This window comes from Nomia melanderi, chromosome 13, assembly GCF_051020985.1.
Source record: "Nomia melanderi isolate GNS246 chromosome 13, iyNomMela1, whole genome shotgun sequence".
Classification (NCBI taxonomy): Eukaryota; Metazoa; Arthropoda; class Insecta; order Hymenoptera; family Halictidae; genus Nomia; species Nomia melanderi.
The window spans coordinates 8189097-9052226 of record NC_135011.1 but is presented as its reverse complement, the minus strand read 5'-3'; the positions used below and the strand labels follow the sequence as shown (position 1 = coordinate 9052226).

At 37.5% G+C, this 863130-nt stretch overlaps 15 protein-coding genes, 3 long non-coding RNA genes and 1 other non-coding gene across 59 annotated transcripts; 7 read left to right on the top strand and 12 right to left on the bottom strand.

Annotated features, from left to right (window-relative positions):
* Positions 1-1441: 1441 nt before the first annotated feature.
* On the bottom strand, positions 1442-377600 carry Mxd (MAX dimerization protein). 7 transcript variants are annotated; one of them, XM_031988932.2, is made up of 8 exons: positions 377460-377600; positions 374334-375527; positions 360639-360732; positions 359463-359492; positions 156081-156195; positions 131644-131977; positions 11844-11980; positions 1442-9480 (listed from the first exon to the last, which is right to left on the bottom strand). In XM_031988932.2, exons 2-7 carry the CDS (start codon positions 374386-374388, stop codon positions 11844-11846), a joined length of 765 nt encoding a protein of 254 aa, XP_031844792.1. In that variant the 5' UTR covers positions 374389-375527; positions 377460-377600; the 3' UTR covers positions 1442-9480. The 7 variants fall into 7 exon arrangements, with proteins under 7 accessions (XP_031844792.1, XP_031844794.1, XP_031844796.1 ...); XM_031988934.2 differs by lacking the exon at positions 377460-377600 and adding an exon at positions 377361-377383; XM_031988936.2 differs by lacking the exon at positions 377460-377600 and adding an exon at positions 377277-377300.
* LOC116432298 (uncharacterized) lies at positions 191944-193838 on the top strand. Its single transcript, XR_004236105.1, has 3 exons — positions 191944-192087; positions 193389-193483; positions 193543-193838. It is a non-coding gene; the product is annotated as an uncharacterized LOC116432298 (long non-coding RNA).
* A 1059-nt stretch (positions 377601-378659) lies between the features above and the next one.
* LOC116432317 (uncharacterized) lies at positions 378660-380678 on the bottom strand. Its single transcript, XM_031988981.2, has 5 exons — positions 380388-380678; positions 379673-380306; positions 379463-379596; positions 379211-379378; positions 378660-379126 (listed from the first exon to the last, which is right to left on the bottom strand). Exons 1-5 carry the CDS (start codon positions 380676-380678, stop codon positions 379007-379009), a joined length of 1347 nt encoding a protein of 448 aa, XP_031844841.1. The 3' UTR covers positions 378660-379006.
* A 418-nt stretch (positions 380679-381096) lies between these two features.
* LOC116432315 (FHF complex subunit HOOK interacting protein 2A) lies at positions 381097-386699 on the bottom strand. 3 transcript variants are annotated; one of them, XM_031988975.2, is made up of 6 exons: positions 386137-386699; positions 384390-385445; positions 383278-383728; positions 382720-383083; positions 381660-382160; positions 381097-381246 (listed from the first exon to the last, which is right to left on the bottom strand). In XM_031988975.2, the coding sequence occupies exons 1-6, from the start codon at positions 386179-386181 to the stop codon at positions 381147-381149; spliced, it is 2517 nt and encodes an 838-aa protein (XP_031844835.2). In that variant the 5' UTR covers positions 386182-386699; the 3' UTR covers positions 381097-381146. The 3 variants fall into 3 exon arrangements, with proteins under 3 accessions (XP_031844835.2, XP_031844837.2, XP_031844834.2); XM_031988977.2 differs by lacking the exon at positions 386137-386699 and adding an exon at positions 385703-386063; XM_031988974.2 differs by lacking the exon at positions 386137-386699 and adding an exon at positions 385518-385682.
* A 931-nt stretch (positions 386700-387630) lies between these two features.
* On the bottom strand, positions 387631-438091 carry Hex-A (Hexokinase A). Of its 4 annotated transcripts, XM_031988979.2 has the most exons (9): positions 432553-432714; positions 432209-432465; positions 431682-432106; positions 394734-394896; positions 393809-394164; positions 393001-393100; positions 391748-392102; positions 391035-391305; positions 387631-390566 (listed from the first exon to the last, which is right to left on the bottom strand). In XM_031988979.2, the coding sequence occupies exons 3-9, from the start codon at positions 431802-431804 to the stop codon at positions 390489-390491; spliced, it is 1446 nt and encodes a 481-aa protein (XP_031844839.1). In that variant the 5' UTR covers positions 431805-432106; positions 432209-432465; positions 432553-432714; the 3' UTR covers positions 387631-390488. The 4 variants fall into 4 exon arrangements, with proteins under 4 accessions (XP_031844839.1, XP_076229305.1, XP_076229304.1 ...); XM_076373190.1 differs by lacking the exons at positions 431682-432106; positions 432209-432465; positions 432553-432714 and adding exons at positions 437757-437891; positions 437965-438091; XM_076373189.1 differs by lacking the exons at positions 431682-432106; positions 432209-432465; positions 432553-432714 and adding an exon at positions 437757-437958.
* On the bottom strand, positions 432769-437750 carry LOC143175212 (uncharacterized). Its single transcript, XR_012999955.1, has 2 exons — positions 434971-437750; positions 432769-434729 (listed from the first exon to the last, which is right to left on the bottom strand). It is a non-coding gene; the product is annotated as an uncharacterized LOC143175212 (long non-coding RNA).
* An 899-nt stretch (positions 438092-438990) lies between the features above and the next one.
* On the top strand, positions 438991-439074 carry TRNAL-CAG (transfer RNA leucine (anticodon CAG)). The gene has a single exon. It is a non-coding gene; the product is annotated as a tRNA-Leu (tRNA).
* Positions 439075-439344: 270 nt separating this feature from the next.
* On the top strand, positions 439345-442343 carry LOC116432301 (BRISC complex subunit FAM175B). Of its 3 annotated transcripts, none has more exons than XM_031988947.2 (7): positions 439345-439515; positions 439734-439908; positions 440084-440174; positions 440262-440574; positions 440660-440800; positions 440910-441231; positions 441308-442343. In XM_031988947.2, the coding sequence occupies exons 2-7, from the start codon at positions 439822-439824 to the stop codon at positions 441800-441802; spliced, it is 1449 nt and encodes a 482-aa protein (XP_031844807.2). In that variant the 5' UTR covers positions 439345-439515; positions 439734-439821; the 3' UTR covers positions 441803-442343. The 3 variants fall into 3 exon arrangements, with proteins under 3 accessions (XP_031844807.2, XP_076229303.1, XP_031844808.2); XM_076373188.1 differs by having other exon boundaries at positions 439373-439515; positions 439717-439908; XM_031988948.2 differs by lacking the exon at positions 439345-439515 and adding an exon at positions 439536-439647.
* A 169-nt stretch (positions 442344-442512) lies between these two features.
* Positions 442513-445720, bottom strand: HPS1 (Hermansky-Pudlak syndrome 1 protein). Its single transcript, XM_076373187.1, has 8 exons — positions 445029-445720; positions 444629-444894; positions 444079-444551; positions 443376-444002; positions 443103-443248; positions 442920-443033; positions 442760-442845; positions 442513-442690 (listed from the first exon to the last, which is right to left on the bottom strand). The coding sequence occupies exons 1-8, from the start codon at positions 445146-445148 to the stop codon at positions 442513-442515; spliced, it is 2010 nt and encodes a 669-aa protein (XP_076229302.1). The 5' UTR covers positions 445149-445720.
* Positions 445721-446007: 287 nt separating this feature from the next.
* Ercc1 (DNA excision repair protein Ercc1) lies at positions 446008-447693 on the bottom strand. Of its 2 annotated transcripts, none has more exons than XM_031988897.2 (6): positions 447516-447600; positions 447114-447217; positions 446916-447031; positions 446648-446842; positions 446372-446557; positions 446008-446296 (listed from the first exon to the last, which is right to left on the bottom strand). In XM_031988897.2, exons 2-6 carry the CDS (start codon positions 447193-447195, stop codon positions 446090-446092), a joined length of 786 nt encoding a protein of 261 aa, XP_031844757.1. In that variant the 5' UTR covers positions 447196-447217; positions 447516-447600; the 3' UTR covers positions 446008-446089. The 2 variants fall into 2 exon arrangements, with proteins under 2 accessions (XP_031844757.1, XP_031844756.1); XM_031988896.2 differs by having other exon boundaries at positions 446017-446296; positions 447547-447693.
* Positions 447694-447865: 172 nt separating this feature from the next.
* Positions 447866-450997, top strand: LOC116432278 (STAM-binding protein-like A). 3 transcript variants are annotated; one of them, XM_031988889.2, is made up of 8 exons: positions 447866-448016; positions 448134-448229; positions 448292-448513; positions 448596-448772; positions 448850-449153; positions 449293-449405; positions 449486-449588; positions 449671-450997. In XM_031988889.2, exons 1-8 carry the CDS (start codon positions 447874-447876, stop codon positions 449734-449736), a joined length of 1224 nt encoding a protein of 407 aa, XP_031844749.1. In that variant the 5' UTR covers positions 447866-447873; the 3' UTR covers positions 449737-450997. The 3 variants fall into 3 exon arrangements, with proteins under 3 accessions (XP_031844749.1, XP_076229307.1, XP_031844748.1); XM_076373192.1 differs by having other exon boundaries at positions 448847-449153; positions 449491-449588; XM_031988888.2 differs by having other exon boundaries at positions 448847-449153.
* A 72-nt stretch (positions 450998-451069) lies between these two features.
* LOC116432282 (uncharacterized) lies at positions 451070-457478 on the bottom strand. The gene is made up of 3 exons (XR_004236100.2): positions 457251-457478; positions 451993-456406; positions 451070-451580 (listed from the first exon to the last, which is right to left on the bottom strand). It is a non-coding gene; the product is annotated as an uncharacterized LOC116432282 (long non-coding RNA).
* LOC116432279 (uncharacterized) lies at positions 454827-461206 on the top strand. 5 transcript variants are annotated; one of them, XM_031988890.2, is made up of 8 exons: positions 454827-454975; positions 458620-458790; positions 458968-459123; positions 459567-459770; positions 459848-460051; positions 460157-460403; positions 460494-460566; positions 460638-461206. In XM_031988890.2, exons 2-8 carry the CDS (start codon positions 458736-458738, stop codon positions 460641-460643), a joined length of 945 nt encoding a protein of 314 aa, XP_031844750.2. In that variant the 5' UTR covers positions 454827-454975; positions 458620-458735; the 3' UTR covers positions 460644-461206. The 5 variants fall into 5 exon arrangements, with proteins under 5 accessions (XP_031844750.2, XP_076229310.1, XP_076229309.1 ...); XM_076373195.1 differs by lacking the exon at positions 454827-454975 and adding an exon at positions 455208-455344; XM_076373194.1 differs by lacking the exon at positions 454827-454975 and adding an exon at positions 455223-455364.
* Cisd2 (CDGSH iron sulfur domain 2) lies at positions 460904-462825 on the bottom strand. 2 transcript variants are annotated; one of them, XM_031988898.2, is made up of 4 exons: positions 462657-462825; positions 462389-462483; positions 462022-462138; positions 460904-461755 (listed from the first exon to the last, which is right to left on the bottom strand). In XM_031988898.2, the coding sequence occupies exons 1-4, from the start codon at positions 462751-462753 to the stop codon at positions 461666-461668; spliced, it is 399 nt and encodes a 132-aa protein (XP_031844758.1). In that variant the 5' UTR covers positions 462754-462825; the 3' UTR covers positions 460904-461665. The 2 variants fall into 2 exon arrangements, with proteins under 2 accessions (XP_031844758.1, XP_031844759.1); XM_031988899.2 differs by having other exon boundaries at positions 462389-462594; positions 462657-462797.
* Positions 462826-463561: 736 nt separating this feature from the next.
* Efa6 (Exchange factor for Arf 6) lies at positions 463562-537487 on the top strand. Of its 2 annotated transcripts, XM_031988965.2 has the most exons (13): positions 463562-464225; positions 515489-515555; positions 520473-520526; positions 531618-531987; positions 532281-533469; positions 534212-534444; positions 534531-534724; positions 534808-535000; positions 535073-535242; positions 535634-535850; positions 536233-536377; positions 536698-536841; positions 537239-537487. In XM_031988965.2, exons 1-13 carry the CDS (start codon positions 464091-464093, stop codon positions 537485-537487), a joined length of 3360 nt encoding a protein of 1119 aa, XP_031844825.1. In that variant the 5' UTR covers positions 463562-464090. The 2 variants fall into 2 exon arrangements, with proteins under 2 accessions (XP_031844825.1, XP_031844832.1); XM_031988972.2 differs by lacking the exons at positions 536698-536841; positions 537239-537487 and adding an exon at positions 536474-536668.
* LOC143175225 (putative tubulin polyglutamylase TTLL9) lies at positions 490251-493972 on the bottom strand. Its single transcript, XM_076373339.1, has 5 exons — positions 493771-493972; positions 493533-493536; positions 492671-493110; positions 492127-492417; positions 490251-490705 (listed from the first exon to the last, which is right to left on the bottom strand). Exons 1-5 carry the CDS (start codon positions 493970-493972, stop codon positions 490251-490253), a joined length of 1392 nt encoding a protein of 463 aa, XP_076229454.1.
* A 4850-nt stretch (positions 537488-542337) lies between the features above and the next one.
* On the bottom strand, positions 542338-571186 carry LOC116432311 (uncharacterized). Of its 13 annotated transcripts, none has more exons than XM_076373312.1 (35): positions 571037-571186; positions 569126-569313; positions 568797-569004; positions 568536-568709; positions 568199-568423; positions 567848-568091; positions 567633-567750; positions 566604-567529; positions 564609-566511; positions 564402-564525; positions 564094-564317; positions 563880-564004; positions 562997-563239; positions 560897-561032; positions 560707-560810; positions 559952-560633; positions 559699-559878; positions 559408-559620; positions 559051-559332; positions 558427-558972; positions 558172-558341; positions 557448-557600; positions 556570-556747; positions 556345-556506; positions 555899-556086; positions 549233-555803; positions 548593-549033; positions 548247-548520; positions 547937-548160; positions 547640-547857; positions 547087-547467; positions 546612-546962; positions 545523-546488; positions 544983-545165; positions 542338-544906 (listed from the first exon to the last, which is right to left on the bottom strand). In XM_076373312.1, the coding sequence occupies exons 2-35, from the start codon at positions 569277-569279 to the stop codon at positions 544814-544816; spliced, it is 17364 nt and encodes a 5787-aa protein (XP_076229427.1). In that variant the 5' UTR covers positions 569280-569313; positions 571037-571186; the 3' UTR covers positions 542338-544813. The 13 variants fall into 13 exon arrangements, with proteins under 13 accessions (XP_076229427.1, XP_076229421.1, XP_076229422.1 ...); XM_076373306.1 differs by adding an exon at positions 570545-570785 and having other exon boundaries at positions 556345-556747; positions 562481-563239; positions 571037-571182; XM_076373307.1 differs by adding an exon at positions 570545-570785 and having other exon boundaries at positions 556345-556747; positions 562481-563239; positions 570913-571055.
* A 356-nt stretch (positions 571187-571542) lies between these two features.
* Spag1 (Spag1 axonemal dynein assembly factor) lies at positions 571543-576034 on the bottom strand. Of its 6 annotated transcripts, none has more exons than XM_031988917.2 (12): positions 575907-576034; positions 575626-575820; positions 575014-575515; positions 574499-574775; positions 574157-574370; positions 573746-573907; positions 573387-573514; positions 573201-573304; positions 572523-573141; positions 572345-572465; positions 571889-572059; positions 571543-571796 (listed from the first exon to the last, which is right to left on the bottom strand). In XM_031988917.2, the coding sequence occupies exons 3-12, from the start codon at positions 575166-575168 to the stop codon at positions 571717-571719; spliced, it is 2031 nt and encodes a 676-aa protein (XP_031844777.1). In that variant the 5' UTR covers positions 575169-575515; positions 575626-575820; positions 575907-576034; the 3' UTR covers positions 571543-571716. The 6 variants fall into 6 exon arrangements, with proteins under 6 accessions (XP_031844777.1, XP_031844780.1, XP_031844783.1 ...); XM_031988920.2 differs by having other exon boundaries at positions 572351-572465; XM_031988923.2 differs by having other exon boundaries at positions 575455-575515.
* A 55-nt stretch (positions 576035-576089) lies between these two features.
* LOC116432294 (ras-related and estrogen-regulated growth inhibitor) lies at positions 576090-685491 on the top strand. Of its 2 annotated transcripts, none has more exons than XM_076373318.1 (6): positions 576090-576239; positions 577619-578736; positions 593427-593483; positions 609073-609149; positions 661608-661789; positions 678387-685491. In XM_076373318.1, exons 2-6 carry the CDS (start codon positions 578676-578678, stop codon positions 678643-678645), a joined length of 636 nt encoding a protein of 211 aa, XP_076229433.1. In that variant the 5' UTR covers positions 576090-576239; positions 577619-578675; the 3' UTR covers positions 678646-685491. The 2 variants fall into 2 exon arrangements, with proteins under 2 accessions (XP_076229433.1, XP_076229434.1); XM_076373319.1 differs by lacking the exon at positions 576090-576239 and adding an exon at positions 576447-576483.
* Positions 685492-863130: the final 177639 nt, after the last annotated feature.

The window sequence follows — 863130 nt, the reverse complement described above, 5'->3', positions numbered from 1 at the left end:
CATCCACCTCTCACACACGCCGCTCTTGTTCGCGTGCGATTTTAAAGTGTACACACCGTGCAACGCGCATCCAAAAAAACTCCCAACCCTCTCCCGCCACACCTCTCTCACCCATGTATTCCCCTGAAACATAGTAACTCGTATCGCCATCTCACAGCACGTCTTCCTCACTTCCGAAGACTATCCCTCCCGAATCCATCCCACTCGTCCCTCGGTTCAACTCGTTCGAACAGTTCCCACGAAACTGACCTCACGTGTAACAACAACCGCCCCACCCCCGCAACGTTTGTTCACCAAAATGTGTTTTCGTCGGTTCGTTTCCTAAGATTAAGTCCACTAAGCATTCCCTACCGTTGATTAAATGCTCGTCGCGACAAGAGAGCTCAACAGTGGCTCCATCGAACACCCTCCCCCATTCTCCCCGAAGTTTGCTCCCCGTAAAATCATCATCATCATTATCGTCCCGGTAGCGTTATCTCCCTCTCGCACGGACGCACGCGCCACTACATTTCCCACTAGCACGCCCCCCGTTTCGACCTGCTCCGAGCAACGAAAAAACTGTTCCCCCGTTGATCTCGCGGGCCCTCTTATCCACCATTCCCCGGCTTGTCCTGTTCTCAACAGTTTCACCTCTATCCCCTTTTTCATCCGACGTCCCAGCTCCCTCCCGGCACCGAGTAGTCACATCCTTAATTCGCTCCCTCGAGGATCGTCCCGCGAGTCCCGCGTTCCGTCTTCATCCCTATTCGACCCAGCCCCGTGTCCGTTCATCCGGGCCCAGCGCGGAGAGACGTTCCACACTTGTGACAGCTTTACGTGGCTCAACAACGACCGAGAAAAGGACCGCACTTTTCGTCTGAAGGAGTATCGCCACGTGGCAATTGCGCGATTGCAACGTCGGCACCATGAAACCTTTCTCTGCAGCTTCGCCCTACCACCGTCTCCGCCTCTTCTCCAGCTTTCCCTCTCGCATGCTCGCGTTCTTCGTTCTGTCTAGCTTGCCCGGCCACCCTTGCGTCACCTTCCCATTGGCTCGCGTTGTACTCAGCGAACTTTGAGTCGTAGACTCGAAGTGACCGCGTCGCTTGATTCCGAAATAGATTGCCGACACGCGGAAACCGTTTTCCAAAGTGAACCTCGCGGGAAGACTCTGCAAAGGTTTTAGTTTCCCTGGACTGTTCGGTTTCGAAGAGCGGGTTGGATTTCTGAGTCGTGTTCATTGATGAGAAAACGGACGAAACGCAGGAACGATCGACGATCCTCGAACTACTAATCACCTTAATTTTTTCCCCTACTCGCCTAACTTTTCCTGTTCGTCTTCTGTAGTTTATTTGTTTGTTCAGTTGTTTGTTTCTTTTTTATTCCGCGAAAAGAAAAGCCCACCTCGTAATAATTAACGGCGACGTTGTTCATCGAACAGGTTCCGTCGATCTCGTTCACGATCGATCTCGTTCTTTTATCGTTTAATGTTCTTCTTATCATGTTTTTTTTTTGTATTTTCGCTTGTCGTTAAATAGTAATCATCTAAACAATGAAAGCGGCAAAAACGTCTCGAGGAAAAAGGTGTCCCTGAGCGCGACGGAAGGAGACGACGACGACACACGTACGCTACTTTATTTTTTTTTCCTTTTTGCAAGGGGGTGGGGGGAGAAATAAAAGACCGTTTGCTTGTTTGCTTGTTTGCTTGTTGTTCGTCGCCCTTCGTCGTCCTCGTCCCATTCACGCCCACGATTATTTAGCCGCACCTGCACAGGACTTCGCGGTACGCGTCCAGCCATATATAAGAAAGAGTAACTATTTGTATTTTTTATACATTTTATGACTCCCGCTGGTGAAAAGGTGCAATTTCTTACACATTCATTCATTCTTTCTCTCCCTTTCTCTCTTTTCTCTCTTTCTTTCCCACTCTCTCTCTCTTCCACCTTTCCTTTCTCTCTCCCTTCCTCATTCTTTCTCTTTCTCCCTCTCTCTCACTCTTTCTCTCTTTCTCTTTCTCCCTCTCTCTCACTCTTTCTCTCTTTCTCTTTCTCCCTCTCTCTCACTCTTTCTCTCTTTCTCTTTCTCCCTCTCTCTCACTCTTTCTCTCTTTCTCTTTCTCCCTCTCTCTCACTCTTTCTCTCTTTCTCTCTCATTATTTCTCTGTTTCTCTCTGTCTCTCTCTCTCTGTTTCTACCTGTCTCTCTTTCTCTCTTTCTCTCTCTCTCTCTCCCTCTCACTCTTTCTCTCCCTCTTGTTTTCCACCTTGTACACTACGTTCCGCTTGTATTCGCATACTTTCGTTTCCTCCGTTAAAAGGTTCTCCGGGGGGTGGGGGCGGGGGCGGGGAATTAAAGTTCAATGTTCTGGACGAAATCGGTCCTGTCCTGCGCAGGTATTCGTAAAAAGAGGGACGCTCTTCTCAAAATCTTGCATCGTTTCGTGAAATCGCGTTTTTTTCATTTTCTCATCTCAACTAAGTTCCTATGTTCCTTTAAATTCTTATTACAAGTTACGGTAGTAATAGTAGTAGAAGTAGTAGCAGCAGTAGTAGTAGTAGTAATAGTAGTAGTAGTAGTTTATTAATAGTAGGTTTTTCTCATTTTTTTTCATCGTTTTTATGTTTAAGCATTTTTTTATCCTTTAGTTTTCTGGTTCTGATAATCTAATAGACATCTAAAAATAACACCCATTTTTTTCATTATTATTTCATTATTTGTATCTCCTTAGCTTTCTTTTTTTACTTTTTATTTTTAGTTTATTCGATCAAGTATTACTTAAAGATTCCTTAAACGTTAGACTGAGGGCCGCGTGGTGCGCGCACCGCGGGCTCGGCGGCAGATCGCGGTGGACGCGGCCGATGGGCGGGCGAGGGGTGGTCGATCATTAGACGGCGGCACTACGGCCGCCATTTTGGTTTGCCCGGTGCACACACGAGTTCCCATGATCGGGGCGCGAAAAACGCCACTCCTACCGGCGGGGACTCGGGTCTCGTCGATGCAAATTTGCTTTCCACCGTTTCCCACCGTTCCCATTGTCTTCCGCTAACGACTCGACTCGAACCTCCGATCAACCATCCCCGCCAAAAACCGCCCGCTCCGCGAGCATCCCCCGAGCTCGGACTGAACGCAGCTTTGCATAACCACTGTTTGAATTACATCTTACATTTATTTCTAGCGGCTGGAGTAACAAGTTTTTTTTTTATTTTTGTCATTCGTTTTGTCAGCTCAGTACTGCATCAATTCATATTGCTGCTGTTGTGATCTGTACCCAAACCGTCGTTCCCAATTAAACCCCTGTCCACGCATGCACACCCCTTCTCTTTTTTTTCACTTTACTCCTCATCGTTCTATCCCCTATGTTTCCTTTCTCTCTTTACTCAGCCCTCTATCTTCCTCCCTACTTCCCTCCACATACATACATATACACGTCTCTGGCTTTCTTATGCGTTGCATCGATCTTCTTCGTTACGCCCTCTACCCCCCCCCCCTCACGCTTCTCGCCAACCTCCGAAATCCGTCGTCAAATTTTCCATCCTCGATATCTTCCCCCCGCGAAAACTCTGTCCACCCTCCGTCTCTCGGCTTCCCGTATTTTTCCCTTTCGTGTTAATTTTAATATCACATTTTCATGGGAACAGACTGGCCCGATATATTTGGAAACGGAACCCCGGATATGCTGATACATCAGTGGAATTCGGTGTGATTTTTCTCTCGTTTTATCGAATCTCGTGCTCTTTTCCTCGTCCCCCGCTTTATCTCGTTCGAAGGGTATACGTATTAACGCGTGTGCCACGCGATCGTTGATCATCGAAACAATGAATTTCCAAATAAATTTGATTTCTTTTGCCGCCGTTCGGTATCGACGAATTTTCTCGTTCGGTTTCGCTACATATCCCGTTCGGATCAACGTCCTTAAGAATTGAAAGGAGCCTTCGAATGTACCGTTTAGAAAGTGTACATCCCGTCGCGCACTCCGCGAAATATATGCTTCGGAATCTCTGTTCGCTGTACCGTTTTTTCTCTTTTTTCGTTTTTTTTTCTTCTCCTCCTTTTTCTCCTTCTCCTTCTTCTTCTTCTTGTTTTTTGGTTTTTTCTTTTCGTTTGTTTGCTTATTTGTTTATTTGTTTGTTGCACGTTCTTCGTTCACCACGCGCGGGAAAAGCAGAGCGCAATACATCGGGCGAGCGTGTCCCTTGTTAATATATAGAATACATACATCTTTATCTCGCTACAAGGTACTACGAACCCAGATCGAAACGATAATAGTCCATCGTTTTATGAGATATTACGGCACGTACAACGACTGGATGGCAACGACGAAACGAAAACGAAACTCACGAGACAAAAAGGACAAAGAAATAAAGGAATTAACATACGAAGGTGCGTTCATCAACAATCTACACGTTCAAGAGACATTCATCGTTAAATTCACTTAATTGAAACTCCTTACACTGTAAAATATTAATTATGTTTGCTCTTGTTTTAACCCTCCCGTTAATCGACCCTTCCTAAAACAGGTCTGTCTCACGCACTCGCGCTTTCGCACACGCTCACGCAAACCCACACGCACACTTCCTCACTCTCACTCTCACTCTCACTCTCATTCACTCTCATTCACTCTCACTTTCTCTCTCTTTCTCTCTTCCTCTCTCTCTTTCTCTCTTCCTCTCTCCCTGTCTCTCCCTCTCTCTCTCTCTCTCTCTTTCTCTCTCTCTCTCTCTCTCTCTCTCTCTCTCTCTCTCTCTCTCTCTCTCTCTCTCTCTCTCTCTCTCTCTCTCTCTCTCTCTCTCTCTCTCTCTCTCTCTCGCTCTCTCTCTTTTTTATTTTTGTAGACGCTTGTGTAATTAATGTTATCATTTTTTTTATTCTTTTTTTGTGTGATTTTTTTTGTAATTTTTGGTTTGCTTTGTGGTGGTTCTTGGTGGTTCCCTCGTTTAGTACGATTTCTTTCTATCTCACACGTACACCCTTGCCGTTTCTCCCTCTCCCACACTCCATCCCCCTCTCTGTCCTCCCGATCCTACTGTCTTGTCGAAAAGTGAACAAAAAAGAAAGGAAAAAAAGGAAAAAAAGAAGTAAAACATCCGACTCGTCGTTGGACGAACGATTCGCGCGCGACTCGAAGGATCGCGATCGCCTCCCGTGTCGAAAGTCAACGGCGTGGTCTCCGCCCCATACGAAAACCTCCCTCTCTGCAGCCGTGTTCCTCACCCCTCCGTTTAAACACGAACGACAGCCAACGCGTGTCAGTGATGCTCGCCGGGGGAATAATCACGAACCGATACACTCCGCGACGATTAATTAGTCCGACGTGTCTTTCGTCGAATAAACCGCCATCACGATCTGCGGATAGTCCACGCATCATTCGCGAAGTGGACGGTAGACAAAGTTTCCAAATCGACGCGTACGATGCCAAAATAAAAAATAAAATTCGAAAGAAACAAAAATGAAAGACCGTTGCCACAAGACAAAAAGAACCGTGGCCACCTCCGATCGTAAAACAGAATATCGATTAAACATGCTCGTCGCGATAATACTTCTTCCTGGGCCGAATTATCGTTTATTTACAAAACACGATTGAAAGACAAACGGGGTAAATTAATTTCAAATTAATCACTTCGCTGAGAGGAGACGATTCCGAGCTTCACGTCGGACGTGTATATCGTCGACACACCGAATGGACGCCTGAACTTTCGAAAAGGACGGCCAAGGACCTTTCCCGCCGCCCGTCCTCCACTCCCGCAGCTAGTTTCACCCTCGAATCCCAGCCGTTTCATATTTGATGTGTCGGCCGCGGTAAATCTTCTGCAACAACCAATATGATTGCGTCTCACTATAGATAAATGGTCGATTGTTGATACAACAACGACCGTGGGAGTATCATTACGTTTAATATTAAAAAGTCGCGGCATGCCTCGCTGAAAATATTTCACTCGGCTTGGTCGCTTTCTCGCCGGGATTCGGGGTTCACTTTCAACGTTTCCCGTCAAATTATTCGAACACCAACCTCCTCGCAACCACCTCCTTCCCCATACGATCGTCGCGCTGGCTGCCGTTCGTTCCCGAGATCGTGTGTCTTCTATCCCCGCGTCGAACACTCCATTAAAATCGAATTCGCCGTCGTATACGTCGCTGATCATCAATTTCTAGTCGTCCTCGCGGCGTACACTGTGATCGTGTCCCTTGAAACATCATCCAGTTGGCTCGTTACGCGGCGCGCGCGTTCATAGAGGGTAGTCCTCGCGAGAAACATCCCCCGAACGTTCCCAAATGACGGGTTCGATTCCGCCCCGATCATCCCTCGGATACCTTCCCCATTCTTCTACTCCCAAACGCGAAGTTTCAACATTTTTTTATCATTTTCATTTTCTTACAAACTAACGCCGTGTTTTTTAAACCGTGTACATTTGTTTTTTTTTTGTTTCTCAGAGATCACTCGTTACGTTTGGTAATCAGTCTATCTGGTCTGCGCAGAAGCTAGCCCACGAGCTCGACTCTCACCCTCGATCCGAGAGCTTCCCCGTTACACACGATTAATCCTCCCCTCCTTCTCGCTGTCGTTGAACAATTCAGACGAAAGAAATTTGACGAGAAGAATGCGATTAAATAAAAGTGAAAGAAACGTTTGATAATACTTTTGAAGAATTGAAAGACCGAAATGTCCGTTTTTCATCACCCTAACCCCCCGCCGATCGTCGAAATTTCGTTGAATAACGATTCAATCAAAGGACAGCTCTGACCGCGATGGCCGACGACCTAACCGGTTAGGTATTCCGCGCGAGATCCCACTCGATCCGCAAAGTGGAAGCACGGAGCCCTAACCTGGTCAGTGGAAAGGTTTATCATCGACCGTTTGTGTAACAAGCTTTCCATTGATTCCCCTATAGGAGCTCTTTGGACCCTTGTACGACCGTCTTTTCACCCCCGAAACGTTATTCTACGCCGCATTCCTACATTCTCTCCCTCGTACTCTCCCTCTCTTTCTTTCACTCTCTCATTCTTTCTCTTTATCTTCCTCTCTCTCTCTCGCTTTTCCGCGCCGGAAATATTGTTTAACGCGTGACGCTTGCCCGTTACAACCTGCGTATACGCGCGTACACCGAAAATCTCGCTCGTGGTCATTCCCCAACATGGCGGCGCCGTTTTTAATCTCGCGCAACAACAGGTGGTACAGCCTCGAAAACACCGAACGAGGGACTTAAAGAATTTGTACTCTTTGAATGTGTTATTACACTGAAACGATGTTTCCCACTTCATCATCATTATCATCATCTTCTTCTCCTTCTTCTTCTTCTTCTTCTTCATCTTCATCATCTTCTTATTCTTCTGCTTCATCATCATCATCATTATCATCATCATCATCATCATCATCATCACCATCACCATCACCATCATCATAATCATCATAATCATCATCATAATCATCTTCATCATCTTCATCATCTTCATCATCTTCATCATCTTCATCATCTCCATCATCTTCATCATCATCTTCATCATCATCATCATCATCATCATCATCATCATCATAATCATAATCACCATAATCTTCATCATCATCATCATCATCATCATCATCATCATCATCATCAGCATCATCATCTTCATCATCTTTTTCTTTTTTTCTTACATTACAATAAAGAATTACTTTTTTTCCTCTTGCGCCGGAGGCCGTCCCTTAAATACAGTGTCTCACGTTAAACGTATACGCGTGTCGTCCTTGTGTTTCCAACCCCCCACCCCCGTTCCTTGTATATTCCTACGCACGTTCCCATAATTCTTTGTTCCGCGACGAGAACCGTGTACCTGCGTGTGTCCTGAACAGTGTATACGTGTGTGTACGTGGTATAGCTGTGTACCATATTCGTATTATTTTTTTGCTCGATTTTCTTCCCTTCGTCTACCCGGTTACGCGTGAATACGTCGAAGGGTGGAATCGTGTTTCTCCTTTTTCGTCTCTTCGCCGCGGCTCGGTTAATTAAAAATGCCGCGCGGGGACTCCCGAAGGAGAGCCCCCCTCTCGTTCGCGGGCAAATCGAGCCCTTCACGGGCCTTTCGGCCCTGATTTCTCCTCTTCCCCTGGTGTTGCCTCCCTCGATTTCGAGTTTCTAGCTGGTGTATTTCCCTCGGTATACATTCCTCGTGTCCGCGCGAATCGAGAGTAATGAAACTAGACTGAACAATAACGCCGCTGTCCCTCGATCAGATCTCGCCGTGGATCAGATCCTCGGCGAGATGTAATCAACCCGGGAACAAAAATCCTCGAAATTCATCAAAGAATCGTGAAATATTGCCGATTTCCTGGACACGGTTTCCTCGCGACGACAACGACGACATCTTCGTTCTTCCTCCGAGGATCGGTTCTCCGAGAGCGCGAAGCGGAAGCGCCCGATCGCCGAGGGAACGAAGAAACGCGCGGAGAAAAATGGCTGCGAGAGCAGCGGCGAGAACGCTAGCCGAACACCGGACGAAGTGTGAAAAAAGATCGACGTGAGCGGTTCTCTCTATAATTCCCAAGCCTCGGTGATCCTCAGACCTATTTCCGAGGATTCACTACGCGAGAACGATTAAGGCGATCGTCGAGGTCGCAGTGGGATCCGATAACCGCCGAGGGAGCAACGGGGCTAAAACAGTGGACCATTGCTCCGTCGCGATCTCACAACCGCCGTGTCTGCCAAAGATCCTTCGGAAAAATTTGTTCGGTGGCGTGGATCGTTCAGAAGCCAGGACCACCTACAGTATATCGACAAACGAGTTGCCTCTGAACGATCCGCCACAATCCGGATCCCCGTGAGCCGCGACGATCGCCCGTCGTTCCGAGGTGCTGATACGAATCATCCTCGTTTTTAGGGGCTGGACGCATCCGTCGAGGAAGAAACGGCGGGGATGTCCTCTTAGATATTCTACTCGCCGTCCGACTATCACTTTCTCCGATAAATTTGGTCTCCCTTAAAAATATGTACAATAACTCCGTCAATTTACACCGTTTGTCGCCGTTACTCCGCCAGTTCCCCGTGATTCTTCCTCGAGGATCGGCCCCGTTCCAGACTCAAGGTGATCCCTCTTCTCGTCCGGTTGCCGCTGGTCGCTTGATCGTCCCGAGGTTTTCCCTTTTATACATTTGTCGTTCCGTTGCTGCTTCTCTCGCGTTTGCTCGGCGCTTTCTTCCCTGTTTGTTCCTCGCGGGGACCACCCGTGTGAGATCGTACACGCGCGTACACACCGCGATGTGCTTTCAACGTTTCACCCAGACGCCGAGGACCGATGCCTCGCGCGCCGCCGATCCTCGCGCGTCCACGGGCTCCTTCTTTCCTCCTTCCTCTTGCCTCCTCGTCTTCGCTCGTTCCTTCCGCCGCACCCGCGACACACCCGCCACCTCCCCCTGCTCCTCCTGTCACCGACGTGTTCTTCGCCCTCCGCGTCTTCTTCTTCGCCCTCATCCGCGCCCCCAAGTGCTCCCCCTCTGCTTTCTTCTTCCGCCGCCACCGCGCCATCTCTTTGTCTGCAAATAGCCCAGAGGTACGGACGTGAGAATTTATTTTCCGGGGATCTGTTGCTTTTTATTCGCGCGCGTGTCTAACCCCGGTGGAGAGGAAAGGGAGAAATTCACGTTGCAGGTTTTCATTTTTTCTCCATTTTCCCCTTTTTTTTGGGAGATATGGTGGGATTATTTTCTGCGGAGGAGAGGCTGATTAGGTTGAAATTGGGAAGGACAGCTTCATCTCTGACTTCTTTGGGGGGGTTTCGGGACTTTTTTGGTTGCTACGCGTGGATGTGGTGAAAGGTGGATGATTATGTTAGTGTGTTGATAAGCGGGTGTTTGGATTTTTTGCTGGGAATTATGAAGGATGTATGCATATAGCTTGGTATGATAGAAAAATAACTGTGTTTTAAAGAATTGTTTTGTTATATGCATGTAGTTGGATTAATTCATTTTAGAGATTACAAAACGATGATATTTTTAATGGAAATTAAGATTAAAATACTGTCAAGTATCACTAAAATATTGACTATTTTATTATGCAACAACCGAATACTACTTGGACCAGAAAAAAGGAAATAGCATATAATAGACAGTAATCAAAAGAATAATCTATGATTTCTGTAATAATAACACTACATAAAAATACCTATAATAAATAAATAATTAAATAAACTACCATAACATATACATTTAAAATAACCAGCAAAACTTCAAATTGCCTCAAAACATATCATTCGTCAAGAATTCCGTTGTTCCAGCCGCGTTCAAAGTTAAAAGTCGCGCTGAATTGCGATTCCCCGCGGCGTTTAATTTCTAGAAGTTCCATTCAATTATATCCCGCGATTATTGCTTTTGTCGTGCAGTTCTTCGGCCCGCTTTAAGTATCACTCGCGTCCCCGCGCTTACTAAACACGGTAAAAACAGTGCTCGTAACTCAGAGCCCGCGCATAACACGAAAAATACTTCGTTAATTAAAGAGGACATGTTAAACGTGGCAATTTGCCCGTGCAATAATTCTGAAAAGTTATTATCCGAACGCCCGAAGCCCGGCATTATGAGACTTTAAAAATAGTCTTTGTACGCAGGCCATCCGCATTTATAAACTCCGGTCGGTTTGCAAAATGGCGCCCATTCAGAAGGCGCTGGTTAAGGATGCTCTTTCAATTCGGGCTTTTGACGCCGTTAAACTTAGACCGTCGCTTTAATGCGTCTCGCCGGTGCAAAAAGGGGAACAAGAAAAAAAGGAACGGAAAACGGAAGAACCATCGGCTGCCAACGTATTGTTCGAATGATATTCGAAATGTAATTGCCGCTGAAAAACACCAGTTGAAAGAGCGCTTCGGAGTCTACCCAAACATGGGCACCCAATCGTGCTCTGAATGCGATCCAATATTTTCAAAAACTGCGCTTCCTTGTGGCACCTACAATTTTCAGCAAACGCGAGTCCACGTAACTCGAAAAAACAGGATAAAAAAGGCTGGGAAAAAAAGAGAAACCCGGCGAACGTTACAGCAACGCTGCCAAAAAATTCGTTCTGAGCGTAAATTAAAGATTCAACTGTTCGTTAACTTCAAACTGCGTCGCTGCACATCACTTTTTTCTTTTGTAGAATTCATTCACGGGTTTTTTACATGTTGCGTTTCCCAACTGCACCGTGAAAATACGCGAGACTTGAAACTGTCGAAGTACCGGGCGAAAAATGAAGCTTACTTCGCGGTAATTAGAATTTTTATCAATACTTGAAACGTCTCTCGTAACTTTCTTCCGTGGGATGGAACGGTTGAGCAGTATTTATTTAATTCTTTTTTTCGGTTGGAAGTTTAAAGAGCGTTTCGGGGTATTGAAGTTCGAAGTTTGAAATCGGAAGAATGCTTCTGAATAGATTTCCAAAACGTACGGTTCTAGAACTAACTCTCGACTGGTGGAAAGCGGGTGAAAATGATTTGCGCGGTTCCCTCGGAACGTGCCTGATCGTCGGTTTGAACTATTTACTTAAAATTCGATGCACTCTGGGCATGGAGATATTTTAAAACGATTTGTGATAATGAATTCGTCTTTTGTGCAATTTTGTTAGAACATCGCGACAGTTTAACTTTGAGGCTAATACGAAGTAGTTTACGAAGAATTAAATATTTTCAGAATTGAATGTTTTAAATAATTTAGATACTAAATTAAAATACGAATTTTATTAAATGGCAGATGTTACTGGGAAAATAAGTAATGGTCAGAGAAATGTGATAGAAACGATATGGCAAATAATATGAATAATAAGTAATCAAGATTTATGCATATATGAATATAAATTTTAAGGTTCGGTGTTGGAAAATGGATTTGATTTTGGGGCATAATTTTATTTATCATTTAAAAATGCGACTGCATACCTAAAGATTGTCCATCATTTCGGAAAGGGTCAGCCTGGAGGTGGACATTGCGACGCCACTGTCGCTGCTGCTTTGCACGCTGCTGTGATCATCGGTGTCCGACTGGTTGCTCGTATAACCGATCACGTCTACTTCATCTGTAACAAGGAAAAGAAAGAATATAAATTAGTATAGAAGCTTTAAACTGCAAATCATTTTTACATTTAATATTAAATCTATCTTTTCACATATAATATCGAGTCATACTTGTGAGGAAATTCTCAAATGGAAGTTACAAGAATGTCACTCAATTATTTTGGGTTCAAATTATATGCCATTTTTTTATTATTAATTGATATGCTTTTAAGTAACTATGGGTATATATGAATTAGGAATGTTTCTTTGTGTATTAGTGAATTATTAATGCCAAAATTATCCTAGCAAGCGTAGTTACAAACAGAATCATAGGACAAAAAATTAAAAATTTACGAACATTATCCATTTTAATATAACTCTCTATTAAGTTGGAATATCGGTAACTTTTCAAGAAAAAATCCAAAATTGATCTATCCAGGAGATGAGATATAGTGTTTCGTACATCATCAAGTAAAACTAAACGTGACTATTAATATTCTACACTTAAAGTCTGCGTCATAAAATGGCACTACTTTTAGAATGATTTGGTAGTTACTGTAGTATAATATTCACTTCAAGGACAAGACACACGAAATCTCAAATTTTGTTTGACTAACTGTAAAGGCCATTTTAAAGCCTCGATCCCCGTCATAGGAATTTAAACGAGGAAGCCTCGGAGCTAACTCACGACCTTAAGAAACGTCCCAACTCAAATTCAGTCGCTTGTAAAAGAAGACTGTGAATAGTGAAAAGCAGACACACAAATATTCTGAAAGTTTGTACACTTACAAACAGTCTGGATACATTTTCTGTAGATACTGTAGTCAAACAAGTATGTCATGAATGTTTGTAATACGTGTCCATACTTAGACTGATACTATAACGTAACTATCCATGACGCGAAGTAAACTATTTGCCACTGTTTGTCCTGTGTACATATTTATACATTTTTGAACAAACACATAACAAAAATTCGTTTCTGGATACGTAAACTTTTAGTTGAGAATTGTAAATCTTTGTTTAATATTAAGTTTAAATAGTTATCGAGTGTTCGAAAATATTGTAAGAATGTTAACAAGCAATTTTGGAATTTTATTACACAAGGAGTTTTTTTATTACGAAAGAAGTATCAAATACTAAATGACATTGACTTGAAATGTAAAAATAATAAGAATGAGTTTATTGATATTTTACGTAACTTTTACTGTAATATCTACATAAATAAACATATTTAACAGTTTTTCATAAAAATATTATGATTTTAGTAATTGTGTAATGAAAAATCTTAATTTTTTATCCGTCTAGTACTTTTAGTCTCGAAAGTCTACGGGCAATGTATATAAGTGTGTAAACAGTAAAATATTAAAAGTAAGCCGCACTAGTCTACGAACTGTTTGCGAACAGTCTACAGAACTACACGACATCTACATATTCTGCATACATATGCCAGCAGACAATGTTTGTAAGTGCAAACGAGGATTAACGCACTGCAGATGAAACATTTTGTTGCTGATCAAAATTTTACGTCAAATATTATTGAAGTATTTATAATTTATTAGTAATTACAAATTATTTTTATTACGTACATTTTTAAAACAAATTTCGTAATATGTTAATTTTCTCAACTTTAATAAGACAGTACTGTCGTCCCATGAATTAAAAAAAAAAGTTTTTCGTATAGTTTATTTCGAAATCGCGCAGAAAATTGAACTATTTAGTTTTATTAGGTTTTCAAAATTTTATTTATAAAATATCCCTTCTAAAATCTTGCAATGCAGAAATGAAAACCTCAATAAATGAAAACTGTGAAAGAAATCAATATATGCGGTAATCTTGGTTCAATATTTATCTATTGAAGATATCTCGTCGAAGATACGTCAGTTCAAGCAGAAAGGCTGAAAATGAGACTAAGACTATTTGCAATTTGTGCAATGTACCATTATGTAACAAATCTTATCCAGGATACTATATTTCAAAGTTGTATTGATACATTACAATTTTATAAATAATTTTATAACAGTTGAAAAACAATCAATTCTTGCAAAAATTTACTTAAACATTATGTGTACATCAGTGATGTTAGATCCATTTTGTATTTCGTATTTTTGATAAAACATTCAGATTTAGTTATTCCAAAAACATAAGTATACCAAACTCTATGGAAATCCTTTGAAACTATGCATTCTAGCCAGGTTGTCGTCAAAAATTGAAAACCACTCAATCTTTACAAAAATTCACTTGAAAATTATGTTTATATCAGTAATATTAAATCCGCCATTTTGTATTTTGCATTTTTCATGGAATATTCAGACTTAACAACTCAAAACCCATAAGAATTTTGGCCAGTTTTCCTCCGTCGCACAGTGCGGCCGAACAGTCGTTTCCTGGACAAAACTCAATAACTTAAAAAGTATGAGTGATACTTTCTTTATATTTTCGTTTATATTATGGGGATATTATGAAGTTTTTTCAATGGCAATGGATACTTTGCGTTTCGATTCCAGCGTTATATAAACCGAGAAACGGAATTTATTTACACAAAATTGTTAGTTTTCAAATGAAAATCATTTTATGTAGCAGGGACTACTTAGCAACGCATTGGTAACCTTCAATTTTCGCTTTGCGAATAGTCGAATGTTAGGGTTTTGTCCAGAGGCGATCGCACTTTGCGCTGCGGTCCTCAATATCCTCGGCGCAGATTTTCGCGTGTGCCAAGAGAGTTTGCTGTAAAAAGAGCCCAACGCGTTCTCTCTCAATAAAGAGAAAAAGAAAAAAAGAATTTCGCCGGCTGCACACGCAGGCGTGGAACTCGAGAACAGCAAACAATTTGATATACGCCTGGGGCAGCTGCCGGGAACATATCCGGCGCGAAAGGTCGAAGGTCGCTCGATCGGCGTGAAACTAGTTTAACGAGGCTTTGACGCGGCTCTTCTCGTTCGTCGCGGGTTACGATTCATAAAATTTCGGGGCAAACTCCTTTCTGCCTCGGCACGAACCGTCGGCTACGGGTCAAGGAGATGCGCGATAAAGGACTGGCGAATTTTTTTCGATGCTCTTCCGCGTACCGAAGATACGATTTTCCTTTTTCCTCGAGCGCTATCTTCCGCGCGACAGTAAGCTACTTTTAGGAGATACTTTTATGGCATCATTTCTAAAGGAACTCTGCGGCGATATGGAGGTCCTGGTGTATCGGGAAGGACGCTGATCTTTCGGTAACGGGAAAATAAAGCTGCTTCTTTTCGAGGGATGGGTTTACCGAAGGTTAAGGTTGAAATTAAGTTTAAACCTTTCGCCCCGAATGGTATATTACATACATTTATTCTACACATTTACAGTTATCAATAGACAAATGATATTTCATTGAAGCTTGAAAGAATTGAATATTTATATACGTCAAACTTTGTTTAACCCGTTCGTTCCGAAATGTACACGTTTCAATCACGTATACTCGTATTGTCAAACACCAAATCAAACAATAAAAACGAGATAAAGACACATGAAAGCCAACTAAAACCCCTTGACGACATTCGCCCGCGAAGGTTAAAATTAGTGCCGAATTCCTAACTCTTCTTATGATCGCGAAAAATTAGATTTCCAAAGAAAAATTTGGTTTTAGTGTATTGTTAACACCCATAGGCGCCCGCAAAATATCGTCAACAATTTCAGCGAAGTTTGCTTAGATCGCACACAAACAAATTCTAATTCCACAATCACATCTTCCGTTAGTTACATGTTATAGAAACGTGATTACTTCATATTCGTTTAATTTACTTCAATTCAGTGCTTCGATGGTTTCAGTGCACTGTCTTAGAACAGCATTCTGCCGCAAAATTCCGCCGTAGCGAAGGGGTTAACGCGTCAACGGGAGCCCGAGATTTGGCCGTAATTCACGGCGCGAGGGCAGCGTCGAAACGGCGCGCGGTACCTACCGGGGCCGACAAAATGATAAATAACCGGCGGTAGGGAGGGCCCCGGGGGCTCAATACGATCGAATAATTCGTGTCATACGGTAATACTGTTCGCGGGGCTTTTCGTGAGATAATTTAAAAAACGCAGGTGCGCGGGATGCGCGTAGTAAATTGTAGATGCGATCAGACAGCTGCGGCTCATAAATATAAGCGGGTAACAATCCCCGATTCGAGACCGTCCGCGCGCGAATTCCGCTCCACCAGGATCGATATATCGAGCCCCGCGTCCCGTGACCAGCGTATACGTATACACACGCGCGTGCTTCGCGCGCTCTCTGCCCCGGTTGTCCAATAATACGAAGCGTTGTCCAATTTTCGTATTTTACCGGATCCATGAAAGCGACCGTCGAATATTGTCCGCATTTTTTCCCCTCGTTTTTTCCTCTCCCCCCTTTGCCCCTCGGACACCCCTTTCGTTGTACTCGTTGATTCCGCGATCTCCCGGTTTCATCGATCCTCTCACCCCTATTCCTAGCTTGAAGCTCCGCTGGATCCACAATTGACGAAAAATACGACCTTCCCGGAAACGTTTTCGATAATTTTCTTCGGTTCACGCCGGACACACTTAACGCCGGGGTTTAATTAAAGTAACACGGGGATGAAGGGGTTGCAGCTACCACGCGCGGAACGAGCTTGTTTTTGCACGGAAGCTGCGGAAATGAACAGGTTCGCGGCTACAGGGGTGTACTGTATTTAGGCGGCTGTTCTGGGGATTTTCGAAGCTCGTGGAAGATGTCAGGGGATGTTCGGGGTGTACGAGGCTCGTCGTAAAGCCTGTGATTACTGATTCCGTGGGATTGTGGCGGTATTGGTGACTTTTTTGGGTGTTCCGTTGCGTCTGTTTCTTGGTGTTGAATGGTTGGATAGCTTCTTGTTCTACGATTTATTCGTGAACTGCGATTGATATAAGGTTTGGGTACCGAAGAAGTTCGTCGGGGTTCTTAAATTGAAGTTTAAATATAGAGAACGCTTTTATGAAATTACTTCATTTTATAAATACTATATAAATACTATAACACTATATTTACCAACGGCGTAAATATAACTTACTGTTAATATGACTTTCGTTCATTAAAATCGTGAGATATTAATTGAAATTGGATCTCGATTCATTGCTAACAAGAAAATTGCACGAACTTTTTCTGGTACCTAATAGTTTGCTGTCTGTAATTTATTGAAGAAAAAGAGGAACTCTAAATATATTCTATGAATATATTCGCTGTACAGTATAATTATTCACAATAAAAGAATAATGTATAATTTGAATTTATGGAATTAAGTAATATTTTTGCTGGTTAAATTTTGTTTAAAATATTCGACAGGAGTTTGACACGCTATTATGAGGTAAGGGACTAATCTCGTTACTAATCTGATGATTAGTAATAGTATAGTTACGTATATGTGTGTTTGTAATTTAATTTTAGTTGTAATACATTGTCAATTAAGGGAAGGTTTTATATTTTTCTTGACAACGTGTTGTCTTTTGATTTTTAGTTTTCTTTTTTTTCTTTCGTTTATTTACTTTATAGTCAAGTTATAGATAATAAAGAATTATGCAAGTAAATAAATATTTATTATTTAAAACATCTTTTATTTATAAGAGTTTTAATTTGAAGTAGTTACTGCACAGTCACTGAAATTATAAAAACGTTGCTCATTAAGTTATTCAGTGAATTCATTTCTTTGTGCAAATATAATAATACAAATCGAGAAACTGAATCTGTTTAACTGTTCGGTAGTTTCAACGTTAGAGGAAACTCAAATTAACCCATTACGCGGAGAGGATGAGTTAATAAATCTTCATTTATGTTTAACTTCATTTTCCAGTAACTTATTTTATTTCATATAAACCCATTTATTTGATTTATATATTATTTACTTAACTGATAATTATTTTATTAGCGCAATACGACTGTTGAAACGCAGAAACGTTTGCCATAATAATTTTACTCGTCCCGAGGTACGTCTTTGCAAGCGTTTATGCTCGAAATATCACCCGGTTAACAGGTTAATGCGATCAAGTATAATATATACATTGGTTTTATTAGCGCTAAAACTGTCGGTGACAGGTATGAGTTTCTCTGTGAAATGCGCACCAGGACAACGGTTAATATATTGACAATTAACACGTTCACCGACGTGTCAGCCGATTGTAACCGAAATTGAAATTTTTGTTCGAGCCTCGTCACGACTGAAATATTTACACAATTCAATAATACAGGAATGGATTATCCTTATTTTCAGCTTACGATAATTTAACAGTTAAAACGTACAATAAATACACTACCATAAGCCAACAAAAAATGGTAAAAAATGGCAACCCTCGATCATTATTTATTTAACAGTTACTGAGAATTTTGTTTTAATATTATAACTTTTCAAATCATTTATTAGGGTTGATATATGTATAAACCTTATAAAGATTGTAATAAAACATATTTCTCTAATTTCTTCTGACATTCATTATAGTATTTCAGTGAAACTATTTATTTCCAAATCCATTTCGGATATTGAATATTCTTAGAATATCAATAATTCCAAAATAAGAAAACTAAAATCCGCTATATTGACGGCTACGGGAGTTTTAGTGTTAAAGGAACTGAAATAACTCAAATAAATGATTCTGGAATAACGATGCGATGCTATTACATCTTTCATCGTTACCTTTGGATCCACAATTACTTCCCAGCCCTTTTTAATCTCTCTTTGATCGTATAACTCAATTATATCATTTGAAATTCCAGTTGCCGCGGCGGAGCCTATTTACAGTGAAAAAAGAAAACAGATCCGTAAAGGCACGGAGCAAGAAAAAGAAGAAAAACTCCCAATGTAACTTTAATGAAGCCCGATCCATCAGGAAACGCGAAGCACCGCTTCACGTGGGCGATTACTCATTAAATACCGAAATTACGCATAGAGAAGAGGAAGTTGAAGGGAGCGCGGCGGAAGGGGTCGATAATTGCGCCCACGGCGGCACTCGATATCCGCCTAGGCCATGAAAATAGTCGATATTGAACCCGGTGATCAGTGTCAGGATGAAAACGGCCCTTAAGGCGGTCCGCGTCGCTGTGAACACCGCCGGGTCGGCTCGGTGTCTGTGAAATACAGGATGTTTCATTGGGGAGATCCCTTAGAAGTGGATTCTACACATGAAAATAATAATTTTCATGCATAAAAAGAATTCTAAGCTTTTATTAGGGAGTTTGTGAGTGAATATTTGATTTTGTATAGATACAGAATGTATGCATAAAGAAATGTTTAGGTGAATTTTCCTGTAAATTCTTAACTCTTGGTGTTTACTAAAATTATACAGATAATATTACTGTAACTGCAAGTATGCTACTCACTTATCTTAATTTTTGTTAATCTTCTGTATTATTTACTTGAAATTTTCGAGAATTTATTGTTTAGTAGCAGTAAAAGATTGGAAGGCGTAATGGAGGAATTGTGACGAAAAGCAACAGTAAAAGGTGACTAAGTTAGAAAAAGTTGGTATTAAATAATCACTTAAAGAATAGATAAAGTAGTTAAATCATATGGATAATAATAAAAAGAATAGGTAAAGTTGATGTTATATTATATCATGTTAAGTTTGAACCAACGTAACACTAGAAAATAAATCTGATTTCTAGACCAAAGGCTGAAGTGAAGTATCTACCTATCTATTAGCAAAAAATTATGCACAAGAAATTTAGCATCTGCTTTTACTTATACTTAATACTTACAATCATTTATGTTTCTTTATACATATAATTCATTTGAACGTTTATTGCATAGATCAACAGAAATTTTCTATAATTTAAAAACAAAGCCGATTGGGACATATGTTTATACGAACTTTTTTTCACTGTGTGTAGAATGCACTGCCAAGAGGTCTCCCCGATAAATTTGGGACACCCTGTATAACCGGCGTCGACACCCACGCCCTTCTCCAGGCCTGTGTCTGCGTGTCCGCATGTGTGCGCACGCGAAAGGGTGAAAAAAAGGGAGGAAAGGGCCAAGAACGGTAGAAGTACACTCGTGAACAGAGAGAAAGGGACGCGAACGTGGAAGAGAAACCATTCTAAAGGAGAAATTAAACAGAACGGAAACCGGAGGGACAATTCGAAGGGCGGAATGGGAGGAAAATGTTGAGCCCATACACGTTTCAGAAAAACGGTTCGTATGTTAAATGAAATGCTTAAGAGATAGGCACTTGTGACTGCAGTCACAGACTGCTGTGACGAAGATTAATTGATAAAACGACGTGCCTTAGTATTACGACGATAAGATATTATTGGAACCATAGAATTTTGAACGGAACTTATTTTATTTTATAATTAATATATAAATAAGAAGAAAATAATAAGACCTTTATCTGCAATTATTTATATAGACCTTTATCTTTATAATATGTCTATCAAAACAAATATATAAATACCATGATACAATTAGAAATTCCGTCACAATAATAAACATCGTTACGACACAGACAGATTGAAGTTAACAGAATTCAGAAGACAGCAAACTTACTTCAACGCACTAACACAAACTCTCCATATACTCTTCGTTACTTCAACATTGCATTAACCAAACTTGCAACAATGACGAACTTCGAATTATCAAAGTACAAGTCACGATAACTTTATAACATGTAAAAATCTTCAAAAACAATAAAACATAATGTTATCCCTTTACACCCGACTATCACCTTCGACACAACATTTCAAGCGGAATATTAAAATCTTCGATTGCAACCGTTCAATTAAAACATTTTTTAAAAAGCTTCGAAAGAGTAACAAAGAAATAAAAAATTTTCCATTAAAATTTCGTTTCCTCAAATACACTAAAAAGCGAATTCACATAGCCCGCGGCCTAACAACCGGCCAGCAGGTAGCGTCCAATTGAACGCAACCAGGGCTCGAAAATTAGCGAGCAGCGTCCCGTGTAACGGGACACGAACACGAAGCAACGCGCAGGAAGCCCGGCAGCGCAAAGAAAGGAGCACAGAACCGACTGAAGTAAAAAAGGAACGAAGAAATAAGAAAATAAAGGGGAAAAGGAAAAAAGGAAAGCGAAAGGGTAAGAAAAATCGTGGAAGGGACGTAGAAAAACGTTCACGGTGGCTGCGCCTATGCGCACTGCTTCGCGTACGAGTACGTATACATCTATTGTCGCATCCGGCCGTCGTCCTGGCACGGCTCGTATAAATTATCAGAAAGATTTTATCACCGTGCAGGTTTTACGGCCGCGGTGGCCGCGGCTGCGAGCGAAATAAGAGTATATTTCGCTGGCTGTTTCGCCTCCTTAGCGTAACGTATAGCCGCGGGCACAATGCGCGCCACCAATAAGAAGTGTTTTGTCGACGAAACAAGCTTGCCTGGTCCCAACGTTGCACGTGGAGGCGCGCGACCCGTGCTTTCGCGACCCTGTGTCACCGCTACGATAGCGGAGCTACGCTGGTTTCATGATGTGAAGCCAAAAAGAAGCTATATTTGCGTAAATAACGTATTAACACTAGAACCGTTCCAGTTAAAATGACTGGTTTCGGCTTTTTTGTTTCGCAATTATTGACACATTGTATGCGGGAAACGTAAAAGTACTATCTTCATATACCGTAGTACTAAAGTACTAAATAAATACTTGTATAACTTCATTAACATTTTTGACAAAAGTAGATAGTTGATTCCTTTTGCGTATGATTGGAAGTATTTCTATTTGCAATGGAAACTCTCGAAAATATGTTGAATAATAGAGAAATGAATTGAATGTAACTGATATAAGTTGAAATGAACAAAATGGCCCGCAAGCAATGTGTTAATATCTTAAAAGTATTGAATATTCGAAATGACTTTGAGAACAAATAGTTTCACTTGAATACTATGATGAATATCCTGAAGAAACCGAAAGTAATCTATTGTTACAATTTTTATAGGGATTACATATCAATCGTATTAAATGTTCGGTACTTCTAATGTTAAATACAAATTTGCCCAACTACACCAAAGGAGAGAAGAACTGTATTCCCCTCAATTTACCCGATCTGGCCACACTGCCGCTATCCAACCCCTAGCTACGCGCTCGCCGTCCCTGTCCCGCGGGAGCGACACCCGCGACACACGGAACCACCACCAATCATCTTTCGTGCCGTAGTTTGTCGGTTTCCTAAGGGCAACGGGAAAATTTGTCGCTGGCATACGATATACGAGCTTGTCACGGAAATAAGCGGTCGAATCTTGGGAATTTGTCCTACGAGCCTTACGCGGCATGGAAGCTGAAACTCTCTCCTTTCTTGAGATCCGAGCTGCTTTTTGTAAATTGTCGTCACGTTTCTTAGGACTTTGGTCCTGTTTACCGGGGTATTTGATGTCGGGAATGGTTTGTTTGAGTGGAATCATTTATTTGTCAGTGGAAGGTAGTACTTCGTTGTTGCATCATTTTGGGGGTAGTTTGGGAGATAATTGAAATTTTGATGGTTTGTCTGGTGGACGTTTGTAGAGTTTTCGGATTTTGGATATGGATTGTGGAGGACTGATGGGAGGGAGAACTTAGATTGTTTATAAAGAATTTTATGACATGTTTAGTGTTATTTGAGGTTGTAAAATGTATTATTGTAACATTTTAGTATTTTATTGTATTGATGGAATGAGGAATCAAAAGTACTACAAGTGGTCTATTTTTTAGAGAATATTTAATTTATTTGTGTGGAGAAATACTTAGGTATACGAGTGGTGGAAGGAATCTTTAAAATTAGGGTGAGGAATATATTTGAGGAGATTATTAAAAAATTAATGAAATTAGAAAAAGAATTTTAATTGTATCTTTTGAATTGTGATTTCGTCTACTTAATCAGGTTTTAGAATCGTTTAATTATTTTTAAATAAGATGTTAATAATAAATTTGTAAACAATTTTATAGGATATATATAAAAAGATTGATAATACTTCACACCATGGTAGGACGGACATATTCGTAATGTATAATCCTAACATTCAGTGTCTTGAAAATTGTTTAAGTTGTAAACTCAGTTCGAGTCTGTTGGGACGACACTTCTCCGACCGCAAGGGTAACTTCGGAACTACGTCACCACCCATGTATAAAACATTTCGATCCCTACGCAAAAGCCAAATTGTAGCAGCCATAGTCGATGAACTTCGGCCAATTAGTTTTGTAAATGGTTTCGAATGAAGAAGACGTAACTTCTCGCACAAAATTATATTCGAAAAGTAAACTTTCTAACTAAACGTTCATAAAATCCTCCCTTTATCCCTTTTTAATTCCATGGATAACGAAATATTTCTATTTATTATTAGTTTTATTAAATAAAACATAAATTGTGATATAATTGTAAATATGTAACGGAATCTTATCAAAACATTTTATTTTTATGTGGGACAATGATACAAAGAACGCACATACTTTTTACAATGAATACAAAGAATTAATTTGATTAAGAAAATATTATTTAAGATTAATTCGTGAATATCACCGTATACGAGATACGATCAAATACATTCAATCTTATCTTGCACCTACTAATTTAAGTGTCCAGTGACTTACGGACTTCCTATTTCACCTCTGACGTGACATGGCAATTTTTCCCTATTAAAGACATGTCACTGTTGACGTGACATTTTTCACATAGGCACCAAGTAGAGCGACGACTTAGGGGTAAGTTCGAAGAAAAACTCTAACATCTGATAAAACTTCATTTCTTATAAGGGGTTACTTCAGGTAGAATCGAAGTCACGATAATTACATTGGAAAAGGTTATACCTCGGTGATTTCTTTAATCCTGATACTTCAAATATATATTTAAAATTTCTTGATTTAATTTCAGCTTTTGGTTAATCCTGTGTTAAGTTTAATAACAAGAAAGATGTAATAATACATCATTATTCATAAGTGCTTTAATAAGAAAACTTTACATTAAACATTGTGCTGTATCATTATTAACTCTCAAATGTCGATGAGTATATTCTGACCCAGATTTTTAAAGACTTCATTTAACCTTTTACTTATCTGTGTCTAACTTGCAGTTTCAACTCATTGTATAAGACTAAATAACAAGATCGATACGTCTCAAATAATTAAATTTCAAAAATACATTTAAAAATTAAAAATTTTTTTTAAATGTCCAAAACATTCTAAAAATGGTGAAGATTTTAAGCAAAATGTAACAAGCACAAATATTACTCGATTCTATTGAATCCAAACCAAGCATTCTTTTTCTCTTATCAATAATTATACCTCACAGAAAACATAGGCATAGAATATGTCCAGAATTGTTCTTTTGTTCTGATAAATCATTAATGGCAAAATAATTGTATCGATCATAGTTTGTATAAACCATATAGTAAGGAGTTAACTCCTTCTCCCTTAACATCGAGCCAGACTCGCAATAAAAATTTTAAACCAATTTCCACAAATCTAAATATTCTTCATTTATTTTCCATAAACAGAAATATCACTTGTCTATTATCAATCTTAAATCTTCATAGCAACTGTAGACACAGAATTAGCATAAATTATTTTCTTTTTCCAGCGTTAATCACGCTCTCAAAAATCCGATATTTGCATAACAACTCGCGAGTAAAGCTTACCGAACGCGATATCCAACGTGCCCGCAATCTTCGCGGGACGCTATATACCCGGCAGACATTTCTTACGTTTCGGAAGGGTCGTTTAAGGTTGGAGGCAAGCGTGCAACGTCGCGGTGGCGGCAAAAAGGGCCTGAGTTACCGAGTAATACTCCTTTTACCGAGTTCGCGGATCGCGGCGCGGCGCGCGGCGCAAAAAGCGGCGTCGTGCAACGAGAAAAGCCGCAGCCGTAATGGTATTATCGCGGTCGTGTAAATCAGCGATTTATAAGTGGGAGCGTAACAGCGACCGTAAGGAAAGAAAAAAAAAGAACGGAGAAGAAAAGGAAAGAAAGAGCGGCGCGATCCGTGCGACCGTAGAGTATCTCTTCCTTTCTCTCCTTCTCTCAATCTCTCACTTTCTTTAACTCTCCTTCTGTCTATTTCTCACTCTATTTGTGTCTTTTTCTGTTTCTACTATCATTATTTCTCTGTTTTTCTATCTCTTTCTCACTATTTCTTCCTCTTTTTCTACTCCCTTCATTTCTCTATCTCTTTCTCTATTTCTTTCTCTCTATCTCTTTCTGTTTTTCTACTCTCTTTATTTCTCTGTTTCTCCATTTTTTTCTCTTTTTCTACTCTGTTTATTTGTCTGTTTCTCTATCTCTCTCTCTTTCTCCGGCGAGGTTCAACGTACAATAAATCGAGTCGACGCTCCGGGATACGTATTCGTTTCGCCCGTGACGACGCCGGGGATACGCGGCTCTGAATTAATCGAACATAGACACCCGGTACGCGGGATTGTAAATATGATCGGCGGGGTTTAATCTTCGCGCCGTCGCGGAAACCGTTTCTCTCGCCGAAGGAAGCGGAACCTGCACGCCCCGGCTGCCTCTGGTTCGCGGCATGTGCGATTTATCGATACGGTTTCTCTTGGAAAAAGTCAAGTAATTTCTTATTTGTAACGAAGGTACCGGATGTAATGCTATCACCGGGCTTGTCGATTTGCTGCGATGTGAAATTGATACAGTGAATTTTCCTTTTTTTGAACGCTGCTGTTGACTTGTTAATAGAACAGTTTGTAGAATACAGGGAAAATTGGGGTTGTGTGTTATTTAAAAAAATAAAATGTTTTTATTATGTGTGGAAGCATTGTATTGAAGAATGTATTATGACATTTTTATTGTTTAACTATCAGTTCTTGGTGTCATAATGTTTTCACAAGTAAAATCAATAGATTTTGTAAATATGAATTTACATTGTTTAGTTTCCGACAAGGAGTGCTTCATTGTAGAATCACTGTGCATCTGAATTGTTGTACTGTAATATTTTGATTTATAATGTAAATTGTATGAATTGAAAGTGACGTATTAAAAATGAACATGTTGCTTTCTGAAATGAGTTATTTATTGCTGAATTACTTTTGAAAGTTTCGTTACTTAACAGTGTTGAGCGTGTTTATCGAGAAATTAATTTTATTTTACGTATGACAGATCAAGAATCCATCAAGTGCTTTGATACGAGAATTTCAAATATTCCTAGAGTGGAATTAGTCGCTTTGCTCCGCGAATGGTTCGTACTGCGAACGAAAATACAAGGGACATGAAAAAAGTGGAATATAAAATTCTATCTAGACGTCGATCTGATTAAAGAGCCTTTGGAACGTGTTGCCAGTCGTTTAAAATACAAGATTACTTTATTATTAGGCTTTCTTATCTCCACTTGATGAATAACGACGGTCGCAAATATGTTGATCGGAGATTCGATTAAGCCGACACGAAATTCGAGAATGTTAAAAGTACAACTGCTCTGATAAATCGCGGGCACACAAGTGAACTGCAGATTTCGCGCATTTAAAGCACACGCGAGTGTTTTAGATTCATTATACATAGTTAAGAACTTCGGGCGGTGTAATAAAATTCCTAGTTTATTTAAGATCCGATGGAATAGTTAATAGGTTAAGCGAGCTTGTGTTTGATTCCAATTTTTGCATTTAGTTAACGAACATTTACATTTGCATAAGCATTCAAGCTCTATTTGAAAATTTCTGTTCCTTGTAAATACAAAAAACGAACGATGTTCACTCTGCGAAAATTTCATGATAATTAGTTTATCAGGCAGGCGAATTATAATGCGAATTATAATCAGACTGCAGAAATTTAAATAAATACAAGTTTCTATATTCTTACTTTCTTCCATAAATTAAAATTGATCAGAATATAGTTGATTCTTTTAAATATTCAACGATGTGCAAAACAAAATTGTCAGTGGATTGAATATTTTTAAACAAGTTCATTATATTAAACGTAAGCGTTTATAAAGTGTTTCTTCTACTCGTAAGAATATAGAACATTAAACCTTTTAAAGATTTTCATTTCATTTTGATTGACGAATATACTAATGAAACTCGATCGAACAGTTTTTCTAAATTTGATTGTTACAGCATTCATATCATTTCGTGTCACAATGAAAATGAATGCTACGGTATTCACCGTCGAACGTGTTCAACAAAAACACCGAATTTCCAGAAACAATCAGATTCAGAATATCGAAGTAACCACAGTGGGCTGAATCAGCAAAATAGATGACATTTTGCCAATAAGTCAACTATCCAGAACTGATATCTATCGGACATATAGTGGTACTCAAATATCTATAAACCTCGAAAACGAACAAATTAATGCAATTCAGAAAACATAATAGTTACAATAAACACCAAAAGTTAAACAATTGTAAAAGTACCATTTCCCGCAAAAGGAATTGCTTCATTCTACATGATCCCACGACGATTGTATCCAATACTTTTCCTCCGTGTTGGTCTTAAAATATTCAGTATACTTTCCCGATTAAAATCACACGTGCAAATGCTCAACTATACTGTTTATTATCTCTTAGAAAAATAAAGCTCAATAAACCCATGAAAATGTCACCTGTTTTCCCGATCCAGCCCACTGTGCGACTGTTTGCGACCGCGTTACCATACCAAGAAAACAACGCAAGAAAAAAAGACAGAGAAGAGGAGACGAACGAAGTCCGGCGCCATTACACGGAATCAATTTCTCGAGCGGGAGCCATCGATCACCGGAAGCGCTCGGTTTGTCCCGGAGACCGAGGTTAAAAGCGTGCTTCGTTTATCACGGGGAAAAATCCAGTCGCGTCCCGTCCAGCCGGCGAACGGACGTTCCTGCCGCAAGGCGGATCCCGGTACGGCGGGTCATTGACGTCGTAAAGAAGAAAAATGTTTTTTATTGCGCTGACGCCAGCATTGACATAACGGTGTTTCCCTTCGGAGGCGTGTATCGCGGCGAGGCGCGCCTCTCGCCTCGGCTGAGGTTTGTTCCTCGCGACCGAGAGCGGCTTGAAAATATTTTTAACGAACCGCACTGGGATTATTTTCGGTCGCTGACACACTTTACCGGCACAGGCAAGAGACAGCCACCCAGCGGAGGGGGTGAAGAGATGCAGGGCCGAAGAGGAAATCAAAGGGAGAGGAGAGCACTCTCGCTTTTTCTCCATTAACTCAGAGCTAGCGATGGGACTAACCGCATCGCAAGTTCTGCTCGAGCTTGGATAAACCGGTTCTGTAATATACTAACACTCTTTGATTTCAGTGATTGTTAACCCCCTAACGACCGACGTACTTACAAGGGAAGTTGTCGAACCCGGAAATTCCGAAAGTTATGAAACATTGTGTGTAAGTAGAGTACATCCCATACATTGCTTCTTTCCATATCAAATTGCACTTTTAAGGGGAAAAATTTGTCTTTCCCGTGGATAATCTTGAAAATGGTAAGAGATAGCGAGGAAAAAGTTTGAACAGAAAATACGTTGTTTTTTTAGGTTTGTAAAATTGTAAATTTCTTTGCGTCAATCAAACTCTTCAAAAAACGTTGAAAATTGCAATATACTAGGCTTGACTTAAAAAGAATCGTAATATATTAAGCTTGAGTTACTCTATTTACAGATGAAGTATTATAATTTTTTGAAAGAGAGTTCGATATTTATTTTATGTCTACGTTTACTGTAAACGTTAACAATTGATTACAGAATACTAATGTTTACTTTCTGTTTTTCAAAAAATAAATAACGCTTAGATTAGTTTGATATAGTTTAAAATTGTCAATAGGAGTCTGATACGAAATTATAGAGCAAAGGGTTAAAGATGATCTATTGATGGGTTGATAATGAACTTGGATTATACTTTAGGCTAACTCAGCTATAGAGTTAGTAATACCTTTGATCTGGATTAGTTATGATCTAGACTTATACCATTCGTAATTTGATCATCAGGCTGGTTGTATCTAACTTAGGCTTGGCCTAATTCTACTCCCGACTTGGACTGTAAGTAATGCAGTTATATTCTGTAGTTAATTCAGTTGGACTAGATCAAATATGGACATGGATTGCTGTTCATTCAATCGTATTATAAATCTAACTACAGGCTGAGGTAATTATGATACGAGCCTGATTTGAACCACATTGAGACTTGACCTAAAGTGTACTTAATATTAGCTAATGAACCTACAGAGTCTAAAAAGACTGAAGACTAAAACGACTGTATCTAATTAAACAAGGCTAGTTCTCGGACTAGACCTAACTTGGACATGAACTAGTCCTGAAACCTGATCTAAATTCAATTGGTAGCTCATCTAAACTTAATTCTGTTGTAATTTAATCTTAATCCTTACACTAGACCTAACTTGAGCATGATCTAACAAAATACATGACTTTAATCCAATTGGTAAATCATCTAAAAACTTAACTATATTGTAATGTAATCTTAATTTTCACATTAGACCTCACTTGGACATGGACTTGCACTGATACATGATCTAAATCCACTTGGTAACCCACATAAAAACTTAATTGTATTGTAATATAGTCTTAATCCTCATACTATACCTAACTTGGATATGGACCAGGCCTAACATACGATGTAAATCCAATTGGTAGCTGATCTAAAAACTTAACTATGTTGTCATGTAATCTTAATTTTTACACTAGACCTAACTTGGACATAGACTAGCTATGATATATGATCTAAATCCAATCAGAACTTGATTTAGACGTAACTCTGTTGCAGTTTAATCCAACTCTTTATAGTAGACCTAACTTGCACTTAGATTAGATTATATCTTAACAATAAACAATGTGGTAGTTGATCACTGGTACACGCGATTGACATTCAACGTGTAAAGCTTGGTCCCATCGCTAGTCCTCGATCTCGCTCGTCTCTGCCTCTCTTCACGCCTGCCCCTTCATCCCCGGCATCAGACTTGGCCAAACAAACGCGCGGCTATTGCGTCACGCCGTTAAGGAGTGCCTCCGGTTGTTTACAATTATTTTTGTCGTCGCTCGAGCGCGCGCGACGCCGTTGTTGCGAAGCGCCGCTCTAAAGATAGCGGATCCGCCATTGATCCCGGATGATGCGCCACGGTGCTTGCGAAATTTCGAAGTTTTTTTCACGTTTCGCACCAGGTGTGATGTAACGGAACGTTAATTCGCGGCGTAATGACGAAAGAAATTTTTTACATAACCCCTTGCCCTACGATTTATTTCTTAACTATGATCGATACAACCTTATGGTTAATAATTTATTAGCAAAAGAAAAAATGTTGATGCTTATTTTATGTCTGCGTTTACTCTAAAGATTAACGATTGATAATAAAGGAGATGTACTCAAATTCAGTTTAAAATTTTCGTCGCGAATCTGACACCAGATTGTATGTCAAGTGATTAATAACAGCAACCATTTTTTACTTTCTCCTTAGTATGTAGTTTCATCTTTCAAAATGTACAAAGTGAAATTTTAATGAGAGTGTTGTTGAAAGTGACTGACTAATGTGTCCGATCACTTGTAGATTAATCTACTTACAATTTTTACTTTTTCACTGTAGTCATTTTTATTTTATTATTGAGGAAAATAAAACTTGTAATTGATACTTGCGAATTGGAATGCAAGTAGAAATGACCAGTAACGATCAGACACCACGGCTATTGGATTTTGATATAAATAACTTAGGTTACAATTAATGCCTGTTATAATTTGAAGAATTTGGGTACGAATTATTGAAATAAATATCACTTTTGTTAAGAAGTCACTTGTAGTCTGCTTGAACTCACAATCACTGCTACTCACATTAATAAAAAACAGAAATACTAAAAAAATAACTAATTTATGTTACAATTTAACAATGCTCCTACCAATTTTCTATAATAATTTCCACGAAAATTATAGTGATGTTCTCCTGATTACTACGATTAAAAAATTATAGAAGTTTCGATTAGATTTAATACGAACCACACAATCATTTCCATCTCTAGCAAAACCACCACCAACTTTTCAAATTAACAAAACTAAATTTAAATTTATTCAATCACTCAAAAACATTCAAATAACATTTAAAAGCGAACCTTCTCCACTCACGAACCCATTACAAATTGTAAAACCACAATAAAACGAAACAGAACATTGCAATTTCAATGAATAAACTCTCTATTGTACCAACCAAATCTACCCCTCTAGTTTTCACATTTGCCAAAACAATTGAATAATTAGCGAATTAATTTTTTTCTAGCAATTCCCATTCAAAATGTGCGCGATCATGTAAAAGAAAAACCAATGGAAATTCCAATGGACTGAACACGGTTACTTGAACTCCCGACTTCTGGGAAACAGGACCATAAAAACAGATGAATTTGCATGAACGCCGGCGAACGGCTAATAATAATAATCGATTTTACCATTTCATGGCTGGCCATTAACGTCCGCTGAAATATGAATTGATTAACAATGCGCGTCTGTGATCAACGGAAGTCTCAATTTGTAAAACATCGATCGGCAAGGGCAATTAATTAGATGGGAGTGTTTAATCGGTTCCCGGCGAGGGTTTTCATACGGAAAACTCGAGCGTTTCCGAGCGGCTCGTCGTTGAAACGAGCGCCGGCCGACGCTTCGAGTCCGATAGTTCGATCAAGTTTTGCGATACCTCGGTGTTATTGCCCATAAAAATATCTATGGTAGGCGGCGCGCGGCGGACTTAAGTGACTCGATGACACGTTTAACTCGTGCCCTTTATAGTGGCCGCCATAAATATAAAAACGATCGCCGAGAAATATTCGAATATTTTTATGTTCTTTTGTACTCTCGTCCTGAAGAAAGTAGAGGAGTAAAAAGCTTAGCTGTTGCATGAATATTTAACGAAGACCTCCTATCTATCGATAAACATTTTGCCCCATAGAAAGAAGTATTCTTGTGCAAGCGTGCAGCTTTAAAATGTAAAAGGATAGTTCTTTTTTTTTCCTTTTTTTCCTTTTTCTTTTTAGTACTTTCCACAAAGCAAAAACTATTTTCTTATTATTGGTTTCGGGGTAAAAATAAACTGTTATTATAACGAAGAAGGTAATAATGAAATAATAATGAAATAATCATTACACGGTAATGAAATAAGGACGTTACGATTTAATGGTTAATTAGTGATTTTAATGATGACTGGAAATACTGTGACATGAATTAGGAAGGAGAAATGGAAATTGTTTGTTGAGATTTATTTCTTTATATTATATTGATATGTGCAGTATAGTATTAAGTTGTTCTATTATATTCGGTTTCTGTTTTACTATTAGTTTCACGTAGCAATGAAGCCAAGAGTATTGAGTTTAGAAAATTACAAGTTTGTTTTTATTAACTAGAGTTACGTACATTTGCAATGAGTCACAATTAAATTATTAGGATCAGAACATGTTTATGGTTGCATTAGAAATTTATTTATGTTACAACGTAATGCAATGAAATACAATTAAAATTTACGGTTTATTTCCTAATTCAATAAAATTCTTAACACGGCAAATAAATACCAGCATAACACGTGACTATAAAATCCTTAACAGAGAAAATAAATTCCGACTTAACACCTAGCTATAAATTAGCTCGCGAAAGACTGCATTTAGATAGGGATGTGTAGACTATTATTATCAGTTTACTTTAATTATCAGGTAATAGATGTCGAATCTACATTTCACACAATACATATCTATATATGTATTATATACTTCTGTACACAATTAGTGCAACTACAAATAATCTTTATGTTACTACCATACATATATTATAAAACAAACATCCCCAAAATAATGAATAAATAACATTTATACTTTTATATTCATATTTAGATGCAAATAAATCTCACAAAGAAATCTTCTTCAAATAAAACAACCACATTTACTATAATAATTAATCAAAGGTAACATTACAAAGGCCTAATATATTCCAACAACTAATATTACACAAAAAAATAGAAACATATAGAGAAAAAGAAATGCATCACAGTTCATTCTTCATTTGCAAAAATTGTCCCTTCGTCTCGAAACTGTAACAGTTCCAAGGAATTCAAGAACCAGAGATATAAAATTTCCTTAAATATTTTCAGGTTGACTGTCACGAAAATTTCAAGCGTTGTGTATAGTAACACTTATTCTTCCATAACAAACGCAAATGGTATTCGAAATAATAATTTGATATCACAGTATTCGTATCACACTATTATCTCTACACTTATATTACCAAATATTTTTATTCGACGTCAAGTTTCTTATTGTACTTTTCAAGGAATCTGGAAGCTCTTTTGCATAAAAAATGAAATATTGATCGTCACAAAATATGTGACGTTGGCAGCGAACGTGTTAAGAAAGTTCTGTGAACATAGTTGCCGGAGAAAATCCTAATATTGAATATAATTGTACTATTGATAAATCATGTTGTTATAATTAAACATTTGTGAAATTTATTTTGCAACCTTGCTCAGGCTTAACGCTATTGACTGGCGGGACTCTCGCCGGTATCCAGCTGGAACGACGATTCCGAGCCGTGAATCAGAACGCCATCTCTTCCCATTGGAAATGGGAAGGAGCAACAGTATTCCCGGCGTTCCCGTCCCAGTGGGGCCATCGAGGACCGCAATGAAATGTTTATAATGGCGCAAATACACGCGTGCGATCCGAATGAAATCCCAAACTCGTTTGTATGCAAATTCGAGACCCCTATCTTTCTCCCTCCTCCATTCTCTTTCTGCCTATACCCTTTTTCTTATCTTTCTCCCCCCACTCTTGAATTATTTCCTCCACCTTTTCTGCTTTTTCTTTCGGAATCTTTGTTCCTTCCACTTCGCGGTTGCACTTCACGGTAATTAAGCCCTGCTAAGCTGTGGTGCCGTGTTTCACCGTTTCTTAACAGAAGCTATCGCAATTAATTGCCGTTCGTCGATTCCAGCGAATTCCCGCGTGATTTTTGCCGGTTTAAATGCGCCCAGTCGATTGATGAGTCGATTTCAGTGTTAGTTGTTTCGTGGATGCTACGTTCGGCAGGGAGAGGGGCTGGGAACGGAAATTGGGGCGCGACGGGGTGAGCATTGTAACGTTCAGTTAAACTGTTGAGACGAGTTAAGCTGCCGGGTTGGAACAACTTCTATCGCGAGGAATTGAAACCTTGGGATAAATGTATTGAGAGGTTTATCCGTTGTTTGGTGTGTTTTTATTGTATAGTGTAAGGTTGCAGTATTGCAACTGCGATAATAGGGTGTATTTATTAATCCGTTGCACTTGGAAGTATTTCGTTAGAAATATTTAAGGTTTTCTGACGAGATAAAGACGATGTTTTTTGACACTAAGTCGAAGAGAAAGCACACGTCAATGGAGGAAGAAAGTTAATTTATTAAAATACTTCATACATTGATGCATTGTACAAAGTTTAATATTAAGTATCAACTTTTATAGTTTTACTGTATTAAATCGAGTGACTGAGAGTCACCTCTCGAGTGCGAAGGGTTAATAGACTTTGGATTTTTATGTGAATTAAAATTTGTGGGGGTGAATAGACGAGAAGGGCAACTGGAAACTGAATAAATTAAAGGAAAACTTATTAAGGTTTTTATTTTTCTATACTTCATTCAGTGACATGTCGAAAAATAAAGTTTGTTTAAAAAGTATCTTCGAGTTTAAGATCCTACTGTGTATTGATCGTTTCAAATATTTTTGATGTTCCACGTCTAAGTTCAAAGTTTAATTAAATACTATAGAAATATAAGAAGTATCAAGAAGAAAATAATTTATTGAAATAAAATTTAATAATTTCATTTGCTCGGTAATCTCAAAAAGCAAGTTGCACGTTCCCCACTTTATAATTGTTCCATTAAATTTCATGAAACTGCAATTACAGAATTAGCATATTCTTATAATTTCATTACTGCAAATAGGGTAATTACCTCACAAGCATTGCTAAGTTTAATATATTCACACACGGCTCGCACGGCGATCGATTGAATTCCAAGCTAATCGATCAAAAAAAGAAACCAAAGGAAAAAGCTCGATCGCATAGCTGGCGACAGTAATCAGTGCGCGAAGAATGAATTTCCCTGTTATTTCAAGCATCACTTAACACGTTCACGCTGGCGCTATAATTCGCGTTTTTCCCATCTGGCAGCGAAATTCTTTAAATTCTTGGAAATATTAGAGTTATCAATAAGTAGATTCACTTTCAACTATTACATAGTTGATATACAGTTAATATATAGTCAACTATTAGGCGGGAACTTGAACAATTGTAATATAAGCTAATATTGCTTAATTAAAACATACACAAAAACACAATTTTTGTTATTTATCTCTTGATCATTACAATTCTTTTACTTATATTTTTTCATTCAATAAAATAAATTAAATCGTTCAACAAAATTATTAACAATTCCATTATTATTATATATCATAAATAGCTTCTTAAGAAAAAGTTGCTTTTCCTTTGTTTTGACGAGTTTTTTCTTATTTGAGTTCATTTTAAGGTGGTCAAATTAACAGTAAAGTTATTAATGACCAACATTTAGATACAATGTTTATTGTTTAATAATATTTACTGCTTAATAACTTATTGTATAATAATATATTAGTTACACGAATAATAATACAAAATTTACAAAATAGACATATCTTGGTTATAATAAATTACTACATTAATCTGATAAACTTAAGCACATTATGGATACCATTGGATCATTTAAGTTCTTCATATTTTGATGAGTTATATATGCACTGGTGTTCAAAAGTTCCCGGCCAGATCGTTTCTGGAGCTTTCCTTACACAATAAAGACTAAGAATTTTGTTACTATGACATATAAAGGACATTACATTAGATGATACTGTAAAAAAATCACTTTTTATACATATTTCTTTAGAAATAAATAATTCAGCCTGTTCAATGGCTTTCGGCCAGAGTATTTAAGAAAGAAAATAATGCTTACTTTCTATTATAATGTTTTAACAGTATATAATAATACAGTTACAATTAATTATAATATAAATTTAATAGCATAGTTTTAATGGTATACATATAATATTTTTTATAATAATAATTTCCTGTATAGTATTTAATATATTACACTTAGTACTCAGTAGCCATACTTTGCATCAATCACAGCGGTACATCGATGAATTTTTGAACGCCCCTGTATGTCAATTGGGACTTTTCTCCCGCTGGATCGCCAAAACAGACCACTCCGCAGTGATAGCCAGCGCGGCGTGAACATGTTAAATATTAGATCGCGGAGTTGATAAAACCGTCAGCTTAACGCGAGGCCAGTCAATCGCGGCACAGAATTTCCACGTGACCGAGCCTCGAATAGCATTTAAGACGTCGCGTCTTAAACGGAGCGGGGACGCGATATCTTTCGGTCGAAACTTTCGAACGTTTTTATCGGTTTTCGAAAAATTCGGCGAGCCCCGCGCGTTTACGGGTCACCGGCGGCGTCAACGAGTTTTCCCTCGGCGAGAACCCTCTTCCCGATTTCGCGTCGTATATTTTCCACTTTCGGCCGGAGCGGAGAAGGCCAACCCCCGGGGAAAGGGGGGGGAGCCGGGATATCTGGTTTTACTACCGTCGGCAAATTGCGTTTCGTATCAGCTCCGAATTGCGGATTTGGGACGTATACGCGAATAAGAAGGGACGCGGATGGGGAAGGAGCAGACCGCCGCGAGAAAACACCGCGCAGGAGAAGCCGCGAACAAATTGTTAGGGAGTCCATGAATATACTTTTGCGGAATATACGTGTCTAACGGATACGGAAGTAGAAGGCAAACGAAATTCGACGCGTTATCGCCTGCAATATCGGAGTAGACTTGCGTCGATCATATCGTGTACTGTATTTTCATTCTTTTTGCAGGCTTTTTAGCTTGGATTGAATGTCATTTTTGGTGTTAATTGGTGATTCCCGAAATATGTGAGGATGGAAGTGTGGAATGGTTTAGTTTCCTAATAGATAAAGATTGATAAATTGTTAATGATAAAGTTGTTCAAGAGACAGTAATTTTGGAACAATGTATTATGTGGTTTACAGTTTTTAAACAAAAATGTTCCGACGTTGAAGTTAAATAGATATTTATGTTTTTTGTACGGTGCATTAACGTATTTGATGCAACATTCAGAAATACTCTATAAATAATATAGTTGCTTTTCAAATAATAGATACTGATGGATTGTTAATGATAAAACTGTTTGAGAGGCAGTGATAAAAAGCAATAAACAAAAATATAATAATAAATTTCCAAAAAATATAAATACAATTTTCATTCGAAGAAACTAAAGCTAAATGAACTAATAACTAGAATTTATTGAATATTAGGAGAATATAAAATTTACAAAGTTATTCATCAAATTCTGTTTAAAGATAGGGGATGCTTAAAATATTAACGCTTATAAGCTAATTATCATTTTACAAAACGAAATGTAAATGAATTACTAATCACAATCTATTGACATTAGAAAAACGTAAAATTTATAGAATAATTAATCAAATCCTTCAAACATCAAATTTCATTTGAAAATAATACATGCTTAAAATACAGATCCTACGTAACTGTAAAAAAAAGCTGATGTTCAACAAATGTCAAATAAATTTCGTTGCACGATTAAACCGATTCCTCTCCAGTTGCCATGCAAGTTAATCTTTATGTAAAAAGAGCGTGTGCTTTGCATATTCGCGGCGGATCGATTTCCGAAACAGATTCTTGCTCCGGCGTGGAAGACAAATTGCGCCAGAACTTCGAAAACTTTAACACCCCCGGACTTCCCTCGCGGAGAATTATGTGATACTTCGATTCAAAACACGTTTCTCTGTAACGCCGTAAAAAACTAGAACAAACATGTTTGTCACGTGTTACAGCGACCGCGCGCAAAACATCCCCCACCCCATCTCCAGCCGTTCCCTTCGTCGACTTCAAAGAGATTTAAAATTATTTTTCCCTCTGCGTTACACAAACAAGTTGCTCGTGTGTCAACGAATACGCGGAGCCTTCTTTCATCGCTTTTTTTCGTCTACCTTTTTTTTATTTCGGAGGAAATATTGCGATCGACGAAATGTTCGAAGCGGTGCGATGCAAGGATGCATTCGAAATCGACATTTGATTTGGTAATTGTTGTGTTTACCGTTGAATAGCAAGCACATTTTAAATCAGCCGAGTAAATATTAACGGTATACGTTTGAAGTATTTTATTGACTATAATAAATATTATGACATATTTACCCCTGTGAAACATGAAAACATAAAGTATCCATTTCGATTAAGTTACCTACCGTAGAATTTTCGTATCCAGAGAGAAAGGTTAATTTTATGAGATTAAAATAAAAAATTGGAAAAGTTGGAAATTGTTTTATAAATTACCACACTTTAAAAGCTTGTAAAAATTAAATCTTATAATAATAATAAATAAAATAAATATGAAACGTTGAATTCTACAGCTGCAAATTATTTTCATTCATTTCCCCCGAAATAAATACAAGTTCACCCCCAACATCATTGAAAACAAATCGAGGTTAAATCAAACTATGAACGCACCGTAAATTTCGAAGTTCTCCTATCATCTCTACACTTATTGATCTATAACTTATACACGTGTACCATGGTACAAGCACTATATCAGAAAAATCGAGAAGACCTTTGGAGCCCAATAACAGTAATTGCGAAAATTCCGGTCTCCCTTTTAGAACCAGTAGCCTTCGTCCCTCGGAGCAACCCCCAATAAGTGTCTTCGAAATCTGGTAATAATGTCGCGTGACCGGAGCCACCGAAAGCAGCGCGAGCCGAGTTCCCAGGCGGTATAGCGTTGTCAGAAACCGATGCCAGGAAATTTGCCTATAAAACGCAGGTGTATACGTGGTTTAAATCACATAGTCTGCGCCAATAGCGGCGAGCACGTGCGCCAGCCCCCCGCAACCCCTTGTCGTGTCCGCCGCACACGGGACACCGTCCGCCGAGCCATATTGGTGACGCGTACGACGCTAAGTTACTCTGGAGACTGGCACGCGTCCAAAGATCTCCGTTTCCACCTTCGACAACCGTACGCATATGCTCCCCATCGCGTTTTTCCTCTTCTTCTTAGCCAACCTCTTTTCTTCCGTGATTTTTTAACACTATTATACAGGGTGTAACAGAATTATTGCGCGTCTGTCGTACACCATCACTATTGGCGAACCGGCAACTTTGAATACTGATATCTTGATAATGGCTTACACGACAAATTTCATGTCTGTGTTACACAAGTCGAAATGGAAAGAGAGTGTTTATGTGAATTTACATTTTCGATAGTCATTCACGAAGATACGAATTCAACGTTTATTTAGTACCTCGTCGAACGTTTTCAATAGATAAGCAGGAAAATTAAGGTTGCGTTGAACTTGATTACAGTTGATACATCGTTACGATTCACTCTTTTGCATTCGGTATAGATGCATAAAATCTAGGACGTACAATTGTGTAACGTACTAATGGCATGAAGAAATAGTTTTGTCGGGGCAGATCGTGCGAACGTGCTCTTGCATATTTATAATATAATCCTTACGCAAAATCGCAATTTGAAAAGGCTAATTGCGAGAAGCGATATCCGATACCTCTCGCATAACTGAAGTAATTAAAAACCTACTGTTAGAAAGAAAACTGCATACGGTTTCAACCGTTTTCCGTATCTTCTAACTTATTTATTTTCGAAGTTTTTTTTTAGAATAACATTGTTTTATATTTTATAACACTGAGATACATATTGTACAAAGTAAGTATATAAATATAAATAAAATTTATTTGCAATATAAAATTCATTTATAATTACATACTATATATATTGTAGATTATTTACATTTATTTATATAAAATTTATGTATATTTATATATCTATGAATACAAATATGAATTTCAAACTTATAAGAATCTATTCTATTTGTTTAAAGACCTGTACCTTAATAATGAAGCACTTATTTCTTCCATTTCATTTCATTTTTTATCCATTTCGCTCCAAGGTGCAGTTGCGCAATATTTCCAAGAATAATACAAACCCGTTAAAGAAAATTACGAACCAATTATTATTATACCTCGCCGACTTTCTTTCTCCGGAAACTTTATCGCTTTACAGCTTTTTGTACGTGGAACATCATTTGTTCACTTAAATCGTCGGGAAAAGAAAGGAGAGCACGTGAACGAAGCGAACGACAACGAGGACGCAACCTGATGGCTGACCTTGCCGGCCAATTCCATCGATTGACCGCTAATAATGGCCCGACGTCGAGCAAAAGCGGCTTCGGGTAACGATTTGTATAGAAAATTGTTGCGATCCGAGGGAAGTGATTAACCGGAAACCTGGCCGCAGAATACTTTACCGCGGACTTACTCCGAACGATTGAAGTTCCGCGATAAAACCCAGCGGGGAATATGCTGAGCATCACCAACCAATTTACAAGTGAAACTCTTAATGGCGTCGTGAAATGACGCTGATCGACGATGCAATTAATTACTGCTCGTTTTATTACTTCGAAAGAGATAAGCAAATAAAATGCGGATTAAACGCATCCGCGTTTACATTAGAAAATAAACTGCCATCAATTTTAACTTGGAGCTGATGCAAGCCTTAAACACAGCCAGAATCCAATTACTGATTAAGTTTAATATTGTAACAAGCATCTCGCAGCATAAGAAATTGAATTAAATAATTGAGAAAACAAATTGTTATATTAACTCTTTGCTCTATAATTTCCTGTACAAATGCGTTCGACAAACTTCGTCAATAGTTTATGAAAGAAGTAGATTCAATATTAATACCATATCTACCTTTACTCTAAACATCAACAACTCTTGAAAAAAGAAACACTTAAAACACTCAAATGGCATCTGTATTTATAATATCAAACTTCATTTCAGATCATCGCAGCAAATCGACAACACTATAAACCAAATCCACGCAAAAGACGCATCAAAATTCCATTAACACTAGAACTACTGAGCATTTAATACGATTGACATGTAATCCCTATGAAAACAATAGATTATTGTCGTTGTCCTCAGACATTCATTACAGTATTCAAGTGAAACTTTCAAAATCATTTCGAATATTCAATATTTTTAAGATATCAATCATAGCCAAACAAAAAAAAACTGTAACCAGTCATTCTCACTGGTACGGTGGTTTTAGTGTTAAACAGCTATCAAGCATTTCAGCCCCAGACTTCAGACAAACAAGAAGGAAGGACGTAATAAACCATTCGGACAATTATTTCCAGCGATCAGCTCTGCTGTCGTCCCCAAAAAAGGAGAAAAACGACAAGAGAAAAATGGAGGGTGACCGAAATCTCGGCAAACAATTGAAATTTCCATCGGTTCAGAGGCGGCACACTCGCGGCGGGGTTTCATTCCCATAAATACGTTCCCGGGGCAAACGGGTCGCCCCGTAAATTCCCGAGGAACGGGCTCCGCGCGATTTCCTGGCGATACAAGTTGCCCGAACTCTGTGCTAAAAGCCAATCTCCAGCCGGGTGCGATTAGCGTGACCGTCCTCCTGCCCCGTCCCCCACGCCCCACCCCCTAGCTCTTCGTCGTCGTCGTCGTCGTCGTCGTCGTCGTCTTCGTCATCGTCAATTGAGCAGCCGCAACCTGGGGAACGAACTTCCGAGATAGATAATACCCGGGGATGTCCAAGTTGGAAGACCGAGTTCCCCCAACCCCCGCCAACCCCCACCGGTGAAGCTTCTCGAAACTACCGAGGCACGAACGAACACAACGACGAACGGCGTGTACGCCGCGTGGATGTGTTTGTAATTCTACTTTCCGCATGATTCAATTTATTTCCGTGCCGCCCGGACCGCCGCTGCAAGTCCATCGAAAATGTACAACCCTCCCCCATTGCGGCCGCAGCTCACACTTATCAGGGAAAAGGGATGCTAGTGTCGGGAGTGAAAGAAAGGAAGAGGTTAGGTCTGTTTTAGGAGAAAGGACAGTGAACGCTCGTGTAACGCGAGGTTTGATGGATTTCATCTACCGTTGAAATAATTTCATATAACGCGACTTTCCGTGCAACCAATAGTAACACGAAATAATAACACAGGAATTATCTGATTTAAGAATTATTTATGCTTCGGGTGGCGCATTGGATTGGTTTCTTCGTCGTTGAACATATTAGATTATGCACGTTGTACGAGAAAAATTTGCGAATGACACGGCTTTCTATAACGCAAATTTATAAAACGTATACGTAAAACGGGTTATACGAGAGTCTACTTCTTTTATTGTATATTTTAAGTTGCGTCAACCCTATTGGGTCATTGTATTTTTGTGGGGAGGTGATGTGTGGTAGAATCTCTGCTATGTGAAGTGATTAGGATAGAAGGGTTTTGATAAGGGAATGTTTATATAAGACAGGCAAGTGGGAAATTTGGTTTGGTGCTTAGGGTAGATTGGAATGGTTTCTTTTTCGAAAGAGTCAATTTTTATATTTTACTAGTACATATTCATTCGCCTACATTTTATTATTATATACAAACATTTTCAAATCAAAGTAATTTTTATAAAATGGAAGTTTCATTCTAAACCTACGTAGTGAGTCCGAAGTTTTGATCAACAATGTATGTAATATAGTAAAAAATACACCGTTTATGTAATAGGTGTTCATATAATGGAGATTCTGTAGTATCAAGTTTGCAGATGACCCCAGTACACTCTTGTAACACGAACTGTGTCTAGCCGTGTATTTACGGGGTCACGGAAAGTCTCTCAGCGATATCCTTTTCTTTACTAGCTTTCTCCCTTGTTCATCTTTCTTTCCCGTTTTCTTCTTCGGCTTCTTCATCTTCTTCTTCCGGTTTCTCTCGGTTTGCGATAATGAGCTTCGAAATTCTTTTAACCGGGCAGTATATTTACTGGAGGCTACGCTCCGAGGGATACTTTGGGGGACAAGCCGTGAAATTCTATTTCCTTCCGATGATCGGTCTTGCTTCCACGAGCCAACGAAAATCCGTGGACAACACGGCAATGTATACCGAGTGATGCAAGAAGAAACGAATCGATCGAAAACTTGTTTAACATTTCTGGGAATTTTTAGTTTGAACATAGGAATCGATGGAAATTTGAAGGATATTAAAAAACAGAGATTTCGTGATGCTTTTACAAGCAATCTATGAAACTAAAATATAAATTAAACATCTTTGAAGTAATTAATAGAAGCAGAGACTAATAAAATAAAAAGTTAAATAGAGGTTAGTAAGAAACAACAGAAGAAAACTATCAATTTTTGTTCAAGTATGTTCAGTGTACACAATATATTTATTCTCACGAACAATTACCTATTTCCACTAACAAATGATTACTAACAACTCTTCAAATTTTAATCTACAAAAACTCACAGCACAAGTGCTTAACCCTTCACCCTACAGTATCGTATCAGACTCGTGGTAAAGTAACAAATATAAATGTCACTTAATTCTGTCAAGTCCGAATTAAATATCTTTCAAAGAATGAATCACCAAGTCCATAATCACCCAGCACAATATTAAAATAAAACTTCAAACAAAAATCCTAATCATAACATCAAATTTTCCATACCGGGTGACGCAAAAGCGAATCAACTCCAAAGATCGCAGTTCAGAAAACAAAAACTCTCCCCTTGTCTCCCAGCAAACCGCGAACAAAGGAATGAAACCTGCAATTCCATTTACGTCGGAAATAAACCCGGCCATTTCATCGGAGTCGTGCCGAACTTTTTGTTTCGACGATATCCACGAGCGGCGTCGGGTGTCTGGAGATCCGTAGGCCGGGTCATCTATTATTCGAACGAAATTACGTCTATTTCCGTATGAAAGACACGCGAAAGACACTTCAGCAAGAAGTTCGCAATGGCGACGTGGTCTCATCGATTCTAACACGGCCGTGCACGTAGCACAGCTGTAGGCGGAGCGGGAGGGAGGGAGGGAATCGATCTTTCGCGGGCCGGGCGAAACAAACGACTCGGTCTCGCTGCCACGAAGGATTAACAGAAATTTATGCAGCAACATCTGCCACCGGTGTCTCACCGTTCTCCTGTTCCTGATTCAATCGCGGCACACAGCTGGGCCACGCGGAGCGTTAACATCTTCGAAGTTGGCAGACGACTTAGCATTTATCACGTGAGATTAATTAATGACAGCAAGACCCAGCCCGCGTAAGTGTGTACCTACCTGGCGAACCGTGGATTCTCTCGTATCAACCGTCTTTCATGGTTCGCCTTTCTCTCTCTCTCTCTCTCTCTCTCTCTCTCTCTCTCTCTCTCTCTCTCTCTCTCTCTTTCCGTTTCCTTCAAGCCCGTTTCACTTTCTCGGTGAAGAGAGGATCTCGGAATTCGTCTCGCGAACATCTGGTGAACCGTCTTCCTTCGCAGTTTTCTTCTTGCGTTTTCCAACGGCCGCAGGAATTAAGCGAGAAGGCACAGGTGCATGGCATTTGCAACTCGTTTATCGCGCGCGATCGATTGTTTTATTCTGGTTGTCAAATGAATCTGATTTTGATGACAGTTTACTCGATAGCAGACGCTTTGAGGATGATTGGCTTGATGGATAGAGTTGGTAGATCGGATTGATGACTTCTTAAATGGCAGTTGTTTGGTCTGATTTCTGATGTTAGTGGGTTTGTTGTGTGTAGATTTTTGCTTTTCGTTTTTGTTTTAAGGTTTTATTGAGAGTAATGGTGATGAATTGGGCAGTTTGCATTAAATCTTGGATCACTTTGATACTTTGACTGTTACATCACTTGAATTCGGGTGACATTTTTTATATGAACATTAATTTTCTTGGTGACACATCGAAATAATCGAAATTTGTTGGATTTGTGAGATACGAGGACAGTAGAACAATCGTTATGAAAAAGAGAGAGTTTTTAGTTTCTGCTTTATTAGGAAAACTGTTTCGATTGCATAAGAGTTTTGGATGAGTGTTTATTTGGCAGTTAACGGGTTGAGTAGATTAAGAGAAACAAAGCATTTTTCACAAATTTTAACTTGCAATCTTCGTAATTTCGTTTTTACTTAGCGACCGCTGAGACGAATCCACGTGTTTTCAAATCCTATTCTTTTAAAATATTCCACTCTTCTGCTCTATTCCATTTGCGATTTCTTTAACGATAAGTTCTTCTACTTCAATCAACAGATCGTTACAAGACTAACATTACAAAACAAATTTTCCCACTTTTCTCCTTGTTTTAACGTCAGAAAACAGCAATTAGCTTAAGATTTCCTTCATTTTCCTCGTAAATAGTACTAGAAAAGCGAAACATTTCCCAGTCAGGAATATGTGAATTTTAACCATTTCCACTTGATTCGATATAGAAAAATTATAAAGTCACACATATAACACCAAGCTTTACATAATGTCGTCTATATTCATAGAAAAATCTAGAATATCTTTACTGACGAACTGTCCAGTGCAAAGCATGAAGTATTGAAAATAATTTGGGTTGTAAACCTTTGCACTCGTGAGGCGACTCTCAGCCGTCACTTGGTTCAATGCATCAAAATTATAAAATTCAATATTTACCATTAAATTATATGGTATATCGTTTCAATTTATAAAATATTAAAATAAAATTCTTCTCTTCCCTGATTTATCAATTTTTGTATCTATGTCTGATTTCTGATTAAGTCTGTTGTAAAAAATATGATCAATATTTCATCGAAAAGTGATAATTATTTATAGTGAAAAATCTTTCGATTACAAAGGGTTAAACTACCACTCGATTCGTGAAATGACTGAACCGATCGGACACGGAGACAAACTCGATCGACGATTCGACGGGATGTACGATCGGTAATTTATCCGCAGGGGAATGAGTCCGACCAGTATGTTACATGGAAAAATAAGAGGTGAGCAGAGTCGCATTAATTAGTCAGCGGAGCGGTGTGCAGGGGCCATTATTTGGAATCGATTACGGCCGCGCACAATCGCGGCTGACAATAATTAAAATTGCAGCATAGTAATTCCAATGATTAAGGGGAACGCGGCGCGCAATTATCGCCGGCCCGCGCCCGAAAAGGAGATAAATAACGGAGCGTATAAATTTCCCGCGTTTCTGCCCTAGACGACGCCGGCAACAAATTCGATTATAATCAACGTACGATCGCGTTGAAAGCGTCGCACGCTGGGTGACGCGTTTTTACAACGATTCTCAATTAACGCGTTTCATTACGTACCTCGAGGCACCGATCTACGCCGTTGGATCTCTAGCTACGTATAAATGAACACATTTTTCTGATTAAGATGTGAGATATTAGGTCATCCTGCGAGTAACGTCGTTTATTACGCTACTTTGCAAGAGTTTTAATGCCATCTTGAAAATGGCATTCAACATCGATAGAACAACGAATGCTAGACATTAATCTCATTATTCGAATTCGTACTATTCGAATAATTGAGATGTAAGAATTGGTTCTAATTTGAAAGGAAACAACGAAAATCTTTGAATATAGCTTTTCATAGGATTCGGAGGTTTCACCGTTTCCGGTTGTAAGATGAACTGGACAGTATACTCCCACCGTTCTGGTTGTATGAAATGGAAATAATTAAAGTGTGAAATTATAAATTATAAGTAAAATGAAATATTTGTTATGAAAATAATTTGTGTAAACGAAAACCTGTTATTGTATGAAATTTGTCTGAAATTTAAAAATTCGTGGACTTTATTTACACGTAAAATTAATGCGATCGTAAAAGGTTAATACTCTTAATATTAATTTGTAATAAAATAAATACATAACAACAACAGTTCCACGGTTGTAGGCGACGACAGAAAAAAAAATGTTCAACAAGCGAACGCGTGGCAGTTTCGAAAATGACCCGGATAATTCGAACGCGAGCAAAAATTTAATAGGAATAATTACGTGATGGAATTTTGCGGAATTGAATTCCGGGGGTGATCGAGGTAATTGGTAGGGAAATTGATTTGTTTCGAAATATAATTGGAGCACTCGCGAGATGTAATAACGCGATCGCGTTTATTTCGTTTTCATGGTTGTTCTTTTGCGTGGTTGCGAGCTTTTCGTTCAATAGATATTGTACGGAACGTTTAAATTCTGTTGACAAGTATTGTTATTATAATATGGATTTTAATGCACAGTTTGCAAAAGTTTATATTGCAGCAATTTAACGCGAGTTCCAGTAGAGTCTAATTCGATCTAAAAATACTTACAACGTATTTACCGATTTTTAAAAAGGTTCGTTAAATTTACAGCTGTTCTTATAGCTTTTAAGTAGTAAATTCTAATAAATTCATAATTATTTATTAAACATTTAAATATTACAACTATTTCAATAAAATAAATATAATAAAAGCACACATTCACATGTGAACTTGAAACTGATTTTTTTCGAACACGGAGGATCATTGTTAAAAAACCCATGATGGTTCTTTATTTCTAGACACATATGTACTATAAGAAGTATAGAGTTTTATTCAAAAACAGATTTTTATGTCTAGCCCTCTCCTTGTTAGTTTTCGTTTCGCCAGGGAACAGTTGACAGTCCTTTTTACTTCTTACAAAAGAAGGCAAAACGTTTCTATCAACTCAATAAAATCTTCCTCGCAATAACGTCTCTCTTTCGTTGAAAACCGACACACAGATGTTCGCGTGGGAGGGTGCGGGTTTGGGTTTCGGTCTCGAATTACCGGGAATAATGATTGGCGGCCGCCCAGTAAAACGCTTTATAAACGTCGAACGCGTTTCCGGTGTCCGTGCCCGTAATGCATCGATAGGAAATTCCGAAAACGCGGCGAAAATAGCGGCGCACGGAAAAAAAGGGGGAGGGGGGTGCGCAATCGAGATTTTGATTGCAGAAGTTATCGTCGACGTGATCATCGCGCCGCGGCGAAAACGTTAGCGCGTGAAAAATGGCGGCACCGCGGTCCGATCTACCGGGTGACCGGCGATAAACGATCGACGAGTTTTATTCGACGGAATGTTTTCCTATTTTTTTACCTCCCTTTTTTTCCCGTGCAGCAATTTGCGTATTCGCGGCTGCGCGAGTATAATGGACCCTGAATCGATAGAGCAATGTGATAAATTGTGTCCGTGGTTTACGAACGTCGAATGCCGTGTCATCTGTATGTTAATGCATGCTCCAGAAAATAATGTGCAGCGCTCCGATGATTTTTGTAGGGTTTAATTTTCTTTGTTATGAAATGGAATTGATTTTTGAATGACGATGGTGGATAGTGAAGTGAGTATTGTTGTATTGGGGTTGCAGTAATTAGGGAATGGAGGATTTTTGAGGTGACTTGAAATATTTGAATAATAGATTTTGGGGATGATTTTATGTGTTCGGAGTTAATATCAGTGTGCATGATGTAATGGAACGTAATTGTGTATGATATTCAATGTGAATTTTACGTAATTTCGAATGTATTATAGTTTTTTATAAAAGAATGAAGCTTCTGTTTAGGTCATATTAATAGAAATTAGGTTTGCATGAATTGCTTGCGCATCAATTAATCAATTTTCCATTACCTCATAGTATACTTCCTAAAGTCTTCAAAATCTCAAAATCTACACATATCTCATATTAACCCCTTGACCTACAGTATGGTGCCACGCTCGTGACGAAAATTTTAAACTGAATTTGACAAATCACAATATTACTTATTTCCTTTAATATAAATTAAATATTACGTTTCCATTATCAATCGCTAACATATTGACTAAACATAGACACAGAATAAGTATCAACATTTTTATTTTCCCTAATGAATTATCAACGATAAAGTAGTTATCATAGTATCAAGAAATAAATCATAAGACAAGGGGACAAAGAACCAAACTGAATCAACAAATAAAAGAACAACCTAACCACAACATAGCTAATTTCGTTCAATTCCTCAACATTCCAATATTCCAGCAAACACCCAGCAACCAACGCGAAACAACCCTCCCCAAACATCCCAGCATCATCCCCATCAACCGCATACAAACCTTAATCCAAAAAAACAAAAGAAACAAAAGAAAAAAACCCATAAAAGACCAATTTCTCCGTGCTCAGACCGCGAGTGCAGATATTTAACGCGCGTACACATGTACCTCTTTCCACGGGGTACAATCAGTGACATTCGCTCGTCGCGTTCCAGTCGTGCTCAGACGTACGAACGGGAACGAGGTCAATTGACCGTGTCGGTACACAGAAAGAGTGTACGCGGAGGGAGACGTGTACACGCGACACGTACCGTGTGTGCATCCAATACCGCGTCGTTCCCAAGAAACGGACACGCCACCCCTTTCCCCCTGTTCAACCCCTTCCGCCTCTACCATCTACCGTGTTCATCCCTCCGCGACGTCCCGATAGGAGAGCCGGGCAACGGCGTTGCCAACGAAATCGTGAACACGCGAAAACAATAAACCTTATTGATCGAGGACCGTCGTTCGTCCTCTCCGTTTGGCTCGTCGCTCTCCGAGATAAATTCTCCTCCCGGGAGAGGAAGGAGCAGAGGGGTTGGAGGATGGTGTAGCGAGCCGTTTTCCCTCTTTTGAAAACCCGTAGCCCGATCCTCTGGGTTCTCTTCGGCTTGTCATCTTTCTCCGTCCCCATCAACCCGCCAGGCGAAATTCAAGTCGGCGGGAACAGTTTGGCTAACTTTTGGGCTACCGAGTTACACGACATTTGTATTCCGTTTTTCCTTGATTTCGGTTGAGGAGATGGTACTCTTCTGGGTGGACTGGACAGACTTGTTTCGAGGATTAGTGAGTAATTGATGGCGGTGGTGGGTGAAGATTATTTGGATGAGGGGTGGAGAGGGCTGAATTTTGTGATTGGTGTTAGAGGGTGAGTTGTTCATGGATGATGTTATTAATTATTAAATATTGATTTATATATAGAAAGTGAATTTATTTGGATGCTTTTGTTCGTTTTGAGTAAATTTTACCTAACGCTGTATGTAATAATTTGAGAAGGGTAAATGACATTGCTTTGCTGTCAGTTGGGTTTGTGAATGCGAATGGGATATAACGAATGGTAGATGATGAATAAAAGTTCTACACGAAGTAAGGAACAACTTGAATACCAAATAAATCAATGACGATTAATTGTTTATTCGTTATTCGTTTTATTCGAATAATGACGTTGACGGGGAGATACGTTAGCAAGTAGTGCCACCTTTTTTTCTGATAGCGTCTCTTATGAGCTGTGCAAACTCAATCTCAATTCACTAATCTCAGTTCACTTGCGATAATAATAAAATCAAATAGAAATATAGCTTATCCTGTGTTTACACGAATGATTTTTCTCTTTTTATTTAACCCTTTATAGGTTTGAGTGACTTTGAAGTCGTATACAAGAATATTGACATTATTGCTGATTTATTTCATTTTGCATAGCAACGTGGCGAATAAAATTAAGCAATTAATTAACTTAAACTTTCATACGCTCAGAAAGTTCAGCATCATTGCAGATTATAAGTTACAAATTATTAAAACTATCGAATACATGTATTTACAGGTTAATATTTATTAATTTTATACTACATTCCTTTTTTTCATAATCACAAAAAAAATTCGGCCTATAGAGCGTAATATGATTTACAAAAAAACTTTTTTCTTTTTCTCATGATTTCGATCAATTTAACAAAACTTCCTAAATTCTGATATGAATTTTCATATAGTTTGTTATATTATTTTACTAATTTCTTAGATCTGCACCAACCTCTATTTTTCTAAAAATATAGTACTATATCTTTTAATAAAAATGCCTTTTACATTGAACGTATCTTTCGTACAAAAACAGAATTGACCGTATAAACGCATCTGCAAGTCGTTATCCGAAAAAATGTCGCTAATTACTTGCTAATGTATCCCCAGCTTAATCGTCGGACGATCTCAGTGTGGATGTGAGAGGAGGGATGTTCCGAAGGGAAACGGTTAGTATTTAGCTTGAGATGATACGGTCGTTGTACCGGTAGGAAAATGTTCGCGTGGTTTTGTGGTGGGTAATTGTAGGTAGGATTGGGGATTCTAGGTTTGTGTACGGTATCGCTGAAGGATGAATGCTTGTTTAATTTGCTACTGGCATCTGTTTTAGTGATAGCCTTCGTACATACGGTATTTTATTAACCTCTTGGCTTATAATATTAATACATTAACACAGGCTCTTCGTACGTGTTAATATTAACCCTTTGCACTCTATAGGTCCCAATATTGCACCAGATATAATATTAAATATTTTAATGAATCTGAAAGAAACTTTCCTAAGATTATTAGATTTTCCACAGATCCAAATTTTGGACTGAGAAGGAAAATTAAAGATCTAAGAAATGTTATAATATTTTTCATTTTCGCTAGGAGATACGTGAATAATATTGACAATTTCCACGGTTCATAATGTATCTACTTGAAACTTTATACATGTTTCATTAATATATATATATCAAAAAATATTTTCAAATAAAAATTAGAAAAAAATGATCTACAAATGAAGGTGTATGTAAAAGTAATTTGTTTCTTTTCAAGAAAAATTACTCTTTTATTTTATTCAGTGTTCACACAGAACTAGAATGATTTACGACTAGTAATTCAAAATAACCATGTTTTGCAGAATTCAAAATAGGCGTTTCTATTTGCGGCTGTGTTTGTGCTAACTTTAGATCGATATCTAAATTAATAATCGTTGAGCGTATGTACGCAAAGCTTGAAATATTTATCATTCGACCTAATTCAGAAAATATTGTCGACGACTGAGCCAGAGAAGTAAAACTTGAAAGGCAAAACATGATGGGAGACCGATTTTTAGAGTACTTTTACTTCTGACCTTCGATGCAGAGATACTCGATGCAGAAATGTGTACACCGATTCGTTGCAACATTCTCATGTTACGTTCTAGTCCGATGATTTACTTGGTCACAGCGGTTAACGTACGACACCGGAGAGTTGGAAAAATCTTTAATGAGCCTATTGTGCGTAGGTTTCATTTACTACCACTCTGATGTTACGAGATAAGATTTAAATAATAAAAATTAAGATTATCGACTAAATTATTGCATAATTTTCTTTATATAATAATTCGTTATAAATTGAATGTCTGTATCTGTACTTCTTATAAAATCCTAAACTTTTTGATTAATTGGTATCAAATTAAACACGGACGAATCATCATGTCTCCATATTAGATATAGATACTGAGAATACAATTATAGAATAATTTTCCTTTATTTCAATATAATCCATAGATTAAATCTCACCACTTAATCTGTATAAAATAATATACAAGGTATTCAAGTTGAACATTTCAGCAACTCGGAAATGCTACAAAAAATTATAAAATGATTCTGTTACCATATTATGCACTGTATCACCGATATCAACCAACACAAAATATAAGACACAAGCTTCGATGTCAGAAATTTCAATATAAACACCTCGGTATTCAGAAATTAAAATAAAATAAAATAATAACATAAAATAAAACGAAATATTTATACACTTATTTATAACTGAAACAATGGTACCTTTTCCATTCCCTCTACCACTCACTTCACACCAGAAACAAAAATCGAAACCAAAATCCACTTAACATGCTACCTACAGAAATGCTCGATCCCCTAACATCAAACTCCCCCAAGACATACACCTTCATTTTCCACGAAGTCCCCACTAGCAGCACAACCTATCCCGAACTACAATCTCGGAATCTGCCACTCCAACAAAATCCAAAGCAGCACCGTACAGTGTGGATGCCGTTCGCGCAAGCCAGCCCAAAACGCTAGAGGCTCGAATACGTTAATACTGCCGCGGTTACCAGCGATCCGCCATTGTCCGCTTCAATTCCATTAGTTAACACAGTTCCCGGGTAAACGACGGCCATATAGGAGCCTCCAGAATCAGCATTAAGTCGGTTCATTTCCATCGCTATGGGGTTGCCGGTAGCTAGTCCGGTTCAACGGAATATTCCACGGAATCACCCTTTTCGGACCCGCCGAAACGGCAGTGAGGGGGGGGGGGTGGAGGGATCCTCCAGCGTATCAGCGACGGAGTAGCCGTAAAACGCGCAGAAAGAACCGACGAGAGATCGACGACAGCGAATTAATTCGTCGACCGTATAATCGGGACCCGCCCGCCCCCTTTTCTCTCTCTAGCGCGTGCATCCCCCGTTAGCCTGGTCTCTTTCCATTCGTCCATTAGACCGGTTTTTCGAGCGGCGTAACGACCCGTTCGCCGATGCCGGGGGACCCGGTTCTTTTATTCGGAGCGCGGTGGTTAACGAGGAGACGTCTCCCTTTTCGTGCCGCGATGTATGTGTACTAATGCTGTCCCTAATGATTCTTTACGAGGAGCAACCTCCCTCTCTCTCTTTCTCTCTTTCTTCGCTAGCGGTAGTCGCTGGAGAAAGTTACCAGAAAGACGTTGGCTACATCCAAGAGGGTTGAAAGGAGAGGCTGAAGCAAGAGGAACACGGTAGAAGGAGGATAGAAGGGAAAGTCTCTCGTCTGCCGGCTAGACAAATAGGCAAATGTCGAGGAAAGGGAGAGGAGTCCGAAAAGAAGGGTAGCAGAAAGGGGTGGCTGGGCTTTTTACTCACGCTGGAAACTGGCGTCGCGACGCCCGCCATCTCCGTACTTCCTTTTCGGCGGCTCTTTGGCCGTTGCGTGTCTCCTTCGTCCTCTACTCTTCAGTCATCTCTCCCCCTTTTTCTCCGTTGCCCCCATTTTTCTCGGTTAGCTCTTCTCTACCCCGTACGCTTGCCTATCCTCTTTCCCAGTTCCTGGCTCTTCCCATGCGCCCCTTCCGCCCGGCGTCCTCCACACTCCTTTTTTGCAGCCGCGAAAAGCACATTGTTCGACGAAACGTGCTTCCACGTCCCCACCCCCGTTTGCCGGCCCGCCAACCCCCTGCTATCCGCGCTCTTCTACGGCTTGCTGCGTCTCTCTATGCTTCTCGCAGCATCACTCCACCGAAAGTGTCTTCTAGCAATGAGCACTCAGCCCCCTGCTGCATTCTGGAGCTTCCAGTTTCACCATTGTTGTACACCCGGCGAGAGAAAGGGGAGGGAACGATGGTGGCGAAAAAATCTGACGGAAGAGGTGGGGCTTGGGCTGAGCCGGTCGGGCGGAAGGAAGGAAGGAAGGGCGACGATAAGAAGAAAGGGGTGTCCTCTGACGTTCGGCTCTGAGATGTCGGTAAACGGTTCTCGAAGCTGGAAAAGGGACTACACCGCGCGCCGCGGCTTTTGTTCTCGGCCAAGGATCCGACGGCCGTTTCTTTTTTCGCTTTCGCAGTTTTCACCTTGGCCGGATCAAGGCCAGACGTTCTCTACGAACGGAGGTGTCCGAATCGAGCGATCGTTTCCAGCGATCGTTTCCAACGATCGTCTCTTCTTCTTCGACAATCTTTGTTGGAGATCGGTTGTCTCGTTGCGATGGACCGTTGCTGGGAACGGGATTCCGGGAAATGAAGTTCGACCGTTTTTGAGTTATGTTTCGAGCATACCCGTTTGTGTGGCACTTTTTTAGTAAGAGTTTCTTTTTACGTGAATTATCCCTTTATCTGCTGTGATAGGAAAGTATATTGTGTCGTCGCATACGTAGTGCGGGTTTTGTATGTTTCTTTACTTTTGAGAATTAAGATACATGAAAGCTTGTTTCATGGAACTGTAAAGTATAGACTGATATTCTGTGGATAACGACAGAGAATAAAGTTTAGATTTGAGGAAAGTCCTGTTTATCTGAATTTTTAGAAATACGAGAAGTATAGGAATACACTTCATTTTATTCAAGATTTATGGGATTACTCAGCATTCTTCTGTAATTTTATTTTGAACCAATAAAGTATTCGTCAGTTGTTAATTCTTACTCGATTGTACTAATTATATAACTGTGACCTTCGTAGATTTGGAAAATAGGTATTCAAACTTTAAGACTAAATTACACTTGCATAACAGTTTTTTTATTTACATAATACACACGGTTTCATATCTGTTATCAACAAACATTCGAAAAATCAGTACAAAGAAAAATAGATCACACAGGCCACACTACTATCACCTACGAATCACAAAAGGAATTTATTATATTTTATTCCTTCAAAGACCAACTAAGAAAGGTATATACATTTCTTTTCACGCTCATGTTTCGGAATATTATTTAATAAAACAGATTTTTCATCCGTAAGTTTATGTGCAGTGTTCACGGGGCGAACACGACGACTAGCAGCCATAAAAAAATGTACGTCGAATATTTTCCAATGCTTCATTCCCTTGCGTACTGTTATTACACCATCAGCGTATATGAGTTGAGTAATGTTTCCTGTTACTGCATATTTAAACATAACGAAACCATTGCAAGTGGCGCGAGATTTTTATTCACTTGCCGTGCTCTTGAATTACCCAGTAAAAACCTATACCCGAGTAAACGTCTGTAATCTACTCGCGAGAACACGAAGGGCGTCTCAACCCCTTTCTCCGCGCGAAACGAATTCTGTGTTTCTTTAAAGTCCGGGCCTGCCTCCGCGGCAACATGATTCTTTATTTACCGGAATTCGGAAAGTGTTATTTATACGACGAAAATCCAATTTGGCGGGGGAACTGCGATAAATAAAGGCTGGCGGGACCGAGTGCACGGTATCCGTAACGTGGGCGTAAAATGGAAAAGTATGAACCGTTTTATGGAACGAGGTTGCCATTTTTATTTTCGCGTTACGGGGAAGCGTTTGTTATGGCACTCACTACGACGTCTTCTCATGTAAGTAGAACATTTCTCACGATGGTCATTAGGAGCTCGTTCTAGCGAAACCGTATGCAATACCAGATAGAAAAGGACTGTGACATATTGGAGCAGTAATAGCAAATTATTTGTTAAAATTCACGAAAGAAATTGTGTGTTAGTGTTCATGTAATAGGTATGATTAATTAGGGCTTCATAAGTTGAGTAACAAGGAATTTCCGTATGATTTATAAGTAGACTATAAATAAATTTATAAGTAGATGTAATACAAATGCAGTATTTCGTGGATTAATTTGTGAAAGCCGGTGTTAAAGTAAATGCATGTAATTTATTAATATTCTATCAGGAATTGAAAAGGAAAAGAGCATCGTAACAAACTGTATTGTACATTGTATATTGTAGATGCATAATGTTTGCAATATATTTCTAAGAATCGACATAAGTCTACGAACAAATTTTATTCTAACGTAAAATTGACATGATCTTCATCTTGATAAGCATAGTTTTCGAATTATACAAATCTTATTGATACTAATTTGTATTCGTTATATATCGAGTCAGTCAGTGATGAAGATTATAAACTCAATTTAATAAATGCAAATATTATCTTCTTCCTGCAAGTATTATCATTCTGTTATCAATATTTAATGTTCAGAATAAATGTAGGCTTTCAAGAAAAATTCCATTTCGTATGCCATTAAATTATCAGAAACAACATACTTTTGATAAGGATATTCTCCGATGAACCATCGAATAAAAGATTAAAAGATCATTCACCGAAAAACTATAAGTTTTATTCGATTTAAAGAGCATTTTTCAAAACTCTTTTACTAAAATTATAATCTCAATGCATCTTATATTCTCCAGTATCCTATTCAAGCATTCAAGTTTCCACAGCTCAACATCAACACTAGAACTACCAGGCGGTTCAAATTGACCCATCCTTGATTTCTTCTTTTTGCAATAACTGAAAGTATAACAGATGCTTCATTAAGAAATTACTAAAGAAATTGATTTAGCAATACGCCAGTTAAATTGTAGACCACCTGAAGTCTCAGCAGATGCACTCTTCGAGTTTCTATAGAGAAATTTCAAAATGTCAATTTAACTACTAAGTGTCAACACTAAAACTACCAGACAGTCAAATTGACTATTCGAAATGTCTCTATAAAAATTCTAAGACTACATCCATTAAGACTGTAATCGATTTACAATTTAGTTTGCGTATTGCTAAATCAATTTCTTTAACGTCTGCACTCCGAATTCCTTTTGCGTTTTTCCTCGATAACTCTGTATTATTATGATATTTCATTTGAAATGCATTTTAAAAAATAATTAGTATGTAGAGAGTTGTAAACGATTCTCCTTACTAATAATATTGAAAATAACATTGTACTATTATATTATATTTGATATATTATTATATTATATTATCTATTTTAAAAATATCTTGACAAAGAAGCACACCTAATAAAATTGATGTCCAGTCACGCTCGACATTGGAGCGCAAAGAGTTAATAATTCCTCGCAGAAACATCTGTTACCCTTTTAATAATTGCAAAATGAAGAAATCAGGAATGGGTCATTCTGACCCCTCTGGTAGTTTTAGTGTTTTAGTGAATCAATTTCTTTCGCACATTATCCACTTATCTACAAAGGCCTATTCAAACAACATTCGTAACAAAACATTTCATCGGCCGTATATCAATCTCCCTCTGTCCACTGAAACCCAAGGAGGCCATTATCACACCCCGTTCGAGGCGTGCAAAATCCGGCAGCGTGTAACACGCAACCCGTCGCAGAAGTAGGAAAATGGCGGGCAAACTGGAGGACACGGCCGACGTACGCCTAATCAACAGGCCAGAATTTATTAGCCGCCTACAATGGCCGGGCAAATTGTTCGGCCCACTAGGAAGTCTCGCGACTCGCCCTTTCGGAAGGGGTAGTCGCGCGGCAGTCGCCGAAACTCGGACGCCATCGTATAATTATTATTCCCAGCGGCTAGGCGCGCCGGTTTCTCTCCCATGAAAATCTAAGTTCTGTTCGGTCGTCCCCTTAATAACACGTTGCGGACGGATGACGAGATATCTCGGATTTTATGCGTAGTTTCAACCCTTCCGATAGTAAGGTTTTTTTAATTCGATACTAGATTTACGGGGATTTATGGTACAGTTTATTCTATTGTTTTATTGTAGATGAATTGGTGTTTCTTCAATCAGAGTTTGAAATTTGGAGGTTTAAAAACAGACAATTAAAGTATACACTTGTGTATTCTAAACATCAACGTTATCTTTTTAAACCTGGATTCAAATGATTATTTGACGATTATTAATGTTTTTCTTTGAATTTTTTTTCGTTTCTATAGATAATTAATTCTTTGCATTTCAGAGCAACATTATAAAGTTCGATATTTAATATTAAGCCTAGTGTAACGTACCAATATGTGAAATATTCACATAAAATAGCTTTGTTCCTTAATTTATATGTGATTTCTCGTTAAGATAGCTTTATAAAATGTGGTCTTTATCTCATCAGAAAATATTGAATATTTCTAGTGAAAAGATGTTAGTGTACCAAGGATTAATAGTAAAATAAAACTGACAGACATAGTTAATATTTTTTACCTTCAGATAATTCATTTTTTATCTTCAGAAAGTTAATACTTTACCTTTAGACAATAAATTTCTTACCTTCAGATACTTAACTTTTTGCCTTTAGATAATCAATTTTTATTTTCTAACAATATTTAATGCTAAATGAACATATTGTCGCTAAGCATGATAAGATCTTAGATCCTGCCAACACTGTTCCAATTCCAGACTCGTTATTATGCGACGCGTTGTCGAACGCTTCCAGGCAGGTAGGGGTAGGCGCATCGTGGACAGGGTTAAATCTGTTTCTGAAAGCCCCGGAACGATGTTCCGTGTCCGATGTCTCTTCTACCGGAATTCTAGCGACTGGTAATACGTGGCGGCTTGTTCCCGAGGAAACGGCGAGAGGAAATGGGAGGGGAGGCGGTGGGAGGGCAAAGACGAGTCACCCCCTTAATCTTCATTAAGCATCCCTTAACTGTTCGTGGCTCCCCGGGCGATAATTCTTAGGCGCTTCGCTCGCGACAAATAGACTTGCGCGAGGAAAAATGGAAAATGTGGGAGTTGTCAAGTCTGGACTGATTGCCGAATCTTTGGATCAAGGGATAAACTGCGAATTAAACGATCTTATTGCCGATTGAAAGATCTGATTTCTCTTTTTAGAAGAATCGAGTTTGATATGCCAGATGTTATAGTGCATTGATCATTTTTTTTAACTTTAAAATTGTTATCTGTTACAGTATAACGAAAAGCACTTATAATAGAACTTAATACTATATTGCAGCAAAATATTAATACTATTTTAGTCACAGTTTTATGTGCGTTAAAGCAAAATATTACTTGTAAGTTGGATCGTTGTTTTGAAGTTACTTAGATATAGTTTTACGGAAGTTACTGGGAGTTCTAAAATGAACTTTGAGGTGGTTTAAGAAATGTTTGGATGGTACTTCTGATTCGAGTATGAATAAATTGATTGGCAAAATATTTAAAAATCTGTTTTGTTACGTTAACATTTTATAGTACTGTCTTTATAAAAAAAGAATTCTTTATCAAAACTTATTTTTATGTATACAATAATTTGTTAAGTTAACACGCGTTGTATACAAGAGTATATGTATGTTATAAGAAATATTTTTCATTAACATATATTACTGTGAGAATATTAATGTGAAAAATGATTATCAATGAATGTAAGAAAACATGGTTGATGAAAAATCAAGTGAAACGAAATACAGTGTAATTGGATCACTTCCATTACATTGAACAAATGTTTGTCGTATAAATAAATTTAGAGTTCGTAAAACCAGTGCCGGAGGAAGTTTTAAAACGTGCAGTTTTAATGAAACCGGTGGAAAATTAATCATCCAACGAGATGTTTCCCCAGCCGATGAAGACATCGATCTGCCTTACCAACTTCTACGGTTGACCCGCGGCGTGGAAGTCGCGAGGGGGTGCGTTATGACGTCAAAACTGTCAGGCGGTCGGGAAAGGGTCGAGGAACACCGGCGAGGGTGCAGTTGATTAAACAACGTCGCACGCAACCTTTTAATCCTATTCTAAAGATCACATCTGCGACTAAATTCAATAAAGCAACGTTCATTAATTTCAGAAATTGAAAACTTAATTGCGGATTAATTTAGACGGCCACTTTAATACATCACACGATATTAAAACGAACCCCGACAGTCTCACAAACGACGCCTCGTATTCGTCAAACTTGAATTTACAAGCGCAACTGGAGATTTTCGAAACCTCACAGAAATTTGAAAACTTTAAACATTATAAATTTGTATGAAAAAGTATTCGTAGATCGATCAATTCTAAAATGAACACTCTATATCCTCTATATTCATTAAATTTACCTATAGAAACACAATTTCACCTTCTCACGAGTATAAAAACTATTTAAACTTTCAATAAAATCAAATTATACAAACATAAAGCAAAACATTGGAGGTGCCTAATAGAAGCTATTATTAAAATTACTCAATGAAACAATATTAACCCTTTCAACTAGGTTGCCATTCGATTCGACACGACAAAATGATGAAATTATAAATTCAATATTAAATTCAATGTAACAACACATTGAGTATCGAAATAAAACAGTTCTATCCCTGAATTTACGCAAGATCTTCAATGTATATCGCTTGCAAAGTATATCATCGATTTCATTATCAGAAAGTAATGAATATTTATAATAAGAAATATCGTCGAGTACAAATGGTTAATATATTTTTTATCATTTTACAAATTTCAGAATCAGACCGTGAACCAAGAATGAGAACCACTACCACCTGGACAGGCTGACGATGTCGAGAGGGCGGACAGGTGGGGCAGCTTCTTACAAGATTTAGTGAGAAAGTGAAAGAAAGGGGTGACGCGAGACACGTATTCGCAATTTTTTTTCTTTTCGCCCGAAATCTATCGAGAGAGTTGAAGAGCCAGGGGACAGGGGGTGGGAATGGGGGTGAAATGGATCTAACCAAGTGGTTTTATTTACGAAACAAGGGCGACCTGTGGAGGTAATCCCATCGAGGGAACGCTCGAACGGAGCTAGTCGCTCCGGCTTAAGAAAATAACATGGTCTAAGAATATTACCCGGCTCCTCCTTGTCCTTTTAATGAAGAGGCCTTTAATGTGATAATGGGGTAAGCGACGGGATCAAGAAGTCCGCTAAGGAGGACTTTTTAATTTTGCGTGGCAAGGATCTTAACGATCGCTGCTTTATCTGCTGTAATCCGGTTGATTTAGGGTTGCGGCCGTAGTTCAGGTTTAGAAGAAGCTATTGCGAACTGATTTAGGGGCTGCCTTTAGGGGTTGCATTCTTGGACATTTTTCAAACGTTTAAATTATCGTCAATTCTGTCATTTAACCCCTTTATCCTATAATATCGTGTCAGACTCGTGATGAAAATTATAAACTGAATTTGGTACACGGAAATGTTAATTAACTTTTTACAATATAAATTAAATATTATTTCTTCATTATTAATTGTTAGCCTTTAGAGTAAATTTATATGTAGGATAAGTAAACTTTGTTCTTTTTTTAATAAAGTACTGAGGTTGAATTAATTTGATCATAGCTGCAGAAGAATTAATAGGGGAAGGGGTTAAATATTGTAAATCGATGTTAGGTAATTTGTAGAATAGCGGAAACAGGTGAAATGATTCCAGTTTTTTAAGAATATATATTTATTTAGAGTCTGTACTTAGAATTTTTGTAAGGAGTTAATTTGCTGTATTAGGTGATTTACAGAATAGTGTAAATTCGTGAAATTATTCTTCTGTCTTAAGAATACATATTTGTTTAGTGTATATGTTTTCATCCTTTCTACAGAGGAAGATATATGGTGGAGAAAATTCTTCCTTAATAAGAGAACGTTGAAAAGGGGATGAAACTCGGTACGAGTTTACCTGGTGTATGCTACCTTAAACTCATTTTTCATTTTCGAAATACAAGATTACTCCTCTAGGTTCTTATTTTTATGCATTATTCGCTGGAAGATGGATGCCAGGAAATATTGTACAATAATAAGGAATCATCGGACGGGCGAACGCATCAAGATCCAAGAAACATGTTTCATTTTGTACAAACGAGATTGCTTTTATAAAACCTTTGTTCTCATACTTTATACAGTAATAGAGCCATTTTGAAAGGTATTCACCCCCCCCCCCCCCCAATACGAGGTCTTTAAAAGAGCCATCAAACATGCAACTACCATCATACTAAAACTGGAAAACCAATTTCCATTTTATAAAAACGAAATGGTTCATTCCTTGTTTTTATTTTACATCTCACAAAATAGAGTAATCTTAACCCGTTGTACTATGATTTCTTTCAGAACTACCCTCAACAGAATTATTTCATTATTTGCAATTCATTAGAGAAAGAAAGACGTTTGACAATCATTCTGTATCTACGTTTATAGTGGCACAATTCATAATAGGAAAATATTTAAATTTAACTCGAAAGAACTAAGATGTTTATACTTGTGAAATTCTACTTGAATTTTTCGTCACGATTCTGACACGATATTATAGGGTGAGGGATTAACACACACAATTCTAATTAAAAGTTCTAGTTAAACAAATCCAACTATTAGACACCAGGAAAAGTCTGTGCAGTTTTCTTATTAGCAATAAACTAACCACTTACAATTACAATTTTACTAGTGCAATGAACGACATCGACATTAGCAGCAAGTTACGTTTACACAGTTCATATCAAACGAAACAAAATAACTTTACCAAAACCTTCCCTAAACGCGTTCAAATTTTGATTCAAGAACCAGTACTGCTTTTTCCGGTACCTAAAATCAAGCCCACTTCGACACAAAATCACCGTTAAGTCTGAAAGGCGCCAGTTTCGAAAACCGGAGGCGAGCCCAACGCAACTGCTCGTAAAATCGACTTTTCCGTTCGACGGGATAACGATGTGTATCCTCGGCGATAAGCGAGAGAACGCCGATCTGGCTTATCGACTGGCTCTGAAGAGGGTAACAGCCGACAAGGACATATTGTTATTATGACGTCATATCGTCAGACGACCCCGGAGCAGGAACGGGGGGGTGATTAGGCAAGGGGGCTGTTGCGGCGAGCGAAGAACACGACAAGGGGGATGGCAGACGGAGAGAGAGTGCACGGTGTACAGTAGCCATGACACCGGCTGGGAACCATGGTTCGAAGATGAGGGGGTGCCCGACCACCCCTGCCGACCCTCTCTTTCCTCCCCTGAGCCAAGGGTATTTTTCCATAATCAATAACATGCCTCTATTCTCGTCACACCGAGCGAGCCGGCTCTGCCCCTCGCCACGCTCTTTCACCCTCTCGCCCTCTCGACATCGCCAACCTGTCCAGGTGACAGTGGTTCTCATCCCTTAGCATAACCAAATTTCAACTTCGTATCTTGACTATCAATAAATCACGCTTCAGCCGTCGAAATTATATTAAACGAGACAAATTTATAAGGTTATCTCTTAAGATCTTTATGCATTATCTTTTATCGATTATCATTTAATATTGAAAAGGTTGATAGAATAATTTAGGCGCGATTTTTCGTGAAATTTTTCAGATAGCTGAAACTACCGCGGGTTAAAGATTCCGATGTTTTTCCTTTCGCAAAGCGTGGAAGCGGTTCCCGGGGAACGGTTTCACCGTCACGAGGAAAACACGACGCACGTGCACGTTTATCGATCGCGCGCGGCGAAGGGGGTGCAAGGGGTTGGGGGGGCGGTTTGAGAACCGCCGGTGAAAGCGGCGGTTTAAGGGTGGCACGAGTGGCGGGTGAAAGAGTTCATTAAAACCAGCACCGTGTGCACCCCCGCTTGGTCCCCGACCCCACCAATTCGCCGGTGCCACCGTCGATCCACCCTTTCGTCCCTCTTACGGGGGTGAAAGGAGTGGCGGGCGTCGTGCGCAAAAAATACCCGAAACATTCGACGCTTCCGTCGACACCGGGATTCGTACTGAGAATCGGGGATTCTTGGTTTCGAGCTGCTTGCGAAATAAAACTACGGATGGGTCTAGTGTAAAACGAGCCAGTGGAAACTCGATTAAAGGATTTAATTAGGTGATTAATAGTAGGGATAAATCAGTGTTTGCAAGATCTGATCTTATATGTTGTAAGGTGAAACTTAAGAATCTAAATTATTGGGTTTATGGATAATTGAAACTTTGAGTGATCTGAATTGTGGAAAATGATGTCTCTTTGCAATGTTTATTAATACATTATAATACAAATGCCACATTGGAAAATAAAATAAAATTTTCTTGTTAACATAGTGGAACAGGTATCGAGTTCTTTCCTTACTATAATTATGAAAATAAGATGAATGAAATAAATAAACTTATCAACGATAAAATAGCTTTATCAAGACGAGAGGTTAATCTTACCGGGAACCGATCAAATAACCGGATTTAAAATTCCGCATTTTTCTTTGTTCATTTAATTTTATATTAATTCCTATATTGTCCGATTATTTGGTTTTTCAATTTTTATCCTTCCTTTTGTTTCTGTTTACTTATTTGGCGTCACTGGTGCGTCCCACGAGTTTCATCTGAGAAAATTTCTTTCCTTTTTCTGTGTTCTTTCCCATTTTTACCGTACGTTTATTCTAGTCCGATGATTAATCAAGCCGCTATCAAATGATAATAAACGCTGTGACGTGGCCCTGTTGCGTGCTCGCCGCGTTATACCTATTTATCGCAAAGATACGGGCCGCGAAGGCCGTGGGTGGGTGACCGTAGATAAGGACACACCGCTTCATGGGATTGCGGTAATTAATCCTGAGTTTATTCGAGCTGACTCAAAAGTCCGCGTGTCGCGATACGTGTACGTACACCTTGTGCTCGCGCGTTCGATGCACGATACCGAAACAGGAAAGAAGGTGATTAACTTTTAACACCGATGACGATCATGTTCAACACTGGAACTACTGAGCAGTCGAATTCACTGATTTCTTTTTCCTACATGAACTATAGGAATGTATTAAAATTTTAATTTACTTATATGTATTTTAATTGATGTACTGTTATATCAATTGATGAAATAATTTTGTAGGAAAGTATCTGTATTTTTTTCAATGATTACAAAAAGAAATATTCTAAATGATTCTTTTTAATGGTTCTGGTGGTACTATTTAACTTTTAGATGGTGATTGGTTATTTCATTTAAAAAAATAGGATTTCCATTTCATGTGGGTAATATTAAATTTAATGGGTATTATTAACTGCACATGTCACAGCTGCATGTGTATGAAATTACCCAAGATAATAAATTGGTAAATTTATAAATACGACAATAATTACTTCTAAGTTAATCTGATTTTTTATTCGTCGTACGAGGGTTAAAACTCAGTCGTAACCATAATTTCCGGCTTTCCCCTTTTTTATCTACCCTCCGACGACCTCGACCGTATCGGTTCAATTATAACGTTCAGGAAGCAAAGTTCTTTATTCAAATTACTCATTAACAATTGAATGTATGCTCGGGCACTAGCTACATAACTATCATATGATTTTATCCAACTTATACTAATTCAATTATATACCAATCGTTTTTCACGTATTAGTCGCAATTAATCTTAATTCTGAATCTCTATTAATCATCTTTCAATATCCAAACAATTCATTAATCTCTAGATAATTTATCACAATTTAATTTATATTAATCAAATTTGGATTAGAATTAGATTTATTTTGGACTTATTTACATGTAACCCCTCTACAATCTATGCTACTTATATCCAGACTAAAACTCCTTGTTCAAAAAATTGAAAGCCTCCAAGAACGATTCTATATTAAAGTACAGACCAACAAATATCTCAGAATGTTCGCATATTTCTTAACCCATTGAATAGCATGGGGCCACCGGTGATCCCCAACTACATTGAATTACTATAGTTCACTCAATTAAACGATGATTAGATGGAAACATTTCGTGACATTCAGCTAGAAGAACGTGCAAAATAATGATGCAATTCAATCAAATGATTTAATATCATATTGTTCCTGTTTTGTGTATTTTACTGTATAAAATTGTGCGATATCCAATGCGTTAAAACCCAAAAACAAACAAGGTGCAAAAATAGGATCGCAAGGGTTAAAGCTATGCATATTGAAACAACGAAAGTCGAAAAGCTTCGCTGCCAAGTTACTGTACATCTTCTACCTCTCAGTGTACGTCTACGACTAACGTTTCAGTAGCAACAAGGAATATCTCGAACGTGTTCCGCATTGCTCCGGCGGATTATTAATTTCCTCGCGGTTCGGCCTCTCTTTTTACCATTTCTTTATCGGCGTTCCTCGTTGCGTTCGTGTCCCGCGTGGAACGCGAGCGCGCCGCGCGCCGGGAAGATAAACGCCACCCCTAGAGGGTGTACGTGGCTACGCGAACGTTTTCGGTGGTCTTTGTTGCGAAAATATCTTCTCGAGCGGAAAATCAAGTTAAGTTGCGCGCTGTGCTTCAGTTGATTTTTGCCGCTCCCGGCTGAGCAACGCACGGACCGGCCGGTGAGAATTATTGAACGACCGTTCCGCGATCGTATGCAAGGATAAGTGAAGTGAATTTCTGGTAGATGTGATCCTGGAGTATAAAAACTCTCACTTTTAATAATAACTAAGGACAATGAAGTTTTTATTGCATTGGGTGCTTTTGAATGTTCTCTAATGTTACAGTTTCAAGGAAATTGATAGAGAAATTATTTATATATAGCATTATGTATATATAATACAGTTTCATATGTAATGTAGGAAGTATACACTAGAAGACAAAAGGTTAAATGGAATTTTGATAAACTTGAAGGATTTATTTAAAATTGGTCATTTGGAGAGACTTTGAGTTCATCAAGTGGATCTCTATATATCTCATAATAATATTTAATTCATAAATGAATGCCATGGTTCTGAAGGATTAATACAACGAATTCAATTATAATAATCAATCCCTTAAATCCACGAAGTACCTAAGTAACACTAACAACCACTCAGTACGCAAAGTAAATCACGCTCACACCAACATCCCCTCCCAATCAACTCTAAAACCATTGTCCGCATAAAAAGCTCCCAAAACCTCAAAAAACCTTCCAAACGATCTACACTCGCCAACCCCCAACCCTCCCGCAAACTCATCGAACCCTGGCATCCCAGTCTACCCCAAAAAAAAACTCTCCAAACCATACCAATCTAGCTCCACAGTCAACCAAATCTCCTATCAGCTACCTAGACATTCTTCCTCCTTTTAATTTCCGAAAGGGTGTAAGGCCCGAGCAGCGGCCTATCACGACGAGACGCGACGTCGGAGACAGCGAAGAAGAGAAACGAGCCAAGGGGCTGGACACGGGATGTACGTAGGAACGCTGCGAGGGTTGGCAAAAGAGGAACACAGGGCAGCTTGGGCGCCAAGAGAATAGAGGACAGAGAGGTAGCTGAAACGAGCCGACCATTACAGCTAGTTATGGCAACTCCGTGACCGGTCAATAGTTGTCCGTTCACCTGCCGTGCACCAGGTACACGTTCGCGTGTACCCTCCAACGGCCGTCCGGCTGGGGTAGTTTTGTCCGGTCTCTTTAGCCAGAGACATGAAACACTGTCCACATATATCGTGGCCAACAGTTCTCCGGTCGCGAGTATGATTTACCGTGGATGTCCACGGGCTTGGGCATAAACGCACGAGTGTTGACAAATAGTATTCACCCCGGCCAGTATCTGCAACCACCCGCCCCGCGCACGGCCACACGGTCGTCGTTGTTTAAATATACGAAATGGAGGCGAAGTTTCGAGGCAGGCCGATGGTAGGTTGCTGGGACACGGCAGCGAAAGGAACGAGAGCGCGAGGGATAAGCGCGAAAGAAGGGGCTTTCGTGTCTCGAATTTCAATTCGCGGCTGATATACGTGGACGCGCCGGTTTTTCCCCGATCTGCAAGATAAACAACGGGGCTTCCGGACGAGCAGAAGGATTATCAATGGCGGGAACGAACGCGTGGAGCTTCGCGGGCTCGGGAACCACCCGGCACCCGTCTGTGCGCGCTGTCGCTGAGAAATGGAGGATTCTTGGGCGATTGGGTGATCTTTGACCTCTGAGGAGATCTTCAGAAACAGTTTTCTTTGAAATATGTGTTGACTGGTACTGTATTTTTTATGGTATTTGGATTATTTGATTGTTTAGTTGATGTGACGGTTTCTGGCAATGGAAAAACAGTGAAATAGTAGAATGTATGTTCGAAATGATTGTGTTAGGGAAATCTGATTGTAAGATTGTGCGAGGGTTAAATGAGTGGCTCAGAATAATAGTGGTGGAATAAAAATTCTTATTTTTAAGGACTGGAGAGAAGATTTAGTGAAATTTTCTTGGGTCAATTAAATATTAATATTAACATATTATTGATAATATTAAATATTATTAATTACTAATATTGTTGAATGTTGACAAAAGAAATACTAATTTAATTCCGACTTTAAAGTAAATAAAATTCGGTTCCGAAACTTCATCACAAGTCCCACTCGATATTATAAAGCAGAGAGTTAATTAATGAGGACAATGACTGGATAATTATATTTGTAGTTAGAAATGTGACCGGTATGCGTATCATTGACCAACTTGGGTTAATTACTTGTATCATGTGCAAATTTCAGAAATCACCACAAAAGAGTGACTATCTAATAAAGAACGATAATCATCAAATTAAATTCATCCTAATATTTACTCCAACTCAAATATCTTTCATACCAAAAATAAAACAAAAATAATTAATAAATTTGTTCCTTGGTATTACTATCCTTAAATATCATCTCAAAACCATATAATTTTAAACAAAATTCATTGTTCAACAGTATAAATCCTCCTCAAATACTATTCTCCAAATAAATTCTGTAATTATTGGTTCATAAATATCAACCTCTCCCTAAAACACTATACAATCTTATTTAAATTAATAAAATTCATCAGACAAATCTCCGATCATAAAAAACATATAAACACCCACAATCAATTCACAACCATATTAAACAAAATTCAATTTCCATTGCAGCTTTAACCACTTGCGCTGGAAATACGTGCTACGCACGTCGTGATGTTTTTGTTCAAAAATTACCAACCACACATTGCACACATCGATAGTCTTATTGGATATATATATTCCAGATTCTTTCGAAACCTACCACTTTGTACAAAATTTCTGTACATATCTGTATGATAATAAGCAAAGACAAAATTCTTCGCGCGAGATCCTGTCGAGTTTCTGAATTCGTTGCCACCGCGAGTGGTTAACTTCCCGATAAATTTAATCACCTTTCAAAACTACTTTATTTTTACTTCCATCTCCAAACCGTCCCCACGTTACTCTTATACCATTCACTTCTTCCGGTATTTTCAAACTTTCCTTCGATCACTATTATTACTGTCCGCGTTATCGATGGCGAATAACAGGGATTTAAACCATGCGAGGGCCCACAGCGATGAACAGCGCAACGCTCCGCGGATCGTGAGCAAGGGGCGAAGGAAGAGGGGTGAATAGAGGCGCGAGAGGTGCACGTCGCGCGGACATCGGCGATCTAAATCAAGCCGACCACTATTTCCTCGTAAATTTTACAGCCGCGGTTGCAGCAGCTCCCGGAGACCTGCCACGGCCGTTTGTTCAGCTTTCCTCGCTATTTTTCATGCCGCGAACGCCCACAGATACCGATCTAACTTTTGCGGAGCAGCTGTCGCGGCCGATACCTTCGCTGCTGTTGTACCCTGTATTTATAATCTCCGTGGGAAATTATACGTTGCTCGTTCATGCAGAAGACGGAAGCTCGATACCGTTAAACCGCGTCAGAAACACGTACACAATCCGCTCGTTCGGCGTCAGAAAAGTTCCGAACGGTCCTCCACGGGATACACGTATGGGGGCGGGTCTTGTAATTTTGCTGGACACGCCGTTATTAAAGGGATCTATTGTACAGGTAACTGAAACGTCTCGATATTGTGACAGCTGCTTTATCTAGATGAGCATTCAGTTGTTGAGCCCTTATTTAGAAAATTTTGCAATACAAATGGTCAATATCTTCTGGTGAGACGTAGATGACAGTTTTTTGAACTAAGTTAATGAGGAACTATATATAAATTAAGGGGCGAAGGTATTTTAAGTAAATATTTAGTATACTAATAATATGTAAAATTGATAAATTGGTAAGCGTATCATTTTGCTGTATCAAATCAAGCGGCAATATAACGCGAAATGTTTTGATCGCGTTGTACGGGCTTCTACTGTATTTCCTTTCACATGTTGAAAATTGACATATTAATCCATGTAGATTAAATCGTTACCATCTTTCTGCATCTGTTGCGCGGTTAAATATTGTCAGTATTTGCAAAGGTAAGTATTGTTATGATATACAAGATTTTAATCCTGTAGTCTAGCAGTGTTAATTGCTGAACGCGCGGAGAGTTGAATTATTAAATAAATTGAGCAAATATCGACTATATCCGCCATTAAATATTAAGTTAAGTGTCAAATTATGCATCAATTTTCAAAAAAATGCAATCTAAAAGTATAATATTATACGCTGAATCTATTGTATTCTACAAAAAGTTAATTATAATACTTTATATAACTTTACAACTCTCTACTGAGTTCCAATTAAATTAAAAAAAAAAAATGTATCAATTAAAATAAAATGCAATCTAAAAGTATAATATTGTACGCTTTATTTATTCTATTCTATAATATTCTACAAAGAGTTAATTGCAAAACTTTATGTCAATTTCAAGTATAGCTTTACAACTCTGTACTAAGCGTGCCACTTAAATTTTGAATAAAAAGAAAAGGAAAAAATTCGCATTATTCGAACTTTGCCAGCTCCGTGGACACACCCAGTGAACCCGATGATGCCATCGTCGGCGTCCGAGCCGCGGGACGATTTTTGCCACGGTTAACGGCGAAACGAAAATTGCACGTTCCCTTCCTGTCCCGTCGTTCAAGGCATACGGCGCATCCTTCTTCTGTCTGGCACGACTATCGTGCACGGTGTACACAGCTACTTCTAAGAAGACGCCGCGGCAATCCCTCATTTCGCGTTCGGTACGCGCTGGCCGAGGAGGACGCGCGTCCGGGGGGACGAGTGTAATTTGTCAGCGGTGCACGCCGAATGTAATAGCAGCACGCCACGAAGACGTACGGCCGTGATTAGGGGCGAACAATTCCGATTACGGTCATTCTGATGAATCGCGCGATCCACCGGCGTGATACTTTTTTAAACGGCTTGGCTCCGTGATAACGTTCCGGAGCGCGTTACCGTTCCCGGCGAGTACACTCGACCCTCAATTTACGCGGATCATTCTTACACCGTAAATTGTGTAAGAATTTTAGTTAATAGTATAACTACCGAGTATTTAATGCGATTGATATGTAATTCCTATACAAATTGTGACAATATATTATCTTTTGTTTCTTCGGATATTCGTTGTAGTACTGAAATGAAAGTATCTAGTTTCAAGATCATATCGAGTATTCAATGCTTCTAAGATGTTGATAATTGTGAAATAAAAAAATTTAAATCAACCATTTTGACTGGTACTAGTGTTAATTAACAGTAGAACTACCGAGCGTTTAATATGATTGATATGTAATTCCTATAAAAATTGTGACAATATTCGTTGTAGTATTTAAGTGAAAACATCTAGTTTCAAGATCATTTCCAAGATTCAATGCTTTAAGATATTAATAATTGGGAAGTCAGGGAACTAGTCATTTTGACTGTTAATTAACACTACAATCACGGAGCATTCATTGGGGTTGATATGTAATTCCTATAAACATTATAACAATACATTTTTTCGATTTCTTCCGATACTCGTTACAGTATTTAACACTAGAACTTTCGTACCAGTCAAAATGACTGGTTTCAATTTTTTATTTTCGCAATTACTGATATCTTAAAAGCATTTAATATTCGAAATGACTTCGAAAATAAATAGTTTCATTTGAATACTATAATGAATATCCGAAGAAACTAAAAATAATTTATTGTCACAATTTTTACAGGGATTACATATGAATCACATTAAATGCTCCGTAGTTCTAGTATTAATGCTATATCCCAAAATTTTGAAATTTTACCGAGCACCACTATAGTTTCTATGCGCGATGTAAATTTAGTAACACCGAATAAAATGTCCTTTACTTTGTGAAATATCATTATCATTATTTCTTTTGCCCAACTAGGTGAAATAAATATTTCTAAACCTTACACCAGCTTTTCTTTCAAATATTTTCTTTTCTCTTTTACCGACAGACTCGGATTACGCGATTTTCATTCGTACAAAACGGACCGACGTAGAGCGGATTTTCGCGTAAATCGAGGGTCAGGTGTATCTCACCCGTAATCACGCCTCGTCGATTCCTTCATCGCGGCATCGCCGTATTATGCGGTTAGCTGACAAGGGCCCTGGCCATTATATTAAGCAATTTGCATCGTTGCCGCATACACGCGCGCGATTTACTCGGTCATTATCACTTGAACGCGCTGGTACGAGCTTTCAGACCCTGCTCGGATTGTCCGTGAATAGCTGCGACCGGGTCGGTGTGATTAGATCGTAGATTTTGCGCGTTTATGAGTCTGTGTTTATGAGGAGATACTTCATGTTTGTGTGGAAATTTGAGGAGAAAAGTAATTCGAAGTTGAGTAGTTTGATTTGAAACATTGCGTCGGATGAGTGATGGTGTTTACAACCCTGTCGTCCCTGAATATGTATTTTTTCCCCTAAATCAAAGAGAGCCAAGAACAGCTGATTTCTAAGGAAACTGACGCTTTTCAGTGAAAGAAATAGGATAAGAACTAATAATAATAAGCAGGTAAACAAAGGAAATATTTGATACCTATTTTCTTGAGAACTATGTCTCACATAAGTTTCATTAAAATCGGTGTGTGCTAGTTAAAAATGTTCCCTTGTTAATTTTGAAAATGCGCTAAGTCGTTAGAAGTCTAATCATATTTTCTTACAAGTTGCGAACGATATTACACACTTACAAAAATTCTTATTTCTCAAGGCTACTTCCATCAAAATCGCTGTGCGGTTGAAAAGTTTTCCTCGCAAAGGCACATTTCTCCCCGAAAAACTCCCTATTCTAAAACCACCCGTTACACCCGCAATCCTCCACACTCTCTAACCCTCCGATCCATCCTTCCTCCAAGATTCAAACGCATAGACGTCGCTTGCCCGAAGAAAGAAAAGAGGACCAACGAGTAGCTCGCGAGAAGCTGAAAAAAAAGAGACCACTCCAGAAAGACAGAGACAGAGGAAGACCATAGGTGGGGGTAGCGGAAGAAGAGTGGCCCGGTGAAAAAGTCACTCAGCCGTTCGGTGTTTGCGTGAACGCCGTGCTTGCCCGGGGGCCGGGCGACTGCTTTAAGCCCGGGGTAATCCGGCTTATAGCTCGAGTTAACGTTGCAGGCCCGTCGCGAAAGCCACGAGGGCCCGCCGCTTAAAGAGATTTCGAGTCGTTAGTCGAGTTACGAAAGGGGTACCGGCCGCGGAAGCGAAGGAAGAGCCACGGAAAAGGAAGCCAGTAGGTGGGCAACACGGGGGGTTAAGGAGCGTGGGGGATGCCGGCTGAAGGGTGGCGAGCAACGGATGCAGTAGCGAGGAGGGAGCGGCGGAGAGACAGGAAGAAGAATATCGACCTCGCTTGGTACGTCCACCGTCGAAAACTCCTGTAATTAACGAACTTTTCGCCGGTTTTCCACTTCACGTCTTGCAGCTCCGTTAGCTACCCCTGCGCCAGCCCTCCTCCCGCCCCGGACCCGAGCCGGTACAATCAAAAGCGGGTTTTGTTTGGCAAACTGCAATTTTTCTAAACGATCAAAGTGCTGCCCGGCCCCCGCGCGCCCTTCGTTCTTTCATTTCGCCCCGTCCCTTTCTCTCCCGATCGCGTCCTTGGACCTTTTCCGTCTAGTTCCGGGTTCCGTTCTTTCTTTCGCCGCGTGTTTTTCTCTCGCTCTTCGTTCGCCGCGAGTCGTTTCACCGGGAGCAATGCCGGAAGTCTCCTCATAAAAATTGCATCGCCATTGTTTGAAGAGGTCGGCAAGAAGCGGATGAAAGGTAAGATCGTTTCCTTGGGAGGAGCGCCGTTGCGAGCTGGAACGGCGCGGCGGTCTGCCAGGGCTGAGACCGGGGGTGAGCGAGTCATTAGCGGCCGCGCGCACCGTTTCGCCCGCGAAACTTCGAAGCAATGAACCGGCGCGACGCCGCCGCGGCTTAATGAATCGAGCGTAATTGCTCGGGAGAGTTTGACATTTCGTCGCGGGCCGACGGAGCCGGCGAGTGTGCGAGCGAGCTGGATCCGCTAATAATTCTGCCGGAAGTTCCGGCCTGCGACACCGCACAATGGTACCGAGGACCATTTTTTGCGGCCAGGGTTATTTTAGCGTTATTTCAAGGCGTGAGGTAAGACTATTTCAGCTTGTTGGATTCGTCTTTACGTCAGGTATAATATTATGGAGGCAAAAATATATGGTGGCATTTAAAAGATCAAGGTGATCAGCTCAAGTTTATAGAAGATTTGTTTTGAAACTTCTTTATATTGATGTTTGGGGGAGACTGAATGTTAAGTCGGTTTTGTACGTTTTTCCATTGGATCGGAAATGCATAAAATTTATGCTGACAGTTCTAGTGCTGTAAGGTATTATTTATTGTCGGTGTTCATTGAAACTGAAGTAGTACTGAAGTGGCAACACTATGAAGGTATTTGTACAGCTATTTTCTATGATTTTATATAAACTTAGTTCAAGCAAGTTTGTCAGTTGACAGCTTAGTTTTGTTCATACCGCTCTTCGAGCAGCTGTAATACTCACAATAATGTGTGAGACTCGTGGAGAAGATATTAAATAGAATTAAACAAACATAAATATTACTCAATTACTTTGAATTATAATTAGATATTATTCTTCTGTTATTAACTATTATATTATGGGCTAAACGTAGACATAGAACATACATCGAACTTTTGTTTTTTCAATCAATTATTAATGACAAAGTTGTTGCGTCGATCAAAGTTGGAAAATTAATCATATTGTAAAAGGTTAATAACGGAATAAAATAATTCGTTCTCAATTTAACGAAACGATTTCTGATTTTCATCACAAAAATCTTCTTACCATATATCAGTTCAAACATTACCACATTGACTGCCATGGTGGTTACCGGTGACCGAAGCTTTCAAATTGCTTGAAAACAATTACAATAAGAAAACTGATATTGAACCAAAATATTTAGTAACAAAAGAAGCTAGATAATAGTGTAATATGAACACTATAATACTAAAACGTTAATAATCATTTCTAATACTATTTTTCTCTATTATAAAGGAATTGTAACAAACGCTTGAAATTCTCGTGGCAGTCAATGTGTTAAATCTCATAATGTACAAATACTGCAAAATAAAAGATACACAATTCAATAAAAACAATTCTTTAATAAATCTACTGTAAATAAGAAACAATCTATTAAATCATTCATTGCCAAAAATCTATCGAATATTCAAACTAAAACAAACTTGAAACTAAAAATAAAATAAAGTAAAATACCTCTAAAATGTTCAACATTCCGCATTTCACTGAATATTGTTAAATTATCATTCGTATAGTAGGAGCATCAAAATTCAAGTGCGCGATGGTTCCACACGTAAACGGTCTACCTATCGTCTGTCTGTTAATGAACCCGCATGTTTCAAGAATGTCGCGCGCCCTGTTCAACTCTAAAACGGCGCAATTTGTATATAAAAGATGTTTCGCTAAATAATTCACGCGGCTCGCGAGCGTGGCGCGCGTCGAATCAACGGCGAGCCGTCCCTACGGAGGATAAGCCTTTTAATAATCCTTTACAAATCCAATTAAACGACGCCACGAGTCGCCGAGTCGCAATAGCGACCAGCCCTCGGCGCTATTAGCCGCTCGCTGGCTTACGTCATAAAGAACGCTCGTGTTTGTGAACGATTACGCATTAAAACGTGACGCAGAATCACGGAAACTTCTGCATTTTTATTCGGCTCTCCGATCGAAATGTCAGCGTTTGAACATTCAACGCGCGTCACAGTTGTAATTCGGATTTGTGTAACTTGTTTTAATGAACACGGGATATTTTAACGGTTCGCTAATGCCGGTGTTGTTTTGCCCGAATCTGAATATCGAAGCGAATAGTTTATAAGCCGGTTTCGAAAAACACAGAGCGAACGGAAGCTTCATTTTTTGAACGTTAGAGTTATGGAACTTATTAACCTCTTCCGCTCGTATGTCATGCTGGCGATGCTAATACAAATTCGTTTTGGAATTGTTTTATGAATTACCACACTTTAGAAGATTATATACATTAAATCTTATTATGATGATAAGAAATATAAATATGAAACGTTGAATTCTACAGTTGTGAATTACTATAATTTATGTTCCTAAAAATAAGTGTAAGTTTACATTTAACAACACTGAAAATAAATCGAGTTAACTCGAAAAATCATTTTTTTGCGATTCCTGTTGGCTTCGATTGTTAGAAAATATTAAGACTGCAAGAAAATATTAAAGAAATTTGATAAAATATTATGAATGTTCATATGTTGTACTATTTTGATCATTCTGCTTTGTAATAAATGAATACTTATTGTTAAGAAATAGATCATATTTGACGAATGTGGGACGAAATAAATTATTTTCCTGTAAATACGTTTACAATATTGACTTTCTATAGGTCCGTGTGACTTTGAGGTCACATACCAATGTGTTGGCATCTTACTGATTTAATTAATTCTGCACCGAAAGATAGTGAACTTTTATACACACAAAAGTAAACGTTCGACGTCATTGTAACTTCAAAGTCGGACAATATATTGGTTTTAATAAAATTATTAAATATATTGAATACATTGTTAATTTGTATTTACAGGTCGATATTCATTAATTCTAAACTACAGAAATGTGTTCATAGTGATACAAAAAATTCAGCCTATAAAGGGCTAAATGAATTACAGTCAGATTACGTAAAAATTTCCTTTTATAATCAAGTTCTTCTATATAAATGCATTTCCGTTCAGATTAAGAAATTACGCTGCTGGCGTTACCAAACGTTGCTGTAAAAAGGCGGAAGATATCGTGGCCGACCACTTCAGAACACGCCCGACAAAAAGAACTGGTCGATTGGAATTGCTGGACCAGGAACCGAACCTGGTCCTTTCATTTGCCGGACGACTGCCCTAATCAATTGAGCTGTCCACGCCGCCGACAAATTCTTTCCCCCTAAGTCTAATATTCGAAATCACTGGCGTCTGCATTAGAACACGGTAAAAAAGAATCTGGTCTTCGAAAGGAGACGGGAAAGTTCCATTAATCCCACGAACTAAGTGGTTCAATTCTCTTGGAGTAGTTATATAAAATCTTGGATTTCACGTATTTAAAGGAAACGAAGTAAGATTTCAAGTATCATCGAAGATCAATAAAATCAATTTTAATTGTGTAGTCAGGTTTAAAAAATATTTGGATCATTTTAATTTTCCATCGGTATTGTTATAGTTGGACAAAAGGTAATTTGATTATGTGCTACTTGAAGGTGATTAAAATATGATATTTGATTCAAGTATAAATTATTATTCACAATTGCCAACTGAGATTGAGCTGGGGGCAATAGATTACAATTAACAATTTCAATAAATAGCTCATAATCAAATGAAGATTCACATTTTTATCATCATTGTTATCTAATCAGATTACAGATTACTTCCTAGATTAGATTACAAATTATTCTTGCAATCGTTAATTTCCTACTTAACCAGCAATCAAATTAAAAGTCACAGTCTAATCATCAATCCTAGAACATAATTAAATCACAAATTACTCTCGATAATTAACAATAATTAAACCTATATCTTGTATGACTAGTCATACGTAACCAACAATTATATAAAAATTAACAATTCAATCAGCAGTCCCAATACACAATCATTGATCACTAATCAAATTACAAATTACTCTAAAAAATTACAAGTCATTAAATTCAACCCCCTCAACCTATTAACAATGGAATTAATTAAGAAAATCTCTTGTTCCACGCAATAAAGTCAAAAAACCAAGTATTTCTCCGAAAAACCAAAGCAAAACAAAGAAATATTACGTACAGTGAGTCACAGCCAAAATCGTACATCACATATACGAATACGTTTCGTCTCGTGAAAAAGTTCAGGAAGGATATGGGGGAAAAAATATCATGAATCTATATTGTAAATGTATCTATATTTATTATGTAGTAGTATCAAAAGGAACAAAGTTGTCTAAATATAAAAAAAACAAAGTTACTATAATTCAGCCTGGAAAACGTCTCACAGCTAAAATCGTACATTTGTAGAAAAGTGACCAACAATTTGTTTAAATTAAAAATTAATATTTTGTTGGGTGCCCACGACTACATTCTACCGCACGCAATCTATTTGGCATAGATTTTACCAATTTTTCAGTAAAACTGGGTTCTATATAAATATAGATACATTTACAATATAGATTCATGATATTTTTTCCCCCATATCCTTCCTGAACTTTTTCACGAGACGAAACGTATTCGTATATGTGATGTACGATTTTGGCTGTGACTCACTGTATTTACCCAAAAGACTAAATAATTCATCGTTGAAAGGGTATCATTTCAAGCTGCAAGATGACGTGTACACTCGTCGAACGCAGTTAACTGGTTAACAACCAAATCAGATTACGCCCTGCCGAACTCTGTATCTATCATACCCGATATAGTTCTCCCGAAACGCAGACAATGCGTCCAACCCGTCACGCGTGTCCGACGCATTCCCGTCTCGACGACGAGCGACTCGCAGCAACGTCTAAAGGACAGAGACAAGAGTGTACGGCGCGGGATGAATGAATAGCGAAGCAGGAATCGACAATTCGGCGCTTCGTGTCGCCGCGACGGGTGTCGCGAGGAAAAGAGAAGAACAACAACAGAGCCGGGCCAGGGTGAATAGTGGTACGTCGAAAAGAGGGATGAACACGGAGAACAGGGGTGAGAGAAGTGGATAGCAGATACGGATGAAGGGAGCAGAAGGTGGAGGGCGAGCGAAGAGAATTACTATGGTCGATGTCGGACAGTACGAGACAGAGGCGGGAAGAAGAACCCCTAAAGAGACGCAAAGGCAGGCCGAAGAGAGGAGCGACGGCCGGCGCGGAGGGCCGGGGAGGGGCGGAGGCTCTTTGACAAGTCAAACATGCGCTAACGCCCTCGTAAGATAGTCACTTTCAACATGGCCGACGAACGGAGACCCTTTCTGACCCTCGCCAAAGGAGAACAGCCCCGGGGGTACGGACGTCGAGGCAAACGAAATATTTGATTCCTTTTTTTCATCGTCGACCGCCGAGCCCCACCCCCGCAGTCGGCCCTTTACGCGGAAGCGATGCGCGATTTTCGTTTAATTGGCTCCCTCCTTTTTTCGGCTCCGTTGTGCCGGTCGATTTTAATTCTTCCTTGCGAGCACCGGGCTGAAATGATTCGCGGTCTGAGTATCTTCTTAGGGCTGAGGGATTAACCTCTTCAGGACCGAATTTCTTCTTCAGGACAAAGATAATTTTCCTATCCGTTTGAATATTATTTATTTTTGTGTGAGATGGTTGTGAGAAATTTTTTAGAGAAAACAAGTGTTCGTGGGATGGATGTTCATGTTAAACTAAAATCTACTATTGTACAGATTTGTGCTAGTATGTTTGGACAGGTTGAGGAGATTGTTTTTTTTGGAAGATTGGTTTCTTTCGGAGCTTTGTATTGGGATTGGAGTATTTTGTGGATCTTGAAGGTTTACTGGTTGTTTGTTTGTATGTGAATAATTGAGTTGAATCGGCAGATTGATTAACCCCGAAAAATAAACAGAGAAAAATGTGTACACGGACTTCTTAAATTTCCCTTGAAAAATTCACAAAACGTCGCGCGAAAGTCGCTTTCAATTTTCTTCGACCGTCGTGAAGCCGAACGGAAGGAGAAAGAGAAAAAGAAAGATGAGCGATCAGGATCACGATGATCGTGACAAACGCGATCGACAAATATCGACTATAACGAGGTTCTTCCGTTTCCCATTTATATTCGACCCGGGGCGCGGCGGCCTCTTTCTGATTTCCGACGGTTCCCCGTTAGTCGAAAAACAGACGGAGCCTCCGCATTTCGCCTTTCTGTTTCTCCTTTTCCGTGGAAGCGTATAACGAGGGAACGCGAGACCGCCTCCGCACCACGGCGATATATCTCGGGGTTCAGGAAAACGGCCGCCTGTCTCCGTTTCTACGGCTCGGGTGGTGGCCGACGGGGGTTCGGTCTATCGAAAGGGGCAACAGGGGGGCGGTCTCGTTGCGTCGATTTATCGTTTAATAAAAGGTGATGCATGGCCCCCGATGCGGCGGTTTTTATTTTCCAGCGCCGGCGACCGACCGCGAGGCTGCCGATCCTCCTTTTCATCTTCGACACTCTTCGCCGTTCAGCGCGAGTTAAATAGGATCTTTTCGGGCTGCTGTTGTCTTGCTAAAGATGGTGTTATTTGATCGTGGCAAGTGATATTGACAACGTATTGGGAACATCAAAGAAATTACGCGAATGCCTTTTGGTAATGCGGATGACTTCTGGTAGGATATTTTCAATGGAAGAAATAAGAAATTGGAAAGGAGTAGAGAAATCTATTTTATGCAATCTAGAAGGATTAAATTTAAGTGAGTGATAAAGGAGGACAAACTGAGTTCGGGAAAAGAATAGTAAATTTTTCAATTCATTTTTTAACCGCTGTGGCAATTAGAATTGAGAATTCACAAGTAATTTATAGGTTGTAATTTGAATAATTTTTTTCGGGGTTATTGTTTCAGATAAAAATGTTAAGTTTCTTTTTTATATATCATGGTTATTGTAAAGTCCATTTATAAGCTTCCAGTGATTAAATTAATGTATTAACGTACTCATTTAATAGTAATCAAATAGCATTTAAAATCTTTGCACGAAGTATGCTTTAATTAGTGTTTCGATAAATGAGAGTGGATAATGTAGAATAAAATTTCTTCGTATAAAAGTTCATTTTCGAAATAACCAAATCGGAAAACTTGTCGAGTGCGCGGGCCATTGAACAGAAATCGACAATCGTGTCTGCTCGTGGCTTACCGTTTCTGCTTCTTGTAATCCTGAATCAGAGCTGGTAAAATTCAATCTGTCTACAGATTACAGGTAGCGATTAAAATGTAATAAATTCGATTACATGACAGTTTGTGTAATCGTTCATTCTTGCTGACCTACAATCGTAACTAGGTAATCGTAATAATTCATAATTAATTATAGGAAATGCCCCGAAATTGAATTAATAGTTCTGTTTCAATTGCCATTATTAACGTATAATACATGCATGTATATCAAATGGATTTTCTGGATATAATGAAATGAATATTTTGAATGTAACATAAATGTGAAAATATATATAGTAAACAGTAAAAATATTATTCATTTTTGTTATTGTTAAGTCGTAAGCAATGGTGTAAAAAAAATGTTATCCAGGATAATTTACTACCTAAAGAAAGTATTCTAGATCCATCGTAAATCCACGTTTATTCTGTATATTAAACATCGATCATAGTAAATTCATAAAATTTTAATGTTTCATAAAACAAGCTCTTCATTCCTAAGCAACAAACACACATACTATTGAGTAAATTTTTCAATCTACATCACATTAACTGTTTTCCAAAATACTGCTACCACAAACATAATGATTACCTTTCATGCATTTTTCCATTACATAATCATCATTTATCCCACTTCCTAAAATTAAAAACAACTAGAAAGGGCATTTCAGAATATCTTCTTTGTATGTATTTAAATCATAACAGTGCTTCTGCGAAAGATTGTAAAGTAAATTTATTCATTTGTACAGATACAACAATAATCGACCCACCAAACCTCAAGAAATATATTTTTCCAATCTGTATAAAAACATAGAAATAAGTCAGTCCAATTGCTCGGAAGTTTTACTGTTAAACCCTCCTTCCACTCGATTTATTTTCTGTATTTCATACGTTGTTCTGTACAAACTAATATTTATTTTTAGGAAAATAAATGAAAGTAATCTACAGCAGCTACAGAATTTAACGTTTCATATTTCCTTCATTTATCACTACCATAGTAACATTTAATTTTCAGAATCTCTTAAAGTCTGCTACTTTTTTAAACAATCCCTAACATTCCATAACAAATTTGTATCGTCATGCAGCATAACATACAAGCACAAGGGTTATACCCTCCACTAATTTCTCTAGAAATCAGTATCCCCAAAACTCCAGGCCTCTATCAAACCTAACCCAGCAAGTTCCAGTTAGCTTCCACCAGCGTCCGATCCTCTGGGGTTAATTTCACTGGTCTGTTCCAGCCGCGGCCAGCGACTGGTACAATACCTAACATCATCAATGATAAAAGTGTATCCCGTTCCCATCTCATTAGGGAACCAGCTCTTTCATCCCCCGGAACTAGGTGGACCGCTAATAGGACCGGTCGGTCGGTCAACATCATGGCAATTATTTAACGTGTCAGTGACACTTGTCGAATCCCCCGGCGGCCGGCGCGGAATCGAGCCGCGCACGTCCCGATGATCATGATCATCGGCGCTCTCGCGTTGTCCACGTGTCGACGCTGGCCACCGGAACACCCCCAAACCCCACCGCGCCGCGTTCCAATCCTCATCCCCTAACGCTGGCTGTCCCGGCGTTTTCGATTAATATCCAGCGCGCGTCGTGCGCGCGTAATTACGAAAATGGCGGTGTGTCCTCTTCGCCGTCTTTTCCAACCCCATCGGACGCCACCGCCACCGCCACTCCTCCCACGCGTTTTCCCTCTCTGTCTGCCTGGCAGCCCGCGCGTTCGTTCTCCGTGATTAAAACCTGCGGCACGCGGGATCATGCAGCCAGGTGCGTGCTCGGGAATATTCCCTGCCGGCCCGGGTAGCTTGCTTTATCGTTAATTACCCTGGATTAATTACATCGATCTGGCCCGCTCGACAAACACCCGGGCTGCGAGCGGCAATTGGATCCGGATTAATTTCACACAGACCGTCCACGTCTGCACCGACTCGATCGGCTGTGTTGTGCTCTGCGTGTCTTTGATTCTGAATTCTTAAATCGGTATTAAGAGACTGGATTCCGGTGTTGATGGGTTTATCATTTGGGATCAATGTTTTAGGGGATGTGCGAGAGTGTGTAGAGTGTATTGTTTTATACAGCTTTTCGTGGATTTTGGGTTTCGTTGATTTTTGCGGTGTTCTTTTGGGTGGAAGTTGTGTGATGTTAACACTAGGTTTATGGTTATTTATTGTATGGCTTATTTTGTTGTTTGTTCAAAGTGGAAGTTTGTTTATTTGGATCTTGAAAATTGGAGGTTTGGAAGTATATAATTACGATATATATTCGATGATTGCATCGATCAGAATCGATATAAACGTTTGGCAAATAGTGTTTATAGAATTCAGTTAAGAAGGTAATAGTTAGGTAACTCTTTGTGTTATGATACTGAAGTTGGTTTCTTATAAAAGTTGCAAATGAAGACATATATTAAAATATTTTATTCTCTACAATATTACATTTACTGTTGATTATATAATAAAATATATGTAACATTTGTATTCTATACAGTAGGTAATACTTAATCTTTAGTGAAAATGAATTTATTTTATAATTATTAATTATTCCTTACTTCGATGAAATACAAATCAAAAAACAAGAAATCCTCAAATTCGAGAGCAGTAAACTCTTATCCAAAATACCCAATATTCGTACGTTTCTTCGCCAATAAAACGGAACGAAAAGTAAACAAATTTCGCACATACGAATAAACAAAACCCAACAACAACTGACAAAGTATCTACAGCCCGACCCTTAATACCGAACGCAATAAACAAATGCCAATTCCCCGCGAGAATCCCGCGAACAATTTTGAATACGAGTCTCCAGCCCCCGAGCCATCGCTATCGAAACGAGCAACACCGCGAGACGAGGAAAAGGCAGTAAATAGTCAATCGCTGCCTTGATTTTCTCCCCGCGCCGGAGGAAAATAAAGTTGATCGAGGGATTCCATTCTCAGCCGCGAATCCTTTCTCCCCGAAACGATTTGTACATCTCGCGAGCTCGTGAACCACCGCCCGGGGCGAGCCGAAAAATAGAAAGGGACACGGGGAGACGGGAAAAGAGAGGAAAAAAGGGAGGAACAGGGAGTGAGAGTCGCCGGCAGTCATTTATTCGGATTGCAATAACTACACGGGGGCGGCGAGATGCACTCTCGCGGAAGCAGATGAAAAGGTTAAAAGAGAGAAGAGGAAAACAGGGAACGCGGCGGGGGTGGGGCTTTAAAGAAGAAAAGAAACGAGTAACAAGAAGGGAGACGGAGGTGTGGGTGGGCATTGAAGGAACCGTGAGCGGTGGAAAAGGGTCGAGGAAGACGAGAAGCTCCCGCGCACTCCTCACAAAGGAATATTCGCATCCTGTGGCTCGCGAGACTCCTTCTCTTTCTCTCTCTTCCGTTCTCGCGTTCGTTCGTTCGTTCGTTCGTTCGTTCGTTCGTTCTTTCTTTCGCTCTTCCCACTTTCTCTTGCTTCTACGCACCTCCAATTCTTCTTGAAATCTCGACGCGCGCCGAAACGGATTTCTGAACGCCGGAGCCCGGGGAAAAAGCTTTGAACGGTGAACGCCGGCCCATTACTTAGGAACGCGGCTCCTGTTGTTTTCGTTGCAGCTCGCCGGCGCAGAGTGCAATTAATGGAACACGCCGCGGAACCCGTGGAACCCCGTGAACCCGCCGACAATTTAAGAAATTGCTCCTTCGCGCCCGTCGTATATCTTCGTTCGTTTTTTTTCCTTTTTTGGATTTGATTATGTGGGGTGCGGCTTGGGTTTGAGTTCGTTGGGAAAATTTGATGAGGTGGTGGGCGAGTAGTGTCTGTACTATCGAGTTGAATTTGGAAGTTGTGATAGTTTGAGGTGTGTTTGGCGTCGGAAGTGATTAATGGATGTTTTGAAGTATTGAGGGTGGAAATGGAATGTACGTAAGTTGGATATGGAAAAAATACGTTTCTTGGCGCAGGTGAATTTTTGTTAGTAATTACGTATTTATTTTTATAGTATCAATAAGGTAGACTGAGAGGATCATTTGTTTGACATTGGAGAACTGAAAATACTTGACGTTAATAATTGAAAACGGAAAAGAATTTTGTAATCTTCCTTTAGCAAATAAGAAATAAAAACTGAGAAATATTACTTTTATATTTCTAATGAGATAATATTAGATTTATGAATATGATAATATGATTCTAATTCCAATCCGATTCGTCTTGGTTTACCCTACGTTATTAATGTTTAAAAAGTTCTCTTTTGAACCTTTGTATGAATCTCTTTCGTAGTTGTTTAGATTTTCATTTGAGTAAATAGAACTTACTAAGTGTACAGTACTTGGTCAAATGACGGTGCTTCATTTTAGTGTACATTTTCTTCATTTAGAATAAATATAAAGCTATTCCGAATTTACTGATTTACAACATATACAATACTTCCCAAGTATATTCACACGATTATTTCAGTACCTATCAGAAATACAAAAAAATATTTCAAATAACAACATCCATCGATTCCATATAACTTCCGGAGCATTCTTGATATTTCTAAGTAGAGAAGTAATCGCATCGAGGGTTACCTGCTGACGAGACTGTCTTAAACTTTTAATACTTCCTTCCATAGAAGCTAAATTATGCATCGAAGTCTTAAATACTAAACGAAAACCATGTGTCTTTCGTTAATCGAATAATCAAATTACTCATTTGTAGTTTTCAATTTCACATATCAAAACTCGAAGTCGCCATTATGATAATATTTGACCGCAAAGGGTGAATACGATTCAAAATCGAGCAACAAGTGACCAAAGAAACAACAGAATTTCCACGATTGTGATGATCCGCGGGACAGCGTTTGATAAGTTGGTGGCAAGATTAAAAACAGCGAACGCCGTTCGGCAGTAATGGCCGACCGTAAAAGTCGCTCGTTCCGACGCGTAGAAAGTCCGCGTTCCGCGGTAGACGGTCGCCGGGGAACGCGAGCGTAATTGCGCGCGGGCATTCTCTAATTCCGCGATTATCCTCGTAAAAGTTCCGCGCGACGCCTCCCCGCAAAAGGCGACGGTGTTCTCCTCCTAGACGCCTAATGCCTCCGCCAATCGCTCTTTATGCCCGTTTTCAGATTAGAAAGTGTCCGCGAGCGAAATTACGACGAGCTTCTTCGTTTCGTGCCCACTTGTGAACTTGCTTCATAAACATTAGCGATTACCGTATCGGTTCGCGAGACGCTCTAAACGAGAATGAGAAAAATTGCCAGCTGCGATACTAACTTTCCCTGTGAACCTGTTGGCACACTGCGGATTAGACATTCTGCAGGTGGTTCTTTTGATAAGTGTCTGTAAGGTGAGTTGGGAGAGATGGCCCACCCTTTTTGTTAAATAACTATTATTTTTATAAATAACAGGATGTCCTATATGTTTCAAGATTATAGATATTAAGATGTCCTGTGAACTTCAAGATTATAAATATTAGTCTGTCCTGTGAGTTTCAAGATTATAAATATTAGGATGTATAAATTTTTTTCCGCCTCTCTCTCTACAATGTTTAATTTTCCAGAAATAATAAAAAGGTGGTATTACAAAGCTTCCAGAAAACGAATCAAGGTCACAGATCAAATTTGATAATGTATCATTTACTGATATATTATAAAAGATAAAACATTGTGCAGCCATTATATACCAATGAAACGAAAGAAACTTTTGAGACTAAGAATATCGATACCTGACAAAATGAAGGATAGTTAGTTTAAATAAATTACATGTAACAATAGTTAAATAGACTTCTGTGTAATATTCGGTATGCTACTGGAAACTACGTTTGAAGAGTATTCCCTTCATCTTGAAATCCAAAATAATATTTTTTCAATAATTAGTTATTAGTTACTTCAATAATTAGTTACTTAGTTACAAGACACTGTCTGTTGGAGGTTTCTTGTTTCTTTCTGTTCTAAGGTAATTAAGAGTTATCGAATTTGAGAAGATTTAGAAAATACAATTAGAAAACGAAGCCCAAATATAGCTGAACCTCCGACGTCCAGATCCTCAGTGACTCCAACTCCCAACATCAAGGTCCAAATATTTCCTCCCTCTTTACTACCAAATCCTTCCTTTCCCAAGTTTTCCTAAATTCCATCAATCGAGAAGAACAGCAGAATTATTCTAACCACACAACCGTCAAAACTTCTACCTCGTTTTCCCACTCAGTCTCGCCATCGCGTGACCCAATAAAACACACTAAACCTAAGCAACTTTGATTTTCCTCTGGATCTGGACAAGACCCCGCCCTCTTTTCCGGGAGTATCCCTGCTTGCCAATGGGAAAATTACTCGCTTCCAAGATTTCCGGAAGTAGCCGAGGACGCCCCCACCTTTCCTTTCGTCAACGACGAGAGTTTTCTACGAATCAGCCGCACAGTCAACAACGAGACTGCACAAGCACGGGAGCACTTCGACTTTACGTTTATACATTTTCTGTACATCAATTCCAGCGATTAAGGTCGCCACATAAGCAAACTCCAAGAATCAGCAATTTATACAGTCCACTGTAATTTTCATAAACAATTGAAGTTATTCGAAGTTCTCAAATATCAACCCCGAGAAACCCATAAACCAATTCGACCAGAAATCCAACCCCAAGGAACAATCTTCATCAACAAATTTTTCACACGAGAAATTCGCCTGTAATGTCCCTTATGCATTCGCCGAGCAAAGTCCGGCGGGGGATCGATCGATCGCGCCAACTTGGTCGCCGCTCGATGAACAAAAGCTAATGGCTCCGGTGTTGACGTAGGCAGCGGCGTTTAATGGATCGTGTCGAGGTTCGCAATGAAAACAACTGTCCAATAAAAGTAGGCGAGGAACGAAGGAGCCCGGGGTGAGCGGGACAGAGCGAAAGGAAAGATAGAGTGCGGGACCGAGAGGAAGAGAGAGGAGAGCGCGTGCTGCGAGAGGCAGCGGCGCGGTGCAAAGCCGCGCCGCGGTAAATGGAATCGCCATTACTATGTGACGACGCGTCCGGCCCCGGGGAGCTGGAACACCCCGCCGATTCCACGCACTACTTAACCCACCCACCCCCTCGTACCCTCTTTAAATAATATTTCAGAGGGGTAACCTCGGTGCTGCTTAAGCGCCCTTAAAATCTGCTCGATCACGAGATCCACGATAACCCTTCAACGATATTTCCGTCGCCGCTCGCAATCGTTTGCATGCCGCACAGTGCGGCCGCCTGTGGACAAAACTCCGAAATTCGAGTACTGAAGGTTACCAATGTGTTGCTAAGTAGTCCCTGTTACACAAACTGATTTTCATTGGAAGAATAACAATTTTGTGCGAATACATCCCGTTTCTCTATTTGTAAAACGTTGGAATCGGAACGCAACATATCCATTGTCATTGGAAAAACTTCATAATATCGCAGTAATGTGAATAAAAATATAACCGCCGTATGCTTAGCTCTGTACCTCGCAAGTTTTGTTTCAAACATTTGTTTGTATCACTTATACTTTTTAAGTTATTGAGTTCTGTCCGGGAAACGACTGTTTGGCTACACTGTGTGCCGCTCCGAGTATTCGCAAAGCATGGTGGCTGATTTGACTACTAAAAGAGAATTTCTAAAACTTCGCCTAAGCTGTACATCGAGATAGTTGATTGTGCGAGGAATAACGATTTTGTTGATTATTGGGTTTGGTACTGTGAAATAAGAATTCTTTTGGTAACGCAAAACTTGGAGTTACAACGAAGATTACTTTGGAAGTATTCCTTTTTTGTGCGTTTTATATGATCTTTAGATTAAAGATATATCTGTAATAATAAAGTGAAATGAATGTTAGCATATCAATTATTTATAGATAAAACAGAGGTATCCCTGCATCGAAGAAAATATGAAGATGTAAGTACTGACAGTAAAAAAACAGAATAATACTTAAAGTGAACAAAATATATGTGGCAACTGTATACCTTCAGTTTATGCACGTAATTACGAATAAATCATATCCTCACAAAAATATCCTCACAAACAACACATAAGTATTTAAATATTTTCATTCGCACATCCAATTCGTGCATGTCTTCAATGAAACTTCCAATAGAAATAATTTTCCCAAATGAATACTGTACTCCAGCGTTTAATTTCTGAAATCCAGGACGAGCTAACCCGTAACACACTTGTGAAGAATTTTCTAGTGGCAGCGTGTAGAGCCACGTATTATTCCAAGCAATAACATTTCTAAACGGGAACGAGTGGCTTTCTCCGCTGCTTTACTGGCGAGCTTGTGATAGGGTTATCTCCGTGCGTGCTTGAAATATTCAAGTTCCAGTAATGCGATCCATTGGACTACACACGCCCCGACGTGTGCCCAGGTCACGGTTTGCTGGGTTGACGCATGACGGATTTGCAGAGCGCAGGGATAATATTTTTCGGAGCCCGTCAGAATAAGCAGAATATCCCTTTCCTCCTGAAATAACTAGCTTCCTAAATTTAGAACTCGCATAAAATATTCAGAAAGAACGCGGCCCAGCGCATTCTTCTTCGAATAAAATTCTACTTCGGAATAAAATATTCTCCTGCGAGTATTTCAGCCGGACAGATTCCTTTTCTTTCAACTCGTTAGTCAGGGACAATGAGTATACTAAACGGTAGTTACTTATCCTTATCTTTAAGTGATTTATATCTTTCTTCCCTTACTTGCCTGGACATTCTGGAATTTAGTTCTGTCGTTGCGTCTGTAGCAATGTACTCTGAAGTTTGAATTTGAGTTTTTGGAGTTTTGGGTTTGATGTAGTTTTTATTTTTGTTGCGTGGGTAGTTGAGTAGTTTAAAATGAAATAAGTGTTGATAGTGAATACAGTGTCGGAATATTGTTATAATAAATTTCTTATGAAATTTGCGAAGACATATTTTCAGTCCGATGATTATACGTCATTAACATTTTCGAATGGGAATGATTTTTGTGCTTTTATTGTATATGTGTCTAGTATTGTAATAAATACATGTTTTAAACGTGATGGAAATATAATATTCCAGGAAATTAAAGAATCACTACGTTGCAATTGAAAGATAGTCGATCTCTGAATTCCTGTAACTTTTTAACAAAAAGTAATAGAACATTCTGTCTAGGCTCGTCATAGATCGTAAATCGTCTACTTTCGCTCTTATAACGACTGTGAAAGTGAACGTACTTTTTCGTTTCTAAAATTTCACGCTTGACATTGAATGTATTAATATTACAACCATTCAGCATTTAATAGAATTAATAGATAATTCTAGTACAAGTTATAACAATCAATTATTTTCAGTTTCTTTGGATATTCGTTATATTATTCCTTAGAATATTAAATAAGAATCAAAATTTCATTCTCCTAATCAATTATCATTTACACAAAAATAATATAATTGATTGGCTAATAGGTTAGACACTAGAAAATTAAAGGCACCAAAGTGTTGAACCCTAGAATGCTAGATAAGCATAACAATTTTCTTCTCCTAACCAATTATCATTTATATAAAAATAAATCACAGAGCAAGAGGTTAAACGCTAGAAAATTAAAGGCACCAAAGTGTCGAACCCTAGAATGTTAGGTTAGCATCAAAATTTTCTTCTTCCAATCAATTATCATTCATATTAAAATGAATTATAGGCCAAGAGGTTAAACGCTAGAAAATTAAAGGCACCAAAGTGTCGAACCCTAGAATCTTAAACACGCGTCCGTGTACTTGTTACCTCAGAAGCGGACGATAGAATATACAGGTGGGTTCGAACGACGTATTCCTCGAGCGAGCGACCGGTCCAAGACCGTAGGAAGAGAGGCGGACAGTTGAAGTTGGGAAACTGGTAAGGAGGAACTATTCCAGCATTTTAAAATCCCACGAGGGACCGGCTCCCGGTTTTCCTTTTTGCCCGAGCGGCGGGTTGTGCAAGGCGATACCGGAACGGACGGACGTACGGCCGCAGCCGCTTTTGCGAGGATATCCGCCTCAAAACGCTCGGAAAAGTATAACATCCGATACCGTAAATTTTTATTTCGTCTCTACCTTGCCGGAATATTAATGCGGAAAGTTACTCTGCCTCCACGGATCGGGGAAAGAGATTCTTTCTGCCGTGTTTATTTGATCACTGCGAGATCTAGAATTGATACAACGACACATAGGTATTTTCTGTGCACGAGAATTCTGTGGGAAATATTGTTTATTCTTTGTGGGAATTGTGAATCGTTCGAGTTGGTCACGTTAGAAGATTGTAAGTAGCAGAATTGGAAATATTGTATGTGATAAATAGACAGCGGATCTTTTGCAAATTCAAATTTTTCAGAATATGATTAGAAAAACAGGACTACTGTGGAAAATGATTATTCTTAAGCAATATTATAGAAACCACTAGACTTTAGATATTTTATACATCTTTAGCTTGCATTCTGTGCAATTTTGTATTTTGCTTTCACGAATGCATACCAATTTGCAGTATAGTGATAAAATATTGTAAAAGGTTACACTAGAAATATGCAAACGACAGAACTAAAATCGTGACAACTATGAATTATAATAATATTAGTATTAATTAATTCATAAAAACCTTTTTCTTCTCAAGAACTCAGTAATAGTAGTTAGAAACAACAGTTACAATAGTAGCTATCCCAAACAACTCACTCATTAAACATAATTAAAAACGCAAATCTCTTTCAACACAAAAGAATAAAGCATTCAAATAAACAACTCAAATACTTCAGTACTAAACATAGAAAAAATAAACCGTCATTAAAAAATATTATCATTATAACACTAAAATTACAGTTCAATTGACTTTTCGAAATTCTTCTACAGAACCTCAATCTACATATACTTTAATCAATTTAAAATTCAATTTGAATATTACTCAATCAGTTTCTTTAATTATTTCTCAAAAAACATCTGTTATCTGTTTATTAATTGCAAGAAGAAAAAATCATGAATAGATGATTTTAACCCATCTGGTAGTTTTAGTATCAAAACCAATTAATCGCTTCAGCATATATGTATATATACGAAGAAAATGATTTACATATCCGACTGCCACGTATCGCGTCTCATTTTTTTCGCTGCAAAGTTTCGATGACAAGCGTATAGAATGGCGTCTAGGTGGAAAGTTCGAGCGAGTCGGGCACTTCGGTTGCCAGGTAGGCGTCTCACGGAGAAAATCTATTCCATCTGTCGGTCCGTCTGGTGAACCGTGCTACTGATTGCCCATGGGAGCAGCATCGCGATCCCGCAGATGAGAATACAGTGGAAAAGTTTCTCCTCTGCATCGGGATATCGTGTAACACGCCGCGCCGAGAATGACGTGTAACGTGTCTTTTTAAGCGGGCACGCTATGTGCTCGTCACGTTTCCGATTCTCATCGACGTTCCTAACGTAATCTCATTCTCCCCACGGACTAAAATCTTCGACAGAATATGTTTCCTTTCAAACACTTCATCTTTAGTACTGTTGAACCTTAGCATGAATTTTTTATTTATTTATACGTAGTGGATCTCTAAATAGGATTCTTTTGACTATTCTTCCTTTCATTTGTCTGTTACTGATTACTCGTATCGCAAAAGTTATAGAGGAATGTTTTAACTGTGTTTTTTTTTTTGTAAAATTTCAATTTGGAGAGAATCAAATTAATGTAATACTATAGAAAGATATACTTCAATATTGCATGGTTTGTATTAGTATGGATATTATGGTATTTATTGATTTTGGAGATTATTTATTAAAAATTAAATTAGTTTGTATTTATTTATTTTGACATGTGGCGGAATTTATGATAAGCTCAGGACTTCAATGTTCGTAAATTAGTTCGAAGTTTATAATATATTTCTACTAGCACCAACTGTTCAATTACTCCGTTGTAAGTTACAAACTACCCACACAGAATATTTATATTTCACTACATCATTCTATCTGTTACACATGACAGTATTCGATAAATCAAATGAAGATAAAGGACACCGTTCATCAACCAAAGCATCATTCAACAAACAAACAATTCCAAACCACCAAAACCATACAAACGAATCATATCCCAAAACGAAAAAAAACTTCCATCGCTACCTTCGAAAAAACACCCCCGACGTACCCTGTCGGTCAAAACTATGCGATGAACACACCGGTTGACAGAAAAATGTCCATTTTTTGAAACAACTTTTGTTAGAGAACGTGTGTATATGATAAATGAGCAAGGACATACATGTATTAATCGAACAAAAAGATACATAATTCTCGTCATTTCATTTCACATATCCACAGGACGCATAATTTTTAATTTCTGACGTTACATATCAAATGGTTCCAAACGTCTGACCGGCAGTGTAATTCCGAATAAAACCCATCATCAGTAAACTCCTCGCCAAGCTCATCGACGAGCAAAATTCCCGGTCGAAAGGATTAAAATCACGATAAACCGGGTTCCCCATAAACAAGAATAAATCAGCATCAGCTGGTCGGGTATTAGAACATTAAATTGAGGTGAGCGCGGGCTGGATCACCGGAAGGAGGACCGTTTCCGGGGAATTCGTGACCGGCCGAGGGGGAAGCGGAGAGAAAAATCCTACGGTCTCGCCATGGAAAACTCGAATATCCGAGCCACGGGTCTATCTCTCCCCCTCGCGTCCACCCAGCCACCCATCCGCCGCTGGCCGTCCACCATTTCTGTCTCCGAAGGGATAAAATACTCCGAGAGCAGCAAATCCCTCGGGCATTTGCGGTGGCCATCCCGGCCGGACCGAAAACAGGGGTTGGAGAGCGCAGGAAGGCCGATAGAGCGGAGCCATGGAAGAGGAAACCGAGGACGCGGCGCAAGGGTGTGAGAGTTGCCCGTTTCCATGTTTTTAATCACTTTGCACGCAGCCAATGGCATGGAACGGGGATAGAGGCAGCGGGCCGGTTTCGCGAAATGTTCCCTACTGTTTTCGACCCCCATAGCTCCGTACCGGAACTATAGATAGATAATAGTAGGGGAATACCTAATTTGTATAAACAATATTTTTACCAGGCGATTTACGAGGAAATAATGAATCTTGACGCTAAACCTAACGAATAATTAAATTGATTTTTCGAAATTCCTTTAGAAAAACTTCGAGAGTGGGTGTATTGAGACTTTCATTGATATATAAGTCAGTTAGCGTATTGCTAAATCAATTTGTTTAATCATTTTTCAGAGAAATGTATGTTATTCTTTTGATAATTGTAAAAGGAAGAAATCAGGAATGGGCCATTTTGACCCGTTTGGTAGGTTGAAAATACTCTTCAAGGTTGAGGGTTGAAATTATATTTTTTATAATATCTCTGAAACTGGGGAATGAAGGATGGAAATTATTTTTTTAGATCGCTCGTCTTGAAATCAACAACGTAGATTTCCTTTCTACGTCCCTTAGTTCCAGAGGTGTCTACAATAAAGGAACATGTTAATTAGTGTATCGTCGAAGTTGAGGGTTGAAAGTATGTTTTTTGTAATATCTCTGAAACCAAGGGGTGTAGACAAAATTTATTTATTTAATATTTATTTAGCTTTCCATTATTTTCTCTCAAAACAACGTACCCTATTAATAATCATACCAAAGCTCAATTTATAATTTATATCTGTCTCACTGAACACATTAATGTCATTATAAACCACGCAGAAAGAAGGCAAACTAAAAAATCTTCAATGAAGCTGAATGACTACACCAAAATCTCAATCCTCCCACTGTATCTTACGCCGCGTCCCCATTCTCGATACAATACACAATATCCTTCACTCCCAGCATATCAAGCCCGATCAATTATCTCCAATAAACCCCCGTTTCCACACCTCAATCCCGCCAATTCAAACAGAGCGCCTCAATTATCATCTCAGATTCCGAGGCTCGTATCGCTTCCAGCCAACCGCCAGTCTCAGCGTTTTACATTCCACCCCTCGGTTTCACCCCCGCCGACTCCCCGTCATCTTGTATCTTCCCTTCCGACCTAATCAATCACTCGGAATTCCCTCTCTCAGGGTTCTCCCTTAAACTCTCAGCCGTTCTGTCCTGTCCCTCTCTATCATTCGCTGTCCTCTCTCTGCTATCTACTGCCCCGCTCGCTCTAGTACTGTGATGCATAGCCTTTTGCGTATAAAGGATATTAGTGGCAGGCTACAACAACCAATTCCTCCAGTTTTCTAATCGTACAAATACAACATTGTTCTACAATTTGTTATTTGTCTGTCTGCTTACAATCATAAGCAAACAAGAATTATAAAAACAGGAATAAACGTTTATCATATCTGAATTATCTGGGATCAACGTGATTGAAAATAGAAGAATTCGAGTAACCAAGAACATTCGAATGTTTCTAATTGTAAGAGTCCAATAGTTTCTAATTATATGTCCTACTTATTATCTCACACTAACACTAATTACTAAACATACTTTCTCATTTCCTGTAACACTTGAATATACCATTACCATTCAAAACGCACACCAACAAAGCAACGCTAACGCAAATAATCAAAATTCCAATTACTCTACACTAAACAATAAAAAGTCGCCTTCATTCGCAAATAATAGACTTTCAAAAAATCACGTCCCGCGAACTACCTCCATCGCAACTCCTGACATACCGAGAAACATCTCTCATAATCCCTATTTCTTCTCAGCTCGAAATCTCCAGATTCATCCACTCAATCCATCAAAATTGATTTCCCCACAAAGCATCTATCTGCAGCCCCCAATACAGAAGCAAAACACCACAAGCCCCTACAAACAGAGGAAACCAAAACCCACAGAGTCTCGACGAACCGCAAGTTGCTCACAGTACCGCGAACGAAGCACTTCTTCCTTTTCAATTTTCTCCGGCAGTTAGAGTCGTCTCTCGACAGCCGTTGCGCTTGGTCCGGTTCGCCGGGATATGCCAGCGACATAGCGCTAGGCGAGTATACACGGAGATCCGTGCTAGGCGACGCGTCGTCGTCGTTCCGCCGTGGAAAACGACGCCTGGTGACAGTCGTGACCATTACGCGACGTTGTCGTCGACGGCGATGGGAGCTACGAGACGCGGCGGCATTCCCATTCCCGTCTCACTCGTCTGGCGGTCGCCGTTGTTGTTGTTGTTGTTGATGCTGATGCCATTCGCCATCGCCGCAGCGGCGCGTTACACGCCGCGGAATGCGGTCTGCGTCAAATACGACAGCGACGGAACGACTATACGGGCTCCGAACGGGGTAAACGTTCAATGGTATAAACGCGATGGGGCTGAGCGTGGACGGAGGAGGTGGAGGAAAGGGCGCCACGGGGGTTGGCGTCAACTGTTAAACGAATACTTCTGGCTCCCGAGGAATCCCGGTTCCCGAGATAGAAACACGCCGCCGCGCGGCAATCGATAGCTCCCGCGGCACGGCATTCTATGACTCCCTTTGTTGCCCCGGAAAAAATGGCTGGATTTCCGGCCCCCGGGAATTTACACATTAACCGAAACGCCGGAATTTATTTGGTTAATTTGGATACCTGCGCGCGCCGCGCGGTTAAGCAGCCTAACCGCTGCGCTGTGTAATTAAATGAGGATGACTGGGGCACACGAGGTTTGTAGACGGAATTTTCTGTTTTCTGGAAACTGAATTTTGGGATCCACGTGGTTGGCAAGGGTGGAGTTTGTATGGACGGTTGAGTCCTTTTTTGGAAGTTGTGAGTATATTTTTGTTGTGTATATTGAGGTGTTTAAGGGTTTGCATTTAAATCCATTTGAGAGTATTGGGAAATGTTAATGAATTTAGTGATTGTTTTTAAAGTTACGGATTTGTTGAATTTTATTATGCAGTGATAATTGAGAGAATTGTTAGAGAAAATGAACGATTTTTTCAGCTACAAATGGAATTATTTTAAAGAAATTATTCTATATGAAGATTTATTCTTGTGATTAATTTATGAGGATATCGTATGTCATTGATTGGAGAATTATAAATATAGAAAGAGTATATCTGTATCTCACTGAAACTACCATTAACACATTTTTTTTTCCAAACATGGACTTATACCACTTTAAAAAAACAGCTTAATTGTTTGTTTTAGGGAATTGGCTTAGTTGTTAAAATATGCTCAATATTTATCTCGTAACAATTATTTGATACTTCCCAATGAACTAATACATCAAAAACGATATTAAAAGCAAAGATAAAATTTGTATCGTCCAATAACCACATAATTTCCATTTATCCCCAATTTCCCTTTTTTAATTCTTTGCGATTAAATATCGCAGTAAAGACTTCGTGCTTGCATATCTAAAATCGAAAACTGTGAACGAATGATTTTATCATTCACATAATAAGAGACTAACACGTGCTTTTTATTTCTTTACATATTCAAGACTCCAATAAATACTTCAAGTTTCCAAAGAAAGAGTTCTTAAAGCTCGGAAAAATTCTCGTCCGCAAAGATTTAAATTCTGTTTTATCACTTATCTGTTCCCATAACCCACGTCCATAAGTCCACAACCTCCGAAACACAAGTAACAGCAAGCCTCGAATTAAATCACGTTAAAAAGAAGCCCTCTGAATCACTTTGCAAAGCATCAAACGCGAAAAGGATGGAACAAGAATAACATAGGTAAGGGATCTCGCTGTAAAAGCTTTTTACGAAGAGTCGCTAAACTTCCGCAAAAGCATATTGCAAACGTGCCAAGGGCCGACGACAAGGAGCACGATTTACGGAGTACGTATTTAGGAGGAGCTGCGAAATTTCAGTTCGTACAGAGATCGTCCTCCCTTGTCCCTAAAGGGAAGAGGAGCGAAGGAGAGAGGCGGGAAAGAGAGAGAAAACTCGCATCGATTTCCCCGAACCGCGGTTAATTCATCCCCGTCGACGGGGCGCATCTCTCTTCTTGCGGCCACGTACACGGAAGCAGCGTTCGGTGGCCCCCGTGTATCGATTACGGGGCATATCCGATTCCCCTCGTTCTTTTTGCGCGACCCGTCGTCGACGACGACGACGACGACGACGACGACGTCGACGTCGTCTGTACGGCTTTGTTCCACGGGTAAAACACTAACGTCGACGTAAATGCGCGGGGGCGGCGTTGAGTTTCATCGCGTCGGAGCGGCGGCGCGGAGCGTCGTTACGCGGCTGAACCCGCTCGCTTTCACGATCTCGAACCTATTGTCGAGGTTCGGAGAAGAAAGGATCCGCTTCTGGCACAGGATAATTAGCTCAGGTATAAATGTCACCAGCCCAGCCCCGGATGATCTTTCGGTTTCCTAGTCACGCGATCCGTGCTGCACGAGGACGAGCTTAATGTTAGGTACCTGTGTGGATGTTGGTTCGAGAAAACCTTGTTCTGAGGAGATTGTTCTTTTCCTTGGGTTTTTGGGAATGTTGATTGAAGGTGCTTTAGATTGAGAGTATTGAATGGTAACTATGGTTGAACTCGGGATACTGATTGGTAAACACGTTTTGAACTAAGAATACTAAACGTTTAAAATGCTTCGAATTATATTGGATATTAAAAATATTTTATATAATGAATATTAAATATTAAATATTACATATTAAAAGTATTTTAAATTCTATGGAATTTTTGTTTTTTTCTCTGTGAATGCGAGATATAAATTTTTAGTATTCAAATAATAAGAGTTTGGCAGTCAATTTTCTTGCTTTCAGGTATTTAAAGGATTAAAGTATAATTCAGTATTTTTAATACTTTGAAAAACCCTCGATCCTAAATTGGAACTCAGAAGTGTTATTTAACATTAATTTTTCAGCTTTCATGTGAATACGTAGTTTAAGTAAATAAACGGATGAGTATTCTCAAGACTGTGTTAAAAAATTCCACTTCTTACAGTGCACCTCTGAAGAACACATACCTGACAATTATACAATACCTGAGAGCAACATTGTAATATCTCACGCAATGTGTTGTCTTAAGATGGTTACTTTTGATAACTACACTCACGAGGACTGGTAGCATAAATTCTTGGACAGTCGCAGAAACTACTAGATAAATCAACTCTTTCTGCAAATTCACGCGAACAAAACTACCAAATCTGTAAGTACGTTTATTTTTCATTGATTATATTTCAAAAAAATAAAATTCATTTCAACCTATTTTCAAGTAGACACAAGCGTTAGAAGTATTTTCCAGTGAACAAATACCATAAGATTTTAGATTTTATCATGACTACAATGTGCAAAATTATAAAACATTTAAATAAAGCTAAAAAAATTAGATACCAATGAAAAAGCTCCCATCAGATCATTTTAAAATTCTGAATTATAGTATTAAATGAAAATACCTCTTCTAGTGAGAAGATTAAAAATCTAACCCTTGAACAACCTAAAATATAAACCTATTTTGATTAAAATCTTCAAAAATTCCATTTAATTTTCCAGATTGAAATTCAATCAATTAATTATATCAGGTTAAACAACAAAATCACATAACGCATCACAGGAATATGTTTTAAAAATATATAATACATACAAAAACAGATAAGAATTTCAATAGTCACAGACATCATCGCCTACGAGATCATCGAAAACATCCACTCTCGGTGGATTAATTACTACAGACTATCCAACAGCCTTTTGTTTCCATACTAAACAGTGGAACTCGTAGCAATGTAGTTTCAAGTGGATATGTAGCAGAAGTATATCAAACTCGATTCCTTCTAGCTGAACAATTGAAGGTCGAACTACTGCAGCTCTACTCCAATAACTGTAATTTCTACTCTGAACACTAAGACTCATGGCACAGTATTCTCAAGCGGACGCATCGTGCAAGTATATACAGTCGCCTCGGAAAGTAAGTTAACGCTTCCTGTAGACAGTTTGAGTTTAGGAATATCCCGTTGCCTCGTGACAGGACTTTCTATTATTAACCTTTCATGATTTACTATTTATTCTGCTGTTTACGTTCATTATTTTACGTTAGATCATTGCGACGATCATTTACTTTAGTAACAGAATGTCATGGATTGATATGTGAGTCGTTGATTGGTCTAAGCGATTGACCCCTTGGCCTATGATTTATTTCTCAACTACGATCGATACTGCTTTGCCATTAATAATTCATTGAAAAAAAGAGGAATGTTCTAGGGATATTGCTTGTTCACGTTTGCTGTAGGATATAATCATCGATAACAGAGGAATAATATTTAATTTGCATTCAAACAAATTGGATAATATTTATAATTGTTGAATTGCATTTGAAATCTTCACCATGAGTTTGATACGATATTGTAGAGTAAGAAGCTAATCTCCAATTTTCGAATTGCTTCAGGTTTTATCATTAACACTAGAACTATCGAGTAAATTGCCTTCTTGAAATTTCTCTATATAAACTACAAGAGTGCGTCTACTGAAGCTTCAATTGATTTACAATGTAGTTTGCGTATTGTTGAATCAATTTCTTTAATAACTTCTCAGAGAAACATCTGTTATATTTTTAATAATTGCGAAAAGAAGAATCAGGAATCATTTTGACCCGTCTAGTAGTTTTACTGTTGAAGCGCTTCATTGGTTCTTAAAATCTTATATTTAAAATAAATTCCCTTGTGATCTTTTGTTTAGTACCTTATTGTTTATTAATTGGTGAATCGTTTACCCTATGCAGCATTCTTTACCCTTCGTTAGTCTGAGTGAATACTTGACGCAGGACCAGCATCTGTCCAAAGAACTGCATAAATTACCAAAATAAACCATATAAAATAGAGTATACATTCTTCCATAATTCTCCATTTCCATCTTTCGCTTGAAGCGATAATCTGGGTGAATATTTGACGCAGAAGCACCAGCATCTGTCCATCACAAGTGCAGAAATTAGTAAAATGAACTATATAAATTAATAACACCAATATCAGCGTTTGCTACCACGAAATAAAGTCTTTTGGTTGCGTAAAAATTTCAACGATCGATCTTGTGAACAACGCGGAGTAGTACCTGCTCATTTCCGTTTAATCGAATAAATATTTGAGAAATCCAGGATTGCTGAGCCGGTAAGACGTAATTCTACGGTCGACGACGTGTTAAAAGGCGGACGACGGGACGGGTCCAACCGGCTCGAGCTTCTCCGTTGGCGAGGCGCGCCGGAAACCTGCAAGAGTGGGCGTACGCGACAGAGAGAATTAATTCCGAGCCTATGGCTGTCCCGGTCTACCGCAGACCGTTCCGGGCGGAGAGGCAGGCCGCGGCCCGTGAATTTTTCATGCATCCTTTCGGAGTCACGTAATGAAGGATAAAAGTTGCAGCGTTCCCGAAGTATGCCGGGAGATAAGGGAATGTAATTTTAAAGCGGGCGCCGTCGCCGCCGCCGAGACGCCGAATCCCGGAATTTAACGGCCGTCTCCGGTGTATTCGTTGCTCCCGATTAAGCGCAATAACTGGAACGATCCGTTCCGTTTCAATTTCGCTCCGAAACCGCGCGGGAACGGCGCACGCTGGGAACGTTCGGTCACTCTTGCGTGAAAATCGAGGAAGTTCTGATGGAATCGAGATAGACCGATAGATCTCTTTCGTTTAATTAAAGGTGAGGTGTTGTGGGATGTTAGGATATGTGAAACGGACGATGAGGAAGTTGTGAGCTCGTGAGTATTCATCGAAGTTGGTATTTCTTAAAATGGAAGGAGTTGGAAGGTTGATACTCCTAGTGATTTAAAACGGGCTATTTTAATAGGTTATGGTTTTTATTTAACCTGTTTGTTGTTTGTTGAATGAGTTTATCAATTTTGTTAAGTTTAAATGTTGTTTACGGTTTATTTTCTTTGCATATTTCTTCTTCGTTTTATAATACTTTATTTTAGACTTTATTTAAAAAATGATTTATACTTCTGTTTTGATTCTATCAAATAGTCTTTGATTTTTACACAAAAATTGCTAACTGTTCTTACAATTCTTATTTCTTGAAACAAATAACTGGAATGATATTTCAGGAAACAAAAGTACATTTTATTCAGCTTCGTTAAATTCAGATCAGTGTTCCAATTTACCACGTGAAAGAAGTCCTGTGTGAATCAAGTGTACACGAAAATCGCAATCCACTCTCATAGAACCAAAATAATCAACGCAAGAGGAACGAACGTCCCGGCTGTTCGAGGCAGAACCAATCGAGCGGTCGCACAGTGCGGTCGCTCGTGGACAAAACCCCAAAATTCGACCATTCGGATAACGAAAATTGAAGGTTACCAATGTGTTGCTAAGTAGTCCCTGCTATACCAAATGATTTTCATTTCAAAAATAACAATTTTGTGCGAATAAATCCCGTCTCTCCATTTATATAACATTGGAATCGAAATGCAAAATATCCATTGTCATTGAAAAAACTTCATAACATCCCCATAATGTAAACAAAATATAACCACCATACATTAACCTCTATACCTTACAACTTTTGTCTGAAACATTTGTTCGTATCACTTGTACTTTTCCACCCTATGCACTCCGTTGTTGCTGTGCCGACATTGTAAGATAAGTTCATAACCCCGTCTTTAATCAAACATAACTTTAAAGTATATACTTGTTTTTTTCATGGCAAAGCAGGATCTTTCTTTCAGAGAGGGGCCCGTACCATTATAAATACTTATGGAGCAGCAAGTAACTCATCGTCAAAATGATTCAGAGTTGCTGAAAAGTCATATTAACCTTTCGCACTCTATAGACGCCGCTCAGTCAATTGAATTGACACAGCAAAATAATAAAGTTTGATACGAATATTAAACTTTGTACAACGAATCAATATGTGAAATATTGAAAGAAAATAGTTCGGTTCCTCAATTTACGTGCGATTTCTCATCAAGACAGTTTAAAGAAATGTCGTCGGTATTTCATGAGAAAATGTTGAGTATTTCCAGTGAAAAACTTCTGGAGTGCAAAGGGTTAACCCTTTGATTTACAACATCGTGTCAGACTCGTGACGAAGATTTTCGATCAGATTTGAAAATTCTAAGTGTTATTAATTCTTTCTAAATATAAATTAAATATTACTTTTCTATTACCAATCGTTAACCTTTCGAATAAATGTGGACATAGATTGAGCATTAAAATTTGTTACGTTCTTAACCCTCTAATTTTTGTTCATGATTATAACAAAATCTATGCAGTACAAAATTAATAAATATCCACACATGAATACGAATTAAGAATGTATTCAATAGTTTCAATAATTTCATCAAACGAATATATTTTGTAACTTTCAAATTACAATAACGTTAAACTTTCACGCCTGAGCGTACAAAAGTTGAAGTTAACTGATTACTTTATTTTATTCACCACTTCCAGTGCAAAATGAAATAAACCAACAAGATGCCAATATAATGATATGTGACTTTAAAGTTACATGAGCCTACAGAGGGTAAATAAATCATTAACGACAAGGTAGTCGTATTGATTACAGTTAAGAAATAAGTCATAGTGCAAGGGGTTACACATTGCTCGGAGTGTGATGGATTAAGTTATTGAGTTTTGTCCAGGAAACGGCTGTTTGCCCGTACCGTGGATCGGTGAAAAGAGGTTCGCATCGGCGGCGCGCTCAACAGCCATTTTAAAGAGGAAAGGTTAGCCGGGGATGGTAGCCGTAGCGCGCGTCTCGAACTCCTCGGTCGATCGGATACGCGAGACCAAAGTGATTATGCATCAAAGCGAGCCTCTTGAGGTCCGGAATATCGAATCGATATACGAACGCCTTCTCCTCCCTCCCAGCGGCCGTCACCGCCGCCACCGCCCACCCCCGCCTCCTTTTACCCAAGTGCTCCCCCTTTCCTGTGAAACGCTACGTGTCTGCCTTTGCTCTCCCCTACGCCACGCTAATCTCATGATTGCACTGATTAGCCCCACCTCCCCTACCACTGGCAGCCTCTGTCCCATCTGATCCCTCAATCGCCAGACTCGATCATGATCCACCTAGTGAGAATCGGGCTGCCAGGGGAACGATCCAGGAAGGGTGGAGGAAGACGGATCGGCCGAACGGGAACACGTCAAACTCGATCCGACTGGAAGAATTCCTGAATGGGTTCGAGCGTTCTTTACGGGATTTTGCATGGGAAAATGGGATTAATGCGGAGCAACGGTTTTTATTTAACAGTAGGTTTACGGGTATTGTGTAGTTCGTTTTATTGGCCCTAGAAACGTTGATGTTCATTTGGATCTTGGGAATTAGAGGTTTATAAGTAGGTAATTAGAGAATGTATTTGTGCAATTGCAACGAGGAAAATCGATGTTTGCATGTAGCAAATAATATTTATAAAATTCAATGTGGTAAAGTGACGCGTTTTGCGAGGGGAGTGTTAATTGTAGAAGGATGGAGAGGAGTTTGGGGTGTCTAGAGTGATTTAAGGTGTGGATCTGTTTTGGGAGGTTTTAAGTGAATTTGACAAATCTGTTGTTTACTTTTTTATTATAAATTAAATATTAGTACTGTGTTATCAATTGTTAACGTTTCGAGTGAACGTAGACATAGAATGAACGTAACATTCTTTTCTTTTTTTAGTAAATTATTAATTATAATGTAATTGTATGAATCATAGTTAAAACTGAAAATCTGCAGCAAGGGATTAATACAAGAATCACGTAAAAATGTCTAGATCAATTCAATAGAAATCAGCGTTATGCATTACAAACTTAACACTATATTTACGGAGCAATTTGACGCATACTGAGTGCTATAAACAATATTTGGCAAATGTTTAAGTTAATTTTAATCGATTGACTTACACGAATATATATCCCAATTATCCATTTTCAAGCTTCTAACTTCCAAGATCTAATTGAACGAACATTTCTCTACGAACAATAGAATAAACAGTGCAATAAGCGTCCGAAAACTGAGTGTTAATCAGACGAGCACAATCGAACAGATCGCACATCATCGAAATGAATAAAATTGACAAGCGAAATCACCGAAAATGAATGAACTCAAATCAAACTAAATATTTATAAAATACTGTCGAATTTCAGAACAGTTAATAAACTCTCTGTAAATAAGATGCTAGAACAACACATTCATTGTCGAAGATTACCAAAAACGGTTACATGTCGCGCTAGATAAAAGGGCACGACGTTGAAGCTGTTAGCTCTGTATCAATTCCGCTGATGGCGGGTCGATCGTATTAAAACGCATCGAAGAAAAGAAAAAAGTTCGCGCGAACGCTGGAACATTTGTAAACAAGAACGGCTGTTCGACGGGGGGGGGGTTAGATTTTCCCCCCGTTGTGTCAAAGAGACGCCACGCCGGGCATGATAAAAAACGGAGCTAAAAACGGGGAGGAAAAACAACGGTACGTGACAAATGGGTGATCAATAACAGGCAGGAGTACGTGTAGGGAGCATTGTTGACCGAATGAAGCACCGCGTGACAACGAGAGCAACGTGCACGATAATCGATGAGTGCATTGCATTCACCTTGCAGAATGGAAAACCTTCGGAACGGGGACGCGATAAATCACCGTCCACCCTTAAAAGTTAATTCCGCGGTAAAGTGTCCCTCGTGCTACACCTTCGAAGTGTACACGGTCCTTATCTGTTCAAGCCTAAACTCTTAGAGGATGCCTCTCGCGCTGCGACTTTATTTAGTTCGTCTTTATCAGTAACACTAAACCTACCAGTCGGGTCAAAATAACTCATTCCTGATTTCTTCTTATTGCAATTATTAGCCCTTTTGCTGACGAATGTCGGCATTTTGCTGAGATCAAACTTTCATGTTTGGAATACCCAGTTGTGAACAAATGATTTAACTATTCGAACAGGAAGCAATCAGTACACAGTTTCCTTATTCTCTATGATTTAAGCATTCAGTGTTTAATTTAGCAGAATTTGCAGAAGGTTTTGTATACTCTCAACAATCTTCGTATATTTTATGTTTCTTTTTAGTACAAATGAATTGATTTTAATGATATTTTATTATCTCAACATTTTGTCAGTTATTTAATGATCTTTTAGAATTGATAATTAACAACTAAAGACTTCTCAGATCTTTCCTATCAAAGCATTTTCTTTAAAGAACACGATGTAATTTCGTCGAATATACTACTTAAAAGAACATTATTAAATTCTTAAACATAGTATATATATTGAGAAATCTATTAATCTTTCGAATACATTACTACTGAAGGTACTTATATGTATAGCGTTAATATATTATTATTCAATGTATCAACGTGTGGTTATTAGAACGAATACGTTGTTAACGTAAATGATTCCTGTCGTGTTTACTGTAAGTTGTCTCCCTAATAGCGGGAAGAATCAGCTGTAACCGTGCACGTATATTATTGAGAATGATTGTTCTAACCGCTTGAATCGTGAGCAGCGCGGCTGCGGAAGATAAGCGTAATTGAAGCAGCGTGTACGTCACACGCCGGAGGTGGAAGTTCAACGCAGGTCGAACGCTATCGCGGTGCAGGTGATGCAAAGGGTTAGTTGAATACTGTGCGAACCGAAGGAATGAATAAAATCGGTAGGAGAAACGTTCGTTTGAATGGCGCCGGGACCGGAGATGTTGAATAGAATCTATGAAAAAAAGGGGGCAAAGGCGAAAGGATCGACGGGAAAATAGCTGTGAATATTTTCCCGCTTTTTACCGTGAAAAATGGTAGGAAATATTGGTTGCGTAAGCGACACGTACGATTTATTGAATTCTTTGTCGGCGAATAATAAACTGAGAGACCGTTCAAAAGGAATTCGAAGTATTGTATTTCGCTGGGGAATGTTTATACTGCCCCTTTGTTTATGAAAAATTAAAAGCTGATCGATTTGAAACATTTCAAATCAAGTGTTTTATTAGTGTTTTGAATATTTCGAATGAAATGTTTTATTAGTATTTTAAATATATCAAAATAAATGTTCTACTAGTATTTTAAATAATTGAGTAATCATTATTAAATATTTTCAATAATTATCCTGATCTATTCTGAATGTTTCGAATCAAATGTTTTCTTAGTATTTTAAATAACTGTGTAATTAACAATTAAATGCTTTAAATAGTTATCGTTGTGTAAAGTATGGTAATACACTTTTGTAGAGAATCATGAAATGTAATTTAGGAATGTAGAGAGTTTAAATTTATTTCTTACACACCTTGTATATAAGATGGAAGTTAATCTTCTACAGTACAATTAATTATTCTGGAGAAAGTGCGTTAGCTCGGCAAGGTATAGAAGTAAGTAGAAAGTTTTGCTTTTGTCAGGAGAATAAGGTCGTAGTTGTCAGACGGACTACCGAGACTTCTACTTTGTTCGAGAGATTGCTAAGACAGTTCCTTTTGAAACGAAGCCTTCTCCTTTCCTGACTTCTAATTGTGTCAAATGTTTTGCATAAAAACTGACTATATCATCGTTGACGTTTATTCTGACTTCAGATATTTTACTTCTTTTTGTGCAACGCATACTTTCTTCGTTTGCTATTCATATATGTGGTTCAGAGTAACAATGGTCCAACTTCTATTTTTATCTTCTAGAGAACAAGTTCTTGAATTAATTAAATACGAATATCACAGTGGTATTAGTAACATTAATTATCAATATTATTAACTGTCCAAAGTAACTATTCATAACCACTAGTATTATTAATGGTACAATATTAATTAAGTAATAATAATACTAATATCAAAATGTTACCAATAACATTAATTACTATTAATCACGTACATTAGTATTTAACTAACCTAAGAACATTTCATAAAAGCTTCTTTTTCTAAAGCAAAAAAATAGGAGTTAGACTATTATTAGAATAATAGTGACTTAGAAGTCACTCATATATTTCTACTTCTACTAATTCAAATTTTTCCTTCAATTTATACACTTCTTACTTTACCCCTTATTATTCAAACACCCTTTCTACTAAATCTTTCTTGGCCTCGTTTCATTAATGTACGTCTTCCTGTTTACTGAAGTATCATTTTCCTTGAACATGAATACGTTTCTCCTTCTATCTAAATACCCTCATCTCTCTGCTCATACATCCATTTGCCTTTACTCGAATACCTTCTCGTTCTACCCAAATACATACCATTTTCCCTTTACTCAGACATCCTTTCCCCTTGACTGAATTATCCTTCTGCTTCTACATACCTAAATATCCTCCTCTCCTTACTTATACATCAAATGCCCTCTTCCCTTTAGACAAATTCCATTCTCCTTATACAGCTCTCTCCTCCTTTCTGCATCAACCTAGCATTTTTATTCAAAACACATACTCTTTTCCCTTTGTCGACTGCCTTTAGTTGTCCCCACCCTTCCCTATCAACTGCTTCATATAATCATTCATTCTGCTTTGCCCGGCAATATAATGGATATCAGTCAACGACTATAAAAGAGGAAACACAGCATTCTCTTCATTCACAATAACAACGAAATGCTCGATATTCTTTCATGACACATTCCCGTCGAGGAATTTTAGCTAAAATTTTCTTTTATACAAAAATATGTTCCAATATACGTATATTAAAACTATAATAATCATTGTTGTAATTAATACACTTTATTCAGATCTTCAGGAGTTGTGTATAAGTAGTATTAGTATTCTTTGTTTATTTACCACTGTTATATATAATCCGGTAATCCAAGAATTATCAGCAAAGCACACTTATAAAACAAGAATACATGTTCCCGGACAACGTTTATTTAAAAAACGAGAATTCTCACTTCCCACTGTGACGCGTTCAAAAACTGCACACGAATCAATTGCAGTCACATTGTACACCCTCCAAGTAACAATTCAACGTCGAAACATCGTCAAAAATGTTACCACCAAAATAACACAGTTATACACGCAAGGAAATCACCGCAAAACCGAGCAGCTTGGCAACAAAGTACATAATCGAGAACCCACAACCACGCACAAGATAAAACAACAAGAATACATCTCAGCGAGAAACGCTCGATGCCATCGGCGATCAAGCTCCTCACGACGGCCTGCAGAAAAAAGGGGGGGGGGGGGAAAGGAGGACAAAGCAAAGAGAAGGAAAAAAGAAGAAATTCCTGTGATAATAACCTCTCGCGTTATCCGCGTACAAGATCGCAGTCGCTCGTGTAAACAGCCGGTCTATTTATTATCCGTGGGATAGCGTCGATCGGGCTGATCCGTGCAAACAGGAGGCGGATCCTCGGGATCGTTCTTGTACGCGTGATTCGCACGCGTCATTGCATCTCGAGTGGCCGAACAATGGAGAAAGTCTCTCGAAGAAACAACACCGGATAAGAAAAGGGACGGTCCTGCCGAGCGGAACGATGGGACGGGTGGAACCTGGTTTAGCGGGGTTGAACAGGGTAGAAAATAGAAGGGGGAAGGGGTTAGCGTAGCAGGCGACGAAGGGAACACACTCGTTATCGGTGTACCCGTAACGGGTTTCCCGGTGGCGTTTGTACCGGCGACTCTCGAGCCGAATCCGTGGCTGGATCGGATCCAGTGTAAACTTCGCTGAGCCGCTCTCGATCCAGATTGAATGTCAATTCGATCACGACGCAATTCTGTCGAGGAGACTACCCGACGCCTGGGGCGGTCCCGCTCGATGCCTGACGGATTCGCGAAAATGGACGTCGAAAGTAGCAAGAGACGATTTTCTGTCGCTGTGTTTTTGGGAATGTGAGATGTTGTAGGATGGGATTGGTCTGTTTTGATTATTGTTTTTGTTGGGACGTGTGGATTGACACGTGGTTGAAGGTGGTCGTGGTGGGAGATTGTGGAGGGTATTAATTAAAAGGAAGACTTACTTTGTACAGTTGATAGTAATGACAGGAATTTGAAAAAGTAGATCATAACGTGTTTTGGGATTAGGTTCTTTATATAAAACATTGAAAAGAAAAGCTGGTAAAAATTTGAAAAATACATATTTACTTCACGTAGCCAAGCAAAAGAAAATAACAATTCATTTCAGGAAACAAAAATACATTTTGTTCAATATTACTAAATTCAGATGGCACATAAACACTATCACATAAATAGTGTTCTAATGTACCACGCAAAAAAAGACCCGTCCAAAAAAGGCCCAAAGAAGGTGTATAACATGCCAACATAGCGTTGAACATACCAGCAGCAGAAACTTGCCAGTATACATCATCATCGTCGTAAACCCCTCGTTCCGCGCGAAACCTTCGATCAACCGACCGACATCGGCCGCGAGGACATAATTCCCCTCGTCGAAGATATACACGCGACAGAGAGAGAAAGCGGGGGAGAGAGCGAGAGGGGCCAGCGAGACAAAGAGGCGGAGGGAGGGCAGGATTGCCAAGGGACCCGCTCACAATCTGCTTTGAATGAGATCGAATGGAGGTGCTCGCGGGTCATAATTAAGAGCTCGGCTATTGACGTAATGCCGCACGTCACGTTGCCTCATTGTTGCCAGCTACTTGCAATTAGCTGCGCGAACAGCCAATTTGCTGGCGGCGTAATAATTTTCGTTTTGGAGGGAAGCAACGAGCAAATGGGATCGTGGAATTTTCGGGGTGATATTGTGTTCCGGACTCGAACGAACGAATCGATCGATCGTTTTCAGACGAAATGTAGAGTAGGCTCTGTTTAAACACGCGCCCTCCTCGGTCACCGTGACGCGATCTTGGGCCACGCCGCAGGATTATTGTCAGTCATTTGTGATCGCGTTTACAGAATTGTAACCCTTTGCAATTGTGTGCCGTGCAGATGATAACATAAATTTGTTATAGAACGTGGGAAATTGCTTTGGAAAGTAGAACACTTCGAAAGATTAGGAGAATTAAATCTTGTTATAATAGAAATAAATGAAATAAATATGAAACGTTGAATTCTATCGCTGTAAATTACTTTCATTCATTTACTGAAAGATAAATGCAGGTTTACACACTACATTGAAAATAAATCGAGTGTAGAGGGTCAACACTAGATCTTTGAATACAGATGTTTGTCGTACAGTCTATTGTGTCTAGAAAAAAGTGATGTTTCTTTCATTTAGATCTTGGAAATTAGGAGATTTTAAAATTGTCAATCAGAATACATATTTGTGTAATTGCATTAACTACTGACGTGTCTGACTCGTGGTGAAGATTTTTGACAGAATTCAATAAGCATATGTAAATGCTACTCGATTCTTGTAAGTTCAAATTAAATATGATTCTTCTGGTATCGATTATTATAGTTTGAAAGCAAACATGGACATAAATATATATAGAATTTTTCTCTTTTTTTAATAAATTATTCATGAGAAAGTAGTTAAGAAACAAAGCGTAGAGCAAAAAGTTAATCAAAATCGATGTAAATATTTTCCAAATTATGCTTATAAAATTGGATATGCATCAAATTATGTTAAGTAAACCTAGCTTTAAATTTAGAAGTTAGTAGAATATTATTTGGGAAATAAATTGCTGAATACAATAATGGCAACAATAGCACATTATTATTAATACATTGAAATATTCATTTCTGCAGAGATTTATTTCAACTGGACCACGTACTGACATGATTTTTGGATGTAAGAAGATTGAAAGAGATACGCCAGATAAAATAGTTAACTATAACATTTATATACCTTTTAACTTTCGTTTCACTAAATAAATTATTCTAACTTCACAGAAGTTTACCGATGTTAGTTTAGCACACTACTTCATATCACAAAATTTCTAAAAAAAAAAGTTCCATACTCATTCGAAGTCATAACAACTGATAACAAAGACCAAAGCATTGAATTCAACGCCACATGGAGAACTAAAAAACTGAACAAAATGTCATAAAGAAATCCAGTAAACGCACAAAGCGTTGTCAAAAGTGCGAAAAATACATTAATCTCCGCACGAGGTTTAACGTAAAATATTAAATCATAAACTCTTTGTGTTAAATTTCCACCATTGCACACTTTGATGTATTATTCAAGTCACTTTCGGCGACGAAAAATTCGAAATTTTCGCGGAATCCCACTTTCGCGTAGCACACCGTTCAAGCGAGAAGTAAGCGACCCCCATAAGCGTTTAATCTCTACCTCGGTTAAATAAATTTCGTTTAACTCGAGTTGCAAACGTACAACATTAGACGCTGCCCGTTAAAACAGCAATTTCTTTTCGAACAACCCTAATACATTGAATGCAGCTTGGAGTAATAAAAAGCCAGTCACGGAGCGGCCAGCCGATTAGCCTACAGCTCTAGCGTAGGGAACAAGTAGAGCGAAACCACTGCCAAAGGTGGACGAGCGGGATAAATTGCACCGTCACCTTTTAATCAGTTCATTCGGCTAAGGTACTTGAAAACTCGCTTGACTCTTCTGGCTGCAAAGGAATTTTTCTCCCGAGTATTTCTTACCTAAGTGGATTATACTGAGCCTATCAGCCTTGCTTGTCCGTGAATTTAAATGTACAGTTTACTCTGGATAGAAACACGGTCTCTGGTTTCGCCTACGTGATCACCGCTAGTGCCTAGTACGGGGTGAGCCGAAAGTGCTGTTACAACGTTTATTGCGTTATACATGCTTCGCGGAAGATTGTTATGCAAATGGTTTTTGTTCCGAGGGTTGTACTTGACTTTAGGTGTATATTAATGTTACTTGATATTACAATACTAAAAAAACTAGACTTTACAATTATTAAAAGGATAACAGATGTTTCTTTGAGACATTATTAACACGTTGACTGCCGCACGATTTTGTCGAGACAAATACAGAAAATGAAAATAATGTAACATCAACTTATGCCATTGAATTACGTTGTTATTATTACAGGTTTGAATTGTTTAATGTCAGTGCATTAAGTTGTATTACTTATAATATAGAAAAGTTTTCAAATAATCATCGTTTAATCGAATGAATTATAGTAATTCGATTTGTTTGAGGCTACCGATGACCCCCATGGCGTTCAACGTGTTAAAGATATTGGTTTAGCAATGCGTAAACTGAATTGTAAATCAATTAAAGTCTCGATAGATGCACCCTTGAAGTTGCTATAGAGGAATTTCAAAAAGTCAATTTAACTGCTTGATAGGTTTAGTGTTAAATACTATACATTAAATTATTATTGCAATAGGAAACAAGCATTATGTTCTTTACATTCTGGCCGAAAACCTTCGAACACGTTGAACTACATATTTCTTCAAAAAAGTGTGAAGAACAGATGGCGTTGATCTTTTACAGTATCTTCTCGCGTGATACGTCCCTTATATGTGATAATAACAAAAAATTCTCAAAACCTTTATTGTGTAAGGAAAGCTCCGAACACGATGTGGAATTTTTGACCGCAACTGTATGCATGTCGTGGCAACTGGTGTGTTACACGAAACAGTCAAGTAACTTAAAATTTGCGACGGCTCTTCCGTCGCATCGTGTATCGCTTACGAAGAAGAGGAAGTTCACAACTTCAGTAATTTTTACTGCAAATCGTCTTCTTTCGCGAGTCCGTATTACTTTCGCTTTCCGGTCCCGCATCCCTGGAACCATAAACGCGTCCCCCGCCATCTCCCGAGGGAATTGCAACGTAATCGAGCCGATATCCTATCCGGATCGAATGTGCCCGCCCCTCGAGCACGGTTTAATCGACTGACATCGATTGTTTCTGCTCGGAGCGGTCGGTTTTCCTCGAGCGGCAAACGGTCTCGATTTTTCTTCTCGATTCAATCGTGATCGAATTTAATATTTCGCCGGCAAATTTTCAGCTATCAGCTATTCTCTTCCTCTTCGGATCGTATAAATAGTATATTTACTTGAATTTCTTTATCATTTACAGGAGTACATTTTTTTCAAGATGTTCATTAACTCTTTGCGCTTGAGAAGTGACTATCAGTTGCTGTTTGGTGATATTTATTGAATTGAGGTAGTAATTTCTTTTATGAGTTTCATTTCTTATTATAAATTAAGAGTTTAAAGTAAAACTTAATTTAAAGTTATTGAAGAATTCGATGTAGTTTAATGCTATGGATCAAAATGACACGAACTGTACTGAAACGTTTGCTGCCGTATTTTGTTATATCTATTGAAACACTTTTTCTCACATTTTAGGAAACAAACCAATTTTTGTGACTCAATGGTCTAATCCTACTGCACTCATAATGAAATTGTAAAACAAATATCAGAAAATATTCTCTATATAATTTTAAATATTTAATGTAATTAGAAAAATAAAATAGAAAATAATGTTTCCAAACACATAATATAAAAGAAGCTACACTTTGAATATTTTACAAATATTACTGTGTCATCCGCATTCCCCGCAATCCTTCACTTTCAAATAAGTGCACAAAAATCAATTATATAACACTGCACAATACGATACAAAACTATATAAGACGATATGTACAACTGCATAAGACAATGTATAAAACTGAATAAGAATTTGCATAAAAATCCGGTCCACTCATGACCAATAAACTTCGGTATACATCCAAACAATCCGACCAGAGAGTACCATTGGCAGATTCTCGTACGCGAAACGAGAAAAAGAAGAAAAAAAGTCAAATTCGAACCGGAGAAAACGGAATACAAGGGAACGTCGGCGGAAGTTCTCGCGCACCGTCATCATATTGTAGTTTTCGCTGGCGTGTACGGAGAAAGTTCCTTGTAAACGGCCGTTTAATGGCCGCGCCATTTCTGTTTTCGTAATATGCAAAACTTTGCTCGACGGTCCAAGTGTCGTTAGCCCGAAACGCGCGCGGCACGTGCGCCCGAAGCCTCCTTCCGTCGTGCCTGCGTAATCCCTTTAGGGCAAAATTTGAGGGTTAATCGTGTTAGGGTGATGTATATCGCTAAAGCCTCTGAAAGGATTGAAGCCCGGCAAAAATGAGCGAACCAGCGCCGGGCGAATGCTTCGTTTATCCATCGCGGAAGTTTCTCCCGTTTGTTGTAGATACGTGGAAACGAACTCCTTAACACTAAAACTACCGAACAACTAGAGTGACCTGTTTCCAATTGATTATAAAAATTAGTTTTAGTCTCTTGTCTCGTATCTGAACAAATACACAAATTTAATTCCAAATTTTTCGCAGAAGTGCCTTCATAATTGAAATACTTGCAAAATAAAAATTCTGAAGTGGATCAATTTAACCCGTTCGGTAGCTTTAGTGTTAACACGTTGAATACTAAACGATTTCATAGAGCAGAATATACGAAATGGAAGAAATATAATATTAAATCATTTGATTGAAGTGCATTATTAGTATTGCACGGTCATCTAGCTGAATGTCACTGTATTAGGTAACATTATTTATAATATGGAAATGTCTTCAAATGATCGACGTTTCATTGGATGGTGTATAGTAGTTCGATGGTATTCAACGTGTTAATACGTTAACTGCTGCGAAGAACTTTTTATGTATCAATTACTTTTTTGCAGCAAAGAAGAAAAGGAAGAATTTTTAATTATTTGGTGCCATAATTCTTAGGTTACGCTATCATCTAGTTATTCACGTTATTCAATGTTTTTATTCGACGCCGGTTTTCTTAGGAATTGTAATTGTTTTCAAATAATTTGGAAGCTTAATCAACGTCTTAACACTAGAAGTAACAGACGTTCATTGCGATTAATATGTAATCCTTTTAATATTTCATTACATGTTCGTTAAAGTATTTAACACTAAACGTACAATCAATGAACTTCATTTTAAATCAACAACCAACACGAACATTCTGTTTCAAATAATTAAACCACAGAAACCAATGAATTAATTTACCAGATTAATACTTTCATCGATTAAGCTCATTGAAGCTTACATTTGATTAAAGAAAAGAAACTGATCCGCTGTTCAATCGCGAGATACATAAATTCGCTTGGAATTAATTTCTACACACATACGGACGAAATTTTAATTGCACGTCTATACGAAAGTGCACCCGCATAAATTAATTCAATCCCAAGTGCTCGCGAATGTTTCAATCAATTCAGATAAGCTTCACTCCCTCAAACAGAATGCAAATCGCGATCCAATTGAATAAGGAAATAAGGAAATAAAAAGGCTCAACAAGTACTATTTATATACCATCGGTACACAGCTACAATATTAAAGCAAATTACCATGAATAATTTATTTATTTATTCTGTATTTATCAACATTTACCAACAGAAATCAGAAAACTAAACACGATACAGAAGAATGAACTCCAACGTTATTCTCGCAAATATTCCTCCGTCATTATCGTGAAAATTTTCAACCGAATTCGACAAATCTAAATGTTATTTACTTATTTCTCATATAAATGAAATATTATTTGTCTACTATCAATCATTAACCATTAAAGTAAACGTAGACACAAAATAAGCAGGAAATAATTTTCTTTTTCTATTAACACGCGAAAACCTTCAGACATAAAACTATGTACCTCTCATTCTTTTATAGCAAAGACAAAGAAGAACAGTTATTTATTGCTTGGTATCGAAATACTTACGTTACCTGTCATCTAGTTATTTACGCTATTAAACATTCTCATTCGACATTAGTTATTTGGAAAATTAACATTATTTGTGAGTAATTTGGAAGCTCCGGTCATTTGTAATCACCGAGGCAGTCACCGTGTTAAATTATTAATGATAAAGTAATTTTATCAAGCACAGATGTGAAAGATATTATAGAACAACGGTCTGTTAAGGGTTAATTTCAGGAAGTGTGAATGTAATGATGAGTAAGAGCAAAGAGACAGGAAAAGGGCTATAAAATACGAAGCTGTAAACGCAAGGCTTAGTGTTGTCTGTTCAGTTTAGATGAACCTGAATCAAAACCTCATTAGATACTGGATCTAACTTGTGAGCTAAAAATGATTAACAATAAAATAGTGTTACCAAGCACAATTGCGAAAATCACAGAACAAAAAGGCATACCTCGACCTGAATTACAATAGTTAACTCAATGAAACGACGATTATTTGAAAACAGATCTATATTATAAATAACACTACCTAATACGATGATATTCGCCTACACGTGCAATAATAATGCAACCCAATAAAATGATTTAATATTACATTTCTTCCGTTTCGTGTATTTTGTTTCACGAAATCATGTAACATTCGATGTGTTAGTTATAGTACAGTGTCATCGAACAGTTGCGAAAATCATAGGACAACGAGTTAAACGCAAGAAAATATTGTCGAGCGCCGTAGAAGGTTCTGAATGGAAGGCAATTCAACTTTCGCAACCTTCGGACGACCTTGAATTGCAAAATTCAACATTTGAGAGTCAGATTCGGAGCACACGGTTGCGCGGCGCATGAAAATGTTCCAATTAGATGTGCGCCCGAAACAATCGCGATACACGGTGCTGTTCAACGAAGATTTCTAGCGCGAGCAGAGCCTGAACCGGAGGGAACGCAACACGCCGCTTTCCACTGAAAACAATTGCACGGTCAAAGGGTTAATGAACTGTGGCCACGTTGCGTGCCGGCGGCCTAGTCGAGAAGATAACGCTAATAAGGTGCGGAATAGCGGGAAGTAAATTATCACCGGGAATAATGGAAACTCCTTTCGCGGAAGCGAGTCGACCAGAGCCTGGTCTAACCCTCCGCCTTGATGAGGAATCGTAAAACGCGGCGGATTAGGCGATGGTGTGCGACCAACCGAACACGGACGCGCTGCGCCGCGCCTCGCCTCGCCTTGCGAGAACATTGTCGATTATTAGGTTCTAACATAAATAAGCCCGGTTATATTCGGTGTTTCTCTTTTTTCTTTCTATTATTGTCTTTTTAGTGTCGGCCCCATGCGAGCTGTAAAGCAGCACCTGGCTTTATACTGCGAGTATTGGATTTTTGTTAATGCTAGAACTATTGAACACTCAATAGGATTGATATGTAGTGCCTATAAAATTGTAACAACAGATTATTTTCTGTTTTTTCGGATACTCGTTGTAGCATGCAAATGAAACTATTTATATTCAAAATCATTTCGAATATTTAATGCTTTCAACACTAGGACTACTGAGCATTTAATATGATTGACACGTAATTCCTATAACAATTGTAATAATAGATTATTGTCTGTCTATTCGGATGTTTGTTATTCGTCGACTTAATATTATTTTGTACCTCAACAGGTTAACTGTTGCTCACTCCGATCGAAGTGCATATTTTAATATTAGAAAAACAATAAAATATTCTAAAAATTAAATACAGGTATTGAGTACCGCTGTATTATTTTAAACAAAAAATATTCAGGGGAATAATGACGATAGCACAGCAAAGTATTTCTTTAGCAATTTTCTTTGTAACAATTAGAGGAATTAATAAAATAAAGAATGATACTGAAGTGATTATTTTCTGAGATGATTCGTGCACGGTGATTTTAAATATAGGGTGATCATTAAGTGATGTTTGGTAAATTGTAATTAATTGTCTTTTCTTTTGGTAATTGCAGTTACATAAGGAATGAAACCTGCATTCTATTTTGAAGTTTACATTGAAATTGATATTGGAACGTGATTTTATTTGATCTTGTGCCAGTCTGCCAGGACAAGACGTACAAGGTTATTCTACATGCAAAAATAAGCAGAAGTAGAAACGGTAAGTCGCTAACGGACGTTAACGTAGCGTTCAGCGATTATTGTGAACTAAAGCACTTATTCGGCAAAGTTTCAAATTCAATTTTCTTGAAAATGAAGTGTCAAACCAGGAAATTTTATAGCAATAACCCTACAATGTTCTTTGAGCATTTAAAAATGGCAAATACGAAGGTTTATAGTTTAGTCAAGTATTTCCTAATATAATTTATGTATAATATAATAAATTCATATTGAATTGTGCAATGAAGTATCATTTGATTACCAGAACAAAATGAACAGATGCTTGGAATTTATGAAAGCCTTGCTTGGAACATTTCTTTCCCCCTCCATCGCATCATTTCCTGCTACTATAAATATATAGTTACTCATACTCATAAATATTCTTACAGTAACTTGTAGTTACTCTCTATACAACACAGTCTTCATAGCAATATTAGTAAAATTGTATAAAAACCTATAATACGAAAATTAACATTATAACACATTTTTCAATTTAATTAAAATATCGTTGTATTATGGGTATTTCGTACTTTAGTATTAACTCTACCTGTTCTTTCGATTGAGTTTATTTTGGAAAACCAAATAAAATATTACCAAACCGAACCTAATCTAACCTGTAACACTTTCCAACACCATGGGAAATTCTATTTTCTCTTCCACCCCCCTACTTAGTCAAAGTTCTTCTCCGAAATTTAGCGAAACTTAGAAAAATAATTACAATTCGAATAATTATTGTTTATTATTATTTAATTTATTTATTTTATTTAAAATTATTAAATTATTTATTTATTACTAAATTAAATTATTTTTTATTTATTAAAGTAAAGAAAATAAGTGTCAAAAAATAGGTGGTCCACCTGATACTAAAGTACCGTATATTCTACTAATTTTTACAGTAACATACGGACGATAATACACTGACAAGAAATTTTGTAACCACAATAAAACAATGATGATATTTGGGGTTAATGTGGAGCACGATTGGATTAGTCGAACAAAGACAATAGACGACACCGTTGCATCTATCTCGCGGTTAGCACGCGGATGTTTTGTTTATCTGCACCGACTCGACACGTTCAGTCAGCTGCATAGTACACTATAGACACCGGAAGTTGCGCCGGAAGTGGCACCGTAGTCGCAGAAGTATCGTGATTTTATGAGCTTGCAGTACTCGCGGTCCATGAAGATCGCAATTTGCTATGCATAAGACACGCTCGAGACAAGACTGAAATGCGGGAAGACGAAGATGTTCTTTTAATTGTAAATTTCGGGGCTCCTCGCCAGTTTGAGAAAGTTGGACGTCTGAAACGTCGCTACCATCCCTTATTTATGGGAATACTTCTATCCTGAGTGAAGTTATGGCAGAAGAGTTATTACTGTCGGGTAAGACCGGTTTCTAACAGTCGCCTGATTAAGAACTTCAGGAACTTCACCAACGCCGGAATTATTAATCTGAAGACGATCGCATGAATCGAATCTTCTGCTAGCTGACTTCCACTTCCCAGACGCAGATTTATAAAGATTAAGCGACTGATTCAGCAGAAGTTGTTTGACTACAAAGTATGAATGACACAATATAATTACGGTACAAGATGAATAGTACGAGTGATCAGGGATTAAGAACGTGGAAAATTATACAAGGAGGAGAAGATTGAAAGAGAATTTTTGAAAATAGAATGGCTTGTAGGGAATATAATTAATTAAATACTTCTATCCAGTAGGGCTGATATAAAGAGCCACATTAATAGCTTCAGTAACTCCAAAAACAAAAAACTAATTTCAAGATAGTAACGAAATATTATAAAATGTCTAGTAAAAATAAAATTCCATTCCAAAAACTAAATTCATGAAACATGAAGTTTTCATATTTTATTCGTCCATGGTTCATACAATTAAGAGACGAATATAAATAAAAAAAAACTACCTTGAAATTCTAAAATAAACAGTGTAATACAGAACAAAATGAAATAACAACAATAACAAAAATAAAATAATAGCAACAAATAAAGTAAAATAATTTTCATCCAAAAAGATTGATCCCAATTTAATAAGAAAAATGTTTTCTTATTACGATATTAATATAATTGCGTCCATAATTGCGTTGCAATTACTAAATAACCAGGAACAAATAAGAATTCCACATTCATCTACATCTGCATTTACTTCAAACGATAACAACTGATAATAGAAATATGATAATCAGTTTAAACTCAAGAGAATTGCGATAAAATTATTTTCATTAATTTCAGTTTCAGATTCCCACCGCTAGTCCCACACGATATTGTATACCAATGGTTTAATTCTTCTCTAAAAGTACGAAAAATCGAAGCCGACAATAATTGAAGTGTCGCAACGTACGACTAAGAATTTTCAACGGAATTTAACACTGTGACTGCCACGGCGGTCACCGATGACCAGAGCTTTCAAATTACAAGAAAATAATTGTGACTTGGAAGATAATTGATTTCGAATACAAATTTTCCGTAACGTAAATAACTAGATAATAGGGTAACATAAGAATTTTCATATCAAAGAATTAATAATTCTCACTTTGTATTTTTGCTATAGAAAGGATAAGTGATACATAAAACGGTGAGGTTTTTTGTGGCAGTCAACGTAATCTAAAATCATTAACGACACAATTAATGGAACGTTCGGACCACGTTCAGAAATGGGACACGTCGGTGATAGAAGCGAAGGAAGGGACGTACGAAACGTACATACTCGGAATGAGCCGCACCCGTGGGTATAAACCTCGAATTACCTTCGAGCCTCACCGTAGATACACTTAGCTACGTGAGTTTCCGGCACGAAATTATTTTATAACTCCCGGCGAACTTTCCGAGCTTCTCTTCTACTTCGCCGCCCACGTTCATCCCCCCTGGTTCCATCCCTGCAGCATCTTTTCTTCGTCCCTGTACAGTATTTAGGTCAGTACTTCTCTTTTCCTTTCTGGATTATCCACATTTCACCCCCTGTATACGGTCACAGCTGTAAATTATTGTTTTATTTCGGAAAATCAGAACCTGGTTTGAAGGAATTGAATTTAGTCGCTGAAGATACTTCTTTTCCGTAACTCCCTTTGATCGAATTCCTGTCTGTTGGACTTTCTTATTAGAATTTCTTTTCTTTTCTGTAAATTGGTGACAATGGAGTAACTCTGATAAAATAAAATTGATGAAAGTGATAAAACTAGTTTGTGGTTGCCTAGTGTGTGAGAATTCAACTTCTAACTTTTTCAAAGAAAACAGGGAATTTGAAACATGTGACGATTAGTTTGTAGATATATGATTATTAATAAATAATAGAATTATTCGAGGAAAAAAAATTTGTTGTGAAATAGTTGTAACATAAATTGCAACGCATAAACAGGTATCAAACTAATTTTTCTGAATATTTCTGAAGCAATAAGAATGTCTATTAAAACATAACAAAGCTCTAATTATAATAACATAAACAACCGATGTATTGTCAAACAACTATATTAGGGATTAATTTGCGAAATTGAAAACGCGTAATAATAGAATTTTACAAACGACGTAAAATATTTATATCCCTAACAAAATTTTTTATTCGAGAAAATAAATTGTTATCAAACAGTTGTACAGACTATGTCCACTTAAGGGTTGATTCGAGGAATTCCAAACGCGTAATAACAGAATTTTTATAAATGACGTAAAGTATCTATGTCACTGTTAAATAATTTTCTTATTTAAGCAAACAAGAAATTCGTTTTGTCAAACAATTGTACAGACAATATCCATTTAAGGGTTGATTTGAGGAGTTCTAAGCGCGTGAAGTCGTTGGCCGAGGCAGACTCGGCGGTTCGAAAGACGCGAGCCAGCCCGCGCCAGCTAGAACCGCATCTGCGCGTTGCACGTGTACCGGAAACCCAGCGAGAAGATGGTTGTTTCGCGATTACACGCTCCAATTCCGATTCCACCCCGATTCGGCTGGATTCAAGGGGGAGGAGGACACGAAAATGAAGCGACCCGAACGGTATAATACGAACGACGTCGTTAGTTTCCTCGTTAAATTCTCCATCGACTTCTCGATAACTTACTGACAACCGCGTTGATTATTAAGCGGACGAAACGAACGGTCTGCGGTCGGGAAGATCTCTTAGCCAACTCCGCAAATTGTAGTTCCTCCCTCCGTTCTACCTGGTCGAGCGAAAATAATACAATATTTCCTCCCTACGGACATCGTTGGGCGTTATTCGAATAAAACTTAATTTCAATGACAATGACGTATAAATAATTAATTATTATTCGGTTACTTGTTATTCGAGTTATTCGTTGTTATTCGCGTCGAGAATCTTTATTCGTTATTTATTATTTGTCTTTACGAGAATTCGGTTGATGTTCCATTTACGAACTACATTCTATCCATCTGATGTACGAATTAAAAGTTATTTCAATTAATAATGCAGAAGGTGTTAATAAATATTAAGCTACCTTGAATCCCCGAAACTAATCGCAAACAAAATAACATCTTCATAAAGAAACAAAATAGCAAATGAATTAAATGAATAACGTTGAACTGCATAAAGACATCTTAAACTAGTTTCAATTTATCCAAACCACTCACGAGCAAAGTAACATTCCCAAGCAGAAATTAAATTACCAACGCAGGAAGCTTTAACAAAGACCGTCCGTCACTTTCAATTCACCGAAGCTGGCATAGAAGAATAATAATATTTCTCCAAATTTCAACGCCGTCAGGTTCGCCAGCAATAAATCTTCAAGCATAACTTCTCAACGGAAAAACCGGACACGATTTCCAAAGTTCGATCATTCCCAGGAACAAATTACTTTTCATATTTCTTCGCGACTCGTTGCACGGGGGAAAGTCGACGGAACGTACTGTATTAATTTCCGGTTCACCGCGATCTCGTCCAATGGCGATCGCGGAAGGAAGCCAAAAGGCGAGGAGAACTCGCGGGAAATCCCCGGCGGAATTCGAAAAATCGCCGGCGTGGCACGCGTGACTTATGATAAGTGCTTCGCCCGGGATATTCCCGCGAGATCATCAATTTCAACGTTCGCCCGCGTTTCGTACGCGTCGTACCCCTTAACCCCGGCCGGCCGGCCGGACCGACCTCCTTTTTCTTTGGCCTGACCCCCGGTCGTCCCGCGCAATATATCATGCACCGGCGAATGCATTTCCGGGACGTGTGCCGGGATACAAGGAAACGAGTCGATCATCGGATGCTCGCGCTTTAATAATGATACCACGGGAAACGGCCGCCATCTTGTTCAGAGCCGGTCGTCAACGAGATCTGGTCTATAGGTCTTATCCTTAACATTAAAACTACCAGACCAGTCAAAATGGCTGACTCCCAATATCTTCTTTTTGTACTAATGAAAGATATAACAGATGCTTCTGTGAGAAACTATTAAAGAAATTGCTTTACCAATACGCAAACTGAACTGTAAATCAATGAAAAATATTCAGGAATTTAAAATAGTCAATTTAACTCTGCTCGATAGTTTTACTGTTGACCATCAGAATCGCAATATTATTGCGAAAGTGGATGTAAATCAATATTTGTTGGTATAGGGGGTGTTTGAAGTAATAACTGAAAGAAGTATGCAATTAATTGAATACATTTTAATCTCAAAAATAATAAATAAATAATTTGTCAATTTTGGTAAGAAAATTCTTATAACTTGAATGATGGGTTCTAGAGTTTAAACAATATTCTCACTGAAACTTAATTTAGAACATGTAACATTCTCCTTTTGCTGTACATAGTTCTATATAAAGTTAAGTATTAGTCAAATTATTCTACAAACTAAAAACCTACCGCTCAAACCACAATAATTTTCTTATCAAAATCAACAAGATACTTATTCTCAAAAAATCATCTACATCTTCAATGACTTCAAAAGAATAATTCCAAAATAACTTTCAACCATCTATTACCCCCAGAATCGATGAAAACACTCCGCACCATGGTCCAGTCGACCACCCGAATCGACCCATCGGCGAGATTAATAACTGCATTGGGAATAAATTCAAGTGACAAAAAAGATCGCAAAGAGAAAGGTCCAAACACCAAACAGAGTATACGATCCGTAAAAAACTCATCCTCAAAATCGTCTCCGCTGACTGTGTAAATATAGATGCGTGCGTTTGCGATCATCGTGGAGCGTAACCGGCGAGAAAATTGACTCTAAAGGTTGAATCTAATTTATGATAGCATATTTCAAATGTCGATTCGAGGCGACACGGCCACGAGGAGGTTCTGGGAGCCCGCGAAGAGAGGCATGGCCATCTTACTCCCCTCCCACTCTCTCTCGCTCTTTCATCGACGGAAAGAAGAGGATCGCGGAAACTTTAAACGCTCCTCGAAGCGTTCGGCGACTTATCGTCCCGGCTCGATCTTCATTGGTTTCGCCGTGCTCCGTTACATTCGCGGCGTTCAGATTGAAATCACGCAAAATTCGATAGGAGGTTCGGTATCTTTCTCTTCGAAGGTACCTCGTAAACTCCGCGACCCGATAGGATGCATTTTATTCCTCCCCGCGGGACGCGTTATCCGAAACTCGTTCCGCGATAGAAACCCGCGTAGAAAAGTTATCATTTGACTCGCTCCTTTATTTTTTTTCCCTCTCGCTTCGTTTTTCCCCCCCTCCTTTTCGTTTCCGTCGGCCGCGCAGGACATTTTAACATCTTATCGATTCCGGGACACGAGAAGCTACCCAGCGAGACACTAAATTCTCATTGCTGTAGATTAAGAGACACTGCTACCGGGCTTAAAGAAGTGTATAGAGTGGCTGCGCGATTTAGTGGCTCGCGGTGGAATAGAGGAATTTTTTGTGGTTTCACTGTCTGCACTCTTGAAGTGTCTCTCAGATCTCATTTGATACAGGAACGTTATGGAGTTTGATGGTCGATGTTCATCTTTGTGTGGTGCATTAACATTTAACGTACTGGTACTTCAGATAAAACTATCTATACCGTAACCAGTTAAATAAGTGGTTATAAGATGAAATAAACAAGTTGGATGATAAATTTTTCTTAGTGGGAATATAATCAAAGGGAAAGAAAAAGATTGAAAAAGTGAATAATCAGCTAATATTAGAACTGATACAAAGTTATACAGTTGAAAGAAAATACAGAATTTTAACTCAAGATTTAATTTCGGTCATTTGACCAATTGTAGTGTATTTAGTGTTAATGAAATACTGTGATTTATCATAGAAGTTGAATATCTTTCAAAAATTCAAAAATGTCGTTCATTAAAATTTTAAAAATAATAAACACATTGGCCAAAATCCATTCCGTAATCGTCTTGCACAGTAAGAAAACATCGATGTTTCTGCGAATAAGAAAAAATCAAGAGTTCTTAAAAAAATAAAATAATTTCTCTCATCAAAAACGAAACACCTGCTAATAAGAAACATAAAAGTTCCTTAAAAAGATACTAAGTTCCTTAAATAGTAAAAACATTAACAGTAAATCATAAACCTATAGCCACAATATTGTTCGAATAATAAATAACAACAGTCCTTAATTATTGTCAGCAAGCCTATACAACTCAATTATCAATTTTTCCATATTATTGCTACAGAACACTCCATTATCACAATAGGACCTCCTATACGATTAAAGCTTTCCAAAAATACACTTGTGCCGCTGTAAAAAAGGCTCAAATAATTAAAAATTAAGTATAACAATCAGATCCTTCACAAGAAACTACAAAGAGAAAGAAACTGTACCACTACCCAGAATTCAATACCTCATAAACGTGAAACCCCAACGCGGAATTCGTTAATCGCGTTATACAGGCTTGGACTGTACTTTAGAGCCAACTTATCTTCATTTACTGAAAGGTTGCATCACAGCACATACCTCGGGCACCATGCGCAAACAAACAAACTTCAAAAATCCTTGCAACTTTTATCTTCGTGTTCTTCGCCGAAGATAACTTCGTCGAGGTTCAACGGCACCGGAATCGAATTTTTCCGAAGGACGAAGAAGAAGCGGCAGAAGATGAGACATACGTTCGCGAACTTCGCCTCGCGAAATCACGGGCACGGATCAACGGCACAGGGTAGGGATCCTCGAGTTGGCGATCGTCGATCGTCGCCGGGACACGTCGTCGCGTACAACTTTTTATCGGTTGGCCCCACGCGCTCCAACTTCGTTGCGACTCACCCCTTTCCGACCCGCCCCCTGCCGACCGACGTCGTCTTACGTAGCAGAACTTCATAAGCGACAGAGAACGAACCGGAAGTTTGCTAACGGGCTGACTCAGACGGCTCCGCGACAGGAGGAAATTCGCGGTAATACGCAACGATTCTGCTGAGGGATCGTAAAAATGCCCGGCCCAGTAGAATTTCGACGAACGCAGCGAGGAAACGAGCTCCGTGACGAATTACTACGATCGAATTGTACAAATCCGCGGGACGTTTGAAAAAAGGACGATCATGGTCCCTTTTCAGAGGAAAAGAAGGAAACGTCGCGACGCTGGGTAGGTTCCCGTTTGGGAAATTTGATTCTGGGAGAACCTGCTGCAATCTTGTTCCGGAATGGAGTAAATGGAGGTCGACATTCTTAAGGTTCGTGAGGTTTTTTGGGGCGACTGAGGAGTGGAAATATTGGAATATTGAAATATAAATATAGATGTCTGGGGAGATTGATTTTCTTGCTTGGCGTATGGGAGAGGTTCGGAGGAGTTGTTATTCGTGCTTTGCTGATGCTAGTTCTGTTTTATAAGGTGCGGATTTTGGAAGATTGATTTTCAGAAATGTTGGGGATTTGAAGTATGAATGTGGATGTCTGGGGAGATTGATTTTCTTGCTTGGTGGATGGGGAAGGTTTGAGGGTGGTGTTATTAGATTTTGTCGGTGATTGAGTTCTGTTTTGTGAGGTGGAGACTTTGGAAGTTTGATCTTTGCAAATTACTAATATTCGTTGCACTATACGTGGTTTGTGATTGTTTATCATTTATATTGTATTAATTTGTGTAATGATTCCATTATAAAATAATATATATTATAATAACAATGATAGTAGCAATAAGAATAGTTAATTTATGCTTTCCATATGTCATAATCATTTGGTAGGGAATACTTAATTATATAATAAGAAAACAAAAGGAAACAGATTTTTAAAATCTCCTATCAATAATTATACAACACATACGTTAATCATTTCAGAATGTTCTATTGTACTTGAAAAATTGTCTACATTTATTCAAATATTAGTATTACAATATTTCTGCGTAACATCTTTATATTCGAAGCAAAAATCGATGTAAGAATATGCAAAAGGAATCCAAACTTCACCAAATTATCACCAGAATGGAACAAAATTACACGAAAGAAAGAATCAAAATGTGTACCCTGTTCCCAACATAAGGATTAAAGATTAACAATATTATAAAATATAGAAGTACCTTATTTACATAATAATCCCAGCAAAAGTACAATGCAATGGAGTAAAATGAAATGTATTCCGAGCGACGAGACAAAAGGGAAGCAATAACCACTGTAGATGATCAAATAATGTTTCTCTTGTTTCGGCACGATAAACCCTGGTTCGATGAGACTCCCACGGCTGCCCGGACGGTAGTGCTATCGATTCGGGTGTTCTTAAGTGAACAGAGAGTCTGGCTAATTATAAAGTTAAATTAAATATTGATATGCAAGGATTCAACTTCCTCCGCGAAATAGGTTGTGTCCCCAGGAATTTTGCGCGGGGCTTCCCGTGCACGCGGCCCGTTGATTACCGGGCACATTGGTACACAGAATATTTAAATGAGCCGCGTAACTTCCCCGGTAATTAGAAAAGAAAGTTGCACGATATCAGCCGGCGGAAATTCAGACGCCACCGTGAAACGTTATTCGACGCCGCGGCGCGGCGGCGCGCAGCTTTGACACTTGATCGCAAATTTTAATTGGACCTTGTTTCCGAACATAGTCACGTGTGAACTTTATAATGACGGATTCGTGGGAAATTGCGGAGCGGGGAGGGAATGGATTGGATCGGATTGCTCCGTAAGTATCTAGAATCTTCCAGCGCCAGGCGATTTCGTGAAGATCATTAACACTAACATTACTAGACGAGTCAAAACTACTGACTCTTCATATCTTCTTTCCGCAATTATTGAAAAGATCACAGATGTTTCTCGGAGAAATGATTAAAGAGAATTTTTATCAAATGTCTACTATAAATACAACAAAGTATATTGTATACTATGATAAAGTCGAAACGATACTCCTATAAAAATGTTAACACTGGAACTACCAAGTTCGACTTTTCGAAATTCCTCTATAGAAACTCTAAGAGTGCACCTACGGAGACTTCAAATGACTGACAATCCAGTTTGCGTGTCGCTAAATCAATCGCTTTAATAATCTTCTCGATAAACATCTGTTGTCTTTTTAAAAATTGTAAAATGATGGAACCAAGAATGGGTCATTTTGATGCGTCCGTATTAAACGCTCGGTAGTTCTAATGTTAAAAGAAAACGCGAGAACGTCGACGCGCGGCAACAGTTGACTCATAATTCGCGGATTACTCCAATTTTACCCGGGCCGGGTATTTATATAGGACGTTCGGGAGTAGGTCCTGTTTCTAACGAGCTGACTCAGCCCAACCTTGCCGTACCATCGGCTGAGAAATCTCGGATTAGAACGCCTCGTCTGGAATCGTTGCGGTGCAACGACCAAAGTGCACGCCGTGACACGGCGAAGTTAACGCCGCGTTCACATGACCGCGCGCGCTGCCATGCAGCCGCGAACGATCGATAAATATGATCGCGGGAGAATGCCGTGGCGCAATGGCCGCTCTCCAGCGATCGCTGTGGGTCCCCAGATGCGAGATTAACGCTTCCAAATCGTTCCTTTTCACGCGATCCTCCATTCTGAGAGCTGCGTTCACGCTTAACGCGGCGAACTGTTTGTTTACTTTGTGCTAACAAGCAGCGGGCCAAACAAAAATTTGTTTTTCCAGTGAAACCCTATACATGTTGTAGGATAGACTTATGTAGAAATGAAGAAGCTTCACGGCCTTTTTCTGCCGTGAGCTTCCATTTCTGAAGGAAATGAGTTTTATGAATGAATGGAATTTCCATGCCTCGTAATGTCCCATAATTCCATAAAAATTGTAAGAATGTTTATCTGGTTTAATTCTTAATTCTTTGATTTTGTCTCTTTTCTTTGATAATTTACAAGAATTCAAACATTTGTAGCATAGTCACTATTTGTCATTGTAGTTCGAACATGGAGCAATGTATTTCAGTTGTGTACATAGGAAAAGATAGTTGCTGATAATACAGTTAAAGTTTATACTAAGTATTTATCTTTGCGGATATATTATTTTCAATGCTTCAAATAATCATTGTCAAATAGTTATAAAGGTAAATATAACGTTCAAACCTTCTTCATAACTTTATGGTAAAACATTTATGATATGTAACATTTTATTATTTAACTATAAAATAAATTGGAAAAATTCTATGAAAATATATGAAACGTTGGTCCGTGAAAGTTCCTCTATGAAAATGTACATTTAATTGTACAAATCCTAAAAGGCGATCGCAGTAAATAGTATTTATCTCGTAATTCCAGTTAACAACCACAAGTATACACTAAGTGGTGTCATATTTCCATTAAAATGCTCTCTTTTAATGCAGTCCTGTTTGCGATTCTAAATTCTAGGATTATCCCGATAAAGAGGAGTTTGACTCCACTTTTCTCAGTAATCCGTTATCATCGCCCGGCGTTTACTCATTCCATAAAATATGTATTTATGAACTTTCTACCGACTCATCCTTGGTTTCCCTCCCAGTCTAGTGTTCTACATTTAATCCTATTACATCCCAATGAATGTGCGTCTGCCATTATTCATTTGATTCCACCCCACGCTAAACCCTTCAGAATTCTACCCTTAACTTTCGTCTGTCTAATTAACCACATGTATTTTGCATAAAGTATTTTACAACAATGAAACTATACAGTCGATTATACCAGATGAAAATTTATTTGAATTACTATATTATCAGATTTAATGAGTTTCTTTTGTTGAGCGGATCATAAATAAAAATTAACGTAACATTGTCTTGTACAGGGGATTTAAAAAAGAACTAAAATTTGTTTCAGACACTACTGTGAAACGTGACAAATATTATAATTAATTTATGACGATTTAATGAAGTCAATCTTTTAAAAAATATCGGCACGTATATGTGCATGTGATTTCTATTTGAAAACGCGTTCAAATTCATTCGCGAAATTCATTATTTTAATTTTAACAAAATTTGTCCAGATTAAGAGATTTATTTTGCTAAAAGGAGATTGTAAATTGTAACGCAGATTGTAAATTGTAACCTTAATCGTTTGCAGGGTCAAGAAAACGACTAAATATTCGTTTAGTGTCCTCAGCCGTTATTTAATTTCATTTTTTCCGAAGCACATTTGCAAGGAGAATAACAGTCTTCGATTTAGCAACTTCTTAGAATTCTAATCAAAATTTTCTCACAGACTGTATCAGATACAAATTTTTCTGAATTTTTCAACAATCAATTTTCTCCGTTAAAAATCATGTAATCTACTATGTTGAAATATGCATTTTATATAAGTTCATTATATATTCTATATACATAAGTATTCCAATTATTCGTCAAACAATACTGCTGGCAAACTTTTACGGGATGATTACCGAGAATATTTCATTCCTTCATCTATCACTTTCTCCAATAATTTAACACTATTTCAAACCCCGCAAACCTACAACGCAATAACTATAATCATAATAATCTTTCTAACATATTAACAACATCAAACACGAATTTCCAAAGTCGCTGAAACAAAAACAAAATTCCTTTCCCAAAATCATTATCCCCAGACCCTCCAAAACTTCTAGAACTCCATAATCTATTCTCCAACCTCAAACATTATCTTCACATAAACCGACTCCTCGAATTATCAACCTTTCAGCTACTATACACCGCTATAGCAGCTATCGCGTATATCATCTTTTCGAACGCTACGACGCTATAACGGCACAATTCTTTCTCTGTCGTCGATTGCTCCGCACATTATAATCAAATCTAACGTAATTACACCGTGGAAAACTCTATCAGCCTCAAATCGCAGTGCTATATTTATAATATGCAGACTGCGTCAAACCTTGCCGCACAGATGTAAAGCTCTGCGGCTAGTCCCACGGTAGCGAAAAGGTTAACCCTTTGTATTCCAAACGAATTCTTCCTATTCCCAGTAGTCAGATCCGAATGAATTTCAAACTTCTATCAGTTCATTATACACCTAATAACTTTGTCTCAGTTTGAATAAAGTTATAACCAGTACGAAGTATAAAATAAGCTGAGAAACAGTTAAAGACCTTTATCGATTGCTTGGAATATAAACGAATGGTCGTGCAGAAATAATGAAAATAATGATAATTCTTCAATTTCAAAACCATGTCGAGCCACACTCGACGTTGGACCTGCTGCAAGGAAATGTTACGTCGAGTTGGACTCCACGTTGGTTCGCAAAGGGTTAAAATAAAGACAACATCACAGGCTGCGGATGAGTACTCACCGGACTCCGAGACGGATGGACTGCCCGCAGACCTATCGGAGTTCCTGGAGCTGGCCGTGGAGCTGGTGGAAGAGGCCGTGCCTAGCGAGCACTCGGACACGCTGCGCCGTTTGGAGAGTAGGGCCGCGGCGGCGGCGGCGGCCGCGGCCGATCCGGGCCCGCAGGACGAGCCGGTCGGCGCGCTCGAGCTCAGCCCGTGGAGACCATGGAGCTCGTGCAGCCCGTGCAGGCCCGTCTGACTCGTCAGCTGCTCCAGCCGTCGCCTGAGGAACCTCTGCTCGCGAGACAGCTGTTCCTTGTGCACCGCGTGCTTGCGTTCACGCTCCTCTAGGTTCTGCAACAGCCAACGGAACCGGCGATTACGCGCTGCACCGGGGCCACAACGCGGCGATGTTGCATCCCTATCCTACGACGGATCGATACCCACGCCTGGGAATCCTCCGACGTCCAGGCGAACCCTAGCCTAGCCTGAGGTCCTGGGATCAGGGATTGCCAAGGCTACGGACATTACTGTTTCAGGCTGTTAGTTGGAACTTTGTTGCGCTAGGCTGATAGATCAGTTCATCGGCGGGCAGAGGAATTCGGCTGATCGATCAGTTTTCATTTTTGGAATTTTTCGAATTTCTTACTTAGTTCTCTGTTAGTTATTTCTCAATTTTTTATTACTGTTTGAGGCTGTTAGTTGGGACTGTACCTGCAGGAAATGAATAATGGAATTTTTTGCAGTAGGCTGCTAGATCAGTTGATCGGTGAGCTGAAGAATTCGGCTGATCGATCAGTTTTCATTTTTGGTTAGCTTTCTGTTAGTTTTATCTCTAACAACATTTTTTACTTAGCTTTCTGTTAGTTTTATCTCTCAATTCCTGATCCGATCACTAATTTACTATTGGTCCATGTGGTTACATGCAACCTATCAAAACTATAAAACTATGAAAAATTGTATTTTCAATGTCGCTGATTGAACGAAATTTTGTATCAACATTGTTATTAATCATATCAACATTGTTATTAATTATATCAACATAATATATCAATATAATATATAATCATTATAGACTCTCCATGTGCAATAGATTGAGAAAGCTATAATGAATCAAAGTGATATGTAGGTAAAATTAGTGATGTGTCTTCTCATTTTAGGTAAAGTGTAATTTTGATTTTCGAATGTCTATATTTTCAATTGTTTTTTAGTGGTAGGATAACTCAAAGAGAAGGCCAAGAACAACAGCTTTCAAGTGAACTTGAAGCTTTTCAGTGAAAGAAATAAGGTAAGCACTAATAATAATAATATTAATAACAGCAACAGCAACAGCAAGAACAACAACGACAATAAAAACAACAACAACAGCAATAATAATAAATGGTAATTCCGGTGATTTAAAATGTTCGTGGTGCCTATATATACCATTCGGAACGAAAGAGTTAAAACGAACTATTACATCATAAGTATCATTGATACAAACAGACAATTGACTCTTTACACATTCAAAATGATCCCATGCAACCGAAGGAAAATGCTACAACAAGGATTACAAACGAAGCACCTGCGTCATCCTCATTTTATCTTCAGACAATGAATATCACAACCGAACAACTATTTTAACAGCAGCAATTAACGTATTAATGCACACACCAACGAAAAATACACTCTCACAGCCACGGCGAGCAACAAGAACTCAAAGAGCAATCTGGAAACCGTTAAAAATAAAACAATTCATTAAAGAACAAAACCATTCTTTGAAGCATGTGAATACCAGAAAACAATTTATCCTTCATTTACAATCCTGATTTACTCTCCGAAACCCGACCATATATTTACGAACCCTTGTGCAGAGCACCAGAAAAAAGAACGGTCCAAGGACGAACAAAACAAACTCAGCATCTGCACCCCGACGCCATAATTCAACGTTGCACACTTCAGCGGATCACTCGACCGGCAGCAAATAGACTTTCACTTCGGCCGAAACGTCGAAGGCCGATCGGACGTGAATTTTTGCGAAACAACTTTCGGTTTCCAATGGTTAATTCGATCAACCCCTGGAGAGGGGTGCAATTAGGGGGGGTTCTCGTTTCGCAGATTCAAAACTGGCGAAAAATTGCAGGATTACCAGTGAACCGGAGCCTACGCGGATCACCGACCGAGCTTCGAGACAATCCGCGAACTTAAAATTTAAGTAATTCTACCGCGCCCTCTGTGAAGCATTCGTTAGTACCTAATGAGTCCGGAAATATTATTTTCCCTGCTTCGGGAGAACGCCCGCGTCCCTTTGTCGCCGATGGACGGGCCGAGGACTTTTAAATCCTCGGACAAACCGGTCGCGGACCCTCGTGATCGTATGAAAAGAAAATGTTTGAAGGATTATAATTATCGGGTTGCATAATGTATTTATGCTAATGCTTCTGCTTTTCCGATTGGAACGGTAGCGGCATTCGGGGTTTGCAGCGCATCTTTGTCATTTATGATTCTTATTATGAGAATTGTAATTACTGTTATGTGGATTGAAGCGGGTAATGGCTTTGTTATTTTGATTAGTAACGAGGTACTTGAATTTTCTTTCTTTCTGTTATGAACAATGTCGCGTGTTCGTGGAAATATTTGAAAATTGGGAAATGAAGAATTTAATGTAACTATAATGCTGCTTTTGTATGGCAGCTATGTTACAAAATCACAGCTTTAATTAACCTTAGCATAATATAGAGGTTCGTACTAAAACGACAATGATTTAGTGTATTTAAGGAATTGACCTACTGAGATTCTCTGCAACGAAGTTGTATAACGCCGTGGGCATGATTCGTATTTAGTAATACATGTCGAACTATATTATATCACATTATACTTCGAATAAAAGCCTGTTTATTATTATTATTAATATTACTATTATGTGAATTTATTGCGTAGGGTATGACAAATTTTCTTATTGATATATTCCCTTGAAATCTGCAACTCGAAAGTACAACAAAGACAATAAATACAGATTCCTTTGGAAGACTGAAGTACATTGTTTAACAATATTTGTGAAACTTATGGACACTAAACTTAAATAAAAGAGTTTTAAATAAATAAATCAAAATATGTAAGATAATCAAATATATATCTCTGCTAGTATGATATTGAAAAAACTATCAGAGATTTTATGAAGTCCATAAAATATCAGCTTCTATTAGACAAAATCAACAAATGAATGATTAGGAATAATAGTAGTGTCATTCCCACTTCCGAGTTCCCGAAAAGAAAGCTCTAAAATTTTGTTGAATTAATTAAGTAGTAATATTGCAATATTATTAATAATATTACACATATAAATGTATAACAATAAATAATATTATTACTAATATTATACATTATTAATTATCAATATTAGTAATTTTCCCAACAGTGTTTTTCTCACAAATCAAATATTAATATCGCAATTACTAATATAAATTATTAATATCATTGATAATAATATATCATTGATAGTAATATTAACGTTGAATTCGCCTAAAAGCATTCACAGAAGCTTTCTTTTCGGCAACTCAGAAGCATACAATGAGTTTAAACGTATCGCAGCAAGTAAATACAGGATGCACGCGTTTTACGACGGTTCAGTCATCCCCGCGAAGGATCGAACAACAAGAACAGTTACATAAGAGGAGAGAACGTTGACGCTGGACAACGAGATCCGGTCGAAGCGTGGCCAGCGTCATCGGAGACCCAGTCTGACTAGATTCAATTAAAAAGGACAAGACGTATCGTGCATCCGGAGTGATCGAGAGGTTGCACAGTAATTAAAGCGACGGATCACGCGATCGTGAATTAAGAGAGCCGATCACGATCGTCGTCATTGATTCGTGCTTCAATCGCGGGGCATTCTTTTCCCTGGACAACGTCACGGATCGAATATCGATGTACCGAATTTAATTCACCGAAATTTACTACTGAATAAATTATAATCGTTAACGAGCTAAAGTATTTACAAATTGTTGGACACTTGTATTAACATTGGGACTACCACGACGATCAAAATAGCTGGTTTTAGATTTCCTGTTTTACAGGCTTATTGATATATTCGTTTTTCACAGAACAAAATACAGAAAATGGAAAAAATAAAATATTAAATCATTCGATTGAATTACATTATTATTGTACGTTCATCTAAGTGAGTGTCACCGCATCAGGTAGCATTATTTATAGTATAGAAACGTTTGCAAATAATCATCGTTTAACTGAGTGAACTATAGTAATTCTATTTGATTGCGGGTCGCCAATGACTCCCATGGTATTCAACGTGTTAAAGGGTTAACCCATTGTGCCCTTACGTCGAGCGTGACTCGACATCAGTTTTATTCACATATGTGCTTGTTTACCCACATATTTTTAAAATAGATTATAATATTATTTTATTCTCAATATTATTAGTAAGAAGAATCGTTTACACTGCTGTCTACAAACTATCTATTTTTTAAAACGCATTTCAAATAAAATATTGTAATAATACAGAGTTACCGAGGAAAAAATGCAAAGGGATAACCCTCTACCCTAAATATATTTTTAAAATAAATTATATTATTATATTATTTTTAATATTATTAGTAAAAAGAATCGTTTATGCTGTTCTCTACAGGCTAACTATTTCCTCAAATGCATTTCAAATAAAATATCGTGATAATACAGAGTTACCGAGGAAAAACTGCAAAAGGAATTCGGAGTGCTAAGGGTTAAGAGACGATAGTAAGTACAGCAAGTTTTCCATTGCGCATTACTCTGTCCGAGTGTCTCGTTTCGCAATTCACCGATCCACGAAAGACGAGGCCGACCAGTTCCGGTGCAAGAAGACCAAACGCGAAATAACCGTGCGTCGTCGATTGCACCGTCGCGATTAGAGGGCTTCCCATTGCGCCATCGGCGCACCAAGAAGTGGAGAACGCTGTTTTCTTTCTTCCGCCGCGTAATCGACGCGCATGTTACTTCGCACTCACGGCTGAATTTACTTTAACTCTCGAACGTCGGCTCGTCTCGCAAACGGGCGCACGTTCGACGCTGTCACCGTATAAAATCATAACTAAACTGCGATCTCTATATATTTCTGGGAAAATCGAAGATTGAAGATCGCACGGATTGCACGCGATAAAAGAAAATGTATGACGTATCGAAAGTATGGTTACCTTTATAATGTTCTTTGGGAAAACCATTCTCTTTTATAATGTCATTCTTTTAATTATATTCTACAAAATTTGAATTTATATAAAGAATAGTATAGTGTTTTGTTTATTTTCAATTTTTAGTGAATAATATGGATAGTTTTTAATTTGATTCATTTCCAAATGTTCATTGTAGAATTATTAATAATTCTTCTATTTTCTTGCTCTCTTATTTAATAATTAATAATGTATAGTAATATCTAAATTTATGTTAGGAATAATAATAAATAACTAAGTGTTATTTATTAAGTTTAGTATTTACTATGGTTTGTCTCCTTCAGTTAAAATATTTGCATGTTTTATAATTTGTAATTAAAGTTAGAGACTGTAGAAAAAGGTTAATTTCTATGATTTTACTCCTCTTGTACTTTTAACGGTCTATAATCAAACGTTCGACAATTTTAGTTGAAACATTCGAGGACAATTGAGGTAAAGAAAAGAAAAATGCATTCACCCGTAAAATCTTTATCTGCTCCAATTTTAACGTGAATAGTTCGGCGATAAAACCGAATAGGAGTCATTCGATGTGCAAAAATAAGTGGAAAATGAGAAATAAAATTTGTTCGTGTGACGCTTCGTTGCCGAGATAATCGACTTCGAAGGTTCATTTGCTGCGCTCGTATTTGTCGCTACGCGAAGTAGAAACGGCAAGCCACGAACAGACTCACTGGCGGAACGAATTTTTCAATTGGATTACTTTGGACACGGGGAATCGTGCGCAAAAATTTTGTCCGAAATTTTCATAACATAATTTTGTTCGTACATTAATAATATATGTTATTCAATATTCCAATACCAAAATTTGAATACCTAAATATATTTAATAATTAAATTTTATCAATATCTATTTACGAAACCAATCGCGAATACTAATTCGATAATACTCATCTCAGTTTCCCAAGATTCAAGAATATTCATCAATAAATAAAAGTACGAGAAAGTATCCTAAGACCAAATTATAGTACCAGGTCATTGGAAGAAATAGTAAACTACATTTCGGCACACCTAATACATTCGAGACACTTAAAAAGATCAGCGAACGAAGAAATATTTTGAATCTAAGTTATGACACCAGTTTACTTAAACAAGTAGTTAATTATCGACGGACCCAGTACATTTAATAGATTCCTCATAATTAAGAAAGATTCAAAGGTGCGTAGCACCTAAATTATGAAACCAGTTTACTAAAAGTAGTGGATTACTTCACGTCATATCCAATACATTTGAAACGTTTCTCAAAAAAAATGAAACCGGTTAAAAAATTTGTTAAATCTGAATTATTATGTGGTCGAATTATTAGACACGGTGGTGGATTATTTTTATTAAGACATTTAAGACATTCTTGGAACAGAAAGAAGGAGAAATGAAGGAGGCGAAAAACGCACTGAAGCTGAATTGTGATACCGGTTTATTAAATGCACCGCGTATTTCCAAATAAATTCGAGGCTTAATCATAGTCACTAAAACGCTCACGCGAAGACCGTGTTTCGCTCTGCAATTCCTGGCGGGTTCGTTGAATATTTAAAACAGCGAAATTACACGAGAGTTTATACAAATTTATAATATCCAACGAGCGTGACGCATTTATTCGCTACGGTTTGACACCGACGCACCTCCGCGATGCATTTTTCAGTTGATATTGTTACGTTTACTCCCACCTGCCGCCACGTAAGCCGGTTTCATTGTGCGACGGAGCTTCCTGGACAAAAGTTATACAAATTTTATGAAAAAAGTTCTGTGAAAGAAGAAAGTTACTCCGGGGAATACGTAAACACGGAGGCTACAATTTCAGTTCGGAGAGTATTACGTCAAGCGCAACGTTTCGTATTTCTTCGGCCGGGGGAAAAGAACGGACTCGCGCGATAGAAAATTAATTAAAGTTCATGTGGAGTCTAGAGAGTCTAGATAGTCTAAAGAGACTAATTACAAGTAACACATTGGCGACAACGAACCATTTTCTGAATTCGTTTCTTCCTGTATTTTATACTTTACGTATCAAGTGACAAGGTGTTTGTTATTGTTATTATAGTTACGTGTTGATAATTTTGTTAATATTGCTTTCCCATTTATTATTATTACACGTTGATGATTTTGTTGATATTGTTTTCTTCATTTATGATTACTGTGCGTTAAGAAATTTATTAATATTGTTCTTTTTATAATATTGTAATGTTTTAATTTTGTGATATTATAATATTATCATTTAATAATTAATATTACTTTCTTTATTATTATTCATTGTTTTGATTCGTTTATAATAAGTTATTTCTGAGAAAATCAACTCTAAAGATTAGATTCTAGAATTTTATACATTCATGTCGAGTGAAAGTGTTTTAAAAAATTGTGAAATGAAAATTTTCACGAAATTAAATAATGTATAATTTTATTTTCGATTTGTTGAATTCACTCGCGAAGGAAATTTTGCGTAATTTTAGTTTCTTTGAATTTGCGTGAAGTTTCGCCGTTTATTCGCCCAGCTTTAATAACGGGTCTGATTATTGCATACTGTTTCTACTGAGTCCGAGCACAGCCGATTTTATCGTGTAATTTACTTCATGCTTATCTTATTATCGTGAAAATTTACATGAAATTACCGCGAAACTTAGGAACTACAAATGCATAGTTAATATCTATAAACATAATCGCAACATACAATCCGTTTCTTTTTTGAACAGTGGATCTAGAAGTTCATTGCCCTTTGATAAATTAATCATAGACACGTAACCAAATCATATTTCCATAGCTGCGGGGCAAGACAATGACGAATAAATTATTCAAATAAATATAAATGAATTATTCACATAAATAATGACGAACTGCTCGAATAAATAGTTGGAATAAAAAAATAAAGATGAATTATTCCGACATAATCGCATAAAACAAAAAACAAAATATGAACTATTCAAATAAATAATTCGACTAAATAAATACAATAATACACTGCAAATAATAATAAGTGATCAACAACGAAAGCTCACTGAGCGAACTATTCAAAATCTTTGTTTAAAACCACTCGAATTATATTGGACTCCATTATTTACAATTTATTAGTGCACATCTGTATGAAAATTCATATATAATTAGAAAAACAGAATTACCATAGAAAATGGTTCTTCCCAATGAAAACTTCACAAAATACTATGTTTTGAATATTTTACATATATCCTCAAATTCTCGCACTTCCAAATTTCCCATAAATGTAAAAATATCCGCAGTCCTCTTATAAAAATTCTATTATTCTTTATACAGAACATTCAGGTCTTAGAGAGTGAAAACGAGAGAAAGAGACGAAAGAAGCCGGCATGTAAATACGGACAGCAGGAAGAACGATGGCGACGCGATAGGGGAAGCTTTTAAGGGGGTGGGCAAGGGGGAAACAGTCTGCGATTTATGACACCCTTCCAGAACACTACAGAGTAGTCCCCTGTAATCACTTCTTCTATTCCGAAGAAGAGAACGTCTTGGAATAAGAGGGACGGATAAAAAGTGAAGACAGGCAGATGCAGTGATAAGAGACTGGAATGGATGGATGGACGGATAATGTGGCGTAGGGGGAGCGATTAGAACGAAGAAGGGAACCGTCCGGCACTCGGAAAATCTTAAAACGAAAGGAACATTTGACGACATTGTTACATACACTGTCTATAGAATGTTTAGATGCATTTTGTGAAATAATGGAGAATTTATTATAAAAGCAGTGTTCCCTATTCCAATTTATTGAAATATTTGAGGATTTGTGTTTCAATCAACTGACAAATATTTTTGAAGTTTGCTTTATTTATATTTCTACAAAATTAAATATTTGGTTGCTATTTTAAGATTTTTAATTTTAAATAGATGTTTTTTAATATTTGAAATGAATATTTTCTACTGTTTTAAGTAAATACTGTTAGTGGTTATTTGTTTATTTATTTGGTTACTATTTTAAATATACATTTTATTTAGGGGTTACTATATAAGGGTTACTATTTAAAGTTTATGCTTGCAATATTAGAATGAAATAGAATAGAATCGATTATTTTCTGACGAACGTAGCAGATTTGATGACGAATACAGAAATATCTAGATCGACAATCTGCTTAACTGCCAAATATTTTATTAATAAATCATTTAGAGTTATCCATCAGTTATAACACAAACAATTATGTGAAATGAACAATTTAAAAAGTTATAGATTCCTTCGATTTTGTAGAAACTTGTAATAATGAAAATAATATTTTACTCGCAATTAATCGATAAACTGTAATTCGAACGATGTAAATTTTCATAAAGATTGATCAGTGAGCAGGGGAAGGGAATGAAAGAAGCAGGCGCTGTCGAAATTACATGTGTATAAACGAATTTCCAAGAAGCAAGCTGTTCCCTCGAAGAAACCTCATGATTCACGGTGCTATTATCGCTTAAGAGGATCACGCATCCTTAAAAACGGGCCACTTTGGAGCACAGATTAGAAAGAAAACGAGATTAACGCACAAATATCAGTGAAGAGGCTAATTAAGACTAATTACACTTTTAACCTTCTTTCCACCTGCATAATTAAGGCATACGTCAGCTTTGGAGGGCTATTTTAAGCTGGCTTCATACAATTTCGCAAGCCACGAAATTAACAAACAAAAGAGACGGTTTTAATGCGGGATTATGATAATTATTTATATACTAAACACGGAAAGTACATTTAGACAAGGAAATTGCAAAAATTATCATACGAATAAGATCACAAAAATTATGAAAATGAGATAGCTCCACCATTTTATTAAACACAAAATAGAACAATTAAATTATACTTCGTGCAATGTATTAAATAATATTTAATATTCTTTTAAACCCTTCGCAGAGATTGTTTAATAGGTTCTTAACAGTCTTACTTTAAAAATTTTTAGAAAATCACTTAATTTTATTACTGTCACAGTCGAGCAGCCCTCTAAGGGATGAATCTCAATTTTAAATTTCTCTTTCAATATTACAGCTGCCACCGGGGAAGCGATTTTTAAATTTTCTTTTCTACATTTAACACGTTGACTGGTGTACTTGCATTTATAAAATTCTCATAAAATGAATGCATTTAGTGGAACGGAATTTAAAAAATGAAGTTATTCGAATAACTTAATCTCATTAACTACTACAATTCCATTAAAGATCAATCGAGGCAAACTCGATATTTAATTTCCCAATTTTTGTCACAACTATTCACAATATAGTAATCGCATCCTATACAAATACTATTTGCTTTTTAAATATTCTCAAAGTGGTAATTGAAGCGAAATATTAATATCTCATCAACTGAGCGCTTTTGCGATGAACGACAACCTATTAAAATAAGAGCAAACGCCGATCGTTTCCTTCAAATTCTTGCGTCGTTTAAATCAACTAATTTTTGTGTATATTTTAGTAACGCAAAAACACTTTTAATAATGATTACACAACTTACTGTAATTATTTCGCATGAAACTGAGCAGCTGACGTGTTAAACCGATAAAATATTAAACAATAGTAGAATTAGTGGTCATCCGCAGTGAAAGTGTGTAAACAAAATAAAAAAGAGCTTAATAAATTATTGACACTGACGTAATTTCCTCGCATGAATAATCGAGACACATCAGTCTGGAAAGGATTAATCCCTATGTATCCATCAAATCCTAACAGAGTCCAATTTACCGAAAGCTTCATCGTAAAATCGGATATTTAAAAGCGCATAAAGAATCGTGTCAGCAGTGTGTGACGCGACCAGTCAACGCGTTAACAAATTTACACGCGTTTCCTGGGTGAAATGTTGCGCGTGACGACACTTTAGTGTCAGTGATGCACAACCTTTTGCGTATAAAAAGCTGCATGGGATATCATGCATTAGTCACGGGTCGCAACAATGAGTTTCCCCTTCCTACCAATCCCAGACACTGTTAAAGACTTTAGTTACGCTTTAATTAAGGATCTGAAATACAAACTGTGAGAGAGTTTCTATGAACACTACGTAATACTATAATAATAGATTCGTATGATATGTCACGGGTCACATTAATTTTCTTTTTTTATATCAAGTTTATTTAATTTAATGGAATATGTCTAAATAAAATTAAAAATAATGTAGTATTACGTTACCAGCTTCAGGATAACACATATTAAATAATTCATTAATAATTTGGAAAATGTCAAAAAGGTACATGCTCGGAACATGAACATATCAAAAATCTATACTGTCAGTAGTAACATACGCTTGAAAAGTTAATACTAATCTCTCATTGCGACAGAAATTATTTCTAAAAAGCAAAAAAAATGAACACAATATAAGTTCAAAAAGTGGAAAATTCCTTTGTTTCTCTTTTATAATTCCACAAATATTCATTTCTCCCGATAAAAATTTACAAATTGCCCAGGTGTTTCATATTAGAAGCCATTCTTTCAAATAGCCATTTCAGACTTTACATTTTTTACCGTGGCTCGAAGGCATTCAAATTTTTGCACTATCATAGATCAGTATATGAATGTTCATTAATTTCTTCCTATTTCGATGCAGGTTCCATTGAAAAAAATGCATGCCTCTCATTTCATTACCCTGTATCCTGCAAAATTACAGCACAAGTTTCTCGTAACGACAAGAAAAATCCGAGAACGTTCCGCGAGTTGTGCATCACTGCCTTAGCTCGGCACCGTGGACGCGTAACTCTCGGTGAATCTAGCCTCGAACTCGATCAAGCCCGCGTCGCCGCGGAAAGACAGCTAACGCTCGGTTTTCGAGCGGATTCCGTCGTGAGGTGACATAATAAACATTGAAATTTAATGCCGCAGCTGCGCGAACGATTCGTATTCCGCGGGCCACGCTCTGCGGTCGTACGTCGCATCGGGCTTTATTGGCCAGTGGGACATATACGTACGGTCCACCTTGCATTCAAGCAGGATACGGCGGTACGTGGAATATAAACTCGCATTATTCGATCGGGGAATACGCGCGGCCCGTATAATGGTGCGCGGTGTCCGCATTTTATTTACATTATTCAGGCACCGCCTAATGCGACCCACCGTATACGCGAGTAATATAATTGCAGGAAGCACACTCGCATCGCGCGGCATTATCATTCCGCTTCCACGTAAGCCGTCAGCCACCGGTTGCCTATTTGCCCGCCTTGCTGCCGAGACTTAGGAGCTTCCTTCTGTCAGCCTGGTTGCTGGAGGGTAGCTCTGAATTGCTTCTAGCTAATACTCTTATTTCTTTCAGTTCGATCTTTGTAGTTGATTAATCATTTGTAGTAGAAAGTTTGTCGTTGGAAACGTTCGATGTTTTATGGTGAGATGTGGATGATGGTCTTTGAAAGTAGCTAATGAGATGGTTTATTAGTTTTGTTGATATTTCATTTCAGTATTTCACGTATTTATTTGTCACTTCTTGGGTGTAAAGGATTGATTTTATCGGATGTAAGTTTAAATCTTCAGCAAATTATAGATAGAGCTAATTATATGTATTTATCTGTCTGCCGGGGGGCAGTTCTGAATAGCTTCTAGCTGATACTCTTATCTTTTTTACTTCGACCTTTGCATTAGAAAGTAGCTAATGAAATAGTTTATTATATTTTGTAACATTTCATTCGAATATTTCAAAGCTCAATATGTATAAGATTTTATAATTTTGCTTTGTCCAATCAAGTGATTAAGCTTAAACTTGTATCAAATGATGGATAAGAACATCAATTATCTTTTTAAGGACAGCATGGAATTGTTGGTTTCCGTTCTTTAAATCCTTCTTCCAACATTACATACGCTATAATAATTATCTACTGACAGTTTAGATCTTTTCATATTTTCATAGGTGAGTCTAATTTTAAGAAGTGGAAACGATAGTAAAACATTAGAAAAAAAAGTAGAGAAACAGAGAAAAATATTTTCAAATTTTAAGCACTAAGAACGCGATACAAGTTCTATGCACAAGGGAAAATTATATACCGTGTATGTTATAAATAAATTAACAATTCTAAAAAAAAGAAAATCAAAATCAAAAATCAAAAGAACAATTCAACCGACAAGACTTTACCGATGTTTTTCCACCGGATCCGTCGGTTTTAGCGAAGGTTCTTTGATACGGGCTACAGATAAACAGAATTCTGCCTCGTGTCGGACGTAACCCCACGCAGAAACGGAATATTCATTACTCGTTGCATCGCTGGCGGCTGGTCGCGCGAGTGCATACGAACCCGCCGCATTCGTGGGCGTTCGTTTCTGGGTTATGCAGCCCGGTGCAATATGCATGTGCGTGTCCTCGCCGCGATACCGACCCGATGGGGCACGAACCGAAGGGGCGAGGGATGCACATGACGCACACGTGTGTGTCGTCGCCTATCGGGGACCCTTCTGACGGTTGACACGAGGAAATCCGATGTTAGGACACGACCAGGACAAACTTTTTACATCCTCCGTGTCGTCGACTAGAATACACATAATGGAATCCAGCGATGACAAATGGATCATTAGTAAATTAAATTCGCTGAATGTTTATCTTGAAACCCTAGTGACCTTTTTGTGATTTTTTTATGATACCTTTTTGTGTTCATTGATTGTTATATATCAAATGGCATTCATGAGTTCTTGTTTTATTTTGTTTTATTTAACCCTTTCTTAGCAGATTTTAGATTCTGGATGAAATATATTTTATCTTTTTGTTCGCGTGTTCTCGGTCTGGAGATTTGTAGTTAGACGTGTTTACAATTAAACAGATGAGTTAATTTATCGTTAGTATTAGATTTTCTGTTACAGCAGTTCTTAGATATTTAGTCGTAATATCTGTATTAACATAATCTACGTGAAAGAAAAATATATAAAAATGCATATTTTAGCAAAAATATATTATAATATAATTAAATAATATATTATATCTAGATACTTAGATACTTAATTATCTGACCTAACTAAGACATTTCCTCTACCTTCCTTTCTTCTTTCCATCACACACATCATCAATCCACGTTAAACTATCAACTAAATCAATTAAAGTTATCAACTAAAACTATCACCCGCAAAATTCCATTTACCTCAACATATACTCCACATCTACATAAAAAAAACTGAATTTCCCTCAACTCTACACAGATTAAACTCAAAATTACCAACAAACTGAAACTATTACCCTCAAAATTTCTATTACTTCAACATACTGTTCTACACAAATGAAAATAGATTTCCTTTAACTCTAAACAGATTAAACTCAAAATTACCAACAAACTAAAAGTCAACCATCTCCAAGAACCATAATCGAAGAACCAGTTAACAGCCCGTTCGCCAAGAACGCACGCTAAAATAAAGGAAAACAAGCGGAGGAAAACACCGAGCGGAAGGAGACGGAGCACACCGATCACAATGAATCAGAGAAGTTCGATCGATTCGTTCGTCCCATTTCCTCGACCGATCCCTCGTTCGATGGATTGATTGAAACGGCCCGCGTCGGGTGGAATTAAATGAGCAATGTGGACGTGGAGCAACAATCTGTGAAAGGGGAACACGACCGATGACTCGAATCGGCAAGGAAGAGGGGGCAGGGCAGAGGTTAGAGGTTAGAGGGTGGAAGGTAGGACACTGGCTCGCCTTCTTGAGATCATTTCCGGGCAAGAAGAGCGAAATGGATTACGAAGGAAGCGTGCGTCGTCTGCTCGATTTAAAGAAGTAATTTGCCGCAGTGAAATCAGGTTGCCGGATCTACGAGGTAGAAGGGGTGGGAAGGGGTGAGAGCTCTTTCAATGAGCGAGCATAAATTTTTTCGACTTCCATCCGCGACGGCGCGCGAGGTGGATTCGTTTCGGGGGTATTTAATGTTCGGGAACGGGCAGTTCCGCTTAGCGACAATTGCGTTTAATTGCCGGGAAAATGCACCCCCACTACCTGGTCACGGTCTTTCCGTTTTTATCCGTCACGCGTTTTATCGAGACTCCGCGACAAACGCTGGTTCGTTTGAATAATTATTTCGAGGCTCGGTGTGTATTCGTTTATGGTATTCCTTTTTACTTTCGGGACGGCGGAGGGTTTAGCGATGGGTCAATAGCAGCGCGGGTTTTGTTTTAATGTTGTTGGTGGAATATGAGGGTTGATAATATTGATTTCTTGAGTATTCGTTTATTTTGTGGTAACGTTTTGCTTTTGGATCGGTGGAGTTGGAGGGTTTAGTGACACGTCAAAGGGAGTGGTGATTTTGTTTTAATTCCTCTTTTGCTTTTGGATTGGGAGATTTTAATGATATGTCAAAGGGAGTGCTGATTTTGTTTTAATTCCTTTTATGCTTTTCGATCGGGAGAGTTTAATGATATGTCAAAGGGAGTGCTGATTTTGCTTTAATTCCTTTTTGCTTTTGGATCGGTGAAGGGTTTAGCAATATGTCAATGGTGACGCAGATTTTGTTTCAGTGTTATTGGTGAAATATAACGATTTATAATATTCTGATTTCTTGGGCATTCGCTTGAATTGTTAGAACGATAGTTGTTTTGGAGCGGGAGAATTCAGCGATATGTCAATCGGAGTGTTGATTTCGTCGTGATAAAAATGATATTTTAATTTCCTATATATTAATTTGGATTATTAGAAGTGATAGTTATCTTGAGTTTGGATAATATTCTTTTATGGTAACTTTTTGTCTCTGGATCAATGGAGTATATGAAAGTTTACTGACGTCGCAATGGCAGTGCAGAGGTTGTTTTAGTGTTATAAAAAAAAATGTGACAAATGGTAATACTCTGATTTTTTAGGCAAGTACTACTCCATATATTGTGGAAGTGATAATTATTTTGAGGCTACAGGATATTCTTTTATGCTTGTGTTTTACTTTCGGATTGTTAAATCGCCTGACGTTTTATCAGTGTGCCAATGGCAACACAAAGTTTAGTGCTATTGAAAAAATGTAGTAAGTGGTAATATTCTAATTTCTTGGACTCTAATAAAGACTGTTAGGAGTAATAACTGTGCTGAGGTTAGATGATATTCATTTACGATCGTTTTTTTTTGCTATCAAACTGTTAGATTGCGTGACGTTTTATTGATATCTCAATCACAGTGCAGATTGTATTTTAATGGTATTGAAAAAGTGTAACGACAGGTAATATTCCAATTTCTAATTTAGGCTGTTAGAAGCGATAAGATTTTAAAATGGGTCAGTTCTGTCGTATAGTTTGCTATAAACGCGACACTGATAACATTAACGTATACCTCTCCGACGATAATTTATAATTGTTACATTTGAAATTCAAATAGACGTACTTTAGACAGTTTTCTGGCCAATAGTTACGCTATAGAAATTTCTTTCTTCCAAAGGCACTTTTCATACATTTCACTAAATTTTTCTTCTTATAGGCTTATAAATATTCAATACAGAATTTCATTTGATATTACATCGTACAATTATTTATCAATTAATTGAATTATTCATTTATCATTTTTATAGATTTAATGATATATTAAAAAAGTGACAATGACAATTTATTAATAATTAATTGACAATAATTAACTAGTAATTCTTCAGTTACTAGCCACTCTAAAACACAAAATTATCTTCTTTCAACCCCTTGCCTTATAATATTGTATCACATTCGCAACAAAGATTTCAAATATACTTCGACAAATATAAATATCATTCAATTCCTTTGAGTTCAAATACAACATTTCCCTTATTTTATTAATATTTATGCTTTAAAGTCAAATTTGTACATAGAAAGAGCAAACAACTCTTTGTTTTACTAGAGAATTGTTGACGATAAGTAGTTCTAACAAGTGCAACTGCGAAACTAAATCGTAGGGCAAGGGATTAATTAATATGATAAACCACCATAAACAAATAGAGGATTACGAACAGCTATGACCATAGAAACTTCCGTTCTCCGAATCCACTCTAGATACACTCTGGAAAATTTTCTGTGCACTCAGCTCTAGGCACTCGTGCTCTGAACTCGCGAAACTCTTTGAAAAACTCAAACTCCGAAACCGGTTGCTGACCGCTCTTAAAAGCTTTCCGACTATGTATAAACATTTATTCAAAACCGGTGTCCGGCCACTCCGATGGATTTACCAAATTCACAAATTCGCGGACTCGCAACGTTTGGCGACCAAAAATACTGGAAAACGTAGATACGTAAACAACATAACAGTGAAACCGTGCCAAGAGAGAAATTTCTAAACAAGATTTTTCAAAATACTCTAAAACGAATTTTACAGTTTGTTTGGTAATATGAGAATTACTTTTATTTCATTGCGTTTCATATTATTTATTCACTTCCTGATATTCCAATTCTGTTTTCACCTGCTCTCGATATAATAATTTTAATATTACATTAATATAAAACAGAATAATTCCGATCTTCATCGTATTAGATCAACGAATCACTACATACAATATATTTCATCACTATCAAAGTTAATTTTAAATTCAAACAAAAACATTCAGTTTTATGTTAACGTAATATTAAAGTTATTACATCGAGAGTAGGGGAAAATAGAATTGGAGTATTACATTAAAATACAATAATTCCGATATTCATCTTATAACAACGAATCGCTACATACAACATATTGTATCGTTACCAAAGTTCATTTTAATTCCGAACAAAAATATTCAGTTACCAAAACATATATTTAAAACCTTATATTTTACAATCAGTTATCAGTTATTCTCAAACTATTCCAACTAGCTCCCATTACCCGAAAATAGTACCCCTTATTTTCATCTTCGTCTAGCCGAACTCCCATCCTTACATATTTGTAACGTGCAATATCTAACAAAGAGAGAAAAAAGATCTAAAAAACAATTCAATAAAATTTCATCGCGCGTTTATTTCATCCGATAATGCTGACTCGGTATTAACCGTCCCAACAACGTGAACTTCTATTTCGTCCCAGTGCCGGCGAATCAGCTCATCAAATTTTCTATTTGCATAAACATCCGTGGTCCCGTCGCGACCCGCCGGATCATGAAACCCGTTCAAATCCATTACGCTTTACGGCCTTCCTCGGGAACGGCTTTTATAAATACTGAAAGCGTCCCGATCGGGTTGGGCCGCCGAACGAAAGTCCGCCACTGCCTGTGTTCCTCAACCCTTTCATCCCTGAATACGTATATTTTTTAACACTAAACGTATTGAGACTTTGTGTATATTGATATTATTGTACCGAGTCAAAAAAGTAATTATAAAATAAAGAAGAACGAGTTAAACCATAAATTGTTCTTATTGGAAACAGAAACAAAAGGGAAGGCGCAAATTGGACGACTGATTAATTGGATAATACAGGAACTGATATAATGTTGGACGATGAATTTTAAATCAAATTTTACAACCCGATCGTTTGACCGTTCATGGTGTGTTTAGTGTTAGTATGAATTTTGCGGAAAAAACGTGGCTGCGCGCTAATCAACGAAAACAGAAGGTTATAAATAACAATGTCCAATATATCATTAATTAATTTCTTTCTAAGATTAGAAATATATGAATTGAATTTTCTCTAAGAAAACGAGGAAACTTTCTTGCCAATTTAGTATATAAACAAATTCTGCTATGTATATAAGAAATTTTGATTCGTTTTGCACAATTTGAACGAATAAATAAATTGGAAAAGTGTGCCTTGTACATAAATTAATTAAGAGTCAAGTAAAACGAAATTTATTTATGTACCTATCAACCGAATATAATAAAGAAACGTGGAAACGGGGAAAAATGAGAAGATCCACGTTGCAGGGTGCGAGCGTGACTCACGGGACGGAAATAAATGTTGAAAAGATGAAAATAGGGGGTTGGCGAACGAGGATTCTTGGTTGCGGTGGAATATTGCGCTAAATAAAAGAACGGAAGTCATACGGGAAGGAAGATAAGGCGAAACGAATCGCGGAAAGATAAATAGCGTGAGATGAAAGGGGGTCGGGGGTGAGGAAGATACGGTGGAAATGATAGGGCGAGGCTTAATCTTTTCTCACGGGGAAAATAATAAAAGGATAGAGGATGGGGGTGAGTAACAGCTAAGACGTGACGGAGACACCACCAGAGAGGAAAAGAAATGTTTTAACTAAATATCTTCCATCTTTGTTGCACTGAGGTGCAACAGGTTCAACCTCGTGAATTACACAAGTTTTTCGTGGTTGGAGTTGGCAACGAAACATGAAACATTAATATTGTAACATATGTAAAGTTTCAATAAGTCTCTCTGTCATATGTACGTACGTTAACCCTGATATTGGCAACTGGATACTTGGGTACATATTTTGAAACCTACGTAATTTTGTTCTATTTTAAAATGAAAATAAAATGTTCAAAATTGCAACCATAATTTTACTAATTTTTGAAACTGAAATGAAATTTTCCAGATTTTAGTGAAAATTTTACTAATTTTTAGAAGTTGAAAATGAAAATTTGATAAAACTGCTTTAGACCTCCAATGTTTTAAACATCTTTACTTCGTTGTTGAATTTGAAAATAGTAAACTTTCGCAAAGTTTTTGTGATAATAACATTTGAGCGAACAAAAATATTTCGGTTTCCAATGTGAAGAATTAATTTACCATGAATATAGAGCATTTTGTATTGATATTCTTCAAGTTCTTTCTATCAACGACGAAACGCCTGAAAAATCGATCATTCACTTCGAATTTCCGTACAAAACATTTCATACAAATATTAAATAATAAACCACACACCACTTTTTCAGCATTATATCTACATCTCAAATAACCAAGCCACATCCTCCACAAAATTTCATCTCTCATATCGCGAAACCAACCTCTTCCACAGCGAAGAGCTTAACCCTTGGCAGACGAAAATTTTTCGAAATGCACAAACCTTCAGCGGATGAAGCTAAATTATATACCGATTGCTTAAATGATAGAAAAATAGGAAACTACGTATCAACCTCATCCTGGTCCAGTAATAGAATCATTTGTTTACTACGTACAAGGGAACCTTTTCCACCAGCACACGCCGACTTTAATGAAACTTGTTGAATGTTGAAACTTTAATGAAACATGTTTTCTTATCGGCCAACATCCACTTGGAACGAATCAAAACATTCCTCAAAGTTGAGAATTAAAAATATATTTCTTGCATCTCTGAAACTAGGACGCGTAGAAAAGAAATTTTCATATTAACACTAAACCTACCGAGCGGTCAAATTGACTTTTTGAAATCCCCCTATAAAAACTTCAAGAGTACATCTACTGAGACATTAATTGACTTACAATTCAGTTTGCGTATTGCTAAATCAATTTCTATAATTATTTCTCAGAGAAACATCTATCAACTTCTTAATAATTACAAAATCAAGTCTGGTAGTTTCAATATTAAATTGATTGCCTGAAAACGAATAATTTATATTTCTCTCCTACACCCCTAATTCCAGAGATATTCTAAAAAATATATTTCCAACCCTCAACTATAAAAAGCGTTTTCACCCATTCAAAATAGACATTAATAAGAAAAAACACATGAAATATTTTCTTAAGGACTACATCTGTAAGTTTCATTAAAACCAGCGTATGCTAGTTGAAAAGGTCCCCTTACTAATATTCAAAATGTGAAAACTCGATCTCCCCACAACATTCCTCCGCAAAGGGTTAAATACCTTATCCGTCCAGGAAGAAAGCGGCACGCTCAAGATAAAGACAGACGGAACGGCAAAAAATGCCTCACAAAAAAACGCACGTGTACGCGTAGAGGGCTCCGGATTGACAAGCAACCGTGGATGGCGAAGGGCGAGGGGAGGGCGCAGTCGCAAGAGGCTCTCGTGGGTCGACAGAAAGGCAGGCTAAGGTGTCGCGGCAAACAGAGAGTGGTGGTAGACAATGGATGCGTAGTTAGTAAATTACAGGCTGGCTGGCACAATAGCGTGCGGAGCCTGGTCTCTACGTGCGTGCGAGCGTGCGTGCGTGCGTGCGTGAGCGTGCCACGACTACGCGCGTGTTTGTCTAAGTACGTTCTAGGCTGCCGCGGTTTACAGAGAGCTGCGTGCACCGGTGCGTATCCACCGTTCGTCCATGCATGCAGGGTCCGCGTGGGAGACTCCTCGTATATATCAATCCGATCTGCAGGTACCTGTACATTACGTGCCTGCATTAGATACCGGCCGCAAGATTGCCTTGTGTCCCCCATTCTCATTTCACCGCTCATTCTCGTCGCGCGTCCCGTGTCCCGCTGTTTGTGGAACCGCCACCGTTACGACGCGTCGAGGGAAACTAGATTAGGACGGGACGGGTTTCGTGCGGACTCGATTAAATGATCGGGTTTTCGAAGAGTATGATGATCTTTGATTTTGGTCGTTGTGCTGGGGCTAGCTTCTTGTGATTTGGGTGGTTTTTCGAGATTTTTGGTGAGACTGATGGTATTGGATGAATGTTGATGATTGTTGTTGGATTTGGTCATTGGGAGAGTATGGAGTTTTTGTTCTTTCCGGACTCGATTGTGAGTGAATTGTTGGGGAGGTTTGTTGTGGTTGGTGATTTGTATAATAGGGTATTAGTGGATTATTTGGTAGAGAGATTGTGTTTTAGTTGAATAATTTTGTAATGCAAATATGACTGTGCACGCACTATTGTAAGAGGTTTTTGTTACACTTACTTTATTGTAGAATGTTCATTGTTGATATTATAATCTTGCAGACTCGGAGTGCATTTATTTTTGTATTTTTATGTTTTTATGTTATTTTATTATTTTTTATGTTATTTTCAACACAACGTTATTGTCACATTCCATATACTCTCTTTAAAATTTCCACGAATATTTGCATCCTTATTCAATAATCCTTTACATTCGCTATTACTTATCTGAACATCCATATTAAAACAATCTTCTACGTAATTTTTTTCCGTTCTCATAATAATTTGCTTTACATCTCCATTTTCTAACACCTTACATCAATTCTTGCTTCAAACATAAGCAGTTCCCACAAAAACACAGTAACACTAACATTTCGATAAATATTTTGATCACCGACACAAAGGCTAAACCAAAAACTAACTTCCCTCTTTAACTAACACCAAACCCACATCCACCCGCAAATCCGAAAAAACCGCACCAAGATCAACCCCCAAAAAGCACATTCCCCCTGGAAAGAAAAGAGAAAAAACTACCCCTCCCGCCATCAATCCCACCGCAGCCGGCTGACATATCACGAGCGGCGCGCGCTGACATTAAAATCCGCCCTATCGAGACTCCTCGAAAGTTCGAGTCGGAGCGGCGACGACGCCGAGTTCGACTAATTAGACTCGTCTAAAAGCGGCCGCTCATTAACGGGCGCATGGCGATTTATCGCCAGCCAGCGGCTGGCCAATGGAAAAAGGGGGACGAAAGGGCGGAGACGATGGGTAGAGGCGAAAAGTCAAAGCAAGCCCGAGCCGCGGAGAAAGAGAAAGAAAGAAAGCACGAAGGGAAAAAAGATGCAGTAGGGACGTTCGGCGGGGGAGGGGGAGAGAATGATCCGCGGCAAACAAAGAAGTGAGAGAGAGGGTCGGGGCGAGGGTAGCGGTGTCGAGGGCCGCGATGGAGAGGAAGAACTGTAGGAGGAAATGAAGCGTGTCGGAGGCTGGAGAGAAGTCGGCCGAAGGAAAAATTAAAGTCGTAGGATCGGAAGGGAAGGAAGAAGAAGAAAGTCCGTCGAGGAACACTGGGAAAGTCGACTTCCACTTCTACCAGGCCGACGGGGGTAGCCAACGCAGGATGAAGAGGTGGCCAAGGAAAAGAGGTAGCTAAACCGCTGAAGGAGAAGCGAGGAAGGGAGAGAATATCATTCGTATTTCGCGCTGGCGGAGAAGGCGGCGTGTACCAAGCGGTCGTCTCGGTAATACTTTATTTGTCCGCCCCTGGATTTTCTTTCTTTCTGTTTTCCAGCCGCCGCCGCCGCCGCCACCGCTGTTTCTTCCTTCCCTCTTGCGGCGGTGTTTCCACCGGCTGTGCTCGACCGCGATTCTTTTCACACTCGGCCATGTTTTCCGCCATCTTTCTTGCTAATTACCCGACCCGTTTTCCGCGGTCAGAAATCTCTTCTATCCCCTCGCTCTTCCTCTTTCTTCATCCCCACAGTCTACAACCATCTTAGCTCCCCTTCCCTCTTCGTCCTGCACCGCTGTACGCCAGTCTCGACGTCGCTTCTTCTCCTTTCTTGCCGGCCTGTTCCCGCGAACCGCGACTTCACGGAATACCCATGAAATATTCAGACGACCCCAACCCTTCCCTCGTCGCCGCGCTCCGTCTGCCACGCTCGTCCCGACGATTCCGCAGACTTTTACGGACCGCCCCGTTGTATCCCTGATCCCAGTTTGCGTCCTTTACAAGGAGTACCGACCGCGCACGTAACCCCGCGGAAAAAGGAGGCAAGTTACTTAGCGGGTCCCTCGCCGCTTGGATCGGACCCGGCTTGTGAAAAGAGATCCGAATTGGGGATTTCGATGGAAAAACGGGTAAACGGACGCTTCGTCTATGTTCCGCAGTGGGCGTTAAGGCTCTCCGGAGGGTCCATCCTTGAATTCGAAATGGATCTTGGTTTCGACACGGCTCGCATCGATGCTGGGGGTTCGCTGAGGTTTATAGGCGAGCTGGTGTTTTTTTGGTTTAACCCCTTGCCTTATAACAATGTAGACTCGTGGTGAACATTTTAAACTGAATTCGACGAGTCTAATTTACTTTTAATATAAATTAAATATTACCTGTCTATTATCAATCGTTTGTGGTAAACGTAGGCATAGAAGGAGTATTAAATTCTTTTCTTTTTCTATTAAATTATTAATGATAAAGCTGTTTTATCAAGTTGAGAAATGAATCATAGGGTAAGGGGTTAAAAATGTGGGTGACTATTTTTGAGCGATTTTATTTGAAACGGTGGATTATTTGGAAAGTTTCGTATGCAGGTTTATGTTTGGTGAATATTGTATGTTTGGGGATATATCGTCTGTAGATAGTGCTTGCAAAATATATTCGGAGATTGTGCAGAGTTTTTAGGTGCTTTATATAGATTATTATTACAGTATTTTAATATTTTTTATTTTTTTATTGGTTTCTATTAGTTTGTATATTTTGTATGGAATAAGGGAACTGTTTCTTTGTGTTGAGCTACTAATTCTTTAATTGAATGGACATATTATTGAATTTGAAAATATTTTCCTTGAATTCAACTTGTGTGTAATAGTTATTAGAATCAATTAAGCAAGATCGAATGAAAGCTTTATAGCCCCTTCGCTAAGGAATTTGTCAGGAATGAATGATAAACCCTAGTACGACGTCACAAACCCCAATATTAAGGCGATCACGGCGACAAATGAGCACCTACCTTGATAAAACGCTTGGCCTTCGTCAGGAGACCTAGCGTAGTGTGTCTTGAAGTTTCTGGACCTAAGGGGACCAGAACCTTCAGCTTTTCGAGGCAATTTCTGAGGTGCGCTCTCCTGCAACAAAAAAGGAAGCATTTTATAAACACGAGTACAGTACTTGTTACATATAAAGAGTCTAACATTGTAAAGAATATTTTCATTTGTTTAATATAAATACAATAACTTAGATACTACTACAATGACGTATTTAAAACAATGTTTTAATAATATTATTTTCGTATTATTAGTTTCATTTTCGATTGAAATTTGATTGATATTGTTCTTATAGAAACAACAAAGTTTATTTTATGATCTCTAAAATTCTTCTAGCTACATAAGAAGTATAAAACGTGCAAAGTGCCTCTAGAAATCAAGCATCTTTTATGTATGTCCCTCAACCCCAACTTGATGGATTGTTTTCACCCCTTCCACGTGAATGATTGCCGATAAAAAATACGTAGTGTGCGACAACTGCTTTGAAACTACTGAAGTTTCATAGATATCGACGGGCGTCACTTGGGTACATTTTCTTGTTGACCTTTTGACTGTGATACCGTGTCAGACAAGTGGCAAAGGTTTCAAAGAGAATTCAACAAATACACATGTCATTTGATGACATTCTTTTCAGTTCAACTTAACCCCTTGCCACTATGATATCTTCCGCAATTGTGCTCGATAAAACTACATACTTTCTCGTCAGCAATTTACTAGACAAAAGAACAGAACACCACACCACTTTTATATCTACGTATACTTCAGAGGCCAACAATCAATGGCACAAAAATAATTTGTTCGAAATCTTCACTATAAGTCTGACACGTGATTATAAAGCAAGAAATAAAATATACTATTTTCTTTATCAATCGTTTTATGTTAGAGAAAATGTAGATACACCACGAGCATTAACTTCTTTTTCTGTTCTAGTAAATTATTATAGTGAAATATATTATTAGCAGTGTAGTGTTAATATTATTAATAGTTTGTCAATAACATTATGATCAGTCTAATACAGATCTTACAATTATTACAAAACCGTTATTAACTTATAAATTCAATTTTAATACGCTTAAAACTTTCTAAATACTTATTCGGTCTATTAAGAAATTAATCATTCTTACTTCCAACAACATAATAATAGCGCTCAACAATAAAACAAACCACTTCAACATGACACTAAAGAAACCAATCAAAACCTCAGAAAACCTCACATACAGTGCTCAAAAGAATATAATAAAAAAATACCGCAATTATTAATTCCTCATACTAAAACTTCAATTAAACGAACCACTTCTATGCTAACGCTACTTAAAAATCAATCGAACCCAATCTCATCATCTATTCCTCACACACTGCAACCGACCAACCCCGCACACCGCACGGCCCATAAAAACAGCACAAAGAACAAATCGAACAAAGAGCCCCGCAGGATCGCTCCCCGCGAACTTAATACCCCCGGGCTGAAGTGAAACCCGTACCCATTCCCGCGATAACCGGCTATCACAGAAGGAGCGGCGTGTATAGGTTGACCAATTCGAAACTTTAACGCGCTCGTAATTCGCCGGGGTACACCGGGAAGAATCGGCTGGAAGGGGTTGCAGGGGGTGGTTCGAATTACCCGAAAGCTTTCCTGGCATCCGTTTTTCGTGTCACGTAGGGCGCACGATGAATGGAGCGGAATCTCGCCCGGTAAGCTTCGCTGGAAGCCCGTAAACGGAGGACAAAATTGAGGTTGGAGAACGGAAGAAACGGCGGGAAAGAGCGGGAGGGGAGGGGAATCCCCACGGCACACCGTAACGTAAGGAATTCGACGAACGATCGAGCACTTCGGCGGCCGCAGCCGCGTGCAAACGAAGACTGGCCGCGAGAGCGGCCGGAAAAAGCGATAAGATCCCGATTATCGCGGCGATCACGGGCCATTAGCCGAACGAATCGCGCGCGATAAACATACAGCCGGAATACGAAAGCAGGAAACGCGCGGGAATTATTTCCCTTCCCTGAATATCTTGCGGCGACCGTTGAAAACGGAGGAACGACCGGCCGCGCCGCGCCGGCCTTGGGTACTTAGGCAGCGTTCACACTATGGTTTCTGTATCGCGATTCACGTCGCTTGATAAGGTTCCCATTCACCTTGAAACTTGCGGCGATGCGCTATAAGCGATGGGTTTGAACGCTTTAAAGGCTTTGTTTGAGTGCAATGTCTATCACGAAGCTTGAAAGACTTGAACCTATTTTTTTTCCTGTTTTACACAGATATGAATAATAATTTTGTTTATTAATCATTTTGTGTAGAGTGATGCATTTCAGACGGATCTACTATGTGTAATGCGAGAAGATTGTCGATGTGGATGAGATGTCGTTGGCAATTTCGGAATAAAAACTTATCGATGCGCGTTGCACGTCTTCCAGTGCAAGAGGTTAACACTATTTCTACCGTTTGTTTATTTTCGATCTCAAGTCAAGCTTTTAGGACTGTTTTAATTGTCATAAACCCATACACTCCTAGAAAAGCATCCATGACTTTCCAAAATTTTACTACTACTACTGCGATCCTATTATCGCGGTCCGGTTGAACAGAAACTCTGTAGTTTTCGAGAAGTCAGACTAAATTCAAACAAACTCTATAGATTTCAGAAATCGTAGTGTGAAAGCAGCCTTAGCTGAGCAAAGGGGTGATGGGGGTTGGAATTCACCAGCTCCAGCGCTTCCCTGGCGAACCCGTTCCCCCGCTGGGAATTCAGTGACTATGCTAACGATATTCGATATCAATATTTTCTACGTAAGCATCGGAGGATCGCGGCGGGACGAGGTGATTGTAAGGTGTGAGACAGGGCGATTGGATTTATCATGTTCTGAGTGTTCGATGGTCTTGCAGATGAAACGTGTGGATTTTTTGTTGATTTCTTTGGAATGTTATTTTTATGGGAATGCTGTAGTATGTTGATTTGGGTTTTTGGTTTTTGATGCTCACGGTGATTTAAGTCGTTTTAGGAATTGGATTATGGGGACAATTTGAGATAAGCGTTTAGTTTGGAATGTTCTTTGTAGTAATACTCCTTTAGTGTAATGTAAAGAATCGATTTTTGCATTCTTGTTGTTAGTTTTCAATGTTACAAATGCAGGTTTGAATTTTTTAGAATAATGTACAGCACTTTTTTTAAACTAATTATAATGTATTGATAGACTTTTCATATTATTTATATTATTTACATTATTATCTATAGATACTGAAGGGAAATATGTTTCAGATTAAAAAGAGTTTTACTTATCTTTATCGTTAAAAATAAAAGAAATATAAAAAACCGCATTATTTATGAGATGACTCAATATATTGTCCGTGAGGTTAGAGCAACGCTCAAGAAAAATACTAATTCGATACTTGACACCAATGCTCGAAGAATCACAAGTGGACGAAGTACACTTCGCAACGTCTCGTTCGACAATCGACGATGTCCCTGGCCACCGTCGAACACCGGTTCGTTTGCAGCACGTGATTAGGAGATGCAGCTGCGATTTACAGCCTTGACGACGCTGCTCGCCGGGAGAAATTAAGAGGCGTGTGTCCGCGCGGATTCCTCGTGATAGCTTGTCGCGGCGAAGGACGCGTAGGTCGACTCACAGATACTTTACGCGTGCTCCACATTAACGTCCCACGAACGGCGAACGCTGTGTTCGCTGTCTGAGAAACATAAACTCGTTGTTAAATTATATTTAATGGTTTTTTTACTAATAGCTATTACGTAAAACGGCAATCCTGTTCCGTATTTCGTTTCTTAGAAACATGTTCCAGTAAATTGCCATTAGAACGCCATTTTCTTTAAGCTTCTGAAGGATTTAACCGTTTGGACTTGAAAGAGTTTTTAAAAAAGAACTGTTTTATAGAGAAATCACATAGAAATTGGAGAACAGAATTATTTTATTTCAGTATTTCGTGCATTAATATATTATAAAGAAATGGTAATATTTTGCACATTTTCAAAGCTGGTTTTAGAAGTTTTCTTCTTAAATGGTTTAAACTTTATTAAATTCTTTTTGAAGTCTTCCTCGCGAATCAGACTCAAAATTATAAGATATGAAGATATAATGACTTGATAATAATTGAGACACAAAATCACACATCATCATCTACGAAATCCTCTGAATTGGAAGTAATTTACTACCATTACCATTAATATAATTCTAGCTTGGCACCTTAGAACAACAACTTCCACTTTATCCTTATTTCTACTGTACCTCGTAACTACTATACTATATCACTATCTTCATGCTCGTACGCCTAACATTCAGATCAACATCTAAACTTCGAATTCTCAAATTACCTATGGTATCAATATCTACCAAAACAAAGAACCAAGAATTCGGGACGCCCTACGCCAATCATTATCAAGACCTTCCCATTCCTTCAAAAACTTCCACCAACCAAAACTCCCAATTATCAAAACACCAATCTCACCAATACATTATCAAAACCACCAATTCCAACCCCCTAAACTACCCAAAACAAAGGGAACCCGACGAAATCAATAAACGAAGCACAAAGAATCAAGGGCGACACGATTTCGTCATCGAAGACAGAAAGCCAGACCAAAGGGCCACAAGCAAACCGCGACAAGGTTTATTTTCAGCCAGCCGTAATAAGTCCGCCGTGGACGTGTGCCACGTGTGCCAAACACGCGCCGTTGCAGGCATTTAATTATAAGTTTATGCCCGGTTTATTGTTCCGTCGTGGAAAATGGAGACGACGAGCGGGGTGGCTTGTCGCAGACGACGACGACGACTACAATGTAGTCGGTGTCGCCGACCAACCCGTGTTGAAGACGGGCCTGAGGGTTGCAGACCGCCGGGGGTGGTTTGGAGTTACGTCGAAAGAGCCCAAGACGTCGACCGACGTTTCCACGTGTACGGGGGCGGGGGAGGCGCACGTTTGCACGTACGTTTTACGAGAAACAATATGCCGGCTCCGGCTTAATGACGTCATCAAACGGTATTATGTCTCGCGGGCCGCAGAGTGGACGGTTTCCACCCCCTCCGTCCTTGGATAGATGCATTCGCGGCTGCGAGGCAGCGGTACGCGCCGGCATTTAGGAACCGGGGGCTGCGTTTAAGGGGCTCCGATGCCGAAGGGAAAAAGAAACTCATTTCGCGAACCGTTTCAACGGTGTTCGCTACCCAGCGATTCGAGGGTTGCTGGGGAATCGGGGGAATTTTTGTTTCAGGTATTTGTTTGCTGATGAGAAGTGACGTTTGTTTTGGTATGAATGAGCTTGGTGGTTTCATGGTTGTTGGGGAATCGAAGGAATTTTTGTTTCAGGTATTTGTTTGCTGATGAGAAGTGACGTTTGTTTTGATATGAATGAGCTTGGTGGTTTCATGGTTGTTGGGGAATCGAAGGAATTTTTGTTTCGGGTATTTGTTTGCTGATGAGAAGTGATGTTTGTTTTGGTATGAATGCGCTTGGTGGTTTTATACTAGATTAACGAGTGAGTTTTGTTTAACTTCTTGAATCGTGATTTCTTTCTCAAGTATGACCAATACGACTAGTTTGATATTAGTAGTTTATTGAAAAAAGAGGAAGTTCTAAAAATATTCTATGTTTATGTTTGCTTTGAAGTATGGTAACTGATTACAGAAGAATACTTATTTAGAATTAAAATGAATTGAGTAATATTTATGTTTGTTGAATCATGGAGATTTTCAGTACGAGTCTGATACGTTGTTAAACTATGGACGGGATAATACGATGCAGTAATTACGTATTTCAGTTGAGCAAAGTTGGAACTGCACCGTTGTACGTCCTGATGGTAGTTTGGTATCTATTTTAAGGATTAAATCAGTTATTTGATTTAGAAGTGGGAATTGTTCCGGCAATTGAACGTTTTGTTAGAATTTATATCTGGTTATTTATTAAATAATTATTTAAATGATCCAGTATTGATAATATAAACAATTTTTTGATTCGGTGAAATGAATTCCTTCTTTCCTCAAATTCCCATAAAGCAACGTTAGAAAATGTGCATAAAATTTGCATGGATAACCATAACCTAGAAACAACAAGTACTTTAAAGAAAGAAAAATGTTTGATTTCTCTACAAATAGATTCTTCAAAAAATTTCTTTAAAAAGGACACTGAATTAATTCCTACAAACACATTGTACACTAAACATTTCACTGCCAATCGTGGTTAACAACCCTCTATTTCTTTCAAGTTAAATATTTATAAGTTCCTAATGATTTACTTAACGTTAAACATCACTGCCACGTTAAATACTTAACTTCAAGAATAATCCTACAATTATACACATTTCTAAAATACAGATTAGTTAGAAATTGTTACTTGTTAAAAGTACACAGAAAATCGGAGGCAGCTCATCATCCGTCCATAACGTGATAGAGATATCGCTGTGGAAGAAAGAAACCGTGAAAAGAACGGAGCCCACAATTCCAAGAAACCAGGATTTTAACAAAGACATTCCACTGTCGCCCTGGGAAATCGCGGGAATTTTTATTTCGCTTCTTCCCTCGTTCACCTTTTCATTTCCTTTTGGAAGATTCACTGCTGCTGCGCCTTCCCACGCTTCTATTTCGCCGCTGATTTTTCGCGGTAATTGGCGGGGTTTGTTTGAATAGAGGCGGACGCGTGCGTTGTTTGGGTTTGGATTTGGATTTTGTCGGGGGAATTTTGCGGCTGAGCCATTTAGAGTCGCTTGTGTTTCTTTTCATCTCGACATGCTAGACTATGTGACGTTTTCTTGTCTTTTTAAAGAAAGATTTAAAAATTGCAGATACCTCTAATTAAGAATATTTAGTTTCCTAGAATATAGCACGTCTATTTTATTTAAAAAATAATAAATATATTGTTCTCTTAATTACTGTAACTAAATAAACAGAAACATAATACATAAGAAAACTGAAAATTTCATATTGTACAAAAATTAATGCACACAATTAAATAATATCCAACAATGCATTACAACTTCTAGTAAAAATTTCCTCAAGCTTCCAATTGTTTCAACTAAAATTAACCGTCCAACGATCCGCTGGATTCACTCTTACGAAGCTCAGAACGAAAAATATGTACCAATCTACGTTACGCGTTACTGGCGGCCGGCTGTCATAATGCGTTTGACAGGTTTAATTAATAAAAGGCTGGGGAAAAAAGGAAAAACATCGGACGCGGTAAGTGTCAGAACTTGAAAATTCCATCCGGCGGGTTATTGATCCAGACGAAAAAGGTGCAGCTGAAGTTTTGATCAACGTTCATCTCCGAAAATTGGATGCCCGCGTCGCTGGTTCGAAAATTGAATATTTTATGCCTGGATCAATAACCCGTTGACGTGCTCGAAATTTGCAATACCTTGGCAAACAATATTCATCCCGCCAAGAAATAAAGAATCGAATCGAACGTCTCGATCCACCTTCCCGTAATGAAAAATCGAACTTCAGCATATCTATATATTCGTTTCGTTAATCGAATCACTTGTAACGCCTCGGATTCATTCATTAGCCCTGCGAACGAGAATGACACCGTAAAAGAGGTAATGGTAATTTCGGTTCAATTGAATCAGGCCGTTAAACTCGTATGGCGTGCACATAATCATTTACTAGAGTATTCAAGTGGCTTTGGAATAATGCATTTTTGTTGCACTGTTTACTGAACGAGCATTATTTCTGTTTGGATAATATATTATCACTGGAAGTACCTGAAATCTGTTTAATACGAATAATATGAAATCCCTATAAAAATTGTGACTAGAGATTGTTTTTAGTTTCTTCGGATATTTGTTATAGTGTCCAAGTGAAACTATTTATTTTTAACATTAAAACTACCGAGCAGTTACATTGACTTTTTGAAATTTCTCTATACAAACTTCAAGAGAGCATATTATAATTCAGTTTGCGTATTGCTAAATAGTTTCTTTAATAGCTCCTAAATTTCAATAAACGACGCGGAAATATTCGTGATATCCGTTTTTAAAAATGAGCGTTTAAAATAGAAATTTATATAATAATTTGGTAGAATCCTTTTTTTTGTGTCAGAAGTTCAACAACATTGTATATGTCAAATTCTATGAATATTTGAAAGTTCAGTGCACCAAAGATTCCTAATAAATCAGTAAAACATCATATTAAACAGCAATTAAACTATATAAGATAATACAACTTTCGAAGTGAATGATTTCTCTTAGCTTCGAATCACAAAGCGTTAATAACTGAAGGTAAACATTAAAATTTCCAAATACGGCAAGACAAAATAAGTCACTTACTATTATATTCCTAATAATCCGTACAATTAAATTTTACCACAAAAATTCTCGTCAATATCTCACAAAAGGGCCTCCAGATACAAATATCCCGAAAAGCGGACAAAGGGAACAATACAATAATCACTACAGTACGCACAAGCCGTGTTCTGCAAAAAGACAAAAAGAAAAGAATGGAAGCAACCCTTTTGATCCAGACTCCCGGCGCGCGCCGTCAAAGTGCCGAATCGGCGTAATCACAATAATAGCAATTAATTTGAATGTACTTAGCGCGAGGTCGCGCGCGATATCGGCCACGGGCGGCCACTAAATCACGCTGGAACAACCGAAATTAATTACAACCTTCGTGTACCGCAGTAAACCCGGCGAAACACAGTCGAACGGGTGCAGAGCGGATGCTCGATTATCCCAGATTCCGTTTCGTCCGCGGAAAGTGAGGCCCGCCGATATAAAGTTCAACCCCTCCGACGCGCCGCCGCCCCTGTTACCGGGAGTGTCGGCGGAATGAAAAGTCGCCGAACCGTGAAATGTTACGCAAATATGACGTAGATAGAGTTCGGGTAACCATAGCTGTCTAACTTCGACACGCGCTGCGCCCGGTTCGACAGGGATCCGGGTTCCGCTAAACAAATTATTTGTCAGTGGTCTGTCCTTGGTAAGTACCCTATTGGTACTCTGCGTTTAACCCTTCGCGTACGAGGATTCTTTGAAATGTAAAATATGAAAATGAAAATATGAATATGAAAATATGAAGTATGAAAACGTTCGGCAGATGAAGCTAAATTATATATCGATTGCTTAACCCTTTGTACTCCATAGGTACCTCTCATTCGCCACAGGATTTAGCACAGCAAAATTATGAAGTACAGTATTTAATATTAAGTTTCTTATGATGCACCCATATCTGAAATATTAAAATAAAACAATCTCTTCCTTTAATTCATGTACGATTTTTCGTTAACACATTCGCCGATAGTAAGGAGTTTAATGAGCTGCGAAAATAGAAAAAAATGCAAATTCAGTTCTCGGAGAGTTAAAGTGTGTGACAATTTCAAAAGATTAAGGCTATATAGAATTAAATACGTAATAATGTGCTTATAAATTTGAACGTTATAGCTTCCAAGTCATTTGGCACCACAATGAAGATGAATGCTATAGCATTCACGTCCGCGGACGTGTCGAGTTAGTTTCAAGAAATGTTGACTATATTTCATCAGAAAGTGTGTTGGGTATTTCTGGTAGGAGACTCTTGGAGTGCAAAGGGCTAGTTACTAAAACTACCAGACAGATTAAAACGAGCGATTCCTTATTTCTTCTTGTTGCAATTATTTAAAAGATAACAGCTGTTTCTCTGAGAAATTATTGAAGAAATTAATTTAACAATACGCAAACTGAATTAAATGAATTAAAATCTAAATAGAAATCTCAAAATAATTGTTTGATCAATACTAAGTGAAAAGAAAATGAAATAGAGTTGCAAGAAGAAAACTATGGACATTATATGATTTGATTAAATAAAGTAATAGTACAATAATAAATTCATTTGTTCAATCACAAAGCTGTTACACTACGTGTTCCTCATTTTACTACATAATTACCTACTATCATTTAGTAAACATTTATTCATATTGAATACTGCAATTTCTTCCAATTCTTTCGCGTCAATTTTTAATACGAATAAGAGCACCCACGATACAAATGAAAACTAAACAATATACGCATTCAAGGTTAACAAAAAGGAGGGAGCTTCCGAGGAAAAATCTCGGGAACAAACAGGTCTCGGAGCGAGACCGTAGAGAAAGCTCGTGGTATTGGTGAGCAGGCTGGAAACGCGAAACGGCGGCCATTAAAATCGCGTACGCGGCGTGCATCGTAAATTTGTTCGATTCGGCGCGGCGAAACGCGGAGAAATCGCGGCGGTGCACGTAGTAGACACGAATGCCGACGTGCGCGAGGGTAAGCCGCTTAAAGGAACACCCGGTCTGAAAACTAAAGGCTGTGCGCCGCGTAATCCTCGTCTAACTGGGTCCGCGTTGCTGCCGCCGGAGACGTGTAATGGGTTTGTTTGAATTATTAAAGGAGGACCGAGGCATCGTCACCCGCCCCATTGCATCTTCTCGATTTTACAATTTATCTTTGTGTCGTTTCCTACTTTTATAATCAGTTGAGTAAACATATATTGGAGGAAACAGGGAGAATTAACTCTTAATCGACACATTTACATTGGAACGTGTTTTTATATGGTTAATCATAGATTGTAATTATAACAAAATAATGTTGCAAACATCAGATTTTCAAGAATGACGTTGGAGCGTATCATTTTGTTAGATGTTTGTTTTTCTGATTTCAGTAGATAATTGTGGGTAGTGTTAATATAGTTCCATAAATAAATCAATTTCTGATGTTAATTTATTTCATAGAAAAATATTTTGTAAAAGATTCTTTGAAATTTCTTATTCTTTCGAACAAATTGTATAGTAAAAAGTTAATGCTATCAGATTCAGTTAGTATTCGGTTTATAAATGTTCATTGATATTTTGAACATTCACAGTAGATTTCAGAATCAATTCGATGCTTTCCCGGTTAATCAATCATTTGTCTGTTTTCAATTTAAATATTACTCTGCAATTTTCAAGTGTCAAATAAATATGCTTCGAAAAGTATGAAATGAATTCTCACACTGTCTTAAATTAATCAAATCTACTTCCATCAAATTTATAATTTCACTCCCACCAAAAATGATCATCCCAATTAAAGAATTTGATTATGTCAGATCTAAATTAAGAAAATTTATTTCAAGTAGAAAAAGTTCAACACCATTAAAATGCTTCAGTGCTAGAAGTTAAAGCAAAAAACACAGTTGCGGACAACATAAGTAGCAACTTATTATATAATAGAATACGCCCTAAAAAATTAACCATTCCTGTCTATAAAATCCTGAAACCCATTCGAATATACCAGCAATTTAAAAAAGATTCTGTGAAACGGGAAAAAGATATTTGAAATGAAAGTTACAAGGTCTCAAGAGAGGCTATCGCAATTTGCTTTTGTGTCAAGCATGGATCGCTCAGAATCCCAGATTTCCAGCCCCCAAGAAGACCGCAGAGACCGTTCTCAAGAACCAGCCCGCCCCGACCCTTCAGAAAGGACTTCAGTGGAACAGCCAGTTAAGCCGGGGCTAACACTCCGCAAGCCCAGCGAAAGTAAAATCCACGTTAAGTAAAAACCAACTTCCGTGATCCCGAGGACGGTCCGCCGCTCAGAATCTCTGGGTAGCAGGTCGTCGATGAGGACTATGTTAAGTCTTCCATGGTACATTAGACCTAAGACTGTGAGGAGGTTCTCAGAAAAATTCAGTTTACCCTCAGGTGAACTCTACAAGACAGACTTCACAAGATTACGGTCTACTCATAAATTAGTATGGCTTTCTTTTAAATGATTTAATTAATTTTAGTGTTAATATTAAATTGGAGTGTAACCGAACTGTAACACTGCCCTTTACACAGTTTAGCTATGGGTACATTTAATGTAATGTTGAGGGAGAAGGGAATGTAGGAGAAGAATTTGGCAGTACTTTAAATATTTGTAAATCCATTTTTAATGTAAATATTTCCTCGTAATTTTGAAGCTACGTACTTTTCCTACGGAGGCATAACAAACTGATTGAAAGTAATAACCAGGTTGTAGACTCCTGTGCCACATGAGAAAACTTCTAAAAGAAGATACAACATTAATACCAACGGCTGTCAATAATATTTACACTCTTCTTATTATAAAGAACTTTCTTTATGAAGTCCAATAAGTACAAATATTTCAAAGACTGCCAAACCTACTTTCCTAAAAAGCTCAATACCCCACCGAATAACTCCCAAACTCCCTCCAGTCGCCAAGAAATCAACGAACAAAAGAAACCCCAGGGAACCAACAAACAAAAGGAAACATTCCTCCGAACACCATAACAATGATGTCAGACACCTCAGCCGTCAAGCATCTATCAACCCCAGCAACGGTGAACAAGACAGAGCGCGGTTCACGTCGAATCCTCCGCAACCGCATCAATCATTCATCCCGGCGATCGGGTGATTATTCATTAATCGCTGATTACATATCGGAAGCAACGGTGTGGGTGGCGGCAGGCGTGCAGGTAGCTAAGCTGGCTCCGGGGGTGTACGGTAGCAAAACGCGTACCCGGGAGACGGAATAGTTGACGTCGCAGCGAACCCATCGGCGGAGCATTGTCGAATATTCGAGCAGACACTATCAGACAGGCCGCTCCGCGCTCGCAGCCGCCACCCGCGGCGTGTCCTCGATCCCCGTGGCGAATTAATAATCAACGTTCAAACGTTACCGACGCGCCGTCGCGTCTCCGTTGTTGGCTCAAGCCCCGCGGAAGCCAGCCGCGTCTTCGCGAGCCAGCAACACCAGGGCAACATCAACGGCAGGCAGAAGCCTGGTGACTTCGACACGGGAATTCCGCGCGAAGTATTTATTCATCAGGCTTTGGTACGCCGAACAGGCGGGACAGGAATTTCATAATGCTGGTGTCACACGGTGCTATCGATTGAAGGGCTCGCCGCCACCCCCGCTCAGTCAACCGCTGTCTTTCTCTCTCCGTCCGCGCCAGCCAGGCTACCCGCGGACTCCCTCGCCGGCCTCCGGCAAAAATGTTGCAGCGAGCGAGCCGCCGTTGTCCCGGAAAGGATGTCAAAGAATGATGAGATTGATAGGGCGGGAATGACGGGAATTTCTGACGCGACCGGCTGGATGGCTCGCCGGGCTGCGAACCGAGCGTTCTTCCGTTCAATGGTACACGCGCTGTGACACGCTGTTGGCTGACCCGTAAACAACGCCGTTGAATCTCGGGCCGTTTGGGTGGTGAGTTTCTTTTTATTCTTCTCTTTTCGGTTTTGTTGGGAATGCGGATTTTTTGGTGGTAGTTGGTTAACTGTTCGGAACCGGAACGTTGATGGGTTGAATTGAGAGGATGAGTTTCTTGTTCTCTCTTTTTGGTTTTCTTGGGAATGCGAATTTTTGGGTGGTGGTATGGTTAGCTGTTTAAATACTTGTATTAGCAGTTGGAATCTTGATGGTTTATTTGGTGGGATGAATCTCTTTTTGCTTTTTGTATTTTTGTTGAAAATGCGCATCTGCAGGCAGCAATATGCACAACTACTTCGATCCTTGTGTTGGTAACCAAAATGTTTGTTTTTGTTCGAACTCCAGTGTTGCAATGTCTTCAATACCTTTGCATGAAGTTTCGAAACAGAACTTGACGCGTAAGTGTTTAGAAGACAGAGATCAATTGTAATTTTGTCAAATTTTCATAAGAACGTAAATAAAAATAGGTAGCCAGGTACCTCGTTGTCAACATAATATAACAGAATAATAACATAATAAAAGTCTGTGACTATTTATTTAATATATTAGATTGTCTCCTAAGTTTCTTTTGTGCTCCGTCTACAATATTTCGTCCGAAGAAAATTTTAGAAACATAACATTGTAAGGCTTTTGAAAAAATGGAAGAAGGTAATAGATCAAAATCAATTGTGCACAATTTCAGAACATGACATAAAATATAAAATATCGGAGATTTAGTATAAATTAATCATACGAAAGAAACTTTTAGGGCAACACAATGAAATATAATCGTTTTTTTGTTTGGCATTGTTGTGTGGGATGATCAAGGTGCAGCGACCGTGCAGAATGTTGATGTTGATTTCGATAGGACAGTGTGAAGTGTTACGATCTGCGAATGATCTTTCCATTGTTTGAGTTTCAAGAGTGTTTGTGATGAACCCTGGTAATCTTGGTTGCACAATCATCGTTGCAAACTTTTGATGAAAATCTAAAGGCAGAACAGAAAAAATTAAAGCTATGGGCATTTTCCTCTGTTTTTTTTTGTTAGCAAATAGGAGGAACAGTGTGGAATTGAAATGATATTTTAAAATTCACGCGTGCAATGTGCATTTCTACGTAAACGATTTAATTCAGAATAATTTTTACCTTTTCCACATCATTTTTAGTTAGTATCGTTAAACAGATAGAATTTAAGATAAGAATAGCTGCCCTCCATTTTGTGAATTTTTTAAATTTCTGGCAGGTTATATTCACCTATGTAATTATGCGTGGAAAAGTATGCAATTCCTATGAAATTTAAGACAAGGCTAGCTACCCTTTATTTTCTGTATTTTTTCAGTTCCCGGAAAATTATACTCCCCACGTAATTATACGCAAACAGCCGTACGACGTTGCTAGAATTTAAAATAAAGATAAATACACGTTTGTATTTTACTCAAATATTGTTTCTATGTTACTATAAGCAAATAAGTTGTTATTCAAATTATGTTAACTTTTATCTTCCAGATTTTAGTACTGAGTTTCTATTAATTAGGAAAATAGGTATCTTTTACTTATGCCAGTTTTGTGAAGCAACAAATTAACATTAAAATCAGAATCCGTTCCTGAAATGAAAAATAGAACAACACAAATCATGATCTGAAATTAACAAATTAAACGTTACTTATCGTAATCGAAAGTAGAATTAATGAAGATGTACAGTTTCCCATAATTCGGAACTACCGTTTGCACATTTAACAAGGTCACCGTGTTTGCTTCAGCGTGGGTTTACGACATGTCAATTGATGCAGTGGACAGGCGGCCACGCCACTACGAGACATGAACAACAACCCTCCCTCATCATAAATAAATTTGACAAATTGACTTTATTCGTGGAGTCTTCTTGAATTTCAAAGGCAATAATCTTCCAGATGCATGTATCATAAACTCAGTCGTAAAGAAGTCTTAACGCGGTTGTTTGAGTGTCCCGTTTTCTCGTTTCGGAATGAAGAACTTTGAGATGCACATTCCTTTGAAAAACGGACTATGGACTCTGTAATTGTGCACTCTATTTTCTGTTTTCTATTTTCTACCTGTTAATTGTTTGTTTCTTATTTACAATCTTTTTTTTTCTATTTTCTACTTTTTATTTTCCGTGTTCTATTTTCTACTTTTTTATTGTCGATTTTCTATTATCTCTTTTTTATTTTCTGTTTTATATTTTCTATTTTGTTACTGACCGTTTCCTATTTCCTGTTTTCTATTTTCTACTTTTCTATAGCCTGTTTCCTATTTTCTATTTTCTATTTTCTGTTTTTCATTTTCCATTTTCTATTATCCGATACTGCATGTTTGAAAGTTTTATTTCATTCAAACACGTGTATGATAAAATTGATTGTAATCCTTTTTAGAAGTTAATATTTCGTTGGAAAAGTTTGTAAACGCCTCCTTAGATTTCAAAGGCAGTAAATACAGAATGAGTTTGCTATTGTGTACATTGCACTACGTCGTTTTAACGCGTTTACCGTTGAAGTCGACTTTTCATCGTTCTGTCGTTTATATGTATGCATATCAGGAGTTCATATATTTTGCGCAGGGTATTACGAAGTTGGCACCGGTTCCTTTCGCATGTTCGATAAATTGATGCCTTGTAGCAATATTGTAACAAGTTATTATGTTGGCCAAAAGGCCATGTCGCAATTATATGGAAATTTAAAAACAAATTTCACTTCATTAAATTGTACATTGCTGGTGTTGAAAATCTTCTATCATCTTACAGTGTATTTTTTGAGTACATTCATTTATGTATCATGACATAAACGCTACACCGAGAAAAAGAAAAAAGGTAAAAAAAATTTTAAATTATGCATACACATATTTAAGTCATTAACGACGTTTTGTAAGTTACTCTGTCAAAATTAATGCAAGAATAATACGACTATTAATTAAAACAAGTTTCTGTCGTATTCCTATAAACTATTTTCCAAAGTTGAAGTTGCTTAAATTTCTATAATCAATCAGAGAAATTTCTTTCTTATTCCCAGTAATCATTCGCCAAATCTTGAATTTCTAAAATTTTTATAATTCAAGAAACTTTCTTCCTTCTTCCCACGAATCACTCAGCAAAACTTAAATTTCCCAAATCTCAATAACCAAAGAACTTTTCTTTCTTATCTCTACGAATCACTCACCACACCTTAAACATCTAAAATTCCTATATTTCAAGAAATTCTCTTATCTTCACGAATCATTCAGCAAACCTTAAACATCCCACATCTCCATAACCAAAGAAATATTTCTTACTTCCACGAATCACTCAGCAAACCTAAAATTCTCCAAATTTCTCTCTCAATCACAATTTACCAACGAATTTCCAGCAGAGCAACTGCGTTTTCCACGTTCAGTCTTCGTCAGCGTGCTTCGGTAAAAGGAAATCGAGTCGATTTTGAGCAGAGCTGAATCGAACAAGCCGCGAACTCCAGTCGCAAGTGCGTGGCTACAGCCAATCCCGGCGGGTGCATTGGCCGGCCATGAGTTAGATCGCTTTAACAGCCGCCTGTAAACAGCCTCGTAACTTCGCTGCTCCCCCTACCCCCTTCTCAATTCTCCAGCAACCGACTCCCACCCCGAGGACGTGGCTTCTGCTGCTGCACATACATACGTCTGCCCGTCCCTGTTGCATATTCGTTTCTCTATCTGTTGCCCGGTTCCCGTGGCTGCAACCGATGCATCGGTGCAAACGGTGAATGCACGTGCACCGTGTGTCGCTACGCCGGGAACGAACGAGATCCGAAACGTTTCTGGCCGTGCGCGTTACGATCTTCTCGGTAAGGAGTGAATTATACACGCTGTCGAAATGGAAATTTTCAATTTTTATTCGCACATTATAGTGAATATTTTTGAAAAGAAATTTTATCGCGTTAACAGTGAAATAAAATTTCTCTTAGAGTTTCGTATTTATAGAAATGAAAGAAAATTATTGTATAGGCTGATGGAATATTATTGTAAAGAATTTTTGTTCGAGGTCTATACTGTATTTTAATATACAAATGCAAATTCTTGATAAAATAAGGAAAAATAAGAATGGAACATTAAATTTCTATATAGTAACGATTGGTATGCGTAGTGGAAAGTAGACGATAAACTAACAGTTATAATTTAATATAATCTAATTTCTTTTTTAGTTTCTTTTCTTTGGTAAACTGTCACAAATTACATATCTTTTAACGAGACATTCTAATTATAAAAGATGAAAGCTTCTATTTTATTATAAACTCGTATACATTCGTCTAAAATTTACTATATCTTGTACTATACGTGGTGGTAATTTTAACTCGTGCACCTGAATTACATTCGCTATTATTGAAAACAAAAAAGAGAATGATTAAACAGCATGATCTTCACAGAATTTTTATCTCCATCAGCTGCATGCCTTAAAACCATGTACATCCTGTTTAGTAATTTCTCCTTACTTTCAATAATAGCGGAAACAATTTATATGTCCGAGTTAAAATTAACACCTTGTATATTATGTAAACTAGGAATGATAATAATTAGTAAATATATTCAACGATGGAGCTGCATTCATATATCCGTGCACACTATCAGATCACTCAACACATTGAATGTTATGGGGGTCACCGATGACCCCCAACCAAATCCAATTACTATAGTTCATTCAATAAAACGATGATTATTTGAAACCATTTCTATGTTATAAATAATGCTACCTAATACGGTGACATTCAACTAAATAAACGTGCAGTAATAATAATGCAATTCAATCGAATGATTTAATATTATATTTTTTCCATTGCCTGTATTTTGTTCTATGAAATCGTGCGGTGTTCAGCGTGTTAGCACTAGAAGTGATGAAGATGGGTCAAAATTGCCCATTTTTAAATTCTTCTATTAAAATAATAGATTCTTCTCTAAGAAATTTCTAAAGAAATTGTTTTAGTAATACGCAAACTAAGTTTTTGTGATCAAAGTCTCGATAGATGCACTCTTGGGGTTTCTATAGAGAAATTTTGATCAATCGTAACCAACTGATCAATCAGTTTCATTTCTTCTCACCTAATTTTCTGTTAGTATTTCCTAATTCCTAATATCTTGAATCATTAATTTACTACTTACCAATACGGTTGCACATAACCAATAAAACCTATGATACCGTAAGCCAGAAAGATACTATAACTAAAGATACATTGCATCGAGTCATCCCCCAACTGCACACCTGCATACTGCATTCACCATTATCGTAAAGGAAAAGGTTAAAAGTAAAATATAACTATGTTCCCATGAAAATTCATAGCTAGCGAGTTCTTTAGGGTATTTACACGAACCTCGGGGTATTATAATGGAGTAGATATTCCTGTCAATCGTCGATTCCCATCGAAGTTGCTCGACCCGACTCCAACGGCCTGGAATAATTAAGAGTATTCCTCTCGGCAACTTCGAAATTTACCGATACCGTCGCTGAACGCGCAGTCGAAGTTTGTCTTTAATCCACGGGCCGAGCTTTCCCAAGAAACTTTTCGCTTTTTGCCAGCGAGGCGAGCATTTCACCCAGCGAAGGGAGGCGTCAGGGTGTAAGACCCGCCCGGAAATATTACCAGGAAATTTCGGTGCACGTGTTGCTGCGCCGGAGTGGATTATAGCCGCCGCGCAACTTTCTATCTCGAGTCGTATCACTGGAATTTCGAAAATTGAGCGAAGAAAATGCGGCTATCGTCAGAACAAAAGTTTCCCCCCGATCTACGGGACACTCTGTTGTTCAGTTCGCCGGGGAAAATGTGCATAAATTATATAGGATTTTGAAACAGTTGATTATTTGAAGTTAAGTGAAATTCAAAGTTAATTATTCAATTTCAATGTAAAATATATTTAAGCCCCTGTGGGCCGAATCGTTTCTCATGACTACCAAATTTATGCAGTACGAAGTTAATGAATATCGATCTATAAATAAAACATTAACAATGCATTCGATAGTCTTAATAATTTTATTAACCCTTTGCACTCATATGTCATACTGCAGATTACAATACAAATTTGTTATACCTTATTTGTGGTACTTGGAGTACCACGCTTTAAAAGATCCAAGTTTTCAAGAACCTCATTTAACTTCTCATCTAGCTACAACTAAAGTTAAATTGCCAGTTAATTATATCAGATTTCATAAGAAAATTGCATTTTGCAAAAGTACTCTCGAAAATATTCTTGCTATATCTCGAAGCTAATGTTACGTAGGGATGGATTAACCCTTACGACCCGAAGACGGTTTAACCCTTTGCACTCGCATGTCATGCTGGAGATGACAATACAAATTTATTATGGAACGTTGAAAATTGCTTTAAAAGGTACCACACTTTAGATTACAAAAATTATATCTTATCATACTAATAATGAATCAAATAAATATAAAACGTTGAATTGTACCGTTGAAAATTACTTTCATTCATTTCCCTAAGAATAAACACAAGTTCGCACCCAACAATATTGAAACTAAATCGAGAGCAAAGGGTAAAAGGTAAATTTGTAAAACCAGTGCGTACACAATTGAATGTTCCTCTGCTTTCTGTCTCGTTAATCGATTTGGCCATCGAGAGGCTCGATTATCCTAAATGCGTCAAAGTCGGCAGACTTCGATTCATAAGGAACTCGAGCAAGCAACGACCAACGACGATTCATAAGGAACTCGAGGCGAGCGTGTGTGGCACAAAAAAGTTCGCAGGCTACGCGGACGGAACGCAGGAACCAATCTGCACCGAACGACCGTAGAAAGGAACGAGTGGATGGCACCCGTCAAGGGGTTAACATTCCATGAAAAATCACCGGAAGCCCTCATGAATTATTAAAGAATTTCCACGGCGATCCGGCGAGCCATAATCGCGCAGAATAATTTTTCCGTACCGCACGGCCGCCGATAACGCGCGCGGAAAGAAGTCCGCGAGCTCGCGTGATACTTAATTTCGCGGCGGGACGTGCTAAAGCGGAATTATTAGGTTGCCGCGCAAGTTCTGTCCGCCTTCTCGTTCGTATAAACGATCTGCGCCTTTCGTGGCATTCACGTGTATCTATAATATTATACTAACAGTGTTAGGGTTTAAGAAAGACTGGCATTTACAAGATATTCTCATTAATCCTTTGAGTTAACACTGAACCTATCGAGCAGTGAAATTGATTTTTTGAAATTCTTCTGAAGAAGCTACAAGAGTGCATCTATTGAGACTTTAGGTGATTTAGAATTCAATTGGTTTCAGTTTCTTTAATAATTTCTCAGAGAATTTGGAAAAGTCGATTTAACTCGGTAGTTCTAGTGTTAACATTGTCAGAGTTAGAGTATCTTTTCAACTTTAACATCATTGTATGCAATATCATTTCTTCTATTTATAGTAGAAATTTTATGGACATTCTCTTTAATAATTTCTTCGAGAAACATCTGTTGGGTTTTTAATAATTGCAAAGTGAAGAAATCAGGAATGGGTCATTTTGTCATGGAAAGCTGTGTATTCCATTAACCTCTTGTTCTATAGTATCTTGTCGGAGTCGCGAAGAAAGTTTTAAATTGAATTCGACAAATCTAAATGTTAGTTACTTTCGTAAGAATATAAATAAATATGAATTAAATATTACTTTTCTGTTAATCCTTCGAGTGCTGAATACTTCCAGCTGAAACGTTTCGTGTAAACGAAGTATTTTTGCTCGTCTGAATTAAGTGAGTTATAATTAAATTGTAATTGTAATTGTAATTGCTCTGTTTCACGAAATTGAATAGTCTTAAGAAACGTGTATATTAAAAACACATACATGCACCCACAGTACTCGAAGAGTTAGTTTTTCAACTTGTAATTTACAATTCTAGTGCTTTAACACTAAAACTGCTGCATTCGTCAAAACAACGGGTTTCAATTTGTTTATTTCACAATTATCGATATCTTCAAAGTATCAAATATTCGAAATGATTTTGTAAATAAATAGTTTCACTTGGATACTATATGAATACACGAAGAAACGGAGAAATCTAATGCTAATATTTCTATAAGGATTATATATCAATCATCTTGAACCCTCTAAATGTTTAAAACTAAATGTTTAAAAATATATAAAATAAAATTCTTCAGGTCTAGCACCAACAGTCTGCCTCCTCTTCCAATTTTTTCAAAACAATTTGAATAGAAACATTGTTTAAATCTCTAAGAAGTAAAAAATTCGATGCAACCATATTTTAACAATAAATCTGTAGATTTTTGTAAAAAAAAAGGAATATCCCAACTACCATAGAAATAGGAAACTGTCGCGCTAAAAATATATAGTCTCAGATAAGTGCAAAATGTTTCGAAAAATTGAATTTGTGGAACATTGAAACGGACAAAACTTACGCAGCAACCTAATATAAATTGTGGAAAAATGCCACGAAAATATCAGTCGTTCCAGTTTATCGTTCGAAACACACGTGCACACACGTGTACGTGTTTCTTGTACAGTCGATTACGCCACAGCACGCACTCGCGTGACGACAATCTTCAGGAAAGCTCGCGATCCATCTGATCGCGCTGAACCTCGCGCGGGACAGCTCGGTTCACGGCTGGTTTACTACGTTTTTAGTGGAAGTAATAGAATTCTTGGGATACTTTAAGAGCCCAACGGAAGGGTAAAGACTGATAAGGAGTCAAAAATGTCCTTGAACCAAATTAAACGGGGATGTGGCGTGCCATAGTTGGCTGGGGTAAAGAAACATTTTGCGCGGAGTTTCTGCCTTCTACCTTGACCGAGAGGGTAGATACCAGGGATGAATTAGATTATCGAGTTTTATTGTGTTTTTCAATGTTCCAGGGAACCCTGAGAAAATCTGTAATGCGAACAAATTTGTGTACTGGTATATCTGTATGAGTAATATTTGTTCACCCTATAAGAATTAAAGCTTAAAAACAATTGAAGATTTCTCGTTGGAGTTTCAAAGTGATGCTTCTAAATTTTTATACTGGTACAGTTACTGTTATTGAGTTTTTACAATTTCTTTAGCGAGGAGTATTATAATTATAAGAAATAGACGGTAAAAGATTTTCAGATATTTGGGAAAAATATATTCGTTGTATTCTATTCATCGAGGCATAGTTAATTTAAAAAATTTGATATTCTAGTAGACTAATCGAAGAATTAAATAAGTTTTGTTCCCATTGTTCTACTGTTTAGAAGAAATTAGATAATTTACATGTTTAATATTATAATAGTATTTCTTTTTTCCAAAGTGTTTACTAAAATAGACACATTATTCATTCCCAAATTTAGGGGATGCTTCCATCACTGACAGAAAAAGGTATATGCAGAGTAGTTCTCAATACCCTGTTCATAGACAAAGTTTTATTAGAATTTGCATGGAGGAGTTACGTGGTATCCCTTGTGAAAAGCTGTCAACTGTTGTAGCTTCGAAATTATGCTCACGCGTTTGAATACACCCTATATGGGCAACTTCCTCCTGTAACTGTGTTTCTCAAGGTATTCGAAAATTAACTTGACTAGTATTACGTGCTTATGGGACGTTTCTCGTGACTAGACCGTGACTGTGCATGCAAATCCACGTTGTCACAGTGCAATTTGCGCGGACTAGAACTAAACAGAGATTTGTATCTTCCGTGTAGAAGCCTACCGATGTTGAAGTAAATTGCAGCCTTCATTATGTATTATTTACATAGTAGGCTGTGAATTTGATGCGTGTCCATTTTATCCAATTCCTTAATTATTGAAGTTGAAATAGAATATTCCCAGTTTATACGAATAGATATATTTTCTAGATTTCATTGTGACACGACTTAATACAAAACTCTATATTTCATTAAATCTTAGTCCTATATCTTAAACGGAGTCGTGATGAAAATTTTAAACTAAATTCGACAAATCTAAATGTTAGTTATTTAAAAAAAATATAATTATATATAAATTAAGTATCACTTTTCTATTAAATATAGATTAAACATAAGTAGAATATTATTTTTCTATTAATCATAAACTAAATATTATTTAAATATTAAGCATGAATTAAATATTTCTTTTCTATTAAATATAGATTAAGTATTACTTTTCCATCAACCATCAACCATTAGACTCGACGCAGCCGCAGAATAATCAACCTCTCTCCTTATTCCAACAAAACATTAACGAGGTACTTTCATCGAGCACAGTTGCGAAAGAAATCCTAGGACAAGGGGTTAATTAGCTCACGCTACGAGTCACTAATTACTTCCTCATGCATCAAATCCCCGATCCGTTCGCGACCGAATGCACGTGTCTTTCGGTAATTCACTCACGGTATAATCGCATCAAATCCTCGATCTACTCGTGACTTTACACTCCAAGTACTAAGAAGGCTGCGAGCAGGGATTCTGTGCCCAAGAACACGTATTCAACGTCTGAACGCATTACCCCGTCGCGCTTCGACGGCTCGATACTCCCGCCAAGATCCTGTATGCAACAACCGAAAGGACTAAACGCGACGCCGCGCTGCTGCATCGACACGCGTGCAACGAAAGCAACGAGTCCTGCGCTAAGAGACACGCATGTTGCGAGCTTCTCGCTCTACCTTCCGATGGAAGTTTCCTCTAAGCAGATGGCGGATGCGGAACTCGACGAAAACATCTTCGAAATCAGTTTCGGGAACAAAAATCCTGGGTAGTCTCGCGGTGTACGATCGATTTACGGTGTATTCGATTAAAGATCGATTTATATTAAATCAATATTAACCCTTTACACTTCGAGCAATCTTTAATATGACCTTTCAGCAAATTCGAATCGTTTTTACTAGGAGCTATAACCTACTTGAAGAGTATTTACAGTATGGGCGCACCTGTAGATCCTACTTTGTCAAGGAAAAAACGCATATACATGTTAAAGTTATGTTTTATTAAAAACGGAGTAATAAACTTATTTTACAATGCCGCCGCAGCGGCAACGTAGTGCAGAGTTAACTATTATTCGACGAGGAATTCTTTATTTTTTCAGGAAAACATGTAATTCTTCTTTAGTTTGCATGCTTTTTCATTAAAATATACCTTAGGTGCATTCGTAATGCGTTTGGCGAGTGTACACTTCATTTTTTGATTTTATTCCGCGTAAAACGAGAGATTTTTTTAAACTAAATTCCACAGTGAATAGGTCAACGCTCAAATGTACAATATTTGTACAATATTTTAATGTTGGATAAATAAATCCAAAATAAAACTTCTGTATAATGCGACTCATTAGGAAAATTAATACCACTACACTACAATTAACGATAACGAATATTTTCGTTAATTTTGTTTCTAATCAAATTTCTATTAATTTTAATAGTATCTTCGAATACATTTATTTTATTAGATATTTCGAAATGCCAGGCGTCAGAAGTTACTGTACGATATTAAGAGGATTAAAGTAAGTGTTAATCCTCGATCATTTAATACGATTAATGCATAATCCCTATACAAATTATAACAATAGATTATTTTCAGTTGCATCGGATATTCGGTAGAGTGTTCAAGTGAATTTATTTATTTTCAAGATGATTTCGAATATTCAGTGCTTTTAAAATACTTTTAATAGATGCTATTTAGTAAATCAATTATTAACAGACATAAACTCGTCGTCAAAATGATTTAAAAGAAACAAATTCTGCTTTAACGTAACATCTACTTACACACCAGGAAATCAAGAGTCAATATAGTTACAGAAATATTAACTATCGCTTCTGCAAAAAAAAAATGATTAATTCTCAATCATTCGCAGAACACTAACTGCACTGAACACGATAATATTTTTTCATATATCTCTCTTCAATCGACGTTCAATATTTCTGATTAATATTTTTATATTCCCCCTGGAAATGTAAAAAAAAAGGGGGGAACCAGGAATAGAGTAATTTTTTTTTAAAGGTTCACAGGAACCAATGTACCGTGGCCGTTATCGAAACGAAAGTCCGAAGTAATTAGTCGGTGAAAATTGTATCGGTTCGCGGCCGTTGGTCGTTTTTGGACGCGATATGGTTCGTGGGAACCGTTGGGCGAAGATTTGATTGATGACGGTGTGCACGGTGGGAGGAGTTGAGCGATGATTGAAAGTGTCGGTGGTGATTGAAACGCGGTGCTCCAGTGAAAAGTGGAGTTTGTAATAATGACCGAAACTCTGTTCCCTCGTAATTTAGTATGCGTTACGATCGCACTTAAATGAACAGCCGAGATTTACGAGCCGTATGCGGTTACAATTTTATAGCATTACGATACATTAAGGATACATTGACAGTTGAGAAGAATGGAAGTATAATTGAATGAGTGTCCAGGGGAAGGGTGTGTCTTGCTGACTTCTCGAAAGGCGTTTTCTGTGGAATGAAAGTTTATCAACTGTTGAAACCAATGACTTTTAGATGCAATATCGTGTGTCTAATTAAAAAATTACTTTATTATTCTTCGATTACTATTTATTCTTCAAATTTGGTAAACTTTATTAAAATACCACTTCAATTTCCAAAGGAAAATATGATACTCTTATGAAATAATTTCAAAGTTGTTGAACATATATATATATATATATATATCTGTTCGGACGTATAAATAATGAATTCGATATTTAAACATGATCTTAATATTGTTTCAAGGAAATGTAACCGTACTTTGTCTTTATAAGCTGCATGATCAAACAAATTGGATTAAAAATCAGATACTGTCACTTTGATTTTAGTAGGATGTCGATCTCTCAATTTTAATTTAAAATTCCGAAGAAACGTAAGAATTCTTTAAAACGGAGACAAGATCAAATAAAACTCACATGAGAAACCATTTTATTACTTAATCCCGTAAACTGTAATGCTTATCCTCACTTCGCATTAAAGACTCAGACGTCACGTGCAACTGGCTAAGCGTATTCAGCGTCAGCTAATAATAAATATTCCCTTTCTCATTAAGTCGGACAATAAATTCCACGTCTACCAGAATATTTATAGCGTTACAAACTAGATTATATCCGCGTTAACCGAAGCAGAATTTTCTCAATCAAATTATTCACGATTAAGCAGCCTTAGCGAGCGTGGTTGCGAAAGAAACACCGCTAAAGACAATTTAATCTTAATCCAGTGTCCCATTAAAAAGAGAAAGAAAAATAAAAAGAGAAACAGAAAAATGAAAAGGTACAATTATATTTTTTAATTACATTACAGGTGACAGGTCTGCTTTCTCTATTGCCAGCCATTTTTACCCTTAACTACCGGAAGGCCCCAATACGGGGACATGAAAAGAAAGTTTTCATTTCATTTATTTATCATCGCTGTAGTTTTCGTTATCAAATATTTCTACTTATTGCATCATTAGTTTGTTGATCATGCACTGACAAAAAATATTTATCGTAACATAACGTCTTATGGGCGAGTATTACAAAAGAAGCTCGTGGCCGTTAAGGATTAAATGTACATACATAGATTGCTCTAGAATGTTTTGTAATAGCAACGTTAATCATTCAATACTTACTTATCTTAACCCTTCAGCTGGTTATTTTATGAACGACTCGAGACGAATTCAATTAACATAATGAATACTGGACAACTATAATATTATATGATTCGTTCCAGTACAAACATTTGGTTTGATAGGTCGAGATTATTTATCGATTTTTTTACATATCAGATAATTTGCAATCTACTATTTTAATTGAATTACGAGTAACTATGGTGATTGTAAATGTTTTGGTGAGAGCACCTCGCTTTCTTTCTTTGTGTTTTAACTTTGATCGCAGACTCCAGCCTCAAGTTATTACAACGATTTATCGAATAAACCCAAAAACGAAGTGTTACTAAGAAATGAAACTTCGCTTGGATGACGTGTCAAACTTTTACAATCGAATAGCATTATAATAGAGATTCCGAGCTTTGATATCTAAATTCGAAAGCTGCAAATGTATAATTCAATTATTCAAATAATGAGAGATTGACACATAGTTTTCTTTTGCCTAGTATATAAGTCTTTGATTCAGAACTCAGCTTGTTTATGAAAAAGCTTTCCCAAAGTTTAAATAATTCTTATCCGTAAAGGATCATCTCGTGATCCTCAATTAAGGAATTAATCCATTCTCCTTTTAAAACAAGAAAAATTCATATAGAAGGTGACCCAATGTTAAACAAGAAAAATTCACGTATCAATGTTCCAGTACGTAAATGCAGCATTAATTTTCATTATGATGCAAAATTACATGACTACTATAACATTCAAATTTATAAGCCACATTAGCATGCATTTAATTTTATATACTCTTAACTTTTAGAAATTATTACGCACTTTAACCCTCGGAGTACTGCAGTTCAGTACTGAGTATTCTTACAGCTCATTAAAATTTTTACTGTCGGCGAACGTGTTAACTCTTTGCGCTCGAGAGGAAACTCTCAGTCACCACTAGATTTGATACTGCAAAATTATAGTCCTGTACATCCACGTGTGGAATATTGAAATAAAATTTCAGAATTTTTATTTTGCAAGTATTCAAATGATGAAGACGTGTTTGCGGAAGATTTACAATTAAATTTTTGTATTTGCATCGATACAAGCCTACGCAACCCTTCGAATCTCAAGAAACGTATTATCCTAATTTTTCTAAAGAATTAGAAATTAGTCACACTACCTGCTCATTGTCTTTAGTATTAATTTACGTTCATTTCCCCATTACTTCGTTTCAAGCAACACCCTTCACACCTCACTAAAAAATACTGACAATTTCCATTGAAAAACAATCAATTATAAAGTGCCAAACAACCAAACTTCACCAACTCTCCACCTCAAAATCCCATTATCAACACCGAAAAACACTCACACCCCATAAACCACAGAAATTTCGATCCCCAAGATCCTCCACTCAATTCGCCCCGCATACCACGCAAACATTCCATCTTCCCCGAGCATCTGGTATAAACAAGACCGCCCAGTTCCGTCGCGCAGTGCGTCCGTACAATTACGTCCGTAATAAAATCGAACGACGATCGTTACTAATATAATTACATTGGGACAATCATCGTGTAAACGAGCGCGGCCCGAGTCTCCGGCAGGTAACGACTAGAGGAAGGAAGAGAGGAACGTACACATGGAAAGAGAAAGAGAAAGAGAAAGAGAAAGACAGAGAGAGAGAGAGAAAAGGGAAGATTCCAACTCCGGTGGAACGTAATTTCCTCGGGGTATATGGGATCGTTTTTACGTGTTTTCTCGCGGTGACGGCCACGACGACGACGTATCCAGCGGAAATATTTCCGCGGAGGTGCCTCGGTTCCACGTCCCGGTTCTTGCGCCCGTGACGACGGCGACTTCTGTCGCTCTATTTGCACACTCGAACGTTCATAATTCCGGCCGGGGGGATAAAATGAATCGCAGGGCCCGAAGACAAATGACGAGTGGTCTCTCCTTGAGCCGGCGTTGCAACTCCGGTTCGTTCGCCTCTTTCTTTTCTCTCTTTCTATACCTTCGGTTTCTCTCTTTCCATGGTTTCATCCTTCTCGCTCGTACACGCCACGTATACACTTGCCCGCGCTTGGTTCGTCGAGTGACATTATCCACTCTTACCGTAACGCTTCAGCTTTTATGTACTAATTATCGGCTTCTACGTTTTCTCGTAGTCGGCACCATAAGTTGCTCGCCGGCATTCCAGGCCGCGCCACTTCCGTGGGAACGGCTTTGTTCATTAACTTTGACATTTTCCACCGGCGGGACTATAAGTCTTCTTTCGACAACGCGGACGGATTTTATATACGGCGGCCGTTTCGAGAACGGAATGCGCGCGCGCCGGTGGTTTCTTATCACGGGCGGGGAACGTGTCTCGCGAGCGTTTAGCCGGGGTTCACTGTTGCTTTTTCGTTTTTACGCCTCTTTCGATTCGCTCACATTGCGGTGGGGTTGCCGTGGGTTCGCGAGAGCGGGTTCACATAGATCGCGGCGGTGGCTCGGTTGTAACCTGATCACGATCTTCGGATCGTGCGAGGTGTTCGATTAATTTGTGCGAGTTGTAAGCTTGTTAGTGATCTCTTGTTTTGTAATGGCGGCCCGCGGTCGTGGTGGAGGTTTTAAATTGGGTTGGTGGGCGTGAGTGCTATTTGGAGTTTTTGGGATTGTTGGTGGAATGGGGTGCTGTATTTTGATAGGGATTTTTAGTGTTTCAATATTGTTATTTTATGGTTTATTGTAATATAATGTAACCGTATTGAAACATTAAATTAAAGAAAATATTAGATATCACTAAGAAATATTATATTAATATATTATATTGTTATTTTATGTTTTATTTGAATATAATGATGTGACAGTATTGAAACATTAAATGAAAGCAAATATTAAATATCACTAAGAAATATTATATTAATATATTATATTATACTGTTATTTTATTTTATACTTTCGTAATAATATGTAATGTTTGGTTTCATTTGATGATTTTAATGTTACTGCATGTCTAATATTTAACTTTTCCAGTTTCTAAATTTGTATTAAATTTATCAAGTTAAGTAAAGGGTTATGTTTACTAATGGAATAAAATAATACTTTTATTGTATTAAAAATGTTGTAAATTAAGGGATAATTTGTACATACACTTTCTTTTTAAAGAATACTAGCAAAACAAGGAATTAATGCAACTAGCACTAGTAGTAGCTTCATAAAATCAAACGTTTTAATATCATTTCACAGAAACCTAATTATAACTTATCTTTATAATCCTTATAAGAGATTAGCCAGATTCGAAATAAAATAGCAATCCCATTAATTTTAGTTGAATTTTAATCTTCCCATTGTGATCTTACTCGTTCACGGCGTGAATGCACCTACCCCGCTGCCCATTAATAACTTTTTCCTTTATTTTTAATCTAATTAGACCCCCTAATAGATTCCCGGAATTTCTCCGCGGAGTTTCATGGAAATTTCAATGTTTCCGGATTATCTTACAAAAAGTGTGGAGGAAAATGAAACTTTATTTCATTCTTTAAACACTCCCAGGGATTCCGGGTAAAATAAAATATCTTGTTAAATCTTCATTAACGTATATAACCCCGTCGTTTCTTCCGCGTACACCATATGCGCATAAAATTCGCAGTTTAGCGTTTAAAGGCACATTAAGAAGCAATTACATATATATTATCTCTGAGAAAGGTGGGGGAGATTTTAATATCAGACTCACGGAATATTCACAGAGAAAACTTTTCAAAAGAAATTCAGTAACAGTATCGTTTTAAATTTAAAAATCTTACTCAAGACCAATTAGTACATGCTCCATTTTCAAGAATAGTAAGTTTAATTATTAACTCATTTTCCTGTGATTTCTTTTATAACCATGTTTGCTCAGGCTACTTTATAATTAACAATTTAGTAGAAAAAGACTAGAATTTGATGCTGGCTTTGTTCCCACGTTCACTTTAAAGATTAAAGTTCGATAATAGCCAACTATAGGCAATACTTAGTTTACTTACAAAATAAATAAATAACATTTAGATTCATCGTATTCGGTTGAAAATTTACATTCAAAGTAAAATTCAACACATTAAAAATCAACTACCCAAACTTTTATTTCCCAGAAGTTACAAGATTCAAGTTACCCACGCAAAATTCGAAGCTCAACTTACCATCTAAATCTCATCCCTACATCACCACAAGCCATGAAATCAACCATTCAACCACATATCGAATCAACTATACCCCTTCCCTCCATTGACACGGAGTTTTCGTTCCACACGGATTCGTTTTACATCAATAAAAATCGCGCAAACAGAGCCGGTCAAACAAGAAACCAAAACACTGTATAGAAAAGCTAGTATAAATTTTAATAACACACATTTATATCGCACAGGTTAATAGAACCAAAAAAGAAACATTGCAGGAAACAAAAATTAATTTCATTCGCTACCTCCAAATTCAGATCACGCCTAAAACCCAGCGCGTAAACGAAGAAACAAATGTACACGTTTCATCCCCGGGAAATACAGAGACTTCACCCCCTCGTCAAGTGCGAGACAACAAAAATGTCCAAAACAAACTCCACCGTACCATTTCAGCATCCCGATCGCCGCCGATTCAATCCCATTAAGGGGGTAGGCTATTAAACGGCAATCCGTGTGGGAGTGGGGCTGAAAGTCTCCGCTAAGGGGTTGGAAGTTCATCGCAGCCCGTGGCGGCCGTCTTGACCGAGTGAACGCCGTTTAATTAAGATAAAACCAAATTCGCGAGTTCGTGGCTCGTGTACAGGCACACAGAGAGACCAACAGAAAGAGAATGAGAAAGAGAAAGAGAGAGGTGTGTCGAGAGTGAGAGGAAAAGAGGGGTCCGGGTCTATTCGTGACCGGAACCGTGGCTCCGTGCGAAAGGGGCGCATCTCCAACCCCCGTCGGGCTCGCTTTACGAATGGGCAAGTTTAAGCGAAGCGTAAGTTCGTACAAGTTGCAGCCCCGACTCGAGTATCCGTCGTAATAAATTGCTAAGCCGTTCCAGGAGCCACTCTCCGAACGTCCAATTAATCAGGGATGTTAATTTCGTCCGGGCGCGCGGGACTTCGGGGCAGGGATTTTAAGCGGGCGCCGATTAATTGTCGCCCTTTGATCGCAAATAATTATCGCTCGTAATACCGTTTTCCCTGGTTATTAATCGACTTTCAGCCCGGTCCCTGCGATTCTTTCCTCGAGGCGCAACGGTACCGTTGCACCGCTTCGAACTTGCTTCTAATTAAATAGCTGCCCCTTGGAAGGATCCGGCCGCGGATACGGTTGTTTAACGGATGGTTATGTAATGGTGCTTGAGTTTTGTTGGGTGAAATTGTATTCTGCTTGAGTTTTCAATGTTTCTTGTAACCTGTTCTGTGGTTTGGTGTTTATTTTTGGTTTTATTGTTATTGTTAGATAAGTGAAATTATCAAGTAGAATAATTGTTAGTAGCATATTGGTGGTAGAATTATTAGGCAGTAGAGTTGTCTAGGATGTATTTCCTCGTGAAAAAGTGAAATTATCGATATTTCGATTCTATTTGAATGTATGTATCACTGAATTTAGTAATTTGTAATTGAGTAAGATTAATTAGTGTATTTACTAATTTCTCAGGAAATTGTCTATATATTTCAAACAATAATATATAAGTAATTTAATAGTTCTAATATTAACCCTTCGACCTACAATATCGTGTCAGACTCGTGACGAAAGTATTCAACTGAATTTGAGAAATCTAAGTGTTACCCATTATTTCCGAATATAAATTAAACATTCCTTTTCTATTATCAATCGTTAACCTTTATAGCAGACGCAGACACAAGCATCAGAATCTGTTCTTTCCCTAAGCAATTATCAACGACAAAGTAATTCTATTAACCATACTGACGAAATAAATCATACAGCAACGAGTTAACGTCTCAAACACACCATCGTCAAACTGCAGAAACCATCAACTTCAGAATAATTAACAATAAACCAATCCCACCCAATAAACAAACCGCAAGACGTGAAACAACAAAACAGTTGACCTTTTCGCGAATCGCGAAGTCCTAGAAACTCACTCACCGATCTATCCATTAGATCCCGTGATCCACGCCCCTGACGCGGAACACGCGTTCACGTGACCGTCGCGTCGGTCAAGCGATAACCAGGAAAGGACGTAGTTGTACGCCGACGGGAAGTGGGCGGGCCACGTTAATAAACAAGACAGCGGTGATCGCGGGCTCGATCCGCGGCCGAGTTTTCCGGGGCCAGCCCGTAAACGAAGTTAGCCCACGGCCCGTTATTTTGGATTACGCGGGGATAGGGGTGTCCGGAGTCCTAATGAAGGCACGTGCTGCCTTCCTACCGGTAGCCGTCGCTGGCACAGCCTAACCTGGCCTGGCTGGTCTCTCTCCTTTGTCGGCCGCGACACGCCGGGGCTTTGGACCAGCTAGACACAGTTTAATTAAGCGAAACCAGAGCGTTACGTCGCCTGTGTATGTATGTACACGTGTCGGTGAACACCCACGCGACCCCGCAGCTACACGGTTACCGGAGGCAGCTGCGCGAGGCTTGACCGTGCCCCCTATCCCGCTTGGTCGCGCAGGATCAGGAGTTTAAATACAACCCCTAAATGCTAAACGTGCGGGAATGCTCGGACAGAAGGTATCGCGGACCTTTGCTCGTGATTCACCCTGCCATCATTTTTGCGTATGGTTTAGATAAACAAGATGGCAATAGGTGTAAACTGAATGGATATTAAGCCTGCCATCTCGTCAGAGCTGCACTTTAGTCATGTGTTATGTGGGATAGCTTCGGTTGGGAACACTAGGTTTACCAGTTTACGGTTTAGTGTAAATTATTGCGTACTGAATTTTTTAATTATTGTTTGGCGAATGTTTATGTTGGTTTTGATTGATGCGATTACATAGATAGGTACCGTAATTGTGTATTTTTAAGCCTCTAATTTGTAAGATGGAAATGGATGAACAATTTTTCTAGGAATAATGAAATAAGTTGCATAATAAATATGAGAAAATCTAGTGTTGAGAAATAAAATGTTAACCTTTTGCCTTGCGGTTTATTTCTTAAGTATGATGGATATAGCTACTTTATTATTAGTAGCTTACTTGAAAAAGAAATATTGATGTTTATTCCATTGTATATCTACGGTTATTCCACAGGTTAACGATTGATAATCGAAGAGTAATATTTAGTTTATATTTAAAAAGAATAAATAAAACTTAAATTTCTCAAATTCAATTGAAAATTTTTGTCAGGAGTCTGATACGACATTGTATGTCAAGGCTTAACACTGAAACTACCGATCAATTATAGTGACTTCTAATCAATTTTTTATCAAAATTAGAACAATACGTTTCTTGAGAAATGTAATGAGTAAGAAATTTAATTGAAAATCTTTCGCAAAAATGACTCCATAATTTAATTGTATTTAATTGTTCAATATGTTTTTGGGAATTTTCATTACAAATATAAATACGAAAATAATGAAATAAATACAACTGTTCATTTACTACTACTCGTACACGAAAACGCAAATACTTCTGGAATGCATTAAGAGTGCGGAACTGTAAAATTTCTACAGCTGCAGCTTTGGTAAAATCATAAATCCTTCAAATGTATTTACAATGTACCTCGTAAACATGAATTATAATCATGTTCGGTTCCACGTGTACTGATAGAAATTGTTTAAATACAATTGTTAGATATCACGATTGAGTATTTGCCGTGATTTAGTACATATCATCAAGTGTACACTTGGAACTCTCGAAAGAAAATTTAAGACACTCGAACGCCCGTTTCTTTCGAAGAACTATATCAGCTTATCTGTACAGCAAATAATAGTGACTTACGTACACAGATTTTCCATCGATCACGCTGATAAGCTCAACGAGACACTCACCTGAAACACAAAAGAAAACGAGAAATTAGTTTCGATATGCAAACATGTACAATGAAACTGATGTTCGCCATGAAATAATAAAAATCCTTATCACTCTGGATTAAGGTGTAAAAATACATCGACTGTTCAATATAACCAACTGTGCAATTTAAAAACAAGTTATGCAATAGCAAGTTTGATATTCACAGAAGAAAAATTCTTTGCCACGCTCAATTGAAGCATATTTTTCAGACTTGCGCACACAATAAAAAGACATCAACTTTTTATTGTATCAAGTGTACCACTTAAAGGCAACTTACATAATAACGAGTTTGGTGTTTAAAGAAAAAAAAAAAGAGTTTCTCGCTACACTCCGTTTAAACATATTTTTCAGTGTTGCATGCACAATGAAATGTCGTTAACTTTTCATTGCACGCGTTATGTAACTTCCATTTCATATTTACTTTCAGCACCATTCTACATCTGTATACGTGCAGGACATATTTTTTAATGTGATACGTGCCCTACATTTTATATTTCTCTTGACTGTTACATCCAAATTCGGAATTCCCATGCAGCGATTTAACTGAAACCGGCAAAATATGCGAATGCACGTGATTCCTTGACAAATTCATCAGTGTTCCATACAAATATTAAATATTTCTATACTTGACTCAAATTTAAAATTTTCCATTTACCAAAATTCTTCTTTTATCTTGCTAAAAAAATGATTCGAGATATTCTCAATTGAAATTCTTAACAATTAATAAAACCTAGACATTAAAACGAATTAACCCAATGTTATTCTATTTATTCAACCAACAATCCCTCTATTTTATTAAACCATAATACCAATATTACTTCTTCACACTCGAAAGTCCTTTTGCTATATGAACATATGATTATCCAACGAAGTATTGATTAAATTAAAGAGAAATACAACCCAAACATCCATTTCCGTACTTCATATCTAACTACATTACACAAAATACGATATTAAACATAAAATTGCATAATCTGCAGTATCAAGCCAGATGGCAACTTTACGTCGTTTCTCCGCTACAAAGGGTTAATATAAACTGCATTGCATCGCCACATTAATTTCATTCGCCGCGTACACTTTCACAAGCATCCATGCTCGAAATAACTCGTTGACAAATGAAGACAATGCGATCAATAAGTTTCTTGCAAAATAAATGAATACTGCAGCGCGTGCACGTGTCATTGAGCTCGCACCTGCCGCGAGTCCTCCAGAGGCTCCTGTCCAGCTCGTTTGGATTCCTCACGGGTGCTCCGGCGATCGCCGACTCGCTTCTATTTTTGCGTGTTATCTGCGCTGATAAGATGCGCGCAGCTGCTTTCGGTCGGATAATAGTCGGCCGGGGAGACAAACACGCTCGGTATCGCTCGTTGCACGCGAAACGCATCGGCCGCTGCAAATTGCCGAGACAAGCGGCGCGCAGTGGTTCTAGAGCGTATAATTAGCAGGGGAAAAGTCGAAAATTGCAGGTAGAAGAATATAAGCATCGGTAAGTGTTTTGTCTACACCCAATTCTGTTTTTACAGGACAGACATGTTTCATGTAGAAAAGATTCGTGTAAAATAGTACACCGTACTTGTAAGATAATAGAGATCGGTTGCGGAATTAACCCCTTGTTTTAGGATATCGTGATGAAGATTTCAAATAGAATTTAAGTGACGTAAATATTATTCAATTTGCTTGAATGCGAAGTATGCATTATTGTTCTGTAATCAGCGATTATACCTTAGACCGCGTGTTGATGTAGACTATGACTGGAATTTTCTCTTCTTTTCAATAAATTATTAGTACCAAAGGAGTTAGATCGATCACAGAGCACAAGAGATAAAATAATAAGATAGACTGTATGAAAATTCAGGTTAGAATTTGGGTGATTCTGTGAAAAGAAAATTCATTTTTACTAATTTGTGTGAGAAGAAACAGATGATTCATGTTTTATTGAAATCGTGTGAAAATTAAAATGGGTTTACTATGTACGATATTTAATGGTAGAACTACGGAGTAATTAGAATGGTTTGTTTAGAATTTCCCATAAAAATTTGAAGAGAATATTTAAAATCTTAGGAACTTAATCTCTTCAAATTTGAGACACCTCTTATTATTGTATTATATTAGTATGTAATATTAATAATCATGAAATAAACATATTAAAATGGATCATTTTGTCTTGCTTATTAATTCTAATGTTAAACGCGTAACACCTTCTGATGTTAGAGTAATCGACAACTAAAATTTTCTTAGTTACGAAAGTTACAAACTTTTTAAATACAAATTACTACAACTTTAAATATTTATGAACGTTATTAATGTGTTTTAAGTAAAACTACTATAATCATAACGATTTAATTTTTCTTGAATGCAAAAACACATAGAAAATAGTATTTTTATGAATGAAATAATTATTTTGGAATTTACCCTCCTCAATCGACAATCTAGACCATGCTGCAACACAGACGCAGCCCGCGAGCGATAAAATTCGCTGTTCCTCTGAAAAAATATTAACGTTCGCTTCATACGTCTCGCTATTCATTTGTGCAACGTTCGCCATAGTTACAATATTTCATTCGACGCAACGTATCTCTTTTATCAAATATTTAAAAAAAATGTTACGTAGGAAATCTCGTTAAATTTCTGGGTATTGCGTCGGTGCGTTGCGGTTTTAAATAAAAATGTACGTAAAGGTAATTTAGTTTTTCCACGCAGCCCGACGTTCGTCGTAAATATGTAACTTTTGTGACAGACGTGTTAACGCGTCCAAGGACGAATTATTTTTCTTCTGTTTTTGAACAGAGAGAGAAGGAGAGAGATGAGTTTTGCTTTTGATTACTCGTACCGCGTACGATTAAAATGGATGAGACTTAAGGGATATAAAAATGCAAATAAAGGTGGATATAATAAAATATGTAATACGAATTTTGGTTTTGATTACTTATACTTTGTGCAGTTCCAGGTAAATGAGAAGCAGAATAAACAGGAGCAGACGAAAATAATTAGGAACATAATAAGAAGAATATTTATATGCATATGTAATCATTGGGTTTACTGTAAAATTAAAATTAAATGTACACACACCAAGAGGGAAGTAATCCTGCAGTGAAAATGTGGAGTTGGTTCTATTAATTAGTGTGTTACAATTATTTATGCAAATTCTGTTTTTCATAGACGATTTCACGAGAAACTGGAAATTTCGCGATGTATGAAATATGTAATATTATAATTCAAGTGTTCGTTAAGTTGTAAATGATGTAAACACTGATTATTCTTGTTTCGTTCTTCTAATTATGAAATCATGTATTCAAATCATTTGATAAAAAAGTATTGTTTTTCTATGCGTATCGAAGACGTAGAAATAACAAGTTATGGAAGAAGAATAAGGAATAAGAGTTCAATTATTAAGTGCTATTCACCCTCACTCATTCCATGCTTAAATCCAACATATTTTATTTCTTTCTGTCCATATCCTCCTAACGACTTTTTCTGTGAACTCAGATACTTAATTTTTCTTGAACTACTTTCATAAATTGTATTACATTCACATCATATATAATTGATCAAAACATTTATACATTAACCCATTGCACTCGACTTATTTTCAATGATGTTGGATGTAAACTTGTATTTATTTTCAGGGAAATGAATCAAAGTAATTTACAGTAGAATGCAACGTTTTATATTTATTTTATTTATAATTATCATCGTAAGATTTAATTTTTATAATCTTTTAAAGCATGGTACTTTTTCAAGTACCACAAATAAAGTATAACAGATTTGTATTGTCATCCCCAGCCTGATTTACGAGTGCAAAGAGTTAATAAAGCACCGCATATATCTAAGCTTCTCTTTACAAAACAAATCAACGAACAAACAAAATGGAAATCCAGGAAAGAAACATTCCAAAATGGAAATCCAGAACACCAAATTTCCACAAAAACGAACTGAAGTTAAACTGAAATGCATTCGAATAAATCCATTACGTATCAGAGCGACGTAATTTCGTTTCCTCGCGCGTTAAATCGAAATCGTGCTCGAAACGTCTAAGGAAAACTATTTTTATTAGCTTCGATACTTGAAGAACATCTCCGTGGATTTCTAATTTTCATAGAATTCCTCTCGAGGTCGATAAACCGCAGGGAAACGTGTTAAAGCTCGCGACACCTAAACGCAATTAAATCCGACCGATCGAGTGCCTAAATCACCGCGAGTCCTCCAATTAGGCAGAATGTATTTATCAAAGGGCGCGGGACACGAGACGCGCATTAATCTTCTAATCCAGACAACGGCGCGATACAAATATCGGTACAAAGAGGACGCGGGTGCTTCTCACTTAATCGTAATTAAGCGCTGCGTCGTCGTCCCGATCGATCTGGCACGCGGTGCAGATGCGACTGGCCTGAACCCTGCTAATGCAATTAATTCGATCGAGTCCTTTCAAGGACGTACAGTTTGCTTAGGAGACCAGTTAGGAATTTCAAGGCTTTCGGCGCGGCTTACGAAAGCTGTTGGAAAAATTTGCAAGTTTCGATTAATCTATTACGTTGAAATAACGTGTTATGCACGTCGTTTTTCTCTATTCTGAAATTACCAACGTGTTATACACGTCGATAGTTTTGCTGCATTATATAGATTATTTTGAAATTAATCAGTCTGTGAAAAATTATTAATCTTGACTATATGAATTAGTTGTAATTAAGTCTCTTTTTATTAGAGAAATCTTAAATTAATCGTTACTGAGGTTTCTATGAAAATCAAATATTGAAACGAATCAGAGTTATGATATATTCATTTCTTGTGATTAAGTAAGATTTAGTTAGAAAATGAAATGAATGGAGATTGGCATTGAAAAATTGAAACTGAAGGAGGGAAAATGAGAGTAAAATCATCGGCTAATTAAAGCATGAAATTGGAAAACTAGGAATTTTTTTATTCATACTACATAAGGGAATATTAAAATATTCAGATATTAATACGTTATAATATTCAAACATTAAAACACTATAATATTAAAATATCGAAAAAATGTGACAAAGAAAATCATTTTAAGAGCAAAAATATGATTTCAAAAGTTATACAGTTTTAATAATAATTTCATAGGAATTTGAGCAAAGATTCCTTTCTCAACCGTGTAAAAAAACGTTTCTCGCGTGCAACAAGCAACTGAAACAAGATTGCATTTTAGTGGCTGTCTAAAAATAGCATTGCGTTAAGATTGTTGATTGGCGGAGTCACCAACGCGTACAAAGGGATATGCAACTTTGCACTCTGCTCTTATCCAATCTGCATCGTGGCTAATCTCCCGCGATTGCACTCGCGTGCATCCTACAGAAACTATCGCGATAACCCGGCCCCGTACCGTCGCGACGACGTGCATTTCGATTTTAACCTTTGGACCAACGGTTTAACAAAGAAGCGAGCACTGGGCGAACGAACGCGCGTATGAGAACAGCTTTGGTTCACTTTCACCTACGCGGGTTCGATGCACTCGAGAGCGCAATTGCAACGGCACGGTGTACACGTCGATGCAGGTCGACAGTGCCGCAGAGAATAATCGTTGGCTGATTTTATATTATATTTCAAAGAAAAAGTTAATTACTTCTTTAATGGTTTCTGACGTTCACCGTGTACTTTCGCTAGAAAGGATATTCATGGTTGAATGATTGATTTTCATGAAGTTCTGCACGCTGATTATAATACGAGAACTAATTTACCATTATGGTGGTTCAGAAATTGTATGAAAGTCTAATGTGTTTATTTAGATTTATAGCCTGTTCAGCTCAATTGCATGAAACAACAATTAAAATTTTTATAAAAGTAAGTTTTTAGATACGGTGATCTTAAAATTAGGAGTCATACTTTTAACATAAATTTCTGCAGTTCTACGTGAAATAAAATCTTATTTTTATGAAGAATTTCAATATGTGAAAAGTAATATAAACCTTTTATGGAATATCTTAATAATTTCGTATTCAAAAAACAAAATTACTGATTTAGGTGACTATGAAATTTATTTTGACTGTGAAACTGATTATAGTGCCAAAGCACTTGAACGATGTTTACCTCTCTGTGTTTGAAATAAATGTTATTAATAATCGTTTTAACATCAGCAAATGGTGGAAAGTATTTTTAGCATGAATCGATACCAAAATTGTAAAATATCCTCTTATATGAAAGAACAAAAAAACAATTAACCCTTTGCACTCTGTAGGCTCCAATATTGCACCAGTTATAATATTAAATATTTTAATGAATCTTAAAGAAACTACACTAAAATTATTATATTCTCTACACATCCAAATTTTCTACTAAGAAGGAAAATAAAAGACCGAAGAAATGTTACAGCATTTCTCATTTTCGCTAGGAATACTATAAAAATTAGTTGCAGTTGCTGATAGATTACAAAACAACCTGGAGTGCTAAGGGTTGAAGAAATTGATTTAGCAATTCGCAAAATGAATTATAAATCAATTAAAGTCTCGATAGATGCACTCTTATAGTTTCTATACAGGAATTTCAAAAAGTCAGTTCAACTAATCGGTAGTTTGTGTTAAGGTGAAATTTATATGATGAATTCTAGGTTCGATACGTTAATTCTGGATTGGTATACCGAGAACTCTGTGAAACAACGATGCGAGAATTACGGAAAAAGATCGGAAATGATTGTCGGTTGGTTCGTAGGCGCGTGCAAATGCGTGGAAAGAGCAACGAGAGGCTCACCGGGCAATATCACGTGCCGCGCGCACGCTCGGCTGACTCTTCTAACGCCTTACAGGCTTATGCAATTGAGTCTCGTTCGAGCTTTTAAGTCTCGTCCTCGTAAGCCGATCGGCAATCACGGAGAACTGTTTTGCTTCGCCACGCCATTATCCGCCTCTGTACGTGGCCGAGGAATAATATCATTTATTCCGGTGCAAGGTGTTCGATCGTCGATTCTGCTTTTTCGGTGGCATCCGCGAGAACTGTCATTTATTCGGCCCTATCCTCTTTTTCTTTTAACATTAAGTATAAAGATTTATTTACGAATATATACAGTATTTCGATTTTCCTGGGATCGGTTCTCGGCGCGCCCGTTGTCGATCAATCTCTCGAAGACTCTCCTTTGTCCTTCGTTTAATACTAAAACCAGCGAGCAGTTAAATTGACTTTTTGAAATTCCGCTATAAAAACTTCAAGAGTGGATGCATTAAAAATTTAATTGATTTACAATTTAATTTGTGTATTACTGAATCAATTTCTATAATTTTTCAGAGGAGTATGTGTTATTTTTTTAATTATTTCAAGAAAAGGACATCAAGAATGAATTAATTAGACCCACTTGGTAGTTTTAGTGTTAATCAATCATCCCTTAACGACCACTATGTTTGCACTTAGCACTCGATTTATTTTCAATGTTGTTGGCTGTAAGCTGGTATTTATTCTTAGGGAAATGAATTAAAATCATTTACAGCATTAACATTCAACGTTTTATATTTATTTTATTTATTATTATCATTATAAGATTAGTTTGTATAATCTTTTAAAGCGTGGCACTTTTTCAAGTGCTACAAATAAAGTATAAGAAATTTGTAATGTCATCGGCAGCATGACATACGAGTGCAAAGGGTTAAACCATCTTCGGGTCGTAAGGGTTCATTCATCCATGCGTAACATTAGTTTCAAGGTATAGCAACAATATTTTCGAGAGTGCTTTTGCAAAATGTGTTGATTTTCTTATGAAATCTGAAATAATTAACTGGCAATTTAACTTTGGTTACAGCTAGATGAGAAGTTAAATGAGGTTCTTGGAAATCTGGATCAAAATTCAAGTACCATCATTCAAGGAGTAAAGTACTAAAGTAATTTGAATATTTTTCACCAACTCGTTATGTTTGAACGGGGTCAGCATTGTTTCATTTTTGAGATTGTTGTTTTTAGTATATCTTGACCCATAGGGTACAAGCAACAATCCTTTTTTTTAGCGAATACTGGTGATTGAAGACTATGGGAAATTAGGTGACCACTTACTATCTGTGAAATATAATATAACAATAATACGAAATATAAACAGTATAGTAAAACTTTAAGAATAATTACAGGTGTCTTATATTATGTAGTAAATTAAACATTACTTGATAATTGGGATCATTTGAACTCTACCTTTTTGAAGCTTCACATAATTAACTAATTGTTCTTAATATATGCAACAAATATGATAACATCTCTTGAAGAAATACTTTTATGAAAAATAACACATTTGACATGTGGGAATACGAATGGGTCTGGGAATCATTGACTTCGAATTCGTAAAAAAATATTAGCTTTTCAAGGGTTAAAAAAGTGATAAAGGTAAACAGCATAAACCACCATTAAAAATCCAGGAGAACATAACAACACCTTATTACGTTCGCTTTTGTAACAGCACAGTGGAAGAACACTGAAATGACATTGGCCAACAGACTTAATTGATGGTTAAAGAGTACTCGTCAATGGAACAATATATAGCTACTCGTTACGCTGCAATTGGCGCTGCAGACTATACCCAAGTCAGCAAAATAGCTCATTAAACACTGTATTTTGATTAATAATACAATAAAAATATTCCTTTCCGTTTACTTATCTTTATTTTATATTGAGCAGCACCAACAACTAAAGTTCTCAAATAGAATTAATCCCTTGGTCGACTGCAGTCGCCAAAATTATTTTAAATGATCCACAAAGAACACGAAACTATTTTATGAATAAGATCAAATCAAATATAAGTCTATAAAAGTATGGTGAAATTATTTAACAAAATGAATTTAAAAAAATACATCTGTTCGAAGACGATGAAGAGTATTTCTTCTCAATTTTGAAGATGTCCAAAGAAACGTCTTTTATAAGTGCTTTAAATTTTTATTAAATCATAGAAATTAATATAAATTTATTTTACACATAGTTTAGGTTGATAAACGTTGAATAGAAATTTGTTTGGAGAAGTTTATATGTTGAAATAGAATTTTTTCTGTTCTTTTGGAAGGAGTCGACTTGAATTTTCGTGAGCGAGTCGAACAGCATTTGAAACCATTAAACATGGCTTCACTTAATATTCGCTAATGAATAATGTATTCAGTTAATGACAGGCACTTCGAGTATCTTTTCGATCTGCGCACGCGAATACGTTATTCTTTCTGTTTCTTCGGTTATTTCTACGACAGCGGGCACCATGGTTTCGCAGAAAGCTTACACCTGAAACTTTAGCGACCGTTAACGTGGAGTAAGTATTAATTTGTCGCCCGATATGACTCAGCTGCGCAATAAAGGAATACATTCCATGACTCATAGGATTTTACGATGAAACAATCCAGTGTTTTCCGATAAAGATTACCTTGCAACCCCGATACTCGTAAAGAACTCTAACTATTTAATCGCTTTGAAATGACGGAGGACTCGATATTGCAGAACCACAAAATTGTGGATTAAATGATTATACGTGCTGAGATTCTATAGTCTTTAATTATTTCCTTAGGAAGCTTACGATTTTATAAATACGCCATGAATACTAAATTATCTTTTATTCTGATAACTATTTAACTGTTTTTAACTTTATTTGTTCAGAATTTAGATTTGGTAACTGGTGATAGAAAAATCGTACTTTGATAACTATTTCATTTTATATTTTGATATAATAATTACTAAGTGCTTGTAAGCTTCCAACGCGAGTCGCTAGAAATTCTGTACTTTCAATATCATTTATAATATATCCAGATTTATATTTTCATACTTGATAGACGATTTATTATCAAATAATAAATGTTATATGATTATTAAATATGTTATAACATCAATGTTTAAAACATAATAATTTCCAGAAAATTACTCATCTAGTACAAAATTAAGAACCTATTTCAAATAATCTCTAATACAAATAAACATAAATATCTCAAATCTCAAAATTACAACCCAAATTAACAACACAACACAACTCTAAAATACTTATCATACTCATTCAGCAACCTTCAACTTCAAAATCTTCAACCCAAAGATACCCAAGACACAAAGAAATCCCTAAACAATACCATTTACTCAACCATCCCTGAACTCCCACAATTACAATCTAAATCAATAACACAGCACAACTCTAAAACACCTATCATACTCATTCAGCAACCTTCAACTACAAAATCTCAACCCAAAGATGCTCAAGACAAAGAATTTCGCAAACCAATACAATTTTTCCAACCCTTCCCGAACTCGCAAAACTGCAATCTAAATTAATAACACACTACCACAACTCTAAACCACATACCCATTCAACAACTTTAAGCTGCAAAATCTCCAACTCATAAATACTCAAGACACAATGAATCCCCTAAACAATACAATTTACTCAGACGTTCCTGAACTCCCAAAATTACAACATAAATCAACAACATGCAATAACTCTAAAACAGCTATTATACCCATTCAACAACCTCGACTACAAAATCTCCAACCCACAGATACTCAAGATACAAATCCCCCAAACAATACAATTTTCCCAATCAAAAATCGAGAAGACCATTCTCGAAAGACACCTCCATCAGAAACCAAGACGTCCCTGAACTCCGTCGTTCAACGACGAATAGGTCGTCGACTCGCGTAAAATTTGTAGCGAGCGGGATTCCCGTTTATCGGGTGGAGAAGGAAATATTCTCCCATAGAATAAACGCCGGTGGCAAAACGAAGTCCAAGCCCGTCGAAGGAACGAGTCTCTTCAAACAGCAGCGTCGTTCCGCGAACAGCGCGTCGCTTGAAAAACACTGCGCGCATTGAATAAAAAGACAATCGGTATCGATCAATCGAGCGACGCCGGCACCGGGGTTATTCGATGGAAACGGAGCTCGAGCTCGAGGCTCTCCGTTTCTCGATCGAGCAACCGCGACTGAGATAGAGAGAGACAGAGCCAGAGAGAGGAGCTGGGGATTGTTTTTGCCCATTATAATGTTGACGCGTTGAACGACACTTCGCGGTTTCGGACCCGCTATCGCGGCCAATTATACGGAAACGACGGGGGAGGGAAAAGTACGCCGCAAACGCTCCCTCTTCTTCTCCCCGCTGCGCTCTCATCATCTGGTAACGTTTCATGGCTGACCGATGGCGACCGCGTAGCCTCCGACGATTTCTTTGTCGGAGATCCTGCGATGCAGAAAAACTTTGTCTGATGGAAGATGATTCGTGGTGTTTATTCGATTACTGTTATGTTTGATGGGAATATTAGAGTTGTAAAAAGCTAAATTCTTCGAAGATTTAGGGCTGAATTTTAACACTAAGATCACCGAGCGGATAGAATGACTAATTTCTAATTTTCTCTAAAAATTAGAATATGTCTCCTGAGATTCTACGGCTCGCCAAGTCTTTTTTTTATTGTATATTCGAAGTTGCATCAACAGAGGCAAACGATATTAACCCTTTGCACTCCAGAAGTTTTTCATTGGAAATATTCAACATTTTCTAATCAGACACTAACGACATTCTTTCAAACTGACTTGACGAGAAATCGCACATAAATTGAAGAACGAAACTATTTTCTTTCAATGTTTGACATATCGATGCATTGTACAAAGTTTAATATTAAATATCGCACTTTACAATTTTGCTACGTCAAATCAATTGCCGACTGACAGGCGCCTACGGAGTGCAAAGGGTTAAAATTAATTATGAATAATTTAATATCATAGTTCTTGAGTTACAGTAGTGTTATATACTTATGTCATGAAGTATTTCCATTCGACATCAGTATTCTTCTTGCAATTCTTTTCAAACGATTTGGAAGCTTCAATTACCGATGACCACTGTGTTAATCTTAAGACTGATTCTTCGAAGCTTCGAAGGACTCAATCCTAAAGTTTTGAAAAATCATTATACTCGAAGAATAAAACAATTTGCATTCTTATATAGTTATATGGGACTTGGTAACAAGTTTAATAAAATATCTAAGAAAAATTAGTAAACAAGAATTTGTACTCTACAAGACGTCGCAGCTGAAGAAGTCGTCGAAAACGTTCACCTTTCGAGAGTTAATAGTCCAACTGAAACGGTTCGAGTAGATCTGATCGTTGAACCGTTCCGCAAAACCGTGAACTTAGTTACCAGTCGTGACCAAGAGCAGTTTCCTTCGAACGTTAAAAAACCAAGGTAAGAAAGTTCATTGTTCGTCAGGCGTAAGTTTCGGAAAGGAAATGAACGATAAGAAGTTTGAAATCGTCGGCGGTACCCGATTAAATAATAACATTATCCGATAAAGAAGCAAGGGGACATTTTTTTAACGTTGAGTTACGTTGCACTACCTCGTTAGGAAATTTCGTTCTACCTTCGAACGACCCAAGTTATCACGACTGTTTGATATTTCTTTGGCAGCCGGATACTGATTGGCAATCGTGCGACTAAAGGTTTTACGCGCGTAGAGTGTTTACGAGCAAGTGTAATGTAACAAAAGAACCGATATAACAAAGGTAACTTAATTAGACGTTTATATCAGTTTCAATAAGGCTGACTGAATCGTAACCGATTCTGTGAAACTTTTCACACGCGAAGCAGGTGTGCAGACAAGTTCTATTTTAATAATGAACTGTGGAAGGAATCTATGATTAGATAGAGATTTACAAAGAGATAATAACGTTTCTTAATTTGTATTTGATTATGAGTACAATGGTGAAAGAATGTGATATGATTAGGTTTTCTTGCTTCATTGAACGAATCAAGTTATCGCGTAAAATAGTATCTTTACCATTTTGTCAATCGATATTTCATTCCAGTGATAAAGAAAATGTAAAAACAAAAAGTTTGAACAGTTCAAACGTAGTTTTCCACGATTTCATTACTGTTGTAATTAGTAAAAGTTTCAGAACTTTAATTCAAATCGATAAATAATTACAAAATTGAAATAGTAATATCGAATGACTCGATTCACCTAACACTGATTCATTATTCATCTTGATTCAAGCAAATGAATAAATCGGAAATCGACAGGATTTAATTAAAACACCTAATCCATAATCAGAAAACTAATTCACTAGAAATCGAAGAAGAATCGATCTGCACGCGAAGCCAGCCAATCGAGATGACAACGTCGAATTAGCCGAACGTTTCGTGTCACTGGTTTACTGCATTAACAGTCCGTGCATCGATAATTTATGATCGACACCACCTAGATCCCATGCAAATTACGATGTAATCGTAATTCGACGTCGACGAGTCGCATTATTGATTCATGACAACGGAATTGCCCCCTAATGATCCTCCATCCGACTTCCCGTCCGCATTACCCGGATCACTTCTTTATTTCCGGTTTCGGGGATCGCGCGCCGGGTATATATTTAAATTTCGGGAAATCGTCCAACGAATTTTGCAGTGCTGCGACCGATTCACCGAACCCTCATGAAAATTCATATTTTTCAGACACGAATTTGCATCGCTGGGAACTTTATATTCAATTAAAATCTTGAATCCCGTGCTTCAATTTTTTCCCGCGCAAATTGAAGTTCTACTCGATTCCCATTTTTGTGGAACACCTAACTACATTTGAACTTCGAATTTCTCGTTTTTCCGATAAAATTTTCGCTGCGACCGAATGCAGCAGGATTTTATGCGTCTACAACATACACGAGTTTTACATATTGCATATATTTTAAAAAAATACGTTTGATTCGTGAATTTTAATGAGCTTTTCATTTCACTCGGTGTACAGTGGAATCCTTAATAAAGTATACTAATTTCTGCTCGACTCCGGTTTCTCTAAACTGGAGCGCAAATACGAGGAAAATTTGAAAAGTTTCTCGGCCTAACAATGAAAGCACGCAACTTTTAGTTTGAAATTACTTTGATCTTTCGATATGGTCTCCCTGAATTTCGCTGTACTTCATTCGGCAATGCTCTAGTTCTTCCACGTCATTCTTTTATCATGCATTAATATTTCAAATATTACCTCCACATTTCATTCATAAGTTAGAACTTTTCAATACAACCTCCCGTAGAACTTTTCAATAAAACTTTAAAAACGACTCAAACTATTCAATAAATCTTATCAACATTTCCATAAACATTCACAATCTAGTAAACAACAATCACAAATTCCAATATAATCCTTGTCCACACAAATCTATCCTCAAAACAATACGAATTACTTAATCAGAACAATAAATTCGATCAAAATAATATGAGAATAATAAATATTTATACAATAATTCATCAGTCGCTAAATACCGATAAATCAAAATAAATTATTATCGACAACAGCAAATATATAAATGCACCGATGACCCACAACGATTTAACAAAGCATTGATCAGAACTCGCGTCAAACGCGATACGATGTACGCGAAAGATTTCGTTCGCCGATATCTGAACGTAATATTTCATTAAAGAGGTAATAACATCTCTGCCACTTATCCGTGATCAGTGTCAAACAAAAATGTGCAAAAAGGAAATGGTAGTGGAACTATGAAATCCCTCTGTCCCTCTTTCTCCCCCGATGGCTCGCTCCCACCCCCTGTTATAATATACGATGCAGATCGCGAGGCACGTCCATCTCGACTGGCAGGATGATCGAGATCGCTGGTCGACTCGAAAATCAATTATTCGTCGGTGCACCGAAAATGCACATCAATCTTGTCATGACCGCTCGTTTGCTTCTCTTCAGCGGCGCACATAGTTGCACAATCGGCCCTCTGTATTGGTGTACCTTTTCAAGTGGATCAGTTAACGGTGGCTGATGAGAACCGTGATGGATGACTGGATCCCCCTTTTTTAAGAATATTCCACGCGATCGTGTGTGGAAAAAAAATATATATATATTATATATATACATAATATATAATATACACCGCTAGTCAAAAGTTTGGGACCACTACACGGGTCACGGAAAATGCCGCCATTTTGTAAACACAGCTTCTGCTAGAGAATTTTTATGTATAATAACGGAATACAGGTATGTCTATACGTATTAGGCAAATATAAAAATTGAGAAAAGCAATATATAAATATTTCTATAAATTTATTTCAATTAATGGATAATTTAAAACTTGTGTTATGGAACATGCAAGTGACTTGAAGGTTTTGAATGACAGAGTACTTATATGGAACATGCGAAATTTATAGAACGCTCTACAAAAGAAAGTTCTAGTGATTTTCAATTTATTTTCAAATCTCTGGCTTGTATTGTCAATTGCGAGACATTTTAATTGGCAGACTGCTAATAACACATATTTACCGTATCAAGAAATAGAAAACTGTTTTTAAGACTGTTTTAATTGCACTGTTTCAATATTTTTACCATAATAATTTATATTTCACTTATATCTACATCGAAAATGGCTAACACAATAAAATATCGAATATACTTAAACTCCATCCATTTTCTAATTCAGTGCCAGTGTTACAAACAAAGAAACCAATGTTATTCCATACTCCACTCACCATAAATCTCCGAAAACAATCTCACTTCACATAAAGATTTCAAATGTATTAATCCCAATGACAAACACTAATATTCCTTCACATAAACTGCATCACTCTAGACCTCCAGATCCAGTGAAATAAAAGACCGAATCCGTGCCATTTATCTAACCGACCCATACAACACCTGATCCACAGAAAAAGATGGATTAAACAAAGCTCCCGCAGGAAACGTTGATATCGGATAGGGGCCGATCTTCGTTCCTCGTCAAATATTAAACGTCGGACCCGTGGCAATTTGCAGAAACCCGTAATTTCCCCCATGAAAATTCCTGCAAAGCGGCTCCTCTCGTTCTATTCGCGATTGGGGGTGGGACTGGAAGGGCGGCGCGCGCGGAGGAGGGCGAAGGGCAGAGAATACCTGATAAACCGTACTCAATATCCAACCAATCCGGGGTGAAACGCGCGTTACGTGGATCCGCGCGCATGCTGCGCTCGCGTGGCCGCATTCATATTTAAATTCAATTTCGTCTAGACGCGCCGGCTCCGAATAAAGGCCGGCAAAGTGTCACTGGCCCGGGGAGAACTTTGACGAATGAATAACGGTGCGCCAAAGAATTCCCCCCCTCCGCCACCTTTATGAATTAACCAGGCAACGACGACTTATGCTCGGACCTCAACGGATCCTCTGGAAACCCGTTGAAAACGGGCCGCGCGTTGAATAATGTTCTCCCCCGGTATATAGAACGCCGGCAGAGGATCTTCAACGGGGGCTCCTGGCACTCTGTGATCTTCGAAGTGCCATCGATTTGGCTGGCAATCTCTACTCGGGAAGAGGGAAATCGTCGGGTAGTTTAATGAATCATCGGTTCTTTTATTGTTTGCTGTTGTGTCGAGTTGTTGAGTTGACTGTTAACGCATTGACTGCCAGGTCGGACACCGATGACCGGAGTTTACAAATTACTTGATAATAATTATAATTTGTCAGATAACTAATGTCGAATGAGAATGTTCAATAGCGTAAATTACTAGATGACAGTGTAACGTAAGCATTAAGATACCAAATAATAGGTAACTGTTCTTCTTTATCTTTGCTACGACAGAATAAGCGATACACAATACTCTGAAGGTTTCCGTAACAATCAACGTGTTAATAACAGGTTGAGGATTTTAAGTATTTTGTGAAATATTGCTTGTTCTTTCGGAACGAAGGCGTATGTCATTGGAATTGGTCGTTAACGCTATAACTACCAAACAGGTAAAAGTTCCTGGTTTCTTCTTCTTCAAATACTAAAACGATAACAAATTAAGAAATCGTTTTCGTCATACGCGAACGGAATTATAAATCAGTCGAAATCTCATTAGATGCATTTTTAATGTTTCTATGAAGAAATTAAGGAAGGCAGTTCGATTGCTCGGAAGTTTCAGTGTTAATAGACTGGTATCATGGTTCTTGAGTTATACTATTATTTAGTTATTTGTGTTATTGATTCGATCTCGGTTTTCTTTGTGTAGTGAAACTATTTATTTTCAAGATCATTTCGAATATTCAATGCTTTTCACATATCAATAATTATGAAATAGAAAAATCTAAAAATCAGTCATCATAACTGGTACAGTAGTTCTAATTAATCGATTGCTGACAGTTCCCTGTATCATTCCGTATATTATCTATAGCAATTCCCTTTCTCATTCTCGTAGAGTCGCACTTCGTTCTCAAAGACCACGAGTATTTAGGTGGTTTACAATTCTTACCGCGAGCGGTAAAAAATGCTTAATCAACGGAGTAACCCCTCTTAGCGCGACAGTTTTATCGCGAACGTTGGTCTAAGGGAGTCGATTCGGTATTGTTTATGTCTACTTTAGCAGATTAAAACTCACGCGACGTTCCTCGCACGAAGACACCAACGCGTACAAACTACCCTCGAGGAAACTGTCATGTAAATGAACGGTATATAACAACGGTATTGTCACTCTTTAATTTCCTTAAATGAACAAAAGTTGTCGGCTGGCTAATAGTTTTAATAGCGCCCGTGAAATTATCTTCAATAAGTTGGAACTCTAACATTTAATTGAAACTCCGACTTTTTCTTTGTGATCAGCCGGCGAATTATAACGTCAATAGTTTTATGCTGAGCGCTCTGTAATTTCCATTGCCGACGAAGGTGATTTCACTGACGACCCAAGGAAATACGAAATCAAATTCTTTCACGTGAACGAGACAATTTACTGACGAAAGACTGACTAACGTGATTTACGATTGAATGAATCGAATGAACTCGTAACAGATTATTGTGTATCGAAGAATTTTAAATTATCGAAGACAAACTAGATTTAGGACAAACTATGTTCATTTCTGCTAGAGATAAATATACTTTGTCTAATGTGCATGTTATTAAAATCCTGTTTGATACGATTCTGTTATATAATATACAATTTAATGCGCAAGAATCTAAATTGTCTTCGCAGCATTAAATCAGAATCGATATTCCATCCGTTGATTACATGAATTTTAATAAGCAAACACTGAGATTATGATTGGAATAATTACGTATCCATAAATTTAGTAGAACGATGGGGTATAATATTCATTAACTGGATAATTGATAATTTATCTAAAATAATATATTACCGAATACTTTAAAAAAGAAGTTTACAAAAATCCTTAACCTTTCAATCCCTTCAACACATTCATCCATCAGGAAAATAACAAACTTAATTAATAACTCAAACGTTAACCATTTGAGTATTGAGAAGAGCGATAACACTTTTATTTATCAGTATCAATTATAATTTTCTTATTATTCCTTTCAAGAAATAAATCAAAGTAAATTCATACATGCTATTTTTTGATATTTCTTTTGTAATAACACAATATTTCTGATCCAATTAGATAACTGCCCTTATAAATTTTTTTTCATACACGCCTAATTACTTCCGTATTTTTTATATACATCCACAAAATCCGTTAAACACTCAAACGGTTAAATAAATTTTCGAACTTGATTATGCTAAAAATAATATTCATCGAGGTAGTATTTTGTTTGTTTAATTCTGGGACACCCTGTATATTCCGTTCTTGCTTACCCGAAAATTTCTCGCTCGGTTCTGTGTCCGGTGTTCCTGTTCCATTTTTCACACGAGAGATAAGACCCAATCCAATTGGCACGGACGTGTTCCCTGACCCACCCCCTAACCCCGGCCAGCCGACCTCTACCCCCGACTCTCATGACTTATAGAAGCTTTATAATTTACGGTATTACGACATTACGGAATTCTTATGGGCGAATATATGCGGGAGCTATATCTAGTTCGGTGTTCCCGGGCTAGAGAGCTGGCAGAAAGGTTCGTCCCGACATAGAAATCAAGGTCTGCATTAAAGCAGTAACTTACGGTAATACTTCTTTCCGGCAGCGATATTTCTCTGGCAACGTGGCCCCCACATTTAACTTTATTAAACGAACTGAACCTATCGCGACTTCCTTTTTTACCAGCTTCAAAGCATGGTTTGCTCGGATATCCATATTCCAGTTGCGCGAGTAGCAGGTTCGTAGTATTTTTAGTACCAAAGTGTTCACTGCGATGTTGTCTACAGATTCTAAATTACTTTCCATAGATTATATGTATAGAAAGAAGTATTAGTTTTTACTGTAGTAGATTTTATATGCATAAAGGGTGAAGCATTTACTGAATTTTAAGGTGAATATTTAAGATTCGAATGCATAACGCATAGAATATTAAACGTTCGGTTAATTAAACAAAAGTTTGGTGAATGTAGGAAAAATATATAATAATAAGCAAATACTTTTGTAATTTCAAGACTGTTATTTGTTTATCTTCAGAGTTTTTAGCATTTACTGTTTATTATTAGTAAAATATTATGCATAAGAAATCTGGCATTTGTTATTGTTTATACTTAATGCTTATAAGTATTTACTGTTCTTATATATGCGATTTAGTCAAACAAATTAGTATACAGAATAATGTATAATTACAATTCTTAAAACAAAATGTTCGTAGAAACCAAGAGAGATTCTTAAAGGACCTCACGGGTTTCTATTGTTATCCTAATTTTTTTTCTACTACTTACATATATTTTTACAAATATTTATTTCCACTTTGAATGCTCAGGATTAAACAAAATCGATTTTATTTATTCCAGTGAATTTATATAACTCTTTCCATTAAACACTGAAACAAACTCAAGAAGAGATAATATATTATCACAAAATAACAACAAAACAATAATACCATGAAACTTAAAATATCTACGAAAAATATGAAAAATATAAGAAAATCTCTTTTAAAAACTTTCATTCGTAACCAAATAAACAACAATAATAATAATAATAAAAAATATCAGAAACACCCAATCGGAATAGTAACAATAACATCTAAACCTCCATGTATTAAAAATCAACATTTTCTGGGCAACAGAATTGCTCGTTTTATCGCTAGCTACGATCCTGCTCGGGGGATGAAAAAGAGAATCTCATTAGAAAAATGGTGGTACTGTTCGTGCAGAAGAAACGAAGCAATCCACTAATTCCGCGAGCGTTTGGAACGCGATAAGCAGAAAACCACCGGCAGAAACGGCGACTCATCCGCCGTTTCTTGCCAGCGTTGCTAAGTAATAGCTTAACATCCCGATACGCTGTTCATCCCCGAAACGATCCTATTATTTTCGTTCCGAGCGTCGAGAGAAGCGGAAATATCGAAGGCGTCGTGCAGGACGTCTTCCACGGAGTCCGGAAACAGAACACTGCACCGGGCAACATCTGTCTGCGACGTTGCAACCCTTGCACCGCCATTCTACACCCCGGGATAATCGATGCTTTCGATACTGTCCGTTAACACTTATGCGCTAGAGTGGATTGCACGATATGTCACCTCTGGTGCCGGGCAAATTTTTAGAATTTTAGGAATAACGGATACAGTGAGTCATAAGAGTATTCGTACCTCCTGATCTGTCGATTTTAAATGATCGATGAATGTCTACGATGAAAATGTCAAAATTTTTATGAATAGGAATGTATGTCGGAATTACGAAGCTATCAAACTTATATAAACTTTATTGTAAAACAATGTGTTAATGTAACAAAGATGTAATTTTTCGTGAATAAACAAAATTGGTCTGACGAGAGTTTTCGTGTCTATACAAGTTATACTAAAAACGTAATTGATGTATTAATAATTGATATTTGGTTGAGCCTTTTTTGCATTTTATGATACTTTTGAAACGAATCTGGCTTGTGAGACGAATTTCGATACCAAACCCAGTGATAATGAAATTTATTCTGAATATAAACAATCAAGAACCAACGAAATACTTTAACCCTTTGCACTTCAGAGGTGCCTTTCAGTCGCCATACGATTTGATAGATCAAAATGATCAAATTTAATATTCAATATTAAGTTTTGTATAACGTATATATTAGTATGTGAGATGCTAAAATCAAATACTTTCGTTCCTTAATTTATATGTGATTCTTTCTTAAGTAGATTTCAAAGAATGTCGTCTATATCTCGTCAAATGATATTACGTATTTGGTGAAATACTTTTGGAGTGCAAAGGGTTAATGATAAAATCGGAAGAAATGAAAACAGTTAATCGAATTGGCCAATCGACTCACATCTCACTGCGTTGCATTCTATTCTGTTTGCTTTCTTTGTCACGCGGCTCGGCCAATTACGTCGATCGTTGTTCTATAGCTATCGACGCGAGCCTCCTCAGTGGAAGAGTCCCCTTGCCCCCGTGACTGTTTAGCTTTTAGGATTGACTCGGGAAGTGAGATCTGCACAGTGGTTAACCCTTTGCACTCCAGAGACGCCTCTCCGTCGCCAATTGATTTGATACGACAACATCGTAGAGTATGACATTTACTATTAAACTTTGTACAATGCGTCAATATGTGAAATATTGAAATAAAATAGTTTTGTTCCTCAATTTATGTACGATTTCCCGTCAAGTTAGTTCCAAAAAATATCGTCTGTATCTCATTAGAAAATGTTGAGTATTTCCAGTGAAATGCTTCCAGACTGCAAAGGGTTAAAAGCTTTGTTTTATAAAAACAGGAAAGGTACCTGATGAATTTCAAAGTATTCCAGTTCAAGACTTACTAAATAACAATAAAAGAAATTTTTTTAAATGAGAGGCAATGTATTGCTGAGGGAAAAGTGGGAGATTTCCCCATTCGATTGGCTAAGTGTTAAGCCAATCGGTCTATTAGACTGCCGGCGAATTATAAATCATTACTGAAACATAAACAGAAACGATCCATAATTTATACGACTGAACACATAAATTGAAAACATAATACAGTGGTACTTCATACAAAATGTATTCTACATGTATAGCTCTTACTACAGTTACATTTAAATTTAAGAGCGAACGACTGAGCTCCAAAACTCAGTATGGTTCTCCGGGGATTAATACTGGATTTACGGGCGTTGAGTGTGTACAATACTTTATCGCGTTGTTTCTAAAATAAGTGCTCCGTACGACGCGATAAAGAGCACCCGTAACTTCAAAAATAAATAGCCCTGAACAAATGGAAAAAACAATTCGAAGTACATAAATATCTTTATCAAAATTCTCTAATATTCTGAAAGAAACAATTTCCTATGTGAACCAAAACAAATAATTTCCTCGTTATAGAAGTCACTGTACCGTGCATAAAGCCTTGAATTCTTCCAAATTTCGTTACGACATTAAACAAGACTAAGTGCGCTAAATCAAAACGATAAAATACCTGCGAAAGCTTCCTCTACAAATCATTTCATCAAACTTTCTCGAAACAAGCTCACATAACTTCTCAACGACGGTCCTCCCAAATTCACAGTTTTTAATTCCAATACACAAAAGAGAAAGCTCCGTCGAATATCATTTCCACGAGTTCGTTCCACCGTTCGGCCGCAAGGTAACAAGCAAAACGGTCGAAAATTTCCAAACATCGCATAACGTGCCGTTGCATCGCGCCGTGCGCCACCGGAAACGATCCGTCGCCATATTTTCGAAAGGGAAATATGCGAGCAGGACGCGTCGTCCCGGGGACGCGCAGTTGAAAAAGGAAAAGCAGGGGAAAAAACGAAAGAAACAGAAGAAAAAAGCGCAGACCAGCGGCGAGGGGCGACGGGGGGCCGAGGGAAAAAGTGAACTTTCGCGAGCTTTTTCTCGTTAGCGGTGCCTTCGCGTAATTAACGCTTTTTGCGAGAGGCGTACACACGTCGACGGATCGGAACCGATGCTTTCCGCCGGTACGTACCGGACCGACCGGCGCGCGGCGTCCGGCTGTTTCCCCGCGCTTTATTGGATTTCAGAACGCGGCGCGCTCGTTCGAATGAACGAAAAAAAGGAACGGGTGGGGGAAAAACAGAGGGAAAAAGGAAAGAGAAGAGCGGCGGGGCGCGCGCCGCTGGAATTAATCCGACGGAGGGTTCTCGTTGTTCCTTACGCCGGAAATCCGTGATTCCGCGAGTTCACCAGGACAATGCTCGCTTGTTTTCCGTGTTCCTTCCTCGCAGCCTGAAACTCGCGCCGTGTGCACGCTGGACTCGCGGATTGTTCTGTACGCTTCGCGGCGGAGAAATTAACGGTGCAGGGTGGACGGTTTTGTAGTGGCTTATGGATATTGCTTTGTTGGATGAGTATGTGTGGCATAGATCACTATTTTATATGTAGGGTAATGGTATACTACAGCTCCGCCGAGACAGACTGCCAGCAAGCTAAGAAGTCTGAGGGGCAGAGAGACTCTTCAGTTTTCGACGCATGATCCTTATTGGCCGCGCGGCGGTAACAAAAGGCAGAACCGAAATTGAATGCGGCAGAGTGAGATGTAACGGATTTAACGGTACAGTACGTTACCGACGTAAGCCAAGTCGGCCTGTGGCTCAAAAGTGAAGAGGGGCTCGCGTTCATTATTCGAAATAATTTCGAAAATAAATAGTTTCATTTGATTACTATGTTGTTATAATTTTTATGGAGATTACATATCAATTCCATATTGAAAGATAACCTTATTAAAAGTTATGCATTTATTTTTAATGAAATCTGTATCAAAACATGAAGAAATTAACACGTTCTTGATTAGTGACGAGTTAACTCGTGTTTGTATTTGCATTAGCCATTTAAGTTTTTGAAACGCAGGGCATTATAGAATATTGCGAAAACAAAATGTTCAATGTTATATAAAAGAGGTGTACAAAGTTTCATTTCAATTCATTGTGTATAAATGAAGTATATATTGATATCTAACAATGTGAAAATTTAAATGCCTTCGAACCATGGTGAAAAATGTAAATATAGTGGAAAACAGTAATCTGAAAGAATGGCATGTAATTTAACACCTATGTAGGTAATTTGTAAACAAAATTTTTATCACGAGAAATAAATATTTATGAAATTAAAAAAGATAAATTGTTAAATAAAACTGCTGGATTTTTTAATATAGAAAAATAGAGATTGGTTCCAGACCTAAGAAATCAACAAAGTGATATTAAAAAGTATATAAAAATGCATATCAAAATATGAATGTTTGTGCAAGCAAATTGTGTAGAGAGAAAACAAATTTTTTTTAAATTTGTGTTAAAACAAGCGAATCGCAGAAAAGAGGAAAATAATTCGTGATAGATTAAAATCATGTGAAACAGCAATGAGTGTATTTACACATACACAAGTGTATTTTAATTCACGTTCAGTTCCGAAAACTTTAGTAAAAACTTGCAGAATCATCCTGAAACATATGCAGCAAGAAAAAACAGCGACCTTCTGCAGAATTTTTGTTTCCGAGCCGGCTCGTGTCACGTACCAATGACGTCAAATTCTACGATCGAGATCGCCAGATTTAATGATTGGACTTTTTTACGTGGAAGATTTGGTGACCGGATCTTCTTTATGCGCCAGATTCTGGCCGAAGTATGAGCACGTTGAATTATGAATCGCTCGAAATAGTTGGTTTTCTGTTGAAAACGTGCTGTACGAAACAGTTATGGGAATTCTGGAAACGCGACTGGTATTTTTTTCTTAAGATCGCAGTAAGGTTGATCATTAAAATTGTTATTTTACGAACGTTTGCAAGGATTTCGATCTTTCTTTCTCCATATTAAAAGAATAGTATTCTACTTATTTAAAAAATTTATATTATTATGAAACGTGTAAGTATTTTCTAACTGGAGAAAATGATTAATTTCACAAGAGAAAGACTGTATTAATATTGAGAACTACTAAAGAAAATAATGCAGTCAAGTTACCTAATTATTCTAGAAACACAAAATCAGTTTAAACTATTTACCTCAAATTTGTTGCAAAAGATATTTCCTTGTAAAAGAATAATTCAATTAAAGGGATCCATTCTACAGTACTTTAATTTAAAAAAAGAACATAAAACTATGTAAAAAAATATTATCCCTTTGATTCATCATTAACAAATAAATTCAATCTAATACGCGAATATCGAATATATTCTTCATTCACGAGTAAAAAAATAAATTAAATTTATTCATTTCGAATAACTTTTGTCCAACGTTGCAAATACTGCCACGCTATCGGCAAATAACAAATAACAAACGAATAACAAGAATAACAAATAGCCAACTAACGATTACTTCGTTCGTGATTAATTCATTCGTTACATTCAAACGATCCTCTACTCGAATAACACCCAGTATTGCCCACACACGGTGGCACCGATACACATTGTATTTACCCGGTTATTAAACAAACAAAGAAGCACCGGTATTAAAACGTTTCTTTAATGTTCCTTTTATTAGCCACTCGAGGGGGAAGATGAAAGAACTTGATGGAACGAAAGTCGAGTGATCCGCGGAGAGATGTTGACACCGTTCCGCGATTTCGGGGCGTATTGTGTATACGCAGATTCTCGTTTTATAGTTGCAGCTGCGAGAGCGCCGGGACCGTGGATTGCGCTCGTAATGGGAAAAGTAGGAGTTTCCAGTTGGAATTCAAATTGCTGGAATTATGAGAGATATTGTTGGTTACATGGGTCCGGGAGTTGCAGTAACTGGAATTACTGGCGCTGAAAATTTTAACTGTAATGGAGAGTGTAAGGTCCCGGTTAAATTTTATTCATACCGGTGTGCATGCGAGCGGCGAAGATGATGCTGCACCCGTAACGGCGGCCGTGAGTGATAATAAGGGAATTCTGGTTACAATTTCACCGTTCACCGTTATTACACACATTTTTCAGTATTACGCCGCCTTCCTCGTGGATCTTCGACAAATTGCATCTTTTCACTTCTTCGAGATCTTATCACGCGCTCGCGGGAAAGAAGAATGGACAGATTTCATTTCAATTGCATTATCTTTAGAGTCGAAGACTTCTTCATTGTTTTATACTGTAACGGCATTTTTTAAACACTTGCTGTGTGATTTTCTTTGCGATTACGGTTATTAGATGTGTTTTATCATTAATATTTTGTAGGGGTATGATGAAATCTTTCGGGTACGGTAATTGCGCTTTTACTTTGTAACTAGAGTTTGCTCAAGAAAATGAGTATCTTCTAAGTGATGAATTGGGAACCGGATTAGTCTTAATTATTAAATTGCCGTTTTGTAAGCAAAATTTAATTCTGTGTATAATAGAGGTAAGCTGTTACTGCTGTTAATTACATACCGAAAGGAAAATTGAAAGAATGTTCTTACGACGGTTAAATATTCAATTCTTACATGAAATAATTGATCCTGAGAAATATTCTTTAAGGAAATTTTCATTGAAAATTTTTCTTTCAAAGTGAAAAATATTCCGAGGACATTATTGGATCCTGGAGGAATTAATTTTTTAATAAAAAATTATCACGTATCTCCATCTTTAAAACTATCATCAAAAGGCTTCACTATTGTAATTATTATATTACTTCTCAAAATCTATCCTCAATTGATCATACAGCTTCAACACTTCAAAGCATTCAAAAACTCGGTACCTTAAAAAAAACACTCCACTTCTTATACGACATTTAAATCAGTATTATTCCCAATAAAACCGACAACAAAGTTCGACCCTTCCAATCACGATTCCCCAAAAACACTTCACTTCCCACTTATTTCAACTTTCAACTGCAAATTCCTCTACTCTAAATCCTGAAACCCTCCAAAAGCGCAACTCCTATCATCCCCACGCCCAACAAGATAAAACACCCAACAAAAAACGAAGTATACTACATGAAAACACGATACGAAAAACTACAATACCTGAACCACCTAAAAGGAACAGCCAAACTCCATTTAAAGGCCCCGATAGCCTAAAAACATCTCCTCGATCCGGCAGGCTTTCAGCTGCGAGATAAAATTCCAAAATTCACTTACCAAACTAATTTTCAAATTCGATTCCCAACGATGATGGAGAAAAGAAGAAGAAGAAGAAGAAGAAGAAGAAGAAGAACAGGAAGTAGAAGAAGAAGAAAAAAAGAAAGTAACAGAGGAAGAAGAAAGTTCGCTACGATCGGATTCCACTTGCCCCTTTTCAATTTCCTTTTTCCGCGGGGCGAGAATCGCCTCGTTCGCGGTTCGGCCACGATTTACCGGACACCCCGTACACGATTATTGGGCTCTAGCTAACGGTCGAACGTGCTCTAGCGGAGTAACTGTATCGGAGAGAGGAGAGGCCGGGCTACGTGCTCGGCAAGAGGTTACGTGCGCTTAGGTAGAGCCACGTACACGTACGTGCGGAACACCGCCGCCGCCGCCGCCGCGCAAGAAGCCCGCAAGACACAGCCAGAAATTACACGCTGCCCGGATACCGCCACCGTCTTTTCCGGGCCACCTCTCTTCCCCCGACCAGCGAACCCAGAAATTACTCTCCAAGTGCTCGCGGTTACGACGAATTAACCCGCCCCCGCATACTCACCCCTTCTCTTTATCTCTATCTCTATGTCTCTCTGTTTCTCTGTTTTACACTATCTTCCTGTTTCTCTATATTACTGCCTCTATATCTCTACGTTTCCGTATTTTTTCATTCCTCTTCGTCGTTGTATTTTCTTCTATTTTTAGTTCTTTGTAGTTTTAGTTGTGGAAAGCCCTGTATTCTACTTTTATTTTCTATTCTGTATTTTTCTGGTCGCCATCTTTCTGGTCATTTGTTTCACTCTATCTTACTGCCTGTATTCTTCTATATTTCTGTATTTTTTCATTCCTCTTTGTCGTTGTATTTTCTTTTATTTTCTATTCTGTATTTCTCTGGTCGCCATCTTTCTGGTCATTCGTTTCACTCTATCTTACTGCCTGTATTCTTCTATATTTCTGTATTTTTTCATTCCTCTTCGTCGTTGTATTTTCCTTTATTTTTAGTTCTTTATATTTTTAGTTGTAGAAGGTCCTCTATGTTTCTTTTATTTTCTACTCTCTATTTTTCTAGTCACTTAGATATTTCTATTCATCTGCTGCACTCCATCTTCCTTTTCCTGTATATTAATTTTTTTAGTTTTTATATTTTTTTATTGCTGCTTCTTCACTTGTCTAGTCCCAGAAGCTCCTCCACTTTTTTCACTCACTACTCTCTATTCTTCCACTCCTTCATTTTTCCTTCCCTCTATCTCTCTATACCTCTATTTATCTCTATCCACCCTCCTCTGTCTCTATCACAATAAATACGAAATTATTCGATCACAGGAGGAGACCAGCCAGAATTGACATTTTGAAATCCATCAGAGCATTAGAGGACTTTATCTCATTTAAATAAACCAAATAAATCATCTCATTCTACACCTCGCATTAGCAACCATCGCAAAACCATAATTAAATTATAAGATTAGTTTCATCACACTTGAAACTTTATGAAAACACGATCAAACTGTTCCGATCTTGTCCAATACCCTTTTATTCCTCTATTTCCCTGTTCCCCTATTCATTTATTTTTTATCTTCCCATTTCTTTCTAGCAATCTGCCTTTTTCCCCTTTTTATTTTTGCTTCGCTGCATTTTTCGGAATGTTTAGAATTCGTTCGATCGACCAGCCACCCGTGCTCCGTGGAATCAGCTCGATTTTCTACGGGGCAGAGGGAAACGAGTATCTTTTTTTGCGTCCACGGAGAACTCGACGCGACACGAGCAGGGAATGGGAAATTAATTCGCCGCGGGATTAGTCTCCGGGGCATACGGGTCGATCGATCGATTCCACTTGTCGCGGCAAGGAAAGGATACACGCGTCCCGTCCAGCCTAAATATTGATCGGGAATTATTTTAGCCCTTTGCACTCCGTCGGCTCTGCTATAGACATAATTTGCATTATTTATGTCGCATACTTCGAATTATAAAATCCTTCTTTCTCTTTATACTCGGATAAAACGACAAAAGAAATGAGAAGACGCGAATCCATGAATATTTGTAACTTTTCTTAACCGAAATTTTAGGTTCTCGAAAGATCTGCTACAGAAACTAACTATTAACCTTTTGTAAGTTAGAGCATTGAGTATCGTTATTTATGTAACAGAAATATTTTCAAATAATCATCGCAAATAATAATCCTCCACCAGGCTCTAGGATCCTTTTCCACCCAAATCGAGATTAATTTCTGCTGTGTTTCTTTTTTTTTACTGGCCGGATGAAGGTTAATTGAGTGAATCACAGTAATTCCATTTGGTTAGGGGTCACCGGTGGCCATACCATTCAACGTGTTGAAATCCTAATACATTGCCCAGTCGTTCGAATACATTTTCATTCGAAACCATGCATAATTCGTTCGAATCGCGTGACTGGTAAGTAATTGCATGTGAAAAAAGCCAGCGGTTTTTATCCGATTTCGCAGGGGTGCGGGAAATACTTTGTACCAAAGTCAATTTTGAAGTATTCCTTTAGAAATTGTTACATAGTGTCTATAACATGTTGAATATTACATATTATTTCAGTGTCACAACAAAAATGTTATTTTTCCACTTAATTATAACTGATTTGAGACACGACACTCGAAAGGTTAACTTCTTAACCTACAATATCGTGGCAAACTCGTGACGAAAATTTTAAACTGAATTTGAAAAATCTGTGTGTCATTTATTACTTTCCATTTTAAATTGAATATCACTTTTCTATTATCAATCGTTAACATTTAGAGTGACTAAAAGTCTGGTCGTCGGACTGTGAGCTATGTTTACACTTCGTCAGATGTGCAAAATGTTCACAGGGTGGTTAGGTTTACAAGTGGACGCAGTCATAATGCTATCGGAGCATTTCGGTATGCATAATTGTTGTTTTCAAATAGGGATGATGATGAACACGCAGGCATGGTATGATGTCATGATGGAAACATTGAGGACAGAGTTAATAAAAGTGATAGTAATAGAAATAATCGCGATACTACTGCTACTACTACTACTACTACTACTAATAATAATAATTGAAATTAAAGAAATTTGGAAACAAGAACATATCAAAATAATACTAACAGTCGTAGGAACAACACGAGCCACGCCAAAAACCCCTCACAGAAAACATAAAAAAAAATATGAATCCAAAAGCAACAATATCAGAAACATGCGCAATAGCGAGGAAACTCCTGAATCCCCTAACATAACCGAGAACACATCCATGCTTGGTGCAAATCCGTACGGATCTAGTACAACCGGGTAAATACCGTGTAAACAAAAACAATAATAATAGTAATAACAGTTATTACGAATATACAGGTTACTCAGCGTGGTAGAATGTAACAGTCCCGCTTTTTAGATTCATCGAGCACTGTGCAAAGCGTTGTGAAAGGGTGGCTTTCAAACGGTGAACCAGCGCGCGGGTTCCAATGGCGAAGGTTAAAAATCCACGGGTCGGTCGGTGGCCGCCGCGCAAAACCTTCAAAAAGACAGTCCCGTCTAAAAAGTACAAACGCGACAGCGATTTCCGTCGCACAGGGTTGTTTGGGGAGCGTGACTGGCCGGCTGCCAATGGCAGGCGTCGCGCCTGTTTATTTTAATTTGTGCTCCGCGAACGCCGGTCATAGCACGCTCTCCGCGCCCGTCCCGTTCCATCCCGACACGGCCCAGCAATTGGCGTAAGCGGTTCTTCCGCGGGGAAACAGGAAACGAAAGGGAACCGGCGGATGATAAAGTAACTTGGTACTACGTAAGTTGGTAAGAATACCCAGGGATTAGCGGAAGTGGGCGTGCGTTTCATCCACATCCGAGGTAAGCGTGATTTTTGGCGAATTCATATTCATGGATGAACTTTAACACTAAAACTACTAGACGGGTAAAATTGAGCTACTTTAAAATGTTTAGTTTGCAAATATTTAACAGTAAAACTATCGAACAGTTATATTGACTTTTTGAAATTCATCTATAGACACTTCGAGAGTGGATCTATTCAGACTTGATTAATTTATAATTCAGTTGGCATACTGCTAAATGAATTTTTTTAAGACAATTTCTACCGAAGCTGTCAAAGACACCTTTGGAAATTTCAACTTAAAATTATTTTCTCAGTATAATCATTATTCCTCGATTGAATTTTGGGCATTTCCTATAGTTAATTTTATAACCGTTACTAGAAAAGTCAAGAAGTCAATTCAGAATATACGACTAAAATCGAAAAATAATTGTAAGTTAAAATTTCAAAAGGTGTTTTTCGAAACCTGCGGTAGAAATAGTGTCGATCATTTCTCTGAATAAATCTGTTGTCTTTTTAATCATTGTAAAATAAAGAAATCAGAAATGATAGTTGATCAAATAATTATTGTACTACTCAATAAAATTTACTTAAAATTATATTTTAGGAAGTTCCAGATTTCTACTGCTTATTATTAGGATAATACATAGATAGCAATTTGTAAGTTTGTTTTCGACTACAATTCGCTTAAGAATTTGAATAGTAAAAAGTTCATGGATAAGATAGATACCGATTTTATTCTATATAATCTTCTTAAAAATGTTAGGCTAAGTATTAGAAGAAGGTAATTGTTCACTGACTGTGTCATTGGCTTCCAACGATAGCTGAAAGCATTCAATGATTTCTATCAGCTGCTGTCCAATTCTCAACTACAAAAAAGTATCAGAAGGTGTTAAGTCGGGGCAAACTGCCATCATCTGCTCCAAATTCCGTAGAAGATTTTATCGAAGCAATCTCTCACGATCGCGGTAACAAAACTTGAAAAGTGGTCCTGCGAGCCAATTCAATATTCATCTCAATATCTTCAACAGATTGGTTTTAATAAAATCCTCAAACAGTCCATTTCTTTTACAATAAATTCTTATCTCATACACAATTCAATTTCCTATTCATCAGAATTATTTTATTGAAGAATTTATTCAATCTTTATAGCTCTGGTATAAATATCATAGAACCCCGCGCGCTTATGACATTAACAAGTTTTCAAACTACAAGGAAACCTTCGAATTAACAAATACTAATAACACTTCTACATTATTTTTTCCACAAACAAAGCTTTAATTAAATATCATATTTTTAGTTTTTCCCCTTTACCATAAGAAGTGAAATTTACTCTTTATTCTGATTTCTACAAAACAATCTATACAAATGAGTATTTGCATAATGATGCACGGTCTATGCATAATTTTCTGTTTATTGAACATCAACAAACGAGTCAATAAAAAAGAATTCCCATTTCTAAATCCACATCTTCTGAATAAAATTAGAAACACGTAAATTCGCATAAACATCCTCCAACAGCCAGCAAGAAACGAGGAAGTGGCTCTAGTTACAAAGCTAATGGGTTTCAACTTTAATCAGACAGAGTATCCAAAGGTCGCAGGGTCGACCTGCCCAACCAACGAGCTGTCTAGACCAGTGTTTATCAACCGTTGGTCCATTTATTAACCACCGATCCACGAACAAATTTCACTGAGTCGCAAAAAATTGTCTACTGAAAGAATATATAATTATAGTGATGATTAGCGATAAATTTATTTTCTTTACTATCGACAATGACGATATTCCACGGGGCGTTTTATTTAGTTTCATGTTGCTCAACAATTTGCTCCGAACCGAGTGGAAGTAATATGTTCCAAAAATAAGTATCAATAGTTGCATATTTTTTATACTTTTTAATTGGATTCGGTGACATTACTTTTTGTGGAGATTCAGAATTGAATCTTCCAGTTGACATATTGAATAAATAGAATTTGGTTGGATCTATGAGATGTAAGAAGGTTCACGCAGTCAACGCCATGAGAAGTGTTGACATTTTAGTCTCATTATCATTAGGGAACTTTTATTAATAAAAACGTCATTTGAGAGTTACGTATTGCAATAAATGTATTGCAGAGATATCTCTTGAAATATAGTAAAAATTGCATTTAACTATTAGAGAGTAATTATCTATGTTACTGTCTTTGATTTGTATGACACAACATTCGTAGAATCGTCTTATTCTTAATTGCATGCTAATTGCCTCAGCGATGGTAACGCAAAAAGTGATCAGTAAAACTGGACAGTATCGTTCACGTTTATAAATGATATTTACTTAATATGTATTATAATAATTCAACGCCAAATGTTCATTTCTCAAGGAGAATACAAAATGTAGAATAGTGACTCTATCCCAGTAAATAAGTAATATGAGCAATTCTTTCTAAAAATGGTGTAAGTCCATTTTCGGAAAAAAATGAGTTAACGGTAATTTCAGTGAATTACATATATCCTCTTTTTATATTTATAATCACACAATCAACGACGTGCGATATCCTTGCAAATTAATCAAAACGAGTACAACTGTAAAATGTTATCACAAGAATATTCTCTTTGAAACTAAGAAAAACCGTTTACTTTCTCCAACAATTCCATCAATTATCATTACACACTACGATTCAACAAGTTTACACTTCCAAAAACATTACCCGAACATCAATTAACATTCATCAATACTTTCAAGTCGATTCAAACGCGAACCCTCAAACATCTCAATACCTAAACACCTGAACTTATACAACTTTCAAAAAGAACCACTCGTGCATACAACAGAAAACGACGTATTCCAGCAGTAAACGGCGCAAACAAGATTGAGAAACCCTGGCTAGACGGTTCCAGCGGCTGGACGAAACAGGAAACGCCGGCGCTCAAAGCAACCGCGCGCAGAAGGATTGCGAAGAGGTCCGCGCGGCGGCAATTGGAATATCGTTCGGCCTTGCGGGACCGTTGCGTTGGAACGTTTGTAATTGAAAGGGGCTGGATAATCCGCGGCGGCGCGGAGGAGTCCTCTTCACGGTTTCCGCGCGCGGCCAAGTGCGCGTCGCTCTACTCTGCTCTTTGTCCAGGCTTGGAGCGCGGCTTCTTGCCCGGCATAAAGCGCACCGTAATGCGCCGCTACGAATAATGAAGTAGGTCATGGAAATTTTCTGCGCAAGAAAAGTCGCTCCACTTAACAGGCATGTAGGAACGGGCCAGCCCGAACGGGCCGCCTCGCCTCGCGGACCCGGACTATTCTTTTATTCAGCGGAGAGGCTCTATTAACGCTTAAGCGTCCAGCAAAAACCGTGCAAACTGCTCGACGCTTCGGTGTTCTCGGTAGCTGGACGCAGATGCTGGCCGTCCTGTTGAGCGTCGAGCTGGGATGCTCGCGGAATTTACAGAAAAATTAAGCCGACCGAGGACACGGGGTCGAGGAGTCTAACAGAGACCTCGAGGAACTGGCGAGTACTCGCTGAACCTCCTTCTTGTTCACTCCTACATTCGAAGGTCGCTGTAACGATCTCCCTTGCTGCCTCTACGGTCAACCTTCGGTCTCTTCTTTCGCTTTGTCGGATATACTAATTGCGAGACGCTGGGATGTAGCGGAATTTCTTTTATTGGGACACTTCTTGCTCGGGTGCTGTATTGTCTAGATAGCGTGCTTTCTTTCATGGGACTTTGCTGGTTGCGGTGTCTTTCGTTTGAATGTTTGGGGAATTTGCTTGCGCGATGTGGAATTTATGTGGTTGTTGTTTGGGTTGTGGGAGGTGGGGATGGTTTGGTTGGATAGGGATTGGATTGGTTTGATTTTATGGATGTGACTAAATTGAGTTGTTTTGTTTGTGGAGTGGTTTGGTTTGAGTTGCCTTGGCATATCGAAATGGGGTAATAGAATTTCAAATGCAAGTAATAATAGCCAAGAAGTAGACAAGTGTCAGTAGCGAAAATATTAAATTGAATTTAATAAAACTATATGTTATTTACTTCTTTTGGATATTAATATTACTTCTCTATTATCAATTGTTAATTTCTGAAATAGACGCAGATATAGAATAAGCATAAAGTTCTTTTCTTTTCCTAGTAAATTATTTACAAGAAAGTAACTATATCAAGCACACTAATAAAACAAACCATACGATAATTAACACTAAAACCACCAACCATCTAATGTCATTAATATACAATCCTTATAAAAATGGTAATAATAAATTCTTTCAGTTTCTCCCTACATTTATTGTCTCGTGAAATTATCTCTTAAATCATTTCAGATACCCAACACTTTTAACATATCAATAATCACAAAACAGGGAAACTAAAATTCGTCATTGTGTCCACGGTACTTCTAGTGTTATAAAACCTAGGTACGAAACTTTGCACTCGCGAGGCGACTTTCGCTCACTCGATTTGATATAAAAAAATCATAAAATCCTATATATAATATGAAATTTTGTATAATACATCAATAAATGAAATATTGAAACAAAATACCTTTCTTATTAACTTACGTACGTTTCCTCGATACTCAGTTTCAAAGAACGTCGTCTATATCTCATCGGAAAATGTTGAACATATTCAATGAGAAACGTTCGATTGCGAAAGGTTAAAAAACAAGCAAAGTAAACAAGATGAAAATAATCCATCCACAAGCCAGTCACTCGAAGAATTTTATAACTAACGTGCAATCTCGGTGTAACGATTAAGTAAATAAGATACTGGGTGGGTAGCCTCGCGTTACAAGAGCGCGATCGTTCAAGCGGACAGGCGGCTGGAAGGTGTATACCGAAATTTCCTAATTGTACGTCGAGAGTTCGTGATTGGAGTTGCCTTCACGAACACGCGTCCTACAATTCGAATGCCCTCCACCGTGCCGGAACGAACGACACCTGCACATTCCACTTGGCAAACGATGCAATAACCCTAATTACTCTTTCCTTTCGCACGCTACGTGTAGCCTGACCGCGATGAATTCGTCAAGGGGTGTGTTTCTTGTACGGACAATTAAGAGGCAGTCGACGCGCTGAGAAATCTATCGACCGTTGCACGCGGAACTTCTTTCCTCGTTCTACATTTCCTAAGCAATCCGCGGACGTCTTCAATGTAACGGAAAAGCGTTTCAGTGCCCTACCTCTCGCAACGATCCAAAGAAACGTTTAAAACGCAATGGAGAAGCGTTTCGCCGGTCTCTTTATTGTTCCAAGTGAACTGTGAACGTTTTAAATGTAGTGGGCAGACGTTTGAAGATCTCTTTTAGGTAAGTGTTTGTTCAGGATATCTCGTGAACTAATCGTTTTTCGAGAAATTTATCGAAGTAACTTTTTTTGTACAGTAAAATGTTTATGTGTGTTTATTCGAAGGTGTATCGGAACTATTGTGTATACAACAATGTACTTTGAAGATACGTATTTCTTTCATTTTTGAAAATAAAGATGAAGATAGACTTTTTGAAGTAATGTATAGATAGACAATTTATAGAGAACGAAGGAGAATGGTTTAGATTAAAAACAGTTTTGTTCGTGTTTATTTTTAAAAATAAAAGAAAGGTAAAATACCGCTTTATTTATGAGATGACCCAGTAGATCTGGGTTCTTTCTTAATAATAGAACTACTGACAGTTTAATAGGATTGATATGCAATCTTCGTAAAGAGTGTAATGATACTTTTCTTTTTCATTTTTTCAGATATTCGTCATAGTATTTAAGTTGGACTATCTACTTTCACAATCATTTCGGATATATAATACTCTTAACCGATCAATAATTGCAAAATAAGAAAACTGAAATCATTTCGAAGAGTACAGCAGTTCCATCATTAACTCAATCAAAGTAACAAATTTCCCAACAAACTCAACTAATTCCACAGAAATATTCCCCAAACCTCAGATATCCCATAGAAAAACAATTCCCAGAAACATCATTATTACTACTTCCTCCCCGTTCCTCGCAACACGTGCCCGATACACTCGAGAACCTCGCCGAGCGCGAGTTTCCAGATTTCCGTTCCCAGAATCCCAGCAATTTCCCGCTGGAATTGACCAATTAACCGTTCAAAGGGGCGGTAAAAGTTCCGTCGGCGAACAGAGGTACGAAGGGAGTCGAAAACGGCGGCGACGGCGAGCCAACGATTTCTAAAATGTGACAAATGGACAAGAGATCATGGTTGTACGTCATCTGGAAATATGGGAAAATCGATGAACCGGATCGAGAGTAAGACAGGGAGAACCGTGGCGGGGATGGTCGAAGAGTGGGCCTGGAGGGTTCAGATTGCAAAAAGAAATATTCCATGCTTTCTTCCTTCCGCCCTTTTTCTCCCGGTTAGATACCCACCGCGTATATACAGGGTGTCCTTTCATCGGGCGACACGCGATGCCAGTTCGCCGAACGTTTCGTGGCTATAAAATTAATCTTGCGTGCAAAACGGAGATGGAACGGAGGAAAAGGAGCAGAAACAGATGGAGAAAGGGTGGATGGCCGATGGTGGGGACGGAGGAGGATGGCGGTGGCGGGTTCCGAAGAGAGGAAAAGAAAACCACGCCTCGAGTCGACCGAACGATTCTTCTTGCACCCTCTCCCGCCCCCCTTTTCCCTGTGTCTTGTCCCTCTTTCGCGGCACACGCTTCGAGCGTTTCTTTTCTCTACACCCACATTCTTTCTTTTCTCTCCGTTTCACCTTTGCCCCCACCACGCTTCGCACGGTTCCTCGTGGACCTCCTTTTTCCACGAAGCCGCGAATTTGATGCTTGGCGCCTGCTGCCCCCGAGATACCGTAATTTATGACCCATGCGGCCTCGATCTCTTTTCCCTACCTATCCGCCTTTACATCTGTTTCGAGGAACGTGGAGCGACTCACCCTCGTCTTTATGTCCGCTGATTTTGCTATTTGAAGCAAGTTAGGGGTCAAAGGTTTTTCGAAGTAACTGGGGGAAATTTAGTTTCGGGGGAGTTTTCTGGAATCTTTCGGGGTTGTCAGTGTTTGGAGGAATGCAGTGGCTGTTGGTGTTGGGAGGGAGGACTATTGGAGGAGTAGAGAGGTTGGTTTTGGAATTGTGGTATTGTTGAAAGGGAAATTGTTCTGTGTAAAAAATTAAGTGAAGGATACAGAATGTAGAATGTAGAATGTAGAACGTAAAATATAAAATGTAAAATATAGAATATAGAATATGGAAAGTAGAATATATAACATATTCATATGCTGTTCCATTTTTTACACAACTGCGTTGAAATTTGCGTCTGCTCATAATTTACCACTTTCACTTCACCTGACCACTGGTTCGAAACGAAGTCTCCTACGACAAAATTCTATTCTACATTTCCATTGTATTTTTCCAAATAAATTCACTCCTTTCATCATAATCCGATTCCAAGAACACTATGCCACCGACAGATAGTCATAACCACAAGAAAAGGTGATAATAACTTAAAAATTAAAAAAAATATACTGAAAACATTCAACCGAACCTTACAATCTTTTGCAATCGCCAACATTTCAAAACTACACATACTTCTTACGTGAGTCACTTCATTATATTCCGAACAGAAGACAATGTAGACGTTCAGCCTGAGTCAGACACCCATTACACGAAACACTAACGTTACGTTCACCATTAACTCTCACCGTGTCCCTAACGACAGCTCCCATCTTCCAACTGCGACAAACAAACGAAAAGGAAAAAAAGAGAAAACGCTGTTCGATGAGCATTGAAACGGGATCGGTCGGCTGTTGCTCCGCCGACAGTTTGTCCACGGTTTTATCGCCGAATATAAAACAACGTTATTGTTTCAGCGAACGGGACGAGGAATCATACGGTTCTCTTATTTTCTGCAAAACGTAACAACGCGGTGACGAGTGGAGAGCGAGAGAGAGGGCGGGGAACGTGGCGCGAGGCAGAGGAACAGAGGAAGAGGAAGAGGAAGAGTGCCAGGTTGAGCCAGCGGCAAGAAGTTCCGAACAAAATGGCGGCGAAGCTCGTTGAAGCGCATTTTATTTCCGCGGGGTTATCCAGTCGTGAACGAGCGGCTTTGAAACGATAGTCTTTTCTCCGTTGATTCCGACTTGTTCTTGCTGGACGGATGATTTTCTTGGCCGGTTCGCGGCCCAGAACCGGAAAGAGGGGCAAAAGTGCACGACGGTCATGAGTCACGATTACCGAGTTGCAGCACGCCGCGGTGGTTAGAACATCACGAGTTTTACCGGAGGTTAGAGATACAATGGTGACTCGTTGGACGCCGAGTCTACCTTTTTTCCCCCTCTTTTTTTCTGCCTTTCTTCCTTTCGCTCGTTTTTTTTCTGTGTCTCTATTTCCCCTTTCTTCAAGCTATTTCTCTCCTTTTCTCTGACTTTCTTACCCCCTGTTTGTGTTATTTCTATGCTCTTCTTTGTATTTTTTATCCTCTTTTCCGCGTTTTCTCCGTCTTGCTTGCCTCCTTTTTCTGTCGTTTGTGTGTCTTTTTTCGTCTTATTATTCTTATTTTCGCGTTATTTTCTCTGTCTTTCTTACTTCGTCGTTATTTGCCTCTGCTTTTCTCTTTTATTACTCTTTTTCCGGTATTTCTATTCCTCTGCGTCTTTCTTATTCCTTTTACACATTATGTTCTCTCTTGCTTACTTCAATTTCCCTATTACTTCTATCTTTTCTGTCTTTCTTACCTCTTTCATTTGCATCATCTCTATTTCCTTCCTCGTCTACATTACCCCCTTTTCGCGTTATTTCTCGCTTTCCCTCCGCCTCTCTCGCTCCGTTTCCCGCGTTACTTCTCTCTTTCCCCCTGATGTCTTTCACGCTCTACCCTATCAGGACCATACCCTATCTGGAAGTCGGCGGGATTTTCTTTCGCAATCGTAACGCGGAACTTTGCATTTTAAATTTTTCACCACTTCCCCGGCCCGAGAGATTTAACTCGCGGGGTACCAACTTGTTGAGATGCTGGGAACTACTTTATTGTTCCACGGTTGGAAGGATTTTCAAGCGGAGTACTCTAATCTCGGTTTGTTACCGTGGAATATTCGTTGTAACGCTACGGTCGCCAGCCGGTAAACCGTTACTTGTTCAACTGTTCGGGAACGGTGTCAGGACGCAGCCGACATGAAAATTTTACTGTGAAGGAAGTTTCTTTTTAGAATTTCTCAAATGCAATTGACGGAGGTACTGCGACGTATCTCGCAGTCATTCGCTTCAAGTGTCTTTTCTTGTAATCGTTGGAAAGATACGGACACTTACGGAATTATTAAATAAATTGCTTTAAGAATGTGCATATGATACTAGTTAAAAGAAAATTAAATATATTGACACCTGTAATTCCTAGAAGAAAAGACAGCACTGAATTGAACTACCTGGTAGTTCGATTGTTAACACGTTAAGCGTCACGAGAATCTTGAACGCTTTATACATGATTTGTTCCTCCGCAGTAAAGGTAACTAAGAACAATTGCTAATTATTTGGCATCAGAATTCTTACATTACACTATTGTTAATTTATTTATGTTATTAAATATCTTTTGTCGACAGCAGTCACCTTGCATACTGTAGTTTTTATCAAGCAATTCAGAAGCGTAGGTTATCGATGATACGGCAATTAACGTGTTAAAGGAAAAGCTTGATTAAAGCTGTCCCTAAGAAACGTAATTTCTCACTTTACTATACTGAGTATTATATAAATCTTCGAAGATAATATACATTTATTAGATTAAATAAATCTTTTCTTGTTCACACTCCTGCATAAGTTATTTCCTGTGCTTTCAATGTGTTTAAAGATCATAATATAATACAGCTGTCAAAGATAATGTTCGACATTCAGCAAGGTGATCGATACAAGATTTGTGCTGCAAGTTCCCTCGCCTTTCTCGAAAGTAACAAACAATATGTATTACGAACTTGCTACACTGAGTAAATTATCGATAACAATTCCTCCATAAGTAAGTTGACATTAAATCTATTGGCAATTACAGCTTATTAACTTACAGTCACTTACACAGGCAGCCATAGTTCGATTACATAACCGCTGTTCCGACGAACAGTACTGCCAACTCACCTGCAACAGAAAAAAGAACAAACCATTAGCATCAAATAATCCCACAGACATTAACCCCTTACCCTACTATTTATTTCGCAACTGTCTTCGATGCAGCTGCTTCGTCATTAATAATTTATTGAAAAAACGAGAAAAATTCTAAGCATAACCTATATCAACGTTTGCTCCAAAATATAATAATCAATAATAAAAGAATAATATTTAATACAAGTTCGCAATAACTGAGTAATATGTGCATTTGATAAATTCCGGTTAAAACCTCCACCACGAGTCTCACGCTATTGTAAAACAAGGTGCTATGAAAGCCTTAACAAACTCAACAATCACAATCAACCATTCAGCTCAAACCTGAATTCCAATCTCCAAACTCCTTCAATCGCCAGACCAACGAACACCCACCAGCCATCGGCGAAGATATCAATCACATCAATCATTCAATACCAATCGAACAACGAATCTCTCAAGATGCCTCGAATAAAAGCGACGAATAACCAATCAAGCCTAAGGACAAGTAGCACGACGAAAGGGGCGGTAGGAACTGGCAGGATCGAGGAGCAGCGTAACCAGGGTCGACTTTAATTGGACTCAAAAAATCGACGGACGACTGACGACTAACGTGAAGAGGCTCGGCGGGGTCGCGCAAGCAATTTTGGTGGGAAAGATAAGGACGACGGGACCGCAAGGAGAAGTGCGCGACGAGGAAATAATAAGAGGCAGACACACGGCGAAGAAGAACGGCGAGCGAGCGGGGATGGAAAGATCGGGAGATAGACAGAGAATGCAGGCGAACCGTTCGTTTTCTCGAATTGAAAGACCAATTTGTAGCGACGGTGGGCTCTCGCCGCTCGAAGACACTATTAGCGTCAGTTATGACGAACGGAAGAGGTGCACGGTTAAAAGCTGAAAAGCAGGAAATACCGTCGCGTACCGGCAACTCTTCCCTAACCCCGTCCCGGCTTTCTACAATATAAGACCGCCTCATTTATGTTGTCGTCTTATGTCCGCCAGGGGGGTTACATACAGAAGAATCCGCGCGGGCGCGTTCCGACGGTCTGCTCGCGTATACAGGGTGGATCGCGAAGCGCGACCAGCTTAGACTATTCCGTTGCGAACGATTCGATCGGGAATTTTGTTAGATAACGTAACATTGTTCAAGGGCCGCTTCAACCCTTTGGCCTGGGATTTGTTTCCCTATTATGATCGATACGACTACGTTGATACTAATAATTCATCGAATGAAAGGTACAGACTGTAGATACATTTTTTGTCTACGTTTGCTGTGAATTCTAATAACACTGTGGAACAAATTTTAACCTATGTTGCTTTTTGCAAATGTTTACAAACATTTAGTGATACAGAAAATTCAAAATTTTTATAGCTACATATTCGGGCAAGTCTCCTTTATTTTCTACGGCAAATTTTAACTGTCTATCGTTTTTAGTTTTCACGTAACACCTGGTTCTCTGAAAAATTCGACCGTTTTTACGAAAACTGGACCTGACCCAGCAATTTGGTTTTCGGATTCGTATTTAGGGTAAGGGACTCTATAAGAATCACCTATTGGTTATTGCAAAAAGCAACATAGGTTAAAATTTGTTCCACAGTGTAATTGATAATAGAAGAAGAATATTCCACTTGAATTCATGGGAATTGAGTGATATTTATGTTTGTTGAGATCTGTTTAAAATCTTCGCGAATCTGGCACGTTATTACAGGGAAAGGGGTTACGATGATTCTACCGAATGTTTTGCCGACTCTTTTTCTTCTATGGTTATCAAGGTTACGGTCAGATCCTTACTGATAAACGTATTATTTATTTTACAACCATCTTTTGGGGGATACTGAGACGAATTCGACAAGCATCGTAGCAAGTTCGTGTTTCTGAATCTAAAAAGATTGAAGGAAGCTCTTAATTGGAAGAGTTTCGCAAGATTCTTAAACATTATTCGAGAAGCATAGCAAGCCACATTGTTGTACACTTTCTATAGCTGTTGAAAAATCAAAGTTAATCATTATTGACTTGATACCTCACGTACGGTTCGTAAACATTCCCTTCTGTACCTTGGGGCACCTTTAATGACATCGAACTTGTAGTGTAATATTTCGTGATCGGCGTATACCGGAGGTAACCTTGGTAACTCTGAAAAGAAAGGGTTGACAAAACATGCGGCAGAATCATTCTAATTCCTTGCCCCATAATAACGTGCCAGACTTGTGAAGTTTTTAAACAGAACTCAACAAACATAAACATCACTCAATTCCTGTAAATTCAAGTGGAATGTTATTCTTCTATCGTCAATTATTAGACTTCACAGCAAACGTAGAGATAAAATATACCCAGCATCTTTGTCTTTTTCCTATGAATTATTAATAACAAAGTAGTTATTATCACAGTAGACAGTAGCAGATTATTATCGAAGTAGTTATTCGATCATAGTATAGAAATAAGTCGTGGGACAAGGAGTTGAAGCTCTTCTTGAACTATGTTATGTGAGCTAACAAAATTTCCGATCGAATCGCTGACGGCAGAATAATCTAAACTGCTCACGCTTCGTGGTCCACCCTGTATACTTCTTCCTAGCTTTTTCTTTATACCTCTTTCTTACTTCTCCCTTCTTCCCCCTTTCTTACCCTCTCGTTTTGTACGTCTCTTCGTCGGACTTGTCTGTCTGTCCGCCTGTCTGTTCCCGTACGTCTCTGTCTGGCCAGTTGAATCGATTTCGATCGTCGTCGTCGTCGTCGTCGTCGTCGTCGAGCGACATCGCGTGTTCCACTGTCGTTTTAATAATGGAAATTGAAGGAAAGGGGTAAACGATGATTGGAAACATCGTTTGGTGAATCGGCGGCTGGAGTTCTTCCAACGATTTACTGAATTATTTCGTCGGCGCAGGAAATCGTTGATGGACGTTATAATGCTTGGCGGGAATGTTTGCGTTGTTCGGCGAATGTTTGGCGAGTGGATAGGGGATTTTGAACATTTTTTTTTCATTTTTTGGTTTGAGTTTGTTTAAGGTTCGCCGAAGTTTCTATTAGTTTTCGGATTGATCTTTTCGGTATGCAGGTAGAGAATTTTTTTTATTGGGAATTGTTCTCTTGCTGGTGGAACGTAATACATAATCTTATCAGATTAAGCTGGAAAGAAGTTAATAAGGCCTTCAATTATTTAAGTTGAAAGACTGCTTGCAAAAATACGAAAAATTATTTTAGAAACATAACAGACGATAATGAATTTTTTCACATTTATCGCAATTATGTATCTAATAATAGATAGCGCAACGTAGAGTGTTAACTACAAAATTAAAAAAAATGGATAATCGAATACCGCAAGTGTTGGTGGAGAATTAATAAATATTAATAAAGAAACAGTTAGGTTTTAGGCAAAGGAAAATATAGAACGAAACATTTCTTTAATAGTCGCTCGCCTTTATCCTATAACGAGCCTGTGCACGCCGATTATTCATTGTCGAATAAATTTCGCGGGACCGTAAGCCCCTAGCGCGATGCGATCACAACGTTGCTCTAAGACGTTTAGCGCATATCAAGTTAACGGTAAGCCTAGTTAAAAAGGCAAGGTTTGATTTAAGTAAGCGTGTTTAAACGAAAACGATTCAGCTTAATAATAGACTTAACGGTTCACGGTGCGAAGTCTTGATCGCGTTACACGCGGTTTCGGTTAGAGCATTTTCCGATCGTTAATTTTTCATGAAGAGTATAGTACACCTGAGCAGCACTTTAAACGTTGTTTGTTTCTAGCTGGCTGTTTCTGATTAGCCGCTGTCATAATTCAGAGATTCGTTTAATAAATTATATCGCCTAATTAAAGAAATAAAAAAGTTTTACCTTAATTCTAAACTACTTTTATATTAAATTAACAACCAGCTTTCCATAACGGAAGTTCTTTCACCGAGTCATGAAAGATGTAGCTTGTTTAGGATTCAGAAAAAGAACGTGTTATATTGAATCAACGTTAATTAAGATAGCGTTAACGCATTGTCTGCCATGAGATTTCCGAGTTTTAACACTAAATCTACTAGACGGGTCAAAATGATTCATTCCTAATTTCTTCTTTTTGCAATTATTAGAAAGATAACAGGTATTTCTCTGAGAAATTATTAAAGAAATTGATTTAGCAATACGCAAGCTGAATTATAAATCAATTAAAGTATCGATAGATCTTGAAGTTGCTATAGAGAAATTTCAAAAAGTCAAGTTAACTACATTAATGATTTGGTGTCACAGTATTCATATTACACTATTATCTACCTGTTTATGTTACTAAATATTTATATTCGACATTAATTTTCTGACTGCATCTTGTTCCCAGGTAATTTGGAAATTCTGGTCATCGGTAATCACCGTGGCAGTCAACGTGTTAATCGTTTAAGTTCTGATTTCTGCGTTTACTGCTAATATTTGTGTACATAACGTAATTTTCATTCAACGGTAGGACTATGATAATTTGTATTTTTTCTAATAATCATCGTATACAATTATAAATTCCATTCTATCAGGAAACAATTATGGAATGAGTAGAGTTCCAAGGCGATGTTATCGGGAACTAAAGAGTTAAACGAGATCTTATTGTACCTATCCAACAATTTTTACACCCGACCCTCGATTTACGCGGCATTCTTTTATGCGAGATAGAGAAAAATGTCTATACAGTTAGACCGCTTGATGACCAGGCTGAGGAATTCGGTTGATCGATCAGTTTCCTTTTTTTCTCAGCCAATTTTCTATTGGTTTTATTTCCTAATGTCTGATACTTTCGATCACTAATTAGCTATTCGTCGATACAGTTACACATGACCAAACAAAACTATAAAACTATAAATTAAATTTCAATTCATGTTCAATTTTTAATATTCATGAACTTAACCCTTTGCACTCTAAAAGTATTTCACTGGAAATACTCAGCATTTTCTGATGAGATACCAGACGACATGTTTTAACGAACAACAACGAGACAGTATACATAGATTAAGGAGCACAGTGTTTTCTATTCAATATTCCACATATTAATGCATTACACGAAGCTTAACATTAAATATTAAATTGTGTAATTCTGTATGTGCTAAATCCAGTAGCCACTGAATGGCCATTGCAGTGCAAAATATCAATTCAACATGTTTCTGCTTTTCATTCTATCGCATCAAATCTGCTTCAATGTTGATTAAACTGTAGTTTAATTAATCACTTTCGCGTAAATCGAGAATCAGACGTACTTCGAATATCACTCAACGTACCGAAGAAAAAAAATTACCATAAAATGCAATTATTACTATTAGATCACTTGATGTCTAAGTTAACGAATTCAGCTGATCGATCAGTTTCCATTTTTCCTCGCCCAATTCTCTATTAGTATTATTTCCTGCTTACTATTATTTTCGATCGCTAATTTACTGTTTATCGATACGGTTACACATAATATATCAATCCCCAATCCCCATCCCAAAATTGCAAAGGAAGGCGCGAAAACAGCAACAGCGACAGGAGACGCGAGAAAGGGGTTCATTTTTTAACCGGACAACACTCGCGCGGCACAAGTCGCGTTGACGTTTGAAGACAGCTCAGAACCCGGTACCGGAAGCGGCGGCGCTGCTGCAGCTCCCCGAGCTGGCTGCTGCGCCCTGAAATAGAAATGGGTATTTTTCTCGTCCCGGCTGGACGTATTGCCCGCGTATCTTGGCCGAGGATCAACGAATACATGCATCCTTAATGCACGGCACAGGATCTAGCCGCGTGCGGATATGCCCAGCGAAGACCAACCACGATGATGAATCGTATCTGGTGCTGAGCGACGGCACAGCGATGAGAAAAATGGTGGCAGCCCGCGACCAACGGAAACACGAACCGACCGGAAAGATAAATACCGAGCCGTTACCGGTCCCGTTTCGGCAGTCATTCGAATTCGCCCCGGAGTACAACGCGTGCATCCTTTCCAATGGGGTTCTATAGATGCAACGGTCACAGGCGACCGACACTCTATTTGCCGTATGACGCGTTAATAGTACATGATCGGTTGCGCCGAATGAATAATGTTTTGGGAATATTTGGCAACATTAACCGCACTTTGTGTATACCTATTGCTACCGTAACCAGACAAATAACTGGATATGAAATAAAGGTAAACAAGTTCGACGATAAATAGCGCAAATGAAACGGAAGGAGAGACAATAATTGAAAGGCTGATTTATCGGATAATGTGGGAGTTGATGGAAAGTTAAATGTAAAACGTGGAAGTTTAAATCAAATTTTAAAATCGGCCATTTGAACGGTTCGCGGTGTGGTGAGTGTTAAATGTTGGAATAAATTATTAATTTTTGTTTGTAGATATTAGAGGAACTTTACGTGTTTCGTTAAGTATTTGTGAAATTTTTGTAATTTGTTTTTGTCATATTTTCAACGATTTGTAATTGATGTTTTTATTATGTTCTTTTTTAATATTATTTTGATGGTGTTATAAACAGTGATAAGTCGTTTATTTTTGAGCGATATTATTTTACTGTAAGCAATTCTAGATACCAGTATAAAAATATTTCTGTTTTTTATGGTTACGCATTTATATGAAGAGATATTGTTTTAAATAGAACTTTAATTCTACCGGAAAATTGGAAAGAACTTTTTACTGCGTCTAATACATATGGTGGATGTTGAAATTAATCCGTGAATCATGTAACGGGGAAAGCGTATATGATTAAGCGAAAGTATTTTAACTCGCGGACACAACGCTTCGCGCTAAAACCGCCCGCGGCAGATGTAAGTTTCCCCGTGAGATTTGCGGTCGGTTAAGTGTTAACGTTGACACAGAACTTAGTAACCCCCGGTGGGAGAAATGCATAAGGCACGTTAAATCAACTGAAGTCAATAATTTTGTAGACCCGTTGGCATTAGAAAATTATTAAATTTATTAATTATTAAAATTATTAAAATTATTAAAATTGAATCTTACATTATAAAATACAATCAACGTTAACATTTAACATAATTTATGTAATAGATGTTTTCCTTGAATACTCAGTGAGCTGAAAAATTAAGTCCTAGTATTAATGTAATTTAGTTATAATAGTAACGTTGTAACAGTTAAAAAGAATTATAATAGTAAAGTTGTATCAGTCAAAAATAGGAAATTGGGTACCGGCTAATTTTCAGAGAACTGAATTGTCTGGATGGCAATTTTCAATGAGATCAACTTATATCACCATAAATACAAGAATTCAGATATCATATTGTCATGTAATATATTCTAAGTAGACAATCACATCGAATCAAATTTAATATTTTCTTAAATACTGTAGTAATTAGCGAAGTTGCATAGCTAAGTGTCTCTATATAAAAACGAGATTTCTCATTACCAGTACGCAATGTGTTGAAATATCAAATTTATAATCTTAATCAAACAAATGGCATCGCAATTCAAGGATTCCGTATAGAACGATCGATGCACAACACATTCTTCACAATTTTATTAATGCAAACATTCTCCGTTCGAAGTAATCCCTTATAGAGTAGTCACGCTACAAGATATAAGAAAATATAGCGAGGCACAATTGATTCGAACGTCCACAGTCGAGAAAGGGAAGATATATTGTAGCGAGGGGAAACGAATCGCCTATTGTCAGACGCTTCTTCAATATCACAGAAAGCAATGCTGCTATTCCCTTTCACACTGCAGTGCCATCTTAAAAATGATAAGCAAAAATTGTTCCCCGAACACGATTGTATCCTCGTAAGAATCTTCATTCCCTTAAAAACTTTCATCCACAGCAACCCTTCCCCAATGTACGCATCCGAGTTAACAATAAATTTTATTATAAACTATAGTTCGTTCAAATGAATGAAACACTGTGATTCAAAGTTGAATTCTATCTATACCTGTGAAATTCAGTTTTTATCGTGAAAACATAATATTTCTATGTTCAGAAATTCATTTAACACGTTAAGCGCCAGTTAGTCATTGATGCTTCTGAATTACTTGGAAACAATCGTAACAAACAAGATAACTGATGTCGAATGAACATGTTTAATACCGTAACTAAGTTGATAATAGTGTAGTACAATGATTTTAACGCCAAGTAATGAATAATTGTTCCTGTTTTTCCTTGCTACAAAAGAATAACTTTACGATAAAACGGTCAGAACTTTCGTGGTGCTTAACGTGTTAATTTTTTTTCGTTTCATTTTGACATTGACTTCATTTAATGCTTCACAGTTTACTGCAATTTTGTACTTCAAACAATTTCAAATGTATCTTTTCTTACTTTTCCCTAAACGAGCACCGAGTGCAGTAGGTGGTGAACAGTTAGCCTGCTGACTTATATGGACTAAACAACTGGAACCATACGATTATTGCAGTTCCCTATAAACGCCTCAAAGGAATCTACCTTGAATAGCTTTTATCGACGTTATGATCGATATTCTTTTCATTAGCATTGCTTATAACTTTGACTTTTCAAATTTCTCTATAGATACTTCAACAGTGCATCCATTGACACTTTAATTGATCCATGATTCAATTTGTCTAATGCAAAATCAATCTCTTTAATAACTCTCAGAGAAGCATCTGATGTTTTTAATAATCGTGAAAAGAAGGAATCATAAATACAAAATGTTTCAGTTAGACAAAGACTATCATCATCGTTTTCCATCTTGCACACATTGCTGTCTTTATCCGTCTTCGTATTCTCCAGTTTGTATCAATATAAGCAAAATAAATTTTATTCAAATGAAAACTAAGATCATCTTTGTCCAGTCTAAAAAGAAATTCAGCCCTGAAGAGGTTAACGTAGATTCGAGGGTTGAGAAAGGCTGGTCACAATGATTTACCAGTGCCAATTCGATCAAGTACGTTTCGATAGACAACAGTTGCCGTTCAGGCACGTTCCACAAACTTCATTCGGTGTCCAACGGATATGTGAAGCACAACGTGTCTGAACGGATACGGAACACTCGGATATAAAGCCCGATACGTATAATACTATCGGTCCATCCTCGATCCGCTCAAAATTCTTATCTTTTGTTTTAGACGAACAAGGATAGGGCAAGATCGAACCGAGATTGAATCGAGATTCACAGTGTGAACATGTGCATTAACTATTAACTCTTTCATCTCTGAATATTTATTTCCTTTAGTATGAATTTTCTAAAAACAAACTTATTCCTGAAGTTTCTATAGAGGAATTTCAAGAATCTATTGAGACTTTAATGGAATTACAATTCAGTTTAGGTATCGCTAAATCAATTTTTTAAATAATTTCTCAGAGTGACGTCTGTTACCTTTTCAATAATTGCAAAAAGAAGATATCAGTCATTATGAGAAATTATTGAAAAACTTGATTTAGCGATACCTAAATTGAATTATACATCAATTAAGGTCTCAACAGAGTTTCTACAGAGAAGTTTCAAAAATTCAACTCAACTGTTCGGTAGTTCTAGTGTTAAACTATCAATAATCGCGAAACAAAAGACCAAAACCATTCCAACTGCACGGTAGCTCTGTTAAGAAATGAATCATAGGACAAGAGGGTTACCAGACAATAGCATAAGCGCAGCCTAACAAGGGGCCAAAGGATAAACCAAGTCTCGCGAGCACGTGGCCTGGCAAGAATCCGCAGAGTTACGTCGTCTCGAAGCAAAAAATCGTTTTGGCCGTCGCCAAATGATGGCGGCCGCGAATCCGTTTCCTCTTCTCCTATCCTCATCCTCCGGGGGAGAGCGCGAAACGCGGCTCTCTCCCTGTTTAAGCATGCAAATGCCGGGCCAGCCATAAATTACCCCAGTATACCCCGGCGCTCTTTGTCCGATTAACAGTCCGGATTCCCGTTGACAAAAAACACCAGCCGCGGCCGTGTCGTCTCCGTTCCCGGCCATAAAACTCGTGTATCAGGTGATGTACACAACTATTATGCGATCCGGCCGGGCCGCTTTATCCTCCGGCCCGTAAGCCGCGGCAAAACAACGCCCGGGACGAGGATGGATTCGCGGCAGACTCGCGAAATCCGGGAGTCCATTCGGATTTTACGGCTCGACCGGACCCCGATTTAACCGCGTCATCGACCGCGACCCTTTCGCTAACGACCGAATCAATCTCGCCGCGCGACGGCCACTAACGCGCTAACCCTCTCGTCGTACGATTTCTTTCATGCGACTCGGCTGGATGGAATTATTTTCGTGTTCGCGCGTTGGCCGACTGCGAGCCACCGGTGAGTTCTAATTAACACGTTGACTGCCACGCCGAAATCACATGTTTTGCTCAGGACGCCACTCAAGACGTCAACGTTTTATATATCACTTATTCTTTCCGCGACGAAGATAAAAAAGAAGCATTATTAATTATTTAATATCACAATTCTTACGTTACACAAGTATCCAGTTACCCACGGTACTGGTCATTTGTGTTCGACATCAGTTATCTTACGAGCTATAATTATTTTCTCGTAATTTCGAAGCTCCGATCACTGATGACCACCATAGCCCTACAGAAGAAACAATCTGCGGTCACATATGACCATCGTGGCGGTCAATGTGTTAACCCCTTGGCCTACAATATCGTGTCAGACTCGTGGTAACGATTTCATATAGAATTTAACGAATATAAATATGACCTTATTCTTCCGAGTCTGAATTAAATGTTATTTTTCTATTATTAATTGTAATGCTTCTGAGTAAACGTAAACATAGAATAAGTGTAGAATTCTCCTGTTTTACTAATGAATTATGAACAACAAGATATCTCCGTTAAAAGTAATTGGAAAAGAAATTATAGGGCAAGGGGTTAACCCTTCCAGTGTTATGGACGCATGTGTACGTTCTTCGACCGCTTTAATCACGTGTCCTGTTGGCGATTATAAGTGTGAATGATTGATACACGCGGTTTAGTGGGATACAGAACTTGGTGAAACTGAGGAATTACAATTGCAATTTAACACTAGATTTACGGAACCCGCCAATTTGACGGATATTGAATGTACTGAATATTATTTGCTAACAGTTTAACATGTTCGCTGACAGCGGTTATTTCGGTGACGGTCTCCTCAATTATATTTTCTTCGATCCAATAAATCTTCTAAACGAAATATTAAAAGAATGAAACTGAAACAAGTCATTGAGTTCCTAAGTATAATGTCGTAGTTTATAATTTCTAATATCAATGTCTATAGGATTAATTCTCATTATGTAAGATATGGGACTGCAGCCGTCACAAATATGTGACGCGGGTAGAAGCTACAATTTTCGCGATTTATACAAATGAATACGTAGTTTTCTAAGAACGATAGAATAAAGTGTAGAATGAACATAAATCTAGTGTTAGTGAAAGTTTAACAGGTCGAATGCCACATGATTTCATAGAGCAAAATATACGAAATGGAGAAAAGATAATATTAAATCATTTGGTTAGAATATGCTATTATTGCACATTGATCTAGTTAAATATCACCGCATCAGGTAGCATTATTTATGTCATATATGCATGTTTTCGAATAATCCTCGTTTAATTGAGTGTTAATAACAACTTTCAAGTAACAACTATACGACAACTCGCAATACTGGGGACAAACGTTTAACACAAAAACGCCGCTACTTCACGTGGAGAATACGAACGGTGCAACAATAACTTCGCGAGAGTCAAGAACACCGTCGCCGTATCTTCTCCCGCCTGACATTTTAATATATAAAGTGTCTCTTTCAGATATTGTTCTTCTAGCCAGGACTGTCGTAGCCTCGGGGTCCGACGAGCCATCGCATCGGTTCGCGGAAGTTCGTCGAAGGCGGCAGATCCCACGATCCCCGGCGAAGACAAAAGTCGTGAAGTTTGCCTGGCCACGGGTATCTCATCAGCCGGAGGATAAAATTTCACCGTTCCAGGGATATTTCGTTGCGCCGCGGTATCGCGACCCAGAAATCTCCGGCGAATTTCAAACGGGCCCGGACCTCTTCATTCGCGGACGTGTCCACACGCTTGCACGCCCGATTCTGACCCCGTGACTGACTCGGAGCCCTTACGTGCCTTGCATTCTGCGGACACTTTTGTACTTCTTTCTGGCGTGGTATTATTTGACGAGGAACAGTAGATTAACCCCTTGCACTCGGTTTATTTTCAATGTTGTTGAGTGTAAACTTGTATTTATTCGTCGAGGGATGAATTAAAGTAATTGGTAGCGGTAGAATTGAACGTTTTATATTTATTTTATTTACTATTATTATAATAAGATTCAATTTGTATGATCTTGTAAAGTAAACTTTTCAACACTTTGCTCTCGAGAGACTCTCATTCGCCACTTAATTCGATATAACAAAATTATAAAATTTTGTATATAATATTAAATTTGGTATAATGCATCAATATGTGGAGTATTGAAACAAAATGGCTTCTTCATTAACTTATGTATGTTTTCCCGTTACTTAGTTTCAATGAATGTGGTCTATATCTGATCGAAAACTGTTGAATGTATCTAGTGAAAAACTTTCGACCGCAAAAGGTTAAAGTACTACAAATAAAGTATAATAAATTTATATAGGGATTGGATTGTTAATAAAAAGACAGGGCAAAATGTAGTTAAGGCGATGATACATCTGAATCTTTCCCAAAGAATATTTGTATCAAATACAATAACATTATTATCAGTTAGCCAAGAAGATCCATAGAATCTCAGACTCCAATCCGACAGCTAAGAATAATCTCAAAGCAGTAAGAAAATTGAATAAACTAAAACAAAGCAAACAATCTATAACTTTACGATGAAGTATGAAAGATATATACTTGGAGAACGTTCTTAAGGAACCATAAAATACGAAACTCGATAAAATTCAACACAATTTCAAACTACTTCTCACCTACTAACGACCATTAGTACATTCTACCAAACAAACTCAATAAAATCGCCAGCATTTCTCGCTGGAAAATCATTTTCCAATGCTCACCAGCCCCTGCTTCATACAGCCAATACCAAACCGCTGTACGCTCCCTCGAAACCGCGTTATCCTTCCCGCCGCGCTAATTTATCCCGCAGCAATCGGTTGATCCTTAGTCGATCGCCTTTACCACCCTCTCCTCCCGGCTCGCCGCGACCCGTAGAAAAATAAAACGTCGATCCTTTCTTGTTTTCTTCGAGCAATAAACTAACCGTAAAAGCGGGTTAAGTGATTGCAGCCGCGCCGAGGAAACTGCTTTTCGTTCCCCGACCCACCCCCGCGACCAACAACCCTTCGGTGATGTATTTTTTTCCTTCTCCTTCGAAAGCTACAATTCTCTCTCGTTTCCTTGTGAAACAGTGGTTCACAAACTTTAATGGGACACCTTCTTTCATTTAATTTCGCGACTGTAAATATGTGATGGTGATTAACCGTTAACTCCTTGACTTGTACAACGTGTCAGACGAAGATTTTCTATGTGATTTGACAGACATAAATATTACTCGATTCACTCGAATTCGAAATGAATATTACTGTTCTGTAATTATTATACTTAAGAGCGAACGTAGACATAGAAAATTTCTACAGTTTTCCTCCTTTTCCCAATAAATTATTAGTGACAAAGTAGTCGTGTCGATCAGGGTTGAAAAATCATAAAGCAAGGGTTTAAAATACTTCGGCGGCGTGAAATGTCTAGTTTCTCACTCCTTAGATAAAGAATAGACAGTATATAAAAGCAGCTTACACAAAACGAAAGTAGAAACTTCACACTTTATAATAAGGCCAATCAGAATTTTATAAGACTTCTCATTACAAAGTTACTACAGGTCAGCAATATTTCGATTAATAATTTTTTAATTTAGCTGAGTAGCGTATATTCATTACAATCAACCACTTGTTCATTTCTTAACCATCATCGACACAACTTTATGATTAATAATTTCTTAAGAAAAGAAGACATTTTTATATCCTGCCATCAAATCTCGTAATATTTAATTTATATTCTATATAAATAAAGAATACTCAGCGCTCTCGAATTCAATTCAAAATCTTCGCCGCGAGTCTGACACGATATTGTAGGTCAACGGGTTAAAAAAGTTCTCATTACTGTATGCAAAAATACAAAAGTAACCCCTATTCGAGGAAACGATCCCCATTTCTGGCATGCAAAGTGCCCGAGTCAAGTCGTGCTTCATGCGAAGTGTTAAATAAAAGACCCCGATGAATATGTAAATTGTATTTTGACAGTTTTTGCGAGCCACTCTTTGGGAGCCTCTGCCGAGGGATATCGCGATGGGTTGATTTATCGATTCCCCGTAAAACGGGAGGTGTTGTGTCGTTGCACGGGGCGGCGCACGGTCACGTCCGTCGGAACCCACCGGGATCTATTTAAGGTGTTCCGCGGACCGTGACGGGAAGGTAATTGACGGACAGGGAATTTCGAGAAGCCGCGACCCAGAAATCTTTTTACTCGGGATGGAGAGTTGCGCGTCGCCGACCGAAACGAGGTGAAACTGGCTGGCCGGACCGGGACCGAGCGCTGCTATGCGATGTTCCTTAGGGTACATTTACGGTGGAGCCGCGATACTCGATAAAAGCGGCGATCAAAGCGGGACGAGGAAATATATAATGTTTTTGTTTTAACGCTTTGACAACCGAGGATTTTGAACAAGCGTGTAATGAACTTTTCAAATTAAAGTTATGAAACATAGAAGAGGAAAGGTATACGATTCAAACTTTACCTTAACATTGAAACTACCGGACGGATCAGAATGACACATTCCTGATTTCTTCTTTTTTGCGGTTATTAAAAAGGTAACATGTTTCTTGGAGAAATTATTAACCCTTTGCTCTCCGAATTTCTTTTGCATTCCTTTCTTGATAACTCCGTGTTATTGTAATGTTCAATTTGAAATGCATTTATAAAAATAGTTTGTAGAAAGCAGGGTGAACAACCTTTTTATTAATAATATTGAAAATAACAATAATATAATGTATTTTAAAAATATCTCGACAAAGAAGCACACCTGTGAATAAAACTGGTGTCCGGTCACCAAGTTTAGCAATACGAAAACTGAATTGTAAATCGATAGTTTCGATAGTCCATAGTTTCTATAGAGAAATTTCAAGAAGTCGAAGTTTAACTGCTCGGTGGTTTTAGTGTTAATATGTAATAGTAATGATTAGTGTATAATGGTAGTAATTGTTAATAGATTGATGTCAACGGTACTATCGAGAATTTTGCGGAGAGTGTGGTTACAAATATTTTGTAACGCGAGTCTTGAATAATAAAAATGTTTCATATAGGGAAAATGGGTTTTGAAGAGAAAGATTTATGGAGAGATTTAGAAGCATATGAACCTTATCTGTGGCAGAAGAAAGTATTTTTATAAGTAGAAAAATTGAATAAGAATAGGTGTAAGTTTGATTTTGGTATAAAGTTTATTGTTATAAAGTATTTGGACTATTATTGTATGAATATTATTTGAATCCAAATAATATTAGAATTATTATTGTATCAATATATAATATTCCTAATTAGTATTCTACTAAATTGTATTTATAAGTGAATTTTCAATCAATTTTTTGCATAGTTCATCGAGTGTCTTCACTATCCAGGCAACTGGCGAAGACAGGCAAAATCAATGTTAAGATTAGAATGAATCAAACTATATACGAAATATCCAAGACAAACATATCAAAGTTGTTGGAAAACGATTGGTGAAATTGTGGGTCGATAGATGGTACAGTCGCGAACATTCGAATACTGTTTCAACCACTGGTTTTATGAAAATAATATAGAATTCGGAATACTCTGTGAAGTTGAATACTGCAAAATAAGCTCGGATACAGTTTATAAGGAGACGAATAAAGTTTCCGCATGCTGGTACTTTTAGAATATAACTGAGGCGCCGAGCAAGGTATTTGACCTTTCATAACATAGAAGCCGGAGGAGCAACTGAATATTCTTTCCAATTCATTGTGTTGAAGATACGATGTATTTTTATAAGGCACTCCTCAGGAAAATATTTCACGTGGAAAACAATGCTGAAAACTAAAGATTGGAAATACAGATATTCTTTTGACATCACAGCACCTAGAAATATAATTGTTAACGAGATACAAAAATGATATGATACTTTCGACATTCTTACTATTTTTATATTTATATTTTCACATCCCCCTCTACACTCGCTTGCCTTATGATTTATTTCTTATAATTATCATTAATAATTTATTAGAAAAAAAATGCTGATAGTTATTTTGTTTACCTTTACTTGAAACGTTAACGACTGATAATAGAACAGTAATATTTAATTCATATTTAAAAAACACAAAGAACATAGACTTTTCAAATTCACTTCAAAATTTTCACGATTGACACAATATTATAGGTCAAAGGATAATTTCTTTCTTAGTACTTTCTTATTATTCATATTACGTATTTCTTAAAAAGAAAGATATCCATTAATTCGGAATATAAAAATGAAAAGTTCAAAAACAGTCGATTAAAATGCAGATCCTACAATTCCACCACTCAAAAATATTTGCAAAATTCAATATGCTTCAAACTGAGGTTCCCTAACGCAAGTATCGAGCATTACCCAAACACCGCGCACAAACCCTTCAACCCCGAACTCACGGTCCGCGCGCCCAAAAAGAGCCGTATAAATCAAACCGAGTCCGCGCCCAATAACCTATAACAAAAGGAAACAGATGAAGAGAAGAAGAGAGGAATTGAAAAAAAAAGATCCAGTTAACCGAGACGATATTCAGAGGGGGATGAAAAAAGAATCTCGGAGGAAGAGGAACGAGGAGAAAAGGGCTCCATTCCCGGATCCGTGGGGGTCGCCGAAACCCCCCGGCTTTCTCGCGTGCTGAATAAGTCATGAAGGACCGCGCGATAAACAGGCGATTTTATCGCGGGCAAAACTGTGCGACTGTGCGTCGAATGAGCTGAAGCCGAGCCGAGCAGAGCCGAGTCGTGTTGGTTCGGTTCGGTTCGGTTCGGTTCGGTTCAGTCGGGGCCGAACCTGAGAGGGTTCAACAAACTTCGCGGCGCTTTTCAGCGTGCCATTCACGACGATGACACAAGAGTTCCGACCCCACCACTGTAATGCACACGTACACACGTACGCGCGAACAAGATCCAGGACAGAGTGTTGCACTTTCGCGGCTCGTAAATGGGCCACACGTTGCCGCGGACTCGTTGCGCGTGAGCGTCGAATTGATACGCGCTCGCGCGCCAACGCAATGATTCTGGCCCCTTTCGATTCGACGCGCTGCGCTTCGAATCGTCGTGAACTTGTAAATTCTATAATTGGTTTTTTTTACTGGTCTGTTTCTTGGGTGAACTATTTTTTGTTGAATTTTCTTCGTACAATTTTGTTTTGTGCGGTAGATTTACGGTTTATGCGGATTTTAAGGAAACGAGTGAGAAATGTGGTGAAGTATGATACGACGCGCTGTACTTTGAATTGTCTATAACTTGCAAACTCTGCAATTATTTTTTTTTACTATACTATCATTTTTTTGTATGGTAGATTAATGGTTTCGTTGGAAAATATTGGCGATTTATGAGAATTTTAATAAAACGAGCGAGACACATGTTTTTTTGTTCATTTTTCGAGAAAGCACCGTTTTGGAGTGGCGGTACGCGCGATGGTAGTGTAATACTAAGATTATATTGCTTGATATGGGATATCGTCAAATGGAGATCACGAAAGGAAATGGGTTAATCGCTGGAAAGCGAACCTTTATGCAAATCAAGATTTTTAAAAACATAATTGGAAAAGTAGAACTGCGATACTGTATTGCTGAATCTGTATTTTTAAAAGAAAATATTTATTAAATTTTCAAACTAGAAATTATATTTAAGTAAAAAAGGAGTTGTTAAAATTTCAAAGTATTTAAAAACAAAGGATCTCCATAAAAGCATTGAAAAATTCTGAGAAATTATTCGAATCTGCGACTTTATCCATAAATTTACAAATGTGTCAAAACAACTTATAAATTTTCATACAAAATAGAGGCAAAAATAAAACCATTATTTTGCTACGTTGTTAACTAAGAAGTGTGACGTTCGTGCGTTAACACTATTTCTGCCGAAGGTGTCAAAAGACAGCTTTCGAAATTATAAATTAAAATTATTTTCCCAGTTTAGTCGTATATTCTGAATTGACTTTAACTTTCCCAATAACGATTATAAAATCAACCACAGAAAATGCCCAAAATTCGATTGGAAAACAATGATTAAACTGAGAAAATGATTTTAAGTTAAAATTTCAAAATGTGTCTTTTGACACTTTCGGTAGGAATAGTGTTAACGTTTCTCCTTGTTTCCAATTCAACGCGTCGATACACCTTTGTCTCTTTCAATCCTTTTCAGTTAGCTCTCCTTTTTTTCATTCTGTCCCTTTTCATCCCATTTTCTTTCTCTTTTTTTGGGGTTTCGTTTGTCAGTTGTAACCAGCATGGAAGGGCCGAGGTGGCGCGCATGAAATTTACATGAAATGACGCCGATGCGATCGACAATGAGCCGTTACGCTCGCTGCCGCATTGTCCGCGCTCGGTCGCAGAACGAACAGGATACGCGCAACACGCTCCGCTTGCGACCGAGCGACCGGTGATTCCGACGAAAAACGTGTCTCGTGAGGTCGTTCATGACGATGATCGAGGAAGGACCTCGGTCAATCGATTTCAATTTGAGCAGTGGCTGTTAATATATCGCCAACTACGCATTTTTCGCAAGCATGTAGCAACGTTTTCGAATAAAAACTCTCATAAAGGATAGAGGACGTTATAAAGGATGGATAATGATATAGTAGTATTTATGTTAGTAATAATATAATTAGTAGTATTACTAGATTGAATAGTTTCGATTATTTTCTGTAAGTTGACTATAAAGGAAATAAGAGAAATCAAAAGACAAAAGGTTGTCAAAAGAAAAACAGATCATTTCCATTAGCAGATAATATGTTAATATTAGGATTACCAAACAAGTCAAAATAAACCACATATGGTTTTCTCTTTTTGACAGTTGACAAATGTTTTGAACAATTTTGAGGAATTGTTACATAAATTGATAATTTGTATAGGAAAATACGTAAAGTTTTGACAGTAAAAGCATCGAGTAATAAAATTGACTGTTTTAGTAAATACTTTTTTTACATTTTTTTAATACTTTCTAGATCATAAGGGAGAACTTGTTGAAATTTTAATTTATGTACATTTTAATTTGTGAAGATCTAAGTCGATTGATTTACCTAATAGTCTCTCGAAAAAGCATTTGTGATTTCCTATTAAATATAAAAGAAGAAACTGGAAATAGCTTACTTTAATTCATTTAGCAGTTCTAATATTAAATAAAGATAAGAAATTCTACAAAAATATAAATAGATCTGTTTAAAAATACAACTAAAACTAACCTTGAAATATTTGAAACACCTCCAATTCCCGAATAGACTCATGTACATACTATATGACGTACCGTTATAAATCATTTAATTTTGTTCTGTGATATGCGTTAATAGGTTTCATCGTTTCGAAGTTATAGCTTTAGCCAATTTCCTGGTAAATTCTATATGAATATTATAATTAAACTGCGAAATTTTACACACACATGTAAATTAGAATCTCGAAAAAATTATGAAATGACAAATTTTAATAAAAACTGATAATACTCTATATTAACTCGAATTTATTTAAAGTATTTATGAAGAGTTTGTTATGCCAGTTCTCTATAACATTACCAAAAGAACATATTTTTTCATAAACATCTGTTCGTTTAGTACCTATAATATTCATTTAGGTACGGACATCAATTTTAATGATCCAATATAAACCAAAGACAAATTCTTCTTTTTCTTTCTCCTAATATTTTATCTTTTTCTTTTACATTATCCTTTCACACTTCCTTTTAAAAAATCTCATTCCATTACTCACCCCATAAAAAATATCAAATTCCATAATAATAATTTACATAAATTTATATTTACATTTACAACATAAATATAATAATTTCGTATAGTGTCTTGCTTACGACTTTCATTGGAAAATGATTTTATTCCAAAATAATTCTATCTTGAAAACAGGTAAGCCTACGTGATCGTAGTAAGTAGAATAAGCGAGCAATGAACAGACAAATTGCATTGAATGGCTCGTGTGTCCAGGCGAAGTTCAAACTCTATTACAATCTTCATGAAGCGCGTATTAATGTAACTGTTAAAGTCGCTATCTTGATTGAGATAACGTATATTTGGATGTTGAAGAACAGGCGGAATGATATCGGATTGAAAAATTGCCCGAAGGTGCGACTTAATCGAGGCGACTGCGCATTGACTATAATCCCTCATGATTCATTGAGGCTTTCACGGACTGTCAATGACAATGATAACCATGCCCAAATGATTAGTTTGCTCAACGTTATCCAGTCGACGATGACTAATGTCAGTTGGTAACGATGGAGCTTGATATTAGATCAGAATCACGTGAAATATGAAACCGTTGGTAAAATTGTGGCCGAATGTTTTGTACGTTTGACGTTGCTTGATCGCCTCGAAATGACTGTTCCTGAATTTTGACAGGACATCTGATTTGATACCAATCTGTACGTATTTTACTAATTTTCGTTATATTTCTGTGTAATCTCATACTATTATCAAATATCGTTAAACACGGTTAAGGTATAATATCACGATAATATATATTATTATAAACCATCATATGGAATTATTATAATACCACCAAAATTTATAAGAATAATTATTATAATAGCGCATAATAATATATATCATGGTTTATAATAATATACGATTAACATGTGATTTCAGTACTCTTCAAGTATTCCAAAATAAACCGATAAACTGGTGCGCTGAATTACAATTGAATGAAACGACATTTACGCAAGGTCCGAGTGAAACGCAGAGAACAACAAAAGGTTAATAAAGAGCAATTGAAAATATTAAATTTACAGAAGCTGAATTCGAATTAATCTGAATATATGTAGATGTTGTGTACGATATAATCTGTAATGGACCTGAGATATAATTAAATGTTACTAAAATAATTTATTTATAAATGCATTGACCGCCATGCAAGTGTTACTCGCTACAGTGCGAGGTACAATTAAATTACACTTACGAACGAATTATGGGTATTATGGCTCTCGAAGAGCATTTTCTTTGAAATGATCGTTGTTGAACCGGTTCTCGCGTAAAAAGTGCATTTCTTCGTAACGGCAAACCATGTATTAAGGTTGCTCTAAAAACGATACATAACTCAGCGAAACCATTTATTAATAGACCGGGTAATATGGAAGAGAATATAAATTTCCCTCGCCAGTAAAAAATAAATAGAATACTGCGTGAAAATTATTGACCGCGGTCATATATCAGACCATGTCTTTATTAATGAAAGTAACTACATATTTTATACTCATAAAAAAACACTTCAATCACGCCCCGAATACTCATTTCCCCTCCGTGATATACGTCCACATGAAATTTTCCACGAAAAGCGTGACACTTAATTTAACAGAATAAATTTAATACCACAGCCAATTAAAAAAAGGCAGTTTAAATTTTCTTCGTTTGTGATAAATGTAATAAACGAAATTCAACTTAAAAATGAACTTTTTTTACTAACTATTTTGTATCAGAAATGTTTCAACTGTGGTTGAAGTCTGACAATATAATACAAAAATATCGCATTTTATGTTCTAAATTAATATTCATTGATCATACAATTCTAAAGTGTAGATGATCTAATTACTTATCGTACACCTAAAAGCCTAACAAACGATATTAGTGAATTCGAATATCTAATTTCTCGCCATCTTTATTCAGCAAATTTGTCGCCAACAATTTATTGTTCCTTAAAATACTTGGACCATCGTTTACAACTGAGCACAACATATCATCGTTATTTTAAACGATTGAACAATTATTTACAACACAAACTCTATTACAACGAAAATAATAATATAACAATAATACTTTTAAAACTAAATTTCCCCACAAAATAAACAATTTTCAAACATTAAACCTCAAATCACTGGTCACAACCATAATCTATATCCCTCTAACTGGACCGTCCTGCAGTTCTCAACACCTATACATTTAAAATATAAATGAAAACAAACAAAAGCTAGTCTATTACCAATTCTCTTACACCACTTCAATATCCAAAACTATTCTCAACGAACCGAGAACACGACTAAACCAAAAAACCACTGAACAGTCAAGAAACCAGTAAAAACAATAAAAAAGCTGAATCAAAAACTACCCAAAAAGCATAGAATTCCCCAGCCACCCCGCGATATTAAATATCCAACAAACAAGAAGCCTAATTTAATCAAAGCAAAGCCAAGAGGAAAACACAGACTAAAACAAAAAAGGAATTTAATAACGGCGCGTCGCGGAATGAAAGACAATTGAAATTTGCCGCGCTAGTAAAACTGAATAGAACACAGTGTGACGTTCATCGGCCGCGGCCGCGTATTAGATTAATTTTTCACCGATGGAAACCGCTAATTGCCCGGCGAGCAACGTACGCGGAATACGTTCCGAGATTTTCATTATTCCATTAAGGAAATTTGCATGGCCGGCGAACTACGGCGGGACGTATTAAATTATCGCCGCGTTTTATTAAGGCTGTCCGGGACGTCTTTCGGGTCAACTCCGCCGGGAGGATTAATTTACAATTAATGCCCGCCGCCCCTAATCTCTGACGCTTAAAAGCGCATTACACGGAGCCTCCCAGCAACGCCGAATTCCAACGCTCGTTGTCCCCCACCGAAACGGTGCCCATCGAATTTATTTCATCCCCCTCAAGGCGGATCTGCTTATCGCGCCGGAAACGCCGGCCCTAGAGGGATCGATTCTTTCCCGGTGATTGATCGAGTCCATCCTCGATCGCGAATAATCCCAGCATTCCGGAAACGTTCTCGCTTTCTGATGCATGTACGCGTTGGCAACTGGGTTAAGGCTGCAATTTCCTGGTTAAAGAATCAAGGAAATTGAATTTTTCCTTCGTTTTTCTTCCATTCGATACGGTGAACTTGGCGATTGACTCGTTAAACGGTCGCGGTGAGGTTTGATCGGCTATTGTGCGAACTGTATGCATTTATTCGAGTTTTTAAGGTGACAATATTTTTCCATGAAGCACTGACTGTACTGATTCTTGCTTTTACGGAGATTTCTTTTGTGATTTTGGTTTAAATCGTTTGGTCTACTTTGTACGATTTATCTGATTGAACCCCTTGCTTTATAATAACGCAGGAGACTCGCGGTGAAGATTTTAAATAGAATTTAGCGAACATAAATATTACTCAATTGCTTCTCTTTGCAATTATTGAAAAGATAACAGATGTTTCCCTGAGAAATTATTAAAGAATTTGATTTGGCAATACGCGAACTGAGTTATAAATCAACTAAAGTCTCGGTAGATGCATTCTTGAAGTTTCTATAGAGGAATTTCGAAAAGTCAATTTAACTGCTCGGTAGTTTTAGTGCTAAGTGGACGTGTATGTCGTGCAATTTCGACCAAAGCATACCGAGAGAATTATTCGATCTGAACCACCATTCTTGTTCCTGTCCCCGTCGATTCCGTGGTGGAGCCAAAGAAGCAGAATGTTGCCAACTGAAGAGAGACAGAGGGAACAGATCGAGGAGAGAGGAACAGGGATAGAAGGGAGGGACAAAGAACAGGAAGCGACGAAGATGTCTAATCGGATCTATAGTCAGGATTTAAGGAATTAAGGGTACCGGTCGTCGGAAGACGAAGAAAAACCTGAAGAAGTCTGATGGCGACTGAAGCGGAGACTAATCCACTAAGAGAATAGAACCTGAGGAAGAGGGAATGTGTAATGGAGAATATGAGAGAGGGGAATGAGAGACAAAAAGAATTTGAGAGGGAATTAGAAATAGAGAATGTGAGAGGCTTGAGAAATAGGGAATACGAAAGAGAATATGTTGGAAGAAGGAAATATGAGGAAGAGAATTAGGGGAAAATAGGAGCATGAGAAAAAGAGCTGGAGAAAAAAGAGAATAAGAAAAAGAGCTGAAGAAAAATGAGAATGAAAGAAAGGAAATGTGAAGAATGAAGCTAGAGAAAAAGAGAAAGAATAAAAACACGAAATATGGAAAACAGAGCTAAGGAAAACAGAGAGAGCAAGAAGAAGGGAATATGAGAAAGAGAGCCGCAGAAAAATAGAGAGAACGAGAAAAGAGAATAAGATAAAGAGGGAAAAATTAAGTAGAAGGAACTACAAAAAACAGGACTAGAGAGCGGAGAAACAATGAGACAAAGAAGATATAAGAAAAAGAGCTAGAGAAAAACAAAGAGAGCAAGAAGAAGGGAATGTGAGAAAGAAAACTGCAGAAAATTAGGAAAAATGAGAAAAGAGAATAAGATAATGAGAGAAAAATTAAGTAGACGGAACTACGAAAAACAGAACTAGAAAGCAGAGAAACAATGAGAAAAAGAACATATAAGAAAAAGAGCTAGAGAAAAACAGAGAGAGCAAGAAAAAGGAAATACGACAGAGAGAGAACGAGAGGGAGAGAGAGACAGAGAGAAAAAAGGGGGGGGGGCATGAGAGAGATTAAGAAAGAGAGAAAGAAGAAATAAGCGGTATCCCGCGTGCGTGTTTTTCTTCGTCTCCCTTTCGGGTGCCCATGCCGCTCGACGAGTTTAAAGGCTCTTTGATTTTCAATAGAAGTTACCTCCTTTGAGGACGCTGCGCCAAGACAAAATATTGTTACGCGAGCTTCACTAAACCTTGCTCCAATATCCTCCTCAAAGGACACTTTTATTCGCGTTCCGGCGAATACCGGGGCTCTCTAAAACGCCGCATTGAAATGGAGCTACAATATAAACCCTCGAGGAGAGGCACTCGAACGATAAGGAAAATGCCTGGGCTACATCAAACCGGCGGCGCGGCGCGGGAGGCATGCATACCAAATGATACGAAAGGAAGGAGACCCCGGTACCCGAGATGCACCCGACGGATTTCGAGATCGTTGTTAATGAGGTAACATTATTGCAAGACAGTTTTATTACATTGTCACTAAAACTACAGGACGGCTCGAATCCGACCATTTCAGAATGATCATTTTGCAAATATTTCAATTATGAAAGCGTTTTTGTGAGATTTTCAATTAAACTTGTGTATTTGCGTAGATACAAGACTATGAGACTCTTCGAATCTAAAGGAACGTATTTCCTTTAGTTTCGCATTCTTTCGTTCTCATTCTCTTAAATTTTTATTATTTTCTTTTGTTCCTTTTTTACTTCTACTGTTTCATTCTCTTCCTCTCTCCACTCTTAACAATAAAATCAATCACGCGCGCAAATGAAATTTCCGATCGTTATCCCGTTAGCCATGTTTCCGCGATTGTGTCTGCCGGCGATGAATATTTGACTTTCTTTCCTCGACGAAGCGCATCTCGGCGACGGATCTTGCGATCGCAATACGCGGAGGCTTTTAAAAAATTTATGGCCGGAAATTAATCGTGTGACGGGTTCTAAATAAGGAACACTTTTATTTGGGAAACCTCGGATTGTTATTTTTAGATCCTTCGCTGTGTACAGTGAATGATTGTTCATTTGCTTCCTTAATGAAAAGGAGACCCGTGAGTTTTGCGGATGCATAATGCAGAGAAATAAAGACAATGAGGAATTACGAATAAGAATCAACTAGTTGAGCGCAGCTAACAGGAAAGTACGGCTGTGTGAGTATCGAATGCACGCAATGAATGCGGAATTAACATTAGAATGTTCTATGGAGTCTAAAAATAATGGAAGATACAGGAATTCTATTTTTATTCCTGAATCGAATTATATGCTTTACTCTTAATTCGTTGAATACATTTCTGTAGATAGCTAAATTTCATTTAACATCACAGTTAATAATTAGATAACAAGAATTAAGTAACTGATCATCGAATCATACGGGAAGACGAAAGATCTCCGAGTTATAGAGTTATAGGGTTTTTTAGATAAAGAAATTCAACAAAGAAATATATACTCGTCAAACGCAGTGAAAATATACACTGTATATATGTGAAAACATACAGCATATAACATATTCTAACGAAAAACTAAAGCGAAACGAAGAAGAATTGCATGTATATTTGAAAAAATAATTAACTCGTCGTGAAAAGAATCAATATCATTTTGAGCCTTAACCTGTTAACTGTGGAATGCAGTTTGAAAAATCTTTTATTATGCACGCAATAAAATCAAGAACGAAGTGTGTACTCGTCAAACGCAGGACGAATGCACCCATGATATATTCCAACGAGAGATTACAGCAAAACGAAGAAGAATTACACGTTTATCTGAAAAAATGATTAATTCATCGATGGAAGGATTATGCAGTTAATTGGTTAAGGCTGAATATGTAAAACTTTCGGTTGTCAAAGTCCGATAGGCAAGTTACAACAACAACGATTTTTATTCTGATCGCTTCGTTCCATCATCCAACCCCGGGCATTCCATCCGTCCGCCCCAACCATCGACTTCTATGTATTTTTCGCGCACACCGACCCTGTATTATTCTTCTTATTATTTTCTCGGTGTACCGCGGCGAGTCGCGGTGCCATCCGAGCGTGCACGCTATCCTGTTTTCGATCCCGGACGAGATGAAGAAACGAAAGAGCCCCCGATACCGAATATACATAATGAAATTCACGGATGCAAGGAGATTGCCGCGCGAAGAGCTGGTCGGTGAATCGAAAATATGCGGAAGAAATATAGCCGGGATTCCAGGGTGCCGGCGTTTCTGAATTTTACATATTGCCGGGAGAACACGCTGCCGCGGCAGACGACTCGCCACCGAAACAACACCGGCGAAATTATTATTATTTGCCGGGAGTGATGGTGATTCCGCGGACGATGACATCGATTTGGTTTGTAATTCGGTTTGCAATTTCGCGGTTTAGATGCTAAGGATTTAACACGTTATTAAGAGCGTTTGAACAGTTTATCGAAAGTTTTATTATACCAATTAATTAATGCTGATGAATTTTTTAAAAGAACTTTTAATAGTAATGGTGATTATTATATATGAAGAACATCGTGTAATCTGGATTATTCGTATTGATTTAATTAATGCTTTTTCACATGAAAAGGAAAAAATGTAATATTAAATCATTTGATTGAGTTCCATTATTATTACTGCATATTCGTCAAGCTGAATCTCACTGCATTAGACAGTAGTATTTATAACATACAAATGTTTACAAATAATCATCGTTTAATTGAATGAAGTGTAGTCATTCGATCTGGTTGGGGGTCACCGGTGAACCCCACGACATTCAGCGTGTTAATATAGGAGTCATTGAAAGGTCTATTAACAAGTGTCAATAATTATATATATAATGTGTCAATAATTTAATAAAAATATATATATATATAATGAATAGCTGTTGGTAATCATTATTCATATTGTTTGAAAAGCAAATTACTGCATGTTCTAAAACAAAGTATCAGTTAATCAAGAACTCACATATAAAAGATCTCACGTGTTCGAAGATCGAGGCAAAATCGACCAAATCTCCGAACGGGTAAAACGACCTAAGCGAAAAGTCTAGAAAAAGGACTCGACAGCGAATCGCCTTCAATAGCTTTTACAACATTCAACAATTTAAAACAATTTACGAGTAAAGAGAAACTCCAGGATGCAAGCAAAAGAACCAAAATGTACCGGCGACAGTTCTCAAGGAATCGATTAGCTCCAGATCTACCTCGGCTAATCCATGAAAACGATCGCAATAAACATTATCAATCTACCATAATCAAGGTGCATCGTAAATAAACCGTTTCTAAGGTTTTTACTAGCCGACTGGCCGCCCCGTAATAGCAGAGGGAACCAGTTCGCCGTTGAGAAAAACAATCATCGTCGAAGTGGTGAACCGTAGAACACACGCGCCGGGTTGCGTCGAGAAAAATTATGGCAGCTAGAAGACGAGCGTGGAACATCGTGGAACCCGTCCGATATAGCGAACTCTCTCCGCGCTTGAATCTCCGCAGCCTAAGGACCGATACATATTATCGGTTAGCTCTTGGCTTTAAGGACTGTGACCATAACTTAGGGCTGGTTCAGCTTTTAATCCATTTGCAACGTTAAGCGTGCGCGTAGGCTTTTAGACAAGATTGTCGATGAATAATCGATCAATGTTAGTGTATTATTATACTATTATTCGCATTATGGCCCATGGATTTATTGCTATGTGTTAATCATTGGAATGTAATAGAAAATAAGAAGCTAAGGGTGACCAATATTTTTTTATTTTTGTATATGATGCGAACTGGTTGACATGTTTAGTGTGCAAGTGTTCAGAGACAGTGAGATAGAGTGAAACCGAGAGAGAAATCGAGAAAAAGGAAATTTAACCTTTTCTCCAGAATTTCTTGAATAGAAATATTCAATATTTTGCGATAAGATAAAGAGGAGATTCTTTGAAACTAACTATTAAAAAAATATACATAAATTAAGGAACAAAGTTGTTTTATTTCAATATTTCACAAGTTTGTTATATCGAATCAAGTGGTGACTGAGAATCAGCTTCCCAGTGTAAAGGGTTAACAGAAGGAGAACAAGAAAAGGGAAATTACGACAAAGAGAACGAGAAAATAAAAATACAGAAGAAAAGTATTGAGGAACAGGAAATTTAAGGAGAAAAGAATGAACAAATATTAATACAAAAGAAATACAATAAGAGAATAATAATATAAGACAAAGAGAACAAAGGAACGGCAACACGGCAAAGAGAAAATAAGGAAACGAAGATTTCAAAAATCCAGGGACAAAATACGAAAGAAAATGATGTAGTCAAAGAACAAAAGACACCATCAGAAGAGAAGATAAAGAAAGCACAAGAGAAAGGCACAGACTCCCGAAGCCGAACTGTACAACCGAAGCGAACAATCATTCCACTTGTTCCCTGCGATGCAAGTCTTTGAGTGAGTGAGTAAGTGGGTGAATGAGAAACAGACTGAGAAAATGGAAATATAAGAGAAACAGAACAAGAGAAAGGGACTTTAATGGAAATAGAACAAGAAATCGGAAATTTAAGCGAAGAAGAAAGAAAAAAAGGAAATGTATAAGAAAGAGAACAAAGAACAGACAGCCAACAAAAGAATAAGGAAACGAACATTTCAAGCAAAACAGAGACAAAACACAAAAGAAAGCGATATATTCAATGAATAAAAGACACCAACAGAAGACAAGACAAGGTTGCCGAACCGCAACGCAATCATTCCGCATCTTCCCTATGATACAAGTCTCTCGATGAGTGAGAAGACGAGAAAATGGAAGTACAAGAGAAATAGAGCAAGAGAAGGAAACTTTAATGGAAATAGAACGAGAAAAAGGAAATATAAGACAAAAAGAATGAAGAACCAATAATGTAAGAGAAAGAGAACGAAAGAACACAAACCCAAGAAAAAGGATAAGGAAACGAAGATTTGCAGAAAAACAGAGACAAAACACGGAAGAGAACGATATATTCAAGAAACAAAAAACACCAACAGAAGAGAAGACAAAGCAAGCACGACAGAGAGGCACAGAGTCCCGAAGCCGAACCGCAACGCAACCATTCCGCGTGTTCCCTGTGATGCAAGTCGTATTGCGAGAGAAGTGCACGAACCACAGTGAACGAACCGGCAGCTCGCGGAGCCACGATGTTGCACAGCGAGGCGTGCGTATCCACCTTACAATGCGCTTCTCCCTGAAACTCCGGCGAGGGGAGCTGGCACGCTGGGAGGAAAGAGGTGAGCGCAGTCACGGTTCGTGGGAAAACCTTGAAAGTGTTGCGCCCGGAGGAGAAGAGAAATAGGGACGCGTTCGAACGGATTGATGAAACTTAATCAACCGACAACGCGACGCGTTGCCGCTTCCGGAATAGTTTTTCTAACCGGCTAATGCGCGGACGTTGCGAACAGGTGCCGTGAAGACGCGTCGGAAGCCGCTCGGCCCAGTGCGAAGTCATTTCCGAGTCGATTTCCTCGGGGAGCCGTGTCTCTATTTATGAGACAGCGGCCTGGCTCTACTCTTTTATTGCGTGCATTATTGTTCGATCTCTGCAGCGTCTGTCTGCCAGCAACGCGGCTCGCGCATTTTTCGTAACGTCCCGGGGATAACGCGTTTTGACTGGCGCATGGAGCGATAACGTTCGCAACGAAGATTAGATTTGACTTCGCGCGATGAAAGAAGTTACGAGACTCTTCCCGCGGAGCGGGGCAATCTCATTTGTAAATGGTTCTGTTGAGGAGGATTCGGGCGATTGAAGTTTTCGGATGGGTCCGTGCTTCTGGTTTTCGGGAAGATGGTTGGTGGAATATTTGTTTTCGTGGTTAATTTAAGGGGAAGTGGCAGATAAGATGAAAATGGAATTGTAATGATGTAGTAAAGAACGATGATGATACAATTATATGGTAATTGTGACTGATTATTCGTTGACTGTTCTGAAAGATTGTTAGATGTTTATGTGGCCCTCTTGTATAATAGAAAAGTCTTTAAATTTGGAGTGTTATTTAAGAATAATTCACTTCATTATTGGGGGAACATTCAATTTTGTGGCTGAGATTTATGATTTATGTTGGATACCAGGATGCAATTGTAATTATTGTAAGCGTACTAGTAAAATATTCAGTAGTATAAATAAATAACAGATATCCTTAATAATAGAAACTTAAATTTTAACTCTTTCTTTATGCCAATTGTATTCTCTCGTTTAGAACGGAATTTTTAAATAAAGAATACAAGATATTTCTTTTGTTAAGGTTGGTGTTACTACTGAAACTGTTGTAACCTCCGCGAGGCAATAGATCCTCCGTAACGCACCGCGATTTGTCAGGATTGTTCGAATTGAACAATTTGATATAAATCCAGCTATCAGGCCGGGAAAAGGGAAATAAACAAGAGCAGCCTCGCTCCGATTCAATTTATAAATCGTAACTCGGTGGAAAAGGCTCTCGGTATTTACAGTCGTCGAATTTATATCTCGTAGACCCGATCGTTCTTTTTTTTCGTAGACTCTAAATTGCACATCAAAGTCAGCGAAACGGTCTGACACGCACGCAACTGATTTTTATGGTTCTACTTCGAGCGAGAAGTATAAAACTTCCCGAAAACAATCGTCGTCTCGTCTACTTTCCTCTGTCTAAGCTTCGGCTGCCTCTCATCTACCGATCTGATTAAGTTAACAACTTTATGCAATTGGCCGTAAGGAAAACCGAAGCAAACCGATACAGTGAAAGTATCTAGACACCCTATATATGTTAATTTTCTTTAATTTTAAATTTATTTAATGTCGATCAACATAGAATGCTTAAAATTTATTCTTCAATTATTTACTATGAATAAAACTCAAAAAGTGATTAATTTGTTTATTGTTCATACTTTCAATGTAATTTAGAAAGGAATCTTTCGTTTGCATATGCATCGACGTAACACAAACAACACATTGAAACTAATAAAAATAAGTATTAACAGTCACGTAGAGATAAATTGCAATTTCATCGAATAAACACTTGTTTAATTTTCATTATAGGCATCTGTTTACTAAAAGCTGCTCTTAAAAATAGAATTTTTAAAAAGGAAGTACCACAGTATACTTCAGCATATTTTCCACTGCGTCATGCATTCAAATAAAAGCTACGAAAATTAAAAGCTGAAAAATATATCAAATTTCCCTTGTGACTTCCATCTTTTTCGACAAAGAATACATCACACGTGTTAGGCATGTACTCACAGAGAGACTCATTTCAATGAAAAGAATCACTATTTTATGTTTCTAATCTTCGCGAAGTTTTGCTTCGAACTTTACCGTCCATCCTAACTTCGGCAATTGCTGACGCAGTTGCACGTCATTTTAAATTCTACAGCCGGTTACCGCTGACGTAGTTCCGCGTCATTTTATATTTACGATTACTGCGAGACTTTATCATTTGGATTTATGATTACCGCGGCTATCTAAAGATAAATTGATGTAGCCGTATGTATCTCGTCGTGTGTAAATTATTAAATTTTTACTCTGAATTTTTATGAAACTTTCCGGTTCGAATTTATTACCAGACTCCACGTGAAATTGTAATTAATTTTAATTCCACATACGATTGTTTTATTGTCTATTAAAAAAACGCATTTATTAAATTTCGGAAGCTTTCCTTATATACGAACGACCCTAGAGACTCGTAAATTTTATATTTCCCCCATTTGTATCATAACGACTAAATTTTATTTCGATTCGAAATAACAAGTGGATATAAACGTGAAATGATAAAGCAATACTTTTTTTATATACGTCCCAATTTTAATGGCAGCAGCTGTGCCGAAATATTGGAACACTGGTCCGCCGGTTTCATAAAATATGTGGATTTGTTAATGCGTGCAAATGCGAAAGCCGAAAGCTTATTACTATTTAATAAATTAATTATCGATGCGTAAATAAATAATCTTCCCGCGGCGGCGGAGAAAGGTATCGCCGTGATATCGGAGATATATGCGTCGGATATCCAATTAATGAACAGACCTTATATATCACGCCATTTATCAAGCAGAAGTTTAGTAACGTTCATTTTCAATTCATCATTGTGAAAAATAAATTAGTAAATGATTTCCTGAAAATTCACTAGACTATTCCCATAAATTCCCATGAACACAGATTAATTTTAAATAAATGAAATTCAATAGAAATTCATTTCGAATCAGAGTATTCATTGCGAAAGAAAATCAAATGAAATTGCTTGTCCTAGTCCGACAATCGCAAATGAAAAAAGGAAACAATCAAAAATAATTCACTCCGTTATTTAACCAAACACCGTCTAAATCATTTAAACAAATGGACAGAATAATTTCCCTGGAACGACGAACAATTACCATCCGTAATGGAAGTATCCCGCTAACAAGAATTTATTCAGCCAATTATCCCTGACAAACATTTATTCGAAACAATTCGAGTAACGTCCGACGGCAAGGAACAATTCGAACGAACATCCCGAACACCCTCCGCTCTTACGAAATGAACGCGCATGCAGAAAATGTAGATTACCTTTGTAAGGGCACTTATTCATAAATTGCTTATCGTGAATGTTTAAAGTAATTTGATCTGAGATATTATAGACAAAGTACTCTTATTTTTCTTTCGAGATCGCTGGCCTCTATTAAAAAATATTATGAATTTTGGAACCAGTGAAATTTTCGTTATATAGTTCGTACTACTAATACATAGAAATATTTAAAACAGTGAAAACAACTAAATACAACTAATTTGTTTATCAGCTGCTATAAACATTAATAGGTAATTTTCATACGTCTATACTTCAAGATTGAATAAACGAGGCTTAAATTTATCGTAACAGAAGCAGAATTTGTTTTATTATTCGATGAATTTTCCACGTCTTGGAATTTATATTATGTTAATTTTATTCTTCTTTTCTTTTATATATTGAATATATGAATAACGCATCGGGACCACTAAGTATACTCTTCGTGAACACAATTATTATCATTTTTCTAATTGCCACCATAAAATACAAATATAACATAATAATATGTAACATTAACGAAGAATATGCGGTCAATATATAACTTGTTTCATATTAGGAACCTACGTATTCCCATAGAAAAATAATAACTATTCTAAAAAAATAAATTCACAGCAAAGTGCTTTTAAACAGTGAAAAACAAACATGTTCAATGATAAATTATGAAAAAATAAAAATGTTAGGCCTACCTATATTAAGAAACTTGACTATTTAATTCGATCTGTCAAAGAATATAACGTACTACCAAACACAAAAATGCTTCGTATTCAGTAACAAATTCTCAATCGATGTCCAAATATTAATATAATTGTTTTCTATTACTAATAAACTGTTTCCCATGGTAACTGACATATCAAGCTATTTACACCACGTGTTAACAAAATTTGACTAATTAATTCGACTTTCAGAAAATATAACGTACTACCAAACACAATAATGCTCCGCATTCAACAACAAATTCTCAATGGATGACCAAATATTAATATAATTGTTGTCCATTGCTAATAAACTGTTTCCCATGGTAACTGACAGATCAACCTATTTATTTTTCGAAATATTCTACAGCTCCATATTAGAAGCCGCTTCATATTAGGCGCCGTTACCCTAAGTGTGCAACGTTATTTACGCAACGGAGGCGAGGACCGTGTTATCTTTCGATCCCGGCCCGTGTGTGTACGGTTGCCGCGATACCGCGGGCTCTATCGATGTTTTTCCCCGGGATGGCGGTTCCGCTGAAAAACGCATGCGTTCCCCAGCTTTAAAAGGCCACTCGCCCCCTCGGACCGTTCCGCGATATCGGGACAAAGGCTGGGAAAGAGGGTCAGTGGCGTCGCCATAGTCGTACTCATAGTCGTCGTTGTAATCGCGAAATGGAAGCGGGAGATCGTAATGTGACTAACGGGCGAGTGGCGGCCGAGGGAGAAGAAAAAAGAAGAAAAAAAGACAGATTAAGAAAGAGAAGAAACAGAAGAGAGAGGGAAACTAAGGGAAGAGAAGAATGAGAAAAAGATATAAGATAGAGTAAGAAAATGGGGAAAATGAAAAGAGAAACGAAGAACTGTAAACTGGAAATAAATTCGAATTAACTGGTTATTAAATGCTTTTAAGGAAAATATACTTCAGATATTTTGAAACGGTTTAATATGGAAAACGGTAACTCTTTAACACTAGAACTGTCGTACCAGTCAAAATGACTGGTTTTAATTTTTTTTATTTCGGAATTATTGACATCTTTAAAGCATTGAATATTCGTAATGAGTTTGAAAATAAATAGTTTCACTTGAATACTATAATGAATGCCTGAAGAAACCGAAAATAATCTATTGTTACAATTTTTATAGGTATTACATATTAATCGTATTAAATGCTCGGTAGTTCCAGTGTTAAGTACTTCTTTGGGAAAAAATAATATATCAGGGAAAGAAAATTTGGATACCGGAGATTAACGATTCATAATAGACGAATAATATTTAATTTATATTTAAACAAAATAAATAACAGTTATATCCGTCAAATTTAGTTTAAAATTTGCCTCGCGAGCCTGGCACGATGTTGTAGGTCAAGGAATTGAAACTAAAAGTGGACTGTATATGTGCTGGCGTTGGAGTTTTAAATATCTAGCGGCGTTAATCTCTAAAATTAAATGTACGAAATGATAGAAAGTGTTCTTGAACTTCTGCATTCTCGTTGCTGGCTGAATACGGTTTGAATCTATAACAGTAACAGGGAATAAAAAAAAGAAGAAACAGAAAAGTACGAAGGAGAGAAATCAGTAACAAAAGGTAAAATACAGGAAAAATAGAAAAATGAGAAAGGCAGAGCAAGGAATCCAGAGTAAGAGACAGGGTTAGTAGCTTAAAGCGGCCAAGAAATAGAGAAACTGAATAAATAAATAAATAAATAAAATTGACAAAAGGAGGATTTAAAAAGTATAAAAATGACAAAGGGAGGGTAAGACGAAGAGAAAACTGAGAAAGAGAGAGTAAGAAAAACGGAAGAATGAAACGTTGGTGTAAGAGATATAGAAAAACGACTGACAGGAATGCCAAAAAGAAGAAGCAAAGAAAACTAAGAAAGAGAGATAAAGAGGAAGAGAAACATAAAAAAAAGTTAGAGTAAGAGGAGCAGAAAAATAAAGAAAGTTGGGGTAAAAGAGATAGAAAAACGACTGACAGGAATGCCAAAACGAAGAAGCAAAGAAAACTAAGAAAGAGAGATAAAGAGTAACAGAAGCATAAAAAAGTTAAAGTAAGAAAAAGAGAAAAACAAGACAGAGGATAAAAGAAAACAGAGAAGGGGAGAGGAAAAGAGGAAGCAGAAAAGTTACAGAGAATCGCATTTAAACCGGCTGAAGAGACGCCGCGTTACAAGGCTCTTGTTACGGGAAAACGCGGTGCCCCTTCGCGCGTTTGCCCCCGGAAATTCAGCTGCTCTCTCCTTTTGTTAGCCTCCTCTGTAACCCGGCGCCGGTGCTTGGACAAGCCCGGCGCACACTTGCCGCGAGCACGATTTCACATTTAGAAAATGGAGCATTATCGTGCGGCCCCCGAAGAAAGTCGCGCAAACCCCCAGAGCTCCTCTCCTCCTCTCCTTTGTGTATATCCGCACGCTCGAGAGTTTTCGCGGGGGCGGTTTCCGGGATCCACGAAGTTCAAGTCCTGCTTCCCGTTTCGATCTTGTTCCCGCGTCTTACGGAAGACGGGATTTTTCGGTGTACTTGGCGACTCGAGTGCCAGCCAATTGACGGCGAGTGGGAGCCATTTCTGTGAATGGCCTTTTTGAATAGCGTTTTCTTATTATTTTCGATTTCATCCGGGTGTTTCGTTCGCGTTTAACGCGTTGAACGCTGCGCGATTTTACGGAGCGAAATATACGAAACGGGAAGGAAGTAGAATGTCGAAGTGTTTGATTGAATTCCGTTATCATTGTTGTACGGTTACTATGTTAAACGTCATCGATTTAGACTGCATTATTTATAATATGAGGAAGTTTTAAACCAATCATCGTTTAACTCAGTGAATTTATGTTCATTCTTTGAATCGCATACTTCGTTTATTAGAAATGAACGTTTGAAGTTGATTATGTTGGTCGTTGAGTATATTTTATTGGATATTTTTAAATAATGTCTTGTTTTGTTGTGTGAAGTTGCTTGATTCTGTACTGTATTGGAAATAATGTATTGGGAAGAGAAACGTTTGGAGTAATGTTTAGAAATATTGCTAATATATTGAAATTATACAGTAATTGTACTGTAGTTTATTGGGTGATTAAATAATTTAACGAGGTTAGTATTAATCAAATATTTATAATACTATGTTAGTAAGTAATTTCATGAGATAAAAACATGTGTATTATTACTTAGAAATATTGAAGAACGATGAATTGAGAGCCCCGAGTAGAAAAGGTTTGTCATAGACAGACACATTAGAGATTCTCTTTCGGTAACACATGTACTCGACAAGTTTTCAAGCTTGTAAATTATATCAGAAGTGAAATATCATACAATATCAAATATGTATTAACAATAAAAAAATTTCATATTTCTCGAAATTCAACGAGCCAAGCAAAGTTATATGACTATTTACCTAACAGAATAATTATAAAAATCAATATAGAGCACCCTCAAAATTTTCCCATAACTTAAATACACAAAATTGATTTCAAACATATCACAAACACTATATTCAGAAATCAAACATATTATAAAACATAAAAACACATAATTACAAACACAAAAACCACCAAATTATAAAATATTTCTCCAAACCACCCGCCAAAAATTAAATAAACCCTATTTTAAAATTACCTAAACTCCATTAAAAAATCCAAGAAAAAAAACCGTGTATTAAATAAAAAGATTACAACTACTACAACCACCAGCTTAATCCACTTGAAAAACGACTTAAGCAACTTCCGAAATAAACAACTCAAACAATAGACAAGCACTTTACTAAAATCCCGTTCGCTTATTCGATCGTGTTTTTTTTTCACGTCTCGCAGCACTCCCCTTCGAGTGCATTTCAAATTTCCCCAGAAATGGGAACCACTCCGCTTCCCATCCGCAATCTGAAGAAGTGGCCGGTCGACGGTAAACATTTATAAATTTCGCGATCACGTTCGCGGGAACGACGCGCCATAAACTAGCGGTGAAGCGTGCCGCGTTTCTCGTCTCGGGAAGAGAAGAATAACTCGGTCGACCGGTTATTTCTCGGGGATCGTAATGGCGGTGACGGGCGAGCTCGAACGCGCGCGCAAAACACGGGAAACCGGAGGACCGCGACGTCTTCCGGTCCCCCGTCGACATCGAGCTCGGTATCCGACCGATCGAATTAATTCGTACCCCAACGAACTCGGTATTCTCAGTGACCGAAACCGTCGGCCATTGTCGACCATTGTTGGCTATTTATGCGGGAGCCACGAACCGATGTCCCAGAAAATCGCGACTAGCGAACGTTTTATTCGATGTGGATCTACGGAATCCCGTTTTATTTCTCCCCGCACCACGCAGCTCGTGAAACTTAAAACCCGGGGATTTTATGGCGCACCGAAATTTTCCTATATAGAATATTTCGTGAATTTTGACGGTCCCTTTGTGCCCCCCCCCGTTTGGAGGTATCTGGTTGTAGAGGTAGTTTGAATGCTTAATTCTTCTATTGTCTGTGGTCATTTTCTGTTGACTGCCGAATGAATTGTTGCAGTGACATTTTTCTGCGTGGAATATTTCGTAAAATTTAACGATCATTTTGATGCTGAATTTTTATCTTACGCCTGTGGTCTTCGGTTTCTACTGAATTATGCTGTGGACCGTAAGGTAATGTTAGCAAAGGGAAGATTTTATTCTTCGCTTTCTAAAATTTGTTTCAAAGCACTTTCTTCCATGGAAATTACAGGCGTACTTTGAGAACTGAATCTTTAAACATTCTCGGAAAATTTTATTTGATTTAATTTTAAAACATTCTGTAATTTTATTTTTCGCTTTTACAGACGTGAAAGGATAACGTATTTATTTGAACTTTCTCTTGCTATCTCTTACTATTCTCAAGACAATCCATGGAAAAGAAACATTCGCATTTGTTTCAAGGGAGGGTTACACCCCTTCAAAGTAAAATTCAGCACGAAAAAAATTGCAATAGGCTTGACTTACTCTATTTACCAACATACTGACATTTTGTACAGACCCATTTCTAAAGTAACAAGCGAAACAACTAATTACAAAGTAAAAGTAAACAAGTTAGACGATCAATTTTCTCAGTAGAAACAGAAATAGAAGCAAAGAAAAGAATTGAAAAACAGATCAGATAATATAGGAATTGATACACAATTAAGTAGACGAAATAGAACGCGGAGTTTTGAATCAAATTTTCAAACCAGTGAAAACGCGGTACGTTTAGTGTTAACGCGCTGCGACGGAAGCACAAGAAAGGAAGATCAAAAACGAAAACGGCGACCACCGGTCCCCAGATAATATTCTCGCAGAAAGTACACAGCCGAATCACATTTTTCATTTTCATTCGCGCGTGGAACGGTGTGCCTCGGCACGATCGATGCCGTAAACATTTCCTCCCGACGCGAGACCGTTAATTCATTAACAGTTCGTGCGCGGATCGATCGGATCGGCTCGGCTCGGCCCGGCTCGCCTCGGCACGAGGTCCGCGCGACCGGTTGAATATTTGCAGATACCCGGCAGTCGGATTAATATCGGACGCCGGAAATATTTGCCGAATTAAGTCGGAAACGCTGGAACGCCACTTTTGAGCGCGGTCGTTCCACTTAATTGAACGCAAACCAGGATATACCGGGTAAATAACGTGGCTCGCAACATTTGCCTTCGTTACGGATGAGAATTAACGTCCATCCCGCCGCCTCCGCCGATACGAAATCGCACGCGAGATTCAATATCGGGACTATCCCGCAAACATTACCGTGAAAACCTGCTCCACGGATGCGTTTACGTTAATTTTTCCCTCCGTTAACACTAGGTTTACCGGGCGGATCGTTTTGACCCATTTCGATCTTTGCGAAGAAAATTATAAGTTAAAATTATAGAAACGGTTTACATTCTTTTTCTGCTTGTACTGATTTTCATCTATATATTTCATAGTTTCATTTATAAGATCATTGTGTATAATTATGTCGTTTTTTGAAGACGTTTTTTAAAGAAAATGTGTGGTTTGGTAAACCTAGTGTTAACGCTCTCACGGTTTAACCTCTTGTTCTACGATTTTTCTTTGAGCTGTAATCGATCTTAGTACTTTGTTATTAATAATTTATTGAAAATAAGGGAGGGTTTCAGTATTATTCTATGCCAACGTGTGTTGTAAGGTATAATCATTGGGAATAAAATTGAATAATATTTATGTTATGTTATATTTACGACAAAGATGGTGGTCAAACACTTATAGACACGTGTGTATCTAACGAAGTTCGCCTAGCTATATTGTCCAGCGTGTACAATGAAACTAGACCTCGTAAAAAATATTTGAAAAATACTAAATATAACACACAAGGCTAAGCGGAATATAGAGAACATTTTTCCATATGATACTTCGTCGAGTTAAACGCTTTCGGAATCGACTGATGTGTCTGTTCATAACTTTCCATTTCCACTGTTTGTAAATACTGAAGCGCACATGTCAAACGAACCTTTACAATCGATTATCTAGCAAATGAAATCTTGTATGAAAAAATATCATTCCGCACTTTCAATATATTTTAACGAAACGAATCCTATGAACTTTAATAACCAAGTGCAATAGAAACGGAATAGTGTATTCACTGGTAACACCACTTTATTGCTCGTTTCCATTAAAAAACGAAAGACAACGCGACATATTCATGTCTCGTTCGCTCTCGCGCCATTCTGATCACTTTCAATACTTTTCACTTTTAGCGGCGACGTGACTGGGGTAAACTAGAAAATGAATTCTGTAGTACGCCTGTCTATAAACACTGCTGACGGAAATGAGAATCGCGTGTCTATGTAAGTAGAACGTTCTGTATCAATTTTCCTAATATCTTACACGGTCACGTATTCTGCAAACGTGTAAAACAGATAATAAAGGATTGTTACTAGATCATCGACCACGAAACTCTAATAATCACTGTAGGTAGAAACTTTTTACTGAATTATAGATTTAAAAAAATTACGAAACAAATTTACACATCTTTGACTACAGCTAATATTGATTAATCATTAAACAAGACAACACATAAATTGATTAAGCAAAATCGAAATTGGTGGACATAGTTAAAATATGCTACAATATTATATATTTTATATATTAATCGAATATCGAACTAAAATAAAATAAAATTTACTTGCATTACTGATTGGCGGTTTATACAAGCTAGTATATTATATTCAAAAAGAAAAAAGAGAGGTTGTAAACTTTCTCCGGACACTGTACGAATGGCAAGAAATTTCACGATCATTGTAATCAGTCTATTGTCCCGTGAAAGGGTTAAGCATCGCATACAACGAAAAAATCGACGAACAATCGCGAATCCCGGTGATGGACACTGGCGAGGGTTTCGGCGCGTTAAAGGTGTCAGTTCCTGCCGGGAACAAAGCGTGTTAATGCTCCCTCGTAAGGCTTCTATCATGTATCGGCCGACTCTATACGGTTTCAGCGAATTATGTTTACTTAATTCAGATTTCCCGATCACACGACCGGGAGTTCCGAGTTCTAATCTACTCGGGCTCCCCGTGAACGCGATCACTTACGTTTCACTTGGCCATCGTTCCGCACTTGCTGCGCGTAGCTTTGTGGGGATGCTCGGTTGTCGCCTAACATTTCGAAGGTTATTCAATAAATTTTCCTGTGGTTTTGGAAAATTTCGTTTGGTTAAAGTAATTGATTCAATAATGATGCAATTCTCTTTAGACGTAATAATGGTACGGTTGAATAAATAAGGAATAAATAAATATAAAAGCAATAAACGACGTGATTGATCGAGAATAAGATGAAGAACGAAGTATAGTTACGAATTTGATATAATTCAGCGTATATGAAATACACTCGGTAACATTTGATATGCTTGTCTGGCTATTTCTGGATATTTCTACTTGGGTCAATATTTACGTTGAAATTTACCATTTTCAGTTCTTTAAAATATATGCATTTATATTATAGTATAACATGTGCCATCTTTTTAATTATTTACTTTAATTTATTGTTTCAATATATCGATACTGCACATTAACTCGTCAGAAAACAATTATTGTTCGAAATGTGAATAAAAGAAGCATCATTTAAACCAAGTATCTAATCCAGCATCACCTAATTTGAAAAACTCCTCTGTATATCACTTTAATGATTGCAACAAAACCATTCTTGCGTATGCCATTATTATTTAATACCCCTATCAAATTCCAAGAAATTCCAACATTCCAACCCACAGACATAAACACAAACACCAATAAAAATACACTTCTGAAGCATCTCCTAACAGCCTCGTCATCTGCCAATCCCAGTCGTCCAAAGCATCCAAAACCAAAGACACCCATCAAACCCCGGAAAAACCATAAACACGCTAATTCAGAGCGCACAGGGTTAATCCGGCGTCATCCAGGAATAATCCTTGCTAATAAAAACCCCGTCCCGCGGGATCCCCGTCAACATTTCGAACAGACGCTTTCAGGCATATCATCCGTGGAGCCCGTCTTTCATCGCGCGACAACCCTCGCCGCCCAAGAAACCAGCCATTAACAACCCCAGGATCCGAGCAGCCATCCCCACACTTTCCCCCGACTACCAAGTGTCTGAACACGGAAACGGATCCATAGCGATTCCCTTAAACAGCCGGCGAAGGGGCCTCTCTCTCTCCCTCCCACTCTCTCTTTCTCTCTCTCTCACCCTCCCCCCTTTCTCGCGAGCTTCTCGTTCGGCTGACGGAATTGCGTTATTTAGCCGGGAGGGTTGTTTCTTTCTTAGCTGCGGCAGGGGTTGCATGGCAGGTCCCCGCGGGTACCCGGTAATTACTTGGCAATGCACGAAATTCCCGGCCAATCTAGCGGTGCTTCGAGAAAAAAAGGAACAGGCTGCTTGGTAGGGTGGATCAGGCTGCTGGCTGGGCACTAGAGGATAGCGAGAAGAGGATGGAGCTAGGTGCAAGGTAGAAAAGAGAGAAGGGTATGAAGCTATGTGTAAGGCAGAGGAAGACAGTAGGGGATGGAGCTACGTGCAAGGCAGAGAAAGAGAGAAGAGGATGGTACTAGGTGTAAGACGGAGGAAGAGAGGAGGAGGATCGAAAGGGTGGACCCAGGATGACGGCCACTCGACTAGCCGAGTATTCCCGGTGTCCCGGAAAGCCCGAAGAAGAGAAGCGACGGAATACAATGTCGGGCTCGCTGGCCCGAGGCGTTGTCGCTGATTGTCGACTGCACGGGGGGCCGGGCCAGGAAAGGAAAGGCGAAGACAGCGCGGAGAAAACCGGCGGAGACGAACGGGTCGGCCTCTGTCTCTCTCTTCTTCTTGTACTCCTTGGGAGACGGGTCCTTCCAAAGACAACGAACCCTTCTCGGCTGCGACCGAGCCCGGCCAACTACTTACTCCTCGGCGTCGAAGCGCAAAAAGACACGGTGTACGGGGCCGTTCACGGGAATAAAAGAGGACGAGACCGGGGGAAAGTGAAATGTACCGGGACATCGATGCCGGATTTCTGTTTGGTCCTACAGCCGGGGATCCAGGGATGATGAAAGTGGCTGCGGCGACGCAAGGTAGATACGAGGACATCGGGCAACTAGGGATTTCAGTGTGACGATGGCTGGATTTGATTTAACGCCAGGTTTACGTTACCTTGATGAACGCTGGATTTTGTGAATGTTCTTTTGGGAAATGTTTGTGTTGGCTTTTGCTGGTACGGTTATATGAATTGTATGTTTATTGAACTTCTAATTGTCAATATGTGGATGAGCTGAGATTCGTTTTGATAAGAGAAATAGAACGAAGTGTGCGACAATGGTTGTAAAACTAGTATTAGCTGTCTATGAGGTGGAATTTATGGAAAGGAATTCTTTTTTGTTGGTAGTTTGTGTTGTGGGATTGCGGATTTTTGTGGGAAATTTCATTGAAGGGTAATGAGTATAATAGTACTGCTTTGAGTTTCTTCTGCTGTAATTGTGAAGATGTAGATTCGTTTTTGCGAAGTTGTTTGATAAGTTCAGTTACTAATGTGTGTGTTACGACATACTTACGAAATTATGTTAAACGCATTCTTATAGTTTGTATGAGAAAATATAAACTAATTGATTTCTGGCTAGTCCTCACGTTGAATGCGTTTTGTGACAAAAAAGAAAGAAATTTCGTTATCATTTTCAAGAAAGAATATCCTCTGAAGTTAGCTTTAAATCCAGATATAAAGATGTGTTAAGGATAATAGTTAATTCAACAAATAACAATAAACACAGGAGAACATAAACAACATACATAAGAAATTATGAATTAATGTAACAAAATAATAGAACGGATAAAAGAATACGGAAATTCTTAATTATTATATAAACTTAGAAATTCTAGGAAGAGGAAAAGAAGCAGAATAGGATTTCTGATGGTGAGATTCAAAATCTTTGCTGTTACGATTGCGATAAGCGAAGGAACAACGAAACGTTTCCAAGATACGAGATACAGGTAAATAGGAATTTATCGAGAATCGAGCTGCAACAGTCAAAATCAATATTTGTCTAGTCAACATTTCGGTTTCGTTTACTAGCGCATTAATACGCCAATCATCAATACCGTCTCGTGAATTTCGATTTAAACTCCTGTACGATCTTCCTTCAAACTGCAACGTTACGGTGGAAAACGGGAACGAACGGAAGGCTTGATAAGTAGATCGCGAGGAAGATTATTGGATTTCGAGCTGCGTTGCAACTTTGAATCACGATCAAATATAATTATTGGACAACGGATTTCTTGCGTTCACGCCGTCTATAACATATCAACGCTGAAGATTTAACGAAAACCAATGTGATTGTAATTTTATTTCGAACTTAGTGCATTCTAGGAACGGTAAAGTAAATTTTTCTATAGCAATTGAAAGTAAAGAGTTGAACGAATGAAATTTCTTGAGGTCAGTGATCGAAGAATCAGTTTAGTTTCAATTGTTGTTTTTAATAATACACATTCGTTTATAGAGAATGGATATAAATATTTAAGAATTTACAAACTGTAAATGTGACATTAATAATTTCACTCTTCACTAAAGTAAACCTTCCGGTATCTCGAGAAATCCCCTCAATAGTTTAAGAATAAATATAAAATCACTATATTTTCAAAATTCCTTAGCAGTTCGAATATATATCAAAATCAAATTAAATAAACCCAACAATTATTAGTATCAATCTTATTCCATACTGGTTTAAACAATTGTACGACTAAGTTTTCCAAATATTTTCACCCTCCATCCCTTTCAACCAGTTAGCTGTTGTGATCTTTTTGAAAAGTGTGCATCCTATTCTGATATCCGCACGTGTTCATATGTACAAATAACTTTTTCAAAAATGTTCATTCAAGTAATGTATACCTATAAAACTGGTTATTCCGAAAATGAATATTCCCTACCAGTTAGCTATTTTTGCGTATACTCGTCATAACACAGAACTTTCATGACAAGTATACTCGTCAAAAACAGCTAATCAGTTAAATAACATAAAGAATAACTCATAATAAAACGAAATTATAGATACAAAACAAAAGTAAAACTAAAAAGAAACCTACAGAACACAAACATAAAGGAAAAATAAAAACAAAAACGATCTTCAACAATCACCACCCAATAAACACCCCAAAAAGCAAATGCCACAAAGTAACTCGAAATTAAGGAAAAAGAAGAACAATTTCCAAACATCCCAGTTTCGTTTACCCGTCGCCTAGCGCCTCGAACCAATACCGTTCCGCGGATTTCGATTTAAAACCTCGTCCGATCCGCCCTCGAATCTCAGTGTTACGGCGGATGACAGGTACGGGCGTTGATAAATAGATCGCGGGGAGGAGTATTCGATTTCGCGCGGCGCATCCGGCGCGACGCGTCGCGATGCAACTCTGGAAATCGCGGCTGATTCGATTAGGCCGGGGTTCCCCGATGCTTTTAAAACTTAATTCGCCGTTCGGAATGAAATCTGGAGCCGGGCGAGGCGCGGACGGAGAAACTTGGCTTGGCACCCGCGCCCGGGGTGGCCCGCCCCCCGTGAAATTTAGGTCGACGAACGATGGAATTAAGCTCGCAGCGGAGCGCCCGGGAAACGTTTTTGTTAATGGCGTCGTTGCATTACCCTCGCCGGTCGAATCATTTCTTTCCCAAGGCGGACCGGTACGTTCTTTCGGCTGATGTAACCGATCACCGGATAATCTTCGACGGATCTCGGATGTTTGATCAATAGCTTTGTTTTTGTTGTCTCTTGTGTCAGCGGGTGAACTTGGTAACTATGTGGATTAGAATCGGAGAGGTGACTCTTAAGATATTTTGGTATCAGTGCTGGGTAAGAGGCATTTAACCCCTTGTGGCCGAATATTCTTCGATCCGTTGCTTTACAACGTGTGAGATTCGTAGTGAAGATTTCAAATAGAAAGTAACAAAGGTAAATATTATTCTATTCCGTTGAATTAAAATGCAATATTAATCTTTTGTTATCAATTGTTATACTTTAGAGCGAACGTAAATTGAAAATATGACAAAAATTTGCCTTTTTTTAAAACAAATTATTAATAATGAAGTAGTTGTATCGATCATAATTGAGAAATAAATCATAGAGCAAGGGGTTAAAGTATACGAAACCTGTAATAGATAAATTATATTATGTATCAGATGCTTAAATAATAGAGGAAGAAATTATATACCGTTGTTTCAGTAATTAAATCATTTGTTTTCATCATAGTATTTCAAATACGACGGGTTGTAAAGAAAGAAAATAGAACAATTAATTTGATTGTTCGGAAGTTATAGTATGGAATATAGTATAACATAATTCGATCGATTCAATCATAGATATAATAAGATATCAAGAATAACTAAAAAACAACCGAACGAGTAATTTATTTCTTATCGTTATTCAAATAAAATTCTATTTAAACAATGCCCAACACACATCACGCTCATACAAAATAAAAAAGAAATTTCAAAAAAATATCAATTCTTTAAAAGTTAACCTCCACTGCCAAACAAAACCTCTAGCCAGTCCACGAACTTCCTCGAATAGACAGACAATATTACCATACTTAATACAAATAACATGTAACTGCTCGCATTTCATTTAATACATACAAACCGACCCTACACTCGGTTACAAAGCCAACTACCAAAATCTCCGTCCAAAACGAACAAAGATCGCATTGAAATTCATCCGAGCAGTAAGGACGCTCATCCAGCGAACGCGTAACATCCAGGAACGGGCAGTTTCCATAGATCAGTCGCAGAAAATATCTTCAAAGAAACCTCCCGAACGCGGTGGGATTCCCCTGGAGCCCGCAAACTTCGAGACAAAATCAGAATTTCCCGGATGCCGGGCCGCTCTATGCAAGTCAAAACTTGCAGGACGGAATCGCTGATGGATCCCGAACACGCGGACGTCCTCGCTTCTATCTCCCGGATTGCTTCTCCCCCGCGCTGATCGCGCTTTTTAAATCGTTTCCTAACGGCCGCTCCCCCCAGAAAATTTCATCTTGCGGAGGAACGGCGGCGGACGTCGGTTTACAACGCGAAAATACGCGTCGCGGACGAAACATCTGCGACGGAACAGGGAGGAACTACGAGTTCGGGAAAGTGAATAAGGGGTTGGAGAGTTGGGGGTGGGCGAGAACGATGACAGAAACAGACCGAGCGCAGTTTCGACGGATTTCTTTTCGCGATCCGTCGCTCGCGGTGAATGCAAAGGCGACGGAACCGGGGGATTTTCAAAATTCCAATATCTTCGGGGACGAACCTAACCTCCCCGCTCGTGGAAATCCGACCGGATTTGCGGGCGAAGCATGCGCGAGCGCGCGCGCGATCTTCCGTTTCGTTAAGGCAATCGCTGTGAAAAGAGAAGTCGAAGACCAACCGAAACGAGTGGAGGGGAAACCGTGTGCGCGAGTATTATGCGATTGACGAATTCAAGATGCGATTCTTGCCGGGACCATCGGTCGCGATTCTCGTTTCGCCGCTGGAATGGTCGACTCTTTTAAGGAAATCCGTTTTAAGAGACACGTTGCCTCGGAAACGGAGCCCGCCGAGATTCCGCGCGGCGTGTATTAAGTTCGACGCCGTGCCGCTTGGAAATGTTTGATATGATGCGACGCGTGTTTGAAAAATGAAATCCGGAGATGGCTCTTGGATTTTGTGGTTTGTTTTGACGTGGAAGGGGACTTGGCTTTTGTCTCGATTTGAAACGGAACTCGATTATCATTTCGATTTCACTTTTGGATCTTTTTTTAGTTTGATTCGAGAAGATTGGGAGATTAAATTTTGAGTTTAAATTTGGGTGAGATGTTTGAAAGTGACAGCTATGTTCTGTTTTAATGTTTGTTAAGTACGAAAGCTCGTGTTTGAAAATGTGAGTATACCAGTGATTCGAAAGTTAGTATTTTATATGAGGATTAAAAAGGAAATTGTTCATTTGGATTGCTTTGTGCTTTCAGTGAAGTTAGTTCTTTTCGTGCCTTCCAACTTCATGTAAATTTTGTTCAACTGTCTCACGAGTTTCGAGTTATTAGAAAGGAATCTCATTTGCAACGATATTTCTAATGAATTACGTATAGTTATAAAATAATAATAATTATATACTAAAAACTTGCACATAAAACTAGTTTAATGAAAAGCTTAGTTTTGATTTTGTTCATGTAATTACTATAGCATTTATACTAGTAACAAATGTTCTTAAACTTTTGATCCAATTCTATAATACATTAAGTTAAAAAAAACGACAAAACTTAAACAATTTTAAAATATAACTTTGAATTGTTAAAAAAATTTTGCAGTAGAACTAGAATCAAACTCGTCAGAAAGAATGCTTTATTGCAAACATTTGGATGCTAGCACTGTTAACAGTACCTCAACAAGGATAATTTCATTTCATAACAACGCTATTGAACGTTAAAATAACATGTCCAATAGCTACCCATTAATATTAATTTATAGTCTGTAAATAGGTATATACACGTTTCGCATTGAAATTGTGTACATAATAAACGCTCACTAGAAAATAATTGCCGAAATTATATTTTACAGCCGATTGCCCGGTAAATTAGACTGCTCGTGAAAAATAAACGTTCAAGCATTAATTATATTGTACTAATTGAAGTACCAATACGAATATTATTCAATGGAACGGTGTACCGCGCAGTCTGTATGAATTTTCCAGCGCGGTTATAAAAAAGAAAGCGCAACTGGATTAAATCAGAAGCGATTTAGAGAAAATGAAACGCCGAGGATTTTTTTACAAGTTACTTTCCAGTGCACTTTGATTATAAACTTGGTTAGCGACTGGCTGAAGCGGTCCAATTACTTTTTAATCAGCCTGTACTGATACAGAAGCACCGTGGAAAGCCTCGGTTAATCATCGAAACTGCAGCACTCCACTCTAATTAATAAAGTATCGCTCAAACAAAGGAAATCCAGCCGAACTTTTTCATCCAATCCGCCGACTACGGTAATTAATATTCATCGTTCTGGCGAATTATTGAGCGAGAATGGAGAACACTGTACCTTAATCTCCTGTATTATCCTCGTCGGTTCATGCAGCAACTAACTTCAATAAAACACTCACCTGAAACAGAAAAGAAAATCCATTGTTCAATTACAGTCCAAGTATTCGTACGAAATTTATTTATTACTTGAAAGAGGAATTCCTCGCTCAGTTCCGCTCCTTTCACTCGAACCTCTTTTGTGCATTCAAAACTGTCATTCCTTTATAGCACGGAAACTAACAACGTGAACATAATAATATAGACAATATTTAATTATAAACGTCTTTCCGCGCAGCATTCAACGAAGAGTATTCACTTTCACGACAATATTTTCAACGATAACGAAGGAGAAATACTGGAAAGTATAAAACTCACTGAAAAAACAAAGGATTCCCCTCGTACAAACGTATCAATGTTATTGAATGAATTTTTATTCTCGAGTAAATCGATTTTAATTCTGCAGTTCTCCAGTTATTTCTGCGTTTGAAATATTCGTGCATCGTATTATAGACGCCACAAAGAAAATATAAAAATGGACAAATCTTCAGTAAACGTGATACTAAAATTTCATTCAGTCAAATAGATATCAAATTAAAATTCGTGCAATCCACTAAAAATGAATACAATATGAATACTTTATTACGGATTCAACGTTGTTCTATCAAGCAGATTCATGAATGTGTACAATTTGAAACCCAACACGTTCGATTCTAAAAAAACCAGAACAATAAAAAATATGTTAAAACATTATCAATAAATTTTCAATCGCAAATGTTGTAGGTCGATTCCGTTCGTTTTAAAAATATGTCTGCCAGTAACACAACCGGTACACGGAGACATCAATAAAATGTCGGACGTTAAATCGCTGGGAAAATTATATGAATCGGCCGGATCCGTGTGCGTCCATTACGTCGGTCGCATCTACATCGTCGCGGACACCATTGACGTAATCCGAACCACGCCTGGTCTGCGTTTTATAACGTCGACAGTTGTTGCTACAATTATTACAGTCGCCGTCCCGCGTGCCGTTGTCCCCCGCCAGTAGTTACAGCGATCGTAAAATTTGACGAAGGGAATCGTACGAGCGGGCACACGCGTGATTCAAATCGGCACCATTTCCGCCGATTCCCGTTTGTCGTCTGCTCGAGCCTCGATCGATTTCAATCGGTTCATTTGGAATTTTACTGGTTTCACGCGTTGCCGAACGCACGAGTTACGCGCCGCCATTATGAACGCGAAAAATACATTTTGTTCGTTTCTACGCTTATCTTTTTCTGTGAAATGATTTATAACGGATGTTTTTCTTTTAGTGATGGAAAAATGGATGGCGTGTAATGTGAAATTAATAAACGTTAATTTTAATTAGTTATTTTGTAATAAGTATGTTTGAAAAGAGAAAATTGGTTGATGGAAGGAACGGTTTGTTTGCTACCCTCATCTTGTTTTAGGAAACATTTTACAATAGATTTTCTTATTTAGGTGATGGAAGAATGGGTGATATGTAATGTTAAAGTAATGAAATTTAATGTTAATTATTCGTTTCGTAATAAATATATTTAACAATAGTACATTGAATGTTAGAAGAAAAGATTTGCAAATTTTTACCCCTATATTTTCTGCTTCTCGAGACGAAAGTTAATCTCTAGATATGAATTAATTCATTTATTTACGATAACACAATTTGCTAACTGAGAATATAGTTTGTAATTAAAGCAATGCAACTTTGAAATGTGCAAAGAATTTTTAAAACTGATCGAGTATATATTTCTAAACTTTATCAAATTTCAATCTTTAGCGTACGTGTTTGATAATCAATTAAGTTGATTGAAAATCCCTGTCAGTCATACATTAACGTGTAACATAATTATCTTATCTTCCCTATCAACCCAATATTATCATCTTAATAAATTCAATATCATTATCCCAACATTTCAATAAGCCTTACGCATTTCCCCCAAACTCAACAAATATCCCAGCACATAGAGATCACCGAATGTTTCATCAAAATCTACGTTCCAAATGACATAACGCCACCGTGGTAATTTATAATCGGTTGTACAACCGCTGAAAAAAAATGCTCAAATCAGATATAACAGTCAATAAATTCCCGACAAACCGCGACGAATGGAGAATATTTTCCAATCGATCGCATTCACTCGCAATACACACCATCTAGCGAGGCTCCTACGCTCGGAGATATTCGACGCGGTCAGCAGACTAACGATTTCTGCCTAATTGATTGATTCCGTAGTGCAAATAGCCAGCGACCTTGACCGCGAGCTAAAACGAGCCGCGGTCGCATATAGAGGGCGCGGGCCATTTCGGTTAATCCGAAACGGGCTGGCATGGCGCTACCGATCGGGAGAGCTCTATCGCGAGTAACATTCGATCACTTTTCTGTAAAATTCGATAGTTCTAAGAGACCTACCGATGAAATTAAGACAGAGCGGTGAATTTTCTTTTATCTCCTAGCCCTATGATTTATTTTTCAGCTGTAATTGATAAAACAACTTTATCGTTAATAGTTTAGTAGAAAAAGGGAAAAATTTTATACTTATTCTATGTCTACGTTTACTACAAATGTTAAAGACTGATAATAAGCAAGTAATATATAATTTATGTTAGAAATAAATAAATGAAGTTTAGATTTGTCGAATTCAATTTAAAATTTTCATCGCGAGTCTGACATATTATAAGGCAAGGGATTAAGGCACTACAACTAGGCGCCGGCAAAATGGCGGATTTCAGTTTTCCTGTTTCACGATTATTGATATCATAACAGATATCGTTAACCGAGATGATTTTAAAAATGAATAGTTCGAATGCTACAATAAATATATGAAAGAACCTATTGTTACCATTTCTATAGCGAGTATTTTTATAACGACTGATGATAGAAAAGTGATATTTCGCTTGTATTAAAATTAAATAACATTCAGATTTGTCGAAGTTTGGAATTTTCATCGCGAGTCTGACACGATATTACAGCACAAAAAGTTAGTACAACAAGTTACAGATTTTCCGAATATAAATTCTACTGTATTTCGAAAACCACTAATCCTATCGACTCGATTTTAGTCACGTTCGATATGGAATACAAAAATACGTAGAAGATAGTGTTTTGATCAATGGAAAAATTATTTTAGTATTTTTTCCTTTTAACCCGGCAATTTAAACCAGTGTGCGTAGTTGCTGCGAAGTCGTTCGGTCGTATAAAGGGATTGATCCGATATTTCCGATCACGTGTTCCCTCACCATCCTCGGAAACCGATTCAGAATCGACACCGTGAACGAAGCGTTAACCAAATGAGAGAATTCCTCCAATTTTTCGCGTGATCCGCGGTCGTTCCGTTCACAGAATGGCTCTTTCGCGCCGTAATGGCCTTCTCCGCGAGCACGCTTTGCCGAAACCCACGCGCTCCTCGAACTGATTTGGAATCGCAGCCGTTCCTCACACTTAAGACAGTCCAAAACGCAGTCGTCGACATTTGAAACACGAATTTTTATACAGTTTGTGTGACTATTTCACACAAAATAGTACCAGTCACAAGGATTTTGTGAAATATTGTGAAACACCGGGTGATATCAAGTAATAAAATAGGTTGCGAACGTCGGAAAGTTAATTCTTTTAGATGTTATTTATTTAGATAGAGTGTTACTGTTTAACGAACTATTTCGTGCGAAATGGTACTCGTCTCAGTGATTTTGAAAAATTTTGTGAGAAGTCAGATGATATAAGGAAAGTTTATTTTTTTTTTTAGATGTTATTTAATTGAATAGAGTGTTGTTGTTTATTTATCATTTATCTTTATATCTATATCTGCGATCGTTGATAATTTTTACACTTTATCCTGCTCTTGAAAGATAATGAATGTTTCATAGTAATGTTGGCATGAATACTCGTTCATTGGTATAACTGACATTTTCTTTATTAAGTAGTGGTTGTAATTACGTGAATTCTGAATTTTGTTTGATGGATTTTAATTATATAGCTTACTACTTTAAACATCGTAATTTTTGTTTGTTTCCGTCATACGTTACAGTAATTACGGGAGAAGATAAAGACTTATCGAGCACCTTCCATTTTGAACATCTTTTCACGAAATATAAGTATAGCATACCTGTAATTTAGAAACTGTTTCCCATAAAGTAGGAAAAATATCAGCGAAAGTGTTAATACAATTATTAACTTCGCGGTTGTGTAACGTCTCATTAGAAGACATTTCCTAATAATTTGCCCACGTTTTTAAATATTAAAAGGAACGTAAGTTTATTCACAAAAAAAGACTTGTAAGTAATCGAGAACCTTCCACGAACAGCATATGTTTACATAAAAATTCACATTCTACTTATCGCTCAATCTATTAGCAGAGTAGCATATGTTTCTTTAATAATTCTGAAAAATGACGAAATGCTGACTTTATTAAAGACAGCTTTTATCTTTTATGCTAACAATCAATGAAACTTTTTTCTATCTAACTACCGAACACCTAATACAATTAATATACTGAATAAAAATTGTTGTAAAACGGTTATAAAAGTTATAAAACGAAGGTAAACAAATTTTTGTGAACTTATGAAGAGAAATATATTATCTAAAATGTAGTGTAAGGATTTTTCGATATCGATCTTTATAAGTGAAACTGTTTATTTTCAATATATCAATAATTCCAAAATAAGGAAACTAAACCCGGTCATTTTGACCGATACATGATTCTACTATTAACACATTACGTACCTGCTATTTTTCAGGAAACTGAATTATTCAGATAACAATTTTCAGTAAGAACAGCTCATATCACTATACCTGCAAAACCTCAGATGTATTATGTAATATATTTTAAATAGATAATCGATCCGAATCAAATTGAATATTTTTTAAAACGCTGTGCTAATCAGCAAAGTTGCATAGCTGAGTGTCTATATAAAAACGAGATTTCTCGTTACCAGAGTACGCAATATGTTAAAGTCTCGATAGATGCAGCATCCAAAGGAATTTCAAAAAGTCGATCTAACTGCACAATAGTTTTAATGTTAAAATTACGCATGAATAGAAACTACCGCATAAATCGAGTGTCCGGTGTACACTTTCCTGCATTCGAACGATCCCGGTCAGTCGCCCGTGTCCTGTTTAACATCGAACAAAAGCGGACATGATAAATTATGATGTCGAGGCCGCGTCGACAGGAGGACCGCAAAAGGCTCGCCCTTTGACCAGCCTCTCAAAGGGCCATTGAATCGATTTCCGTAGGATCGAGGCCTTCAAAGCGGCCAATTGTTCAGCCACCGAGCGAAGGATTTGGCCCGAGCGGAGGAGAAGACTTAGGCGGAGACGGATTCCGACTTTATTCCACGTAACGCCGGGTCGCACAATGAGCGCCAAGACCCGGCCGTGTTTATTTTCGATTCGCCTCTTTTTTATTTTTATTTATTATCCCGTGGACGTTACGCCCGCCCGGCCGCTTTCTTCCACGATTTTCCGCCTTATCGTGCAGATAACGGGTTAAGGAAAACGTTACTCCCGCTCGAACAGCTTTTCTTGTTATCGCGCCGAGTTTTATTATCGCTGTTATTGATACGACAACACCGCTCACTCCTTTGCCCGTTCCTTTCATGCTTTTATTACATGTTTGATTTGTGTGCGTGTGCGTGTGAGTGTGTACGTACGTACGTTGAATTTTAAGGATTGAGAAGAGATATTTGGAGAATATTTTATTTTTTGTTTATTTCGAGTAAATTTAGTTTTGTTGCGTATATAGTTTCTTTTGATGATCGGATGTTAGTGATAATAAAGTGACTCTTCTGGGTGTAATCAAGAGAAAAATAAGACGTCAGGTTAATGTATTGGAAGATTTACAATGCCTTGACGTAATGCATGTAAAAATAAATAGACATATTGTTAGCAGAACGTGTTTACATCTTGGAAACAGTGTCAAGTGCAACACACATTCACACAAATGTTCATTAACATTTTTAGTGGGATTTTAAAATAAGATATGCGTGTTATGAAAAAACCTGCATACTTAATGCGTTTCATGGAAATTTGGAAAAATTGAACAGTATCATTCTGAAAATTTCAAAATTCGAATAACAAAATAAGAATGTAAAGTTAAACAGTTGAAACAGGCACATGAAACTACTTTGTTAATATATTGAGTTAACAATCTATTTCCAGCAAAATTCCAGAAAAATCATATAAAATGAATAAAACCGCAGATTTAACTGCGCGCACTATGAAAAGAATTTTGCTGACATCCTTACTGACTTGGTTGACGTAATATTAATAACACGTGGAACCAGTTGGTGTCTACGATTTAAATAAATCATGACTTCACGATGACTCGCGAAGTTCATTTCTCACGCGAAGTTTGGACTCCGATCGTCACGTAGCCCAGTTTCAACGATGTTCCAAGATCGCCGCGTTTCCGCTGCAAATCTGGGGATATCGGTTTGCACGGCAAACAGCGTTCCGCTCGCGATTTCAGCGGACTTTTTGCCGCTGCCAACGCGGAAGTAAAAGTCAGCTCGGCTCCCGTGTCTCGGCCGCGCGTCTTCCATGCGTGTCAGTTTCAAAGATTTTTCTATAACGACGCGCGGCGCAGCGGAGTCGAAACAACACGACCGGAATGTTCCGTGTCGCTTTGCTTCACACGGCAGGACATCGAGTAAATCAACTCTGCCAGGACGTAAAAAGAAATATGCGATAAATGCAGGATGATAAGTGTCACGAGGAATGCGATATGTGTATCAGCACGTTCGTTATGTTATAAGATATAGAGGGTGACTCGTTTGAATAGATGCACTCGATATTTTTGAAATTATCGCTGATGCAAGGAAAGTGATAAAAAAACAGAAATTTGGTTGTTTCAAAGGTACATCATGTTACATAAGTAATTTTACTTAACCCCTTTGTTGGCCCATGTAACTTTGAAATCACATATTAGTATACTGGCATCTTGTTGATTTATTTCATTTTGCATTGAAAGTGATGAATAAAATTAAGTAATCGGTGAACCGAAACTTTTATACGTATAGGCGTGAAAGTTTAACGTCGTTGTAACTTGAAAGTTACAAACTATATTCATTTGATGAAATTATTGAAACTACTGAATACATTGTTAATTCGTATTCATATGTGGATATTTATTAATTTTCTACTGTATAGATTTTGTTATAATCATGAACAAAAATTCGGCCTATAGGGGTTTAAAATTCATTGTAAGATATACGGGGTAATCCGTTTGAATATACCCACCCGATATTTTTATTAGTGATGCAAGGAAAATGGTAAAAAACAGAAGATTAATGTTTTCAAAGGTACATCATGTTACATAAGTAATTTCTTATTATATGGGCGCATAGAGGACATATGAAAATTAACCTCATTTTTTTTTTAATGGAATCATATTTTTCTAAAGCATTAATCGACGCAGTTCATCAATTTGGCAATCATTTAATCATTTCGAGACATAATTTTATACCCATTTATGTCACTTATATTTCTCGTAAAAGATATGAAATCAATTTTATGCATATTCTTACTTAAAACTATAACGTTTAGCGATTCGTTGAGGGAATCAATGAGACTTTTTTCTTGCATATCATAAATATTTAATAAAAGAGTTAGTTACATTGCATTTAACAAATATCCTGCATAGTTATAGAGACTGAGTGAATAAGGTGGCAATAAATAAAATATAATACGAACTCGTTAAATTTACAATAACATTAGTAAAGAGAAAAAAATAACTATATAAATACAACGACAACGTACAGTTATTAACAATTATAAGATCGTAGCAATTTTTACTTAAAAATAAAGGTTACACTAATACAATATATAGTTCCCATTAATCATGTCTTATAATAACAAGTTATCCCAAATTCAATTTAATCAGTATCGCTACCTTCTGTATCACTGAACTGTGTAAAATGCGAAATTACATTTCAGTTTTCTTATTTTTCAACGTCTCGAGAATATCCGAAGCAAAATAGCTTCGGGCCGAAGGAACACGTGTTACGTGGACATTTTACAAGAGCATATGAAACGTTTCACACGAGGCACGTAAAAATTGAAGACGCGGATCGATGGTGGAAACTGCTGATGGACGTAGCTGAAATTAGAAATGGTTCGCGGTCATAAAGCTCTCTTTCGCACTTTGATCGGGCCTAACATTGCCAGAGACTAATAAACATTCTGCGCTCGAAAGATGCGTTATTTCTGAATTGAAGTAGGATGATCGGGAACAGCGCTAACGACTACGTTAACATTGGGTCATGGCAATTACCGGAACGGTAGTAAAATTATACTCGAGTGTGCTATTCGATAATGGTAAACTGTGCATTTTCGCTGACGAGTATTCAATAACGGGAACTGTTAACTATTCATTCGAGACTGTATAAAATCAAACTGCGTTAAGCATAATACTTCTATCAGTTGTCAAGGTTCCTTTCACCAATCACAAAATACGTCAAACTTGTGTTTAAATTGAAATTTCATCGTAGTTAAAGTTATTTCATTAAAAAGGTATTTGAAAAATAAATAATTTAAATAATTTCTTCGTTTAGAATTTGAACCACGTCATTGAAACTTTAATCGAAATCGAAAATAATATTCTAAAATAGTATACACTACAGAAAAATATTTTGAAACAAACTAATATTTTTCCATAGTTCATGTCAGTAAAAATTTAATTAATCTCTACGTATCTCGAAATACCTACGTACTATCGAATATAGTTGATTTAATGATCGAATGATAAATTAACATAACAAACCCAAATGGTATTAGAATTAATTAGCAATGATTTTGTATTATAGCTCACCATTATTTAGCTAAATACCTACGTAACTAAATATTCCGATACAACATCAGTTTTCTTCTTATAATTATTTTCAAGCAATTTCAACGCTCCAGTCATCGGTGAAAGTGGCGATCAACGTGTCAACGCATTGTTCATCGGTAATTTTGCGCAGAAGCTATCCCATGTCATCGGTTATTATTCCGTAATTAAATATCAAACTTGAAACAATCTAAACATATTTCAATACACTTTATTTATACATAATGAATTCAAATGAAACTTTAGACATATCGTTTATATTGAATATTCTGCTTTTGCGATATTCTATATTTCCCTGCGTCTGAAAAATTGAAATGGCTAATGCAACTGCAAACACGAGTTAACTCATGATCGGTCAACAACGTATTAATTGCTTTTATTCTCTACCACACATCGACTGTTAATACTAAACCTACCAGACGGGTCAAAATAACCAATTCCTGATTTCTTCTGTTTGCAATTGTTACAAAGATAATAGACATTTCTCTAAGAAATTATTCAAAAAATTGATTTAACAAAATTACCGATCAGTTCAATTGAATTTTTGAAATGTCTGTATAGAAACTCGAAGAGTGCACCTTTTCAGGATTTAATTAATTTACATTTCATATTGCATGGTGCTGAATCAGTTTCTTGAATAATTTCTCAGAGGAACATTTGTCACCTCTTTAATACTCGCAAAAAGGAGACGTCAGGGATAGACCATTTTAACTTGATTGGTAGTTTCAGTGTTAAAGTCTCAATAGACGCACCCTTGAAGTTGCTAGTGTTAACCAACGCGAATTTAAACACCTACAAAATCCCCAAAGAAACCAGAATCAGCACACTAAATCACCACAAACTAACCAACTCTATAAAGACATCAGAAACCTCTTATCCACTCTAAACCACTCCGAAACGATGGTCGATTCGCGAGGCGTGCCCTTTTTGCCCAGAAACGGCGCTCGACACCGTGACCAATAGCAAACCGTGACCAAAAACCCACAAGGGAAGAGACAGAAGGAAGAGCACCGCCTCGCGCCGGCAATCCCACTTATTTTATTAACGATCCCGCGTTCCGCCGATTTAAACTTCGGCCGTTCGGCCCGCTCGGCCGGAAATGCTCGCTCTTTTTCCGACTCAATCGCGAGCAGATCGGATAGGGAAGGTAAAGGACCGGCAAGAAATACACCGGCTACGAGAGTTGCCGAAACTCGATCGTTAAATCATGCCCCGCGCGCTCTGCCCGCTGTTTTTAATCTCGCGGATACCCTTTTTGCCAGGCGATCGGGGAAAGCAGAGGGCTCGGAAAGGGAAAAGATAACCCCGTGGATTTTTCCAGCTCGTCGCCACTTCAATGGACCATGCCGCGTCCGTAAACGAGACTTTAAAGCACGATGAAAGTTTTATCGCGGAAGTACCGGCACGGCACGGTGGAGCTGCAGCCTGCACGGTGGGCAACTTCTTTTTCGGGAGCTGAAATTTTATGACGAGGCGCGCGGTTTACCTTCCGCGAGCAACGCGGAAAGGCCCCCTTCTTCTCGCGCACGATCTTTTTCTGGGTATTCTTGTTGGAGCCGAGATACGCGTGATATTTGGCGAATATTGAGACGGAGACATTGAGAGGTGATGCGGTCGTTTGGGGTATTTGAGGTTGATGCCATAACACTATTTCTACCGAAGGTGTCGAACGACAGCTTTTGAAATTTTAACTTAACGCTAAATCTAGCGAGCAGTTAACCACTTGCGCTGGAAATTAATCCAGAGATTTGGCAAAGTCTCGGGCGATCAATTATGCTTTTACCTATTTTACGCAGATGTGGACAGTAATTTTGTTTGTTAATCATTTTGTATAGAGTGATACATTTCGAAACAATCTAATATGCGTAACGCAACAAGATTATCAATATGTAGAAGACATCATTGACCATTTTGAAACAGAAACGTCTTGATGTGCGTGGCACGTCTTTACCAATGCAAGAGGTTAAATTGACTTGTCGAAATTCTTCTGTAGCAACTTCAATAGTGCATCTATCGAGACCTTAATTGATTTACAATTCAGTTTGCGTATCGCTAAATCAATTTCTTTAATAATTTCTCATAGAAATACCCATTATCTTTTCAATAATTGCAAAAAGAAGAAATCAGAAATGTTAGGCTTAATCGTATATTCCGGATTGACTTTTCGACTTTTCCGATAATGATTATGAAATTAACTATGGGAAATATCCAAAATTTAATTGAGAAACAATTATTCAACTGGAAAAATAATTTTAAGTTAAAATTTCGAAAGGTGTCTTCTGACACCTTCGGTACAAATAGTGTTAAGCGTGGAATTTAGTTTTAAAAATCTCTTATATATAATCTCTTATGTATATTACTATAATAATAATGAAGCATATAGTCCTTAAATGCAGGCCAGATGCAGTTATAATATATTGAAGCGAAACGAAGAAGAATTTCATGTTTGTCTAAAGTAAATAGTCTATCGTTGTAAAAGTTAAGATGAAAGTAGATAAATTTTAAAATTTAGAAGTCAATACAACAAAGAGTACAGACCAAGTATGTAAATATGGATATGTAAACGGACTGAAGGAAATACATAAATATTTGATTACATACAAAAACAATAATGAATTGAGTATTATCTTTACTTACTTTTTATCTCTTACCGCGAATTCATTTATGACTTAATAATTGGAGTATAACCGCTTACGAAGTACATAATTTATTCAAAAACTTCTCGATTATAAATTAAAATAGCAGTCTTGCAAGGTACATTATAATTCTTGAATTGAATTATCACGCACTTTTCACACTCTATATATTTCCCCTTCCTCAGCTGCGATTAAAAGATTCTAAAGAAAACTAAAAAAATTAGTAAAATTCCAATAAGTTTAATAAATCATTTCGAATACACTCCGCCAAAGAAAATCAAAGATTTCATAACTAAGGAAACAAAAATTCTAATATCAATCACAGTAACCATCCACAGCCCAATTTATCGAAATTAAAATATATTTTTAACAAACATTTAACTGAACAAATATTTTTACAAGAACTATGAAATACTCGTCTATAAATACTATCTATTCTTACACTAAAATAATACCTATGAATTTCTACTATGACCGTGATTGTCGGTTATAAAGAATTTAATTCGAAATACATGGAACAACGTAAATATACAAAAAGTATTAAACTTCTTTCAGTAAACATTTCAGCGAAGTTTCGGGAAAAATAGCAGTAAGGACGGTCGAGTAATAATATCCGAAAGGAAGCTTCTTACGAAACTTAAAATATACAATAGCTAATGATAGACGAACTCATTGAAACGATGATCCGCAAATACCACGAAGAACGTGCCGGATATCTATCCAAGAAACCAGAGAAGGAGATTGCCTCATTTTCCGTGCAATCAGTCCACGATAGCGTCATAAACAAACGATAAAATCAACATGAAAAATACATGCACTTATTCACCGGTGTTCCACGAGAAGAAGAAACGCTTGTTTACGTAACGGTCGCGGTAATTTCGATGATACGCTTCCACGTTGTCAGATCCGAGAAAAACAGGAACGCTCTTCTAAGGCTCCTAACCGAGGCGTCGAGTAAATGGAGGAAAATGTTAAACGTTGTGTTTGTTTACATTATTTATAAGTTAATTAGCTCACTGCTTTCAAATACTGAATTACCGTTGCGCTGTAAGACCATTACGAAATGCGAATAGAATTTCATAAACATGGAAATTATTTCCTTCAGCATTGGCCAAAGTATATCTTTTTAGTTTTATTAATTTTCTTTTTAATTTCAATAATTAATTTAACATTTCAGCCATTTCATATCAATAACAAATACATTTTTAGTAATCACAAAAATTGTAGAAATATTTTTCTATGACAAAATTCACATCTTATATGAGTACATTCAAAAGGAATAAGAAAATCTAGTTCTTCTATCACTTGTAACTAGTCTGAAACGTAAGTAAATTCTTTCACGTTACACATTAACGCTTTGAGTATTTCTAGATCGTTACCGTATTCTCAATTTCTGTTAACAGTATCAAAATATGACGTTAATCAGTCAATAATATTCAACATACAAGTAAATAGAAACAGTATGATAATGGTGTGCAAATAAGTGCAATTAAGTAGAGTACACATTTGTTAAGTAGATAAGCTTGAAAATTCAGAATTCAATAAAACAAAGAGCAAAGACCGAGTAAGTATGGATACGTAGACAGACTGAAGGGAATATATAAATATTTGATTACATACGGAAACCAGATAGATTGTAGAAGTACCGAAATGTGCCACGTCTACTTGAAATTTCGAAAACCCTGATATTCTCATGTCGGGAGATATTTTCGGGATCTCGACTCAATCCCGAGAAAAATTCTCGACCTGACGTAACCCGGCATTCTCGCAAATCCCTAGTTAATAAGTTTCCGGCTAGAGAAATTTTATAATTTATACACCCGTCTGAGAAAATTCACATAAAAATATATTCGCCTGCAACGTACGAGGACATCGTTGAATATCAATGCTACGACGAAACTTAAATATTCAAAATTCAAAGGAATATGCATTACTTTAGTGACTCATTAAGCCGAAGAAACTATTTTTCATTCATGTAACAAACGTTACTCGCAACTTCATAAGCAAAACTTAATGCCGCATACTTTACAACCAATTGCTAAGGATTAACTGTTTGCGATTCAAAATGTTCTTAGTTAATTTAGCGATTGTTTAATATATCATAGATAATAGACCATAAGTAGTCAAGTCGTTATCATCGTATAATATTAACGTTGCATAAAGTTATCATATCATTTACAACTCATAGATTCATCTTACATCGGATCTTTATGCATTCACTATCTTCGTCCATTAAATAGCGATTACCAGTCGCCTCTGAAACGCGAGATATTAAAAGAACACACGCACAATGCACTTCCTTCAAAAAGAAAATAAACGAAAATACACCGAAGAACCGCCAAAGAACCGCTTCAAATCACTGAAATTCATTGAGCAAAACGCCTACAAAGAGAAGGGCTGGGAAGGGAGCAAGTGTCCCCGGTACGAAAGAAGAAAAGCGTGGACCGGGGTGCAATCACACGCGGGTTCGAAAGGTCAAGTTCAAGCTGGCAGGAGATGCCATCTACAGACACGAATAGAAATGGCGGAGGGAAACGGGGATAGGCGATAGGGAATAGATAGTGGGGAGGCCAGGCATTCCTGACTAACTCTTCTCTCCGTAGCCAGCCGAGTACAAAAATAAAATGGCAACGTGCCAATGCACGTGTGCACCGACAGAGATTCACGATTTTCGCGAAGACCGCCCGCCTCGAGAGCCTTGGACCTCTTCCTCCCTCTCCCGAATCCCTTCATGAATCCCAGCCGCCGTTGACCGATAGGACGGATCGATGGAAACAAAGATACGATAGGATGCGAGAGATGGATGCGCGATAATCGACGCGGCCGTTTATTTTCCGGGCTACTTGTTGAGGCAGTGCTCGATTCCTTGCCCGATCGGCCGAACTCTAGGTACCTGGACCATGACTGGAGCTAGCAGCGGTGCAATCGCGGCCGCCATTATCGGTCGGAGCGTAGTTCGAAAATCAATATTTGCACGGGCTGCTCGTCATAAGTAACGGTCAATTAACCACCGTAAACAATTAGAGGCGAGGAATCGGCTGCCTCCCCTGGCCGATCGGTAATCGGAGAACCGTTCCGTTCTACGGGGCTACCGCAAATTTACAGCCGCAGACCAAGATGCCTGGGATCGATCCTCCGGGGCCATCGGGAGCATCGCGAGATTCGTTTGCTGAAATTTAGTATTGGCCGACTCGTTTCACCTCGCCGTTCTCTCATTAGGCGGCTATCTGCCGATCAAATTTACGGGTGTACCTCGCGGAATCCTCGGGACCGATGGGAAAGGGATGATCTTGGACACTGGACGAGGTGCTTGGGGATGGGGTCTTGTATACAGGCAGCGCTTGGCATCGGTATTTCGAATAGCGTTAATGGTGGTTCGTTTTTATTGAATATTGCAGGTGGAAGTGAGTTGAATTTTTCGAGGTTTTTTATTCCCCATTGTGGAATTTTTTGAAGAAGTTGAAATAAGGGATTATGGCTGTTATTGTTAGGCAGCTGGGGAAGGTTAACTAGATATAAAGTAGATCATTACGATATGAAATCTAAATTAAACCCTTGCCCTGTGATTTCTTTTTCAACTCTGATCGATACGATTACTTTGTTATTAATCATTTGTTAGAAAAAGAGAAATTGTAGGTATATTCTATGTCTACGTTTGCTCTTAAGTATAATGATTATATGCATTATAATTGAGTACAGAAGAATATTCTCTTTGAATTCTTGAGTCTGGCACATTGTTATAAGGAGTTGAAAGGTTCAGTTAGTTACGATTTCATATTGAAAACTTGTAAATAGAACCAACACCAAAGCTTTGAATTGTGAATGCTCCGATTATATAAAAAAAGAATAAGCCAAAACAAAACAAAGTGGATTAACAGTATATAATGCAAAAGATAGATCTAAAACCTAATATATATTATTAAGGATTCGTCGTTATTGCATATATTTTGATATTTCATAAGAAGCTTTATTTTATTTGCGAATAAAATCATTTTTATTGAAGAAAGCGCTCTTTCATATTTCTACTATCGAACACACGGTTTCCACGTTACAAGCTTATAAAATCTCTTTAGCAATACATTCAATAAACCGAGTGAACAGTATGCAGCACAAAGAATGAATTTACTTCATGTTTAATTCAATAAATCTATGAATATATGAAAAAATTCCCCTGTTCCATAAGATACTCCTCCATTGTGCATAAATATTCAGTAATTAACAATCATTATTAGCCAATACCAGTTTCCACGCAATTAAACTATAAAAATATTCAAAAACCTATAAAATGCAAAGTACAAACAAAGGTACAGCCTCATTTTACATTTCCAACTTACTAAAATCGAACTGAAAATTCCAAACATGAATCCGAGAAACGGAAACCAAAGAATACTCAACAACATCTTCAATAAACACGACCTCGCCAGAATCCCCGTAAAAAAGATAAAATCCCTCCGGCCCCAATCACAGGGAACTCAAAGAAATCTTATTCCGCGCGAACATCCACAGTCAATTAATCACAGCTCCTTCAAATCCGCTAAAATGTAAATCCCCAGCGACCCTCGCAATTAACAGATAAGGGAACATTACAAAACGGCAAAGCCGTGGCGACCCAATAATAATTAGGGTAACTAGCGGAATCCCGGGTAACCCCGTCGCCAGTCCAAACGATCAAACGACCGAGGTGATGCGGGGGGTTGAAGAGAAGAAGCGGTCGGGGCGTATCGATCAACCAAGGGAAAATTGCTCGCGGCCGTATTTTCCGGCCGGGTTTCTCTCTCGGTTCGCCGGGAAGATAACGAAAAAATTTATTTATCGGAAAGGGGATAGAGCAAGCGAGCGCCGCGTGGCGCTGTCGGGCCGCTCGCGGTCCGGGATGAGGCGGGCGAGAGGTTGACTTTAAAATAGATGTGACACGGCAGCGGGTTCGAAGGATTTGGGAATCCTGCTCAGGGCGTTTCGCTGGTAGGGGAATTGGCGAGGCGAGAGATCGTGAAAAACGGGGCAGACGAGCGGAAGGCGGAGAGACGGGAACGGCAGGCAGGCTGGCAGGAAGGAAGGAAGGAAGGAAGCAGGAAGGGAGGAAAAGGGTAGCGGAAAAAGGAATTCGTAGGCGAGACAAGGACGAGACGCTGGGTAGGGAAGACGTCACGAAACGCCGAGCCGCGTCGTGCCACATCGCGAACAACCTCCTCTCCTCCCGTGACGGCGGACGAAGAGGAAGACGTCGACGACGACGGTTCCTCCTTCGGGTACCAGTTGGCACGACCTATTGAACGCAACCTTTCCGAGATACGAGCGGCCATACAACCGGCCCGAAGAAAAGGGAAGAAACGAGGCGCAGCCACCTTCTTGAATGCCGAGGATCTACTTCGAAACGATTTAGGAAAGCACCTAAAGGACCCACCGACCTTTTCCATTCCGCGTTTTACTGCATTGTTTCGACGCTACGAGAACTCGAGACCCTTCCCCCGATGCCTCTGGCCCGACGTTCCCCGACGGAGATTCCCGAGAACGGGAAAAAGGATTCCCGCCTCGAAACTTCTTGTTCCGGCGTACTTCTGCAAGATAAATTAAACCCCGGGAATGGGGGAAGCTAGAGGCGGGCCGGGCCGAGACCGCGTCGTGCATTGTAATTCGCGGTCGGCTGATCGGTTATCTTTCGAATGTTTCTCGGACTGCCGGTGCTTCTTTTGGCTTCGCGAGTTTCGTGTGCTTGAATTACTTTACTTGGTTTGGGGACGCGATTGTTGCGGTTTTTTCGGTTGCTCGGCTGATGGGAAGGGTTTGCGAAGTTGAATTTTGATGTTGGGTGGATGTGCGGTGGGAATACGGATTGAGTTTTTGGGTAATATGGTTTTATGTTGATGTTAATGGAATGGAATGTTTGTCTTTTGGGTGATGTGTGGAGCAAGAAAATGAAGTAACGACTTGTAAACCTTCATGAATATCTGAAGGAGTCTTGAATAGTAATTAGAAACTGTAGAACAGAAACTAATAAAGTAAAGTCTTTATTTATTATTTATATTGTTTGTTCCTGTATGTTTGGAAGGAGATTTTCGTAGTTATAAAAGTTATAGTTCGAGATTATACGTGATAATAGCTAAACATATATTTTACCATAAGTTCAGTTACAGTAGTAAAATATTTCGATTATTTTCTAATAATCCACTCTTTAATATATCTACACGTTAAGCACCGTATCAGTCACCGATGACCAACGTTTCTGAATTACTTGCAAACAATCGTAACATGCAAGATAACTGATGTCAAATGAAAATGTTTAACACTAAAACTACCAGGCAGTTGAATTGACTTTTTGAAATTCCTCTATAGAAACTGCAAGAATGCATCTATCGAGACTTCAGTTGATTTACAATCCATTTTGTGTATTGCTAAATCAATTTTTTTAATAACTTCACAGAGAAACATCTGTCATCTGTTTAATCATTGTAAAAAGAAGCAATCATGAATGGGTCATTTTGACCCGTCTAATAGTTTCAGTGTTAATAACCTAACTAAGTTGATAATATTATAATGCAAAGATTGTAACTCGAATAATTAATCATTGTTCCCGCTTTTATTTGCTGGAAAGGTATAATTCTACGGGAAAACGGTCAAGATTTTCGAAGCGCTTAACATGTTAATATAAGCTTCAGAAAACATTCATTCCTGTCACAAGAAAATAATTCCTTTTTTAACCGATGGGACACGTATTCAGCGCACAATATTATTTAATTGATATACTCGTATGACACATTGAAAACTTTCCCCGATACGAAACGTAATCCTTCTCCTGGCCATGATATCCATTTAATTCCAAGCGTGACGAGCCCGTCCTCCAACAAGATAACGTACCCGCAGCGGTATTTAAATGGCAAACAAAAACTGTGCCAACGATCAAACGAATACCATTTATCGTACAACTGTATTATCGCGCGACAGAGATTAGACACGTTGCACGATCGATTCATTATCATTACCCATTTCTTATCTTGATGACTCGAGAGTCACGGTCCGACACCGATGACGCGAACCTCACTCCTGTCCAACGTTCATCGAACCAGTTCTGAAACCTCCGTCGGATATACAGGGTGAGTCACGCGAAGGCTACTTGCGACAGAACTTTCTACAACGCTCGAATGATTCTTGCCGCGTGCAGCCACGCAGTGCACTTGTAGACCGGTAAGAATCATTCGAATATTGTATGCAAAGTGGTCTTAAGTAGTTAGAGTTGTTTGTAATCAAACACCACGGAATTCGAATTATAAGAATCACTTTAAGCCTGCATCTACGTAATGAACACAATTTTGTAGTTAATCTGTGGTATTTCATTTCACTTTGAACGTAAAGTTGAGCGTAACGTTATTTCTGTTTTTATTTATTTACTTTTGGTAGACAATGTCAAGCAATTGCGAGAGACGTTATTCCAAGTCGAAATTATTTAAACTGAAATGTTAACAGAAATTCATTTGAATAATTAAGATCCGTCACCGTTCGTCATATGTAAATCTCATTCAAGAATCTCAGGTGAAAATCAATGTGAAACTTTATACTCAGAAGTTACGAGCAGAAAGAAAAACGAATTTGTATCTCCAAGATTACATCGTCGTCTTCGTTGTGTAATTTCTCCACGAGAAACTTAATCCCTTAGATTGATAAAGAATAAAAGAATAAATGAAAAATAAAGGATTACGTTAATTACAGCTTCGCACTAAAGAATCACAGGTAAAATCATCAAAGATCCATCATCATCATCCCCCTAACACAACCATTACCCTCAATCTCGCTCGAAAATAAAAACGGAACCAAACTGTATCATCAGTACCGCTAAGCAAAAAATATATTCCGAACCATCGAAAAAACGACACTAACTCCGAGAACAGTCCAAAAAGTCCCTCATCCTCCGTTCTACGACCACCCAGTAGACGGTGCCAGCCGGAGCCACCGATCCCCATCCCAGGCGTCAAGAAACTCGAGCACGCGAGAAAATCCTAGCCCGGCGAGTAAAAAGACACCCCGGGAATCCTGGCGGAACTTATCAGAAGCGGGATTATGAGCGATGATTCAGGGCAGCAGGCTGGCCCGTTAACGGCCAGTCAGAACCGTCTCCGGCGCTAATAAAACTCTCGGGTACGGCCGGGACCAGGTATTAACGTTTCTGGCCGCGAGATCGAATCTCTTTCACAGGTCAGCAGCCAATTCGAAGCTAAGTGGATATGCTCACCCCGAGAATATCCGGGCAGGGGAGGCAGTCAGCCAGCCAACCTGCCTTGCCTGCCGCCTGCCTGCCTAGCTGGCTGCTTCCTGCCTACTTTCCTGCCCTCGCGATCGAATCACACGGCGGGTGGCTCGTTTTTTACCGGGCACCGACGCTCGAATCGCGCCAATTCGAATACTCGGATCGGGCCGAGTCAGCGAAAGCTTGCGCAATACCTGACCTATTGTGCTCGTTAGGGACATTCGGGTCCGAGCTATTGGATAAGGCTTCTTCCTCCTTCCTTCAACCATCCACGTACACACGGACTCCAACACACGTAGCCAGCTTCCTCCATCCTCGTTCCTCGACCTATCCTCTTTCCTGCCCGTGTCATCCCCTAACCTTCTCCGTAGCTCCCTACACCCTCCAGGCCATCTTGTCCTTATCAACCACCTTCTTCCTTCCGTCCAGCTTGCCCCTGCCTCCCTCGAGCCTCCTGCCAGCCTTTCGGACGACAACGAGACGACCTCCGCGCCTGGTCCTCAGGGGTATTCTCCCGATCGGTGAAAGGAATTGAACCTTCAGGAAGGAAGCCTCTCCTCTTTCTAACCCGCGTCCCTCTTCCTCGCTCCTGCTTCGTATCTCGTTCCCGGCATCCGTCTCAACGAGAAACGACCAGCTTCTTCTAATTCTATGGGCCAGCTCCTCGGACACACCAGCAGCGCTAGAGAGACTCGAGGATTTAGAGCCGAGGTGCACTTCGGGGATTCCCGGCGTAGCTCCTCGGACCAGGCCCTGTTCTAAGTTCCTTAACGATCAACCGGGATACGCTGGCTGCCGGCGAACCACCGTAACGCCGGAATCGCCAGCGCGCACACGCGGTATCCGTACCCTAAAACGCTGATACCTTGCACGGCGTCTTATGTAGAGCCGCAGCCTCTGGGGAGGGCTTATTGATTTTTCGCGGAAAGGAAAAAAAAAATGCGCTTTCTGGCTGACACCGGTGTGTTGTCGAACGTGCGGCAGGATATCGAGGTATTGCTTTAAACTCGAGGGTAATGGAAAGAAAGCGGCCCCCAGCGGGATCTTGGGAATATACCGGAGGAGAACGATGCGATGCAGTTTTTCTGGGGCTGCTTTGGGGAGCTGCTGTTGTCGAGAGTCGTGTCGTGTCTTCTTTTGTTTCGTGAAGAGCCTGATGATGGATTTCTTCCTTTAATATTTGCGGCATATTGATTACTGCTGAGACTATTGTGTTGTTCGTATATGCAGGTGAGATCATTTTTTGGAGAGACTCAGGAAAGTTGATTTTCACGAGGATTTATGATCAATTAAGTAGATTTCGTTGGATGTACGAGCTGGAAGAAGGTTAAGAGAGCGATAATATGGAAAAACTTGACTTTTGTATTAGCCATGAATTCTAGAAATATTTATTGTGATCAGTTATGCATTATATCGTTATTATATACAGAAGTATAATTTTCCATCAAATGTTCTCAAATAAATTGGTGGAGTTCTATAATAAATTACTTTAATTTTATGGAATTGTTATGGATACTAGTTTAGCAGTGAACGTGTTAGAGGACTTTTTTAACCCTGAGGTTTTCACATCATCTACAAGTTTGAAATATTATCGAAAAAGTGGGAACAGTCCTGCAGTAATGACTTCCTCGTACTTCTCCGAAGTTCAAAATAATCTTCGTAAAAAGTAGAACGTGACTGAATCGAGAAAGATCGAGCAGAAACCGATAAGATGAAAATGAGTGTGAAATACAGGAAGGAGGCAACAGGATTAATATCTTGGATACTAACATTAACGACGATCAACGTGAACCTGTTTCTTCTAGACCTGTAGCATGATGGGTTTCTTGCCTCAAACGATTATTTATACATCTTACTATTCATTTACACATACACTAAAGTAGCACAGGTAAAAAATGTATGAAACAAGTAAAACTGCAGCTTCGCATATTTTCCCTTCAATACGCGACGAAAACAAATCGTGCCACGTGGACTACGTACACCGACCAAATATTTACTTTAATCAAATGTATTAAAAGCCTATTAAGTTACGCTCTTCACGATACTCCATCCATTTAATTCCAAAGGAACTCGATACATTCATATTTATTCAAATTATTAAAAGCAGAATCTAACGACTGTTCAATATTTGTAGCTACTCCATTGAGAAATGTAAACTCGAGCGATACGATTACACAAATAAAAGGGAAACACGAGTCTAATGACTCTAAAAAAAACTGAACGTACGTCTACAAGAATGACGTACATTGTATTTTATAAAAAGCCACGGGAAAGCACAAAAACAAACCATTATTCAATATACCAACTAAAGCAACTTATTTTTATAAATTAATATTATGTCTCTCAAAGCAAAACAGAGGTACGCTACACAAGTAACAAAGATAAATAGGAACGATTATTAATTGCATAGCATTATAATTCTTACATTACACTGTTGTCAACCTATTTACGTTATTAAACACTTTTATTCGTCATCAGTTGTGTTACATATTATACTATTCTCTAGCAGTTCAGAAGTGTTGGTCATCTGACTGATATAGCATTTAACTCGTTAACAGCCACAGTAATAAATTATTCTCAATCTTTCAACTTTTATGAAATATACTTCTTCTAAACATCTTTCCCGCCATTTCCCAATTTACATATTTTACATATTTACTCACCCTACGTACAATCACATACTCACGACTTGACTGAGTCAATGCATCAAATCGCGATGACCGGTGTGTTCAACGGCAACTTAACGGTATGGGGACTAATTAAGAGTTGGCGTGTTACTGGTAAATAAAAATCACAATATCTTTGACACGGTGAGTTCGGTAGTATAAGGTTTACTGTGTTCTTGGTGGTTACAGAGTAACTGTTCGTCCAGGAAGTTCTAACTTCCTCGAAGGGAAGTAATCGTTCGGGGAGGATTTTCTGCTAGAGGTAGGAGAACATACTCATTCCTAAAAATTCTGATGGGAGTGGAGAATATACGTTGGCTAGTGAGTTTTAAGGATTGGTCGTCAGGCATACTGAAATTATATACTTCTGCAGCAATTTTCGACAGCTGCTAACCAGATTTTTATCAGACACTTTTGGGAAATTTTAGTTGCATTATTGCCTCTAGCAGACCTTCCTTTTTATTGTTAAAATAATCGTACGGTGCGTTGGAAGACCGTACACTTCATATACATATCCTGTAACAACATCGCTACCGAAGGTGCACCTCGATAACGCGTTGCACATTCCGCCGTATCGATGATAGAACGTGGCCGCGGGCCAATGGAGAATCGCGCGTGTAACACGTACGGTTTCAAACGCACCGCTCCGCGGGAAAGAAAAAGGAAGAAGCGGGGGGAGGATGAAAGCGGAAAAAATATTTTCCCCAGAGCAATTCATCATACGCCAGGCAGAGGACTCGGTAAAAATAACTGATACGATTTTTCCGTGTAGTAACCGGTCGGTTACATGACCGCCGCTTTTGTTTCCCCGTTATTTCCTTCCATCCTCTATTTCAACCCTTTGCCTGAACCAGGATTTTTATATATTGCCGGCGACATTATTCTTTTCTTTCCCCCTACGTCTCTCTGTCTGATTCTCTCTCTCTCTCTCTCTCTCTCTCTCTCTCTCTCTCTCTCTCTCTCTCTCGCTCGCTCGCTCGCTTGCGTGCTTGCTCGTGTACTCCGAGAAACGGAACGAGCTGCGTTCGGTACAACAGGGAGGATTACTTTTTCCGCCGACTGTTTCGAACGCGGCCAACGAAATTTTTCTCGGCCCGCGGCGAAATATTTTTGCGTCTCTAGCGCGGCCGTGTTCCCTGCGCTCGATCCTCCCTCCTCCGTCATCGAGCGCCGAGATAGAAAGTTGCCACCGCGGCTGCATTTTTTAAACGTCACGATATTTTCTGCGCGAGTCGCGGCCTCCGGCCTTTTAGCCTCGCAAAAGTGAAAAATGCCGGGCGTCGTACCCGATGAAAAATTAGATCCGAATGGAGAGGAATGATTCAGTTCCAGTGTCCGGAGATTACTTACACGCGACGCACAGTGGCCGATTTGACTGTTTTAGCTGGGCAAAATTAAAAACGTTGCATTGAATATTGCATTTTTCGACAAAATATGATTATATATGTAATAAGATATAATTGTAAACAGTCACAAAGTACACCATAGATGAATAAATATTAAATATTATTAATTATACATGTTTCCATATTACAAATTCATTTTAACCCTTTGCACTCGTAAGTTTCTCACTAGGAGTATTTAACATGTTTTGACGAGACGTAGATGATATTCCTTGAAACTAACTCAAAAGGAAATCACAAGCACATCGAGCTGTTTTATTCCAATATATCACATACTGATGCATTGTACAAAGTTCAACATTAAATATCAGATTTTACAGTTTCACTACGTCAAATCAAGTGGTGACTGAGAGTCACCTCCCGAGCGCAAAGGGTTAAATTCATACATTCTCCAACCTAGTTGAGATACTCTACGAATTAAAAATATATTTGTAAAATAAAGTGAACATAAAAGGACGAGCTTATTTGTGGGATAACCTTACAGTAACGTAAATCTAACAGGCACAGTCGCGAAGAAGATCGTGCGGCAAGGGGTTAAATCGCGCGTTCTTCTCGCTGAAGTAGTATCCCCGGTGTATCGAGCGCGCGAAATACTCGGCAAGTATGGATTAACGGATCCCGTTTCCACCCGTTCGCCGCGGCATGGCCGACGAGTGATAAGAACAGCTGAGGAATTAGCGACAGCGCGATAACGATAACTCTTGCCTCTGTACGACGTAATATAAACGTCAGTGAGAACCAATTACCTCGCGGCACCTGCATTTAATATTCAGTTACACACTCGACGCTCCGCGAAAACGGAGACGGGAAATGTTCAATTTTCAATTAATCCTGGAGGTTAATTACGACCGATCCATCAACGTTACGTTTTCGTTCCCACCCTTGACATTTTTTCTGTCTCTTTTCCCCCCTCTCGCTCTTTCTCTCTCTCATTTGGATGATACGGCAGTCAGCGTGAAACATGCCTGACTAAGATTCAGTATATCATGAAAAACAATAGAAAATATAGATATCTGACAATTTAAATAACATCGTATTATCTCAGCCGAAATTACCCTAATTAAAACTTTATAAACAATTGATACATTCTATTAAATCCGTCACTAAACAGTACACAAATTTCATCTCTAATTATCTTTGCCACAGGAATTCCCAAAAGTCATCGCAAACGTTCCATCGCGAGGGTAGTTTCCACCCCCAGTCACGAATAATTACCGCCAAAGAAATCAACGCTGGAAAATCCGTTAAAAGCCGGGAGCTTCTGTCGCGTCAACGGGGTATTCAGCACGTTAAAGAAACATGCGTTCCAAGATGTACTTAAAAGCTCAAGGGAAAAATCGGACGAAAATGAAATTGAAGGGCGACGCTCTGAAAAGGTATGAAAAATTTCAAAGCATCGGGTGGCCCGCGGCCTTTCCCAGTTTCAATTTCTCCTTTTTGTAAATTACTTTCTGCTCGCGGGATGCCCGGGCGCCTGCAACAAGCATTTCATTCTATTACAGCGTGTTCAGCTGCGTAACGAGTACGCAAAGGGAAATTTAGCTCGTTGTGAAACTCGCGAAAAGCCTCGTTGCGCTGTATAATCATTTTTGTCCGGGAAATGAAATATCGATGCAGGGCTGCATACTAAATTCCCCAGCTTTTAACGTATCGAATTGCCAGCCGATATGGAATTCCCGCGTGAGCATTAGACACCCGTTATATACATACCCGGTAACGCAATCTCCTTGTCTTTTATTTGAAATTATCTGCAATGCTAATTTCGTCGGAGCCGAAACGGCGCGGTGTTATTCCGGACGCAATGCTGAATCATTTGGACACCTGCTACAGGTAGGTAATTTTCCGAAGTAATGAGGGAAGTCGTAATGCCTCGCGGAACATTCGCTCGCTGATAAAGTTGCTCCAGCAGTTCCGTGTTCGCGGCGGTGAACGGTTTAATCGAAGAACCGCTGAACACTCGCTCGACGTTCGCGACGAACTCGATCAGATTATTTACCACGGCTCTTTGCGAGTTCTTATCGTTTCCGTGATTCGCGCGCGATTTGCTTCCGTTGCGTGTTGCAACGGTTTCTGAGATGTGCATGGGAATGACAGGCTTTCGTTTGCGTGCTTTTAATCGGCGATTCTGCACGCCAAAATTACATTTTATCCTTTAACTTCTGAAAAATGTATGCGTGGAGAATAGATTCTGGAACTTGGAACTGCCGACCAGTGAAAGTGACTTTCTTTTATCTTGTGAAAATGATAAGGGTAATTTTATTAAGACTTCGAGTGATGTATATTGTAACCCTTTGCAGCCGGAAGTTTTTCGCTAGAAATATTTTTTAAACTTTCTGATGATACGAAGACGATATTTGTTGAAACTAAGTCGAAGAGAAATCACGTGTATATCGAGGAACAAAGATATTTTATTTCAATATTTTATATACTGATGCATTATACAATGTTGAATATAAAATATCAAATTTTATAGTTTTACTGTATTAAATCAAGTGGTGAGTGAGAGTCGTCTACCAAGTGCAAAGTGTTAACTTTAATATTACGAAATTAGATCGTTTACTAGACTCTACGAAACGTTTTCGAGTCTTTAGTTTTTAAATGGTTTCTAGATCATTTCTAAAGCAGAAATCATGAACAAATTATTTTATTCCATTTGGCGGTTTTAGTATTAAAACAATTATCTAATATAATAATTTCTAAATTAATGAAACGTCCAAAAACTAATTTTTCAGAACTTCTCGACTCATCCTAATCGGCAACGTCCATTTTCAAGTTCAAAAATCAATCCCCCGGAATTAAGATGTTAAATAAACTAAACATGCGGCCACAGCCGAAGATTCGATAAGGCCGAGGTAATATACGATAACTCTCCGTGCGCGATTCTCAATTAAACGAACGAATTAAGAAGAACGAATATCCGGAGATGTTTATCGTTCGATCACCGGGATTAAACAGCCTTCGCTTCACCTGCACCCAGTGGACCCCGGGACGCAGGTAGCGCGCATAAACCTCCAACTTTTCCGAGTACCGTATAGTCACGTGCACCTGCGAAACGCGTAAAATCCACAGGCCGATGATAACGCGTTTCATCGCGACTCATCCAATTAACGTAATTGCCTTTTAACGCGGGGAATATTTAACGCGACCGAAACAGACTTACGATTCCTTGCTGTCGTCCCGAGCGTTGTCTTGTGCGTTCGTTATATAGAAAACGTGTCAACAAATGCTAACTGCAGATATTTTCAATTCTGCATAATTTTAAGATTTCTGAGGCGGAAATATCGAAATAAGTAAATAGGAGACAAATCACAACTAATGTCTTAAAAAATCTGTAGAAATTCAAGAACCTTGAGGAACCAATTTTTTAGTTGGTTGTTCATTGGACTTTATGGAAAACATATTAACAAATTTTAACTACAAATGTTTGCAATACTGCATAATTTTATCATTTTTCTTTCGATATATGTATCGAAATAATGTGGGAAATCGAGAAATTTTAATATGAGCTAACGCTGCTTAATCAAAAATATATTAAAAAATAGAATTTTCGTTATTTATCTCTTAATTGTTACAATTTTTTTACTTAGATTTTTTCACTGAGATAAACAAATTAAACCGTTCGGTAAAATGATTGATAATTTCATTATTGTTGTACATTACACGTAGTTCCTTAAGAAAAAGTTGCTTTTCCTTTGTTTTGATGAGTTGTATATTAATTGAGACTTTTGCCCGGCTGGATTGCCGAAGCAGACCACTGTGCGCCGGCAAAACGAGAAAAAGAGAACGACAGCGGAACAAGAATAAGGCGAGCCCGAACATCCTCGTTGAGATTTTCGATCTTTCCGCTTAATTTCCGGAGAAACACGCATGAAAACGCTCGTACGGGAAGCTCGACCCACTACGGGGCGTGTAATCTCCGATCTTACAAGTCGTAATGATTCCCCGCGGGGTGCTCGTTAAAGCCAGAGGTTGGCGTGGTCTCCATTTCAGAATCACGCATATTTTAACGCCACCGATTCTTTCCTTTCTTTGTTTCTTGCGTTCTATTAACCCCTTAATAGAGCTAGTCACCTGTAGGGTTGCGACAAACTCACGGGAAGCAATGTTAACCCTTTGCGATCGTAAGGCAAATGGCTGATAGAACACTTTCGGAGTTCTGATCTTTACAAATAAGTTTCTCAGTTATAATTATATAGTTACAAATAGTATAATATAACAGTGAACTTAAACGGTAGTAAAGATTACTATCATAAACGTTTGTAATAGTGAAACGTAAACAGTAAATTTTACTATAAACTTTTGTAATAGTTAAATAATATGATATAATAGTAAACTTGATAAACTTTACAATAGCAGAACATAATAAATAAAAATTGAACGGTTAAAATATTTATATACGATTGTATTAAAATCTATAATTTAAAAATTTTTCACTTATATCAAAAGAAACCGTTCATCATTCTTCAACAAGGAACATTTACGACGGTAAATAAAGTTAGAATAAAAGTTCATCGAGGAACGGGTGAAATCAATACATAATTGCATAAAGATTTTCGAAGGAGAAAGTTGGCAGCTTATAGGTTAATCCGAACGAAGCGGCAGAGGCTAATACGTTTGCCAGAGGATCGAGGCAATCGTTTCAGAATCCGCCGATAGAATCGCTGCCCCGTGGAAAAACCAGTTTACGATTATCAAAAGATTTCGTTGGCGGTTGCGTAACGAGATGCGCGGGATCCGCGACCGGTCGTGAAGGAAATACGAGATTGCACGATATTTCCGGGGAATATAATTTGTTCCCGCATAATTATGGCATACCGCGGCATATTTACTGCTGTGTCCTTATCGCGCGAAATTATTCTGTATTACAATTAGGAGTGATTCCCTTCCCATTTTCATTCAATGTTTTGATACACCGGGAGCTGCTCTACCTTAATCTAATTGCGGGCGTTTGTTTTCTTTCCTCCTACTTCCACGCCAGTAATTCCCTTTCCTTGTTTGTACTTCTTAATTGCGTTTAAGTATTTTTGCACCGTTATATTCTTCTTGCTCGATGTTTTTAATTCGAGCTCGTTGAAGCGGTTTCGGTGTGAAATTACTACTGCCGTGGGTGGTGAAGCCTTCACGAATAATTACGAAACCGGCTAATAAAAGTGTCTTTAATTTTGCTGTAATTGGTAGTTGGAGAATTGAGATTAGGATTATTAGTTTTTAACCTATTGACTTGCTTATTAACTATGGTCGATATAACTACTCTATCGTTAATAATTTAATAAGAAAAGAAGAAATTTCGATGGTATGTCTACGTTTACTCGAAGGGCTAAAGATTGATAATATAAAAGTAATATTTAATTTATATTAAAAAAAATAACCATTCAGATTTGCCAAATTCAGTTTAAAATTTTCGTCACGAGCCTAACACCATATTGTAGGTCAAGTGGTTAGATAAAATATTTTTTAGAACATTAACACTAGGTTTACGGAACGCGTTAATTTGATGCAGATTGAATTTTATAAACATTATTTGTTAAATGTTTCAATCAATTCAATACAATTTCCAAAATCTAAATGAACAAATATCAACTTCCCCAGGAACAATAGAATAAACTGTACAATAAATGCCTGTAAACCTAGCGTTAATCTATTATTTCATATCACTATTATTATTCTATGATTGAAATTACCTAAGTATTAATTTATTATAAATTATATTATACGGTGTAATATTCAGAGCAATCAAAATACTAACCAATTAAATCTTTATATTAATCAATACATAATACATAAAAATACCAATCATCTAACACAACAAAAATATAACTATTCAACAAACCAATAAAACAGTAACTAAATTGTTTACTAAATAATAAAAATTCCTCTTTGAAAGAGGAATTTTTTTCCTCTCAAATCAATAAAACTACAAACCTCTTAACAGAAATTACTATTAGCATTATTAACTAAAAAAGGGGCGTACCAAAACGCCCCGAGTTCATCGCATCGATCGACAAAGAAAAAAGCAAAATTAATTACATTCCGTACACGGGATCTATACGAGTTGTGTTACGAGTCGACCGGTTCGCGAAAGAAATTGAATCGTCGCTTGCAATCTCCGTCGTGTTTCCATCCCCCGATCCCGGCCGCGCCGCTCTATCGTTCTTTCTCTCTCTGTCCCCCGTTCCCTCTTCCTCGTTTTTTATTCTCTCGTTCTCCCGGCCGCTTTCGAATTTTTCGCAAATCGAGAAATTGAAATTCTCGGACCAGCCGCGGCGAATTTACGCGGTACGAGCCACGGGATAACGAACTGTATGTCTAGAATGTTCGATTTCCCTTCATCGCACCCTCACTTCCGGATGGAAATGGAAGCGAGGTCGATCGAACTGGCTCTCTCCCGAGAAGGGTCTGGAACCAGTCCGGAACCGAGATGGGGACGTTCGAGCGACCTCCACCTTGAAATCGTGGCCAGATACACGTACTTACACACGCCCACGCCGCGACAGCTATCTATATATCCGATCGAGCACGATAAATGCCAGATTATTGCTGCATCTTGCGCGATAACATCGCCAGATAGACCACGACCGTGGGCTCGTTTCGTACGATAAACGAGGAATTCTCGTTCCGAAATAGAATACAATTTGCGAATTCGATCGCGTTCGAGCGGTACCGGGCATCGCTCGATGGAGCGCGGATGAATTTGAATGGATTGGTCAACTGTGAAATAGTGAAGAAATGTTTCTACGCGATTGGGAGTTAGGTTGGTGATGATAGTGATTAACAGTGGAATAAGAAGTAAAATATTAAACATCATAATATCTCCATAACGTAAAAGAAAATATAACGACCATATATTTACCTCTATACCTTACAACTTTTCTCTGAAGCATTTTGTTTGTATCACTCATACCTTTTAAGTTACCGAGTTTTGTCCAGAAAACGACCGTGTGGCCGTACTGTGCGTCTGATGATTTAACTGTTAAGACAATCGGACATTCTCAATCAATAACGCCTTCCATCCTTAAGGCTGAAAAACCCCGCCAGTCAATATCGCGAAATAAAAACCGGCATTCAGCCCCATTATCTTATTATCGCGGTCTCCCGACCAGCTTTCCGCTCGTTAAGAGTAACAATCGTTCCGCGGAACAATCGTGCCCTTACCAAACGCAATAATCAGCTTTTTTAATTCTCCCTGAGCCGGTCGTCCAGCGAGTCCAGCCCCTCTGCCGCACCGATTTCACACTATTAATCATCGGACAATAGGCGAAGGGGGTTTTAAGGAACCGTCGCAGGAAGAGCGTTTCCAGTAACACCGGGACTCCTCGGGGGAACGTCTTCTATAAGCAGATTTCTATCTACGTCTGCTCGCCTATGATTAATGCATCCCCCGTCTCGGCCGGGGCTTCTCTCCTTACTTCAGACCTAGGAAGCTCCTGCCCGGAGCTTTTTTGCTCATTGAATATTAGCCGGCCCCCGAAGCGATTCGTCCCAGCCCCCCGATTAATTTTAATTGTCGACAAATCCTCGGCTAGACCGGCCTTGGCCCCGGGGAAAAGGGATGTTGATAAATGGTCGGGGAGGGGGGATGAGACGAGGGGCGGAAAGGAGGGGACAGGCGGAAGAAGAAGAGAGACGAAAGCTCGCGGGTGGATAAGAATTGATGGATCGGTCAAAGGCTCTATCGGTCGTTCCTTCAAGGACGGATTAATATCCCATTCGAGTTGCCTTTGTCGATTACGGCTTTTTGATGGAGACGACTTTTCGCGGGGATGATACCTTTTGGTTCCTAGTTGGAGAGAATTTGTGCTCGACGTTAGTTCCTGTAGCTTTTCACAGGGAAACTACGGAACAGGTCAGGTTGACCTACTTCGGAATGTTTATTTTGCAAGTACTTGAATTGTGGAGAGGTTTTTGAGAAGGATTTTGAAATTGGGGTATTTGTGTAGATGGAAAACTGTCAGACCCTTGGAATCTTAGGAAATGTATTGTTCCGATTTTTATGAAAAATCGGAAATAAGTCATTCTAATTGCCCGATAGTATTGGTGTTTGGTTTATTATTATTATATTGGAATAAGAAACAGATTTATACAGTTTATTTCACTATCATCACAGAGAGGTAAATCACCACACCACTCTAATTTGTACCACCGTAACACCTTGACTGCCACGGTGGTCAACGCTGACCGGAGCTTCCAAATTACTTAAGAACAATTACAATAGAAGAATTGATGTCGAATGAAAATATTCACCCACATAAGCAGTTACATAACAGTGCAATATGAGTATTACGATACCAAATAATGAATCATTATTTCTAACGTCATTCTCCATTATTACAAGAGAATAAGTATTATAAGTAAATATACAAAACAGTCGAAATTCTGGTAGTCAACGTGTTAACTATTCCAAATCACAACGTTTACTCTCCAAGAACCTCACTAACAATACCAAAAACCTCATCCTTCCTCGGCAAGAAATTAAAACAACTATGTACCCTCGCAAACTTACATTCCCACAAGATCACACCAACATAACAAAACCAATTCCAAATGCCAAACCCAAAACACAACCAGCAGTTTAACGAACTCCCTCAAGATCATACACGCGCCTCATCAGTCATAAGATCCCACCAGCCCTAGCAAGCGCAGCATTCCACTCGTTCACGTATATTTTTCGAAGTGGTCGATGGGACGCTTTTGAAAAAGTCGAGTATCGATCGTCCCCTCGGCGACCGCCTACACACAAACGCATGCGAATCGAGCTTGCATGAACCTGCTACAAAGGTTAGTGCCAGTGAGCATGAAATAGAATGAAACGAGCACAGGGCAAGAAGGGGGAGAGAATACAGAGAGACACGAGGAGAGGAAGACAGGGAGAGAGACAGCCAGAGAAACAGAGAGAGAAGAAGAGGGGGAAAGAGAAAGAGAAAGAGAGAGAGAGAGAGAGAGAGAGAGAGAGAGAGAGAGAGAGAGAGAGAGAGGGGTGGGCTGGGTGGGTATGCTCGATGCGGTCTCTAATTGGAGGCTGTTAACGCATAATTAACGTGGCGTTGTTATCCTCCTATTTCGCCTGTGCCCTCCTCCTCTCCGCAGTGCCGTACCCTTCTCTCATCTCTGTCGCCCTTTGGTAGCCCACAAACCGATCTCCAATCACCGTCGAAACCGTCCATATAACTCCGGCTCTCTCCGAAAATTACGGGAAACCAGTCAGCGATGAAAATGCACGTTCCCTTCCCAGGATTTCGACATCTCTGCGCCAGTGCACGTGTGTTGCGCACCGTGTCACCGTATCTCCGCTCCTCTACGAGTCTCTCCGTTGCTCTTTGCCGCTTGGTCATCGACGCGTCCCTCTTCATCCTCGCGGATCGGTGTCCGTGTCCCTGGTGCGCTTTTTGCCCGGCATGTCCAACAGGTACGCCGGCTATCCCGGTGAACCGCGTCACCTTGACGAAAGGTGTCGCATGACGAAATCGACTGCCGAAACAAAGCGATAATCTCGATGTCACGGGACCGGTGAGCCGGTTACACGCGTTTTTGTCGCTGCGAGCTTGCTGGTTTCCCAGGCACCTCGCGGTGAAACGGGAGACTACATTGGTGCTTTGGAGATCGGCGAGCTGAGTTCATTGTAAGACATTCGGGAAGGGTTCATGGTTTCAGGGGTTTCTCTTGCGGTATTAGAAATTGGATTTTGAGTTTGACTGCGAATTGTGTTGGTCGATTGGTGTGGAAATGTGGATTTTAACCCTTTGTCTGTGGTATGGGTCTTTTGTATGCGGGCTTGAACTAGTTTGAATTTTTCCCGGGATTTTGTCCTTAATTCGGATTTTCGATAACAATGTTTTAAAATCTGTTATTCTGAGAATGATTGTATATTAATGGCTTGAATGAATATTTAACCATTTTTTTTAGTATTTTGTAAAAGCTAAAAACAATAAAAATTCAGTTGTGATAAACGGAGTAGATACTAAATTGAAGGTGTTATGAATAGGATTGCAGGTGGGAGGTTAACGTTACGTGTTCTGTTATATGCATATATTAAAATGATAAATGAAGTAATGAATAAGGTATACGTAAATACAACGATTATTGTTGATAAAATAAAAGAGAAAAGTAGTTTCGTTCAATGATATATTGGCCATTTTGCCTCAAACTGTATTGACCATCAGATCATTTCCAACGAAAAATGTTCTCCGAAGTCAACTTAAATTGCACATACAAAGATGCCTTATGGAAAATAGTTATCCTCATTGATAACAACAATCAAATGTTGAATTGACAAACATCCGCTCGATTACTTTTTGGTTCAATTTAATCGATGTAGGTTTCTTTGATGGCGTCCACTTATGGATCAGTTGAATTAATTAATTTACACTTTTTATATAAATACTCTGATAATTCGTGGTTACAGAAATATTCTTGTCTTTTTAATCATTGTGGAAGACATTCAACATTTTCGAATAAAGTCATTTTGGCTTGCCTAAAAGATCTGATAGTAGACTAATGAAACAATAAGCTATTAATTAGAAGAAACACATGTTTTGTCACACAAATCAAATGTAATTTTAACAAGAATTCAACTCGAGGACAATAAAAAGTCGATTTGTTTACGTCGTATATGTTTAACTTATTAAACGGCGTTATCTTGTAAGTAATTTAGGATTACTAATCATTTTAGTGATTGGAGGTTGAGGTCGATAAATAAACCTTCAAAACTTCGAGATACCGCGTCGTAAAAACTAAAATGAAGTGATTAATTGGTAGAAAATCGGTTGATTTATATTATGTATCTGGAACTTATTTATTCTATACCGTTATCTCGCAAGCAATTTAGATTTATTAATCACTTTAGCGACACCGGGGAATACCAAACATACAAAATGAAACGACCGAGATCAAAAACACGAAATCATAAAAACAGCAGAAAATATTACAATACCAACTAAAAAATTCACAACTATCTGACAATTTGAAAAAAAAAATCGTTTTGCATAATTAATTCTTCCCAATCCTCGTAATCGCCTTCGGCAATTATTCGCATATTAATCACATAATACGACCAGTTTAAGTAATATTCAATACTACTAAATATAAATTCTTATTGAAACGATTAATTATTTACAACATCATTTCGCATATTTATCCATAAATTATATTTAATCCGTTCAGGCGTGGAGCCGCTTAAAGATAAACACGCGACAAAGCTTCCTTTCATCTTGAACAATTGATTAGTAGTAAACAGAGTAGCTAGTAATTCTTATCAAATCACCATAAATGTTACACACAAAGATGATTCCGTTATCAATTGGAGCGGCTGGAAGTTCATACGAAGTGACACAAATATAATCGCCGAGAATTTACCTCATAATGTTGCTCAGTTTATATTAGCGTGCCGCGGATAAGATACCAGCGATATCGAAGAGCCAACAGGAGTTTATTGCTCCACGACTGGCCCTGAGTGCCAACGCATACTTATCGATGATTCTTTTCACCGTCGTTAATGCGCAACAATGTACGCAACCTCGCCTCGATGGTGCAATTTCTGCATTCGTTACATTATAATGCAAAAAGATTCATTGAAAGTTTCCGTGGCAAGAACTTACAACGACAGACTAATCGCCTCAATTAATAATTCAGTTTTAATTAATTAAATCATTAATCATTCTATTTTTACCGAAACAAACGTAAGTAAGAAAATCGTGAATTTCTTTTTTCTAAGACTAATTTTACTAAATTCAATTTCTAAAATACACTGGGTGTTCTGCAATTGGTATTTCCAATGAAAGTAGTATAATTTGTTGCAATATAAAACGAAAACATGGAATGACAAATTTTTCACTTGAAACGGTATTTTCGAAAAAGTGAAACATATATTTGTCAAGTGTTCGACTAACTGATGTTGCACGAAGTTATACATACGCAGGCGAGTGAAAAATACGATATAGACCTTCTTTATTCGAGGCCTCGTCCCCAAAAAAAATCAAGTTTAAACACGTTCCGGCAGTTAGCCAAATGCGGCGGTACTCGACAAATCTTCAAACCGGATTTTCTCGAAACCAAGAAATCAAACGAAAAACTGTTATTCCACACTTCTCCCTTATATCTTCACGTGAAATAACTTCCTGTCCATTAGACCACCCGTACTCACTCGAGTCGCCCAAATACACGTGCACTCCGCAAACCTGCAATCACCATTTTCTCAAAGGAAAAATCTCTCAAACAAAAAATCCAGGCGTACATTTTAAACTTCTTTTACCATACACCATCAATCACCTTCATCTTAAGCCTACCATCATTTAATCCTTCGCAATCGAAACTTTTTTGTAATAAATATTCACCGTTTCCTAACAAAATATCGAAATCACACATAAAATAAGAAACAAAGCAATTTTATTTAAATATTCCACGTACTGATGCATCAGACAAAGTTTAACCCCTACAAGACGAATGTCGACATTTTAGACATGAAACCGTCATATCTAAGATGACAAATTTTTAACATATTGAATCATTCAGATAACAGAAGTACTTTGAAGTTCAATATATAATTTATCCTTCTTCGCAAATGTTCCGGATATTTTTAACACCTTGCGTGCCATGGGGTCATCGGTGACTCTAACCAAATGGAATTACTATAGGTCGCTCGATTAAACGATGATTATCTGAAAACATTCTTATATTATAAGTAATGCTACATAATGCGCCGATATTCAGCTATACGAACGTGTAATACTAATAATTCAATTCAGTCAAATAATTTAATACTATATTTTTCCATGTTGTGTACTTTACTCCATGCAATCATGCGGCATCGTATTAAAAATTCTCGTCAGGGAGTTAACACTGCATACCGAACTTAACAATTTTGCATCGAATCAAGCGATGACCACGAGTCTCCCCTAGCGCTAGGGGTTAAAGGCCACCCCGTTTATCAAGCAGGATCGCAGAAATTCGCGAAGAATTCGCCGGGCGGATTCCCGGCGAGCGGCAACGATAAAAATGCCGGCGCGCGCGAACGAGCTAGACGAATTCGCAGCCCGACAAACAACAATCCGAAAAGCAACCTTCTCCAAGCCAGACAGCCGGTGCGCGCTGGCGGAACGAGGAACTTTCCGCGGCCGATTGGCCGCGGAATTCTCGTCGATTTCGCGCGATCCGTGGTGCGCGAGGCGGCGAGGTATTTAAAATTAAATTCACTCGTAATGTAGCACAAATGGCAAGTTGCCACGTTGGGAAGCGCGGCCAGCCAAGTTAGCCACCGATCGCTCGTCTCCCCAGCCAGTCTGGCTGGCTCTCTCTCCCTCTGTCTCTGCGCCAGGGGAAGACGGATCGGAAGGACTCATCGCGGCAGGCCGGAAAAAAAATCTTTAATGGGAATTCCAGTTCAGAGGAAAAGCGGATAAAGCGGACGGAAGGGGGGAGGGGAGGGGAGGGTGGAAGCTAGGGGAATGGTTAGGTAGGGTGTCATTATCGTCGTCATTATCGTCATCGTCCCTTTTTCCTTCGCCGCGCCGCGCGGCGCAGCGCGCTTTCGTCGACGGTAGCTGCTGCTGCTGCCGCTGCAATCACCGTAATCGCTCACCTCCGCGTTTTAGTGCGCGCACTCGGAGAGGAATAAGGCGCGGGGCACTTTAGGCGGCCGCGACGCGGCTGAACACGAATTCGCGGTAGTAGGACCTCTAACCGATAGATCTTTTCCGGAGTTCCTTGTCCCTTCTTTTTGTAGGTCTCTTTCCTTTCTTTAGCGGCCTTGTCTTTTTGTGGGGTTCTTGAGTTTTTTGGGGGATTCCTGTCTTTCTCTGAGTTTCTTGTCTTTCTCTAGATGCCTTCTCTTTCTTTTTCTCTTTGGTTCTACAGTTTCTCTTCCTTGATCTTCTTACTCTCCCTTTTTCTCTAGCTTCCTTGTCTTTCTCTAAGCTCCTTGTCTTTCTTTAGCTCCCTCCTCTTTCTCTACCTTCCTCCAGTTTCTCCAGTTTTCTTGTCTTTCTCTTCCTCTATGGTTCTAAATTTTCTCTTCCTTGAGCTTCCTACTCTTCATATTTCTGAAGCTTCTTTGTCCTTCTCTACTTTCCTTGTCTTTCTCTAGGTTCCTTTTGTTTCTCTAGATTCCCTCTCTTTCTGTAGCTTTCTAGATGCACAAATTTTCAAAGTCAGCAATACGACAATACTACACTGCAAAAGTACAACACTAGTGAAGTAAAACACTTAATGAAAAAATACAAATGCTTCTGAGAAAGAATATTAAATCTATTTCAATAATACGCCAGTTAAAATATGAACCAATCAAAATCTTATAACTTCCCAAGAAAAATAAAAAAGTCAATTCGACTACTCCAATAGTTCTAGTGTCAAGAAATATCTCCTTAGTATTAATTTATTACTGATTTCTTAACACGAAACATTCTATCGTACAATATACTCAATTAATTCAAACTCGAACTTTAACATTCATCAAACATGTAAGATCCGTTGCATAAGCGAATGCAATACTTTTTTGAATAACCATATATCTCTCCCTTTCTCTGTCTTGATCATTCCTCGTTCATCTTCTTCGTATTCCTTCTTCCTTTCAGTCTCCCCCTGCTCCGACCACCTCTCTTTGCCTGTTTTAGAGGATAGGCTACCAGAACCGATCCCCCATTCGGATTACATAATCGAATTATTGCGGAAGCACGCGAAGAACGATGTTTCTCCGCGGAACAGTCAGCTCTAGTTTGCAATCACGTGAACCATCGACCCCCATACACGCCTGCCACCCTCTCTCCTCATCTCCGCTCCCTCCCACTTTCTCTCGGAGCCCGCTTACCTCACGCCTTTGTACGAAACTCGTGGCCGAAACTTCGATCTTCCGGACTAATTCGAAACGGAGCGATCTAGCCCGACTTGTTGTCGTTCTTCATTTCGACGGCAAAAGTTTCCAGCAGAAGTTTCGGTTGGGATCGTTGCAACACGTGCATTCCGCTCGACTTTTGACTTCGCGACTTTTCTCGGGTTTGATTGCTTCCAAGGAGTTAATGGTGGATTAGGGAATCAAGGGAAACGATTAAAGCGATGGTGATCAAAATTTTTATTGCCTGAATGTATCGTCTATGGGTTGAACGGTGGATTGATTGACATAACAGACTGTCGGCAACACGTGTGTAACAACTGACTGTTTATATATAAATTTTTAAATAGCCTGTTTTTTATGGAAATAAAAATTGGAAGGTTTAAGAAGGTAAAAATCGAATGCTTATTAATTTTGTTTTCGTATATTTCGCATAGAAGCTATAAACGCAAAGCACCCAATCTGGGTCTTAGTGATGGCATTCACTTATTGTTTCATAATTATTGTAGCTTATAACGTAAGAGTAATTTATAAACCAATTATTAGAATATCGAAGTATAAGTACTCTGCAGCTTCTTAATATAATCCGCGTTAATTATAGTACGCAATGTGAATATAAAATAATCTCGAGTCGTAAATTAGAGATTAATGATAGGAAGCATCTCGTATTTAATTTTCTGAAAAACTCGGAAAAGGGATTCAGGTTATTATAATCGATTAATCCGGTAGTTTACTTTAGCCTGTTGATGTTATCTCGTAACTCCGGAGCTATTGGTTTAAGGTCTGTGTAATTATAGCGTATGATACAGGTATGATATAATATAGTCGTACAACTAAATGACTGTTAATTGCAGGTAACTCTTGCTCCATTTTCTCTGGTGGTACGGTATAGAATGCAATGGCTCCTGTGTAATATCTGGGTTAACACGTTCAATTGAACGTGACCAGTGTTTCGAAAAATCGTGAAAAAAAATTCTAAATTATAAAATTAATTATTATTACATACATTTAATATTACGCTTCGTATAATCCATGAATATATAAAATATTGAAATAAGATAGCTTTGTTCCGTAATGTACGCGCGACTTTTCTTTAAATTTCATAAAATCTCGTCTATATCTTATCAGGAAATATTGATTATTTCCAACAGATGAACCCTTTGCACTTGAAAGTTTTATCACTATAAACATTGACCACTTTCTGATGCGATACAGATAACATTTCTCAAACTTAACGAGAAATCACGCAAAAATTAAAGAACAACGCTACTTCGTTCCAACATTCCACGATACAAAGCTCACTATCAAACTTAACAATTTCACCTTGACAAATCGAGCCTCGAGTGAGAATCGCCTCTCGACTGCAAGTCGTAAATAACATTAGCAAGGAACGATCAGTTCGAGACATAATATTCTCCAAACAGTGTAATAATTAGCAAAATTACGGGGGCATTCGTGCAAAAAGATTTCTCGTTCGCCTGGTACGCGATGCAGCTCCAACCGCTGTAAGGTCAAAGTAGACACGCGTAGCTCGCGGCGGAGTCTGTCGGATCATTTAATTCCGCGCATCCCGCCCGGCGAATCGAGAAGCGTCTGGAAAACACGTTCGGGAACAAACTCCGATAGGATATCCCGTGGCCGTTTCCTCTGCGGATAACTGCAAAAACCGCGGAGGGCCGGCCAGCGAATTTAAAAGTCCGGCACGTGTTCGCCGGCAGGAGAGAAGGATGGCAGCGGCAGGACGGGGGGCAGGGTGGCTGCTGAACGAGACGAGGAGAGGCTCGGCCACCGCGGACAGAGATGGAACAAGAAGGGAATGCCGGTATCGTTTTCAAACCGGCTGAAAGCCGATACTTGAACCGAGGCCTGCCGTGCGTTCTCGTTTTAATTACCATTTTTCTTCCTCTCCGATTTCCTCGCCACCTTCTTTTTTTCTTCGTCTTCTTCTTCTTCTTCTTCTTCTTCATCATCATCGTCTACTTCTTATTATTCTTGTTCTTGTTCTTGATTCGCTAGGAGAATTAAGGGTATCGGTTTCCGTCGCGAGGTGAAACCGACAGCCCCGGTGTCCTGGGACTGAGCGCGGACATGATTCGAGGTCTGGCTAGTAGAGATTTGTTGCAACTTTGCTGCGAGCAAGTAACGAGGTAACGGCTCTTGCATGCCCTCCGTAATGGAAATAAAAGTTGTTGGTTTATTGTGGATTTGTATGTGTAAAGCTTCCATAATGGAAATGAACGTTTTATTTATGGTATATCTAGAGTAGTTACGTGAAGCAGCTCCAGAGTTTAGTACGTTTATTAATTATTATATACTACTGAGAATAATAATTAGTATAATTAGGAACTCTAGTGGGACAACGAATGGTAAGAGAAATCTTTTACCGAGTCTTTTGTTTATAGTTTTGATTGTTTGCGTGTAACTTCATTGATAAATAGAACATCTGTATCGAAAATGAGATAAAAATCATAACATATATGGGCACGATCGATTCACGAAAAGCAATATTAATCTTTATTAGTTTCTTTAAACTCAAGAGTAGGGTTCAGTTGTTCTGTAAAACTAAAAGCTTTTGAAGATTATAACAATATATTATAAGAACATATTTTTTAAATGTTCTAGGATGTTTTTCAATGATCTAGAACGTTTTAGAATGTATTAGGATGTTCTAAAATATTCTAAAATATTCGGAACACTAACACTCACGCCTAAGACGCACTAACAAAACCCACACTAAAACTTACAGAACACCCAGTACACAAGAGCACAATTCCCATCAAGCTGCGACAAAACGAAGCAACAAACGCAAGAATCAAAAACACCATCCATAAAACCAGCAACACTACCATCCAACATCATCCATAATAAACAACCAACATCAAAACCGCAATACTTCAACCACCTACACACTCCTAAAACCATCCTCCGCAATTCCCTCCAATCACCCGCACCGACCATCGAGTCAAGAAACCAACAAAATCCAGGACACTATCAAAACGATTAAAATCAATCATTGACTCCCATCAGGACCCAAGAGATGTCGTCATCGTCACGGTCTCCCAACAAAAGCAATAAGCAACGAACGACTGCTGCACTTCCAATCGAATAATTACAGACTGCCAACGGCACGTACGATACTAATCAAGATTAATACCTGGTGTCCCGAAGTGGACGCGTTTCCGTGGACGAGCGGATCGGTTAGATCCGGCAAATTTAGCAGGCAACGAACGTTTCGGTGCTCGTAGGAGACAGCGCGTTCTCGGCTCGGGTTTTCGCTTACGCCGCTTGGCAACGTGCGTGACCTAGGCTACCGTGTCTTGCGTAACGGCCCGCGTTAACACGGCTCCTCGATATTATCTGGCCGCGTCTAACAAACCTAATCTCGGTTGCTAACCAACGCCGCGGTCTAACGGAGCCAGCCGAACTGGCCGAGCGCCGCAGTTGAGAACCGCTGGCCAGCCGGAGCTCAAGGTGAACGAGATTCAAAGTGGCAATGCTGGAGCTGCGAGCAAGGGAGAGGACTCAGAAGGGTCCAACGTCCCTAATGCCTGCGCTTTCGTTGCACGCTAGATATGCGAATATCTCTCGCTCTTGCTCCCTCCTGTTCTCTGCCTTCCCTCCCGCGAGCCTCTCGCTGGCTTGTCGTCCTCTATACTGGGTGTTCACATCAACACTTTGACCGCCGTGTCACCCGCATGTACGCCCGTCCCCTTGCGCTGCAATGCAAGGCGTATCCGCTTTCGTGTGGCAATGGATGGATTCGAGTGGCGGTGATCTTTTGGATTGGGGTTTTTGGGGTGCATGGAACATTTTGGTTTATAAGGCTGATCTGACATGAATTATTTTTCTCTTACGATTTTGATTTCATAGGAATTTTTCCTTTCTTTCCACCAGGCTTTGAGTTGACACGAAGTAGGACAACATTTATTTTCTCTTTTCATGAATTCGTTTGATTTAAAGCGATCACTTGGATCTTAAAGTGAATTTTTGTATGATTTATTGTGTTATTTTAATGACTTCTTAGGTTTCAAACGAATCTCTGCGTTTCTATACACCGTGTGCAATAAGTAGAATTGCCAGTTTTCCGAATTTTGATGAGGCGTGGTTCTTGGGAGTAAAGAAAAATTTGATGATCAATAAATAAGGATTGAAGAAGATAAATCGACCACTGCTTACAGTACGAATACTTTCTTTTTAAATTACAAGTTTTGATCTCCTCAGAAGCTGTACTTATTAATAATATGCTTCTTTTCATTTAAAAAAAAACCTGAATTGTTAGAACGACTTAGGTTATAAAATAAGAATTCTGTTGCATATAAAATAGAGTACATAAAGGACCCAGTAAAAATCAATTTTGAAAACAATTTACTCAAGTTTGATGGAGATCCAATTGAAACAAGTACTTGGCGCAATCTTTAGTAAAACATATAAATATATAAACAATTCCATAAAAGATCTACTATACATGGTCAACAATTTCTTTCCGCAATCTTTAAAAATTTTGAACATAGTATTCCAGATGACTCAGAGATATCGACTGAATTACGTATTTGGAGATAAGAAAACACTATGTTTAATATCGAATATTCTGTACTGAGAGATGCAAATGGAGATCGTATCTGCTTGGCGCAGATCGATGGTCCCCCATCGCTTAATCTTGTGGCGACACCTCTATGACTAACTACATCCATTAGTGCGGTCGCTATGAATTACGATCGGTTCTTGTTTCCCGAAACTTATCGATCAATGTTCGATTTGTATTGGGTTGTAACACATTGTCCCTTCCTCGTGGGATAAAATATGTACGGGTACCCGCAATCACGGCTGCCCGAAATTGGGATCGGGTTACTGGACACGAACAAGAATTTGAGAAATAAATAGGTACTCTCGGTTCCTATCAGGTTCCTCGATCGAAATTTAATTTTTATCAGCAATATTCTGAAGTTTGTCAGTACATATTTCACTTGTAATGAGAATTCTCACTGAAAAGAATGTTTTAATTGATTTAATGTCACAAGTTCTTTACTTGCATTAGAATTTTATAGGTACTGAATATTATGAGTGAAATTGGTAATTTAATTCCTCGTTGGATTCGTCATTGGTGTTTTTATAAAATAGAATTCTTTGGCGAAGAAATAAAAATTTGAGGCAGCTTTTATGAAACAGTTTCCTCTAAGCTATGATTCATGGAAGTTAATTTCGAATTTAGAAACAGATTTAAAAATATTAATTTATAAAGTCTACTTTTTAAATTTTTTACCGTTACTAAAAAACAGATTGTTTTAGAGTTTAAACTTCTATTCGCCTATTTTTATTTCATTTGTCCTCGAAAGAAGTTAACAGTGTATGAAATATAACGTATAAAACTATAAAATATAAAAAAAGAAGTTACTGGATTTATTTCGAAGAGTGTTATTACCGTCACTGTCATTTATAAATTCAATGAATAACGTGTTTTTTCAACTGGCGTGTAGTTCTCATTTTCAAACGAGAAACCCAGCCGTCATAGAGTGAAACTACGATAAATAATACGCGGTTATTTAAGCGTTGAAGTATGACACGACGAAACGGTTGCCTCTGAAGTACCGCAGAGGTTGCGATTTCTATCGTTCTTAAAGCGACAGTTAGTGCTGCCGTTAACAGAACATTTTTAGCAGCTGATGCGTCAGTAAAAATATTATCATGATTTCACTTTTATTTCTTCGTGTAAAGTTCCAACAACCGAAAAACAAAATTCCGAATCTAAATGAAATAATCGTGCATAATTAGTATAGCATACTGATAACTCGACTGATAAAACCAAAGAACAAAGGTACATATTCATGCAAATACTACATTTTGTAAAACATATTACTACAGTACAAGTTTGAACGAAGTTTCATTAATCTCACTTTATTTTTTACTGTTTCGAAGCTATATTTGAAATCAAAAAGACCTTGGCATGAAAATTCAAAAATAAAATATCCACCAAAACAGGCCCAATTCAATTGCTTCAATTGCTATTAGTCCTTTATCTCATGAATTATTTCTGTAATCACACTTGTGACGACTGTTTTATTATAAATAATTCCCTAGCAAGACAAAAATAATCTATTCATTATAAATATATATCTCACATAAAAATGAATTATTCACAAGCATAGAATACCTTTTATCAAATCTTTCTTAACACAATCATTTTCCAGTTCTTTAGCTGCCTTTAATATATACTCTTTCTCAATTTATCCGTCTTCCAATTTTATCAAGAACACTTTAAATCTGTAAAGATTACAACAAAATTGTTACTATCCTATATGTTCCTATCTCTTTTAATAATATTTTAAGTGTACGCATAAATCAAACACCATAACAGAGTTAAAGCTTAAAGATTTCACCACAAGCCCGACTCGAAATCACAAACCAAAGGATTACCAAAGAAAAAACCGAACGAAAAATATTTTCAGATGACCAAAAAGTTTCCAACCGAAAATTGTCTCCCGACACGTTCAATAATAAAGTCTCCGGCTGAATAACAGAGCAGCCGGATAACCCGAAGGTTCTACCACGGTCGATTCGCAGTAATAACAAAAATTCAATTCGCTCCCCGCGGAAGAGGATTGATCCACTTTCTCCGGCGAAATAGAAGCGCCCTCGACGGGAATCCAAATTCCACGGATGAAACACCGAGGGACGGGTACTGAAAACCATCCGACGTCGATTCTCGCTCGGGCGGCTTTTATTTAAAGACCCGGCTTTCTTTAACTTTCAGATAATGCCGGTGTGACGTAAGAGTCGGATGCCTAAGGACCTTACATAAGTCTTCATCCTCGAAGAGAACGCTCGAAAATCTTTCTCGCCGGTCATTGTTTCGTGTCGCTCCGCGAGCGTTGCATAAATACCACGCTGAACGCTGGTCCGCCATTATTACGGGATTTTTAGACGATTGCTTGATCGCCGGACCTGCATTATTACGGGATTCCACTGATGTATTACTGCAATCGGTTAAACTCAAAGAACTGAACTTCGAGAATATTGACGTAAGTTCTAAAGAAGAGTAAAGAAGTAAGAACTCTTGGGGCTCAAAGCGTTAACACTTCGTCTACCGCAAGTCTGTGAATACTACAACTACCAGGTAGTTGAATTGACTTTTCGAAATTTCTCTATAGAAACTCCAAGAGTGCATCTATCGAGACTTTAATTGATTTACATGAGTTTGCGTATTGATAAATCAATTTCTTTAATCATTTCTCTGGGGAACATCTGTTATGGTTTTGATAATTGCGACAAGAAGAAATCAGAAATGGATCATTTTGACCTGTGTAGTAGTTTTAGTATTTGTAAATCGAATGGAGCATATTTTCATTGATTAAAACGTCTTTTAGAACATTAAATCAGCTTTCCTTTGTTCCGCTAAATTCGTTTTATATTACGCGACCTAATATACTTCGGAGAAATTAAATTAAATGTGTATGTTTAGTTATATTAGTACAATATTTTAAAAATTCTTTAAAAGTATCCGATTTGGTAAATAATAGTGAGTGGTGGCTTGATCGGTAGATAAAGTGTTAATCCTTTGCATTCGACTTATTTCCAATGTCGTTGAATGTAAACTTGAATTTATTTTTAGGGAAATTAATGAAAGTAATTTACGACAGTAGAATTCAACGTTTTATATTTATTTTAGTTATCATTATAACAAGATTTAATTTTTATAATCTTTTAAAGTTCACTACTTTTTCAAACAATTTCCAACGTTCTATAACAAATTTGTATTGTCATCTCCTACGACTTGACACAGTGAAATCGTAAAGTTTCATATTAAATATCAAACTTTCTATGATACATCAATACATGAAATATTAAAAAAATAATTTTGTTCCTCAATATGCGATTTCTTCTCAAGTCAATCCCAGAAAATGTCGTCTGCATGTAATTAGAAAATGTTGAATATTTCCCATAAAAAACCTCTAGAGTACAAAGGGTTAAGAATTTCAGTTTCAACAGATTTTCGAAAATGTAGCAATGTAACCAACAACTCCAGCAACTGATGTTCAGCCGGCTGCGAACGCGGTGTGCAACGGGAAAGGAGATTGCCCGACCGACTACGCTGTTTTTCCCGTTGTCGCGCCTTACGTAAAGTCGCGTTTACGCAGGTCGGGATTCGTGCGAACCCGCGTGACCCCACCGAGCTGTTTTTCTTCGCGTATCGAAGATCGATATCTGTAAGGCGTTCTCGCGTGTCACGTGCGCGCACGCACGCACGCACGCACACGTACGCGCCGCCGGGAATATTATTATCATTGATATCGCTCGCTGGGAAACGAAAGGGGAGCCGGTGCTCTGGCTATCCAATCGCTCGCGTACCTGGGAGGACGAGTTAACGCTGAAATTACCGAGCAGTTCAACTGATATACTGATACCATCTTTTAATACAAATTATAAGACCGAGTTTACTGCGATTTTAATTGATTTATTATAAAACCTGCTTCAGCCAATCAATCTGACGATTTCTTAGGGAAGCTTCTGTAGTTTTTCAATAATTGTGAGAGTTTAATTTGATTTTAATTTAATTCGATTTCGATTCATGTGGTAGGTTATATTGACTTGTTCTTGTCTGACCAAATTTTCTTTCTAACGTTTTGTAGCTTTGTTCGTTTGTCTGAAGTATTCTATGTTTCAGTTTGTGTTCTGGTAAATTGTAATTGTAAAGAATGCTTGCAATGCGAGAGGCACGCGCATGTAGTTCTTAAAGTAATTTCTGCTTCACTTTTTACGTGGAAGAGACATTCTAAGGAATTTTTCTATGTTTGTTTGATTATCCGGAGTTATTTGTATACAGTATTATTGGAATATTCGTATTATATAGGGACTTCAATAAAAACTCAAACATGTACATTAAGTAAATCGACAGTCTGAAGAAGAAAACAAAAGTCACTGAATCAATCTTTTTACTACAGGCAGAAAAAAATGTCTAACACATATAGGAATACTGAAAATTTTGCTTAGTAAGAATGATAGAGTGGAATAGAGATTAATGGACCTCGACCAGAGTAAAAACGTAATCTCTTTATACAAATTCAATTTTTCTTATATCGCTTTACGACGACAAGTATGAAATAGATTTGTTTTTTTTAATAAAAGCCTTCGAGAAGACAATAAATAAAGTAAAAATCTAATGAAATATTCATTACATCCTTTCTTTACTAATATTCTGCACATTTGCATACCTCACAAACATATAGAATCTACAATCTATCAATAAAAAATAACTACGAGTTCAACTCTCACGGTTAACGTTCAACCGCGCCTTAACTGTTTTATATGTTTATGTGCAGTATCCGTTGCTACGCTTGAGAAAGGTTTAATCCTATATCTTTTTAACCCTCGAAAAGTAAATGTTTTTACTTTTATATACTTACTAATTCTTCTTGACATTCTCCCAAACGTACGTAAAATAATATATTGTACCTCTAGAAAAATAAAGGTTGTCTCCAGACCTAAGAAATCAACAAAATAACATATTAAATCTAGTTAAATCGAACCAAATTGCGAGACAAGAGAACAAATGTTCTTCTTACTCGTTTTAACTCAAAGTCCTATGAAAACAGAATCGTATGAACATTAATCTTCTTATTAAATCAGATACAACCAACAACAGTTATTAACCACGAGAACAGCAGAAATTTAATGAAGCCTTCAAAAGGGAGAATCGAAGCAGGTGCAAACACGTGAAAAACTGAATTTTTCACTAAAATACACAGCCAACCCTTCAAACGCCTCTCAAAAAGTGTAACCCCAGAAACGAACAAAACCGATTCTCCCAGCCTACAAAACAGAAGAAGAAGGAACAAAAAAGAGAGAACGGTGACCCGAGACGAGCGAAAGTACTGCCCAGATCCGAATCGCTGGGCGAAATCAAGCGGACTCTATCATCGTAAATAATGTACGGATCCATAAAAGAAAGTCGAAAGGGAGCACCGGTTGCTGCAACGTTTATTCGTATCTACAGGTTGCAGATTCCGCGGAGTTGGTATGGTTTCTGGAATGGTTCCAGCGGTGAAAAAAAGCAGTTCGCGGCGAGCCGCGGCGCCCGATAGAAACAAATTAGAATTCGACGATGCGACGTGGCGGGGGATGTCGAGCGGGTGAGCGAGCGAGCGAGCGAGCAGGCGAGTGACGACCCTTCAGCAGCGCTCGGCGTTGCGTTCGCCAATTTGTTCCAGGGCCGTGCCGCAGGAAATTGTAATTTATAGCGTAATCGGTCGACCTTATAAATTTCGAAGCAACAACCGGGCTGGCACCGTTGAAAAATAAATTCCCCGTCGATTACGAGGCGTCGTTGCGCGCGACTCGATTCCCGTCCGACGGAAACGGCGCGGCTGGCTCTCGCTCCGGGTTGCTTAAAATAATCGAGGGATACGTCTTCTGGAGAGAGAACCGAGGGGAGAGCAACGAAAGTACCGCCGACTTCTTTCGAGCCCGTTCTCTCAGCCGCTTCGCGCGGGCTGCTGCGAAAGAGTTCCGGGAATCCGCCATCTCTAGCGCTAACATTCAGTTGTTTGTACAGTGGGGCTCTGTACACGGGGATGAATTTGGTGAGAAATAAATATGAAAATGAATCTTCGTGGGGAAATAGTAATAGTTCGTCTAATGTGAAATGGATTTTGTGGAAAAGAAACATTTGATGTTCTCAGCTTTTCAGCAAGTCAGCGCTTCGCGAATTTTGAGAAAATTGTGCTTTGTGATTGGCGATCTTGAGTGAAATCAATTTGTTTATTCAGAAATATCTTATTGTTATTTGGTATATGTTAAACATATGATTATATCAAGATAGAAATAGATTACCTATAGGGTAACTTGTTAACTGTGGAATTTAGTTTGAAAAATTTATTGTTCCGCCTGCAATAAAATGAAAAAATGAAGTGTGTATATACTGGTCGAACGCAAAACGAATGCACCTAGGGTACATCTTAATGAAAAACCAAAGCAAAGAAGAGTTACATGTTTAAGAAGTAAAGAATTCAAAGGGTTAGTATTATTTCAAGGTTTAAGACACGTGTATACTCGTTAAACGCAGTTAACTGGTTAATATTATTCATTTTTTTTGTTACTGTCGCCTTACATTGTACTACTCATTTACATTAGACATAAACGAATACGTCGAGCTTGGAATCTAAATATAGGTTTAATTAAGAAATTAATTAAATCGCTGGCGTCTCTTGATGCAGCAATCGCTACGATTGAATCGACAATTAGCTGAACTAATAATAACCCAATGATGAAGAAAATTATGTAGAATGCCGATGACAACTCTATTATTTCTTTAATAATACATAAAGTTACCTTATGGCTTACCGTATGCTTTTAAACAAATTTCACAATTTCAACTTAAAAACGATTTCAAAGAATCTCACAGTTTAAAGAAAACAAAATGGATGATTACTTATCTATCGGAAACCCTAAAGAATATTCTCGGAACGAGCAAATGTTTTCAGCGTATGAAATAACACGAAAATGACACACGCTTTCCTCGGAAATACACAAATTAAAATGCGAGATGTACGCGCGTTTGTATATTTTATTTAGAACTGAACAACTTATCTGGTTAATACAACGGAATCTATTTCCAAGACGTTAAACATATTACCCCGATCGTCGTTCGAAGGGATCTATTTCCTACAGTGAAAAGTTCGTTTCGATTTTCGATAAAATCAATATTTCGTTTCAAGAATTGTGGAAATTCCTAATAATCGAAGCAATCGATCATTACTTATAATTTTCTAGCATTTTTGGAAAACCTGCGAATATCATCGCGACAGAAACTCAGTAACTTTGGTGAAACGAATCCATCTAGCCACCTAATACGATAAAGATCGCAAAACAATCTACAGGATGCTTCACATCTAAACCAAAAAACATTGCTAACACACTCGAAAAGTCCTTCTGATAAGAGACTGTTGTGCACATCCATTAATTTGTCTGTATTTCAAACTATAAACAGAAATAATAACTAGACTTTAGATCTCAATCAAATTCAAAACTTTCGGACATAATTAAAGAAAACAGAATTACAATAAAAAAAAACAGTTTCTCCTAAGAAATAGAAATCACTACAAAAATGTAAATTTATTATAAATTTAATTTTATTATAAACGTAGATTTCTTATAGATTTAGATACCTTATATATTTTTCCGTAGAACGTGCATTCTATGCAATGTTCCATTGTCAAACTTTCCATAAATGAAAAACCCTCGATCTACTGATAACTGTTTAGTTGCTACAGTATCCTACTAATTGAAACGAGTTAACGCTTTCCCAACATCTGCGTTTCGTATCGGTAACAGAGATGCAACACGACCAAGAAAACGACCACCCAAACACGTTGACAGAGTCTGTCGCATTAAATCTGCAGCAGCCTGGATAATAAAGCAGCTTTCTATTTATTACCGGCGACGAACGCATTAAATATTACCGTAAACAACACGTTTCACCAGTGCCACGGCGCCTCACGACCACGTAGCCTTGATTCGCCGATGTTTATACCCCCGGGAGGCTCGCAGAAATAGAAACTTAACGTGTTTTGATCCGTGTCGCGGTGTTTTTCGCCGGACACAGCCCCCGCCCGGCCCCTGGACTTTTTCGATCATTTATGCACGTTCACCGGGCAAAACATCGATAAAACTGAGTGAATGATTCACAGGATGAAATTCGTAGATCTGACCCTCGATTTACGCGAAGATCCGTTCCACGTGGATCCGTTTCGCGCGAATGAAATCGTGTAAATAGAGTATGTCGGTGCAAAAGAAAACAAAATATATCTACTTTATTTATACGATTTCCAAAGCAACAGGTTTAAATATAAAATGTTAAAATAATCATTTGTGCTGCACACATATTTCTATAGTAAACTTTTTATTCCATTCGATTGGTAATATTGGTATTAAATTTAAGAAAGGAAATTCCCTTTTCTGTGTGCACACAAGAAACAATTATGTGAATTAGAAAGTGTGTATCGTTGTACTTTTTCTAATCGGAATTTTTTAAAACGTCGTATTTATTGGTTAGCGATAGATAAGTACAGTTTCCGTAGTATTTTTATAATTTTATTGAAATCGTATAGGCTTGGTTTTTTTGGTTTGATTTTTTATGGATCTGATAGTTCTCGTTTATATTAAAAGAGTTATGCATTTATAGCTTTATATATTATTAACGAAATTAGAACGCGGTCTCTCGTTTGGGACATTGAATTTTTCGTTCTCAATGAAGTCTGACGGCTTTATCAATGGGACACGACTGCTTCATTATTGACGATTATTTGTAATTATTGGATTGCGTATTTTATACGTTGTAATGTTTGATGATTGAATTCCACACTGTGGAATTATTCAGCGCAATTGTTTAAATGGAATATTTATCTAACAATGTCAATGGCGTTCGTTCATTTATAAGATTTATTTCGAAAATTTCAACAGGTGTTCCGGTATTCTCTACGTGGGATGTTATTTCGAGGAATTGATTAAATCTTTCGAAAATTTCAGTGAATTAATTTTCCTCTTTTTACAGATTCGAAAAATGTTTTCTCCACTTTCACCCTCCTACTCTCTCTAAAACTTCGTGTGTTTATATAATGTAGATATTTTTCGTAATTTTCCTTTCTTTGACATTTTTGTGTATTATACAAATTTACAATAGCAATAATTATTATAAATATAATGCAACAAAACATTAAAGCAGAGACTCAGCTAAACCTAAATTAAATAGTCAAGTTGATTCTCCACTTAACGAACCCTTCAATTGAAGAGCAAATTCCTTATTAAACAATCAATAAATCTAAATGTTATTTATTTTCTTTTTAATATGAACTAAATATTACTTTTCTGTTATCAATCTTCTATTTCTATCTTTTACACTACCAATTCTTGTTTTGTCAGAAACCATTAAAAATAAAATAATTTTACAAAGTACAGCTGCGCAAGAAATCGTAGGACAAGGGGTTAATCGCGGCAACAACCTGGCCAGCGCAATAAACAACAACGCAATGTCCGCGACTGGAATTCCGCGAGCACTCGTAATTATTTTTATTGAAGAATAACCGGTACTTCGCGCAGACTCGCTCGGCCCGATGTCAGAACCAAGGCTGAGTGTGTTAAACTTTCCATCGTATGTTACGTTATCGAGCGGAACAGAGAAAACCAAAAAGAAACGAGAGAAAGAGAGAGAGGGAGACGTCGATTTAAGGCGGACTCGGCTGCGTCAAGATACAAAAATAAATCCGAGTCGCCCGTGAACCGAACGCGAAATCATAGAGATGAAAGTGTACTGAAGTTCGCGGGACTGAAAGCTTCTCGGGACTGTTAGCCTCGAAACACCGTTTCCCTGGTATTGTTGTTCTTATTTATCGAGTAATGGACAGTAACATGGAGAATTTAGAAATTTTCTTTTTAAATTCAACTTAAATTTACAATTTGTTTTGTTTACGAAAATGACTGTAAAATTAAATTATAAAGGTTGAAATTATGTTTAAATATTTTATTACCTTGTACGTAGAAATGTTATATACTATATTATCCTGTAAGTAGCGTTATTTCTGTATCTTAATTTATGATAATACGAAAATGGCAGTAAGAAATTATTGGAAAAATGAAATGCATAAAAAAATGAAATTACTTATGGCATGATCTAATAGGTAGTGATTTGTTTCTGCTTCCTTCAGAATTAATTCTGCATAATAAATTCATATTATAACTGTGAAGTTTGTACAGAAAGACAATGCCATTAAAATTCTTCCAGAATTTCCGTCTACCCTGTTCGTGATTTTCAGCTTGGCGATAATGCGTGATCTCTAAATGGGGATTCATGGCAGCTTATGAGCTAACAACCTTTAAGTCATTTTAATCCTTTCTAGTACACAGGTGCACGTGGTGTAGCATGTTACATCGAAAAGCCTTCCCTCTGTCTCCGTAGTTCTGTCCACATCTTGAATTTCTAATTTGAAAGTTTAGTCTAAGCCCCGATGGTGGCACAAGAAAGTGAGGTTAATTATAGTACAAAAATATTGTTATAACTTCGATATAAGAAAAAAGAATTTTTCAAATGGAAGATAATCAATCTTTAGCCCTTAATTACTATCACTTTCTTGTTAATAGTTTCTCCACAGAAAAGAAATTCCATCGTTATCATTAATAACAATACCACATCAATAACATAGCCACAAAAATACTAAATCATTAATTCTAAGAACAAATTCGCTCCAAAAATGAAATATTCATAAACAAAGAATAACATCCAACCCCCGTAAATCCAATAGTATTCAAACTACTAAAATCTCCCAAAATCTCAAATAAAACCCGCCAAACCTTATCATTCAACTCGCTCCAAAATATTATTCCCACCTCCTCAAATTTAATATTCAAAATAATTAAACCCATCAAACAAATACAAAACTCCTTTAACAAGTTATCAACAATACTTCCAACAAGCATAGCCATAAAACAAATCATAACAAATTAAAATCCCCCCCCCCCAAAAAAACCAAAAAAATCCTCTTCCCACTACACCAAGTGAAAGGCTCGTATGCCTCGCAACAATGCACCATGAGTGCGATTTCATCCGGCGTTCAGAGGTCAGAGTGCGTGGATTATCGTTTCAGCGCGTTCCAGCTTCAAGGATCTCCAGAACGCGAACGTTGTTGGACCGAAGGAGGCGCGGGGTGCACGTTCCGTGGAATCGTCCTTGACCCTGAAGCCGAGCTGCATCCTGCCCCGTGCATTTCGCGAAGGATGTACCCGCGCCTGCGTACACTCCCGCTACCTTTCATCCCTTTCTTTTCCGTTGCTGCTGCATTTTCTTTCTCGTCCGCCCGTTTTCTGCCCGCTTCACCCCTCCGTCGCTCTCGCTCAGCCACCCCTACCCCTCGCGCTCTTCGATCACTCTCGCCCTCACCGGGCTCTGCTATTCCAGTACTCGATGTACGTTTATTTTGTACTTCATCTTCCATTCTTTTGCATAAATCGTGACGGCTAGACAGATGCACTCGCGTTCTTGTTACTTTCTGGCTGTATGCGTGTGTTGCAGGGAACTTGGCACTTTCGTCTGAGTGGTCAGATTCGAAGGCGACGATTTTTCCACATGAATTTTTGGATCTGATATGTGATTCGCGGGGACGATCATACGCACTAATCGGGGAGAGTCGTTTCCGGACTCACAATTAGATTTCTTGGGGCGACTGTTTCTGCCCCTATGACGTCACGAGTGCCAAGTTTGTTACAACGGACGGTGGCATCCGTAAAATGATTTGTTTTAATATTCTGTTCGACTGAAAATAGTATGTACGTATTTGTAGATGCATGTTGAACTTATGTGGAGTTGAATGAATTAATGAATGCCAGAGTTAAATATTGATTGGAGTTTTTTGGAACTGTTTGGGTATTCGGAACGTTTAATTTGATTAGTCTTGCTGTAATATTTTATTAGGTATTATTACTGCGAATTAGGATGTTCGAATTGGTTCTGATTAATAGTGTTTTTAAAAATATTTTTATCGTGATAGAATTTGAAATAGAGATTCTTTTCTTGGATCGAGACTTTAATATGTTTTTCATTTTGTAAAACTATTCGTGCCTGAATTAAAAAATGATTATGCGAGGATAAATTTTGTGAAATGAATTTGTATTTGGGGAAAGATAGATAATGTGCTCTATTTCATTAACTTTATACTTATCGAGAATAAATTCTTTAGCACCAATTCTTTTGATTTTTAATAACCTGATCTTTCTTGCCTGTATCTAGAAGCAACCAATGCTTAAATCTCAAACAATGCAAGAATGAGTATCATGTTACTTCAGGAATTAGCTTAATCTTTATATTCTACTCTATGTATCCATCAATAAACCACCGTTTCTTAATTTATTGATTTGAAGTTTTTTTAATATAATTTGACATAATTTTTAATCGAATTCCAGATACAGTAATAAACCTTAAAGGCAAATGTCTTAATATAATGTTGAACATATAGTTAATATTTTGGCGTATTTACATTTCACAGACTAAGAATCAACAAACTTGCCAAAGAATTCTTTTTCTGACAATATTCTTTTCTGCAATAAACATCGACGCGTTTATATGCGCGTGCACGTAACCAGAGAATATTAAAAACGATACTCGCATTGTTATTTTTAGAATTCACGAATGATGCATCGCTAGTTGTTTCTGTCGGAGGTAGAAAAACCATGTACCGTGCCAATTACGCAAGTTCGATAAAACTGTTTTCGCATGCAACAAAATTGTACTTTCACGGCGTAATCGCCTCGCCACGTAATCGAATCGAAATAACCCGGTCACGTTAAGTAATACGACAACAATCCCTGACAATCTTGCATAAACGAATCTGGGAAACGGTATCTTAAAACGATTTGAGCCCTCTATGGAAACTTAACACAAACAACTTGAGAAACAAAGAAAACAAGATTAAAAAAATAACGAAGCATTAATGAAGTATAATTATACCAAGTATCAAATACACGCGACAGCTAACATGTAATATTTTTCTTCTAACCTTTAGCGTACAAAACTTAAAGACCTCAATACATATGTTTATTTTCTAACGTAAAAATTAGACATATGGTAATACCGGTTACCATTAACGACTAAAACACGCAACGGAGAAGCATGAAAACAACAAGAAGTAATACAAAAGGAACTAAGGCAAGAATAAAAGGAAACCTTAGGAACGCAACTTGGTAACTAACGATTGTTTCACTCTCATAAGCTAACATTTAAATAATCGAGACTGAAATCGATCTCGTGTCCACCCTCGTTCCGTGAACGATCGAAAGCGTATATCGATCCCGAGGCTGGTTACCTTGAATGAGAACAATTGGGACTGAAAAATAATATACAGCGAATTAACGTCTTGCTACACAAAGAAGAGTGAGACCCGTGATGAAGCTTTCAAGAATTAATCTAATAAAAATCAGTGTTCTCTGATCAAAGCAAAAAGCTATTTTCCTATTATCAATTTATTATCTTCAAATTGAAATTTGCATTTATATTAAGCTGAAAAATGCTTTTCGCGTTTCTTCCAAATTGCCAATAGTAAAATGTAACACGAGCTCAACAGCAAAGGCAAATAATACACCAAGGAATTAAGATATCAATTAAAAAATCCTTAAAAACTCAACTTGATAACTAACAATCTTTTGTTATGTTATATTTTAAGTTGCGTCAACCCAATTGGGTCATTGTTAACTACTATAAATTATGCAGATATTTTTTCTTTACCTTCGGTATTTAATGCACTAGTTGTTTCACCTTCATATGCTGAAATTTAACCGTTTCGCAGAAGGAGGTCCAAATTTTGCATCGAACTCTGAAGTTCTAGCGAAAAAAGGTAAAAAAGGTAAAAAAACTACCCACTGATCTCTTGTTATTTGAACAGTTCAATAATTTCTTTGCAACTTTCTATTCTAAATACAATGCTTGAGTCACCAAAATGACGACATTCGTGGACGAAGGGATAAATAATCGAGGCAAAAATCGATCTCGAATCCACCCTCATTCCATGAACGATCGAAAACGTATATCGAAGCTCGCTACCTTGAATGAGAACGACCAGGACTGAATATCGGGAATACAACTGGTCCTCCGGGGATCCCTGACGCGAAGGGCGGAGGTATAGGCAAACTCGTGCAGAGGCTCTGGTATATGTCATTTACAAACAGTGTTGCATCGCAATGCGAGCCGAACACCTTCGCGCAGGGCGTCGCGAGAATCCAAAGCAGGGACCAGGGGAAGATGGTGGCTCGGAGACGGCGAAACGAGGGAAGAAGAGAAAGAGAAAAGAGCGAGGACGAGATGGAATGAAAGTTTTCCCTCCATTTCAGGTAACGGTGCTTCTCCTAGCGATTTTTAAACTGCGCGTGCTAGCATTCGCAAACTCTGGAGCAGCAGTTCAGGAAACTTTGGAAACATTTCGTAATGCTGACGATCGACGGGACAATCGTTTGCTTTTAAATGCTCATTTCGAGAGAAGGATTCATGCCTTTTCACTTTAGGTTTTATAGTTTTAAGGAAATGAGAGATAGAGGAGCTCGGTAACCTAAGGTAGTACAATTTTGATTTGTCTAGAGCATGGAGTACTCGAGGTGTGAAACAAGAGATAATTAAGATTTAAATAATAACGTTTGATTGTTGTTTTGTCGACGAAAATAATTTGAATACAGAGGAGTTTCTTTTAATGTTAAAAGATATTACTAGATTTGTCTTTTAGAAAATATTATATTTGATGATATATAAATTTGATAAGCTTACAACTTTCTTACTGTTTATATGTTAGCTCCAAATAAGGAAATCATTGAGTTCGGAGTAAGTTTAAAATATCGGTAGTTGACAAGCCAAAAAATGTGAAACAAAATAAGGAAAGAATTTAAATAGTGCATTAAGCTGTGATTTTTACTTAAGAAAGAAAGAAAACAATTATCTGTGCTTTCGTTCTTTATGCTACATATTTAGAAAACGGTGATGATGAAAGGCCTCCCCAGCGCTCTTAGGCAAGCAAGCGGAAAAAACGAGCGAAGAAACATTTCTCACGAAATGCGAAAGCAATCAGAACATCGATCTCTAATTTCTGCTTTGTAATAAAAGAGGAAAACGATACGCAATTTTGGCTTACGTAATAGTGCTGCTATATTAGGAGAAACAAAAGTGGCAGGGAGACATCCTTTAATTTGATCTCATAAACAGAATATCCGTATCTACTGATCGTTAAATAGATTTCAAATAAAATAAATAAATAACTTGGAGTACATTTACACGTCGACTTTGATCAAATATCCCATTACTCGGCACGTGTGATCGTTTTAACGTTATCAACATTTATCATTGCAAGATTAATATTCATTAAAGAAATTGAAAAACTGAGTGCTAAGCACGATAAAGAGAGTATTAAAAACATAACACAGATACCAATACTTGAAACTCTGCAAATAAATTTAGAAATCAAATTTCCCAAAATTAATTAAACGATTTCGATCAGATTCTATATATAAAAAAAATGTTCATTACAGTGTAGCCTCTCATTTCGAAATAATGTAATCTCGAACGGTTCTACAACAGTGCAATGACGATCGCTAACACAAGATGATCGATCCAGTCCCCTCGTCCCTTGTTTTCAAAAAGATAATCGAACCGCGAGAATTTACAATAACATGATCGCCACATGGTTGACAATTGGAAGATAAGATACGAGGTAAAATATGGGAATGTTAGATAAAAAAAAGTGCATGTGCATCGAAGACGAGTAACCGGCTCGAAAGAAAATTCGATCGTAACTGCTCGTCGTTGTTTGCCAAACCAAGTGATTATGCCTTTTTTTCGATAGCCTTTTAACATAATTGACAGTGGCGGTGGACGGGGGCCAATGATAAATCAGCACGAAAACAAAAATACACGGAACACTGGTCGAAATAATAGCGAAATGGGACACGAATACGTTGCAATTATTACGAAATAGTCCCGAGATAACGGTTATCTTATTTACATAAAACAATTGTTATTTCGTTCTTTAAGATTAGCAGCTGCCGGTCGAAATTTACGAGCTCGCCGGGCTGTTATGTTGTTGTTACTTCCTTGACCAATACCAAGCTAATTATGCTGCGCTTCGAGATAATCATTATCGTCCCGGATGATGTTATCAATACATACAGCGACGCAATTTTTTTCACGTCCGATTCGATTTCGTTTCATTCCGCGCGACTTTCCCTCTCCCCGCGTTGCGTGAGTTAACGAAGTACCGCCGGTTTTGCCGCAATTAAAATATTTATGAGACTGCGAAGTGTATTATTATACCGAGAATTTCGTTTATCTTGACCGCCATAAAGAATTCTGATAGCGACGTACTCGTGTATTGACATTATTAACTGATTTTCCTTCTTTTAAGTAATTTTCGAGTGTACGAGACAAGCGGAACAACGTGTATAATAATTTTGAAATTTTTTTAGGGGTGAAATTAAGGGTATTATAATAAATAAACTGACCTCTGTAATAATATCGTTTCTTTTGTTAGTATTATTATAATGATAAAAATTATTGGAACAACCTGTATTTGTAATAAATTAATAATATCGTTGAAGTTAACTATGTGCTGATACTAATAACTTTTGTGATTACAGGAAGTGAAGCATCCTACATTACTGTAAAATAATAATTACGTGTAATATAAATTATATTCAACACAACATAAAAAAAATTTTATCCTCGAAAAATTACATGTACGTAAAACCCATACGACCCTATTGGTACAGAAACACTTAAATTTCATACAGTAATCAAACAATTTTGCGTAGAATTTCCAAAAACACACTTACAATATACACGAACCAACCAAAACTGTATCATTCAATTGTATTATTCAGTTTCGTTAGATTCTAACCGAAGTGAACGTGCATTTCAACTACACTGAAACACAATATTGCGTCCTAACAGCACGGGAATTGCAGTGAAGCGGGTGGCTAGAAGAAAAAGGAAAGAAAAGAAGTTTTTAGGGAAAAGGAGGAAAGGAATAGAGGAACAAAAAAAGAAAGACAGAAAGTACATTTGAAAACGTGCCCCGAAGAAAGGGTTCGCGGCGAGGAAAGAACGCCGCATGCTGCCAGTCAATAAATTTAGATTCGCAGGCGTAGATATAGTTATGTACCGTGCATGCATTAACGGCGAATGCACGGGCCGCGCATACGTAAGTGCATACATCTTTTAAATCTGATAAATGCATGTACTTACGTACGCGGCGGCGATGAAGCAGTGTAAATGCACCGTGTTCCAACTATGTAGTACACACGGCCGGGAATAAACGATCGATGTTATTTGCGCGGTCGGTCCGATGTTAAATTAATTATTGGCCACACGCGATGCGCACGCCGACACCGGCAGATATTACGTTCGGTGAAAATTGCTAAATGAATATTCAGCGTGGAAATACGATGCCGGCGCCGCGAACGGGTTGCGAGACTCGAGCTTTTTATCTGATCCGCTTGTCAGAACTGCCTCCAAAGGTTCTCGCTGATTGGGACCGGCGGTGAACACTTTACGAGGCACACGGTAATTTGTGCTTTAATCTACACCCAGCGCTAAATCATTTTTAGCTTTCCGTCTTAACCTAGTATCACAGTTGTATAAATGAACTTTGATGATGATTATCAGACTCCTTGCGCTGGACATTTATTGCACACTTTGTTTTATTGTTTGTAAATAATGAAACTTGAAATGAATTGGAACATTGAATCTAGAGTGTTGACTCAGGATAATAGTGGTTCTGACTTTTGTTTTTGAAATCTTGAGAAAGAAGCTTTTGTGAAATGTGTTTGGATTTATTGAATGTTAATGTTACAGTGTTGTTAGTGATATTAATTACTATTAATCATTAATAATTGCACATAACCAGTCTAAGAACATTTCACAAAAATGAATTTCTCTCAGGAACTCAGAAATAGAAATTAAATCACTGTCATTCTAAGCTACTTAATTGTGATACGTATTCGTATAATTGTATCAATCAAAATCGGCATAGACTGTCAGCAAATAATATTTTAAAAATAATAATACTGAATGTCTGTTAAATTGATGGTTTCCATAAACCTTATATTAACGACTCGACACAAATATGATGTGTCTAATATGGCCATGAATAAAACAGAAATATACTCATAAAACATTTACTTTTATTTAACACATTCTTGTTGCACATTACGTGCATTATTATATAATATTATATATCAAAGAAACTAGATCAAAAGTACACATACGAATAAAATTCTAATATGGGTCAAAGATTGATTAATCAGAGCTATAGCCTGAAAGAAGAAACTTAACGTGTCTATACCTTCAGCGGTAACAATCATCTACCCCGCCATAATCATTCCAAATTGACGACATTTAGGTCCTTAGAATGGGTATAACGGCTATTGTGACTATCAGTGTATCTCAAACTATTTCTTTCAAAGAACTGGCACAATCGTAGCTACTGACATTAAATGTGCCACGATCCATCAAATAACCGGTATTAAAATCTGATTTAAAATTCTGCATTCTCTTTCGACCATTTAACACTAAAACTACCAGACGAGTCAAAATAACCCATTCCAACTGTCTTCTTTTTACAATTATTGAAAAGATGACAAATGTTTCTCTGGGAAATTATTAAAGAAATTGATTTAGCACTACGAAAACTGAATTATACATCAATTAAAGTCTCAACAGATGCACTCTTCGAGTTTCTATAGACAAATTTGAGAAACTCAATTTGACTGCTCAGTAGTTATAGTGCCAATCTTATATCAATTTCTATATTGTCCGATTAATTGGTTTTTCCATTTTTGTCTTTTCTTTTGTTTATGTTTCCACTAAGAAAAATATATCGTTAAACTTGTTTACCTTTATTTTATCATTAATTGTTTGGTTACCATAAAAATAGGTTATAACAAAGTGCCAGTACGTTCACTGTTAAATACGATAAATGTAATTGACCGAAAAAATTCGCCATAAACCATCGAAAAGCCCAAGCCAATTGAAAATGTAGTTACTTTATTGATTATTCCCGTAGGCAAGGATATTCATACGTAACCAATATCCTGACAAACTTTTGATTTCATACTATACGATATCCGAGATCAATCCTAACCCAGTTGAGCAAGAAACACAGTCAACACAGAGATTAACCGCGATGAGTAAGTAAAAACAAATAAGTTCCAAGCTCCGCGCAGGTAACCAGAATTAATTAAAGACCACAGACGCGAGCGCAAATAACCGAGAAGCTCCAAGAGTTTCCTTCCTATCGGTTATACAACATTGCAGAGCAAAGGCTTCGCTCGATGAATGTTCGATTTTATTTATTTTCGGCAACGATCACGGGAAGAGGAACGTTTACCCCGTTACCACCGCCGAGACGGTTCAATTTCGAAAATGTCGATCGAGATTGAAGAGTTAGAGGACAAACGAAAAAAGAAAGAACTGTAAAATCTAAAAGCAACGAATTTTTTTCTGTTTTTGTTGTATAATATATATTATAATTTGTGTGCAATTTTCTTATCGTAGGTCATCAATAATAGTAGTCATAAATAATACTGATAATATTCGCAAAAAACGTCGCTATGCCATAACGTTCAGCGTAGGTAACATTGTTCTGAAAAATTTGACGCCACTTACAACCTTTCCTACAAATACTTTTCAATTCTAAACAACTTCACGTTTCGTGAAATAATAATCGATGGAGGAACGAGCATAATGATCGCAGCTTTCCTTCCCTCGTCAAAAAATTATGTCGCGCCTGCACAGTCTCCGCTTGCAACCCGACCGGAAGTTGCCTTTAACACGTAGCAACGGCACAAAGGGGCTCACTTAAAAATTCAATGCATTTCAAATTGGTCAGGAATCGTCTCTTGCTCCCCACGGACTCGGTCGTGGCTTAATTTTCGCTGGTGCAGCTATTTTTTGAAGCTTTTAGCTTTCGGTTCGCTGGACTGCTGCAATCTTTCGGCGCCGGAAGACGCGTTCGGTCTCGAAATCGACAGAATTTTCGTCGTGGCTCCCTCAACGGTGCTCGGAGAACAATTGAACAATTATTTTTAATTTCCGCCTGTAGTGTGTATAATACATTAGAATATAAAGATAACTGATCATCGTTTTCAGGTTTAGTCTCAAGTATATAATTTATTTACTTGCTTCCTGTGTGAACTGGAGAATCGAGTCGTTTTTACGGACGATAATTATTGATAATGATCAATGCTCGCAATGGTCATACTTTATTTTCAATGTAGCAATAACTATTTCGATAAATCCAACTTATGAAGAAATATTAATAAGTTTTAGAGGAGGGTATAACAACTTCCCTCGGATATTAATATTTTTAACAAGCAATAATCAGTACTAAACTCAAGAAAAATCAAAAATAAACAAACGCGACTTGCAGGTCCAATTTTTCAACACGCCAAGCCATGATTCAAGTAATTATCAGCATGCTCAATAGTCATTTAACGAGTTCTCATTACAATTATCCATTACAAAAAAATGGTAGTTTCCTGCAGCGTTTTAGTGCTTGAAAATCATCAGTCCACTTTATAAAGATTACACTATTCAGTAGCTAATGATCAATTCAGGGGACAATCATTTCATGAAGTCTTCCGACGTTCGTTAAATTTCTTTGATTGGTCCAACTATTGTCGATCACTTCGAAATAAACAGATTCTGTTACCAATTATTGCTAAACATACCGACACTGTGTATATACCTATTCTGATCATATCCAGTCAAATTGGTTATAAAATGAAAGTAAACAAGTTAGACGATACATTTTTCTCATTCGAAACAGAAAGAGAAGAGAAAACAACGATTGAACCACCGATTAATCGGACAATACAGGAATCGGTATAAAGTTAAATGAACGAAGAAAAACGTAACGTTAAAAGTTAAATCGTTTCCGTAGTAACCCTTCTGTTAGTAACCAAAATGTTTGCGTTCGTTCAACTTGTAATGTTGCAACATTTCTGCATAAATTTTATCAATTCCGAAGTAGAAATCAACGTAAAAGTATTTGAAAAATGAGGGCCGCCGGTAATTTTGTTAAATTTTCATGAGAACGTAAGAAACCGTGTAAAAGAGAATATAAAAACGGCTACCCGGGTACAAGGTTACTAACGTAAAAATTCATCGTTCCTTCGATCGATTTTTGGTGCGTCGAGATCGGCGATTGATAAATCGCCGTGGTTCCCGTGATAAGTTCGACCGCGGATTTATTTTCGACGCGGTTGCAACGCGCCAGATTTAGGACAACGAGTCATTGGCCCCTGCGTTCGCACGTTTACCGCGCGCGTTGCATACTTACGCACCTGTACCGGCCCACTTTCGCGGTGTCCTCGGAATACGGGCGAAATCAATCGCGCGTGGAAAAGGAAACACTGTCGTGTGCCGTTCCTGTGATACGTTCAGAATGTTGAACTGAGTTGTTTCTTCTTCATTCTTGTTCGATATTTGAGAGGGAAGATTGGAAATTGAGAGTGGTATGGTCATTAGTTTTATTCTTTGAGGACGAGTCATATTGGCAACCTCGGATTTTGGTGTCTAAAATCGCAAGCGATTTAATTATTTAAATAACAGAAGATCGGTCCCAAGTGTCCTTCTTTTCTAACATTTAGAGTTTCACATATCATTTATCTTCTTATGGAAAATATTTTTAATATTTTAAATAACTCTCGTCTGCGAAGGATTAATATTAGTGATCTTACAAGACTCCGAAGAATATATCAATCCCTTGCCTTAGGGTTTCTTTTTTTAACTTTGATTGATATTTTGTTATTAATAATTTATTGGAGGAAGAGAAATCATAGACATATTTTATGTCTATGTTTATTTTTAATTTTATTTAATCATAGCAATTGATTTATTTTCAAGGGGTTAATCTTTTAACTTTTTGTACTCAAAAGCTCTTTTGCTACCTACATTTATTACTCTCTACGGATTAAATATTGAGTAAATGATTGATTCTATCATATTATATTTTATGTAGAAATGATACACGAATCAGTAGTTTAATTCAACTGGTTCAACCATGGGTTTAATTCATTATTTTATATCTAATTGTTATATATATATTGGAAAGTTCTTTCCGACGAGCTTTAGTTGATTATAAAATATGACATTCAATTTTGAATTTTAATATTTTGCTATATTAAACCAGGCGGTGACGTTGAGTCACCTCTCAATTGCAAAGGGTTCATTTAACGGTCCTGTGTCGAGGTATATTCAACGTATTTGCCTTGACACGCAGTTTTGTATTGAACAAAATTGTTTAATTAATATCTTCGTCCTTCTACAAATATTTTTTAATTGACAAACATAACAAATGTACATGAGTTACTGTACTGGTTAATAAAAAAAGACATTAACTCTCTGTGGTCCTGTGTCAAGGTAGGCTCGACATATTTGGCTTGATATACGCTTTTATATTAAACCAGTTTTTTAATTAAATATTTTCCCTTTCAAGAATATTGAAAATGTAAAAGAATCATGTATGTTATACCACTGGTTACAAAAAATGTTAATCCTTTGCAATTAATATTGAGATAGACTTGGTATTAAATTTTACTCCAAGCATGAAATATTTTACCCACTTTTGCTGTGTATTATTTGTGATGTAATTATTATATATTATATGTAAATATAATTTTAGTGCTACTCAAATGTTCCCAAATAAGTTAATTAAAGGCACAAATTAAACTATGGTTAAAGCGAGTAATATTGATGTAAGTTCCAAAGGAAGAAATCAAAAACATTTCTGACTATAAAAAATTGAACGAATGAACGCTCGTTCCTTTTCTACTTTGACGAAATTCAGGTCCAAATGAACATTCCTTCATGTTCGGTAAGTTATTCGTTCAACGCGTCGGAATGTTCGAAGAATGCTCGCTCGACTTTATAAATAGACGTCGAATGTATGTAGAACATTCAGCAAATGTTCGGTTTATATTTTTTACGACCGAAGTAGTACATAGGATTAGCTGCTGAACATTCGACAAGGTTCGATTATTTCTACATGATTTTATGTCAAGAAAAGTTCGACATTCGATTCCATTCCAATATTGTACCAATATATTTTACAATTTCCGTTGAAATTACCCATAAATGTTCTTAAATAAATTATTATAGTGCCATAATTTTAATGAATACTGATTCGACGGCGTTAAATAGGATATTTTTCAATTTTGCTGCATGTCTTCGATTTATCTGCAAATTTGATATAATATAGAAAAAATAGGAACACGTTCGCTACTACCAAAGGCTTAACAGGTTAACTGATACGATGACTATCGAGGACCAATACTTGTAAACCATTTCAAAATAATTGCAATAGGAAGATTAACAAGAAACAAGAAGATTTAGCAACGTAAAAAATGTGATTCCAATAATTACTTGTAATATTATTCATCAGTATTATGAAAGAATATTATAACATTGTTGTGATACATCGAACTGACGAGGTTGCGATGTATCGAACTCGTCTCTCCAGCACGCACGGCTGATCCAACCCTTAGGATCTGAAGGCGGTTGAAATAAACTGGTCGCTAAGGAGTTGGTCAGAGTAAACGAAGACAAGCGAGTAGTCTTCCAGCGAACGTTGACAAGAAAGGACGTATCGAACCATAGACTACATTGTGCAACATTTGTATATAATTGTAAATAGAATTATAAAGAACATTATGTAAATAATTATGTCGCGGGCGAGCACCCCTGGACCCACCCAGCGCAATATTATAAGAAATTACAATATTATATCAAAGAATATTAAAATAATATTAAATCAAACAATATTAAAATAATATTAAATCAAATAATATTAAAATATTACATAAAATACTGAAAATCCTCGTGGCAAACAATGCATTAAACCGCTCGCATTCGTTGCAAACGTGGTTAATTACCATTTACGAACACAGGAATTTATCAAAACGGGTGATGATTGAGCATTCGTCTGTCTGGTCTGAGTGCATCGTAAGAACGTCTCGAGACGTTGATCGCGGTTTCGCAAGCGGGTTCAACTTCCTCGTGATCCGTGAAACAACCTTGTCCCCACCGCCTCACTATATCTCGGTAAAATGTTGATACAGATGCTGACTGGAATTATCAGACAGCGATACGCTCGTCTACCGTCATCCAGTATTAATAACCTGCAAGACTCTCGGCATCTGATAACAATGTCATTTAACTTAGTCTAGAAATCACTCGCGTGCTAAATGCAACTAGCTTTTTTCCAAACGGTGTGCATGAATGGAGCCACGTTTCTTCATTAGCGTGAAGTGCATTCAACGGGTTTAGTACTCTATTAGCGCAGAATTGGGATCGCGTCGGGCATTCATTGTGCGAGCCGTGTTTGGTTTCGATGACAAACATTTAACGAGACTCCACTATGTGCTTATCAAATGAATTATTACCACAATAAAACTATCCCGGTCGTATGTACCATTATCAATGAAATTTTTCAGGAATCCTGTTCGGAAAATAACAAGCTATGTACTTTAATATACGTTTAATTTTATTTAAACTGAATTATTAACGCTAGAACTACTTAATATATAATCTTTATAGAAGTGGTAAGAACATATTCTTTTCTATTTCTTCGTGAAGCTATTTATTTTTTTAATCGTTTCGGACATTCAACATTTCCAAGACATCAATAATTGTGAAATAGTAAACTGAGACTCATTACGTGCCCTTTGTTACTGCCGCGCGACCGATACCGACCATGTGTCAAAAACTGAGGTCAGAATATCACCAATAGAAGAATCCCCCTGCTCCTCTGAATTTTCAATTTATGGGTAATCTGCTAACCCCTCAGAGTTGCACTATACATATGTACTTCCAGCGCAAGAGATGAACGCAGCCTTCGTTCGTTACTAAAACACGTTACCAAATATCTTCCACCAAATTGCATTGCTCGGTGTTCGCAGTAGCAGCATCTTCGCCCAAATGAGTAAACAAAATGAATTATGAATTCGAAGAAACAGGTATTACGTCTTCATAAAGGGGAGGTCGAGAATAAATGGCAGCCCAACCGACCGTCTTCCAGCGCTTTTATGAGTGGCCATAGACGTATAAAGTTTTGGCAACGATATCCCCCTTCCCTGAACATTTGTCTGGCTCTTATCTAGCGCGCCGCTCGCGAGATACGATGCCGATAAATTCACATAAATTCCCCGTGAATCTGGAATCTCCCCGCCGCGCTGGGGCGAAAGAACGCCGCCGATTTCGTCTGTTTACGGACGGGACCGGCAGGAACCAGGTAATGGGACAACGTATAAATCAACGATGCGAACAAACATCGCGCGTCACCCGGCGTAACGAGGGTCCCACTGTGTCTGCAGGCTAATAAGCCCGCATTAGGTGTCGGTTAGATACAATTACGAACGTTAGTGACTGTTTATCGTTACGCAACGGCCGCGCAGTCGCGGCAGGTGGGCATTGAAGTTTATTAAGAGTAACCGTGCAGGAAACCGGTCGAATGACCGGATTTAAAGTTCTGCGATTTCCTGAATCGTAATTGAATTGTTCAGTTCAATTGTGAGGATATATGGGATAAGGTTTCTCCTAAGAAAATATATTTGAAAATTGATCTGGGTTTACTATTATTCCATTGATGTGTTGTTTTTTATAAAATTAATTATCGTTGTTTACGTAATGTGTGTTTACGTAATGATAATTGTTTTTAAAAAGTTTAATTTGAATTTATTTTTATAAAATTGTGGATTACTGAATTAGATGGTAGAAATAAATGATTGTTGACCTATTTCAGACTGTGGGATATCAAAGCATATGCGAAGAATTATTTTTTATATGGTAAACGAACGAACCGACGATTGAAAGTTGAAGTGACTCACACTGAACAATGGCGTGACTTTAAATAAGTAAGGAAAAAGAAACAAAACGTTTACTGATAAGATTACTCGACGCATCCTCGATACGCGGAAAGATGACTTCTTCACGGAAGCCTGCGAGGAAAACAAACAGTGGGGGGGGGGCATTGGAATAACATTAACCTCGTTTCGAAAATTCACTGCTATTTGGCTTTTCATGTAACAAATACGAAAGAAAAAATCGTGGATGTGGAGTATGAGTTATCAACGTGAAGAAAGCATTACTGTAACGTGGATATAGTTAATTCAAACAATTTCATTTGTTATAGGTCAAATCAATTATCTCTTTTACTGTTTTATAAGATGCCTTCTACTTTTTCTTGGAAATCTTTTACTGAATACAATATTAACATTCAAGATTCCTATAATGTAGTAAAAATTAGAATTTTAAGGTAACGAACTATAATTTATTTTCCTACTTTCTTGTATTCATTTGTCTTACTTCATTACTGGTTATTAGTCTACAGTTAATTAATTATGAAAATTGATCCTTTCAATCAATTCGACCATTGCAATTCAATAAAATCCACATTCCTCAGCCTAGCCATCAAGAAATAGATACTTACAAAGTACCACTTGACGACTAGCAGCATATACATAGTTAAGAATATTAATATTCCCTCTCGCTATGTTTCTTCCAAACTTTGGCCACATATAACCGTAATGTCGAATAATAAATTAACAAAAAATAAACCTATAAAAGATGACAAATAACCAATCAGCCCCATGTTCCACAGCCTAGCCATCAAGTAGCAGACGGACGTTACGGTGTTCTCGAAACAGGTGTTTTCGATCCGTGCGTCTGTGCTCTGTCCACGCGGGCGGCCATTAAAACCGGACGAAACACGATTTACGCGAGTCCATTTCCGAGGATTAATCCGCGGGCGTAGACGAGCATCGAGGCGTCGTTAAAATTTCATTGTCTCGGCATCTACCGGGCGTGCGGATCGCTCGCGAACGAAACGCGCTCAAATGGTTTTACCGTCGTCGTAAATAGCAACAGTTGGGAAATTAACATCTGCAGACCCGATGTAAATCCCACCCCCTCTCTCGTCCTCGGCCGCCCGAACTACACCCGCCGCCCGATTCCACCCCCGCGGGCCGTCGATCTTGAAGCTCCGTGCTCCGGCAAATTGCGCGTGATCGTAAATCGTCCCCCCGAGGCACATATCCTCTTCAGCCGAAATATCGGCGGCGACAATAGAAATACCGCGATAAGAATCGTTTCCGACTCGTAAAAGTGAAAGTAAAAATAGCGATCCCGTCTCGGCGCGTTTACACCCGCGCGCCACCCCCTTGGCTATTTCCGAGCGAGCAACAACGTCCCACTTAAAACCGAGTTATCGACTCGATTCTTTCCGCGGGGAATGATTTTCACCGAAATAGCTTTATGGAGGATGATTCCGTGGGAAAAAAATACGTGGAAAACACGGAACGCGTTTCTGCCCTGCGGGAATGCTGTTCCCGAGGAATTCGTTCGAAACTGTTTAACCCCTTGTTCTGTGATCTCTTTTCCAATTGCGTTCAAGGATATTTTATTGTTCGTAATTCATTAGATAAAGAGAAACATTCTATACTTATTACGTGTCTACATTTGCTTAGAAGTATTGCAATTAATGATAGAAAAATAACATTCAATTCGGGCTTGGAGGAATTACGTGATATTTATGTTTGTTAAATTCTATTTGAAACCTTCACGAGTGTGACACGATATTGTAAGGCAAGGGGTTAATCGCGGCATGGGGTGTTGCTTTGGAATAGATTCTCTCGAAAATAGTGTCCCCCGTGAGAATGTAGTCTTTGGTTTCCATTTGGTGTCATATAGAATTATTTTAGATGGTTTTTTTATTGGAGATGTATGCAGTATGGATCTAAATTAATTGCAAAATATTGTTGAACGAAATGTTCATTATAATTTTGAATGAAAGTTGAGTATTGGAGTATCTAATTAGTGTAATAAGAAGGCAAGGTAGAATGAAAATAGAGTAATCCGAAGTAATAATTATTTCAGATTATTTGATAATTAATATGAGATCTCGACGTGGAGTTTTGCTTTGAAATGAATTCTCTCGAAAATGGTGCCTTGCATGAGAAAATTGAATATTGGAGTATGTTATTAGCGTAATACGTTCACGTAGAATGAAACTAGAGTAATCTTAAATAATAAATATTCAAAATTATTTGATGTCGATTAATATAAACTTATCATTTTAACGTTATCTATAAATATCTACAATTGAAAAATAATCAAGTTTTATGCGTTATTAATCCAGCTGCTCAGCGATATTTTACGTTTAAAGTAGAAGACGCTAAACGACACAGGATGTTGAATCCAAGAGTCTACCGTTTCCGGAAACGGGGAAATTCAAAGATTCTTAAATTTCACTGGGCTTGTGCACGACAAAGAAGTGCGTCCGTATCATTTCGCTAACACGCAGTCATCGTGCGGTTATTTCGTATCAACGAAGCACGAATCTTTCCCACCGGAAGCGGCTCTTGGCGTAATGAGATATCCACGCGGAGACCCGTTCTCGGTACGCGATGTTTTTAATCTTCACAGCGGAGGAATCGGTCATTGTCACTGGTACGAACAATACGGAAAAATCATTAAGTCTAATCATTAACACAATAGAATTACGCCGTATAACACAAGCACTTAATTTAACAATGTAACAATGAGATAATATCTGTGACAATAATCGTTTCCCAGTTTCGAGCCCTTTTGCATCATCGTCTTGTGAATATTTCGAAACCTCCGTTTTATTTGCGTTTTTCTTTGTTAAAAAAGATATTACGTCAATCAGAATGTTCTCTTAGCAACGGAAAATGTTGCTTTCCGAATAGTTTTTCAATCCGATGACTAACGTTCTCTTATAATCGTGAAAATCAATCAAAAACTTATTCTACAATTATTCCTCTAAATGCAAGGGAATTATTTCTTTTAAAAAATTAAGTGGTAAAGTAAGAACTTTAGCTATGCAATTATTATATTATTCGCTAATTACACTTTTCTTTTGCCTCAAGAAATGAAGGCAATCGTCAACCCTATTCATAACACTGAAATATCTATAATATCTCCATAAATGGTTAGATCTAATAAAACTAATATTTTATTTGTATTTCTTAATAAAATACACATCTGCTTCAATTCCATTTCTCCATATTGAACTTCAAAGGAATCTAAATTCCGATAAACTACTTGAAATACACAAACATCTAGAAATCTCGTTGCAAAATGAACACAAATATTTGTATTTTCTTTCATCCTTTCCTTCTACCTTTTCGGCACATCGTTTATCTCGCACTGACGAATAAGTAAGTTACATTGCAGTAAAAATATTTCAGTGTTGCTTATCGTTCATAAATCGCATCATCGAAGAACTTTCGCGTGCACGATCAATCGACCGATCGTATCAAGCGAACGGTCAACTTAATGCTCGTCGGATCGTCGTGATCCGTTGTTGAAAACAAATGCAAATTCATTGTCCGGTGTGCAGCGTGCACGGTGGGTCGTTATTACAGCAATTAATTAAAATTCCTGTCATTATTCGCCGTCCTCCTGCAGCCCTGAAACCATGCGTGAACCGCGTCCGAACGTTCATTTTGCATGCACCCTCAAAAAGGCCTTCTGTCGTATTCCTGATGACATACTATTGCGATTGGAAATTGCCGTGCACGCACGTCAACCGATCCACCCGAACGCTTTAAAACAACCGCGCACACGTGAACTGGAAGAAGGCGAGTGACGCGGCGCGCCGATCTCCCGTAATGCGAGCTCCCACCGTTTTAAGTTTGCGTACCAGCTGATTTCACGAATATTTATGGCGTCTCGCGGGACTGAATTTTAATTAACCACCTGGTAAAGGGCCATCGCCAAATGATACTCATCGGTTTCGTTGAAACTTCGCACAGGGACGGACACTTGACGATATCATCGTTGAACAGTATTTCGAAACACTGGAAACTGTTTTTACAGCTGAAGGTAGAAAAGTTTAATCGACTACTTTGAGAATTATTTTATCTACAAGAAAAATTCTAATTTCAAGATTGTTTTCAGTTGATAAATTCGGTCGACGGAAGAGAACATAAATATTACTTAGAAAAAGGCAAACGCGAAATAATTAACCCTTAACATAGCGAAATTCCTGAGTCACAAAGGCACTTTCACTGAATACCGTTAATTAACACTAAAACTACCGGACAGGTCAAATTGACTCACTTCAGAATTTTTATTTCGCAAGTATTCAAATCATGAAGACGTGCTTGCGAAAGATTTGCAATTAAATTTGTATTTGTAGATACAAAACTAGGAGACCATTCGAATCTCAAGAAACGTATTCTTCTAATTCCTATGAAAACCTGCAAATAAGTCATTCTAATCATCTCCAATCATCAAACAACATAGCAACAACAATTCACGTCCTTTCCGTCAAAAAACAAACTATTCTATTCCATTAACGAAATGCCAACACCTCTGAAACCGTCTAAACACAGCTAACCCTCTCAATACTCCAACCACAGCGTACAAAACCAGTGATTCGCAAAGGGGCCAAAACAGCGTTCATACTCTTCTCGAAGGAAACAAAGAAAACCGTATTTCCCGCCACGGTTTCAGAACCACCGACGCGACGGCCGACGAATGGAAACAATTAAACGATGCGGGAGCCGCGGGGATACGTCTCGTGTGCCACGGATTCCGAGAAAGTCCGGTGGCTGTGTTTCGCGTTATGTAACGCAACTACGCGTGGTGTAACGGGGCGGCTCGCCGTGGGCTTTTACATCGGCCGTTTCTGTGCCACGCACCGAACCTCCCCCTCGTCCGCCACCCCGGCCATAGTTTCGTCGCTTGGGGACAAAAAAAATCGATAGGCTCTCTCCCCACGATTCTCTCTCCCCGTTTCTCTTCTTTCTCTACCCCCTTCCGATCCCCCGTCGAACGAACCACCCCAACCCCCGGGGTCCCCGTGTGCTGTCCCGCGTGCGCTCTGTCTGCGCTTTACCATGCCGGAGTTCTCGTTCTCCGGGCTGTTCGTAGCGTGCGCGCGGCAAAAAGGTGTACAAGCGACTAACAAAGCCTCCGGTTTTTTTTACGTTTATGCACATTTCCGCCCCTCACGGTTTCATGCCGGTGCTCTGGCTGGCTGCCCCGAACGAGGCGGACGAACGTACCCGGCCAGCCTACGAATCCGTTAGCAGCGACGAAACACGCATCGCTAACCTTTGGATCGGTCGCGCACACAGGCTCGCTTTTTACACCGGCCGTCCAGGAGCCCGTGTAAAAATAAATTCGCAAATGAAACGTGAATTTCGCGTCTTTGTCGATAACGAACCGCCGACAGGGTCGACCCTAGCCCACGATCCTGCCGCTACGCGCTCGGGAGGACGGGGCCACGCGGATTACAGGATCAAATGTTCCCTTTGATCCGAATCGATGCGCGCCGATCCAAACTCACCCCCAAAGACCACCCCCTCCGAAATTTCGACGGGCTCAGGATGCTCGATTGGGCTAATGGACGCTATCCCTTAAACTGTTCCTTCCTCTTTGTCGGCTAACTTCGACTGTTTCCAATGTTTGCTCCCCCTTTGATTCCGACGGGCTGACGGAGTTCCGAGCTGACTCGCACGCCTCGCGCTGCCACGGTTCTAATCCGAGACGGACGATACGGATACGGTCGTCGGTGGCGTCTTTGGTTCACTTGGACCCGCGAATTCAGCGTTTGAATGATCGCCACGGATTTGCTAAGTGTCTGCGCGACGAGGGTCGGGTTTCTGTTTAGAGGGCGAACTTTGGAAATTTAACTCCTTGTGATAGAGATACTTGCTACGGGAAATCTAGGAATGTGAGGGTTACTTGCGGATTGCAGTGTGGGTTTCGGTTTTGGGTGTTAGTTTGTTTGTATGGTTGCTAACAAGGGCCTTTTCAGCCAGTACACGAAGATTTAGATGAAACTGATGTGGGACGTAGTTCTTGAGACAATATTCGGCTTGTATTTTTTCTTACTGGTCAACATTCTTGGAGGGTGAAAACAACTTTGAAAATTTGAGGATTGAAAGTATACTTTTTACAATATCTCTGAAACGGTATGTGGAAGAAATCTAAATTGTTCATTTCGAGGTGAACAATTTAAAAAACAATTTTTTCGTACACCCCCTAGTTTTAGAGATATTGTAAAAAATATACTTTCAACTCTTTGAAAGGTGTTTTCACCTCTTCAAAGTGGACAATTGGACATTTAGCTACAATGATACAGTTTTAAGGATACAGCATACCCTTTTATATAGAGAGAACTTGAGAATCTTGGAAAATGTGATTTTAAAAGAAAATCTTCTGAATTCTAGACCTAGTATCAATGAAACGAATATTTTTCTTTGTAAATTGTTTCGTGCCGTTGAAAGCAATGGAAATATTATGGATGATTGTTTTAAGTGACTCGTTTTGTATTATTATTATATAATCCCAGTTTTGTAACAATATATCTGGGTGCACGGAAAGATTGATGTTACCGAGTGAGCGATGTCCTAACGCAAAGATTAACTGTCGGGAAGAGGAATGCCTGTCAAATAAAAGGCGGAGCTGGGTCATTTCCAATTCATGAGAAAGTTTATTGCTTATGCAGTTAAACTTAATTCCTGCCAAGAAAATCTTTGATATATTTGTTATGAAACAAACAACGATATTTGCGATGAAGGCTTATGGTGGAACGACTCTACTCTGATAACAAACAAATCACGTCAACGAAATAAATTAAGGAAACGAATATTCGTTGGAGAATAAAAACAAAATTTGGGAGGATGATTTGAAGATTAATTTTAAGTAAGTGGCGTAACAGTCTGAAACTCGATTTGGTAACATTTTTTTCTTCAATTTCGACACCTAATCACCGTATCATTAATAAAATGACTGTAGCATGATATCACGAATAATGTGACCATTTTTTATCTCTTATTTTCAGGCGAAATATGAGCTTCTAATATTATACCTCCCGTTACATTACATCGTACCGCCATCACTATACCTGCGGGGACATTACGTCACAACCTACTTTCTCATACAGAGCTGCGTCGCACATCATATTGTAATTTCCGCTGAATTAATCGCGTATTGCATAGCGGTAATTTATATTCTAATAATGTAGACACCTTTACGCGAACACCATCAACGGAGATGAAAATTACTCGAAATTCTATTCGAAATTTACCATTATCATTTCACTGCGAAGGCTAGCACTCTGCAGTAAAATATTTGTAAAAATATGATAGAAAAATCTTTTTCCATTTCTTTCACGTGCACAACTATTTTAGTTTCCATGTTTTTAATGTTTCCTATTTTACCCTTCTTATTTTATACAAAAATTCATTTAGCTACTAAAGTTCGTTTAATGATTTTAAACCCATCGGCATTAAATTTGCATAATATTTATTACAACGATGAAATGACATCGATATAACACATAATGACAAGATTAATGACAAGATATAAAAATATCTTGCTACTATTTTTCTTAATCTACTTACACGCAGAAATTCTTCTCTTAAAAATATCCAAAGCCTGTGCACTTAAAAATTCTACGACCGCCAAGAATTTCTGAAGTATTAAATGAAACATATTTATCAACCCTAACTTCAATAATTGCTTTCATCCCTTCAAAATTCGCAATATCAAGTATAAAATATTTATTATAATAAAATATCCAAACAATTACTAAAATTAAAATTCTTCAGATCTGAACAATTACTCATAAATTCAACATCCACATACAGGATATTAAATAAAAACTACCCCCATCTCTATTTTTATCATCAAATACACATCATCGCTAGTTTCAAGTTCCTCGAATTGTCCTTCCAACCAGAATCCTTCATTCGCAAAATATGAATACCCACTAACCTAATCACCGGAAATAGCCTCTGCCATAAATATGCAGACATCCCGGACAATTTGGATCACCGAAATCTATTAACTGTTTAGACGTCCCCCGCGAATAGACTTTCAGTATCATCCTGTCCCGGGGTTATGAATGACCAGGAGAGAGCGGCGAAATTTTCCGCCGCCCCCGCGTTACGATCTAGTGAACCGTTTCTCTTTCATGCACTCCGAGGAAGGAGGGATAAGAACAGCAGCGGGTCGCGACTTATAAATCACGTCGACAATCGGGGTTAGTGCAGGCACCCTTGGAAACCTGTTCCACCGAGCGTCTCGTCGGCCATTGTTCCGCTCCATTTCGAACTTTCCTGACCCCCGATGTATAAAAGGGTCCCGGTCTAATCACACGTATCACGCATGTTAATTAACGGGCCGGGGTCCTTTCTACATTGCGAACAACGACGCGAGATAACCGTAAATTGCTTCCAATTTAACACACCGTGCCTAACCGGGGACCATCATTTGTCAGGGTGAGAGAAAAAATAGAGAAGCTGCGAACCGTGTCTCGTCACCTCCGTTAAATGGGCTTTCAACTACAGCGTTCGGTTTCCCTCTCTACAGTCGCGACGTCTGGGACTGGCAACGCGATTATAAAGAGCAATGGACCCGATTCCGTGGTCGCTCATTGGTCAATGGGTCATTTCTCTTTGGATAACGGGGTACGACAGGGATAATGAATAATTGATCACGGAGTTTGTAATTTTGTAATGCATAAATGCTGTATGTTAACCCTTTGCACTCGATTTATTTTCAATGTTGTTGGGGGTGAACTTGTATTTATTTTTAAGGAAATGAATTAAAGTAATTTATAGCGGTTGAATTCGACGTTCTATATTTATTTGATTTATTTTTATTATAATAAGATTTAATATTTATAATCTTTTAAAATATGGTACTTTTTAAAGTACGACAAGTAAAGTATAACAAATTTGTATTGTCATTTCTAGTATGATGTACACATGACTTACAATAACGTGTCAGACGTGCAAAGATTGTAATACTAAAACTACAGAGCTATTGGAGTGAGTTATTTTCAATTTTTTATAGAAATTAGAATAACGTTTCTTGAGATTTGAAGGATCTACTAGTTTTGTATTGGTACGAATGCACAAATTTTCATTATATAAAATATTTTGCAAAAACACCTTCATGATTTGAATATTTGCTAAATAAAAATTCTGAAGTGGTTCAGTTTGACCTGTCTGGCAGTTTTAGTGTTAAATAGGATTTAACCAGCATGAATATTACTCGGTTCATTTGAATTCAAATTAAATATTATTCTCCTGTTATCGATTATATGGATTATACTTTGAAGCAAAGACTGATATAGAATATACCTATAATTTTGTTCTTTTTCTTAATAAATTATTAATGACGAAGTAGTTGCGTCGATCATAGTTGAGGAATAAATCGTACGGCAAGAGGTTAACATATTATCCATCAGCAGTTATTAAACGGTTTATTGGAGATTCATAATCAACAAGCGAGAATTTCTTGATTAACTTTTCAGTCGGAATAACAATTGAAATGCTGATTTAACAAATCATTGTGGGTAACATGATTTAATTATTATTAAATTGTTATTTGATAATTGTACGGTAAATAAAATGTTAATTAAATTATAGATTTAATCAAATTTTCATTTTTACGTGATCTGCTTACACGGTTTGCTTGATGAAATGAATTATTAGTTTCTGTGAGTTAACGAATAAATGAAACAATATAAAAAGGTAAATTAGTAATCCGTTTTACAATAACAAAAATGTAAGTTCTTCCTTTTGTAAGAAATGATTATCCACTTATTATTAGAAAATATTAATTTCTGTAAGAATCACTTCCTCCGAATTTTTACAGGGAAAAGTTAGTTTTAAAATTGGTATTTTTGTGGTCAGATAATAGCTTGCTGACACACGACGATGGTACTGTTTGTAACGCCGTCTTCAATGGTTATTCTTTACGTCACTGTTTTCAATGAAACATAAATGTAATATGACTTGCATATTTCTCATACCTATAATATACAACAAAGCGAAGGAAGTATGAACTGTACTTTCGTATCGATAGTTTGTCATGTTACGTTTGTTATATTATCGCGTAAAATTCAATTTGCTCCAAGTTTATCTTAATTTTAACTGAACATATAAGTTATTAACTTACTCGGTAAATGCTTGTATCCAAGTACGTCAGAATTAAAAAATTAATAATAATTGAGCAATATTATTGCACTAATGAAAAAAATTGAGCACTCACCTATTTTTCTCCAACTCGTTATGAGTAGTCCTGGAAATGGACAAATATTTTTATTAATTTTCGAGCTTATGAATCCTTTTATAGTTGACGATAAAAAAGGAGTTTAAAATGTTATCAACCGCGCTGCAAACTCACAAGCGAAGTAAAATTAAATTTAAAATCAATAGCAACGTACGAAAGAATGATACAAAATGATACTACAAAGAAAGGCCAGTTTTTTCTTTCGAATTGAATTCAACACGCTTTGCGAACACAAACACGATCAAACGATTGTTCGATTGTTTAGATGTGTGTTTAATCTAGTACATTGTTTTTTTTTATTTCACATATTGCGACAATTTACACGCTCGCGTATCCTGGTTACTGCGTGAAACAAATCGATTCGGGAGTGGTCAAATTGTAACTGAAATAGCAGTTGAATGCGGAATTGTCAAGTCACTTGTGTTCTACACTTGACATGTAGAATGCGAAGGAAAAAAATACGAATTGTAAAACGCGGTGAACATTTATCGAGTTGGAACGGACCTATTGAATTTTCCGGTGTACTTGCGGCCAAACGAATTCTGAAAATAATTCTGCAAAGGTAACTGAAACAATGAAAGCGTGTAACATGCATTGTTCAAAACAAAATTCTTTAACGTTTCAAGGATTATAATGTTTCAATGAAATAACATTCAATGAAAAGTAAATACCTGTGTATCTTTTCCAAACATGACTAAACGAATTTTGATATTAAGTTACAGTTTAATAATCAACAATTTAAAACTGAGTAATAAAATTCATTCATTTATAATTGATATAAAATGCAATGAAATTCTGTTATTAAATATGTTTTACTTCAATTCTGATTTTAATTTAATTCTTATATCATCTTTTAACCCTTTGGGAAAATATAATTTAACTATTGGGAAAATATTGGCGATTTCAAATTTAGATATTTACAATTGGAAGTTACAAACGAATAATATAATTATTAAAACACAAGAAAGGTGGTATATAACATTTTCTTCGATTTTGTATTTACAACAACGATGTATAATTCAGTTGTCCATAGAGAAAACATATAAAACTTTTAATAAAACTCATCTATAAGGGGTTAATGATCTTTAGAGACACATTAAAAACCATTAATGAATATTCTATCTATAAATAGATAAAAAGATAAGCGATACCAACCTGCTGCCCTGGGATTTTTTCGTCTTTGGCCTTTTTGTGACCGTCCGCATATCATCGGGCATCGGCATCGTCGAAGCGTAGCCATGTTCAGCTTCTGCAATGACGAACCAATCGTCAGTGGCAAAAAGAGAAGAACAGAAAAATAAAATCAAAGGAAAATATTGAGAAATAGAAAGGATGCACGTATAGGGTGACCCATTTCAACAAACGCGCAATATCTTCGAAACTATTGAAGATGCAAAAACTGTGTTAGATAAAAGTTTGATGGTTTCAACATTAGAAAATAGTGGACCATTTAAATATAACCAATACTTAAAAAGATAGCTATAGTAAACGCTGCCTGTATCATCATTTAAAATTAGAATTAAGATATCTCGTAAACCACTGATTTTTCGCTGTAAATATCTTAGTATTTTTGCAAAGAGAATAATCAGTAACATCGACTAGTGCATTAAAAATTCCATAAAAGAAGTGCAAAATTAACCTTCATAGATTCCTTACATCGTACACAAAAAAGTTACTCATACCAGAGAGCATACTCTTACTCTCTTGCCTCATAATAACGCGTCAGACTGCTGGTGAAGATTTCAAACAGAATGTAACCAACATAAATATTACTCAATTCTTGTGACTTCAAATTAAACGTTATTCTTTTGTTATCAATAATTATACTTTACAACAAACACATACATAAAATACTCCTAGAAAGTAGTCGTATCGATTATAGTTGAGAAATAAATCATAGAGCAAGATTTTAAAAACCACCAAACATTCCGTCACGTTCTTCCACGTCATCTACAATTTTATTATCCCTCTTACCAATAACTATACTTTACAGTAAACACATACAAAGAAGACTCCCAGAATTGTTCTTTCATTCCAATAAATTATTAACATCAAACTAGTTGTATCGATCATGAAAAACAAATCGTAGAGCAAGGGATTAAAAACCAAACGTTCCGACACGTTCCCAGCGCATTATCGGTACACAGTTCCAAAGCTACTCGACTACATTTAAATGGGTCACCCTGTATATATCCGTCTATAGGTGTGTATCATATATACATTCGACTTGGCGAGGATACCGAATGGAAACGGAGGTGGATCCCGCGAAAAAACCGCGACGCGGCGTACATGACTCGCGAACTCGTGCTCGTTAAGCGCGTACACGAGGCCGGCGACGTGGCGGAATAAAGTCACGTTCTGTCTTGCGAGCGTAACTTACTGCGGCATTAAAGCGCCGCGCAAACACCGCTTCGCGCCGGCTTCGACGATCCGCGCTCGAAAAGAGCGGGATTTATGTTACGATTTCAGTTAACGCCGTACCGGCGAACGAGAGGAGAGATCCACGCCGGTCGAGCGAACCGATCCCCCCCAAGTCAAATAAATTCGAGAACGTAACAATGTAGAGTGGCCTGGTACAACCGAGGAAGGGTGAGCAACGGGAGGAGGGAAGGGCACTTCCTGCTCAGGGATCGACGATTGAGTAACGCTGGCCAAGAGATACGAGTCCGCCGCCTTTCGCCAATTTTCGAGTCTCTTTGTTCACGGCGCACCGAGGTCGGATTATGAATTTACGTTCTCTCCCGTGGATCCGAACAGAACGGGATTAACCATTGAAAAACGGCGACGATTTCTCTACTCGCTCGCTTTGGGACCGGTGACGAACATTGACAAGGGAACGCAACGCATCGGTAATGCGTCCGCGTTCAACGATTTCATAGAGAGCGTTAGGTGTCTTAGAAAAGACCACTAGCGAAGGGAATGTTTAATTGGTTGGTTTTCATTTGTTCTCGTCTGGTTTTTCGATTATATGATGCCCGCTTAACACTAGAAATACCAGAGAGGTAAAAATTCCGGATTACTTCTTGGTAAAGTTCTTGAAAAGATAAGAGATAATTCTATGAGAAATTACTACAAGAATTGATTTAGCAATAGACTGAATTGTAAATCAAGTCTGCTTCTCAACAGCAGCAGTATTGGAATTTCTGTAAAGAAAATTCAAAGTCAATTTGACTGTTCAGTCAGTATTCGTTATGAATACGTTTTAACTCTAATAATTTTCTAAATATTCAATCAAATTTGTATATCTCTCACTCTAAAGTATAATAGTTGTCTTTTATTCTCTCTATACGAATGATGACTGATAAATAAATAATTCCAAACAATTCAATTCCTCAGCTTAAAAGACTTTATTCATGTATCAATTATTTACTTTCAACGCGTACAGTAATCGATTCCAACAGCGATGAATTAAGAAGAATAACTTAACGAAATCACAGAGACTTCTCATAAAAACGAAGGTGATTCGCACCATTCGATCGAAATTTCACGAATCCTCGTCCCCGAGAAATAAACAATTCCAGTAACCACGCAGAATCTAGTTACGCGTACTATTCAGCGTTTCCCCTCTAAAAAGTTCTACTCCCTTTCGATTTGACGAAAAATGCAATTACCGGGGAACTCCGGGACAATTCCACCTTTCCGGCATCGATCGAGTGACTGAAATTACGTAAGTGGAAGGAAGAAACGGGGTGGAAGGACACGTGGCAAAAAAAAAGAACGAAACAGAAAGACGAAGAGAGAGAGAGAGGGAGGGAGAAGGAAAGATAGATAAAAAGAAAAAAGAAAAAAAGAGAGAGAAAGAAAAATATCCGGAGCAGACACACCGGGGCAAGACCAGTCACCATAACGAGTGGTGTAAATTATAAATGCCTCCTTTGGCGAGCCTACGGTCTCCGATCCTCATCATCGTACAACAGGCTTAATGGCAGCCAGTGAAAAAGAACACGCGCGCCCGCGACATCGACCATCTGTCCTCGTGAAAGAAGAAAAGCGTCTCGCTCGCATGCCATGACCATAAGGCCGCACTCGCGTCATGCAAAAGAGAAATTCGCATCGTGAATAGCGCGCCAAACTTACTCATAGAGAAAGAAAGGGAGATAGAAAGAGGGAGAAGGAGAGAGAAGAGCAAAGGTACCTTATGGAACTCGTTTTTTTTTTAGAAACCAGGATAGAGAGGGTTGCCCTGGAGACCATTTCCAAAAATTTGAACAAAACAGGAAACCAGTCTACGCGTGGGAACCTTGGAACAAAGGCACTGACTGAAAAGAATAGTAATCGTGTCGTTTTTTCCCCTCTTCGTTCGCCCCACCCAGCCCCTCGCCTTCTTCACCTCGTTGACGCTAAATTATTACCTAGAGCCCCGCACCGACGCGGTTTGCTACTCCGCGAAACGGTTTCGATGAAAGATCAAAATCGTTGAACTTGAGGGGATTCTCGGAAGAAGTCAACAATGTACTTGATTCCGTAACATTAAGCGCGTTAATTGACCGATCGTCTGAACTACGATTTACATTTTGATTCGTCGGAACGGGAAACCTCGCGGAGGGCAAGTGTTTTGCTCGGTTTAATATCAAGAGTCTTTGAAGACATTTACGGTGAACGTGAAAGTAATTTCAACAGTTTGTCGGATTGGCAATTATTCAGTTTTAATACTTGAGCAAACGAGCGTTTAATACGGTTCATACGTAGTCCTTATAAAAATTGTAAGAATAGATTTGTTTTCGATTTTGTCGTATACTGATTATAGTATTAAAGTGAAACTGTTCATTTTTCAAATCATTTGGGATATTTAAGCTTTTGATATATCAATAATTGCGATATAAAAACACTGAAACGCGTTATTTTGACGAGTGCGGTAGTTCTAGCGTTAAAGTTCCTTCTTTTGTTTCTAAATAATTGTAAACCATTAATTAATGATTTAATACAATATTTATACAATATTGACTCTTTTAGTTACTAACTTTTTATATATTGATTATATTTCAATCCAGGTTTGATCAATAAAAACGATAATTAATACGTTGACCGAGAATTTTTAACGTTTTATATATCACTCAATCCTTCATCATAAAAACAAGTGATGTTAAAATTAGTTATTAACGGTTTAGCATCATAATTCTTAAGATGTACGATTATTTCATTACTTATGCTACTAAATATTATGATTCGACATCATTTTTCTTATAACTGTTTTTAAGCAATTTGAAGGCTCCAATGTTAATTAATTCTTCCGCCTGAAATATTTCAGTTAAATTACGGTAAAATGAAACCGAAGAATCAAAACGTTCCGTTCTATCGGAGTAGCAACAAAACGTATTACGCTATGCATCGTGTGCGGCTCGCTCGTTAATGGTCACGTGCATTTTTTTCACTAGACTGCGTATCCTTTTATTAAGCAGCGAAACACGTGTGAAGTTTTTCTGCCGGTCGACCATTTGATGTCTGAATTAGTGAAGTACGAGCGCATCGGGTTAGAAAAAAACAGTCGAAGACTCGAACTTGAAACGAATTAGAAACAAAAAAGAGTGCGCTTTGTAGATATGCGCCGCATGCAATATGTATAAGGTACCAATACGTGACGCGTGACGTTTGTGACTCATGCCTTCATTTTTCAAATATCATCTCTTTTTACCGGTGTAGTTACGGCTGATTATTGATTTGCATACATTGCGGTCATGATTCCCGATTTGCATGTGTCACGGTTCGCAACTGTCGATTTGCATCGATCGTTATCCGCTAACCCGTTTTCTGACTTTTAGGCGTTTACCACGCGATTCCTGAGTCATGTGACCGTGAGCTCTGCGATCTGGTATTCGCGCATTTCTGCGACTTTTCCCGATTTGCATATGTCAACTTGTTCGTCGCGGGACTCGCGAACCATTTTGTGATTTCTCAGCCTTATCTTTGCACGCACTGGATTTGCGTTTCGTATTTCTGTGTTTCACTATTTATCACCGGCGTTCGCGTGTTCTGTGACTTATGATCCGGATCTATTTGTTTTGTGATTCGTGACTCCTGTGTTCTGTGATTCCTCAGTTGCGCCCGCGTGCTCTGGATTTACGATTTACTTCATGATTTATTTTTGTGTATTTTACAGCTCACAGTCTTAGGATACCGTGCTCGCATGCTTTATCTTTTACAATTTGTATGTGTTTAATGATTCACACACTTTGTTGTCTATTTAGTCCGATTCATAATTTATCAGTACCTACGCTTTGCATTAAAATTGCTTGAATAGATGTATTTAACATGTCGAATGTCGCACGGTTTCATTGAGTGATATACACAGAATGGAAAAATATAATATTAAATCCTTTAATTGAATTGCATTATTATTGTTGCATGTTCATCTAGCTGAATGTCACTGCATTAAATAGCATTATTTATAATACAGAAATGTTTTCAAATAACCATCGTTTAATTAAGTGAACTATAGTAACTAGATCTGGTTGGAGGTCACCGGTGACCTCCATGTCATTCAATGTGTTATGATAATTGAGCGAATGAATTTTTAACACTATAAACGTACCGGAAGCGATTAGATGACCGGTTTTCAAAATTGATCGAAAATTCTGAGTTTTCCTTCATTCGTTTAACTCTATAGCAATTTCTATATTGTCCGATTAATCAATTTTTTAATTTTTATGTTTCCTATTGCTTTTGCTTCCATTAAGAAGCATTTATCTTGCAATTTGTTTATCTTTACTTTATAACCAGTTATCTGACTGGGTGCAGTAGGAATAAGTATATGCAAAGTGTCGGTACGTTTAGCGTTAATAGATGAACGATTCAAGCGGATAATAATTATTCGCTGTTTAGAGTAAAGCGTGTTATCTATTCGAACTATTCATGTATATTCATTCGAATAATTGATTTCACTAACGGAAGATTATGTAGTTACGAGTAATTTATATGAGTTTTCAGATTGAACCTTAAGAGAAATTAATGAAATTAATTGTAAAATCGAGTAAGAAAGAGATTATATAATCATGTATAAAAACTGCAACTCGCAGGATGTAAATATAATAGACAGTAAATGCATTTCGAACAAAGAATAAATAACTGTTCGAATATATTCTTATTCCATCGGCTATTTATTCATTAATATGTAGCAATTAGGATACATGTCATTGCATCAGTAAGAATAATTTATCAAATTTATCAAATATTGTTCATAAAATTTAATATGTATAAAATTGATGCGTTTCATGAATCCAGTATATCCAGTTTTCAATAAACGATTCAAGAAATAATTATGCACAATTCACAAAAACCTTCTTGCAAAAAATTACTCCGATAATCGACAATGAAGCTTAAGAGATTTTATGAAAAACGAAGGAACAACAACGACAGGAGTACAAACATTTACACTTAATAGACACAGAAGCAAACACAAAACCTGAAAAACAGATTAATCGAACGATAATAGAAATTGATGCAAACTTAAATAAACGAAAGAGAAAACACAAAATTTGAAATCAAATTTTAAACAGTTAACTGCGTTTTAGGGGTATACACGTCATCTTCAACCTGGAAATAATACTAATTCTTTCAACAATGAATACTTTATTTTTCACATAAACATGTAATTCTTCTTTGTTTGCTTCAGTTCTCCATTAAAATATACCCTAAATGTATTCGTCCTGTATTTGACGAGTACACACTTAATTTTTTTATTTTATTGCGTACAAAACGAGAGATTTTTGAAACCAAATTTCACAATTAATAGGTAAAATCCTTGCCTTATAACATCAACGTGTCAGAATCGTGGTGAAGATTTTCGCCATGATTTGACAAACATAAATATTACTCGATTCATTCGAATTCGAAGTAAATAGTATTCTTTTGCAATTGTTATGCTTAACTATGAGTTATATCAATCATAGTGGAGAAATAAATCATAGGGTAAGGGGTTAAAAACCATCAAACTCCTCGACACGTGCTCTCGCATCATCCATAATTTTATTATTCTTTTGTTACAAATAACTATACTTTACAGCAAACACATATAGAAAACTCCTACAATTTTCAAATTGAATATTATTTTTCAGTTATCAATTTCAATTTCATCAATACTTAAGAACAAACATAGACATAGAACATGCCTACAATTTTTCTCCATATCCAATAAATTATTAATAACGACGCAGTCGTCTCAATCGGAGTTGAGAAAGTAATCATAAGGCAAAGGGTTAAGGCCGATCATTTGACCGATTCGCGGTACGGTTAATGTCGAACCATTCATTATTCTCCTATTTTCCTCTCTCTAACAACCACTAGTCGTCAATCCTCGATTTTTTCCCTGCGTCTAGCGTCTTATGGGCTGCTTCGGTTGCCATGCAAATGAATGGGGAATCGAAAACTCGTCCTCTCCGTGAATCGTCAACGGAGCAATTCACCGCGAGACCGTCGGGAGAATGCGCGAAAGGGTAACCCGCAACGAGAGCACGACCTTTCCTCGAAGTCTCGCGCATACGGACAATTTCATTCGTCGAGATGCATTCATCGCGAACACACGGCGCGTAACTCTGTTGCGGCGCGACGAAATTCGCTAATGCCGGTCGGGCAAGTAGTTTAACACACGGTTATTGAGCGAGCTGCGATCACGGAGTCAAAGCCGATTAACGGGGCCACTGGCAACTATCTTCGGAAACTCGTGACATGGTGTTAGAATATATATATTTTTTTTAATAATTAAGTGCGAATTATTCGAATATTTGATTGTCAGCTGCACCGTAATCAGATACAAGTAAATTCGTCAGCTGGGTGGAGTTTTCAACAAAGTTGGGTATTATTTTTATTGTTTAGAATGAATAATTTTCTAAAGTTAGCGGAATGATGACTTAATAAATAATTGTGAATTATTTGAATACGCAATGTTTATAATTTTCATCGTTATTCGTTAATTATTATGTGTATTTGATACGTAATGCTTTCCTACAGAGTTGTAAAAATTGTAACCGATCTGAATTCAATTGTATTTATTTTAATTTTAATTGGCATTTTGAAGACTAAAAAATACAGAACTATTCTATTTTCTTTAACTGATTATGTAAAGTTCTAGTTTGTAATAGAAAACACGTTTACAAACAACTGAGTTAATAGTTGATAAATATTCAAGGTAAAACTATAAGATATTGTTTATTCCTCGCTCTATATTAATCAAATCGAATCTTTACTACCCCCGTAATAATATATTCATTATCTATGCTTATTTTATCAGATTCAATGTCACTGATACGATTATTATTAGAGCCTGTAATTTAGCCAAAACCCTTCGTAATGATCTAGATCTATAAATAGATACAGAACCCATTTAGATAGAAATATCAATTCGAACCGTGTAAATCTATTTTCTTTATTTCACTTCTCGTTGCATGTCCCTTTGCAATTTCACTTCAGTTTCTTGTTATTCCTGTTATTTCCATTTCTACATGTTGCGACAAAAGCAAACTGTAATGTAACTTTTTCATGCCACAGAAATATTCCCCTTTATCTACGGATCTATGCTATTTCATATGACAATATTTTTCACAATCCAACTCTATCATTATCCTACAGTATCACAAGTTAAATATTAATATCACTTCAATCGTTCCGTCATAAATAAACAAATTATTAAAAAAACCTTGTGATGTTCAGTAATTATTCTAATACTGTTCGGAGCTCAGATAACTCGATACTTAATATGGGAATATAGAATATGCTTCAGGTTATGGAGCAATTTCTCATCTACCTTACTTTTGCTTCAAACCACGAGTTTCATTTAAATACTCTAAGATCATCGTACAAATTTTCTCAAAAATACGAATCGAAACAATAAGAAGATATAAGGTCTAAAATTTGTCTAAAATTCGAAAACTGAAGTTAATCAATTTAGTCAATGAGCTTGAACAGTTAACTGCGTTCGGCGAGTATACACGTCATCTTAAAACGCAAAATGGTACTAATTTTCTCTACGATAAATCATTGATTTCTTCAGATAAATGTGTAATTCTTCTCCGTTCCGCTGTAATTATTCGTTAGAATATACTATAGATTCATTTGTCCTGCGTTTGACAAGTACCCACAAGTATTTAATTTTATTGAGCCCACAATGCGAGATTTCTCAAACAAATTTTCACAGTTAACTGGTTAACAAAAAAGTAACAATACCATCCCAGCAAACAAAAGTACATTTCAGTATTAATAAATTCAAATCGCCCATAAAACCTACCACATAAATATCGTTCTAATTTACAAAATAAAACAGAGACTCGCGTAAAAATGTGCCGCGTAAATCGAGGGCTGAGTGTATACACAAGTTGGCCCATGCGCTGATCGCAGCTCCCGAAGGTTATATAAGCGGCCACGGTTTCCGCTAATAAGCGCTCCTTTTACGCGCGGTCGTATCGCTCGGAAGCGTTTTTGAGGGAGCCCGGTGCCAAATAGGCCAATTAATATAACGTAACAGCCTTATCTCGCGTATCTTCGGGCAATAACAGTTAATGTTCGATCGACGATTCGCCGTGATTCCCCCTTCGGCCCGTTCTTCTCGGACGGGCGGCCAATAAACCGACGCGGAAAGCTCCTTTTCTGGGGCTCGGCCGGACGACTCGGCTCGAGTCGGGTCGGGTCCCGTGTGCTCGTTCAACGCGGCCACATGAAACATCCCTCTCTCTAGTCGCGTGATGCGAGCTTAAACCACGAGGAGAGATCGATCCGCGTAATGGAGGGTGGCGGGAGGAGCGAAACAAAGAAGCCGTTCTCGGGGTGTTCGGTCGAACATGTGCACGTGACGCGGGCACGCGCGCGCGTGTTCAAGCTCGCGCCTCTCGCTTTCGCCCAGAGTATACGTGGATTCTTAAAAGAAACAGGAAAGAAGAATTACGGCACCGTAAATCTCGAGCGGTAGCTATTCGAAAGCGAAGCGCAGTATCCGTGGAAAAATGCAAACAGCGACTACGTTTATTGTGATCCGTGTATTTTGGTTATTTACGTCACGCTCCTTGCGCCCGGCGATATTTGAAAACGCGGATTGTCGACCGTGGAAATACATAGGCTCGTTGAAAAGCGACCGAATTCTTTTGCAGAAAGTTTAACGGAATTGTAAATCTCGGGGTTTATTGAAATTTAGGGGGTGTTTGCCTTGGGGGTTGCGGTGGTGCATGTTTGGCAGTGTGCGTCGCTAAAGTTTGTGTGTATGTTTATGGAATGTAATATTTTAGGATGGTAATTGTGATAATGGGTGAAACTTGATATGTTGAGAATGTATTAACAGTAGAACTACCGTACCAGTCGAAATGACTCGGCTTTTTGATTCCGCGATTATTGATAATTATTGATACAATTAAAGTATTGGATATTCGAAATGATGTTGAAAATAGTTTCATTTAATTACTAGAAGGAATGTCTGAAGAAAGTGAAAATAATCTATTATTACAATTTTTATAGGGATTACATGTCAATCGTATTAAACGCTCGGTAGTTCTGGTGTTACAGTAATATATTAGTAATGTATTATATATAAGGTATATGTTAAAGATAAATTGAGAATATATAGTGTTACGTAAGTATTGATCTAACTGGAAAAGAATGCTTTTACATGGGAAAATAGATTGAAAGTATAGTACAAAATGTTTTTTATATGTTCTCGAGAAAATTGGCTAATATTTTTACACGTGCTTGTATTTATTGCGTTGGATGTTCGAGAGCACACAATGGAACGGAATATTCGCGTACAATAAACTTTATTACTGTAGGATTTGTTGAAAATATTTCCCACTCTACAGAATATACAATTCAGCCCCTTGTAGTATATTTATATGAGCGTTTTCCTGTACTACATTTCATTGAATTTTAAAATAGTCTTTCTCGCAATTGATTCAACATTTATGTGATACTGGGAGAATTTATAAATACGAACACGAACATAATCTATTCTCTGATTGTACTACTAGTTACGCACCCTACTATCTAATCAGCATATTAATATTTAGATACCAAATGTACTTATTATCTGGATATAGAAGACTTGTACTAAATCGATCAGAAAAAAACATTTCTCGCTTAAAGAACAGCATTTTTCAACTGAATACTAAAATAAAACTTATGCAACAAGTAAGCAGTCTTCCAAGAATATCTTAGACATTCTAGAAATAATTTTGCTACATCTGATACTTTCTAAGATCCATTGGACCAGCATGAAACAATGGTACCATACAGTACCCCAATCCCATCAAAAACTCAAAAATAGTTTCGCTACAAACTTCCTCACAACATTTTCAATAATTTGGTACATAGTCAACACTAACGTTCAAGTGTCTGATGATATCGAGGAAAGACCAAGAAAATGGCCAAGAATAAAACACAAAGATGAGTATCTACACAGTGACTCACAAATCCGTCCACGCCGAAAAATCCTAAACCCAACATCCGCCTGTTTATACCTCGTATCAACCAATCTTAATACTTCTACAACAGAATTTACCCGAGAGCAACAGAAAACTACAATTTCACCGGGTAATTCAACAAATCCCCGAGTCACCGTAATTCCCGTTTAATCGGGCCCGCGGCATTCCCAAGCGTATTTATGGGAAATCTAATTGCCAAAGTGTTTATCCAAATATGGCGGATAATGGCGAGCTCAATTAAAATGCCATTAGCGGTCGAATTTTTCTGGAGAATGCGCGCGCACGTGCCGGGCTCGCATGGCAGCCGTAAGAGACAAATAGACAGAAACGATCGGGAGGCCGACCGGGCCGTGAAATGCAAAAGAAACGACGAGGGACGAGAGATAACGCGCGATTCAGCGCGGACACGCGAAGGCAACCGCGCAGCATCGGGTATATACGTACCGCGCAGCAGTATTATAAGTGGAGTGATAAAATGAGATCATCGTTAACGCTCCTCGCGCACCGGTGCGCGCGTATTATGTCAAATGCACACGAACGACTCGCGGGAAAATATCGCAGCGCCAACTGTTTCGGAGTAACGGAGAAACAAAGTTCTTCTGTCTCGCGAAAAGAAGACTCATCATTCTTTTCTCGTCTGTTGTTTCTGATGAAGGAAAATAGAGGAAGATGGAGCCGAGAACGAACTGGGATTCATACCATAAAACACGTACATTATAAACTGAAGAATATTTGATCGAACCGTAGCACGGAGTTGTCTAACTTCGCGTTGTTCACGAGAAGACCGCTAAAAGGAATGCGGATCTCATTGGTCAGCTTTCTTCTTTTCTCATCTCATTTTCAATACTGATTTGCTATTAGTCCACATGTTAGACTTAACCAATCAAAAACCATAAACAAAATCCCCAGCGAGAAACCCCTCTTGTCTGTGTGCCGTCCCGAGGTTCTCGCGAGCAATACTATACTCCCCTCACGCTAATAACTCGAAAACAACGTTCCCCCACTATCTCTACTCAAAGAACTGCCCGAGACTGCCTGTGAGCAGTTCTATATAGTGTTCAATAGAAACAGGTAGAAGCAGGTATGAAGAGGGTACCTTTTTATGAGAGTAGTGTCACTAACGTACCCACGGGCACCGATTCAGACACCAGCACGATAAAAGACCGATATTGTGTACCGACCTTAAGAAAACCTATTCTATTCTCCCAAAATCGCACAGCGTCACCGTTGCGACATCGCAGAAGGATCGTGTCGCTCATGTGCACACTGCCTTATGCCGCGACGCGGTGGGCCGACCTACGCGCACAACGACACGCAACGCGGTGGAAAAAACAACAGACGCATATATTCGCCGATGTTTACCGGCGTGCCTCGAAAAACGGGCGTGCAGCGACGCGGCGTACGCTGTGTTACGTCACGCCGTATTACCGAGGAAGGTCACGCGGTTCGTTCCAAAATGTACCGTCAAGCTAGCCGGAGAGAAAAAAAAGATTCGAGTTCCCTAGATGGTACCAAGAGCGGATTCGCGAGTCCTAGAACCAGCGTGTCATGAGGCACGCCGGAGAATCCCAGTCTAGTTCGTTCAGGTGGACTATAACCATCGGAGAGAAGAGAGAAAAAGAAATCACGAATAAACGAACTGTGCAAAGGCGTAATAACAAAGGTCGCGTTTCCAAGATCCAACGACGGCTCACGCACGTTCGTTGCCATGTGCCAATGACACGGTGCGCGCGCGTCCACGTACTTAAGTGCACTGCACAGTGGACGATTTTGCCGTTTCAGCTGGCTACAAGTCAATTTTAAAAATTTTATGTAGATTGTACAATTTTCGTTCCCTAAGATACTTTAATGTGTGAGGAATGAGATAGCAATAGTTTTTTTTATTCGTGCACTCATAAGCGCTGGTACTTTGTTGAGTTTTTAAGCGTCATCAGATTTGGAAAATGTTTGTGTTTGCTATACAAAAAGCATGTTTCCCTTATATTTATTCTGCCATTTTTTCTGTTCCACAACGCGAAAAATTTGTGTACATATATATATATATTATGCACGAATATAATTAATATTTATCAGGCTGTCATGTAATATGTAATTGATTGTTATTATATGTTAGTACCTATTGTATTATTATTATTTACTACATGATATATAATATAACACACTCAATATGAACATACAATTTCTTATATGTGCATATATAGTTAAAAATATTTAATATTTATTTATTTATCATACACTTTATAATTGATTATCATTATGCATTATTACGCGTACATAACCATATGTTGTCAACAAAATTCGACATATAGTTGCTTTGAATTTTAACCGGCTAAAACGTCATAATTGCCCACGATGCACCGGTCGGTGCTCGATAACGTTCCCACGGTGGGGAGGGGAAAAGAGAACGAGAAAAAAATAGGAAGGAAAAAGGGAAATCCGCGTGCTCGCGTGTACTCACCTCTTTCCCTTCGTTCAATATACTCGGCGGCCTGTAGTAGGGCAGCAATGCTCATATTTCCCCGGTTTGGCGTAATTCTGGCGGCTTCGGTTCACTACCTTCTTTCCCAACGATCCCCCGGCACTGAGACCGCGCGCGCGGCGGGTCGGCACACGACGCGATAAGTGTTCGGAAACGCGCACGAACGGCCCCGTATTCAGCGCGGCGGTGCCGCGATACGCGTGTCGCTGTTGTTGTTGTTGTTATTGTTGTTATTGTTGTCGGTTGGTGGTGCCACCGCCGCCGCCGCCGCTGCTGCTGCTGCTTCTCGAACTTTTCTCTGTCCGGCCGCCGCCTGTTTCACCCGCCTCTCCTCTTCACTCCTCCTTTCTCTTCTCTTCCTCCTCTTCCACCGCCGCCACTTCTTACTCCTTTTCTCGTCCGTCCGCGCGCCTCGCTGGCTGCGTTCGCCCCGAGAGGTGCACGTAACAACACACACACGCACACGCACACACGTACGTACGGGGACGTACGGACGGACGGTACGGGTCGGGTACGCACGCGCGCGCGCGAACACACACGCACACGCACGCACAGTCACTCACGCGCGCGCGAGAGAGAGAGAGAGGCTGGGCAGCCCGATTTCTCGGACGGGCACTAGATTCGCGGACGGCGGATCGACGGCCAGGCCTCTCCGACCGCGATAGACATCAAGAACCGTCTTTTTTCGTTTCCCTCGAACGTCGCTCCTGTTTCTCGGCGTATACCTCTTTTCCTCTCTCCGCAAACGCGTTCCACGAGAGTTCAACAACTTTCTCCGTCCGTGTAGCCTGTTCGCGTACGTCCCTTGCGCGAGCTTCTCTTCGCGGATTCACCCGTGTCTCTCTTTCGTATTCCTTCGTTGTGTGTGTCCGTGTGTGTGTGCGTGTGCGTGTGTCGTGTGTATGTGCGTAGTTTGGTCTCTTCGCTTTTGTCCCGGTGACGACGTTTCCACTTGTTCCTTGCTCTTCTTCTTAGTTTCTTCCTCTTTGTTCGTATTTTCCTTGTGTTCTCTTATTTATTTATCTCTCTCTCTCTCGCTCTCTCTCTCTCTCTCTTTCTCTCTCTCTCTCTCTTTTCCTCTGTTTCTCTTGGCCTCTCTTTTCCCTTTTTTCCAGCTTACAAGCCTGACTTCGTCGGTTCTCTTCTTTCTTCACCTTCGTTTCACAACATTCACTGTAGGATCACATCAAAAAGCACGTGAAGGAATATCGAAACGGCCATGGAGTACGGGGCAAGAATACGACGCGCCGCTGCTCTACACTTCCTTACACGGAGTCGCGTGCGAGCGAACAGAGGAGCGTGTTCCGCGAACGATACCGCACGCGGGACAGACGGGGACAGAGAGAGAAAGGCGGAGCGTCGGAGAAAACGCGAAACGGGGACGGAGGGAGAGTCGAACGAACGCGAACGGTACAATTGGAAAGAGGCGCTACAGCGAAGTCGCTAGGCGAGTCGAAGGGGTTGAGATTACGCGTGTCGCCGGTAATTTATCGCGGACGAGCCGAACGTACGTGAAAGAGAACCTGACCTCGATCGCCGCGGTCGGTTCAACTCGCTCGCGGCCGCACACACGCGCGCGCGCGCGCACGCCCGACGAACTATTATTTTCTGGTCAGGACGCGGGTATCGCGGACGGTGTGCACCGTGCATGTGAGCATGCGACCGCTTTACGTGCCGGCTACTTGTTCTCTGCGGCGACCTTGAACGCGTAGATCTTGCCGAGTGCAGCCGTGGAACAGGAGAAAACGGATCTAGACGTCGCGATATTTCAAACTGCCACGCGAGCTACCGCGACCGACCGTAATCGAATCTTCACCGTGACTGATCCCGGCTCGAGTGTCGCGCGAATCGGACGATAGGTGCAAATAAAACGTTAATCCCCGGAAGGCGGACGACTCTATGGTGGCTTCTCAAGCGATGACGCTTGGGTCCATTCGAATTTGATTTTTGACGGAACGCATGAATCTCCACGTTAGGTTTAATATGAACGGCTTCTAAGATAATCGTTGGGAGCTGAAATCTGAAACGTCTTCCAAAAGCTAAAATGAAACGCAACCTAACAGTTTTCCCATGCAGGGGTCAAGAGTGAATTGTACTCAGATGCGAATGGATGTTTTCGAGCTAGATATTCTTTAACTCGGTCAACTCGTCCCGCGGTCAACGATACCCATCAAACGCACCACGCATCACGGTGTACCGATACTTGGCGGTAGCAACGGAACGAGGCGAGCACACGCACGCGAAGCGGGGCACAAAGTCGTTCGCCAATAAAACCGCAATTTGCTCGTCAGAGAAAACGTACGTTGTCACAGGCGGGACAACACGCGGCAGATCTCCTAGAAACTCTAATCGCGAGCGCGGCCGATCGTGCAGCTCGCTTTGTGCTGGTTGGTTTCCCGTTCACGACCAGGAGAACACAGAAAGGCGCTCCCTTGGTTCCGTTCCCGACCGGACTGCGAGCGATTTTAAGTACACATGCACGTCACACCGCACAAACACGCCCACGCACACGCGCGACGCGAGTAAAAATGCTCGTATGCGATCGGCGGTATATCGAGTGCTGATTCCCATACGAGAAAACAACTGCAACACGGTCGGTGCACACACGTTGACTGTGCGTGGAACGTTCCGCGGTTACAGTACCACAGAGAGGGAGAGAGAGAGAGAAAGGGGAAGATAGAGGGAGAGTGAGAGGGAGGAAGGACGAGAGAGAAAGAGAAACGACACGCAATACGCGAAACGAATCTTAAGAATCACAAGTGTATGCCGCGTACTTGAAACATTTCCGTACGTTCCCGACAACTCTTTTTCTCTCTAATGTGGATGTGGTACCTCTCGCCTCTTGTGTACATGCACCGTCGAACGCGAGCGTGCGTGTGGATGACGTAGAAGGACCGAGTGTATTTCGACCCTATCGTCCACCTAGTGACATTTGGCACGCCGGATACGTTCGCTCGCACACGAAAGTAGGCGCAGCTGAGCGACGACGTAAAGAAAGACGGTCACTGTGAATCGGCACTGCCTAACACTGCTCCTACACAGGTTTTCGCGGGTAGAAAAAAGGGGGGGCTAGTCAGAACAAAGGAAAGAAGGCTCCAAACTGACCGACGACGACGAGCCCACGAGCCCCCGACGACGACGACGACGACTACGACAAGCCGACGAGCGAGCGACAGCCTGATACCTCCGCACTTCGCGAGCACTCTCACGCATTTATCGATGTCAAACGTCTCTGCACCGTCGAAGCATCAGGCGTCGTTTCTTACGTGCACGCTGATTGGCCAGTCGGTGCGCGAGTGCACTACCTCCGCCAATGGCCGCGGACAACACGGGGCTGCCGTACGAGCCGCCACCAGCACCGGTGGTGTCACGTGAATCTCATGCCCGAAAACAAAACAAACAGCTGGCCGTGTTCCTCGCCTCACTCTCTTGCACGCTATCGTGCGTGTGCTTTTCATGCACGATATTCCAGGACTATGTATTCCCTTCGTTCTGTATGATGCATGAAACTTGAAGAATTAGGTACATCCGAATAACCCTTCATTAAAACACTCTTCTTAATCGCGTTGAAGTTTATGATACTATCTACGAAATTAACATTGATATTATGTAAAATACATTTGGGGAAATTTATTTAGATTATTTGTTTATTCTGAATTTAGTTAAATATATACGGTGATATCTTTGAAAAATATGTTACAATAGGTTCAAAATATCAATTCGCGTCTTGTTATCTCGAGGGTTTCGGGGAAAGCATATTTGAAAATTCATATAATCGCGCCATCTCCTGCATCTCGCTTATCGTCACCCATACTTTTTCCATTGGTACTTCTGATTCACGGTACACAGAGCGTCTATAAGATATCGGGTTTGAATTTAACGAATCTGGGATGTGATATAGAAAAATTTGATGATTTTGAAAATGGTGATAGTGAAAAATACACACGATAGTAATGTAAGACCTCAAATGTATGTATTCCTGCCGTTTCATCAAAGGTTAGAAGACCGTGTACACAATGCGCTGTTTGTATATGAAGCTAGCAAGGAATTAGTAAGTTTACATGAAATTTTCTATTTCTCCGAAAATATTGAACAGAAATTATAATTCATCGATAATGTATTAAAAGAGCAACAAAAAGTTTAATAAATTATCAGTGGAGATTATTTTCATATCTCAAATAACGTATCAACGTAGTTGGTACTTACTGAACCATATTTTTATTTCATCATTTTTCGCGAATCTTAAAACAGTAATGTGTATTTAAAATTCTATTTTACAACTGCCACAAATTTAAACAATTGCAATTTATTGTATGTGTTTATTTCTATTATCCCATGTATATTTGAGGTAGTACACATTTATACAATACTTACTGAGTAGTCATGTATTAAAAATAATACATATTTTAAATACTAATAATCTTCTGAAATGAATTTTAATTGTAAAGAATTAATAGGCAAATTTTTGTTAAATTGTTTAAATTTATATTCCTATTATAATACTTCTGGTATATAATAATGTTTCTATAAGAAAATATTTATTTAATATTCCAAAAATTAAGATTTTTCGTAGTAAACAAATAATACTAATTTTGTACATAAATGTAATGTTTATACTTTATTTGCTTTTTAAAAAATTAAAAATTATTCCATTACATTCGAGATACAGGAACTATATCCATTAATGAAAGTGCATTTTGTAGTACAATTTGTAATGCACGTAACATATATAATCTTGCAATCATCATTGGAATTAAATGGTCATATGCTTCCTATAAAGAAATATCAACATTTAGTTGCATATTAATCACTTAATATTTATCATATTGTAACTATTAAATACCAATAATACTAACAGTTAAAATCCTAATTCTGCGATAATACACACTAAACTTTTGACATAATCGTGATAAAAATGTACATAGGACATGGGGATTAGTTTGAAAAGTGGGCTCATATTTTATACAATCTTTTATCATTTCTTGATATCCAATAATAAAGTTATATATAAGTCCCCATTCTTCCTGCAAATAATGCATTTGATAAATTATTATAGTTTTTCTTTTGATAAAGTAAAATGATAATTGAAAAATCCTTAAAGAAAATACCTCTTGATCTAGTAAAGAAAAGTTTACATCATTGATATTTGGTAAATCAGGATATTCTCCTGCTAATTTTTTATTATTGTATTTTTCAATAATAGCTGTAATTCTTGTAGCATTATACAATATAAAGGAAGCACCTAAAAACTGATGATAATAGAAAATTTTTGTTTAGGACTTTTGATAAACACATGATATGTTTTAAACTCTTAAAACCTTTAGTATTTGTGGTGCTTCTATCGGTCGCAGAATTGTATCCAATGAAAACAGCACGACTTGGTTTTACAGACAGTAATTCAAATGTAACTGTCGCTGTTGCAATATTTTTAAGGAAATGGTCATCAATCCTTATATTACTTTCAGGCATATCAAAATTTTTCTGATCGTTTAATGTTTTCAATTCATTAATTTTACTTTCTATGTATTTTTCCCATGTTAACATTGTTTCTTTAGTATTCGTTTCCAAATTTTTCACTACTCCACATACACTCTTCTCATAATTGTTTTCCACTTTTCCTTGTGATTTACTTGTAAATACAAATTTGAAGTTGGCATCTTCTTCGCCTATTTTACAGCCGTGGAGATCCAAAATATTTTTAGTGACAACTTGTATTAAATGTAGCCTTGCAGTTGTTAGTTCAGATTCTTTGTCTTGATGTATTTTCAAACTGAAAATTTTATTAATTGGTAGAATTCTTCCAAATTCACTCTGTTGTTCAATAACTGTCCTAATTGAATTGTGTATAATAGGAGCACGTTGTAGAAACAAACAGATTCTTTCTTTTTCCAAAAAATATCTCTCTATTTTGATTGGCCAGTCACTGCTAGATGATATTAACAATGATAAAACCTGTGAAAGTCAATATTTGGTATTAATGAAACAAGGTTATGTATGATGATTTCATAACACTTATTTTCTATTATAATTCACCTCTTTAGCAATTTCTGTATCAGTCTTGTCATCTATTTGATCACCGTGCACATGTAGATAATGTTGCAAAATTGTTGTGCACTTTCCATCACAAACATCTTTACCTTGAAATACATTCTTCCATACTTTGAGGCTAGGTAAAAAATATAATTCACCATTTGTTGACAGATTGTCATTGCTTACTTTAATAACTGATGTGTTTGTACAATCATTACCACTTAAATACAATATTATATTGTTAATGAGTGTTCCCATGCAAATGGGTGATAAATTTTCCATTTGAAACTCCATAAGTTAAATACTCCAATGAGAACTAGACTTCTCCTGATCCAATATGAATTTATAATACTCTTGATGTAAAATTTTATAATCTGTTACAATTAATATAAAAGACGGTAGAATTTTATTATCTTAATGATTTAATAGTATATTCAATGTAGTTTCCCTAAACATATATGTGCAAGGGATTTTTGGTTTTTCAAAAAGCCCAGAGAAAGACATCAGGAATGCAATAATTTCTCCAATGATTTCTTTATTAGAATTGGAAAGTAAATTGTGCAAATAAGTGTTTGCAAATAGTAACATTAAATATATTATTCGCTATACTTATAAATACGTTTATGTATCTTACAAAGTCATCAAAAAAGGAAAAACAATTTTTCTAATTAAGCGTATCTAGGATAACGATCAATCGTTAAGTAAAATACTTGGCCGTAATACATAAATAATACCTAGAATTTACATCTTTGATATTAGTTATCACATAGAATGATGGTACTTAACATAAGCTATCGCAGCGAGTTCTTTGCAAAATTCTTCCGTGACGATTACACTCTCGAACAAAATATTCTCCTTCTCCCTACAACAAAGACAAAATAGATAATTTTAACCCAAAAAAAGATGAAATATGCGAACAACATTTTACAGGACACCTGAAATTTCAAATCCCACTATACTCTTTTAATCCGACAAACAGTTTCATTGAACATTTCAAAAGTTACATTTTCACACAATTTTCTTCTTAATAAATTCCCGTAGTATATACAATTTTGTATACACATCGCATTGGAAAAGAAATATAAAATTACAAAAAATTTTGACTTCTAAAAAAAATATTGCTACCCTATTGAGTTTTCAAGGAGACGCACCAGTAGCCAGATTCTTCAACCAAGTAATCAAAGTATAATCTTTACTACTATAAACGCAAGATTTGGTCCAAAGTGTCCCACAAGATTACATATTTCGATGATTTTATCACGAGCTTTTACGCACCCTTCGTGGGAACAATCTTCAAGGAGACGTTCCCTCGTCTCTTTCAACATTTGCTTGTGATCCGGCGTCTTTGGTACTTCGTTCACGAGCTGCTTGACGACTTTTTGCAAGCAAGTGAACAAGTTTTTTGTGCCGGGTGCCAACGGTAGTAGCGGATTCAGTAAAAATTCATGCAGGTACGGATGAGGTAACAGCGCTAGCCTCGAGATCACCACGGTCAACTGAAGGTTGACCTCGTACTTTTGTCGTGGAATACTGGCCACCTTTTCGAAAAGCATGGCCATGAACGGGCCCATGTAAAACCGCACGGAACAGTGGTCTGCTTCCGGTCTAGAGTCGGAGCTTGCGGAATCGTCGACGGTCACCGCTTCCAGCGGCCACGCCATCAGCGAGCAGTCCGATAGCACAGTAGAATACTGCCTCTCCAAGTCAGCCATGTAACGCTCGTAATTATTCACGTCCGTGTCCGTCTGGAGATAGCGCGGAATCAGGGACAGGAAGCTGCAACGGAGTTTGATATTGAATTTCTATTCGCTCCGTCACAATATATTTTATCAGGTCAAGTTCTGAGGAAATTGCTGATCACGTGAATTCGTAAGATAATAAAATATATTTTTACGTGACATGACACTTGTTGGGTATCGTTATGACGAAAATAAATTTTATTCCAATTTTGTTCTTATAAATTGACCTACGAAATAATAAGAAACGTATTTTAGGTATCTGTGAAAGAGATTTAGGATTAAGCTTTTTAAACTTTTGCAATAAAAAAATTAATATTGGCTTGAAGACCGCGGTGAAAGGAGCAGGTAATTTCTGCTTTATTTCTTTTTGAAATAAATGTTTATAGGTGAAAAGCAGAATTTTTTTTTTGGAATATTGTAGAAGCAACAAGATTATCATTCGAAATGAAACTATGAATATTAATTAAAGCATAAAATTTTCAAGGGTTTCCTTTGTTCTTTTATCTAAATGTAAAAAATATTAGGAATATTTTTCTACACGGAACAGATAGCGACCATTATTGTTAGAACATAAACGAGCGAATAATAAAATTTACCAATTTACAATTCTGTGAATATTACTGGGTGCTAGTGTTCGACTATGGCTCTGTTCATAAGAGAGATCTAGAGATCCTTTCTTTTCTCTTTCTCTTTCGTCCTCCTCGTCGCTCCACGACGCAATTGCGCTGTCCGCAGCAGTATTATCGTAATAGCCTCTAGTTGACAAGTATACCAACACGAGACAATGCAATATATGCTCGTTCCTTTTTTCTATCATTTCCTCGAATAACTTTAACGTTTCCAGCGTTAAATCATCGCTGTCGGTGAAACAGTTGTCTATCAACCTGTGCAACACGGGTGACGTCCACACGTTTGGAATTTCTGGGCCTCGATCTTGCCCGACTAGCCAGTAACTTATTTCTGAAAGAAATATTCATTGTAATGTGAAGAATGACTAAAAATAGCTCATTTCTGAGGAACGGAAATCGAGTTTGAGTGTTGAATAGCCAACAGAAAGATTGGAAAGAGGGATTACAATCTCTGATGTTTAATTTATAAATTTTTAAACCTTACGAAGCTGACTGAAGAAGCAATTAACGATAGAATCTACACACCTGTACACAACGCAGCGGATGTTAACTCCTTTAAACATTTCGTGACCAACGCAGTGATCAGAACAACATGATGTTCAGCCAAGGCTGGTGTTACGATCTTCTCAAAAAAGTTTACTTTAATATTCTTCGCGAGTGCATCGGCAACATCCGGATAAGCTTCCCTTATCAGTTGGTTGCAGTAATCGAACCACATAAAAAACGCGGCGACCTGTCTGCATCCGGAGAACTTTTTCTCCTTCGTCCAGGCTGGTGAGTCCAAGCCCCACGTGACGTCCACTCCGTCGATCTCGTTTGGATCAACGTGTGCTGGAATAGCGTTGAAGAGATTTTCTAATCTACTGGGTATCGAAGATATTAAATCGCTATTGGCCATCATCTGGCCAAAAGATGGATCATCCAAGGACGCAAGAACCATGATCCCCTCGCAGGCTCTTATTCTCACAGTATTGTCCTAAAAAAAAGAATTTAATTTTATTATTAGAGAAAATTATGCTTTGTTAGTATTACAATTTGCATTTTAGTTGATAAATTAAATTTATCTTGTGATAAAGTGAATGTATTTTTTAAAAATCAATATTTATGGAGAGCCGAAAACGTATTTGTGTATTCGGTTTTTCCGCAATAACTTCATGTAAAAAAATGTATTGACGTAAGACTAGTAACCATACACTTAACACCTACGTGTTATAAAAAAGGTGACAAAAAATTTATTTGCAAGTGTTAAATCTTTATTCGTTGATATTACGTCACTAACTAGGAAGAACGGTAATATGAAACAATTAGGAATGGGAGGTTTTCTGCTAGTATATTTTTTCAAATCTCTATACAACTCATAAATGAATTCTTTGTTACTTTTTTTCATAAGTTGTTTTCGTTAAGTGTATAGTTACTATGCAGTGAGCAATGTACACATGCTTTAATCATGCATTTTTTAATTATAAAACGTTTCTAGACGAATCATTATCTTTGCGTACAATGAAGTTCTAAAAGATCCAGATTGATTACTCTGAAAGGTTTCAATATAAAAATACTCTCTTCAACCTCTACACTTTTAATCAATTTCATTCTATTAAACGGTTTCTAACTCGATTACTCCAAACTTAATGCCTTACCGCAGTGTTTACGTAACTCAACAAGGCATCTAGTAGAAGGCATTTAGACTTCTGCGGTGTCTTCGATTCCATCAAGCACTGACCATTCTCTATATAGCTACCATCCTCGTAACCACCGTATTCAGTATCTAGCCTGAAATCTCTCAGATTCTGCAAATGTGTGTCTATTTCATTCATTAAAGCCATGTCCTCGCACTTCTGCGAGGTCTCATACTCCTGACCTTCGGAGCTCGGCGCTGCGACTCTCGAGCTAGACTCGGAGATCGGTTTCTGAGTGGCGGGACTAGAAGATTGGGAGGCGTTTTCTACCTCCGTGGAAGATACCGATTCATTCGATTGGCTCGACGTTCCTCGGGCCGCCTCAGACTTGTTCGACGACCTACTAACCCCAGGGAATCGTCTCCTATCATTCTCCGAATGAAATAAATTCGGATTAATCAGGGTCACCGCCTGTGTGTCCAGAGGTTCAAACAACGGATTGAAATTACTCCTCTTTCTAGTGGGCACGTAAGTGACCTTCTCGATCTCCATTCGTTCGGAGTTCAATCTGGCGGCGACATTCTGTTTCTGAATGTTCGGAGCATCATTTATGATGTTGGTCACATGGGGATACTTGCAAACCAGGAAGCAGATGGTAAGAAGGAACTGGACCTCCTCGGCTTCCATAGGGGATGGAGGATTCCCATTGCACAGAGTGATTAACCGTTGCACCGGGCCATAGATCGATGTGTGGTGTAACAAAGGGTACTTCGATCTTCCCAGCAACTTCCTCAGGAAGGACAAACATACTGTCCTCATTCCTGGGGGAGTCTCTGCGCTGGCCAACGTGACCAATAGGTCCAACAGCTTATGCTGCAACAAGTACTCCAAACACGGGCCTGGTTCATCTTCCTCCTTCTCCTCCTCCAAAAGTATCTCCAGCAACCTGTCCAAATGTCGGGGTATACCGGTAGTCTGTATGGGCACTTTGCAGTTGGTCAGGTGGTTCACATAGAAGTTCATCAACAGTTTCCAGTGGTACGTGAAGTCCTGCAGCGGCGTGGCCGGCGGCGCGATCTGCAAACAAACCGCAGACCATGTTAACAACCGGGTCGCACCAATACCGAACACCGGCGGCGATCGTGTTACATTTTTCTCCCGGTTGTTGTTCAGGAAAGCCAAGTAAGGCGCAAAACACGCGGGAAGGTTATTAAATGTGCACATGATAATGAAATGACCGTCGAGACAGGTGCGCTGGTCTATTTAAATAATTACATAAGAGAAGTTAAATATAACGACGCACATGTGCGCGTCCGGTCAAACCACATTCATACCAGAATGGACACCCTCTGGTGTCCCCTTGATTGATCGCGAGCATACCGCCAATGATCCCGTCACCGGTAGTAAACAGAATGGAGCTTCACGAACCGGGTGAACGAAAAACCGTGAAGGTGATTAGGAACATGGGTGTGGAGCTGGTTTTATTGATGGTCAAAGGCACGACGTGCAGATCGATAGACGGAACGTAAATAAATACACAGGGACGCGAAACAGTGCGGAATAGCGACGTAACGCGTGCGACGCCGATCGATGAGGACTCTGCCTTAAATGTTTCTTGTTTATCATGATTCGTACGCGTACGTGAGACCGCCGGATGAACAGGAACGAACGATTCTCACTGTTCGATGGGAATTACACGTGAATCATTAGCAGCGTGACGGAATTGCGACGTGAAGAAGAGCTTATCAGTAGTGGGGTTATCACTCACCACGTCAATGGCATTCTTCAGCGCGATCTGAATGCCACTAATCATTTTAATACACCTTCGGGTTATGTCGTCGCCGGTTATGTCTCGCTACGCACGAGCCTCGCCGCCGTTTCTCGCGCGGTATCGCTGCGATTCTGCATAGTTCCTCATCGTTCGCTCTCGCGATTCCCCGTGCAATCGCTCACTGTCCCTGCGACAGCGGTGCTTTGCGGCTTTGACGTGCCGTGGTTCTCACTGCAGCTCACCAGAGGCCGACAGGATCGTGAACAAATTGCGACGACCTTACGCGCTGCGTCGTAGGGGGGAAAACGCGGAATCGTTTGATCCGTTGTTTACTAATCGATCTCGTCGATAAGAATTAATGGTCGATAATTATTATAGACACTGGGTCGCGTCTGCTATAACAACGCCTTTGTTCGGAAGTTATTGACGGATTATTTGCGTTCTTTGAGAAAATGGAGTCACGTGCGAACCACCTGGTGGTAGGAGCAGGAAATGTTTATGTTATGACTGCATTTTGTAATTGCAACATCGTTTTATCGAATATTTCGAGCTTTCTCTTTAATACTGCATGGAAATGTAGGTGTACTTATGTTGTTTGTTGGAGAAGATGTTAATATTGGCACGACGACCTGTTAGAATAAAAGAAAATGGTTGTTGGTAGACACTTTAGAAGCTTCTTGCACAATAAAATATGAACTCATTGTTGGATTGCGGAAGTTTTTATATTTATATCAATGTGACTAAAACAATGAAGTATATAATACGTTTACTTCAATGTTGGCGCATTAAAAATAGGGATCGAACAAATGAAGTTCCGTTTAGTTGTACTGTTTGCTACAATTATGAGATTTTTTTTGCATGATTCACAAATTATTCGTAATGTTATCAAATTCTGTCAATTTGTATTTTATTGTATGGAAAATTGCTAGTTGTGGATATAAGAGATAATGTTGCTTTCTTCTATCAAAAAGAAATAAAAATTGTAAATTCTACGTCTTATTCTAGAAAAAGGGCAGAATGATCACTAGAGATATCGTTGATTATTATTCGATCAAAGCATTTCAGGACTCAACGCTTCAAATATACGTAATTCACACATAAATCGGATTAGTTATAAAACACACACGTTTTATTGATCCCAGAATCAAAAGAAGCTCTTATCAAATAAACAGCTGTCTCAAAAAATATAAAAGTACACGTTGAAAATATTTCTCGTTACTTTGGTTATTAATCAGTAAACGTTTAATATCCTTCGAATTGATATTCATTCGCCTTATAAGTTCACTGCGTCATTTAGCGTATCCTCCATTCGACAATGAATCTGCAAGTACATCAGTGGCCTTGAGTATAATAACTTCTGATTAAAATACCTCTAAGAAATCTCATTTATAACACTTTAATCCTGCACGTGTAGAGTAGAAATCATCCATAGATACGGTCGTCTCAGCGTTCTAAGAGCAAATAAATAGGTTGGTCGTTGACATCGGAAGGTAAACGGGATTTACGATAATTTTTATTTTGCACCTTCAACATGTACACATCTCAACAACATTAACCAGTTCGTTAATTGTAAAAAAAGTCGCGACGCTCCGAAAGCGGTGATGTCCCGTCGCTGAATGATCGGCCGGAGCCGATATCAGCGTGTTACCGATAACGAGTTTCACCGTTCGTAATTTTCCTGCTCTCCCGATCCACGGAGCAGCGCAGGTGCGCGCTCTTGACGGAAGCCAATCCGCAAAACGAAATTTGCCACGCGTGCAAAGATATTTATAACAAACGTTTCAGGCAGGAACGGATCAAGCGTCTCTCGGAGCTGTTGATTTTTCTTACGCAACTTAGAAGTGTAGTTCGATGCTCGACTAAAAAGAACGGATGCCGCGTTGTAGGAATCTCGCCTTCACTGCATTGTGTGTTTTTTTTTGTTTCATTTCTCTAAATCTCTCTCGTGGTTTTTCCATTTTCCTCTTGTCTTTTTTTTGCCGTTACGCGTTCAATATTATATATTTCTCTTTTTTGTTCGCAATAAAATCGATTGTTTTATTTGAATCCATTTATTAAAATACGCCACGACGCGCGCGCGCGTGGCATGCCAGCGTCCACGTCGGCTCCTACCACTCTTCTCTAACTATTTTCTAAAGTGAAAACGACGGTCTCACGTGGATCCGCGTGATCGTGCGATATCGCTTTACAGCCGCTCGAGCAAGTACTCACCGCCTTCAGTCGCCACAGCCGTCGCAGCATGATGATGCAGAGGGGAAACGGGAACGAACAGTGGGACACGAGCAACGAGAACCGGAGATCTCGAGGTAGAATCGCGAGGAATACGCGGCTGCCTTCTTTCGATAGGTAGACGCGTCTAGAGTGTGTACTCCATTTTTATCACCGCCGTGCGTCCGCGAGGTTTTATCGTAATGACGACAATAATAGGTACATATACAACATGCTCTCTTACAGGCCGAGGAGGAAAGAGATCGCTCTTGCCTCTGTGTTATCGCTAGTCGCCGGGGACCATTTTTTCTCTTGCGTTTCGCAATCCGCCATAGGAACGCGGTTCGAATAGCGATTCAAAATAAAATACACGTTATGCTACGCACCTGTGACTCGATCCTCGCTTGTCCGGAAATACGGATTCGCTGAGAAATTCGACCAAGAAACTCTTCGAGAATTCTCCTAATCCCAGATTGTTCGTTCAACGATCATCTCTAGGATAGGGCAGCTATGCACTCGAGTTATTTACTCGAAAATAATAGGAAACTTCGTTAATCGCGCGCCTTGGGCAGTTACCGAATAACGAGATCGCGTTTTAACACGTTAAGCGCCACGAAAATTTTGACCATTTTTCGGTGGAGGTATTCTTTTGTAGCAAAGAAAAGCAAGAACAATTATTCATTATTTGGCGTTAGAATTTTTGCATTACACTATTATCAACTTAGTTACGTTATTAAACATTTTCATTCCACATCAGTTACCTCGCATGTTACGATTGTTTTCATGTAATTCAGAAGAGTCGATCACCAGTGACTGACATGGCGCTTAATGTGTTAATTTACGTTTACAATCAAGGTTTAAACCGATTCCATTCCTCTCTGTCAATCGTTCGGTCGACCGGACCATGCGACTCCTCGGCGTAAGAGAGCAAACGAGAATAGCATCGAGAGCCGCGATACTAAAAATTGTGCTAAACGTATATTAGTCACTCATCTTGTGTGTTTCCGTTTCGTTCGACTGGTGCGTTTTTGGCTTTTAAGTCTCGGGCCGCGAAGTCGACGCGTCGAGAGATCGTTCTCGAGACAATTTAGCTACGGCTAAGAAAAGGAGTCACGGATCGCCTTCGTTGACGAGAACAGAAGGGGCGACCGTGGCCTATAAATCTACAAAGAAAGAGTCACCGCTTCGAATGTGCTTCCGTTGACCGTCTCGATGTCGAACGTCCTCTTCTGCGATTTCAGGGATCATTGCGCAGATCGTCTGGTTTCGTTCGTTAAGTACCTTCGCGCTGAGTAAGCGGCGTTCCATCGGAGAGCAAGATCGAAAGGGTTGAACGATTGACTTCGTACAGCACCATCGGGCACATTCGTAAATCCATTCGCTGCCGTCGACGTTCGGACACACCTATGAAACCTGGCAGTAGCGTGTATACTTTCGGACCGATTGATTTCGTTTCGGTTACGTGCGACCACGTGACATATCCTGAGAAGGCTGATTTCGGAATATCAAAAAACGCGTACGAAGTGGGCGTTCAGCGATGCTGAACGATGTTCCTTGAAAATGAATTTTTCTTTGAATTTGTTGTTCGATGTGCTGTCTGGGGAAATGAAGAATATGGTCGACAGGTGTTGACGATCGAGAAGTTAACTGATGAACGTCTTCGTGCTGATCTTCGATTTAGGACTACGTTCCTCCTCGTGCTATGTACAGTTGAGTACACGCTCTGCTCCCTTTCCTTTCTGTTTCCTTTCTTCCGCTTCGTTTCTTCTGTACAAGTTCTCATCTGCCATTCCCCCATGCACTCTGTCTCTCGATCATCTCGCACACAGTTTCGCTCTGTCACATATATTATTAACAAATTTCCTCGCTAGCTCGCTTTACCGCGATTTTTCATCCTCGGCACGTACGCGTGACTTTTTTCTCTTACGGTTTTTTGTACGTGTATGTTTACGTGTGTCGGAGTGTGTGTGTGTTGATAGTATGTTTGTTTATGTGTTTGTGCGGGTATGTATGCATGTGTATGTTTGAGCGGGCGTGTATGCATGTTTGTGTATGTATGTATATATGTATGTGGGTGTGTCGTCACTGTGTGTAACTTAATTAAGTTAGAGGTTTGAGTAGACTCGGGACAGCCGTTATCTTCACCGTTTACTCGCAGCTACCGCGGCGACCAGCGCCGCGCCGCGACCACTACCGTCTTCTGACAGCATCAAGCCGAACTGCGAACAAAAATTAATATTGAATACTTATCTCGTTTCTCAATTATATCAATTATATCAGTACTTTACTTAAGTTTATTTGAAAACAATTATACTAATACCTTACAAAATATGATACGCGATTAAATTCTTTTCAAATTTTGATTATAAAGAATACAGAGAGATACTAATTTAATTTTATATGAACACTAATCGTGTATTTGTAAATGCTAAAAATTATTTCTGTATTCTTCTCTATTGTGTTTTACAAATAAAATAATATTATATACTATATTGTATTTACTTTTAAACAAATTTAACTGATTCTGAAACGTTAGAAACCATAATACTTGTAGAAAAACGAAATGTAAAAATACGAAACAGTTATTTGCATTAATGCGTCAGTATAGATCACCTTGTACATCTCTTCGAGAAACTATATCGAAAATTTAAAACGAAGAAGAAACATAATATTTTCATCAGTCTTACCGTGTGACTCTGTAATTGGCTGATTTTTTCGGTCATCAGATCGTGAAAGTGTGGATGAAATCTGTAGACCGAGCCGTCAATGCCGACCGTGACATTGTTCTCCCCCATCCTGTTGAGGAGCGTGGCAATGCCAGCGCTGGCAAGATGAGCCGCCCTCCTCGATACCACAGAGCAAACGTACCTAACGTTCTCGCAATCTTGGTCGCTCACATTTCGTATACCTAATTCCGCTAAAATTTCACGGCAGTTCGAGTATTTACCTTTGGGATCGCTAAAAGAGTAAACAAAGTTTTAATAGAAATCCAAGTTCTACAAAAATCACTGTTTTTCTCATTAATATACGATAAGTCCGGGATAATTCGAATACATTACGATTTTGCACCAATTTTCGATTCGAAACCTATGATATCTGGACTAAAAATTTTTATGCACTTACAAGAAACTTAAAAGTGCGCCATACATTGCACGTAATACCAAAAAATATATAAAATATCCAAAGTGTAATGCATTTTATAGTATTCGCTGTTACAAAACTGTTCTCCGGTATAATTTTATTTTTCTAATTCTGTTCTAAAAAATCTAAATTTCCATGAAGAACCGCAAATCAATAGTAATCTTTTCTTTAAATGACATAAGGAATTCTGTGACGCTTCGATTAAATAAAATATTCGAACTGTTCTGGACTTATTATAATTGTCTTTCGTGATACTAACTTTTCAATTTCGGAAACGTATTTCGTGAAGAACTTGCCGCGTTTCTTAAGATCGGTGGGACACTTGCCGCCGAACAACAAGCCAGAGTCGACGACTTTTTCGAGGACCAACCTCGTCAGTTCACCCATGTACATTCCGGAGATCGTTTTCTCGAACAGCTGTTTGCCCGGGTTGATCGAGTTTCTGTCGATCGAGTGATCGAACTCCGTTAAAATGTAATCGAGGGTGCCCCTTTCGCCGAAAGCACCCCACTCCGTGTTGATCAGCATGTACGGTTTCTCGGCCGCGTAGTTTCCGGTCACCGCGCACTGCGCGTTCTTCGTTCTTTCCACGTAACAAGCGTTAGTGCCCGTGCCTAAATACAATAAGAAAAGAATGAATTAGTATGACGTTCGCCTAAGAAACTTTTTCAAGTGCTTAATTACCTATGTAGTTTGTAAATCTGTTTAAGAAGCTAATGATTCTTAAAACTGAAATTGAATTCTTCAATTCTTCGCAAAAACGGATGGATTAGAACGTAAATTAATACTTTGCACTCCAGTGGCGACTCTCAATCACCAATTAATTTGATACAGCAACATTGTAAAGTATGACATTTACTATTAAACTTTGTACAATGCATCAATATGTGAAATATTGAAATAAAACAGTTTTGTTCCTAGATTTATGTGCGATTTCTCGTCAAGTTAGTTTTAGAAAATATCGTCGGTATCTCATTAGAAAATGTTGAGTATTTCCAGTGAAATGCTTCTGGAGCGCAAAGATTTAACATATTCACGAGTAGTTCTGTATCAAAGAAAATTAAATTACTTTCACGTGTGTTCTTATCTAAAATTGTAATATATAGTATGACCTGTAGGAAGTTGAGATTTTGTTCTTCAACTTTATTTTCATTTTATAAAGACGATTTGTTGCATTTAACAAAATAATATTATTATTGCAAATAATAAAACACTGAAATAAACGCCAGTATTGAACATGTCAAGTAAAGAAGGAAAGAGAGTAATTTGAACTTTGAAGATCATTCAACGCAAATGTGTGACTCGTGTAGTTGAACTAAGTTTTTGAGGTTTTATTTGAGATGATATTAAAAATTGATCAGATATTCGTTTTTAAGGTGATCATTATCCTTTCAATGCTGCTTTATGTAGGAGGAAAGAGAGTACATATTTATCTCGAGGAAGAAATATTGACTTTCACGTTTGAGTTTATGCGAGACTATTCTTTCACTTTCTTTTTTGTTATGTACCTACCAACAATCAATCCGATACGGCAATTCCTGTTTTTCCAAGCGCATGACATTAATGTGCCGGTGGTGTCATTCAAAATAGCGCACACATCGATTTTGACATCCTGTACAAGAAATTGGAATTACTATGAGCGTTCCGCAATTAGTCATAATTACCTGCGCACGCGAGCCACTTTGATTCATGTCACTGTTTCCGAGTTGTATTCTTTCGCAATCATTACAAAATAATGGAACGACTTAAGCAACACGTCACATACTATTAAATATAACAATTCGAGCATAACAATTAATAAATCACAATAATTATTCAAGACAAACAGATACATCGAAAATGTGAAGTAAAGTCTATTTATAATAGACTGTTTCCAAAGTATATTTCTTTAACAAAAAATAGGTATATACTATATTAAATCCTTACTAAAATTGTTACTCTTTTATACAACAAATGAAAAGTCTATCTAAATAACAAATATTATTTCCTACATAATCCTGTGGCGTTTACAACTGTGAAAATTGACTTTCTATTGTTTATTTCACTATTAAGAATAAATATATATGAATTTACTTTCATTTAAGAATACGGTAGAAAACATTATTGATAATTTTCTATAATATATTCAATTATATTATTCATAATTTACATTATATTTTGTCAAATTCATTTTAATCAAAATTCGCAAGTAGTTTTTGTTTTCATATTTGCATTGCGTCCCTATAGTTATCTGATTTAGTTTTAAATTTGTCTCCATATATTATGAAACAGCCTATAATGATGTTCCCTCGTGAGTAACAATTTTCTAGAGATCACTTACGTTTCTTCTCGCTATCGCCTCCTCAAGAAGCGCAACGACATCCTGGCCCACCACATCGCTGCAATTAAAGCCCTTCGTCCATCTAACGAGGTATCCCTTCGTCAATCCCTCCTGCGTCAACGGAAAGCTGAATGTAAATCCCAGAGGCAGAATCTGATCCTGCAGGTTCAGGTCTTTCACGAACAGAGCTAAACATTGGGCTATGTGATCGAAGAGTTGTTTGCCGGTGCCCAACATCAAACTCTGCGGTATCGCATAAATTTTGCTCTTCATGTCGAAGTTCATGCCTTCCAGGGTGATTAGAAGTACCCTGAAGTTTGTGCCGCCTAAATCCAACGCCAGGAAGTTACCCTTCTCTGCAAACGATATATAATTCAATTTTAAAGATTTCTCGTTTGTTTATTTTCTAGGTAGTGGCTAAATATTTTAAAATACTAGAGGAAAATTACTAAAATGCTATTAATGACAATAGTCATAATTACGATAAATTTAGTAATGCCTCTTTTCATAGCTACCATTTGTACATATTCCGTTTTCAAATGAGCAAATCATTAATTCTAGAGAAAAGTTACAGTCCGAATTCACCATTCAAAATTCTCGTTCAATAAACACCATCTCATCCATAAAAATAACGTTTAAATTATCGAAATGATTCTACAATAGACCGAACTGTTATCTTCACTCGCTCTTGTCCCTAACAGAATGAGTAATTAAAGTCAATATTAGTTTTCTACTTTACGTCATACTTGTATAGATTTATCATCATCACGAGGACTCCACAGAATAAAAATTGTATGTTCAACATTCGAGTAGCTTTATATATTTCTTAAATAACATCACGCGTCACAGTAAGGAGTTTCAAACGATGTATCACCACGAGAGCGACTGTTCCTCAACTGCTAAAGAAAAATTTAAATTCCCATACCGGTGCCATTGGGAAGGTCCTGTACATAAGTCGTAAAGCATTTCACAATGGCGTCCTTGTGCGTTTCCTTGGTGAGGCCTTTTTGTATCTCCTCGTCTAGCCTATCCATGAGCATGTGCAGCTGATCATCGGATAGGACTAGATCCTTGCAGATGTCCTTTATCTGCGAGCAAAACGAGCGAAAATCTTATTATCGATCGACGTCACGTAACAGCGTTATGAGAGGACCTTGAACAGTTCCCCAATGTACTATCTATATCGGTGTCGTCCGCGCAGCTGCATATGTTGCATAACTGCACTCAATACTTACGTAGACCATCAGAGAATGGCGGGAGGTGGACGGGCAAAGATATTAAAATTATTTTACGCATTTCTCGGTACGGGGACGTCGAAACGGATTGATAAACAATGCGACACGTCTCTGCGATTGATGTCATATTCCGCTACGGCTAATTGAATTTCTGCTCGTTCTCGTGACGCGCGAACATTTCATTTTCTTCTTTCCCCGGCTACGTTGCGAAAAACACCGGGGAATGAACGAGAGAGCGAATTATCGAGTTTTATTGCGCGGGAGAAGGATCGAGTAATTGCGGTTGATGTAAGGTCGCGAGGCTGTCAGTGAACTGACGTAAGAGCCTCGAGAGAAATAATTGTGCAAATGCTGGGTTGCGGTCAAGCACTCGGGATTATTCTTTCCGCGAAACTTTGTTCCCTTCGGGCGATGGGGAACTGATTAATTGGTCCGATGCGAAATCCTATTGTATCGGTTTCGGTAAACGTGTCGAATGGTTCTTGTGTGGTACGAGATTAATTAAATTGATCAGCTTGGGTAATCAATGAGAATACGCGACGTTTTCATTGTTCAGGTATTTTGCGGGAAAATCAGAACGAAGAACGAGGATATTGGATTTACGTTTATTATTTACATAATTTAGAAAGATTTTAGGATATCTTTTTTCTTCGGCAGAAAGAAGTTACTTGGAGTTTGACAATTTGCGAATATGGTAATTTTAGGTTGACCTTGAAACTGTTCATTGAACTTCATCCAAAGTACGAAGTACATTATCCGACAGTATATTGATTATTAAATATTTGTGTGTTATTATTGGTGCTAAGTGTATTGTATTGTTAGTAATGCTGATATACACAGCTAATATTATTAGAGTCAATTATAAGACTCTATTTTCACAAATATAATGTGTTCTTCAAAAATCATGAGTTGATTTGATATGATTCATACAGAAATGATCATGATTGATAGAGAAAAGAATGCACTGTTGTTTTTTAATTATTAGTTCATCTGTGCAAATAATATTGTAGTATCTAGAATATTTAGGGTAGATTAAAATATTGTAGGATGAATGGTTTGTTGTGCGTGCGTGAGGGCGACCAGGTCGTATTGCGACGGACCGGCGCCGGGATGTTTGGAAAATAATGTGACTGCGTTTAGACAATATCGAGTGGCTGAAAGAATGCGAGGAAGAGTATCTGGAACTGAGCGACTGAACCGTGAGAAAAGTGTGTACGTGACTGCGTGAATTTTGACTATGGACGAAAGATGCGAGTGGGAAGGGTGCAAGGGTGAGAAAGACAGAGCGAATGGGGGTGTGTGATAAAAGCGAGTGGAAATGCGTGCATGGGGACATTTTGGTGAGCGACAGCGGAGAAGAACATTTTTGGTGCGAGAGTCGTGTGTTGTATTTTTTACGTGTTGTCCGTATTGTTTTCCTTATCTTATTAAATATATATTGTTTTCCTAATTCTCTTTTTACTGAAGATCCACATTTTCAATATCATCTAATAGTAAACCACCACACTATAATATTTTACGATAAAATTTTAGTTTCCTTCTTAGTAGTGGTTGAAACCAATGATGTTTACAAAGTCACCACTACAGAGGAGAAACGATGAGATAGAACACCGATGAGGCGCTTGAGTAGAATGTTACTGTCTAGGTCAGCCGCACAGGATTATGTTTCAAAGCTTCATTAATCTAAGTTATCAAGTATGTCCTTTGGGAATTTGCATCGTAATTAACTGTTTCGATCCCCTATTTATAATCTTGATCGCCTTGACTATTGTTAAAAATTCAACAAATATGTAACGAACACTTCATTTATTTCATAAGAATATTAACGTAACTGAAACATCGTATCAAATAAACATTAAAGTGATACATGCTACTCGCGTTGAAAATTGCTACGCGGTCTCATAAATTAATATTCATGACGTAAATAAGGTCACACGTCATGAGTATGTTAAATAAATATGTAGAAGATGAATTATAATCTCCATTCGTTATTCAATTTTGTTTTTACGGAAAATCCAAGATACATTATGTCATCAAAGTGTACCGCTTATGAATAGGCAGCATTAAATTATTATTTTAGTTTATTCTAACTTATTATCAATTATAATTGAGAATGGAAACTGTGTTTAGATCCAGTATATTTACTAGCATTCCCATCTGTTTCATATTAACATCTTTTTTTATTTTAAATATTTCACGAATGACTTTGCGGTGTCATTGAATGATTAAAAAAACTATACTGGAACGCCTAGATTCTGTAAACGATGCGATTCCGAGAATGTATTCGAGTCTGACCGAGTTGAAAGAATGCAAGCGGGCCTTTGTGTGCAGCCGCGTGCGTTTGTGTGCGGGAACCAAGAGTCAGAGTCCGGAAGAATCGCGTGCAACCATACAGTCCGAGACAAAAAGACAATTCACTCATCATTTTTATCTATTTTTCAAGACATTCACAAGAAAATACATATTTTTAACCAATTTCCATAGGATTCTAAAGGTATATAAAACATAGTTTACAAGAAATGATAGTACACTATACAAAAAATATATCTGCAAAATGAACAATTAATTTAATAAAATTTCGTAATGCCTCTTTTCTTTTGTATAACTTCTTAATAAAGTAGAATTTAATAATGCTTATATATGCATTAAAAGAATTTGTTTATTTTCCTTTGAGTTACATTAATAATAAATATATCCCAACACTTTTGATTGGGTTTAAGTCGAGAGAACATGATTGCCAATCTAAAACTTTTGTATTCTTTAAATAAAATATTTTTGTACGGACTTAGCTGTTCGAGTGGGTTCGTGGTCTCTTGAAAAAATAATATTTTCTTCAATTTTAAAAATGAATGTACCTTCAATTATTCACACATTTCCTCCCTTCATTTGTCAACGATTGAGAACGATTTCTTCCTTTCATAAATCGTGAAAATAAAAATTCCATCCATATGAACCATCTAAAGCAAGTTTTTTCTCATCATTAAATATAATTTGCCTTCGCTGCTTTTTCCAACGAGTATTCCTCTCCGCGAACTCTAAACATATTTTTCTGTGGTTGGATTGCAATTTTCTACATTTCAAGTGTTGAGATCGCGGTAAAACACGTGCCACTCTATTTATTTATTGCAACACAAGGCTAGTTGATTAATTTCTCTTGAATGCTTTCTTCGATTTCTCTTCCTGCGCTGTTCTTCCATTCAGAATTTGCTGGATTCTTTAACAAATTTTACACTCCTTTTTGACTTTTATACAACAGTGTTGTAAAATCTAAAATAGAATATTTCTCTATTCGTAATAATAGAATTTCATTTGTTTCACTTTTGTTTAAAGACTTTCTTCGACTCATTTTCATGATTCGATGCAAAATAGTACAGTACGATATAGAAACAGTACAAAAGAATTTTTGTGTTTCGCGCACACTGTAGTGGTAACTGATAATAGATAAGAACTCAACTTTTTTACATATTTTTCTGTTTTCATTTATATACCTTCTTACATTTACGTATAATGGTGTGTGCTCCCTGTAGAATAGCCGAAATAAATATTTTCTTGCGTATGTCTTAAAGAATAGACAAAACAGGTGGATGAACTTTCATTTTGTCCCAGACTGTAAAGAGTAACGAGAGAGTCGAGAACAGACAAGTCTCGTAAAGAATCAAGTATAGTACGGAGCGACGACACTGAATATCGATTTAACGGACGTCCGTAAACGTAACAGAGGAATGCAAAAATTTGTTTGTAGAACCCAGAACTGAACGCATTTTGCGTCACTAAATATTTTTCAGTTCCCAAACCGGAAATTTTCTGCATTTATAGTCGATTAAAGAATCGTAAGTTAAAAACTGAATAATAGATAATCTGACAAAACATTTCTCACTAAAGTGGTAGGAATGTTATTTCATTTCTGTTTTTCTGTTTTTAAAAATTACTTCATGAGAAGAAAAGTTTAATTATACTTCAAATAACTCCTACATTGTTTACAAATTAATAACTATTTTCTCCTGGGAATAATTGTTTTATTTAAACTTGGTCAACTCCGATTAAACTGTAATTGTCTCGACTACACAAGTTTCAATTTTCGTAAGTACCTGCAATCAACTAGTCAAATTAATATCCGAATAAATTAGTCGATAACATGGGTTGCAGGAATTAAATTGCAAATACCTATGCGATTTCTCACTTTTACAACAGGCAGTAAAAAAGATGTATATCCTTTACTGGAAATTCTGTTCTGTGAAAAAAGAAAAAGAAAAAACACTTGAAAAATTCTGGAAACGCTGGACAAATTCCACTGACATTTTTATGCGATCGTTTCATAGTCACTAAACTAAATACCAGTTATTCCATGATTTCTATTATCAATCGTCAAACTTTCAATCATTCTGTATACCTTTTATTATTCATTTCTTCGTATCCCTGTCGAAATCATTAAGTATAACACAAAGTTCAAAAGTTGATAACAGACGAATGACTTGAATAGAATGACTATGTCACAAACACGCATCAGCAGAATTCGATCGTACTACGTAACACCTGCAATTTTTTGCAAACATCTCGAAGAGAAAAACTCGTTGAAAATGTTAATTCCCGCGGCACATTCCAGGATCATTAAAACCCGCAGAACTACTAAAAAAGGCAGAGGTAATCCAACTCTAATAAACCATTGCGTTGAAATTACACGAGTTTCTATTCACCTCGAGTAACGTACTCTCGAGAACAGCATCTTTCACGCGCGGCATCCCCAGCTTTCGTGCCTTTACGCGGTTTCTAATTACCCTAATTGCGTTCGGAAAGCAATCATCACGATGCTATCAACAGTCAGCCAGAAGCCGGGCAAAAAGCTCTATTACTATCCAAATTGAAGGTATCCCCTAATGACGGAATTTCTAACGCAACGCGAAACATCGTGACGTCGTTCAAGAGAAAGTCCAATTCCGTGGAAAGCTGTAGAAATGCATCTCCGTTACCGCGGGAGAGCCGCGTGTTGTTAGCGAACGCTTCGAATGAACTTTGGCTTTGGTAGTTGTGTTCGTTGAACGCACGCGACGTTGTTTCCTTTTTCCGCCGACAACGACAATTCGCGTAAAACGGCGCGTGAACCGCCTCGCGAAAGCGATTGGCTCTCCTCTGTCTGCGGCTCGTGACATCATATTCGGTTCCGAGGAAATCGTGATTGGATAATAGTAAACATGTTTTCGCGCGTTCTCGCGCACTTTGTCCATATAGAAACAGAATGGAGCCTATTGGTGGACGTCTTCTTTTTCTCTACTTTCACTCAACATGTGACAGATGCTTTATCGGTGCATTGTTAAATTGGAACGATTTCGAATGTTGACATTTTTTTATTTTTTAATGTTGACGCTTAGCATGTGGTCGAGTATCTAAGTACTTCACGAAATCGGAAAAATGAAATGTCTAGATTCATTGAACAAAGTTTTGTGACTTTTGTTTTGTGTGTTTTTTCTGTTGTTGTTTAGTAAGTTTTGAACTGGGGTTAATTGCCATTCATCGAATACCTGTTCTGCTTTTATAAGTTTTTAGGTTAAAGAGTTCAATTAAAGTTAATGAAAAAGGTTGTAGTTGTAGTTCTTTTTAGGCGGTTGGATGAGTGTTAATACATTTGTAGTATGGGATTTGTTGTATACTTTATTGTACTGTTACTAGAACAATGGTCCATGCATGTGATTTTGGAGATTAGTGCTTCCAAGATAGAGAGTAGAATATGTATTCCTGTAACTGCATTAATTGACATTGACGTAAATTTTTATCAAATAATGTATGTGAAAATTAATATCTAATTAAATTTAGTGTTAAGATAGTTTTAAAACGTTTCTATTGTTTAAATTTCGAATTACGTACGTGCAACAATGTAGAGTTACTAAGTAAAGCAAGGAAATATTAAGACAGTGTCATCATAGTCATGCCATGAGTAAGGTGCACTGCAAACTGCTGTTATTAAGTAAACCTAACATTAAAGTTGGATATAAAAGTAACATTAAAGTGGATTCGAAGAATTGTTAATAACAGGAACTTTACCGACGAAATGTTTCAATGAATGTTATATGTATTAATTATCTGTGACTCGAATTACTTTTTATATGTGGAAAGTAACTGTTTTATTTAGCAATTCAATTTAGGATACAATATCGAAAGCATAATTTAATCGAATGTTGCTCCGACACTTAATATATAATACTGAAAATGGTTCTAGTGTAATTGATATCGAAATTATCGAAAATGTTAATTGACTTGTAAAAATGTAAATATTAAATACTATCATACAAAGTAATCTAAAAAATGAGTTACTAGGCAACAGTGATTGCATTAAGTTCTATACAGTTTTATCTAATCTATGTGATGATTTATTTAACCATTGTAAACAATTGGATACCAGACACAATAAAACAACCAGCTAATTTATTAGTTTCTTGATTCGATAATCAAGTTAAACGTTATTCGATAACCTTCCTCTTCAAATTGAATATTAAAGACGAAAAATAAACAAACGTTCGTCTAGCCCAAGTGTTGCACTATGCGTACAATCACAAAACAGTGCAAGTGATTATGTATTTCATTAATACTCGAGTTCGCTGCATCTAATTAAGAAAATTAATTAACCTATTTTTCAATCGATATATATGAAGCTTTTCATATAAAATTAATTTATAAGCATTTGAAACGGAAAATGTAATAAAACTCTGAAGTTCGACTTTAGATTAAATTAATCAGCATAATAAACCCGAAAAAAGTATTATTTTTATTTCTACAATAAACTCTTTCGTGGGAAAACAAAGGTTAGTTATTACCTGAATAATACTATTAACTTTCCTAAAAATGTCAAAAGAAATAGTTGAAAGGAAGAATTCTAAAGTTTCTTTAGAAAGAATTCGGGGAAATTGCTTAACTTTCAATGTGTACAAAGAGCTTATATCTGTGTTTACCTTGCCAGAATCTTTCAATGGCCGAGATAATCTGTGTCGTTATAAAAGAGTTGTCTGAATTAAGCCTAAAGAAAATAACTTCGGTACTTCATTCTGAATAATCATTCAACTTGTATAACTATTATAAAAAGCTTTACTAACTATTAATGTTGGTTATGGTTGTTTAGTTTAATAATTGAAAATTAGACTTTAATTGAAAGATACATGACATAAGAAGGTCAGATACGCTGCAAACAAGAAAACAGAAATGAATGCAACGGTCTGACAGACGGTCTATAGTAGTTAACACTAGAATAACTAGATGGATTAAAATGACTCATTCCTGATTCCTTCTTTTATAAGTATTCAAAAGACACAGCTGCTTTTCTGAGAAATTCCTCAATGATTCGATAAGGTAACACACAACCTGGAATCTAACTCAATCGAAATCTTAACAAATGCACTTTCATATTTTCCATACAAAATCTGAATCCTAATCAATTCGATTACTTGGCACTTCTAATATTAACACCCTATGTTCAAAAGCTACTGTAGCTTTAACAATCCAATTAACTAGTTTATATTTCGCTACATAAACCATAAGAGTGCATTTATTGAGATTTTGATTCGTATTTCAGAATGCGCATTAATCGATCAATTTATTTAACGACTTCTCACAAAAATATCATCTTTATGACAATCGTAAAAGCAGAAATTCAAAATGGATCACTTTGACCCATGTGTTAGTTCCAGCGTGAAGAGTGAACCTTTCGTCGGAGAATTTGAATTTCATTTTCTCCTATCCGAGAGCGAACAACGAAAGAAACGGCTAGGCAATTTGGGTCATGACACATTGGCCCGCCAGACCGGATCAATAAACCCGGCGTAAACAGCCCGCATTCGCACACGTGCGATATTCCGGACGAAATCGGGCGTGCAGGTGCGGTAGCGGATTCTCCGCGGTCGCTGGCTGATATCTCGAAGACCTTGGAACCGGTGATGCACGGCTGCAAATCATATTCGCTTATTCTAACGCGAATTGCGTCAACGTAGACCAACCACGGGAATCATTAAAGCGGCTTTATTTCTTTCCTGACGCGCGCTGTCGTTCATAAGTCACCGAACAGTCGTCAACCGGTGTAAACTGCGAATTTTAACAGTTAGCCAACCAAATGGGGAGATTTTTCACGTTTTCAGTTGCTACGCATTGCCTTTTCTTTTGTTCATTTTTTCTTCTGTTATTTAGTAAGTCTTGTACTGGTGTTATTTGCAATTCGTCATATACCTCTTTGCTTTTATAAGTTTTTAATGAAACCAGTTAAATCAGTTCAGTTAAAATTAATGAGAAAGGTCATAGTCATAGTCCCTTTTAGGTATTGGCTAAGCGTTAACGCTTAACCCGTTGCCATATAATATCGAGTCAGATTCGTGAGGAAGTTTGTAGAACGGAAATTACAAAAATCAAGTGTCGCTTAATTAGTTTACTACAGATTCCTAGACAAATTAACTTGGCGAAAACACATCAAAACTAAACGAAAGCAAATAAACCTAACATTAAAAGAAATGTCTTTGCAAATATCGCACATCTAAATTCTCCTTAACACTAGAACAACTGAGCGTTTAACGTGACCAATATGTAACCTTTACAAAAGTTATAACAATACACTTTTTTCGGTTTTCTTATACATTGATTATAACGTTGAAGTGAAACTATTTATTTTTCGAAACATTTCGGACATTAATGCTTTTAAGAGATTAAGAGTTGCGAAATAAGAAAACTAAAACCTGTTATTTTGATGGGTGCGGTAATTCTAGATTTAAATACAAAAATAATATAAAGATTATAATCAAAACAATACTACAAACAATTACAAAGTCACCGTAGTATGTTTCTAACTACATTCTGCATAATATCCCTTTAACATACCCTTTGTGGCCAACGAAACATACGAGTATTCAACGGTTTACCACCAAAGTATAAAGGACCACGAAAATTAATTAGTAGCAGAAATGACCAGTCCATTAAATGTTCCAGGAAGACTAAAAAGACAATGGCCAAATGACCTAGAGGGGCCTGTCTTTTTAATCTATATATACTAACAAGTACACGAGCTGTGTTGTAACAATGATGCATAGACTTCCCACGCTCATGTAAATTCATATTTTCGTACAAATCGTGAAATAGAGAATTAAACATGAATTCATCTCTCTCTGTTAACCTTTTGCACCAGAACATTTTTGCCATGGTGAATAGTAAACTTTTTTATTTCATCCATCAAATCAACGACTAAATACTGAAATCAATAAAACACGGAACATGCAACTAAAGTTTAACTGTAAATTTAAACAGTTCGACCTTCAACGCAGTATATTGTTGGTGGACCTGTGAGGAGTACTTCGAGTGCAAAAGGTTAAGTCAATTTCTCTCTACAAAATTTATTAATATTCATAATACGAATTCATAAAATCATATTTGGTGGCACTTTTTAGAAAAATTTTCTAATGGTTAAAATTGATTTTCGATATTTAGTACTTGACATTTAATACTGTTTTATATAAAAGTATTTATCAAACTTTGCTTTTTTGAACGTTTTCTTAAACGAAGTTTAATAATCCTTTCGATTGCGAGGTTACGAAAACGCTTATTGGTTTAATACAATTGAAGTTCTATTATCGAACCAACTGTTGATAAATCCTAGCTCCATTTCACGACTTACATAATTTCATGATATCAACTCGCTGTTACGCCTGCGTCGAGACGATTGTCCGATGGACTCGCAAACGGGAGCATAATTCGTCCGTTTCGATCTGACTGTCGGTGGTTTCCTTCAGCCGATCGAATGTGGAGCAAGTATTAATAACGAGGCGTCACAGAAAGGAAAGAAATGTAGAACGATAGCCGCCGACGACGAGCAAATTACACATGTCACGAGGTTGGAAAGTTTAATTGATAACAGAATGGGATTCCCGGCACGCATGTTTTATGCGTCTCTCGCGTTTTTCACGATGAGAGAAAGGGGGAAAAGGTCACTTGCCTTTTCTACCGGTTCCCCAAAAGTGAAGGTCGATTTCAAACCTGATCGAACACAGGACCGGAGTCTCAAACTTGCATTTGATCCATAAATGCAGTCGCGTCGTTAATTTTCGTTTTCAGTTTCATCGTCCCAGATTTTGTCACAAGAATGAAGACTGCTATCTGAACTGTACATCTTTAAATTTATTGTTGGCATTTCATACTAAATGAATTGTTATCATTAAATTATAAATTTACAAATTTATTTATGCATTTAGATTATAACGTGAAGATCAAAAGTATAATAAAAAAATCTGAAGAATCACTTTAACAGGGAAATGATTGTGTGCATCTATCTTTGATAGACTGGTTCTCTAATTAGAATACAAGCCATTTCCCACCATCTTTCGTCTATGAAATCAGTGTTTTCAATTAAAGTGTAAATAACGTATTGAATGAAATACAGTGGATTACGTGTTAACGTACGTAGTATTTCTGTTTGACGTCAATTTTTGTAAAGTAGTTCGTGGAATTATAAATATGCATAAACAGCCAAGAACGAAATTGCAATTTGAATTTTAAGTTACTGTAATCATATTTTTCTCTGGAGACACGGCAGTAGCGTACAAAACGTGAGAATATTTTATTTCCTTGATAAACTGTGTATCATTGAAATTTATAAAGAGAATCGCTATAAGAGAAGCGATAAATCATTTATGACGAATCAGAAGAAATAAAACACTTTCCATTTATGCTTTCTATAATCTCACACTCCTAAAATATAATACAGAATTCACTGCTTTCTAAATAATAAAAAGATAGAAATCCTCCGAATAGTATAATTCCATTCTGTATTCGGAACAAATGTTCAGAATGGTATTCGAGTTAGTAATCTCGAGAAGATGGAATCGCGTTTTTGATGGAAATGCAGACATATCCGCTCAGCATACAGCCATCTAAATTTAGTACAGAATTTAAACTCTCCCTGTCTTTGGAAACTCTTATTCTGGACTCCAGATGGAATCAATTTCGTGACCAATTCTTCGTGCAGCTACTGCAAAACTCTAAATACCTACAACTCGTTTAATTCTCTTAGTCTATAGAGAAACGTCCTTTCTTCGATCTACGTCCGACCACCATCAATCATAATCAATATGTGTCCCAAGTTTAATTCTCGATCGCTTTAAGCCGTGAAAAGCAATAAGAACACACGCCTGTCTGTCAAGTTCAAGAGTATTCTAACAGCTACTTACAAGCAGCTTAGCGTGCATTGTCGTCGAAGACACGGTTTTGCGTAAGAGTTAAGAGTACCGTGATAATTGATGTTTTTTAGATCTCTTATCGCGATCAACGCGTCGGACAGCAACGGAATTCATTTGTATTTACACGTAACGTTTCACCGTGCGATAAACATTGCTCCTAGATTATTAGTTCCAGATAAAACTACATACATCTTAATACCGCAGAAACCAAGTTCGACAGCACGTATTCAGGGTCACGCAAGGTCGACTCGAGCATTCTCTAACCAACATTCTCAACTTCTTCCATTTTATACCCGCGCCGACCTCGAACTCGACCACATCATTGACTCGCGTATCGGCAAAAAAATGATTAATATTCATCCAGATATAAATTACAAATTCACTCTCCACGTGCGAGCGAAAATTAGAAGGCATTTTCGCACGCGTCGATGGAGGTTCGACCCGCCCGAGTCACGGGTTCAAGCCTCTCGCGTTCCCGAATACCGGTGCTCCTCGTCTAAATGCTAATCGGACGATTAGAAATCAATCCGCGGCATTTTACTATCTAATCCGATGTAAAGCCGCGCGATCGTTGCGTCACCTACTGCGACGAACTTTCAAGACCAGCCGGTGAAAACGCGCCGCGAATCGTACAATACGAACGCGGCCGAGTCCCGCATTTGAATTTCCCGCCAATTCCGCGCCGCCTTTCTCCGCTGGCTGTGGCATTGATCTGGCGGTGACGTCACCGACACACCCGCCTGCCAGCCAATAGGACCGTTTTATGAATGAATGGTATAGTGCATGCACGTCGGGGACCGCATGCACGCCGGAGGAAGGAAACGTGCAAAGACCGATGCACAGTGATTCCCCTTTACGAATGCACGTGGCGGAATTCACGAGCGGCTACATTGCTCGCGCCACGGTTTACGCAATGCTTTCTTATGCAAATGTATGCGAACGACACGAGTGGCGCGGTTTCTTCCTCGTCGGGAGACTCATTTAGGGTCTTCCGTCGAGAGACCTCGAAAGAGTACCGCCTTAAGAAAGGAAAAAAAAGAAGAAATCCTCTAAACATCCTTTCAGCGGCTGGCTAGAAGGAACCCCTCTCTGTTGACACAGTTCAGGGACGTAGGCATATATCCGGGGCCACGAAAACCCGTTCTCGGCTCCATCCACGGCAGAATTCACGACGTCGATCGCGAGGCAGTTACACAACCGGGTGTAGCTAGAGTGTCAAGGACGAGTGGCAGACGAAAACATTTCCGCAAGGCGCGACAACCTCGCTGCGCGGAAACATTATCCGTGGTTCTATCGTCGCGCGCGGCTCGCGGCTTTTCCTTTCGCGAGGCCTCGCCGATCGGCAGAAACCGGAATCGTTACGCACGTGCACCGGTGCAACACGTTGCGCGGGCTCATACGCTGCCAATGTCGGGCGTCGTTACTTTAGATCAATATCAAGGCTCCGAAATGGTTCTGCGGTTTCGTGGGTCGACACAAAGCAGGCCTTTTGTCAGGCTCGATGGACGAATCAGGAAGGAACGCGACAGATAGCGCCGGGAAGACTATGACTGAGTGAGGGGGGGGGGCGACGTAGCCGTGTGAAATCGCTCCAAGTAGCCGTATCGCCGTGACAAACGCGATTTGAATAGTTATCCGCGAAAACCGAGCCTCCTTATCGTCGACCAGTCAACTCTCCCCTGGAATCCCTAGCCGTACGAGACATTTTTCGTCCGACGTACGCGCGTCTCACGCCGGAATTATGCCAGCATTTTATCGATCCCTGATGTGTGAACATTGACACTCCGCCGTGGGCCGGCATCGAGCGTGCCACTTTTCCTTGTACATCACAGAAACGGCGGTCACAATCGATAGCGAAACGTGGGATACCGATGGGTGTATCGGGATCCCGCCATACAGCCCCAGCACTATAACGAAACAGCCGCGAGCCCAGCGCAGACGGGCCGACAAATATTTCGAAACCAGACCAGTCGGTTATCAGTCGATAATCGGGCACACGTCATATCTTTATCACCCGGCCGACTCGTGGAATTCCTATCTGAGATGATGCACTGTCCAGGAATCCTTTAATTAGCTGCCAATAGCAATGACGAACTGTACCGTTCGTGGAACCAATACAGCGATCTTTTACAGGCATCGTGCGTGGGTTAGGTACTAACCCGAGTTAGCTACCAGTTAGCTACTATATGATCTAGCGTGGGTCTGCTAACGACTCCATTCCACAAAAGCCACTGAATTCGCTTCTCCCAGCAGGAAAGTAGTCTGTCATTCTCAGGGCCGTAAATAGTCCTCTATAGGTCTTTGTTATCCGCACCTCGTACCACTTAATAGTGTCCTTAGTGCACTTAGGGGATGCCGTTAAGAAAGGGACAGGTATATCTACTCTAGCAGCCCTTGGACTCCAAAAGGACTCCAAAAAACGCTTCTACTTAGCACCCCACTGTTTTATTAATCACTGTACTTTGCTCCACTGACGGTACAACAGCATCACGCTATAGAGCACACTATCGTGCACGTTTTATAATCAACGACACGCGAGCCCGAAGAAGAGACTCATCACCCCTGCGCGTCCACTGGCCTCGCTTGCGATCGAGCGAACACGAGAAGACTCGTAGCGGAGGAGGAATCCTTCTAACGTGCTCCGTTGTCCCTGCTGCTCGGGTGCGCGATATGTAGAAAAGGAGGACGTTATAAATCCGAACTCGGAGGCCGTGAACGTCGTCTCACCTCTGGCTTGATCATATCACTGGTGGACAACGTCGTCGTCTTCATCGTTCTCCCCTCGTCGTTGCACTCCGACCTGCGACCCTCTAGAAGCTTCGTGTTTGACGCGTGTTTTTCCCGTCCGGCAGTGTGGAAGAAGGAGAGGACGTGTCCGTTCCCGTGATAGCTAACAACGGGATCCGGTTCTGTTCGAAACGCGTTCGACGATTCTTTAGACGCCTGCGGGAGGTTTGCACGCGCGCGTGACAGACACCCGACTGTACAGTACGTGTTACTCCAAACAGTTCTGTGCGATTCACAAGCCACCAGCGTACCTCACGAGTTTTATATCGCGACTGGTGGCACGGCGGCGCCAGTTCCACGCGCGTACCTACACTTCCATGGACGAACGTGCGCTCCGAACGGATGGTGGGGCAGAAGGAGGCCATGCAGGAGACGAACGGGCCACTGACGGATCCGCCGTGGTTCTCCCTTACCGATCGAGAGCCAACCTTTTCTCACCCCTTTCGTGGAGGGAAACTTCGAAAGTCGAACAACCATCCCTTCGCTAGAGTCTTAACTTCTTCGGACTTGGCGCAGATTATAACGTACTATGTTTCGTTACTTCAATATCTAACAGAATATTGAAACTCAGAGAGGCTAATCTTCACTTCGAGTTAATTTCTATTAAAAAATTAGTGTACTGTCACTATTTTATTTGAAATAATGTTGTTACTAATGGTGTACTGAATAGCGGTCCATTGTTGTTAGATATGTGGATATAATTTTGTACAACAATCAGATCTGAAGGGGTTAATGTCTTTGGAAAGATATAATGTTTCTTAGATGTTTTGTGTTTATTGTAGAGCTTCGTTAGTTCTTGCAAATTCGAAGTGGAGAATTTTTGAGGCTTTGTCTTTGTCGTATTTTGAGATTATTTTGATGGAGTTCTTGGTGATTTACGAGTGACGAAATTTGGTTTCAGAGCGTCGTTAGAGCTTTATTGGAGTTGTGGAATAATTAATGACCAATTGTAAGCTAATTGGGGGTTATAAGGTTTGGAGTTCAATTTTATATACTGACGAAAAGTATCATGATATTGATTGAAAATTACTATAAAAGTAAATAATAGGAATGTTCAAGTTTTCGTCTAATCCTCTTTGTTACATCCCTAATAATACCAAGTAATGCCAAAAAGATTCCCGCCCACGATATAAAATCGAGCGATACGATATCTAAAACCCATTAATTTTAGGGATTTATACCAACAGATAAGGCTTCGTGTATTTAGCAAAAATTAGTTCACTCGTTGAGGTTACATTCTCGTCTAAAAGGAAATCAAACAAGGTTTATTAGCATTATCCATTTGCAGTATAATGAAGTGTGCTCCAAATTGTTTTATCTTGCATGTCGCCATCTGTTCTTTTCCTCCCTTTCATATCTAAATACAATATACATAAAATCACGATTCTTAATTCTATTTCATCAGTTAATAAATTTCCCTTCAATTTCAGCTTCAAGTCTTTTTTCAATGTCCTTTTTAAATGTTTGTTAACGATAAAAGTATATTCTGAGTTTTTAAATCCACCCCAAATCTTAAGAACGTTCTCTGCAATGCCCTTAAGCTATGGTGATAAAAGGTAGTAAATTACTCAAGTTTATGGCTGGATTGCTCCGGGCTCTACGTCGTATATTACGGCACTGAATCGTACCGTGATAGTGGGGTTCTTGGCAAATGGTGGGGGCTCGTAGAGGGGTTAACTTCCCCTCGACCGTACAGTTCGCTGTGACCGAAACTTTATCGGTGAATGTGCCGTGCCCGACATGGAGGCTCGTCCTCCCAAGGGCAAATGGTCATTCGATTCTACTACCACTGATTTGGCATACTGGTTGCATCATGCAGCACAGCTCTGTTACGCAGGTACACGCAATCTTCGCGATTTCCTCGTGTCTTTTATTAAATACCCTTACGCACTTGGAACTACCCCTTTCACTAAGGAAACTGGTCCGTTGTATTTTCCTGGTCATTATTACCTTTTTACATCAGTATTTTGCATTTCCTGGTATCTGATGAAATTTTCCAAGTTATGGATCTGTGAATCACTCCTCGAATGAAATCCTGGTATTTATAACCAGCTTTTCTTTCAAGTGTACAGTTTGGTAACACTTAATGTGTTCGTTCATTTATTTATTTCTTTGCTCCAATAAATGTGAAATTTTGACTGTATTTTGTTTAATAATCTTATAAATATTCTTTTACGATTTTATGAGTTTTATAATCTTTCGAATAAAATATATGTATTTCTACAATTATTTGTTAGTGGCATTTACCAGTTTAAGGATTTTCAAGAATATTTCAGTATGTAATCCTTCCTTATGTAATCCAGTATGTAATCCTTGTCCAAACTTTCCACACATTACAGTAAAACGTGTATTATCTGTCCTCACTTCTCCGATTCTTATTTGATCTAGATAGAGCGTACAACTGTAGAATTTAATGATACAATAAAGCAATTAATGACGTACAATGTTTAGAACATACTTTATGGGCGAGTGCAGGTACATTATTTATTAAATCGCAAAATGCAACAATTGGAAACGTCGGGAATTCATCATATATCATTCGGAACCGTCAAGATTAGTTGGTTTGATTAAACACTAAATTTTGAGTGATTGAGTGTACGCGAGTGATAAAATACGAACGATATCAACTTCGAGCCCACATTTTTATCATTTGTTTCGTTACTTGCGAATAAAATTTAATCATGATATTTGCTTATATAAAATAAAAAGATACATTTTTGATTAAAATAATCAATAAGATTTTCGAATTTTTTTACAAAAAACAGGATGTGCAATTTCTCTACATATGATTCGACAGATTATTCACTTAAATTTTATATACGCATGCAATTAACTTATTACAATTCAAAATTCAAGATTTTTATACCGCCATATTATAAGTCAGTCATTCGTACAGTGAAATTCATCTTAGATGATGTAATTCACATTTTAACATTACTTTGAATCTTTTGGTCTCTACGAAACAATAGCGTAGTCTTCATATAATTCTCCTATCATTTCGTTATCGTTTGATCCGAGAATAAAAAAAAACTTCTATGTCCTACATATTTGACATTCTCTGCTCGAACTATCCTCACCAGTGTGCTCTAATTATCGACATGAATTGATGTTTGTTTCATTAGTGTTTCCCGTCGCCGCTGATACAGAATTTAAATAGTCACGCGATTGTACATTGTGACGATTTTAAAGGAAATCAATGTCTTTGCACGACAGTTCCTCTTATCCTCTAGAGATTATCGTTTCCTCGAAGCACGCGATATATTTCCGTCTACCGCGTCCTTCGTCGAATGGCTTACGCTTCTCCCGCTGCCAACATTAAAGTACAATGGTAAACACGAGACCCGAGGGACGGAAACGTGAACAATTCAGGATCGATCACGGTTATTTGATTCCCGATCGATTCAAGCAACTGTCGGGCGCTATTCTGCATAAAATCATTAACCCTTATACTACCAACCAAAATATTTTCGTTCGTTCGAATTGCAGTGTGATAATATTTTTGTATGAATTCTTTTTATTCTCAAAGCGTAAATCAACGTACATGCATATGTTTATCTAACATTTAATATTTATATATCAATATATTTTCAGTAATTAAATAATATTTAATATTTATATATCAATATATTTTCAGTAATTAAATCATATTTAATATTTATATATTAATATACTTTTAATAATTAAATAATGTTTAATATTTTATATATTTGTATATATTATCGAATGTATTACTTAATAAATATGACAAATGAGGATTAAAGGTAATTTTTGCAAATTGTCACGATATATAACAAATTGCCAGAAAAGAGATATAAAAATTCCTCCCCCGTTACTAACGTAAGGGTTAAACAAGCAACAAATCGCGGAGCAATTCCGCCGAGTCACGATTATTACCAGCTCGTTCGTGGAATCTGTGATATAGACGGTGAGTGTTAATTACTCGAATTGCAACGTTTCACCTTGAGGAAGTTGGGATGAACCTTTGGAACGAAGATCAAAATGGAAGTGATATTACGCGACGAAAGAGAGTATTGCTTAATTCATTCAAACAACAGACTTTCTAATTGAGTTCCGAACTTTATAATCGATCTTCTATTAATCAGGACTCTAAAGATCGTAGTACTAATAGCCCAATTATAATTGAAAAATGTTTGTACAAGATGAATCAGAGTAAATTCACAAAAAAGTTTGCAGAAATGCATCAATATAAATTGTCTAGAAAAACAAAAGTTGAAAATCATGAAAAACATTATCACACGTCTTAAGTGAAAATATACTTTAAATTATATACAGTGAAATTCAATTTTAAATAATCAAAATTGAAATAATTCATGCAACATAAATTTCCTCGGAACAAAGTTCATCAACCTTCTCTATTTTTCTATTTCCCTATTTTCCCCTTTTCAGAAATATTACAGAAAGTTGTCTGATAATGTATTCGTGTTACTATCTCGCGGAGAGTAAAACGATCTGGCAAGATTGCTCCGTGTATATAGCTGCGGACATATGACAATTTACGTTACTTTTAAAGTAACCAGATGTTCAGTGACGTATGACCGAGAGATTAAGCGGAAACGTATGAGCAATGTCATCGCCAAAATTGCATCGGTCATGATGAAACTGGCGTCTCGCGTGTAAGTACGCAACTCGGTGAGTTTAAGGGATGACGCAATGCACAGCGCCTTCAACGAGGGAATGAAAGTCGCCGCGCGATTGGTTCGTCGCGAGGGCTCGAACGGTCGATCCCTCTTGCTGACGTCACCGACTTCATCTGGGGAACGCATGTCGGCCACTCCGTGAGAACACGTGGCTTTTTCAATGGACCGCCGCCGGACCAATACACGGAAATCCGAAGTCGCGGAAACTCCCGAGTTTTCATTCGTCGAAATGAAATTATCTGATTCTAATTTGTTGCTGATGAGATTAACGATGAAACAAAATGAAATTAATTCATTTTAATTCATTATTTTTGTTAGAATTTTTTATTTTACGATGTGTATTTGTCAATGGTAAGATTAGCGATGAAATAAAATGAAATTATTGCATTTTAATTCATTATTTTTGTAATAATTTTTTATTTTACGATGTTCGTTGGTTGATAATGAGATTAGCGATGAAATGAAATGAAATTATTGCATTTTGATTTATTATTTTTGTAATAATTTTTTATTTTATGATTTTTATTTGCTGAAGATGAGAATAGCGATGAAATGAAATAATATTGAATGTTTCTTTCTCCTTTTAATGCATCAATAATGATAAAAATGAAAGCTGCTTTCAGTCACTTTCGACATTCATGAATAAACTGAGAGCACTTAAGCAAATTCAGGTTTCTGCAGTCTATTTTAGAAAGACGAGAGTCGAATGCGAATCGCTTGTTGCTGGAGATTTTTTAAGTACACTTAATGTAAAGCAAGAAGTTAGTATAAGTTGTGAGAAGTGTTGAAGGATTTAGTAACTTTTTTTAAAATTTTATATATACAAACTTAGGCACATGTGTTATTCATATAATTCAAAACAAATGTTTTGAATTATATTGATTTAATGTGGGAAGTTTTAATACCAGTGATATATTTTGATATCATTAATTATCTTCTTTATTTTTTTAACCATCGAATGATGAAACTGTTATTTTAAAATATATTTGATTAGTTACAATTGAGTGTACAAGATTATCAGAAAATTTCGAGGAATAGGATGATCAACATTTTTATATAACAACTCAATATAATCGGGATTCAGTTACAGAGTTGTGTAATAAATAATTATCAGTTGTTGATGATAATGCCTGATACGATATTATCTGAATGGTCGAGTTTGATGAAAAATTTAAATCGTATTGAGATCAAGAACTGACAGTCGATAAATTCGACTTTTTACAATCGCGGCAGAAAAATCCTTTTTTCGTTCATGACTTATCAAAGGATTACGAAGCACTTATTGGTTTCATCCGTTACTTTCTAGCTGGTCTATGAAAGTAATATCAATAAAGATAACAATGTGACTGATAAAAGTAACGTGACAATTACTCCATAGTACTAATGACGACTCCATTCATACAGTGTAAATAAATAACGCTATTGGTAGCATATACTATTTTAGAGAAAGACAAATAATTGGACTATTTTTTAAAAGAATTTATAAACAACCCAACTTTTACTTTAATAATTTATATTAAAAAAATTAATTTAATATAATACTTTCTTTTTAATGAGCGAATAAAATAATTATTCACTTTCTGTATTAACAAAAAATATAAAATTCTAACACGTATTAACAAAGTAAATATGATTCCTTAGAAATATTGCGAAATTATATACCAAATATAATCGTAATTTAAAATTTTTTAAATGAAATCATTTTTTTTCATATGTCTCTTGCAATGTAAGAAGATATCAGGCCATACGACTTTTTGTCTCACAGTTTATTAAACGTGTTTGGTCAGAATATGATAAGAAATTCATTATGTTTATGCAGCAACGCATTAATTCTAATTATTCTTTGTGTAACAAAAAAGGTTCGTTACGCAATTTTTTATAAATATATAAGAGGTATTAATGTTGATATTTCTTTATGATTCAAGGCTGATTGCACTGTTCAAAATGACGATAAACGTGAAAAATGATGATATGCAAAAAGATAATATCTATTTGGACGAAATGTATATGCATATCGTTTTCGTTGATACATCGGTAACGATAAAAACGTATGAACCTTTCAAGAAAGTCCTTTTTGTACGTCATGCCTGCAATAGATCGCGCTTTTGAATTATTATTCTCGCATGAGAATAATTTATGTATCTTAGTAAAGTATTCACAAATATAACTGCATAATTTCAAGTTAATGTATAGCGCAGAGCTTTTTGTTGCCGTTACACTGCTCGAATGACTAATTTTTGCTAATTTTTGAATCAATTTAATTTCAACTGGAAATTACATCAAAAAGTGTATTTTCCTATCATTAATTCATCTAAATCATGAATGTTTAATTAATTTATAAGTTACAGTAACACAAAAGAGAAACTGAACCTCAAAAATTTAATTTCTCTATTAGTAGTACACGGATTAATTAATCTCCTAATTAACTTTAGACAAAATTAATTAATTTTTACTTCTGCATCGATAAAATAATTATTTTCTTATTTAATTACAGATAAAATAATTAATTTCACAATTCAAAATAGAGAGATCAATTAATTTCTTAATTAAGTGTGGAAATACAATTAATCCCTTAATTAATAAAAATTAATTTTTCGGTTAATTTTTCATTTTACCGTAAGTGTGCACTATATTATCATTTCAAGATAAGTTGTCAAAGCTAAACGAGTTTAACTTGAGACGTCGTTTCTCCTTCCTGGCGACAGAGGATTTGCGTAATTATTAACTGCCACGTGTAAAAATACATTTCCGCGTAACGAACGGGTCGAGAATAGTGTACAGAAAGGAGCACAGGATCCACGCGTTTCATATTCCGGGAAGGGGTTTCGTCACCATTAACCAACGAAGAATGTGATCGGTGAACTGAAACGTGTTCAGACTCACGCGCGTTCCTCTGCTTTGTGCGGATGCCCGTGTTGTATAAGATCCGTAATGAAGCATTGAAGTTCTGGCTAATCCGAACCATGAATATGAGACAAACTATATTTTAACACTAGAACTACCAACAAATCAAATTGACTTTTCAAATATTTGTCTGAAGAACTATAAGCATGTATTTTTTAAAAAGTTCAATTGATTTATATTTAAATTCTAGTATTACTAAATCAACTTCATTAACAGTTTCTTAAAAAAGTATCTGTACCTGTTTATTAATAGTGAAAGAAGCAATCAGAATTGGATCATTTTGAGTCTTTTTGAAACAGTTTTACTGTTTATGGCTTTACATGAATATCAAGGTTCTTATTATATAACAAACGTAGGAAACGATAGAAATTCAATTTCTGTGACGTGATCGAAGAAAATGTTAACATCGATTAACAACAAGTCTGATCTTTGCAAAACAGTTTACGGAAACGGAAATTTGCATAGACATAAAAGTAAAGGATATTTTAAATTATAATTATATAGAATATTTGAAAATGCTTATTTCAGTGAAGGCATTAAAATTAATAATAAAATTGTTGTTTGTTGAAATTTGAAATTCTCCTTTGTTAATAAGTTGTTCCAAAAGTACAATCATATTTCGTATTGTTCTGATAACAAAAGATTAATCGAGGAAGGACTTTAAACTTGAATTCCTTGAATGGAAAGTTTTGGAGGAGTTTTGAACTGATTATATTTTTGAAATTTTAACAGCTTATCGAAATCTCTTTAGAGGTCTGTTATATAATTAGGAACATCCGGACTATATTTATTAGCGGATTAGATATGTTTGAGGTTCTCTTTATCTGCTCATGGACTTAATTAATTTCCTGTTCGATAGACATCTTCTGTTTATATAAATACTTTGCGTACTTAATTTCACAATGAAATTCTTATTTGATTTGAATCAATAGTTGATCATAAGTTAGAATACAATATTGTATCATTGCTCGAGATCTGAAATGAATTTCCTTAATGCAGTGATTAACAAACATCAAATATCTAACCTGTAAATATACTCTTACTTCGATCTGCACAATTATACATTGTTTAATTTGTTCTACAAACCATAAACAGTGACCAATTTAAGCTAAATTTTTTTTGTAATATAGAACGTTATAAAAAGTATTTAAGAATCATTCACATAGCTACAGTAATAATAGTAAATTTAAATTTTCTTTGTACTTATTAACTAATTCAAACTTCTGTAGCATTATTATTTTATTAATTTAAACTATTCAATTTGCAATAATAAAGAATTATTCACGTTTGCTACTATTAAACAAAGTGCACGGATTTTTGAAGATTCAAGTAAAAGAGGTCACTAAATGAACCTAAATTTCGCTAAATGAACTTAAATCACTAAATTTATCAGTGATTCCACATTAACAACTATTGTGATTTCTGAGCATTCGAGTCTGTAGCTGCTCATCGGAGTACCTCAGCATTAGCCTAGATTTCCAGATGTTGAGGGGCGAATACCACGGCCAAGGACGCAACGAACTGGACAAATTACTCCGTCATCTTTTAATCGGATCAGTAAACTAAGCTTTAGTAATGCCTCCTATATCCCAATTAATAGAAAAATAAAAATGTGCTGGTAAAGAACTTTTTGGATAAAAATCGTATATTTAATGTCACTCCATTAAATAGAAATTATTTAGAGTATTATGAAAGAAATTGTTTAAACTTATAAAATTAAAAATAAATGTCGGGGCTGCTAAATAAAATGACCTTAATATACATACATAATTGAGTATAGTTTTGTACTAAATCGTTATAGTTTTCGTACTTTTACACAAAAGGATTTGCAAGTGATAGTTCAATCGTGAAGAATATGATTTTGTATGAACAAAGCAAATCGAAATTATAAAATAGAATTTTTTGTCAAGACTAAACATGTTCTATTGGAAATTTGATAAATAGAGCTGTGCTTCTCAGATTTTCAAAATGGATTGTCTTTTTAAAGGGAAATAAAATGGAAATATTTTATTTTCTCCTTTTGTCTTGACATAAAGTCACAAATGACTGTATTTTTTTACCAATTTCTTCAGATGAAACAGTGCACATTGCACTACCAACTATATGATCATACAGAATTTTCTCATTGGTCATTGCCAGTGTACGCTCACGTCAGCACTTATGTTAACGTAATATCTCAAGAATTCGTAATATTCTTCCACTATGTCACTGTTTGTTTTCCTTTATTTTTCTGCGTAAAACAAGTAAAAAGAAAATCTTTCTCACAAGAGTTTGCCATGTGTATATCTGAATTAATTCCAGCTCAAGAGGTTAAAGTACTTTCGCAGTACCCAAAACATTTTCCGAAACCCGCACAAATATAGGTTACAAAATCCGCCCAACAGAGAACTAACTTCTGCGTTAACCCTTTGCATTCCTATGTCGTATGTAACTCGATAGTAGATTTATTTGAAAGTATGCTTCTCAGTCGAGACATTTTTTAATTGTATTATGTTGTTACACTATTTATAATAATATTGGTAAAAAGTTTACGCTGTTTGCTATTAACTAATTGCTTTTCGAAATACATTTCAAGTGAAGTACTTAAAGTAGTACACAATTATGGAAAAATAAATGTGAAAGCAACTCGGAGTGCAAAGGGTTAACAATAAATCACGTTTTGGACCAGCCTTCAATTTTTTAAAGGCAACCAATCATTTTCAATTCGTATATAATATTTTTCGTGAACCTACCGCAACGCCACAGTGTTGTCAGCGCCGCGGTTTGAAAATTTGGCGGACTTCGTGACCAACGATCAATAAATATCTGCAGACATCTGAAAAGATATGTAAAGACGCTATCAGAGGTATAATCGAGCGATTCGTTTCATCATAGAGACGCGACACATTTGTTTAACGATCAGGCGATCCTTTGGTTCGATAAGTTCATCGATCTTATCCTGGGTGTCAAAATACCTTGATTCCTAAAGAATTTCGAGTAACGTCATTCTTCTATTGTTATCAATGCTCGACATCAACGCTTAGGAGATTACCCATGTTTACTGTACATTTGTCTGGAAAATTCGTAGCGATCTTTAAGTAAATGCGAAAGTCCTTTATTCTCAGCTAATATGTGTTCAAGAAACTTTCAATATTTTTAATATTCCGGAGAATTCTCGTAAAGTAATAGACTATAACACATTTTCTTTTCATAGAGTATGTTTATCTTAAATAGAGCATGCTTCTAGTAATTAGGAAAATATTGATACGAAGTGTTTAATCTTTATGATTAGAGCTATGAGTTTTAATTGTTTTAATACAGATATAACACTGCGATAATATTTCGTTATTTCTTTTAAAGAAATTGTTGCTTTACATTTGAATAATGAACTTGTCTTTTTAAATACAGTAATTCACGTGTGTTGATTGTTCGAATTAATCGTGTTATTTATACGAAAACGACATATTGTTCAAGAGAAGAATTTTTGTAGGAACCTGTACAATTCTAATAACGGAATACGGTGGACAGAGAGAAAGGGGGGCAAGGAACTGCACGAATTTTACTAGAGGCCCTGAACGAGCAGCTTCACATCTATACGTGTCCCGGCGCACGTAACAATCTCCTTGAGATCGTAAAGACGTGCTTGCTTCAGAATATATTTGGCCCTGTAAACGAAGGCTCCTCTGGTTTTAAGAAAACTTGCTGCCCGTCAATGTCAAGGGATATAAAATTCTTCTTCTAACGTTTCTAACATCTAATGTTTCGATACTTAAAATATTTGACATTCCATGCAAGTCAAAATCATAGATGAATTAAAATTCTAATGTTTTAATAGTTGAAATTTTATATGAGTTAAAATTCGAATGTCTTGATACTGGAAACATTTCACTTGAGTTAAAAATGACAAATGAGTTCAAATCTTAATCTTTTAATTTTCGCAATTCCATATGAGTTATAATCATAAATGAACTAAAATTTTAATGTTTCTTTAATGAACTAAATATATATATTCATATGACTTAAAATATTGATGGTTTCTATTTATCACTGGACCACATATTCCAATTGTCTATACGCATTTGCAGTGAGCAAGGATTAAAAAGAAAATTAGTAAATAATAACCAAATAATAAACAATAACAATTATGAAAATGTATAAATCGAATCATAATTATTGAACTTTATGAGAACGAAACATATTTAATGGATTGATAGGCATTGAAAAGTTTTAAAAGTAAAACGGAAGTGACCAATGACAAAATAATATATTCATCTACTGACAATCACAATCTACTCTATAATGTACAGTTGATAACTCAACTCCGTACGTTTATAAAAATTAATAGCTTTAGAAGCTAAAACGAAATATAAATCTACTTAATTTATTGTCATTCTTATATAATTAATATGTAATTAAGAGTATAAAATTATCTTGCATAAAAGAATTTACTTTTGCCTCATTAATACTTTCAGTAAATCAAAACGAAAATGAAACTGTACTTAAATCTACTAAATCTTGCATTTTACAATTTTAAGAAGATTTATGTAGATTATGAATGCATAAAAGTCTGCAATCTACTAATCATCATTATAAGACTTGTTTACTACGACACCAGCTTCTTCTACTCAAAAGAAAAACTATATGAACCAACATTTTTTAGTTAAATTTATGGTTTAATGGTTAAATTTATTACTTTTAAGATTCTATAATGAAATATTAAATCACTGGTTAATTACATTCTTAAATCAATTGCTATCATATTATATGCCGCAAGATATATGTCCTAATCGGAAGTTACATAAGACCCACTTATGTAGGTGTTACAAAGTAGTAGCATACACAGCAATAATAAATTGTAATAGTAATAAAACATATCATGAAAGTAAAGTACATACGTCGTATTAGACATAAAATTCTGACGATATCAGAAAATCGCGTAACAGCCGTGCGTCACCATTTGAGCATGATTAGGCCGACAGTTTTGCTACGTGATGTCTTTCACTGATTATGTCGTCGTTGAAGTTACTCTTTTGAACTGATAATGCAAAAGTAATAGCGAGTGCATAGTTTTAATTGTTAATAATTTAATGAGTATTGAAAGATGTTCAACTCTTTTGTGAACTTCTAACTTTAGTTTTATACAACTTACGTTTAATATTACACTTCATAGAATTGTTAAATATGAACGAATTTGATGGCATTAGAAATTTTTGTATATAAATAAATTTTTTCATAATTGTCGTTGATATGTACAGTGAACAATTTGAAAAATTCATTGTTCTCGTTTCCATTATCAAAACATTCTTTTCTTGTCACTAAAAATATTTAAAATCTGTGAATATAAAATTCTAATTTACATAGTTAGTAAGTTGTTACTTGTTCATTGCTACTTATTCATATGTAGGTAATATAATTCTTTATTTATACTAGAAACTTTATTTTAATAAACATATGTCCATATATCTATAATTTGTACAAGTTAATCATATGGTATTTATAATTAATGAATCTAACTTAATTAGGATCTGTGAGCTACAAGAAAGTTAATAGAAAATAATCACCATGATATATCTTAATTATTCAGTTTCTGTTTCATTAAACGAGTTATTTCGGGTTAAAAGAATTATGTTAGGTATGATTTTAGCAATTAACGCGTTAAACAATCTTCGTAGATAGGTAATTTGTGGGTTTAATACATTGATTATTATTCCGATAGAAGATTTATTACTTCTGAGCTTATGAAACCGGTTTCGAGCAACTCTTACGATACAAAAATGGCGAGACAATTGGTTATATTAATTCGGTGATGCTTGAAATCTCAACTAAATAAGACTGTATTTTCCTATTTCACCATCTCAAGGTTCATCATATTAATTAAGTAACCTTTGCAAATGTCATGGATTTTAATCAAAGCTTCGTTTCGTTATTGCGTAAGTATGAACGTTTATATACGAATCTACTTTGTATGCATGATATGTAAATTATCTCTCGGTTAAAATTTAAAAGAACTACATAATACATATTAAATCGTGGAATGTGTACATCCTGCAGTGCAAATTTGAATCACTCAACAACAGGTTTCGTTCAGCTTCCAACTACGTTTAGTTTCATTTAAACTCAAGCGTGGTTCAATTACTTTTCAAATTGAATTAATCTTAACTTTAAGTCTAGAATTGGTTTAACTTCTATCTAAATTTAGTCTAATTTAAATCTACAGTAGGTCCAATTTAAATCTAGATGTGGTTCAGTTACGATCCAGATCGAGTTAATTTTAAATCCACATTCATGTCTGACTCGATTCAGCTTATGCCCGAATTTAATTCAGATTAAGACTATTATACTCAATTTAACTCCAAAGTAGATACACTTTCTTCGATATACATTATGTACGTATTCCATTCTACTTTTATCATGCACACGTCACTTCATTATCGAATCAATCAAATACAGTTCTAAACTCCATTTAATTAACTTCACATTCACGAATGATAACGCTCGAAAGAAAACTATACTTTCCTTCGTAGAAATTTACAGCTCATATCGTTGAAAGAAATATTAAAAATTAACACTAAAACTACCGGATGGCTCAAAATGATCTGTTCGTGATTTCTTTTTCCAGTCATTAAAAAGCTGACGACTGCTTCTTTGAGAAATCGCTATATAAATTAATTTAGCAACACACAAACTACGTTGCGAATCAATTGAAGTCTCAGTAGTTGCACTATTTAGTTCCTACAGAGAAATTTCAAAAAGGCAATTCGACTGCTCGGCAATTCTAGCGTTGAACACATTATAACTTCTTTATCTTTTAGAATTTGCCCCGAAAGGTTTAAGAAAATATTACCAAAATACTATACTATTGATATATGAAATAGTATTATGTACTGACCGCCACAAGAATTTCGAACGTTTTGTATAACAATACATATTCTTTCATAATAAAGGCAAATTACAAAGTTACATTATCATCTAACTGTTTGTGTTACTAAATATTTTTATTCGACATCAATTGTTTTATTATAATTGTATTTAACACGTTGACTGCCACGGTGGTCAGCGGTGACCAGAGCTTCCGAATTGCTTGAAAAATATTACAATAAGAAAATGAATATTGAATCAAAATATTTAGTAATGCAAAAGGCTAGATAATAGTGTAAACTGAGTACCATAATACCAAAACATTAATAATTACTTCTAATATTATTTTCCTCTATTATAAAGAAATAAATCTTACTATAACAAAACGCCGGAAATTCTTGTGGCCGTTAACATGTTAAGCAATTTTGAAGGTCCGGTCACTGGTGACCACCGGGACAGTCAACGTGTTAACTAACGATTATTGATTAGTATATTAATAACCATTCATTAGTAATAGTAAATTTATGAAAAAAGTCCATCGTCTGAACCCGTTATACGAAAATGCCTCCTTGAGCTCTGCCGCTTGAAATCTGTTAGTGAATCACGATATTAGGTCCTTTACCGATCTGATACTTCGTCACGCACGAGTTGCATCACGTGTCTCCTGTTCTTGCGTACGCAAATATAGAGATTTATGCAGCGTGTCAATCGATCACGTGGTCCCTCCTGAGTGCACGAGCATGAATACATATCAGGGACGGACGGGTGTCGACCGACGTAATTCATTTCTATTGCCTGATACGGTGCAATTGGCTCCCCGATGCTTTGACTTTTCTTAACGAGAATTCAATTGGTCGTAATACCAACTTGATCGACATGACACACTCTAGAAAGCTTCGAAGTCGTTTAAGCAGAGGTTCTTAACCTACCGCTATCATGGATCTTCACACTTTACCTACTGACAGCTGTTTGAGCCTTTCATGGGTCAAAGTGATTGAGCCCACTGCTTGAATGTTCTCAAATCTTAGTGGCGAGAAGCTTAATTACCTTTTTATGTATGTAGTTTTATTGTTCATTCGGTGTAACATTTTATTATTCATTTTCTGGAGTTGGTCGTTTTCAATTTAGCAAACGAATGGCTAAATGGTTAATTGCTATGGTAGTTAGTGATCGGTTCTTACGAATTGTTTAAACACAATTGTAATGAGATAATTGGTGAAGAAAAAGTATATTTAGTAACGCGAATAATTGGATAATAGTGTAAAGAACTGTGATATTTAATTATTAGTAATTACCATGTGTCTTTGTTATGGAAAAATTAGTAACATATGAAATGTTCAAGATTCTGGAGGTAATTAATGTAACGATAGTTTTCTGAAGATTAATAATTGACGATTCAGAAGTTGTTAATATTTTTTACAATAATTATTTTAAATTATAACTGTGTACTAGCAAATCACCGTGACTAATATAATTTTGTAATACCTTATGAAATTATTATTTAAAAGGAAACGATTAAAGTTTCCAATCATGTAGCAACATCGAATATTAAAAACTGTCTAGTAGATAAATGTTAATACATTTCTAATGTCTAAGTTGTTCGATTTAAATATCGAAAATACGAACTAGATACGTGATTCTATTATCTGCTCGCAAATTTTAACTAATTCTATTTATAATCTTCAGTGATTATGATAATGCTAATTGCGAACGTGTTTACGGTTATACTCGTAAGCTATATAAGTCACAAGAAAGGAAAAATAGCGAAACGCGGCGACAAAATATTGCATTGTAAACAAGCTGAAAGAAGTATACTTCGTATCATCATTATGTAACAACGCGGTAAACCTTATTCGTCAGCGGTTAAACTTTTTGCACTGGAGACATATATTTAACGCTTCTTTACACGTACACGAGTCTACGTAACAAACGGTAACAATTGTATTCTTGAACACGCAGTTTTTGTCTTATTCAGTTATAGCTTCAAATTGCGGTTCTTAATTCTTTAAACTTTAGTAAATGAAACATTTAAAATAATTTCGTTAGAAGAATAATAAGGTGGAGTGGGGTAAGTGCATAAACTCTTATTAACACATTTATTCTGATTAATACATTTGTTCAAAAATATCATTTTTTAACATTTAACATTGTACCATTACTATTAATATATTTTAGATCTTTTTATATTAGGATTTTATTTCACTAATTTCTTTGTGTTTATTTATTTATTTTATTTATTTACTTTACTCCAAAACGAAACAACATATTCGAATGCGGTAAAAAGTATTTCATAGCAAACATATCAATAGTTATACTCTTGCCTCGTAGCATATGATATAAAGCTTCCAATCGGTTTTAATGGTCGGTTGTGCACATGCCCCATTTTCGAGGAAAGTGCACAGTTGTTGGATTTTTTACAATTTTCTTAAAAAATTAAAATATACAAGTGAAATTCGCGTTTTTCGATGTTAATTAAAGCGTATTAACTCAAATATTCGTTGATTTCAATAACTGTTAAAGTATTATAAAACAAATTAAAGATATATGGGTTGAAAGTCAATCTTACTAAAAACTGAGGTGCACTTACCCCATTCCACCTTATATATTTTTAACGTTATCTTATCATCATCAGTCATTAGAAACTCAGAACTGTAAAACAGAATAACATGGCTTCCACTGGAAGACAGGAAAATATCAAACAAAGTTGTAATTAAATTGCAAATTTAACTGCAATTAGACTTAATTGCTGACGTTCTGTTAGAAACACGAAAACATTTCATGAATATTTGTAGATAAAATGAAGATAATACGGATATTTCTAATACTAATACTGATAATACTGAACTAAACAAATTCAAAGTTTCAATTTTAGAACGACGAAATTACTAATTCCTCTATTATTCTCAACAAGCTGCAGAGAATTTCAAAAATTTCTTACAACTGAAAGAAAGCTTCAATATAGTACAAATATTCCGTTTGTCTAAAAAATTGAAGGTTTGCTTCTATTTTCTAATTGGATGAAAATTTTTATGAATTATAATTGAGCAACTGTTATGTGAATGAACAATGAATACCATGGTTTCTGCGACGACTGGCTTACTAATTTTTCGAAGAACAGTATCGTCCGAACATGCAGATCTGTTTTCTTATCTCGACTAATTAGCATCGGACGAGGAGCTCGAAAACGCGCCGTGTGAACCGAGACTTGACTGTCCTCAGTGTTTTATCATTTTTTTGAAGCCGATAATAATTACATTATCGTTTCGGCGTTCACGCGAAATTTAATTCCCGTGTCTGGTATCGAGTTATGTGCTGCTCCGAGACTTACGGCGTATCATTAAGTGAATTAAATGGTCGGTTTATCTCGCAGTTTATCATCTCCGGTTGTTATTCAAGAAAAACAATAGACGAAACGATTGACGTCTGTAATCTGCCCGAAATAATACGAAATTGAAGCGAATCTTAAATAACTTCAGATTCCCTTTTTCTAATGTATGATAAGTAGTTGACAAAGTATTTGTTATTATATAATTCTATTATTATATAAATGATCAGGAAATATTTTAGCATCCATGCTGTTATACATTCTGCATCGATGGTAAATAAATTGATTACCATTAAAATCTTTGGTATTATCTATTATTAACGTGTTCCTAATTGCATTACATTTTTTTAGCACATTTATAATTTTGTGAACTAATAACTAAAAAGCTTCGAGTTTTTTGTTCAAATTTCAATATTTACGATAATAAGGTTATTGTTTTTAAATAATACAGAACTTGAAAATTAAATGAGGTAAATTATATTTCGATTTTTTTAAAATTATTCTTCCCTTAATGTGCAACAAAAAAAGAAATAAATTTTGCTGTTTGACGTTAGAATAAACTATTGATGGAGTAAGTAATAATAACTTCATTTATTTATTCTCTTGAGCTTTAATTTAGCATTGTGTGATTAATTAAATACGTAAATGTTTAGGTATTTGAACATTATGATTCCACTTTCCATTTCAACTAAAACACCAACGGTTAAAAAATAAAACAATATAATTATCGTATCTAACACTAATTTATATGTTGCTTTTCTAATTGATATATACAAGTCAGTTCTATTTTTAGCAAAACTTTTAATTTAAAAATAATTTACGGTACAGTAATAAGACTGTTAACTGACGTTAGGATTAGAATGATTAATTCCTGTCACTTGTAATCATCAAAGATATATAAAAAAATATTGAAATAATACCTTCAATCAGTTATCTAATTGTTTAGCGTCTGAAAAATCTTATGATTGAATGAAGTAAAGTGCAAATATTAATTTCTTGATAATATAAGTATTATTAAAAATGAGTATATAAAAAAAAATTGTATCTTTAAAAAGGTTACACTCAACTATGTAATATCTGACATGAGAAAGATTTACTTATGAATCGTACACTAGTTCGGTCATCTCAGACGGAGTGACGTGTTTTCGGAGAAAAAAACCTACAGAAATTTCCTTCAAAAGAAGCATCGTGAATAACAGAACTGTTCATAACGCGCTGCAAGAGCCACTGCTTTGAAATGCTTCACAGATAAGAGAAAAAAATTAAGGAATCTCGAAACTTGTTAATTTCATTCCACACAGACGAAAAAATAAAACTGAAATAAATGTTCGTCGTTTCAAAAATGAACAAAATAAAAATGTCGTTAAATACTTAGATGCATTACAAATGCCCGATAAATAAAATTTATTTATAGTCATTAAAATTCAATGAACATAACGCAATTAGCCTCACCCACTGAATTTCTAGTTGAAAACTACAGCTTCAGAAGAGAACGATGATGGAATAATGCTGTGATAATTTCGCGGATGTTTAACGATAATTTAATGAGCGAATATGCGCATTAGCTTGTGTATGCAGAGTTCTAAAGTAGCAATTGAAAGCGGGTCAGTAAATTTAAAAGGGGTGACGAGAGTTCTGTCCTCTTACCTTCTTTTACTCTCTTTGCTTTTTTCCACTGAAACTTTTGCTCTTTCCATTCCCTATTTAACGTATACAAACAACGTGGTTCTATAAGTGGATAAATTCTCAAAACATTTTGTTATAACATGTATAACGGAATAGAACAAACAAATCGTACCTAAATTTACTTAAATGTTTCCAAATGAAATAAACAAATAATAGTTGAATTTCCCTTAGAAGGTATAATTATCGAGATAAATATTAATGAAGATCAGCTGAAACGATGTATCTAAAACTCAATAAAAATCTATCTCCTGAAATATACTAAACTACGTAAAATTTTGCTCTAAATAATAAATGTATATAATAAAATACCATCCTAAAAAGAAACAATAACCTGTCATGTTCTGTTAACCAAAAAATATTCAAATCATATGAATATATATACATAAATATAATTTACGCAATTTTCTTTGGTATTTATCAAAATAAAACATTCAAATTACTTAATTGCCTTTTTGGAAACGGCGGGTACACACATTTTATCTTCATGGCGTTTCTTACAACAGGGTCTGCGTACAATCAGCTTGACGGGCTGAAAATTCAAATAACATTTTCCTGCTGATTCCCCTCGAGATTACATGAAAATTTTGCAAATTAGATTACGCTCATCGTGTACCAGATTTTCGCCGACAGTGTAACCGTGCTCCATGCTTCGAAGGAAATTCGGTTAAATATTCGTGTACCGATCGTTGACAACTGTTTTTCTGTGGAATAAGGTTCTGAGAAGAAATTGAAGTTCGCCGGAACTTAAAGTCGTCTAATATCGTAAACAAATTGTATAATATTTTGGAAAACTTCTTCAATACGTGATCCCCAAAATCTATTATCAAAAGTGCGTTTATCATTTTTCAATTTTATAAATTTGTTATAAAAACTTGTACTAAATTTCTTATGAAATTAGTTAGGTAAAATACTAGAAAAGTTCTACACATTACAATATATCCTGTATATGAATATTTTTTATTAAAATTATTACACTTTACTTTTGAACACAATATCTAGAATTTATTAAAAGATGTATTTAAAAAGTTTTTTAAATTGAAAATTATAATTGATTGGAAATATAATTACGCGACTATTTTTAAACTTCTGTTAGTCGTTATGTAAACCTGTATATACCGAAAGATAGATTAATTACCTTATCAAAAATACTCGAATTTCATTAATTTAAGACAATAGAACATAAGCATAATTATGAATGTGGTACATACGTATTTATCAGTTTTCTTAAATTATATCAGAGTGTATAGATACCAAAAGATTTATTAATTATCTTATCTCCACTGATGGTGTGATAAATAATTTAATTCATAATGAACTGTTCAATATAAAAGTTCGTAGAATTTGTTTTTTAAATCTGCAATTACTGTAATTCACTCACTAATATAATTTTGTTTAAATAAAGAAGATGTATTAAATTCAAGGTTCTTTGCAACATTTCCTTCATGTTTTACATTACAAATTTTTGGCACAATGCGTGGCCGCTAGTGTCAACTACTGCATCATTGTAAACGAATTGAACTAACAAGTTGATGTGCACGATCACGTAACGATTGCTATAGAACTATAAAAAGAAATTGTCACATCAATCATTCATTATACATTTAGCAAAAAAATTTAACATGATCTTGAACCTTGTAATTGAAGCCTATTATTTTCAATATTTTAACCATTACTTTGATGACTAAATAATTAAAAATATCAAACATTTGTTAATGATAATTCCAATAATATTAGTCTAATAATATTTAATGTCATATATAGACTTCGATATTTTACAATTCTATCGACTGCGGTAATAGTTTGTAATCATTGGTTTGTATTTATGTCTATTAAACTGTAGTCCGTACTCATTATTGTTCATTCACCAAAAATATATGAAATTTAGCCTCGAAACTTGCACGAAGATCGAACGCAGTCATTTTGCAAGCGCATACCAGTTTCATTTAAATTTAGCATTAGACTAGAGTAAGCAATCACCTTCAAAATTGTACATTATATACATTGTGACTCACAATGAATGATATAATAAAAAAATAAATATGCCTATACGTAGACAAAAATTGCAAGTATATAACATAAATTTTGTTAAAGATTACTGGTGTATAAAAAGTGTCTCTGTTTCTTCGCGAATAACTTTGTTCGCTTTTTTTTCAATACATTTGTATTTTTAAAGAAAAATTCTTTTTTGGAAACAGATTTCTACGCTCATATATCCTCTATTTTTGTTTACGGAACACCCCGTGTATTATCCTAGCCTCGTTCCTTTTCTCAAAGTTAAATTTATTTAATGATACGAACAAACGACATAAAAAATAATCACTTGTTCACACGAAAAAGATATTATATCAGTATAAAATTTAAGAAATAAATGCAGGCAATTGTGATATGGTAAAACTTCGATTATCTAAACTGATTAAGCGATACAATCATGTGATTACGTTTTGGTACAAAAATATATTCTCGAAAATTAACAAAAATATCGTAATATGTGTTATGAAATTATAACAAGTATATATATACAAAGTAAAATTATTTTTACTGTACTCTAAATATTTATTTCATTTATTTATTATTAATGTTTATTTATTTAACAGCATTTATAACAATCCTGTTTATAAGAATATTATCCTAGCAGTAACTATTTAGGAAATTAACGTATTTAAATACATTCGGATTGATAAAGAAATAATGGTAAATATTAAAATATATGGTAAAACTAAACTGAAACTAAAATTAAAATCCAGAAGTAAATTTCAATTGTTATACATATGTAAGCAGAAAAAATCTAATGACATTTCTGTAAAATGAATGTTCAATGTTATGGCAAATTTATTTTCAAAAACCACGACATAACTGTCGCAACAAACTTTTCGGCTTATCCCGATCATACCTTTTTCTCCGACTCGAAGCACAATAAAATAAAATCTACCACCCACAACGGAATACTCTAACTTCCGACCCAGCCTCCACAGAAAACTTTCACTGAAGAATCTATTGTAAACTCCAATAAAATAAAAACTAGATGATCGTGACTGCTCTGAAAACAAAAATCTTCCCTAGTTCCATAACGATCAACAAGCTGTCGAGCAGCTCGAAGACAAAAAAATTACACCGAGATGCGTAGAAGACAAATCAAACACAGTGTACGCAATATTGTATTAATCCGGAGTCGCGTATGCATATTGAATACGGAATAATTGACGTCACTCTGAATTGCCAACAATTGGTCCCCGTGTCAGGGGTTACCTCGTCAGACGCCGTCAACATCGGTGGGTCCTCGTCAACCGGACACACTCCCGTCTCAGCCATCGACTTCCTGCTGTAGCACTTGCAGAATTTGCTGAAGAGCGACACGTTCTTGGTCTTCATCTTGCGCCTTGACCCAGTGAACCCGGAAGTCCTCGACCGGCTACCTGTACACGACGTGGCGAGTTGCTGCGTAAACCGATCGCTTCTGACCGCTGTTGTTGACGATCGGTTGATCAACGGACAACATGAATCGCGGCGGCACGACGTCGCTCGGTGAAAAAGTCCGTCGGCGTAGCAACACGTTCACGAATCGTTTCCTAGCCAGAATACTCCCCGCCCGATCCAGGGGCCATTGCGCCTGAGCGAAAATCCCACGGTCAAGGCGTACCATCGCGGCACCGCCACCGAATTCAAACTGGGACCTTGAACATCAGGCCGCGTGGAATGGAATCGATACGCTCCAGGAGGTGTCCCCTTTTTATGGGAGGCTGTAAGGGTGGATTTCATCTGAACGCGTTACGTACCAGCTAATGGAAATCTATAGCTCTTAACAATGTGACATCTGTTGACTTCTTCTTCTTCTTTGACTTTACTCTTGACTTCTTCTTTGACGTTCCTTTTGATCTTCTTTCTTGCCAGCTTCTCCCTTGTTTTCTTTGTAGTCAAGACATCCTTTCTTATCTCTTTTTCTCTTATCTTCTTTGTAGTCGACTTATACAAATTTGTTAAAATAACTGTTGTTTGTTAAAGTAATTGTTAAGGGATCATGGATTTAATTGTCCTGTATGTTTTATACGAGATTTAATTTGTAGAAGTTTCTGTACAATTACCAAAAATGCGTGGTCGACAATGTTAACATATTACTAACCAGTAGAGATCTATTTCTGTTAACAAAGCGTTGACTTTTCACTCCTTCGCTTTCTTTTCCATCATTTTCTTTATCCAGATGTGGAAAACAAGTCTCTGCTATTAAGTTATTATTCAAGTAAAGTGTATACTCGTCAAACGCAGAGCAAATCCATCTATACTACATTCTAACGAAAAAATAGGGCAAAACGATGAAGAATTACACATTTATCTGGAAAAATAAAGAATTTATCGTTGAAAAAATTGGTACCACTTCGCGTTTTAAGACAACGTGTATATTCGTCGAACGCAGTTAAATGATTAAAAATGTTAACCAACCCATATACAGTTCCCCTGACTGAAAAATCCCAACGCGTGATACCGAAGCGGCGCACGTTAATTACGGCGTCATATCGATCTGTTTATTGCGCTGCTTAATGTGCGTCTTTAAGCGCCGCGTGCATCGTTGCCTTTCGATTGAACCGCGACCGCGGGGATTAACACTGAACCCCCAGGCAATCCCGATAAAATTCACCTTGCACTTTATAGTTTCGCAAAGTTTATAGTTTTATTGGATGCTACGAACGCGCGACACATAATCCGTCCAACAAGGTAATCGTCGACGCTCGAAAAAACCGCAATTGATTACCGCGGTCTCTGAAGAGCCCTATTAAATCATCTTTGCTCTCTCAAACGCTGCATGCCGCGTCTAATAAATATATAATCGCGTGGAAGTACATTTCTAGCCGGACATCCTGATTTGTAGGTGGTTAACGCGTTAAAGTCCACGGAAATCTTGAGCATTTTATATAAGACTAATTTTTTCGTAGGAAAGATAAATGGGAATAATCATTAATACGTTAAATGTCGCACAATTTCATAGCGCAAAGTACCCAAATCGAAAGAATAGAATATTAAAGCATTTGATTGAATTGCATTATTATTATTGCATGTTCATCTAGCTGAATGTCATCGCATTAGAGAGCATTATTTGTAATATATAAATCTTTTCAAATAATCATAGTTTAACTGATTGAACTACAGTAATCCGATTCGTTTGGGGGTCACCGATGGCCCTGGTTTGGCATCGTAATTCTTACACTGTTATCAAGTTACGTTAGTAACACTAAATCTACCGAGCAGGTAAATTGACATTTTCAAATTGATTTATAATTGATTTAAAATTGATTTATAATTCAGTTTGCGTGTGGATAAAACAATTTCTTTAATAATTTCTTAGAGAAACATCTGTTCCCTTTTAATAATTTCCGAATGAAGAAATTAGGAACGGGTCATTTTAACCCGCCTGGTAGTTTTAGTGTTAACAATTTAATTTGACATCAGTTACATTACATATTACAACTATTTTCTAGCAATTCGGAAGTGTTAACGTGTTAACTAACAATGAGTGCAGTACTTTCAACTGAACATTTCTACAGAGTGTGAACCCTTATTTCATCTTGTGCGATCGATGGTGAACTTGTTAAGGAAAAAAGAAAATTGATTTAAGTATTTTATTTTATTGATGTTGAATAACTATTATTTATGAAATTTGTCTGAAGTTTTAAATATAATTAAATAATACATTTCATTTACTGTTTATAAAGTTCATACGATGGCAAGGATTAATTGCAAAGAAAAATCATTAACACGTCGATCGCCACGGTGTTCATCGATGTCATTCAAATCCATGATACCGAGTCATTGATAATTAATTCTAATCCACTTACCTTTGTTATGAAAGAATAAGTAGTATTATAGAAAACACTCGAAATTCTCGTGATACTCAACGTGTTAAATGGAATTTAGACTTTGCAGATGATAATGTAAGGACAAAAACGAGCTGAAGTGTTCTACTTTGCTCTTCAAGTGTGAAGTAAGTATTTACAGGTAATTTCTACCAATCTCGCGTGAAATGACGCTGAAAAAAGGAATTCTGAAAATTCAATTATTGGGTTTTCTAGTACAACCTCTCGGCTTGTCGACCTGCACTCCGTTTTTAGCACGACGCACGTGTTTGTAATCGATTTGATAAATAAAACACAAAAGCCTGGGTTTACTCGAGCCGATATAACCCGTTTTTACACTGATCCGCATTTTATTCTGGACGTTCTTGTCGACCATAGCAGCTAGGAACTTTGCATCATTAAGATTCATGTATTCACCTTCTTCTAACAGGTTTTTTTTAAGTTTCCTGAACTGTAACATTAACAGGAGAACGAAATTCCTTTCGTATTATTCTTTAAAGATCCGAAGCACCTATTGCAACTTTTATAGTCAGAGAAAATATTCTGACTAAAAACAAACGACTTCGAATCCAAGTACGACAGAATAAAAATTAATTCAAATTCTTTTCAAAAATTCAACGATAACTATTCCTTTTGCACCCTTTTGCATAATTGTTATCAATAACGTGTCTAGCTTGATTAAACAAACTCACAAGAAGTATTTCATTTTCTATGACAATCATCTTTCTAAGTATAACTTCATCAACATAGTATCTTTGATTATCATATCATCAACGTAATATGATCCTCTTATATTTAGAAAACATTTACACTGTCATAATGACGAAATAAATTGGGAAAGAAAATCGATTTCAATATACAGATTATAAAGCCAGTTATATCGATTCAACACGTTCAATCTGTAACACACGTCGCATAAGAAATTAAGTCGCAAAAGCAGCTAATAAGTTTGAAGGTTCAAGTGCAACAGCACATGTGACATGCTAGTGCAATCATTAAGAATGCGATTGTCAATCGTGCGTGCGCAGAGCACGCGCACCTCTTTGCCAATTTCGTCCCGGCTTACTGACCCGCATCCCTTCTTCGCTCTGTCTTTCAATGAACTCGCTTTCACGGTCTCAAATTCATTCTAACATACCGTCCGTATTACACATATGAAGTACACCGAAGACACTTTATATTGCAGTTCTTAGAATTGTTTATAACCCACGTTCACGGCTTACAATTCTTCTCTCTTTTTTTTTTAATTACTCTGTATACTTATTGCGTACTATTCCCAGTATCAAGCCGATATTATCGCAATAATCATCAGAACGAATTCATACCTGGAAATACCAATCTCCGATAACTGATAAGAAACGTTTAACCCAAGTGTCGATTTCATAAATTATTGAATTTTTCGTAATCGTCGTCTTTTCAAACTGAACAACTCGTGAATACGTTCTCAGACCTTTCCTTTCCTTGTTCCGTACACCAAGATAGCGGTATAGACTAGTAGTGAACTTCAGATATTTATGTAAATCTACATTTCTTCGTGGCTAATTAACAAGAGAAAAAATTAAATAAAAATGTACGTCCTTTTACATTAAACTTTTTATCTTAATTCCTTTATCAAATGTTTATATGTTATTATATATTCATAAGAAATGACGATTCTAAATGTTATTTTAAAATTAATCAAGTTATCAAATCAAAAATCGGGTTCAATTTCAACCTAACAATCTTCTAACATCGTTCGAACAGCAGAAACTATAAATGTAACTCTCGCCTTCTGCTCGAAGAATAATAGATTGCCAAGCCGATTCAAAGCGAAATTTAAGTTGAAGTTGAAACACTGTCGTGTCTCCTCGATATTTATAATTTTCCGGCGTTATTCGGTCTGCATTGGTACACAGACGAACCGTATGCAAGATCAGTGTCACACGGGAATCATGAATGAAAGCTCGTGACGCCCTCGCGCCGCCCCACGATCTGTGTACGTGTCCATTATCTTCTTCTTTGCTAGGCGGCGTGAAGTTCGCGTGGAGCCACAAATTCGCTTGCGTGTCCTCGTTCGCGGATGGCCGCGCTCGCCAAAAGGAACGCGAAATGATATTTGTTTCGTAACGCAACGCGCGGCTCTTTTGATATTGCGATCAGCTGTTCAAAGACACGACGCAATGACCCATTTCAACGATAATCTGAACGCCCCTTTCGCACGAAAACATGCTGGGAGAGTGTTGTAAGAAGAAGATCGAGGAGTTTCAAGATTCAGATGCGCTAACGACCATTGTTGATCAAGTTGTTCTTGATGAACTAAGTACCTAGGACATCCCCCTATGGTTTTAAACAGTTTCAAGGGGTTGACGCTTTGACCCTTTGCACTCGATTTATTTTCAATGTTGTTGGGTGTAAGCTTGTATACATTTTTGGGGAAATGGATTAAAATAATTTACAGCGGTAGAATTCAACGTCTCGTATTTATTTTTATTTATTATTATTATTATAAGATTTAATTTTTATAATCTTTTAATGTGTGGTACTTTTATAACAAAATATTGTCATCTCCAGCATGACACACGAGTGCAAAGGGTTCAATCAAGACACTGAAACTTTGTTTGTAAATGAATGTTTCTAAACAAAAATATATTCAAGCTATACACTTTGTTGTGGAGAATTAATTAAAAAACGTTAATGAATCGTTTGGTTACTCCGATTAAGAATAAACGTGCTTTTGCTTAAGATTTAACTGAGACTTTAATGTGATTTTAATATAACCTTGACGTAAAGACTTAAAAGAACTTGCTTTCCCAGTATTTCATGAAAATTTGCAATTTGAACTTTAAACTTTGAAAAAGGTTTCTATTTTCTGTTTACCTAGCCGATATATACTTCGAATACAGAGGAATCTTTTTTCCAAGTGAAACCCAAGATCTGTTTGCTACCCTATTGCACTTGAACTACATTATGTAATTACTATCATAATGAATCCAATCATTTAAGCCTAAAAATGTGCTTCTTACCTCGACAAATAAATATACATAAAAGATAATTCAAACCCACCATTCAAGGTTTAAATTACATTCGCAATATTACACAGTTATAAATTGCTACCCGGATAAATCATTAACAATATAGGTGTCCAAGGATGAATCACAATCGAAACAGAAGAAACGAGTCTACATTTGCCACCCCTAAAGGCGGTGGTATTCAAGAATCGCTAAAAAACTCGCATAAAAACGTTGCATCGCCGCGGGCAACATGAAAAATTGCGTAAAGCCTCTCGGTCGGCAACTCGTCGCGTGGAAATCAATTAACCTGCTGTCCAGGACGGCAGGTTAACAAGTTCGTGCGGGTTAACCGACACCCTGGAGGAAGTTTCGCGTTACCGGCGACTCGTTAGTAGCAATTAACGAGCTTTTTCGCGGTAAATTCCGCGGCTTACGCAACCGGGGAAAAGTCAAGGGCGCTGACCAGGATCTTAGAAGCCGGAACTTACCGGCTGGTCTATGTGCTCCCATTTCTCGTTCAGGTAATCCCATTTTTCCTCCGTCATGGTCCAAGCCGACCTGTACAACGTATCCCGGGATGACACGCGTCGCGACGCTGACGAACAGGGGAGAACCAAGGAAAGCTGAAGAAAATGAAGCTTCTAGTAGTACGGAGAGGCAATCTCGGCGCCCCTCTAGAGATCACTAAAAGCTTACATCACGCGATCCTCAAGCCCTACATCGACTCTACTTCTCAGCTAGAAATACTGGCGGCGACTCGTGTAGGTACGTGCGAACCCGGTATATTTTGGGCGATCATTCGCGCGCGTTCCACGGTTTCGCTTCTTGAGAACGATCGGCCGGATGAGCTTCTTACGGGGGCTCTTTACCGTTAGAACCACCGAACAATTGAGTTAACTTTTGGAATTTTTTCTATAAAAAGCGTATTTATTGAGATTTCAATTGATTTACAATTCAGTTTACGTGTAGGTAGATCAGTTTCTTTAATAATTTGTCAAAGAAGCATCCGTCGTCTGTTAAAAAAAATATTATTCTAGTATTAATTAACACTGGAAGTACCAGGCCGCCAAAACTACTGATTTCTAATAAACTCGTTCCTATTAAACGTGAGGGTGCATGTCTGGGTTTCGCGTGCCTCCTGTTCCATGCTCATCGATAAATTGATTTCTTCGATCGCTTTATAATTTCAAACTGTAACGTTTAATTACGTCGAAAACTGTTTAAACTGACAATTTATGAAACCACTGGTTTTTGAAATCGTTACTAAAGGCATGCAAAGGGAAATGAAGTATAGAAGCTTTGACCTTATCTCTTTTATCCCTGCCATGTTGAAAGCAGTCCTTTTGAGACCGTTTCAAAAGTAATGTACTACAAAAGAATTGTCATATCTTTAATTCTTTTTTAATTTAATGCTGATATTTACAATCGCAAAATGTTTAATAGTAATATTATATTATGATAAGTACAATGTGGAGACCAACGGTAAACGAAATTACAGAACAAGAGAATATAAGAGTGGATGTACTAAGGATAAGATTCAATGATTGTTGTGTCGTGTTGTTAACAAACTTTAGCGCAAACAGAATACAACTGCATGTAGATACAAGTGCGTAAGTAGAGATAAATTTCCGTTTCATTGACTTGCATCAGTGTATTCGCAGAAATGTTTATGTTTATAGCATCTTTACAGCTTTCTTATCGCAAAATTGATGAACACACAATGTCAGGATGGCCGAGCGGTCTAAGGCGCTGCGCTCAGGTCGCAGTCCACTTCTGTGGGCGTGGGTTCGAATCCCACTTCTGACAGAAAATATCTTTTGGATTTTTAAATCATATTCCACCCCTCAGCAATTAAAAGTTTACGTCACGTATTTCTCTTCCTTGTACCATCTTATCGACAAAGGAAAATTGTTATCAAATATTTCACGGAGCGCCTGTATCGACCATAGAAGATCTAATAGACAAAAAACCATTCTTTTTCTTTTTTTCGTTAGTTTTACTCGCCCTGCAACTGTTTTCTTTTATTCCGTGTTCTGAACATGAAATAAAAGTATAAAAGACGAGAAATCAGTTTCCCAAATAGTGAAAGCAAACTAATGCGCATTAAATTTGCTGAGCACCCCACTCAACCATGCTATATGTAGATCCTTTTTCTTCAGTCATTCTTGACCATTTGTTTTGTTAAACCTTCCAAATCTTTCTTTTCTGTGTCACTGTCATTATAAATTTGATATTTGCGGACATTATGTAAGTATTCTGCGCATATGATCGTCGTTTGCATATATATTTATTAGATGATTAGACGTGTCCTAAAGAGTGCAAAAAGAACGTAATATTGGGACATCGCGTTTATTACGATACATATATTATTTTAGAGCTGTCTGTCAATCTTTTCGATCAGTTTTTATTTATTACAATTTTACAAGATTTATTTACAGAAACAAGTAGCATATACTTTGTTGCAGATGCGTGGGACACACACAATATAATTCGATAGCGTGACGACAGTAGGTACAAACAAAATCACAAAGTGAATAACAGTTAATTGTCAACATGGCGGATAGCGATTTGCTGATTACGATTTCGGGCGCTGCGTTATCGTTATTATTCTACGAATATGTTCGCAGTTGTGGAGACCAGGTAAAATCTGCCTCTAGTCCCTTGATTGTTATTAAAAAACCATTCGTTTTGACGCAGTTGCTTACTCGAAGAATTGCATAAGCTTGGCGTCTTAACCTTAAATGAAATCTAACCTTATCCCAATATGTGATTGAAAACATTGAATCAAACGAATTTTTGGTTCTCCGTGTTCTAGATGGGTTTTTTGCTAGGTGAGAACCTTGAGTTCGTAGTGAAAACGTACACAGATTCAGAAAATCAAATAGAGACTGTGAAGAGACACAACAGTAACTATCTATTCCCAGTTTCAAATTGTCATGATATTTAAACATATATAAGCAGAGTTCTGCAGTAATAGATTTTCACGTTTTCAGATATTGAAACTGTCGTTACTTGCCCATTACCGAGTCTTCTCCATGATTCTATTGGTAGAATTAATAAAGAAAAATTAAAGGACTTCATACGCGATAAGAGTAAACAAGTGATTGGTTGGTTTCGCTTTAGACGAAATACAAATTTGACGCCCACTATGAGAGATAAAATATTGCATAAAGAATTTGCTTCATATTTTTGTGGGGAGAACGGTTGTGTGGAAGAGTTCTTTGTTACATGCCTATTAAGTTCTTCGATTACCAGCGATAGAGGCACGCATAAATTTAAACATGTTTTTTTAAGACGTAGAAGAGGGTAAGTATAAATCAATCATGAGTACAATCGTATGAATATTTTCTTTTCTATTTACGATTATAAAACATTTTCTTTTTTTCTATAGAGTATTCGAACCAGTTCCTTTAAAAATAAGTAATTTGGGAAATGATTCATTCATACTTGATGGTTCAGATTACAAACCTGCTCCTACAAAAAAGTTATCAAATACACCAGATGTATTCAATAAACTTATAGAATCTTTAAAGTAAGTTTCTGTTTAACATATCTAAGCAGTAGCAATATTAAGTAAAATTTCCTTTCCAATAATTATTCTGTATAACCTTTGATGCTTAATCACAACTACTTATTTGTAGTTTGAATCTTACGAGAACATCTGGCCTTGAATCTGCCATTAATATACAAAAAGCAGCTGAACAGTATTTAGATAAATTAATACCGGAATTATGTGAATCTGATCATGAAGTGGCAAATTTAGAAAGGCAAATCAGAGAATTTGAACTTAATAGGAAGGCAAAAATGAATGGAAGTTCAAATAATATTGATAAATGTAAAGCTGAAAAGGATTATATTAGCAAAGAAATTCAGAAATTAGAAAAATTCTCTCCCCCTAGAATGGAATCCCCAGATAATATTTTTGATGAAAGGCGAACACTTAAGGATAATTCTACTACAACTGTATGTATTATATAATTGAATATTATATTCTATCTGCTGCATACAATTCGCCTATATACATCCACCTTTATTTCAGAGTCAAACGCTCACTACTCTTAAAACAAAGAATACAGAGATATGCATAGAAAGGAGTATTAATCAAAATAACTCAAGGAAATCAACTACAGATATAGTGAATAGTACAAGTCAAGATTCACAACCTATAAAAGCAATTTCAGAAATAAAAGCTAACGTTTCAGAAACTGTACTAAATAAAAACAGACGATATTCCAATAAGGAATCAGAAATAGTAAGGGAATATACCAGTAAAGGTGAAACATATGAAAGTGGTATTAGCAGGGGTAGAGGAAAGTTGATAAACGAGTCTCAATCTGGACTAAAAAAAGCTAGAACTTCAGGATCCGTCACCACGCGAAGTACTAGTGATAGAACTTCGCATAATCAAGTGTTACAACAAGATTCGATTGAGGCAAATTGTGTGCAAAATACACCTTCCCCAGAAACTTATAGTCAAATTACAAAGAAAAAAACGGACAATACACGGAAATCAGATACAGCGGATAACCATTGAAAATAAATTAATTTCTTCTTAACTTCGTTTAAAACCTTATAAGAATATACTCAAAAACTGTAGAGCATCATAACATATTATAACACATACAGACACTCGCGTGTGTGTGTGTGTTGTAATTTTTGAAATAAACAAATCGTGTCCGCATTTCATGGACAGCAAGCCTGCTTTTAAAACATTTGGACTATTCCGAGATAAGACGCTACTGTGCCGTGTTCATAGTATTGAAAGTGTGCATTGCAAAGTGGAGAGGTATCATAGACTGAACTACTGGATAGTTTTTAACGCATTCTCGTGGAAATCCTACGCTTGAAGATATTTTTAAAAGTTATTAAAAAGAAAAAAAAAATACTTTTTCTTTTATACTACGCTAATAATGCGTTTAATGTATTCCCAAACATTTATAATGCTCTATAGATTGATTCAATGAAACTCGGAGAAAAGATATACAGTACATATTTCTCTTTTGTCAATTTTTAACTCCGTGCCATTATATTTTTAAATATTTAATGTATAAAATAAATACAGACGTTTTGCATTACTATGTTTTATAAATATCAAATTAATACGTGTGGTTAAATACTTTATAAATAATTAAGAGTCTTTTTAAATAGTTTTGTTTAAATATTAATTGTAGTGTAAAGTATTCACGTTATCGGAAACCGTCGTAGGGTTTTGTTTTGTACAGAAATACTGCAAGTGGAATGTTGTTAAAGTATATCGGCAGGATTATTTGGAACACCCGTGACTTCCCATATTGTAGCCGCGAGTCTTCTGGAATGTTCTAAAACGCATGATGATGTGGCCAGACCAAGGTGGACGCAGTAAAGTTCATAGATTCGGATTTTATTCGCGGATAATTTAGGAAAACACGTTTCAGCTAATTTTCTATAAAATGATAAAACAAAGTAAGTGTTTGTCAGTAGAAGATGGAAAAAGAACTACAATAATACCAACCTGTAATAATCTCCGCAAAATATACCTGGCACCGGGAAATTTTTCATTACGTGATTTAAATAAACTTTACATTTTAATGGTGAACCCTGAAACATATGTATATTATAGGAACAGTGCAATGTTATATGCATATTATTTTTAAATGGTAATATTTACTTACAGAACTGTCCTCAAACCATAAAAAGTAAGCATAATTGAATGTTGTATCTTTCCACATAACTGATAAGTGTCCTTCTTCTAAATGCATTCTACTTTGTTTCACCATATTCCAAATCTATAAACATAATATTTAATTAGGTTAACATTGAATTTATATTTATTAATTTAACTTTTAAAAAATCACCTTCTTTGTTGTGAGAACAAGAGTTTCAGGATTTGTGAAGTCCAATGTTGGAGCTGTTAGTCTGTGAGTAGTTCTGTCTATGTATATGAAATGTACAAGGCCTGGAAACTCTTCTAGATATTTATTGATGGTTAGGGAAGTTCTCGTAGATTATATGGCATTAAGGAGGTATATTTTCATATGTAATTTATTATTAAAAAATAAAAATTTTTAAAAATAACATTGCAAAACTGTAAAATTAAAAATAATTTTTAGTAATTACGAAAGGATATGATCCAAGCGTGAAGTTCTTCAGTGCTTTCACTTTTAAGAAGTCACTAAAGTCATTTAACTTTTGGCGAACCAATCTGCCTACAGTTGTAAGTACATCAATGCCTTGTTTTAAAAAGTTTTTTTCTAAGCATGTTAATCTGTATAATTCTTTTAAATTATCTGTGAATCCAGAAGTATTAGATTCAATTTGAAGAACAGATTCTGGATCTCTGGATTTTAAAAGATCCATATATTTTTTCCTAACAAACTCCCATTTTACTTGTAACCTTCTCTGACACATATCAACGTCATTACTAATATTGGCTCTATTTTTCTTGATTCCATCTAATGCCTTCTTCATTGCCAAGTCAAAATTTTCAAACGCTGGTCTTAATTCATCTATGTCCCTTTGAAGTTGCAAACCATTTATAATGTTCAAATAATGGAAACTATCGTATAATCCTGATGATGTAGCCAAATTAGTTACTTCTACTATCATGACGAGATTAATGCCCTCAGCTAATTCAAAAATATGAACTGCATTAGCAATGTAATCATGTTCAGATCCAAGTAAAAGTAGATTGCTATACAAATCATCATCCATTAAGGAATGTAAACCTTCATTAATGGAAGATTCTCTGGATCCTCCTACAACAAAATAATATGTCAAATATATACGATATCAGATGAACTTATAAAGACCAGATAGTGATAAAAATCATACTAAATAAGTTTGTAATATCCTCTGATGTAGGATTTGCAAGTTTTGCTCCAAAAGTGATTTGTTCTTCTTTGGAAGAACTGTTGTCAGGCAAAAGAATATCATTACGGTCTTCATCTGAATTGCTATTTAATCCAGTTTGATAACCAGCTTTTCTTTTTTGATTTACAACCCAACACATAAGCATCATTATTAATATATCAGAAGCATATAAATCATGAGCATTTTTACTTGAATATAATGACAAAAACTTTTGTTCCACCAGAATTAAGATATGGACATTAGAAAATTCAGATTGAGCCTTCAATTTATCACAAGCATCATGCAATACTTTTAATATTGATACACCTAAGTCAGTATTTATTGATAATTGTTCTATTGCTTCTGTGAGCATACTTTGTTCACAGTCTCTTAGATGCACCCATGCATCTAATAAAGAAGACACTAAGCATACTTTGTGTCTGCTTGTTTTTAGTCTGAAATAATACTTTTGTTGTATTATTACTTTAATTCAATTATTTCTGCAAACTAATATTATTATGATGAAGCTTACATTCCAACATCTGGTCCACAGACATGCTTAACAATTGCGACACAGACACCTAAAGTCCTTTTCATTAATTCTATTTCTTCTAAAGAAATATAAATAAAAGTATATCCCATAAATTCATCAAATACCATATTGGTACCATCATGGCATTTCATTGAGGTATAAGAATTACCAAACTGAGAAGCCATTACATGTTGAGATGTAACAATAGGTGAAAATAATTGCATTATTATATTTGGATTAAGTTTTGTGTCTGTATCACTTGTATCCTGCAAGTCCCAAAAGTAAATATTATTTACTGATACATACGGCTATACAACATTTACAAAGAAGTGATAAACACCAATATTTTCTTGATCATTTTAAATATTAACATTTTCTACAAGTTTTGACAGAAACGTACCTTATTTTCTGAAACTAATCCTTGCATCTTAGCTAACTTTTGTACATGATTTGCAAATTTTTTATTGCACTTCGTAAAAAGAACATCATTGAGATGATCGAAGATTAAAATCCCCTTCATTTTCTAATTAAATTAGTAACGTTTCTTCAATTATCACACTTTATCGTCAATCAATGTTTATCAATACGTAAATACTTGTCGTTGCACTGGCCCGACTTACGAAATCATAAATCATTCATTCTTAAATCTCGGATTACTCAATATGTACGATACACTCTCCCTGTCATTTCATTCACGGCTCGTGAAGCACTATTTTTAGTTGGACATGTTTAACCAGATTTAAACACACAAGAAATTGTAAGCGAACAAGACAATTATCTACTGTACATGTATTTGAATTCCTCGCTAGATGTCCCTTACCGACAACCATCTTCGCGCATAATTTAAACATAATATTTTTATAAAGGAAACTACATAATTCTCATCTCATACAACACTTCTATCGCAGTCATAATATGTAACATACTTCGTCTGCGATGTAACTAAGAATTGTTTTCATTTTTTATTATCTTTTTTTTTTGGAACAAGGTTTAAATCTTGGAAGTTCTTAGACCACGGGAAATATATAGAAAAATTAAAAAGTTTTCAGTTTGACAAATGTATATTTCGAGTATACAAGCGAAAAAAGAGAATAATGTTATTAGAAGATACATATACAAATGAGATTAGTGTGATATCAGCTTTAAGTCTGTTTTGTTTTCTTAAGCCCTTCATTTCACCAATAGATGGCACCACTATCTCTTTTCCGTGTAAATATTATTCTTTATTAGCGAATTAAACTTATTCTTATTCAGCGAATCTTGATTTGAATAAGATTTTTAAGAACATAGATTAAGCTATAATAATTATTTATTTAATAATAATTCAATACAATAATTTGTTTATCACTGAATAATAGAGAGGACAGCATTAATAATAAGAGATTTGATAAAACTTAAATATATGTAAGGTATATTATATAAATACATCGGTTTTTTAATAGAAAATTATTTGTTATTAACTTATTTTTGTACAGATCTTGATACACGTAAAAATGGTTCATGTAAAGTATTATGAATTCGTTGTGCTTTTTGTAATCCAATGCCAGGACAAAGTGCTAATGTATTTGGTTTTGTCTTTATCAGTTCATTTAATGTTCCAAAAGTCGATAAAAGGGTTGTAGCATCTGTTTTATTTACTGAACGTATTGTAGTTAAAGCATTTACCAACTGAAAAAAGGAATTATAATTTATACATACTGGAAAATTAATTTTTTTAAACATATTACCACACCCATTACCTACCTTTTGATAAGGTGCTGTATCACTTCTTTCCATAATTGCATCTGGTGGTTTATTCTCATAAATTTTATAGGTTTCAATCATTTTACCAGCATCCTCTGCATTCCATGCTAACATCAATGTCAAATCCGCAAGAATACACATTCTTGTTAAATGTTTTAGAGCATGATGTGGATCTGGTACATCTACCTGAGCATTTCAACAATACAATAAGATTATTGTTCAAACTAACATTTTTAGTCAATTTTATAAAATTATGTTTTCATAATCAAAATAAACCTGAACTAAGAGAACTCTGAGACTATACATATTTCCTAAAGATTTCAATCTTCCATGAATATAATCAGGATTAAGCTGATGATATCGTATCGATAAAAACAGTGCACATGTAGTTTTTCCCATTACATAGTCTGGCACAATTTCAGAAAATTCCCAAGGAACATTTGTTATGAATTTCAATAATGGATTTCCTTTCTAAAAATAAATTTTCTTATATCAAAATAAAATTAAATACACTGCATTATAAGAAAAATGTGTACTCTTATACTTGTTTTGTGTTGACTAAAAGTGTATTAAATCTTGATGAGTCCTTAGGGATTTCTTTTGACGGTCCTGGTAATTCTTCCGTATAAAATTCTGAGTTTTTTAATTCACTGAAAGCAGCTGAAAATTAAGAACAAAAGTTATATAAAATTTAAAATTAACAATAAGTATTTATATTTATATTTCATATTTTAAAACTCACCTTGAAAGGACTCAGTCCTTGCTTGTTTAGGTGGACAAACATCATCACCTTTATCTTCTTCAACCTTATCACCATTTTCCATGCCCAAATAAATTATTTATACTCTATTTAAATATTTTAATTATAACATATTAATAAAAAGTTTCTGTTTTTGTATCTCTTATTAAAAGGTAATAACGTAAATTAAAATGTAAAAAAATTTTAAAATCTAAGTGAAAACTACTGGAGTAAACATTTTAGTACTACAAAATATGAAAGCGAATAATAAACAACAACATATATTTAACGAGAGAAAAATAAAATTTATTTGAGTAAATAAACTCGATGATAAATTAATTGTATATATCGAGGAATTGAAATAGTTCCCATGAATACTAATTAAGTTATTTAGTTAGATTTTACCGTAGATACATCAACTGCGTTCACTACTTACGCATTTCTTATTAGAACTTCGTTGTTCCCGAATTAAATGTAACATATAACCGCTTTATTATGAAATATTTCACCATATAATAGAACTTTTCATATTTCCATTGGTAACACTGACAATTGATAACACTGATGATACATAGACTTGACATATTTTTCTATTCAATAGAATCATCGTTTTTCTTATAAAGTTTCGTTAATATTATATAGTTAAAATGAGACAAATCCTTATGCATATTTTAGAGCTAACACAAATGACAAACAACGGATATTTGTAAATGTAATCGAGAATTTATATATACATTCACAAAACGTAACCTAAGATTTTTAAATGAACAAGGAAAGGTTGGAGACAAAACCTGTCAAACATCCTTCTTTGAAGGATGTTGGCGTATCAGATCCACGTGCACGATTAAAAGCTCTTTCAGACTATGCATCTGCTGTAGAAATGGACCACAACATTCCACCACAAAGGTAACAGATTATGTTATCATCTTGTTACTCATATTATTATATACTTGAAAAATTATTTTACGAATTTAACATGTTAACAAATGATTCTAATTTTTTTTATTTTTTCACACTTTTCAGATATTATCGTTCTGGTGTAGAGATGATCAGAATGGCTGACATGTGTATGAAAGACGATCTTAAATATGCATATATTTTATATGTGAAATTTATAACGTAAGATTTATTGATAATGTCTGATAAAAATAATTGTTCACTTAAGAACTGTATTATTGTAGGATATTTGTGGAGAAAATAAGAAATCATCCACATTTTCATTTAGTGCCATTAAAGGACAAGGAACAGAATCAACAAACTTTACGTAAAGTCATTCCTAAAGCTGAAGAAATAAAAAAACAATTATTAGAGCAATATCAGGCAGAATATGAGAAATATTTAGAAGATGTAAAGTTAAGGGAAAGAATTGAGAAGGAGAAACTGAAACAGGAGGAGTTAGAAAAGTACTTTAAAAATAATTCTAGAAATAGATAAATGATATCAGTACATAACTATTTGATTAATCTAGTCGCAATATTTACTTAGATTAAGAGAAGAGGAAGAGAGGAAAAACAAACTTGCTGCGCTAGCAGCTGTTAGAGCAGCAAAAGCTATGAGTACGAATGTAGTGACTTCTGAAGACAAGTTTAAGAAAGTTCCTAGTATAACACCCAAACCATTGATAAGTCCATCTTCTGATATAGCACAGACATCTAAAGACAAGTAAGAGAAACATAAAAGTATACATTATTCTTATAAAATTGGAATAAATTTATTAATAAAAACGTTTTTATCAGAAGGACACCTACTATAGATCGTTCCACAAAACCTTCTGTGCTTATGAGTGACAATCATACCTTACGGGACATGGTGTTACCAACTAAATTAATGCAGAATTTCCTCATGCTGGCTTTTAATAATACAATGAATAATAAAGAAACATGTGGTATCTTAGCAGGAAAATTGGAAAGAAATAAGTTATTAGTAACCCATTTATTAATTCCTGAACAAACTGGATCTTCGGATTCATGCTTGACACATAACGAGGAAGACATATTTGATTATCAAGATCAACATAATTTGATCACTCTTGGTTGGATACATGTATGTTATTTTCTATATAATTTTAATTTTTCTTGTATTTTATTGTTACTTTAAAATTTAATCTAAATTTATATATATTTTTTTTTCTTAATGTAAATTTAAAAAATTTGGAAATAGAAAAAACAATTATACTTCACAGACACATCCTACACAGACTGCATTTCTGTCTAGTGTTGATCTCCATACGCACTGTGCCTATCAGCTTATGATGGCAGAAGCTATTGCCATTGTTTGTGCACCAAAATATGACGAGTATGTAAAAATTATAAATTTTTAAATACACATAAACTACTTGTTGTTGCAATGTGAAAAACATTTTTTGTTTTCTTCAGGACAGGATTTTTTATTTTAACTCCAGAATATGGATTAGATTTTATAGCCAACTGCCGAGAAACAGGATTTCATCCACATCCAAGTGAACCACCACTGTATACGGTAATTATGACAACAAATATAATGCTACTATGTACAGTGTACAGCACTTTAATTGTTATAAATTAAGAAATGTTTGTTTCAGAAAGCAAAACATTGCAAGTTAGATGTATCGGCAATGATAGAAGTAGTAGATTTAAGAAGAAAATGACATTTTTCATCTTGATATAACAAATTTACCAATTATCATAAAAAATTAAAAATACTTTCGCTTACCTAATATAAAAATCTAGAAGGAACATTGCAAATTAACGTTTGCAAAGCTTTCAATATTTTTATGATAAAGTATTTAAGAAGTATTTGTCGTATTTAACATAAAAAAAGCATTTAAAACTGTATTAAAGTTTCTGATCAAACAAATTATAGCAAGCGATACGGGAGAAAATTTTTATGTAACTTTGGAAGTTATATTGGTTATTTACTAAATCGTATTAATTAAAAATAACGCAGCTTTATCTATAAATAACTGTAATTTAAAGTCTTTCATGCGTATTTATTTTCTAACTTAATAACATAATTTAGTTTCTCCTAGTGTAATTAAAAACTTGTCTATAATTTTTAGAAAGGACTAGATGTGTCTGAAGTTGAAGACACAAATATGCTTCTGTTATTTTTTATAGCGTTCACATTTATACGTTACGTTATAAATTAGAAAATAATATGTAAAAGTTCATTCAAAATTGTTATGAATGTTAGTGATGTGCAAAATCTGTCTATAAGTTTACGTGCCTTTTGGAGGAAAATAATGGTGTTCAAGCATGCTAATTACGTGACGTCTGTACAATATTTTACAGGATCGCTTTACTGCATAAAGTCACGATCGAAGAGTTAACAAAGGCATTGAAATTATGCTAGTCATAATTAATCTACAGAGCTTGCTATTAAATATATTAGGACATTGAAATTGGTATGTTGTTGATGTATCTGCTTGTGCAATGTGTCGTTGTACTTTTCATTAGAACGCTGTATATCCGAATTATATTAGACGCTGTGTTAATAAGAATCAGAAAATTTGTACTTGTAGGTACCTGACGCTAGATTCGTGTACTCGTACGTACGATCACGCGTTCAAATTTTTTTCTCTAGAACGAAGTTTTTGTGTCTCATAAATGCACAGTTCTTCGTATGTAAATATAAACGTGAATTTTCATTGACAATTTCCTTAAGCAATATGAAGTGCAAAGATTAACTTTCGTTGTAATAAAAAACGGTTTCAATGCTGAACCGCAATTAAATATATGCTATGCGACCAGAAATGTAAATGTTATTTAATTTAAAGACATATCAGCGTAAAAAATAATTTATTATAACTTAGCTGGCCTAATTTCGTGCGTGTGTCACGTGAGAGAATGTTAGTAAAGAATTTATATTTCTTAAACAAAGAAATAAATTATAAAATAATTTAACGACGACATGATTTTCTGTTATTCATTGTAGAAACTCTACTGTTGTTAAATGCGTGATTTGTGGGGGACCATTGTAATTCCGTCGGTGGGCCCTACTGAATAAGATTATTCTCTGACTAGGGCGGAATAAAAAAAGAATCACTCATAAGAAAAAATTATTCAGACTCAGGATATGGAATTCTAAAGGGAATCCATTGTAGGTAGATGCGAGTACTCCGTGAGAATGCTTCCCGCCATTCACATTTCCTTACGTATATCGAATTACCTGCGTTGAAGGGTTTCGCGCTTTGCAGGGTTTTATCGACGGCAGGGTCAATCTATTTTTACATGGCAGCTTACCTACGTGTTTTTCGTTTCAGTGCTTATATAGCGAGCGTAAATCACGGTACGCGTAAGCATTCTCCTTGTGCATACTTTACCCTTGCTAACTTCATTTCCACGTCCCGTTCCTTCTCCATTGTCTTTACTTATTCAAGTGTCAACGCACTTCTTCAATTGCAGCTGCAAATAAACTTGTCCCTCAATATTATCAATTACCAATTATAATTCTTCAAATGTAATTTCTGCATTAGGGACGCTTATCCTTAACCTTAACAATAAAAACAAATACCAGTAATATTTAACTTTAATTACCAATTATACATAATACTTTAAAAAACAAAAACAATATTTAAATCACAATATTAACGACATTTTCAAATTATATTTTATATAACACTGAAATTGTTTTTTTAAAATTTATTAAGCTAAACGTAAACGCGCGGGCAATTTTCCGAACTGCTGAAAAACAAAGCGACATTACACATACTAAAATATAGTTCAATTTTTAAATGCGGACTAAATCAAAAATATTTTTCCCGATGGTTTGAATTTTATGCAATTTTGCCGAACTTATTGCCGAAGCATGGAAAAAGAAAGATATCGCAGATCAACTGCTTTAGCAATTACATATTGAATACACGACCATTTTAATTGTCTTTTATTACCCTATTACTACTTACGTGGAACTTTACACAAATGTAAAGCAACGTTGATTTCATTTAATTCTGCATTGCAAAATATCGTACACCCCTATCGAAACAAGCTTGACATAATTGGAAAATTGAATTTATCTATTGATTCCTAGCATCACCGACGCGTGTATTCACTCTAACTTGATACGTATTTTCTTCCGGCAGTACATCGCATGGAAAATTATGCGTTGATAATTGACCTACTGAATATTAAGAACAGTATTTACATTGTTGCATACATCGTTTCAATTGGTGCTACTTAATCACGATTTACGTTCGCTATACAATTTTTTATGATTAACACGTTCAGTGTCATGTGTACCATATATGGTACACGCCAATTTCTGAAAGAAAATATTTTTAAGGGACACATGGTCACGGATGGTGGTATGCGTTATAAAGCAGCGATAACATAAAAGAACAATATCAAAATATATAAAAATGTCCAGAAACTTGAATATAAGTTAATATTTTATTTAAAAAATGAATACAGTTCATAAGCAAAATATAACCGAAATTTCCATGGCACGGAATGTGTTAATGTTGTCTACCTTCATCATATAATATGTCATAAACCTTTTACAGAATTTTTCTATATACTGAACACCTTACCAAATAAAAAGCTCGATTGAATAAGTAATTAACTGCGCCATTAGTGTTGTAATAACCTTCAGCATACGTTGCATTTCCGTATCTTTAATGGTAATTTCGCGAAAATATTCTGGAAGTAATGTCACTCCAATCTGTTCCTGTTCCACGTGTAAACCTTGTAACTTGATCTTGGAAGATCATCGAACCAATGATGGATTAATTAGGTACTGCATGGTTAACCGCCGGCAAAACATACCCAAACGGGTACGCACTGGCCTTCTGCCCTTTTTTTTCAAGTGTACCCGGCGATGTAGAAAGTTGCATAGGGTAAAACGTCAATGACGTACGCGTATGATTCTATTACGTTGCCATTAATCTTGTTGATACCAGTTTTTGCCGTCTGATATTGATCAGGCAGAACCTGTGCAGTGAGAATTTCAGCATACGTGGGTCTATTCCAAGAACGTAAACGGGGGTTACACTCTAGTATCGGTAAGAGTCAACGCAATTATCTTAATGACCGTATGTCCATTCAATATTCAGTGATTATGTAATAGTCATTACATAATCTCAATAATGATAATTTAACAAATGCAAAATGTATTTACAAAATAAAGGAATTATTTATTTCAATGGAGCTGAGATTTTCATTAACCTGTAAATTGTTTAGTAGTATAGATAACAGATTACTTATGGTAGTGCTAATTTTGGTTGGTGAAAGAAATTTGATGCGCGAGATATAATTGTATCGCTACTATGTATCATACCGGGGTAGTCTCGAAGTAGGACGAGCGCTAACAAACTTTGTAGTACAACGTGTTACTCAGCAAAGTATTTGAACTTCTATTAGAAGCTTTTTCTTTATATTGTAAAAATTGATTGATGGTAATTGTAATTTAATAAATGAAATCTGTTGAAAGATACAGTATGGAGTAATGGCTTCGTAAGCATTAATCGCACGATTTAATATTAAGCAACGTAGGGTTGAGTTTTACACTGCAGTCGGCCTGTCAACGGATCATGAAATATAAAACAGGTTTATGTGGTAGCAGATAAAAGTTGCTTATACTCAGCAGTATACGGTAGCTAAATTGCGTTTACCCAGCGACATTTAATAACATGTGATAATGTAACTTATAATATACATAACCGCTTTTGAAATACCTGAGCGAATTATTATTCGAATAAAATAGATAATTTAAATACGAAAATGATTGAATTGAACATTTTCATTTTGAGAAGATATTTTCATAGAGTTGAGTAGGCTTAATTTTTCTAATCATATTGAATAAGCTTATTAAGGTATTAAGAAGTTTAAACAGATTACTTTTATTTAATATCCTCTTATAAACATGAACTTTTCGGTTAAAACTGAATTACGCCTTATCCACACAAGTGACATCGCACTAAACGTGTTAAACTATTATATTTACTTTAACTTTGTTCCAATCGTCTTGAAAGTATCATCTAACGTTCAGTAGAGATAAACTTGAAATTCCTTCTAGCGTCGAAGTTTAACACATTGACTACCACAAAAAACATCAGCGTTTTATGTATCACTTATCCTTTCTATAGCAAAGATGCAAAGCAAGAATTATTAATTCTTTGATATGAAAATTCTTATATTCCCCTATCTTCTAGTTATTTACGTTACGGAAAATTTGTATTCGAAATCAATTATCTTCCAAGTCATAATTATTTTCTTATAATTTTAAAGCTCCGATCATCGGTGAACGCCGTGGCAAAGTGTTAATATTCTTAACATTAGATTTACGGAACGAGCCAATTTGACTGATATTGAATTTTATAAACATTATTTGGTAAATGTTTGGGTCGACTTTGATTGATGTAGTTACATAAATATGTGTCCTAATTATCTACTTTTAAATTTCTAATTTCCAAGATCTAAATGAACGAGTATCGATCTTTCTAAAAATGATAGAACAAACTGTATAGTAAATTTCCGTCAATCTAGCGTTAATATGTAACCTCAACACTCTTTGTGTAATTATTAAATTTCTTATCATTTAATATACACAGGTACACTTATCCAAATAGTACTTAATTTCTTGTCAACTGTACGTCTTCTCCGGGACTTGTGACGCGTTTGCACATGCGACGCGTTGCTCTAGCCCTCTCTTCGTTGCCTGTCACTGGTATGTAACGTGCCACTCCAAGCGAGTAGAACGCACAGTATGCTGTTGCTCTCGAAGGAAGAAACAATACGGCACGGTGTGTTTCGGTCCGTCCATATACCGTTCGAAATTGTCAACGTGTGCACATATTTATTCCATCAGCATGGAATAATACACTGACGTGTGGATCGATCGATGAAAAGTGATCAAATAACGGGAACATTCGTTTACCGTCCATCTAACCGGTAAAAGTCTACCTGTCTAATTATAAACAAGAATATAACCGTTGTTCAATCATTGTCAATGGAGATCATAATTAAATTAGCATTATCGTAACGGTAGTGTGATTTCCAGTGGTGAAAACTTGAATCGATCGTCTGATCAAAATTGGTGAACGTATCGAAAATCGGCAAGGTTTATTCAAATGCGAGGCCTCGTTCGCCGGGGCTAACATCTCGCTAACGATTGTGCAATTATTGGTGCCCGAGGCATACCGACGATCACGCGGTGTTTATTTCCTAAATATCGCGCGCGAAGAGGAAATGTATACCGACGATTCGCAGCCGTTTCCCGAAGTAGCACGTAAAACACACACGCGAGGTGAAAAGTGAACGGCAAGTGGAACAAACACAGTGTACGAATATTTTCTCTCCTATTGGAAGGAATATCATGGGTAATTGTAATGCAATTGATCGTGGGATGCTGTAACTGCTCGGAATATCGGTGTAATCGTGGTCGGACCTTCGCTGATCGCGTGCATCATCCTACGCGTTTAGCTTTTATCACCTGCCACTGTTCCGCGGTCCCTTCCGTTTAAACGGCATACCGATTCCTTGGCAAACAATTTCGAATAGGGAAAAAGCGGAACATTTTACTTTCACGTTTGACGAAGGTATGCACACTGTAAGCCCGCGTACTGTCCACCAGGAAATAGGTGGAACCCTCCTCGGCTTGCGTTAACTTTTCCCTCGTGATTCGTATTATTGGAAACCACGCGGCCCGTATATTCGCGTATACGTATGCATTTCATCGAAACGCGACCTCGTCGAAAATAAGTTTACCATTCCTCCGTCTATCGGCTTGGCCACTTAATACCTGCGATAACGGCTAACATGATAGTTCGATATCGTAATTATCAACAGTATCCTGGAACTATAATAATGTATCCTGAACAGAATATGGTAATGCTTTGCTTACTTTTACGTATAAGATAACGCTTTCGAGTGCCCGTGAGTGTATACATATTTAGCAATGGTCGGTACGGTTTTTACCTTAATAAAATATTCATAGATTGATTATAAACACTTTTGTTTTTCTTACGCGGCGGTGCCAGTTGTCGGAAACTTTTGCACACGTAATCTCACGGCATGCGGATATTCTTTTTGCCGGGTTACGATTGCGTGATAGTATCTATGTAGTCAATCGTTTCTCACAATTAACTGAATTTTTATGGAGGACTCATCCAGTGAGTAGCCTGGCGTTTCCCGTGCGACGTTACTCATTAGCACGTGCCACACGTAGTGCCGTAAAAATGTTGGTGAGCCGCTGAGGAAAGAGGTTGTATGTATGTAACCTTGTCCGTAGAAATCTGGCACGTGTTCATTTCTCTAGAATTTCCCAAGATCGTTTCCAAAGTTACGAATGATCTCTGTTGACGTATATGCGTAGCTACTGCCCTGTTGGATTACCGGTGACTGATCTTAATTTATGTCTCTTCCGTGACTAACCGAAGTTTGTTAGCGTGACTTATGTATATGAGGACTTATTACTGATATAAACCGGTACATATAGAATTCTTTGTTTATGTAAAGAGAATAATTGGTGAGTGTCCGTGTGAAATGATTTTCAGATGTGTTCTCACAGAAGTTCTACATTGTTAGGGTGGCACTGTATAAAATTCAAAGGAATAGCTGATGCAACGGGTTTCATGCGCCAGCGGCATTCAGATTCTATTGTTGCGTATCGATATTGTAATAAAGCGTTCTTCGGATTTTACTTTGAATAGAGTAACTTCTTCGTATGTAAAATGAATGTTTGTAAATTCTTTTGCTCGCAGAAAATGGCACACGACTTTACGGTAGAATTCAAAAAGTTGAAATGTATGTTATGTAAATATTCAACTCGAAACGTGGAATAAGAAATTCTTTCTGTAATTGTTGTGCGCGTAGACGTACGGTTTCAGCATTTGATCAAATAATTCATGAAGCTAATACACGCCGGGAATGTACGAGTCTATAACGTTACTTGTTGAAAATTTTAGAACATGTATGAGTGGCCCTGGAGACTACTTATCAATCTCGCACTATGTACAGACCACGATCCTATCTAATTTTCATTCTCGCCTTATAAAAGTTGATTCATTTATCAATATCGATAAATATCACGACGAAAGCCAATATGTTATCTGTGTAATATTGTTTATAAGAACCGAAATCTGCGTTAATTACACATTCTATAAATCATCCTCTGAATATCCAAATACATCTTAGAAAATATCAGTTTTCAAATAGTTAGACTTACCAACAACAAAACATGATTTGTCCGTAAATGTCGAGGTCCTGGTGCAATCAATTTTAATCTATTCACATGAACAGTTTCCACTTTGCACCTTTCATTTTCCTCTTTCGAATTACATGCAACTTTAAGTTTTACTTTGATCTCTTGTTTTTAGATGTTATTATATTTAAGAAAGAAGCAATAGTATTATTCCCGAAGCAATTGCGCAACAGTAAAATCACCGTGTTTATCAATAAATACGTAATACATAAATGCCGAGAATGTTATCCTCATTCGTCTTCGCTACTTCCCCTACTCCGCTTCGTCGAACGTCACATTATGTACCTGCATAACTACGTATACTTTGTAATAGTGCTTGTTCATAACTCGGATCCTTTACACGAACTAGTCTATATTTGCATTTAATGTTGTACTCGTATATAGACCATTGAAATGCCGCGGTATTTAATGGCAGAGGGGAGAACTTATAGACATAAAGTAGCTGAGTTACTGGAAGTAAACAGGAGGGACTAATGGAAGAAAAGCGGGGAGTCATTGGAGATAAAGTCGAGATTCTGATAAGAACGTAGTCAAGAACAAATTGGCGGCATGATAGAGGAACGAATAGGGGTAGTACAATAGAAGGATATCTAATTCCCAAATCTTGTTGAATAACAGGAAAGAAGCTCTTCGTTTCACGAAAATTGCAGTTTCTCGTAGACAGCAGTATTTTCTTCTTCGTTAGTCTAACTTTATGTAATACGACAGAAATTACGTCTCGATCCTATCGATTGACGCCATTGCTAGATGCGCATTTTAGGATGAACATTCGACTCTAGTTAATCCTTTATATTTGTTTCATATGTTTTACAAATGCTATAACGCCAGTAATATACAAATTAACACTATTTCTACCGGAGGTGTCAAAAGACACCTTTCGAAATTTTCAATTAAAATTATTTTCTCAGTTCAATGATTTTTCTATAATTAAATTTTCGGCGTTTTATATAGTTAATTTTATAATCGTTATTGGGAAAGTCAAAAAATCAATTCAGAATATACGACTAGGATTAGAAAATAATTTTAAGTTAAAATTTCAGAAGGTGTCTTTTGGCACTTTTGGTAGAAATAATGTTTAAAAAAGCAGTAACAATAAAAGAGATTTTTCCATGAATTTAATATGTTTCACGTTCATACACTTGATTCAATATCGAAGAAAATATTCGATTTCCGTTGCGTTCCTTTTCTCGTTATCTCGTCGAAATTGTTGCTAGCTCTATAAGGCAGCAAAATTAAATTTAAAAAATGTATTCGTTATGTACGAGGTTTATCTAAGATAACAGATAAAAAGATACGATCACGTTGAAATTGATAATTATCATCTTGATTTCAGGTTTGATTTCGCTACGCGATTAAACCGCACGGCGATAAAACACGGGACAAGAGAAGCTCGCACGGTAGTGCTGAACTTGCGAAGGGTTTAATTCTATAAAGGGACGGAACGAGGGCATGAAGAAGATGCTTCAGCTGCCGGTGATCTTTGTTCTGATAATTTCGATGTTCGGTAAGGAGAAAGGACAGACGTGCTTATCGCTCGAGATAATGCGAAATGCATATTCAAGCGATATTTACCGTGCATCGGGGAATAAATATAATCGGCATAAATATTTACACTCAAAGTCCTCTTTTTAAGTTTCGTACATTAAATTCGATTGTTTTACGAATTTGTGTGTTGCGTTAGTGGCCAGTGTCCCCGTGGACACGTCGCATGAGGACGGACACGATAAGAGTGCAGTAGACACTACGACGAACGTGAACAATGGTGCAGTTAATATCACAACCGACAGTAATACAACAACCGTCGCACCTCTGGTTCAAGCGGCCGAAAATAAAACGGGTGAGCACAATGGAATTTTTTAACGATTGATGTTTTGTGTCGGTGTTAGCTTACAATTAGCTGGCAATTTAAATTGTGGAGAATCAATTGCGCCGCTTGCAAGGAAAAAATCCAGATGGGAACGTTGAATCAAATGTTTTCACACAGTTCTTTATGTCCAAAGGAATTGAATCCGGACATTGATTTGTGGAAATGTGTACAGTATTTGACAATATTCAGTTTTAATTTTGTTGAAAATTTTGGAAAATGTTATTCCATGTTTATGCATTACTTTTTATGTAGCTGTTATTATTATGCCTTACTTTTCTATGTAGTTATTATAAATATTATGTGATTTCATTCAAATTGTAAGTATTATCGATTATTGAACACTGTGTACATTTCAATTATTATAAGTATACACCGAATGTTTTATCCTTATTATACTGTTATTTCAAATTTAGGAAATTTAAATAGTAAAATATCGGAACCGTCCCAGAACGTGACTAAAGCGAATGAGACGGTACCGCAGCATATAGAGAAAGCCAATGAAAATGAGAAGCATAAATGTAATTCCACGAAGGAACAAGATGACATGCAAGGCTGTTATGTCTTACCACATGACAGCGAAGAAGATACAGACGATAATTTAGCGGGAAGTACGCCAGGTACAGCGTCATTTCATATTTAAATAAATTAAATGATTATTAGTAGGAAACTAATTTTTCTTCGGCCTTTAATAAAGTGCCCACACCAGTTACGACAGACGTGACTAAGAAGACGGAGGTGAATAAGACGAAAGCTTCAACGGATGAGATTAAAATAAACGTTCAGAAGAAAAATGAAAGCGTCGATGTTTATCCGTTAAATTCAACGGAAACCACGCAGTCAGTGACCTATGATATTGTGTCGACCGAAGCGAGTAATGTTAAAAACACGAGTAGCACAGGTACAGAAATCACATGCTTTAGTTTTGACCGACTGTCCGGTAAATAATTATAATCGAGTAAGATCGGTTTTATTCATCGAATACATTATGATGATGATTTTCCAGAGGGAAGCTTAAAACCTACTGTAAAGCCTACTACTGCGAATGACACTACAACAAGTAATCCAGTAGAACCGCCGATGGTAAATAAAATAACAAGTGTAGAGTCCGATGGTACTGTTACAGAAGTGAAATCGGCAGATAGAAACAAAAGTATGCCATCAGGAGTTATAGCGTTAGTCATTGCGATCAGTTTTGGTGTCGCAATCGCGATAGTGTACATTGGCATGATTGTTTGGAGGCGATACATTGAGTAAGTCCTACGCTCGAATACTTGACAAATTTGCAGCATCTTATTAATAAATGAACCAAGCGTGTTATCTGTAACATGAATATACTCTAGGTACAGGTACGGTCATCGAGAGCTACTTGTTAATGAACTGGAATTTGACACCAATGATTTGCGTCACTTTGAGGTAAATGTTGTGTGAGTAATAACTAAACCATTATCATACAAAAATATAACGATGTTTCTTTATTGTCGTAGCTGTAATTTGGAAGAAAATTCAGAAACTTGCAGAAGAGATACAATTCAATGACTCACAGCTGAGGCTGGTACCATACACCTACTAAAGATTTTTTAATCTGTGATACTAAGGACATGCATTGCGACTGACAGTCAACAAACCAAATATATTTGGATAATGTTATACATTTCTTGTAAAATAATTGTTTTATATGTATACAACCCGATTTTTTCCACAAGTTAGTTATTCATTCCTCCTTTAGCAGACAATTACGATAATGTTACTGTTATTTATATTTTTTTTTTTCGTAATGATCATAACATACGGATCGTTGAATAATATCCTTTTGTTGGATAATATGTCTGTATGTTTTCGAAACTGTATGGGTGCTAGAACGAAATGTATCATTCTCTCAATAATTATTGTGAACGATATAACCCGTTGTTTTGTAGTATTTCAACTGTTATTTAATACATATTAAATTTTTGTAAGCTAGCATTATCAATTTTTGCTTTTCATTTTATATTATACCGTATGTGATAAAATGTAAATATTGTTAGCGAAATAAACAAGTGGATTATTTTTTTAATGAACGTGTATTTATTTTAGTGTTTATGCAATTCAACTATGATGAACCAAATAACGTAAGTAGACGTTTTAATTGTACTATTTGATCATAAAAAATACGCATATAAAAAATAATACATATGAGTTTCATACCTTATATGCTACAACTTATATAATTATTAACCCAAAGGATTTGCGCAACAATATATTTATTTATAAATTTGTTTAAACCACATTCTAAAAAATAGTTACAAGTAACAAATCCATACATACTTTCCATATGGTAATTTATATTGGTTTCCTTTTAGTTTCTTTTCTTCTGTTAATATGCGTATGTAACATATATAACTTTGTCCTCTATGAGGTGTCTACAGTATTGGTTGGAGAAATATTTGTGTACAAGAAGAAATATTCATGACATTGCAAATGGCAAATATTTCATTGCAAGATACAATGAAATTTGTATTTTCATTGGTTCCAATTAAGCATTCTTTTTGGTAACGACAAGGGGACCTACATTATCATTCTGTTCTTGATTATGTGGTCCATGAGAACCATCACAGTACGGCCACTAAAAGTAGAAAAAATTTAATTAATATCAGAAGAGTGCTTTGATGTGATTTTACTTTTTCGAATAATAAACATTAACAAATGCAAAAATATTAGTTATTAATATAAGAAATTGATAACCGATTGATGATAAAAGAAAATATGATTATATAACACATATGACATATGCTTATTCTTAGATATGGTTAATGTAGGTCAGTAATAAAATCCCTTTAAAATCTTAAGTTCTTATAATTAGGCTAAATGAAGAAAAATTACAGAACTTACATTTTTAGACCTCCAACAGCGACAGAAAACAGCTTTTTCAGTTATATCTTCTATATCAACAGAGTCTACTACTTTACTCACATCCTTCTTTATAGTATGATTAACACGGCCACAAGGCTAGAAAATTATAATTTTTAAATACATGCATTTGAATAAAACTGCTGATTATTCAATAATGGAATATATATTTCGTATTATTTACACACGGTATATAAAGATACTCAATACAGATGAAAAAATGTGAAATTTCACAATGAACTATTATCAATGTCTTAAGATGTTACATAAGCAACAAATAAAAAACTATAATATATCGTAATACGCTCTCTCATGTCCTTGATATTTTGGTAACAGGTAGGTTACTTACCGGGCCTTTTGCTAACGGACAAAATGCTTTGTAGGACATGTAACCGATGCCCGCAAGCATCGCAGAAGGTGGAATTAAGGAGATCCAGTCTCGTACTAAATGGACATACAGAATCCTCGTCATTTTACATTATTTGTACCATTCTCCCAAGCAAAGTAGAAATGTCCCGATTTATGGTAACATGTTTAAACAGTTATTTCTCAGTGCTAATCGGAGTAATCTCACTGAATAATTAAATACCTAAAAACTAAGATATTTAATTTCTTACCTCCTAATCGAAACCATCCTCCTATAGAATCTGGAATCGGTAATCCAGCCAAATAATTCGGAATAGATACTTTGACGAGATGTGCAATTGGCTCCATGTTTGCTATGACTACTATCTGAGTCAAATTACGTGTCAAATATGAACGCAACCAATGGGTAAATAATATGTGCTTATATCATTATCTTCAAATCACGAAAGTTTACTTTTTGATGTCATAAAGCAGGGCTTACAAATGTAATTTTTTTATCTACGTTATCACAAAATTACCATCTAAAATAAAAAATATTAACGAAGACGAATACCAAAGCTGTATTTAATACTTTAAAGAAAATTTTTAATTAATAATTTGCATTAGTTCCGTAATCCTATAACTTAGCATTCTCATAAGACATTTTCTTAACACAAGCGTGTATATTATTCAAATAACGAAAAAAAAAAATTCATTCAACGCTAAGCGCATTAGAATCATTCCATGGAATATAACAACCAAAACAAATCGCAACGAAGCGTATTCCGCATTCGCACGTGCATTTTTAAATCGCTTATTTCCAACTGCACTGTTGCCGGCAGAATTTGACTACCGTAGTGGCACAGGTGAAAGGCCGGGTACTAATAGAATACATGCAGCGGTTAACACTGACGTTTGAGACGAAGAATGCTGAATAAATAAATTTCATGCTTGTTCGCTAGTTTAAAGTTCTCGATAACGTTTACTCAACTATCATCCTTTGAAGATTATAAAAATGTCAATGTCGAAATATACCGACGCATCACACAAAAAATATCATCCGAATCATCCTCGTCAGAATCCGCTGCATTTAGCAGCCCTCTAGGGGCAAGCATCGGAGGCGTCGCCACAGTCGCCGCGATGCCTTGTAGGTGGCGCCATCCAGTCGCGAGGTATATGCCGGGCAGGGTGGAGGTGTCTGCGTCGTCCGCAAGGATACGACGTCGGTTGCCGCGACGCCGCCGCGGTTCGCGCAGGCACAGGTACGAAGTGCGCGCGTTTTCGAGGCGGTATCGCGAAAAGCGCAGGAGTGGCGTTTCCACGTATCGTGTCTGATGTTGCTGGTACAGGCCGTCGTTGATGGGTAGTGGTAGTAGCAAGAGGTTCGGCGGCATCGTCGGTAAGAGGTGATCAGGGAAAGAAGAGGGAAACCAGGGGGGAAGGACAGAGATAGAGGCAGTTGTATCGCGCGGTGCAGTGCGAAAAGTGTTCGCGAAGGGGACCCCTGGTTCGTCCCGTGTGTGGGTGTGCGTGCGTGTGGCCAGGCAAGCACATAGAACGTTGACTAGTGACACACACACGGTGTCGGGAAAGGGGGAGGAGATAAAGACGGAAAACACGGGCTCCGCCGGATAATCGTTGTGCACGGTGTGCGGGTTTCGTGAAGGTGCGTCAAATGACAGTGAGGTGATCAATGTGCTTGAAACATGGCTGAGGAGCTGGTGGTCATCCTGAACCGTGGCGACTCGTCCGGATTCGGGTTCTCGCTCCTCGGTACCGCGGGACTGCCGCACGTCATCTACGACATCGTCGAAAACTCGCCGGCAGCGAAGAGCGGCAAGGTAAGTCTTCTCGAACCAGTCCGGCCAGGCGATCGCAGGGGAACACCCGCGTGCCGTTCGGGATCGGTTGGCTTAGGAATCCGCCTAAAACAGTGGTTACCCTGACTAATCACGGAGGTAGTCGATACCGGTTAATACAAACATTGCGACCAAGGCTTTCGACCGTCCTTTATACGTGACGTGCGTGTGGCTAGGTACTGGAAGTTCGAGGACGGTCAAAGGTGGAATTACAAAGGGGCATCCCTGTGAGATATGCCGTGCACTTTCGCCGTTCCGGTCATTGAAAATCCTGCGAATGCAAGGGCCTGAAAATAACGCCCGGTGTATATCGACCCGTGTTATTATCACGAGCACCCTCTGTCGCCCCGTCTGTTTCTTCCTCGACCTCCGATTACTTTTTATTCTCACGCTTTGCGAGCGGTGTTGGTGCTTCTTGTATATACACCCGTCTTAACGTCGATGGTACAGGCGGGATGCTGATTGGCTGGGTGGGATCGGTTTAACGGCCACATTCCAGCCTGTCGGTCCCTCTGTCCGTGTGCTCTCTCTTCTTTCTCTCTCTTTCTCTCTCTTTCTCTCTCTTTCTCTCTCTCCTTCTCTCTCTTTCTCTCCCCCTCTCTCTTTCTCTCTCTCTCTCTCCCTCTCTCTTTCTCTTTCTCTTTCTCTCCCCTTCTCCTTCCTTTTCTTTCCTCTCTTCCCTCTTTTTCTCTTTCCTGTTTCCTGGGGAACGTACCCCCTTCTCGACGGTCATACAAATTGGAAAATTTGAATCGGTACAGGGCGGCTCGGACCTTTCGCCTGTATATACTGGCCATCCCGTATTTTTTCTTTTCGACCGTCCTTCGCTGCGAAATATTTTGAATGCAGCCATGTTTACATGTCAGAATAGCGAACTCTGTGCGGCGAGCTAGATTACGTCCGCACGATGTTTCCGATTCGAGGCGATACTTTTTTTCTTAGCTTTGTATACCATTGCCATCGCGCGTTACTCAGAATTACGTTTGTTTATAGGCGTAGGTTACGTTCGACGGTTCCTAAATTCATTGAAAATCGGAGAGCGGAGCATCGAACACGTAATTCGGTACGTTGCAGTTGCGTTGGCGAACGCCCGTGTTGCGCGATTAACACGATTCCGTCGGATGGGTCAACTTTAAGTCATCGAAACTTTTCCCACCGGTTTACGCAAGCGCGTCGTTAACCGTTTGCCAATTTTTTCGTGGTACCTGGTAATCTCGTGAACCGAACGTATTCCGTTCCCCCGGTATTCGCGCGGAATAGATCGATTACTTTGTCGGAACTGGTTCCTGATACCTGGCATTGTGAACATGCGTGTGTATTTTGTGCGGCAGATGCGAGATAGATTAACCGATGTGCGCGGACCAGTTTCGAAGAAGCTCGTAACGCGCGACTGAGATGGAAACAGCCGTTAAGGAGCATGTTCGACGGTTATCAACCACGACATATATCTTCTTTCATTATTCCACGGATCAATAATACTTTCGAGATGATTTCTATACAGGCTCCTTATATATTTATAAAGAAAAAGTAACAATAAATATTCCTCCCTTCCCTGATGCAGGCGTGCCGTATTTTTAGGCGAGGCAGCTCCCTGTATTTACGAATTGTGCCACTGACAAGTAATCAAAGTGAGTGTGCCGAAAACCGTCGGCCGCGCATGCGCGCACTTTTTGTATTCTGCATAACTGTCATTCGCGAGAAGAATGCGTGTAACAGAGGAGCGGCTGAGTATTACGCGTGATTGGAATGTGTCACTTTGTGCCTCCATCGTCCCCTTTTGCCTTTGTTTTTCGAATTCTTCAAGTCTCACCGGCGACACGGTTTTGTGGCATGTACTACTACTATGAGTCGTGTGCGTACTACTTTGTTTAATGCAGGCCTGCGAACGATAATCATAACCTGCCCCAGGCATTCGTACGAATATACGTCACAAACGTGTTTAATGACAGTGCGACTCTGTTGTACGATGTTGTCCTACCATAGACTTGTCGAACGATATATTGGCATGCGTGTGGTAGTTTAGCGACCCATTGAAAGTATTTTGTGTACGTTGAAGCAGAAGGTTTGGCTTTTTCTCACGGTTAGGGTACTATTTTTTTTATGTTTGTAAATACAACGAAGCAACGATGGATTGAATATTTCTATTGTTGTTTTTTTAAATTTGTGATTAATATGTCTTGATTTTTTTGTTATTATTTTAACCGAAAACCGTTGTTTTTTTAATAATGTTTAATTTATCTCTAACTTGAATATACCGATGAGTTCACCGTACATTCGTAAGGAATGCGTAATGGCACCGGAAATGCACATGCAACTTAGTTGATGTGTCAACGTAAAACTAACAGGAAAAGATTTCAGATTTCGAACGACCATTTAAAGAAATCTATTTTTAACTATTTCTGGTACCTACCATATTTATTCGTTGAATTTTATTGAAAGCGATATGTTTCCTTTTCCCACTAACTGATATGATAGCGAAACGAGTTTTACCAGCCAAGGGTGAGGCTGCCGCATCAGTGACTACCATGGATTTATTGTTCGACTGATACAAAGAATATGTAATATACATTTTGCGTTGTCTGCTAGGTTATACGATTTTCCCTCAAATTTTGAAAATTGCTTTTCCCGTTCTTCTTTTGTAATGCACTATTTCAGGGGCATTGCGGTTTTTTGTATTATTAATGCTTTAGCGGCCGCCATTTTGTTTTGAAATAATTCATCACATTTTCTACCGGATATTTAATATTCCATTATTTATATCTAAATTGTCGCTATATTTGATTTAATATTTTGTTTTTAGTCTCTTCTTATGGATTATAGTTTTTAAACAAATTTGAAAGATACTTTTTGTTGTGGCAAATTTAGATTTCACTTATCCCTATAAGATTCCTCATGTAAATACTTTCTATTATGTATCTTCATTGTAAAGCTATGTGATAATAATTAATGATTGGCAATCATTGCAATAAACACGACAAGAATTAAAATGAAAAATAATAATTTTGATCATCACGTTCCGTTCTATATATCAGAGTAACTGTTTTACATGATACTCTAAATTACCACATTTTCATTCGTCTCATTGATCCTGGAAATACCTGTGCATATGTAGAACACATATGCCCCATTAGGTATTCTCATTCTTATTCCCAAATGAGGTGGAAATTACATCTAGTCTCCTCGTTAGTATCTCTCGCCGACAATTTCGGCATAACCGGCACACACTCGTCCCAATTCAAAAAATCGACACACAAGCATTCAATTTAGTACTCTACCTAGCAGCCAACTATTAATAGCCTCTTGAATAACCATCTCACATAAAAAAAACAGCTTAACAATTTTCACCGAATAACAGTCTCAGAGAAAATCGATTAACCCGTTCGCTATCAATGTCACATATTTGTAACAGCCGCAATCCTATATTTTATATAAAGAAAATGAAATTAATCCTATAGATGTAGTCAGTTGAAGTTATAACCTACGAAATTACATTTAGGGATTCAATGACTCGTTTTAGTTTCATTTGTTTCAATAGTTTGTTTAGAAGTTTTATTGTATTGAATGAAACATTACAATTGAGAGGATCGCCACTGAAACAAACGCTGGTAGCGAACGTGTTAAATTACGTTACCCAAGATGATTTTATTCTATCAGGACTGCTATTGCCATTGAAAGATTTAACAAATCTTTAGTCATTAATCATTAATCTTCAACAAACTATTTTATAACTGGTATATAATGCGGTTAACCCCTTGACGTACTATTTACCTTCGCTACTAAGCTCGTGTAATATTTTACTATCGACGATTTCGAAGAAATGCAACGAAATTTTCCATTCTGCTTCAAGTGGAAATTTCATTTGAAGAGAATACATTGATAATAGTAAAATAATTCGCTTTGATCCGTAATGAACAACATTGATTTTTATTAAATTAATCTAGAAATCTTCATCACGAGCTTCACTCGCCATTGTACGGCAAGGAGTTAATACACACTCATCCCCAAATCAGCGCAATCAATTCCTACAGAAAAAGCAAAGAACAAAAACCCGAATAAAACAATTCCAGTGGAAAAGCATACATTTACTTATGAAACCACATAATTTACGAAACCACCGGCATGCAGACATTCACCGATACACATTTGTCTCGCCATTTTTTCCCTCAATTGACGAAGTCCTGTTCTTTACCGCGAAACGAATTGCTCGCGATTGCCGCGTATCAATTAAGGCGCACGTAAGAAATGGATTCGATAAGGGACCGTTCGCGCAGTAACTCAACGGACTCGCGGAAACACGCGAACGGTAGCCTGCCCAGAGGCTCGAGCCCGCTTTCGTTAGCCCGGCCGCGTCGACCTGGGCTTATGAAATTGCTTTCTTTTTGCTTTTCAAATGATCCGGTTGATCGTTGCCCTACCGCTCGCGGTGTTCGCCTCTAGAGCCGCGTTATGCAACGGTTGCGTGATAACGTAACGAAAGAAGAACTTGAAGTTTCTCGGACGGTACAGCGGAGGCACGCGAGCCCGACAATTAGCCGAACGCGCGTACACGTCGTCGATTTTCTCGAATTTATCGATCGATCGCTTTCTTGATAACTGTAAGACGAATGCGCCTCCCTAGTTTCCATAATCAACGCCCCACTGCAAGTGTGTGCACCTGCGCTCGCGCGCCTGTGCTATCCTTTGCAGTCCTCGAGGCAGACTCGACGTTTAACCCTTTCCACTCGAAAGCTTTTCACCTGAAATATTTAATACTTTCTAATTAGATGTAGATAAAATTCTTTAAAATGAATTTATCAAGAAAGCACACATGCATTAGGGAACAAAGCTATTTTCTTTCAATATTTCGCGTATTGATGTATATAAGGTTAATGGTAAATACCAAGGTTTGTAATTTCGCTGTATTAAATCATCTAGCGACCTGGCAGTCGCCTTTCGAGTGTAAAGGGTTAACGTTATTCCAATATCTCCTTATTTTAACGATTTTTGTTATAATTGGGTATTTCTAATGTCGTAATTAGATCATGTAACACTAGTGTTTGTTTCTTGAATGTTCTTGAGTTCTAGAGTGATTACTTACGATAGAGTGGTTACTTACAATGTTATAAACCAATTTTTGTTGTATTTATGTATAAAAACGAATCTCTGTTACTTCGTTATCAGCTTCATCAGCTAAAGTACGAATTAGACCATACATTTTGATTCTTAATTAACAGCATATGATGACTCAATTATTATTCGATAAGAAGGGTTCAATAGAAATTTCTTTCATATCGAGAATACATTGCATAATGTAACCTATAAACCAGAACCTGAGACGATTTAATATTTATCTGCACTTTCTGCAACACAGGATCGTTGTTACATCGATAGTGCCTTACACCATGCGTTCACATTTGACGTATTAATTTCCGTAGAACTTCCATAGTGTAATTCGATCTAAATCGATCGCGATCGAAAGTGGGACACTGTACGCGGCTCGTATAGTGTATCAAGCTGCACAACAATACTGCATAGTTTATGAATTAATCAAATTCATTAGACGTTCAATAATTATCCATAATTTCTCAATGTTAAACACTTTTATAAATACTAAAACACTACGATACTACTAACAACTTTTCAAATACTACGATCCATATTATAAGAATAACCAAAAGCACAGTATTCTAATGTTTTTTTTATAATACTTATAATATTTTACTGTAATAATTATTATAATACTTTACAACTATAATACTTAACACTAAAGTTATCAGATAGATCAAACTGACTTATTCCTGATTTCTTTTACAATCATTGAGAACATGCAAGCGTCTCAGTGAAATGACTAAATAATCTGATTCGATACTCTTACGAACTAAATCATAAGTTAATAAAAAATTTAGTTAACACATAGTTAACTCCTCACCCTACAATATCGTGTCAGACTCGTGATGAATATTTCAAATAGAATTTGATAAACATAAATATTATTCAATTTGTTTGAATGCAAATTACATATTATTCCTATGTTATCAGTGGTCATACCTTAGAGCACACGCTGACGTGGAATAAGACTGGAATTTTCTCTTATTTTCAATAAATCATTATTAACAAAGTTACATCGATCTCACAAGAGAATCTTTTCAATTTTGATGAAATTTACGAGTCATAGTTCCCAAGAAAATATTTGACACGTATTCTTTCTTATTAGCCAACATCCACTTTCAGGGGCTGAAAATATCTCTCAATCTTGTGGGTTGCAAGCACAATTTTTACAATATCTCTGAAACCAAGCGACGTAGAAAAGAAATTTTCTGTTTAAATTGTTCTCCACAAACTGAATAATTTAAATTCCTTTTCTGCGCCCCCTAGTTTCATAGATGTAAAAAATATACTTTCAACCCTCAACTTTCACGGGTGGTTTCACCTGTTCAAAGTGAATGTTGCTCGATAAGAGAAAATACGTGTAAAATATTTTCTTGAGAACGATGTCTCACATAAGTATCATCGAAATCAGCGTGTGCTGGTTAAAAAAGGTTCCCTTGTCAGTTCAAAAAGAAATCATAGGGTAAAGGGTTACAACATTCCCAGAAAAATAAAAGGAAGTCAATCTGACTGCCAATATTTCTAGTATTAAATCGAGCCATTCATCTTCACGGATGACCCAGTCGAAAAACTGCTAAAGACTATACCAATCATCCAAGTTTCTTTCTCTCGTTTCCTCCGTCCTCGCGGAACAAGTTCGAGCATCCCCGGTATTCAACCCGCATCAGAAAATATGATATAGCGTCCCTGAAGATGGCGTCGTAAATCGGAAGAGTCGGGTGCAACGGCGCCGAGAAATGTATTTCACGTGGTACATACATATATAAGCGGATACGACGACGGTGGACACTGTCGGCTGTTTCCCTCGTTAAAGAAAATGTAATTTTAGCGGGCGTCCAAGGGCGTTTCTTGCGGGGCCGGACTCAATTCTACGCCGGCACGCGCGGGAATGCAATACACCGAGACTCGCCGGTGCGTTTTAATGGGTTCTCGTAACTTGCATTTCACTGGCACAGATACCCGGCGTGCCACGCATTCGTTTTTTCCTAACCTCTCCCCGTGGACCGTGCCGCTTCTTTCCTCTTTTTGTTTGTTGTTTTGTTGTTGCTTCTCTTCCCTCTTCTTTTCCTTTCTTTTTCCACCGTGGCCAAGTTCTCCCTGGTTCGTCGATGCGCTTCCTCTTGTCCGCTCCGTGAAAACGGGTCAACGACCACCGAGGCAGCGTGTAGATAGGTAGGGGTAGTTCTTATTTCGCGTTTGTCGCGGGAACGACTCGCGATTCCTTTTTCGGGCCGGCTCGGCTTGGAACATCGTCGCTCGGATGACGGATCGGCCCGCGGAACCTCGATAAGTGTACTTATGCTTATACTTCGCGGATGTTGCAGTTACAAGGGGCTAATTTGTTTGCATTAGTGTGTATAAAAGTTATCCATTCGTGCGTAATAACGAGTCAGACTTGTTTCATGCTGTAGCATCTTAACCCCTTCCTTTATAACGTGCCAGACTCGTAAATATATTCAACGTGGTTTAATCCCTTGCCTTATAATAATTTGTCAGGCTAGTGATGGAGATTTTCAATTGAATACGAAGTAAATATTATTCTTCTGTAATCGATTAATATACTCGAAAGGAAACAAGAATAGAACATGCCGAGAATTTTTCTCTTTTTCCAGTAAATTGTTAATGATCAAATAGTCGTAGAGTCGAGAAAGAAATCATAGGGAAAAGGGTTAATATACTCGATGCATTTTGTTCGTTGTGTGTAAAATGAATGTCATACAATGGGTTAACCCTTCGTACTAAGAAATCACCTTCCAAGGGACATTTTAAGTGTAAAATAAAAATATATGGTTGCTAAGGGTTGAAGTTAATGTAATACTTGATTTCGTTTGCCACTTTGTGGTAAGAAATTAAATAAATTAACAAGATACTAAACAGAAAAAATTCTTTATCTAAGAATGTAATTTACGGCGTAACAAATGTAGATTAGATTCTTATTTCAATTCCATTCGCCTCGGTCTATGCTAGTTGAAAACTAATTTACTTCTTGATAATTTCAATAATTTCGAACATTCTAAGAATTCCACTAAACTGGTCGTCGGCGTGTTAAAATCTATAAACGCTATAAACGCACCAAGGTCATGTATCTCGAATAGTTTATATTATCGCTATGATCGATGATCTCTTCGCTGGTATCGAAGCTACGATGTAAACGCAGCCGTACTCGACAAAAGCAGCGATGAGAGCGAAGCGAGAAAACACATACTTTTGTTTGTAACGAAAGCGTTCATGTTGAAACAACGCATAGAGCTGCGTTCAATTGATCGATCAATGCTACCTACAAGCTTTTCGCCAACCGTTTGATAGAAACCTAATAGCTTCGCTGTAAACGTACCCTAAGAAATACAGAGCGATTTCGAGGGCGAAAATTTCGCGATCGTGCTAAAAACGCCGGCGCGTCGGACCATCTAAAAATAACTGGCTCCAAACGGGAGGTGTATCAGCGAATAGCGATGCGTTATTGGTGATTTTGTCTTGAGTTGCGTGCTTAACGGTCCGAGAGCAACGGCGATAATTTATTTCGGTGCTGGTGCGATATCGTGACATGATACTTGAGAAATGGTCACGCGATCCTTCTTTTTCATCAATGGGATGATAGAAATTGTAGGAAAACTATAGTTTGACCGTGGAAAGGTAGAAACATGGTGCGCGTGCGCTGGGAGCTACTTGATGAAATGAATTATTATAAGAAAAAAGAAAACGATATAATAAGAAGTTTCCTTTTTTTTTCATTCAGTTTTTAACAAAATATGAATTTGTCATATTTCGTGTGCTTTCCCATTCCTGTTATCTATTTTTCTTTTATTTGTCCAAGATTTGTTGAGTATTCTGTTACTTTTTTATTCTGTTTACTTTATAATTCTTACATATTTTACATAATTTCTTATATATTTTATATTTTCATATATTTTACATACAAGTTAAATGGTTATTCTTATATAAAGGAAGACATATTTGAACTGAGTGTGAAATCGGACGCTCTTGAAGCTATCGTTGCAAGGGCGTTTCTGTTATATAACAAACCTCGATAAGCGAAGAAGATAATTTACAAATGCGTAGGAAAAAATCAAATTGTGCCAAGGGTGTTAAAAGTAGCGGTGACTGGAATATCATACCTGCGTGACACTGGCCGTTGACCTCTGTATCAACCAAGTCGCGGACGCGTGACGCCGGTCGTCAATATATTAAACGACTTAAACGTTGTCATTTTCTATTTCCCAATTTTTTCTTATTGTAATTCGTGAATTGATCGCGTTTATAGGTAATTAAGAATCTTTTTCTATGAATCTAATAAATATTTGTGTATTTTTTAAATTCATGCTAACAAGACTACAAACTGTCACGTTGGAAAATTCAAGAATTTTCTTTTAAAAAAAAACTACGGAGGTTTGCCTTGCTTAAAGACGTTTCTTAAGGATGGCAATTAGACTTGAGAAGCTTACGCAAATATACATTCCTGCACAGGAGTTTCGAGGAATTAACATTAAATAGACTGAAACTTTCTTTATTAATGATTCAAGGAAATTAAAAGTAAAATAAGTCTGTATTCCACGTTACTAAACTTCATTTTTTATTAGTTCTTGCATAGAAGTTCTGCAGTCTGTGTCCTTAAGATAATTCCAAGTAACTAGGACTAGAAAATCAAGTAAACACAGTTCTTGTTATAATAGCAGGTAAAGCAACACATTTATTCACAATCTTAATTATTCGCATTCCTTAAATTAATTAAGATGGCCTTATATATATCAAGGCGAGTGATGAATAAAAATGTATAATAAGTAAATTGTTAATAGCGTAACATAAGAATTTTTATCCTAAATAATTGTTGGTTTTATAACAGAATAATCCATTTTTATTTAAACTAATATAATAGGTGAATACGACGTCTGTATGGTACAAAAGCTCGGATTATAATGAGAACTACATTAACTCTGTTTTATAAATATTGTTATGGAGATCTATTTTTCTTTTTAATACAGTATTGTTTTATCTGCAGAGTCAGATGACTGTCATTGTCAATATTTTTAATAATAATTAACATTAAAACTACCAGACGAGTTAAAATGACCTATTCCTGATTTCTTCTTTTTGCAATTATTAAAAAAAATAACACATACTTCTCTGAAATTATTAAAGAAATTATTATAAAAATTGATTTAGCAATACGCAAACTGAATTGTAAAGCAATTCAAGTTTCAGTAGATGCATTTTTGGAGTTTCTATAGAGGATGTTCAGAAAGCGAATTTAATAGTTCAGTAGTTTTAGTACTATTAATTGTTCCCATTTATCTTTGCTACAAAATAATAGGTATCATATAAAGTGCTCAAGATTTAATCACGGTTAAATGGGAGAATCGTGGTGCTACTGTAGTTTTGATACACTATCACTGGATATTGAAGGGTTGAAACGTTCCCCTAGCATCCACACTGCTCGCATCGCTCAAAGTCGCGTTTCGCGGCTTGGTAAATCGTTTTCTCGCCTGGAGGGATGGATCTCGCGGGCGTAGTCGCGTAAGGGTGGCAAGGAAAGCAGTGTTTACGCGAGAAAGAGAGGGAACAAAACGCGACGTTCAGTTTCTTAATCGTAGCGTCTCTCTAGCCGTCTCGTATTTACCTCGATATTTCCACCTAAGAAGAAACCATAAAATTATGCAGGACTGGAAACATTTGCAGTAAGAATTTGGTAATATATTTCCTATATAGCCAAATGAACAAGACAGCACAAGAATTTCCAGGTTCCACGAGATACCTGAATTTATATAGATTTATCAAGATACAATTCGTGATCTGTCTCCTACTTATTTTGATATTCCACCTTGAAAAGTCAGTAAAAATTCAGGAACCTCGTGGAACCAGATAATTCTTCCGTTATCTTGTTCATTGGACTTAATAGAAAACATATTAACAAACTTTAACTGTAAACATTTGCAATTCTGTATAACTTTATCATTTTTCTTTAGACATAAATATCGAAATAGTGAAGTGGGAATTTGAAACGTTTTAATATGAGCTAATATCGTTTAATGAAAAATATATAAAAGAATATAATTTTGTTTACTTATCTCTTAATTATTGCAATCTTTTTACTTACACTTTTTTATTAAATTAAGTAGACCAAACCCTTCAATAAAATGATTAAGAATTTCATTATTAGTATATATTATATATAGTTTCTCAAGAAAAAGTTGCTATCCTTTTATTTTGATGAGTTATACATCAACAATGACTTTTGTCCGGCTGAATTGCTGAAATATGCTACTATGCGTCGTTTGGCACGAGACCGCAGTGAATAGCGAGCGAGCGAGCAAGCGAATGACATCTGAAAAACGCGGCGAGATGCACCGAGCGCGCTGCTCTGCATTCTGAGCGTGACGAGAGAGCTCGGTGCGAGTTGATCCGCTCGCTCTCCGTTCCGGAGGCGAGGAATCGCCGATGCAAATATCGCCTTATCTACGACGCGAATAGAAACGTCCGTGGAAAAGAAAAAAGAGGGAAAAACGCGTCGACGCGGTCGAATGGCCGTTCGATAGCGAGCGGAATTATCGCGGCGTGGCGTTTTTCGCCGATAGTGCCGACGCGATTTCCCTTTTTCACGTCGGAGCCGTTAATCAAGGGGTTCTTAACCTTCCCCCTTCCTGACTGTGAGCGAGTTTCCCTTTAAGGATAACTTGGAGAAGGAAATTCGGAGGATATATTGCTGCGCTGGAGCATTAATTGCGTGTTGTACAGTTCCAGCGAAGTGTTACCTTTGCGAGCTACGCTTCAAGGGTCCGCGAAGAATTCGCGCGATCGCGGAGGAAATTAAAACGGTGCTTTCGCAGCTTGCCGACTGCTAGGGTAAAGGGAATTTTATTAACCAGTTAACTGCGTTCGACGAGAAGAGAGGTTATCTTAAAATTCAGAGTGATAGTAATTCTTTCAACGATGAATTACGTAGCTATTTTTTCATATAAACGTGTAAATTTTCTGTTTTTTGCTTTTGCTTGTCGTTAAAATATATTGTAGGTACATTTGTCCTGCGTTTGACCAGTAAACATTTTATTGTTTGGTTTTATTGCGTGCACAACGAGAGATTTTCCATATTAAATTCCACAATTAACGGGTTTAACTTGGTTCTGTATTGCACCGATCTTCTTGTTGTACGCTGCTTCGAGGAGTTGATTTCAGATATTTGATTCGTAAATCGTTTCTGCACGATGGGAATTTTTATTCTTGAACGTGATATGTTCGAGTTTTTGGGTTAAATTACAAGTTTACTGTAAATTGAGTTGTTTGTTTTGAGAAAAGTAAGCCAGGACAGTTGAAGCAGAATTAATTTCAATATAGATTAAGGTATAACAGGAAGCTTGTGATTTATAAATTGTACATCTGTCTGTTTTAAACAGAAATTGGTATGAACGAAGAAAGTAAAATTGACTATGCAAAATGCATACTTGAAATATTGAAAAATTGGTGAAAGTACTTTTACATGGCTGAAAGTAGAAGAAAGTAGGCTAAAATGGAAAGGTTTTTTTTGAATCGTAGTAACAAAGTATCTGAAGCAATAAATGCATAAAATATGTAAAAAAAATTTTAATTTTCTAAAGGTATTGAAATATCTGCTTCGCAAAAATGATAGAGTAAAACGGAACACTGATGTAAAATTATATAAAAATACGAAATCTAGTACAATATAGTACCGTAACTATCTTGTTCAATTTTTCAATCGAAAGATAAAAAGAAATCCTTCAAACATCTATATAACATCAAAACTTTTTAACTGAACATCTTTCCAATGGTTTTAATCGAAAAATAACTCACGCATCTGCTTTGCAGTAGATCTCAAATTACATCGAGGACTTATTAGAACCATGTCATGTGATATTAACTCGATACGAGCTCATGATCTATGAAAAACATGACCGTTCTACCTGACCTTTCCGTTTTACTCTATCGCCCCACTAAAAACGTTAGCAAGCTTCCGTATATCTTGTTCTTCCTTCGTTAAATGATCTACTTAATCTTCTTCACTTCTCATAACCACATAAAAGTCTTCCTTTCGATTCTGAATACACTCTCAAGTATCACAATAAATCCAATACCGTCTGAAGGCAATTCCGGATGTCTGGTAATCCTATATTTGCATTGAAGTTTTCCATTGAAAGTTTAGAGTTCTCGAATATCAGATCTTTTGACTGGACGGTTTTGTGTTTACGAGCCTGTGCGCGCCCGATGTAAGCGAGAACGATGAGAAATTGTTTTTTTGATGGATTCTCATTGTAGGGAAGTGTGAATTTCGCCGGAGGCTTGTGTTCCTCGACCACATCCTTAGGACGAGCTCCGCGGACAAGCTCGCCGCGGAAATAGGTGCGGCGGATCTTACAGATACATTATACGAACGTTGCTCGGGGCTGTATTTTTCAGTAAAAGCTCGGCCTCGCGAGGGGAATAGAGAAGTTTATAAAATATCGTTCGCTCCGAACGCGGCGCGGAGTTTTACACCCACGCGGTTCCGATAAAAAACGAAGTTTTAATATACAAACTCGAGGAATCGATTGGCCATAAACATCCTAGACGAAGTAAGTTATGGAACAATTCATCGAAGTTCGGTTTTCACTTTGGATCTCACTTCTTTCTATGTAAATTTATAGATAGTCTTCCTAATCGAGTAAATTGCTAAAAGAATTTATCAGGCTTCTAAATCTTTAGTTGCAGCCTAAACAAAGTTGATCGCTGAAAGCGTTATCCTGGCTACTTTGTGTGTTCGCCTCCATCGATTTAATCGAGTACTTTCACCGCGTCGTCCGGCAACCTTTTCTAGTCGGCTGGAAGAGTTTTTGTCTTTTAGTCGGGTATGCTAATGCAACAGTGACACGGGTCGTTTTTACTACAATTTATCGCGGAGAGCATAATGGCACATCGCGTTTAATTTCATTTCGATTGCAACCCTGTCAAAAGTAAATCGTGGGAAATGTATTTCAATGAACGGGTAATAAAAAGAGTTCTAATTGTCAGGATTCATTTGGAAATTATAATGAGAATATTGCAATCAGGTAAATATAGATATACACATATACAAGATCTTATAAAGCAAACGTCAAATCTTTTTAACCAGTTTTTTCTCATTTTTAAGCATCTTTCGTATTTCATATAGGAGAGACAGAAATAAAATACTTTCTTTATCGCGCTTCTACCTTTTCAGTGTTCACTTTCACGTAGCGTGCTTTTATTTGCGATGAAGACAGAAAATTGAAATGGAAGTATCATTACTTCATTCCAGGTAGAAATTCTGAATACTTAAACTTTATTTCATCAGTTTCAATTCCATTTTCGTGGCAGTGAAGGGACTAGGAAATTGGTTTAAAAAGGTGGCTACTCGTCAGATAAAATTTAATAAGAGAACACAGAAAGAAACTGTTAAGTGGTTAAAAGCAAAATTTATGTTATATCGTGAACTATCTTTTCATCGTAGAGCGTCAAAGATAAGAGAAGTCGTGCGATAAGTTGGTCGTTACTGAATTCTGCCAAGCGATACAGAAAAATCGACCTTTATCTAGTTCGCTCTTGATCTCAGTCTCGCTTCTCCGGACGAAAGGACTGTGTTTTTCGTCGACTAGGGAAGAAAAACGATTGACCTGGCGCGGCACATAAATTCGAATCTTCGGCCCTTCTTTTCGCGTTAGCTCGATGGCTGCTTTACGAGGTTGAATCGATTCCAATTTGGGTCGGAATATAATGCCGTTTGCGGGCTACGCGACAACCTCTCCTTCGACGCTGGAAAAATCGCGTCGGCTTTCATACGACTTCAAGGGAACGAAGATATAAAGTGTATAAGATGATTCGTAAGTGGCCAACTGTACTTCAAAGACAGACGTAGGGATCTCGCCAAACTGAAAGATCCATCGTACCAAATGTCAGTAATGCGTTGGCATTATCAATACGAGTATGAGGCGATTTTTTTCTATTCTGAAGATAAGGTATAATAGGTATATTTATCTAGGAATATTTTTACCTATCGAAAAATATTGGGAACAAAAATTTAATCGCTTACCATATCTTATAAAGCTATATAAATAAATTATTTGCAATATTTCATTCTCATGTTTGTTTTTGAGATACTACTGAATTTGTGTGAATTATAATGTAAACAGTTGTTAATATGTACTATTATATTCTTCTTTAAAAGCTTCTTGATATATAGTATATTTTAACCGGAAAATAAAATAACATTTTTGTTAGTTGAATCGATTGATTATACGTAGTGGAAATAATTTTGCGTGAACAATAACAGAATAACAGAACTGTATTTCTTTACTTGAGGAAACAACGATTTCTCCGTAATAAAATGGCTTCATTCGACTCTTCCTTCGACGTTTGTTTGTAGTTTCAACGTCGACGTGTATCCACGATGCCCTAGATAGGCGAGTCATTTCGTATAATAAACTAACTGAAAGGTATACACTTGTGTTTTTAATCGAAGGAAAAACAAACAATCCAATTGCACGATGCATATTGTACCTGAGGAGTTTACTCGCCTCGCGGAGAAGATTGAACGCCGATGCACGAGTGCAGGAAAATAGAGGATACCTGAACGCCTCAAGCCAGAAGTGTCTTGCCTCACTCTTCCCACTTTGATCCAGCGACTCGAGATTCGCGTCTTATTTTCTTATCCAAAGTAGAGCATCGATTCCGCCCATCGAAGACGATTTATACTTATATCTGCGGTAGGGTCGGAAAGATGAAGGGTACTTTGGCACCTGAGGGAACATCACGCGACGATAACTGTCTTCTTGGCATCGTTCTACCTTCTTAGCAACCTCGAGCCTTCTCGATACTTACCGATAAGAATCGACTGCTCCGCGAGGTGCAGCTAATCTCTGTTACTTCGCGTCGTCGTCTAGAGCCTCTAGCTCCTAGCTACTACGAAAAGCTAGATGACACTGAAGAATTCTTCCCTAATACTTTGTCACATCATTGAAAACATTATTCAAGTGACATTCAATTTTTCTAAACAGTTTAGAGATGCTTTAGTACTAAACGGTACCGGAAGTATACACCAGTCAAATAACTGGCTACAAAATAAAAGTAAATAAATTAAACAGTAAACTGTTCTTGGTGCAAGCAAATACAAAAGGAATACTAAACATTGAAAACTGAGTAGTTAGATAAGATATGCATTGATATAAAGTTAAATGCACGAAAGAGAACGCAGAATTTGTAATTCAGTTTAAAACCTGGTCATCGGATCGTTAAGTTTAGTGTTGAGGACTAAATAAAATTTTGGAGCACATACTAGACTCAAAATATACTAACTTTCTATATCAATGGAAGTGAGAGATTCTATTGGTCGAATGAAAGACCATTTTTAAAGTTCAAAAATGGATTGAATATTATAAATTTAATTATACCCGTTGAATGTGAATAATAATCATAGGACGATCCTCATTGAGAATCCTCAACGAAATCCTCATCGCGAGCACCTCCAACGTCGAGCATATTTCCTCATGAATCCACTAGTGGTCCTAAAAATATTGTGATTTTCGTAACCGCACCGGCTGTCGGAATACCGCCGCGCGAACCGGAAATGCGATAATAAGCGGATCGCGACTGGTCAAATGGATTCCTCCGGGTTTCCCAAGCCGCGCCGTGTCGGTTCCGCCGAGCCTCTTTTATGCCGGTCGCGCGATCGAACGTGATAATGAGGGCTGCGAGGAAAAGTATTAATTAAGGATCAGCGCAACGTTGGCAGCACTTTATCGGGGAAAGAGGGCATCGTTAACGTTCCGTTGCGGTTTAACGAATGACGCCGGGGTTGGAGAGCGAGCACGGCGCGGGTGGAAGAGGAAGCGAGCGGGAGCGAGAGAGAGGCGGAGAGGAAGCTAAACCATTATGTTGCGTTAACGTAACGCTGCCGGGAAATGGGTTAAGGACGTTAAGGCCAACCCTCGTCGGTGCCGGGTAAAGAGTGGGAACAGACGGAGTCAGGGTATACCCTATGGCGATGTCTCTAGCAGAGAGAGGACTCTGCGGACCGAGCTTTACTTTCGAATTACCTGTGTTTAGGTCACCTTTGCGCGCGAAGAAGTTCACAGAGAGCAGCTTTGCATCTCCCCTTGTTCAAAGCGACACTGTTTCGAACAAGCAAAAATGGACCTGAAATGAATGATCCGCAAGTTCGATTTAACGGGATCTGTCCTTTAACGCTAGAACTACCGAGCAACTAGAATTACTTATTTATAATTTTCTGTAAAAATTAGAATAATACATTTATTGAGATTTGTAGAGTCTTCTATACTTGTGTCTGTACAAATACACAAGTTTCATATAAAATCTCATGCAAGAACTTTATAATTTAAATACTTGCAAAATAAGAATTCTGAAGTGGGTCAATTTAACTCCTCTGGTAGTTCTAGTGATAACGCATACTGCGACCGGTCAAACGACTGGTTTTAAAATTTTATTTAACATTCTGCGTTTTCTTTCGTTTATGTAACTTTGTATCGGTGTCTATATTATCCGAATAATCAGTTTTTCAATGTTTGTCTTTCCTTTTGTCTTTATTTCCGGTAAGAACAGTTTATCTAACTTGTTTACCTTTATCTTATAACCACTTATTTAACTGGTTACGACAGAAATAGATAAATGCAAGGTGTCGGTACGTTTATTATTAACTCTCGCAGTACTAAAAATCCAAAATATCATCTTTGCGTTTTCCGATAAACGTATTTTACTCTGTTATGTCTTCATATATAACGTTGAAACAATTGCTGGTTATAAAATTTTTATAGCAGCTGGTTTAGCAATCAACGTTTCAAATAGGTATTGTGATCGAGTCTATGAGAGCCAGATACTGAACGAGCTATTAGGTTTTATTGAGAATTGCTTTGATTTTTCATTCGCAGCGGTTTTATTAAACGGCGAATGACAATTTCGTTTAATTTTTTTGTGAGTGCTGTCGCCGAGGTTATTGATCGCCTTGCGGTAATAAATGTTTCCGAAATTGATCCAGCTGCGGGAACGTGAATAATAAACGAACTCGTAAAGCCGCGAACACCTGTGCCCCTTGGTCCAACGGGAGATTGATTAATTTACAAATCGAAACAGCGGGATGCGTATTTATAATGATTAGCTTCTGTCGGGAAATTCACAGTTCATTGAATGCCTATTACATTGCGTAACCGTAAAAATAGCCGCTGCCGTTACGTGTATGTACGCACGTTGCATCGAGAGCTGGTGTAAAATTATAAAGCGACCTGCCTTTTACTTAAAGTGAAAGTCGTTGCACTGGAACATGTACAAATTGCACCGATCAATTCCTTTCCCCTCAGGGGCTTTGTGCGTTTCATCTGAATATCAAAGTTCACCGTGGTTTTTGTTAATACGCGGTACACACAATTGCTTTTAATCTAACGGTATCAGCGTTCCGGGTCGATCCGACGAAAGAAATTTCACTGAAATGAAACATTAAATGGTTTTTACGATGAAAGTTACTGCCGCACGACGGAAATCGCCGATCGAGAGTTGGACGTTCTTCGAGCTTTTTACGATCTTTCTCGGAAGAGAATTATTAATTGGAATGTACGCCGTGATAAGTCGAATTCGAGTATTCGAACGGGAGAAGGAAGTTCTAGATTGGAAATTGATAGTCTGTGATCGATTGAAAAATTCGGAATTCCATAATTGGATGCACAATGTTTGATTTTACTAATTAGAACTAGAAAAAGTTTTAATATTGATAGAACGAACGTTTGCAATTGGAAATTTAAGTGAACGAAGACATTCCAGTGGAGCATGCGAAATGGAAGACAGGAAATATGTGAGTTTATCAAATAGCAATCACGAGGATCGATAATTCTAAAAAGGAAGACTATAATTCGAAAAAAAATGACTAATGGTACCAGATGCAGTATGACTACCCGGAAACGTGCATTTGGTCGATCAGCCTGGAATCTCGAAGGTTAAATATAAGATCAGCTGTGTCTGGTTTGCTGTTCGAGCGCAAAATTAGCCGCACTTGAAGGTAAATTATTTCGACTTGAATTGAGCCGTGGTTACTTCAGTATAGATTATTTAGCGCGCTGGTAAAACTAACAATAACTGTGGCTCAATGTAAAGAAATATGAGCGAAGTTATGCATAAACATGAAGCGTCGTGGATGTCGTGAAATTCTCGTGAGGCTTACGAGGCATCAACTATACTTTCAAACGCGTGTTTGTGACGAAGCAAAATTACTGTAATTGGCAATCGTTCAATAATCCATACGTTCCATTATGTGATTAAGCGGCCGTTGCTACGCGCAAACGGCAATAATTGAGCTTTAATTGGCAATCGAATTATCGATGTCAAACAGCCATGCACCGGGATATACGTAGCCGTTCTTCTTTTGGTGCTCCAATTACCGTTTAATCATTCATTATTTTTGCGCACTGCGTCGATAATCTATATTTCGCGTGATCGAGAGTTGCTCGGCCCATTCGATCCTAGTATGTCCGCCATGCTTCCACCCCCGTTGTATCGTGTTTAAGTGTAACAATTCGATCTGTACAAACATGCAACCATGTATTGACTATGGCAATATAGGCTTACATTATTATCGGTGTAGTAAAATCTTTAACTCTTTAACTGTTGAAAGTTTATGACTCGACTTCACTGCGATTGTGATATATGTATAAAGAAAGGAGCTTAAATTCTTGTTCTCTTAAAACAATAATCATAGAAGAAGTTATTAGACTAAATTTTTTAAAATGATTCCTGAGTTCGTGAATTTAATTGCTGTAACTGATAAAAAACGAACTAAAAATAAGCTATTGATTATTGACTTTTAAGATACCATTAAATAATCTTCGGTAGATGAAGGGCTAATTTTAATTTTATAAATTGAAAATAATACATTGAAATTAGTTCCATCGGACGGTACTTTCAATTATATTTTATTATGAAACCTCGTGTAGAAGTAGAATAAGTCAAGCCTAATACATTGTAATTTTGTCGTACCAAATGTCCCTTTAAAAGGGTGAAACCATCCCTTGAAAAAAATGTAAATTTTTCTTTTCCATGGATTATCTTGAGAACGGTAGGGGATAGTGAAAAAAAGTTTCAACAAAAAGTACATTGCCTTTTCAGGTCTATAAAGCTGCAAAATAAAATTGTTAAATACTTGAAAATATTAAATAATTGATTAATCTATTTTTAGTACGAATCACGGATTCGTAATTGTATGTTCTGCTGTCTGCCACGCCCAGTGAGACTGTAAAGTCCACCTTGTACGTATACAAATCTAAGGAACAATCCGATATATATTTCATTCTGTTATCAGTAAACAGAAATTGTATTTTAATTCAAGAGATCAGCAATTTTTCAGGAGCTCGTTTACTTAAATAAATCTATTCTTCGGCCTATTCCCTATTTCCGTTTCCAACACACCGAATCCTCGACACGAACGCTGATAACAAGATCACAGGATCGGGATACCGAATTCATAGGATTCTCGTGCCCGTGTCACAGGATTCTCCGCAGTCGTCGGCGCGGTCCACACATACACACGTTATCGGAAACGTCGATGAACACATCCGATGCAATTCACGGTTCATCTATTCTCGCGAGTAGCCATTTTTATGCACGGCTGTGTGTAGCATTGGAAACAGCGAACTTATTTCCAATCGTAACAGTTCTTCAACGGTCACTGAAATTCGACGCTGAATCCTTGTTGGAAATTGAAGTTACCGATGCAAAAGCAACACAATGCCAACTTGAAAGTACAACAATTGCAGGAAAAGAATATCGCGAGGAAAGAAATACAGGTAACGGAATGATCGTTGTAATTTACTATCGGAAAAATCTTAATTAAATTTCGTTTCTTTAACCTTTGTGCACTCTTCGAGGTAACCTTATGTAAAAGCGAACCTCCGTTTTTAATTATTCATTTTACTTCAGAAATATGCAATATAATTTAATCCTTTGAGAACCAGAACAGGTTTTTTTAGCAGCAATACTTTTTTTATTACTTCCGTAAATGGAGAAACCGAATTTATAGTTAGGAACGAACGATCTCATTGGAAATGAACAACGAAAACCAACTGGATAATTTCTGCGAGTCCCATTATTAGATCGATAGTCCTCGAATCAAATATAATTTCTTTATTAAAATGAAATAAAATTTTAGTCAAATCGGTTAACACTATTTTTTGATTTTTTAAAGATGTTATCATCAAAGTTATCGATTGATTTTTATCTCTTTATATTTAAAATAATTTTCCTTATTCACTTTACTACTACGAAATAACAAACATTTTGTTCATCCTGGAAAAATTCCAATAATAATAATAATTATTATTATGATATTCCATTTTATACATTTCCATCAGATTTCAACCATCAGTTTAAAACCACACATTTAACAATACATTCTATAATACTCACATCATTCACATCATTTTGCATTTCATTTTCCATTTTAATAGAAATTTCGCAAATCAATATATACTGTCGCAGTTTTCTATCCTTTTTGTCTTGTGAAATGATACCAGGACCAACGAGTAGTTCACATAATTATATACACGTACCCATTCGCAAGAAACGCTTTTCGTTCATACACATTGCTTTTCCCAGCGAGTATGCCCGAGCGAAAGGGTTAATACAGGAATCGTAACGCAACAGACGTTGGAACGGTGAAGAACGAGTCGTAGCTAGCGATAGCTCGCGTAAAAAAGAAAGAGTTACGGTGGTCGGGGGTGGAAACGACAATCGTGAAGTAACATTTTAACGAGTTTACTCGCTCTTGCCTGGAAGAATCGGGATAATACGAGGCCGCTTACGAAGTTATACGGCTCTTTCGCTAAATTTAGCCCCTTCCCTCATCCCCGTGCCCCTCGCTCGCGAAAGAGACGAGAAAACGACGACGACGACGACGCGAAGAGGAGCTGCGCGTAAAAGCGAGAGTACGCCGCACGCCGCCCCTTCTCGCCATTCTTTCGCGTTCGCGACACGGTTTCACAGAATTTAAGTTCGCTCGGCCGCACGAGAGCTCGAAGTCGAACGGAAAATTTTCCGGCCTGTGAAACACCGTTACTTAGGAATTTCTTTATCGTCCCTATAAAACGCACGCATGCGGTAAGTGGTCGAATGTATAAAAGGGCGGAAGTGTAGAGAATCTACTGGCAAGAAATACGTTCGACATCACGAGAAACATTAATGAAAATCTTTGAAATCGATTGGGAATCGGTTGGGTAATTGTTTATGGGAATTATTTGCGGATTTGAAATTTTAGTATAATGTTAAAGTTGTACGGTTCAAACTTATTGAAATTGTTTCATTGATTTGTTTATATCTAGTAAGGTTGTGGATAAGTTATTCAGTGTTCGTATTTCGATAATAGCGATCAGTTCTCAGGTTTATGAGGAGTTTTTAGTGGAATGATTAATAGAGATATAATCTTTGAAATTGATCGTGGCCACGGTTTTATTGCTCTGTGAAAGTTTAATAAAGTTAAGGCTGAGTTATTTAGTGGAATACCTGTAGATATATCAATGATTATGATCAATCTTAGATTCTCTAAAGACTTACCAGTGAAATGATTAAGTTTGCTGAGCAAGAAATGATGAAACTGATTTGAAATTGAATTAGCAATCGTTTAAGTAAAACCGAAATAGAATGCTATTCAGTTTTAAACATTTCTTTGTACACAGTTCAATGAATTTTGATCCACCAATTCCTCTTGTAATCAACTTATACAAACACGAATTTTCTATATCCAGCAAAAATACTCGATTCTCTTTTAAGCCTGTTTTCAATCGTTAAACCAAAAACCATTGGCCAGTAAATATTCACCCACGTTTTTCCGTTCACCCGTTGCATCCGTAGCCGCAAGCGGACGACGAGAAAACCCGGATTAAATTTAACTCGATCAAACTGCGCGCATCGCGCCGGCAGCGAAGTATTCAATGTACCAATAAATCGTTGCACCAATTGAGTATCAGAACAATCAGATCTCGGATCGTCTTCAGTCTCGACGATCGCAGAACACCCTAGACACAGTGAACATTGGATAATCGCAACACTCAATGGGACCGGAAGATTGCAATTATGAAAAGTTAGAACCGGATCCTCCCTAAGAAACGAAGATTTTAGCGTGGCGGACGTAGAGTGAAGGAAAAACAAAGACTGAAAGTCGAAGCGTTTGGCAATATTAAAGATTCGAAAAGAGCTGAGTCCTTTAAATCAAAAATCAAACTTTTTTATTTGTGATTTTTGATGAATACAACGTTCACCAACATATTATATTTTTCTGATTAAAATGTCACAAAACACTCTAGTTAATTTAGGGAGCAAAAGGCTATCCTGCTCGCGAGAATTTTAATGCTGGAAATTAGAAAATTTAAGCGAGATTCATTGTACATATGTGGTTTCAAGGCGATGTCATCGAGAACTAAAGAAGTTCAGACGAGTATTTACTATAATCATTATCTTATATTATTATCTTGTGCTATATGATCGATACTTTCCAAGTTAAGTAGTCTTGACACAAAAATATGCAAAGACGTTGCTAGGTAGAAGTAGATAGAACATTTTTTACTTCAAAATTGCCATGTGTTGTCTATGGAGTGTTATGAATGGATTCTCCTTAGGCATTTCAGTGGTATCTACCCATAATTATCTTTTCGCCAGAAATATTTACCTAAATTCAATACTTCTAGCGCGATTTATCTCTTTTTATACGATACTCAAAAACTTCTATTAGCTGCTTGGAAGTTTTAATAATGCAACACTAAAAACACAATGTTTGTCAGTCTAAATATAGTTACATAGCAGAAGTTGTTAAAAATCGATTGTTTATAAAAGGCTGCCCTGCTCGCCGAAAATTTAACTCTGTCGCTACAATGGACGAGATATCTCGTCACCATGATAGCATCGTACATATGACATCAATGATGACGAGATTTCTTCTTCATGTCATTGTTTCTTCGACATTATATTTCCTGATTTCTTCTTTTTGCAATTATTACAAAAACAACACATGTTTTTCTGAGATATTATTAAAGAAACTGATTTAGCAATACGCAAACTGAATTGTAAATCAATTAAAGTCTCAGTAGATGCAATCTTGAAGTTTTCATAGAGGAATTCCGAAAAGACGATTTAATTGATCGGCAGTTTTCGTGTTAACACCGGTCCCGAGAATGTAAAAATTTAAACGATCGTCACTATATCGAATGTTCACTGCAATGAACTTGATCAGCTGCGGTAGCGACTCGGGCCGCAAACGTAAGGTGCAACGGCGGCACCGATTTTCACAAAATTCGCGTTACAGATCGGAAAAATTGGGTTCACGGAAGTGGAACGAATCGCAGGCGCTAGTATCGCGCGGCTCACGCGACCGGCGTTGGGCCCCGTATGAATATGCATAACATACAGGTTTATGCCGCTGCAGCCGCGCACAGCCGCGACGCTGAGCAAATTCGTGCTCGTTAGTTTCAGCTAGTTGGTGGCACAGCCGCTGTTGCCACGTCGCCGCAATGAAATTAAATCGGACAAGAAAAACGAGACTTCGATTGCTCGCCGCGGACAGATTTGTGGGAATTAGAAGAAAAATAGGGGAAAACCGGCAGGATATACAGGCCCGGCCAAGTCGTATCTTACGATTTATGATCCGTGGTATTTACTCGCGTTTCCTCTCAACGAGCGCGGTGACATGGTTTTTGATATCGTTCGTTCGCTTCCGCTCGACTTTTTCTCGGTGAAGTCCTCTTTTCTTGAAACAGGAAGCTGAAAATTTTCTTATTTTTTCTTATTCGTCGATCGAGAATTTTTGCAATACTGACTAATCGATAATGACGGTAAAAGGTGTTTTTCGTTTTAACTGGATTTGTTTGTTCTTTTTAATTACAAATTTGCGGAGGCTGGGGAAACTTAACGATCTGTAGAACGTTCCAATCGTTTAATTTGAAAATGTTTCTTGATGTTATATATGGATATGAATTTATGAATTAATACACTTCCGGTTGATGGAAGTGTTAGTGGACTGAGATTCGATATGTAGATTTTGGTGTTCATGAATTATTTTATAGAAATTAGCATAACAGTGGGATTTATGGGTATTGTTGATTGGAAGATTTGTAGCAGTAAAAGTAAAACAGAAATATTTATTTCTTTTAATAGTTACATTCTTGTATGTTACAAATTTGTATGTATAAAAATCCATAGTTTAGACTTATTTGATCAAAAACTTCGCTTTTCTCTTAAATGATATTTGTATGCATACAACGAAAAGAAAGTTTATATTTAATTCTAAAGAGATTTATTATATTTAGTTAATCTTCGCAAGAAGCGTATCACTCTAAAAATAAGGAAGATTTTGTCATTAAAACAGTAACTGAAATATTTGTGCCTGTTGTTTTTGGCGTAGGCGTGATATTACGATCAGCCGCTTGCAAATGGCGTGCTAACTATAGACTCGAAAAATACGAGCTTAAGAGTCGGCACCACATTACAAATCAAAATTCTCTCAGCAAAACAGTCCCATTAAAACCTCTTTTATCTAAAAAATCCCCCAAATTTCCTAAACAAATCATCGTAGCTAAGTGAAAAATACCTCACTATGAAGTAACCAGAATATCCATAAAACTCATCGAACAATTCTCGTCATTCTTCACAAAATTCCAAAAACGGAGAGTAAAAAGAAACAGAACGTTTCGTCACATTCCAAAAATCATTCTTCAAACTTCGCTGCAAAAGTACCACGAAGTTTTTATCGTTTTACATACATTTGCGATCAGTCTTTCCCATGTATTCATTTGCATGAACGGTATTTAGATCGTTGACAGCGTAACGCTCCACCCCGTACATGAATGTGTAACATTTATCAGAAGAATGCCGGATAATCTGGCCATTATCGCGGCGCGCGGCCCGGAGAGTTACGTTTTAAACGCACCTCGTTCGTTTTAGTTACCGGTCTCCGGAGCTGCCGCCGCCGCAGGCTTTATTACGTCTTCCGTTCAAACAATCGTGCAGCTGACGTAACTGCGCGGCGCGGTTGTTCCTCGCCCCGAGGAAAATGTTCAGCTTTCTGATATCGTTCGGCGGTTCGCCGCAGATAGACGGATTAGGACAAGTGGTCCAGACCGGGCCGTCGTTCCATAGAAGATCGAAGCCACCGATTCGGGTCTCGCGGCCAGAGAAACGACCCTCGAAGTCGAGGACGTTCAAGGTGTCGTCGACGAGATCGAACTTCAGCCGATAATCCTCGCTATCCGTGCCGGTTAAGGCTGGGGACGCGTTCACTTCCAGCAACCACGGCTTCAGATCCTCGTCCAGCAGTATATCGTAGCCGTACAGCTCGAAAGAATTCTTTCCTTGCATTATCACGGGTTGCACTGCTAGCAGACTGGCCATAATGACGCCTGCGATAGTTGATTTTTTATTTGGAAAGGTGATTACGAATTTGTTTCTGTTTAACCCTTCAGGGTGTGGTGTTTTCAGGTTTTTGATTCAGAACTTGTGTCAACTTTGTTGAACTAGTTACTTATATGTGTAATTATTTTTTCTAATTGTGATTTGGTGTGTCACTTCAGTAATTTGAGAATAATTAAGAAGTAGTAAAATTGTGATATTATCGATAAATGTAGGAAAATTTGTTGAAAGATGTAACTATTAGAATGAAGTATAATGGATACTTTGTTTCGATAGAGGACTGCGAAGGATTAAGGAATGATAATAAGTAATAATTGTGTTTTTGTTAGACTCTTGTGTAATGCGTAATTATGATAAAGTAATTGAAAACCTGTTCTTAAATTTAACAATTTATATTCTGCGGTAAGTGCAGGAAAAATGTTGTTATTAAATGTTAGTGCAGTGCGATTGGTTATTAGGTATTCAAGAAGGGTTGTAAAGGTCTTATGAAACGTTGAAGAATATCTATTTGTTTTTATGTTTCTTGGATTATGAGTTGAAACGCGTAATTGCATTGTTGCGTCTTTTGCAAATCAAGTTTTAAATACATTATTTTTTTAACAGACTCCGTACGATGATTTAAATTATTTAAAAAAAAATGCTTTAGCTTTTAAAACAACTGTATAAATGAAATTAATATCTGAAATGTCTGCCTACAGTTACTGCGTAACTCAGTTGGTACAAAGCTTTTACATTCTCGTACAAGGGTTGAAAATGGTTCTGTAAGGGTAGATTACGGTTAGGAAACTCTATTTCGAGTGGATTTGAGGTCGGAATGTAGGGAATGATGGATAGAAGCAATCTAGAACGTGACTTCAAGGCTTGGGAGTAATGGCGGACATACCAGCTTTGCCTCCACATTATTGTATGTATTGTGTTTGATGATAAACACACAGTAAAGTGATAATAGTAAACAGTGAGAAGAACGTACATACAAGGAAAAGACGAAAAGATATATAAAATACATAAAAGTGTAATAATATACCTATAGAAAACACTGATCGCACATTATATTTTTAACATTGATTATTTACCTACCATTTCTTTTATTTTTCTATTTTACATTAGCTCTCCTCAAACATTCTTTATTACTACCTCTAATCTCTACTATTTTACAATAATTTAACTAAATTTTTGTTTTCTAACGAACAAAGATGAAACAAAAAAATATAGCAATGTTTTCTTTGAATATAACATTAAGTAAAGAACGATCACATAATAAAGACTTCGAGGATTCAAGAAAAAATGAATACGACAATCACCACAAAAAAATACGAATATTATAGACAAAAAGCTTCACAATATATTAACGTATTTATTATATAATATATTCCACAATATAACGCACGAAATATTTCGCAATTAAACTGACCTGCGATCCGTTGAAACAACGCTTCAATAGCCTCTACCCCGTGTCGAGCAGTAAGATACTCCCTAACCTTGACCAACGCCCATTTGCACCCTTTCTTGAGCTCCTCTTTCTCCCCATCCCCGTCACTCTTCAATTGTATCGCGATATTCGTCAAATGCACTCTACTGTCATCAATATTATCCAAGTCGAACAGCTCCGTGGACAGTCTAGCGAAGCCCTCTCTAGCCAGCCAAGCCTTCAAAGGGTGAAACGAGGTTACCAGGCCGTAAATACGGAGATCGAACTTCCTGCCTGAAAACGGCGACCGAGGTGAAACGTTTACGAACTTTAGGTACATTCCGCGAAGAAGACCGACACAACGCGCGGTCTGTAAGACCGAATCGAAGAAAGTGCTTTTGAATCGTTCGACGTTCAGCTCCCTTTCTTCTCTCTCGTCGCGCGCCACAAAAGCCCCGCGGATCTTAGGCCCCGGGCCACGCTTTCGGCGGCATTGAAGCGTCCGCCCGCGGCATTCTTCGCGGTGGCAAGCAACGCTACCACCAACCTGCCAAGAGGTAAGGATTCTCCACGTATTTCTGCACGATGAAAGTCTCCACCGGTGTCTCCAGCTGTTGGCAATTGAACTCCTTCGCCCTCCACTCGGCCAAGTCTTTCAACCGCCTGAACAGAAAGATACCCCTGCCTTGTGACCCTCCCACGGGCTTCACGATCCACGTGGCTCCCGGTTGTTGATGATATTCTTCGGTGAACAGCCTGTAATCGTTCGGCAACTCGAAGGTCAACGGCATCGAGTCGCATAATTCTGCTTCTCCGGTTTTCCCTGATTTAGCCAGTAGCTTCTTGTAGCGTTTTAGGTTACGGTACAGGTAGTTCTTCCGGGTGAGTTCATAATGATTCCAGAAGTGGGGAATCTTTTGGTGGGGTGCTAGTTTCGAGTCCAGGGCCTGACGAGCGTCGTTTGTCTCGCACCACCAGAGGTGCCAGCTAGGGTTGTTCGGTTCGGTGATCTTGCGATCGAGTGAAATGAATGTTGTTGATTATTTATTGGCGGATGGTGAAGATGATATATATATTTTCGTTACCTATATACATATATACGAATAACTTTTGCTACGAAGAACAAATTTTCTCTTGATAATCAAATGAGAATGAAATAAAGTAGATAATCACAATAAACCCGAACGAAATGATAACTCTTAAACAAAATTCCATTTCCGTAAACTCATAAAAAAGACGGAGACCGTAAATTTGCATAAATTCACTGCTCGGATTACGCTCGAAGCTCCTCGCATCAGTGTCTCTGGTAAATCTAAGTAGCCTAAAACGGAGCAACTTCAGGTACCAGAAAGGCTAACCCCTAAAAAAACCCAATTTCCATTAGCGGAATTAAACCTGTTTCCCTGCACCTTGCTGCCTGCGTTCTATTCACGATCTAGGATCAAGGCTCCCCCGTTGTTCGCCAGTAGACAATGCGGATTTTCGCATAATCGTGGCCCGCGTCCTATATCGCGGCGGATAACCATGGTCGCTTTTAACACGGTTTTATTCGACGGAGCAGCCTTAAAGGGATATCTCGGAGGGCCGGTTCCCACCCTCTCGCCACCGATATCTTCTTGTTAAGGTCGCGTCGCATGAATAAGGGACATTCCATTACCTGGGTCCATCCTCTGGCTAGCATCACCCTAACCTGCGTCGAGGGAAAGTCACAGCGGAACTTGATGACCTTGTCGACCCCGTTCCGCTTCTTTTTCGTGTTCGAATTCCTCGTTTCTCGGCTAAGCACCGGACTGTGCTTATCCGTGGTTGGGCCCGCGGTTTCCTGGCTCGTCGTCGCTCGTTCGGACATAGTTCCGCAATTCAATGCGGCAAGACTCTACTCTGTGTCGTTCGCCAGAAGAGTCATGTAAGGAAAGCGGGTCTAATTGGTCGCTTTCATCTTTTTTCATCTCATTTTTGATGCTAATTTGCTATTCGTCAATACGGTTCTACATAACCAATGAGAACTATAAATATACACAACGAACGACCTTTCCTCGTGAACAACGCTTAGCAGAAACAATGGAAGAAACAGTGTCGGTAATCACGATAAATAGATTTCCGTTGCGCAACGCGCTACGACCAAGTTCAATTCCCGCGGATTTTCGTTTGAGCCTTGCGTAATTCCTTTTACGTGTTCTTGATTACGTGTCCGGTTGGAATTACGTTTCGCAGAGTGTTCTTGTGTTGTACGGTTGAGTTTTCTTCGTTATATTCCGCGAAACGAAAGATGATTTATGTAAGTGTAGATCTAAACATCGATTACCCGCGGTTGTAGGGAAATTGTTAGAGCTGTCTGTTACGTAAATGTATAGACTGGTTGTGTGTTAGATTTGAATTATATAGAGTGAAGTTCCAAAATGAAAATAGTCTTTTTTAAATAAAATTCAAAAAGTAGATAGCTTCTTTTTGTGAATAGGAATTTTAGTTTAGATGTGGATTGTTTATATCTACACTAAATATTCATACTTTTGTCTGTATTATTTAATTATCATACCGCAAAATAATTCAATATTAAAAAGTGTTACAAAAATTTACGCAAATTAAAACAGTTTTGCTATTCTTCTTAATTGTTATCCAAAAATTGAAACAAATTTAATCAAAAAAATGTTTCCGGACCTTACAATGTTTAGGAGTAAATACAATAATGCGCCTTTACGGCGGGACTGATTAATTTAATAGCGCCAAATGAGCTCAACTTAAAAGCATGCATCGAGGAATAAACAGAAATATATAAGCATGACTAAAAATGCATATTACTGTTTGAAAATTATTTAAAACTACCATATATTTGATGTTTAACTTCCACTCCTACCAAATTTTTCTCATTTGCTTACGAGAAAGCTCGTTCCACAAATTACCCGTCCCCGGGATCAAAAATATAAATTCTCTCCGTGTCACCCCAAGGAAATACTTAATTGATAAATCTACCCCCGGAAACGCCAGCCGGAAAATAGGGGATACCGAGCCCGGAGCGTGTATACATTCTTGATGCACGTCCCCATTCCGAGCACGTACGCTATATTATTTGCCCGGGACCACGTGTGTTATCGTTAGGCATACAGGGTTGGTTGGTAGTAGCAAAATTTCAGACCGCCCAGTTTTGCGCCCCGCCCCTGCGCGAATATCACCGGCGTTATTGAGCCGCCGGCGAAGGGTTGAAGTACGGATAAAATGGCCGTGATACGATGTAAGCTTCTTTTCTGTTCTGCCGCGCTAGCGACGCGGTACAAACGAGGCCTCCCATGGGTGACCTCGTCAATTGGCATATTAATTTCGAAAGCGTGATTAACAAACGCCAGCGCCTCTCCTCGACCGAAAAACGGAGGAGAACAGCCCGTTCACCGCCTCCAATGTCCTTTTCAGTGAATAATTCGATTCTGTTGTGTGAATGGTTTTAAAGGGTGAAAGGGTCGCGGAAAGCGTGAAAGCAACTTGCGACGGAATTTTGCTACCCTGCTACATTAATGGCATTCAATTTACTGTAGAGTGTTCGTATTGACATTGTTTTAATGGAATTTCAGTCCGTGGATGTTATAAACGTTTAACGGGAACAGATTTTTGTAGATTTAATGCTTTCGTTATTTACAATGTTTTTAGTTACTGTTAAGTTTATAATGACCTGGTAATTTTTTAAATATAAAATGGGGTTTTTTATATTGAACATTCAGTTTATTAACACGTTGACTGCCACGAGAATTTGAGCGCTTTGTATAGTAATACTTATTCTTTTAGAACAGAGGTAAATGGCGTTAGAAATAATTAGTAATGATTTGGCATCACTCACATTACACAATTGTTTAGCTACTTACATTACCAAATATTTTGATTCGACATCAATTTTCTTGTAATTGTCTCGAGCAATTTGGAAGCTTCAAATCGGTGACCACCGTGACGGTCAATGTGTTAAACTTCAATTTGATTACTATTGCACACGTGTTTATTGTAAACTAGTTCGTCCAAGATAATTTTTACTATTTGCTTAGCGCTAGTCTTCACCTACAATGCAAATGAAATACACACACACACATTCGCTTTCATACATTATCATATTTCTTTCTACACTACACATACACTTCCACAAACTCAACTAATAATTGTATACAACTTTCCCTTGATAATTCCTACAATTACCATCAATTCCCATTCACAAGAACCAACCGAATAATACACGAGCAACCTATACTCTTCAACCCGATTGTCCCATTGATGCCATCAACCGTCCACCCAGCAGATAAAAGCGTCAACGTCCAGTTCATCATTCGTATCGTGTTCCGATTCACTAAAACACGTGGGTGGTGACGTTCTTGTTAGTAGCACGGTCAAAAGCGCAGTTATCACCGCGTGACATTGACACGGTATCAGCCATCGTTAGCCATGCGTCTTCTACGGAATCGGGCGTCCCCTTATCTCTTGTTCCGCAGTGGGCACGAGTGGCCGTGGAGCAAGAAAGTGAAACGCGAAGCGGAAGAGCGCGACGAGGAAAGAGACAGGCTGAGAAAGAGGGACACGCAGTGATAAAGAGAGAGAGAGAGAGGAACATTAGAGAGCGAACCGGAAGCAAGCCGTGGGCGATAACGCCGATATAAATAGCTATTATTTTCCACCCACGTGACTTTGTATACCGTAGCGTGACGATTGGCTCTGTCACGGCTTCTCAGTCAGCACGCGGCGTTCAGACGGTCCGCTCCCTCACGTGTCCGACCGTGTCATCGGCACTCCAAAAAGAATTCAACGGTCTGTCATGCTAAACAGCTCTTTAATTGATAACCTTGATACACGATCCCCGTTGGCCGGCGCGCGGGGCTAACTATACCCACCACCGAGAAGGTAATAAACTCGACCAGACCATAAACAGCGGTTTCGGGTCCGGCAATTAACCAAAAGGGTACCGTATACTGTAGGAAAGTGGCATTAGTGTTGTGTAAAACAGTCCTGTTGGAATTTTCTGCTCGCTTTGGATTAACCCGACAATTCCCCGAATTGCTGGATTCACGAAACCCGATTGGAGGGGGTTCGAGATTTTGTTTATGGCCGCGTTGGGTTTATTGCTGAGTTAGTAGCTGTTGAAAGAGTACTTCGGAGTTTACAGAATTTCGGTAGTTTTCTTGGTTGGGTACTTTTGCTTCTTATGTAGCTTTTAGATTTATGAGGAATGTTTTGGACACTCGGTGTGACTACTGGTTTTGTTTAACAGTGGTTTGGTCCTTTTTCGTTTTGCGCAGGAGTTTCGATTTTTGCAAGTCTTGTAATTCTTTTCTTTGCGAGAAGTTCGATAATTGTATTTTAATATCTATAATGTTCGCGAGCTTGGATAATTGTGAACTGTAAGCTGTTTAAATATTCTTATAAGGTGAAAGATTAACGTAATTACTCCGGGAAAACTTGTAAAAGGACCTGAGCACATTCTTCTTATTTCCTTGAAATTGCCCTTTTAGCATGTACATGACACTTCTTATCTTATTGAAAGAGGAAAGTGATTGACGCGAGCTCGAGGGGGAATTATTCATCATGAAACCATGTTGCCGTTCTTGTATCAAAGATAAGGTGGAAAACGTATCAAGTAATAAAAGTACCGAGTGTTTAAAATGATTGATATATAACTTTTCAAACAATATTATGAATATTTTATTTTTAAGCTAAATTATATACAAAGTAAGTTTAGTATTAATGTTGGATAATATTTTGGAAAACGATGAAACTATTAGTTCAAACTTATTTGTAACTTTCCTTATTTCTCGAAATTTTTGCAGCAACACACGTATGGCAGTAATCCTATCCTATTCATGTTAATACATTCACTGCCACGAAAAACTTCGGATTTTTCTATCGCTTATTCTTTTTTAGCAAAGATAAAAATGAACGATTATTTTCTTTTTGGTATTGCGATTATTAGGTTATCCAATTATCTATTTATTGAACATTGTCATTCAACGTCAGTTGCCTGACAAACTATAATTGTTTTCAAGTAATTAGGAAGCTCCGGTCATCGGTGATCACCGTGGCAATCAACGTGTTAAGGAGATGCCGATCACTACAAAGTTTAAGAACCACTGTCATAGAACAAGGGGTTAAAGAGGAAATGATTTTCAGTTACGTAACAACGGGAACCGTGTGAACGCAACAGTTAATTTCACGAAGGGAAACAGTGTAAGGGTTACGGAAGCGGAGCTAAATGGGGGGATGAAGCATCCTCCGGATCCGGGGGGTGCACTGACACGCGGCGCGACGGCTGCACGCGTGTTCCACACAGGTATCATCGTATTCGGTCGGTGACCAGTGCGTGACGGGAATGACACGTCGCGTCGACCTGTTTGTCGGTAGTGGTGGTGGCGGCGAGCGGCGACTCGCGTGCGCGGGACCCCCTCGCATGACCAACTGTTCCTTGCCAACACGTGACTGCAATCGGTATCAATTATCGTGTGCGGCTGCAGTTCCCGTTGACCCGAAACGCGTGTTCCCATCGATTTTTAGTTGGCACAGGGTTTGTTTGAGCCCTAAATTGGATTTTGGGCGTGCCTACTGTTGTATCGTTGATATGTAATTTGTTTTGATAAGGTTTCAATAGAAATTTTGTAGCTGGCTTGGTTTTGCTAGTGTTAGGAACTATTGACTGTTACTAGGTTCACGGATTTTTATTGTAAAGTTTGTTGTACTGTTGGAAGAATTGATATTCGTACATTTAGATCTTGGAAATTATGGGTTTAACACTATGATACACGTCAAAATGACGGATTTCGGATTTCGTATTTAGTGATTATTGATATGGAAGCGTTAAATGTCCGAAATTATTTGAAGAATAAATAGTTTCACTTCAATATTATAATTAATATATGAAGAAACTAAAAGAAATTTATTGTTATAATTTTTAGAATGATTACATATCAATCGTGGTAAACGCTAGGTTGTTCTAGTGAAGAATAGACAATTAGGATACATACTCGTGTTATTATATCAATCAAGATCGCAAACATTTACTAAATAGTGTTTATAAAATTCAATACGCGTATGATTGACACGTTCTCTCAATCTAGGGTTAAATTGTGGTGATTAGTTCTCTTTAGAAAGAGTTTTTGAAATCAGTTTGGATTATGTATTACTAGATGAATTCGATAATGGTGTATGTAAGACAATAATCTGTTAGATTGAATATATAGTAGTGGGTAATATGATAGATACAAATGACATCCTGTATAATTTAAGATTCCTGAAGATTTACATATTACGCGAATGTATATCAGTGAATCTACTTGGAAGAGTTCTTGGAAAAATATTTGAGGCGTATCCTTTTTTATTGGCTATCATTCACGTTGAAGGGGTGGAGGCAGCTTATAAAGTTCAGGGTTGAAACCATATTTTTCTGAATAGCAGATAAACATGTTATAGCCTTGAATCCAAGTATTGACAGTAAATAGTTTTGTTTTTCTAGAGAATGTAAATTGAATATATAAGATTTTAATGAGTTAATTGAAGAAAATGAAACAGAATACAATGTTTGAAATATAATAAAACTCCGTGTAATGAAAATCCGTTTCATACCAAAGGTAGCGATAGAAAAGGTACTTTTATCGCAAACATTCACAACTGCCGACATAAAACTACGTATTTCCATAAGCGATAACTAGTTCCCATGGACATAAAATTACGTAACTTCATAAAATGTCGGGAAGACAGAGGAACTGAGCACGGAACGAAGTTAAAAATCTCATTCGAATACATTGTTATTACCCCTTTTAATACTTCCATTTACGACAGCATAATAAGTACTCATAAATCTAATATTTTAAAAGATGCTTCATAATTCACGATGTTTCTGATATTGTCAGAAATTCGTGGGAAAGAGCTTTAGATTTGCCCCTTTATAAACATAATCGTGGAAGAGATTATCTGCTACGAAATCGTTAACGGGAGTTTTTATTGCTGAAGTTACTTTCTGACTAATTACTCTTTGCAAGTATAGAACGCTCTAACATGGAAATACAAAACATTCATCATATTACACTAAAGAAACCCTCAACCCTTGGACTAAATTCCCTCTTAATTATCCTCTCAAAAACACGAAACTCTCGACAAACTAAGATCCTCAATCACTCGTGGTATATAAAATTTCACAAACAGAACAGAACTCTATCCGACTTGCGGTAAACTTCATTAAGTTCGCTGCGGTTCACAATTTATCGACACACTTGAAACATTATCGAAAAAGTAGGAACACGTACAGTATTCTAATTTTCTTGCACTTTCTTTGAACTCGTAAATATTCTTGGCGACATGAGAATACGAAAAACTGAAAAAAAATTTAATAAATTCAATCCTTACTTGATAAACATTGAAGCACTTTACCAGAACAATAACCGTTGTCGTATTTATATACATATGTCATTACTTACTAAATCATTTATATACACACATAATTATAATATATACAGTTAACAGTACACATATAATTTAATAAAGAATTCCTTCTTATTAAAACACGCGTACAATAAAAATTTTAATACAGCTCAAAACTGCCATTCATCACGCGATGCTTAATGGCCCTAAAGAAATGAAAACGTGATTGGTTTAAAGAAGACCCAAAGAACACATAAAAGGACCAAACAGCTCGAGCTTCTGAACAGCATCGTATTCAAAGGGAGCAAACAAGATAAGAAGAATTCGCACAAAAACACGCTCGCGGCCAGTCCAAGGAAACAAAAGGCTCCCGTGTAATCCTTAACATACACAAAGTAACCAAATCACGTTTTAAAGTTCCGTCGAATCTCCAACCCAGTTACAGCGTGAAACTTCGTCAGCTCGATAAATTAAGCAACGTACGAACTAGCCCAGACTGTAACATTATTTTCACTCGACTATTTAAGTGCGACGAGCTGCAGTAATCCATCCAATCTCGTCAGGAGGTTCAAAACAAACTCCACCAGCCTGCGAACAACATCGTGCTGGAAGGAAGCAAACAAGCTAAGAAGAGTTCAGCAGAAAAACACGCTGGCGAGGGAAGAGAGGAGTCCCGTGTAATCCTGAGCATACACAAAGTGACCAAATCGCGTTTTAAGGTCCCATTTAATGCCCGTTCTCGCCCCTTCTACCAACGCCGGGAGACATTCATCTTTATCCTCGAAGAGGCCGCTGGCTCAAAGAAGACAGCGACGTGACCGGTGCTCGAAAGGAAGAAAGAAGCCGGTGAATAATAAACTGAGAGTGTTTACCTTCCCCTCCCTCCGCTCCCTTATTACGATTCGCGACGGGATCCATTTTTACGGAGCCAAGAAGCCTCAACCCTCCCGCCCGTTTTCAATGTTCAAAGCGTCTCCAGCCGTCTCGGCGAGCGAGCGCTTCGGATACGTTCGCCGAGGGGTGGGATCGATATCGGGACGTCGACAAGAAATATGGAAATTCGCAGGGCTAGACGGTGGCAAGAAATAATGTAAATTCGATCACCGCAGCCGCGGCGCGCATAAAGGGGACACCTCGAGTATGCGGCCTTTGGAACCCTTAATTTCGCGTGCAAATGCATCACGAACGAATGGGACTGTCTTCTGTGTCTGTGTTGGACAACGAGACTGATTCATTTTAAAGAATGCCTGAGATGTCTGATTGAATCGGTTTTGCTTGCAGCTTGAGACGATAAAAATGAAGATCCGGGGATTTTTAGGAATCGATAGCATTGATAGGATTGATAATAGGGCTTTTACTGGTGTTTAGATTTTAGGGGAGGTGTAAGTGCTTTGGTGATGATTCGATTGGGATTTAAGTGTTTGGGTGTATACTTTGATATCCAATTTAGATAAGAGTATCCGAATATAATCTGACTGCCGAAATAGTAGGAGCTTTAAATAAACAGTGTTCCGACTGCCACGGAGAGCGACGAGCTAATTGTATCGCGTGTGACCTGTATGTTAGGTAACCGAGACCCGGATAATCAAGACCCCGCCTAACCCCTTGTGTGATTTTCTTCGCTACTGTGTCGGGTTTTTGTGTTGTTGTTAGTAATTTCCGAAATGATAGCGGAGTGAGTTTTTGCTTCGACCTGTTTGCACCGAAGCATACTGATTTTTGTTAAATCAAGCTAGGACTCGAAGTAATTAAAATTTCACTGTATTAAACTTCACTTCGCTTCACTGTAATTTAGTTAAAGATAGTCTCTTTAATCTGAATTCGAATATCTTTTAAAAAATCATCATATTCGAATAACTATAAAAGGATACTCATGTTAAGATACTCAAGTTTCTGAATCGAAATTGAAGTTACAATGAGTACTCCGAGTATTTAGATATCGAAATAGCAAGGGCTCTAATTAATAGTGTGAATTTGTAGTCCACGAGAAATTATAATTCAATAATAAAATATTTTTGAATGAAAGCGTACATTCTTCCTCGAAAATGTCCAGTTGTCCTCGAATCGGGTTTGTAAATTCGAAGTGTCAGCGTTGGAGTACGAGTAAGAGGGGCGGCGAATGATCAGCGACCTTGGACAGTCAGAAGCAGAGGCAGAGTTATTGAATGGTCGGAAATGGTTCGTCAATGGCGGTTAACCTAACGGGCTCTTATTACGCAAAACAGTCGACGGTTTACGATTACGCTGTTACGTACGAAAACGGTCTTCCCTTTTAGTAGCTACTTGCAACGGTTGCATGACAATGGCCGACGAGAACTCCGTTACGAGAGCCAATTACGGCTCATTGTAACGAAATTATCAATACACTTGCGCTTAATGAAATTTCAACGCGCCTATTGTTTCTTTAATGGCGCCAGGCCCGATCGGCTCCATTGAATAAACGAATAATAATATCACGCTTCCATTTCTTTCACTTTGCCCTTCGGTAGGTACATGCATCGGTAATGCAATTTATGATTCGTTTGGACGCCATTGTAGCTTGTAATCGTTTTAATATGGAGGGCGGACCATGTGAACGGGATCGTGTGGATGTCTTTAGCATTGATAAGTATATCGAGCGGAATCGTGAAAAATATAATAAATTATTTGGAGAGGCGTATAAAATCGAAATAATACTTTTTTAAACGGTATACTTATCTTGTAACTTTATTTATTATAAGAATTAAGTTAAGTGATCCCTTTGTAGCGATCCATACTTTATATGATATTTGATATTTGCTGCCATTTGGCACTACCTGACTACGATTTCCTGAGCTTATCTTTTGGAACACGGTTGAAATTTGAATAACAAAGAAACAAACAAATATACTTAGAGCATGTGTTTTACTTTTACTTATTATAGTGTTTTGTTAGTCTTAGATTTGATATTCTTGGACACATTGAAAGTTACAATAGCTGTTCACCCCATCGCAATAACTTTAGTCTAATCCCGTATTATCCATGGTCAAAGTGGAGTAGACAGCTAATGTGACTGTCGGTGTATTTCAAGCCTCTCCTTTTGAGAAGGAGGCTATAGCATGGTCAACGAAAATGATGAGAGAATCGAATAGACTAAAATGAAGTTTACATAAATTATCGAATAAATAAATTAACCTTACTCTTAAATAATAACGAGGGGCAGTTTTGTAATTAATTGGACGTCTAACAAATTTTCCTGAATCATGCTAACTATATTGTGGTTGTCAGTTTCATTACACATTTTGAATACTGTAAAAATAGGAAGCTGTATACGAATAATAATTTTTTTATATTTTTATTAAGGACAAAAATATCCTTAGAAAATGAGGGTGCAATTAAATCAAATCAAATGAAACAATAGTAACATGGATCATTTTCGTTAGGTGCTAATATTATTAATAATATTGAATATAAATAAGAATTGAATGACATCGCTTATTTTAATATGCACAGTAAATTGCCTCGAATACTTAATTACGAGAAAGATGCTAAAATCGTCGTGCGTAAGGACAAACGACAGAGATGCGTCGAGATTCACCAGGGCAGTCAAGAATTAAGGTTGCTTTCATCGCGGTGCCCATCAATAACCATCCTCCACCCTTTTCCAAATGCTTCGCACCACTTAATAACTAGCTGTCGGCTCAAGGTACTTCACTCATGCACAGGTACCAATCCATTACGAAATTACACGGCGAGTATAATCATCGCCCATAAAAATCTTGTAACGGCACTTATCTCGAGTTTTAACTCCGATGATTCAAATATGCATCACGGATCACCGACAGAAACAACTTAAAATCCGCCGTAAATCAACAAAAATATCGCATCAACGTTGTCAAGCTAAATTTCAACGAAATATCTCTTTCATAATGAAAGTCAAGGAACGGGTCGTCATTTATCGAGCGACCTCCGCGCATCAACGATCAAGAACTATTTATTGTATTTACCTTAACCCACCAAGGCCTCGGAACGCGGCGTGTTTTCTGGGACACCCTAGTAACCTTAGCTGCCGAAAATACTCGGGCATAAGGAAGGAACGGGCCTCCGTCATAAATTTTGCAACGCGTCGCGGCGTCGCGTTGTGGCCCTAACGTCAACAGTTTAACACGCGATACCTCGGGTCGCCCATTTGTCCCGGGGTGCGTTACACACGTGAGCGTTAGCGGCCAGTTGGACATCAGCCCAGGGAAAGTCAATGTCACGACGGAACAAAAATACAACGCTGGCTGCCAGCAAGACGCCGTCTGAATTCTAATCTCTGACCGAGATTCCCGATCAGTCGGGTCTCGCGTATTTCGCTACGTGGTTCATGTTCCTGGTCTCGGCTGCGTCGCATAGCGAGGGACGTGCCTGTCGCAAATGCCCAGTTTCGCCGACGGTCTTTGGTGTTGCTGCCGGCCCCTTGATCGATACTTGTCCAGACGCAGCGACCGATACGATTACATACCGTACACACCCCTGTACCAGGTGAATGCCAGTGTCCTATACTAAAACGTCGGTCGTTAAGTCGGAAACGCTGAACGCGGAGGTTGTTTCAGGGCCAGCAAATTTCCATAGCACCTGCACCAGGTCATTTTGAATGAAAATGGTCCTTTGCAGTGTAGGCCGAGCGCTGTCCCATGTCGAGATAGAAGCTTTTTTCCTATGCCACATGGTCAGCCTTTTGCTAGACTTATCATTGAGACTGCTTGCTTGCGCTGGAAGTATTCTTGTTTTTTTTTTTTATTCTTTGTTTGCAGACTGGTGTTTAATTGAAAGATTAATGTTTGTTTTGATTAAGTTGTTTGGGAGTGAGGGAGACTCGAGCGGGGTGACTCGAGTTTTGGAAGCAAGTAGATAGAGGATTCAGGGAGATAGTGATAAATGTTTGGATGATTGGGGATTTATGAATTAGTGATCTGATATAATTCGTTGAAGATGATGAAACGTGTGGCTTTGTTCAATGTGAGTTCTGAAGTTCTAGGACATTTCTCTCCTCTGTCTTGGCGGGTTCCGGCAGTATGTCACTGTTCCACCCACACTGACGTCGTTAGAGATGATCACCTACGTTCAAGTACTTACATGATAAGACTGAGTAATTTTGCTGAATATCTTTCTTCAATTGTTGTATCCGTTGGAAAGAATGTTCTTGAAATGTTGTATGCTAAATACAGTATAATAACATTTTTTACAAAGTTCCTAAATTGTTGATTTAAGAAACAAATTTTTGTTTAATCTTACTGTTTCCAAGCTTATTTGTAAAGATGTGTTTTTCTCCAAATACTCTCCAATACTCAGAACCTTATTGTAATTGGATGAACCGATTGATAATTTACATTAATCAGATACACCATAATATCAAAATCTTATGCACATAGATTATATAGTTCACAATGTACATGGCTAAACTACTTCTAAATTTTAGTACCCTGTCTGTATTCTAAGCCAGTGACAACGCCATTCTTTCAATCCAAACTTCGCAGGTGGAAGTTCGCCAAATTGAACAATATCTTTAGCTTTCCTATAAAATTGGAACAATGCATCAGTAGAAAGATAAAAATATTACGCCCTAATTTTAGCGTGGTTCAGTAATAGGTGAAAATAAACTTCGAAAACAATATTTCCGTTTGATATCGTTTGGCAGAAATGAGTCCGAAAAATCTCGTGTATTATTAAAACAACCTTCGTGCACATGCGTTGCGCCGAATACTCCTGTAATTGCCACTGCTTGTGTCACAGGTCATCCATTCGAAAATACAAAAAATTATTTTAGGAACCGTGTGCGCTCAGACATAAATGACTTTAAATCCATTTAACCAGTGAATGGGCGAATTTGGCAAAAGTTCGGAAATGTGACGCGAATAATTGCACCATTGAGTGCACAGAAACCGTGGTTGGTTCGAACTGGAACCGTGGTCTCTCACCTGGCCGGCCGAACTTCTCTCACGAAATTATTTCGTAACTCCATGGCTCGATTCGATTCTCGACTTTCACGGCGTACCGCCGCGTAGGTAAACTTTCCACGGGCGCCCTCGTCCAACGATATTTTCGTTAAATTTAACAGAACGAACGCTGAAGTGTTGCTTAACGAGGTCGAGATGAATTAAGCCGATAACGTGAGCTTTCTTGGAACAATAGAGCAATAATGTGATCCTCCGAGACCCCTTCGGCGCTAAGAGGATTATAACGGATGATGTCTCGTTTCTCAATTTTAAAAGAAAATTAAAGCTACCGCTTTACTTTCGCTCATTGCTATCGCGTGATTTAACCGCCGCCAGAATTATCCTACGGGATTTACTCATTAAAGAAAAGCGGTTCGTTCAAATTAAATATGAAAATGAGTTCAGTTATTCACTAACTCTCGAATGTTTCGCTGTAGTCGGATCTGAGTTAATTAGTGGAGCACTGCACTAAAGTTTGACTACCGTATTATCTTTTTTACCCAGATTACCGGTGAACCTTATTACTCAGCAACGCCCATTGAAATATTTAGCTATCATTTAGCTGAAGTAGAAATCAGAATTATTCTTCTGCTTTGTTGGACTGTACTATTTTAAAACTAATATTATGAAAATGAGTAATACTTATACTTATAATTATTAATATATTATATATTACATATATATAATTATAAGTAATATAATATTAATATAATATATAATTCCTACGAAAAGCACGACACTTCTTACTTTTCATTCATCGTAAAAGAATTAACTAATCTGGTAATAAATAATACTCAGAATTAATATTATCGGCATAGAGAATATCAGAATACTATTAATTTCCAATGTCTAATTAAACTTCCTCAAAGCTCGTAAAAGAAAAAAGCTTCGCTTTTAATCGTTCAATTCACAGTTCCCCGCGAAATTGTTCACGGTTCGCTGACCGAATTTGCCACATCCTGTATCAGGAAAGATACGTACCTACGGAGGAAATTATCAAGGCTGAATTTTCACGTGCAACGTACAACCGCCGAGCTAGATTATACCTGAGCACGGAACATTGTTGTCTGCCGAGTGGAAAATGTAAATCTTTGAAATATACATCTCCGCCGTGCTAGTTTGTCCGTAGAACACGAAGGTCCGTTCACGGCTACATTATCCGCGGTACTGGCTAATTCCCTTGGTAATTTAATTGCAATTGCCCGGTGACGTTCGTCGTATCTCCGCGTTCATAGTACACTTAACGATGCCGGTTCTCATACATTATGTGTATTTCTAAGCCGGCCACGATACAGAAAGCTGTGTTACACGTGTGTCCGTTTTCTAAGCAACATTCTAACTCGCCGCAGAAATGTTATTACAGTGCGAATTGCAAATATTATCGCAATGCTTAGGAATTAATTAAATTTCGCATGTGAATGTAATGGGAAATATTCAACACCTTGCTAAACATTCGGTGTGGGATATGTACTATATAATCACACGCATGGGTATGTAATAATTACACCACGGATTGTATGCATTTATGGTAAACGGTGCTTAACAAAAGACAATGGAAAATTAGAATTTTTCCGATGCGATTTTGCACGATGGGATTCATTAGACTGCGTTACTTTATCGTTCGGGTTGCTAATTGCATTCATCTATTAGACTATTAATTATTTTGTTCTTTCCTATCGATGCTGCCTAGTGAATTCATATTTGTTTTGTTTTTTGTACTTCTAAAACTTGGTAATCAGGTAGTGATCAAATATGTGACAATTTGTATTTGTTTTAGTACGTAAAATAGAGCTCGGTAAATACATAGGGTGTTTTCGAAATGATACAACCTGAAGGAGGATCAATCTGCATGAATAAATAAATTTAGAGTGATTTTTTTTTAAGATTCTGTTCCGAATAAATTGGTATTAATTATTATAGAAGCTTTAATATACGTTTTTTACTTACTCTTTTGTATAGATTCATTTTTAGTTTGCATAGGGGAAAGCAAACAGAAGAAAGTGTACGTTTGAAATCTCCATTAAAATTTAATGAAATTTCATACATGAATTACATTAATCCTACAGTTCCTAACAAATCGCTACTATAATGGCTTTCCGATAAGCCATATTTCAGATGAAATGGCATTATAGTGTTCCTCTTCCCTCCAATTTTTGATATAAAAATTAATAAAAATATGATAAATTCAGTTGCCAGAATATACCAATATAGATGCAATGATATATAATACTTAACACTTTTAATTCACATTTCGTAGTAGAGCTGTCCCCGTAACCACTATCATATACCAAACTGTTACCATGCTTTTTATAAACTTTTACCAACATTCCTTAATTTCTCATCCATTATTAAATCAATTTATAATAAATGGTATTTAAACATAGTACTTCCACAATATATTTCAAACCATTTGAGGAGCATGAAAACTGTACACGCTATAATCCCGAATAAACATAAGGAAAATTGCTAAAATACTCGATTAATATAAAATCAAACGTCGAGTCTCTCTCGAAGCGTAGAACCGCAAGGGGTTAGGCAAAATGCGAACTCGAGTGACACTCGAAGCCAGGTGGTGTCGCGTCAGGCCAGGATTTCGCGCATCGATTCGGTAGCGTCGGTGCAAGAAGGTCGGCGTCGGCTGACAGGCCTTCGCACGTAAATCAATTTCGAGGGTGCACTTCCCTCTCTCTGCGCGTCGATGCGTTCTGTAATAGATTTTGCCTAAGCGGGTCAGAGGGAACCGGTGCTGCGGTGGGGACCGAAATTCGGTGTAAACACAGCCGGCTTGCTGGGCTCTCCCAGCCGACAGCGTCAGGGAGACAGGGCTGTCCGTTTATGGCCTCGGAGTAATTGGACGACGCTCTTCCAAGAAGAGAATACCCTTTCAACGAGCGTCGATATTTCTGCGAGGAACAAGACCCGCTAACAATGACATCAAGATTTCAGGCTGAATCCAATTGAACAGCTTATTGCGACAAGTTGACTCGCTTCACGCGATACTGGTGATACCTACTATTGGGAGATGGCTTAGCGTCTAGTGGGTTGACATATGGACAAAGGAGTTTTGCGCTGGGTGTTTCGTTTATAGTTTTGATTGGTTATGTGTGATTGCATTGAAGAATAACAGATTGGTATTGAAAATTAGATGAGAACTAATAGAAACTGAGCAGTCGGGTCTATATTCTTCAGCTGTTAACCCCTTGCCTTATAATACCGTGCCAATTTCGTGATATAGATTTTGAACAGAATTTAACAAACGCAAATACTACTTAATTTTTGTGAATTCAAGGTAACTAATGTTCTTCTGTTATCAATTATTACAGTCTAGAGTTAAACATAGATATGGAATGTGCCAAGAATTTCTGTCTTGTTTAAATAAATTATTAATAATAGAGTAGGCGTATTGATCATGATTGAGAAGTAAATCGTAAGGCAGGTAATTAATGATATCCTAATTTTACGTATACTCGTTGTAAACCCCACAAACGTGTGCTTCTCTGTTGAGAGATTTTTATCGTTTCCTTTCTACTGTAAAAATACGATAAGATATAGATTGAAAAGTTAATGCTTGTGCAAGCAATTAAGTAGGTACCCGATGTATCTAATCTATTTTCGTATTTTTATCAGTAAGAATTTTAGATTCTTGTGGAAGGTTTATATTTTAGGTATTAACTATGAGGTATTAATTATAAATTTAAGTATTAAGAGATGGACAGTTATGAACATTGCGATTGTCAGTAACAGGGTTAAGCTACATGTTGATTTGAGGGTGCCATTTGAGATTCAGGACTGAGAACAACTCTCCGAGCACACTATTCAATAGCTGTTTCTATTCTCAAGGGTATAACTTGTGAGCATTCTCCTTGAAGTGGATTCGCAGCATTGACACTAGCTTAAACTGGGCAACAATTTCTGGGAGAACGTGTTTGTGGAGCTAGGGGACTATTTAGTGGCAAGAGTTTCGTGAGATATAGTACTTGGAATCTACTGCTGAGTTATGGTATTCCTATTCGATTTAAATAAAATGTTTCCTCTAAGTTTAGTTTGCTGATCAATAATGATTAATGTTCTTCATAAACACATATATACCTCATACAGTCAATAGAAACATACTAATTCGTCGGAATGACCAATGAAAATTTGAAATTTATATATCGTTGAATATATAAAAAAAAATTTATAACAAAATTTATTAGGAAACTCTTACTGAAGGAGATTGTACCGTATAGTTTATTCATACATAACATTCTGAAGAAGATTTTAAAATGAACTTAATTCCTTCTAAAGTATAAAACTATATACTCTCACACATAACATACTAGTATCTTCTAATCCAAGTAAAACCCAAAATTATACTGACAAACATTAATATTTACTCAATAATCACGCCCAGTGCCAACATTTCTTCCCTTTTCTATACTCAATACCAGAAATCCACCACGCCATCTACCGGAAGAACAATAGAAATAAGATCCACCGTAGACAAAGAGGGAGAAAGTCGTTGAATTAGAAAACTTACGTGGGACATCGTTTCACCCGCATCGGGCAACGTCCGTTTCTTCGTTCTTTCCGAGGGCAGCAATCGGATTTAGTTGTACCAACAGACATTCCAGGCGCTCCAGCCGGTTCACGGGTCTTATCTATCCCCGTGACGGATAGCGGCTCGTAAACAATTTCGTTTTCCAGTCGAGCCATTTCCCTGGAGGCGGAAGGAAAGGCAGAAAATCGCTTGGAATAGGAATGGAAGAAATACGGAGAATAGTTTTCCGGTGGAAGTTGCCGTGCATCGAGGCTGCTAAGTAACTGGCTGGAACTTACACGGAACGAGTCATATTTCACCGGGCGGCGATTGAAATACGCTCGCGAGGCTTCCTTATTTTCCCCATCGATTCGGAGCCCTACTCGCGGAATGTTGTTAATATCGAGTAACTATTAAACTGCGAATAAAAGCACGTATTCCCGGCAACGATCATTACCGTCATATTTTTCCTCGTGGATTCTGGAATGACGGTTCTTATTGGCAATAAGACGTTAGCACGGTTCTTATTTTCTTTCTTTCTTCCTGCTCTTTATACTAGTTTTCTTTAATCCTTTTGAGACGGCTTTCAAATAAGTAAGTTAGATTCGAAGTTTCAAGAAACTTGAAGTGCTTCTTTTAAGAAATCCAATCGAAGATAAAATCGCAATGCTACTGCAGATATTATAATAGAGTTTTGTTAAATGAATTCTCTTTTTTTTTTAACTGTAAATTATGATGTGATACATACGTGAATTGTTGGTAGTGCAATTTCAAGATTATAGTAGATTTTAATTCTTTGCACTCGAAAGTTTTTCTACAGAAATATGGAACATCTTTCAATGAAATATAAACGATATTCTTTAAATAAATTAAGAAACAAAGCTATTTTATTTCAATATCTTACATATCGATGCATTATACAGATCAGAATGTTACATATAAGACAATAATTTTGCTACATTAAATCTAGTGGTGACTGAGAGTCACCTCTCAATTAGGAAGGGTTAAAATATAGCGGTACAAATTTGTCCAAGTTGTCTTGAAATCGGCGTCAAGTAAAGTACATTCTCATTCTTGTTGGTTTTTGTTAATACTAGGTCACAGACGTTTATTGTGCATTTTATCGTATTGTTCTTAGAAAAGTAAGTGTCCACTCGTGTAGGTCTTGTTTAAAATGAGAACTTTAGAAACCGAGAATTAGGATGCCTATTTGTATAGTTGTTTCAATCAAAATCAATATGAAATTTTATTAAATGATATTATATTTGTGAAGTTTAGTATCCGACAAATTAAAACTTTTCAGAACAAGTAACTGTTCTATAATTATTCAGCAGGAAAGTACGACATAAAGCCCCATTCATACGACGCATTGTTCAACGAATGCAAATCATTCGCTGTTGAACAACGTGCCGTGGGAACGTCCGGTTCATATTTGCCAATTCATGCTTGCCAAAAAATTGATTGATGAATTCGCATATCCACCAAATGATGCACGATCTTCCATGAAACTTCCATAGGGTAAAATCCTGTGTTTAATGAAACTAAAACTATGAACAGATATTTGTCGAAGACTTCAGTTTGAAACTTCCTTATATTTCACGGGATTATATAGTTTCAGATATCATTTCATTAGGAATAGTAAGTTTAAGCTTAGAATACAAATTTATAGTCACTCAGTGATCAAAGTAATAAATATTTGAGCTATTCTTTATTCTTGGATTATTAATTTCTGTAATAACCATTGGTTTTCTTATTAATAGCTAATAACTTAGAAATAATTGTTGTTGTCATTCCTTTTCCGAGGCAATCTGATAAAAATAATATTATAAGAAAAGAAAAATATTTTTTCTTTAGTTCTTATTTCAGTTCGTATCAATTATTTATTTATTAATAACTATCGTTAAGGATTTTTGTATAACTTAATTATCTAAGAAATTTAACGAACTTTTCGTTATCTCGCATTCTTCAGTGAGAAATACAAATATTCCACCTTTTATTGTTAAATTAACGCAGTGCCATTTTAGAAATACATCAAAAGGGACCATTGACAAACATTCAGAGAAGCAGGGAATTTAATAATGTTTTCTCGTGTCATTGGTTCAGTCGACGAATCATTAAAGGCAGAATGAAACAAAGAAGCGACGAATTAATAGATTTGAATATGTAAATGATGTATAGTACAAACAAGTTAAATATAAAAGCGTGTAACTGTTTACTGAATACTTCCCTCGCCCCTGTGACGTTTTGAATGACCGATTGTGAGTCGTACTCATGATGGTTTTATTAATAATAATACACTTTCGTTGCGGCGACCTTTGACATTACACAATATTTATGTATTCAAACGAAGATGGGGCACGGTTAAACATACATGTTTACGATTCATTAACGGGAGATTGCAACGGTGCATCACAGACTACGAACATCTGCGAAAAACACCGTTTTCCATAAATGAATAAGTGTTTGAATGGGCTTTGAATAACAACTAGCTATTATCGGTACAAGCATTTGAATGTTCAATGAAATGTTAATGTCACTTTGTGATAATATCAATCTATGGACCACTCGCAGTTTTATTTAACTTTATTTAAAAGTAAAACGACCACGCTTCATTGCCTTATTTGTAGATAACAGAAAATTCAGGAAACTAAGAAGATGGTACTTTTAAGGTAAATTATTATGCTATAAATTCCTAGAATCGTGGAATCTTACGGTGAACATTTCAAATATTTGAATTTTTAACCTCACAGAGGTTACGATAGATTTGAAAGATATGCACAGAAACTTTTCATAAATACTTTTGTATTGACGCATCGTGAAGCTTCCTAACAAAGAGGTTCCGATTTGCACATATTATATACGAAATGCTAATGGCACGGTTACAAACGTGCTGATGACAAGAAATGAAGATGTCCTAGATACAATGCATTTATGAAAAATCTTCTTGTTCAAGGTAAAATATTTCTGTGCATATTGTAAAACGCTTTTATGCCTTGAGCGTAGCAATAAATGAACAAAATGTATTTCATTTTATTTTATTATAGAGAAATTTTATTTTCTGGTTAATTGTCATAAATTATATACAGTTTAATGAAATCAAATTTTTTTTATGCATTCATCAGTTTTTCATTTTCAAAAAATTCACACGTAATTATTAAGACTTTTATAGTGCAAAATTATTGAAAATGGCAAAGGATATGGTTCCAACCATCCTATTGAGGAGAGAGTTTTTAGGTGTAATATGTGGGTAATTTTAAAACATTCCTGTTAAATAAGTACTTCTAAGTGTAATGAAAGCGTAATTATAAAACACCCCATACGAAAGAGAATTTCTAGACGTAATATAGGGGTAATTTTAAAACACTCCAATCATAAGGGTATATTTAGACGTAATAAAGGGGTAATTTTAAAGCACCCTACCCAGAGGGGGATTTAAAAAGTAATAAAGGAATAATCTTTGATTAATGTGTATGCGTTTAAGGATCACGAGCTTAACAGCAATAATTTGGTTTTCAATAAGATAAATATCGTTTAAAATATATGCGGGGTGTATTGTAAACATTCTACGCGATCAGTTAAAGGTTAAATGTGATTCTCGAACATAAAAACGTTTAATTTAATTTTCAATCCTATTAAGAACAGTTTTCTCTTCGTAAATAAAGGGTGAATCAAAAGTCTTCTAACACTTTAGACTATTAAAGTCCTCTAAATAATCTTATTTCTTCAAAATTTCATCACAATTTATAATTTTTCTCGCAAAACGATATAAAGATTTGGCTAATAATTATAGTGTAATATAATAAAAGGTCCATATTGTCGACCAAGTTGGCGAAAAATTATATTTCCAACGGAGGTTTTATTACAGGGTATACTGTAAATACATAATTAAATTATTCGAATAACGAGAGATTGATATGTTGCTTTCTTTTCGAATATTTAACACCTTATCTACCGTTCCTGATCGTGGCGACCTTTAGTAGTTGACAATATGGTTTTCGTAAAAAGTAATAGCTTCCGATAAATAAAATATTAATATACCGATACTTCTCCAGCGCAAAGGGTTAATACGATTAGCGCCATGTCAGTGACCGCTTCTGAATTACTTGAAAACAATCGTAACATGCAAGATAACCTATGTACAATGAAAATATTTAATGACATAACTAAGCTGATAATAGTGCATTGCAGGGATAGTAACACCAAATAATTAATAATTGTTCCCACTTTTCTTTGCTACGAAAGAATAACTCTAAAGGAAAAAATGGTCAAGATTTTCGTGGCGATTAACCTGTTAACCACCGGATCAATGATCTCGAATTGTATTGTTCGAAAATGTTAACCGATAAACATGGAGTGGGAGAACTGAAACGGTCATGGCCCGAATCATTTGCGTACGTGTACCCAAGTGTTATTACGCGGTCGAGTCGCCTGGAGCGGAGAACAAACAGTCTCTCCGCGGCAATTCGCCATCCCCGACCAATTGATCCTTCTGCAGAATGCGTTTTCATAGAAACGGTGTCTGTTGGTTTTGCAGGTCGAGGCCGGTGACGTCATACTCAGGGTGAACGAAGTCGATGTCAACCGATTCAGTACTAAAGAAGGTAAGAAGACCGACCTGCTTTAGGTGCACTCGTCTCTCCTCCTCTCTTTCTCTCTTTCTCTTTCTCCCGATTCTCTTCTTTTCAGAAGAGAAGCGTCTTTTTATCCGCGGTATCGCGTATCGAACGTTTTCGCGAGTCTGTTTGATCATCCCGCTTCGAGATTCCTTGAATGACACTCTTGTGCAATAATATTGTCATATATTGGGTGCGATTCATCTAACTGGACTAACTTCTGAGTTATCGTGATTTATTAGTATATATTGGTTTTACGTACTTCATTTCTATTTTAGTTTAGTATCGTTTATTCTATTCTATTTTATTTGAGTTTAATTTAGTTTCGTTAATTTTATTATATTTCCTTTTAGTTTAATTTAGTTTCGTTTATTTTATACCATTTTGTTTTAATTTAATTTAGTTTCGTTTACTTTATTCTATTTTATTTTATTTTATTTAATTTGTACTTCCATTTGATTAAAGTTATTACTTTTTATTGTATACTGATGTCGATTGTTAACGTTACCTACTAAAAAAAATGATAACGGACAAATGTTTGAAAATGCTGAATGGGATACAAGCTTTTTTGTTGACAACGTTTTGGGTCGCATGAAGTATGAAACAAGAAAGAGAGTTGTAAAGTTAATTAGCAGTTTTATTTAACGCTTAAAAGATTGGTTACGACATCTTTTTTATTTTGTTCCTGTTGCGTAGGTAGTTGCTAAGTAGTTTAACAATATTAGAGGAAAAGTACTGGATTTATTTTTCAAATGTTATTGATAATAATTAGTGGCAGATTCAATAAGATTGTAATGTTATGAACGATTTATTATTTCTTATTTTGTAATGTAAGTATACTTAAGTGGGATATATCAATTAAAGAATCCTCATGAATTTCTGAGGCAATATAATGTTTATTATCGATAATAATACCTATATTACCTGTGAGGAGGAAATATTAGATTTAAAATAGTAATATTAGAGCGTTCCAAAAAACGTTACACATTTTTAAAAACTTCAATTTACTGACAATGAATTGCGAGAGGAACAAAAAATAATTTCAATTGTCACGGCCTCTTCTATCACGATCTATCGTCCGTTGTCATCGTTCTGCAAGCAATATTGTTCCTCCGTTATAACAATGAAACAACAGGAAATGAAGTGACGGAAGCTGCGCAGTATTTTCTGGGACACCCTAATAACTTCCGCTGTAGACGGTAAAAGATCAATGAATAATAATTAAAGAATGATAAACAATGAAGAATTCTTAAATTTAATTTCAATTGTAAATTCTGATAGTAATAAACAACATAGAATAAATAAGATTTTATTATTAATTGTTATCGATAAAGAGATAAAAAAAAATAGATATTATTCAAGAAATAGCTCAGTAGTTGGAAAACCAAATAAATATTAATATAATTCAAATATACTACTTATTTCAAATTCTTAGAAATCATAATTATTAATTACTTAAAATCTCGAAAAAATATTATATATTTATACCACAGTTTAAAATTTGGTACACATTTTGTTACTGGAATTTTTATGATCGTTAACATACATACATTATAATTATCACTTTCATTTTCACTCATAATTAAATACTGCTATATTATTAAAAGAAAAAATACTATCTTCAGTGTAACATTTATTTACTTAACACTAGAATTACCAAGCATTTAAACCGCCTTTTTAAAATTTCTCTATAAATGCTAAAAGCGTGAATTTATTAAAATTTCAATTGATTTATATTTCAGTTTAGGTATTACTAAATCAGATACTGTACTTATTTCTTTTAAGAAGCGTTTGTTCCTTTGTAATAATCGTAAAAGAAGAAATTAGGAATGGGTCATTTTGACCCACCTGGTACTTGTAGTGTTAAACACTTCATTCACGTTAAAATCATGAACACCATATTTTTATTTGACCAGTGACACATACGATTTATGAAAAGAAATTATCCGACTAACAGCCCAAGATAAATCGAATTTTTAAAGCAGCAGTATGTTATTCAGTTTTATAAACTAGCCAATTAAATTCACGTCGAATAATTACTCGTTATCGTCATCGTTTCTGAATAAACTTATATACCACCTTTCGCTTTCACTTGAACAGAAGAATACTGTTCGCCGACCCGGGGGGGGGGGGGGGCATAATGTTCTTGAGGGGATTGATGGGTCGTCGCGATTAACCTTCTCATAATTAACATTTTATCCCGTAATCGCGATCAATTCATCGTACTGAATCGACTCGGACCGCGATCGGGTGAAAGTCGATCCCGTTTATGCTTTAATCTCTCATCGGGAAGGCCGATTCCACCGAAGGCCAATCAAAATCGCGATCGGGCGTGAAAAACAGCATGCGGAACCGCATTTGGGGCCATGAAGTCGCACGAAATCGGTAATAATTCCCGAACAAACGTCCAATTCATTGGGATTTATTGAAATGCACGCTGGCCGTAGGATATCGCGTGAACCACGCGCGGCGAGGATATTCACGCAATGATACTTACCGTGAGAATGTCACGTGACTGTCGGGAAATTATTTATTAATCACGGAAGTTCATTGTTAATACGGTTCCTAATTTATTAGGGATTTATGCGACTGTTTTATTGTACTGTTATGTTACTCCGTGAACAGTATACGTTTCCTGGAAATTTTATGAACATGAAATTGCTAAATGGGAAGATAATAAATTCACTTCGTTCCTTGTTTCTTTCTTTCCCGTTTCATCTTCGTTTCATCTTCACGCGAGGAAGTTTGAAAGTAGATAATATGTTCGGATTAAAATTGATTAAATGCATAATAGGCATATTGTATTGTTGATCCGTGGATAATGCAAGAGTAATTTAAAAGAATTAAACGCGGAATCTAACTGCAATATTCTGTTTGCATTTATTCTGCGTCTGCGTTATTTACTCAGGTGTTTGTATTGTATTTGTACAGATGAAGTTATTGAATATATTCCGTTTTTAATTGGTACTGTTGGAATTGTTGATGATTGAAGCGACGTGACATTTTAATCAAATTTGGTTTTGTAAGTAATATCGATTTAAAATTGGGTAGGAAATTTATTGAATAATTCGCGCAGTATCGTTACGACGTTCGCGATGCGATGCTCGTTTCACTGTGATTGCGTTTTCCCTTTAATGAAATTCCGTATTTTTAATTGTATCCATGAGTCTGTCCGGCGAAATTAGGTAACATGTAATGGCCATCGAAATTGAATTGGATAACACGTCGGAAAATCGCATACGTGAGCAAACAATACCTGTATCATCACGAGATGCGTTTCACGTAGTCATTCATTTATGTAACCTTCGTCTGCAATCTATAACCTTGCGATCTATTAAACGTCTGTTTTCTGTGAGAATAAGGACACAAAACAATACCTTTATAAACACTTAAAGAAAATATAAATAATTCATTCAAATTGCAGTCAATAAAAACTACGTGAAATGTACATATATAATTTTTCCTTTGGAGGAAACTGGATTTAATAGAATTTTTTATCGTTTTTAGTATTCAATTTCCACTTCAATAATTGTCTTTTTCCGTTGATTAAAAATAACGACTAAATGTTCCCGACATGAATAACGAATAATTTAACATTAAACACATCACGACTGGTTAAATAATCAGTTTTTAAATTTAATTAAAAATTCGACATTTTATTTCGCCCACTTAATTTTATATTAATTCTTATATTTTCCCATTGATCAGTTTTTCAATTTTGTCTCTCTTCTGTTTCTGTTTTCACTAAAAAATGTATCGTTTAATTTGTTTATTTATGTTTTATGACCAGATGTTTGACGGTCACGATAGGTGCAATTATATATAATTATATAAAGTGCTGTTACGTTCAGTGTCAAACAACGGATAACTGAATAACAATTAACACATTACAGTCCAGGCTGTTCGCGCGGAAAGAGATCGTTTGAATATTATCAAATCACGCAGTATTAGTCTAGTCGACAAGAAATAATATTTTTAGCATATATATTGCCATACATATTTACTCTTTTGTACTCTATAAATGTTTCACTGGAACTACTCAACATTTTCTGATCGAATTGAGGAACAAAACTATTTTATTTTAATATTTCACGTATTGACCCACTATACCAAGTTAAATATTAAATATCAAACTTTAAAATCTTCCTGTGTCAATTCAATTAGTGATTAGGAAGCGCTTCTGGAGTACAAAGTATTACGTCTCCAGCATTTCACGGGCAACCAATGAAGTCCATACTCCTATGTCACCGGACATTAATGTGTTAATTACTGATTCGTTATTGTTTCATTCAAATATATTGTAGTTTACTCGAATAATAAATTTATTACTGCTCAAACAAAACAAATATATTTCATTCGAATAATAATTTTATTACTCAAAACTACTCAAACAATACAAATACAGTTTATCAAAATAATAGTTTTATTATCCAAAACTACTCAAACAAAACAAATATAGTTACTTCGAATAATAGTCCTATTACTCAAAACTACTCAAACGAAACACATATAATTTTACTTGAATAATAGTTTTTACTATTTAAAACTACTCATGCAAAACAAATACAGTTTCATAGAAATAATGCCCAACATTGCGCACCGGCGAGCGATAAAGGGTTAAAATGGAGCCGGGCAGGTAACACTTCTCGAGGAATTACATAATAGAATAACGCCTTTATCCACGACAGTAACCGGCCCGACCTATCTCAACGCCGGCAGAAGGGTCTCTAAATTCCTGGGTGAGCAGCACGCGACACCTCGATCCACATAATTCCCATTCCAGTCGGTTTTCCAGGCACATTCGCGGTGGTTGGTCGGTCGGGCCGGTTCTTTCGCGGTCGCATCCCTTCGTCTCCGCGCTCTTCCTCTTCCTCTCTCCATTCCACGGTTCGTTTTCTGTTTCAGTGCTGAAATGTTTGCGGCTCTCGTCGGACCCCGTCACCCTGAAGCTACGAAGGGGTAAGTGAAGTGCGCCGGCAAATTCTTTTATTCGCGTAAAGACCGCCATTGAGCCACCCACGTGATTCGCCGGCTCGTCAGACGTACAGGGTAGCTAAAAACCGTCGCGTCACTTTCACGGACACTTGATCTCCGGTTGGAATTCACGGAAATCAGGATTTTAATCGACCATTTAATCACTTTTTCGTTACCTATGAAAAACTGTATTTCGTTAGGGGAAGATATTCGTTGCTCATCGTAAGTGGACATTTACCCTAGAGATTGAATGTTCATAATACTTAACTAATATTTTATGATGATTTATATGGACAAATAATATTTGCATTTATGTGTTTGTTGTATTCAAGTTTTGGTATAATATATACAACTTCATAATTTTACTGTTTAATCAGTTGGGATTATTTGTCTAGTATGGTAGAAGGGGTGGTTTCTGCTTTGTTAAAGTACTGATTACTGTGAACGTTATTAAAATTAGGCACTATAGCTTCATTGTTATTTAAATTTGCTTGTGGAGGATATTGTAGTAGAAATTATTATTTTTCATTAATAATAACGATATAATATTCATAAACCTATATTTTTGGATATGTAACACGCCGTTATACTTTACTTTTAACAAACCATTAACAGTGAATACAATATTAATAGAATATATACACATCAGCAGCAAATTAATAATAAAAAACATATTTATTTTTAGGAGCCTATTGTACATTAATTCGACACCTTCTCTAACTGATCTTTAATTAAACATCATTCGCAAAGAATAATAACAGAATTTTCTCATTTTCATTTGATTAAACATACCACTGGAATTTCCCATTTTTTGAGCAATTTGTTGATGTACTCATAGTACGTTCGTTTCCGTCACTACCGCCGCCGCGAACGGTGAAAGTACGAAGAGAGAAATCGAAAGAAATATTGGACGCGACGAACTGGTGTACCTTGCATTCTCAACGGTGCTTGCATTCCACCGATAAACGTCGTGCAATCAACGCCGCGTAGGTGGAGGATTTCTTAGCCGGTTTTTCGACAGACAACTTAATGAGCTTATCGCGTAACGGTCAGAAATTCCGTCGCGTTTCTCGAGATCGGAGCTTCGTATATACTTATATAGGAGAAATTTTTTTCGCGTTCCTCCGCGAATAACCTGCACGTTGAGAAGCCTAATGGAATGTAACTGATTGTATCATTATGTTCGCTGATATTGGCATAAATACAATGGTGTCTTCTAAAGTGTCCACGACTTGGGATCGATAACGTGCACCTGCCGAATGTTATTAATGAATTACATAACAAAATGTTTAGCAAACTATTCAAAATAGAAAGTGAAATTTGTTCGATTTTTGCTTTTATATATTAAAAACGCACATTTGTGTATTACGTGATCCAAGATTGATTAATAAAAATTATGATTTTAGTTTATTAAAGAATATGATGTAAATATCATAGTGTGCAGTCAATTCATGATTTACGCGCAATTGAAACAGATGAATCATCTTCTGATAATGAATTGTAGTTTATGAATGACTCATCGTCACTGGCAAACTGTTAAGGCAGTATGAAGATAATTCAGTAATTATAAGATCTAGAGTCATTGAGTGACTTGCACATTGGTTCATGTACTCTTCGCGTAACAGATATATTCACAAATTGATTATACATATTTATTTTAATCTCCGTTGCCTATGTTTCTTCGACGTCCTTCTACAATATATTATCTTTAATTTTATGGCGAAGATTGAAGTTTTACGTAAAACTCAGGTGAAATGAATATTACAGTGTTTTCGAGGAAAGTTTGGGGCACTGTAAATGAAAGTGTTCTTTGCAAAAATAATTTCTCCACGAGATTCAATGAGTAATGTATTGGAACGAACTGCGAACACCTCTAGAACCAGCGTTTGAATATTGATTGAGTAAAAGAAAAGTTATCTGCTCTTAAGTGTATCCTTATCAAAATGAATCAAAATGAAAAAATTCTAACTTTAAAATAAAAAACCAGAATTTTCTAAATTATCTTTTATACGCGAATAATCCTTGTAAAACCTACTTCTATATTACACCAGAAAACAGGAATCCCTTTTATTTCACCACAAGAACAACTTTAACCCTTAGATTTCAAGTAGCATTTAACAAATATAAATATCATCTAACTCTTTCAACTTCGAATTGAATATTATTTTTCTATTATTAATTATAATGCTTCTAAGTAAACGTAAACATAGAATAAGTACAAAATTTTCCTCTTGTTCTAACGAAATTACTCTATTGAGATCCAGCAATTAGAAAAAATTCATAAGACAAAGACTTAATAAAGAAACAGGAAACTTAATCAAATTTCTAAATCAAACACAAATCATTATCAAATCACGAAAATAGTATAATATATCCAACGGTCGCTACCGTATCAGTTAATGCGATCTTAAACACGATTAAAAATAGTTACACCCGCCAGATGTATGAAAGAAACCACAGTGTAAGAAGTAAGCTGAATGGCCGGGCTGAATCAATCGCAGAATGGCACGTTCGTCGAATCACGTAGAAAACGTGTGCAATTAGAAAAAGAGGCGTGTACGCGTTGAGGACGGATCGCGTGGTTCTGGATCGTGTACTTATAAAGTCGTTTAAACAATTCCGGTCAACTGGCGGCGCGCGGCTTCGCGCTAGCTGGCCGGTCTAGGGTAAATACGCGAACGTGCCAGTATCAGCGGACAGCTAGGTGTGTTGCGTGAGTAGAATCATCGTGTAAACTCGCTACGAGGCCAGATACAACCGGTGGTTCACAGAACACCGTCGTCGTGTCTACCCGATTTACACCGGATTATCGTTATCACTGCACGCGCACCTTGAATTCATTCGACGGCTGCTTTCCCGCCTGCCGGCTGCAGCCTGCCCCCCTTCTCTAATGAAGTTCGCTGCGTTGTACAACCCGATGACCCCTTTAAATAATTACTCGATCTAGTTTAACGAAAGGGGGAACGGACTGACGACATCATTCGACGGCGTCACTGCCGATGAACGGGGACGGGATCCTATCTAGCGCGAATCCTAATCACCGGACTGTAATTTCAAACTGTTCGTATGTAGTACTGTACTGCTAGATTATTTGATGGTTAGGATCGAAGAATTCGATTGATCGATTGGTTTTATTTCTTTATTACTAATAATTTGCTATTTGTTGATACGATTAGATTAATTAATCGTAACTGTAAGACTGTAAAATAGAAAAAGACTTCTTACTTCTGGGTTGTTCCGATAGACATCAAGTCATCTAACAACTGTACAATTAGATCGTTTGATGGTTAGGACTGAAGAATTCGATTGATCGATTAATTTTCATTTTTTCTCAGATAGTTTTCTGTTTAATTTCCTAATTTCTGCTATTTTCAGGACATGACATTAACGAGAAAATTTTTTATAGGAGTTTGGGATTTTTGTTATTCCGATTTTTAGTATTGTATTGGTCTTCTGTGAAATACATGTGTTGTAATTGGAATCTTTAGTTTTGGTTGTGCTGATTGTTTGTCAAAGGGGTTAATTTTGAAGAATGAGAAGTAAAAAAATTATGTAAAATAAAGTATATAAAGAAGCAATTAATATTTCGGCATTGAAAACTAAAAATCTTGTGAAATTCGACTTAGTCACTGAGATTTATGAACAATTCACTTACTAATTATTAACGTTTATTGATCGTAAGAAAATATTTTCAGTCAAGAAATATCTATTTCGTTGAAGACTTAATTCGTGTTACATTCATTATTTAATTTATATTGAAATTATAAGTTGCTTTAACTTCCTAGCGGTAGCATAGATGTGTCTATAATTGGCTACCATTTGTACACTGAACTAGTATTTATTTCTAATGAAATCTTTAGTCTACAGTAAGTTTATACTGTCTACTGCAGTCCTCCAACAGTTCCTGGTACTGTTTCTTAAAAGTGGGAAGCTATTTTAAATTGAAACTATGTTGTTATTTAATTGAGCAGCATGTTACACTTAACGGTATGTTTTCAGGACAATCTTTTATTCACACTTTGTTACCATAAACACTACTTTGTATGCATTCCTTCGTTTTTAATTAATGCGATTTGGCATGCCTCTAATCAGACTTTCACGGGTTTGCTTTGATGTTTTCGTTGCGATGCCAGCTCCGGACTGGGCTTTCTAGAAGCCCAACTTTCCTGTTAACCACATTTTCAACTTTTCTTTTAACAATGACCCACAAATTTCCGATTGAATTCACATCTGGACTCCTGCCGAGTCATCAGAATTATTATGTATGTCTTTCGTGTAAGAACTTTGATAGGGATCGAACTTACTCAACGTGAAAACACAGTTTTTTCGCAATTAATACTAATCCGTCACACGAACATTGTTCAGGCACCGACTTCATAAATAAAAATGATACTTTCAACGGTGATTATCTCGTATTTCTTCAGGAAACCAGCAAAAACGTGGAAAGTTCCTTTTTACCCTGCACTCGACTTTCTAGGAATTCTGAAATGATAAATCTCCACAACCGAATATAATTTGAAATAATTCATCTTACGACGAATTATTATAATTGTTACCTCGTATAGCATGAAATATCTAATATAATACTTAGTTACAATACATATAAATTGACCCAATTACCCGAATCATTCTGTGTACAAATATTCCAAATTAAAATATCAAGCTGCAAGTAAATTAGAATTATTACATCAATCAAAGTCAACACAAGCCACTAAATAATAATATTTACTAATACCTGATAGTTATTAATGAAAACCCTAATACTTAATTTAAAATTCACGAATAACACTGTTCATCCATCAAATTCCATAATTAAGGGTTTAACGTTATCAGATATTGAAGTAATAAAACAGTGTGAGTACATTACAACCTGCGTCAGGTGTGAAATGGTGAAAAAACCGAATAAAATCGGGCAGCGACAAAACTTTTCACGCATAAAATGGTGGTGATTGTCGTAAATCGAGTGCGTGGTCGCATCCGCACAAAAATAGAGCGTGCCGTTAGGGAAATTGCAAGCTTGGTGCTGGGCGGTGCACGGCGTGCGTCTAGTTAACATATTATTGATTGTCGGTCTGCTAATCGGCTTTCCTACGGTAGCGTTCACTGACCGAACGTCGACTAATTGGCTTTTCTCACTTGTGTACAGAACGGATCCCCGGCGCGGGGAAAGCGACATATCGATTCGAAAATAAAACGTGCGCCGAACGCAAACGAAACAAAGAACATAAACAGGCGTGAACCAGCACTCACGGGATTTCGATTTACTTGTACGCGATTCGTGTCGGTGATAGTGATTTCTGTTGGAAATAGATCCCGAGCCATTGCTATCCGCGGTTGCCATCGTTGAAAGATTCATTTCAACGGTAACAGGTAGAACTTTCCAACCCTTGTACCCAGGGATGCTGTAGTACGAATTTTTATATTTTTGATTCTACAGTTTGTTATGTTCTTGAGAAAATTTGACTAAATTACTGTGGATTTGTATATTTGGACTCCTCTTCCATCGATTTCTGTTTTAAAAATAACGAAATTTTTTTAGAAAATATGGGATATTAAAGTTTGAAGAAATATAAATGCTTTGATTGTCCATGTAAGGGTTGAAATAGTAGTATCTAGAAGAGATGTGTACGTCGATGATAATTTTAGCACTTAATGAAATTGAAAGGTAAATGATAATCCAATAATAAGAAGGTAATTTAATTGCAAACACGAAATCGGATATAAATTTGTTTATTTTTTGTAACAGCTTTTTGTTCTGTTGGTGATTCAGTGATTGATTTGGATTATGAAAATAACTGATAGGGAATTTATTAGAATGATAATGGCAATATAATATTCATTGTGAATTTCTGTTACACGAATCACTGACATTTCAATGATAATCGCGTCTCATTTACAATTAAAATTGACAGCCTTTGTGCCTCCCTATTAACATTTAACTGAATAGGAAATTGATATTAAATAGATCGTGCGAGTGACGTGAATGTTTATAACGTCATTGATATTAATGTTCGCTGATTTTGTTAACAATATTCCACAATGTTAATAATAATGAATTGTGGGAGAACTATTTAGTGCTGGTAACGTTCGTAATTAATACTATCGCCGTATCTCTATTAAAATAATATAATTAAAACGAGAAAAAATTGTTTTACAGACAACTCAGGCTAAAAATATCACACTTCTCGTTAAAGTTAAATAAAATTTTCGTATTCAATTCATTTACTAAGTAATTAATACTCCAAAACACTTCATTAAAATCATTGTGCTTTCAATCAAATGTCTAATATAAAATAATTAAACTTATATATATCTTTTAAAATCATATTAAACAAATATGTTAAACTACACGTACATTCTAGTAAACAAAAAATTCTGAAAAATCATTTATTGAAACCTTCATTTACATCAATCTTAACATAATAATAATGTAATCAAAATAGATAGAAATAGCTATCAGCTTAATTCAGCCTCTTAATGAAAATGTAACACGATTAGTGAACTACAAATAGAACGTCATCCTTTAAACAGTGAACCATACACGAAGTACTACAATCTGATCACGAACTGTTAGAGATAAGAAAAACGGAAATGAATATTCTCTAATATTTTCCAAGCCCGAATAAAAAAAGGCCTCGCACGTTCTCCTAGACCGTGGGCAATCAATGAGTCACTCTAATAGAAAATTGTTTGTTATCTGAACGTTTGATCGTTGGCTCGTGCGGTTAATTACGTGGCCCCTCGACGTTCTCTCTCTCCCTTTTTTTTTTTTTTACTCAAGCACGCGTGAACAGCGACGTGTGTCGGGCCGTCTCTTTGGCCCCGACCAAGGCGAGAGGCGTTTAGCTACCGCGGCCAGACGTGTGATGGTGTTTTCTACGGGTTATTATCGCATAATTCTATTATTACTATCAGGTTCAAGAGCGCCTATACGCGTCCAGTGCGTTCTATCATTAGATCGGCCGGGAGTTCACTCACCAGCTGAACATCGATGCTCTCCGCTAGCAGCAACGAGATCAAGTTCAATATCTACGCGCGTGAATCATTATACGGGGTGTATACCGTAACATCTGGCACGTACGAAGAATGACAATATTCTCAGGCTCAGTTGATCAATTACAATCACAACTATTGCTAAATATTTCTATTCTCATATTTAAGAATCTCTTATTCACGAGATACGCGGTTAATTAGCTGCACTGATGAGTATATGAAACTGTACAAAGTTTTCCAACGTGGAATATGTAAACAGCAGATTGTTGATAACCGTATAAAACTCGATGTGCAATTGAAACGATCGCTAAACTGCGAGTTTTATTCACGTTTATTCTATGCAAATACGTGGGGCATGTTAAAATTAGAAAAACAATGAAGTTTTATTGTGTAGCAGTGTCTGATAGAATCTTTCGTAAAGTAGGTAACAGATACACTAATTTCTAGTGGTTAATAATGCCTTCTGATTTCTAATAAAACTCGACGAAAGCTATAAACTCCTCTTCACGTCCCTTCTCCACAAACTAACAACAAAAACCCATTAAACTTTCACGAACGCCGCCACTCGTATCAAACATTCACATTGTAAACGTCCATTTTATAGTATCCTTGATCGAAAGGGTAAACCAGCGAAGGTAGTTCTCGTGGTCGTCTCGTTGGATACAGGGGTTGAAAGAATAACCTCACAGGAACGTGAGGCTGGTCGCCAGGTCGCAAACTAGGATCGTCACTGGGCGCATTCCTCGCAGGATCATAAAGTTGTTGTTGACCAGTGGGTCCAAGAGTAAAAAACGAAGTATGAGGACTGCCGCACACTTTAACAACGTCGCAGACGAACGGCGCCAGGTAAACGTCAGCCTTTTGACTGTTTTATATGTAGCTCAACTGAGGATACATCCACCTACCGTTAAATCACTTGATGGCTGGACTGAGAACTGCAGATCTAACTAGTCAGCTTTCATTCTTCCTCTTCTTCGATACTAATTTGCTATCAATTAGTAGAGTCACACGGAAGCAATAAAAATCATGATTTAAACCTAGAAGATCCCTGTTGCCCATGTGTCTGCTTGCCACATACCAAGTCATTATCCGAAAATGTTAGAGGATCACTTGATAGCTAGGCTGAAAACTGTAAGTTTAATAGGTCAATTTTCATCTTTCCTCGGCTCTTCTTCAATTCTAATTAGTTATCAATCAATACAGTCACGCGGAAACAATGAAAACTGTCTAAACCTAAAAGACCCCTGTTTCCTATGTGTCTTCTTGTCACACACCAAACCATCACTCAACAATATTAGGGGATCACTTGATGGCTAGGTTGAGAAATACGAGTTTGCTCGTCATCTTATTTCTTATACTAATTTTCTACTATGAACTTGAAACAAAAACTGTAAACAAGATACCGAGCCAAAGGCCTCACTTGCCTCTGCACCCTTCCACTAGACACCGAATTATCTTCCAACAGTACCCGCATTAGCATATCACCAGCCTGCACCCACGGTGGATACACGTTCCCATTCGAACTAATAAGAAAGTCAGAAGGCTGACGCTGGAGTTATTCGGCTGCAGCATTGTTAAGTGTGCAAAGACCCTAAACGTCAGTGATCGTCGTGGACAGGCGGTCAGCGGCGGGCTCGCGTCCGTCCGACCGGGTGTGCATTATTTAAGGGTGACTCGTCTCTGTCGGCGTTGTTTGTCGCTCGTAAATCCGGCGTCTCGTGGCCAGCCAGTCAGCTAGCGAGCCAGCCACCCCCTGGGAATCGAACTTATTTTCCCCGTGTCATCCGGGCAGCTCGTTTTTCCCTTGGCCCCGTGGCTGTTGCCCGATGGCCCCTCGCCGCGGAAAGTTTCCTTTGGCGCCGCAGCGACCGGCTTTGAAGTCCTCCACGCGCCGGCAATAAATTTTCCCACCGCGCGGAACGAAGGCAGCCGCGGCTTTTTAATCAGACTTCCCTCGGAACGGAAAGACCTGTCCCAGTTACTGCCTTCAGCCAGCTGGAAATACGCGAGCACGGTGTCTCACGAGCGCGGCCAGCCAGCCAGCCAGCCAGCCAGCCAGCCCGCGACGAGATTATTGCGAAACGGAGAATGGGAAAATCTCCTCTGATGCCCTCCGCGGCTCCGGAAGACTTTTGTCGCGCGGAAAATACGTTTCGACTTCGACGCGGCGCTGGCCCGCCTTTCGCGTCGCCGGTGAAAGGAAATTTTTCAATGGGGATTTATTACTCGGGGATTTTGGGGGTTGAAATGTGATTCCTCGAAATGACGCTCTGCTGCGTCTCTAATAAGGAATATTTTCCGCGATGGATATTCTTCTTCGCGATATTTTGTTTCGGCATCCGGTTTTCAGCAAATATTGGGATTAAGGGTTGATAGCTTTGTCTCAGCTTTTGAAGGTGGCTTTATTATTCTATAAGGGTTGAAGCGTGACTCTCAAGAACGCTGTCGGTATATTTGTAATGAGAAATATTTTATATTTTTATAAATAGATATTTTTCTTGATACATTACTTTATCAGACAATTATAAAGAAAAGTTCGTTTGCCTTTTATCGAAATAATGGGATAAAATTATTTTGTGAATGTCCTTTTAATTGAATGTTTAAACAAGAATTTATTACTGCGGAGACTTTGGTAGTTGAAACGTGATTCTTTTAACTGCAGTACTGCAGTTCTAATAAAAGATATTTGAATCTGAAATTATTCATGAAACATTTTATCAAAGAATAAGTTATTCAAGAATCTGTCGCTGAGGAATACATTGTAAAGCCTTCTTGCAACGTGCAGTGACTTTCGTTTTAAAATGTAGTGAAATTTTATCAAGAGAAACGTTTTCTAGGTATAATACAATGTATAAGGTGAATCAATTAGTATTCGTTCCACAAATACGTGAGGGGAATTGCCGGAAGTAGGCAACGACCTGTAAGAAAACCTGCGCTCGTTGATGTCTTCGGTCGTTGACTGATATTCTAGCTCATGAATTACATATCTCCTAAGTAAAAGCTTACTTTCGCGCATTTATTTTATTTAATCAGAACACTGTTCCTGAAATCAATATTTTATTAACAGTGCGATTAGATATTCTCTTTTTTATCGAACATACATTTTACTGCGATAGTCGTTAATGACCGTTTCTAAATTACTTTCATTAGGGATTTCCAACTGATGGACATTTAATGAAATAAAATTTCTGCTTTAATGCATTGTGTGCCACTTTGTTCATATATGAATGAAACTAATGTTTCCTGCGGAGTCACGTCATTCATATACGTACGATAGATAAATTATGGTTGAAAATATATGTATAATTAATAGTATAATTATTCGTATTTTCTCTGTCATTTACGATGTGTGATGACGAAAATTTGCTAATACTAGAACAAACATTTTATAATGAATTTATACCATTTTAACCTTCATTTAAAATAACTTATTTCGAAAGGGAATTCTGCCTTAGTTGAGAATCTTTTATAAAATTGTCTTGGCATGCAATATATTGAACATACAATTAATCAACTATATCTTTTAAATAGGGTATTTTCAAATAATCCTCAAATAATCGGTATAATGTACAAACTTAACGTAGAGATATATAACACAACTTACATTGCTGCGATAATTTGTCCCCCAATTTACGCAAATTATTCATTGATAAAGTTCCCTTACGCACATAAAGATCTCATAAATGAAATTAATCCTTCATTAATCATTTTATTCTGCAAGTTTCACAATTTCTTCGTTCCTAACATAAAAACAGATTTTCCTCGGTGGAAACGCTGCGTAAATGGAGGTGTTATATATGACAGACGAAAAGTATTGCATAATAGGGGAACGAGTGCGTTAAGCATTTTTCACGTAATATTTACCCCGGCTTCCTCTGATTCTTACTCCTCCCAGCTAATTATCTCGCCGTAACCGACGAGAATTATTACACCAGTTTCACTTTCCTTTTCAAGAAGCTACTTATCGCCAGCTTACGCCGCCTATACGCGTAACGATATTCAAAAAGATGGTTTACTAGAAACGACAAACAGAAAAATCTTGTTGATTAAGGCCTAGATAAGATAACGAAGTTGTTTCTACAGATCCTGCAATAAAAGCGCACGTACGTCGCTTGTTATCGCCTGGACAGCCGGTATGCGACGAGACGGACTCCTCGAAGATCTCACACGAGGCGACAACCCTTGCGAACAATCCCCGGTCCATATCGTCGGGCAATAGCGAGGACTCGGATTCAAGGAAAACGAGAACGCCGGAACTTCCGGGGGGATCGCCTCAGGAACCGACCGGCGCGTCGCAGTACACGACCAGAAGCAACGGTTCGTACAGCGATGCATCCGGTTCCTCCGAGCTAGAGGCGCTGCTACCGCCGGTCGACAGTTTCAAGGAGGAGGAACGGGCCCAATGGGAGCCTCTGTCCGGCGAGAAGTTCACCAGACAGAAGAACACGCCTAGGTACGTTCGCCATTTCTCAATATCGTCGAACGAGAATGACGCTAGAACGAAGTTCCGTCTTGGCTTTCTCCTTCGGGTGTAGTCGAGTGAAATCGATTTTCCCGGGTCGAGAAGTTTCCAAGTGTACGCTCCCAGCGAGGTCTAAAATTTCAGGTCTCGAACAGCGAGAATGTAAAAAGAAAAAACGGTCTCGGGGAATTTGATCTAGAATTCGAGTATTTAAGGAAAACGGCGTTAAGGAGACGCGCTACATTCGAAAGAAAAAATAAGAGTAAACGAGTATTATGGCGCAGGTTCGAAGCCTACATGATGACCGGTGACCTGATGCTGAATCTGTCGCGCACCCAGCAAAGCAGCGGTCTTCTCCCGAAGCACCAGAAGAAGGTCGACTCGCTGAGGTACAACAATCATCACACCCACCATCACCATAATCACCACAATCACCATCATCATAACTCGGTACCTACCAGTCCTAACGAGATGCTGGGCCATCACCGTGCTTACAAGTGCACCGGTTCGAACTCGGCCAGCACCTCTCCGGTCGGGATCAGCAAACGCGAGAGCGGCCAGTGCCCGGGCCAGAGCGATACTAGCAAGCCGAACGCCGCGAGTTTCGGTTACTCGAGCGGTTTCGTGCGTACCTCGCGCTCCGAGGACCACTTGCAATTCCAAAAGGATCCGGCGATGAGCGCGGTGGACATTGACATTGACGACGACGTCACGTCCAGCTTGAACACCCTGTTGGACACGCGGCCGGACAGCGGCCAGGGCTTGTCCAGCGAGCGGATCGTCTGGACGTACAACGCGCCGGTCAGCTCACCGTCCGCCTCGGAGCGCACCTCTTGCTGCCAAAATGGCAGCTCGTCCCAATCCTCGTCGAGTAGCTCCTCGACGGAGGGCACTAGCCCTCAGAGATCCTTATCGCCGGCCTCCCCTACCTCAGTCTCGTCCTCCGTCATGTCCTCCAATTCTGGATCCCGTAGGTTCCCACCGCCGGTACCCACGGGCACCAGCGCCACAGCCCTGGGCCCCTCCGGCGACGGGACCACCTCCTCGGCCTCCGGCCTCCACCCCACCAACGGTGACCTCAGCCAGTCCGAGGCCATCAGCAACATGTCCAGTCCCGACTACAACGACGAGGAGACTATGGACATACTCAGTGCTCGCGATATGATGGTCAGTGATCCGAGTGACAGTGACTCGACGATACTGGCCAGCGAACCGCCCCAAAGGAGGCTCAAGACTTCTGCGTCCACCCCCACCGGCTACCCTGCCGGCCAGGACGCGACGTCCGAGCACAGGATAGTGATACAGGTGAAGGGGCCCGACAAGGAGACCGCCACCGCTAGGAACACTAGTCCAAGGCAGAACAGGCGACGCGGGAATCCCAGTAATCCTGACCTTGTGCCCACCTCGACCGCGCAGAACACCGTGCAACGATCCGCCGCCGGCAATGTTACTCCCGAGTTCGTTGGATATCAGGTAGCGTTTCGATGTCTGAGTTAGAACCTGATGCTCCGTGATTTAAATTTAGAGGATATTGATTTGAGCGGTCGGTCTGACTAATGGGAAACTTGATTCTTTTCAACGTTTGCTTGGAAATCGAATGCCTGGATATGTAAGCGAATGATTTAGTGAATCAAGAGTGACTATCTTTTCAAACAAAATTGATTCGTCTCTCAAGGCCACCGACGAACTACCCCCTCTGTAACCTTTGGCTACGCCCATCGCGCCGTTTGACCACGCACGTTATGATTACCGACACGCCCACTGCACAATTTAGTTGCTTCTAACATGCGATTTGAACCATGTCCGACTTGCTTACCTGTTACCGTGAATCTTTTGAACCATGTCCATTTGTCTATTCAATTATCACTGCTACGTTGTACTATCGTGTTCTTTGCGACGTTTGTTAACGCCCACTGTATTCTTTAGTTACACCCATTGTACCTCTAATTTCAAATTCCTTTCTTTAGTTGGCTCATCGAATCGTTTACCGGGCTTGTTTTTTAATTAATATACGGCTACGTTTACTACGGTGTTCCAATTAAGCAGTCCTATGCCATATGGCCACGCCCGCCAAGAACCCAGCCACACCCATTCGCCGACCCGCCTTTCAGTGGGAGCAACAGCCTTGACCGACTGAATTTGTTCCGATCAAATCTCTCTAACTTCTCGGAGTAACGGGGAAGTAACGTTGCTGATTTGCCGGTACTCGTTTCAGGAGTTGAAAGAGAGCGAGGACGAGAAGGAGGCGCTGAACTGCGGCATCTTCGACGACAAACACGGCACGTCACCGCCTCAGTCCGCCGATGAGGAGAGCGACATCGAGAGTTTGCACAGCTTCCATTACAGTCCTAAGGCAGTGGACCTACCATCTGCTGTTCGGTTGGCCAAGAGGCTATACTCATTGGACGGTTTCAAAAAGTCTGACGTTTCTAGACATCTTAGCAAAAAGTATGCGACCCACCGAATTCGAAATTTTACTCGGGTGGTCCATGGTGAAGTCTGCTTTAACTTTGATCCTCATTCTCGGGTTCCAGCAACGACTTCAGTAAAGCGGTGGCCGAAGAATACTTGAGATACTTCAGCTTTGAACGGGACTCGCTGGACGTGGCTCTCAGAAAGTTCCTTGCCCAGTTCTCTTTGACGGGGGAGACCCAGGAAAGGGAAAGGGTTCTTGTACATTTCTCCAAGAGGTTTCTCGATTGTAACCCGGGCGCCTTCAATTCTCAGGGTAAAAATTTGACTTGACAGCCAGGCGACGCGTCTCATGGTAATCGGCATCCAGCGTAATCGTTGACTGGTCTTCTATTGTAGACGCTGTTCATACCTTAACCTGCGCCATAATGCTGCTCAACACGGATCTTCATGGACAGAACATCGGCAGGAAGATGTCGTGTAACGAATTTATAGAGAACCTCTCGGAACTGAATGACGGTGATAATTTCCCTAGAGAGGTGCTAAAGCAACTTTACAACGCCATCAAATCGTTCCCCTTAGAATGGGCCTTGTAAGTTGATTCAGAAGCGTTACCCTACATTTGTGTAGAGGGATTGGATAGATCATTGTATTTCTAACTCAGGGATGAAGAGGGAGACGAAGCAGCGAATCAGGCGATTCAGCAGGGTGATGGTCCAGCGATGCCTGGAACCGGGAATCCGTTTCTCGACGTGCCAAATGTTACGGGTGCTACGGAGTTCAAGAAGGGTTACGTTATGCGGAAATGTTGCTACGACTCCAATGGAAAGAAAAGTATTGATCCCAGCTTTATACTGTTATTACAGCACAGGGTCTCACAAATGTATTTATGTAAAAATGTTGTTCGTATTTCGTTGGATGTAAGAATTATGTAAAATAGAATGTAAAGAAACGATGAAGAAATGATAAAACATTAAAAGTTACCATGCAGGTTCTCCTTGAATTAGTCATTTTAAGCAGATTCGAATATGTTCGTGAGTTACTGTACACATATGATGAGTTAGTAGATACGAATAATTTGCTTAAGATCGCTAGTACGTTTGCTATTCCTATCTCTTTCTATTTTAACAATTGGAAAATAACTTGTGAATAGCTTGGATACTATCTCGAGTGAGTTTGAGCAAAATTCAATTTACTTAATTGACGTATTTATGATTTCTTTTAGCTCCGTTCGGAAAACGAGGTTGGAAAATGTATTATTGTACATTGAGAGAACTTGTATTATATTTGCACAAAGACGAGCATGGCTTCCGTAATGATAGTTTGCACAACGCGATACGTATACACCACGCGTTGGCCACAAAGGCGTCGGACTACACGAAAAAGCAACATGTCTTCAGGTTACAAACCGCGGATCAAGCGGAATATCTCTTCCAAACGAGGTGAGCTGCTATAAAATTGTTAATAAGACAATGATAATTAGACATTCACGAATTTATTATTCAAACAACGAATTTAGACATATGAATAAAAGATGAATTTTCTATGATTTATTTGACACATATTAACGTTTAAATTATACTAATTTTTTATTCAGGAAAACTAACGAATGACTGAAATTTTGTTAGTAAAAAAATATAAAAATATTCCCCTTGAGTTTCAAATGTAAAATACTTATGTTATAAGAAGTATTATCGACTTCAAAAATGTAAATGCTGTCCGTTTCTTTCGTTACTTAGTGTTTGATTAAAATCATTCTTACCTTCCATAACAATGGATCAATCATCACGGATATGTGTTAATTAAAATTGGGGTTGTTTCCAGTGATTCCAAAGAACTGCAATCGTGGATCGACACGATCAACTTCGTCTGCGCCAGTTTCTCCTGCCAGCCATTAGCAGGAGCTGTGGGTTCCCAACGAAAGTTTCAACGACCCCTGCTCCCCTGCAGTCACACGAAATTATCTCCTGTGAGTAGTTTCACGTGCTAAAAAACGTTAACGAATGTCGTTCACCTCGTCCACACAATGAATATAATCTGTCTCCGTTGTTTCTTTATTTACAAGCCTTCCTCTACTATCCCTGAAGCCAACTTCGTTCTCTAAGTTCTCATATCTTCAAAACGGAATACGACATTGACAAAATGAGATTAACCCTTTTGGGCACGAGATTAGAAGCATCAGTAAAGAATCAGTAGTATATGCGTGTAACCGCCATATCTCTTTCCGCGTGTTTACCCTTTCAAGTGTATAAAACTGACGGTATCTTGGATTTTTAATCGTGTTGTCAGAGGGAACAGTTACGGGACCATGAGGAAAGGGTTAGCAAATTAGAAGCGGAACTAGAGGAGCACAGGCGGCATCCACCTGAAAGAGGGGCGAAAGCGCTCACTGTACAAAACTATAAGGAAAAGGATTCCTATTTGCATCACGAGGTAATCAATGATGTAATTACTAACTCTATCGTTCGATGAGACAGAATTTGATTAGTATGTTATCTAAATTTAAATAGAAAAAATTGCATTTAATCATGAACTATCGTATATTATTTTTTTTCATGCTTACCTTATGTAATTTGATTGCTATATATTATTTAATAACGATTTTCTCAGTAGTTACAAAAAGTGCACATTTACATTAAATTCTAGGAAAAAGAGAAACTGAGAAAGCAAGATTCAAGTAAATTTGTAATAGTTGTATTGGATGTCACACTTAACTTTGCTGCTAATAATATAGAATATTTTGAAGTTTGAACAGTAACTTTAAACAAATAATATCCTATAACTTTTCCATTTAATACAAGTTCATAATTCTATGTCTTCTGAATTACAGTTGAAAAGGTACAAGACATACGCATACTTGTTACGGTCGAGGCTGGCATTTACAGAGGTGGAGCCATCATTGGTGGAGAGTTGTATCGGTGAAGTAGACGAAGGAAGTGGATCTCTGCTGAATTCTGATGTGGCTTTAGTACCGCCGCCGGTTCCCGATCGACCTGCCATAAATAGGTACAGTTACAGGGCTGCCATTTACAACCGTAATCTGCTAAACGATCAGGACTACGGCGGGGACATTGGTTGACGTGTGATGGGTGTCTTTTCAGCATGTGTGGTTTAGTCTGACCTGCGTATGCAGGCAGAAGCGACAGCTGAAATTTGGAAGACATATTAACGAAAACCTAATGATGTATTCGACACATCACCTGTTAAGTACTGTACCGTACCGTGTACTCACCATTCTCTTTTAATACATTTAATCATGATTTATCAGCGGTCATTACAACTGGTAGCAGTAGCATTCGTACTGCGCTATTAGCACAGCAGCGTTTTTTTGTAACCTTCCCACAAAACTATTCTTCGGTATCAATTTGATTTGACCTCCTTTATTTTTGTATTCGATTTATTCATCGTCGCTCAAGTATCATTGTTTTTTATAAGAATTCATTGTATAAAACATTAAACAGGAAGAAAGCTGCTGTCCTATGCGCATACTCGGAACCGGTTAACTAACTGGTGATTGGGTCAGGGTGTTCACGCCTAACTCAGTATAGTGTAAAATGATTCACTAATTATACCCAAAGTAGATTGTTAAAAATTTACCAAAGACTTGACAAGGCCCGACTCAGATTCGTGCCTTGACTGAAGATAAGACCAGTTAAGTATAGAACAATTCTAATATCCGAATAAAAAGATGTTCGAGCGCTGAAGAATAATCCAAAGGGCAGATAACAATGACTATTGTTCAATTAATCTCAATGTAAGACTACCTGTACAAAAGGGAAACACAAAAGCAGATGTGTGTTTTTGAAGAGAAAACTATAAGTACTGTTTTTCATGGTCGAATCACTCTTTCTTAAATGTAACATGAATCTACATTAATCTACTTTTTTGTGTGATAAGAAAATAGTTGTATAATGAACATTATTGTGTCGAAGGAAAAGAAATTACGAAATCATTGCATCACATAACGTATAACGAAAAAAAACAAACTGTGCGATACTTTGTTACTATACCAAACTGTGTCTGTCTTCATACAAAATATCTTATTCAGGCATACCTTCATGCTTCTGGTTTGTGCTTTAAATTCGCTGCTAACATTTTCTAACATATTCATTGTCAGACTAGTTCATGTTGGGATTGGTGGTTGTAACGTAACATCTGCTTCTCTTGCTACTTTAAGAAATTTGATGGACTGTTATTTGGCGTTTCCGTAACTACGGCTTCCCGACATGATTTGACAATGTCGCCCAAGAACTTAGACCATGTTGTCGGTAAAATGCATTTCCGGTAAACCGTTTTAGGGTATAGGCTGTCGACGCCAGGGTTAAGGTGTGACGAACAAGCGGACACGAAAAGTGATAGTTCTCAAAATTTATATGACGACGGACTTCGAAGTAAATTATGTTTATTGTTAAATATTTATTTAACGGTTATTGAGATAAGAGTGATGATTGAACTGAGAATCGTTGGAAAAGATGTTTATATTCTCTATGGTCAAATTATCTGAAAGTACGTTTGGTCGAATCGCGTTACATTATTGATAAGACCGAAGACATAAGTATTTCAGAAAGTCTTGTTGGAACGGCTCAGTGTGTTCTGATGTTTTGATTTTGTTATTAGTTTACAACGAATGATAATCGCGTTAGGAAATAAGAGTTCAGCTAAATTTGCTGAAATTGAAAATGGATAAAAAGTATTTACGTGGATGTGTAATAGATTTAGGATGGCAACAAATTTTGGTTTTTTATCGTTAATAATTGTTACCTCTGTTTTTGGCCTGGTCGGTAGGTGTATATGAGCTTCCTAGAAGCCAAACTAATCAATTCGTTTTCTTAATTAATTGTTCAGTGTTTATTTGCAATCATATGTTTTATTTTATACGGTTCATATATTTTGCAATATTGAAATCATATTTTCAATAATTCATTAGATAACTTACATCTATTCCTACTTTTTAAAACAAATTGAAAGTAGCATTACCTTTAGCAGTATTGTATTTCCCTACCTTCTATTTCATAGAGTTAATTAGTCTGATTTTTAAGAGGCTCATATGTGGTTAAAAAAGAATGATACAAGAACATGATGACCCATTATTAGTGGACCACACTGCCTATTTGCTTTTTACTGATTACGTCCAAATGACTGAATTCTATCAATGGGAAGAGTGATCCATCCGAGGGTCGTGTCTCATATTCATTTCTTGTTAATTGCAGCAGTGTCATCTACTGTTGGGTAACATTGGATATTAGACTTTCATCGATTATGATAGTCTGTTTCGCCAATACATCATGTTACTTGTTTATACTTTTTATCGATCGCGCCATGCTAGCCCATCAATGGGTTACACAGGGACAAATTAAAGCATCGTCTATTGCCCACTGGTGGGTCGTGTCATCCTAAATATGTTATAGGCAATTATATGACACGGTAATAAACTGTGTATCAGCCATTTTACAAGTGTAAATGTACTATATATTTTTATATTTGGTGTATTTATCGCGAATAATTCTATTTGATCTGCGTCCTCGATTTCTATATGTTGCGGTTCGACGATGCCTGACAAAAATATTTAGATTTGCGATGATGGGAACCATTTTAGTCGTGTACGTTTCTCTGTGATCGCGCGCTGTCTTTATGTTCTGTAAATTGGTTGATACGTAAACAAGCAAAAAATGCGTCACTCGGTAGTTTAGTTAACGAAAAGTAAATTGCAAGTGAAAGATCGAATCTTTCGTTTCACGTAAAGAAAAGAAATTAATATCGCAGATAGAATTACGTAGGCCTCACCTTATTCTAATCACTGTTCTGACATTACGTTTAGATGCATAACAGTAGCAATTTATCGAAATTATTCTAGCCTTTCTGAAACGACTATACAGTACCGTATATATATATACATGTATGTATATACCGTGTACATATATACAAATATATGTATATGTATACGAATAATTATATTCTTGCATAAAAGTATTACGTAATAAGTCAAATGCTTTATCGAACGTTATGACTGTAAAAAAGTTTAGTATTTTTACTAATATGAAAACCGACATCTTTCATATTGTTCTTTATTGATTAACTGTACTTTGTTATTAATACTTACGTTCGATATACAAAACTGTACTGATATAGTTGAATTACCTAAAACACTTCCCAAAGCCTGCTGCTGAATACTTTTATTAAATGTTGCTTTCAATTATTTCAAAATTGAATTCACTGATGCAAAAGCATTTGTAAATATTACATAATTATTTTATGCCAAAATATTCTGAATCTAATTAAAAAAAAAGCGACACTGTATTCTTGGGAATCCAGTATTAGGATCCATTAATTTTTTTTCCTTTCAGTTTAAGAATGAATCAAAAGTTCCATTTTTGGTGATTATTCCATATTATAAATTGCAGACATCCTTTTAGAACAGACATTTAAGAGATTTGTTAACTAGTCGAGTATTAGCATTTCTAGATATGGTTCCTGTAAATTATATTGCTGCTCAGTATCTAAGAAACTATTAATTTAAATATAAGCTAGAAAATATATATTTCATTACTTTTGTATTTTAATTGTAGATAACTGCTTTGATTCTTGTTTACCACTTTTATTAATACCATCCTTTTGTATCGTTCTCGAGAAGTCGTTCATTACATCTAATCATAGTGTATACTAGACCCCTTGTACATAAAACTGTATTATATGTGGATAATATAACGATTATTATAAACTATATAATGCTAATGGCAATAAAAATAAACAGTCTCCAGATTACATAAATCCACAAGTTTCATATGCAACTCCCAGTGTTTCAGATATCAGTAGGTACTTACGTAAGATATATTGCATCTTCATTTTTTCCTTCATTGAAACTGCATGTAATGGACACCTGTGTAGTATGTAAATTAGAATTTAGTATAGCATGCACAGATGCTTAAGTTCTGTATACTGTTAAGTAATTGCATGTTAATTTTATAGTTGGTGACAGGCATTATAATAATATATTCTAACAATCTGTTAATAGTACATTTAATTTTATTCTTGAGAAACTTCTGATAGATTCTTATTCAACACAATTTTGTAGGCATGCATGATCTCCAAATATTCGTTCCAATGAATGTGTATTGAGTACTTACTCATTACACTGATATTTATTGCCAAGTTTTCAGCTGCAGACGAAGTTATGCAAATCAGCATGAACACTACACTGTCACACGTTAATCGCAACTATTCGTATACAGAACTTTATAAAATTCAAAGTTACATTATATACTAAAAAACAAAATGATATAAGATACATTATATTCAATTCTTTAGACGAGACTTCTTTTAGGCACAAACTAAGATATCTTACTGTTCAAAAGTTTAGAATAACTTACACGTATTCAATATAAAAGAAGACAAAATAATTGATGTAGCTACGATACTTTTGGTCTGGCATTTTTATTATGTCTTGTAATTTTTACTATGTACATTTATTGGATATTTCTGCATATTTTATTAATTTTTCCATTAAAAAATTCAGTCTTCATTAAATGAACAGTTCTAAACTTCCGAACAGAAATTTAAAAATGTATTACTAATTAAATTTATTCTGTATTAATAAGTTTGTCTAAATCTTACGTGCCTCTGAAGTATTAGAATGTGAAAGACTTTCAGGAACCAATGTGATTAACTCCAAATTGGGCAGATTTTCGTAAAAATTTAATAATCTACAAAATGAATAACAGTATTATAATTTGTTTATATACCATAGAAAATACTGTGACAGCGGAGTTACTGATATTGGACGCTGAAAAAGTAATTTGACACTCAAACGTGCATTTATGAATAAGTATAAAAAGAATAGCCCTTTTTCTATTTTCAAATATTTTATTAAATACTTCTATAATGATTGTATTACTTTATTCCATGCAACAGGATTGAACCAGTGGCATCGTGAACGAAGTAAGCAGGTGATCATCAAAACGGTTTCAACATGCTCCGAAAATAAAATGTTTAAGTTTTGCAATGAAAATTTCTCACAGATTTTCATTTCATAGGATATCATTATTTTGATGTGTTGTATTGGTAAGCATCTATTTTCGTTGATTAAAAGAAAAGGAAACCTTGTGTTGTATCAAAAGTATTGTTAAGTAAATCATGCTACCAGATGTGATATGATTTAATGTGAGAAACTCATTTGGAGCAGAATCACAATTAATTAGAATACCAGAGTATTTTATTTTTCTAGTATTTTTAAGGGTGAAGCACTTAACAGTTTTAATCTTCGCCGCTTTAACAAAATTACCAGAGAGAGATTATCAGTGAGACAAGTTTATTACAACTGAATTTTTCAAAGTCTGACATAATGTAAAATTGAACTTTGAACCGGTACTAACGTTACCTCAAAGTGAAGCCTACCCAACGAATAAATGAAATTTTTCTAGTTGATCTTTTTGCATTAGAGCAGCTCTGAAAGTGTTTCAAGATATGTAACGATAATCTACATGAAGAAAATCTCGACATTCATCGAAGGAATTTAACGTTATGTTAAGGAAATGCTGTAAATTGATTTCACACGAGTATACTATGCCTACGAAATTCAATAGACGTGTGAAATCGAGATGGTAAACTGAACTGCGTTAATTGTAATATTTAAATAAGCGAAAAAACCGTTTCTGAACACGTTAGGGCGGAGACACTCCGGCTGTCTTCGCTAGATATATTGTGTTTAGAAAGAAAATATACAATATACAATCAACATCAATGTATACGTTAGTCGCAGTACTGATCAAGTATAAATTCATGAAGCTGTTTTTTATAGTGAACATTTACAAAAACACGACACCGTTGTCCAAATATCATAGTATACAAAATTCGTTCTCTTTTTAAGTGTTGTATCTTGTCTCCGTACTTGCATTACGCTTAAGGTAATAATTTTATAACTGTACATATGTTTACTGTAATGTGTTAGATCGTCTTTACAATTATATCGTGCATAAATGCCAAAGAATCGCATTTAAAATACATTTTTATTACAATGTATTTTTTACTCGCATTTACGTTCGTATATCCGCCGATTACATTACTCGCTTCTCATATTTTGTAAGGCATTGCTCTCTTTTCGCGCGCGCGTTTACACAGTTTATAACAAAGTATGTAAAGCTTTTTTAACAGATTTCTCTTCTATCTTTTATTTTTTCTCTCCTCTCCTCCTCTGAATTGCACAATTGATCTTCGCAAATTATCCGTTGTATTTGTTCTGTATAAATTAAATGATCGTGATGCGTCCCTGTAGCAGAATACTCAGTGTACATATTGTTTCAACTTCTTGTACTTCTCTTATTCTAACCGGAACTCGATGAATGACTGTGTACTGTCTGTACATGCGATATATTCCTTTGTAAATATGATTTTACGATTACGAAAATAAAATTGAGAACATAAACTCCTGCTATTTTTTGTTCCAACTCCCTACACAAAAATTGAATTATATCTCTACTACAGTTTCATAAACTTTATATTGTATCGGTTATAGTATTACAATTACATTTTAATAGTAAGTATATTGATTTCTATTGTTCGTAAAGTTAAAAAAAGTCTGAAATTTCATAGAGCTATGTACCTGTGTTTTTGTGTTTTAGACATAAACGTTATGAGAAGGGATCGTTCATTGGAAGAAAATGTTGCACTGGTCATTGCGTTATTAAAACATACTCTAGAAAATAAGAAAATTTGTTTTATAATGTGAATATAGTTTATTTATACTATATATGTCAATCTTATTACCTACTAAATGATTATCATATCATATTATATGAAAAAGGTATTCACAAAAACGAAGGTTATCAGTAGATTTTGTACGGATTTATTATCATATAATGAAATAGTTATAATTGTATATAATTCTAAATTAGATACTGTTACTTTACATAATTCATCTGGTGATTCAAAATAACATGGATCTCTACTTATGTACAGATACAGTGCAATGTATATGCAATAATAATTAATAAACGATTTATATTACAATATCGGTCAACTAAACGTTGACTCTACTCAACATACAAAGATACAAACTTCCTGTATACATACACACGACTCATAAAATTTGTTTCGCAATTATTCTGTGTCGTGTCCTCATGTGTATCCGTAATATACAAGCGATCAATGTTTCTATGTTTTGTAAAGTAAAACTAATATTGTACAACTTTGGAGGAATGTTGTGATGGCATAGCACCAACTTCACTATGAATCAATTAGTCAAACTGCAATGGCACTTTACAAATTAAATAATGTGTCTATCATATATACATATATATATATATATACTTATTTATACATATATATATATATTTATATATTTATATATTTTTTTCTTCATGTAAAACCTACCCAATAACGTAGTAACAATAACAACGGTGGATCGAGCTCTTTAGTTCATCCACTTGCGGCAGTTAGGCGCGCCACATGCGCATGCTATCTTGTGCTGGTCATCTTCAATGTCGAATTTATAGTCATATGCCAGCTGCAAAAGGTAATAATTCTTTCTAGAAATGAACTTTAATAAGAAATAAAATTATATATATGTGACTTTTATGTACCTCCTCGCCACGTGAGATTCTTCGCTTTGCAAAGATTATGATTCTAAGATCACGTTCGACCTCAACGATTTCAGCGACACAATTCGGGTTACAAGAGTGATTGATGTACCTCGCGAGGCCTCCACACAATGTTGCATCCACCACTCTTTCCTCGTCTAGGCGAAACATATAAATACCACGGTTCTGTAACAAACAATGTTAGTGTTATATTTCTGTTCTGTAACAAACAGTTTTAGTATTATATTTTATTAATTTTCCTAATTCTATTATCGTGGATAGTTATATAATAATTATAAAATGGCTGTTCGAATGTTACAGGAATAATGTTCAAAAAGCTCCTTACTTTTGAAATACTATAATCTTTATTATAATTTAAAAAAGTAAATAAAAGAGCTATGATAATTAATGAACCGCTTCTTGAAACTGCAAATATACAGTGATTTCTCGATAACTAGTCTAAAGGATTTTTAAATGCTATAAACTTCAAGTAAATTTTGTAATCTTACAATTTAGAATTATTTTATGGAATACACAACATACCCTTGCTTCATATTGCTTCTCCCTAGTCTCAGCCAACTCAGTACGGATGATCTCCCCAATATATTCGATGACCATAGTGTGTTTTTCCAAGTCGCGTGCAGCATATAGCCCCAAGCCCTGGATTTTGGAGCGCGCGAGGTAGACGTTATTGCGCCATTCTTGTTTCATTTTCTTGTACTGTGAGCTTTTGGAATGAACGAATTGTTTTGAATAGGGGCAAGCCACTTCACCCGCGACGGTTGCTGTGGGAACGAACGTGGTCCGGGCCGAAGATCCTGTGCGCTGTGTGTGCGGCCTCTTCCAAGGAAGCTGATTCCGTAGACGAGCCTCGGTCCTCGCGCTGCCAGTGGGATTAATCGCTAACGGTAATTCTAACAGGGGGTTCCGACCATATTTAAATCTGTAATCGGTTAAAGTTTCGATGCCTGGAAGACTTTCGAGAACACGAACGACCGCTGGCTCGGTCAACCCAAACAAATCTTCGCCGGAGACGTAACGCGGGAATAGCTGGACACTGTGCGTCGATCTTCGTAGCTCGGCGAGTGGCTCAAGAATTCGGCTCCAGACAGCGCGAGGCGTGGCATCTCGTAACTCGACGTCTTCTTGGAGCGGTTCTTGTACCAGTACTCGAAATTCTGGCCGGCCGGAGACATCGTGGATGGAACACACGTACCGACACCTTTTGTTTGGTCTCCTCATGCTCCAATAGAATCGGACGATCTTGTATCCAACAGGGTATATGTAGTTCGGTGTATGAAAGTTGGCGAGTTGATGCGGAAGTAGTTGACCAACGCTCAAGAATATTAGGCTCCCGACTCTCAAAAGATGATTGTGTTCCGAATGATGCATCACAGCTGCGACTTGTCTGTTTTCGTCACGATTAACATACACCCTTCTGTACACGGACAGTGTCGTCAATTCATTGTCTTTCTCGTTCTTTTGCACATGTTGAGAACAGTAGGTACTCTGAAATATCAATCAGTTTAATTCATAGTTGCATGTCAGAACAAAAGGAATCCTTTGTTATGTGTGTTTTCATGATGTCAAATTAAATCCACTGTAATGAAATATTGGTATGATGTTCCTTACCTTATTTTTATAAAAAACACAGCCATCTTTGACAGCGCAGCCAAGGTGGTAAACGTTGGTACAGCGCATTTTAAAGCATTTTACTGTAGCTCCAGGTTTCTCGCAAACAATACAATTTAATACAAGACTATGTTGCAAAGCGGTATCGAGATTCATCAAGGCACCATTTACAGTTTCATACACATCTTCCGACCATAGGGCGCAGTTTAAATGTACCCATTTGTCGACGTCGAAATTAAGTAGTCTAGCAGGGCCGTCAGCTGTACCATCACCTTGACTGTGGCAAAACATACATCGTCGGCTATCTTCTGCCTTGGCAGGTATCACTGTCACCCCCATACGGAAAAGCATCTACGGAACGAACAAATGATTATTTAAATTATATTGTTAATTAAAGTTTAATGTTCATTTTTATAAATATAATCGAAATTAATACAATGAATGAACAAATAAACTATCTATCCAAAGAACATACCTCTGTGATTTCTTTGTCGGTGGGTTTCTTATACTTCGTAGACGGTTGCATCGAGCCAACCGACCAAGTCTTGTATCGTGAGCCCCTCCATACTTTTGCGGGAGGTTGTGTTGTATCAGTCGATTCGTTTGAATGTTCCTCCACAGCCGGGTGTTTCTTTGGCCGTTTTTCCTCCATTGTTTCCTCCTTCATCTCGGGAATATCTTGATCTTCTTTTTCGGTCTTCACCTTTACTTCAGATTCTTTCTCCAGCTGATCAACATCCATACTTTCGACAGGATCGACAGATTGTTTAACCACAAATTTCTTTCCCTTCTTGAAATCGTCGTCCAACACCTTATTTTCTATTTTGTGACACAGATGATCGACTATGGTTGCAGCCTAAAGGAAAAGATCATGTTTAATGTAATTAGTAAACTGTAAATGTACATAATAAAATTTACTGAATCTTAACACAGGCGCTTGTGACCACATTTACAATACTTGTAAATATCATTTATCGTATTATTATATGTTTTTATCATGTTTTATTATGAATTCTGTTAAATACTACCTTATATTGTGTATTCGACGGCGTTGTGTGCATAAGGGCGAATTGCATGTAACAAGCCATCGAGCAGAAACATAACTCGTCACCAGGCTCCGCTTCCTCCTTACTTAAGAATGGTAAGTCTGATACTTTCTTTCTTATTAAACTATTTAACATCACAACCTCGCAATGGCGACAGAATTTCGCAGCGCCATTCAAAATACTTTGTATATCAATTGGAGCTGTAAAGACAATGAATATTAGAGTATTGTTTACGTCTATGAAGATGGAATTATTACTTCTTTTGGGACAGATACAAACCTCCCTCTTTACCATCTTTTCCCTTCGTTCTATAAAGACCTAATTTCTGACTAGGGGGAGTAGTGGTACGTTCTACTATCTGGTAACCAGTGGGAGGAGCTATGTTTAAAATATTAGCCAAGTCCTTAAGTACTCCCATTATGTCATCTGCGGCTTGGCTGTTCAAGGTCAATGTAACTGTTACGTTTCCATCTCTCAGAGGTATTGGGGGCGATTTCCCAAGTCTATAAAATAAAACGTCATATAATATTACAAAATAAATATTAATGAATTTAAATTGTATTTGTAAAGGTGATAAAGCGTAACGTACCTTGGTATTCCGAGATTTTCTTTGTCTTGTTTAGCCATATCCTTTGCATAAGCTGGTTTGAGCCTGATCGGTATCGGGGATATTAAAGGTATTACTGGTGACACACGTTTCAACCAATCAGACTCTTCGTCCGACTCTTCTTCAATCAGTCTCAATCCAGGGAACCGGTGTATGAATTCCGGAATAACGCATTCGGGTGAAGATGAACTGACAATGGTATCAGGGGAATCGACATCGCGATTTACTGACAAAGAGTTCTCTTTCTTTTCATCAGCTGAAAGTTGAATATTTATGGTTACTAATTATCCTTTTAATTGCAACGAGTATATCAGATACGGATGCTTACAGTCGTCTAACTTAAGAGGCGGGAACTCTTGATCATAAAATCCTCGCTGAGTAGAAGCAGGTTGTTGTGGTGGTAACGGTTCTAATTCACCAAATGGCTGCGTATTATAATGATCAGATACACCCGGCAACGTAGCAGATCCATAGGAACCCGTTAAGTCTCCTGTCCTAGTACTATAATCCTTCTGACTTCCGATTTTCGTCAAGTCTCCCGAACCAAAGATAGGACACACGCCGTAATTTTTGCCTAGAAGGGGTTCTAATACTGCCATTGGCTGAAGTTGTCGCAATTGTGTCATTAAATTGTCAATGAACGTGTCATAATCCTCGTCTAAGCGGGACACTTTTCTAGCACGCTTCTTCTGAGGTGCTGCCGCCGCGTCTTTTCCTTGGCTTTGTTTCCGTTTCTGTTGATACTGTCGCCTTTTCAACTTCTTGAGATCTGAAACGAAAAATAAATTCGTTATCTCTTTTGCTATACACATGAATGATGTTCGACACTTTGAGTAGCCAATTAACCTCAGAAAAATGTTTGCGGACTTTGAATTTATTTCATGCAATACTTTGTTTCAAATGTTAATGTCTACTTTGAGATCAAAGAGCTAACACAACACTCGAGGCATGAAACGTATACCACGTACCAGTTTTGTCATCAATCGGTCCATCGATAAGCTCCTCTTTGGCAGTAAGAAAGTCTTTGGTATCGGTTAATTGGGTAGGTGTACCACTAGGTAGAACTTCATCCAGAACTTCCTTTTTGACTTCCACTAAAGGCACTGTGTGTTGTGCATTTGCACCCTGTGACGCCTGGGCTTGGTGACCCACAGTATGAGACACCGTATGAGGCACTGATGGCGGTATTGTATTCACGTGTGGGGGTGGTTGTTGTGTCGAAACAATGGGCGGTTTTGGGGTGACCGGTATTTGGGGCTGAGGTTGCGTCTGCGGCTGGGTAGTTGTCGTGACGGTGGTTAATGCTTGTGTCACTTGAACAGCACTCGATACTTGTTGCGTTGTAGACTGTAAATTCTTACAAGCTACCGTTGTGATCACGGGCTTTGATTGTGGAACGACTCGCGAGACAGCCATAGAACTAGCTACGCATTGTTGCGGGACTGGTACAGTGTTGTTAATGACAGAGTCACTGGGAGGTTTCGCTTGTGGTTGAGTACTGACACATTCTTGCTTCACAGGAGTCGTGTCGGTGGCTTTCGCTGTGAGTGGTGGTACCTGCTTGGTCACAGTGGTCGTTGATTGTTGATTCCCTTGAGTTGAAATTGGAGTAGTCTTCACGGCTTGTTGTTGTTGTTGTTGTTGTTGCTGTTGTTGTTGCTGCTGCTGCTGTTGTTGTTGTTGTTGTTGTTGCTGCTGTTGTTGTTGTGGCGTAAGCTGTTGCTTCGAGAAACTGTCTGCCACACGTTGTTGCGATAAAACTGGCGCGGGCGTTGACAATGGTGGCGGTGGTTTCGGTGGTTCTTCTTTGGTTGGGGGACTTTGTACCTTCAAAGGTGTCACTGACTGTGATAGAAACGACGTCTCCCTTGTAAGAACTTGCTTGTTGGCGGAGACTTTAGGTGCCGGTACTTCGTTCAATAGAGGTGGTAACACTGAAAACGGTGTAGGCGGCAAAGGTCTTGCAAGTTGTGCCTCCAGCGATGGTACTAGCGGCAAGCTAGGAGCTTGAGAAGAACTAGAAGACAATGTCGTTGTAGCGCACGCAGTGTTCTGCAGTAATTGTTTCAACAATACATTCTGCGACTCTTCCATCCTATGTGAACCGGTGGTACTTTTGTTCAATTCTAGTTCTGATCTGGTAGTTGGTGTTTTTTCAAGCACTGGTTGCAGTTTGCAGTTCGGCTCCTCCTGGTCTTTCTTCGAAGGCGTGTTCTGAGCCAATCTCTCAAGATCAGTATTTTTATTATCCACTGATAAATGTCCAGTCGACTTGTACTGGTTTTGTCCAGACGTGAGTTGAGAGTGTAAAAGGGTAGGTGTCTGAGATAACGTGGACTGCAATATACTGGTGGTGACGTTGATGTTGTTGGTGCTTGTTGTAACTATAGGCGGCACGATAGTTCTGACACATTGCATGGATGTTGTGACCGTGGTCGAAGTAGCGTTAACAACAACGCGAGACGGAGCCGAGGAAACTCCTGAACTTACTTGCAGTATCGCTTGGAGACTCTGGGTGCGTTGCACCGAGGTCGCCATGACTGAGCTCAGCAAATTGCTGGCTTGCGTTGGAGCGGTGTTGGTTCTATGACCAGCGATGGTCGGTTTTACGGAATTTGTTCCGGCTAGCATAGCACTCAGCATCGCGTTTGAAGTAATTGAGATCCCGGAATTGGTCGGCGGTCTGGGGGTGATCACAGATGATGTTTGTAGAGAAGAAAGGCTACTGCTAGATTGCGACTGTATCCCGCTGGAAGTTACTCGTAAAAATGGATCCGAAGGCATGACTTTACACAAAGTAGAAACAACGCTTACTGTAGAATTTGTACTTTCCTTTGTATGTGGGGTATAACTAGTTGTGGTAGTCTCTAAGTCGGCTTTGCTCGGCGTCGTCGCGTGAGATGTGGTCATGCACGTCTGTAGACGAACGTTCGTGTTACTATGCAGATTATTTACAGAATTTGAGGTGGACGTGCTCGTCGTCGACAGTATATTTCCTAATTTTGGGCCCGAGATTGATGACGATACCATCGTCACGATTGCTGTTTGATTTACAGTCGCACAGTTTTGAGAGTGGTTTGTTTGCAGTGAGGATAGTAACGTTCTCAGTTGATGCGACACGTTGGCAACGTTCGACGTCAGTTCGGTGGGTTTCGATAACGGTGAGAGATGAGGGACTGTTGTCGTACACTTCTGTAACTGTGCTATGGTGCTCACCACTAGAGGTGTACTCTGATGCGGAATCGGAGAACTCTTTTTCGGTGTTGGTTCTACAGGTGGCGAGCTTGCTTTTCGTGGCTTTGATACTTTGCTCTCGTTCGGCAATAGATGTTCATTATCCGAGTGGTCCTGCTCCAGATCCATCAATGAATCTTGAAGAATGTTCAAAGGCAAAGTGTCCAACGGTGTTGGTAATTCGTACATCATACTTGATTTCCTGGATCTGTCTTCCTGAAGGATTTCACTGTTAGCCATTTCAGGTTTGGATGATATTATATTGTGCAGCATGTCCAGTATATCATCGGATGACTCGTCCATCATGCCCTTCTCTTCGTTAAGACAGTGTTGCACGTATGGTTTGCTGGTTTCAATGTCTGCGCACAATTCATCATGCTGGAGTTTCTTGTCTTTCTGTGGCACGCTCAAGCTGCTGGTGTCCGCGATGCTCGTCTCGATCTCCTTTGGCTTATTGTTAATCCGTTGCGCTTCCGAAGTTGTCACAGCCTCATCTTTGTTTTCATTCTCAACAGACTCCGCATCATTCTCCAAAATGTTTACCAATGATAAATCATCCGTCACAGGTGATATTCTTTTCAACGAAACAGCATCTGTTTTATTGTCCGTGTGAGCATTTTCCCTGCTTATGGTATTCTCAGCAGGATTGTGAATTGCTTCCAACATGCTTTCTAATTCATCCGTTGTATTTAATGGATCATTCTTCTTGTCGTCTGACGATATTGAATCCGATCCTACGGTTGAACTCGTGGCAACGTTCACGCTCAATGAATCCACGTTGTTCTCGTCCAAATTTTTCACCAAATGATCAGTTTCATCCTTTTCGGTTTTAATCTTTGAAGTTTTGTCAAAATGTTCCAACTGATTCTCTTTTGACACCGATATCAAGTTATTTCCGGTTTCCTTTTTAGGGAGATCAGGTATAGACATTTTTGGCGTGGACAGTGTGACGGAAGTCGGTTGCACACTCAAAACCAATTTTGTAGGATTGCTTGCTGTCACTAATGCAGTCGTAATGGCATTTTGCACGAAGCATGTATACTCGTTATGCAAACTGGAAGTTGTCAGTGTTAGCTTGTCCGAAGCTGTCGTGATGGATTTAGAAGCTTCCGGTCCTGGTAAATCGACTTTTGGCAATAACTCTGTTTTCACTGTGTTCTGTGAACTAACTAAAGCCGTTTGACTCAATTTGGCCGCGATTTTCGCATCCGCGACAATACTCGCCATGGTCGATGGCAATTGTTTCTTGTTGTTAAACGAAGTAGACACAGTGTCTTTTGTAATGCTCAAGGTTGTAAACACAGGGGTCGATTTAACAGCCGAGTCTGTAGCTACTAACACGCTTGTAGACGTAGTAGTTGTATTTACATTGCTGGTACTAATATTTGCACTTCCAAGAGTAGATAAGGAAACTGTTGGCTTGCTGACAGACGAGACGCCGATGTTCGCATGATGCACGCTTGATGGGGGGATTTGATTATACAATACTTTCTCGGAAAAGACAAACGACGTAGGACTCTTATTCTGCTTTGATTCTTTCTGGGATTTTGATTGGTCATCCGTAACCGACTCAGAAATTGTATTTTCCTTTAATGGTTCCGGAACACTAGTGCTATCCACTTTCTCAACTTCTTCTGTACATGATTCTTTAGATAAATTGTCCTCCGGTGATTTTGTACTAGGGTCTATGATCACTACTTCGGATTCACTAACGAAAGAAACCATAAGATCTTGTTCGGGTGATTGGTCCATGTATGATCCAGGTGAGGGATCTACTCTAAGTTCCTCTTGATCAGGTGATTCAGGTGTATCTGTGACTGCTACTAATCTTTTTCCAGACTGCAACGTTCGAACTATATCCAGCCTAAGGCCTTTCTTGTTTCTCGCATGGGATGGTACTAAGTCTTCATCGCTGAGTAACGGTTCATCCGTCTGAGATTCGGGATTTTCAATTTCTAATATTTGAACCAAATCGTGCCCTTGACTGCCTTCGTTGACCAACGCGTGACAAAGGGAATCATTGCTATCCGCGGAGAGGTCCACAACCATTCCAGGCTCGAATAGCACATACTCCTCTTGCATGTCACTTTCCAGTGTTCCTGATATTACATCAACGAGTTCTGAATCGCCGAATTGATCGATCACCGTGATGTCGTCACTGTCCCGTTGTGCGGTTGAACTTAACGTTACCTCGGTGTTTACTATAGTTTTATCATCGTCATAATCAGTTGTGTCAGGAATCGGTTCCATTTTGTTACTCGGACTGCCTAAGGTCAGTGGTCCGTTATCGGATAACGATGTTGCCTGTTTGCTTTCTAAAGTAGTTGGTGGAGTTTGCGGTGGTGTATGAGAGTCATCGTCAAAATCGTTATAGTCGGCACATACCAAGGAATTTATCTTGGACTGAGGGATACCTGTCTTTCTGTGCACAACCACAGAAGTATTCGGTTTCTCATCAATGTTCAATAGATGCGATTCAGAAGTCTTTCCTTTGCTGGTTTCTGCTTTTGTTGACCACATAGGGGAACCGCCTCTCAAGCCAAGCTTGAAGTATCCGAATCGTCCGAAACTAGTCAACAATGGAATTGGATTCATTGGATTATGTGGATTTCCACCGCCACCACCTCTATTTGTATGATCGGCTGATGAATTTTGTTCCTGTTGTACCGACTGTTGTTGATGTTGAATAGGCTGTTGTATCTGTTGTTGAGGATCAGTCGGCACCGAAATATTATTTGAATTTTGAGTTGTATAAGTACCGTGTGGTGTATGCGGTGTGTGCGGGGTGTGAGGCGTCCTTGGAGTTCCTGGATTCTCCACGCTTTGCGGGCGATCTGGCATTGCTGGACTGTTACCGGTAGATTGTCTTCTTTGCATTTGCATCGGAGATCCGCCAACCATTGGACTTCTAGGCATTGGAGAGCTAGGTGGTTGAGACGTTGGTGGATGATGCGCGTTACTCAGTTGGTGTTGTAACATAGGCGACGTTGAAGGATGGTTACGAGACATAGGGCTCGGTGGTTGATATTGAGATATCATTGGTGAACTAGGAGGATGATTGTGAATCCTGGTATTCATCGGACTAGGGGGTTGTGAAGTTTGACTTAATTGTTGTTGAAGCATTGGTGACCCCATCGTTTGCTGAACCATTGGACTACGAGGCATAGGTGAACTGGGTGGCTGTCCATAATTTTGTTGAATTTGTTGATGAAGTTGTGGACTTGGAGAATTTGCTGGTTGAGAAACCATCGGTGAACTTGGCGGTTTTTGCATGGCATGTTGTTGCTGCTGTTGTTGTTGTTGCTGCTGCTGTTGCATCTGTAAGAATTGTTGTCGTTGTTGTTGTGCTATTTGTTGCTGTTGCTGTTGTTGTTGTAGCATTTGTTGTCTTTGTTGTGCCATTTGCAGAGTACGCTGAGTTATAGTATTTTGCCCATCTTGGAGAATTCCAGCATTATCATGTTGCTGTTGAATGATCTGTTGCCGTTGAAGCATCTGTTGGTGTTGTTGATTAATTAAAGTCTGTTGCGTTGGTTGAGGGCTTCCAAGTGGCGAACGTTGCCCATACACTATTCCTCCTTGCAATTGCATTCTTGGTCTTTGTCCGGGTTCTCCTACAGCAGGTGGACGGACGAAACGTTGAGTAAGACTGTGAACTCTAACTCCCTGATCTCCAATTATTTGCTGTGTATTTCGTGCGTCCGGAGTAAATGCGCCCGGACTAGTTGCAAGTCTTCCACTAATAATGGCGCGATGTTGAGGCGACGTCATTCTAGTGGCCGTCGGGCCACACATTCCTGGAGATGGCATAGCGCCAGGACTGAAAGGACTTTCTTCACTTTGAGAATGTGGTGTACCGATTCTAGGTGATTGTTGCATGTTATGAGGAGACATTGTTCCAGGATTTCCGGACTGTGGATTGCCAGGACTATGTTGTAATAATGGTGGGTTTGGACTGTGCTGAATAATGGGAGTCACTGGTGAATGCTGTATCATACTTGTAGGGACATTTCCAGGGCCAGGACTTTGAGAAACAACCGCAGCGGGACTATGCATCGGTGACTGTTGCGAAGGAGACATCAAAGGCGAACATGGTTCACTGTTTTGTTGTTGAGGTTGTCTCTGCTGTTGTTTACTTTGATATTCTTGTATCAACATTCCGTGTTGTCGGGTTTGTTTGCGGCTCGCGTCCAGGTGCTTTTGCAATATAGCTTGCTCGCTGGAAATACGTTGGAGTTCAGCAGCATCGTTCTCTGTCAGTTCGTTTCCGGATTTTCGTAGTTGACGCTGTTTACTATTGAGGGACTGTAAAATTACAGAAGAGTGTAACTGTAATGAATCTGCACCGTGTTAAACTAGAAAACAGAAAACACCGCAACAGAAAAATATTCTATCCTTACTTTTCGTATTTTACGCAGCTTTTGTACCTCAGTTTCGTAATACTTCAGTTGCTGGGTCAAGACTTGATGCTGATGATTCAACCACTGTTCATACTGCACTTGTGCTTGCCGATCCTGTTCGTTCGCGATAGTCTCCGGGGGTGTAGGCGGAGCAGGTATTTGAGTTATGTTAAAGGTAGCAACTCTCGCTGTAACAGAAAATAGTTACCGGTTGAAATTTATGTCAATTTTTAGATACACTTAACTCATCTGATTTGTGCCATACTGATGCAGTCACATGAAAAGTGGTTAATTGGAGCTTCAACGATAAGAACGCCAAGTTCGATCAGTCGAATGAGATGTATTTCGTTATTTGAATGTTCAAAGTTGACTATGAATTGTATATTGTATATTTATGTGAGTATGGAACAAATTTAATGAGTAAAGTGTACGCTCGTGATACTGACGTTCAGGTGGTGTTTGTGTGGCAATTGGTTGCCTTGGCACTTGGGTTGTTAGTTTTGAAGCATCTGGCACCGGTTGTTGCCAACTGGTACCTGGAGCGGATGGTGGTCTTGGTGTACAAGGTGGCCTAATTACAGGAACTCCTCCAGGTACTGATGTAATTCCTTGTGGAGGAGAAGCAAGAGGTGCAGAACCCAAAACGTCTGCTTTAAATCTTTCAAACTCACTGTCACTAAGGAGAGATGCTCCAGTGCTTGCATTATCGCTTGGATGTTGTTGTTGTTGTTGCTGCTGCTGCTGCTGCTGCTGTTGCTGTTGCTGTTGTTGCTGTTGCTGCTTCTCTTGTTCACGTTTCTCTTGCTCCAGCAGCTCCTCCAGCAACAATGGTTGTTCCTGCGAAAACGACTACTGACAGCTTATCTAACTTTCGAACATTTCACAGAATATTGTAAATATGAATAGAGAATCAAATGAGCAATTTGTATACCACAATTTCGATGTAATACAGATTAAAACAAAGCACACTGACCATTCCAGCTAATAAAAAAATACAAACATGCAGGTGTATTATTACTCCTACAATCACTTTCATTTAAATTCCATAACATGAAACGTAAACGTAAATAGAACTTCCAAATTGTATTGAAGCAAATATCGATATTCTTATTTATAGGTTCATCAAGCTTACTGTTTTTCATGGTTTATAACATACATGCACACATATAAATGCAACATATTTTGTTAACTGTTTCATAAAAGTAACATTTATCCAAAATCCAATGTAATTACAGTCTCTGTGTAATACTTGTACACTTTTCAAATACTGTTTTGTCAACATCATTATTAACAAATTAATAATAAGTGAAAATGAAAGGGTGGAAACCCTTTGTTAACTAACAACAATATTTTCTTTGAATAAATATAGTAACTAGTGTAATCAGATATATTTAATAATTTTTCATTAACTGCATCTCTTGCAACTATTGATTACTTTGTAAATACGAGGAAAAGAAGTGGTGCTAAAATATTGAAAATCTTGAATTCTTAGTATCATTGCAGGTGATACTTTATACTGAATGCTGTAAATTCCCCAAGTCTTGCTCACCTGCAGAAGCAAGGGTCTTCGGTGAGGGTGAGGTGTCATTGCGGGTGTACCAGTATGTACCACAGGGGCCATTGGTGGACCCGCCACCGGTACTGGGTGCCCTATATGGACTGGGGGCCGCGTCATACCCCGCCCACCTGGGCACAGTCCCATCTAGACATGCACCAACACCAATGCATTGCAAACACCCAGGCCAAAACACCATTTTACCAGCCAAAATACTCTTATATTAAATAAATTACTTGCCTACACCTACGTTCATAGCAAATTCGAAATCTCCTGTTTTCTTTGCTTGCACTTTTGATAAATAAAATCCGACGCTTTCTATCAAATAATTACGGAAATTCAGAATACCATGAAGTTACAAAATCGAGTGGTACCTAACGTTAAGAGTCACAGAAATGTAAATACGTAATTAAATACACTGCATATTGATTATATAGTAATAAATGTGTTACAATGAATATGTATACGTGTACTAATCATCGGACTATACGGAGCTTGGTATAAAATCAATAAATTATTTACTATCAAGATTCATGTCGGTCATAGTGTACAGAATTTAACAATTCGTGTTACATACTTCGTGAAGCATTTATTACTTGTCAGACTGCGAGAAATTTAGTTTCTCATGGTTAGAGGAGAGTGTTAGATAATTGCGTAAAAATACTCAAGATTAAAGCGATGCAAAAATTTCAAAACATCGAAAGTAACGTATACAAACCTGTATAGGCCCAGGGTACGGTGGCGGTGGTCCAGGATATGGTGGGGGAGGTGGTGGTGGTGGTGGTGCAAGCGGCATGCGTGGACCGATCATATGGTTTACAGCGACCACTCTTCCAGCCACGTTAGGTACGCCTGCTACTCTCATACTTAGACGTTGTTGTTGAGATACTATAACAATAAAATAAAGTAGAAGATGAAATACTAAAATATTAGTTATAATTTTTCAACTTCGTAATATCTCGTACATCCTCACCTTGAATATGTGTCTGTGGTAGTCTTTGAGGATGTCCAGGGAATGTGGACGGATAACTGACGGTAACAGTGTTAGTCGACGTAACAACACCAACTGCTCCGTCAGGTGATAGCAATCGTGTTCCCGGAGGCATAGGTCTGCCCATTGCCGCTGCTTGTTGAACGTGTTGATGCATTTGTTGTTGCACAACAACAGCTTGCGCATGCGATTGAGGCATAATGTTAGATGGTTGTTGCGGTGTTTGTGATGTTACAGTAATAGGTGGTACAGTCTGTGCTTGTGTCGGCGCGTTTGATGTCTCCGTCGGCGTTTGTACCGTTGTTGTCGTACAAGTGTCACTTATATCGGTGTGCACTGCACTCGTGGCTCCCAACTCTGTTGATTTCTGTCCTTCATCCTTGACTTCCTTCTTTTGTTTCTCGTCCTTTGTCTCTACTTCAACTTGCTCTAAATCTAGATCAAGTATATTTGTTTTTTCACCACCAGTTATGTTATCTAGTTCAGGATCCGCGTATTCCAAGATATTAAAATCTGCTCCCATTTCAGCTGTAAAAGTAATAAATAAAATTTTAAGTTATATTTAGATTTGGTGTCATACGATTGAAAAAGAGGAAAATTACGTACCAAGTAATTCATCATCGTCATCGGCTAGATCTTCTAATATTGCACTCACTCCCTCGACCTCGACCATAGGTGCTCCCTCTTGTTCTAATTTCTCAAGCTCTGCAGTTACATTATCTGGAATCTCGGATGGTTCTGAAGGACTGACGGTTGCTTCGCTAACCGTTGTTGGAATAAGGGGTGCTCTCACCATCCCTTGCGTACTTATCATTCTGATTCCTTGATTTAAATTGTCCTGTGGTGCTCGTACTATACGCGGCCCCATAGGTTGGCCTTGATTAGGATCTAATAATACGATTTTTAATATACAAATATATATATATAGCTTTGATACATAATTACATAAAACAGTGAACATACCTGGAAACCTTTGCTGTTGCAACACATCGTACGGCTCCGTGATAGGATTCCTTACAGTTGGCATGCGGGTTTGTAAATTTTGATTTCCTTGAAAATGTTGCTGGGGCATAGTTGCAGCTACTTGTGGTCTTTGTAACAACATTCTAGTTCGTGGATCTATACTCTGTACCCTGGCATCCAGATTTCCTGTTACAGGATGTCTCGTATTTATACCTATGTAAACATAATAGAAACAATGATGAGATATATGTAATAATCTTGAAACTTGTAAATGAAATACTGAAAACATACCAATTTGGTTTCTTATCAAAACATTTGGCTGAATGGGCATTCTGGGCCTAACGATACCAGGAGGAAGAGGATGTCTAAAAGTACCTTCACCCGTATTACTTGTAGCTTGAGAATGTTGTGGAAGTTGTACATGCGCTGCGTCAAATTGTTGTTGATTAGTCTCAGAATTATTCGAACCATCTATAAATAAAAATAAATTAAATCGATATTACGCTAAAACATAGAAAATATTATGAATTTTTGATTGGTATACCTTGATTCCATGTAGGATTTACAGGATCGATCTTTTTGTTAAACTGCTGTCGCTGTAGAAGATCGCGCAACTGTCTATTCACTTCCGGCTGTTGATTGAATACTTCAGGTTGCTGTGTATCTTGCCGAGATTCTGGCCTTGGCGAGGGATAGTTTGGAGCAGGAGAGGGTGTAGGTGGTTGGCTACTATAAGGATCAGGTGTACGAGATGGTGCATATACATGAGTAGTAGGGCGAGTAGTAGTAGGAGCATTAAACATAGGCCGCGGTGTACCTGGAGGTTGAGAAAATACGTCACTTCTAGGAGACGTAGAATACGAAGGTGTGCCAGATATTTGTGACCTAGGTGTTTGGGAGCCTTGGGAATACGCTTCGCTATTATCAAAACGTTGAAAATGATCTTGGGACTGTGTAGAAGCTGGCGATTGTGGGAAATCATGTGGAGATTGTGGAGCTTGTGGAGAAAACGGTGATGGTGGTTGCGTAAAATTATTCGGCAGTCCAGGCCTAACCACGGTTCCAACTGGACGTGTCATTGTCGCACAGGGTTGATTAGGTAAACGTGGTATACCCTGATGAGGACTTTGAGGTGCTAGCCCTCGTGTCACTTTTACAGGAGGAGCAGCAAATGTATTGCGTGATCCAGGAGATGGCGATGCCAATGGTCCCATATGATTTCCATCCTACAATTTCCATGAAGTATGATAAATGGAAAAATGCTTTGCATTAATTTATAATGACAGACGATTTCAATACCTGAGAAGTGGATACTTGTAACTGTGTTGTTAATCCTGCAGTATTTTCAGTACTCATTTGCGTTGTATTGTCTTCGCTAATTTGTCTGTGAACTCTGGCAATAGCTATTACAAGGAAATATGAAAAAGTTAATTGTAACTTCTTATTGTTGTTACAAGACTACTTATGTATAAATCGAATAGTCATGTACCGTGCACACGTTGCTCGTGAATAACTTGTTGTTGCATCTGTGCTTGTTGCTGGCGTAATGCCTGCAATTGTTTCCATTGACGTTCCTGTTCTGCTTCTCTGGTGGAACGATCTCTATTGGAAAGTCTCTCTTGTTCCTGCCAAAAACAATTTTATTAGAGCAATGAAACTAATTACAATAGAAGATCATTATATCCTTGCAACCACTATTATTAGAGCACATAATATGAATTTTGAAGTAGCAACAACACATTAGTTTTCTTCAAATATTCAGTTACTTGATTAATTAATTAATTAATTAAAGAATATAATGATCTGTTTTTTAAAGCCATATAAAATATACAATAAGGCAAGTTGACAGTCAGCCAAAAGTGTACTGTAAGTTCAACATTCAGGTAAAATAATGGCATATTACTAAATTAATACAATTAGCAAAACCTCATTGTTTTCGTATGTGCAACACAGTTATAATAATATCCAGCCACCATCTAAAGTAAATATTATATAATCAAAGGTTCACGTGAAAAACCTGCTTTACCACACAGAACACCCATAGACATCCATCTTAAATAAATTTAAAGTAGTCTTCATGCACTGTATCACTGAATATAGAAATGTATATCGCTTGTACTATTTTTAGTACATGAGTAAGTACTTTTCCTGTTACATATGAATCAAATATAAAAAAAAGCCTAGTATGTTATATTGTAAAATGCATAATATACACGAAATATTTTATACAATATAAAAAAAGATAATAGTTATTCAGGTTAGCAAATAAAAATTTGGAATACCTTATTAAAACATTAATTAATAGCAGTACTTATTTAGCTAGGATACTGTAAATACAAGTAACAGTTTATAGAATAAGAAGACGTAAAAGCATCTGAAAAAGCAACAAAAGTTAGTCAAACTAATTATAATTTCATTGTAGATTGGAAACAAAGTGCTACATCGCAACAAAAATCTACTAAGTAACTCAACACAATTCACAAAAAGCAATATACTTATTTAAATATATGGGAGAGGAGGAAATTTTTAATTTTTATCAAAACTTTTGGAATATTGTGGATAAGGAAAAAACAAAAAAATTTGTGCTACCAGTTGTCTTCAACATGCCACATACAGTGTAAAAAATTATGCAAATAAATGATTCATAATACTACAATATAACAAAATATATCGCTATCTAATAAAAATAAATATATGAATGTATATATATATATATGTGTATTAAAAGTGTCTGATCAATTAAATACAATACATTTCAATGTATATACATGTGCAATGTTAAATCAATCACCTATTATAAAAGAGACCAATGTTCTGAAACACTATTTAGAATACTAATGATTCATTAGAAAACTACGCAAAATTATTTTTAATATCATCAAGTATTTCAGATCTTTGGTAAATATAACTAATCTATGTTCAAAATTGTTGCAATACACTCATTTATGATAGATCTAATACATTTTATTCTAGAAACAAAAAAAAAGAAAAACAAAAAAATGAAGGACACTAAAATGTCGATCAGACACGTGGCACAAGGCAAGACTCTAGAGGCACAGAATAGGTGGCTCACCATAGCCGGGGACTGTACAGGTACAGTGTGAATAATTGCAGTGGGTGGCGGATCGTAGTGCTCCTGGCTGAGGGAAGGGAGGGTGCGCATGATTTCAGATGGGGTGAGCACTCTAATCTGGTGGTCTACCGAGGATAATTGGCGAACAGGACCTACCCCCACCATAACGTTGGCAGTGGGGGATGCCTGAGAGATGGTCAGACTGTTAGCAATTGTACTGGTACTGATCGTAATGTGAGCAGGTGTAGGACGTTGCTGGGATGGTGACGTTTGATGCTGCCCTTCACCGGCGCCCGTGTTGCAGTAAGAAGAAGCAGTTGCTGATGTGCAAGGCGTGGCTGGCGACTGAGCTACTTTAGCCTGGCTACCGGTAATCTCTTGGTGCGCCAGGCTGTTAATGGAATTAATAGAATTCACAGAGCTGGGCCTGGGTGAAGAAGAAGGGGTCGTGGATGTTGGAGAAGGACTCGGGGAAGAAGATGTTAGCTGCTTCTGCGGTCCCTGCACCGCACACACCTCCGCATGATGATTACTGCTAGCTGTTGACACTGTCACTCCAGTCGCGGACACAGTCATTCCGTTCTTATCCTGTGACTTTTCACTGCCCACTGAGGTCAAAAGTCCGATCTGCCTTTGGTTGGAGGCCATAGCTACTACTGGAGAAACTTGAGCTGATGTCATAGTTGTGACAGGTTTGGTGATGATGGTAGGTGCACTTGTTGCAGTGACTGGGGTCGTGCTTGGTATATCCTTGGATATCTGTCGGTTCAAGGGGTGCCTCGTTCACACACTTACGTTATAGTATTTCAAGGCTTACATATTTCCAGAATACATCATACAAAGGTAATAATTCACCAAAAGGATTCTAAGGAATACGTTGGGACACTATTAGGAGCAACTAGATTTAGACTGATATTCCTATAGTACCAAATTGGCATCTACGCTTCTAATGAAACATGATCCGAAGATATAGATAACGTTAGAAAAATGACTTATACTTTCATGTAAGTGGAAAATATGTATCTATGATTATATAATGGAATCACATTCATAATGATAATCAGTATAAAAAAAGCAATCGCATAGTACGTTCAATATGAAATAGATAAGTAGAGTATACCGAACTATAAATGGAAGTTATTACGACTTTATATGAACTTTTTAAAATTATGATCTATACTATGTTTCTGCCTGCACTTTGTTCGATTTTATAAACTATAAAAGACTATTAAAACCTTAACAGCTTCATGGGTATTGGACACGAAGGACAAGCTGTTAGTTTGACCTGTGTGTTAGCACAAGACATCATTGAAGATGAAAATGGATACATGTCACATAAAAGATTCACGCTTCCTCTAACACCTGTATTGCTAATAAGACCTCTAGAAACTACTCCTACCTGTTGAGTCTTTTTCATACGAATTGCAGCTCTATTATCCCGTGCACGTGTTAGAAACGGAGCTTTCTTGTCATTGGGTAGTGCACGCCATTTCTTCAATATTTGTTTGCATCTTTCTGACCAAGCTTAAATGATATGATTAAGTACATTATTAAACAAATCAAGCGTACGTGCAAAATAAATGAAAATATAACAATTATCCGATAATACATACCTGGGTACTCTGTCTTCCATTCTGGATGATTGATATTTGCGTACAGTACAGAGGATATAGTTGCCCCTTGACCAAGAGCTTCATCAGCTTCCATTTTAAGATTACTTCTTTGGTTGTATGAAATTGTAGTATTGCCTGTCGGAGCGGTACCTTCGTCATCAGGATTGACCCATGTACTTGGTGACCCATGGACTTCAGAAAAGGCAGGACTGAATTGTGGGCTACTGTATGACAAAAAGGTTTGAAGATATTAATTAAAGAAAATATTAACCTTTGATTCTACAACGTATACAAATATATGAACGCACTTGCTATACTCTGAATGATATGGAGATGGTGGTGGGAAACTCATTGGAGAATTTAAATTAGATTGACCAACAGAGGGTAGCGTAGCAGGTACTGGTCTTGGTATAGGTATTGTTGTTTGTATTCCTGTAATTATAAAAATTATTAATATTCATATATTACATGTACTGAATATTTGTAAATAATTACATCAAAGAATAGATATTTACCAGGATGCGGCGAAGGAGACACAAGGGGCGTTGTAGCTGACGAGGGATGAGGAGGTTGGGCTTGAACGGAAAACACTGATGATTCTTGAGATTCTTGGGATTCATCAGTTAAAACCCCTTTAAATATCTCTTCGATATCTTTGCTATCCATATTGGGTAATCCAGTATCTCTGACCATTGATTCTAGGTTGAAATGTGGACTTAGAATATCTGTCAGTTCATCTTTACTCGTACCCGGCGTATCATCCAATTCGTCTAATGTTTCACCAGCTTTAGCTACATCCTCGTCAGGTTCATTCATGATGGTATTGACAAGCTCACTATCAAGTAAATCACCTGAAATAGGTAAAATATCGCCAAGAGCTTCCGTGTCACTACCATCGTCTTCCATAATTTCTTCTCGTTTGATGGAAGGTTCTGTAGGTAGTTTTTCTTCTTCTTTCTCTTGCTTAGCTTTAACTTGTTCCATTGCTTTTAGTTCGTCTTGAGATAGCTGAATAGTATCAGCATTTCCAGACACATTTTTCTCACTGTCGGATTCACTGCTACTCTCCAGTTCTTTGTCTTTGGTCGTGTCCATAAGATCTTTCCCAAAGAATGCCTCTTGCATGTAGAGAGGAAAACATTCAGATAGCTTTGTCTTTGGTTTTCTTCTCTGTGGTTTTCTCCTTGGCTTGTCGTCACTTACGCCAACGGTAGAGTCAGATGGTTTCTCAGGATCGCCATCTTCCTCTTTATCCTTGCGAGTGCCTCTTAATCTGACAATAAAACCTCCGATACCTAACTTTTGCAAGTTACGTTGGCGTTTACGTCGTAAAATTGGTATACCATTTTCAGTTGTATAAATACTAAAACCTTCAGGCGGTGGTTGGTCACCACGTGGTGTCCATACCATGCCTTCTTTTAAAACTTCGGTAGGTTCATCTTTCACATCTGCCAAGTCCAATTTTGCTCCATTTTCTTCTAAAGAATTATCTAAACTACCGCCGGCGACTACAGACTCTATGGTAGCCATTATGTCTGCTTCTTTATCTATCAATGGATGCATTTTTCTTCTTTTCTTCCTTGTTTGTTGATGTTCGGATGTTAATGATTTTATATGATTCATTCCAGCTTCGGATAAGTAGACACCGTCAACCAAGTACTGTTGGGGAGAAGGTTTATACAATTCTGGACTGCGCGACGCAGGTGGCGGAGAACGGGGATATTTGTTTGGTTGTGGTTTTGGTTGATTACATAAAAGATGAGGTGGCAGAACATCTCTTGGACGACAAAGTATACATATGTAACCTTCTTCTGCACATTTCTCTGCTTCCGCTTCACTTTTGATAGAGTCACATGCGCAATGCAACCATCTTTCGCATTGAATACATTGTATAATTAGATCTCCTTCGTTATATCCCTCCTGACAAGATATGCAGATAGTATGAGATGCACAAGGGCCACACTGCGTATAATTTTTCTGCCAACTGCTATTAAATCCTGGATCATTCGAACCACATGTTTGGCAATGTGCGCACCATTTGCACTTCCAAGTACCGTGTGGCACATAATCCAGTGGTGGATCCATGCAGTAAATATGATAACTGATATCACAATCGTCGCATAAAATCAAACGACCCTCGTCATTCCTTTCTCCGCAACCTTCGCATACTGTACAATCAAGGCACCGCCAACCCTTTTGTAATATTACCTTAGTAACTTTTACATTAGCGCAATAAGGGTGATAACACTGACCGCACTGTGCACAAGCAATTAAGCACCCTTCCTGGTCAGTGCCAATTGCACCACACATCACACAAATATCTTGGGTCAATACAAACTTATCCTTTGCAGAACATAATACAAGTCTATTTTCAATGCCTGGTTCATCTTCCTTTGAAAATGAGTCTGACATTGGTCTCTGAAAGAACAAACATTAATTTTAGAAGATTCATAATTATTCGTGTGCTTTTAAAAACGAAAAAAAAAATGTTATTGAAAATAATATAATACCTGTAATCCTACACCAGGTACTCCGAAGATACCTCTCATTTTTGCTTTGGGACCTCTTTTTCTTCCAAATTCTGTCATCTTTTGTCGTTTTTGGTATCCAAGCTTACCAATCCCTTTCGGTCGACCAATTAATCCACTGCCGAGTCCTAATTTCTTCTTTGCAATCTTAGATGCACAGAATGGTTTCCCCTTTCCAAGACCTATAGAATAGAGTGCTTCCTCTGATCCACCTTGATAATCAAATTCAGATGAATCTCCGTCACCATACAGACTCTCTTGCGACGCACTTAAACTTAAATCTCCACCGTAATCGTCAATATTATCTTTCCTTTTTACAAGTGCCATGTTTTTGCAGTGTGGACAAACATATTCATAGTCAGGTTTAGAATCCTTACGATGCTGGTAAGTTAATGGATCAGCCTCAGGGTCACAGGTACCATGAACAAACTTTTTACATGCACTACATTGAACCATTTCTCTATACGCGGCAGCCCGATATGCCTTTCTACAAAGAGGACACGAAAAACCTTTGTTCCTTTGTTGGTAACACGAATCACATACGGTGTAATGAGAATGCCACCGTGATGAAAGACCAGCGCCTGGTGTACGCGAACCACAGTCTGTACATACACGGCAACACTTACACTTCCAACCATATTTAGGTATAGATGTAACAATTGGTCGTAAACAACTAGGATGATACGCTTTTTCACAACGTTCACACAACATTACTTTTGAAACATCTTCTGGTTGACGACACACTTGACATACTCTGCAAGATACACATTGCCAGCCAGCCCGTACACCAGGCAGTAGTGCCAAACCAACACAACTGCCATGGTAATGTTGGCCGCAGATAGAACACATTACTAGATTGGAAACATCCCCCATTCCACAGCACTGCATACAAGTAACATCACCGTTCACTAAAATTAAAACCGATTTCATAAATATACCCACTAATTTGTATGACTACAAAAAGATTCATAAACATAGATATTTTACATAATCCTTTCACATAAAACTTACACAAAAGTGGAACTTGTCCCAAATGTTGACTGCAAAAGAGGGACAAGCTCTTTGTATCCTGGAAGCAACTTGAAGCTGCAGCACATGGTAAATGAAAATAACGATTGCACGATGCCACCTGTTAAAGAACGATGTTATAAAGTATTTTGTTCGAATAAAAATCTTTTCTTCCTTTTTTTCTGAAAAAAAAGGCGAAAAAATGTAGAATTTGTTACTTTGCAAGGAATTCCAGCTCCATAATGAGAACAATAAGCACAACGCCTTGAAGAAGCCTGCACTATTGCTGGGCTTAACATTTCTGTTGTTAACTCTTGGGTATTGCTTGACCATACTGCACATGATTGATGAACGTAATAGTGCCCAGTCGATTCAAATAATGTTCCTATTTCGGGTTCTTCTGAATACCCAACTATAGTTAATTCCTCCACTGGTTCCGTAAAATTTGTTAGACTAGTATTCCTACAGAACATTATACAGGTATAATAAAGTTAATGACATATCTCTACATATAAAAATTGGGTTGAAGATGTATTATTAAATGTAAGAATTTTCTAAAATTTTAATACCTGCACTTAGCTAGACTCTTCTGCCTACGGCAAGTCACAGCACCAGGACCTGCTGCACGCGGACTTTTGTCTCCAGTAGATATATCAACTAGATGATCAGTTGTTTCGTCACGATTGGTGGACTTCTCAGGAGTAAAACCTTCAGGGCAGGTAAATCTTAATAATTCACCTTGACCTAGTTGACTTCGTTCACCCAAATTACACAGAGCACATACTTTTCCTGGCCTGAAGATACAGAAATATTTATATATATATGTATATAGAAACATTATTACAATCACTATATCCCATTATACAATGTAAAATAAAATGCAAGTAACATATAAAGGTGTCTTGCCATTGTTCTGGAAAATATGGAGGCTCTTCTGGTGCTGGCATACATCTCTCGGCATTGGATGACTCCCCGTCAGGAGCAGCATCCTCACCAAGGCGAAGAGGACTTGGAGACTCTGAATGTGTATCATCATCTTTACTTTTAGTACGGCGTGGTACACCTCTTGCATACCCAAGACTAATTAAAAACATATTTCTCAATTACCAATATAATAATATAAAAATTTTTTATTTTATTCTTTTACAGTATGTATATTGCACTAACCCTTTGCCTCTATTAGTTCCTCTTCCGAAGGGTCTACGAGTACCACTACCACGTGTAATTCCAGGTGGACGTTCTTTTCTAGGTCTACCTGGACCCCTTCTAATACTTAAAGGTTTACCTCCAGGAAGTGGAAATTTCTGGTACCGTAAAGGATCATGAAAAGCTTCATCTGGGGTTACTGCAAGAGAAACAAACTTTTGTGCTTCCTCTGAAATAACATATATATTTTTAAGTAGTATTGTATACTGAAAGTTAATAATTATAATATCGCATGATATATGCCATGAGTGATTTATAACAATTAAAAAAAGGAAGAAACATATACTCACTGTTACCAGAAATTGGTGGTGCTGAGCCAAGCAACTGATCAGAATTTGCTGGAGAGACAGGAATTCCTGTTGTTTCCTCATCTTCATCTTCGCCATCAGAAGCTTCATCTAATTCCATTTCTTCCTCACCCTCAAGACGCTCTTCATCATCCATGGCACCTCTACTAGACCTGTGTTGCTATGTAGTCCTATAAACATAAATGAAATATTAATTAAAAAAATTTTGTATACATCCGACCCTCGATTTACGCGGCCTTTTTTTCCGGTAAATTAAAACACTATTTACGCGGTAATTTCCATGCGCGATCTGAATTTAGTAATATCGAATAAAATGTACTTTTATTTTCTGAAATGTCATTCTTATTATTTCTTTTGTTTAACTATGTGAAATAAATATTTATTTCTAAAACTTATACCAGTTTTTACCAATAACTCTATTTACGCGATTTTCATTCGCGTAAAACGAATCCACGTGAAACGATTTTCGCGTAAATCGAGCGTCAGCTGCGTTAATACATCAATAAATTAAATGTAATGTATTTTTCTTTAATTGTTTTAAATATGTTGAATTACTAAACCTTATAAAAAATTTATCTGTCTAATTAACATTAATCTTCATTGTTATAAACATATGTTAAATTTATAATACTATTTGCTATTATGTTCAATTACATATTTTAATATCATAGCATATTCAAATTTATTGAAAAATAATATTGAATTTCTTTTTTAGATTCATAAACTTTATTATAGAATTTGATTAAATAAACTGCAGTTAATATAATTTCTTAGCATAAATGATATATAAAATGAATGATACGTTATTCATTATATTATTTACCTAGCAAAGAATTTAATAACAATGTAAAATCTCATAAACATATGTTATATAAAAACATAAAATATAGTCTGATTTTGACCTTGACGACATCCTCAACTTTGTATCCCATATTCTTATGCTTTTCAAAATGAGTACTCACATGTTTTTGCCTAACAAATTTACCAGACATTTAAAATCGTGAAATAAACAAAAAGCATCAAAATTTCTAACAAAATATTTATTTTTGTTTTAAAATTGAATACACCTCAATGAAAATAACAAGCATATCTATTTCAAAAGTGCAAAGTAATGCTAATTCAAACAATTTCACTAGAAATTAATTAAACCTATACTTTCATTTATTTTTTCAAATACCAAGAGTAGATATACCTTCATAAATGAAATGAGACCGTTTATTATATTCATACATTTTTCTCAAACTTTTGAAAAATTATAATTATTACGTAAACCGTTATATATCTCTAACCCACGAAAAACCAGACAAAAATATTTACAGAAAGAAAATTCTCTATTTTAATAATTTAACGACAAACGAACCACGTACAAACGGTGTACAAAACACATCAATCATTTCTTACGTGTCAATGCTGATTTCCATAGCGGTATTATATATTCCCATGGTAATAATATTTTTCATGGAAAAAATCTGTTTTGCTTAAAATCGGCGTATCGTCGGTAAATAAAAACACTAACTCGTGTCTCGGTCCGAATTCACATAACTTTTAATCTCTTTACAGTATAGAGCTCAGTCAGCTACAGCAGGATGGCGTGCCGCTCGGCAATCGGCGGTCACTCCACAGTGGGGAAAACCGAGGCACACTATAATCACCGAAAAACGCCACTTTTCATCACCAGGAAACACAAATAGTTCTTGTCACCATGAGCCGCATCACTACATACGAAGCACCGTTTATCCGGCGGATTCCCGCGTGCACAATTGACTTACGCTAAATAAGGCAGGGGACAATTTTGTTGGCACGGCCTTTACGGCGACAGTACGCCATTGCTATGTCAGAGTTTGCAGGCTATAAACATACCCGGGCCGCCCGTAACCACGCCGGATCACGTACCTTCCAGTTACTGTTGCCTCCTTAGCAGTTTCATGGTGGCTTTGCACGCGGAATTATCGGGATCCTCGTTGAAATTCGCACGGCTCATCCAAGTAAACATCTTGTAGTAACAGAAAAAAATGTCACAAGCTGCTTGAACGGAAGAGTACGCAACTGACGAAGAGCTAAAGTCACGGAGTCCGGATGTCGGAACAAAGCCAGAGTGCGCACTCGCTTGGAGAGATACATGTGCTGCCATCATCGCGTAGTACATGAAAATCATGGTTAGTCATTGACGCAAGGAATCGAAAAAAGAATCCACCAATGATATTTTGTTTTAGGTAAAAAATGAGGGAAAAATTATGATAGTTTCTAGTTTGATTTCAAACAGATTTTCCGTGCATGAACGGAAATTATAACTATGCGCTAGGAACGAGTAGGAAGTAATTAGTAACTTATTCCAAAACATGTTTTACCCACTACTTTTAGTTAAATATAGAATAATAATATAGATCTTTATTGTTATGTTATTATGAATTAGGAATAATTGTTTTAATTATACATTCTTACGAATGAGAAGACGAAACATTGTATTGTGATGGTGTTGTCTCGAGTACTGTTACTAAGTTATATAAAGTTGGTACTTCTGACACAAATGTCACTACCAAATTCGAAAACGCTTAAAACTACATATGGTGCTTTCAGATACAGTAAATTCGTCGCAGAGAAGAAACTTCTGACGTGCCATGTTCTTCTAAAAAGTTTAATATGTTCTTCATTGCTGTAATGCAAATACAATTATTATAATTATAAAGTAAACGTAATATCTGTTTATTAAATTTAATATTATCCTAGTTCTAATGCAAATATTACCTCGTTTATCCTCGGGATTCATGAACATGTTCATAATCGAGAAACGTTTCACTTCACTAAATGACTTTAAGAAATTATTCAGCAGTTTTGTGTCATTAGGAGTGCAAAAATGCCGCTCTAAGCATTGTAATATAGTACTGAACATATTTCCCTCAAGTTCGTTGCCTAAAACTGAAATAATTTATTCAAAAAACGAAGATTTCAAAATTACATTTTGTACTACTAATACAGTGGTACTTCGACTTATGAACTTAATTAGTCGAAATTCGTCGAAATTCGTGTTTCGAAACCCAGTTTTCTATTATATTATAACTCAGGATTTTAAAAGCATCGCGGTTCGTTTCTCGAAATTATGTTCGTATCTAAAGGTCAAAATGGAGTACCAAGAAAGTTCATATGTAGAGCGGTTTGTAAGTCGAGGTACATACCACTGTATAATTTATTATCAATACGAACTTGAACCTAATTTATCGACGTTCAAAGATCGCAATAACTGGGCGTGTATCTCTAAGTCATCATTCTTCAATGACTGCCATATACGCATGAATTCGTAGGAGGTTTCAATAGTACTAAAATTCTGCAATTATGAATTTTTATGTTTAACTTGTTTTCACTCAAATTACTAGAACCGTACCTTAGAAATATATTTTTCCGATTTGCAAGTTTTTCTTTCATATTTATCATCTTGAATTTTTCTTGGAGTCGATGCTACATCAAGTTTACAATTTTCATTTGACTTTTCAACATTCAATTTGTTAGTCTCTGATGTTTTATTACTATTTTTATTGAAATTATTCTTATTCAAACTTGTTCCATTAGAAATACTTTTATTTTCTTTAGGGTTATTATTGCTAAATTCACTGGGCAATTCTTCGATAATGACTGAACTACTTCGTTTAGAGGGCATTGGATAAGAAAAAATTGATTTCGGATTTTCAAATGATGGTGAATTCGTATTTCTTTGTGTTGAATTATACACTTTGTCAATTAAATTTTTGTTCAACTCTGGTCTTTTCGAAACGTTAGTTTCAACTAGCACTTTTTGTTTGTTATCATTTTCAAGGCAGTAGTCCCCCTTGAAGTGTGGCCTAGGTCTTAAATTTTTCGACGGTCCAGGAGCTCTGTCGCAGTAACATATACTACTTTCAATATTTACTTTCGATTCAGATTGTTTGTTATAATTATTATTTTCTTCGGTTTTCTTATTTTGTGTTCCTTCATCTCCAGTCTCGTTTTGTTCGACAATAACCATTCTACGAATGCCATGATCTATTATGTTAAGTTTAAATTACCTTTTTATACACTTTCTTACCTTACTTTCTTAGAGTCACAAGGTTTTCTCAATTTATTGACTCCAGCTATAGCACTGGAATTTGTCGGTTCCAATTTTAAAACAGTTTCATAGTCAGCTAATGCCTGGATATTAATGAAGTATTCGTTTTAACGGTGTTTGCTATAAAATTTGTATACATGAAGAAATCAGTTGGTATTTTGATACCTCGGATGATTTTTCGAGATGTTCTAAAGCTACAGCACGGCGGAGTAAAGCTTTTATGTTCATACAATCCGCGCTGAGAACAAAGTTACAATCCTTGAGGGCGTTTTCGTAACGTCCAAGTTTGATAACTGAAAACACGCAAATAAATGACCTTCAATGCTACTAATTTTAATGTTGAGATGATTATTCTTACTATACCAGAAGCGGCGCCCTGTCTCGAAATCCGAGAGAGAAGGGCTGAGGGGTTTTTAACGGATAGACACAATTTGTGGAGTCCCACACTACCGTGCACCAACATCTGCACGCGTGTGTGTAATGCATTTTCCCCTCATTAAAAAAAAAGAGATAATTATTCTTACATGTTATCGCGCGATTATTGTAAGTGGTTATAGCCGAGTCTATTTTTATGCTAGTATTATAATGTTCAAGAGCCTCTTCGTAATCTCCAACCTTGAAAGCCTCGTTTCCCTTTCCTCTTTCTTGATCCGCCATGACGTTCAATTCGGTCCCGGTTAATGACGCTAATAAAATCGTGCACGCGCTTCTTTAAAACTATTTAATTAATGAAATCACATTTAATATTCGAAACAATTAGAGGATCACTTATAATCGGCCAAGACGAAATTAAACGATAATTCAAAATTACTCGAAACCATTTTGATATTAATATTCTTTCATCTTCATATTTGGCATTTAATCGATAGTTTTATGTATTTTTTTAGAAAAACATAATCCACTAATTGTTTTTACTTGCATGTTTTACAACTCACATTTATTAAGAATTGTTTCCTTATCGAGTGTCTTTTTTTGAAACGATTCCTTTTGCTTTTGTTGGAATCTTTTAGCTTCAGTCCGCTTTTGCTCGTCTCGTATATCAATTTTACTTAATTCGGTATCAACGTCGTATCTATCCCATGCAGCATAATCGCATGAGGATATTCGTTTTGTCTTATTGCTGGTTTTCGAATGTGTTATTGTATTTTTCTAATGAAATTAAAAAGCATACTATATTTAAGCTGTACCACCCAGAATGAGATTTATATGATATTGAATAATAAATATAAATAAAATATAATAAAACAGTAAGAGAAGACGTTATAATATGAAGATACTTTTGCAAGATTCTCCTTAAATTGCCTGATATCCGGTTGAAGAATAGGTTCCGTTATGACGGTACTTTTTCCTTCTTCGAGATCTTTCTCTCGAGATTGCATTTCGGACATCCAGCGATTAATATCGGTATCAATCTCTTTACAATCGTTCGGATCTAACACGTTACGTGTTAAAATAGGTTCAGACTTTCTTAGAATTATACTCGTTGGCTTAACAACGGCCAGACGTTCTTCTGCGTGTCTCGTTAAATCTGGATAAAATCCCTCTTCACCGGATCTATTATTAAAACATCGCACGTGCAATTAAGTGCAATGTGATACTTTAATAAGTTGTATATAAAAGAAAAAAGTAATTTATTGTATTCCGTTATAAATAAAAGTTGTTACAGACGGGATAAATATTAAAACACTTCAATACAAATGAGAGGGAAGAAATTTTATAATACCAACAGTAACATTTGAAAATTTCATTTTCCAAAAATTCGGAACCGCGTCGAATTCTAATTTTCACTTACCGCAGTATAATTACAATGCGCTCCAACTTTTTCGCATCTGTGCATTCGGAAATGTATTCGTACGAAAGATGCTCAACCGGTATATCGTATCTTTCGAGCAAGGATTTCTTGCCATGTTTCGCGACGTGAACAAATTCTGTGTCGTTTTCACCCATGTTATTAAACAAAAAATATGACGTTCGTGTGACAAAAGGTTTCGTCTGTTAGAAGTCGCTTAATAACGTTACCATGGACACCAAACCGAATTATCAATTTCGTACGGTTTATCTACGAGGATAGTGACTCGACTGGTAATGTAGGGAGGCTTCCTTATGATGCGTTTCCAACGAAAGTTTGGCGGAGGATATGCAGCGACGCGTGCACACAACTTGCCTGATTATTCATAATACACCATTCGGAATGATACCTAAACTTTTGTTAGTTTAAGACCCTTATGCAAACCTTAAATAGATGGTCGCTAATTAGACCTCCATGAACAACGTCCACGTCTTACAGGCGTATCCTAACAACGTATATCAATCAATTACAAAAATCAATCCTAATCCTAATATGAACTAATAATTGCAATAAATTAAATGAAAAAATTGACGAAAAATACAAAAATTTCCATACACACGTGAAGCGAGGGCTTCAATGTTGATCTCCACCATAACATTTAGGCCTCAACCTGTAGTTCACCTTTATCAGGGATGACGGGTTCGTCGATTGTTATCTAAAATTATCATCGATGAGAAGCGTGTTCGATCCGATAACGATAACCCGATAATTCGAGGCATGGCACCTCGGACGGGGCAGAAGTTATTGTGCCTGTAAAGAGAAAAGTATTCCCGTAGCTATCTGTAGCCGTGGACACGCGCTTGCATACTAGCGCTCGCGCATCGGTCTCCGCTTACCTGTTAACACGCCAGTCACCTTGTAGCGTGGAGCGGTACGCCATGCCGTGGTCGAGGCGTGCAGTGGGCAGACTGGAGAGTGCATATTAGACAGCGCGAGGCGCTCAAGCTCGAGCATTCGCCGGCGAGCGCTCGGTGAGATTGGTGCCAGAGGTGTTTCCGTGTGTCGTGTTCGGGTCGCTCGTTCTCTCGTCCGCGTATATTGTCGTCCGTGAATTTCGTCTCGTCCTGTATTATTTACTGCCACGGTATAACGAAAAAGATACGTGGGAGACTACACGACATACGTGGAATTCTTCGTTGAGTGAATTTCTTATCGATCGTAGATATCAGGTATTTATTTATGCGTGATTTCGTACGTTCGTTACGTCAACTCGTATCACATGTTATTATTGCGAGGGGGATCGACTTTTTTGTACAAACATGGGCCACGTTTGTGTGCTGTTTAATGTTTGCATAACATGGTCGACCTTCTGGAGGTCGCGCCGATACGAAATTCAATGGCTCCCTGTCCCATACACTTGAATTACCTTCGAAAATCTTCCTCCGACGTGATCGTTTGTACAAACGATTTGAGGTTAAGCTCTTCTCGCTTGGCGCGTCAGTATCGTACTACAATGTGTGCATCTGTCATCCACGGCGTACGATAAACCGTGATAAAGTGTTCAACGTGTAAACAAAGGCCGATTAGCGCGTGTATTGTTCGCGGAGGAAGCACTGGCTTTAATTGCACACGTTTTGCCGTTCGTTACTCTATAAACATCAACCGTTCACGATTGTTACGCGGTGTGTTTTAGAAACGGTCGATTCCAACTTCGTGCGGATAACGGAATGTTTCCAACGGAAACGTTACGCATTGAAATTTTCCAAACAACAATGTGACCCGTTGAACGATCAAATCAATTAACGTTATCTAATCTTGTGACATTAATTGCAAGTAGTGAATCATGTAAAGTTGATATATGAATCATATACAAGAATATCGGTAAACCAGTTCACAAACGGAACGTGATACTTTTTTGAAATTCGAATTTCGCGGTATAACACGATACACGCTTGCTTACAAAACACACGCGTATATTTTCATAAAATGCATTTAACTAATCGCTGTACCTCATTTATCCGAGGCGAATATGGAACATAAATAACCGACGTGGACCCGCTAAAAAATTTCTCTAAATAATATTCCGTCGCTCGTTACAAACGCGCAAGGTGTGCGCGCGCAGCAGCGAAGACGTTCAAGCAGTACCCGCAAAAGAGTGACATTTGAAGCAAAGCCCGTTAACGCTGTCTGAATCAACGCTGTCCGCTTTAAGCCCGCAGTTACGATTTCTCGTGGCTGATCTCGTTCGACACGAAAATCTGTGGGCCGGAAAGATCCAGCGAAAGAAAGAAATTCGAGCGGCGCGACGCAAGAATTGCGAGAGAGCACGTGGGCGGTGCTCGGAGTCTAGTTCTCCGCGCCGGTCGCTTCCAGTATTCGTCTGCCCGTCCGAGGGAGCGAGTGGCTCTTCTGTTGGTGCGCGCGCGCGCGCGCATGGTACACGTCTAACCTTCTTTATTCTTTTCTCCTTTTCGTAATCCGAACGGGCGACCGACGTTGGCGGCGCCAAGCGAGAAGAGAAGATGAGGAGAGGGAGGCCGTCGACCCGTTATAAATGGAACTAGCAAGACAGCATTTCTTGAATCGTTTCTTGTGTTATTATTCGCAGCGTGTTGGCGCGCGGGCCCGCATGTTTTCCCGCGACGCGACCGGAACGCCGCTGTACGCCGACATTTAACAGCCTGTGGTCCGGAGAAGTTGCAGTCTCGACAGCTATGCAGCGAGTACGTGGAAAGTGAAGTTTTCGAGGGGAACAAAAAAGAGAAATCGCGCGAGCGAGAAATCGGGGGACAGAAAGTGGCGTTTTCAACAGACGCGACGAACAGACGAGTGCGCGACGTTCGTCGGCCGAGGAACTTTCGGGCGCGTACAGTGCGACAGGTCTCTCGACGTGCGATAGAAACGAAAACCGGGACGCGCCGGAAGTGAACCGGTGTTCCGGAATCGCGTGTGTCGAATCGGTTGGAATTGTTCACCGGTTGTTTCGGGGGAGATGCTTCAATTGGCTGTGACGATTCGTCGAGAGGGCTGCGAACGGTCGGGAGCAGTGAATCACATTTAAGCGACGTTTCGAAAGAACGACGCATCTAAAAAGGTGGCTCTTACTCAACAGAGAGTTTATCGCGCCATTGAAGAGCGTGCGCGGAATGAACGTCGCGGGTTCGAGTACACCGCGAGCTGTCCCTACGGTTCGAGGTGATTAGTGGAAGCGGAACAAGTAACCAACGTTACCGGTGCTACTGGTTGCTTTACAGTCCGAACAAATAGAGGGTTGACAGAGGAGCAAATAACACAGTCATCGATCGTAACCCGATCTTTTTTATCGTCGTTACAAAATCGTTGACTCGTGGTGCACATCGGAAGCAGAAAGTAGGAAAGTTTTCTCTTCTTTATTTTTCTTTTCTTTTTTTTATTTTCTATCGAGTTTATTACCCGCGTGCAGGAATATTAACGCGGCAGTGTTTCCCGAGGTTCGTATTGTGGCGCGCTTGTGTTCCTCGCCCCCGCGTCGGTTGATCGTATGCGCGCGTGCGCGATGTAAATGGACCTTAATGTCGTTAAAACGAAACGAACGGCGCGCAGAGTGAAAAGCAACGCGAACAGTGTCAATTGGAGAGTATATAATGTGCAAGCGAGGCTCGGATGACACCTAACATCTACGTCTGATGACAAACGTCAACAGGATCAGGGTGGTCGTCCTCGGCGGCCCCAGAGTCGGAAAGTCAGGTAACTTGAAAATTATTTGAATTTTTTCTTTTATGCTGGTCAACGCGTCGGCTCAGTTGGCGCCATCATTAACGGTCCTCGGATATTTTGAATTGTGGCTGACTCGAATGACTTACGTTTTTCCACGGTGTACAAATATTTATTTGATTTATCGCTCACTAGATTTTTCCTTTTGAAAAATACTGAAGAATTTTCTAATGGCCGAGTGGTAAATCGCGTAAACGACCCGTTCGAGGTTAATATTCGCGGAAGCATAATAGCCGAGAACGTGTAATTTGAACATGTTTTCTTCATTCCCTGCAAAACCGATATATCCGATTCTACTTGCACGCATAAAAATATTTTCACTCGCGCGTAAGAAAACAAGTTTCCACGAAGTGGAAATTCTTTCCTTTGTACTTTATTTTATTGCATGCCGGGGATTCCCTATAAATCATTATATAAAAAAAATTCGGCGTCCGAGTTATTTTTATCGTAATCTCTCATGCATTCTGATACGAAAATAATAACTGTTCCTAAACGTGGAACACTAAACTAAAAATATAAGAAGTAAAAGAAAGAGTAAACAACTGGGATAGAATATTTATAAGAATATTTTTATATTTTCAATTTTGCAGTATTTTATCATTTTAAGCGGGAAATTTTCATATTTAAACTTTTCACTATTCGAATTACAAATTTCATTTTTACGCGGTTCATGTGAACGAGAATGTGTGTTAAACTTACGAATTATGGAAAAGTACATGCCAACGGTACGAATGGAAACATATCGGCGAGGTATTAATTATTATGGACGGTACTAATATTGTGTCATGTAAAGCGTGTAATTTCTGCACGTCCATCTAATACCCCAACGACGGATTGAATGAAAGTGCCGTTAAGATGGATACGTATAGTCTTTGGTATAATACGGTGCATTAGTTAGCTCCGACAGTCGTGCGACGCGTACAAAGCGAGTAAATGAAGGCAATAAGATAGTTCACCGCCCTCGAATTAATCCTATTAATAAGCCACAGAACCGATACTATGAATATAAATGTAATTTCTCTGTTGTACAGATATGTAGATGTTTTTTCCCATTTAGAACGCTATTAATAGTGTATTTTTGCGGCTAATGGTATGCCATTAAAGCTATTAACAGTTTTTGCAAGAAAGTACGCCGAACGGGAGAAGAAAAAAGTTACAATTCTGTTAGTTCGCACTTTCTACGAAGATTGTAATGGAGGTTGTAACCAAGAAAGGAGCTTTAAAACCTTTTCTTAAGAAGAAACGTTTTAATCTTTCCTCCATTTGTAATTTTATAAAGAAGTTTCTTTTTGGATTTACTTTTCTTGAACATATACACTAACGATATTTATTTCTTAAGTATATTTTTTAGGAGAAACAATTTTAAAGTAAGTTATTTTCAACTTTAAAAATGTTTAATTTTAAGAATTTTTAGTAACAAGAAGATATAGAATGTTGCAATTCACTCAAGTGAAGCCGTTGAAAAGTAAAGTGAAAATCTTATTTATATAATTATTCAAAGCATAAAAAATTGTAGCTCTGTTAAAAGACACAATAAAAAACAGTTATAAATCTTTTATTTTGAATTTTCTATGGAAAAATAATTTCATCACTGTATTTAAGAGTATAACGATCGATATGGACTAATGTGTCTCATGATGAAGTTTTAATGGATGCTTTTACAAAATTATAAATTGAATGATTGATCTTTTAAGTACATTATCTGATCTAATTACCGCTTTTATCCTATCTATATTATCATTTAAATGCTAATATTAATGAATTTGAAGATCCGATCTTCAGATTATCTTAAATCTTAAGTGTTATTGAACATTGATATTTTATAGTATGTAATATATTTTGGTAAGAGCTTCTATTCTTCCTTAAGGTGTCTTTATTGCCACTGAACGGTTTTATTAATTCACTCGATTTATAGTAATTACATGTAGTTGAGGCTTGAAATCTGTATATTAATACTAAGACCTAATTTTCATACGTCTAACAGAATAATAAATGATTAATTAAACATAGTGTTTCATATAATATGTCGTATTCAGTTCTATATTGTTTGAAATTGTCTTGATAAGTATATTTATACCAATATTAATTTGTTTCAAGTTTCGTTTTCGAAAATTTATTTGACACATTGAAAGGAGTGGTTACCTCTTAACATATTTGTCTGATCATCACTAGTTACTTCTACTTGTATTAATACTTGTTTAAAGCGACAGTGATAGTATTATTTACTTTTCAAGATAATCCTATATAAAGAGTTATTTAGGACATTAAAAGTTAATATTATATTATCGATACATTATCAGTATTGGTTACAAGTAGAAGTAGTTGGGAATAGTCAGACACATTAGCAAGTGTATTTTCTTCTTTGACTCATAAATCGAGACACATTCACGACGAAGACTGAATATTAAATTTGAAACATACGAATACTACTTAACTCGTATCAGTAGAAGGAAAATATTATTTACTACTTATAATTATTTAATATTTTCGGTACATTTACCCGTTGCCCTTGTTAGTCGCGAAACAAGATAGATTGGACAAATAAAACGAATGTATGCATTGAATGCATAAAAATTCGCGACTCAATTATAATCAATAGCAGAATGTCGCACATTTCGCTTAAAATATGAATAACAAACGAAGAACACAATTAGTTACTACAACAGAATAATTACTCTATACTTAGGAAATACAAATTTTCAACTTCATAGTTATTCTATGCATCGATAATACCGTTAACTCACTCGCCCGCACACAAAATAATCCTACAATCCATAAGCACACAACATATACCACATAAATCAACCCAATTGTTCGCATCTGTCCCGAAACAAGATCAAATGCAAAATTCGATTCGAACAACTCTCGAATACCCAGTTCCGATATCCATACACGTAATCGCAGCACACCGCGACCTAAAAATATGCTCTCACGCGGTGTCCACAAATCCGAAGATACAAGTTTAGAAGACTTATACCCCACAAATCCAAGAATACCGAACGTATTTCGGTTTTCGTAGCACGAAAATCCGAAAATACGTTCCCGCCGCGATCACCGGTTTTCATCGTCCTCGGGCGAGTACCAGCGAGTTGCGTTTGATCGGAAAGCGGATATTCCAGGCGCGCGCGGGGGGAATCCGTAAAAGTCGTGAGAGAGCCAGTGTCCTGCTGGGTATAATAAGGACCTCCGTGGACGTTATCGGATATCACATGAGAGTGGTCAGCAGGTCGTTGAGCTACGAAAAATCTGTGCACGGCAGCGGCAGGTTGTGAGATCTGGACATCCGATACATCCGCTCTGTTACCGTGCGCGCGCGCACGCAGAGCTTACGCACCGGCGTAATGCTTTCCTCCCTTATCGGCTTCCGGCGAATCAGTGTTTCCACGCTTCCCGGCACTGGGGAATAACGAATCGCCGGCTGGAATCGAATTAGCGGAATCCCGTCGGTCAGATGGCGACAGATTTTTCACCGCAACTGCGGCTGCTGCCGGCCAAGTCTTCTTTCTAATTGGAATTGCTCGGCTCGCTTTGTTCCCTGAATCCGACCGGACAGAGATTCTTTCGACGCGGCGCGAGTAAATTAACCACTTTGCGCGCCGGACGTTTCTTTTCGCGCTAACTGGTCGCCGGGAGACTTCAGCTTGCGCTTTGACCCCGCGGCGTCCCTGAAGTAATCTGTATTGAGGAGTGGGAAGGGTTGAAAGGGAATTTCCTTTGTGGTACATTGTTCTGTGGATGTTTGAGCGGATAGGGGAAATTGAAGGGGATTGGGAGGAGTGTGATCGATTAACTAGTTAGCTGTTCTCTTTGGAAAGTGTATCTTATTGTGGTATGTCTACGTAATCATGTCTAGAAATAATTTAAAAATTTTCATTCTAGTAATGTGTACTTATAAAATTGGTTGTTTTGAAAATGAATATTCCTTTGACTAGTTAGCTACTTTTGGATGAGTGCACTCGTCATAATAGGAAACCTTGTTTTTTCTTCGTGACGAGTATACTCGTCAGAAACAGCTGACTGGTTAATAAATTCTTTAATGTCTATGCTAGATTATAGATGAGTTTAATAATTTTTCGGTGTGTAATGGGTTCTCAGGAATTAATATGTTGTGTCATTTAAGAGGATTCGTGGCATTACGATTGTAATCGTTGTTTTTGCCGAAATGTGGATGAAAAGGTTCTTAATTCTCATTCGTTGATTCTGGATGGAATATTGAACAGTACTTTCGTTGCTCGATAGTTTTATTCGCATATGAAATAGTAACTAGTTACCGTAGTTACATGAATTTCATTTGGAGATTCATAACAATGATCATGAAAACTAATTTGTAATTGAACCTAATATTACATTTGTATCGTTGTCAGTTATGTGGAATCAGGTTACGTCTCTCGTTTATCTGTTTCATATTGTTAGTATTAGAAAGGTAATGGGAATAACTATTTATTGCAATATCTTAGTTAAAATGCGCTGAAGGTAGATCGCGTTATTACTCATATTGTTGTGGAAATGGTGTGCACCGTAAATTGGACACTGCGAATTGCAAATCTATTCGAAACACGTGGCACACATCTTCGAATGGAATCATCCGATACTTTGGAAACTTGCGATACATCGCGAAGAACGAAACCTGTTTAATAAAAATGGATATTGAGATCTGCGGAAGAATAGTGTAATTCTAGAATCTTCGTAACAAGACTTAGATGTTTTCGAAGGAAATTACGGTGCAGATAAAAGAATGATCAAGAAGGGAAGAAAGAAAGATTAAAGAGAATACTGGACCGATTCGCGAAGAGTTTAAGATTAAATCAAAACGGCGAGCTTGATCAACGCTCACCGAACGTCCCTTTATCGCGTCTCGTACAAGCGCACACGCGTAAACGCGTAAATTGCGCGGACTAATTACTAACGATGCCCGCAAATAATAAAACACAACAATTTATCGTTCTAATCCCCCGCGAGTGTGTAAACCGCGAAGGTATCCTTGATGAGAATTAATAAATTCGATTAAATCCCTTTAACCGCTGATATAAGTGGTTTATTAATCTTGCTTTTATGAAACGGTCCACAAGTAGGAGCGGGGTCCGCATAAAATTTCGTAATCTACTTATTACGCGGCGACGATAAAATTCGGTTATAAATACGTAAATAGAGTTTCGCGTTGGAGCGTAAAGGCCCGGAGTGGTTTTGCAGAGAATGCATTAATAGAAAAGCTCCTGGAAGCGACGGGAACGTCGATGATTACGGTTCGGGTCATTTATCTGCGTTAACGCCTATTGAAGCGGCAATTGGAAGCTGGTGGCGCATTTCCATGTCGCGCGAAGTATTCATAAATTCATTTCGGCCAAACGACCCGCTTTATTGCCAGCTCGGCAAAAAAGTACGGGGCAGACGAGAAAAAAAGTAACGCACCGCCTTTCGTTCTGCATCCACGTGATCGTTATTTTATATTGCTCGACTTCTCCATCGCGTCTCATCTTATTTTTACGATCGTTTCGGATTCTTCGTTCCTCATTTAACCAGAAAATAGATACCGTTTGGTAAATTCATTCATGGGATTTTAATGGGATCCGTGTAACGTGAGTTAATTGAATTAAAAAGTCCTTTTTTTCTTTTTCCGCCGAAGAAAATTGGCTTTTGTGAGCTGAGTCGCTTGAAGGTTAAAAGCAATACGCCAGTTTGCCTGATTGAACTTTCTCGTACAAAGTGTTTGTATTTTAAGAGCACTCGGCGCGTACGGCAAATTAAAGGGAAATTAATTTTAATGCGTTCCTTTGCAAAATTATGCCGTTGTGTTGATATATGTCGTATGGAGACAAATTCTGTAAGGAAATGTGATGTTCTTTTGGCGAGTGTGTTGTAACGTCACCAATTTTGCGGTTGGAAATGCTTACATACACGATCATGAATAAAAATGATTAAAAAGTATTTTTTGATTGTAGTATGTTAAACTGAAATGTACATTGTAACATCTTATTATAAGCTGCTATTTGGTTTCCTATGAAACTTTTAAAAATATTGTTTAAAATTGTGTAAAACAGATAATCTATCAGTATCAAAATTTAATTGAATTTCTTCTAATTTTGTTGGATAATATAATAAACAAATTGTTGTAGTTTATGTAAATTTACATCTCCATAAAAATATCTCAAGAAACTCGTGTTAAATCAAATTTAATTTCTTCTTGGAACAATCCAGTAAATTAAAAATACAACGAAAGTGCATTATATTTGACTAACATCTGTATTTCATTAATGCTTCCAAAACTTTCGTTACAACTTCGAATTTATTATTACATTTCAAGAATCACTTGTACAAGATGTTTAAGAAAGATGATAGAGACGTTTAAGAAATACTGTAAAGCGAAGATTTATTAAAAATTCCGTAATTGCATACACAGCATACATAAAACGGAGACAAAAGATTTCGAGCTCGGTTCTGGAATTTTAAATCGCGGTGCACATTCGCGACGCGAGCCGCTCGTAAATATTCCGCCAGTTGTTTCAATATTTTACAAGGGGTGCGCTCGAGTCAGCTCGAATTTTTCTTCTCGACGAGAGACACAAATTTGGTGCCACACACCGATACGCACGAGTGCATCTATTTGAAGGAACGATTGCACGCTCGCGCGCATAAATGAGCGTATAAGTAAAGAGTGAATCAGCGATTCGCGACGATTTATTATCGTAGCTGAATTCACGGCCCGGAGCCCTGTTCGTGCATCTTGATTCATACGACCGCGTCGAAGCCTGAAGTTACAAATATGAATAATCAAACAGGATGATGGAGCGACCGAATAAAACGAGCGGGCCCCATTGTATGCCGGTATTCGTAAAAACCTCATTATTTTGTAACATTTCTCTTTCGCGAACCGCTTTTCGAAAGGAGAATTCTAATGCACGCCGACGGTCACAGTAGCTATATGTGAGTTGTTCTTTTAAAGTTGTGTTCATTTCTTCATACACTGAGATATTTTAGGGTTTGCGTTCGAATCAATTTAAAAATATTGACAATCGTTAATCAATTCGGGTAATGTTTATAAAACCATGAACTTGTTACATTTTATTATGCAACAATAATTCATAAAATTGTTAAGGAAAATGTACGAATTTTTAGCTACAAATGGATTTATTCCACTTTCAAAGAAAACATTTTTGCGATAACATTTTACAGTTTAGCTTCTTTCGATTAACTAATCAGGATGTCGTACGTTATAATTCATTAAAACAACCATTAACTTATTTTTTTTCCAAAAGTGAACTATATCACTTTAAGGAAAAATGACTCAATTTTTTAATATGCGCGTCAAAATGAAAAGTAAAGAAAACCTCAGCGTTTAAACATTCCGTGCCGAGCTTCTTTCGCACTTCTAAAACTCAAAATGATACTAATTCCTTCGAACGATGGATTCATTATTTTTTCAAATAAACATGTAATGCTTCTTTGTTTTGTTTTGGTTTTTTATTACAGCATAGGTGCATTCGTCCTGCGTTTGACGAGCACACATTCCATTTCTTCATTTTATTGCGCGGGAAACGAGAGATTCTTCAAACTAAATTATCCAGTTAATAGGCTAATATGTTAATATTTCAAAAGGGTTGCGCCGAAAGAATTCCATCAGCGACAGGAGCGTAACGGGTGATGCCCGACAATCCGCTCGTTCTAAGGCGTGCTGGACACATCCGTATTGCACGGGGATCGCGATAACCCGTCCCGTGGCACAGATTTTCGCCCGTATCGGGCCAATTAAAACGCGCCGATAATGAACTGCCGATCGATTGCACAAGAGGAGGCCCCGCGTGGATGATCGGCGCGCGGGGGGCGAGCGAGGAACGCCGCGCCGGGGAGGCAGAAAACCGATTAAGTCGCTCGACGTGGAATCGTGCGCGTTCCTCGGAAGATGCGCGGGTGCACGGGAACGAAACACATAGAGCTGCAGTTGCAACGGTCGGGCTGCACCCAGACCGCGCAGTGCCATTCGCTGACGCGCGATGCTTGTCTGCGCGGCGCACGGTGGGTCTATAGATAGATTCACGGCGGATAAAGCTTGGCGCACGTAAGAAAATAGTAATTACGAGCACGATCACCGTGGATAAGAGGGGCAAGGTAAAAAAGACCGATTCACGGCACGGTAAACGCGATGAACCGCATACTAGCCTCGCTACTCTTGTCCCGACCAGGTTGCTCTCCGCGTCCCAGCTAAGAAGGTTTCTTGGCTGAGTGTGCAGACGACGTCTCGAGTCGTCTATTCTTCTTTGGAAATGATTTACGATACTGCGCGAAAATACGAGGGGTGTTTAATGACTCGATTACCTCCTCTAAATTTCGTTGTGTACGTAATTAGTATTTAAATGTATCGCAGAGTACGTAATTGCTATTGAATGGCAACATTGCTGATACATTTGTCTTCTTCTTTATGGTTCAGTGGTGTATGGGGTATTAATATTTCAAAGACTCTTTTTACTTGTTTTTATGGGAATTGTATTTCTTAGTGGAGGAACGAGGAATTAATAAGCGGAAGTGTGGATGAGACTGTTCTTTTTTGAGAAAAGTGATTAATTAAGCTTTCTTAGATTTTAATTATGCTTTAGAACTCTGGATACATTCTAAGATTTTGTTTCAGATATTTTGTGATTAGAAAGAGGAATTACTTATTAGTAACTATGTATTGTACAAAATATTAGCATTAATACGATGAAATGAACTTCTTAATGATTTCTTTCGTAATATCACATTCATTAGTATATTTCATTGAATAAATATATTACGTTCTAAAGATAGATGACTTAGAATCTTCCATCTTTTTCTATAAATATCTGTCAATCCACTAATTGAAGACGACTATATTCGTTACTATATAATATTCACCTTCATCGCCTACAGATTCTATCCTTTCTTATTCACCCACACTCACGTTGCATTACACCCAACAATTAAGTCATAATTCTTCTCGCCAATAAATTACTCATTACACCTGAAAGAAACCGTCCAATCAATTTCCCATTTCACTTCAAACATCGCCCCATATTCCCCGAGCGTCATCATAGATCACTCGAAATCTCTTGACACCAATTCGCCATCAATCCGCACACGTTCACGCGTCCATAAATTTCAACGCGCGTCCAGGAAATCAGGCCCCGATTGTATCAGCGTTAAGAAGAAGGAAAAAACCAGCGCGTCTGACCCTACGAACAGCCTGGAGCTGGATCCCGTCACAGACACGTATCGCGTGCGGGCGACAACCGCGACGCGATTAAACCCTCTCCTCCCGCTGCTGCCGGCTCGCCCCGGAACTCTGATTATCTGGCGTTTTATGAATTTGTTTAATGATATGCATTATCGTGTATCGTCGGGTAATACAACCGTTGTATTTACGAGCGCACGTAAGTACGAGGCCCCGTATCCCGAGATCGGGCCCGATAAGCCCGTTGACGCGTTCAATTCAGGACTTATGAACTAGACGAAGGCATTCACGAGTTTCTTCTCCCCGGGTCGGCCACGACACACCGGGCCTTGCAACAATGGCTGCGCGGAGAGCCAGCCGAGTCTCTCTCTCTCTCTCTCTCTCTCTTTTTCTCTCTTCTTCTTCCTCTTCTTCTATTTGTGTCTCTCCTTCTCTCGCTCGCGAGTTACTCGGATCCCCGTTGATCCGGCCGGCCATAAATTTCACGTCGCCACGGTGAACTTCTACCTATCTTGATACGTGTCTCGAATTTCCCTCGGGTCTGAACTTTCGTCCGACGCCGGTTAGAGAGTTTACACGTATTTTCGTTCGACACAACGTACAAATTGCGAACGCTTCAAATGTCAGGCTCCTCTCCGAGCTCCCGAGCGAGCGAAAGAATGAATCCGTGCCACTTCGACGCGCCACACGATCGGTGTTTTATTCGATGCCGAGAAGCGGGCGAGAGCTTTCTATCTTTTGAAAACAAAAGATGGAGGATGGCGAGTAGTGCGTCCTCGATTGCGATCGCGAGCCACTTAGCGCTGCGTCCGGGGAGATCCTCGGGCACATCCGGATGAATAGATTCCGGCGCGTGGGTGGGTTTGGAATGATTTTAGAGCGGCGAAATCTGTTGTTGGTACTTGCTTATTGATAGATCGTTGGTGATCGTTCGGTAAACGGTTTGAGCGGTATGCTTTTGTAAATGTCGGGTTTGTTTCGTTGGAAATAGGGCGCTTTGTATATGTCATATAATGTAATTCTTTTCTTTTGAATGTATTTTGAAGTCGTATGATGAAGATGTTACTTTAAGCTAAGTTAGTTCAATATTTCTGTCTTTGTTTGAAGGAATAGATTCCGGCGCGTGGGTGGCGTTGGAACGATTTTACAGCGGCGAAATCTGTTTCTCGTTCTTGCTTGGTAGAGTATTTGGTGATTGTTTAGTAAACGGTTTGAGTGGTATGCTTTCGTAGCATAGAAATAGAGCACTTCGCGTGTATTATATAATTCAATTCTTTTCTCTTAAATGTATTTTGAAGTAGACTAAGATGTTACTTTAGACTAAATTAGCTCAACATTTCTGCTTTTGTTTGTAATTTAACACTAAACGTACCTACACTTTGTATATACCTATTTCTATCGCAATCAGTGAAATATCTGGTTATAAAATAAAGGTAGTTAGATGATACATTGTTTTAGTGGGAAACAGGAACAGAAGAAAAAACAAAACTTGAAAAACTGATTAATCGAATAATGTAGAAATCGATATAAAGATAAATAACCGAAGAAAAACGTAGAAGTTGAAATCCAATTTTATAACCGGTCATTTGACCGGTCGCGGTTCGTTTACTTTTAATTTAAAGTACAACTGCCTACATTTTCACCTTAAAAATGGAATTTTTACGATACAAGAAGATTAAATTATCGAATGAAATCCTGTAAGACTATAAAATAATGGCAGTTTCCAGTACCAATCCCAAGCAATGAAGTTCCAAAAGCAACAAACTAGACGCTAAATACGTTGCTAAGTAGCAGCACCATACATTTAACCCCTCCCAACTGCAAACTGTAGACCAGAAAAACGTTTGAAATCACTCGTTATCGCGCGGAAATGCAGGTGTAATCTCGAAATTTCTTCCCGTTGGACCTCCTCCGACTAGTCTCATCAATTTCCGGTAACCAGTTCACTTCGCCGTCGAAGTGAGCGAACGGCGAACCAGTTGCTTCACTTCAGGGATCGAGTTCTTCTGCGTGCAACCCTCCACGGTTCCTCGCGAGGTTTCGCCCGTAGCCGGCAACCGCTGCGACGACAGATTTATAAACAGCGTATATACGAGAACGGTCCGTGGCGCGGCTCTATGTACTCAATAAGTCTTGAAGGGTCGAACGAGAGAGGATATTATACGTCCCCGACATGTTAAAGTCCTCGCGTACGATTCGCGGAGTAACGAAGAAATTTATGAAGCGACCGTCCTCTAACGCAAGTGCGCCGCGGCCCGTTCCGTTCCATTCCGTTCCGTTCGTAGCGCCGCGGACGAGCACGGGCATTCCTCCCGACGACATTTCCTGTATATCGTGGCCATTAATTATTGTTATTACGCTGTTGATGCGATATTCTACCTCGCTCTTTCCGCCCCTCCCCGTATAACCATTTAGCGTGCAAGCATTTATGCTGAGATCATTTCCATTCCATTTTCGATTTCCTCGCTGTACGAACGTTTTTGTTAACGCTAAAACTATCGAGCAATTAGAGTGATTTATTACCAAGTTTTTATCGAAATTAGAACAATACGTTTCTTAAGATTCGAAGGTTATCCTAGTATTATATCTGTGCAAATACACGAATTTAATTGAAAATCTTTCTATGTTTACGGATGTTTGTTGTAGGGTTTTGGCCGTTGTTTAATTAGATTTGGTTAGAATTGTTTGAAAGAAACGAAGAATGTTTCAATTTAACAGGTACTACTATTTAATTAATTTTTATACTTTTTACAGTACTTATGGTACACACCAATTTATACTCAATTACAAAAAAAGAACAAAATCTAAATATTTACAATTCAGAAAAGTCTGTTAATGTTCAAGCAAACTTATAAGTAATCCAATAAAACAAATGATCGTGCACAAAAGAAGTACATCTCTCTGTTCTTAAAAGTCACTATATTACAAAAGAATTTGTTACAACTTCGAAAGAGCCTTTTAATATATTCTACAATTCTTCTTCACATTTCTTCGCCTATTTCTAATAAACCGATTCTCGGTTGACGTCCAAATCACTCTAAAACGAAAGAACAAACATCGGTCTAAGTCTCCTAAATCCAGTAATTTTCGAGCAAACATTTCGCGAAACTGATTTGCTTCTTTCCGAAGCGGAGTGACCGAAAAAACTGGGTGAGAAAGAGCAGCTTCTGAACCGTATCGTCGAAACAAAGCTCGAATTATCGAGCCTCGCCTCCCGCCGCGCCGGGGATCGATGGATAGGCAATTTTTCGAGGCGCTAGGTCGTTATAGCGTGTAATTACGGATCGATAGGGCGTCGAAGAATCTCGCTCCACGCAAAATTGCAGGGTTCAAACGGAATGGAGTAAGCAGAGGCGCTTTGCGAAACGCCTAGCGTGTTCCCCGCGTCGTCGGCGAGTTGTCGACAGGAGGTGTGGTGCCGGCAACAGAATACTTTTATCGCGGCTAATGACGTACGGTGCCTTATTCCGTGGTCCCTTCCCTCGTGCAGCATTCGTGTTACCTGCACGCCCATTTTAACCACGATTCGACGAAAATTCAATTAATCCACATCCACCAGTGCAAATTTATCGGTCCCATATTTGCAATGCTGGATTTACAGACATTTATTGTACAGTTTATGCCATTGGATTGTCTGTCTTAGAAGAATTTCTACTTGTTCATTTAGATCATGGGAATTAGAGCTTATAATTCGATATGAATTAATATATTCTAAACTTAGTTTTAACTTTTTCTTTTGTCGAAGGGAATTCGGTAGAGAGATTTATATTTTGGTGTATTTTCAAACATTGAAGTATTCTTGTTTTTTCGTTTTGGAACTGATAATGATTTCAATCATAGTGTAATTTTTTACACGCGGAAACTGCTTTTACATTTGGTTGCAACGATTCGATAATTATATTATCTATGATACAGCAAATTCCAATTGTGGAATATAAAACTGCAATATAAAAGTAATTATAAAGTGAAAAAGGTGAATTGAAATAATCAAGAAATTCGTTACAATGAAATTGTCAATATGAAATAAAAGGTCGTAATGAAAAGTAGTAATATTGTAGTTACGGTAACATTGAAATTAGAAATGGCGAAGAGATTCTGTCTGTGAAATGGAAAGTTACTATGAAGCAGAGATTACGAAACGCAAAATTACAATGCTGAAATAATTATGATATTAAACCGTTGAGACAAATGGAAAGTCGCAGGCTTGTTATTGAAATCGAAATTGATTGCAATAGAAATCGTATTAATGATACGTTCAATATCGATAGTTTTGATAAAATGAACGAAACACAGGAATGCGCAAATACGTGTATGAGAACGGGTTATTTTCCACCAGCTGAGAAACACTTGTCAGAGTTATCGACGTCAATTAGCTAGCTGAAATAGGAAAAGCATGTAAATTATCCGCGATATGTCATTAGTTACACGAGTATAGAATCACTATAAATAATCGATGGTTTGTATTCATATTCGCGTGGAACTTAGTCACCAATTTATTTCTGAGGACAAGATATTCCACATATGATTTATTTCGGTCGTCAAATCAATGAATGACTTACACTAGTCTCTTTTGATAAAAGTAATTTCAATATTTCTTGATCTCACGATCGTATATCCCTAATACAACCCTGTGTTCATAAAGAAATTCATCTGTTCTTCGGACAATTAAAAATGTTTTTTCACAATTTCGAATTATTGACATTTTTAAATTATCATCTTTGAAATGTTATTCATATAATATTTTGCATTGCAGATTTGTTGTCATAGAAAAGTTATCGTCTATCTAACAGCTACGATGTGTTTAAATATAAAATGATATATTTATAATCATTGAGTTCTTTTTCGATAAATGAACAGTAAATAAAAGTTTAATTCTGTAAATGAAATTTGAATCTACAATCGTTTCTAATTAGTGATAGTCGTCGTAATTATCAAATACCATTTCCAAGAATAATTTTTCAGCTTCGATAAGATTCCTTTTTAAAATAATAAGCAATTAATAGATAGTTTATGCAACCACCTAATAGTTTGATTCGAGGGTTCACGTCGGGCATTATCTGAAAATCAGAAACCGGATTTCTCTGCCTGTGGAATTGAAAAGCTCGCGTGGGGACGGGGGGAGGAGGTTACGTGTGAACAGAGAAATTATATCGATGATTAATTGCTTTTCACTCGCGTGAACCTGTTCCCGTTAAAATTAAGAAACAAACAAGCACCGCTTTCGTTCTTTCGATCTGATATCAACGAAGATATTATTATTGCAGGAATATTCTGGTCCGGATGAAATTATCTTAAGTATTAAAGTATAATAAGTTGGTATTTCTGGTACTGAAAATGAAAAGAAAGTTGAAGTGACGAAAAGAAACTTTATATAATTACGATAAAAATGTTCAGTTTGTATATTTCGGTTTGATTAAATATATTTAAAATTGAAGAATGATTAGAAAGATTGTGCTTTAATTATATATTATTTTTCTTTCAGCCGTAGTCGTACGGTATTTGACGAGGCGATACATCGGCGAGTACAGCTCAACCAGTGGTAAGTTGTTTCATAAAGTATTAATTTTATATTATTCTTTGTTGTTATTATATTCAAGTGAACATCAAAAGTACCTTAATAGCTTCCAAGTAGTGTTATTTCGTATATTGCTTTTCATAATTTAAAAATACATTTTAAATTTAATTTTTGTATTTCTTCATTTATTAGACATTTACTGTCAATTCTCGATGAATGAAATACTCACTTGCAATATCTGAATATAAAAGACACATGTTTTATGGAGTTTTAGATTTTAGATTATTCTACATTCTAGATCGTTATGAGGATTATTATTGTGGATTAACTGTGGTGTAGAGGTTGTTGCCTTGACCGTTTTACAAAACAAAGTAAATTAACATACTAAAAATAAAATAAATAATATTTTTTTCTAAATCAACGTACGAAGATTGCAAGGTAATGGATAATCAAGTAAGAAAGTAACGTGGCCTCATCGAGTTTCAAAAATTGACCACAGATTATCTCCTCGATCTTTGTTATTTTTAGCCTAATCGGGGTTTGTAACATTCTCGTGATCGTTAGTAAGTAAGTACACATGTATCTAGACTCGCCGGTGCAGCTTTTTGCGTTGCTCTAGATCGGCTGATTGCTTTATTACGGGCGTTACTTTGTGCGTCGGTTTAAGCTGGTAGATGCGTTACTTTTTATCGCGTTAACGCGAGATTACATTTTAATGACATCGGCAACGTTGCTTCTTTTTGGCGCTTGGATTCAGTTGTACCATCTAAAATCGCAGTTTCACTTACGTTTTTAGTACATTGAATTTGTTTTTGTCTTTATTTTCCTTTGTTATCGAAAACATTTGACGATCAAATTCTTAAATAACAAAAATTGATGCAACTAATTATTTTAGACGAATGTTTGTTTGAGACACGTCGAATTACGTATGGAATTACTTCTTGTTATAGCAATCCAGTGTATTTAATCAAATTAATGAGATCTTAAACTGTTTATTCTGCAAGTATTTATTTTATTATCGTCACAATTACGATTTACCTATAATTATTATGGTTTGATTTAACGAGTGGAAGTGTAGCTTTAAATATCGGGTATCTCTGGATGTTCTTGTTTGATAACTAGAAATGTGGATTGGAAACCGAGATTAATTAACACAACTAATTGGAGATTAACTCATAAGTAGAATATCCTGAAGCTTGAGGTTTCTAATGGTTCCGTTTAATAAATGTAGATCAAGCTTAGTTGGCGGACTGGTTTATGTTTTTAATTAGAAATCGAATTTCGATTTTCGATAACTATAAATAATCATAATTCCAGGCGCACGGTCGTCGGTATAATTTAATGAAGTTATCATTTCAAATGCATTTGCTTCAAAAGTAGAAATCGTGCTTTATGTATTGAAATAGAGAAAGCTGTGTTTAATACAAAAATTATTATTGAAAGAAATCATATATTTTCAATATTTTTTAACTGATGAATTCAAGATAGATCAATGATAGAAACTAATACATTTTGTTATTGTTAATATTGGGTTCTAATATTGGGTATCAAATACAAAGACGAAATAATAGTAATTGGGTATTTGATACCATAAGCACTAGATTGTAGATGTATACACATATATTACAAATAATTCTACAAAAAATTAATAAAATAGTTGCTATTGAAATAAAATCAAATGTTTACATATACGGCTTGAAAAGAATTACATCTTCATGAAAGTAAAAGATAAAATGAAGATATATTAATAGAAATGAAAAATATCTTTTCATATGTTTTACTCCGGGGGACAATCTGTATTCAAATATAGTTCAACATATCACTGTACTAATACACATATAAACATTTAACAAGCACTAGATTCTAAATACACGTACATCGCAAATAATCCTACAAAAATCTGAATAAAATAGTAGCTATCGTAATGAAATTAGAGTAAAATTCTCTAAATGTACGATTGCTAAGAGTTACATCTTCACCAAAGCAAAGGAAAGAATGAAAATATATCAATAAAAATGGAAAACATCCTTTTCTCCATTTTACTTCGAAGAACAATCTGTAGCAATTAATTTACGAGAAGGGCATGTATTGAGTTCCCGAGTAACCCCGGTTCGTGTGCCAAGGGTTAATTTACTCCGCGATCGGTATCGTACCGGTAATGGCTGAGCTTGGACGCGCGGCCGAGTCGCTTTCGAGGAATCACGGGATTACGTGGCCCGTTCCTCCGTGGCCGTGCGTTCGAAACAACAGTCCGGTTCTAAAAGTAATCGTTGCGGTTCGCGGGTACAAATTGAACGATCGCGAGAATGGGCTCGAGAGCCCGGGGAACAACTTCTTCCCCGCGGAGTATCGAATTCTCGGAATGCGGACTGCACCGACGCCGCCGCCGCCGTATAAACGCGATTATCTTAGACTCCTCACCGCGGGCTCTCGGTTCCTCCTTTAAGCCGTGCACGCGCGGCGACCAGATTTTCAAGAAGATTCGCGTCGTTCGAAACGTAACTTTAGTCCTGTTGCTTCTTTTTACCTCGAGAAATACGGCGATAAGTGCCGCTGGGACTTCCCTGTTCGAATTAATAGGGAGACAAGAGCGTTACGTTGTTACTTTGAATGTCTATGGGCAGAAGGGTTTGGACTAGCATTCGCTGTCTGCGCAAATTCAATGGTTTCATTCGCGTTGCTAGCTTTGTTCGAAATGTTTGTGTTTGTCCCCGAGTGCTATTGTTTCTTGGACTGTGCGCATTTCACTGTAGTTATTGGGTATGTGTGTAACATCGGATGAGCGTATACTTGGGGGTAGCAATGTCTGTAGGTTAAGGTTTGTTGAAGCTGTTCTGAAAGACTTTTAATTAAAATTTTGTAAATTTGTAGGTGAATGAAACGTGAGTTATATAAATTACTAAATGTAAATTATATACGTGATGTAGAGTTTAAATTGAATTTAGTGAGTGTGCGTATTATCTCATTTAATATATGTTGAAGCATAATAGTGTTCTACGTTAATGAAGACTTAACATTTACGGCGAACCTCCGATAATTCCTTGTGTCACGAAATTGGAGTTGGTCAATTGATTCACTATTAACAGGTCACACAATTCCTATAAGTTAACTTCCTGAATAAAGATAAACCAACAAATACTACAACTTCTTTTCCAACTAACAATCACTTAACATTTTAGCTACTGTACACTACAATAGTAGCTTTTGTGTATATTCTCTTTTTGAACGGTACGCCACTGTACCGGCACAATTCTTTCTCTATCACCGATAGTTATGCACATTATAGTCTAACCTAACGTAATTGCACAGTGGAAAGCTCTACCAATCTCAAATCGCAGTAACATTGCATTTATGATATGCATATCATGACCGTCAAATCTTGCCATACAGAGGTACAGTTTCGCGGTTAGTCTCGCCGTAGGTAAAAGGTTAATAAACCATTTCCAATTGTCAACTGCGAAAAGAATCACATACCAAGAGTCCAGTCCAAACGAGCTACCATTTCTCTCTTCCAAACAAACCGACCGTATCGCAGATACTTTCCTACAGACGAATCATTAGCGACGAAACTATTCCCAATCAGCGCAGTCCGAAAGGAAACATTGCGCAACGTATCAATCACGAACACAATTCGAAGCACAACGGAACAAACGGACCAAGCCGGTTCCCAGCCAGGCGAGGCAGAAATTTCGAGTAATCGGTCTCTCCCACGTGACGCATGCCCAACGTCGGCGTCCATGGAGCCGCGCCGGACAACCGTCTTATCTATTGCCCGCATTATTTCAATCTGCGCGTCGCGAATCTCGTTGCGCGGCCGCGCGGAGAATTCAATTTTCTCGGCGGAGAGCGGCGCGCACCGGCCGGTGTCATTCACTTCGCTAGACAGTACAATGGTCCATTTCATAGATCGCTTTTGTTAATCGCGCTACTAGGCCCAGAGCAGCCTGGCTATTATCGTTCCGCCGCGCCGCGGAACGCGTCACGGGGGTGGTGGTTACGTGACGGTTTTCATTAGGGCCCGGTCTCCATTGTTCCCGCCGGCGGCGCTATTTATTTCGCGGACCGTGAGAATCGCGGCGGAGAAGGAAAATCCCGGGGATATCATCGGGATCATCCAGCCTGCCGCGGCCGGCCCCAAAGCGAAAGAAGTCCGGCGCGGAATTTATACGGCGCGGCTGCGCGGCGCCGATGACCGATGCACGCGCGTTCGCGCGTATAATAGGCCACGATTTACAATCGCGACCGGGCCTAGGCATCGTCTCGGTTTTCACTCCGGTAAATAATAGAGATCGCTCGATTTCACCTTCCCCTTTTCTGACGAATGTATTATGTTAGCGGGCTGGAATTGCCTTCGATTTACGAGCTTTTTCTGGGTAAGGATGGAAGATAGTTTTCGAGGTGCTGGTGTTTGAATGATGTTGCTTCTTTGGGGGATCGTGTGTGTATCTTATTCTGTTTTCGCACGATTTTGTATTGACAATTTTGTTTTATTGATAGTAGGGTTCGTTATAACGCCATTAAAAAATCGTTAAAGAATGTAGAAGTGAGATTTTCTACAAGAAGCTGACATGAGTAGAGGAGCGAATTGATGCAAGTTGGAATATTATTCGAACGGAGAATTTCATGCGAAATTTGTAAATGTGAAACCCTGTAACGCAGAATATTTTAATCGTATTATACGAATTATCGTATGGTTTATTATATTAGTTTGCTGATTTTTTAGGTAAGGAACCAGTCTCTGTTTTTTTTATAGGTACATAATGTTTCATTGTGTAAAATCTTTTATACGGAACGCATTTATTCTGTGAAAATTGAATTGGTTTTCAATTATTATGAATATTTCATACCATATTAAGGTGTCTGTTGTCAAGATGTTAACCTTGCTTCCTATCTTCAATATCGTTGAAGATTTTAATAAAAATGTCATATTAATTAAGTATAGGATAAACAACAATTAACATATTATCTATGAGTTATGATATAAAAAATATACTCTATATTCAATTTCTTGTAACTGGTTCCATTGATCAATAGCTAGGTAATAAAAGTTCCGTATAAGTACCATCCTAGTTTCTAATACAGAAAATTTATTTAATAGAAAGCGTTCGACGTGTCGTGTCCGATTTCTTTGTAGCTTTATCACTTATCTGTCTTTATTTTTCCATTATCATCGTTCCTATTTACTTGTCCCCTTTAACTATTTTACATCTGACCCCCTTGTTCGCTATTTCTTCCTGTCACACTCTGTTTCTCCCGTATCAACAGACCAGGTTTGGCCACGGGGTAGAAAACCATTGTCTGCAACTTGGAGAAATAGCCTTTCGAGACCGATCATTTGCATAATATTGTAGACAGACAGTGACTGGTTCGTTGTTGTAAAAGCTGCGGAGTTTTTTTAAATGGTGACAACATGAATTATCGAATTCAGTGAGCTGTTGAAGTAACACCTCTATTAAAGCATAGGTGTACCGAGTTTTAAGGCAGAATAAGTATTCGGTTCTCTTTCTGTCAGTTCTGGTAGCGTCTTTTTATTTCAACTTCTTTATTGATAGACTGAACGGTTTCAATGTTCATAGCACCACGAATAGGCAAATTATCGTAGAACTAAAAATTATAATGAAAATCAAATAATTTTTCATATTACCCACCTCAGTAAATTATTAAATATCAGTTAAATCTCTGTTTCTACAAACCCATCTGTTAACATATGATTTCCCCGTGGCACAATTAATCAGTTTTAAAAAATAAATCTAAAACAGTCACATTCCAAGAATCTACGTAATTTTATCTAACAAACGATTCAATATTCATAAAATATCCAAAACTTTTGACTCGTTGAAACATCGATGGTCCCGTTACTCGCGTACAAGTAATACAAATTTTTCTCCGAACTTCAAATTAATTCTTCTATTGACACACCAAGAAAGCTAAATCTCAGCACTTGTGAGATGCAGGAAGATCGAAACCTGTGGGAAACCTCGACCTTTCACTGTCCATTCCATAAAATACACACACACGCCTTCGATTTCATAGGATTTTAACGGTTTGGCAGTTCGGTTTACCAGTCAACGCGTGAAATATTTATATTCCACGGACTCGGGTAGACTGTTAGAATTGACAGCGTTTGCTATCTGCTTACTCGTCACTCGATTATTCCGCAGTGCTCGCTTTCGCAATAAAGTCCGATCAATTTATAGCGGAGAAGACTCAATCGATCCACGATTATCTCATTGTCAAGTCCATCCGCAACCGAGTTTCACATGGTTGCAACGCGATGGTAGGAGAAGAGAAATCTGGCAGCCGGTTAACTTGGACTCGGCGAGGCGCTACATCTCAATCGTCGACGCGTTCTGTTCCGTGTCGTTTTTTCCTGGCGCCCACGAAAGCGGCGTCTGCGATAAAACTCGACGCGTATAATCGTTAAGGCCGCTTCAGTGGGAAAACCACGGCAAAAGGAACGCGGATTAGCATCCACGTTGCGGGTTTCCACTGACAGGCGATTGGAACACGGAATTTTTATTGTCCAGCTTCACACTCCGCGGCAAACGCGAATGCTCTTCGTGAGTTTCCACGCAATCGCTCGAGGGTGCGTTCTACTTTGTGGGTCTCGAACGAGGAGATACTTTCGATCATTTCTTTTTACGCGGAGAGAAACAAGTGTTCGGTAAATTGTTTTCTGTACGGACACGCTATTCGCTGGCTCCTCTATGGGATGCTATTATCTGGTTAGTTGAATTATGATTTTGAATATTCAGTGTTTTCTTCGGTGAGAAGTATTTTTTTCATAGGGGATTAAAATTGATATGATAATCGCTAGATTGTGGATATCATAAGATTGTGAAAAATATTTTTCTCGTATTAGAGGCACGTATTAAGAAATTGAAATAGATTTGTTCATTTAGTATTTTTAAGAAAACCGTTGAAAAATGCGTAAAATAGAGATAAATTTGATTTTTTTATTTATAAATTGCTTTCCAAACACGTTTCTTAGGATTTATGATGCTTGACATCTTAACAGCCATGTCTTTATTGAATACTATCAACTTATTTCAATTTAAGGCTATAATTAATTTTTCCTACATAAATGAGAAGCTTCCATTACGATAAATGGAGTCACAACAATTTTATATCACTAATTAAATAACAGTAAGATTAATCCTTCGTAACCCTAGATAAAGTCATCTAAAAAATTAATGATTTAAAAATCCCCAACTAGAATGCCCATATAATTTTAAAAACTCGATGCTCGTCAAATTGACGCGTTCCGTAAATGCAATGTTAACACATTGCGTACCGGAAACGAGACATCTCGTATTTATTTAAACCTACTTAAACGAACTTATAAGTCGGTCTCATTGAAAAATCGGTCAGTTTTCTAAGAATTAACCGGTACACAATGTGTTAAGTCTCATGCACCGCATATATGTATATATATCAAGGAAACTTGTCCGTTAGGGGATTAATCGCTTCCTGTTCGCGCATGCGCGCTGGAGGGTTCAATCCCGTTCGGCGGACGAATACGACGCGACGAGAGAATGGTACAGTGTCAGGGAGGGAAGACGAAGAAACGCGGGGGAAAATGGTCGGTGGTACCGATAGTCAGGCTCTAATTCAAGGGTACCCGGTAAAAATCTTAATCATGGCGCCTCGCCGTGATACGATGAGATCTCGAGGGCATTCTAGCGGTTACAGAAATATACCGAACGAGAAGGAACGACGAACAAAGGAAGGAGAGGGATAGAGGATCGAGCGCAGCAGCGCCGGTCTACGAAGAGGGCGGAGATTTAAACACTCGATATGAAATAGAGCCTATGGGGAGGGCCCGCAGAATGCAGATCTCTCCCATAATTCATGCAAGCTACCTTGCCATAATAATTGCTGTGCACGCTCGTGGATGCATAAGCTATGACGCGCCGCGGCTCGCGGATATCCGTGCAACCGGAAAAATTTGTACCGCTGGGGCAGGTGTGTTGTCTCAGCCATCGCGTACCGCCGGTAGCTTTTTCCTAAGTGGAAACAAAGGCAACACTTTGATTGTTGTGAATCGGAATTCGGTTGATACTGGTTTTTATAGGGATTTAAGGATTAATTTTGTTGACAAAGCAGCTGTGTTTCGGATCCACAGCAAGGTTCAAAAAAAGATTTTCATGAGAAATATTGACTTAGTTTCTGTTTTGTTTGGTACATTGGTTTTCTTATATGAAATTTTTCTTTTTCTTTTTGTTTTGATGAGTGCTGACTCAATAATACATGTGTTGATCCTTGTTCTGCCATGGGGAATGCTTTGTGTCCACTGTGTCATATTTGCTATATTTTCTTGATTAATTGATTGGGGTAAAATTGTGAACGAATTTATTATCATTGTTTCATATGATGCTTTTTTCGTTTTAGCGTAATTTGAATGCTTCGTTTCATTAAAGTCTCCCATTAATCAGCCAGAGCACTAATCCATAAACTCAATACTTCAAACATTGAAATCAGCACATCTCGAAAAATGTAGATACAAATGGATTCGACAAATAGCGCCTCGAACTACTCTTTCCCTGTCTTCATTTATCAGAATCGTTAACCGCCCAATTAAGTCGTATAATTGAGGGTCCACCGTGTAAAAATGGTTGCCTGGTGGCTAACGCGAGGCAACAACTGCTCGTTGGAAATGTCTTAGAACAGGTAGCAACAGGAGGCAACAAAAACTCCTTCTATATTGCTTCAGTGAGCATACAGCTTAAGGGTTAATTAATGTTCGCCGACTTATCTGTGTTACCCGCGGACTGGTTGACCAGTTGAAAAATTGATCGAACCTTTTTGCAGCGTTCGATCGCGTCTTCTCTTGTCGCGACACCGACCCCGCTGCGTACCGTTAGATCAACGCTCCATGCCGATAGGAGATCGCATCGGAGAAAAGTTCCCGCGGGGCCGCGCGCCGCGCCGATGAAAGGTGTAACTGGAGCTTTATTCGCCGGTTAGACTTTTCCGGAAATGTTATATCCGCGTCACCGCGTATATTGTATAACGAAGAGTAATTTCTTGCCGGGGTTTTAGCGCGCGTAATGAATTTAAGTTATTGTGATACTAACCGACCCGCGGAACGGGTCTCGTGTCGATCCTGTTGAAACAGTGGGTGTTGGGTACAGTTATGTCTGGGTGGGTATGGTTTCAGGAATTGGAGACCCGGGATAAATAATAATAATAATGGCAAGAGGACTTTATTGGACGGATAATCGTGCACGCGTGCATGTTGGATCGTGTACCTAAACCGAGCGCGAGAGTATGCGTGCCATTGGACGGTATATCGTACTTATTCTAATTTTACGAGTGTTAATGAATGTTTAGAAATATATGTACGGGGGGTCGTTGGACTATTGCAACCTGGAAGAATGCGGATTTATATGGCAGAGTAATTGATCTCTTCTCCTCTTTGAGTCAAACTTCCGGTGAAAATTTTCAACCGACAAATTTGAATGTTAGGTACTTATTTTTTATATAAATTACTTGTTTATTGTCGATCTTTAACTTTTGGAGTAAATACAGATAGAAAATAAACATCAAATTCGTTTCTTTTTCTACCAAATTATTAACGATGAAGTAATTCTATCAAGCATAATTGTAAAAGAAATCAGGACAAGGGTTTAGGGAAGGGTGAAATTTTTTCATGCGGTGTTAAAAGACATTTGTCTCCGAAGTAAATGAAATGAGTAGACAACAGACGCATCAAAATTTAAACATAATTTTCTACTATCTGATTTCTGTTTTAAGTATAAATTGTAGTGGCGAATTTGAATTTGAATTTATTTGGAAATGGGGCTCTGTATTATACTGTAAGTACAAAAGTTTTTAAAAATAAAATCGAAAGAGTCTACGCTTGTATCTTTTAATTAAAATTATAAATCTTGGAAGGACGAAGGCAGGAATGCATCTAGAGTATATTTAAATGAAAAACTAAAGCAAAACAAAGAAGAATGATATGTCTATCTGAAAAAACAAATAATTCATCATTCAAAGAATTAGTATCATTTCAAACTTTAAGATGATGTGTATACTCGCGAAACGCAGCTAATTCGTTAATAAACACACTCACCGTCTTCCACAATGCAACGTTCCCAAGTTCCATTTCACGTGCGCATGAAAACACATTAGCACAGCGAAACATCATTCCTCAGTAAAATTTCATAGTTCCCTTCACGTCGTTCACCTTTCAAACTTTCCATCCACCGTGCCACCGATCGATCAGAGACAAAAGGCTCCTAGGGGGAGTCTTTCCCAATAAGTAGCCCGACGTTTGTTCGAAATCCGTCCGCATAACGGCGGCACGTGATCCATCGATCCGTGGAGTGATCTATCGATCGATCGGGATGCACGATCGAATCTCTCCACCGTGTTTCTCGTGGACCGCGGACAAAACGTTCCCATCCACGAAACGACCGACAATGTACGGACGAGCTCCGGCTAGAGAAGGGGACAGCCCGCTTTCTAAATCATTGTCTGGAATTATTCCACGCAACGAGCGCCGGTGAAAGAGATTTGCATTGTTAATCGAAAATCGAAACAATCACAAAGTTCCACCGGCTCGCGCGCATCGAAAGATGAGGAGTATCGATTATTCGGTCGAACGTTACACGTAAGGATAGGCCCCGCAATCATCCTCCATCCCGGCCCGACCGGTCGTCATTATCTATTCACTGCCATAGATCATCGACCTCATTCCTCCCGGGTTCGAGAAATCAAATTTAATTTACCGGTTACCCCGGTACCCCTGATTGACCATTACTTTCTACCTCCGCGCGCGCGGATTGTTGTTCTTCGGGAACGACCGATCAATTGTAAGGAAAGCCGAGCCCCGTTCAGCGTCGATTCGAGATAAACCTTACGCGTGATTGATTGGAAACCGATGGGAATATACGGCTGCATGAAAGGGAATCAGATACGGAATGCTGTTATCTGTTCCATTAGGTGTCGCCGGCGATCGATCTTACGGCTCCTCAAAGTGTCTCTTCTCTTCTTCGAGGATTGTAGAGTGCAAGCTCGAGATGTTGGATATTTAGATTTGTTATCTTCGGCGAGAAGTCTTCGTTCCAGCGTATGTTTTCTTTTTTTGGAAGACACCTTTCGTTGCTCTTCTGAGTCTCCGTGTTTGATTTTTAAGCGAGGAACATTTTTAACTTGTGCATGAGTTCTTTTTGGATTTCGCCACTTTTTTCTTGATGTTCTTCGTTCTTAATCTTTGGTACGTTGATGGTGAAATCCTCTACGTTAGGGGTGAATGTTTTGTATAATATCTTAAGAATATATAGGTAAAAAAATTGTTCAAACAATAATTATTTATTCTTTCCCTCTACGCATTCTTAGTTGAGTATCTTCCATTGTTCACTATGTAATACACATTCTTTATTCGATCAATTTTGTTAGATGCATCTGTAAGTTAATTCAGATATCAAATCTCAAAGTCGCCATGATTCAACCCCATCATTCAACTTCAAAGAATCAACAACCATTGCTCAATTAACACCCATTACTCCATTACAACCACCCTCAAAGCAAAAGAAGACACTAAAGTAATCAATATCATTGGTCTCAAAGAAGATTATAATTTCACCCAGTCTAAGCGGTCAGTCAGACATCATCGTCAATAGAGTTTCCGGAAGCGGCGGTACCAGGATTAATATTTCACCGTGTTCTCCGGTTACTCTCTCGAAAATTGGATGGAAATTTTTCTCGGCTGGAGAACCTCCTCTCCCCGTATCGCCGATAATAACGTTCTTCCTCGACAACCGGAGCTGGCCGTATGTGATAGCGGTTTTCCTATCCTTCTTCTGCGGAACAACGCCCGTCATGAATTTTCGATCCCGCCCGTAAATGCTTCCTGGCCGGGTTTACGGTCGCGGCGATCCACGACCGCCATGCCGTGCCGGCCTATGTGGAGCAGAAAATAATTATTGTCGCAACGGAGGCGCGTTAGCGAACATTCACGGCGTATCGGTCGCGGTTCGTTCTAGTTTTTCATCGATCGTTACGGAGCGTTGGCTTGTCGCGACGCTGACACCGTCAACGGCGTCAACCTCAAGGGTCGATTAAGCAATTATCCCCGGCGTGATTGCCGCAACACGCCAGATTATCCGCTTCCTGGTCATATTCGTCGCCGATTATCCGTAATTTCCGTCGGATATTAATTAATACCCGCGGTCTGGCTGCGCCGGCCTCACAGTGACGTCTTTCGTTCAGATCAATCGGCCGGGCAAGATCGATTCCCAGTGACCGTGCGAGAAAGGTGTGAAGAATTAAACCGGTAATGTTCACTCGCATAACCTCGCGTGCTTTAACACTAAAACTACCCAGCGAATTAAAATTAACGATTAAAATTAAATTAACTGTTTGACATTTTTTCTGTAGAAACTTCAAGAGGGCTTTTGTGGAGTCTTCAACTGATTTAACCGGTTGCATTTGATTGATTTTCAATGTTGTTGGGTGTAAACTTGTATTTATTTTTAGAGCATTGAATGAAAGTAATTTACAGTGATGTAATTCAACGTTTTATACTTATTTTATTTATTATTATTATAATGAGATTTAATTTTTATGATCTTTTGTGGCAATTTTTTAAACAATTCCCAACGTTCTAGAACAAATTTATATTGTCATTTCCAGCATGACACACGAGTGCAAAGGGTTAACATTCAGTTTTCGTATTGCTAAATCAATTTCTTTAATAATTCCTCAGAGAAACATTTGTTATCGTATGAATAATTGCAAAAAGAAGACATCAGGAATGGATCATTTTCAACTGTCTGGTAGTTTTAGTGTTACCACTGGAACTATAGTATCAGTAAAAATAACTGGTTTAGGTATTTTTATTTCAAAATGATTGGTGTCTTTCAAATCAACAATCGAGCGTCAATTAGGTACAGAACAAACATTTCGATTGAAATTGCAAACTGCAATATGACCAATCACGATTAAGATGAAATGAAAGGAATTAATCAAAATCCTTCAATCAACGGTCATATTTGTCCAATCGATCATCCCCTATCTCCGGTCAATCATATCTCTTCACTCGAGAAGGCCCGGTTATAATTATCTCACCAAATTCATCACTTAACGCTGTCCCACGTGATACTTCTTACGTAACAGGACATTATCGTCGCATCTTTCTCGCGAGCGATTCGCTCGATGAAAAGTTTCGTTTATCCACTGGGATCTTATAAGAAAATGCGGACGGAAGCTCTCCGAGTAAAATGTTCAGCTGATCGTTGTACCGTGGCGGTTTATCCCAGCCGGGATCGACAGCGAAGCCTTCAAAGAATCCCGTGGTTCTTGTACGTACTTACACAGTATCATTTAAAACGCTACTCGACCGTCTCACGCTTACTGAAATACTTTCCTCGCCCCCTCCCCACCCCCTCGATCAAACCCCTTTCTTATCCCGACACGATTTTTCTACGTAGATGTAATAAATTTCCTCGGCACAACGGTTGCTCAAATCGCTTCCCCATCGGCATTGTGCGGCAATAAAACTTTCTCGAGCGTAACGGCTCGCTAATATAACGAGCATCCTTATTTGCTTGTTTCTGCGGCGTTCGACGCCTTCCACGAGGTGTTTATGTGTTTATTTATCGCTTATTTATTGCTTATACTCTATCCGACGCGTTTTTTCCTCTCGGGCTACCGTGCTAGGCGGTGCCGATTTATTTGAATCGTGCCATCGCATCGCGAGAGACTTGTCTCGTTTGTGGAGGGATTCGTTCAGGGAGGGTAGACTTTTCTATGATGTCCATGGGCTCTATAGTTTACGTTGTTTTAAGAGTCGTTACATTGGTTTTTGATAGATAAATTGTGTTTTAAATATGTGTACAGTAGGATTTTTAGTTTTTCTTAGGATCAACCCTTTTGTTTTGATTGACTTTCGAAGTGATCAAAAGTTAGCAGAGTAAATAAATTAACTAATATCAATGAAATCTATAAAATTAAGCAATTGATAAAATAGCCTAAACGGCTGAGCAATTTTTGTATTTAATACAAACGCAAATTCAGGGTACCGAAACATCTCAAATATTTACAATGCTATGAAAACTCTAGTTAGAACAAGATTACACAGTGCCAAGTATCATTTCTAACGAAATCGCATGTTTTTCAACATGTAATCAATATAGGTCATCAGTCCTTACAAGAAAGTATTAAACTGCTTATAACAGAAACCTTTTAGTCCAACAATTTTTTTCATTCTACATGATTAGTACAATATATATTTTTCTCTCGTAAAATACGGCGATTCAGTTTGATGGGAAAAACCTGGGGCACCTTGTATATCAACAAACTTTTACCAAGTCTCTGTAGCCTGATCCATTTCACAATATACTTTTTTTGTAGTTCCCTAAGGGCTCTTAGTTGCATAGTTATTCCATTGGCGAAAGTTACACGTCATTGTCAGTCAGCGGCGTAATGACAGAGCGGCGCGACGCCCGGCGTCACCGCGTCAAATCGGAATTGTCGTTACTAACTGGTCCGGGACTTTCGCGCATTAGCCGCGTTTTCTATTCGCGGGAAACTTGGCGCCCATTATTTCTCGCCGCAATCTTCCTTTGGAACATATTATATTACAATTTTGCACGGCGGCGTAGACGTGACTGTTTTGTTCAAAATAATTGGCTTATAGAAATCTAAAACACCATTCTTCGATCTTTAATTAATACATATTTTGTAACACTGATATTACCAAATACCTTTGGTAATAGTAACGAGAACTCTCCATATTTGTCTTCGAAATTAAAGCAATTATACGTACTAAAATTCATTAACACTAGGTTTACACACATTGAATTTTATAGTATTTCTAAACTTCTAAATTCCAAAATCTAAATAAACATTAATTTTTCTAGGAACAATACCAATGTAAACCCAGTGTTACTCAATAAGCATATTATTTCCTAATCAAAGCAAACAAAAATTATTTCCACCCAAGAACTTAAAATCTCTTTAAAAAAACTAAAAACAAAAAAAAAACATCCACTTTTCCAAACCAACCACCGTAATCCTCAACCGCGTATTTCAATTTCCATCGTCCGTATCGCCGTTCGTTTCGTGTGGAAACGGCGATCGAAGACAGCGTACAAATGGCGCACGTAAATCACGGGGGGAGGCACGTCGGGCGAGAAGGAAGTCGGTGTCGTGGCCGGGAACGAAAAAGAAACGAGGAAAGAACGTCGGAACAGCGGAGGAGAAAAACGGCGAAAGAATAATTTCAAGAATTAACAAGGATTTCAGGCCCGGCAGCCGTTTCATCGTCGCGTCGACATTAATATTAGCCGGGGTCTGCTCCTAGATCGATCTCGGTGCCCGGTATTCAGTTTCATTTATCGTTTCTTAGATCGGCTTGGACCAAGGACGCTAGGCTAGATTCAACGATTACTCGTCCACCGGCCGGTAAGATCTCTCTCGATCCTCGAAGAGGACTGACGGATCGATTTCATTATCCTAGCCGGCCGAGCTCGTACGTCTTCTCCTCTCGCGGGCTCCTTTCGCTAGCCCTGTAGACCGTCCGCGGCGATAGCGATTCAGGAATGCTCCCTCTCGGCTATCGTTCATCAAGGCGTCAGTATAATCTCATTCTACTCTGTTACAGATTTCCTGTACCGGCACAGTGTTACCATCGATAACGTTAATACCGAGGTCGAGATATTGGACACTTCCAGGTGCGAGGTAAGTTCTGTTTGCCTCCTTGCCCCTTTCATCCCTGGATGTTCTTTTCTTTTGCTTTTATTTCGTTCTTTCTGTTCGTCTCCTACGTTTCGTTCGCGGCCTCTGTAAATTTCGCGCGAGGCTCGTACCTCGCGACACGCCAGGTTATAATTTCACTCGGCCGAGACGAGTTTATGGTAATGAAAACGAGAAGGGGGATCCTAACGCCGGGATCTGTTCTTATTGACTTTCTTTTCTGCGAAAGCTACTCGCGGGGTGGCGGGCGGGTTCGCTTGAGCGCGACCGACCGTCGCGGAATCTTGTCTCTTTTAGGTTGCTGGCGACTGTCTCGTATTCGGTAGACCGTGGACTCTTCGATCTTAACACGCGCCGAGAAATTAGAATTATTCGGGTCAGTTTTAGATAGTGTTCGCGTGGGCTTTCAGACGATTCTTCTTTTGCTAGTTTCATTTTCTTCGGGGTCACGTACACGTTGCAGGGAGTTGGCTGCTGTTACTTGCGCTTTTTTTTGAGGTGGGTTCTGAGAGTTCGTTTTTTTCTTTTTTGTAAAGTTGAGGTTCGTATGGTTTATTGATCGTGTTGGTTGGTGGAGTTTGAAACACTTTTTATTTTTATAGTTATTTAAGGTCGCGTTAACGTCGAAGAGATTGAAGCGCTTCATTTACTAAACAGTAATTTTTCAATTCATTGATACGTAGTTAAGGCTAGAATTGTCATGAATACTAACAGGATTATTTATAATCGACTGATGAGAATCATTAGACTGCTATGGAGATTCATGTTTTTCTGGACTAACTGATGAAGATAGAAATTAAATGGAAACTTTTTAGTGTAATAAATGTTTTTGCTAGGTAGAGAAGAATGTTATATAAACGTTTATCATTTTCTATTGGATTCGAAAGTCGATTCGTGTCTCACTATTTTTCAATGTAATCGTTTTCAAGTTTACATTCAGTTTTTTATCGAATAGAAATTATGTTTGTGATTTTTACAGTATTTTTTATAATCGATTGTCATCTTTATGGGGTATAGATTATTATACTTCTATTAATTTCCTCGTGGTGCTTTGATATCTTTATAGGATATAAGTCAAAGGAAAGATTAATCTTCAATATTCTTTTATACATCAATGTTTTAACGTCGCCAGTTCAATCATGAAAATTGCAGTTCTGTATGCTAAAATGTGCTAATTAATCGATCAAGCAGATTTTCCAATATTTAATCAAACAAAAGCTAAGTTGGTCATGGCTTTTTAAACAGACTTGACTCAAGCATAATTACCCAAACGAAAAAATGAATTGCACATCCTTGACTTATCTTTTTATGTAGAACAAGTACCTGTTAATTAAACCTCTCTTATTCATTAGTCAACCAATCTCAGGCATACTCTACAAACTTTCAATATTACTTTCTCAAAAGTAATATCTCCAAGAAAAAACTGATACGAACGCAATTGCGAATTTTCATAAAGTTGTCATATGTTGGAGAAATTCATGTTTTGCCTATTACAAAGTTAATAGTCCATTACCAGTCTATCAGCAAAAAACACTGTTCCTTGTCTTCGACTGTTCCTTTATTCTAAAATTTACTCTTTCCTTATTTCACCCTTAACATTTCACACCAAACGATTTAGACACAGGGTCCACTGCCTTTAAGATATCACTATTGCGCCGCGGATTGTACCTCATTGCTAGAAACGCTAGCGAAAGGAGAATAGACTCCTTCGGCGCGCGACCCGTTCGAAGACTATCAGCGAGCTTTTCCACGAAAAATTGCGCACCTAATGATCCCGGATTATTGATGGATACATGACACAGATTGCCGTTAAAATCTCACTCGGACACGGCCGCCGCACCGCTCGGTGAAAATGTACATTTACGGCCGTACGTTTATTTGACAGACTGATTTGCCCGCGTGAGTTATACCTAGTCGCGATCGTTTCGTACCGGCTGTAAATTATCCGCGGCTCGCAACGGGATCGTCGGCTTCGATTTCTGTTTCACGCTGTCCGGAACGTTGAACGGTCGGCACCGGTTCCGCCGCTCGCAAATCCTCTCCTCTACTTTCCACGCGAATTTTCGCTGGCTAGGTCGGTAGGCAGGTACTCTTTGTTGCACGAGAGATGGTCTCTGTGATGGTACAAAGACAAAAGGGATGTCCCGCGATGTATTTTCTTTATAGTTTTGATTGGTCATGTGTTACTGTGTGTAAATGTGTCTAATGTAAAAATGAGTCCTGGGCTTGGAGCTTTGAAAGCTGTAGCCGCGAATCAGGCTTTAAAAAGTCGAATTCTTAGGGATCACGTCTTGAGCTGTAGAGGTTGAAGCCTTCAGGACTCCGGTCTTTGCTTGACAAATCGAGCGAAGAGTTTTCAGACTTTCAAGGTAGAGTTGTAAAGCTTTGGAGACTCTAGCCTTTAAATCCTGAATCGTCGAAATTTCAGCATTTAAGATTAGGTCTGGAAATTTCGAAGACTTAAGCTTTGTAGAGCTCTATGCTTTCAAGACTCCGATTTTATGATTGAGCCTAGAAACTTCGAAGATAGGTTTTAGGTGGAACCTACAATCTTCGAAGACTTGACCTTTATAGTTAAACTTCGAAGCTTCGAAGATTAGAGCGTTTCAGAGATAAGAGAAGATGAAAACTGACCAATTAGACCCGCATTCCTTTCAGGGATCAACTCCTGTGCAACATTCTATAGGTTCGCGTACGCTTCAGGTACCTACCAGGTATCTGGCGAGGCGAGAGCCATCCAGGGGCCTCGTCCTCATCCCTCTCGTCTAAATATATCTTCTTCTGCTTTGGGCCCCGAGGCAGTCGATGCCGGGCCCTTAAGGGCCACGTCTGTCACACGTCAGCCACACGGGGAAAATAACAAGCGTTCACCTTCTCCTCTCTTCCTTCCTTCTCTCTTTCTCTTCCTCTGTCCACCTGGTCCTCTGCTGGTGATTTTTTGGTTATTGATCCCACCGACCGGAGGAGACTGTTTTCGTGGAACTTTCGTTTTCGTCTTTCGGCGCAGGAATGCTATTCGGCCCAGCCGTAAATAACTACCGGCACGGGTTGCGGACTTTTGGTGGATGGTAATGAGAGTTTGCACGGTTTACAGTTGCTGCTGAGTGTTGCTGCGAAAGAGGGCGGGGCGGAGGTGGATGTCAGGTGGTGTGAATTGGTTGTCAGCTGCGTGTTTGATGAATATTTTTATGGTGATTTGTGTCTTAGTGGTAAATATTTTTTGTAAATGTTTGTAAAAGAAATATTGTATGTTAAAGCTCTCGTTACTGTGAACGTTCTGGATACTTGTGTAAGGGTTAATTATCTATAATTAGATTAATTTTGAAAAGTAACGTGGATATTATTTGTTAATTGATCGTTAGAAGTCTTTGTACTGAATGCACCTATTAAATGTTGATAAACTGTGAATTTTTATGTAAATGTAGATTTTTTAAAAGTAGAAGCTGGAGGTCAGCAACATTTTTCTCTAAATACTGAAGGGTTTTATTATATTCAACAGAAACCGTAAGACTCATTAAACTTCCTTCAATTTTTTGCAATACTGAACTTTAAACATATGCTGCAACATAAAATCTGTAGTTTAGTCTATAATCTAGTTCGCCATTAAGTAGATAGCGGTAGACAAGGTAGCAGTTATATTTTAATTTGAAAGGCAACGTTTATTTCTAGACAGAATCTCTTTTGATGGAACGATAATGGTTGAATGTGAGTTGTAGCATTACATAATTTCAAACTAAACATGATTTAATGCTCGTCAATATAATTGTCTAAAAATCTTTGAGTTTCAATTTATAAATTGATTCCCCATTGTTTCATTATATTGCCAATATCGCGAGGCAAATGAGATTGCACTTATCAATTTCTGCAAAACAAACATTAAATTAAGGCTTAACGGCGTGTGAAAGTTTAATAGCTCAATTGCTTGTCTGTGAAATTCGTGAATATTCTATGAATGAATTATGTAAAAGTTTTATGACTGATTTCCTGATTGGGCTCGTAAGAGTTATTTTATTATCAATAATTTCCCAGCGGAGAAAGAAATTATATATTCATTGTAGGAGTGAACTTATGCGGACGTTAAATATTTATAAGCCAAAAATTGTATGTTCCTCCAATCAACTTATTCAATCGACTAAAAATAAATAATAACGATTTCAAATGAGTTATATCGCAATTAAGTCAAATAAAATTTAATTTAAGTTTTCACAGGTATTATGGCACAATTAAATTCAACCGCCCGTCACAAAATTAATAATCCAACCACCTATCGAGCAAACTATAAATTAATTAAATAAAAATTAAAATGAATATACACAACAACTTAATTTATTAGCCTCGTTTAACAGATTAAAATTATTTTAAAATCCTAACTACGAGTCTGTCTCCATAATTAAAACACAAGAACTTAATTTGAGTATTACCGAATTACAGAATTAAAGACGTTATTAAAAAGGCATTAAAAAAATTCCGAAAAGAAATCCCACTAGAATCTTATCAATTCCCTTTGCTCTTTATTTCACGGAGTTAATCGGTTCGCCGAGTGAGTTCCTTAAACCAAAAAGATCAGACATCCCGGGTCATCGATCTCTTCAATTGTTCCAAGTCAATCATCGAGCCTCGCAACAAAACGATCCTGGGGCTCTCAAGAAAAGGAAGAAGCACGCGAGTTCGGTTCGGGCGTCACGCACCGTGCATCTGTCTTGTGCGCGCGTCGAAGTCTCCGATACCCGACCGTACGTGCGCCGTACGGACGTCTTTAGCGATCAGCGTCGGAGGAAACGCGACAAACAAAATTCACACTCTATTTTCTCCCCACATTTACTTCGGCATAGTTGTTCACCATTAGAGTAAATACGTGTTCGTTTGAAAATAAGTTTTCAGACTCACTATTATTATAAATGTTGATTACGATGCGTGGATGTTTCTATAATTAACACTGGAACTACCGATGCATTAAAAGCATTTAATATGACCGACGTGTAATCTTCATATAAGTTGTAACAATAGATTTTTTACGGTTTTTCTTTAGGTATTTGTTACATCTAAAATCATTTCGAATATTTAATACTTTCAAAATGCCAATAAGTGCGAAATAAATAAATCAATTTTAAAACAGACATTAATTTTAAAGCAAGCATAGTAATCTGACTTAGACAAAAAGACCAATCACACATAAATAAAGTAAAAATTAATGGTATGTAAAGATTAGAACTTGTATCCGCAACAAGCTGAGATCTCAAAAGGTGTTTTCATCAGACAACAAACAGTTTATCCAAGTTTTCAATGCAAATCGAAAAAAGTTGACTCCTAGGGACTATGTCTTAAAAATACTCGGATGTCGAATGGATTAAACGTACTGGATACATGAAAACTGCTCTCGAGTCCATCTCGCAGCAGCTACACTCTCGAATGGTCGCGTACTTTTAGAAACGTATCGAGCTGCTCCGGAGGGCGTGTGACAAACGCGCGCGACCTTACCCTCTCGCGGGTTCGTCTTCTTCCTTTTGCACTGTTTTTTTCGCGCGTCGAAGCGCGCGTGCTCGCGCGTGCACCAGCGTCGCCTTTTATATTTATCTCCGTTGGACGGCTGTAAACACGACTATTTCAGTTTATGGGCTCGGGGACGTGAACACTAAACACGGTGAACACCGGGAGACGGCCTGTTCCTCTACTCCTTCCTCTTTCTTTTTTTTATTTCTTTTTTTCTTTTATTCCGTTCCCCTCCCGGAGGCAAGCGTTAGACCGATGTTCATTGTGAAAGTCACGATGAATCATTTTGCGCGTTGCCCATGTGACATCGGGACGCGTTTCGCAATCGGGTGCCGGTCGGATGGATTCTTTTCCTTGGAAAGAGTGTAGAACGTTCGATTATTTGAACTGATTGGTTAACAAAGTCATCTAGACAAATGATTTTTTGGATAATCAACCTGAACGTAGCGAATTTTTGAATATGTCAGGAATCAAGCGGCACTTCAATAATTTTTTAATTTATTTTCACGTTTTTTTTATATGTTTATTAATATCTTGTTTGTTTTTTAATGTAGCACTCGCGGTATAAAAAAAATTTGAACTCATTTATTAAATTATAATGAGACTCATATAAGTGATTCGTATAATAGGTTATTCGAATAATGAACGTTCTGTGTATTGATTTATTTTGGGACAACTGGTTATGTTAATGCTTCTTAAATGCTAACGAAAAATGTGAATCAAGTTAATATATCTGTCACTATAAGAGTTGTAAAAAAACTATCTCGTATTATTTTAATTTTTATCATTTTGTATAATATTATTACGAATTATAATTTTAATTACATATTATAATGTTATCATACATTATAAGTAGATTTGTTTAAATGTTTAATTACTTGGAAGAATATAATGCATGTACAGTAGAGATTTTCACATTGTACGTATGTTGTCAGTGTTTTCATGAATAAAAATGATCAACAAATGTCGCTGTTTGTATGTAAAGTTACACACTCGACTGTTAATGAGGCACTATTTAGTTTTAGTAGTAAAATTGACTGAATGTTGTTTAAAATTCATGAGAAGAAGCATTGCATAGAAATCAAACCTGACTAACATTCTAATGTACATTTAAATTGAAAGATTTTATATTTAAATTGAATACTATGTGTTGACAAAGAAATGATATTGCTAAAAGCAGTTAAGTCTTCATGATTTGAACAAAACGAGCCAAGTCAAATAAGATGCACGTTTACATGAATATTTATACTTTTATCCTTTTGATACACTGTCTCTAAATTTTTCTCACATATTAAAAGATCAACCTTGATCAAAGCAAGTGATTCATTTGGTAATCGATCTTGTACTTCTACAACTCTAGAACTAATCCTTCCAAAGTAATCTATCAAAGGAAACAAAAAGTATTTATCCTACACCATCATTTACCATAATAGTTACCACAACGATCACAAAAAAATATTTCATTCCAATTCCAATAACCAAATATGTCGTTCATTTTAAAAGTGAACCCAATCATATATTTTTAATTTCAATATATATATAATGGTTTACGTTCGAATAGATTAGAATTATTTATTAATATTAATTAGTTATTTTCTTAGTATTACGCAACAAACTATATTACAAAACATTTAGTGTTGAAAAATAAGAATTCATTACAACTGTGAAATCTGTGCAATTTATAAAGAAAAATGATCTTCAATGCTCGAAACAACTCAGACCATTTTCAAAATTAAGAACATTTATATGGAATGGTATTTACATTAACCAAACACTGTTCAAAACCTCTATCGCAAGCCTAACACACCATAATCCAAGAAGACAATAACGTCGCGCATGCAACCGTACGAACAAAACTATTACACGACCGGAACACAAGGATTTAACTGTATCACAAAACCACGTGCTCCTCTTTTTCCCCAGCAGGGACCAGCATACAAACAGCAAAACGCATCGTAGAAAACATCGGCCGAACAATCGGTCCCCCGTCGACCTTCTAATACCCAGTGATTTATACACAGTTTTTGAGCAATTCGACCGGCAACCGTCGCCAATAATTTACGACGGGCAGGAACAATGGCCGCCGGGACGGTAATAGAAAAAGACCACGGCGGAATCTCAATGAGGATTCCGTTCTACCCCGCGACAGGTGAACACAGCGATCCGTGAACGCGGTCTCAGCCACGATTCACCGCGTTCTCTTTCTCTTTCTCTCTCTTCTTCTCTCTTTCTTCGTCTGTTCCGTGTGTCTTCCCGCATTCTCTCTCTAGCGCAGTCACAGTCGCCTAGATACGAATTTAAAGGCGATCGTTATTCAATTCAAATACGCGACTAACGGGCCGATGTCGTAGGATTTCCGCTTCGACGTTCGCGTGGCGGGTTCGTAACCGTATTCTAGAAGAATCGGGTTAAGGAAGGTCAGGCCGCGGGACGATCGGCCTGAAACTGGCCGATTCCGAGGAGATTTGGGTTAAGTAAGGTCAGGCCGGTTCAAATGAGCGCGCCGCGCGCGCTGCAACCTCTCCTCTCGCGTCCCACGTCCGATCTCGTCTCGTGCCCGACATGTCCCGATGCTCCTTTTTCGGGGCTCGCACACTTTCGGGTGTCGACGACCTTTACCGTGTCGGGAACAGTCCCGCGGAATGCCTTTGACGCTTTCTTCAGCGCGGACTGATCGGCTCTGTGCCACGTGCAAACCGTGCTACAGTGGATACACTGCGGGTTAAAAGTTTGGAATCTTTGCGTTGGTTCATTCTTTAGGCTCGAAATACTGGGTCGTCGCATAAGTGTCACGGTGTGCTTATTTGTTTGTTTATTTATTTATTCATTTGACGGGTAGATTATCTTTAGCGTAGAAAAGAAAGAGATGTAAATGAAGCGTAACCTGTTGACTGTTAAATTTTGTTTGAAAAGTCCAAAAATAATACAGAATTCATCATTGAAAGAATTAGTATATATCATTTTGAGTTTTAACCTGTTAACTGTGGAATTTAGTTTTAAAAATCTTTCTTTGTACATGCAGTAAAATCAAAAAAATGAAGTGTGTACTCGTCAAACACGGGAAGAATGCAGCTAGGATATATTTTAATCAAAAATCAAAACAACACAAAGAAAAGTTACATGTTTATCTGAAAAAATTAAGAATTCATCGTTGACAGAATTAGTATCATTTCAAACTTCAAGATGACGGGTATAGTTGTTAAACGCTGTTAACTGCAAATGAAAGTAATTATTGGAAACAGCGATGTACACAAATAATTTCTTTGAAACGACAAATTACAGTTACCCATGTATAATAAATATACAATATACATAAACTTTGTCATAGGAATATGATCACTTGCGGTAAAAGAGAAGACTCAACGATTAGCTTTGCCGGAAGTTTGCGGTTTTGTAAGTTTTGTAATAGAAGTTTCATGCATCGTAGAAATACTTCACTGTGTGGCAAAGTCAAATTACGAATGGCTAAATCTTATATACAAAGAGAACATAGACGTAATGTCTTTCAAATATATTATTATTCAAGTAACACACTGACATAAGATAACACATAGAATCAAATTTTTCAAAACGAATCAATTATTTCATTACTATACCAAGACCATCGAATTTAATCAATTGTATTCATGAAATACTCAAAGAAAATACCAAGCACTAAATACTTTAACAAACATTCATTTCCAGCAACGACTTCACTGCTACTATATACCAGTTTCCTATATCCAACGAGTATTCACCATCCATTCTAAAAAGAACCGACAATATAGTTCAAGTCCGAAGCATATAATTGATTTTTTCCTCGAAACCATCAACCGACACAGAAAACAAAACCCGCGACAGCAACCGTATAACTTTTTGCCTCGTCTCTCCTTCCATCCACGCGGCAGCGCGCTGACATCTTCACCGTTCATCCTGCTAGAACCAAAAACAAAGAAACTTTCATTCACCGATCGCCGCGCAAAACGCAGAAGCGTTTCTACAATCGTCGCCCCTTGTCCCGCGACAACCGCCCCTCCCGATCCATAAACGACTAATGAGGTGACCATCGGTTTTTATCGGTTGTTCTTCACTCCCGGGAAGTCGTGCGCGCCGTGCGTCCCGCGCAAATTACCGATTCAGTCCGTGCCTTTTTCGTTTCATTTTTCGGGAATTGGTTAAGTACCAGAGATTCGTTCCAGCTGATTAAACGAAAAAGAAGAAAGGAAGGGGGACGGGAAGAATGAGAGGAAAAGAAAGAAAGGAAGAGAGAACGATAGACGGAGAGAGGAAGGGAGACGCGACGGAGGAAAGGAAAAAAAAGGGATACGAGGAAGAAAAAGTACGGGTACAGTGGTCCCCGCGACTACACGCGCACCTGTACGGACGGTTACATACATTCTCTCATCTCGAAAAGGAATCCAACCGTATTCCTTATACGCGGCCCCGTACTCACGGTACACTGACTCGTCCCGTCTTATTCGGTAGCCCCGCAACAAGACACGGTCGAGCCCAGGTTGTTTTTAGCAAACTGGTTTTTCTACCCGGGGCTTACAATTACTGGCTTCCTTTTTTGCGCTCTCCTCTACACCCCGCCCGCCTCGCCCCTCTCCCCAAATGTTTGCACCTGTCGCTTAAAAGGCTGCGAACCGTGGGCCGGGACGGTTATACCGGGCGTTTCGGATTAGCGCGCGGACAGAGGAGTCGAGGATTTTTCGAACGTTACCGACTTCCTTCGTGTCTGGTCACCGCCCGGCTTGTAACCCGGTCGATCGATATAGTCCGACCCATTCACCGGAACTCCGAGCGTTCATGAATGAACTCTTATTTCGGTGGGTCAGATGCTTTGGATTGGGCGGCGCGTATGATAAGAGGTATTGGATTTTATTGGGGATTGCTGTGTGTATGAGGAGTATTCACTGAGATTTTTTTTGTAAATGCTAGGGATTCGTGTAGGTAACGTACTCGCTGAAAATATTTAGTGAATGCTATTGTGGTTTTAAGTATGTCGCTTGTTTTGAGAATTTTCAGCATTCGCTAGTAGGAGGAAATTATGAAAGAAATATATGTGTGGTATATAATGTGGTAAAATATAAAGTTTGAATGTTATACCAATCTGCGTGTGCATCGGTCGCTAATGACCTAGATGTCGATGCAAGTTTTACAGCTTTATATAAAACAAAAGAAATATTGTTCCTTTTAATTTAAGATAAGGAAAATTATTAGTACTCGATTGAGAAAAATTTGACTAGTCGAAGAATCTGAAACTAATTAGTTTGAAAGGAAATTAATCAAATTCTAAAAAAAACTGATCAAACAACGAGAATACTTAACAACAGGAAGCAAACGGTGTAGATATCGATGCAAATATTAAATCTTTATACAAAACAAAATAAACATTCCTTTCCAATTCAAAATACGAAACGTCACTAATACTCAACTACGAGAAATCTAACAAGTCGAAAAATCTGAAAAGAAGCTAATGAAACAACGAGAATCCCCAGCGATAGGAAGCCAACGACGAGCTCGGAACTGATTTAGTCACAACAAACCGCGAATAAAAGCTGCGTGCAATGCAATGGTACGTGCGGTGCATCGCGTCTCGCCGCGTCGTAACGTGATTCTATTTGTATCGGGGCTCGGTCCCATGCCGTGCGTTTCACACATTCGTGGAACGCCATTTCAATGGCTAAGAACATTGCACCATACGGCGCGGCGAGATGCGGTCCGGTATAAACAATGGCCGCGCGTCGGGAGACCGTCTCCGCGGCGCAGACGCGACGGGACCCGTGCACCGTTAAGTGCATAGATTCAATAAATAATGCGATACAGGAAGCCAGTCGTGCCACCGATTTGTATGTACTCGGCGCTGTTGCCCGGTCTCCGTGGCCGCCGGATCGATTGATCGGTCCTCGCCTCTATCGAACCGTCCAATCGAATGATCGTTATCGAACGATTATGCAACTGATCATTCACCGGTGTCGTCCTACACACTGAAAATTTCACTGGTAGATGTGATACGTCGCTAAGACGGATTTATTGGGATTGACGGGGACATTCTGTAATTTGATCTTTTTGTTTATTGCTCGACGCTGTTCGACTAGTGCAGGTGGTGAAATATAATGTTTCTAAGAGTAGATGTTCGGTAAATGTTTCGTTATATGTAATTATTTATTCTTTTGCTTTATAATTTGATTGTTGAGATACAAGGAGAAACCTATTTTTAATATAGTATATGAACGTGAATTGAAATATTGTTTTATTTGAACTGTGATTAAACATCTAGTATTTTATTCAATATAAATATTTAAATGACGTTTAAAATACTTTTCAATCTTATATCATATAAAACTCGGTAAAAATTTGAAATAGAATTCAACAAATATCGCTTAATTCTTGCAACTCAAGAATAATATTTAATTTGTTAATAATAATAAATTACGAACGATAAAATAATTCTGTCGAACACATGAAATAAATCATAACGCAACAGATTAAACATATAAAAATTCAGATTTGCAACAGGTTTCACCCTTCAGGAACAAATGCCCTCATTTTAGTATCGTCAATCTTCATATTCGAAATACGAAGTAGCAAAGAAATAATTAAATCATTCAAATAACAGAACGTCAGGCTATAGTTCTCTTGCTTCCTAGTACATCAAAACTCAATACACAATTTCACTTCCTCTCCTAAAAGTTTTGGATACTTCGAAAAATTCTTGTCCGCAAAGGGTTAACAATGTTTTCGATCTCTTTTGGCAAGAAGCGAAGCTTAGGGGCCACGGGTACACGGAAACGGCACCTGACAAAATCGCAGCACGTGCACGAGATCGGTTAATGAGCCCGTATACAAAAGGAAAATACGAGGCGGAGGCGAGATTAGGCCACGGGTGTACCGTTTACAATAGGATTTTATAGCGGGCCGCGATATATCGGCGCAAACGAGTTAAAGTATTGCTGTCGGGTAGCGGGTTTAACGATCTCTGGCCTGTGTATGGCCGCGGCTGGCTACCTAGCGCACCAATGCCACACTGATCCACATCGATATCGATATCCGTAGATCCTGTTCTTACGCAGACGCTGGTTGGGCGCATTCCTCGCGTCGCATTCCCGTGGAACCAGAAATCGAGCTCTCGGATTCGGCGCCTCGTTTCTCTGTGGAACACGAGAAACCGATTGCGCGAAACGATTTGGCAATCAGCGTGAAACATTGTTACACATTCTGTTCTGTTGTCGGTTGTTTAACCTGTTCAATTGAGGCGATATTTGTAGCGTAAACATTCTATTTCATTTAACGCTGGAACAATCGAACGTGACAAAATGAACTTCATGTTTATTCTCTTACACTGCAAATGTTATTAAACGGGCGTTAATTTCTTCTTTTATATATTCTGATGTATTAATAACATATTAGATTAAATTTTTATTAAATAACATGTATAACATATAGTGTATAAAACTGTGCAACGAATTCTTTACATAAGTTCACATTTTTAGGAATATCAAATTTGTACGTTGCCTTTGTTACTGTTTATTCTTATCAGCTACAACAAACTTGCTCATTATCAATTCTAAAAATTTATAATATTTAGTTTATTTCAATAAAATACATTAAGTATAAGGAACTAAAACTTACAATATCTTATACCCAACTTATTTTCAACTTATACATCATCGAATCCCCTTACCCATCTATAATTTTCAAAACACAACCTCAACTAACAATCCCCTACTTTACTTTCTCTTTACACCCAATATAAAGATGTACCAATCCTAGAGCAACCTGGATCATCTAAACTCTCCATTATCATTATCCTACTCGCCTCGAAATGTCAGCAAACAAAGGACTCTAATCACCTATCCTCTAATCGTCTTCGATCCACATCGAATCAATCTACCTAAAGCAGTGTCGTCGCCGAAAACAAAAATCCGAAACAAAGAAACCTAAAGAGTCTCGATTACCGCATGTTGCATCGTTTCGACAGAGCCCTATTTTACGGTTTTTAATGGCGGTCGCCGGCGTACAGGATACTCACCGGCCGGTGCACCCGGCGTGAAAGGCGACCAGGGACAAAGCGGCGGACCGGTAACGCGATAGACGGACGGTAAAGTGCATAACCCGCGTCGCGGTTACAATCTTCCCAATTATCCGGCCTGCCGGGGAACGCATCCATTCATTGGAGCCCGGCCGGCAGATACGGGCCTGCAGATATACGGATTCTCTAGGCCAGAGGTTCCCAAAGTGTCGCTGGTATACTTTTTGCCTTTTCATTTTGGAATGTGATCAGTTTTTAATCCTTTGTATTCGAAGACTGCGAAGGGGAGCCATTTAACCCTTTGCACTCGGCAAGTTTTCGCTAGAAATATTTTAATATTTGATGATGAGATAAAGACGATATTTTGTGAAATTAGCTCGAAGAGAAATCACACGTATATCGAGGAACAAAGCTATTTTATTTCAATACTTCTCAAATTGATGCATTATACGTGGTATGATATTAAATATCAAATTTTATAGTTTTACTGTATGAAATCAGGTAGTGAGTGAGAGTCACCTCTCGAGTACAAAGGGTTAACACTAAACCTACCAGATGGGTCGAACTGACCCATTCCTGATTTCTTCTTTTTGCAATTAATAAAAAGGTAATAGATTTTTCTCTGAGAAATTATTCAAGAAATTGATTTAACAATACGAAGCTGAATTGCGAAGCAATTGAAGACTCGATAGATGCATCCTTGAAGTTGCTATAGAGGAGTTCCGAAAAGTCAATTTAACTACTCGGTAGGATCAGTGTTCAAATTTGTCAATTTTTTCATTAAATGTATTATAAGATTTATATCTACAGGAAACAGTAAAATATCATTTATTTATATGTTAATATGGTGTTCCTATTAAAACTGCTTCGAGTTGCTGATATTATCAGTGTGAAAAAGCTTCGAGTGCAATAGTTTACGTATTCATCGACAGTATTTCATCTATTGCAAATGCAGTATGATGATTAATCACTATTTTTGACAAGAACTTGGATCATTCAGAGTCTTAATCATCCACGAACTCAATAATTGGGATTCTTAGGTTGTACTTCAGGATGTATCTGATTAGAGTTTACAAGCGTGCTTCGAAGTATTTCTCGTCGAGTTCACATTTCTCTGGACTGTTAAAATAAAATACAGTAGACTCTCGTGCAACGCGAGTTCCTTTCATATAATGCGATATATAATAAAATGAAGGGAAAGAATGGGATAGCGTTTAATTGATCGTTACATTGTTTTCTTTGTTGTTTTCTCTGTCTACTAAATCTTTTATTTTAAAAGAACGTGGTAAACAAGAGTTGTCATAGTAGTAATCATTCGAAACATGTTCTTTTATTTTATTGTATCTGCTATCCACTATTTAACACATCAAACTTTAGTATCTAAGATAGGAAGTTGCAAGCAAATAATTTCATTATTCAAATAACTAGATATCAGTACATAATTCCGTTTTCCTTTAGTATTCAGGAGTTCAAGGTATGATTTGGCTTCCTCTGGTGAAGGTTAACCGTGTTACACAGGAGTTTACTATAATTCTAACGTGCGCAGTCGCAGAAGTCACAGAGCAAGGGGTCAGCAGTGACCTTCACAAGCTACCGAGTCGCAACAAATGCGCAGCTCATTGGCCAAATCGATTAACTCCAATTTTGAATTTTTCAATATTTCATCATTCATGCGCTTCAATGCCTCTTAACACTTCACATTTAAAATAAATCTCATTATAACTAGCTTTCTGGTTCCACGAAGTAATAAGAAGTCAGGCCATGTAAAAGTTGCAATAATAAAAATTACTTCAAGGATACATTGTTTTATACGTCTTACATATCCGTTAGATTGAAGCTGTACTTGTAATAATGAAGTAAAATACATTCTACAATGATTATTTGATTTTGGATTTAAAGGGACATTTTACGAATCAGTACATAACTATAATATCACTTTTCTATACTATTTGTTTTGCAGAGTTAATCAGTTAACTACGTTTAACGAGTATACACGTTATTGTAAAGCTTGAACAGATACTAATTCTTTCATCGATGAATTCGTTTCTCTTCATTTTATTTTAGTCTATCATTAGAATCTACCCTAGGTGCATTCGCCTTGTGTTGGACGAATACACGCTTCATTTTCCCATTTTACTGCGCGCGGAACGAGAGATTTTCGAAACAAAATTCCATAGTGAACAGCTTAATCGATTTATCCAACGAGTGGCTCAAACGATCCTCACCCGAAATAAGTATCAGCCCCTAAAAGTTTGCGAACCACTGCTCTAGGCGTATCTAGCGGCGCGTAAAGGTCCGTTCGAGGCGAGGCATTTCGACGCGATGTTTATGGGGGAAGTTAGCGGGACGCTAAACCACCACGAAGCGCGCGCGTAACCCCGTACAACCGAGCGCTTCGCAGTCTAATCTACCGAATTATCCCAGCGTTTCCACGTTGCGTTTATTTTCCGCGGGATAATCGATTCTACTGGGAAGGGGCAGACCGTCGAGCGTGCCGAAGCGTGTCCGTGGGTCGAGGTGAACGCGCAGCGCGCGTAAAACGGCTCGAGATACCGGTGTTCGGCTAAAGTGCCGAAGTCCATTGAGTATTGCTCAATGAGCCTGATGTTGTTAGTTAAGCACCGCGCGGTCGGCGAGGGGAGCGAGCGAGGGGAGGGAGTTGGAAGTCTTCGCCGGAGGTGTTGAGATAGCGACTGGGATTGTAACTTTGCGCCACGGCTGGGGAACAAATGTTCGGGGTGATAAGGGTGTTCTTTCTCAGCCTTTGTGTCTTCGGGTACGTTAAAGTACCATTTTCATTATGGCACTGAGGAAGGCTTGCGCCTTGGAGGTTCGTTTTAATTTAACCTCTCGAATCGCAATTTCCTGGGTGATTTTTGATTATTGTATTGTAAATTTTGTATTGTATTATAAGTTTGTGGTTGATTCTTTGACGTACAATATTGTGTGAGACTCGTGACAGAAATTTTAAATTGAATTTGAGGAATTTAAGTATTATTTATTCTTCCTAAATTCAAATTAAATATTACTTTCGTGTTATTATTTGCTTACCTTTGGGGTAAATATAGACATGGAATTAGCATCAACATTCTTTTCCTAATAAATTATTAACTATGATGTAGTCGTATTGGTTGTAGTTAATAAATCATAGTAATCTAAAGCAATATAATATAGTTGCATTATAAATTTGGGGTTTGTATATTTATATTTTTGTATCATTATGTTATAACAATTGTATATTATATTGATGTTTGAATATATTGTTATATATAATAATGTACATTTAATTTCACGATTTAATATATTTAAAATATCAGAAAGAAAGGATTTATATTTTCATCTGTGGTTTAATTATTGATCGAATTTGATTGTTAGAAAAATTAATCGTAAATTCGTTGACATTATTACCCATCGCGTACAATGCAGGCACGAGTATCTTATTCTTCGCATTAATGACGAATACCAATCTAATGCGGTAGGCAGTTTCGATTCACCTCATTACATGTGCACCTTCGCGGTCCATCGACGGCCATTTTGAAACCACGACCCTCTTCTTTCTCCGCGAGTTGATCGAAACCTAACCGCGGGGACCGAGGAGGTCGTCGCGGTTTTCTTCGTCGTGATTTCTGCGCTGACTGTAATAACAAAACGCGGATTGTTTTAACCGGACGCGGTATATTTTCATCCCGGTATAATTTTAACGTAAATAGACGCTTTAAGCGCCAAACGCGAGACTTTTGCTCACGGAAATATGAAGTTTGTGATGCTGCCAACTCGTATTTCTTCCAAATAAACTAATTCAGGCTTTATTAATCTTCTTGTTGATATTTACGGGTAAGCAACGTATATTTATAGAGATGTACATTTTCAAAGAATAATTTACAGAAGGTCCTAGACACTTTCTATAATTTTATTAAATATTTGCTATATTTTACTTTGCATATTAATATTTCTCGTAAAGTACAAAGTCTATTTATTTAGATAAAATTTTATTAATCTGATTAATTTTAATGACTTCTTTGTCAGCTCGTTGAATAACTGAATGAATGAATTGAATTTTAAAATTATATTTTGTTAATTAAAGATTTTAATAAGTGAAGAATGGAAAACAGACGTGTTTCAAGTATTTTGTTTGAATGACATTTGTGAAAATTATCTCAGAAATGAATGTAGCTTTATAATAGGATTTTAAATTTGGCACAGTTATACGGATGTTGGTCTGCTGACTGAGACATGGCAATCATGAGTCACGTCTTTCTTTCATTGAAACCAGGAAATGGTGTACTTTTTTATTCAAAAGATTTCCTTTCTTTGACCTCAACGAATTGAGATAACGTTCAGTCTTTGTCCATCAAGACAATAGTCAAGTTGAAAACAACATTATCTGACATGCGAGTCATCAGACCCTCTATTTTTATCCATGACTTTCAAAACTTGAACGTCAGGTACATCTTGTCAATTTTTGCAGCATTTTGATTCACAGTTTCCGTATCTGTATCATTTATCTTTATTTTTGAATTCTTTATCTTTCGTTCGTACTTTCTAATTCGAAATATTATTAACATACAACTTGTCTTTCCTTACAATTATAATTAGAAATGAAATGTTTACCATTTAATTCATAGGAAAAGAGCCAATAGAAAATTAAAAAAATGAAATGAATGAATAAACATTCGAAACATGTTGTTAAGTCAAATATAAAATTCTTGGTCTTCATTATCAATAAACTGAAGAACTAACGTTTCTTTGACCTCCCAACCAGCTAAACAGAACTGTTATTTTATATGCACTTAGTATTATCAGTTTATGACTCTTACGTCCATTTAGTTGACTGCATTTATCACGCATGACATAACTCAGCAGAAAGCATTGCCGTCATTCATTCGAGAATAACGTGGCATGCAATGTGCATAAATAAAATAAATTTATACAATAAAATCAAGCTCAACGTAATGGAGTATAATGTTTCCCCATCAAGACTCTCTTACAACACAGTACGAACTCCATAAAATTCAAATAAAACACGAACGCGTAATCACGTGTTCCTTCTCTATCCAACTAGATATCGAGAGTCTGTCACAATATCATGTCGCAAATGTCGAAGAAAAGTGTCGGCCCGTTGGAAATGCAGTCGAAGTTGAAACAAAACCAGAATAATAAACTTCTAACGCACAAGTGTTATAAACTTATAGAACGAAATAATCGTTCAGCAGAATTCTCTTACAATTTTCTTACAAGACAGCAGAATTTTCAGAAAATTCAAACAAATTGTGTATACGTAATTATTAGTTTCTTGTTTTATTTTAATTGTTTTAATCATTGATAATCTTTTATAATCTCATTTCACAAATGTAAAAGAAGCTGAAACAAAAAGACATCAATAAACACGTAATAAAATCAAGTACAATAAAATGCAACACAATATTCCTCCATTAGGATTCTCTTACAGCACAATATAGACACCATAAAATGAAATGAAACATGGATATTTAATCGCGTTCCGTATTTCTAATGCTCTCATAATAGAGCGCCGCAAATGTCACGGAAAAGTGTTAGAAACCTCCATAGAATACACAAGAATATATATTCAACAGGTTTCTCTCTCGAGGCACCACAAACTTCAGGAAATTACACAAAAATCACACAAGTCAAACAAAACACGAACACGTAATTACGTGTTCCTTTCCCTTTCTAACTAATTATCATGAGTCTCTCATAGTACCGTGTCGCAAATACCAAGGAACTTGAAATGAATGGAGACTAATAAACTTATACAATAAAATCGAGCTGAACAGAGTACAAGCCAATATTCAACAGGATTCTCTTACAAGTCAGTGCGAACACCATAAAATTCGAATGAAACATGGCCACGTAATCGCGTGTCCTTTTTTCTAATGCTATCAGGAACCTCGCACAGCACCGTGTTGCAAATGTCAAAGAAAAGTATTAGAAAGCTTCAGAGAATAGAACGTAATCTCTCACCAGCAAGATTCCTTCAACATAATTATTTGCAATGAATGATGAGGTTCATTTAAGCTTCTCTTGATTGCTCTATTAATTCCCTGATCTCTTTTGTACAATTATTGTATAACCGTGTTTCAACTTCTCTATGATACAATATTTTTTTAGGGGATTTGTAGTTATAGATCTCGTGTATATTTTATCTTGAAAACTTAGGGGAATTTAATTACTATGCATAGAATATTGCAAGATAAATAGTACAACCGGTTAGAAGATAATTCTACGTTAAAAACTGAATTAGAAATAAAGAACATTTTATCATTGTAAGTTTCGTTTGTAAGAAAATCAAGTCAAAGAAAAATATTGGAAAGTCCCAGGGAACACAACACAATATCCCATTACCAAGATTTAGACGCTTAGGATAATTTAGTTACCATACACAGGATACTGCAAGATAAGCAGTACAACCAGTTAGAAGATAATCCTACATAAAAACCGAATCAGAAACAGCAACATTTCATCGTTTCAGCTTTCGTTTCTGAGAAAATCCAGTCAAAGAAAAATATTGAGAAGCTCCAGAGAACAGAATACAATGTCCCATCAGCAAGATTCCTTCAGGGCAACGCCAATTCCATAAAACTCGAACGAACCACGGACACGTAATTACACGTGCCATTTCTTTGCGACTAGTTATCGGGAATCCCTCACAATGCCGTGTCGCGAGCGCCGAAGAAAAGTGTCGGGCTCGTCCGGCACGTGGTCGAGGCTGAAACGAAAGGAGACCGACGGGGCTCTTTTTGTGTCGTCCGGCCGGGCCGTCGCGTACGTACGCGAGGAACACACGGTGCGCACCGCGATCGTGATGTCAATCACCAATGAAGACAGTTACCGTGCCGACTGTCACTGCGGCGATCTCCGTGACAGCAGCACGCGCCTTAAGCCGCATTCACAAGCACGCGAGAGAGGACCCGGCCAGCCGGCCGGCCGGCCGGCCGGGGCCGGTCCGAGCAATAAATTCTCCGCGGATGCTTCTCGCGTGTTTCTCGCAACGCGGCTAACTGATGTAAATTCCTGGCTTGTCCCGGCTCTAGGACTTAATTAATTCTCCACCGACGGTCGCCGGATCATTAATCATCGATTGTTCCGCCGTACTCGGCCACGTCGATCCTTGCGTTCAACTTTTTTACTGCGGATTGGACAGCCTCGAGCTGAATTCGATTGTTTCTTTGTGTCTTTGGATGTTCGCTGAGTAGACCGTGGGCTTCGTTGAGACAGATATTGTTGCGGATAATAGATGAATGGTTTATTCCATGTTGGATCGTGTAGTTTTGGGATTGATATGTCTTGTTCGCTGATGAGATTTGGAATAGTTTCGCTGGCGGGTTGTATGGGGGAATTTTGAATACAGTGTCGGTCGACAGTTTGGAACTATTTGATACAGTAGAAAGTCAAAATGATATATCTTATAACTATGTAAAATAATTGAAAATTATGTATCTTTGTATATAAATAATACACTTATGTCTATGTTGCTTTATCATAGATGAAGATTCTTGAATAAAAGTTGGTTATGAAAAATGGGAATCTTATTTTAACCGATATATTGGTCTCAGACTTTTGATCGACAGTGTATTTTATTGGAGTGATTAGTATTGTTGGATAATGAAGTGGAGATAAGAGTTGTTTAATTGGAAATGTTATGTTTTAATTGTATACAGTGAATGCCTAGTTAAATGACCGGTACTTCCAAATCAAGAAATGTATCTGTAGTTTTCCGATGTTGTTAAAAATAAATGAGAATATATAATATTTTTCTTATTATACAGAAGTTATTTTGTGCATTGTTTCTTAATAACCTGATTATCTGTTTTGTAAAATTATTGCATAATCGTGTTTTAATTTTTCTATGATTCATCTTTTTAAGGGATTTGAAGTTATAGAGCTCGTGTATATTTTATGGTGCAGATTTAGTATAATTTAAGTATTAAATTATTAATTATTATTAATTTAATAAGTAGTACAGCCGGGAGAAGATAATTATACGTAAAAAAACTGAATCCGAAATAAACAACAGCATTTTATCATTTGGTTGTTTCGTTTCCAAGAAAATCGAGCTTAAAAGTACGGCAAGAATGCGTGCACTACGTGAAGTAGAAACAGTGAACATTAATCAGACGTGGAATTCGATTTCTATTCAGTAGTATGCGTGCCCAGCCACTTTTCAATCGCGATTTTCTCAAGAAGTATGATTTTCTCGAGTGTACATGCATTGCTATATACACGCAGTAGGAACGGTGAGTCATGAACAGACACGCCAACCGATTCTCATTCAGAAAGTCGGCCACCCACGAATTTTCACACAACTCGCTCGAAAAACAAACCTTAAATCAGAAAACTTTATTCTTCTTTTCGACTGCTTTTGTTTGTACAATGATCTATACAACCGCTAAAAAAAATTGACTAACATTAATTCAATGGGTAATAATTTATTAGTATTCTTCTGCTACGATTCACGACTTGAGGATAGTTTGAGAAAACACCTGCAATTTTTATGAAAACGCAGTAGAATAATATTTGCCTTTGCAAGACCAAACTCAACTTACAAATATACCAATTCGTAACTCAACTACAGCATGGCACAGATGTACGTTTCAGACAACAATGCTAACGAAAAGAATGCGTTCCTAAATGATTAATTTTCATCTGTTCCCATTTAATTTCACATACTAACGTACTTTTCGATACAGTTACAGGTAACGAATCATGACTACAAACAAAACATCCAGCAAAAGACCCTTAACACATTGTTGCCTGGCAATTTTACGCAGAAGCTATCCCATGTTATCGATTATTATTCTCCAATTAAGTATAAAAGTGAAACAATCTAAAAACATCGATACATTTTATTTATACATAATGATTTGACATGAAACAATATTTTGCTTTTGCAATATTCTAAATTGTTCTGCGTTTCAAAAACTGAAATAGCTAATGCGAGTTAACTCATGACTGGTAAAAAATGTGTTAATTTTCATTTGTTCATTACAGATAACTAATCAAACCAACAAACAAAACACTCAGCGAAAGCCTCTCTTGTCCCTACAGCTATCATTCTTATCCCCCATATAATGACAGCCACTAATCATTCATTATCTAATCACCGTCACCAAACCCAGCATTCCCGTCACATCCGCATAAATATATCCCCAAACACCTCGAAACAGACGAAAACGAGCGCCAGGTAAATGGTCGAAATCTAATCCATCCCCTAATCTGAAAAATCCCTAGGTCTCACGTCCGCGTCGCGAGCCCATTCGACCCACACCTCGCGAGCCTCGGCATTCAGGGTGTTCCGACCGATTGCATCACAAGAATTTCACCGATCGAGGCGTAAAAACTCGAATTTCCCTCTTCCTCTAAGATAAACCGGCTGCAACGACGGTAGGTGGTTAAGAGAGTTCGCCGGGCGCGACGGTTGTGTGTTTCCCGGGGCACGCCGGCGCACGCTGCGGCACGATACAAATCGACCTTATAAACGGTTTCCAAAGCCAGGGTCTTATCTCGCCGGGGAGATTTACGTGACGAGGAACAATGCACGGATGGAAATATTAATCGTGGCGGGACGAGGTCGGGACCCGAAGCCGGCAGCCACCTACCCATTTGTTGCTCGATTTCCTACGTGCCCGGTGCCTGTGCCCCCCTTTCCACCTCGTCGCCCACCGTATCTTGCCTACCTGAAACTCCTCCGTTCTGTGCCCTTGTTAGCCGGTTATTATTATACCGTGGCGCGCGGAACACCTACCGCGATCCTCGTGATCGATCGTGCCCGGGCCAGGGGACCCGCGAACGATAGGTCTCCGTGAGGCTTGGGCGCGGGTTACACACAGCCAACCGCGGACCCGGCAGAGCCAGCCAGCAGCCGACATCCACAGGAACAACAACAACAATAACGACACAGCTAGGAACACAATCTCGATATTACCCTCGCCGGCTTTCGCTCCGCGCAAGATATATCCGATGAGGTAGCTCTCCGGGGATTTTTCTCGCGCTGGCAAAATGTTAGCGACTTTCGCTTCCGCGTTACATCAGCGCCGTTTGAAAATTGAGTTGGCTTTCATAAATATCATTGCTAACTGGCGTTTAGGGGTGGATGGGAGGGAGGACACCTAGCTGTCAGCGTGTCGCGCCGCGCTGGGCATCGAGATTTCAACGTCGCCGAGGATTAAAGTCGGAATAAATCATTCGGGGGACTCGTGCGGGGCTTAGGAGTTGTCGTCGGAGGCGATGCTGATGCCTGATGGGCCAATGGCGGCGGGCGGCTCGGGTCCTATCCTTCTTCGATGCAAATGAGCGGTAACCGTTCGTTTGCGTCATTTATCTCGGTACCAAAGAGGAGCTCCGGCGGCCGCTACATTTGCGTGAATAAAATTATCGATTCGCCTGGTTTCACACTAAAGCTACCAGACGAGGCGAAATTATTCATTCCTGATGTCTTCTTTTTGGAATTATTAGAAAGATAACAGGTGTTTCCCTGAGGAGTCATTAGAGAAATTGATTTAGCAACACGCCAACTGAATTGTGAATTGATTGAAGTCTAGATAGATGCACTCGTTTAGTTTCTATAGAGACATTTCAACAAGGCCATTTAACTGCTCGGTAGCTTTAGTGTTAATACGTTGACCGCCGCGAAGATCAGCGTTTTACGTATCATTAATTCCTTCGTAGCAAAGATAAGAAGGAACAATTATTAATTATTTGCCATTACAATTCTTACGTTAATTAATAACAAACATTTTTATTCAATGTCAGTTGTCTTGTGAATTATGATTGTTTTCAAGTTACTTCGAAACTTCGATCGATCGATTGTTCTTCCGCGATCGCATGATCATTTTGGGATGTTAGGTGTAGGCTGAGTTTGAGTGAAAACGAGCGGCAATTAGAATACAATTGATTACCGCTTGTATTTTACTCGTATTGAATTTTATAAATATTATTTGATAAATGTTTCGGTCGATTTTGATTGATGCTGTTATGCATATGTGTATCCTAATCGTATACTTTTAAACCTCCAACTTCTAAGATATAAATCAACGGATATATTGTTTTCTAAAGACGATAGAGCAAATTATACAGTAATTGTCCGTAAATCTATTGTTAATATGATATACATGGTCCTTATAAAGATCGTAAAAGGAGGTTTCTTTGATTTCTTTGTATATTTATTATAGTATATTCTTTGTATACATATTATAGATTATATAATATTCTAGGAGCATTATATCTATATGAACTTTCGACAATTTTAGTTTATTTTGAATTTGCTGAAAACATTTATGAAGCCATTTATTTATAAGTCATTTCCGGATATTTCACGCTGTTAAGGCGTCAGTAACCGTAAAATAAGGAAACTGAAGTGTCTAGTCACACTTGACAAAGTATAAAGGGTTAAGGGGAATGGGAAGACTGAGCCAGACATCTTTATGTCGTAAGTCGTTGACTCGATTAGATGATCCTAGTGTATATGCACGTTCGTTGCGACGATGGGAAACGATGGACCTGGGTAATGATTATAGCGGTGAAAGGAGTGTGGTGCTCTGGATAGTATTTTGCTGTGTTGATACTTAAGAGTGTGTCAAAGTTTGAATCATTCGACAGATTAATTTTCTTTTGTAACTAAATACAGTGCTTCTCAAGGGTGTATCAATGTTTAAAGATCTCGACAGATTGTTTCTTTTATTCCTGCGTTTTCGTTGCGTACGGGCGTGTGTGCGTGCGTGCGTGCGTGCGTGCGTGCGTGCGTGCGTGCGTGTGTGTATTTCAAAGAGATTTGATATCTTATAGATTATATAATATTCTACAAGCATTCTAACTTTATGAACTTACGAGAATTTTAGTTTATTCTGAATTTGCTGAAGCCAAATATGAATGAAATTAATTTCATGTTTGTTAATCAATTCTTTTCTTTAAATGTATTCCTGCATTTTGTAGTCATAGAAGGAAAGGTTTAATCTTTTTAAAGCGCAACTCTTCTTTGAATAACTGTTAGCATGGTTGATAAAAAAATCTCTTACGTCATATGGACATTTTTGAAATACTTTTGCATTACTCCTTGAACATAAACTAATCATTTTATGATACGTGCAAGTGCAGGTTCGATTTTTTCAGTGAAAACAATGGTAGATTTCGTAGGCCTTATTAGTAGACGTAAACCTCAAGCCTTTATTGCGAGCGCAATTGAGTAATAAGATGTTTAATGACTATAAACTATAGTTCCTTGTTTACCTACAAACTGATCGTGGGAATGAGATCATTTGTTCAGGATATGAGTTTCTATGGGATACCCGTCTCTTTATTACTGCGTCTACGAAAATGATAATTTCTATAATCCATGGCCTAATTATCGAATTGCTCTAGATAATGTTGCGAATGATCGACCTATGAATTTTACTCTCTTTTGTACAATCCACTAACAAATTGATTTTAGAATTTACTTTAAAAATATAAGTAAATTCTGACAACTGAAATTATTTAAATTTTCTTGAGTCAAGCCTAATATTGTTTTAGGTACTTTGTTCATATGGTCTTAATTACGGAAGAATAGCAGACACGATCCTGTGGCAGCGAGCTAAGCGGTCATTATTTCCTATTTTTAATTTAGACGTACAATGCAATTGATGGTAATAAGTTATGGAAGTTGTAAACCTAGTAAAGCTAGGAATTGTGGTTTGCCTGAGGTTTGTGTCTGGCGATAATTATCCTGTTAACCGGATGATATCTTGATCGTAAATAAGGACACGATTAAAGTAGAATGGTACAATCATACGGTACGATATCATATGGACGTATAATGGTACGATAATATACATTATATTTCTATAATAAATGTGATAAATGCGTAATAAACTCATAAAAAATCATAATCAAAGTTAATACAAATGTAGTTCATGCTATCACATTTCATCGAGTAATATTCTCCTTTCTAAATCTTTCATATAACAGAAATTCTGTTGGTTAACATAACATTGTTTAAAATTAATCCTACGTCATTTAATTAATTAGATAACAAAGCATTAATATAGTTATCACTTTCCAATTTTCATTAAACTAATTAATTACTTTTCCTAAACTAAAAAATATTATTTCTTTCTGAGAGAACGATAACAATTCATTTAACAGCGATAAAAAATGCTAGAAAATTATTTTTTCCAGTTTTCAAATGTATCTTCGTACCTATAAAGTAATAAACATTCACAGTTAATAATTTATGTACAAAACAAAGAATACCGAAGAATTAATCATTTTGTATAAAATTATTTACTTCCATTAAAAATAATCAGTTAACACATATCATAAAAATAAATATATTCTTCCTAACAGTTATTATTTCGAACCTAAAGGGTAAAACACCTTCGAAACATTTATTTCCATTAAAAATGATCAAACATATTTCATAAAAACAAATATACTCTTCTCAAAAATTGTTATTTCGGACCTAAAGGATAAAACACCTTCGAAACATTTATTTCCATTAAAAATGATCAATTAACGTATATCGTAAAAATGAATATATTCCTCCTAACAGTTTTTATTTCGGACCTAAAGGGAGAAACACCTTCGAATCGCATTCGTTAATCATACACCGCTATCGGCCTCAAGAAAAGAAATACTCTGTCCGCGTTCACCGGCGTCGTGTAGAAATCATTCACCGTCATCATCGGGGTTCCCCGCGCCGCGCGCTCCGGTCTCGTGAATGCGCCACGCTGCGAGTCCAGGTGCGTACCGTCGCGTCGTCGAAGCGCACAGACGCTGCGCCAGCCTCTCCGTGGCACACTTCCCCAATTCTCGCATTGTTCTTCATCCGCATACGTACGCTCGAAATAAATCTTTTTTTCGGGATGCCGCGGTGGGGGATGCGGCGGGAAGGGGGGACATGTGCGCGCACACCTCTGGCCTCGTGACCGACCGGTAATTGCGATCGGCTCTTTCGTGGGAGGGCCGTGGGTAATTGATAATTAAGCGGGCGTCGTCTGCCGGCCGGCCAGCCGGCCGGAGGACCGAATTTAACGATGTTGTTCCTCCGCCGTGTTAATAATACGATAACTCATCGTAACGGATTAACTTGGCCTGCATCCCTGTCCCGATTGTCCGTCACCCGGCGAACAGTTACCGGAATCGTGACCGAGAATCGCGTTACGACGTTTAACCCTGCAGTCCTCGGTTCATTTATTGCGGAAGGTAGGGGGGTAATGGAAAGGTGATGGTCATCGAAATAATCCAAGTGTATGAGATACACTTGTCTCTTCGTTTACGCGGAGTATAGGGTAATGCCGTGTAATATGGAAAAGTTAACACGTTCATTGCAAAATGCGGCCGCCTGTGGACAAAACCTCGAAATTTGACTATTCGGATAATAAAAACTGAAGGCTACCAATGTGTTGCTAAGTACTCTCTGTTATACAAAATGATTTTCATTTGAAAAATCAAAATTTTGTGCAAATAAGTTCCGTTTCTCTGTTTATATAACGGTGGCATCGAAACGCAAAATATTCATTGTCATTCAAAGAACTATATAATATTCCCATAATGTGAAAAAATATATAATTACAATATGTGTAGCTTTATATTTTACAATTTTTGTCTGGAGCAATTTTTTGTATCGATTGATAACTAATGTCAAATGATAATGTTAAATAGTGCAAATAACTAGATAACAGTGTCAAGTAATAAGTAACTGTTCTTTCTATCTTCGGTGCAAAAATATTAGCAATGCATGAGACTGAAGTTTTTCGTGGCAGTGACGTGTTGACATTACAACTACCAGACGGGTCAAAATGACCTGTTCTTGATTTCTTCTTTTTACAATTAATAAGAAGACAACAGGCGTTTATCTGAGAAATTATTAAAGAAATTAATTTAACAATATGCAAATCAATTGAAGTATTGATAGATACTCTTAGAGTTTCTATAGAGAAAATTGAAAAAGTTAATTTAATTGTTTGGTAGTTTTAGTGTTAATATGGAACACCACAATGTTTCGGAAAATAAATGGCTCGATGTGTTAGTTATTTTTTTGATTTTCGCAAACATTTTCTAACAGTACAATTTGGATAAATCTAGATATTTTGTGTGTATCGATTTGGTTATGATACTATGTATAACTGTGATAATAGTATTATACATAACGATCAAGTTATGGATACAAGTTTACAACTTTAAACACTGATTTATAAAATGGGAAACTGAGAATATAACTGTTAATAATACTTATAATACTCTTACTAATACTCTTATGATAAACATGATGAAATGTTATAATTAACATTCGTACGTTTTCAAAATTAATTACGACCTGTGTTTCATTGAGTTTTATAGTTCGAGATACGCAATAAATGCTTAAACAGCTCGAGTCCATTTGCGTTATCGATACAAAAACAACACGTTTGTTTTCTCGTGATGATCTTCGCTGGCCCACCGATCGCGGCACACGCGAAACTTTAGCAGAAAAAACGTGCGATACCTTCTGCGAACAGATCCCCGATCACGAAGTAAAAATACACCGTACCGGATAAATGCAGCGGATACGAGAATACTGCGCTACGACCGCTTAAAATAGCTAAACACGAGCCATTTTCGGAGTAACCTTTTTTTAACTTTGCGTGGATTGCGCGTAACAACGTGCAGGATTTTTCAATTGTTTGCTGAAAACATTAGATTAATATTCCTTTGTTTTATCATTCGTTTCTTCTTGTAATCATTTATTTTCATTAGTTCGTTATCTGTTTAGAAACGGAAAAACAGAACGATCGCATTACTTACCATTTTTTTTTTATATAAAAATAGAAAAGCGTAATTCAATTTTTATATGCACGAAACAACTCTGATCTCATCGCTTGGCAATTTTCAAACGAGTATCTGCTAAGACGTAAATTGGTACTTAAACGGTTAAAATTTCACCGCTCTATCTGAATTTTACCAAGAGTTCTTTAATTTTAACAGTTCAATACACTTCAGTGCATCTCATATCGTTTGCAATTTTTAAATATATTGAGTGATTACTGAGATATAGACCGTAAAATGTGACCAAATTTCCAGCCTCTTAATATCTTGAAAATTAGAGTCTCTTTAATATGCCAGGGAAAATTTCTCTTAACAAATTTCTTATTTAAGCATATATTAACCATAAAAGTAAAGTAAAATATCCTTGAATTTACCCTTGTTTTCTTTTTCAATATACCATAAATCTTAGTCACGTTTCAATAAACCGGAAGGAAAACTTCACGCTGGGACAAGTTTCCTGATATTGAGTAACATGCCTAGTATGATATCCCGTTGAGAAAATTCGCACAAATTTGCCCCATTTTGAGATATTTAAATTTAAAATGCTAATGAGTGGTATGTACATATAAATGTCTCATTAAATAATATTAACGATATTTCTGGCATTAGTAAGGTTAATAAATTTCTACAAGTTTCATATAAAATAAGGAAATTTATGTAAATCATTGATATAGCTTTACTTAATAGTATTTTCGAAATTATAACTTGACAAAGCTTCGGTTTAGAGCGGTCAGTTCAATAATCAGTTCAATAAAAAATTTTACAAGTAAAAAATCATTCGAATAACATTTCCAAAATAACATCACTCCATTAAACTCAATGTTTTAATAGCATGAGTTTCGTCAAAAGTTGAAAATCAATCAATTTTTACAAAAATTCACTTAAAAATGATGTTTACATCAGTGATGTTAGATCCGTCATTTTCCATTTTACATTCCTGATAGAATATTCGGATTCAGCCACTCGGAAACCATAAATGTATCAATTGTTATGGAAACCCTCTGAAATTATGCATTCTGGCCAAGTTTTCGTCAAAATGCACCACTACGCGGCATCGCGTGTGGGTGTTCCGCGGCGGGTTTAAAACTGTTTCGGTCCGGCCGCTACCTGACGAAGCCAGACGAATGAAAGTGGTGTGTAACGCGATACACGGGGGAAAGGTGGAATATCTCGGTTACGTTGAACCCGCCAGGAATCAACGAAACTGGTCAATGGGGGCCCTCGCCTCGTCGCGGACATATTCCAGCCGGTGCTGCCGGCGCGCGCCGACTTCCGCTTCGCGAAAGTCGCTTAACGACGATTTCGATCATCTTTCCTCCGCGGAGACGTTGACTCTAATACGCGCGCGGCCCGTACGGTACGCCCGAGGTAAATCTAGTTTAAGTAACGCAATAAAAGATAGAGAAAATTCACTCGGGCTCGAGGATTAGCCGTTTCTGATACGAGGTTTCTCTCGTATCTTCATTTAATACATGTACACGGTGATCCCCGATATTCCAGCTGGTTCTTGATCGGTCGATCGATCGACGCGGATCAATTTATTGGCGCCAGATGAAAGAGATCGTCGAGGGAAATGCTTAACCCTTGCGTTGGGAACTACATAGGTACACTTCAAAGCCTTTTATAGAATTTTGTTACCATCTTGTGAATGTTTGATAAAATTCGTTTGGATATACATCGTTTCGGCGTTTTTCTGTTCATTTATCCTTTGAAAGTAAAGGATTTTCGCAGGAATATTGTAATAACCAGGATTCGCATGGATATGGATATTTTGGTTACTAAAGTTCAAGGAACTTGTAGCAAGAATTAGTGTTACTTTTTTACTTTTGTTACGTTTCATGGAATTTAATTGTCTAAGAAACGTTGAATATTATTTGCGTAAAGAATTGGTATTGTTTTCCTTATTACTAATTGCAAATGCAATGGATTGGTTATCTTATATATTTTTCATCTGTACGGAGCAATTAATTTAATAATTGCCATCGATGATTTGAATTATTTCGTTTCAAACTCATTTCATTCTTCCTGAAACGATTCGTGGATCACCCTGTATATCGATAAACACAGTGTTCCTCTTTTTTTCGACTTTCTACGCGTGCGTATTACGCAGGGAGGAGCGGTCAGTGTTATTCCCATAAAATTCCTCGTTCCTTTTTTTCAAACGGGAAAAAGTGATCGTCCCGCAAAAGCAAACGGCGTCGGGCGATCGGTTTTTTGAGATCGTAAAATAATAATGCCGTGAAATAGTGTCTACAGATCGATCGTTGCGCTTCGAATTTGCATATAGTCGGTTCTATCAGAAGTACCATTCTCGTGAAAATGGAACTTAAAAGGATCGGACTTGTAAGGTTTACAAAGGTTCAACTGAAAATTAACGCAACAATCCTTTAACAATTATACACCTGATCGCTATCGTTCTCCAAAGTTTGTTTCTCATGAACTCTTAATCGCACTTATGTTTTCATTTTATAAATCTTGCAAAAATGATCTACAGATCGTCTACCTCTTTGATCAATTTTTCAAGCACAGAACAAATAGAAGTATTCAAGAGATTCACAATTAATTGTTAATCCAATACACAATTAAATAACCAATCCAGTCGTTCGCCCATTCAACGTTCAAATGCCCTTCAGTTCTCATCCGCGATTACGCATCGCCCTAAGTAAAAAAAGTTTTCAATTACGACCGACAATCGAGCCAACTCAATAGTAATCGTTAATCGTTAAGCCAGTTCGATATTGCCCAATAACGTGGCTTCCGAGGGAACCAGTTTGTATCACTTTATTCGACTCACCCCGTATATCTCTCCGACCGCGAAGAAAACTGTATACAGGGTGTACCTAGTGATTGGGCAAACTACGACTCTGTCCTCGGTGGAAGATAGAACAAAATTCATACAGGAAAACTTTATAAAAATTAGATCGTGTAACATGAAGTCTCGGGTTTTGCGGGAAAAAGGAAACCTTGTTTGATGTTCGAAAACACCTTTATTCTATTCGATTCAACACACTTCTGCCAACGTATTTTTAACGAATATCTTGAAATATTCGGAATGTTTAGAATTAATAAATTCTGAAGACATTACATATTACACAATCTAATATTTAAAAAGCTCTATCATACGATATATCGTTCAATACTAGTTTCTTCGTAAATGCATTGAAGCAGTTACAAAGTGCACTTGCACTTTTTTAAAAATGAAATTCCACCCTTTTTCATATAAATAGTTTCTTCACGTCATTTTGAGTAAAAATGATTTAATATACTAGAAATTCAATACTTTGAATATATAATTATGAATAATTTGTCATATTGGAACCACTACTTAATCACTACTATCTTATTCATAACAGCATACTCCCAACGCGCATTAAAACCAAAATACCTCAAAATATATTCAATTTTCAATAATATTACATTATCTCAATTCTTTCTGGCGCGAATCACGGCAAAGAACCGGTTCATCAAAACTCCATACAGCTCCATTAAAAAGAAAGTGCACTTACGCTTCACACCTGCATCAAAGCACACAAAAGAAACCGTTCTACTAGCACCTATCATAAAATCCGTCAAACAGTGCAAACTTTTCCTTCGCGATTTCCTCGCAGCTCCAACAAGTTATAGCTTGTCCCAGTTACTAGGTCCACCCAGTAGACTCTCGCGGATCCCTCGAAAATTTATCGCTGTTCTTCGAAAGTTGTTGCGGTGTCATCTATAGTAGCTACCGTGGTCCAACCAGGAAGAAGTTGAAGAAGAACCAGCAAAGGACGAACAGAAAGAAGAAGAAGAAGAAGAAGAAGACGAAATAGAAGGTAGAACAAGAAGGTAGAAGAAGTAGCCAGCAAGAGGACGGTACAATATACGAGCGGTTTGATTATTGCGCGCGCATCGATCCGCGGGGGTAATTAAGACGACGCCGCGCAGGGCCAGTGTTGGCGAACAGGGAAGACGGAAGAGCCGAACGGGTCCGTACGGTCCCCGCAGCCAGTGGGCGGGGATGACTTTCAGAAATTTTGATTTTAGTGCCGGGGTAGAGGCCACGGATCGAGTTGTAAATGTCCGGGCCCGGCGATTTTATGAAGAGTCATTCAGCTTTTCCCTCCCGCGGCAATAAAACATTCTCCGAGCGTGAGTATTAACTGCTGGTAATCGGCCCGCCGTAAATCTTCTGCCACCGCGGCCCGTGTCCGTGCGGACACTGCGCCTGTTTAGGAGATCCGCCGGGGTTCTCGGTGTCTTTCTTTTGTTGCGCAACAATCGGCCACGCTGCGATGGATAGGTAAACGCAGGTGGATGGAACGGGGACGAGAGTCGAGCGATCTCGCGGTAAAAGGATCCAGGGAAACTGGGGATGCTTTTGGGCCTTGGAGAATTGGATTTGTGGTTGGGATTTAGGGTGGATTTGTGGTATTATTTATTGGGGGTTGTAACGTGTAACGGAATGTTCGAATTTTGGTCAGTGGGTTTTGTCCTTTTTATGGTGTACGGTTTGTTGAACTTGTTAAGGATTCGGTCTGTGATTTGTTTGTCGACTGTGATCGATGGAGACACTCTGTTGTTGGTCATTTATTGGGAAAAGGGAATTTTTAGGGGTATTCTATGTGATTGTATGTGTTTGCTTTTAATTCTTTGTTCTAGGATATATTTTCAACTTCGATTGATAATATTATTTTAGCGTTAATAATTGATTAGAAAAAGAAAAGGATCTTGGTTCATTGAAGTTGTTAATTTGTTCTATGATTTATTTTTCTACTATGCTCGATGTAGCTAGTTTATCATTGATCATTCATTGATAGAAGTTCTATGATTTCTTTCACAACTGTGTCGGATAAAATTATTATAACGTTAATAATTTATTGGAGAAGGAAAAGAATTCTAGGTATCTATTTCCCATCGATGTTTACTTTAAGGATTAAAGATTGATAATAGACAAGTGATTCTTAACTCATAGTGAAAATAAATAAATAACATTTGTCGTTTGTCGAATTCGATTGAAAATTTTCTTCATAAATCTGACACGATATTATAGAAGGATTAACTATAGTAACTGATAACAGAACAATAATATTTAATTTGATTTCAAGGAAATCGATTAATATTCATGTTTGTAAAGTCTATTACAAATCTTCACGAATACGATACATTATTATAAAATTAACTCTTTGCACTCCAAAAGCGCCTCTCAGTGATTAATTAATTTGACACTGCAAAATTGTAAAGTTTGATGTTTAATATTAAACTTTGTATAATGCATCAATATGTGAAATATTGAATGAAAATAATTTTCTTCCTCAATGTATGCACGATTTCTCGTCAAGTCAATTTCAGAAAATGTCATCTGCAGCTCATTCGAGAATATTGAGTATTTCCAATGTGAAAAATTTCTGAAGTGCAAAGGGTTAAGGATAAGATCAAGAAATTGCCATTTATTCGAACTTTTCTCATAGAAATCGGTTTAGCGAACTTGTTACGGAGTATTTTCTGTGGAACCGTGTTTATTGTTACAGTAATCGGTTTATCAGTCCTGTTACTGCGTTTTTACACTAGAAATCTGTTTATTCGAATTCCACTTATCCGAACGTATTTTGTTGCACATCGCAGTTTACCGAAGTTATTACCGAGTTCTTATTATCCGAACTCAGACCGCACGATGTTCCACTTATATGAACGCGCGTTTTTGTCCTGCTCCCGAGAATAAAAACAAACGATAGCGTAGTCAGAGAGAATGTAATGTATACACTATACGAGCAGAATCCAGTTATATGAGCGTTCTTATTACACGAATTAATGAACGGTAATGGATAAGAGCATTCGTGGACTCTTGTTATCTGAATAATCCAGTTATCCGAATCGCCCTGTTCCCTGAGAGGGTCGGATGAAAGAAGTCCTACTGTTTTATTCAAACTTCTCTCCTCTCCAGCGGTGATGATAATCATTAATGAATCTCGTGTTATCAGAAAAATCCAATTAATCGAGTCGCAAAAATTTAATTTTCAATTTTCAGTTTTCAATTTTCAATTTTCAATTTTCAATTTTCAATTTTCAATTACCAATTACCAATTTTCCATTTTCAGTTTTCAATTTGCAATCTTCAAATTTCAAATTTCAGTTTTCAATCGAATTAATTGATTAAACAATCGAATCGAAAATTTGAACACAAAAAATCCCACTGTATAAGCTTGGAAGTACAAACAGATTCGACAATAATTCTAAGAATCCATAAATTGTAACTGATCGCAACTGTTTATAGGTTAATAAGAAGCCCGTAGTTTGTTTAAACTCAGCAATATCACTTTACCACTTCGCAAAGGTAATAATAAAACAGACATTTCAAGCGAGCATTTCTTTAACGACGTAACGCTAAAACGATGGAGCAGTCAGCGTGATTGGTTTATAATTTTTTCGAAAAGCAATAAGAATATATAATCCGAAGTTTCACGTGAATGTTCTCACACAATAGCGTTATCACATTTTCCGACAAAGACGTAAACGATTTCAATAATAATAAATCGGGAAATTCGAGTTCGGCCGTTTCGAGCGTTCTGGTGATTCCCGCGTTAAGCCCATCGCTGGGAATGATAGATCGGATATTAGCATAGAGATTAATACTTGAATCGCAAATATTTATGCAATTTCCAATTTTTACGAGTGAATAAAAGTCGATGTCCAATGGCCGGAGTAATAACACGGGAATTTGATTACACTTTATTTTAGCGCTTATTTTATTGTGTTCCGCGACGTCAAATATACTGTGAATGCGTAAAAATCAATCGGGCAATAATAAATGTTTAATGGTTTAGGAGAAATTTCCCGTGTAACGGGTGACTCTAGGTGAGTTGACTGGCTTTCAACGATTGAATAAAATGTCTGCCATATTCGTTCGTTTGCTCTGCGTGGAAATTATTTTAACGGGACGAATAAAAATTAGAAACGATCGTTGGGAGTATCTTTGTTCTCGTTAAATGGGAGCGACGTTGCATAATGGTAACAATTTATTTTGTCACCCCGTTTCTCCTCTGCCGTCGCATCCATCGGTCGTTAAGGCAGCCGTGAGTTACTGTTACTGCTTTGGCGAGAGGGCTAGAAGGGAAAGGTGAGCCCGGTAGAAACGGTATCGCTGTAAAACTACGAGTAATAATACTGTAACTCATTGTCAGTGGCCGAGTAATAACAGTGGCTTCCCGCGGTGGCGGTGTGCTGTGCCATTTTCGTGGAAACGCGCCTCGTACGGGAGGAATAACGGAAAAACAGTCGTACGATCGGGATGCGATAAAATATAGTGGTCCGCAGAAGTATTTAACACTAGAGCTACCAATCATTTAATACAATTGATATGTAATCTCTATACAAATGGTAACAATACAATATTTTCGGTGTCTTCGGATATTCGTTATAGTATTCAAGTGGAGTTATTTATCTTTGAAATCATTTCGGATATACGATGCTTTGAAAATATCAGTAATTGTGGAATAATCAAACCGAGTCATTTTGACGGGTATGGTAGTTAATTAATGTTAATTAACACTAGAACTACCGAGCATTTACTACGATTGGTATGTAATCCTTATAAAAAATATGGTAACAATAGATTATTTTCGGTTTCCTCGGATATTCATTATAGCATTGAAGTGGAACTATTTATTTTTGAAATTATTTCAAATATTCAGTGGTTTGAAGATATCAATAATTACGAAACAAACTCCGAGTCATTTTAATTGGTACATAGTTCTAGTGTTAAAATCGATATTTCTTATTATTATGAATAATTACAGTAATTGTGCTAATCATTACAAGAATTATTTATAGTATCGCAGTAAATGAGATGAATATAACATTTATTATACGAAATGATTACTTATAATATTTGTATCATTTACTACTAACTAGACTTGCAAATGCTAGCCAGAAATAACGAATAAAGATTTCCCATGGGAACAGAGAATAATAGGAATAATGAGTGTCTTGAATAACAAATGATCGAATAACGATTAATTTATTCGTGATTGTTATTCAAATGAAATTTTATCCGAATAATGGCCAACTATGTTGTCAGCCACATTATATGCAGGCGTAGTTAGTTGCATAAGACGGCCATAGAAGAGTAGACCATTCGCGGACGTAGCATGACGCGGCTTGCCACCAGATTTTTCTGTTTCTACCGTGTCCCTGATAGCTTCTTCCGTAACGAAACAATGCCCCTTTTCAAGGGCAGCTGTCTCACGCTTAGAAATACCAGTCACGTGCTCTATTACACGGCAAGATTCTAATTAGAGAGGAGACCAGAGAGAGAGTAGCTGGATGTCGAAGAAGCAGAATTTTTCTTGATGACGAGGGACATGTCGTGGCTTACCGCTATTTTCAACGGGATTTATCGAATGGCTTTCAAAGGTTTTTGTTATTTTTCTTGGCAGGCGCGCCTGCAACGAATCATTGATCATTAGTACAGTTCTAACTCCAACAACCTTGTAATTAATCAAGTTGTTCTGTGGAATAATTTTCTAATTCATTTATACAATTGAAAATTTGTTATTCTTGCGTTTATCCTGTTTTTCTGTAATGACAAGTTCTTTTTACCTTTGATGCCTTTGTTTCATTAGTATTTTATTTGAGAATTTAGTAAAAGTAAGGTCTCCCTTCGTGATAAAAATTGTCCGTTTATATTATTTATTGCAACACAATTCAAATTCCATCAAAATATGAAAAATAATATAAAAAAGAATTCAATTCTATGGAAACCTCTGTGCCATGTTTTGAAAGATTTTTATAATCCTTTGCACCTTAAGAACAGGAAGACTAATCAACGTTCGCAAAAAGAATTCGTCTTTACATCATTAATAACCTAATACAATACAAGTTAATTACGTTTCGCTATCGTGCGTCTCGCTTGCTCGAATAATTAACAAGAATTCATTAAAATAGCCCAGCCTCTAAGTGAAAGTTCGCTCGAAAAAAATAGAAATGAAAGAAAGTGACGCGTCCGTTTCTTTCTTCGACGATGACAATAATCTAAAGGATAATTTGAACGTGTAACCTCCATTTGCTCGATTTAGACAATCATTTTATGCCTTGATGGTAACCAAGTGTTGTTATTCGCACGGCCGAGAGTCGTTATTATTGTTCGAGGTAATGTTGGCAAATTTCTATATTTAACGAGGTTTAGGAACGGTGTGTCCGCTGGCTCGCATGCAGCGCGTCATGGTCCAGCATGGCGGAGATAATGACCGCTTCTGTCGTTTCAGAGTATCATTATTTCCCTGAGTGCGCGCGTCCTTTCCTTGGAGCAATGACAAACAGAAGCAATTTGAATGTTACCTCGCGCGATCCTTATACCACTGTATATACTTCAATTTTATACGGAGTGTAGCAGGATATTTAGGGGGTAATACGGAGCATCATCCATCTTTTTGTATGTAAGATGTTTCTATCTTGTTGCACTGTGCAGGAAAATTTTATTTTGCCCCCTTTTCCTTCTGATACATATGTTTTAAAGTTTACATAATGGTCATGTGTGGACCTATATTATTGTTGGCAATTATTTTCTTTAGTGTGTGTTATTATACCAAAGTGAATGTTATGATTTTATAATTTTTGTTTAAATTCTGTTGTTATAGTTTTGTTTTTGTAATGCTTTACTGAATTTTATTGTTATGTTTTTAGTATCGTATTATGATTTTTAATTGACATTGTGAGTACTAATGTTTATGCGAATATATGTGAATATATTATTTGCATTAGTAAATTTACTTTATATTTAATGAAAATTAATAAAATAAAATTTACATTAATAAAAGAGATTTGCATTCTATGAGGTAATAATTTAAATTAGCTATTAGAAAGGAGTTTAGAGAAGTTTAAGAAATTCTCATCCGCTGAGGGTAAAAAATTTTGATTTTACATCTCTTTACCTTTGTCACCTTTATACTTCCACATAGTAACTTACACCGAAGAAAATTTCATTTCGCGTAAAGGTATTTGGAGGACTAACGATAATGTACGAGGGAACGGTTTAGTTCCATACGGCTCTCAATTCGCTCTCGGTTCAATCACATATTATTCAATTGTTTATAATGCGTGTGTTCACACTAGTGTTGTAAAAATGAGTCTTGTGCCTCGAGCCTTGAAAGCTGTAGCCGCGATTCAAGCCTCAAGAACTCGAGCCTGGAGCTGTAAAAGCTGAAGTCTTTAATACACGAGTCTTTATGTTGGAAAACTCGATCCGTTTATTACTATATTAACACTTTACGGTGTTGAAATTTGAAAACTTTGAAAGTTTGAAAGGTGAAAGGGTAGAACATTTTAGAAAGATGGAACGATGGAAAAATGAAAAGATGGGAAGGTTGAAAACGTGAAAGTTTTATAATTTGAAAGATTAAAAGTTTGAAAGTTTGTAAGTTTGTAAATTTGAAAATTTGCAGGTTTGAAGTTTGAAGGTTCGATGGATCGAAAGTTTAAATATCTGAATGTCAGAATATTTGAAAATATTAACATTTGCAAACAGCAACATTCGAAAATTTAAGCATTCGAAATTCGAGTTTTCAAAGCTTCAGTACTACGCTCCAAATCTTCAAAGACGCGGCCTTTCTTATCCCTAGTTCACACTATGAAATCCCTTCCGACCTCACTTCGATCTTATTCCACCTTCATTCATCGAGCCCAATAAACAAAGAAGAAATATCAAGCTCAACATAAACAGACCGATAGTGTGTATCGGGTCTTAAAGTCAGAGCGCTCTGGCGGAACAATTCGATCGTTGCCGAAGGAAGCGCGGAACGGAAAACACAAAGCGGAATCCAGCAATCCGGGGGACACATTATTAGCAGACAATATCGCTATCCGCGAAAGCGAATAACGGCGGATCGTTATCTGCCGCGCACGGACACGCCGGGACATAACTTGACCGAGACGATCGTCGCTTATCCCGTGGGATCGCGTGGGCGTTAAAGCGCGTGGTTCTCGCCCACCTGAATCGATTTCAAATGGACACCACGACCGTCCGAGGCTCGTTTCGCCCTATCCGAGTGTCCTGTTAACGGTCCCGCCGGTAAAAAGTACAACCGATCCCTTTTTACCCAGGGTCCCTTTTACGACTTTCCGCGTGTTCCTTCGCCAGCCGCTCATGCGTTCCCGATACCCATTAAACGCCGATATTTGAATCGTTAATTAAAACACTGCCGGTGACCACGAAATGGTAGCTCTCGGGCCCGGTGCGCGAGAGCCTTTGATTTTTATATCGAGCACTGACGTAAGTTTAATGGTAATGGGACCGAGCTTATCTTCGGGAATGATTCCCTTTGTTTTGTGAAATTAGATTTTATAGAGCATAATATTTTGGAATTGAGGGATTTGAATGTTTCTGAAAGTTTCTGGGTATTCGAAGGTGTTCGTGGAGGTTTTTGAAAACGAGTGTAGAGGTTTGATGGAGAGGATTAGTAGATGAAGGTTAACAGAGATACGCTAACTTTTGGGCGTATTGAAAGGAAATATTTTGAATGGAAATTTGGAAATGCGAGTTTTTAAAAATGGCGTTCTTTTGAGTAAGGAAACTGTGGTGGAAATCTAATCTTTTATGACAATGTCTTAATCGCCATTTTGTTTCGAAATTTTTAAGTAGATACAATCCAGATTTTTTAATATTCTGTTTATTATAGGAGGCAATTTAAAAAGGTTGAATACAGATCATATTGTAGGATGTAAGATATAATTAAGGTGTTGCATGTAAAATGGGTACACAACTGTTTTGGTAATGTATGATGAAACGTGATCAAGTTACACTAAATTTCCGAGAACTGACCGTGAACTCTACATGGCTTTGTATTACGTGTTCACCGATTATTGGTAGTCAGCGAAATGTGCAGCACTGATTATAATTCAGACTTTCTTACAAACATACCTGCTTGCAGGATAATATCTGTTTTCATTTTGAATTCACTTTTTAATCTTCTTGAATCGATGTTGAACGGAAAAATGCATTCAAACGAATGATCATTAGAAAATAGAATGAATCATCAAATAAAATGAGTAAACCAATGAAAAAGATATCGATTTGATAAATTAAAAGAGGGTCTACAAAGCTGCAAAACTTATCGATAAATTGGACACTTAATAAAAAAGCGTACAAAAAACAAAACTTCTAAAAATTACACAAACTTAAAAATGGCAATTCATAATTTTAGCGTCAAATAATTATAACAACAATAAATGAAGAATCCTATTTAACTTAGAACAATATAAAACTTCAAATAACATAATAAAAGAACATTTAACGATCCTTCAAAATATAGAACAGAAAAATAACGGTTTTAGAACCGACATATCTGAAGATCAGAAACCAAAACTGGTACAGGTACCTGATAACAGTTACAAATCCATTTCGGTTCCCCGCAACCGCTACAAGAACCAAAACCAATATCACAACTGTTTCCAATCCTCGGTTAAAACTTCCCTCGCGGTTCATCAGCATCTACAGTTTACGAGCAATTGCCTCGGCAACGCGTACCAATCTTTCTCGGTTTCGTCAATATCGCGAATCGTCGGTGCCATTTGTTACCAAAACAATCGGTCAGGATTAAGTCATCGCGGGCTCGCGATCGGTTTGTCGGCAATCAGTTGCGCGGCTTTTCCAGGAATCGTTGTGGCATTCGCCGCGTCGAACACACGTTGGCACACGAACGTTACCTTCGCGCCATTTCATAACAGGCCGGGCCATTACGTCGCCCCGGTGTGCGTGTGGGCCCGCAATTGCGCAATTCCGATGCACTCGCGTCGCGCACGCAATTCCGGCATCGTGGTCGCGAATACAATCGATCGATAAATATTTATGAACGATCGTAGCCGCGTTATCACGCACGCACGCACGCACGCACGCACGCACGCACGCACGCACGCACGCACGCACGCACGCCTTTCGCTGTTCCGCGGCGTCATCATGATCGCGGATGTTCGGCACCGAAATCATTGGCGACGATGCCAGGTGTGACTTTGTGAAATTATTAGCGAATCGGAGGGTGATCGGCATTTATCATGCATTTATGCAGACCCAACGTTTTCACTGTGTCCCTTTTCCTTTTATACGACACAACCGACTAATTTCTTACGTTTGCTTCGTTTGGTTTTCAATCGTCTGTAGGCCGAATTTTTTTTCGTAACTATAACAAAATGTATGTAATATAAAATCGACAAATGTCAAACTGTAAATACAAATTAACAGTGTATTCAAAGGTATAACCAGGTAACTGTTAGTTTGAAAAATTTGTCGTTGTATGATAAAGTGTATGATAAAGTGTGTACTCGTCAAACGTAGGGCAAATGCATCTGTAATTTATTCTAACGAAAAAGTGCAGCAGAATAAAGAAGCATTACATGTTTATCTGAAGAAATGAAAAATTGATTGTTGAACGAATTATTAACATTTTGCGCTTTAAGGTAACGTGTATACTTGTCGAACGCGGTCAACTGTTTAACAGCTGTATTGAAACGAATATATCTTGTGATTTTGAAAATATAGTGACGAACTTTCACGCTTGAATGTATGACAGTTGAAGGTAATTAATTACTTCATTCTATTCGCCAGTTTGTTATACAAATTGAAAGCTATCAATGAGATGCCAATACATTGGTATGTGATGTTTTTAAGGTTATGTTTGTTTCAATTAGCTTGTCTAAATAATCGATACAATTTTCATTAGAATTAATGTCTTACAGTTGTTGTCAAATAATTAGATATGAAACTACCAGTTCTTGAATATTTTGTAAATAAATAATTGAAGTTCGTTCAAAAATCGAATCCAATGTTCCAATTTCTCTAATCCTCATTCAAACACGTTTCAAAGAAAATATAGCCATCACCCCTGGAATCGCATATTATTCTACTTAACATAACGATTCCATTATCCAGATATTTCCAAAGACATCACACTTCGATTGCATTCAAGTATAATTCTGTACCATGACAAGGTACCACCATTATCAGCTGCCATTTTTAATATCTCCGTTGCCCTCAAATACTACGATAAACCGCTAATAAGGTACTAAACAGGAATCACTATCGGGTACCATTTTCAGATAACATTCGACGGTACATTTAAATATTCCATCGAAATACACCGTTAAAGTGCCATTGAATCACTGTACAGGTGACGTTTTCAGTAATACCTGTCTACCGGCGAGTCTCCGGGTGCAGTCGACGGGCGCTTCATCTGCCGTTAGCCCAGGATACTATGGGTGCCCGGTGTCGAGGGATTAATGACGCGACGATCCCTAAGAAATTGAAACATCGACGCGTATGAAAATCGAGGGGACGCTGCTTTTGCGCGCCGGGGCCGCGTTTCCTCGGGCCTTATTTACGAGCGCGTTACACGCAATGTTAATTCACCAGATTTGACCGTAAATAACGACCGTAAATACCTTGGCCAGAGGAGTATATATTTATCTCCGGCTATAAAACTCAGTCCCGCCGGATGTACGGTGCTTCGCGAAGATGCCTGGAATTTGCCAGCGCTCGCCTAGCCTAGAGAAGATTAACGCGGTGAATTTCGTTCGGCCCGTTCCTCGCGAGATTTGACGAACCTGCACAACCGCCGGAAACCACCGTCGATCCTCGATTATTTTGACTTTTAAATTGATGATCGTGAGTTCACGAAATCTTCAATGAAGATGAATCAGCTCGATGCGCAACACCCTGGCGTTGCGTAAGACTGTAGTAACTAGAATAGCGATCGCGAAACGGTTCCGAATACTGTGACGTGGATTCAGTTGAAGATCGTCTTTGTTTTGGAATTATGAATTTAGTGGAGAACTTGGGTTTCTTGTTTGGTGACGCTTGGTTTGCGGAATGTATAGATTTGATGGATATTAGATTTTGTAAACATTATTCTCTGTGTTTCTCGTGTTTCGTTTTTTCGGAGCTATGATTTGTATGATATATATGAATGAACGCCTATCTTTTTGAGGAACTGTGAAGTGTATAAATGTAAATCTAGTGTTAATCTATGAAGAATAATTAGTAGATTACAGATTCACGCAAATTCAAGTTTTTGAAGATGTAATTAGAAACGTAGAATCTCCTATAAATAGTTCTTCCTAACAGATAATATATAAACTATTACACTATGAATATTTCATACAGTTTCTTGCATCCTTTTCATTCCATACAATATTGCACTCTTACATTTCTTTTAAATACTTGAAAATCCACATCTTACCAATTTTGTCTAAATCCTAGTGTCAATCTATATATAGACTTTCAATTGTATCACCGTCAAAAACATACAATAACAAACACATATTTATCTCCAATAATTTCTACTATCCTTCCCCATTTATCAAAAATTCCCCATAACAAATCATTACCACCTAAATTTCATCAGCCTTTCGCTAAATCAAGGAATTGCAACTAAAAAACACATCGTTATCTCCACAAATTTCCACTACCCTTCCCCATTTATCAAAAATTCCTCGTAACAAATCGTTCCAATCTAAATTTCAACAGTCTTTCGTTAAACCAAAGAATTACAATTGCAAGACACATTGTTATCTTCACTAATTTCCACTACCCTTCCCCGTTTATCAAAAATTCCTCGTAACAAATCGGTCCAATCTAAATTTCAACAGTCTCTTTATAAACCAAAAATATACTCACACCTGGAGGGTTAATTACCAATTGAGTCCTGGTCAACAAAAACTCCGACGGATGTCCTCATTCCCCAGGCACACATCTTAGCTACGATCCCCGAAGAAGCTGCGCATATTTCTTCCCGACAGCCGGCTGTCTCATTTCCCGTGTCAATCACGGTCGGCGTAGGTCCGACGTTCCGGCGTCATCGTTCTCCGTCGAAAAATCCGTCTCTCACCGGGTGACAGACGTCCGCGGGCCCCGATCGCGCCAATTATAGTCACCACGGATGCCACCCGGCGTTTAGCAGATCGGCCGAAGGTTCACGGCCGCCGCGTTCACCTTCGTCGAACCCGCGAGACTAATGCGCTTAGACCTTCCTATATAGCGATCCCCGATGATCACGATCCCGTCGATCCTGTTCCCCGGTAATAATTACCGGCTGGCTGTCAGTGCCAGGTCAATGGGAAACCATTGGAACCGCCACGAGAATCGACAGCTTCCGCGGGTCGTTAAACCTGAAACGTTCCCGCTGCTGCCGGCGCGCCGCGCCGGTCACCGCGCGGCGGCCTCGCTCTTTTCGTCGTGATCGATGCATTAGCAATTAGAACTGCCCCCTTGGCCACGGAATCTTTCGTTAAAGTCTTCTACACACGTTTGGAATTAGAGATTTTAGACGTGGATTAAGACTAAACCTACTGAGTAATTGGAGCGATTTATTTCTAATTTTTTAGCGAAATTAGAGCAATACGTTTCTTGAGATTCGAAGGGTGTTCTGGTTTTGTATCTGTGCGAACACAGGAGTTTAATTGAAAGTCTTTCAAAAAGCGTCTTTGTTATTTAGGTACTTGCGAGATAAAAATTCTGGAGTAGATCAATTTGAACTATCCGATAGTTTTAGTGTTGAAGTGTAGTGGAACCGTGGTTGCTCGATTTCATTGGGAGACTAACAGGTTAATGAGAATTTGAAGAGGAAGTTTCGAAAATATATATGTAAAATTCGATGGTATATATTTCGAAGTATTGTATATTCTTACATGTTGGAATTAAGTGTGACGATTTTAAACGTGAATTGAAATACAGTATGACCTGGATCGATCAAGTTAAATAATTGAGGAGCTAGTAGTCCGGAGAAACAAAAACTTCAGCAGAAATTTGTAGAAATATATCTGCAAAATTCAAGCGCATATATTTTGAATTATTACCTGAGAATCAGAATGATTTCCATCTAATCAAAACTGTCATCGATCAAGGTCACAGAAAATAGGGACCCAGTTTATCTAGGTTATACCTAATGTTCAATCCCACGCATCTCGAAACTAGAGGTCAGGATTTCGGACGTGCCCTAAAATGCAGCTGTACATTCATTATCTATCTTAATCGTGCGACCGACAGTCTAGATAAATTGAGACTAGAGGTTAACAGATCAGAGACCCATAAATGACCCACATTGCTCAGCCTAGCCATCGAGTGTTCTTCTAACAGTACACGTGTACCTACATGTTTATTTATGTACACGTAAAACAGGCATGTCTAGTTGAAACATGCCGCGACGCAGCGACTCCCAAGTTTCGTGATACATGTTGCAACGAATGCGGTTTGGCATCAGAAGCAAATGGCGGCGCAGGACAAAGTAAGAAGAATCGGTAGCGCGGAAGCAAACTGACGTTGATGCAGGTTCCGTGAAACCTAGTCGTCGACGCATGCATCGCAACATGTTTCAACGTGTGCAGGGAGCTTAACGCGGCGCAGAAGTATCGAGTCCTAAATGCGCTCATGAATGTATTAGGTTTTATACTTGCGGGCCCCGTTACATTATTTAGATTAAGTCGCTCCGGCGAACTGATTCAAGTCGGTTGGGCTGATCGCGTAAGCGGGCTGACTCAATTAACTCAATTAACTCCAGCGAATCTACTCAGGCAATTAAGTTGATAAAGCTGACTGAGTCGATGGACTTAATTAACTCGGATAAGCTGGGATACTTAATAGAGTCGAGAAACTTGAAAACTCGATGCGTTCGAGCAAGTTAAGTGGACCAGGTAATCAAGAGACTTATATAATTGATTTATGTAACTCGCGTGATTTACTTAATGACTCGTTTTGTACAGTAGATAGATACGATTGATAATAGATATACTTATTCTCCGAACTCAAATTGAGGGCTTTTGATTAATGTTAAAGTTTATGTGCAATGATTAGAGATTTAAGTACTTATTTAACTAATTAACTCTTCACTGAGTATATTCATTGAAATTTAAGTATTGCCAAAGGACCTTGTTTTACAAATTTCAAAAGAAACTAGAATTAATCGAGTATAGTTACACGAGTTTTCGTTCAATAGAGATACATGCGAGTTACTCATTAGCTAAATGGATTAACTCCTTTTTGGATTTGTTAAGATTTTATCGTTAAAGCGTCTCATTGCCTCTTAACCTTTCACGTTCTAAATAAATCTCATTATAACCGAGTTTCTGATTCCGCGAAATAATAAAAAGTCAGGTCATGTAAAAATTGCGATCATAATAAAGATTACTTCAAAGTTATACTGTTTTACACGCTTTACATATTCTTTAGATTAAAGGTACAGCTATAGTAATGAAGGAAAACACGTTCCATGGTGATTATTTAATTTTCTGTTCAAAGGGAAATTTTAAAAATCAACGTACAGCATCACTTTCCTCTACTTTTTGTTTGAGTTTACCAATTTGGCTGGCGAGTGGCTCATATATACAAGCATTATAAGTGCATAAAATCCATAAAAATGATGTCCAACATGAGGTACATACCTTTTACAAAAGATCAAGTGCACTTAATACTCACCGCTTTCGTTCGCCAGAGATCTATAATTTCACTGTTTCTCAAACTGAGCCGAGTGGACCCGGTGACCCTAATTGAACTCCGATTCGCAAACGTAGATTATGAGAACTCGCCAGCGAGCGAGCGAACGAGCAAGGCGACTCTTTTCTCTAAATCGAAGGAGAAATTTCACGATGCCGCGGGTATTTTTCGGTGCCCGCGATTTCACCGTTAAAGGAAAAACCAGCGTATGCACCGACAAATAAAAGTGCCATAGCCTAACAAGCTTGTTTCCGTTCCGCGTTGTTCACGGCGGCTAATTATCGCGCACATCTTTTTGCACGCTCCGATAGCCGTGAGAACGTGAATACAAAAGTGTCCGGCCGGTGCCTGGCGTTTCAGTATATGGACGGCCGTTCGGTCGTACACGCGGAATTGCATAGTTGTAATTGGCAACAGCGTTTAACAATTCATGCGTGATTGAATTTGATAGTGGCACACCGTGAATTTTAATTGCTCGGTCTGCGGTTTGGTTTAGATGACTCGGGACAAGCGATTCGCACGCGAGAGAGTTTGTATTTACGGGGAATTTTATACTTTAAATTATTGTCGAATTATTATTAGTTCATTCGAATTGTATGGTTGTAATTATATTATAGATGAAATTGCGAGTGAATTGCAATTGTATTGGTGAATTATAACGAGGCGCGGACAGTTTATTTTAAATGATTTCGGACAAGTGATTCGAACGCAAGAGTTTATAAATATTGGCAATTCTATACTTTCAATTATAATTTTGTATTAATAAGAACGGAATAGAATAACTAAAAAAATACTTAGTTTTCAATATAATGACAAAAATTAAAATTCGATAGAAAATGGTCCCACCGAACAAATATTCTAAACAGCACAACACTGTAGATGTTTCATACTGCATTCTATGGAATCTTGCGCTACCAAATTTCCCATAAACGCGCAAAGACTCGCAGTCCACTAATTAAAATCTTCCGAGGTAGCATTATTCGCAAACCGATGAAAAAAACCGCTCCGAAAAACGCGAAACAATTGACAGAAAGGGAAAAATAATGAATTACCGATCGATATCGGTTCACCGTGGAACAGGAAGAAGCGAAAACGTTCTATCCACTTGTACGACCACTGGAAACAATCGAAACTCGTTCTCGGAAGTCTTTTAAGCATCGGCGATCGGTCGGAAGGTCAGAGGTGAGGCGGCGAGCGTGCCTCGAAAATAGAACGTACCCGCGGCGGATAGCCAGTTGAACCGTTTCTATTTCAATTATCGGCGGCGGGTTCCGGCCTCGGCAATTTGCTGGCGTTAATCGTCGTCGGATCGCCCCGGCACGAATTTATAATTCGTACAGTCGTCGCCATGATATAGCGAGTTTCCATAAATCATGTGCCAATTATTTAAATAACTATATATTAGGTAGCGGAGAATGTTCGTGCCGTTTTCTTGTTAGCAATGAATTAACGTCTGATTTCAATTGGTATTTCAGTATTTGATTGAACGATTGATTCTTTCGTAACGAAGGCAAAGGGCATTGGAAATGGTAATTAACAGTTTGATATCATAGTTCTTGGGTCGTATTATTATTTAGTTATTTATGTTATTGAATATTTTGTCCTGATTATATTCTAATTATCAGCGTTTAAATCTCCAATTTCTAAGATCCAAACGAAGGAACATGATTTTGTCTAAGAACAATAGAATAAAGTATGCAATAAATGTTTGGAAACCTGTTGTTAACACTAGAGCTACCGTACTAGTTAAAATGAGTGGTTTCAATTTCTTTATTTCGCAATGATTGATACCTTAACAGTATTGAATATTTGAAATGATTTCAAAAATAAATAGTTTCACTTAAATACTACAATGAATATCCGAAGAAACTGAAAATAATCTATTGTTACAATTTTTATATCCATTATACATCAATCGTATTAAATGGTCCTTAGTTCTAGCGTTAAAATTATTTTTCATCGATCTACGAGATACTAATTCATAATTTTATCAATTCGTTTATCCTTTTAACCTTTTGTTCTATCATCCTATGATACTGGTAGTGATGATTTCAAACAAAACTGATAAATATTACTACATTTTTTAAAGTTCAAATAAATGTTATTCCTCCGTTACCAGTCGTTATATTTCATAGCAAACATATACATAGAATGGGCTTACAATGTTCTCATTTTTACAGTAAATTATTGATGACAAACTGGTTGTTTCGATGAGAACGAAATGGTGGTTGAGAAAGAAATCATAGGGCAAAGGGTTAATCCTAAAAAATTCACTCGAACCGTTAGTATGTCATGCTAAAAACAACAATACAAATTTTTTATATAAACTCGATGTCACGCTAGAGCCGACAACACTAATTTACTCTAAAACACGTACGTCTCGCTGTAAATTATTCGAGAAGGTACCACACTTCAAAAGATCACAAAAATAAAATCTCATTATAGTAATAATAAATAAGATAAACATAAAACGTTGAATTCAATTTCTACAAATTACATTCATTAATTTCCCTAAAACGAAATACAAGTATACACCCAACAACATTGAAAATAAATCGACTGCAAAGGGTTAAACTCCTATCGATTTTAGGATCCCGCCACGTCTTGGCTACGACTGTAACGTCGTTCGCGGGGAGACGAAGTGAAACGTCCATCGGATCTAGATCGGAACTTTCCAGCGGCGCGCTCGTTCCTGGAATGTTGATTAACGTGTTAATTAACTGCCGGTGAAAAATCGACGGGCAAGATCCGGGGAGGGGGGCAGACGGCGACATTTTCGCGTCACCTGTGGGAAAAACCCGCGTATATAGATCGGGCAGGAATGGTCCCCACCACCGGAACAGGTGGATGGAACTTTGACCCCGAAAGTGAAATCGGACTTCTTCCTCTTTTAGCGGGCGGGCAGGGGGAAAACTGGCTCAACGCTCGGCACGGCCGCTTACGTAAGCCGGTAAACACGGGGAAAATTTTTCTGCAATTATCGGCCATTTTTTTCGTGGACTTTCTAAAGCGGCTAGGCCTTCGCTGGCGCGAGCCGCGATGAGCACGGTAATTGAGCAATTTCGTACGGGGCCCGGGCGAAACTAAGAAAGTCTCCAGACGGTTCTAGTGAGCTACTTTTTTTTTCTGCGGTGTCACGTCAGCTTCCTTGAAAAACGAAACTGTTTTTTTGGTGGGTCTTGTTAAGCTAGGGCTTAGTGGAATTAGTTACTTTCTATTTTCAGAGATGTTGCTTTTTTGTGCTCGAAGGTTTTTGTTTCGTTTGGGATGTGATTAGGAGGTCACAGTGTTTTGAGTTGGGAATTTGTTAAATGGGAATATTCAGTTTTTTTGGTGAAGTAAATTTTAGGGGTCATTTTTGGTCAATATTCTTTTTTTCTTTTTAGTGGAGTTTGGGAATTTGACATTGAGAATGTTTGACTGTTGGAGGGTTTTAGAAATTTTTCAGGAGATAATGATTTAATGTTTATTAATCTATTGAAATTTTATAGAATCCATTATTGGATTCTTAATTTACCTACTTGGGATATTATTGAAATTCTTTTTAGTATTTTAATACTTTGAGACTAGATGAAATAAATTTCTGCTGTTTTAAAAGATTTAAATTTATTTGAAGAAATTTAATTAGAACTTTTTGTTAGTGGATATTGTTTGTAGATTTGTAATACAAATTGTTTATTATTTCATAATTTTCTATAGATTTACTATGTCTATAATACATTGTAATATATTTGCAATGGTTGATTAATAAAAGTAGGAAAGTCTCATTGATTAAAATATATGAAGAATTAATGTCAGCTGCAAATTAATTCCCGTGAATTTTACCATGTTCATGATTTATATATAATTAAATAATTTCTATATATAATTATTCTTATAGATATGCCGTAATTTAATTTTATTACTTTACCAAGTATATTATTCATCGAATAACGGCATCCCCAAGAATTTGAATAAATTTTATGTAGCCATAAATTAAATTTTACAAAAATTGTTATGATCGAAAACATATTGAATATTTCTGCATGGAATTTTCCATGGACTGCGGTGAATAATGGCACCTTAGAGAATTTTAATACATTTTATGCCGCTATAAATTACCTTTGACAAAAATTGTTGCAGTTGAAAATGTGCTCAATATTTTACATAAAATTTTCAGTGCACCGTAGTGAATAACGGCACTTTAGAGAACTTAAATACATTTTATGCCGTTATAAGTTATTTTTAACGAAAATGATTACTGCTGAAAATGTACTCAATATTTTTTCTCGAATTTTCGAGTCATGCTGAGTGACACCTTAGTGTACATGGTAGATATTTAAGGCTTTCGTTATTTCAATTACTTCTTATCTAAATGACTGCTCTTCTAATTATTAATATACAATCATGCAATAAAACATAACTATCGATTTTATACAAAATTATAGAAACTTTTACTAAATTTTGATAAAATGTTAGTACAATCATTTATAAAAATATTTACACTAGTTTCACGCATTATGCCTCATATTTCATACAAATATATGTTAAACAAAAAAAGCGCGTTATGTTACGATGCATCGCAAGTTTCAATTAACAAAAGTATAAAGAAAAATTATATATTTGTGAAAAGTGTATTTGCAACAGCAATTGGAGTATGTCAATCCGCAGTCGGTCAATAAAATTAAATTGTGTTCAACGGTTGTTGTTTCAGGAAAATGGTTGTCTTTACTCTCACATCCGGTGGGGCGAGGCTTTCGTGGTCGTTTACAGCGTGACGTGTAAACGAAGCTTTCAGGAAGCCCGGGGACTGCTCAAGCAGCTTGCTGATTTACGTCTACCATCCTATTTCACCGCCCTGCTGCTTGGCAACAAGAGAGATCTGGATCATGCTCGGTGAGTGTTAAATCAAGTTCCCTGCTAGGAGATTAGCAATCGGCCGAATTAAAGGTCACATTCCTCGTGGATATTGTTGAGATCTACTCGTCTCTCTGCTGCTGATACCATTATTCCAACGTTTCATGGAATTCTTGGTGCTCAAGGTCACGTGAAGGTCGTACCGCATAATTCTACTGAACCCTAGCAATTTTCTGCGTTTATCGTTGGCTCTCCTGATTGCTTCAAGCGATTAATGTGTACTTGGTACCAGAATTTCAGTCGCTTTGATTACTGATTATTTTCGTTTAAAGTGAATAATTGATTAACACATTTTGATATAAAAAGGAAACACGTATAAGGCAATTTCTCAAACTTCTAATTTATTAATTTTCCAATTTTCAATCTTTAAATCTTCCAATTATTTCAATTTTTTCAATTTTTAATCTTTCAACTTTTCAATTCATCAATATTCAATATTTCAATTTTCCAATTACCCAATCTTTAATTTCCTCAACTTCTCAGTCTTTCGGTTCTTCAATCATCTGAATCATCAACTTCTCGAGTTCCCAATTCCCCAAGCTTCCAATGTCCAAACGCTCCGACCCCCGAATTTACACGAAAACTTTTCCGCTGATTTTCAATTTTGCTCGAAAGCTGCACGCCCGTAACCGAAGCCTCAGCTTGCGGCTCGCCAGCCGCAGTTTGCCGACCCCTGAACTAGAACAATATCAGTTTCTCTCTCCGCGGTTCGCCGTATCGGTCCATCAAAGGTGAACGATTGGCTCGCTCGCTCGCTCGCGAGGCGCCTGGGTGCGGTGAAAAATCAGGAACCGGGACCGGTGCCCGGAAGAAGGTGGCTGCGCGGTGGAACGGAGCTAAAATCGGTCGAGCGGGCGGCGGCGCGTCGTCAGATGCTCGGTTGGTTCTCTCGGATCGTCGCCGTAGCCAAGTCGGCCAAACGAGGCGCGTAAACAGATCTGTCGGTGCGGCGATCGCGTGAACGGTTTCTAGGTGAGCGACCACTCGACCACTACCGGGTGTCGTGCTCGAAACGGTCTCTGGTGTCGGTGAAGTGCGGTCGGTGTGGCGCCTCGTTTCGCGTTTCACGCCGCGAGACGGGCCACCGAGCCAGGCCCGCGGACGGCGAACATCATCATCGTGCAGCGGATGCTACGAGAGAGCAGGTGACAAGAAAAACTCGGATAGACAAGCGGTCGGTCGGTCTGTCTCTCTGTTCGTCTGTCTGTACTTATGTTTGTATATCCGTCTGTCGGTCGGTTGGTCAGCCAGCCAGTTAGCTTAGCCGACCGGTAGCTGTGAATCGCGTGGCGCACGCGAAATCTCGCCTCGTCTAGGAAACGTTTCGCGAAGATCCTGTTACCTACGGACTGATCGGAGTCTACGAGCCGCGACCGGGAAAGTGAACCGTCCCGATTAATAGGCCGAACACGCACATGGAGGAAAGTAGAGGACACTTAGAGGATCGCGGTTGATTGCGTTGGATTTGGAATTGGGGTGCTGGCTGAGGTGAGCTTTGTGGGGTGATAGGAATAGGGGATTCAAATGTGGAAATTTGGGGGAGATAATTAGAGATGAATGTGCTGAAACTTTGAGGTAATTTAGTAATATGAGGATTGCTTGGAAAGTGTATAGCTGGAATTATAAAAAGAGAGTATGTGTCTTATTGTAATAGAATCAGTGAAATTGGAGAAATCTTGAGACAAGGAGATAAAGTTGGCATTGCCAAGATAGGACTAATTTTCTAAAATTGATTTTCTCCGATATATTTATGAAGTTTAAAGAAATCGAGGATGTCATAGGACAAGGGGCTAAACTAGTCATTGTCAAAATAGTATAAATTTCTTACAATTAGTATTGTCAGTAATAAAGTTCAAAGAAATTAAGTATGTCATAGAACAGAGGGCTAAAATTGTCATTGTCAAAGCAGTATAAATTTCTTACAATTAGTATTGTCAGTAATAAAGTTGAAGGAAATTAAATATGCCATAGTTGTTTATTATTTCACTATCGAATGTAATAAAGTTCAACGAAATCGAGGAAACAATAAGCTAACACGAGTACCTTCGTTCCGAAACAAACAATCAGGACAGGTGAAAAAGAACGATGAATAGCGGGTTACTTGGGTACGAGGGTAACTGGGGATCGCCAGAGGGGGCATCGTGAACTCAGCGATCCGGGACCACCGTTGATATTGTGATTCTTCTTTCGTGGTCGCGCGGAACAAGGTCCTGCAATTAGATGACAATCAAGCTGCTTGGCGAAAAAGTGGGTCGATCGTATGGGGGAAACGGGTCAGACACTGTTCATCTTAAGACTTGATGACGTACAATGTATTCGTTGGTTTTGAACGGTTTAGCAATCTGACTGGTGACATTTACTTTAAATCAGACGTTCACGATGAAGTTAGATCGAATTACATAAGTTGTTACATATAATGACAAGTAAGATTTTCTATGAATATTTCTAACTCAATTAATTAATCACAATTAGTGTCGATTGATTAAATATTAATACAGATCAGTGTTAATTCATTGGTTCATAAAATGTTTTTATTAAAGATAAAAAATTAATGTTACTCGTTGTACGCAAGTTCCTATTATCAGTGTTTTATTTTCAAAGTACATAAATATGCAGTTACAATGAACAGACAGTTTCTTTGCTTTCTAGCAGATTATTAGTAATGAAATAAATCAGTCGAGCGTAATCACGAAGGAAATTATACGGAAGGTTAACGATTTATTGTACAGATTAGCGCAGCTACTATCCATTAGGGTACTCTGCGTGTCTGGCTACGGAGTTAATGCTAGAAAAGTTTTTATTAATTACTAAACTATGTTTGATTATCTGATACAAAGATGGTAATCGCTCGGAATATTCTAAGCACTCGGAAAATAAGACGCACAAGGAACCGAGGTAAATTATATTCTGATATTTCTCGTTCTTCCGGGTATTTTCCGGGTACTCAGGTACTTAACGAGTCGCATAGTAATAGCTCCAGTCTAGAAATCGTCTGTGCCGTGAATTCATTGAGTCTCGTGATAGGGGAAAATCGACTATGACGGTTTCTTTGACGTTGAATAATTTAACTCAATATTTTGTACGTTTGATATGAACAGTTTGGAATCATTTTTGTATCCATACTACTTACAGTCCTTCATATTATACTTCAAATCAATAATATTTACCATTTTACCTATCATAAATAAAATTTCACTTCACGCGAAGTTTATTCCAATGTCAATAAAAAACGTAGGAAAATAAAATTTACCTATCGCATAAAGAATTAAACAAAAAGTTTACTTCAAAATATCATTCTATACATACATCATAAATAAAAATTTCATTATACGTACGCTGAAATGGGTAAAGTATTTATTTCATCAAATTAAAACAAGAACATCAACTGACAAAACAATGTTGCACCTTCTGATGTATCTTACGTAACTTTTTCAAATTGCAACATTCAATATATCGCGGAACTCCTGCACCAGGAAGTTAAAACTCCGCGAAACATAATTTCTCACAAGTTGAATATACATTCCCGACTATGTAGCAAGTCTGCGCGATTCGACACGCGAAACGTTCACAGACAATCCCTGTTTCCTCTCGCGTCAGACGCGCGCAGTTTTTCAAAATTCTGAATGCTGCGTCGTAAAAGCCCCGGTTTTTCGCCTTTCACCGGTCGACGGTTCCAGCGATAGATTTAATTTAGAGGCGTGTTCCGCGATCGCTCGCCACGATAACCCTCCCTTAATTTCTCGCGGTCCGGATGATGGAGAGCCGGATTGGCGCGATCGATACAGCGAGTCTCCGCTAGGAGAGAATAATATTTTCGCGGGATCGACGAGATCAAACGTGGAACAGGCGTGGCGCGGCCACGCCAATCCGCGACGCGGCGCTTCGGTTACAGCTGTGACTTATGAAATGCACAAGTACCCGCGTTACCCCCGAGATACTTGGTTAGAGTAGAATCACCAGGTTATCTTAGAACACAACCGAGTACCTGAATACCTGAGTAAAATTTTTACTTGATTTTTTGTGCACCTGATTAACCCCTTGTACAATGACGAGTGAGACTCGTGATGAAGATTTCTAGACTAATTTGACAACAGTCAGTGTTGTTTATTACCCACGGATCAAAGCAAGTAACTATTTCGCTATTATCAACATATTATCTTTAAATGAAATTTCCATTTGAAGTAGAATGGAAAATTTTGCTGCTTTTCTTCTAAATTGCCGATAGCAACATATTACACGAGCTTAGTAGAGAAAGTAAATAGTACGTCAAGGGGTTAAATATCCTTTTGAGGGTCTGAGTACCCGGCAGGACGGGTAGTCATAGCTCTAGTAGCCAATTATGAGACCTTATGGTACTCGCGGGTACTCAGATATCTTGTAAGGTTTGGTAATTTGGTACTAGAACTATTCGACACGTCGAGTTCTGTTTTTAAATAATTGTTTTATTGTTATTGTTTCATAGAAAAATGAATTGCCTGAATATTAGGGTAACAGGTAAAGTACCTAAGTGAAACATATTTGAAGATTTTGTTGATACTTAATTAAATACCCTTACAATCAGAGTACCTGACAGGTAGATCTAGCAATAGCTTTAATAAGTTTTACATGTAAGACTTTCTGAGTGTTTGAGTTTTCAGGTACCCAAGCACCATAGTCATAAAGTCTTATAACTATCTACTAGAACACTACTACTTGACGACTCGTCAGGTTCAATTTTTAAATTACTTATTTCATTTTTATTATGTCATAGAAAAATATGAACCAATACCCATCGAATAGCCCTAGTAGCCATTCATACTATTTTACAAGCTACTCAGGCACTCAATTATTTCACGAGATGCAATGTTTCTCTACTCAGGTATCTCATAAGTACCCGCGTACCCTGATAAAAGTACTAGCTCAAAACATAAACAATCCACCAGCTAATTGGCCATCAAATACGTTTATCCCCGCGGTACCTGACTTCCTTACCATTTTTCTTCACGTTTGCCGGTCGATCTCATTCGGCCCACTACAGTTTCGGTTGCCGCCTGCATTTTACGCAATCCTAGCGGCGCACCAAGTGCATCACCGGCGTCGCCGTTGCGTGATTCGGACAGGAGAAAGCTAGGAAATCGTACGAACCAGTCCGCGCACTCTTTTCCCCATTCTTTTCCGCGAACGTTTTGCCAGGTATATTCCTTTTTCTATCGGCCCGCGGAACGTTCCGCGCGATAAAAGATCGGGCTGCTCGTTCGCGGTTAGCTTATTAACCTTGTCAAAACGCGCGCCGGTTACGCTGGCTCCGCGCGCGATAGTTAATGGGAGTAAACCCGCCGGCCGGCCGGCCGGCCGGTCGCTGATAACAGCCACGACAACGCACCGGAGATCCGTGCTGCGGAGCCCAGTCTGAATGTACCGGGAGTAAGTGGACTATAAATAGGTGTAACTGGCCTGCGACTGATACAACTTACCGAGGAAAGTTTGATTTCTGGGTGAAGCGATACGCCGATCCGTTTGATGCTCGTGTTTCACGCCTGGGCGAGGTTGCTTGGGTACGCGTTTGCTTCTGGATTCTTGGGGTACTGATTTTTCTGGAGTTTCACGGTTGCATAGGTGTATAATTGTAGAATCTTTTAATGAATGAGTGACAGGTTAGAGTAGGTGGAAAGTGAACGCGAGACGAATGATGCAGGTATGAATTGGAAGTTGAAATTTGAGAAGTTTGGAGTTTTAGGGGATGGGTATTTTTTAAGAGAACGGATTTGGGGTTTTAGAGGATAGATGGAAGTTTGTTTGTTTCAGTTGTTTATATTGTATTTATTTGCGATGTGTAATTGTGGTCTGCAGTACAGTTGTGGTGGTTTCGGAATATTTTATCGCGGTACGCGGATTTTGAAGATTTCCTGAATCTTTTTGTTGTAGAAAGTGGAATTGTAGATTGAAATATTAACACTGAAACTATCGAGTTAAATTGACTTTTTGGAATTCCTTTATAGAAACTCCAAGGCTGAATCTATTGAGACTTTGCTTGATTTAATATTCAGTTTGCGTATTGGTAAATCAATTTCTTTAATTGCTCAGAGAAACAACTGTGACCTGTTTAATAATTGCGAAAAGAAGAAACCAGGAATGGGTCATTTCGACTCGTCTGGTAGTTTTAGTGTTAAATTCGAGAGCGGGGAGAATACCTGATTTCTTGTTACATAAGCAATTAAATTATTCATTTACAAAACGGGAATTAAGATAAAGTTAAAATAAATAATGTTGAAGCAATTAAGCATTTTTATTAGTTTAATCCCTTATATTCCCAATTACATCATTTTCACTTTCCAAATGTCACGCATTTATTAGACACAAACATTTCTTGGAAACAGAAAAACTTTCCGAACGAGTTTCCCATTAAGCTAAACGAAATGAAAAAGGGTCGAATAAAGTACACTTAATTCGCAGTAGTATTTTGATGAAAATGGTACTTGAAAGTACCTCCAGCGTTCGGGCGATTAAGCAGCAATTAAAGGGAAACAAAAGTTTCGTTCTCCGCGAACGATTGTTTTATTGCGGCGTGTATTGCGTCATCTTTTACTGTCAGTGAACATTAACGACGACAAAAATAGCGTAAACAAGCGACTGCTTTTCGAGGCCGCCATTTCCGAGTCCTTGATACGCAAGACGCCGAGCGCACAAAACTTTGTTACTTCGATTTACAAGCCTATAAACCTTACGAACAAAAAAAAAGGAGGTTTATAAACGCGAAAAAAAGTCCAGGAACCGGTGGAAAAAAGACGAGGCAGAAGAGGTGGGGGACGTTCTAAAAGTCAGAAATGTATCGTCAAAACTGTTTATGCGGTAATATATTATAAGAAAATCGCTGAAAGGCGCGATCCAATAAAACACTGGGCTGAAGCCTCCGGCGCAAGAAACCACTGATCTATATTCAGGCTTCGCGGAGCGTCTATGATAACGAAAATATTAAAATGCCGAGCGGACGACGATGAAATCAATAACGGAAAAAAGGGTAAAGGGGGTAACAAGACGATTAGGAAAACTAGAATGCCGTAGTAACGAAGGAGGAGAGGAAAAAACGGGACGTAAAATATTATTAAAGTATATAAAACGTCATAACGACGATATATACCGTGTACCTGCTTGATCATTCATCGGATGTTACCCGGCACGCGGACCTTCGTAAATGAATATAGGAACGCGAACGAGGAGGAAAAATGGGAAACGTGTCTTCGCTAACGACGATCCGCATTCCTACGGGGATCGCCCAGGAAATTCTTGTTCCAGAGCTGCAGCGTGTAAGGGATATCGATATCCGGTTCACCTACGTGTCACTGGCTTTCCTATCCGCGGATAAGCGCCAACGATTCGTGTCAAATTCAATTTCAATTCTTGAATTAGAATTCCATTATTCGACGCTTTCTCTGGTTCCCTGGGTCTAGTCGATTAGTGTTTTCATTCTTGTTTAATTCGGTTGCGTCTTGTCATTATATGAGAAATATTCTGGTGTTAATATAGTTTTCGTTGGTGTTTGTTAAATGCTTTACTTGTGTTTGGTATTTTGGAAAGTGGACGTAGGAAATTTGAGACTTCGATGGGTTTGGAATGGTTGGAAGGAAAATTAGGGTATGGAGATTATGTAATAATATAGTAATATAATAATGTATGATATAATAATATAATAATATAACAATATAACAATATAACAATATAGCAATACAGCAATACAGCAACATAACAATATAATAATATAGTAATACAGCAATACAGCAACATAACAATATAATAATATAGTAATACAATAATATAAATAAATACAATTTATCTATATTATACAATAATATAGTAATTTCACAAGAATGACATAATCGTACCTACATTCTCAACTAACAATCTGAGTCCAATTTAAAAATCAATCTATATATTAATCACCAAATCCACCGAACACTTCCGTAACTTCACTCATTCCAAATCTCTTTCGATAAGTTCCAACAGTCACATTTCAATCGTTTCAATACATAATCCAACCGTCTAACACTTTATCCGTCTCCGTCATCTTAGAATATTCTTCGAATCGCGGACACCTGGAGCGATCGTTTCCAGCTTTCGTTCGTCGAAACACACGGTGAGAAATAGTTTCAGGAAGTTTGTAACTCTTGCAACCTTCCACCTTTCGGAGGCCCCGTCCGCGGCTCGTCATCAATCATCGCGGATTATCTTTCGTCACTGTGCAACCTTTTGTCTGCAGTTAATCTCACCGGCAGATTAACGTCCGGTTCGCGCGAAATGGCGTTTCATATTCGTCGGCCGCGTATTTTTATCGCATCAAATATCACTTAGGCCATAGTGGATTCGTTCGTGATGCGTAGCCTGCCCGAGACGATTTAGCCTCTGGCTCATTTATCCTGGACAACGCTTCCGTGCATTATCGATTAGTTTCGCCAGATCCAGTTCGACGATCCTCCTTTTTCACCTCGGTGTTTGGAATAATTGGATTTTACTGGCAATTATTTCGAAACACGTACGAAATCGGTAATCGAAAATAATAACGCGTGTCCCGGTTAATTCCGAGACTAATTCACTTTCCAAGAATGTCCCGAGAGCATTAAGAACATCAGTGGTTTTAATCAAATTTATGTACACTCTGTTATTAGTCTTCTTTTTTTAAACGTTGCATCAACCTCGCGAGGTTATTAGCCTCTGTAGTGAGAAATTTCTATGTAATTTCTATTAAGATTCTTGAGAAATTAATACCAGCTAAGACTGAATCAGAGAAATGGAAGAATATGTTTAATTGGAAATAATTAAGACTAAAACCACCAGAGCAATCAGAGTGACCTGTTCCCAATTTTTTATCAAAATTAGAACACGTTTCTTGAGATTCGAAAGATGTCCTGGTATTCCATTTATGCAAACACATGGGTTTAATTGAAAATCTTTCGCGAAAATGCATTCTTGATTTAATTACACGCAAAATAAACATTTTGAAGTGGGTCAATTTGACCTGTTCGGTAGTTTTAGTGATGAGGAATTGATGTAACTATGAGTTTTGAGCTAAGTTTTTGATAACATAAAATATATATGAAATGAAAGTTTTTATTAAACATTTGTAGCCCAGAAATATTTCACTGGTAATACTCGACGTTTTTTAATAAAATACAGGCGATATTTTTTGAGACTGACTTAACGAAAAATCGCACATAAATTGAGGAAAATAACTACTTTATTTCAATATTTCACATATTGATGTATTATACAAAGTTTCGTATTAAATATCAAACTTTACAATTTTACTGTGTTACATCAATTGGTGATTGAGAAGCGCCTCTGGAGTGCAAAGGGTTAAGGGAAAAGTTATGAAATGCGGAGCATGGAAAATGTTTTATAAAATGATATGTCACATTTCAAAAAATTATTATAATCGAAGACATTCATTTAACTGGATATTTGGAAATGGAGAATGGTAAATTTCGTGGATATATTATAAACACAGGTACGAGAGCTAAAATTCAAAGTCTCCTCGTTGTGGTTATTATAATACTAACCGATAGCTAACGACGAATTAGAAAGCAGAATTGGCAAAGAAGCCACAGCTAACCCACAAAATCGCAGCGCGGCGTAAAATGCGCCAGGAAAGTTCTGAACGCGAACTGGAACAGAACATGGAAAACCATGAAAACATACAACAAAGATAAAATCGTAAACCGCACAAACCGCCGTTTACAATAAGGTAATATCATCAGAAAACGACAAACTACGTTAACAAGACTGAAAATAGGACTTGCATAATTTTCTCCTTACTCCCGCATTATCGGTTTAAACCTAATTACTCAAAAACGACATCGAATATCGCGAATATACAAAATTACTATATATTCCATAAATCCTAACAAAAATATCCCATTCTCCGTTTCATCAACCTTTCTAAAAGTAATTACAAAGAAACCAATTCTCTACAATGTCATCAATCCCCCTTACCATTCATTCTAAACACAATCAAATAGCATCGCAAATGTCAAAGTTCGATCGATGCAACAGCCCCAACGACAAATGCATTCTCCCAAAAACAAGCATCAAGTAAACTGCAAAACTCCCGAGAATCGCGAGACAATAGACCGATCGTGTTCGTTCGACGAGTTAATCCGCGGCTGTAGGAAGAGGGAAAACCGCATAGTAGCCAGCTGGATCTCCGGAGCCCGGTCTAAATGCGGCTTTCCAGCGGTGGGTTTTCAAGCCGCGGCCGAACCAGTTTGTCAGCCGTGTGGCTCCGAGGGATTCGCCAGCTGATATTTCGCGATAAGTTTATCGATGTACGATATTCGCGGCCGGACGCCGCTTCGGATGTATCTAAAGCGGCGATAACTCGTTCCTCGGGAGAGTGGTTTCACCAGCCCCACAGCGGCAGGCTTCGGTCTAATCTTTATGAACTCCATTAAGACGGCCGGAACGGCTACTGGGTAGGAAGGAGGCGAGGCTGGAAAGAAGCTGCGGACCCACGTCCGCACCGGAGCAGCTCCGTCGCGCTGCCCCGCTGAAAAATCCCCGTCCCGCGGCGTAAATTTAATTAGTTGCCGGCAGATTATTGGCAACAGAATGCCCGGCCAGACCGCGCCGCGGAAAAACCGTCGACAGCTGGACGATCTACGCGATCTTCGCATCGATCTTTTCGATCGGTTCGTCGTTGCCTTCGGTTTCGAATTGGATTTTAGTGCTTTATTCAGTGGGAATTTGGTTTTTAAGGGTTAGTTTGGGTTTTATGTGGAAACTTTTGTTTTGGAAATGTTTGTTGTTCGATGGGAGATAATTTGCTGTTTGGAAGTGTTTAGCGTTGCTATGAAATGAGTTGGCTGATTCGATAGGTGGGGATATTTGGCGAAGATATTGTTTTTGTTGAATGTAGTTAATTAGGAGAGAAAGCAATATTAACTAAGTGAAAAATTTACACAAATTCTGTGCCGATCTTTTCGATCGGTTCGTCGTTGCCTTCGGTTTCGAATTGGATTTAAGAGCTTTATTCAGTGGGAATTTGGTTTTTAAAGGTTAGTTTGGGTTTTATGTGGAAACTTTTGTTTTGAAGATGATTGTTGTTTGATTGGATAGTATTTGTTATTTAGAGGTGTTCAGCGTTGAATTGGCTGATTCGTTTAGGTGGGGGTATTTGGAAATAATATTGTTTTTCTTGAATGTTGTTAATTAGAAGAAAAGAAAGATTAACTGGTATTTTTCTAGTTTTAAAGATTCTTTTGTTATTCCAATCATAAGTTTTCTATTTAGAGATCCAGAATTGAGAATATTTGAATGTATTGGGGCCGAGTAAAATCTTTAATTGCTCAACTTACTAGATTATTTATGTCTGTGAATGGTTCTATTGTATAATATAGAGAAAACATTAAGTTCCTATTGGTCTTTCACAAAAATTTCTTATTTTAACCTGTTTTACAGTATTGCGTTTGATTTCAATGCACAGAGCCTCCATTCTATTTATTCATATTCCATATATTTACCAAGATTGTCATGCAAGAAGCATTAAAATGTTCTTTATAGGGCCAAAAGTCGCTGGTAATGAAAGCGAATAATTTGTTACTTACAAAAGACGAATAAATGTCTTTCACTGTTAGTTATATTTGCCTTCAATAACCAATCCCGTTCCACGTAGCAAACAACGCCACTGGTTTTGATAGCGAAAACATCTAAAAGCCAGCAGGCGAGTGTCCATTATCCGAAATATAATAAATTATCTAATTCAATGCGCTCTTGATTATGAAATAATCAAGGAAACTCTACCTGTAAAACGGGGATACATTTCTTTCCGGTTGAATCGATATATTATATCCGAGCAACATTAATTTTTTTAAGGTTCTAATTACTTTCATGAACCTGCAGTTTTATACGTTTAATAGGCTTCTATGAACGCTCGCAGTTTTTTGCGACGATCCGAATATTTCTTTCTTGATCCCGTGAACACTTGGCTGCTTGTTCCTGGTTTCCGCGCGAGCGTTTGTTGAAATTGCGGCGCGTGTTAAGCTGGCGCCAAGTAGAAAGCACGTGTCTCGCGCAAATGGAGGAACAAGTCTCGCGGCGAGATATGTAGGTGAACAATGTTTTGATATCGAAGAAAGGAGTGATCGGACGACATTTTTCCGTGGATGCTTGAAAATTGTTCTCAGGGGCTGTGCCTTGAAATATTGGAATCCTGTGAATTTCAAAACGAGAACAGTGCATTAATAGATTGTAAACTTGGTAGCTTTAGATTTCTATAAAAATGTGAATTGAACTGGAATTTATTTTCTCGATAATGACAAGCAAATTGTATTTAATCATTAGCTATGGTCTAGTTTTACTGTTTTTGTATTATTCCATTTTTCGTCTTATAAATAATAGATTCGGTGTTCCGAGATTTTTTGAGACCTTTTACGCAAGAGTGAAAAGTTTGGTTGTGTTTTTAAAATATTAAGTTATTTGACCCTTACTCGAAGATGATTGAGTGTGAATTATTTACAGCAATTTATATTTTTCTAAATCAATGCATGGTTAAATGGAACAAAGGAAAAATTCGTTTTTTTCTTTTGGGTGTTTTAATTCGCCAACAGTAATTAATACCATCGTAAAGTAAATTTGTATTTCTTTCTACAAAAGAACCTATCTCACGCTTCGGTAATAAGCGCGTGTCTAATATTATAGTATCGGACATTCGTTCCTTCCATAAAAATGTGAAAACCAGGAAATCCTTCAGCCTGATACACATCATTAGCCTTTAGTATCGAGATTATTGCAAAAGTTTCCTACATAATCTCAGGAAAGAGACGCCAGTAATCTTCTCTACTTTATTTTATTATTATTTTATTATACACAGACTTTTTAGTTCTTTAAATAGAAAAGGGAAAGTGGAAAATTCCTATATATTATACCATGACCTTAATACAATTTTATTAAGCAAACGTTACTTAAGAATTTTCAGCCTGGCAGGTATTTAAGAAACGAACGTTTTAACAAATTTTATTGTCCAATAAATAAGATTTTATACAAGCGTTTATATCAGAATAAATGATTGGATATTAAACAAGAGAAATATAGAAACGGACAGCTGAGAGCCGAAGGTATTCACGCACACCCAGCTTTCATAAATAATTTTGCTTGATCCCTGAGACAATAATGTAAACCGTGAGAATATGTTACAGGAATTTCTATAATTATATACAAACTTGTACTGCAATGTGTTTTCAAGTAATTATTATGCTTACATAAGGAAATTATGTACACATGCTCTCTACACCATACTCGAAGGAGAAATTACTTCGATGAAATGAGGGATTTGCTTGATCAAAAATGCAATTGAAATCTGTGTTTTTCATAATGTAAAAGATTTATTTTACATTTTTCATTGAATCTGTACTCTATCTTAGCTTATACATTTGAATATTATTAATATTAATAATTAATAATAATTCGTATTATTAATAGCACTTGTATTATTTTAGTATTAGTATTAAATTAACCCAAGAGTAACGTCATTTTTTGTCAATTAATAGTATAAAACGTGAATACTCTCGCTTTCCTTTATCATCAATGTATTCATTATCACTGTGTATGATATTTTCCCATTTTCCGATTAATTTAATAATGCCTTTTTCGAATTACCTTACAAATGAGGATACGGAACGACATTACTTACGTAGTAATCAAACATGTAATTAATCCGACAACACTTCACGAAAGCCTTCTGTTCTCGAGAACTCCGAAATAATAGTTGGTCCACTATTATTCTGAGCCACTGATATATAATCTTACATCCAATCCACGAAACCAAAAAGTATTTAATACCCAGTTCTCTACAAAAAAAAGCGTACCCTTGTTTCACTAGATAATGAAAGGTCCGTTGAAGTCTCTGCGTTAGCTCTTGTAGACCCCGTGCCAAAACTGTTCAACACCTACTTCTCCACAAAAAAGCGTACCCTTGTTCCACTAGATAATCAAACTCCGTTGCGCCCCGTGCGTTAACGCCTGTAAACCCCGTGCCGCCGAGTAGTCTCGATCAGCTCGAACCAGCGCGGCGTGTAATCCGGTCGACGGTGATCCGCGTCGTCGTTTAAAGGTCGCGTCGTTTCGCCGGGTGTCCTGATCCGGCATGTCGAGGCACTGAAATGTCGAGCCTCTCCCTTCGTCCGGCCATCTTTCTTCCACGAGATATTCAATTTTCTTCCTCGCACCGCTCCGCTTTTCCTCCATCTCCCACTCCCTTAGCCCGACGTCCGTCGCATCCTCAGCTCTCGGAGACCGCGGGAGACGAGGGGCTCGAATCTAACACCTTTCGTCGTAAAGCAACGGATCGCCTCGTATAAAATAAAAGGGGACAGATTAACGGCCGCGAACGTGGTGCCTGCTCACGTGTGCATGCATACGGGACTCGTGCGCGCGATTAGAAGTGTGCGCGGCCCTCCCACGCGCTACCCCTTCCTCTACCGCCCCTCTCTTCGTCCGCCGTTTCTCCCCCGTTCGACGCTTCGAGAGTATCATGTGTTCCCGCGAATTTAATTGCCACCATAAATATCGCTGGCCTCCATGCTGGAGTTCATCGTGGCTAAAATACACCGCGGTGGATCTTCTGTTGCCGGAGCGCCCCACCATCCTCCGCGCTCGTCCCGGGGATCGATGATCGATCGCCGTGGATTAAAAAAAACGCGCGCCCCTTACCGGCCGAGGGATTTCGTTAGCGATGATAGCTGTCGTTCCGTTGCTGATTAATTGACCCCGGATCCTCATGCAAATTCGCCAATTTATGGACACCCGGAGTGAAATAGGGACTCGTTGCTGCGAGGGTTTCGTTGGGAGGGAATGACGTGCCGGGATTTGAGGAATTCCTAAGGTTTATTGGGCGCAGGAACGCTCGGCTGCGTTCGTCCCGAGATTTAGCACTTCTGAGATATTTGACTTAATTGTATTTCAATCTTTAAACGTGATATGCCGGCTTTCTGTAGAAAATGTAGCATAACTATTTGTTATTGAACGTTTCATCGTTGTATCTTTATTATATTTATGTATAATATTACTATAAACTCTTATTATTCATTATATTCATTTTGTTAGATACTTCAATTTCATAAAATCCATGATCTTCACAGAAAACTATTAACATTAACTTCTTTCCACTGATCCGAAGTCCATCTGCCTACAACATTTAAGTAATATCTTCAAATCAAACCAAATTACCCAATCCAACTCAATTTCCCATTGTCCCTCTCATTTAACCACATACACAAACGGCTCCATATTATTTCTCCTTTATAACGTTAAAGTCTCTCGTACCTACCAATTTTACTCGAATAATCGCAAGGGTAGCAAACACACAGGAAGTAGATCGAATTATCGAACAGAGACCGCCATCAGCAATTATAAATACCCGAGCAGCGTCCAGGCTGGCGAAATTCCAGTGACTCCGCGTTCTTCCCGCCTTTATGTCCGCGTTCACTCACCTTCCACCGCTTCCGTTCATCCGGAACGCTGTTTGCCAAGAAGTCGTGACCCGTCCACCCGTTTCGATCCGCGCCGCGGACCTTGACAGCTTCCGTTGATCCCCCGTGACGCCTTTTTCCCGCCCCGAAAATTTACGGTCTCCGCGTGTTGCGAAAGAGCCGTGTTCCACCCTCCCGCGATTGTCTATTTCTTTCTCGGCCAGGCCAGTGCGCCTCTTCTTGGCTTCGCCTTCTGGCAACGCTCGAGAAACTCCGGATAGTTCTTTGTACCCTCGTTACCTTTGACTGTAATGATTATTTACTCGTTTATTATACGGGATCCGACACGGCCGACAGTCTCCGGCTTTTATGCATTCTTTTGGTCGCGGAATTTATTCAGCCGTGTATGATCACCTTCGGAATAATCCTCGTATGATTCGATGCCATGCGCTGACACTGTTCGAAGCGACGCTGTAAATTAGCGGCCGCGAGGTTGTTGGGAATGCTGTTCGTTTTGCGCTGCTACGCGTTTTAAAAATCGCTTCCTTTGAGCGCTATCTCGGGATTTTCGGTTGTGGGAAAGGTGCGCCGAATTTAGCGCGTCGTTATTGTTACGCCTTTGTTTTCGGAATTGTTAGGAGGTGATGGGCGGGATTTTGGTTAACGTGGATGGTATGGACGTTGGGATAGAATTTGGGTCCTTTCGGAAGTTTAGATAATCATTACAGTTTCAGTATATTTATTTAGTATGTGTAGAAATAAATGATCTACATTGATAACTGTAATGGTTGAAAAATGAAATAAGAAGAATCATTTCTTTAGATGCATAAATAACGCAAAATCTAATATTCATCATTACAATACATCAGGCAGTAAAATACACAAATCGTCTTAAGATGTCGTTCTTAAGAAACATTGTATTTAGATATTTAAAAATCATATTAAACTACACTTAAAAGACGTTGTTCGTCAAATATTAGGTCACCCTATAATATCATTCTTTAAAAACTTTCCAACAGAAAGCTACAGAGGTCTTTAAAAAATGACAAAAAGAGTTTAATCAAAACATGAGAAAAGATCAGAAAGTTCTTCGATCTGTCCGCCCGAAAATCTCAATTAATCAAATCTCTCTCTTGTTCCAGAGAGGTGTGTGTGGACGAGGGCCAGCAACTGTCGCTCGCGCACGGCTGCCAATTCTACGAGGTCAGCGCGGCGGAGAGTCCTGCGGGAGCTGCGCTGGCGTTCCAGGCGTTGCTCAGGGAGGCCCGGTCGGTGCAGCTGTTGCGCGCGCTGCCGATCCGCCGGAAGCTGGGCGTGCACTCGGTCTCAAGGGTGCTGGGCACGATCTTCGGCAAGAACACCACCAAGGACCGGAAAAAGAGGCCCTCGCTGAGCATATGACGCCTCCTCTGCGCCCTCCTCCTCGGAGGCCGTGACGAACCAGACCTGAGAGCCGACGTGGTGGTTCTTAGCAGCAATGTCTATGCGAACCGCTGACGAGGACATCCGGGAACGGACGTCGGGCGGTAGCAAAGCGGTTTATCAGCCTCCCGAACAATGTCCGCGCGGTCTTCTGGACAACGGGTACCCAGCTCGCGGAGTCTTCGGCAGAAGAGGACGTTGTAGGTAATGAATCCCTTCCTCTACGAAGGATCATCCTCGAGGACGTCCTTTCGCAGTAGAACTGCTCGTTCATCCGTTTCCGAGGGAGGAAGAGGGTGCAGGGCGCGAACATGGCGCGTGCCAGAGTTACACTTGCGGGGCAAAGATGGACGATGCCTCGATGGATGGTGTTGTTGATCGTTCCCGACGCGTGTTCGGGGCGACGCGTGACATTTGCGCGAGACCCCCGCCGCCGGGGACTCATTTCATTGTAGTTCTAGCCGGCTAAGAGACATTCGTGAGAACAGTGGATTGATCGGGCCGTGTGAAAGACTTTTGCTGCGAGACGCCTTTGCTGGAGATGTGGAAGACTGAGCGCGCGGGACATGTCTTTCGGTCGCGTTGCCTTTGCCTTCGCTCTCGTACCCTGTGCCTTCGCGGTGTGCGCGTGCGCGAGTGCTCGTACGGTCCCCCGTCTTCTTTTCTCGTTTCAGTTGCACGGAGTATCGTTGATCGGAATGGTGTTCCTGAACGTTTTTAGCTTTAAACGCGTCCGGGATGACGGGATCTTGATGGTAGGTCTCTCGCCAGGGGGATTCTGTTAGTGAAGGCTATTTATGGAGACATTAGCGAATGGTTTATGCGATTGTCGAAAATTTGTTGGGGAAGTTATTATTTTTTCTTGTCAGATCAAGGTAAATCCATGCTGAATCGAAATTAATGATTTGGATTCGTTATAATGAGATTGGAGGACGTAGTGTTCTAATTTGGGACAAGCCTGTTTAAGTTTCCTCGCAACGAGTCTCTTGTTTTTCTTCGAGAACGTAAGCAATGGCAATTTGAAAAACTGTTCCAAGTACCTGGACTCGTTTAAAATACAAAAGTAATTTATTCCAGCAGTTGTTCCACAACGCGATCCGTGGAGGTGTTAAATTAAGAGATCCCGATACACGTAATCGCCTGTGCAGGCGTTGAAGTTACCAGCTGTCGTCACGTTCCAAACGCTCCAGTGCATTCACTCCTAGAAATGAGCGCACGGCGTTCTCGTATGATTCTAATTCCTCGGGTGGGTCTTTAACATAAACAAACGAGTTCCAGTTTTTTCCCGACGTACAAATTGCCGAATCGTAAATTTCGATGTTTATCGCGTCGCGAGAAGAAATAAAAGGAGCACGGTTTTTCGAGGTTATTTAGAGAGCCAGTCCCGATAAAAAGGATAAATTAAACGGAATAGAAGAAAGTTCGTGCTATCGAAGATTTTCTCTTCGACGTGGAAATCGAGCCCGCCTGATGAGAGATGATTACCATCTACGTATCGCACGTGATATTATAAGGTTTGCCGATTCTGAGCTCGTTTCGCTGTTGCGAAACCAGAAACGAGCTCTGAGCGCGAGGACTTGCGTCGCCTTTGAAACGAAACCCGACAGTCTTTCAAATTTCGCAGCCTCCGCCGAATGAAGGCCGTTCATTCGCGCGGAATGCGCTGCAGTCACGATTCGGTTGTGCTGTCTTTTCGCACTCGAATGCAGGATCTATGGTTGCCGGTGGTGCAGTGTTATATTCTCACACTTTGATCACGGATTATGAAACCCAATCCGTTTTTCAGGTCTGTCGACAATACAATGTGTATCTAAATGTGATATACCCTGGCCAGAGAGTATTGAACTTATAAATTGGTAAAGAAATGTAGAAAAGCAACTGTACGCAGTTATTTAGAAATTGAATTGGATGTTTTTGAGAAATTTACATTTTATTCAAGACAAATATGAGAGTGATAAGTATGATTACTTTCTCAATTTCAAGCTTTTTTATCATTTTTTTAAAACTTCGAATATATCGTTAGGAACACATTTACATAAATAATAGTTTATTAAATTCAATTTTTTTGTTTTAATGTATTATTTGTAGGCGTTGAGTGGTTCTACTATTCTAATCAGTCTTTATACACAGTAATTTGGAACTAGACATTGATTTCCTAATAGATTTTCTTTATCTAATTATAAGTGTTCTGATTAGTAATCGATTCAGAGTCCATTGATGCTGACGGTTGGCGTGAGGAGAAATTGGTTTACTGATCGACGTGTACCAATCGCAGTTGTCTACGTTTTCTTGAGTTCTTGCCGGGTAGATCGCGTGACTTTGTCATGTTCGATTTTGGTATGGGGAGGATTGCATACCTTGCCATATAAGAAGATTCTTCACAACCGCGTCGCCAGCAGTTAGGTGTCTAATGGCCTCGAGGCGGCACGTGTTGCTGAGTTGTGCATTCTTGGTCGTTCGAGACACAACACACAGTGTCTCACTAGAGTAAATATCACTTTTGTTTGAACCCCTTCGGAACTGTCACGGATCGTATCATACAAACACTTTTACTGCCTTGAAGAAACTGGTTCTCGCGTCGTCTACGATTCAAAATGCACAACTGAAAATCTCTTTCGACAGCTTCATTTTATTGTAATTTCTCCACACAAATGTTTCGTCTTTGCATCAGTTCCTTTACATAAATTGAAATTAGAACTGTGATAAAGTAAAAGTAACAGCAGAATTGTACATTGAATATGCATATCAAAAGACAACCATAGTTAATGATAATTTACCACTACACAAGCTTACCGACTTATAATTTTACTTTTTCAACCAAACAATAAGAAAACATTACCTTTACAAAGTTATGTTTTGACACTAGAACCAGCAGTCAAAACAACTACTTCACAATTTCTCACGAAAATCACAAAAAATGTTTCTCTCCAAATTTCGAAAGATCGAATGCTTATATTTATTTCAGTTTAATTATTAAATCTACGAGTACATTATCGTATGCAAGAAATTTTGACCAATTTGATTGTGACATTTCTTCCTGACGAGTGTACTCGTCATTCACTGCAAAGAGTCGAAGAACACGTTCTGCCTGAAACTAAACCAACAACATATTGTATTGTCTTCGTTTTACGACGTCCCGCGCATGTGTTACGCGTCTTAATTAATTTACGATTGCATTGTGCCGCCTGCGTCAACTGTATGATCGCGTTTGAAGCGACAGACGCGCGACGATCGTTTATTTAACGCACGAGGAACTTGCACCGAAAGAGATCGCTCGATCGTGCTCCCTCGCCGATCGTGAAACGAGAGGAGGAAGAAGCAGCAGCAGCTCAAATCGTAACGAACTGGTTGTAATGTCAGGCACGCGGCCGAGTTTTGCTTTCGAGAGTTTATTCTGCGCTCGGGAACGATCGCGAGACGTTCGACGTCTGCGGGCCTGTCGATGCTAAGCTTGCCATGCGCTCGAATCATTGGAACGACGTTTCTAAATATTCTACGAATGGAATATCGATCTCAATCCCTTGTCGCATAATTGGCATCAGATCGTTGAAATCCAGGCCAGGTAAATTTTAATTAATAGACTATCTACATATTCGAGAGGAAATTAAATTTAAATAGTGTGCATCGAATGAATTTCAAAAATTTAGTCACACTGACCTTTTTGAACTGAGTACAATAGAGTTGATGATACTTTCTAATATCTACAACTATTTTTTTTAGTAATTACATGGTCGTTCATAATTCTTTGAATTTTAGATGCTTGAAAAGTAAAATATTGTTGAGAAATAAAATTGTGTCAATATAGTAAGTTCAGGAAACTATATAACAGTATCTACGTTAATTGCAAAATTCGTTATTAATATTTCGTTGACAATACTCATTGAAAAATTAGGTGAAACATTTAATTCTACTTTATTCAGAATCCCAAAATAACCTAACGCACAAAACAATCTACTGATACCAATTATACGAAGGTCAATTTTCATATTCTTTACTCTACATCACGAATCTTCTCGGTTACTGTTCAAGATCAAATGTTATGAAAGGATCTTCAGTCTCGCGATCGAATTCCCGAGTCGAGAATAATCGATTCGACGACCTTAATGTTCCTACCGAAAGTAGCCTAAGTGTACATAGCGCACATTCACTTGCTGAGTATAACTCTTAACCGAGGACCGATGGAATCGATGAAACGTAGACGAGTAAGGTTTCGAACAGAAATCCGGGTAATGGGGGGGAGGGGGGTGAGATAGGACTGCCCAAGGAAATCGGGCCGACACGATCAGAGATTTGCTCCGAGAAATATTTATCGCGGGTTCGCGTGAGTGCGTGCGCGCGTGCGCGTATTTTCGTTTTCGTATCGTGTGAATTCGGAATTTCGTTTCTGTTTCTCGTATTTTTCTTTCTTTCTTCTCGCTCTGTGTCTCTGTCTGTTTTCTTCTCTTCTTCCCTTGCGTTTTCTCTCTCTTTGCGTCGAACGAGATAATTGAGCCATTCATTCGCCGAAGTGAATTAATCGTTAACTGCTATAGACATTCGAACCAATACTATTACTATATAAAATGTGGAAAACTGTGAATTTGTCGTGGTTGTTTATTTATTTTGATGATTGGGTATTAGATTTTGATTGTGAAATGCAGAATATAGGGTATAAAATGAGGTATGAAAATTTGAAAGTCTTATAGATGTTCTGTAGCAATTAAGGGTTAGGTGTGTGATAACAGAGGTCGAGGAATTGATGAAATTGGGTTATCAGAGTATTGGTTATATGCTTCGGTATTGATGTTTGGAGTTATTTAGGAGTTGGTCGGTTTGGCTTGTGAATGTCTCAGTTGAGTGTGACCAGGTTCGAGCATACTTTTTTTTTGCGAGAAGAGGAAAAAATGTAGAAAAATGAAAGGACGCATCGTTCGGTTTTTTCTACGGTAAACGTACGCTAGCGATTATGATCGAGTTTAAGGTTCTTGCGTAATGTGTATTACGTGTATGTATATTTTCAGTGCCTTTCGTATTGTCAGCGGCGGGTATTAGAGAGGTCCTCTGAACTCGCGGGGATACCTTTTCTAGGCTCCGTTAGTGATTTTTGTTTTTGTTCGGGAAATAAGTGTGGTTGAAGCGAACGAACATGTTCTTAAAATAGATGAAGTGAATAATGAAAAATGGGAAATAAAGATTGAAGATTGGAAATTTGAGAAATTCGAAATAGAAAGTGAAAACTGAACATTGGAAATTTGAGAAACTGGAAATTGGAAGATTGAACATTGGAAAATTGAGAAATTAAAAATTGAAAGATTGAACATTGGAAAATTGTGAAATTTATGAAACAAAAGTAAAAAGAAAAATCTCGTGAACGGTTTTTTCACTGTTAAAGAGCCATTACTAATCGCTGATTACCCTCTCCATTGGTTTAATTCTTTGCGGACGAAGATTCTGTTAAGCGTATAGATGATGTTATAAATATCGAATAACGTTATTAGTATGCAGATTTGATGCATTTACGGGACATGCAGATGTGTAGAATATTAAATAGCCATAATGGCTATTTAATTAGGTTTTCAATTTACTTTTAATTCCTTGAAGCCTATAACGTGAGAAATAATGATCCACTTAATTCTCACTTTGACAAGAAAACATAAGAAGGTATATACATTTACATAATGATGTACAATCTGATCATAACGTACTGGAAAACGAAATACAAAGAATCATGAAGGATAAGCCTTGATTGTCCAAATGTAAAGTTTTATGCTGCAATTGAAATTTTAACATCATCTACTTAATTACATTCGTCCGCAAAGGATTGATGCTTAACTCTTGAATGCACAGAACCATTTTTCCAGCAGAATTCAATGTACCTTAGAATAATGTTTCTTCCAAATAATAATTAACAGAACGGTCTAAATATAATGGTTTTGGGGCCATTGTGCTTGAAAGGGTTAAGCAACTGAGAGAGTCAGCTTTAATTAATCTCTTTTCACGATACTACAGCCATAACAATGATACAAAATTCAATTAACTATTAAACTATTACAGCTCAACAGTTTAAACTGTCGAACTATACTATTTGAATAGTTTAAAGTATCGAACTATAAAATTTGAACACTTAACTATCAAAATTCAATTCTTATTTCACAGCATCAAAAATATAAAAATTTCGAATACTGCAGAACTAGTACCTTCCCACTGCAAAATTGAATCTTCTAACAAAGAACGTGTTAATTTCTCGGCGAGTGGTCACTGCCGATGTATTTACAATTGTAAATGATAATATTGCGCTAAATTTACAATTGATGACGTCGCAGGAGAAACTAAATGGAGTAACAGGGTAGAAGAACGTAAGCGTAAGGGTGGATTTACCAGTGACCTTGAGCCGAGTTTATCAGTTTCGCTTCAACTACAGTCCTCGATGTGCTGTGGATATATTTCTCTTCCTCCACCGCGGTCTCTCTGAATTCGTTCTTTCTGTTTTTCTTTTTTTTAATATTTTTATACTGTCCACTGCTGAAAGTGGGTACGATAAATATTTGTACAGCGTCGAATCGACAATTTGTCGTTGGTCTACGGGAAATTATTGCAGGGAACGACATCGCAGTCGAGAAAAGGTAAACCGACGAGCGGGTAAAATTGAGGGATGAAAGAATGAGCTTCCAGAGTGTGCCTAATCGATACATTCCAAAAAAAAGGTGTAATGCGTGTGAAAATCGGAGAATCTATGGGGCGTGAGTGTGTTATGCGGTTTTCGAATTCTGGCCGATATCGATCGCTGTATTTTAAGTGCTAGTCACTTGTTATCGTAAATTGAGAAAGAATAAAATTCTTTTGTTAAAAAAAAAATGGTGTTTAGAGGATTCGATTCTCCCGCGACCATTTCCTCAGTCCGAGTTCACGCATTTTTCCTCTCCAGTGTTCTTTTATTAAAATTAATTTGTTTTGGTTATGAAGATGATGAGTGAATTTCTATGTTCAGATAATTAACAACATCGAAAATAATATCTAACGTGTAATTTAATTATTCGAATAACCAAAGCTCAGTAAGTGGTTTCCTTTTTCCCAGTATTTAAGAGTTTAGTGTACAATTTACTTTCCTCTGGTGAAAGTTTTGAATAGTCTGTTATGTCCTCGTCCTCAAAGTGTTAATTCCACTTTAATCATTTCGTTCAGTTCTATCGTTCGTTCAAAAACTATTTCAGATTTGATGGGAATTTTGGTAATAGTTAGACGCGTGATTGAAGAATTAGAATTAAATTTCATGAATTACTGTCAATACGATTATCATTGAGTTATTATTCACTAAAGGAGAAGACTGTCTTTTGTTATAAAAATGTGATATAATACTAGTACATCGAATTAAGAAAAGATTATCTAATAACAAAATTTCTACTGAAAATTACTGAAAAATTTCATGTCAACGAATATTTAAACAAACGAAGGTATTGAATCCTAAGACCACCGCAACTTAATACCTAATACCATTACTGTACCTCTTATAAAATACTCAATAACACAGTAATCGGTCATGCTTCCTAATCAATAGAAAAATCCTTAGCAGAACCGTTAATTAGGAACACTCGCTCGATCCAGGTGCTCAGTTCACTCAGATTCCACGCGATGAAGAAAAAGATCGGTAAACCAGTGATGCATACCGCAACATTCCACAGTTTACCCTAAATACCGATAAATCAGTCCGCGGCGCTGCCTGATCGCAGAACGCCAGACAGCCGTGCGCGGTTTGTTATTTTCTCGAAGCAGCCGGTTCCTACCGATTGTTTGAAAAATCGCCGGGACGAAATCAGGGTTCCCTCGCCGCGGCAAAATTAGACGATTCAGCCCGGCCGGGATGCACATGACACGGGACGGAGTGAATCAACGATGGACTGACCGAATAACTAGCGATTCGGGCCAAGGTTTCGGGTGCAACACGTGTTTGTCAGCCGTGATACAGAAATAAAGTACGGGTTCCCTCCTTTCACGGTGTGCGGTGTTCGCCTTCGCGACGATAACTCGTCGCTGGCAATATCGTTTGTCAATGAATGCCTCTCGCAGAAAGAGAGGAGGACCTGCACCCGGGGAGAAGAAAAAGAAGATTGGCTACCGCGTGCAGGAAAAAAGAGAGAGAGAGAGAGAGAAAGAGTGGCGGAGAAAGAGAGGGAGAAAAAGAGAATTGGAGGGAACCGAGATGCAAAAGAAAAAGATGGGAAAGAAAGCACACACAAAAATAAGCAGGCCGGTATTTCGGCTTCCCTGCTGCGTGAATCACGGATCGTTAATAAATTTCGGTGAAAAAGAAACCCTCGCATCCGGCGTCTTCCGGCGCGGCGGTGGACCGCGGCCGAGAAAATCGACGAAAAAGGAGTTCACCTGCGCGTCTGGTCCTTAATCGCTCGGTGTTCCTTGATCACCGGTGGATTATTATTGGCCGTACGTGTTGGTTAGGTGATTTATCGGTGATGGTAGGTTAACGATAAGTTGAAGATCGAGTTCGAATGGAGAGCTTGTTGCATTAGGTGCCGGAAAAAGTTCGTGCCGGTTCTTAAATCAGAATTTAACACTGGAACTATCAGTCAGAATGACTGGTTTCGGTCTTTTTGCCTCGAGATTATTGATATCTTAAAAACATTGAATATTCGAAATGATTTCGAAAGTGTTTCATTTGAGTACTATAATTAATACCCAAAGAAACTGAAAATGATCTACTGTTATTTTTATAGGGTTTACATATAAATTCTATTAAATGCTCGGTATGTTCCAGTATTAAACACAGCGAACGTTTTCGTAAAAAATACTTTTTTTTATAGAAACGTGACTTGGTGCTGATAGGTATTTCCTTCATTAAACTTATGAAATAACGGTTGAAATCGACCTCGATTCATTGCTAACAAGAAAACTGCACAAACTTTTTCTGGTATCTGGTAAATGTACTTTGGTAAACGTTTACGTTGGTTGTGTAATTGTCTATTTTTAGATCCCTAGTTTCCAAGATCTACATGAACGAAGATCAATTCTTCTGGAGATAATAGAATAAACCTATGATAAATGTCCGTAAACCTAGTGTTAAAAAACAAATTATTTGCACCGTAATATGCGTCTCCTGGGACTAATTAATTAGGTAATTAATCATTTAATTAATACCTATAACATTCTGTGTAGGCTCAAAGATGTCGAAGATATTGAAATTGATGGTGGCAACATAATTTAGATGGAATTTGATAATAATAGATTAGATAAGACTGATAGTAGCTGCATCAAAGAAACAGGTATAAATAGCAATGTCAGGCTAACGTGTAATAAGCGCATAGGTTGATGAATAGAAGTGAAGATAAGAAGTTATGGCATCGCAGACTATGCAAGAGAATGATGTAGCGAAAGGTTTAGATATATTCTGAAATACCACGTCCATTTTATTATCTATCAACATATCTCATTAGATTTTATTAAGACTCAGAATTTTCATCTTCCTGTTTAAGGGTTAATTAACTCCATTTTATTTTATATTCAAGGATCACTACCGGAAGAAGATGTTTCCGAAAAAGAAGGATCTTTATTGTCTTTTAGTGTTTCGTTTGGATCGGATTGAAGATGCAGTGGTTATACAGAGAGAAAGTACTCTAAATACTTCTCCATAGTGACTGTTCGAAATGTTATTGCCACTTGCACTCCACTTTGGTTCAACACAGATGCACAAATGTAATCTGCAATCTGGTAAGTACCTTTTCATTTAAAAACTTTGTAAGAATTAATTTACTTCACTCTGGTATTCTCTTCTGTGCTCCTACGAAAATGTACGTAATGTATAATCAGTACTTTCTTTTTATACATATGGAACTTAAAACTAAGATTTAGGTATATAGTATCATATCAAAAGACAGTGTTTACTTGGCAGTCGAACTGTTAATACGGATAGGCATAATCGATGGAAACTGTGAAGGAGACATCCGGTGTATAATTGTAATGAAACTTCATTCGAATAACAATACTGAAAAAATAGTTAACCTTTAGCCGACTGCTTGTTACTTAAATTTCTTGTTCGTGTATAGAGTCTTTAGTTATTTACTAATCGACATTTCATATTTGCTTTTACAAATTCGGTTGATAAGAAGACGATATCAAGGCAAGTGTTAAAAAATGGTCAACACCAAGAGTGTCTCCTTTTCCATAACCATTTAGCAGGTTTAACACGTTGACTGCCACGGTGGTCACCGATGACCGGAGCATCTAAATCACTTGAAAACAATGTTAATTTGTCACATACCTAATGTCGCATGAGAATGTCTAATAGCGTAAATAACTAGATGGCAGTCTGATGTAAATATTTCGATACCAACTAATAAATAACTGCTGTTCTTTATCTTCACTACAAAAGAATAAGCGATACGAAAGCTCTGATGGTTTTCGTGACAGTCAACGTGTTAAACTAACTATGCATTGTGCCCAGCAGAAAGAGGATACATTCCTCGGAGCGTCTCGCGAGCATGGCCCGGAACGATAAGGCAATTAATGCAAATCGCGGCGGATAATATCGCGCGTAGGGGCCGGGGGGGCCAGTAGAAACGTTAGCCCCGTTATCGGGTTACGCGACACGCACCGGTGAAGTTCCAATTTCGCGGGCTGAAATACGCAAATTGGAGTTGCCCGGCGCTGCGCCGCGGCGACATTGTCCCCCGGTGCACCATTTCGCGGCGATAAATCCGCGGATCGCGCGTCGTTTTATCGGCGGCCACCGCTCGTTTGTCTTGTCCGGTGACCAGTGACAAAATGGCGGACGGGGATGCGATTTTCTATGGGGCAGCGGAGAGTCCACCCCTTCGGAAATCCTAAACCCTATCACGTTCACAGGCCTTGTACTGTCTGTCCATGGCTTGTTGGCTAGCAAGATGGCACAGGGGCGAGAGTGTTGACTTTCGATGTGTTTTGTTTATAGCTTGGCTCGTTATGCGAGCCGCTCATTGGCTGAATCGATTAACACTTTCGCTGCCATAGTCGTCCCATGGGACTGGAGCTTCGAAATGACTTGAAAATAATTATAAGTCGTAAGACAACTGACGTAAAATATGTTCAATAGCGTGAACAATTAGAGAACAGTGTAATGCAAGAACTGTGATAGCAAGTAATTAATAATTGTTGCTTTTTATCCTTGCTATAAAGGAATAAGCGATACGTAAAACGTTGATGTTTACCTTTGCAGTCAACGTGTTAACAGTTTTCGAATTTTTTGAAGATTGTATCATTAACATGCCCTACAGTATCGTGTCAGGCTCTCGACAATTCTAAACTGAGTTTGAGAAATGTAATTTATTTCATTTTTTAATATAAATTGAATATTACTTTTGTGTCGTCAATCGTTAAATTTTGGAGTGAACGTAGACATAGAATAAGCATCAAAGTTATTTCTTTTTCTAATACATTATTAACGATGAAGTAGTTGTAGTGATCATAGTTAAGAAATAAATCATAGGGCAAGGGGTTGAAGTGGAAAATGAGATAAAAACCGATCGATTCGACTCGCATTCCTCAGTCTAGCCATGAAGTCGTGTTCGGACTATCCTGTCGGCTCGTGTGTCGTTGATCGGGAAACCTGTGGCCTGGAAAATCGTGTTGCGTTTCTTTGGTACGGATGAAAGTTCGAGGATGCTGGTTCGAATGAAAGAAAGTGACGCTCCTCTGAGTTTTATTTCTATTTTTGTTTTTTTGGGCTTCTTCCGTTTCCTTCGCTTTCTTGTTTCTTTTTCAGTTGGGTGGGTGGAATGTGAAGTGACTCACGCGATGGTGGTGCTTTGTCTTCTTTTTTGCTTTGTTCCTTGGTCAGGGAGACGAAGAATTTGTTGAAGATGATAGAAGCGATTTTGGTGGTATTCCGTGACCTCGCAAACAGATTGAGAATTTCCACGTGTCTATTAATTTATAGTTCTCCGATATGCATGATACATGTACAAGAAGCTACTTTAAGAATACGTTAAAAACACTACGTTAAAAATACTAACCTCGTATGATATTCAAAACTTCATGAAAAATGAGGAAAGAGATACAATTAAAAAGTAAAGTTTCAAGGTAGAAGGTAATCAGTAAACATTTTAGCAACAGACAACTTAATGCTACGTAAAATCAAATACTTCTCACAATTACACCAAAGATTCCTACAAAATTTCAAACATCCCATCGGAATTTTGGAAAACTAAAAGCATTAACAGCTGATTAGCACTTAAGCTATCAGTCACAAGTAACGATCCCCACGTGGTACAATTTTCCTTTATCTTCAATTCGTTTCCTACCTCTCCGGTAATTTAACCCTTTCCACTCGATTTATTTTCAATATTGTTGGCTGTAAACTAGTATTTATTCTTAGGGAAATGAATTAAAATAATTTAGTAGAATTCAACGTTTCATATTTCTTCCATTTATTACTATTGTAATAAGATTTAATTGTTATAATCTTTCAAAACTCCGTACTTTTTCAAACGATCTCCAATATTCTACAACAAATTTATATTGCTATCTCCAGCATGACAGTAAGTGAAAAGGGTTAAAATCTTCCTAGTACCTACGTGCATTCGGGACGAAAGGGGTAGACAACCACTAAACAAATCAACACGTTCAGTGCCACGTGTACCATATATGATACACGGCGATTTCTGTAAGAAAATATTTTCAAGGGACACATGGTCACGGATGGTGGTATACGTTAAAAAGCAGCGAGAGCATAAAGGAACAATATCAAAATATATATAAGTTACTAAAGCCTCGAGTATAACTTAATATTTTATTTAAAGAATCAATACAGTCCATAAGCAAAATGAAATTTCCGTGGCACGGAACGTGTTAACCCTCTATGGGCTGAATTTTATTTCGTAATTATAACAAAATTTATGCAGTATGAAGTTAATAAATATCAACATATGAAGACAAATTAGAAATGTATTCAATAGTTTTAATAGTTTCATTAAAACGAATATATTTATAACTTTGAAATTACAATGACGTTGAACGTAAATGCCTGCCTGTATAAAAGTTTAAGTTGATTAATCATTTAATGTCATTGGTCGTTTTGCAATAAAAAATTAAATAAATCAATTTAACCCAGTCTATCGATGCGTGACTTTAAAGTTACACGGGCTTATAAGGGTTAACTAACATCAGCACAAAGATTCCTCATCGAAAAACCAAAAACCCTTTAAGCCCTAAGGGTCAAAGTGGCAGGAACGCTCAAGGGACGTTACAAATCGCTGGGAGAAGGGTTGACCCTGATCGGCCGATCGACAACGGCCGGTGGAACGAGTCGCCGGGGAAACAAGAGCCAGCTTTCGGAATAATTCAACGTAACCCGAGTCCAAGCCGGGGAGACCGGCCCGGGGCGCGCGCGAACGCTCGGGCAAACGCATCAATAATGTTGCCCGGTGTGTGCGCGACTATGCGTTTAGACGAGGGCGCGAGGAAACGGTATTCCTTGGTGCACGCGTGCACGGACTCGCGCACGGCGGATGATCCCGGTCGTGACTGGCAAGGTCGTAGGTCGGCTCGCTGCACCTTGCACCACCACCTTGGAGGCAGGCAGGGACCAGCCGTGTCTGGGCCTCGGGCGAGAGTTGAAATTTAATACATGCGCATAACTCTCGATACCCCGACTTCCCCCACCTCAAAGGGGTACGTCGTGGTCCGTCGCCCACCCCCACCATCCCCTAGCCCTTCTGGCACTGAAATCCACCTAGGGAACTATGGTCTACAGGTTATCGTCAGGGGGAGCTGGGAAGGGTCAGCGTGACCACGTGAACCTTGATGGAGAACGATCTACCTGCTGCATCTTGCCAGGGGTACGCCTTTTCGAGAGTTTTTTCTGAGGTTAGGGGGATGCTTTCGCGATGGCTGTAAAGGTCTGTGCACAGTAGAAGATAGGACGGTGTGGAGAGATTTCGTTTTGGGTATTTTTGTGCTTGCAAATTCTTTAACACGTTAAGCGTCATGAAAATCTTGGCCGTTTTTTCGTAGTTATTCTTTTGTAGTAAGGAGAAGCAGGGACAATTATTAATTATTTGGCGTTGCAATACTTGCAGTGCACTATTATTAAGTTCGTTACGTTATCGACACGTTCACTACCAGTGCTTATTTCGGTCACGTCCTCAATTATATTTTCTTCGAACCAATAAATGTTCTAAAGAAAATGTTAGAAACATGAAACTGAAACGAGTCATTGAATTCCTAAATATGATCCCGTAGTTTATAGTTTTTAATAATAATATCTATAGGATTCATTTCATTTTCATCATGTAAAATATAGGATTACGACTATCATGAATATGTGACGCTGGTAGCGAACGTGTTAAACATCTTCATTCGACATCGGTTATCTTGCGTGTTACGATTGTTTTCAAGTAACTCAGAAACGTCAGTCATCGGTGACTGGCATGGCGCTTAACGTGTTAGTGATAGTTTAGATTAACACTTTGAACTACGATATCGTATTAGACTTTGAATGAAAATTTATGAATGAATAAATTTGTTTGAAAATTACATATTATTCCTGTGACATCGATGATTATATGTCAGAGCACACGTTGGTATGGAGTGAGACTGGAATTTTGTCTTGTTTTCGATGAATTAATAATTAATGATGAATTAGTAATTTTGTAGTTAGAGTTTGAGACTTTCGTAGAATGTAGAATGTTTGATATTTATGGGAGGATTTTTAACACTAAAACGTTACAATAGAGGAATCTCAGTTTAGTGTCATACCTGCGACAATCTAGAAGATCTACAGAATGTAATTCGCGAGTAGTAAATGGGAGATCACGCGTTTGAAACACGTTGACGACAGACAGATATTCACAATTTCAGTATTAACCCTTTGCACTCGAGAGGTGACTCTCAGTGACCACTTGATTTGCTACAACAAAACTATGAAGTTGAATATTTAATATTTCAAATTAAACTTTGCATTGCTACGTGAAATATTTAAATGAAACACCTTCGTTGCTTAATTTATCTATGAATTTCCGTTAAATTAGTTTCAAACAATATCGCCTGTATCTCGTCAGAAAATGTTGAATATTTCCATTGAAAATCTTTCGAGCGCGAAGCATTAAAATTCTAATACCAAAGTATCTCTAAGAACTCCACATAAACAAGTTTCAAAACCTGCGACGATCTAGAAGATCTACAAAATGTAGTTCGCGGATAGTAAATGGGAGATCGCAGGTTCAAAACACGTCGACGACAGACGGAACGAGCCAGGCGGCCGTCGAACGGCCCCTGAGACGTATCATTAAGGTAAATGCTCGGTCGTTCGTCGTCGTTTACTTCCACACCACGGCGGAGAGCCCTTTTTCGGCCGAGGAACCCGATGAACAGTGGTTGTACACACGGGGATGAGAAACGGCCGGATCGGGGCGTGATAAATCAAGCTCCCGGGCTAACCGTAAACGTCAGGAGCGGTGGCCTTCGAATGTGGTAATTTTCAGCAGGTAATCGCGGCTGATGGGCCCCACTCAGAATTCACTAAAACGATACGAGACCGGCCGAGTATCGGCCGAAGAAATATGAGGGGGCCCGCGATTTGTCGCGGTATTAATGACGTTCCGGTCTTAAGAAAATTTATTGCCCGTCGTAATGTTGAACGGGGAAGGTGTACCGAGTTGGTTTTAAGAAAGATACAAACTGCCCGGTATGTTATTACAAAGTCACCACGTTATGAAGTCGTAAGGTGAACCACGGGTCAGTCTTCCGGTGCTGTGGGGTACTTTTTTATTCGTCTAGAGCTCGCGGGTGGCACAATCGAATTTATATGAAAGAACCCTTTGCATTTCGGACATTTTCAGTATCTTAACACGTTGACTGCCGCGAAAAACATCAGCGTCTTATGTATTACTTATTCTCTCTGTGACAAAGATAAAGAGGAATAATTACTAATTATTTCCTTTCTCAATTCTTACCTTACACCATTATCTAGTTACGCTACTGAGCATTTTGATTCGACATCAGTTACCTCACGAGCTATGATTATTATCTTGTAATTTGGAAGCTCCGGTCATCGGTGATCGCTATGGCAGTCAACGTGTTGATAGTTCATTTTTATAATTAAACTTATAAGAACCTAATATCTTGTTTTGAAAAAGAAAAATTATAAATATTCATGGTTTCGCGTTTTTTAATTTTTTTTGTCAATTTGCTTTATTCGAGTAGAATGGAAAAGGAGGATTTTACAATTGGGAATTAATATAACATATGATACCTGCGATAGAATAAAAGTAGGAAGAAAGTAACTAACACTTGGATTTGAGGAATTTAGATTAAAATTGTCATCACGATACGATATTATAGAGCAAAGAATTAAGGGATAAGTTATAATATATGCACTCTAAGGGTTTCTATAAAGTAATTAAACAAAGTTAATCTGCTCGATGATAGTTCTAGTGTCAATCTGCTGTCTTGTTATTATAAAATATGAGATTCGTGACAAAGATTTTGAATAGTATTTAGTAAATATGAATATCACCTTATTGTTATGAGTTAGAACGAAATATTCTTTTTTTATTGGTAATTGTTAACTTTTGTAGGAAATGTAAATACATGTAGTTTATTGTGGTATGAAAGTAACGACGTAACAATGAAAAATTAATTTTTACTGCCACATATTTTAATAAAAAAGATATGAAAATTATTGCGATAAAATCAAACTCAAAAGTTGGCTTTATAAAAGTTTTAATACAATTGTATTATCTAATGATTACAACCTCCAAAACCTGCAAATAGAAAAATGAAATGTAAACAATTGCTGCCACCATTTTATTGAATTCTACATATTATATTCACAACTCAGCATACTTTCTAACAATAACAAGATCATTAATTAACAATTGTGTAAACAACGTTTGACGCAATTTCAGGAACAGAAGTGACGATCACGATACGACTATCGAATTCGAAACAACGAATCGACTTCCTAACCCATCTCTGTCAACCTGTCAGACGATGAAACATCGGAATACGAGGTCACGTTTAATCGTTGATTGTTTTCAGTGCCCGCATTCCGCGGTGATAAGCAGTGTTTACCAAGCTTTGCACAAAGCTTGTCGTCGCGAACGAGCCGAATGAAAAGAATGTCGCATTGATCTGAGAAATGTCCGTTCTATAAACGGTCGTGTTGACGTATGCATATAGGATGTCTCACAATCAGTAAGTTTTATTTGTAAATATCATGTGATCAGGGACAAAAGAATAAAACAGTAGATACTTGACTTCAGTTAACACTGTAAGGCTACAATATGTATTGCATTTGAACGATTGAAAATAATATCGAAAATAATATCGAAAATAATATTGAAAATAATATTGACAATAACATTGATAATAATTCGAAAATAAATGATAAAATAAGAGATTTCAAATAATCAGCAACACTTGCCTGAGGGCTAGCCATATCCACGCTTAATAGATAATTTTCTATTGCCTATGATTTATTGCTAAATGCAATGTCCAATAAGAATGAAACGAAGACCTAAGGTAATAGTTATAGAATCGAACATAATTTACATATCTGCATAATTGTTTCGGGTATCGATAATGCACAGTTCCTTCGGAAAATTGAATATAAATTATCAATGTGCCGTTATTGTTTTATTATTAGTCACGCCGATGATATATTCGATATATTTATTATCCCAGTCAACGAAACATCGGTATTCAAGAGGGAAGTATATTTTGAAAGTCATTAAATTGATAGTCTCTAATGGCGTACTATTAAAATTCATTTTTTTTGCGAAGAACATTTGCCACGTATCGTTTAATTTTCATTCGAAGATTTTCATATTCGAGCATTTATATTTGTTTACGTGCGCGCCATGTGCTCAGGTCTACATAAAGAACCTGGATACTGGTCGTATAAACTTAATTTATAGTGATTACTCGAATAATAAATTAACAGATTTTGTCAGAGACAATTTCTAGATAACTGTAATTTGGTTTATTTGATGAGATAAATGATTTGCTTCTACGATACGTCGTTATTTATTTTCTATAATAATCGTAGTCTGTTCAATTTTTTTAATTAAGTAACTGTACTTTGGAGTGAATTGGTTAATGATTCAAATTTTTTTGTGAATAGGTAGCATGTATCCCAGTAGTACGAAAATTAAATAATTGAGTTTAATATGAAAAATACTCTATATTAGATGTGTGTAGATATTGAAACATATATTTCATCAATACAATTATAGAAGTGATCATTTTAAAACAATCTGTCTCATTCTAACACGAAATATTATCTCAAATATAAATATAGAAACAGTAAGATTAAATAAAATCAATATTAAAATCTAGTATTTACCAACACTTATAAATAATTATTCCGAAAGTGTCTATTTTAGTTTGACGTGGCATAAAGATGTTGCCTTAAGTTATCCTAACACATAAATAATGCCATTTTTGAAATAAGAGTGTGTAAACCCTCAAATATTTTTCATTTCTAAATTTTAGTTGAATGAATTTGTTTAAAAAATTTTGAAATATATATTTGAGCTTTTCCGATATTATTTATTATTTCATGTTTAAAATCATTTATGCTTGAGTCTCGTGAGAAGTGATCTTTCCGTATCAGGAAGATTCTTCCGAGAAAACTGTATCAATCACGAGTATTGCTTAAATATTTATCACATTCCGGAGAAATCATGAGGGCGTACGTCACTGTGCATTATTATCTCCGACCGTTAATAATGACTTACATTACGCCTAAACTCGCTTCGTAAATATTTTCGGAAGCCGAAGGAAGGAAGTCGGTTCCAACTATTATTCAACGGGACCATAAATTCCGTCCAATTACCGGTACCCAGTAAATCAATTTGCGAGAATGCTGCCAGGTTCGCTTCTAAAGTGCTGGTAAAGTCAAAAACTTTGCAAGTAACTAATGAATTTCCTGTTGTCTTAAAAAAGACTTACAGTTACTCGAATCATGTATTTTATGAATCTGCTTCAATTAAATTATTTGACAAAGATTTAATTCTTAGGATTTCTTGCATAAAATAATTATCTGAATACAATATCTTTCTAAAAGTAGAAAGAAAAATTTATAAAAGTCAACAGTTTTCCAAATGATATATTAGATTTCGTAATTAATATTGTTTTCGTGTAATTTAATGTCTGATCATTAGAACTTTTTTCAAATATACCGCAAATTATGCAATGTTAAATATATTGTATATCTTTTTTAGTTTTTCATTGTACAAGAATGATTAATAACAAGATTTTCGAGTTCATAATGAAAGTATTTAATACAAATTTCTGACGTTAATTTAATTTCAATTTTGCGAGTTTACGTCATTTTTCCTGAATCTATTTGAATGGAGTGTTGTTACTGTTGTTAGATAGGATTTCACCTTACATAACAATGAAAAATGTTTTCTGTGTTTATATCTCTCGAGAACGAAGGTTTATAGCAGGGAAAATCATTAATAGTTGTCTGTTTGCAAAAATAAACCCTGGCAAACAATAATGGTTTCGCGTTTCATCACGTGATGAACAAACATTCAGAATTCATCGCTGCACACAGTGTATATTAATAAAGCGTCGTATGAAATTATTCAACTGAACTACGTTGTCATACTTCTTACATTCATTTCCACTTGTATTTTAATTTATAGAATTATTATTTTCTGTTAAATTACCGTTAATTATATTATTACAATGGTATAATTATTTGTTGCAATCAGACATATATTTTTTGTTTCCTTATATTAAGAGTCCTATCTTAAAAATTAAGGGTTAATAAAGCAAAAAGTATGCAAATACTTCAAACATTGGGATTTATTAGAAATTACAAAAAGAAAATAGTTATTCTATATTTCATTAACACTTCAACTTTCACATTACTTGATTTCGGCTGGTATCATTTCTTACATAACCTTAAAAATCACTTTTCTCAATGATGCGTCAAATAAATCACATTTTATCGAATGTACCAGATATAAGAAAAATAGTAGAGTAATCACTGTAAAGAATCCAAGAAATCTATTTCGACTATGTGAGAGTTTCAATGAATTCATATGATCTCTTCCATAACTGTATTCGAATATAACAAAGCTACTTCGTCATTAATCATTCACCAGAAACAAAGAAGAATTCCACGTTCATCTACATCCAGTTTGTTTTGAAGAATAACAATTGATAACAGTAAAACAATATTCCATTTGCTCCCAAAAATAATGGAATAGCATTTATTTTTGTTAACTGCCCTTTGAGATGTTCTTCTGGTGTCTGGCTCGATATTGCATGGCATGGGGTTAAGAAAAATCCATCTGGAAGGTGTCAGCTGACAGAAACGTCTCCCAGTTCTCCAATTCAGATGCTCGCCAGATCGCAGCGATGGAAGACGAGTGAATTCTGTCCGAATCCTCGGCGCGCGGCGGTGAATCATCGAGCAATGGCCAAGTTCATCGGCGTCGAATTCCTCGCAACCCCTACGGAAAGAAAAACCGCTCGCGCGATGCCAACGAACTCGCTTGGCAGGCATTTTGCTGCAAAAAAAACCGTTAAATTTAGCCGCCCGTGGAAGTAACTGTGCCAAATATAATTTTTTCGCTGGGTGGGAAGGCCGTAAAAAGAAAATCGCACGCGCGGAAAAGGGAAGAAAGGAACGGGGAGAATTTCTTTCTCGAGAGTTCGTTAGCGGAAGCCGCGACGCGGCGGTTCTCGCGGAGTTCAGAGACAAATGAGTGATAGAGAATAATAGCGGGCTAAATCTCAGTTCTCGAGGATAAGCAGCTTTTGTGGAATAAATTGTTCTTGGATTAATTAAAGATTAATATTATAATGTTGTTGATAATATATAATAATTGTTGATTGATTGTTGATATAAGTAACTGTGACATTGAAATTTAATGAGTGCTATAAGGGTGTCTATAATATAGATTGATATTAATTATTAGTAACTGTAATATTAGTGTTCAATTAATATTAGAATATTATGAAGAATATTAATTATTAATAATTAGCATTAGTAATTATATTACAATTATATATAATATAAGTAATATAATAATAATATTACCATTTACTTAATACCAGAGTGTTACTAATAATATTAATTATTATTAAATACTAACATTAGTAACTCTAATATTACCATTTAACAAACACCGCAATATTATTAATAACATTAATCAGCTTTAATTATTAATACTAGCTACTCTACCACTAATATGTAATTAATCCATGAACATTTCTCGAAACCATTTCACCTTCGAAAACATAGTAATTATAATATCACCGTTTAATTAATATCACAGTGTTACCAGTAATACTAATTATTATTAAATACTCACATTAGTAACTGCAATACTTTCATTTAACAATTACTACGATACGAGTGATAACATTAATCGTTTCAATTATGAACATTAGCTTCTCTAACATTAATATTCAATTGTAATGTATAGTAACTGGAATACTTTCATTTAACAATTACTACGATACGAGTGATAACATTAATCAGCTTCAATTATGAACATTAGCTTCTCTAACATTAATATTCAATTAATCCAAGAACATTCCCCAAAACCACTTTACCTTAGAAAACTCAAAAATAGGAGTAATACTATTATTCTGAGACACTCAAATGTCCGCGGCCGCGCGCGCCGGTTCGCTGGCCGCCGCTAATAAACAGCGCGGGGACGGTGCGACGCTAAATCAACCGGCGGAAGCGGGAGGCAACGAATATTTATTATTTAATTAACGCAGCATTACCGCATCGGCTAAGGGTAAGCGCAATAAATACTGCTCGGATATTCCCGGCCATATGTCGCAATAAACGCGCTGTTAATCGCCGACCTGGAATTCCACGTCCCGGCGATCCTGAACGGAATAATTAACGCGCCCGCCGTAACTGTAACGTTCCAGTACAGTTGCGCTGTTTCATATTTAAATGAAATGCGCGAATTATTCCGGATTTAGGGGCGACCAGTTGACCCGGTCACTGGTAATTATAATATTCATTTTTATTGCGGAACGGAAGCGATACGGTCGGAAGAAAGTTCGAGAGGTGGACGTGGCGTGTGGTAAAAGAGTTGTACAGACGTGTGCAGAGTCTTCCGTGTAATCGAGCCGACATAATTATTCTTTAAATATTCGAATTAACATCTGGCCCTCGATTTCTCGTAAAATAATGTGGGCTAATTGAAATTGTTATTTTCGTCTCATAAATACAAGGCAATGAAGGTATTATTTTTAGCTCGTGAGCATCGGGTAATTGTAATTATCGTTTTCGTTTCATTATCATTTTGGGGATCATCGTTAATACTGTTTTTCTTTATGTAATTGCCTTGTATTTATCATTTCGGGAATCATCGTTAACCGGTTGCCTTACGATTTACTTCTGAGCTATGATTGTTACTTTGCCATTAATTGATCGAGAAAACAGACAAATTTTGGGTGTGTTCTATGTTTATGTTTGCTGTTAAGTAAATGTAGATAAACGAAGTGGTTCTCTGCGACCACTGAAGTAACACTCTTCATTCGTTTTTACGTAAGTCTACATTATAAGAAAGTTATTGAGTCACAAGTGCGCATTTGTATTTGTTTCAATTTTTTATACAGAAATTAAGGCGATGTTGTTAAGAAATTACATCCGTAAGTCGGGAAATTGTCGCGAACGTGATCAGTTTATTAGAGCGCGAAAAGTGAAATTGTGTGAAGTAACAATTAAAATTTTGACGTTATTAGTTTACAAATTTATGGAAATCGACAGAAGGTGTATATCAACGAAATAAAATCTTTCTACACGACTCGTTTACAATTTAATGCAATCAGGATAGATATTCTTCCGTTACGATTTATGCAAGTTGTAATTAAGATATAATTCGAAAAGAAAGTAGAAACGAGATCTTCGATGCCAGGAGAACATGAAACAGGAGCAAAAATTTTTATTCTTTATCGTGAACGTAAATCCCAATAGAATGTGTTACTTATTTAAATCTTTTTTTAAAATTGGAGAAATTGTAACTACGCTGTTACGGTATAATACCAATTTGTCCGGTATTTATTGCTAGTTTCTGAAAATATTCTGAAAGATAATAAATTTGGCTGGCGCCACGAGATCGGCAGTGTCGCCGTGTGATTACGTCAAACGGAAGTACTTCATTATACGACTCGAAAAGAATTCCAAAATATTTGATCGTTTATCATTTTTTGAAAATGGTAAATTTAATAATAAAATAATAAAATGTTGTATCTCGGTATCATATATTTGGCTATTATTTTTATTCTACAGTCTGTTCTCTGTAATCGCAGGTATTTCGGGAAACTCGGAAATTTTCGAAATCTTGAAGTTTTTTCGAATTTACAAGAGTTTTGAGTTCCGGTTGGTCTCTATTATCAATCTGCAATCATCTGCGTTCATTCCCCTTCACAACAAACCCATCCAAAAATAATCCCTCGGTGTCACGCGTATACCGTGTCCACGCAATAAACAAAATCGTCAAAAAGCCACGGTGTTATAAATTCTGTACACCGTGTACCAGATCCTGTGCAGTGCATAATTCAGCTAGCCCGCGGCCGAGCAAGAGGAAAGAGAGAGATTTAAGTGGAGTTGTTGACATGACCGCGAAACAGATATTTCCGGGGAGGGTTGGTCCAGGAGTTCCTGAGGGTGGGGCGATTTGTTCGGCGTGTTACTCGTAACTAAAGATGTTTTGGTCCAAGTAAATAAATATAGTATGGTATAGATACTTCTGATTGAATGTCCAGTATTGATATCTTTGATATGTGTAGTATGTATCGCGATATGTACTCAGTATTCAAAAAGTTACTCGTATCGAATGAAGTAAGTATTGATACGAATATATTTATTAATTTAGGTACGTTGTATGCTTAATGAAAATTTAAAACGTTAAGATATATAACAAAGCATATTAGGTAAACTTTGAGTATTTATTTGTACCCCTTACTCGTTTTTCTCTTCTTTATAATTTATTATCCCTCTTTTCTAGTTTCAAAATAGATTGGTAGTTACAAACCTTTCTATTCCATATTGATAGTTATTGATACTGAGGAGATACCGATACTTTTGCTTCAATACTGAGCTGATGTTGATGTTTTCATTTCAATACTGAATAGACATCGACACTTTTGTTGTGATACTGAATAAACACAGATACTTTCGTTTCGATACTGAACAAATATCGATGTTTCTGTTCCGAGATTGAGTAGATATCGATACTTCTGTTTCAATACTGTATAGATCTCGATGCTTTTATTTCAATGCTGAACAGATATGGTTACTTTCGTTTCGATACTGAGTAAATATAGATACTTTTGTTTCGATACTGACTAGATATGAATTCTTCTGTTTAGATATTTAGTAGATACCGATACTTTTATTTCAATGCTGAATATACATCGGTACTTTTGTTCCGATATTGAGTAAATATAGATACTTTTCTCGATACTGCCTAGATACGAATACTTCTGTTCAGATATTGAGTAGATATTGATACTTCTATTTCATCGTTGAGTAGACATCGATACTTTTGTCCCGACATCGAGTAAACATACATACTTTGCTTCGATACTAACTAGATACGAATAATTTTGTTCAGATATTGATTAGATATCAATACTTTTATTTCAACGCTGTGTAGACATCGATACTTTTGCCCCGACACTAACTAAACATCAATACTGTTGTTCCGATACCGAGTTAACACCAATACTTTCCTTCGACACAACTAACAACTAAAAGTATCAACACTTTGATGGTATCAAAACATCCGTACGCGTAACCAAGGATGAATCTATTAATCGTTCGTTGATCGCGATCGCTGCTGGAACGATTTAAACCCGCGGAGAGACCCGCGACGATTCTCTCGCGTCTCGAAATACGTATCCGGCCACCGTCCCGGAGGCGACGTCCGGCGACATTTTACGATCGTAAACGTTGAAACAGAGTGAGCTGTAAAGAGGCGGATGAACAGAGACGGGGTTAGGGATGATCGGTAGAGGGGGCGGAAAATACTAGGGCGACGACGAGGAACGTCGAATACTTTTCCCTCCTCGCGCCGCTCGAGACGGCCGGACTAACCCGGCGGTGCCCGCTGCTCGTATTCGAGGATGTAAAATTAGAAACGCCGCGGCGCCCGGCGAGGCGCCAGTTTCCCGGTGCGCTCCAATTCGCTCTTTGACATTTTCGATGATAACGGTACACGGGACTCGTCTCGCGGGATTTCTCTTTCTTTTTTTTTTGCTACGCGATCGATTGAGAGGGGTGAAGCGTTGTTTGAATTCGTTTCGGTAAATGTTTGTATGAGATGATTGACGATTGTAGAACTGTGAGGTATTGAACGGTTTTGGGAATGACGGTGTTTTGATGGGAATTGGGTAATTCAGGATAATGGGTTTGTTATTTGAGGTGGTTGATCTGCGGGTGTTTTGTTTAGAGAAATGTTTCACTTTTTTACTTTTATTTTAGTTTGATGGAGTTATGGGGTAATAGAGTTGTTGGGAATTGAATGATTTTGGGGATGATTTTGATAGAAGTTGGGAGATTTGAGGATTATGCTGTAAAGTTGTGAAGTAGAGTTATAAGAAACGCTGTGTTTAGATATGTATTGTGTTGTATTATTAGTTGACATTTATTGTTTATTTAAATTTGTCGATATGAAGATATTACTTCTAGAACATTTTTTATTTTCATTTCATTTAGGAAATATTATTTTCTATTTTGAATTTTAGAAATTATTGAAAAATAATCTTAAAAGTTCTGGACAAGTCAATGTTACACAAGAATTACTTATTTAATCTGTTTTATTATTCAGTGTATCAATATTTACAAATGGAAGTCTATTTAACAGCTGCAATAAGATTTAAGTTTCAATGAAACATTTGTACCTAGCTGTCTATTTCAATACTATAAGTACGTTCATAATAAAAACACTGGAAGCACTTATTCCCAAATCCTTTTTCTCGATCTGTAAATCACAACGATGATAAAAATTGCGAGAAAAATCAGAAAATAAAAGGCACTGCATTAACCTCCACAGTACAGAAACTCAAGCATCGATTTCCATCTTTCTCACTAGAAAAACAAACTTTGCTGTTCGCCAAACAAGTAATCAAATATATTTCAGGAATAGTGTATATCATACGTTGTTTTCTTCATCATTTTTCACTGATTATTTGAACGAAACACACAAGTTCTGGGCGCAAGGCGGATTAAAAATATCGAGCGTCACGTGTATTTATTTTCGGTCCGAGACTGGCTGATCCAATTTATTTCTATTGTCGAAAAACATTTGCTCCCATCAGGATTTGTTTTTTCCGATTTCCTCCATATAGAAATCTCGATTCACGTATACCGGAGAAACTTTGTTCTTGTGTATTCTATGGATTGTCGATTCCGAGTGCGCACAATGAATTTATCCCGTCAGATCTGATTTTCGTACAAAATTATTTCCACCTACCAAACAACAAAAAATTACTAATTAACACTAAATCTACCAGCCAGGTCAAAATAACCCATTCCTGATTTCTTCTTTTTGCAATTAGTAAGAAGGTAAGGAACTCAAGATATTTCTCTGAGAAATTATTGAAGAAATTCATTTAGCAATACGCAAACTGAATTGTAAATCAATTAAAGTCTCGGTAGATGTATCCTTGAAGTTGCTACAAAGGAACTTCAAGAAGTCAATTCAACTGCTCGGTAAATTTAGTGTTAATATACCACCAGCAATGACGTATATTGTGAATAAAAAATGGTAATTCCCTGCCATAATTTTAATATTTTAGAAACATAGAAAGCTGTAGAACGGTGTACATTATAATGGGTGTCAGGTCTGAAAGAGTTAAGAAATTAAATGCCACTCACGTTGATCGTGAATTTTTTTAGTATTAAAAAGATAATAAATTATTCTTAATGTTTCTTATTATCACTTTGCCTTATAATAACGTGTGAGACTCATGGTGCAGATTTTACTACAGTTGAAAAATAAATTGTAGAGCAAAGGGTTGGAACGTCGAGAAAATTACTCTTCTCCTCGATTTAAAACTTAGATACTTTGTTTATTCGCGGTCGGTCGAATATTCCAATTTGCGATCGTTTATTTGTCGATTTCAGTTCGATCAAAGGGGCCCATTATACTGACTAACTGATGTATAGTAATTTTTAAGCGGGCAACACATCGCGAGTACGAGGGCCCATCAGTCGACGACAGGTAAATAAAGTAATTATACGGTCATCCTGTGTAATTAAATGACTTCGTAGTAAGCGACACTTTTGCAATCTCGTGCATTAATTAAGAGTGTCTTTCTAATTAGACTAGACGTTACAGAGTATCGCTGGTATACGGCAATATGGCGACGCGTACGACGCAGCGTCTTAATTATCTTAATTACAGAGTAACGTAATTAAAATTCGCATGCTATTTACCTATGGCAAAACTATCGTCTTAAGGGACGTTCTTCGTTCGGACATTTTAAAGTAAGGAGTTTCTATTTTGCATTCGTCTGCGATGTTTTATTTTAATGGCTTGCCTGTTAATGTCAGGCCTGGCTGGATTTGAAAATGATTAACTTTGTAATAAATGCTAATGAATGTTCAAATTATTCACTTTTTCCAAAGTTTATATAGGACACTATCTTTCTGCTGTTTACATTTAAACATTGAAGCAGACGTAGAATCACGAGGAATACAGATTTCTTCTATTTTCTCCTGCGAATCGTTAACTATGAAATGGATCTAATGAAGACAGCTGCGAAAGAAATCATTAGGTGAGAGTAGGTTAAGAGCAACATCTGCTGCTAAATGCGTTTTTCAACCTTTAATTAAATAAGAACATGTTTTATGGAACGGTGGTGTCTTAATTAGAAAAAAGGGAACGTCGAACTTGTGTTCCATATGTGGATAAATAACAGGTAAAAGGTTTATGAAATATGGTATGGAATTAAATTAAAGTGTATCTTAAACTTTCTGCGGAAGAACAACATTTACAATAGTTTAAATATCCACCCTGCTACGTAGGCATATTCAGTATTCACTTTCTTTTCATAATTTTTCATAAAGTTCATTCACACGATCATTCGTCAGATTTTTGTACAAAATTCACTTAATTACAAGTCTACCGTACAGTTCACCACTAAAGACATTACTTCGAATGAAATGACAGTATACTACTTCTTTTTACAACCTATCAGAATTTTAATACATAAGCAACCTACAAGAAACCATAACTATACCCTTCTCCATTAACTATAATCACACGATTGATTTTGTTAAAAACAGTATTTTACAAAAGCAAAAAACTTCTGTGATGCATTAAAAAAAACTCCACTTCAACACTTACTAACTAACAAAACAAAAGACAAACAAAATAAAGAACAATACGTTGCTAAGGGAAACCTATACTTCCTTCGATTGTTAATATTAACGATAACCCAGAATAACAGCCAAGTGTGAGTAACAATTACGGAGTAACAACCAAGCGTTAATGCTTTGCCAGACATTAAAGAAAACAATGCACGTTATAATATGTAGGTCTAAAGGGGTTAAAGAGAAAAGAAAGAAGACCGGCCAGCGTGAAAACGAGTTCGGCTGACATCAAAGAAAAGGAGACCGCGTTCGATCGTGTCCGCCACATCGGCGTTTCACCTAGTATTAATTTAGTTGGCAGAACATTCGGCGTAGCCCATAGAAATTTGCGCGATAAATCTCTTATCGCGAGAGACAGCCGGGCCTACCGGGCCGACGATCGTCGCTGGTACCCGGGCGATATCTTAAGAACAGTAATTTTAGCCTCTGCTTTACGATAGTCTTTTGCCTTCTGCACCGTGGCGGCCACTATTTATCGGGCACCATTGTTCGGCGTAGAAAGTCCCGGCTGCTGGATAATCACTTCTAATTATCACTGGTCCAGAAGCACGATCGCGATAATCGTATTTCCTGAAAATAAACTTGTACGCGGTACGCTCGAGCCGGAGCTGCCGCGACGGATTTCACCAGGATATATTTTCCCGGGACCGATGAAAAGACCGATGAAACTTTTTGCTGCTTTTCTTTTCCGTCGATCGACATTTTTATCGGCTCGTATTTTTATACGTATGTATGTGCCTTCTAAAAGTTCCGATTTAGAGCAGGCATAAATACGAGTACGAGCCTCGTGTCTCGTGTATCGTTTTATTTACTTCTAGTTCCATTTTTCAATTTGCTTCGGGGTTGTTAATTCTCCTTTTCTCTTTGGTGATGCGATCAAGGTGATTTTTATTGTTTCGTTATACTGAGCGATGCTTTATTGTAGAGATTGTTGAAGTTTATTTATTATGATTACTGAAGTTTATTTATTATAAAGATTACTAAGGTTATTTAGTATAAAGAATGCTGAAATCTATTTATTATAAAGATCGTCTTTATCTTTACTACAAAGATTAGTAAAGATTACATTATCGTGACTATCATTTAGCAATAGATTTACGGAGGTTTATTCTATACTCTATTCTATCCTTCTTAGAAAATTACTTCGTCTGTATAAATCACGAAAATTCTAGCTTCAGAACCAGAGTATTGCAACGCGTATTCGCATAATTGCATGAATCAAAGTCGACTCAAACTGTTACGAAATAACGTTCAGAAAATTCGATATCCGTCAAATTGACGGGTTCCGTAAATCTAGTGTTAAATTATAAAAAGGCATTCACCACGACATATCCAACGTATTATACAAATAAGACGAATAACTGTGATATAATCGTGAAACGCGCCCACTAACCACCGCGAAAGAATATTTTTCACCGACAGATTCAGATTGAACCAATTAATATTGATACTCGCTAAATTCAACATCCAGCTTCCAGTCGAATCCGGTACCATAAATTAACCAGGGAACTGAATTTATTTACACTTTTTCCTTTACTTTCCGGTTAAACAACCATCGCATTCATTTTTCTGTGCGCGCGAATATTATGAAAGTATTCCTAGAATATCAAACGTTTCCGGTGTGAACGCCAAAATCCCCGTGCAATCACCGTTCCGTGATCTTTCTCGTTTTTTCGTCAATTCCCGGTGTACCGCGCGATGACTCCGGCGATCATCGACGGCCGCCGCGCCACGGGGTGGAATCATAATTACGGTGAAATGCAAATCGGTCGCGTGTTACCGCGGGAATGCGAGTGCCAGCAATTAGACTCGTGTTTATTGCTACGTCCAGCAACCGTATTTATTGCGTACGGTGGCCAGGCTATAGCTTCGTTAGAGAAGGCGAGGCGTTTACATAGTTGTTTCTTTAACCGGCGGGTTACCAACTGGCCGACATTAGTTCGCCGTTTTAGTGCCGGCGGATTTTGCGCGCCGCCATGCGACCGTGCTCCCGTGACAACGATAAAATTAATTGTTAACAAGCGTAACGAGAGAAACTTGATCCGATCGGCGCACGTAACGCCGCGTACTCGCGCGCGAGCGAGACGCTGCTCTCTTTCCTGATCGCCTCGCCGATTTAGGCGTTTATCGAACGGTTTACACACTTCTGGTCTCTTATGTTCCCCAAACGGCAATTAACGCTTAACGGACCGTTTGCGAGATTTCTCGCTTTTATCTGCGGGAAGTTTACTGGATGTTTCTCGAATATCATGGAGAGATTAACGGAGTCACTTTCCTCGGACGTTGGCTAATGGTGGTTTATCGGTATCCGTGAGTTCTATGGGGTTTTACTTTCATTGGGTTAGTTTTTCTTTTTTCTTTTTCTTTTTGAACTTTTTTCTTCTTTGAACGTTGCTTAATGGTAATGATGCGTTCGATGGGATTTTGTTTTTATTGGGGTTATTTTTTGTTTTTCTCTTTTTCATTCGATAATAAATGGTTTTTAAGTGTTATGGGGAAGTTAACGGAGCTACTTTCTACTTCGGACGTTAGTTATAATAATAAAGTAATTTTATTATTGATGTTACATAGATTTTGTTTTTTAGGTCAATTCCAATGTTTAATCAATTTCTATCTTAGTTAATTCTCTTAATGCAGTTTTGGATATGATTCGATTTTATTATGAAATCTGTACTAATTCTGTTTCAATTTGTATATTAAGTTGCCTACAATTTTATTTCATACTTCGTAGTAAATTGTCTACAACACTATTTCAGGTTTACATCTGAATCTCTTTTAATTTAATCTGAATTTCTCTGTAAAGTCTTTCACAAGTCTAGTTCCCTTCACTTATGAAATTGTTATCAATTTTATTTCAATCTCAGTTTCGATCCTGTTCTCATTTCAATTATCAGATCTCCAATACAAAAATATCAGAAAGATCCCATTTTTACCAAATTTTCATCTCCGCCTCTCAATTCACACTTTCAAATAACTATTTTTCTCAACAAACGTCAAACAAACTGAAAAAGACACAAATTTATAGCATTATTTGCTAAGATCGTATCTTATATAATCTTGGTCCCTTAAATTACGTTGTTGTATAACTGCTTTCCTCGTCGAGTGTCTCACTTACATGTGTAATTTATTCGCAAAACTATGAAATATATTTGCAAAAAGATCTACAGTTTTACATAACCGTATTGAATCGTTCCGAATTTTTACAGAACACTCTCATTACTGTCATTACCGCGTATAGTGTATGTGATTTAGAAGCACATAGCGTAAAAATTCGTTGCATTTCACGCGTGCGCGTCAAAATTGTCAGCGAATGTTTGAAACCTTACTTCATGCATCACCATTAAATTAGCTTCGATATTATCTCAGTTTCTATATAACATCGGTTAAATAACATCGAAAAATGGAAAGAACCGAAAAAGGGGAATAACGAAATGCTTATGTAGAGAAAAAATAAGATAACATCGATACTGCGTTCTTTGATTCTGAGTTTTCCTTCTGTCAATGATCGTGGAACAAGTGTGTACACTGTTTCAGAAGCTTGTTTTGCGACCTCGTAAATTCACCGTGTTCCGCGTACGAACTTAATTAGACGTTTTTCCTCCCCGCTGTTTTATGGTTAGTTTAGATATTAGCCTGGCGCCTGTTCGTTGCCCGCGATTGCGCATGCTTAATAGGATCGTTAGAAGTGAATGTTGCCGGTCGGTACGAACGGATTTCGCGTGGCTGCATCTCGCGAGAAGCATTAAAGTGTCGTGATAAGCTATTTTAGATTTTCGCGAGCAACGGTATCTGCATTGTGACTTTCCGCCTGTGCAACCCGGTATCAGCTACTTTACATTGTAGCGCGTTTTATCTAAATTCGCAGAACCTTTTTCCGATTTATTCCACGGTGCGCTGGTATAGTATAGGTTGGATAAGAATATTTGAAGCAATGAAGGGGATGGATATTATATGGGTTCGGTTTGAAATGAATTGAAAATGAAGGATAAAATGTTTATATATAGAATAAAGTATAGAGAGATATGTATATATAGAGAAGGTATAGTTACAGAATTATAGTGATATACAAATATGGAAATATGGAAATAAATACAGAAATACAGAAATATGGAAATAAATAAAGAAATACAGAAATACAGAAATAAATACAGGAGTATAGAAATATAGCAATATGGAAATATGGAAATATGGAAATATGCAAATATAGGAATACAGGAATATTGGATTTTGAGAATATAGGATTATGGGAATATGGAAATGTGGGAATGTGGGAATATAGAAATATAGAGATATAAAAAAGAAGTCCATACAAATTTCATAATTCTGTTGTTACATTTCATAGATTACTTCAATTGCATTATGAAAACAGCGTATGTTTCATCGCGAAAATAGACTCAGTATTGCTGCGCAATTGTGATTTTTCCAATGTCAGGTCGTCCGTGTTGCCTTTTAAATACGAAATTCCATTTATTGATTTTCAAACAAAACACGACTTTCGATCGAGTCAGTTGTTCCCGTTCTTTGTATTGCTACGCGTATCGATATTTTAGTTGAATGAAAATAACCATCGTCCACAGTGTATGTTTACCTGCATCGTTCAACGTCGGAAAAAATGTGGGTAACTTTACAATGCATTTGAAAAGCAAGCTTGCGTTGCACCGGAAACTTCTATTGTGGGATCAGTTACTGTTATCCAGTTAACAAAAACAAAGAAACTATGAAATAGAATGATATATTTGTAAATAATTTCACATAAAGTTTACTTTATAGTGCAAATGGATAAAGATATGAGATATAATAATATTGATATCTTATTCGTTCAATGAAACCCCGTCACTCTTGGGCAATTGCAGGTGGAATTTCTAGTATAACTGTAATTAATAATAGTAATTAAATAGTTCGGTTAATAATTTCTCTAAACTTAATGAATATATCAAGGTTTTATTTGCCCAATGAAATTGTGTCACTTTTGTTCAATTACAGAATGAATTTCTCAATAATAACATGTTTATAATTAATAACAGTAATTAAATAACTCTTAATAATTTCTATTTTATCTGCCAATGCTTTTATTGCTGATAATACCTAATCATTTCTATGTACTATGTAATTTCATTACAGAAATAGTATTTAATGTTCACTTAATGAAATTTTGTTTCGTAAGATATTTCGAGGTTGGATATATTTTTTAAGTATACATTAAACGTACATTCTTGCTATTCAACGTAACTGTACACGTATTTCTTTCAAATCTATTTGGTTAAGAGCTTTCATTGGCAGACTACTTTATTATCTAATAAAATATACCCTCATTATAGTATTAAACAAACTTAGTGCATTATTGACCATCCTGAAAATAACACCATCTATTATAAAATCAATTTATTTCTCTTAATAAAAATGCCGGATCACGATCGTCGTAAATAAATAACATTTTCAAACGCTATTCATTTCTATTTCAACTAAGTCATGTTTGATTCCAACGGAAATTAATCTTCACATAAAAGTAAGAATGTTAGTAACACGGTTATATAAATAATATCGAAAGCTATCGAACGATACTATCGATGATACATGTGTGCAATGCCATTATCGTATAACAATTTTAAAATAACTTTTTACTGCACCTAATCAAATTTTTATTCGACATATTGAGGTCTTCGGAGATTAGAATAGGGTAGGCGAAAAAATAGTCTGGATAGTGACTTAGAGGATCCAGCAATGCTTAGATCGCCCGGGTAATTGGCTTGTATTGTTTCTTCATGGCTGACGGAGTACGTTAACATACCTTGTTGCGGATGATTGGTATGCTTTCACCTACACTTCGGCAAGTGCTCATTGTCTGAAGCGTTCGGGGCCAGTTTTCCTCTGTCGATCGTCGAACGACAGCGTTCCCCCTTATTATACGAGCTTATCGGATTTACGGGGAAACTCAACCGAGTCGATTTCTCATAATTAGGTGAAACGCGAAAAACTGTGCCATTGCATTTCGCGGTTTGTATTGTCTTGCTTGTCGAGGAAAATCCTTTTCCCTGTTATAGAATCTAAGCAAATTAATAACGATTGTCAACAGATGCGCGGAAAGTTTTTTTTAAATTTGAATTTTGAATTTCGAAACTTAGAAGTTTCACGAGGGTTAACTTTTAAACGTTGAATGTTTCAAAGATCTATTTTTCGAACTGTGAATTTCGAGTTTCTTCGAATTATAATCTTATAATTTTAATTGTTCACTTAACAGCCTTGACTTCACTTACACTCAAGTTTATATTTTCAATTTGAATTTCGATTTTCTTCGAATTATAACCTTATAATTTTAATTGTTCACTTAACAGCCTTGACTTAACTTACACTCAAGTTTACATTTTCAATTTCAATTCGAGTTTTTCTTCTTGGTCCTCCATAGTTGACTTTATTACCCCTTTTGCAGCATGAGGTCTCCTCTGGTTATTTTAACTATTTTTAAACTACATTTTTGTATCGAATTATTATACATCGTTTGTACACAATCATATTAACCCCTTATGACCTATTTCTTAACTATGACCGATACAACTACTGTATCGTTAATAATACATTAGAAATAGGAAAAATGTCGATGCTTATTCAACATCTACGTCTACTCCAAAGATTAACATTTTATAATAGAGCAGTAATATTTAATTTACATTTAAAAAAAACTAAATAACACTTAGATTTCTCAAATTCAGTTTAAAATTTCGTCAGGAGTCTGACACGATATTATAGGTAAATAAGTTAAAACCAATAAAATTAAGTCAGAGTTCACTAAGGAATTAAAGGGTCGAAGGGTTGAGATGGTGTACCTTTTCCCTATGACCTCCAGTTTTCTACAGAAAGTTACGATTCTCCTTCGAAACTGTTTACTTTTTACCGTTTCCTACTTGTCCGTTTCTGAATATCAAGTCTCGTTGCGCAATGCTCGTTTCGTGTCAACTGGGCCAAGCAGAGTGTTCGAGAAGAGAGTACTTTGACCGTTCGCATTCTTCGTTGTCCAACTGGCACGATCGAACTGGCGTCTTTCGAATGTCTCCAAGGGTCTCGACGTGCCATAACAGAGTGCTGGTATCACTCGACCAGCCCGATACAAATAATTCCTTGAAACTATCATCGAATAATTTCTCAAGTTTGCCCAGCCGATGAAAAGTTTGTTCAGGAAGCCATTATTTCTCGACCCGTCCATGTTGATCGTTAGCAGTCGCATTATAGTTACGTGGATGAAAATGATGGATGGTATCACATATAAATTGTTCCACAGATTTTTGTGTGGATACGTGATGTAAGCCCGTCTTATTCCGCCGCGAGATCATAATTCATATTATATAATGAAATTAGTATCTTCGATGAACAGTTTGAATTTTATAAATTATTTCGAGTCTCGTAAGAGTGAGATTATCATCGATTTACGTAAACAAGTCTATTTTTCCAACAAAGAAATATATTTAACAACAATATTTTTTATTAGAATATTTAATAACAGTTACAATTAAATATAATAATAATAAGTAGAAAAATGTTCCATTATCATTACGAATTCGTTTGTTTGTTATCTGTTATGCTTTTGAGAAACATCACTAATTTAACTCAGGTTTATAGAAATAAATAATTCATCGGAGTGATGATTGAATGATTTATGAAATTGATGTTCAACGGATTGTCATCGATTCGAAATGATTAATTCAAAAGCATTCAATGCATCCCCCGCAGACGTTCATTTAAAAGGTATCTTTCGAAAAATCAGCCGCGAGACGATTAAATGTAACCAGACCGCCATTACCACACAAACGACAGGGCGGGAATTTTGAAGCGGCCGCGACGCTATACAAACAATCAGCATTATCCCGCGTGTGGTGCATTTATTTTCTCCGGTCTGGCTCGAGCCAGCGGAGCTCGCTAAAGCAAAATTAGAATTTCACCGTTTCTCCTCGCTCGGAGCGAGCGAAAAATTCCCTCTTCCTCGGTCTTTCTCTACTTTCGATCTACGGGAGTAGGAAAAGCGGCGGAAACGAAAGGAAAGAGAAAACAGGAAAAGTAGATTGTTAATGTATAGTCAATGAATATCGGTATATTATTATATAAAAGATGTTCGAATAAAGTATTATTAAGGTTTCGAATAAAGGAAGTTTAACAAATTAAAATTTCAAATTTGTAAATTATAAATGCCTGGAATTAGTAGAATTATGACTATGACCACTATGTAAAATTTTGAGTTGCAGAAGTTGGGATCCTTATGAATTATGATTATAATTCAGATTTTTGGTATTTTGAGTTGTGGAAGTTTTTATAATGGACTGATGTGGAATGAAGTAAGTTTACAAGTTAGAGATTCAACCGTATCGTTTAATCATACAACCATAATAAAAAAAAACGGAAGATTAGGTAATACTGAAATATTTTCCATTTCATCATCATCACTTATTACATTATTATAACCTGTACACTTATCTCTACACTTTAATCGTTCAACCCTAACAAAAGAACGCAAGATTGGGCAACAATAAAATATTTTCCGTTTCATCATCATCACTTATTACATTATTATAACCTACACACTTATCTGCACACTTTAATCAGTCAACCCTAACAAAAGAACGCAAGATTGGGCAACAACAAAATATTTTTCATTTCATCATCATTACTTATTACATTATTATAACCTGCACACTTATCTCTACACTTTAATCAGTCAACCCTAACAAAAGAACGCAAGATTGGGCAACAATAAAATATTTTTCACTCCACTACACGACGAAAATGGGTTAAAAGCTCGGGAGAAAGAGAAAAAAGGCTCGTCCGGCTCGCAGTATCGAGTCGCCCTTTCGCCGACGTCGATCTTATTGTCCCGGGCACGGTGGCGGGGTTTCTACCCCGCGGCCTCGGATAATGCGATTTCCGCATATTGTCTCGCGTGAGCGGCCATTCTTGCAAAAGCGGCTTTATAAGAGCGGGGCGCTCTCGTGGGATCACGATTATATTGTTACCGCGGTGTTGTGCATATACACATAAAGTCCACTATCCATTATACCGGACGAATAAAATAGAGATGTATTGTCCTTATATACTCGCGGCAAGTTGTACGGCTGCGAGCTACACCGGCCATTTATTATTAGTTAAATAAATATGTACGCCCGGTACACACCGCGGCGAGCCTGTCCACTTTTGCGCCGGGACCCCTTCTCCGTGGTCCTGCGATCAGGAAACGGAATATCCCCGTTATCTCGGGCAATCCTTTTTTCTTCCCATTTTTCGACGATCACGCCGCGATTACGTATCGATTTGGTACGCGATGATGGAACTGTTGACGAATCTTCAAATTCGAGATTCTTCTGATTTCGTTAGTGACGTTTATTAACACGTTGAATGTCGGACGATTTCACGGGGTAAAATATACGAAACGAGAAAAGATATAATATTGAGTTATCGAGTTGAATCGCGTTATTGTTGTTGCATGTTTATCTTCTTGAATGTTTCTGTACTAGGTAATGTTATTTCTAATGTAGAAACGTTTCCAGATAATCATCGTTTAATTGAATGAATTGTAGCGATTCGATTTGGTTGGGTACCGGCACTTTGTATATACTTATTTCTAGTATATACCAGTCAAATAACTGCTTACTAAATAAAGATAAATGAATTAGATGAGACATTTTTTTTGGTGGAAACAGAAACAAGAGGCAACATGAAAATGGAAAAATTGATTGATCAGAAAATAAAGGAATTGATGTAGAATTGAATGTTTGGAAGAAAATGTTAAATTTTTAATCAAATTTTAAAACCGATGACTTGACTGGTCGTGGTATGTTTAGTGTTAACTAGTTAGCTATTTTTGACGAATATACTTGTCGAAAAATAGCTGAGGTTAAAGGAACATTCATTTTCGAAATAAATAATTTTGTAGGTATATATTACCCGAACGAGAATTTTTGAACTAATTATTTGTAGATATGAACACGTACAAGAATAACTTTTGAAAAACGTCGCAACTGCTGACTATTTAATACTAGAACTATCGAGTAATTGGAGTAGCTTATAAAAACGTAAATATTCATAGTTTAGTATTAGTTATTCGTTAATACTCATAATTAAGTATTTTGTATAATGTCAATATTAAAATAAATCCATTGCAATCGCTTCCCATAGATTTAAATTCATTTGAATAACGCTTAAGTTTGATTTTTCAGTTTCATAAGAAGACGATTAACATGCAAGTATAGATATTACGTGAGCCAAAACGTAAACGTTAAATTGCTCCTAAACGTTAAATATTGATGAACTTATCAGCTCTGTCATTTCCAGATTTTTTATTTCCTCATTTTGCCATGTTTACGTGTATTTTGTTGTTTTATTAGTTTCCGTCGTCCCATGAATTTTTGTTATTTTCTTCAGCCAGTAGCACCGGTCATCAGTGACTGCCGTGGGCAGTTTCCAAGTGGCTGTTTCATTAAACGAATGCGTGTTGCCAGCGAGAAGTTTGAATGGATGCTGGTTTAGCGATCGATGTTTTAAAAAGCAGTTTTACCTATACAGGAAATACGACTCCTTTTACTCCTGTTTATCGTTCGTTCCAACACGAACTTTGAATGATAGACTGCGCGGCTGTGCCGGTCACGTAGGAGTAATTCACTAACTTTCTTATCTTTGCTCCTGCGAGTGTTTTATATTTCACCGGACCCAAGTGAAACAAGCAAACGTCTGACATCGCTGAAACAGACAATCGTTCTTTACTACTGTCCGGCACTGTGTTTGATTCATTGTAGCGTGTAATGGACATCTGAAGTTCCGTGTTCCTCGAAAGGTCATACGCTTAGCAACGTACCCTCATTACAGAATGAAATCTTATTACATTATACGTAACGCTGGGAATGTACGAATCGCTGCTTGAAATCAGGTTTTGTCAATTTTTCTTTAGGAATCGGAGGTGGAAAACGATTAACGTCAGTTTAGAGAAACAACCAGTAAAATATTGAGTGAAATTCATTTCAATTACACTGACTTTGTTTTTACGGACAGACAGAACTGTGGGAAATGCTTGGAAAAGTAGCAGGGAAGGTGAAATGAGTTTTGCTGTTCAAAAAATTTCATTTACCCTTTGTTGTTGGTTTTGAGATGCACCGAACAGCGAAATTTTATGTTTTATTCATTTACTCTTTAATTTTACGAGACAACAATTTTTTATTGCTTATATACACGTTTATAATTTGACTTGTCCATAAAAAGTTAAAGGCAAATGCTATATTTTATTTGACCTGTTCGTCATTGGTAATATTACTACTTATATTATATGTATTTTATTAAACTTCGTTCATTAACTTTTTGTTAACCACATTAAGTATTTAATTAGTTGCTCTAAATATTTGGTTCATCATTCTAAATACCTGTATGGTCCATCACTCTAAATATAGGTTCGTTGCTTCAATACTTGATTCGTCATTCCAAATGATCAATTTACTACTCCATATTTTGGTTCACCAATCTAAACTTCAAATTCTAAATACCTGACTCATCATTACAAATTTTGGTTCTCCAATCTAAACTTCAAGTTCTGAACACTTGACTTATCACCCCAAATTTTGGTTCTCCACTTTAAACTTCAAATTCTAAACACTTGACTTATTGCAAATTTTTGTTCACCGATCTAAACTTCAAATTCTAAATACCTGACTCATCATTTCAAATTTTGGTTCTCCAATCTGAACTTCAAATTCTGAACACTTGATTCATCATCCCAAATTTTGATTCGTCACTCTAAACTTCAAATTCTAACCGCCTGTCTCATCATTCGAAATTTTGGTTTGCCACTTCAAGCACTCGATTCACCGATCTAATTATTCAGTTCGCCAAATGCAAGTAGACAGAAGAACAATAGATGCAGCATGCTCGAGAGAAGCAGGTAGGTACACCTCGCGCTGGATTTAATTACTTTCACCGGCTCGACCCAGCCCCGGGGATAGGAAGTTAATTAATTTTTCTGTTCCGCGGCGGTTTAGCGGCGATCGGGCCCGCCGATCGTTCGGGTCTCTCTCCTCGCTCGAACGTCTGAACCCATCGAGGGGTATCTAAATCGTTTAGATCCCGGCCGAGTCTGTTCGTTCGATCGTAACCGGTCGTGGACCGGTCGCCGACTCCCGTGCACGTGCCTCTTGTTTCTCGCGGTCTAATGAAAAGGCAATTAACGCGGTCTTTTATCGATCGAGTCGTTGTCTCGCTAAGTTGCCCCGGTGAATACGGGGAACCGGGAAAAAACGGCGATCGGGCCACGGATCATTACGGTACACGAGAACGTTCCGGCCTGGACGCTTTCGATTGTTATTCATGTTGATAAACCTACGACTTTCGGGAAAGAGATGTGGAATTCGAAAATTTCATACACTGAAATCTATTTTTATACTATTCTGATTTAGTAAGAATCATTTCTTTTTGTATACACGATTTTCGTTCAACCCCTTGCCATACAATGACGACTGAGACTCGTGATGAACATTTTGAGATGAGTTTAACACTTTGCACTCCAAAAATTTGTCACGAGAAATATTCGATTTATTTTTATCAGATACAGATGACATTTTTTTAAACTAACTTAACGAGGAATCTATTCACAAAATAAGGGGAACAATGGTATTTTATTTCCACATTTCACGTATCGACAGATTACTCAAGACTTAATGTTAAATACGAAATTTTACAATTTTGATGCACCAATCGAGTGACTGAGAAGCACCTTTGGAGTGCAAAGGGTTAACACTGAAACTACCGAGTAATTGAAATGATTTATTTCTAAGTTTTTATAAAAAGTAGAACAATACATTTCTCGAGACTTGATGGGTCCCTTGATGTTGCGTCTGTGCAAATACACAAATTTATTTTACAATTTTTCGCGGAAGCCTTGTCGTTATTTAAATACTTGCAAACTAAAAATTCTAAAATGAGTCAATTTGACTTGTCTGGTAGTTTTGGTCTTAATAAACATCAATATTGTTCAACGTGCATGGATCAAAGCAGAAAACTATTTTGTTATTATCAATATATTATCTTGAAAGTAAAGTACTTAAAGTACAGTGGAAAATTTCTTTGCGTTTCTTCCATATTGTTGATGGAAACATTTTGCATGAGCTTGGTAGCAAAAGTAAATAATACAGCAAGGGGTTAACACGAATTACTGTAGTTTTCTTGCACGATTTTGATTCGGTACGAACTATTGTTCTCTTTTTGCACGATTCGTTTGACTTAACACGAATCAGACGAAATTTGATATTCTCATCACATTTTTCTTTTTTAATTTGATTACCGCTACTCACCCAAATTTTGACGTAACTTTTTATATTGTTTATAGTATTATTTTGCTGATTACTTGGATCTGGAACCAAAAGCTCCATTTCTCTATAGGTATATATTTTTCACACGGAACGTTCTATCGTAAAACTGAATTTACTGCGCGACGACTAGATCAATGACATTTATTCGACTACATGCGTATTAACGAACGACAAGCAGGAATTTAATAAATCGGGAACTAGTAAGTTTCAAACAGACAAAAACAAAATAAATCAAGATTTATAACAATAATTAATATTCCGATCTTAAACGAACAATAATATTAACACATTGAATGCCATGGGGGTCACCGGTGACTCCAACCGAATTGGATTATTATAGTTCACTCAGTTAAAAAGTATTATATATTATAAATAATGCTGCCTAATGCGATGACATGCAGCTAGATGACCATGCGATAATAATAATGCAATTCAGTCGAATGATTTAACATTATATTTTTTCATTCAACGTGTTAAAAAACTACTCCGGTCATGAAACACGTATCGCACAATACACTTCAATAAATCTCCCTCGATGCAGCAGCATCTCAGGTTAGGGTGAAAAAAAACGAAAGCTCGACGAGTATCGCAAATAATCCTAATTAATGTTTCGAAAGCGTGGCGCCGCGAGAGAACTCCCTTATCACAGTGAGAGAATTTTATCCGAGGAAGGAAATTCCGATACGATTTCGACGCGGGTTCACGATAGCCTGCCGATAACGCGCGTTTCTACACGTATATCTCCACGCCCGCGAAACGTTGTCGCCAATTAAGCTCTTTTTCGTAAGCGTGCCCTCGAAAAAGCAACGAGCAAAAAGGAGAGAAAGAGAAAAAAAGAAACAACAAAAAAGCGATCGTAATCGGCTGTATAAGGCGCGCACGATACCGATAAAATTCGAGTAGCAATTTCACTTAACGAGTCCGTTAATGCACTCGCTCGAACACGGTTGCGTTAGTCAACGCGAGGCGAAAAGAAAATTAAACGGAAAAGAACCAGTGTAAGAAACCGAAAAAACAAGGGGGAAAAAGAGGAGGACGAACGACCCAGGGATTCACGATTGGTTTTAGAGAAAGGAATGCGTTGCGCGCGCGTACGCTGGCTCGATCGCGAGCGTACACGGACGGTGAGTGACCTAGAAACACATTATCGCGATATGTTCTGCTCGTCGACCCACTGACGTGACACGCCCAACAATCCGGACCGATGTATAGCCGATGGAAGAAGAGGTGCACTGATCTCCATGGAAGTCGGCGCTCGTTCTCCGGCTGATTACGAATTTAAAGTCGAACGCGCGTTTGATACTCTCCGCGTTAGGGTAGACCAGTGGTTCTTAACTCATTCGTGACCGCTGTACAGTGAGATGAAACAACTGTTTTTTTTTTTAGACAAGACTCGATAATCGAACGCTAAACCTATCGAGCAGTTAAACAGGCATTTTGAAATTCCTATGGAAACTGGATAGTGCGCATCTATCGAGACTAATTGATTTGTAATTCAGTTTGTGCCTTGCTAGATGAATTTCTTTAACAATTTCTCGGGGAAACATCTGTTATCTTTTTGATAATCGCAGAAAGAAGAAATCAGGGATGGGTTATTTTGATTCGTCTGACAGTTTTAGTATTAAAAAGTATGAGTAATACAAAGAAAATGTTTCAGATAAAAGTTGTAAGGTATAGAGTTAAGAATATGGTGGTTATTTTTTTTTACATTATGGGGATATTTTGCGTTTCGATTCCAACGTTATGTGAATAGAGAAACGAGATTCATTTGTACGAAATTTATATTTTTGAAATGAAAGTTATTTTGTATAGCAGAATACCTAGCAACACATTGGCAACCTTCAATTTTCAACTATTCACATAACGACTATTCGCATAACGTAAATTCTTCATTCCAAACAACAAATAGTTACAAGAGTAATATTCGAAAAGAAGTTTTCTAATTATTATCCGTGTTTTAACGTGAGAAATTTGCAGCAATTGGTTTAAGATTTTCTCTATTGTCATTGGTAACAAATATTAAGAAAGCCAATATATTTATATACGAAGGAATCGAAAAATATCTGTTGTTATAATTGTTATAAGGATCACATGTTAGTTAGTCAACCCCTTTTCCTTTAGTTTCTTTCACAACTGTACTCGATAGAACTACTTTATTGTTTCTAATTCGATACAAAAGAGAAAGCATTTCATGTTCATTTTAGGTCTACATTTACTCAAGACCACTACGATAGGTAATATAAAAAAGACATTTAATTTAAGTCTAATGGAATTTAAGGATATTTATGTGTGTTAGATTTTGAGCCTTGAAATTTTCATTTTGAGTCTCAGATGATATTTTAAGGAATCGTTAAGTTAACCCCTTGCCCTAGAATATTATGTCAGACTCTTGGTGAGGATTTCAAATAGAATTTAACAAACATGAATATTACTCAATTTGTTCGAATTCAAACTATGTATTATTCCTTTGTTATCAATGATTATAGTTTAGAGCAAACGTTGACACAGAATATGCCAAGAATTTTCCTCTTATTTTCAATAAATCATTAATAACAAAGTAGTTAAATCGGTCACAGTTTAGAAAGAAATCATAATTGCTGGGAGATCACTCTGAGTTCTGGCTGAGCTGAGGAATGCTGATCTGATTGCTTAATTTTCATCGAGTAAGTGCTAATTGTTGTGGCATCGTGTATGACAGCATGTTATTTACCTTTCTAGGGTTAATCATTTTCATATTCCTTCGCGGACATTTAGAAAGGACTTCGTGACTCCCAGTAGTCCGCAATTAACTCTTTCGAGTCTACCGGAACATATGCAGTCCTACAAGTGCACTAACAAAATAGTTCAGTCGATTTTAGCAGAACCAAAGATTTTTTCCCACGACACACGATCTAATTTACTGTCCGCATTAAACGCAATGTAATAACTGGGAAGGGATTAATGCACCGAACAAAAATTAACGCTAAATATTATGATTGATCATTTTGACAGAGCAAATTGAGCGCCGACTCAGAGACGCCTATGGAGTGCAAAGGGTTAAGAACCACTGGGGCAGACGTTACCCGTTACAGCCATTCCACGGGTTTCGGAGATTTTCAAGGTTATCGAGTTCTTTTCAATCGCAACGATAGAAGCGTTCGAGTACCCTATAACCGGTCACTGGTTGCCGATGTCTGATTTAAAAATTGGTAGAGCGTTTTTAGTGAGATTTTGCACCAGTTTTATGGAAGGGTTGGGCTTTTTATGCGAAACGGAGATAATAAATGAAAAAGATAAAAATGATTGCCTTAATGAAAAGTGGAGTAAGTTTCTTTGAAACTGAAGGGAGAATTTTATTTTCTGTGGATGGATTATTTGACAGTAAAAGAAATGGAAACAGCAAAAAGAACAGTTTCATTTGCGTAGTGAAATTAGAATATAAATTGTTGACTGCTAAACAGAATAGCGAATATTGAAATAATTAATTTTTACTGAAATAGTCTTCAAATAATAAATTCAATAATAATTGATTTCCCAGAGAAACATCTTTATTAATAATTATTTAACTAATCATATTGTTAATACCTTATCGTATCCACACAGATAGACCATCTCATTACGACAAACACAAAAATGTAAATGTGATTATTTAATAAAAAGATTAATTATGGTATTCTAATCATAGAGTTTAAATCAATACATTTGTTCTATACAAACGATATGTCGCTTTAAATACACACTATTAACCACAAGAAAAAGTTATATTATACAAGTAGATATCTTATAAAATATTTTGTTACGTAACGAAAATATATGTCCCGGAAAAGAATTCGCGTTCAACTAGTTTCATCAGGGCCACTAAATTCCTATCGAGATATTCGCAAGCTCGCGGAAAAATGACAGAATGTCAAAAATAAATAAATAAATGATAGTAGCGATGACTTTAATGGCCAGGTGTTTATACATCATTTTAAATGAACTTTTTGTTTCACCGAAAAATAGAAAGGAACTTTTTACTACACTTAAACACATGACTTGCGCAATTTTCCCGATCTCCGTCACACACGAAAGTGAATGCTACGTCCGTAACGTCCTCACTCCGGACGCGTAGGATCTAGGCAGCGATTCAGGGAACCGCGACGTCGTTTTGTAGTCATTGAAATTATTTCCAGAGAATCGGTCCTGAACGCAGGCCCCGATATAGCGAACGATATCGGATATAATCGTTGCCAGGCCTCCAAATTTATCCGTTTGTTTGTTTGTTCGTGCGACTTTTGGCCCGCGGGGACGTCATCGAGCTACGATAATACGCGGAATGGCTATTTTCGCGCGGAAATCGCGTCGAAATAGAAACGGGCCTCTAGGAGGACGCGAAATAATATCCACCTCGTACGCGATCAGGACGAGAAACATTTTCTGTGTCAATAGCGGGCACCAAGTGCACGTGACAACGCCGTGCGCGTCGATTGAAGTGCACTCCAGAGTGGAAATCAAATTTCACAGTTTCTGGGATTTATTTATACGTGTTTGAACAAACAAGAGTAATTCAAGTGTTTTTGGTTTCGCTTTTAGAAATAAATAATGGAATTATTCTGTTGTTGAATGTTAGTATGATGTAAATATTATGTAAATGATATTCGGAAAATTAAATTTCGCGGTTTTCCGATTTATTTAGACGTGTTTCAACAAACAAGAGTAATTTAAGTGTTTTTGATTTCTGTTATACAAATAAATAATCGAATTATTCTGTTATTGAATGTTAGTATGATGCAAATGTTATTTAAATTATAATCGGATATTGTTATTTTAATAATGATATATTTGCTTCGGTAGAGAGTAAAATGTAGCGAATGTTTAATAGGTGTATTATCAGATGCGAGTATTCTCGTGACAAGTCAACAATGTGTTCGCTTTTATTACATAAACAATTTACCGCTCGTCGAGATGGTTTCATCCGTTAACCTCGAATTAACTCGTAATTCAAATTTGACGTCGATTCTTAGTAATGGCTGGGTTGTATGTCTGTTGCAAAAGTTTGTTGGAATCGAAGTAGAATGGTTTAAGGTTCTTTCCCCGTGAAGGTAACTATTTGTTCGAGTTACTCGTCAGAAGCTTGATAATTAAATTCTTCGTACTTAAAGAAATGAATTCCTTTATATAAAATTCTTTTTCTATTCTTCCTTAAACATCTTTGAAAGAATAACTAACTTCACTTTACAAAAAATGTCTTCATGTCCTGTGTAATGATTTCTATTAAACCATTGTAAACAAAAGAAGATTTTTTCTGTTATATCTGTCGCTTATGCAAGTGCAGTTATTTAACTTACAAACTACACAAATAAAAAACAAATCATTTGACACAAAAAAAATTAATTTACGTGCCTTACAACAAATTTCATTGAACCACTATAAACAAAGGAAGCTTCTCCCATTATATCCACTGCTTCTACAAAAGCAATTTTCCACCTTGTCCACCACCCAAATAAGAAACAAATCATACGACATTAAAAAAAGGAATTCTCGTCCCTTATAACAAATTTCATTGAAGCACTATAAACAAAAGAAGCGTCCCCTATTGTATCCACCGCTTCTGTACAAAAGTAATTTTCCACCTTGTCCAGCAACTAAATAAAAAACAAGCCATTTGACATTAAAAAAAGGAATTCACGTTCCTTATAACAAATTTCATTGAAGCACTATAAACAAAAGAAGCTTCTCCTATTATATCCACTGCTTCTGTACAAAAGTAATTTTCCACCTTGCCCACCGCCTAAATGGAAGGCAAAGCAACGAGAGCTCCGCGTTTAACGCGTTAACCACCAAGGCAACCTCCACGTAGGAATGAATCCCCTTGCCCCAAGCCACGGTGCACGCACAGGTGGTGGTGTTTCTCATCAAACATGGCCCGCGCGACCAAGATGAATTACGCCAGGCACGTAATATGGAATTCAGCCGATTAGCAGATAACGGTCGCGATAATTATCACCGCATAAATCTGTCGGCGCGCGCCGCGGCCGTTTCATCGTGGTAGCTAATCTCGCGCTGGGGATGGGAACCCGCGGGAGAATCGCCGGGCAAATGACTCAATTTCGCGGCACCGAGCGCCGAGTTAATAATAAGTGTACCGATATTTACGTTGGACACCTCGGCGGACGGACACCGAGGCATTTAGTCGGACGCTTAGATTTATGAGCGTTGTTTCAACGGGAACGCGGCGTGGCAACGAGGAAGCGGTTCGTTCGAATATTTTTACGATAGCCCCGGTACACCTGGCGCGTTCCGTTTCGAAGATGTTGCGCGCGGTAACGGAAGCTTGCCGGTTTCCGGCGTGCGATCGATGAGATCGGACGTGGCTCGAGGATTCTGGGTGGATGGGTTTGGGAGTGTTCATGAGTTTCAAGATTACTTTGGGGATGAAGGAGGATGGGTTGATGGAGATTTGTATTTGTGGGTTTAGGGGTCAGTTGGGGATGATGGTAGGGCGATTGTTGGGAAATTTGAATTTGTGGTTGTGAGTTTGAAAGGATGAGTCGGGGATGGTATAGATTCTACAGTATAGAGGATGGATTGATGGGACATTCATATTTTTGAGTGTAACGTAATAGTTAGAGTTGATATTTGCGGTTTTGAGCTTAAAGAGATGAATTACGGATGATCGTATGAAAGGAGGATTGACGGGAAATTTTAATTTCTGATTGTGAGTTTAAAAAGATATAGATGGTATAGATTTTACACTATAGAAGATGGATTGATGATATTTTTGTGTTTAATGCGATTCAGAGCTGATGGTGTGAATGAATGAATTAATAATTCGATAGCCCAGAGTTGATGTGAAGCATTAATTGATAAGAAATTTGCATTTCTAAGTGTAACACGATGGTTCAAAACTGTTAATAAAGAAAATGAATAGTAAAGAATTTTGTCTTTTTAACTGTAATACAGTATCTAGTTCATAGATGACAGCATAAAAATTAAATTAACAAGAAATTTTCACTTCTCGATAATTACTCAAAATGAATCAACTGTGAATCGACAAAAATTATAAAATGAAATTTCTTCTCAACCTTATTTTACCAAACTGTATATTCTGTTTGACATTTTGTCTGCCTCGAGAATTTCGAGCATTTTCTCATGGCAGGATTTATTCCTTTACAATAGAGGAAAATAGTATTAAATATAATTATTAATGTTTTGGTATTACAGTATTCATATTACACCATTATCTACCTTCTCGTGTTACTAAACATTTTGATTCAATATCAATTTTCTTATTGCAATTGTTTTCAAGCAATTTGAAAGCTCCGGTCACCGGTGATCACCGTGGCACTCAACGTGTTAACCACTTGCGCTGAGAAGACGTGTTGCGCACGTCATGATGTTTTTGTTTGAAAATTACCGACGACATATTGTACACGAAATTCACCACTTAGTACAGAATTATCTGTAACGACGTTTGTGTACATATCTATACACATATATAATAGGCGAAGACAATATTCTTCGCGCGAGATCCTGCCGAGTTTCTCGATTCGTTGCCAGCGCAAGTGGTTAAAATAATCAAACGTCCAATAACTCTTAGACAACGCGTTTATCATTCACCGATCACTAAAAAATTCAAGTTATACATATTCCCCGAGAAATTCATGACTAGATGTCCACCGAGAAAAGAAATGCGACGTTAAGGGCATATTTTTCATAGCCCGACGAAATGGCAATGGGTTAACGAACGTGTTACCGTAAAGAAACGAATTGCGCTACTGTAAAGGAATTTTTGTGGGCGCGGCTGAAAAAGCTTCGCGATTCTCGCCAAAGGCTAGGATTGGCTCGGCCCGCGTCTGATCCTTGTACGGCTGAAGGGACGGGCCTCGCAAAACATCCTTAACGATTTTAATTAACTCCGTTAGTTCGCGGAGGTCTTATGTACGCAAATGCGCCGGCAGATTTTACCGTTAGACGGCTGATAGAGAATAGACGCGACATTCCTTTTCGTGTCCGCGCGCCAGGACGAAACTGGAGAAAAATTTAGAACATTGGTCACGAACCGCAGCCGTCGTTTCAACCTACCGGTCCGTATATTTCTCCGCGTAGAATTCTTCTTGGACTTCCGACCAATACGCGCGCGTGTCCGCTCGACGATTTTACTCGGGGGGATATAACAGTTTTCAACGGGTAATATATTGGACCATTCATTTCGAATGTACATCCATTTTTCGAAAAATTGAGAAAATAAAGAATTCATGTGCACTTTAACAGGTTCTTTATATTTGTAATTGATTTATTGCTATTTATCATTGAAATCTTGAGAAGGTTTCTTCGTTTTATTCGGGTGAAAGTTTTGAATGTTTCAAAATTGAATTGTATAGTGATTGGAAGTGGTGTACATCTACTTCTTCGAAAATTAAAAAACTGAATAACTGATGTACTAACTTTTAAATGTTGCTAAATCACTTAATGATTTACTTTGAAAGTAATGTACATTCAGTTTTTAAAAAATGAGAAAATTTCTGGATATACTTTAATCAGTATTTTCTATTTATAATGAATTTATAATTGAAATCTCAAAAATACTCTTTTATTGTAATTAATTGAAAGTGTTAAATGTTGCTAAATTTTAACTGACTTCCTTTTTATTATTTTTGCTTCTATATTTCTTTCTCTTACCCAAAAATTCTAAATAGTATTAATAAGTTACGTTTTTATGAAAAGTGATTACGAAAATAGCTGTGTGTACGAATACTTTCCTCGGCAGCTACATTCATCGAACGTGGAAGTATATAAAAATACTTGGGCATACCGAACACGCTGACTCCTGTACTACGCGAGTCCGTAAATCCTATTAATAGGCAAGATTGTCTCGCGTTGACTAATTTTTCTCACGTGGCGTCGTATCAGGTGTTCCATAAATCACGTGTCGCCGTACGGTGGAATTTTTGGCAGGAATATATCGGGAAGATCGGTCTTTTCGATATCGAGGAACACGGTCCATGGAAAATCGCGCGAATTCGTGCGCCGGTTGATGCTGATTTAAATAGATTTCGTCTAGATCTAACACCATTATTAACTACTTAATAATGTAGCAGGAACGAGACTCGAGCATGTTGGGCGAAAAATTATTTAGACCAGTAGCTATTTTAAATAGTGATATATTTGGCTGACGTTCATTTATATTTGTGAAGTATTGAGTGTAACGATTTATTCTTGGTCTTCTTGAATTCTGATCTATAATTGCGTATCGAGATCTAAACCAGTATATATCACTTTTTCTTTTAATTGGGGCATTGGTTAAATCAATGTTATTTACATTTGTATTATTGAATTTCTAATATAATTATTTCGAATATAATAAGTACTTCTTATATAAAAATTCAATTACACAAATGTAAATAGTATTATAGTAATATATGTATACTAATATAATATTATAGTAATAATAATAAGTAAGCAGCGGTGTGTATAATTTTCAATCTTACTTCTATCTTTGTTCTTAGTGTTTTTCTATTATGCATTAGTAGATATTTGTATAATCGTTTAATAGAAAAGAACAAATGCAATATTCAATTATTAAACTTTGGGAGTAAAAGGTAGTTTCATTGATGTTTGTTAGTGTTTCGATTTCATTCAGTGTTATGTATTTGGGAGTGCCACGAGCGTATGAAATCCGTAGCCTAGTTGTAACATACCGTTCAAAGAAATAGTTGTCCACACAACTTCTGCCTCCACAGGAACATTCTGAAAAACAACATTCCTGTCTATGGCACCGTGTTTTGTGCCACAGATGGCAGCGTTATACACACACAAAATGGTTTGTTATTAGAAGTGCATTCACTCGTATTTTTAACCTTTACGCTTTCGCCTTATGATTTCCTTCGCACTCGTGTTAATTGCAGTAATGTCATTATTGATAAGTAACTAGTAGGAGAGAGAATTCTGTATCTCTAAGTATAAGTTCACATTTATTGCAAGGATTAAATACCGATAACAAAAAATACTATACTGTTTTGACTTTAAAAAAGTAAACGAATTTTTATATTTATTATTACTTATGTATCTGACAAATTCATTACAACCAGATTTAATCTACATTATACAATAAGGAATTAATGTAGATAATAAAAATGTACCCAATTGTTTTACTATTTTCACTTTAGAAAGCGATCAATGCAATAGTAATTGAATATTATTAATGAAATATCGAACATGAAAGGAGAACTTTAATTCTATTGTTCATACGTACTTTACGTAAGTTGCACATTTGTTTCATTATACGCATTATGTTGCACATTACGTGGAACTGCAGCAACGGCAATTAGCTAGACTTTTAAAATGACGTACAGCTGCGTCAGCGGTGGCTAACAGTACATTTACAAAATGACGTAACACTGCGCCAACGATATTTAACTATAGACTTTCAAAACAGCGTGACCCATCACCAGCCGCGAATAGTTACATTTCGACTTTCGGAATGTTGTAGAACTGCAACAATAGTGAACAGCTATAGACTTCGAAAATGACGTAGAACTGTGACACATCATCTATCTATAGGCAACCAAAACGACGTAAAATTATACCAGTAGGGATTAGTAGTAAGCTTCCAAAATGACGTATACCTACGTCGGTCGCAACCAGCTATACACTTTCAAAATGACGTAGCAGCACGTCAGCAGCTAGCTACGATCTTCCAGAATGACGTAGAACTACACCACCGACAAATAAGTCGCTCAGAAGTCAATGCTGTCAAGTCAATTTTTTAATATCTTCTGATTTCCGTGAATTTCAATGGAATAAATAATATTCTCTTTAACTATTAAGGAATTACTCGGTCTGTCGTTTTTCTAGGTCAGACAGCCCTTCTTTCCATAGCTTCCAAATATGTAATATAATCATTTCAAAAGCCAACACATTAATTTCCTCAATTTTTCTTTCCTGCGCGTAACCGCAGGCTGCTGAGCGACTCGAACAAACGACAGATGTTCAAAGCAACACAGAACTACATCGATAATCTCTAATATACAAACGCCACCCGAAAATTCCTTAAAAATCCACTTACTCGTTAGCCTCGCATCATCGGTTTTCTCGTCATCAGAATAGGATTACACGGTTGACTAGACTCAACTGGCGCGGTCGTCGTTATTCGACGGTTACGAATCGTGCAATTACGCAGCTGGATCGCTGGCGAATAGCTGCGGGTACGTGCGTATCGTGCAGGAAGCGGAGGAGCGCGTATCAATCCTTAATGCGACTTAAAAGCAACAAGAACCGGCGGACTAAAAGGAACAAGAGCAACAGGAGCAGAAGCTGGGAGAAAAAGGCGTTTCGCGGCAGGATAATTTCGTTGCTTCTGCTCGGTCCAGTAGTTTCCTGGTTTCTGCTCGTGTCGAGGGGACAGGTGCGCGAGCACGCGACCGCGCTCCGCTCCCCATTCTCGACGTGTCGCCCTGGACCTGCAGTCAGCACGTATTGTTGGAAGATGATGTCTTGTCGGACATGATAGGAGCAAAGGTCTTTCTCTGAGTATTTTGTTTATAGTTTGGATTGATAACTTCTAATCGTATTGTAGTGTCGGACACAGCGGACGACGTCGAAGCGAAGACACCCCGTATCGCGCCCTCGGCGTCGTCTAGGCTGACACTCTCCGACCTTTTTTGGCGGAAAAGAAGACTTCGAGCGGTTAATACTATTTCTACCGAAGGTGTCAAAAGTCACCTGAAATGTAGGATGGATATTGAGAGTAGGGATAGTTAATCGTAACGAATTGATTAAACGTATAAGGTATTTAACATAAGATATATATATCTTATATATTCCAATGTGTGAAATATTGGAATTAAATAGTTTTGTCTCTTAATTTATATATGTTTTCGAATTAGATAGTTTCAAAGAATGTCATATATTGTATATCTCATCCGAAAATGTTGAATATTGCTACTTAACACGTTGACTGCCACGAGAATTTCGAGGATTTTCTTATAGTAAGATTTATTCCTTTATAACAGAGGAAAATAGTATTCAATATAATTATTAATGTTTTGGTATAACAGTATTCATATTACACTATTATCTAGCTTCTCGTGTTACTAAATATTTTGATTCAATATCAATCTTTTTATTATAATTGTTTTCAGACAATTTGAAAGCTCCGGTCACCGGTGATCACCATGGCAATCAACGCGTTAAAAACTTTCGAGTTCAAACGGTTAAAAGTACTAAATATTCGAAATAATTTTGAAAATAAGTAGTTTCACTTCAATACTACAATGAATATTCGAAGAAACTGAAAATAACGTATCGTTGCCATTTTTATACGGATTACATATCAATCGCATTGAATGATCGGTAGTTCTAGTGTTAATCGTGATCCGGTTAATCGAGGTCCTACCGTATTTTGCCTGGAAAGTAAGCCGATGCTGTCGGCGAGACGGACAGACCCCTCGCGATATCCGCGCCGATGCACGATGCGTTCGTAAGCGCGACCGACTATAAATAATCGGCGTCCTCGCTACCTGCCCGCGTCGCGTTCGCTTCGCTCTCCGATGTACGCGTGGTACACGGTGAACGACCGCTCGTAAATTCGCCTGCTTCCTCGTGAGTTACGTGCACCGAAGCTACGGAAATTAGGAGACTTGCCCCGTTAAAAACTGTGTTTCCTCGACTCGTTCTTTGGTGGTCCATGTTACGACAAGGTCTTCTTACCTTAGGGTTGTTGCATCATGACGATCTTCGACGAACCTAGTAAATCATTCTTCAACGCTAGAACTGCCGAGAACTTAAACCGTTTTTTTAAATTTCTTTATAAAAGCTAAAAGCATGAACTTATTAAGGTTTGCACTGGTTCATATTTCGGTTCACGTATTACTAAATTAGTTTCTTTAATCACTTCTTAAAGTATCTGTACTTCAATAATTGTAAAAGAAGAAATTAGGAATTGGTCATTTTAATCCTCTGACTTGGTATTTTTAACAGAAGAAGCATATTAATCTTTTGCATATTTTTTATTAATAATATCGTGTCACAGCCGTGAAGAAAATTTTATACTGAATTTAAAAGATCTAAGTGCTACTTATATTTTTCAAATATAAATTAAATAGTATTTTTCTATTATGAATCGTTGACATTTAAAGTAAACGTAAACATAGTGCTAACAGTTTTTCTAAATTATTAACGATAAAGTAAACATACCGATCGTAAGAAATAAATCATAAGGCAAGGGGTTAACAGAAATTATTAACGTGAAGACTTACTGAAGCAAATCGGTGTTAATACAACTGTATCCAACTCTTTTCAATAGAAGTACTTCTTTAAACCGCAGACAATTACACGTGTTTCTAAAAAGAAAATCTTTTACTCCCATGGGAACTTCAACAGTTCAACAAAATGAACCCTTTACACTTGAAAGTTTTTCACTAGAAATATTCAACATTTTCCAACAAGGTATAGATCACATTGTTTGAAACTAATTTAACGATAATTCACAGATAAATTAAGCAACAGAGGTATTGATTTAAATATTTCACATAGCAATACAAAGTTTAATTTAAAATACTCAATATTCAATTTCATAGTTTACTGTACCAAATAAAATGACGACTGAGAGTCACTTCTCGAGTGCAAAGGGTTCAATTTGAACCCCTTCTTTCAACATTACAATGAATTTCACAGCAATTTTCTTCCATCCTTTTCCTTTGAATTCAAACTATAAAATATAAGTAAAATAAATAATAAATAACTTAAGATCGTGACATAATTCACAAACACTCTTCATACAAACCGAAAGACGCCAATTAGCGTCTTCCGTGGGCAATGCGTTAACATTCCCTCCTCACCTCTATCCCCCATCTCCCTCATCCACGAGGGCTCTATATCGATTTCACTTCCACTGCCCACGTTAATTTTCCCCTGACGCGTCAACGTCCACGCGCAACCGAAATTAAGAAAACATTTCGTTCCGGTCAACACGTTGCAACACGCTTCTTCCTTTTTTCCTCTTGTTCTTTATTTTACGAAACGTTTATTCCCGCCATTACGGCCATAAACCGGCGGAGAAAGGGTTCCGGCGGCCCGTGTTACGTCGAGGCTCGTAAAACTTAGAAACTCTCGGGATTCTTGTTTCCATCGGGCGCTTTCCGTGAAAGGGAGAGACGCTCCCGAACGATTTTATCTGTCGCCCGGACCCAAAAGTAGCCGTTCGAAGGGACTGTCCGAAGCGGGACGAGCTTTTACTAGCGATTCGCAGCTGCTCGTAATTAATTTATCGGCCGATAGCGTCGGTGGCTACGTTTAGTGCCTTTTAAACGTTTCGCTGATACGCGGCTACGGTTTTTGTTACTCGCCGCGGCGCTAAGATATTACGCTCGCGTCGAGATACCGGTTGGAACCAATTTGGTTAAGGGCTGCGAGATTAGAGCAGGTTAGGGTGGAATTATTGGGGCTATATATTCGAATTTAGAAAGTATTTAGTTGACTCTGTGGCAGTTTTATGGGGCTGACGCGACCACGTAGCCGCCTGTGGACGAAATTCCAAAATTCGACTGTTCTCATAATGACAGTTGAAGGTGCCAATGTGCTGCTAAGTAGTTTCTACTATACAAAATGACGTTTATTTGAAAAACACAAATTTTGTAGAAATGAATCCTGTTTCTCTGTTTATGTAACGCTGGAATCGAAACGCAAAATATTCATTGTTATTGAAAAACCTTCATAATTTCCCCATAATGTAAAAAGGTGTAACTAACACGTATTTAGCTCTATACCTTAAAACTTTTATGTGTAGCATTTTGTCTTTACCACTCATACTTTTTAGGTTGTTGAGTTTTATACTGAAAACCGACGTTTGGTCGCACTGTGCGACGGTCCGTGCGTTTATGGTATGACACCAGTGTGTAATGGCGATTTTTATTAATACTAGGTTTACAGATATTTTTTGTATAGTTTATTCTATTGTTCCTAGGAAAATTGATGTTTATTTAAATCTTGGAAATTAGAGGTTTATAGATACAGAACTAGGATAAATATTGTATTAATATAAATTTGGTAAATATTTACCAAATGATGTTTATAAAACCCAATGTGCGTCAAATTGAAGCGTTCCATAAATTTAGTGTTAACAGGGAGCAAGTCATTTCGAGAAATTTGCTGTGTAAAATTGAAATGGAGACTTAAACGTTTCTCTCTTTTTGAGTATACTATGTAACACGTCATTACAGATGAAAACTATTTTTCAGTTTCTTTAATTATCTGTCTTATTATCGTTTGGAACATTTTTCTGTGTTATGATTTTGTGATAAAATTTGTGTTTTCTTGATAAGGGTTTAAATGGTTTAGATATTAAACAGAAGATACAATTGCGAATATTGTTACTTATAATTAATTTTGTACAAATTGTTTTGTACTTTCTTTAAGCTAGTATTTATTCATTGTTTACTCTTGGTTTGGTATACAAGTAGAATTGGCGTATAATGATCAGACACGATAGAGACTCCACGATAGATACCAGAAAAATCGACATTTTTTAATATTACTTTTCTTGTAAACATTTAAAACATTTCTCATGGAATGTCTTTTATTCCTCGCGCATTTTCGATCTGTGTTCCTGTTGATAAAGAATTAATTAGTATGTCGATAAAGAAGAAAATAAAAGTAACGGTTGTTTGTTAAATTTTCCAACGCAGTGAACTATCCACGAGTCGATTTAACTTCGTTAAGTGTTTCGACGTCACGTTAAGTGACTCACCCTTTACATTGAAGGCTAAGAGCACCTGGCCATTAAGGTTATCACTGCTTTCTAAAATTAAACCCGTGATAACCGACTAATGAAACTACATTAGAAGAAAAGCTTCTATTGCTGCAGTTAAAGAAATGTTATATCCCGTTCTCAAAAACTCACCTATCTCGACCACTGAGATAGAAGCAACTTTCTCACAGACCAAACTATTTACCGGTCCATTTAACTTCATCGTATCAGGCTCACCCCTTACCATTGAAAATTGGAAATATGAAGTTATCAGACTTATCGTTATTCCTAAAATGAAGTCGTAATAAACGTTTAACGAATGATCAATCTTGTGCATGGAAAAGTAACGTTGGTTGTCTTTTATATAGGCATGTATATTAATATTAAGTAGAAAGTTTGAAGGAATGTTAAATGAAAACCATTTGTCTACGAATAGATAATATTTCTCTTATATAGTTATTTTAACCCTTGTATTTATATTAAACGTGTCAATTAATCAAAAAGTAAATCTTTCCTTTTAATTATTATACAAATATTTATATCTCTTGTTATAGAAATTTAAAAACTGGTAATGGAAAGGTAGAACATAAGGTTTCATAAAAATAGTTTGGAGTGATATTCTTTATTGTAATGAAAAAATTATTTTATAAATTCAAGGAACTTCAATTGACAGTAAAAGCTCCCACAAAAATAATTCCCAGCAATCTTTTTTTATTCTTCGCAAGAAATTACTGTACAAATTCACAAAACTTCAATTACCAGCAAAGGTTTTCATAAAAAATAGCATCCATTAAGTTTTCTTATTCTCCAAATGAAAAATGTTTATACATTCACGAAACTTCAATTGGTAGTAGAAGGTTTCATTAAAATAATTCTCAGTGACCTTCTTTACTCTTTTACGAAAATTATTTTACACATTCCCGAAATTCTAATTGGCAGTGAAAGCTTCCACAGGAATAATTCTCAAAAACTCTTTTTATTCTTCGAGAAAATTTATTTTATAAATTCACTTCAATTAGGAGCAAAGAGTTTCATTAGAATAACTCCCAATAATTTGTTTAATTCTTCGAATAAGAATTATTTATAAATTCGCAAAACTTCAACTAGTAGCAAGTGACTTTCTTTACTCTCGTAAAAAAGTTATTTTATAAATTCACGAAATTCCGATTGGCAGTAAAAGCTTCCACGACAATAATTCCAAGTGACTTTACTCTCTAAAGAAAATTATTTTATGAATTCACGAAATTCCGATTGGCAGTAAAAGCTTCCACGACAATAATTCCAAGTGACTTTACTCTCCGAAGAAAATTATTTTATGAATTCACGAAATTCCGATTGGTAAGGGTGAAGGCACGGCTCGTATCTTAATGATCCCTTCGTCGCCCATGTCGCTGTACAAGCAACGTAAATAAGTTCGGCGAGGATCCCTTCATAGATTTCACGATAAGATCCGGAGCGAACACTCTTTTCTTCCCCGTGAACGGGCCGAAACGGTAATTTCGGGCGACACGTTGGAACAATTTCGACACCTCTCGGTGTCCCTGTTCTCGCGAGCTGACCTGTCGGCGACATTTAAAATTTGCATGTGTGAGTATCCTAAATTCCGGCGAAATTACTACATGATACTCGGGTGAAACTTGCACTGAAAATCTGCATCCGGTTCATGCGCTGCGTAATGTCATTCATTACAATTTATTAACGTCTATAATGTTTATTTAATCACTTCAACGTCAAAATTATAGAATTTGCTCCTCCAATGTATGAAAAATAAATAAATGTATTTAATAACTTACGCATTCACGCTAAATTCATAGAAAATACGAGTCCCATAACATAAACGGGAAACATACAAAATAGGAAAGATAAAAAATTCTAAAGGATTAAAAAATTCGTGAGCCATTCACAGGGCAAATTGATTAATTCTACAAAACAAAAAGTGGAGAGAAGTCATGCTACAATGATATACTGATTTTGTAAATTTTCTTTTAAATGCAAAATCAAATAATCATAGTAGAATGTATTTTACTTTATTATTACAGCTGTGGTTTCAATCTGTCGAACATGTAAAATCCCTAAAACAGTAATTTCTATTATTATTGCAATTTTTACATGGCCAAAAGACAATTTTTTATTGATACCAAAGCCAGTCTTAATAAAATTTATTTTAAATATAAAAAGTGAAGAGCCAATGAAACGCTTTAATTCTTTGCCTTACAATATCAGGCTCGCAGCGAAGATTTCTAATATAACTTAACAAATATAAATGTTACTCAATTGTTTTGAGTACAAATGAAACATTATTCTTCTTGTCACCAATTTCTACATTCTACTTAGATATACATACATCTCTACTTAGCAAAGAAGCCACAGCCAACCCAGAAAATCGCAGCCAGAAAAGTTCTAAACGCGAACTGGAACAGAGCATGGAAAACTTTGGAAACCTACAACAAAGATAAAATCGTAAATCACTCAAATACTCGCAAACTAAAAATTCTGAAATGAATCAATTTAACGTGTCCGCTAGTTTCAGTGTTAAGAACGATCTATTCATCGCGAACGGTGCTGACGGACATTGTTCTTCAATCACCCGATCCCATTCGCTGGACTGGGATCTTCCCTACGTGAATCGTTGCGTAACATAGATTTCGTGGCGTCAGTCATTAAGGACGCAAACACGTCGCCCACTTAGGGAACGTGGCTCGGTCGGCGTCGAATGTAAAGGAGGGAAAGATTGATCGCGCTGTTTGGATAATAGTCACTGTCGCGACCGGCTCGCCGGTTTCAGAATAAAAGGGGTTACTCGGTTGAGCGCGAGGCGTGAAAATGGGTCCTGGATGTAACTGAATAGCGCCCGCGAATCACGCGTTGTTCGATTGAATGGGAAGAATGACCCATTTCCGGGACCCGCTGCCATATACGACGATTCTTGGCTCATCTCGCAGGATGCGTGCCCCTTATCCTTGTTCCTCCTACGGTCATTGAAAACGAAACCGGTTACTTTTGTCTTCGACTTCTCTTCCTACTGCCTAACATCCGTGGACGACGGCACGAGGCGAAAGTGAGTACGGTAACTTTGATTTGGTAATCGGTGATCGATGTTCCGGCATAGCACATCGTTTTGTCATCCCAGGAAATTCTGTTGAAGGCGTTGCGATGTTGAGGATTATTTGAATCTTCCATTTGGAGAATGTTAATGAATGCATTGTTGGTGAAGATATTTGTTTCTCGTTTGTGGAACGTTTGAAATAATGAATGTAGGTGACGAATATCTTCGATTTATTTATTACCCGTGGACGATGGATGTTGTGATTATTTGTTACTCGAAAACAATCAGATTCGAGCAATTCGTTATTGTTTATTCGTTGTTTTTTATGGCTTTTGGCGAATGATGTAATTATATGAGAAATGTGAATGGTGTTGTCTTCGTGTCAAGCGAATTTGTGGAAGAAATGGAGAATGGTATATAACGAATAAAGTGAATATTAAATGAAGATTCTGTAATAATGCGTTACTTGAAATATATCTGTATTTTAACTGTTTACAAGTTACTGTACATTGCGATACGTGTTGATACGCTTCTGAACTATTCTAGTGTTTTCTCGTACATCCATGAGGCTCACACAGATACAACCTATGCCATCATAGATTCATTATTTATTCGTTACTACCATTGAATACTAGATTCCCGGAACGAGCCAATTCGATTCAAAATGACTTTTATAAAATTATTTGACAAATGTTTTGATCTATTTTGATTGATGCAGATATGCAAATATGTACTCTGATTGTCTACTTTTATACCTCTAATTCCTAAAATCTAAATAACCAAATATCAACTTCCCTAAAGTCAATAGAATAAACTATATAGTAAATACCGTAAATCTGGCGTTAACACGTTGGCCACCACGAGAATTTAGAGTATTTCGTGTAACATTATTTAACTAACTAAATAACTGAACAATTTTATACGACATCAGTTTTCCCGTAATTGTATTCAAGTAATTCGAACACTCCGATCATCGGTGACCATCATAGCGGTCAACGTGTTAACCCCCTGCCTCATGATGATAAAACAACTTAGCCGTTAATAATTTAAGAAAAGAAAAGAATTTTATATTTATTTTATATCCACATTTACTGAAGGTTTGACATTAATAAAAAACAAGTAATACTAATCCACGTTAAAAACTAACAAGCAACTGATTTGTCGAACGAGGTTAACACTAGATTTACTAACATTCACTGTACAGTTTGTTCTATTGTCCTTAGAAAAATTGTTATCCGTTCATTTAGATCTTAAACATTAGAGGTTTAAGAGTAGACAATTCCGATACATATTCGCATAATTGCGTTAATAAAAATCGACCCAAACATTTACCAAATAATGCTTATAAAATTCAATATGAGTCAGATTGACTCGTTCGGTAAATATAGTGTTAAACAAAGTCCCACCGGAATAACACTCAACATAACAAAACCCAAGGGTGTCAAGTGTCGATCGACCGAACGAAAGGGGTGACAGGTTCACAGCGAAAATAAGCCTGAAGCAAGTCGCAAAAATCTCCTCTGATGTCATATAGGTGGAAGAAGCACACGTAGAAGAGAGTCGAAGGTGGAAACGACAGAGCAAGAGAGTGAAGTAGAGAGAGGGGGGGATCGGCATCACGCCGGAAGAATTTAGTCGTGGTCTCTCGGCGTGGTTATTATGCCTGCCTTAACGTTCCTCACATTCGCGTTCGCCGGCCCACGCAAGGCGACCGCCCCTTTAACATCGCCGGTATTCGCCTGATTTATGAATGTCCCGGCTATATTTAACAGCGTGTTCGCCATTGAAGACATGCCTTAGGCAGCGAGGCGAGCCGGCGTACCGGCGAGAGAGGAGATGTCGCTTACGAGGGGACGTTAGGGTAGGTACCTACATCGGCGGGAGAGGACGTAATCCCACGTAATGCGGGTATCCTACGCGGCCCAGCGGAGAGGAGCATCAAGAACGCTCCGAAGTTTCGACGGTGTCGTCCGGGGAATCCTCGGGACGTAGGCAGCCAGCTGGCCCGACCGTTTTATCGCTGGATCATCATCGGAATCGCTTTATCCGGACGAACGGAAATTCGATGATTGTGTTGTCACGCGACCCAACACGCCCGGCCTTTCGGCTGGCGCTCCCTCTGCACTGGCTGAACATCCTCGCGCGATGAGCATGCTGACAAGGTAGTACTGGGATGGGCTGGGCAGTTTTATTCGCTACTTGATCGTGACAGATCAGTGGATATTTCAGGGGATGATGCTTGTAGGGTGACTCCGAGAATCGTGTGTTTTCGGGCACGCGTGGACTTGAAATTGATTGTAGGGTGAAGGGGCTGTTGAAGGCAGCTTTTGGGACCTGGATCAGGTGGAATTGATGAAATTTATTGTAGGGTTGGGTTAGAGAGGTTGTTGAAGGCAGCTTTTTTGATAGCAGTGAAGTTTTGTTTGTGACTGCTGAGAAAGGTGCTGGTTTTTGATTTGATGATTTTGCAGCCTTTATCTATGTACGTAGCTAGTATATTTTGCAATTAGTATGGTATGAATATGATGGTGCTTTAGATTATATTGAATTAACTTTCCAAATTCCTAACCTCTTAATTACATATAAATGAAACTGACATCTCTTAGTTCCAATAAAGGATAAAGATCAAAGCTTCACACCATCCACAGTTCTCATTTTATCATTATAAATTTTCCTCGTACTGTTATTAGACTATTCCTACGGACACCTAAAGATCTCAAAATCACTAAATTAAAGTTCACTAAACCCCAACAGAATGTCGTACCTTCAATCTACTAAAACCATCACTATAAAAAACAGAGTTCCATGTAACACTCCTCTCCGGAGTCGCCTCTAAAATGCGAACTAGCCCAAACATCCGCAGTCCAACCATTACTAATCTATTCTAATCCACCCATCCCCTACAATACCTCCTCTATTTTCAGCGAATGACATTCACCAAACAAAGTGTCTTGTGAGTAAAGCACGGCCGCGAATCTCCCGGTTCTAATTTCGAATCGGCCGGCTGTACCATGAACTACTTCTCGCTGAAAGAAATCCTCACAACTAGACCATAAAGCCTCGTTTCAAAGATGCCTGGCGTTCGTTTAGGACAAGGAAAACCGAGCAGCCGCGTTGTTCGGATGCCCAGCCGCTCGCCCTTGATACCGATTACCCTCCCGGCGCGCGCGCGGCGATTTGCTCCGAAATAATCGGCGATGTGTTCCTATTTGTACCAGCGCGGCCCGTAGGTGGGCCGACCGGAGGATGATTTATTTAGACGCGTGAAATAGTCCGAATATCGCGGCGTCGCTGTGATTAAACGGGAGACACATAAAACTCGGATTATCCTCCTGCGCGGTGACCGTGAATGTTGCGAGACCAGGCATTCGGGTATTCTTGATGCGACGGGTGCAGGCTTCTGTTCAACCGTGTGCATTCGTCGTCGTCGTGAAGACTCGTTTTAGCTACTTTGTGCACGGAGTCGTGAGAAATGAGCCGCTCATTGGCCAAACCGGTTGGCCGGAGTTTTCGAATTTTTTGGAGTTTTATTGTCAGTGTACTAAATCGACTTTTCCTGGTTGAGATTAATTTCTCTGTTGCGAGGCTTAATTACCATGGAATTGGAGAAATTGTTTTGGTCATATCCAATTGGAATAGTTATCAGAATTGGTAGAAAGATATAGTACTTTGTGCATTTTGCATGTTTGTTGGATTAAGGCTGTACCTGTGATATTGAAGTGAAATATATTATAATGTTTATTTAATTTATCATTTAAAGGGGAATTTGTAAAGTCAGTGTACACAATTGCATCATTTATCTCTTTCTGTTTTGTGGAGTTAATCGATTTGGCCACTGAGGCCAAATTTGGCTCAAATTTCATTATTGAATGTTATCGAAAATGTCTGTGGTGTTAACAGTAATTGCACCGACATTTTGTGCATACCTAATCCTACCGTAACTAATAATATAATTGATTATAAAATAAAGCTAAACAAGTTGGACGATAAATTTGTCTTACTGAAAATGCAAACAGAAATAAAGACGAAAATGAGAAATTGATTAATCGGACAATATAAGAATTGATTTAAAGTTAAATGAACGAAGAAAAACGCTAAAAAGTTCTGATTATTAAATTATATTAACAATCTATTGTCTTCTTTTTACACAATTTCAATATAACTGAAATCATCGTTTTCTACAACGATTTTTATTTAACACAAACTATTGCTCTCCTTTCAATTCATTTCACTTAACACTTACATAAATATTCCTTTTCCTTTCACCCGATGCGCTCTAATTTAACACAATCACCTAAAATCTAACAAATTTTCATACGGTTTTTAGCATCATTTTACTGATTTCGAAAGAAAAAATTCATGTTGAAGTTTGAAGGAACGCGAACGTTTCGATTGTCCACATAAGGGTTTCAAATAGGGCTGTTTTCTATACAGAGGGACGTGTGGCGAACGAAACCCGCGTAGAATTCGTAAGATCCCGGGCCACCCATCCAAGTGGCATACTTCCCCAATTCTACATTATTCTACAGCGGTGTTCCCGGATCAAAATACAAGGTACTAACTGTGCCGATACTATATAGGTCTTTTACCAACGCCAAATATGGCTTCTATGGCCGTTGTTTCCGCTCGGACGGCCTGCGCGACTATACTTCTTTTTGTCGCCCGTCCACGCTGCTAGATCGTATCGATTCAGCTAGGCTACGGACAGGAAATACACTGTGTCCGGAAAGGTTCGAGATAAATTTATAGCGTGCATTAAAGAAATCGGGTACACGAAGACGATACATAAAAACGTTTTAAGAGTTTATCCGTGGCGATATCTGCGGTTTGTTAATGTAAAGACAGTATCTGACAAGAGGTGCTGTGTTCTGTGTTTTTACTTGTTTCGAGAAATTATTAAACTAATACATATGCAAATGTGAACAGTCAAGTTTTGGCTGACAAAATGAAAGTGCTTTTGTGTGATACGTGCGGATTATAATTTGACACGTTGAGTGCCGCACGATTTTGCTGAGAAAAATATAGAAAATTAAAATAATGTAATATCAAATTATGTAATTGAATTATGTTATTATTATCGCAGGTTTATCTTGTCGAATGTCACTGTGTTAGGTGGTATTGCTTATAACATAGGAAAGTTTTCAAATAATCATCGTTTGATCGAATGAATTATAGTAAATCGATTTGGTTGAAGTCACCGGTGACCCCCATGGCATCCAATGTGTTAAACATTGATTTAAAGATTAATATTTGGTAATATGTTTTCAAAGAAATTTTGAAATAAGAGATTATATAATGGTTTAGTAGCTTTCTGTCTAAGCTATTCTCTTTTCTTATTGATATATATTTTTCATTCCTGTATGGATGTAGTTTAATGCTATAAATAATGATTGTGTTTTATATTAAGCATAAGTAGTAAACCTAACGTGAGTATCATGCGTCAAAAATTTTGGAAAAGTGAATAATTCTAAAAATATATATAGAATCATTTATTTTAAAAATATGTATGACTTCGTAACATGAATACTTTGACTCTTGTATTGTATTCCTTTCACATTGAAGAACAATCAATACTCATATAGCGTCCCACAACTCGTGACCTAATTGACCAATTAAGTAGATGTTACGTACCTCGATTGACAGTACCGAAAAAAGAACTTACTAAAATATTTAAACGTAATTAGACCTTTCGTACAGTTGATAATACTATAGTTTGAATCATGGTTCCATCAAAATCATATTAATGCAAATATATAATTAGGTTATAAGAGTAACTTTTACAAAACATTCAAATTTTTGTATCACGTTCTAAATTCATAAAGAAGGAACAGAACTTTTTTTCTAGAACTTCCTCCAATCAAATCATAATTAAGTTATTAACTCTTAAATCGTATAACAAGTGTTATTATCCCTTAGAGGTCTACGTTTACTCCAAAGGTTAACGATTGATAATAGAAAAGCAATACTCAATCTATATTTGAAAAAATGAATAATACTTAGGATTCTCAAATTCAGTTGAAAATTTCCGTCTTTCTTAGGAAATTTCTTAAGAAAAGAATGTCTACGTTTACTCCAAAGATTAACGATTGATGATAGAAAAGCAATACTTAATCTATATTTGAAAAAATGTATAATACTTAGATTTCTCAAATTCAGTTGAAAATTTTCGTCACGAGTGTGAGACCCCTGTAAGTCAAGGGGTGAAAACGTGAAATAATGAAATTCCAAAGACACCGTATACCCTTCGATTCGTACTCCGTCTAGCCAGTATTACCGAGGATCCGCGTGTTGCTCGTTTAATCCCGGTAATACCCGGAGCCGCGGTAATTTGCATACATTAAATCGATCGAGATAAGGATCGAACTCGGTCTGGCCGGCGTTATCCTGGATCATCGAAGAGCGGTATCGGATATCCTATTACGCGTGGCAGCAACCACCTCGCTGTCGCTATTCCTCATCCAATCATAAAGCCTTCGTCATCCCCGCGCTGTGTCCTTTGCCTCCGCGGCAGGCGTTTCCTTTCGTCGCATGCCCGCACGATCGGTAGAATCGTTCGACCGTGAAGGTGGCTCTTCTCACCTCCCAACCGCTGGAACGAGGACGAAATTCCTCGGCGTTATAAAAATTTTCACCGGACGTTTCCAGCGGCGGAGCGAGTGAATCCAGATACGGTGAAAGTTCCCTAATCTCCGGAGCTTATTCCAGCCGACATTCGAACGCGCCGCGATGCGCGCGAACCGTGACACGTACGTTTGGGAAAAGTCTTCGGTGGATTGATAAACGTTGCTAGCTGGAGCTTGAGTTGATGTATATTTCTGGTTTGGTTTTAGACCAGTGAATTTTGCATGCGATTTTTGGTTGTTTCGAGGGTATTCTGTTTTTTAAGGTTTTCAACCTTTTGTAGTTGAGAGAGACTGGGAGTCGTCATATGACTTGATAAAAATTATAAAGTTTGGCGTGTAATATTAAGCTTCGTATAATGCATCGATTTGTGAAATGTTTAAATAAAATATCTTCGTTTCTTTATTTATGTATTTCTTAATCATTTAATTTTCAGAAGTATTGTACGTATCTTAACGGCAAATGTTGAATACTTTTAATGACACACTTTCGAGTGCGAAGGGTTAATGATCTTTCTGATTCGTTTGCTTGTTTGGTGAATGATTTGTAGGATTTAGTTGGTTATTTGTTTAAGGTGTTAGGGTTTGGGTTATTGAGTTTAATCGTATAGTAGAAATGTATAGTGTAAGTTATGAGCTTTAATTATTGCAGTCGTTAAGGTTAAGTTGAATTAAATTGATTTTTTAAACTTTCGAAATTTTAACCAAAACCAATTTACTAACTTTCATTCAAAAAACATACTTAATCCCTACTGTTCCTCATTTTCCAGAAATTCACGAATAAATTCCACTCAACCAATGTTCCATTAATCCTTCAAAACACTCGTACACCTTAAAAATGCCTTAATTCGTTATCAATCGCAAATTTCAAAATCCACAAATTCAACTATCGAACACAAAAGCATCCCACGAAACTTCAAGCTGTTCTTCACGCATTCGTGCTAACTAAAGGAAATTATCAAACTAAAAAACTCAGTTTTATTACTTTTCAGTCTTTCTAAATAGAATAAATCAAACCTAATACATTGCAATTATTTTTCATACCGAATTTCACTTTGAAGTGATGAAACCGCCCTTTAAAAAACTGCAAATATTTCTTCCCAATGGATTATCTTAAACACTCTTGACCCTCCACTCAGACACAAGGTTTCATAATTGTTTAACTCTCCGGGTTCGATAACTTCCCCCGTAAGCAGCAAGCGTCCTCGACGAGGAACTCTGCGAGTCTTCTATCTCGAGCTGATAGAATATTTGCCATCGGTCGCGCCGGTCCCACCGGTAATTACAATTTCAAGGGACGTCGTTATCAGTGGCAGGGAGAGCGTGATTAACGCCGGGCCTCTCGCAGGGATTATCCGTACGAATTATCCGGTGGTTATCGTGGCTCATTGCCGAGGAACGATTTTGCGGTATTCCCCGGTATCTGTCGGTGCATTCGTGTCATCCGCTGGAAGAGGTTCTCTCTCCGTGACTGGCTGGCTAGCTCGCTCTATCGAGATCTACATAGTTGCATAACTTGAAACGAGCATCGATTCCCGGAGCTACGGGCCGCGATCCAGCTACGGTGATCGCAATACGAGCGCGAGAAGAGGAGAGCCAGCCGAGGCGTGATGAGGCCGGTGCACCCGACTCGATGTCCGATAACGTAGGTACCACCGGCGCTTACCGCGGCCCGGAGAACGATCTTGCTCCTTAACGCGTTGACTGGCATGGTGGTCACCCATGACTGGAGCTTCCAAATTGCTTGGAAACGATCGCAAGAGAAAAATTGATACCGAATCAAAATGAAGCGGGCGGATAATAGTTAATATGGGCACCGTGGTAATAAATCATTAATAATTATTTTTAATTTCCAAATTGCTTGGAAACGATCGCAAGAGGAAAATTGATACCGAATCAAAATGAAGCGGGCGGATAATAGTTAATATGAGCACCGTGGTAATAAATCATTAATAATTATTTTTAATTTCCAAATTGCTTGGAAACGATCGCAAGAGGAAAATTGATACCGAATCAAAATGAAGCGGGCGGATAATAGTTAATATGAGCACGGTGGTAATAAATTATTAATGATTATTTTTAATTTCCAAATTGTTTGGAAATAATCGCAAGGGAAAAATTGATACCGAATCAAAATGAAGCGGTTGGATAATAGTGTAATATGTGCACCGTGGTAATAAATCATTAATAATTATTTTTAATTTCCAAATTTTTTGGAAATGATCGCAGGGGAAAAATTGATATAAAATCAAAATGAAGCGGTTGGATAATAGTGTAATATGTGCACCGTGGTAATAAATCATTAATAATTATTTTTAATTTCCAAATTTTTTGGAAATGATCGCAGGGGAAAAATTGATATAAAATCAAAATGAAGCGGTTGGATAATAGTGTAATATGTGCACCGTGGTAATAAATCATTAATAATTATTTTTAATTTCCAAATTTTTTGGAAATGATCGCAGGGGAAAAATTGATATAAAATCAAAATGAAGCGGTTGGATAATAGCGTCATGTGAGCACCGTGGTAATAAATTGTTAATGATTACTTTTAATATTTATTTGGTTTTATTACGAAAGAATAAGTATTGTTGTATTGAATGCTTGAAACTCTTGTGGTAGTTAATGTGGTAATACGGTAATTGGTATGGTGGTTACTGATGGCTGGATCTTTCAAATTAGTTAGAAACGATTATAATAAGAACATTGATGTTGAATCAAAATATTTAGGAAAATAAGGAAGTAGATAATAGTGTAACTTAAAGACTATAGTAACGAATCATTAAAAAGTAATTTTCATAAAGTAGACTTGTTTCTCGAGAAGAAAAAGGTTTTGTGAAATATTCTTGGATTAATTAAATACTAATATTCTTAATTATTAATAACTGATATCATTAATGACATTTTACTACACACACCAATATTACAATTTCTGATATTAATAATTAATAATATTTGATATTATTAATAACATTATAATATTAGTATCTAATTAATTCAACGCAAAAATATGTTTCCTTCTCGAAAAATCGGACGTAGTAGTTACGCTATTATCTTCAGTCGCTCACTTAATACTAAAACTATCTACTAGAACTATCAAAAATAGATGATTTTTTATTTTCTTTCGTACGATCTGTTACATTGCCACAACATATAGAAAAACTTCCCAAATTTCCATTCTTGTTCAACAGGAAGAATAAGAATTCTTAAGGTTCTTAAATATTATATTTTTATTACACAGAACGTATCTATCTGTCGTATTAAAACAGAATTGAGTGCACAGGAAAATTATTATAGACAGACGCATATGGTTCACGAGTATAGTCGTAAATTAAATTCAATCTCTATTTATCAATCACTTTTACACGCGCAACCCCTGAAGGGTTCAAGTGAAAGCAAGAAAATCCGCGTATCTATTATTGCCGCGCGTTTCCATCCGCACAACACGAAAAGAACAATTCCATCGACGAAGAAGGAACCTCTCGCAAAAGCGAGAGTGGTCAGCGAGCAGCGCGCGTGAAAAGGAGTCACGTCCGGGTCCAATTAAAACACTGGCCTGCAAATCATCTGGCCCGTACGTCGACGCGAGAAACGAGCGAGAGACAGAGACGAGTTCGCGTCGCAATAAGTCATCCTTTAGAGAACTTTCCACAGTGCCAACTTGTCGGGATCTAATTAATAGAAATTAATTGCGCTCGGCTCCGAGGTGCGCCGCTTTTCTCTCTCGTTTTTCCGAGGCTGCATGAGATCTGAGAGTAGAACGCGTGTTACGATCCTTTATCCCGCGACACGTGGAGCTGAATCTAATTAGCCCTTAAAAGACCGTGATGGAAAGTAACATAAAAGATTAATAGTATCAAAGGCATCCATATCATATGAAAAATGGCTAGAAAGAGAGTGTTTATGTATTGCTCCTGCTATTATGTTTTTTTATTCAATACATAGCACTTTTCTTTAATACTCTGCGTATACTGGCAACCTATAATTTCGATGATTGGTAAAAGACATTCGAACAGATGTAAATTTTACAGTATAATAAAATATAATACAATCATTTTATAATAGTATAATAACTAAATAATAATCATATAATAATGAAAATATAATAATATAGTATAACAGTAAAAAGTTTATTGTTATAAGTATAGATATGAACAAAATTGTATGACATTTTGACTTCTCAACCATAGTATCAGAGTGTTCAGATTCTTCTCATTAAAATCAATCCAAACACGGCGTAAATCGATCTAACTTCATCTATTTAACACAAACGAACCTTTAATTTCATTAATTACACTGCCACCAAAACTAGTCCGATTTCCACCGTGTTTGGACTCATTTTAATCACAATAATCTCAGAAATTCACTAAGACTGCATTCAGGGAGATAAGTTTAAAATTACTGCAACTGAAATTTTCTTCGTTTACATCGCACGCGCGCGGCATCGCTTTGAAGTCTCGCGTCTCGACCCTCGACGCTCGACGAACTGTCTGTCCCTCTCACTATATCGATCCTCTGCCATTGCCAAGCTGTGCTCGAGTCAGTTCCTGTAACTATCTTCCTCCTCTGTTTTCTGCTCGGTTAAAATCCACCGATGGGACCCGAAACCGTGGAATTTAAGCGGACATTATCGTAGCGCCAATTTTAGAAGCGCGCGGTGTGCAGCACCCTTAACCGTGCGACCGCTCGCGCGCGCGCGCGCGATTCCGAGCGGGACGTGTGGGCGCGCGATTTTTTTCTTTTGGCGTCGATTTTAATAAGGAACAACGACGACGAGACGCTGTTATGACGGCTCGAAGGTGGTGCAGTAAAACCGGGTGATAAAGATACGTGCTGGGCGGGGTGCTGCGCGTATTCTTGCGTGCGTTTCGCCTTCGCGAGCCTCTACGCGGCCAGATACTGTTACTAAGTGTCGTAAAGTTTATTGCGGCGACTTTGCGGCTTGGTGTGGGTCGCGGATGAATTCATTGTTGGTGCCTCGTTTCCAGGCCCGTGCCCGGCCACACTTTAGCCCCCTTCACGGCAAGAAAGTGGCTCACCCCCCTGCCGAAACTGTTGTCCTCGCGATCGATCCTTCGCTTTCTTTTCTCGCCTCCCTTTCACGCATCCGACGATTTCTTTTTCTGTTGACACTTTCGCGTTGTCGCTTGCTAAAGTTCAATGAAACGCTTAAGGGTTAAACGATTAACTACCAGATGGGTCGAAATGGCTTATTTACGAGTTCTTTAAATTATTAACGAAATTATTAACGAAACTAATTCAGTAATAGAAAACTGAAGTACAACTCAATTGAAGTCTTAATAAACGTATGCTTATGGTTTTTATAGAGAAATTGGTAAAAGTCAGTTTAAATGATCGGTAGTTCTAGTGTTAAGGATATTTTTGATTGGGAATATTGATTGCTTGTTTCCTTGTGAATTGATTGTGTTTTAGAATTCATAAATGGTGTTCAATGATAAGAGATTATTGGTGTAATAATAAATTGATAAGAAATTATTGTTGTGGTAATAGATTAATAGTAAATTATTGTTATATGAATAGATTATTGGTGTAATCATAAATTAAGAAGAATTTATTGCTGTAGTAATAGATTAATAATAAATTATTCTTACAGTAATAGATTAATATTGAACGATTATTATAATAATAAATTATTATTAAATGATAATATTAATTCAAAGATTCACCTGTGAACAACAAAACTACAACTTTTCTTTTTTCAAAATTTCTTCAAAATTCGTTAGAAAAGTTTATTCACTATAATTCCTTTCAATAATTTGTTCACTTAAGTGTATTCTTTTCAAGTATTCTCGTCACCGCATAAAAATAATTAAGCACATACGCAGACATACCTAAAATTAAAAAAACACTTGAGGAATTAAATATTTGTATTATTATTAACATCGTAATGAAATTTTTCATTACAAAACAAAGGAAAGTGTTCCCCGTTGCTTAAAAACAATGCCGAATCCGTACGTCCCTCGGCAACCTTGGGCAACGAAATTTCGCGCGTATCTCAACGCGTGTACGCGCATCGTAAATGCAAATGAAGGGGGGCCACAATAAATATTTGCGCGGGGAACCGTTCAATTTTTTCGCCAACAATTTCGCAAGACTATTTAATTGTCGTGACCCCTGTACGCCTGTTTGATCACCGAAATTAAACACACCTTGACACAGATGGCCCTCTCCGATGGCTTACATAATATCTTTATATACAAATTACGCAGAAAAATCGGGTGTTTCGTTGTCCGTTCAATCTCTTCGATATATCGACGATACTTTAAAAGGCATTAAAGTCTTACTCGTTGGCACAGACATTTTCACATTCGTGCATTCATCGGTGGGTTATTTAAACGCAGGACACTGACTATAATTAAGACTTTTGAAACTTCGTTTTTACATTTTATTGAAAATTAGCTTCTTGATTTCCATCAGTAATTTACCATATTAATGTAACCGCCAGTGAGCAACGTGTTAAATACATAGAATTGAAAATGAAATAATTTATTAAATCTAATGAAGTCGGTGGTGGACTTTTATTGTAATAAAATAAGTAATAAACAAGGTATTATTATATTATTCAATTATATTAGTAATATAATAATAAGTTGCTCATATTAATGCACGAACTTACGAAACTTCAAATTGTTATTTTAGTATTCTATCATCTTCGTGTTCAGTATAATATTTCACCCTTCATTACGATAAAAAATGGCGGAGAACGTAGCACAGGAAGGGTAAATATCACGTACAAAAAGTAGTTTCCTTTGTTTTTTATAAATAGCAAGTTTACTACTGAAAAGAATAAATATATGATCCCTAAGAAATGAACCGTTTATTTTAAAAGTGGTTTAAGTCCACTTAAAAAAGATTAAAAAACCATTAAACAATGAAAACATTATTCAGAATTGTAATCGTTATAACGATTAACTTGATTTTTTTAAAAAATGGGTTTAAGCCACTGTCAAAATAAACAGTTCTAATAAAGTGGAACTTATTAATTTGTATAAAACAAGAATATTATTAATTTGTATAAAACAAGAACTAAAATAAGAAGAAAAATTACTGTGTTCATTTTTGAAGTGGCTTACGACGACTTTGACACCGTTTTCCTGCTCGATATTGAACTTACCGAGCGAACGATATTTCATTTCATTTCTTAGGAGTTTTATGACACCTAACTATTATTGTTTCAAAACTAATTTCACATCTGGCAAACTTCACTTGTTAATGGGCCATTTAATATGACACAAAAAGCTGTGCGTGGGACTAAAATGACCTCATGACAGTCGTTCGTGTAAATCTTTCAAACGGCCGCGTGAATGATGATCCTTAATCTTGGAGCTTTAAAGTTCAAAGTCGCACAGCTGTGCATCATCGTTAGAACGTTCCCGCTATCGTTGATAATTGCACTAGACGTCCATGATAGCTGATTGGCATCTCCTTGAATCGTAATGATGCAGCTGGTTCCATCAACCGGCATTCATGCTAATTACAACCGTGGATATTCTTGCATTCACACCTCTGCAAATCTTGATCCTTGTTAAACCTTTTGGTTCAGTTAAACGGTTGGTCGGATGTCGTGTCACCCAATCATCTTATCACGGCCTGCTTAATGGTCATCTTCAAATAGATTTTGTTGTGGATACGCTGAGATCGATATACGGTACATCAAATAGGTACCATAATTTTATTAATTCTAAAATTTAAATATTTTATTGTAATCGGTTAAGACAAAATTTATTCTATATTTTTCGGTTGCCCTGTCCACCCAATCATCTTGTCACGGACTGTTTGATTGTCATCTTCATATAGATTTCGTTATGGACACGCTGAGATCGATATACGGTATATCAAATAGGTACCGTAATTTTAGTAATTCTAAAATTTAATTGTTTAATTGTAATCGGTTAAGAAAAAATTTATTCTATATTTTCAACTCACTTTTTGATGTGCATTGGCACTTTTCTCGGTGGAAGCATTAGTTATAGGATATTCTGTATCCTTATCTTTATTTTATGTTTATAAAATAAATATTTAATTAGTAGATTACTTAATTATGAAAATAAGAAATTTTATTTGGATTATAAGGAAATAGGTAATTGGTAAACTAGGGTTTAAAATGGCCGATTGCCAAATACTGAGCTAATACTTTTGGACTGTCAATTTCTGTATATATAATATGTAAATCAATCATTTTTAGCAATTTAATAATGCTTTATTATTCCTATTAACAATGTAGTTCTGTATTTGCAAAATTCTTTTGTCCTGATTTCTGTATAAAATTATGTAGAACCTCTACAATTAATAATATATTACTTTGTTCTTATTTAGTAACAAACTACCTTTTAGTAGTTCAACTTTACACGCAGGTAGTTAATGATCAATCCAAATTACATAGCACAAAATACATAAATCACGCCAGTATAAAAACGAAATCCGAAGCATATAATAATAATCTTTTAGACGGCTTTTATCCGTTGCATCGTGTTATAACTTACAAGATTAAAATCAGACGATCAGCTAAGTTATGCAACAAATTCAAAACAAAAATACGATGCGTTACGCTTTCAGCTACATTCAGAAAATGAAACTCAAAGATAAAAGATATAATAGAAGTTCAAATGGATATCTACTTTCGTGTGCCACATCGTGTCATAATTCAACAGATTGAAATCAATTGACAAGTAGAATTGTGTAATAAATTAGTGATCGTGGAACGCTTCTAGCTACAATGTCGGCGAAACATTAAAAAAACGCACAAGGTAGAGACTGAAGATGTTAATACCAGTTCTGTAATGTGTTAACTGGTTGTAGAATCGACGGAGCGTCGATCGATCGTGTTTGAACAAAGGATTTGGTTCTCGTGGGCGGCCGGGTGTTGTTCTACACGAAATTAATTTACAACCTCTTAACGGTATATGAGGGATCGAAAGGTCATCGGTATCGAATCAGAAACTCTCCATGATGTATCCGGAGCGTGTTAAGTCGATCAGAAATCTTGATTAGCTTCATTGACGATTTCCAGTTAATTTTTGTTACGGGTACACATTCCCACGATAAGACCAAACGATAGTGCTTAATATTAAATATATTAATTATTTTATTATTAATATATTTTAATATATTATTTTATTAATGTATTTTAATATATTATCTTATTAATACGTTTTAATATATAAGTTTAATATATGTTCTTGTTTAATATTAAATATGTTAATTATTTTATATTAAATATCGTTTGATATACGATAATATTTGTACTCTCGACATATTAGTTTTTAATTATCAATCCTTGGATTATTCTAATATATATCTCACATTTAAACCTAAACTTTTATATAGTTCATATGTTATATTAATGAATATTATAGTAGTAATAAGAATTGTAATAGTTTATAGTAGGTAGGTGTATTATACATTGATGAATAATCACAAGTAATTAAAGAATAATCAGTGAGTAATTAATGGTTTCTAATGTACAGGAACAAATAATTGATTCTAAAATTATGCAGTCCTACTTAAAATATAAAAAATTAAGAATTTATAATTCATAGTTAGTAATTCAGGATTTATGTACTAAGTGATTCAGGGAGCAGGAATATTAAATGTCACGGCCACTTTCAATTATCATTTTCTTACAACTACTGTTTTAATCATTGAGATATTTAAAATTCGTGTTTATATAACGCTTTCTACTCACAATGACTTTCTAAGTAATTACCCAAAGTCTCTTACATTCGTTTTCAAACGTTTCACAGGATGAAAAGTTCGGGGAACGGTATTGGTACGATATAATATAGTATTACGTTGTCCACAAAAAGCACGGTGCATTTAAAACTGTAATTAAGAACTCAAAATGCTAAGAAGAAAGCATTATGATAATTGGAATGTATTCCATTTTGAAACCGTTAAAATAAAAAGAATCCTTTGACGTCTGTGCCGTTTATTTTGAGAGTAAAGATTTTTCAAATAAATTATGTTATTCGTTATAATAGTTACAATTCTATATTATGGTTTTTTATTTTTAAACTTTTTTATGTGGACTTGAGCCACTTTCAAAATAAACGGCTTAATTAATCTTTTAACTTTTTACTTTTTAATATTTTTATTTTATTATCTAATATTTTTATTATTATTTAATATTTCTATTTTATTATTTAATATTTTTATTATCATTTAATATATTTATTATTATTTAATATTTTTATTTTATTATTTAATATTTTTTAATTTATTTACGTGATTATATCCTCATTGTAACTGTAGTATATGTAGTTAAAACTATTCATAAAATTTAACGTGCAAATTCTTCTTGAAATCTATATATGTACATGCAATGGAAGTTCCATTGTGGGTCAAAATGGCCATTCATCATACGAGGGTTAAATCAATCACAAGGTGAAGTCTACAAATTGAATTTAAAAATACGAATATTCCTCACTTCGCACCAGCTAAAGAGAAATACCATTTTTTCGCCTTCGAAGATAACTGTTCCTCTAAACATATCCCTACAATGAATACATAATTTCTTTACGTCCAGAAAATTTCCTATTAACAATAATTCAATATTTACAAATGTATTCAAGAAATAAATCATAGAACAATGACTTAAAAAACAGGTGATCATTTTCTATTTTATCTTAGTTCCAATTACAAAACATTCTTAAATATTAAAGAAACACAATCAAATATTTTTTAAAATCAGTGATTATAATGCTTATTAATCCACGCAGAAAATTTCTGATAGTACAAACAGTGAGAAAACAAACAAAAATTCTCCACTTCATTTTCATTAAAGGCAATATACAATTTTTCTTCAACCCTTTGTACTCCAAATGTTTTTTGAAAATTGAGGAATTGAGGAAAGAAAATATTTCCTTTCAATATTTCACATGTCAATGCATTATACAAAGTTTAATATCAAATATCAAACTTTATAATTTTCCTGTGTCAAATCCATTGGCGACTGAGAGGCGCCTATAGAGTGCAAAGGGTTAACACTAACCGTACCGGGAACCGGTCAAATGACTGAATTTAAAACTCTGCGTTTTCTTTCGTTCATTTAATTTTATATCAATCCCTATATTGTCCGATTAATTGGATTTTTAATTTTCATCCTTCCTTTTGTTTCTGTTCCCACTAAGAAAAATGTATCATCTAATTTGTTTATCTTTATTTTGTAGCCAGTTATCTGATTAGTTGCAGTAGGAAAAGTGCCAGTATATTTAGTGTTAATATTTGCAATATTTTCCATTTATAATCCCAGATACAATAAAAAAAATCAATCCAAATTTCTAACAACCCACGTTTACCACTAAATACAATGACCCCCAAAATACTCGTATCCGTTGATCCCCCAATCGAGACGGATAAAACTCGTTAGGCGCGGAGAAAACGTAACCAGCAGCGATACGCGGTCATTTAAGTGTTAATATAATTTCGAAACAACGACATGATCGTCACCGTGAACATCTTCAGCTGCCCTAAATAGCTGAGGGAAAGGGTGAAGGTTCTGCGCCGACAAAGAGGCTGGCGTGACTCGACGCAACGAAAGAAACCTAATTGCTGTTCGTATAATGATTTCCCCTGACAATTAAGTGCGCTTAAAGAAAGGAGGACGATTACGTAGGGAACGCCGCGCCGCGCGGCTTGAACATAATGCACACGCGTCGCGGTGACCGGTGTACACGGCGTCGGGCGTCGTTGTCCTCGCCGTGCCAGTAGAAGACGACAACTGTCGTAAATCGGTAGGATCGGGCCTCGAGGCCCTTTCATGCGGAGCTTATGGCTATACCGTAGGCGTCTTCTCGTGCAGACACGAACGGCTTACTTTATTCAACGCGGCTGGAATTTCCTTCTTTACGACGCGTTGCGACGCGTGCACGCGCGGACACGGACCGTCCTCGGCGACCTTTTTCGCCAAACGGAAGCGACCTTTCGAGGCACCTTTGCCAATTAAACGGGGACCGCGCTGCGGTACAGGTATCGCACCCCGAATTCATACTTTTGTTCATTTCTATTCACCTTTTTGGAAATTGAATTTAGATTTTTGGATCGTGTCGATCTCTTTGCATTATATATTTAAGCTTCTGCAAATTCGTGTTTGCCTTTTTGTAAATTAGATTTATATTTTGGAGATTTAATGCATCTTTTTGTATCAAAGATTTATCGTTTTGGAGATCTATATTGGACTTCCACCATCCTTGTTGTGTCATATTGACCTTTTTGCAGTGTAAATTTTCCCTTTTGTAAATTCATATTCACTTTTTCGCAAATGAAATTCACCCTTTGTACAATAGATTCACATTCATTTTTCCCACCCCAAATTCACCCTTTTGCAGATTATATTGACCTCTTTGTACTCCAAATTTACCCGTTTGGAAATTCATATTCACCTTTTCGTAAATTAAATTCACCCTTTTGTAGATTCATATTCACCTCTTCCAAATTATATTCATATTTCACAAATCACATTAATTTTGTTATACTCCCAAAAATACTCCTTTCCAGATCTACGTTCACCCTTTTCCAAAGCAGATTAATTTGATCACTACCATTATTTCACTAACATTACTTAGTAATACTAGTAGGTCATAATAATAGTAGGTCATCATAGTAAGTCAAAATTATATATCATAATCAGTAATCCCACTACCTATGTCGAACTAAACCATAATGCAAGGGGTTAAGGAGGGACACCATATTCTTTTTTACTGTCGATAACCTGCTTCAGGCGTCCCTCGCTCATTAAGAGGGTCAGGGATACTGAGAGATTTTTACTCGCCAGAATTTTTTACTCACTAAAGAAAGGACACCACCTAGATACGTCCTAAAACAGCCAAACTTCAACAATTTTTGTATTAATAACTATTAACTGAAAAATTATGATTTTTTCTGGGTGCATAACTACCACCTTCTGCTTTGTATTTATATATTCTTTAACCTAAACATTACAAAATAGCGCAGTCATTCCCTAGCTTCGCAACCCCCTCTCCTAAAACATCCATTGTCAGCCGACTCGATCGCGAACGACTGAAACATTCAAATACAAACACTCTTCTACATTTACAAACATAAATATATAACCTAAAATATATCACACGGATTTTCTGAAATGTTAACCTTTCGCACTGGTAGAATTTAACCTTTTGCACTCGAGAGGTGACTCTCAATCACCAAATAATTTGATATATCAAAATTCTAAAGTATGATACTAAATTGTATACAATGCATCGGTATATGAAATATCGGAATACAATAGCTGTATTTCTTAGTTTACATACATTCTCAATACTTACATTATGTCGTCTAAATCTAATCGAAAAATGTCGAATATTTCTAGTGGAAACCTTTCGACTGCAAAGAGTTAATATTACATCCGAATCGTTCCCTCGGGACTTCCAAGTGCAAACGGTTAATTACTATAGAAACGACAAGCATGCGAAGTGCAAAAGCCTGTTTCCACCCCCAAGAATGATCTTCAAATGTTTCTAACCGACAAAAATTCCATCGCATTTTATCGCGTCGGACTTTCGTAGCATTCCGCGGGCCGGGGACAGCTATAAATCCATAAATCGCTCCGAGTTTAATAATTGCTTGTCGACAAACGTCCTTTCTATTTCGCGCACCCTCCGCGATGCCGCAACCCAATTGACCCCTTCCGCCTACCTCGACGACGCGGGGCTCTTCCCGCGGTTAATTTATCGTTCGGCCGCTAATTCAGCGCTCACGCGGCCGCGTCTCTCGTCCTGCGCCGAGAAAGTCTGATTACGGAGCATTCGTTCGGCCATCGCGAACATCAACGGGCTTCGAGACGCCCGGGCACGTCTAACGACGACGCATTATTCCGGCCCGCGTGGAAACGCCGCGGATTATTCACGGCGCGGAGGCCGCATTCGATCTGGCGACCTCCCACCAAGTACAATGCCACATTATTGCTCTCGGGATTTACGAGCGGCGCGACCTTAATATTAAAATCGCACGATCGGCCGAGCCCCATCCTTCGACAATAGATCCGACATTGTAGCGGCGTGATTGCGGTCTCGGGCAACCGTGAGCTGAACTATCTCCGATCCGAGACGAGTTTAGGAGGTTTATTCGCAATGAACGCTGGACGACGTACTTTTGGAATTTTGGTTAAAATTTGAATGTTTTGGTGGGTTGTTTTGTTGATGGCTGGTTGGCAGTGATATTGTTATTAGGTAATTCTAGTTGATAGAATTTATGATTCTTCATTTACCATGTGATGGTAATAGTAATATTACTGAATAACATATTATATATGATAATATTATTATTATAATATGATAATAATATTATTATAATATGATAATATGATAATAATAATAATATTATTATTATTATATGATAATAATAATATTAATATAACAATATTTATTATCTCAGTTATTTTGGAATATATGGAACTGCGATACTGGCTCTTTACATTTTAGATGTTTTACTATTTCGTTTTATGTGAAAAATGAAATTAGATGCAATTGAAACATTAGTGTTGCATTAAAAAGAGCAGACATCGCTAGGATAGTAAGAAAATGGTTTTCATAAATAATTATTTTGATTAGTGATTTGCTTGATCAAATATTTTTACCTACAGTTTTAGTTCAGTTTATTTGTAATTAATAGCTAAGAATTTTCTTATATATATATGGAAATTAGACAAGAATTTTATTTCCTAGAAAAAAGTGCTCTTTTACACTAGCTAAACCATAATCTAAGCATCACTAATTTAATAACCAAATCATATAAAATGTCTTCTTCACATTAATTAGAACCACACGTCTACGGCTCAATCAGGCAAGCACCTCCCGCCGAAGATTCACAAAACATCAGATTTCACTAAAATTTCGAATCTTAATCCGTTCCACAGTATCTCAAACCAATCCGCCCAAAACCAAACTAAAGACAAACTTTCACGTCCCCCGAGCGTAACAATAAAAATCCCAAAATCCTCCGCGAACGTCCACGCAAAGGTCCGCCAGTACGCTTTTAATTTGCGCGCCAAATGCAGCCCGTCGAGAAGAAATTCGCGGCCAGCCCCGGGTAGCGTGGTTTCGACGAAATTCCCTTGGCACGCGATGTATTAAAATGCAAATGACGGAGAAAAAAATCATTCGCTTTCGAGCGTTTCGTAATGTTTCGGGCAAAATTTTTCTGCACCTTTCACCGGCGAGCCGCTCGGATCTCCGCTCGCGCGTCCCCCGAAGTAAGTCATCATTCGGGAGAGGCTGCCGGGCTGTCGCTGCGCGCTGACATTTCAGGCGCAAGACAAATTGTAAAAGCGATTCTATCGTACCGTGAGAAACCGCGGATCCCTGCGTTAGACAGACTCGAGTGAAGAGGTTTCTCCCCGAGAACGAGAGGAGAGGCGAGCGACAGCCAACACGCTCGCCGGCTGGCTGTCTGCGTGTTGAAACGTGAGAATTCCCGAACGATATTTTTAATTGTTTTCATAGGAAGTGGGTTAAATAATTCGTGAACACTGTGGATTCTTTTATTAACCCTTAACAGCCGAAAATCCCCGTTACGGGGACATAGCACGTGTGTTATAGAAAACGGAAGGTCCCAATACGGAGACATGAGAAGAATCTAAATTTCCATTTCATTTATTTATCATCGCTGTAGTTTTCTTTATCAAATATTGCAACTTATTACATCATTAGTTTGTTGATCGAGCACTGACAAAAAATATTTACCGTAATATAACGTCTTATGGCCGAGTATTACATAAGAAGCTCTCGGCCGTTAAGGGTTAATTTTGTTTTATTTCTCGGAGGACGTCGTGAGGGATTGTAGATCGTAGTCTTTTACGCGAGCGAGGTATTCGCGATAAAATATGAATGATACGTTCGGTGATGCTCAGCTCCAACGTGAATTGAATTGCGATGGAATATCTTTAGGTGTTAGGGGAGGAAAAGGTGACTCTCAGGATATAGAATTGGCGAGAAATCTTAAGAGCAAAACGCGTAGTCGAAAAATACCTATCTTCTGAGATAGTTCAGCACTTTTCGAGTGCTCCAAGGATTAAAAATTTGTAAGGCATTATTCCACAGGTCCTCATATCTCAAACTGCAAAAATTGTTCAAGTAAAATTTGTTACACTAGGTTTACCGATATTTTTCTATCAAACTTTCAATTTGACCCATAAACAAAATCACACATTTTCTTTAAAAAAATACCTTAAAAAACGACATGATTATACAATGATCTTATAAATGAAGCTATGAGATGTGTGAATAAATGTCAATGCCAGTGGCAGAAAGTGTAATTTTCTGTAATTTCCCTCGTGAAATTCGAAATGGGTCAAAATGGCCCGCCTGGTGAACCTAGTGTTAAAATGGACGTTTGACCGGCATAATCGGGCGAACACTCCGCTGTGCAACGTGAATCACGACTCAGGAATCGTAGCGTGAAAGCAGTCGAAAAGTCCCCTTGTTCCTGTGACTTTTTAGCTTTTAGGATCGACTCGGGACGTGAGAGCTGTACAGCAACGCTGCGTTTGACAGAGTCCGCGCACTCGCCGGATCCGAGACGAGAGGCCTGGCCGACAATCGCCATTCACGCGGTACCGTTACCTGTTTCCACAATTGAATACACCTAGTCTGTGACACCGGGTTACGCAACGGCTGCGAACCAGATTTCTAAGCCGCGCTACGGTTTTGGTATCGGCTCTTTATCCGTTGTCCTTTGCAGGAACAGGTTTCCACGACGACTTTTCCGTCGATGAGCAACGACCGACTGGTTTCGATTTAGGATTTACTTTGTCGTTTGTTCACACTTAACACTGGAACTACCGTACCCGTCAGAACGGTGGGTTTCAGTTTTCTTATTGCGCAATGATCGGTGTATACTTGTAGCTTTGGATGCATGAAATGATTTGAAAAATATTATAAGTAGCTTCAGTTGAATACTGTAATGAATATATGGAGAAATTCGAAGAAAATATATTGTTACTATTTTTATGAGGATTATGTGTGGATAGACTTTGTCGCGGATTGAAGTAATTTATAAGTTGTTAATCGTACGATTGTCAATTTCTGGTAAGTTTGTATTTCGATGTTGTACGAAGGACTACATGGTTGCAGAATTTATAGTTTACCTTTCTCGAAATTCATCAAATATTGCCGGCTGTTAATAAAAAGTCTTTCGTTTAACCACCGTGTGGTTATATTTCAAGTAACGCACACTAAGACTACATTACCGTTGCAGTAACATTATGTCCCAATTTTTCATAAACTTAGAAAGTCCAAAACCAAATTTTTAATTTACCCAATTCGATGAAACAGAGGAATTACAATTTAATCGCAACTTAATTACACGAATTCACATAATTCACCGATCTTCAGATGATTAGAAAACATTCCGTTCACACGGCACACATCAGCTTATTACTACAATGAACATTTACTACGATGAATTACATTAATCCACGCAATTAAATTGTGATTAAATCGTAATTGTAATTCCCTTATTTCATCAAATTAAGTAGATCAAAAATTCGGTACGAATTTTCTAAGCTTACGAGAGAAATTACGAAATAATCTAGTTTCAGTGTTGAAAACTTTCAGCATTGAAAGTTAACACGTTAGTGTTAAATTAACACGTTGAAACGCCGCACGATTACATAGAGCCGAATACACAAAATGGAAAAAATATAATATTAAATCATTTGACCGAATTGGATTATCGTTGCACGTTCATCAAACTGAATGTCGCCGTAATGGGTAGCATTATTTATAATGTAGAAATGTTTGCCAATAAGCATCGTTTAATTTAGTGAATTATAGTAATTCAATTTGCTTGGGGGTCACCAATGACAGTCACGGCATTCAACGTATTAAACATTGTCGTTACGGGTACAAAGGCTGTTCAATCGCTCAGATCCACGGAAACAATCGGCCTAGGAGTTACGGAGCGCGCGCGCGCGCGCGAGCGCGTAGAACGTGACAGAGCCGGGTAACGCCGGCGCGGACGTAATTGCCGAGTGAATGAAAGTTGCGCGCCGGTTGCGTAACCGGTGAATTTGAGAAATGTCTTCGCGCCATAAATTACGCGGCGCGCTGGCTATTGATACGGCGCGGCCCGATGAAACGATACGGCGATTCATAGTGATCGAGCGATTAGGCGTTCCGCGGCCTGCAATTTCTCAAGAACGCCTAGCCAGCTCACTAGCTCGCTCGCTCGCTCGCTCGCACGCGAGCGTTGAATTAGCGTCCGCGCGATAAATTAGCGTCCGCGTATAAAGACGTTCCGTTGTCATCGTGATAAACGGAGCGCATCGGTTAGCCGTTGCAATTCTCCGGGGCGATGCCACTAAATGATGGCTGGTCGAGTTACGGACGAAATGTTCCGAGGACGTGTTGCAACTAGCGGTGTCAGTAGTCGCTGCCAATGGGTGTCTGAGTTGGGATCCGTTTGGCTGGATCTCGCCTTTCCACTGACTCGGAACTTGGCGTTTAATCAATTAGCTGTTTCTGACGAGTATACTCGTCATCACGGAATGGCAAGGCTTTGTGACGCGAAGAGTACACTCGTCTGAAAATAAATAACTGGTTGATTAATCCTTGGAGTGCCAAATAGAGTGAGAATTTGTTCAAATTGTTCAATTTGTCTTTATGTTTGACAACAATAAAAGTAATCGTCAATGGAATTTTTCATATTTTCTGTTGCTTTCTCTTTGTTTGAGCCTCAGATTATACATTATGATATAACGTTTTCTCATTTTTATTCGAATCACAAATACCGAGCAAATCAATTGACTTTTTGAAATGCTTCTATAGAAACTCTAAGATCTATCGAGACTTTAATTGATTTATAATTGAGTTTGTGGATTGCTAAATCAATTTCTTTAACAGTTTCTCAGAGATACATCTGTTTATTTGGCGATGCTTCGGTTTTTACCTTGAAAGAATTATAAACTTTGAAGTGACGAAGTTAGAAAATAATTGTTGTTAGGTATTCAGTAATATTCTATTTTACAATGTCTTATTCTTTTTTTCTATGTGAATTATGAACACTGAAATCACAGAGTTCGAAGACAATTGTTCATTGATATTTAATGACGCTGTTTCCTTTAAAACGTTACTCATGAAACAATTTCCATTATCAAACTTATGAACAAAATCCAATAGATCTCATTCACTTTTAACACACACAGAAATTCGTAAAATACGGTAAAAATTCATTGAAATCGTTACGCAATGTTCAGCTACATAGAAGCGTCGTCAAAGGAAATCATGTTTCGCGTATTTCCAGCTCGCAAACATCAATCTGAAAAAAATTCGACGTCGCATTTACATTCACAGTTTACATATCACTCAAGGTATTAAAGTACCATCAATTTCCTTTCCGATTAGCTACAATATTACAAGAAATATGTCCATTTCGCGGCGGAGCATAATCAAACACTGTTTGTCATCGTGACGGTGGCCGATGTTTCTTGAATTTTCCACGGGGTCAATGTTAAACGGTCTTTGTCCCGTGGCATTCCCGCGGATGCACGGGACATTGATTGATGTTGCGTCGGTACACGGTGCGGGTCACTTTGCCGCCATTAGTCTTGACTCTCGTCTTCATTATAATGTCACGGGGCTAATTCCGTTGTCCATTTAAACCTTTTTACGAAGTTTCGTTGTGGGTATCGTTTCAGCTACGCTTTTTTTTCTCCGAATGAATCCTTTCGATCCATGGGCGGTTCCTTTTTTCATCGAACAATTATTTTAATTAACCCACGCTGGAATGATATAGGACTATCTCAGTTGTATTGTGATCATTCTTCTCAGTTTGTTCTTTTGTCAAATTCTACAGGGTGTCTTTTAGTATCGTCATTTGTGCTGTGACGATCAAACTTAAAACGTTCGTGGAAAAGGGTACATATGAAATACACATAGTTACCATTATATCGTGAATGAAGTTTTATTGTCACAAACGAAATGGAAACTATGAAAATAACAAACATAGTAGATTTAGTAATTGTAACTATAAAAAATAAACTTAATAAGTTTCATAACAATAATTACAAAGAATACAAATATAACTATTTTAGTAACGATAACTGTCAAAATAATCAAAACCTATCCAAGAACTAAGTATAACTGTAAAAAATATATAATAGTTTCAATAACTGTAACTATAAAAATTAACAAACACAATCATTTTAACAACTATATTCACAAAAGATAACTATAATTTATAATTTGTTATCTTTTGTGGATATAGTTGTTAAAATGATTGTGTTTGTTAATTTTTATTAATATTAATAATATAATTATTAATTTTGTTTGTTAATTCCTAATGATAATATTTTATTGAGCAACCTAGCACCTCGTAACCTAAAATAACAAGTCGATTTGTTTCTCTAAGTACTAGAAGCAACACACACGATCGCCTATTTTGCAGAATCAAGTTTCCACGAAGAGCGTCGGCTTAACATTAAATCTCGCATACGGAAGTGTACCATTTCTCAAAATGGAGCGCGTTGCCGTACCGAGTGTCCGCCGGGGTTTTCTTTCGTAGTTCTTTTCCATCTCACGTAGCACACCGGCCGATTCTCGCCGACGAATATTCTTTCCTCCCGATAGCGTACGCAGCGCCTTTTGATTATCGAAAATAATGTTCGAGCGCGGCTCGCGTCGGACGGGAAGAGATCGCGTCGTTTCTCCGTAACCTCCGATGAGGATTCTCCTTTAATGTTCATGATTATCCTCGGTACCACTCGGGTATTATACCTCGTCGAATTATAAGGTCGACGCAACGAATTTACGAGACACGCGAAATCGTACTACGACGCTCATGAACGTTTCTCGTCAATTTTTTCGTCTAACGGGGACCCAGACTTGTCAGAGAAATCTTTCGTATCAGGATACGCAGGTTTCACAGTTTCCGGCGGAAAAGTGAAAGAGTCGGCTTCTAGCTGTTGCACGCCGTATGGCCGATTTTTACGATTCGTATATTTCAGTTTTATGTTTGCCAGTGGAAATCGGTTGAATTGCTTATGCTGCTGAAAAGTTGTGAGGTATACTGTATTGTTTTTTTTTTTTCAAATTTCTCTTGATAGAATAATATCAGATGTGTACTGTTGGAATATATTGGCAGTGAAAAGAAATTGATATCGTCATAAATTATTATTCATCGATTGAGACAGATTTTATTACGTATTAGAATCTAATAACTTTTAATTTCACAGGGGAAAAGTTACGAAGGAATAACTAAATGTCCATTCAATTAGAACTAATCTATATAAATGTAGAATGTTATAAGCTAACAATTACAAAATAATATACTATGCAGCTCTTTTATTTTACTATTATTATTCCACGCACCTAATATTCAAATTCTACATGAATTACCATTCCATCTATTCTTATTATTATCCTCTCATGCAAATGAATCTCAAATTCTACCTTCCCCTCGTCATATATCCTAAATAATAAATACACAAACTCCACGCAGTCTAATCAGCCCTCGATCGTGTGACCACTAAAAACAATCCAACTCTAATAACCCAACATTCACTTCTCTTTTCAACACGGAGAACACGTTCCACCGTGAATCCAATTAATTCGCCATTCACCGATACACTCATTGTCCCACGCAGTCAAGCAAAGAACAAATTCAATCCACCAGCCTCAACCTCTCGCGAAACAGTTCGTCTCTCCCCGCTATCACAGTTCGCATCCAATTTGACGAAGCAAGCAGAGGAGGACGAGCAAGCGTTGAAGGTTAGGCATCAAGGACATAATGATCCCGAAAAAAAGCAGGAGGAAACGGAATGGTAAATGCGAGCGGCGAGGTTCAATCTCTATCTCGATCACGTTCGTTCACCGGCGATGTAATGTCGCGATAAGTCAGCACAAATGTCCTAATTAGTGTGTGCACATGCGAGATCTCTTTCTCCCCCTCCCTCCCTCTCTCTCTTTCTCTCTCTCTCTCTCTCTCTCTCTCTCTCTCTCTCTCTCTCTCTCTCTCTCTGTCTTTCTTCCTCTTTCTCTCTCCAGTTTGGCGCCATACTCTCGATCCTCTCCCCGCTGCCCCCTTGTAACGCGTAATTTGTAACAGCGACGGGCGGGGAACGTTTTACACGTTATGCCGTAACGCGTGCAACGTGTCGACGAGGGCGTAAGGCGACACGAGGGCCTTTGAAAGCAGCTCTACACGACCGGGTACCGGTGCTCGATCAACGGTTTATCTACCGCAAGCCTATTCGGCTTTTCGATTTCGATTGCTTCACCTGTTAACCCCCCTCTCCCCGTGATTTCTTTCTCGAGTTTGATCGAGACGAATACTTTGTCATTAAGAATTTCTTGGGAAAAAAGAAACTGTCGACGTATTCTGTGCCTATTTTTGCACTTAACCCTTTGCACTCCTGTATCGAGTGTGACTCGACACTAGTTTTATTGAAGGTGTGCTGCTTTGTCGAGATATTTTTAAAATATATTATATTGTTATGTTGTTTTCAATATTATCAGTGAAGAGGATTGTTTACACTGCTTTCTATGAACTATTTTTCAAAATGCATTTCAAATGAAACATTACTATAATATAGAGTTGTCGAGAAAAAAATGTAAAATTCAGAGGAAAAAGGGTTAAGTATAGTAATTGATTACAGAAGAATAATATTTATGTTCGCTGAATCGTGGTGAAGATTTTTAACGCGAGTCTGACGCGTTGTAAGGCAAGGGTTTAACACAATGCCGCACGATTTCGTACAGCGAAATACACAAAATGGAAAAGATATAATATTAAATAATTCGGTTGAATAGCATTATTATTATTATTGCACGTTCACCTAGCTGGATATTACCGTATTAGGTAGCATTGTTTATAATACAGAAATCTTTTCAAATAATCATAGTTTAACTGAGTGAACTATAGTAATTCGATATGGTTGGGGATCACCGGTGACCCCCATGGCATTCAACGTGTTGATACTAATACTCCGTTTTCGACTTTTACACTCTCTTCCTCCTTTTTCTCTTATTTTCTCACGTCACAAACACCAAACAATCATTACGACTTAGAATATTGATCGGCTAGATACTATTCTTGAATTTTCGAGAAGGAAGGATTCTACGAAACATTCTTGGACGAATTAATTATTTACTCCTTGCCATATGGCTACCTTTCTCGACTCTGATCGATACGACTACTTTGTCATTAATAATTTCTTGGAAAAAAAGACAGATTCTAGGCATATTCTATACCTATGTTTCCTGTTAAGTATAATAATTGATTGCAAAAGAATAATATTTAAGGTAGACCGAGACGAATCGGATCAGTTCAGATTTAACAGAGAAAAACTAATAGCTGAAACATACAATCGACATCAAAATATGAAGAAATTAATAAACATTCATATACTGATGGGTAACAATACAATTATTGGTAAAGGATGTAAATAAACTGAAAAACATCCATCTGAAAAATGGCTGTTAATATGGAACACTTAGGTAATTTGTAAACGAAACTCGTTTTTATTACGAGACATGAGTGTATAGAACTAAACAGAGTAAATAAACGAATTCTCCACTTTTTTGAACTTCCATTAATTTTTTTCTTTTTTTCTGATACGTTAGATATACGAATAACACATCGGAATCACTATATTCTTCGTAAACACACGATTTTCGAAACATACTGCATAAAGTCACGAAACTATATGTTGAAACCGCAATAGATTAAAAAACTAAATTCCGCGAAAAAGTAAACTCTCTCATTACGTAACGACTAATATCTTAAAACCGCTAAATATTCGAAACGATTTGAAACCGATCTGACGCCTATAAAATTCGTTATATCGCCAATAAAACATCGTGTCTCAGAATAAGAAGAAATATCTTAAGAGTCAACATAAATATTCCATGAATTTTACCGGTGGAAAGTAATGCGTATCGCATTTTTCAATGTTACGCTCGATAATACACTTGTTGCCGGTGGTTCTAAACCTCCGTTCGTCTAAACTCCCCCATTAAGTATTAATTAGCTGTAACTCCAATTATCTTAACGGCCCGTTTTCCGTTCACGTTGTTGTTGCAATAATTAAGACACAGAGGCCTGCTAGGCGAGAAACTGTATTAGCGCAGGTGATAAAACCACGCTTTGTGTTGCACCTTAAATGTTCGTTACCAGTATGTCGTAATTCAATTTCACGCTTTCGTGCTCTCGGTTCGGAATGTTATCTCATTCCCATCTGGAACCGATAGCGTACGCATAGAACGCCCGGCCACTCGATCATACCTATTGTAATTTCTGCGGGAGTTTGCCGTAACGGGTTCCTTGCGGGTTTCATTGACGATTGTTCATACAGGACGCATCATTAAGCCGGACCGTCTACTAATTTCTCGGTTCACGAGCAGATGGATAAGGTTGCCGCAAACAATGTGGCCGATTTTTCAGCCGCGTACGGCGTAATTCGAATTGTCTCGAGTAAGTGTTTATCCAAGGTAATTGGCCGAATGAGTTCTTGTTGCCTGGGCACCTCGTGCGGATCGTAATTTTTCATTACTCGCAGCAAACTAGTCCATCGGGGCGTTTGAAGAATTCGTTTGTACGTTTGTATCGGGTTGATTAAAAATTCATGTCGCCTTTAATTTTTTTCGTTTGGTGTTTGTAATATAATAGGTGAATGAATATTGTGAATGAGCGAACTGGAAGATGGTCGATATTTGTTGAATAATATGGGAAACGTACGGTTTATTGAAGATTTATTTAATTATGTGACATTTTTATTAGTCATTTTTTAAAAGAACAGATTTTCTGGGTAACTTAATGTTTGATTGTATTATATAACAGTGAATGAAACTACTGATTATCTGTACTTCTATTTATCTTTGGGTAATCAGGAATATTATTACTTTGTTTTCACGTATGTTAATAAATTCTAAGTTGTTTAAGAAATCTCGTGAAATATAAATTTCCTAATGTATAATAATATAATAGTAATGATAATAATTAATTTTCAAGTTTTTGAAATGTATGAAATTTCCAGTTTCAAGAAATAAAATGTGTCCAAATCGAAGACACCTGATTCTCGATACATAAACATAAAATGGTTTTATCATTTATCAATATATATTATTAATATTTATTGACATTTATCAATATATATTATCCATTAAAAGAATATCCATTACCAACTCTATAGATATTGTCCAAAACCAATTGCAATATATAATATAATACAATATTATAGATATTAAAAATCAGTTCGTTTTCTGGGCTACTTTCTAATGCGACAAACAACCCTCAACGCCAACATTTTAGGATAATTAATTTCACCCAGCTCTGTTGGACCGTTATGAATGTTAACCAAAGATCAGGTTTGCACGGAATAAACGAAACCATTGATTGAATATTCGGTTACATAATATTCATAGTCATCTAAGTTTCAAGTCACGTAAGCTCGAGATTGCATTTCACCGAATACTGCACGAACGACGCAGACTGATACCAGCCGAAAATAAATTTGCAGTCGGTACACTGGACGTGGCTCATTTCGTTGGAATCCTCGTTAATTGCCGGTAAACACGCTCCCCGACATGAGAAATTCCCTGGCGCCGTCTCGTTGGCACTGTCTGGGCAAAAATCCTAAGTATGTACGAACCGGAGGCGAGGATTCAGCGAAGTTTCAATGTCGGACAAAGTTTCATTCGGCTAACATGTTGGAAATTAAAAGAATCAATGAATGTTTCTTCGAATGAAATTAATACATAGTATTAACCCTTTGCGCTTCTATGTCGAATATGAGTCGGTGTTAGATTTATTAGAATGTGTGACATTTTTTCATTATATCATGTTGTTATACTATTTTTGATAGTATTGCAAAAAATAATTGTTTAGGCTGTTTCCGACTAACTGATTGTCTTTCGAAATACATTTGAAGTAAAACACTTAAAGTAATACAGAATTATGAGAAAGTAAATATGAAAGAAACTCGGAGTGCGAAGGTTTAACCCTTAGCACTCCAGTCGATCTTGTAATCTACCAGTAATTTTAATTATTTTTATAATATCCCCAGTGAAAGTTCGAAAAATGTTCTAACATTTCTTAGATCTTCCATTTTCCTCTCTAAAAGTGTTTGCATGTATCGCAAATGCAATAATTTTAGGGTAGCTTCTTCAAGTTTGTCTGAGAAGATATTTAAATACTATAAATGTTTCTGTAACAGAGCCTATAGAGTGCAAAAAGTTAAATAAGAATCCGTTCAAATAACTGTGTATATTTGTTACAATATTTGAAGTATCTATTTGTATTGAATGCTACAGACGTATGTTTTAACAACTTTCCAAACTAGTTCTGTGGTTTTATTCAAATTGTACAATCAGTTTATTATACAGTTTATTATAAAACGTTAAAATAAAGTTCTGTTGACAAGAGAGTTAAATTAAAATAAATAGAAGTTTATTATTAAATATGATACTATTATTAATATTATTATTAGAAGAAAGATTAATCGAAATGTCCATCCACGATTAGCTTTGTCTTCCCCATGAATCCCGTGTGCATCCCTCGGTTCCACTACATCCCCGCGCGCCATTCTCCATCGATTAATCCGCAGATAGCACTGCGTTGCCAGTTGCTCTTCGCGGGATGTGTCACTCGTCGGATGATCCAGCCCTTAGACCATTATAGACTTATAACCACTTATAGACTCTGCATCGTATAACTGTCTCGAAGCCAAGATAAAATTATATACGTGACGTGATGAGCAGAAAAAATATTGGGGAAGTTCACTTTGAAGGCTATAAAAGGGAAGCCTCAGTTCATTAAACGAAACATATATTTCATTTAAACAATTATTAATTTTTATCTCCAATCCATAACTTCGAATAGTGAAAACTATACATTCCTAATTTTGTAAATTATAATATCTAATACATGTATCTATGACATGTAACCATACCTATATAATATCTACAACACTTAACCGTTAAATACCGCACGATCTTAAACTGCAGAATATGCAAAATGAAAAAGATACAATATTAAATTATTTCGTTGAATTGCATTGTTATTATCGTAGGTTTGTTTGGCTGAATCTCACCGCATTAGGTAGTAGTATTTACAATATAGAAATGTATTCAAATAATCATCATTTAATTAAGAAAATTGAAGCAATTGAATTTGGCGGGGGATCGCCGGTGACCCACATGGCATTCAACGTGTTAACTATAATAAATTTCAATAAAAACACTACAAACAGAATCCACCACTTTTAATTATCCTGTCACAGTGGAATCTCTTCAGTAACCTTCTCTTCCCATCCCATGAATCTACATACGCAAACCTAGTCCACAAGGAGACACGGTCTAAGATCCATTTCCATGTTCTCAGTGGTACAAGGAAAAAGAGCAAGAAGAAGACACGAGTGCGCGTCGCGTTGCGTCGCGTTGGCGGGTGCGCGTAATGGCCGCCCGGCCGTCATCTTGAACGATTGGAAAGTGTGTATCGGCGCGTCGCTTTGGAGTATTAACGGCGGGATCGAATGGGGGTCCCGATAGACGCCGCCGGGTATTGTGTAAGCGGTGTAATGTTGTCCGTCGCTTCCTTCTTGTTCTTCTTCGTACGCGCGCGCGGTCGTCGATGACCGCTTGAATAGTTGGTAGAGCAAATAGAGGAGAGAGATCAGCCGTAGGAACGATGAGCTTTCTTGCGGAGCTAATGGGGAACGCGGTCCCCGCGCGCGCCGCCGCCGTCTCGGTGATATTCGATAGGCGCGAGGCACACTTGTGTGTGCACGCTCTCCGCGTGAAACGGACCTCTGTTCGGAACGAAGCGGCCCGTTCAGGACAGGTGGACGATTCCGATGACTTGACCGCAACCTGCGGAGGAGATGAAGACGCGAGCCTCTAATACACTTGATCGCTGCCTCGACTGTCGGATATTTATGGAAATTCTCTCGCGGCTCGGCTCGATCGTAAACAGAAACTGGACGCAACCCCTTTCACAGTTTAGGGTTACAAGAGCCTCGGTAGCCTAAGCCTCGCGTTTTATCCTTCGAATGGCGGAGTGTACAGGAATTATATAGGGTGATCCGGTGGGTTTTTAGGGACTTTGCAAGTTGGAGAGTGATTGTGTTCAGTGAGATTGTTAAGTTAGTACGGTGATTTCGGATTTTAGGAGTTTTCGACTTTGAGTGGATGTTAGGGTAATTTGATGGTATAGAAGGAAAGTTGAGTTGGGATTCTTTTTTTCAGATGTGGGCTTTTCGGGATTGAACAGGGTGTTGCGTTAGGTTTTCAGAGGTTTTGGGAGTTGGAGAGTGATTGTGTTTGTAGAAATTGTTGAATGAGGGTGATAATTCAGGATTTTTGGGATTTTCTGGTTTTGAATAGATGTTAATTTGTTATTATAAGAAGGAAATGTTATTATATTAGTCAGTGTTCTTGTTTTTAGTGAAAACGATTATTGGAAAATAGTATTTATAGTATTTTTATATTTTCAGCCTGTGGAGGTATGTTTGAAAAGATGTATAGGAAAATTGGTAAGAATTTAAATAGTTCTAGACAGCTCCGCCTATAAAGTCATCAAAAATTCCGTCCTTCAAGGGTTAATGACCGTTGAATCTGTCCCTACATAAACGCCTGCGGCTAGTGGTTTTTCTTATGAGTCAATATTGAAACATACGCTTGTGAATGAGAATCAGTAACCTTTTTGGCCCATAATGTACTTATTTGAAACATTCTATACGTTTTACTGCCTCTAATACTCTTATACCCTTCATATTCTAAAATTTTTTAAGTGTAGTAGATTCTCTCTTTGAAGTAACAAATTTATATCATACCTTCGTGTAACTTTAACAGCAGTCTTCAAAGAAAAGACCTCAACTTCTACATTGATACATATTGGTAACTCACATTTCACAACAAATCTGTTCATAAATCCCTACAACACCGCATCCAGTCCCATCAAAGCTAAAAACATCAACTACAAACTATTCCAACAAAATTCTATCATTTCTCAGTTTTCATTCAAACACAATAGATACACGAAAGAAACCTAAACGTTCAAACTTCACAAATATTCATCAACCTTTCCACCCCAGTTCGAAACTTCCACCAAATCCCTCTGAACAACAGCAAGTCTCCAAAAATCTCGATTCCTCTCCCAGAAAACCCAAAATCACTCTCTCGACAAGCAATCCCGCGCGGACTTCTATCAGGCAACAAAGCGACAAGGTTGCAGAGGTTAAGAAGCTCTCGAGCCAGACGACGAATGTTTGCTGACGTCCATCTTCCGAGGAGCCGCGTTACCTGGAAACCTAGACGCGGCTTAATGACGCTTCCTTCTCACGTGCTTCAACGGAGGATACAAACTTCTCTGCTAACTGTTTAATACCGTGGCCGGGACACGTTCGCCGCGGGTTTATTTGCGCTGCACAAGTGCGTGTACAGGTTGAGCGTGCCGCGGCGTATACAGGTGAATTACTCGCGGCGGAGGCGATGTTTGTTTTCCCGCCGTTATTTACCCGAATGCTCGCAAATTCCTAGGAACTGCTCGACATTTTTTTCGGATCCGAACGGGCATGGCGGCGGCGGCGGCGAGGGCGGACGAGGAGGACAGCTTCCACGAAACTTACGCTAATGGACGAAACCGCCGCGGCAACGTTTTAACGCTTATTAAAGCCGCGATAAAATCGCGTCCGGACGCTCGTAAAATCTCGCTCGGCTCGTTAACCCTTCCGAAGACCGGTAGTTCTAGGCGCTGCGCACGGTGCCGGGGTTACCCGCCGCCTGTTTACTCGCCAGTGAAAGTTCGCGGTACCCGCGACTGCTCTAAACTCGGCCGATCTGTTATTCATTGACCATCCACGCGATGCGCAACTTATTTATGATCTGTCGGGCGCCCCGGTTCGGTTCCGGCGAAACTGTAGCTGGGTTAGAGGTCTAGGATCGCTGCTTTGAATGGATTAGGGTACAGACGAGGCGTGTCCTGGCGATTTGAATTGTTTTCTTGCGATTGCGTCGTGTGCGTGAAAAGAAGTAGGTTTTAGGGGGGATTTTGTGAGTAAATACTTGATTCTAGGTGTGTATAGAGCGATGCTGTATGTACACTAACTGGAAATAGTATTTAATGGATTTTCATTCGTATGCATGATACTTAGTGTTTACTGGAAACATCAAATGTAATTCTGAGTGTGGCGCTTGCTTGTTTCAAGATTTTCCAGCGGTTATTGTGTAATACTAGTGAAAGATTATGCAGAGAAAATGTAGCATTTGTGTCACTTCTACTTGCTACTGAGTATTTTTTTTTATGGTGATGATTGTCAGAGGCAAATAAATTGCATTTGAGAAGGCATAAGGCTTGTATCTCGGAATATACGATCGGATTTTACAAATACGTTTTGAACATTTCTTGTCAAGTCTCTTGACTGTTAGTTATATAGTTAAGTCGGATAATCAAGGTTTTACTTAATTTTTATCAAAGGTGTCAAAGGACATCCTTCATAATTTTAACTTAAAACTACTTTCTAAATTGAATTATTTTTTCTCAATTTATTTTTCGACTTGTCTTATAATGATCACAAAATTAATTTAGCAAATGCAATATGTGTGATAATCATACTTTCTCAGGTGTCTGAGAAATTATCATTAACAATTATGCAGCATGGTTCTGATCATTTCGACTGGTGAAAAACGACGTGTTATTACTGTGCGTGAACATTATCAGGAACGCTAGCATTAAAGGTAATTTGTAACGCTTATATAACATTCATGCAACACCCCATCAAAAAATATATATAATTCGATTAAATGAAAGTTCGTCAAATTGCATCATTTATCACGCAGCGTTATGTTGGACTGAAATCTATTAATCAAACCGTACATAAGTACTTCCTAGTTAGGTACTGTATTTTTTGTGACGGAGAGAACCTTGTTTTTCGTTCTATAATTACCTTAGGATCGATCTCCATAACGACACACATATCTCTTTTCATAATCAACTGCACAAAACAGGAGCATCTTGTATGCATTTAAATCGCATATGTGCGTAACAAGAAAATATCAGTGTCTTAAAAATTGTACATGTCACTATCACATGTTCACTTGATTAATCTATATACCTCATATAGCAGTTATTATTTCCTAATTATAAAATACACTTCACAGAAACCCAATAAGAAATTCTAAATACTTATCATTCCCTATAATCTAATCACTTTAACCCTTTGCACTCGAGAGGTGACTCTCACCACTTGATTTCGTACTGTGAATCTATAAAATTTGATTTTTAATATTATACCTTGTATAATGCATTAATTTGAGAAATATAAAAATAAAATAGCTTTGTTCCTCAATGTACGTGTGATTTCTCTTCGAGTTAGTTTCACCAAATATCATATTTACCTCATAAGAGAATGTTAAAATATTTCTAGTGAAAAACTTGCAAAGGATTAATTTTACAACTTATCAAACAAAATTTTTGATGTAAAACTATGTTAAACCTATTACCTTAAATTAAAAAGTAACTCAAACAACGTTAGCCCATTTAATCCCGCAATTAGATACCCATTTAGCAATAATAAGCCTCCTTCTTTCAAAATAATATAAAACAGACTTCTCGTGCGTGACGACTGAACGATCGGAGGTTTTATAACTATTTCCTCCAATTTACGTAAACATCCCCCACGGTGGTTCGTCTATTTACGGACGCGATAGACGATTAACGGGGTTCAAATTGAATTTACGGACTCGGAGGAGGAAAAAAAGGAGCACCGCGGCACGATTACCGGCAAGGATTAGCTCTACTCGACATTGACATTTCCGGCCGCGCCTATTTCCACGGACTCCCATTCCATCTCTGCTGTACGCTGACACTGATATCGTGAAAGTAATTCCGTTTACCTGCCAGTGTTAACCGACACCGCTTTTCCGTTCGCGAAGAATTCACTTCTCGATCTTCTTTGGGTTCAGGAAACCGTCGAGGTTGCTGGCGCCAGGACGCCGCTGTGTGCCGGATGGCCGTTCTAACTGGGAAAAATTATTTCTCCTCGGCAATGCATTTCTATGGGGTTCTGTTGTTGGGAAGGAGAACAAATTTGCTTCGTACCGCAGTTTGTGATATCAATAAATATATTTACAACGAAAACAATGTTAGTAGGTATGTAAGTAAAATACAAACAGGGTTGTGTATCGCACTTTTTCGTGGTAACTATAATTACTATAATACTATAATTATATTTCGCGCTTTTCCCTCGATGTATAGTTATTATAATTATAATTTGTTTGATATATTATTTTAACGTAATGCACGGATTTCGCTGGAATGATTAGATTCAAAATATATGCGAAACTATCTAGTATTAGTATTAGTCGTGAATCGAGTAGAATTTTTAATTGATTGATCAACTGATATCCATGATTATATAATGAAAATTAGTCACCGATAACTGTGATCGATTTAATCGATTCAAGAAATTAATCTTCGTCTATCAGTTGTTAAGGTTAAAAATATCAATTATTATATAATAAATTATGTAATTGACACATCATAAAATTCATGAAAATTCTGTTTGACGTATGCTTACGTTCACTCGAAATTATGTTATAATAATTACTTAGTTCAATGATTAATAATAATTATACTCTCAATTATAATTGCCACCTGACTTTCTTCAAACTATGCACATTGGTACCTCAAAGAAAATCGATGCAGTGTAATCTATGTAATTACCATTAATTCAAGAATTTATTTAAAGTCAGAAATCACTAAAACCAAGCGTGCCAGAAGAAATGCTCGAAAATCTCGAACTCGTCGTTGCTACTTGAAGCATGCCGGAAAAAAATCATGCAGAGGTTTATCATCTGCCCTTCCTCACCCCATTCACAAGATCATCGAAGCTTGCGTGTTGCCGCGGAGTTATCCGCCGGTGAATGAAAAAGTCGAAACAGGAATCGGAATATAGAGCCGTGAACACGGCATTTCACTTAGCGAAACAAATATGTAAATAGTGGTTGAAGCATCGGGGTTCAGTGTCCTCTTTCCGCCTCGAAAGCGTTCCCCGGGCACCGCGGTGAAAACCAAGGTCACCGGGGTGGTTCCTGATGGACGCGGGGGCCGGCTGTAACCACGGCAAATTCGAGGTGCGCAAATATTGAATCTTTGCGATCGGTCGATGGCACTTCGCCGAGGGCTCACAAATTGTCGACTCATGCGCGGGACCGCTTTCAGAGGAATGGCTAAAAAAAGTGTCCGCGAGGGTTTGCCGAGCTCGCTTCGTTCTTTACCTTTCGAGAACCATTTGCTTCCATTGCGAAGAAAATAAGAAGATATATGTTTGCTGCAATGTTTTGAAATTCGCAGGAGATATCTGAATGATGTGTTTCGTTTAATTAGTTATTTGTAATCGAGTAACGATGATATGATTGTGTATTGATTGTTATTATGGATGGTACTATGTAGTTTTGAATGAACAGTGCTGAAGCAATTTATAGCGAAATGCAAGGATTTTGTTAGATGAAAATATTATTTGCGTTCTTATAGATATGTTTGTAATTGTTGTATGGTGATTTTGGACTGTGGAAGTTGATGGGAATTTACATTCTTGTGGACAGACAACGAAAGTGAGAGATTCTTTTTTTCTTTGTTATATCAGTGAATCAGGATACAGTGTTCTGGGAGCTAATTTGCTGACTTGGGTACTGTCTATAGTACGAGGCTTCTTTGATCATTATGGTTGCTGACTAATTGTCGTTTTAGTCTTCTTACGTAAAATTTTATTTCCATGATCATTACCATAATGAATTTAATTTGAATAAACGGCATGTAAAATGAATAACAGACATAAAATTGAGACTGTGATTGTAATACTGATTATTATGGTAGATATTATATGTTCAATTTGTTTTTGCATTGGTTTTTAATTACAATTTAGTTATTCAATAATTGATGCATAAATAATGATCTTGCATTTAATAATCATTGTTCGTTACATTAATCTGTATTTTTAAGTTACTTCATCGTAAAACAAAGGTAATTTTTAATTTGTCGAATTACACAACATCTAAATCAAATATTTTTACCTAAGCAATTAAAACTTTAACCTGAGTAAATTTACTGGAATTCTATACCCTCGCCATTATCTGCAGTCGCAGTCAAAACAGATCGAAGTGACAATGATAAAAATTATCTGTGTCCTCGTTCGGAGAGTCGATTAATCGATTCTTGGATTAACATCCGAGAATCACGATGTTTGCTAGTGTTCGTGATCAGATTACAACGTGTATAAAAAGAGGGAGTGAAGATTCTTTATAGAGAATACTGTAGTCCGAATGAAAATCGTTCAAAGAAATTAATTATTTCGAAGTACAGATATTTTACACGGTTTCCGTGGACGCGTATAAAAAATCAGCAAGTAATAATGAACCCACACTTATATTGGATATTAATGTTTAAGTGCTTCCCTGTCAGAGGAATAAATTTATATGCCTGTCGGAATAAAAGAACTTTAATATCAGCTAGTGAAAATATGCCCGATGTGGCGTTCGATGGGAAAAGTATTTTATAATAGACAAGTGACGAATTGACGCAGCTCATCGGCACGACCGTGAAAGAATAATCCATCGACGGGTAATAGAGAAAGTTCATACTCAATTAACTCTCCCTTTTACAGCAGTTCATAATTCAGGTGATGTTAATGTTTCCGCTTTTCTATTGCCCCTGTAATGACTCTTACATGTTATAAATGGAAGCTACCGTTTCCTTCCGACGGTCCTTTTATTTTCTCACCCTGTATGTGACGTATAGTCTACTGGTCATTTGAAAAAGAATATTAACGTTTTTTATTTACACGTGATCTGTAACCTGGTCTATCGGGCATTAAAGGTTTAACGTGTTACGTTAGGAGGAATAAAATCGATTGCAGTGAATCGTAAAACATTTCAGACACATGCATTCTGAAACCAGTGATTCATGGGAAATTTCAAAATAAATATTACCTGCTCTAAATTCTAATGAAATATTAATTTTATTATACTAAATTGAAATTGGAATTTGGTATTCAATTGAACGTGGTATTAAGTTATCTGTTGTCAAGGTATTAATGAGGATTTAAGGAATATAATAAAGTTTTGTTTCCCTTCAAGTTTCAAAAATACAAGAAGACTGTTCGATATGTCTATTTCGAACTCTTCGCAATGATATCACTTTGTTAAACATACAATTCTTAAATATACGAAATAATTATTAAATATCCAACATTCAAATGTACATTCAACAATATTTTTAGACATTTCGACGTCCAACAGAAGCTTACTGAAATTTATCTTCAGTTTCTCTATACAAAATTCTAGCCGTCACAAATATGTGATCCAACAACGAACACGTTAACCCCTTGCCCTATGATATCGTGTCAGATTGAATTATTCATTATCAGTCGAATTTAATAGACCATAAATATTATTCACTTTCTTTAGACATAAATTCATCATTACTTACTATCAAAGGTTAACCTCCGGAATAAACATAGACATATAATAATCATCAAATTCTTTCTTTTCTAATAAATGATTACCGATAAAGTGTCTTCATCAAATACGTTAATAGTTATGAAAGAAATCATAGATCGAGGGGCTAACCAATCCAATGATTCCAACAAAAGTTGAAAACTACAAGAAACATCAGATTCAAACTGTTACGATTGATACATTGTAGCGGCGTTTTCACGCTGCCCGCGCGCTACCGCGATAAACAATCGATGTTCAAACCCGAAACCACCGATGAACCAATCATCGAAAAGCGACCATTTGATTGGTCTATCGATTTTTACATGTTAACACTTTGCCATTACATTTATCACATCGTCATTAGGTTGGCGCGGGCGAGTGTGACGCAGGAAGGCAGCAAAAGACAGTTTCAAACTAGCGGAAAAAGCAGCTACTTAAAAGATTGTAACAAAAGACGATCTGATAAATTGGGATGGGAGAATAGTGGAGGCAATTGTTTCTCTAAAAATAGCATCAATATGTATTCCTATACAAGCATCGGAATGATAACCAAACGTATGTGACAGTGGCCGGTGAAGTGTTAACATATTTAACACGTTAAATGCCACGGGGGTCAGCGATGACCCTTGATTAAATCGAATTACTACAGTTCATTTAATTGAAGGATGATTATTTCACAACATTTCTATAAACAATGCTATCGAATGCGGTGACCTTGAGCAAGATCAGCGTGCAATAATAATAACGCAATTCATTGAAATGATTTAATATTATATTTTTTTCAGTTTGTGCATTTTGTTCTATGAAATCGTGCGGCGTTCAACGAGTTAAGCCGGCCACATTTTTCGTCTCGAGCATTGTCATCTTGGACCACTGAATGAACGTAAAAACAATACTGTATTATTTATCAGTTCAACTATTGATTAAAAGCTTGTGAATCTAGCTTCGTCCAACCACCCTTAAAAAAACCAGTCCGAATTCCGTTAATTCGACGTTCGGGCAAATACAGAAGCTATGAGAACAAAAGTACATATAAAAATTCACATAAGAGTGGTCGAAACAGCAACAACCCACAAAAAGGCACAATGTTAGGCCATTTTACGTCATTTCGATGGTATCCACGATACGTTTAATCCCGAACCACGGTTCTCACGTTTCCCGCGGTACTTGTTCCCGGTCCTCGGGGGCTCTTTTGATGCCTTCTGGTTTCGTTGAATAATGGAAACGCCTGGGCATAAGGCGGGCGTGTGGCTTTCTAATGCCGTCTCTAGGAGCCGGTCCCAGGACATGAAGAGGGGTGTGGGGGGACCCTGAACGGGTGGATACAGGTGGCTCTCGGTCGAACAATGCTCGCCGCGTTCGCTACAATGGAGATCATAATCAAGCTCTCGACGTGTAATGACTTATGGCCCGGCTCCGGTCGTCCGCGTGGCGAACAATAGATCGGCGACAGAGATGTTTATGGCGGGAAACGGTCCTAAACCGGCGCTCCGCTCGGATCCTTGTGCACTCTTGGCGCTCGATACGAGAAAATCGAGCTTAAGCTACGTGTCCATTTGAGGGTACACTTTAGCCCTTTCATATATCGCGTACACTTGTCATGAAACTATGACAGATTTTTCGTTATGAATATAATTGATATGGGAAGATGGCGAATTTTTTATTTTAGAGATCTATTGGTAGGAAGTTAATCTAGAACAAATGGTGTTCCAATGATTTTACTCGATTTTTTATTATTTTTGGCAGCTTAAGTAGCAGATGCACCAGTTGGTAGGAGGCTATCTATCAACGCATTACGTCGCTGATGCTTTACTTTCAATATTTCTCTTGTTTTAATTCTGCTTGAGTAGATTAGATGTTGCAACTGTTAGTATGAAGCCTATATAGCAAGAGATAGAGTCCAAATAGTTTTATTCTCAATTGCATTACATTTTTAGGAACTTAAGTGATAGATGCTGCATTAGTTAGCAAAGGGTTACCTATCAACACGTTGCATTGCTATAGTTTTACTCTGAATATTTCTTTTGTTTTACTTTTTAGTAGCTCAAGTAATAGCTTAGATGTTGCATCTGTTACTAAGAAACCTATGTATTAACAGATGAAGTCCCAATAGTTGACTCTCATTTTTCATTTATAAGAACCTAAGTGATAGATGCTGCATCAGTTATCAAAAGGCTACCTATCAACACAATGCACTGCTATAGTTTTATTTTGAATATTTCTTTTGTTTTAGTTTTTCGTAGCTCAAGTAGTAGCTTAGATGTTGCACCTATTAGTAAGATGCCTATCTACCAACAGATAACTTCCCAATGTACCATTATACTTAATGTTTCATTATTAGTAGCAAAAGCTGTAGATGTTGTACCAGTCGACAAGAAGCAACCTACCAACAAAATAAAATTGCGGTAGTTTTACTCCCAAACGGACGCGTGCCTTAACTATAGGTATGCTATTTCGCTCGGATCGGTTCGCGCTGCGAGCTCTCCACGCGGAGAGGAATGGAAATTAGGTCGAGAGCCGCGGACAGGTCTCCTTTGTCGTCGCGGATGAACCGGCGCCGAGGGCTCCACTGAGGGAATTCGTTTCTGCCGGATTGGTGGATCTTTATCTGTTAATTGGGGACCAGTCGGGCGCCATTGGTTCAACGTTAACCGAATGGACCGTGTCTTCCGACGATTTAAATAAAGTTCCTTTTAATAAGGCGAATTCTTTTAGTAAGGTGTATTTGGGGATCAGGTGAAAATGTAAGTGTCACACTACAAGGTTTGATCATGGCAATGTGTGCAAATGTTTTCATCGAGTATTAATACTTAAGTAGGATCGTTCATTTCGAAGATTGGGAGAATTAATTTTTTCTCACTGATCTTTAATGGTGATCTTTAATAAGTGAGAAATATTTGATCGTAAATTGTAATTCAAAATGAAACTTGTAGTTTAATCAACTTGTAATCGTATATAGTAATTAAAATGGGTATTTTATGTTCAAACGGGTTCACGGTTAAATTAGGTATTGAATTGTGAAGTAATTACTGTAAGCGATGATTAAAAACGAAGTCAATATTACTCTAATTAATAACTGAATCTGAAATCAATAATTAATTAATCAACTATTAATCATAAAAATCGTAAAATCTACTATTCAATAATCTTTTAACACTACAACCATCGAGCAGTCAATTTAATTTTCTTCTTTGTGTAGATTATAAGAATACATTTATTAAAGTTTCCATTAGTTTATATTTCAATTCCTACACTATATACCAAACCAAACTATCCAAATCATTTATCAAATCCCAGAGCCATCGAGAATCGCCAATATTTCCCAACGATTCCAAAGCAATAAATTGTCAATCCCTCATTCCAACCTGCTCAGTAGTTCCAGCGTGTTAACATTAGACCCACGAAATTCCTCGATTTTACGTATACCGAATTTCACAAATATCATCTGCTAAATGTTCCTATCAATTTTGATCTATTATCTTTAATAATAAACTTAGAATATAGACTAACTATTTAGTCAGCATAGACTAACTATTTATTATTATTCACAAATTCCTAATTCCCACGATCCAAATGATCCAATATCCACTTTCCCACGAACAATAGAACAAATCACACAATAAACGTCCGTGAACCTACCGTTGAAAACCCAAGAAGAAAAAAAGGAAAAACTCCGGAATCAATCCGAATTCCCGCCTGTCGCCATCGCCGACACCCTGTACACATGGGTGTGTATGTACACAAGCGACAAGGTGGGAGGTGGGGGGCAAGCCGGTGGTCGTGGTCAATTATAACGGCCCGCACGGAATATGCAGTTTAAATTGCAGGTTCGCGTCACCTCGGCCGCGAAAGAGCGACGATTTTGGCCACGCGAGTGTTGGTTTCCGAGTGTTGGATCCGATCGAACCAGTACGCAACCACGCGTGTGTTTACCGCAGTGCTGTTACTCGTTACGATACCGCGGCGCCCGGGGTCAAATCATGTGAGCCAGGGTCCCCGTTATATTCGTCCTGACCCCAGACGCTTGTAGAAGTACCTGTGCCCGTGCGTTCGTCGATCGCGAAAAAGGAGAACACTGGTAACACGTGACACACACGCACGCGCACGCATACACACACACACACACACATACGGACGTTGTTACCGAATTCACCGGTGAAAAAAAAGGATGGACCGTCTTATCTGTCTGTCCGCTGCAACCCGGTCGATTGATCGACGAAGAGGATGCGTGTCCTGTTGCCGGTGCCCGTCAACCTCCCGTCGGCTACCGGTTTCGAGCGGCCCGACGCGACGCGTGGATCAACTTTGTGTCGATGAATATTGGGTCATCGGAAATAGAGTTTATTTTTTGATAACTTGCAGATAACGTGAGGAATTAATACTTGTTTGGAATTTTTAACGCAGGCTTTTTTTGTCGGTAATGCATTGAACGTTGTGTGTGGATTTTTTATTGGTTTTGGTGAACTTTTTCTTTCTTGGGTGCTGTCGGTGTCTGAGGTCGTTAATTGTGGATCGATGGTTGAATGTAAAGGAAGATATAAATTACTTGGTGTTTCAATGTTTGAATATTATAGTGTGTTTGAAGGGTACTAAGTAAGAATGAGGGTAATAACAATTTTGAGCGGTCTGAAGTCGGTCGGTAGATTGCACTTAAGTGCTGAGAATGAATATAGGTACTTGGTAATTTGAGAAATTTGATGGATCCACTCTTCATAGGATTTGTGACATAATAAGATTATCTGCTCGTTAATTACAGGTTCACGTTTCAATTTATTATCAGCAATTCTTAGTTTTATTGAATCACATTAAACGTATACCGTATAAACCGCAATTCTTCATTTTGTTTTTAATATACAGCTCACAGAGGCATTTAGAAAGCCAATCGAATCCTACTTAATCTTAACCTTCATTTTGTCTATAAGAATATAAAGTTAGAATTTCCACACTGAAATAAAGTTTAATTCTCTTTTAAAAGACAGCGTACGCGTGTTAAATATTCAATTGTCGGTTTTCATGAATTATTCCTGTGAGACAGATACCAAAGAGGATTTCACTGTCCATGAAACTCTTTATCGAGAAATCCGGTAGAGTCTGATTTCCAAAAGTCCTGGGGAGATGAAATCGTTAATCTTGTTGAATTTGAGGCATTGTGGATCGACGGTGCAATGTCGCGCTCGATCGAGAGCTCGCTCGTCCGTGAACGATGGAAAGCTCTCGTCTTCGTTTCCTGGATATTCAGCACGCAACCGAACATTCTATTGAAATCTGCAACGTCGTAACTTTCCTTCGTGTCTGTTCCATTTCCGTTCAAGCATGTCTGTGATTCCTATTTAAGATACTTCATGGGCAACATCTTCTAAATACTTGATTTAATAATTGACGGACGGTCTATAATTTACTAGAATACGAACTGCGCAGAGGCTGTAGCATACGTAATTTTCCAATCTTCGGTACACAAAAAAAATTTCATCAATTTTAATGAACTTTCTCTTTCATACGAAACTCGATGAAGCTCTTAATTCGATGACATTTCTCGTTGACTCCAGTTTCTGCAGATTATTGCAGCAAAGTCTGTAGTTATGTAATTATCTGTGGTTTACTTTTTACTGTTCGCAGCAGATTATTTATAGGAATTTCGAAAATAAATCATTTAATATTTGCATTTTTTAATGAAGTATGTTCTTTTAAGTTAGAGAAGTTATTGAAATTCTGTATATATTGAGGAATGTGTCTAATAGTTCATTCAGAAGTGACATTATTCTTTACGAAATAATATATAAATAGATTATTTATAAACGAATACAAAATCCCTTCTTTAATCAACCATATAGGATACATTAAACCTTCAAGTTAAAAAAAGCATTATTTCCTATATCATTTTATTACATTACATTAAATGAAATACTGATATATCTATATTTTTAATAATTAAAATATTAATTAGTCACATTATATAATCCTGAAAAACTATTAAAAAAATCCTTTCCCTATATTTCAGTTAACATTAAAATCTGCGAATAATATACCTACACATTAGTACTAATTATTACAGAACGAAAATATTATAATTACACTTCTCCACTCTTACATAAATATTAGTACCAAATGTCTAAATGGTTCTTGTCGCGTGTACCATAACCTAACCTCACATTAGCCGCATAAATCATTCGATCATAGCGCACATACATTTGATGAAGGTCTCAACTAGTCGAATCAGCGAGAACGTTACTGAAAAGTCAACAAACGTTTTACAAAAGCGGCCCATCTACGCGAAACTATCGATTTCCGGCCGACTCTATTCGATCCGTAGACTAACGGGAGAATAGGCAATTTCGTGTTACGGCTATTTGTGAATTTCGGCTGCGGTCATCGGGATTTACGCCATTTAAACGATGGTTTACGTTCTACTGAACAAATATTAGTCTCGTGATGGGATGCGTTTGTTACCGGATCGTTCGATTCGCTACATTGTGAGAGGAAGCAAAATAAACGGGCCGAAGAGGCGAGAAAAAAATTGAAGATGAATGAGTACGTGGTGGCGAATTGTTAGGGGATCGAAGTAGGGTCCATTCTATTCATGGTCTCGTAACGTCCCCATTATTTCTGCTCGAACAACAATTGGGCTCGATTGTTAGCAGCTTCTGTTTCCAAAATAATAAATTTCCGGCACGTTCGCATTCCCCTGCGATTAGGTGTTTTTCTAAGGAAACCATTGCAGGCACTTTTATACCACGTTTAGATTACGTTGTATGCAATACACGTATGTGTAATAATATATATTGATTTTATTGTAAAACTATCTGTACATATATATTTTTTCACCTTTTATTAAACCACGTTTAAATTATATTGTATGTAATACATGTATATCTAATAATATGTGTTTATTTTTATTGGAATATTATCTGTATATGTCTAGTTTTTACTTTTGCCATTGAAAATCATGGAAATATCAGTATAGATTTTTTGTATCATTTTCGAGAGTTATATTTTTTTAGTAACAAATATAAATGATGGTGATCACACATTTGAATAAATGTTTGATCAAAAGAATCACGTAAGAAGTTATGAAATTCGAACGGAAGTATTATTCAACATGCTTACAAACAGACTGTCAAGGTTTTAAGCTTCTATTTTAACAATATAATTTCTAAGCTGATGAGAAACAACGATCAGACAACTCTAAATATTTTGATAGCCGCGTGTAAGTTTCGTTTCTTCGTAATTCGCGTTTTGTTCTGTAGAACCAACGTTTGCCATTATTCGAATAAAACATTACTTGAATAACAATGATACGCAGACAATTAATCGTCATTCTGTGATGTGTTATCCAAATTATCCATTATTTACCATTCTTTATTTCTTATTTGCAAATTCTGTTGACTTACACTACGCCTCTCATTAAATCACTGTCATTAAATTAACTCATTAAATTAACGAACAAATCCAATTTATCTTTCAACAATGAATGACGAATATATTAATTATTCATTATTCGCAAATTTCAATCGGATTCAATTTATTCGTCATTTTGAATAACTTTCGTCCAACGCATTCTGGAAGCATCAAAGAAACCAACGGGGAAGCTAGGGACGCTGCTTGGCGAGAGATATTCGTGTTCCAATCGCGATATGTAGATTCGCGAGAATGGATCGCGTTTGTAGAACAAAATTAGGGGCATACCTGGAAATGATAGAGACCGTTTCTCCTATCAACGAGACTCGGTGGGGAGAAACCGAGATTGCCAAGCAAGGCGAGATTTAATTACGGCGACCGTGATGGGCCGCCATATCTGTCCACGGGAAATTATAAATTACGGAGGGCATATTGCTTCTTGGTTGAGCTAGGAGAACAGAAAGGACGGCCGTTCCCATATGCATTAGGAGATGCGCTGATGCTGCGCCCTGGTACCAGCTAATCGCGCATCTTCTAATTCGAAGAGGACCTAGACCCTGCTGAGCATACGATACTCATCGACGCGACTATTCTGTCGGATAACGCGAACCTATTGTGTTTTAGAATAGAGTTCCTGCACGGGTCTCGTTGAATTTTATATTGAATAGATTTAACATGATTTTTATTTAATTTTATTAGTACTTTAATTGTATTTAATTTTCATTTAATTGTATTATTCCTTTAATTTTATTTAACTTTTATTCAATTTTGTTTAAGTATTTGATTTACTTCTACTATTCCTTTCATTTAATCATCGGATCTAATTTCATTATTCCTTTAATTTTATTATTCGTTTAATCCAACTATTGTATCTATTTCCATTCTACCTCTATTTATTGGATTTAATTTAAATATCCCTTAGGGTTCAACATGTCGATTTTCAACTAAAGAATTTACATTAATATTTCCAAAATAATAATTCGTTTCTCAAGAAATCAACATACATTTTCCAAACTATCCTGATTTCCGAAAAACCTCTATGACACTATCAAAGAAGTCATCTATAGACACCCAACACAGGAATAATAACCCCAAATAAATGAAAATCACTCCTTCCAATCCAACAATCGTTCCACACCTACATATACGTACTTAAATCATTTCATATCATCTTCAACCATACCTAATTACCGCTACACTAATACCAACAGTTACAAACTCGCTCAATCATCCAACCAACGGTATTAGATATCCCCCCTTAAGCTAAAATAATCTTCCCCGGCGCAAAACCGAACCATCTTATCGCCTCAATTAATTCACAAACGAAAGATGCATCCCATTCAGTTCTCCTCCGCGACCCGACGGGATAATATCCCACACGCCGCTAATTCCGCGTGAAAGTCGACCTTCATAAGCTCGCTCGGCGCCGTAACTTAAGGTGTACGCGACTGGTCCGCGCATGGCCACGTGTAACACATTATTATTGCAGAAAGCCGGATTCCAGGTACGCATACTCAGCATTAATAAACGGGTAGCAAAAGAAAAAGCCGGAGATACACACCCCCTCCCCCTCCGCGACCGCGGAGTATCTCACAATCTTAAACAACCCAAGCGAACCGGACCCTCTAACGAAGAGCTAAGGCGAAGCCCTCTTCTTAATGCCTCTCTTAACGATCGTTAGAGAGCCTCTTAAGCGATAAGAAATTAAAGTGTTCCTGAAAGGAGGGTCCCGACTCGTCTCCCACCCTTCGCAGCGATAATTTCGAGCGCAGAGGGGTTGGGCGTGTTCACGACAGAGTTGGGTAAAATGTACATCTAATTACATATTAACACATTCCGATCGACCATTTTTCAAATTAAAATTCTCGGAGTGTGTGGAAGACGTTTTCAACGACAATGATTTCATAGTAATGACGCCTTATTTTTTATCATTCGATTATGAGGAAAATAGGGGAAGAGAGGCTGTAGGGATAAAGTAAATTATCTATTTCTTCATTGGTGTTATTGATATTCTTATTTATCTATTTTTGAATGAATATTAGTAATATTGCTAAGATAAGTGAAGATTAGTTATTACGGAATTTATTAAGTAATACGAATTATTGTCAGTAATGTGTATAATGAACGGATTCTATGCAGTCATAAGAAACACGGGTTCACAGAATATTTATAAAGTTCTCGAGAACTCAAGAACACTGTCACTTAGTTTGACTAAGATTCGTAATAAAGGAAATCTTTCTTTCAATTTTCAAGTCTCTTATTCTAAATCTGTAAATATTATTACTATCTTCAAATTTCAATTGTTCCAGGAAATTGTTATACCTAGTAATCAAACCACAGTTCCCCCAACATTGATTCACGAAGAAGCGAGTACTGCGAACGCGCGCAAAGTTCCTTGAAATATCGTTACGTTCGCGGGGGTGAGAAAAAGTGGCCTTCATAAGTGTCAAACTCCTCCTTTCCCTGTCCTGGTCGCGGGACGTTAATGGTGATAAATAATTGGTTGCCGGGAGAGGAGGGGAGAGATTTAGCCGTGAATTACGACGACGACCGGGGACCGACTTAATGTCCTTCGGAAGTACCTCTCCCGAGGCGACGGACAAAAGGGATGATCTGTACAAGGTGGCTCGTATTTTTGCGAGTATTTTCAGTGTTCCGAGGAACGGCCACGTTGTAACGCGCCAAATACCGATGTCGTGTCGTAGATGTTCCTCTCGCGGGATTCGGGCCGGGGGCTTGTTAATGGAGAGGGACGATTTACGCTACACGTTCCGCGCGCCCGGCGAAACCGTGTTTGTTCGGCCCATTGTGAACCGGGGGATCTAAGTGCGGGAATGCTGTTTCGGGTAACGAGCACCTAAAGTTCGGATGATTGGTATTGCATATTTGTTTCGTGGAAGTTTTGCGGTTTAACCTTTTGCACTCCAGAGGAGACTCTCAGTCGCCACTTGGTTCAATGTAGCAAAATTATGAAATTGAATATTTACCATTAACCCCCTACAGGCGCGTGTGACTTTGAAGTCATACCAATATATTGGCATCTCGTTGATTTATTTCATTTTGCATAGCTACGTGGCGAATAAAATTAAGTGATTAATTAACCTCAACTTTTATACGCCCACGCGTGAAAGTTTCACGTCATTGCAATCTCAAAATTACAAGGTATACTCGTTTTAATACAATTAGTAAAACTATTGAATACATTGTTCAGTTGTATTTACAGATTCGTGTTTGTTAATTTTATATTACATATATTTGTATATAGTCACGAACAAAAATTCCTTGTTCTGCCTATAGAGGGTTAAATTATGTGGTATAACGTTTCAATACGTAAAGTATTCGAATGGAATACTTTTGTTCCCGGATTTATCAATTTTTTTATTTACGTCTGATTTTTGGTTATGCCAGTTGTAATAAATGTCGATATTTCATGGAAAAATGATGATTACTTGTAGTGAAAAATCTTTCGAGTGCAAAGAGTTGACAATTACCGAATAGTTACATTGACTTTTTGGAAATCCTCTATAGGAACTCCGAGAGTGCATTTATTGAAGGAATAATTTGATTTACAATTCAGTTTGCCCATTGCAGAATCAATTTTTTTAATTATATCTCAGAGAAACATCGGTAATCTTTTTAATAATTGTGAAAAGAAGAAATCAGGAATGGGTCATTTTGACCCATTTCGTAGTTTCGGTGTCAGAGTTCTTGGTTTTATCATGATTATTATTTTGTTATTGTGATTCTATTCTGAGACATTCGGTTGTTAGTGATAAGAAACAATTGTTACTGTTTTACTGTATATATTTCTAATTAGGTATTTATTAATATTGGTTACGTTTGTTTATAATTGATTAATCATAATCTTGATATTAAATTTCAATTTTTTATTAAATAATAGGACTATGTGGTTCCAAGTCTCTTTAGCTCCCGCAGAATTGAAAACAAAATATTTTTTTAATTGTACTATTCAATTATAATTTGAAAATCATAAAATAGACGATACAAGGTATCAAAACTTGATAATGCAAGGTTTCACAACAATCTTTTTTCGTAATATTAATAAACATACTTTCACGTGTTCATTTGTTTATTCACATTATGAAATCTATACACCAACACAAAATGTGCAAGGTATATTAAAATACAATAAAATACACAACGCGTGTACACAAAGTACTATAAAATGTACGAAGCATCCGCTCCAAAAAATAACGACTGTCGTTTAAACGCTGCTTTTTTTTGTCAACGTTGACATTAATACACCGTCGCCGAATGGAAGCCGATAAATCACGGCCACCCCCCGAAGGGCCGGGGAAAAATGATGCGACTGTCAAATCTCTGCTTTCACTGCATTTGTACATGACCCATAAAGTGTTCGCATTCGCGTGCGCGTCGGTGTGGGACCGGGGCGCGCACGGGTCGGCCGATGATTTACTGTCGAAAGAATAAATTGGCCGCGCGGAAATTTCGATCGGTCTTTAGAGTTAATTTCGCGGTGGATCGAGCGACGCTCGGGGAGGATATCGCTCGGAAAAGGACAGAGAAACGTTACGACTGACAAATTGCGCAATCGAACGCAACCGAAGGATCGATTGTCGATAAAAGCGATTATGTGAAAGTCAACTGGCCATTTCCAATGGAAAACAACGTCTGTAATATGTATTTATATATAAATATTAACAGACTGAGGACTTTCATGCATTTAATGAGAAATTTGATAGTGCAAACACGTCGCACAGAATGTAAAGGGTATATGAGAAGATACGTAAAGTATCTGAACTTTGGTGGTGATAGTTTTTTATATTTGCTTCGAAAAATGACTTTCTATGTTAATTCTATTTTTGTAAATTATACTGTTGAAGTATTTGTGTTTGAGTTTTTGAATCTTATGAATTTTTGGAAATCTTATCGTTGAATAGCGTGATCAACCCTTAAATTTGTATATTTAAAATGAATTTGTTCATTACTGAGTTTACTTAAATGGTATGATAATAATTGTTTTGCCCATGGGAAAATTGAGATGATACTCAAGATTACTTCAAGCATATGCATTAATTGAAATAATGTATTTTTAATTGGAATAATCGGTGACCTCTATATTAAGAGATTAACTACTTGTCCTGTGATTTCTTTCACAACTGTGCTTGATGAAACTACTTCATGTTTAATAATTTAATGGCAAAAGAAAATAATTTGGTAAATACTTAACTTGCATCTACGTTTATCTAAAGGTTAAAGACCGATAAAAGGCAAGTAATATTTCATTTATATCAAGAATTCTGTCAAATTTGATTGAAAATTTTCATTATGAGTCTGACATGATGTTATAGAAGAAGGCATTAACCCCTTCGAAGTATTTCAACGTTAACAATTGATCAGAAAAAAAGGAATATAATACTTATTCTATTCTCCATATTTACTTCAGACGTTAACGATTGATACTAGAAAGAAACTGTGTGCTTACTTTACATTTCAAAAAATAAATAATACTTAAGTTTGTCAGATTTGGTTCAAAATTTTCATCACAAGTCTAACACGATATCATAAAGACTAGCCCTTGTCCTATAATTTCTCTCACAATAGCGTTTGATAAAGTACTTCAACGTTAACAATTTATCAGAAAAAGGGAATGTAATACTTATTCTATTCTTCATATTTACTACGGACGTTAACAATCGGTAGTAGAAAAGAAACTATTCAATTCACATTTAAGAAAAATAAATGACATGTAGATATGATAAGGCAAAGGGTTAAACACCGGGGTAAAGAGGGACGCTCCAAGCGGAAGTTTCCATCATCCTCGAAGAATGAACGGTAAGGAACGGTGACGCACAGGGCGGCGCTCGCGCGCGTTCCGCGTGGCGTGTGAAATATATTTTATTATCGGAGCCCCGCGAGAAAAATGATAGCAGTGTCAAATCTCTGCTTTCACTGCGTTTGTATATGACCCAGAAAGAATTTGCATACGGCCGGCCGTTGTCGGCCGGTGTGGGCCGAACACAGCAGCCCCACAAAGGTTCGGCCGTGAATTATCGGCGCTGATGGGGACCAGAAACGAGCACGCGCTCGTGCGCTACCGAACGCTCATTACCGGGCGACGTTCACCGCGCGGGGAATATCGCTCGTGACTCATGCCACGCGAGTAAAAGGCTCGAGTAATGAAGCCCCCGCGAGATCGGCCGCTCGAGAGGGGAGGAAAAAGAAAGATTCGGCGCCCGGAATCGGACCACCAGCTTCGTGAATTCCTCGCGAGCCAAGTTCCATTCCTGAACAGATTGTTTCCACGTGGGAAATTGTTTCCAGCTTGGAGGATTGTTACTTCTTTATTGTGTCGCGTCCGAGGAGGGTCGATGAGATCGTTCTTGCGTAGAACGTGCGACTGTGGATGTGGTTTTAACCCCTGTGCTTTTAACCGCTTTATAAGAACGTGTCAGAGTCGTGGCGGTTTTAACACTATGTAGAACTACCAGAAAGATCAAAATGACCCATTCCTGATTCCTTCGTTAATAAGTATTAAGAATATAACAGATCATTCTCTGAGAAATTACTATCAATAGAAATGTTAATACTAGCACTGTTTCCATAGAAAAAGTTCGAAAAGCCGGTTTGACTGTTCGGTAGTTCTAGTGTTAAAGAGAATTTAACGAGTGCGGGTATTACCTAATTTGTTGAATGCAAATTGAAGATTAGTCTCCTGTTATCAATGATTATAGTTTAGAGCAAACGTATACATAGCATATGACTAGAATTGTCATCTTTGTTTAATGAGTTGTTAGTGGCAAAGTAGTTGTATTGTTCAGAACTGAGAAGTAAATTATGGGGCAAGGGGTTAGTGTAGGAATTTTGTTGGGGTTAACAAATTTTGAGTGGTTGACGGGAAGCTTAGACAATTTTTGTAGTAGAGAAAATGAGTAAAATTCCATGGAAGATTTGTTTCTTGTGGTAATTTTGATGTGTGTATTATGCGTTATATTCAGTTAAAAAGGATTATAATTTGATGAGTTTGATTTCGCGTAAGAAGTCGGAGAATCAGATAGTTGAAGAAGAATTAATTGTTATTAGATAATGTAATAATATGTTATTACTGTAATATATATATAAATATAATATATTAATATAATATTAAAATAATATAATAATATATAATGTAATATAATATTAATAATACATAATATAATATAATGTTAATAATATAATTATATAATATATTAATATAATATATTAATAATGCATACAATATTAATAATACATTATCACTATAACCTATTATTTACACACTACTAATAGCAATAAAAAAATACAAAAATTTACCCTATCACCCCAATTCACGCAATACCACAACTCCAAATCTATTCGCCAAGCACCCAACAACCATACAAAAAAGATCGCAACATTGACCGCGGTATCTCAATTTCCGATTTCCCGTGCGAACTATGTAAATCAATTTCAATCTCATTCTCTGCGCCTCCTCGAATGAAATGCTCGCTGTAGGCGCCCCCAGTCAGCGACCCCTTAATTAAAACGATCAAGTTAAGCCCGTGAAGCCGACGTCACCGGCGACAGATCGCCGTAACGCGGAACACGAGGCGCATCAATTTCAACTGAAAGCTAAAGTGATTTTATTCGTTGGTACATCATACGTGTATCCTTTCGCGCGAAGAAGACAGGAAAAGGGGGGAAAAAGGGAGAGAGAGAGAGAAGGAGAGAAAGGCTGGCGTACGTCGACGGGATACGAAATACGGAAGTAATCGAACGAGAACGACGAAGCGGATTCCTGAAGGTAACCGGCCGCGGGACGACGCGTATCCATCTCCGCCTTTCGCTCGCGCTATTCCTTCAACCGCACCGGTCGCTTAATTAATTCCTTTTTCGGCGGACAATCACCGAAATCGAGGACCTTGTAAGTACCCTTCGAGAAATGTTGCTCGAACTCTTTGTGCAACAATTTACTTTAAGGCGCCGGTCTGGACGAACGGTTTCAGAAGTAGTTAATATTTATGACCGTTTCCCCTTTTTCGGCCGAGGGAATTAATTATCCTTTTAGCTCCTTTTCGGTTTACTCTCTGTGCATTTGACGCGCGAGAAGGAATTTTTAAGAGGGTTTTTAACGTAGGTTTCTGATGAGTTATTAGGGTTCGGATTGAGAGCTGAAGCTTGCAAGTTTATGTGATGAAGAAGGTGATACTGGTCCCGCGTTGTATTAATTTAGATTGAGATATGGGAGTATCTGGTATTTTTTGGACGTATAATTGGAAACTGTGTGAAATTTTAATTTGGCGCAGGAGTGTTATGAGCTGTAAAATAAATTTAAGTGTTGAATTAAAATGAAGGTTAATCTGTGTTGTTGAATAACGGCTATGGTTAAATATATCTTCAGGATATTATGGTTCAGGATATGGGTCATATGGATATTATTTTTGAATTTGGAGAAAGGAAGGATTCTACGAAATATTTTTCGATTAATTAAATGTTTACTCGTGTCCTATGATTTATTTCTTAACTGAAAGAATACTACTTTGTCATTAATAAGTTATTGGAAAAAGAAAAATTGTAGGCATGTCCTATGTCTATAATTAAGAAGTATAATAGAAGAATAATATTTACTTTAAATTCAAATGAATAGAGTAATATGTATCTTTCTAAAGTACATTGAAAATCTTCACCACGAGTATGACACGTTGTCACAAGACAAGGGGTTAACATTAACACATTGAAGAGTTAAAAATGTATAACGTTTAAAAATAAAAAGCACTTATAAAAGTATAATATTAAATCATTTGATTGAATCGCATTATTATTATTGCCATTGATCTAGCTGAATATAGCCACATTAGATAGAATTATTTATAACATGGAAATATTTTCAAATAATCGTTTAATTGAGTGAATAGTATTAATTCGATTTGGTTGTCGCTCACCAGTGACCACAGCATTCAACGTGTTAATGACTTATTTGACTTCTCTCTCCCTCCTCTTATTCTCTCAATTCGCAAGCAACAAATAATCATTGCTCTTAAATTCTCACACTGTTCAAAACATCCCCCACAACAAAAATCTCCATTTGAAAACCTTACTGTACCCGCGAAAAACGCTCGGCCGGCGAGGTGTTAATAAACAGGCGAATAAAATGTCTCACAATTACACATTTATTTGTCACGTTTAATGACACGGAAGACGCGATTGCTCGGTGGTAGGGGCGCGTCGGTGAACGCTGGACGTTTCCCCGCGGCATCCTGAATTCCAGCAGGACGCATAAATTCTGTCATTTAAGGACAACCGTAAAGGCGATGCAGTAACGCGGACGCAAGATTACTATAAATAAACCAGACCGGCGTGGCGGCGAGAGAATAGCCCGAGTCTCGAAAGGACGCTGCTCGAGGAAACAAATGGACCGCAGTCAGCGCTGGCTAGCTGGAGAACACCACGTGACCGCAGGACCCCTTTGTTCGCCGGATGTCAGCGAGAATCTTTGTCCGGACGAGCCGTACAATTGCATTTAATTGTCACTGAGCAGGCCCGATGTAAAATCACGCGTATCTCTTCGGTATCTCGGTCCTTGGAGGAAAAGGAAGAAAGGATCCGCGACCGGTGTGTGGCGCTACGCCATTTTTCCTGGCGCCTTAGTGCCCTGTCAGCCTTGCTCCGGGATTCTTACGGCGCCGGGCGCCGCCGAGAAATTTATCGAGGCGACTGTACGTTGTACGTTGCACGTAGCGCCCTTTTCGGACTCCCTCGTCCTCCAGGTATACGGTAATACCTCGATTAACACAGGAGATACGCACTGGCAACCCTTGTATTGGGTCATCCCATAAGTAATGGTTTTTCTTATATTTCTGTTGTTTTTTTTCAAATAAAGATGAACGAAACTGGTTTCAATGGGTAACGTATTCTCCTTCGTTATCTACAAATTGTCTATCTGTACGTTGTTAGTTTAACCCTTTGCCCTGCGATTTATTTCTGAAATATCATCGACACAATTACTTTATCATTAATAATTTATTAGATAGAGAAAAAATTTTAATGCTTATTTTATGTCTAAATGGTAACGATTGGTAATAGAAAATTAATGTTTAATTTAGATTTTTAAAGAATAAAGAACACTTAGATTTGTCAAATTCAGTTTAATTCATATTAATATTAGTATTAATTTAACCCTTTACAGTTTATTGCTACAGTCATACCATTACTTTGTCGTGAGTTTATTGAATTCTTGCGAGTTTTGTGAGTCAATTCATAAAACGCCATCATTTTAAAAATAGGATTAAGAATCAGTTTCTGATATAAAAAGGCCGCATTGCATCGAGTCATAAAATATTTAAAGATTTGCAATCGAAATAAGTTTAAACGAGGCCTTACTGTACTGTTTCACGAACTTGGAAGCGTGAAATGCACTGTGGAACAGGAGAATAAATCGTTGGTCCCTCGTCTTACTTTCTGTTATTCTGTACTTTTTTCGTTTTGATTAAATCTGGAAGGTAAGCGAGACGTTTATTGTGAATGAAGAAATGTGTGTTATAATCGAGTGAGCGGACGCCATTACGGCGGTGATTGTTTGTACATACTTGTTTTCGGGCTGATTATCATATTGATACTGTCCCGTTTGCGCTGTAAAAAGTGCTTTCTTATGCTTTTGGTTTTAAGGTGTCGCTTGAATGTCTCCTTCCTGATACTAATTTTATGCGGGAATAAAATGTGTATATTTTGTAAGAATGGTGACTTTACTGGTTGCATTGAATATCTTTTGGCTGCGGATGGATGGTATACTTGCTCGTCTATATGCTTGTTTATACCAACATAAAGGGTATAACGATATAACACATGTAATAAATTGACTGGAAGTTGCTAAAAATTATTTTGTTTCGTAAAATATAGCCTATGATTGAAAAGAAAATTAAATTAAAGACTTCTTCACTATTTCAAGATTTATTATTTTAGCTTCAAAGATGGAATAAAGAAAAAATTAAAGGTAACTATTTAGAGAATTAAGAGATGTATGATTCTTTTTGACAAGAAAGGTGTTTAGTGTAACTTACGTTTTTTCAGTTTAATTTGTTTAAAAAGAATTATTTTATATATCTGTTAGCAATTATATGACAATTCCTATTTAATCATATCACTGCCATATCACAATCATATCACAATCACATCACAATCACATCACAATCATCACGATCACGTCACGATCACATCACAATAACATCACAATGACATTACAATAATATCACAATATCATCACAATCATATCACAATCATATCACAATCATATCACAATCATATTATATCATATCATATCACAATAATATTACAGGAATAACCAAAACCTATGAGCACATCACTAAACTCACAGAGGAAACAAAATCTCATAAATCAGTAGCGCATCAAAAACTTCCTATTCGAATTTCACAACCCAACAAACATTTCCCATCGATTCACAGAATCCCTCGATCCCCCCAAGAAAGATTGTTCGTCACGCAAAAATCGATTTTCCCATGCGAATCGGCGTTTATCTCGACCCGCTATCAAGCAACTCCTCCGCTCTCCGTTGAACCTGTCGGACCCCCACTAACTTATCGCTAATTAATAATTATCCGCGGGCAATTGCAGCGCGTGGATCGAACGGCGCGTAGGTGGAAGACTCCGGAAAATTCCCCCGGTCGGACGTTAATCATCCTATTCATCGATCCAGACGAGATCGATGGCAACTGGGTTCCAGCGACCTTTCGACTCGAACCGCGAGAGAGGCGAGCTCGAAACGATTTCGCCGCGAAAACCCGCGGAACGCGCGCGAACTTATTATCGATTCGCGAGTAAGGTACTACCAACAGTGTTCCGTCTTCCGTTATTAATGGCAGCGGTTCCTCTCGCGCGCACTACGAAAAAGAAGTGGGGAAAAATAACATCCAATTAATGCGGCAAATGAAACATGCGCCGCCGCGGCAGAGAAAGGCGGACTTTCGATGCCGATTTTTGCGGGAACGCGGTGTACGATTGAACAAATCGAGTGCCAGGCGGTTTGATGGTGATTTATTTGATCGTTTGATACGAAGACCGGGATCCAGGCACCCGGTGTTCTCTTCGGGATCGAGGGTTACAGGGATCGAGTGCTTGTTCTTTGCGAGGTGAAACGTGATTCTTTAGTTGAGCTTTGATTGAAGCTTTTAACCTTGATCGGACTCTAGGCTCTTTTTCAAATTAAATCGATGTTGACCCCTTGCCTTATGATATCGTGTCAAACTCGTGATAAATATTTTAAATTATATTTGACTAATCGAAATGTTATTTAATTTTCTTAACACTAGAACTATTACGGACAATCAGAATGACTGGTTTCTTTTGTTTCGCAATTATTGATATCTTCAAAGCATTGAATATAGACATGGTACGACCAACATGGCGTTAGATAATTTTACGCTTTTCATTGAAGAGTTTGATGTTTGGCACTTGGCGTTTTTCTATAACTATTTTACAATGCTGTTGCTTGCTTAATTAAGAAGAAATATATTACGTTACGTTTCGCTTAACTCTACAATACATTTGACTATAGGAAACACAAGATAACGTTGTAATCAAATTTCTTGAAATGTTTATATTATATTCTATATAGAGTTTACCTACGAAATTATTTATAAAGAACATAATATTCTAAATATTGATATAATCAAGAGAAGTTACAGGCAATCGATTTGTCACAATCCACTACAATCTTCACAATAAGAAACTCAATACACTCGACTGCAGATTTTACGAACGTGCAACAGAAATATTTAAAGTCCTAAATCATTCACTCCACAATACAGAATAGAAACCTCCACGCGAACCTCGGACTGTCCATTCTATTCGATGAATAAAACCCAAACCGAGGGAAACTTCCATTTCTCCCCAGTTTTTGCCTGTTAATCCCCAGAAATCTGTATTGGCACGAATATCCGCAGTCTATTAACATCTCATACCAGCGAATATGTTTCCAAGCTGCACGCCACTTTTCTAATGGCCTCTAAAGACGATTATCTAATGGCGGCTGGTCGGTAGAGTGCCTAACCGTCGAGTGTTATTAAACATTAAATAATACACTATAAAATGTATGACGAATGGCTGAATAATGTAAAGCCGCGATACCGTGGAAGGATTAATTCTCATCAGACTTTACAGTCGCTGATTTTATGTAAGAAATCAACGGACGAGTGAAAATGGCGGACGTGTCTGATGGCTGACAGTGTCGACTTTCAATGAACGTCGTCGATTCCTCGCGTTTATCGATAGCGCGCGAGCGGCCTCGCGACTTCCGGCTTCGTAAACTCTCCGTCCGTGAAACTTTTTACGACCCGCAATTACGAGATCGAGAAATTTCGCGGGAATACGAATTCGGCGCGGCTCGTACGGTTTTACGAGATGCCTGAAATTTTTCGGAGTTTCCAAAGATGCGTCTCGCGGAAGGGCGCAGACTTGAGATATTAAATTTTATTGGTCGCCGAGTATAAATATTTATACAACGTGCGTCCTGCGTGATACGGCAACGTGGCGGCCGGTGTGCTTACTCAGAAGTTTTAACGGCTTCGATTTTTAACGTAGAAAAAAGGTTTTTTTCGATGGTACACACATACACGGGATTCAATTGGTTTGATCGATCATAAACTTCGTGATGGCAGTGCTGAGTATTTTGACGGTTGCAAGGAGCGTCATTGTTACGACCTGCGGAATTTATTTCGCCGCGGATGTTCGTGCGAAATTCCGGGAGCGAGTTGTTCGCAATGCCACGCATCGTCAAAATCGAGTGGTGATTTTGATTTTTCTCAGGGTTTCGAGGTTGAAATGAAAATTAAGATTATTTTGTACTTTTAGCTTTCGTTGATTTTTGTTAAGCATATGAGGATACTGTAGTAAATACGTTAAATGTTGAAATATTAAATTGAAAGGAACGTGAGTAAAATATAACACTAATTATTATGTTATTAGATTCTTGATTGATTTAATACTGTTATTTTTTTCTGTTGCCGTGAAGAGTAGGCATTTATTTTCCTACTATGCTGTTTTACAGATAGAATAATAGATAATATAATCATTTGTACAGGTTCAATATCAAATGAACAGATTACTTAATAATTTATTACTTTCCTATTCAATCATTCCCAAAATTTTTAATCGACATATTTAATTCTACATTCAACCCGTTACAAGATAATTTCTAAATGCAATGCAAAACAGCTTAATCTCGAAATAAAGACTCATGAAAATTCACTGTACACGAATTATTTTTCTACCAACGCATTTTCAAATTTTAATCAGAAAGGAGATATAACGTCGTTCCGTTTAAGAGGACCGTATCGTATATCTCAATCTTTTCTAATTTCTCGGCGTATAATCCGACGTGAACGACAGCGAATAAAGAGCTAAACATTGAAAATAGGGTCCGCCAGAGATATTGACGTTGTGCAGTTGAAGAGCACTTAAAGAACCGCAGAAATTACCCGGCTGCCCATTCTCGTCGTTATTTCGCCATCGAACTCGCAAGTGGAGCATTATGTCCCAATTTCTAAGTTGTGATATTAGGTTCGCGGCGTTTATTCTCTGGCCGATGGATCGTTCGGATGGAAATCGTTTGACTTTCCAAGTGAAACCTCTGCGCGAGTGTCATAGCCGGTGAAAACACGAATAAAATGGATTTACATAATTCAACTTGAGACGTTACCCGTGCGCTATTGTATAAATGCTAGCCCGAGCAAATTTCCTGGTATTTACAATCTCCGTCTGTCGCGCGTACGCCGCCATTTCGGTTCGCTAATCCTTCGTTTAACTTCGCGTGGCGATCGATCGTTTCAGCTGCGTTTCTTCTGTTTCCTTTTTCTTTCGAATATTTTCATTTCTACTTTTACTGGTTCGAAGGAATTCGGAAGATGAAACTTTCTTATAGTTTGAGGTTGCGTGAAATACAAAGGAAACCTGTTTTACCGACTGTTAACTCCAATAACTTCGTTTTATAGGTTTCCTTTAAGTACATTTTAATTACGTAGGAATAACAATGAAAATACCAATAAATATTTGGAATGTTTCGAATATTTTCTAGTAAATACTATTCGTGCGTGAAGCGATTAATGAATAGTAAAATATAATTATTATATATGTATATAAATAAGTCTATTCTTATTTTACGAAAATTCATTGTTTCTATGCATAGAGTATAATCGTATTAATAGTTATATTTTATCATAGTCACATACATGAAATTTTCGTAAACATCTTAAAACGACGTGATAAGAATATATTTCTCCTAAAAGAATACATTCAACTACACATAAAATCACATTCTATTCTTATTTTCCTCAGTTAACTATATTATTTTTTACTTTCAAAGTCACCAAACAAATAAAAATATTTCAACCAATGAAACTTACACAACAAAGTAATATACTACCCATAAATAAAGTTTAACGTTGAAACAACGAATACTGAAACGTCAACGAGAATCAGAAACAATATTCTGCGCCACCGAGTACACATAAAATCGAAATTTTCATTGGCAAGTTATATTACGAAAACTGGTTTTTATCGGAAGCGTAAATAATCCCTGATTTCGTATGACGCTATCGAGAAAGTGACTAATACATATAAAGTGGATCACCTTTTTGAACTACTTTTCAGAAGAATTTTTCTTCGCGCCTGGTTTTCCAAAGATAAAATCAGATTTTGTCGATAACGTCGATTAATCTTCCTGGCGATTGACAAAGTGACTCCCGCTGGAATCGATCGGGCACACGTCGATTTTTTACCAAAGACACCTGGCCACGCTATGGCAACACATCCGAGCACCGTATTCCTGGTTTAACGGTGCTTCCGCGTAACTGGCTCCCGGATAACACATATTAAAATATGGAGCAGATAGCCGTGATTAATCGTGCTAGGTCAACTAACAAATTAACACCGGTCGATAACTTATTTCTAATAAATAATAAATTCGACACGCCTATTAATCAAAGGCCGGCAGCGTATTAACTTGGACGAAGTTCGACCTGCGCATTGTAATTATCTTCGATCTTCCTCAAGAATCTTTCTACGAGATGCATCGACTTCCTTCTTTGATGCATCTATTGAAACAAGTAAATGCGTTCTTGAGATTATTGCATAAATGCAGTCATACTCGGTGATCCTCGTGCACTCACGAAGAGAACTTTTACTTCGATCAGAGATTGAGCAATAATAATTGTGTAACCCACTGTGCTGTTTTGTGAATTGAAATTTATATCAGCAAAATTACGAATCGAATAAAATTAAATTATATGTATTTAACCCCTCGCCCTTTGATTTATTTCTTAACTATGATGGACACAGCTGCTTCATCGTTAAGGATTTATTAGGGAAAGAGAGAATTCTGTTGCTTATTCTACGTCTACGTTTACTCCAAATGGTAACGATTGATAATGGGAAATTATTGTTCCATTTAAATTTGACAAAAATAAATAACACAATTTGTCAAATTCAGTTTAAAGTTTTCGTCACGAGTCTGGCACGATATTGTAGATCAAGGTTATTAAAAAGTTAATACTTTGAATATAATTGTCATTGTTATTGTTACTGTTGAAAAATTATAATATGAAACGTTGAAAAGAGTTATACTATTTTAGACGTAACACACTAAACTGCTATATAGACCACTATAAGCTACTATAGCTTAGAATTAGAGAATATAGTATAATATTATTAAACATTTCATTTCCAGTAGTATAATTGAAATTTCCAAGACAACAGTCACCCTTGGTTTATTATTAATAATTCATCCAGAATAAGATATTCAATTAGCCCAATAAAAGCCAACGAACTACTATATAATTCTCCCCAGTGACCAAAGTAGGTAAACAGTATAAAATAGTGAGCAACTAATCCTAATAACTTCGAACAATGAATAGAGCGCGCCTGAGAATCGCTGCGTAATCGAATAATCGGTAAATCGACGCTTATCGCCGGGTAGGCGGTTTAAAATTGTCGCTTAACGCTTTCCGCTTAAGTAGATTATATTAGAACAAGAAACTCATACGTCAAGTTAAATCTCCCGGTGTTTTGAAAATGTAAACAGGCTTTTCTCTAAATTTAGCTACTTCCATGGAACAGACACAATTGCGGTCAATAAATTGCGGGCGTATAATAAGTTGAGACGACGCTAACGATCGTTAATAAGATCCTTAACCGCCATAGAAAACTGCATTTGGATTGTAAGTTAGCCGCTCGAGGCACGCAAGATATACGAAAGGGGCCGTGCAATGCTGGTATTTTTTTGATAAATCCACGGGCCGATGAAATTCTGCCGGACTAGCGCGCGGGAAGGGGATAAGCGTATAATTAGCCAATAAATTCAGGCGAGAGCTTATTTTATTATTACCATAACGCACGGGATACCGCGAAGGTTACTGCTCGTACGAACTATCGTGCAAATAACAGTTGATATACACGCGTGATTATCTGCTCGGCTGATTCATCGCGTCGATTGGAGGATCTTGTTATAATTCATTGGACCCTTGAAATTAAGAATGACTCGTCCAACGCCGTTCTTTTCATCCCTCCAACTTCCTTTTTTCACGATTCGCGTGTTTCTGTTTAACACTAGCACTGCGTATCAGTCAAGATGACTGGTTTCGGTTTTCTTGTTTCGTAGTTACTGATACCGTAAACGCATTAAATATTTGAAATGATTTTAAACGTAGCGTCACTTGAATTCTGTAAAGAATGTTTGAAGGAACTGAAAATAATTTATTATTACGATTTTTATTGGAATTGCATGTCAATTGTATTGGGTGCTCGGTAGTTTTGGTATCAACCTGTTAGCTGTTGCGACTTCTTTGAAAAGTTTGTACCTAGAATGTGTTGCAAAAAGTAAGTTATACAAATATACTCGTAGAAAACAGCTAACTGATTAAGTGAAGAATATTTTGCTTTTAACCCGTTGTGGATGGAGATTTTTAGAAGCATTAGAAATATTTTCTATGGAAACCTGAATTAAATATTGAACTCTTGCATAACCTGAAAATAAGGTACATGCTGATCTTTTATTGTTGAGGTAATTAAATTCTTCAATTATAATTTTCGATTTCAGATATGGGGACCTGATGTGGATGATAGCTGGACACTCTTCAGAGGGTTAATGAGGATTTAAAGTCTCATCGACGGGTAAGTCATTAGTGATTAATACTAGTATCGAATTTTAAAAAATAAATTTATATCCTGAACAATTTTATATTTCGAAAACTAAATTTATACTTAACAAGTATCTAATTCCGTCTTTCCAATTATTTCTTCAATCTTCGATGTTCCCGATTAAACACCTACACTCAGCAAGCAGTATCCAAGAAATGGGATTTCAACATTAATTCAGATAACGCAAATTCTATCGTAACATGAGAGAATTTCGAAACACCTGCCACAACGAAAACCTGACAGTTTCCCCTCGCACGCTATCTCTCATTCAAAATCCCCGAGAATGCTCGTTAAATGGCGACTAAAAATAAATGTCCCATCCGAATAACAATTTCGGTGAGCGCGGCGTGACAATAAAAATTCCAGCCGCCCGACGATCCGTTCCAAGTCCATTTACCTCTCTCGATATAAATCTCCGTTCGGATCTCCGGCAGCTCGATGCGTTTCTCACGGGAGGAAACGAACGAACCGGCGCGTGTATCGATCGGTCGATGCCGCTCGGGAGTGCTTTATATACTTTGAATAAATTCAGTCGCGAGGGACGGGTAATTATCTGCCGGCCTGATTTATCGTGCTAACTCGAAGAGATCCTTTAATGTTTAAAGTACTTTGCTTCTTAAAACGAGCGAGGCAAACATCCTGCCGCGGGAACGAAACGACGGAGACCAGGTTCAAAACGACGAGGGAGGCGGGAGGGAAACGAAGAGTAAACGAGAAGAAAGAAAAAGTATCCTTGATGTCTTTGCTTCGCGGTAGCATTCGTGCATTAACCGGCGTCGGCGCGGTAACATTTGCTCGCGAGGCAAATTGACGCAAAAAGCGCGCCGATTATTCCCCCGCCGCGCCGCGCGCAGCAATGGACGCGGCGACGACCACGAGCGTTCGCTGAAAATCCTTAATTGTCCTCGGAATTTTGTGATCCATTACCGCGCGAGCCTGTTTTGAAGCGGAATGATCCGGGTTCGATGATGCCGTTTGGAATAATGAGGAGTTAATGTCGACGTGATTGTATGTTAATGTATTTGAGACTGGTAACGTAGTCCTCTACGTCATTTTAATTTTTTTAGGGGAATGCTGATGTGGTTTTGCATCATTTGGAATTCTTTTAGGCGAATGGTAACGTAGTTGTACGTCGTTTTGAATTCTTCGACTAAATATTGGTAATATAGTTCTACGCCATTCTGATTATTTTTTGGGAATAGCAACATTGCTCTGCGTCATTTTGAATTTTTTAGGAGAATGATAACATAGTTGTACGTTCTTTTGAGTTTATTAGAAAAATGGTAAGGTAGTTGTATGTTGTTTTGAATTCTTTAGATAAATATTGTACCGTTACCGTCGCTCTGCATCATTTTGACATTTTTTAACTGAATACTAATAACAGTCTTATGTCACTTTACATATTTCAGAAGAATGTCATATATCCCTACAAAATTTCAAAATCTGTAACTAACTAATGACAGTATACTACTATCACGCATTATTTACTTTCACGCACATTTAAATAGCAAACTCTTTTAGTAAAACAAACCGTAACTATACTTTTTTAATCAACAAAATGGCCACACATTTCAGAGTAATACACATAAATTAGTTCGTTAGGTTCGAGGCGCTTATGAAGTCAAACAATCGGCGTATTAGAAAGTTCTTTCACCCCTAAATTACGTAAAACTACTAAAACAAGATGAAAATGGCACGCGCGAAAGAATCGCCCGGCAATAACATGCACGATAATGAACGACTTACGATTTCCGGTATTTTCGATTCTTATAATAAGAAACCAGATAAAATCCGATGTAACAGAAATTATTGTTCAACTTTTATGAAAGTCGTGTTATAATAACGCACACATGAACACGTTGTTACAAAATCAAGGGAAACCGAAAATAATCCTACAATTGGTAATAAACGGATAGAATAATTTACCGCGAATAATTATTACCCCGGATGAGTGTGTAGCTGATTGTATTAATTAAATGTTCCTTCGAAATAATCCGAATGATACCTCTCTGTGTTCACATGGACGCCGGTTATTTAGGAGGTCTTGAAATCTGCATGACTATAGTCTGTCGGCCAGGAATTCGGTTTTCCAATCATCGGCGGTGAAATTGTGCAACGCCTAATTGCGCCCTCGTCTTCCTACATGCCGTTCGAGAAACGCGTAATTATCTTTCTGTCGGAGCGTGCATCGTAACCGGGATGAAAAGATCACGTGCTTCATTACGACATGGAATTTGTACTCGTACGCGTGCCACTCGGGCAACTGAAAACTCATTGATTTCCATTCTGTGTTGCCACAGACTTTTTGATTATCCATCGGAGTTTCGGTTAATTACTGACGTAATCAGGAAACCGCGGTGCTTGATTAATGCAATTTATGGCCGGTCCATATGGGAATTTTTATTAATCTTCGAGCGATGTTGCGCTGATAATTAAGATACGTGATGTTCGAAACGTTAAAGTCATTTGTTAAGCCACGTGTTTTCATTTATTGAAACCATCTTTTTTATTTTGTTGCTTGTCTTCTAAGATTTATTTAAAGAGCTTCCCCTGATCGTTCATTTATCTTGCAAGATTTATTGACGGAACCTTTTATCGTTATTAATTTATTTCATAGTTAACTGTTTATTTCTATAGAACTGTTATAGAGCTGTATAGTAACTGTTTATTTGTATAGTTTATTTCCATTATCCTTTTATTTGTAGTTAAAAATAACTATATCTACTGAAATATTCAAATGAGACTGATAGATATTCTTTTAATAAAATATGTTTCACAAATGCATATTCAGAGTAATCAATATAAACATACTTATCACATATTTATTTATTTCTATTACACGAATTATTCATATTTCGTTATAAATTATTTATGTCAGTTTTCTTATTAAAATGATTAACATAATTAATAATATTTATGTTCTATATTTAAGTATACACTCACTTACCATAATATTCTCCTCAAGTATTTCAATAACACATGCTCGCAACAAAAGAAACACGTAGTCGTGTTCCGCAATATCTAACGGAACCCTTAATAAGGTAAAGAAATTATTTTTCCATTCCAGTCTCTATAAATCAGTCCATGAAAATTATATGTGCACGATGGTTCATGTTCTAATATCGAATATAGAATATGCAAATATAATATAATATAAAACAGTATTAATAAAGCAGCTAATAAAGATACGTAACATTTAATCTTTTTCTTTCCTTTATTTACATAGTTAAATGGCGACTACCGCTATGAATCTCGTTTCTCACCTCGTATTCTGCACGCGGAATTGCAACAAAGGACCTAAAAAACACGGGTGTGACGTTGCTCGATAAATTCTCGGAGGAGTAGGAAGTCGCCTCGCCTCGATAAAATATTCCCGAAATGGGGCCGTTTTATTCCGGCGAACGGCACTGTTTCCATTGAAATTATAATGGCGACCCTGTAAATTACGTCGGTCACGGTGTGCATCCGGTAATAGTACCCCCTTCTTCGTTTTTGGTATTACCGCTCGCTGAAGAATTATCACGTGTCTCCACTGTTCAAGGTATCATACATATTTCAATTCGAATAATGAATAATGTCCGTTTTACTGGGTCGGCCGAAAAGTTTTGCCATTTATTTCTCAGCCAATGTAACTTTTATATCATTACGCGGGGATAAAGTAGAATGTTGGAGACACGTTTGAATTAAGTATAAGTCGATTGAAACATTGAAAAGCATGGTATTGATTGTGATTTCTAATAATATAAAAATAGAATATTACGTTTGATAAAAGGTGCTTTTTACGAAATAGTCGACTCAAGTACAGTATAGAAAATTTTATATAGTGATAAATTATATTCCTCATTTCTAGTTTCTTAGTTGCAAAAGGGAGGTTTAATCATTCTTTTTCACTTCATATTAATAATATTTCAATAGTTTTATCTTTTTATATTGCCAAAGAAAAGGTGATCCAATATACTTCAATCTATCTCAGAAAATTAAATTTTATTCTAATTTCTATTAAACAAAACTCATAAAGCAGAATTGACTATATTTTTATGTCCTCATTGCTAAAAAGAAAACGAACCGATTCCCTTTAGAGTACCCTTAGAAAGTAAATTTTATTCTAATTTCTATTAAACAAGAATCATAGAAACAGAATTCACTATATTTTTATTCCTTCATTGCCAAAAAGAAAACAATCCAATCGCCCTCGGTTTACCATTAAGAAATTAATTTTCTTTTAATTCCTATTAAACGAGAATCATAAAAACAGAATTGACTATATTTTTATTCCTTCACTGCCAAAGAGAAGACGATTCGATTCGCCATGGTCTATCCTGTCCGCGATAAAATCGAAGAACGGAACAAGAATAGCAAGCAGAGAGATTTTTCTGCGAAGTTTCGTCACGGGGCGCGCGACGTCTCGGCCCCTGGCGCCGCGTTATCGTAATCAAACTTCCTGGTACGCCGATCGAGAGCCGCCTGCGGGAAACAACGTGTCCGAAGCGTTCTTGGAACGTCCCCGGTTGACTCTTTCTGCGGCGCGTGCACGTGCGATTTCGAAAGCGAGTCGCAGGCGCCATTTCCATCGAGTGCTCCGGGATATATGACGCGAAGTCGGCCCGGTAGCGCCTAAAAGCTTCTGCGAGCGGGTTTTCAATGCTCAGGGCGCGGCGAAAATAACTGAGCGATTTGTTTCCTTAACTCTTTCGCAGCCGGCGTTTCTGACGCGAGACACTTATCGCGTCGAGTACAATTTTGGTATGGACGTTTTATTTAAGGTAAAAACTTGCACTATTTACGAGGAAAAGTTTCTTTATATATTATATATACTGTTTTTATTTGTTACTTATAAATATATTGGGTCATCTCATAAATCATATGGTCCTTTCCTGCTTTGTTCGTCTTTTTTACGTTTGGATTTATCTTAAGAGACTTTTTTTAATGTGATCTGGACAGTGACAGAGCAATTTGTAGATAATGATAGATTATATGTATTGTATTGAAAAAGGTTTTGTTATTCAATTTAAATGTTCAGAAAATAAAAATGAATTGTGACATTGTGTACAGTTATAGTTATAAGGTGAATAACAAAAAACGATACATATTCAATTGTTTATTCTTATAATTTCCATGTAGGTAATAGATATATTCGACAAGATAATTCAATAATTGAATAAGCAAATAATACAATAATATAATGATTGAATAAATAAATAATACAATAATTCCCGCAACTAAGTAAATGAAAATTAACGGCCTCTTCTCCGTTGCAACCGCTGAGGTGACTCATCTTCTCATTAAGCTCCGATATTCCTGCGCTCGGAGAACTTAATCGCAAGCGTTAGCCGTTTCTTCCTCGAACAAGAAGCAACGGTGTCTACGTGGTAGCATAAATAATTTATTTCTACCTCCGCCATTCAATGTTGCAATGCACGCTGGAACGTGTTCAAAAGCCTGATCGTCAATTTCACGTCGGCTGGGAGAGGCTCATCTTTGAACCCTTTCAGAATTCCAAGGATCCTCAGCCAAGAAAGAGGAAATATGTACGTTCCTTCAAATAATTATTCGATTAATTTAGATAGCTAACAGTCAAGGTAGAAACTTGAGAAAAAATTTGTTAATAATTAGACTGCGGATTTTTATGCATTTATAGGGAACTTAAAAGCGCCAAATTGCATAGAATGCATGTAATTTGAAAATTTTTGTGAAATGACTAAACCGTAGTGCTTCTTGTAGTTGTTATTTGGAAAAACCATTTTCTATCTTAATTCTGGTTTATAAAATATAATTATATCTTAAAAAATGAGAATTTGCATGAAGATCTACAGTGTAACAATAAGTATAAATTTTCCAGTAACTAGTATCATCCCAACCCTTTTTTTTCGAACTCCAAAGCAATAGTATTCCAATTCTGTTTCCCCAATTATATATTTTCAAAAATTAAAATTTATATGAACATCCATAATTTAACAATAATTATAATTATTGTAATAACTAGTCTCACCCCAACCCTTCTTCAACCCCCAAAGAAATAGTTCGCAATTCTATATCCCAATTATATATTTTCAAAAATTAGACTTTATATAAAAATCCACAGTCTAACAACAATTATAACTTTTCCAATAACTAGTCCCACCCCAACCTTTCTCCGAACCCCAAAACAATAGCATCGCAATTCTATTTCTCCAATTATATATTTTCAAAAATTAGACTTTATATAAAAATCCACAGTCTAATAACAATTATAACTTTTCCAATAACTAGTCCCACCCCAACCTTTCTTCAAACCCCAAAGAAATAGTATCGCAATTCTATTTCTCACTTATATATTTTCAAAAATTAGAATTTATATAAAAATCCCCAGTCTAACAACAATTATAACTTTTCCAATAGCTAGTCTCACCCCAACACTTCTTCGAACCCCAAATAAATAGGAAGCTCGCGCGAGCGCACGTGCGCGCATGGCACTGGATGTTAACCTTGTCACACTTAACGCACCTTCGACCTCGTCTTATTAGTTTCGTACGGGTTCTCGAGGGGGGATCATAACGCGCCATATAAGACCCGTCGATGATCGACGACTCGCACGACTGAAAGTATCCAGGATCGATGGTATCGCTGTACCCGGCGCGCACCGAAAATATGCACCGCGAGGCGCGTGGAAGCTCGCTGCGCTCTAAGGTCATACTGACATATACACACGCGCGCGTGCGCGCACGCGAATATGCGAGTTACCGTGTCGGTATGATAATGAGATTGGGTATTTATATTGTAGTCGGTCGTGAGATATTTTTAGACTTTATTTCCGGCATATTTTCTTTCTTCTTCGGTGGACCTTAACCCCTTGTCTGTCCCTTGTGTCAATTTGATGTGACGTACAAGCGAATGTAGGAACGGTGAGCGTTTAATTATGGATTTATTAATATTTGAGGATGATGGGTACGATCTTGTGTTGGAGTGTAATGGAATTTTGATTTTTATTTTTTGTAAGAGAGTTTGAAATGTGTTGGAATAACGACGTATGGAAAATAAAGGATAATAAGAGATTATGAACAATGTTGTTAATGAAATTTTTTATTTTCGTTATATACCAGGAAAATTGGAAATTCTTGGAATTTAGGGTTTTGTATTGTAAATAGCTTTGTGTGATTATATTGAAATTTGGTTTTTTTCATTTTGTGAAGGCTGATTGTAAATCTTGATCTAAATATGTTCATTAACCTATTAAAATAACATTTACATATCATTGTATTAAATATATATGTATATTAAAGAAAGTGAAATATTTTTCACAGTCCCAATATATGTATCACAAGAGTGTTTCATAAATATTCGTTAATCCAAAATTTTATTAAATTCTTTGAGAAGCTGATCTACATAAACTCTTCAGATAATAAAACGAGAGAAGTTTGTTACTTTCTTAATCGATTTATTATCGACTTCGTGGCAATATTTGAAAATATCGTAAGTGGAAAAGAAAGAATTGATTCCGTTAATCTGGTGATTCAGTTCAACATCTAACGTGGTGACCAGTTTTTAATAACTTTCACCCGCGGCACCTTATCTTTACGGTGGCCATACGGTGCGAAATGTAACGAGGACATCCAAAGTGAAATTGAAATCGTGCTAAGAATGCACTAATATTTACGCGTACGGACACTTTATCGGCGAGGGTCTAAGTGGGCGACAATAAATAATCCGAGAGAACGTACAGCATCTCTTAAGGAAAGCCGATTAACAAACTGCAAATACATTTCATCGGATATTATTAAAAAATTTCATTTCTTCGACAGTTTAGATACATACTCTCTTTTAGCTCTCCCTAAAATCAGTATTTACAATTATTCTCGTATTTTGCTTCATAATTAAATCCAATCATACACTGATAATAATTTAATTTTACATAGAGATAGAATAAATATTAATTAGTATTGATAATACGACAATACAGCTAGAATAAATATTGATTAATATCCATAATATAATTGATACAAATGCAGTAAATTTTAATTAATACCAATAAATTACAATAAAGTATTTGAAAATATTCCGAAACTTATTCGATAAGGATCTTTTACAAGACCTTGTCGATTATAACTTAAAGAACCAGTTATTAAAGAAAATTCCTCTACTATCTCCTCGGAATTCATTGTCTTCTTTAAAAATGGAGTGCACAGAATTAGAAAACCGAGACGAAAGTCAGCACTCAAATTACACGAGCGTGCGTATGAATATTCATTTTTCCGAAAATGGGCCCCATCGTAAAGAGCACGTATTTATCGAGATTAGGCTCGAAATTGCGTCAGTTGGCAATTGTATCTCGCGTGGCCGACAATGGGAACCGCGTGTTGCGTTGTTTTATTATCGTTAATTTCATGCAATTTCCCATTGACGATTTTACGCGGAACGTACTGTCGGCGCGCCGCGGCTAAGTCCGCTTTCCATTCTTGCCGGCATTCGGCCACGCGGTAATAGAAGGCGTCATTATTTTTAACGTCATTACCGTGTGGTAATGCGTTGTCTGAGCCTATACGACCCCGCGATTCTTTCCACTTTCCGAACCGCGCGGAAATGTGACCGTGGTCCGCGAAAACGAAGAGTTTCACTCTCGCCACCGTCGTGTATCGACAAAAATCAATGAATTCAACGGGAGTCGAAAAATTCATTTACCTCCCGGCATTAACGAATTACACGGTTTTCGGGGAGAGGTGTTAAACCTGGGAAAGATAGCATAAGCGTGAAATAAGCTAATGAGATTTTACGCATTTATGGCGTCCACTAACGCGCGAATTCAATAAAATGGATAATTTTCGTGGGATTTATGTAAATTCTACCGTGAGAATTGGCTTCTGATAATCTGAGCTTCTGTTAGGCACAAGGAATGCGTGTGGTATGATAGAAAACTTTTGTTTTAGAACATTTAATATTGATTATGTAATTAATAACTTTTCATTCTGATATTTTTCTATTTCTGTCTTGTTTCTTTCCTTGATTAACCATTTTTTTTTAAATTCTTCACTAATTTTCCGTGATTCAGGTCGAAAATTTCGAAAAAACTTGTTTTCTAACAATTCTGCAATGAAATTTTCTGAAAATATTTAACTTCAAATAATAATGATTGCTTAATGTCAACTCAATTACATGATTACTCAGTTACAACTTTGTACTACCAAAATAACTTCTAAACCTTTCGTTCCAAGGTTCCTATCTCTCTCATCATTCCCATATTTCTAATTTAACCCCCTGGTTAAGAAAAAACTGAATCATAATGTATCGATGAGAAATTCGATGGAATTCTTTATCCGGAATAAAGGCCTGACTACAATGGGCTGCGAAATAAGCGCGAAAGCACACGAAATGCATCGGTGGCGAACGCGACGGAGTTAAGCCGAGGCGAGAGCGAAATTAATAGCCGAGTTGTCATAACAGGGAACGATAGAAGCCACAGCAGACCCAAGAACCGGACTTCTCCTTACTCTTAACGGCGGATATGCATCGAGCGGAGCCGCGAGCAATTCCCCGTGACGAATTTCCTACGTCAACTCGCTTCGCTAGAGACGGAGTCTCTTTTGGCCGAATGACGTATGCAAATCAGCCTGCTGCACCGTCAATCCAGGAAGCTAGCACCTTCGAAATTCCAACGCAGCGTTTCGAGTCTTTTTACTTTTTTCCTCTTTTTTCTTCTCCTTAGCTAATCCTCTTTTCTTCTTCTTGCTCCCTAAAATGAAATTTTATATACTTTCTTCTTCTGAGCCGTTCAGTATTCTCCGTATTTGCGTTTGGAGCTGAGCTATCTCTCGAACAAGAGATTAAAGAGTCAATGGAAATTTGATTTTTAATCGAAGGCTTAGCTGATACTGTTTTTTTCTTCTTGGTTCTTGGAGTAATGTTTTATATATTTTTGTCAGGTAATGTTTTTAATATTTTTGATATTTGTGTTTAGAAAATTTTGGTGTTGGAAAGATTAAAAGGACAATGGGAATTTAATTTTTAATCGAAGGCTCAGTTAATTCTTTTTTCATCTTTTTGTTTTCTAAAATGAATTTTTTAAATATATTTTCTTCCTCTGATACCTTTAGTATTCCTCGTATTTGTATTTGGAACTTTTAGGGTTAGAAAGATTATAAAGTCAATGGGAGTTTTTGTTTAGCCAGTTAGTTAGATGATTTTCTTGGAAATGAATGCTTGTGTAATCCAAGAATGAAATTAATAGTGTCATTTATTATTATTAGCAGTAGCATGCGATTAAATATGAAAATTACTGGTTGGATAAGTACAGAAACGAACGAATGTAAAAATTGTTGGTTGAATAAATAAGGAAACGAGAGGATGTAGAAATTGTTGGTTGAATGATTAAGGAAGTGAATAAATGCAAAAGTTGTTGGTTGAATGATTAAGGAAGTGAATAAATGCTGAAGTTGTTGGTTGAATGATTAAGGAAGTGAATAAATGCTGAAGTTGTTGGTTGAATGATTAAGGAAGTGAATAAATGCAAAAGTTGTTGGTTGATTAAATAAGGAAACGTAGAGGTACTGAACGGTGTTATTGAACAACGGCCATTACCAGTTGATTAATAATCATCCAAGTCAAAAAGCCGCTTTTCATCAGAAACCTCATTAATAAATTTATTCATTCATACACATACAAAAAGTACAAACCAGTGCTTTTGCAGTTTCTTTCGTAATTATAAATCTACAAGAATTCCAGATTTTTATACAAATAGATTTACAAATAGATTTTCAGTCCGTAACATTCGTCTACAATCAAAAATTTCACCTTCAACGTTCAATTCTAAATTTTCAAAACCGAATTTCAAACCCTTACTTCAATAACCTTAAAATGAAAAAATTCTAGTTTCCTTTCAAGTAGCAAAAAACCAGGTTTTCAATAATGTTAAATTGAGTTTCCATATTTTTCGATAGTTTCTCCAGGTCTTCTATAATCTCTAAAAAATGTCTTGAATAAAATTTATAAATTACTTGTTCCTCATTCGCGAGGAATGTTACAGCAAATTGTTAGTAGCTCCGTTATTCCCGATCATCGAATCGCCGTGAGTTATTGCGCGATGTCGATACCGGCTCTAGAGATACCGCTAAATCCTTTAACAATTCGACACGCGGACAATAAGCGTATTTGCCAGATCTGATTTAAACCTTCCCCGTGCGACTGTTAGGCAGAACTAATGCGCGATACGTTACAGTTAAAAGTGAAAATAGGGGGAATGCCGGGGGAGCTTGAAACGCGCCGATTTCACGTGTAAATCGCCGGTAACCGGCTATCGATGTAATTGATTCTGACAAATGGCCACAGCTGTGACAAGGATTACATACAAAGTTTCAGTCTCGATTATCGAAGCGTTCGATCGTGAAAAACAGTAGAAGCTACCGTCGAGAAAGTATCAAAACGAAGTCCGCTCGTGAATACGCCTAAAGTTTGATGGATTGAACATAATCGATATGACATATGTGACATTCTTCTGGTCGGAAAGATGACTTTCTATTAATTACACGTATAATCCATTATCAAGAGATATCTATAACCTCTTTAATTTTAACCGATGTTAATAACTTGAGACTTTACTTTGATCAATTACTGTATGGTTAATCTTCGGATGACCTTATTATCCTGTATAAAGTTGATTTTACGTTATATAAACGAACATTTATTGAAATGAATATACGAATAAAATTTGTATTTTTTATTTTCAGACTAGGCTCGTAGAAGTTAGTTCATTGTTAATAATATTCCACCAATTATTTATGAATATTTATTACTAATTATTCATTCAAAAATCAATAATTATAAATATCAAATAATATTAAATCCAATACACAGTGAAAATTTAATATTTATTCAAAAGTCAATGATTAAAAATATCAAATAATATTAAATCTAGTACACAGTGGAAATTTAAAGTAACTGTACACAACTAATTTTATTCTAAATTCCCAGTTCACAATGTTACAACAGTGCACACATTCCTCACGTCAAAATATATGAAACTTACATTTAATTCATTAAAAAAGCAATCAAAGCTTATGAATATTTTAAAACACAATATTCGTAAAATAAAGTCTCCTATTACACTTTCCGTGAATTATCATGTTATCTGAATCCTTTCCAAAAATGGATATACATCACACGCGCGATAAACCGTCCATATTTTCACATGGTATCACCCTTACTCATGTACGCCGCTATTTAACACCCTGTGCAACTATGTATATAACCATTCCGCGAATTTTTCGTTGCCTAGTGCGCGAGCGCCGGCTGGTAAATGGATAGCGCACCGGTCGTGACGAATAGAGTCGCGGTCGGTTCGGTTCTTAAGCGCGTTACCGTCGCTTTTTTCCCACCGAGATTAGTATCGACGGTTTCCTGGACGTAGCTAAACCGGTGGTGCTTGTTCGCTGCGTACATACACGTGCGTGTATATAGGGTGACCCATTTAAATAGGCCCACTCGATTATCTTTGAAATTATCAATGAGAAAGAAATTTATTTGAAAATCATTTACCACATCATCTTATATAAGTAACTCTGTATATCGACGCGTGAAGGATATATAAAAGTCAATTTAGTGTATTTTGATGGTATGAAATATTTTTTAATGTACCGATTGGTATAATTCGTTATTTTCTATAGAAAAGTGCTGAGCCTATAGCTCAGTTTATAAGATAGCTTAATGTTAAAGTATTTAAGATATTATTTAAAGTATATAATTTTATCTTTATTGAATGTTGATTATATTGAAATCGCGTACTATTTTCTAATATTAAGATTGATTGATCTTCGTATGTTCTTTACGCCATATAAAATGACGTTATATGAGATGATGTTGCATTTGAAATCAACAAGCTTTGATACATGGTTTATATCATGAATGGTTTTCAATAATTTCGAAGTATCAACGATTTAAATTATAATTGAAATTAGAATATATAAGTATCAATAATTTAAAAAAATCAATAGTTTGAATTCTAATATGAAATTATAATATGTAAATATTCAGTTTCAATTCTACTATGAAATTATAATACATAAATATCAATAGTTTCCAAAACTCAATAGCTTAAACTCTAATATAAAATTATAATATACAATATCAATAGTTCCAAAAAATCAATAGTTTAAACTATAATATGAAACTGCGACATACGATATCAATAGCTCCGAGAACATTATTTAGTCCATTCAAACTGATCACCCTGTATACACATATCCATAATATATATATATATATATATATATATATATATTGATATTTCTGTCGGTTCGCCAACGTAATCGCGTGTATGACTTATAGTCGGCTCTTAATTTGTGTATAATACGCCGGCGCGATAGCCCGTTGAAACGCGAAGGCGCAGCGTAATTGCGTCAGGTAGCGTATCGGCTACGCGCCGCGGCAGCTGATTAATACCGTGGCGTTTCTACGGTTTCCGCGGAAACCGGGAAAAGCGTGGACCGACCGTTTAATTGCAGCAGATCGGCGATTAATCATTGGCGTTTGCCCACCCGGTCCCGGTCCACTTCGACCGTCTTTTTCTTCGTTGTGCCAGTGTTAACTGGCATCGATCGCTGCTACGGCCATTTAGCCAGTCACTTATCGCTTTCTTCCTTCCTTCTTTCTTCTACAACTTTCCCATCTCTCGTTTATCAAAATATCAGTTGATCATCTTCTTCACGCTTTGCACGTGTTCGTTTGATAACGTAAAATTGATTTTCCGTGTTGGTTGATTTAGGTGTTAAGTTATTTGGAAGGATGAGTATGGACTGACGTATTTTAATTTGATTGTTATTTGAGAGTGAAGAGTGATTAATATATTCGTCAGTCATAGGTGATGAATAAATTATGTTTAGTGTAATAATTTATTATAAAGAATAGATTCTATTTGCTCGTTATTGTTATTTGAATCTAGTTTTATTTTATTAATGCTCAACAGTAATTTGTCAGTGGTTCCTTCTTCTGTAGCTCCTTTGTTCTCGGAGTATTACAATTTTGGAGAATTTGTAGTCTCTTTTGGGACTCTACGCAAATCTTCAAATTGTTGAAGTTGTAAAATAATGATTTTCTGTAGATTAACAGGTTGAATGTCACCTTAAAATTGAAAATAACATTAATTCTTTCAACAATGAATATTTTCCCAATAAACATATACGTTCTTTTCATTCCACTTTAGTGTTTTATTTTATTGATTTTATAGCACACTGAATGATACTTTTAAAACTGAATTCTACAATTATCTAGTTAAACGATTAACCAAACGAAATTCTACGTCATCGCGATTGATTCGCCGTCGTAAAGAGAAAGAGACCAGAAAAACACGCGACAAGAAGGCACGACCCTTGAATTGAAAATTCAAATTTATATGAAGAAAGTTCCCGAACGGCAACAAACATGTCAACTTCCGGAGCAACAAGGAACCGGAGTCCTTTGATTTCCGCCGGTTTAAAGCACCGGGTACAAGGCTCCCTGATGATGAGTATCGGCCCGTAATTCTTCGGCGTTGATCGGCGATCTAAATCGCGCGCGGTGAACGACGATGCATCGACAACGGGCTCGGAAGATCGATCGTATTTAGAACAACGTAATTTGTAAGCGGCGTATCCGGCGTGTCCTTTCCAACCGTGTAATAAAGTACCGAAAGTCGGTCTCGGCGTGCGCTTATCGCGCTGATTCCTTTGGCCGGCGCGGCGTAGCGTCGCGCTGCACTTTCGCCGCACCTGGAAAAATACAATAAGTTATAGATCTACGAATGACAGACGAGTGGTAGTCGCGTGTACCGGCTGGCAATGGCCGCGTGGTATCGCCGGCTACTTCGTTAGCACTCGAAGATGTTAACTGTGAACTATCGGGCACCTTGGAAAGTTCGAGCGTCCTTTGGTGCTGTCTAATGAATAGACTGCGGAACTTTGTGCGGATAACGATTTTTCTGGGCTAATTTGTGGATGGTTGGAAGGAGGCTTGTTTATCGATGGTTGCGTTCAAGATAAATGTATTGTTTAAGTATTTTGTAGTAGTTTATTGTATTTGGGAGGTTGAACGGTGTGAGTAATGTTTGGAGATTGATGTATTTGCGGGTGGTTGAAAGGAACGTCGTTTATCGGTGTTGCGTTGATGATAAGTGTACTGTTTAAGTAGTTTGAAATAGTTTATTGCATTGGGATGTGGAAGATTGAATAGTGCGAGTAATGTTTGGAGATTGAGGTGTTTGTGATCTTTTACGGATGAGAACTTTTCAAAGCATTAAAAATTGTTTGCATAAACGACTGAATTATGTGTTGAAATCTTAAATATTAGAAAAAAGGAGTATAAGATATCATATTATAAGTAGGAACTCGACAACTCTATTTAGTTTTGTTGTGTTAATGGTTTGTTTAGAAGATTCGTTGAACTTCATTTCTAATATTCATTTGCAATAATCTTATTGTGAAGATCGCTGGCGAAGCAACTGTGTCAACACGTTTACTACCAGTATTACACATTTATAACTTCGACTGTCTTATGCATAAAGAAAATGAAATTAATGTTACAGACATCTTTACTCAAAGTAATAAGATAAGACATTACACCTATAAAACAATAACTCTTTCCAATTTAATCCTTTGCTGTCGAACGTTACTGATGGCGACTTCGTGCTTTGATACTTAAAATCGAATGCTGCAAATAAATAATGCAATTATACAAATGACAAGTGATTGATATGTATTCATTTTCTTCTTAAACATTTAAAACTTTGAAACGTAATTTCACTCTTTATGGAAAGAGATTTTAGAAATTCAAAAAGTTGTCGACCGCAATGGTCACATTTTTTCGATATTCCATTAAAAAGATTCGTAAGACTGAATCAAATATTGCAATAAGGAGCTCATTACTGAAACAAATGGCAGCGAACGCATTAACGCGGGAACAACCAGCGACAAGAGAACCGGACGGAATCACAGCGACGCGGAAATGTCGTAAATCAAAGGATTTCAACCCGGCCGCGTTCCCGTTTCACTTCGCGTCTAAAAGCACCCTGTGTGTAACACCATCAATCGTATTTTATTAACACCGACGCGCTTCTCTTGTTGTCCTCGCTTGATAGCGCTCGCGCGCGTTCGCGATGTCCTGGAGAAAGTGCGCAGGATATTTTCAGGCGCGCGTATTAAGGTATGCTCGCTCGGCCGATGGAAGCGAAATAAAAGAAACGAAGAAAAAAAGAATGAACGAAAAGAAACCGTGAAAAAGAAAACAAGGAACGGGGATAGGAGCGAGAGAGAGGGAGAGAGGAAATGAGGGAACGAGAGAGAAAGGGAGAGAGAAAACGAGATAACCCGAAGGTGAGACAACGGCGCTCGCGTGAAAAGAGGAAACGAAGGAGCAAACGTTGCACGCGCACATAAATTAACCTTTCGCGCTGACAGTTGATTCAGAGCTTCGGTACAGTGTTTCTCGAAGAATTTTGATTTTACCTATTTCAGGACATGTATAGGTTAAAACGAAATGTTTGGTCTTGGTTAGGTTTGCAAGAGTGATTAATGTATTTGTTATTTATAGATCATGAGTGAATTGTATTTATGGAATTAATTGATTATAAGAAGAAAGTTTTAGTTGTTTATTTGCTTTCGTTATTGAAGAAGTTCGATTTTACCTATTTCAGGACATGTGCAGGAAATTGTTTGTTTACTGTTACAACGTGATCATACATCTTTAGTTTGATCATACCCTTGAAGAGAAGGGTTAACCCATTGCAGTCGCACATTTTCTCGCATTATTTTCTAATGAAATATTGATTCACTTGTTGACCGTCGAATAAAAATAATAGATAAATCAATGGATAGAACTATTTCATTTGAACATTTTCTGTGTAATTATGTTATATACAATATGATATTCAATATTGAATTTAATAATTTTGCTGTATCAAATAAAATATATACAATAATGTATATAAATTTATTACGTGTACCGATTAAAAAATATTTTTAGAAGGACGAAGATATTAATTAAAAGAGTTTGTCTAATACAAAGGGAAATACGTCGAATGTACCTTGACACAGGAGCACTAAATAAACCCCCTACACTCGAGAGGTGAATGATGATCGACTCATTGGCTGATTTTAGCAAATACACGCCCCACGATAGTTTTTCAAAATTAAATTCCACAGTTAACCGACTAAGGTGCGCATGGTGCACAAGAAATTTGCGACATTTTTTCTGATGGCAACTTGAAGATATATTTACACTTCTATTTCATTTTGGATTATTTTATTTCATGAAATCCGTTTACACAAGTCGTAAGAGTCCCTATAAATAAAAGATTACGAATTACTCGCTAGTGTATCTGCACCTTTAGGTTCGGAATAGCGCTATCCATGTTCCATCTCGGCGTGTCTGTCCGGGCAAATCAAGCAATTATCGGGTTCGTTCTTTGCGCCGGTCTCTTTAATGAGAGACAAGTAGTCCTGATATGGAGAGGACGAATTGAATCGACGTTCGCTCAAAGATTCAGGGAGAAATTAACCCTTTATAGCCGACGGAAGTAAATTCGTTGTGTTTCGGTTTATGCTCGATAAGCTTGTTCCCCTTTATCGCCGATAATCTCGTTGGAAACTTTTCGTATTAATGTTCCTTCTTTTTTCTATCTCTCGTTTCTGCTTTCATTCCTTTCGATTTTCTTTCCTTTCTTTTTCCTCTTTGTTTGTAGGTTCTCGGGCAGTCGACAGTCCCTTTAATAACTGTTCTATCGTTAAAACATGCCATTGGGTCCTGTATCCTTCGATCTCGTTACGAGACTGGATATATTGATTTTCATGGATTAATTTATTGAAATTGGAATCGAAGAAAATGGTTTTTGTGTTCTATCGCATTCCGCGGAAGATATAAACCTCGTTAAACTTTATTGAACGTTTTGGTGTAATGGGTTTTAGAAAATCGTAAACGCTGTAAATGCATAAAGTCCGCGGGCTACTCGTTATTAATAGGCCGCGGATATTTATGCATTTACGTTGAACGCGAATGTGGGAAACACAATGGAGTATAAAATATAATAAAGTTCAATATTGCTTTTTCTTTTGTCGGTGCTATTATTTTCGAGTTGTTGACAGAGAAAGTGGACTTCTGTTTGATAATGGCTTTTGTGTATTATGTCGGACTTTTTATTTCGTGGACTAATTATTTTTGCCTTTTGTTTTACGTAAATGAGGTTTAAAATTGATTTTAGGGAAATATTCGAGGTACTGCTTTGAATGTTAGTTATTTATAATAATTATTTAAATATCAGAAGTGATCTAGTTTAGGCTAAGCGAGTATTAATGAACATTGTACTATGTTAAAATATCAACAATTGGGTCTTATTAGTCTTGAAACCATGTTACCATATTTTATTTCATAACTTTCTTTCAGTACATCCTTTTATTACAGTCTCGCTCAGTATGATTAAATCATTTGTGACGTTAATGTATATTTCTAACTTTATATTCCAATTAATCATATGAGGTGTTTACAAATATTGCAACCCTAAAAAATGTATTTCTAGAAGAAGAAAGGTTGAAACTATAAAATAAAATATTTCCATGAAGACTTCGTTTTCAACACAGTTAATTTTAAAAGTTTGTATGGTGTACATTCATATTTTCAGAAAGTAGAAACTAGGGACAATATAGACAAATGATTGTCTCTAAACTAAAATCTCACACGAAATAATATTATTCCATATTTTCATCTAGCTTTTCATATAAAATCGACTTTCGTACAACAGTCATTCTTACATCCAGCAGAACATCAGAAATCCTGCTCCCAACAAAATAACACGACCACAAACGAAAAACAAAACTCCTCGGCAATTCCCCTTTCTCAAATAAAATCTCCATTGAAAAAAAGGATTTCTCCAGACGGAATTGCCGAATTCCTCTCCGCAATCATCGCCAGAAATACACGCGAAACCCACGTTCCCCGGTAACAGGGTCAAGCGAATCTTAAAATGTAAAGGAACGGTGCATGATTTATAAAGAAGACGGTTCGACGTGTAATTCCGAAGTGGAAGAAGAGGAAGGAAGAAAGGACAGGTCCGAGAGAAAAGAAGGAAACATAAGAGGGATGTTTAATCCTAAATGTACGTGTTTGTTTCGTGTTAACATTAAGATTACCAGACGGGTCAGAGTGACCTATTCTTGATGTCTTCTTTTTGCAATTATTAACCCTTTGCAGACGAGTATCAACATTTTGCCAAGACCAAACTTTCAAGTGTGGAATACCAAGTTGCAAACAAATGATTTAACTATTCAAACAGCAAGAAATCAGTACATAGTTTCCTTATTCTCTATGATTTAAGCATTCAATGTCTAATCTAACAGCATCTGCAAAAGGTTTTGTATAGTTCCAACATTCTTAGTCCGTAAAGGGTTAAAAAGATAACACACGTTCCTCTGAGAAATTGTTAACACATTGCGTGCGGGCCGTCTTGTTCATTTCAACTTATATCCGTTACGTTTAATTCATTTATTTATTATTCAACATATTTCCGAGAGTTTCTATTGTAAATAGAAATACTTTCAATCATACGTAAAAGGAATCAACTATCTCCTTTTGTCAAAAATGTTAATAAAGTTATACAAGTATTTATTTAGTACTTTAGTACTACGGTACATAAAAATAGTACTTTTACGTTTCCAGCATGTAATGTGGTAAAGAAACTGATTTAGAATCACTCAAACTAAATCAATTAAAGTCTCAACACATGCACTCTTAGAGTTGCTACAGAGAAATTTCAAAACCTTAATTCAACTGCTCTATAGTTTTAGTGTTAAGGTGTTAATTTACAGTGACCCACCCGTTATTTCACGAGGCGTGTACCACCTACGTAAGCGGGACAGGAAGGTCAAACCGCGGCAGCCGGAAAAATTCCGCGAGTCATCGATCCATGCATGACATACGCGCGACTCCTGGCTGCCTTTATATTTCTCTCTGCGGGTGATATCCCCGGCCTTCCATTTGGCAGGATCGGCAGCAACGATTGCTTCCTGATGAACGACGCCGTGTACCCGACAGGTGTCGTCGTCGTCGTCGTCGAGTGAGCGTCGCGGAATCGCGTGTCCCGCGGGACGGCTCGTTAATGCGTTTCCCGATATTTTTTTCTGCATGAACGCGCGAATAAATTCCTCGCCGCGGAGAGCTTTGATAGCGGCGTGCAACGACAGCGTTCGCTTCTCCGATGCACGTTTGTCTTTGGCTTAGTGAGCAGCTTTGTCTTTTTTCACGGGTGGAATGGAGAATTTTAATGTGACTCGTGGGGTTGAATTGAAAGTTTAGTCTCTTTTGTAGATAAGAGTTGGAGGTTTAAAATTGTTTAGATGGGAATCGGAAGTTTCATATTTCTTGCGGGTCAAAATTGAAAATTGAGTATTTCTTGGGCGTTAGAATTGATAATTTAATATTTCAGGCGGGAAGAAATTGAAAGTTTAATACTTCTAGCGGTCTAGAATTGAAAATTCGATATTTCTTGTGGACTAGAGTTGGAAATTTATTATTTCTTGCCGGTGGAAATGAAAATTTTAATGTTTTTAGCGAGTGAGAATTGAAAATTCAATTTCTCGTGCGGACTGGAATTGAAAATTGAATATTTTTGGGATTAGAATTGGAAATTAAATATTTCTAGTGGTTTAGAATTGAAAATTCGACATTTCTTATGGACCAGAATTTAAACTTTGTTGTTTCTTGCGGGTAAAAATTGAAAATTGAATATTTCTTCCGGTTCAGATTTGCAAGTTTAATATTTCTTGGTAGTCAAGGACAAAAATATATTATTTTTCGCGGATCAAGATCTAAACTTGAATACTTCATGTATACCCCAGTCGAAAACATAATACTTCTAGCGAGCCACAGTCGCACATTTCATATTTCCTGCAGGACAAAATCAAAAATGTAATATTCCTCACAAGCCACAGTCGAAAACCTAATACTTCTTGCCAAAATTGAAAATTTAATATTCCTCGCGAGCCAAACTCGAGAAACTAATATCCTCTACACGCCAAAATTCGAAATTTAATATTCTTTACCGTCCACAATCGAAACATTAATATTCCTTGCAAGTAAAAATCGAAAACCTACTATTCCTGGTGGTCTAGAATCGAAACCTTAACATGCCTTGTAACCCGAAGCAAAGAGCAAAACATTTGTTACAAATCGCAATGGAGGTAATATTAGAAACGTTAAACGATTCATCCCATAACTATTTATCCGCGAACGCGATACGAGCCGAAAGGGATAAAACAAGAAAAGGGGAGGTCCACGGACCGCGCATGATCCGGTTGCTCAGCAGCACTGCTTTATCTAATCGAATAATTGAGAAGCGCACGCTACCTACGCGCATGGAAAATATTTGATCGCTAGTTTTATGGAAAATAAACTTAGTCGTTTCGGCACACACACGAAATCACGAATGTATATTCGAGCTTTTTATAGATACGAATTTTATACGAATAGGTAATTGAGAAGTACGCTATCGTCGAAAAAAAAATATTTGATCGCTTGTTTTATGGAAAATAAACGTAGTCGTTTCGGTACACGAAATTACGAATGGATACTTGACTTTTTCTTTGGACGAAGTTTATACGAATAATTGTGGAGTACGCTCTATCCTTGAAAAATATTTGATTGCTCGTTTTATGGAAAATAAACTTGCCGGTTCTAGCACGCGAAATAACGAATGGATACTTGAGCTTTTTGTGGAAGGCGCGCCGGAAAGTGTTGTATAAACGCGTAGGTGGCGATTCGTTGTGAAACAATAAATCGGAAGTGAGATATCAAATTCGTCCGAGGCCTAGTTCAAAGGAAAATCGATGCTGAATATATGGTAATTCAGATCCGTGTGCACTTATATTGATAAATAATGGTTATCGAAGTGCATTGCGGTGTCTATCTAATATTCGGATGGAAAATTCCCAATTTCTATGTGGTCGTTGATATATTTATTGAAAGTAGAAATGAGTAAATTTATAAGAATGGTGGGAATTCATTATTTCAAAAATTGCGTGTCTTATTAAACATTTGTTATTCTTTGTTTTTTGGTTAATTTTGAATACAGTGTAATTCCATTTTTCTATTTTGCTGAATTAGCATAAGAATATAAGTGAAAATATGGAATTTCATTCCCTCGTGTGAAGCTTCATTTTGGATGAAATAGGTTTTAAAACTTAACACGTTACACGTATATTTGTTCTTAAAGTAAATTCAGTAAGTAAGGATCAGACAAATCAGCCAAGGCCTAATAAATGAACTAAAATTCAGTCTGATTTTATTTTCAGTATTGATTATAAGCAAAATGCATGAATTGTTACTTTTTGTAACAAATTGCAAATCGTTTTACTTATTATGTTTATTAAGATCTAAAATATTACTATATACACATCTGCATAAAAATGAAATTTACAAATGATAAATAAGTGTTTGTAACTTAGCAATATACTCTAGTTTACAATTTACAATCTGCAATCTACAATCTACAATCTACAATCTACAATCTACAATCTACAATTTACAATCTACAATTTACAATCTAAAATTTACAATTTACAATTTACAATTTACAATTTACAATTTTCAAAAATTTACAATTTACAATTTACAATCTAAAATTTACAATTTACAATTTACAATCTACAATTTACAATTTAACTCATAAATCATGTTACGTTAACATAGTAGTACAATAATAAGATAATGATATGTTGAAGTATTCGCATTCACTTGAAGATAATAATGTTAGCAACGTATGAGAAAACGTTTAAAAAATATTTACATTTTATGATTCGCCTCGCGTAGATGAAAAATCGTACGGATACCATAAAATGATTATACATTTAGCGCGTAGAATGTATTAGCAGTTAAACTGTTGTCGCAGATCGTGTAAGCCGGCGAGTCGAGGATATAAATAATTTCCCTCGAAAAATATATTAGCTAATAATAACGGGGGCGCCAATTATGTTCAACAGGTTCACCCACACGATTGTGTGTTCAGCGATACATTCTCGTCTGCATTCTCGCTGGCGAGCATGCAACGCGGACGAATTTATGTAACCGCGCAATGGCGACTCCCATTTCCGGTGCGCCTTGCTTCCATTCTTTTCCTTTTGCCTTCCTTGGAATGTGTATCCCTTCCAAGGCATTGTCCGACGGTGCGTTGTCATTTAAATGTGCATGAAACGTTTAACCGTGAAGTGTCGAGTAATCTTTCAGTATTTATACTATCATTTTTCTTCCGACAGTGATCGTCAGGATCACTTGGTGTTTTTAGTATTTAATTATTTGATCGTTACATTATTCGATTACTTTCTTATTTGATTCTTTGATCATTCGATTATTTTATTTGGCGATTAATTGATTGTTTGATCATTAAATTGTTTGATTGCTTTGCTATTCCATTATTTTATTTGGTGATTATTTTATTGTTTGATGATTAGATTGTTTGAATACTTTGTTATTTCATTATTTAATCATTTGACTATTTTATTATTTGATCATTTGATTACTTCTTTATTTTATTTAATGGAGATTAATAATTAATTATTAATTTCACAATGTGTTTGTTTGATTACTTGAATTATTTAAGGAACACGAATAAAACAATCTGATTTTACCAATTCCACTTTCGTATTTACAATCCAATGGAATAAAATGAACATACATAAATTGAAACGAGAAAAAGAATGTTATGAATTTAAGAAGCAAGTCGAAAGTTTGGGATCACTGTTGATATTTACCATTTATGAAGAAAATATAATGAAACATAATATGATTCACTATTCCTTGTGTTTACTAAGTAAATCTGAGCTTCACTTCTGTTAGATGCCTTATTTATCGTACCTTTCAGTAAGTGGAAACATTCTACTGTTTTTTTTCTTTCAACTTACACACCTCGAGCGGTTTCACGAACCATGCTATTATCTCTTTCATAATCATTTTGTTGTAAGGACTGTAATACCCCTCTTACCCCTTAATTAATTAGTTTCTCATGATAAAATCCTTAATATCAGTGTACGGATATTTATGAATATACGTAAGAACACGAATACAAGAAGCACAATAGCATATAAAGTATAATAAAATTCAATATTCCTTTTTCTTATCATACTAAAGTTGTTCACATGGAAACTTAACTTTCGTTTAATTCCAATTTCCTTAAATTACGTCAATTCCACTTTTCTAACTGTGCTTTAAAAAATTTGATTTTTAATATCTATAAAGTTGAACTTTATAAATACTTTGCTTGAATTTTTCTATCAATTTTGATTGATGCAGTTGCACGAATACATATCCTAATTATCTATTTTTACTCCCATTTTCCAAAATTCAAATGAACGAATATCAATGTTTTTAGGCACTACAGAATAAATACAATAAATATTCGTGAACTTACCATTAAAAAAGAATTAACAAAAATTTATATAATATCCTTGAAAGGAAAAGCTAATGGCTGCACGGTGCTACCTTCGTTAACCCCTACCATTTAATTTCGCTATTGCACTAGAACTATTAGAACTATTTTCACTTAATAATGCACTAGCAAAGCAAAAGATTCCATTCTCTATGTTTAGATTTACTCTAAACCATACAAATTGCTAACAGGAAAAACAATGTTTCATTTGAACTGAAAAGAATTAAATAATATCTATATTCATTAAACCGTATTAGAAATCTTCGTCACGAGTCTGACACGACTTGCAAGGCAAGAGGTTCAGAGGAAAGCTGAAAACGCGAAAGTGTTCGGACGACTGTGGCGGATTTATATTTTGAAGAAGTTCGTGTAACTGTCCCGCGAGCCGGGATCGTATAGAAATCGAGGGGCACGGCGAAAATGCACGAGTGAGAAATAACGGGAAAACACGTGCGTGCAACACGGCCTCCTGGTATCGATTCGGACGATCGGAGAGACCGCTACCTTTGCCAATTACTTAATCGCGATTGGTACAAAAGCGGCGTCGAAGGACGGACCGATAACGAACTGCTTAGAATCGCTCGAACGGTAATACCCACGACCCTTCCGTCCATTTCGCAGTTCCTGTAACCCAGATTTTATTGGAAAAATCTGTGTGAGCTATCGATCACAGGATTCGATAATACCTCTTATTAACACAGTTCTTGCAATCATTTGTTTCTACTTTAACACGTTGACTGCCACGGTGGTCACCGATGACCGGAGCTTCCAAATGATTTGAAAACAATTATACCTCGTAAGATAACTGACATCCATGAAAGATCAAATCATCTAAGAAAAACAGCGTAAATAAATAAATAATAATGTAACTTAAGAATTGTAGTACCGAATAATTGATAATCATTTCTTTTCATTTTCGTTATAACAGTCAACGTGTTAACCTTTTGCGGACAAAGATTATTTAACCCTAATCGGACCACGATGTGACCTTGAGTCACATTTGAAGTTTTTACTTAAATTTTTGGTTATATCATATTGCATTCCCAAAAGTTTTATTGGGCATTTAAAATTTGAGCCTTATAAACAAAAACAATAACATTTTAATCATTCCTTTTATTCTCATAATAAAAGTTTATTTAAGGAAATACCTTTCTTATTCAGTTAAATGTTTTCGAGTGAAATTAAATATACTTGCAGAATATTTTATTATAAACATTTAATTAGAATTTAAATTTAATAACATTTAAACAGTGTAACGATAAATTGAATATTTTGACTGTTATTCATTGTGTTAAGACTTTAGATAAGAATCTGTAAAAAATTTAATGTTCTTAATGAAAAATATAATATCGTCATAAATACATAACGTCGGCAATTAATAAAAATGAAACTAAATAATAAAAACAAGAAACTGTTGAAAAAGTACAAAATTTTAATGTTTCCTATCTAATCTGAGCTTGTGTAACACTTTACTACCGACATTTTCAAAGAAACACAACCAAACTTTCTATTCCACTATAAGTGCTGTTTTACCTTGAATATAATCAATTATTAATAGTAAAATAAATGAACAATGAACAACATTAATTTGTATTAAATTTAACAAATTTGTATTAAACCTAAAAACCTACATCACTCGTCTCACTCGTCTCACTCATTATTGTATGGTAAATAATTAACTGTCAAATAGCAACAATCATATAAATTGTATCATTCGATTTTCCACGCTTACAACTAACTTCGCGATGTATCCGCGTAACAGAGTGTGAAATTTATGCCCACCGTTCCACAGTATGTAGTCTTTATTCATTTTTCATCTGTGCAAACTGTTATTATATTTGGCCAGACACTAGCCACGCGACTGCGTAACCGGCACTTCTTATAACGAAGCGGACGGTTAATGGGCGCCTCATTTTCCTAATCATACGCCTTCGACCGCTTCCGGCGCGATCGTTTCAACCCCCTTTGTTCGCGATGTGTCGCCCCGCCGCGTTGCGAAATATGATTTACCGGCCGCTGTCGACCCACTATTAGTCCGCGATTTAACCGTGAACCATTAATCTCGTTTCCTCCACGGCGTGGCCGCTTTAATCTCGCTGCTCGAGCTAATATTTGATTATCGGCCGGCCGTCGACCACCATTTTCGACGCGCCACACGAAAATGCTACAATCGAGGAGACCCTAAGGAGCTCTCCTTTGAGCTTCAGCGGAGAAGCTCTTTGCTGTTGTTATTGAATTTAGTGTGATTTAACACTGAAACTACCGAGTAGTTTAACTGACCTTCTGAAAATCGTCTATAGAGACTACAAGAGTGCATCTATTGAAGCTTTAACACGACCACCATAAGAATTTAGAGCGTTTCGTATAATATTACTTATCGTATTATAACGAAGGCAAATGGTATTAGATTCAGTTAATAAATAAAATGTATGCAGTATAAAATTAATAAATATCAATCTGAAAATATAAATCAATAATTTAATAATTTTAATGATTGTATTAGAACAAATATACATTGTAATTTTGAAATCACAACGACGATGAACTTTCATGCTTGAGAGATTACTTGATTTTATCCGCCATTTTGTTATGCAAAATGAATTAAATCAACAAGATGCCAGTATATTGGTATGTGATTTCAAAGTCACATGGGTCTATTGAGGGTTAAACATTTGGGACTGTATGAACGTTTAATATTTAATGTGGAAATGTAAGATAAATTTACTGATAATTAAGCAAATAAGATTATTTGAATTTTTGACTTTTATATATGATCGTTTTATATAATATTTTCTAATATAAATATTCGATATGAATTGATTAGTAATAGTGAACGAATCTATATATTTAAATACTTATTACCTCCTTCGAATTAGGGCAAGAGAATTGTTTTATTTATTAGTAGATTTTCATTGCAGGGAGAAGTTATTTATTCGCTACGGGAATCGATTTAGTATAAAAATTATATTTGATTGTAATATAAATCAGTTCAGTTATATTCAGTATTTTTGTTTTATTTACTATCATAGTACAGAACACTCAGTCAACTATACGATCTCTATTATTGTTGTTGACAGTTTCCTATTTTAATGTATTCATTCGCAGTGAGTCATAACTGCATTCTTAGAATTAGAACACGTTTATAGTTGCAACTGCACTTATTTATGTTACAACCGAGCACATTCATAAACGTTCCAAAACATTATTTCTCGCCAATTTATGTGAACTGAATAGTATTCGCGTTTATTAACCCCTTGCCCTATAATACCCAGGCAAACATTCGTTGAAAATTTCAAAGTCAGTAGAGCAAATAGCAAATAACACGAATTTGTCTTAATGCATTTTCTTTTAATTTGAATATTTCATCCTTACATTAAATCGAATTATATATCATTTATCTAATTCACATATGTTTAATTTACCTTTATCTAATAAATCTCCGATATAACTATTTATCTGCTCGATAAAGATACCTTATACTTAACAATCTTTTACAAATAAATAATTTTATATTTATTCTATATCTACACTTACTACAGAAGTTAATCATAGATAACAGAAAAGTAATGCTCAATTTCCATTGGAAAAAAATAAATCTATATACAGTATCGGATTATTTACTCGGAGAATATACAAACTGAACATAATATTACTCAAATATTAAAATAACAAACACGTTTAACGCCATACCAGATCGTATCGCAATAATTAGAATATAACACACTGAAAAACAAATTCATACGGTACATCAAACCTCGCGCAGAATAAAACATTCGTATATCAAATGTCTAACATACAGAAAGAAGTACATAAACTGACAAATCGTTCAATAGTTTTTATATAAATATTCTATGAATGCAACTGAAATAACAGCAAACCTATTGCACTGATACAAATAGTCCCGTTTTCTCTCTCGTGCCGCGCGTTACAATTCCGCTCGTGCGGCTGGTAATCACATTTTACCGCTGTGTCCGGTTGACAAACGAATATCCAAGCATCTCAGCCCTTGTCAAAACTCTCAGGTGGCCCGGGACGTTTTTCATCCGTCGCCGCCGCGTGATTCACTGGCGTTTGATATACGAGCGGCCGATGATCAGACGGCGAACGCGAGGGGCCAGACACGCGACACCGTTTCGCGAATAATTTTGCGGCGGGTTCCCTTGTTACCCTCGGCCGGCTCTCCCTTCTCGCGACGCTGACCCAGAAACCGGACGTTTTCTTGGCGTTAGCTTTTTTCGAATTTATGCCGCTCCAATTTCTGCGGCGACGCCGCGCAGAAGGCGAGATCATAGCTTTACCGGTCGACAGCTTGTAACGTTTACATAAATGAAGGTAAGTTGATTTTCTAATAATAATAAAATGGTTTTTCAGCTAGTCCATGAACGAATGATAATTATTTTATATAGGATTCACGATAATTAAGAATTTTTGCTAGTACTGGTTATTCAAAGTAAATATTTGTTATTACTTTTATTTGTGTATTATTTGTAAAGGAACGTATAATATTGTTGTGTTAATATTAATGTATTGAACGTATTATATTAGTATCAATGTATTATATTTAGAAGAGAGAATGTATTTTTTAAGGAACTTAGTGTATTTATTATTGGCAGATATTTTGTTTGTAATTGCATAGATTATTTTGTTTCTTTGGGGATTCGGGGAGATTGACTTTTGGCCAGGGAAATATCGATATTTTCCCAGTATGCGCCACTGTCTGTGTCATTTCTCAATGGCCACTTTGCTCGACGGCACGATGACATAATGTATACAAGGGAATATTGCCCTGTATTTTAACCACGACCGCGTGGCAGCGTCGCCAGCGAGGTGGAGTGATAAAAACTGAAAGAAATAAGTGAAACAGTTTTATACGTCGGATTCTGTCGTAATTAATCTGTTAGCCGGGTGATCTTTCGATCGCCAACAACTCGTGCGAGCGTAATTAATCCTTCATCCGCGGGCGATTTTCATATTTTTGTGCACGCCGCGGGGGGAGAGGGTGAAATTTATGTCTTGTATAGGTTTGATGTGACATCTTATTTACCGGGGGGTTATTAATAGGCTTTCTGTTATCTGTGATGTAACGGACACGAGCTTGGTTCAGTATTTTATTAATATTAACCGTAATTAAAACGAAACAGAGAAACTGACCTGTTACGGTAAGGAGACTTAAATAAAAAATTTAATCAAAATTAGTTAAGAATCTAGTACTTGTGGTTTCCAAGGAAAAGTATCGTATTGGAACGATAGAAAATGTGCATCTTTTTAATGCTTCCATAATTAGTGATAATTATATTATCCACTGTTTTCACTCGTTCCAAATAATGCAAATAAAATTGCATCATAAGGGTAGTAGAAAATATTCCCCTCTACTCCTATGTGCATGGAACGAAGCAAAAGAATTAGACTCCACGACGATAAACTATTGTCTCATTTTATATCCATCCCAGGAAAGTTCTTTCTCAAAAAATATAAATTCTAGTTGCAAAATGGTTGGTCATAAAGGATGGAGAAAAAAGATGCTTATAAGAAAACCAGCCGTAAAAAACACAGGAAAAAGCTACTTATAAGAAGATTATTAATAACAAATGCCAAAAAAAAGGATATTCAGAAGAATATTAGTAATAAAAACTGCAAAGAAAAGCTACTCGTAAGAATATTAGTAATAAAAAATGCAGTAAGGGCCGGAGGAACGTGGAAGAGAACAATTCCCCGCAAATGTGAGTGGTCATCGGCGCTGTCGTTGCACCGCGTTGCATATCAATTTCAAGCGTGCACTCAGTGAGTGCAGCGCAGCGTGCCGTGACGTGCTAATGAACCGCGGAACGCAGTCGCGAAACCATCGGGGAACACTCGGCCCCCTACTTTCCGCAGGTGTTCCGTCTAGTTAGTTAATCTTCGTAATTAATATTTTTACCATCCCGACCCGGTCGCGCGCGAATTTGAATCGACGTTCGGGATGCTCCGGTGATCGATACTTTCTTCTTCGATCAGATTTTTAACTCTCTTGTAATCATTAAAACTAGAACTACTGAGTATTTAGTACGATTAATATGAAACCCCTATTAAAAATTGTAACAGTAGATTATACTTAGTTTCTTCAAACACTCATTATAATATTCAAGTGAAACTATTTATTTTCAAGATGATTTCGAATATTCAATACTTCTAAGATAACAATTGCGAAACAAAAAATCTAAACTCTCCCACTACAAAATAGTAAAAAAACTCAATACTAAATAATTTCCATAAAGTTCAGACCTTCCCAAAAAATTCGCACAAAGGTCCAAAGTACACAAGACTCAGCACTAAAACTGCTAGAAGGGTCAAAACGACCCACTCCTGATGTCTTCTTTGTGCAGTTATTCAAAAAATAAATGTCTCTCTGACAAAGCATTAAAAAAATCGATTCACCACGGCAACTGAATCGTAAATCAGTTGATCTCTCAACAGATACACTCTCCGAGTTTCTACACAGAGATTTCAGAAGCTCTATTTCCCTGCTCCTTAGTTTTAGTGTTAAACTCTCACAAAAGAACCAATCAGGAACCTAGAAGCATTCCCACAAAAACCACAGCCTACAAACCAACCTAATAAATAATCCGCTCGTAGAAAGCAGAAAAAACAAACAGCTGCATCTTACGTTAGACCAGAGAACCGTCCTAAGACCTGTCGATACTCGCTCCAGATAAAAGGACAGAAAAATCGCTAATTTATCGAAAGATAGACTTCGCCGCGTCGGAGAGCCTGGAACCGAGGGACGGCTACCGATATTTATTAGGTGAATACGGCTTTGATATCCTCGTTTGTCATCCGGTCCGCGCGCAGGTGCAACCGTTGAAAAAGGCGCCGATGCAGCCTAGGCTGCGTTGCACAAGATGCGCCCCCCTCGCTCACGGTGCTCTCTTACGGTGTCGCGCTCTCGCCATAGATTCAAGGTCAACGCTGATGTATACGAGGATCGGGAGGCAGCATGGGGAGAGGTCGTCGCTCGATCCTGATTAATGGCTTTCATGATCGAGCCTGTGTCGCGCTACGGACCGCTGCGGGGCTTAGTTACGTATCGTCGCCTAAGTGCATTGACTTTTAAGCGAATAAACTGCTCCGCGAGCGTCCCGTGTCGCGACACCTTCGCTGTATCACCTTGGGATCTTTGGAACAGCCGCGAACTTCGAGTGACGCGGCGCTGATAACATTTTTGCGCGATCCGTTCGAACGCTAGCGATTATCTGGGGCGTGCTGGAACTTCGTTCGTGGGAACGGTACGACGAACGTAATTTTAGGAGTTTAGGGATGGACTTTGGGTGAGCTGTTGTATGAACTTTCAATGACAATGACAATTTGTATTATACGTTGAATGTTCTTGTATTGTAAGTGAAGTTTTGGATTGAACATTGTTTAGGATTATGCTCTGCGGTGTAAGGTGTTCAGTGAATTTTGGGTCGATATTAGTTTGATGATAATTTTACGATTGAAGGTTTTGTGATTGAGTAGTGAATATGTGAGTTGGATGTAATTTAAGTAGGCTTTATTTTAGTACTGTGTAAAAGTTGTTTAGATTAACGAAACAATTGAATGTGATTCTTGTTCGGGAATAAGGAATGATAAGTGTATTCATTATTCATAGCTAATATATGAATTGAATTTTTTTAATAACATAAGATACATAAATAACATTTTTATTCATTTGCATATTTGCGACGCTCAGTGTTACGTATTTTCTGCAAGGAAGAGCAAATTATATTTGGGAAATTATAATATTATATTATAATTGTGAAAACCGAGACCTTGACAAACAAAGTTGAAGGAACTACCCTGGGATTATTGCATTTGCTATACATGAAAACGTTGTCTTGAAAAGGAAAATAAAAAATCCAAGAAATGTTATAACATTTCTTCATTTCCACTAGGGATATTACAAAAATAATTGAAGGTAAATTACAAAATCGACTATATTGCTAAGGTTCCAAGAAATCGATCCAGCAATACGCAAACTGAATCGTAGACCAATTAGCCTTATTAGATGCACCTTTGAAATTTCTATACAGGAATTTCAAAAAGTCTGTTTAACACGTTTGCTACCAGCGTCACATATTTGTGACGACAGCAATGTTGTAATATACATAAAGAAAATTAAATTATTTCTATAAATATTGTTATTGAAAGTTATAAGTTACGACAGTATATTCGGGAACTCAATGACTCCTTTCAGTTTCATTTCTTCAATATTTTATTTAGATTTGTTCAGTCGAGTAGAATATTACAACTGCGAAGGTCTTCACCTAAACAAACGCTGGTAGCGAACGTGTTAACTGCTCGGTGGGTTTAGTGTTAAAAACCTTATTTTTCACATTTTCCTGAGAAACGATCAACTACTGATACCAGGTCAATTACTGGTGCCTTTATCTTACTACAGAAAACACTAAAAATTCTCGTGGCAGTTAACGCGCGAAGGAAGTGAAAAAGAGGACAAGGATGAGGGCAGTCGATTCAGGCTCCGATAAAGCGACGCATCTTCCTTATCGCCGGTCCCAGGTGTCGGACATTCGGAAGTCGGCGATCGTAAATCAATACACGGGATACCGGAGGACCATGTGTCGTTGGACACGTACCTAAATGAATATTTCGTGCCGGCAGGCTGGCCGGGCCCTGCTCGGGATCCTGATTAATGCGATTCGTGGCACGACCGTGCGCCGCGTAAACTCGATCCTGATTAATACTGTTTACAGCCTCGCAAGATCCCGAAACCCATTAATCAGGATCGAGTGACGACCTCTGTGCTGGGCTACTCCTCTTCTCGCGCGTAGAGCGGGGAGAAAGTGTCCATTAATGTTCGCCTCTGCGTAAGTATCCGGCGCGAGTCGCGCGCTTTTAACGGGCGAATCTGCTTCTCGTGTCGTGTCGTGTCGCGTTAGGCATCCTTTTCGTATCCGTTCGAAAATGCTCAGAGACTGATCAAACAAGGGAACCTTTTCAGGCACACGCCGATTTTGATGAAACTTCCGTGAGACTTATGAAGAAAATATTTGACAGGTAGTTTTTTCTTAGCGACTAACGTCTGCTTTGAAGGGGTGAACAACGTTGAGGGTTGGAATGATTTTTACAGTATTTCTGAAACTAGGAGGTGTGGAAAGGAAATCTAACTCTGCACTCGGAAGCTTTTCATTAGAAACATTCGACACTTTCCGATGCGGCATAGACGACGTTGTTTGAAACGAATTGATGAGAAAACACGTAAATTAAGAAGCAAAGCTATTTTATATAAATATTTCATATATTTATGTATTATACGAAACTTAGTATTATATATAACACCTTGTAATTTTGTTATAGCAAATCAAATGGTGACAGAGTGACCCCTCGAGTGCAAAGGGCGAAATTGTTCATTTTGAGACGAAGAATTTGAAAGGAACATTTCTTTTCTACACCCCCTAGCTTCGAGGTATTGGAAAAAATATTAAAATTATATAAAACTATGTAAAACTATGTAAAACTATGTAAAACTATGTAAAACTATGTAAAACTATGTAAAACTATGTAAAACTATGTAAAACTATATAAAACTGTGTAAAACTATATAAAACTATATAAAACTATATAAAACTTTATAAAACTATATAAAACTATATAAAACTATGTAAAACTATGTAAAACTATATAAAACTATATAAAACTATATAAAACTATATAAAACTATATAAAACTATATAAAACTATATAAAGCTTCAACCCTCAGCTTTAAGGGATGTTTTCAGGCGTTAACCCACAAAACTATACAAAATTCATTTCATAATTATTTTATGTAAAATTGATTTTCGGTAGAACAGATATATAGCATTTACCTTGGATAATTAATATTAATAATTAGTCCCTTAAATACCAAGGAAAAGATTCAAAACCTGTTTCGAAGCGAGCAGTACCAAAGTGACCCTCTGTCAGTTTGTGTAGTGAATTTTATTCAATAAAGTAATGTTTGGCCAATAAGTCGTTTCTTTGTGGAAACGCTCTAGCAGAGTCACCTTGATGACACTCGCCACTTATTCGAGGCTCCTCGAGCCTTCCGGACCGTTACAGAATCCTCGTGGCATTGGGATTTCCGACTTCGCGGGCCTCGAACCCCGCCGGTTAATGGTCGAATCATGTCCGAACGATGGGGAGGACTTTTGAAGAGCCACCCCGGCGGATTTATTTATTGGAATGTGGAAGTGCGATCGGCAAGTGTCTCTAACCTACGTTGTTGATTTAACTGTGCAGCGTATCTAAGGTACTAAGACGCGGCGGTCGTCGTGCGAATAGTGTTGGAACTGGGCAGTAGATACGCGTCAATATTGATACTATCGAACAGGTCGAAGGGTATGTGAACATTTTTATTTTATGGTCATCAGAGTTCTGAAGATGCTATTGTAAGATATATTTTAAAATTTTGTGTATTTGTACGGATATAACAGTACGAGATGTTTTATATTTCGAAGAATGCACTTTTCTAATTTTTATAGACAATTTAGATTGTACAAAATTATACAAAATTATACGAAATTGAATTTTATAATTACTTTGATTGAAATGTGTAGCATTTAATTTGGAAAATTAATCTTCATAGGTTTCTAAAAATATTGCAATTCTAAATAATTTACTTATAGTATTATAATAATTATAAAAATTGATACACCCTGTTTTTTTAGATTTATGCCAGTTTATAGTAGCTGCGTGAACGTATCTTGGGAAGGTTATTTTTTAATTATTAGTAGAAAATAATAATATCTCGATACATCTCAAATATAAAATGTACCATTAAAGATATTCATATATTCAATGATTCCCGATCGATAGCACGGGATTGATCGTAGAAAATAATCGACTTAAATCAATCGCAGCTTTAATTATAGTAACTTTGATCGCGCAGATTGATTTAATATCTAAATAATTAGCTCTGAGTCACCACTGGAAATCTCTATTCACAATATTATCAATTTTATCGGTCTAATCGTGATCAGTACTAAAATGGTCGGTTGTAAGCAATGTTTTACAATTCAACAGATAAAATTTCCTAGATAATCGTATTAAAATTAATACCCTCGAACGCCTATGGAAATATTACACCATTTTTCATATCAGCCTCATAAATATGTATCAAACTGTTACCGCACGTTGATAGACTGCAGCAAAAGTTTCGCCGGCGACCACGTTGCTAAAAATCATTTCTTGTTCTCCTTGATAATGATCCTTTTATGATAATGAACGTGATAGTAACGTAATGGCTGTATTACGGTTGCCATTTGTGTCGCCGACTGGAATTCTTGCTAATTTATTATTCATTTCTGCGCACGGGAATCTATTACGTCGATTTAGCCCGTCAAGTAGCCACGTTTAACGCTGTCTTAATCCGACTATGTATTTCAGACAGATCTTGCGCAATCCTGTCGTATCCGTTACACTTGATGTTATTGAAAATCTCGGAGCATTATGCTCACCGGCTATGAATAATCGCCCGTCACTTCTAAATTTTGACATGTTAGAATTTTTGTTTTATTTATATTATCGATACTTCAATCAACCTTCGATCAACTGTCTCCTATAAATCTTCGCCGATCTACAAAGAGAATTATTTACGTCTACGAACGATTCATTCAGAAAACGATTTAAAGTAAATTTAAATTGAAAGAGATATTTTAAAGAAATTTTAACTTTTCTCCTTTAGAGTTAATCGTTGAAAGTAATATTTTTATCAGATTTTTTATTTGAACGCAGTGGTCTTCAAGGTATTATAGGTAATATATTTTTATTAGGAACGATAAGCTGCGTCCATCACTGCGTTAAAAATGATATTTCACTGAAATAGCTTCTTATTTTCTTAGCAAACTTTTTGCTACGAAAATATAATTATTTAATGAAAGGATAAAATATAATTATCCCGGTAGTGAAATGAAATTATTTTAGACAGGAAAGTTGTAGGATCAGTGAAACCGCTTAGAATTTATGAATTAAAAAAAAAGGGCAATGTAGTCTTACAGCTTGTTGAAATATGAACTAAAACGACTCAACAGAAAGGTTTTAATGAAGTTATTCATGTCAGAAATAGTGAATTACATTATATTTTTGTTGTATACTCATGAATCGTAGTTATTACAAGCGATTTCGAACTTATAAGCTATAGTGTTCGTGCATTAACAACTGTATTAGATTACAAATAATATACTAAAGATTAAACCCTCCGGAAATATTTCATTTAATCCTTCTCAGAGATCGTTATAATGACAAACGCATAAAATTCCACATTGTCTATAACATGATGTAACTAGTCTATTTCAATATTACAAATACAAAAATCTAGGCATGAATCAAATCATAAAATACAATGAATCTAGATTTATATTTTTTATTTCTCTTGTCATGTATTATACTGTATAACTCAGTTAATAAATAGTTAAGGTATCTGCATTTGAATTAAAAGCTACACCTATTCACCACCAATCTCATATTATCTTATTCAAATTACAAAAGTGCATTTACTAAACTGCCAATTCAACAAAATTTCAATCCATGTATTACGATATCAATTTAATTAACAATTCCAGAAGAAAACATTAGAATCCTTTCAATAATAAAATAACAAACCCAAAACGGATCACTTTGATCAATCGAATAATTCTACTGTTAAAAATACAGATACAATTAGAACCTATTGTATTATAATATTATATTTCAGAATTTACCAAACAATCTACCCACAAAGTACCAAGAAATAAACAACAACCAACACGACTCAACCAAACACTATCCTACACCACCAATTTTTATGTAACGAGTGAAATAACCCAGTTTTAGTCAGACACATACAAATCCCCAACGATCGATTCCAAAACCGCCTCCACGATCATACTGGACACGAAAGCAAACAGAAACAATGCAAAGTACAAACACGAAAATCAAAAATATGCAAATATAATCTGTACACCGTTACACTTTCACGTGCACTCGCATATGTAAACCTCAATCGAGGTTTCCTCGATGCAAAAAAAAAAGAGGAAAAAGGCAAAGACAAAAGCAGACGTTCGGACACGGTCACCAAAGGATGATCGCAACCGCGTGGCCTGTTTCGCATCGGTAAGAGAACGATCGGTATCGCGGCGACGGGACGATGCGTCGGGATGTCTGCCATTCCGGTGCAATTTTACAGCTGTCCTTCGCGAACGATGGTGTCGGCGTCCCGTCGCGGTCGTTTTCTCGGCCGTTCGTTGCGCTGCCGCGGCGAATCGATTTCACGAGGTGCGTGCCCGCGAATCCAACAATGTTGTCCGCGCGACACGCAAACGGGCCGGGCCCGGGGCTTCACGTGTTCGTCGGTTTAAGGCCAAACACACACGAGCGGCTTGCGGCGAAATGTCAGAACGGCAATTATTTCGGAAGAATGGAAACGGAAAATTTCCATGTCTCGGGAAAAGGAGGATAAGGTCTGATGCACGTTGTTTTATTAGGTTGACACGTTGAATGTTATGGGGGTCATCGGTGATGTTGTTATTTCACGTCTATGGAATTGCAGGGTAAAATTTTATAGACGTGAAACATGTATTTTTTGTTCAAACTTGAGTTATTGAAGGCACGTTGTTCTTTCACATCGATGGACTTTTGAAATAAAATTTGATGGACGTGAAAGAACGTGTACCTTTTGTTTAAACTTAAATTATTGAAAAATACGTTGTTCTTTGGCGTATATAAAATTGTGAAATAACGTTGGTTAAACTTAAGTTATTAAAGGTACGTTGTTCTGTCACGTCTATATAATTGCGAGATAAAATTTGATGGGCATGAAAGAACATGCATTTTTTGTTGAACCTTCTATTTATACTATCTCAAGATGACTATATACATATACTGTTCTCAAGATGATTCACAAGGAAGAAAACTTTGCATTTTTTCAAGGGATGGTTTCACCCCTTCAAAGTGAAATTCGGCACAAAAAGATTGTTCTGTGCATAATTGACTGTTCTTGATTCGAGCAAATATTCTTCAGTTGTTTATACTGCATACTATCACTTTATCTACTGCTCCTAATTGATGCAACCACTCACTAACTACCAATACGATTTTCGTCATCGCGTAGAAGTCTGTTTTTACTTGAAAAGCTTTGTAACCTTAAAATCAAGGTACAAAGGAATCTCCTAATATTGTTCTTATTTTTTTATTTTAACCCCTTGCCCAATGATTTATTTCTCGACTATAATCGATACAACTACTTTGCCATTAGTAATTTGTTGGACAAAAAAAAAACTTCAGGCATATTGTAAATCTATATTCGCTCTAAACTATAATTATTGATAACAGAAGAATATTTAATTTGAATTCAAAAGGATTGAGTAACATTTATCCTTGTTAAATTTTCTTTAAAGTCATCGCCACAAGTTTGACTCGTTGTTATAAAGCATAGAGTTAAATCAACGTAATTTTAGTAAGTTAACAATTCTTAAGCACCCGCGATCGAAAATCTGATTAATTGGCTTGCGATAGATAAAGTGTTATGAATCTATGTCCGATTTCGATTCGATCTCACTATGTCTTTGTTCATCGAAAACAATAGACAAATAGTGATATAGTCTGATAGTGTTGTTTAGACCTAATAGAATTAATGTTTTTATTTTTCCAAACCAATCATCGTTGTGATAATTTGCCGCAAACCGCTCGTGTGCATTTAGCCTAAAGGGGATCAGGGAATTCGGGTGAGACGATAACGGATCGTCCATGTCCCGACCACTTCGAATTTCTCTGGGCTATTTTTGGTCGATCAGCTTATTTATGGATAAAGGTCAATGATACTTACTCGGCGACGGAAAAAAAAGATTGATCCCCTTGTGAGGATATTAACGCATCGCGCATTTTCGAGAGCATGTAATAATCTTATCAAATTGAAACTGTTATAAAATATAGAATACGTATTTTAAACAATAAATAATGATGTAATGTTAGTGATTATTTCCGATAATTTGAGTCATAGTATAATATAATGATTCTTTTTATTGCTTAGTTGTTGCAAAACAGACAGTATGTAGAATTAGACGGCAATTTAACGCCTCGTCATTAATTTTTCATGCCAAACCGTACAGTGACGAGCTCGTTATGCAACTAAAGTTGTAGGTAACATGTTGTTAAATGCACAAAATTTGTATACTTCCTAATTGAGAATAAATTGGCATAACATTTAGTAGTACCTTGCTAGATTACTTTTCATTAATAATCTTTTAATTAACAAAATACATGAGTCATAAAATGTAATATGCTGTTTTCTTTAATAAAAATAAAATGTTTCCATCGCGCACAATTTTTCACGATTCAATCGTACCGGAAAGGATTAATAATGTTACACAAAATAATGAACTGATCGATAAACGGACGGAATCGCTTATTAATTATTTTTCAGAGAATACTTAACAAAATCATCGGAATAAAAATAAAATTCCATCTGTCGGTTAGAAAATTAAATACTAAAAATAGAATGAGTTCACTAGTCCATTAGTAAGTCTATAAATACTCTAGCAACACTAGTAACCTACATCACCGACACGACCTTCAAAACAAGCAACAAAAACATAAAGAAAAACCGGTAAGATGAAATAATGAGGACAGTGTTGCATGCAAGGTTCTTCTGCAAATAATTGCGGTTATTAAGCCTAACCGATCCACAATATAATCACTAAAAACAAATCCCTCCCTTTCAAAGTGATTCCTGGAAAACTAGAGCCGATCGAACTACCCTCCCGCTGTTTATTCCTCCCTTTAATTATTTCCGTTTCGCATTAACCAACAATCAGAGAAACTATACTCGCCACAGCCTCGCATACCAGAATAATCCCACCCCATCCCCACGTTCTCTTTATCTCCACCAGCAGAATCCTCGACGAAAATGAATCCTGGATTATCTCTTTTCGAACCGGTCGAAAAAGAAACAGCTGTTCAACGACCCGTGCGAATTAACTTCTCCCGGAGATCTCACTTTTCCAAGGCTGCTCGAGATTTCTCGAGATTACTGTCGACCGAAAGTGAATTACAGTAGGACTCCCTATAATGAAATCAAAACGACCTGGAAACTGCGCTACCGTTTCTGTCTGACACGATTAAGGAATTGCTGAAAAATAACTGTAACAGTGTCAGCCTTTGTAGGAAGATAATACCAGCACATTTATTATTACCAAGTTATTATTAAATATTAATAAGGAAATTTGATCGATGGTGAAATTGGACGAATATCGAGAACTTTTATTTTGAATGACTCCGTTTCAACCCCTTGTTGAAAAGAATTTGACGCTTATTATACCTCTACGTTTGCACTAAAGATTAACCATTGATAATAGAAAAGTAATGTTTAATTTCTGGTAAAAAAAAGTAAATAACATTTGAATTTATCAAATTCGATTGAATATTTTTGTCACGAATCTGACACGATATAAGGTAAGGGGTTAACTTTTACTGTAAGTTATTCTACACGTGAAGTGAACAAATTCTACAGTTTTGTTAGTTTAAAATGAAATGCATATTATTTTTTGTTACATTATATGTATGTTCTGTCACGTTAATATTTATTTAATTAAAACTTTCTGCACTCTTGATTCCGCATTAACTTTCCGTGTTAAATTGATTTACATAATTTTTCATCGCAAAATGACGAATGTAATTAAATAATTCATGAGCTTACACTTTCATAGACGCAGGAGTAAACGTTCAATGTCATAGAAACTTCAAAGATATAAAACATATTCGTTTTAATCAAATTATTAAGACTATTGGGTACATTATTAACTTGTATTCATAGGTTAATATTTATTAATTTCATACTGGATAAATTTTCTTATAGTCACGAAAATAGATTCGGCCCATAGAGGGTTAAACAAGAGTTTTAACCCTTTTCACTCGATTGATTTTCAATGATGTTGGACGTAAACTCGTATTTATTTTTAGGGGAAGGAATTAAAGTAATTTACAGCGATAAAATTCAACATTTTATATTTATTTTATTTATTATCATTATAGTAAAATTTACTTTATATAATCTTTTAAACTACGGTACTTTTTCAAACAATTTCCAACGTTCTATAACAAATTTGTATTGTCATCTACAGCATCACACACGAGTGCAAAGGTTTAAACTATCAAATGACCCACTTCATACCTAGCTCCCAAACAATTCACTGTTCAAGGATCAAGGATCAAAGATCACACAACTAAAAGCTAAATTCATTTCGACACACCCCCCAGTCATCACTGAACAACGCTCAGTAAAAACTACTTATCCAACACGTTCGATGCAACTAGCATTTCCTAACAACAAAATCTTACAAATCCCAGCTAACATTTCACAGGATACCATTCTTCAGGGCCTCTTCAAGCGTTCAGTTCGCCTGACTACAAATCCGCTGCCTAATACATAATCTTCCGCGCAATGTTCTCATTATTTCATCCGATCCCTGTATATCAGCTTCGGACTGTCGAGGAATCGCCGTCTCGCGAGCGAACGCAGCTGGACACGGTATATCCCCTTTCGATAATCCCCTAGCGTGCGATTGAGCGCCGAGTTTCCCAATGCGAGGTCGGTCGAGCGTGCCGCGAAACGGTCGAAAAAGATCGACAGGGGATTTTTCGCATCCGCGATTACACGTTGCGAAAACAATGACCGGTCGGACACATCGGCTGCGCCGGGGGAGAACAATAATCGCGCCGCGCCGGTCGATCGGCTTTCACTGATATCTCTATTCCCCGGTGCGCCTTATTCCTCTCTCCTACCGCTGGTTATTACCATACACCGCGCCGCTTCGAGCAGAATGACTTTTCTTTTACCATTCTTCTTTCCTTGCTCGGCCCGAGACGGGTAGCTCGTTACGTTTCGCGTTGTTGTTCCGCCCTATGATCCGTTTACCTGGACACACCGGTCCGCGAAGGTATGCTTTCTTTGTTGCAACCACTCGTAATTTCTGGGATTGTTTTGGAGATTATCTGAGACTGGATTGGATTTGGTAGAAAATATGTTTGAATGAGTTTGTACTGTAGTTAGGTAGAAGGTTTGTGTTTGACTTTGCGTGATGGAATAATGAGGAAATGGGGTTTGAGAGTGTTTGGAGTGGGAATGATGGAGGAAGGTAGTTGGTGTGATGAAAGTGGGTTTGGTTGATGCTGCGTTGTTTGAGGCTGAATTCGATTGAAAGAAAGATATGTTTGAATGAGTTTGTATTATAGTTAGGAAGAAAGTTTGTGCTTGGCTTTGTGTGATGGAGTAATGAAGGTACTTAGTGTAATAAAAGTAGGCTGGGTTGATGTTAGACTAGCGAATTAAATTGATTATATTATGGAGGGAATGAGTATGTTTGCGTGAAAATGAGGATGGTTGTGGATTCATTTCGAAGTATTCTTGGGGTGAATTATTTTTGAATGATGTGTTACATCGATGAATACGTAGTGGAACGTAACATTAAATAATAATACCTATCAGATTGTAGTATTAAACAATAAAAGTGAGTATTATTACTATTATTTATTTTCTAAATGTATTATCAATCGAATAATTTATTATTCAAAATAATGAGGATAGTGTATTTTATAAACATCAATTTTAAAACATATTCCTCATATAAAAAAATTAAATAACAGATATACCTATTTCCAATTATAAGAACAAAAATGTTTTTATTACTTAAATGACAGGAATAAACTAACCAAAGATGAAAGGTTAAATAAAAATTAAGAAGTTAAAGTTAGTTAAATAAAAATGACATTTGATTTATATTTTAAAATTAAAGAATGCGATTTTTCATTTAAAAATTGAATTTGCAGTACTTTCATAAATTCGAGGTGTAAAACAGATTTTACTATAAAATGTACTGAACAAGAACCGCTGGACACGATCTCTTGGCGGTTTTGACACGTACGATGTGCCAGAGCACCGAGTGTTTCACACTTGAGATTGAATCGACCCGAGTAGCACGAGTGGTCTCGAACTTTCTTGTTACATTAGTCATTGTGGACGTTCTAGGCGGATGAAGGATTATGATTAAGCGGTTGCTGCCTATTAACGCATTGTTGACCGATCGCGAGAAAGTTGGTGCACCTAACAGACCTATTGACGCGCAAGATTTATAACCATTTCTTATTTTCTTTCTCACCAGAAAACTTCAGCACCCCCAGAATTGTCATTCTTACTTAATTTTTACAACTTTATAAAATATTCCCGTAAATACCAGATAATTTTAATTGATTCTTATTTTTTGTCTCTTTAGCGTGAAAACAACCCTTAACAATTATACATGAACAATATAACCTGAAATACATGTTAGTAGTAATATCTAACATCCATTTATTGTATTTCACAAAATATATTTTCCACAATATACTTATATTTACATAAAATCAATTTTACTTCTAAAATACACTTTATCTATAGTCACATTATACAGGGTGAAAGGTTAAATATTTCCCAAGATATCAAAGTTGCAAAAAAAAGCATTTACACGAAATTTATTTAAACACTATTACTTACATTATTACTAATATTTCTAAGATTACAATAATTCGTTTTATAAATATCCATACATTTCAGTAGTGTGCCAAATGAATTTCTAATATTCTCACAGGTCTAAATATTCGAATAATTCCTTCGCCAAATGATTCACCGTCGTGTAGTCATTATTTATTCGTCATCAGTTATCCAACAGTTGCGTCACCCACTCGCGTTCCGTTCCCACGAAATTGGCCGAGCGAGGTGTTCGCGAGCGGAGCTTTCGAAGAAAAACTGGTTCCGAGAAGACGCGAATTTCGTCGACCGGCAGAAGATTTCTTTTCTGTTCGTCGCGGCGCGAACAGGCCGGTAGACATCGGCGACTTTGAGGGTGGCAGTTTAATTTCGCGGGACGGCTGTAAAACGCGCGCCGCCGACGCGTATTGCAGTCGAGCCCCCTCGAACGAGGAAAGGTCATCGCGGGGATACATCTTGGCAATGGTGAACGCCGGCACTGGTATTGTCCGTTTACTACTAACCAGATAACCAGACCGAGGAATGCACGTTCAATTGGTCCATTTTCAACTTTTCTCATCCCGTTTCCGACATTAATTTGCTGTCACGTTCGCTGTCAACGAATATTTCTCTTTTAAATATTTCTTTAACCCTTTGCACTTGATTTATTTTCAATGCTGCTGGGTGTGAACTTGTATTTGTTTTTAGGGAAATTAGCTTTTCCGACGTTTTGTAGCAAATTTGTATTGTCATTTATAGCATTACGAGTGCTAAGCGTTAAATATTGATTTCTTTGCGAATATTTCTTTATTTAATATTTAAAGTTATAGTATTCCATTTAATGCCAAATATGAGATATCTCGTAGCTTGGTACTACTTGGTAAAACTTACATAGAGAATCACTGTTTTTAAATCAGGTCAAATATTTTTATGATTTTAGAATTTTAGAACGTTTTTGCAAGTCTCAGAGTCGGCGGCATTTTTGTTAGTTCCTTGAGTCGAAGAGATTTTCTTTGTTGAATATTATTCATATTCTGTACAGATGATATGATTTATTTAACACTATGTTTACGGAACGCGTTAATTGGCACATATTGCATTTCGCAAAATTCTATTTAGTAAATGTTTCTGTCGATTTTTATTGATGCATTTACACAAATGTGTATTTTAACACTAAAACTACCGAGCAGTTGATTGACTTTTAGAAATTTCTCTATAGAAACCCCAAGAATGCGCCAATCGAGATTTCCATTGATTGACAATTCAATTTGCGTATTGATAAATCAATTTCTTCAATAATGTCTTAGAGAAACATCTATTATCCTTTTAATAATTACAAAAAAAGGAACTCATGAATGGATCATTTTGATCCGTTTAGTAGTTTTAGTGTTAATAGTCTAATCTTTAACATTAGAACACTTATACTGACCCTTGGCAATTCTTTATAAAAACTGCAAATTATTTATTAAGATTCGAATAGCTCTTAATTTCATCTCAGATAGTATTTAATCAGCTTCCTTAGTGATTTCTCAAAAAGGTGTCCGTACCGTTTCAGTAATAACGAAAGAAAATATCAAGGAATGGGTCATTTTGACCTATCTGGTAGTTCTAGTGCTAAACCTCTAATTTCCAAACGAACGAACATCAAATCTTCTAAGGTCAACAGAATAAACTGTAAAATAAATGTTCGTAAACCTAGTGTTAATAAAATATTGTTGCCGTGGGGGTCGCTATTGAAACAAATCCTAGTAGCGAATGGGGAATTCGTTAATAGAGTCACACGTAAGAGATCCCTCTTGTAATGTCCAGCCAACCACCGAGTGGTAGACTGACAATATTTAATCAGCGGCTCGGTAAGTTGGCACTTCCATTTTGGTCCGTGGCTCGTGTGGCTTCGACGAGGGTTGAAATGCGACAACGGTGGCTTCCCGCCACGCTGCAATAATTGCACCACCGCCGAAAGGGAACTCGTTTTAGCGACTCGGTGACCTTCCTTCCTCACCTTTTCGGAAGACCTGAATAACTATGGTGTTCGAAATAAAAATAAGTACCATTATCGAACGGACTGAGTTCTTGCGGCACATGAACTATAAATAAACATTATTAATCTACAGAATCGATTCTTCTGATATTTAAAATAACAACATTATTCAAATTAATAACAATAAAAATTATTCAATGCAATCACTTTGTTACTAATAATCTATTATAAAAGGAAAAAATGTCTATCTACGTTTACTCCAAAAGTTACAATTGACAATACAAAAGCAATATTTAATTTTAACCCTTTGCATTCGAGAGGTGACTCTCAGTCACCATTTGATTTGATTCAGTTCTTGATGAATGTGATCTTGATTTCATTCAAAACTGTAAAACTTGATATTGAATAATGAACTGTGTATAATACATCGATCTGTGAAATACTGGGATAAAAAAGCTTTGTTTCTCAATTTACTTATGACTTCTCTTTGAGTTCATTTAAAAAAATATCGCTTTGTCTAGGTAGAAAATCTGAAGTATTTCTAACGAAATTGTCCAATAATATTCAAATTTAAATTAACTTCAAAATACTAAATGATACTTAATTCTATCAAATTTAGTTTAAAATTTCTATTACGAGTGACACGATATTGTAAGTCAATGGATTGAATCAAAAAGCAACTATAAGTCGCTTCCGTAGTGCAAAGGGTTGAACCAGTATCGCGAAAATTACGCCTCGGGTTCATAATCTCTCGAATTAGGGGCACGAATGGCGCTCGAGAAGAACTGGACGGTCGACGATGAGGGAAAGAGCCTCGGAAGGCATTACGGTAGGCAATCGCTTAGAAATCCGCCGGAACATGACCACGCCAACAATGGAACATTGTACGCTAATGTCGCGCGCGGACATAATTACGCTCGAGATATCGAGATATCCTGGCTTCATGCGTGGGTGAAAATCGTGTCATTAGTCAGTCGGTACAGCAACGCCATTAGACACGGTCCGTTAATTGCAGAAACCGACACGAGCTTTGACGGTGTCCGCAGATGATCCAGTTGAATTACTTGGATCCTCGAGCATACCTGGATCACGAAGATTAAGGCGCTCACCCGTGGTCTGTCTTATAGATCATTCGCTCCTGTTGTTCTTCTAGTGTTGATGCTACGAAGATTAGGCCCTCCGCGCTATATAATACTGTCACCTGGGTCGCTGAACACATTTGAATACAATTTTGCACGAATTAAGCGAGATTATTTATCTTCCACCGAAATAGAAGCGTACATATGTATGTAGGTTGGAGACTTGTGTGTTTTCTTTGGTTATTTATTGTGATCTTTGAGTTTGGTAGTTTCCTTACTACCTATCTGTTGGACGTTTTATTAGATATTGAAATAATATCGACGTGTTTTTAATTGTAAAGTATGTTTAGATATTTTAGATCCTTTTTAGAATTCGGTATTTTCTGTTTTCGCTTGCAGAGACGATTCTTTTTGCATGATGGTTATATCTAAATTAATATTCTGGTCGTTGGTGTTCTAGTAGAAATATTTTACTTGTTAATAGGGAATTACACAGTTATGACTGGAATAGATTGTTTTAATAATATTCAACGGATGGTTTGAGTGATGGTTTGCGATTGTGATCTGAAAATAGAATATTTAAAGCTGGTATTTTCATAGATCAGCCAATTATTAATTTCCTTCGTAGAAATGAATTACTTAGTTTCATAGAAATATAATTTATGAGTGAAGAGAACGCTTAATTACCAAATACTTCATTATAACGTGCGTTTAATACGTACACAAATATTAATTTAATCGAATCACCTAATTTTACAAATGCACCGATAAAGAAGATTCCAAAAAAAGAAACAATTCCACAACATTTCTAGAAAACAAATACTTCCCACATTTATCAATTTTTGTTTCCAATATAAAACCCCACGCTTCATAGAAGAATAATCGATTCCCCCGATTGCCCCAAATACCAAATCTTTTCCGACAGAAATAAGCCATTAAAATAGACGTTATACATTAAGCGTTCAAGACGAACGATCGAAACGAATCGCGGTTTCCCAGAGAGATAGAGGTTCGAACGTTCGGAAACTGGGAATTAAATTTAAACTCGGGTTTGATTGTCAACCGAGCGTGCGTTATATCACACTCGGATTCCGCGGACTCGTGTACCCAGCGTGCTGAACCATTAACTTTTAACCCATTTCAATGAATCATCAGCGCCATACGTCTCTGCCGCGGCCTCTGCCAAGAATTTGGCAAGCCTCGGTCCCTCGATTTTCGCGTGTTCTAACTTCATTTCCCCCGGCCGAGGATTCCCGATGAACAGCCTCCATAAACTCGAACAAAATCTCGGCCCGGCGAATTATAAATCATCGCGGAGTGGATTAGATCGTCCGAACGGAGCCGTGAAAACTTAAGCTGACCAGTAAATAAATAACGCGGTCCGTGGCACGCGTGAAAATAAGATGGCCGCCCGGGAAATCCGCGACGCGACGCTCGAGAAATAAATTTTCTTCAAATGTTTGATAAATGAACCCACCTAACTGCTGCACGTTTTGTTCTTCTCAATGGTGCATGATGCATCGGGGCTGCTTCGAATTGATATTCTTTGTGGAGGATGATTTTAAATTGGCCCCGGAAGATTTCAATGTGTTTCGTATTTCGCATTTCAGAGTAAATCGAATGCATTGTCGTAGATTTGTTCGTGTGCGTTTTCTAATGAGAATACAGTGGAAATTGTTATGTGATATTTTGTTTGTTTGTTGTTTTATTACTTTTGCTTTTATTAATATCATATGGTTCAATTCTTGTGCACTTATAAGAGAATAAAAGTGAGGTCTTGTACTCAATTTGGTAAAAGATATTGTTATGCAATATTATTATTAGTTTTATTGTCTAACATTATACTTTTATTTTAATTTAATCAGATTTATATTGTTTAAAAGGAATTGTCGCATAATAATACCATTTTGTTTCTGAATGAAACTATTTAAAAACTATGAGCTTGAATTTATATAGCAACATGTATCAAGTAAAACCTACTGTTAATTAAACATTGCTGCAATCAATTAATAAATAAACTGCATCGTTTAATTTGAATATAATAAAATTTCATTGAACTATCTGTTGATAATATAACAAATCTCATAATAAATTTCACAAGACAGATAATTACAGAATATTCCCTAATAAGTAATCGATGCAGATATCCAAAAAATAGACATAAAAAAGACTTCTTCAAAATAATTCCACTATATTCGAACCATTATAACCCATCAAATATAAAATACTTCGCACTTAAGTAAGCTACGTTATAAATATAACAAAAATCTGCAATATTATCATCAAAGTAATAATAGCTATCCGCCTTATCAATGATTAACACGTTAAATGCCGCACGATTTCATAGAGCAAAATAACCAAACCGAAAAAATATAATATTAAATCATGTGATTGATTTGCGTTATTATTATTGCATGTTCATCTAGTTGAATGTCACCGTATTAGGCAGAATTATTTATAATATAGAAATGTTTTCATATAATCATAGTTTAACTGAGTGAACTATAGTAATCCGATTCGGTTGGGGGTCAACGGTGACCCCCACGGCATTCAACGTGTTAATAAAAAAACTAATATAAAAGATAGCCATAAAGATTCTTGCCATCAATGATTAGGTTCGTCTAAATCAAGAATGATGAACGATGAAAGACATTTCAAGAATCGATGAATAGAAGACGCCACACCGGAAATAAGGAGGCTCCATTGAGTTCCCTCTGATTTGCGTTCGAGATATGAAAAACAGCAGGCAGTAAGTCGTCGCCGCAATTTGCAGGCGAATGTAGGCCAGGCACACCGTACCAAGATTAGGATAATAAATATGGCTGAGGTGAAATCATCCACCGTCCCGTGGCTGACCTTACCGCCGTTTCCAGACCACGAAGAAAAGTGGTTCTACATGTTTCTCACGATGGCACCCTCCGCGCGTTTTATAGACATAACCTACATTTTACTCGCAGATGCTCGTCTTTCAGTGAGAAAGTCGACGGGCCGAACACCGTGAATAAATTTTTCCTCTAATAATCTTTGCCCTCCATTACAAACGGTACGGAATTGCCGGCGAACGTTTGATGGATTCCCGTTGTGACATTTCATCCAGCTAGAAATCCGATTTTCTCGAATTCAAAGAACGGATCCGTCAATATTTGATTGTTGGCGTTGAACATCTTTACATTCGAATCGGAATACTTGTGACATTTCTTGAACTTACATCGAACAAACATTTACAGGATTCGATATTATATATTCACCGATATTAATTCTCATTTATTTTCAAGAAATACGTTTCTCGAATTTATTTCTATAAATATGTTAAAATGCTTTATACTTCTCGCGAACCTAATGTATTTATTCGTCTCGTATAGACTTAAACATTTCGCGACATTACGAGTGAAACCCCTTCACTTCGCCAATCGTAGACATACCAACAGTACAACATTCACAATTTTCAATTTCCAAATAACAAGTTCAACCTTAAAGATTCTGTTTTAACTTCAGTCAACAAAGCAACTCAAAACTCACAAATAAAAAATAATTACTACAAAATACCATATCTCCGTAGCCAATAGAAATTAGCAACGATAGTTCTATTCGAAAATATCTCACCTCATAAATACACGATCTAGACAGAAATACCTATTCCAAAAATATAATCAACAGCTTTCCATTTTCCCCTCCATCATTTCTACGAATCTCATTTATTTCTCCGTCAAAGAAAAAGGTAGCTATTAAAGGGGACTATCATTTTCCATCAGCCAGTTTGATAGAGAGGATTAATCTCCAGTCCGTTGCCAGCCGGTCGAACAAATTAGCGCGGAATTCATGTTCGCCGGGTGAGCACGTAACGTTAGATGTCCACGGATAGAGCCATAACTCTCGCGAACTGGCACGAATTGATGTAACACGGCCGAATCGAAGCAATCCTCTAACGGCCGATAGGAAAAATTCGAAACGCGGGGAACGTTAACGTCACCACCGTCGTTCCACCGAGAGAAACGACGCGCGCCGGATCCGCGGATCGGGTTTCGCAGTTAGCGGTCTAGATTTGTGTAAAGATCTGTCAAGTTCGCGAAACGAATGCCCACCGCCGAGAATTATGGCAATCTAGATTCCGGGCCTGGTAAACGCTGTTTCAAAACCGCTAATTAATTTTCAACACAGTCGCGTTCCTCGCGAACGGCGCCTCCGCTTTTGCCGTCGACCGTTGCTAAACCGACCGAGTAATCGGCCACGCAAGCCATTATCTTATCGGGGCATAAAACGGACGCGATAAAAATATTTCACCTGTTTTTCAACGTGAAAGCGCACCTTAACCGTTTCGCGGATCTTCGCAAAAATTAAGACCGAAGGCGCTGAGCGGCGCATCGCGCTTTCAATTCAGCTTAGAAATTGAATTGCGCTTTTCTGCTTTCAGGTAAGAAAATTTTTCTATCTCTAAGTTGGCAATAAGGAACATAAATAAACATAATTAAATGGAAAAGAAATTAATAAACTTAATTTGATACAAGGGAAAATAGTTTTGAGAGTTTGTTGTTTGTATTAGTTTTACTGAGTAAGCTAATGTATGTAGCTTGATTGATTTCATTTTTTATGCTATGAAGTTTGTGGATTTTAAGTATTAAGTGTATAATATTGTTATTTAGTAATTATAGTCGTGGATTGGTTAGATTTTGAATGAAGATACCTGCTTCAGAAATTTCTGGTTCTTTGTGAACTCTGCTTGTTACTTTGATGACTTACAAATTACTTCTTTTGAATATCAGAATGTTTGAATGTATAATAAATATTGTGATCGACATAATTTCTTTACATTCTTCTTTATTGCACTTTGATACAAAGTTTTAAATTATTCCTAATTGAAATATATATTTTCGTTTCGATATTTTAAACTATGTTATATACCTAAACCTTACTGTTACAATTCATTATTTGAAATTGAAAAGGTTATAAGCTACAAGTGAATTATATTACACATGATACATATTTATCTGTTATTGCTTGTTAAAATTATATCTACCTCTGCGAAATGCATTCACATAAGTATATGTTGACAAACACTATAGGACAGATAGCTGCCATAAATCTTTGAAAACCATGATTGTAACAGTAGCAATAGTAATGCCGATTGAATCAATTGATAACAATATTAATGAGCCAGTGTTACCAGAGCTGATTACATAATAGGCTATTAAAACCGTAATAACACCTATACATCACATTGAACAGCTCCGCGTACAATAATAGCATGTACGCCATTGAATTACAATACATTACCACGCAAAAGTTGAGAGCCACTTGTAACTCCCACAGTGTGACAGAAAAAAATACAATACAAAAGATAACTCAACTTTATTGTTTCAGTGTGCTATTATTGTTTCCATGTCCCTTTATTTATGAAACTTGACATGGAACATTTGTTTTGAATTTTTGTATTAAAAGTTCGAATACTCTTATGATCGAATAGGTATCCTCGAGCTTCTGAATGATACATATGCAAATTATTCATACAGATAATTATTGTGTAACGCTTGCTTTTTACATAAGTAGTGCATAAAAATGGAAAGTGCTATAACTACACTGTAATTCATAACTATTTGTTTAGTTACTATAATTTATTAATGTATTTAACAATATATTAATTACGACAATTTTAATAATTAATATACCTATAATAAATATATTATATTACCATAATTATCCTATAAATTTCATTGTTCAATTACCAACAAAAATTCATCTCAAATCACTACACTTTAGGGATTTTACATATCCTTTCATTTCATTTACATACAGGGTGCACCCTATACAACCCTGCATTCTAAATTTCCCACAAATGCATGAACGTGTAAAAATTCACAATAATTACAAAAAATAAGGCGTTAACCCCCATTATGTTAACTAGTTCATTTTAACTATTTATTAACGCATATAGTATTTTTGTTTTTTATACTTCTATTCTCTTATTGTATATATTTTATTGGATACACTGTTTTAATTATTTTTACTCTATTATTATTTTGTTGTACGTTTTATTTATTTTATTTTATCTATCTAATATTCATTTATGTTGTGGAGTATCTTATTTCGCTCCATTTCATCCTATTTCACTCTATTTTATTTTACTGTATAATATACTATTGCTCATTTACAATATATTCATTAACCATACTTAATTATATTCATTTATTACTGTATACCAAACATTTCTTCTTAATGTATATACATTACCTCTTTACACTCGGAAGTATTTCCTTAGAAATACTTAAGATTTTCTAACTAGACAAAGACAACATTCTTTTAAACTAACTCAAACAGAAATCACAAGTAAATTACGCAACAAAGCCTTTTCATCCCAACATTTCCCACACCGATATACACAGTTCAATATTAAATATCAAATTTTATAGCGCTACTGCATCGAATCAAGTGTTAACTGAGAGTCACCCCTCGAGTGCAAAGGGTTAATTTATTGATCTATCTTATCCACCCTCGCCGAATAGGCAATGTTGTACCCACCCCCGGTTAACCATTGTAAGACTAAAAGAACATATTTTGAAATAAATTTAACTTGAATCCCCCTTTGCTCTCTGCAGCCAGCAAACCTTCAGCTACCCAGAAACGGCCATTGAGCAATAGTAACCCGATCGGCGCGCGGCGTCTAAAAAGAATTCCAGCCGTGTGTCCGCGATCTTTCAGCCGTCGAGCGGCGGAACAACGTTTCGGTGTTTTAATAAGCGTCGATTCGACGCACGATGACATTTAGCCCCCTTGCGGCCGATGACTACTCGCGGCAACGCGACGCGTGAGTGACGATGACACGATACTACTGGGGGATACACTTTCCGCGCTGAACTTTTCGAGCAAGATCTAATCTCGAGGCCGAGATAGGGCGTAGGTGGCGAGACAGAGAGCCCGGGAGGTTGTATTAATACGACGTTGCCCGATCCTATCGCGGTTTCGACTATGCGTAGGTACGTGCCTATAAATTATATAGAGGGCGAGAACGAGCGAGCCGCTTTTAATGACAAAGTTCGCGGAACGGGCACGAACCGGGGGAGCCTGGCACACGATAGACGCCCGATAATCTCGCCGGATAAATGATCGGTAATGCGGCCGCGGGAACGAAATATTGATATCCTTGGAAATTATTTATCGGCCGGTATACGGTGTTCCAGGATAGCCTGCAATCGGATCGTGTTATTGCGCTGGGAAATCATTGTATCGAAATCAATGTTGAGACTTTGTAATGTGCGCGCGTGTATGTTCTACTCGAGAGTTATGCACACGGCTGTTAGTAAGTTGGGTGTTTGGTGTATACTGTTGTTAGGCACTGAATGTCTAATCATTTTGAAGGAAGCGTGAAGTGTGGTGTGATTTTGAATGTATATGTGACACTGAGAATTTGATCCTTGTGTGCGGTGATTTGATAGTGAAGATATTTTAGAGTTATTTTTTGGTAATGAGGAGGTTTAGAGAGATTGTGCAATGTGTTTAAGTCAAATGGAACTTGACGCAAGTGAAAGATATTGATTCTAATTAGATGGAATTAGATTAGATTAGAAAATGGAAATTCAGTTAATAAGGAAATAAGGAAAAGTTCGTAGATATAGCAAGCCTAAAGGAAATAGTCATGAATTATTAAAAGGATTAGTGATCGGAATGTCATAATTGATTTAAATCTTTGAACAGGGATTACCATATCTTACATATCACGTAAGAAAGTGGACATTCTCCACACAACTCGAAGAAGAAAGATTAAAAAAACTTATATTCTATAATTTAATGATACACTATATACACTATGTTCTCTAATAAAAATAGTTAAACATAAAATCATGTAAAATCACCTCCAAAACATTTCTAAACCATTAAATCACTGTGAAATCATAATTCCAAGAATATAATTCAACCGTTAAACACAATACCATTCGCAATACCATTAAAACCAGGAAATTTCCCTTTTAATAAATCCCAAATTGGACTTCCTAACAACATTCAAATCACCGAGCTCGCGTAAAATTGCCCGAACATAAACGCGAGAGGATCGCCAGGATAAACTAGGCACAATGGCGGCGGACAAGATGGCCGCCGGGCGAACGCGCTCGATTTCGTTGAAACGCTTGGGAAAGTCTCCCCGATTATTTTCCCCGGTCATTATACAACGTAAAAGTAACGAGCACACAATGCTGGCAAACGAGAACGGCCGTCGGCGAAACGAATCAAGTTTCATCGACGTGATATCCGGCAGGGTTTGCATCCGGATATCCGGATACCGATCGCAGCGCCGGGGCCCGCGTTCCTTAAATGTCCTCGAGGTAATCCGAAACTTCGTGATTAGCCGGCCGGGGATGTCTAATCTTTCGGTGTAACCGAAGCATCGGTGCCTCACTTTCACCGTTCCGCCTTTCTTCGTTTCTTTCCGCGAGTCCTGCCGGTACCCCTTTCGTTCGTTGCACCTGCGGAAACCGTGGCCCCGCGTCGAACGAGGGGGGAAAGGATCGACGCAGGAAATCGAACGGCCTTGTCGGTGCCCAACGAGTCGCGCGGCCGATCGGTTCCGACAGCGACTTCTCAATGAACGTGCGCGGAACGTTTTACCTCTCGAAGCGTAACGAATAAATGGAGTTTTAATTAGGAACCTTCTTGATTGACACTAGGTCTACGGACGTTCATTTTATGGTTTATTCTATTTTTCCTAGAAAAATTGAGGTTCGTATAGATTTTGGAAATTGGGATTTGAAGATAGACTTAGATAGACTTGATGTAAACGTTTACCAAGTAATGTGTATAAAATTCAATGTGCGTCACGTTGACACATTTCATAAACCTAGTGTTAAAGACATTTTTTAAAGAAATGTGTAGCCTGTTTTGGTATTTCTGCAGGGTATTTTAGAATGAAGTTTGGTTTATTTGTACTCTTTATCTTTCTCTAATTGTCGGTTCATTGAAGATATTGGGTTGATACAGAAGTTTTGATGTGTTTTTATTTATTATATTATATAATTATAAAAGTTTCCTCTATACGCGTTACAATAGTTTGAAAACAAATGCTATTTGTTTCGAAGAAAACAATTTTTTGTCGGTGCTCAACGAGTCGCGCGGCCGATCGGTTCCGACAGCGACTTTTCAATGAACGTGCGCGGAACGTTTTACCCCTCGAAGCGTAACGAAAATCGAGTAATCGAAACGACTGCGCCGCGCGCGTTTGTAACTGAGCCCGGAGACGGAATGAGAGGACTGAGGTATGTATCTTAAGGTATTGAATGGCAGATGCTGGACCACCTTTGACTGATGGTAAAAGCTGTGTATTCGTTTTCTCTTGTTCGCGAGTGGATTTGGATTGATGGCGGTGTATGGTTGCGTTGGTGAATGTTCAGATGTTCGTATGCGAATGTGGGAGACAGGTGGGTTTTGATTAGTGTAGATCGTAAGTTTTAGGAAT

Bases quoted from the DNA above. Each gene is read 5' to 3' on its own strand.
- Mxd (XM_031988932.2), bottom strand. From the start codon at position 374,388: ATGAGCATTGCTGCCCTACTACAGGCCGCCGAGTATATTGAACGAAGG. The intron at 359,493-360,638 runs GTTGGTATCGCT...GTCCATTTCCAG, and splicing joins AAAAAATCCCAGGGCAGCAG to GACTACTCATAACGAGTTGG. The intron at 156,196-359,462 runs GTGAGTGCTCAA...TTTTTGTTGCAG, and splicing joins AACGAGTTGGAGAAAAATAG to GAGAGCGCACCTCAGAAATT.
- LOC116432317 (XM_031988981.2), bottom strand. From the start codon at position 380,678: ATGGAGTTTCAAATGGAAAATTTATCACCCATTTGCATGGGAACACTC. The intron at 379,597-379,672 runs GTTTTAAGAGTT...ATCAGTTTTTAG, and splicing joins AAGCACCACAAATACTAAAG to GTGCTTCCTTTATATTGTAT. The intron at 379,127-379,210 runs GTTAGTATTATT...ATTTCTTTATAG, and splicing joins GCAGAATTAGGATTTTAACT to GAAGCATATGACCATTTAAT.
- LOC116432315 (XM_031988974.2), bottom strand. From the start codon at position 385,592: ATGTGCACATTTAATAACCTTCCCGCGTGTTTTGCGCCTTACTTGGCT. The intron at 383,729-384,389 runs GTAAGGCATTAA...TCTTTTTTTTAG, and splicing joins TGAGTTACGTAAACACTGCG to GACAATACTGTGAGAATAAG. The intron at 381,247-381,659 runs GTGCGTAAAAGC...TCTTTGTTGTAG, and splicing joins GAAGATTGTTCCCACGAAGG to GGAGAAGGAGAATATTTTGT.
- Hex-A (XM_031988979.2), bottom strand. From the start codon at position 431,804: ATGAAGACCAAGAACGTGTCGCTCTTCAGCAAATTCTGCAAGTGCTAC. The intron at 394,165-394,733 runs GTATGGGAATTT...TATCGTTTGCAG, and splicing joins GGACCTTCCCAATGGCACCG to AGAAGGGTAACTTCCTGGCG. The intron at 391,306-391,747 runs GTTAGTATCACG...TTACTCTTTTAG, and splicing joins TACGTTTCCGAAATTGAAAA to CGATCCCAAAGGTAAATACT.
- LOC116432301 (XM_031988947.2), top strand. From the start codon at position 439,822: ATGGCGGATAGCGATTTGCTGATTACGATTTCGGGCGCTGCGTTATCG. The intron at 440,801-440,909 runs GTAAGTTTCTGT...ACTTATTTGTAG, and splicing joins AAACTTATAGAATCTTTAAA to TTTGAATCTTACGAGAACAT. The intron at 441,232-441,307 runs GTATGTATTATA...CCTTTATTTCAG, and splicing joins AGGATAATTCTACTACAACT to AGTCAAACGCTCACTACTCT.
- HPS1 (XM_076373187.1), bottom strand. From the start codon at position 445,148: ATGAAGGGGATTTTAATCTTCGATCATCTCAATGATGTTCTTTTTACG. The intron at 444,003-444,078 runs GTATGATTTTTA...ATTTTGTTGTAG, and splicing joins GGATATTACAAACTTATTTA to GAGGATCCAGAGAATCTTCC. The intron at 442,691-442,759 runs GTTGGTATTATT...ATCATTTTATAG, and splicing joins TTTTGCGGAGATTATTACAG to AAAATTAGCTGAAACGTGTT.
- Ercc1 (XM_031988896.2), bottom strand. From the start codon at position 447,195: ATGGAAAATGGTGATAAGGTTGAAGAAGATAAAGGTGATGATGTTTGT. The intron at 446,843-446,915 runs GTATAAGAGTAC...ATTTATTTTTAG, and splicing joins TTTTAGTCAACACAAAACAA to AAAGGAAATCCATTATTGAA. The intron at 446,558-446,647 runs GTTTATTTTGAT...TGAAATGCTCAG, and splicing joins TCAGAGTTCTCTTAGTTCAG to GTAGATGTACCAGATCCACA.
- LOC116432278 (XM_031988888.2), top strand. From the start codon at position 447,874: ATGAACAAGGAAAGGTTGGAGACAAAACCTGTCAAACATCCTTCTTTG. The intron at 448,230-448,291 runs GTAAGATTTATT...GTATTATTGTAG, and splicing joins TTATATGTGAAATTTATAAC to GATATTTGTGGAGAAAATAA. The intron at 448,773-448,846 runs GTAAGAGAAACA...CGTTTTTATCAG, and splicing joins GCACAGACATCTAAAGACAA to AAGGACACCTACTATAGATC.
- LOC116432279 (XM_031988890.2), top strand. From the start codon at position 458,736: ATGAAGAAGATGCTTCAGCTGCCGGTGATCTTTGTTCTGATAATTTCG. The intron at 458,791-458,967 runs GTAAGGAGAAAG...GTGTTGCGTTAG, and splicing joins TCTGATAATTTCGATGTTCG to TGGCCAGTGTCCCCGTGGAC. The intron at 459,124-459,566 runs GTGAGCACAATG...TTTCAAATTTAG, and splicing joins AGCGGCCGAAAATAAAACGG to GAAATTTAAATAGTAAAATA.
- Cisd2 (XM_031988898.2), bottom strand. From the start codon at position 462,753: ATGGAGCCAATTGCACATCTCGTCAAAGTATCTATTCCGAATTATTTG. The intron at 462,484-462,656 runs GTAAGAAATTAA...ATGTCCATTTAG, and splicing joins AGGATGGTTTCGATTAGGAG to TACGAGACTGGATCTCCTTA. The intron at 461,756-462,021 runs GTAAGTTCTGTA...TTCTACTTTTAG, and splicing joins GCTGTTGGAGGTCTAAAAAT to TGGCCGTACTGTGATGGTTC.
- Efa6 (XM_031988965.2), top strand. From the start codon at position 464,091: ATGGCTGAGGAGCTGGTGGTCATCCTGAACCGTGGCGACTCGTCCGGA. The intron at 535,243-535,633 runs GTATTGATCCCA...GATTTCTTTTAG, and splicing joins CGACTCCAATGGAAAGAAAA to CTCCGTTCGGAAAACGAGGT. The intron at 535,851-536,232 runs GTGAGCTGCTAT...GGTTGTTTCCAG, and splicing joins GAATATCTCTTCCAAACGAG to TGATTCCAAAGAACTGCAAT.
- LOC143175225 (XM_076373339.1), bottom strand. From the start codon at position 493,972: ATGTCCGAACGAGCGACGACGAGCCAGGAAACCGCGGGCCCAACCACG. The intron at 492,418-492,670 runs GTTGGTGGTAGC...CGCCGTTTTCAG, and splicing joins GAATCCTTACCTCTTGGCAG to GCAGGAAGTTCGATCTCCGT. The intron at 490,706-492,126 runs GTCAGTTTAATT...CAACTATCGCAG, and splicing joins GTTGTTTCAACGGATCGCAG to GCGTCATTATGGCCAGTCTG.
- LOC116432311 (XM_076373305.1), bottom strand. From the start codon at position 569,279: ATGGATGATGAAGAGCGTCTTGAGGGTGAGGAAGAAATGGAATTAGAT. The intron at 557,601-558,171 runs GTTTGTATACGT...GTGCATGTCTAG, and splicing joins CGTACCCTGGGCCTATACAG to ATGGGACTGTGCCCAGGTGG. The intron at 547,858-547,936 runs GTTTGTATCTGT...TTGTCTTTACAG, and splicing joins AAAAGATGGTAAAGAGGGAG to CTCCAATTGATATACAAAGT.
- Spag1 (XM_031988917.2), bottom strand. From the start codon at position 575,168: ATGGGTGAAAACGACACAGAATTTGTTCACGTCGCGAAACATGGCAAG. The intron at 574,371-574,498 runs GTATCTTCATAT...TAATTTCATTAG, and splicing joins TTAAGGAGAATCTTGCAAAA to AAAAATACAATAACACATTC. The intron at 573,908-574,156 runs GTGAGTTGTAAA...CGATTTTATTAG, and splicing joins GGAAACAATTCTTAATAAAT to CGTCATTAACCGGGACCGAA.
- LOC116432294 (XM_076373318.1), top strand. From the start codon at position 578,676: ATGACAAACGTCAACAGGATCAGGGTGGTCGTCCTCGGCGGCCCCAGA. The intron at 593,484-609,072 runs GTAAGTTGTTTC...ACTCTGTTACAG, and splicing joins CGAGTACAGCTCAACCAGTG to ATTTCCTGTACCGGCACAGT. The intron at 661,790-678,386 runs GTGAGTGTTAAA...CTCTTGTTCCAG, and splicing joins AGAGATCTGGATCATGCTCG to AGAGGTGTGTGTGGACGAGG.